The following is a 1,153,433-nucleotide window of genomic DNA, read 5'->3' as shown; positions in this document are numbered from 1 at the left end:
ACTCTTCGTGGGAGGAGCAGCTTCACACACAGTGCCTCGAAGCATCTGGGTTGCTGCTGTTCTGAATGCTACTGCTGACAGATTTACCATCTGCCTTTGAGAAAGACAGCAGTCTGGGGAACTTTGATACTAAGCATTCACATGATAGCCTTTGACAGTCAAAAGCCCTCATTAAATAAGATACCAAAATATGTCCCATCTAAGCTAAACAAACAATAAAACACCAGCTTTATTTTGGTTTTCATTCTTTACAAATGTAACGTGGAAATTCATTGATGGCAGCACATTTATTGAACACTAACTTTGTTCCTATGCTAAGTGCTTCACATTTTCATGTTTAATTTACACAACCACAAACTTGGGTAGGTAAAATTTTTATCTTTGTTTTGAAAATAAGGAAACTAATACTTAGAGAATAAAAATTTTGTCCAAGCTTACTTTAGATAGTGTCAGAGCAGGAATTTGAATCCAGGTAGTCAAAGTCGGTTTACCATAAGCTTCATCTCTGCATATACTACATTTTTAACCATTTTCTCCTGGAAGTTGATGTTCTGGATTGCCTTAGCATAGGTTGATTATTTAATTAATGATGCAGTTGCATAGTATATTTCTATTACAGTAGATTATACAGTCAGGATAGATTACTCAGAATGTGGTTATATTGAGATCAAGGTTGCATCTGATCTTTTCTTGACTCATTAGCTTCTCCAGAAGAAAATGTTATTCAGTGAGAGATGGTATCCCTAATCCTTAACGATGCATGTCAAAGGTCAGACCAGGTTGACAAAAGTGCACTTCGCCTTTAAAACAAACAGAGTACTTGTCACAGTGACGTGAAAGTACTTAAAAAAGTAAAAACTGGGAATTCCCTGGTGGTCCAGTGGTTAGGACTCAGTGCTTTCACTGCTGTGAGCCCGGGTTCAATCCTTGGTCAGGGAACTAAGATCCCGCAAGCCATGTGGTATGGCCAAAAAATACAGTAAAAGCTCTATGTAATTTTAAGTTATATCATATCTGAAAGATGGCACATTTGGTTAGCCTAATGTTTATTAACACTTGCAATTTACAGAATAGCTTTTTATCATCATTATGTCTTGCTTTCTTAGAGGACTGATAAAATATATACTCTTAGCAAGTGAGATGTGATAGGCATGTATAATTATATTTGCACACAACTGCAATTATATACACTGCTTTGCTTAAACATGCTTGGCCTGCTCTTTAAACACTCAAAAGCTGATGATCTCAATGCCATTAATATCTATGTTAACTTTAAATGGCAATTTAATTTAAAGTCCCTAAACAGAAATGCATGGATACATTTAAAATTGAATTGCATCTTTTAAAATAGCTCTCTGTGGACATTTCCTTATGTTCCTTAAAAGTCGGGCACATTCCAGCCCTAAGCACTTGCAGTTGGAATGCATGTCATGACGGATAGTTGCCCTGCTTTCTTTTCCCTTCGGGAAATCCACCAACCTGGTTGCAGACTGTCAGTAGGAAGATAGGTAGAATGATTTATAACCAGCCTCTGGCTGTTTATACTACAGTGCATATAGCCAAAGCACACTGGAGGGGAACATGGAGTGGAAGATATTGATTCATATTTTCTAGGACCAGCTCTAAACCCTATAAGCACAATCAATATTGAGTCTATTAACTTATATGTAGTACACTAATGAATAGTAGAAAAACTTGAGAGCAATAATCTTAAATGTAAAGGGAATACAACATACAAAGATGACGTGCATGAGTCTGAAACTCATGATTTAAGATTACTCTGTATAAATGAAATATACTTCCCAATTATATTTGAAGACTCTGGATCCTTTTCTGGTATCGGGCAAAGAAAGAAGTTAATTTATTTGTTGGATATAAAAATTTATAATAAAGAGTAGGGGCAAGATGGCGGAAGAGTAAGATGCGGAGATCACCTTCCTTCCCACAGATACAGTAGAAATACATCTACACGTGGAACTGCTCCTACAGAACACCCACTGAACGCTGGCAGAAGACGTCAGACCTCCCAAAAGCTGTGTGGATGAAAGGTTCTTGGTGCTCCAGCCAGGCATCAGGGCTGTGCCTCTGAGGTGGGAGAGCCAACTTCAGGACACTGGTCCACAAGAGACCTACCAGCTCCACGTAATACCAAACGGCAAAAATCTCTCAGAGATCTCCATCTCAACATCAAGAACCAGCTTCACTCAACGACCAGCAAGCTACAGGGCTGGACACCCTATGCCAAACAACTAGCAAGACAGGAACACAGCCCCATCCATTAGCAGGGAGGCTGCCTAAAATCATAAAGCCACAGACACCCCAAAACACACCACCAGACGTGGACGTGCCCACCAGAAAGACAAGATTCAACCTCATCCACCAGAACACAGGCAATAGTCCCCTCCACCAGGAAGCCTACACAACCCACTGAACCAACCTTACCCACTGGGGACAGATACTAAAAACAACGGGAACTACGAACCTGCAGCCTGTGAAAAGGAGACCCCAAACACAGTAAGATAAGCAAAATGAGACGACAGAAAAACACACAGCAGATGAAGGAGCAGGGTCAAAACACACCAGACCTAACAAATGAAGAGGAAATAGGTAGTCTACCTGAAAAAGAATTCAGAATAATGATAGTAAGGATGATCCAAAATCTTGGAAATAGAATAGACAAAATGCAAGAAACATTTAACAAGGACGTAGAAGAACTAAAGAGGAACCAAGCAACGATGAACAACACAATAAATGAAATTAAAAATACTCTAGATGGGATCAATAGCAGAATAACTGAGGCAGAAGAAAGGATAAGTGACCTGGAAGATAAAATGGTGGAAATAACTACTGCAGAGCAGGATAAAGAAAAAAGAATGAAAAGAACTGAGGACAGTCTCAGAGACCTCTGGGACAACATTAAACGCACCAACATTCGAATTATAGGGGTCCCAGAAGAAGAAGAGAAAAAGAAAGGGACTGAGAAAATATTTGAAGAGATTATAGTTGAAAACTTCCCTAATATGGGAAAGGAAATAGTTAATCAAGTCCAGGAAGCACAGAGAGTCCCATACAGGATAAACCCAAGGAGAAACATGCCAAGACACATATTAATCAAACTGTCAAAAATTAAATATAAAGAAAACATATTAAAAGCAGCAAGGGAAAAACAACAAATAACACACAAGGGAATCCCCATAAGGTTAACATCTGATCTTTCAGCAGAAACTCTGCAAGCCAGAAGGGAGTGGCAGGATATACTTAAAGTGATGAAGGAGAAAAACCTACAACCAAGATTACTCTACCCAGCAAGGATCTCATTCAGATGTGATGGAGAAATTAAAACCTTTACAGACAAGCAAAAGCTGAGAGAGTTCAGCACCACCAAACCAGCTTTACAACAGATGCTAAAGGAACTTCTCTAGGCAAGAAACGCAAGAGAAGGAAAACACCTACAATAACAAACCCAAAACATTTAAGAAAATGGGAATAGGAACATACATATCGATAATTACCTTGAATGTAAATGGATTAAATGCTCCCACCAAAAGACACAGACTGGCTGAATGGATACAAAAACAAGACCCATATATATGCTGTCTACAAGAGACCCACTTCAGACCTAGAGACACATACAGACTGAAAGTGAGGGGATGGAAAAAGATATTCCATGCAAATGGAAATCAAAAGAAAGCTGGAGTAGCAATTCTCATATCAGACAAAATAGACTTTAAAATAAAGAATATTATAAGAGACAAAGAAGGACACTATATAATGATCAAGGGATCGATCCAAAGGAAGATATAACAATTGTAAATATTTATGCACCCAACATAGGAGCACCTCAATACATAAGGCAAATACTAACAGCCATAAAAGGGGAAATCGACAGCAACACAATCATAGTAGGGGACTTTAACACCCCACTTTCACCAATGGACAGATCATCCAAAATGAAAATAAATAAGGAAACACAAGCTTTAAATGATACATTAAACAAGATGGACTTAATTGATATTTATAGGACATTCCACCCAAAAACAACAGAATACACATTTTTCTCAAGTGTGCATGGAACATTCTCCAGGATAGATCATATCTTGGGTCACAAATCAAGCCTTGGTAAATTTAAGAAAATTGAAATCGTATCAAGTATCTTTTCCGACCACAACGCTATGAGACTAGATATCAATTACAGGAAAAGATGTGTAAAAAATACAAACACATGGAGGCTACACAATACACTACTGAATAACGAAGTGATCACTGAAGAAATCAAAGGGGAAATCAAAAAATACCTAGAAACAAATGACAATGGAGATACGACAACCCAAAACCTATGGGACGCAGCAAAAGCAGTGCTAAGAGGGAAGTTTATAGCAATACAAGCCTACCTCAAGAAACAGGAAACATCTGGAATAAACAAACTAACCTTGCACCTACAGCAATTAGAGAAAGAAGAACAAAAAAACCCCAAAGCTAGCAGAAGGAAAGAAATCATAAAGATCAGGTCAGAAATAAATGAAAAAGAAATGAAGGAAACAATAGCAAAAATCAATAAAACTAAAAGCTGGTTCTTTGAGAAGATAAACAAAATTGATAAACCATTAGCCAGACTCATCAAGAGAAAAAGGGAGAAGACTCAAATCAATAGAATTAGAAATGAAAAAGGAGAAGTAACCACTGACACTGCAGAAATACAAAAGATCATGAGAGATTACTACAAGCAACTCTACGCCAATAAAATGGACAACCTGGAAGAAATGGACAGATTCTTAGAAATGCACAAACTGCCGAGACTGAACCAGGAAGAAATAGAAAATATGAACAGACCAATCACAAGCACTGAAATTGAAACTGTGATTAAAAACCTTCCAACAAACAAAAGCCCAGGACCAGATGGCTTCACAGGTGAATTCTATCAAACATTTAGAGAAGAGCTAACACCTATCCTTCTCAAACTCTTCCAAAATATTGCAGAGGGAGGAACACTCCCAAACTCATTCTACAAGGCCACCATCACCCTGATACCAAAACCAGACAAAGATGTCACAAAGAAAGAAAACTACAGGCCAATATCACTGATGAACATAGATGCAAAAATCCTCAACAAAATATTAGCAAACAGAATCCAACAGCACATTAAAAGGATCATACACCATGATCAAGTGGGGTTTATCCCAGGAATGCAAGGATTCTTCAATATACGCAAATCAATCAATGTGATACACCATATTAACAAATTGAAGGAGAAAAACCATATGATCATCTCAATAGATGCAGAGAAAGCTTTCGACAAAATTCAACACCCATTTATGATAAAAGCCCTGCAGAAAGTAGGCATAGAGGGAACTTTCCTCAATATAATAAAGGCCATATATGACAAACCCACAGCCAACATTGTCCTCAATGGTGAAAAACTGAAACCATTTCCACTAAGATCAGGAACAAGACAAGGTTGCCCACTCTCACCACTATTATTCAACATAGTTTTGGAAGTGTTAGCCACAGCAATCAGAGAAGACAAAGAAATAAAAGGAATCCAAATCGGAAAAGAAGAAGTAAAGCTGTCACTGTTTGCAGATGACATGATACTATACATAGAGAATCCTAAAGATGCTACCAGAAAACTCCTAGAGCTAATCAATGAATTTGGTAAAGTAGCAGGATACAAAATTAATGCACAGAAATCGCTTGCATTTCTATACACTAATGACGAAAAATCTGAAAGTGAAATTAAGAAAACACTCCCGTTTACCATTGCAACAAAAAGAATAAAATATCTAGGAATAAACCTACCTAAGGAGACAAAAGACCTGCATGCAGAAAATTATAAGACACTGATGAAAGAAATTAAAGATGATACAAATAGATGGAAAGATATACCATGTTCCTGGACTGGAAGAATCAACATTGTGAAAATGACTCTACTACCCAAAGCAATCTACAGATTCAATGCAATCCCTATCAAACTACCAATGGCATTTTTCACAGAACTAGAACAAAAAATTTCACAATTTGTATGGAAACACAAAAGACCCCGAATAGCCAAAGCAATCTTGAGAACGAAAAATGGAGCTGGGGGAATCAGGTTCCCTGACTTCAGACTATATTACAAAGCTACAGTAATCAAGACAGTTTGGTACTGGCACAAAAACAGAAATATAGATCAGTGGAACAGGATAGAAAGCCCAGAGATAAACCCACGCACATATGGTCACCTTATCTTTGATAAAGGAGGCAAGCATATACAGTGGAGAAAAGACAGCCTCTTCAATAAGTGGTGCTGGGAAAATTGGACAGATACATGTAAAAGTATGAAATTAGAACACTCCCTGACACCATGCACAAAAATAAACTCAAAATGGATTAAAGACCTAAGTGTAAGACCAGATACTATCAAACTCTTAGAGGAAAACATAGGCAGAAGACTCTATGACATATATCATAGCAAGATTCTTTTTGACCCAGCTCCCAGAGAAATGGAAATAAGAACACAAATAAACAAATGGGACCTAATGAAACTTAAAAGCTTTTGCACAGCAAAGGAAACCATAAACAAGACCAAAAGACAACCATCAGAATGGGAGAAAATATTTGCAAATGAAGCAACTGACAAAGGATTAATCTCCAAGATTTACAAGCAGCTCATGCAACTCAATAACAAAAAAACGAACAACCCAATCCAAAAATGGGCAGAAGACCTAAATAGACATTTCTCCAAAGAAGGTATACAGATGGCCTACAGACACATGAAAGAATGCTCAACATCATTAATCATTAGAGAAATGCAAATCAAAACTACAATGAGATATCATCTCACACCGGTCAGAATGGCCATCATCAAAAAATCTAGAAACAATAAATGCTGGAGAGGGTGTGGAGGAAAGGGAACTCTCTTGCACTGTTGGTGGGAATGTAAATTGATACAGCCACTATGGAGAACAGTATGGAGGTTCCTTAAAAAACTACAAATAGAACTACCATACGATCCAGCAATCCCACTACTGGGCCTATACCCTGAGAAAACCATAGTTCAAAAAGAGTCATGTACCAAAATGTTCATTGCAGCTCTATTTACAATAGCCAGGACATGGAAGCAACCTAAGTGTCCATCGACAGATGAATGGATAAAGAAGATGTGGCACATATATACAATGGAATATTACTCAGCCATAAAAAGAAATGAAATGGAGGTATTTGTAATGAGGTGGATGGAGTTAGAGTCTGTCATACAGAGTGAAGTAAGTCAGAAAGAGAAAAACAAATAAAGTATGCTAACACATATATACGGAATCTAAGGGAAAAAAAAAAAAAAAAAAAGGCCATGAAGAACCTAGGGGCAAGACGGGAATAAAGACACAGACCTACTAGAGAATGGACTTGAGGATATGGGGAGGGGGTGGGGTGAGATGTGACAGGGTGAGAGAGTGTCATGGACATATATACACTACCAAATGTAAAATAGATAGCTAGTGGGAAGCAGCCGCATAGCACAGGGAGATCAGCTCGGTGCTTTGTGACCACCTAGAGGGGTGGGATGGGGAGGGTGGGAGGGAAGGAGATGTAAGAGGGAAGAGATATGGGAACATATTGTATATGTATAACTGATTAACTTTGTTATAAAGCAGAAGCTAACACACCATTGTAAGGCAATTATACTTCAATAAAGATGTTTAAAAAAAAAAGTTTATAATAAATCAAGTCAAAGATAAAGGAAAAGAGAAAATGTCTGGATAAATTAAATCTAAGGTAATGTGTATGCATATGCACTAATCCACAAGAGTGTGGTATAGTGACAAGAATTGTGTCATATGAGTCTAGTTTCACCAATGTGGGAAGAATTCTAGGATTTGAAGACAAATACACATGAGGACAAATCTTGATTTGGCCACTTGGTAGATGTGCATCTCTAGATAAGTTGCTTAACTTTGCCTCTGATTTCTCTCTAGTTGCAAAATGGGATAACACCAATTTCGTATTTTTCTTGTGAGGTTTTTTTTAAAAAATTAATTAATTAATTTATTTTTGGCTGCCTTGGGTCTTTGTTGCTGTGCGCCGGCTTTCTCTAGTTGCAGGGAGCAGGGTCTGCTCTTCATTGCGGTGTGTGGGCTTATTGTGGTGGCTTCTCTTGTTGTGGAGTATGGGCTCTAGGTGTGCTGGCTTCAGTAGTTGTGGCTTGCAGGCTTTAGAGCGCAGGCTCAATAATTGTGGCACACGGGCTTAGTTGCTCTGTGGCATGTGGGATCCTGTGTCCCCTGCATTGGCAGGCAGATTCTTAACTACTGCACCACCAGGGAAGTCCCTCTTGTGAGGTTAAGATAAGAGGAAATGAATTGGTTGCCACATTGAAAGCAGTGAATCGGTACCAGTTTCTGTCATTGCTCCATATTTCATTCCTTACTGAAAATGTCTTAGTCTCATGTTCAATGCCTTTCCTAACCTGCTTTTACCCATTCCTCCAGCTTGATGTCCTATAATGCCCCTTTCAAAAGTGATACTTTCACTAAATTGGTTGGTTGTAAGTAGTCCTTGACTTTCTTACATTTTGTACAATTCCTGCTTTTTCACATTAAAAGGGAAAAGGTGTTTAAATCTTTGTCAATTTAAAACCAGTCTTTCTGTAAGTCAGCTGACCAACAATCATTTTGAGTTGTTTAAAAGAGACTACCCGTCAGTAAATTTCTGTTAGTCAGAATGCCTATGTTTCTTGGGTTTTGGGGTTTTTTCTCCTTTTTAAAAAAACAATTCTACAGAATTTTTTAAACTGGATCTTCAAAATATTTTCAAGACCGTAATAAAATAAAGATTTTTCTCCTGTTCAGACCACATTCCAGTGGCCTGAAGGGATAGGAGCATATTTATGTAACTTATATATCAGGCTTCTGTGTAAGGTTTCCCTTACTAAAGGAAATTAAAAGAAACAAACAAAAAAACCAAACCAAAACAAAAAAATTGTGCCTTGAAGGAGTTCCAGATAGTGGTCTAGAAATTCATATCAGCAAACTGAGTAGATAGGTTCAAACCTCAGGAATTTTTGGCCTTATATTAAAACTATTTAGATCAATGGTCCCAAACACAAGTGTTTTCAAGGTTAAGAAGAATAATATGATGGAGGGCAGTAGACCAGTGTGATATGACATGGAGTGCTGGCAACAAAGGCATATTGGAGAGTGGAGGATCCACCTATATTTATAGCTCTGTGTCTCAGTATCTCTGCTTCTCTACCTCTGTATCTATCTATCTAGCCATCCATCCATATAATTGTTCATGCCAGTTCAAACTTTATCTACAAGACAAATTCTTCCAGAGTCCAGCCAGTTTGTGACCTTTGTACTAGTGCAGATAAAGAAGCTACACTACAACAAACATACACATACACACATTCATAAATTTACTTGTAATTATTGAATTTTAAAGGGAAAAGTATTTTGCCTTGAGATGATATAAAAAAGATTGAATCAAAATTGGAAGTCATATCATTCCCCATACTCTCCTCTTCCTGTCTTCTTCTTTTTCTTTTTTCTGTTCTTCATCATATACATCTTCCATGATCTGTTTTTTCTCCCATATTCCAGCAGTACCCAGGCATATCCCTTTTCTAGGGCAGAGTGGAGAGAGGGAAAGAGAAGGACCCTCACTAAGGGAGCGGGATGTCCAGGCAGTGTGGGTGTCCTATCAGGGGAGACTGTCCCCTTTTTAGAATAGTTAACAGAATCTATAAGACTAGCCAGTGGGGATGCTTTCTGATCACTGCCCTTATTGCTTAAGCTTGGCCGAGCCATTTCAAATATTGCTGAAACAGAATTATTTTGTTAAAATAGTATGTTAAATGCTATTATATATGTACACATATTTGTTTCATTTTTATAATATATAAATCTACTGTTCAACTTTTATACTTTTGGCTTTCAGACAGAGTTTCAAGAATATGTTGGGTATAAAGTAGAGGATTTCCTAAAGTTCCCAGACTTTCCCTCTCTATCTCTGATAATCAAATCATGTATATGTCTCCCAGACCAACTCATTTGCCGTTTGACTCCACAGATTTTTTCCTATCTAATCAGAGCAAAAAATTGCTGGCTCCTCCTGTAAAGCACTATTTTTTTTTTTTTACCTTTTTGTGGCACTCATTTGATAGTTTATATCATAATTACTTGTGATTATGCTAATCTCTATTCTAATGCCACCTTTTCAGAGACCTTAGACATCTTTCTTGCCCACCCTGCAGATGCTTTGTGCTCTGTGCTGAAGCAAATATGAAAAATAATAATTGGCTGCTATAATACTTTTAGAAATTGGTAAGATTAGTCAAATTAGATTATCTACAGGATTCTTTTAATAATAGTATGATGTTTGATGAGTTTTCATCAATATTAAGAATCAGTTAATGCATTTCGAGTCAAATAAGAAGTTAACAGAAATAAACAAAGATAAGATATGCATAATGTATCTCATGCATTCATGGTCTCTTTAACTTTAGACCCCCAGGTATTGTAGAGCAAATTTCCTAGTATGTATATTTTTTCCTCAGTGATCCATAGCTGTCTTCCATTCAAATTTCCAAGCATGCTTTTGTCTGCTATTCACTCCTTAGCACACTCTGACACAGAAATTACAGGAAGGTATTTCCTCTATTTTTATCCCAATTCAAAACAGAACCTATATTATTGTATCCTTCTGTCTGTCTCCTTTTGTCTATGTATAAGTTTAATGCATTCAGGACTTGATGTCATCTTCACGTCTTACAATTTATTACTACACGTTGGCTTAACTGCTAAAGCCATTAGGTGAGGTGTGCATGCACTTGAGGAGAAAATGTGGTTGTTAATCTCAAAAGGGATATTCATCAGCCTCTTTTTTTTTTAATTCAAAATTTTAGCAAGGTTAGTACTACATAAGTTCTAGAAAAGTAATTAAAATCTTAAGGACAGGGTTATAATTATGATTTCTTGAGGAATACCCGTATAAATTCAGTTGAGTATTTTCCACATCTTGAGATTTGCATTAAAAATAATGCTACTTTTTGACAGAAGGTGTCAATAATGAAATAAAAAATAGTTACCAGTTTAATCTTCCCTGTAGGAAGCAAATTATCTCGTTTCTTTCTCTGAAAATTAATAGATTTGAAAAGCAGGCCTTGTAAAAAGCCTCACTTGCATTATTAAAATGGGCATCTAAAATTGAAAAATAAAAAAGTACTTTATAAAAATATTGATGTGGTAATGGCTTTGCAATTTTGGAGCACAATAGAAAATCTCTTCATATAGCTACTATTCCATTTTACATTGTTGCATCACAGTTTTAAAGATACCTAGTGCATTTCAAAAACACACAAAGCAAAATCATATTAAGAGAGGGGGAAGTAAATTAAGGAAAATCAAGGAAGCATCTGTTGCATGACTGGAAACTTTCATGACTGTTGTTAATAATGTGAAGGAAAATTGAGAGGTTGTAAGCTTTTTACTGAGGATATGGTGAGTCATATCATGCTTTTCTTACATTATTTTATCCAATCCCCAAAGTAAATTGCTAAATTGAGTACTGTCCAGTTTTACAGAGAAAAAAAATGGTGGCCAGGAGATATTAGGGTATCATTTGCACAAGATCATGCATATAGTAAGTTGCAGGCCAGGAATTAAACCCATGGCTCTTCTTTTCTCACTGTTTTTAAATATTTTTTTAACATCTTTATTGGAGTATAATTGCTTTACAATGTTGTGTTAGTGTCTGCTTTATAACAAAGTGAATCAGCTATACATATACATATATCCCCATATCTCCTCCCTCTTGCGTCTCCCTCCCACCCTCCCTATCCCACCCCTCTAGGTGGTCACAAAGCACCAAGCTGATCTCCCTGTGCTATGCAGCTGCTTCCCACTAGCTATCTATTTTACATTTGGTAGTATTTTTTCTGAATACCAAAGCACATAAAGATATTGCTGAATTGTTAAGGGTCAGTAAATACCAATGGAATTATTCATCCCAATAATGTGATATCAGAAGAGCAATTTTGCAAGATTAAAATATATTATAATAAGGCAAAGAGGATGATATGTATTTACTTTTCAAATATGTTTGTCTATTTTCTATTTCTATGACTGAAGAATATAATATAAAGGTAAATGTGGTAGGTTTTTTAAAATATTTTTTGAAAGTAAGGATTATTACTTTCTTCACCGATTTCCTAAAGTGGTTTAAAGGGTTTTCTTGGGAGATTAATTTTCTTTCTGTTTGTCAATGTAATCAAAATATGGCTGCATGTAAATGGAGAGGATTGACAATAGCACAGACTGTTTCAGAAACATGGCTCTATGGTATATTATTGTATATCAAAAACTCAAAAATTTTTAAATCAAAGTTTACAATACTTTAGTGAGTCATCACTGTATAAAAATATTTCATCACTCTTATTTTTATGTTCCTTTAATATTTTTAAAAATTTAATGTTACCTATAGAGCTTTTTGTTTTTGTTCTTGTTTTTGTTTTTGTTTTTACAAACTATCAATTATTCCATTAAGCTTGCTCTACAGGAAGTAAAATACTTATTAATTGATTAAAATATTTAACAGGCACCAGAAAATGCACTATTCTAGGGTTTGGGCATATCCACAAATCAAAAGAGCAACAAATTATATGCTCATGGTGTATGCTTTGTAGTGAGAGACAATTTTCCCTGGCAATTATGCCTAACTGTCATTACTATCATTAACTGTCATTAATTTAAATATTTTAACTATTTCCTTTGATCTGACTCCAGCTATCAAAGGCCTTAGCCTTTACAAGTGTGGTATTCCCAGAATGCACACTTGGGAAAACAGCTGTAAATAACCTAGCCACAGGAAAGAAATATTCAAAGTATAAATGACAAAATTCAGATTTTGTTTTGTGTTTATTTACTGGTTTGTTTTGGTTTGGTTTGTGGCAGTTATTTGTGGGTTTTATTTGTATTGATTTACTTTTGTAAGCCTTGCTTGGCCAGAACAAGATTTGGACATAATGGTTTCATCAAGGTAATGCCACCCTGTGAAACATGACATGGCCAGATGGTAGGCCTTTCTTAATCACATTGCTTCCCCCCATCATGGCCTTCAAACTGCAACATTAACTATACTGTTTAAACTTTTACCACATGTTCTTCCATAATGTTTTAAATAAATTGTCTGTTAAGTGGGCTTCGTGTTGGACGCTTCTCCAGATACAAAGAGAATTGCATATGTAGCCCTAATAATTAATTTTAGCCAATTGATATTCAGTAAAATTGTTAAAATGACAGAAATAAAATTGTTCTAAATTCTTGGTTTTTAGGTAGTTAGTCTGATTGGAAAATATTAAATGGTAAGTTTAGGACAGTGTTATGAAAAACTGTGGTGTGAAATAGCATAGTTTAATAAATTCATTGCCTCTCTAAGGCCATTTTATATCTGAATATTATTGCTAAGTATTATAGAATTGCTTCCTTTTGAAAATGTTTAAGGGTATGCTAAAGAATTCATTGAGAATGCAATTAATTTCTTTTCAAAAATTGCTAAAGTATGGGCTTAAGGACCCTTGATTATGGTTCTAATTTTTTCAGTTAAATTTCCAAGATCAGGAGTAGAGTCTGATGTCAGTACCTAAGTTCTTAGTGGGTCATTCCAACTGTAATACCATGAACTACTTTAAAATTGCTCTCTGGTGCTCTGACATTGAATGCAAATAGAGTAAAAATTATATTACCTCTATTGAGCTTTGTTATTTCAGAAATTTTGTTAATTTTATGTATTATCTTATTTAATAATAATAGAAGTGAGAGACCTTAAGTATGCTGAATTATTCCATACTCTCAGCTCCCTTGCAAAATATTATTATTTCCATTTTACAGTTTAGGATCAAGTAAAGTAACTTGCTAATTATCAAAGAGGTAAATTTACTTGCCCCAAATTGCACAGCAAGTATTGAAATTACAATTCAAGCCCAGGTCTGTTAGATCCCCCTTTGTTTCATAACTATGCTATGTTATCTTAGTACAAATAGAAAGAGCCAGAAGGTAAAATGTAGAAGATCCTTTGATGCCAGTTTAAGGAATTTGGTTTTATCTGGAAAGCAATGGGGAAACCTGAAGCAGAAATTCCTCACTTTCTCTGAAGCCTCATTGTGTATCACTCTCTCTTTTTCTGAGTGTGCTTCAACGTTTTCAAGCCCCTTTGAGTCTCTGGGTCTTTTCTAATTCTATTGTTCCTGTACTTACTTGCTACACATTCTTTAAATCTCAGCTCTAATATTATTTCTTACGTAAAGTCTTCCCTCACCATCAGGTCTCCTGTAAGCTACTGTATTTTATTTTTTTGTTTATAGCAATTAAATATATATGTTAATGAACTAATAAATGAATGAGGTACATATTATGAGTGCAGAGTAGAATATTAAGAAGAGGTGATTCTACAAGAGTATATTTCAAGAGCTAGAGAGAAAAAGTAATGGTTTTCATCAAAACTGGAAGGCTTGACTGCAGTGGTTGAAGAGGGAATTGAAAGGAAAGGATGGGTAAGAAGGATGTGATAAGGGATGTTATATCAAAATTTAAAAACCTAGGAAAATAAGAGACTTATGGCAAAAAGAGAAATAATCTTAAAGGGTTACTACTTTGACAGTAAAAAGAATGATTTTGGTTTAAGACATTGAGGTAGCAGGCGTGTTGAATTTAAGGAATTTGAATATACAAATTGTACTGTTCAGTAAAGAATTAGAATTAATGAGGCAAAATACTTATAAATATCTTTTAATTTTTCAGACTCTAAGGAATTCAAAGCAAATAATTTTAAACCACACACATTATTGAGTGTGTGTATATGATTCAGTGTCTTGCACTTGTGCAACTTGGTGGTAAAGTAAGAAATCTCAAATCTGAACTGTTTGTGAGTGAATTCTAGATAATTGTTATAGCCTGGCAGAATCATTATTTGGCCAGTAATACCGTGTGTTCCACTATTTGTCAGTAGTATTTGTGTGTGGTTGGGGATTAAGTGCTGAGGTTTGAGGCAAATAAATGGCAATGTTAAAAATATTTCAGTCAATCAACAAGTATATATTAAGATCTTTTTGTGTGTGTGCCTAGCAATGTGTTGTTTGCCTTTCATAGACATAGTCCACGGTGTTTATTAGTGAACCAAAACAAAATCCAAGGATATTCGTTCAACCATCTCAAGTAATGATTGTGTTTGTTTGATGACAAAAATGATGCTAATTGGTGAATCAGAAAGCATAAAGAAATGTTTCAAAATTATGCTGGTGAGGAAATGGTAACCTAGATCTCCTGAATCTATTTCTCATTTTACACAGGCTGTCTTTGAAATCCTAATGCTCCCTAAAGGCAGAGGTGAGAATAAGTACATTTCATATTATCAGGTCCATTGCTTTGACAAGCTATCTATATTATTCCTTCTTTTTCTCAAAGAGACCAAGATGGTCTTAATATTACTGCACTACCCTCCATTTTCTTTTACCTATTCTATCATATGCTATATTTATGATCAGAAGATCTTATCATAGGTACGAATTAGAAATATCTTCTAGGGGAATTTTAACCATTAAACTTAAAAGATCAAGCTCATTCTAGCTTTTTCCCCAGATATATTGCTAGGATAAGAAAAGCAATGGTATTATGGTGATATTATGGTTGGTATTACGTTGCTACCAGAAATAACCAACACACACACTGCAGCATAACCCCTGACAGATTTTTTTTTCTTTTTTGTAACACAAGTGCCTGACTTAGGCTTTGATTGCAGATGCATCTGTTCAACGGGGCAGCCCCTTCAAAGACTGAACATACTGTCAGCTATAGGACTAGACAAAGGGCAAGTTGCCTCCCCAATCTGAGCCTCTTTTATTTTAGAGATCTTGGCTGATTTTACTAACGGAGCATTTGGGCTACTTGTTTTTGGTTCTCTTCCCACACATTAAATTATAGCTCTTATGTTTTAAATTCATCAATAAAGAGTGAGGCCATGAAACCCTAGACCACCACCCTCGACCCCAATAAAAGCAGAACTCTAGGCCCATGTGCTCTCTTTCTCTCTACCCTTGACTTTGTTGTGTGGCCCCAGGTGTGCTCTGTAATTTCCAGGTCTTGTAAGTAATAAATCTCAAGTTGTTTTTCAAAGATTCCTGATGGTTCTTACTTAAGGGCATCTCACAATCATAATAAGAACCGCAAGAGCTGGTCCAGCCACAGCATGTTATTGATAGGCTGAAACCAGCACAATAGGGACACACACACACATACACACACCCTGAAATATCCAGTGAAGTCTATTCTCATCTGATAAAATATTTACACTCCCCCCACTCCCTAACATAAATTTCAGAGTCTGAGGTAAATTTTTCTAAATGCTAAATATTTAGGAAAATTGATTTCGAAACTAAATATTCAAATGGGCTAAAGAACACACTGCTACATTATGTTGCAACAGCAGTTATTCTTATTTGTGAAATCAATATGATACACTGGGTTGGCCAAAGAGTTCATTTGGGTTTTTCCGTAAGATGTTACAGAAAAACCCGGATGAACTCTTTGGCCAACCCAATACTTTGCTCAACATTTCACATTCAGTAGTATACTCTGATGATCCTATAAACTTTTCTAATACTATAGAAACCTTCTAATTGTCTGAAAAGGAAAATTCCTGAGACTATATTCATTTGGGTAAAAAATTATAAATTATTATATGGGCTTTGTATTAGTTTTTAAATGTATTGATGTGAGGAGTGCAAAGAGAAAGGATGGTATATCACATACATGTGACATTTTCCAGAATTATGGGTCAATGGGAAATTCTTAACCTCTCTGTGTCTCAGATTTATCATCTGTGGAAAGGAAAAAGTCATGCCTACTTCAAATATTAAATTATTTCATGCAGGGTGACTGGAGGATAGGGGAAAAGGAGAATTACTATCATTATTCTGTTACTTTTTAAATTGGTTTCCACTTTAAACATATGCTACCCATTACAGGGAGTTTTCTCTATCACTTTCCTTTTTTCTTGCTTTTTATTCCTTCTTTATATGTTGCCTTTATACTTATTCTTCAAAGCCATTTCACAGGAAAGAAGGGATGGAAAAATCCAATATGAAAGTTGGTCAGAGTTTGAAAGGGCAACCACTTTCTTTATCCTCCGTAAGTCCAGTAACAATAGTGACAGCTAAAATATTATGTTCTTCATTGTTTAAGAAATTCTTTAAAAGCTGACTCAGTCTTTGAAATATGAAGGATGTTTTTATAATGCTTCACAATATAGTCAATCACAGATGTATTAAAGCAAAAATGGAGTGTTAATTACATAAACCATATAGTGTGCACTCTGGCTCACCAACTAAGCTCCCATATGCCATTCCTCCATCCTAACAGAACTCTGACTTTTTCTGGATTTCTACTCTTCTCATGCAGAATCTATTTGGCTCAGGGGAAATCAGCCCCAGGAGTTAGCCTCAGATGGTTTCAGCGAATTAATCATTGCATTACCTTAAAGTCACAGGTTCAGTAGAGGCATATGGCCAGAGCGACCTATAAAGTTAAGGATGCTTGATTGGAACACTGAGATTGAAGCATTCTCTCTATTTTTCCTTCTTCTGGAAGGTGTTATACATGAAATTGGGACTCAAAATGGCTGCAGTTATTTTATCACCCATGTGAGGACAAAGCCAATACACAAAGAAAACAGACTCAGTAAAATCATAGGAACTAGAGTCAGAATCTGAGATCTTCTATCCCTCTGGACTTCACGTTATATGAAAGAGTCAAATTTCTAATTTTAAAGCCAATTTGGGTTGGGTTTTCTATTACTTACACACAAAGCCATCCTAAATAATAAAGGATAGGATTTGAAAAATTTAATGTAGTGAGAAAAATTGAGGCTTGGATTAAGCAATATGATGTGTCAGGTCCAACAGTTAAGTTGTTTGTTGCAGAATTAGAAGTTGTCCTCAGATCTCCTCACCCATTGTTATGCTCTCTCACAGTAAGTGCCTTGCAGTAAAGCTCATAAAAAGAAAGTATAAACAATAGAGTTCCAATGTTATCATATTGTTCCACTTTGCTAAGAAACAGATAAAAACCCTCAGTTGATTTCAAAGGGAATCGTGTCTCCTGTTCTTGTCTCCATGGACTTAATTACATGCTTACCACTTCAGTATTTATATCTTAAGTCCAAATATTTCAGCTGAACTCCTCACCGACATACTCACATATGTCATTTAACTTAGGCAGTGTATTACTGAGACTAGTAAAACCAGCTGAAATACCAGTATAAAGAGGAATGAGAGGACTTGTGATGTGTGAGATTGTTTATACCCCGACTCTTTGGAGATTTATTCCTGACTTGATGCACTAATAATTGTTCTTCAATTTTTTTTAAATACCCCAAATTTAAAACATGTTTCTGGCTAATTTCTTTGACTTACAGTTCATAAAACTGTTAATCAATCTTCTAGACACAATAATGTGTTTGATACCCTTCCTGACCATATTAGTTATTGCTATAATGTGCTACCCAGAACTTAGTGGCTTTAAAAAAAAGCAATTAAACAAGTAAAGTAAGAGAAACAATATTAAAATTTAAATTACAATAAACAAAGAAAATGAAGAAATAAACAAAACAACAAAAAGAAGAACAAAATACATAAAAAGGAGAAAAAAACAAAAAAAGAGACAAAAGAAATAAAAAGAAGACAACAATGCTTGTCTTTATTTATGAGGCTACATATTGACTGTACTGTTCTGCCGATCTGGGCTGGATCACCAAACTTTTTGTCCTTCTTCATGCATCTGACATCTGGACAGTGAGAACATCAATTGGGATGATTGATTCATCTCATCTTTTAGGAGAATAGTCTGGGTTTGTTCTCATGGCAGAGGCAATATTCCAAGAAAGAACAGAAGAGCTCTAGACCCCTTGAGGTCTAGTCTCAGAACTGGCATAATGATTTATTAGTCATGTATTTTAAATTTGCTCAGTGTCCTAGCATAAATTTCTTTATCATCAATTTTTTTTTTTTTTACGAAGTTTAGAGTCATTAGACCGGCATTCATCTCTCTTTATAAGATGAATAGGCAAAGAACCATAGCATAAGGACTGCCCCCATCAATAACAAAACAATGACAACAATAAATCATTACTCTGAAGACAAAACACTGTTTAAGTTCTGGAATATTTGAACTTCTCTTTAAAATACATTTAGGAAAGGATCGAACATTTTAGGAAATACTAGTTCCTTGCTCCTGAAAAGATTTAAGATGATATTATGAAGAAAGAACAGGATGAACTAAATAAAAATTGTTAGAGTGAGAATTATGACAGAGGCCCTATGACCAGCCACAGGTTTAGTGCTTTGCTTAAAAGGCTCACAGGACTCAGCATATAGTAATACTGAATGGCTAAGATTTATTGCAGTGACACAGCAAGGATACATAGCTGATTCAGTAAGGGAAAAAGACACATCAGGCAAAGTCTGGATGAATTCATGGGCAGACTTCCCAAGCGCTCCCTGAGAGGGCCTCACAGAGCGCATCCTCCCTTCCAGCAGCGAAATGTAGTTAACACATGCACAGTGTTTCTACTCAGGAAAGAGCTGTTTGATTCTATTGTTTTCACTGGGAGCTGGTTACACAGACACAAAATCAACCGTAATTACTGCAATTCTATACTCCCAGAAAGGAAAGCAAGTGTTTAGTGCCCCAAACTGTTCAAAAGCCAATGTCCCAGGGAGCCAAGGACCATCCCTATAAGCAGGTGTTTCTAAGGAAAACAGCCCACCTATTACCTAAATTAAAAGATCGCTGGAAGCCAAATAAAATAGAATCAGCAATGTTCCAAAGGTAATCAGTGATTTGGAAAACAAACTTGAGAAGAATGCCTACAATATTTAATCAACAAAGATAAGAGACTGTGGAAAACATAAAAATTGAAAAAGTAAAACAGAAAGTAGAAAACAAAATGCATGTAAATTTTTAAAAAAAATCTTTACTCCCTTATTTTTCATAAGAGAGTAAAAGAACAAAATGTAACAGAAACAATGATCTAACTTAAAATAGGGGGGAAAGGCTTTTCTAATGTAATACAGGTCATTAGTTTGAAGGTCACCATGTTTATGGCAAAATTTAAGAAAATTAAAAAACAATTATAAATATATTAAAATTGTGAATTCTAAGAATAAGAAAGTAAATACTTGGTTTTGTAGAAATATGAGGGTGTTTATGTTGCTTTTTTCATTCAAAGAAATGAAAATATCTTTAAAATTTTTTTAAGAACGAGAGTATGAACATGACAACAAGCTTGTATATAATAAATGCATAAATATATCAAAATTTGGATCTAAAAATGATGGCATCCATCTCTTATCTTGAGCACAGTGTACCTTTGGATACAGAATTAAAAGGCTACAAAAAAGTCCCACTAAATTTTCTTAAACTTGATTCGCAATGAGTCAGGTTACTACTGAGAGCAGAGTGACAGTCATTCTATACTAGGATGAAGGGGGAGTATGCAATGCCGCTTGTTTTTTTAAAATCAGCTTCCCTATAACAATAGACTAAAAATGGTTCTGTTCTAAAACTGGCACCAGAATTGAAATCCAAAAGGATTCTCACATAGAACCAGAGCGCTAATTGCAGAGTATTCATCAGATTTTGTGGGAACATTCAATTATTAAACATCATATTTCTTCTGCCTTGCTTCTTCTTCTCTTTGACCCTGCCTATCTTCTCACCAGTTCCAGTGCTGAAGGATCAGATAACTGTTCTCACTTTCCTGATCAAGTTCCAAGGATAAAATTAAGAAAGCATTTCCATAAATGAAGATAGGACTTAAAGAGAACACACACATAAAGTCCCAGAGAAAATGGCATATCTGGATATAGCCATCCCCATTAAAAGATAAAGAGTGCTCAGAAATAAATCCAAAATGGGGTCTATCATAAATGGCATTTTAAAACAACACACACACACACACACAGAATAAAAAGTAGAGAAAAATAATAGCATCAAAGGCCTAAAAATTATTTACTTTGCAAGAAGAATTTGTCTAGGAAATTAAAGACAGTTTTAGATTAAAACCTTTCTACTTTCTAAAATAAATTTTAAAATAATACAGGCTTTTTAAAACAAAACTAAGCATAAAAGAAAATAAAATCTAAAAGGACAGATGAAAAGACGAATGAAATGATAGCTGGTGGTACAAATTAAACATAACGAAGAAAACATTAAAACCATTCCAGAAATTAAATAAAAGAAAAATTAGAAGCAGCAAAATGTAAAGTCACATGATAAAAATAAAGTTAGTCATAGAGGATAACTTTGAGAAAAATGGGAAAAGATCAAAAAGCTGTCAAAATTCAGTAGAGAAGTATGAAAAGCTCAAAATGAAAGTAGAGAAAATGATACATGGAAGGCAGACAATGATATAAACATTTAATGCATAAAAGTGTGTATTTTAAAAAAGCAAGAATAAAATATGAAAAAGAGATATTAAAATATATAATGGAAGAATATTTTTTTGCAAATTTAAGAGAGAGTTTTACAGGAGATTTAAAGGGTATAATGTGTATTAGAAATGAGAAAAAATGAAAGGAACAGTAAACCACAAACAACACGACATCCTGATGAATTTACTGAACATTAAAACAAAAACAAAAGAATACTATAAACATCTAGACAGAAAAAACAGATCATTTACAAATATAAAAATGTCAGTGGTATCTCATATTTTTATACATCCACAGTGAGGGCATAATAGAGTGTTGTAAATTCTAGGCAGTTTAAAATTTTTAAAAAGAATGTGGCATAATTTTTTAGTTCTTTTAGCCACACTATAAAAATTAGATTTACAGGCAATATCAGGAAGGCAGGCCCAGGAATGCTCTGCCCTTTCATTATCAGTCCAGATTTGGGGGCTTGGCCTCTGTGGTCCATGCTGGAGGAATATGATTTGGGGTCTGTTATATTACTTGTCATGTGGGAAAAAGCTCCTGAAATGAGAAGAAATAAAGCCAAGAAGGGCTAAGGAGTGATTGAAGTTGGATATAAGGAAATACTGGCTAAGCTGAATCTTAGTTTAGTCATCAAGGCTACATTTTGGTAGCTGCTTCCTCAATCCTGTGAGTTCCACTTGTTCTTTGGGCCAAGAAATTTTCTTTTATCCTTCAACTAGTTAGACTTATTTTGGTACTTGCAAATGCAGGAGTCATGGCTAATAACCCAAGTAAATGCTTTAATATTAGAAACTAACAGTTGTGATATTAGTATTAAAAGTTTTGTCTACAAGGTACAAAACATTCAATGAAACAAAGAAAGTCACTTTATCATAACCAAGAGCAAAATGAACAATGGCAATATAGGTGCCAAGAAAGTTTTGGCAAGAATAATTCCAGAGCAAAATATGTAAAGCAAGAAATATATAACATATAAAAGAGAAATCAAGAGGTATAGAGTAATTTTGGAGGAAATTTAAATATATTCCTCTCAACATTTGGCCAAATCAAGTAGGTATGAAATAAGAAAAGTCATAAAGGCTTAGAATTATATAATTAATAAAGATGATTTATTAGATTTTAACTGTATGTGTATATATATATATGTTTATAAATATAATAGTGAACTTTTAACTTTCACTCAGAAAATTTAAGCTTAATCCATGATCAAGGAAAATTTTTTAGTTTTACATGCATATATGAGAAAAGGAGAAAGATGAAATTCAGTGATCTAAGCATCAGTCTCAAGATGTTAAGAAAAGGGCTTCCCTGGTGGCGCAGTGGTTGAGAATCTGCCTGCCAATGCAGGGGACACGGGTTCGAGCCCTGGTCTGGGAAGATCCCACATGCCGCGGATCAACTAGGCCCGTGAGCCACAATTACTGAGCCTGCGCGTCTGGAGCCTGTGCTCCGCAACAAGAGAGGCCGCAATAATGAAAGGCCCGCGCACCGCGATGAAGAGTGGCCCCCACTTGCCGCAACTAGAGAAAGCCCTCGCACAGAAACGAAGACCCAACACAGCCATAAATAAATAAATAAATAAATAAATAAATAATTGTATAACTTTAAAAAAAAAAAAAAAAAAAGAAGAAAAAAAATCCCAGCAAATTAAGTTTAAAAAAAAAAGCCAAAAAAATAAATAAAGGCAGCAATCAATGAAACAGCATCAAACACACAAAAGAGAGGATGTACTGATAAAATGTGTAAAACTTCCTGGCAAGTCTGATCAGTAATATTTTCCTTGAGAGAAGATTGGTTTTTGTTTATGGCCTGAAACACTTGAGGCGAATTATCCTCAGTCCGAAGATGGACTGAGAGGGTTACGTTCTCTACTCCTCCTGACAGCTAGTCTGTTTCTGGTTCACCCTCATTCCTTTAGGGCGCCCACTAGAAGCCTGCAATTTTTACCAGGGGCCCTTCTCCTTCTCAGACATTTGACTTTTCTCTCAAGCCCTATGAGACCTCTAAAAACTCCACTTGGTTTATTATCTTTTCTGACACCAATTTCACTTTTAGAATCAGCAGTTGCTTAAGGGGAAAAAGTGGCCTCAGGGTTTGAGTTAACTTCTCTCATCTTCTCTTCTCTTCTTAGCCCAGCATATTCTCACTGTTGGTAATTTCCTGAGGCTTCCAAAGAGATTAAAAAACATATTTTGTCCAGTTTATTGAAATATTCTCAGCATGAGCTACAGTTTCAGACAGTCTAGCCTATTATTTTTGAATGTGAGATCCCATCTAAGTAACTTTTAGGTCAGATTAAATAAAAATAAAACTGCAGTCCATGGTACCGAGACAGAAATTATGAAACCGCTTAAGAACTTTCCCTGTTGGATGAATTTTATTTCCCTATTTTACATCTTTATGGAGCCACAGAGGGCATTGAATTTTCTATCATCTCATTCTGACCCTGACTCCATCTCTACATTTCATTATCTCGGTGCCTGTCCTTGTTTCTCTGAAATTAAGCCGGTGTCTGTCCTAGTTCACTAGCTAGCACCAGTCTATCAGTTTGCATGCTTCAGAAACTGACATCAGACTCCCTGCAGAGATCTGACAACACATTGTAATCAGTCCTGGACAATAGGTGAACTATGGCCTTGGAGCTTTGTTGCCACCAGTGGGTACAAACACTGATTTAATATTAACATTCTGGCTGCTTTTATTTAAAGGCTATCTTCCTAGTCTCTTCTTTATATAGGCTGAAGGTATGTAGTTGAAAGGGTGATGTGTAAGGGCTTAGCTTGGCTACATTTTAGTGACCCTAGATGAAGTATTTTGGCAGTTCCTTGACACTCTGTGGAGTTATTTTGTGACTATTGATAATCACAATTTTGGAGCTCTACAGAAATTTCCAGAGTAACAGGAAAAATTCCCTACATTTGCTTGTATTAAATTTAGTTAATTTTGGTTTGAAGTATCTGCTGAATTCATTAATCTGAGACTTCAGAAAATAATGCAGAATCCCAAACAAGACTCTGGAAGTCCTACACAGATATGCTGTTTTGCAAATGTAGTCATAACTAAATGTTTGTTATACAGCCCTGATGCTGTTTGACTGCCGGTTCCTTTATACTAAGAATCAGTGTCTCTCCAGAACATGGTTAGTGCTGTGATTCTTTATTTTTTCCGACAAAGAAATACTTAGAGCTAAGGAGAATGGGCAACTATCCCGAGAATTTTGCATTGTATTTAAATCTTATGCAGCTTGTAGCACTCCCTCACTTCATACTACCCAACATTTGAATAAAATTGCCTCACCAGAAAGAATGAAGTGTTTATCTGGTGTCTTAGTGAACTTTCCTCCTCTGTGTCCCACAGTGACTGTTCTCTTTGAGAAGAGCAATCTCAGAATAACCAGTCACTCTAGGGTGACTGCATATAAATATCAAAGCATTTAATATTTACAAAAGCATTTAACAAATGAGGAAACAGAGGCACAGAGATGTTGACTAAGTTTGCCAGCGTGGTAAATGGCAAACCCAGAGTTCCAGGAGCCATTCAGTCTCCATATCTCCTGCTCTAAGCCCCTGTGCTATGTGGCCATGGTTCTGGTACTAGTCCTTAACTGCCCTACTGTTCCGTACACTGCCCTTCCTCCTGCCACAATATTTTTTCTGGTATATAGGATTCTCAGACTCTTACAGCATTTGCTTATCCTTTAATTTTTAACAGCATACTTTTTCGTTTACACAAAACATGTTGGGAGAGTCTCTGTCGATACCTAAACTTGACCACTCTTTCTTTGATGTACCTCTGTACACTTCTATCATAGAAACTAGAGCACTTTTATAATACACTTAGTGTTGCCCCACTAAACTGTAAGATCTTTGACTCCTAGGACCATGTCTAATTTAACTCTATGTTCCCCACACCCTGCATTGCATCTGGTACCTTCAGCCTGCTCGACAGATGCTCAAAGAATTAAACAATTCAAATGTGCTTTACCCCTAAAATCTCTCTGTACTCTTGTTTCTGCTCTTTCGGTCATCCGTTTCACTGCATTCTCTGCACTTCATACTTCTGTACATTAGGTCTCGTCATGCCGAGACTTTCTGTGAGGATTCTTTGTCATGTGGGAGAGCTAGAAAGCTGCATTTTCTCTTCTGACACCTTCCTCCAACGGTAAGATTATAGACAACCAGTTCTAGTCATATTATCATTGCATGATGACCTCCTGCCTTCCAGAATTTCCCCTTGGGCCTAAGGGCATTGATGCTGTTGGTCAAACTTTTGTCTAGTATGATTATGCAACTATTCTCAATATACTGGTTTTATTGGCCCTCTGTCATGTCCAAGGAATGTGCACTGACAACACTGCTATCTCTTCTGTCTATAGAGTCTCCACATGATTGAGTTTGTCACCGTTCTGCAAATGAGAAGGGAATTCGTTCATATTCTGCATCCATCACTAATTAGGAAATGGGCCCTTACCAGACATTGAATCTGCAAGTGCCTTGATCTTGGACTTCAACCTCCAGAACTGTGAGGAAATTAATTTATGTTATTTAAACCACCAAGTCTGTGTTTTTTATATGGCAGCCCTAGAAAACTAATATAGAATTCAGTTTTTATCATTCATCGCCATTATCATATATTGTTGCTTAGAATTATTATTACATCTTTCCATATGCACAGCTTGTCTTCCCAACAGATTAATAGCATTTTCAAAGGCAGGAACTTACCCTGTACTTTGTTACTTTCTTAACAATATTACACAATACAATGCACACAACAAAAACTTAATGAATATTTTTGTTAAGTCAGTTAATGACTTGGAGTAGCATTTATCTTACTGGTAAAAAGTTTGACTAATTCACAAAACATGGAAGTGAAATATTTCATATCTATCTCATTTCTACCTTTATATTTTATTTTTAATAGGGAATGAGAAAGGAAAATCAAGAAAAATTGATTGATCAGGCTTTCATACTTTTACATTTATGTCATAAAATTTATCTTTACCCATACTTATTATAAAACCAAGATAAAGAAATGAAGCAACAAAAGAAGAAAAAAATTCTCCTTTTAGGAAACAGCTTTAATTTTCACTGGTTTTCTTCCTTAATTCCATCAAGACTTCAGGGTATGGTAGTGTCTGAAGAACAATAGAATATCAGCTTTTAGGTCACTGGAGTATTATTTAATGGAGAGAAAATGTAATTTTCAAGAGAAAACAGTATACTAATCTGGTAATGACAAATGTTACTGAAAAACAGTAAGTTTTGTACTGTTTGTAACAAAATGGAGAGCACGTCATTTGAGCTCCTCAAGACTGAATCAATTTACTCCTTTAACATTGGTGAATAGTTTGGAGACTTAAAGACAAAGCAACATTAATTGGTATAAGTTACCTACGATGCTTTAAGTTGTTCATTTTTATGTCAGTAATGATATTTCTTAATGGTTGTAACTGACTTTATTTGGTGAACAAATATTAAATGAGCTAGCAACAATGGTTCTATGATTTAATTCCAAGCATAAGTTACTCAATTATGGTCGGCTAAAAAGGCTATAAATGTATATATCCATGGCTAAATCAGACCTGGCACTAAAAATTTCATCCTGATTAACTTGAGTTTGTCCTATTATCATGTGTTCATTAGTCCTAGGATTGTTATTCATATATTGAGCCATGGAATTGAGTCAACCGTGATTTTACTTAATGTAATTTATATATATTCTAAAGTCATCTGTTGTCTTCGAGTATATAGTATCTTTTAGTATCAAAAAAAAAAGGATAAAGAAACTAAAGATCGCCAGCAAACCACCAGAAGCTAGGGAGAGGCAAGGAAGGATTGATTTTCCTCCTACAAATTTCAAAGGGAGCGTGGCCCTGGCAACACCTTGATTTTGGACTTCTAACCTCCATTTATCTTACAAATACATTTGTAAGACAATACATTTCTGTTGTTTTAAAGCACACACAAAGAAAGTGGACAGAGATTCTGAATTGTGGTAAAAGAGAACATAATTGTGGTAAAACAGAATATAAAAAAATAAAATAAAACCAGTGAGTCAACATGGTAATTAAATAAATGATTGGTGTTGAGTGTGTATAACCACAAATGAAAGTGAAGACTCAGCATCTATTCTCAAATAAACTTTTATTTTTAGATGGCAGGCAGAATATAAATGCATGAAGCATATTTAGTATAAATATATTTAACGTAAATATATTTATACTACATGAATATATAAATGCATGAAATATATTTAGCATTTATAAAATTACAAATGTGTGAGTTAATTGGACACAAATTTAGTAGGGACATTGCTGATGAAACTGAATAGAGTTAATCAGTCATAGCTTTCTATATGAGGCCACCTTGATGATTCTTTTTAAATTGTATTGTGACAAGACTTTCAAGAAGAACATTTTTAAGTAATATCTTTGGTGGCTACATAAATATAAGATCTGAAGATAAAGGTATTCCTGCCAAAGCTTTTGATGATTAAATTTGTATCAGCTTCTCTCTCTCTCTCTCTCTCTCTCTCTCTATATATATATATATACACAGAACCCTACTTTACTGCTATTTCTTCACCTTCTTATGATCATTCACATTTATATTCTAATTAGGAAAACACAATTAACAACGATATCTAATATGAGAAATTAGTAAAATAATATAATGCTCTGTGTACTTCCTTTTCCTCTTTTAAGACCAGTGCACCTGTTGCCTCTGTGAGTAGGAATATTGGCTTCTTATAACTTATAGGTGCATCTTTCTGGAAATTGCCCTTGGCTAAAAAGGAGCTATCTTGCCCAAGACACAACACTTACCCCAAGAGAAACCTGTATCCAGTGACAGGCCAATAGTGAGGTACAATGCTTGGCCATTTGTCTTGGTTGAGAACAATTCCAAAGTACTGATCTTTCTCCAGAGGTCACTGTGGGATGGGCTGAGGGTGCTGCTGTAACTGCTTTACAATTCAGCTTTTCTTGCTGGCCTCTCCTCCTTCCTCACAGGTGTTGCTCCTGAGAACATTCCCCAAAATACCTGTGGCATGCAACTCCTCTCCATCTCAGAGTCTGTATCCAGGGAATCTGGCCTAAGATTAAATGAAGGTGGTCTATTATCATACTTACAATTTGAATATTTGAGAAATAGATAGAACTCCTTCTTTGTGTACAATATTTGGGGAAAGAAACAAAAGGTTTGCAGTTTGGGAAATAGTATACATATATATTTTTAATGATTAGAGTCGGTATGTGGACACATGGGAGCCAAGGGAGAAGTAAAACAACATGAAGAGTCCTGTCTCCTACCTCTAGATATTTGGCATCTCTCCTACTTTATTTTATTTTATTTTATATTTTATTTTTTAAGTGAGATGAAAATTTATTGAATGGACACTAGCATACTTCATAGAATTGAAGGAAGAACTGTGGGCATCAGTGCATTTCTGAAATACTGAAACTTGATACTCTCAGGATAGTCTCTGCCGTCTCTCTCTCTGATTTTCTTCTTTTGCAGCTTCATACTCTCTGTGTGATGGGGAAATGTGCTCTGGGGTTATATCCATACAGCTCTATGACCATAGAAAAACAAGGTATCTCTACCCCACTCCACATGCATGGACACGCAATACCTCCAACCCCATTATACAGGTACATTAATTCCAGTTAAAAATCAGGGAAATGATTCCAATTGTCCTTTCTTGGATTATTATGTCCACCTCTGGACAAATCTTTTGAAGCTAGTTTATAGATTTTGAGTCTTCCAACTTAGGTCACATGCCTGGGGTCAGGGATTAGATTCTGTCACCAGAAGAAGAGAGGAGGAGTGCTGGGCAGACAAAGACAGTAGGCACCACAATAACTGAAATGAACATGTTAATTAGAATAATTTGAATAACTGCTTTAGTTCTCTATTTATTTTTTTCTTCCCTCTGGGCAGAGGTATAAGAAATAATTTAAGTATATACAAGCTTTGGCATTCACAAGGGCAAGGCAAGAGGGAAGTGGGCATGGAGAGAGCCTAGTGAATCTTTGGGAACCAATTTAATTTCAAAACTGTTGTAAAAATTGCCAGTACTTTAATGTTTATTCAAGCATTTGCAATATTTTGCAATTTTAAATTACATTAAATGAGACCTTACTATTTTTATGTTTACAAAAATAGACCATGGGTTTGTAAAGGTTTAGAAAAGTGATGTAACAGGACTTATTCTGCTGAAGAAACATAAACTATGAAATTGATCCCAAAATAATGCTTAGAAGTAAATTTGCTAAATGTCAGCAATGAACAAGGCTTAACTTTCCACTTACTTACCACCCCATGTCTAGTGAATACTCAGTAAATCTTTTGGATATTGCTTCATGAACTCTAATGTCTCATTGAACTTTAGATAGCATCTCCACTCTCTCGCCTTTTGTCCTTACCACTTCATTACTAAGAAGGACAGAAAGTACAATATTAGCAGCATCCCCAACAGATGTGATTTTCAAATTTTTTTTTCAATGGAAGAACATTCCTTGATCTTCTCTGTGAAATTTCCAGTACTATCAATTTAATTTAACTTTTACTTGTTGAAGACATAAACTAAGGGAAGGACTTTAATGAGACAATCAATCTCCTTAAATATTTAATAAAATTTTGTGCCTGTGGACTGTGCTTGTTCGTGCATGCACGTATATAGAAAGAATTTCCAAGGCATCTGTGAATCAAAAATATTTTAAAATGGCAGTAAAGGATGTGGGAAACAAAAAGTTATGGCTTATTTAAATAAAAATATTTCAGCAATTTTAACACTTAAGACCTAGTTCATTCCATTGGAGATCTACTATATACACTGAATAATAGTAGTAACACTATATGCAAAGATATATCAAGGACTTGCTCAGAGCTGAGGTCTGTTCTGAGCACATTCCATACATTATCTAATTTAATCATCCCCATACTACAGTTGAGAATATTGCAGCTTAGAACAGTAAGACTTGCCCAGAGTCATATAAGAGTGAATGAAAGAGTCAGAATTGATATTCATTTCCGGTTCTAAAACCCATTTTTTTTTTTTTTTTTTTTTTGCCAGGAATAAGGTAGGCACTAAAAAATGTGAATTGCATTAGATTAAAATTTTGATACAAGAAATATGTGATAAAAGATAAATGAAACATATTTATCATTTATTAAACTGTCCTTCAAGTAAGTAACTTATAATATTCCTTCTGCCCATCTCGATCCCATAATTGTTTTTCTAATAGCTTTAAAATATGTGATAAGGGATTGCTCTCTTTAAGCTTCACTTATTTATTCAAAAAATTATCAAACTACCATTGTATGCCAGGCATTTTATTGTGAATTCAGTGGGGGCATAAAGAAGACATTGTCTTTGTCTTTTGAGGACCTACATTCAAGCAAGAGAAACAAACAATAAACAATTTTAAAATAAACAAACCACGTAGCTTTAGCTATAGTGTTCAAGGAAGCCCTATCCTTTTTATTATTTAAAATTAATTATTAAATTGCACTAAACTTATCAAATGAGTTCTTCAGTTTCTAAGGGATTGTATGCATTTTTTAAAGAGGAAGGATTTTGAATGTATAATCTAAAATCATCTCATAAATATCTGTTCAATACTTTAGACAGAAAGTGAACTGTGTAGTTCATTTTATTCAATCTTTTCTTTTTAAAAATGAGGAAACAGGGTTCCTCATTAGTTAAAAGACTTGGGAATTACATAGCCAGAACTGGGACTAAAAGCCAAGTGTCATGTATTCTGGGCTAATGTTTATTCTGTGACACAGCAGAGTCTTTGTCTAAGGTCTTACGGAATTGGGGAGTTCTGAAAGGAAGCTGGGCTTTGCCTAATGAAAATCACAGGAAAGAATGAGTGAAAATCATTTTTCATTGGCTTTTCCTTCTATTCCTTTAAGTGTCTTGGGAATTTTTTTTAGAACCCTTGTGCTTCTCCAGGTACATGGAGTTCCAAAGAGAATGGTCTGGGATTTACCACATTGGAAATGATGTCCTGGAGAAAAAACTAGAGCCATCAGATTGCAGAAAAGAAAAAAGAAATAACTTTAAAGTCATATAATGCATTGCCCTCTTTTACGTCTAAGAAAATCAATATGCAGAGAGAGAATGAATGATCCTCTACAAATTTAGGCTAACTCTAAGGACTTTTATGAGTGCCTTTATTGTGACAAACATAGTCCAATGTTTGACGTAAATAGATACTTAATGAATGTTGAAAAATGGATGGACTGTTAAATATTGGAATGATAAAAATTTCCTTAAGCTAAAATTTAAAAACAAAAACGATCAAAGTTTTCATGTATTATAATGTCTCAGAGTGGTTCTTACCTGAGGTACAAAGAATAAATGTAATAGTTCTTATAGAATTTTTTATATTATTCTTTGTTTCTTATTCTGTTTTCCTTTTGGGTTTATATAAACCTTGGTCAACCTAAGTTTTTATGGAACATGTGTAGTATACATATATGTACAATGATTAATCTTAACCATTTCCTGATTTTCTGCAATGAATTCTATTCCTAAGCCACTGCTATGCTTGTATTCTCTTGTCTGATAGAAACCTTTCCTACTATGGAATATTTAAATGTAGAGGAACAAATTTAAACCTTTCGTTGATTTAATATTCAACATGGGGATTAATGAAGTCATAAATTAGAATAGAATTTGGGCAAATAGCTGTTCCTATGTTCTAAATTTTCACTTATATAGACACACGTACACATATACACACGCATGCACATGTACTTTATGGAAATTTTAGCTTACCTAGCTATTTTGGATCACATTTCTTTTCAAATGGTTTGGCTTAAGAAAATTGTTTTAAAGTGATGTCAGAGTAATGAAGCATGAAGGATGTTTAAAAGAAGAGCAAAGTAAGAACACTGAAGACCAAGAAATAAGATAGTCATCCTACTGGATAAAAAGTGCACAAAGATATTTGGTAATTTTATGTATTGATGTCCTTAAATAAAACATTTTAGGACTGAATTTCCTGAGTAAGTTTGTAATACGTGATGTTTTGCTTCCATGTTGCTCCTGACCAAGTGGTTTCAAGGGTTCTTACAAACCACTCTAGGGCACTCTCTTGCACCAGTTTTGTCTTAAAGTATACGAATACACGAAGAGAAGGTATGAGCAGAGCTTAAGTACAGTCAGTAAAAGTTCAAAGATTTGATAATGGCACACAGAGATGTCTCTCAAGTGACCTTTTTTTTTTTTTTTTTCAATGAATGTTATTAAGAGCCAAAGCAGAGTCAAGGAGGTAATGATACAAGAGCACAGCATGAACACTACAGCCCAAGAGAGCCATAGGTTTTATGTTAGATGTAAAGGAGTACACAGAAACTTGTGACAAGCAAGGAAATGAGCCTAATGACATACAGGAACAAGTGATAGAGATTTGACATATGAAATAATAAGCCATTGCAACTTAGCCTCCCCTACATTTTTTTTTTAATGAATGTTATTTAGAGTCAAAGCAGAGTCAAGCAGGTAATGATACAAGAGCATGGCATGAACACTACAGCCCAAGAGAACCATAGGTAGCACCACCTATGGTGCTACTGTAGCACCATCATGCTACATTAACAGTGAACGTTTGAGGGCCTCATGGCTTAGCTAACAGGTTTTAGTGGTAAAAATTCAATGAACTTCAAAAATAGATAAATTGTGGTTAAGGTAAGGAGTGTGTGGTCACAAATCAAGGCAGATATGTTTAGGGAAAAAAAGAGGTTTACTTAGCTACTCTGGCCTTGTAAGCATGTGGTATGCTTCTGCCAAGCCTTGTTTTAAAATTAATCAGAGAAATATTTCTTTTGAATTTAAAGAAGATGCACCAGAAAAGCCAGTATATTCCAGTTATGTTCTAGCCAAACTGGGGTGGCTTTGATGTGGCATTTTGTGGGTTTTGAAAATACAGTCAAGTAAGTGCCCATTTACAAATATTGTTAAAAAGCTCAACCTATCACAGTTGAAAAATCTATTTAAAGGAAAAGAAACAACAAAAAAACCTGATGTTGAACAACCCACATACTGATTTAATACTTGTGACAGCTCTTAGAACCTGTTAACATTGCCACTTTATCTTAGCTTTCCTCAGAGTGGGTATATAATATTAGCTATGTGTTGTGGCCTGATGATGAAAACTGTGATAAGTTTTGGGGTCTCTTAAACCTTAAAAGATAAATTTAATCTTTATTGTCTTTAAAAAAAAAGAAAAACGTCTAAAGCAAGTGGGAAAAAGCCATATGGTACTCCAGACCACAAGGGAAATTATACTTCTTTATATGAAGCATTCCCACTAGAAAAAAGGGTAACCCTTCTGTTTATCATTATATTTTATGAGGTAACTTCAATGAAATCATGGAAGCATTATCACACGAATAGCAAAGGATAAAATCTCTTTTGCCAGGGTCCTCAAAGGATAGGAAATTTGGAATATGGCACAATTGGAACTTATTTTCCACACTGCAAATGAGGTTCAAGATGTGGTGTGGGTGAGTGACAGAAGGTTTCTTGCCATCAAAGGAGATGGTCAGCATTTTCAAAACTTTCATGTGGGATATGAGGGTATATTTTATGGGCCCAATACAGGAACTAAAATGTAATTTTAATACAGTTTACGTTGATATTTTATGTGGGAAGAGTTTGTTGACTCAAATGTTCCAATGTGTGAAGGAAGTATCAGCAAACATGCACAGGGACCTCACTAAAAAAATTACATGTAGGGATGGTTTTTAGAGGAAAATTGATGAAGTCATAGCAAGGGTATTTTCCATCAGATGAAAACTACCAGTGCTGTCTATTCATTTCCTTTGGAAAATAGAAGATCAAAGAAAATATTTTAGTAGAGTGTTTCTTTTCAAATATAACAAAGATTCTTTTGCAGTAATAATGTCTCTTTCTCTTTTCCATATGCTCATTTATGCCCTCATCAAATATGTGCTATGTGACACACACTGCGCCATATTATAGTAACAGCAGTCAGCATTTACACAACCTTTATTATGCCACTTAGCAAGATAAGTGCTCCATGCCAATCTATAGCCACAAGAAAACTGAAGGAAGTGTTCATGTTTTACAGCTGAGGAACGTACAGCTTAGCGAGGTTTTGGAAGTGATTTTAAGCCTTATTATGGAACCAATATTTGAATTCAGGATATTGATTTCATAGCCCAAACCTTGATGACTTCCCTCCCCATAAATAACTTGTGTCTCAAGAGAGACAGAGATTATTATTCAGTCATCAAAGACATAGAACATTTATAGGTAATTCACAAGGAAATAAAAGGAAAGTGCTTTGAAATCCATAAAAAAAAAGGGACATGATAAAATCCGGCATGCCAGAGTCACTTTATTAATTATCATTATTTTTAGAAATAATAACTTGTATAAGGTAATTCACTATATTAATATATTACATGCACTAAAGCAAATAATTTATTTTCCACTTCCTTCTACAGCTGTACCAAAATGCACAATGTGGTATGACTGACTCTTTGATTTGAGCAGAACCTGTATAAGTAGACCACTTGAATGGCTACAGAGCATAAATATTTAATTTCTGACTCTTTGATTTGAGCAGAACCCGTATAAGTAGACCACTTGAATGGCTACAGAGCATAAATATTTAATTTTCTCACTCTTAAGCAAATAAAGCTCTATGTACATAAAAATTAAATTTACCCAGCACCAAAACCAGTTTTAATATGAAATAAAAATAAGTCCCTGGATTGAAATAATTATAAACTGACCAAAAAAGGTTTTCATCTAATTACAACCATAAAAATGTTGCACAGGTGAAGTAGTGACTTCATCTGAGAAAGAACTAAGAATTTAGGATCAAAGTTACATTAATTATCACTTATTGTGAGCAGTTTCCTTGAAAATACATACATTTTTACCTAGGAAAACTTTTTGTCTCTCTAAATCACCCTTTAACCAGACTCTAATAGCATTGTCTCCTCATCTTCAGTTTTTAAGTGACAATTCTCTGTAGAAAACAATGTCCTGAATAAATTATTCCATTACCTTATAAAAACTCTTTGTTCTTTAGAATTTGGAACCTAAATAAATTTTTTGAGAATTAGAGGAAAAAAACCCTTTCTCTTTCCTAAAAAAAATTGTAAGCTGTTTCATCATTGCTTATGAGAATGCAGAGTTGTATGTTCATCTTGAAAAATATATTGACAATTTCTTACAAAACTAAACATTCTCTTGCCATATGATCCAGCAATTGTACTCCTTGGTATTTATCTAAAGGTGTTGAAAAATTATGTCCACAAAAAAACTCTCCTGCACACAAATGTTTATAGCAGCTTTATTCATAATTACTAAAACCTGGAAGTGAACAAGATGTCCTTCAATAGGTGAATGGATAAACTGTGGTACATTCACGCAATGGAATATTATTCAACAATAAAAAGAAATGAGATATGAAGCCACAGAAAGACATGGAGCATATGTAAACGCATATTGCTAAGTGAAAGAAGACAACCTGATGGCTACATATTGTATGATCCCAATTATGTGACATGGTAGAAAAGGCAAAACTACGAACACAGCAAAAAAGATCCATGGCTGACTGAGGGTCTGGGGAAGCGAGGTGATGATAAATAGGTAAAACACAGAGGACTTTTCAGGCATTAAAGCTATTCTGTGTGATACTTTAACAGCAGATACGTGTTATTATACATTTGTCAAAACCCATAGAATGTATAACAGAAAGAGTGAATCTTAAGGTAAACTATAGATTTTAGTTAATAATGATGTATCAATATTGGCTCATCAATTTTAATAAATGTAGCACACCAACGTAAGATGTTAATGATAGGAGAAACGGGAGGTGGGGAAGAGGAATATATGGGAACTCTATATTTTTTGCTCAAGATTTCTGGAAACCTGAAACAGTTCAAGAAAATAAAGTCTGCTAAAAAATTGTAATGGAAGAAACAAAGGTTTGATCTCAAAAAATATACAGTTAATAATTTGAACATGGGTCAAATCAGTTATATAAGATATGATTCAATAGAAGTCTGCTGTGAATAAAATGTTAAAATTAAGAAACTTCCCACAAGGCTAAGGAAAAAAAAAAAAAACCAAGACAGGAAAATGCATGTTCCCTTTACTGTTTCTGTATGGTTACTGTTTCTGTATGGTTAAGCAAAAGTAAGGTTTAGTGTACATTACACTTAGGATTGAAATAAACATTCAAGGGGGATATTTTGTCTTTTAATTGTGATATCTATTCAAAATGTAATTTCTTACTTTAGTTATTTGATTTATAGCACTAAAATTTTGAGTATTTTTTTGAAAGTGGAGTTGTTCACAATATTTCTTAATAGATTGAAGTAAAATTTGGTAGTGGTATTAACTGGAACTTATATTTTGGTAAAGGTAAAAACATACAATGAAAAATAAAGTCTAATAATTACTGAACATTATCCATGTTCCAGATATTGTGAATATCTCATTTACTCTTAGTTGGGTTAAGTACCTATTGGGTTGTGTTACTACATCTTCCTTTTCAAAGATGGGGAAGAAAAGCTTAGAGAAGTTAAGTAGTAACTTGTTCAGCGTCACAAGGTTCATAATTGATGCAGTTGGAAAGTCAATTTGACACAGTCCCTACTTGACAGGGAATTTGACACAGTCCCTATTCTTAAAAATAATTTCCATTGTTGCTATAGAAATACTGCAGAAATAAAAATGTTATTATCATTTAGCAATGCAAGCATGCATTTCTATTGCACAAACAATATAAAAATCTAAATTCAAATATCACCTCTGTATCACAAAAATATCACTAAGAAAATATGACATAGAGAACAAACATATGGATACCAAGGGTGAAAGCGGGGGTGAATTAGGAGATTGGGATTGACATATATACACTATTGATACTATGTATAAAATAGATAACTAATGAGAACCTACTGTATAGCACAGGGGACTCTACTCAATGCTCTGTGGTGACCTAAATGAGAAGGAAATCCAAAAAAGAGGGGATATATGTATACGTATAGCTGGTTCACTTTGCTGTACAGTATAAACTAACACAATATTGTAAAGCAACTATACTCCAATTTAAAAAACTAAAAAAGAAAAAAATATATGAACTGTATAGAAATACATATACACCAAAACCTAGCTTCCAAAAATGTAACTTTTATGTAAGTCATAGAGCAAAAGTCTCATGGTTGATTTGCCAGTATGCATGGGCTAATATGATCATTCAGTAAATAAAAAAATACATTCAGTATGTAATGTTAACTGCAAATTTGCCTAATAAGTGGTAATTAAACACATTTAACTAATAATTAAAACACATTTTAAGTGATTCAGAATTTCTTTGAGTTATAAAGTAATATAGTCTGATAATGCCAAGTATCACATTTATATGATGGTTATATGTGTGTGCAAAATCTAGTTAACAAGCCACATTGATCAATTATAGAACAATATATGTCTGCCTGTAACTCATGGAATTTCCATATTCAGACTATTAATTTAATGCAGTTATTTTTAGCAGTTGTAAATTATTTTGTTATTTAGACATGTGTTAACTTCATTATGTGATTTAGATAATTTCAGGCTCTGAAAAATTTTTAATGAGAACACTATAATTACATATTCTAACATGAGGCAGTTTCTTTTTAAAATATTTGTACACACTGCTGTATTTAAAATAGATAACCAACAAGGACCTAGTGTATAGCGGTGGGGAACTCTGCTCAGTATTCTGTCATAACTTAAATGGGAAAAGAATTTGAAAAAGAATAGATACATGTATACGTATAACTGAATCACTTTGCTATACACCTGAAACTAACACAACACTGTTAATCAACTATACTCCAATATAAAATAAAAATTATAAGTAAATAAATGGAAATTGAAAAAAATATAAATACAATATTTGATCCTTAAAATTTTGTTTTTGTTTTTGGTAAGAGAGACAGTTCCACTCTTAACTCCCAGTAACTTCCATTTCCAATCATGATCATTCATAATGATCCCCAGGTGTAATAGCTTTAGCTGTATTCTTCAAGCCCTCACCTACCTGCATTTCTTTAAGGAAATCTAAACTCCTAAATTAGGTCTCCCTTTGATGGCATAAAAAAATTGAACTTTGTGTATTCTATAATGTAGAATTTGAAAGAAATCCTTGTGACACTTCAGAGAATTTTGTATATTAATATTTCCTTAAGAATATCACAGGGTAAAACATTTTAATGTTCTATGTTTATGTGTACGTCAAATATGTGTTTCATTTAAATAAACAAAAAATCCAGTGTCTATGCTACCATGTACTTTGTAGTGATATGTCTACCTTTTATCATAATCTATTCACAAACTTTCTTCTTCTTTAACATTTCAGGTATTAATGTCTCCCCACTAATGGTAACATTGGTAAATTACTATGACTACTTTTAAACCACATATTTTCCTTTGTGGTGGGACCTTTAATGCACACCTCCTATTTTTGTTTTGTGTTCTCCTACAATATTTATGTTATGTGTTTGAAATAATGTAATTCTTTAATACAAATATCATGTATGAAATTTATTCTCGTAGTTGTCTCTACTAGAACATGTACTTTGGAATCAGATAAAAACCAAACAAACAAAACTAAAAATGAGTTTAAATCTTTAATCTACAATTCACTAGGCACATGACCTTGGGTAATTTGCCTAACTTCTCCAAGCCTCAGGTTTCTCATATAAAAGAGAGATAAAAATTCCTAAACTATAAAGTTGTAAGCATTAATGTCTTATCAAGAAAATATCTGGCATAATTATAAGCTTTCAATAGTATTTTATTTTTCCACCTCCTCCTTCTCTTCATCTCTTTATCCTGAACATTGAAATGACACCATAAAACATTTTCTCCATACTCTAAGCATTCATTTAGCTATGATACTCTCCCTCTACTTCTGGGCAAGAATTACACCTTCACCAATAATAGTATCATATTGTAGCAGGAAAGCCCTAAGCAAGGGAATAAGATTAACATAACTCACAGAGAAATCAATTGTAGAAAAGAGAATTGAACTTTTGTGCATTTTAGATTCCATTCTTGAATTTTTAATTGTGAGGATTGAGTTTATCAATTAATTAGAAGAAAGATGTCATTTTTAAATGCTGAGTCATCTCAGTGAGATGACTCAGCATTTAAAAATGACAATTTGAGTTTGTCTTTTTCATATGAAAAAACTGTAAAGATCTTGCATTATATAGTTAACATTATTTCTGTGCACATTGATGTCTTTATTTCCTATAGGAATAAATTTTTTCCTATTGTATTTTAAATACCATTGTCTGTGATTAGAAAGTTATTGATATGGGTTCAATTGATTTTGTTTTTCTGGTCACCTAACTGAAAAGTTTAAAAGAACAGATAATTCATAGATTTTTGTATTTTCCAGTAAAAAAAAATATATTGTCTACAATTAATGATATCTTTGTCTCTTAATTTCCAATCTTGATCTCTTATTTTCTTGTCTTATATCAGCCAGATCCCCACTATGATATAAAACTATGCAGCACTACTGATGCTTGTCTTATTTCTCAATTTAATGGCATATCTCTGATGTTACACCATTTTGCAAATACTTTTCTGGTATATAGATATTTTTATTGTGGTAGAAAATACATAACATGAAATCTACCTTCTTAACAAATTTTTAAGTGTATAGTACCATATTTTTAAATATACACATATTGCTGTAGATAGATTTTTAAAGTACATTTCTATTTCTAGTTTGCTAAAATTCTTTTTAATTGTGATTTGAATTTACTTTCATTAAATTCTTACCCTGTATTTATTCAAATAAATATATATACAAACATATTTAAATATATAAACACATTTCTATGTATATTATATATTTCTCCTTTGATCTATTAATAAGATATATGAATTGATGAAATATACATATTTTAATGTTGAAATATCTTTGTATTATTGAGATAAACTCAGTATGATTAAGATTTATTATTCCATTAGTTTACTGCTCGATTTGATATGCTAATAATATAATAAGGGCATTTGCAAAGGTAAAAGTTATTTAACATTTTTGTGTCTATGTCCTATTCTTCTCTAATACTGTATCTGTGTCAGTGTCTTAAGATGAGTTGGATAACTGCATGACTTCTTTTTGTTTTAATGTTTTATTTCTTGAAAGTTTCATAGACTTCTATGAGCCTCTCTGGACCTATGTTGTAGGTAGAAAAATGACCTCTCAAAGTTGTCCTTAAAAGGACATGAGGGGGCTTTGGTCAAGATGGCGGAAGAGTAAGACGTGGAGATCACCTTCCTCCCCACAAATACATCAAAAATACATCTACATGTGGAACAACTCCAACAGAACACCTACTGAACGCTGGCAGAAGACCTCAGACCTCCCAAAAGGCAAGAAACTCCCCACGTACCTGGGTAGGGCAAAAGAAAAAAGAAAAAACAGAGACAAAAGAATAGGGATGGGACCTGCACCCATGGGAGGGAGCTGTGAAGGAGGAAAGGTTTCCACACACTAGGAAGCCCCTTCGCAGGTGGAGACTGCAGGTGGCAGAGGGGGGAAGCTTTGGAGCTACGGAGGAGAGCGCAGCAAAAGGGGTGCGGAGGGCAAAGTGGAGAGATTCCCGCACAGAGGATCAGTGCCGACCAGCATTCACCAGCCCAAGAGGCTTGCCTGCTCGCACGCTGGGATGGGTGGGGGCTGGGAGCTGAGGCTGGGCTTCAGAGGTCAGATCCCAGGGAGTGGACTGGGGTTGGCTGCGTGAACACAGCCTGAAGGGGGCTAGTGCACCACAGCTGGCCGGGAGGGAGTCCGGGAAAAAGTCTGGAGCTGCCGAAGAGGCAGGAGACTTTTTCTTGCCTCTTTGATTCCTGGGGCGCGAGGAGAGGGGATTAAGAGCACCGCTTAAAGGAGCTCCAGAGATGGGCGTGAGCTGTCGCGATCAGCACAGACCCCAGAGACGGGCGTGAGACACTAAGGCTGCTGCTGCAGCCACCAAGAAGCTTGTGTGCAAGCAGAGGTCACTATCCACACCTCCCCTCCTGGGAGCCTGTGCAGCCCGCCACTGCCAGGGTCCCGTGATCCAGGAACAACTTCCCCGGGAGAACGCACAGCATGCCTCAGGCTGGGGCAACATCATGCCGGCCTCTGCCACCGCAGGCTCCCCCCGCACTCCATACCTCTCCCTCCCCCCGGCCTGAGTGAGCCAGAGCCCCCGAATCAGATGCTCCTTTAACCCCGTTCTGTCTGAGTGGGGAACAGACGGCCTCAGGTGACCTACATGCAGAGGTGGGGCCAAATCCAAACCTGAACCCCAGGAGCTGTGCAAACAAAGAAGAGAAAGCGAAATTTCTCTCAGCAGCCTCAGTAGCACCGGATTAAATCTCCACAATCAACTTGATGTACCCTGCATCTGTGGAATACCTGAATAGACAATGAATCATCCCAAATTGAGGAGGTGGACTTTGGGAGCAACGATGTATATATTTTTTTCCCTTTTTCTCTTTTTGTGAGTGTGTATGTGGATGCATCTGTGTGTGATTTTGTCTGTATAGCTTTGCTTTTACCATTTGTCCTAGGGTTCAGTCTGTCCGTTTTTCTTTGTTTTTCTTTTTGTTTTTTGTATAGTTTTTAGTGCTTGTAATCATTGCTAGATTTGTTTTTTGGTTTGGTTTCTGTCTTCTTTTTTTTTTTTCTTTTTTTATTACTTTTTAATTTGTTAATTTTTAATAATTATTTTTTATTCTAAAAACTTTATTTTATTTCTGTCTTTCTTTTTTTCTCCCTTTTCTTCTCAGCTCTATGGCTGACAGGATTGTGGTGCTCCAGCTGAGTGTCAGGCCTGTGCCTCTGAGGTGGGAGAGTTGAGTACAAGATATAGGTCCACCAGAGACCTTCCATCTCCACATAATATCAAGTGGCGAAAGCTCTCCCAGAGATCTCCATCTCAACGCTAAGACCCTGCTCCACTCAACGACCAGCAAGGTACAGTGCTGGAAACCCTATGCCAAACAACTAGGAACACAAACTAACAGGAACACAACCCCACCCATCAGCAGAGAGGCTGCCTAAAATCATAATAAGGTCACAGACATCCCACACCACTGGACACGGACTGGCCCACCAAAAACACAAGCTACAGCCTCATCCATCAGATCACAGGCACTAGTCCCCTCCACCAAGAAGCCTACACAACCCAGTGAACCAACCTTAGCCACTGGGTGCAGACAACAAAAACAGCAGGAACTACAAACCTGCAGCCTGAGGAAAAGAGACCACAAACACAGTAAGTTAAGCAAAATGAGAAGACACAGAAACACACAGCAGATGAAGGAGCAAGGTAAAAAATCTACCAAACCAAACAAATGAAGAGGAAATAGGAAGTCTACCTGAAAAAGAATTCAGAGTAATGATAGTAAAGATAATCTGAAATCTTGGAAATAGAATGGAGAAAATACAAGAAAATTTCAATAAGGAACAAGAAGAAATAAAGAGCAAACCAACAATGATAAACAACAAAATAAATGAAATTAAAATTTCTCTACAAGGAATCAATAGCAGAATAACTGAGGCAGAAGAAAGGACAAGTGACCTGGAAGATAAAATAGTGGAAATAACTACCACAGAGCAGAATAAAGAAAAGAGATGAAAAGAATTGAGGAGAGACTCAGAGATCTCTGGGACAACATTCGAATTATAGGGGTCCCATAAGAAGAAGAGAAAAAAGACGGTCTGAGAAAATATTTGAAGAGATAATAGTTGAAAACTTCAATAATATGGGAAAGGAGATAGTTAATCAAGTCCAGGAAGCTCAGAGAGTCCCATACAGGATAAATCCAAGGAGAAACACGCCAAGACACATATTAATCAAATTATCAAAAATTAAAGACAAAAAATATTAAAAGCAGCAAGGGAAAAACAACAAATAACATACAAGGGAATCCCCATATGGTTAACAGCTGATCGTTCAGCAGTAACTATGCAACCCAGAAAGGGGTGGCAAGACATTTAAAGTGATGAAAGGGAAGAACCTGCAACAAAGATTACTCTACCCAGCAAGGAGCTCATTCAGATTCGACAGAGAAATTAAAATCTTTACACGCAAGCAAAAGCCAAGAGAATTCAGCACCACCAAACCAGCTTTACAACAAATGCTAAAGAAACTTTTCTAAACAGGAAACACAAGAGAAAGAAAACACCTACAATAACAAAACCAAAACAATTAAGAAAATGGAAATAGGAACATACATATCGATAACTACCTTAAAAGTAAATGGATTAAATGCTCCAACCAAAAAGACATAGACTGGTTGAATTAATAAAAAAAAAACCTGTATATATGCTGTCTACAAGAGACCCACTTCAGACCTAGGGACACTTACAGACTGAAAGTGAGGGGATGGAAAAAGATATTGCATGCAAGTGGAAATCAAAAGAAAGCTGAAGTAGCAATTCTCATATCAGAAAAAATAGACTTGAAAATAAACACTATTACAAGAGACAAAGAAGGACACTACATAATGATCAAGGGATCAATCCAAGAAGAAGATATAACAATTGTAAATATTAATGGACCCAACATAGGAGCACCCCAATACATAAGGCAAATGCTAACAGCCATAAAAGGGGAAATCGACAGCAACACAATCATAGTAGGGGACTTTAACACCCCACTTTCACCAATGAACAGATCATCCAAAATGAAAACAAATAAGGAAACACAAGCTTTAAATGATGCATTAAACAGGAAGGACTTAACTGATATTTATAGGACATTGCATTCAAAAACAACAGAATACACTTTCTTCTCAAGTGCTCATGGAACTTTCTCCAGGATAGATCATATCTTGGGTCACAAATCAAGCCTTGGTAAATTTAAGAAAATTGAAATCGTATCAACTATCTTATCTGACAACAATGCTATGAGACTAGATGTCAATTACGTAAAAAATCTGTAAAAAATACAAACACAAGGAGGCTAAACAATACACTACTTAATAACCAACAGATCACTGAAGAATTCAAAGACGAAATAAAAAAATACCTAGAAAAAAATGACAATGAAAACACAACGACCCAAAACATATGGGATGCAGCAAAAGCAGTTCTAAGAGAGAAGTTTATAGCAATACAATCTTACCTCAAGAAACAAGAAACAGCTCAAATAAACAACCTAACCTTACACCTAAAGCAATTAGAGAAAGAAGAGCAAAAAACCCCCAAAATTAGCCAAAGGAAAGAAATCATAAAGATCAGATCCGAAACAAATGAAAAGGAAATGAAGGAAACAGTAGAAAAGTTCAGTAAATCTAAAAGCTGGTTCTTTAAGAAGATAAACAAAATTGATAAACCATTAGTGGGACAGATCAAGAAAATAATGGCGAAGGCTCAAATCAGTAGAATTAGAAATGAAAAAGGAGGAGTAACAACTGACACTGCAGAAATACAAAGGATCATGAGAGATTACATCAAGCAACTATATGCCAATAAAATGGACAACCTGGAAGACATGGACAAATTCTTAGAAAAGCACAAGCTTCGGAGACTGAACCAGGAAGAAATAGAAAATATAAACAGACAAATCACAAGCACTGAAATTGAGACTGTGATTAAAAATCTTCTGACAAACAAAAGCCCAGGACCAGATGGCTTCACAGGACGACTTCTATCAAACATTTAGAGAAGAGCTAACACCTATCCTTCTCAAACTCTTCCAAAATATAGCAGAAGGAGGAACACTCCCCAACTCACTTTATGAGGCCACCATCACCCTGATACCAAAACCAGACAAAGATGTCACAAAGAAAGAAAACTACAGGCCAATATAACTGATGAATATAGATTCAAAAATCCTCAACAGAATACCAGCAAACAGAATCCAACAGCACATTAAAAGGATCACACAATGTGATCAAGTGGGGTTAATCCCAGGAATGCAAGGATTCTTCAATATACGCAAATCAATCAATGAGATAAATCATATTAACAAATTGAAGGAGAAAAACCGTATGATCATCTCAATAGACGCAGAAAAAGGTTTTGATAAAATTCAACACCCATTTATGATAAAAACTCTTCAGAAAACAGGCATAGAGGGAACTTTTCTCAACATAATAAAGGCCATATATGACAAACCCACAGCCAACATCGTTCTCAATGGTGAAAAACTGAAAACATTTCCACTACAATCAGGAACAAGACAAGGTTGCCCACTCTCACCACTATTATTCAAGATAGTTTTGGAAGTTTTAGCCACAGCAATCAGCGAAGACAAAGAAATAAAAGGAATCCAAATTGGAAAAGAAGTAAACTGTAACTGTTTGCTGATGACATGATACCATACATAGAGAATCCTAAAGATGCTACCAGCAAACTACTAGAGCTAATCAATGAATTTGGTAAAGTAGCAGGATACAAAATTAATGCACAGAAATCTCTTGCATTCCTATACACTAATGGTGAAAAATCTGAAAGAGAAATTAAGGAAACACTCCCATTTACCACTGCAATAAAAAGAATAAAATACCTGGGAATAAACCTACCTAAGGAGACAAAAGATCTGTATGCAGAAAACTGTAAGACACTGATGAAAGAACTTAAAGATGATACAAACAGATGGAGAGATACACGATGTTCTTGGATTGGAAGAATCAACATTGTGAAAATGACTGTAGTTCCCAAAGCAATCTACAGATTCAATGCAATCCCTATCAAACTACCAATGGCATTTTTCACAGAGCTAGAACAAAAAATTTCACAACTTGTATGGAAACAAAAAAGACCCAGAATAGCCAAAGCAATCTTGAGAAAGAAAGATGGAACTGGAGGAATCAGGCTCCTGGGCTTCAGACTATACTACAAAGCTACAGTAATCTGGACAGTATGGTACTGGCACAAAAACAGAAATACACATCAGTGGAAGAGGATAGAAAAGCCAGAGATAAACCCACACACATATGGTCACCTTATGTTTGATAAAGGAGGCAAGAATATACAATGGAGAAAAGACAGTCTCTTCAATAAGTGGTGCTGGGAAAACTGGACAGCTACACGTAAAAGAATGAAATTAGAACACTGCCTAACACCATACACAAAAATAAACTTAAAATGGATTAAAGACCTAAATGTAAGGTCATACACTATCAAACTCTTAGAGGAAAACATAGGCAGAACCCTCTATGGCGTAAATCACAGCAATATCCTCTTTGACCTACCTCCTAGAGAAATGGGAACAAAAACAAATATAAACAAATGGAACCTAATGAAATTTAAAAGCTTTTGCACAGCAAAGGAAACCATAAATAAGACGAAAAAACAATGCTCAGAATGGGAGAAAATATTTGCAAATGAAGCAACTGACAGAAGATTAATCTCCAAAATATACAAGCAGCACATGCAGCTAAATATCAAGTAAACGAACAACCCAATCCAAAAATGGGCAGAAGACCTAAATAGACATTTCTCCAAAGAAGATATACAGATTGTCGACAAACACATGAAAGAATGCTCAATATCATTAATCATTAGAGAAATGCAAATCAAAACTACAATGAGGTATCACCTCACACCAGTCAGAATGGCCATCATTAAAAAATCTAGAAACAATAAATGCTGGAGAGGGTGTGGAGAAAAGGGAACCCTCTTGCGCTGTTGATGGGAATGTAAATTTGTATAGTAACTATGGAGAACAGTAGGGAGGTTCCTTAAAAAAGTAAAAGTAGAACTACCATACGACCCAGCAATCCCACTACTGGGCATATACCCTGAGAAAACCATAATTCAAGAAGAATCATGTACCACAATGTTCATTGCAGCACTATTTACAATAGCCAAGACATGGAAGCAACCTAAGTGTCCATTGACAGATGAATGGATAAAGAAGATGTGACACATATATACAATGGAATATTACTCAGCCATAAAAAGAAATGAAATTGAGTTATTTGTAGTGAGGTGGATGGACCTAGAGTCTGTCATACAGAGTGAAATAAGTCAGAAAGAGAAAAACAAATACCGTATGCTAACACATGTATATGGAATAAAAAAAAAAAACCCAAAAAACAAGGTTCTGAAGAACCTAGGGGCAGGACAGGAATAATCACGCAGACATAGAGAACGGACTTGAGGACATGGGGAGGGGGAAGGGTAAGCTGGGACGAAGTGAGAGAGTGGCGTGGACTTACATATATGACCAAATGTAAAATAGATAGCTAGTGGGAAGCAGCTGCATAGCATAGGGAGATCAGCTTGTTGCTTTGTGATCCCCTAGAGGGATGGGATAGGGAGGGTGGGAGGGAGACGCAAGAGGGAGGAGATATGGGGATATATGTATATGTATAGCTGATTCACTTTGTTATAAAGCAGAAACTAACACACCATTGTAAAGCAATTTTACTACAATAAAGATGTTAAAAAAAAGAATATATGCAATATTCCATTTATTTAATGTTCAAAGCAGCTAAATCTAAAATATGTATTTTAAGATCATATACATGAATGTTGAAGAATACATTGATTGCTGGTACTATTTGATGCCCCTGCCTTGATTTTTGCAAGGGGCCAGTTGATTAACTCACTGTGGTAGCCAGCCTCCAGAATGACCCTCCATGCTTCTGATTTTCTGCTATTAACACCATTATGTAGTACCTTTCTTCACTGAATAGGGATGAAGTGTATCAGAAATAGGATATTGTGAAAGTGATGGTGTGCATCTTTGGAGGCTAGATCGTAAAAGACCTTGACATTTCTAGTAGGTACTGTTGGAGAAAGCTAGCTGCCATGTTGTAAGGACAATCAAACAGCCCTGTGGAGAGGCCCACATGGGGAGGAATTAAGGTCTCCTACCAGTAGTCGGCACCATCTTGCTAACCCTGTGATTGAGACTTTTTTAAAAGAGCATCCCCCCAGTCTGAATCAAGCCTTCATGGTACATAGCCCTGTCCAACAGCTGACCAAGTTTCATGAGAAATTAGCCAGAACCACCCCCGCAAACCACTCATGAATTCCTGAACCACTGAATTGTAAGAAGTAAAACATTGTTTTATTTAACGACTAAGTGTTGGAATGGTCTGTTACATGGTAGCCAACATATTCACCGTCACTTTAGCACTATCAGTGCAAATGTCAACACAATGAAAATTACAGCATCTCATTATTATTATAAAAATAATTTTAGCATTGAAAACCCATGAAAGGATCTTGGAGGCCTTAAAAGTCTGCAAACCACATGTTGAGAATTTCTTCTATGATATATTAACTTTTCTTTTTTTTATTTGAATCTACTACAACATATTTAAATATTTCCCCACTGGTAGACTTTTTTTTAACATCTTTTTTGGAGTAAAATTGATTTACAGTGGTGTGTTACTTTCTGCTTTATAACAAAGTGAAGCAGCTATACATACACATGTATCCCCATATCTCCTCCTGCTTGCGTCTACCTCCCACCCTCCATATCCCACCCCTCTAGGTGGTCACAAAGCACCAAGCTGATCTCCCTGTGCCATGCAGCTGCTTCCCACTAGCTATCTATTTTACATTTGGTCGTATATGTAAGTCCATGCCACTCTCTCACTTCGTCACAGCTTACCCTTCCCCCTCCCCGTGTCCTCAAGTCCATTCTCTACGTCTGCATCTTTACTCCTGTCCTGCCCCTAGGTTCTTCAGAATCTTTTTTTTTTTTTTTTTTTTTTTAGAATCCATATATATGTGTTAGCATACAGTATCTGTTTTTCTCTTTCTGACTTACTTCACTCTGTATGACAGACTCTAGGTCCATCCACCTCACTACAAATAACTCAATTTCATTTCTTTTTATGGCTGAGTAATATTGCATTGTATATATGTGCCACACCTTTTTTATCCATTCATCTGTCAATGGACACTTAGGTTGTTTCCATGTCTTGGCTATTGTAAATAGTGCTGCAATGAACACTGTGGTACATGACTCGTTTTGAATTATGGTTTTTCTCAGGGTATATGCCCAGTAGTGGGATTGCTGGGTCATATGGTAATTCTATTTTTAGTTTTTTAAGGAACCTCCATACTGTTCTCCATAGTGGCTGTATCAGTTTACATTCCCACCAACTATGCAAGAGGGTTCCCTTTTCTCCACACCCTCTCCAACATTTATTGTTTGTAGATTTTTCAGTGATGGCCATTCTGACCGGTGTGAAGTGATAACTCATTGTAGTGTTGATTTTCATTTCTCTAATGATTAGTGATGTTGAGCATTCTTTCATGTGTTTGTTGGCAGTCTGTGTATCTTCTTTGGAAAAATGTCTAGGTCTTCTGCCCATTTTGGATTGGGTTGTTTGTTTATTTGATACTGAGTTGCATGAGCTGCTTGTAAATTTTGGAGGTTAATCGTTTGTCAGTTACTTCATTTGCAAATATTTTCTCCCATTCTGAGGGTTGTCTTTTCATCTTGTTTATGGTTTCCGTTGCTGTGCAAAAGCTTTTAAGTTTCATTAGGTCCCACTTTTTATTTTTGTTTTTTATTTCCATTTCTCTAGGAGGTGGGTCAAAGAGGATCTTGCTGTGATTTATGTCATAGAGGGTTTTGCCTATGTTTTCCTCTAAGAGTTTGATAGTGTCTGGCCTTAGATTTACGTCTTTAATCCATTTTAAGTTTATTTTTGTGTATGGTGTTAGGCAGTGTTCTAGTTTCATACTTTTACCTGTAGCTGTCCAGTTTTCCCAGCACCACTTATTGAAGAGACTGTCTTTTCTCCATTGTATATTCTTGCCTTCTTTATCAAACATAAGGTGACCATATGTGTGTGGGTTTATCTCTGGCTTTTCTATCCTCTTCCACTGATGTGTATTTCTGTTTTTGTGCCAGTACCATACTGTCCAGATTACTGTAGCTTTGTAGTATAGTCTGAAGCCCAGGAGCCTGATTCCTCCAGTTCCATCTTTCTTTCTCAAGATTGCTTTGGCTATTCTGGGTCTTTTTTGTTTCCATACAAGTTGTGAAAAATTTTTTTCTAGTTCTGTGAAAAATGCCATTGGTAGTTTGAGAAAGATTACATTGAAACTGTAGATTGCTTTAGGTAGTATAGTCATTTTCACAATGTTGATTCTTCCAATCCAATAACATAGTAGAACTCTCCATCTGTTTGTATCATCTTTAATTTCTTTCATCAGTGTCTTATAGTTTTCTGCATACATGTCTTTTGTCACCTTAGGTAGGTTTATTCCTAGGTATTTTATTCTTTATGTTGCAGTGGTAAATGGGAGTGTTTCCTTAATTTCTCTTTCAGATTTTTCACCATTAGTGTGTAGGAATGCAAGAGATTTCTGTGCATTAATTTTGTATCCTGCTACTTTACCAAATTCATTGATTAGCTCTAGTAGTTTTCTGGTAGCATATTTAGGATTCTCTATGTATAATATCATGTCATCAGCAAACAGTGAGAATTTTACTTCTTCTTTACCACTTTGGATTCCTTTTATTTCTTTTTCTTCTCTGATTGCTGTGGCTAAAACTTCCAAAACTATCTTGAATAATAGTGGTGAGAGTGAGCAACCTTGTCTTGTTCCTGATTGTAGTGGAAATGGTTTCAGTTTTTCACCATTAAGAACAATGTTGGCTGTGGGTTTGTTATATATGGCCTTTATTATGTTGAGACCAGTTCCCTCTATGCCTGTTTTCTGAAGAGTTTTTATCATAAATGGTTGTTGAATTTTATCAAAAGCTTTTTCTGCATCTATTGAGATGATCATGTGGTTTTTCTCCTCAATTTGTTAATACAGTTTATCTCATTGATTGATTTGAGTATATTGAAGAATCCTTGCATTCCTGGGATAAACCCCAAATGATCACGTTTTATTATCCTTTTAACGTGCTGTTGGATTCTGTTTGCTAGTATTTTGTTGAGGATTTTTGAATCTATATTCATCAGTGATATTGGCCTGTAGTTTTCTTTCTTTGTGACATCTTTATCTGGTTGTGGTATCAGGGTGATGGTGGCCTCGTAGAATGTGTTGGTGAGTGTTCCTCCCTCTGCTATATTTTGGAAGAGTTTGAGAAGGATAGGTGTTAGCTCTTCTCTAAATGTTTGATAGAATTCGTCTATGAAACCATCTGGTCTTGGGCTTTTGTTTGTTGGAAGATTTTTAATCACATTCTCAATTTCAGTGGTTGTGATTTGTCTGTTTATATTTTCTATTTCTTCCTGGTTCATTCTCTGAAGCTTGTGCTTTTCTAAGAATTTGTGCATTTCTTCCAGATTGTCCATTTTATTGGCATATAGTTGCTTGTAGTAATCTCTCATGATCCTTTGTATTTCTGCAGTATCAGTTGTTACTTCTCCTTTTTCATTTCTGATTCAGTTGATTGGAATCTTTTCCCATTCTTTCTTAATGAGTCTGGTTAATCATATATCAATTTTGTTTATCTTCTCAAACAACCATCTTTTAGATTTATTGAACTTTGCTATTGTTTCCTTTGTTTCTTTTTTTTTTTTTTAAAACATCTTTATTGAAGTATAATTGCCTTACAATGGTGTGTTAGCTTCTGCTTTATAACAAAGTTAATCAGTTATACATATACAATATGTTCCCATATCTCTTCCCTCTTGCATCTCCCTCCCTCCCACCCTCCCCATCCCACCCCTCTAGGTGGTCACAAAGCACCGAGCTGATCTCCCTGTGCTATGCGGCTGCTTCCCACTAGCTATCTATTTTACATTTGGTAGTGTATATATGTCCATGACACTCTCTCACCCTGTCACATCTCACCCCACCCCCCCCCCCTATCCTCAAGTCCATTCTCTAGTAGGTCTGTGTCTTTATTCCCGTCTTGCCACTAGGTTCTTCATGGCCTTTTTTTTTTTTTTTTTTTCCTTAGATTCCGTATATATGTGTTAGCATACTGTATTTGTTTTTCTCTTTCTGACTTACTTCACTCTCTATGACAGACTCTAACTCCATCCACCTCATTACAAATACCTCCATTTCATTTCTTTTTATGGCTGAGTAATATTCCATTGTATATATGTGTCACATCTTCTTTATCCATTCATCTGTCGATGGACATTTAGGTTGCTTCCATGTCCTGGCTATTGTAAATAGAGCTGCAATGAACATTTTGGTACATGACTCTTTTTGAACTATGGTTTTCTCAGGGTATATGCCCAGTAGTGGGATTGCTAGATCGTATGGTAGTTCTATTTGTAGTTTTTTAAGGAACCTCCATACTGTTCTCCATAGTGGCTGTATCAATTTACATTCCCACCAACAGTGCAAGAGTGTTCCCTTTTCTCCACACCGTCTCCAGCATTTATTGTTTCTAGATTTTTTGATGATGGCCATTCTGACTGGTGTGAGATGATATCTCATTGTAGTTTTGATTTGCATTTCTCTAATGATTAATGATGTTGAGCATTCTTTCATGTGTCTGTAGGCCATCTGTATATCTTCTTTGGAGAAATGTCTATTTAGGTCTTCTGCCCATTTTTGGATTGGGTTGTTCGTTTTTTTGTTATTGAGCTGCATGAGCTGCTTGTAAATCTTGGAGATTAATCCTTTGTCAGTTGCTTCATTTGCAAATATTTTCTCCCATTCTGATGGTTGTCTTTTGGTCTTGTTTATGGTTTCCTTTGCTGTGCAAAAGCTTTTAAGTTTCATTAGGTCCCATTTGTTTATTTGTGTTCTTATTTCCATTTCTCTGGGAGCTGGGTCAAAAAGAATCTTGCTGTGATGTATGTCATAGAGTGTTCTGCCTATGTTTTCCTCTAAGAGTTTGATAGTGTCTGGTCTTACACTTAGGTCTTTAATCCATTTTGAGTTTATTTTTGTGCATGGTGTCAGGGAGTGTTCTAATTTCATACTTTTACATGTATCTGTCCAATTTTCCCAGCACCACTTATTGAAGAGGCTGTCTTTTCTCCACTGTATATGCTTGCCTCCTTTATCAAAGATAAGGTGACCATATGTGCGTGGGTTATCTCTGGGCTTTCTATCCTGTTCCATTGATCTATATTTCTGTTTTTGTGCCAGTACCAAACTGTCTTGATTACTGTAGCTTTGTAATATAGTCTGAAGTCAGGGAGCCTGATTCCCCCAGCTCCATTTTTCGTTCTCAAGATTGCTTTGGGTATTCGGGGTCTTTTGTGTTTCCATACAAATTGTGAAATTTTTTGTTCTAGTTCTGTGAAAAATGCCAGTGGTAGTTTGATAGGGATTGCATTGAATCTGTAGATTGCTTTGGGTAGTAGAGTCATTTTCACAATGTTGATTCTTCCAATCCAGGAACATGGTATATCTTTCCATCTATTTGTATCATCTTTAATTTCTTTCATCAGTGTCTTATAATTTTCTGCATACAGGTCTTTTGTCTCCTTAGGTAGGTTTATTCCTAGATATTTTATTCTTTTTGTTGCAATGGTAAACGGGAGTGTTTCCTTAATTTCTCTTTCAGATTTTTCGTCATTAGTGTATAGAAATGCAAGAGATTTCTGTGCATTAATTTTGTATCCTGCTACTTTACCAAATTCATTGATTAGCTCTAGGAGTTTTCTGGTAGCATCTTTAGGATTCTCTATGTATAGTATCATGTCATCTGCAAACAGTGACAGCTTTACTTCTTCTTTTCCGATTTGGATTCCTTTTATTTCTTTTTCTTCTCTGATTGCTGTGGCTAACACTTCCAAAACTATGTTGAATGATAGTGGTGAGAGTGGGCAACCTTGTCTTGTTCCTGATCTTAGTGGAAATGATTTCAGTTTTTCACCATTGAGGACAATGTTGGCTGTGGGTTTGTCATATATGGCCTTTATTATGTTGAGGAAAGTTCCCTCTATGCCTACTTTCTGCAGGGCTTTTATCATAAATGGGTGTTGAATTTTGTCGAAAGCTTTCTCTGCATCTATTGAGATGATCATATGGTTTTTCTCCTTCAATTTGTTAATATGGTGTATCACATTGATTGATTTACGTATATTGAAGAATCCTTGCATTCCTGGGATAAACCCCACTTGATCATGGTGTATGATCCTTTTAATGTGCTGTTGGATTCTGTTTGCGAGTATTTTGTTGAGGATTTTTGCATCTGTGTTCATCAGTGATATTGGCCTGTAGTTTTCTTTCTTTGTGACATCTTTGTCTGGTTTTGGTATCAGGGTGATGGTGGCCTCGTAGAATGAGTTTGGGAGTGTTCCTCCCTCTGCAATATTTTGGAAGAGTTTGAGAAGGATAGGTGTTAGCTCTTCTCTAAATGTTTGATAGAATTCGTCTATGAAACCATCTGGTCTTGGGCTTTTGTTTGTTGGAAGATTTTTAATCACATTCTCAATTTCAGTGGTTGTGATTTGTCTGTTTATATTTTCTATTTCTTCCTGGTTCATTCTCTGAAGCTTGTGCTTTTCTAAGAATTTGTGCATTTCTTCCAGATTGTCCATTTTATTGGGGTAGAGTTGCTTGTAGTAATCTCTCATGATCTTTTGTATTTCTGCAGTGTCAGTGGTTACTTCTCCTTTTTCGTTTCTAATTCTATTGATTTGAGTCTTCTCCCTTTTTCTCTTGATGAGTCTGGCTAATGGTTTATCAATTTTGTTTATTTTCTCAAAGAACCAGCTTTTAGTTTTATTGATTTTTGCTATTGTTTCCTTCATTTCTTTTTCATTTATTTCTGACCTGATTTTTATGATTTCTTTCCTTCTGCTAGCTTTGGGGTTTTTTTGTTCTTCTTTCTCTAATTGCTGTAGGTGCAAGGTTAGGTTGTTTATTCGAGATGTTTCCTGTTTCTTGAGGTAGGCTTGTATTGCTATAAACTTCCCTCTTAGCACTGCTTTTGCTGCGTCCCATAGGTTTTGGGTCGTCGTATCTCCATTGTCATTTGTTTCTAGGTATTTTTTGATTTCCCCTTTGATTTCTTCAGTGATCACTTCGTTATTAAGTAGTGTATTGTGTAGCCTCCATGTGTTTGTATTTTTTACACATCTTTTCCTGTAATTGATATCTAGTCTCATAGCGTTGTGGTCGGAAAAGATACTTGATACGATTTCAATTTTCTTAAATTTACCAAGGCTTGATTTGTGACTCAAGATATGATCTATCCTGGAGAATTTCCATGGGCACTTGAGAAGAAAGTGTATTCTGTTGTTTTTGGATGGAATGTCCTATAAATATCAATTAAGTCCATCTTGTTTAATGTATCATTTAAAGCTTCTGTTTCCTTATTTTCATGTTTGATGATCTGTCCATTGGTGAAAGTGGGGTGTTAAAGTCTCCTACTATGATTGTGTTACTGTCATTTTCCCCTTTTATGGCTGTTAGCATTTGCCTTATGTATTGAGGTGCTCCTATGTTGGGTGCATAAATATTTACAATTGTTATATCTTCTTCTTGGATTGATCCCTTGATCATTGTGTAGCGTCCTTCTTTGGCTCTTGTAATATTCTTTATTTTAAAGTCTATATTTTCTGATTTGAGAATTGCTATTCCAACTTTTTTTGGTATTGCATGCAATATCTTTGTCCATCCCCTCACTTTCAGTCTGTATGTGTCTCTAGGTGTGAAGTGGGTCTCTTGTGGACAGCATATATACGGGTCTTGTTTTTGTATCCATTCAGCCAGTCTATGTCTGTTGGTTGGAGCGTTTAATCCATTTACATTTAAGGTAATTATCGATATGTATGTTTCTATTACCATTTATTAATTGTTTTGCGTTTGTTATTGTAAGTCTTTTCCTTCTCTTGTGTTTCCTGCCAGAGAATTTCCTTTAGCATTTGTTGTAAAGCTGCTTTGGTGGTGCTGAATTCTCTTAGCTTTTGCTTGTGTGTAAAGGTTTTAATTTCTCTGTCGAGCCTGAATGAGATCCTTGCTGGGTAGAGTAATCTTGGTTGTAGGTTTTTCCCTTTCATCCCTTGAAATATGTCCTACCACTCCCTTCTGGCTTGCAGAGTTTCTGCTGAACTATCAGCTGTTAACCTTTTAGGGATTCCCTTGTATGTTATTTTTTGGTTTTCCCTTGTTGCTTTTAATATTTTTTCTTTGTCTTTAATATTTGATAGTTTGATTAATATGTGTCTTGGCATGTTTCTCGTTGGATTAATCCTGTATGGGAGTCTCTGAGCTTCCTGGCCTTGATTGACTATTTCCTTTCCCATATTAGGGAAGTTTTCATCTATAATCTCTTCAAATATTTTCTCAGTCCCTTTCTTTTTCTCTTCTTTTTCTGGGACCCCTATAATTCGAATGTTGGTATGTTAAATGTTTTCCCAGAGGTCTTTGAGACTGTCCTCAGGTCTTTTAATTCTTTTTTCTTTATTCTGCGCTGTGGTAATTATTTCCACTATTTTATCTTCCAGGTCAGTTATCCATTCTCCTGCCTCCATTATTCTGCTCTTGATTCCTTCTAGAGAATTCTTAATTTCATTTATTATGTTGTTAATGATTGTTGGTTTGCTCTTTAGTTCTTCTAGTTCCTTGTTCAACGTTTCTTGTATTTTCTCCATTCTTTTTCCAAGATTTTGGATCATCTTTACTATCGTTACTCTGAATTCTTTTTCAGGTAGACTGCCTATTTCCTCTTCATTTGTTTGGTCTCATGGGTTTTTACCCTGCTCCTTCATCTGCTGTGTTTCTCTGTCTTCTCATTTTGCTTACCTTTCTGTGTTTGTGGTCTCCTTTCTTTGGGCTGCAGGTTTGTGGTTCCTGCTTTTTTGGTATCTGCCCCCAGTGGCTAAGGTTGGTTCACTGGGTTGTGTAGGCTTCCTGGTGGAGGGGAATAGTGCCTGTGTTCTGGTGGATGAGGCTGTATCTTGTCTTTCTGTTGGGCAGGTCCGCATCTGGTGGTGTGCTTTGGGGGGGGTCTGTGACCTTATTATGATTTTAGGCAGCCTCTCTGCCAATGGGTGGGGTTGTTTTCCTGTCTTGCTAGTTGTTTGGCATAGGGTGTCCAGCACTGTAACTTGCTGGTTGTTGAGTGGAGCTGGGTCTTTGCGTTGAAGTGGAAATCTCTGGGAGAACTTTTGCCACTTGATATTACATGGATCTGGGTGGTCTCTGGTGGACCAATGTCCTGTACTCGGCTCTCCCACCTCAGAGGCAAAGGTCTGACACCTGTCCAGAGCACCAAGACCCTGTCAGTCACATGGCTCAGAAGAAAAGTGTGGAAAAAAGAAAGAAAAAATAAAATAAAATAAAGTTATTAGAATTAAAAATATTTTTTAAAAATTTAAAAAATTAAAAATTAAGAAAATAAAAAAGACAGCAGAGAGCAACAAAACCAAAAACCAAATGTACCAATGATAACAAGTGCTAAAAACTATCCAAAAAAAGAAGAAAAAAATGGACAGACAGAACCCTAGGACAAATGTAAAAGCAAAGCTATACAGACAAAATCACTCACAGAAGCATACACATACACACTCACAAAAAGAGAAAAAGGAAAAATATATATATATTGTTGCTTCCAAAATCCACCACCTCACTATTGGTATGATTCGTTTTCTATTCAGGTAGTCCACAGATGCAGGGTACATCAAGTTGATTGTGGAGATTTAATCCGCTGCTCCTGAGGCTGCTGGGAGAAATTTCCCTTTCTCTTCTTTGTTCACTCAGCTCCTGGGGTTCAGCTTTGGATTTGGCCCCACCTCTGCCTTTAGGTCACCTGAGGGCGTCTTTTCTTTGCTCAGACAGGACTGGTTAAAGTAACAGCAGTTTAGGGAGCTCTGGCTCACTCAGGCCAGGCGGAGGGAGGGGTACAGAATGCGGGGTGTGCCTGCAGTGGCAGAGGCCGGCATGACGTTGCAAAAGCCTGAGGCATGACATGTGTTCTTCTGGGGAAGTTGTCCCTGGATCATGGGACCCTGGCAGTGGCGGGCTGCACAGGCTCCCAGGAGGGGAGGTGTGGATAGTGATCTGTGCTTGCACACAGGCTTCTTGCTGGCTACAGCAGCAGCCTTAGTGTCTCATGTCCGTCTCCAGTGTCCGCGATGATAGCCGCGGCTCATGCCCTTGTCTGGAGCTCATTTAGGCGGTGCTCTGAATTCCCTCTCCTCGCGCACCCCGAAACAATGGTCTCTTTCTCTTAGGCAGGTCCAGACATTTTCCTGGACACCTTCCCGGCTAGCTGTGGCGCACTGGCCCCCTTCAGGCTGTGTTCACTCAGCCAACCCTGGTCCTCTCCCTGCGATCTGACCTCCGAAGCCAGCGCCTCAGCTCCCAGCCCCTGCCCGCCCAGGCGGGTGAGCAGACAGGCCTCTCAGGCTGGTGAGTGCTGGTCGGCACCAGTCCTTTGTGCGCAAATCTCTCTGCTTTGTGCTCTACATCGCTGTTGCTGCGCTCTCCTCCATGGCTCTGAAGCTTCCCCCCCACCACCCCCTGTCTCCGAAGGGGCTTCCAAGTGTGTGGAAACTTTTCCTCCTTCACAGCTCACTCCCAGAGGTGCAGGTCCCATCCCTATTCTTTTGTCTCTGTTTTTTCTTTTTTCTTTTGTTCTACCCAGGTACGTGGGGAGTTTCTTGCCTTTGTGGAAGTCTGAGGTCTTCTGCCAGCGTTCAGTAGGTATTCTGTAGGATTTGTTCCACATGAAGTTGTATTTCTGATGTGGGGAGGAAGGTGATCTCCATGTCTTACTCCTCCACCATCTTGAAAGTCTCTGATAGACATTTGTACTTTTTCCAAAGTCTTCCAGACAATGTCATAAATATATCTTTTCTTATATTTATTTTTAAAATAATCTTAGCGTAAAATTGTGTTTCCCAAACATTATATTTGATTTGTTGGATTTTTAGCTTCTTGGAAATATTAACACAACAACAACAAAAAAACACTATCACAAATTTGCATCATTAGATATATTGAATCAGACAGTTTGAGATAGATAACTACAGAGAAAGAGAGAGAGTGAGAGAGAAAAAAAATGCTTTGTTGGCTCAGCTATATATAGATGACAGCAGACAAGTTTTCAAATCTAGCTCAATTAGTTACTTGCCAGTTCCACTTGAATAAATTTCTCTACGTTTTAGTTGCTTCATCTGTGAAACGGGAAAAATAATAATTCTGCATAGCTTGCACTGTATAGGTTTTAAGTATGCTAATGGATGTAAGTACCTGTTACAGTGTTTGGAACAGAAGAAATATAATAATTGTACATAAATTACCTCATTACCTCCACAATATGAATTCTTATTCTAGTTTTATACCCGTTATGGGTTCTGACTGGGCCTCAGATGGGACTCAGGGTCTCGTTTTATTGAACACCCAGTGGACTGATGCCACTGGGTACCAATTCACCTTAATTGATTTTCCATAGGTATGGAGGCCTGTAAAGAGGAGGAGGATAAAATGAGGAGTAATGGGAGAGGACAGGGACAAATAGTCCTACAGAGGGCACCAGTGGGAACCCCACTCTAGTCATTTTTTATTTGCAGTGATATCAAATCATGAGAAGACTAGAGGCCAACAAATGTAACAATTATCTTCATAAGCACAGTTGAGACATTCCTATGGTCTCCAAAAAACTGGGGAAGACTGAAAAGGAGCTAGATGTTCTGTAGTGCATGAGCATGAGCAATTATCCAGAAAATAATTGCTAGGGAAATACAGTTACACACAGACAAGAAACAGCACCTCCAAGTAGGAAAATAATTTATCCAAGTATATACATCTAATAAGGGCAAATTTTCAATCTCAGGTCTTTCTGTGTGCAAAGTCTATGCCCCTAAACATGAAATTAGCCACAAAACACCTTGCCTCATTGTTCAAATACATATATGTGTGTGAGTATTGTTCAGTAACACATTTCTGCAAGAGAATACTGGCTTCTTCTTGAGGATTTTGCTTTTAGGTGATGCTTAAATAAAACATGGAACCAATGTAGGATTATCATTCCCAAGATATTTTCTCGGGGATTATTTCAGCATCTCAATCCCTTCTACATATAATTGCCCTCATCCTCACAGCTTCATAGAGTCAAAATTTTTATTGTGAACCTCCAGAGTCACCTGAGAGACATCTCCCTAGAGTTTTTGGATTTGTCTTTCATTCTCTGAAGAAGAAACTAACAAAAAACCTCACATAGCATAAATAAGGATGAGATTATTTGGGAGCTTCCATCAAAGCAACTTCAGGCACAAACTAGTCAATCAGATTTAAGGTAGGAGCACTGGATATTGGTAACAGAGAGATGAGATTCTGTGAAATTTGGGGGCTTGAAGGAATACAGTATAATTTAAAACCAACTATGGATATTTTATATCCTACTCTGGGTAATAGCATAATTTTACATATAAAATAATGTTTAAGATGATTTGGAATCAAGCTTACTTTATTTTATTTAAGATATATCTAGAGCTTTGAAAAAGAGTTAAGCTGTCTTTCTCAATATAGTAAATTGCCATCATTTATTTATTAATTTTTATTTCATTTGGTAATCACGAGGTTTCTAAAAGTAAATATTTCTTCAATATCTGGTCTTGATAGTAGGATATTGATTTTTGCATAGCTTTAAAATTTGCAATTATGGGAGCCTACTAATAAAAATACTCTAAAAATATAAGATTCTGAATGTGGGAAATTGTGCTTTGTGTTTTCCATTTAAAGTCAAAAGGCCAGAAAGGGCATAGAGTTTTTAAACAAATGACCTTTATCATAATGTGTCTCGTAAACTGAATTTTAAATAGAACATGCTGGTTGAAAGGCAAAGAAATGACTGTCATTGAAACACAGGATTCATCAAGTTATAATGTCAACTTAGTAAAGAAAATGCTTTCCTACATTCTTGTCAATTGACAGGCTGTTATCACATATTAAAATCTGACAAGGCATTGATGAATTAGGTTGTTTTTAATATGTCCAAAGCAACTAACCTTCAAAAAAGCAGAGGGTATTTCTCATCGGTTAAATATACCATTTTTTGACTTTATAATTATTTTAAAGAAAAAAAAGTATTTAGATGAACTTGTAGAATTCTAAGTAGATGTAGAACATAATTATACATTATTAAATTGTTTTAAAGAGCTTAAATACTAATAACTGTGAAATTGAACACATATCACATGTATCAAAGCATATGGATATTGATGATAGAGGAGGAATATAAAGCTTAATTTAAAAACAATAATTCTATTCTTTATAAAACATTTCTATAAACTACAAAGTACAAAATGTTTGGCTATTTAAAAAGTCAGTAATTTGTTTAGCTGATACGAAAGAAAATACAGTGAAAGAAATTCAAGAGTAGACAAATAAAATTTCCAGTGTACTGGAAATTTCTTTCACCATGTTGATGCTAGATTTTTTGATACCTGGCGCTATGTCCATTTTCTTAATTTACTCCCTTAAGATGGTAAAACATATCTTCCAGTATCCTTTTAAGAAGGTATTCACACATAATAAATTGTTGATAGCATGATGTTTAAAAATGCCTGTTTCATCCTTACACTTGGTGAAGTGTAAATCTAAGTAGAAATCATTTTGCCTCAGAATTCTGAAGGCATAGCTCTATTGTCTACTAGCTTTCACTTTTGCTGACGAGTGAAGCCTTTCTGATTTTTGACATACTGTTTATGGTCTTTTATTTTTCCTCAAATAAAGGATTTGATGATTCTCATCTTTATATTTCTTGATCTGAGTTTTCATGAAGAATGCATTGGTGTGGATCTAGTGTTTATATTTCTGTGTGTGTGTGGGTACATGTGTAGATCTTTTTAATGTGGAGCATTATGTTCTCTAGGTGTTGGAATATTTTTTTTCTATCTTTGATTATTTCCTTCCCTCCATATTTTTGAGCTCTTATTAATTAATTCTAATATTTATATATCAAAACTGCTAAATGACAGTCTGTATTTCTTTTTTCTAATATTTTTAAAAATCAGGTTTATAGTGATATAATTTGCATACAGTAAAATTCACCCTTTTTAGCCACACAAATCTATGAATTTTAACAAATATATAAAGTTGTGAAATCACCACTACAATCAGAATACAGGATAATACTATCACCTCCAAAAGTTCCTTCATACTGCTTTGCAGACAGTTGTCTCTTCCCACCCAAGACCCGGGCAACCATTAATCTATTTTCTGTCTCTATAGACATACCTAATTTGGACATTTTATATAAGTGGAATCATACAATACATGGCCTTTAATATTTAGCTTCTCTTAATTAGAATAATGCTTTTAAAATTCTTCAATATTATTATATGTTTCAGTAGTTCATGTCTATGTTTCCTCAGTGGAATTTACTTGCATAGATATACAGCAATGGTTTATTCATTCACCAGTTGATGGCCATTTTGAACGTTTCCAGTTTGGGGAAATTAAGAACAAAGCTGCTATAAACTTTCTTTAACAGGCTTTCTGTGGACATATGATTTCATTGCATCTTCTGCAGCAGTGTCTGAGAGTTCTCCCTGCTTACTACACATATTTGTCAGCATTCAGTACTTTCAATCTTTTCTTACTCTTTCATTTATTTCAGTTTATTTCAGTTTGGTTTTATGTTTAGCCATTCTAGTGGGTCTGTAGTGGTTTCACATTGTGGTTTTAATTTTCATTTATCTGATGATTAAAGATGTTAAGCATCCGTCCATTCCTTCTGCGTGCTTATTTGCTATTCTTATATCTTCTTTGATCTGTCTGGTCAAAGAATTTGCCCCTTTGAAAATTGCATTGTTTGTTTTCTTATTAATGAGTTTTGAGGTTTCTTTATATATTGTTGAAGTGAGGCTTTAACCCTATATGGATTTTGCAAAATTTTTTTCTAGTCTAAGGATTGTATCCAGACTTTCTAATAATGCTTCTTAAAGAGAAGTTTTTACATTTTGATCATACCCAATTTAAAAAATGTTATAGTTTATTTCCTATCTAAGAAATAATTGCCTATTCCAAGACCATAAACATATTCTCCTGTATTTCTTCCAGAATTTTAGGTTTTACATTTAGGTCTATAATCCATTTCAAATTAATTGTTGATATTTTTAATGTGCAAGTTTTATATCATTGATTTTTTTCACTATTGCCATTATGTTTTTAGTTTCATTGATTTCCTTCTAAATATTGTATTATCTGTGCCCTGCTGTGATATTGTGATTTATAAGAAGAAATATATATATTTCCTCTTCATTCCCATTTCTAGGACAAAGTTCCTAAAACCCTCGGAATTTCCTAAGTGATAAGAGCAATAAAGGTGTCTTTTGTTTGTTAATGAGGTGACTTTTGGATTCCACCTAAGGATGGGGGCTGGTTGCCAGGGGATTACAAGGTAGGAACTTTAAATCCTACTCTCCTGACCTCCAGGGAGAGGAGGGGGGCTGAAGGTTGAATCAATCACCAGTGGTCAATGATTTAACCAATCATTCCTTTGTAATGAAGCTTCCATAAAACCCAAAAAAGGACAGGATTCTGAGAGCTCCCAGTTGGTGAATTGACTGAAGAAAGTGGTGCTCTGAGAGAGCATGGAAGTTCTGTGCCCTTTCCTCATACCTTGCCCTATCCATTTCTTCTATATGGCTATTCCTGAATTACAGTTGACTCTTAAACAACTCAAGGGGTTAGGGGCACTGACCCTCCATGCTGCTGAAAATCTGATTATAACTTTACAGTCTATATCAGTTTTGTAGGATGGAGCCCTTAACTGGTGGGATCTGATGCTATCTTCAGGTAGGTAGTGTCAGAATTGAGATGAATTCTCAGACAGCCTGATGGTATCAAAGAACTGCTTGTTGGCGTGAGGAAACCTCCACATCCACCCCCTACCCCCCACACACACAGGTTAGAACTGGGTCCCAGAACCATAAGACCTGCATACTTTATATGTTGTTTTTATTTTTACTCAATTCAAAATATTTTTTAAACTAACTTTGATTTTCTCTTTGATTTATGAGTTATTTAGAAGTACGTTGTTTAGTTTCCAAATGTTGGGACATTTTAAGATATCTTCCTGTTACTGATTTACAGAATTTAGTGATGATGAGAGAAAATAAATTGTATAATTTCAATTATTCAATTATTTTAACTTTGTTGGATTTATTTTTATGGCACAGATATGGTATATCTGGTAAATTGTTCATTTTAGTGTCCTTGGATTGACTTATATTCTGCTTTTCTTGGGTAAGGTGTTCCGTAAATATCAATGACAAGTTGATGATGTTTCAGTCTTACATAGCCTTATTATTTTCTGTTTGTTTATTCTAGTGATTTTTCAGTGAGGCATGTTGAAATCTCCAAATATAATTGTAGATTTGCCTATTTCTCCTTTCAGGCTACCAGTATTCACTGCATGAATTTTGAAGCTCTGTTGTTAAGAACATACAAATTTAAGATCATCATGCCTTCTTGGTGAATTGATCCCATTATCATAATGCAATGTCCCTCTCTATTCCTTATAGTGTTGATTGTTCTGACTTCTCAATATGATCATTCCAAGTGTATTATTTAACAAATATATTGTATACTTTATGAGTCTTACTGTATAAATTAAGTACCTGAAAATACGGTCTAATCCTCTAGTTGTTCACCATCAACTCTGATGTAAGCCAGGTTCCAAAATGGATTATAGTAGTAATATACTGTCAACGGACAGCTAGTGCTGTATAATTTATTCTGCCTAGAGAAATCAGAGAAGGTAGCACAAATAGATGATATCTGAGTTAGACTAAGTAAGGGAGCTATCGCATTCCAGACAAAGGAAGGTAGCTGTAAATGGAGAGCTATTCAAGGGATCAGTACAACAATTACCTAGGGTCCATGGTGGAATGGCATAAAATCATGAAGTAAGCCTGAAAAGTAGTAAGCTATTTACTTCTATCTTCTTCCTAACTGTCTGACTACTTGGACATTAGTAAAAATGATTAAGTTTTCCTTTTTTACTCTGTAAAATAGGAATAATAAAAGCTATTTCTCAAGATAGATGTAAAGTTTAAAGAAGAATTAAGTATATATATAACATCTTGCACAGTGCCTGGCAGTTAAAAATTATACTATCTTCAACTGTTATTTTTATGTTTGTTGTTGTCATTATTGTTACTATTATTGAGGTCTCCAAAAATTTAGGATCTTCCTTGCAAGAGTTTTTCAACATAGAGCCTCATTTTATTATTCCAATTTTATAACAGAAGTAAAAAATAAAAACAAAGATTTTCTTAACATATTCCAAATGAATAGTAACTAACCCTCATAGAGCATGTATTATGGGCTAGCTGCTGTTCTAAGTGCTGAAAGGTGGCAGAATATGCCACCTCAATATATGTCACTTTGGCATAAAAATTATTTTGAACCCAAGGCACTTAATAAAATAGCAGATGCAGGAAGGGCACTCTAATCTCCCCTTTTATTCCTGAAAGCAGGAGATTAAAAACTCCCATGTGAAAGATGCCCTTTCTGTACCGGGAGAAAAGAAACATTCTTCGATACGAAGTCAAAGCCAAGAGAATTCTATACAAACAGACCTTGTTAAAGTAATTCTTATCTTTCTTTAGCCTCCCTGTATTTTAGTCACTTTTCCACAATTGCCTCTCTTTGGTCAATCTAGTATAAAAGCATTTAGGTTTTGCCACTTGTTTGGGTCTTTATTTCCTTATGAGAGCTCTTATGTCACCTAAAACATATAAATGTGAATGCTTTTCTTCTGTTAATCTGTCTTCTGTAAATTTAATTCTCATGTCCATCTGAAAAGCCTTAAGAAGTTAGAGGTAAATGTTACCTTCCCTACAGTGCTTTACAAATTTTGTTCATTTAATCTGATACTATGGAGGTAGGTACTATGGTTATCATCATGATCACTATTTTTCTCAGGAAGAGAGACTCAAGAATTTTAAAGAACTGTCTCAGTTACATAGGAAGTAAAAGGGCCTGGTTTTGAACCTAGGAAGATTAGGTCCAGAATCTGTGCAGTAAACATTCTGCTATATTGCCAAGCCCAAGAATTTTGAAGGGAAAGAGGAAAGTGGAGACATTCAATAAAACTCTTAAATCAGTTGACAAAATGATTCAACATGATGGCTTAACTCTTATCCAAAGACATTATCTTTGGCTCCTCTTTCCAAACTTAAGTTCCAATGAAAAGATGTTTAGAGCGCTCTCTCTCTCTCTTTTTAACATTCATATATATTTTTCCTTTGGAATCAGGTATTCTCCTGGTAACAAATTCATTTTAAGGTGAAGTAGGTGAGACATAATAATCAAATTCTCTAGAGAGGGTCTATGGTTTGGGTATGAATATAGTCAACATTATTTCTGTGCTTTGTTATGTTACAGGATTGCCTCAGTCTCCAGGGAATGAACATATCATCCATCCTCTAAATGGTATTTCAACGTGTGTTTTGTGTGTCTACTTTAAAACCCTAAAACACAAACTGCTACAAAAGGAGGATTTTTGTCTATTAAATAGCATTAACATGAAATCTCTTTGGACTTGTTTAATAATAACCTCTTAGTAAGGTTGAAATGTGAAAATACAATTCAAGATTATTCCAAAATCGTTTTTCCTTTCACCAAAAAACACTAATATGAAATAGAAAAGGGGTGGTTTACATCACCAAACCCCAAATTCTATGCAGTAATTTTATTATCATGTGTCATCAACAAATATCATTATCAAAAGGAAATCTACTTCAAATTACTGTCAGATTTAATTGGATATCCTACAAAATAATCTTTAGTAAATTTATAAAGATCATTATGAATCATGAGTTATTCTCTGAATATTAAGTAGAATGTTGTTAAATCCTTTTAAAATTTAAATCTGAAGTATAAGTGTTCCTTCATAATCCATCAAGATATGAAATCTACCTAAATGAAATCATCCTCTTTCTATGCTGTTTATTTCAATCCAAACAAAGTCAGTCTCCAAGAAAAAAGAAAAGTTGAAAATTCAATTAAAGGACAAGTTCTAGGTGATTAAATGGTGAGGCATTTTGAATCAGAGACTCTCCTACTGCAGAATGCCTTTCGCAGGCTCAGTTACTTTTTTGAATCCTGTTGTAATTTTAAATTATTTTAACAAAGGACAAGGGCATAGGAACTGGCTCTCCTTTTGTTTTTATGACCTCAAATAACAGTGTAGAATACTTAAAAGGAAAAATGTTGGATTTTTTCAAGAAAGCTTTTCCAAAATACTGACTGAAATATGCTTGAGGATCTGGAAGAATGATCATTGCTTACTAACCTATAAGAGGGGAGTAGTCTGTACAGATATTTCTAGCAAAGTTTATTATTTTCCCTGCAATATCTGTTCTTTGACAAAGGTGAATATTTCATGGCAATGATGTTTGTTTGTTTGTTTTTCTTGGGAAATAACATAACAGGCTATGACATAATGATATTCGATACAACCTTATTTTTAAATGTTAGGCAGACTATAAAGAGGCAATAGAAATAGTCTTTTGAAAGAGACAGTGATTTCTTTGTCATATAATTCAAATAATTATTTGAAGTTAATACTTCAATTGATTGTTGTTCTTATTTGATTCTCTCAAACTTCTTTCCATTTATCTCTACATTTTGTCACTAATTTCCAAGTTTTATTTTTTTTCTCATTTACTTCTTATGTACCTGGTCAACATCAAACAAGAATTTTCTTTAAACATGAATTTCGATGGACTTTAGACCTAGTTGAAAAACTTTTTATAACAAAAGTGAGACTAAGTCAAAATCCCTGAATAGATACTCTTTATTATTTCTGAAAAATTCCTTTCAACGTATATTTTCAATGATCAAAGTAGTGCAATTTCATGGAATCAGCAGTTCACAGATTTTTAAATTAAAACTCTACTTTTGTTACAGTCTAATTTTTTGACTTAGTCTCAGTTTTAAAATGAGAATTAGAATAAAAAGTATAAATGACCCAATGAAATCTTAAATATGGTGCCAAATATTAGGCAGTTAAAACTAGTGTCTTAATATGTATTGTCCCTATTTTAATTTAACTGTTTCTTTAATTACAAAATGATAGGAATTCTTTATATATTTGGTATACTAATTTTTTTCTCATAATATATAATCCAGATATCATTGCTTGTTCTTTGGCTTATTTTTTCACTCTTTAATATATCTTAGGATGAATATAATTTATTAATTTTTATGTTGTCTAATTTATCAACATTTTCTTTTATGGGCAATACTTTTTGTTTTTATATTAAAAGATTTTCCTTAAATCAAGGTGATCAAAATATTTTCCTGGTATTTTATAAAGCTTTATTGTTTTGCCTTTCACTTTAGGCTTGTAATATTTCTAAATTTAACTTTGAGATTTAAGTGTCTAGTGTTACTTTTATACTGATAGCCTCTTATGCCAGTGACAATTTTCAATTTTTAATATATTTTAATATAATATAATATATTTTTTAAATATCTACCTTCTTTCTCCCACCCCCCAGTAAATATCCATGGATGTTAATTTCTTATATATTCTTCTTTGTATAATTTTAATGCACATAGAGGTAAATAGAAATATAGATTCTTTCCTTCAGCTACTTTTACATAAAATGTAGCATACCATATCTACACTGTTCTTCAACTTATTTTTCTTAACAAATAATATATCTCAGAGGTCTTTCATATTAGTAGAAAATGTTTTTATTATTTTAATGACTACATATTATTCCCCTATATCAGCATAATTAATGGAAAATTCTGCCTGTTTTGCACCACTTTGCAGTCTCTGTCATGTCACATAATGACAAATGTATGGAACTGCTTCTTTTTTCTCCATATGTTAAGTTGGTTTATTTTTAATCTCTTCACTAATATCCCATTCTCTTAATTACTGTAATTTTAAAACAAATCTTGGTATATGAAAGAACAAGGACCTTTTATTATTTAATTAGCTGTTTAATACCTACTTTAAAGAAGTATTTTTGCTTTTTATTTATCCCTCTATTTTATTTATTTTTTAAATTTCATTAATTTAGGCTGTTAGGTTCTTATTTCTTTCCAACTACATTTGTTTATTTTGTGCTTGCTTTCAAACATTTTAAGGTGGTCAGTTTGCTTGTTACTTTTCAGCTCATGCTCTTCCAATGTTAATTTTAAAGCTATAGCTTTTCTTCTAGACACAGTTTTAGATGCAACCCACAAGATATGATATGTAGTATTTTCATTAAAATTCCTTTATGCATTCTCCTTTGACCCATGGATTATTTAGATGTATATACTTGCAAATATATAGTGATGTTCAGTTATATTTTATTGTGTATTTCTAACTTGATTGCATTGTGGTTTGTAAACATGTGTACACTTTCAAAATCCTTTGAAATTTGTTGAAACTTACTTTATACCCTAGCAAATGATCAAATTTTTATGTGTTTGGTGTTTGCTTAGAAAAAAAATGGTATTCTGCAGTTGTTGTGGGTAGGATTCTAACTATGTTCCTTAGCTCTTGTTTTCATCAAGTTAATCAGACCTTCTAGATCTTTCCTAAAATTTCCTTTCTGCTATTATGAAGTTTTTTTCATCTGTTACTGAGCAAGATTACCACTTGATTTTGGATTTGGCTGTATCTTCTTACATTCCTCTAAGTTTTTGGTTATTAGAGGCTATGTTATGGGATGCATACAAATTTAAATTTGATATATCTTTCTGGAAAGTTAAACATTTCATCATTCTACCATGTTTCTCCTTATCTCTACTTTTTAAAAAATTTAACTTCTAAATGGTCTTTAAAATGTCTACAAAAAGATATATCCTCTATCCATCTTTTAACTTTGTCCATATTTTCCATATTTTAATGATCAAACCTTCTGTGTCCTTTGTTTTAGGTATGCCTTTTTAAAACAGCATTCAATTGGATTTGGTTTTTAGCAGAGTCTACAACCCTCTTCCTTCATAGCAAAATGTTTAGACTGCTAATTACTGCTATATTTGGATTTAAGTCCACCATCTTATTTTCTATTTCTATTGGTCCCTCTCTTGGACATATTTTTTGCTGTTTTTTTAACCTTTCATTGAATTAGTGTACTAATTTTTATTAATGTAATTTTCCTGATATCTATCTGTTGACCTAAATTCAAAGCAAATATTTTGAGAGGATACAAAATTGTAAATAGAACTTAATCAGGGGAATAGAACTGCACTGAAAGGTAAAAAGGAGCTTCAAAATTTGATGTTTACATTGTTTGGTTTGATTTTTTTTTTACACTGGGCATATATTTTTATACTGACTTTTGGAAACCAGATCTGCAGACTACAGTAATTCCGCTAAAAGATAATTCAAAAAATGCATGCAAAAACAAGTAGAAATTGTTTATTCCCTGAATACTTTAGACTATCTGTTCAGCTTTTCCCCACTATCTACTTACTCTCATGCCTAATAGCATAAATGTAATTTACATAGCAAAAACATTCACAGAAAAATAATGTAGCTTTTATAATATGTTTCTCAGCATATCATTGAATGTTTTTTATGCCAAGTGGCTTCACTGGGTTCTGACATAGGGTCTTCAGAACTGCTCTGGCCTTTGCATGACCCCTTGTTTTCATTAAGTGATGAGCTCTTAGTTAATGTGATATAGGAAGAAAGGCTAGAGTAGTGAAAAGATCACAAAAAAGTTTGGGGTTTTTCGGTTTTTTAATTTTTGGTTTGTTGGTTGGCTTTTGTTTTTGTTTTTTGACCTTTGTCAAGTCTTGATACATCTGTAGGCTTCATCTGCAAATAAAAGTGTTAAACTAGAGTTGGATGATTTTAGGCCCCCTACCAGTCATAAGTACATAACAATGGAAATATTTTGAAGACAGGCAATCTAGTCTTACTTTCACATTCTGCTCCTTCCTAGCTATATGATTTCGACAGTTACCTGATTTCTTTGGAATGTGTTTCTCTTTAATACAACTTGAGTTATTCTGAGTAAATTCCCAGTAAATTACTGAGTTATTCCCAGTAAAGCACTTGGGGAAAATCTAAGTTCTGTCCTATAGAACAGAATTATTATTATTTATTTTCATCTTTCTAGCAGATAGTAGGCAAGTGATGATTATTAGTTTCTACTTCTTACTGACATCCTAGAATTGTAAGGAAATTGCAAATTAGTTCTATGAAAGATTGATGTAATATTTCATTGTCTAACCTGGAATTTACAAGTGCTCCCCTCTTGCACATTAATAAAATGTGAAATATTAATATATATTATATAGAACAGTTTTCAACAAAAGATGTGAATCCTTATGCATCCATGACTCTATATTAAAACTTTAACAAGTTTACACATTTAAGTAGTGATATAATCTTATAAACAATATATAAATGGTATATTGGCAAAGGCAATATAAAGAATCAGGAAAAACACAACCAAGCAGAAAATTGAATGCAAAATTACTTGAGATTAAAAAAATCTTACTACCATCATAACAGCTTTTTTATCCATGTCATTTCTTATTTTGTATCGTCATGTCACAATTATGATAAATTTTACTACAAAGTGGTCAATATCATATTTGAAGGTCACTTTGGTCATTGGAAGTGAGAGTCTCCCAAAGTGATGGCAATTAGAAAGCACAACATTTTACTTTCATGAATGCAATGATTTAGTTCTTTGACCTCTAGTTGGTTAAGCATGATATATAGTAGAACATTTCACTTCTGATATATGCACGTGAAACCCTGACAAGAATTAAAGGCAGAGTGCAGATTTAAACTGCTGGCATCCCTCACTCTGCTTGAATAATTGCTAAAGTTACTTTCAAGTACCTTAGAAAGAGAAAAAAAAAGAAAAAAGAGAAGGAAGGAAACGAGAAATGAAAGAAACATCAGAACAAAAAACAGAGAGGGGAAAAAAAGGGAAAGAAGGAAAGAAGGGAAGGGAAAGGGAGGGAAGAATGTAAAAAAGTAGTCAATTTGCTTATTTTCCTTTCTACACAAATAGCATCCTAAAGAAAAAAATATATATTTGAAAGGCTTTTAATGTAAACATGGACAGCTGTTTTAGACATTGTAACATGTGCACATTTGAAAGACACATCATGAAAAAAAATTCATGCTGAAATGTCAATTTTATAGCTCTAAGATAGAGGTCCTAAAGTTTAGAAGTTAAAAGTAAGTTAACTCCTTGCTTATTCGAACATTAAACTGTCAGCAAGGAAGTAAATTTAAGACTTATGATGGTCCGAAAATGTGGTGCTAAATGAAGTCTGAAGACCTATTAACCTGCCTGAGATGTAAACCAGGAACTATTACACTCTGCTCTTCAGCATGTATTCAAGTACTTTCTAGTAGTGTGTGAGCTATTAAGAGGTGAACAAGGAAGCTGAATAGTATCTCTTTTTTCCTAAATGTAATGATAATGTTAGCTATTTTCAATATTCATTTAGGAATTGCATGCATGTAGGAAATGGAATACTTGCTTAAAAAGGATTTCTTCAGTTTTTTTATTAGTAATGCAAAATTGACAATCCTTTAACAAATTGGCCAATAATCAATTTTTCCTTTGTTTTAGGGCTTTATAGGGATTTAAAGGTAAAACACAACATTTGTAAAGATACATGTAGGTGGTAGACACTTTAGATAAGCACTTTTGACAAATTATTCATTTTTTTTTTTACTTTCGTTAAAAATTTTTTTCATTATGTTAATAATAAAATATTTTAATGAATGAGCTCCTTAAAGTATTTAAACATAATAAATTCAATATGAGATAAAAATAATAGTAATTAAATTAGTTAGGTAAGGAATATGATCATCTTTCCTTTTGCAGTTAAAATGTTTCTACTTAATATTGTTATGTCAAACAAATATACTTTTAAAAAGCTTCACTAGGACATTTATCTGTTATTTTAAGATAGCATATCAATTATATATATTTGATTTACATTTGAAAAGGCAGAATGGACTAAATCTGAATTACCTCAATTAAAATTAATGGTGAAATAAGCCTACTGACTGAGAAGACATATTTTGTTATGAAAATATCCTTTTCCCAGACCGCCCTGTTTATGGGTTTTTTAATTCAAGTGGGAAAGACAATAACCATTTTTGTTCCATACAACACTGTTAGAAATATATTTTCAAAGAGGATTACACCAAAATATTTGAGTAAGAAACCAAAGAGTTTCTTTTTCTGGTTACTAGAGAACATTTATTCCTGTCTTATAATAATTAATTATTCCTTAATTAATCTTAAGACTTAATCTTAAGTCTTACAAGCATTGTTTTAGGTGTTACGGAGTAAAGCAAGAGAAGGCTATGACACACTTGTTCCTCACAGAGGTTATAATCAGCCTGTGGAGAAGAGATAATGAAGGCAAAGAAAAGATAATAAAAGATATTAGCATTCCAGGGCCTAAGTACTTGATACACACAGTAGGTACTAGGAAATGTGAGAAGGGAAAAGATGAATCTAGGGCACCATGATGTGACCTAAACTGGACTTTGAAGAATAAATGAGACTGTTGTCTCCTACAGAATTGACAAGGAATTGGTCTGTGATTTCATCTGGTTCTGGAGTATAACAAAATGTGGAAAGTACTGAAAATGTGGAAAGAACCTCAATGACATCTGAGCTTTGATCTTGTGTCAGCCCCTTTGTTCTTTGATGAGTGTTTGATGCCCACCAGCAGGTCTAGAACATGGATAAGACACATAGTTAACACTTTTAATTTGCTGAATGGCTTTGTTGTCAGCCTCTGCTTCTCAGTAAATTGCTCATTTTGTGTGGGCAAAATGTGCATTTATTTGATTTTGCATTTATTTATCTACCTCCTGTCTTATTGCAAAAGTAATTTAAGAAAACTTTTTAAAAAGATGAAAAAAAAAGGGTAAGGAAAGTAAAGTTGGGGTTGGAAAAAAAAATAAGAGAAGAACAAAGCTTGTGTATTTAAATACACAAAATAACTTCTATGTACTCCAATATAGTTTTCCAGCCTCTCTGCCATAAGTCCCATTCCTTTAAAGTTTTGCTCTCTTCTAAGGAACAGATAAATACTATTATCTTAGCAAGAATTAACTTGACATGGACTTTAGAGGGCAATGCCATAACCTAACCCCCAGAAGAAACATGAATTCAGTTATGATGGGTACAAGTGTTTTAGTTCTATTTAATCCAAAGATGTCATAGAAAGTAATTATCGTAAGTATTTATATGAGATATCAGACTATGTAGTTACAAACATTCCACTTACTGCTCATTGAGTAAGTGATCTAACTTCTCTGTGCCTTAATTTCCTCAACATTACAATGACATAATCATTTAATTTATCCCAGGGGGTTGTTGTCAAGAATAAATGAGATAATCCATATGACACACCAAACTTAATATCTGGAACATCTGAAGCAATAAATAAATGTTAACTCTTTTTAATTTTATAACATCATAATAAGAATAAATGAGATAATCCATATGACACACCAAACTTAATATCTGGAACATTGAAGCAATAAATAAATGTTAACTTTTAAAAATTTTATAACATCATAATAAGGTAAATTTTTGATTCGCTTGTCTTCTAAGTTTGATACAAGTATCACTCCAAATGGAGTATTGAAGAAAGTTATATCTTTCGGACTTCAAAGTGTCCCTATCATTATTCTGCTAAGAAGCAAGTGGAGTAAGTGGCAGCAATACTGCTTTTCTCAGTCCACTTGTTCCTGTATCCTCTTTGCTGCACTCTGACCCTCAGGACTGAGTGATACTAGTCAAAATTCTACTCATGACTACCTCCTTTCCACCCAGAGTTCACAATAGAATATGTATGTATTATGCCATTTTGATGTTGTCATGGAAAGTAGAATGTGAATTATTGCTTCCCTACTCAAAATGTGGTCCATTGACCAGCAGCATTAGCAACATTTGGAAGTCTGTCAGAGATACATATCTCAGCCACTCCCAGCACTTGCTGAATCAGAATATGCATTTTAACAAGAGCTCCCGCTGATTCAATGCATATCAAAGTTTGTGTTGTATAAGATATCCTACCAGATAATGCAGATTGTTGGTAATGAGAAATGGGAATTTGGTGGTGGCAGTGGTTATGGTAGCACTTTCAAGTGCCCACATTTCTGATTGAAGAGTGATGATCAAAGTAATTGTCTCTGTTTTAATCTCTCTGAAATTAGAGAATACTATTTTTTTTATCTACTAGAACATATCCTATGTTAATTTCAAGTGAGATCCTCCACCTCTCTCTCTCCATGTTTCCCATTTAAAATTATTATTTTTAAATATATTACTTAACTTCAGAGTTCTCCATAGATGAATAATTAGTTCTCCTCAAGTGTAATTTTACTTAGTGATATACCCTTGTTGTCTAAATAAGTGCTATTTTATAAATATTAGATGTAAATGCTAGACATATTAATGCTAATGATTTCATGGGCCAGGAGGTTTATTAACAGGAAAAAGGGAATAAAACTTAGCTATGCAATGTAGGCAAATAAGGTTAGAGGACAAAGATGCAAATATGGGAGAAAAACTTCACATGAATTAGCCAAAACAAAAATAATTATGTTTTAATAAAATAGGGACTGAAAAGAACCATTGGGATATTAAGTCAATAAGCCTATGAAAAGATCTTCTTAATAAATATTTTTTGTGTGAAGTTTATTTTTCTTATGGTATAAAAAAAAGAACAATAATCTAGAACAAAACTGGGTATTTCTAATGTTGTATTATTATAACATGACAAGACTTTAAGAGACTGTTAAAAATGTTGAGACTGTTAAGATTTCTATAGCCTGTAACAATGTTCTTCCATTCTCACACATTATTCTTTCCTTAGGTAAATCTGTTTCAGGCAAATTGATTTCTTTCAGTTTCTTGAAGAAGGCATGCTCCCTGTGACCACAGAACCTTTGCATATACTATATCATTTCCCTCTGCAAAGACTGTCCAACCATTTTCATTCCTGAACTCCTGCTCAATCTCCAGATTTCAGCTCAATTATCAATCGGAAAAGTCTAGATCAGGCTCCACTTTCACTGAACCTTGCCTCATTGTGTATTACTTTTCCTCAGTTTTCTACCTCATAGGGTTTTATGGAAACTAAACAAGTAATACTCTTAAGGCACTTTCCACAGAGGCAAGAACACAGAAAATGCTCACTAAATATTAGTGATTTTAAACATGGCTTATACTGCTTGCATCAGGTAGTAGTTTCCTGTATTTTAATAGATCCCTAAGTAAGATACCAAGCTCTTTCTATAAAGAAACTGCCTTCCCACAGCAATAATTCAAATTTATTCCAAACTTCTTAACACGTGTGTTGTTAAATAGATTTCACTTCCCTGGATCAGGCAGATCTAGGCATTTATTGCCTCTTGTTTCTCAATAGATTTTTTTTCACTACTTCTGTGACTCTGGGGCCTTCAGTACTTCTCTAATCTCTGTCCTCTATTCCTTTTAGTTTGATGCTTTATTCTCCTTCCTATCCTCCTCCTCCTCTTCCTCTTCTGCTCTGCCTTCTTCTCATCTGCCTCTTCTGTCTCTTCTTCCTACTCCCCCTTTTTCTTGTTTTTCGCCTTCTTATGTTGCAAGAACAATGGAAGATAGTATTCCGTAGTGTCTTCTGATTTTAGATTACATTCTAGGTTGGGTATGAGTTATATATAAAAACAGACCACCCATTACACAGAAATATTGATGCCATAACTTTCATATGCAATACCATTAAACATCTCCTTTGGTTATCTCAGCATTGCATTTTATTGTTTTGCCTGTTTACTCCTTTACAACGTAGACAATAGTTACCTTGGGCAATTTTATATTTTCAGAAATAATAGTTTTTTAAAGGCTCCTCAAGCCATATAATATTCATAGTTGGAACAACATTCTTAATTTTACAGATTAAACTATCCTTTCTACAGACAATTAAACTACTTTTTGAGAACAATTATAAAACCTGATATTTTAAAGAAAAAACTCTAGAGAGTTGATTGATAGTTGCCATCAGACATGAGATCATCATGATAATAATCCATCCTTAAATTTGAAGAACTTTGCTTCAACTTTTCACTACTATGCACCTGCAGCTTGTTGATTAGATAAATGCAGTCTTTCCTGGCTTGATGCTTAATTCGAAGTGATCATCGTTACAGATACAGATATCGGTATAAATCTTATAGATATTGCTATAGATATATTTGAATGTGAGTTGTAATTAATACTGTGCAATTCATGATATTTTATCACATCACCAACAACATTTTCCATATCACCAAAGTCAACATTTTTTTATTGTTCTGAGTGGTTGGCTGTCCCATTCTCCATCCTATTTCTATATATAGATTTAAAAAGGAATTTTTGGCCCACTAAGTTTTCTCATGGTGACACATGTTTACTTGAGTCGACTGTTTATCAGAGTTTCTTCCCTAAGCAGATGCAGAATCATTGCAGAGATAATGTCCACTGTGCTGGGTTGGAGTTTAAAACTCTCAGCATGATTTGAAAGGGAGTGGTTGGTGATGCTTTCTGTAGTTTCTGCAAGAGTTGAGCCAGAATTTCACCAGTGATGGAGGCAGGGCAGTGCCATCACTGTTGCCGTAGTCAGCTTTCCAACTTTTTATGTGGTAAAATACATGTAACAACTCTGCTCCCAGTCTGTCACACAGCTCAGACTGTCATGTGAATCAGATCTTGTCATGGTGTCCCAACTTTCTTCTCAGCTTTTCACATATATGAAACAAGATTTTGCTAATGGAATATTGTACAAAAGTACAGAAAACTGTCACTACCTCTGGAGTTTATAGGTGTTAAAGCACTATGTAAAGTGTCAGATTTCGCAGGAGGAAGTTTATACACCTGGAAGGAGCTATTCTATACCCTGTAATTCTACAAAGTCATAAAAGTTGAGTTGAGACAAGTATTATTATTTTGATATATAAATGTCCTGTGACTTTCTCAGAAGAAATCACATACTCAGATATTCATGACCCACTCTTACAATTAAATGCACTGTAGAACAGACTGTATAGTTTAGGGTCTTGTTCTACTAACATGATTCCTTGTTTTCTCAGTGGAAAAGAGGTCAGTGTGCCTGTAAATACCAGTTTACCTTGCTTTAGTGAAACATATGGGCAACAGTTTCTTTAATGAACTTTTAAATTTTAATCTCTTCACAGGAATGAGAATGAAATCTAGGTGTAAGAACAGTGAGGAAAAAAATAGCGGTAGAGAAAGGTAATAAAAATCACTTTTGAACAGGACATTCATTTAGGCAAAAATAAAGGTGATTAGACTGGTTTATGTGAAGGAATTAGAACTGCAACAGTGCATGCTTTCACATAAATCTCCTAGCACATATTTAAACACATAAAAATAGGGAAAAAAGATGGTCTTTAAAATTCTACTATAATTTCAATTTTTACTTATCAATAATGGAATAAAATAAAAAATAAAATTTTCTCTTTATTATTAGATATATGAATTGTATTTTATCATAAATAAAATGGAAAATACTTCACAATATTATCACTATTTTCTCCTTTCACCTCCTAAACACATACCCATACACAGAAACATATAACCATCCAGGGAAAGAAAAGAAGTATCTTTCCTGAAGTTAAATTGTTTTCTTTAAAAATAAAGTGCAACCAACGCTATGAGACTCGATATCAATTACAGGAAAAGATCTGTAAAAAATACAAACACATGGAGGCTACACAATACATTACTTAATAATGAAGTGATTACTGAAGAAATCAAAGGGGAAATCAAAAAATACCTAGAAATAAATGACAATGGAGATACAACGACCCAAAACCTATGGGACGCAGCAAAAGCAGTGCTAAGAGGGAAGTTTATAGCAATACAAGCCTACCTCAAGAAACAGGAAACATCTCGAATAAACAACCTAACCTTGCACCTAAAGCAATTAGAGAAAGAAGAACAAAAAAACCCCAAAGCCAGCAGAAGGAAAGAAATTATAAAGATCAGGTCAGAAATAAATGAAAAAGAAATGAAGGAAACAATAGCAAAAATCAATGAAACTAAAAGCTGGTTCTTTGAGAAGATAAACAAAATTGATAAACCATTAGCCAGACTCATCAAGAGAAAAAGGGAGAAGACTCAGATCAATAGAATTAGAAATGAAAAAGGAGAAATAACCACTGACACTGCAGAAATACAAAAGATCATGAGAGATTACTACAAGCAACTCTATGCCAATAAAATGGACAACCTGGAAGAAATGGACAGATTCTTAGAAATGCACAAACTGCCGAGACTGAACCAGGAAGAAATAGAAAATATGAACAGACCAATCACAAGCACTGAAATTGAAACTGTGATTAAAAACCTTCCAACAAACAAAAGCCCAGGACCAGATGGCTTCACAGGTGAATTCTATCAAACATTTAGAGAAGAGCTAACACCTATCCTTCTCAAACTCTTCCAAAATATTGCAGAGGGAGGAACACTCCCAAACTCATTCTACGAGGCCACCATCACCCTGATACCAAAACCAGACAAAGATGTCACAAAGAAAGAAAACTACAGGCCAATATCACTGATGAACATAGATGCAAAAATCCTCAACAAAATACTCGCAAACAGAATCCAACAGCACATTAAAAGGATCATACACCATGACCAAGTGGGGTTTATCCCAGGAATGCAAGGATTCTTCAATATACGCAAATCAATCAATGTGATACACCATATTAACAAATTGAAGGAGAAAAACCATATGATCATCTCAATAGATGCAGAGAAAGCTTTCGGCAAAATTCAACACCCATTTATGATAAAAGCCCTGCAGAAAGTAGGCATAGAGGGAACTTTCCTCAACATAATAAAGGCCATATATGACAAACCCACAGCTAACATTGTCCTCAATGGTGAAAAACTGAAACCATTTCCACTAAGATCAGGAACAAGACAAGGTTGCCCACTCTCACCACTATTATTCAACATAGTTTTGGAAGTGTTAGCCACAGCAATCAGAGAAGACAAAGAAATAAAAGGAATCCAAATCGGAAAAGAAGAAGTAAAGCTGTCACTATTTGCAGATGACATGATACTATACATAGAGAATCCTAAAGATGCTACCAGAAAACTCCTAGAGCTAATCAATGAATTTGGTAAAGTAGCAGGATACAAAATTAATGCACAGAAATCGCTTGCATTTCTATACACTAATGACGAAAAATCTGAAAGTGAAATTAAGAAAACACTCCCGTTTACCATTGCAACAAAAAGAATAAGATATCTAGGAATAAACCTACCTAAGGAGACAAAAGACCTGTATGCAGAAAATTATAAGACACTGATGAAAGAAATTAAAGACGATACAAATAGATGGAGAGATATACCATGTTCCTGGATTGGAAGAATCAACATTGTGAAAATGACTCTACTACCCAAAGCAATCTACAGATTCAATGCAATCCCTATCAAACTACCAATGGCATTTTTCACAGAACTAGAACAAAAAATTTCACAATTTGTATGGAAACACAAAAGACCCCGAATAGCCAAAGCAATCTTGAGAACGAAAAATGGAGCTGGGGGAATCAGGCTCCCTGACTTCAGACTATACTACAAAGCTTCAGTAATCAAGACAGTTTGGTACTGGCACAAAAACAGAAATATAGATCAATGGAACAGGATAGAAAGCCCAGAGATAAACACACACACATATGGTCACCTTATCTTTGATAAAGGAGGCAAGCATATACAGTGGAGAAAAGACAGCCTCTTCAATAAGTGGTGCTGGGAAAATTGGACAGCTACATGTAAAAGTATGAAATTAGAACACTCCCTGACACCATGCACAAAAATAAACTCCAAATGGATTAAAGACCTAAGTGTAAGGCCAGACACTATCAAACTCTTAGAGGAAAACATAGGCAGAACACTCTATGACATGCATCACAGCAAGATTCTTTTTGACCCAGCTCCCAGAGAAATGGAAATAAGAACACAAATAAACAAATGGGACCTAATGAAACTTAAAAGCTTTTGCACAGCAAAGGAAACCATAAACAAGACCAAAAGACAACCATCAGAATGGGAGAAAATATTTGCAAATGAAGCAACTGACAAAGGATTAATCTCCAAGATTTACAAGCAGCTCATGCAGCTCAATAACAAAAAAACGAACAACCCAATCCAAAAATGGGCAGAAGACCTAAATAGACATTTCTCCAAAGAAGATATACAGATGGCCTACAAACACATGAAAGAATGCTCAACATCATTAATCATTAGAGAAATGCAAATCAAAACTACAATGAGATATCATCTCACACCGGTCAGAATGGCCATCATCAAAAAATCTAGAAACAATAAATGCTGGAGAGGGTGTGGAGGAAAGGGAACACTCTTGCACTGTTGGTGGGAATGTAAATTGATACAGCCACTATGGAGAACAGTATGGAGGTTCCTTAAAAAACTACAAATAGAACTACCATACGACCCAGCAATCCCACTACTGGGTATATACCCTGAGAAAACCATAGGTCAAAAAGTGTCATGTACCACAATGTTCATTGCAGCTCTATTTACAATAGCCAGGACCTGGAAGCAACCTAAATGTCCATCGACAGATGAATGGATAAAGAAGATGTGGCACATATATACAATGGAATATTACTCAGCCATAAAAAGAAATGAAATGGAGGTATTTGTAATGAGGTGGATGGAGTTAGAGTCTGTCATACAGAGTGAAGTAAGTCAGAAAGAGAAAAACAAATACAGTATGCTAACACATATATACGGAATCTAAGGAAAAAAAAAAAAAAAAGGCCATGAAGAACCTAGTGGCAAGACGGGAATAAAGACACAGACCTACTAGAGAATGGACTTGAGGATATGAGGAGGGGGTGGGGTGAGATGGGACAGGGTAAGAGAGTGTCATGGACATATATACACTACCAAATGTAAAATAGATAGCTAGTGGGAAGCAGCCGCATAGCACAGGGAGATCAGCTCGGTGCTTTGTGACCACCTAGAGGGGTGGGATGGGGAGGGTGGGAGGGAGGGAGATGCAAGAGGGAAGAGTAATGGGAACCTATTGTATATGTATAACTGATTCACTTTGTTATAAAGCAGAAGCTAACACACTATTGTAAGGCAATTATACTTTAATAAAGATGTTTAAAGAAAAAAAAAAAAAAAACAGAGAGAGAGAATTGGAAATTTTATCACTGATTGACAATTTGATATTAAAAAATTATTATTTAAAAAAAAAAAAAAAAATAAAGTGCACCATTAATTCATCCCTGGAATGTTAAATTTAAAATACTGCGATCCTCTTTAGGCAAGTAGCCTCCTTCAGAAATGCTTTAGAGAATCCGTTAAATCTATTCAAGGTCTTTTATTTCCACGAAAGTTGCAACTGCTTTATTTCACCTGTTATATTCCCACCTGTAGTAGACACTGTTAATCTGTCCCCCGGGATCCATTCTCACCCTTTTTCATTTTAGTGGTGGAATCTGCCCCTCCCTTCTCCCTCTTCACTTGCTCCCCGGCCTCCCTGGGTTTGAGCTGGGCTTATTTCCCAGCCTCTCTTGCAGTCAGGTGTGTCTACCTAAGTTCTTACCAATGGTATATAAACAGAAGTGATGTGCACAATTCACTGGTCGTTTTCAACTTAAAGACAAGTTGTGTGCCCTGACTCCTCTTTTTCCTCTTCTTCTGACCAAGGAACCACAACTGCAGATGCAAACTTTGATACAGAGATGGAGTCATGTTTTGTGTAGAGCTGGCTGGCCCAGAAGTAGTCATCAGCCAGAGCCTGCCTACACTTATATTGCAAAGTGAGAAAGGCACAAACTTCTAGTTTATTTACTCAACTGTATTTTTAGACCTCTTTCGTATAGTAGCTGACTCTGTATCCTGACTTATAACACACCAAAGTATAAGCTTAGAGTAATTGTGTTCTTGAGGCTTAAGTTATTGGTGCATAAAACTGATGTGAAAACAGTACTTTGAAAAGTGGAATGCAAAGCAAAATCAGCATTTGCTTTTCTTTTCCCCCAGAGATCTTCTCAGCAGTTTGTACACTTAGTTTGCATTCCACAAGGAGTACTGTATAGTCAAAGTAAATCATGTATCTTGAGAATAATAATACATATCTATTGCACAGTTGAGAAGAATGAGCAACATACACTATATACCTCTAAGATCACAATGCACATGTGGCGAGCCTTGGAATGAGATTCTTCATAGCATTCAATGGCCATTCCTCTGTGCTTTGCTTCATCATTGTAAATCCATTAGCGTTCATATCTGTGGTCCTCAAAGTGTAGTCCCCAAACCAGCAACATTAGAACCACCTAGGAAAGCATTAAAAATTCAGCACAGATGTATTGAATTAAAAATACCCAGTAGGGCCCAGAGATCTGTGGTACAACAATCTCTCCAGGTGATTCTGGTGCATGATAAAAGTAGAGAAAAATGGCTTTATATCAACAAGCTAGTAAAGTAGAATTGGCAGTCATTAATAGAAGACATTTGTTGAAATTATATTGATTTAAAAACACTGATCTCAATGTGTGTCTTTAAAATGTCTCAACCTGAGTGATTTTGACTTCTGACACTCAATTTCTTATTTAATGCCATAAAACTGATTTTTTAAAGTTTCTAAATATTGCAAATGGCAAAATGCTTTATTTTTTCAGGTTGGAATAGGCAACACTACTTAAATACTGTATTTATTCTCATTCATGTATTATGTCAAGACTTTCTCTTTTCTGCTATATATATAAATGGTACTCTTAAAATTCCATTAAACTCTACTATATTTTAGAAAATACACATGATTTTTATCACCATACTTTCATGTTTATGTGATTGCCCTTGCATTCCTGTATAATATTCAGAAATAATAACTTAAATTGTTTAGTATTTTACCTTACACACATTTTCATACTTATTAACTAACTTGAGAGTCCTGTTGTGTTAGCTCTGTATTCATGTAAAAGCAAACAAGAAATTTAGAGAAATTGTGAGATTTACCTAACATTACACACCTAGTAAATGAAACAGCCAAAATTAACATTAAGGACTTTTGAATCCAAACCTAAACATTGTACTTGCAAGGAAATAAAAATAATAAGCAAGATACAAATTCAGTCTCATAAAGGATAATGTCCCTATAATTAGTGTTGCAAACAAGCAGATTATTACAAAGGAAAGTACAGCTGGGGCATTGCTAGACCTCATCTTTCTTATGATCTCTCATAGACCCGCTGCAAACCAGCTGAATCACGGTGGGTAATTAATTTCAGTGAACTTCTACATCTGGGGAAAGAAGAGGATTCTGGGAAAAAGCTACTATGGAAGGTGAGAAAGAAGTAAGTCGACTCAGCAAGTTTGTTTGTTTATGTGATATAGCTAGGATATCCATTTGGCATTCTCTAAGAAAGATCAATAAATATTTAACTTGCTTTTCCATTGCATTAACTGACAGTAAGGTATGTCTCTGAATGCAATTCAGTTCCAAGGTTAATACCAACGTGAGAGCAAACTTATCTTTTCCTGATTAAACTGATATTAAGTCAAAAATAAATATATTAGGCAGTAAAATACCAACTTACAATGAAAATTTAGGATATATTATGCTATTTCAAAGGAATATCATGCTTACTGCTGCATTGGATTTTGCCCTCAGACTTCCTGCTGCAAAAATTCACTTTCTTCTCCTCTTGAGGAATCCTGGTGGAAACAGGTAAGAGGCCTTGGGCCAAAAGATTTATAATATGATTTAAAACATGTAAAAATTCTTTATGTGATTATTTAAAATATTTTTCAATATGAAAGTGAAATTATTGCTATAAACTGGAATCAACCTTCAAATACACCTACTCATTCATAAATCAGAATAAAAATGCTATTTTACTTGGTAGGTGGGATTATTAGTTGTTTCCATCAAATGTCCAAGACCTTGTTTCCTACAAGTGTAATGTAGTCAATATAAGGGAGCGTGTCTTCTCCACCGTCCTAGTGAATTTGTACAGGTAACCTTGTCTACCCATCCTTCAGCTTAGTGGCAAGTTTTTCATCTTATTTTGTAGGTTGCTCTTCCCTTGGCTCATTCATATGCAGAATTGACTTTGTATGTGTTTATTTCTGTCCACTTTTTATGAATATGTTGGCACTAATGAATCCAATAGTGACCCAGTTGAATCGAGTCTGCTACCAGCTGTGCCACCACTGTAATAACTGCCAAAAAAAATGCATTTCTCTCTTTCATTCACCTGGGAGTTGGTTACTTCCTACCATCCCTGAGTTCACAAGAAGAGGCAGGTACTAGTTTTCTATTATCTCAGTCCCACATTACAAGAGTAGCATTCCAAATGAAGATGAACAAACCTGGACTCATCACCTTTGTATAGAAAAGTGAAAGATGTTATTGAATTAGCTGGTATTAATCTTTTAGGAGGCTTGCCCCCATCCACCCAAATACTTTGAAAGTCCATTTTGGATGAGGAGTTTTGATCCCTGAACTGACGGTTTGTAAAGATGATGTGTAAACAATGTTAAAGTTCTCTTTATAAAGAGTTAAGAAGAATGTTGGTACTGGATCAAACAGCAAGAGGGGAGAAGGTAGAAGAAAAGGAGGTCACCAAGCTGGAGTGGGGAAAGCTGGTACTCATGGTAAATAAAGGAGAGTAAAAAATTCATTATGATGTGGCCAAAGAATCTATTAGAATCCAGAGATTTACTATTCAGTATTAATTTATACATGCAGGTACAATAAAAAGTCCTTTTGTCCCAGTCTTTAATGGAGTATACCAATTAAGCAAATGCTTCGTATGAATAATTTGGGGGAAATCAAGGAAAAATTCTTATATTTTAGTGATTCTCAACATATGTGCCTGGAACAGCAACATCGACATCACCTGCGAAATTGTTAGAAATGCAAATTATCAGGGCTTAACCAGACCTAGTGAATTAGTAACTGAGTAGAGCTTAGCTTTCTGTGCTTTAAGGAGCCCTCTAGGTGATTCTGACACAGGGTATGGTGTGAGGACTACTGTCTTATTCTGTATCTAGGTTTATGTGGAGCAGAAAGAAGGGGACAGTTATAGGAGATGAGATGCTGCAGAAATTAAGAAATCTGTCAAGTAGGAATTTGGTGTTAAATTACTAAGGACACACGAAAACAAAGTAAGAATTATGAAGTTCTTGGGAAACACATGGTGGCATATCCTACCATGTAGTAGGTAGTTTAAATCTATATAACCAAATATAAAAATTTTAAAAGAGAGGCTGACTCTAGCTTTGGATAATATTTTTAAAATATAAAATTATTCATATTCGATGCTAATAATTCTACTGTTGTGTATAATAGATTGGTGGGAAAACTTCCAAGAACACCAAATGATTTTTATCAAGGAAAGGTTTTGACAGGTCTATCAGTTCCTATATTGTCTACTATAACAAGCTGGAAACGTCTTTTGAAGAATATTTAAAGTTTCTTTTAATGTTTTAAGATCCACATCTTCCAACCTTTGTGCAAACAGTAATAGGCATTCAATTTTAAGGCACAGTTAAAACTACCTTAAATATTTGGATGAAATACGTATTTTAGACAAGAATATCCTTTTTTTTTTAAATATCTTTATTGGAGTATAATTGCTTTACAATTGTGTGTTAGTTTCTGCTTTATAATAAAGTGAATCAGCTATACATATACATATATCCCCATATCTCCTCCCTCTTGCGTCTCCCTCTCACTCTCATTATCCTACCCCTCTAGGTGGTCGCACAGCACCCAGCTGATCTCCCTGTGCTATGCGGCTGCTTTCCACTAGCTATCGGTTTTACATTTGGTAGTGTATATATGTCCATGGCACTCTCTCACTTTGTCCAGCTTACCCTTCCCCCTCCCCATGTCCTCAGTTCCAGTCTCTACGTCTGCATCTTTATTCCTGTCCTGCCTCTAGGTTCTGCAGAACCATTTTTTTTTTAGATTCCATATATATGTGTTAGCATACAGTTTTTCTCTTTCTAACTTACTTCACTCTGTATGATAGACTCTAGGTCCACCCACCTCACTACAAATAACTCAATTCCATTTCTTCTTATGGCTAATATTCCACTGTATATATGTGCCACATCTTCTTTATCCATTCATCTGTCAGTGGACACTTAGGTTGCTTCCATGTCCTGGCTATTGTAAATAGAGCTGCAATGAACATTGTGGTACATGACTCTTTTTGAATTATGGTTTTCTCAGGGTATATGCCCAGTAGTGGGATGGCTGGGTCATATGGTAGTTCTATTTTTAGTTTTTTAAGGAGCCTCCATACTGTTCTCCATAGTGGTTGTATCAATTTACATTCCCACCAACAGTGCAAGAGGGTTCCCTTTTCTCCACACCCTCTCCAGCATTTGCTGTTTGTAGATTTTCTGAAGATGCCCATTCTAACTGGTGTGAGGTGATACCTCATTGTAGTTTTGATTTGCATTTATCTAATAATTAGTGATGTTGAGCAGCTTTTCATGTGCCTCTTGGCCATCTGTATGTCTTCTTTGGAGAAATTTCTATTTAGGTCTTCTGCACATTTTTTGATTGGGTTGTTTTTTAATACTGAGCTACATTAGCTTTTTATATATTTTGGAGATTAATCCTTTGTCTGTTGATTCATTTGCAAATATTTTCTCCCATTCTGAGAGCTGTCTTTTCGCCTTGTTTATAGTTTCCTTTGCTATGCAGAAACTTTGAAGTATCATTAGGTCCCATTTATTTGTTCTTGTTTTTGTTTCCATTCCTCTAGGAGGTGGGTCAAAAAAGATCTTGCTGTGATTTATGTTAAAGAGTATTCTTCCTATGTTTTCCTCTAAGAGTTTTACAGTGTCTGGCCTTACATTTAGGTCTCTAATCCATTTTGAGTTTATTTTCGTGGATGGCCTTAGGGAGTGTTCTAATTTCCTTCTTTTACATGTAGCTGTTCAGTTTTCCCAGCACCACTTATTGAAGAGGCTGTATTTTCTCCATTGTATATTCTTGCCTCCTTTATCAAAAACAAGGTGACCACATGTGCATGGATTTATCTCTGGGCTTTCTGTCATGTTCTATTGATCTATATTTCTATTTTTGTGCCAGTACCATCCTGTCTTGATTACTGCAGCTTTGTAGTATAGTCTGAAGTCAGGGAGCCTGCTTCCTCCAGCTCCGTTTTTCTTTCTCAAGATTGCTTTGGCTATTCGGATTCTTTTGTGTTTCCATACCAATTGTGAAATTTTTTGTTCTAGTTCTGTGAAACCTGCCATTGGTAGTTTGATAGGGATTGCGTTGAATCTGTAGATTGCTTTGGCTAGTATAGTCATTTTCACAATGTTGATTCTTCCAATCCAAGAATGTGGTATATCTCTCCATCTGTTTGTATCATCTTTAATTTCTTTCATTAGAGTCTTATAGTTTTCTGCATACAGGTCTTTTGTCTCCTTAGGTACGTTTATTCCTAGGTATTTTATTCTTTTTGTTGCAGTGGTAAATGTGAGTGTTTCCTGAATTTCTCTTTCAGATTTTTCATCATTAGTGTATAGGAATGCAAGAGATTTCTGTGCATTAATTTTGTATCCTGCTACTTTACCAAATTCACTGATTAGCTCTAGTAGTTTTCTGGTAGCATCTTTAGGATTCTCTACGTATAGTATCATCTCATCTGCAAACAATGACAGCTTTACTTCTTTTCCGATTTGGAGTCCTTTTATCTCTTTTTCTTCTCTGATTGCTGTGGCTAAAACTTCCAAAACTATGTTGAATAATAGTGGTGAGAGTGGACATCCTTGTCTCGTTCCTGATCTTAGAGGAAATGTTTTCAGTTTTTCACTGTTGAGAACAATGTTGACTGTGGGTTTGTCATATATGGCCTTTATTATGTTGAGGTAACTTCCCTCTATGCCTGTTTTCTGGAGGGTTTTTATCATAAATAGGTGTTGAATTTTGTGAAAAGCTTTTTCTTCTTCTGTTGAGATGATCATATGGTTTTTATTCTTCAATTTGTTAATATGGTGTATCACATTGATTGATTTGCGTATATTGAAGAATCCTTGCATTCCTGGGATAAACCCCACTTGATCATGGTGTATGATCCTTTTAATGTGCTGTTGGATTCTGTTTGCTAGTATTTTGTTGAGGATTTTTGCATCTATGTTCATCAGTGATATTGGCCTCTAGTTTTTTTCGCTGTGTCATCTTTATCTGGTTTTGGTGTCAGGGTGATGGTGGCCTCGTTGAATGAGTTTGGGAGTGTTCCTCCCTCTGCTATATTTTGGAAGAGTTTGAGAAGGATAGGTGTTAGCTCTTCTCGAAATGTTTGATAGAATTCGCCTCAGAAGCCATCTGGTCGTGGGCTTTTGTTTGTCAGAAGATTTTTAATCATAGTCTCAATTTCAGTGCTTGTGATTTGTCTGTTTATATTTTCTATTTCCTCCTGGTTCAGTCTTGGAAGGTTGTGCTATTCTAAGAATTTGTCCATGTCTTCCAGGTTGTCCATTTTATTGGCGTATAGTTGCTTGTAGTCATCTCTCATGATCCTTTGTATTTCTGCAGTGTCAGTTGTTACTTCTTTTTCATTTCTAATTCTGTTGATATGAGTCTTCTCCCTTTTTTTCTTGATGAGTGTGGCTAATGGGTTATCAATTTTGTTTATCTTCTCAAAGAACCAGCTTTTAGTTTTATTGATCTTTGCTATTTTTTCCTTCATTTCTTTTTTATTTATTTCTGATCTGATCTTTATGATTTTTTTCCTTCTGCTAACTTTGGGGTTTTTTCGTTCTTCTTTCTCTAATTGCTTTAGGTGTAAAGTTCGGTTGTTTATTTGTGATGTTTCTTGTTTCTTAAGGTAGGATTTTATTGCTATAAACTTCCCTCTTAGAACTGCTTTTGCTGCATCCCATAAGTTTTGGGTTGTTATGTTTTTATTGTCATTTATTTCTAGGTATTTTTTGATTTCCTCTTTGATTTCTTCAGTGATCTCTTGTGTATTAAGTAGTGTATTTTTAGTCTCCATGTGCTTGTTTCTTTTACAGAGTTTTTCCTGTAATTGATATCTAGTCTCATGGCATTGTGGTCAGAAAAGAAACTTGATACGATTTCAATTTTCTTAAATTTACCAAGGCTTGATTTGTGACCCAAGGTGTGATCTATCCTGGAGAATGTTCCATGAGCACTTGAGAAGAAAGTGTATTCTGGTGTTTTTGGATGGAATGTCCTAGAAATATCAATTAAGTCCAACTTGTTTCATGTGTCATTTTAAGCTTGTGTTTCCTTATTAATTTTCATGTTGGATGATCTGTCCATTGGTGAAAGCGGGGTGTTAAAGTCTCCTACTATGATTGTGTTACTGTCAGTCTCCCCTCTTATGGCTGTTAGCATTTGCCTTATCTATTGAGGTGCTCCTATGTTCGGTCCATTAATATTTCCAATTGTTATATCTTCTTCTTGGAATGATCCCTTGATCATTATGTACTGTCCTTCTTTGTCTCTTGTAATAGTCTTTATTTTAAAGTCTATTTTGTCTGATATGAGAATTGCTACTCTAGCTTTCTTTTGATTTCCATTTGCATGGAGTATCTTTTTCCATCCCCTCACTTTCAGTCTATATGTGTCCCTAGGTCTGAAGTGGGTCTCTTGTAGACAGTATATATACTGGTCTTGTTTTTGTGTCCATTCCCCCAGTCTGTGTCTTTTGATTGGAGCATTTAATCCACATACATTTAAGGTAGTTATTGACATGTATGTTCCTATTACCATTTTATTAATTGTTTTGGGCTTGTTATTGTTGGTCTTTTCCTTCTCTTGTGTTTCCTGTCTAGAGAAGTTCCTTTAGCATTTGTTGTGAAGCTGGTTTGGTGGTGCTGAATTCCCTTAGATTTGCTTGTCTGTAAAGATTTTAATTTCTCTGTCGAATCTGAATGAGATCCTTGCTGGGTAGAGTAATCTTGGTTGTAAGTTTTTCTCTTTTGTCACTTTAAATATGTCCTGCCACTCCCTTCTGGCTTGCAGAGTTTCTGCTGAAAGATCAGCTGTTAACCTTATAGGGATTCCCTTGTATGTTATTTGTTGTTTTTCCCTTGCTGCTTTTAATATTTGTTCTTTGTGTTTAATTTTTGATAGTTTGATTAATATGTGTCTTGGCATGTTTCTCCCTGGATTTATCCTGAATTGTACTCTCTGCCCTTCCTGGATGCTTTCAACTATAATCTCTTCAAATATTTTCTCAGTCCCTTTCTTTTTCTCTTCTTCTGTGACCCCTATTATTTGAATGTTGATGTGTTCAGTGTTGTCCCAGAAGTCTCTGAGACTGTCATCAATTCTTTTCATTCTTTTTTCTTTATTCTTTTCTGTGGTAGTTATTTCCACTATTTTATCTTCCAGGTCACTTATCCGTTCTGCCTCAGTTATTCTGCTATTGATTCCTTTTTGAGAATTTTTAATTTCATTTATTGTGTTGTTCATCATTGTTTGCTCTTTAGTTCCTCTAGGTCCTTCTTTAACATTTCTTGTATTTTCTCCATTCTATTTCCAAGATTTTGGATCATGTTTACTATCGTTACTCTGAATTGTTTTTCAGGTAGACTGCTTATTTCCTCTTCATATTTTTGGTCTCGTGGGTTTTTACCTTGCTCCTTCATCTTCTGTGTGTTTCTCTGTCTTCTCATTTTGCTTAACTTACTGTGTTTGGGGTCTCATTTTTTCAGGCTGCCGGTTCGAAGTTCCTTTTGTTTTTGGTGTCTGCCCCTAGTGGCAAATGTTGGTTTAGTGGGTTGTGTAGGCTTCCTGGTGGAGGGGAATGGTGCCTGTGTTCTGGTGGATGAGGCTGTATCTTGTTTTTCTGGTGGGCAGGACCGCGTCCAGTGGTGTGTTTTGGGGTGTTTGTGACCTTATTATGATTTTAGGCAGCCTCTCTGCCAATGGTTGGGGTTGTGTTCCTGTCTTTCTAGTTGTTTGGCAAAGGGTGTCCAGCACTGTATCTTGCTGGTCGTTGAGTGGATCTGGGTCTTAGTTTTGAGATGAAGATCTCTAGGAGATCTTTTGCCAGTTGATTTTACGTGGAGCTGGGAGGTCTCTGGTGGACTCGGCTCTCCCACCTCAGAGGCACAGGTCTGAAACCTGGCTGGAGCACCAAGACCGTGTCAGGCACATGGCTCAGAAGAATAGGGAGAGAAAAAGAAAAAAGAAAGAAAAAAATACAATAAAACAAAATAAAGTTATTAAAATACAAAAATTATTAAAAATAAAATAATTAAAAATTAATTTAAAAAAAGAAAAAAAAGAGAAGGAAATAAAGAAAGAAGGGATCAACCGAACCAAAAAACAAATCCACCAATGATAACAAGCGCTGAAGACTATACTAAAAAAAAAAAAAAAAACAGGCAGAACCCTAGGACAAATGGTAAAGCAAAGCTATACAGACAAAATCACACAAAGAAGCATACACATACACACTCAGATAAAGGGAAAAAGGAAATATATATATATATCTATATATAAAAAAAAAAAAGGAAGAGAGCAACCAAATCAATAAACAAACGTACTGATGATAATAAACTCTAAATACTAAACTAAGATAAACATAAAACCAGAAACAAATTAGTTGCAGAAAGCAAACCCCAATTCTACAGTTGCTCCCAAAGTCAACCGCTTCAATTTTGGGATGATTCGTTGTCTATTCAGGTATTCCACAGATGCAGGGTGCACCAAGGTGATTGTAGGGATTTAATCCACTACTCCTGAGGCTGCTGGGAGAAATTTCTCTTTCTCTTCTTTGTTCACACAGTTCCTGGGGTTCAGCTTTGGATTTGGCCCTGCCTCTGTGTGTAGGTCGCCTGAGGGCATCTCTTCTTTGCTCAGATAGGACTGGTTTAAAGTAGCAGCTGATTAGGAGGCTCTGGCTCAGTCAGGCTGGGGGGAGGGTGGGGTACAGAATGTGGGGCAAGCCTGCAGTGGCAGAGGCCGGCATGACGTTGCAACAGCCTGAGGCACACCATGTGTTCTCCCTGGGAAATTGTCCCTGGATCCTGGGACACTGGCAGTGGTGGGCTGCACAGACTCCCAGGAGGGGAGGTGTGGATAGTGACCTGTGCTTGCACACAGGATTCTTAGTGGCTGCAGCAGCAGCCTTAGCATCTCATGCCTGTCTCTGGTGTCCATGCTGACAGCTGCGGCTTGCGCCCATCTCTGGAGCTCGTTTAGGCAGTGGTCTGAATCCCCTCTCCTTGTGCACCCCAAAACAATTTTCTCTTGCTTCTTAGGCAGGTCCAGACTTTTTCCCAGACGCCCTCCCAGCTAGCTGTGATGCACTAGCCCCTTTCAGTCTGTGTTCACGCAGTCAACCCCAGTCCTCTCCCTGGGATCTGACCTCCGAAGCCGGAGCCTGAGCTCTCAGCCCCCACCTGCCCCAGCAGGTGAGCAGACAAGCCTCTCAGGCTGGTGAGTGCTGGTGGGCACCGATCCTCTGGGTGGGAAGCTCTCCACTTTGCCCAATGCACCCCTTTTGCTGCACTCTTCTCAGTGGCTGTGAAACTTCCCCCCAGCCACCTCCCATCTCCGTCAGTGAAGGGTCTTCCTAGTGTGCGAAAACTTTTCCTCCTTCACAGCTCCCTCCCAGAGGTGCAGGTCCTGTCCCTATTCTTTTGTCTCTGTTTTTTCTTTTTTCTTTTGCCCTACCCAGGCACATGGGGAGTTTCTTGCCTTTTGGGAAGTCTGAGGTCTTCTGCCAGTGTTCAGTAGGTGTTCTGTAGGAGTTGTTCCGCATGTAGATGTATTTCTGATGTATTTGCAGTGAGGAAGTTGATCTCCACGTCTTACTCCTCCACCATCTTGAAGGTCTCCAAGGAAATCTTTTAAAATGGAGTATGTGTACTCTCTTTAATATTTCATCTCTGTATATGTCTAGAACTAAATCATTATTTCTATTACAATACTCTTTTGCTGATGCTATTAGAACAAGTAAATGACCAATTTATTTTTTTCAGAAACTATAAACTTTATTTTTTTATTTTTTATTAGGGTAGGGTTGATTTATAATACATTAGTTTCAGGTATACAATATAGCAGTGTAAAATTTTTGTAGATTATACTCCATTTAAGGTTATTATAAAATATTGGCTATATTCCCTGTGCTGTACAATGTATCCTTGTAACTTATTTTACACATAAGAGTTTGTATTTCTTAATCTCCTACCCCCCATCTTACTCCTTTCCTCTTCTGTCTCCCACTGGTAACCACTACTTTGTTCTCTATATCTGTAGTCTGTTTCTATTTTGTTATATTCATTCGTTTACTTTTTAGATTTCACATATAAGTGATAATGCACAGTATTTATCTTTCTCTAACTTATTTCACTAAGCATAATACTCTCCAGGTCCATCTCCTTCCATGTTGCTGCAAATGGAAAAATTTCTTTTTTATGGTTGAGTACTATTCCACTGTGTGTGTGTGTGTCATTCATTTTGTTTATCCAGTCATTTCTTGATGGACACTTGTGTTGCTTCCATAGCTTGGCTATTGTAAATAATGCTGCTATGAACCTTGGGGTGCATGTATCTTTTTGAAATAGGGTTTTTATTTTCTTTGGATGTATAACCAGGAGTGGAATTGCTAGATAATATGGTAGTTCTATTTTTAGTTTTTTGAGGAATCTCCATACTGTTTTCCATAGTGGCTGCACCAATTTACATTCCCACAAAACAGTGTGTAAGTGTTCCCTTTTCTCCACATCCTTACCAACATTTGTCATTTGTGGTCTTTTGATGATAGCCATTCTGACAGGTGAAATCTCAATGTGGTTTTGATTTGCATTTCTCTGATTAGAGATGTTGAGCATCTTTCCATGTACCTGTTGACCATCTGTATGTCTTCAAAAATGTTTGTTCATGTCTTCTGCCCATTTTTAAATTTTTTTTTTATATTGAGTTGTATGAGGTGTTTATATATTTTGGATATTAACCCCTTATAGGTTTTATCATTTGCAAATACTTTATCCCATTCAGTAGGTTGATTTTTCCTTTTGTCAATGGTTTCCTTGGCCATGAAAAAGCTTTTTAAGTTTAATTAAATCCCGTTTCTTAATTTTTGCTTTTGGTTCCTTTGCCTTAGGAGAGACATTAAAAAATATATATTGCTACGATTCATGTCAATGAGTGTTCTGCCTGTATTTTCTTCTAGGAGTTTTATGGTTTCAGGTCTTACATTTAGGTTTTTTAAATCCATTTTGAGTTTATTTTTGTATATGGTGTGAGAAAATGTCCCCATTTTATTCTTTTACAAGTATCTGTCCAGTTTTCCCAGCACCACTTATTGAAGAGACTTTTCCCCCATTGTATATTCTTGCCTCCTTTGTCATAGATTAATTGACCATAAGTGTGTGTATTTATTTCTGGACTCTCTGTCCCACTGATCTATGTGTCTTTTTTTGTGCCAGTAGCATACTATTTTGATTACTGTAACCTTAGAGTATATTCTGAAGTCAGAGAAAGTGACTCCAGCTCTGTTCTTCTTTCTCAAGATTGCTTTGGCTATTCATGGTCTTTTGTGTTGCCATACAAGTTTTAGAATTATTTGTTCTAGCTTTGTGAAAAATGCCATTGGTATTTTGATAGAGATTGCATTGAATCTATAGATTGCCTTGGTAGTATGGTCATTTTAACAACATTGATTCATGATCATTGTTTATCTTTCCATCTGTGTTGTCTTCAAATTTTCTTAAATCAGTGTCTTATTGTTTTCCAATTACAGATCTTTTACCTTCTTAGATTTATTGTTTTCTTAATTTCTCTTTCTGATAGTTTACTGTTAGTGTACAGAAATGCAACAGATTTCTGTAAATGAATTATGTATCCTGCAACGTTATAGACTTCATTGATGAGCTCTAGTAGTTTTGGGTGGCATTTTTAGGGTGAATAATCAATTAATTTAGAAACAAAGATTGAAATACAGGATAAAAAGTATTCATGATCAAATATTTTATTTTATCTTAAAATGTAAAAATGTACATTTTATTTATCAGTTGTTTTATGAATGGTCAAGATTTTTTAAAAAATATGTCTGTTGATTAAAAAAATTCTGTCATCTTTGGTATGTAAACTACACCCACAATGCACTCTTTTTTGATTTTTCACAGCAGACCCAGGATCTTAAGATACAATATAAAACAATTTGCATGCAGAATTATTTTATCACTTTTAATGGAAAATCACAAATTTGCTTGTTATCCTTGTAGAGAACACATGTGGAATTATTTAAATATTTTATTTTTCTCCAACTTTTACGATTATGCCACCCACACCTAATTAGAAAGCAATTTTAAAATTGGCTCATCTTTATTAAACCATTCCAAAACATTCAACTTTGTTACCATAGAAATAACATTTTTAGTTAAAGTAGTATTAATTACAATATGTAATTAGAATAACATGTTTATCTAATATAAAACAGTTTGAGGAACACACATAACAGTGTATTAATTGCATTCAAGTCAGCTGGAGGCCGCTGAGTTGTGTGGACAGGCTGGAGAGCCACCGCCAAGGTCAAGGCACTGAACGTATAGTCAATATCTCGCATAGTGAGAATGGAGAGGGCTAGTTAATCTAGAGTCAAGAATGTGGACTAAAAGTGGTTCTTCATTGATATTTCCATAATCTAAAGTTCTGATATTTATATTTTTAAAAGCCTCTAAGTGAGTAAAGGTTATTACTTTTAAATTATATTTTGATTATTTAGATAAATCAGGTTTAAATAAATATATTTTATTTAAGTATAATTACCTCTAAATTATAATGTCCTTTGAAATCATACTGACTTTTTGCATCTTTTATGGAAAAAAATGGTTGTTGGGATGAATTGACAACCTTCTGAGAGATCTGTGCTTTGCATGAGGTATTGCCACTGTTCAAAATGTGCTACAAGACCTGCCACACAATCTTCTGACTAGAGAGGAAGTCTCAAGACCAGGATCAGTATTTTGTTTGTGCATATTTCATAAGTGCCTATTCCAAAGAGGAGCAATGAGTAGGCACTGAGTAATTGTTGAATAAGCAAAAAAGAAAGGGAGAGATTCTGTGATATGATTTTTTTTTCTTACTACCCTTCTGATTTTTTTCTCCTGATTTCTTTCCTTTTATTTTTTCTACATGCTATCTTATTTTTAATGTAATATTCCTTTCTTCATATTCTAATCACAAGATAGTCATTCCACCTTGTTCTGTTGTTCTGAAGAGACATAAAAGCAGAGATAGGCTATACCTTGCCTTGTAGAATAAGAATAGAAAAATGACATTCTGTGAACATCAGTTTATCATATATCCTACGTGTGCTGTGTCTTGCTTTGTGGTCTGTCATCTAAAAAGCAATTTTTATTTAGAAACATGCTTGTTGGAAAAATAAAGTATTATATAAGGTAACTCACAATATTTATAGACTTAGAGAAGATTTGGAGTAAAGAAAATGCATGTTTGATTAAAGGTATTTTTCTAACTTTAGATTGAGGATTCAGAAGCAATTTATAAAAGGTATCAAACATTAATTTATGGAAGATGCCAAAATATCTGACTTTTGAAACCTAGAAACAAATATTTCTTTTCCTCATCTTATGGAAAGTAATGAGATCCATAGAACAATATGTCAAATAGTTCTGGTACTCAAATATTCACCTTGAAACATTATTTAAATTTTTGTAAATGTAGTCATAATTAAAGCAATATCACCTTTTAGTTTTCACACTCACTTCTCTGGCCTCGTCATATGTTAATAAAATTCACAAGTGGATTCTACACACGTGGCATCTATTTCTACATCATAAACTTCCTCCATAATCTCTTAAAATATGCTTTCTCGTCTTAATCTTAAAATTCAGTTTAGTTGTATTCAACTCGAATAATACGTAGTATATTTTATAAAAAGTAATTTAAAAATTGTTATATTGAAATATTTTTAAGAATTAATTTTGAGAATAATTGAGAATTATTATGCAAATAATTGACCACACCAACTGAAAAGTTTAGGTGCATATGTAATCTAGTGGTCTAGAGCTAGAGATGCCCTGATTAAAGGCCTCATTAATATGCATCTGCTCGGGGCTTCCCTGGTGGCACAGTGGGTGAGAGTCTGCCTGCTAATGCAGGGGACACGGGTTCGAGCCCTGGTCTGGGAGGATCCCACGTGCCGCGGAGCGGCTGGGCCCGTGAGCTACAACTGCTGAGCCTGCGCGTCTGGAGCCTGTGCTCTGCAACGGGAGGGGCCGCGGCAGTGAGGGGCCCGCGCACCGCGATGAAGAGTGGCCCCCGCTTGCCACAACTAGAGAAAGCCCTCGCACAGAAACGAAGACCCAACACAACCAAAAATTAATTAATTAATTTAAAAAAAAAAAAAAAAAAATATGCATCTGCTCTGGAGGGTAACAGCCCAAGTCAGGGGAAATTAAAGATTTTGACTTTTTTTACTGGAAAGATGCAACATTGAGGTTATTCAGATATTTTTTCTGCCTCTATAATTATTTTCACCTAATTTATTCTCTACACAGCTTAGGGAGTCAGGGCTGGCTATGCATAAAGAAATGCGAAGTGATATAAGCCCTGATTCAAAAAAGAAAAAAAAAAAAACACTCAAAGGTACTAAAACGTGAGACATTTCCCTCTAAAAACATGTCATAATTTGTAAACATAATAGAGGTAATAGGGGTACATGAATAACAACATAAACCTACAAGTCGCCCCCCAGACCTTTGGTATGTGTATCCACCTCACCGTCCACCTCCTGACTTGGAATCTTTGCTAGGCTTTTCGACATTCTGCTCTCTCCATTTGTTTAGCATCGATTTATCCTCCAGGTTGCACTTTAAAAGTCACTTCCTCAGGGAACTCATTATTTACTTTACAGAAGCATCTTTTATTTTTCATTCAGACACATCATAATAACTATTTATATAATCATTTAATGTTCTGTACCCCATTGGATTGTCATCTTCTTGAGGGCAGTACACATTGTTTTGTTATTCACTCTCCTCTCAGGGCCTGGAGTAATGCGTATTGTATATTTTTATTTTTAAAATGCCTGTGCATGCTGTGAGTTGAACAAACAATTGAATGGATAGAGGCCCCAATATATAATACTTGGTGAAGTGTTTGTTACTCTCCATGAGGAGGCTGTCAATCAAGGGAGCAAATAACCACCGCTGTGACAGCTGCACAGCCCCACTTCCCACTCTGTCAAGGCCAGTATTTGACATTGTGGAATAGAGGGTAAAAAAAAAAAAAAAATCTGTGACTCCAAGATTGCTCATTTTCAGCTTTATGAATTAGGAAGTAAAAATAGAGCTGAAGAGATTCAGATATGAACCTCCCAATCTTATTTAATTTTTGGCCTAGACAGAAATGTTGATTGGTAGCTCTACCATCTCCAAGGGACAAAGACCAAATTACTGGCATTAGGAGGTTAGTGAAAGTGTTGAGAAGAGAGTAATATCTTGGCTGTGATACCAGCTACTATGGAGGTAAAGGAGTATCATTAGTGAATTCTGTAACCATTGCCCTAAAAAGGAAACAGTGAGAGCCTGCAGTTGGCCTTATAAGCAAAAGCCTAATGCCCTCAGGTGTAGATAAAGATGCACGAGTACAAGCAGCCAGGGAAATGTCAGAGATGTAAGATTAAATTTGGGAATTTATGGAAAACTAGAAACTAGAGTTTCTGGAATAAGAAATTGGGGGTATAGAGTTCTCCTAATAAAATAAAGTAAGAAAAAATTGGATTATTTGGTTGATACCAGCCTTTTAAAAGTAATTAACCCATTAAAGTTGAGTCTGTTATAAAGAATATGACAATGGAACTTACTTTGGAACATTACCAGCATTTTATATAACCACTATAGTTTGTTGCAAATGCTTGTGATAAATATTACATATTTCAGATCCCATGATTATTTCAAAAGAAACCATTGTTTCAATTATTTTGTAAATTTTCATTGGTACTGTTATCACATGTATTGCCACACTTTTCACAGAAGCAAATAAACATTTCTCAAAGAAATGGAAGATTTTGAAATGATTTAAATTTAGAGGACCTAAGAATAAAGAATGTTAAACCTTTCTCTTGCCTGCTACTCAGGACTAAAATACTGGAAAACAAAGGCCTTGATTTTTGATCCTATCCTTTTATGATTAAAATGAAAAGGACAGCTGTACAAAAGAGATTCCTTTTTCACACATCACTTCTTTTTGATATCTTTCTAGTTGTGACTTTGCCCTTAGATACTTTAGAGCAGCTTCAATAAGGGTATGCATTCCTGTTAGGTGTTTCCTTAAATGCAGACAGCTCTGGGACTAGACTAAAGGAATCTCTGCTTTACAAGCCTACACCTCTTACCAAGTGGTGAGAACAATAAGCAGGATTACCTCCTGAGGCCAATTAATCAAGAAGAAATTGGGTAGCCTGGAGCTTTCTTTCTAGCTGACAGCACAAAGTAATAATTCATCTTAAGCAGTTAGAACCTTCTGATTCTTTGCATTTTTCCTCTATTTCCTTAGTTCCTCTATTTGTCTACTATATATATATAGTTTCGTAGTTACACAGATTTGATTTTCCCCATGTATTTAGAAGGGTCATATATAACTATGCTAATTTTATAATTTAATTCTTGATACGCTTTGCAATTTTCTGATATGGTATTTGGAGCCACATCCTATTTTAATTTTTTGAACATTGTTGTGTTTCTAATTTAATGATTTTATTTTCCAGTATCAGCTTTTCAGTCTTAGGTAATGACATCAAAGACAGAGGTCCAGAATTGGTCTTTGGATGGGGTCCATCTGACTTAAATCTTGGGACTTAAATTTTTGCTGCCAGAGCCATGACTTTTCTATTCATTAGAGGAGGAATTCATGCTATTTCTAGGCCCCATAAAAGCTAATTAAAACTTTCTGAAAATAATGTAGCTATGTATTGCCATGTCTTAATCTCTAAATCATAAGATTGAAAGGGACTTAAGAATTTCAGTGACCATACATCCTTTTTCACTTGAGACAGTCCAGATTTACAATTATCGCCCATCAGAATAATTATTGTGCTCCCATTTAGTCTTTTTCGCTTTTCCCAATGTGAATGAAAATTTATTTGGCCCCCTGACTTAGATGTCATTTTTTCCCTTCTCTCACATGTCAGAAATCTCTTCATGGGATCACTGATAGGTAGTTAATTTTTGCTTGAGAAATTCTAGAGCTACAAACCATTACTTACATAGAATGGCCTGCCTTCCTTGTATAGCTCCATCTGAAGTTATTTCTTATATTGAGTTTTCATTAAGCTAACTACTATTAAGCTGAGTTTTAAAACAAAATACTGTAACTATTTGAAAGAGTGAATAGGGACTTCTAGTTCCTGGTTCCAAGGAACTTGGAAGTTGCCACTCTGTCCTAATCAGTAAAAAGCTGAACAGGCTGAAAAATCCACAACTCTTCTTAGAGCCATAAGAGAAGTGAGTTTACAGGGCAAGCCACTGCCCCCAAGATTGTACAGGCAGTCTGTCTTACCAGAGCAGAGTCTCATGATTGGAAATGCCCTAGGGAACTAGTGCGGGAGTAGGAAAACCTGAACTGTAAGTGACAAATTGCTAGAGGCTCAGTGCAGACAGCAGTGAGAGTTAAAAACAACGGGGGACCCACTCATAGAGGGTCCACAATATACTGAGATCCACCTCCAGGAGCTTTACCAGATTCCAATAATAAATATTAGAGAAAAATGCCCTCAGCCTTCTGGAAGGGAGAAATGAAAAAAAAAAAACAAAACATTTTGAAATATGCCAGAGCACTCTGTTCTTTTTAACAAGGCTTGTGTTAAGAGAAACTAGTTAACCAGAGCCTAACCTGCTGAGGTATTAGCAGAGCCTAACTGATCTGAAGAAGAGGAACTCTCCAACTCCAGCCATCCTACCTACCTAACGGGGGAGAAAAAACTGAGAAATGCTTTTGAAGTTCATAATTAGACACACAGGCTCAGTGACAGACTAAGATCTAATCAAGGACTCTAGAACACGTTCCTCCCCCCACACCTCACTACCACATTACTAAGGGCTTTTTTTTTTTTTTTTTTTTCGGCTGCACCTTGCAGCTTGTGGGTTCCTAGTTCCCCAACCAGGGATTGAACCTGGGCCCTCAGCAGTGAAAGTGCAGAATCCTAACCACTGAACTGCCAGGAAAGTCCCGCTAAGGGTATATTTACAGCAGCTCTTTTTACCCAATACATGATTTTCACCTATCAAGAAAAAGTTACAAGGTGTACCAAAAGGCAAAAAACACAATTTAGAGACACAGAGCAAGCATCAGAAACAGACTCGGTAGGAATGTTGGATTTTTCAGACCAAGAATTTAAAACTACTATGATTAACACACAAAGGGCTCTTGGATCAAGTAGACAGCAGGCAAGAAGAGATGAGCAATATAAGCAGAGAGACGAAAATCCTAAGAAAGAAACAAAAAGAAATGCTAGAAATTTAAAACTTAACAGAAATGAAGAATGCCTTTACTGAGCACATTAGTGACTGGACATTGGATGAAGAAAGAATTTATGATATAGAGGATATCAATAGAATCCTCAGACTGAAAGGAAAAGGGAGCAAAGACTGAGAAAAATCAGAACAGAGTATCTAAGGACTGTGGAGTAACTACAAAAAAAAAAAAAAATTGTAACATACACATAATGGGAATACCAGAAGGAGAAGAAAGAAAAGAACAGAAATATTTGAAACTATAATGCCTAAGAATTTCCCCAAAGTATAGTCAAACACTAATCACAGATCCACAAAGCTCAGAGAACATCAAGCAGGATAAATACCCTGCCCTCCCCCACCCCCAAAAAAAGCCCTACACTTAGGCCTGAGGAATATCATCTTCAAACTACAGAAAATCAAATTAAAGAAAAAATCCTAAAGGAAGCCAGAAGGTAAAAATACCTTTACCTATAGAGGAAAAAAGATAAGACCTCTACCTTCTCCTTGCAAGAAGGGAGTGGAGTGAAATATTTAAAATGTTGAGAGAAAAAAAAAACCCCACCAACCTAGAATTCTGTACACTGCAAAATTATCCTTCAAAAGTGACAAAGAAATAAAGACTTTCTCAGCAAATAAAAATTGAGGGAATATGTTGCCAGTAGACTTGTCTTGCAAGAAATGTTAAAATAAGCTCTTTAGAGTGAAGGAAAATAATATATATCAGAAACATGGATCTAATTAAACAAAGGAAGAGCATTGAAGAAGGAATAAGTAGAAAAGTAAAATAAAAACTTATTTTTCTTACTCTTAACTGACCTAACAGAAAAGTTTGTTCAATTGTGTAGCTTTAGGTATATATCTTGTTTGTATACGTTTATGTATATATATATATGTATACTTATGTAGGCTTATATATAAGTAAAATGAATGACAGCAATGATACAAGAAATGGGAGGAAGGAATTAGGATTATTTTGTTATTATAAGTTACTAATACTATCCATGAAGTGGTATAGTGTTGTTTAAAAGTGTACTTGAATTAGCTGCAAATATATATTGCAAATTTTAGAGCAACCACTAAAATTTTTTTTAAGTATAACTGATATGCTAAGAAATGAGAGAAAAATGTAATCATTGGAATTCTCAATTCAAACCGCAAAAGGAAGAAAACATAGTGAAAGACAAAAATAGGAACATGAATAAGGGGAACAAATAGACAACAGTAATGAATATGTTAAATTAATCCAACCACCTCAATAATTGCTTTTAATGCAATGATGTAAATGCACCAATGGAAAGACAAAGATTGTCAGAATGGATTAAAAAACAATACCCTCCTATATGCTGTCTAAAAGAAACCCACTTTGAATATAAAGACACATATGAATTAAAAGTAAATGGTTGGAGAAAAATGTACTATGCTAACAGTAGTCAAAAATAAAAATATAAACAGGAGTGGCTATATTATTTTCAGGCAGAGCTGACTTCAAAGTAAAGAAAGTTATCAAAGAAAGAAAGGTATTACATAATAACAAAGAGATCAATTCTCCAAAAAAGACGTAACAATTCTTAACTTATATGTGTCTGACAACAGAGCACAGACTACCTGGGAGAAATACTGATAGAATTTCAAGGAGAAAAATAAGAATCCACTTTCATAGTTGGAGACTTCAACACTCCTCTCTCAGAAATGAATAGATCCAGCAGACAGAAAATCAGTAAGAACATAGTTGAACTCAACAACACCATCAATCAACTGTATATAATTAACATCTGTAGACTGTTTCGTCCAACAACAGCAGAAAACACATTCGTCTCAAGCTTTCATGGAACATTCACCAAGATAGAACACATTCTGGGCCATAAAACACACTTGAACAAATTTAAAGAAATAGAACTCATACAGTGTCAGTTCTTAGATCACAATGGAATTAAACTAGAAATCAATAAGAAAAAAGAAACTGGAAAATTCCAAATATATGGAGGTTATACATACTTCTAAATAACACATGGGTCTTAAAAGAAATCTCAAGGAAAATTGTAAAATATTTTGAGATAAAATAAAAATACAAGTAATCAAAATTTGCGGGGTGCAGCAAAAGCAGTGCTTAGAGGGGAATGTATAACATTGAATGCTTATATTAGAAAAGAAGAAAAATCTAAATTCAATCATCTAAGTTTCCACCTTAGGAAACTAGGGGAAAAAAAGAGCAAATTAAATCCCAAGTAGGAAGATTAAAATAATAATAATAATAATAATTAGAGGAGAAATCAATGAATTTGAAAGCAGAAAATAGAGAAAATCAATGAAACAAAGAGCTTGTTCTTTGGGAAGATCAGTAAAATAAATGAGTCTCAAGCCAGAGAAAAAAAGAAAACAAATTACTAATATCAGAAATAAGAAGGGGGACAACACTGTAGATCTTAAGGAAATTAAAAGGATAATAAATGAATTTATGAACAACTCTATGCCCACAAATTTGATAACCTAGATGAAATGGACCAATACCATTACTAGTTATTGTCTTTCAGGGATTATCAAGCAAATGTTTCTGCATGTAATTATCAGGTGATTGTATTATAGATTTCAGTTTCTTACAATGGAAAGGAAAAAATCAGTGCATATGTTTTAATTGTAAACTTGGTCTTTGTTTTCCCTTTTCTGTTCCCCTCATTTTCCCATCCTCTCTAGCTCATGTCTGTCTCTTCCCTTTTGCTCCTCTGCACCAGATTCTCTTTGCCTTACCTTGTGAGTACACATTCTGATACTTAGTCTTAATTAATGCCCAGACAGTATAGGGTTGGGATGAAAAGTGTGGGGGCCTGGAGACGAACTTCCTGGATGTGAACACACATTACATCCCTTGCTAATTTTTAATTTTTCTTGTTTCCCTGGGAAAACTGCTTAAATTGTCTGTGTTTGAGGTTCCTGTAAGATGGAAATGTTAGTCATACCTACCTTGAGGGATACTGGGAGGCATAAATGGTTTCGAATTTTCCTATTCTAACACAGTCCTTAGACCACACATCTGAAACACACACTGAGAGTGTGTTAGCAAGGAGCTCCCTACAGACCTACTGAATCAGAATCTCCATTTTTACACAATCCCTAGGTGATTTGTATGTATGTTAAATTTTGAGATGTACTGGTAGTACATGTAAAACATGACTGTGCTTATATATATGTGTCCTCACTAAGTGCTGTTCTAATTATACTATAAAAAATATGGATAGAGAAAAAGTGTGGTATTAGTAATAGAAACAAATTTGTTCAAAGCTTTTTTCTTATCCACTATCTTGTTATTTACACTAAAGTTATACAGTTTAGGGTTTGGGTTGTGAGTTGTGCATGCACACATGTGCATGTATACGTGTTTAAGAAAGTGAGGAAGAGAGGGAGAAAGGGAAAGGGAAAATATAAGACTTCATAGTCGGTAAGGGAAAAAAATGTTATTGTATTGATTCCAATTATTCTCTTTAGAAAAAGATTAGTGAATGAGTGTCTTAAATTGCCCTTAAAATTCCACCTATACTACTTTAAAAAGAATCATCTTATCATTTCTCTATTTTGTCAGATGCGTTGAATCAAAAGTTTTCACATGATGACTCTGGTGTGGATACATTATTTAAAGCAAAGTATCCACACTTTGGTATAGAATTACAGGAAGTAATATACACTTGTATTTCTGCAAACTTAAGATTGACAATATTCTTACGGTTGTATAAATCTTAATAGGAAAGACATTGTCTCCTTTTACCATAAAAAGAGTTTATTTTCTTTTTATCAAATATATAAATAAAAACAGGGTTTAAAGCATTTTAAGAATAAATCATCTAGTGTGCTTATGTACCCTCTACCACAGAGAATGAAAAGAAGGAAAGCATCCATTTTTAAATTAAACTTTTCCGAAATACTGTTCACACAGGTTACTACATTGGTTAATAACCTGTTCAAATTAAGGTAAGGGAGCAATGATAAATATTCATTTTCTACTTTCCCACTGCACCAAGATGTAAATATAGCTAACTGTGGCCTGTTAAATGCAATTATTAATCAGTTTTGCAGCAACATGTTATTTATGCCCAGATGTATGCAAATATTCAGGTTTCTCTTCCTCCAGATGGTGTTCATTAAGTTCAAGTAATCATATAAGCAAGTGCTCTACCGTGTTGTTCCCTCTGTTCACAGGAAGGGAAAAGCAAAACAAAACTAGCATCCAACAGCCTTGAATTGCTTAATGTTCTTGATGCACTAGAAATTTTAAGAAAATTAAAAGACCCAGAGTTGTCTGAACTTTCAAAAGCTAGGCTGTGAAATGAAGTAACCATACTGCAATAGTACCCGCACAATAAAATTTCATTCCTTCTGAATTCCCAGATAAAAAAATCAGACTAATGCATGAAGAACAATACTTACTAGTTGTGATAAGCAGTCATACTTTGTTATCTTGAGTATAAGATTATATATATTTCATCTTTTAGTTTGAATTTTCTTTGGTTTTGAAGTTTTTAAAAATAATTTTGTTACCATTTCATATTTGGGAGCAGAATAAATTAATCCTATCATACCTATTTTAGTTGAAATGTAAAACAAAGATCTGGAAGACCTGCAGTAATAAAATAACTCAGGTTTTCATAACAAAAAACATTAACTTCAGTATACAGGAAAATTTCCCATGGATATTTCAAAGTTAACTTGACACAAAAATATTTGAAAATTTTGTAAAGGACAAACAGATAACAGCATATTTTGAAGTATATATGTGTGTCTTCATTGCATATTTAATAACTCTAATGATTAGAAAAAAATTTGAATCTCTGAATCCTATTAATAATAGGTTTTTATGCCCTTTGCCTAAATTATGTAGGTTTAACTATTTTATTCATGAGAGGGAAAAAATAACACACCTCTTTTATAATGCTTTTATAAGCTCCATGAGGATAGTGATTATTTCTATCATTTATTTTAACCTTTCAATAGCAATGAGTAATGGTAATATTTAGTGAGTAATAATAATTAATTTGAATTTCATCTCTCAATTCCTACCATAACACTATAAGCATGGTGTTGTTATTTCCCTTACTTTACTTGCAGCATTTTCTTTATTGTTGTAAAAACTTGATTTCAGAGAAGTTAAATAATTTGATGAAGTTAAAAGACTAACAAAAGACAGACAATTTTAAATCAAAGCATTTTGACAATAGAACCCATACTCTTAACAATTACCAAATCAATTCACCTCCTTCGTTCTGATATTTGATATGTAAATCAATCTGTAGTCTTTTAAACTGTAGGGTGTTCCTAAGTAAGTGCCGTTTTTCAGAGTCACGGATGAGGAGACTAACGCACTCTGAGGGCTTAAAGAAAAAGATGCCTTAAGGAAGTTGATGACCTACTGTTAAGTTGATTTGTGACCATATATGCCTTTTTACTTAATTAACAATATTGGTGACCAAAATGAAATTAATTTAGAAGCACGACTTAGGTGAATTAAAAGTAAGGTTTCCATATCTATGTATGCTACCCTGGTTATTACTTTTAGCTTTTTTTTTCTTTTTGCTGCGCTGCATGCGGGATCTTAGTTCCCTGATAAGGGATCATACCCGCCCCCTGCAGTGGAAGTGCAGAGTCTTAACCACTGGACTGCCAGGGAAGTCCCTACTTTTAGCGTATTTTTTGAAGTTGATACTCAGAAGAAATCAGGCTTTCATCTTTGTCCTTTATTGTATAGTATTGTTTACTTAGTAATTTAAAGAATAAAAAAGTTACTACTTCTGTAATACTTCCTTTGTGCCAGGCACTGTTCTAAAAGCTTTATACATGTTATTTCATTTAATTTTCAAAGTAACATTTAGTGTTGCATTATATTATTCTCATTTCCATTTTATGCAGAAATAGGAATGTTTTTAGGTTGAGAATATCTGATAAGCTATTTGAATATTTAGCGTCTAGAAGCTCTTACTACTGCATTATCTTTAATAGCCTTCCCAAATATTTCCATTTACTGGTGATAGGAAGGAAATAGTCACTCTTAAATTTTCATTATAAAACAAAGCATGGAATTTTAAGGAATATGTCATAGCACATTTAGTTTATCTAATTGGCAGCGTTACATGTTCTCTTCTATAGTCTACAGGAGCACAGGTTTTTCGCTTATCTAGAGAATTACTGGATTAATACAAATATTTGCTTGATGAATTTGCCCAAAGAAATTGTTTCCCATGTAAGTGATGAAAATGAAATTGGTCACACATCATCTGGGAAAGATGCACCCTGTGTTAAGTTCTAAATGCTTTGTAAATCGCTATTCCTTATTGGGGTAAGATGCCTTTTTGGACACTTGGTTAAGTAAATTATTTAAGTGACCCATAAACTGTCAGACATAGCAACAGGATGTACACACAGGAGGTATCTTAGTTTGCTATCTATCTCATAAGTAAGCCCAGGTATATCATCTGTAAGATATTTGGTTTCCAGCAACTAAAGGAGTTGTCTCTACTTTCTTTGGCTTGAAAAATACTGTTCCTAGGAGAGGGAAACTAAATGAGATCTACTCTTTAAGCTACTATTCCTAGGTTTCCTGAAACCCTTTGTTTATTCCTTGGTCTCAGAACTTAGAGACTGAAACATGACTGGCTCTCTTCTACTAGACTGTGAACATTTGGAGGACAGGAATTTTTATTCATCTTTGTATTTCAGCACTTATTTAAGTAACTGACACATAATCAACTCTCAGTATTGAAAAACTAAATACAGTAATTAATGAATAGTAAATGACTCAGAAATATAAAAGGTATGTGAGTGTAACCAATTAATATAAGCTGAACTAAATAAGCAATCCCAACTATTAAATTATATGGATCTTTCTGTTGAGCTCATTATAAATGGCACAAATGGGTTCATAATTTTTGTAGCTATTAAACTCAGTTCTGATTAGGTTACATTTTCTGTACTTTCCCTTTTCTCAATTTCTGTGATACACTCAGGTTTTTAAAATATTTTCTCAGACACCAGATATTAAAGTATTTTTCAGCTTTTGCCATGAAACATTCTCTATTTTATTTGAATTGCTTTCTCTTAGTCACTGCAAATCTTTTGTTCATTGAATACCTTATAATGAGTTAAATTCCCTGTTTTCATTTTGCGGTTTAGACATCCGTGCTCAAGTTCAAACTTTCCCTTGATGATTTGTTTCCCTAAATGATAAATTTCAGGTTACTGAGTCTTCTGTAGAGTTCCACTGTGGTCCAAAGGTCAAGAGGTAGTGATTTCACTGCTCACATCCTTCTGGTATGAGTTTGTTCAAGGATGTGGTTGTGCTGCCCAGCTCCCTTTCACTGGCCATAGTAGATAATGGTAATACTGGCTCTCACATTGTGCTGAACACTTTTCTAGTCTAGACTAGACACTCCTCTCTAAATCCCGTTTTTAGTTTTTTCTATTCTCATCACTAGCTAACTACACTGTATTTCTCCAAGAACATTATCCTTGTGATTTGCAATTGCAAACAAGAAGAATACTACCAGAAAGATAAATGTCTTAGAAAATATTGTTTTGTTCTAACACTCATTAGTTTCTTCTGCTATCTTCTGTCATAATTCTATCATAGCTATGCCTGGCTGAAACTCTACCAGTGCTATGGTTTGAATTGTGCCTCCCCCCCACCCTCAAATTCATATGCTAAAAAGTCTTAATCCTCAGTATTTTAGAGTGTGACCTTATTTGAAAACAGGGTCATTGCAGAGGTAATTAGTTAAGATGAGGTCATAAAGGAGTAGGATGAGTCCCTAATCCAATATGACCAGTGTCCTAAATAACTCCTAACAATGAATATTTTGGACTTTAGGATTGTGGTATGGAAACCAGGAATATGACATGCTATTACCTATTTTCCACTTTACAATTTCTAGAGAACAATAATACTTGCCTTTCTTGTCTTTCACTTATCCCTAACCACCAAATTAGCCATCATATATTAAGGAAAGAAAGCCTCTCTAATAATTTCACAAATGAGATACCTAAATTAGGTTTCAGTTTGATTAACTTCAATTATAACAAATTTCATTTTCAAATGTGATATTTTCACTTCTTCAAATATGTGTTTTACCTATTTTCTTTGATTTTTGCTCTGTACTAAGGTTTCATTTGAAACACGGTATCTGATGCCAAAACACTTGAAAAACCAATGATCTGGTTATTTACAATGTATAAATAGTATAAATGATAAATTTAAAAACAATACACAAAAGCATACTTTACCTGAATTTTTATGTTAATTTATGGACTTTTAGATATAATAGGATTATGGAGATTATTAACATCAAATGCAAAGGCCTACAAGAGGAAGAAATAGCCAAAAATTTTAGCTGTCTTGTACAAGGTCCCAGAGTGAATTAATGATAAATTAAGGATTAGGACCCAAATTTTCTGATGATGTTCTTTTCAAAATACAATAATGCTTCTGTCTATAGTAATCATAGTTTCCTAAATAATGAACTGGTCTTTGGTCAGTACCATTTTATTACTTTGCATGTTTACTTTTACAGAAGAAACTTTTAAAGCAAAACATTTGTGATTGAGTTTCTTTATTCTGACTTCACAGGAGGAAATGTTGTTTGGGGTGGTTTTCTGTGATACACCTTCAGTAAAAATAAGCATTCTAGTCTTAAATTGAACATACTGCATTTATATTTGTTCTCAGTTATCAAAGCCTTTATAAATGGTCAGTTCCCTCCTGCTAGGAAGTAAAAGGGATTTATTATTTCAAATTGGGAGGTTTATTTAAATTTCTAAATTAATTCATCACTTTTATTTAGCAGAGCTAAAAACTGGCTTTACATAGACATTACAGAAAAATTTTGATATTCTTCAGTTGTCAAATTCCTTAACAAAATATACTTAAAACCAAATACTTGCTAGAGCCACTTGAAATCAAAAGATAGATACTATGAAATGATCCAGACCTTAGCTCAGTGAATATGCCAGCATTTATGACTGGGGAAAGGGATGAAATTAATGGTTATATGGCAATCACAGTAAATTAAAAGGAAAACAACTGGAGAATTTTTAAAAATGATTACAAGTGTAGAAATTATATAATATAAAAAGTCAGATGATTTTTAAATAAGTACTTGTCTGCGTTTTACATCCTGCTCAATATTTAAATAATTGAGGCTAAATATGACAATGACCTATTGAACACAGTCCTCAACATTTTTGGATTTGGTTTCCTGAGTGTATGATACAACCTTTTTGCCATCTGGCATTTCATTTGGGATCATAGCCTTCACATGAAGAGGAGAATTATCACAAGCTAAAATTATAGTTAATATAGGGTAAACTATAGTAACATCTGTGCACATGACAATTTATATTTAGTTGTATCAAAACTTCTTTGGAATTCTAATGACCATGTTGAAATTTTACTAGTTTGTAGGCTAAAATAACATTTATTTTCCAAGGAAATTGGTTTTCTTATTTATCTTCTCTGATTTCAATATAGTATATGAGCAATCAACTACAGATTGACTTTGAAAATGTTCTTTGATTGTTGCCAATTCTTTTTAATCTTGAATTTAGGATTTTTTTGAAATAAATGGCTCTTTGCATTTATCCCCATTACCAAATACCCTGAGTATTTTCACATCGAACTGGCACAAACATGTCTTATCTCCTCACTACTTCTGAATTTACATATTATACTATTTCACATCACTTTTTAATTTATTCATGTAGCAAACATTTAAAGTGTACAGATCATGAGTGTATACCTTGGCAGATTTTAGCAAAGTGAATATACTTGTGTAATCATATTGCCAAATAGAAATTTGTAATTTTATTCTATTTCATACTAGAAATAGCTTCCTAAGAAGTGCTTCATAGGAGCTCTCTTATACTCCATCCCAGTCACTATTCCTCTCCTTCCCAAAGTTTGTCACTATCCAGACTTAACTATCAATTGCTTTGTGTTAGAGCTCTAGATAAATGGAATTACAAAATAGGCATTATTTTGAATCCAGCTACTTTCACAAAATATTATATTAGTGAGATTAATTCATGCTGTTGTGTATAGCAGTAATTAATTTTGTATAGTATTCCATGGTATGAATGTAAAACAATTTCTCTTCTTTTGATATACATTTGGATTGCTCCCAGATTATTACAAATGAGATTGATAAAACCATCATTCCTGTGTTTGGCTGACATATATATGCATTTCTATTAGTAATATACCTCAGAGTAGAGTTCTTCAGAGGTTCTATATTTGTCCAGAAAATTGATTTTCCAAAGTGTTTGAAAGAGTTCCAACTTATTTACAAATATGGTTGTATAGATTTACTTTCCCATCAGTACAGTGTGAGTTCCAGTCACTTCACATCCACACCAGTACTTGATAATATCAGTCTTTTAAATCTTTCTGGTGTATGTGTTGTGATATCACTTTGGAAAGAAACTTATTGCAGAGAACATTCTCCTAACTGCTGTGCTATGATATTAATTTTCTGATGTTCAACATATATCAGGATCTTATATCTTTACCACTTTCACTTCTAATCCACAAAAGCAAAGAAACCTGATTAAAATAAAGGCAAGGAAGCTGACTGATGTGCTATATGATGTATATATTGATTCTTGCTCTGATTTTTTAAAAAAAATTCAACCTTTTAGTTAAAATTCTGGATGCCATTCATATTTATGAGACTTCAGCAAACTACTATGTACCACCCTATGAACATGTTGAAGTATCAATTATCTTAATAACAAACAACAAAAAGGAAGTTGTTTTATCTGTTTCTCCCATTTTTCATGTTTTTACTTATTTTCTACTCACCATATTTCTTATAAGTGAACTTTTCTTCCCTTCTTGAACATCCATCCTTTCCTGGATACAGTGTAGTCTGGTTTATGTCACAACTACATTCCTAGAACTACATTCAGCTATGTCATGAATGATATTATGGTAGGTAGAATAATGGCCCCCAAAATGTCCACATCCTAACCCTTAGAACTTGTCAATATGTTATGATACATGGCAATAGGGAATTAAAATTGCAGATGGAATTAATCTTGCAAGTCAGCTACCTGAAAATAAGAGATTATCCTGAATTATTGGGGTGGGGCCAATGTAATCACTAGGACCCTCTAAAGGGAAGAGGGGAAAAGGATTAGAACCAGAGAGATGACATCATAAAAAAACTTGAGTGGCCATAGCTGGCTTTGAAGATGGAGGGAGGCCATAAGCCAAGGAATGCAGGCAATCTCTAGAAGCTTGCTTAAGGCAAGAAAATTAAATATTCTCTACAGCCTCCACAAATGAATGCAACCCTATCAACACCTTAACTTTAATCCAGTGAAACTCCTTTTGGATTTCTGACTTCCAGAACTGCAAAATAATACATTTGTATTGTTCCAAGTGACTCTATTTGTAAGGAATTAATATTGCAGCAATAGGAAACCAATATAAATTCTGGTTTTTGAAAGTGGGGAGCTGCTGTAACAAATACCTAAAAGTGTGGAAGGGACTTTTGGTTTGAGCAATTGGCTCTCAAATTTTGAGGAGCATGGTAGAATAAGCCTAGATGGCCTTGAACAGACCATTAGGAGAAATATGGATATTCATTCTGCTAGTGGTAACTGAGAAAGAAGTGAGAAGATTTTATATTCTTGTCCTATTTTCTATGGCAGCATTTGATAATATTGAACACTCTTTTCAAGAAAATCTTTATTCCTTTAATATCTTTACATGTTTCTTTCATACTTCTTCTTCAAACCTGACTATGCCTTTTTGATTTTCTCATTTAATTCTGTGTATATTGGGCACACCTTTATCTTCTGCAAATCTACATAGTTTCCTTGGATAATAGTATCTGCTATGAATGACTTCATCTGTTCCTACACAGAAATGATTCACAAATATTTGTCTTCAATACGGACCCCCTCATTGAACTGCTGATTGAAAATCCAATTGCCTAATGAACAAACTTAATTAGGTGTCCCTCAGGTAATTCAAAATCAACATGTTAAACAATGACCTTATTATTACCTTTCAAATCGGTCTCCCTCTCTAAATTGGTGCTGCTATCATCAGGCCAAATAATGGAACAAGAAATTTGAGGTTATCTTCTACTCATTATTCTATGATTTTCTTTATATCCCCCAAACCAACAGATTCTGCTTTTTAATTTTCTTATAGATATTGATCACTTATCATGTGCCAGTTACAGGTTTTCAAAGAAAAACACATGTACTAATTATTTCAATTCTAATAACAGTCATATGAGGTATGTTCTATTGTCATCCTCATTTTATAAATAATCTGAGACAAAGGAAAACATTACCCAAGGTCATGCAGAAGTGAGTAGACAAGATGGGATTAAGAGGCAGGGAGCCTGGCTATAGGGCCTATGATTAAATAATAATGCTGTACTGTTATCTCTTGAATACACCCTTTATTTCATTCAGAAAATAGTTTCTTGCTTTTCTAATCTGAATTTTTTCTTCATTTTTTTTCTGCCCTTGTTTCTGCCTCTCTCTCTCTCTCTTCCTTCCTCTTCTTTCCCCTTCTCCCTCATCCTCTTTCCTTTTTTTCCCCTTTCTTTTTGTCTTGCCTTCTTTTCTTCCCTAAAAGGCGATCTCAATTTTAGTCTATCTCTACTGAGATTCAAACACTACACCACTGTCCAAGCAATTATTTTAAAATAAAAATCTTAGTCACTCCCTTGCTTGATACCCTTTAGTAGTTTGACAGTGCCATCAGAATAAAATCCACTATTTTATACAACATTCAAAAGATTCAACAGATTTCACCCCGTCTTTAATCTTATTTCCTCTCTCTTTTCCTTGCATCTTGCTATTGATTTTCTTAGTTGCTAGTAAATGCCACATGGGTTCCTTTGCCTTTCCAACTTCATATGTCAGTTAATAACTTCTTTATAATTTTTATCTCTAGATGATATGATTTGTGTGTTTGTTTATTGTCTCTCTCTACTACTAGAATGTACACTACCTGAGGACAAGGATGATATCTGTCTTATTCACTGCTTTACCCCAGCATGTAAAACAATTCCTGGTATGTAGTTGGTGCTCAATAAATGTTGAATCCATATGTTGAATGGATAAATTAATCAAAAATCAACAGAAAAGCATGGTGCTTTGTCTTCTTTGCAGTAAGACTGAAATATGTAGCTGCCCCAAATAAGAGTTACTTTGTTACAGTTGCCATCACTCAACATTGTGCATGTACCTATTTGTTTTATCATATTCTTTACAATAATTGCTATGATTTCTTTACAACTATATCTCCCCTACTTGATAGAAAACTTCCTAAGGATATGATGCTCATCCTCTTTCCTAATCATAATTTAAAATCTCCAATCGTACTCTAATATTTGACTTAAGATAATCAATAAATATATTGTATATATAGCTAAAGTGATACCAGTTCCATTTAATTTTAGCAACATGTCTTTTTTTTTTTTTAACCTCATGAAAATTTTTTTGTACTTACCTACTCAGATGATAGTGCAATCTGATTTTTCTTTCAGGTATTTGTTCAGTCCAGTTTAAAGAATAGCTTGAAGAGCCTCTCTAGCTTCTCCTAATCAAGTGTTAATTTTAGGAATAAAATACTTCTAAATAAATTGATAATTTTTCATAAACAAGGACAATGTCTTTTGTTCTCTTAAATCTCTAAATATTAATTAACATTGTTTGAATTTAATACATAGTAATCATAAAGAAAACTGTGTTACTGGCCGTGACTACAATATTCTGTTTTCCTCTTTCCAAAATGACCATTTCAAACCCCCTCTGTTCTCTCCTCATGCTTTTACTCTCACTCCTCTTAACTCACAGGTAAAGCAAGTAGACATAATGAACTCCCTGATCTTCATTGTACCTAATCTACTATCATACTGGCATCTGTATTCAAACTTCTTGCCTACCTGTCTGTTGCCCTAAAGGTAATATTCACTGACTTTTTTAAAAAAAATTTTTATTGGAGTATAGTTGATTTAAAATGTTGTATTAGTTTCAGGTATACAGTAAAGTGAATCATTTATACGTGTACATATATCCACTCTTTTTTAGATTCTTTTCCCATATAGGTCATTACAGAGTATTAAGTAGAGTTCCCTGTGCTATACAGTAGGCCCTTATTAGTTATCTATTTTATATCTAGTAGCGTGTACATGTTAGTCCCAGTCTCCCAATTTAGCCCTTCCCTGCTTATCCTCTGGTAACCATAAGTTTGTTTTCTACATCTGTGACTTTATTTCTGTCTTGTGAGTTCATTTGTATCATTTTTTAAAATTCTACATATAAGTAATGTCATATGTTATTTGTCTTTCTCTGTCTGACTTACTTCACTTAGTATCATAATCTTTAGGTCATCCATGTCGCTGCAAATGACATTATTTCATTGATTTTTATGGCTAAGTAATATTCCATTGTACATATGTACCACATCTTCTTTATCCACTCCTCTGTCAATGAACATTTAGGTTGCTTCAATGTCTCGGCTATTGTAAATAGTGCTGCAATGAACATTGGGGTGCATGTATCTTTTCAAATTATGGTTTTCTCTGGATATATGCCCAGGAGTGGGATTGCTGGATCGTATGGTAGTTCTACCTTTAGTTTTTTAAAGAACCTCCATACTGTTCTCCATAATGTTGTAACAATGTACATGCCCATCAACAGTGTAGGAGGGTTCCCTTTTCTCTGCATCCTCTCCAGCATTTATTGTTTGTAGAGTTTTTGATGATGGCCATGCTAACCAGTGTGAGGTGATGCCTCATTGCAGTTTTGATTTGCATTTCTCTAGTAATTAGTGATGCTGAACATCTTTTCATGTGTTATTTTGGCCAATAATTAGTGATATGGAGCATCTTTTCATGTGATTTTTGGCCATCTATATGTCTTCTCTGGAGAAATGTCTATTTAGGTCTTCTGCCCATTTTTTTGATTGGGTGGTTTGTTTTTTTTGATATTGAACTGCATGGGCTGTTTGTATATTTTAGAGATTAATCCCTTGTCAGTTACTTCATTGCAAATATTTTCTTGCATTTTGAGGGTTGTCTTTCAGTCTTGTTTATGGTTTCCTTTGCTGTGCAAAAGCTTTTAAGTTTTATTAGATCCCATTTGTTCATTTTTATTCTTATTTTCATTACTCTAGGAGGTGTATCCAAAAAGATATTGCTGCAATTTATGTCAGAGAGTATTCTGCCTATGTTTTCCTCTGTAAGAGTTTTATAGTGTCTGGCCTTACATTTAGGTCTTTAATCCATTTTGAGTTTATTTTTGTGTGTGGTGTTAGGGAGTGTTCTAATTTCATTCTTTTACATGTAGCTGTCCAGTTCTCCCAGCACCACTTACTGAAGAGGCTGTCTTTTCTCCATTGTATATTTCCTCCTTTGTCATAAATTAGTTGACCATGGGTTTATGTCTGGACTTTCTATCCTGTTCCATTGATCTATATTTCTGTTTTTGTGCCAGTACCATACTGTTTTGATGACTGTAGCTTTGTAGTATAGTCTGAAGTCCGGGAGCCTGATTCCTCCAGCTCTGTTTTTCTTTCCAACATTGCTTTGGCTGTTCGGGGTCTTTTGTATTTCCATACAAATTATAAATTTTTTGTTCTAATTCTGTGAAAAATGCCCTTGGTAATTTGATAGGGATTCAATAGAATCTGTAGATTGCTTTGGGTAGTAGAGTCATTTTCACAATGTTGATTCTTCCAATCCAAGAACATGGTATATCTCTCCATCTGTTTGTATCATCTTTAATCTCTTTCATCAGTGTCTTATAGTTTTCTGCATACAGGTCTTTTGTCTCCTTAAGTAGGTTTATTCCTAGGTATTTTATTCTTTTTGTTCCAGTGGTAAATGGGAGTGTTTCCTGAATTTCTCTTTCAGATTTTTCATCATTAGTGTATAGGAATGCAAGAGATTTCTGTGCATTAATTTTGTATCCTGTTACTCTACCAAATTCATTGATTAGCTCTAGTAGTTTTCTGGTAGCATCTTTAAGATTCTCTATGTATAGTATCTTGTCATCTGCAAACAGTGACAGTTTTACTTCTTCTTTTCCGATTTGGATTCCTTTTATTTCTTTTTCCTCTCAGATTGCCATGGCTAGAAATACCAAAGCTGTGCTTAATAAAAGTGGCAGGAGTGGACATCGTTGTCTTGTTCTTGATCTTAGAGGGAATGCTTTCAGTTTTTCATAGTTGAGAATTGTGTTAGCTGTGGGTGTGTCATATATGGCCTTTATTATGTTGAGGTAGGTTCCCTCTGTGCCCATTTTCTGGAGAGTTTTTATCATAAATGAGTGTTGAATTTTGTCATCTTTTTTCTGCATCTATTGAGATGATCATATGGTTTTTATTCTTCAGTTTGTTAATGTGGTGTGTCACATTAACTGATTTGCCTATATTGAAGAAGCCTTGCGTCCCTGGGATAAATCCCACTTGATCATGGTGTATGATCCTTTTAATGTGTTGTTGGATTCGATTTGCTAGTATTTTGTTGAAGATTTTTGCATCTATGTTCTTCAGTGATATTGGTCTGTAATTTTCTTTTTTTTGTTGTATCTTTGTCTGGTTTTGGTATCAGGGTGATTTGGCCTCATAGAATGAGCTTGGGAGTGTTCTTTCCTCTGAAGTTTTTTGGGGAGAGTTTCAGAAGAATAGGTGCTAACTCTTCTCTAAATGTTTGATAGAATTCGCTTGTGAAGTCATCTGGTCCTGGACTTTTTTGGGGAGTGTTTTTTATCATAGTGTACATTTCAGTAACTGTGATTGGTATGTTCATATTTTCTATTCCCTCCTGATCCAGTCTTGGAAGGTTATACCTTTCTAAGAATTTGTCCATTTCTTCTAGGTTGTCCATTTTATTGATGTATATTTTCTTGTAGTAGTCTCTTATGATCCTTTGTATTTCTGCAGTGTCTGTTGTAACTTGTCCTTTTTCATTTCTAATTTTGTTGATTTGAGCCCTCTCCTTTTTTTTTCCTGATGAGTCTACCTAAAGGTTTATCAATTTTTCTTATCTTTTCAAAGAACCAGCTTTTAATAGTTTCATTGATCTTTGCTGTTGTTTTCTTCAACTCTAGTTCATTTATTTCTGCTCTGATTTTTATGATTTCTTTCCTTCTACTAATTTTGGGTTTTGTTTCTTCTTCTTTCTCTTGCTGCTTTAGGTGTAATGTTAGGTTGTTTATTTGAGCTTTGTTTCCAGAGGTAATATTGTATTGCTATTGTATTGCTATAAACTCTTAGAACTGCTTTTGCTGCATCAAGTAGGTTTTGGATTGTTGTTTTTTCTTGTTATTTGTCTTTAGTTATTTTTTGATTTCCTGTTTGAATCTTCAGTGATCCATTGGTTGTTTAGTAATGTATTGTTTAGCCTCCATATGTTTGTGTTTTTAATGTTTTTTTTTCCTGTAATTGATTTCCAGTCTCATAGTGTTGTGGTCATAGAAGATGCTTGATATGATTTCAGTTTTCTTAAATTTACCAAGCCTTGATTTGTGGCCTAAGATGTGATCTATCCTGGAGAATGTTTCATGTGCACTTGGGAAGAAAGTTTATTGTGCTGCTTTCGGATGGAATGCCCTATAAATATCAATTAAGTTCATCTGGTCTAATGTGTCATTTAAGACTTGTGTTTCCTTACTGATTTTCTCTCTGGATGATCCGTCCATTGGTATAAATTGGGTGTTACTGTCAATTTCCCTTTTATGGCTCTTAACATTTGCTATATATTGAGATGCTCCTATGTTGGGTGCATATATATTTACAATTGTTATATCTCCTTCTGGGATTGATCCCTTGATCACCATGTAGTGTCCTTCCTTGTCTCATATAACAGTCTTTATTTTAAAGTCTATTTTTTCTTATATGAGTATTGCTACTTTCTTTTAATTTTTATTTGCCTGGAATATCTTTTTCCATCCTCTCACTTTCAGTCTGTATGTGTCCCTAGGTCTGAAGTGGGTCTCTTGTAGACATCATATATTTGGATCTCGTTTTTGTATCCATTCAGCCAGTCTACATCTTCTGGTTGGAGCATTTAATCCACTTACATTTAAGGTAATTATTGACCTGTATGTTCCTATTGCCCTTTTCTTAATGGTTTTGGATTCATTTTAGTCAGTCTTTTTTCCTTCCTTCCTTCTTTTGCTCTCTTCTCTTGTGGTTTGATAACTTCTTTAGTGTTTTGTTTGGGTTGCTTCTTCTTTTTTGTGTCTGTATCTGTTGTAGTTTTTTTGTTTGCAGTTCCCATGAGGTTTTGATATAGCAGTCTATATATGTCCAAGGTTGTTTTAAGTTGCTGGTTTCTTAATTTCAAATGCAATTCCTATTTCTGGCATTTGTACTCCTCTTGTCAGAGTTCCTGGTTTTGATATCATATTTGTGTGTGGATGATTTCCTACTTTTACTGTATGTTTGCCTTTACCCGTGAGCTTTCCCATTTGTAATTTTCTTGTTGTGGGCTTTTCTTCCCCCCCCAGCCTAGAGAAGTTCCTTTAGCATTTGTTGTGATGCTGGTTTGGTGGTGCTGAATTCTCCTAGCTTTTGCTTGTCTGTAAAGTTTTGGTTTCTCCATTGAATCTGAATGAAAGCTTTGCTTGGTAGAGCATTCTTGGTTGTAGATTCTTCCCTTAAATCACTTGAAATATATCAAGCCACTCCCTTCTGGCCTGCAGAGTTTCTGCTGAAAAAACAGCTGATAACCTTATGGGGATTCCCTTGTATGTTATTTGTTGCTTTTCCCTTGTTGCTTTTAATATTTTTTCTTTGTATTTAATTTTTGTTAGTTTAACTACTTTGTGTCTCAGCATGTTCCTCCTTGGATTTATCATGTATGGGACTCTCTGCACTCCCTGGCCTTGGGTGACTGTTTCCTTTCCCACGTTAGGGAAGTTTTCAGCTATAATCTCTTCATATATTTTCTCAGGTCCTTTCCCTTCTCTTCTTCTTCTGGGACCCCTATAACACAGATGTTGGTGCATTTAATGTTGTCCCAGAGGTCTCTGAGACTCTCCTCATTTCTTTTCATTCTTTTTTCTTTCTTCTGTTCTATGTGATTTCCACCACCCTGTGTTCCAGCTCACTTATTCATTCTTCTCCCTCAGGTATTCTGCTATTGATTTCTTCTACTGTACTTTTCAATTCAATTATTGTGCTGTTCATCTCTATTTGTTTGTTCTTTAAATCTTCTGTCTCTCTATTAAACGTTTTTTGTATCTTCTTGGTCTGTGCCTCCATTCTTTTTCTGAGATCTTGGATCATCTTTACTATCATTATTCTGAATACCTTTTCAGGTAGATTTCCTATCTCCACTTCACTTAGTTGTTCTTCTGGGGTTTTACCTTGTTCCTTCATCTGAGACATATTCCTCTGCTGTCTCATTTTGTCTTACGTTGTGTGATTGGTGTTTCGGTTCTGCAAGCTGCAGGGTTGTAGTTCTTTTGCTTCTGCTGTCTGTCCCCTGGTGGGTGAAGTTAGTCCAGGGGCTTGTGCAGGCTTCATGGTGGGAGGGACTGGTGCCTGCCCTCTTTTGGGTGGGGCTGGGTTTTGTGGGGCTGGCTTGAGGCGTTCCAGCACTGGAACCTGCAGGCTGTTGGTTGGGGCCAGGTCTTGGTGCTGAAATGGAGACCTCCAGGAGAGCTCATGCCGATCAGTATTCTCTGGGGCCTCCACTCATAGTGTTCTTGCCCCTACAGTGAGCTACAGCCAACTCTCGTCTCCCCAGGAGGCCCTCCAAGACCCTACACCTAGGTAGGTGTAGCCCAGTTTTTTATGGAGATACTGCTTTGTTTTGCTCCCAGTGCATGTGAGACCTTGTGTGCACCTTCCAAGAGTGGGGTCACTGTTTCTCCCAGAAACAGTGTGGCGTGTGGAGCTCCTGCACTCAAGCCCCTCTGGCCTTCAAGGCTAGATGCTCTGGGGAGTCTTCCCTTCAGTGCCAGACCCCCAGACTGTCTTGGCTATTTTTATGTGGGAACATCCCTGTGTAACCTGCATGTGTTAATATTTTTTGGTGTAAGGGCTGTTTTTAGTATGGATGTTTACCACCTTTTTCCTCAGTGTATGCTGGCCGTTATCCCCTTGATAGGAGGTGTGACTGATGTGGTGACCTGAGCCAGCACTGGATATTGAGCAGCGCCTCCCCTTTGCTCTGTTGTTGTCACTGCCCTGTCAGAGATGGTGTCTGCTCCCTAGCTGTTGGAGTAGAGGCTTGCGTTGAGAATACAAATAGTAAGATTTTAGGGTCATAGGATATGCATAAGTTCAGAATTAATGGATAATTAAACAGTTTTCCAGAACGTTTGTAGAAATATACACTTTCACCAGCAATATATGAATTCCAGTTTCTCCACATTCTGGCCCAAACTTGGTATTTTTCATTTTTTTCATTTTAGTCACTCTAGTGTGTGTAGTTTCCAGTACAACTTAACTTTTTTTAGCCTTCTACCATGTCAATCCAATTTATGGGTTTTGATTTTTTGTCATTTTTTTGCTTGCTTGTTTTCTGCCATTATATCTATGTTTCATTACCCATCATGGGTTAATACATTTTAAAACCTTCTTTAATGTTATTTATGAGGGTTTTGACAAGGGATGGAGTTAAATGTATATGCACAATCTATCTTTCACTAGATGTCCATTAAACCATTTTCAGTTAAAAAAGAGATGCAGTAAAAATGCACTTACCTTAAAAACAATGCAAGTATCATTCTTAAGTGGAATACTTTGTTTTTTCAAATGAAATACTTAACATTAAATATACCTTTCCTTTCCTGCTCTAGCAAAGTCCATTATATTAGGTAGAAATAATTTAACTTCCTATATTTTAGGGATTCTAAATTATTTTAAACTTATTTTAGTCTATGTGCATTTATTCCCAATAGATCCATTACAATTGTAACAGTATTTTAAATTCAGGAAATCTAGAACTTGATAATGCTCTGTTTTTTGTTGCTAATTTTAACATACCTACAATGCAATTACGTCCTTCAGGTTCACTTCTCTGATCACACAAATGCAGTATACTGAGTCAATAACTTTAACACAAATAAAACAATTTCTTGGTCTATGAAATTCCAATTAAATCAGTTCTGATTTTAGAGCCTACTTTTGAAGACCACACTGTATAACAATTTATGACTGTTTTAATTTCAAAAAGTATTATCTTTAATGTGATGATAAAATTTTCTGGTGAGTGAACAAAGCAATCAAGTAATTGGCCATGGTAAACAAATCATTTTGACATTTTAATAAAACTCAATTTTAAGCACTTCCCCGTTATATTTTTAAAGATACCCTAAATTCTATCTAGCCATGAAGTTTTCCTTATTCATGAGCACATGGAAAATAGATGCTGTGTTTTTATAATAGGCCTTCTTTAGCAGACACTTTAATAGAAAATATAATATTTATTTTTAGGGGGTTTAGGGAAAGTATTGAAGCCCAGACCCTACTTCTTATTCCTTTTCTTCTAAATTTCTCTGAGTCAATAAACAAAAAAATATAACGAATAAGATAATACTTTTATAAATCACCAAACAATTTCCCAATATCCAATATTCCAAGTGTAGACTTGAGATACAGTTCATATAAGAGACCTAAGCAGGGTTTCCTAATTTATTCTGATTTAAAATGAGAATAAATGCATCTGAAAGACAGACTAGAGTTCATTTTTCTGAGTAGCAGAATGAACAAGTATGAGCAGACTTTTTAAAGGGATAAAAGATGTATGCTTATTACAGGGGTGGCGGGGAGAGAGCACAGAATGCATGAACACTGGCTTTGACTAGAGTGATATAGCTTGCTGGTAAAACACAGCATATACTGAAATTGAGAACAAATTCATTAATTTTATTTTCTGGAGGATAACCATGAATAAAACATCAAAAGTTCTTTCAATTGTTTCCTCCAAACAAAAGAGGGTGTATTCATTTGCTAGGGCTGCCATAACAAAATACCAGAGACTAGGTGGCTTAAACAACATACATTTATTTTCTTGCAGTTCTGGAGGCTGGAAACCCAAGACTGAGATGATGGCAGGTTTAGCTTCTCCTGAGGCCTCTCTCCTTGGCTTATAGACAGCTGCCTTCTCTCTCTGTCTTTACATGGCCTGTCTCTGTTTGTTGACATCCCTGGTATCGCTTCAGCTTTTTTATAAGAACACCAGTAGTATTAGATTAAGGCCCATTCATCTGACCTCATTCAACAGTTATTACCTCTTTAAAGGCCCTGTCTGCAAGTATAGTCACACTCTAAGGTACCAGGGGTTTAGGACTTCAACATATGAATTTGGGGGGAGGGTAACACAATTCAGTCCATAAAAGAAGGACAAAATTTTGGATAGATGTTTTCTATTTATGAGGTAGGCATGCCCCTTTTCCCTGTCTCTTAATATATACAATACTAATTTGAATACATGCTTCCATTGCATCAATGGATACATGCAATGTATACAATTAGTTGTATTCCTTTTATCAATAAATCACTCTGAAAGGGAAAGCAAAGCACAATCTATCTATGGCTAATGAAATTTCTTCCAATAATTTTAAACTATGGAGGTGGACAAGAAATTAGAAATATGATTCCTGTGGGGCAGAAATAAGTGTGTAATTGATCTTTTAACCCAGACAGAACACTTTGTCTAATACATACTAAATACTGATATCTATTTTTTTGGTCAATGATAGTGAAATGGAGAAAAAGGTAGAAAAATCCAGGTGGTATAGTAAAAATCTTATTTATTCTATTTAAAATCTACCAAATATCCATGGGCACTTCAAAGTCATCAGTTTCCACCTATACCATGGTTACTCCTCCCAAATTCAATTTCTTAGGGAATGGAATCACGATTCCCTCCCTCATGCCTGTCAGGAACTTAGGAACCATTGTTAACTTCTTAAACTCACAATTCCAGTCATAAAGCCCTTTAAATTCTACCTCCAAAAAATTGTCATGCATATGTTTCTCTCCATGTGCAATGTCACTGTTTGTATATAGTATTTTATATATAGTATTTTAACCTGCTTTACTACATTATTTACCCAGCTATTATACCAACCTCTATCTCTGATACCCTTATACCAACTTCCCAGTCTGTTTCTATTTGTCAAACAGAAATCTGATAATACCAATAATTAACTCCTCTTGTGGCATACATATCTTGTCACGCAGCTCCCTGTTTACATTTCTGACCCTTGTCATAGCTGGACATCTGTCATGCATATATAATAAAGTTATACTAAATATTTTATAGACTGGGTCCTTAGGTTTTATATATTAATCCCTCTGTCAGGAAATATACTTATTGACATTTTCCTTCCTGTCTATCTCTTCCTTGTCCTTCAGAATGAAATAGTTTCCTCCTCATAAGAAATTGTTCCCATTACTACCCCTCCTTTTAGGACTTAATTACTTGCTTACTATATTGTTGTTATTACTTGTTTCCTATAGAAACCCCATGTATATCTCTGCTGGATTAACACTGTACCACAGCTGTTTGCTAGCTTGTCTGAATCTCCATCTAGAATGTGTATTCCCTGGACTCAGGATTAATATTTACTGTTTTTATTTGTTTGCTTACATTATTGTTTGTCTTTCTTTTTTTTTCAATAAATAAAAACTGGATAAGAGCAATAAATATTTGACAAGACAATACTTGGAAAACTCACTTCCTCTAACAAAATAAATCTCAGTTCTATTGCATGATACAAGTTTAAATTCTAGGTTTCAAAATTTCTAGGCAAAGTATATAGAAAATATTACCTATATTCTAAACGTAAAATAAACAGATCTTCAGAGGTGGAAAATGTAAACAGATCTTTATAGGTGGAATTTTGAATGACGTGAGGAATACTCATAAATTAGAAGGTTGCTTGGATTGAACATAAATGCATTATACATAAGTGTATCATACTTAAATACATGGTAATGAAACTTTTTTGGATTCTTACTATTTTTGTTATCTATTTATTGGTGTATCACTTAAAATAACTTCCATTTATTAGCTGTCATAATTCTCTGGAATTGACTGGGCTTAGGTGGACTAGTCTTGTTTGTTCCATATACAAATTGTCCCCAACTTACAGTGGTTTGACTTTATGATGGTGGGAAAGCAGTAAACATTCAGTAGAAAGCATACATCAAATTTTGAATTTTGATCGTTTTCCAAACTGGCAATACGAGGTACATACTTTCTCACGATGCTGGGTAGTGGCAGCGAGCCACAGCTTCCAGTCAGCCAAGTGATCACGAAGGTGAATAACCGATACACTTGGTAATGGCAATGGTTGTACCCATACAACCATTCTGCTTTTCACTTTCAGTACAGTACTCAATACATTACATAAGATATTTAACACTTTATTATAAAATAGGCTTTGTGTAGATAATTTTGCCCAACTGTAGGCTAATGTAAGTGTTCTGAGCACGTTTAAGGTAGGCCAGGTTAAACTCTAATGTTCAGTGGGTTAGGTGTATTAAATGCATTTTCAGTTGACAATCTTTTCAGCTTATGATGAGTTTATCAGATGTAACCTCACTGTAAATCGAGAAAGATCTTTTCTACCATCTGGACTGCTTTCATCTAGTGGCTTAATCAGGGCTGAGACATTCAAGATGACTTACTCATGTAAGTTACGATTGGTGCTGGCATTGGCTGGGGGTTCAGGCATGGTTTCTACGAGAGAGCTTTGATTTACACAGTATGGCTAAAATAGGTAAATGAGAAAATCTGGTTTAAAAAATTAGATCATAGACAGCTTGTATGTCATGTTCAGGAATTTGACTTTTAATAATCATTTTAATTATCATTGGAAGGTGATGAAATATACTAAGCAGAAGATTGACTTTTAAAATGTCATTTTTTTTATGAATGTAATTTTAACAACTGGATAAAAGATACTTGGGGGTAGGAAGCATGCCATTGACATGTATTAGTTGAGAGTTTACAAAAGACAGATATAAAGCAGTAACGTTTTTGGAGGAAAAAAAAGAACATTGAAAGGCATCATATCAAAATAAGAGGATTCCATTGACGGTCTCAGGGAGAAATAGGAGAGATCATGTTTGAGGATGAGTTTGAAGCTTTAAGCTTGGGGAAGTAGATAGTTCTGACATCGTTCATGGAGACAGAAAACAGAAGAAGGCATAAAATTTGGGGGGGAAGATAACAAGTCCAGTTTAGTTTTAAAACAAATCTGAGGTGGCTTTGGTACACCTGTGTACTTTGAAATATGGCTCTCAGCATGAAGAGAAAGAGGGGATAGAAATACAGATTTTGCAGTTATCAAGAATGTGCTTTGGAAAATAGCGTTACTCAGGATGAGACTGGCAGTTTTATATATTACTGTAGGACTGTAAATTTATTCAACAATGTTCTCAAATAAATTAGATAGCATGAAAAATGTTCCCATTAGAATAAGTAGGGGGGAAATATCCTAAGCTAAATATGTAATATGTATTCAACAATTGTCTTTTAGTTCATTGATTCAGAGGCTGCATCTTGTCTTTCTCCTCCTTGCTGCCTCCTTTTGAGCTAAATCACATATTCTGGGACAGTGTGGATAATGAAAATTTGCTTGTATGAGTAAATTGTACAGCGCTTCAGACCTACTTTTCCAGTTGCTCTTTGTATTAAACAAAATGTAGATTTTTAAAGATATAATGAATGTATAACAGGCTTTTTCATTACAAGTATCAAAGTAACCACTGAAGGAAAAAATTAACTTTTGATTCCTTCTTTTTGTAACTAGACATTTGATGATCAATTCGAGGATTAGTATTAAGGGACCCAGAAACCATTTGCAGAAAAATTTTAAGGAGTGCTTCCTCAAAATGTCAATATAATAGCCTGAAGTGTTTATAGCAGAGGGCAGAAAACCTTTTCTAATATTCCACATAATAACTACCTCCAAGCCAGATTTTGACTATAACACCAGGACCAAAGCTCAGGATGAAAACCATAAAGCTAGGATTCATTAATAATAGGTATATAGAGAGAGTTTAAAATAAATATCAAAAGTAATAAAAATGAAATTATAAAAACTTCCAAAAAATAAATTTTATATAAGATAGAAACATTTCAATATAGCTAAAGAAATGTGACATGTACATTTTTAATGTTTTTATTAAGCCAAAACATTTTTTATGATTATATGAATATACTAATATTTTTTGCTGAAAACTCTGAAATTACAGAAAAGCATAAAAAGTGAAATTAGTCATTCATCATCCCCATATTTAAAGGAAATCTCTACAAAAACTATAGCTATGTATATTACCATATGCAGTATAATGATTATGCATATATATTATGCACAATGTATTATATTTTTTTTACATTTATGACAAAAACTTACCAATGAACTATGAACATTTTCATATATTACCAAATAATCCATTTATCTTCATAGAAGTCAATTTTATGGCTTTATCATAATTTATTTCTTAATCTTGAGAAAGTATAATTTAAAATTATCAGATGGCAGGCAGTGATATAGTAGTGTATGAAGCAGTTATCAAAGAAATTGTCTCGAGAACCAAAGATACTAAAAGCAAAATGAGAATAAATTGACCATAGAATGTTTGTATGTAACAGTGATTAGCTAAAGCTGGTGGGAGGAGGGAGAATAGGTGGGGAGAGTTAAAGAAGGACTTTGAAAGCCACACTTAAGGAGTTCACATTCTATCCTGAGGGCATGTTTGTGTACAAAGGCATACTTTAATAAAATCAATGTTTTTGAAAGTTTAATCAAGTGGCCATATGTTATGGGAGTGGAGTGAGGAGAGACTGAAGACAAGCAGACATGTAAAGTGGTTACTGTATTAATCCCAACAAGAGATGAAAGGGATGGCATAGGGAATGGAAAGAAAAAGACAGATTAAGAGAAATGTTTTGAGTAACAATGTCATATAACTGAGTCCCTCTGATCGGAGAGGAAAAGCAAACATTACATTGGTTTTGAACAGGAAATTTGAAGCTATGGCAAACCCCCAACTCAAAATTGTGGTGGCTCTTTGGAGTATAATAAAAGAGTCTGTTGCAGTTCTGAATAAGTAACAAGTGAATTTAACTGTACAGAAGTTACCTGCAATATTGGAGCCCTGGGCAAGAATAAGCTAAGGATAAAAGGAGTGAATAGCAAAAGTTTAAGAAGTACGTGGAGGGAATGTCCATAGTAAGGAAGGCAAGAGGAGGAAGATAACCAGGAACTTTTGATCCTTCTGCCATCCCCAGGATAAATGGAAGACATAATACATAGAGCACCGGTTAGCTGAGGGAGAAGCAGGCATGCTCACACTGTCTGTACAGAGCTTCACAATTGTGTATCACACTCTCTGAGAAATTTCCTGGACTCTTTTTCTTCCCTATGATCCAGTGTCTAATCTCTGTTGTAGCAGCTGGTTATATAGCACTTTGACATTTAGACAATATCCTTTATTACAATATATAAGATTTAGCATATATTTGCATTTCTAATTATGGCATAAGGTTACTGATGTAAATTTAAAAATATATATAGCCAAAGGTGTTGTAATGAAAGAGAACTGGACATAACTTGAAATATGTGCAGTGTAAACCAGCAACTGCTCCTTAATAAATGTGACAGTTTAACCCCTTCAAACTCTATTGCTCTTTTCAGTCCTACATCTTTTCATTATGTTTGGTGTTTTCCTTCATTTCCTGAGACTTGTTTGGCCTCTTTCCAATTTATAATTTGTAAATTCTCACTGTGATAACTTAGTGGCTTTCAGCCCAGGAGACTCAATTTTTCTTCTAAATACATATCAAATAGTATCTCAGTAGGCTGCCAACCTGTTTAAGTTTAAATTCTAGGGAGACTGTGATCACTAGGCTCTTGCCACAGATTCCTGGGATCAAAAACTGATTAATCCATTGTTTTCCAAAGTCCGCTTCACATTGTAATCATCTGGGAAATCTTTTTCAAATACTGATTCCTAGCTCTCACTGCATACATCGTAATTTAGTTTGTATGGAGGGTAACCTGGGAATCAGATTTTTTTTTGAACACTCCAGATGATTCTAATGTGCAGAGAAGTTTGGAAACCACTGGATTACCCTTTTGTCTCTGTGTCTTATAGTGCACATGCACCCACCTTATCGCTGGGCATAGAATCATGACACCTGATTTCTACCCTTCTGGGATCTCCTTTTTCCTCTTGAGATAGGGGAACCAATGCATTTAAACATTTCCCACTGTCATAGCTTGCACGATAGAACTAGCACGGAGCTCTTCAAATATTCTGGTACCCCAGCCTTGCCCCAGTCCAAGGTATCTCTTAATGCTTTAGATAAGGAAGTGTTTTCTGGACTTTCTTAGGGTTGGAGGGGCAGGTTACTCAAAAAAAGCCTGCTATTTCAGCAGCCTATGAACTCCTTTGCCAATCCTGTGCTTTTGAAATTGCTGCATTTCAACCGCATTGATTGTAAATAATTGCTTAGTCCAGGCTTTGCTCGCCAATCCAATAGACTATTAATAGTAACATCAATCACAGGTGCTTACAACAACACATTAAAATCCAAATTCTCAATGAGTGCTTACCAAGTTAACGAATTCATCCTGATCAAGTCATGATATATGATCATGATGTATGATTATGTCACGTATCTCTTCTTCCATACAGTACAACACTTTTAGATTGCACTCCATAATACTCCCCAGTTTCCTGCAGATACAGATGCTTAGAGCTTAGAACATTTTTGGTGTAATAGCTATCTCTTTCCAGGTAGAAAAGCGTATCTGTTTGAATTAAATAGGATTCTAAGTCTATATATACACCTGAAGACAATACTCTGGAAAGAGATTATCTTGAGGAGATTTGGCATTAACTTATGAGGTATCTTTCTCAGAGTTAACTATGGAATGGCTTTTAGGCATAGGAGAGCAGCTTCCTGGGGAAGAGAAGGTCTGCCTTGTCCAGGAAGAACTCAAGAGAATCTAGAAGTTGTCAGACTCTTCCATGTATGCCCCCAAATCCTTATCCCACATCCCAAGTTCTGTTCCCCTACCCAATTAGCACTGTAAATCTGCCACTGCTGCAATCTAAACTTCTTCAGCCATATCTGCTCTTCTATTACTGGAGGTAGGATGCTTCGTCAAAGGTTTCAGGCAGGCTCTCTGCTTCTTATTTTAAGATTGTAGATTTTAGTTCTCTTTTTCCCTGTGTAAACTCTCTAGAGCTATGGGAAACAGCCAACTGATTGCACAAGCTTTATAACCACTACTTCTTGTACCTTCAGGAACTTGTTCTCCCAACCTTCTTTCTTTCATCTATGCTTCCACTCATGCCACAAGAGATAATAATTTAATTGGATCTGATGCCACTTCTTTTTTTTTTTTTTTTCTTAACATCTTTATTGGAGTGTCATTGCTTTACAATGGTGTGTTAGTTTCTGCTTTATAACAAAGTGAATCAGTTATACATATACATATGTCCCCATATCTCTTCCCTCTTGCATCTCCCTCCCTCCCACCCTCCCTATCCCACCCATCTAGGTGGTCACAAAGCACAGAGCTGATCTCCCTGTGCTATGTGGTTGCTTCCCACTAGCTATCTATTTTACATTTGGTAGTGTATATATGTCCATGCCACTCTCTCACTTTGTCACATCTTACCCTTCCCCCTCCCCATATCCTCAAGTCCATTCTCTAGTAGGTCTGTGTCTTTATTCCCATCTTGCCACTAGGTTCTTCATGACCTTTTTTTTTTTCCCTTAGATTCCATATATATGTGTTAGCGTACTGTATTTGTTTTTCTCTTTCTGACTTACTTCACTCTGTATGACAGACTCTAACTCCATCCACCTCACTACAAATAACTCAATTTCATTTCTTTTTATGGCTGAGTAATATTCCATTGTATATATGTGCCACATCTTCTTTATCCATTCATCCGATGATGGACACTTAGGTTGCTTCCATGTCCTGGCTATTGTAAATAGAGCTGCAATGAACATTTTGGTACATGACTCTTTTTGAATTATGGTTTTCTCAGGGTATAAGCCCAGTAGTGGGATTGCTGGGTCATATGGTAGTTCTATTTTTAGTTTTTTAAGGAACCTCCATACTGTTCTCCATAGTGGCTGTATCAATTTACATTCCCACCAACAGTGCAAGAGTGTTCCCTTTTCTCCACACCCGCTCCAGCATTTATTGTTTCTAGATTTTTTGATGATGGCCATTCTGACTGGTATGAGATGATATCTCATTGTAGTTTTGATTTGCATTTCTCTAATGATTAATGATGTTGAGCATTCTTTCATGTGTTTGTTGGCAATCTGTATATCTTCTTTGGAGAAATGTCTATTTAGGTCTTCTGCCCATTTTTGGATTGGGTTGTTTGTTTTTTTGTTATTGAGCTGCATGAGCTGCTTGTAAATTTTGGAGATTAATCCTTTGTCAGTTGCTTAATTTGCAAATATTTTCTCCCATTCTGAGGGTTGTCTTTTGGTCTTGTTTATGGTTTCCTTTGCTGTGTAAAAGCTTTTAAGTTTCGTTAGGTCCCATTTGATTACTTTTGTTTTTATTTCCATTTCTCTAGGAGCTGGGTCAAAAAGGATCTTGCTGTGATTTATGACATAGAGTGTTCTGCCTATGTCTTCCTCTAAGAGTTTTATAGTGTCTGGCCTTACATTTAGGTCTTTAATCCATTTTGAGTTTATTTTTGTGTATGCTGTTAGGGAGTATTCTAATTTCATACTTTTACATGTACCTGTCCAGTTTTCCCAGCACCACTTATTGAAGAGGCTGTCTTTTCTCCACTGTATATGCTTGCCTCCTTTATCAAAGATAAGGTGACCATATGTGCGTGGGTTTATCTCTGGGCTTTCTATACTGTTCCATTGCTCTATGATTCTGTTTTTGTGCCAGTACCATACTGTCTTGATTACTGCAGCTTTGTAGTATAGTCTGAAGTCAGGGAGCCTGATTCCTCCAGCTCCATTTTTCGTTCTCAAGATTGCTTTGGCTATTCGGGGTCTTTTGTGTTTCCATACAAATTGTGAAATTTTTTGTTCTAGTTCTGTGAAAAATGCCAGTGGTAGTTTGATAGGGATTGCATTGAATCTGTAGATTGCTTTGGGTAGTAGAGTCATTTTCACAATGTTGATTCTTCCAATCCAAGAACATGGTATATCTCTCCATCTATTTGTATCATCTGTAATTTCTTTCATCAGTGTCTTGTAATTTTCTGCATACAGGTCTTTTGTCTCCTTAGGTAGGTTTATTCCTAGATATTTTATTCTTTTTGTTGCAGTGGTAAATGGGAGTGTTTCCTTAATTTCACTTTCAGATTTTTCATCATTAGTGTATAGGAATGCCAGAGATTTCTGTGCTTTAATTTTGTATCCTGCTACTTTACCAAATTCATTGATTACCTCTAGTAGTTTTCTGGTAGCATCTTTAGGATTCTCTATGGATAGTATCATGTCATCTGCAAACAGTGACAGCTTTACTTCTTCTTTTTCAATTTGGATTCCTTTTATTTCTTTTTCTTCTGATTGCTGTGGCTAACACTTCCAAAACTATGTTGAATAACAGTGGTGAGAGTGGGCAACCTTGTCTTGTTCCTGATCTTAGTGGAAATGGTTTCAGTTTTTCACCATTGAGAACGATGTTGGCTGTGGGTTTGTCATATATAGCCTTTATTATGTTGTGGTAAGTTCCCTCTATGCCTACTTTCTGCAGGGCTTTTATCATAAATGGGTGTTGAATTTTGTCTAAAGCTTTCTCTTCATCTATTGAGATGATCATATGGTTTTTCTCCTTCAATTTGTTAATATGATGTATCACGTTGATTGATTTGCGTATATTGAAGAATCCTTGCATTCCTGGAATAAACCCCACTTGATCATGGTGTATGATCCTTTTAATGTGCTGTTGGATTCTGTTTGCTAATATTTTGTTGAGGATTTTTGCATCTATGTTCATCAGTGATATTGGCCTGTAGTTTTCTTTCTTTGTGACATCTTTGTCTGGTTTTGGTATCAGGGTGATGGTAGCCTCATAGAATGAGTTGGGGAGTGTTCCTCACTCTGCAATATTTTGGAAGAGTTTGAGAAGGATAGGTGTTAGCTCTTCTCTCAATGTTTGATAGACTTCGCCTGTGAAGCCATCTGGTCCTGGGCTTTTGTTTGTTGGAAGATTTTTAATCACAGTTTCAATTTCACTGCTTGTGATTGGTCTGTTCATATTTTCTATTTCTTCCTGGTTCAGTCTCAGCAGGTTGTGCATTTCTAAGAATTTGTCCATTGCTTCCAGGTTGTCCATTTTATTGGCACAGAGTTGCTTGTAGTAATCTCTCATGATCGTTTGTATTTCTGCAGTGTCAGTTGTTACTTCTCCTTTTTCATTTCTAATTCTGTTGATTGGAGTCTTCTCCCTTTTTTTCTTGATGAGTCTGGCTAATGGTTTATCAATTTTGTTTATCTTCTCAAAGAACCAGCTTTTAGTTTTATTGATCTTTGCTATTGTTTCCTTCATTTCTTTTTCATTTATTTCTGCTCTGATCTTTATGATTTCTTTCCTTCGGCTAACTTTGGGGGTTTTTTGTTCTTCTTTCTCTAATTGCTTTAGGTGCAAGGTTAGTTTGTTTATTTGAGATGTTTCCTGTTTCTTGAGGTAGGCTTGTATTGCTATAAACTTCCCTCTTAGCACTGCTTTTGCTGCATCCCATAGGTTTTGGGTCGTCGTGTCTCCATTGTCATTTGTTTCTAGGTATTTTTTGATTTCCCCTTTGATTTCTTCAGTGATCACTTCGTTATTAAGTAGTGTATTGTGTAGCCTACATGTGTTGGTATTTTTTACACATCTTTTCCTGTAATTGATATCTAGTCTCATAGCGTTGTGGTCGGAAAAGATACTTGATACGATTTCAGTTTTCTTAAATTTACCAAGGCTTGATTTGTGACCCAAGATATGTTCTATCCTGGAGAATGTTCCATGAGCACTTGAGAAAAATGTGTATTCTGTTGTTTTTGGGTGGAATGTCCTATAAATATCAATTAAGTCCATCTTGTTTAATGTATCATTTAAAGCTTGTGTTTCCTTATTTATTTTCATTTTGGATGATCTGTCCATTGGTGAAAGTGGGGTGTTAAAGTCCCCTACTATGATTGTGTTACTGTCGATTTCCCCTTTTCTGGCTGTTAGTATTTGCCTTATGTATTGAGGTGCTCCTATGTTGGGTGCATAAATATTTACAATTGTTATATCTTCTTCTTGGATTGATCCCTTGATCATTATATAGTATCCTTCTTTGTCTCTTGTAATACTCTTTATTTTAAAGTCTATTTTGTCTGATATGAGAATTGCTACTCCAGCTTTCTTTTGATTTCCATTTGCATGGAATATCTTTGTCCATCCCCTCACTTTCAGTCTGTATGTGTCCCTAGGTCTGAAGTGGGTCTCTTGTAGACAGCATACATATGGGTCTTGTTTTTATATCCATTCAGCCAGTCTGTGTCTTTTGGTGGGAGCATTTAATCCATTTACATTCAAGGTAATTATTGATATGTATGTTCCTATTCCCATTTTCTTAAATGTTTTGGCTTTGTTATTGTAGGTGTTTTCCTTCTCTTGTGTTTCTTGCCTAGAGAAGTTCCTTTAGCATTTGTTGTAAAGCTGGTTTGGTGGTGCTGAACTCTCTCAGCTTTTGCTTGTCTGTAAAGGTTTTAATTTCTCCATCAAATCTGAATGAGATCCTTGCTGTGTAGAGTAATCTTGGTTGTAGGTTTTTCTCCTTCATCAGTTTAAATATGTCCTGCCACTCCCTTCTGGCCTGCAGAGTTTCTTCTGAAAGATCAGCTGTTAACCTTATGGGGATTCCCTTGTGTGTTATTTGTTGTTTTTCCCTTGCTGCTTTTAATATGTTTTCTTTATATTTAATTTTTTATAGTTGATTAATATTTGTATTGGCATGTTTCTCCTTGGATTTATCCTGTATGGGACTCTCTGTGCTTCCAGGAGTTGATTAACTATTTCCTTTCCCATATTAGGGAAGTTTTCAACTATAATCTCTTCAAATATTTTCTCAGTCCCTTTCTTTTTCTCTTCTTTTTCTGGGACCCCTATAATTCGAATGTTGGTGCGTTTAATGTTGTCCCAGAGGTCTCTGAGACTGTCCTCAGTTCTTTTCATTCTTTTTTCTTTATCCTGCTCTGCAGTAGTTATTTCCACCATTTTATCTTCCAGGTCACTTATTCGTTCTTCTGCCTCAGTTATTCTGCTATTGATCCCTTCTAGAGTATTTTTAATTTCATTTATTGTGTTGTTCATCGTTGCTTGGTTCCTCTTTAGTTCTTCTACGTCCTTGTTAAATGTTTCTTGCATTTTGTCTATTCTGTTTCCAAGATTTTGGATCATCTTTACTATCATTATTCTGAATTCTTTTTCAGGTAGACTGCCTATTTCCTCTTCATTTGTTAGGTCTGGTGTGTTTTTACCTTGCTCCTTCATCTGCTGTGTGTTTTTCTGTCTTCTCATCTTGCTTATCTTACTGTGTTTGGGGTGTCCTTTTTGCAGGCTGCAGGTTCGTAGTTCCTATTGTTTTTGGTATCTGTCCCCAGTGGCTAAGGTTGGTTCAGTGGGTTGTGTAGGCTTCCTGGTGGAGGGGACTAGTGCCTGTGTTCTGGTGGATGAGGCTGGATCTTGTCTTTCTGGTGGGCAGGTCCACATCTGATGGTGTGTTTTGGGGTGTCTGTGGCCTTTTTATGATTTTAGGTAACCTCTCTGCTAATGGATGGGGCTGTGTTCCTGTCTGGCTAGGTGTTTGGCATAGGGTGTCCAGCACTGTAGCTTGCTGGTCGTTGAGTGAAGCTGGGTCTTGGTGTTGAGATGGATATCTCTGGGAGATTTTCACCGTTTGGCATTACATGGAGCTGGGAGGTCTCTTGTGGACCAGTGTCCTGAGGTTGGCTCTCCCACCTCAGAGGCACAGCCCTGATGCCTGGCTGGAGCACCAAGAGCCTTTCATCCACACGGCTGCTAGTGTTGGAGGATCTCCTGCAGAGGTGGAGAGTGGCTGTGTCTCACCATGAGGATGAGGAGACTGGCAGTGAAAGTTCTGGGAAGTACTCCTTGGCATGAGCCCTCCCAGAGTCCACCATTAGCCCCACCAAACAGCCTTGTAGGCTCCAATGTTGCCTGATGCCACTTCTTGACATAGATTATGCATGGCCCTTTTCCACACCCTACCCTCCACTAGCAGTGAATTTATGCCAGTAATTATTTACTCTTTAACCAATCCAATCCCAGAATGCCATTATAAGTGTCTCTTTCCTGGGGTCAGTTCATGTACTAATTACCCTACCAATCAGGGCCTCAATAGGAGATTGTTGGCACATTCAGGATCATTTGAGGATAGTTTGTTTTCAGAGAGACTATTTATAAAAGTCTGCATGTGGTAGAACCATGAGGGTTAGTGCTGGACTTAGTAGTATCACTCCTCTTACCATTCCTAGTCCCATTGGAAAAAGGGGTAGGGGTAGTGGTTTTGGGAACCTGGAAGTAAATAATTCTATAGAGTTAGCATGGGCCTTCAGTCAAAGGAAATAGCCAGTTCTCTGCAGAGAAGGATCCAGGGGAAAATAACCTGGCCACTTTGTTCTCCTATTAGGCTTTCCTGTTGGCCAAACCCAATCTGAAACAAAAAGACATGGGAACTTGCTAATGTAGTTCTTATAAATGTGCCTCACAGACCAGAGAGCAAGGTTTAAGAGAGTTGAGAGCAGATATGAAGATTAAGATACCCCATCCGCTCTCAATTTAGAATAACTGCTTGGAACTTATACATTTCATGCCTACGAAAGAGATTTTTTAAGAGGAAAGAATTGTCCATATTTTAATAGTAGAATTATTTTCAAAGACATCTTAATCAAAGTTTTACTACTTAGGATTTGCATAATAATGAGCTATGTTTTATTGAGTGTGTCCTATAGGTCAAGCATATTCCAAATTTATTTTATTTATTGTCTAATTTGATTGTCAAACAATTCTATTGCTATGTATCCGTTGTTAGGGTACTGTTGTGCCACTTTTGTGGGTCTGGGACTGGTGCTTGATGAGATTAGCTTGTTTTTAGTCAGTAGATTGTAAGTGGGAATTTAGGATATGACTTCTGCTTTGTTTGACTCCAAAGCCAGAACACTACATTAGTTGGTATAATATTGGGGAAATTTTTCAGCGATTATCTCTTCCTATGTACACTTTACAGTTATTCACTGGGCATCTTCTATGAGGCAGACAATTTAACAAGGATCACAGTACATATGAAGAAGGATATAACACAGACCTGGTTCTTGGCATGAATATGGTGTTTTGGAGAGTCAGTGTGCTTGCACTGAAGAGATATATGTGTAAGAGGCATGGGTGGCAATGTTGTGGTCGTAGTGTGACCTGCAGCATTATATCAGAAAAGCTTTCAGTGACCAAGGAAACAATTCCAGCTTCCTTGAGTAAGGACAACAAGCCTCAGAAAACCAGGTAGGATTTAGATAGGTTCCTCTTCTAGTAGGATGACAAATAAAATCAAGAACTCAATATGCACTTGAAGGTATAAATAAGCCTTTAGCTTATTACTAAATTTGTAATTTTAAAAAGGAAACAGGGACTTCCCTGGTGGTGCAGTGGTTAAGAATCCACCTGCCAATGCAGGGGACCAGGGTTTAATCCCTGGTCTGGGAAGATCCCACATGCCGCGGAGCAGCTGAGCCCATGCACCACAACTACTGAACCCGTGTGCTCTAGGGCCCTGTGTCACAACTACTGAGCCCATGTGCTGCAGTTACTGAAGCCTGCACACCTAGAGCCTGTGCTCCACAGAAAGAGAAGCCACCACAATGAGAAGACCGCCCACCACAACGAAGAGTAGCCCCCGCTCACAGCAACTAGAAAAAGCCTGCACACAGCAACGAAGACCCAATGCAGTCAATAATAATAATAGAGATAAAAGCAGAAACCAGTAAAGGAGCAACAACAACAACAACAAAAAAAGGAAACAGTCCAAAATTATCTGGCATTTGAAGAAATTTCAGAGAGGGTAGAATAGGGACATCATTGAGGAAGAGTGTCCAGCCTACCCTTGGTACTCTTGTTTTCCCCTCTCTCATCTTCATGACTTTGAGTCACACCCACCTAACCCAGTTGACAAGAATGTAAAATGAATGTACCTGTAGTTTCAGATGCACTCATTCCTCATTTAGTCATCTCATATCTTTACAAAGAGAGCTCTGTATTTACCCTGAAGTATCATTGCTTTTGGAAAATATCTGAAAGGGTAAATCTCAAATACTCAATGTGAAAAGTGTGTGTTTTATTTCTCATCATTCAGTAATGGGTTGGCTACTTGCAGATATTGAAGAAAAAATGCAATTATTTTGAAATATCCGTTCTCATAATCATTTAGGAAAACACATACACACACACACACATTGGTCTTAGTGACAAATTCAATGATAAGCAATAAAGACAAACTCTTTCTTTTAAAAGTTTATTCTCATAAATTAGCTCACAAAATTACCAAATATATGTTAATGTAGTATGTTCTTGCTTAATTTCCTAATATCCATTTCATCCCCAGTGATTAATCAAAGCCCATCGTGGCATGACTATTTTATTGGTGATAATTGTCACATGATCCAACCAGGTTATATGCATGATACAACCCTGACCAATGAGAACTAAGGAGAAATCTGCTAAAGGTTTCTAGGAAAGGTTTATGTACTTCTGAAAAGGAGAGGTGAAAAAAAATATGTACATGTTCTTCATATGGACACTGACAAATAAAGATGTTCAGCTTGGAAGTTCCATGGCTATCTCACTATCAACCCAATAAAATAGCCACACACAAGGAGAAGTACAGACCAACAGGAACACTGAGGAGTGGGAACTGTGTACCAGCAGACCCTGCGTGGAGCTCCATTAACTGTCATTTATTTTTGAGTTTATACATTTCCTTGTTGCTTAAGTAGGCAGAATTTTCTGCTACCAGGAAATGTACCCACGTAAAGCTGTAGACATAAATCAAGGATGTCTTGAGTGAGATTGTTTTCACAAATAGACACTACAGAAAATAATTCCAGCATTTACTAACTGTGCTCAGAGATCATATAGAGGTGCCTGTATTTCACCTCCACAACTTTTCTGCCCACACATATTCTGTAATATCTGGTACTACTCAAGAATAATATCTTGTTTTTTGTATGACCTGTATTTACTACATAGTCTCGCCTGACAAATCTTCAACAAAAAATGCATCATATGCAGTTCTTTGGGGAATGTGGGTCATTCTGTCTTTTGACAACTACTTTGATTTGGAGAATGCACCAATTCCCCCATGTAGCATTTGCCTGTAATTCCCTAAGACAATAGGGGCACATGGAGGAGATTAGAAGACAAGGATATAATGTTCTATGGGAGAGCTGGGCATACAGGTGAGAGATAAAAGGAAAGGAAAGTATGTGAACCGCAACAAATAAGTGGTTTGTATATATGTGTAAATAGGTAAATAACATTTTACAAAATAAATAAGTCAATAAAAATTTCCAGGAAGTACAGAATCTTCACTGGAAAAAAATAACAAAAATTCCAAGTTCAGAGTTACTGTTTATTATTTCGATGACAATAGATTAATTTCTATTGAAATATCTCCTAAGACTGACTGAAAGTTGCTTTAACAATAGAAAAAAAAACATTATAGGCACTAGTATTTTATATTTCAATATCATGTGTTGATAGCTTTCTAAAGTGATTAAAAATTGAGTGGCTATCATTTACCCTTAGTCTGTGATTGAATGGCTCCGGAAATCATTGTAATGTTACATGGATTAAGGCTATGATCCAATTTATAACATTCTACCATAAGTAATAAACAGAGATGAATTTTCATAATGGCAGGTGTACAATAAAAGGGACCATTTTACTTCTTTCATGGCTTCGTTTCATTTTCATCACATTCAAATGACTAATCATGCCTTTTTTATTATTAAAGTCCATTTTGAAGACATTTTGCAATCTGTTAAATGGACAGAATAAACTTGCTTAGGACAATTTGGTTTTAGTTTTGTTTATAGTGAAGTTAACAAAGAAATATCAACTTCAAGGAGGTTCTAAAAATAATACTCATTACTTAAACAGTATAAGAATAATTACCTAGTAAAGGTGGATATATTGAACAGCTCTCTAAATGGTTATTCATAAAACACAACCAAGAACACACTCAAAATAGAATATAGACATTACTAAAGACATTATTTCAGTAGATGGGATTACGTTATACTAGATACATTTGAGTTTCCTCCAACTCTTTGATCCTCTGTCACTTTATTAAACACAGAATTATATTGTCTTCCCTTGAAACCATCCAGTTTTTAGTTTCTACATTTTGGAATATGGGTACTCTTAGAATAAAACTTAATTGAGATATTTTGTTTAATTAAGATTCAATTTTTGAGAATAAAATATGGGGTAAGGAGAATCTCAAATTCTGTCTCTGGCTTCTGTTGGTGAAATGACAGCCATTTTTATGAATTTGTGAAAGCTACACACACACACCCGAACACAAGAGACCTTTCCTCAAGCAATATATAGTCTATTGGTGACTGGGGCAGTTATGTAGGGTAGTTAGTGTTATGGAAGACATACAAGCAGAAGAAGAACTCTAATGCAGATTCAGTGAGTCAAAGAAAGGTTCTTTGGGGAAGGGATTCTGAAGATAAAACCAGGAGGATATATTAGAATTAATCAAAAAAAGCATATTAGCAGTATAGGAAATGCTGGATGCGAGTGTTACAGATCTCCAAGGATTTGAATCCAGATGAAGAATAAAGAGCAAGGGGAGGGAAATGGAGTGTAGAGGCAGGCTAGAAATATGCTATGGAAGCCTTTGATGTCTTAATAATGATGCTTTCCCAAATATTTTCAGGAAGTATTGGAATAATTTAAAACAGTGAAATAACCTGTTCAGATTTGTGTTTATGAAAATACATGTGGATAAAATAATGCAGGTAAATTGGAAAGGATTAACTATAAATAAAATTTGGGGAGCTATTCTGGGCAAGAAAATATGTAATTGTATTGAGGTTTGTGATATTGGAAATGAGAGAAAAGGATGAACTGCAGCAAACTTAAAGAAATATTAAGAAGACAGAACATAGTGATTGATTCTGTGAGAGAAAGGTGGGAATTAGGAGGGTGGGTTAGGAAACATAAAATTCGTACCAAGGTCTGAGGATATCCATAGGGATAATGGATATGGTTATGACATTCCCTTAGATGATTTTTAAGTAAGTTTCAGAATACCTCTGTGACTTTTCCAGACATGCTCAGTAAATAAATGATACCTGAAATGTAAGGAAGATATTTGACTCAATTATTCATAGATAACATAGTCAATGAAGTACAAGTTAGCATTTAAAGAGTCTCTGAAGATTAAATGCTGAAATTGTCTATTTAAACAAAGTTTGATGTGGAATCTGCATGTCTGAAACCTGGTATTTCCCTGAACATCCATCAGGTATTGCTGTATAACAAAACACCCAAAAGTGTGTATAATACATACTTAAACTATGTGCCCTGACAATGACACACTGTTTCTTATGTATGAAGCCAGTCTGGTTATGGTACAGACCTGGATTTCTGAAGCTTTCAGACCTCTCAAGGCCATGGTCATGGCGTTCTCTTTGCTATGGGATGCTGTCTGCCATAGGCAATGTTCTACCTTTGCAGCCTGAGCTCATAAGAAGCACCTTTTCATAACTGATCCACCACTGCTCTTTACTTTCTCTTTGATGTTGCATTAAAAATAGCATTTAGCTAAAGCTTTTCTCCTTAGATATTTTGGAGCTGTAGTAAAAGGCACAAATTTTAGGAGGAATGAGAGGGAGGGAGGGGGATTGTGTGTGTGTGTATATGTATGTGTTTGTGTGTGTGTGATGGGCTATGGTAAGATGCTTGTAAATTATATTTTCTCTTTTAAACAAAATTCAAAGACCTTCCATGTCCATTATCTCTGCTGGGTGTCTTTTGGTGGACTGATTACAATGGTACAGATTTTCCAACCTTCCCTGTATTCACAAATTTTGCAATGTGAAAAATTTCTCCTGTTCTTTCCATTATGAGCTGGAGTTTATTTCCCTGGTCCTTGAATCTGAGCTGTGACTTGCCTAGGCCAGCAGAATGTGTAAGAGTGACAGTGTGCCAGTTCAGAGCCTAAGGCTCAAGAGTCCTTGCATGCTTTTGTTCTCCCTCTAGCTCTTCTGCCTTCGTTATGAGAATAAGCCTGTATTAGCCTCCTGGAGGATGAGAAGGCACATGGAGGGGAGCTGATTTGCACAGTCAATGGTAGACTGATTCCAAACATGTGAGTGAGTCCAGACAAAATTAGCACAGCTGCATATCCATCCCACAGCTAACTACAGATGCATGAGAAAGCCCAGATAAAACCAGAAGAACTGCCAGCCATAGGATAGACTAGTAAGCAATAAGGCACAGATATCATTTTCAGCCACCAAGTTTTTGCATGGTTTGTACAACAACAATAGCTGACTGATGAAGTTCTTTATGTACCAGAAGTATAGAGGTACCATCTTAGTACCATCACTTAGGTGGATGAGATTACTGTGACTTTATAGGTTGGTTGTACCCTGAAAAGTTTTTCAGATTCCATGAATCATATCTTCTTGGTTTATTTAGTCACTCCTAATTGTATCCCAAATTTTTCTGCTGATGGGTTATGGCTAGCAATCCAAGTCAATTTATAAATGCTATAAAGATAATGTCCTTTTCCTTCACCCTTAATGAAACAATATTAAATGTATTTACACATGTTTATTTAATTTATTTATTTAATTTATTTATTTTTAACATCTTTATTGGAGTATAATTGCTTTATAATGGTGTGTTAGTTTCTGCTTTATAACAAAGTGGATCAGCTATACATATATCCCCATATCCCCTCCCTCTTGCGTCTCCCTCCCACACTCCCTATCCCACCCCTCTAGGTGGTCACAAAGCACCAAGCTGATCTCCCTGTGCTATGTGTCTGCTTCACACTAGCTATCATTTTACATTTGGTAGTGTATATATGTCCATGCCGCTCTCTCACTTCGTCCCAGCTTACCCTTCCCCCTCCCCATATCCTCAAGTCCATTCTCTACGTCTGCGTCTTTATTCCTGTCCTGCCCCTAGGTTCATCAGAACCACTTTTTTTTTTTAGATTCCATATATATGTGTTAGCATACGGTATTTGTTTTTCTCTTTCTGACTTACTTCACTCTGTATGACAGACTCTAGATCCATCCACCTCACTACAAATAACTCAATTTCGTTTCTTTTTATGGCTGAGTAATATTCCATTGTATATATGTCCAATATCTTCTTTATCCATTCGTCTGTCGATGGACACTTAGGTTGCTTCCATGTCCTGGCTATTGTAAATAGAGCTGCAATGAGCATTGTGGTCCATGACTCTTTTTGAATTATGGTTTTCTCAGGGTATATGCCCAGTAGTGGGATTGCTGGGTCGTATGGTAGTTCTGTTTTTAGTTTTTTTCAGGAACCTCCATACTGTTCTCCATAGTGGCTGTATCAATTTACGTTCCCACCAACAGTGTAAGAGGGTTCTCTTTTCTCCACACCCTCTCCAGCATTTATTGTTTGTAGATTTTTTTGATGATGGCCATTCTGATTGGTGTGAGGTGATACCTCATTGCAATTTTGATTTGCATTTCTCTAATGATTAGTGATGTTGAACATCCTTTCACGGGTTTGTTGGCAATCTGTATATCTTCTATGGAGAAAAGTCTGTTTAGGTCTTCTGCCCATTTTTGGATTGAGTTGTTTGTTTTTTTGATACTCAGATGCATAAGATGCTTGTAAATTTTGGAGATTAATCCTTTGTCAGCTGCTTCATTTGCAAATATTTTCTCCCATTCTGAGGGTTGTCTTTTTGTCTTGTTTATGTTTTCCTTTGCTGTGCAAAAGCTTTTAAGTTTCATTAGGTCCCATTTGTTTATTTTTGTTTTTATTTCCATTTTTCTAGGAGGTGGGTAGAAAGGATCTTGCTGTGATTTATGTCAAAGAGTGTTCTTCCTATGTTTTCCTCTAAGAGTTTTACAGTGTCTGGCCTTAAATTTAGGTCTTTAATCCTTGTTTATGTTAATTACAATTTAATTTTTTTAATTACATGTTCTTTTGCTAAAATATACTTTGAGTAACAGGCCCATGCATCCCCTTTTATCCATTACTGATGTTTTTCAACCAAAAGAGCTCAGACATTTTTCTCCTGAAAATATATTTTGAATCTCTACCCCAGTTTTCCTTTCTGTTTTATGATATTGAGAATGCCAAAACTTTTACAGAGTGTCAAACTATTGACACCTTGTTGGAACTATCATCAATATTTCTCAACACAGCCATTCCCTTTGTGAACTAAATCAAGATTGTTTAATTCTAATTCAGTGTGTTGTTCTCTTATTTCAAAAGTGTTGATGTACGTAAATACACGTGTGTGTTTATTCCAAAATATGCCTGACCACATCATATAATTAAAACATTTTACCTAGGTAACCCCTAATAGTGTTCTCTCTATATTTAACAACATATCTCTATTGTTTAAAACTATTACTCTTCATCTACTCTTTTAATCAAAAAGACTAACAATTAATAGTGATTAACTGATATAAGCCATGAATGTATCTTTTCCTTACAGTATGAAAAACTTAGCTTACAATTTTTTTCTATTTGACTTCACTGACCAAGATAGTTTTTTTAACTACCAGGTAGACATACAGACCTGTAGGTGTGGGAGAGAAGGAGAGATGGGGGTGGGGTGGAGCAAGGGAGAGAGGGAGGGAAGGAGACAGAGGGAGAAAGAACTCTTGAGAACTATCTAAAAGGTCATATTGAGGTGATTACAATGAGAGACATGTTCCATACTGCTGGCTCTGCGGATGAATCTTGTCTGGAGATGTGTTTTGTTTGGCATACACATTTTTTAAAACAAACTTGAATTAATTGTCACAATTAAAAATAGGGGAATTTCCCCAAAATGAAAAAAATTTATCTTCTCTTGAAAAATCAGAAAATACATCCACACTGGGCCTACATGCTTGAATTACAAATGTCTGCTGGAGCCTAATAGTAGCTTCACCCTCTGATGGGGGATGAACTCTCCAGATCCATCAACGTCAAGTGTTCTATTGTTTATAGCATTTGGCTAAGACTTAGAAATTCTTATTTTTTAACAGTAATATTTTTATTCTTTTGCAGAGACAAAATTTAGAGATTTAAGGACTTTGGAAAACCAGGAAGTAAGGGGGTGAAAACTATTGTAATATTTACCTGGCTAGTTTAACCCATTTGCTTGCCTGGTTCCTCTAGGCCTTTTGGTTTCAATCCCTGATTTAAGGTTTTATAAGGACTGAAATAGTCAATACTTTGGGGTCATAGGTGGCAGGAACCAACTCAAATTTCTTTAAACAAACAAAAAGTGGGAAGTTAATGCTCACATTATTTGTCATCAGTAATCTATTTCTTTTGTTCTTCATTTACTGATGCCATTGTGCTCCTTGTTGGCTACATTCTCAGTCTGGTTCTAGCTGTGAGATGAGAAACACAACTTGTCCCCCCAGGCTTACAGCATCTTTAATTTCCATAATTCTAGATGGAAGGAGAGTATAACCCAGTAATTCCAATGTGACACCTTGGAGGGCTTTCATTGGCCTGTGTCAGGCCACATGCACAACCCAACCAATCATTATTGCTATGGGGACTGTGGTATTTTCATTCACCAGGTCCAGATTCTAGGTTATCTGCTCATCTCTGAGGCAGGATCAAGAAGACTTAAAACTCATGAAATAAGCCCATAGTAAAGAAGATTTCTGTTTATAGAAGAAGGGGAGAGAGATTTAAGTCAGGCAAAATGACTCCAAGATAATTGCAAATTAGGTTACAACACTAGGTAACTGTGTAGTTATTCAGGAATGAATATTTGAGTTACTAAATGAGTTGATAAAATAAAAATGTTACTCACATGTATTTTCCAAGAAATAAGGTATTTATAAACATGTCATATATCTTTGTACAAATGGGCCACTGAGGAACATAAGAGTTGTTATTAAGGAAGTTAAATCAATCATATTGTAAAAGAAAAAATAATGCAGTAGGAGACAGATATTGTAGATATTATCACTAACAGTGTTACCTTAACTATGCCATTTATTCTTTTAGGACCTGAAGTTTCACATTTTAAAAAATTGTCATAGGAATAGATAGGAATGTACAAATGTACACACATACTTTAAAAAAAATAATAAAGCAAACACCCTTGTTACTACCACTCGGTTTAATAGTGAAAATATTACCCTTCACTTAGAACCCCCTGAGATAACCTCATATATATTATATATCCCTAAAAATGTCATTTAGTTTTGTATGATATTTAAATTTATAAAAATGGAATCATAGTATAGGTTTATCTCTATGACTGATTTTGCTTTACATTTATATGTTTAAGTATCATTAATGCTAATGCTTATAGCTGTTATTAGGGTACATAGACATTCCACACTGCACTATCTTTCTCACAAATTGAATTTTTATTTACTATAAAATGAAACTCTTTATCTTTGATAATGCCTTTCCTTACCTTCTGTTCTCTCAGTAAATCATACAGCAACCCCTGTTCCTTTTGGTTAGAATTTTCTTGACTCATCTCTTTCCATTCTTTTACTTTCTATATACATTGATTTTTAAAAAACTTTTTCTTTTTTTCTTGCAGTTTTATTGAGATATAATTGATATATAGCACTGTGTAAGTTTAAGGTGCATAACATAATGATGTGACTTACATACAGCATGGAGTGATTACCACAACAAGTTTAGTGAACATCCATCATCTCATATAGATACAACATTAAAGACATAGAAACAAAGTATTTTTTCTTTGTGATTAGAACTCTTAAGATTTACTTTCTTAACAACTTTCATATGTAATTTTTGGCAGTGTTAATTATATTTATTATGTTGGACATTACAGCCCTAGTGCTCATTTAACCTATAACTGGAAACTTGTACCTTTTGACTACCTTCATCCAGGCCCCCCCAATCCCCACCTCTGGTAACCACAAATCTGATCTCTTTTTATATGTTTGTTGGTTTATTTGTTTTTGAAGTATAATTGATCTACAACATTATGTTAGTTCCTGGTACACAATATAGTGATTTGACATTTCTATACATTTCAAAATGATCACTATAATAAGTCTAGTTGTCATCTGTCACCAAGCACAGATATTACATAATTATTGGCTGTATCCCCACACTGTACATTTCATAACCATGACTCATTTATTTTCTAACTGAAAGTTTGTACCTCTTAATCTCTCTCATTTACTTCTCTCCTCCCCTCCCCCCCTTCCCCCGACAACCACCTATTTAATCTCTGTATCTATGACTATGTTTTCTGTTTAGTTATGTTTGTTCATTTGTTTTTTAGATTTCACATATAAGTGAAATCATACAGTATTTGTCTTTCTCTGTCTGACTTATTTCACTTAGCTTAATTCCCACTAGGTCCATGCATGTTGTCGCAAAAGGCAAGATTTCACGCTTTATGGCTGAGTAAAATTCCATTGTGTACATATACCACATCTACTTTATCCATTCATCTATTAATGGGCACTTGGGTTGCTTCCATATCTTGGCTATTGTAAGTAATGCTACAGTGAACGTAGGGGTGCATATATATCTTCAAATTAGTGTTTTCATTTTCTTCAGATAGAAACTCAGATGTGAAATTGTTAGATTGTATGGTAATTATATTTTTAATTTTTTGAGGAATCTCTATACAGTTTTTCATAGTGGTTGCATCAATTTATATTCCCAGCAACAGTACACAAATGTTCTCTTTTCTCCACATTCTTGCCAACCTTTATTTCCTTCTTTTTGACAATAGCCATTCTGACAGGTGTGAGGTAATAACTCATTGTGGTCTTAATTCCATTTCCCTGATGATTACTGATGTTGAGCATCTTTTCATGTGTCTATTGGACATCTGTATGTCTTCTTTGGAAAAATGTCTATTCAGGTCCTCTGCACATTCTTTAATTGGGTTGTTTGTTTTTTTGATGTCTAGTTGTATGGGTTCCTTGTATATTTTGGATAGAACCCCATGTCAGAGATATTGTTTGCAAATATATTCTCCCATTCAGTAGGCAGCCTTTTAATTTTGTTGATAGTTTTATTCACTGTGCAAAAGCTTTTTAGTTTGATGTAGTTCCATTTGTTTATTTTTGCTTTTTTTCTCCTTGCCTGAGGAGACAGATCCAAAAATATTGCTAAGCTCAATGTCAAAGACTGTACTGCCTGTGTTTTCTTCTAGAAATTTTATGGTTTCAGGTCTTATAATTAAATCTTTAATCTATTTTGAGTGTATTTTTTTATAAGATGTGAGGAAGTAGTCCAGTTTGATGATTTTGCCTGTAGCTGTCCAATTTTCCCAGCACTACTTATTGAAGAGGCTGTCTTTTCCCCATTGTATATTCTTGCCTCCTTTGTTGTAGATTAATTCTGATATATGTGTAGATTTATTTCTGGGGTCTTCAGTCTGTTCTGTTAATCTATGTGTCTGTTTTTGTGCCAGTACTACACTGTTTGGATTATTATAGCATTGTATTATAGTCTGAAGCCAGGAAGCATGATGCCTCCAACTTTGTTCTTTTTTTCTCAGGAGTGGTTGGTTACCCAGGGCCTTTTGTGTTTCCATCCAAATTTTGGAATTGTTTGTTCAAGTTCTGTGAAAAATACCATTCATATTTAGATAGGGATTGCACTGAATCCATAGATTGCTTTGGATAGTATGGTCATTTTAACAATATTGATTCTTTCAGTCCATTATCATAGTAATCTTTCCATCTGTTTGTTGTCTTCAGTTTCTATCATCAGTATCTTACAGTTTTCTGAGTGCTGGACTTTTACCTCCTTAGTTAGATTTATTCCTAGATATTGTATTCTTTTTGATGCAACTATAAATGGGATTGTTTTCCTAATTTCTTTTTCTGATAGTTTATTTTTATAGTATAGAAACACAACAGATTTCTGTATATTAAATTTGCATCCTGCAACTTTACTGAATTTATCAGTGCAACATAGTGGAAGACACAGTAGTGGAAATCACTGAAGCTGAACAGAAAAAAGTAAAAATAATTTTTAAAAATATGAGGACAATTTAATTCATATTATAGGGGTCCAAGAAGGAGTAGAGAGAGAGAAAGGGGCAAAGAACATATTTGAAGACATACTAGCTGAAAACATCCCTAACCTGGGAAAGGAAACAAACCTTCAGGTCAGGGAATCTTAAAGAGTCCCAAACAGGATCAACCCAAAGATAACCACATTAAGACACAATGTAATTAAAATATCAAAAATTAAAGATAAAGAGAAAATATTAAAAGCAGCAAAGGAAAAGAAGTATTACACACTAGGGAACTCCCATGCTACCATCAGATGACTTTTCAGCAGAAACTCTACAGACCAGAAGAAAGTGGCACAATATATTTAAAGTGATGACATGGAAAAACCTACAACCAACAATCCTCTACCTGGCAAGGCTTTCATTCAGATTTGAAGGAGAGATCAAAAGTTTTACAGACAAGCAAAAACTAAAAGAGTTCAACACCACAAAACAAGCTTCAGAAGAAATGTTAAAGGGACTTCTTCTCTAAATGGAAAAGAAAAAGCCACAACTACCACAGTGTGAAAATTACAAATGGAAAAATCTCACTGGTAAGCCAAGTATACAGTAACAGTAATAGCTCAGCCACTTATAAAGCTGGTAGGAAGATTAAAAGACAAAAATAGTAAAATCATCCCCTTATATCCACTATAAGCAGTTAGGGGATACACAAAACAAAAGGATGTAAATATCATGTAAAAACAGTAAAAATTGGGGGGAGGGCAGTAAAAATGCAGGATTGTTAAAATGTGTTCAAACTTAAGAGATCAGCAACTTAAAATAATCATGTATATATTGCTAAATAGAGCCTCATGGTAACCACAAACCAAACATCGATAATAGATACAAACACAAAAAAACAAAAAGAAACCCAAACATAACACTAAAGACAGTCATTAAAACACAATAGAAGAGAGCAAAAGAAGAAAGGATCAAAAAACTACAAAAACAACCCAAAGTCAATTAACAAAATGGCAATAAGTACATACCTATCAATAATTACTTTAAATGTAAATGGGACAATGCTCCAATCAAAAAACATAGAGTGGATACAAAAACAAGATCCATATATATCCTGCCTACAAGAGATTCATTTCAGATCTAAAAACACACAGAGACTGAAAGGGGATAGAAAAAGGTATTCTAGGCAGATGGAAATGAATAGAAAGCCAGGTTAACAATACTTATATCAGACCAAATAGACTTTAAGACAAAGACTGTGACAAGAGATAAAGGACAATACATAATGATCCAGGGATCAATCCAAGCAGAAGATATAGCAGTTGTAAATATACATGTATCCAACATAGTAGAACCCAAATATATAAAGCAAATATGAATGGACATAAAAGGAGAAACCAACAGTAACACAATAATAGTAGGGGACTTTAACACTTCACTTACGTTGATGGACAGATCATCCAGACAGAAAATCAATAATGAAACACTGACCTTAAACAACACATTAGACCAGATAGATTTTATATATGTATATATAAACATTCCACCCCAAAGCAACAGAATACACATTCTTTTCAAGTGAGCATGGCCCTTCTCCAGGATAGATTACATGCTAGGCCACAAAACAAGTCACAGTAGATTTAAGAATGAAATCATATCAAGCATATTTTCTGACCACATGCTTTGAGACTAGAAATCAACTACAAGAAAAGATCTGCAAAAAAAAAAAGCAAACACATGGAGGCTAAACAATATGCTATTAAACAACCAATTGGTCACTAAAATCCAAAGAGGAAATCAAAACATACCTAGAGACAAAAGAAAATGAAAGCACAGTGATCTAAAACCTATATGACAAAGCAAAAGCAGTTCTAAGAGGGAAGTTTATAATGATACAAGCCTATCTCAGAAAACAAGAAAAACCTCAGAAACAACCCAACCTTACACCTCAATGAACTAGAAAAAGAAGAGCAAACAAAACCTAAAGTTAGTTGAAGGAAAGAAATCATAAACATCAGAACAGGACTAAATGAAATAGAGATTAAAAAACAATAGAAAAGATCAATGAAACTAAGAGCTGATTCTTTGAAAAGATAAACAAAATTGATCAACCTTTAGGCAGACTCAAGAAAAAGGAGAGGACCCAAATCAATAAAATCATAAATGAAAAAGAAGTTACAACCGACACCACAGAAATACAAAGGATCATAAGAGATTAATATGAACAATTATATGACAATAAAATGAACAGCTAGAAGAAATGAACAAATTCCTAGAAAAATATAGTCTCCAAAGATTGAACCAGGAAAAAAAAATAGGAAATAAGAACAGACCAATTGCCAGTAATAAAATTGAATCAGTAATTTTAAAACTCCCAACAAACAAAAGTCCAAGATCAGACAGTTTCACAGGTGAATTCTACCAAACATTTAGAGAAGGGTTAACACCTATTCTACTCAAACTATTCCAAAAATTTGCAGAGGAATGAATGCTTCCAAATTCATTCATGAGGTCAGCATCACCCTGATACCAAAATCAGACAAAACACACAAAAAAGAAAATTACAGGCCAATATCACTGATTGAATGTAGATGCAAAAATCCCCAGCAAAATATTAGTAAACAGAATTCAAAAATACCTTAAAAGGGTCACACATCCTGATCAAGTGAGATTTATCCAAGGGATGCAAGGATGGTTCAGTATCCACAAATCAATTTGTTGATTCACCACATTAACAAATTGAAGAATAAAAATCATATGATCATCTTAACAGATGAAGAAAAAGCTTTTGACAAAATTCAACATCCACTTATGATGAAAACGCCAAACAACATCATTACAGAGGGAACAGATCTCAACATAAAAAGGCCATACATAACCAACAGCTGACATCATACTCAATATGAAAAGCTGGAAGCATTTCTTCTAAGATCAGGAACAAGACAAGGATGCCCACTCTTCCACTTTTATTCAACTCTTATTGGAAGTTTTAGCTACTGCAAAACTTATATTGTCCTTCCAAAACAATATAAGACCCACAGAACACCTTAATTTATCTTCCTCTTGACAAGTTTTTCCTGTTCTGTATTTGAAATCTATGTATATAATCCCATTAAACATGGTATTATCTCTTTGTTTCAGTAAGTATTTGTTTAAATTTATTCACGTGTTTGTTACTTCCTGTGCTTTTCTTCCACTCATTTCAGCCCCTTCATCTGGGACCTCTTTCTGTTTACATAGTGTATCCTATAGATTTCAGTGCAACTCCACCTGTGATCAACTTTATTAGTTTTGTCTGAAAGTATCTTTATTTTGCCTTCATACTTAAAATAAGTTTTCAGATTCTCACTGAAGGTGTGAATCTCCACTCTTGTAAAGGGGAGAAATCCTTGTAGGGAGAACAAGTATCATTGAGTTATGAATATTTGGGTTTTATATACTTAGTGAATCACAATAAGGTGGTCCTAGCTATAAGTGAACAGGCTTGTTGTTAATCCTACCCAACTGGTTGTGAAATTTACCTGTATGTAAATCAGGCAACTCTAAAGTGTTAACACTTGGTGTGATTTATGTACATCTGGCTCTTATACCCCAGCCACCTAGCTCGTTTTGTTTTGTTTTGTTTTGTTTTGTTTTGTTTTGTTTTGTTTTGTTTTTTAGCTCCAGTTTTATGTACATGCAAAACTGGCAGACATTCTATGGTGATGTTGATTAGATGTGATGTCTTTTCGTGGTGGCAGTCAGTACTTTTGTGTTTGTATTGATATAGTGAGACTGAGATTTATCTCACATACACACACACACACACACACACACACACACTCTATACACTCTCAACTCTGCTATTGCCAAATCACTTTTCTTAAAGTCCCTTGGGACGGGTTTACTCTCGACTCACACTACACTTACATTGAGAATAGCCTTTGAGGTACCAGCTTTCTTGATGGAGGTATATAGATGTCTCCTGTTACACTCCCTATCATAGGAAAGCCTAGGGCTTTGGGTTTTGGCCATGCCGCATGGCATGCAGGAATCTTAGTTCCCTGACCAGGGATCGAACTCATGCCCCCTGCAGTGGAAGCATGGAGTCTTAACCACTAGACCACCAGGGAAGTCCCAGGCTTTGGGTTCTGTTTCAGTGTCTTATGAGATCAAAAAAGCATCAGTACAATATTATCATGGTTGGAAAATATCTTTAGGGATAAAGTGGGTTTCTGTGCTCTGCTTGCTTCTCTCTGTAATTTTATACTAAGATTTTGACACGTTAATTTCTTTTATCTCTATTCTATGAAACTTGAAAAATAATTTCTTAAAATATTTTAATCAGCCTTTTAATTGATTTCAGAGGGAGGAATAATCTGAATAGGAATTCTGATGGTTACCAAAGACAGGGTGACAATTTTTCACATTGTCAATATCTCATAGTAGGGTGGATTGGTAGGGCTCCAGCTCTGTAATTGTGTGACTCAGTGATTAGGTGGAATCCAAAGACTTGCTTCTTCCTCACTCTTTTTAGCTCCACTATAGAGTACACAGAATATCTAAGACAGACTCTTCTCTTGTTCTAGTAGTAACTAGCAAAAACTAGAGATTGACATCATTGCTTGGTAGCTTAGAAATTTCCCGTAATCACTTATTATAGAAATTCCTGTACTTCAGAGACTATTTTCTCTACAAATAAAATTATATGACAAAATATGTGTGGTATTTGGCTGATGAAAATTAACCACAAAAATCTGTTACCAAGATGTGAAAAGCCTTAACAGTACTAACTAAATTCAAAATCATATTATATTTTTGCTGGTTTTATATTTTAAATTATGCATTATAGCTTAGCAACATTTAAATGCTATTCTCTTCTTCCTTAGAAGGAATTTTACACATTAGCTATAGGATTAATTTTTGCTGATTATTCATTGTAGAAATTTGCATGATGCATGTGTTCTTGTTGTATATTGGGTTGGGGGTAGTGAACATGAACCAACTTAAAATGAAGGTCATTGGGTATATTTTATGAACATGTCTCTGATATTGAATATATGAGGCAGTTTTATACACTAATATGCAATTTTATGATGTTTTGCATTAATATTCTATACTATAATAATATTGGGCTTTATTTGACAGCTTTTGCTGCAAAAGGGCTCTGTAACAAATAACCTTTGACTTTCAGTGGCTTATGTAACTGTAGATTTATTTCTCTCTCACATTTTATGCCAGTGCCTGTGGGTTAGATGCTGACTCTTGTCCAAGTTCAATGTCAGATGTAGGTCTGCTCCAATATGTCCTCTAATTCCAAGACCAACATGATGCAGATTCCCATATGAGATGTGATGTTTTCATGGGAAAGTAGACGAATACAAAAGGGGCACAGAAACTTGCCCTACCTTTCACAGCTTTTACTCACATTGTACTGACCAAAGCAAACCTTATGACAAAGTGGCACATGAATGTGTTGAGAAGGATATTCTTCCCATGAAGTGTGGCAAGGGGAGAGTGAAGATTTGCAAGTAAGAAAATCTACCTTAAGGACACTTTGGTTATTGTTTTTGTTTATTTTTTTAAAAAATTTTTAATATTTCTAACAGAAATAAAACTATAGAGAAATAACATAAAAACCAATATGCCATCCAACAGGTTTTAGCAAGATTAAATATTCTTCCATGTCTGCTACAGACATTATTCTTTAATAAAGCAAGCCTTCCAGAGATGGTTGGAATCCATGTTTAACTGTTTATCATTCATACCATTATCATCTCTTCTTTCCCAGAGTTAATTACTATCTTGAAATTAATATTTCACTTTTTCATGCATATGTACACATTAACTAGATATGAGTACTTAAGCGAGAAAGTACAAATGTGAAATTTTTCATCAATATAGAAATATTATTGTATGTATAGCATTCTACAAATTGATTTTTTATCCTAAAATATTTTCCATGTTAATATACATAATTCTAGTTTCATTCATTTTAGCTACTGTGTAGTATTCCATTGTGTGAACAAGTGACAGTTGTTTAATCCATTTACACAGTGTTGAACATTTAAAATTTTCTATTTTTAAAAACTGATTTTGCTTGATTTGCCTTATCTTTGCTGTTATAAATGTTTTGGTAAACATTTTGTGCATGTCTTCCGGTACAACTATGTGTTATTAAAATATTACACTTCAAGTGGATTTGTTAAGTCAAAGGGTATGTACATTTTTAACATAGAGTTTTCCTTTCCAATTTTTATAATTTTCCTTTTTTATCAACTTGACTGGAACATCTATTACAAAGTTGAATAAAACTGGTGCTTTATTCTGAGCTTAAATAGCTGGCTTCTAAAATTTTACCATTAAGAAGGATGATTGTTGTATGTTTGGGAATAAATTTATCAGATTATAGACATTACATTTTTTCTTAGTTTGCAAAGGCTTATTTTTAAAATCGTGAATAAGGGTTTGATTTTATCAAAGGCACTGTTTTGGACATTTTTGGATAGAGTTTTTCCCTTTGTTAATATGCTAATTTTTATTCAATTTTCTGATGTTGCTTGCCTTTAACATTGTTGACTATGGTCTACTGTTTTAAGTTACTGCTAGATTAAATTGCTTTGCCTTTTATTTAGATATTTTTATATAGTTTCATAAGTGGGATTACTCTGAATACATTTTCTCTTTGATGTGTTCATTTCTGTTGTTTGTTAGCAAAGTTTAACTTGTAAAATTAGTTGGAACACTTTCCTTCTTTTCCTATTCTCTGGAAAAACAAAATGTATATAACATATGTAATTTCTACTCCTTGATGATATAGAAAACTCCCTTATAAAGTTGACTGGGCCTGTTTTAGGGAATAGGGGCCACAGAATATATTTGAAAATGGATTTGATTTCTTTAATACTTAGTGCTTTATTTAGATTTTCTGTATCATTTTGAATCAACTTTGGTTATGTTTTTTAGAAAAGTATGTATTTTATCTAAAACATAAAATTTACATGTTTCATTTATGATTGTTTAATGTCTAGTTAATCTGTAGTTATAGCCTTCTTTTCATTCTTAGTGCTATTTTTTTGCTATTCCTCTTTTTCCTAGTAATTTATAATTTGGGGGGGAGGGTGCTGTGAGTTTCTCTCTGATTTGTTTTTATTTTTTCCCCAATAAGCAGCTTTTGGTGTTAAAATTTTGTCCACTCTTTTATTTCAAGTTTAGTTTCCATTGTTTCATTTCTAGTTTATTTTGTTTCTTAATCTTTGCTATTTCTTTCAATTAAAATTTTTTTCTTTCATTCTTTTTTTCATAAATTTTGTGTAGAGCATATAAGTATTATTATATGCTTTTAAGCCTATACATTCTGATCTTTAAAACCCTTTTCCCTTAAATCCTACAAGTTTTTATATTAAGAATTTTTAGTCTTCTAAATATTTTAGAATTTTAGTCTTATTTTTCTCTTTAACCCCTTAGTAATTTAGATTTTACCCTTCCAAACTCATGGATGTTTTTAGGTATAATATACTTTACATTTTTAAATTTCTAATCAATCACATCATGATATCCAGGTATTAAGGACTTTGCAGACCCAGTCTTTGAGACAGTGGGCACCTTGGTTTAACTGTTGGTCTTTTTGCTGACAAAACCCCAGTCTTGTCACTGAAGGCTCTTTTCTTTGCTTTCTTTCATTGAGCAGGATTGGGATCAAACCCTGCTCAAATGCTTGGGCCTAGCTCTGAGGTCCTGTCTGACCAGAAGCCCTTTTAGTTCTCTTACCCCACATGGTGGTTCAAATATCTGGTGGCACTTCATGCTTCCAGAACTTGAACCTAGCAGGGCTGTGGCAGTAGCCTTGCTCTTTACTTTTCATTTGTGGTCTTTTTTAAGTCCAGTGAGAAAACATAATCTTATTTTTAGGCACAGATATGTCCTACTGGCTTTCCATTTTTATATTTTATTCCTCACTGCTTTGTGTCTGGAACAGATTGTTTCTGATTAAATATTAATTCACTGTACAATATCAAACAGAAGTTACACCCCTTCTTAACATATGCAATTTTATGAAGCACACCATGTTTTGACATTCCATAGATAATTAGTGCCAAACACATAAATCAGTCATTTCTTTAGCAATATTTTAAAACATGTATTTTCTTTTAAAAAACATTTATTTATGTATTTTTATCAAAGTATAGTTGATTTACAATGTTGTATTAGTTTCAGGTGTCCAGCAAAGTGATTCAGTTATACATACATATATGTTTTTTCAGATTCTTTTCCCTTATAGGTTATTACAAAATATTGAGTATGTTTCCCTGTGCTATACAGTAGGCCCTTGTTGTTTATCTATTTTATATATAGTAGTGTGTATATGTTAATCCCAAACTCCTAACTTATCCTCACTTTCTCCTTTGGTTACCATAAGTTTGTTTTCTATGTTGTGGGTCTGATTCTGTTTTGTTTATAAGTTCATCTGTATCATTGTTTTTTAGATTCCACATAGTGATATCATATGGTATTTGGTTTTCTCTGTTTGACTTACTTCACTTAGTATGATGATCTCTAGGTCCAACCATGTTGCTGCAAATGGCATTATTTCATTCTTTTTTATAGCCGAGTAATATTCCATTGTATAAATATACAACATCTTCTTTATCCATTCATCTCTTGATGGACATTTAGGTTGTTTCCATGTCTTGGCTATTGAAAACAGTACTGCAGCAAACACTGTGGGCATGTATCTTTTGGAATTACAGTTTTCTCCAGATATATGCCCAGGAATGGGATTGCAGGTTTATATGGTAGTTCTATTTTTAGTTTTTTAAGGAACCTCCATACTATTTTCCATAGTGGCTGTACCAATTTACCAACAGTCTTCTGAAAGATGTTACTAGTATTTCTTAGGACACTTCCATATGTATTATGTACAACGAATCCATTTTTAAACACTTGTCATGACTCAAATATGGTTCTCTCCTCAAAGAACTTAGGCTGTTGTTGAAAAAGAGAATTGAAAAGAATTAGGAGAGTATGTTATTAAGAAAAAAAAAAAAGGTAAAATTAACATCCTTAAAGAACAGAAGATGCACCTGGTCTTCCAAGGCTGGAGAAAAGGCAGTGAGGGCAGATACAGTTGTAGAGGACAGCAATTTAAATTAATTCAATTTAACAGCCATGATTGTTTCAGTGAATGTAGAAGGTAACCAGTTGTAAGAGGTGAGGCAGCATGGAGAATTTGTGGAGATTATAAAAGTTTTATCTAGAGACATAAAATTTATGTGTTAAAAATTATTTTTTAAAGTTGAGTGCCAACTGGCTAATGATACTTGAAATCAAGTGCTTGAGAGGTGTTCACAACTAGTAAATATCAGAGAATTGGTGATTGGACTGCCTTCAGTCTCCAGGATTGTATGCAGTTCTGTAACATCATCCAGAAGCCCAGATTTAGGAGCAAGGGAAATAGAATCACATAAATTAGAAAGTGTAGCATTTTGTGAGACAAAAAGGCAAAAAAATTAGGACATAGAATGTTAGCAAGAGTGACTGTGGTGCTGCATTTTATTGACTAGGGAAGGTGAGGAAGAAGGAGAAGAGATTATTAGTCACTTCCATTTCTGTTTCCTATGCTTGATTTTGAGTGATTTGAGATCAGAGTTATATTTCTTTTTGCTATGTATCCACAGCACTTTCTCTGACATACAGTAGGATTTAATAAGTGGTTATTAAGTTGAATTTAATTTGTACAAAGATACTTTGGTTCAAAAATTGGCAAGTGAAAACTTCCACAATTCATAAAAAGTGTCTCTTTGAACACTGAAAGTGAATTTAAACCCCAGTATCCAGATAATCTTTCATAACCAGGTATTTGTGAGGCAGTGGAAATTGCTTTCTGAAATAAGTCACAATGATTTCTATTTCCAGGCAGAAGTCCACTGACAGTCTAGAATTTCTCACCTGGATCTCTCCAAAACCATGCATGTTTAAACTGTTTTTGGAAGTTTTTGAATAAAGTTGTCAAAAGTAGAAAGACTAACATACAAAAGAATGACATGATACATTATGTTAATCTTTTTCATGTGTGAAATGTAATGGAGGTAGAAAGAAAGAATAGTCACTGATAATATTTAACAAAAACCAAGTGAGAAACCTTAGTGTGGGTACATTTAAAATTCCTAAATATGAAAGCAAAGTAATTACCCATCATGAAGTTAACGTCTTCTTTGTTCTGCTTCTGCTTTCAAATACAGCATGTGACGTTGTTCTGCAATAATAGGAGACTTAAAAGAAACATAGTACTTGAAGCAGAGCTTTCAAATTTGCCCATTGAAGAGAGCATTGTGTTTGCTATGTTTTTTTTTTTTTTTTCTGGGTGTATTTTAGTGGCATTTTACAATACAGCTAAAGGTAATGTTCCCCCAATATATAAAAAATAAATAGATCTATCAAAAGGCAACTCTTTTATAGCATTAATATTTTGTAACAAAATAACTGAATTATATTGCTGTATTCTATTTTATTCTAGTAATTATAATGTTAAATTACTACAAGTTTATTCTCTATCTGATTAACTTTAAAAGCTCAAATTTATTATAAGAATTCTAAAAATTGTATGTTTGTCAAGGAGAGGTAGATTTCTACAATCAGGGTGAAAATGTTCTGAGAAATTAGAGTATATTTTTCTCTCCAAAATATCTTATTTTTATTTCTCTAGTATCAAATTTGGGTTTTGTTTCAAAATGTTCTTTATAAGAAATTTACAAGAAATCAGGAACATATTCATTATATACATTTTATTTAAATATAGATTATATAGAGTCATTAGGTATTAAAGATAAGAGTTCTTAAAGATCATCTAGAAAAATTCTTTCACAGCTAATGAAACTGTGGCTCAGAGTGATAAAACATTGGAAATACATTGATGTATTTTTAAAATATTTGAAATTTCTGCCTATTTATCCAAATAGCAGTTGATGTAAATTAGTTTCTGAGACAAAAAATGGTTCTAAAGAACAAAACATACATAAATTGAAAAATTAATGAATACAAAATAAATAATGAACTTCTATCAGTGAAGAAATAATATTGCTTTGAATCTGATCAATTTGATGTTCTGCTTTAATAATATTTCCAATGAGTTAAGTCTGTTTCAAAATGTTAATTTGAATTCTGAATAATTCTATCAAGCATTACCGGATTAGCACTTTCATTTTGTAAAACTTCTTTCTAATTTAATTGGGGAAGGTGGTACGGTTTTAAGCATTGTTTTATCCCATAGCTGACATGTGATTTTCAGGAAGTCACTTAATTTGTCTAAGTCTCAATCTTTAATTCTGTAAAGGAATGTATCTCATTTCTTTGGGGAGATTACCAATCATGTCAATAACAGCTTCTTCCTCTGCCTTCCCTTGTTTCCCCAGTTCATTCATATTGGTGGGAGTTTTTAATTTTAATTTTATAGAGAGAAGGTTGTCAAGAGAGGGATTCATGGGGAGAAGAGGAAGACACCATGTGTATATAATAGAGTACCTACCCCCCAGCAGGTTTCTTATACTGGTTTTTGAACCAGGGAATGTAGGGATTAGGTATGTTTAGAGGCAGAGCTAATAGAGCATTCAAAATTTTTGTTATAACTGGGCACAGAAAAGCTTGGGGCCAATGGTGACAATGGACACAGAAGAGACCCTCCCCCCTCTACTTTTACATGCACACCAGCACTATTTTGGTACCGGGAAGAATAGAAAGTTGGGGACCATCAATACCAACAACCGCAGCTGAGATGTCAGAATTCTCCTGATGGGCTCTGATGCTAATGAAACTTCTTTAGCAAGCATCTCAGGCAGCAGAAACAAGTCAGCGAGACCAGAGAAGGATGAAGCACATTAGGGCAAAATCTGAGTTGTGACATTAGGCACCAAACAGATCTGTAGATCCGTGTGTGACATCTGTTGGGGATGTCCGGAAGTAATTCTGAATCCTCAAATCCAGAAGAATCTCTCTTTGTTTCGGGTCCTGATTGCATGTATGGTCAGAAGTCTGCCTTTCAGTACATCATATATGCTAATATCCTCCATTTAACAAGAACGTTAGCATCTGGAAGGCAGATTAGTTTCTTAAACTTTTATGTCCCTTAATATCTAGGAAAAGGGGAAACAAAAGTTATATAACTGATATATAAGTATGGATATATTTTAAGGTGGCAACAATGAGATAATTTATTTTCACAGAAGTGATATTGTGGCAAACACCATAAATTTATTTTCACAGAAGTGATATTGTGGCAAACACCATACTGTATACATTAGGTTATGATTATTTTATTAACCTGAGGAGAAGTTTCAAGGAGGGGAATATAGGAAGGTGTTTGTGAAGAGAACAATAACATTGGTGCCTCAGTGTAAAATCTAAAAATAATTACATGCCTGCCTCAATCTGGCTGAGAATGTACACTCCTCCTGAATTTATCTTGGCAATAGTGTGAGAAAAAGACCCTAAAAGACAGATGTTTGAGGTGGAAATGGAAATACTTCTGGATTAAGAGAGAGATGTTTTAGTCACAATTTTAGCTGTGCCTTTATTATTCTCAGATCCTTGATAAATTGCTTTCCCTCATCATGTAAGATTTTCTTTGTTTGCATTTATAATTCATTCTTAATTTGAATAATGGTTAGCTATGGCATAAGTCATGAGCAGTGGTTGATAGGCCAAAAAGGCTTTAGGGCACTTATTTTGACTGTGGTCTGAACTTTCAACTTGATATTAGACTAACTCAGAAAACGCTCTGTTTCTCCAATTGCAGAGTGACAAAATTATGTCAAGGAGATGTGATTAAAAATGGTAACATAACAAAAAATAGTAGACAGAGGATAAAAGTACGTTTGGAAAATCTTTGTGCTCTTATGGACAACAAAAATAGATTGACTCCTTACTTTTGATGTTTTTCTGAATTAAAAATTAGAAAAAGCAAAATGGACTGATATGGTACAATACTTCCACACTGCTCCTTGTCAGATATTTGGAATTATAATTATGTGTTAGTATACCTTTCTATATTTCCAGTTTTTGAAAATATGAATATAAAGCATACTTGCATATATGGGTTAGTTTAAATATACTTTTTGACTACTTATCCCAATACTTTTTAGAAAGTGAAGAGGAATAATGTCAGTCAAGCTTACAGTTGCTTCCTCAGTGCCTAGAATTGTGCTTGGCTTTGAGTAATAGTTTAGAAAGAATGAGTAAATGTTTAAAGGCAGAAAGATAAGCAGGCTCATATATGGTATACATTCATTATATCTAACAACAGAAGGCATCTTTCTAAAGCTTAACTAAGTTATAGTGTCCCTAACCCAATATATTTTTTTAAAAAATAATTATCATTAGTTAACATTCATGATAGATTTTGAGCTTATTTTAATGCTGAGGTAAACAATAGAACCATTCTATTTAAAGGAACCTGAGGTCATCTAGTCCCACCACATCATTTTGTAGCTGAAGCTGGAGGCCAACACCAGTATGTGACTTATCTGTAATCATCCAGCTAATTGCAGAGAATGGGGACTCTTGTCCTCTTCCTCTTTCCCACTCCAGTGTTCCTTTCACTAACCAACACTATAGACAAGCTAGAAAACTCTCATTTTCCCTCTAATTCTAGCTTATTTCCTGTTGTCCTATTCATTTTCCCACATAAGCCAGAATCACTCAAATGTTTTTTTAAATGGTCTTCAACTAATGGACATCTAACTAAAGGCAGTTTGGCTAAAGTAGTTCTTGTAGGCAATCTTAGGTCAAATGCACATAGCTATCATTTTTATTATTGAGCACTTACTGTAGGCAGACCCACTCTGAGGGACATAACACTACCCTTTTCTTTGACTTATTCCTCATTCTAACCCTATGAAATTAATTCTGTATCATCATCAATATTTTGACTAAAAGAAATTTAGAGTGGCTGGGGGAAAGTTAAATGGCTTGTCTGATGTCACTGTTAGTAAATGGGAAGACTAGGATATGGTTAGTAGAGCCAGTTACTTCCAGAAGCGTTTGAGAAGTTTCCTTTGTGTAGCTAGCTTGGTCATCAAGTCACAGGCCAGATGTTTCACACCCTGAATGGATCTCAACCAGTTCCTTTAACTCTGTTCCAGCCCAGCCCTACACAGGATGCTTGGGTGGCAGCTAATGCCGTATTATCGAGACCTATTTTGCAATAATATGTAACTTTTACACAGTTTGAACACAATGAGTGTTATAGAATATCATATTTTAAGGTAAATTCATGAATTTTTATTATTGCAAACAGAATTCGCCCACCTGGTTCAATGTAAAGAAAATTTAAAACACTTTATAAACTGGTTATTGACTTCTTGGACTTCTCAGAGCTCTTACAAAACACCATTTAAATAAACTAAGTGTAAATATACTGGAAACATATGAATTAAATTTCCCTTGAAATGCACTGGGTTTAAAAATTGGGAGGAAGAGCCCTTGGCCAAGGCATTTTATGTTTTGCCAAACCCCAAATGTTTGAAAAAATAGTTTTAAAACATTTTATTGAATCAAAATGCTACTGAGTATACACATTCCTTAAAAAAATCTGTGTTTACTTATTGAATCATAAGCCATATTACGTTGGTACAAATTAAGTGGTTATGGGGCAATGTGTCAAACTATTCAGAACATTAATGTAAAGTGTTTGATAATTTAGCAGTGGTCAGAGATTGACAAAGCTATACGAAGTGTCCTCTGCTCAACCTAATAGCTATAGAACAGCACAGCCACAGAATTATTTTCCAGAGAAGTAGCATAGATAGTCATTTTAGAGAACAAAAACATGTTCTCAAACTTAATGACTCTAATAATTATGAAAGGAACTTTAATTGACTAAAGGGGAAAGGAAACAATTTTAAGAATGACCTGGTCACAGCAGAACATTGATCACTGTGTGTGTGTGTGTGTGTGCGCGCAATTTACTCAGATTAGAACCAAACACATTTTTTGTATAAATAATCAACAGATTTCAAATTCCTTCAGTGTGTAAGTCTCAATTTTATATGAACCCTAATGGGAAAAGATTTACAAAACTAACTTCTGTAACAGTGGGTGGGCATGACCTACCCAACTCACTCTTGGCTGGGTGATCCATTAGCGCGTCAGTCCTTTGACTCTGAATGGATTTATGGTCTTCTTGTGTCCACTTTTAAAATAGAATTACCCCAGAGTGTTAGATCATTGCTATCTAGGTCCTTAGCAAGAATTGTTTGAAACTATTGGTGGTTGGATTGATAGCTAGCTAGCTGGAAACAGGGCTTTGTGGGAATAGGCTTTAGCCCAAGAGTCAGATGGGAAATGTCTGAGACATCTAAAACTGCAAGTATAAATGGTCTGCAGTATGAGAAAACTTGCCTGGCTCTTTTAGTCAGAAATCCATCAAAAAGTTCTCCATGTGCTACTCTTGGCTCTTTATGGGACACAATACTTTCCCATGACTGCATCAGGGTACACACTACAATGTTCTTTTCCCAACACTGATCTTAGCCAGCAACTTCATTCTTCTTTCACTTTTCAGATTAAATTTTGCCTACCAAGTAAATAGTTGGATGACTGACTCTCTTAAGTAGGTTCTCAGCTATCTTCTATTTTAGCTTCTTTTTTGTTTCCTTTATAGCATTTACTAGAATTTTGAATTATTATATTTATTGCTTAAGAATTTTAAATTTACCTCCCTCAGCAGAGGAGTTCTATGGAAAGAGGTAATGTCTGTCAAGTTCACAGTTGACTCCCTGGTACCTAGCATTGTGCTTGGCATTGAACAAATACTTCTGAATGAATAAGTGTTTGATGGCAGAAAGATGAACAACAGGCTCATATGTGGTATATTCATTGTATTTAGCAATAGCAGTCATTTGCTAAAATTGAAGCAAATTATGGTGTTACTGCAATGCAGGAAATTAGCAAATTAACTTTGAATGAACTGAGCCAATGGCTGCTGCTATGATACTGTATCACTCAAACTTCGCTCAAGGTATGAGCTTAATAAAGCTATCTCCTGGAAGGAGTTTCAAGAAGGCTGGGAGATTTCCTAATAAGGAAAGCTAAAATGAGAGAAGAGACTGAGTAGGGCAGCGGGGAAGTGTGGGGGAAATGCTTCCTCTAAAATTTTCTGAGTATTCGTCTACTTTTGAAAACATTAATATATGTCCTTTCTGAGCTGAAATCAGCTCATTTTCCAGGCAAAGATTTCATAGAAAATGGTGGCCAAAAATAAGTGAGATTTGATGGGGCCTTCTTGCCATGAGAACAAGCTCTGATTATTCTCTCAACATAAGGTCTATTTGGACATTCAACTGAAAAATAAATTCTGAGGGTTTTTTCTCTAATTGCCATAGTCAAGATCTGTCTTCTAACTCTTTCTCCTATATCTCACCCCAATTTTATACTAGTGTCTGATTTCCTCTCTTCCCGTCTTACAAATATTATTTTAGCATCTATTATGTATCCAGAAATTGGGAGTATAGTAAAAAAAAAATAAGATGTGTTCCCTTTTCTCAAGGAGTATATACCCTTTCCTATGAACCTCCACAACCTACCAATATATTCATGGGTTGGAAAATTAGAGTCAGCCTGTTTTATTTTTAATAATTTCACTGGTTTTGAGATTGGTCCTTGTACTTCTTACATTGAAAGGGCTAGATGCAAAGAAAGAATCAGGGAGACTGCCAAATTCGTGCATAGTGTTCTGTGTCATTTTTCTGTTGCTATAAAAGGAAAAACATAGCCCCAGTGGGTGATGAGCAAGAGTGCAGCAAGGACATGTCAGTGACTATGTGAGGTGTTAGGAGGTGCCTCTAAGAACAAGTTGGCAAGGAAGCCAGAGTCCTCTCCATCCTTGGCAATTAGATTGCCAGCACTGCCTTGAGTTTTCTACTAGCATTTCTATCCCTCTCATGTTTCTATCCTCAGTTTTTTCCTAATTTATGATTCTTAGAATCCATTTGTCATATTTGAGTTAGAAATTCAAATTTTGATCATTTTCTAATAAAAAATGTTACAATTTCAGATTGAACTGAAACTGGCTCTTAGATTCTCCGTAGAGCATCATACAGTACCCCTGGTATATGTTTTGAGATGCCTGAAATCACATAAGCAATTGAAAGAAGAGGCCAAAAGTGTAAGGAAGAGGCAAGAACTCTTAGTGGCTTCTCTTTATAGCAGTTGTAGTGAAAGCTAAAAACCAGTTAAGATGGAAAATGTTGATTTGTCCCATAAGAATGCCTTTATATCAGGAATTTACTAAATGTTTAATACTTTTGATTGGCATGCAATTTATAGACTATAGTAGGTCAACAGTAACATTGGAGTTAGCAAATATCATCAAAATGACAGGGGTGGTATATATTATAAACACTTTTTTGGTATAAGTGAGATGGATGTGTTAAAAAATAAAATATTTGCCAATTGGTTCTTTGTATAGTCTTACAATCATTCTGCATCTTGCAAATATATATATTTTTGCCACTGTTTTTCTCATTGGCCACATGAACTTGCTGAAATTTAAGCTCATTATAGCAATAAAAGGCTATTTTACTTGCTTATTAGTCTTGTTACTAGTCTAAATTCCTTTTTTTTCCCCCTGAAATGGAAGAATTTAACCATTTCTAAAAATATAACATTAGGGACTAATAGAATGGGAATTTGCTATGGTATGCCTGACAGGTCCACATGTATGTATTAAGTTTTTATTCAAATTAATTTAAGTGTATTTTATCAATGTATGGTATTGAGAGGGAAACCACCTCTCTCCTCCACTCAGAGAAGAGCTTAGAGCAATACTTGGCCTCTTTCCCCATTACTCACATGCTCATCTCTAAGCACAGGATGAATTATCTGCTAAATTTTATAGTAGGAATTATATACATTCAATCCCTCTCCCTTTCCCCTCTCTGTTTTGGTGCCAGCCTCAAAAATAACAAATTTTTGTGCCTTTAGTATGAAGCTTGCCAGGGGAAGCTTTGAATTTTTCAGATCTATTCAAGTATGTTTAATAATAGTTTGAAGTACTAGCAGGCCCTCTATGCTGAAGATTTAAAGCAAATTCTCTAAACAGCCTTACTGTGATTAAAAGCTGATATTTTCATCTCAGTGTCTTTGACTCTTATGCTTTATTATCATAATCAATTCCCAACCCAAGAGGGGAAGAAAAAGATGTTATTTATTCAAACTTAAAAACCCCAACACAAAGAAATAGATTTCAGTTTTACTTTTCATTTACAGTACTATGGTGAATATTTCACATATTCACCTAATGCACATGTGGAAACACTAAAATGTGTGTGTGTACATACACAGGCATCCACAAACTTAGGAATCCACATAAAAATTTTCTATGAGATAATATTTTTCCATTTGAAGAAACTCTCAGTTGAACAATAAGTTACAAGTTTCTGTTCTGATTGAAACTTGATTTCCATAGATTTTGGTTATATATAACTTATAGGTGACTTTATTTTCCTTCTGCCTGAAATGTTTGAGATACTTTCATAGCAAAGATTCCATGTATTTAAATTGTACTTAGGTTAAGAAGATGAAATAAAAGAACTTAGATGAAAATATACTTAAGAAGAACTTCAAAGAGAAAATTGATCCTTCAGTATAATCTTCATCTTTGTAAACTATTTTAACTAAATTTACTTAAATTATTTTATTTAACCTAATTAATATCTGTCTCTGGTTTTCAAGAGATAACATTATATTAAAACTGTATACTAATTCACAAATATTTTTCAAAGATAAATCTGTGTTTACATAAAGCAATTGTTTTGAAATTCTTAAACCTCAAAGACCTGTATTCTTAATTTTCCCTCACAATTTTTTTTCATTGAAATCAGTTTATTAATGCTTAGATGCTGAAGAGTTGATAGAATTTATCAATTAATTATCCAACAGGACACTTTTACATTAAAAAAAATGGCAAAAATTAAATTAATAGGTTAAGTTGGAAACAAACATAAATATGGAAGCTTCTTTATAATAAATAAAATGGACATTTCAGGTTTCAATTTATTTTATTTTTAGCAGCATTTGACTTATTAAATATTCTCTCTCATTTGGATTCCTCTTCATGTGCATTGGTGGAATTATATCGGTTTTCCTCCTACATCTCTGGTGTCTCCTAGGTCGTCTTCTTTGTAGGCTCATTGTCTGCTACTTGGTCATTAAAGTTGGACTTCCTTAAAGGTTAGTCCTAAGTCTCCTTTCTCCTCACTTCACGTTCTCTTTCTTAACCATATGCACGTATTCCTCATGAACTTCTCTAGCTGAGGAAGATTGCTTTGTATTTCCAGCCCTAATCCTTCCTCTCAGCATGGATGGATATAGTCACCCCTTGTTTGGCATTACTGCCCAGTTATTTAAAGTAACCTCACACCTCATTCTCTTTCACTTTTCCCCTGAGCATCCCCACTATTCCTTCAGTTTCACATTTCAGAAAGTGAGTCCTCATTGACAACTTACTCTTCCTTATTCTCTGTATCCAATCTTTTATAAATCTCATCAAATGTGTCTTTCAAATCTCTTTCATCCATTCACCTTTTCATTGTGACCATTCTAGTCCAAATTCCCATTATTTCAGACATTAATAATGGTGATTTAATGTGATATTAATATTAATTATTAATATCTATTTTAAATATTTATAAGTTAATTTCAGTAAAATATAAAGAGAAAGCTACACAGAAGACAGACAGTTTTGGTCATGTAATATTATGTCATTAATAGGATTTTAGTCAGGAAACTGGGGAGTACTAATTGATTCATTTCTCAAGAGTAAGGATTACTATGGACCATAAGTAATCCATAAATCATTTATTGTTCTGGTGACTTCTTAGGCCAATATCCTATAATAAGTTTACCTAGATGAAGATCTTTGGTTATATTTAAAATGTAGTAGATATTTCACTAAAGACCTTAATTATTATATTTTATTTATTATTATTAGACTTTCTTCTCTCCGTTTATCCATGGCATTTCTTGGAGGACTTTGTGACTTACCAACAATGTGTTTCAGGAGAGATCACAGAGGGATGTGTTAAGTAGTGAGAAAGAGCTTTGCATTTGAATTAGATCAGAATTTAAATCCTAACTTTGGTCACTTAATTTTGTCGAAACTTGCATGCCTTCTTTAATTTCCAGCTCAATTTCCCCATCTGTAAAAGGGGGACAATAATACTTTCTCTTGGCTTATGAGGAATATCAACTAAGATACAATTCATGAAACACATTATGGGGCTTACATCATGACCTCATATGTTCTTGGATAAAACTAAAACTATATGTTATGGGAAATATTTTAATTGTCTTTAGCTGTACTTTACATAAAGATTAGAACCTAAATTTAGCCCTAAATAATCTGAATTCCATGAATAAAAGCATCTGGTATGTGGTTTACTTCATTAATATATGCTTATTAACTTATTGGATATGATCCTTTTAAGTTACTTTAAATTCTTCGTGGGAGCTATGTAGTGCATACGTTGTAAACTAATGAATTAGATAAAATCTTGCTCCTGTTTTTTGCATGATTCCTAGTCTGTCATACCTGTGTAATAAGTTACCTTAGAAAGTGCAACTCATGTAACGCATGCTTATCCTTACAAACCAATAGTAAAAGACCAATTATGTAATTTTTTGCTGAATCTTTATCACCTGAATTTTGAATCTGGAAATTTAGACCTGAAAAGACCAATTAAGTATAATTCGCCTGTTCAGATGGAAAATTCATGCAATTGTTCTGCTTACTTTTTTCTAAGTAGACAGTTTCGTGCCCAATTTTCTCCATTCAATGCATTTTACACAGAGCATATGGAATAGCTTTTTTACATCTTCCATCAAGCATGTGGAGGTTGGTGAGAAAATAGATCATAAGAAAACATTAAAAAAATACATGAAATACATTCAAGATGTATAAGGAAAACCAAATGCAGATTTTTCATGGCCTGGCATATTTAGGAGTGAGAAAAGCATTGGATTCAAAGCCTTGATTTCACTTTTGCTCAAACTACTAAATATGAGTAAATAGAAAAAGAAATATTTATTTTTCCATAATTTTCATGAGACAAGAAAAAATAATCCAATTAAGATTTGAGTTAGGTTACTGATTATATCTATATTTCAAGAGTCTAATAATATTTATTTACATCAAGCAGAAAAAGCAAATCTAGTTCCTTTGGAGCAACACCTGTATAATAATCACATATCAGATTATAGAGATTAGAAGTGATAGAACTTACCAAACAAATAATAAAACTAGAAGCAGAGAAAATGCAGGGGAAATTTTTGAAAGTATTTCATGTTCCTTTAGCATGGTTTCTGAACATGCTAAATAATGTTTAATTGTAAACTTTTGTAAAAATAAATAGTATATTGATCTCTGTAACTTTTTAAGTTCAAAGTTCTATGCTAATAACTTTATGTACTTTTTATCATTTAACTCTTATAACATAATTATATGGTGGTAAGGTACAATTAATAAAATTTCTTTTTCTCCAGTCAAAGAGACTGAGGCTTAAAGATAATAAGAATTATGTCTAAGATCACACTTCTATAAATTTGTAGAGTTGGAATTTGATTTCAGTCTTTGGATTTGAGAGCTTAGATTTTAAATCACTAACGTATACTACTTTTTATATGAGAGCATTTTGATAACCTGAGAAAAGTTATTATATCTTATTACTTTCACATACAGCAACATATCTGTAATTACATATACTATATATTTTCTCATTATATTCTCATTATATTTTTAAAATGATCTGGAACTATCTAATCTCAAATGAGTTTTATAGATAATACAATTTAGATTTTAAGCTAGATTTGTTTCAGATCAAATAGAGAGTAAGTAGCAGAGTTGAAATTTAAGCTTAAACCCTCCGATTGGAATGTCTTGGAATGGGTTGTTATTCTAGTTGTATGAGTTGTTCAGTTTATACTGATTCATATATATGCTTTTGTATATTTCTTCCTTTTGAGCATTCCATGCATTTATAAGATTACTAGGTGACATTTTTTTCCCTTTATTTCAACAGAACTGTGTTTACTTCCTACTATTTGCCAGATATATATTGTTATGGATATAAATTTTTTTAAACCGAATCTAGCCTTCAAAACCATAAAACCCAATAAAAAATACAAGTAAACAACCAGTTGTAATGCAGTGGGTTAAGTACTTTCCTTAGCAGTATAAAAAAACTATTATGGAAGTGGGGCAGTTCTCATTCTGCCTTGCTTTGGAGCAGCCTGGAAGAAGAGATTATACTGAAGCTCTGGGATAGAGTAAAGCTAATTAATTACTAATTTGGCCTAATAAATAGTGTGTGCCTATCCTTTGAGTTAATCAACTACAAGATTACTCAGTCAATACATATGCTTTAGGCAGCTCTGTTTGAGAAATCTTACAAATGGCTCTGTTGGTCTGTCACTTGGCTGCTGCCCTCAAAGAGTTCACAATGAAGCCAAAGAAATGAGAGGCCACATTTCAAAAAATGTTTGTTCCATAAGGACAGGGGATTTTCTGCTCTGTCCATGAGTATATTCTAAGCTATTTGTAAAGTCTGGTTCCTAATAAGCAGTCAAATAATTATTGAGTAAAGGACTAAATGATTGAATGAGTGTGAAGGAAAATGTAGACTTTGACACCTGGGTTCAAACCATCATATCCTCCAACTACTAACTTTTTGACTGCAGGCCTTTGAGGAATAAATGCATCTAACTTATATGGTAGTTCTGATGATTAAAAATAATGTATGTGAATTATAGGTTTGGGGGTAATTATTCGTAAATATGTATAAAAATTGTTCAGCAATATCATGAGAAAATTGTAAACCCCAATAAGTTGTAGAGAGGGTTGTGCTGAGTGAGTCGAAGAGATAGTGGGTGAACTGAACTTGAGCTTCATGGATAGAACTTCGTTATGTTTCTGGTTTCTGAATTTCCTGCTTCTCCTTCAAGCACGTTGTTTGACTTTGCTATAAAGCTTAGATAGTAATACTTACCTTACGGGGATTAAAGATCTGGAGCATGACTAATGCAGGGATTTCATAAAAGGTATCTAGCTAGTGATCATTGTGGATTGGAACAGCTAAGGGAAGTTTTACACAGGAGAAAAAGGTAAATCAAATTAAAAACAAAACAGAACAACAACAAACCTAGAAAAGTACTCAAATAGAGAATGGAGGCACATAATAAATTTAGCATATTTGTACAGAAAAGTTAAAGTGTTTATGTTGCTTAAAAATTTATGGACGTAAGAAGCAGCAGCAATTTTATACAGTACTATGGCTGTTCTGCAGCCATAGCTAGCTTTGCTTGAAAAAAAAATGTATTAATTACTTTGTGATATATATATTATATATAAGTATAATATATATTATAATTTGAAAGCCATTCCATTATCTATAAGAATTCAGATGCTAGCCCAGTTTTTTAACATCATATTATGTAAGTTAACTAGGTTGCCTTCAGTTTCCTCATCGACGAAGGAGAGAAAATAAAAGTATCTGTTGTTTCATACAATTATTTTGAGGATTAAATAAATAGGCATGTATAATTCGCTCAGAAGAGAGTCTGGAAAGTTTTAGTATTCAATAAAGTTAGCTACCATTATTATTTGTCATTTCTTTCAAGATTTCCTTGAGCTAGAATGGGCCTCAGAGACCAGTTTATTCATTTTAATCATTACTCTCTTCACATTAATTTTCTAAGACTGAAGAGTCCTAATCTTCTGGTTTTTCATGGAGGCATTCCATCATCTTGGCCATTTAAATTACATCTTCCTGAGCTGCTTCTATCTGCATTACATCTTTCATTTCACTAGCAATCACAGTATAGAACATTGCAGGGGAGCCTCGCAATAATTTCAGAGTAGGATAAGCTTATGTTTGTGTCAGTTCCTTACCTTTCCTAATGCTGCCCAACCTTTTTAGTCTTTTTGTGCACCCTAAGGAGAAAAAAAGCTAAATCATTGTTTCCTTTTCCTGGATTGGAACTAAGAGTTCAGAACCCATCATCTAAAAAAATAGTGCTTACACTTGTTTTCTCTAAATGCATTATCCTAATTAAAATAAAAATACTTTATATTCTTATCGTGCTTTATGATTCAGAAAATCCATTTGATCAGAAGCCATAAAGGTACCATCTCATTATGTATTTTTACTGTTCTACAGCATTTCTTAAGCGCACACACACACACAGACACACACAGATATAAAGCCAAACCAAATATTTTTTACCCCTCATTCCAAATCTTACTCTACAACTAATATGAGGTGGGATTTAGAATGATTTCTGTAGTATGTACATCCTGTATGTGAAAAAAAAACAGAATTTTGGAGGTATTTTTTGAAATGTTCAGAATAAAATGTATGTATCATCAATTACTAGTTTGGATTAAACCAAAATCTCCTGATAACCAATTACATTCTTAAAATTGTGCTCAACTGAGTCTTGGTAGAGCCACAGAGATGCCCCTGGACAGCTCAGCTCATGAGGGTGGGTAGAGCAGTGAACTCCGAGCAACCAGCTCCTTTACCAGAATAACCCAATTTCAAGTGTTTTTATCTGGCTTACAATTTCACTTGAAGAAAAGATGCCATGGTTAAAACTGGATTGAAAACTACTATAGTGGGTAATAGACAAAGGGTTTTAAAAAACTCCCCATCCTCAGAAATCAGATCAACAAAAAATTTAGTAAGTCTAGTTAACTGACAACCCTAAAATCTCAGAGGCTTAAAACCATGAGATATATTCAACAGAGGGCTGTGCTCCATTTTGTCCATGTTTAGAGACCTTCCTATGGCATCTCTGTTTACTCTGACAGAGAAACATAGATGGCAAATTAGTCACTACCTTCCAAGGGTGATATTGCTGAGTGCATCTGCTGACATTTCATCAGCCAAGAAAATCACACCGTCATGCCTAACTTCAAAACATGTGAAAGTTTGCTTCTACTCTGTGCGTGATGGAGGAAAACTGGAGGTAAGAGCAAACAGAAGTAATGACCACCACAGGAGCCAACTTTATGTAAGAGAGTAGGCTGAATAAAATGTAAAATATAAATACCTACACAATTCCTAACCTCATAGATCTTAGAGAAGTAAGTAGTTCTGTTGGTACAGGATTTATAGATAAATCATGTGCTTTCACCATAATATGGACATATAGAAGCAGAACCAACCAGAATATAAAAAGTGGACCATTATGGAAAATGAGACCTTAAAGGTCATTGATCATGTGTGCCATCATAAAATCCTTCAACCTCTCTGTTTCCCACTCTCCTTGTTATAAATTGTAATTAAAATTAGTAGGACAAATATGACTATGGTTAGAACAATGATTTCAACTTTCAGAAAGAAAATTCCATTTTTATAAATATACTCAAATATTTTATAAAATATCAAGTAAAAGATGATTTTTTTTAAACAAGTGCTTAATTAGCTTTAAAAACCACATTCTTAGATTAACAATTCATGTCTTAAGCAAGGAAATAATCGGCCTTTTTTATATACTTTCTGTAAGCCTGTGATTAATCATTTATCAATTCCACAAACCTGAACCAAGTGAACACATTTTGATATCTAATCCAAGAAGAATTGTAAGAGTCACTCATTCATCAAAATTTCTTCCAACATTATTCTAATTGCCAGTCTTGAGGCAACAGAGGATGATATAATTGAGCATGATAGATTTTTATTACAAACAAATATCTCAGATGAACTTACTACAAAGTTTTAAGAAAGGGAAGGGAAGGGAAAGGGAAGTCTGATCTCCTCAGACAGTGGAGGAAGGGTACTTCTGCTGGTACCCAACTTTTTTTAGACTTGTCCGTCTTCTCAGCTTTTCTCATCCCACTCTTTGGGCTCCACTCCTTCCAAGGCAATGCCCAAATCTTAACATAAAAATCATGGCAATGGTGAGCATTTGAGTTCTGTTTTAATTCCACAATCAGCCTAATTCAATTGTGGGTAAGACTTTGAACCATGCCTGCCTTATACAGACAAAGAAAAGAAAAAGGATATTTAAGGCAACAATGGAAACTCTCTCTTGTTCTCTGATTTCTTGAGATGAAAGTCTGAGTTTATCTTTTTAAAAGGTCTTCATAATTGTTAGAAGCAGCCAACAAATACTGGACACCTCAAAGCTTTTCCCTATATTGGTATTTCATCTCAAATAACTAAAAATAGTAATATATGATAATATAGATAATCCCCATGCATCTGCAAGCCATAGATATTAGCAATGCATTTTTCTTTAGCCAAGAAAGCTCTTATGCGGTCAAACTCCAAGAGGAGAGAAATCCAATCCCAAAATCCCATGTTGAGAGTCTCCTGTGGAGCTATTCCTGGTACTAAGCCTGTATTAGTAAAGGTTTAATTAGCAAAACAGCTCATCCTAAGTAGTTCAACAGAATGAATGAATTACAGAAAGATAGATGTGCTGGAAAACCAAAGGATGGTGAGGTAACCAACAATTACTAACAGCAGGAGACCATGATCACTTTAGAACTGGAGAAGCCAAAGTGGGAGATGGTGTGACCAGAGTCAGGTCCAGCTAGTGGAAATTGGAACTCTGAGGGAGGCTGCCTGAGGAGAGCTGGAAAAATGGAGTAGAAGCAGGAAGTGCTGGTTATTTCCTTCCTCCAGTCCTCCAAATTCCTTATTGTGTGTCTATTGGCCAAACTCAACTAGAATCCTCTTGGTAAATGATCCTTAGAAAGATAGTGTGAAGGATTCAGTGCCAGTCAATTCAAATTAGGTTGGGAGAAATTCAGGAAATTAACTGAGAGCAAATGGGGGAAGTGACAAGCATGCTCATTGTCATGACCACTTTCAAAGATTAAAGGATAGTAATATATTTGAGTTTGTAAGAGATGGTCACAACCTTTTATAATTTAATTTTTAAAATCATTTTGTTCTGGAAGAAAGATTGCTTCAAAACTTTCCTTGGTAATTAGCTACATGGTCTAATCATGGCTCCTTGAATCAGGGAGTTCTTAGTTCTGATTCTTAATCACTTGAAACCAATATCTATTATTTTTATCAGTTAAGAAAAATGATTATGAAACACAGCCATGTTCATTTTTATCCTTGACTTCTTAGTGTTGGTACAGTAGTGCTTTGCACGCTTATCTGATATATGTGTTGTATCTTAAAATAATCAATATGTATTCTGGAGGCTCCCATTTTCTCTCTAATGCTTTTCCTGTACTATTTATGATTTCCTATATTGATTCTAAATTACAGTATCTGCCTTTATGAAATAGACATCACATACACGAAATTGTTCAAATGGAGGTTTCAGTTGGTCTGGCAACCTTGAAACACAGCATAGCAAACTTACTAAAGCTCAGCATAAGCTTACCCTATGACCAACAATCTCCCTACTCAATAATGTTCATTAAAAGACACGTGAAAGAAGACTCATAGCAGTGTTATTTGTAGTAGCGCAAAACTGGAAACTATCCAAATGCCCATTAGTGATAAAATAGATAGACAAATTGATTTATAACACAATTTATTATTGTACAACAATATGAATTATCTATAACTATACAAGTCATTATGGGTGAAGCTAATTGAAAGAAACTAAACATGAAAGAGCATATGATATATGATTCCATTAATATAAAATAAAAGAGGAAAATATTGAATCTATGCAAACAGAAATCAGCATACATTTCCCTTGGTAGCACAGGGGTAGTGGCCAGAAGGGAACATAAGAGGGGCTTCTGTGGTGCTGGCAATGGTGTGGTTGTGTGTGAAAATTTTACCAATCTCTACATGTTGTTATGGGCTGAATAGTATCCCCTCTAAATTTATATATATTGAAGCCCTATAACCCTTAGTACCTCAGAATGGGGATGTATTTGTAGATAAGGCCTTTAAAGAGGTAATTAAGTTAAAATGAGGGCCTTACGCTGGACCCTAATCCAATTCGATGGACGTTATTATAAGAAGCGGACATTAGGCCAAGCAGACACCAGAGCACAGTGAGAAGACCATGTGAGGGCACAGGGAGAAGGCAGCCATCTGCAAGCCAAGGACAGAGGTCTCAGAAGAAACCAAACCTGCCAACACCTTGGTCTTGGCCTTATAGCCTCTAGAACTGTGAGGAAATAAATTTAGGTTGTTTAAGCTGCCCAGTCTATAGTGTTTTGTTATGACAGCCCTAGCAAACTAATACACATGTGTATTATTCTTTATGTATATTATACAGCACCTTTTAAAAAACTTATTATGACATGTATACCACTTACTATGTAATACTCAGGAAAGTCTAGGGTAATACTCTTTAACCACATTGATAAATCTATAGCAAACCATATGGCTATTCAGACTAAGTGGGATAAATAAAAATTATAAATAGCCTCACTTCTGTTTGTGTCAGATTTAGCTGCTCCATGAATTTTGGCATCAAACTAACAAAAAGAAAAATTTTTTAATCTAAAAAAATTTTTTTAATGTTTTTAAACTAAAAGTCCTTTAGTTTTTAGAGCTCTGTGGATTTGGAACTGTGGATAAGTCATTGTGGATCTGATCTACAATCATTTTAAAATAAATGTGCAATAATGTCTATTTCCAACTGCTGTTCTCCACTGTAGTAACATCAATTGCCTTCTAAAATAGTCATGGAGATTTCACATTGTCATTTGAACTACAGGACCCTTAAAATGTTTTAAGCAGCTTGAATTAGAGCACAATAAATATAAATACAGGGTCTTTGTGAGAACATAGGATCTACTCTGAACCTCATAGTATAATATAGCCAATATATTAAAAAGGCCAATAAAGTAAGGCTGAAAGAATAAAATAACTTATAAAGTACCATGAAATATGCCCCTGGAAATTATACTCCTCTGAGTCCAACTTCAATTCCTAGTAAAACTATGGCATTAACATAAAATAGTATTGGGACTATTAAATAAGTTTAAAAATATCATGATAGTCTTTTATAGAGTTATAAAATGAAGCTGATAGAAAAAGAACACTTTTATGCTTACTCAGAAAGTCACTTGATGATGTCTCAGGGCAAATGCCCTGATCTCGTTTCAGGCCAAAGGAGGCATATGCCATCCTAAGCACCAATAATTAATAAACCTTCTGCTGGTTTTATTTTCATCTTGCATGGTCAAATCCATGTGATACTGAAAACAATTTTTACTTTTATTTGCTGTACTGTATGTTTCCTGTATAAATGAAAAAGTTTCACAAATCAAATCGGCATTTAAGTAAAATACCAAATACTTGTATGTGTGGCTCACAAACTGTGTGGGTTGTTTTTCTTCTGGGAAGTGAGACGGTGTTGAAAATATCTGTGAAGACCACTCTAAAATAGAACTTGTGTTTCCTATGGGAGGAGAATACTAGAAATCTAAGTTAAAGAAAGGAGCATGAGAGCAAATGACATTTTGAGAAAGAGAGATGATATTGTCAAGTTTTATCTGATATCCTTCTGCCCTCTTTAATTCATGCGTGAGACCACCATTTTTGTAACAGGCATATTCTAATGGCAAAATCATAGCGTATGTTTATAGCAACAAATTTGTGGCTCAAATTTCAAAAGTTGAGCTCCAGATGTAATATAAAAAATGTTGGAAGAATGCATGATTAGGCAGAATCAGACTGCATATTCCTCCCGTATCTTTCAGTTTGGAACAGGGAAAACTTGACAGGAGTTGCCCTCAGTACCATATTAGATTGCAAATGACTGAGACAGTTGTGAAGGCAAAGGACATTCTCCATCTTGCACTGGTGAGAGAGTAGACTACATATCTATAATTGATCTATTCACTATTATGTCTACTATGTACTGTGCGTTGTGCTGAAAATTTACATAGAGTATCTTTAATTTATAAAGCATGGATGTTTAGGATAATTAAGCAACTTGCCCATGTTTCCCTAGCATGACATTGACAAATCTGGAATTTGAGCCTGGCTATTCTGTCTTTAAAACTCATGGTGAGAATATATAAGAGGAGAGGTGGATATTTAGAAATGAACAGCAGTTTATGGGAGTTTGGGAAAGATGGCTATGGAGTCAATTCTAACAAAGTGGGCAAGAAAGAAAATTCAAGTTGAGAAAATTAAATGTCAGGCACATTTTGCTCACTAACAGAAATGTTAGATCTAGAACAGGAAGTTGAATTTGAAACAAAGAGATAATTGAGGTATTCTTGAAGGTAAGGATTGGATCATGTTTTGCTCTACTTTTTCTGGTACTCTTTGGATATTTCATATTCTTGTGGAATGAATCAACAGGCTAGGAGTATTTTATTGGAATATCAGGCATATATTTAAAAAGCTCTGTTTGGAGAAGCTAGATATTGGAAAAAGAATTTTAATGTTTCCCTTCCTTGGGATAAAATATACTCTTATTATTGTTAGAAGTCAGAACATGTTCTTTCATGGTTTGGTTCTCTGAGAAACCTCACAAATCCCCAATGATAAGCTTCACTTATTTCTATATATTCTTCTAATAATATTTATCTTAGCCTACTCTGTTAGGTGCCTTTTTCTTCTATGTTATACTTTTGCCATCTCCTTGTTTATATTCCTAGTATCTAGCAGAATACTTGCCATATAGTAAATACTAAAAATATCCAGAATATGTTCTCTACTTTTTAAGCTATTTTCCATATTTCTAGATTATAGTATAGAGGAGGGGTAAGCATACATCTCTACAGTACTTCTGATTTGAAATGCAAATATAACTAAAAGAGGAAATGAATGGATTTGCTGAAGCCCTCACTTAGAAGGCTCTAGAAAAGAACGAGGTACAGAAGAGGAAGGGAAATTTTGATAGTGCTGCCAAGAAGGGGAACCCCATGTAGAGCCACAGAGAAGGTGGTGTTGGGAATTATAAAATCACAGCACACTGCTTACTTTACAACCATTTAGAAAGTTCAAATATCTAGCTCAAGGTTATTAAGTTAATAGATCTTATGTTAGACCACAAAACAAGTCTTAATAAATTGAAGAAGATTGAAATCATATCAATCATCTTTTCCGACCTCATCGTTTTACATTCTTGCAAATCTCTTCAATGTTCAGCTTAATAGAAAATGAGTGGAATCTCGTATCTGCTTCCTTCCATCTCTTGCAATAAGACACATCATATAGTCTCTAGAAAACGCCATTATACATTCATAGAAAATGAAAGATAAAAGAGCAAATGACATCTTAGTATTTTTGTGAAATTAGTTTTGATTTATAAAAAGTTTTTAGAGGCCCCCGAAGGAACTCAGACCTCACTTTGAGAACTACTTCTGTAGCAGATATTTAAAATAACATTCTGGCACTTTTCTATTGCTTGTGGAGGAGGCTGTAGCCAAAATATGTTTTTCTTCCTATATCTGAGTTCTTTTACATAGCTAAATGTGTATAAGATTCTTTCTTTGTACTTGAATTTTATTAACTTCACCAAGATATGCTTTGTTATTTTTTGTTCTTTATCAGTTTATCATGACTAAGCTCTGACCTTTTAGACAACAATTGAAGGCCCTCTTTCATACAAGACACCTATTCCTTTATGTTTATGTCAGACCTTCTCTGTATGTCATAGTTACTTAAGAGTTTCTGTTGATCTTTTAAATTTTTTATGGTGATACATTCTGCAAGTCTGTCATCCATAATTGACTTTGCAGGCAACCCATTTCTCCTTGCTTCTAGTGTGTACTCATTTTTGGTAATGACAATGTTGTAATCTACAGTTTGATGAGCACTGCTCTCTGTTCTCACTTTTGATGTTATTCTTTTATCTTATTAGTTGTTCTCTGAGCAATATCTTATAGAATCAAGGGATAGCTTATTTTCAATAGTTTTAAGAATTTAGGGTATTATTTGCTTCTAAAATGTCGTCTTTTCCTGGAACAACTTTCTTTTTTTTTTTAGTGTTCTGTCATTTACGATACCTCCTTTTTCTGTTAGTATATAGAAGTAGATATCATGTTGAATCCTTATGCTTATTATTCATATACAAATGGAAAGGGTTTTTAACCACTTTATTGAGGTATTATTGACAGGTAAAAAGCTGTATATATTTAATATATACAACTCAATGAGTTTGGATATAAGTATACACCCAGAAAATCACCACCACCATCAAGACCATAAACATATCCATCACCTGCCAAAAATTTCTCCTACTCCCTTTATCATCATCATCACCATTATTGTTTGTGTGGTAATAACACAACGTAAGATTTATCCTTTTAGAACATTTTAAGTGTACAATAGTATTATTATTATTATTACCTATGGGCACAATGTTTTATAGTAGCTCTCCAGAACCTATTTATCTTGCATAACTGAAACTTTGTACCCTTTGACCATCACCTCCCCATACCCGCCTCCCCACAGCCCCTGACAGCCATCATTCTATTCTGTGCTTCTAGGAACTTGACTATTCTAGATTCTACATATAAGTAAGATTATAGTGTTTTTCTGTGTCTGATTATATCACTTAGCATAATATCCTCCAGGTCCATCCATGTTGTTGCAAATGGCAGTATTCCCTTCCTTTTAAATGTTGAATAATATTTCATTTTCTTCTCCTCCTCTTCGTTATTATCATGATTAATATTATTATATTTCACTGTATTGTGTACCTCAACATAAAAAAAGGCTATATACAAGAAGCCCACAGCTAACAATTTCCTCAACAGTGAAAAACTAAAAAAAGGATACCCTGTCTGGCCATTTCTGTTCAATGATTTAGTGTTTATATTTATCTGATCAGCTGACTTGGGTTAGCAGGTGGGAGGCCGACTAAAAATTTCTTTCTGTTCTGTACTTTTTTATCTTCAGCCTGCTTCTCATGAATAATAGTTTGAAGAGGGGAAAAAATAGTGTATCTATAGCAGTTCCAATTCTCAACTTTGCAGTGAATTTAGTTGTTTCTCCTATAACTTCTCTCCCATATCCCTACTCCTTATAACTAAATTTAAAAGTTTCTTTACATCTTTCAGAACTTAATTAGTTTTATAAAAATTTTTATCCTGCTAGAGATCAAAGTGAACTGTATTATTTTTTTATATTGATAGGATTGAATACACTGCATGTTTTTGTTTTTGCAAAAATTGTCTAGCAATACTGCATATGTCTTGAGGGTAAGAATTGTGGCTATGGACACTTGAAGTCTACAAATATTGCAATTATTGAAGCATAGTATTATCCTCGTAATATAATATGTTTCCTAAGTTCATTAGCAATGAGAAAAGTAGCCATCTGAAACAGGGGTTAGAAAACTACAGCTCATGGGCCAAATCCTGATCATGGCTCTTTTTAATAGATAAAGATTTATTGGTACACAGCAACACATTTATTTACATGTCATCTACGGCTGCTTTTCTTTTACAACAGCAGAAATTAGTAATTGTGACAGACCCATGGCCAGCAAAACCTATAGTATCATTTGTCCCTTAACAGAAAATAATTGCTGACCCCTGATCTATAAGAAGAAGGTAAAATGAAAAGTTATTGAAATTACATGAAGATTCTTCTCCTGCTCTACTGAGCTCAAAAATTTTGTATATCTAAGAAAGAGGAGAGCTCAAAATTTCAGGAAAACTTTATTAAAAAAGGAAAAACTAGTAGATCGTTATAGGCAAAGATTCTAAGCATGCTAGGGGAGACACATGTATATTGGCATTCAATTTGAAAGAATTTTTGTGCAAAAATATAGTATAAATAAAAATAACTGAAATGTGCAAATATAGCCAAGGTCAAAATGGAATTGGCAAGCTCTGAAACATCAATCACAAAATAATTTTCTGTACAAGAAACAGAAATAGCTAAATAAAAGGCACATCTCACATATAGGATGATGTTTCTAAGCCTTTCCTTAAGTCTCCAATGTCTTTTTAACAAACAAAAGCAAATCCTATTTCAGATGGAAAACAGTATTTTCCTGAAATAAATAATAGGATTGTTTACAACAAAAAAGGAATTCAATGGAAATGACAAAATAAGCTTACTGTTTAAGGAAGCAGAACATTTACTTCTGCTCTCCTTAGAGACCAAGTTTATAATTTATTTTCCTGCATGTAAAAAGCAGAAAAAGATAAAGTAAAATTCACATATACTTTATTACTAGACAGCCATGAACTATATGCATAATTTACAAGAACAAAACAGCAAAATATATTTTTAAATCCCAATATATGGGTATTAGATTTAAGCTTCTAATGTTGAAAACAAAAGGCAATTTCAAGTTCATTCAAGAGGTTTTATTTATTTTTCTGAATTTTTGAAGTTTATTTATTTTTTTATACAGCAGGTTCTTATTAGTCATCCATTTTATACACATCAGTGTATACATGTCAATTCCAATCTCCCAATTCATCACACACCCACCCCACCCCACCCCGCCACTTTCCCCCCTTGGTGTCCATACGTTTGTACTCTACATCTGTGTCTCAATTCCTGCCCTGCAAACCAGTTCATCTGTACTATTTTTCTAGGTTCCACATATATGTGTGGAACAAATATACGACATTTGTTTTTCTCTTTCTGACTTACTTCACTCTGTATGACAGTCTCTAGATCTATCCATGTCTCTACAAATGACCAAATTTCATTCCTTTTTATGGCTGAGTAATATTCCATTGTATATATGTACCACATCTTCTTTATCCATTCATCTGTCAATGGACACTTAGGTTGCTTCCATGACCTGGCTATTGTAAATAGTGCTGCAATGAACATAGGGGTGCATGTGTCTTTTTGAATTATGGTTTTCTCTGGGTATATGCCCAGTAGTGGGATTGCTGGGTCATATGGTAATTCTATTTTTAGTTTTTGAAGGAACCTCCATACTGCTCTCCATAATGGCTGTATCAATTTACATTCCCACCAACAGTGCAAGAGAGTGCCCTATTCTCCACACCCTCTCCAGCATTTGTTGTTTGTAGATTTTCTGATGATGCCCATTCTAACTGGTGTGAGGTGATACCTCATTGTAGTTTTGATTTGCATTTCTCTAATAATTAGTGATGTTGAGCAGGTTTTCATGTGCCTCTCGGCCATCTGTATGTCTTCTTTGGAGAAATCTCTATTTAGGTCTTCTGCACACTTTGGGATTCGGTTGTTTGTATTTTTAATTTTGAGCTGCATGAGATATTTATATATTTTGGAGATTAATCCTTTCTCCGTTGATTCGTTTGCAAATATTTTCTCCGATTTTGAGGGTTGTCTTTTTGTCTTGTTATGGTTTCCTTTGCTTTGCAAAAGCTTTTAAGTTTCATTAGGTCCCATTTGTTTATTTTTGTTTTTATTTCCATTACTCTAGGAGGTGGATCAAAAAAGATCTTGCTGTGATTTATGGCAAAGAGTGTTCTTCCTATGTTTTCCTCTAAGAGTTTTATACTGTCCGGTCTTACATTTAGGTCTCGATCCATTTTGAGTTTATTTTTGTGTATGGTGTTAGGGAGTGTTCTAATTTCATTCATTTACATATAGCTGTGCAGTTTTCCCAGCACCACTTACTGAAGAGACTGTCTTTTCTCCATTGTATATCCTTGCCTCTTTTGTCATAGATTAGTTGACCATAGGTGCGTGGGTTTATCTCTGGGCTTTGTATCTTGTTCCATTGATCTATATTTCTGTTTTTGTGCCAGTACCATATTGTTTCGATTACTGTAGCTTTGTAGTATAGTCTGAAGTCAAGGAGTCTGATTCCTCCAGCTCCGGTTTTTTCCCTCAAGACTGCTTTGGCTATTCGGGGTCTTTTGTGTCTCCATACAACTTTTAAGACTTTTTGTTCTAGTTCCGTAATAAATGCCATTGGTAATTTGATAGGGATTGCATGGAATCTGTAGGTTGCTTTGGGTAGTATAGTCATTTGCACAGTATTGAGTCTTCCAATCCAAGAACATGGTATATCTCTCCATCTGTTGGTATCATCTTTAATTTCTTTCATCAATGTCTTATAGTTTTCTGCATACAGGTCTTTTGTCTCCCTAGGTGGGTTTATTCCTAGGTATTTTATTCTTTTTCCTGCAATGGTAAATGGGAGTGTTTCCTTAATTTCTCTTTCAGATTTTTCATCATTAGTGTAAAGGAATGCAAGAGATTTCTGTGCATTAACTTTGTATCCTGTACTTTACCAAATTCATTGATTAGCTCTAGTAGTTTTCTGATGGCATCTTTAGGATTCTCTATGTATAGTATCATGTCATCTGCAAACAGTGACAGTTTAATTCTTCCTTTCCAATTTGTATTCCTTTTATTTCTTTTTCTTCTCTGATTGCCATGACTAGGACTTCCAAAACTATGTTGAATAATAGTGGTGAGAGCGGACATTGTTGTCTTGTTCTTGATCTTAGAGGAAATGCTTTCAGTTTTTCACCATTGTGAATGATGTTTGCTGCGGGTTTGTTGTATATGGCCTTTATTATGTTGAGGTAGGTTCCTTCTATGCCCACTTTCTGGAGAGTTTTTATCATAAATGGGTGTTGAATTTTGTCAAAAGCTTTTTCTGCAGCTCTTGAGATGATCATATGGTTTTTATTCTTCAATTTGTTAATATAATGTATCATTGATTGATTTGCATATATTGAAGAATCCTTGAATCCCTGGGATAAATCCCACTTGATTGTGGTGTATGATTCTTTTAATATGTTGTTGGATCCTGTTTGCTAGTATTTTGTTGAGGTTTTTGCATCTATATTCATCAGTGATATTGGTCTGTAATTTTCTCTTTTTTATAGTATCTTTGTCTGGTTTTGGTGTCAGGGTGATGGAGGCCTCATAGAATGAGTTTGGGAGTGTTCCTTCCTCTGCAATTTTTTGGAAGAGTTTGAGAAAGATGAGTGTTAGCTCTTCTCTAAATGTTTGATAGAATTGACCTTTGAAGCCATCTGGTCCTGAACTTTTGTTTGTTGGAAGATTTTTAACCACAGTTTCAATTTCATTACTTGTGATTGGTCTGTTCATATTTTCTGTTTCTTCCTGGTTCAATCTTGGAAGTTTATACCTTTCTAAGAATTTATCCATTTCTTCCAGGTTGTCCATTTTATGATGCTTTGTATTTCTGCGGTGTCTGTTGTAACTTCTTTTTCATTTCTAATTTTATTGATTTGAGTCCTCTCCCTCTTTTTCTTGATGAGTCTGGCTAATGGTTTATCAATTTTGTTTATCTTCTCAAAGAACCAGCTTTTAGTTTTATTGATCCTTGCTATTGTTCTCTTTGTTTCTATTTCATTTATTTCTGCTCTGATCTTTATGATTACTTTCCTTCTGCTAACTTTGGGTTTTATTTCTTCTTCTTTCTCTAGTTCCTTTAGGTGTAAGGTTAGATTGTTTATTTGAGATTTTTCTTGTTTCTTGAGGTAGGCGTGTATAGCTATAAACTTCCCTCTTAGAACTGCTTTTGCTGTATCTCATAGGTTTTGGATCATCGTGTTTTCATTGTCATTTGTCTCTAGGTATTTTTTGATTTCCTCTTTGATTTCTTCAGTGATCTCTTTGTTATTTAGTAACGTATTGTTTAGCCTCCATATGTTTGTGTTTTTTACGTTTTTTTCTCAGTAATTGATTTCTAATCTCATAGCGTTGTGGTCAGAAAAGATGCTTGATATGATTTCAATTTTCTTAAATTTACTGAGGCTTGATTTGTGACCCAAGATGTGATCTATCCTGGAGAATGTTCTGTGCATACTTGAGAAGAAAGTGTAATCTGCTGTTTTTGGATGGAATGTCCTATAAATATCAATTAAATCTATGTGGTCTATTGTGTCATTTACAGCTTGTGTTTCCTTATTAACTTTCTGTTTGGATGTTCTGTCCATTGGTGTAAGTGAGGTGTTAAAGTCCCCCACTATTATCGTGTTACTTTCAATTTCCCCTTTTATAGCTCTTAGCAGTTGCCTTATGTATTGCGGTGCTCCTATGTTGGGTGCATATATATTTATAATTGTTATATCTTCTTCTTGGATTGATCCCTTGATCATTATGTAGTGTCCTTCCTTGTCTCTTGTAACATTCTTTATTTTAAAGTCGATTTTATCTGATATGACTATTGCTACTCCAGCTTTCTTTTGATTTCCATTTGCGTGGAATATCTTTTTCCATCCCCTCACTTTCAGTCTGTATGTGTCCCTAGGTCTGAAGTGGGTCTCTTGTAGACAGCATATATATGAGTCTTGTTTTTGTATCCATTCAGCAAGCCTGTGTCTTTTGGTTGGAGCATTTAATCCATTCACATTTAAGGTAATTATCAATATGTGTTCCTATTACCATTTTCCTAATTGTTTTGGGTTTGTTTTTGTAGGTCCTTTTCTTCTCTTGTGTTTCCCACTTAGAGAAGTTCCTTTAGCATTTGTTGTAGAGCTGGTTTGGTGGTGCTGAATTCTCTTAGCTTTTGCTTGTCTGTAAAGCTTTTGATTTCTCCATCAAATCTGAATGAGATCCTTGCCGGGTAGAGTAATCTTGGTTGTAGGTTCTTCCCTTTCATCACTTTAAGTATATCATGCCAGTTCCTTCTGGCTTGTAGTTTCTGCTGAGAAATCAGCTGTTAACCTTATGGGAGTTCCCTTGTATGTTATTTGTCCTTTTTCCCTTGCTGCTTTCAATAATTTTTCTTTGTCTTTAATTTTTGCCAATTTGATTACTATGTGTCTTGGCGTGTTTCTCCTTGGGTTTATCCTGTATGGGACTCTCTCTGCTTCCTGGACTTGGGTGGCTATTTCCTTTCCCATCTTAGGGAAGTTTTCGACTATAATCTCTTCAAATATTTTCTTGGGTCCTTTCTCTCTCTCTTCTCCTTCTGCGACCCCTATAATGTGAATGTTGTTGTGTTTAATGTTGTCCCAGCGGTCTCTTAAGCTGTCTTCATTTCTTTTCAGTCTTTTTTCTTTATTCTGTTCCGTGGCAGTGAATTCCACCATTTTGTCTTCCAGGTCACTTATCCGTCTTCTGCCTCAGTTACTCTGCTATTGATTCCTTCTAGTGTATTTTTCATTTCAGTTATTGTATTATTCACCTCTGTTTGTTTGTTCTTTAATTCTTCTAGATCTTTGTTAAACATTTCTTGCATCTTCTCGATCTTTGCCTCCATTCTTTTTCCGAGGTCCTGGATCATCTTCAGTATCATTATTCTGAATTCTTTTTCTGGAAGGTTGCCTACCTCCACTTCATTTAGTTGTTTTTCTGGGATTTTATCTTGTTCCTTCATCTGGTACATAGCCCTCTGCCTTTTCATCTGTCTATGTTTCTGTGAATGTGGTTTTTGTTTCACAGGCTTCAGGACTGTAGTTCTTCTTGCTTCTGCTGTGTGCCCTCTGGTGGATGAGGCTATTTAAGTGGCTTGTGGAAGTTTCCTGATGGGAAGGACTGGTGGTGGGTAGAGCTGGCTGTTGCTCTGGTGGGCAGAGCTCAGTAAAACTTTAATCTGCTTGTCTGCTGATGGGTGGGGCTGGGTCCCCTCACTGTTGGTTGTTTGGCCTGAGGTGACCCAACACTGGAGCCTACCCGGGCTCTTTGGTGGGGCTAATGGCAGACTCTGGGAAGGCTCACACCAAGGAGTACTTCCCAGAACTTCTGCTGCCAGTGTCCTTGTCCTCACGGTGAGACAGAGCCACCCCCCATCTTTGCAGGAGACCTTCCAACACTAGCAGGTAGGTCTGGTTCAGTCTCTATGGGGTCACTGCTCCTTCCTCTGGGTCCCAGTGTGCACAGTACTTTGTGTGTGCCCTCCATGAGTGGAGTCTCTTTTCCCCCCAGTCCTGTCGAAGTCCTGCAGTCAATTTCCACTAGCCTTCAAAGTCTGATTCTCTAGGAATTCCTCCTCCCGTTGCCAGACTCCCAGGTTCAGAAGCCTGACGTGGGGCTCAGAACCTTCACTCCAGTGGGTGGACTTCTGTGGTATAAGTGTTCTCCAGTTTTTGAGTCACCCACCCAGAAATTATGGGATTTGATTTTATTGTGATTGCGCCCCTCCTACCATCTCATTGTGGCGTCTCCTTTGTCTTTGGATGTGGGGTATCTTTTTTGGTGAGTTCCAGTATCTTCCTGTTGATGATTGTTCAGCAGTTAGTTGTGATTCCAGTGTTCTAGCAAGAGGGAGTGACAGCATGTCCTTCTACTCCACCATCTGGAACCAATCACATTCAAGAGATTTTAAAAGGCTATCTGTGATCAAAACTCTGAAAAGCCTACACTGCAAATGTATAGTTGAGCATATTTAGCATAACTGACAGTGTTATCACAAGTTGAAAAAATATTCAAATTGAATATACAAAAATAATAACAATTTGCCTATGTGTTAGGATACATTATTCTGTTGTACACTACAGAAGTCTAAATCAAACTATTTTAAGCACCAAAAAATAAAAAAAGGAATTCACTGACATATAAGTAAAATAATCCAAGATACTGTTCAAAGTAATATGAAAATACTTGAATTCAGGTGACATCATCAGAATTTAGATTTTCCTCAAACATGTCTCTTCTCTGTGTTAGATTTATTTTGCCCCCCATAGGGGACCCTGGCTACTATAGGCTTATATGCCTCCTTGCTCCACAGTATAAGAAAGAGAGCTTCTCATTCTCAGGAGTTCCAGAAAAGGTCCCTGCATTACTATAATCCTATCAAATTCCTAGAGTTTAACAGTTAAAATTCTCAGTGCTGGCTAAAGCCTAACAAATTGCATTGTTTATGGGAATGGAAATTAGCAGAACCATTGCAAAGAGTAATTTGTCAGTATCTGAAAGGGAGGCAGGATATTATGAGGAACATGAGTAAACTTTTTGAAGTCAAATAGCATCTCTAAACTTAAGAAACTTTGGCCAAAATATCCAATTTCTGGAATATAATCTTAAGAAATAATCAGAATAAAAATATTTATTCATCAAAAAGTTAATCAAAACCTTATTTATCATTAGATGAAAGAGCTTCAAGGGTGCTATTATAATACTGTTTTCCAGAGTTATACATATAAAAGGTTATACCCATCTAAAAATATCCAAAATATTTTTTAACTTCATAAAGAATAAATGATCATCTAAAATATAAATATTAATATACTTCAAATAAAATCCTTATAATTTCAAAAATTGGAAACAAAATATTCAATAATATGAAAACTTTAAATTGTGGCACATGCTTTCAAAAAAATCAATACCATCATAGCACTAAATATTATTTATTCTAATTTTTATTTTGCCATTTATCTAAATATATAAATACAGGTATCTTTTTGTTGTCTTTTTATCTAATTCTGTAGTGTTATTTCTTGTATTACCCTCCTTCCTGCTTGTGAATTTCTTCTTCTCCTTTCCTATTTTTTCTGCACTTTTTTATACTATGCAGTTCATCAAATAGAAATTATTTTCTATTCAGCAGTAGATTATATTCTGAGGATTTTTTTTCCTTTTAGATTACTGAGTGCTTTGTCCAATATCTTTCCTCATACCCATGGCACTTTTTGCTCATGGGCCCTATGTTGTTTTGTGTTACTTTTCTTCTTACTCATCATCAGTCAAGACTCAGTGTTTGTTTATAACAGAAAGAATGGAGAAAGTTTTCTTGATGTCAGTCTACATTTTGTATGGTGGTCCTTTTTCAGATCTACAGTTGAACTACCCAGGGGTCCATCCTATCACTTAGCAATTGCCACTTCATCCAAGAAGTTTTTCTGTTCTTTGTTTTATTGTTATTTTTTTTAATTTGAAGACTATGCATGTGTGCAGCAATCATTTCCATGAGAGCTGAAAATAACAGTGTAGAGGGTGCACCGTCATTACCAAACAGTTGTTGAGGAATAGAAAGAAATACTTTGTGTTCCTGAGTTAGAAATTGACTCCCAACCATGTGCATTTTTTCCAGGCAATCTCTGTACATTAATCTGTTTTTGCTATGAAACAAACAACCTCATTATCTCAGTGGCTTAAAGTAACATGTAATTTGCTTGCTTCTTGGTTCATTGGTCAGCTGGGTGGTGCTGCTTCAGGCCTGTTCCATGTGTCTTCCACCATCCTTGTATCTAGGACATGTCTTTCTCATGGGGACTGATAGGAAAAAGGAACAAGTAGAAACAGTATACTTCATAATATCTTGGTTTAGAAGTGGCACACTGTCATAACTGTCCACATTTCATTGGCCAAGGCACGTTACATGGTCAAGTTCAAAATAAATGGGGCAGAAAAAGATACTTTGCCCATTCTAGTGAGAGCAACTTACTGCAAAGTTAATGCATCAATTAATTCTATTATAGAGAGGAGTGAAGAATTGGTAATCAATTGGCAACACCTACCACATTCTGTTTCATGAAGCAAACCCAAGCTTCATGTTGTGTTGTAACATAAGCAGATTTTATTGTTAATAAATCTAATCTGCTTTATAATGTATGTCAATTTCTTTCAGATTCTCTCATTAAATTATCTGTCAATCTGGGCTTTTTGTGCTGCAAGTTTTTATCTTACTCTGTGTGTCCAATGGTATGTTACTGAGAAAATGAATGAGATCTTGTTGGAGCTTGTTAGAAAGTCATAAGGTTGAACTGATGACCTGCATTCTGTTTTGTTTTTTAAAACTGGAGTTGAACTAGACTTCTGTTTAAGAAGGATACAGAAACAATTTTCAAGTTATATGTGGAAATATATAACTTTTAATCCTATAGATAGTACAGAGCAACTTTGTAAACTGGGATAAGCCTAGATTCTCTCTTAGCTTCAGTAGTTTCATCTGTAAAGAAAGAAAATTAGAGTTATTGAAGTTAAAACTTGTGTAATGGCATATTCTTCAGTAATGTAGTAAACAAAATATTTTCTAATAAATTGTTAATCATGTGCTATCAAACAAATGAACAAACAACACTTTCTCATCTGTAAATTATATCTTTGGAAAAAAATCTCATAATTGTTCAATTACTCTAGTTATTAAAATGCATTAAAATTAAAATTCTAATTAAAATTAAAATTCTAATATTATTTCTGATTTATCTCCTCTGGGAAGAGGCTAGAGGGAACCTTATAGGGTATGGAAATATTCTATGTCTTGATAGAGATGTGGGTTACATCAGTGTATGCATTTGTCAAAAATAAAAATGTACATTTAAAATTTGAACATTTCACTATGTAAATTTTATTATAAAAAAGAACTACAAACAATTTTTTAATTAGTAAGTTTGTTTTTAACAATGGCATGGGTTATCAATTCTCAAACTACTTTTTGTATATCATATAGGTTTGAACAAGTAAGTAAATCCATTAAAAATAAGAGGAGTCAGGGAGAACATTATTGAAGAATTTTCCTCAGCTTGTCCACTGAGAGGGTATAAAACAGTGACATACCAATAACAATGGGCATATTCAGAACCCAGGTCTTGGTTTCCAACAGTCATTTTCCAATAAAGGGAAACAGGGCTCTTGGAAAATATACTCAATCTAAGTACAGGAAAAGTGAATCTTTCCTGGAACATTTTGTTATGCCATAAGTGAATAAAATGTCCAAATAATGATGGGAACATATGAAAAGTATATAAATGCTAGCTTTAAGGCATTTAAACTGGTCAATCTAGGATATTTTGAACATCAAAATATGTAAATAACAATAAGGAACTAAAACCCATTGAATAAAACAAGAATCCATGAAGTCATGCAGACAGGAAGGAAGGAAGGGTCGTTCCTTGAAGTAGACTGTTCACAAATAATAACAGAGGAAGTGATGGGCTAGAGGCAAAAGAATACTTGGCAATGCAGGAAACCTTGAGAAGCTCATTGAGGCTTCCAGTGTAGACTGTGAAGTCTGACTGGATGAAATGAAGGTAAAGAAGTAGGTAGTAGCCTAAAGGGTCCTATAGGCTGAGTTAAGGGTCTTGGATTTTTTTTTTCCTTTAAGAGTCATAGAGACCCACTCAAGGACTTTAAGCAGGGCATTGGCATGATCAGATCTGTACTTTAGAATGATCATATTCATGTCAATGTGAAGCACAGAAGATTCGCAAAGAAGCTACTGCAGGAACATTGCTGAGAGATGATAATGGCCCAAGTTGAACTAGTGGCAGTGTGAATGGGTAGGTGCAGACAGATTTATGGCTGTTAGGCAGCTGGAATTTATAGGACTTGGCATCTGACTAGATGTAGGGTAGAGGGAAAGGTGTTCTGGTTTTCTGGTTTGGACAGCTAGATTGACAGTGAGTACTACTCAAAAGGTAGAAAACACAGAAAAAGGAGTGAGTTTCTTAATCTGTGTGTTTCTTTATCTGTGAGGTTGGCATTATTTTAATTATCTTGTAGGGTTGCCTATACTACACTAAGAACTAAATCCCTGGCACAGAGATGTTCAATAAACAGCAGCAATTATTTTTATGTACAAAATTGCATAGAAGCAGTTAGCCATTGGCAGCGGGAGACAAAGTGGTTACCAAGCATGTCAGAGAAGGCATTGCAGGGCTATTGAGCTGGGCCTTAAATGATGAGTAACAAATCACCAGGGCATAAATGGAGGGATGGGTGATGGGAAACCAAGATGAATGTTCTTCCTCTGTGATCCCATAGCACCTGGGCATCCTTTTCTCTTTTCCTGTGAGATCTTTGGGACCAGGGTCTGTGGACTTACTCACTGTTGTATCTGTACCTAACACAGTACCTGCCACAGAATAATGACATGGAATAATCATTGTTGAATGCCTGAATGAATCCAAGAATGAACAAATGGACAATGAAAGCAAAACTTAAAAAAAGGCAGCTTGAAGTATTACAAGAGAAGGAATTAGAGGTTTTATCACACACATCCGCTTGCCTTTGTCCTCTAGGTCAAAAAACATTGTCTTTCAATTCTCCGAAAGCACTACACTAACTCCAACTGCAGGGCCTTTGCACCTGCCTGAAATACTCTTTCTCCCTTCTACCCAGAGTTAATGCCCCATTATCCTTCACATTTCAGGTCAGTCATCCTTTCAGCAGGGAAGGATTCTTGCCAATACAAAGTCAGTCCCTCTACTATTTTACCCTCCTAGCACCAGGCATCTGTACTGTATCATTCTCACTTAAAAGTAGCTCTATATTAAAAAAAAAAAAAAAAAAAAGTAGCTCTATATTTATGTCTATGACCGTTCATTTAGTAACTGTTTCCTTCAGTAGACAGTAAACTCCAAAGGACAGAATCATGTCTGTTTTTATTCACCATTGGATTTCCAGTGCCTAAAGTACAGTGCCTGACACATAAAATAAAATTTGTTAAATAGATACATGAATTAAAAATGGTCTCATCAGCAGTTAGTTGGTTCATTTCAGCACTCTGTATACAGTAGGGCTCAGTAAGTAAGAGTTGTTTGTTAAATGAAAGATTAGAACTGATTTTCTTTCCCAAATTTGTAAACAGTTGTTAACTAGTATGCTTGAAGTAAATAAATTCATTCCTACAAATTAAAAAAAAATAGAAATGATGGAATTAGAAAATCAATGAATGCTAAAATGATTGAGTATAATTTTGCTAAGAAAATGGTATTTACATAGTTTCAAAATATCTCCTCCACAAAGTATTAATAATTAGGAAGGGGAAAAGGAATATAGTGACTTCATAGTAGATAAGCTTTGCTGATAACCTTTAACCATATGATCAAATTAATATCACATGCCTTTTACATGATGCCTTGAGTAGGACACAATATCCCTTCTGTGATATTCCTGACAAAAATGTAATAGCTGAAACTGATCATAAACATCAGACAAATTCATGTTGAGGTATTTCTCAAGATAGTGACATATATATGTGTGTATACACACACGCATGCATACACACTGTGTATTAGAGAATTATGTAAAATGTTAAATATCCTGATCTTGATAATTATTCAATCATTATGTAGGGAGTGTTTTTATTCTTAAGGCATAAAAGTGGAAGGATTTAGTGGTAAAAGAACATGTGGATATACAGCAAGGTCCTACTGTATAGCACAGGGAACTATATTCAATATCCTGTGATAAACCATAATGGAAAAGAATGAAAAAGAATGTATGAATATGTATAACTGAGTCACTTCACTATACAGCAGAAATTAACACAACATTGTAAATCAACTATATTTCAATAAAAAAAGAACATGTTTCCAATTTACACACGCACAAATACACACAATTTATTCTGTTCTCCACCTTAGGCAAGACTCATGGCTTAAGGAGTTTGAAGTAGGAGCAGGAACACAGTCTATACTCTCATTCCTCCTTCTTTCTGCAACTGGCAAGGAATGGTCAGAATAAGGGAGGGGATAGTGTTTGGCTAATAGTTGAGTGTGGCAGGGTTCATTGTACAGCCTCTTAACAAATCCTAAAAAGTAGTTATGTCTCCAATTGTTTGTTGGTCTCTTTAGAAAGCCTCTGTTTTCAGCTGGGGCCCCATCTGTCTATTAAGAAGGAACAAGAAATATCCCATTTATCATTCTGTGATATCAGCTTACATGTCTAACATTCCAAGTCTGGGTGAAGTAATTACATCCTTATATAGTGTGTGAAAATACAGATTCTTTACAAGGTTGAACTCACTACATACACTGACCCTAACCTAAACATCATTCCACATTTATATATATATATATATATATATAAATATGAATATGTATGTATACATATATGTATATTTAAAAATAAAGCCCATATATATATATATATATATATATATATATATGGGCTTTATTTTAAATATACAGCCCAGGTCTGATATTTGAGTCAATTAACTCTGCTACTAGAAATCTTTATTTATAAAGCAAAGTTTGTGCTGCTCCATAGACGTTACATTTCCCAGATACTCTCATCGTCCTTAGAGAGCCACTGGCAAAACTATTACCAAGTAGAAAGAAAGCTAAAGAAGTCACTGAAGCGTGGTGTCAGAGAGCTCTAAATAACAAGGAAAACAAAGATTATAGAGTAACTGTGGAAAGAGACATGTGGGTGTGAAGAATAAAATTGGCTCTGGAGGTTTCACTACAAATTATATTGCCATCATTTTTCTGGAGAGGAGGTAGAAGATTGCCTGATGACATTAAAATGCAGTGCAGATTGAAAGCAGCAAACCTGTAGGAGACCAAAATAACCGATAATAAAACTTTACCTCATTCATAATTATTTATAATCTATATAGCCGTGAACCGGCCAATCTACTTGCCAACTGCAATTTCCTTTCGTAACCAGATGATTGTGTCATATAGACATCAAATTCCACCCAGAATTAGGATATGTGACTCTACAATCAAACACTTAATATTTGGAGCAGAAAAGGTTATGTTTGTCTTCTGTACAAAGAAAATATTGTTTCTCTGAAACAGTCATGCAGTCATTCAGTATGTAACATACAACGGCCACTATGAAGAGAAAATATACTAAACAAATAACCATTAGGCCAAGCAAAGTAATCTGCTTTGGATTCTACTACTCATAGTCCCAAGATTGTAAACAAATAACTTTTTTGTCTTAGTATACTTATTTGTAAAATAAGATAATTTTCAGAGTCATTTTTGTCATTTCTAACAATTGTGAAATTCTGATTTCAAATACTGGTAGAAAATATCTTTTAGAGCCTCTTATTCCAGAGAGAAAAATAGTCAATTTTTAAATTCTTAGGTCATTATGAACCCATTGCAGCTTTTTAAAATTAGCCTACTACAACAAGAAGCTGATTTGTTCAAAATTAAGAATATGCAAGGTCCTCAACTAAGGCAGGCACCTTAAAAGATGATGCTTGCCATTCTTAAAACCTTACCTTTCCTTGTTTCTAGAGCAATAACTGGGGGCAAGTCTCAGCATGGCCTAGCTAAGGAAATACCATGCCTGGGGCGGGGGGTGGGTAATTTTTTTTTCTTTGCTCCATCTGTTGAAAAGGTCTATAAACAATTATATAATAATAAGAACATCTACAGGTCAAATATATTTTTCTAAATACAATTCTCCACTAAAAGGAACCCTAGGCTCCTTAGAAGAAAAGACTGATTTTAGGGCTGAGGAAGGGAAGGTACATGAGACTGGAACATTTTCTCATGCTAGAAAATAAGAAAATGCTCTAAGAATGATGGGACATGTCAAAAGGACACAGGGATTATCTTGAGGGACTCATACTGGTCACTCTAAGAACAACAAAAAATAATAACAATAGATTTTAACTCATTCAAGAAACAGTGGTCCATAAGTCCATACTGACTTACATGCATGCATGGATGTGTTTTTTTACTGAGGTTGACTGCCAAATAAAAAGTATAGAAAAAGTTGATTCTGTGAGAAAATCATCAGTGGATACTTAAACAAGAGGGTAAAAGTTAAATGAAGGATAGAATAATTGCATAAAATCAAAGTATGTATCTCTCCCACATTACCTAAGAACAAAGGAGGAAAGTGGAATTTTATAGTGGAGAAACGCTTATAGGCAGATGCCACCTTAACCACATGATCAAATTTACTATACTGGAGCAAATTAATACCATGCATTTCCTGATATAATGTCATGAGAAATATTCCACCCCTCTTCTGTCATATTCATGTCCCCAATACATAATCTAAGTCTAATCATGAGGAAATATTAGAAAAATCCAAATTGAAGGACATTCTACAAAATAATTGCCCTCTACTTTTCACAAAAGTCAAATTCAAAAATGACAAAGCCTGTGGAACTCTTTCACAGTAATGGAGACTAAGGAGAAAGGATACTAAATGCAGTGTATGTTCTTGCATTAGATCCTGGACTGGAAGATATAACAGCTATATATGAAAAATATTATTGAGACCACATTATGGAGATGGAATCTGCATATGGTGTCAATTTAATAGCAGAATTATATTACTGTCAATTTTTATTTTGATAGTTGTGCTATGGTTATTAAGAGAATGTCCTTGTTCTTAAGAAATAAACACTTAAAACATTTACATTAAAGTGGGTGCATTATCTCCAACTTACTCAAATAATTCAGACAAAATTTCACACACACATGGAGAGAGAAAGAACAAAAATGCAGTGAGAGCAAAATATAAACAATTGGTGAATCTGAGTAAGAGGCAAATAAGAGAGCTTTGTACTATCCTTGCAACTTTTTCTTAATTTTTAAAAGTATGTAATAATTTTAAAAATACAAAAAATATCAACAATGTAGGAACAGAGAGATGATATAGTTTACTACAATGGAAAATAATGAAACCCTCCCCTAGTCTTTACAGTTGTCTCAGTTCTCAATCTTAGAGCCAATCAAAGGGGTGGCTGTATTCTCTCGAGGAAGAATCCTACAATGCCCAGCAAGTTTAGGCAATACTGATCACTTTCACATTTTCCCAGAGAGACCTATGGCAATTTACCAGGATAACTGTCTCTGTGGAAAGGAGAATGATCAGATTATTCAATGGCTATTGCTTACAAGAAATAAGGTGATATATACACACACACATATATATGTATACATACATATATGTCTGTATGCATATTTAAAAGGAAGAGAATGGGTCATGGTGTACTGGTAGGCTAGCTTTCTGGGGGAAAACAAATTCCTAATTTATAGTGTTTGCTGATTTTTAAGGCATAAATCCTCCCACCATGGCTAATTTCAAGCTACCAACAGTTAACAACTGGCTTATAAATTTTAAACAATTTTTTCTAATTTTTAACTTTTCAAATATTTTTATTATTGAGGTATAATTGACATAAACCATTATATTAGTTTCGGGTATATGACATAAGGATTTGATATTTGTATAAACTGCAAAATGATCCCCTCAATAAATCTAGTTGACATTTGTCCCCATACATAGTTACAATTTTTTCTTGTGATAAAGATACTTTTAAATTAATTTTTATTGAAGTAGAGTTGATTTACAGTGTTGTGTTAGTTTCTGCTATACAGCAAAGTGAATCAGTTATACATATACATATATCCACTCTTTTTTAGATTCTATTCCCATTATAGGTCATTATAGAGTATTGAGTAGAGTTCCCTGTGCTATACAGTAGGCTCTTATTAGTTATCTATTTTATATATAGTAGTATGTATATGTCAATCCCAATCTCCCAATTTATCCCTCCCCCCACTTCCCCTTTGGTAACCATAAGTTTGTTTTCTACATCTGTGACTCAACTGCTGTTTTGTCAATAGGTTCATATTTTTAGATTCCACATATAAGCGATATCATATGATACTTGTCTTTCTCTGTCTGACTAACTTCACTCAGTATGACAATCTTTAGGTCCATCCATGTCACTTCAAATGGCATTATTTCATTCTTCTTTATGGCTGAGTAATATTCCATTGCATATATGTACTACATCTTTATCCATTTCTCTGTCGATGGACATTTAGGTTGCTTCCATGTCCTGGCTATTGTAAATAGTGCTGCACTGAACATTGGGGTACATGTATCTTTTCGAATTATGTTTTTCTCCATATATATACGGAGGAGTGGGATTGCTGGATCATATGGAGCTCTATTTGTAGTTTTTTAAGGAACCTCCATATTGTTCTCCATAGTGGCTGCACCAATATACATTCCCACCAACAATGTAGGAGGGTTTCCTTTTCTCCACACCCTCTCCAGCTTTTATTGTCTAGATTTTTTTGTTGATGGCCATTCTGACCAGTGTGAGGTTATACCTCATTATAGTTTCGATTTGCATTTCTCTAATAATTAGTGATGTTGAGCATCTTTTCATGTGCTTTTTGGCCATCTGTATGTCTTCTTGGAGAAATGCCTATTTAGATCTTCCACCCATTTTTTGACTGGATTGTTTGTTTTTTTGATATTGAGCTGCATGAGCCGTTTGAATATTTTGGAGATTAATCCCTTGTTGGTCACTTCATTTGCAAATATTTTCTCCCATTCTGTGCGTTGTCTTTTCCATTTGTTTATGTTTTCCTTTGCTATGCAAAAGCTTTTAAGTTTAATTAGGTCCCATTTGTTTATTTTGTTTTTATTTTCATTACTCTAGGAGGTGGATTGAAAAAGATCTTGCTGTGATGACAGAGAGTGTTCTGCCTATATTTTCCTCTAGGAGTTTTATAGTATCCAGCCTTACATTAGGTCTTTAATCCATTTTCAGATTATTTTTGTGTATGGTGTAGGGAGTGTTCTAATTTCATTCTTCTACATGCAGCTGTCCATTTTTCCCAGCACCACTTATTGAAGACACTGTCTTTTCTCCATTTATTTTCTTGCTTCCCTCTGTCATAGATTAGGTGACTATAGGTGCATGGGTTTATCTCTGGACTTTCTATCCTGGTCCATTGATCTATATTTCTATTTTTGTGCCAGTACCATACTGTTTTGATTACTGTAGCTTGTAGTATAGGCCTGCAGTCAGGGGAGCATGATTCCGCCAGCTCCGTTTTTCTTTCTCAAGATTGCTTTGGCTATTCGGGATCTTTTCTGTTTCCATACAAATTGTAAAAATTTTTGTTCTAATTCTATGAAAAATGCTGTTGGTAATTAATAGGGATTGCACTGAATCTGTAGACTACTTTGGGCAGTACAGTCATTTTGACAATATTGATTCTTCCAATCCAAAAACATGGTACATCTCTCCATCTGTTTGTGTCATCTTTGATTTCTTTCATCAGTATCTTATAGTTTTCTGGTACAGGTCTTTTGCCTCTTTGGTAGATTCATTCCTAGGTATTTTATTCTTTTGATGTAATGGTAATTGGGATTGTTTCCTTAATTTCCTTCTCATCTTTCATTATTAGTGTATAGGAATGCAGGAGATTTCTGGTATTAATTTTGTATCCTGCAACTTACCAAGTTCATGAGCTCTAGTAGTTTTTGGCAGCATCTTTAGGATTTTCTATGTGTAGTATCATGTCATCTGCAAACAGTGACAGTTTTACTTCTTTTCGAATTGGATTCCTTTTATTCTTTTTCTTCTCTGACTGTCGTGTCTAGGACTTTCCAAAATTATGTTGAATAAAAGTGGATAGAGTGGAACATCCTTGTCTTGTTCCTGATCTTAGAGGAAATTGCTTTCAGTTTTTCACCATTGAGAATGGTATTTGTTGTGAGTTTGTCATATATGGTCTTTATTATGTTGAGGTATGTTCCCTCTATGCCCATCTTCTGGAGAGTTTTTTTATCATAATGGATGTTGAATTTTGTCAAAGCTTTTTCTGCATCTGGATAAAGACTTTTAAGATCTACTCTCTTAGCAATATTTGAATATGCAATACAGTATATTATATTAACCTGCAGTTGACCCTTGAAGAACACTGTTTTGAACTATTAGGTGCACTTATCCATGGTTTTTTTCAGTAGTAAATTTGACAGTACTATGCCATCTGTGGTGGTTGAATCAAAAAATGCAGAGTTGCGGATATGAGAAACTACAGATATGAAGAGGTGACTATAAGTTATAATGTGGATTTTCAACTTCATGCGGTTTTGGTACCCGTAACCCCCGCATTGTTCAAGAATCAACTGTATAGTCAGCGTGCTATGCATTACATCCCCATGATTTATTTATTTCATAACTGGAAGTTTGTACAATTTGACCCCCTTCCCCTATTTTACTTAACCCCCATGCCCCCACCTCTGTATCTGTGAGGTTGTTGGTTTTTTAGATTCCATATGTGAGATCATAAGATATTTTTATGTCTTTGACTTATTTCACTTGGCATAACACTCTCAAGGTCTATTCCATGTTGTCACAAATGGCAAGATTTCCTTCTTTGTTATGACTGAATAATATTTTATTGTATATATACATGCCACAGTTTCTTTATCCATTTGTTAACTGATAGACACTTAGGTTATTCCTGTATCTTGGCTATTGTAATAATCCTGCAAGACTGTGAGGGTGCGTATGTCTTATTGAGTTAGTTTTTTTTCATTTTCATTGGCTACGTACCCAGAAGTGTAATTGCTGCTTCTATTTTTTACTTTTATTGAAGAATCTTCATACTGTTTTCCATAGTGGCTGCACCAATTTAAATTCCCACCAAAAGTGCACAAGGGTTCCCTTTTCTCCACATCGTCACCAATATCTGTTATTTCTTGTCTTTGATAGTAGCCATTCTTACAGGTGTGAGGTAATATCTCATTGTGGTTTTGATTTGCATGTCTCTGAGAATTATTGATGTTGAGCATCTTTTTATGTACCTGTTGGCCATCTGTATTTCTTCTTTGGAAAATGTCTATTCAGATCTTCTGCCTATTTTTTAATTGTTGCTGTTGTTGCTATTGAGTTGTATGAATTCTTTGGATATTAACTCCTTATCATTATTTTCTCCCATTCAATAGGTTATCTTTTCATTTTGTTGTTTATTTCCTTTGGTGAACTGTCTCAATTTCCTGAACTGTGGATTAAGAGCTATTGTGATACAAAGTCCAAGTGGAAAGCCTTAAAATGCACACATTTCCCTTGCCAAATAGTAAGAAGTACAGTTGACCCTTGAACAATGTTAATGGGTTAATCCACATGTAATTTATAGTGGCCATCCATATCTGCAGTTCTTCCATGTGCCAATTCACCAACTATGGACTGTGTTGTTCTGTAATATTTACTACTGAAAATATCTGTGTATAAGGGACCTGCACAGTTCATACCTACATTCAAGGATCAACTGTGATATCATATTCCAGGTGTAATGGCAGAGATTAATTTTATCACCCTGTAAAGTGTCACTAAAGTGTGCATGAATAATTGTCCCTATCATAATGCTCTTAATTTACTAGTATAAACCCTGCAAAATCCAGAAGAATAATGGTGGTAACGGTGAATGTATTAGATATTTATTGCTGCAAGATGAATCACCACAAACCTAGTGGCTAAAAACAACACACATTTATTATCCACAATTTCTGTAAGTCAGAAGTCTGGGCACAGTTTAACTCGGCCTTTGGTTTCAGGGTCATAGGAGGCTATAATACATGTGTAGGCTAGAGGGTCAGCTGTGGAAATATCTGCTTCACAGCCCCTTAAGGTTGTTGGCAAAATTCATTTCAAGTGTTTGCATGACTGAGGTTTCAGTTTCTTGCTGGAGAATGCTATTCCACAAAGGGGCTACACACAGTTCCTTGGATGTGGGATTTCTAACATGGCCTTTACTCCATGGCAGCTTGCTTCTTCAAGCCAACAAGGGGGTATCTCTAGTACATTGGTTAGTAAGATGGAGTTCAAATATACCATAATTACAGTAGTGACATCCCAGTATCTTTGCCATGTTTCATTGTTTAGCAACAAGTAAAAGGAAGAGCTTATATAAGATCATGAATAGCAGTAAGCAGGAATCGTTGGGAGTTACCTTAGTGTTCAGTAGAGTGGACTTCTTAACTTTCTTAATCATAGCCACTGTTATACTAGCTATAGTATATTTGCTTGAACAGAGAGGGATATTTCATAATGATATAGGAATTCCTCTCAGGAGGATATTATAATGCTAAATCTTTATGTACCTGATAACATAGCTTTAAGTTGCAGCCTACCAAAATTCTTATAAACAACAGAATGGCTAAATTATGGCAGAGCCACACAATGGAATACTACAATGCAATGAGACTGAAACAAACTCCAATATGGTATATTTCAAATGTTTCTAAAAACCTATCTAAAATAGTTATGCATGTGTATTTTTACAGAAATGAGAGAACAAAAACATTGACTTCATATGAAACAGAAATCCAGACAAAAATTATATGTAGTTTATTTTTACTGCTAAAAGTATGAACTACCATATTTATCTTTTATGACACCAGATAACTTCAAACATAATAGCAACAGTTTCAAAACATGACAACTAAGAGTACACAAAGAATAAAGCCAATTTAGTTTTAGCTTAAAGCAGTCCCTTTAGTATTTCTTTCAGACCAGTCCAGTGGTGATGAACTCCTTTAACTTTGCCTATCTAGAAAACTCTTTACCCTCTCCCTCAATTCTGCAAGACGACCTTGCTGGATATATTATTCCTGGCTGGCACTTTTTTTTCTTTCAGCACTTTGAATATATTGTATTACTCCCTTAAGACATGCAAAGTTTCTGCTGGAAATTGTGCTGATAGTCTAATGGGGTTCCCTTATACATAACAAGTTGTTTTCCCTTGTTGCTTTAATATTATGTGTATCCTTGTAAGTCTTTGGGGTTTGCTAGATCTGGATGTCTATTTCCTTGATCTGGTTAGTGAAGTTTACAGTTTTTATTTTAATATAAGTTTTCTGCCCCATCTCTCTCTCTTCTCCCTCTAGGACCCCTATAGTTCAAATGTTGTTCCATTTGATGTTGGCCCCTAAATCCCTTAAGCTATTTCACTCTTATTTATTTACTTATTTATTTTTTATTTTTGCTTCTTTGATTAGGTAAGTTCTACTGCCCTCTCTTCCAGTTCAGTGATTCGTTCTTCTGCTTCAACTGGTCTGCTGTTGAGCCCCTCTATTGTATTCCTTATTTATATATTTTAATTTTTATCTTCTATTGGAGTATAGTTGATTTACAATGTTCTGTTAGTTTCCAGTGTACAGCAACATGATTCAGTTACATATATACATATATCCCTTCTTTTTCAGATTCTTTTCCTATACAGGTTATTACAGAGTATTGAGAAGAGTTCCCTGTACTATACAGTAGGTCCTTATTAGTTATCTATTTTATATATAGTAGTGTGTATATGTCAATCCCAATCTCCCAGTTTATCCCTCCCCCTGTCCTTTCCCCTCTGGTAACCATAAGTTTGTTTTTCTACATCTGTGACTCTATTTCTGTTTTCTAAATAAGTTTCATTTGTATCATTTTTTTAGATTTTCACATATAAGTAATGTCATATGATATTTGTCTCTGTCTGACTTACTTCACTTAGTATGATAATCTCTAGATCCATCCATGTTGCTGCAAATGGCATTACTTCATTCTTTTTTATGGCTGAGAAATATCCCATTGTATATTTGTACAACATCTTCTTTATTCATTCCTCTATTGATGGACATTTAGGTTGCTTCCATATCCTGGCTATAGTAAATAGTGCTGCAATGCATATTGGGGTGCATGTATCTTTTCAATATGGTTTTCTCTGGATATATGGCTGCGAGTGGGATTGCTGGATCACATGGTAACTCTATTTTTAGTTTTTTAAGGAACCTTCATACTGTTCTCCATAGTGGCTGCACCAATTTACATTCCCACCAACAGTGTAGGAGGGTTCCCTTTTCAGCACACCCTCTCCAGCATTTGTTCTTGGTAGATTTTTTGATAATGGCCATTCTGACTCCTGTGAGGTGATACCTCATTGTAGTTTTGATTTGCATTTCTCTAATAATTAGTGATGTTGAGCATCTTTTCTTTATGGCCATCTGTATGTTTCTTTAGAGAAATGTCTATTTAGATCTTCTGCCCATTTTTTGTTTGGGTTGTGTGTTTTTTTTGATATTGAGCTGCATGACGCTGTTTGTATATTTTGGAGATTAATCCCTTGTCATAGCATCATTTGCAATATTTTCTCCCATTCTGTGGGTTGTCTTTTCATTTTGGTTTTGGTTTTCTTTGCTGTGCAAAAGCTTTTAAGTTTACTTAAGTCCCATTTGTTTATTTTTGTTTTTATTTTCACTACTCTGGAAGGTGGATCAAAAAAGATATTGCTGTGATTTATGTCAGAGGAGTGTTCTGCCTATGTTTTCCTCTAAGAGTTTTATAGTGTCCAGTATTACATTTAGATCTTTAATCAGTTTTGAGGTTATTTTGTGTATGGTGTTAGAGAATGTTCTAATTTCAATTCTTTTTACCTGTAGCTGTCCAGTTTTCCCAGCTCCACTTATTGAAGGGGACTGTCTTTTCTTCATTGTATATTCTTGCCTCCTTTGTCATAGATTAATTGACCAAAGGTGTGTGGGTTTATTTCTGGACTTCCTATCCTGTTCCATTAATCTATATTTATATTTTGTGCCAGTACCATACTGTTTTGGTTACTGTCGCTTTGTATTATAGTCTGAAGTCAGGGTGCCTAATTCCTCCAGCTCCATTTTTCTTTCTCAGGATTACATTGGCTATTCGGGTCTTTTGTGTTTCCATAAAAAATTAAAAAAATTTTTTTTGTTCTATTTCTATGAAAAATACTATTGGTAATTTGATAGGGATTGCATTGACTCTGTAGATTGCCTTGGGTAATATAGTCATTTTGAAGATAGTGGTTCTTCCAATCCAAGAACATGGTATATCTTTCCATGTACTTGTGTCACCTTCAATTGCTTTTCATCAGCATCTTATAGTTTCAGAGTACAGGTCTCTTGTCTCCTTAGGTAGGTTTATTCCTAGGTATTTATTCTTTTTAATGCAGTGGTAAATGGATTGGTCATGGATGGTGAATGGTAAATGGGATTGTTTCCTTAATTTCTCTTTCTGAACTTTTGTTGTTAGCGTATAGAAATGCAAGAAAATTTCTGTGTATTAATTTTGTATCCTGCAACTTTACCAGATTCATTGATGAGCTCTAGTAGTTTTCTGGTAGCATCTTAGGATTTTCTATGTATAGTTAACATGTCATCTGCAAACAGTGACAGTCTTACTTTTCTTTTCCAATTTGGATTCCTTTTATTTCATTTTCTTCTCTGATTGCCATGGCTAGGACTTCCAAAACTACGTTTAATCAAGGTGTCTAGAGTGTGGACATCCCTTTTCTTGTTCCTGATTTTAGAGGAAATGCTTTCATATTTTCACCATTGAATATGATGTTAGCTGTAGGTTTGTCATATATGGCTTTGATTATGTTCCCTCTATGCCCACTTTTTGGAGGGTTTTTTATCATAAATTGGGTGTGAATTATGTCAAAAGCTTTTTCTGCATCCATTGAGATGATCATAAGGTTTTTATTCAATTGTTGATGTGGTGTGTGTATCACACTGATTGATTTGTGGATGTTGAAAAATCCTTGCATCCCTAAAATAAATCTCACTTGATAATGGTGTATGATCCTTTTAATGTGTGTTGATTTGGTTTACTAGTTTTGATAAGGATTTTTGTGTCTATGTTCATCAGTGATATTGGTCTGTAATTTTCATTTTTTGTGGTATCTTTTTCTGGTTTGGTATCAGGGGTGATGGTGGCCTCATAGAATGAGTTTGGGAGTGTTCTTTCCTTTGCAATTTTTTGGGATGGTTTCAGAAGAATAGGTGTTAACTCTTCTCTAAATGTTTGAAAGAATTCACCTGTGAAGACGTCTGTTCCTGGACTTCTGTTTGATGGAAATTTTTAAATCACAGTTTCAATTTCAGTACTTGTGATTGGTCTGTCCATATTTTCTATATCTATCTTCCTGGTTCAGTCTTGGAAGATTGTACCTTTCTAAGAATTTGTCCATTTGTTCCAGGTTGTCCATTTTATTGGCATAAAATTGCTTGTAATAGTCCCTTATGATTCTTTGTATTTCTATGGTGTCCATTGTAACTTCTCCTTTTTCATTTCTAATTGTACTGATTTGAGGCCCTCTCCCTCTTTTTCTTGATGAGTCTGGCTAAAGGTTTATCAATTTTGTTTATCTTTTCAAAGAACCAGCTTTTAGTTTCATTGATCTTTTCTAATGTTTTCGTCATCTCTATTGCATTTATTTCTGCTCTGATCTCTATGATGTCTTTCTTCTACAACTTTGGGTTTTGTTTGTTCTCTTTCTCTAGTTGTGTTAGGTGTAAGGTTAAGTTGTTTATTTGAGATTTTCTGTTTCCTGAGGTAAGATCTATTTCTATAAACTTCCCTCTTAGAACTGCTTTGCTTTGTTCCCATAGGTTTTGGATGGTCATGTTTTTCATTTTCATTTGTCTAGGTATCTTTTGATCTCCTCTTTGAGTTCTCCAGTGATCCACTGGTTGTTTAGTAATATGTTGTTTAGCCTCCATGGGTTTGTGTTTTTTTTTACAGTGTTTTTTGTTTTTGTTTTTTGTTTTTTTGTAGTTGATTTCTAATCTCATAGTGTTTTGGTCTGGAAGGATGTTTGATGTGATTTCAATTTTCTTAAATTTATTGAGGCTTGATTTTTGGCTCAGCATGTTGATCTAGCCTGGAGAATGTTTCCATGTACACTTGAGAAGAATGTATTAATATATTCTGTTGCTTTCAGATGGAATGCTCTATAAATATCAGTTAAGTCCATCTGCTCTAATGTGTCATTTAAGGCCTGTGTCCCTTATTAATTTTCTGTCTGAATTGATCTACATAAACATTATGTCCATTGATATAAGTGTGGTGTTCAAGTCTCACACTATTATTGTGTTACTGTTGATTCTCCTTTTATGGCTGTTAGCATATGCCTTATGTTCTGAGGTGCTCCTATGTTGGGTGCATATATATTTACCATTGGTATATCTTCTTCTTGGATTGATCCCTTGATCATTATGTAGTGTCCTTCTTTATTTCAATGTCTATTTTGTCTGATATGAGTATTGCTACTCCAGCTTTCTTTTGATTTCCATTTGTATGGAATACCTTTTTCCATCCCCTCACTTTCAGTCTGTATGTGTCCCTAGATCTGAATGGGTCTCTTGTAGACAGCATATATACAGGTCTTGTTTTTTGTATCCATTCAGCCAGTGTATGTCTTTTGGTTGGAGCATTTATCCATTTACATTTAATGTAATTATTGATATGTGTCCTTATTGCCATTTTGTTAATTGTTTTGGATTTGTTTTTGTAGGTTGTTTTTCTTCCCTTCCTCTTTTGTGATTTGATGACTATCTTTAGTGTATTTGGTTTGCTTTTTCTTTTTTGTGTATCTGTTGCAGTTTTTTAGTTTGCATTTCCCATGAGGTTTTGATAAAGCAGTACAAGATTGTTTTAAGTTGCTGGTTTGTTAATTTCAAATGCATTTCCAATTTCCTGAATTTTTACTCTCCTCTTCTCACAGTTGCTGGTTTTGATATCATATTTGCATGTGGATGATTTCCTACCTTTCCTGTATGTTTGCCTTTACTGGTGTATTTTTACATTAATAATTTTCTTATTTCTAGTTGTGGCCTTTTCTTTTCCACCTAGAGAAGGGCCTTTAGCATTTGTTGTAAAGTTGTTTGTTGGTGCTGAATACTCTTAGCTTTTACTTGTCTGTAACGCTTTTGATTTATCTGTCGAATCTGAATGAGAGCCTTGCTGGGTAGAGTATTCTTGGTTGTAGGTTTTTCCCTTTCATAACTTGAAATAATCATGCCCTTCCCTTGTGGCCTGCAGAGTTTATGTTGAAAAATCAGCTGATAACGTATAGGAATTCCCTTGTATGTTATTGTTGCTTTTCATATTTTCCCTTGTTTGTAATTTTTGTCAATTTGATTAATATGTGTCTTGGCATGTTCCTCTTGGGTTTAATCCTGACTGGGACTCTCTGTGCTTCCTGGACTTGAGCAAGTGTTTCCTTTCCCATGTTAGGGAAGGTTTGGCTATTATCTCTTCAAATATTTTCTCAGGTCCTTTCTCTCTTTGTTCTCCTTCTGGGACCCCTACACACCCCCCATGGTGTGTTTCATGTTGTCCAGAGGTCTCTCAGACTGTGTTCATTTCTTTTCATCTTTATTCTGTTTCTGCAGCAGTTAGTTATTTCTACCAATCTGTCTTCAGCTCACTTATTTATTCTCCTGCCTCACTTATTCTGCTATTGATTCCTTTTAGTGTATTTTTCATTTCAGTTATTGTATTGTTCACCTCTGGTTTATTCTTTAATCTTTCTAGCTCTTTGTTAAGCATTCTTGTATCTTCTCAGTCTGTGCCTCCATTCTTTTTCTGAGATCTTGGATCGTCATCTTTACTATCATTATTCTGAATTCTTTTTCAGGCCGATTGCCTATCTCCACTTCACTTAATTGTTCTTCTGAGGTTTTTATCTTGTTCCTTCATCTGAAACATATTGCTCTGCCATCTTCATTTTGTTTAACTCTGTGTTTGTGGTCTTCATTCCACAGGCTGCAGGATCATAGTTCTTCTTGCTTCTGGTGTCTGCCCACTGTGGGTGGAGCTTGGTCTTTTCTATCTGGTGGGCAGGGGTGTGTATAAGGTGGCTGTGGGCTCAGGACGACTTTAGGCAGTCGTTTGTTGATGGGTGGTGCTGTGTTCCCTACCAGTTGGTTGTTTGCAGAGGCATCCCAGTACTGGAACCTGCAGGCTTTGGGTGGGGCCAGGCCTCAGGGCCAAAATGGCAACTTCTGGGAGAGCTCACGCTGAGGAATATTCCTTGGGGCCTCTGCCATCAGTGTCCTTGCCCCCACAGTGGGTCACAGCCAACCTGCACCTCACTAGGAGATCCCTCTAAGGCTCACAGGTGGTCTGGCCCAGGCTCTTATGGGGCCACTGCTTTACCATGGGTCCCAGTGCATGTGATAACTTGTGTGCATCCTCCAAGAGTGGAAACTCTGTTTCCCCCAGTCCTGTTGAGCTCCTGCACTCATGCCCTGCTGGTTTTAAAACCAAATGCTCTGAGGGCTCCTTCTCCCATTGCCAGACCCCCAGGCTGGGGAGCCTGCCATGGGGCTCAGAACTCTCACTCCTGTGGGAGAACCTCTTTGATATAATTATTTTCCAGTTTGTGGGTCACCTACCCACTGACCATCACGAAAGTGCCCCTCCTACCATCTCATTGTAGCTTCTTCTTTGTCTTTGGATGTAGAACATCTTTTTTGGTAGTTTCCAGTCTGTCTTTTTTGTGATGGTTGCTCAGCAGTTAGTTAGTTGTGATTTTGGTGTTTTTTCATGAGTGGAAGTGAGCTCAAATCCTTCTACTCCGCTATCTTGTCTCCCTTTCTCTATTGTATTTTTTAGCTCTGTGACTTCTATTTGGTACTTTCTTAGATTTTTCTCTGTTCATCCATTCCTCTGCAGAGTTTGGTTAGCATCTTAATGACCATTATTTTGAACTCTTCATCTGGTAAATTACTTATTCTCTTTTATTAAGGGTTTTTTTTCTGTAAAGTGTTATTTTGTTCTTTAGTTTGGAACATATTCCTCTATTTATATTTTTCTTGACTTTGTGTGGCTCTTATGCATTAGATAAAACAGCCACCTCTCCCTGTCAGGAAGGAGTGATCTCATGTAAGATATAAACCTTACCATTCAGTACTGCCCTAGCTCTTGGTTGTCTCTTAAACCTCTGTGACCCTCCAAGCAGCCTATTTATTTACAGTGATTCCCAGTAGACGAGGGTGTGCCAAGACATGTCAGTGTCCCAAGGGGAAGATCTCAGTTGGCACCTAGATTATCTTTCTACATTTTTAAACTCCTTACTATCAACAAATATTAGTTTTATTTTTTGTAAAAAGTATTCACTCTTTTAAAAATGTTCTTCCTATACACCAAATAAAACATCCATCTATTTTTGCTAGAACTCAAAAGATATTCACATACATTTTCTGCCATCTTAATCATCTCAGACTGAGAACAGTCATATCTGTTTAATAGAGATAATTTATTGACTCAAACACAGGTCTATTATAAATGACTGCATGGCACCTGACTTCTTTGATTAACATAATTTTGTCTATGGAACAAAATCAACAACAAAAAAGGACAAATTAGTTCATATCAGAAGATACTAAAAAGATATAACATTATAAATATAAGAATGAAAACATTTCAAAATCAACATCACAAAACAACAGCCTTTTTTTACTTGAAATGAAAAGGTTGCATTCTAGTAGTTAATGTATAAAATAACTTATTTTCACAGTTAATGTTTCCTGCTTAAGATACCTCAGCATCTCCAATTATTCTTTAGGTAAAATCCTTTTCTATTTTGTTACTATACTCATCTGAGGAATTGCTCATAGAATACCTTTAGAGTATTTAGCCATTAATAAGAAAATCAGGGTGAGCCTCTGAATTCCATTTCTGATATAAAATTGTTTAAGTCAGCAGGAGTAAATTATGTAACTAGGATGTGCATTTATGCTTCCTCAGGGAACAGAAATAAAGACATCAAGAGTTAGCTAAGCTACGTGAAGAGAAAAGAATGCTATTAGAGTTCCCTTTGACACACTGAGTGGTTGCTTAGAGAAAAAGATCTGATGTCTTTAGCTTCAAAAAACTAAATGAATGAGTCATGTCCTTTTCTTTCTAACAAACACCTCACACCCAAAGATATGACACTGGTAATATTTTAGTTAAATCAATTGGAAAAACTTCAATGGAAAAATCTGTAGATTCTGTACTTCAAGGAATATCACTTATTTTGGAGTAGATCAGACCTGCTAGTCAAAATAACAATATTTATTATAGCTAATATTTGAGTGCCTACTACCTGTAGACATAATTATCTCTTACTACAATATTACCTATTTAATCCTTATCCTTATCAAAAAAAAAAAAAAAAAAAAAAAAACCAAAAACAAGAAGAAGAAGAAATCAAGGGACAGGTACTGGGAAGTCAGAACTTATCCCAGGTCACATGGCTTTGAACGTAAACAGATTCACTCCAGAGCTGGAACTGAAAACGGGCATCCTATAAGCAAAGCTACAAAATAGGATTATAAGACTTAGGTGTAGAATAAGATATTTTGATTCTTTATGCTTTTTTTCAATTATTGAATTTTATATAGGAGAGTTGAAGATACAGGATAAAAGTTTGGTTGAGCTGACATTATGATGAACCAATTATGGACTCTGGAAAATAATAGGGACCAGGGAAAGCTTTCCAGCAGAGGAACAGTAAAATCAAAGTGGTGCCTGAAGGAGAAAGAAGACTAAATTTAAATTAATGTCAACGATTAAACTGCTGTTAAACTATAACCTTGGAATCACATAAGATGTGAGAGTATTGAGTATGCTTTTGAGAAATAGCATTACTTCATGGTTCCACTCAGATTTATAATGAATAATGAAGCACAGGGTGGCACCTGTTAGGTATCTTATGAATAATCTGCAACTGGATGAAAGTACTTGGATGGACTTCTTGGGTAACAGAGACATATGTAAATCCAAACTAATATAATAATTACTGATAACATGTAAAATTATTAATTAAAAATTAAATATCCTATAATTCCCATCATTTTCCATTCCTATAATCACTAACCTAATTCAGGCTGCTACAACCTCAGCACCAAAACAGTGCATCAGCCTCCCTAACAGTGTCTAAGTTTCAATCTATCACCTTCTAATTTACTATTTATCTCTACAGTAAAACCCCATGATTCTCCTCAAAAATTTTTGACTCTCAATAACTTACCAGTGTAATTTCACACTTCTTAATCTGGCATTTAAGATTTTCCCAAAGTGTTCCCTAACCTGTCTGTTTAGTTATCTCAAATTACTATGTCATTGCCAGGTTATCTATAAGATGGTTATCTTTGCTTTCTCCCACAGAAAGAAAAGAAGGATAAAATTTGGGAACAGAAATGAGTTTGATTCTCAGTCATTTACCCTCTTGAGCCACAGTTTGCCATTTTTTTTATTAAAACAGGTTTTTCTACTTCACTCAACAAGTTATTATAAGGATTAAATAAATTTAAATTATTAAATTAAAATGTACTAATAATACATGCATTTTTTCCAACAAACATTACTGTGTTCCAGGATTTTGGAATAGGCACTGTGGCTGCAAGACAGTGTTCTAGAGACTGGTATATAAAAGAACATGGACTAATGTTAAGAATTTGAGAGGATATAAATATTATACCCATTTTCCCCTTCTAATCTCAGAACCAATGCAGACATAAAGAGGCCAAAATATCAATTTTGTTACTAATAAAATTGTGAGAAGGTTAACTTAGTCTTAACGTCCAAAGACCAGTCCTACCATTCTCGCACCTATAGGAATAGACATTGGATGCCTGTCCCATCTGAGAGGTATTTTGCTTCTAGAAACAGACATAATTTGCCCAAGAAAAGCTGCCTTCCATTAATATGTGATGGGACTATCCAGTCTAGTGGGTATTACATTCAACATATGTATTTTAGGCAGGAATATTTCACTATATTGTGGTTTAAATTCCTGGCAGAATCCAGTAAAAGTATTAACAGTGGTAGATATTTCACTGGTGGCCTAAGTATTATCTAATTAACTTTTCTCTCCTCTTGTCTCCAAGGAGGGAGTTAATTCCCAAGTATTACTTGCCACTTCCCTATTTACTTCCAAACAACTATCTTTAATTCCTCTAAGATGATAGTCTGTTTTATTTCCTGATCTTTATCCTCTGCTGTGGACATTAATAGAATAATTATATCATTTGCTTTATCTTTGATGGCCTCCTCTGCATACATCTATTGAACATTTCCTGACATACACCAGAAATGTAAGAATAACATATCATATCAACTGTATAAGTTGCTCCCAAATGCAGTTTTGCACTGCCATATGTTTCAGGGTGTATAGACTAACATTTATTTGCTAAATCTAATTCATTTCCCCAGGACTTTCTCATTTATAAAAAATTTCCCATTTCAATTTCTGGCTACCATAGAAGCAGTTGGATTTGGTATTTGCTTTAAGTCCTCTATAACTGCGTGATAACCAAATGACTTGTCTTCTAAAGAGGGACCCTTCTAAGAGTAAAACATGGCTGTATTAATAGTCACACAGAAACAAGAGTAAGACAAGACAGTCCCAAAACTGGGTACAAGATTACCCTCCCTAAAATTGAACATAAGTCTCTAAAGTCCCATTTGGCTTCTTACAGACAATTGAGTCAATATATGGTGCAGGAGCAAGAGATATCTGTCCTTTTTTGTATATCCATTTCAATTATTGATTCTTATGATATACTGTTCATGGTTCATTGGACGGCCTCCTAGAACTTCCACCTATATAAAGGAGATGACCATTACTGGACCCAGACATCTATTTCTTTACATGGTATTCATCTGAAATCTCTCTCAACTTCCAGGATTTAATAATCATGGATGCACAAGAAATGGGTTATGACATTATCAACCTCTATCAATTTGTCTGTTGCACAAATCTATGATGATTTTTAATTCAACTAGACCCTAAGAATTATTAGGCTAAGAGGACCTCACAAGCCTACATCTTCTACATTCAGGTTTTAAATTTGCCTCTTTGAACTAGATATTGTGAATTCTCATCCTGTCTTAAAGGTATCTTTCTAAAATTAAAAGATTAACTGTGGAAAGTAAAACCTCAGTATCAACAGTAAAGTCCCATAGATTTCACTGAGTTTAAGGTAGACACCCCAGGCCTAGCAAAAGTGCAAGGACCATAGATCTGGTCTGCTTCCTCTCTCATTGGGTTTATGTTATCCCAGTTGGACTCTTACCAGTTCTTAAAAACACCGATTTCACCTGAGTGGGGTATAATTTATAATTATAGTGGATACTTGAACAACACAGGTCACTTATATGTGGATTTTTTTCAATATTTACTTCAGTACTACAGGATCTCTAGCTGTTTGAATCCACATATGCAGAACTCCAGATACAGAGAAAAAACTGTAAATTATACACGGATTTTCCATTGTGTTGAGGGTAAGTGCCTCAAACCCCACATTATTCAAGGGTCAGCTGTATAGCAGATAATTATATTGACAACATTTATAGCTCTAAAACTTGGACAACCCCAATCATTTATTGCCTAAATAGTGCTCTGACCTCATCCAAGCATTCATGGTTATCTTCAGTTTCCCAAGGCCTCTGAATTCCCATCAATTTTATTGTATTTATTCTTCTCCCTTGGAAAGAGTGTTCATCTTTTGGGTCCCTCTGATCTACATTCCTGCTCTCTACTTAGAGAGATGTGCACAAAGTTAATGATCTGGCTCTGAGTAAACAGCCAGATCAGAAGTATGAAGAACACAGGTCACAATTTCTTGCACCAGTAGACTAGGTGATGGGTCATTTCATCATTTAAGGGTTCTTTTTTGCATCTCAGTTACAGTTTCTGTGTTTACTTCTAATGCATTATGAGGTTAACACCTGGTCTGGTCATGAACTACCCTCATAGTTCAGAAACATCTTACCTCTTCTGGGTTAGTTCGAGCTAGAGGAAATCCCCTCATTCCAAATCTACCCCAGGATTTATTTCTACTAATTGTAGCCTTCCCTGTTTTGCCCTTTACTTTTACATCATGCTCCTATAACTTCTCCTCTTAGATTTCTAATTCCATAAATGTCTTGAACATTTTTCCTCAGGGCACAAGCAACATCTGAGTTTCAATAAATGCCAATTTGGGGGGAACATTAGCTTTTTCTGGGTTATTTATTCCAGGTTTCCCATGAGCTCTCCCCTTTCTTTTGTTGGATCTCTTTGAGTTATCATTGACTGCCCTAACTGAGCAACCATTAAAATTACTTCTTTCTAATGATAAGACCATTAAGGGGTTAATATCCAAAATGTATAAACAGCTCATACAACTCAATATCAAAAAAGCAAACAATCCAACTAAAAAATGGGCAGAAGACCTGAATAGATATTTTTCCAAAGAAGACATACCGATGTGCAATGGGCACATGAAAATATGCTCATCGTTGCTAATCATCAGAGAAATGAAAATCAAAACCACAGTGAGGGCAGGCAGAGTCAAGATGGTGTACTAGGAGGATGCAGAATTTGCGTCTCCTCACAACTAGGGCACCTACAAGGGACTGGTGGGGGACCACGAACAACTAAGGGGACGGGAGGAACCTGCAGCAACCGGGTCGGATGTGGGGTGTGGGCGGAGTGAAGGGGGAGGAGAAGTGGAGGTGAGATGGGACTGGCGCCCCTGAGGGGAAGGGATCCCAAGCCCAAAGGAGGAAATAGGGGAACCATTGGGAGGGCAGAAGATCAAAAGGGAGTGTGGCCAAGTTTCCCCTGCCCCCTTGGATCCCCAGGAACCTGTTGAGATCCCAGGCCTGATCCTCTGCCCACTGAGACCCCTCCAGCTGCACAGGTCCTGAGGGAGTGAGAGGGAAGGGGCTGCAAAAGTAAAGGCTGGACCTTGGGGACTGGCACCGCTGAGGGGTGGCTGGGGAGGGGAGGAGTTCCTACACCCAGTGGGAGCCACCCACAGTTAGGGGTCCAGCAGTGATGGGGGAGTCCCTGGGGGAGAGGGTGGGGGAGGGGCATGAAAGAAGGGAAGGGAACAGGGCCAGCACTTTCCCTGTCCACTTAGGCACTGGGGAGCCTGTTCAGCTCTGGGCCTAATCCTCTACACTCAGAGTCTCCCTCCTTCACAGAACCCAAGCCCCACCCCTACACTCAGAGACCCCCCCCCCCCCAACGAGCTGGGCCTAAAACCCCACCAACAACCCTCACTCAGGGCCCTACCTTTAAACTCAGGAGCTCCACTCTCCAGAGGGCCCCTCCTTTTGATGGTGCTGCCCTCTCCCCTTCTGTGCAGGTCCTAAGCAGAGGCCCCACCCATGCTTGTAACGTTGCCCCCCAACCTGCCTAGGTCCCACCCCACCCAAAACTGTGCCCAGGTTCCACCCACCCCCACCTAAACTCCACCCTCACAGCCAAGGCTTTTTTCTCTTCTTTTCTGTTTTCCTCTTTTAGATTGGGGGTCCTGTTTTACCTTGTTGATTCATTGTTGTTGATTCTTTCATAATTTTATTTTTCCTAATCTTTTATTTTTCTAATTAATTTTATTTTAGCCATTATACTTTGTTTGTGATCTCTTTTTTGGCTTGTTTCCCCCTGCCCTTTTTTTTTTTTCTTTGTGGTTTTATTTTACCTGTTGCAATTGTTACAAATGTAGTTTTATTTTTCCTAATATATTTTTTATTCTAATTTTATTTTGTTTTTTATTCTTTTCTTTGATATTGTACTACTCTTTTTTTCTTCCTTTTTTGTTTTTTTACTGTGCTACAAACTTTTCAGGATCTTGGTTCCCAGGCCAGAAGTAGGGCCTGAGCTACTGCAGTGGGAGCTCAGAGTCCAAACTGCTGGACTAACAGAGAACCTCAGACCCTGGGGAATATCAATTGGAGTGAGGCCTCCTGGAGGTCCTCATTTCAGCACCAAGACCCAGCTCAATCCAACTGTCTGCAAACTCCAATGCTGGACGTCTCAGGCCAAACAAACAAAATGATAGGAATACAGCACCACCCATCAAAAGAATAAAAAATGAAATGACAAAACAAATTCTTACACACAAAGGAGCAAGGTAAAAACCTGCAAGACGAAATAAATGAAATATGCAACCTACCTGAAAAAGAATTCAGAGTAATGATAATAAAGATGATCCAAAATCTCATAAACAGAATGGAGAAAATACAAGAAACATATAACAAGAATCTAGAAGAACTAAAGAGCAAACAGTGTTGAACAACACAATAAATGAAATAAAAATTCTCTAGCAGGAATCATTAGCAGAATAACTGAGGAAGAAGAATGGATAAGTGACCTGGAAGATAAAATAGTGGAAATAACTACTGCAGAGCAGAATAAAGAAAAAAGAATGAAAAGAAATTGAGGACAGTCTCAGAAGACCTCTGGGACATTAATGCACCAACATTCGAATTATAGAGGTCCCAGAAGAAGAAGGGAAAAAAAAGAAAGGGTCTCAGAAAATATTTGAAGAGATTATAGTCGAAAACTTCCCTACCATGGGAAAGGAAATAGTCAAAGTCCTGGGAAGCACAGAGAGTACCAAAACAGGATAAACACTAAGAAAAACACACCAAGACACATATTAATCAAACTATCAAAAATTAAATACAAGCAAAAACATTAAAAGCAGCAAGGGGAAAGAACTAACATACAAGGTAATCCCCAAAGGTTAACAGCTGATTTTTCAGCAGAAACTGGGCAAGCCAGAAGGGTGTGGCAGGACATATTTAAAGTGAAGAAAGGGAAAAACCTACAACAAAGATTATTCTAGCCAGCAAGGATCTCATTCAGATTCGACAGAGAAATTAAAACCTTAACAGATAAGCAAAAGGTAAGAGAATTCAGTACCACCAAACCAGCTTTACAACAAATGCTAAACGAACTTCTCTAGGCAGGAAACACAGGAGAAGGAAAAGACCTACAACAACAAACCCAAAACAATTAAGAAAATGGTCATAGGAACATACATATCAATAATTACCTTAAAAGTAAATGGATTAAATGCTCCAACCAAAAGACATAGGATGAGTGGTTACAAAAACAAGACCTGTACATATGCTGTCTACAAGAGACACACTTCAGATCTAGGGACACATACAGACTGAAAGTGAGGGGATGGAAAAAGATATTCCATGCAAATGGAAATCAAAAGAAAGCTGGAGTAGCAATTCTCATATCAGACAAAATAGATTTTAAAATAAAGACGTTTACAAGAGACAAAGAAGAACACTACATAATGACCAAGGGATCAATCCAAGAAGAAGATATAACAATTGTAAATATTTATGCACCCAACATAGGAGCACCCCAATACATAAGGCAAATGCTAACAGCCATAAAAGGGGAAATCAACAGTAACACAATCATAGTAGGAGACTTTAACACCCCACTTTCACCAATGGACAGATCATCCAAAATGAATATAAATAAGGAAACCGAAGCTTTAAATGACACATTAAACAAGATGGACTTAATTGCTATTAATAGGACATTCCATCCCAAAACAACAGAATACACTTTCTTTTCAAGTTCCCATGGAACATTCTTCAGGATAGATCATATCTTGGGTCACAAACGAGCCTTGAAAAACTGAAATCATATTAAGTATCTTTTCTGACCAAATGCTATGAGACTAGATATCAATTACAGGAAACAAACTGTAAAAAATACAAACACATGGAGGCTAAAGAATACGCTACTAAATAACCAAGAGGTCACTGAAGAAATCAAAGAGGAAATCAAAAAACACCTAGAAACAAACAAATGACAATGAAAACACAACAACCAAAACCTATGGGATGCAGCAAAAGCAGTTCTAAGAGGGAAGTTTATACCAATACAATCCTACCTCAAGAAACAAGAAACAGCTCAAATAAACAACCTAACTTACACCTAAAGCAATTAGAGAAGAAGAATAAAAAAGCCCCACAATTAGCAGGAAAGAAATCATAAAGATCAGATCAGAAAGAAATGAAGGAAGCAAGAGCAAAGCTCAATAAAACTAAAATCTGGTTCTCTGAGAAGATAAACAAAATTGATAAACCGTTAGCCAGACTCATCAAGAGAAAAAGGGAGAAGACTCAAATCAACAGAATTAGAAATGGAAAAGGAGAAATAACAACTGACCCTGCAGAAATACAAAGGATCATGAGAGATTAGTACAAGCAATTATATGCCAAAAAAAACACAACCTGGAAGAAATGGACGAATTCTTAGAAAAGCACAATCTTCAGAGACTGAACCACAGAAAATATAAACAGACCAATCACAAGCACTGAAATTGAAACTGTTATTTAAAATATTCCAACAAACAAAAGCCCAGGACTAGATGGCTTCACAGGTGAATTCTATCAAACACTTAGAGAAGAGCCAACACCCATCCTTCTCAAACTCTTCCAAAATATAGCAGAGGGAGGAACACTCCCCAACTCATTCTACAAGGCCACCATCACCCTGATACCAAACCAGACAAAGATGTCACAAAGAAAGAAAACTACAGGCCAATATAACTGATGAACATAAATGCAAAAATCCTCAACAAAATACTAGCAAACAGAATCCAACAGCACATTAAAATGATCATACACCGTGATCAAATGGGGTTTATCCCAGGAATGCAAGGATTCTTCAATATACGCAAAACAATGTGATACACCATATTAACAAATTGAAGGATAAAAACCATATGATCATCTCAATAGATGCAGAAAAAGCTTTTGACAAAATTCAACACCCATTTATGATAAATAGCTCCAGAATGTAAGCATAGGGGGAACTTACCTCAACATAATAAAGGCCATATATGACAAACCCACGGCCAACATCATTCTCAATGGTGAAAAACTGAAACCATTTCCTCTAAGATCAAGAGCAAGACAAAGTTGCCCACTCCCACCACTATTATTCAACACAATTTTGGAAGTTTTAGTCACAGCAATCAGAGAAGAAAAAGAAATAAAAGGAATCCGAATAAAAAAAGAAGTAAAGCTGTCACTGTTTGCAGATGACATGATATTATACATAGAGATCCCTAAAGATGCTACCAGAAAACCACTAGAGCTAATCAATGAATTTGGTAAAGTAGCAGGATACGAAATTAATGCACAGAAATCTCTTGCATTCCTATACACTAATGATGAAAAATCTGAAAGAGAAATTAAGGAAACACTCACATTTACCAGTACAACAAAAAGAATAAAATACCTAGGAATAAACCTACCTAAGGAGACAAAAGACCTGTATGCAGAAAACTACAAGACACTGATGAAAGAAATAAAGGTGTACAAACAGATGGAGAGATATACCATGTTCTTGGATTGGAAGAATCAACCTTGTGAAAATGACTATACTAACCAAACCAACCAACAGATTCAATGCCCTTTCAAACTACCAATGGCATTTTTCACAGAACTAGAACAAAGACTTTCACAATTTGTATGGAAACACAAAAGACCCCAAATAGCCAAAGCAATCTTGAGAAAGAAAAACAGAGTCAGAGGAATCAGTCTCCTGGACTTCAGACTAAACTACAAAGCTACAGTAATCAAGACAGTACGATACTGGCACAAAAACAGAAACATAGAGCCATGGAACAGTATAGAAAGCCCAGAGATAAACCCAAGCACATATGGTCACCTTACCTTTGTTAAAGGAGGCAAGAGTATACAATAGAGAAAAGAGAGTCTCTTCAATAAGTGGTGCTGGGAAAACTGGATAGCTACATGTAAAAGAATGAAATTAGAACATTTCCTAACACCATACACAAAAATAAACTCAAAATGGATTAAAGACCTAAATGTAAGGACAGACACTATAAAACTCTTAGAGGAAAACTTAGGAAGAACACTCTTTGACATAAATCACAGCAAGATCCTTTTTGACCCACGTCTTAGAGAAATGTAAATAAAAACAAAAACAAACAAATGGGACCTAATGAAATTTAAAAGTTTTTGCACAGCAATGGGAACCACAAACAAGACGAAAAGACAACCCTCAGGATGGGAGAAGATATTTGCAAATGAAGCAACTGACAAAGGATTAATCTCCAAAATATACAAGCAGCTCATGTAGCTCAATATCAAAAAAACAAACAACCCAATCCAAAAATGGGCAGGAGATCTAAACAGACATTTCTCCAAAGAAGGTATACAGATTGCCAACAGACACATGAAAAGATGCTCAACATCACTAATCATTAGAGAAATGCAAATCAGAACTGCAGTGAGTTATCACCTCACACTGGTCAGAATGGTCATCATCAAAGTCTACAAAGAATAAATGCTGGAGAGAATGTGGAGAAAGTGGAACCCTCTTGCACTGTTGGTGGGAATATAATTTGGCACAGCCACTATGGAGAACAGTATGGAGCTTCCTTAAAAAACTTAAAATAGAACTACCACATGACCCAGCTATCCCACTCCTGGGCATATACCCTGAGAAAATCGTAATTTAAAAAGAGTCATACCACAATGTTCATTCCAACACTATTTACAATAGGCAGGACATGGAAGCAACCTAATTTTCCATTGACAGATGGATGGATAAAGAAGATTTGGCACATATATACAGTGGAATATTACTCAGCTATAAAAAATGAAATTGAGTTATTTGTAGTGAAATGGATGGACCTAGAGTCTGTCATACAGAGTGAAGTACGTCAGAAATAGAAAAACAAATACTGTATGCTAACACATATATATGGAATCTAAAAAAAAAAAAAGGTTCTGAAGAACCTAGGGGCAGGAGAGGAATAAAGACGCAGACATAGAGAATGGACTTGAGGACACGGGGAGGGGGAAGGATAAGCTGGTACTAAATGAGAGAGTGGCATGGACATATATACACTACCAAAAGTAAAATAGATAGCTAGTGGGAAGCAGCTGCATGGCACAGGGAGATCAGCTCAGTGCTTTGCGACCACCTAGATGGGTGGGTAAGGAGGGTGAGAGGGAGCCGCAGAGAGACAGGATATAGGGATATACATATGCATATAGCCTATTCACTTTGTTATACAGCAGAAATTAACATAACACTGTAAAGCAATTATACTCCAATAAAGATGTTAAAAAATATATATATGCACCTCAGATATGGAAACAACCTGTGTTCATCAACAGATGAATGAAGTTGTGGTGTGTGTATATATATATATATATATATACACACACATATACACACACACACATATACACAAATTAATATTACTCAGCCATAAAAAAGAATGAAATTTTGCCATTTGCCGCAACATGTATGGACTTTGAATCCTTTATGCTAGGTGAAATAAGTCACACAGAGGAAGAGAAATACTGTAGAATATCACTTATATGTGGAATCTAAAAACTACAGCACACTAGTGAAGATAACAAAAAAGAAACAGACTCATAGAGAGCAAACTAGTGGTTACCAGTGGGGAGAGGGGCAATATAGGGATGGGGGAGTGGGAGGTACAAACTATTGGGTGTAAGATAGTCTTAAGGATGTATTGTACAACATGGGGAATATAGCCAATACTTGTAATAACTGTAAATAGAAAGTAACCTTTTAAAAGTGTATAAAAATAAATTAAAACCTTTAAAAATTATATAAAGATAAAGAATTTATTTTAAATAAGTAAATAAAGAAAACTATGTGTAAACAACCTATTCTAAAAAAAAACAAAAACAAACCACAATGAGATATAACCTCACACCAGTCAGAATAGCTATCATCAAAAAGAACACAAATGTTGGCAATGATGTGGAGAAAAGATATCCTTTGTGCACTGTTGGTGGGAATGTAAATTGGTGCAGCCACTATGGAAAACAGTATCGAGATTTCTTAAAAAACTAAAAATAGAGTTACCATATGATACAGCAGTCCTACTTGTGGGTACATATCTGAAGAAAACAAAAACAGTAATTTAAAAAGATACATGCACTTCAATGTTCATAGCAGCATTACTTACAAAAGACAAAATAAGGACGCAACCTAAGTGTCTATCCATAGATGAATGGATAAAGAAGACTGTGTATATACAATGCAATTCTCCTCAGCCATACCAAAGAATTAAATTTTGCCATTTGCAACAACATGGATGGACCTGGAGAGTATTATACTTAATGAAGTAAGTCAGACAGATAAAGACAAATATTATATGTTATCACTTATATTCATTCTTTTGCCTTATTTTTAGATTCTACATATAACAAAAAAGAAACAGAATCACAGATATAGAGAACAAATCAGAAATTACCAGTTGGGGGGTGGGCAAGATAGGAGTAAGGGCTTAAGAGGTACAAACTACTGTGTATAAAATATATGAACTATGAAGATATTACACAGCACAGGGAATATGGCCAATATTTTATAATAACTTTAAATGCAGTATAATCTATAAAAATTTTGAATCACTTTGTTGTACACCTGAAACTGATACAATATTGTAAATCAACTATATCTCAATAAAAAAGCACTATAAAAATGAATCTCAAAAATAATATTTACTTCTTTCTAGCATTATTTCTAAAATTACATCTAGGTATATTTTAAAAGCATGTATCTTTTATTTTTTTTTAAACATAGGATTGATTGGCTTTAAAATCTGAAGTCTCCTATGAAGTTTATCAATTTTTTCTATATTCCTCAACTCCTCCCAAATGTATTCTTTACTATTTCCAGAACAAAAGCATTAAAAAAAATTATCCTAACAGCCATCTATTTCATTAAAAATAGTGGTCCTCAACCTAGAGAGGTGACTAGAAATGTGGGAAACACTTTTGATTGTCACACTGACTGAGGGAATATTTGACATATGCAGAGTTGGGGTAGAATGTCAAATACATTATCATAAATAGGATTATCTCTCATATTGGGACAGTTTCCTGACTAAATGCAGGTACCAAGTACACATCCATGGAAGAACACTAATCTGAAAATAATCAGGTTTTTAATCGTCTAAGTATATTCATTCCTTGTAGGACAATCTAAATACCCAAACTGTGATATCCCAGATACAGATACATTTTACTTATTTGTTTTGCATTTTGGTTTGTAATGATTTAGCTTTCTTTCTACCATTGTTCTAATAAGAAAATATTCCCAATGATATAGGGGTCCAAGGTAGTTTTATTTGTGGTTATAGCCCTCTATATTTATGTGGGTAAAAGTCACAATCTAGTTTTCAAGTTTCACAACCACTATTTACAGAGAAGAGTAAAGTCTCAAAGAATATGTGGCTTAGTCTGTAATTTCTATACAAATCTATTGGTCTTAAAAGAAAATGATCTTTTAATGAAAAAAATATTTTGTAGTACAAGAGACATGGCTGAAAAACAAACACAACCACAGAAACCAAATGATTCTATCAATGAATTTTTAGATACTCAGAAGCAAATTCTAAATGAGTCTTACCAACTCATAATGACTGTCAAATATATCCAGAAGGTTATTCTGGAAAGATGGCAGAGTAGGTAGGACAAGATAAGGATGCCCACTCTCGCCACTTATTCAACGTAGTTTTGGAAGTCCTAGCCACAGAAATCAAAGAAGAAAAACAAATAAAAAGAATCCAAATTGGAAAGGAAGGAATAAGACTGTCACTGCAGATGATATGATAATATACATAGAAAATCCCAAAGATGATACCAGGAAACTACTAGAGCTCATCAATGAATTTGCTAAAGTTGAAGGATATAAAACTAATACACAGAAATCTGTTGCATTTCTATACACTAACAACAAAATATCAGAAAAAGAAATTAAGAAAACAATCCCATTTACCATCAAATCAAAAAGAATAAAATACGTAGGAATAAACTTACCTCAGGAGGTGAAAGACCTATATTCTGAAAACTATAAGATGCTGATGAAAGAAACTGACAATGACACAAACAAATGGAAAGACATACTGTGTTCTTGGACTAGAAGAATCAATATTGTCAAAATGACAATACTACCCAAGGCAATCTACAGGTACAGCTAAATCCCTATCAAACTACCAATGGCATTTTTCACAGAACTGGAACCAAAAATTTTTAAATTTGTACGAAAACACAAAAGACCCGAAATAGCCAAAACAATCTTGAGAAAGAAAAATGGACCTGGAGGAACCCTGCTCCCTGACTTCAGACTATGCTACAAAGCTACAGTAATCAAAACAATATGGCACTGGCACAAAAACAGACATGCCCAGAAACAAACACATGCACCTATGGTCAGTCTATGACAAAGGAGGAAGGAATATACAATGGAGAAAAGACAGTCTCATCAATAAGTGGTGCTGGGAAAACTGGAGAGCTACATGTAAAAGAATGAAATTAGAACATTCTTTAACACCGTGTACAAAAAAAAAAAAACTCAAAATGGATTAAAGACCTAAACATAAGATCAGATACTATAAAATTCCTAGAGGAAAACATAAGCAGAACACTCACATAAATCATAGCAATAATTTTTTGGCTTCATCTCCTAGAGCGAAGGAAACAAAAGCAAAAATAAACAAATGGGACTTAAGTAAACTTAAAAGCTTTTGGACAGCAAAGAAAACCATAAACAAAATGAAAAGACAACATACTGAATGGGAGAAAATATTTGTAAATAATGAGACTGACAAGGGATTAATTTCTAAAATATAAAAACAGCTCATACAGCTCAATATGAAAAAAACCAAACAACCAAATCAAAAAATGGGCAGAAGACCTAAATGGACATTTCTTCAAAGATGACATACAGATGGCCAACAGGCACATGAAAAGATGCTCAACATCGCTAATTATTACAGAAATGCAAATCAAAACTACGGGTCAGATGGCTATCATCAAAGTACAAATAATAAATGCTGGAGAGGGTGTAGAGAAAAGGGAACACTCCTACACTGTTGGTGGGAATGTAAATTGTTGCAGCCACTATGGAGAACTGTATGGAGGTTCCTTAAAAAGCTACAAATAGAGTTACTATGTGATCCAGCAATTCCACTCCTGGGCATATATCTGGAAAAGACAAAAATTCTAAGCTGAAAAGATACATGCACCCCAATGTTCCCAGCGGCACTATTTACAAGAGTGAAGATATAGAAGCAACATAAATGTCCATCTACAGAGGAATGGATAAAGAAGTTGTGGTATATATATATCACACACAATGGAACATTACTTGGCCATAAAAAAGAAAGAAAGAATGCCATTGGCAGCAATATGTCTGGACCTAGAGATTAGCATACTAAGTGAAGTAAGTCAGACAGAGAAAGACAAATACCATATGATATCAATTATGTGTGGAATCTATAATGTGATACAAAAAATATGTGTTTCCAAAACAATAATAAACTCACAGACATGAAAACAAACTTACGGTTACCAAAGGGGAAAGGGGGGGGGGGAGGATAAATTAGGAATTTGGGATTAACACATACACACTACTATATATAAAACAGATTAACAACAAAAACGTACTGTATAGCACAGGGAACTATACTCAATATCATGAAATAACCTATAATAGAAAAGAATCTGAAAAAGAATATATATAGATATATTAATATATGTATGTATAACACTTTGCTGTACACCTGAAACATAGTAAATCAACTATATCTCAATAAAAAATGTTTAAAACCAGAAAATCATCATTTAATGAAAAATATATCTCATAGTACAAGAGACGTGGCTGAAAAACACAACCACAGAAACAAAATGATTCTAACAACAGATGTTTAGATACTCAGAAGCTAATTTTAAATGAGTCTTACCAACTAAAAATGACTGTCCAAGTCAAAGAAATAATCCAGAAGAGGATTCTAGGAAGATGGCAGAGTAGGTAGCACCAAGAATCTGTCTTCACATCTGGACAATTCCACCAGAAGGATGTATCTAATGTAATTATTTAAACTCTGGGGGCTGTTGAAGGCTTGCACTTCCAGGGGAAGACTTGGATGGAAAATTGCAATTAATTGAGTTCAATTTCAGCTCCTAGCAAAGTAGCAGCTACCTTTCCTCCACCCCCAGCCATGTGGCAGGCAGCTGTGCACCACATTACTAGAAAAGCTGTACACAGCTTGCTGGAGCCAGGATGGGCAAAGAAAGGAACCTGGTCTCCAAATACTGGGGATCCCTGCTACTGATCACAGAGGTACAGACAAAAAGCGGGTGGCATCATTGTTGTTGCACCACCCACACTGATGCAAGCCCATCTCCCTCCAGCTGAAGGACTTCCAGGGGATTTAAAGTTACAGCACCCCTTTTTCCTCTTTCAGCAGCCAGATATTAAAAACATGGACATTCAAAAGCAACAGCATATACAGAGAAAATCAGAAAGTACTTGTGCATGCCCAAAAGAAGAATGAAAAAATACACGATGAGACCTTAAGTTAACATCTGCAGCTGATCCACAGCACAGAGACAGTCTAAAATAATCAAAATAACAAAATCAATAACAACAACAAAAAAAGTAAAACCTGGGGAGGGTAGATAATCTGATGTCCAGAGTTACCACAATGTTAGAGTCAAATGTCCAGTGTTCAAGAAAAAAAAAAATCACAAGGCATGCAAAAAAAAAAAAAAAAAAAATGAGTATGGCCCAATTAAAGGAAAACAAATCAACAAAACTATCCATGAAATAGTAGTAATGGCAGATGTACTAGAAAAGGACTTTAAGTATCAAGTATTGTTTCTGACCATAATGCTATGAGACTAGATATCAATTGAAGGAAAAAAAAAAAAAAACAGTAAAAAATACAAACACATGGAGCCTAAACAATGCACTACTAAATAACCAAGAGATCACTGAAGAAATCAAATAGGAAATTAAATAATACCTAGAAACAAATGACAATGAAAACACGATGACCCAAAACCTATGGGATGCAGCAAAAGCAGTTCTAAGAGGGAAGTTTATAGCAATACAATCCTAACTCAAGAAACAAGAAACAGCTTAAATAAACAACCTAACCTTACACCTAAAGCAATTAGAGAAAGAAGAACAAAAAAACCCCAAAGCTAGCGGAAGGAAAGAAATCATAAAGATCAGATCAGAAATAAATGAAAAAGAAATGAAGGAAACAATAGCAAAGTTCAATAAAATCTGGTTCTTTGAGAAGATAAACAAAATTGATAAACCATTAGTCAGACTCATCAAGAAAAAAGGGAGAAGACTCAAATCAACAGAATTAGAAATGAAAAAGGAGAAGTAACAACTGACCCTGCAGAAATACAAAGGATCATGAGAGATTACTACAAGCAACTATATGCCAATAAAACAGACAACCTGGAAGAAATTGACAAATTCTTAGAAACACACGACCTTCCGAGATTGAACCAGGAGGAAAAAGAAAATATAAACAGACCAATCACAAGCACTGAAATTGAAACTGTGATTAAAAATCTTCCAACAAACAAAAGCCCAGGACCAGATGGCTTCACAGGCGAATTCTATCAAACATTTAGAGAAGACCTAACACTTTTCCTTCTCAAACTCTTCCAAAATATAGCAGAGGGAGGAACACTCCCAAACTCATTCTACGAGGCCAACATCACCCTGATACCAAAACCAGACAAAGATGTCACAGCGAAAAAAACTAGAGGCCAAATTCACTGATGAACATAGATGCAAAAATCCTCAACAAAATACTAGCAAACAGAATCCAACAGCACATTAAAAGGATCATACACCATGATCAAGTGGGGTTTATTCCAGGAATGCAAGGATTCTTCAATATACGCAAATCAATCAACGTGATACATCATATTAACAAATTGAAGGAGAAAAACCATATGATCATCTCAATAGATGCAGAAAAAGCTTTGACAAATTTCGACACCCATTTGTGATAAAAACTCTCCAGAAAGTAGGCATAGAAGGAACTTACCTCAACACAATAAAGGCCATATATGACAAACCCACAGCCAACATCATTCTCAATGGAGAAAAACTGAAACCATTTCCACTAAGATCAGGAACAAGACAAGGTTGCCCACTCTCACCACTATTATTCAACATAGTTTTCAAAGTTTTAGCCACAGCAATCAAAGAGAAAGAAATGGAAGGAACCCAAAATGGAAAAGAAGTAAAACTGTCACTATTTTCAGATTACATGATACTATACATAGAGAACCCTAAAGATGCTGCCAGAAAACTACTAGAGCCCATCAATGCATTTGGTAAAGTAGCAGGATACAAAATTAATGCACAGAAATCTCTTGCATTCCTATACACTAATGATGAAAAATCTGAAAGAGAAATTAAGGAAACACTCACATTTACCACTACAACAAAAAGAATAAAATACCTAGGAATAAACCTACCTAAGGAGACAAAAGACCTGTATGCAGAAAACTATAAGACACTGATGAAAGAAATAAAGGTGATACAAACAGATGGAGAGATATACCATGTTCTTGGATTGGAAGAATCAACCTTGTGAAATGACTATATAACCCAAAGCAATCTACAGATTCAATGCAATTCCTCTCAAACTACCAATGGCACTTTTCATAAAACTAGAGCAAAGAATTTCATAATTTGTATGGAAACACAAAAGAATCCGAATAGCCAAAGCAATCTTGAGAAAGAAAAATGGAGCTGGAGCAATCAGGCTCCCAAACTTCAGACTATACTGCAGGGCTACAGTAATCGAGACAGTATGGTACTGGCACAAAAGTAGAAATATAGATCAATGGAACAGAATAGAAAGCCCAGAGATAAACCCACGCACATATGGTTACCTTATCTTTGTTAAAGGAGGCAAGAGTATACATGGAGAAAAGACACCCTCTTCATAAGTGGTGCTGGGAAAACTGGACAGCTACATGTAAAAGAATGAAATTAGAACACTTCCTAACACCATACACAAAAATAAACTCCAAATGGATTAAAGACCTAAATAAGGCCAGACACTATAAAACTCTTAGAGGAAAACATAGGCAGAACACTCTATGATATAAATCACAGCAAGATCCTTTTTGACCCACCTCCTAGAGAAATGGAAATAAAAACAAAAACAAACAAATGGGACCTAATGAAACTGAAAAGCTTTTGCACAGCAAAGGGAACCATAAACAAGACAAAAAGACAACCCTCAGAATGGAAGAAAATGTTTGCAAACAAAGCAACTGACAAAGGATTAATCTCCAAAATATGCAGCCAGTTCATGCAGCTCAATATCAGAAAAACAAACAATCCAATCCAAAAATGGGTAGAAGACCTAAATAGACATTTCTCCAAAGAAGACATACAGATGGCCAAAAAGTACATGAAAAGATGCCCAACATCACTAATCATTAGAGAAATGAAAATCAAAACTACAATGAGGTATCACCTCACAGTGGTCATAATGGCATCATCAAAAAATCTACAAACAATAAATGCTGGAGAGGTTGTGGGAAAAAGGGAACCCTCTTGCACTGTTGGTGGGAATGTAAATTGATACAGCCACTATGGAGAACAGTATGGAGGTTCCTTTAAAAACTAAAAATTGAACTACCATATGACCCAGCAATTCCTCTACTGGGCATATACCCTGAGAAAACCATAATTCAGAAAGAGTTATGTACCACAATGTTCATTGCAGCATTATTTACAATAGCCAGGACATGGAAGCAACCTAAGTGTCCATCAACAGATGAATGGATAAAGAAGATGTGGCACATATATACAATGGAATATTACTCAGCCATAAAAAGAAATAAAATTGAGTTATTTGTAGTGAGGTGGATGGACCCAGAGTCTGTTATACAGTGTAAAGTAAGTCAGAAAGAGAAAAACAAATACCATATGCTAACACCTATATATGGAATCTAAAAACAGTGGTTCTGATGAACCTAGGGTCAGGACAAGAATAAAGATGCAGACGTAGAGAATGGACTTGAGGACATGGGGAGGGGGAAGGGTAAGCTGAGTCAAAGTGAGAGAGTAGCACTGACATATATACACTACCAAACGTAAAATAGATAGCTAGTGGGAAGCAGCTGCATAGCACAGGGAGATCAGCTCAGTGCTTTGTGATCACCTAGAGGGGTGGGATAGGGAGGGTGGGAGGGAGGTGCAAGAGAGAGGAGATATGGGGATATATGTATACATATAGCTGATTAACTTTTTTATACAGAAGAAACTAACACAGCATTGTAAAGCAATTATACTTCAATAAAGATGTTAAAGACGTTAAAAATAAAGACCTTATAACAACTACCTTTAAAATACTAAAACTAAAGACATAAAGTCAAGAAAATGACATGTGGACATAGTGGAAATATCAATAAGAGATAGAAAACCTAAAACGGAATGAAAAAGAAATTCTGGAATTTAACAGTACAATAACTGAAATAAAATATACACTACAAGGATTCAAAGGAAATTTGAGCAGGCAGCAGAAAACTTGTAGAAATGTGGAAATTATTGAGCCTGAGGAACAGAAAGAAAAGTAAACAGAGCCTAAGGGACCTGTAGGATACGATTAAGTAGACTACATACTCATCTGAGAGTCTCAGAAGGAGAAGAGAGAAAAAGGGGCAGAGAGAATTTTTGAAGAAATAATGGCTGAAAAGTTACCAAATGTGACAAAAGATATGAATGAAGCTCAGCAAACTCTAAGATGAACTCAAAGAAACCCACACTGAGGCACACTATAATCAAACTTTCAAAAGCCAAAGGGAGAATCTTGAAAGCATCAAAGAGAAGCAAATCATCATATACAAGGGATCTTCAATATAATTATCAGATTTCTCATCATAATCTCTGGGGGTCAGAAGACAGTAAGCCAACAGATTTTTATTTTAGCACTTTGAATATATAAACCCAAAATCCTATATACAGCCAAATTGTCCTTCGAGAGTGATGGAGGAATTATGACAGTCTCAGATTAACAAAAGCTGAGGAAAGCTGCTAGACCTGCCCTGAAAGAAATGCTCAAGGAAGTCTTGCAAGATGAAATGAAAGCACAGTAGTCTGAAGCCATATGGAAAAATAGCTATCTTAGTAAATATGTGGACAATTATAAAAGTTAGTATTGTTGTAACCATGGTTTGTAACTTGTGCCTTTTGTTTTCTACGTGATTTAAGAGACTGATACGTTACATGGGAAAAAAAAACCAAACAAGTATTAGTTTGAAAGCTAGTATTACTGTAACTTTGGTTTATAACTCCAAACCTTGTTTTCTACATAATTTAAGAGACTGGTACATTTAAGAGAATTATTAGTTTATGTTTGGGGGCACATAATGTATAAAGATGTAATTTTGTGTCATCAATAACCAAAAGGGGTGGGGAAGGAGCTATAAAGGAGCAGAATTTTTGTATGTAATTGAAGTTAAACTGGTATAAATTCAAATTAGAGTATTAAAATTTTAGGATGTTAATTGTAATCCCCATGGAAACCGCAAAGAAAATAGCTATGAAATGTACACAAAAGGGTGTGAGAAATCAATTTAAATATTTTACTACAAAAAATTAACCAAACACAAATGCAGCACAGTGATGCAGAAAATGAGACACAAAAGTGCTATAAAGTATATAGAAAATAAATTTCACAATGACAGAAATAAATCACTTATTATCAGAAACTACTATAAATATAAATAGACTAAACCCTCCTATCAAAAGACAGAGTTTGGTAGATATAACAACTATGAACATGTATGAAACTAATAACAGACCATCATAATATATGAAGCAAAACTGACAGATTTGAAGACAGAAATAGACACTGCTATAATAATTGTTGGAGACTTCAATATCTCACTCACAATAATGGATAGAAGAACCAGACAGAAGATTAATAATAAAATAGAGGACTTAACACAATACACCAAATATAACTAGCTGACATATAGAGAAAACTCTACACTACAACAACAGAATACACATTCTTCTCAAGTGTACATGGGACACTTTCATGATAGCCCTCAATATATTTGAAACATTTAAAATATTAAAATAAATATAAATAAATATTGAGATGTAAGTCTCAATAAATTAAAAAAGATAGATATCATGCAAAGTATCTTTTCCAATCACAGTGCAATAAAGTTAGAAATCAATAACAATGAAAAGTGGAAAATTGTAGAAGTTAAATGACATACTTTTAAACAATCTATGGATCAAAGAGAGAGAAATGAAATTGAGAACAAAATATACCAAAACTTACGGGACACAGTAAAATTTGCACTAAGGGGGGCATTTATAGCTGTAAGTGCTTACATTAAAAAATAAGAAAGATTGAAAATCAACAACCTAACTTTACAACATAAGGAATTAGAACAAGAACAAACAAAACCCAAAAGTGGCAGAAGGAAGAAAATAATAGAAAAAAGTAGAGAAAATCATTGAGATCAAAAGTTGGTTTTCAAAAAGATCAACAGAATTGACAGACCTTTAGCCAGATGGACTAAAATGATAGAGAAGATTCAAATTACTAAAATTAGAAATGAAACTGCAGTTGTTGCTATCATTTCTACAGAAATAAAAAAAGATTATAAGAAAGTATTATGAACATTTGTATGCCCACAAATTGAATAACCTAGATGGAATAGACAAATTCATAGAAAAACGAAACCTGTAAGATTAAATCATGATGAAATAGGAAATCTAAATAGATGCATATGTAGTAAGAAGATTGAATCAGTAATCAAAAATCTCCCAACAAAGCCACTGGCTTCACTGGAGAATTCTACAATGTACTTAAAGAACTAATGCCAATCCTTATCAAACATTTCTAATATTGAAGAGGAGGAAACAAATCCTAACTGATTCTGTGAAGCCAGCATTACCCCAATACCAAAGCCAGAGAAAGATACTATTGATGAAAGAAGGGAGAAAGAAAGAAGGAAAGAAGAAAAGAAAAAGAAAGAAAGAAAGAGAGAGAGAGAGAAAGAGAGAAAAAGAAAGAAAGGAAGGAAGGAAGGGAGGGAGGGAGGGAGAAAGAAAGAAAAAGAAAGGAAGGAAGGAGGGAAGAAAAAGAAAGAAAAAGAAAAGAAAGAAAGAAAGGAAGGAAGAAAGAAAGAAAGAAAGAAAGAAAGAAAGACTACAAACCAGTGGTCAAATGATTGTTGGCAAGGGTGCCAAGACCATTCAATGAGGAAAGAACAGTCTTTCAACAGACAGTGCTGGGAAAATTTGATACCCACATGCAGAATAATGAAGATGGACCCTTACTTACCACCATATATAAAAATTAACTCAAAATGTAAGACTAAAACTATATAGCACTTAAAAAAATACATAGGAAAAAGCTACATGATACTAATTTGGCAATGATTTCTTGGATATGACACCAAAGGTACAGGTGACAAAAGAAAAAATAACAAAATGGACTTTATGAATATTAAACATAATTTATCCACAGAATAAAAGGCAATCTCCAGAATGGGATAAAATGTTTGCAGATAATATAAGGGATTAATATCCAGAATATATAAAGAACACTTAAAACTCAACAACAAAATACAAACAACTCAATTCAAAAATGTCTATTCTGTGTCTATTTCTCAAATGTTATAGTGAATATACCAAATGTTGGAAATAAATAATATCTTTTTTCAGAACCAATTGGGAGAGAAATACAATAAAAATCAACATATATTCTTTTTTCCTATTAAGTTGTTGGAGAACATGAACAGTGAGACTCATGTGGGTTAGCTGGCTCTTCTTGAAACGCTCATCAATTTAAAAATAGCCACAGGAAATTTTGGCTCCATAGAGCAAATGCACATAGCCAGAGTGGCTGCTCACACTAATCGGAGGTGGAAAGAGAAGTCAGAGACCAAATCCATAATGCTCATATCTTTTACACACGTTAGCTCTACCTAAGTGAAAAATATGTAATGATGCTTGTCATTCCACAACTAAGAAAGTCACTCCTTCACGAGGAGGAGTAAAAGTGGAGCAAGAGGTCCTGAGTGTTGTTCTGGTGGGGAGCCTTTGCATGTATGACAAGCCTTTCTACCTTAAAAGCTGTAGAACACCAATGCTTATTGCAAAGCTGAAATAAAGTTGCAAATGATCGATTTTTCTTGAAGGAAAGCATGCTAGAGGAGGTTGCATAAATTTCAGAATTCTAAAGTACTATTAGAAGTCCATCAGGTGACCCATGCAGAAGAGTCCTTCACAGAAAGAAACTGACATGGGCAAAGCATGAAAGCATAAAATAGCAGTGTGTGCATGGGGCACTGTAAGTAATTTGGCATGACTGTTGAACTAAAAACACAGTTGGCGGAAAGATTTGGCAGAAATGCGCTAAAACAAGCAGGAAGAGGACAGTTCAGTTAAGGCCTTACATGCCAGCTAAAGAGTTTGAGCATTATTGCAAAGGCCATAGGGGAAAATTGCAGTTTTTAAGCTGGCTTGAAAATCAGATTTCAATATTAGATCATTTTAATTCCTTTATGAATGAGGGATAGAAGGTTTGGGGGACTGAGAGTGTAGTAATGAAAATTAGAAGACTACTCCCAGGCCCAAAGGAGAAATGATGAGAGTCTAGACAAGTCAGTGTTGATAAGGAGTTAAATTTTAAGAGCTGTTTAGGAGGTGACATAAGACTTGATCAGAGGAAGGAGTCTTGGCTTACTTCTAGATTTCATTATTTATGATTGATTGAATGTCAATGCCTATGGGCATAATAAGGAGAAATGGAAAAATGTGGGGAAAATACAATGAGTTTGTGAATAAAGCTATTGACTTTCAAATGCTTAAGTAAATGCAAGAAAAGCTATTCAGTATGATCATTTTGGATCTTGGAAGATGGGACCCAGGTGGCAATATAGATTATTAGCATATGGGGTTATTAGCATATGGGGTTTATGAAAGGTAATTTGGAGAAAACAGAATGAAAAGAGAACATAACCAAGAAAATGTTATCATTTAAGAATGTGGTTAGCAACAAATAACATAATAGGATACCCAATAAATCTTAACCTTTAAAAAGGCTTCCAAAATATGCAAACAGCTCATACAATTCAACAACAACAACAAAAACCCAAACAACCCAATTGAAAAAGGGGAAAAGACCTAAATAGACATTTCTCCAAAGAAGACATACAGATGGCCAATAGGCACATGAAAATATGTTCATCATCACTAATTATTAGAGAAATGCAAACCAAAACTACAATTAGGTACCACCTCACACTGGTCAGCATGGCCATCATTAAAAAGTATCCAAATAATAAATGCTGGCGAGGGTGTGGAGAAAAGGAAACTCTCTTACACTGTTGGTGGGAATGTAAATTGGTGCAACCACTATGGAAAACAGTATGGAGGTTCCTCAAAAAACTAAAAATAGAGTTGCTATATGATCCAGCAATCCCACTCCTGGGCATACATCCGTTCCTCTGTTGATGGACATTTAGGTTGCTTCCATGTGCTGGCTATTGTAAATAGTACTGCAGTGAACATTGGGGTGCATGTATCTTTTTGAATTATGGTTTTCTTCAGATATATGCCCAGGAGTGGGATTACAGGATCATATGATAGCTCTATTTTTAGATTTTTAAGGAACCTCCATACTGTTCTCCATAATGGTTGTACCAATTTACATTCCCACCAACAATGTAGGAGGGTTCCCTTTTCTCCATACCCTCTCCAACATTTACTATTCATAGAGTTTTTGATGATGGCCATTCTGATCCGGGCACACACCCAGACAAAACTGTAATTTGAAAAGATACATGCACCCCTATGTTCACAGCAGCACTATTTACAGTAGCCAAGGCATGGAAGCAACCTAAATGTCCATTGGCAGATGAATGTATAAAGAAGATGTGGTATATATGTACAATGGAATATTACTCAGCCATTAAAAATAATGAAATAATGCCATTTGCAGCAACATAGATGGACCTAGAGATCATCATACTAAGCGAAATAAGTCAGAAAGAGAAAGACAAATACCATATGATATCACTTATAAGTGGAATCTAAAATACGACACAAATGAACATATCTACGAAACAAAAACAGACTCACAGAAATAGAGAACAGACTTGTGGTTGCCAAAGGTGGGGGTGGGGGAGGGATGGATTGGGAGTTTGGGATTAGCAGATGCAAAATATTATATATAGGATGGATAAACAACAAGGTTCTACTGTATAGCGCAGGGAACTATATTCAATATCCTATGATAAACCATAAGGGAAAAGAATATGAAAAAGAATATATATATATGTATAACCGAGTCATTTTGCTGTACAGCAAAAATTAACACAACATTGTAAATCAACTATACTTCAATAAAATTAAAAAATAAAATAAAAAGGCTTATTCCTCTCACATAACTAGAAATCCAGAGACAACCACTCCAGGGGTTTTGCAATTGTTTAACACCACCTTCAAGAACCTGGCTTGTTTCTGTGTTTCTACTCTGAATCTACCAGTGTGTTGGCTTTCATGTTCACACTTGCTTCTTGATGGTTGTAAGATGGCACTGCCTCTCTGTCTCATATCCACATTCTACACAGAACAAAAGAGAAAGAGGCACTTTCAATATAAGAAGAGGAAAATATGTTTTTCAAAAAGTCTAAGATACACTTCATTAACCAAAATCGTCATATGACTATACCTGAAAGAAAGGAAAGCACTGTATTTTGATCTCAGCACATTGCTACTCAAAGCCACTTCCATTATTAAGGAAAAGAGTAGGCAGTGCTAATGGTAGGCAATTCAGAGTCTCCAAAAAAAGTTAAAGAAATTTGTTCCAACAATTACCAGAAGAGGCAGCCCTTGTGAAGTATATTGAAAAAGAGTAGCCCAAAAGACCATGAGAATCTTAGAATTATGACATATAATTCAAACAAATAGGAAGTGAGCAGCAGTATATATGTGTGTGGAGTTCATGTACAAGAGAACTGATGAAAACGTATGTTGAAAATGCTCTGAAAAGAGTAACTTGTTGTCTTGATTGCTCTATTTAATTTGCACATGAACTGTCCTTCACTTTGAAAAACTGCTCTTTTATCTCTATCTTTTGAAATCCTGCATATTTTCCAGGTTCTGCTCTACTTGTTTCTCTGTCTTCTATGATGATCTTTACTTCTCTAATGTCTTAGTGAACTAAATATATTTAATCATGTGGGTCCCTATAATCGCTTCTTTTGAAACACTTTGATAATTTATTTGTATCATCTGACCTTGAACATAATAGCATATTGGAGATTGTGGGGCCTCTCGGAACTAAAACACGTGTTCGTCCTGATGCTGAGCAGGTAACTGAGACCAAGGCAGACATTACGTTTATCTGAAAAGTGCCACCTCCACCAAGGAAGCTTGCTTTCAGTGCTTGATGTGGGTTATAAATATTCCCCCTTTTCTGATCCCAATTCTAGACAACTCTACACTGCCAACTCAGCTCCAGAGCTCTTCTTACAATCACAGACTGACTTCTCCCTTGACCTAATGCTGCTTTCTTCACTTGACTCCCAGGAGTTTACCTTGAGAGTACTCTCCAATAAACTTCCTAACCATTAGTCTTCATCTCAGATTCTGCATCCAGGGGAACTCATAAGTATTTCATTGACTTTAAAAATATATACTGGTCTCTGATTGATTCCTTTCTTTCTTCTTTCATCCAATACATATATGTGTGAAGCACTATTGTCTGTCAGGCAAAATTCTTTTGCAATAAGGAAAGAATAAAACAAATGACATCTCTACCTTGTGATGCTTATGTTTTAGTAGAGGAATACAGATAATAAGTAAATAAAATGTAGTTGTACTGTCTGTCTAGATTGTCAGATAATGAGAAGTCCTGTGGGTGCCACTGCCATGAATTGAGATACCTATTAGGCATCCAACTATAAAAGTTGTATAGGCAGTTGGATAAAGAAATCTGGAGTTCAGGGTGAGATCTTTATTGAAGATGTGTATTTGGGAGTCAGCAGCACACAGATGGTATTTAAAATCAAAAGAGTAAATATTAGTAGAGATCCGATTGAGTCTTGGGCCATCACCGTCTACAGAGAATAGGGAGATGAAGAATCAGCAAAAGAGCCTCAGAAGGAGTGACTAGTAAAATAGAAAGAGAACCAAGAGAGTATTGATCCAGAAGGCAATTTAGACTGATAGGTGAGTGGAATACAAAACAGTGTAATGGAAAAAGAGTGAGGAGGTAAAATGGATTAAAAATAATCACAAAATTCTTATTCTCTGGCAGTAAGCAGTTAGAGAAAGGAGAGAGTAAGTGGAACTGGAAAGTCGTGAGAAATACTGGGAGAAATAAATTGATGCCGCTTAAATTTGGATTGAATTTTGGATAAGAGGGTGAGAAATAAGAGTTATGCCTTAATTGTTTTTATCTGTCCTCACGCTCTGCACACTGTTTTGGTCATCCTGGGTAAGTGATGAATACTTGTTGAATCTCTCTCTTCAAACAGCTCCACCTCTAATTTTCCCATTTTGGTTAATGATTTCTTTGTCACTAACCCACATTAACCAAAATGGGAGAATTGGAGGTAGAGCTGCTTGAAGAGAGAGATTCAACAAGTATTCATCACGTACCCAGGATGACCAAAACAGTGTGTTAAGCACAAGAACACATAAAGACAATTAAGACCTAACTTTTCTTCCCATGAAGATCATATCAAGTCAAGGGTATGTATGTATTATGTAAAAAATCTTCAGTGAAAGAATAAAACAGATGGCTTAACAGAGACAAATTCAAAGACTGTGTTGAACATGAACAATTTGTATACCATTTTATCATGTCCTAAGGATACCAAGATGAATAAGTTACACAGTCAACTACTATCAATAGAATTTCAATCCACTTAAAAAAGGGATAACGTGTATTTATGTTGATGGCCACCTTATGTGTAGCAACAGCCATTTGCTTTACAATGTACACATTTAGTCTCTGTTCTTGCAATGTGAAATATAGGATTTCTATCTCCATTTAATGGACAAAGAAACAGGGCTAGAATTAACTATCCAAGATGTTGAGTAATGGTATGAAGATTTGGAGCCAGAGATATCGGAGCTCAACCCACATTCTTTCACTATGCCATATCCCTTTTAGTCACAATGTGAATCTGTGTATTTTCCAGAGGAAGAGATGGTATTCAGTTGGATGTGTCAGGAAGGAGTCAGGAATTAAGAAAATATTTGTGAGTTACCACAGCCATATTTACGCTTGCCTTTGTATTATTCTATTTAAAATATTTAAACAATCCATATACTAAATTTTAAAGAAACTTTGGAGATTGCCTACTTGTGGCTACTTAAAATTTTCTATCAAGACATTGGGACATCAAAGGATTGTGAGAAGGTAAACCCAGGACCCACCACAAGTATCAAACTTTTTTCAAGTCAATCTTTGGTCTTAAAACTGTATATACTCTTTCATTTTACTCCATAATATGACTATTTCTATAAGTACAGAATTTTGATTTCAAAACATAAACATATATCCAGCATTATGCTTCACCTTGGTCTCTCATATGCCTTGCTAGCTCCCTCTTAATCCAAGAGTTAGATTTTCCATAATTGGAAGAAAACTCAGTTGGGTTACCAGTCAGAGAGCCTTGCAAAGTTCAAGGTACTAGAATTCGATTCCAGTTCAAATGCGCTTATCTGTGAGTGACCAAGAGTCCATTGTTATCATCTGAGTTTAGGCTGTATTAATAATTAAAATTATTTTAACTGGAAAGTGAACAAAGTTTCCTCAGAAAATTATCCATGCAATTTAGATAATATGAATTATAAAAACTGAGTTGAAGTGTGAATGAAACGTTTATCTGTGATATTTTGATCTCTTTCTGTGTGGGGCAGGAAACATCACATACTTGTATTTTATCCTCTCTTAACACTCCTTTAAAAAAAACTCTCATCCTAAATGGAAAAAAAAAAAGTTCTCAGCCAAAAGGAGTTTATTTTGTTTCTGTCTGAGTTTTGAGGGAGATGTCTAGTGGTGTTTATTGTTTCTAAAATTTTTGGCAGGACAAAGAAAAACATTTTTGCTTATAAAAACCATAGGGGAAATTTAAATTAAGAAAAAGAGAATGAGAGCAAGTTTAGGCCATTCCTTTGAAGCTGGCTAGGCAATTCAAAGTCACAGGGTAGGGCATCAAAGAACCACTGCCTAGAAAGGCCTCTCTCCACCAAATCAAGATTAAATATATTTGGAATAAACTGTATATCCAATACAATAAGCTTAAAATATTTTATTTCATGTTGGCTGGGGTTGGAGTTATTGTCCTTTTCATTACTTCAACGTCATTTCTCTTTGTGTCTTTTTCCTCCCTGGTTGCCCTAGTTGATCTTTTCCAAGTCTCTTGTACATAAATATATCCTTCTCCAAGTATCTTCCTTCTCACCTCTACTACCTCTGCCTTCTGATATTTTTTTGCCACTGATTTAACTCAAAAAATGATATGTACACATTGTCATATACACAACACCCCACACCTTTGTGTTGGTAAATTTGACAAAGAATTCCAACCAAAAAAAAGCAGGCAGAAAAACAACATATTTTTTAGCTTTAAAAGATAATGTGTTCAAGAAAACTTAATCTGTAAATCTGTGTTCTGTAAACCTAATCCACTGGCATTTTATATTAAATGTGTCAAATTGCACAATGAAAATGATAACAGATAAAGAACTTCTTTTGACCTTCTCTTCAGGTTCTAAGGCCCTTCATAGAGGGATTTGTCATAAAGAGGTCAGAGAAAAGTTCTTAGAGGAAGTGATATGTAAACTCAAAGTTGTAGGATGAGTAGAAAATATCTAGTTAAGAGTGGAAAAAGCAGTGTTCAAACCAAAAGGAGCAATATATGCAAATAGTGAGTATGAAGGATGGGAAGAAAGACAGTTGGGCTGAGAGGAAGTAGAGGAAGACTGGTACAAGATGAAGCTAGAGCAGGAGGTAGAGGTCGCATGACACAGGGTACTGATGGCCATGGTAAGAATTCTACCCTTTATCCTGAAAGCAGTATGTATCATTAAAGGGTAGCAAGCAGAGGGGGGAACACGATCAGAAACATATTTGGACAGATCACTCTGCAATACAGTATGGAGAATGGATTAAAGGAAAGTTTAGAGAAGTTTGGGGAAATCAGTTTGTGGGCTATTGAGAATCCCAAGATTGCAATAAGTACAGAAGGGAATGTTGTGTTGGCCATGCACATGAAAAAAAAAAAAAAAATCTGAGATATATTTAGGAAATGTGACTGACAGGACTTAGTGATGCTTTAGATTTGGAAGGTGAGGAAGAATGCTGTGTCCAAGATGACAGCTGTTATTTGCTTGTAAAAATAAAAGGATTGCAGTGCCATTCATGGAGATCAGGAAAGCTGAGAAAGGAATAGAACTGAGGGAGAATATTATGAGTTTATTATTTTTCATATCCTATATCTGAGGTGATTTCGAGATTGCCAAAAAGGGATATCAGAGAAGGGGCCTGGGTAAGTGCATCTGTTCTCTCTGTATAGCTAATAATAATTGAAGTCATAAAGTTGAATGAAAACATAAGAGGTGAAAACAGGAGAGATTCTACCATTAAGCTTAAGGAACTTCGATATTTAATGGCCTATAGTGATGAGCCTTACAACAAATACAGTGAGGTAGGAAGAAAATCAAAGGGTACTGTTGCAAGAAATTCAAAAGATGAGAATTTCACAATGCAAGAAAGTAGAAGATAGAGCTGAATGTTATTGAAAGCAGACTAAGAAGGGTATTAAAAATATTCTTTGGATTTAGAGACAATGTGATTACTGATCTTCCCAGTAACTGTTTTGGTAGAGATGAGGTGCCTGATGCCAGATCAGTTTGAGGAGTAAGATAATAAATGAATGCAGCAATCATACACACCTCGTTTGAGAACACTGTATTAGGATTTTCTTGCTCTACATTTTGGTGAAATGACACCAAAACTCATACCCATGTTAGAAACATGAGTGTTAATCAAGATTCATATTTCTAATTTACTATTCTACTCTCAGTTTGCTTTGAAATCTGCAAAGTTTTGTCCTTAAAGACTTTCATGGCAAGCAGCATCTTAGACTAGAAGGAATGTTAGCCATGGATTTGAATCCCAAATCTATCAATGACTAGCTGTAAACCCTGAGTAAGCTACTTAACCTCTCTAAGCCCTTATGACCTCATCATAAAACATAACTAATAAAATCTCTCTCATAGAACTTCTTACAAATTAGAGAGATTACTGTAAAGTGCTTATTAAAATGATAGTCATTTTAAATACTAAAATTAGACATCTTTTACCCTTGTCTCCTTTTCCTTCCCCTATCAATACTTACGTTCGGGTTTTCATCAACTTTTGCCTGGTTTACTTCACTTTTCTCCTAACTAGCCTCTCTTCAATTCTCTTCCAGACTGTTGCCAGGATGAACTTTCTAAAAGGCAAGCATGATCATATTGCTGCCTGGCTCAAAGCCCTTCAATAGTTGCCCCTAACTTCCAGAATAAAGTTCAAATTTATCAGATTATCATCCAGGGTCCATCATGTCGTGATGCTTGCCCTAAAATCCTAGCTCTGTTTCCTGCCATTTGCCCATGTGAACACTTCAAATCAACCCCACAGAACTTCTTGCCATTCTCAAACAAATAGACTGTATTCCTCACATTATCACACAGGTAGTTCCCACTGTTCAGAGAGCTCTTCTTCCTATTCCTTCTTCAAAACTAAACTGAATCTCCACTGTAAAGATTTTCTTGAATCTGATTGGTATGGATTTTCTCTATGCTCCAATAGCATCCTGTGCATTTTCCTCTCTTGTATATGGGTTAAAGCACAGACATTGGGTAGATTGCCTGGGTTCACATATTGGCTCTGATATTAGTTGTGTGCCTGTAAGCTAATTATTTTACTCTCTCTGTGACCCACTTTTCTCATCTGTAAAATTAGGGACATATTAAAAAGGTCACCTTTTTGGATTGTAATAAGGAATAAATACATGTAAAGCATTTAACACTCAACTGTTAGATGTTAATATGGAGGTAGCATGACAGCTGTTAGCTGTTAACACAGAGGTCTTGATAGCCTACTATACGATGAGCTCCTTGGATCAAAGGCCTTCTATTGTTTGCTTTTATAATACCAATATGTCACAGTTGCTCTAATGTCTATTGCTGCTCAAGTAATACTGAATAATGAAATAAGTAGATGTAATAAAGAATAAATTTCAGTACATTTCATCTGAAATCTGAAAGCACCTATATGAAACAAGGACTAATATGGACACTGAGAAAAATCTCTTCCTTTGTATTAATAAATTAAGGAAAAGTGCCTTTCTAACATGGCTGTATGCTTACATCCCATTATTTACTGTTTGCAGAAGAAATGAACTATTGTAAATACCAGAAATAAACATTCCTTGAAGAGAGATAAATTACGCTTTATGGGAATTTGAATATGTCTTAATTGTAAATTTACTGTTATTAACAGAATAAATAATCATTCTTAAAGCATCATTATTCATATAAATTAGATATATTTTCAATAAAAAAATCTAGTTTCCATTTTTAAAAGATATTCTATTATTATATATATATAGTTTGTTAATATGTATTATATATTGTATTATTATTATTAAATTTTCTTGTGTGTTCACATGAAATATTCAGGTGTTAATTAAGCATATTATGAATGGACCAAAATGTGGTATACATTGTGGTCACTAAAAATATCAGTGTACTTTCTTATATAAGAATAAATGGAATAAAAAATGGTTTGGTTTCCTAATTTATTTTATATAATCGGAACTGAGCCCAGCAGTTCAGAGCATATTCTCTAATTTCTAGTGAATCAATTTCAACAATCTGTCATTCTTCACAGTAAGGTCAAGTCTCAGGAATCAGAATTATTTGTTTTACAAATTACAAGAATAATTTATGAGTGACCATCTTAGAAGATTTTGCTCTCACCCAACAACACAAACTGATAAGTGACCATGAGCTAACTTACCTGTGTGAAGCATAGTAAATACTTCTCAGTTCCTATTTTATAACTGTCTTTTGTCATATACTAGAAAATTTTGCAAAGGAAAAATGCAGTTCCAAAGTTTTTAATTTAAGAAAACAGAATCATGATCCACAAAGCCAAAATAGCAACACAAACTTTTTTTTTAATGGTCACTTATCAGTATAGAATCTAAGGCCGTACATAACCTTTTGAAGATTCTTTTTCTCCAAATAACTTTTCTATTCTAAACCTACCTATGACCTGGTTGACATGGACCCTTGCTTCAAAATCATAATCCACTGAGAAGAGTTTTGACCTCTTTACCTTGCTCATGGCCAAGTCCTGGTGTTTTCCATATTCTTCCCTTGAGTTCTTGAAACTTCTAGTCAATTTGATATTTTATCACTTGCTTCATGTACTATTGGTTGCTCTATACTCAACTTTCACATCTGACATTAAACATTACTCCCCCTTGTAATGACCAAAATTCCCAAATCTGATTTACCTTGCTCCTTGGAACTGTGCCTGCTGTGGTCACTTATCCAGCAAGAAGCCTAGCAGAACTCCATCCCTGGGAATAAAGATAAGATAATTTTTAAAGACAGGGAATAGAGAGTTTTGAGTATGCATACATTTCTAGACATAAAGTATATTAAATTACTTTTCTCCAAGTTTGAAACATACTGATTTAAGCATTAATACTGAAAGGCAAGTTTAGATTTTAATATTCACCTTAAGTAGTAAAATGCATGTTTTAAAAAATAACTTTGCAGGAGTTTGAAAAATTGAGAATTATTCTAATAGATATGATCTAAGACTACATAAATATGAAAAAAGGTATTCCACATATTTATCCATTAAATGCAGAACTTGAGCAAAGTAAATATTAAGACTGAAAAATTAGATCAAAAAAGTTTTAAAAAAAGCATTCAAATCAACGTTTCAGCTATGTTGAGCTGAGCAAGCTAGACCTAGCCTTTTATGGGTACTTGTTTTCAAATGATATTCCATAATTATCACCAAATGTTTTATATTCCTGAATAGGAAAAAATAAATAATCACACAAGTCACTTTAAAATATGTGTTCTTTACTAACCAGAAACAGAAGCTGTTTAAAGTAGAAGTATGGATATCAACAATATAAATAATTCTGCTCTAAAATATAAAATTACCCATATTTTATCATAATAGGTATAATGTGAGAAAATTTATCCTGACTCCATTTTTCACAATATCAATCTCTAAAATGATTTTATTAGTAATAAAAACATTAACTACACAATTCTATCTTGTATTTTTCTCCCAAGAAAATGCTACAGTATCTTATTTTAATATTTTGAAATTTCTCAAGCATCTGTTGAATTTGGAAAATATGGTCTAAATATGCCAGGGACACATATAACTGTCTATAGTCAAAAAATGATAAGAACTCAAAGTTCTTATCAAAGGAGTGTGATATTTCAGCCATTCTTTCAATTAATACTAATGGATTTTGTTTGAGCTATAATCATAATTATTAATATTAAGCATGATCATTGTTTCTTACTCAAAATCACCTTATGATTTTGACAGAATCATCAAAACCTTTTGGTTGTTTTCCTGAATTAGGTAGATTTTGACATCAGTAGTATCAAGACCATAGCAACCAAAATGGATTGATTACCTGATCATTTTTACAGGCAGAGCCAGATTCCATTTCAGAAACAATGTGTTCTTTAAATTTGGGTACTGGAATATATTTAAGGGACCTTGGGTATATTTTCATTTATTGCACTTTCTGTGTCAACTTCTTTCATAGTAGATAGCGAATACAGTCAAAAGTTCACAAAATCAGATACGTAAAATACAACTTTGTTTATAACTGCAGTTACTGTTATTGAGATCCCAATTCCATGGATGTCAAAAATGTTTAATTCTACCAATTCATGGTAATTAAATTATCTCTGTTTTAAAAATGAGTCTCGGGCTTCCCTGGTGGCGCAGTGGTTGGGAATCTGCTTGCCAATGCAGGGGACGCGGGTTCGAGCCCTGGTCTGGGAAGATCCCGCATGCCGCGGAGCAACTAGGCCCGTGAGCCACAATTATTGAGCCTGCGCGTCTGGAGCCTGTGCTCCACAACAAGAGAGGCCGCGATGGTGAGAGGCCCGTGCACGGCGATGAGGAGTGGCCCCCGCTTGCCATGACTAGAGAAAGCCCTCGCACAGAAACGAAGACCCAACACAGCCATAAATAAATAAATAAATAAATTCATTTAAAAAATAAAAATAAAAATGAGTCTCTCGGAATTCTACCACCCACACACACCACCACCATCACCAAGCACACACAAACATACAGAGGTGTGGTTCGCCTTAATTTCTCACTGAGTCATCGAAATCCTAGGGTGGAGCTATATATCATCCCAGCATTAGAATCGAGGCATCTGGTCCTCATGCCAGTTTCTGGCTTCTCTGGTCTACACGGAAATGTAGTTTACATTCATCTGGCCCTCACTACTCTATTACCTTCACTGATCCAGTTCATATCTCCATAACACTGTTTTAATTGTTAGAACCATATAATGCACATCCTCTTTGCCCCAAACATAAGTCTTATTCTGGTACCTTGATCCTCCCAACAATTCTGAACCTTTGGTGGGGATTGGTTGCTCAGGAACATTGGTTATCGTCCCACACTACTCTGGGAGTTCATGACTTTCTATAGTTGAACTCATACTGATGTGACTAATAATCTCCTTCAATCACTGCTACACTAATCCTGGGTGCCATTTGGATAGTGGGTTTTCCCATAAAACTTGCTGATTTCTTTATTATACTGCGGGAAGCCAAGTAATTAGTCTTTTCTGGGGGTTTACATCATCTCCTCCACTCTCTGGGGCTTGGTCCAAAACTCAGGGGATGGGCATTTCCCAGAGAACCATTGTTTCTAAGGTCTAGTCACATTCCTTTGTGATCTCTCTTGCCATAAGCTAATCAGTCTAAACCTCCCTTTCCTACCCTAAGATATCAATTCTTGGCTCAAATTCCATCAGGCACTGGCTCTTCATACTTAAATGGAAGCTTCTGGCAGTGAAAGAAAAATACACATTTCTACCTCAAGCACAAATTTCTTGCAATTAAAATCCAGTCTTTTCAAAACATTGTCTCCACCATAGGTTTTCAGACATTGAGAGATGAAGAATTTGACTCCTTTTTTTTTCCCCCTTTTGTTTTATTCTTATCATCTCTGCCCTGAAGATACAGTTTATAGAAACACTTCCTGCTGCCTCAGAGGCTGAGCCCATGAGAAAGGAATGGAAAAACTTGGTTTCAATATCAAAACTCTGCCCAGTGCACTTGCCACTGTCTAAGTAATTTAGACTAGACTCAAAAGCGTGGGTATTTAACGGCCCACTCACATGTGCTTTTTGCCTCTGTAGTTGTTCACAGGGTTCCCTCAAGTTCTTCCCTCCAGGTTTGTATATTCAAATCCAAGCTATTCTAAGCTCAAGTCAAATGCTGCCTCTTCCAAGAAGCATCTCTAGTCAATAGAAAGAGTCAAGATGGTCTCTTCTTCACTAGAAATTATTATGGTGTCATATCTGTACCACTGTTATGAAGTAGAAAACTTCTCACTTATATTGGAATACTCTTGTTATGTTTTTTTCTTATATATTTCTTTAGTAATATTTTAAGTTCCCGAAATGTAGTAATTGTGTCTGAGTCCTGTATTTATCACTAGCCATGATTGTATCTGAATGAGATATTATATCAGTTTACTTCATAAATTGATCAAACCATTTAGTTTTCTCCAGGGCCTATTAAAATATACAGTATGTATTCTAATATTAAAATACATAATTATATGTTAGTTTCCTAGGGCTGCTGTAACAAAGTATCATAAACTACATGGCTTAAAAGAACAGAAATTTGTTCTCTCAATAGTTCTGGAGACAAAGAAGGCCAAAATCAAGGTGTCAACAAGGCCATGCTTCCTCTGACACCTGTAAGGGTGAAATCCTTCCTTGCCTCCTAGTTTCTGGTGGTGGCCGTTAATCCATAGTGTTTCTGGGCTTCCAACTGCATTACTTCAATCTCTGCCTCTGTTGTCACATGGCTTTCTCCTTGTCTGTTTCTGTCTTCACATGGCTATCCTCCTTTTTGTGTGTGTCTTTGTCCAAATTTCCCTCTTAAGGACACCAGTCATCTGAATTAGGGCCCACCCTAATGACCTTATCTTAATTTGATTATATCTGCAAAGACCCTATTTTAAATAAGTCCACATTCCATAGAAACCATGGATTTGGACTTCAACATATCTTTATGGGGAGATACAATTCAACCCATAACAACAGCTGGTGATATTTGACACATAGTAAATATTTAAAATATATTTGAAGAATAAAAAAAAGTTGGTTTAAAAATGAGGCGTTTTCATAATTTAACAGTACCTACTTTATATATGCCAGCTTATCAGCAACATATAGCAGCATGATCCTTGCATTAATCAAATGGTCCATTTGAATTTAAACAAGTCTCCCACTATATTACTGCCTAGTAGTACACTTTCTCCCTGAAAACGTCCTTCATTTTTATTTTAAAGCTTCTGATCTGAAACTGACTGCTATTGTGAATTTCCTGTTAAAGGTCCAAATCAAATCCATTTAATCAGTAATGGAATTGGGCCCATTAATCTATTTCATTACACATCACAGAGAAAAATCAAACTGAAAAGAAATAAAAAATGATGCTGTACAATATATTCACTTGCCTCTCTTAACCCAAGCCCTTGGTTCAGCTGTTCAATTTCATTGCAAATGACTGAAGATAATGGATATTTATCAGCCTTATATTTTGTCTAGATAGTTGTTGAAGCATCTCTATGAGATACACCACTGTACTGACATAAAAATATTAAAAACCTAGCTGTGAAAACTGAATAGCACTGCACCACATAAATGGTATTTGTGTTTACTGATAAGATATAAAAATTCAAGGGTGAGTAATTAATATTGTAGATGAAATGATATCTGAGTGGTGATCTCAATTAAAATTGCTTAAAACAAAAGAGTGAATGATTAAATATTATCACATTCCTACTGCAAAGTACTAAATTCGCACAATATTAAGTTCTTTCCAGTTGTATCACTTATATTTGGCATTATTTTAAAATACCATTCAAAATAATTTAGGTGCTGGGAAAACTGAACAGCTACATGTGAAAGAATGAAATTAGAACACTCCCTAACACCATACACAAAAATAAACTCAAAATGGATTAAAGACCTAAATGTAAGGCCAGACAATATAAAGCTCTTGGAGGAAAACATAGGCAGAACACTCTTTGACATAAATCGCAGTAAGATCTTTTTTGACCCACTGCCTAGAGTAATGAAAATAAAAACAAAAATAAACAAATGGGACCTAATGAAACTTAAAAGCTTTTGCACAGCAAAGGAAACCATAAACAAGACCAAAAGACAACCCTCAAAATGGGAGAAGATATTTGCAAACGAAGGAACTGACAAGGGATTAATCTCAAACAGCTCATGAAGCTCAATAACAAAAAAAACAAACAACCCAATCCAAAAATGGGCAGAAGACCTAAACAGACATTTCTCCGAAGAGGACATACAGATGGGCAAAAAGCACATGAAAAGATGCTCAACATCACTAATCATTAGAGAAATGCAAATTAAAACTACAATGAGATATCACCTCACACCGGTCAGAATGGTCATCATCAAAAAATCTACAAACAATAAATGCTGGAGAGGGTGTGGAGAAAAGGGAATGTTCTTGCACTGTTGGTGGGAATGTAAAGTGATATGGCCACTATGGAAACAGTATGGAGGTTCCTTAAAAAACTGAAAATGGAACTACCATTGACTCAACAATCCTACTCCTGAGCATATTCCCAAAGAAAACCATAATTCAAAAAATTACATGCAGCAACAGTCACTGCAGCTCTATTTACAATAGCCAGGACATGGAAGCAACCTAAAGGTCCATCAACAGAGGAATAAATAAAGAAGATGTGGCACACATATACAATGGAATATTATTCAGCCATTAAAAGGAATGAAATTGGGTCATTTATAGAGAGGTGGATGGACATAGAGACTGTCATACAGAGTGAAGTAAATCAGAAAGAAAAAAACAAATACCATACATTAGCACATATATGTGGAATCTGGAAAAATGGTATAGATGAACTTATTTGCAATGCAGAAATAGAGACACAGATGTAGAGAACAAACGTATGGATACCAAAGTGGGAAATAGGGAGTGGGATGGATTGGGAGATTGGGACTGACATATATACACTACTGTGTATAAAATAGATAACTAATGAGAACAGACTGTATAGCACAGGGAACTCTACTCAATGCTCTGTGGTGACCCAAATGGGAAGGAAATCGAAGGAAGAGGGTATGTATGTATACATGTGGCTGATTCCCTTTCTGTACAGCAGAAACTAACACGACACTGTAAAGCAACTATACTCTAATAAAAAAAATGCTTTATAGCCATGGCAGGAGATCCATATGGCATTTACAACATAGCAACGCATGAGAAAGTAGCACAGAGATAATGTTTGATATAAATAATTTCGAAAGCATTTCCACCTGCAAGTGTAATATAACTCTTAAAGAACCACAAATAAAGTGTCTTGAATATTCATATTAATTCTATACCTTAGTGAGAAAATATACTGGTAAAGAGTAAAAAAGGAAGAATTAGTCATAAATACATTTCACAACTGAACTTTTTCATATGACAATAACAAAATAAATGACTACATGTTTCTAAATATCTCATTTCATTTCACAAAGTATGTATTGTTATTCACCATTATAAAATTTGAAACTGATGACAAAAACAACCGAAATCTCTCTTTTTTAGGTTTTTTTTTAACATCTTTATTGGAGTATAATTGCTTTACAATGTTGTGTTAGTTCCTGCTGTATAAAAAAGTGAATCAGCTATACGTATACATATATCCCCATATCCCCTCCCTCCTGCATCTTCCTCCCACCCTCCCTACCCCACGCCTCTAGGTGATCACAAAGCACCGAGCTAATCTCCCTGTGCTATGCAGCTGCTTCCCACTAGCTTTCTATTTTACATTTGGTAGTGTATATATGTCAATGCTACTCTCTTACATCATCCCAGCTTACCCTTCCCCCCACCGTGCCCTCAAGTCCATTCTCTACATCTGCATCTTTATTCCTGTCCTGCCCCTAGGTTCGTCAGAAACATTTTTCTTTTTTAGATTCCAAATATATGTGTTACCATACAGTATTTGTTTTTCTCTTTCTGACTTACTTCACTCTGTATGACAGACTCTAGGTCCATCCACCCCACTACAAATAACTCAATTTCATTTCTTTTTATGGCTGAGGAATATTTCATTTTATATATGTGCTACATCTTCTTTATCCATTCATCTGCTGATGGACACCTAGGTTGCTTCCAAGTCCTGGCTATTGTAAATGGTGCTGCAATGAACATTGTGGTATATGACTCTTTTTCAATTATGGTTTTCTCAGGGTATATGCCCAGTAGTGGGATTGCTGGGTCATATGGTAGTTCTATTTTTAGTTTTTTAAGGAACCACCATACTGTTCTCCATAGTGGCTGTATCAATTTACATTTCCTCCAACAGGGCAAGAGGGTTCCCTTTTCTCCACACCCCCTCCAGCATTTATTGTTTGTAGATTTTTTGATGATGGCCATTCTGAAGGGTGTGAGGTGATATCTCATTGTAGTTTTGATTTGCATTTCTCTAATGATTAGTGATGTTGAGCATCCTTCCATGTGTTTGTTGGCAATCTTTATATCTTCTTTGGAAAAATGTCTATTTAGATGTTCTGCCCACTTTTGGATTGGGTTGTTTGTTTTTTTGACATTGAGCTTCATGAGCTGCGTGTATATTTTGGAGATTAATCCTTTGTCAGTTGCTTCACTTGCAAATACTTTCTCCCATTCTGAGGGCTGTCTTTTCTCAAAGAGTGTTCTGCCTATGTTTTCCTCTAAGAGTTTTATACTGTCTGGCCTTACATTTAGGTCTTTAATCCATTTGAAGTTTATTTTTGTGTATGGTGTTAGGGAGTGTTCTAATTTCTTTCTTTTACATGTAGCTATCCAGTTTTCCCAGTACCATTTTTTGAAGAGGCTGTCTTTTCTCCATTGCATATTTTTGCCTCCTTTATCAAAGATAAGGTGACCATATGTGCGTGGGTTTATCTCTGGGCTTTCTATCCTGTTCCATTGATCTATATTTCTCTTTTTGTGCCAGTACCATACTGTCTTGATTACTGTAGCTTTGTAGTATAGTCTGAAGTCAGGGAGCCTGATTCCTCCAGCTCCGTTTTTCCCTCTCAAGATTGCTTTGGCTATTCGGGGTCTTTTGTGTTTCCATACAAATTGTGAAATTTTTTGTTCTTGTTCTGTGAAAAATGCTATTGGTAGTTTGATAGGGATTGCATTGAATCTGTAGATTGCTTTGGGTAGTAGAGTCATTTTCGCAATGTTGATTCTTCCAATCCAAGAACATGGTATATCTCTCCATCTGTTTGTATCATCTTTAATGTCTTTCATCAGTGTCTTATAGTTTTCTGCATACAGGTTTTTGTCTCCTTAAGTAGGTTTATTCCTAGGTATTTTATTCTTTTTGTTGCAATGGTAAAAGGGAGTGTTTCCTCAATTTCTCTTTCAGATTTTTCATCATTAGTGTATAGGAATGCAAGAGATTTCTGTGCATTAATTTCATATCCTGCTACTTTACCAAATTCATTGATTAGCTCTAATTGTTTTCTACTAGCATATTTAGGATTCTCTATGTATAGCATCATGTCATCTGCAAACAGTGACAGTTTTACTTCTTTTCTGATTTGGATTCCTTTTATTTATTTATTTTCTCTGATTGCTGTGGCTAAAACTTCCAAAACTGTGTTGAATAATAACGGTGAGAGTGGGCATCCTTCTTTTTCCTGATTTTAGAGGAAATGTTTTCAGTTTTTCACCATTGAGAACAATGTTGGCTCTGGGTTTGTCATATATGGCCTTTATCATGTTGAGGTAAGTTCCCTCTATTACTACTTTCTGGAGAGTTTTTATCATAAATGGGTGTTGAAATTTGTCGAAAGATTTTTCTGCATCTATTGGGATTATCATATGGTGTATACCCTTCAATTGGTTAATATGGTGCATCACATTGATTGATTATATTTTAAAAAAAAACAAACTAAGCAGGCTGTTTTAAAGCTCAGATGGAAAATATAATAAATATGGATAACCAGGAAAATTCTTTAAAAGAAAGCCAATGAGGGCCATTAGCCCACTAATATAAAATATAATATAAAGCTTTCATAATTAAAACAAGACAGTACATTAATAGACTGTTGGAGTAGATGAAAACATACAGAAATACACACACACTAACATGAACATGATATTTTAATATATGAAAAAAGTTGGATCTCAAGTTAGTGAAGAAAAAATAGCTCATTCTGTAAAAGGTTTTGGGAAAACTGGGTAACCATCAATACAAAAATAAATTTGGAACTGTATTTCATATCATACATTAGAAAAAAATTCAAAATGAATCAAATACTGAAATATCAAATTTTAACAATGGCATGTAGTACAGCTGTGAAATGAATGCCCCTAATTTGGTCTTGCAAAACCAGAATGACCTAATTACAGAATCCCATTTTCTTATTCTTGAACCACTGGACATATTTGAACATTTTGCAGCTATTCATTTCCATTTGAAACACTCTAATCTTTGGCTTCAGTGACTTCATAGTTCAATGCAGACTCAGGCCAGGCAGACAGTTACTTGTTCAAGATGCCAGTACATAAAGAAACTAAAATATCACTGAATAAGTGATGAGAAGAAAAATTAATTCCCAAGATATTTCCTAGGTATATTATTGATTAAACTGCTTGAGTCTGAGGGAAATTCTTCCTTGATTCACCTTTCATAAACAATGTTTTACAGAGGTAGGTTTTTAAACTCTAAGGTTTGTTTTGCTGAGGATTAAGCAAACTGAGGCATGTCTTTTCCATCATCCTCCCATTCAAGGATTTAGCCTCTTCTCTGAATAAATAAGAAACAGCCACTTACAGAGTGACATTGGAATAGACATCCAGCTATTGTCTTGTATTGTAGACACTAAATCTTCAGAGCTCCCTGGTCCTTTAAAGTCTTCTTCCCTGGGGTCTTTAATGTTTTTAAATATTACTGTTTTCCCCAGTTGGGTCCCCCCCTTCAGAGATCTCATCTACTCTCATAATTCAAAAATAAAAATATATAAATTGGCGACTCCAAAAGCTGTAATTATATCTTTAGTCTAGAAAACTTTTAGCTCCAAACCGTTATTACCAATTTCCTGTAAATTGTTGTCTCAAGTCAGAGACAACCACATGAAGGCAGTTTAACATAGTAGTTAAGAGCTTTGGAGCCAGACTGCCTGGGTTAAATCCCAAGTCAGCCAATTACTACATATGTGATCCTGCACAAGTTGCTCAGTTTCACTGAGGTTCAGTTTCTCCAGATAGTTAAATCATTTAATATTTATAAACCATGTATAACAGGTTATAAGACAGAGTAAGAGCTATTTAAGTGTTAAATAAATATAAATAATAAATAAGGGAAATTTACAATGGGGACCTCCAAGGAACTGATCCATGTGCTTCATTAGAAAGCCAACAGTTAGATATCTGTCACCCAGGACTTTGATGACCCATCAGCCTTAAGGAAGGTGACAGTAAAAGAAAGAGTACTGCTCATGCAAGCCCTATAAAGAGACTTGTCTCTTTATTATCTGTTCCTAGAGCAGCTAGAGACATAAAAGCATAAGATAGAAGGTGGGGAGGTGTCCTAAGAGACATACTATCACCTTCCATTTGACTCCTGGTGAGAGTAAGAAAATGAGAGAGCAGACCACACTTCCTCCCCACTCCAAGTCCTTTGGCCCCAAACCAGGGCTGAATTGTGATGGGGAGAGGATATGAGATTAGAGTTGCAAACTAGACTTTTTAATAACTTAAAGTAGAGAGAAGTTCTAGAATCTGCCCAAGACATCATTAAGAAATCTGCTACCCAGCAGAGAAGGAAGATTTGACATCACACAGTTGGGAGCCATGACTAGAGAAAATATAAATCCTTTTCAAGTGTATACCCTATAAAGCTCAGACTCTCCAATAAACCTGTTATACTATACACAGCTATAAAGAGCTTTGACATATGAGAGGCAGGCTGTGGCATCAAATGGCTCTGGGTGGATAAACTTCTGCAAAATTTAAAATATTTTCATCAAGTCAAAAAAAAATCAATAACATTTGACAGAAACCAGGAGTCACTTAAAATGGCTTATGCTATAACTGATTTTATTGCTGTAACAAAAAAGTCTGCTATTAAAAATGACTCTTTTGCCCAACATAGTTTCATTAAACTCAGGAATTTCTAAAGATATGTCTTAACACACACACAGTCATACACAAACGTAGTCAAAATTTGGAAACTAAGTCATATTTTTAGCAAAATAAAAATTATGTTCTTAAATATTCCCCTCTTCATTCATTGTTTCATATGAATTACGTTATATAAGGAGGATACAAATAAAAGTGATAAAAAAAAAGGTAGGCAATAAAAAATGGGTGGACAACCACCTCCACAGTGCTGTTTGAAAAATGTCAAAACTTCTACAGGTGCAGAATTATATTTTTCCTATTCCATTTATTGAATAATAAATTGATTTTCTAATCTTTCAGCATTGCTATTAACACCACTCTGGGTTTAGAATAATAAAGCTGGGGTGGGGGAGGCATTATTTCAAAAAGACAAATTAAATCAGGTTGTTAACATATAAAACACTTAGTAGTGTAACAAACATTAAATATATGTACCAAGCATTAAATATATGTAAATTTTTGGCTACTATGGTTAATGGCGAGGATGTGGGGGAGCTTACATATTTCCATCAAAGTCCATTAATTTATTAATTTTGATGGTTGAGACTTTTGCTTTTCTGAAGAATTGTGACAGAGAATTCAAAACTCTCAATTTTAGATTAATGAAAGAGTAAAGAACATAGAGCAGACACATGAGACAACATGAGGATATTAAGAAATAGATCACAAATGATCCTCTGCAAAAAGCTAGCCTTTGGGGGAATCACACCCAAAGGAAAGGAAGACCCAACTAGTTCCTTCACCACTTAAGAGATTTTTACCAAAAGAGTTTTGTTTTCAACTTAACTTTCATAATAACACCAATAGAAGACACAGAAACAACATGAAAAATGAATGATACAGGGAGAATGCCATGTGATGGCAGAGGCAGAGATTAGAGTGATGCAACTGCAAACCAAGAACTGCCAAGGATTGCAGGCAATCTAGAAGCTAGGACAAGGCGAAGAAGGAGCCTGCCTTTCCCCCATGTTGATTTGGGGTTTCTACCCTCTAGAACTATAATAGAATAGATTTCTGTTGTATTAGCCACCAAGTTCATGGCACTTTATTAAGATGACCCTAGAAAACGAATACATATTTTGGTTATAAGAATCTGCCTGTTATATAAAGACCTCTAATCACAATGGAGATGGAAGATCTCTGCTTTGTGTTAGTTTCTTTAGGTCTTTCTCATGCCCCCAATACAGTTGATCCTTGAACAACACAGGTTTGAACTGTGCAGGTCCACTTATATGTGGATCTTTTGTCACTAAATACATACTATAGTACTACATGATCCAGGGTTGGTTGCATTAGCAAATGCCGAAGCACGGATACAGAGGGCCTGCTGTAAAGTTATATGTGGATTTTCGACCACACATGAGGTGGGTGTGTCAGCACCCCTAACACTCTCATTGTTCAAGGATCAACTGTAATCCTCTCTAAATCTGAATCCATAAATACAATAGAAAAATTTACTGTAAGCACCAATTTTTCCAAATCAGCTTCAGCTGGTTCCTTCAGTCATTTCAGGCATTCTGTATACTTTTAGAATCTCTAAAAATGTCAGCACCCTGGTTGTTCCAAATCCTCTCCCCCTTCTTCCTCCTCCTCCCTGTCCTTCTCCCTATTCTTTTATCTTTGTCTCTATCTCTACCTCTTTTATTGTTGCCACTCCTTTCTTAGTTTGTCAAATTTTAAGTATGAAATATTGCCCAGAAAACACTTCAGGACAGTTTCTCTGACAACTGCCCACTTCTCCAGCTAGTATATACAGCTAGGAGGGCCCAGGTCTCACCCCTTAACCTGTTCTATAGAAAACTGTCACCCCAGTTTCCCAAGGTCTCTCTGGAAGAAAGTCAAACAACAGAAGGAGATGGCCATCATCCAGACATTCTATAGATATGTGGTTCACAAATTGTGCCCCAGACTAGCAGAAAAAGTAATACTTGGGGTAAGTGAGGAGTGCAAAATTTCTAACCACATTCCAGACCTGCTAAATTAGAAGCTCTGGGGTTGAGGTCCTGCCATTTTTGTTTTAATAAGCCTCCAGGTGATTTTGGTGTATGTTAAAGTTTAAGAATTACTGCTGTAGATGATGTTCAGCAAAGTAACTCTCCATGTATAAAAGCTAGTTAGTAGATGAGTCAGAGGAATGATCTAGAAATAAATCAACACTGTTAATTAAGAGAGAAACAGTGAAAAAGCTAGACCTATGTACTGTAGTTCCTTTCCTGATGTTTATTCAAATGGCTCACAGAGGTAGAAGGAGAAATTGTACTTTAATTAGAATAAGTAAAAGGATCATTATCAACTAGTTATGATGAAAAGATATAAATTTCTATTTATGGTTTGATATAGTCATTTATTTACTCAGCAAATGTTTCTTGAAACTTTTTCTAGACAATGAGAATACTGCAGTCAAGAAGACAGAGACCTTACTTCATAAAGTTAAATCCTAGTAGGTATAAGGAAAGAACATCTCTTCCATCCTCTTCGAGTCTCCGGCTAGGCCTAAGAATTAAACTGACATAAGATGGATTAACAGGAGAAAAGCATACAAGTTTAACCAAAGTTTTACGTACACATGGAAGCCTTTACGAGAGAATGAAGACCTAAAGAAGTGACCAGAACAGAAAGCTTTTATACCTTATAGACAAAGAAAATAAATTTGTGAAAAATTGACAAGACAAAGGAGTTTGGGCTACAATAATAAACTGTTGAGAAGTGATCAGAAAGTAAGGGTTAATTTAACAAGGCTGGTTTGTACAGATTTTTCAGCCTCAATTCCCCATCTCTGGTGATAAAAATGTCTTCCTTCCTTGTGGTACAGGAAGGGTACCTTTCACATGGGAGTTTTATCTCTGGCTTTCAGGAAGAGGAAAGGAGGGTCAGAGTACCTTTCCTGTACCTGCTGTTTCTCAAGTGCCTTTAACTTAATCACTATGCCAAAGCAGCATATTTTGGGGTGATATGCTCTGAATTCCTTCATAGCAAAGAAAGAAAAACTAAATATTGTACAATTTTAGGGAGTGGTAAGAGCGATAAAGGAAACTTTGTAAGGGATTAGTGATGACTGGAACTAAATGATGGATGAGCAGAAAAGACGAATATTTAAACAGAAAAAGGAATGAAGTTTGGGATGTAGACTTCAGTTTGGGGATAATAGATTCTGGCAGAGAAAACAGAAAAATGCAAATACCTTGGACTGGACTGAACTTATACATTTCAAAGAATAGCAAGAAAGCCAGTGTGGCTGCAGCAAATTAGCAAAAGGGGAGAAGGTAGGAGATAGAAGTAGAGGGAAGGGCCGAATCATGTAAGGCTTTGAGGACATCACCAGGATGTCAGATTTTATTCCAAATTTGTTGTGAACTCATTGGAAATTTTTCAATGGGAGAATTGACATGATTTACTCAACTGCTGTGTGAAGAAGCTCTAAGTGTAACAAAAGTAGAAAAAAGGTAAGACCATTTAGAAGTCTAGTGTAGAGGTCAAAACAAGAGTAGGTGGTAATTTGGATGAGAGTGGCAGCAGATGAGATAAAAGGAACGGTCAGATTATAGGTGTACTTCAAAGGTGAAACTAACAATTTATGGATGGATTGGGTGTGAAGTGTGATAGAACAAGGATATAAGGATTACTTATAGGTTTGGGGGCTGAAGAACTGCAAACCTGATAGTGCCTTTTATTGAGCTGGGAACCAGTATGGCAGCAGCAGGCTTGGAGGGGGATATTGAGGTCAATTTTGGCATGTTAAATTTGTCCATCCAAGTAGAGATGTCGAGTAGAGAGTTGGATATATCATGCTGGTGCTGAGGGGAAAGACAAGACTAGTGAGAAAAACTGGGAGGAATTCATGATTTAAGAGAGAATAGTTCTGAAGACAACACAATCCATAGGAGGAAAGGAGGGAAAGAGTTTGTAGGTAATTAGGGAGATACTGAACTTTTTTGGTGTGAAAGTAAATGTTCACCAAGAAACTGAGAGCAGGATTTCAGGTAAGTACCCAATAATATTTGTTGACATCTGTTCACATGTGTGACTCTGTTCACAAATGTGTGTCTGCCTAGTTTGATAAATTACTAGACCAATAGGACCTCAGATTTTCTTTCCATGATCACCTTTCAGTGAACTGCAAAAATTCACAGAGATTTTCTACCAATTAATCAGGGTTGGTAACATTTTAATTCAAAGACAAAATAGGGAAGGAAAACTGCCTCAAAGGAAAAATAGTCAAATTTTAGATGTGTGTTTTATTATGTGGAAAAGGGCTAGAAGAGAATATTTATAGCAAATATACTATTATTAATTAAAAAACACTTACAAAAACCCATAGATCTACAGCCAAGCTTTAATGATTTATTTAATGTATTACATATTGTCAAGAGAGTTTAATAAATATGTTCTACTGCCCATTAATAGAGTATGCAGAAAAAAATAAAATGATTTAATATATTTTCTTAAAATGTTTCTATATATCTTCCTGGCCAAGTTATTAAAATAACTTGTAACTCTAAATATTTCTTCCATTATAGCCTAAAGCCACAGAATCTATTTTTGTAAACTTGTTGAAATGTACATATTAAATGACTCTAATATTTGTATTTGAGAAAATTAATTAAGGAATATTTGTCCTAAATGGTATTTGAGCATTGTAATTTCAAACAGCTGACTTTTGCTTCTAAGGTAGAAGAAATTTATAGTAACCATAAAGAAAACCCCAGAAAATATAAAATTATAGCTAAATAAGAAAGCAAAAAACTAATAGTAAAATAGTGAAAAGTCCAATTAACATCATGGCTTTTTCCAACAGGTATATTGGAATATGTAAATCAGTTTTTAAAATATTGAAGGGGAAAAAATTCTTTCATAAACAATACTTTTTGGTTACAAATTCACACTAGTAATTTCATAGCAAATCTATAACACGTGAACCACCATGAAGACAGGGCATGCTGTAAGCAGGCTGATTTGTGAATTTACTATAACAAAATGATTAGACACTGGATTTAATCATGCCACATCTGGGATTTGGCATTCTAACTGTAGAATTTGGCACTGTAGCCCAGCTGCCAGCCCTGCCACAGTGGTAGAAACCTACCAGTCCTTTGTAATAAGCTTGTCTGGAGCTATTCCTTTGATTATTTTCAAGAGAGAGAGAGAGAAAGAATTACGTATATCTCCTACATGTGCAGAGGTGGCATGACTCATTTGTGACTGGAGGCTTTCTTACATATCTTACTACCCATTGATATCCGTATGAGTGATCACTGCCGTGAACTCAGGAAATGAATATCTGGATAGTTTTCATGATGATACTAATAAATTATTCTAATGAATTCTGATGAGCAGGAATTAATACAATAATCTCACAAATTTCAAATCATATTATGCTGGACTATAGAGTAGCTTGCTGTAGCCTTAGCCAGCTGCCTTTCCAAGTTCTAAAGTGATGTATTATAGTATAAGTATTATAATAAGGAATTTGATTTTGCTGCCAAATCATATCTGCTAAAATGTAACAACTGAATGTATCAAATACCTGTAAAAGAGTTAATTCTCCTATGGTCAGATTTTGAAATGCCCCTGTTCTCAGTCTCACCAAAATCCCAAACTAGAGAGGTTACATCATATTTTCTTTTTTGACAACTAACTTCTGGAATGATGTTGTTAACAGAAAAACAGAAGTGTTGCAAAGGAGAACTGATTTGAGGGGAATGTTAAGATTCTGTTTTGAGACTTTAGAATTTTAATTAACATTATATTATACAGATAAAGATTGAGGAGATAATTTGTAATTATCTTACTGGTGTGCCTGAAATAAAGTAAATGATTCTAGCTGCTGTAATAACAAATCTGAAAATCTTAGCAGCTTCATACAGTGCATGTATTCCTTGCTCCAATGCAGATATTCCTGTTTGCAAGCACTTCAGGTGATTATTCAGGGGCAGGCACTTTATATCTTCTTGCTCAGACCATGTCCAGTATCTCCATTTATTTGCTGAATAAAGATTAGGAAAGTCAAGTATTGTGTATGAAAGATTTTTAGAAGCTGGGTTTTGAAATGACATACATGAATCACCCTTGTCCACCACTGTGTAAAACTGTAAGGAGGTTGGAAAATATAGTCTACTTGTGTGCCTAGGAGTAAAAGGTGAACACACAGAATCTCTGCCACATTTTGTTTGCTTAAGAGGTGAGGAATTGTGATGTGAACCTGAGCCGCAGAATGGAAGTGACCGTGAAAACTCGATGATAGGTGGGGATTTTGAAAAAGTGTGTGTACATGAAAAAGCCAAAGTTTAAACAGCATCTTATAATTCTTTGATACATATGGGGAAAGAGTAGATATAATTTTTAAAGTATATTAGTATTAAACTAATCTTTGTAAATATGAATCATATTAACTAAGCATTTCTGCCAGTAAGATAAATGAGATCAACACATTGAACTGGTTGAAGGGATCCAAGTTCTTTTCTTTAGTTTTGTTCATCATTTAATGTGACTTCTGGGAAAACATTCTTTTTTTCTGGAAATTAAATTTATTTTTTCCTAGTTTGAGCCTCTGTGGAGCTATAGCTTCATGTTAGACCTGCAAAGGAGGACTCTTTATTTTAAATCCTACTTTCCGCAATATTAAATACCTCTCCTACACTTTTTTCATAGATAATGTTGTAGTTCCTTGTTGTGTTAAGTTGAAACTATACAAAATAAGAGACTAGTGATGTTGTTTGGCAAGGCAAACAAACAGAATCCATAAATAGATATATTCAGCATTTCAAGTTAAATATCACATAAAAGTAGCTTTGCGCCTACCGTGTGGTGCAATACTCTACACATTTCATGGTAAAGATTGTTAACTGAGATTTACAGTGGAAATTTATCTCAAAGTCTGTTTTTTTTTAAATGACATATTTTCCAGTATATGAGTGGGTTTTTTAACTGGCACATTCTAATATGCTCAATGTTCATTTCAATTATAGACATATTACTCTGACAGATGTTTCCAAGGGAAATGTTTATTTCAATATTAGCAGAGAAACATCTGCTGTTGGAAGGAGAAAGAATGCCATTTTATTTCTCCAAATCTTACAAAGGCCAGTGGCTCATCACCAAAACCGTCTACCATCCATCTTAAACAAACATATTTATATTATTAGCAGTGAGCAACAATTTCCTTAATATTTCCTGGAATTCCAATTGTGTTCTGCTGAGATACATAAAAATGATTTTTGCAATTCTATAATCTTTTTATTTGCCTATATTCATACAACCCAAAACTAACAGGGGTAAGATAGACTTATAACTCAGTTAAAAACCATTACAAATAGAGTAATGGAAAGAGAATACCTACAATATAAAAGGCAATCGACCTTTTTATTGATACTTATCCATCCGAAAATAACTTCAGACTTGGAAGAGGTTTTTCTCATTATAAATTAAAGGTTAGAAATACATCTGGTGTTTTTTTGAGTTCTGTGGTTGTAGAGAGAAGTTTTATCTTGACCTGATTTTTATCTTGTAAAGAGTTTTAAAAGGAAACGGAATTGCATAACCCATGGCATACACCTTCCTATCACTACTTTTTAGGAGAAAATCAAACTTGGTAAGCTTTTATTTAGTAAATACCTTACAAGTAATGATCATTTTTTAATAAGTAAAACCTAATGTTCCAATATAAAGACTCTTAAATATGACTGCTAACTCTCTAATGAACTGTGACATAATACTAAAGAGGAAAAGTTTACATTTATCATCGCTTCCAGCAGTAGAATATCTGAACATAACAGAAGTAATAGCTGTATTGATTTGAGTCCATGTGTTTTTGTCTAAGCCAAATAAAAATTAATAACATCATTTTTGCAAAGTAAAAATTGTTTTTCCAACTCAAGTAAATATGATGATTATATCTCTTTACACAATGTATTCTTTCCCCTCAGAGTTACGACTAGTCCCCAAGAAGCCTAGAGGGTAAGACTTGTGTGTAACGTTGAGAAAAGGAATTAACAATTGGTTCAAGAAATTCAAGTAGTTCATAGCAATGGCTGCTTTGACATAGGAAAAGTGATGATTGCAGCAGGAAGTTTAACAAGAGAATTTGTTCTCAAGTTTACTTACAGAAATTCAAATCCCAATTCAACAGCTGTCTAGCTCTGTGACTTAGACAAATGACTTAACCTCTCTATTCTTCACCTTACTTATCTGTAAAATGGAAATAATGATAATACTTAATTTGTGGTATTGTAAGTACTAATTTTGCAAAGTCCTTACAACAGTACATAACATATAGTAAGCTATTATTGTTATTAATTTTCTGTTCAAGTAAGAGAGATTGCAGGAGAGCACAAAAGAAATATATAACCTGGTGTTAGTCTTCTATTTTAGATCAATGAGATTAAATTACATTACACATGAATTTACTCACCTATTTAATAAATTTTTTGATTCTTTTTTAATTGAGGTATAGTTGATGTGCAATATTATATAAGTTTCAGATGTACAACACAGTGATTCACAATTTTTAAAGGTTATATTCCTTTCATAGTTATTATAAAAATATTGGCCATATTCCTTGTGTTGTACTATATATCCTTGTAGCTTATTTATTTTACATAGTAGTTTGTACCTCTTAAACCCCTACCCCTTTCAAGTCCCTCCCCCCTTCCCTTTCCCTACTGGTAACCACTAGTTTGTTCTCTATATCTGTAAGTCTGTTTCTTTTCTATTATCTTCACTAGTTTGCTGTATTTTTTAGATTCCACATGTAAGTGATATCAGGCAGTATTTGTCTTTCTCTGTCTGCCATTTAATACTTTTTAGTCATAGCCTGTATCAGGCTATTTATTAGGAGCTTCGATTCTAGCAATGAACAAGACAGAAGTGGCCTGGCCCTCAGACAACTCAGAGAATTCCACCACTAGAGAGTATTATACAATTGTATGCAATTAAGAGTTACAACTGCCTTGAAGCAACCACTATGTGCTATGTCTTTATAATTAATAAACATAGCAATACTGTGTTAATTTTAACCAACAGTTATTTTACATTTATATCTCTAACTTTACAACAACCATAGGGTACCTATTACACCCATATTATAAATAAGGATCTTGAGATCGCACAGAATTTAATGGCTTCTCTGAGCTCATGCAACTAGTAAAATGACAGGGCCAGAATTCACGTCTCTGCCCTCATTCACTGCACTAGCTATTATAAAGCAGAGGTCTCTTCTTAGAAATCCCTAGACTCTGTACTCTGCACAGTTTTATTGTTTTGTTTTGTTTTTTGTGTGTGTGTTTTGTTTTGTCTTGTTTTGTTTATGCTGAGTGCTTTCTTCCCCCTCAGGGAACCATTTTCTATTTTCACCCCAAATCAAAACGCAAATTTTTTAACCAAGCTATTGGTTTTCAAACCTCCCTGCACATTGGATTAACTCTTAAAAAATACTGATATATTGTTCCTACCACCAGATTTAATTGGTCTAAGATATTGCCTGGATATTGAATTTTTTAAAGTCCCTTGAGCGATTTTAACATATTTTGAAGGTTGATAACCAAAGAACTAAGATATAAATAACTTCGTGGGTGGTGCTTAAAATACGGATCAGAGATATAAATTAAGGGACTAAGTTTATATAATTTGGAGAACTATAGTGAAAAATAAAATAATAAAAATTACAAATTCAATTTTACAGGAAAATTATTTTGTAGTATTTCTATAAAGATTAGAAAGTAATTAACACATATTTTCTTATTATTGATAGGTTTAACAAGACAAAAGACATAAAATCTCCCCATATATTTTATATGTTCTATGATTAGATTTTCCACAAACTAGCTTCTGCCTTCACACATTTCAAACTTGTATTTCCTCTACTATACACATTCTTTGGGGGGCACTGAGAGCCATAGTATGAGTTCACATTTCAGTACCACCTCTAGCCCTGTCAGGATGCTCTGGCATATTTGTATAATGGGCAGTAGTAGTATTCCTGAAAGCTATTCATACCTGGCACAGCTAGCCATTATTTAGCTATACACCAAAGATACCATGAACTGTTCAAGTACATCCTGCTAAACCCAAAGTACATTTATCCCCAACTCAACTTTCCCTTAACTAGATCCCAATAAGCCTGTGCCTAATCCACAGGTACTATACTCGGGGAAACGTAATGGAGGGGAAAGTCAGGTAGTGAAGAGACAATGGTCTCAAATGATTGTAGTTATTATACTACTTTTGAAAATCTTACCAAAAATTCATGACCCTTAAGGGACCTGTCTGAGTGAGGGATCCTGACAAGTTAGCTTTATGATATTCATGGCAAATCCATCTCTAAATATTAGCCACTATTATTGTCAATAGCATCTCCATCATTTCAATAGAGGGTAATAATCTGGTTAGAACATGTAGATAAAAACTAATATTAGTAAATGCCATTCTAAACATTTCACAGATATTAATGCGTGTAAGCCTCACAGGAACTTTGTGTAAGTAATATTATGATCACCAGCTCTCAGATGAAGAAGGTGAGACCCACAGAGGTCAATGACCTTAACTCACAAAGCAAGTAAATGGCAGATATGATGTGAACACAGGCAGCCCGACTCTAAAGGGCATGTTAGGGATCTCTATAAAGTTCAGCCTCTTAGATTATGCTTGAAGCTGAAAATGCATAGCCCTTTACCCTAGTTTGAGGAACCATCAATTATTTATTTCAAATAACTGAATAGGGAATGTGGTAGCTGATGAAAATTGTGGAAAACTGCTTGCTTGAAATGAAAGATAGGTGGGTCTATGGGGTCAGTATGGGAGTCTGCCATATACTGTTGAGGCAGCTCACATAACACATAAAGGAAAACTTTAAGGTGCGCCTGACAAGGGAAAAGGGAACAACTGACAGAAATGCCAAGCGAAAGGAAAACTGAGTCAATGTCTTACCTTGTGTCAAAGCAAAAGCCCAAAGCAAAGAACATTTATAATGTGGTTTACGAAGATACACAGGATCAATGTGCAAGACAAGTTCCATATTTGCTATTAAGATAGATACATCATAATGTAAAGGCATTACAGGTCCAATCAAAGAGCTTACAAAGTATGGAATGCAGTGTTAATTGTGGTTCACCCAATCAGAAATCAAAAAGTGGAGTGTGTTGTGGATAACTGTATCCGTTCAACGTAAAATGTGTAATAGTTATGTTAACTGTGTGGTTTGAGAAGGTAAGAGGGGAACTGGGACTAAACTGAGGTTCAATGTCACTCTGAGAGAGAAATTTAACAGACTAATTCCCATTTATCCTAATTCAATTCAAAAGTCAGGAGACAAAATCAGATGCACCAAACCCTGACACACTGCCTGTTCCTCGTCTCTGTCTCTGTTTGTCTCTCTCATAACTTATCAGAGCATTTAGCATTTATCATAATCATTTAACTGCTTATTTATTTGCCTGTCTCCTCCAAAACATAGAGACCTCACTACTGGCAGATCTTATCTTTTACTTCTGTGTTCTGGTCTTTTCACCTTGGAAGTGTTCCATAAACCACAGAATGATGAATGAACAAATCAGTGGGGGAGGGAAGAAATGCAATGTCTCACATCCTGCTTACTATACGTCACAGGGTTTTAAATTCAGCACTGCTGAACACAACACTGAGCAATGGCCAGGAATGTGACTTCCAAAACTTTCCACAAATATTGTACACTTCCAACCACCCTTCGAACACTTGGAACACTTTTATTCTCTTATAATATTTATCATATCCATTCTCCAACAAATATATATATATTATGACTATGTGATAAACACTATTTCAGGCAATAGTGTAAAAGTGTTGGACAAAATGATTCTACTTTGTGTTCTATTTATAGAAATACTGTTCCTGTCTAATTGTTCTATATTAAAAAAAATTCTTATGGCCTACTCAACGTTGTATCACCTATAATACCTAATAATTCATCTAAAACATAAGTCCCCTTTTTAATTGCTAAGTGAATTTATACTGAATAAAAGCAAAACTATGTGTTCAAATCTTGCAAGCTAAATTCATAGTGAATGGATATAGTTATGCCCTCACTAGTTCCATGGGAAACTATTTATTAACTGCAGAATAGTCTTTCCTGAGGAATCTGTGTGTGTGCACTGCTGCTACTGAATCAGAACCTATGATTTAACAAAAGATAGGATATTACAGAAGCACTCTTCTGAGATGTCACCCCATCGATATACGAAAATCCTTGATCTGCAGATACTGAGGTAGCCAAGCACCAAATAATGTGGTATAATTTTTGAGCACCCCCTAGTGTAAACAGTAACTTCCTCACTAAGTCTGTGGAATCAGAATACATCATCCGTTATTAATGAGATCTGAAATTCCAATTTCTCCATCAATTTAAATAATTTATTTCTAGGCTATGAAACGATGGCCTGATAATACTTTTAAAATCCTTTTTTGTTTTATTTCAATAGTGTTTTTTAAAAAAGAATTCTGAATTTTTATTTTTAAAAAATTACTACGTTTAAAACGTGCACTTTCAAGCATTCAAACTCTTAATCAATTTATGAGCACTGTCTCAGTGTTCCTGCCGTTCAAGTCCTGCCAAATGTTCTTTTGTTCGTTCTTTGAGAAATGAATGCTGTCTTCTCTAACGGGACCAAAAAGTTTTCCTGTGAAGTCAGTGTTCATTTCATTGTTTTGATTTTACCTCCCCACTTGCCCCAAATGCAAATATAGTTTTATAATTTTATTTATATCTAAGGTTTCGCTTGTTCCTTCTAGGAATAATACATGGAAAAAACAAGGTAAAAAAAGCTATATGTTTTACAATTAAGTAAATATTGCTAGGAATTTAGAAGGCTAAGAAACATGAACTCTGAAACATTTTAATTCTTACCATCCCTCCTATTTTGAAATACATATAGAACAATATGTAATTCTATTGAGAATATTCTCTCCATGTGGTAAAACTCGACATTAATTAACTCCTTACATGTCTATGGATATAACTTTTAGTAACTTTCCTTTCCTATAGTGGAATTTAAGCAAATTGAGTCCAGTCTAAAGATGAGGTTCTACAATGCCTTATCTACTTCATATTGCTTATTAATTATTCTTTCTTGAAATACTCGCCAAATTATTGTTTTTTTAAGAAAAATGGATATATTTTAATGTGTGACTTTGGGCAAGTTGGTAGGCTTTTCAAAGTCAAGCATTAACTAATATTCTCTCATCTCATTTTACATTCCTACTCATATTCTTTCATGTGCATACAAATTCCACTAAGATTAAGGTGTGTCAGTTCATATCTATTTATCTCCATTAATTTCACTATCTTTACCTAATGAAAGGATTAACTTCATAGTTTTAATATTGCTAAAATCATAATTAATTTAGGCCATGGATAACTTTATGGAAATCAGAAATATGTCTGCTTTACTCATTGCTTGAAAAAGACTTAACATTTATTCAGCAGTAGCAAAGGTGGAATTTACTTTATTTCTTCTTTATAAGTAAAGATATGAAGCTCATTTTTCATATTTCAATACCTGAATCAAAAATGCTAATGAATTCCTTAAGATGATTCTACAAGTAAGAAAACTTCTAGAATCTAACAGAATATTTAACATTGCGTGAAAAGAAAGAGAAGGTCAAAAAACAGCCCAAATTCTAGCGACATCCTAAAATGGTACCTTGGAGAAATCACTTGTACTTTAATAATTTATGAAGGTCTAAATCCATAGTAAGCAAATGTTAATAACAAACTCCCATGCTGTGCTCAAGAACAGCTCAAAAAGCATTTTATACAACATATTGCTGTAAGTCAGACTGAAATCCAGAGTTAACATGTGCTTTGTTTTCAAACTAGAAGATACAAAAACATAAACGCAAAATTAAAATATTGTTTTACTGGCTGCCTCAGTTAGCAAATTGTTTTGCTCCAAGGGAGAAAACAAAATGTGTGGGTTTTGTGTGTGCTTTCTTTTAAACCTCTTCTTAACATTCTAAGCTACTTTAGTATCATTACAACTTTAATATTACTACTAAAGTAATGTTTAAATAATACTACTAAAGTATTATTACTCTAGATTTACATTTGGGAGTGACCAACTAAGTACATAGTCATTAAAACCTTCAAAGTAAATGTAAACCCTTAGACAAACTGAAAAAAGCATAGTGAGAAAAGAGGTGAAAGGAGAAATTTGGGGAAAACTATTTTTAGGGGTCAAACAAAACAACAAACAGAAAAGGAGACAAAGCTAATGAGCCAGTAGAGAGGGCCAGCGAGTTTGAAGATACAGAGAAAAAAAGGAATCGATTGATTCAGGAGTGTTTTGGAGATGGAAAGGAAAGGGGTTTAGTCATGGAAGCCAGAGGATAAAGTATAGAAATTAACCTTGACTAGCAGGAGAAATACCTCATCTGCATAGAAAACATTTAAGCATGGATGGATTTGGATGTGGATGTTGCCTTGCAGGAATGGCAGTAGAAGAATTCAGAAAAAAAAAAAGTCACACACATTGTCATGTTGGTGATAGTTAAATCATTATCTATTTTAAAATATCTATAGTAAGAAATAAAATGGGAGTTTTCTAGGAGCATGTGGATGAATATGAGTGTGGAAGACTGTAGCCATAAATAGACTTCACTTTTCAAGATATCTGTGATGGAGAAACAGATTGATGTTTTTTACTGATTAAGAAGTTCAAAGACTTTTCTTTGTTGTTTGTCGTCATCATTGTTGTTCTGCTGTTGGGGCATTTCAGAGGGAACAGTTAGAGCATGAAAAGATGAAGAATGCAATAAAAATAGTAGTGGTGCAATTTTAGATACATGGGATTTTTAAATAGGTTAGCTTGCTTTTCTCATGTGTAAATCCTTGTGCTTGACATTCCCCCATTCAACCACAAGTATCTTGGAGAGAATTAAAATTGAAAACGAAAGGAAAAAGTTAATGAACAGCTTTGCCTTTCAAATTCTCCTGCGGGGCTTCCCTGGTGGCGCGGTGGTTGAGAGTCTGCCTGCTAATGCAGGGGACACGGGTTCGAGCCCTCGTCTGGGAAGATCCCACATGCCGCGGAGCAACTAGGCCCGTGAGCCACAACTACTGAGCCTGCGCATCTGGAGCCTGTGCCCCGCAACAAGAGAGGCCGCGATAGTGAGACGCCCGCGCACCGCGATGAAGAGTGGCCCCTGCTTGCCACAACTGGAGAAAGCCCTCGCACAGAAACGAAGACCCAACGCAGCCAAAAATAAATAAATTAAAAAAAAATTGTCTTATGAAGCTCATTTCATTGAGGGACAAGTAACAGCAAAAAAAGTTTTATTTTGCAACAGCAGAGATTGTCAAGAAGGAAAAACAGGATGATGATCGAGCATCAAAAATCAAAGCCCTGAAGGAACATAGCATTAACTTGATTCATAAACATAGTTTTAAGAGGTAGATGAAGAGCAATATTTTATAGTTATTCTTTGATAGTGTTAGTTCTGACTGAAAGGCCAGGAAAACCCATAAGGCAGAAAAGGGAGAGTCTCCCCAACCAAAGTGGACCATTCTTGTTAGGGAATGCCCACTTCTTCCAAGAGCAAGTACTATCTATACCAGCCCCGGTAAGAGGGAGACATTGCCTTGCTGAGGAGCTATGTAAGCAGTCCTTCATACTGCAGGTAGTAAGGGGAAGATAGCCTGTATAGATACCAGCGTGATGCTGGCCAATCTTCAGCAGGATAAATTCCCACCCCAACTATTCCCATTAGACAAGCTGTTCTTCAATGTCCTACAGCACTGACATGCTCTCCAAATAGGATAAGGTCCTGGATAACCAGAGAGGCACTGGAAAGTAGAGGGAAGGACAAAGCTCCATATGCCCCTGGGCTTGGAGGGGGATAAGCAGAGCCAGTTCCAGAGTCCCCACATTCCCCAACAGGGGCAGTGTTGAAGTCTATTCCAGCTACACTTTTTAAAAAGAGGACAATTGATGTAAAAAGATCTTAGGAGGGACAATCTAATCAAGAGCAAAGTATATGTCAAGTCACATATAAGGAAGCAGGAACATGCTTCTTCTCAGGTGGGAAGGAATCAAGGGGAATTAAAATACAGAGGAGCAAGTAAGGAAAGTGAGGGAACTATCAATATATTCACATAAATATAGGAGACTAGATAATTTATGAGAAGATGGTGCTGGGAGGATGGCTGGTCTATGTTTTGGGGTTTGAGAAATTTAGGGAATCTTGGATAATGTGACATGCTTTAAATAAGACATATTACAAAGGTCCAGCTGAAATTAGGTAGCATAAATTTGTAGTTTAAAAATCATTAATTACCAAATTATAGCAACATTCACCATGGTTCAATTTATTTTGGTTTAATTTACTTCCCTAGTAACAGATGTCCATGTTATGTGCTAGTTGCCAAACCACATGATTCTGTTTTGATAATAACTCTGGTGCTTATTTAAAAATATGATTTGTGTTATTAGACATAAACTGAATATTTAAATGTCACAAAGTAAAGAATTTTTTGAAAACGAAGGCTACAGAATTCCAGTGAAATTACTCACACTTCTCCCATCTGTTATGCAAAAAAAGTCCAGGCTTAAAAAATGTTAGTATATATAAACACTTGACTTGCAGCATTTGCCTATATACTGTGATTTACTAAATTGTCACTTTAAAAGAACAGAAATAATAAAATGAAAAGGGAACCAGCAGTAATAGACAAGTTTTATTAGCCCAGAGAGGCATCATACAGAAATGTCAAAATGACCACCTACTGAAAATGGCTGGAACCCTCACTTATTTCTAAATGTCACCAACTGTTCAAAATAAACACTATGGATGATGTATTAGCAGCCTTATATGATGTTCTTTTAATGTTATCCATACTTTATTCACTCTTTTTCCCTCCAAACTTCAAGTGACACTGCATTTTATTTTGCTTTTTCCCTAGCAGCATGCCATAAAACTCTTGCTTTCCTCTCCTAGATGAACTTCTTCTGGAACAGTCTCCTTCAATAAATCCATCCAATCCTTCAAGGCCCACTCCAGCTCAACATGAAAAGGCACAACTTTTAAAGTCAGAAAAATTGAGTTCAGAATGCACCCTTTGCTAGTTATGTGGCCCTTGAGCAAGTCTCACTCTGGACTACAGTTTCCTCCTCTGTAAAATGAAAGGATTCTGAGTCTCATCCTTCAACCTTTAACAGTCTGTGATTCAAATACATAACCCATTAATACTAAGAAGCTCAGAGAAGCAGCAATATACAACCAAATTAGGATCAAAAAGCATGCCAAAACTGTCATAGAAGGGAAACCTGGGCTTCTACACCAATATTTTTCTACCAAATTCCCCAGATTTCCCCTTTTGGGTTTAAACTTTCACATGAGTGAGACTATCATTGATAATGTCAGGAAAAAAAGATTAATTTGTGTATATATATATGTGTATGTGTATATATGTGTATGTATATATTACATATATATGTGTGTGTGTGTGTATATATATATATATATATATATATATATATATTCTAGAAACCATCTTACAATTCACTGAAGTCAAAAGGCATTCACAAAGTACTGGTTGGCAATGTTAAGATTTGCTTACTTGATAAACCATATCCAACCATATGATTGCTAGGAAAGCAGTCATATAAAAACATCGGGTATGTTATTTGTATAAAAAAATATGCTTTGAATCATAAGAACAAACTAGTGCCAAGAACTTGTTATGATTCCTAAATATTTAAAATTATTTTCATGTAAGTGTATGCCATTTAGGAAATTACAATAAATGTGCATTTACGTTATTTTTTTTAAATCTCTGAAATAAAACTAAGCTATTTTGTTTAGTATCAAGAAGGAATGTTTACAGAGTATTTTTCCAAAATAACTAAGTTCAATGAATTTGCCATTTAGTTTCTGCAAAAAGTACCATTTATATGCTCATATACGTATACACATGTAGGTAAAATAGTGATAACACCATAACATATTCATCAAACTCCCATAACTTCTTAATATTTCATCAATCATTTCCATGTACTGAGAATGCATTTTAGAGCAAAAATCAAGAGTCACAGCCAAAATTTTTAAATGCACTTTTGAAGCTTATAAATGCATAAAAGCTATAGGCAAGGCCAAGGGCTAATTTATAAAGATCACCAAAATAAAATTAAGCAGGAGAAATCAGATCAATTCTAAGAATCATTTTGCACTGATAAGATATTGGTTTAACCACTGTCTCAAAATTATCAAAACTCGTTAAATCATCTCTTACTGTATTGTCTTCACGTGTGTCAATGTTTTGCGGGGTCCTATATATAAAGACAACTTTGCACATTAATCCTCCAAGCCTTTATGGCTTCAGTAAAAAATTATTCAAAATTGAGTTATGGACTAGATTTTTAAAAATCACATTAATACGGAATATCTCAATGAAGAGCCATTTACACAAGAGTATACACTTTTACCTTTATCATTATTTTAGAGTATACAAATGCCATCTCAAAAACAAGGTTCTTACGACATGTGAATTGCACATTCATCTTTTTAAATTATTCATATGAGAAGGAAGAATGTTACCTCTCAGTGCAGCCCGCTGCAGTGGCAAGTCCAGCAGCTTATGACTTAGAATCCTGTAATAGCTAATTTACAGTATTCTTCTATTTCAAAGTGCTTATGTCTTAGATGGGTTCATACCTCTCAACACAAATTCTTATCTTTCCAGCTCACTTAACTCTAATCATTAGTCCCACTCCAATAACTCTTCAACCCATTGGGAACACTAATTTATTTATCTATCACTCTTTCATTGGCAACCAGCCCCTCATTTTCTTATTTTTTTAAAATATCCAGTTTAGATTCCTGGTCCACAACTCTCATCTCGTCTTTGAACAAAACCTGAGCTCCTGAGCCGGAGCTTCAAGGTGGCAGAAGAGTAAGAGGGGGAGATAACCTTCCTCCCCACAGATACATCAGAAATACCTCTACGTGTGGAACAGCTCCTACAGAATACCTACTGAACGCTGGCAGAAGACCTCAGACCTCCCAGAAGGCAAGAAACCCCCCACGTACCTGGGTTGGGCAAAAGAAAAAAGAAAAAACAGAGACAAGGAACAGGGACGGGACCTGCACCAGTGGGAGGGAGCTGTGAAAGAGGAAAGGTTTCCACATACTAGGAAGCCCCTTCGCAGGCGGAGACTGCGGGTGGTGGAGGGCGGGGAGCTTCGGAGCCACGGAGGAGAGTGCATCAACAGGGGTGCGGAGGGCAAAGCGGAGAGATTCCCACACAGAGGATTGGTGCCAACCAGCACTCACCAGCCCGAGAGGCTTGTCTGCTCACCCGCCGGGGCAGGCGGGGCTGGGAGCTCAGGCTCGGGCTTCAGTCAGGTCCCAGGGAGAGGACTGGGGTTGGTGGCGTGAACACAGCCTGAAGGGGCTAGTGCGCCACAGCTAGCCGGGAGGGAGTCCGGGAAAAAGGCTGGAGCTGCCGAAGAGGCAAGAGACTTTTTCTTTCCCCTTTGTTTCCTGGTGCGCGAGGAGAGGGGATTAAGAGCGCCGCTTAAATGAGCTCCAGAGACGGGCGCGAGCCGTGGTTATCAGCGCGGGCCCCAGAGACGGGCATGAAACGCTAAGGCTGCTGCTGCAGCCACCAAGAAGCCTGTGTGCAAGCACAGGTCACTATCCACACCGCCCCTCCTGGGAGCCTGTGCAGCCCGCCACTGCCAGGCTCCCGTGATCCACGGACAACTTCCCCGGGAGAACGCACAGCACGCCTCAGGCTGGTGCAACATCACGCCGGCCTCTGCCACCGCAGGCTCGCCCCGCATCCGTACCCCTCCCTCCCCCTGGCCTGAGTGAGCCAGAGCCCCCTAATCAGCTGCTCTTTTAACCCCATCCTGTCTGAGCGGGGAACAGAAGCCCTCAGGCTACCTACACACAGAGGCGGGTCCAAATCCAAAGCTGAACCCCAGGAGCTGTGCGAACAAAGAAGAGAAAGGGAAATCTCTCCCAGCAGCCTCAGGAGCAGCGGATTAAATCTCCACAATCAACTTGATGTACCCTGCATCTGTGGAATACCTGAATAGACAACGAATCATCCCAAATTGAGAAGATGGACTTTGGGAGCAAAGATATATTATTTATTCCCCTTTTTCTCTTATTGTGAGTGTGTATGTGTATGCTTCTGTGTGTTATTTTGTCTGTACAGCTTTGCTTTCACCACTTGTCCTAGAGTTCTGTCCGTCCTTTTTTTTTTGTTTTTTACTCTTTAAAATTTTTTTCTTAATCATTATTTCTTATTTTAATAACTTTATTTTATTTTATTTTACTTTATTTTATTTTATCCTCTTTCTTTCTTTCTTTCTTTCTTTCTTTCTTTCTTTCTTTCTTTCTTTCTTTCTTTCTTTCTTTCTTTTTTTCCTCCCTTTTATTCTGAGCCATGTGGATGAAAGGCTCTTGGTGCTACAGGCAGGAGTCAGTGCTGCGCCTCTGAGGTGGGAGAGCCAACTTCAGGACACTGGTCCACAAGAGTCCTCCCAGCTCCACGTAATATCAAATGGCAAAAATCTCCCAGAGGTCTCCATCTCAACACCAAGGCCCAGCTTCACTCAACGACCAGCAAGCTACAGGGCTGGACACCCTATGCCAAACAACTAGCAAGACAGGAACACAGACCCATCCATTAGCAGAGAGGCTGCTTAAAATCATAATAAGGCCACAGACACCCCAAAACATACCACCAGACGTGGACGTGCCCACCAGAAAGACAAGATCCAGCCTCATCCACCAGAACACAGGCACTAGTCCCCTCCACCAGGAAGCCTACACAACCCACTGAACCAATCTTAGCCACTGGGGACAGACACCAAAAGCAACGGGAACTATGAACCTGCAGCCTGCAAAAAGGAGACACCAAACACAGTAAGATAAGCAAAATGAGAAGACAAAAAAACACACAGCAGATGAAGGAGCAAGGTAAAAACCCACCAGACCTAATAAATGAATAGGAAATGGGCAGTCTACCTGAAAAAGAATTCAGAATAATGATAGTAAAGATGATCCAAAATCTTGGAAATAGAATAGAGAAAATACAAGAAACGTTTAACAAGGACCTAGAAGAACTAAAGAGCAAACAAACAATGATGAACAACACAATAAATGAAATTAAAAATTCTCTAGAAGGGATCAGTAGCAGAATAACTGAAGCAGAAGAATGGATAAGTGACCTGGAAGATAAAATAGTGGAAATAACTACTGCAGAGCAGAATAAAGAAAAAAGAATGAAAAGAACTGAGGAGTCTCAGAGGCCTCTGGAACAACATTAAACGCACCAACATTCGAATTATAGGGGTCCCAGAAGAAGAAGAAAAAAAGAAAGGGACTGAGAAAATATTTGAAGAGATTATAGTTGAAAACTTCCCTAATACAGGAAAGGAAATAGTTAATCAAGTCCAGGAAGCACAGAGAGTCCCATACAGGATAAATCCAAGGAGAAACTCGCCAAGACACATATTAATCAAACTATCAAAAATTAAATACAAAGAAAACCTATTAAAAGCAGCAAGGGAAAAACAACAAATAACACACAAGGGAGTCCCCATAAGGTTAACAGCTGATCTTTCAGCAGAAACTCTGCAAGCCAGAAGGCAGTGGCAGGACATATTTAAAGTGATGAAGGAGAAAAACCTACAACCAAGATAACTCTACCCAGCAAGGATCTCATTCAGATTTGATGGAGAAATTAAAACCTTTACAGACAAGCAAAAGCTGAGAGAGCTCAGCACCACCAAACCAGCTTTGCAACAAATGCTAAAGGAACTTCTCTAGGCAGGAAACACAAGAAAAGGAAAAGACCGACAATAACAAACCCAAAACAATTAAGGAAATGGGCATAGGAACATACATATCGATAATTACCTTAAATGTAAATGGATTAAATGCTCCCACCAAAAGACACAGACTGGCTGAATGGATACAAAAACAAGACCCGTAGATATGCTGTCTATAAGAGACCCACTTCAGACCTAGGGACACATACAGACTGAAAGTGAGGGGATGGAAAAAGATATTCCATGCAAATGGAAATCAAAAGAAAGCTGGAGTAGCAATTCTCATATCAGACAAAATAGACTTTAAAATAAAGACTATTACAAGAGACAAAGAAGGACACTACATAATGATCAAGGGATCAATCCAAGAAGAAGATATAACAATTGTAAATATTTATGCACCCAACATAGGAGCACCTCAATACATAAGGCAAATACTAACAGCCATAAAAGGGGAAGTCGACAGTAACACAATCATAGTAGGGGACTTTAACACCCCACTTTCACCAATGGACAGATCATCCAAAATGAAAATAAATAAGGAAACACAAGCTTTAAATGATACATTAAACAAGATGGACTTAAATGATATTTATAGGACATTCCATCCAAAAACAACAGAATACACATTCTTCTCAAGTGCTCATGGAACATTCTCCAGGATGGATCATATATTGGGTCACAAAGCAAGCCTTGGTAAATTTAAGAAAATTGAAATCGTTATCAAGTATCTTTTCTGACCACAACGCTATGAGACTAGATATCAAGTACAGGAAAAGATGTGTAAAAAAATACAAACACATGTTTGTAACAATACACTACTTAATAACCAAGTGACCACTGAAGAAATCAAAGAGGAAATCAAAAAATACCTAGAAACAAATGACAATGAAGACATGATGACCCAAAACCTACGGGATGCAGCAAAAGCAGTTCTAAGAGGGAAGTTTATAGCAATACAATCCTACCTTAAGAAACAGGAAACATCTCAAATAAACAAGCTAACCTTGCATCTAAAGCAATTAGAGAAAGAAGAACAAAAAAACCTCAAAGTTAGCCGAAGGAAAGAAATCATAAAGATCAGATCAGAAATAAATGAAAAAGAAATGAAGGAAACGATAGCAAAGATCAATAAAACTAAAAGCTGGTTCTTTGAGAAGATAAACAAAATTGATAAACCATTAGCCAGACTCATCAAGAAAAAAAGGGAGAAGACTCAAATCAATAGAATTAGAAACGAAAAAGAAGTAACAACTGACACTGCAGAAATACAAAGGATCATGAGAGATTACTCTAAGCAACTGTATGCCAAAAAAATGGAAACCTGGAAGAAATGGACAAATTCTTAGAAAAGCACAACCTTCCGAGACTGAACCAGGAAGAAATAGAAAATATAAACAGACCAATCACAAGCACTGAAGTTGAAACTGTGATTAAAAATCTTTCAACGAACAAAAGCCCAGGACCAGATGGCTTCACAGGTGAATTCTATCAAACATTTAGAGAAGAGCTAACACCTATCCTTCTCAAACTCTTCCAAAATATAGCAGAGGGAGGAACACTCCCAAACTCATTCTACGAGGCCAACATCACCCTGATACCAAAACCAGACAAAGATGTCACAGCGAAAAAAACTAGAGGCCAAATTCACTGATGAACATAGATGCAAAAATCCTCAACAAAATACTAGCAAACAGAATCCAACAGCACATTAAAAGGATCATACACCATGATCAAGTGGGGTTTATTCCAGGAACGCAAGGATTCTTCAATATACGCAAATCAATCAATGTGATACACCATATTAACAAATTGAAGGAGAAAAACCATATGATCATCTCAATCGATGCAGAGAAAGCTTTCGACAGAATTCAACACCCATTTATGATAAAAAACACTGCAGAAAGTAGGCATAGAGGGAACTTTCCTCAACACAATAAAGGCCATATATGACAAACCCACAGCCAACATGGTCCTCAATGGTGAAAAACTGAAACCATTTCTACTAAGATCAGGAACAAGACAAGGTTGCCCACTCTCACCACTATTATTCAACATAGTTTTGGAAGTGTTAGCCACAGCAATCAGGGAAGAAAAAGAAATAAAAGGAATCCAAATCGGAAAAGAAGAAGTAAAGCTGTCACTATTTTCAGATTACATGATACTATACATAGAGAACCCTAAAGATGCTGCCAGAAAACTACTAGAGCCCATCAATGCATTTGGTAAAGTAGCAGGATACAAAATTAATGCACAGAAATCTCTTGCATTCCTATACACTAATGATGAAAAATCTGAAAGTGAAATTAAAAAAACACTCCCATTTACCATTGCAACAAAAAGAATAAAATATCTAGGAAAAACCTACCTAAGGAGACAAAAGACCTGTATGCAGAAAATTATAAGACACTGATGAAAGAAATTAAAGATGATACAAATAGATGGAGAGATATACCATGTTCTTGGATTGGAAAAATCAACATTGTGAAAATGACTCTACTACCCAAAGCAATCTACAGATTTAATGCAAGCCCTATCAAACTACCACTGGCATTTTTCACAGAACTAGAACAAAAAATTTCACAATTTGTATGGAAACACAAAAGATCCTGAATAGCCAAAGTAATCTTGAGAATGAGAAATGGAGCTGGAGGAATCAGGCTCCCTGACTTCAGAGTATATTAAAAAGCTACAGTAATCAAGACAGTATGGTACTGGCACAAAAACAGAAACATAGATCAATGGAACAGGATAGAAAGCCCAGAGATAAACCCACGCACATATGGTCACCTTATCTTTGATAAAGGAGGAAAGAATATACAGTGGAGAAAAGACAGCCTCTTCAATAAGTGGTGCTGGGAAAACTGGACAGGTACATGTAAAAGAAAGAAATTAGAACACTCCCTAACACCATACACAAAAATAAACTCAAAATGGATTAAAGACGTAAATGTAAGGCCAGACACTATCAAACTCTTAGAGGAAAACATAGGCAGAACACTCTATGACATAAATCACAGCAAGATCCTTTTTGACCCACCTCCTAGAGCAATGGAAATAAAAACAAAAATAAACAAATGGGACCTAATGAAACTTAAAAGCTTTTGCACAGCAAAGGAAACCATAAACAAGAACAAAAGACAACCCTCAGAATGGGAGAAAACATTTGTAAATGAAGCAACTGACAAAGGGTTAATCTCCAAAATTTACAAGCAGCTCATGCAGCTCAATAACAAAAAAACAAACAACCCAATCCAAACATGGGCAGAAGACCTAAATAGACATTTCTCCAAAGAAGATGCACAGATTGCCAACAGACACATGAAAGAATGCTCAACATCATTAATCATTAGAGAAATGCAAATCAAAACTACAATGAGATATCATCTCACACCGGTCAGAATGGCCATTATCAAAAAATCTAGAAACAATAAATGCTGGAGAGGGTGTGGAGAAAAGGGAACCCTCTTGCACTTTTGGTGGGAATGTAAATTGATACAGCCACTATGGAGAACAGTATGGAGGCTCCTTAAAAAACTAAAAATAGAACTACCATATGATCCAGCGATCCCACTACTGGGCATATACCCTTAGAAAACCATAATTCAAAAAGAGTCATGTACCAAAATGTTCATTGCAGCTCTATTTACAATAGCCAGGACAGGGAAGCAAACTAAGTGTCCATCAACAGATGAATGGATAAAGAAGATGTGGCACATATATACAATGGAATATTACTGAGCCATAAAAAGATACGAAATTGAGTTATTTGTAGTGAGGTGGATGGACCTAGAGTCTGTCATACAGAGTGAAGTAAGTCAGAAAGAGAAAAACAAATACTGTATGCTAACACATATATATGGAATCTAGGAAAGAGAAAAAAAGGTCATGAAGAACCTAGGGGCAAGACAGGAATAAAGACACAGACCTACGAGAGAATGGACTTGAGGATATGGGGAGGGGGAAGGGTAAGATGTGACAAAGTGAGAGAGTGGCATGGACATATATACACTACCAAACGTAAAATAGATAGCTAGTGGGAAGCAGCCGCATAGCACAGGGAGATCAGCTCGGTGCTTTGTGACCACCTAGAGGGGTGGGATAGGGAGGGTGGGAGACGCAAGAGGGAAGACATATGGGAACATATGTATATGTATAATTGATTCACTTTGTTATAAAGCAGAAACTAACACACCATTGTAAAGCAGTTAGACTCCAATAAAGATGTTAAGAAAAAAAAAAGAATATTACAAGAATTAAAAAAAAAAAAAAAACAACCTGAGCTCCTATACTTAAGCCCTCACCGGTACTTACTTTAAGAAAAAGAAAAAAACCAACCCTCAATCCTAATTAAATCCAACTTTCTTATCATACCATGCCTGTACCCACCCTGCTCAACATGACTGTAGAAAGCACACACAATCACATGGGCTAGTCTCATTCTGGACCTCAGCAGTGCTCTGGAATTCTAATATACATCCCCAGTGAGTTCACTCTTCTAATTACAAAGATTATCTCATACCACTTTTCATCTCCTCAAATTTTCAGCACCCACTTCTTCTCCCCACTCTCAGGTGATAACCACATTCTTAGTTCACTGAACAAACTGAAGCAACCAAAACAGACCATCTCCTCCTCCCATGCCTATGTCTCTATTGATGAATCCTGAAGATCCTTTTTGTTACACTGGATGACAAATCTCTGCATCTATCTAAGGTCAACCCATTCACTTATATGCATTTCAAACTTGTCTCCATCTCAAGGACTTTGCTCCTTTAGTTATCACTTCTCTCTCAAACATAAATTTTATTTTTTCTCAGATTACTGGATGGTTTCTATTTGCACACCAATGTTCTATAATAACTTTCACTAAAGAAAAAAGAAAACTATACCTATGTGCCATTTAGTCACTGCTTAAATTCTCTGCTTGCATCTTGGCAAACTTTCTCAAAGGGTTTATTTATGTTTGCTGCCTCCTTTTGATCTCTTAGGGCTTTGATCTCAACCATTCCATTGAAATTGTTTTATTCAAGAATAATGACAATCTCCATGTTGGTAAATTCCATGGTTATATGGTCTATATGTAGTTTTAATTTTACTCAATATTTCAGCAGCTTTTGACTAGATATTTCCTCCTTCTTGAAACATTTTCTTGTCTTCAATTACAAGACACTACATAATCTTGGTTTTTATTTTACTGTTTCTGTTCAGACTCATTCTCTGTATTTTTTTCCTCTTCCTGACTATTAAGTACTGGAATGACCTAGAACTCAATCTTTGCCTCTGCTTTCTCTATCCACCCTCACTTCTTAGGTAATGTCATCCAGTCTGAGGGCTTTGGAAACCATCTATATAATTTGATAACTCCTAAATTTATATCCTCATCTTAGAATGCCCCCACTATCTCTTGACTGTTCATCTAACTGCCAAATCTCTCTCCTCACTTGGATCTTTAATAGACATCTCACACTTAACGTTTCTAAAATAGACATTTGATTATTTCTATCCCTTCAAACCTGGCACCACAAGTTGCTGTGGCCAAAAACTTTGGAGCATTTTTTTTTTTTACATCTAAAATTCAAATCCTAAATCATGAACAATTACATTGTGCTCAGTCTTTAGAATATACCTGAATGTACTTTTATTTTTTTTTAACCTCCACTGCTAGCACCTTAATCTAAGATATTACCTTCCACAGTAGCTGGAGGGATCTTTTAAAAATCTGATTATGACACTTCTTATGTCAAAAACTCCCAATGGCTTCCCATCTGGTTCACCTTGGGGACCTTACATCATGGTCTAGTATATTCTCTATGACCTCTCTCTTACCTGTCCCTTTAACCTTATCTCCTAATGCCCCTCCCCTATTTTCTGAACTCAACATATTTACACTTATTTCCTCTTCCTTAATTCCTTTCTTCCTTATATTGAGAAGACTTGTTCATTCACTTTATTCAGGTCTTTTGTCAAATTTACCTCCCCAGAGAATCCTTTCATGAACATCCTTTCTAAAATAATCTTCCCGTTTTATTCTCTACCTTTAATCTGCTTTATTTTTCTTCATAACACTTATCTCCAAGAAATATTATAATAGTATACATATTTACATATTTGCTTATTTATTGACTAACTCCTCCAATGGACTATAGACTCTTAAGGACTTACTCTCTGTCTTGCTAATTCCCCTGTCCCTAACACAGTACTTGGCACACAGTGAGAGCAAAATAATCATGTATTGAATGAACAAATGATGATAAAACAAATGAATTTAGATAAATCCATTACAAAATTCAACAATTCAAACTTATTCTATTTAAGATTCTATTACCTATTCTCATGTGTCATAAGTAGTGCATCCTTGGTGGCTTAAGTAAAATGTTCTTTAGTATTTTTATCATTAACTATGAATTTCAAATATAGGAGTTACCTAGAGTTTCTTTAGTCTCGCTAATTTAGCATGATATTCAAAGATGAATCCCATTCAAATATAATGACATTCACCCTAGGGTCTCACCTGCCCTTGTTCTAGAATAGTATTTCATTGTAGTTTTGTGTCAAAATACCTGACCTCCAATACAGATTTAGCTCATTATTAGTTGTGTGACCTTAAACAAATGATTTAACCTCTCTGTGCCTGTTTCTTCATCTGTACAATGGAGAAAATTCCCATAATATAAATAAAGGATTAAGAGATATAATGCATATAAGGTACCTACATATAGTACCTGGTCCCCAGCTTGCACTCAAAAAATGTCAGGTATTATTACACATATATTTCAGAAGGTCTTGACTGCTTTGTCCCTGACTTAAGGTAAAATATTTCTGGGGACACTGGCTTCCTTCTCACTATAAATTATTTTGTGAACATGGGTGGTAGACAAGGATTGAAAAAAAAATCAGGAGTTCTAGGATTAAAACTTGCCAGTGTTACTTGGTTATGATATTAGGTTCTGAATACCTGATCCTCAGATTCTGAATTCTGCTTACCTTTCTACTTCAGAGATCTGCCAACTTCTCTCTATTCAGGAGCCCTCCCAGGACTTGCCTACTTTCCTTTATCTACCGAATACTTACTTACTTGATAGTCAAACACCACTGCCTGCCATTTGCCAGATCTTTGTACATCTTAAATCTAGCACCTTTATCTCTCTGCCACAAACTTTGTAAATCATATTTCTGGCTCTGTTTCTATGTTTCATTACAAGTTTGTGTATTTACTCTGATAGGTCAATATGACATACTTCTTAGCATAATTTTATATTATGCTCTTTGGAAAATTTAGTCAGAGATAGAAAAACAACTAAATTCAAACTAATGTCAGCATCTATGTTAATGTTTCTTCATCTATTTTATTTTTATTTTTCAGAGGATTCTTTTCTCCTTTACATAAATTTTATCCCTCTGAAACATATCTCTGAAACGAATGCTCTTTATTGAATACAGTAAATAATTTACATGATTAAAAATCAAGAGGATTTTTCTATTAAAATGGATTTCATTTGTTATTTTCAAAATATTTTATGAGAGGGCAGTTATCCTCAAGCAACTAGCTAGTTCCTCCTAAAATCTAGTATGTGCTATTATGTTGTGTTACACTCCTTGATTTAAACTCTAAACTAGAAGTGAAACAAATAAAATAGTTATAGGTTATTTACTAAATTAAAAATGCAGTCTTCCAAAATATATTTCTATTGCCACTCTTAAAGTTCAACAACCCTGTCTTATTGGATAGATTTGAAACATTCAGTCAGAACAAGGTAATAAAGGGGCATTATTTTTCATGTTTAACTGAGCATATTACTTGAAAATTTGAAAAAAAAGATTTTATCATAACTATTTCAATGTATACACTACCCGCTGATGCTTGTCTCTAAATTTTAAAACTCTTTACATATTTATAAATTTGAAGGTCAAAAAAGTAATGGAAGCTTTAAGAGTGAAAAGCAAGAATAAAATTCACCTTATATTTTACACTAAGATTTAATACCTTCATAGTGCTAAATTACAGTGTGAAAATGCAGGCATTTGGTACTTTAACTGGATTAGCAAACAACATACAACTAGACAGCAGAAATGAAACTGAATGCATATCAAATACAATACCCAAGCAAATAAATAAGAAGAACAGTGTGTTGTAAATCTCCCCAAATGAAACTGAGGTATGGAAGGTCATGCTGATTTACATGCTAAATAAATATAAATCAATAGTGTGATTCAGCATTTAAAGCTAATGAGTTATGGAGGTGCTTTTATAGTATTTAGAATAGCAGCGCAGATGTAAAGTGAAGCTTTCTAAATTACCTAAGCAAAGAAAAACATACAAGGGTTAGTAAGGAGTCAGAGGAAAGATCTAGAATAAGAGTTTGAGACATTAGAAAGACTTCATAATACATCAGAGAATCATGAAAAATTGTTCCTAAAGTAGATTGCAGAATGAACAAGATATAAGATAAAGGAATAGCACAAGATGGTCATACAGTGAAATATTTTGACAATAAGGATAGTTAAACACAAGACTAACTTTAAGTTGTGGAGTCATTTGCTTAGAGAGATTTTAGCATGGACTAGGTCTTCATAGATGACATAGCTGGAACATAGTTCTTTCAAAAATGCTAAAGTGTTCACCAGACTGCTTAGAATATGTTTGCAATTCCAAAAAATAAAACTTGGAATTCAGCGTCAGTGAACTTGATTCTGAATTCCAGCTGAACCAGTGTTTCTTCTCACTCATCATGGCCAAAGTATAAAGAAGTAAAGTTTGTTAGTGAGAAGAAAGAACACAGACATGCACACTTATGTCACGGAGAGAGACAGACACAGACATACACATCCAGGAAGCCACAGCCATTACCATTCATTAAAAAATACATATATAAATACATATAAATGTAAACATTTAAAAAAATAAGCTCCCAGCCTTTGTGATATGCATATTGATAGGAGGGACACAAAGTCTTCTATATAAATCACAAATAATGTCTCATTATTTTATTAATGTATATTTATTTATTAAATACATAAGAATACAAAATTTAAACATGATTATTAATAATGGACCAAATTCAAAAGCAGATATCCCAGTCCAGAAAATCATAGTTGTGAGATTCAGAAGAGGAAAAAGTAGAATTCAGAAGAATAATCTCAATCATACCAGAATTGGGACCAGTCCCTTGGTTCTGAGGTTAATAATTATAAGTACTTTCCAGGTGGGAGGAAACTAGAAGTTGATTTCAAAATCCCAATCTATAGACACCTAGTTATTCATCATGATACCTGAGTAGAAAATATGCTTATTTCTTATTCCTTAATGGGTTCAGTCATTGCCAACAAATCTTTTTGTCATCTTCAATAAATCCTAAATCTAAGAAGAAAAAAAATACTCTCCAGGTATTGCTATACAAATCTCCATGAGTTAGATTATCTGTTCCCAAATATTTTAACCTGAAGTAAAATATAATAATAATAACAAAAGGTAAATAGTCTTTAAGAAGACCATCTTAAGCAGGCTTAACTTTGTTTGGATGATCCACAAATGACAAAATTAAGATTAGTAGTTCTCGTATTTGGTAAGTATCTGAAGAATTTAGAAAGAACTATAAAGCTTTATTTAAAATACCAAGTTTCAGTATTTAGTGCTAGAAATTTTAAGATTAAAAATATGGGATGGCACTCTTTAATGTTTACTGTATGGCTCCCAATTGTTTGCGATACACAATTAAGATACACAAATACAAGTAAATATGTATTTAAAATTAAAGCCATAAAGGAGAATTACTCAAGGATTGAAACATTTATTTCCTAATATCTTCTACAAATATGTTGAAATATATGAAATTGTCATTTTTGTAGTGCAGAAGTAGTTGAATATTGGCGATTTCATATTGTTAAATTTAACATTTATTCAATCACATTTGTTTTTGAGGATCAGTTACAGGCACTGAAGATACAATGTGAGCAAAATTAGAGTCTGATGTGTAAATAAATTAATCTTCAGTTTTCATGGCCTTTTAGTATGTCTATATCTCTCATGGATGACTGTTTTCAGTCCATCCATCCATTGGTTCATCCATGCATTCATTCTACCAATGTTTATTTGGCACTTGATACATGCCAGGTATTTGTCTAGGTATTAAGCACACATTCATTATCAAAAAAAAAAAAAAAACCCACACATAATCTCTGCCCTAATGAAACTTAAATCTTAGGAAAACAGACATCAAAACAAACAACCCTCACAACATTATGAATATAAACATTGTGATAAGTATATTAAAACATATGTATAAGTGGCTTTATGAAAAGAGTAACCAGGAAAATCTTGTCTGATTTTTGAGGTTTCACATTTTGTAATCAGTAGTCCACATTCTTTGAGACATCTCAAAACTGCAAGGGGGGAACCTGTAATAATGCTTAATAGCCAATGTAACTTGGGTTAAGTGCTTTCCAGATGTTTTCTCATTTAATCGTCACAGCAAAGCAGACACAATTCCAGTCCCCATTTTACTGATCAGGAAACAAATCTTAACGGGTTAAGTAATTTGCCTAAGAGCACAAAGCTAATGAATGATCTCAGAATTTGGACTCTAGCAGGCTTTCTCTCCATTATCTCTGTTTTCAGCCTTTGCTTATGTTGCCTCCTATAGCTCAACTCTGATTTATCCTGTCTGGCCTGGAACTCCAGGGCTAATATAACAGCCCCAGGACACAACTTTTCTAGAAAATATCCCTAGGATTTTTCAACTAAGCCCTTTTCTTTGTGTGCTGAGATGTAATTGGGAAACACAGAGCAGGAGAAGGGTGACAGTTGATGTCATGGTCAGTCAGCTGAGAAACAACTGAAACTAAGGTGTCTCAAGCAGTCATCATCTCTGTTCACATAATCCTATGAAATGTGATCTGAAATTCCCTTTTAGTTTAGGACTGATACCTGATATTCAACAGTTATGAATTGAAGCAACCTTTACTCAAATCCAAAAATGCATACTCCAAAGATGCTAAAGTTTACAAACAACTGTAACATAAAATCCTCAGAGTCTCACAATGCCTCTTTGTGTAGCATTGAAATGGAAAAAAAAAAAAAAAGAACATCAGCTTCAAATTTTAGCAGACAGGGTTAAAACTTAAGAACTAGGTGAAATACACAATGTTAAATCCTTAAGCAAATTTAACATAATTTGGACAAGTGAAAGACATCTCAGAATACTTGACAGGAATTTTTCTATTAAATTTCATGGCAAATGACCCTTATTTACCTCTTCTCATCACTCCTGATAAAGAAGTGATACTGTGAACACTACCATTTAATGCACTTACTCTGAAATATAACATTAAAAATAACGTAATTATGATTATAGTCAGTAAACACCAACTATAGAAGACAAAATTTCCCATACCACCAAATTCCCTCTCTTTGATTATCCACCTCTCCCATAAGGCTAAGAATAGGGATTTAATCTTTACCATTTTCCCCTAGGCCTCATTTGTAGGAAGCATTTCCACTATGTCCAGAAACCATAAATGCATATTTTTTATGGATGTCTTCATCTGTATGAAGCTGCCAAGTTTACTTTGAAACCTACCACACTCAACATAGTAAGATGAAACATTATTTATAGCACTGTAAAAGTTGTTACTAATGTGTGGTATATGAGTTTATATATGACACAGGTTTCTTTGGTTGCAAGCAACAGAAACCAACGTGGACATTCTAATGAAAAAAGGAATGTGTTGGAAGAAGATACAAGAGCTCACAAGATCCGGGGAAGGTAAACAACCAGATTTAAAACTGACAAGAAACAGGCAACTACAAATCCTACCAGACCTTCCAAGTCACCACTGCTGCTACTAGGATCAAATGCCAATCATTTGTTCTGTTTTGAATTACTCTGCTCAAGTTTCAAATCCACCCCACCCCCCAAAAGAGAGAATCTGGCTGAATAAGCCTAGATTAGAGACCTCTATCTTTTTCCTAGAGAAAGGAGAATTCTAGTTAAGTCCTAGTAAAAAAGCCCCCAAAGGCCCCTTCTGTTTCTGGAGTAGGAAAACTTGATTTATTGCATTAAAAAAAACTACATACTGATGGTGGATCTTTCTCCAAAAGGAAATCAGAATGCAGTTAAAATGACAAATCACTGTTGATTGGCAGAAGACAAGAAAACTAAATAAAACAATTTTTCCCCTAAACTGTAGAATATATGCATCCCCTTTGACCTAACAATAGCACTCCTAGACATTCACCAAAAAAGAAATGCATACATATGTTCACAAAAAGTATGTACAAGAAAATTCAGAGCAATATTCTTGGTAGCGGGCAAAAAATTGAAAATTATTCAAATGTCCATTAACAGTAAAAAGGGTAAACATTACATGCATAACAAGGTGAACCTCACAAGTATTCTGTCGAGGGGAAGAAGCCAGTACTAAACAGAACCTGGTGTGTTATCTGAGGCATTCTTCTGTTATCAAATTAAAAACAGGCAAAACTAACCTGAGATGTTAGAAGTCAACATATGAGTTACTCTCAGGGAAGGCAGGAACTAGAGGGGACAGGAGGAAGTTTCTAGGGTGCTACTGATGGTCTGTTTCTTGATCCAGATGCTTCTAAATGCTGTATTCAGTTAGTAAAATTCTATCCACCTGTGTATCTTTATGATTGGAGCATTTTTCGGTGTGAGTGTGTGTATCACTGTATATCTACATAAAATTACATAAAGGAAATAATGGTGACATAAATTATAGAACAAAAATAGAAAAGATTAAAGGAATCCATATAGCCATCCTAATGCAGACATGACCAAAAAACAAAATGGAAGCAGCACAATATGTTCATTAGTTTTCATGTAATATTTATTGTGAATCACATACATGGCATTATGCCTTTTCAGGAAAAAAGACAGGCTTGAAGTGATTTGCCTAAGATGGCATTACTAATAGTGGCAGGCACATGGAATAGGCTTCCTGAATGCCTGATGACAGTTTTCTTTTGTTCATATCACACCTCTCCTATTAAGCAGTTCCCAAAGTTTATACAGTTTCCATTTACAGAAAGCAGGATAAATGAGGTCCTACAATGCCAAGTGTAATGACATAGAGCCGAATGGATGTCCCTGCTTACAGCACACCTAGAAGGAGAAGTCACATGCCTGTGAGCAACAGCTGCTTATGTACACTTAACAAAGAGGAATTGCCATTCAAGTCCACACTGATCATTGATTATATCATTGCACTTAGGGGGCCTGTCAGGGTGATGCCGCCTCTTAGGTAGAGGCAAGGGTCATTTTCTAAAATCAAAGTCTTAAGTGAAAGCCACATGTAGGTAAACATTGCCTTGGAAAAAAATTCTTATCACCCACGACTTAACAATATACATATTCTCTGTGTGTGCTCTTATAGAATAATTCTTGATAAAGAATTAAAGTCTAAACTAGCATAAGATAAAGTCTAAACTAGCATAAGAAGAAAATCTAGGTATAGCAGCCAGAAACTCAAATAGTTTTAACTATTATATATTGATCATATTCCTAGTAGCAAATGAATGAGGGGCAAATTGAGAACTATGAAATATCCCTGCTTGTTTCATTTTATTTTCAATATTAAACCTCTAAAATGTAATCAATTTGTTTGTTATGATTTTATAAACTAGTGTGTTCACACATTGGAGGGTGAAATTGGTTGTTAAGACAGTGTGAAATGAAATGAATTCATGACAGAGGTCTTATGATGATGTCATCATAGTATTGAGCTTTAAAAATACCTTGAGCAGAATATGGTGTATCCTCTGCCTATAGTTCACATATTCCCTAGACTTCTCATGAGATGACTGAAATGTCTCTAGGAAATGCAAATTGTAAGCCTGAAACCACAGTTGCCATTATAAATAAAACAGATTTTTCCACAACCAAACACTCCCAATACATAAATCAGAGAGCTTCGTAATCTAGACCCACTGGGAAGATATGTAATATATAGAATATGTGCCAGATTACATTAAAAAATCTAAGTCACAGACCTAAAAATCTTCTGAATTCTGAAACCCATCTGAGCCCAAAGATTTCAGATAAGGAATGATAGACCCTTATAATTTAGTAAATTATGTAACTGCAGATTTAAAAGAGTATAATATTAGATTGATGAAATTATTCTTCGTGTAGATCAAACTAATCCAATATCAACACTTTTATATGGTTCAAACTAGTTGTTCCTCATTCCTCATACTTTCAATTATTGGTGTAACAAGATATTAGAATGTACCTGGTTCTCAGTTTCAACTGAGGCTCCAATAATCAGTATGGGTCAGACTCACCTTATCGCCCACCCAAAGGGATTTTAAAATAGGAATGCAAGAGAACCTATTCTGTGGTCCTTGGGACCCCTGATCCAGATCAAAGATACTTATTAAAGAGGAGAGAAGGGAAGGCTGCTTAAAAGTCATGAAATCCTACTTCTAACTCCTAGCACTAGTAAGAGGAGATAGGGCTTCAAGTCCCCTACCTAGGAAAATTGTTTTTGAAATATGTTTGCTGAAATTGTTGGATACAGAGAGGGCTGGTACTTGGCTCAAGCTTGAGAAGTCTAAACTATAAATGGGATGTGGCTCCTCCCTATAAGACATGTGTTCCATCTTTGCTTAAAGGATGAAGCCAGGAGAGTGAGACTTTAGAAGGATCAGCTTGCACTTCAGAGTGTGGTAGGTCACGAGATCCAAAAAAAAAGTGTTACCTACAGACGCGCGAAGGCCATACCAGGAAAAGAGCAGGCAAGGAGCCATCTTGGGTCTGTCCCTATAAGGCTGTCTGGAGGGGCCAGAGACCTCTGGAGAAAAAGGCCAGAGTTGTAGCAGTGGATGCTCAGAGGCCAAAGAAGTCATCTAAGGGACCTTTCTCAATAGAGAGGTTTCCTCCACAGAAAAGGTGGACCAGGAACAAACCTGGGAGCAGCCCAAAAGCATACCCCATTGTGCAAGCCATGGCGCAGGACAGAGCTTATTACCAGATCACACCAACCGAAAGTTGTTCTTGCCCTAGTCCCTGACCAAATCTTCCTTCCCCTTATTGAAGTCAAAACAGCAATTGTTAGAAGGAGAAACCTGTCTCACTGATCATCCCTGCTCCCCTTTTCCTGATAATTTCCAGTCTGAAACAGACCTTTGCAACAGGGAAGGGGGGTAGGAGAAAAGATTTAATACATGCAAATTCAGTGTTTAATTACAGGTATTGAACATTCTAACCTGGGTTGAGATTATATGCAATTTAGAGGGACTAAGGTCTATGCAGAAAACACATGAGGTGTGTTTCCTAAGCATACTTGTTTATATTTATTAAACAAGATATAAAATGAATAATAATAACTCAATCATGGACTAATCACATGAATATGTAGACAAAATTTGATTTTTCCTAAATAACTTTCCTGTGCAAAAAGAACTAGAAGGACATACAGTACAATTTCTGTGAATGCAAGAGAAACTCCCAGAAATGTTGCATTAAGATTATTTTTTAATTGCAGTATGGAGGTTCCTTAAAAAACTAAAAATAGAACTATCATATGACCCAACAATCCCACTACTGGGCATATACCCAGAGAAACCGTAATTCAAAAAGAGTCATGCACCCCAATGTTCACTGCATCACTATTTACAATAGCCAGGACATGGAAGCAACCTAAATGTCCATGAACAGAGGAATGGATAAAGGAGACATGGTACATATATACAATGGAATATTACTCAGCCATTAAAAAGGAACGAGGTTGGGTCATTTGCAAAGATGTGGATGGACCTAGAGATGTCATACAGAGTGAAGTAAGTCAGAAAGAGAACAACAAATATCGTATATTAACTCATATATGTGGAATCCAGAAAAATGGTATAGATGAACTGATTTGCAACACAGAAATAGAGACACAGAGGTAGAGAACAAACATATGGATACCAAGGGCGGGGGATGGATTGGAAGATTAGGATTGACATATATACACTACTATGTATAAAATAGATAACTACTGAAAACAGACTGTATAGCACAGGGAACTGTACTCAATGCTCTGTGGTGACCTAAATGGGAAGGAAATCCAAAGAAGAGGGGATAAACATATAAGTGTGGCTGATTCACTTTGCTGTACAGCAGAAACTAATACAACATTGTAAAGCAACTATACTCCAATAAAAATAAATAAATAAATTATTGTTAAATTATAATTATTAGGAGTAGAAATACATGCAATTAGTAATTGCATGCAATTAGTAAATATCAACTTTAATTCCATTAACTATCTTCAATATGAAATGATCATAAAATATTGGTCATGAGTCAAATGTTTTAAATGTATCTAAAGATTTAGTAAGGCTTTGCATCAGAAAATAAACACAAGGTAATTCAGACTGGAAACTTCATTTCCTGTTAAGGTTTAAACTTCTATGAGAAACATAACCACATATTTCAAGCCCACAGCTTGAAGATTTTTATCTTATATTTATCTGCACTCAGAGCTACTGTGTTTATGTATATAATCTTCTCAACTAATGCCTCACATTCATTAATTCATTCTACACATATTCTGAATACCTACTTACATTTCAGATGTTCTAGCCAATGGGTAGATATATAATAGTGAACTAGACATGAATGTGTAGACTGCTCTCAGGAAGCATTGCACAATTAATAACAAGTATGACACATGTCACAAAATGGTAGAAAGCATAAGAATGCTTCAAGGAGTGATGCATAGTTCTATCGGGGAGCAAAGGAGGGTAAAATGTCGCTCATTATTTTTGTGCACAATCAGAAATGTGTTCACTGCAATAGATTCACTATGCTCTTAAAATGACAATCAAAACATAATAATTGTGGTACTGATAAAAAAAAATAATGTATATATGGGACTAAATGAATGATTTCAAGTCTTTTTTTGGCATTATTTTCAAACAATATTTTCAAAGGTGGCTCTGCTATATTTTAATCCGAAAGTTCAAAAGAAATACAGTTGACCCTTCAACAACACGGGTTGTATAAATACTCGAGTCTACTCAGAAGTGAATCTTTTTCAATAGTAAATACTACACTACCACACGATCCATAGTTGTTTGAATCCATGGATGTGGAACCATGGATATGGAAAAAAATGTGTATAAGGAGGGCCAACTATAGGTTGTACTTGGATTTTCAACTGCAGGGAGCGTCAGAGTCCCTGACACCTACTTTGTTCAAGGGTCAACTGTATTTTATTTTTCATTCTGTGTGATGTCACAGAAATTTTACTTGGAGAAATGTACGCCTTTATCTCACAACAGTTCACTCAGACTATTATCCTCATTGCTGATTCAACTTTTCGACATGCTTCTGTATTATTTTTGTTTTATTTTTTCTTAAATTCCCTAAACATATGGCTACGATCAGCACAGTTTTTTCTGTCCATCTCAGTGACACAGTCAGAAGATAAATAAAGATACGAATGACCAAACATGCATCCACTGAAAGTATCTCAAAGGAGGCATATTTTAAAAGGTACCCCAAGGCACACGGGAAGTTAATTTTGGATTTGAAAATACTACTTCAGAAAAGCAATATTGTTTATTTGGAAGAAAAATTGAAGGAAAAGAACAATGGGTTAGGTGGAGAGCAAAACAACCTACTATAAAAATAAGCATCAAAGAGAAAAGTAAAAATATGTCATGTGGAAACACATATTTCCCCAATGTGTTGTGAAAAGTAGCAAATACTGCTAAATCATACTGAGGAAGAGACATTTTGTCCTAGTGATTTTCTACAGATGTCAGCTGTGGCAGGCCACTAATTTATGTTTAGAGAAATAAATAAGAATAGGTTTAGTTGAAGAATTTTTAGGTTTGATGCTTAAGTTTTCTTGGAAGGATCACTGGTTATTTGTTATGCATAAAGAATACTTGCAACCAACAAGGACCTATTATATAGCACAGGGAACTCTGCTCAATATTATGTAACAACCTAAATGGAAAAGAATTTGAAAAAGAATAGATACATGCATATGTATAACTGAATCACTTTGCTGTACACCGGAAACCAACACGACACTGTTAATCACCTATACTCCAATATAAAATAAAAAGTTAAAAATAAAATATGTATTCTAGGCAAAAATTAATTAATTAATTAAAGAATACTTGCAAACACACACTCGAAGTAATCTTATTTGTGATATGAAGGCAGTAATGATCTGTAAAAGGTGCATGCATCACTATGGTAATAAAAACAATCAACCTCAGTCTCTCTTCTCATCCCTTCTTACCCTCCACTCACACAGTAGTTATTCGTTTTCCTGTTTCTGCTAATGGTATCACTATTTTCCTGCCTTCCAACCTTGAAAGCAGCAGTTTAGATCACAGGTTTGGAATTAGACAATCACCCGAGGCCCAGCTATGTCACTAGCTGGGCTAGTTACTTAACCTTGAGCAAATTACTTAACCTCTCTCAGCCCCATTTCTTTACACAACAGAGATCACAATATCTTGCTCACTCCGTTTTTGTAAAGATCACAATAATACATGCAAACCAATATAGGAAGCATTCATTACATGAGCTAGTATCACTATCACCATGATTATCCACCCTTCCTTAGCAACACTATATTTATCCTTCCTTCTCCTTTCCTATTCATCTTCATTCTGTCACCGAGCCTCTGACCCTCACTTCCTACTGTCTCTATCTCCATCTCCCAGTGTTCTTCTACCCTCCTCATAAACAAAACCAAAACAGAAAGAATATTCCTCTGTTGTACACCTGGTTTCTGCTACAAATACAACCTGTCCCTTCCTTCCCCTTGCGAAGCCTGCTCAAATGTGACACCCCATCTGCATGAAATCACAGGCTAATAGGCTATCCAGCCTAAAATGTTTTCGGATGGGGAAGCCTAGAATTACTACCTATCCTATCTGGTAAGTAGAGTCTTGTTCTTTCTGAACAAGATTACTCTCTGACATAAGGCATTTAACCTCTGTCAGTACCTTTCATCAGGAGTTCACCAGACCTCCACTCATAGAAGCCCTGGTACTCATTGTAAAGAAGAAAACCTGAGCAGAGAAAAAGGGAGTTTCTCTTTTTCCATAGATATTACAGTCTCAACACGTATGCTGTAAGTGTTCCCTTTGGTTCCTTACCACAGGCTCCTTGGAGGACAAGAGGTCATGTTGAGCTTTGGGTTTTTTCCCTCCCTTTCTTTCCCTTTCCCTCCTCTCTCTGCCTCCTCCCCCTCTTCCCTCCCTCTTGTCCTCCACTCCTCCTCTTCTTTTTCTCCCCATTCTCCCTCTTCCTCATCATTACACCTGGATGCCTAATGTTTTTTTCAGATGATCCTAAGCATGTCTGAGTACATCAAAGTGCATCTGGCTTGAGCAATACTCTGTCAATCACCCAGCAGAGCATCTAGAATCTCCTGTTCTGCATGGATGACATAAAAATAGGGCAAGGTATAAATATTCAGCCAGGTTGGATAAATGGAATTTAACTCTGTGTGTTTTATTTCTGCCTTAACCGTCTTAGAAAAACTAAACCCATTCTAAGAGAAAGTAAAGGATAAGGTGTATAGCCAGCTCCTACATCACTTGTCTTCAAATAATATGAAAATATATCACCTCACTTCTAGGCAGAGAATAATGGCTACATATAAAGTCTCCTCAGCTCCACTGTCACCCAGGAGCGGTCTGGGAGGAAGAGTACTGCAGATATAGTTGACTTAATATACCAGGTCGTGCTGCTTTCTCATGCTTATCTGTGGCAAAATGTCAATGTCACTTCAGAATATGATTGTGGTCTATTGAATATAGTCTACTGGGAATTGTGTTCTTCCTGCTTTTCATAATACACTTTCCCGTGTGCCATTACTTCATCAGTTGAAGCATAAGCCCAGGTGACCGAGGGAACTACTAGACTCTACAAACACTTCAGTACCTCTGACACACCATTATGCTACATTTTACTTCCACATCTTCCTTCATTCTACCCATCCTCTTTCTCTTCTTAATCATAAATGCTTCCCTCTGTCTGGGATCATTTCCACCAGATAAACATTCTGAAATATCTCCCATATCAACACAAAACAAAAACCCTCCTGTGATATTCATATTCTCCTTCAGATAACATCCAGTGTCTGTGCTCCTCGTTTAGCAAAAAAATATTTTAAAAGTTTTTATCATCTCTGTTCTACTTCTCTCATTCTCTCTTGAATCCAATCAGGCTTTCATCTTTGCTTTCCATTGAAACAATAGTTGACAAATTTGGCAGTTATCTCCATTTTTGCTAAATACTGTGGTTGTTCTTTGGGTCATCTTCTTATTTGTTTTAGCAGCAGCATTTGACACAGTTGATCATGGTCTCTTTCTCATAACAGTTCCTTGACTTAGCATTTTACTCTGCCAGATTCTCATCTTCTCAAATTCTAATTTTTGGAGTTCTCCTGGGTATAATTTTTGGGCTCTGCCTCTTGTCTCATGATTTTATATCATCTATATCCTGCTAATTCCTAAATTTATATCTACAGTCCAGTATCCCTCCCCCACAAATTCACTTCATGAAATAAAATACTTTAAACCTGTTTTAAACTATTTTTTTTTTTTTTTTTAAAAACTTCTTTTTTTTAATTTTTATTTATTTATTTATTTTTAATTTATGGCTATGTTGGGTCTTCGTTTCTGTGCGAGGGCTTTCACTAGTTGTGGCAAGGGGGGGCCACTCTTCATCGCTGTGCGCGGGCCTCTCACTATCGCGGCCTCTCTTGTTGCGGAGCACAGGCTCCAGACACGCAGGCTCAGTAATTGTGGCTCACGGGCCCAGCCACTCCGCGGCATGTGGGATCCTCCCAGACCAGGGCTCGAACCCGTGTTCCCTGCATTAGCAGGCAGATTCTCAACCACTGCGCCACCAGGGAAGCCCTGTTTTAAACTATTTTAAGTGAAGTTATTTCTCTACTCTAAGCAGTTTATTCACCTATGATTGAAAACAATATCTATATTTTAGGGTTGTCACAAAGTTGAAATGAAATACCTTAAGTGGACATATTTTTATTTTAAAGTGCTAAAAAATATAAAGGATTAAAAATTAGAAAATATCTTTAATGTTACTTCTCAAATACGCCCAGATATTAAAAATTTTAGTGGTACAAATATAGTGCTACTTTTCAAAATGGCATTCCTCTATTCAATATATAATGAATATATCTTGTAAGAATATGCATTTTCTATGGAACTCATTAGAGTAAAATTGTATGTTAACTTTTAACATGTATCTGGCAAACATCTTTATTTTCTCTGAACTGATCCTTCAGGGAAAAAAATGTGTCCCTCAAAGAAATTAATGTTACTAATGAAACAGCACCAGATCAACCCAGTTAAGACAAATTACTCCATTCATAATATTTACTTTCTGATTAGTCTTTGCAGAAAACTTCTAGGGAAAACCATAACTAAAAGAATTCATTTATTAGAACAATCAAGAAAATTGATACTTTTTAAAACCTTAAAGTTCAAACAGGAGTTGAATGAATTTTTTATACTTTCAAACAGTTATTTTGATGACACAAAGACATGGACACAGTGGATGCTGCAAGATGTTCTTGCTCTGTAAGTCTAATTACACAAGCTTGCTCTAAAATACAAAAGGGGGTCAGCAGGGGACACAGCTGACTAATAAATGTGGATGAGATTAAAGCAAACTGTACAAACAAAATACTGTTTTTGCAGCCTAATGATTTTTGAAAACTACTTGCTGGGTAATTATGATTAATCCAAAAGAAAATCTGGCATCCAGTGCTTTTAATTCAATTTATGAGTGATTAGGGCATTGAGAAGGTAAGATAATAGCTCTCTTGATGGGGTGGCTTTTAAGCACAAAATTACCTTTTGAATGCTTGAAGAAAAACATTTCAAGATTTAAAGAACCTTGCAGTGATTATTAAAACCTCTGACAAGCATTCTCTATGCTCTAATAATCAAACAAAATAAAAGTTCTTTGCCCTACTTAGCTTTACCCTTTCAATCCAGGTCAGCCAACCCACCCACGTTGTCACATCTTCAACCTCATCTTCATTACAAGCTCTATAATCTCAAACTTATTTTCCCCCTTTGAGCACAACTTCTTGTCTTTCCCCTTTACCAATTATTTAATATTACAGAATCTGATCATCAACCTCATCATGATCCCTCATCCCTCTACTTATTTTTGCTATCCTCAACTCTTTATTTCACTTAACTCTATTTCTTCAACCTCTCTACCATAGACATACACTTCAATCAAATTCTCACCATATCTCTCTTGAGAGTCTGCTACAACATGCAGAGAGAACATTCAGAGCCTCAGTGGATAGGGCCGAGGTAACTGGCAAAAGGTCACTGTGACTATAAAACAAGGAGAGATGGACACAAATAACAGCAGCAAGGCAAAATGAAATACTGGGGTAGAAAAGAACCAGGACAACACGACCAAAAAAGATCAGAAAAAGCAGTTCAACAGGAGAGAGATCTGGGTGAATATAAGATCTCTGTGGCATATATGTGAAAGCTGGGTATATTCAAATAGCCAAGGACAGAATAGATCCTATTACCCACACTGGGCCCCTTTCCATGCCCTTGAGTTCACCTGTTGGAAAGCTTTGGCACAGTCTGGCTCATTTGTCAGATGGGCTGTGATCTCTTGTGATCATTATTCTGAGGCTTATGTCTTATCTCACAAGTCATTGGAGTTATTTATTTATAACTCCAGTAGTTATAAATATTTAGTTATCAGATGGTATTAATGGTGGAAGATTGGATCTTATTATTTGGTATATGGTTCAGGGAACAATAGCTGTGTAGCCATCCCTCTTCCTTAAAGATACACACAGTACAATGTTGAGATTATATATGTTACAGTAACAAGACAAGATATGACTGATGTGGGCTCAAGACCTAAACAGAGCCTCTAATTTTCCCTAAGTAAAAATAATATACATGGGATTTCCCTGGCGGTCCAGTGGTTAGGACTCTGTGCTTCCACTGCAGGGGGCGCGAGTTCGATCCCTGGTTGGAGAAATAAGATCCCTGAATGGGGCGCGGCGCAGCCAAAAAATAATAATGATAATAAAAATAAAGACATGTTAAAATATATAAATATACATATATAAATACACACACACACACACACACACACACACACACACAACCAGTCAGGGCTAGCTTCATAGTGTGTGACCTGGGCAATCACAAAGAGCGTCATGCTCTGAAGGGACCCGGCATCCTTTAATGCTCTGTTGTTGCCTTCTTCAAATGTCTAATAATTTTGTCTTTGAACTTGTGTTTTGCTAGTGAAAACTGATGGGACAATGGAGCACGCATGTTACCAGAAAAGACATGCACACTGTCCATGTGCATCTCTTTTCCTGCTCACGCCATTTGCAATACTTCATGACACAGAATTCTGGTGGACACACAATGCATGCGAGTTCCATAAGACTCAAAGTTAGCACAAGATACCTGTGTTACATCTACAACTGAATAAGCAGAGCATGCCAGACCTGAGAGGTCACACTTAACTATTAGAACAAGAACTTGGTTCAAATGCAGACAGAAGGCAATGGCATTCTAAAAAACACGAAAAACCAAGAACTCCTACAGTATCTTTTCATATATGTGTTACTTCCATGTATGAGCTACACATTTACACTGAAAATGATGACATACGGAAAAAAAGGGAAAGATAGAGCAACCTGTAGTTCCTTTTCACTTCCTTACCAGAGAGCTGAAGGCAATAGATTAATAGAATGTGTGCATATCAAAACGTAACATAAGAACAAATTTTGTGCAGCATTTCCATATGTATGAAGTATGAATTGTATATTTTTGGTGTTTCTAACAAATTAAATATGTTGCTATTTCTATGTTATAAACTGGCATTGTGTAATATAAATATGAGCAGTAAAATTCAAACTAATAATTAAAAATTTAATTTTTTTTTACTTAAAATAACATTAAATAACCAATACAAAACACAATGTCAAGTCAAGACAGAAACTATGGAAGAAAAGAAAAAGCTTCATGTTCTGTTACCTTTAATTGTATTTTTGCTCCTTTTTGAACAGGGGGTCCTGCATTTTAATTTTGCACTGGACTCCACAAATTATGTAGCCAACCCTTGAACCAGTTTACAAATAGAGAGGGTGGAGCATGTTTAATTGTGTGTGAAAGAGAAGAAAGGAAAAGAATATGGCTAGGCTTACCCTTGGGGTTAACCTTGCTTGATTACATATTTGGACATAGGAAGGTAGGATGAATAAAATATGCTTATGCAGTCACAACATTTTAATATACGTGCCCAGAAAGTTTCCAATTTAGAGAGATGAAAGCTGTGGGATGAAGCACTAGTTTTCTTCTCTTCCCTATCCAATTTCCCCTCCTCCCGCTTTTGAGAGTAAAATGAGTATTTATTACAATTTGTGGAAATTTTAAGAGATGATTAATTATATTATTGAAAACCTAACCTTTTGTAAAGAAATCTGCTGGTTAACATTATACTCATCTATAGGAGAAATACAATGACAGGGGTAGGTGGATTATACAAAACAGCAGGTAATTCTCTGTATTTCATTCCTCTTCAACATGACGATTGGGTTTTTCAGATTTTCCCAGGTATGGATACTTATAAATGATTGCCGTGCCACTTAATGGCTTTCTATAACAAGCGCTCTAATAATACAGAAATTTTCCAGAGTTTAGTCAGTTATGTTGTCCTTCATTCATCCCATCACCATTGCTCAACATTTAAGCTAATCTTGATTTATTTGTTTTGACATCTCTTTCCTTTACTCAGTGCAGATGGAAATAAGTGCTTTTAGAACCTGGAAAAACCTTTAATTCCTATCAACTAAGGAAAAACTACAAAACATTGCCATTTCTACCACATTTAGAAACAGGCAAAAACTACCTTTTTCTTTTCAAATTTAGTAGTTCCTAAAAGCAAGTATGCAGTATTTGTCTATCAGAATAAGGTAATTATTAGTGGAAATGATTAACATTTGCATGTACCTTGCCCTCTCAAATTTCTCTTGTTTTTTCTCACACATATCAGGTGGTGCTCAGTAACTGTGCACCTAGGGAATCCTTCAAATACTGTAGTATTTCAGTATGCACCTCCTTGCTTCTCATGATTGCACAGAAGCTTTGGTTCATAGGTGCCCTGTGGAAGAGTGTTTGCCTCTGAAGTTGCAGGTTTTTTTATAATCATGTCAAGGTCTTACTCTTTTCAGGAAAAACAAAAAACACTGACTTTGCTTATAGTTACATGTATTATCAATACTTTGCTTTCCTAGGAGATCTTCAGCATCACTAGTCAGTTTTCTTATAGATAATGGACTCAGACTTAACTTTTGGAAGGTGATAGAGTAAACATTCTTTGAGAAACACGTTGGCCAGTTTTTCTTTGCCTTTTGTTTCCTAAAAGATATAAGATAAAGCCCTCATCTTTCTATGGTTCTATAAAACATTGTTTGTAATATATTTATCATATTTATTTTAAATATTATCATAAAAAACTCTTTGTCCTCCCTCAAAACTGTGAGCTTTTGGCAGGATCCGGTAGGGTAGGATAAACAGAAATTATTTCTTGTTCATTTTGTATTCTCAGTACTTAGCAAGTTAATTTATATACTAAGCACTGAAGAAATGTTTGTTGAATAAATGAAATGGTTGAATTTAAACCTAGATTTCCCCAGGGAGATCATATTCAGAGTTATAATCCAAATGTCACTGGTCTGCTCTATTTACTTATCTACTGCAGGAATTTCAGCTTCTTACTGTGGTGTGTGGTTATATATGGTGATGACTCACAGGGGCTCATAAACAGTGTTGCTGTTGCCTTCATATAAAAATTACTTGAGGGCAAAAAAAAATAAAATAAAATAAAAATAAAAATAAAAAAATAAAAAAAAATTACTTGAGGGCTTCCCTGGTGGCGCAGTAGTTGAGAATCTGCTTGCCAATGCAGGGGACATGGGTTCGAGCCCTGGTTTGGGAAGATCCCACATGCCGCGGAGCAAGGCCCATGAGCCACAACTACTGAGCCTGCGTGTCTGGAGCTTGTGCTCCACAACAAGAGAGGCTGCGATAGTGAGAGGCCCGCGCACCGTGATGAAGAGTGGCCCCCACTTGCCGCAACTGGAGAAAGCCCTCGCACAGAAACGAAGACCCAACACAGCCATAAATAAATAAATAAATAAATAAATAAAAATAAATAAATATAAATAAGTAAATATAAATAAATATAAATAAATTAAATATAAATAAATATAAGTAAATAAATTAAATTAAAATAAATAAAAATATAAATAAATAAATAAAATATAAATAAATATAAATAAATATTTAAATCTAGCATGGTGCCCTTCTTAAAAAAAAAAAAATTTACTTGAGATGGAAGCTGTACGTTGTTGGAACGTTATGGCTACCATTCACAATGACAGTCTTCTTGCTTAGGGCATTAATTTCCCAAAGCTAAACCCTGAAGCTACCAAAGCAGTACTGGGTTCCCTTCAGTCAATACTGTTCAGGTGCTCTATTGTTTTCCATATAAAAATGGAACTCTGTTCTCTCCAAATAAATGACAGACATTGTCATCATTAATTCATGTATTCAATTAACAAAGATGTGTTGAATGTCTTCTATGTGCTAAACACTGCTCAAGGCACTGGAGATCAAACAATGTACAAAATAGTAAAGGTAAAATAATGCACAAGATAGCAAAGGTACCTGTTCTCATGGCATTTAAATATAAGTAAGACAAGAGATGATAATACTTGACAAATCTATGATTTTAGATAGTGATATAGCACAGCCTGTGCTCCATATCTCAAATGCCTCATTTCTTTCAATCTGAGTCACAAGTTGCCTTCATATTTTATGGCTCTTAAATCAGGATGTCTATTACATTGATATGTAAATTTAATGCAGTGCATCCTTTTAAGTTGTTTTCTGTGAAAACTTTTTATTGATAGTGTTTGTGATGAAGAATGGCTTCTTAAGATGAAGGAAATATTGCAATCCCTTCTGAAGACACCACTTTTAAGTTCTGCCTGCTACAGCTCTCATGGAGCACTGAAAACCAATTCATTCAATCAAGCTGAGAAATAGATAGCACTCTGACCAATGACTGTCTTTCCTCTAAGGTTCTTTAGTCAAACATTCCCATAAAGATCCACCCCCATGGGTGGATCTTATCCCCAGCTCATGGGATATATTCTTGATGGGTCTGTGTGACCTCTTCACTAGATATATTCAGACATACCTCAGACTTAACCACAAGCTCTACTTCGGCTCAAGCTGTAACAACATTTTACAGCTGGAAATTATCTCATCCAATCCTCTCCTTTTACAGATAAGAAAAGTGAAGCCTCAGAGGTTAGGTAAGATGTTCAAAGTCTACTCCCATGTCAGGATTGGAGCCTATGTACTCCCAACTTGGAATCCATTTATCCATTTAGCTACCAACTACTTTAAATAGTTTAAAACTTTTTTCACCTTGCCTCCAGACATTATTCTTCCTAAGTAACATATGTGAAATCTTCAAAATAAAAATATGCAAGACCTTGAAACAAGCTTAGAAAGATATCATTGGACACCTCCTCTGTAGTGGGGTTACAGGATATATGAGAATGTGTAAGAAGCTGCCTCCTTGAGAATCACGGTGTCATGGTCAATTGAATAGCAGGTATTGTAACTTACAATCATCTTCAAACAATGCTTGCTCAAGAAGAATATATTAGTGTTATACTAACAATTTCTGTTTAATAACTTAAAACGATTGTCAGTTGCTGGTCCTACCTAGGTTGGATCCTATTAAACACAAAGGACACTATAAATTCTGGGTGATCTATCAGTGTAGGCTTCATGTTTGATGATAAAAAAGAAAAGTTATATAAAATGCACTGCAGGGGACTTCATCCCACTCTTTCTCTAAAATTCATTTCCAGCCAAGCAGTGGTAAAGCTAACAAAATTCTCCCTTGATGGAAAGGCCAAGAGTCACATCTATTTTCTCTTTCCTAATAGGCTACATGAACAAAAGCATCAATGGGAAATTATGGTGGGAGATTTTACTCAAATAAAAGATGATTTTTTTTTCTGAGAGCTCTGTAAGAAAAAACTATGTGAAAGACTTCAGCCTTTGTGATTTATATTTTAAAGACATTGAATATGAATAATGCTATATTTTTATAAAAGGTAGAAGGATGACACATACTTAGTACTAAAAGGGTTTTGGAAGAAACGTTCACTCTTAACCACTCTTTAATCTTGATTTTAGAATCATGGGTTTTGTCAAATATCACCCAAGTATTACATACATCATCAAGCAAATATTTGATAGGAAGTCTTGGAAAAGAAATCTATGTTTCCTGTCCATAATTTGATGAACTTGGAATTCTACTTAACATTCCTCCTGAAGACAATGATAAGAGAATACATGTGAGGGGTGCAGTAGCTAATTAAATCATGGAAAGTTCTACACTTCTTTCCTAAAGGTTAATATGCATATTAGCAAATATGTTACTTTACTAGAGCTGCTGTAACAGTACCACAAGCTGGGTGTCTTAAAACAATAGAAATTCATTGTCTCACAGCTCTGAAGGCCAGAAGTCTAAAATTAAGGTATCAGGGAGGCCATAATCCCTCTGAAGGTGTAGGGTAGGATCTGTTCCAGGGCTCTCTCCTAGCTTCTGGGAGGGAGTTCCTTGGCTTGTGGCACCATCACTCCAATCCTCACATGGTGTTATCCCTGTGTGCATGTCTGTGTCCAAATTTCCCTTTTATAAGGACACAGTCATGTTGGATTAGGGGTCCTTCCTACTCTAGGATGACCTTCTTCAATTTAATTAATTATACCTGCAATAACCCTATTTCCAAATAAGTTCATATTCTGAGGTCCTAGGGATTAGGATATCAACAAATAAATTTTTAGGGAACACAATTCAACCCATTACAGCATATTAAAATTTTTTGGAATACCACTAAAGAATAGCATTTAATTTTGGTTTTATTTAAGAATTCCTTTTATTTATTTTTTTTAGAATAGAACACTTTACTACTATATTCCTGTTAGCATCTTATAAAACAGTATAAGAAAGAGGCAAAAGGGAAAAATTAAGGCGCAAAATGTAGACAGCACCTGAAGTTAAGGTGGTGGTAGTGTGAATGGAAAATGGAATTTGAGAAGGAAGCTGTGTAAATAATTGCTGCAGAAGTAGAAAGACAGAAGTGCAATGAATATGAAGGGAAGGAGAGATATCAACACAAAGAGGATATACAGTTGGTATCTTGCCTGTATCAACTGGCTTTTGCCACATAACAGATCACCCCAGATCACAATGGCTTAAAACAGTAAACATGTATTTCTCATGTGTGTGGAATTCAGCTGCTCTCTATGCTGAATTTGGCTGATCCCTGCTTATTCCCTCATGCATCTGTGGGTTGGCTTTGTTCTATGTGTCTCTCAGCCTCCTCCTGGGATTAGTAGGTTAGCCAACATGTCCTCTTTATTCAATGGTTGAGGTAAAGAGAGCAAGTGGAAATATCTAAGGCCTCTTGAGGCCTGGGCTTGGAAAGGCACAACTCTGCTTCTGCCTCATTCTATTAGCCAAAGCGAATCATATCACTGAGCCCAGAATCAGAATGAGAGGTCATTCATCTTCACATCTGACATCCCACCTGAAAGCTAGAGACCAAAGGAAGCTAATTAGCCCTATCCTACCACCCACAGATGCATCAACTGCAGGATCTTTACATTTTTAATTTATCTCTTCAACCTGGAGTGCCTCCTTCCAGTAGCAATTATGGGCTTTCGTAAAGCCAGTACCTAGGAAATCTAAAGGCTACGCAAGGGAATATCTGGTGCATATGTTCATGTTTAACAGTGATATAAATAAAGTGTATGTAATTGGGTACTGAGCTGCAGTATATATAGGTACAATATATACATATATATACACATACACACAAACACTCAACACACGTATTTGTTTTGCACACTGATAGACTAAAACTTTGGCCTCTTCAATGTAACCTCCCTCTTTATTCCCTAAGTCTACCTTCTTATTTTTTAGTACAGCCAGTGTCTTTCACCTCTTCCTGTTGGACCATATATTCTGATATGTAGTACTCCAAGAAATAGTTCAATGGCCTGATATATAAAACCTGAGAATATCATTGAAGAGCTATACAACCCTTCTGAACACATGGCTGTGTTTTACTTGCATAAAATTAGCTATGACATGGCAATGGAAAATTCAATGCATAACAAATTAGGATAACTATGCATTCATCTAATATTTATTGAACACCTACTGTACATCAAGAATTGTTCTAGCTCTGGGAAGAAACCTTATATCACTAAAACCATCTATTTCATAGGACTTTTTATCATATCACATTAAATCAGCTCTGACATAAGAAAAAATTCAATACATAATACATTTGATACTTGTTGATTCATCTAATATGTATTGAGTGCCTATTATGTTTCATTCACTACTCTAGGCTCCGGAGATATTTCAGTAAACTCAGCTTAACGTTTCAGTGGTAGTTATAGACAAAAACCAAATAAATATAAAAATAATTCCAGGTTACTATATGTGCTATGCAGAAAAGCTAAAGCAGAGTTAAAGGGTAGACTGTGATGGGTAGGTGCTATTATATATGGATCTATCCATGATGACAGACCAGGGGACACCGGAACAAAGTAAAAATTACATAGGGAGAGAGAAAGCCAAGAGAATACCTGAGAAAAGACTCTACCAGACAGAGATAACAGCAGATACAAAAGCCTTGTAGTGGTATTATGTTTGACATATTTAAGAATATAAAGAAGAAGGCCAGAGTGGCTACCAGAGAGGGAGACAGCATCCAGATCAGGCAGGGGATCCATTAGAGGCCTTGTCAAGATCTGGAATTTCCTCCTAAGTGTTAGGAAAAGTCATTGGATGGTTTTGAATAGTGGTTGTAGAAGGATAGTGAGTCATTATTCTTGTTATTAAAGAATGCTTTTACTCTGTCCATCCAAACTCTACAACCTGGAACCAATCAATCTACCTTCCAGACTTATCTTAACAACATTATTCCATAAATCCTAATTCTCTAGGAAAAGATCCTGTCATCATTTCCCATTACTTCTGTCATTGCTTATCAAAATCTTCTCATCTTTCAAGGCCTCCAAGGATAAATGCCACCTCCTTTACAAAGGAATATTTCTGATTGGAATAAGTTCTCCATCTTCCACTTTTTATCTTTTTGATCTCTCCATGAGTTTTTATTTCTATGTTATTCCCTAGAGGTCCTGTTATTCAACACAACTGTCCAGTAATCAGTCAAATAATTGAAAAGGTCTATAAAAATGTGGAATTTTTAACACTGAGACATTCACATCATATTTTATAGTAAATTAAAATATGTAATTACACATTCATGAATATTTTAGCGTAGGGCCAAGACCTTTTCTTTGAGTGTGGATCTATTGATTAAAGTTTTGCATAATGCTCTCTCCTAAACCATGCTCATAATGCTTTGCCTACTCGTCTCAATTTTACTTAATATTGAGCAGCAACTTAAAGAAACCCGTATATAAATCTTAAGGTAAAATCTTTGAAAGTTTATCAGTTTTCTGTCTTTTAGTATTTTCCAGAATCTTGCTGCTCAAAGTATAGTTTATGAACCAACACCCTCATCATCATACCTTGGAACTCATTAGAAACACAGAATCTCCGGATCTTTACCAGAATTAATTTAATGTGAATCCATACTTTAACAAAATCTCCAAGTGATTCTTGTAAACATAAAAGTTGGCTAAATAATGGTCTAGCACTTATCCAATTCAACTGCAATTTTTAAAAAACTACCTTTATTAAATCTCTTCAAAATATTGAGCTTAGTTTTCATAGACACAACTACTTTCTCTCTTGATCTCTATTTTTTCTGCACTCATATTTCATTTGTATATGAATCTGCAAAAAAGACTTAATAACATAGCAGGCCTGAGACTGTTCTCCTTAGAAAGTCCTGCTTGCAAAGCTGGCCCTTGGCTGGTGTTAGGGTGCTTGACAGGGAAACAATAAAGTTGTCTCGAAATAGTAAAAGTGGCTCTCTGTGCTTAAACTGTGCCAATGATGTAGTTTATGGTGAACACTTGCTCTCCTTCTGAGAGTCTGCAATTGTGGTGTATGCTAGGTAGAGGATGCCTATGTGACTGACTTTCAAAAACCCTGGACTCCTAGGCTCATATAGGTTTCCCTGGTAGATGACACTTTACATGGGTTGTCACAACTAGTTTCAAGAGAAATTAAGTGTATCCTGTGTGATTCCACTGGGAGAGGACTCTTGGAAATTTGTGCCAGGTCTCCTAACTCTGTACCATTCACCTTTTCTGTTTGCTACTCTGCCTTGTGTCCTTCCCTGTAATAAATCTTAGCTGTGATTACAACTATATACTGAGTCCTTCTAGCAAATCACCCGAGTTGGGAACAATCTTAGGGACTCAAAACACAAAGTAATTCTAAATTAAATTACCATATTACTAAAATAAATACAGCTGATTTTGGAACACACAAAACTGATTTTTAGTGAGCATACATCCCAATTAACAAGAGCAAAAGTGCATGGATCTCAAGCGTCACCAAGGGCAATTAGTACATCTCAGACATAGATCAGCATATTTTCAGAGAGATGAGGAGATAGTATTGGTTAATCCTCCAAGGATATAAAGCTCTCCTTAAGGCAAGATCTAAGCTTAACAGACCTATTTTCCCCCACAGAACATAACACTGTGCCCTGCACATAATAAGCTATCAGGGAATATTTATTAAAGAATTATTTAACTGTTTAAATATTTGACTGAATTATACTTTAAGCAAGGTAAAAGAGTCACTAAGATATTTATAAATAAAGGAAATGTAAATGACATGTACAGGTAAATCCAGTTTGCCTATAAATATTTTTAACAAAAGAAAACATACTATGTTTCCAGTTTTTCACTATCAACTTACTATGTCAGTAGTTTATTCTCAACATAAAGCAAAGTACTGTGTTTTTATTTTATTGGCTGCCTGACTATTTCAGGTTTTATGGTTTTTATTCTGGATCACTAAAGCCCTCTAAGGCAGAGAAAATCACAGGGGTGTTCCTGCTCCAAAACAAATCTGACATTCCCCAAAGCCATCATTCTTCTTAACTGGTCAACAGATTCACTTCAATTTGTTGTACTGATATAAAACCTGAACTATGAAAACTAAATACCCCAGGAAGCTATGATCCTTCTATGATAGTTTGAAGGGCTTTGCCATTTAGACAAGTAAATGACTCCATTTAGAAACTATTATGAAAACCAAGAACAACTGTTAAAATGTTGATTTATCATAATGTAGGTAAATTGCTTTACTTTGCAGCTAACATGATTTCCCACAGCCTTTGGTCATCCAGAGAGGGTTAACTTTAAAAACATTAACTTAGAATGGCCTCTGATATACATGTGCTAAAAATCATTTCATTATCATTTTTTTCTGAATTAGAACACTTTGAATACCTAGACATCTGGTACCAACAAAGTCTATGTGATCATAATTTTGTCTGAATCCTCAAAATTACTGGTCAACTTCAACTTGTATTGGGCTAACATATGTAACCCTGTGGAATGGAATACTGTTATGTACAATTTTCCATCTAATCTGATGCAGAATCTTTTGTACTCATCATATATAAAGGGCCACAAAATAATATCTTGCTAAAGACATTTAGAACATTTATGGACAAGGAAAACTAATTATAAATTATAGATTTCATTTTAAGTTGACTAAAGCTGTATCTTCCTATAGGTTTTTCTCCTTGACTTTAACCATAGATTTCACAAAAATGTTAGCATACTGAAACAATTTGAGATATTTATAAAGGCAAGAAAAGGGTCTTCTGCTATCCTAAGGAACAAATAAAGTGGTTTTTACATGAATCATTTTTCATTCATATGCTAATAAGTTTAGAACAATTAAAAAATTCCAGAATAACTGTATTTTAAATTTACCTGAGCATCATTCAACAATATATATATAATATATGTATATATATATATATATATATTATATATATATACACATACATATTTTATTAAGATGTTGAATCTAACATATTGATTCGGAGACCAGTCCAGTAGTTGATGCATAAAGGAACAAAATAAATATCTCTTGAATAAAAAAATAAATGAAGGCATTAACGAATAAATGAGTGAATGTGTAAATTAGTGAGAAAATTTTACAGGGATAGATCCTGACCTCTCTGAAACTACAAAATTTACTAGGAGAAAAAGAAGAGGTGTCTAACATAGTACATTTTTGCCTTTAACATATTGTTAAAATAACAACACAGACATTGGGATTAGGAGAACAAAACATCGTGCTGTATAGCAATTCTTGGTGATGCATGATTCACCCCTGAGTTCTTAATATCTAAATCAAATAAGAGGCTACCATACTTTCACAGATGTTTCTAATCATGGGTTTATTTACCAACTTATATAAATAGTATGAAAAGTATTTGTTTGTAGAACATGTACTTGTATATCAGAATTCCCAATTTCTTTTAAATGTGTTTTTCTAAATCCCCATAAGGGTCTTTGTTAATCACTATACTCAGTTTTAAAATTGGAAAATTGGAGATGAAATAATTACATGACTTGCAAAAGGGTTTAAATCAAGTAAATAGAAAATCATGCAATAAAATGATTTTATGCAATAAAATCATACAGTGTGATGCAAAGGTGTTATATATGCAAAGGTGTATAACTATTCTTATAGTCATCAATGCTACTGTGAAATAACAGATCACAAAGTAGTTTTTTTAATTCTTGATTTTGGAATTTAAAAAATTTTGGATTTTAATTCTTGGAAAATTCAAAAGAGAGACAAATGCATCAACCATCAATGTTAAACCACATGGAAGTTCTTTGTCAAAGAAGATAAAGCAAAATGTCAGTAGACTGTCTTTGAAAAATACAGTAAAACCCCAGGCCTGAAAATATACAGAGAATGAGATGTGTTTTGCTCTGATTTCCAAAGCCTGAGATCTGCACATAATACATCAGCTTTGATTTATTTCCATTCCTTGACTTCCTCAAATACCTGGTACCTAATTCTGATGTTTTCTTTCAAAATTAGTATTTTAATGTCCTTATACACTTTATATGGGGGCTATTTCCACTATAATCATTTTCTAGTAGAAGAGAATGATGTGATTCAGTCTGTGCCTTGGGATGATACTTTATCACTTGTCTTTCCTTCCAGTATAAACAACGTGTTAAAGTGTTCACTTGGTGCCTGAATGGAAAGTCTGGAGTATTTATATTTATGGAGTGAATACATGAAAAAAAAAAAAAAGATTGCAAATCATTGTCATAAAAAGAAGAATCACTCCACAAACTATGCAGGAAAAATTGACTGAGAATTTACATATATATTTTATATATTTACATATGTATTTTAAAATTTTGTATGTTGTTATGTCAAAATAAAATTGTATGTAGTATGTAAATGATTTGGTTGTGATGTCAGTAATATTTGGATTCTTGGCAAGTCAGGAGGGCTAGGACAATTTTGCAGGCCTCAGGTATTGGAACCATCAGGGTTGTCTCCTTCATTGTTGTCTCTGCGTTCCTTTGCATGTTGGCTTAATTCTCTCTTGCTGCTAAGATAAACCTTCTGCCACTCAGGGGCATGGCATTAACAAATACTGGGCTCAAATTTTCACATCTTAGTGACAGAACTGAAACAGCTCTTCCTCCATCAAAAGTTGGAAATACCCCAGTGAAGGGGTATGACTGGCTGGGCTTAGGTTCGTGGCCACCTCTCAAACCACTGCCATGGCCAGGGGGCAAGTTCCATAGAAAATATATTAGTTCTCATTTGGACCACAAGTCACAGTTAAGATGGAGTTACTTTGCTCAGTAGAGGAGGAGATGCTGGCAATCAAAACAATGCAATCACAACATAAATGTCCAGCATTATTTACATTAACTATTAGCAATAAAAATGTAAAACAAATTGCCTATAAACAAAATTAAAATATAGTGTTATGTATATATTTGCTCACACAAGTGAATGTGATCATTTTATTTCTCTCTTTTTTCACTGCAAAATAAGATTCATAATTATTTTCTAAAAGGATTATTCTGAAATTAAAATACAAAATATCTTTAAAGTAACAAGGGCTTACCTTGACATGAAAATCATGACTCATAATTTGTTGCTAATTGTTCAAAATTGAAATGGTCACAATCTATATTCACTTTGAAAGAATTCTGCTAATCTTGCCTAAGTATTATTTTCAAAACAATATGCTTTGGGGTTATTATTTTTGTTAATAATAATGCCACTCATCATTTTGATATTCTGGATCATATTGGCATTTGCATTTGTAGAATACCAGCATAAATGAATACACATATCGTATATAGATAACTCAAAGTGATAACTCAATAAAAGGAAAACTGAATAACAAAAAAAATTATCTTTTACTATTGATATACATTTCTTCTACCAAGGTGTATATTTAGCATGGTGCTTTTATAAGTAATCTACTTTTATAATTTCTCTCCAGAGATTATCACCTCGGAGAAGCAATTGTACTAGAAATAATTACTCTGGCAATATTGTGATTTTCTACATTAGCTGGGCGGAGTGAAGGTGAAGAACCTTGCCTTCCAGTCAATGAAACAAGAAAAACTTTCCATAGCTCAATATTACTGAAAAGAAGGACTCTGTGCATCTCAATTATATGAGTAGGAAGTTGTGATGTGTTTGAACATTTACAAAACCTAAGTCTATATTTTCAGATTTTCTCTGCATTTCCTCAGTTTACCTTTCACCTAGGAGTGTTTCATGGGATAACTCTTTCCTAAAGTTTAATTAAGAAGATAATTTTTTGTAAGTACATAATGGCCAACCATGTACCAATAATTTAACTGTCGCCTCAAGCCACACAAGCCCAAGAATTGATACGGGGATTTATTACCAGTAAAAAGCTCCATTCATTGTTTGCTACCACCATATACCAAGGTGCAGTCCCCTGGTCCCCTCAGGCTTCCTCTCCATGCAGAATTAGGGAGAATTCCCAAGAGGTAGCTGAGGCCATCTCTCAAACAAATTTAGGGAACTTTCTACCCATAATTTCTGTGGCTACACTGTAAATCCTTCAGGTGGCGCTGTTCTCACCACGCACTGTTAACCTGTTCTGGACACCACTATTTCCTTTGTATGCCTTAAAGTCCAGTGGTCATCAAAGCCAGCTCGACTGCTGGCTCTACTTCCAGTTACCCTTAGACACAGCTATGACTCCCCGTGGGCAGTATCAAACCTATCAGGCACTATCTGTTCCAGGTATTGTGACAAAAAGGCAAAATTAGAGAATGTCCATTAGTGTTACATTCTGAGCCAAGTTCTAGAGCAATGCTTAATAACAGGTATCACTATTTCAGCACTCACAATGTGCTAGGCACTCTGCTAAATCATCTCATCCAATGTTCATTATTTAAAAATTAAAATCTGAAGCTAAAATTATTGAGTAAATTGTTCAGGATCACTCAGTAAGCAGCAGTGCTGATTTCCCCATCTATGTTTGACTCCAAAACTCAGCTTCTGAACCATGCTTCTAAATATTTACAGAGGTTTCATGAAACATTCTTTCAGCTTTTATTTAAAGCCCTTTCTTAGCCTCTAAGTGAGTCTATGAGCTGCTGTGCTGTGAGAAATCCAAATGAAAAGCACTATGTTCTATGCAAAATCTTTCTACCCCACAATCCTGATACTGTGTTAAAGAGCTAAGCCTGTTGTATCTGATTTTCTCTTTGGAACAAGTTTCTTCCCAAGATTGAGTTACTTTGCTCAATACAGGGCTAGATGCTGGCAACGAAAACAATGCAATTACAACATAAATGTTCAGCATTATTTACATTAACTGTTAGCAATAAAATGTAAAACAAATTGCATATAAACAAAATTAAAATATAGTGTTATGTATAAATGCTCAGATGCATAAGATGCCTAAACATCTTATATAAATAGATATAAGTTCTAAACCTGCCTGGAAATATCTTAGCCCAGCAACGGATAAAGCTGGTATCTGTGTATCTGGTATCATCTGGTCTAGAGTAAAAATTCACTAACTTTTTCGTCCTAGGACCCCTGACCCCCTTAAAAATTACTGAAGACCTCAAAGAACTTTAACCTGTGAGTTATGAGTTTATGTCTGTGTATATATACCATATTAGATATTTTAAAAGTATAATATCTTAAATAGAACCACAAATTCTTTGCAGTTCCTTCAAACAATAGAGTCTATATCAGAACTTTGAATATTTGCTAGCCTTTTGACTTGCTTTGGCCAGAATAATGCAGCAGAAGTGACATTCTATGACTTCCGAGACTAGGTCTTAAGACAATTTGTAGCTTCTGCTTTTGCTCTTTTAGAATTCCAAAACCACCATGCCCTGAAGAAACCACACCTAGTCTATGAGATTAGAGGCCTGTGGAGGAGAACTTAGATGCCCCAGCTTACAGGTAGCACAAACTAACAGACTTATGAGTCAGGACATCCTGTACTTTGTAGCCCAGCCAATCCTCAGCTGACTGCAGCCTCATTATTGAGCTTAAAGGAAACCAAGAGAGGAAACTCTCATTCATCCTAAATAATATGGAGAAATAATGTCACTGTTGTTTTAAACCATTAAGTTTGGGGTGAGTTTTTACACAGAAATAGACAACTGTTATGGAAATCTTATGCAGTCTTAGAGTAGTTTTGGGTTCCTAAAAATTTGAAACACAAAGAAATAGATTCTAGTTAATGAAAAAAATATAATGCTACTTTAAATATAATTCACCCAAAGTGCTTTTTTCAGCTTATTTCCATTTTTTTCCTGAAACTTTTGCTCTTCTGATTTTCTGAAAACAAGAACTAGCTTGATTTGAAAAGACAGCTTACAGACTGGGAGAAAATATTTGCAGACACAGCCAACAAGGGATTAATTTCCAAAATATACAAACAGCTCATACAGCACAATATCAAAAAACAAACAACTCAATCAAAAAATGGGCAGAATATCTAAGTAGACATTTCTCCAAAGAAGACATACAGATGGCCAACAGGCACATGAAAAGATGCTCAACATCGCTAATAATTAGAGAAATGCAAATCAAAACTACAATGAGGTATCAGCTCACTTCAGTCAGAATGGCTATCATCAAAAAGTCTACAGATAATAAATGCTGGAGAGGGTGTGGGAAAAAAAGTGACTCTCCTACACTGTTGGTGGGAATGTAAATTGGTACAGCCACTATGGAGAACACTATGGATATTCCTAAAAAACTTAAAACAGAACTACCATATGATCCTGCAATCCCACTCCTGGGCATATATCTGGAGAAAACTATACTTTGGAAAGATACATGCATACCAATGTTCATTGCAGCACTGTTTACAATAGCAAAGACATGGAAGCAACTTAAATGTCCATCAACAGATGAATGGATAAAGAAGATGTGGTATATATATATATATATATATATATATATATATATATATATATACAATGGAATATCACTCAGCCATAAAAAAAAAAATGAAATAATGCCATGTGCAGCAACATGGATGGACTTAGAGATTACCATACTAGGTGAAGAAAGCCAGACAGAAAAAGACAAATATCATATGATATCAGTTATATCCGGAAGAAAGATACAAATGAACTTATTTGTAAAACCGAAATAGACCCACAGACATAGAAAACAAATTTATGGTTACCAAAGGGAAAGGGGGGGGGGGGGCAGGGATAAATAGAAGGTTGGGATTAACATATACACACTACTAAATATAAAACAGATAACTAAAACAACCTGAAAAAGTGTGTGTGTGTGTGTGTGTTTGTGTGTATAAACTAAATCACTGTGCTGTAAACCTGGAACTAACATGACATTGTAAATCAACTATACTTCAATTAAAAATAGATTAAATTAACTAATCAAACAAACAAACAAAAGAACTAGCTTTATTTACACAATAGCTTTTGGGAGGGTATAAAAAAATTTCCCAAGACTCTTCAGCTATTCCTTCAAGTGATGTGTGTGTGCGTGCACACGCACATGCATACATGTGTGCTTAATATTCAAATTTTTGGCAACTTCTGCTGATTATTTGAATAGTTGAAACATTTTAATGTCCCTTTTGTATATGTAGCAAGAGTTAGTATAATGGTACCCAGGATCCTTAATTATTACATTAATACATTTTTCGATGTGTTCTAGTTTTAAGTGAAATGTACAGATTCTTTGACACTGAGGCTTTGTAAGAACAGGTCTAAATAAAGCACAGAGTTGAGACAATTATCTGGCTAATCAATTCCCAAACCCTATTATTAAGAAAAAGCAGAGGTTTGAAGTTTAACATTTTCAGATTGGCTGTCTACATTGATTGAGTCATCCAGCTTTCCATTATCCTTTTTTGCAAACATGATTCAAGTCTTTTTGATACAAAATACCTTTAGGTACATCTATATCCATATAATAAAATGGAGTGAAGTAGTTATGTATTTAACTTGGTCTCATATCAGCAATTGTGTATTTATTTTTAAAATATGTAAGGAAATTGCCTCCATTTGGGGCTTTACTTTGAAAAGATGCCACCTTAGTGTGGTATTATATAAATTCAATTTAAAAACAAACATTTGAAGGGGTAAAGGATCTTTTATGAATGATGATATAGGAACTAGATGACACTGGAGAATACTAGATACCGTATATTTGAACATGACCAACCTCTAACCTGTGTGTTATCTTCTAAAAGAGGAAAAATAATGGTTATAGCATTGATTAATTACCTGTTGTTCTATTCTTTTAGCACGATATTGGCTTTGCCATTAATTCTTTGGAGATAAACTTATTAACTAACTCATTAACTCTTGTGACATTCATAGGAAGTAGATTTTTCTTTCCCCTGAAAGAGATTGTATATAATGTGAAAAGTGAGAGAAAAAAATGACAAATTTCCAATTAATGCAATTGACACAGAAAGTCAAGGAATAAAAATCAGGAGCCAAATATAGCTTTTCTCATGAATGATTTACAAAATCATATGTCACAACTCCCCCATAATTTTCCAAATCCTTGATCACTCTTTAATCTTCATATAAATGGAGCACACTGTAGCAACCAAGCCCATGTCTTTCTACTGACTTTCCAATGGTAAGCGCTCCATATTTATTTATTAATTTATTGAAAGAAAAGAAGAACTTTTATCTTTACTTTCCAACATTATTCACACCTAAATATCCTACCAACAGATGAATCCCTTTTCAAAGATTGTGAGAGAACACCAAAGTGACAGCAAAATCTACTTCTTTCATTCACTTAGATCAGACTCTCCATGGCTGTTATCAGTGGTGACTATACATCTTGAGTCAACTGAGAGAAGCATAATTTATGCCTCTTGTAGCAGAATAAATATTAACCACCTCCCCTTTCATTATCAAAAGTGTTCAAGTTTGGATAATAGCATAGAAGGTCAACCAATGAATAGCTTTTTCCCTGGGACTCCATCTCTCATGAATATATGTCTCCTTTCAGAAATTCTCTTCAGTCAGAAGGAGGAGAGTAGGTCAGTAGTTCTGTGATTTTCCTCTACCTCTTCCTTCTTCCTTTTCTCTCAACCCATTACTTAATCCAGTCCATCCCTCCCTTATATATTTATCTTTCAAGGAAAGGCCAGCTGTATCCTTGGCTTTGTAGCCACTTGAATTGTAACAGAAACAGTATTATTTAGCAGGCAGGTGAGGATGAGCTCTTGAGTTGGAGCCAACCTTGCCTGAACTTTCTTAAGACTCAGTTTCCTCACCTGTAAAGGAAAATAGTAAACTGTCTCATAAGGAAGTGGTAAGAATATGTCATAAAATTGTTTTAAAACTAAAATAGGAAAATGCATATACTCTGATTTATGTTACAAATTAAAGCTAACTTAATTTAGGAGTAAAAAGTATTTTTCCAGGACTAATTTTCTGGAAGTTAACACATTTTAAGTTCTTTTTCAGAATTATGATAAGTAAACTGTTAGTTTTACAAGTTTTTCAGATTTCTGAGAAGTACAGAATATAAGCACTGGAAGGGACCCTAAAAATTAGAAGTGGGTGGAACGAAGGGAAGAAAAGGGAAGGGAAAGTAGGAAAGAAAGACAAAAGGAAATAAGAGGAAAAGAAACATATAAAGAACTATCATACCTAGAAAAATAATAGGAATAAATCTCAAGCTGAAATCCTAATAATTGAATGATAAAAGCTTATATAAGATAAAGCCACATTATTATTTTTCACATGAAAACTAAAAATAAACTTGAAAAAGTCACATTAGGATAAATTCTCAAAGATTTATGAAGGATGACAGATACATAACTGCCTCGAGGATCAATCAGTACAGTTCCTTCATTACATTTGAAATTTAGCATCATATTTTACACTTTGAGCATAATAAGCTCTCAAAACATGTTTGTAGTCAAATAACATAAAGCTGTCTTAGCTAGAGGGAAGGTTAACAAAAACATGAACCAACAGAAAAGTGTTGAAAAGTGGACTTCAACATTTTGATATAGCATTATTTAAAAGTTATTTATTCAAATGGTCAGCAAACATTTCCTATATTCAGGTTCAACAACAAATAGCTAATGATCTATATAAACTATATACAAGACAATTTATAAAACAAAAAGTCACTGCCGCACAAAGTGTATAAAATCAAGTTGAGAAGAAAGAACATTTATGTAGAAAGATTTTTTTAAAAATAAGGTGGGATTTATGCTTCTGACCAATTTGGAGTATTGGGGGCTAGATTTATCCTCCTGTCTAAAACCACATGAAAAATAAGCAAAATATAGGAAACAGTATTTTTAAAACACTGGCCATCAAGTGACAAAGGACAATGTGATCTCTGAGAGCAACAAATGAGGTGAGCCCCAGGATTGCACCCACATACTATATTCAGAGTCATTCCAGACCATGACACAGAGACAGTAGTCCAGATGGAGTCCAACAGTCTTCTTAAATTGAGGAAATGGAGCTGAGAGCCAGGGGGACCAAAGTGGCTAAAATTCACAGGGCAGACTCCTGGTGAGGGGAGAGTTGCACAGAATAAATACCCCAGAGATCTGCAGAGGCCCCCCCACTTTGAATATTCCACAGAGTATTGAGCGGCACATGTGTGTGAAATTACTCAAAGCCAGGAAAGAACCACTCAAAAAGATTAAAGGAAATAGTACTCAGAGCAGACACAGGAACAGGAATAATGTGTATCCTTTTGCCAGAATGAAAACCTGTTAACTCATAGGACATTGGAGGTTACACTCGGAAAGATCTTGCCTCGGTAGTGGGGAATAAATAATTAGCCAGAGACTAAACACTGCTCTGGTTCTACCTAATAAATCTTAGAGGCAAGACCTAAAAGTATCAGTTTTCCAAGTAACTCAACTATATCTCAGGAACAAAGCTCAAGAATACGTCTAGGAATATAAAGAAAATACTAACATCCAACGAGGTGAAATTCACAATGTCTGTATCTAAACAATATATTGAAGAGCACTAGAAATACTATGTTGGTAAATACATATGATTTTTTTTCATTTTGTAAATTTACTTAAAAGAGAAAACTGGACTTCTGCTTCCAGGAAGATGCAGTAGAAGCACTTTTCTTTATTCCTTTGCTAAGTACAACTAAAAACTCTGAATGTTATATAAAAAACAAATATAAAAAGACTTTGAAAGGTAGAGAAAAGTCAGACTGGGTAGGGAAATAGGGACCCAAGGAATGACATGGTGGTGAGTTCCCTGGGTTTTCTTTTTGCCTTATAACATTACAAACTTGGAGCTACAGAAGCCAGCAACCCACAGAAAGGATATTTATGTAGAAAGTTATTATTTTTGAAAAAGTAAGATGAGATTTATGTCTGTGGCCAATGTGGGGTATCAGGGACTGGATCTATCCGCCTACCTAAAAGCACATGAAAAACAGTCAAAATATAGGAAACAGTGATTTTAAGAACAGTGGACATCAAGTGGCAAAGATGTTTAAGTGTGATAACACACATACCTGCATACACACACACACACACACACACACACACAGCTTCAAAGAAAGTCTGTGTGTTCTAATGATAAGGCAGAGAAAAGGGGCAGCCTAGTAAGACAGAAAAGTTTTACACAATAACTGTTCTACTCCAGCCAAACATGACACAAAAAAAAAAAACAAAAAACAAACCTGTGGTCACATATCACTGACTCCAGGAAAGGCTGATTGTAGAATCTAGACTTCTAACCTAGCCAGGATGTAATGAGTCATCCCAGCCCCTCCCCACTGCCAGGGTGGTGTCAGAGAAGCACAAGTAGGAAGCCAGGACTTTTATCCTTTCTAGGTGGTAAAAAGCCTCTACCCAAAGAGGTATCAATGAAAACCACCGGAGGAGCAGTAACAAGAAACTCCTGTCTCTCCAGCCAGGTTGATACAAGTGGGGGCCCAGAGGGGAGCTAGAACTCCCATTTCCATGCAGCAATAATTAGGAAACATTTTCTTTTATGTCAAGAGGCTGTGTGGGGAACCTTCACTGTAAGTCTCACCTTGCATAATGCAGTGATGCCCTCTTGCTTGCTAAAGTTAAGGTCAGAGAAAGCCAGCTAAAATGGAAAGTTTAAACAAGATCCAGATACTCATAACAAAGAAACACTCAGATTCCAATTGAAAATCATTTGTCATACCAAAACCCAGTAAAATTTCTACTTGAAGGAAAAAAACACAAATCAATAGATGCCAAGACTACATGACAGATAATTTAGAATTATCTAACAAAGATATAAAGCAGCCATCATACAAATGCTTCAATGAGCAAACAAAAACACGCTTAAGAGCAAATGAAAAAGATAGAAATTCTCAATAAAAAAATTAAAAGTATTATCAAAAAATAGAGAAAATAGTAGATAATAAAAAGAAATAAATAGAAATTTTACAACTGAAAAATACAAAAACAAAAACCCAGTGGAGGGGATTAACAATAGAATAGACAGGATAAAGAATCAGTGATGTTGAAGATAGAATAGAAATTTTCTAACATGAACAACAGAGAAAATAATACAGATACAGAACATCAGTGACCTGTGGAATTAGAACAAGAGATCTTACATTTGTGATATTTGGGTAATAGAGAGTAAAAGGGTGCAGGATGGGAAAAATATTCAAAGAAATAATGACAAAACTGCACATTTGGCAAAAAACATAAGCCTAGAGATTCATAAACCTGAACAAACCCCAAGCAGGATAAACCAAAAGAAATCCACACCAAGACACATTTTAATCAAACTTCTGAAAAATAAGGACAGAGAAAAAACTTTAAGGCAGTGAGAGAGAAATGAGAAGTAGAGGGAATACTCCCAAACTCACTTTATGAGGCCAGCATCACCCTGACACCCGAGCCAAACAAAAACACCACAAGAAAAGAAAATTACAAGGTAATATGTCTGATGAACATAGATGCAAAAATCCTCAAAAAAATACTAGCAAGCTGAATTCAACAACACATAAAACCATGATCAAGTGGGATTTACCCCTTGGGATGCAAGGTTAGTCTAACATAGGCAAACATTGATCAATGTGATGCAACACATTAACAGAATTAAAACATAAAAACTACATGGTCATCTCAATAGATGCAGGAAAAAGAATCTGATAAAGTTCAACATCCATTCATGATAAACTCTCAAAAAATAGGGATGAAGGAAACTAACTCAACACAATAAAGGCCATGTTATGAAAATCTCACAGCTAACATGATAATCAGTGGGGAAAACGGAAAGCTTTTTCCTCTAAGATCTCATATAAGGCAAGGATGCCGGCTCTTGCCACTTCTATTCAAGAGTACTGAAAGTCCAAACAAGAGCAATCAGGTAAGAAATAGAATGCATCCAAATTAGAAAGAAAGCAAAATCTCTGTTTACAAATGACATGATTCTATATGTAGAAAACCCTAAAGCCTCCAAAAAAGTCTGTTAGAATAAACAAATTCAGTAAAGTTGCAGAATAAAAAATCGATGTACAAAAATCAGTTGTATTTTTTTACACCAACAATAATTATCCAAAAAAGAAATCAAGAAAACTATCCCATTTTATGTTGGTATAAAATAGAATAAAATACTTAGGAACAAATTCGACCAAAGAGGTGAAAAATATCCACTGAAAACTGTAAAACACTGATGAAAAAAATTGAAGAAGAATGCAAATAAATGGAAAGATATCCCATGTTCATGGATCAGAAAAATTAATAGTATTAAAATGTCCATACTACCCAACATGATACAGGATTCAACACAATTCCTATCAAAATTCCAATGGCATTTTCACAGAAATTTTTTTAAAAAATTCTAAAATATGTATGGAACCACAAAAGACCCTGAATAGTCAAAGCAATCCTGAGGCATCAAATTCCTGATTTCAAGTTAGATTACAAAGCAACAGTAATCAAAATAGTATGGTACTGGCATAAATACAGACACGTTAACAAATGGAACAGAATAGAGAGCCCAGAAATAAACCCAAGCATATTCAGTCAACTAATTTCTGACAGGGGTGCCAAGAATACACAATGGGGATAGGAGAGTCACTTAATAAATAGTGTTGGGAAAACTGGATAACCACATACAAAAGAATAAACTTGGACCTCTATTTTAAATCATACTAAAAAATCGACTCATAATGAATTAAAGAATTAAACATAAGACTTGAAGCCATAAAAATCCTAGAAAAGAAATAGGGAAAATCTCTTAGACTTTGGTTTTGGCAATAATTTTTTAGATACGACACCAAAAAAAAAAAAAGAAAAGAAAAGAAAAAGAAAGGCAAAAAAGCAAAAATAAACAAATGGGATTACATCAAACTAAAAAGCTTCTGCACAGCAAAGGAAATAATCAACAGAGTGAAAAGGCAACCTACAATATGGGAGAAAATATTTGCAAGCAATTTAGTTGCTAATGGATTAATATCCAAAATATATACAAAGAACTGATACAACTCAGTATCAAACAAAAAACAAAAAACAAACCCCACAACTAACTCAATTAAAAAATGAGCAAAGGATCTGCAAAACATCTCTCCAAAGAAAACATATAAATGGTCAGCAGGTATATGAAAAAAATGTTTAACGTCACTAGTCATCCGGGAAATGCAAGTCAAAAACACAGTGAAGTGATATAACCTCATGCCTGTCAGAATTGCTATTATTAAAAAAAAAAAAAATTCAAGTGTTGGCAAGGATGTGGAGAAAAGGGAAGCCTCATGCACTGTCACTGGGAATGTAAATTGGTACAGATATTGTGAAAAAGAGTATAGAGGTTCTTCAATAAGAAAAAATAGAATGACTGTATGATCAAGCAATCTCTCTTCTGGGTATATACCCAAAGGAAATGAAATCAGTAAGTTGAAGAGATATGTGCATTCCCATGTTCAGTGCAGCATTATTTACTATAGCCAAGATATGAGAACAACCTAAGTATCCACTGGTAGATGAATGGATAAAGAAATGGTATACATATATATTCAAACTTAAAAAAGAAAATCCTGCTATTTGCAACAACATGAATGAACCTGGAAGACATTATCCTAAGTGAAATAAGTCATACACAGGGGAAAAAAAATGCATGATCACACTTACATGTGAAATCTAAAACAGTCAAATATATAGAAGCAAAGAGTAGAATGGCGGTTACAAGGAACAAGGAGGTGAGGGAAACAGGGAGATGTTGCTCAAACGGTACAAAATTGCAGTTATGTAGAAGGAATGATTCTAGATGTCTAATGTACAACGTGATGACTATAGTTAACAATACTGTGCTGAATAATGGAAATCTGCTGAGAGTTGATTTCAGGTGCTCTCATTACACACACACACACATATGGTAACTACGTTAGAAGATATATTAATTAGCTTGACTATAGTGATAATTTCACAATGTGTATGTTTATATATATATATCAAATTATGCTGTAAACCTTAAATATATACAGTTTTTATCAAAAAATTAAAACAAATTATAAACATAATACTTGACTAAGTTATTGGAAGATTTTTCAAAGTATGTTTTGGCAAATTGATTTTCTGAAACTTTTATAAAAACCTATGAATCTGATATATCTGATTAAATTTAACTAAAATTCCTAATCGCACATGTTGCAACTGTGAAATACTGGATTTTGAAGGTCATTGTGAAGAAAAATCTAACACACCTTATTCATGATTCTGATGTGGATTATATTTTAAATGGATAATATTTTGGATTTTCTGGGTTAACTAAAAATGTTATTAAAAAATAACAATAATATTAGCATATAATGTAAGTGGTTTAAAACCCTTCAAATAAAAGGCAGAAATTGTCAAATTGAATAAAAGAGAAAGTGCCAACCACGAGAAATTCTCTTTTAATATAAAGACATATAGGTAACAGGTTTAAGAATGGATAAAGATATAACATGACAGCAATAATCAAGTAGAGTCTCAATGTTAATATCAGTCAAGTAGATCAGAGCTAAGAATATCATCAGGGATAAAGAAAGTCATTTCATAATAATAAAGGAGTCAATTCATCAAAAGAACATAACAGTGTTTTTATGCACCCAATAACATAATATTTATGCACCCACTAACAGAGCTTTGAAATGCATGAAGCAAAAACTAGAACAGCAAAGAGACAAAAACAAATCTGAATTACAGCTGGAGAATTCAATAATGGTCTCTCATATATTATGGAACAAATGGACAAAATATCTGTAAGAACAAAATATTTGGGTTTTTAAAATGCATTTGAAACTAAGAGATCAGCAACTTAATCATATATATATATGAATTTCCCGGATGACTAGTGACGTTAAACATTTTTTTTCATATATCAGCAACTTAATCATATATATATATATATATATATATATATATATATATATATATATACAGTGTTCATTAACAGATGAATAGATAAAGATGTGATATGTATACACAATGGAATATTACTCAGCCACAAAAAAGAGTGAAATTCTGCCATTTGCAATAGCGTGGATGGATCTAGAGAGTATTGTGATTAGTGAAATAAGTCAGACAGAGAAAGACAAATACTCTTTTTTGTTTTTGCTTGTTTGCCTTGTTCTGAAAACTGTGAACATCTGGCAATGCTAGGCACATTTTCCCCCAAGGAAACACCTTTGTCACTTTTCCAACTAAGGCAGTTACACTGGCCAGTTCTACAGTAGCTGCTCGACTTTGTTCATTGAGTATTAATTGCCATCTACCATCATAGTCACAGTGTTATTTTCCTTACAGTAAAGAGGAAAAAAAATGTTTCTCGTGAGCTTCGTTCACTTAGATTCCCTCCTTTGGTCCTGGGGCATTTTACTTTGAATGCCTGCTATATAGACTGTTATTAAGATCTTAACTGATTAAAACTTTGATTTTTCTTGGTCTTCTTAGGGTAATACACCCAATGGCAAGCTCTGTACCCATGGGTACCTCTGTACCCCTGGGCTCCACATCTGTGGACAAAAACGAAACACAGAACAAAAATGTTCCGAAAACAAATTCCAGAAAGTTCCAAAAATCAAAACTTGAATTTGCCATGCACCTGTAAATAGTTACGTAGCATTTACATTTTTAGGTATTATAAGTAACCTAGAGATGATTTAAAGTATACGGGAGGATAAGCATAGCTTACCTGCAAATGCATCTTTTTATATAAGGGACTTGAGCATCTGTGGATTTTGGTATCCGTGAAAGGTCCTGGAACTCATCCCCCCTGTATACTGAGGGACAACTGTATACTTTAACAGTAACATTGCCAAGCAGGAAACATGCAAACTGGTACCCTTGGAAGTATACTGATGTTGCTGCATAGGAGACCTGTATTCTGTTTGGGGGCTCAAAAGAAGCATCTCTTCCTTGACAAATGGAGCAAAAATAAAAGCTTTCCCTTTGCCCCTCTGCGATAGAGAATGGAGTTAGCAGAGAGAAATTGTGGTTAACAAGTAAAGAACAGGAAGTCAGTATTTTATAAGACATATTAGAGGGAAGAAAGTCTTTCATAGAAAACAAAAAATAGTCAATGCGAGTTAGACTTTAAACACTGGCAAAAACAATAATAAATGCTTACTGTGAAATATAATTTGGCTCCTGATGGGACAACTATAAGTTTGAGAGTTATTTTTAAATATCAGTGCTTTGAAAAATAATTGAGACTGGAAAGCAGTAAGAGGACCCTTGATCAGAGTGGCATTTGAATCCTTCCTTAAAAATAAGTCTAACATTTATATGAGCTAGGATCTATGCTAATCCTCACAGAAACTCTCTTAGGTGCAATTTCTTCATTATTCATATGAAGAAACTGAGGCACAAAAGGGTAAGGAAATACCTGTGCCAATGTGCAAATTCAAATCCGTATGATCCCAGAGCTCTTGTTCTTGCCCACTTCACTGTACTACCTTTCTCTTCCCTTCATGTCAAGGAACAGAATACTGAAACAAGAACTCTAAGTACACTGCTTATGTTTGTTGTATGTATATATTTATACTTAAATTGATACACAACCATCAAATCATTATACTCATTCTAAGGAATAATTGATCTTCTCCAGGCAGAAGACATTACAATGAAAAGATTCCTGGATCAGTCTGAAAACAACCTAGGACAAGTGGATGCAAAGTTGTCAAACGAGCCTGGAATCTAGGAGCATTGAGATAACTCAATTTGTCTATGACCCTGTATTGGGACACAAACACTGTTTAATACTCTCAGATTCCCTCAATTGCCTCATTCTTCCTCTCCTACAAACCACACTGGACTCAGATGAAACATCACACCATGGGTTATAGGATCTGGTTTTCTGATTTAACTAGCAAGGCACTTTCTCTCTGGGAGTAGAAAAGAGTAAATGTTGACCACAGGAAACGAGAGATTTACTTTCCTGATGACTACTCCCAGTGACAGTTTCTCCTTGCACTCTGATGAAGTTCTGACTGCCAAGCAAATAAGCATAGTGAGTGGCCTGCTTATTGTGAGACAGGAGCCTAAAGGCAATGCATAACATCTTCCCTTATTGACTTGACTTTCCTTTTTCCTTGTCAGTACTCTGGGTTTGCACTTCCCAGATACCTATCAGTCCTTTACTCCTTACTTTAGACACAACTTTCCAGAGGACCCAGCCTAAGAAAATTGATACTGGAAATTGTTATATAAAATTGAACCTTGGGATAATGTTTTACAATCGGATGGCTCACTTGTTTGAAAACAATTTCTTGTAATAAGGAGGATAGTATGAGCTGCATATACACTGCTGCGTTAACTCGTAGAGTACCTACCTCCACCTTATTCTGTCCAATCCCATTGTCAGTAGTGCTGAGGCTTTCCAATCTCACCAAAACATACTGTGTTCATGGAGCTTGCTTGTGTTCAGACAACTGGATAAGATGTGGTCCACAAATCATATGTCAATCAGGAATGGCAGACAAAGACTAGGCAGACGCTGCATAACCATTGGTGGTTGGTAGTCTTCATTCATTGATAGCTCAGTGCTGAAGCAGCATTTACTATCTCTCTGATCCTAGAAATAAAAGGTCCATCTTTCCATGCCCCATTTAATTGACATCTATTTGGGGACAGCTTCTGGCCATGTCTCTTTTACCATGAGTACCTTTTTAATTTTCTTTGCATATCATATGACCTGATACTCCTTTCCAACTAATGAGACAAATAAAATGGTATAGAAACTTTGTTTGCTAAGACATGACCTGAGTCAGCTCTACCCACCACCAGAGCCTCCCATCAAGCCTCTTAGATAGCCTCAACCACCAGAGGGCAGACAGCAGAAGCAAGAAGAACTACAATCCTGCAGCCTGTGGACCAAAAACCACATTCACAGAAAGATAGACAAGATGAAAAGGCAGAGGGCTACATACCAGATGAAGGAACAAGATAAAACCTCAGAGAAACAACAAAAGGAAGTGGAGATAGGCAACCTTCCAGAAAAAGAATTCAGAATAATGATAGTGAAGATGATCCAGGACCTCGGAATAAGAATGGAGGCAAAGATCGAAAAGATGCAAGAAATATTTAACAAAGACCTGGAAGAATTAAAGAACAAACAAACAGAGATGAACAATACAATAACTGAAATGAAGACTACACTAGAAGGAATCAATAGCAGAATAACTGAGGCAGAAGAATGGATAAGTGCCCTGGAAGACAGAACGGTGGAATTCACTGCTGTACAACAGACTAAAGAAAAAAGAATGAAAAGAAATGAAGACAGCCTAAGAGACCTCTGGGACAACATTAAACACAACAACATTCGCATTATAGGGGTCCCAGAAGGAGAAGAGAGAGAGAAAGGACCCGAGAAAATATTTGAAGAGATTATAATCGAAAACTTCCCTAACATGGGAAAGGAATTAGCCACCCAAGTCAGGAACCGCAGCGAGTCCCATACAGGATAAACCCAAGGAGAAACACACAGAGACACATAGTAATCAAATTGGCAAAAATTAAAGGCAAAGAAAAATTATTGAAAGCAGCAAGGGAAAAATGACAAATAACATACAAGGGAACTCCCATAAGGTTAACAGCTGATTTCTCAGCAGAAACTCTACAAGCCAGAAGGGAGTGGCATGATATACTTAAAGTGATGAAAGGGAAGAACCTACAACCAAGATTACCCTACCTGGCAAGGATTTCATTCAGATTTGATGGAGAAATCAAAAGCTTTAGAGACAAGTAAAAGCTAAGAGAATTCAGCACCACCAAACCAGCTCTACAACAAATGATAAAGGAACTTCTCTAAGTGGGAAACACAAGAGAAGAAAAGGACCTACAAAAACAAACCCAAAACAATTAAGAAAATGGTCATAGGAACATACATATCGATAATTACCTTAAACGTGAATGGATTAAATGCTCCAACCAAAAGACACAGCCTTGCTGAATGGATACAAAGACAAGACCCATATATATGCTGTCTACAAGAGACCCACTTCAGACATAGGGACACATACAGACTGAAAGTGAGGGGATGGAAAAAGATATTCCATGCAAATGGAAATCAAAAGAAAGCTGGAGTAGCTATACTCATATCAGATAAAATAGACTTTAAAATAAAGAATGTTACAAGAGACAAGAAAGGACACTACATAATGATCAAGGGATCACTCCAAGAAGAAGCTATAACAATTATAAATATATATGCACGCAATATAGGAGCACCTCAATACATAAGGCAACTGCTAAGAGCTAGAAAAGAGGAAATCGACAGTAACACAATTATAGTGGGGGATTTTAATACCTCACTTACACCAATGGACAGATCATCCAAAATGAAAATAAATAAGGAAACAGAAGCTTTAAATGACACAATAGACCAGATAGATTTAATTGATATTTATAGGACATTCCATCCAAAAACAGCAGATTACACTTTCTTCTCAAGTGTGCACGGAACATTCTCTAGGATAGATCACATCTTGGGTCACAAATCAAGCCTCAGTAAATTTAAGAAAATCGAAATCATATCAAGCATCTCTTCTGACCACAACGCTATGAGATTAGAAATCAATTACAGGGAAAAAAACGTAAAAAACACAAACACATGGAGGCTAAACAATATGTTACTAAATAACCAAGAGATCACTGAAGAAATCAAAGAGGAAATCAAAAAATACCTAGACACAAATGACAATGAACACACGATGATCCAAAACCTATGGGATGCAGCAAAAGCAGTTCTAAGAGGGAAGTTTATAGCTATACAAGCCTACCTAAAGAAACAAGAAAAATCTCAAGTAAACAATCTAACCTTACACCTAAAGGAACTAGAGAAAGAAGAACAAACAAAACCCAAAGTGAGCAGAAGGAAAGAAATCATAAAGATCAGAGCGGAAATAAATGAAATAGAAACAAAGAAAACAATAGCAAAGATCAATAAAACTAAAAGCTGGTTCTTTGAGAAGATAAACAAAATTGATAAGCCATTAGCCAGACTCATCAAGAAAAAGAGGAAGAGGACTCAAATCAATAAAATTAGAAATGAAAAAGGAGAAGTTACAAGAGACACCGCAGAAATACAAAACAGCCTAAGAGACTACTACAAGCAACTCTATTCCAATAAAATGGAAAACCTGGAAGAAATGGACAAATTCTTAGAAAGGTATAACCTTCCAAGACTGAACCAGGAAGAAACAGAAAATATGAACAGACCAATCACAAGTAATGAAATTGAAACTGTGATTAAAAATCTTCCAACAAACAAAAGTCCAGGACCAGATGGCTTCACAGGTGAATTCTATCAAACATTTAGAGAAGAGCTAACACCCATCCTTCTCAAACTCTTCCAAAAAATTGCAGAGGAAGGAACACTCCCAAACTCATTCTATGAGGCCACCATCACCCTGATACCAAAACCAGACAAAGATACTACAAAAATTACAGACCAATATCACTGATGAATATAGATGCAAAAATCCTCAACAAAATACAAGCAAACAGAATCCAACAACACATTAAAAGGATCATACACCACAATCAAGTGGGATTTATCCCAGTGATGCAAGGATTCTTCAATATACGCAAATCAATCAATGTGATACACCATATTAACAAATTGAAGAATAAAAACCATATGATCATCTCAAAAGATGCAAAAAAAGCTTTTGACAAAATTCAACACCCATTTATGACAAAAACTCTCCAGAAAGTGGGCATAGAGGGAACTTTCCTCAACATAATAAAGGCCATATATGACAAACCCACAGCAAACATCATTCTCAATGGTGAAAAACTGGAAGCATTTCCTCTAAGATCAGGAACGAGACAAGGATGTCCACTCTCACCACTATTATTCAACATAGTTTTGGAAGTTCTAGCCATGGCAATCAGAGAAGAAAAAGAAATAAAAGGAATACAAACTGGAAAAGAAGAAGTAAAACTGTCACTGTTTGCAGATTACATGATACTATACATAGAGAATCCTAAAAATGCCACCAGAAAACTACTAGAGCTAATCAATAAATTTGGTAAAGTTGCAGGATACAAAATTAATGCACAGAAATCTCTTGCATTCCTATACACCAGTGATGACAAATCTGAAAGAGAAATTATGGAAACACTCCCATTTAACATTGCAACAAAAAGAATAAAATATCTAGGAATAAACCTACCTAGGGAGACAAAAGACCTGTATGAAGAAAACTATAAGACAATGATGAAAGAAATGAAAGATGATACCAACAGATGGAGAGATATACCATGTTCTTGGATTGGAAGAATCAATATTGTGAAAATGACTATACTACCCAAAGCAATCTACAGATTCAATGCAATCCCTATCAAATTACCAATGGCATTTTTTACAGAACTAGAACAAATCATCTTAAAATTTGTGTGGAGACACAAAAGACCCCGAATAGCCAAAGCAGTCTTGAGGGAAAAAAACGGAGCTGGAGGAATCAGACTCCCTGACTTCAGACTATACTACAAAGCTACAGTAATCAAGACAATATGGTACTGGCACAAAAACAGAAACATAGATCAGTGGAACAGGATAGAAAGCCCAGAGATAAACCCACGCACCTATGGTCAACTAATCTATGACAAAGGAGGCAAAGATATACAATGGAGAAAACACAGTCTCTTCAATAAGTGGTGCTGGGAAAACTGGACAGCTACATGGAAAAGAATGAAATTAGAACACTCCCTAACACCATACACAAAAATAAACACAAAATGGATTTGAGACCTAAATGTAAGACTGGACACTATAAAACTCTTAGTGGAAAACATAGGAAGAACACTCTTTGACGTCAATCACAGCAAGATCTTTTTTGATCCACCTCCTAGAGTCATGGAAATAAAAACAAAAATAAACAAATGGGACCTAATGAAACTTAAAAGCTTTTGCACAGCAAAGGAAACCGTAAACAAGACGAAAAGATAACCCTCAGAATGGGAGAAAATATTTGCAAATGAATCAACGGACAAAGGATTAATCTCCAAAATATATAAACAGCTGATTCAGCTCAATATTAAAGAAACAAACAACCCAATCCAAAAATGGGCAGAAGACCTAAATAGACATTTCTCCAAAGAAGACATACAGATGGCCAAGAAGCACGTGAAAAGATGCTCAACATCACTAATTATTAGAGAAATGCAAATCAAAACTACAGTGAGGTATCACCTCACACCAGTTAGAATGGGCATCATCAGAAAATCTATAAACAATAAATACTGGAGACGGTGTGGAGAAAAGGGAACCCTCTTGCACTGTTGGTGGGAATGTAAATTGATACAGCCACTATGGAGAACAGTATGGAGGTTCCTTAAAAAACTAAAAATAGATTTACCATATGATCCAGCAATCCCACTACTGGGTGTATACCCAGAGAAAAACATAATTCAAAAAGACACATGCACCCCAATGTTCATTGCAGCACTATTTACAATAGCCAGGTCATGGAAGCAACCTAAATGCCCATTGACAGACAAATGGTTAAAGAAGTTGTGGTACATATATACAACGGAATATTACTCAGCCATAAAAAGGAACGAATTTGAGTCATTTGCTGAGACGTGGATAGATCTAGAGACTGTCATACAGAGTGAAGTAAGTCAGAAAGAGAAAAACAAATATCGTATATTAACGCATGTATGTGGAACCTAGAAAAATGGTACAGATGAGCCGGTTTGCAGGGCAGAAGTTGAGACACAGATGTAGAGAACAGACATATGGACACCAAGGGGGGAAAACTGCGGTGGGGTGGGGATGGTGGTGTGCTGAATTGGGCAATTGGGATTGACATGTATACAATGATGTGTATAAAATTGATGACTAACAAGAACATGCAGTATAAAAACAAACAAACAAACAACTAATACTAAACTTTCATTGGGTTATTTGTATGGAAATATGTTAATATAAATGTTTCAGATATTACATGAAATTTCTAAAAATCTTATATGTTCTGGTATAATGTTATAAGTCATAATTCTAGTTATTACTTTAAAATGTATATCTCAGAAATAAAAAAAAAAAAAGACATGACCTGTGATGAATATTGAAATTAAAGTTGCTTTTATGGCCATTCATCACTGAACCTTAGCATCTGTACGGACAATGATTATTTGTAAGTGAATTATTGTAGTTTATTTTTCAAAAAGCAATTCAATTTACAAATTTCTAAAATCTGTCTGTAATGGTCCATGTTATGGTAAATAATTCCAACTTGCAAGTAAAGAACTGAGTCTTAATTTCAGACTGATCATAATTAGCAAAATCTAATAGAACCCATTTCTCAGCCTCATCTTAATGGACGTCAACTTCTCTACATTCTCAAAATTGCCACCTGTAATAATGGTGAGTTAGTAAGATCCATGGAAGCCAAAACCAGAGCATTTAAAACACAATTTTCCCATACTTTAAATGCCTGTCAGCATCTTCTTCCATTCATTCCCAAGTTTCAAAAAGATCTGCAGGTCTTGAACACAGTATTTTCTTTCTTAGATGGCACTGGGCCTTCTTTTCATAGTTCTGAGGTAAGTCATTGAATCACTTAGTGTTCAAGTTATATTCCCCAAAGCTCCCTTAGTAGCCACTAATCCCCCAAATGTTTGAAATATCTGTAATTAGCAGGTCAATATCAATTAGTGATGGTGTATATTTTTAAGGGTTGGTGCTCAATGAGTGTTTAGATACTATCAACCCTATCTTTCATGGAACTATGGAATAATCCATGCCTAAATCTACAGACATCATAAACCTATATGCCACGTGTAAGCTAGCACCTATAACATCTTTGCTGTGTTTTAGTATCTCACCAAATACGTTATTTAAATGAATAATACTTCAAAAAATTCATATCTCAAAATTAAAATTAATAAAATTTAGATTAATAAATTATAAGAGGAAGTTCTTTTGTTGGTGGTAGTGGAAGTTTTTGTTTGTTTGTACTTACTGGCCATTGGGTATCTGCTAAAAATTACTTAAGTCCAACATTGGCTACTGGTTCCCAAGTAAAGAGTTCAAAGCATCTTAAATTTAGGGTGTGATGTGTTCACTCACTTTAATGCAACTCTGTTTTGCCTGATTCTTTTTCCTCTATCACCATCAATGGAGATTTTACTGCTAATTTTCAACGTGCTTCTTCACCTTCTTGGTTTCAGACAATGCAATATCCCTAAAGTTCTCCCCAAATTTCCTAAGTTTATTCAACTTCATCCTATAGTTCCCCATGGAAAGAGAAGCCATTTCTTCTGTCTTGGAGTGTCTTCCATAGATTTTCTTTCCACTCTGAACATATTGAGGAGCCTTCCAAAATCAGTTTTTAGGCTTTTGTATGGGGAATACTCTAGGTACCACCCAGGATGAGAGTGAATTAGGACATAATGACTAGTCTATCTGTTCTGCCTCTCTTGCATTAGTACACAGAATGTGGAAAGAAAGGGCATCCAGTTATTGGATGCCTTCCTGCTGCTGACAGAGTTGAACTTAAAAAATAATGTTGGAATTCATTGCAGTCAGAAGTGTCTACGCTTCTGAACTCTTTCCAAGTCTAGGAATATAAGTGTGGCAGTATCTACCTACTGAATGCTGCTATTATCTGGTAAGGAAATTCCAATTAAATGATACCATTACCTAGATATGGATGGGTTCCAGAATCTCAGCACAAAGAGAGAAAGAGAGAGAAAGAAAGAAAAACAAAATAAAGCCAAAGTCTAAATCTGGAGATGTCTCTCATGTTTTTGAAAGAACTAATACTGCTCTCTGGGACCACAGAGTTTCTTCCCTGTCACCATACTGCTTCACTACTTGGGTCCATGATCATGGATCAAGGTGGTATACCTCAAGTATCTCTCCTGGGCTATCTTAAGACATGTAACACCACTATTGGAACTTATATTTGTTTTGATATATTCTCATTGGCAGTAGTAGGTTTAGATCTTGGCCAGTGTCATTTCCACATGGCCTTCTAGGGAATATTTTTATACCCTCTCTCAGCTTGCCTTCAACTTCTGCCTCCTTTCCCTCCTTGATCAGCTTTAACAACTAAAAGAAGTTGTAGGGTGAGGGGGAGCAATCATACTCTGCTTTTTAGATAGAGCAATTTACTTGGAAAAGCATGAGCTAGGAACTGATCCAAAAAAATATTTGAACTCATATCCAGATTCCATAGCATTTTTAGGTTGCAAAGACATATTTTCTCCTAGCATTCTGGGAAGTTATTAAGAAATTAGCTAGAACTGCCCTCCAGCTCTCTACACACCAAAATGCCCACTTGAAGGCATTTACACATTCTGCCACATTTACTGACTTTCTTGCTTTTTTGATTTGTTTTGATTTGGCCTAGCAGTCAAGTACAGAGTTTTCTAACTCTGCTACTTAGTTATCTAGCAACAACTCAGGAAAACATGCTGGGTCACAGTTCAAAAGGTCCCTGACCTGATACTGGGGTAGGATTTCCTGAAACCAATCCCAGCTTTTGGTTATGGTTTCTTCCAGTAAAAGAGGAAATAAGTATCCTGAAGCCAAGATGCATTCATCAGTTTGGCAAAGTATTTTCCGACTCCTCCAGATTACCTGCCTGAGGCTCTCTCCTTTTTTAAAGGATGCATGAGGAAAAATCTGATCACTTTTTATTGGACCCCAGACTAGCTTCCAACAAACTCTCTTTATTTCAATAGGCTAGCACACAAGGTAGATAATTAATTGCATAGAAACTAATCCCTTTGGTACAGCCTTCCTAAGTACCCATGTCTAATATGATTTTAATGATGCTTGCAACATCCCATAGATCTTATTCACAGTTGGTCATTATTCCTATCACCAGAAATGTGAATATCAAAGTTGACCTTTATCCCTATGCATTATCCCTGTATGAACCTGGTGCTAAAGAAGGAGAAATATATTTAATTCCAGCTTAGAGATAATGTTACTGTGAAGTAATTCAGGTTTTACTCAGGACTTTCTACATTGAAAGGTGAGCAGATGCGTAAATCACCTAAGAAGAAGATGGAAAGATAGACCAAAAGAGACAGGGCCTACAGCTTTTACCTGGCACATGGCAAGGTTATATCTGTGTATCATGGAAGGGCCCCCCAGATTAATGGGGATGGTGCTGACTCAGCTCAAAGACTTCCCAGCCAACTCTGTAGTTAGGACAAGGCTTTCATTTCAGGCCACTATTGCAGGTGGATTTACTTTCTCCCCATGCTTTCTAAGTAGTACATAAGGTAGAATTTAGTATCAAACCATCATTCCCCTGGGAAAATGGATTATCACAAGCCCTGAGACCTCTGTAGAGACTGCCCATATGCATTACCTTCTACTCTACCACCTACATGGTGGTAATCCATTCTGACAATGGGTGCAAATCAACCTTACCCAGTTGTTACAGGAGAATTTCTAATGCCATACTGATTGTCAACTCTGATTCTAGTAGCCCACTAACTGAGACTTACCTGCTTTCGTCAGGCCCCTACGCTAATGTCAGCAAGTCTGCCTCTGAACTCTGACCCAGGGCAATAACAATGTCACATGAAGAAAACCTTCTCAGATGAGCTCTGTTAGTCTACCTGGATTATAGGTATCACCAGTGATATGCAGGTGTGATGGTTAATTTTATGTGTCAACTGGGCTAAGGTATGCCCAGATAACTGGTAACATATTATTTTGGGGTGTGTCTGTCAGGGTGTTTTCAGAAGAGATTAGCATTTGAATTGGTCAACTGAATAAAAAAGATCACCCTCACCAGTTTGGGTGGGTATCATTCAATTTGTGTAGGGCTTGAATAGGACAAAAAAGCAGAGGAAGGGTGAATTTGCTCCCTGCTCAAAGTGGGACATCATCATTTCCTGCCTTTAGACTTGGCTCTCCTTGTTCTTGGTGCTTTGAGTTTTGACTAGAATTTTACCACAGACTTTCACAGGCCTCCAACAGGCAGAGGGCAGATTGTGTAACATCTCAGCCTCCATAATCACATCATGATTTGTAGTATAAACCAATTTCTGTAAATATTCCTACCCTGGCCAGTTTAAATCTATCACTGTATCATTACTGAATGCAGAGTTGTGCACTGGTGGCTGGCATGAGCAGATAAAACTAGCTCCAGCACACCTATCTAGATTACCCATGATTCCTTTCTTCATGCTCCACTTCTTCATCTTGGAACCTCTTTGTCAATTATTTTACCTGAACTATAGAAGTAAATGACTTGTACATTGTGGAATCCACCCAGCCCACCCCCAGCAGAATGTCTGTGTGTGTAAGTAAACTTCCCTGTTCAAGTAGGCCATCAACATTGCCATACCTATCTCACTATGTGCTCAACACAAGACCCAAATGTACAGGTTTAGTGCCAGACCCTGATCCTGGATATTTCACCAATACATCATTAAAGAACTCTAAAAAATAACAGGACAAAATCAAGAATGCTAGAATATATTTACAGTCTTCGTATTTTAGGTCAATTAATATCAAATTAAGTTGATTACCGACTACCAATAAATTGTTTCATACCAATAGTGTGGAAACAAATGACTCCATGTTATTAAACTATCAGAAGCACTCATATGAAAGGTTACGGGTTTCAAATTTTTTGGCTACCATTTGTCATTAAATAGTCTAGCAGGTTGTCCTATTTCTGAGCTTCGCAGTGAGTAGCCTAATTGAGGGCACAGCTGTTCTTTTGTAATTTGTCACTGTCTCTCTCCGACCATACTGAGTACTGAGTTTCTTTTCTCTGATATTATCTAAATTAAAAGTAAATCAACAAAGATAGAACACAGGAGCTGGCTAGCTAACAGGGTGAGTAGAATTTTAAATCAACTAATTAATTCAATGGAAGACATCTGGTAAAACAAAAATGTAGTAGAGGAAAATGGTTAAGATCTAGACTTCCTGAGCCAGAGATGTGTTTCAATCCCCACATCTGCCAATATCAGCTGTATGATATTGAACAAGTTACTGAACATCTGTTGGCAGAGGCTGCCAGCTGATCACCATAATGACTTTCACTTCTTCTCGGTTTCTGGCTAGACTATATCTCTCATCTGACCAATATTGGCAATGGAACAGAAAAGCAACAGATGCTACTTTGGGGCTAAGAACGTTAAGAAGCCAGTATTCATCCTCCATTCTCCTTTTTCAGTACAGACTGAAATACAGATTCAGATGACAATAAAGACTCCGAGGGATGGTGAAACAAAATGGGACAAGCCTGGTTCCTTGAATCACCACAAGGAGAACAGTCACCTGCAGACCAAGGCCATCACTTTGACTTTTCCTTGAGTGCACTATCTTTGAACTTCAACGTATCTGTTACATCAGTTCAGCCTACCCAAATGAATACAACATCTGTTTGAATGAAAGTATAATACCACTACCTGCCTTAATTAACATTGTCTTGGCTGGGAGTAGCAAAACTTCACTGAAGCTACACCAAGTTAAATAGAGAAATTTTCGGTAATGAAGTGGTAGTCCAGGAAAATACCTGTCTCTCTAGCGGCAATAGAAACAATCAGAAAAGTCATTTAAAATCTAAGAAGCCACTTTTAAAATATCTCTTATCTCTGTATATGTTCATTATTCTATCTTTCCATGTAAATGCCACTCCACAGGTTGATTTTACACACCCATGTTCAAGAAAATAACATCTCTCAATTGCAATTTCAAACTCAAGGGAATAGAATCTATTTGACCCATCTTAGGCTAAATGTTCACCATTTGTCCACTTTAGAACAAAGCAATGAGATCACAAAATACTAACATCATTGCCAAAGGCCCACTCCTATGTGTGAGTCAAGAGGGGCGATTCTCAATGTAAAAAGGTTTGGGGTAAATAGACTCAAAATGGGTCAAGTACACTATCTCATAAATTATCATAAAAATTAAATGAAATGCTCCTGAAATCCTTAGCAAAGTTCCTTACACACAGTAAGGAACTTGTTATTCTTATGATTATTATTATTAGACATTGTACCAGTTTTCTGTTGCCATAACAAATTATCAAAAACATAGCAACTTCAACAACACTCATTAAACAACATCCATTTATCTCACAGTTTCCATGGGTCAGAAGTCTGGGCACAGCGTGGCCTAGCTGGTTCCTCTGGTCCAGGTCTCACAAGAACCAAATCAAGATGTTGGCAGGACTGTGTTCCTTTCTAGACGCAGATTTTTGGAAGCACTTCAAAGCTCTTTTAGTTTGTTGGCAGAATTCAGTTCCTTGTACTTATAGGAAATAGGTCCCTGTTTCCTTGAAGACTGCCAACTATGGGCTGACTTTATCTCCCAGAAGCCTCTCTCTGGTCCTTGAAGTTGGCCCCCGATAGCTCAGGACCAGCAATGGTGCTTTGAATCCTCACTCGGAATCTTTGCCTTCCCCTTCTGCAGCATCTTTCCTGCCTTCTCTTCCACCACATCTCTCTGACTCCAGCCAGAGAAAATTATCTGCTTTTAAGGCTTATGGGATTAAGTTGGACCCACCCAAATTATCCAGAATAATCTTCTCATTTTAAGGTTCATAACCTTAATTACACCTTAATTACATTTGCAAAGTTCCTTTTTGTTGTTGGAGTTGCATACATTTTTTTAATTGAAAGAAGTTAGCCTCCTAAGTATTGCTCTTACAGGTTTATCGAAGTCAAGTATTCATACCACTTATAAATTTTAAAATATATGTATAGAAAGTAATTTACACATAAAGGCAAACACAAATTGTATGCTTACATAATATTTAAAAATCATTATAGTCGTGTTTATACCATGACCTGCTTCAAAATTTCTTCAGAACTATTCAAAAGTAAATGGTAGTTGGGTCATATATGTCTATCATAAATTCTAAATTAGAGAAGTCTGGAGTAGTAATATTTAATGTCTTTCTGTGGTAGGTAGAATTGCCCCCCAAAAATGTCCATGCCCTAATCACTGGAGCCTATGAATGTTATGTTTTCATGTTAAAAGGAACTTTGCATTTACTTCTGAAGAGTTCTGAAGAAATTTTGAAGCAAGTCATGGTAGAAACATGACTGTAATGATTTTTAAATATTATGTAAGCATACAATTTGTGTTTGCCTTTATATGTAAATTACTTTCTATACATGTATTTTAAAATTTATAATTATTCTCTTTGTTAAGTAACACATCCTCTGATTTATATATTCATTTCACATATTTTTTTTTACATGCTCACAATTTCAGGTGCTAGAGATACAGTCCTGGCCAGCACAGTTTAGAGTCCTGTGCCATGCAGGAGCCTACACACTAGTACCGACAGACAAGCAATAAGCAAGTTAACTTAAAAATCAAGGTAATTTCAGATGGTGATAAAACAGAGTTATGTTTTGGAGAGGGCCCAGAGAGCTAGGTAGGCAAAAGGCAGCTCTCTTTTAGATTGGCTGGTCAGGGCACATCTCCCTAATGAGGTAGGATTTGAACATTATAGGTAAAGGTACAGTAGAAGAATGTATCCACAGGGAAGGGAACCAGTTTGAAGTGATGTGGCAACAAGCTTGGGAAAAAGTGACCAATGGGAGAAAGGTACTAGATGAATTCAGAGAGGGGGACAGAGGCCAGATCACTTGCCTAACACTTTTAAAGTCTAATTGTCAATATAGGTACTTAAAAATTACAATCTGATTTTAAAGCCATAAAACATACAAATAATCAGTTCAAACTAAACTTCACCAAACTTGTCTGCTTGGATACAGTATTTCAATCAAATATAAACTTATAGTTGAAAGAGAAAGTTATAATGATTAATTTCACCCCAATGTTCCCAAGTCCACCTAGTCCTATAAAATCATTCTTCTCCTTCAAGTGTAAATAGAACACATATTCCTTCATGGAAAAGATGTCCATGTCCCATCTGTAATGGGACAACTAAGAATCTTTCTTTTTCCTCATGCCCTTTCCCACGAATCTTTAGAGTTCATGTTTCTTCAAGTCAGTTTGCCCTAATTTATTGCTTCTGCTAAATTTTAGTTTCACTTATATCTGTCTTCTGTTTTTTACTTCCCCCTCAATTAGGAAAAGAACACATTTTCCTTAATTTTCTTCAAATGCACTCTCAAATTCCTCCCCCTCAACAGTTATATGTAATTGTAACAGACTGGTTATTTATAGGAAAGAAACAGGAGTAATATTGCAGCTACTTCAAACTTAATAATGGTCATCCCTGTTCCAAATGACATTGGCCATTCCCAGCTGGGGGGTGGGAGTGTTCATACTGTTCTCTTAGCCTTCAAAAATGTTGCACTCTGATTTCTTTATTCCTCTTCTATCACCTTAGCCCCTTTCTCAGGATTGTCAAAGGAAATCGGAATCAGTTATCCCCATAGCTGCCACGTCATAAGAGTACCTCAAGGTTTTTCCTTAAATGATACTTCTGTCTTTAACAGGAATTCTTTTGTTGGACTGTTTTTTTCTCCTTGCCTTATAAACTATGAAGACTTTTTTGAAACACATAGATAATTTATTTTTCCTTTAGGCACTAACTTTCTTCATTATGCCATACATCACACACACACACACACACACACACACACACACACACACACACACATTCAGAGGAAACATGCTCTATAAATGCAAAAAGAATAATGATAATTATTATTCATAGTTTCTTGTGATATATGCTAGAATTCATCTGTAAAATGATCTGTTTCTGAGAGATGGACAGAATGAGAGGTATTTAAAACCTTAGAAGGAAAAAAAGATCTAGTTGAAATGTGTAAAAGTCTTATTTTATTCAGCACCCCAACTTAAAAATGGTATTGTTAAAAAGCTCTATTCAAATTTGCAGTGAATAGAGATCTAAATTTAATTAATCTGTTGGCTTGAGAACTTTTAGAACATTTTATCTTTCTTACAGAGTCCTAAAATATGGTCTGTAAGCAGCCCTTGACATTTTTGTACATTCGAACCATATGTCTCTTGTTCAGACTCCCACTTTTTAACATTACATAGTTTAATGCCTTAAATACCTTGGAAAAAACCCCAGAATTCTGACTCTTATAAATCAAATGATAAATACCACAAGTTGTTAAATGACAATTCTGTCTGTTAATCAACATCTTAATATAAATGCTGTGACCATTTTTCAGAGAAATGTGTATTTAAATAATTTATGAAATCTCACCATCGTTTTGACAAGGGACATATAAGATTAAGGCCCAGCTCTGTCTGGGTATTAATTCCAGTTCTGTCATTTACTAGTAAGTTACTTCACTTTTTGTGCTTCCATCTCCTCTTTTGTTAAATGGGCAATATTTCACACAGTTGTGTTAGAATTCAATTAGTTAATACAAGTAAAGAAGTTCTTAGATCAATGCCTGGCATGCAATGGCATTTTAAAAGGATTAGCTATGAAACTATATGAGATATGAAACTATATAAGATATGAAACTATATGAAGATATTAAATTATTATATTAAACTTCACAGAAATGGGGAAATGAAAGTATTGCTTCTACTGAGAAAACATTAAATTGAGTAGGTTATCCAAAACTTTGCCCTTAATCAAGTGCCAACTGGACTAATCTTCACAAGTGAATGATCAAATTATGAAGAAAAAAGTTGTACGAAGTGTTGGGAAAAGTTTATTGTGTCTAAATTATAATACTGTCAGCTCTCAGCAGACAGAATCAAACCACCACTGATATCATATAAATCTCTTAATAGTACATAAAAAAGAATTTGTTACTTACTTTCTTCTTAGTTCACTTTTTTCCCTATGTTTATTTCATCATCAATATATTCTCTAAAATAAAATGAAGACATTTTTGCAGGCTCAAATCTAAATGCATTAGCAAGATATACATGTAATTCACAATTTTTAGGCCTCTAGAGATTTTTTTTCTCCTCCAGAGATTCCCAAGTCACTGATACATTTTTTTTTCTTCAGGGGTAAAACAAATTTCATTATCTTTACTTACAAGTGACTTTGCCTTTCACAAGTTATAGTCTATAATACAACTCTGTTTTAAAGGTAAGCTACAGTTTAAGAAATTCTGATGGTTGATTCGAGCATTTTAATTTTTAAATGTACACTGGCCTTTTTCTTAGATTATCCATGATTGTCTGTGAAGATTTATACATATCAAAATTTTAAAAGGAAGAAAGCCATAAAATGAGATAAGTGGCCATGTCACTAAAGCTATAAGGTTAAGAGTCATGGCGACACAAACCAATCATACGTCTCCTGCCCACTGCCCACCCCCAGCAAAGCATGACACAGGAACAAAATTCAGGGAATGTTAAGAACAGGAGAAGACTTAGATCAACTCTGATACTTTTTTGCACAGGTGAGGATCCCCCTGGTTCAAACAGAAAATGTGAGCAGTTCAGGTATAAAAAGGGTTCAGACTTTTTACATCTGAAATTCACTTTACAACACAAGAGATATTTTACTATTCTCCCTTGCCCCCATAAAAGAGAAAATCTTATGTGGGCCTTATCCTGGGAAAAGAAGTGTTGCTGCAGTCTTGTTTTCATTCCCTTTCTTCCTCCCTTCTTGCCTTCCTTCTTTCCTCTTTCTTTTGTTCATATACATATAGATATAAAGATATATAGACATAGATAGGTAAAGATATAAATTTTAAACAAACACAACATTAAAAGTTACATTACTTTTAAATGTTGTGCTACCTTTGTCTCCCTTTTTTGTTTTGACACTTGTTTTATCACCATCTGAAATTACCTTGATCTTTTATGTGTTATGATGTTTATATTTTCTTCTCGTCTCTCTCTTCTTGTCACATAATCCCCCTCCAAAGAGCGTAGTGGTATGAATCATTCCATATTTTTTGCTTGTTCGAATAACCACACACAACGTGAACACAAAAAATGGACATGGGTGTGTGTAAGCATGTATGCATTTCTCTGTCATTTAAAGTTAGGTAAACTCAGCAGTGAACCTACTTAGTCATTTTGTTGATTGATCCTGAATCACCTTTCCATTATCTTCCAGGTTGATTTATTTACTGAAGTATTCTACATCTTCTTGGGCAATTTTGGGCATTTTTTAGTTTGCTGGGCTATCATCCATTTCTTCTAGGTTACAAAATAGATTTGACTGTAGTAGCCTCTTCTAACTCTTTTCATCTTCTCTGTATTTGGGAGTTATGTTTTTCTTTTCATTCCTAAGGTTTCTCATTCCTTTCATATTTGATTAATCAAATGAACAAGTAGTTTGTTTAGGTTATGCATCTTTTAAAAGAACCAGATTTTATATAATTTAATATCTGTACTATTATTTATAGAATTTTTTCATTCATTTTGGTTTCTATCCAAATAATCACTGTTTTTAGAAATATATCATTTTTTCAAGGTAACTACCTCAGAATCCTTTAAGAAAACAGCATTAGCAAGATATCTAATGTATGACTGCCTTTTACCAAATTATAGATACATATTTGTGCAAATTATTAAGCACTGAATCTCTGAGAAATAAACATGTGTTTGTGTCTTTTACAATTATTTTTGTTTTTATTATGAAGTTATACTTTAATGGCATTTTGGATTAAAAGAAACATGAATTTAAAACTATTAAATCGGAGATGACCTTCAGGATGGCAGAGGAGTAAGACATGGAGATCACCTTCCTCCCTACAAATACATCAAAAATACATCTACATGTGGAACAACTCCTACAGAACACCTACTGAACACTGGCAGAAGACCTCAGACTTCCCAAAAGGCAAGAAACTCCTCACGTACCTGGGTAGGGCAAACGAAAAAGAGAAAAATCAGAGACAAAAGAATAGGGACGGGACCTGCAACTCTGGGAGGGAGCTGTGAAGGAGGAAAAGTTTCCAGGCACTAGGAAGCCCCTTCACTGGTGGAAATGGGGGGGTGAGGGGGTGAGGGAAAGCTTCGGAGCCATGGAGGAGAGCGCAGCAACAGGGGTGCAGAGGGCAAAGCACAGATATTCCCACACAGAGGATTGGTGCCAACCAGCCCTCACCAGCCCGAGAGGCTTGTCTGCTCACCTGCTGGGGCTGGTGGGGGCTGGGGGTTGGGAGCTGAGGCTCGGGCTTCGGAGGTCGGATCCCAAGGAAAGGACTGGGGTTGGCTGCGTGAACACAGCCTGAAGGGGGCTAGTGCACGACACCTAGCTGGGAGGGAGTCCAGGAAAAACTCTAGACCTGACTAAGAGTCAAGAGAACATTGTTTCGGGGTGTGTGAGAAGAGGAGATTCAGAACACTGCCTAAACGAGCTGCAGAGATGGGCTCAAGCCACAGCTATCAACACAGACAACAGAGACGGGCATGAAATGCCAAGGCTGCTGATGCAGCCACCAAGAATCCTGTGTGCAAGCACAGGTCACTATCCTCAACTCCCCTCCCAGGAGCCTGTGAAGTCCACCACTGCCAGGGTCCCGTGATCCAGGGACAACTTCCCCGGGAGAACACATGGCACACCTCAGGCTGGTGCAACGTCACGCTGGCCTCTGCCGCCACAGGCTCGCCCCGCATTCCGTACCCCTCCCTCCCCCCGGCCTGAGTGAGCCAGAGCACCTAATCAGCTGCTCCTTTAACCCCGTCCTGTGTGAGTGAAGAACAGATGCCCTCAGGTGACCTACACGCAGAGGCGGGTCCAAATACAAAGCTGAACCCCCGGATCTGTGCGAACAAAGAAGAGAAAGGGAAATTTCTCCCAGCAGCCTCAGGAGCAGCGGATTAAATCTCCACAATCAACTTAATGTACCCTGCATCTGTGGAATATCTGAACAGACAATGAATCATCCCAAAATAGAGGAAGTGGACTTTGGGAGCAACTGTAGACTCAGGGTTTGCTATATGTGACTGACTAGTTTCTTATTTTTGTGTGTATCTTAGTAAAGTTTTTAGGGCTTGTTATCACTGGTGGATTTGTTTATTGGTTTGGTTGCTCTCTTTTTTTATTACTTTTTTTAATTTAATAATTTTTTTACTTTTTAATTTAATTTAATTTTATTTATTTATTTTTCTTTCTTTTTTTTCTCCCTTTTCTTCTTAGCAGTGTGGCTGACAGGGTCTTGATGCACCAGCTGGCTGTCAGGCCTGAGCCTCTGAGGTGGGAGAGCCGAGTTCAGGACACTGGACCACCAGAGACCTCCCGGCTCCACGTGATACCAACTGGTGAGAGATCTCCCAGAGATCTCCATCTCAACGCTAAGACCCAGCTCCACTCAACGACCAGGAAGCACCAGTGTTGGACACCCCATGCCAAAAAACTAGCAAGAAAGGAACACAACCCCACCCATTAGCAGAGAGGTTGCCTAAAATCATAATAAGCTCACAGACACCTCAAAACTCAGCACCGGATGCAGTCCTACCCATCAGAAAGACAAGATCCAGCCTCATCCACCAGAACACAGGCACCAGTCCTCTCCACTAGGAAATCTACACAACCCATGGAAACAACCTTACCCACTGGGGACAGACACCCAAAACAACGGGAACTAAGAACCTGCAGCCTGTGAAAAGGACACCCCAAACACAGTTAGTTAAGCAAAATGAGAAGACACAGAAATACACAACAGATGAAAGAGCAAAGTAAAAACTCACCAGACCAAAAAATTGAAGAGGAAATAGGCAGTCTACCTGAAAAAGATGCAGGTAATGATAGTAAAGATGATCCAAAATCTTGGAAATGGAATAGAGAGAATACAAAAAATGTTTAAAAAGGACCTAGAAGAACTAAAGAGCAAACAAACAAACATGCACAACACAATAAATAAAACTAAAAATTCTCTAGAAGGAATCGATAGCAGAATAACTGAGGCAGAAGAAAGGATAAGTGACCTGGAAGATAAAATAGTGGAAATAACTACCTCAGAGCGGAATAAAGAAAAAAGAATGAAGAGAATTGAGGACAGCCTCAGAGACCTCTGGGATAACATTAAATGCACCAACATTCGAATTATAGGTGTCACAGAAGAAGAAGAGAAAAAGAAAGGGACTGAGAAAACATTTAAAGAGATTATAGTTGAAAACTTTGCTAATATGGGAAAGGAAATAGTCAATCAAGTCCAGGAAGGATAGAGAGTCCCATACAGGATAAATCTAAGGAGAAACACACCAAGACACATATTAATCAAACTATCAAAAATTAAATACAAAGAAGAACTATTAATAGCAACAAGGGAAAAAGAACAAATAACATACAAGGGAATCCCCATAAGGTTAACAGCTGATCTTTCAGCAGAAACTCTGCAAGCCAGAAGGGAGTGGCAGGACATATTTAAAGTGATGAAAGGGAAAAATCTAGAACAAAGATTACTCTACCCAGCAAAGATCTCATTCAGATTTGACAGAGAAATTAAAACATTTACAGACAAGCAAAAGCTAAGAAAATTCAGCACCACCAAACCAGCTTTACAACAAATGCTAAAGGAACTTCTCTAGACAGGAAACGCAAGAGAAGGAAAAGACCTACAATAACAAACCCAAAACAATTAAGAAAATGGGAATAAGAACATACATATCAATAATTACCTTAAATGTAAATGGATTAAATGCTCCAAACAAAAGACACAGACTGCCTAAATGGATACAAAAACAAGACCCATATATATGCTGCCTACAAGAGACCCACTTCAGACCTAGGGACACATACACACTGAAAGTGAGGGGATGGAAAAAGATATTCCATGCAAATGGAAATGAAAAGAAAGCGGAAGTAGCAATTCTCATGTCACACAAAATGACTTTAAAATAAAGACTATTACAAGAGACAAAGAAGGACATTACATAATGATCAAGGGATCAATCCAAGAAGAAGATATAACAATTATAAATATTTATGCACCCAACATAGGAGCACCTCAAAACATAACACAAATCTGAACAGCCATAAAAGGGGAAATTGACAGTAACACAATCATAGTAGGGGACTTTAACAGCCCACTTTCACCAATGGACAGAAATGAAAATAAATAAGGAAACACAAGCTTTAAATGACACATTAAACACGATGGAATTAATTGATATTTATATAACATTCCATCCAAACACACCAGAATACACTTTCTTCTCAAGTGCTCATGGAACATTCTCCAAGATAGACCATATCTTGGGTCACAAATCAAGCCTTGGTAAATTTAAGAAAATTGAAATCGTATCAAGTATCTTTTCCGACCACAACACTATGAGACTAGATATCAATTACAGGAAAAAATATCTATAAAAAAATACAAAAACATGGAGGCTAAACAATACACTACTAAATAACTAAGAGATCACTGAAGAAATCAAAGAGGAAATCAAAAAATACCTAGAAACAAATGACAATGAAAACACGACGACCCAAAACCTATGGGATGCAGCAAAAGCAGTTCAACGAGGAAAGATTATAGCAATACAATCCTACCTCAAGAAACAAGAAAAATCTCAAAAAACTACCTAAACTTACAACTAAAGGAACTAGAGAAACGAGAACAAAAAAACCCCAAAGTTAGCAGGAGGAAAGAAATCATAAAAATCAGGTCAGAAATAAATGAAAAAGAAATGAAGGAAACAATAGCAAAGTTCAATAAAAGTAAAAGCTGGTTCTTTGAGAAGATAAACAAAATTGATAAACCATTAGTCAGACTCATCAAGAAAAAAAAGGAAAAGACTCAAATCAACAGAATTAGAAATAAAAAAGAAGTAACAACTGACACAGCAGAAATACAAAGGATCATGAGAGATTACATCAAGCAACAATATGCCAATAAAATGGACAACCTGGAAGAAATGGACAAATTCTTAGAAAAGCACAACCTTCCGAGACTGAACCAGGAAGAAATAGAAAATATAAACAGACCAATCACAAGCACTGAAAATGACACTGTGATTAAAAATCTTCCAACAAACAAAAGCCCAGGACCAGATGGCTTCACAGGTGAATTCTGTCAAACATTTAGAGAAGAGCTAACACCTATCCTTCTCAAACTCTTCCAAAATATAGCAGAGGCAGGAACACTCCCAAACTCATTCTACGAGGCCACCAGGACCCTGATACAAAAACCAGAAAAGATGTCACAAAAAAAGAAAACTACAGACCAGTATCAGTGATGAACCTAGATGCAAAAATCCTCAGCAAAATACTAGCAAACAGAATCCAACACCACCTTAAAAGGATCAGATATCCTGATCAAGTGGGTTTTATCCCAGGAATGTGGGGATTGTTCAGTATATGCAAAACAATCAATGTGATACACTACATTAACAAACTGAAGGATAAAAACCATATGATAATCTCAATAGATGCAGAAAAAGCTTTTGACAGAATTCAACACCCATTTATGATAAAAACCCTCCAGAAAGCAGGCATAGGGGGTACTTACCTCAAAACAATAAAGGCCATATATGACAAACCCACAACCAACATCATTTTCAAAGGTGAAAAACTGAAACCATTTCCACTAAGATCAGGAACAAGACATCATTGCCCACTCTCACCACTATTATTCAACATAGTTTTCAAAGTTTTAGCCATGGCAATCAGAGAAGAAAAGGAAATGAAAGGAATCCAAATCGGAAAAGAAGTAAAACTGTCACTGTTTGCAGATGACGTGATACTATACATAGAGAATCGTAAAGATACTACCAGAAAACTGCGAGAGCTAATCAATGAATTTGGTAAAGTAGCAGGATACAAAATTAATGCACAGAAATCTCTTGCATTCCTATACACTAATGATGACAAATCTGAAAGAGAAGTTAAGGAAACATTCCCATTTACCATTGCAACAAAAAGAATAAAATACCTAGAAATAAACCCACCTAAGGAGACAAAAGACCCGTATGCAGAAAACTATAAGACATGGATGAAAGACATTAAAGATGATACAAACAGACGGAGAAATATACCATGTTCTTGGATTGGAAGAATCAACATTGTGAAAATGAGTATACTAAACAAAGCAATCTACAGATTCAATTCATTCCCTATCAAGCTACCAATGTCATTTTTCACAGAACTAGAACAAAAAGTTTCACAATTTGTATGGAAACACAAAAGACCCCTAATAGCCAAAGCAATCTTGAGAAAGAAAAATGGAGCTGGAGGAATCAGGCTCCTGGGCTTCAGACTGTACTACAAAGCTACAGTAATCAAGACAGTATGGTACTGGCACAAAAACAGAAACATAGATCATTAGAACAGGATAGACAGCCCAGAGATAAACCCACACACATATGGTCACCTTATCTTTGATAAAGGAGGCAAGAATATACAGTGGAGAAAAGACAGCCTCCTCAAAAAATGGTACTGGGAAAACTGGATAGCTACATGTAAAAGAATGAAATTAGAACACTCCCTAACACCATACACAAAAATAAACTTCAAATGGATTAAAGACCTAAATGTAAGGCCAGACAGTATAAAACTCTTAGAGGAAAACATAGGCAGAACACTCTGTGACATAAATCATAGCAAGATCCTTTTTGACCCACCTCCCAGAGAAATGGAAATAAAAACAAAAAGAAACAAATGGGACTTAATGAAACTTAAAAGCTTTTATACAGCAAAGGAAAACATAAACAAGATGAAAAGACAACCCTCAGAATGGGAGAAAATATTTGCAAATGAGGCAACTGACAAAGGATTAATCTCCAAAATTTACAAGCAGCTCATGCAGCTCAATAACAAGAAAACGAACAACTGAATCCAAAAATGGGCAGAAGTTCTAAATAGACATTTCTCCAAAGAAGATATACAGATTTCTAACAAACACATAAAGGATGCCCAATATCACTAATCATTACAGAAATGCAAACCAAAACTACAATGAGGTATCACCTCACACCCGTCAGAATGGCCATCATCAAAAAATCTACAAACAATAAATGCTGGAGTGGGTGTGGAGAAAAGGGAACCCTCTTGCACTGTTGGTGGGAATGTAAACTGATACAGCCACTATGGAGAACAGTATGGAGGTTTCTTAAGAAACTAAAAATAGAACTACCATATGACCCAGCAATCCCACTGCTAGGCATATACCCTGAGAAAAACATAATTCAAAACGAGTCATGTACCAGAATGTTCACTGCAGCTCTATTTACAATAGCCAGGACATGGAAGCAAGCTAAGTGTCCATCAACAGATGAATGGATAAAGAAGATGTGGCACATATATACAATGGAATATTATTCAGCCATAAAAAAAAACGAAATTGAGTTATTTTTAATGAGGTGCATGGACCTAGAGCCTGTCATACAGAGTGAAGTAAGTCAGAAAGAGAAAAACAAATACCACATGCTAACGCATATATATGGAATCTAAAAATTATAAAAAAATAAAAGGTTCTGAAGAACCTAGGGGCAGGACAGGAATAAGGACGCAGATGTAGAGAATGGACTTGAGGACACGGGAGGGGGAAGGGTAAGCTGGGACGAAGTGAGAGAGTGGCATTGACATATATACACTACCAAATGTAAAATAGATAGCTAGTGGGAAGCAGCCGCATAGCACAGGGAGATCAGCTCTGTGCTTTGTGACCACTTAGGGGGGTTGGATAGGGAGGGTGGGAGGGAGACGCAAGAGGGAGGGGATATGGGGATTTATGTATACGTATAGCTGATTCACTTTGTTATACAGCAGAAACTAACACAACATTGTAAAGCAATTATGCTCTAATAAAGATGTTAAAAAAAAAACAGGGGCTTCCCTGGTGGCGCAGTGGTTGAGAATCTGCCTGCTAATGCAGGGGACACGGGTTCGAGCCCTGGTCTGGGAAGATCCCACATGCCACGGAGCAGCTGGGCCCGTGAGCCACAACTACTGAGCCTGCGCGTCTGGAGCCTGTGCCCCGCAACGGGAGGAGCCGCGATAGTGAAAGGCCCGCGCACCGCGATGGAGAGCAGTCCCCGCACCGCGATGAAGAGTGGCCCCCACTTGCCTCAACTAGAGAAAGCCCTCACATGAACCGAAGACCCAACACAGCCAAAAATAAAATAAAATAAATAAATAAAGTAGCTATAAAAAAGAAAAGTGATTAAAAAAAAAAAAAAAAAAAACAGGAAAAAAATAATAAAATAAAACTATTAAATCCATATATTTCAGAAGCTTTTGATATCCAAAATAAAGTAATTTACTGTGCTCTACAGTCATGATTTTTTTCAAGATCAGGTAAACTTTAAATGATTCTTAATTATTGGTTTTGAACTATAGACAACTAGGAATCATTTTCTGTCTTTTCTAAATAAGGATATGGCAGAAAATGGCATATGTAAAAAGCCATCAATTTTCTTTAAGATAAAATCATGTTATTTGTTTGTTGTAACTCGTAATATTAGGTTTTAAATGTATCTGTTGTATATATATAAGATGCTATTTAATTTTTATGATAATCATAAAGGTCAAGTAAATGACAAGATAGCTTTATATTATCATTATATAAGAGGCCATATAGATTAAAAGGTGAATAAATTAAATCAGGGAATACTAATGATCAATTCAGATAGTATAATAAAAAAATAGATTAGAAATTCAGTATAAAGTGAAGGAATTAAACATACTCAAGACTTATCATTTATCAACAAGCTCTGAGAATCGTCGAGAACTTTCATATGCGAGACAAGAAGAAGAAGGAAACAATCTCTCTTAAAAATAAGAACATGCACAATTTTCAAAAACAAAACCCCTGGATTTTCTAAAAAGAAACTAAGATTACAGACCCTTATTAGGTGTAAACTTGAGATACTGTTACTCTTGACTGTATTTGGACTTATCTTTACAATCAAATTACTTCCTGAACAGCTCTTCCGCTCTGAACCATACATAGGCCATTCACAAAGAGGATACGATGATCCACCCAGAGTTTCGTACTTTGGTAAATACAAGACCGAGGAGATCACCTCTTGTGAAAGGTCCCCCATGTCAGCAACTTAGGAGAGCACTTACAGGAGAAATGTACTTAAGAAATGCCAGGAATCAAAGAGACCAGTTTATCTTTTAGAGAAAAAAACACTAATTCAAGACTGTTTTTTTTAAAACAAGAGTAAACACAAGCCAATTCTGTCCACCCTCTAACACAATTAATGTGTCTTAATGCTTAATTTCTTTTTTAAAAAAAATCTAATTTGCCTTTATTATCAATATGTAATTAGAAACACTAAAGTACCTTCTCATAAGATGGTTCCTATGTCAGCTCTGGGTTCTGTTCTCTGTTTAACCCACAAAAAGAGGAAGGAAGAGAAAGGAGGGAAGAAGAGAAAGAGGACAGGACAGAGGAAGAGAAAAATAAGTCCAGCAAGTTACTCTGAGCCTTTAATTGTGCCTTAATCATCTGTAGCAAATTAGAGTAAGTCATCAGGACATTGTGACTCTCCTCAGAAACAGGATTAAGGTTTCAGAAATCAGCATGGTATGAATCATCTTGGATTGAGAAAAAGCATTCTACTTAAATAGGAGGAATTATAAGGAATTTATAGCATCTTTAATCTCAAATGTTTGAACAAAGAGAAAGATCAAAGTGTAATTTTTACCCACAGCCTTTGAAACCTTAGTTTTGCTTCATCTTTGGAAGACAAATTTTGGACAAGAACAGTTGTTCCTTTAATTTTACTACAGCCCCTCTTGAAACAATAGGACTTATCATCAGAATTGTTTCTTCTCAGAATCTAAGTCCTTATTTTTTAATGTTTAATAATTTATTAAAAATGAAGACAAATCAGTTATTTTAAATACTAGTGTGAGAACATTGTCTGGAACGCTAATTCCTCATTAATATTTGTGAGACTACTATACGTTAATTCATTATTGAAAATGTTTTAAGGCCACATGTGTCACATGTTAGTCAATTCATAGTTTTTCAAAAGAATCCCCTTTGGTTTTCTTCACTTTATAGACATGAAATCTCTTAATTGAACAGCTGGATACTTCATAAATGGCTGATTTTGCAGCACAAATCACATTGTCTCTCCCATTAAAAGAGAGCAGAACCTATATAATCCATTGTTGTTCTGATATTTTATGATTTATTATATTACAATTTATTTTATTATTTAAATACATTCAGAATTTTGTCCATGTTTTGCAATTTTAACTGTTATATATGCATAATGCTCAGTTTTGTTTGGAATTATTTTACAAATCTCCATACTAACATTTTAAGGTCTCAATATCAAATTCTACAAGTCTCCATGATGCTGTTCCCATAGTCCAAATAAAAAACAACATATAAAATATTTGAGAGCTGGCACTTTGGTTAAATGTTTCATTGCCAATTATGAAGTTCTAACTAAACAATTTTTCTTTTTTTAAGCCAAGACTTCATCATAATTAAAGATGTTATAGAAATCCGACTCAGCAAGCTTAGAAGTAATTTTGGAAAGCAAAATTAAAAAAAACATAAATGAGCAATTTGCATGTTTTTCTCCTCTATTTCATTGCCATAGTGGTGGGAAAATAGACAGTTTATGGATTATGGTGGTCTCATCATTTCTAGTAAATCAACTGACTGACCAAAGTCTCCAGAAAGTTTCATGGTTCATGAAGTTTTAAGTTACAAATTACAAATTCTCACATCATCCATCTTTCAATTTATAGCAGCTGGAGCAAAAGTCTAGTTCTAAACAATTAGCTCAGAAAGTGCTGACCCCTTTTCGTTTGATTCCATCAGTATCATTCTTGAATGTGAATCCTAAGTCTCTAAGCCAATTCCTTGGCGACTTCTTAAAAGGTCTCCAAATATTTGCTCTCTTGGACTCATTATTCACTGACAGATATTTTGATAGCATTAGCTTACATTGATCACAAATATTTCATAGCTTTTGTGTTTCTGCTTGTGTGCTGACTTTTTTTGAGAGGGAAACATTGCAGTGAATTACAGGAGAAAGAAATGAAATATATCAGATAGTAATTGACTGGCAATTAAACAAACTGAAGCATATGCACTCAAGGGCATGCCTTAATTTGCTGCTTATTGTTTTGTAATTTATGGCCTGAAAGGGTCAATATAAGATAGCTGCTGCTTAGATATCAAGTACATATATAGATTATTGTGTCCTCAGCTTATGTGATATCTCAAAACTGTTTGGTCCTAAAGGCAAATCCCTACTCCCTGAAATACTCTTTTCTCTTCTGTGATATGTTAATTTTTTTAGGGAGGTTTCTAAATACTTTACCAGTTATTCCTTCTCTACCGTGTTCTACTGCTGAGTTTCCCTGTGTTTGGTATTGAGCCCTATACCTGGTAGTTGTACCTGTTCCCATAGTGTTAAATATTATCTCTATGCTGACAACTCCAAAACCGTATCTCCTATTAAGACTTATCCTTGGATTCCAGGCACCCATATCCAATTTTCTATACAGTATTTTTAACTGAATGTTTCACAGCCATCTCAAATAAGTCCCAAACAAAACTCTTATCTCCCAGCCTTCAGCAAATTGTTCTCTCCCAGTTTTTTCTAGGTATATAGGGTACCATCACATGCCCAAATTGCTGAAAGTGATATCATGTAGGTGATACTAGAAAACTGGGAGTAATCCTAAATTCCTTCCTCTTCCTCACCACTCACATTCAATCTATCAGCATATCTCATGATTTCTGCCTCAAAAATATATCTTGATTAGGTCTGCTTTTCTTCAGCTAATCTCCTACCACCTTTGTTAAAATCCCTTCCAGGGCTACTAAAATAGCCTCCTTACTGGTGTCTCTGCTTTTCCCACGGTCTTCCTCCATCCTATTGTTACACAGCAGCCAATTAAACATGAACCAGATCAGGTCAGGCCTCTTTGTAAAATCCTTTTAACATTTCCCCGTTGCGCTTCAAATCAAATGTTCCAATGTTGGCCTACAAGTTTTTGAAAAGTCTGACTCTTGATTATGTCTCCAATTTTACATATCTTCTTCATTACTATTAGCATCACTTCATCTCCTAGAATAGTCACTTGATCACTTTTCTTCCCTACCTAGGGACATAGTACTTATTTTTCATGGTACCTGAAATGCTATTGTTCTCCAGGTTCTGAACATGGTTGGCTCTGTCCCATCCTTCAAGTCTCAATTTAAACATCACCTCACCAATGAGACCTTTCCTCACCACCCTGCCCATGCCATTATGCTCTACCAAAGTTCTCTAGTAAGATAAGCTGAAGCATGAAGATGACACGCTCTACCCAAGCTCACATCCCAGCTTTACCTCTTCATACTGTAGAATGCTGGACAACTCACTTGACCTCTTTGTACCTCTGTTTCCTCATTTTTAGAGCACAAATGACAATAGCACCTACCTCCTAGATTACTGAGAAGATTAATGAAAACTGGTTCTGGCACTGTTGTGTCAACGTTCAATTCACGTTAGTTTTCTTCACAGCACTTCACAATTTGCAATTACTCATTTTTTGGTTTGCTTGATTTTGTTTTGGTTTATAGTCCGTGTCCTCCAGAGGACTAAGAACTTTATTAAGCAGGGTATATTTATGTGTGTTCTTTTTTATATCATTGTAAACTCAGTGGCAAATGTAATATCCAGGACACAGTAGATGTGTAATAAACAATTATTGAATCAAGAAATTATTTTTGAATTGGGTTTACAAACTCACACTTAAAGATACATACATCTGGTTTTGTTTTTCCTTTGACTATGGGAAAAAAAATGTGCAGTTGCTTTAACCAGGTATTAATCATTCACTGATGATTAACATAGATATACATGTAAAGAATTATATTTTATTATGTAACTATGCTCTTGTTTTTAATCCTAAATTCACTCTTACTAAACTTAAAATGTTTTAGCCATGAGTCACCAGATCCATTTACACTTCATTTTCTCTTTATTCTCTACTTTTAATAAATTTTATCCTTAAACATGGGGCTTCTGTATTTTATGTAGCATCAGGGGCTTTCATTGTAGGGTTTCAGACCACATCTGATCTTTCAGAGATACCAGGGTTATACTTTAAAGGCCTCTAAAATTTAGGCAAAAGTTCTATGTTACTATTGTTACTGTTGAAATTGAAACACTTTCTCTTGACCTCTGCATACTTGAGCTCTGCAGAAGGATGTTTTAGTCTTTAGATCACAGGGTTTTCTTTTCTTTTTTTTTTTTTTTGCTGTTTGTTTTTTACTATATTTACTTTGAAGTTTGTCTTTGACCATCTCTTATCCTGAGATAGATCTCAAGGTTTCCAGTCTTCAAAAGGACTGAACCCTTAGCCTTATGTCCATTGCATGACCTGTCTTCCTCTGGGCTTCCTGAAAACATTGGCTATACTCACCCCTTGCCATGCCGTGAAAAGTCTACATCAAGCTTCTTAGTGACTGATCAAGTCTGCTCGGACTGTAACACTGCATCGCTCCATTTTAACCTTTAGTTTTCCTTACTTGATAAAGTAATATACTAGTAAGAGTGAGATGTCATTAAAAAAAAAAAAAGTGGCCCTGGAAATAACTTGCTTCCTTCCTATAGCCCCTCCATCTCATCTGGTTACCAAGACTTAATCTCACCCTTGCATTGGCAAAGTTATCTTCAAGTTAAATAAAATTTAGATATATCTAAGTTTATTTTTTAGCACTTCCATCATGTCACTTGTTTTAGCACAATTATATAACCATATATGAAGGGAGATTACAGTAAAGGAAACACACATGATAAATAGAAAAAAATTTGCTAGCCTGTAGTCATTATTAAGGAAATATCTCTTGAAACAACAATGAGATTCCAATTTTTCACATATTTGATTAGAAAACATTAAGTTTGATGAAGCCTACAATGGACACAAGTGTGCATTATTGGCTGAAGTATAAATTGAAGCACTCATTGGGGAGAAAAATTTGGAAATATCCAGGAAAAGTTAAAATGTATATATACATTTACCCAGCATTAGTACTTCTAATAATATACCTAGCAAATAGCAAAATACACAAATTTAAAAATTTACAAAGATTTGTGTACAAACTACACAAATTTACAAGACTTACCAGTTTCTTACAAGGAACTGGTAAGCATTTTTTTCCTGTTCCATCTACCATCTTAGTTCATGTTCTTTCAGTAGGGTGGACATCCCATACCCCAAAAGCAGCATACGGCCCAAAATTGAATAATCAGAGAATCACTTTCCATAACCCCAGCAATTGGTCAAGAGAAAGGCTTATGAATGAGTCATACCCAAACAGAGTAATTTCTATCACTTTTGCTTGAGGAAACAGAAGAGAGTGTCACTCTTTTCTGCTGGTTTCCTGGGACAAGACTCTGAGTCTGAAACTGCTGGCAGCCATTCTGCCATCTTGAAAGGGGAGCCAGCCTAATGAGAGAATCAGCCCAGAGGGGAGGCAAGCCAAAGGATGGAGAGAAACCAGTTACAGATGATATTAATTGAAGCTGTAGACCCAAACACACTCAAAGTCAGTTGTACTTCTGATCTTTTTGAGCTCTGATGGCAAAAATTTCCTTTTTTGTTTAAGCCAATTTTAATTGGGTTTTTATAACACTTTACAACCAAAAGCCCAATAAAAATATAGTATTTTAGCACACAAATGGAAAAAAATCATCTCTGTAGAGAATTTTAATTATGACATACTTAAATGGAATACAAAACAGCTATTGAAGATAATAAGATACAGCTATAGATATTTCTATAGACAGACACACATCCAGGATATAATAAAGTTCTGGAAACAAAAGTATATTATTGTGCCACTTAAAAAATGTTAAAATCTATATACATATATATTTACATAGACTTGTATAGAAAATTGCTGAAATAGTTAATAGTGATTACTTTCATGATTTCTCATTTAATGGCATACTTTTTATTTTATATTCATCTATACTGTTTAAATATTTTACCATGAACATGTACTTAAATTTATAATAAAGGTATATTTAAAAAAAATAAAGACATAGAAGCAACAAAACATGGAAGTACTATTTTTTTTCTAGCCTAAGTCAAGGTGAAATCAATCTACTATAGAAGAGGGAGTAAGATCTTATACCATTTACTATTTCTTTCTCTGCTCAGGAATTAACGGTGTATATATCATACAACTGTGACAAACTGAAACAGAAAATAAGGAAAGATGTCAATGTATCAAGCCAAAATATTTTTATTTTTCTTACTGTAGTCGACATAACTGATGTGGTGTAGAGAACACAGACTTTAAGATGGTCCCCTTGCTTCCATCCCTGGTGTTCTTTCCCTTGAGTATGACTTGCTTTTAACCAACAGAATGTGGCAAATGTGATATAATGTCACTCCCATGATAATGTTGCCTTATACGGGAAAGGGATGGAATGGCACTTCCGTGATTATATAAGATTCAGTCTTAGTATTCAACTCACTCTCAAGTCTCAGGAGCTCCCTCTCGGTCTCTGTCACTGGTTTTGAAAAAACAAGCTAACATGAATCCTATACTCACAAGGAAATGAATATTGCCAACAACTAAAAGGATCTTGGAAGCTGATCCTTTCTGAGTAGACCTTCCAAACAAGAACCAGCTAAGCTATGCCCAAGCTTCTGACCCATAGAAATTGTGAGATAATATACATGTGTTGTCTTAAGTCATCATATTTGTGGTAATTTGTTACACAGCATAGAAAGGTAATACAGATGAGACAGACTTGAACTCTAAATTACATGCAAAATTTTGTGACTCTTCTCTCTATTTTAAGATAAAAATATTTATTACATACCTGTTCAAAAACATATCAATAAGAAAGCTAAGTATTTTTAAGTTGTATATTAATTAAAAGGGGACATAAATAGCAAAGAAAAGAGATGACACCAGGGACAAATTATATTTTCTTTTGGGAATTTATAAAACCCAACTTTGCTATACTAGTTCCTGGCATAAAATGAAATTCAACACTATTTTTTAGTAATTCAAAAACCTAAAACATAAAATTCTGGTGCTTTCTACCAAAAAAGGCACTTACACCCATTAAAAAAAAATGGAATGATGGGAGAGGATAAAATAAATGTGTACACACCAAAGGGAGATATAAGAAAGGTTTGGCTTACATAAAAATCATTTAATATAATTTAAATTCTTGTCTTATAAATAATGCAAATTTAGTAAAATAGTCTATCCTAAGATGCACAGGTAAAGCTCTCAGTAATTTCAAAGGACAACCCTCAGAATGGCAGAAAATATTTGCAAATGAAGCAACTGACAAAGGATTAATCTCCAAGATTTACAAGCAGCTCATGCAGCTCAATAACAAAAAAACAAACAACCCAATCCAAAAATGGGCAGAAGACCTAAATAGACAGTTCTCCAAAGAAGACATACAGATGGCCAAAAAGCACATGAAAAGATGCCCAACGTCACTAATCATTAGAGAAATGAAAATCAAAACTACAATGAGGTATCACCTCACAGTGGTCATAATGGCCATCATCAAAATATCTGCAAACAATAAATGCTGGAGAGGGTGTGGAGAAAAGGGAACACTCTTGCATTGTTGGTGGGAATGTAAATTGATACAGCCACTATGGAGAACAGTATGGAGGTTCCTTAAAAAACTAAAAATAGAACTACCATACGACCCAGCAATTCCACTACTGGGCATATACCCTGAGAAAACCATAATTTATAAAGAGTCATGTACCAAAATGTTCATTGCAGCTCTATTTACAATAGCCAGGACATGGAAGCAACGCAAGTGTCCATCATCGGATGAATGGATAAAGAAGATATGGCACATATATACAATGGAATATTACTCAGCCATAAAAAGAAACGAAATTGACATACTTGTAGTGAGGTGGATGGACCTAGACTCTGTCATACACAGTGAAGTAAGTCAGAAAGAGAAAAACAAATACCATATGCTAACACATATATATGGAATCTAAGAAAAAAAAAAAAGGTCATGAAGAACCTAGGGGCAAGACGGGAATAAAGACACAGACCTACTAGAGAATGGACTTGAGGATATGGGGAGGGGGAAGGGTAAGCTGTGACAAAGTGAGAGAGTGGCATGGACATATATACACTACCAAACTTAGAATAGATAGCTACTGGGAAGCAGCCGCATAGCACAGGGAGATCAGCTCGGTGCTTTGTGATCACCTAGAGGGGTGGGATAGGGAGGGTGGGAGGGAGGGAGACGCAAAAGGGAAGAGTTATGGGAACATATGTATATGTATAACTGATTCACTTTGTTGTAAAGCGGAAGCTAACACACCATTGTAAAGCAATTATATTCCAATAAAGATGTTAAAAAAAATTATGACATAGTATTCTGTAGTGTATATATATATATATATATCTCACAGTATATCTGTATCTATGCTAGCTAACCTTGAACTTGTTTTGTATTTCAAACAAATTTGCAATAAATGTCCTGACATAAAAAAAAAAAAAAAGAAGTGACAGTGTCAGGATATTATACTCATTCTTACAAGTTATTATAATGTAGTGATATATAATTGACAGATAAGTTGTAGAAACTTAAATTTCAGACTTGATGATCTTCAATAACAATAAAACTTTAATCCTCTTGTAAGTCAAAAAAAAAATTTCAAAGGGAATTGTGCTTGCATATGTACTGTCTAAATTTTCTCTCTAAAAAGCAACAACAAAATCATGTCTACATTTATAGATACATCTAGAATGTGTTGTTTTCTCTAATATTTAGTAAACTACACACATACTTAAACACTGATTTTAAAATATGAAATAAGATCCTTGGGCTTCCCTGGTGGCGCAGTGGTTGAGAATCTGCCTGCCAATGCAGGGGACACGGGTTCGAGCCCTGGTCTGGGAAGATCCCACATGCCGCGGAGCGACTAGGCCCCTGAGCCACAATTACTGAGCCTGCGCGCCTGGAGCCTGTGCTCCGCAACAAGAGAGGCTGCGACAGTGAGAGGCCCGTGCACCGCGATGAAGAGTGGCCCCCGCTTGCCGCAACTAGAGAAAGCCCTCGCACAGAAACGAAGACCCAACACAGCCATAAATAAATAAAATTAAAAAAAAAAAAAAGATCCTTTCCAATTCTGAATGGATTTTAATCAAGTCAACCCAATTCTGAATGGATTTTAATCAAGTCAACCCACACACAAAGTCCCGCATAAAGACATATTTTTACATGAAATATTTTCTTCAGTAGAGTTCACATAAATATAGTCTCTCAGACTTTTTAGTAACTGTGGCAAAAAAAAATTATGATTGGGAATTTATTTTTCTTACAGCTTGTATATGTTTTCTTTTTCTTGGATTGTCTGCCCTGGTAGTGGGGGATTTGAACAATTCTTTCCACAATGGTAACAGAGTCAGAGGTCAAAAGTTTCCAAGCATGGACTAAACCTAAATGGCAAGAAAAATATCAAGATGTATGCAAAAATATACAGAAATGTTATTGATCTCATAAAAGCAAAACATACCAGAAAACTGCCTTAAGAAAATAAACCTTGCATTTGTCCAAAAAAAGCCTATCAAGAAGTATGTAATAATCACATAAACTGACTTAAAATTTTTATTTAAAAAACAAAAATAGCCATATCTATAGAATGAACAGTATCAGGCCAAGAAAAAATTTAATGCCCTGTTCAGAATGATAATAATGGAGGAACAGATAGTGGCCAGTTTAATTTAGGAAACGAAAACCAATCAAGTGGAATAATTGACAACTAAATTAAAACAAAAAAATCAAACTAATGTTGTGTATAAAAGTTCAAACTAATGTTGTGTATAAAAGTTTCCAGAATAAAGTGGAGAATTGAAGTAATTATCTGGATAATTAAAGCTCAAAAATGTAAATCTTTCTGCCCCATTGTTTAGGTATTTCAGGAAAATTTTTACCTGGAATTTTCACGTTATGTGACTGTACTGCTGTATTTCATGAATTAGTATTTCTCCAAAGAGGCTGAGTAAAAACTCAAGGGTTGAGAGTAATTAAAGAGAACTCAACATAGACACATAAATATCTTAAACTTCATACTTCACGCAACTTCAGAGGCCTCTGAAAGCATTATAAGGAATTGGGGCTTTATCCTAAGGCTAAGGGAAGACATCCATATATCATATTTGCATTTGGAAAAATGTACTCTGGCTATAATATAGAGAACTTGTCAGAACAGAGGTGGAAGGGCAATAATATAGATGCCAAAGTAAGAGAATATAAATGTGCTACTTGTTTTACTCTTCTGTACTTCAACTTATTTTCTCTGCTTCCTTTTCTCTTTGTTCACATTTTCAGTTCAAGTGTCATCCTTTTTATGGAACAACTTCATAAAATTCCAACCTGTTCTGTAAAGTCAACCATTCCTGCTTTTGTTCCCCATTAAACTCAGGATACGTTTCTACCCTCTTATATAAACCATTGAGTTGTATACTTAAATTTGTCATTCTCCTACTCAATAAGTTCTTAATGACACTTATTTTCTGTTTCCAGGATCTAACACAACGTCTGGACCTGTGCTTATCAAGAAAGTTCTGATTGACATCAGAAACAATTAGTTTGGTACTATTTTCCATACCCTCACTAAAGACCACTCTTAAAAAGACATTTTGAAAATGCCATTTTGGTAAATACTATTGAGCTACTTCAACAGCACTATAATTTAAGTTGCTTAAGGAAGATATCTTGTCTGTGTTGTTCACACTGCATCCGCTGGGCCTAAAACAATGTCTGTCTGTCTGTCTGTCTGTCTGTCTCTCTCACATGTGCACACACACCCGCCATTCATCTCTGAAAGAAAAGTATTTATTTTCAATGTTCAGAGGCTAAACAATTAAGGTCTGTATTAGAGAGGAACACACACCTGAACAACCGAGGCAACAATAACAATATCACAACAATGTTATGCAGAGGGACGTTAGACTCCATCACTACCCATCTGTATTAGTATCCTGGGGCCGCTGTAACAAATTACCACTAATTGGGTGGTTTAAAACAATAGGATTTATTCTCTCAAAGTTCTAGAAGCTGAAAGATGTCAAGCAAGGCCATGCTCTCTAAAGGTTCTAGAGGAAGATCCTTTCTTGCCTCTTCCTAGATTCTGTTCATTGTTGGCAATCTTTGGCATTTCCTAGTTTGTAGATTCATCACTCAGATCTCTGCCTCCTTTGTCATAGGGTGTACTTCCCTCTGTGTGTATTTGTCTTTGTGTCTCTTCCTTTCTTCTTATAAGGACACTAATCATATTGGATAAAGGGCTCATCCTAATCCAGTGTGAATTCATCTTAGAAAACTATATCTACAACAACTCTATTTCCAAATAAGGTGACATTCTGAAATTCTGGAAAAGATATGAATTTGGTGGTGAGGAGGGTGCTATTCAACCTAGTATACCATTTTGAATAAACCTCTTTCTAAGCTGTGCTAAGGCTCTGGTACCTATCTGTAATAGCAAAAGGAACCACTACGAGAATAGTCTGTAACAGAAATCTGCAGAAGCTTTAAAATCACAGCATTAATTTTTCTGAATTCAAAATGAGGATAGTATCTTCTTACCCTGAAAGTCTAATATTATATGCAGGTGATAACATATGTGGAAATTCCATAATTTTTTCACATGGAGGATATTGCAAAACTCCTTGTCATAAAGCTAGTTTGTGGCCCACTCTCTTGTAAATATATACAGAATCCAGATTATTTTTCCTTAACCTTGCTCATATGTAAAGCCTTATGAAACTTCTCTCTAGTCCCCCTGCCTTGGGAGCTCTTTCTGCAGCTGTACACTGATTAAAAGGGCATTTTGTTATATAGAGGAAGTCCAGAACACATGGAGATTCGGAGTGTTTGTGGTCTTGCCCTTTTCCCAGATTAGGTTAAGTAAATCTGGGCCCAGCAGCTTCAGAGGAGGACTCTACTATTTATTCTTATCCTTGTAGGAAAGTGCCTGTTCATCCTTGTTTTCTGTCACTAAGCTAATTGCCTATCCATGACTAAACAATTTCTCCCTGGACCCACCTCAATTTCATAGTAACTCACATTCTTAGAAAATAGCCATTGATGAAGAACTTTGCCAAAATCTAAATGAAGTCTAAATAACACATATTCCCTAACCCTCACTAATTCATTATTTTAGTAATCAACTCAAAGATCTATAGTAGTCAAGCATGATTTCATTTTACTAAAACCAGGTTCATTTCCTACTAGAAGGTCATATTTATTTATGCTTTCAGCATTCTTACTTTTTATCATAGATTCTACTGGCTTATTGGCTCCAAACTTTACACTAGATAAAACATAAATAGTCCTAGAGAATTATTTACATTTAAAATGTCAATAGAGTTTATATTTATACATCACTACATATTATTCACATAAACCTTATAAAAATATATTTCAAGAAAGAAAAGTAAAATCACCCCAGTTTCCTCAGTCAAAACCAAGGCATGAGCAAACTAAATAAGTAAAACGTTCATGACAACATAGATTATTCAAAGACAGAATTGAAAGATAGAATTATCACTATTAAAGATAAATTTCCCCAAGACTAGAGATATTCAAGCATATAGTGCAGATAAACAAAGTGTCCTAGAAGATGAAGAAACTGAGGATGAAAGTGAAAGCAAAAGAGTAGCAAAGTATGTTAGATCACCTTTATGATTCTGAGATTTTGTGATTCTATTAAATTATTCCATATTATCTCTATAGACTCCTGCTTATTTCACAAGAGCATAACTCCCCCCTTAAAAAACAATGTTATTTTATTTTGTTATATTACGTATGTCGTGTAATAAATTCTTAACTCTTTTCTAGGAAACTAGATTTTACTATATGGGTTTTCTTATCTAGTAGCTTTGAAAATACTATTACTACCCTACATTATGTTTAAGAATAATGTTCTCTATTTTAAAACCATTACACTAACATATTCCCAAGAGTTGAAATTGTTTCATGAATCATAGCAATTCCTTCTAGGTCAAAACTGGCAAACAATGGAACAAATATCTCTTTGTGCTCTCATAATTAAATCTTTTTTGTGTGATTTGTCAAAGATACGTGCCCCAGAAAGGGCATCTGTAGTTTTTTCACTTAGCGCGAATACTCTAAAATATTATTCCTCTTTCCAAACCACCTTGACAACTAACTGAACTAGTCAATTACTTTGTCCAATTAGAATTCAGAAATTCACATTTGCATTTACCAATAATTTACCATTTCTTTCCTTCCAACTCTTTCTACTACTTGAAATCTGCTTTTATTTCTTTGATTTTGATTCCATGATTGTCCTTTCACATAGCATTTTTTTTTAACAACACTCGATACAAAGTGATAATAGAGACTATCTCTAATAACTGCCTAAGAGATTTAAATTCAGTTTCTTTTCCTCTTTATAAGGCCCATACTAGATTAACATATTTTTTTTCCTATTCCAGTCACTTGTTTTCCTTCTGCATAATTATTCTTTTAATTATACAATACATGAATGTCATTCTCATAAAAAACTGAAATGTTACAGAAAAACTAAAATCCCCTTCATATCATCGTCCATACCACTCCTCAGATGTAACCATCATTTTTTACATAGATACTCTATTGTATTTCTGTGCATTTACACCCATATATGCACCCATAGAAAATACATAGTATGGTTATGTGGGTTTAAAAAACAAAACAAAACAAAGTCTTAGAGATCTATCACAATACCTCTTTCTTTTCAACTCTTACATCATAATCCATACAATGGACATATTATTGTTTATCTATTCTCTTACTGGTGAGCATTTAGTCAATTCAAAATGTGTATCAATAGTGCTATGGTGAATATCCTTATACCTGCTTTCTTAAGCACATAGCATTTAATATTCCCTCCCTTCTCTTCTTTACCTGATGTTCTATTAAATGTCTTTCAGGGTATCTCAAATATTACTGATCTCTGGAACTCTGTATAATAGTATTTTTTTTGACTCTCCTTAGAATATGGTTGACTTTTCAGTTTGACACTTAACGTAGCCCAGTTTCTTTTACAGTTATTTGTAAAATATCCAGATAATTCTGGATATTCTTCTACTTCTTGGGATATCCAGATGATTTTCTTAAATATCATCCATTAATGAAATCTTTATAAGCATGTTCTATGTCACAAAGAACTCTTTTAATTACTAGGAATGCAGCAAGAAACAAAACAATATAGGCTCTGCCATATGAAAAAGAAAGGACCATCTCCTATATCTTGATTCTCTTCTAGTGCTGAGCATAACGTCATAATTGATATAAACGTTCAATAAATCTTTGGTAAGGCTGACTTATGCTCATGATATGATATAAATAAATGAGCTAAGATAACTATATACATAGTGTGATAGTTAATTTTATGTGTCAACTTGCTTGGGCCTTGGTGCCCAGCTTTGTGGTCAAACATTATTCTGGATGTTTCAGTATGGATGTTTTTAGAAGAGATTAACATTTAAATCACTGGATCTTGAATAAAGCAGATTGCCCTCCATAATATGGGTGCACATCACCCAATCAGTTGAAGACCTGAATAGAACAAAAAGCCTGACATCCCCCAAGCAAGAGAAGATTCTGCCAGTAAATGTCCTTTGAACTTGAACTGCAGTAGGTCTTCTTCCCTAAGTCTTCAGACTAATGAACTTTGGGCTTGAATAGATTTTGGACATGCCAGCCTACATAATAACATAAGTCAATTCCTAAAACAAACACCCATGTGTGCATGTATGCACACGCGTGCACACACACACACACACCCTATTGTTTCTGTTTCTCTGGAGAACCCTAACTAATACACAGAGGGAAAATAGTGAAATAGTTTAGCTCTTACTCTGGGACCATGGAGAGGCTTTTTATTGATAGTAACCTCTATTATTGCTGCCCCTCCCTTTCTGAGGATGGCCAAAATCAGACTTGACTATGTACTTAGTAGGAACCCTTCCCATGGGAAAATTGTACTTCCCCACTCTTTTAACAAAATAAAGCTTGCCCATGTCACTCACTTTGGCCAACAAATGAGTATCATCTATGCCATTTGCAAGTATATGCTATTTTCCCTCTGCCACACAAGCAGCACGTCACTGAAAGAAGACTGCTCCTTCATACTGAACCCCAGAGTGAAAAGGCCTAGAAACTAGAGCTGTGACTAATTTATAAGTGCTGAACATAAATGTTAACAAGAGATAGGCCTTGCTTGTTTTAATGATTTTCCAACTTCCATTATTACAGAAAAAGTAGCCTTAATGGACTAGTACGGGTGACCCTTGAGCAATGAGGTGGTTAGGTGTGCCAACACTTTGAAGAGTCAAAAATCCCCATATAATTTATAATCAGCCCTCCATATATGTGCTTCCTTCATATCTGCAGTTCCACATCCATGTATTCAGCCAAACATGAATTGTATAGTATTATCATATTTACTATTGAAAAACATCTGTGTAAAAGTAGACCCTTGCAGTTCAAACTCATGCTGTTCAAGGGTCAACTGTACTGTCTCAGTGGATTATTGAACTAATGCCCTCACCCATCACCAAAAAACTTTATAAAAAAGATTTTGTGTGTGGATGGATGGATAAAGAAATGTATTCCTCCTCCCACTCTAGGGAGAGGGTCCACATATATCTCATTGAATTCTTAAATGGTTTTGTATTAAAAAAGATTAATAATCACTGCAAAATACAGGCTGGAAAAGAAAGAAGATGTTCACAATAAGTTGTGACAAGTATTCTAAGGAAGAAGCCTTCAGTAGCCTTCAGTAGACATCTGCATTATTCTGATTTACTCTGTATTTTAGAAGTTCTCATATGAGGAAAAAAAATTACTGTGCCTGCTTAAGGCATACAGCTCTAAGACAGAATTCACTCTGCTAAAGCATATGGGAGGCACTTGTGACAAAGATAAACATGGTCCCTGGACTACTGAAGCCTGTATTCTAGAGAAAGACTATATAAAGCTAGAGGTTTTTTTAGCATAGGAAATAAAGTAATTCATGGATCTAAATGTCAGCCTTCCTAAGAGTAGTAAATATTAGTTAAAACCTTGACATTTCCTGTCAACTCTGCCCATTCCCTATCTATCCCTTACTGATTATCAGGTTGTGAGCTAGATGAACAAAGACTAATGTGGAGCTGTTTAATATGAAAAAAATAGTACATATTTTCAATAAAAACACATTTACTAAAATTTATATATATATATATATGTAATTTCTGTATCTTTGTCAACCACTATGTTGAACATAAAATACATACTCAGTGTTCTTGAATAAATTTCATTTTTCATTCACCCATCAAGTCGCTAAGAATAGTACCTAGCAAACTAGGTGTTGGTTTGCATCAATGACAGAGTTAGAATCACATGAATATAATGTATGTGGAAAGAAACATGTAAACCATGAATTACCAATGCTCATAGGCATCAATAGTAGCATAGGTAATTCTAAAGAAATAGTGGAGATTCCATTCATACCATTCACTCATCCATTTCTTGGGGGAGAGGTAAGGTAACCCTCAGGGCACTACCAAAACAATATAGAACTGCTGGCAACTACTTAGATGTCTAAGGCTGCTATTTAAGTGGGGGCAGAAGGAGCCTTGCTGGGAATTTTACAGGAAATCCTAGAGAATTACATGACTAGGGAACTTCGAAAATCTCCAACAGGACATATTCTGGAGTACTGAAAGGATGTACACATGTCTAGGAGAGACCTAGGACAGAAGAAGGCAGCAATTGCTCACCTGTGGTTGATATTGAGGCCTGCACAATCGTTGTGAAAAGCTAACCCTGTCCTGTAAAATGTGAGAAGTTTGAGGTGAACCTTCTTACACAGAACCCTTTGGGAAAGGGTGGAAAACATACAGGTAAGGCATTTAAGGAAAACTGACTGATGATTGACAGAACATTAAATTATACTGACCTAGGTGTGACCTCTGGAAAGCAGGTTTAAAAATAAAAACAAGAATTTAAAAACAAAAAGCTAGTAGAAAACTTAGTGTCTACATACCACAGGGAATACAGAAGCAAAAGAATTAGTCCAGGAAGGTTGCTAAACAATAGGCAGCAACAAGAAAAAAAAAAAAAAAAAGCAACAATAAGAAGTGCTAGAGAGTGGAGAAATTTCATACCAGAGTTGATACATTTCTAAAATGCCCAGTTTCAATCAAAACTTATGAGACATGCAAAAAAAAGTAAAGTATGCCACAGCAATTGGGGAAAGCAGCCAAAAGAAAATGTCCCAGAGGGAAGCTCAGATATCGGAATTAGTAGACAAAGACTATTATCAGCTATTATAACCATGTTTTAGATTTTTTTTTAAAGAAATGCCTAACGCATGAAAGGAACGTAGGATCATGACATCTTGTCAAAATAGAGAATACCAATATCAAAAAATAGTCCTAAAAATTATAAAAAAGACCAAATAGAAATTCCACAGTAGCAAGTACAATAACTGAAAAGTTCACTGGAGAGGCTCAACAAAAGATTCAAACTTGTAGAAAAAGAATCTTTAAATTTGAAGAGACGTCAATTTAGACTTTTCAGTCTGAGGAACAGAATCAAAGAATAATCAGTAAAAATGTACCAAGCCTCAGCAATCTATGGGTTACCACCAAATATACAAATATACACCTGATGAGAATCCCAAGTGAAGACAAATAAAGTAGAAAAAACATTTGAAGAAATAATAGCTAAAGACCTCACAAACTTGGTGAAAAATATTAGTCTACTCATTCAATAAGTGTGAAAAAATAAAAGAGATACACACTTACACACGTCTTAGGCAAATTGGCAAAAGTCAAAGACCGAGGGAGAATCTTGAAAGCAGCAAGAAAATAATGAATTATCACATACAATGTAACCTCAGTAAGATTAATAGCTCACTCCTCATCAGAAACCATTGAACCAAGAGGAAAATGGGATAACATCTTCATAGTTTTAAAAGAAAAACTGTCAATCAAGAATTCAATATGCAGACAAATTCTTCTTCAAAAATGAAGCAGAAATAAAATCACTAGCAGATAAACAAAAACAGAGTATTCACTGCTAGCAAATGGGCCCTATAAGAAATATTAAAGGGAGTCCTTCAGGCTGAAACAAGAGGGCATTTGATGGTAATTCAAATTCAGACAAACAAATAGAGTACCTGTAAGAGTAACTGCATAGGTATTATAAGAATCATATGATATATATGATAATATATTTTTCATTGTGTCTATTCCCTTCTATTTTAAAAGATAACTGCATAAATAGTTGTAAAACATTTTTTTAACATCTTTATTGGAGTATAATTGCTTTACAATGGTGTGTCAGTTTCTGCTTTATAACAAAGTGAATCAGCTATATATATACATATATCCCCATATCTCCTCCATCTTATGTCTCCCTCCCACCCTCCATATCCCACCCTTCTAGGTGATCACAAAGCACCAAGCTGATCTCCCCGTGCTGGCGGCTCTCCACTATCTAGTTTATGTTTGGTAGTGTATATATGTCCATGCCACTTTCTCACTTCGTCCCAGCTTACCCATCCCACTCCCCATGTCCTCAGGTCCATTGTCTACATCTGAATCTTTATTCCTGTCCTGCCCCTAGGTTCTTCAGAAACATTTTTTTTTCTTTTTAATATTCCACATATATGTAGTAGCATATGGTATTTTTCTCTTTCTCACTTACTTCCCTCTGTATGACAGACCCTAGGTGGATCCACCTCAAATAACTCAATTTCATTTCTTTTTATGCCTGAGTAATATTCCATTGCATATATGTGCCACATCTTCTTTATCCATTCATCTGTCAATGGACACTTAGGTTGCTTGCATTTCCTGGCTATTGTAAAGAGAGCTGCAATGAACATTGTGGTACATGACTCTTTTCGAATGATGGTTTTCTCAGGGTATATGCCCAGTAGTGGGATTGCTGGGTCATATGGTAGTTCTATTTTTAGTTTTTTAAGGAACCTCCATACTGTTCTCCATAGTGGCTGTATCAATTTACATTCCCACCAACAATACAAGAGTGTTCCCTTTTCTCCACACCCTCTCCAGCATTTATTGTTTGCAGATTTTTTGATGATGGCTATTATGACCACTGTGAGGTGATACCTCATTGTAGTTTTGATTTTCATTTCTCTAATGATTAGTGACGTTGGGCATCTTTTCATGTGCTTTTTGGCCATCTGTATGTCTTCTTTGGAGAACTGTCTATTTAGGTCCTCTGCCCATTTTTGGATTGGGTTGTTTGCTTTTTTGTTATTGAGCTGCATAAGCTGCTTGTAAATCTTGGAGATTAATCCTTTGTCAGTTGCTTCATTTGCAAATATTTTCTCCCATTCTGAGGGTTGTCTTTTTGTCTTGTTTATGGTTTCCTTTGCTGTGAAAAAGCTTTTAAGTTTCATTAGGTCCCATTTGTTTATTTTTGTTTTTATTTCCATTTCTCTAAGAGGTGGGTCAAAAAGGATCTTGCTGTGATATATGTCAAAGAGTGCTCTGCCTGTGTTTTCCTCTAAGAGTTTTATACTGTCTGGCCTTACATTTAGGTCTTTAATCCATTTGGAGGTTTCTTCTGTGTATGGTGCTAGGGAGTGTTCTAATTTCATTCTTTTACATAAAGCTGTCCTGTTTTCTCAGCACCACTTACTGAAGAGACTGTCTTTTCTCCATTGTATATTCTTGCCTCCTTTATCAAAAATAAGGTGACCATATATGCGTGGGTTTATCTCTGGGCTTTCTATCCTGTTCCACTGAACTATATTTCTGTTTTTGTGCCAGTACCATACTGTCTTGATTACCGTAGCTTTGTAGTATAGTCTGAAGTCAGGGAGCCTGATTCTTCCAGCTCCGTTTTTCTTTCTCAAGATTGCTTTGGCTATTTGGGGTCTTTTGTGTTTCCATACAAATTACGAAATTTTTTGTTCTAGTTCTGTGAAAAATGCCATTGGTAGTTTGATAGGGATTGCATTGAATCTGTAGATTGCTTTGGCTAGTATAGTCATTTTCACAATGTTGATTTTTCCAAACCAAGAACATGATATATCTCTCCATCTGTTTATATTATCTTTAATTTCTTTCATCAGTGTCTTAGTTTTGTGAATACAGGTCTTTTGTCTCCTTAGGTGGGTTTATTCCTAGGTATTTTATTCTTTTTGTTACAATGGTAAATGGGAGTGTTTCCTTAATTTCTCTTTCAGATTTGTCATCATCAGTGTATAGGAATGGAAGAGACTTCTGTGCATTATATTTGTATCCTGCTACTTTACCAAATTCATTCATTACCTCTAGTAGTTTTCTGGTAGCATATTTAATATTCTCTATGTATAGTATAATATCATCTGCAAACAGTGACAGCTTTACTTCTTCTTTTCCGATTTGGATTCTTTTTATATCTTTTTCTTCTCTGATTACTGTGGCTAAAACTTCCAACACTGTGTTGAATAATAGTGGTGAGAGTGGACAACCTTGTCTTGTTCCTGATCTTAGAGGAAACGGCTTCAGTATTTCACCACTGAGAAAGATGCTGGTTGTGGGTTTGTCATATATGGCCTTTATTATGTTGAGATAAGTTCCCTCTATGCCTAATTTCTGAAGACTTTTTATCAGAATTGGGTGTTGAATTTTGTCAAAAGCTTTTTCTGCATCTATTGAGATGATCATATGGTTTTTATTCTTCAATTTGTTAATATGGTGTATCACATTGATTGATTTGTGTATATTGAAGAATCCTTGCATTCCTGGAATAAACCCCACTTCATCATGGTGTATGATCTTTTTAATGTGCTGTTGGATTCTGTTTGCTAGTATTTTGTTGAGGATTTTTGCATCTATGTTCATCAGGGATATTGGCCTGTAGTTTTCTTTCTTTGTGACATCTTTGTCTCATTTTGGTATCAGGGTGAAGGTGGCCTCATAGAATGAGTTTGGGAGTGTTCCGCCCTCTGCTATATTTTGGGAAGAGTTTGAGAAGGATAGGTGTTAGCTCTTCACTAAATGTTTGATAAACTTCGCCTGTGAAGCCATCTGGTCCTGGGCTTTTGTTTGTTGGAAGATTTTTAATCACAGTCTCAATTTCAGTGCTTGTGATTGGTCTGTTTATATTATCTATTTCTTCCTGGTTCGGTGTCAGAAGGTTGTGCTTTTCTAAAAATTTGTCCATTTCTTCTAGGTTGTCCATTTTATTGGCATATAGTTGCTTGCAGTAATCTCTCATGATCGTTTGTATTTCTGCAGTGTCAGTTGTTACTTCTCAATTTTCATTTCTAATTCTATTCATTTGAGTCTTCTCCCTTTTTTTCTTGATGAGTCTGGCTAATGGTTTATCAATTTTGTTTATCTTCTCGAAGAACCAGCTTTTAGTTTTACTGATCTTTGCTATTGTGTTTCCTTCATTTCTTTTTCATTTATTTCTGATCTGATCTTTATGATTTCTTTCCTTCTGCTAACTTTGGGGGTTTTTTGTTCTTCTTTCTCTAATTGCTGTAGGTGTAAGATTAGGTTGTTTATTTGAAATGTTTCTTGTTTCTTGAGGTAGGATGGTATTGCTACAAACTTCCCTATTAGAACTGCTTTTGCTGAACCCCACAGGTTTTGGTCATCATGTTTTCATTGTCATTTGTTTCTAGGTATTTTTTGATTTCCTCTATGAATTCTTCAGTGATTTCTTGGTTATTTAATACTGTATTTTTTAGCCTCTTTGTGTTTGTATTTTTTACAGATTTTTTTCCTCTAATTGATATCTAGTCTCATAGCTTGTGGTCAGAAAAGATATTTGATATGATTTCAATTTTCTTAAATTTACCAAGGCTTGGTTTGTGACCCAAGATATGGTCTATCCTGGAGAATGCTCTATGAGCACTTGAGAAGAAAGTGTATTCTGGTGTTTTTGGATGCAATGTCCTATAAATATTTAGTCCATCTTGTTTTATGTGTCATTTAAAGTCTGTGTTTCCTTATTTATTCTCATTTCTGTCTACTGGTAAAAGTGGGATGTTAAAGTCTCCTACTATGATTGTGTTACTGTCAATTTCCCCTTTTATGACTGTTCAGATTTGCCTTAGGTATTGACGTGCTCCTATGTTGGGTGCATAATATTTAAAATTGTTATATCTTCTTCTTGGATTGATCCCCTGATCATTATGTAGTGTCCTTCTTTGTCTCTTGTAACATTCTTTATTTTAAAGTCTACTTTATCTGATATGAGTATTGCTACTCCAGTTTTCTTTTTTTTTTTTTTTTAAGTAATTTATTTATTTATTTATTTATTTATTTATTTTAATTTATAGCTGTGTTGGGTCTTCGTTTCTGTGCGAGGGCCTTCTCCAGTTGCGGCAAGCGGGGGCCACTCTTCATCGTGGTGCGCAGGCCTCTCACTATCGTGGCCTCTCCTGTTGTGGAGCACAGGCTCCAGACGCGCAGGCTCAGCAATTGTGGCTCACGGGCCCAGTTGCTCCGCGGCATGTGGGATCCTCCCAGACCAGGGCTCGAACCCGTGTCCCCTGCATTGGCAGGCAGATTCTCAACCACTGCGCCACCAGGGAAGCCCCCCAGTTTTCTTTTGATTTCCATTTGCATGGAGTATCTTTTTCTGTATCCTCACTTTCAGTGTGTATGTGTCCCTAGGTCTGAAGTGGGTCTCTTGTAGGCAGCATATATACGGGTCGTGTTTTTGTATCCATTCAGCCAGTCTGTGTCTTTTGGTGGGAGCATTTAATCCATTTACATTTAAGTTAATTATCAATATGTATGTTCCTATTACCATTTTCTTAATTGTTTTGGGTTTGTTATTGTAGGTCTTTTCCCTCTCTTGTGTTTCCTGTCTAGAGAAGTGCCTTTACCATTTGTTGTAAAGCTGGTTTGGTGGTGCTGAATTTTCTTAGCTTTTGCTTGTCTGTAAAGTTTTTAATTTCTCTGTCAAATCTGAATGAGATCTTTGCTGGGTAGAGTAATCTTTGTTCTAGATTTTTCCCTTTCATCACTTTAAATATGTCCTGCCACTCCCTTCTGGCTTGCCGAGTTTCTGCTGAAAGATCAGCTGTTAACCTTATGGGGATTCCCTTGTATGCTATTTGTTCTTTTTCTCTTGTTGCTATTAATATTTTTTCTTTGTATTTAAATTTTGATAGTTTGATTAATATGTGTCTTCACGTGTTTCTCCTTGGATTTATCCTGTATGGGACTCTCTGTGCTTCCTGGACTTGATTAACTATTTCCTTTCCCATATTAGGGAAGTTTTCAACTATAAGCTCTTCAAATATTTTCTCAGTCCCCTTCTTTTTCTCTTCTTCTTTTGTGACCCCTATAATTCGAATGTTTGTGCATTTAATGTTGCCCCAGAGGTCTCTGAGACTGTCCTCAATTCTTTAAAATTTTTTTTCTTTATTCCGCTCTGAGGTAGTTATTTCCACTATTTTATCTTCCAGGTCACTTATCCGTTCTTCTGCCTCAGTTATTCTGCTATTGACTCCTTCTAGAGAATTTTTAATTTTATTTATTGTGTTGTTTATCATTGTTTGTTTGCTCTTTAGTTCTTCTAGGTCCTTGTTAAACGTTTCTTGTATTTTCTCCATTCTATTTCCAAGATTTTGGATCATCTTTACTATCGTTACTCTGAATTCTTTTTCAGGTAGACTGTCTATTTCCTCTTCATTTGTTTGATCTGATGGGTTTTTACCTTGCTCTTTCATCTGTTGTGTGTTTCTATGTCTTCTCATTTTGCTTTACTTACTGTGTTTGGTGTCTCCTTTTCACAGGCTGCAGGTTCATAGTTGCTGTTGTTTTTGTTGTCTGCCCCCAGTGGCTAAGGTGGGTTCAGTGGGTTTTGCAGGCTTCCTGGTGGAGGGGACTGGTACCTGTGTTCTGGTGGGTGAGGCTGGATCTTGTCTTTCTGGTGGGCAGGACCACATCCGGAGGTGTGTTTTGGGGTGTCTGTGGCCTTTTTATGATTTTAGGCAGCCTCTCTGCTAATGGGTGGTGTTGTGTTCCTTTTTTGCTAGTTGTTTGGCATGGGGTGTCCCTCACTGTAGCTTGCTGGTCATTGAGTGGAGCTGGGTTTTAGCATTGAGATGGAGATCTCGGGGACAGCTTTCGCTGTTTGATATTACATGGAGCCAGGAAGTGTCTGGTGGACCAATGTCCTGGACTTGGCTCTCCTACCTCAGAGGCGCAGGCCTGACACCCAGCCAGATCACCAAGACCCTGTCAGCCACGTGGCTCAGAAGAAAAGGGAGAAAAACAGAAAGAAAGAAACAAAAAATAAAATAAAATAAAAGTTATTAAAATAAAAAATTATTAAAAATTAAAAAATTTAGAAGTAATTAAAAAAAGCAAGGAAGAAAGAAGAGAGCAACCAAACCAAAAAGCAAATCCATCAATGATAACAAGTGCTAAAAACTATGCTAAAAAAAAAAAAAAGGACAGACAGAACCCTAGGACAAATAGTAAAAGCAAAGCTATACAGACAAAATCACACAAGGAAGCATACACATACACATGCACAAAAAGAGAGAAAGGAAAAAAATATGTATCTCTTTTGGGAAGTCTGAGGTCCTCTGCCAGCATTCAGTATGTATTCTGTGGGAGTTGTTCCACATGTAGATGTATTTCTGATACATAGGAAGTGGAGGAAGGTGATCTCCATGTCTTACTCCTCCACCATCTTGAAGGTCTCACTAAAACATTTTTTGATGGATTTATAACTTTTAATGATGCAATTCATTTGAACATTGTACAATGTGGGAAGGACGAATTAGGGCTTAATTTTTCTGCAGTATTGAATATACGTTAGTATTAATCCAAACTAGGTTAAGATGCTAATTACCTTCCCCAAGGCAGAAGCAAAAAGAAGTACAATCCTGCAGCCTGTGGAACAAAAACCACATTCACAGAAAGATAGACAAGATGAAAAGGCAGAGGCAGATGAAGGAAAAGGAAAAGCAGATGAAGGAACAAGATAAAACCCCAGAAAAACAACTAAATGAAGTGGAGATAGGCAACCTTCCAGAAAAAGAATTCAGAATAATGATAGTAAAGATGATACAGGACCTCGGAAAAAGAATGGAGGCAAAGATGGAGATGATGCAAGAAATGTTTGACAAAGACCTAGAAAAATTAAAGAACAAACAAACAGAGAAGAATAATACAATAACTGAGATGAAAACTACACTAGAAGGAATCAATAGCAGAATAACTGAGGCAGAAGAATGGATAAGAGTGACGTGGAAGACAGAATGATGGAATTCACTGCAGCGGAACAGAATAAACAAAACAGAATGAAAAGAAATGAAGACAGCCTAAGAGACTTCTGGGACAACTTTAAACGCAATAAAATTGGCATTATAGGGGTACCAGAAGGAGAAGAGAGAGAGAAAGGACCCGAGAAAATATTTGAAGAGATTATAGGCGAAAAAGTCCCTAACATGGGAAAGGAAATAGCCACCCAAGCCCAGGAAGGGCAGAGAGTCGCATACAGTATAAAGCCAAGGAGAAACAGGCCGAGACACATAGTAATCAAATTGGCAAAAATTAAAGACAAAGAAAAATTATTGAAAGCAGCAAGGGAAAAACAACAAATAATGTACAAGGGAACTCCCATAAGGTTAACAGCTGATTTCTCAGCAGAAACTCTACAAACCAGAAGGGAGTGGCGTGATATACTTAAAGTGATGAAAGGGAAGAACCTACAACCAAGATTACTCTACCCAGCAAGGATCTCATTCAGATTCAGTGAGAAATCAAAAGCATTACAGACAAGCAAAAAGCTAAGAGAATTCAGCAGCACGAAACCAGCTCTACAACAAATACTAAAGGAACTTCTCTAAGTGGGAAACACAAGAGAAGAAAAGGACCTACAGAAACAAACCCAAAACAATTAAGAAAATGGTCATAGGAACATATATATCGATAATTACCTTAAATGTGAATGGATTAAATGCTCCAACCAAAAAACACAGACTTGCTGAATGGATACAAAAACAAGACCCATATATAAGCTGTCTACAAGAGACCCACTTCAGACCTAGGGACACACACAGACGGAAAGTGAGGGGATGGAAAAAGATATTCCATGCAAATGGAAATCAAAAGAAAGCTGGAGTAGCAATTTTCATATCAGACAAAATAGACTTTAGAACAAAGACTATTACAAGAGACAAAGAAGGACACTACATAATGATCAGGGATCAATCCAAGAAGAAGATATAACAATTATAAATATACATGCACCCAACATAGGAGCACCTCAATACATAAAGCAACTGCTAACAGCTATAAAAGAGGAAATCGACAGTAATACAAGAATAGTGGGGGATTTTAACACCTCACTTACACCAATGGACAGATCATCCAAAATGAAAATAAATAAGGAAATAGAAGCTTTAAATGACAAAATAGACTAGATAGATTTCATTGATATTTATAGGACATTCCATCCAGAACAGCACATTACACTTTCTTCTCAAGTGTGCACAGAACATTCTCCAGGATAGATGACATCTTGGGTCACAAATCAGGCCTCAGTAAATTTAAGAAAACTGAAATCATATCAAGCATATTTTCTGACCACAATGCTATGAGATTAGAAATGAATTACAGGGGGAAAAAAACGTAAAAAACACAAACACATGGAGGCCAAACAATACGTTACTAAATAACCAAGAGATCACTGAAGAAAGCAAACAGGAAATCAAAAAATACCTAGGGACAAATGACAATGAAACATGATGATCCAAAACCTATGGGATGCAGCAAAAGCAGTTATAAGAGGGAAGTTTATAGCTACACGAGCCTACCTAAAGAAACAAGAAAAACCTCAAATAAACAATCTAACCTTACAACTAAAGGAGCTAGAGAAGGAACAAACAAAACCCAAAGCTGGCAGAAGGAAAGAAATCATAAAGATCAGAGCAGGAATAAATGAAACAGAAACAAAGAAAACAATAGCAAAGATCAATAAAACTAAAAGCTGGTTCTTTGAGAAGATAAACAATATTGATAAACCATTAGCCAGACTCATCAAGAAAAAGAGGGAGAGGACTCAAATCAATAAAATTAGAAATGAAAAAGGAGAAGTTACAAGAGACACCGCAGAAATACAAAGCAGCCTAAGAGACTACTACAAGCAACTCTATGCCAATAAAATGGACAACCTGGAAGAAATGGACACATTCATAGAAAGGTATAACCTATCAAGACTGAACCAGGAACAAATAGAAAATATGAACAGACCAATCACAAGTAATGAAATTGAAACTGTGATTAAAAATCTTCCAAGAAATAAAAGTACAGGACCAGATGGCTTCACAGGTGAATTCTATCAAACATTTAGAGAAGACCTAACATACACCCTCCTCAAACTTTTCCAAAAAATTGCGGAGAAAGGAACAGTCCCAAACTCGTTCTATGAGGCCTCCATCACCCTGATACCAAAACCAGACAAAGATACTACAAAAAAGAAGAATTACAGACCAGTATCACTCATGAATATAGATGCAAAAATCCTCAACAAAATACTAGCAAACAGAATCCAACAACACATTAAAAGGATCATACAGCATGATCAAGTGGGATTTATCCCAGGAATGCAAGGATTCTTCAATATATGCAAATCAATCAATGTGATACACCATATTAACAAATTGAAGAATAAAAACCATATGATCATCTCAATAGATGCAGAAAAAGCTTTTGACAAAATTCAACACCCATTTCTGATAAAAACTCTTCAGAAATTAGGCATAGAGGGAACCTACCTCAACATAATAAAGGCCATATATGACAAACCCACAGCAAACATCATTCTCAATGGTGAAAAATTGAAAGCATTTCCTCTAAGATCAGGAATAAGACAAGGATGTCCACTCTCACCACTATTACTCAACATAGTTTTGGAAGTACTAGCCACGGCAATCAAGAAGAAAAAGAAATAAAAGGAATACAAATTGGAAAAGAAGAAGTAAAACTGTCACTGTTTGCAGATGACATGATACTATATAGACAGAATCCTAAAAAATGCCACCAGAAAACTACTAGAGCTAATCAATGAATTTGGTAAAGTTGCAAGATACAAAATCAATGCACAGAAATCTCTTGCATTCCTACACACTAATGATGAAAAATCTGAAAGAGAATTTAAGGAAACACTCCCATTTACCATTGCAACAAAAAGAATAAAATACCTAGGAAGAAACCTACCAAGGGAGACAAAAGACCTGTATGCAGAAAACTATAAGACAATGATGAAAGAAATTAAAGATGATACAAACAGATGGAGAGATATACCATGTTCTTGGATTGGAAGAATCAATATTGTGAAAATGACTCTACTACCCAAAGCAATCTACAGATTCAATGCAACCCCTATCAAATTACCAATGGCATTTTTCACAGAACTAGAACAAAAAATCTTAAAATTTGTATGGAGACACAAAAGACCCCAAATAGCCAAAGCAGTCTTGAGGGGAAAAAAACGGAGCTGGAGGAATCAGACTCCCTGACTTCAGACTATACTACAAAGCTACAGTAATCAAGACAATATGGTACTGGAACAAAAACAGAAACACAGATCAATGGAACAGAATAGGAAGCCCAGAGATAAACTCACGCACCTATGGTCAACTAATCTATGACAAAGGAGGCAAGGATATACAATGGAGAAAGGACAGCCTCTTCAATAAGTGGTGCTAGGAAAACTGGACAGCTACATGTAAAAGAATGAAATTAGAAAACTCCCTAACACCATACACAAAAATAAACTCAAAATGGATTAGAGACCTAAATGTAAGCCTGGACACTATAAAACTCTTAGAGGAAAACATAGGAAGAACACTCTTTGACATAAATCACAGCAAGATCTTTTTTGATCCACCTCCTAGAATAATGGAAATAAAAACAAAAATAAACAAATGGGACCTAATGAAACTTCAAAGCTTTTGCACAGCAAAGGAAACCATAAAGAAGACCAAAAGACAACCCTCAGAATGGGAGAAAATATTTGCATATGAAGCAACTGACAAAGGATTAATCTGCAAAATTTACAAACAGCCCATTCAGCTCAATATCAAAAAAACAAACAACCCAATCCAAAAAACGGCAGAAGACCTAAACAGACATTTCTCCAAAGAAGATATACAGCTTGCCAACAAACCCATGAAAGGATGCTCAACATCACTAATCATTAGAGAAACAGAAATCAAAACTATAATGATGTATCACCTCACAGCAGTCAGAATGGCCATCATCAAAAAATCTATAAACAATAAATACTGGAGACAGTGTGGAGAAAAGGGAACCCTCTTGCACTGTTGGTGGGAATGTAAATTGATACAGCCACTATGGAGAACAGTATGGAGGTTCCTTAAAAAAACTAAAAATAGAATTACCATATGATCCAGCAGTCCCACTACTGGGCATATACCCAGAGAAAACCGTAATTCAAAAAGACACATGCACCCCAATGTTCATTGCAGCACTATTTACAATAGCCCAGTCATGGTAGCAACCTAAATGCCCATCAACAGATGAATAGATAAAGAAGATGTGGTACATATATACAATGGAATATTACTCAGCCATAAAAAGGAACGAAATTGAGTCATTTGTTGAGACTTGGATGGATCTAAAGACTGTCATACAGAGTGAAGTAAGTCAGAAAGAGAAAAACAAATATCGTATATTAACGCATATATGTGGAACCTAGAAAAATGGTACAGATGAACCGGGTTGCAGGGCAGAAATTGAGACACAGATGTAGAGAACAAACGTATGGACACCAAGGGGGGAAAGCCGTGGGGGGTGGGTTTGTGATGAATGGGGAGATTGGGATTGACATGTACACACTGATGTGTATAAAACTGATAACTAATAAGAACCTGGTGTTTAAAAAAAAATTAAATAAAATTCAAAAATTCAAAAAAAATAATAAAAAGACCATATTGAATATTCTCCAGGAGAGATCATACACTGGGTCAGAAAACAAGCCTTAATAAATTTAAAAGAATTGACCTCACACCATTTGTGTTCTGCAACCACAATGCAATTAAATTACAAATCAACAACAGAAGAAAATCTGTACTAGATACCACACTAAGCATTGAATATAACAACATGATGAATGCAACTTACCCTTGATAAACCTACAACTGAGGGAGGAAACAGACATTGTATCTCTTATGTTTAATAAAACTTAAATACATTTTAATCAAAATCTTGCCTCTGCAAGATTTAGTACATTTTAAAATATTTACTCTATAATCTAGTTGGCAAAACAGTTCACATAGTAAAATCAGTCAATCTTACTTTATGTCAGGAAAAAATTATGCTAACTTTATTTTTCAATTCAAGTTTAATGAATTTTACAAAATACACCAAAATAATTAGATGTAGTCAGATAGATAAAATATAGTAGTAAAAGGCATTATGTTAAAGTAGTGTTACAGATCTAACACAGTTAAATTTTTACAATTTAGAAAACTAATATATCAATATCTTGTTTCTTATTATTTTATAATAAACCAATGCAATGAGTAGCTACTATTAAAAATTATTTATGAGGTGAGGAATTCCTTTGGGGAATGTATTTGTTTGCACATGCATAAATTCCTCAAAACTGGAGTTGAGCTTTTATGAATGATTAAATAAGAAACAAGAACAAAAATTAACTATCAGTTTCATTCTACATGATGACTCTACTTTCCTAGTTTCATTATTTTATTGTAGTAAGAACACTTAACATGAGATTTACTCTCTTAAAATTGTTTTGTACAATGTATTATTTTTGACTATACATACTGTGTACACAGATCTCTAGAGTATATCTTAACTTAACTGAAACTTTATGTGCCTTGACAAGTAACTCCTCATTTCCCCCTTCACCCAGGCCCTGGCAACCACCATTTCACTCTGGTGCTATAAATTTGACTATTTTACATTCCTCATATAAATAGAATTATGAAGTATTTTTCTTTCTGTGACTTGTTTATATCACTTAGCATAATGTTCACAAATGTTGTACCATATGTCAGAATTCCTTCTTTAAGGCAAAATGATATTCCATTATATGCACATACCACATTTTCCTTATCTATTAATCTGTTCATGGACATCCAGGTTGTTTCCACCTCTTGGCTGTTGTGAATAGTGCTGCAATGAACATGGGAGTACTGATATCTTTTTGGGATTCTGATTTCAATTCTCTTGGATAAATACCCAGAGGGGGATTTCTGGTTCTATGCGACAGTTCTATTTTTAACTTTTTTGAGGAAACTCCACACTATTTTCTATAGCAACTGCACCATTTTGAATTACCACCAACAATGTGCATGGGTTCCAGTTTTCCACATCCTGGTCATCACTTTTTCCTTTTCTAATAGCCAACCTGATAGGGATGAATGGATATCTCACGGTGGTATGAATTTGCATTTCCTTGATGACTACTGACATTGAGCATTTTTTATGTACCTTTTGGCCATTTGTATATATTCTCTGGAGAAATGTATGGTCAGATCCATAAGCCATTATTTAATCTGGTTTTTAAATTTTTCCCTATTGAGTTGTCAAATTTCCTTGTATGTTTTGGGTATTAACCCCTTATATATGGTTTGCAAATATTTTCTCCCACTCCCTAAGTTGTCTTTTCACTCTGCTGTTTCCTTTGCTGTGAAGAAGTATTTTAGTTTGATATGGTCCTGCTTGCTTACTTGTGTTTTTGTTGCTGTGCTTTTGGTTTCATAACCATGAAATCATTCCCAAGACCAAAATCTGTAAGCTTGTCCCCTGTTTTCTTCTAGAAGTTGTACAGTTTCAGGTCTTGCATTTAAGTCTTTAATCCATTCTGAGTTGTGTATAGTGTAAGAGCCCAATTTCATTCCTCTACATATGACTTTTCAGTTTTTTTCAACCAGTTATTGAAGAGACTATCCTTTCCCCATTGTGTTTTCTTGGCACTCTTGTTGAAGATCAGTTGACCTTATATGTTTGTGTTTATTTTGCAGCTCTCTATTCTGTTCCTTTGGTCTATATGTCTCTTTTTATTCCAGTCTTGTACTGTTTTGATTACTATAGTTTTGTAATATAGTTTAAAGTCAGGCAGCATGATGCCTCCAGCTCTGTTCTTTTTTAAGACTGATTTGTCTATTTGTGAACTTTTATGATTCTATATAAATTAAAGAATTATTTATCTGTAAAAAAAATGCCATTGGAATTTTGATATATCACTTTGGGTAGTGCACATTTTAACAATATTGTTTTCCAATTCATGAGCACAGGTTGTCTTTCCATTTGTTTGTGTTTAATTTCTTTCATCAATGTTTTATAGTTTTTGATATAAATGTCTTTCACCTCCTTGGTTAAGTTTATTCCTAAGTATTTTAGTCTTTTCTATGCTAGTGAAAATAAAATTATTTTCTTAATTTCTTTTCAGGTAGTTTGTTGTTAGTGTATAGAAATGCAACTGATTTTTGTATTTTGATTTTGTGTCCTGCAACTTTACTCGATTTGTTATTAGTTCTAAGAGTTTGTTTCTTTATGGAGTTTTTAGTGGTTTCTATATATAAAAGCATGTTATCTGCAAACAGGGACAATTTTACTTCTTCCTTTCCAATTGGGATGTCTTTTCCTTTTCTTGTCTAACTGCTCCAGCTATGACTTCTAGTCCTATGTTGAATAGAAGAGGTGAGAGTAGGCATTCTTATCTTGTTGCTGATTTTAGAAAATAAGTATACAGCTTTTCACCACTGAGTATGATGTTAGCAGGGGGATTTTCATATATGGCCTATATTATGTTGAGGTAGTTTCCTTGTAATCCTAGTTTGAGAGTTTTTATTGTGAAAAGTGTTGAGTTTTGTCAAATGCTTTTTCTGCATCTACTGAAATGTGTTTTAATTCCTTATTCTGTTAGGATGGTACATCATATTAATTGATCTTAATATGTTGAACCAATTTTGCATCCCAGGGATAAATTCCACTAGGCTACGGTGTGTGATCAAATTTTACATCTATGTTCCTCGGGGATACTGACCTGTAATTTTATTTTCTTGTGGCATCTTTGTCTGACTTTGGTATTAGGGTAATGCTAGCCTCATAAAATGAGTTTGGAACAATTCCTTCCTCTTCAGTTTTTTGGAAGAGTTTGAAGAGGGTTGGCATCAATTACTCTTTAAATGTTTGATAGAATTCATCAGTGAAACAAACAGCCTAGGCTTTTCTTTGTTGGTCAGCTTTGATAACTGATTTATTCTCTATATCAGCTATAGGTCTATTCATACTTTCTACTTCTTCATCACTTAATCTTTGCAAATTGTATATTTCTAGGATTTTATCCATTTCTTCTAGGAAATCTATGTTAACATATAATTGTTCATAGTAGTCACTCATGATCTTTTCTATTTCCGTAGTATTAGTTGTAATGTCTCCTCTTTCATTTCTGATTTTAAGTGTTCTTTTTTCCTTAATTTAGCTAATGGTTTGTCAATTTTGTTTCATTTTGAAAAGGTAACTTTTAGTTTTCCTGATTTTTTCCTATTATTTTTCTATTTTGTTTATTTTTGCCCTAATCTTTGTTATTGCCTTCCTTCTGATAAATTTGGATTCAGTTTGTTCTTTTTCTAGTTCCTTGGCATATAAAGTTAGGTTGTCTGAGGTTTTTTTTTTTTTTTTTAAGTAGGCACATATTACAAACTTCTCTCTTAGTACTACTTTTGCTGTATCTTTTATGATTTTTATGTTGTATTTTCATTTTTGTTTGCCTCAGGGTATTTTCTAATTTCCTTTTTGATGTCTTCTTTGGCCCAACGGTTGTTCAAGAGTGTGTTGTTAAATTTTCACATATTTGTGAATTTTCCAGTTTCCTTTTGCTATTGATATCTAGTTTCACTCCACTGTGGCCAGAAAAGACACTTGGTATGATTTCAATCTTCTTAAAATCTTAACTTTGTTAAGATTTGTTTTGTGAGCTAATATTTAATTTATCCTGGAGAAAGTTGCATAAGTGTTTAAGAATGTGTATTCTTCTGCTGTTGGGTGAAATGGTCTGTATATGTCTATTAGGTCCAATTTGTCTATATTATCATTTAAGTATGTTGTTTCCCTATTGATCTGTCTAGATATTCTAGTTTTCTGTTTTTAACCAAAGAAAAAAGCATAATGTGCTGAATATTGTGTCTACTAGCTAAAAAATTTGGGGTAAAAGATATTTGTCAAAAAAAAAGCATAAAATATTGGGCTTCCCTTGTGGTGCAGGGAATCCACCTGCCAGTGCAGAGGACATGGGTTCAATCCCTGGTCCAGGAAGATCCCACATGCTGCGGAGCAACTAAGCCAGTGCGCCACAACTACTGAGACTGTGCTCTAGAGCCCGCGAGCCACAACTACTGAAGCCCATGTGCCTAGAGCCCATGCTCCACAACAAGAGAAGCCACTGCAATGAGAAGCCCATGCACTGCAATGAAGAGTAGCCCCCGCTTGCCACAACTAAAGAAAGCCTGCACACAGCAGTGAAGACCCAATGCAGCCAAAAATAAATAAATAAATAAATTTATGGGGAAAAAAAAGCATAAAGTATTAAGCATTTTGTAGAAGGAAATAACGTGAAGTTTGACTGTGATTGGGACATATTACACATGATTTGATAAAGACCCATTTTTGCTACCTTTTAAAAATATACATATTAAGTCTTGAAAAAAAAAATACAAGTTTTATCTTTGGATTTTATCCAGCATACCTAGATCATTTTTGTAACCCCAGAAAATACTTTAGTGATTTTTTTTAAAACTAACCTATTCTGCTTCAACTTTTGTGGCTGTTTTTATTTCTAACTAATTATACAACCCAGAGATTAGGGTCTAGAATAGTTAAGAATTGCTTATGTTTAGATACTTGAAAATGCCACTTTTAGCAGTTAGTAATTTTTGCTCCCAAGGACTCTTCCACCCAGGAAGAAAAAAAAAAGTATTTTTTAAAATGGTGGAAATGGGGATAGAGGTAAGGATAAGGAGGCAAATTATTAAAAAGAGAGTTGCCCTTATATTCAAGACAATATACGACCATATATCTGAATAGAGAATATCTCAAAAGACCAAAATATCCAATTTGTAAAAATCATGCTTCATTCTGAAAAAGATAAATACACAAGGAAAGGAAAAATGGGGAAGCACTCAGACTTCAGGCTACCTTAATTAACCATTAAAGGATACCTCTCATTTGTTTGTATCCCAGAGGTTTTTATATACAGGAGCAATGCTCCATAGCAAGATTGGGGAGCAAAAAAAGGGATGGTCAGAGGTTTGAGGATTATCTTACATCTGTAAAGGAAGAGCGCCATTGTGAGTCCAGGAATATCTCAGGCAGAACAATATTAGGAAAGAGAACATAAAGTTGATGTAGAAATTGCCTATGGAATTCTCAGTTTGAGGACCACTGATTTAAAACATAAATTTTGGGAATGGGAGAAAGCTGATAAAAGAGGGAATAGAAGAGAAGCAGGAAGGAAAGAAGCAATGGCTTAACTTGGCAATAGGTCAGAGTCCAGCAGAAAGCTGCAAAGGGAGAAATTCATGATCCAGGAGTGACCAAGAACTTTTAACATCATGGTGGTTGGTTCCCAGGATTCTTACCTCCTGGTATTCATATCCTTGTGTAACATCATTTTTTGAGTGAATACTGGACCTAGGGAGTTGCTGCTAACAAATAATACTTCAAAAGCGATTAGATGTCAATTCCAAGATTAGATACAAAAAGACTTTGACTTCAGTCCCTGTCTCTCCCTCTCACACATGTACACCTCACTGTGGGGGGAAACAAACTGCCATGTTGTTAGTAACTCCACACAGAGGTCTTCATGGCAAACAACTGAGGTTTCCCACCAACAGACCTGAGGCCTGCCAACAGCCATGTGCATGAGCTTGGAGGCTCCCCTACTGAAATATCTATAGCCCCAGCCTGTCCCTTACATTGCAAGTATGTGAGAAACTTGGAGTCAAAGGCATATAGCTAAGCTGTGCATAGATTCTTGACCCCTAAAACTGTGAGACAATAAATGTTGTTTGAAGCTGCTAGGTTTTGAGGTAATTTGGTATACAGTGATGGATAACTAATACAGACATGATTATCTAATATGCTATATTTAAGTACTTACTTCAACTATCAAGTAAGAAACAAAAGACTAGTATAGAATTCTTAAGAATCAATATCAGAAATCTTATGATTTTTAACAAAAATACACAGATGTACACATACATATGCAAAATAAAGTGAATTCTGAGAGCTAAAGTCTCTGATAAGGCTTTCTAATTCTCATCTATAAGGCTTTCTAATTCTCAGTTAAAGTCACCTTTCTTCATCTTCAGTTCATTCCCTTCTACATGTCCACTTTCATTTCCTGCAATGCAGACACAGTGCATACGTAGGCACACACACTGGAGAAGCATGCTATATCACTAGTTAGATTTACTGTTGCTGTTGGATATAGGTTAAGTGCTTTATGAAGTACCTGAGATGATTCACATCATAATTCAAATTTAGAAAATATTTGCCATTTTTTGTTGTTTTCTACAACCATCCTGACCCATGAAAACTAATCTAAATAATTCCTGCCACAATTCCACCTATTTTTTAACCTATGAAATGAAATTACATACCTGTCATCAAAGAATTCAGAGGAAAAAAATGACTACATTTAATAAAGCTGATAAGAACGTCCCTTTATAGTATATTTGACTTCTGATTTCTTAGTTTTGATGAAATAATGTTTCCTATCCACAGCAGGAGCTCTCTTTTCATAATGTTCCAGCAAAATGTCAGCACCTCCCATGGAGATGGTTGTCAACTTTACATCCTGAGCAGAGATACTGAAAACGATTGGGTTATTTATTTTAAGGCTTCACAATACTGTGAGGTAACATTCATTCCACATGTCATACCTTACGAATGGTCTTATTTATTCATATAAACTTCTTTATAACACTGTCCTCAGATTCCTTGCTCTAAATCTCATTGCTTTATACCTTTTCTTTTTGACCTTTGAGTAATTCATATGGAATCCATCACACACTCATTCCACACCGCATTTCATACAATAAATAAGATTGTTTTAATCCTAAAGTATATTTTAAGATATATGTTTATTATGAAAGAATTTCTTCTCTTGTGGAAGTGTGTACTATGCACAAACTAAACCACATTACTCACACTTAGTCTGTTCATCCATTTGGAATATGCTTATGTAGAAGAATTTTTCCATCAAATAAGAAAGAGCCACAGATTTTATTCCGAACGAAGGAATGCATTATACATTTAAGTAAATCTGACTCTGTTTAAACAGTCTCAATGCTTTTTAAAATTAAACTTGGCTGATTGTTTGTTTTCCAGGGTGATCATTAAAGGACAAAGCAAAATGTCAGCGCAAAGTGTTATTGGCAAGCTTTGCTAGTTTGCTTCTCTCTGTAAATGAGCAGCCAATGGAACTTCTGTGCTTATGACAGTGTTCCAAGCCATCTTGCTCAATCTAACATCCATTTATCTATTAAAGTCTTATTTATCATCAATTCATCCTCTTCTCTTCATGTCCACTGCAGCTACCTTACTTCAGACTCTAATCATTTTTTTCCTTTCTCTTAAATGTAAATGTTTTATATTTTGAAATAATTTCAAACATATAGAAAAGTAGCCAGAATTCCCATATTACCTTCAACCATAATATCCAATTGTTAACATTTTACCACATTTGCCCCATTGTGCCCCCCTCTATATACATATATACATATATGTATATACACATAGACAATATGTATATATACATGTACATAGATACACACAAATATGTCTAAGTCCTTTCCAGAACCTTTTGAGAGTAAGCTGCAGATGTAATACCACATTATCCTTAAATACTTCAAACATTCCAGTGTGTATTTCTTTAAAACTAGAACACACATCTATATGAACCACCATATAACCCTCCTAATCAGTTATTCAACATTGATAACACTGCCACCTTTTCAGACCCCATTCCAAATTTGCTTACTGTACCACTGTGGTAGACCAAAGATGACCTCAATGACTTTGCTATTTCTCCCATCAAGATGTGTTGTCTAGCTCTTAGATAGCCTCAACCACCAGAGGGAAGACAGCAGAAGCAAGAAAAACTACAATCCTGCAGCCTGTGGACCAAAAACCACAGTTACAGAAAGATAGAGAAGATGAAAAGGCAGAGGGCTATGTACCAGATGAAGGAACAAGAAAAAACCCCAGAAAAACAACTAAATGAAGTGGAGATAGGCAACCTTCCAGAAAAAGAATTCAGAATAATGATAGTGAAGATGATCCAGGACCTCGGAATAAGAATGGAGGCAAAGATTGAGAAGATGCAAGAAATGATTAAAAAAGACCTAGAAGAATTAAAGAACAAACAAACAGAGATGACCAATACAATAACTGAAATGAAGACTACACTAGAAGGAATCAATAGCAGAATAACTGAGGCAGAAGAACGGATAAGTGACCTGGAAGACAGAATGGTGGAATTCACTGCTGCGGAACAGACTAAAGAAAAAAGAATGAAAAGAAATGAAGACAGCCTTAGAGACCTCTGGGACAACATTAAACGCAACAACATTCGCATTATAGGGGTCCCAGAAGGAGAAGAGAGAGAGAAAGGACCAGAGAAAATATTTGAAGAGATTAGAGTCGAAAACGTCCCTAACATGCGAAAGGAAATAGCCACCCAAGTCCAGGAAGCACAGAGAGTCCCATACAGAATAAACCCAAGGAGAAACACACCGAGACACATAGTAATCAAATTGGCAAAAATTAAAGACAAAGAAAAATTATTGAAAGCAGCAAGGGAAAAACGACAAATAACATACAAGGGAACTCCCATAAGGTTAACAGCTGATTTCTCAGCAGAAACTCTGCAAGCCAGAAGGGAGTGGCATGATATACTTAAAGTGATGAAAGGGAAGAACCTACAACCAAGATTACTCTACCCGGCAAGGATCTCATTTAGATTTGATGGAGAAATCAAAAGCTTTACAGACAAGCAAAAGCTAAGAGAATTCAGCACCACCAAACCAGCTCTACAACAAATGCTAAAGGAACTTCTCTAAGTGGGAAACACAAGAGAAGAAAAGGACCTACAAAAACAAACCCAAAACAATTAAGAAAATGGTCATAGGAACATACATATCGATAATTACCTTAAACGTGAATGGATTAAATGCCCCAACCAAAAGACATAGACTGGCTGAATGGATACAAAAACAAGACCCATCTATATGCTGTCTACAAGAGACCCACTTCAGACCTAGGGACACATACAGACTGAAAGTGAGGGGATGGAAAAAGATATTCCATGCAAATGGAAATCAAAAGAAAGCTGGAGTAGCAATTTTCATATCAGACAAAATAGACTTTAGAACAAAGACTATTACAAGAGACAAAGAAGAACACTACATAATGATCAGGGATCAATCCAAGAAGAAGATATAACAATTATAAATATATATGCACCCAACATAGGAGCACCTCAATACATAAGGCAACTGCTAACAGCTATAAAAGAGGAAATCGACAGTAACACAGTAATAGTGGGGGACTTTAACACCTCACTTACACCAATGGACAGATCATCCAAAATGAAAATAAATAAGGAAACAGAAGCTTTAAATGACACAATAGACCAGATAGATTTAATTGATATATATAGGACATTCCATCCAAAAACAGCAGATTACACATTCTTCTCAAGTGTGCACGGAACATTCTCCAGGATAGATCACATCTTGGGTCACAAATCAAGCCTCAGTAAATTTAAGAAAATTGAAATCATATCAAGCATCTTTTCTCACAACAACGCTATGAGATTAGAAATGAATTACAGGGAAAAAAACGTAAAAAAGACAAACACATGGAGGCTAAACAATACGTTACTAAATAACCAAGAGATCACTGAAGAAATCAAAGAGGAAATAAAAAAATACCTAGAGACAAATGACAATGAAAACACGACGACCCAAAAGCTATGGGATGCAGCGAAAGCAGTTCTAAGAGGGAAGTTTATAGCTATACAAGCCTACCTAAAGAAACAAGAAAAATCTCAAGTAAACAATCTAACCTTACACCTAAAGGAACTAGAGAAAGAAGAACAAACAAAACCCAAAGTTAGCAGAAGGAAAGAAATCATAAAGATCAGAGCAGAAATAAATGAAATAGAAACAAAGAAAACAATAGCAAAGATCAATAAAACTAAAAGTTGGTTCTTTGAGAAGATAAACAAAATTGATAAGCCATTAGCCAGACTCATCAAGAAAAAGAGGGAAAGGACTCAAATCAATAAAATCAGAAATGAAAAAGGAGAAGTTACAACAGACACCGCAGAAATACAAAGCATCCTAAGAGACACTTACAAGCAACTTTATGCCAATAAAATGGACAACCTGGAAGAAATGGACAAATTCTTAGAAAGGTATAACCTTCCAAGACTGAACCAGGAAGAAAGAGAAAATATGAACAGACCAATCACAAGTAATGAAATTGAAACTGTGATTAAAAATCTTCCAACAAACAAAAGTCCAGGACCAGATGGCTTCACAGGTGAATTCTATCAAACATTTAGAGAAGAGCTAACACCCATCCTTCTCAAACTCTTCCAAAAAATTGCAGAGGAAGGAACACTCCCAAACTCATTCTATGAGGCCTCCATCACCCTGATACCAAAACCAGACAAAGACACTACAAAAAAAGAAAATTACAGACCAATATCACTGATGAACATAGATGCAAAAATCCTCAACAAAATACTAGCAAACAGAATCCAACAACACATTAAAAGGATCATACACCATGATCAAGTGGGATTTATCCCAGGGATGCAAGGATTCTTCAATATACGCAAATCAATCAATGTGATACACCATATTAACAAATTGAAGAATAAAAACCATATGATCATCTCAATAGATGCAGAAAAAGCTTTTGACAAAATTCAACACCCATTTATGATAACAACTCTCCAGAAAGTGGGCATAGAGGGAACCTACCTCAACATAATAAAGGCCATATATGACAAACCCACAGCAAACATCATTCTCAATGGTGAAAAACTGAAAGCATTTCCTGTAAGATCAGGAATGAGACAAGGATGTCCACTCTCACCACTATTATTCAACATAGTTCTGGAACTCCTAGCCACGGCAATCAGAGAAGAAAAAGAAATAAAAAGAATACAAATTGGAAAAGAAGAAGTAAAACTGTCACTGTTTGCAGATGACATGATACTATACATAGAGAATCCTAAAACAGCCACCAGAAAACTGCTAGAGCTAATTAATGAATATGGTAAAGTTGCAGGATACAAAATTAATGCACAGAAATCTCTTGCATTCCTATACACTAATGATGAAAAATCTGAAAGAGAAATTAAGGAAACACTCCCATTTACCATTGCAACAAAAAGAATAAAATACCTAGGAATAAACCTACCTAGGGAGACAAAAGACCTGTATGCAGAAAACTATAAGACACTGATGAAAGAAATTAAAGATGATACCAACAGATGGAGAGATATACCATGTTCTTGGATTGGAAGAATCAACATTGTGAAAATGAGTATACTACCCAAAGCAATCTACAGATTCAATGCAACCCCTATCAAATTACCAATGGCATTTTTTACGGAGCTAGAACAAACCATCTTAAAATTTGTATGGAGACACAAAAGACCCCAAATAGCCAAAGCAGTCTTGAGGGAAAAAAAACGGAGCTGGAGGAATCAGACTCCCTGACTTCAGACTATACTACAAAGCTACAGTAATCAAGACAATATGGTACTGGCACAGAAACAGAAACACAGGTCAATGGAACAAGATAGAAAGCCCAGAGATTAACCCACGCACCTATGGTCAACTAATCTATGACAAAGGAGGCAAAGATATACAATGGAGAAAAGACAGTCTCTTCAATAAGTGGTGCTGGGAAAACTGGACAGCTACATATAAAAGAATGAAATTAGAATACTCCCTAACACCATACACAAAAATAAACTCAAAATGGATTAGAGACCTAAATATAAGACTGGACACTATAAAACTCTTAGAGGAAAACATAGGAAGAACACTCTTTGACATAAATCACAGCAAGGTCTTTTTTGATCCACCTCCTAGAGTAATGGAAATAAAAACAAAAATAAACAAGTGGGACCTAATGAAACTTCAAAGCTTTTGCACAGCAAAGGAAACCATAAACAAGATGAAAAGACAAGTCTCAGAATGGGAGAAAATATTTGCAAATGAATCAACGGACAAAGGATTAATCTCCAAAGTATATAAACAGCTCATTCAGCTCAATATTAAAGAAACAAACACCCCAATCCAAAAATGGGCAGAAGACCTAAATAGACATTTCTCCAAAGAAGACATACAGAGGGCCACGAAGCACATGAAAAGATGCTCAACATCACTAATTATTAGAGAAATGCAAATCAAAACTACAATGAGGTATCACCTCACTCCTGTTAGAATGGGCATCATCAGAAAATCTACAAACAACAAATGCTGGAGAGGGTGTGGAGAAAAGGGAACCCTCTTGCACTGTTGGTGGGAATGTAAATTGATACAGCCACTATGGAGAACAATATGGAGGTTCCTTAAAAAACTAAAAATAGAATTACCATATGACCCAGCAATCCCACTACTGGGCATATACCCAGAGAAAACCGTAATTCAAAAAGACACATGCACCCCAATGTTCATTGCAGCACTATTTACAATAGCCAGGTCATGGAAGCAACCTAAATGCCCATCAACAGACAAATGGATAAAGAAGTTGTGGTACATATATACAATGGAATATTACTCAGCCATAAAAGGAACGAAATTGAGTCATTTGTTGAGACATGGATGGATCTAGAGACTGTCATACAGAGTGAAGTAAGTCAGAAAGAGAAAAACAAATATCGTATATTAATGCATGTATGTGGAACCTAGAAAAATGGTACAGATGAGCCAGTTTGCAGGGCAGAAGTTGAGACACAGATGTAGTGAATGGACATATGGACACCAAGGGGGGAAAACTGTGGTGGGGTGGGGATGGTGGTGTGCTGAATTGGGCGATTGGGATTGACATGTATACACTGATGTGTATAAAATTGATGCCTAATAAGAACCTGCAGTATAAAACAACAAACAAAACAACTAATACTAAACTTTCATTGGGTTATTTGTATGGAAATATGTTAATATAAATGTTTCAGACATTACATAAAATTTCTAAAAATCTTATATTTGTATGTGTATGGAAATATGTATGGAAATATGTTAATATAAATGTTTCAGACATTACATGAAATTTCTAAAAATCTTATATGTTCTGGTATAATGTTATAAGTAATAACCCTAGTTATTACTTTAAAATGTATATCTCAGAAATAACTAATTTTCTTGTCAACTGCATTATTATGAACTTTCATCAAATCTTTAACCGTGGTCATTTTTAAGTCTTTTGTCATTTACAGACAGTTCTGGGTGTACTCTGATGATTTTGCAAATATGTTCCTATAAAAGGGTTTCATCTTCAAGGAATTCATGGAAAAGACTCTGACAAGTACAGGTTTCTGGTAACTGACTGTACTGCTGAACTGAATGAATAAGCATTTTCAGAACTCTAATGAAAAACTGATGAACTCATAAAAGTGCTAACAAAAGATCAAGATGAAAAAAAAAATTAATTACATGGGACTGAGTGAACTGATGAGGATGAGTATAATTTTTGTGATTTTCTGTCTGAATTAAAAAAAAAAAAATCCCACAAGGACTCAGAGGCAAAGAATATACAAATCAATTTTCACTGCAAAGTAAAGGAGCTGTTACAGTGGAGGATTACTGGACTGAATGTCAATATTATGACATAGTATGAGTGTGTTTCCTGTTTGGTAATTGCAATCATTGTTGCTTTTGTTGTGGTCATCCATGTACAATGCTTGGTGTCAGTCTATTTATCTCTTGTAAAAATAAAATACAGTGTGTGTGTGTGTGAAAAAAAAAATGTAAGACCTTAACGTGAAAATGTTTGATGCTTTATTAAAAGCCGTTACAAAAGTCATTAATAAGTGGAGAGACATATGTTTATGGGCAGGAATTCTCAATGTTCTAGAGCTGTCAAGTGTCCCCAGATTGATCTCTCAATATAATACAATTCCAAAAAAAAAAAGATGTGTTGTCTAATTCCTCTACCCTTGAATCAGTTGACATTAATGATTGCTCATCAGTACTGTGTGTGGTGTCCTGAGCTGCCATATAAAGAAGTCTGATTTCCTGAGACCACTATGCTGGAGCTGCCACGGGTAAGCTGTCCCTCTGAAATCCCCAGCTGAGCCCAGTCTTCCAACCATCCCTGCCAAGTCTTTAGAAGTATGATTGAGGCTGTACTGGGCCCTCCATTTCTGCCCACTTGCCAACGTTCAATACCACATTGCACAGAAGAATTGTTCAGGTAAGCCTGGCCAAATTCCTGACCTAAAAAAAATCATGAGATATAATACAATGGCTTTTGCTTTATATCACTAAGTTACGGGGAACACTTTCCCCCAGAAATAGATAAGACACCTCACAATGTCCCTTTTCTTGCTAGTCTAAGATCCTAGAAATATGCTTATACTTAGATATTGTGTATTATAGACTCCTTCAATCTGGAACAATTCCTGAGTCCTTCTCAGTCTTTCATATTCTTACAGTTTTGAAGAGAACAGGTCTTATAGCCTGTAGGATGGTTTTTAGCCTGGGCCCATCTACAGAGTCTTCATGACCAGACTCAGACCATGCACTGGGAGGGAAACCACAGAAATGATGCTGTGCTCTTTGTGGTACATCACATCAAGAAGCACACAATGTCAACCTGTCCCAAATGGTATCAATGCAGATGACCTGGTCTTAGTGGTGTCTAACATCTTTCTCCACCTTAAATTCACAATTTTCCTGATTGTAATGGATTAGTATTAGTATTGTAATGGATTAGGTGTTCCAAGATTACATTAATACCCTGTTCCTCAAATTCTACCTACCAGCCTTAGCATCCATGGACAATTTCCAACTGAATCAATCTCATCTGATGGCTGTCAAATGGTGATTCTCTATTTCCAACACTTACTTGAACTCTGAGGAATAGCTTTCCATTGCTCTGCCATTTACCTACTTGCTTGCTTAATTAATATATATTAGCATACATTAATAGGTGTTGTTTTATTAAAATAATTAATGACTATCATTGTTTTGATACTCAAGTCCCCTTCTATTCATCTATTGAGAGTGCCTTCAAACTGTTTATTTTATCATTTTGAGACATTTTATTTTTGAGGACTTACTTTTTTTGAATAACATGTTTAAGGCACATCTTGGACCTTCTCTGCCCCAACCTGTCATTAGCCATTTCTCCTTTAAGGGAGGATGATACTTAGAAAGCAAATTCTGGCCACTTGGGACACTCATTGCTCCTGAGACATCATTGTTTCTGAGCCCTCTCAGAACGAGGAAACATTTGTATTGCATCTATATAATTACAACTATATAATATCACATATGTAATACATGTGCATACTAGGAGTTTACCTGATGCCCCATACTATCATCTAACAACCAAGAGTTCTTCCAAGTCTTCCCCATATGCATGATTGTATTATATCTCCTCCAGGATTGAGAAACTTGACTCAGTATATTTATTCATTTGCTCAATTTACTTATTTGTCTGATGTATCCCATCTTCCAACACATAAACCATCTCCTCCCATTGCTACCCCTGCAGCAGCCCCACATGGTCCCATGTCCTCTTTTTCCAGGTCTGCCATCTCATGCATCCATGGAGCTCCTCAACTCTGGACTGATTCTTCATCTAGCTCCACAGTCCTCCCCCCTTGCTCCATGTCTTCGGCTGCGGTACTGACTGTGCCAGGAAGGAAGTAGAAGACAGTAAAAAAGGGGAAATGGGAAGTGAGGAGATGCCCTTGTTCCCTCTTGTGACACTGAATACATTCTTAACAGTTCTCCTTTTCCTGATTCATCCCCTATCTCATCTCTTTCCTATCCTACAAACTGCAGACAGAGTATTCTTAGAAAGAGTACGATGTGTAGTGATGAAAATAGGAAGTTGAAAATAAACATTCCGATTATGTCTTCTTACTCTTTCACTTACTTATTGTTACTATGGACCTTTGACTTATTGGAGTCTCGGTTTCAAATAGGGAAATAATGCTTATTTAGAAGACGCATTGTAAAGTTTCAGATTGAATATGCAGAATGCCAAGAACATAATTGTAGCTGTTCTGGCAGTTATAATTATCGTGAAAAATTTCTAACATGATTCTGAAACTCCTGCTCAAAACACCTTAATGTAAAATACAATAAAAAATTTAAAACCTTTCAATATATCTCATCACCTACAGTATAAAATCTAAACTCTTCTGTGTTATTTTAAGAGATTTTCCATGAGCTGGCCTCAGCTCACATCTCCAGCCTCACATCCCAACTCTCCCCAATGTCACTTACACCTCAGCCAACTTAACAGCCTTGCATTTCCTTGACTTTAGTATGTTGTTCTCTTTCTATGCTTTGCACATACTATTGCCCCAACTGAAACTGTTCTATTCCTAAATATCCAACTATGTTAAACCTTTACTTACACTTCAAGATTCGGAGTTAAGTTCATGTCCTCTGGAAACCTCCCTTAACCATCTCCAAAACAAATAGAGTTAACTCTTCCATTCACTGGGCCGTGACTGTGATTCTTAGGTGCCTTAATTATGTATAACACTTGTCATAACATATGGCAACTAATTATACACACACACACACACACACACACACACACACACACTTGCCTCACTAGACTGTGAGCTCATTGAAGATAAAAAGTACATCTTGTTCATTTTGATATCCCCAAGATATTTTCTGGCCAATAGTTCAGTCTCACCAATAATAAATCTTCAATAAATATTTGCTTAATAAAAAATCCTTATAATAGTTATAATAATCAATAATTATTGATCACATATTAACTACTAATTACTCAGTACTGTGCTAAAGCACTATCAATTTTTCATACAAAAGAAACAACATAAAACCCTGTTATGATCATTCTAGAAGATCTCTATCCTATAAATAAGAGAAATGAGGCTCAGAAGAGTCACTAATTTGTATAAGTTTGCAGCATCTAGTAGAACTGACATCAGAGCCAAAGCTATTGATATATCTATAATGCAGAAAATATGTAATATATACATGAATACCAAGGTAAATATAAAGAAACTTTCATTTTAAAATAGGCTTTATTATACACCTCATTTTTACTTGGACACAATAAATCATTAAAAATAATAAAAGTAAATGTTGAGGGTGTAGCTAAGCTACTCTATAATACTGCTTCCTTGGCTCCATTGTAAGTGACCAAGTAGCCTACAGAGGATTTGAATGGACACTAGCCCTTCCCTGGAGCACATGTCCTAGAAAACAGCCTGAAGAGTCACAAGTAAATGAAAGTTCATAATAAGAATCCTCTAATGGCCCTTGTGATAAACAGTTTCCCTGCCTCCCAAAGCCTTCCCTTGGTGTGCTCCTTAGATAGGACACTCAAGAAGCATATCAAGCCCCTACTCCTTTTGGTTTGAATTGATTAATCTGGACTTAGCCCAAAGCACTCCAGCTATGGACTTTATTAAAGGCATGTGCCCCAGGTCCTGCCATCTCTCTGCCTGCATCCTGCCTTGACCTCTCCATGCGGCCCCTTAAGGCATGCCATGTACCTTCTCCAGGAAGTAATAAACTTCTCTATCTCAATTCCCTTGTGATCTTCTGTTAAACCAAGGCTCACCATCCAAGACCCCAGGGCTCTACTTTAAACATGATAATTTAATAAGGTCACAAAGGTAGACCACATGCAAAGGGAATGTGCTAAACATTTTATATGCAAGAACTCATTTAATGAGTCATAGATGAGAGACCTGATGTTCAGAGAATTTGAATGCCACACAGCCAGTAAATGGCAGGGCTCAAGATTCTCTGTTCTATCTAATTCAAAGTTTATTTTGCTGAACCACCTTGCAATCCTATAACTTTCAAAATATAAAATACAGCCATCCTTTGTATCCCAGAAGACAAAACATAACATAGATTTGAGTGCAAAAAAATTAGACAGGAAATAAATTTTAAAAAGAGGAATTATTGACAGGCTAAGGCAGGGTTTGGCAGACCTTTTCTGAAAAAGGCCAGTTAGTAAATATTTTAGGCTTTGTGAGCCATAATGTCCCTGTCACAACTCTTTAATTCTATGGTTATAGCAAAAAGCAACCAAAGGCAATACATAAATGAATTAGTGTGGCTGTGTTTCAATAAAATTTTATTTATAAAAGTAGGTAGTGGACCATAGTTTGTGGCCCCCTGGACTAAGGAACTGGATATTTTTAATCATAAAAAATATTGAAAGCTATTGAGACTCACATTGTACTTCAACGCCTATACTCCAAAAGAGCAGTAGGAAGTAGTATAGGAATGACATGATAAAAAACAAGGTTTACTTGCAAGTAAACCTCAAGGCAAATGTGAAAACCGTTGGCTTTCCTGAAAATGCCAAAAAGGAAAACTGCCATTGGGTAGTTAATGTGTAAGATATTGTATAAAGATATAAGCTTGATGGAAAGAGTTTCTCAGAAACATGTGGTCACTAGTTTATAATCATTTAGAAGTCAGAAGCAAATATTTTGTTTCTAGGTATATATATCCATGTAGAATTATTTTACTGTGAAACAATCTTTTAGATTGACATTTGTGAAAACTATTCTCATAAATATCATTATAAGTGAGAAAAATTTATCTCAAATGTTAGTGGATATTAAAATCACTTGAAATGTTCATTAAACATGTCGACTCCAGAGCCCCAACCCCAGAGATACTGATTCAGCAAGTCTTGGGTAGAGGACCCCAAGTTATTCTCATGAGGATGATCCAGACCACACACGAGAAATTCTTAACTAAAGCAACAATTCCATATATGGCATGTATTATACTAAACAGCCAGGAGCTTCTGGGAAGCAGAAAGTAGATTCTGCTGGCCACTAGGGATAGTAAACAACCAGGAATAAGACTTGAAAATAACACTGGTTACCTTCTAAGATGGGATATGGTTCTCGAGAGAGAGATTTCTAAAAAGTTTTGTGTTTAGGAATTGGAGATTAAGAAGCTGCTCCCATCCAGACTGATAGTAAACCAGGGACCTGATCATTTAGCAACCATATCTATTGGCCTTCTGGGTTCCCCAATGTGTTTATTTCCTACTGCTTCTGTAAAAAATTACAACAAACTTACTGGCTTAAAATCCAAAACGCTTTATAATCTTGCAGATATAGAGGTTCAAAGTCTGATATGGGTTTCACTGGGCTAGAACTAAGGTCTTGATGGGGCTGCATTCCTTCTGGAGGCATTAAAGACAATCAATTTCCTTGCCTATTTTAGCTGCTGGAGGTCACCTACACTTCTGTGACCCCTTCAGCAATCTTCAGATCCAGCATCACAGCATCTTCACATCTCTGACTCTGACTTTCTCTTCTGAATTCTAAATGGATCTTGTAATTACATTAGGCCTAGACAAATATTCAGGATAATCTACTTTCAAAATCAACTGGTGAGCGAGCTTTACTTCGCCTGTAATTTAATTCCCTATTGCCATGTAGCAACATATTCACAGGTTCTTGGGATTAAGACCCAGACACCATGGAGAGGAGGAAGTACCCATCATTCTTTCTACCATACCCAGAGAGAAGCTTTCTCTCCAACCACAAGAAAATAGAGAGCAGGAAAAAGAAAAGAGATTCTATGAGAACATGAGAGTAGGCTCCTAAAAATGTTAAGGGTATTGAAGGTGCCCTGTAAAGCAGCACCTATACATTTAGAGTGTGAGTTGCAGCCCGGTACAATTCAGCAGTGGAAAACCCAGAAGGAAGGAAGCAACACACCACATGAAGCTGCAAAGGGAAATTATATGGTCACAGAGAATGAAATGAAAGACCTATTGTCTGAGAAAGAGAAATAAAAGGGTGTTATAGACTGAAGGTTTGTATCTCCCCAGTAGTCATGTATTGAAGCCCTAACCCTGTGTGGCTGTATTTAGAGATGGTACCTCTAAGGAAATAATTAAGGTTAAATGAGGTCATAAAGGTGGGGCCCTGATCCAATAGGATTAGTGTCCTTTTGAGAGGAGACAGCAGAGATCTTTCTCTCCATCCCAATGCAAACACACCAAGGAAGGGCCATGTGAGGACACAGAAGGAAGCTGGCCCTCTGCAAGTCAGGAAGAGATCCTTCACCAGAAACCAAAGGTGCCAGAACTTTATCTTGGACTTCTAGCCTCTGAAACTGTGAGCAAATAAGTATCTGGGTTTTTTTTTCACATCACCCAGTCTGTGATATTTTATGACAGCTTGAGTAGACTAATACAGAGGGAAAAGGAACAAAGATAGAGGTAAGGAACTATGAGTCCAAGCAAGAATACAGATTCATGTGGCTATCTTATAGATCTCAAAGTTTGGAAAATACATTCCCACAATTAAGCTACTAAGCCAAACCTTATGCCAGGTCAATAGTCAATTTATTCTTTTTAAAATACATGTTTAGAAATATCCCTTGGGAAACATTTTCTATAATAATATTAAGATTAATACCTTCTCATTCTTGTAATAAAACTCATTTTAAGAAAAAACCAAGTATTTTGGAATATTTATTGTGTTTATCCTTACAGGTTACTAATGTATAAAATATATAAATGTGGATAAATCAATATATTTAGATGCATTCACTTTACAGTTCATTGAAATGCATTTATTCAATAAGATCAAAAATTACTTCAATTTTCAAATTAAAAATTGAAGCCTCACTGAAAAATAAAAAATTCCATTTGTCTTCACAGGTCACTCTTTTTATATTCATGAGTCAATTATTTTCTTTGCTTGAATAAATTTGTTTTCAAAACTAAGTGTTTAATATGCATAACACCTTTCACAATATACGAGGTCAAAGAATCATAGAGCTTTAGAGTCTGAAAATAACAAGATATTGTATTTTCCAAATCATTCTACTTATTACTAAAGAAATAAGCATTCATAAAACAGACAAAAATAGTCTTATAACCCTTATAACCCTCTGGTTTCCCCCTTCCTTATAATTTTGTTTCAGGCTGGAAAGTATACAGCCACGTCAAAAGCACACCAGGATAGCTTGGGTAGGGAATTATTTAGAAAGGGTTTATGGGAAATACGCTAACTGGAACCTTATTTGAACTTGAACAAATACCACCTTTCAGGTATCAATGAATTTAGTAAGCTGAGCCTGAACATGTCAGAACTACACAAAATATGCTGCATAAAAGTTAAGTCCATGAACACTGGCCATTTGTTGGTATTCCTTTTACACAGTGTCTAGCGACTTTTACCAAGAAGTTACAGCCATAGTGAATGGGATATGCTGTGTTCAAGGGAAACACTGATTAAAAAAGTAACATTGACTTCTAATAGTCTACTTAGATATTCAAACACATCTGAAACAATGAAATCATAAAACCTTTACATATTTCTATTTATATGTAAGGAAATGCATTATTATAGAATATCTTACTGCTGAGATATTCTCTGCTTATGGCTGACTTTAAGAAGAGATTCTAAAATGCTAGGTTGTGAGATAAATTTAGCAGTACTTTTCTTATCATTATCTTATTCCTTTTTGGGACTAAGAGCTTTGATTAAGAGTGACACATATTCCTTCAGAATATTCAAGATTTGGACAGAGTAAGATTCAGACCAGTAATTGAGACTGACCATACATATTAGTGCCAAAATTGCAGCCTTTTCACATACAACACTAAACACGAGAGAGGGGAAGAGGGGAGGAAGGGAAAGCTAACAATTGATTTTCTTACTCCCCTTGACAAATAAAAGGAAATCCCTAAATGCAGTTGTTCACCTATTCCTGAAAGTGTTACATTCATAGTGATTGAACTTTGTGGCCTCGTAGTTAGGTTTGACCACCAAGAAAAACTACACTAACCCTTTCTGAAATTTGCTTCTTTCTTTACCACCTAATTTGACAAGTCAAGTCAGTCTAACTAGTTAAACCATCTGTCAATATGGATGCCCCCCAATCTACACTATTAGAGCACTGCCCAACTTGTCTCTCATTCACTTCTCCTCTTGATTCTCATTACATTTTAATGAGGTAAAAGTAGAAAAATAATCATCCACACTTAATACAACCAGCTCATTCTTACCATTCAAAAGAAAAAGGCAATAGAGAAATTTTATAGTGAAAACACTAATGAATAATAGGAATCAACCCTAAGTTGAAAAAAAAGATGCAAAATTGAGACAGAGAAAAGCAGTTTTTATTAAGATCTTAATTTAAACTCAAGAGTAAATTTTAACTAAATATAAATTAGGGTTTTGTTTTTTTTTTAGTGTTCTAATGATATATGAATATTTAAGAATGTAAATAATAAAAATGAGTCATAACCATTAAAATAATATAGTTAGTGTCGTGGTCCAAATGCAGGTTGGAAATGAATTTCCAGACACAAGGCAGAATGTAAAGAAGATAGAATTTCTTAGAGGGAAGGGTCGTTGCCAGAAAAGCGGGCCGACTTCCTAGTAGTCTGGGAGAGTAGAGCCTGAACATGTGCTATTGATCAGTTTTTATAGGCAGAAAACAAAAGAATGGTCCTAGGTGAAATTTTCGTTTACTGACTGGTCAAGGCACATATAGCTTCCTTCTATAGGGTGGGAGTGGGACAGGGCATATGCCTTTCCTTATTTGGGACAGGTCCTGTTGCCCAGGTGGGCGTCTCCCAGGTGGGCTCAGGAATTTCTTAACCATCGCAACATGGTGGGGAGGGCTATTAAGAGTCCAGTAGGGGGTGTAAGGCTGAAACTTTTTCAGGCAGGGTCGTCCTTTGTCCTTGAAGCACCATTGTCCTTGGAGTACCACAGTTAGCAGTTCCCCAACCAGAAGTGATGAGATAAAATAAGAAAGAGAAATCATAGGCGCATATCAAGTAAAACTGTTTCTTGTATTACAGGAAAGTTCAAAGGAAATGTACATAACTTGTAACTCCTGTAATATTAGCCTGAGAAAGTCATGAGGAAGGTTGTGTAAGACATCATGCCTGCTTCACTTATCACCAGCTTGATATCTAGATGTCAGGGTGGTCACACCACATCAACACTAACCCAATCTCCTGAGACAATAAAAAGAATATTAACATAAGCTATTCTCTTAGTCTTCTTCCATTTCAAACTTACTACAGCACCAACTGAGAACTTTGCATACAAAAGCCCAAAATTTTGGCTCTCATTTTCTATTTCAATAGGATGCCACCTCACTGTTGCTTTGTTTACTTAGAATATTTTTTAAAATCACTACCAAACATTATTTATAAAGACACATCAACTACAATAGCAGTCACAGAAGCTCTAACTTGTAAAGGACACAAAGTTTCACTCTACTGGATACAGAGAATATAAAGAAACATTTAAGATGCTAAGTCCTGAAGGACTGCATGAGAAGAACATGGCACAGCTGTGGAGGAAGACGTTTTTGGAGTTTGGGGAAGCTCAGGAAAAACTCCACAGGGGCTACAGGGTAGAGGATTGTGCAGTAGTTTAAAGAAAGATTAGAAGCTGGGTAAATTAAAGAATGAAATTCAAGAGTGAACCTCATGCAGCATGAAGGTGGTGTACAATGATTTAGAAATGTGTCCGGAAGAGAACAAAACCCAGCCTCTCCAGAGAAGAGAATAGAAAGAGAGAATTAGGTAAAAGGCAAAGTAGAGGGAGACAGATTTCATGTTCAGTATTTAGACGTTTGTTTTTAACCCACATTTCCAAACCTTAGTTCCAATATGAACAAGGAAATAATCTAAATTCCTTGGGTGGAGGAAACAATCTGAACAACAACTACAACAAGACCTAAGAGATAGGTAAAAGAGTGGGTTCACTCTGGAAAATTTTATCACCTTCCTAGCTCATAGGTCAATAGCTGGGGAATGTTTCTAAGCATTGGGAGCAATTGCAGGATTTTAAGCATAATGACAATTTAAATGAGGCATTCAAATTCTTAAACATTCATATATGTTATTTCATTTAATCACTCAGGAAAGAGTGGTATAGGCAAAGCAGTGTTGTGGAAAATTCATCTGGGTAAAACTTATAAAATCTATTAGAAGAAGCAGTAGATACACTAGGAGTCTATCACTTAGAACAAAATAATAACAAAAAATAACATTAAGAAGACTGTGGAGGAAGAGATCTGGTACACTTCAGAGAAATAAAGAATTTTAAAGCTACCTTTGGAACCGGAGCACAAGTCAGCCAAATTGAGAATCGTAGTGGACTTAACATCGACTTTTTGAGGACAGGATTAGTATACACCTCCTGCTTAGCTTTCCATTGGTCCTGAAGATGAAAATACAAAGAAATTCCAAACCATTAGGTTCAGAAGCAGGTACCCTGAGGTTTGAAGAAGAGGAGAAAGCAAATGCTACAAGCCAAACAAGGTATATAAACCAACGGTTTGCAAAGCTACTCTATCAGCATCACCTGAGAACTGATAGATATTCAAGTCACTGGGCTCTCTCCCTCATCTACTAAATCACTTACTCCTGCTGTAGAGCCCCTGAGTCTGTAGTTTAACAAGCTGTCCCGGTGATTCTGATGTATGCTCAAGTTTAAGAGCCACTGGTATAGCTAGTGTTATACAAGCAAGGGAAATCATTGATTTCAGTTCAAGATCTGAGAGAGTAGCTTCTTGAGAAAAGAGACCCAGTCAAAAATTCTAATTGGATCATTCCAGAGGGTAATTAGATACTTCAGTTTGCCCATGCCCAAACAATGCAATCTTCTTAGAAATGACCCTCCTGAAAAGGCATAGGAAGAGAAATTTAATACAAAATTCAATGTCAACAGTATTTTATAACACCAAATCAATTTGATTTTTTATTTCCCTCTCTTTGGAATTACCCACTGCCAGCTCCACCTCCTAAACACACAATCTGCTATATTAAAAGAAAGATCATTTATGCCCAGGGAAAGGAAGGTATTTGATAAAGTTTTGTTCTATCATAACATGTAGCAATACTTTACTGCAGATTCATACTGAACTGAAGAATATACTCTATAATATTTCATTTAATAATATCTTTTATTAGAACCAAAAAACCCCAAAGATAGCAAAATGAAAGAAATCATAAAGATCAGATCAGAAATAAATGAAAAAGAAATGAAGGAGACAATAGCAAAGATCAATAAAACTAAAAGCTGGTTCTTTGAGAAGATAAACAAAATTGATAAACCATTAGTGAGACTCATCAAGAAAAAAACGGAGAAGACTCAAATCAATAGAATTTGAAATGAAAAATAAGTAACAAGCAACACTGCAGAAATACAAAGGATCATGAGAGATTACTCCAAGCAACTATATGCCAAAAAAATGGACAACCTGGAAGAAATGAACAAATTCTTAGAAAACCACAACCTTCTTAGACTGAACCAGGAAGAAACAGAAAATATAAACAGACCAATCACAAGCACTGAAGTTGAAACTGTGATTAAAAATCTTCCAACAAACTAAAGCCCAGGACCAGATGGCTTCACAGGCGAATTCTATCAAACATTTAGAGAAGAGCTAACACCTATCCTTCTCAAACTCTTCCAAAATGTAGCAGAGCAAGGAACACTCCCAAACTCATTCTACGAGGCCACCATCACCCTGATACCAAAACCAGACAAAGATGTCACAAAAAAAGAAAACTACAGGCCAATATCAGTGATGAACCTAGATGCAAAAATCCTCAACAAAATCCTAGCAAACAGAATCCCACAGCACATTAAAAGGATCATACACCATGGTCAACTGGGGTTTATCCCAGGTATGCAAGGATTCTTCAATATACACATATCAATCAATGTGATACACCATATTAACAAATTGAAGAATAAAAACCATATGATCATCTCAATAGATGCAGAAAAAGCTTTCAACAAAATTCAACACCCATTTATGATTAAAAAAACACTCTAGAAAGTAGGCATAGAGGGAACTTACCTCAACATAATAAAGGCCAGACATGACAAACCCACAGCCAACATCGTTCTCAATGGTGAAAAGCTGTAACCATTTCCTCTAAGATCAGGAACAAGACAAGGTTGTCCACTCTCACCACTATTATTTAACATAGTTTTGGAAGTTTTAGCCACAGCAATCAGAGAACAAAAAGATATAAAAGGAATCCAAATTGGAAAAGAAGTAAAGCTGTCACAGTTTGCAGGTGACATGATACTATACGTAGAGAATCCTAAAGATGCTACCAGAAAACTACTAGAGCTAATCAGTGAATTTGGTAAAGTAGCAGGATACAAAATTAATGCACAGAAATCTCTTGCATTCCTATACACTAATGATGAAACATCTGAAAGTGAAATTAAGAAAACACTCCCATTTACCATTGCAACAAAAAGAATAAAATATCTAGGAATAAACCTACCTAAGGAGACAAAAGACCTGTATGCAGAAAATTATAAGACACTGATGAAAGAAATTAAAGATGATACAAATAGATGGAGAGATATACCATGTTCTTGGATTGGAAAAATAAACATTGTGAAAATGACTATACTACTCAAAGCAATCTACAGATTCAATGCAATCCCTATCAAACTACCAATGGCATTTTTCACAGAACAAGAACAAAAAATTTCACAATTTGTATGGAAACACAAAAGACCCTGAATAGCCAAAGCAATCTTGAGAAAGAAAAACGGAGCTGGAGGAATCAGGCTCCCTGACTTCAGACTATACTACAAAGCTACAGTAAATAAGACAGTATGATACTGGCACAAAAACAGAAATATAGATCAATGGAACAGAATAGGAAGCCCAGAGATAAACCCATGCACATATGGTCACCTTATCTTTGATAAAGGAGGCAAGAGTATACAATGGAGAATAGACAGCCTCTTCAATAAGTGGTGCTGGGAAAACTGGACAGCTACATGTAAAAGAATGAAATTAGAACACTCCCTAACACCATACACAAAAATAGACTCAAAATGGATTAAAGACCTAAATGTAAGGCCAGACACTATAAAACTCTTAGAGGAAAACATAGGCAGAACACTTTATGACATAAATCACAGCAAGATCCTTTTCGACCCACCTCCTAGAGAAATGGAAATAAAAACAAAAATAAACAAATGGGACCTAATGAAACTTAAAAGCTTTTGTACAGCAAAGGAAAACATAAACAAGACAAAAAGACAGCCCTCAGAATGGGAGAAGATATTTGCAAATGAAGCAACTGACAAAGGATTAATCTCCAAAATATACAAGCAGCTCATGCACTGCAATATCAAATGAACAAGCAACCCAATCCAAAAATGGGCAGAAGACCTAAATAGACATTTCTCCAAAGAAGATATACAGATTGCCAACAAACCCATGTTAGGATGCTCAACAAAACTAATCATTAGAGAAATGCAAATCAAAACTACAATGAGGTATCACCTCACACTAGTCAGAATGGCCATCATCAAAAAATCTACAAACAATAAATGGCTGGAGAGGGTGTGGAGAAAAGGGAACCCTCTTGCACTGTTGGTGTGAATGTAAACTGATACAGCCACTATGGAGAACAGTATGGAGGTTCCTTAATAAACTAAAAATAGAACTACCATACGACCCAGCAATATCACTCCTGGGCACATACCCTGAGAAAGCCATAATTCAAAAAGAGTCATGTACCACAATGTTCATTGCTGCATTATTTACAGTCGCCAGGACATGGAAGCAACCTAAGTGTCCACTGACATATGAATGGATCAAGGAGATGTGGCACATATATACAATGGAATAATACTCAGCAATAAAAAGAAATGAAATTGAGTTATTTGTAGTGAGGTGGATGGACCTAGAGTCTGTCATACAGAGTGAAGTCAGTCAGAAAGAGAAAAACAAATACCGTATGCTAACACATGTATATGGAATCTTTAAAAAAAGAAGGTTTTGAAGAACCTAGGGGAAGGCCTGGAATAAAGACACAGATGTAGAGAATGGACTTGAGGACATGGGGAGGGGGAAGGGTAAGCTGGGACGAAGTGAGAGAGTGGCATGGACATATATACACTATCAAATGTAAAACATATAGCTAGTGGGAAGCAGCCACACAGCACAGGGAGATCAGCTTGGTGCTCTGTGACTTAGAGGGGTAGGATAGGGAGAGTGGGAGGGAGCTGCAAGAGGGAGGAGATATGGGGATATATGTATATGTATAGCTGATTCACTTTGTTTTAAAGCAGAAACTAACATACCATTGTAAAGCAATTATACTCCAATAAAGAGGTTAAAAAATATATCTTTTATTATTATTATATTCAGAATTGCTCCTCTCCTAATTTTTCAGCACAGTCCTAGCCAACTGTTTCTAAACTACTTTGACTAATGCTATAAAAAATAAAAATAAAAATCCATCTCATAGTACCTATGAACCTTACTATGAGATGGATCAATATTATATACTTGAGTAAAGATATGATTTTATTTTAAAGTGTAGATTGTTCTAATTTCCCCACAGAACATCAGACTTCTCAAAAGAAAAAAAAAATAAGAGAAAAACTAAAATCATTAAAGTTTTGATCTCTTACTCATTTCACTCAGTTTCAAAGTCAGGCTAGTTATAAAAGTTCTAGACATGCCACATTATGTTTTATTTCTGCACTATTACTTTACTTTTATATAGAATTTGGGAATCATAGCAAAGGAAATATTTTAAACCATTCCAGACTCTAGGTTAGTGTGATGCGGTTTTTATTTATTTATGAAATTTCCCAACCTGTAACTATCCAAGTTTTGTTAAAGTTGGTGATCTGATAAAGAAGGGCCAGTTATCAAACATACCCAAATTGTGAAGGTTTTTATGAAAAGATTCATCCTTCTGCTCTTATCTAGTTGTTTGGTTTATGGGGATCCCCATAAAATTAGTCAAAGAAAACTTGTGCTTCCAAATAGTATATTTGCAAGCTCTTTTGCCAGGAGCAGAGGTGCTCAGAAACCCCTTCATGAGAATCATCCTTTCATTGGCAAGGAAATTCCTCCTGTTGTCAATTCGAAGTCATTTATGCTGTATCTTGAGATTAGATCTTTCACCTTCTACAAAAAAGATGGAAAATATCTAACTATTACTATTACAATTGTTTCCTCAAGTAGCCATCAAAACTTAAGGAGAGGAGGCTTCAAAATATTTAGATGTCACTAAAATGATATTTGTGCTTTCGTAATGTAACAGGGTTATTGAAATGGTTTTTATATATAGAACATTATCACATTTATTCAATTTTATTGTAAGTTTTTTACACACATAAACAATGGAAAGGAGAAATGAGATTTCAGAACTTCATATTTCCATAGTACACAGCCATATTGAGTCGCTGAACCTTTATTATACAAGTGATGTAGACGCCAAAGGAACAGCCATATTTTCATTTAAAATCATGCCAAAGTTAAAATTGTTACACCAATAATGTTCTCTCACACTCATACTCACCAAATTTATCTTTTCCCCCATTCTAATTTTGGAGGGAAAGTTAGAAGCCTTAAAAAAGCATTGTTTCCAACATTTAAAATTTAATATCTTCTTATCCTCCTTCTCTTCAAACAAAAGAAGAGGAGAGCTCAAATAACTCAATTTTCCAAATTAGAAACACACACACACACACATGCAGACATACACATATAGAAGCCAGGACATATAGCACTTCATACAATTCAGGTAATCAAGAATGCTAGGCAATATTCAATGGCATGGTGTTAAGTAATAGATGAGTAATAGAGAATCTCTGAATCTGGATAGCAAGACTCAGTATTACCAAAAAGTTAATTCTCCCCATTATACTTTATATATTTTATAAATCCACCTAATTATAATTAAAATCCATAGGAGATTTTCTTATAAAACTTAATAAGATGGTGCTGATACACAGCTGTACTAGATAATGTGGGACTATACTCCAGATACAGGGAAAAGAAAACAACCCTATTTAAAACTGGGAAAATTAAACAGAGAGGTAATTTGCAGAAAAAGAAATATATAGAAGATCCTTAGACTTGCCAGTGATCAGAGAATTGCAAATTAAAATAGTAATGGGATATCATTTTTCCACGCAATTCATCCAAAAAATAAATAAAATACCCAATACTCAATGCTGGTAGAGGTATAGTGAAATAGGCATCAACAGGTAACGTTTCACAGTACCTATCAAAATCTAAAATAATTACATGTTTTGAAATAACAAATTCTTACTCAGAATCTATCCTTCAGAAATATTTAAACAGAAAGAAAAATATAAAGGTAGATTCAACACAACATTTTTACAGGAAAGCATCAGAACAGTAAAGTTCCATGTCTGACAATGGATGACAAAGGGATGGCAATGTGCCCATGATATATAGGTTGTTTGTATTGTTATATTTTCAAAAAGAAACATTATGTGCATATACATAAAGATATGCATGCTATTAAAAAATGTATAAATGTATAGGGAACAATCTGAAAGGATGTTAACAATAACATAAGCATAATAATAAAAATAACTAAGATCGAGTAATCACTATATTTCAGGTACTGTGTTATGTATTTTTTTTATAGATTATCTCAATTAATCCTCCTATCAACCTTGTGACTATGTGGGACTATTTAATAAATATGGAACCTGAATAAGCATCCAAGTTTCCACAATATTACACTGTGGAGTGGAAATAGGGATGAGGGTGAGTACCCAAGTAAGGTAGATTTATTTATACTTTTTACTATTATATTGTTGGAATTTTAAAGAAAGCATGCATATGTTAGTTTACTAATTAAAAATAAAAAACCAAACTAGTTCTACTACAACACAGAACATGTTAAATACTACAAGCCATAATGTGGTAATAGGTTTCAAAGAAGAGAGAATTCAGAATTCTGACTGAATAATAAAAATCATTTATGAAGGAAGTAACATTTGAAATAGGCCATGAAAGATGGGTAGGGTTTCAAAAGGTAGAGAGTACTTCAACAGACCCTCAAAAGGAATGACAAAAGGGCAAAAAAGTAAGTACAAGATGAATACAGGGAACAGCAAAGAACTGCTTAAGGGGATCTGAAGAAGTATTTAACAGAATAGCAAGAGAGAGAAGAATAGAGCTATAGGAGGGCTTAAATAGTTCTGATATGTCCAAGAAATGACAAGGTAGAGTAGGAGATAAGGCTGAAGAGGCAAGAGGGCTTAAAGCATTTTGATTTACTTAAAAAATGACTAGAAAGTCAGCCCTTTGGATTAAACTAAAATACAGATTCTTCAAAGAGGTGATTCCCAACCTATAGGCCACAGATCTTTGGTACTGGGCAAGGTTTTTGCAAGAGGTTCACAAATCCACAAACTCAATAACTTAAAAAACAATATCTACAGTCTAATTATCTTGAATTTTCAAAGTGGGCCTGCTTTCAGGCTGGATGTCACAATAGAAAAGGTGATGTGGTCAGTTTCTTATTTTTTTCCATCTGAGGCTCTCATTTCTGCGTTCCCACTCCATAGGCTGTATCCAGGTCTTCAGGATTGAAACAGGGGAAGAAAAAGAGGCAAAGGGAAAAAAAAAACCTCCCTTGACTGGCGCAGATACAATTTGGTGTTGGTTTCCCTTAGGCTTGCCAATGCAAAAAAAAAAATTCTTTCTACCGGAGCTTACTTATGGGTTCTTCAAAGCACTTCCATTGCTGGGGACTCTCACTAGCAGTTGCCTTCGCTGAGGCTCTTCATCCTGTGGGTGAATGCCCTTTGTTCAAGATTTTATAAAAAAGATTTTATTTGGGGGTCACCTCATTCCTCTTGAACAAAAGCTTACATTTTTCCTGGAAAATGGATCATCCTTGGCCTGGAATAACTCTGGGCATACAAAGTTCCCAAAGCTACTATGTCTCATTGTTCTATTATGAGAGCCGCTCCCCAGCCACAGTCTCTTATCTCTGGGCCTTCTCAGGTGCAGATATGAAACTATATTCATTCAGCCAACTGGAGACACAGGTGAAATTCTTCAATTTGTCTCTTTGAAGCCCCTCTAGGGCTTACATAAGGAGGAAAGAGCCTCTTCAAGGTGGAAGAAGGGGTCAACAGCATTCTAGCAACTCTTTCCATAGAGACCATGTGACTCAAAAAACCTAAAGTATTTACAATCTTTACAGAAAAATTTTGCCAATCCTCATCATACAGTATCAACTTTTTGTGTCTGGCTTCTGCCCTTAAGCTTGTTTTAAAGATTCATCTGTGTTGTTACAGATCTTTATGTTGTTTCAATTATTCACCCCTTATTATTGCTGAGTAGTATTCCACTGTATGAATATAACAATTTGTTTATCAACTCCTTTATGGATTAAAATTTGTATTTTTTTAAGTTTTGGCTACTAAAAATAATAGGTAGAATATAACATATATATTACAAATAATATAGAGTGCTATAATATAAATAGAATGGTATTTTTTAAAGACTATATCGGTTTAATTCTACCAAAGCCCAATTTATCAGTTTTTAATGTTTAGTGCTTTATGTGACCCAAGGAATCTGCCTACTCCAAGGTTATAAAGAATCTCTACTATTGTTTTTTAGAACTATATTTATTTTGCTTTTTCATTTATTTCTATAGCCCATAGCGAATGTATTCTGTGTAAAGCACTAAGTCAAGGTTTTGTTTTTGTTTTTTTTTAATTCAGCTATTCAGTTGTCTCAGCATCACTTGTTGAAAATTATCGTTTCTTACAAAGACCTACCTTGGTAACTTTGTTGAAAATCAGTTAATATACCATGTGTGGGTCTAATTCTGGAATTGCTCTTCTATTCCATCAACTTATAGGTCAAGCAGAAATACTACTCCATTTTTTTTTTCTTTGTAAAGATTGTTTTAGCTATTCTAGGTCCTTGGCACTTTCATGTAAATTTAAAACTATCATTCAAATTTTTACCAAAAGAACAAAAAGGATCTGCTAGAATTTTGATTGTTATTCCCTTGACTCTTCAGATGAATTGAGGGAGAATGGACATCTTGATAATGCTGAGGTTTCCAATCTATGAATTTGGTATATCTCTTCCTTTGTTTGTGTTTTCTTTCACTTCTCTCAGCAATGATTAGTAGTTTTCAGTTCACAGGTCTTGAATATCTTTTGTTTAATCTTACACATTTTATATCTTTTTATTTTATTGGAAATGCTTCTATATTTTTATTTGATTTTCTATTTCTTAGTTGCAGTATTTAAAAATACTATTATTTTCATATTGGCCTTCTACCCTGTGGGTTTGCTAATTTGACCTAATTCCAATAGTATTTTAGAAATGTCTTGTGATGTTCTACATAATGTTGTCTATTTATATAGAGAGTTTTAATTCTTCCATTCCAATCTTTTTTTTTTAACATCTTTATTGGAGCATAATTGCTTTACAATGGTGTGCTAGTTTCTGCTTTATAACAAAGTGAATCAGTTATACATATACATATGTCCCCATATCTCTTCCCTCTTGCATCTGCCTCCCTCCCACTCTCCCTATCCCACCCCTCTAGGTGGTCACAAAGCACCGAGCTGATCTCCCTGTGCTATGCGGCTGCTTCCCACTAGCTATCTATTTTACATTTGGTAGTGTATATATGTCAATGCCACTCTCTCACTTTGTCCCAGCTTACCCTTCCCCCTCCCCGTATCCTCAAGTCCATTCTCTAGTAGGTCTGCATCTTTATTCCCATCTTGCCCCTAGATTCTTCTGACCATTTTCTTCTTCTTTTTTTTTTTAGATTCCATATATATGTGTTAGCATATGGTATTTGTTTTTCTCTTTCTGTCTTACTTCACTCTGTATGACAGTCTCTAATTATGTCTCTTTTTTCCCATGCATTCCTGGAGTGACTAGAACAATTTATTATGTCATTATTTGTCTCCCAAGTTATCCATTGTGCATTTTATGAAATATTGAAAACACAGGTCACTCTTTTCCAGATTCATGTTTCTTCCCTAGCTAACAATAGAAGAAATGATATATATTTTTGGCTTTGGGTTTGGGCAGCCCCTCACTTCCAGTATCAATTTCCCTATGAGTCAAGTGTGCTGTAATTACAAACAACTTCAACATCTCAATGACTTAATATTTCTCTTGTTCATGTTATATAAGAGCTGCTGGTTGTCTGAAGCTCTATTTAGCTGTAGTTCCACTCCATGTATTCTTTATTCTGATCCAGGTTGAAGGAGTAGTCCCATTTTGGCAAATACCCATTGTAGTGCCTTGTACTATCCATCTGTTAAGCTGAGAACTGTTTTCCAGAATCTACTTCTCTCTAAAGCTCCATACTAGAGTTGGCCAGAAGAAGATTTTGCTTTATATCTGCAAAGCAGAAGTGAAACTGTGGCCATTACTCTCTGAAGAACATCAAAGTAAGATACCATGATGGATAGATGAGGGAGTCAAAACTTTATGTACTCAATACAGATAGACTAGTTATGGATAAACTGGGTGTACTCTAATTTACTCTTGCTCTGTTTTGCTCTGCATTTAAGTATCCTTTCTGGATGTCATCTTGTTGTGCAATAGTGGTGTCAAACTCACCAGTAAACGTTTGGTTGTAGATGCACATGGCAAAAGACCTCCCCACAAACTTCCCCTTCTATGGCCAGATGTACTTAACTTCTGAGCTTCATTATTGACTTCTCTGATACTCAAAATCTATGTCTATATCTTCGATTCTTCATCTCTTTCCACTATGTAAGTTCTAATTCTTAAAATAAATTCCTCATTTTATAAAACTCATAGTAACTGTTCCCCTTTTAAATCCTGACTGATAACACCCATTCTCTAACAGACAGGACATTTAAAGTAATCGTTTGGATGTGGCATAGATCATCACTCTTCACATACCATTGGCATTGGCCAAAACATATTACATGACCAAGCTGAACATCACTGATATGCAGAAGAATCCTTGCATGTGGGTATGAGGGTGTGAATACTTGTCAAAATAATATAATCTACCATCCTTAACTGTCCCTGAAGCAATCACTAGGTTATATGTTTGGATTAACTATTGAGAACCCTCAGAAAGGTTTGAGGATGGACACAATCTTACTCAAGTTACATGACTGACTAGATGGGAAGGATATTTTCCAGAGTGAATTCAAGATATGGCTACAAGAAAACAAGGAAAATCTATAAGAAGCAGTGACTCACAGGTGTTCACCATGATTAATTGGTAACAAATAAAATAGTTGTTCATTTCATAGTAAAGTTTCAACTGTCCTTAAATAATCTTTCCACATTCCTTTTTAAAAATCCAGAATCAAAGAGCTCCTTGGAGTGATGTCAGCAACAGAGCTGAACAAAACACCCTCTTGTATCCCTTCCCCAACAATAATTTGGCATTCATCCACAGATAAAATTACCTTTGTGGGAGCTACAGGGTTCAACACAATATGCCACAGGACCCAGAAGGAGCCTTACCCATCCATGCACTGGATAACAGGCACATAGACCTCAGTCCCAGCTGTGGACCCTGCAGTTTCTTATGAACTGGCTCCAGCCCCTCTTCGCCACAGTCCAGGAGCCTTTGGAGAACACTGTCTTAGACAATCACTCACAGACAAAGAGCTTTTGTGGAAGTATAGCTTTCCAGTGTAGAAGTTTCAGAAAACCATTGGAGAAAAAAAAAATAGAAGTTTGGACACATTAGAGAGAGTAAGAGGAACAGTTTGACTTTATCTGCATTATCCTCTCCCCCAACATGGCACTGCTCAGTGCCAAGAGAGATCATCTCAGCCTGTGATTTCTCCTGCAAGGAAAAGTAAAAGTGTGTGAGTGAGTACCTAGCTTCCCCAGCTGTACAGGATCTTGCCAAAGAGGCCCATTTCTCTCTCACCCCATCCATGAGTCCGGGAAGTGAGAAGAGACTGAGAAAGCAGCAGATAGGACCTTCAGAAGGTGTTAAAGGGACATGGATCCTACAAACTACATTGCAGACTCTATTAATAAGCTCGCCCATGAGCCACTGGGGATGCCTGGTGCATAGATCCCCCAACCAGGCAATGGGCACCCCCAGTGCTCTACACATTTTACTCATATATACTGCCATCCTGCAGCCAGCTCCTTATGCATGCTCCCAACAGCAATGACAGCAAGGTTTGACAGACACCTAGTGAGCATTTGCACAAATCCAGCCAGAATCTGTGGGCCAGGGAGGAAACAACAAGCTTGAGCTTTACCTCTGCCCTTGGGAAAGTAAAAGGGAGGCTGTCAGCACCCCGGCTGGTGCTTTGCAGAACTGAGAAAAGGTATACAGGCTTAAGCATTCTGTCACAAGAGTGAGAAAGAAACATCAAGCAGGCATATCCATAGGAGGTCTGAGAAAGCCTCAGAATTTCTAGCAGCTGATAGAAGGTATTTCTTTCCCAAAGAGAGTTAATAGAGACTAGAAGAGATAATCACTACTTCAAATGTGAAGACAGCAATACAAGACTTCAAGAAAAGTGAAAAATCAGGGAAAGAACACACCACCAAAAGATAACAATAATCTTCCAATAATTGACCACAAAGACATGGAGATGTGCAGTTTACCCAATAAAGAATTCAAAATATCTGCTTTAAGGAAAGTCAATGAGCTACAAGAAAACACAAAGAGACAATTCAATAAAATAATGAAAATTATACATAAAAAAATGAAAAGTTTAATTAAGAGATAGAAATCATGAAAAAGAACCAAACACAAATTCTGGAGCTGAAGAATACAATGAATGAAGTAGGAAAAAAATGTAATAGAGAGCATCAACAGAAGAATCAAGCAGAAGAAAGAATCTGTGAATTAGAGTTCAGGATCTTTGAAGTTGTCTAATCAGATGAGAACAAAGATAAAAGAATAAAAAAGAGTGAAGAAACACTACATGGTCTATAGGATACCATCAAAAGTAATAATCTTCAAATTATTGTAGTCCTAGGAAGGAGAAGAGAGGGAGAAGGGGGAAGAAAACTTATTTAAAAAAAATAATGGCTGAGAACTTTCCAAATTGGGAAGAGATTTGGTATCCACAATTCATGAAGCTCATAGGTCACCAAACAAACTCAATTTAAAGAGATCTTCTCCAAGACATGTTACTATAAATCAAAGACAAAGAAAGTATCTTAAAAGCAACAAAAGTAGCTTGTACCTAACAAGGGCACTCCCATATAGCTATAAGCATATTTCTCAACAGAAACCTTACAGTCCAGGAGACAGTGGGTTGCTAAATTTAATGTGCTGAAAGAAAGAAAAAAAAAAAAAAAACCTACCAACCAGAATACCAGTAAAGTTTTTCTTTGGAAACGAAGGAGAGATAAAGACTTCCCAGATAAATAAAAGCTGGTGGAGTTCATCACCACTAGACCTGCTTTATAGGAAATACTGAAAGGAATTCTTCAAGCTGAAAATAAAGGACACCAATCAGTAACATAAAATATATGAAAATATTTTTTAAAAAGAAAAAAACTCCTGTTGGAATGCTGGCAGCAAAGTGAGAGGTAAGGTTAGTAATGAGGGGCCAACTCCAAGGTTTAGGGTGATGGAACAGCACTGAGCTGCCAGTCTGTGGTCCAGTTCCTTTTCCTTATTCAGCAGATGATTACTGAGCTCCTCCTCTCTGGAACCTGTGCGAGTATTGTATCAGAAGTAAAGGGGTGAATGAGAGGCTGTCTCTTACTTACATAACTGACAACATAGGGTCCTACCCTTCCAGTTCATATCCTAGTACTAGTCTACTATCCCTCAAGTACTCTCTAAGCTTTAACCATACAAATGGTTCAGCATGTAACACTGATTTCGGCATGAACTGGGCAGTGCTGGTTTTGCAATTTAGTAGTTGTATTACTTTGGACAACCTGTTTAAACTCACTGATTTCCATTTCCTCATCTGAAAAGTAGGGTTTATAACACTCACTTCTTCAGAAGATTATCATGAGAGTTAGAGATGGTTTACATCAAGAACTTAGAACAGAGTCAGATATATACTAAGTGGTCAATACTCAGTACACTTATTAATATGTTCATTGTAATCAGGCTTTTGAGTTATTAACAATAACAAATACTATTATTTGGAATATTATTCAGCCATGAGAAAGGAGGATATCCTGCCATTTGCAACAACATGGATGGACCTTGAGCACATTATTTTAAGCAAGTACAGTATGATATAACTTATATGTGAAATCTAAAAGAGCCAAACCTGTAAAAAACAGAGAGGAAATGGTGGTTACCATGGGGGGATAAGATTGATGGTGTTTAAGGATACAACTTTGTAATGAGGAGTAACTAAGCCATAGAGCTCTAATGAGCAGCATAATGAATATAGACAATAATATTATGGTATAATTATGTAATGTGATAAATATTGCTACAGTGGCAATTATATTACAATATATAAATGTATCAAAGTAACACACTGTACACCTTAAACTTACACAATTGTTACATGTTAAATTTATTGAATAAGAAATTAACAAAAAACCATTAAAATATATGGCAAACCAGTAAAGGTAAATATATAGTCAAATTCAGAATACTCTAATAATGTAATATAGTGGTATATTAAACACATATACTCCAGCATAAAAGCTCAAGGACAAAAGTATTAAAAATAACTATAGCTACAATAATTTGTTAATAAATACACAATATAAAGAAGAAGAAAACTGAGACATCAAAAATATATGTGGGAGGAATAAAAGGATAAACATTTGCATGTAATCAAAGTTAAGTTGTTATCAGCATAAAAAGACTGTTATAACTATAAAATGTTTTATGTAAGCCTCATGGTAACCACAAAGCAAAAACCTACAGTAAATACACAAATGATAAAGAGAAGGAAATCAAGTTTATCACTACAGAAAATCAGCAATTCACAAAGGAAAGCAGCAAGAGAGGAAGGATGGAACAAATGAACTACAAAACAGCAAGAAAACATTGAGATGACATTAGTAAGTCCTTACTTAACAAAATTACTCTAAATGTATATGGATTAAATTCTCCAATCAAAAGGCAAAGAGTGGCTAGATAAAGATTTTCGAAAGACCCAACTATGGGCTGCCTACAAGACACTCACTTTAACTTTAAAAATGCACATAGGCTCAAAGTTTAGGGAAGTAAAAAGACATGCTATGCAAGTGGAAACAAAGACAGTGAGGGTGCCTATACTTATAGCAGACAAAATACACTTTAAGCCAAAAACTGTAACAAGAATCAAAGAAGGTCATTACATAATAATAAAGGCATCAATTCATAAAGAGAATATAACAAATGTAAATATATATGCAGCAAACATCAGAGTACCTACAAATATTAAGCAAATACTAACAGATGTGATGGGAGAAATAGACAATACAACAGTATTAGGGGACTCTAATACCCCACTTTCAACAATGGATACATCATACAGACAAAAAACTTAATAAGGAAATGTTGGACTAGAACTACACTTTAGACCAAATAAACCTAATAGACATAAATAGAACATTCCAACCTATAGCAGTAGAATACACATTCTTCTCAAGTGCACACTAAACATTCTCCAGGGTAGATCATGTGATAGGTCACAAAACAAGTCTTAGTAAATTTAAGAAGACTAGAATCATACCAAGTATCTTTTCTGACCACAATCGTATGAAACTAGAAATCTATAACAGGAGAAAACTGGAAAATTCACAAATATGTGGAAATCAAACATACACTTCTGAACAACCAGTGGGTCAAAGAAGAATAAAAAAGAAAAAATTTTAATATCTGGGAAAAAATGAAAATGAAAACATAACATACCAAAACTTGTGGGTTGTAGCAACAGCAGTTCTAAGAAGATAGTTTACAGGGGAAAATGTCTACATTAAGACCAAAAAAAGATTTTAAATAAACAATCTAACTTTACCTCGAGGAACTAGAAAATGAAGAACAAACTAAGCCCAAAGTCAGTAGAAGGAAGGAAACTGCAAATATCAGAGCAGAAATAAATGAAATCGAGAATAAAAAAACAATAGAAGATTAATTACACTAAAAGCTAATTTTTTAAAGATAAACGGATTTGACAAACCTTTAGCTAGATACCTTTACTGAGAAAAAAAGAAAGAAGACTCAAATAAATGAAATCAGAAATGAAAGAAAAGGCATTATGACATACCAAAGAAATACAAAGAATCATAAGAGACAACAGTGAACAATTAAGGTCAACAAATTGGATAACCTAGAAGAAATGGATAAATTTCTAGACACATACAACCTACCAAGACTTAACCATGAAGAAATAGAAAATCTGAAGAGACCATTAACAAGTAAGAAGGTTGATCTGTAATCAAAAATCTCCCAACAAAGAAAAGCTCAGGACCAGATAGTTACCTTGGTGAATTCTACCAAACATTTAAAAAATACTGCCAATCCTTCTCCAACTCTTCCAAAAAATAGAAGAGGAGGGAATACTTCTAAACTCATTTTATGAGCCCAGCATTACCCTGATACCAAAGACAGATAGGACACTATAAGAAAAGAACTATGGGCCAAAGTCCCTAATGAATATAGATGTAAAATTTTTCAACAAAATAGTAGCAAAAAAAAAAAAATATTCGACAGCATATTAAAAGGGTTACAGACCATGATCAAGCAGGATTTATCCCTGGTATATAAGGATGTTTCAACATACATAAATCAATAAATGTGATGCACCACATTAATAGAATGAAAGATTAAAATCATATGATCATCTCAAAAGATGCAGAAAAAGTACATCCTTTGTTGATTAAGAACTCTCAGCAAATTTGGTACCTCAACATTATAAAAGCCATACATGGCAAGTCCACAGTGAAAGGTTTAAAGTTGATCCTATAAGATTAGGAACAAGACAAGAGTACCCATTCTCACCTCTACTGTTCATCATAATACTGGAAGTCCTAGCCAGAGCAACTAGGCAAGAAAAAGATATAAAATGCATCTAAATTAGAAAGGAAGAAGTGAAATTATATGTCTGCATATGATATGACATTATATATAGAAAATCTTAAAGACTCCACGAAAAAAACTGTTAGAATTAATGAAAAATTCAGTAAAGTTGCAGGATACAAAATCACATACAGAAATCAAATTCATTTCTATACAATAACAACAAAATATATGAAAAAAATAAAGAAAATAATCCCATTCACAATAGCATTAAGAACAATAAATTACTTAGAAATAAATTTAACCAAGAAGGTGAAAGCTTTGTACACTAAAAACTACAATACAAGGTGTTGATGAAAGAAACTGAAGAAGATACAAATAAATGAAAAGATATCCCATGTTAATATATCAGAAAAATTAATATTGCTAAAATACCTACAATACACAAAGTCATCTATAGATTCAATGCAATCCCTATCAAAATCCCAATGGTGTTTTTCCACAGAAATAGAAAAAACAATCCTAAACTTTATATAGAACCACAAAAGACCCCAAATAGCCAAAGCGACCCTGAGAGAGAAAAAAGCTGGAGGCATCACAATTCCTAATTTCAAACTATACTACAAATAAAAACAGTATGATACTAGCATAAAAATAAAAACATAAACCAACGGAACAGGATCAACAGCCCAGAAGTAAGTTCTCCCATATACAGTCAACTTACTTTGACAAGGGAGCCAAGAATTCTCAATGGGGAAGGCATATCTCTTCAATAAATTCTGTTGGGAAAATTGGATTAGTCTCCAAAATTTACCAACAGTGCATGCAGCTCAATAGCCAAAAAACAAACAACCCAATCAAAAAATGGGCAGAAGACCCAAATAGACATTTCTCCTAAGAAGCCATACAGATGGCCAAGAGGCACATGAAAAGATGCTCAACATCACTAATTATTAGGGAAATGCAAATCAAAACTACAATAAGATATCACCTCACACCAGTCAGAATGGCCATCATCAAAAAATATATAAACAATAGGGAATTCCCTGGCAGTCCAGTGGTTAGGACTCCACACTTCCACTGCAGGGGGCATGGATTTGATCCCGGGTAGGGGAATGAAGATCCTGCAAGACACATGGTGCAGCCAAAAAAAAAAAAAAAAAAAAAAAAAAAAAAAAAAAAATCTATAAACAAATGCTGGAGAGGTTGTGGAGGAAAGAGAACCCTCCTACACTGTTGGTGGGAATGTAAATTGGTACAGCCACTATGGAGAACAGTATGGAGTTTCCTTAAAGAACTAAAAATAGAGCTACCATATAATCCAGCAATCCCACTCCTGGGCATTTATCCAGAGAAAAACATGTTTGAAAATATACATGCACCCCAATGTTCACTGCAGCACTGTTTACAACAGCCAACACACGGAAGCAACCTAAATGTCCAATGACAGATGAATGGATAAAGAAGATGTGGTACATATATGCAATGGAATATTACTCAGCCATTAAAAAGAATGAAATAATGCCATTTGCAGCAATATGGGTGGACCTGGAGATTATCATACTAAGTGAAGTTAAGTCAGACAGAGAAAGACAAATATCATATGATATCACTTATATGTAGAATCTTAAAAAAAATGATACAAATGAACTTATTTACAAAACAGAAACAGACTCACAGACTTAGAGAATGAACTTATAGGGGGAAGGGTGGGGAGGGAGGGATAGATTGGGAGTTTGGGATTTGTATGTACACACTGCTGTATTTAAAATAGATAACCAACAAGGACCTACTGTAAAAATAAGGGAAAAAAATTTTGTTTAAATACAAAAAATATAAATAAAACAAATAACTAATAAGGACCTAGTGTATAGCACAGGGAACTCTACTCAATACTCTGTAATGACCTAAATGGGAAGAGAATCTGAAAAAAGAGTGGATATATGTATATGTACAACTGATTCACTTTGCTGTACAGCAGGAACTAACACAACATTGTAAATCAACTACACTCCATTAGAAACTAAAAAGTTTCTGCACAGCAAAAGAAACAAATTACAAAATAAAAAATGCAATCTACAGAATGGGAGAAAATATTTGCATATCACATTTCTGATAAGGGGTTAATGCCCAAAATATATAAAGAAAACACACACACACACACACACACACACACACACAATCTGATTTAAAAATGGACAGAAGAACTATATAGACATTTTCCCAAAGAAGACATACAAATGGTCAACAGGTACATGGAAAGATGCTCAACATTAATTATCATGAGAGAAGTGCAACTCAAAATCACAATGAGATACTACCTCACACTTGTTAGGTAATTATTATCAAAAAGGGATAGAAAAGTATCAGAGAGGATATGGATAAAAGGAAACCCGTGTGCACTCTTGATGGGAATGTAAATTGGTATAGTCACTATGGAAAATGGTGTGGACGTTCCTAAAAAAATTAAAAGTAGAGCTACCATACGATCCAGCAATCTACTTTTGGATATTTAGCGAAAATAACTGAAATCAGAAACCTGAAGAGATATCTGCATTTCCATGTTCACTGCAGCATTATTTGCAATAGCCAGGACATGGACACAACCTAAGTGTCCCTCTGCAGGTGAACAGATAAAGAAGATGGGAGACAGATGATAGATAGATAGACAGACAGGTAGATAGATAGATAGGCAGACAGACGGATATAATGGAGTATTATTCAGCCACAAAAAGGAAGGAAATACTGCCATTTGCAATAACATGGATGGACTTTGAGGGCATTATGCAGTGAAATAAGACAGGCAGAGGAAAAGCAATACTATATGATATCACCAACATGATATGATATCACTATATAAGTGTTTGTAAAAAAAACAAACAAACTGAGAGAAACAGAGATTAGAATGGTGGGTGCCAGGGGCAGGGAGGAGGGAAAATGAGGAGATGTCAGTCAAAGGGTACAAATTTCCAGTTATAAGAAGAATGTGAATATGTTCTGGGGAATCTAATGTACAGCATGGTAACTATAGTTACAATGCTGTATTATATACTTGAAAGTTACTAAGAGAATAGATCTTTAATGTTCTTAACAAAAAAAAAGAAAAAAGAAACGATAATTACATGAGGTGATGGAGGTGCTAACCAACCCTACTATGGTAACAATTTCTCAATAATAAGTGTATCAAATTATCACATTGCACACCTTAAACCTACACAATGTTATATGTCAATTATATTTCAATAAATCGGGAAAAAAATTTTATTAAAAAAATCATTAAAGGTATTCTCAAGGGTAATTACTTGAACTAAATATAAAAGTACTGAAATACTATTCTTGTTCAAAGATTGGTATACCATGTAAATATTCCATATCACCAAAAAATTAGTTTTGGGGGTTTAGTTTGGCCCCCTAGTTTGGGGCTAGTTTGCACTTCATGTTAGAGAATGTTATTCTTGGTAAACAGTGCAACGCTGTCTCTCTGTAACTTTTGTGTGTGCTTGAACAAGAATTTAAAGGCAATAGGTTCTTAGCAGAAGGTGAATGCTACATCTTCTCCATGCTAGTATTCCTTACTTCTTTTTCTACTGCAGTTAAAATCATACTTCTGAAACAGGGAGCTTGGAGGATCTTCTCACTTGGGTATAGTTAGTAACATACATACCTTCCTAAGCATCCTCAGGAACAAACCAAACAACCTAGTTCAGGTGGCCCTACAGCCACCTCTGTAGGGTTGTCCCTTTCTATGCCATTTTAATTGCTTTCTGACTTTCACAGAAAGCTGGCATTTTCAATGAAGACATCAACACCCAGGCAGAGCCAACACCCATGGCTTTATACTGCCTCATATTTCAGGCTCTAACAGATATTTTTAGCTGGATCAAGTCCATAGTGCTAAATATGCTCTATTACATTCATTCCCATGGAAACAGACACAATGTCACAAATACAGGATTATAAATTCACTGTCTGATGGTGGAAACAAAAAAAAAAAAAAAAGAAAGAAAGAAAAGAAAATCTTCTTTGGCTGAAAGAATAGAGCTCTATTTAAACAAAAAAAAAAAATCCTGTAGCAGGAACAAGGAAGACATAGGAAACAACCGAAAAATTACCTTTTCTTTCAAAATATTGAGTTTTTCCAAAAGGAAAGACTATAGCTTGAAAGCTGCAATTGACCTATTAGATACAAATTTAATGAGAAAATAATTTCAAGTGATGTCAGCTACTTAAGGCTGGAAGTTATTTTCAGGGCTAGTCATTCCATTATTTATTTATTTTTAACTGAGCAGCTGCTTGTATGGAAAACCATACTTAGTACAGCAGCCCACTTATGGACTATGACACCAGCCTCTTAACTCTGCCTCTCTCCTTTCAACCGTGTCACTCAGAACCCCTAATCACTCTCATCTCACAAAATAACATGGAAACTCCATCATCTGGCCTTCAAGCTTACCCAGAGTCTGACTCCAAGCCCACTTAATAACTTCAACTTTTAGGACTTTATTGTATGTACCTTCTGTGCAAGTCAAGTCAGATTGAGAGGGTTGGCTGTGCTCCCTTCTTGTGCATTTCTGCCTCCCATATTTAGCTCCTATTTTTCCCTCTGAAGTAAAGGTTCTGACCTATCATCCCATCATCTCCACATTTTAAAATCCACCTATACTTCAAGTCATGCATCAAATGTGACTTCTATTTTCATAAACCTAAGACTCACTGCTTTGAACTGCCTTTCTTTCTTAGACATTTTTTTTCCTTCATCACTAGACTGTAAGCCAATGTACTGAATTCAAAAAACACTTATATACATAATAAATGTTTAGTAAATATTACTAAAAGTAACCAGCAATTAAGATGCTGAAATTTTCATCTACATAAAAATTTAATATAAATGTATCAAATTCAGGTAGAAATTAAACTGGAAAAAAAATGGTTCTTGTAAATCTCAGTGCTGCATTGAAAGGACTGAAAAGTCCTTTTCAGTCCTGAAACACTCATATTTGATTCAGAAAAGTTTTGATAAGTCATGGTGAAGAGGGTGGATGTTTTAGCATCTTTCTTTTATGAATGAGAAAATGTATATGCAGAGAGGCTATATGGTTTACCCCGTCACAGTGGAAATCAGAGCTACACATTCAGACCAATGGCGTCATCCACCCAGCCATACTTCTAAGAAGCCATTTCTAAGCCTCCAACAGAGTGGCTCTGGACTCTCCCATGATAGTGAGTTGTTTTGTTTTTAATTTGAGTAGTTCACATACCTCAATATCCCCACTGAAAATCAGTCCCAGGAAAAGTCAGAGAACACGGGGAGTCAGGAAGCTAGTATTGGCATGTGGTTTTATTTATTTACGAAATCATTAAAATATTTCCTCTGATATGGGCTGAGAGGTCTATAGAAATCAAATATTCTACCTCACTTCTCTAACAGACATGCAGACCTCAAACCTCAACTACTGGTAATAAGTAAATGCTAAGGAAGAAACATTTTCATATCTCTATTGCCAGAATTGGCTCCAGATCAGAGATGACTGATAGATGTCAGGGTTACTGCCCTTCATAGATCAATCACTTATTTTGGTATAATTTGGGTACCCTAAAGTAATTAAAAGAACATGTCCAATTTTTAGAATATTTGCCTAGGATCAGTTGAAAGGCCTCTAGGTACTTACAATTAGCAATTTAAAACTTAGACACTACTGAATGAAATAAAATCCATTTTCCAAGCCTACTGCCCTCAGTAATTTGATGATTACTTTTCTTCTTGTTGCAATTGATCTCTGTTTAACCTATGCATGCCTGATAGAAAAAGAGATAAATACTTTTACTTTAAAAGGAATCACATAGCTGAGATTTTTAACTCAAGTATGTATAAACTGAGTTTATGAGTGGACATAACTTCAACATTATTTGTCAATCAGTCAATCATATGTAAAAGAGCCAAGGTCTAGACAAGGTGAATCTAGGCAGTATAGTATGCAGCTTTTGACATGGTTCACAAGGATCCCTGCCTCTTGATATTCATCCCTTTGGGTAATACCCTCCCTGTGCTTGGGTGCTGGACCTAGTAATTTTCTTCTAGTAAATGGAATATGACCAAAATGCTGGAATGACACTTCTGTTATTAGGTTGTAAAAATCCCTACGACTTCCCTCTTGCTGGTATTCTTTATTGCCTTCTTGATTTGCAGCTTTGATGAAACAAGCTGTCATGCTGCAGAGGCCCATGTATCAAGGAGCTGAGAGTTGCATACATCCAATAGCTAACAAGGATCCATCAAGCCAATAACGCATGAAGAACTGACTTCTGCCAACAGCCATCCAAGTGAGCTTGGAAGCAGATATTTTCCCAGTTGGGTTTTGAGATGACTATAGATAGTCCCCACTGACCCCTGAATTCCAGCTTGTGAAAGACCCTGAAACAGAGAACCCAGTCAAGACATGCCCATATTACTGACTCACAGAAACTGTGAAATTATAAATGTGGTTGTTTCAAAACAGTGTTTGAATTGTTTTTTAATACAGCAATGGATCACTAATACCATGTACCGTAATGTTCCCAGGAAGCTGATACCATCATTGGAACCAGGTGTAGATCAATGGCTCACAACCTTGGCAAAGTAATCAGTATATTTCATATCTAAATGCACGGTGACTGGCTTAGATTAGACATGTGACCTAAACTGGACATTCGTAGTGAATCTTAAGCCATCGTAGAGAATGCTGATGGACATACTTAAGGAATCATGCAGCCCTGGGAGTAGCTGATAACCCTCTTGGAGCCACAAAGGGAGGCAATCTTACAATGAATTTGAATCCAAAACAGACAGAGTGACAGAAAGAAATTTGGTCCCCAATGATATTACCAGACACTAGATCAAGCCTTGCTTGAAGTGAGTGAAGCTCTGGCTTTTTCAGTTAAATTAACTGTTATTTAACCTAGGATGAAATGAGTTGACTGATAATTTGCCCCATTAATATTACCCCGAATAGCATAACTCTTACATTCCTCACACATTTGACTAATTAAAACTAAGAATTTTCAAAGGCCTTAAAGAGCACCCGGAAACTTTTCCAATTAAGTGATAAAATATACCTCCCATAACAGTAACAGACATAAAAAGCATATAATACAACTAAATATTGATATATGATAATTGAACTAGAATGAATGTCAATGAAAGTAGCAGGTAAACAATTCAAGAAAACATCAACACAATTTTTTTTTTATAATAGCTTTTTTTTAACATCTTTACTGGAGTATAATTGCTTTACAATGGTGTGTTAGTTTCTGCTGTATAACAAAATGAATCAGCTATACATATACATATATCCCCATTTCTCCTCCCTCTTGCATCTCTCTCCAACCCTCCCTATCCCACCCCTCTAGGTGGACACAAAGCACCGAGCTGATCTCCCTGTGCTATGTGGCTGCTTCCCATTAGCTACCTATTTTACAATTGGTAGTGTATATATGTCCATGTCACTCAATTTAATTGTGTTTAATTGCTTTGTAATAATTAAACATCAAAGTCAACACATATAAAAGGATACTTCTGAAGCAGCCACATAAAGTGCCTCAAAGCCAACTTTCTTTGAAGATAAGCTATGAAGTCTCTTACACAGAAAAATAAAAATGCTCCCTGTGTAGAAGGTTTGGAAATTGAATGGAAGCTTAAATAGCTTTTGAACTGTCTAAACTGTGGGGGGGGGGATTTTCCATAACTTCAGAGAATTTTCAAACAATTCAATATTATACTATTTTCCTCCTAATTTCCCAACTTATTAATAAAAATTTCTATTAGACTACATTATCCAAAAGAATGAAAAGAAAAATAAATCCTGAAAGTTACAAGAACAAAGAAAGGATATTCAAGCCCTCATTAGTGAGAAAATGGATCAGTTTCCCCTCTGTGATGGGAAATAATGTCTGCATAGCCACCCACCCAAGTAGCAGAGCTCTTTCCACAGGTCTAAGTCTTTTAGGATGGCCAGCTAAAGAGATCATAAATAATCTGACCCAAATGTTCTGTCCTATTTGCACAAACCATACAATTTTTGAAAGTTCTAGAAACCCCTAATATTTCCCTGTGAAATTGCAAATGTCAAGTATTTTTATAGCAATGTAAAGAGTTCTATTAAGACAAATATCAGGCAAATTTGTTTCTCCCTAAAATCTACTCAGCCAATTCTACTGCTAGGAGGTAAAGGAATTAAATTTAATGAGAGCCTACTATGTTCTAGGTACCATTCATTTTCATATTACTTGAAAATAATTCCTGTGGTGGTACACTTTTGCTATTATCTTTCTACAACTGATGACATAAATACACCCTTTCTCCCCCCAACAACTATCCCCAAAGAAAACAAGGTTTCCTCCTTAAGATAAGTCTATAAATCAACTCATAATAAATCCGGACAGACATATACAAAGTCACCTTAAGAATTCTGAATGACTTCCAAGTCAGGAAGTCTATTAACATATCTAAACATAGTCTGCCTGAATTAGAAGAAGAGTTGGTCAGCTATGGAATCATAGATAAATCAAAAAGCAAAGTGGTACCTTCAAGGACTACTCAGACCATAGCTGAGTGGGTCTCTAACTTGCTGCTCATTGATCTAAAACTAATTTTAGATTAGCTAATTAGCTAATTTTAATTAATCTGGGTTGTGCCTAGGACACTGTTTTTGTTGTTTGTTTGTTTAAAGCTCCCCAGAACTGCTATCTTATCTCCAAGCTGTGATCTGACTTGCCTGCATATTGTAGGGATAAACCCATAGGTTACTGGGAGAGGTAAAGAATGCTTTTCCCTATGTGTTTCATATTATAGAGGTATGGCATAGGATACCAAGTCATATTGTGTTTGGAAAATGAAAAAAGTGAACACGGTAACTGGAAAAGAAAGGATCTGAAACCTATTAAGATACAAGGTAAAATTTGAAACAACAAATTCCTAAGATGTTTCCTCTACCCTCACCCTTTCTTATGAATCTAGTGGCTACTATGGAAGGAGGAGACTGAAAAAATTATGGTAATTTGTTAAATGAAATTCTGCTTAACTTCTCTAGGGCGTCATATAATATGTGGCTAAATCATCATCATCGTGGTCAGCTTCATTACCGTCATCGTCATCAAACTTTCCTCCACCCACCTGGTTTCTGCTTTAATTTACATTAAATTAAAACTCCAGGAGTCATAGCTACAGGGAGAATGAGAATAACTCCTGGACATCTTAACTCATTAAGTAGAGTGAATCTTGGAAAATACCAAAAATAGAGATACTCATCAAATATTGTCTCTTTTTTTCTATATCAGAAGGGTCTAAGTCCAAATGTGCAAAACAGCTTCAATCATAATCCTCATGATACAAAAGTTTATACTTAAACTCTTTTTTACCAGGTATTTAGATATTTAATAAATATTAAATATGTGAATTAACTTTTTACTCTGTACGTGTTATGAACAAACAATATCGATAGGAAGCTTAAAAAGTTGATTATATGATTTATAAATCCATCCAATATTGAGGAAAGAAAAATCCAACAGGGGCATACAGTAAAATGAAAAATAACTAGTTGCCTTACAAATTACCCAGCCTCAGAAGTTACTTCACTGTTTCCATTTATACTCTCTGAGATTATAATCTCTCATTTTTGTAGAATTACACATTTTTCTCAGTGTGATTAAGAAATACCCTATTTGAAATCAATATGTAACTAATATTTTCTCAGGTTCGACCAAAGTGTGGATTCAAAATAAGTCACATAAACAATAAGAATTCAAATTTCAGTCATATGTTGCTACTACCTGTCTAGTCCCTGATCTCTACTCCCATCCCTACATTATCATACCCCTCATCCTTAGGGGTATTTCAAATGTGTTCATTGACACTATTTTGCCTCAGTTCATCATTCATTCCAGACATATGTTTGTGTACCTTGCATGTACGAAGTAAATCCCTTCATTAATATTTACCCCTTGAGGATGTTGACTCCCATAAACTCCTTCCACTGATCTATTCTGAAATAACTCTGATTATTTATTCATGTCTCCCATTTGTCCCCAGAGGTTCCAAAGAAAGAGGTGACGAAAATGGAACTGAGTGCACTTCATCCTCACTGGGCCGAGCTGTCTTGTCCTCTACAGATATGGGGAAAATACCCTGTGTCATCTCTCATTATCTGTCCATTAAGGCCATACAGTTTGTGTGTCTGCCTCAGATCCCTTATAAAAATTAGAAACTTCAGCTTCTGCTTGCCATCTCTGTTTTAATAAGGCTCATACGCACACCTGAGAGTTGGAATAGAAAATACTCACCCTCCTTCAGTCTCTGTCTTCAGGAGCTTACCTTTTCCAGTTTTCTTTCTCTAATTCAAATCAATACATCCAAATAAAAGCCTGGAAACCATCTGTCCTGCCACTTTATCACCCATTCCCAACTGCGAATGACAGTTTTGCCTCAGAGAGGACTCTGCTGTACTTGTAAACTTATATATCACTTTAAGTGACAAGACTAATGCATATAAATAGTAAATAATATTTGATTGTATAAAAAGTTACCTTCTACCTGCCTAATACAAATAATAAATAAAATTATTCGATTAAAAAAAACAAGAATCTAATCTAAGATAATATCAGGCTTGCTACCTTGCAAACAGGCCAAAGCAATCTGCAGCAATGAGGAAATTACACGTTGAGGTAGATCAGAGTGTTACTGGCTGAGCATGCTTTGGCCAGATCTCAAGAAAGCAACACAATTAGTTAAATTGATGAATAAAGCATATTTATCATGAAAGGAGTATAAGTCAGGCATAGTTAAAAATGTAGCACACAACATATCTTCATAGTGAAGAATGATAGAATATATTATGCATTTGTTCCTATTAAAGAAAAGCTGTTTCATGACTCTGCCACCCTCGCCACAGATCACGGGTCCAGGGTTGGGTATCAGACTAAAAAGGTAGCAATCTATGTAGATCACTCAAAAGCTGACTCAAAAGCTAGCAATCTTATATAGATTGATGGATTAATGAAATCAATGGGATTCTCTTTCTCAGAGAGTTTGAATGTATGACTTAGAGAGAGAGCCAATAGGTTTTAGAAAAGGCAAAACGACAGAAACAAAAAAATCATATAAAAAAAAGAAATGGAATTGTTAATAATGGCCAGAGAGTAATCAAGTCACCATTCTGATGCTGACCTGGAGGAAGGATGGAAGGTGGGGGAGGGTAGGAATGGTGACACATTACTTACTAAGGGCCAGCCACCACCCTATATGTGCTTAACATGTAGTAATTCATTTGTTCTTCAAAAACATATTAGAGGGACTTCCCTGGTGGTCCAGTGGTGAAGGATCTGCCTTCCAATGCAGGAGATGTGGGTTTGATCCCTGGTCAAGGGACTAAGATCCCACATGCCATGGGGCAACTAACCCCATGCACCACAACTACAGAGCCCGTGTGCCCTGGAGCCCGCATGCCACAGCTAGAGAGACAAAACCCACATGCCACAACTAGAGAGAAACCCAAGCAGACCGCACGCCGAAACCAAAAGATCCCACATGCCTCAACAAAGATCCCAGTGTGCCGCAACTAAGACCCAACGCAGCCAAAAAAAATAAGGAAAATAAATAAAATGAATAAATAAAACCCAAATCATATTAGAAAGATACTGTTTTTATCTGTATTTTACAGAAATTGCAGCACCTGTCCAACATCTTAGAGCTGAGAACAGGTTGAGCGTGTGGTTCCGAGATAGACTGCCTAGCTTCGAATACTGGCTCTGCTGCTATGACCAAATGAGTTAATATTTGTAAATGTGCTTAATATATTGCCTGGCACATAGTAATCACTATATAAATACAGAACAATTACAAATACAAAAGCAAATATGTAAAAATATGAAGCCACGCAGTCCAAGTCTATATTAGTCAGAGATTTCCAGAGAAACAGAACCAATAGGATATATAGAGATCTCTATAAAGAGGAATATATTATAGGAACTTGCTCACATGGTTATGCAGGCTGAGAGGTTCCACAATCTCCTGGAGAAACAGGAGAGCTGGTGATACAATTCGTTTTGAATCCGAAGAACCAGGGGAGTTTATGGTGTAACTCTCAGTCTAAGACTAAAGGCGTGAGAACCAGAAGGGCTGCTGGTGAAAGTACCAGAGTTTGATGGCCCAAGAACCGAGAGCTATGATGTGCAAGGGCAGGAGAAGATGGATGACCCAGCTCAAGGAGAGAGAGAGAATTTACCCTTTCTCCACCTTTTTTGTTCTATTTGGGCCCTCAACAAAGTGAATGATGCGATCCCACATTGGAGAGGGCAGATCTTCTTTACTCAGTCTACTGATTCAAACGTTAATCTCTTCTGGAAACACCCTCACAGACACCTCCAGAAATGATGTTTTACCAGCTATCTGGGCATCCCTTAGCCCAGTCAAGTTGACACATGAAATTCATCATCACAGATTCCATATCTATGCTCTTAGTCACTACGGCTGTGCTGCAGAGTGAGAGGAAAAATTGACAGCAGCTATCTTGAGGGTACAAAAAATAACAACCAAGGTGTTAAATTAAATCTAGCCATTTATACAGTCTTCTGGCTTTTTAATGAGAGGAAAGGAGAAAGGCAGTTGGGCAGGTTCTGTAACCTAATATATTGGAGTGTTTCCCTCAGCCATCAGCTCTGCTTTTGGCTTATTTTGCATCAACCCATCAGTAAGAAAAAAACTTTCCAGCATTTAGTCCTAAAAATGTCTTTTTCTGGGCTTCCCTGGTGGCACAGTGGTTGAGAGTCTGCCTGCCAATGCAGGGGACGCGGGTTCGAGCCCTGGTCTGGGAAGATCCCACATGCCGCGGAGCAACTGGGCCCGTGAGCCACAACTACTGAGCCTGCGCGTCTGGAGCCTGTGCTCCGCAACAAGAGAGGCCGCGATAGTGAGAGGCCCGCGCATCGCGATGAAGAGTGGCCCCCACTTGCCGCAACTAGAGAAAGCCCTTGCACAGAAACGAAGACTCAACACAGCTAAAAATAATAAAATAAATAAATAAATAATAATAAATAAATAAATAAAGGAATTCCTTTAAAAAAGAAAAAAAAAAGTCTTTTTCTCGTTGATGTTTGGTGTGTGGAGGATTCTCCAGTGTACCAGATTCTACTGTTTCATTATGTGGCAAATAATCTGTATTGGTAAATAAAATTCTCTTTTTAAATGCCTCAGAAATTATCAAAAATTATATGCACATGACATTTCATTGGTCGGACAAGTGAAAATAGGTCCAGGATGCATATTCTTTTAATCAAGACATATTCTAGAGGAATCATTTTTGGGGAGAAAGACTTTAAAATTATTAATATATTTTTTTGGAAAAAATAAGCATATTCATTAAGCATTAATAATCAGTAGAAATACTTAAAGATAGAACTTCTGAATCTTACAGTTTGTATTTAAAAGTTTCTCAAATTGAGATATTTATAAATTATTACTGAGGAAATACCTAACCACTTCATAATGATTTCAGTACAGAGATATTAGAAGCAGAAAAATTCTTAGGAAAAAAGATCTGTTTTATGTATTTATAAAGACCATAAGTTGAGAAAACATGTATAAAATTAATATTAAGAATAATTTCTCAAGTTAAGTCTCTGCAAACACCAACAAAATGAAAGGGTGGGTTTAAATACAGAGGTCAGCATAATAACCCCATTTTCCTCAATTATGTGAATAATTAGGTAATAGAAAAGATTGTTCTTGAATTGCCCAGACACTTGTGTCAAACTGGCCAAGATTAACAGTATTATGTCTATAGCAATTGGAATACATTCATGACAGTACAGCCAAACTATTTTTCTCCTATTTAAAAATCCATGTAGGTAGTTGCTCATGCATTCAACTGTGATGTATCTGTAAACACAAGTCAGTAAGCCAGAATGGGCAAATTCAGCTAGATCCCAGTCTGGAGCTATGGAAAAAAGAATTATTTCTCTGTTTCCTGACCCTACTGAGATAAGAGAGGGCTCAGTTTCAGTGACAATTAATTCCCATGTGTTTCTCAAAAGCTTGGAGCAGAATTATTGTTTTATCTAATGCCAAATTTATGTATCCTTTCTTCTACACCAGCTGGTTGATCAGGTTCAAAAATAAATCCTCTTTTATTTAATATGAAATTTAAAGAGGGAAAGATTATTTCTGTAGTTTCTTTTCTTTCCATTGATGTATTTTAGAACAAAACAAATGAAATGGTGCATACAATCAAGACTTTGAAAAACATCCCCAATAAGGAAAGTTTTATAAATATCAGGAATTCTCTACAGGAATAGGAACATAATGAGATGTTATTTCTGAACCTAAATTGGAAGAAGACAAATTATAGGACAATATTGTAAAACTGTTCATATCATTTTCCAACCCCTTTATTTTGTTCCCTGTCTGACTTAAATAAACCTGAAAAGTCGATGCTATACTCATCTTAAATCACTAAATTTAATGGACTGAATAAAAAGAAAATCACTCACACATATTCATCAGATTTAACAAGAAGTCCTGAATTGATCTGTAAACAAAAATTGTAAAATTATATGACGTTTCAGGCTCACAATAACATAATTTAAGTAAGACATATTTATTCCACTATCACAAAAAATAATCTGCCAAATTTTAACCCTCAAAACAACAATTTCCCAATTCCAAGGTTTTGATTGACATATATTTCTTGAAGGGGATTTCAATTATTACTGATAATAGCAGTCATAATAGTTTAAATTATGGTAAATTTGGGTAAAATTTACCAAATTTTGGTAAATTTGGGCAAAATGGCACTCATGAGCATATTAAAATAATTAGATTTTGGTCCTCAACTACTTTATTCGGTCTATACTGGCATTAACTCTCGAAAGGGAAAAAACAGCCCGCGAGTAGAATTATTTGCCTAAAAACAAATACATCTGATAGCAACAGGGAGTTCTAAATAATTTGTTACTCAAATTTAGCTAAACTGAACCAGGAAAATGAATCACTTATTTCTGTGATGAAACATATGGTGCAGCAGTGTGCTTGAGCTGGCCCATACCAACTCACAAAAACTGATTAATTCTCAGGAATTTTGCAAGCTGGTTGTTAAACACAGCTATTACTAAAAATTACATCATATAAATTTACAATTCAGTAAATTTTATAGGTATTAAATGCTCAAACCTCATCACTTCCTAATTATCTTACTGTATCTTACAATTATCTTTGATTTTGATATTATTTGCCTCTCTTATTTCTATATATCAGAAAAATATAGTGTGCCACTACACACCTCTTCCCAATTTCATGCTTTGTCATCATGTTGGTAGCCTGAAGTCAGCCATTGCAAGAATATTTACACCAGAGTAACTGGCAAACCCTATAAACTAAGGCTTGATTAATTGATTTATTAATGGCCCAGACTTAAGTAATAGAGAAAATGTTAATATTGCAGGGTAAACTTAAAGTATACTATGGCTGTATCTGTTCCATTGTGAATAGCACACAATATTGAGGAAATATTCTTCCAGTATTTGAAAACCATTATCTGATTCAGCAAAGAAGTTGGTAATGTCATTAGCAAATGCGTGAAATTCCAACATAAGTCTTTGTAGTTTCATTTTGTCTTATTCTTTTTTTTTTTTTTTTTTTTTTTTTTTTTTTTTTTTTTTTTTTTTATAGGGAGCATTTTCTTTTTTTTCAAATTTTATTTATTTATTTTATTTATGGCTGTGTTGGGTCTTCGTTTCTGTGCGAGGGCTTTCTCTAGTTGTGGCAAGTGGGGGCCACTCTTCATCGCGATGCGCGGGCCTCTCACTATCGCGGCCTCTCCCGTTGCGGAGCACAGGCTCCAGACGTGCAGGCTCAGTAATTGTGGCTCACGGGCCCAGTTGCTCCGTGGCATGTGGGATCTTCCCAGACCAGGACTCGAACCCGTGTGCCCTGCATTGGCAGGCAGATTCTCAACCACTGCGCCACCAGGGAAGCCCTGTCTTATTCTTAATGCAAATGAAAATATCAACCAACAGTCATGTTGGAAAGACATTCATTGGTTGCAACTATAGCTTGTCTGTGGATATACAAATTGGGCAAAAACCACAGAGCACTATGTGAGAATCAATTGGCTATATTGTACTTACAATAAAGAGTATTGTATACTTTATTATTATTTGTAAAACATATGCTATACATTCTTTATATCTGTAAAATTTATAATAAATATATAAATATGCACCATTTTGTTTATCTTAGGGAAACCAGTTGTTAAATTTTTACCAGTACACCAAAGATTCTGTGTCCCTATCTTGGCCTAACATAGCTGGTGAGTAGCTTTTTAAAGTGTGTTCTGGACTTGTATGGAGCAGCTAAGTCACCCCCTCCAGATGAGTGTCATCTAGATCTTTCCTAACTGCTACAAAAGTCCCTGGATGTTTGCCAGTTAAGGGAAGGAATCCTCCCTATCACAGCTGTGCCCACATTTGACTGTACAGGAAAGTTTATAATAAACTGAGGTGAACAAATGGTAGATATGGTAATTGCTCTGACTGAATCACCTATCCCAACAGATGGGATTAGGAAATTTCAAAGGTTATTAATTCAGAAAATTACAATGTAGTCACGTTCTTCCATCTTTCTTTTCTGCCATTCTAATTATTTTGGTTTTTGTCTTTCAAATGGTTGAAGCAGCTCCCAACCATCATACCCTCACACTGAAACATGCAACAGAAGAACAAAAATCTTTTCCTTACTTTGCTTTTTAAAGGCAAGAAAAACTCTTGCAGTAGGCTCCCAACAGACTTTCTCGCATTTTGTGCTGTATCACTTACACACTCCGAACTCAACCGCTGACAAGGGGATTAAGTTACCTTGACTGATTCCCTCTCTGTGTCATACTCCCCTGAAACATAAAGCATCCTGACACCTAAAGAAAATTGAAGTTATAGGAGAAAGTGAGGTTTGTAAGCAACAGTGTCTGCTGCAAGAATATTCTCACTTTAAGAAAACTATTTCTGAGCCTTTGGATGGAGGAAAGGAGGAGGGGAAAAAGAAACCTAAGCTTTGGTAAAAGAACCCTTATTTATTAAATTATTTAATGTACACATGGAGTATTTCTACCTATTATACTTTTTACCAGATGCTGGGAATGCACAGATAGAAGACCATACTTTGCCCTCAGAGAATTCAATTGTTTTTATTAAGCAGACAAGTAAACGAACAATTACAATACACTGTGATAAGAATTCTAGTAGATATTCCTCAGCTGGGTCATCTCTACATTGACTGTGAATTGAAACAAAAATGAAATCTGTGACATCAGCAAACATGAATTTAAAAAATATCCTACACGAATAAATTCTGATGGGTGGGCCCAAAGTTATGAGAATGCCAAACTAGGTTCAAATCCCAAGTTCTTCCCATAACTTCATGTGTAACATTAAGCAAATTCTTTAAATGTTTGGTAATTCAGTTTCCTCATCTTTAAAAAGTGAATGAATGTATTAAATCAAATTTAAAAGCAAGAGAAAAAGTAATGTACATGTAGTGATATCTTACAGGACCACAATGAATGATAGCTAGTTTTGTAATAAGGGAAGGGTTTTTTTTGCCTCCCCATCAAGAGAAAATATGTATAAATTTTAAAGCAGAGAAACATTGAAAGTGCATAAATACTTTCAGCTAAATTGAAATGTTCTTATTAGATTAACTTAAAATTAGGGCTCTCAGAGTAAGAAAAGTGTATATAGAAACTAAAAAGCAAGAATGTGAGAGAAAATATGTCAGAGAACGTTCCGTTTTAGCATCAATATACTTTCACCTTGCTAAGATTTCAGCTGTTCAACTGACAAATACGTATTGTATGAGATGCTTTTCAGATTATTCACTGTTTTCTCTAGTCATCAAGACTCCAGAAAGATTATGGCCCTAGAGGAAAAGAAAAGGACATCTCCTAATAGTGTGTAACATGATTAAATGGATGAAATAGTGAATAAGTGAATTTCTTCATGGTGGCATACTTCTGTCACCTTATGGCTACAAGCCAAAATTACAGGATCAGTTTTTTAAGACACGAGCCAGAAATTTCTTCTCTCCTATTTGCTTTCTTCCTTTTTCCCTTCATTTGCCACATTGTAATTGCAGGCATCATGTGCAACATTGTGCCAGGTTCCAGGAATGCAAACAATTTTCACCATGATCTTAACTGTCAGAAAATTACTATCTAGTGAAAGAAATAAATATATACCCCAATGCAACATATTAAATACTTCAATGGATGCATGTGCAGCATGGTATAGGAGCCCACTGGAAGGCAAATATAATTTTTTAAGAAGATATCAGATGACCGTGTAATAAATAAAACTCTTAGAAACGTGTTATCTGTCTCTGTGCTTAATTTAGGGAGAACTAACTTCTCCCTATCTATTTGAATACGCAATATCTGATTCAATAAAATCATTGAACCATAAATGAGAAAAACACCACAACTTTCATCTCTTCAAGGGATTCAATACCAGGCACCACTACCTAAATCATTCAAATCATATAGTTGTCTATCAAATTTAGTGATTCCCTAGGGATTAAGAATTCACAGCAACCTAACAACCCTTGGTAACCTAGGTCAGCATTTGATCTACCGTACCAGCAAAGACATCTTCCCCATGTGTGAATTCCTCCTTCACAACAAATAAAGTCCATTTTTTTTTTCAGTCCACACCTGGGAAGATGAAGAACAAATGAGCGAAAGAATGTCACCTTATAAATAGCTTTTTTTTTCGTATTCAAAGACAGTTATTCATTTATTCCTTTTGATTTATCTTTCCAGAATAAATAATGACAACTTCTTTACATTATTAGCCTAAAAACAATTTCCCCACCCCTCTAATCACGTTAAATGCTCTCTAGCCTGTTTCCTCATTTCCTGAAATGTATGATTTTAAATTGGACACAATATTTAGGTAAAGTTCTCTTTCAAAGATCTTGTAATAAATGGTTTTTAGAAGGGAAAATAGAATTATATTCTTTTGGATATTATTAAAATATATACAAGTTTTTGATGTTAAAATAATATTATTTTAAAACCAAAGATAGAAAACCATGTATAAAGGTATTCCTTTAAGATAAAAAAAAAAAATCAAAGGCTATATGAGAGGTTATTTTGCATTTCCAAGTGTCAATCTGTGGGAAATCATTATTATGTTCCTTATCATACACTAGCTTACTGGAAAATATAATTTTCAAAGAAAACTTTCAAATGATTGGTCAAGTTATAACTGCTTTGTGAACTGATTTTGAATTTTGATACACTTCAGCTTTGACTTGGCAGACAAACTACCCTAACTTAATTTCTTGTTCAGAATTCTGACTAATCATTAGTCTATCTCCAGCGAATTTAACTTTCTGTGATAGACTTATTGACTAAGAGCACAAAAGCTTTGAAAAGTTTCTAAAGAAGTTAGAAAGTTTGGGCACACAACATTTATTCATCCATTCACTTATGTACAACCTTTACTCACACTCACAAATTTGAGATACCTAACACACAAGGATATAGAAATAAAATTAAAGAATCAAAACCAAAAAACTAATTTCATTCTTTTACATGTAGCTGTCCAGTTTTCCCAGCACCACTTATTGAAGAGGATTTCTTTTCTCCACTGTATACTCTTGCCTCCTTTATCAAAGATAAGGTGACCATACATGCATGGGTTTATCTCTGGGCTTTCTATCCTGTTCCATTGATCTATATTTCTGTTTTTGTGCCAGTACCATACTGTCTTGATTACTGTAGCTTTGTAGTATAGTCTTAAGTCAGGGAGCCTGATTCCTCCAGCTCCATTTTTCTTTCTCAGGATTGCTTTGGCTATTCGGGGTCTTTTGTGTTTCCATACAAATTGTGTAATTTTTTGTTCTAGTTGATACAGCCACTATGGAGAACACTATGGAGGTTCCTTAAAAAACTAAAAATAGAACTACCATATGACCCAGCAATCCCACTACTGGGCATATACCTTGAGAAAACCATAATTCAAAAAGAGCCATGTACCAAAATGTTCATTGCAGCTCTATTTACAATAGCCAGGACATGGAAGCAACCTAAGTGTCCATCAACAGATGAATGGATAAAGAAGATGTGGCACATATATACAATGGAATATTACTCAGCCATAAAAAGAAATGAAATTGAGTTATTTGTAGTGAGGTGGATGGACCTAGAGACTGTCATACAGAGTGAAGTAAGTCAGAAGGAGAAAAACAAATACCGTATGCTAACATATATATATGGAATCTAAAACAACAAACAAAAAAAAGGTCATGAAGAACCTAGGGGCAAGATGAGAATAAAGACGCAGACCTACTAGAGAATGGACTTGAGGATACAGGGAGGGGGAAGGGTAAGCTGGGACAAAGTGAGAGAGTGGCATGAACATATATACACTACCAAACATAAAACAGATAGCTAGTGGGAAGCAGCCGCATAGCACAGGGAGATCAGCTTGGTGCTTTGTGACCACCTAGAGGGGTGGGATAGAGAGGGTGGGAGGGAGGCAGACGCAAGCGGGAAGAGATATGGGGACATATGTATATGTATAACTGATTCACTTTGTTATAAAGCAGAAACTAACACACCATTGTAAAGCAATTATACTCCAATAAAGATGTTAAAAAAAAAAAAAACTATTAGAAGAGAAAGTCAAGTTTCAAAAAGAATTCCAATATATAAGTCATAACAGGGTATATAAAACTGAGTTTCATTTTTGTATTTAAGCTCCTTGATAATTAAAGTGAAAAGAGAATAATGTGCTCATTTACTATATATCTCAGAGAGTCTTTTTTGCTGATAGGATTAAAGTGTAAAGAAAATGTTTTACATGCTGCTTTAAACTCCACGACCTTAAGTGGTCATATGGAAATAACCTTAAATTATTCAAAAAGCAAAGAGAGCAACAGAATTTCACAAGATGCCAACTTTCATTAACATTAAAACACAGCTCAGTGAACAAGTTCTATGGATATAAGAGCCTGGCTTTCATATATGGGGCTGGTCACCTTGCATTAACAAGAACACACACAATTAATATTTGAAATGCTTGAACCTATTAATGAAAATAAGTTTACTGAGTGTTCTTTTGTTTCTGATAATCCCTTATTTTCTTCTTAGTATTTTTACAAATGGAAAAATACTTCTTTATCCTTTCAGGCTTATAGCGAGAGACCAGTTTATCTCAGATCTTCTTCCTTTGGGGGAACACTGTGAGAAACTTCTGGACACCTGCATAACTAAAGATATTTCTTATCTGGGATAAGATAAGAGATCAAGAGATGAAGCCTCTTGTCACTTTCAGCTTAAACTAGCTTTCAGCAAAAGCCCTTCTACATTAGAGAGCAGATAATGCAAGTAGCCCTTATCACATTTTATGTTGCGTAAATGCTAATAAAAACAAACATCTCTTACTTTTCCTGTAAAAGCTTGCTATATTCTCTCTTTTGAATCCATATATTATTGGGTTGGCCAAAACTTTCCTTTTATTTTTAAGTAAAAATAAAAGACGCATTTTTCATTTTCACCAAGAGCTTTACTGAGCAACATATTCACCGTTTTGATCCACTACCTACTGCCATTTTTCAGGCAACTTCATAACTCCATCTTCCCAAAGCTTTTTACCTTTTTGAGCAAAGAACTGATCCAGGTGTCTTTTACAGTCCTCCAGAGAATTGAAATTTTTTCCATTAAGAGAATTTTGTAAAGACCAAAATAAATGGAAATATGAAGGTGTAATGTCTGATGAGCACAGCAGATGAATCAGAACTTTCCAGACAAGCTGTAACAGTTTTTGCTTTGTCATCAAATAAACATGCGGTCTTGCATTATCCTGATGGAAGATTATGCCTTTTCTGTTGACTAATTCCAGACCCTTTTCATTGAGTGTTGCTTTCAGTTGGTCTAATTGGGAGCAGTACTTGTTGGAATTAACCGTTTGGTTTTCTGGAAGGAGCTCATAATAGAGGACTCCCTTCCAATCCCACCACATACACAACATCACCTTCTTTGGATGAGATCAGCCTTTAGTGTGGTTGGTGGTGGTTAATTTCACTTGCCCCACGATCTCTTCCATTCCACATTATGGTACAGTATCCACTTTTCATCGCCCGTCAAAATTTGTTTTAAAAATGGAACATTTTCGTTATGTTTAAGTAGAGAATCACATGGGGAAATACGGTCAAAAAGGCTTTTTTCTCTTAACTTACGTGGAAACCAAACATCAAAGCGATGAGCATAACCAAGCTGGTGCAAATGATTCTCAGCTCTTGATTTGGATATTTTGAGTATGTTGGATATCTCCCGCGTGGCATAATGCTGACTGTTCTTAATTAATGTCTCGATTTGACCTCTATCAACTTCAACTGGTCTACCCAACAGTGGAGCATTGTCCAGTGTGAAATCTCCAGCACAAAACTTCGCCAGCCACTTTTAACATGTTCAATCAGTCATAGCACCTTCTGCATACACTACACAAATCTTTTTTGCATTTCAGTTGCGTTTTTACCTTTCTTGAAATAATAAAGCATAATATGCCAAAAATGTTGTTTTATGCCATTTTCAATATTAAAATGGCTACACAAAAATTCACCAATTTTGATAAGTTTTTTTTTTAATTCATGCTGATATGACGCTGTCACAATACAATCTAACAAAATTGTTTCTAATGTAGTTAAAGACAACTAGCACTACTAGAGCCATCTTACGGAAAAAAACAAAGAAACTTATGGGCCAACCCAATACAATGTAAGGGCAGATTTCAAAAACAATGAAGTAGTGCATCTCTGATTTATCATGCACAGTTTTTAGTGCTAAAGACTAAAGTCAGGCAGAGAAAGACAAATATCATATGACATTGCTTATATGTGGAATCTAAAAAAATGGTACAAATGAACTTATTTACAAAACAGAAATAGAGTCACAGATGTACAAAATAAACTTATAGTTACCAAGGGGGAAAGGGGTGGGGAGGGATAAATTGGGAGATTGGGATTGAATACATACACTACTATATATAAAATAGATAACTAGTAAGAACCAACTGTATAACACAGAGAACTCTACTCAATACTCCATAATAACCTATATGGGATCTAAAAAAGAGTGGATATGTGTATAACTGATTCACTTTGTTGTACAGCAGAAGCTAACACAACATTGCGAATCACCTATACTCCAATAAAAATTAATTTAAAAAAAAAGAATGCCCAGACCAAAAAAAAGGACTAGTGTCCCTACCCATATTTTAATATTTAAAAGTACCTACTAGGATTACCCAGCATGGCCAACACAATACTGAAATAGAAGAACAAAGTTGGAGTTCTGGCACTGTCTGACTTCAAGACTTACCATAAAGCTACAGTAATCAAGACAGTGTGGTATTGGGGGGGAGGGGGGGAAAGACAGATTAATGGTATAAAATAGAGAACCCAGAAATAGACCCCATAAATATAGTCAACTGATCTTTGAGAAAGGAGCAAAGACAATATGATGAAGAAAAGATAGTCTTTTCAATAAACAGTGCTGGACAACTAGACATCCACGTGTAAAAACAAAGAAGAAAAAGAAAAAAAAAGAATGTGGGCACAAACCTACATCCTTCACAAAAATTAATCTGAAATGGATGGTAGACCATTTGTAAGATGAAAAATTATAAAACTTCTAGAAGTTAAAGTAAGAGAAAATCTAGATCACCTTGGGTTCAACAATGACTTTTAAGATACAATACCAAAGACACGATCTATGAAAGAAAGAATTAATAAACTGGACTTAATTAAAATTAAAAATTTCTGCTTAGTGAAAGACACTGTGAAAAGAATGAAAAGGTAAGCCAAAGACTGTGAGAAAATATTTGCCAAAGACATATCTGATAAAGGACTTATTTAAAATATACAAAGAATTCTTAAAACTCAACAATAAGAAAAACAACTGGTTAAAAAGTGGGCCAAAGACCTTAAGAGACACCTCACCAAAGAAGAAAGACAGATGGTAAATAGCATATGAAAAGATGTTCTATGTCATATGTCATAAGGGAAATGAGAATTAAAACAACAATGAGATATCACTACATACCTATTAGAATAACCAAAATCCAAAACACTGACAACACCAAATGCTGAAGAGGATGTGGAACAACTGAAACTCATTCATTGCTGGTGGGGATGCAAAATGGCATAAACACTTTGAAAGACAGTTGGTGGTTTCTTTCAAAACTGAATTTACTCTTACCATATAGTCCGGCAATAGTGCTTCTTAGAATTTAACCAAAGGAGTTGAAAACTTATGTCCATACAAAAACCTGCACACAAATGTTTACAGCAGCTTTATTTGTAATTACTAAAACTTGGAAGCAACCAAGATGTTCTTCAACAGGTGAATGGCTAAACTGTGGTATATCCAGAAAATGAAATACTCCTTAATGCTAAACTAAAACAAAACAAAACAAAAAAACATACACACACAAAAGTGAGCTATCAAGCCATGAAAAGACATGGAGGGACCTATTCACTTACATATTACTAACTGAAAGAAATCAGTCTGAGAAGGCTACATGCTGTATGGTTTCAACGATGTGACATTCTGGAAAAGGCAAAACTACGGAGACAATAAAGAGACTGTGATTGCCAGGGGTTAAGAAAGAAGGAGAGATGAAGAGGTGAAGAACAGAGGATTTGGGAGGCAGTGAAACTAACTCTGTATGATACTATAATGATGGATAGTTGCCATTACACATTTATCCAAACCCATAAAAGGTACCACTAAAGGTGAATCCTAATGTAAACTATGGATTTTGAGTGATAATGATGTGTCATTGTAGGTTCATCAGTTATAAGAAATATACCACTCTGGTGAGGGATGCTGGTAATGGGAGAGGCTATGTATGTGTGGGGGTAGGTGGTATAGAGGAAATCTCTCTACCTTTCACTCAATTTTGTTATGAATCTAAAATTGCTCTAAAAATTTTTATTAAAAAATAAAAAGTACTTGGGATTTATCCCCAGGCAGACCCAGGTTTTCTGTGAGGCTAAAGTAAGCTTACTGAGAAAAATCTTAAAATTACATGATTGGAAATTTAAAGGAATAATGTATATGACTTGATTAATAAAATTTAATTCCATTATAAAAGTCAAATTTAAGTTTATTGTACATATTGTATATATTCTTATGTCAATGCTCTTGCCATATACCTTTAATAATATTATGCTAACATGCTTGGATATTTACTATTTATTTGCCAAAGAGTCAGCTGAATATTATACATGTTATTTCATTTAAATCTCATAACAATCCTTAAGGTGAGTATATTGCTGTTTTCCCTAAAGGGCACTGCCCTTTGTTGTGGTGAAATAACCCACTTAAAATTGACTTCCATTTTTCTTTTTACTGTAAGACAGATATAGAAAATACTTGAGCCTTTCGTGCAAACTCTCTTAATAAAATCTTTCATTTTAAGGTTGATTCAATACCTCTTCCTAATTAAAAAAAACAAAACAAAACTCTTAATCAATGTTCTTTCAAGAAACCCCTTCTTAACAACTTCCTGCCTCACTCAAAATAAAACCTAAAGTGCTTATTATGAAGTCTAAGTCTAGAAGGTCTGAAGCCTCATCAGCTTTCAGATCTTTGAAGATCATGTTCTCCTTTAAATATGCCAGATAAACTATTATCTCTGGGCCTTTACATTTGCGTTTCCTCTTCCAGAAACAACCTTTGCCCAGGACTTACTCTTTCACATCCTCAAGGTCTTTACTTTCAGTGAGTTCATCCCTGGCTACCCTATCTAAAATCAACCCATCCAAACATCTCAATCCATTGCCTGGGTACTTTTTATCCTTAATGTTTACCATTGACTAACTTAATAAATCTACTTATTTATCTTATTTATCCTCTGCCTCTTCCTCTACTATCTCCAAGTTTACATGGCCCATATTAGGTGCTTAATAAATATTTTTGAGTAAACTACTTCAACAGAAGCCAATATTCTGCTTAAAAGTGAACAATTAAAATAAAAAAAACAAGAAAATGATACCTATTTTATCACTATGTAATATTGTTCCAGGAGTTCTATATATGCTATAAAACGAAACAATGACATCTAACAATTAGAAAGAAGAAAATAAAATCTGTTTTTAGATGGTTATGACCATCTTTTTTGTATTATAACCTACAGCTTTCATACAACATACAAAAGTAGAATAAAAAAACATTAATATTCGTTAGGGATTTCAATAAGCTGACCAAGTATATGTAATAATTCATATCTTGCTTATATTTTAGAATAAAATAAAAAGTTGGAAGACCAGTAGACCTTATCACAATAGCATCCAAGATACATATCTTAAGATAAAATTTAAAAGAAATTATAGACTTCATATGAATAAAACTATGAAAACTCAGTGAGAAACAAAAGAAAGCATTAATAAACTGATGAGAAAATACAATATTATTAAGATGTCACTATATGCAAATTAATTCCATATTAATTTTGGCCAGAGTAAATTCCAGATCAATTACACCATGAAAAATTAAAAGATTAAACCAAAAATAAGTAGAAAGATAGAAAATTATTTCTCCGATATTAAAGTTAGGGTAGCTACCCTCAACATGAAAGTAAAGAAACCAAAACCACAAAGGCAAATTTTGATGTATTTAAACTATATTTTAAAACTCCTATTTAAAAATCATGTTAAGCAAAATATATACAGACAACAAACCAGGAAGAACTATTTGTAACATATGGGAAAGCCAAAGGTTGCTTATTCTCACTATGGAAATTGTACTTGGAAAAAAATAAGAAAAATATGTTTACCTCCTATGTCAAGGAAAATAGATATTCACAGAATTAAAACAACCCTGTAACATATTACAAACCTTTTTCCCTTACAAGGAACAAAGATATGTGAATGGAATACCTAGTGCTGCTGAGCTTACATTACAAAGGGCACCTGCGTACTATTTGTGGGACTATAAAGCAAGACTACTTTGGGGAGACAATCTGGCAAAGTGTTTCAAGACCTTATAAGTGTTTCTATGATTTATCCCATTGATTCACTTTGGAAAGTGTGTTTCAGGAAAATGATCATAAGAATATAAGAAGGACTTCCCTGGTGGCGCAGTGGTTGAGAATCTGCCTGCCAATGCAGGGGACACGGGTTCAAGCCCTGGTCTGGGAAGATCCCACATGCCGCGGAGCAACTAGGCCCGTGAGCCACAACTACTGAGCCTGCGCGTCTGGAGCCTATGCTCCGCAACAAGAGAGGCCGCGATAGTGAGAGGCCCATGCACCGCAATGAAGAGTGGCCCGCGCTTGCCGCAACTAGAGAAAGCCCTCGCACAGAAACGAAGACCCAACACAGCCAAAAATAAATTAATTAATTAATTAAAAAAAAAAAGAATATAAGAATATTTTTTACTATTTTTATCTAGAACTGTGAAAAGTTGGAAACAATCTAAAACTTTATATAAATAATATAATATATAAGCTTATATTTTAAGGACTTTGCAAGAGGAAAATTCTCATGATGTAAAGTTAAATGAAAAAGTGGACCTCAGCAATGTACTTACTGATGATCTTAATTTTACACAATACGAATATATATTAGCTATTAGATGTACCTAATATATAAGCACCAAATAGAAATTATTGTTTTTAAAAGCTTTTGCGTGCTATTTTTCTTGATAAGCATAAACTTACTAATTTACTTTGGTTTTGAAACAGAAGTTTATGAATATATTTTACATCGGTTGGGTTGGGGAAACATGGGAATAAAGGTGATTGTGTCCTCTTTCCATCCTAAGAAATTATGGTGTTAAGTGGAGTGGGTAAGATGAGTGATTCAGGAGTCAAACTACGGGCTCCCATCCCAACCAGCTTCCTATCAGCTGTGTGAATTCAGACAATCACTGAGAGTCTCTGCCTCAGTTCTCTTACCTGTAAAGTGGGAATAATAATAATAGTGGCCTCATTGACTTGTGGGAGCACTGAAATAGTTAATGCCTATAAAGCTCTTAAAACCATCTTAGGACATAGCAAGCACCACGTTAAGTGTTAGCAATTATTATCATTGTTAGCACAACTCTACTGAACTGACAGAACCCTCAGGCAGTCATTTATTCCAATCCCCAATGTCTAGTCTCAATCTTGTGCTTTGAATATTATTTTAAGGAGTGAAAATGTATTAGGAACATCATGCCACAGTGATGGATGGCAGTATTAAGTCAAGTCAGATCAAGCTGGCAACTAAGTTTTATATGCTCTGTGAAACCAAATTTGTCTCAAAGGAAGAATTTTTTTTAACAGATGTCTGAGTAACATGGAAGGTGGATGGTGGACTACTATTTACTAGATTTAATAATATGTGGCTCAATAGCCACGAACTTGCTGATAAAATCAGGGTTGTTGAAAGGTACAGCTCATTTAGAAATACGCATGTACTAGAAACAGCACAACGTACACCTCCTACGTGGTTCACTTGCCTGCTGACATTTCTCTATGAATCAGACACAAAACCTCTGGATTGGAAATGATTGAACCAATGCACATTTTTCCCTTTGTGTGTGTTCCATGTTCTCTTTTCAATGTATAATTCCAAACCGAACTATGGGTACAGAGACGTTAAAAATTCCATGTGGAATTTTCAAGCAATGAGGCAAGGTAATTTATTGAGCTATTAATTTGTATTCTGTTCTCACTGAATTTTTCCATCCCCACATTCCCGTCAGGTATCCAGATCTTTTTGCCCCTTTATCACAAAAGAGGTTTGTGGTTACAGGGCTCAAAGCATTAATTGCCTGCAGATTCCCTTCTCAGCTTTTGTGTTTTGAAAATTAGATTTCAAGGATGAGAAGGTAATGATAGGGTAAAGAGGAAGAATATTTTTGACAAATGTAGGAAAAAGCAAAAAGCAAAAATAAGAGGGAAAATGCTGAGAGTCATCACAACTAAGGGTAATGGAGGTTGCTGTATCCTGAGAATAGTTGGGAACACATTTCCTATCTCTGGCAGCACCCCATTATGTGGCAGGACTTCAGCTGGAGACTGCATTAGGGAAGTTGGACCTACCACATGGATTATAGTCTTGGAAAAGATACCCGTCCCCACATTTGAAATAAAAGCAACAGATATGATTATCCCCAAGTTTCAACAAGCCGTGTATCAGCAGCTACACAGACAGACTGAGTACCATCTTCTATTTGCCAGGTTTTTGTAGAACACCAAGAAGAGAGCATGCCCCCAATAATCAAACGACTGTAATTTTACAAGTCTGACTTCCTATAAGTTCCAAGTCTGACTTACTCATATGTGTATATGCGTGTATGACATTTCTTGCCCATCTGAATTTATAGACAATGACTCATAACTTATAAAAATGTAATATAAATATCAATATGACTGCATATGAGAAGCATACTCATAACACATATGAAAAGTTCCAAACTTTTATCTCCATGATTCCCAAGTTGTTGCAAGACTGAATGAGAGCTTATGTTGTGTCTTTGGATCAAATGTAGAAGGGTAATAATAAAAATATGATTGCATTCTATTTTCCACTTTAAAGAAAATGATAGGTTTCTTTTCAAAGTCACAAGTTAAATTGCCACATTGATTTTTTTTTAAAGGAGCAGAGTTGAAGCTAAATGATACACTACTTGTGTATTTTATGAACTACCTAGTAAAAGGAGTCATAATACTGAAATTTAGCATCCTTTATTATCTATTGAGCAAGTCAAGCCCATTCTTTACAAAAGACTGTGTGACAGCATTGAAGAATAAGTAACAAATCATTATGATTTCCTTTGCTATTCATTGAAGGAATGATAATCATAATTAATGTGCATGTAATCTGTAATTTCATAGACGTGAGGCCATACATTAAGCATTAATTACAAGACTTTCAATTCCTTCATCTATTAAAATGCCCAGCAATTCCCTTTAAGTCCCAGCTTTCAAAGAACCACTTGGCCATTCTCTTACTTTCAAGGTGAATCTGGGGTATGATAGATCTTTCAATCAGTAAGAGAGAAAAGGAAATGCAAATTGTTTTGCCTAATCTCTGTGCTCTCCCAGCATCATATTAGAGAAATGTTGCATAACTTTCTTAGTCTGGCACAACCTATATCTCTGACAGAGGAAGAGAAATTTTTTCACTCCAAAAGTACCCACTTAATGATTGGAAAAGAGTAAGGAAAAGTCGCTTAGTCTTCATGAAGCAACTTCTCCTGTACTGAAAGCATCTCTTCAAGAAAACATGTCTTTTGAAATCCTGATTCTAGAGTTATTTTCCATAGTCGACTATTTTGATGCCTAAAGTTTACTGCTCTAGTGTAGATTGACAACAAGGAGTATTACTGAAAATTATTGGGTTTTTTGTGAGAGATTTAAGACTGGGTTCAAATATATAAGTTAACTTTACCTAAAGCACTCATATCACCTTTTACTTTTGGAATAAGCTGTATCACAGTTCACAGTGATTCAGATGCTTAAGTCACATCATTTTCTACGGTTGACAGTACAAGAGCTAGGCTTCAGACAGCTTCTCGTGTCCAAAGGCTTGATCTGCTGTGTCAATAAAGCAGGAGCACTGTCATAGCACATTATGACGTCTGTGATTTGTCTTCCTGACAACATCACAGTCTTTTGATTTACATGGACAGGACTTAAAATAAATGAGTGGAATATTCCCCAAGGCATATAATCAATTGCATCTGTTGCAATCTTGGTATTTCCTTTGCCCTGTTTATACCATTACTGCCTCTACTGAAGCAGTATTATCATTAAGTGTTTCCATGAATATGTCCTGGCACCAGCTCATAGCACCACCGCTATACTACAAACACTCTCAGCCTCAAAGGACCACGGCTGTATTAGCATTACTCCAATACTATACTGATTGTGATAAATGTTATGAGAGAAAAGAATATACATTTCTTATTGCATTTCTTTGTATTTTTGTGTTTGATGACATAACAGCAAACTGTGTGGAGACGAAGTCATCTGTGAGGTAATCTTGCTGTACTGCAAAATAATGTAAAAATAAATGACTGGGTGTTTCTGAACAATATTCTCTGAAGTCTATAAAAATTGGAAGCATTCGACTTTGTTGTAGTAAGATTAGGAAATATCAGACAGGAAAATGTGCTTTGCATTTAAAACAAACATATGGTGGAATCAGACAATATTTGTGCAGCAAGATGTATTCCTAGAAAATGACTATATCTTTGTATATATAGTTTAATCAGTTTACCTTACTGACAGGCTCTACTAATTTAAATGCCCTATATCCATTTTTGGCATCCAAGTGGATGAAAAAGATTAAGCTGAAAACAAGAGGGATTAATATCAATAGGAAAAAAATAGATGAAAGAAAAGCTATTCTTTAAAACTAAACAACAGAAATGAAGCCTATAAACTTTCTAGGTTTCCCTGAATGTTTGCTTTAATTTAAAAATAGTATCATATACCTTATTATATGTTTTAGTACTTAGGATGGCTCATAAATAAAGACATGGTTTCACAAAGATTTTTTTTTTCGTAATTAAATAAGTCATTATTCAAACCTATATAAGATTTTCCTAGTAAAAATGAAAGAAACCTGGTAATGAAATGATTCCATTCTATGCAATATAAGAATCCTTTGTATTAAATTTTATATAGAAATAAGATTTTGCTTTTCATGTTGGAAAATATATTAAAGTTTTATTGTTCTACCGATTTAAAAATATATCCAGTAGCTTATGTTAGATTTAATATGACTTTGCAAATGCTTACTAAGAAAAAAAGAAAGTAGTGGTTAGGGTATTTTTCAAATAAAAGAAAAAACTTCAATGTTAAATGAATGTTAAATTTTTATCCTTAGTTTGAATACCGCGGATGCAATGAAATATCTTCTTAAATTTCTGCTAGTATTTAAGATGAAAAATTCTCTAAATTAATCTGACTGAATTTCCTACTATTAGTAACATCTTGTATTAAAAACTTTCAAAACTGAACCTAACAGTTAGTAAAATATTCAAATATTTAACATTTAAAACATTATACAGTAGAAGTGTTTTTATTTTCAAAATAAATTTTAGAGGTTTTCATTTTTTGTTTTATCTTCTCATTTCCTAATCCCAAATGTAACCAAATACAGCAAAATATAAGTATAAAAATATACATCTTGGGCTTCCCTGGTGGCACAGTGGTTGAGAATCTGCCTGCCAATGCAGGGGACATGGGTTCGAGCCCTGGTCTGGGAAGATCTCACATGCCGCGGAGCAGCTGGGCCCGTGAGCCACAATTACTGAGCCTGCGCATCTGGAGCCTGTGCTCCGCAACAAGAGAGGCCGCGATAGTGAGAGGCCCGCGCACCGCGATGAAGAGTGGCCCCCTCTTGCCACAACTGGAGAAAGCCCTCGCACAGAAATGAAGACCCAACACAGCCATAAATAAATAAATAAATAAATAAATAAATAATTTAAAATATATATATATATATATATATACATCTTTATTAGTGGCAACCTAATAGAGTCATTAAAATAAAAATAAATTCAAATGTATATAAATATACACATTTGTATAATGCATTAGTGTTTATTTGTGCAAAGGGAAAATCTCTGATTTATTAATGTCACCAGTTTCACCACTATCACATGACTTTATCATTATGACATGACTAGAACCATCCTGTAAAGTTTTGTCAGTAGCCAGCTTCACATTTTTTTAAAATTTTTTATTTATTATTATTTATTTATTATTTATTTTTAGCTGTGTTGGGTCTTCGTTTCTGTGCGAGGGCTTTCTCTAGTTGCGGCAAGCGGGGGCCACTCTTCATCACGGTGTGCGGGCCTCTCACTGTCTTGGCCTCTCTTGTTGCGGAGCACAGGCTCCAGACGCACAGGCTCAGTAGTTGTGGCTCACGGGCCTAGTTGCTCCGCGGCATGTGGGATCTTCCCAGACCAGGGCTCGAACCCGTGTCCCCTGTATTGGCAGGCAGATTCTCAACCACTGCGCTACCAGGGAAGCCCAGCCAGCTCTACATTTTATCCAAGGAACAACAGGGTCATGGAGAACAGAGACTGGGGCAAAGAAACACCGGAGGAACCAGGGCAAACAATCGCCCTCTCAATCTTGTTAACTGACTAGCAAGCTTGAGAGAGAGCTGCACGAAACCCTCCAGTGGGTTTCCATGTCCCTCAGAGTCAATGTCGAAATTCTTACAATAACCTACAATATCCTACATGATATGACCCCATGAGTTCTGTGACCTTGTACCCTCTACACACCCCTTGCTTTTCCATCTCCAGTCCCACTGCAATGCTAGAAGCTCTAAGAACTTGCCAAGTATACTCCCACTCAGGACTTTGCACTTGTTCTTCCCTCTGCCTGGAACATTCGTGCCACAGGTATATCACTGTAGCTCAAACCCTCACCTTCTTCAAGTCTTTGCTGAGTAGATTTTTTCAGTGAAAACATCCAGTGCCACTAGCAACTTACCTAACTACCCCTGAGCACTCCCTACCCTCCCCTTCTGTTTATTTCTCTTTAATAGACAGTATACCTTATAACTTACTATATAGTTTCCTTAGTTTTTAATGTATTGCCTGATTTCCCCACCAGAATGTAAGCCCTTTAAGAATGGGGATTTGAGGTGGAGGACATCTGTGTTTTACTTTCTTATACCCCCAGCACACTGGGCACAGAGAAGACACTCAAAATATCTGGTAGTATGTTGAATTGGGAAGATTGTGGAATAAAAATCAAATTTAAGAATCAAAAAGTATTTCATTTTCTTGCTAATAAACACACCAGAGGATTGCTTCTTATGAAGCAAACTTCTGAAAATGCAGTATACTGATTATTCCTTTTTGGTCACTTCCAAGATGGCCAAAGCTTGAGACCAAGTTGCTTTATTTTAAATGATGAAAATACTGTACAACAAAGTCGGGCTGTAAAATTCTCTGACTCCAGGTTTTACCCTTTATTCTGTCACTGGCAGAAACTGGATTATACCTGAGCATCCTTCCAACCGCTAAAGAACACTCTACCAAAATACTGATTTCTTAAAGCTGTTGTATGCAGCCAGGGATTTTGTGATATACAACATGTTTACAGTCCAAAAGATAACCTACTTATAGGAGTACTTCCATTCAAGGTTACTGGAATATTTACACATAAGATCACTGAAATACTATAAACTGCAAATCAAAAGCCAAGAGTGTGTTATGGCATTCCCTGCCAACTGAAAAGGAAAGGTGAAGCTCATTCTATCTTAGGAACTGATACGAGGATAGAAAAAAATAAGTTCTATAAATATAATCTTGGACCTGGAAAGAACCAAGGAGATCATTTTCCCTAATTCCTTCCTTCCATAAATGTCCAGCATATAAGAGACAGTAAGGAAATATTTGAGGAATAAAATTAAGGAAATTGAAAACAATTATATGATTTGTCTTAATTCATATTAAGTGGCAGAAGCAGGAATAGAACCAGACCTCCTGATTTTTTACTCACAGCAATAATTTGAAGAAGTAGAAAGCTGAAATGAGAATTATAAGAATTAGTTAATTCTGAAGTATAATCTTCCTTTTTTTTTAAAAAAAAAGGGACAATTCTGACAAAGACGAAAATAGACTAGAACAATGTTTCCAAACTTATATAATTAAAAAAAAAAATCCATATTCCCTAAAGTCCCATCATGGACAAGGCAAATCAGAGTCTGAAGGGGAGCAACCTAGAAATACGTCTTTTCAACATGTACCCCCAGTGATTGAACTTAACCTAGATTGGGAGACAATATTGGGAAACCATAGACAATGGCCAGGTAATTCCATTTCTTTTGATCCCACAACCAATCAATGACAACAATTAAAAAGACTATTTTTGCTAACAGATCTGTTATGAAGAGTGAAGAACCAAAAATTGCACAATTTACTTCGGGATGAATCCTCACCCACCAGCCGTAAGACAAATGACTTATCATTAATGCTTCAATATTTTGTACTCAAGCCACAGAGGATATGTCTTTGTTTCTCCCCAACCCCCTTCTCTCTAGCTTTCTTTTTCTGAGTTTCTTAGTTCAAAGAAAGTCCTCGGAATCTATAGATAGAAGCAAAGTTTAATCTCAAAAAATCTCAGCTATCTGTAGTTAAGCTTGAGAGTATTAGGAATTCATGTTAATTTGCCAAAATTCAAATATAATGTGTACTTTCTCAAATGTTGCATACTTTTCAACAGATGTTCATACATCCATAGAGCCATGCTAACTTTAGACACAAGTTTTAGTTTTGTGGAGTTTGTCTACCTTAATTCAAAGAAAAAAAAAGATAAAGACCTATTAAAAAATGAACTAGTTCTAAATATAATTTTTAAAAATGTTGTCTTATGAACTGTTTCTCATGATGATTATTTCCCTGTTTACTTTTATTTGAAACAAAATTTTCAAAAGCACTATTGGTTTGTCAAATTATCATACTTGGTCTTTATCTCTACTTTCCTATAGACAAAAACTCCAGAAAAGAAGGAAAAAAGTGTCAGATAAAATTTTACATAAAATATTCATAGTCATCATCAATAGCATTATCACTGTTCAACACATCAAGTGAGAAGTTAGAATTAATTTTCCATGATGCAAGGATGATCACAGTAGAGAAGAACATGACATATTCAGGGAAAAAAATATGAACTAAAAAATGTAGTAATTTCTTAAAGAAAGGGAGGGATTTTTGAAGGCTTTTCTGAAAAGCATGCCAGAATAGGCCTTTAGGCAAGTGTTCACAAACTTTAGGAAGTATAGTCCCCGATTTATGATGGTTCAACTTACAATTTTCTAACTTTATGGTGGTGCAAAATCGATATGCGTTCATTCAGTAGCAACTGTACTTGAATTTTGAATTTCAACCTTTTTCCAGGCTAGCAAAATATGGTACCATATTCCCTTGTGATGCTAGACAGAGGCAGTGACTGACAGCTCCCAGTCAGCCACGTGACCATGTGGGTAAACAACCAGTGCATTCACAACCATTCTGTACCCATACAACCATTCTGTTTTTCACTTCTAGTACAGTATTCAATAAATTACTTGAGACATTCAACACCTTATTATAAAATAGGTTTTGTTTTAGATAATTTTGCCCAACTATAGGCTAATGTAAGTGTTCTGAGTACATTTAAGTAGGCAAGGCTAAGCTATGATGTTCGGCAGGGTAGGTGTATTAAATGCATTTTTGACTTACAATATTTTCAACTTAAGATGGGTTTATCAAGACACAACCCTATCGTAAGTCAAGGAAGATTTGTACAATAAAAACAACAGTCTTCTCTACATATACATATTTTAGGGTTTGGACTCCATAGATTCTGATTAAATAGATTGGTCATGTAACTCAGGAATCTGCATTCTAACAAATACCTTAGGTAGTGTTGGGACTAAAAGTCTGGATATTTCAAACTATAATTTAGCTTATTTAATTCAAACAATATCACTTTTGAAAATTACACAGCAGACTTAAGAAAACAGTGGTGTACTTGGGTACACCATGTTCCCAATTAGGTGTCTCAGTGCCACAAACACTCTTTACTGCCCGAATTCACTCCCAAAGATAAATGGAAAATATAACTATCCATGTTCTGTTCTTGGTCCTAATACTAACAAAGTAACATTTGGCCTGGGCTGACACCTCTTCTCACTAGATCAGAAAACGCAGTTTCAAACAAAGATCTTTAGAGTAATGTTTTCTCTGGATCATCCAATTCTGACTCCCAATAAAATCAGAAAGCTTATCTCTTAAAATGCTCATTTCCATATCGGATGGCTTGTTTGTTGAACACACTGGACCGAGTGCAAACCATCGTATGCCTCCTAGGTCCAATTTGCTCATTTACAAGATGCTACAAAAAAGAATGTATTATGAATAGTAACCAAATATGGAGTTACTTTAAGAAAAGTTTTATGAGAAAGTCCCTCCAAGCTCCTCCTTTGGAGGTTAAGCAATTTCTTTCAGTCTACTCTTTTATTTATACTTATGAAACCAGTTAGAGCCACTTCCTTTACTGAATAAACCCTAGCTCTTAAGATAGGTGTTTTACAAACATCAAGGGAGGTGGTAACAAACACTCCCGCCTACCATGCCTTTCCTTTTCACAACAGTGCTTCTCAGAAGAGGTCAAGCTTTGTCAGAATTCAGGGCACTCATAATGATTTTTCTTTTCCCTCAGATCATACTAGATATAAACCAAAGCTGGTAATAAGAATCAAGGATTTCATCAGGTATAGTAAATATATCTTCACCATTCCTGTCATAATGCAGAAAATGCGAAGTTTAAGTGTTTGGAAGGAGGCAACTATAGAAATTAGATTTGTCCTTTAAAATTTATGAATACATGACTCAATCTAATGTAAAAAATGAAAAGCTCCCATTAAACATTAACATAGAACTTTAAATAAACTTAAGAAAAAAAACTTCTGGGTTGAAATCTCTAGTTTTTGATTAAACATGAAAAAGAGATTATAGGTAGAAGCAGGATATTTTAATAGCCAGGGGATTATTTGTTCGTCATAGGCAGCATTTGTAAAACCATGGTAAAGAGACTTAGATTCTAGTTTTAAGTTTTTGACTAACTAGGTACATGACCTGGAACCTCATTTACTTTCTTTAGACCTCACATTCCTTATCTTTAGTGATAAGTTTATTACTGTCAGCAATCTCTAGGTACTTTAACAAGTTGAAGGCACTCATTCTAGATTAATCAGAGAAGGGTTTTTACTGCTACTTTCATTGAGCAGTTTATAAAAAGAAATGCCTGCTCTGGTTAGCAAACAAGGAAAAGAAAATAACTTCCAAGAGACTACTCAGAATCACTTCAGAATCTTACTTCTTAAGCCAAGTGACTGGAAATATGTTACATTGATTTAATTTTGATAAAAACATACTCTTCAGCATCTAATAGAAAGAAAATTTAGCTGATTAAAGAGTGTTCAAAGAGCTTTAGGACTTCAAACAGTTCTTACAAATCATTTCACTGATTTTAAGTATTTGATTCCAGCATGTAGGTTAAATTGTATAAGAGTATAAACAGGTCAAATATTAAGCTGGTAAAGCCTTGAGAAAAAATAATTTAGGTTTTTGCTTGCCCCCAGTTGTCTGTAATTGAATTATCTGCAAATGTGGAAAGGTTTTCCTGTCCCTTACATATACGACAAAACTTAACAAAATGTCAGATTTTTCCGTCCTTCTTCACTTATTATTATTATAATATTTAACTGAAAAAAGACTTAATATAGATGAAAATCAAAAAGTCTCATGAATAATTTTTGACTGCTTTAAGGAACATTCTAATTATGTAACTTTAGGTGAGGGGACACTTTAGAATCCATGTATCTGCACTCTTCAATTTATAGATGAAAGAAACAAAGCACATTGAGGTAAAGTGACTTATCCAAAATCAGATATTTAGTGATCAAGCAAGGCTAAATTAGGGTCTCCTTACACCTAAAGCTCTTCTCTTTTCACTATTTTGTTATTGCCAAGGTTTTATAAATTGGTAAGGGAGAAATAGGTGCCAATGTCTGAAAAGTATGCAAAACGCTGCATATTTATTCCTCTTCTCAGAACTTCACTAAGCTCTTTAGCGAAAGAAAAATTTCACTTACTTGGTTTTGTTCAAGTCAATGGCCTCACTCTTCCTCTGCTACACATTGTCACTGTGCCTACATATATTGCTATTTAATATATTATTACATTTACTATGCAATCCTTAGATTATTTGCCTCAGCCTATAGCCAAATATTGTCCTAAAATTTATAAACCAAAACAGCTATACTATTTTACTAAAATTAATCATAGAAATATAGATAAAATACCTGGAAACAGATTTTTAAAAATGCCAGTCCAGGGAATGAAGAACATAAATTTAGGCCAAAGTTATCTATACAGTTATACTTATCAGGAATTCTGGATTAAATGTGTTAGAGCAACTGAGCACACTTCTGATATTTGTTCAACTGACTGCATGAAGTGAACTCACCCAAGGCCTAAGCTTAATAATTGAGGTTCTAGAACTTATTTGGTAAAATGTAGATGAAAGAATTCAAAGACTTAGGAAGATAGGATTGTTGACATGGATTTACCATATAAGACCTAGTCATGCATCCCCTAGATGGCTCAGAACACTTTCCTTATCAAAGCATTGAGAGCTAATAGGGGAGGGAAGCACCAACATGCCTTGAGAAGTTCACTGTTCTCTGTAGAACAGACCTTCATGTCATCAGACTCAACATCCTACCTATTGAGAAGGGATCCATTCTGCCTTTATGGATCACAAAATGGATACTATCTGCACTGTCTTTGGTGATGGTTAATTCAACATGGGATCTGTTTCAGACAGACTCTGGGGTAACCCTAATGAGTCCCACCTCCTGGTGTTCATCTCTTTGTGTAATACCTTCCCCATGAGTATGGATGGTGTCTATGACTTGCTTCCAACAGATACAATATAGTTAAGGTAATGGATGTCTCTTTGGTGGTTATACATTATATGGCTAAGGTTATGGGCAGCCACTCCCATTATATAAATATATAAATATAAATATAAATATAAATATAAATATACATATATATATATATATATATATATATATATATAGCATCTTGCTAGAAGACAGGCTATGGACTCACTATATGGTCTTTGATGAAGCAAATGGTCAGGTTGGAGAAGTCCACAAATCAAGAAACTACAGAATTTCTCTAGGAACCAAGGGCAGCTCCAGTTGATAGCCAGAAAAAAAATCTGGGGCCCTCAATCACAGAGCTACAAGGAAATGAATTCCAACAATCTGAATGAGTTTGGAAGTGAATTCTCTCCTGGTTGACCCTCCAGATGTGAGTACAGCTTGTTTGATTTCTTTACTGCAGGCCTGTGAGTCCCTGAGCAGAACACACAACAAAACCATGCCCAGATCCCTAACCCATGGAAACTGTAAGATAATAGATGTGTGTTGTTTTAAATGGCTAAGTATGTGGCAATCTGTCATGCAATAAAGGAAAACTAAAACAGAATTCCTAATGCTGAAATAGATGGATAGCATTTGGGGTGGGGGTGGGGGAAGGGAGGGCTGTAGGATCTGAACAAACAAACACAAAGACAAAAAGTCTAGGTTTAAGAAAATGAGGCCTTGTTAGATTTCACACAGTGAAAAATCATAGCCCTTTATCCAAATCTTTTTTCCATGTTATTGCATATTTCCCTTAAATGAAAGTGATTCTAGAACCAGAAAAAAGAATTTGGTAACTCTACCACAAATAATATGGCATTCATGGGTTGCTAAGACTAGCAAATTATGTGGGTCAGGTGATTGATGCAGTTTTGAAATTAATTTGTCTTCATAATAGGTTAACTGACTTTAAAAAACTACCCTATAATTTTTCCCCAATAACTGAGGGTATGGTTGGGATGGGCTTGCTCAGCAATTGGAAGGTCTACCATATTGACTCTCTGATCCATGAAAGTGAGAGCTGCAGTGATCAGAAAATCAGAAGAGCCATATGTAAGTCCCTTTGAAAGTGCCCCTTCTACCAAAATATATGTATGTATGTATATAAATATGTGTGTATATCAATACACACACATATATATAATATATATGTATATAATCTTCAATGGAAATCAAATACAGTGTCACTAGGAATGACTTCAAAGATGCAGATGATTTCTAGCATAACCTTTTTTAACTCACTTGTTTGTCCTATCAGAGGATGAATGGATCTTTGAGAATTACAATCAGTTTTCAAAAACTTAACTATTTAGTGACTCCAATTTCACTTGCTGCTATTCTAGGTATAGTCTCTTTACTCAAATCTTTCCTTGGAACCTGGTATGCAACTACAGATCAGAAAAAAAACTTTTTTTTTTCCTACCTCAATAAACGTAGAGGGACTTTCCTGGTGGCACAGTGGTTAAGAATCCGCCTGCCAGTGCAGGGGACAGGGGTTGGATCCCTGGTCCGGGAAGATCCCACATGCCGCAGAGCAATTAAGCCTGTGTGCCACAACTACTGAGCCCACATGCCAGAACTACTGAAGCCTACGTGCCTAGAGCCCATGCTCTGCAACAAGAGAAGCCACTGCAATGAGAAGCTCATGCACCACAGCGAAGAGTAGCACCCGCTCGCCGCAACTAGAGAAAGAACGCGCATAGCAACAAAGACCCAAAGCAGCCAAAAATAAATAATAAATTTTAAAAATAAAATAAAATTAAAAAAATAAAAAACAAACCTAGAATACCAAAATCAGTTTACTTTCACCTGACAAGAACCACAGGTCACTTCCACTGTCTTATTTCAGGACTATATCTACTCTCTTACACTTTGTCATAATTTACTTCTCAGAGACTAATACCATTTTCCTGATTGGCTACATTGATAATATCATGCTCATTGGAGCTAATGATCAGAAAGTACCCTAGGTATCATGGCAAAGCTGACATATCCCAGGCTTGGGAAAAACTCACAGAGAACATAGCAACTTGTGCTCATTTAGATAGAAATATTCTAGGTATGCATTTGCCTAACAGGCCTGACATGCCTTTGCCACCATCAACAACTGAGAACTTTATGAATCCCTTATTCATCTTCATGGCATTCCGACTTTGAGACTGATGAGACAGCATAAGTATGTCAATAGTATGACGCCCTGAAGACTCATGATGTTAGCATATACCTCAACACCCCAAAACAGCTGGAGTTCAAGGTCTTGTTGATGAATCAGTTACAACAACTGGGGGACAGCACCTTGTGTGGCTGTGTGCTTTCCTACATACTGCAATTTGCTCTGCATCAGTTATCAACTTATGGTGGAGTTATGGACATAACAAGAATACACAGAACTTGGAATTAAGAGGTAGAAATAACAACACTACCTCTCACTATTGCACCCAATAAGGCCAGCACACAATTTTGCTTCCTGCCCACAGGACTCTGCCTGGTTGATTTTTAGGTTTTAGAAACCTGACTACCTCCTGAAGACACAGCAATTATTCCACTGAACTGGAATTCGAGGCTGCCACCTGGTCAATTTTGGATCCACATGCCAATAAACCAACAACCAAAACGAGGAGAGGACTCTAGTATCTGGTGAATTTGATTCTGAATATCATAAATAAATATCATTATTGCCACAAATGAGGGATGAAGGGAGAGCAGATTATATCTGACATTTCCTACATTTGCCATGACCGGTATTAAATGTTAACAGGAGACTACAGCAATCCAATACAGATCCAAAATCACTCAGCTCCCTGAGGAACAAAGACATGTGTCCCCACACCAGGAAAACAACCAAACTGTCTAAGGTATTAGCTAATGACAAAGAGTGCGTGGAATGAGTCAGGGAGAAGAAAGTTACAGAACTCAACTATGGACTCATGACCAGTTATAAAAATGAGGATGGAAGTAACTCCCTACATTTTCCTTCATATGAAATGTTCTTCCACATATATATATACATTGTATTAGTTATGGAAATCAATACCTCCAGTGTCAGCCCACTGAATCCTGCTCCTCCAGTACTTTCAAAAATTTCATAACACACAGCATTACTTAAGCACAGTATTTTGTAAGCACATTATTACAGTCCTTTCTGCTTAAAATATCTAGATTGCTCCAAGCTTAGGAAAAGAACAATTGTTCTTAATAGGATAAATAATGCTTACAAAAAGAAAAAAACAACTATAAGAAACATATGCTCAATGGTAAAATATTGCAAACTTTCCCTTGAGAGTGGGAACTAGTAAAGATGCCAACCACTATCAATTTCATATTTGATATAAACTAAATTCTTAACCAGTGTAATAAGACAATAAAAAGAAATAAAAGGCATAGGATCAGTAAGAAAGAAATAAAATGTCATTATTCACGGATAACATGATTCAAAAGATTCTACAGACATCTACTATATTTCAAACGTTTATAGAATAAGTGAATTTATCAAGGTCTTTGTATACAGTGTCAGTATACAATAATCAATTGTATTTCTATATTCCGACAGTAAACAAATGGAAAATGGAATTTTTAATAATACCTTGAACCATAGCATCAAAAGTCACCAAGACCCTAAGACTACCTAATGAAATATGCGCAAATCTTTAAAAGAAATTAAAGATGATGAAATAGAACCACTGTTCTTTTTTCTCTCCTATACATCTATGAGTTCCTTGAGAATAGGGGCTAGGTCGTTTGTACTTGTATTCCCTCAGGATCTGGCACACTGCCTGGTATATATTAAGTGCTTGAACAGTTGAAATACACTTAAACATACAGAATTTTATATTATTTTAACCATTATTTCTCAATCCCTATAGGATATGATACTTATATTGAAATCTGCCATCTCCTATCTTTTCACAATTTTCTATTCTAAAGAATGACATCATGGGGAAAGACATGGGGCTAGTCAAGGAGAAAATAAAAGTTTTAAGAGAAAGGCAACCCATAGCACCTGGTGAAATGAGACTGGGTTAGGGGTAAGAAGGAGTATAATCTCCAAATCTTAAATTTAAATATCTCATTGCTCTGTAGGAAATAAATTGCACATTAAAAAAATCTGCTTTTTTAAAAAACATGCAAGTTTTATGTAAATTGCATCTCTGTTCCCTAATTATTTTAGACTGCTACCTTTGATTAAATACAGTAGGGAAATAATATAACTCCTTAAATTGCTTTTCATCTTAAATTTACTGTCAAAAAGATTGCCAGCTGAACTGACAACTTAAGTGTTGTTATTCCAATTAGATGTTTGGAACCCAAAATTTCATATATTCTGTTGCACTAGTACCTATTGAGATGGTTTCATGAAAAAACTGTTGGTTTCCTAGAAGTTTTAAATATTGGAGCTGCTAAGGAATTTAAGATCAGAGCTGGTGTGGTCCCTTTGGACAGGGGGACCTCCCCACATCTCCTAATAGCTCTGAGGTATGGGGTAAGCACCTTCTGACATAAATAATACTATTAACATATATCATTTGTTTACTCCTGTGTTACATGTATACTAGTGACCCTATTAAACATTGTCCTTCTTTGTATCAATGGTATCCAGAAAACAGTAAAATTTTTTTAAAAATTTTGATGACTGAATAATGAATGAATGAAGACTGAATATTACACCTTTATTGTTTCATATAAATAAATAAGGCAATAATGCCCAACATAATTAATTTTTCTCCAACATACTACATGTTATACCACCAGAACATTCCAAAAATACATAAAATTTATATCTCTTTACCTAAACTTATCTCATATTCTCCCATTTATGCCTGGTTTTAGAAAATGTCTTACAAATACCAAAAAAATCAGTCTCATTTGGTTTAAAACTCAGTTTTCCTAAATTAATTTTTAGTCAATTTAGGATTCTCCCACTGCTGCTGCTTCTTGCCTTTTCCCTAGATGGCATCTAGATTTAGAATAAGTTTATATATAATTTCATGCACCAAGGAGGGGGGACGTACATTGTGGAAATCAATAAAGACCACCCAAATAAGAGCAAGCAAAGGCTATTTATTCAGGGCTTGCTATAGCAAGGGAGTTAGCCATCATCACTCACATTTGGCAGAGACTCAAAGGCAGACAGGGAATTGGAAAGCTTTAGAGCAGAAAAAAGGGAGGCTTCAGGTGTGCTGTGATTGGGAATTGTTGGCATAGGGAAGGTAGAGGTGGGCTAACTAGAAGCAGGGCATCCAATGTGATTGGTTAGGGGAACCCAGGGGTGTAAAAACTTGGGAAGCTGGCAGTTATTAACCCAAGTATTAAACTTTGGGGGCGGATTGCTACAGAGAATGTCGTTTGGCTTCCTGGACTGGTTGTCTCAGGGATTGTGGGCCGGAGTTCCATTTTTATATATGGTTTGGCCACTGTCCATTTGTATATGCACTATCTCTACATTTAGCCCAGGATGGTTTTCTGCCATTTCTGGCCTCTGCTGTGTTGCTCTTTGTTACCCTAGGTGTTGGACTAAGTCATCCGCCCCAACTAAAAAAGTTATGTTTGCTGTAGCCCATAAGCTCCAGTCATCAGGAACAAGCACATTGTGGGGTTCCTTCCAGGCATCCCACCCTCCTAGCCATTTCTAGACCCCGCCTAGGGACAGCAGTGGGATGTGGAGTGGGCTCTGGGATGCTGCTCTCAGACACGCTGGATTCTGGCCATCCCAACATCATCTCCACATGACCAGGTTACACCAAGTTTATCCAGACAACAGGTCTGTGTGCTAAAGAAGTTGGCTCCCCTAACTTCTCCGGTGTTTCCTTTGAACTTTCCGTCATTCTGCTTTTCTTCAGAATTTACCATAGCAAATAGGACACTGGATCTTTTCTTAAACCAATAAACCCCAATTACTTTCCCTCCGATTCTTTTACCACTTTTTAATGAAAAAAAAAGGGGGCTTTTGTATCAAAAGTGTTTCTCATTCTACAGTTTATGGAGTCTATTCTAAGCTCTGGGTTCTTTAGGGTTTGGTGCTGGAAGTTTAAAGCAAAAATTCTGGAATTAAAACCCAGGTAACAACCATATCTTCTCCGAGCAGATAGTGGCATCCCTATAAAATTGAACACCAGGGCTCTTGGTGCAAGTCCTTTTCTAGATCTTTCCTGTAATCTTCTTAAGGGATCAAAAGTCAAGAATTTAATTCATTGTTGGTTCTCTAGTGTTCCTATGTGACAGCAGTGAAAAGAAAGCCATCATTTCCACATTACTGCTTGAATGGCATTTGGGAGAGAAGGGCAGGCCAGATAGGTGACTGCACATGGAAAAGAGAAGAGGTTAACAAAAAGAATTGAAAAAATATATTAAAATCTTTCCTCATATCTCTTTTAAGCACCATTTTTAATGTGCTTTCATATTTCATCAATGTGATTAATTTGATTCTCAAACAGTCCTGCATAGAGATAGAGTAACCACTTGTACTAATAAAGAGAGAGGTCCAATGACTTCACGAAAGGTCACATAATTTAAAAATAGCAGAGAAAAGATTAAAATTCCAGGGGCTTCTCTGGTGGCAAGTGGTTGAGAATCTGCCTGCTAATGCAGGGGACACGGGTTCGAGCCCTGGTCTGGGAAGATCCCACATGCCGCGGAGCAACTAGGCCCGTGAGCCACAACTACTGAGCCTGCGCGTCTGGAGCCTTTGCTCCGCAACAAGAGAGGCCGCAATAGTGAGAGGCCCGCGCACCGCGATGAAGAGTGGCCCCCGCTTGCCGCAACTAGAGAAAGCCCTTGCACAGAAACGAAGACCCAACACAGCCAAAAATAAATAAATAAATAAATAAGATAATAATAATAATAGTAAGAGTTACTATTAAAAAAAAAAAAAAAGATTAAAATTCCAGAGAAAGCACTTCTCCTTTAACAAACTTAGAATATATAATAGGTGTACACAGTAATGAAGGTGGCTTTTGTTACAGCCATTTCTTAATAATGGGTTTAGAAAGCTTTTCTTTCATTAAACATTCAATATTCTTTGCCTTATTTGGAGGTAGCACACTTTCCAGGATAAAGTAGTATCTGAAAGGGAAACTGATCCTAATTATCAAGAGAGAATATCAAGGATAATCAAATTGGCATTGCACTGTTTTTTAAAAACTCTGGTTGCAAATAAATATCTTACATTTATGATTTATAATATTTAATTTTACCTTTAAAAATTTCTCAGCCACTTAACTATAAACAAGTGTTTCATACTCTTCAAAAAAATTCTTTTCTAGAAACAAAATGGAGTTATTTGTAGTGAGGTGGATGGAGTTAGAGTCTGTCATACAGAGTGAAGTAAGTCAGAAAGAGAAAAACAAATACAGTGTGCTAACACATATATATGGAATCTAAGGAAAAAAAAAAAAAAAAGGTCATAAAGAACCTAGTGGCAAGATGGGAATAAAGACACAGACCTACTAGATATTGGACTTGAGGATATGGGGAGGGGGAGGGGTAAGATGTGACAGGGTGAGAGAGTGGCATGGACATATATACACTACCAAATGTAAAACAGATAGCTAGTGGGAAGCAGCCACATAGCACAGGAAGATCAGCTTGTTGCTTTGTGTCCACCTAGAGGGGTGGGAGGGAGACGCAAGAGGGAGGGGATATGGGGATATATGTATACATATAGCTGATTCACTTTGTTATACAGCAGAAACTAACACAACAATGTAAAGGAATTATACTCCAATAAAGATGTTCAAAAAATTATTTCTAAATTTATTTATCTTAATTATCTTTCTTTTAGAAAGTGAGATACAGGAGCTTGGAATAGCAGTTTCAGAATTTAATTTCTATTTTAAGGTCCTTTCCTATGTAAGTCTTCAATGGCTCTCCTAGCAGTCATCAAATAAATATAAATTAAATCAATAATTATATAACACCTTTTCTGCTATTAATTGAGCAGATTTTTAAAATGATAATATTTAATGCCAGGATAAGAAGGTGAGCCAGGACCTAATATAAACTGCTACTGGAAGTGTAAACTGGTATAACCTTAAGAAAATTTGTTGTGTTTCAGTGGAAAAACTGTATCTGCTATAGCACATTCTTATGGATTATCATTTTCTAGCCCTGTCTGTTGTCTTGAAGCTATTTTGCAAACTCTATGTAAGTTGCAGATAACTAATATAGATATATAAATGCTATCTTGCTAGTGATTTTAATTGCCTAACCCTCCTCTCTGTGAAAAAAAAAAAAAATCAGTGTTGTCTCAATTTGCTGTTCAGTTAGGGATTCATTTACTTCTTCATATACATTTGTGTTATTTTGACATTTCCTTCGAATAGTTATAACATTGCCTGGTTCCCTCACTTCTTATAAATAAATTATTTAATACGTACTCATTTTACATCTGTGTGAAAGTTGTGATTTTACCTTTTCCTGAAATTTATTAATAAACCTTCCTGGAAAATTATTTGGCAGTACAGCTGGCCTTCTTATCAATGGATGCCCAACCTGGGATATGGAGGGCTAAACTATGGGCCATTTTAAGGGAATTGAGCACCAACAGAAGTTGGTATCGCGGAGGGACTGGAACCAATCCCAGGAAGATATGGAGGGCTGACTACAGTTACCAACAGTCATAAAAATTTGTGCCCAAATAACTTCACTTCTAGGAATTTGTCCTAAAGATGTAGTGAGAGATATATTTACAATGATGTTTGTTTCAACATTATTTATGATAACAAAATGTTTATTTTGGAAATATTTATTTAAAAATTAGAAAAACTATTAAATAAATTTTGGTTGTGCATAAAAATAAAAGTTGTGAACTATTAATAAATAAATTCGGCAAATTTGAAGGATACAAAATCAACATACAAAAATTAAGTGCATTTCTATACACTAACAATAAACCAAAAAAGAAATTGAGAAGAAGATACATTTCCAATACCATCAAAAAGAATAAATAGTTTGGGAATAAAATTAACCCAAGGAGATGAAAGACTTGTACACTGAAAACTACAAAACACTGCTGAAAGAATTTAAAGATACAAATAAATGGAAAGATATTCATGTTCATAGGTTGAAAGACTTAAAATTCTAGATGTCAACAGTACCCAAAGTGATCTACAGATTTAACACAACCCCTATTAAAATCTCAGCAGCACGTTCAGCAGAAATTTTTTTTAAAATCCATCCTAAAATTTATATGGATTCTAAAGGAACCCTGAATAGCCAAAGCAATCTAGAAAAAGAAGAGCAAATTTGGAGGTCTCACACTTCCTGATCTCAAAACTTATTACAAAGCTACAGTCATCAAGACAGTGTGATACTGGCATAAAGACAAACATATAGACCAATAGAACACAACAGAGAGCCCAGAAATAAATATATATACATATAAAATATATACACACACACATACACATATATATTCAAATGATTTTCAACAAGGGTGCCAAGACCATTCAGTAAGGAAAGGACAGCTTTTGAAGAAACAATGTGAGAGAAATGGATATCCACATGCAAAAAAATGAAGTTAGACCCTTACCTTAAATCATATACAAAATTTAGCTCAAACGGATAAAAGACCTAAATGTAAGATCTAAAACTACAAAACTCTTAGATGAAAACATAAGCGGAAAAAATTCATAACATCGAATTTGGCAATAATTTCTTAGATAGGACACCAAAAGCACAAGAAACAAAAGAGAAAAATAGATAAACTGGACTACATCAAAATTTAAACTTCTGGCATCAAAGGACACAATTAACAGAATGAAAAGATAAATCATAAAATGGGAGAAAATATTTGCAAGTTGTATATATGATAAGCATTTATATCTATATCATATTAAGAACTCCTATAACTCAACAACAACAAAAAATAACCCAATTAACAAGTAGGTCAAGGGCGTGAATAGTCATTTCTCCAAAGAAGATATACAAATTGCGAAAAAGCTCATGAAAAGACGCTTGACATCGCTAATCATTAGGGAAATGCAAAGCAAAACCACAATGAGACTTCATACCCATTAGGATGGCTATTACCCATTAGGATGGCTATTAAAAAAAAAAAAAAGAAAAGTATAATGTTGGTGAGGATCTGGAGAGATTGGAACGCTTGTGCATTGATGGTGGAACTGTCAAATGGTACAGCCACTGTGGAAAACAGTATGGTGGTTCCTTCAAAAAATTAAAAATTAAATTACCATGTAATCCAGAAATTCCAGGGTCTTGAAGAGATAGTTGTACACTCATATTCACAATAGCCAAAAGGAGGAAGCAACCCAAGTGTTCCTCAATGGACAGATGAATTTAAGAAGTGTAGTATATACATAAAAGAGACTATTATTCAGCCTTAAAAAGAAGGGAATTCTAACACATGTTACAGGACATTATGCTAAATGAAATAAGCCAGCCATAAAAAGATCAATACAATATGAGTCCACATATATGAGGTCTCTAGAGTAGTCAAATTAATAGAGACAGAAAATATAATAGTAGTTGCCAGGGGCTGAGGTGAGAGGGGAATGGGAAGTTATTGTTAAATGGGTATAGAGTTTAAGTTTTGGAAGATGAAAAGAGTTCTAGAGACGGATGGTGGTGATGACTGCACAACAATGTGTACATACTTAATACCATTAAACTACACACTTAAAAATGATTAAGACGGTAAATTTTATGTAACGTGAATTTTACAATTAAAAATTTTAAAACAAGTAAATCATGAAGTATTATCTAAGGTGTGTTTACTCTGTGCATTTTCCCATTTAGAATCCTTATACTCACTCTGGGAGGTATGCTGGGTTTTCTTTGTTTTTTTGTTTTTGGTTTTTTAATAGATCTTTATTGGAGTATAATTGCTTCACAATACTGTGTTAGTTTCTGTTGTACACCAAAGTGAATCAGCCATGTGCATCCCTATATCCCCTCCCTCTTCAGCCTCCCTCCCACCCTCCCTATCCCACCCCTCTAGGTGGACACAAAGCAGGGAGCTGATCTCCCTGTGCTATGCGGCTGCTTCCCACTAGCTATCTATTTTACATTCGTAGTATATATATGTCAATGCTACTCTCACTCGCCCCAGCTTCCCCCTACCCCTCCGTGTCCTCAAGGCTATTCTCTATGTCTACGTCTTTATTCCTGCCCTTCCCCTAGGTTCATCTGTTTTAATACAAGGAGACCGTATAATGCAGTCATTAAGAGCACATGCTGTGGAGGCCAACTACCTGAAGTGTGAGCCTGGTTTCACCATTTTCTAACTCTGTATCACTAAAGCAATTACTAACTTATCTATGCCTCAAATTCTTCATTTGTCAAAAGAGAAAAATTGATTTCATGCATGTGAAGCACTTAGAACAGGGAGGCAAATAACATTCAGTAAACGTGAACCATTATTATCTCCAGGAATTAGATAACTTGTCCAAAATCGGACAGCTAGAGGATTGTGGAGCCACAGTATGAATCCAGATGTACTGGATTTTAAAAGCCAAGCTATTAAACATCAAGTGAAACAACATCTCAGGTGAATGTAGTCATTAAAATGATGTTTTAAAAAATGTGTAACAGGAGTATGTATATGCGTGTGCATCACTCATATATATTCCTGTTACATAGTCACACATCTATTGAAAAATAGAGGAATTAAAATTTTCAGGTGAATAATTTTTCAATAGAAATACATTTATGAAATATAAAAGTTTCTATAGAAAACAGTTCAGATGGTGTGATAAAGCTACACTACCACATTATATAGAAGTGCTCACAGAAAAATTTGATCTAACACATCATAATTAGCTTTTATTTTAATGTATTTTTATTTCCATTTCACATATCATAATTTATATTGCATAGAAATAATTGAATGATAATGTATAATTATTAAAATTTGAAATGGATAAACCTCAAGTTTCTCAGTTCCTTCTTTGAGAGCTTATAGAAATTCTTCCCTATCATTTAACTGAAAAGCTCACGTAGAAAACAGCTGGATTTAATGTTGAGCAGTTTTTGTTTGTTGTTTTTGTTGTTGATATTTTTAGTTTTCAATTTTCCACGTGTTTAAAGCAGAACAAGACCCCAGATGCTTTTATCTGGCTGCTCCTCCTTTTAAGGAGCCTTCGATGGGATGTGTGAACATGTGGTTGTACATCTAAAGTCAGCTGGTCATTGTTTATGTCAGGGAAGCAAAAGCCTGAGTCTTGCAGTCATTGCCTTTATACTCCTGAGAGGCACAGATTATCTCCAGAAGGTAACTTTGGTTGTACAGTCAGAAGAAAGAAATCAAGACATAGAAAACCAGTATGGAAGGAAATTTGATGTTTCACTGTAAGACTTTTTTTATCTTCTGAATTTTATAACACATACAGGTATTATCTATCTTTTTTAAAATGATAATAATTAAAATGTTTAAAATTTCGGAAAAAAATTATTGTCTAGATCATACCAGCAAAGAGTTTTTTATGGTACAAAATCATTACCATTTACTTTTATCAAATGCACAAAATGTTTCTTCATGATACATGTGAAAATAGTTTGTTGACATAATAGCTAATTATAAACTATGATATAGTGATTACATACTAAAACCAGTAAAGTTGATTTTAAAACATACAATTTAATAAACATCTGCCTGGCCAATATGGAAACAGAACTGGGTTAGATATGGAGAACACAGACTTACAATACATCCACCTTCAAGAAATGTATTCTGATTAGAGAAAAAGACATGCCTGTTAATCCAGATTTTAAAATGTACTAACAAAATGATTGATCATTATGTGTTGGGCACTATTACAAGTGCTTGAAATATTTTCATCTACTTAATCATTACAATAAACCTAAGAGGTAGGTACTTTTATTAGTCCTAAAGTCCAGATGGGGAAATGAAGGCATAGAGGGTACAAATAACTTGATAGTTAAGGTCACAGAATCAGTAAATGGTAGAGAAAATATGGATCCAAATTTGGATCTGAAGACAACACTCTTAATTATTAAGCTAAAGTTCCTCCTGATTTCTGAGATATAGTTGTTAGTTGAAGTCTCCCTGCCCCAGGAGAGTACACTAGGATTCCCTCGATATCCCCAGCTGTGCTCCGGTAGGTCTAGAAACTGTTGCAGATAATTTTAATTTCCCAGAGGCTTGGGTTCCTGTGGTTCCCTCTGATTCTGGGCTCTACTATCTCTAAATCTTGTTTTGCTTCTTTGTTATCATGTATGTAAAACTGAGCTCAAACTCAAGTTAGGAAGAAAAATCTTCTTCAATCAATTTTAATGAGTTAATCTTTAACGAAGACATAGGTAGGAATCTGAGAGATTCCTACCTATAACGTAACACTGTATGTATAACATAACACTATTTCCCTTTTCTTTCAACTCCCCTCACTCATCTCTCTCTTTACCTCCTTCACCCAAAACAGCCATCAAGCCATTTTTACTAAGAAATACTGTTTTCCAAGAAGACTTCTGCTCATCAAAAATTACCTTCACTATGTTTTCCACACAATGTAAAACAAAAATATAAAACTTATTAACATGCATTGAACATGTACTATTGGCCAGGCCAGAAAGATCTTTGCCTCCAGAGCATTTAGATTTTGCTGGGAGAAGAAAGATAATAACACATAAATAAAAGAAAAATATTATAGAATGACAAGGGCTTTGCAAAAAAAAACCAAAAAAAAATACAGTAGGCTTCGACTCAGACTGTAAATTGGATGGACAAGTAAAGCCTGTCTTGGAAGATGACATCTGAAGTGAGAGCTCAAGAAAAGGAGTCAGCCAGATCAGGCAAAGGCAAAAGCTAATACAAAGCCCTAAAGTTGTAAGAATCACTATGAGTTCTAAGAACAGAAAGAAGGCCAGTATGGCAAAATAGGGGGTAAAGGAAAAAGTGGTCCATCACAAGGTCAGAGATGGTTGCAGAGGTATGTTGAAGTACAGTTTTTAAGCTAGAGTGAGAAGTTTGGTTCCATTCTAAGTTGCATCAGTTTGGGCCAATCAGAGAAGCAGAACCACTAGGAATGATACAATACAAGGGATCTTAGTGCATTTGTGGGAGCTTGTTAAACAGTTTGTCTTGTTGTTGCTTCTCTGTCTGGCTGAGCTTGAGCTCATTAGAAGAAATATTTGACAGGAAAAGACAGGCATAAAGTAACAGTGGATAAGGACAAATTGGATTTAATGATGATGACCAAGATTGAGCTGGACACCGCAAGGGCAAACTGAGCAGGCTGTGGCAACAATACCTCTCTCTACATTGACCTCTGGATCATAAAAACAGCTGCTGCTTCACTTCTCTCTTCCAAGTCTCAAACAAACTCTTTTGTGGCCAATGCTAGCCCAGAGCCATATAGGGAAAGGAATTCTGGGGGACACAGTCCCAACTTAGTGGACACAGTGCAACACTACTACAAGAGTATAATGGGAAGTCATTGGATAGTATTAAGCAGTGGAATTACATCATCTAATTTTAAAAAATCATCATCATGACCATTGTGGTGGTAATTAAGTTGGGAAAGGAGTCAAGTCTAACCAGTGGTATTCCAGTAAAGGTTAGCAACCTGCTGCGGGAGGAGGAAAGGCGTATTTGTATGTTCAGCAAGTTCTGTGGTATAAAACCACCCACCATGGCCAATTTCAAGCTACCAATAGTTTAGCGACTAGTTCACCAAATTCCTAAAAATTTAACAGTTAGTTCTCATGTGCTGGTACTGAGTTTAGCTGAGAGATGAAGACTAGTTGAAAATGAGTTTCTGATATTTGAGACTAAAAGAGTCACAATTGATACTATACTCCACAGTGGTCCCTCCCTGTGCCCTGAGCAAGCTTGGGCACCTTGACTCTGTCTTTCTTGAGCATGAGATACTTTCCTGGGAGGTTCCATCAGCATTCCTGCAAATATGCCCCTCATGTACAATTTCAACGTGCCTTTTAAATACTGTAAACTCAAGCAGGCTCTCCCACTAGAGAACAAGATGAAATGAGGCATGGCTTATTATGTTCAGCCATTGCACACTGACTAGAATTTGGAAGAAAAAAAGTCTGAATCTAGGTGCAACAGACACAACTGAGCTTCTCACATCTGGTTACCTACCTATACTTTGAACAAACTAAAGGCTATCCCTTGGTCCAGAGAATCATAATTAATAACCTATACTCATGTGCAGGTTTTGAATTAGCAACTTCAGTTTTGTCCCTGAGACAATATTATCTAACTAGGCTTTGCCCCATAAATCATCATCTTGAAATGCACAGAGCTCACAGCAAGGCAAGAAAATGCAGAGTTGCTCTAACCAACAGAGGGCATCCTTAAGGAAGGAAGAGAATGTTCCCCTTCTACAAAGAGGAGCAAATACAAACCATAAATTATCGCTCAGGATGCAGGAAAATGATACAATAGTGAGAGTCACTTCATGAAATGGCATTCATCATTCTTTATTTTTATTTGCTACCTAGAGAAAAATCTTGTGATTTTTACACTGTCACAGAACAAGGAGAAAAATGAGATGACTCGTAATTTATATAGCTGATTTAATGATTTAACTCTCACATTTCTGAGAGTTACAAAAATCTTTCTTTCACTCTGGGACAACAGGCAATAAGCCAATCATGTGGAGTCGTGGCTCCTCTTGCCCTCCCTTAGCATTGCTATGCTGATGGAGGCTATTATACTTCAGTGAGTTTTGCACAGAGAGGCCTATTTGCAGGATCTCAGAGAAGACACAGCATTATTTTTATAAACTGATTTCTTGTTTGGGGTGAATCCTAGTTTTTTAAAGCAGAATGCTATACAACAAGCCTCCAGGCTGGGAAAGTCATTAAAAGGAAATTTAATTTACCACCCTCATCTAATGTTTGTACTACCTATGTAGTATTTCTGTGTACCTTTGAACATCATCAAGCTACAAACTAAATGCAAGTTTTCTGGTTTCTCACCATTTTTTTATTACAGGTATTCATCTCTGTGTCCTTCACTTCTTAATGGAGTCTCTCTTTCTCTCTCATACACATAGATAGATAGATAGATACATACATACAGATATGATTAATAATGGTATGGTTATATGGGTGGTATCTATAAAGCCCTAGGTATGTGGAGTTCATCAAGGCTACACTACTTAGCTTGTATACTCAAGATGAACATGCTCATGAGAGTCAAGCAGTCCCACAAAATTAATTGATGAAGAGGTAAAAGTAAAGTAATTAAGATGATGGTCTTGGTTTCTAGTCACCTTGCAATCCAGCATTAGTAGACAGATGGCTAAGAATGACCAAAGGATTGGGAAGTTGCTGAAACTTCTAAGGTCTTTACTTTTAGATAACTCAGAAGTCAGCCTATTATAGAATTGGGCTATGGGTCTGTGAACAGAAACAGGGTATTTTAATTACTATAGCTGCAAAATAAACCTCCCCAGACTTAGTGGTATAAATAACCATTGTACTATGCTCACAGATTCTGTTTGGTTAGGCATTCAGAGCCAGGAGAGCTTCTTTCTTTTTCTGTTTCCACACACACACAATGTCTAGTGCTTTAGCTAGGAAAACTCAAAGGCTAGAGGTAACAAAATGTCTGGAAGCTGAAATCATCTGAACGCTTGTTAACTCACATAGGAACTCTGATAGGAAATAAAGGCAGCAGGCTCCAACCTTGGCTAGGGCAATTTTATTTGAGTTCTAAGAGCATCAACCCCAAGAGGACCAGGCTTTCCTGCCTTTTATAACCTACACTCAGAAGTGACATGCATGTGACTTCTATTGCAATCACAAGTGCACACACATTCAATGGGGAAAGAAAATAGATCCCCACCTTCTCAATGGGAGGAGTGTCAAGGACACATTTTAAGAAGAGCATGTGGGAGGTAAATATATTTGCAACTAATTTTGAGAAACACAATTTCCCACTGTCTGCCCATTAGGCCACCAAATTCATATATTCATGTGGAAAATGTGCTCCTAATTCCCTCTAAAATCCCCAAATCTAATCCAATTATAGCATGAGCCTCAAAGTTAAGGGTCTTATTATCTAAATCAGGTCCAAATACATATGAGGCTCTTTAAATGTGACTACTTGGATACAGCTCCTTCAGTACCATTTCTGTCAATCTGAAAAACTGCGAACTAAAGTTATCTGCCCTAAACACACCCAACATACGGTGGTGGGACATTCGTAGGATAACTGCTATAGACACTCCCGTTTAAAAGCGGTCAAAACAGAAGACACAGAGCAAACTCTGTCCTACAGCTATTTTGAAATCTAGCACATCTCTTGATTAAATTAAGTCCTACGGCCTGAGAGATGTTCTCTATGGCTCTTGGCTCTTCCCTCTAAGTTCCTGGTTCTACCTTCTGGGCTTTTGACTTTGCTTTCCAAATCTTCCTTTTCTATAAGAAACAGCCCATGTTGGCAGCTGAGTAGTTCTCTCAGCCTGCTTCCTTATAGCCCAGTGACTGGGTTTCAAGAGTGAGTGTCCCAAGAGAACCAAGAAAAAACTGTGTTGCCTTTTATAACCTAGCCTTGGAAACCACATAGCATCATTTGTGCTATAGTCACAAACTCTCCAGATTTTAGAATAGGGAACACCATAGCCCCTACGTCTGTGTTAAAGATAAATTTTGAGATTAGCTTGTGGGATTGTACAAAATGTTTAAGGCATTTTTGGAAAATATGATCAGCCATACTGGGGATTCTGTTTGTTTGGTCATTTTAAACTGAAGGGTTTTGACTCAATCTTCTGAATCTTAATCCAGCTTAGCTAATACTGAGTATATATAGGTGTACAGACAGTCTTACATGGAGGTAAAGTGGCCAACGACTTCCTATATGTAATAGGAAGCCCTATTCAAAAAAATTTACCCCTTTTCCCTTGTGTTAGTAAAGATAGGCTAGGATGAAAGAGGAAAAAAGTCTCAAAAATATAATGTCTCTAAAAAATAATCATCTATTCCATGCTTTCTTCTGATGAAGAGGCCATATATTTTCTTGAAAAGTAGCATTCAACTTCCCCCAAATACACTCCACCAACTCTTTAGCAACCACCATCTTCCTATTGTTAGGGTACAGCAAATCTCCAACTTTGACTATCATTTGTGTAGTTTAGTCTCTCTTCACACCCCCTGGAGATCCACAATGCACCCTTCTCTGTCCTGAGCTGTGCCCTGAGAGACTGATCTTAGGGCTTCATCCCCTAGGCTCGCTTGCCCTCTGGCTTCTGGTTGGGTTTGTCCAGTGGGAGACGGAGAGAGAAGATCTAAAGATAGGAGGAAAGAGGTCAATGTATTGATTCCCTTCCCCTATTCTCTTGCAGCTTTGCTGTTGCTCTAGCAGCAGCTTCATCCTAAGGCTGGAGCTTCTAGAGGGTGGCCAGTTTTCCATAACTCCAGTCTCTTCTGGACTCCAATAACACCATTCCCTTGTCTGGCCCCTTTAGGTCTTTGGTGTTAACAGCTTCCCACTAAGGCTAGTTTCTTAGTATTTCTCTATTTTTTTGTTGGTTGTCATAACCTTTCCCACCCCTCTCTAAATAGTTCCTTCATTAAATGGTTGTCAGTTAAACTCTTTGAGATGTCGTCTACTTCCCATCTTGCCCTTGATCGATACAATCATTCGGTGGACTTAATTTGATTCAATATATAATTATGAGGTGCCTATTTGTGCAAATATGGGGTACATAAAATAGAAATAAAAAGGGATCATCTCAGTTTTAGTCATCTATTGTGTGCAATAAATTATACCAAAATTTAGCAGCTAAAAAAAATTTAATATTTCTCAGTTCCTTTGGGTAACGTATCTGGGTACAGCTTAGGTGGGTCCTTTGGCTCAGGGTCCCTCACAGGTTACCATCCAGCTGGCAACCAGGGTGCAGTCATCTTAAGACTTGACTAAAAGAGGATCTCCTTCCAAGTTCACTTATATGTTAGTGAGAAGTCACCCTCAGTTTCTTGTCATATGGACTTTTCCATAGGGCAGCTCATACATAGCAGCTGGCAACGTTCAGAGGAAGCAAATGAGAGAATAAGAAAGGACAAATAAGACAGAGACAGAATCTTTCTGTAAACCAGTCTCTAAAGTGACTTCTCATTGTTTTTGCCATATTTTACTCATCAAAAGCAAGTTACTAGGTCCAGCCCACAGTCAAGGCAAGGGGATTATATATGGACAGGAAAATCAGGAGGCAGGCCTCATTGGGACACATCTCAGAAGCTGCCTACTATATTCCCTAACCTGCCCAACATTCTTGCTGGGTCCCTCCCTGCAGTTTGCAAGAACTACCAGTAGGGGCTTTTGAGAGTATGGCCTACAAACACTTCTACCTCTCCCTTTCCACATCAGAAGTCAACATAGCTAACTGCCCATCATCAGAAGTCAACACAGCTAACACCCTCACTGCAAAGAGATATATATATATATATATATCTACATACATATGTATATATGTAGAGATATATATATATATCTCTACATATATATATGTATGTAGATATATACATATATATATATATCAATTAGAACTGCACTGCACCACTTTTAAATGAAAATCATTGCATAAAGAAAGGAAAAAGATAGAATCTGGGTCTATACAAAACTCTCAATCAGTAATTTCTTGACATTAATTGCTAAGTAACCAATCCTATTCCACATTCTAATGGAATCTCTAATTGTATACAGTTCCTTGCTCTGGTCTTCATCTCCTTATTCAGGGTGGGCAAAAATATCTATATACTCATTTGGGTATAGATTAACTCTCTGTTGGGAACCACTGGATAAACACAAAGTTAGAATAAAGTTACTTTTTTTTCCCTTTGTTATAGCCTACTATAGTCACGTCTATTTTCTAAAGCCATGCCATCTTTTCCTTGAAAATAATATTTGTACGGTGGAAGGGATTTATTGAGTAAAATTAGATTTTCAAAGGGATCAGCAATAGAGGTAGACTTCAAAGTAACGTAATTTACACCACTGAGCTTCTTTTGACCTGTAAATTTACAACAGGCCTGCTGTCGCTTTCTTGCTCAATCATGAGAGATGTGCAGCATCAGTCTTTGAAAGAAGACAGACGACCTCACAACACACCAGGTCTCCAGGGCTCCTCAACAATAGGGTATCAGAAGAAATTGAATTTTGTTTTTGAAGTGCTAGCCAATAAATGACTCTGCCGCTCTGAGTCCTTTTCTAATTCTCTTAAATCTCAAAACCAGCTAAAATATCAGAACTCTCTTAAGAAATAGTATAATACTGAACAGATTATAAATTAACAGCCAGCAAATTTAATTGAGCCCACTTTAACCTGGTGAGCCTAAAGAGATATTTTTAAAGTATAAAGAAGAAAGAAGAAAAAAATGTGCTCACTAGGCCAGCTTTTCCAATTGCTCTGGGCATTAATTTTGTCCTTTTTAATAAGGAGTTCCTATTAGCTACTGCATTTTCAAATGATAAAACATCACATTCAAAAGAGCTCATTTTAGCACTGATTTTTATCTCCTGAGTTCTTAATAGAAAAATTAGGTTCAAAACACAGCAAACTGTACCACTCTATGAGACTGGTACCTTAACATCACTTCCTATATTGGTTTCTTCCTTTTTTTTCTCTTAAATTCAAATCTCTCCTCCATTTCAATACATGCATTATTCTGAAAGTCAGATTTATATTCACTAACTTCCCTCTCATAGTCTTGACTCCCAATATGGTTAAATGATTAGCCTTGACTCCCTCCTTAAACCACCATCTTCAATCTTATGTTATCATTCTGCCAAAACTCAGAAATTTAACAGCACTTTGATCCAAACCAGGTGGACTTTCTGACTTTGCTCCCAATTCCAGATCTCTTCTTTGCATTTGATTACACTTTACCAAATCTTAAAATGTGCTAATTTCTCTCAAACAGACCACCCTTCCTTTGAGTCATTTCTTGATCCTCTCTTGCATTATCTCCTGAGCTTTTCTACATTTCCATGTTTCAGTCACCATTATGGTCCAAGCTCTCATTACTCTGTGTCTAGATTAAGGCAACACCCTCCTCGATGATAGCCCCGCCATTTGCCCCTCCCACCAGTTGTGTGCTGGAGTCAGTTTGTAACAGTTTATGAGAGTGGCTTGTTAAGTTTTCAGGAATTGTGCCAGCTGGTTTTTAACAAAGTATTAAAAATTAACATATATAAACTTACACTGAAATAAATTATATTTAAAATAAAGGTAATAAATACGTATATCTCATCACTTCCCACTTTGCTACATTTTACTATTTTCTGTGGTCTTCAGTTTATCTATAACTATTATATCTGTAAGCACGGAAACAGATATATAATGAAAGACTACTGTATACCTCTCCCCAATTTTTCATTAAGTGATGTCTGAAATTGACCATGGTGGGAGAAACTGGTAAATCCGACAAATCAGGACATGGATTTTTAGAGTGAATGTTTTTGAACATTTGCCACCTATCACTGTTATTGCACCGTGACACATCAGCCTCCTCTGCTTCATCTTTTCCTTGGCAAGGAGCTCATGACTGGATATGGGTGCTGTATTAGTTAAGGTTCTCTAGAGAAACAGAACCAATGGGATCTATAGATAGATAGGATGGATGGATGAATGGATAGATAGATAAAATAGATAAGATAGATAGATAAGATATATCCATACATAGGATATCTATATAGAGATATAGATATACAGACGTAGCTATAAATATGGATATATAGCGATATAAATATATGTAATAGGAGATTTATTATAGGAATTGGCTTACACAGTAATGAGTCTGAGAATTCCCAGGATCTGAAGTCTGCAAGCTGGAGAACCAGGAAAGCTGGTAATGTCATTCATTCCATGTCCAAATGTCCGAGAGCCAGGGAAGCTCCACCATAAGTCCCAATCCAAGTCCAAAGGCCTGAGAACCAAGAGTGCTGTTGTCCAAAGGCAGGAGAAGATGGATGTTCCAGCTCAAGCAGAGGGCAAATTCATCCTTCTTCTACTTTTTTGTTCAATTGGAGCCCTCAGTGGATTGGATGATTGCCTATCTGCAGTAAGGAGGGCAACCTTCTGTACTCAGTCTACTGATTCAAATGCTAATCTCTTCTGGAAACACCCTCACAGACACACCCAGAAATAATGTTTTACCAGCTATCTGGGCATCCCTTAGTGGAGTCAAGTTGACACATAAAATTAACCCTCACAGGTGCATTTGGCCAGTCACTTATTGAAGAGCTGCAGGTCCAATACCAGTAGAGAGGTATGTCTGGCCTGTAACTATAGTTTCAGGTAAGACAGAGACACAGAGACAAGGGACAAGATGGAACAGAACATGGTATAAGGTTGTTAAGTATGAGAAAGATAGCTTATAAGTTGTGACTATAATTTAAATTAGAAGACTTTGTGGCTGTATCTTGAAGTATAATCAGCAATTACGAATTGGAAAATTCCCATTCAATACGTGTGCTTCAATCTCTTTGATGTTTACTGTATAATTTCTCTGTCTCACATGCAAGATGGTTAGGACTTTCATCCTTCGTCCTTTCTTACTTAGTATTTGTGAATCATCGGTTTTGGTTGAAAGCATTTTTAGCAGAACTTTTTAGGAAAATGCTTTATATTGTATTATATAATACCAGTTACTTGACAGTAATTTTATCATCCAAAATAATTTCAATAGTCTGAATTGTCATTATATTTTATATATTATGTTACACTAAATTTTCCTAAATAAAATTGCTTTCCTAAAAACTATAAAGATCAAATTCATTATTATTTTATGATAACTACTTTGATAAACCACTATATCAAAAAAGGCAACAGTTAATTTAAATGTCTCATTAAAAATGTTTCATACAGGGCTTCCCTGGTGGCACAGTGGTTGAGAATCTGCCTGCCAATGCAGGGGACACGGGTTCGAGCCCTGGTCTGGGAAGATCCCACGTGCCGCGGAGCAACTAGGCCCGTGAGCCACAACTACTGAGCCTGCACGTCTGGAGCTTGTGCTCCGCAACAAGAGAGGCCCGCACACCGCAATGAAGAGTGGCCCCCACTCGCCGCAACTAGAGAAAGCCCACGCACAGAAACTAAGACCCAACACAGCCAAAAATAAATAAATAAATAAAATTTTAAAATGTTTCATACATATTATTATTGTTAGCTACTACGTATGCCTTTCTCCATTTTACTTTCTAAAACCTAATAAGAGTAAGTTATAATATTAATATTTCATAGCTCTGAATTCCATATGAATGTTTTCCAAATTTCAAGATGTGTCCTCTAAAATCAATTTTCCTTCTTCTAGTTGACTACATATAGAGAAAGAATTTTCTATAAATAAAGACAATGCAAAAGTGAAAAATGTTTGTAATTAAACAGTAGGAGCTAATGGAACAAGGAAAAATTTTTTTATTGTTGTATCTCTCTGACTTACTCAAATTTGTTACAATGAACACTCACAAAAAAAGGAATTGAGAGGTGATTGTTAAAAACAATAACTTTATTATATAAATAATTATTTTTATAGTGTATTAGCAAAGGATTAACATTAAATTGATGGCCTGGTAGCAACCAGAAAACAAAACAAATTAGTAACATTTCTTTCTGCGTTTCTTTCAAAATCTCAGCACCATGTCCTATTTGTTGGAAGAATAAGTCAAAATTTTGTCTCCATTTATATGCACTTAAATTTTTTTGTCTTCCACATTTTCTTTAATGAGAACTTAATGTTAGTAAGGGTCAATTTCCACTGAAGTTTGTTTGCATTTGTGGCTAAAATCCTCCCAAGTTCTCTGGGCCCAGTCATCTTGCATCTTAAAAATTAAGTAGAGAAACCAGCAAGAGAGTGGAAGTAACTAAATCAACATCTACATATCTGTAATCCTAAACAAAGACACAAAGCATGTGGCCTTTTGATGATGGTTCAGTAGCAGCAAATACAAAGGACAGCATAAGCAAGTGGGGTGAAAACAGTAATGTTACTAAAGTCAGCAAACCTAGGCGTGAAATGTACATGGACAACTGGCAGCTTTATGCACTCAAAGGAGTGACTCAACCACTCTGCTCCTTGTTTTAAAAATGCCATGAAAGGATGCTATGTAAATTAATTCATAACATATAAAAGAAACCCCATCTTAATAATAATTGTTAATTCACACAAACTCTACAAATCTCTTATCTCATCTCACAGAAGTTCTCCACAAGTGCCACCCTAACTGAAACAAGCCTTTACCTTTACTTCAAGCATTTCACTAACAAATATTTTTACAGCCTCACTAGTCTATATTAGGTTAGAAAACAGAAAATATTTGTCAGACCTTTAAGATAGAGATCACTTCCTCCTAATGAAGGTAGTAAGAAGTAGTGGAAAGAATACTGGCCTAAATATTCTGAAGATGATAAACCTAGCTGATGTTGACAATACTTTATTAACTGATTGCATAATTTTTCCATTTCACCAAATAATTTTCTGCATCCACTAGGGTGCTGGGGATACAATAATGAGCAAGAAAAAATATTCCTGCCTTTCTCCCAGCTCAGAGTCAAATGAGAATAACAGACAACTAAACCAGTAACTACAGTTACGTGTGATATCATAGGAGAAATAGGAGCTCTAGTGGGAATGCATACAGGGATGCTCAAGAAGATCTAGAAGCTGGGGTGCCAGGAAGATTTCCTTCCATCCTCCCGCTAGCTCACTATGTTCTGCTCCACAGGCCTTTTTTTTCTTATTCCTTGATCACTCAGGGCCCTTCCTTTATTGAAATGTTCTTATTCCAATTCTTCAAGTAACTGGTTCCCAATCAGCATTCAAACCTCACTTAATGTCCACTCTTCAGAGTGAACATTCTGAGTCTATATCTTAAGCAATCACTAACACATCACCCTGTTTTATTCTCATCATTACATGTATACGTGATTAAAATGATCTTCACTTCGGATTGGTTTAACCAGATGGTATCTATTTCTAGTACTAGGATAGGAGCTCTAGGAAGGCAGCAGTCCCTGTTTAATTTAATCACTGTTGAATGATCAGCACTGAAAACACTGTGGGTGATAAATAATTATTTGTTGAATAAATGAATTAATCTGCCTTGATTATCTCACACAATGTTTAGAGAGTCAAACAAATAACAATTAATCACAGTAGCAAAAGCCCTGACATTTTTATATACTATTTTTCAGACTAAAAAAAATTTGATATATATCATCTCATTTGAATCTCCTGTCCTATTCTGTGAAGGAAGGCTGGCACGACTGAGGAAACAAGAGCTTGTGGAGGTCAAGTGACTTCTTTAAGCTCTCAAAGATAGTATGTAAAAAAAGGCAAAGCTGAAATGGAACTATAGATCTTCAGTGGACAATCTGACTCTTTCACTGTAACACATGGAAAGGTGAACATTTTGTATACAAAGATAGTAGTTCTGCACAGCCAGAATCCTAAATGAACAATAAATTAGAAACTCACCATTCACCTCTTAATTCAGCTTAACTGGCAAACACCCCTAGATATTCATGACAAATCCATGCATTTGCTTCCCTTCCCCCACACAATATGTTATTACGTTCTGACAACAGTAGCATGTTTTTTGCCATAGAAATGTTCCTTACACTGAATGAAGAGAAAAAGTAATTATTCATTAGCTATTAGTCTGCACAATTATGTAGCTGCTCATTGTACGTCAGATGCCTAGATGAGACTTGGCAGAGAAACGTGGAATTGAATAGAGAACTGAAAGTGCAGTATTCTTCAAATAATGTGTGAATATCAGTAAATGGCTCAGCAGCAATGCGAACTAATCAAAGAACACTGCAAATTATTCTATGAAGAGAGGGTCAGGTCTTCATCTCAACAGGTCTCAATGACAGGTAGCATTTGGGATAAATTCATTAACACTCACTCCAAGTTTTCCCTTGGAATACTCAAATTCGATGTCATTTGGAAATCTAAAAATGTAATGTACTTTAACTTTCTAAAAAGTAACACAAACTTATGACTACTGAGCTTTTTTCCTAAGTATATATCTTCCTACTGTGAAGAGTAAGAACTGTGGAAGGGGACTGAGGAGGGAGGCTGGCAAGTACACCTTTTAATCCATTTTTCACTCAGGACAGGAATAAAACCTTAGAGAATTTGGATTCTTTTAGACAAAAAAAAACCAAAAACCTATCTTATGTGCTAGACTAGCATTAGTAGGGAAAGTACTTTCTCTGAATCACTGAAAGAAAACATTCCTTCTGGAATCACTGAAAAGCCAGAGGATCAGTGTGATTCCAGCAGAAACATGTGCAAAAATAAATAAAATAAATAAAAGTGCTTTAAATGTACACATTTAGATCCAAGTTTGGAAATGTGCTATTTCTTAATATTGTTCAAGACCAATATATAGCATTCTTATTATATTTTATGAATGTTTCAGTAATTAACCTTTATTGGTCATATTAAATATAAAAATTTAACACAATATTTATCTAATTCCATTGGTTATGATCAAAATGTAAAAAAGAGGCAATTACTCAAAAACCATCCAGAAACTTTGTTTCTACATGAAATATTAATAATAAAGTTTATCAACAAAAATTATGTCAGGCTTAAATCAAAAGTATACAGCAATGCACAAAATATTTTTCTGATCTCACTATTTTTTCAAAATTATTTAATAGTGTATCTTAAATAGAGTTAAACAAGCCTTTATAGAAAACAAACAACATGTCTGCTATTGTTCTTAAGATACAAAGATGAAAAAGATCCTGAAGCTGTCCCCAAAGACAAAATATAAGCCCACCTGTAATCATACATAAAATTGCCCTCTCCCAAAATATGATCCTGATGAAAAAGCTTTACCTGGTGAATTTAAACAAATAAAAAAAGTTCATTTTAAAGCAAATGCAATCGTAAAATTCCAAAATTTTCTTGGGAGATTTATTTTCTGGCTAAGGTTGCCCCACATAATTATCTTCAACAGTAAATATAATTTTCCTCAACATGCTGACCTTTCTAAAGCTATGTAGGTAACAACACAAAGTAAACCAGTGTTTATATGTCTATAAACACTTCATGTATTTTCTCTGATACTGTATACTGTTACCTCTGTTTCATATTCCTTCAGGATGTAAAATAAATATTCTTATTAAAATATATGGCTTTTCCAATACAAGCCTACCTCAAGAAACAAGAAAAATCTCAAATAAACAACCTAACCTTACAACTAAAGGAACTAGAGAAAGAAGAACAAACAAAACTCAAAGTTAGTAGAAGGAAAGAAATCATAAAGATCAGAGCAGAAATAAATGAAATAGAAACTAAGAAAACAATAGCAAAAATCAATGAAACTAAAAGCTGGTTCTTTGAGAAGATAAACAAAATTGATAAACCATTAGCCAGACTCATCAGGAAAAAGAGGAAGGGGACTCAAATCAATAAAATTAGAAATGAAAAAGGAGAAGTTATAACAGACAACGCAGAAATACAAAGCATCCTAAGAGACTACTACAAGCAACTCTATGCCAAAAAAATGGAAAACCTGGAAGAAATGGACAAATTTTTAGAAACGTATAACCTTCCAAGACTGAACCAGGAAGAAAGAGAAAATATGAACAGACAAATCACAAGTAATGAAATTAAAACTGTGATTAAAAATCTTCCAACAAACAAAAGTCCAGGACCAGATGGCTTCACTGGTGAATTCTATCAAACATTTAGAGAAGAGCTAACACTCATCTTTCTCAAACTCTTCCAAAAAATTGCAGAGGAAGGAACACTGCCAAACTCATTCTATGAGGCCTCCATCACCCTGATACCAAAACCAGACAAAGACACTACAAAAAAAGAAAATTACAGACCAATATCACTGATGAATATAAATGCAAAAATCCTCAACAAAATACTGGCAAACAGAATCCAACAACACATTAAAAGGATCATACACCATGATCAAGTGGGATTTATCCCAGGGATGCAAGGATTCCTCAATATACGCAAATGAATCAATGTGATACACCTTATTAACAAATTGAAGAATAAAAACCATGTGATCATCTCAATAGATGCAGAAAAAGCTTTTGACAAAATTCAACACCCATTTATGATAACAACTCTCCAGAAAGTGGGCATAGAGGGAAACTACCTCAACATAAGAAAGGCCATATACGACAAACCCACAGCAAACATCATTCTCAATGGTGAAAAATGGAAAGCCTTTCCTGTAAGATCAGGAACGAGACAAAGATGTCCACCCGTGCCACTATTATTAAACATAGTTTTGGAAGTCATAGCCACAGCAATCAGAGAAGAAAAAGAAATAAAAGGAATACAAATTGGAAAAGAAGAAGTAAAACTGTCATTGTTTGCAGATGACATGATAGTATACATAGAGAATCCTAAAGATGCCACCAGAAAACTACTAGAGCTAATCAATGAATTTGGTAAAGCTGCAGGATACAAAATTAATGCACAGAAATCTCTTGCATTCCTATACACAAATGATTAAAAATCTGAAAGAGAAATTATGGAAACACTCCCATTTACCATTGCAACAAAAAGAATAAAATACCTAGGAAGAAATCTACTTAGGGAGACAAAAGACCTGCATGCAGAAAACTATAAGACACTGATGAAAGAAATTAAAGATGATACCAACAGATGGAGAGGTATACCATGTTCTTGGATTGGAAGAATCAATATTGTGAAAATGACTATACTACCCAAAGCAATCTACAGATTCAATGCAATCCCTATCAAATTACCAATGGCATTTTTTACAGAACTAGAACAAAAAATCTTAAAATTTGTATAGAGACACAAAAGACCCCAAATAGCCAAAGCAGTCTTGAGGGAAAAAAACGGAGCTGGAGGAATCAGACTCCCTGACTTCAGACTATACTACAAAGCTACAGTAATCAAGGCAATATGGTACTGGCACAAAAACAGAAATACAGATCAATGGAACAGGATAGAAAACCCAGAGATAAATCCACACACCTAAGGTCAACTAATCTATGACAAAGGAGGCAAGGATATACAATGGAGAAAAGACAGTCTCTTCAATAAGTGGTGCTGGGAAAACTGGACAGCTACATGTAAAAGAATGAAATTAGAACACTCCCTAACACCATACACAAAAATAAACTCAAAATGGATTAGAGACCTAAATGTAAGACTGGACACTATAAAACTCTTAGAGGAAAACATAGGAAGAACACTCCTTGACATAAATCACAGCAAGATCTTTTTTGATCCACCTCCTAGAGTAATGGAAACAAAAACAAAAATAAACAAATGGGACCTAATGAAACTTAAAAGCTTTTGCACAGCAAAGGAAACCATAAACAAGACAAAAAGACAACCCTCAGAATGGGAGAAAATATTTGCAAACAAATCAACAGACAAAGGATTAATCTCCAAAATTTACAAGCAGTTCATGCAACTCAATATTAGAAAAACAAACAACCCAATCCAAAAATGGGCAGAAGAGCTAAATAGACATTTCTCCAAAGAAGATATACAGATTGCCAACAAACACATGAAAGGATGCTCAACATCACTAATCATTAGAGAAATATAAATCAAAACTACAATGAGGTATCACCTCACACCAGTCAGAATGGCCATCATCAAAAAATCTAAAAACAATAAATACTGGAGACAGTGTGGAAAAAGGAACCCTCTTGCATGGTTGGTGGGAATGTAAATTGATACAGCCACTATGGAGAACAGTATGGAGGTTCCTTAAAAAACTAAAAATAGAATTACCATATGACCCAGCAATCCCACTACTGGGCATATACCCAGAGAAAACCATAATTCAAAAGGACACATGCACCCCAATGTTCATTGCAGCACTATTTACAATAGCCAGGTCATGGTAGCAAACTAAATGCCCATCGACAGACGAATGGATAAAGAAGATGTGGTACATATATACAATGGAATATTACTCAGCCATAAAAAGGAATGAAATTGGGTCATTTGTAGAGACGTGGATGGATCTAGAGACTGTCATACAGAGTGAAGTAAGTCAGAAAGAGAAAAACAAATATCGTATACTAACGCATATATGCGGGACCTAGAAAAATAGTACAGATGAACTGGTTTGCAGGGCAGAAATAGAGACACAGATGTAGAGAACAAACGTAGGGACACCAATGGGGGAAAGTGGTGGGGTGGGGGTGGTGTGATGAATTGGGAGATTGGGATTGACATATATACACTAATATGTATAAAATGGACAACTAATAAGAACCTGCTATATTAAAAAATAAATAAAATAAAATAAAAAATAAGAGAGAACAAGAAATCCAAAATTCTATACACTGAGAAAGATACAAATGATCACTCTCTGAATGCATATAATTACCATGATTGAGACTGAATTTTGAGTTAACTTCCTCGTTTATTTGCTTATGCTTAAAGTATAGTATGTGTTATGTGATGCTCATTATCTTTAAAAAATGTTCTACTGGTATTAACTTCTAAAATAAATTTGTCTTATAAATCCTTACACAAGTGACAGACATTTAACACCTAATATGCCACATCTCCTGACAAGTTTTATAGCTTATTCAGGTATATTCTTCATAGTGTTGTTTTATGTATCAATTCTCAATGAGAACTGAATATACAACGTTAAACACAATTTAGTGAAGATTTTACTTCAAGAAGATAAGCTAATTAAGTTTTGGGTTAGACATTTCAGGTTTTATTAGCTTGGTAGGGACATATAGCATATAGACTTCCTGTATTAGATATGGAAACTAGCAGATCTTGGGACACAAATAATGTACATTCATGATGTGTCTGGCCAACATTTAAAATAGAAAGAATTCACACATCAGTAGTGATTCACAAATGCTCTTGAAACAGAAGATTCTCCCCTACTGGGCTTGCACTCCTGTATGTCCACCATCTGCTGGAGCTGAGTAAGGACTGCACCCTTTAGATACCACTTGAAGCTGTTCCTTTGTCTGTCACCTGACCCCCTTTGCTCATTTTAATTACCTGCTCAGGCCTTTTAGACTAAAGTCATAGAAAGAAAGAGGGTGAACTGAACAGCTATCCTGTGCTCAAGATGCATTTCAAGATTTACTTGTAGTCCAAAGCACACCAGTTTTACACACTTACTTCTCCAGCATTTTTGTTGGAGGCAAAGAAATATTCTTAAATTCACAGAAGTTTCTTAAACTACTATAAGGCGTATTTGTCAGCATCTCTGACTATGTGGTATACACACATATGTACAAATCAAAACATGCTGCTAAAATAAAATGGTAATTGCTTGTGATCGGGCAGAGAAAAAAAAATTATTTCACAAGACTCCAATTCAAGATCTTTCCTTGAATACAATTCAGAAAAGTCCAATCTATTCATTTTTTAAAAAGCAATGAATGAAAAAAATTCTGCTGATGGGATGTCAAAAATGGAATTTTCACACTTCTCAAAACTTGATGCCTTTAGCATAAGTTTTTCTGTTGTGTTGAATTGCACAAATATGTTTCTTTCCACTCTTGCTTGCTAATTTCTTAGAAGTTATTTCTGTGAGATTCAATTCCAATTTGATTGTTACAAAGCAAAATTTTAGAGACTGTCACAAGAACTTTTAAAGTGCTTATAACAATTTGGCTGTTTTAAAATTACAACTGTATTTTGATAGAGTTGAAATCTCTCCTGGCTTCTTTAGGGGGGCAGAAATTCTAAGAGGGAACTGTGTCACATTTCCCCTTCCTTCTCAGAGTGTTCATATTTTTTTGTTTAAAGGGTTCATACAGAATACTCTGATAAAAAAAACTTTTGTGATGAGCTGAGAAAATGTCTTAAAAAAATAGATTTCAGGAAAGTTTTCAATCCTCCAGCAAGTGTCAAAACTGAAAACTTGGCAGATGTCTAATTATTATTGCAGTTTTTCAAATAGACTTTTTATGACTCACCGAGACTATGAAATCAGTTCCATTTAAAGACCTCTCCTATATTATTATGTCAGAATATCCTGATTTATATGTTATCTTCTGAGACTCACTGTGCTCAATCTGCCTTTGCTGCAAACATGGCAATATATCTTGTTCTCATAACTTTCTCCTGCTCCCCCTCTTCCATCTCTTCTTCCACCCACTCATCAGAGCCTCTGAGGTAGTAAATATCAATTGTTCCCTTTAAGAGGTAGATAGAATAACCATATTTCCAGGAACTCCCAGAACAGCTAATGTCACCACAGTCCACTTGTAATAAATGAATACTTAGCTTTCTGATGCTATAAGGCTAAGTACAATGTATGATGGAGTCTTTATTCACAGATATCCAATTAAAATATCTAATGAAATTACCCAACTCTAATACTCAGTTCAGCAATTACCTAATATCCTTAGCATTGTCCTCTGAAAGAGGATATATGGTTTTTGAAATAAAACTTATGAATGCAATTTAAATCTGTTTAAAATGCACAAACTGTTAGGGTTACCAGTGGATTGTAAAACAGACCTTGAATTTTCCTTCAAATATGTTATAATCAGGTGGGAAACTAAAGTGTTTTAAAATGCTCTGCTCAAGGGAATTTAAAGGGAGACAGAAGAACTATGAATCCAGCTACAACGTATACTGTATTAAAAATATCAACAGAAGACTGTTAAATTCATCTAAAGGAGGACTGAATCTGCATAGGATCACTGCCACATTGGATCATACTGTCAAATCAGTTGTGAACAATCAGACTTCTTACCCATACAAAATAATATCGAAAGGCTCAGAAGCAGCAGCGAGAGGTTTAGGACGCTGAAAGCAGTTCCTCAGGTCCTTCTCTCTCGTATCATATATGGGTATTTTGGCCCAGAATAGATGTGGTCTCTAAATGAGGTTCTTGCGTTCTTCACACAACTAGAGGTATTTCAGTTAGGTTTCAATTATGACACATCTTCATCTAATACCCCAGAGAAGTGCATGGCTTACATGGCATTCTCGAAGGAGCCTTGTCTCTAGAACATGGGTTCGATTTCCTACAGGTAATTCTTTGCCAGAGATATCCTGCAAAAGGCATTTCTGATATGAGGTTTCTTCTTCCTAACAAATATCATTAGTCTGTTTACCCAGAGGGCCAGCTGACAAAACCATAAGACTCCTTTTTTCTTCCTCTGGGGAAAAGAAATGAATGGATAGCAGTCCAACTGTCTTAAAGCCTTTCTCTCAGGGATCCAGCCACATATTTCAGAGAACCCAAATACCCAAAATTAAATGACTTCTGAAAATTCCCATCTCAACCTGGTGAGATTTAAACTTTAGAATCACAGGATCATATAAATTATGATGGTACATCATGTAAAGTTTCAAACGATTGCAGTCCAAATCCACGTATCATATTGCAAATTATCAATAAATTCAAAATACAAATATAATAAAGCATATACATGTTCCCTATAATAATAAACAGCACTGTCCAAAGATGGAGTTGCTTTTATTAGTTTTGTACTGAACAAGTAAATGCAATCACAGATTGCGTGAAACTGTATAATATCCTGAATTTATAACAAAAAACCAAAATGAGCTTCCTGCCTTCATTTAGCTTATAATTTAAAATAGCATAATTATAAATTTAAAAATGTGAAGGGAAAAAATATCTCTTATGAGGGAAGGCTTGGATGCTGTTGAAAACCCATGGCAACAATGTTTAACCCAGATTTAATAACTGAGACAAAGTTTCACGAGGAAAAGTTTCTCTAAGGAATTTTTTAAAGAAGGCCAGACAAGACAGCAACAGTCAGCTCTACCCACCACCAGAGCCTCCCATCAAGCCTCTTAGATAGCCTCAACCACCAGAGGGCAGACAGCAGAAGCAAGAAAAACTACAATCCTGCAGCCTGTGGAACAAAAACCACATTTACAGAAAGATAGACAAGATGAAAAGGCAGAGGGCTATATATCAGATGAAGGAACAAGATAAAACCCCAGAAAAACAACAAAATGAAGTGGAGATAGGCAACCTTCTAGAAAAAGAATTCAGAATAATGATAGTGAAGATGATCCAGGACCTCAGAATAAGAATGGAGGCAAAGATCGAGAAGATGCAAGAAATGTTTAACAAAGACCTAGAAGAATTAAAGAACAAACAAACAGAGATGAACAATACAATAACTGAAATGAAAACTACACTAGAAGGAATCAATAGCAGAATAACTGAGGCAGAAGAACAGATAAGTGACCTGGAAGACAGACTGGTGGAATTCACTGCTGCGGAACAGACTAAAGAAAAAAGAATGAAAAGAAATGAAGACAGCATAAGAGACCTCTGGGACAATATTAAGCACAACAACATTCGCATTATAGGGGTCCCAGAAGGAGAAGAGAGAGAGAAAGGACCAGAGAAAATATTTGAAGAGATTATAGTCAAAAACTTGCCTAACATGGGAAAGGAAATAGCCACCCAAGTCCAGGAAGCACAGAGAGTCCCATACAGGATAAACCCAAGGAGAACCACACCGAGACACACATTAATCAAATTGGCAAAAATTAAAGACAAAGAAAAATTATTGAAAGCAGCAAGGAAAAAATGACAAATAACATACAAGGGAACTCCCATAAGGTTAACAGCTGATTTCTCAGCAGAAACGCTACAAGCCAGAAGGGAGTGGCATGATATACTTAAAGTGATGAAAGGGAAGAACCTACAACCAAGATTACTCTACCTGGCAAGGATGTCATTTAGATTTGATGGAGAAATCAAAGGCTTTACAGACAAGCAAAAGCTAAGAGAATTCAGCACCACCAAACCAGCTCTACAACAAATGCTAAAGGAACTTCTCTAAGTGGGAAACACAAGAGAAGAAAAGGACCTACAAAAACAAACCCAAAACAACTAAGAAAATGGTCATAGGAACATACATATCGATAATTACCTTAAACGTGAATGGATTAAATGCTCCAACCAAAACACACAGGCTTGCTGAATGGATACAAAGAGAAGACCCAGATATATGCTGTCTACAAGAGACCCACTTCGGACCTAGGGACACATACAGACTGAAAGTGAGGGGATGGAAAAAGATATTCCATGCAAATCGAAATCAAAAGAAAGCTAGAGTAGCTATACTCATATCAGATAAAATAGACTTTAAAATAAATAATGTTACAAGAGACAAGGAAGGACACTACATAATGATCATGGGATCAATCCAAGAAGAAGATATAACAATTATAAATATATATGCACCCAACATAGGAGCACCTCAAAACATAAGGCAACTGCTAAGAGCTATAAAAGAGGAAATCGACAGTAACACAATAATAGTGGGGGATTTTAACACCTCACTTACACCAATGGACAGATCATCCAAAATGAAAATAAATAAGGAAACAGAAGCTTTAAATGACACAGTAGACCAGATAGATTTAATTGATATTTATAGGACATTCCATCCAAAAACAACAGATTACACGTTCTTCTCAAGTGCGCACGGAACATTCTCCAGGATAGATCACATCTTGGGTCACAAACCAAGCCTCAGTAAATTTAAGAAAATTGAAATCATATCAAGCATCTTTTCTGACCACAACGCTATGAGATTAGAAATCAATTACAGGGAAAAAAACGTAAAAAACACAAACACATGGAGGCTAAACAATAAGTTACTAAATAACCAAGAGATCACTGAAGAAATCAAAGCGGAAATCAAAAAATACCTAGGGACAAATGACAATGAACACACGATGATCCAAAACCTATGGGATGCAGCAAAAGCAGTTCTAAGAGGGAAGTTTATAGCTATACAAGCCTACCTAAAGAAACAAGAAAAATCTCAAGTAAACAATCTAACCTTACACCTAAAGGAACTAGAGAAAGAAGAACAAACAAAACCCAAAGTGAGCAGAAGGAAAGAAATCATCAAGATCAGAGCAGAAATAAATGAAATAGAAACAAAGAAAACAATAGCAAAGATCAATAAAACTAATAGCTGGTTCTTTGAGAAGATAAACAATATTGATAAACCATTAGCCAGACTCATCAAGAAAAAGAGGGAGAGGACTCAAATCAATAAAATTAGAAATGAAAAAGGAGAAGTAACAACAGACACCACAGAAATACAAAACATCCTAAGAGACTACTACAAGCAACTCTATGCCAATAAAATGGACAACCTGGAAGAAATGGACAAATTTTTAGAAACTTATAACCTTCCAAGACTGAACCAGGAAGAAAGAGAAAATATGAACAGACCAATCACAAGTAATGAAATTGAAACTGTGATTAAAAATCTTCCAACAAACAAAAGTCCAGGACCAGATGGCTTCACAGGTGAATTCTATCAAACATTTAGAGAAGAGCTAACACCCATCCTTCTCAAACTCTTCCAAAGAATTGCAGAGGAAGGAACACTCCCAAACTCATTCTATGAGGCCTCCATCACCCTGATACCAAAACCAGACAAAGATACTACAAAAGAAGAAAATTACAGACCAATATCACTGATGAACATAGATGCAAAAATCCTCAACAAAATACAAGCAAACAGAATCCAACAACACATTAAAAGGATCATACACCACGATCAAGTGGGATTTATCCCAGGGATGCAAGGATTCTTCAATATACGCAAATCAATCAATGTGATACACCATATTAACAAATTGAAGAATAAAAACCATATGATCATCTCAATAGATGCAGAAAAAGCTTTTGACAAAATTCAACACCCATTTCTGATAACAACTCTCCAGAAAGTGGGCATAGAGGGAAACTACCTCAACATAAGAAAGGCCATATACCACAAACCCACAGCAAACATCATTCTCAATGGTGAAAAACTGGAAGCATTTCCTCTAAGATCAGGAACGAGACAAGGATGTCCACTCTCACCACTATTATTCAACATAGTTTTGGAAGTCCTAGCCATGGCAATCAGAGAAGAAAAAGAAATAAAAGGAATACAAATTGCAAAAGAAGAAGTAAAACTGTCACTGTTTGCAGATGACATGATACTATACATAGAGGATCCTAAAAATGCCACCAGAAAACTACTAGAGCTAATCAATGAATTTGGTAAAGTTGCAGGATACAAAATTAATGCACAGAAATCTCTTGCATTCCTATACACTAATGATGAAAAACCTGAAAGAGAAATTATGGAAACACTCCTATTTACCATTGCAACAAAAAGAATAAAATACCTAGGAAGAAACCTACCTAGGGAGACAAAAGACCTGCATGCAGAAAACTATAAGACACTGATGAAAGAAATTAAACATGATACCAACAGATGGAGAGATATACCATGCTCTTGGATTGGAAGAATTAATATTGTGAAAATGACTATACTACCCAAAGCAATCTAAAGATTCAATGCAATCCCTATCAAATTACCAATGGCATTTTTTACGGAGCTAGAACAAATCATCTTAAAATTTGTATGGAGACACAAAAGACCCCGAATAGCTAAAGCAGTCTTGAGGGAAAAAAACGGAGCTGGAGGAATCTGACTCCCTGACTTCAGACTATACTACAAAGCTACAGTAATCAAGACAATATGGTACAGGTACAAAAACAGAAACATAGATCAATGGAACAACATGGAAAGCCCAGAGATGAACCCACGCACCAATGGTCAACTAATCTATGACAAAGAAGGTAAAGATATGCAATGGAGAAAAGACAGTCTCTTCAATAAGTGGTGTTGGGAAAACTGGACAGCTACACGTAAAAGAATGAAATTAGAATACTCCTTAACACCATACACAAAAATAAACTCAAAATGGATTAGAGACCTAAATGTAAGACTGGACACTATAAAACTCTTAGAGGAAAACATAGGAAGAACACTCTTTGACATAAATCACAGCAAGATCTTTTTTGATCCACCTTCTAGAGTAATGGAAATAAAAACAAAAATAAACAAATGGGACCTAATGAAACTTCAAAGCTTTTGCACAGCAAAGGAAACCATAAACAAGACGAAAAGACAACCCTCAGAATGGGAGAAAATATTTGCAAACGAATCAACAGACAAAGGATTAATCTCCAAAATACCTAAACAGCTCATTCAGCTCAATATTAAAGAAACAAACAACCCAATCCAAAAATGGGCAGAAGACCTAAATAGACATTTCTCCAAAGAAGACATACAGATGGCCAAGAAGCATATGAAAAGATGCTCAACATCACTAATTATTAGAGAAATGCAAATCAAAACTACAATGAGGTATCACCTCACACCAGTTAGAATGGGCATCATCAGAAAATCTACAAACAACAAATGCTGGAGAGGGTGTGGAGAAAAGGGAACCCTCTTGCACTGTTGGTGGGAATGTAAATTGATACAGCCACTATGGAGAACAGTATGGAAGTTCCTTAAAAAACTAAAAATAGAATTACCATATGACCCAGCAATCCCACTACTGGGCATATACCCAGAGAAAACCGTAATTCAAAAAGACACATGCACCCGAATGTTCATTGCAGCACTATTTACAATAGCCAGGACATGGAAGCAACCTAAATGCCCATCAACAGACGAATGGTTAAAGAAGTTGTGGTACATATATACAATGGAATATTACTCAGCCATAAAAAGGAACGAAGTTGAGTCATTTGTTGAGAGGTGGATGGATCTAGAGACTGTCATACAGAGTGAAGTAAGTCAGAAAGAGAAAAACAAATATCGTATATTAACGCATGTATGTGGAACCTAGAAAAATGGTACAGATGAACCGGTTTGCAGGGCAGAAGTTGAGACACAGATGTAGAGAACAAAGTATGGACACCAAGGGGGGAAAACTGCAGTGGGGTGGGGATGGTGGTGTGCTGAATTGGGCGATTGGGATTGACATGTATACAGTGATGTATATAAAACTGATGACTGATTAAAAAATAAAAATAATAAGGCCAGATAAGGTTAGAGAAATGATTGTTCAAGTTCAAGAAAACAATGAATGAAAAGCCCTGTGTTCAAAGAAACATGATGCATTTGAGAAATTGAAAGCACTTCAGTTTGGCATAAGGCAAAGCTGGAGAACTGAGCAAGGGCTTGATCAGGAAGTTCTGTTAATACATTTGAACTTCAGTGTAAGTACAATGGATTCCCACTGAAGAATGTTAATCAGAAGCATGGCATGATGCCTTTGGGAAATGTGCAATCCAGAAAACGGGATGGGACAACATTAAAGGAAAACAAATGGGGATACTGTTGGAGGAATCCAGGTGAGAGATGGTAGTAGCCCAAGTATGAGTTGTAGCTATGGGGAAAAACTGACTGGGTTGAAAGATTTGTAGGAGATTAAACGGCCAGAACACAGAGATTGAATGAACATAAGGAATGAAGAAGACAGAAGTCAAGAATAACACCAAAGCTTATGGTTGGGCAACTGAGTAAATGATTTGCCATTGATCATTGATTGAGGTACAAAACACGGGAAGAAGAGAGAATTGCAGGGAAACTATGAGCTTATTTTGTTGTATGTTAAACTTGAAAAGTCAGACAGAATAACTTCATGAAGTATCCTACAGGAAGTTGGATGAGTAGATCTGATGCTAATGAGAAGTATCTGGTTAAAATTATTTATTTGGAAATCATTAGCATGGAGCTGGGAATTAGAGTCATGAAGTTGGATGCAACTTTTCAGGGGAATTTTCCCTCAAGAGAGATGAGAATGGAACATAAAAATTGCAGTACCAAGTGGAAGAAGAACATGTAAGGAAATTGTCTAAGAGCAAAGAAATAAGAAAGAAACAAACTAGTATGGTGTCATAGAAGCCCAGAAAATAGAAGGGCTTCTTCAAGAAGGGCAAACTCAATAGTAGTACACGATGCCAAAGGCAACTGAGAAATACCCGTTGCAGCTTCTAAAACAAATGCGGTAACTTTGACAACAGATATAGTAATGGGAACACTGGGGGACAGAAATCAGATGGCATTAAAAGAGAAATGCATGAGGAGGTTAACAAGCCAAGAAGGCAAGTAGAATAAACCAAGAAAGAAATAATTTTTTTTTAAAAAGTAAGTAGACAACTCTTTCAAGACAATTGCATGCAAAGAGAGAATTAGGGAGGTAACAGGAGGTATGCAGTAGGTCAAAGAATGTTATTTTATTTCGCTTATTTAGTTTTATAATAAGAGAGACAGTCCTATTTACAGATTGGTGCAAAGGAAAAAGGGAAGCAGAGGAAGGAAAGGAAAAAGAGAGGGAGGACTCCACAGAATATGGTTCCTAGGAAAACAAGTGGAAGGATTAGTCTTGGAAAGGAGGAGTGAAAATCAGAGATGAGCGTCTTTGTCATTTAACGATAGGGAAGAGAAAATTGCTATTTTACAGCATCATGTTCTCATTAAAATAGGATATACAGCCATTGCCAAAACTGAAGGGGGCTCAGGAGTTTGAAGAGAATGGAGAAGGTTTAAAATCATGTTTTGTGGAAATTAAGTACAAAACTGCTGACTTGAGAAACAAACAAACTTTTGGAGACATTATTTGAAGACATTGTAAAGTAACCCACTGATGGGATTAGCGGGTAGAGGGATTTCTAATTCAAGAATGAGTCAGCCATAAAAAAGAACAGAATAATGTCATTTGCAGCAACACGGATGGACCTAGATATTGTCATACTGAGTGAAGTAAGTCAGACAGAGAAAGACAAATATCATATGATATCGCTTATATGTGGAATCTAAAAATATGGTACAAATGAACTAAACAGAAATACAGAACAGAAATAGAGTCACAGATGTAGAAAACAAAATTATGGTTACCAAAAGGGAAGGGGGGGAGGGATAAATTGGGAGATTGGGATTGACATATACATACTACTGTATATAAAATAGATAACTAATGAGGACCTTCTGTATAACACAGGGAACTCTACTCAATACTCTGTAATGACCTATATGGGAAAAGAATCTAAAAAAGAGTGGACATATGTATACGTATAACTGATTCACTTTGCTATACAGCAAAAACTAACAGAACATTGTAAATCAACTATACTCCAATAAAAATTTAAAAAAAAAAAAAAAAGAATGAATCACTCCCTGTTGGGATATTCCTCCTTGAAACCACAAAAAATTTCATCATCCTATTTTAAACCTTACCTTAGAACAGCCCATTTCAATCAATTATATAGCTCAGGAATTGTGATAGTAAAAATAAATGGCAAGCTACAGTTTGTCAGAAATACTTCTTAGAATTCTCCCACCTAGACAGGACAAGTGGCTTCCCATCATATTGAATAATTCTATCAGAAATGTAAATATTGTCTTCCTTCATAAATTCCTAATATTTCCTACGACCCTCTACACTTTCTTCTGTACTTCTTATCTCGGTTTTTCACTCCAAAAGCTTGGAAATATATAAACTCTTAAATACCAAATGGTATTTACTTTGTTAAGGTTAGATACAGATTTTTGACTCCAAAATGCCTGAGTTCAGGCCCAAGTTCTGCCATTGACTACTGGACGATGTAGGCAAGTTACTTCTTCAAAACCTCATGGTCTCGCTTGTCAAATGGGAAGCATCATCTCATAGGATATTGCAGATTTAATACATTGGAGGGTCTTAAATCGGCGCCTAATACATAGTAAGCTCTCAATAAATGTAAATTATCATTACTTTGCTGTATCTGGGGAATAGGACAGGGGTTTGTGTTACAGGCTGGCTGTTCATCACTCTGTGCTCTTCTTCAAGGAAGATATTTTGATTTGGGGCACAGTTCGGTCCGGCAAAAGTTCCACATTGTAATAAGAAACTGCCTCACCAGTTTAATAGGTTAAGACTTTTCAAAAAGGCTGATAGGGGCTTCCCTGGTGGCGCAGTGGTTGAGAATCTGCCTACCAATGCAGGGGACCCGGGTTCGAGCCCTGGTCTGGGAAGATCCCACATGCCGTGGAGCAACTGGGCCCGTGAGCCACAATTACTGAGCCTGCGCGTCTGGAGCCTGTGCTCCGCAACAAAGAGAGGCCGCGATAGTGAGAGGCCCGCGCACCGCAATGAAGAGTGGCCCGCGCTTGCCACAACTAGAGAAAGCCCTCGCACAGAAACGAAGACCCAACACAGCCATAAATAAATAAATAAACAAATACTTTAAAAAAAAAAAAAAAAAAGAAAAGGTACCTTTCTCACATTTCCACCTATAGCTTTAAAAAAAAAAAAAAAAAGGCTGATAACCAAGAAAACCAAAAGTAAAAGTTCTGGAAAGTAGAGCAAGAAAAAATTAATTTTTTTATTCCCATCCCATTTTTAAAATTAAATCCACTGCCTATCTCTTTCTGGGACCAGTGTATTTCATCCAGAGACTATTTTCATGGCTGGGTTAAATAGCAAGCAGATCTTACCGACTATAAAGGCTGGCAGACCTGGTAATGATTTACAGAAGGAGACTATGGTGCCTACTTGTCTGAATAATTTTAAGGACTTGGCAGATAATTCTCGAGGACTTTTTAATTGTAGCCCTCAGAGAGCCAGAGGACAGGCTAATGACCTTTGAAGATTTCTTTCATTCTTGACTTGGTAACAGCAAATTTTTCGTTTACCCTAGTATGATATATTTTACATATAATGTGAATATGATTCATTCTAATTGGACATAGCATTACTGCCAAGGATGGTCGTGGATAGAGCTCCTTCCTGTATTCTATGTAAGGCAGTGGCCCTGACTGTTGTTTAAATTAGCCTTTCATGCAACCACTAACTCAAGTCTAGTGATGATTCAAGCCAGAAACAGTAATTTTATTTATATGATGTCTTGCATAGAATGGAGGGCAGGCTAGTAAAAGAAAAACAAATGTGGAATGGACAATGAATTAAATCAAAGCTGCTTTGTACTCGGGATACGTACGATAGAGTCTATCTACAGAGGTTTATAATGACTCTGCCAATATTAATTACTCACCATGCAGCTTACCATTTTCAGGGAACCTGGGCTAATGCTAGGAAATGTAGTTCTCGGGGTAATATCTTCCAGCTGAATGATACAGAGCACAACAGCTTTAGCTGTCATGTCACTAGTTGAAAAAGGCATTTTCAAGGCAATATTTCAGTGGATAGAATAAGTTCAGACAGTTCAAAAGTTCATAATAAACATACTTCATAGCTCCGTTCAAAATGGTGAAGGAAGGCTTAGTGAGGGAAATACTTCCATCTGATTCCATTGGGAGGGCCCAGTATACATGGTGGATTAAATATAATTAGCCCCTGTCTACTTTAAGCTTTCTTCCCTTGCCTTATACCTATAAATGATTTCACTGACTGAAACTGCATTTTATATCAAATGGAAAATAAACTGACTTGTTGGTTGGGTTGGCAAAAACATGTTGCCATTTATTGACAGGAAACCAAAAGCCTGTTTTCGTGAATGAAGTCATACGTAATTCTGTTTGATGGGAAGAATTCCATTTGAGAGTAGTATTAAAAAAGACTCTGGGTTTTTGATGGATGTTAATAACAGCATGAGAAAAAGGCTCTTCCCAGTCATGTTTTATTGCTTTATTCTATCTTCAGGATCTAGCCTTTCAAAATGTGATGTATTCGCCTGAGCAGTGGAAAGGCCTTTCCCCAAAGAGAAAAGCCATGACAGCCTTGTCTTTGTTCATTCAGTGAAATGCTGTTTGGACTGACCGTGTGAATGTATCTTTAGATTTGGCATTTCTATAATGGAAATAATAATAATAATGATGCTTTGTTTTCCTAAATCTCCTTTCTTTACAACTAACCATACTCAGGAGAGCTATAAAATATAAATTAAATGATTTTCTTTTTAAATATCTAAGTGAATGACTGTCTTCAGTTAGGTTATTTTTGAAAACTTTTAAATCCTTGGCTTTTTACATTATCTTAGAATCACTCTTTATAGTCGGAGCAGCTGTATGAAAATGTAAATGAAATTCATATTACATTTCCTAGAGTTGGACTCTCACTCACCTTAACTGTATTAAGTAATCATCAGGGAGATTCTATTCTTTGAGTCAGATTTGATTAAAACTGTACAGAATCATTCTCAGGAAGGACTAAAGAACGATTTCCATGTAAAATACATCCTTGAGCTTAAAACAGACATTAAGCCTGATATTCTAGCATTATTATATGTTAGAAAGATGTGTTAGAAAATAAGATTTTCTCTAAAAGCCAGTGGTAGGAGTTAAGAAACAGGAGTTAATGAGCTAAAAGGAATTTTTAAAGTTAATTAGAAATGTGTTCTTCATAATAAGACGGGAAAAAAATTAAACATTTTGGGGAGGAGGTTTAACCACTTTTTAGTTTATTTCACAGAAAGAGGTAATCTTATAATCAGAACAACCTTTAAAAATACTCCAGTTAATCACTAAGGTCTATAGTTAATTATAAAATTGGGAGACAATGGAAATTATCATATTGTCAAAAGTTTTTTTAGAATTAGAAAAGCTTGTGCTAAAGTCAGCATAGGAAAGGTGGATACGTGCTGGAATCTTTTTTTTTCAATGTTTTAAGATCAGTTTGCTCATTTCATAAATGCTCAAATATGAAGAAAAAAAGACCCACTTAATAATTAAATAGAAAATGCCAGTGACAAGAGTTCTTGACACTGCGATTGTCCAGATTTTCATACTCTGTAAAATATAAACATTTTGAACATTCATGTCTTTTATGTGTATGCAGATGGGTAAAAAGTTATGCAGAATGAAATGAGGAAGCAGTCCATATTATAGGATTTGTGAAAATAACCGCATCAGTTAAAATATTTGACTTTGAGTAATTTGAAACCTCCTACACTGACACTCCAGGTCAAAGTTATGATCAGGCAAGTGTTTCTACATTACCATTGTATTTGACCCTAAATGCATTTTCCTTATCTTTTTTCCTAAGCTAATACACTGGGACTTACCAAGGCATGAAGACATGATGAATATATGCAAGCAAGACTGATCACGGAAAGCCAACTGGGAAACATTTATCTCCAAGATGCTTCTTAATATGGCAAAGATTAAAAACATTTGTAATGCAGTTTAAACCCTGTCAGTCACAACCCAGAGGGGTAGACAGAGGAAGAGGGTACACGGTCAGCAATCATAGGAAGATGCTGTAACTCTTCCCTTTTTATCCTCTTCTGACCTCATCCCACCCCTGACATTTAGCTCCTACTTTATTCAATACACACAGCCCTGGCTACTCTTGTACACAGAGACATGGGTAATGTAAATTGTTCAAGCTGAAGATCCACAAAAGAACAGACTTGTGTCCACTCTCAGTGGGAATCAATGAGGTTAGCAAGTTATAGTGTTCACAGGTAAAAAGGTGTTCTTCCTCATATGTGTTGTGCTACAAGTCCACTGACAGTAGGATATAGACATTAAATGCTGTGTAAATATTTTTTGAGACAACTAATCAAGACAAACAAAAAGCGCTTAGCAAATGTTAGTTTATGTTATCTTTAAAGCTCAATAGCAAGAGAAAGAAATAAAAATGTTTGTGTACTGCTCCCAAATAATGGCACAGTCTCTTTAGTTTACTAACTCAGGGTATTTGCTACAGCAAAAGAGGTGAATTAATGGGATTAACTAACAATTACTTTAATAATTTATATTTATTGAGTACTTAAAACTCCTTTAGGCTTTTTCATACATATTTTCCTCTTGCATATTATAGATTATTAACAAATAAGTGTGTACATTAACTAGATGCATAACACTGTGTTAAATAAAATAGAGAATATATGGAAGTATATCATACAGTCTACACCTTCAAGGAGTCTGCATCTTCTTAGAGAGACAACAAAATATACCCATGGGGAAAGTTAAATGGTAATCATATGTTAATAATGATGAGTATAAACATTATTTCTTATTTGGCCTGTACACAAACTTAAGATGTTAATACTATGCAGATACTAAGGGAGATATTAATATCGTACCTATGGGAGATTTAACATGCAGAAAGTGCTAGGACTTATATGATTTTTTCCAAAAAATTGCCCCAAACTTATTGCAGGAATTTGCAGGTAATTCCATTTTCTGAGAAGGGATATATATTTTTTCTGTTGCTCACTATCAATGTTCAAGGATAATAATGCTGTAATATATTACCTGTATGCATATTTATATTTGAAAAAGTCATTGGATAATTCAAGGTATTTCTTTTAATATAGCAATGTTTATCTCTAGGACTTCCCATCAAAAACATTACTGATTTCTTTCCTTATCGATTTTCAAGTTAATTCATTTACAGGATTTTTTCTTATCCCCTTATCTACCAACTAAATAAATCAAATTCTTCATTTTTAAAATTGAAGCTACTTCCTGGTCTTCATCCTTAGAGAGTACTGTAGCTGATTTACTGGTTCCCAGATCCAACACACAGCCTCTGTTTTCTCCAACTATTTTTTCTCCAACTGATGTTTACAGAGAGCCTTTCCTGGAATCACATTTTTAACAATCCTGATCAAATTCTGAACACCAAATTGTCTTTCCTTGAAAAATGTCTGAGGGCTGTACATGTAAGATAAGATAGTGGAAGATGACATAGTATATGCAATTTGTCTACAGAAATCTTCACCAAATGATCAATGACCACCTCTAACGGAAATATGGTTTCAATTCTCCCTTTGACAGATGGTCTAGTCTGCATTCCCGAGAGATATGTCTTCCCTGTCAAGCTTTTTTTTTTTTAGTGTATGTGCTGGTGTTTGGGGCCAATTTAACAACTATATTACCCTGTTGGTGCTATTCTGAAGTACCACATCTGCTTTCACACTGAGTTTGTGTTTTTCCTGTAAAGTGATATATATATATATATATATATAGTCCTATACTAGAAAGTATTTTCAACTCAGATTTCAATGTGGTCATTTCAAATCTAGAAGGAAAACATTCAAAAATTCAATGTGCTTTTCTTTTTTTTTTTTTTACCACTAAGAGCTCTGACGCATCAACAGTTACACAGATAATTTAGTGTAAGTTGGTTAATTGTTTCAAGAGAATATAATGCCCTTATCTTTAACTTTGACATAATTCAATCAAAAAGGATTTGGGGTCATCCATTATGGTGTCAAAAATCACTTCCCTCCTACTGCCTCTCAGACCACAGCACTCAAGTGCTCAACCTGACGATCAAATTAGTTAAATTAAGAATCAGGTCCTGCCTTAAGCGGATTGCAGACATGTTACTGTCCTAGGACAGAGGGTACCAGTTACGAAAAATCTTCAAGTGATTGTTGCTGCCTTTCTAGCTATTTATCTTGCTTTCTATTTCAGTGACTATATATCACCTTCTTATCTGCCTGGAATTTTGATTTCTCTCTCAGTTCCCAGCTGTCTAGACTTAGAATCCTCTCCTTGTTCTGTTTCTTGGTAATTACTTTTCTCTTACCTGGGAAAAGTTCAAAACTGGAATTGGATTTTTAGAAATCAAAGTTAGGGATGTGGTTTTCACTATGCTCAATCATTATCAGATACAATGCAATTTCATTTAGAGAAGATATCTAATTTAAGGGAGCAACATGGTAGTTTGTTAATAAGTTGCTTTGCTTCAGTGGGTCTATGCATTTTTATTTAAACAGTGGATGACAAAGGGAATGGATGTGAAAAAATGTAAAAGCAGTTGAAATAAATACAGTCCAGTGTTGATATAAAAAGAAAGACGATTATTTTTCAGAAAAACCTTGATGTAACCAAATGCTATTTGTTCGATGATATTTAAATCTTCCATAATACATATATATGTTTAAACTATGATTTGAGCCTAAAATTTTCAAGTTAACATCTCTTTCTGCCTAAAGCATTTAAAAAATTATAAATCTATCTATTGAGATGAGGAGCTTGATAAGCTTGAGTTTTGCCTGTCCATGTGGCTTTGGGCAAGGAAGTGATCTAAGCCTATGTATACATATGTCTATGTATACCTTGATTTAGCTTAAATATCAAAATTAAAATTAAACAAGTTTATTCAGATACTTACCTGATCTTTCAAGCCAGCTTAAAGTTCCCTAGGATCAGTTCCTTGACCTCAATGGTTCCTAGTCTCATGGTGAGAAAGATATTAGTTACTACACTGTAACAGTGGTTTCTGAAGTCTGACTGTACATAAAAACCACCTGGTGGAGATTTTTTAAAAATATATTAAATGGTCAGTATCACACCAAATGAGCAAAATCAGAATTTCTGTGGGGAAAATCTAGATATCAATACTGTTAAAGGCTCCTTAAGCTTGAGAACTGCTGCTCTATTCAATATACAGCTCTTGCAGCAAATATGACCTGCCCTCCAGGGTATTATCATCTCCCTGAAAAGATAATACAGTTAAAAAAATGTCAGTGACCACTGGGAGATAATTTTGATATAGCATGCACTCTGGAGTCAAATAAATATGCATTTAATTTTGGGCTCTGCTGCTCACTAGATATGTGACCAAGAGCAAGTAGGTAAACATCTCAGAGTCAATTGTTGCATCTGCAAAATGTTGACACCACAATACCTCAAAAAGTTGTTGTGAGAATTAAATTTCAGAAGGTATTAACCAGCAAATTAGAGACCGTGTAATGTCTATATTGTGATTTAACAAATAGTTGTAGTAAAAGATTCCAGCGAAGACTGTTAGGTGAATGGGGAGCTTAACATGGATCAGGAAATATGTGGAGAAATGTTATATAAATTTAACTGTAGCTGTGCCTATACAGAATTATGGATCAATAAGGTTAACTACAGTGACCAATTAAGTTAAAGCACCTGCTAAATTGTTCTTTTAACAGAATTCACCCTCCTGATTCAGGGTTTTATATATTGACTATGAAGTAACCTTTTCTATGACTTTAATTGAGATATTTAAACCTCATTCTAGTACAAGGATAGAATTTCAGCCAAATGGTACTGAAAGAGTGATATAAATCTTTCTTTTTATATCAACCCACCCTAAGGATTAGGGAGTTACCTAGAACATGGGACTTTCACTGCTAAAACCACAATTATCTCAAGCCAACTGGGGCTGGTATTCTAGATGCTTATAATCACACTATTGCCTCCTTGCCTAATCCAGTTCTCTCTGTATAAGCTACCCATTATCCAGATCAGCTCTATCCAGATCCTAGCTGTGTATCCTACAGCTGAGCCACATTTGTTCCCTTCTGATTTCCTCAACTGGATTTTCTAGACTTTCCAATGATTCTTCCCATGATTCTTCCTTTTCTAAATTAAGTTGAATTCATTAATGTTACTTACAACTACAAATCTGATTAAAATAGCCAAATCAACAAGGAGAATTCTGAGATATTATAGTTACTATGCATTTTCAAATCTTTTCCATGACTGCAAGTATGTTTTCTGAGGCAGTGATGTCAAATGGGGTCATTGCACACAGTAGGTGCTAAAAAAGCAGCTGTTCAATGACTAAATACATTTTCTCATTCGAGAAACTTGATACCCACTAGCTAGTGCATGAACAAGTCTGTGATAAATCTTATAATCATGGCAGAGGGAAAAATCAGGAACAGAGAAGCTGGAAACAGCTGGAGAAACTCACTATGTATTTTAAAATGAGGTTTTAAAAAAAACTAAGAACGAGAATTTGAAGATTTAGGAATGACCATGGAAAAACCATGAAAACAAAATGCCCCATAAGTAAAAAAGTTGTGTGTTTCCAGGTGTTAGAAAGATTGTGGGAATAAATAATAGCTGAGAAAATCAAAGCAGCAAGTTTTTCAAGTTGTGGTTCTATGGTTAGTTAGAACACTCACTACATATGCCTCCCACCTCCCCAGAGTATTATCTCCTCATAAATGTCCACTGAAATACAGTTATCCCCCATTCATTATTTTTTCCTTAGGAGAATCTTGCCTGACTCTCCGCACTGCTCTATCTTTTTCAGATATATCTATTCTCAGTCTATTTGTTTTTGTAATGTTATGGTCCAATGTCTAATCAAGGTTTGTGTTTGTCAGGTCATTTTTATTTTTAAGCTCAACCTTTCAAAATAAGAATGTCAGGGCATTTCCATTTTTAACTTTTTTCAAGGCTCACAAACTATTGGGAGTTTCTGGATTCTTTTGTCCTTAGAGAGTTTCTTTTTAATTTACTCATACTGTTTTAATTAAAAATGCTCATTTAAAAAAAATATTGGGCAGCATATCTCTCGGTAGTTAGCCAAATGAAATCAAGAAATCCATGTAATCATTCCTTTCCCCTTCAAAGATTTCCCCCTCAAAGATTACACTGAAAAACGGTGTAAAGAGCAAATGTGGAGTCCAAAGACACTACTACTGCCATTAGAGAAGAATGTTAGATTTTAAGGGACAAGCCAGGTGAAGGTACACATATGGAAACTAAAAATATATCCTGTATTTTACTTTATTAATCCAATCCAATCACTACATTACCCTGATAAAGTATCGTATTACCCTAGCTTTAAAATAATCTATATAGCCACTATTTTCCTTGTGCAAAATTAATAGTTCTTTTCTTCCCTCCTTCTTTCTTTCTTTCCTTAGTAAATCAGACAAAGAGCCATTAGACAGTCCCAATCAAGGAAGGAGAAAAGCCTGGCAGGGGTTGAGGTCATGGAAACTTCCAAGTGGGATAGCAGCCCAATGGGACTGGGAAATTGAACAAATAAATAAATTGAGCTTTCTCACTGAAAGAAAAAAAAATTGTAAACATGAAAAAAGGGAAACCTAGATGATAAATAGATATATATTTATCTATTTATAAGATATATATCTCCACTAGCTCTGGAGAGTGAGAGGGTCTGGGAACAGTGATACCCCAATAGCAATCAGCACACACTCACTAAAACCTACTAGGGCTCCTTGGATTAAAGAACTAATTCTAGAGCTAGGGCAAGAAAATCACAGAATAAACTTGGAAAATGTTATGCCAGCAATTATGGAAATGCACAAAGAATGATGGTATCCTGTCAGACAGACACAGAAGCTAGCTTGTCCCCACTGGCATAATCTGGGACAATTTTGTATCAAAAGACTTAGTGATAGTAACAAATCATATCCGACTGAATAATATAGGAATCCGTAAGTCCACACTGAAATAAATAAATAGATAGATAGCAAGGTCTACCGTATAGTAAACTGACAACAAATAAATGTAGAAGAAATAATGAAATTTGAAAATTACCATTTGTCAACCATAATCATAATAATTAATTCAGGCAAGAAACATCAACAAAACTAGTGTGTGAAATTTGAATGAAGAATAGGATACTTATGTAAAGTATCTCCCCACAAAATATATACTAATTATAAATGAGAAAAGAATAGCTTTACAGGGGAAGACATCACCTTACTCAAGTGATCAAGGTTAAGGCTACCAGTGATGAGACAAAGCAACCCAAAGAGCCATCTGATGTCTTGCAGTGAAAAGGGCACAGAATCGCTACTATTTCATTCATAACCTGACTCTAGTAAGAGGAAACACCAGACCTTGTCAAATTCTACAAAATAACTGCCCTGTAATCTTCAAATATCTTAAGGTCATGAAGATCAAGGAATGAATGAGGAACAGTTCCAGATAAGACAACTACATCCAACATGGGATCCTGGATTGGATCCTTTTACTGTAAAAGACCGTATTGTAACAGTGGGTGAAATTGTTTTTATGAAAAAGCATTTTATGGGAGTTTTCTATAGTGTTCTTAGAACTTTCCTATAAGTTGGAAATTATTTCAAAATACAAAGTCCAACTTCATAACGTTTTATGGACAAGGAAGCAAAGGCAAAATGTCTGCCATGTCAAAAAGCTAATTAACATCTGAGCAGGCACTACAATTCCAACTTACCATTCCAGTCTTCTTTCCACTCTTTTGTCCTCAAGTAAAAAGGAATATCATCCCATAAGGTCAGGGGCTTTGCTGTCTACACTGCTGAATCCAAGTGCCTACAATTGTGGCAGGCTCCTATTTGGTGACGAAAAATACTCTTTGGATTACTGTACTTTAGTTTGGAGTACTTTCGACTATAAGCAATGCTTTTAATCTCCATTTCCAAATGGATATTTCTGATCATAATCAAACAATAAGGAAAAATGTTCACTGCTGCTCTCAGTCTATGCAACCTCTGAAAACTAAGAAGGAAAAAAGGAATTTTCCAGTGTTTTTCAGGATGCAGAAGTAGATCATGTAAACAGTAAAATAACCTATTGAGTTTTCTCTATCCTCACCCACACCTCTAAAGGTTGTTCCAGTCCATTCATGCACTCACTATAAATGTCACTCTTTGCCCTTTACGATCTGCTGTGGCCTCCAAGAGTGAGTCTAGACAGGTTAGTTTCCTCATTCCTTCTAGGAGAATAATATTGAACAATCACAGATACTTATAAATGCTTTATGCTAACTCATGTAACTATAAAACCAAAACAAACTCATAAATTAGGCATGGAAAAGACCACATAACCATTAAAATTCAGTTGATAATATCATTTAGTGTCATAGATCATGTTGTATTCCTGACACTACATCACCAGTTTTGAATTTTAAAGTAGAAAGGTATATTTATGAGTTTAATTGGTCACCTGTCAACTTGATTCTTTAATTTTGGGCAAGAGAAACCATCTATCCAAAATACAAATGCTGCCTAATGAAAATTTTTCGGGTGAGTATTTATAGCTGATGGTGGTAATTTACTGCTTCATTCACTCATTTAACAAATATTTATTGTGTGTCGATCACTCTTTTAGTTAATGAAACTATTGCCAAGAAGAAGTACAAACAGAAATGGAATATGGTAAGACAGCTGCTGAAAAGCTGAGTAGGCTACTGTCACAGGTTCTTTTTGAGTAGTGTGCTTATAGCACTCACTACTTTTATCAAATTATTGTAGAAACTTTATTGACACGATGCTTCCTAAAGTCAATTCATTTCCTTTTAAGGGAAGTCTATTTTAAGTCCCAACACAAATGAAATCCTTATTTGCCATGACACTCAGTTATATTTTAGACTTAATTATGGCATATGTATGGTATAATTTATGAATGTATCTTATCTATACTTTAAGTTTTAGCATCTTAACACAGGGCATAACATATTATTGATAACAAACACTTATTGAGTTAAATAATGGAGTGAATAAATAAATGTTTGTGTCTCTTCTGGAGCTCTAATTTCTTAATTAAAATAGTATATTTAACCAAACTGAAAGGCTGCCATCATATGGCTATTTTTGTTAATGTTTGCAAATATAAATGAAGAGTCACATGGCTATGTGCCCACTACTCTTATGACTTTTAAAAAAGTGTTTAAGGATACAGGAAATCTTAAAGTTTTGCTAATTTATTGGAATTGGAGGGGGATTTTGCATTGGATGGGATTTCTAATTTAAAAGGATCCCTTCCATGATTTATCTAACTTGCCTTTCCCTGGATGCCAAAAAGCACGCAAAACAATCAACTCAGAGGGAGCAGCATGTTCAGAGTAAAAGGACTCATAAAATCTTAACACAATTTAAATTAAAAGGAAAACAATAACAGATGATATTTTAAAGTCTAAAATAAATCGTTGCACACAGTTTGAAGAAAAACATGATTTCAGAAGTATTATCATGTATTTCACATGAGGAAATCAATTATCCATGTATACTCATCATAAGACAAGTAAAAGATTCTTTTACATCCTGATGACTCACTTCATTAAAAGGAAAACAGCTTCCAGAAGAAGTTATGCTTTTAAAAAATAAGAATAGTCTCTAAACAACAAGGTCCTACTGTATAGCACAGAGAACTACATTCAATATTCTATGATTAACCATAATGGAAAAGAATATTAAAAATGAATATACATATGAATCAAACTGAATCACTTTGCTGTACAGCAGAAATTAAGAAACACTGTAAATCAACTATACTTCAATAAAAAAAAGAAAAAGTAAGAATAGTCTCACTTTAGGACTCCATCTGTTCTCAGACAGAGTAGAACCAATGAAGTAGATAACTCTTCAAAGAATACTAATCAGATTTGTATACAAAAAGAGTTGCACTCCAATTCCTGGCAGTTTGGTAACCAAACATGTTACCGGAGGTTCTACATTTCTTCAGAGTATTGGGGTGGGGACAGGGGAAGGTGATGCGGAGAGTTTTTCTTACAGTGGGAACTAAGCAACTTCCAAAGTGAAAAGATACGCTTGCACTTTATCTATCTCAATGTGTTTTTGTAAGCATCAACTCCCATAATGCCATCCTGTAAGAGCTCAATTTATGTAGACACTATATTTTGATGATCAACGCACAGGATTTCTCTTTTCCTCCCTGATATTGTTACAAGTGGTGAAGTCAGAGTAGGAGAGGAGTCACTTTTCATGGTTTGTTGTATTTGAAATGCCAATACGGATGCCAATAAAAATTTTAGAAATCAAAGGCATGTTTCTCTTTTCTCTTTGTGATATCTAAGTGTTAAACAAAGTATTGTTGCAACTTAACCTCCTGAGTCACTGAATACTGATTATATATATACTGCATTTAATTAAAAGGTTTTTTTTGGTTTTTTGTTTTACTCACAGGATGATAGAATAATAGAATCAGCCCAGCCCTCTGACTTGTCACAGGAGCTTAACTAAACCAACCAAGGCAAAGGGTTATCCATTTGCTTCCTTCTCTCTGTTGGGCTTCTTCCTCTTTAATTTGTACTTTTACAGTCTTATTCTATTGTATTCTCTTTTCTTAAGCTTTATTGAGGTATAACTGACAAATAAAATATTCTATTGTATTCTCACACAAACATACCCCAAGCAATTTCTAGAAGTAGGTGAGATGTAAAAAATAAAAATGAAAAATAAAGTATCACTTTTAAACTATTTTTTGTGCAATGTATTTACTTGTTTCCAAAATCACACTTATTAAGCTTCTATTTTGTGTCAGGTACATTCCTGCATTTCTGCTTCCTCTCTCAAAAAATAGGAAATTTTATAAAAATTTTAATCTGAATATAAATTTTAATCAGAAAATTACATTAATATATAATCATGATTTTCACTACCACAAAAGAGAGTTATACATTACTACAAGATAGTTTAGTAGCATACTGGTAATGTTTAAACTGGTATCATTTGATTAAAGAATCAAATGACACCAACATTTCCCTTATCAGAATATTTCAGAATACTGTTCATTCAATCCATGGCCAGATTAGGTAGATTCTGTATATTCTCCATATGTATTTTTTAAATCCAATTTCTCATTTACTTAAATTCAGGTTCTTGCCTAGATCAACACAACAGCTAACCTAAATGGCTTCTGACTGTATCTCAAACCATTTCTACTAGAGTTACTATCACTAAAAAGTGTTACTTCTATAAAGTGCAAATTTGACCATAACATAGAAGAAAGAAATGGCCATGAGCTGACAATTTTTGAAGCTGAGTAATATGGAAATGGAAGTTCATTATAATATAATTAGGATTTGTGTATATGAAACTTTTCATAAATATAATTACAAAACCACCTTACGTGGTGATAACTGTCGGATGAGACAATTCCATCTCACAAACATTTTTTTCAGATACATACTGATATTAAAAGCTTTGCCTAGAATCAAACAGGATCATGTATTTTATACCCTAGTTTAGATTTCTAATGGCATCCTGATCATTCATATTAATAAATCAAATTTCAACTTTTCCCTAGAGAAAAATTAACCACGAAGGGAAAATAGGAATAAGGAAGAATAAGCAAAATAAGAAACCAAAACAGAGTTTCTATTTCTATCGCAGTCCATGTGAATCTTGAAATGAATTATTTAACCCTTGAGAACAGTCTCCCTGTGCATCAAATTATAGTTATTATTTATTCTAAACACCACTGAAAATGCTTCCTACAGTGGTGTCATTATGTAAGTGCAAGTTGTAGTTAAATAAAAGTGGAACACAATTTTGTAAAACAAACTGAGCAAAACTTTGCAAATTGGCACATGTTCAGAAGATGACTAAAAAGTATTAGGAAGAACAAGTAAAAATTTTGATAATTTTGCTCAGATAGCACCAGTCATCTACCTACAAGAACATAAATATTGCTCTTAGTCTTGACAAACCTTCTATGATCCTTCATTAGGCTGGTTCTGATGACCTTAGAACTGATAAATGACCTTGTGAGATTACTGAAGACAGTCAATAAAAACAATGGACCTGGGATTCCCTGGTGGTGCAGTGGTTAAGAATCCGCTTGCTAATGCAGGGGACACAGGTTCGAGCCCTGGTTTGGGAAGATCCCACATGCCGCAGAGCAACTAAGCCCGTACACCACAACTACTGAAGCCTGCGCGCCTGCAGCCCATGCTCTGCAGCAAAAGAAGCCACCGCAACGAGAAGCCTGTGCACTGCAATGAAGAGTAGCCCCCACTCGCCACAACTAGAGAAAGCCCACCTGCAGCAATGAAGACACAACACAGCCAAAAATAAATTAATTAATCAAAAATTTTAAAAAAACAATGGATCTTCACATTGCCTTGCCTCCAATCCCCCTTCAAGTAATAAAAGCATCTCAAATTTCCTTTAAGACGCAAACCCTCCCCAAATTTTAGTCCATGAAATTCAGGTTGAACCAATACTACCCCCTTCTTGATGTAAGTTTGACGAATAAGTGAATTCCATCCCACTGGTTCCAGCAATCAGTTCAGGGACAACATTTTTCCCAGGTCATCCTAAGACTTGTGTAGCATCTACTGGGAAAGAGAATGTTTCTTTCCACCAAGGTTAACAAGCTATAAGAGTATGAGTCTGAAGCTACCAGAAGCCACCATGGGATAGGCTTGGGAGGTGGGAGAGTTGGGAAAGGGCCACGCTAAGAATAAATCCAACTCAGAGGGAAGCAAAGAGAAGAAAGTAAGTGTTATATAACCTCTTTGAAGAGCCTGAACTCAGCTGTGCTAGACAACACTCCCCTGGACACTCCTACTACATGAGCCAACAAGCTTGTGTTTTTGGTTTCTGTGCCTTGTTGACAGAATCCTAACCAATAAACTGCTCTATGGCTTACTATGTCTTTGTTTTCTTATCTGCAAAACTGATATAATAGTTCTACTGAAAGGAGTAAATGAATTAATACATTTAAGGCTTCAGTCCACTGCTTGCATATAGGAAGTGCTTATTAGTATTGCATGTAATTATGATAGTTATTTTTAAAATATTTAAATTTTATACACCAAAATAGACAAATGATGGCTTTACCTGTGACATCATCAGCACTAGTGAGTACTAAGTATTCACGTAGTAGAATCACTTCATATTTTGAACACACACAGGTGCATTCCCACAATTTCACCAAATGTAAAACACAGTAATTGACTCCAGTAGAATTGCTATTTATTGAGATTAAATAACTGCATTTCTCAGAAATTAAAGAAATAGTTTCTAATGACTCTGGAAGTTACTTTTAATTTTATGAGTGGATCTTGTCTGCTCTTTGCCGGACTTACTACTATTGCCTTCAAGTCCACTCACTCTTCTAATATGCCCATTTCCATCAATTACTTGCCAACACTAGGACCTCTGGTCCAGTGACTTACACACTTATCACTATCTACCAGCTCCCTCACTTCCTCATTTCCTTCCTTAACCAGTGAAATTCCTAAGGTCCCTTCTGTAAAAACTCAAGTCCCTCATCCTTTTCTCCTGTTGTAACACTCACCTGGCAAAACCTCAAACCTGGCTAAATATAGGGTTGGCCAAAAAGTTTGTTCAGGTTTTTCTGTAACATATTAAGGAAAAAACCCAAACGAACTTTTTGGCCAACCCCATATAATTCTTCACCTATTTTATCTGTATGCATGAATAAGTAGCTGAACTGGCTATAGGAAAACACCTCTGAAGACTGTGCTGATTGGACTCACTTTATTTTTTTATTTTTTTATTATTTTTTTGTTTTTTTTTAAATAAATTTATTTATTTATTTTTGGCTGTGTTGGGTCTTCGTTTCTGTGCGAGGGCCCTCTCTAGTTGCAGCGAGTGGGGCCACTCTTCATCGCGGTGCACGGGCCTCTCACTGTCGTGGCCTCTCCTGTTGCGGAGCACAGGCTCCAGACGCGCAGGCTCAGTAATTGTGGCTCACGGGCCTAGATGCTCCGCGGCATGTAGGATCTTCCCAGACCAGGGCTCGAACCCGTGTCCCCCGCATTGGCAGGCAGACTCTCAACCGCTGCGCCACCAGGGAAGCCCGGACTCACTTTATTTTTATGACATGAAGTATCAGGTAGGCTCTCACCACTCCGAGGCATCCTTTCTCATTTTCCTAGTTATTTAACTCCCCCATCCACAACACACACACACAAGCACTATTTTACACCATCTGTTTTTTCTTCAATCCTCCATTACTTTTACCCCTTTCTCACTCTCAACTGAAGGCTTGGCTTCACGTTCCACTAGAAAATAGAAATAACTAGATGAGAACTTCCTCATTCTCCTCGCACCAAACTAAAACTTACCTGCATTTGCAGGCAAATATTTAGCCTTCTGTCCTATCACAATGGATGAACTATCCCTGCTCCTATCTAAGGACAAACTCTCTATTTATGTACTGCACTTAGATCCCTTCTTGCATACTCATGGAATTTGCTTCTAGGATTTTCCTTCCCCCTCTTACATCCTCAAATTTTCCTCATACTAACATTCCCATCAGTTTGTGAACTCCAACATACAAACATCCTCTACCATAGCAACAGGGTTGGAAGGATTGATCCTGGAGAATGCTATTGTTTCTAATTACCTGGGTTGAATTACCACCTGCACACCTTACTAGCTGTGTGACCTTAGGCAACATACTTAATATCTCTGTCCTCAAATTTCCACTAAAACAGAAATAACAATAGTGTCTCCATCCTACAGTTGTTAAGAGTATTAAATTAGATGTCTGTAGAACACATAGAAAAATGTCTGGCACATTGTAACTGATATGTGGGTTTATTAAAATAATAGTAATCATGTAAATAAATCCCTTTAGCAATACACCCGCCTCTGGGTATTGATCAATTTATCTAAAGAGCTGTGCTGTGTTTGCACTGCCCTTACTTTCATACCCAGCATTTTCTCTTGAACTCCCACCACCCAGGCTTCGGTCTTCACCACCACACTAAAACCACCCTTACCAAGGTCATCAACTGCTCCATGTTTCGAAATCCAGTAGTGATATCTGTCTTCATTATACTGTAACTTTCAGCAGCATTTGAATCAGATGAGATGATCTTTCTTTTTTTTGAAATACTTTTTTCAGTTGGCCCCTGGTACATGCTCTCTTGCCTCTTTTACTAACTCAGTGGTTATGTCTTCTCAGACTTCTTAACTGGCTTTTTCTAGTTTTTCTGACCTCTACACTGTGCAGTGCTCAAAAATGTGGTACTTCTCTATCTACTCTCATTTCCTAAGTGAGCTCATCCACTCCTATGGCTTAAATACTGCAATAGGCTGATAATGTCCAAATGCATACCTCCCTTACTGTCTATTCACCAAAATCCAGACTTGTAAATCCAATTTGGCCAAAGGAACATGCTACAATTGAACTCTTGATTTTCTTTTCTAAGCTCCCCCAGGACTGCTCTTTTTGTCATTTTCTCCATTTTGACAGAGAAGCAACTCCATGTTTCCAGTTTTTCAAGGCAAAAGCTTGAAGTCGACCTTGACTCCAAAGTTTCTATCACATCCCACATTCAACCCATTAACAATTACTGTTCATTTCACCTTCAAAGTACATCCACAATTTTTCTCAAGATCTCTTCTCCCACTAACCTAATCTAAAGTACCATGATCTCTTACCTGAATTACCACAATAGTCTCTTAATTCATCTCCCTTTTCCCATCTGTTGCAGGTTGGGTTCTCCAGCAAGCAGACACTGAGATGGAATCAGGAATGCAAAAAGTGCCTTGGGCAGAAGTTGTTGCTGTACAGTGATGCCCACCTGATGACCTGATAAAGTCTCTGCCAGCCCAAGATGGGGGTCTGAAGCAAAGGTTGCCCACTAGAGGTGTCCCACATTGAGCAGAAATGGCAAGACCCTTGTACCACCACCTTGCTTAGTAATTGGCTGGAGTCACTCCAAGAAGAGTGTGACCCCACTTAAAACTGAGGCAGAACCTGGATGAAGCTCACAACTAGAGCTTATCAGCCAACCACACACTTCAAGCTGGGCAGTGAGTCCCTTCTAAAAGGGATTTAGAGTAGCATAAATCTCCATCTTCCAGAGCATCTGTGCTCCTCACCATCTAGTGTTACTCCTCTACCATTTATTCTGCACACAGCAGCTGGTGTTATTTTTAAAATGTGAGGCAGGGACTTCCCTGGTGGCACAGTGGTTAAGAATCCGCCTGCCAATGCAGGGGACACGGGTTCGATTCCTGGTCTGGGAAGATCCCACATGCTGCGGAACAACTAAGCCCGTGCGCCACAACTACTGAGCCTGCGCTCTAGAGCCTGTGAGCCACAACAACTGAGCCCACGTGCCACAACCACTGAAGCCTGTGCGCCTACAGCCCATGCTCCACAACAAGAGAAGCCATCACAGTGAGAAGCCCGCACACGGCAACGAAAAGTAGAAACTAGAGAAAGCCTGCATGCAGCAACAAAAACCCAACGCAGCCATAAATAAATAAAAATATATAAATAAATAAAATGTCAGGCAGACCATGTCATTCCTCTGTTCCAATACTTTCTCATGTCACTCGACATATAACTCCATGGTCTAGAAGCCCCTACCACCTCTCCCTTCACTCTCCCTGTGACCTCATCCAACCACTTCCTTTTCATTCCCTCCAATCCAGCCCCATCTCAGGGGCACTTCCACCAGGATCTTGGCACTTGATGTTTCCTCATTCTCAAGCTTTCTTCCCCAAATATCGTTATTTTCTTCTGGTCTTTGCTTAAATGTTACTTTACTTGGATCATTCTCCCTGGCTCTTTATATAAAATAGGCCGTACACCTCCCCCACCATTCTCCATCCCTACACTTTATGTTAGTTTTCTACATACTGACATGTAATAGATCACATTTATTTTTTACATAAACTTCATGAGTGCAGGGATTTTTCTTTTTTATTCACTAATGTATCTTCAGTTCCTAGAGTAGGCATATAATAGACTCTAAACAAATATTCTGAATGAATGAATTTTCTCCCTGCTTCCTCCCATATCTTCCAAAAAGCTCATCTCAGTACAGCAGCTAGGAGATAACTCTAAATGTAAATCAGGTCATTAGGGCTCAAAGCATTCTAATAGCTTCTTCCTGCAGTTATAATAAAGTCCAAAGTTCTTACAATGCTCTAGGTGACCTGGCCCTTGGACACCATCTAATATAATTACCTTCTGCTTTTCCTCTTTCTCATTCCACACCAGCCACACGGGCTTTTTGCTGTTTTTTGAGCACACCCACCATGTTTGACAGCCATTGAGTGCCTTTGCACTTCCTCTTCTCTTATCCTAGAATTCTCTTCCACAAAGACATTTACATGGTTTTCCTCAGGACTTTGCCCTAAAGCTCTACCTTGAAGAAGACTTGTCAATCTGACTACCTATAATAGCATCACCTCCTGCCATCTTCTGGTCCTTACACACTTATCACTACTTGATACATGTATTTATGTTTATATGTGCCCCTCCTACCAAAATGTAAGTTCCTTGAGGGCAGAGACTTTTTCTGGTATTTAATGATAAACAAAGCAAGGACATTTATTTGTATATCTACCCTCACAACAAACACACACTTGAAAGATCAGCCCAATTGTTTTGGAAATAAAGTCTAATGGCAAGACTTAGACTACTTCTGGTAGAATTATAGCACCTGAAATGTTTGGATTTTTTCTCTTTTGGTAAATTTTCCCTCCACGTTAATAATTATTATTGCAATATTTTATTCTCACCCAAAAAATAAAACAAAGAGAAACAAGCTCAAAAATTCCATCTTTTTGAAACGTTGCTGTATCTTTTATATTAACTGAAGGAAGTTATTTCTAGATCTAATGTGATACAAATTAATATTCCTTGTGACTTTAATTACCTTCCACAATATAACACATGATTTAATGGCTAATGAATTTGAATGCATTTCAGACCTCCAAAATGTTAAAATATTAAAGGCATACATACATTCTTCACCCCCCAGGTTTCCATGTGGAGGGGCTTTGCTGGAAAAAATTTCTGGCCTGTAGCCTTACCCTTTACTCACTTTCCTGCAGGAAGAAGGAAACCTCATCTGCTTGGTAGGTTTGGAAGGAGGAGCCCAGCATGCTCCTTCATCTCTCCCTTCTCTTCCTGAGAGGCAGCTGTCTGCAGGAAGCACATCATCACTGCTTTTCCTTGCCCTGAATTTTACACAGTGAGGTGCCCAGACAGGACGTCAGAGGCTTTTGATCAATGCCCATGACTTTGTAGGTAGGTTAAATTCACACATGAAGTAATAGCAGGGCTTCTTTGGTACAGGTCAAGCCACATTTCTCCAAATATGATTTCCAGACATAATTCTTATATCTGTTTCTCAGGTGCTTCTAAATACAAGCAGAGGGAGTTGTGTTATGCCTTGACCTACCAAGGCACCAACGACCGCATCAATCTTCTTTTCAATTTGATAAATAATATGGCAGTTTAATTTTTAAAAATGTGCAAGTATCTTCTTATCAAAGCACTGTGACTTTAAGATATTTAAGTAACATTTTTTCTCATGTCCCGTTTTTTTCTTCCTATAAAGGTTCAAAGACATTTTAATAAAGTAATAAGAATAAAAATGAATTTAGAAGATGAATGAAAGACAGGCTTTGGTATCATAGAGTATAGCCTCTTTAAAGACTGGCTTTCTTTTTTTTGACTATTATGGGTTGTCAACCTGCATTCAGAAGAGAATAAAGAAAAGCACTGCTCCCTTGAAATTCCAACCTCACCTTGCCTGACCTTGAAGTCTCACATCCCTCATATCAAATCAGCGTGATAAATGACACCCAGCCCTGCTCTTACTAGAATTTCAATTAATCATAACTTTTAAATTCTATGATTCTCAGTCCTTTCTCACTCTGTCTCCAAGGAAATTTGAGACACCTCGATAATGTTTAAAAGCTGAATTTTTCATGGATATTTTCACAGTCATCTCAATAAGCCTGTCTACTATTTTCAAAATAGAAGTGTGTCTGGAATTTACTGCCTATTGAAAGAAGAATCCATTCTATAAGCATTAATTATAAAATAAGTGATATATAACAAATCTGTAAAAAAAGGGGGTTGGGAGTGGCCTGCAGGGGGAACGACCTTGACAGCAAACAAATTGTCAGTAAAAGCTTTCACGGAATAACAAAGCATCAAGTTTCAAACCAAAATCTGGAACAGAAAATTAAATATACATATAATGTCTTTTGGGGACGATTACATATACGAATGTAATTTTAAAGTGTATGTTTTTATGAAAGACCTTAATACTAGATTAAATTGTGAAATGACAGTTTGATAGTAAGATCTGATAGGAAACTGCCATATAGCACAGTGGATGCATGCTATGTATCTTGAGGTTTTGTTTTTCTCTCCAGAAAAATATCCAAATTTTTTTTGAGTTTGATTCCCCCAACCCACCATCCATAAAAAGCTCTCATTTGCCAGAATCCAGCAGAGAATAAATATATCAAGATTCAATGTTATCTTAATGAAAATTCACATGTATTAGAATTCATATGTACAAATAATTTGGAAAATGATATAGACGTGAATAGACATGATACAGACATGAATAGATCAGGAGAGAACAAAAATTTGTAACTCAAAAATTCAGTAAAATAAAAACAAGTAAAATTTAGAAATTTTAGAGCAAATATCCATGTTTAATAAATATATATTGAATGAATAAATGAATTAATGTTTGAATAGATACATGGATTGAGGAATAAATAAACAAACATAATTCAATAACAAATTGCTAAAAGCTGAAGAATTTTTTTCTTACAACGTTGTGTGTATGTGGGTGTAGAGAAAGAAATATATATAATGCATATTTTATTGGTAGCTCTAATTACAGAAAAGTAAATTGGAATGTCCTAATAAAAATGATATCCACATTTATTACATAGGCCCATCATATATATTATATATTCATCTACTTTATGAAAACCAGCATGGTTTAGTAAGTCACTTTTTGCAGAGTTGAAAACTTTATTATGAGTCGTGTTCTAGACAGAAAATACCAATTTTAATTTTTAAATGCCTGTTCAAAATGCTATGACCAATATACATAGAAGTTTCTACCCATATAAATCAGTCTCTAGTAGAAATAGAAAAAAATAACAATGTGTTAGTGCTTGTTTTATAGCCATATAGCAACTGGAAGAATTTATGTTTTTCATATCACCAGGCTTGCTATCAAATTGTTTTTGTCTCATAAACATATCTCAAAAAAGCATCATAAAAGTTTATAAGATCTTATCCAAACATTTTTCTTATTTAATAGTATAGATGGTGTTGATACACTGGGTTATAAAATACAAATATTCCCAAATGAGTGAGGTTATTAATAATCAAAGAAAAAAACAATCAAAAACAAATTATTAAAGCATCATTTGAACCTGGAAACAGGTTCACATCCAACAGCAATATTCATCACCATAATCTTATAAAAACTGGCTACAAATGTTTTCCCCAACTTCCACCCTTAACTGGGCACCAATTATTGTTTTAAATCTCTTCAGTTTGCAGGGGATAATAATGAGCCTACAGATTAATATGAAGTGTCTGTTTATTAAATTTAACTAATGAGACTTTAGGTTTTTGTCTTACCATATTGAAATATTTTATAAGAAATATTTATAAATTTATGTAAAATATGTAATGAAAAACTCATAGCATATATCAGAGAGAGCTTTGAGCTTTCTTGACAAGGGCTATGCAATGTAAAAAAATTGCCTTTAAAGAGATAAACTATAAACAACCTGCCAGCTTCACTTTCTACCCCTGGTAGAGCCACTGTGAGTTCTTACAGAAGCAATAAACTCCTTCGTATTGTTATTTACAAAACACCTACTTAAAATTTACAGGTATTTACACCTTTTTCATAACCACCTCAGATATTAGCTCATCCTGACCTCCCAAGGGCCCTGGAAGGTACATCAAGTGTATATTTTTACTTCAATATTAGAGGTTAGGAAATAAACCAACTTATAATAACTGTCTAGGTGGGGCCATTTAGTCATCTGTTCACATGAGGATAATAGCACTCCACTGTATGTCTAGATCCATTCCAAATTCAAGAATTCCTATAATTTTATATCCTCACTTAAAAAATATAATATATATTAAGGGTCTGGAGTTATTTTTAAATGTTTCTAGTCTTTTACTCTTTCTGGTCATATATGACATATCTAGACTGAATTGCTTCTTTCTAATCTGTTACATCCTAATATTTTGGGAAAAGCAGCCTTAAATACAGATATTTGCAGGCCAGTTTATGTTTTCTCTCAAAGAGTCACTGTGGTTTTGTAACTAAGAGACAAGCCCTGTCCCTCCCGACCCTGTCCCTTCTGTTCCTCCCATGCCATATTTGCATACATATGAGATGTTTTCTTATATACCTTTGGCAAGTTGCTTTTCTCATTGAAAGTCAAATGCAATAATAAATTTCCTCACTATGTTCTTGTATATTTTACTTTCCTTCAAAAATACTCCTCTAGTACCATCCAAATGCAAACAATAATTCATTATTCTTAAATTTCTCAACCTATACAGGGGCGTGGGTTAGTAGCAGAGGAGAAAGAACACTAGACTAAGAATCAGGCCCCTAATTAGTTATGAGATACTTGACAAGTCCTTCAGTGTCTCAGTTTCAGAGGGGATTCAGCCAGATAAACACTAACCCTTCTAGCTCTAATATTTTATGGTTGTTCAAAATGAAAAGAAATTGCTTACAGAATATGTGTTATTTACTTACAACGTGCAAAAATAAGGATAAGAAATAGCACAGAGTGTAGGGTGTTAGTAAGAATATGACCCTCAGATTGAAAGTCTGTTTCTGCCACTCCATTTATCAATCAGAAGTTTCCATCACTTATCAAACCTAAAGTATAAAAAACAAATGTTCCATTTCTTATCAAACCTAAAGTATAAATCAAAACACATATCCTAAGTAGCTTTAAACTGATGGTCCTAAATGGAAATTTTTAACAAGGCAATATACATCTATTTGAAATAAACAACATCATCAACTATCAATAATCTATCTAACTCCCTATCTATCTCTATATTTACATCCGTAATCAATAAAAGTCATGTCTTGATTGTTGTTCTTTTACTGCATGACAACAAAAAAGGTTGGGTAGATTTTTACCCAAGTTGAGGTTTTTGAAGCCTGAAGTATAATCTCTTTAGCATATGCAGAAAAGTCTCTTGGGATGCCCATGTTAGGCACCCCAAAGATAGGCAATCCTGCAGGGTGTCAAGGGTGGGGCATGTGAACTATCAATCAATATGTACCATCCAAACATTTTAAGTCAGAGAAAACAAGATACTTTTAAATTTGAGCATCAGGTCAAAATTATAAGGGCAGACATTTGGAATTGGCAATAACTTGCTATTAGAGTCTTTTTCAAATGGGGAACTCTTGGTATTGCTCAAAAGTTAACAGCAACAGAATTTGCTACACCCAGTTTATGATGATTCCTCTAAACAATGGAGAGAGAACTGGTGATCAAAGTATTTATTAACTGCCCAGAGATGACATAAAGTTCATGTCTAAACACACTAGTTCTAGCTTATTCATTCACCAAAAAATTTGTTTCTGGGAATTAAGTGAGACAAATTAGGTTAGAAAGAAAAACAAGATGTGTGAATGCACTTACATTTTTATACAAAACTTTATCAACCATGAATTTTATCTCATACCATAAACAAACATGAAAATGAAGTAGATCAATCTAAAGTCTCTTTGGTAAACTAAGACTATAAGACACTAGAAATGAAAAACAATATAAACATGTCCCTTCAGGATATTTCATCATCTTCACAATATTGGTTGTGGGGTTTAAAACCTGTTTAATGGTCTGAGCAAAATCTGAAATACACTCAGAAACTGGGTCACCTAAGTTAGAGTCATCCCAGAAATATTCTCAGTAATGACATAAAAAGTAATTTAAATTTAAAACAATTACATCAATGAATTATAACATTTTATTAATCAGAATCAGCTAGAATAAGTTAGATAACAAGTGACCCAAATACTCAGAGAGTTATGACAACAAAGGTCAATTTTCACCCAAACTACGTATCTGTCAAGAATTTTAAAGCTCAGCGGCATGTTGTCTCTTTCCAGAACTCACGTCTCTATCTGGAATACTGATGATCTTTGGCAGAGAAAAACAAAACATGGAAAACTACACACAGGCCCTTAAAACTTCTGCCTGGAATTAACACAGTCATTTTCACCCATATTTCATTGGCTAGAGAAAGTTGCAAGACCATTCCTGTATTCAGAAGGAGTGGGACAGAATATTTTCCCACAGGATGGGGACACCACAGAGTGGAAATTCTACAGGAAGAAAAATTGGAATACAGGAACATCCTATTCAATGCCCACACATTGTTGTGTTAGTGTTGAGTTTTGGATATGTAAACATAAGTTTTCCATTGGCCAGAATACACTGTACACTCTATGAAGTTGATCGATCCAAATCAAAAGGCTTTCCACAAGAAAAACATGAACAGGGCAGCTATCTATGTACTTACTATGTCTGTATTTACTGAACAATATTCTAATTTAACCCAGAATTCTAAATATGTTAGCCCCATTTTACCATGCACATTCTTTCTTTTGTTACTTTTATATTTTAGATTTAAATTTTATATTTTGTTACATTTTAGAAGTTAAAATGAGGCAACAATTCTATTGTTTACAAGCAGATTGACTGGGAACTCTACTCAATACTCTGTAATGACCTATTTGGGAAAAAATCTAAAAGAAGAGTGGATATATGTATATGTATAACTGATTCACTTTGCTGTACACCTGAAACTAATGCAACACTGTATATCAACTATACTCCAATAAAAATAAAAGGAAAAAAAAGCAGAGAGGGCAGACAGCAGACGCAAGAAGAACTACAATTCTGCAGCCTGTGGAACAAAAACCACATTCACAGAAAGATAGACAAGATGAAAAGGCAGAGGGCTATGTACCAGATGAAGGAACAAAATAAAACCCCAGAAAAACAACTAAATGAAATGGAGATATGCAATCTTCCAGAAAGAGAATTCAGAATGATGATACTGAAGATGATCCAGGACCTCAGAAAAAGAATGGAGGCAGAGATCGAGAAGATGCAAGAAATGTTTAACAAAGATCTAGAAGAATTAAAGAACAAACAAACAGAGATGAACAACACAATAACTGAAATGAAAACTACACTAGAAGGAATCAATAGAAGAATAACTGAGGCAGAAGAACAGATAAGTGACCTGGAAGACAGAATGGTGGAATTCACTGCTGTGGAACAGAATAAAGAAAAAAGAATGAAAAGAATTGAAGACAGCCTAAGAGACCTCTGGGACAACATTAAATGCAACAACATTCGCGTTAGAGGGTACCAGAAGGAGAAGAGAGAGAGAAAGGACCAGAGAAAATATTCAAAGAGATTATAGTCGAAAACTTCCCTAACATGGGAAAGGAAATAGCCACCCAAGTCCAGGAAGGGCAGACAGTCCATACAGGATAAACCCAAGGAGAAACATGCCGAGACACATAGTAATCAAATTGGCAAAAATTAAAGACAAAGAAAAATTATTGAAAGCAACAAGGGAAAAAGGACAAATAACATCAAGGGAACTCCCAAAAGGTTAATAGTTGATTTCTCAGCAGAAACTCTACAAGCCAGAAGGGAGTGGCATGATATACTTAAAGTGATGAAAGGGAAGAACCTACAACCAAGATTACTCTACCCAGCAAGGATCTCATTCAGATTCAGTGGAGAAATCAAAAGCTTTACAGACAAGCAAAAGCTAAGAGAATTCAGCACCACCAAACCAGCTCTACAACAAATGCTAAAGGAACTTCTCTAAGTGGGAAACACAAGAGAAGAAAAGCACCTACAAAAACAAACCCAAAACAATTAAGAAAACGGTGATAGGAACATACATATCGATAATTACCTTAAACGTGAATGGATTAAATGCTCCAACCAAAAGACACAGGCTTGCCGAATGGATACAAAAACAAGACCCATATATATGCTGTCTACAAAAGACCCACTTCAGACCTGGGGACACATACAGACTGAAAGTGAGGGGGTGGAAAAAGATATTCCATGCAAATGGAAATCAAAAGAAAGCTGGAGTAGCAATTTTCATATCAGACAAAATAGACTTTAAAATAAAGAGTGTTACAAGAGACAAGGAAGGACACTACATAATGATCAAGGGATCAATCCAAAAAGAAGATATAACAATTATAAATGTATATGCACCCAACATAGGAGCACCTCAATACATAAGGCAACTGCTAAGAGCTCTAAAAGAGGAAGTCAACAGTAACACAATAATAGTGGGGGAATTTAACACCTCACTTAAACCAATGGACAGATCATCCAAACAGAAAATTAATAAGGAAACACAAGCTTTAAATGACACAATAGACCAGATAGATTTAATTGATATTTATAGGACATTCCATCCAAAAACAGCAGATTATACATTCTTCTCAAGTGTGCACAGAACATTCTCCAGGATAGATCACATCTTGGGTCACAAATCAAGCCTCAGTAAATTTAAGAAAATCGAAATCATATCAAGCATCTTTTCTGACCACAACGCTATGAGATTAGAAATCAATTACATGGAAAAATACGTAAAAAACACAAACACATGGAGGTTAAACAATACATTACTAAATAACCAAGAGATGACTGAAGAACTCAAAGAGGAAAACAAAAACTACCTAGAGACAAATGACAATGAAAACATGATGATCCAAAACTTATGGGATGCAGCAAAAGCAGTTCTAAGAGGGAAGTTTATAGCTATACAAGCCTACCTAAAGAAACAAGAAAAATCTCAAGTAAATAATCTAACCTTACACCTAAAGGAACTAGAGAAAGAAGAACAAACAAAACCCAAAGTTAGAAGGACAGAAATCATCAAGATCAGAGCAGAAATAAATGAAATAGAAACACTAGCAAAGATCAATAAAACTAAAAGCTGGTTCTTTGAGAAGATAAACAAAATTAATAAACCATTAGCCAGACTCATCAAGAAAAAGAGGGAAAGGACTCAAATCAATAAAATCAGAAATGAAAAAGGAGAAGTTACAACAGACACCACAGAAATACAAAGCATCCTAAGAGACTACTACAAGCAACTCTATGCCAATAAAATGGACAATCTGGAAGAAATGGACAAATTCTTAGAAAGGTATAACATTCCAAGACTGAACCAGGAAGAAAGAGAAAATATGAACAGACCAATCACAAGTAATGAAATTGAAACTGTGATTAAAAATCTTCCAACAAACAAAAGTCCAGGACCAGATGGCTTCACAGGTGAATTCTATCAAACATTTAGAGAAGAGCTAACACCCATCCTTCTCAAACTCTTCCAAAAATTTGCAGAGGAAGGAACACTCCCAAGCTCATTCTATGAGGCCACCATCAAACTGATGCCAAAACCAGACAAAGATACTACAAAAAAAGAAAATTAGAGACCAATATCACTGAATATAGATGCAAAAATACTCAACAAAATACTAGCAAACAGAATCCAACAACACATTAAAAGGATCATACACCACGATCAAGTGGGATTTATCCCAGGGATGCAAGGATTCTTCAGTATATGCAAATCAATCAATGTGATACACCATATTAACAAACTGAAGAATAAAAACCATATGATCATCTCAATAGATGCAGAAAAAGCTTTTGACAAAATTCAACACCCATTTATGATAAAAACTATCCAGAAAGTGGGCATACAGGGAAACTACCTCAACATAATAAAGGCCATATATGACAAACCCACAGCAAACATCATTCTCAATGGTGAAAAACTGAAAGCATTTCCTCTAAGATCAGGAACAAGACATGGATGTACACTCTCACCACTATTATTCAACATAGTTCTGGAAGCCCTAGCCATGGCAATCAGAAAAGAAAAATCAATAAAAGGAATACAGATTGGAAAAGAAGAAGTAAAACTGTCACTGTTGGCAGATGACATGATACTATACATAGAGAATCCTAAAGATGCCACCAGAAAACTACTAGAGCTAATCAATGAATTTGGTAAAGCTGCAGGATACAAAATTAATGCACAGAAATCTCTTGCATTCCTATACACTAATGAGGAAAAACCTGAAAGAGAAATTAAGGAAACACTTCCATTTACCACTGCAACAAAAAGAATAAAACACCTAGGAATAAATCTACGTAGGGAGACAAAAGACCTGTATGCAGAAAACTATAAGACACTGATGAAAGAAATTAAAGATGATACAAATAGATGGAGAGATATACCATGTTCTTGGATTGGAAGAATCAATATTGTGAAAATGACTATACTACCCAAAGCAATCTACAGATTCCATGCAATCCCTATCAAATTACCAATGGCATTTTTTACAGAAATAGAACAAAAAAGTCTTAAAATTTGTATGGAGACACAAAAAACCCTGAATAGCCAAAGCAGTCTTGAGGGGAAAAAATGGAGCTGGAGGAATTAGACTCCCTGACTTCGGACTATACTACAAAGCTACAGTAATCAAGACAATAGGGTACTGGCACAAAAACAGAAACACAGATCAATGGAACAGGAATAGAAAGCCCAGAGATAAACCCATGCACCTATGGTCAACTAATCTATGACAAAGGAGGCAAGGATATACAATGGAGAAAAGACAGTCTCTTCAATAAGTGGTGCTGGGAAAACTGAAGAGCTACATGTAAAAGAATGAAATTAGAACACTCCTTAACACCATACACAAAAATAAACTCAAAATGGATTAGAGACCTAAATGTAAGACTGGACACTATAAAACTCTTAGAGGAAAACATAGGAAGAACTCCTCGACATAAATCACAGCAAGATCCTTTTTGATCCACCTTCTAGAGTAATGGAAACAAAAACAAAAATAAACAAATGGGACCTAATGAAACTTCAAAGCTTTTGCACAGCAAAGGAACCATAAACAAGACGAAAAGACAACCCTCAGAATGGGAGAAAATATTTGCAAACAAATCAATGGACAAAGGATTAATCTCCAAAATATATAAACAGCTCATGCAGCTCAATATTTAAAAAATAAACAACCCAATCCAAAAATGGGGAGAAGACCCAAATAGACATTTCTCCAAAGAAGACATACAGATGGCCAAGAGGCACATGAAAACCTGCTCAACATCACTAATTGTTAGAGAAATGCAAATCAAAACTACAATGAGGTATCACCTCACACCAGTTAGAATGGGTATCACCAGAAAATCTACCAACAACAAAGGCTGGAGAGGGTGTGGAGAAAAGGGAACCCTCTTGCACGGTTGGTGGGAATGTAAATTGATACAGCCACTATGGAGAACAGTATGGAGGTTCCTTAAAAAACTAAAAAAACAAACAAACAAACAAAAAAACTATAAATAGAATTACCATATGACCCAGCAATCCCACTACAGGGCATATACACAGAGAAAACCATAATTCAAACAGACACACACACCCCAATGTTCATTGCAGCACTATTTACAATAGCCAGGTCATGGAAGCAACCTAAATGCCCATCGACAGATGAATGGATAAAGAAGATGTGGTACATATATACAATGGAATATTACTCAGCCATAAAAAGGAACGAAATTGGGTCATTTTTAGAGACGTGGATGCATCTAGAGACTGTCATACAGAGTGAAGCAAGTCAGAAAGAGAAAAACAAATATCGTATATTAACACATATATGTGGAACCTAGAAAATGGTACAGATGAACCCGTTTGCAGAGCAGAAATTGAGACACAGAAGAAGAGAAAAAACGTATGGACACCAAGGGGGGAAAGCGGCAGGGGGGTGGGTGTGTGATGAATTGGGCGATTGGGATTGACATGTATACGCTGATGTGTATAAAATGGATGACTAATAAGAACCTGCTGTATAAAAAAAATAAATAAAATTAACTTAAAAAAAAGGAAAAGCAGATTGGCTGGAACCAGACTTCAGCAGTTCAGATACCTGCTCTGCTACTTACTAGCTATGAAACCTTGACCACCTGACTTAACTTTTCTGTATTTTAGTTTTCCCATCAAACAAGGATAGTAATATTATCTTTCTCACAGTATTGCTATGAAATTTAAATGAGATAGTACACAGAAATGCACTAGAATACATCCTGGAACCTAAGAAGCCCCATGTAAGTGAAGATGATGGTCTGAAGTTGAAATGAAATCTCCCAGGTGACATTAAAACAACTTATTAGAAAATTCAAATATGATCAAAGCATTACTTGGCATCCTGTGAGAAATAATTACCTGCATGAAATTTTTTTCTTGCAAAACACCACTGAAGTCAATTTGAATAGGTCAGGAGATAATCAATGAACTAATATAAGAATCTAATATGAGTATGTCTGATGAATTTTCCAACAGGAAGAATCAAGTTTAAAATTGAGTTCAGATCATACACAGGTTGGACTGAGAGGGTGGTATCACAAGATACACCTAATATAAATTATTTTACACTTATGAAGCATAACTACAGAAATTTTGACAACAATTTGTCCTTCAAGCATTTGCTTGCCCAGTTATTTCCTCTCATTCCTACCTTCAATCTTATCTCTCCACAGATTCATACCCTTCTATCTAAGAACACATCCCCAAAAGAAAAACCTTCATTTGATACAGCTCACTGTCCAGCAGCCATTCCATATCTTCACATCCCACTTTAAAAATTCTTATAGAATTCCTTAAAACAATTAACTCTTTAACACATGCATTTGACATATTATGGAGACTTCACTCTGGTTGTCTAATCATATTCCTATTTTCTTTCTTTTCTTTTTTTTTTTTTTAAAGTGTTCAATTTTTTATTTTTTTTTAGTTTTTTTTTTTAATTCAAACAGAAAGTCACAAAAATTATAATCATCCTCATCAGTTCACTCAGTCCCATGTAATTAATTTTTTTTATCTTGCCCTTTTGTTAGCACTTTTATGAGTTCATCAGTTTTTCATTAGAGTTCTGAAAATGCTTGTTCATTCAGTTCAGCAGTACAGTCAGTTACCAGAAACCTGTACTTGTCAGAGTCTTTTCCATGAATTCCTTGAAGATGAAACCCTTTTATAGGAACATATTTGCAAAAGCATCAGAGTACACCCAGAACTGTCTGTAAATGACAAAAGACTTAAAAATGACCACGGTTAAAGATTTGATGAAAGTTCATAATAATGCAATTGACAAGGAAATTTAGTTATTTCTGAGATATACATTTTAAAGTAATAACTAGAATTATGACTTATAACATTATACCAGAACATATAAGATTTTTAGAAATTTCATGTAATGTCTGAAACATTTATATTAACATATTTCCATACAAATAACCCAATGAAAGTTTAGTATTAGTTGTTTTGTTTGTTTGTTTTTTTATACTGCAGGTTCTTATTAGTCACCAATTCTATACACATCAGTGTATACATGTCAATCCCATTAGCCCAATTCAGCACACCACCATCCCCACCCCACCGCAGTTTTCCCCCCTTGGTGTCCATATGTCTGTTCTCTACATCTGTGTCTCAACTTCTGCCCTGCAAACCAGCTCATCTGTACCATTTTTAAGTCTTCAATTTCCTTTACTTCTTAAAAACATGTAATACTCTTGACCAAAATCTACTTTTTGAAAGTAGATTCCTCCTCTTTCATATATGATATCTCAAAGCTTAGGTTAGTTCCCTCAGTAAATACTTCCTTCTTCTATATTCCTGAGTCTCTAGCAAAAGTACTATATTTAATAAGATAATAAAGATGATGGTAGATACATTAATAAACTATATTCCTAATGGCAATAGCTAGTTAGAAATGGAAATGATATTAAATATTCAATTTGCAAGAGTGAAAAAATATCTATAAACTCTTATTGAAGGATGAGATAACAGTTGAACAATTGGAAATATCATGTCCTTGGGTGAGACGGTCTGTAATGAAAAAGCCAATTCTCCCCCAAATTAATTTAATGTAACGTCAGTTATAAACTTAAGGTGTATTTGTTTACTTCCTTGTTTTTAAAACTTGACAAATTCAATTTAACATAGAAGAATAAATTTAGCAAAAATGGTTTAGAATATTCAGAGGGAAACAAAGAAAATCAAAAGAAGGATGAAAGTAGGTAGCTTTACTTTAGATACAACTTAAGTGTACTTGAAAGCCACTGAAATAAAAACTGTTTGGTGCTGGCATAGAAAGCAAATAAGAGGAAAAAATGAAGCAAGGCCTGCCCAATCATACCCAGGGAGACTTATTCTGTTTTATTTTTTCTGAAGAGAATTTTGTTTCCTGATGTGAGCTTAGCCAAAATAACATTGTCAAGAGATTACACAGTTTATGGTAAAGAGCTAACCACACTTGCAGCTTGAGTAACCAAAGAAAGTACCTGTTGGTACCAATTAATATCCTGTTAATGACACTAAGAAATACCAAAAATAAAAAAGATATTAAACTTTTTTCTTGTACTGCAGAAAACAGTGGAAATGAAAATTTCTCAAGCTAGGTGTCAGAGGCCCACTGTACCAAAACTTCAGAGATCCATTTCTGCTCCATGATCAATTAACTGTTGGTTATGACTGAGCCATCACTCCTGTCTGAGTCTGGACAGTCATACCTACCACAAAGAGGGTTGATAATAATAAATGAGACAATTTATGTGAAAAGTCCTGAGCATAATACCTAGCATATATAAAATTGTCAATGTATTGGTTTGCTTTGGGCTTGGTGATAAATGTCCAAAATAATTTTAATTTTCTAAATTTTATGTTTCTTATAAACCACTTGGGCTACGTTCCTTTCTATTTCCTTAGTAAACCAAATCCCAACTCTGATATGTCTGAGTTTTCTTTGGCACATAAAGTTCATTAGTTTTGTAGCAACGGATTTTGGGTGACAGTCTTTTAACCTCCATTTTTTTTTGACTGAGAATACATTCGGCTGAGCAAAAATAATCATGTCCCAAGCTTGTTTATTCAGCAGTATAACTTCAAGACACATTAATAGCCCTACAAGCCAAGTATGAACCTGTTGGATTTTGCTTATGGAATCTGCTATTACAGCTTCTAGTTATTACTCTCTCAAGAGTCTGGGTAGAGCATTGTGCTATGTGTTCATGATTCATCTTTCTCAGTGTGAACAGTTAGTGACAAGATAAAAAATATGAGCTTGAAAATGAAGCTGAATTTTCAGTAAAAAGTTTAGCCTTGTTAGGCATGCAATTGGCATAATTTCAGATAAAGAACAAAACAATTTGCTTCCTTGCATAAATAATTTAAGAATCAGCCACTATGGTAGCAGCCACAGTGAATGTAAATTGCCCTTTCTGCAGATTTAAAGTTCTCTGGTAACAATAATAGACTCTTCGACCATACAGCTCTCACTTTCAGGCAACACTTAAGAGATAAAGTTTCCAATTCAAATATCTCTTGTTTATTTCAAAGAGTGGTTTTTAAACACTTGCTCTAAATGTTAGTACTATAAGATCATTTGTTACATAAAAAGCTAGCATGGCAGAAAATTTAAAGTGTCATTGAGGGGTTAATAAAATCAAATCTACATGGTTTCAATAAAATTATGGTTTATGTGGATAGTCTTCTTTGATTTTTTTTTCTGTTTTTTATCTTTTCTTTTGAACAAGGAAGAGTGAAATTTAGGTCTCTAGAAACTACAAGCTTATGGGATAGACCAAGAAGTCAGGGTGAACAAAATCTATGTGAAACCAGTCTATAAAATTTAGTTGTACACATCTTTAGTGTAGAAGGGAGTGTAATAATTTCCTTGACTTTACTGAGCTTTTCCTTTATTCCTTTATATTCCTGTCATTCTGATAGAAAATAAAGTTCTAAGGTGATAAAATCCTTGTGATTCATACACAGACACACACACACACACCTCTTGTATCAGATGAAGGGTAGTTCTACCAGTATCTCCACCCCTGCCCTCACCTCACCCCCACCCGAAGAGCTCTTTGGCATTTTGTGCAGTGCTGAACAGTAGGACATAGAGTTTCCCTGGTCCTTACCCACTAAATGACAGTACTGCTCCCCTCTCAATACAACAACCAAAAAACAACCCTACACATTTAAAACCAACACCCTTCCCAAGAAGGGAGAGCAGCTGTCATGCACAGTAGCCAAGTTATTAACTATTGGATACTGTCTGGTGGAACGCAGTATGTTAAAAATCTGCTATATGGCGTTAGCTGTAATAATTGCCCCTTTGCTGAGTACTTTAAGGACAAGCAGAAGTGAGAATCTATGACTCTCAAACAGGAAAAGAGAAACAGATATTTATCTTCTCCCTGAGCTCACCTCTTCAATGATCCCATGGTTTCTTCTGAGTAGATGTGCTGGTAGTTAGATAGTCGGGTCATTCCTTTCTTCTTCTTCGTATATCTCATCCTCCTAATGATCGTCCTGAAGTTACCTGCCCCACTTTTTAACTCTTTTTAATATTATGAAATAGTTAAGTAACTCAAAAGTATAAGGAAAATGGGGGACTTCCCTGGTGGTGTTAAGACTTTGCCTTCCAACACAGGGGATGTGGGTTCAATACCTGGTTGGGGAGGTAAGATCCCACATGCCTCACAGCCAAAACACCAAAACATAAAACAGAAGCCATGTTATAACAAATTCAGTAAAGACTTTAAAAAATGGTCCACATCAAAAAAAATCTTTAAAAAAAAAAGTATAAGGAAAATAAAATGAAGTCTCACCTACCAGCTTAAGAAATAAAATGTTGTAAGTAAAATTGAAGTGCACAGAATAAGCACTTAATAATTGGTAACTTCCATTATTTTTGGTGCTATTGTTTCATTTATCTGTGGGAGAGTAAGCAGAGATGATTCTCGTTTGGGTACATCAATTCTGACCCCTGGGATACACCCCAGCCCAGCTTTTGTATTGACCATAACACTTCCCTCCTCCAGTCTACATTTTAGGTTTTGCCAAAAAAGACAGAGGGGATGAAAAATTATTTGAAAAGAGATCAAAGGACAAAAGCTCATAATAATCAATAATAACAATAAATAACAATAATCACAAAATAATAGAAGTTGTCTTCAGAAGGACACTACATAATGATCAAGGGATCAACCGAAAAAGAAGCTATAAAAATTGTAAATATATATGCACCAACATAGAAGCACCTCAATATATAAGGCAAATGCTAACAGCCATAAACAGAGCAACTGACAGTAACACAATAATAGTGGGGGACTTTAACACCCCACTTTCATCAATGGACAGATTGTCCAGACAGAAAATCAACAAGGAAACATAGGCTTTAAATGACAAAGTAGACCAGATGGACTTAATTGATATTTATAGAACATTACATCCAAAGGAAGCAGAATACACATTCTTCTCAAGTGCACATGGAACATTCTCCAGGATTGATCATATGCTGGGCCACAGAGTGAGCCTCAGTAAAGTTAAGAAAATTGAAATCATATCAAGCATCTTTTCTGACCACAACACTCTGAGATTAGAAATCAACTACAAGAAAAAAACTGTAAAAAACACAAACATGTGGAGGCTAAACAATATGCTACTAAACAACTAACGTATCACTGAAGAAAATCAAAGATGAAATCAAAAAATACCTAGAGACTAATGAAAATGAAAGTACGATGATCCAAAACCTATGGGATGGAGCAAGAATATTTCTAAGAGGAAAGTTTATATCAATACAATCTTACCTCAAAAAAACAAGAAAAATCACAAATAAACAACCTAACCTTACACCAAAAGCAACTAGAGAAAGAAGAACAAACAAAACCCAAAGTTAGCAAAAGGAAATAAAACATAAAGATCGGAGCAGAAATAAATGAAATAGAAACAAAGAAAACAATAGCAAAGATCAATGGAACTACAAGCTGGTTCTTTGAAAAGATAAACAAAATTAACAAACCTTTAGCCAGACTCATCAGAAAAAAAGGGGGAGGGCTCAAATCAATAAAATTAGAAATGAAAAAAAAGAAGTTACAACGGACACCACAGAAATACAAAAGATCATACGAGACTACTACAAGCAACTCTATGCCAATAAAATGGACAATCTGGAAGAAATGGACAAATTCTTAGAAAGGTATAACCTTCCAAGACTGAACCAGGAAGAAAGAGAAAATATGAACAGACCAATCACAAGTACTGAAATTGAAATTGTAATTAAAAAACTCCCAACAAACAAAAGCAGGACCTGCTGGCTTCACAGGTGAATTCTATCAAACATTAAGAGAAGAGCTAACACCCATCCTTCTCAAACTCTTCCAAAATATAGCAGAGAAAGGAATACTACCAAACTCATTCTATGAGGCCACCATCACCCTGATACCAAAACCAGACAAAGATACTACAAAAAAAGAAAATTACAGACCAATATCACTGATGAACATAGATGCAAAAATCCTCAACAAAATACTAGCAATCCGAATCCAACAACACATTAAAAGGATCATACACCATGATCAAGTGGGCTTTATCCCAGGGATGCAAGATTTTTCAATATCCACAAATCAATCAGCGTGATACACCACATTAACAAATTGAAAAATAAAAACCATGTGATCATCTCAATAGATGCAGAAAAAGCTTTTGACAAAATTCAACACCCATTTATGATAAAAACTCTCCAGAAAGTGGGCATAGAGGGAACCTACCTCAACATAATAAAGGCCATATACGACAAACCCACAGCAAATATTCTCAATAGTGAAAAACTGAAAGCATTTCCTCTAAGATCAGGAATGAGACAAGGATGTCCACTCTTGCCACTCTTATTCAACATAGTTTTGGAAGTCCTAGCCACAACAGTCAGAGAAGAAAAAGAAATAAAAGGAACCCAAATTGGAAAAGAAGAAGTAAAACTGTCACTGTTTGCAGATGACATGATACTATACAGAGAAAATCCTAAAGATGTTACCAGAAAACTAATAGAGCCCATCAATGAATTCCGTAAAGTTGTATGATACAAAATTAATACACAGAAATCTGTTGTATTTCTACACACTAACAATGAGAGATCAGAAAGAGAAATTTAAGAAACAATCCCAGTTGCCATCACATCAAAAAGAATAAAATACTTAAGAATAAATCTACCTCAGGAGGCAAAAGACCTGTATTCTGAAAACTATAAAACACTGATGAAAGAAATTGAAGACAATACAAACAGATGGATGGATATACCATGTTCTTGGATTGGAAGAATCAATACTGTCAAAATGATTATACTACCCAAGGAAATCTACAGATTCAATGCAACCTCTATGAAATTACCAATGACATTTTTCACAGAACTAGCACAAAAAAATCTTAAAATTTGTATGGAGACACAAAAGACCCCAAATAGCCAAAGCAATCTTGAGAAAGAAAAACAGAGCTGGAGGAATCAGGCTCCCTGACTTCAGACTGTATTACAAAGCTATGGTAACCAAGATAGTATGGTACTGGCACAAAAACAGAAATATATATCAATGGAACAGGATAGAAAACCGAGAAATAACCCACACACCTATGGCCAATTAATCTACAACAAAGGGAACAAGACTATAAAATGGAGGAAAGACAGTCTCTTCAATAAATGGTGCTGGGAAAACAGGACAGCTACATGTAAAAGAATGAAATTAGAACATTCTTTAACACCACATCCAAAGATAAACTCAAAATGCATTAAAGACCTAAATATAAGATCAGATACTACAAAACTCTTAGAGGAAAACATAGGCAGAACACTCTTTGACATAAATCACAGCAATATCTTTTTCAATCTGTCTCCCAGAGTAATGGAAATATAAACAAAAATAAATGGGACCTAATTAAACTCAGAAGCTTTTGCACAGCAAAGGAAACTATAAAGAAAACGTAAAGACAACCCACAGAATGAGAGAAAATATTTGCAAACGATGCAACCGACAAGGGATAAGTCTCCAAAATTTACATACAGCTCATGCAGCTCAATATCAAAAAAACCAAACAACACAATCCAAAAATGGGCAGAAGACATACAGATGGCCAAGACACACATGAAAAGATGACTCAACATTGCTAAGTATTAGAGAAATGCAAATCAAAACTACAATGAGATATCACCTCACACTAGTCAGAATGGCCATCATCAAAAAACCTGCAAACAATAAATGCTGGAGAGGGTGTGGAGAAAAGGGAACCCTCTTGCACTGTTGGTCGGAATGTAAATTGATACAGCCACTATGGAGAACAGTACAGAGGTTCCTTAAACAACTAAAAATAGAACTACCATACGACCCAGCAATCCCTCTACTGGGCATATACCTGGAGAAAACCATAATTCAAAAAGAGTCATGTACCACGATGTTCAAGCGCCCTTTTTTATTTTGTTTCAAGTCAATACAGTTCTCCACTGGTTGACTTGCCATTTCAGGAATGAAAAATGGAACATCCATTTATATACTCATTAAGAAGCTTTTTCGCCCTCGACTTACATACCACAAATGACAACAATGAGATTTCCCACAGAACAAAAGAAAAACCTTTCAGACCCCAGCAGTGACTTCAAAGAATGAACACATGAGAAGAAAGCTGTGTGCAGCAGCATCCCCCCCCAGGTCTGCAGCGTGATATATGGCAGGGCACCTTCTTCCTTGCATTTTAGTATCCCTAGATGCTACTAAGGAGTTAATAATGCTTATCACTGATCCCCTTCAGGCAAGGCTAGGAGGCTAACGAGAAAAGACTATAAATCAGTGAGTTACCAGAAAAGGTGCTCTGGAGATACAGAGCCTCCGACTACAAACAAACCTGCTACTTCTGGAAATAAAATTACACAGAGCCTAGTGCATACCCCTGGCCCAGCCCTGCACTGTATAACATACAAGCCCCCTCCCAATGGTGCTGTACCATATCCATGTGCACAATTCTCATTAGCCCCTCACACAGAGAAGCTCTGCCCTACAACCAGCCCAATTAGATCGGAAAGAATAGTTTGATCATCTATTCATTCTGTTTTTTTGTAAAGTTGTAAATTCCTAACCATAAAATCAAACTACACAGTATGAAAACCAGGCCTCATGGGCTCGTTCTGGCTAGTGGTCTGAAGAGAGTTCAATTAAACTGACATTCTAGCTCCTTGCCTGTGCGCCAACATCCCGCAGGAGACACACTCTGAACAGGTGAAGCCCATAGAGGGGAGGGCAGGTGACTGAAGGAACAGAGTACACTCTGCTCTTAAAGGTTACCTGGTGTATTAGTCAGGGATTTCCAGAGAAAGAGAACCAATAGAATGTGTATGTGTCTGTGTGTGTATGTGTGTGTGGGGAGGGAGAGGGAGAGAGAGAGAGAGAGAGAGAGAGAGAGACTTACTTTAAGGAATTGGCTTATGCAACCAATGAAAGCTGCAAGTCCAAAATCTACAAGGTGGGGCAGCAGGCTGGAGACCCGGATAGGAGCCAGTGCTGTGGTTCAAGTCAGAAGGCTGTCTGCTGGCAGAATTCCTTCTTGCTCAGGAGGTCAGTCTTTCTTCTATTAAGACCTCAACTAACTGGATGAGACATACCCACATTATGGAGGGCAATCTGCTTTACTCAAAGTCTGTGGATTTAAGTGTTAACCTCACCCACACAAAAACACCTTCCCAGAAACATCCAGAGTCATGGCTGACCAAATAGCTAGGCACTGTGGCCCAGCCAAATTAACACATAAAATTAATCATCACACCTTGTAATTATGTACTTACAGCTCCATTTCATCTGTTACATTGAGGAAGCAAGGGGTATGAGAGTGTCTTCACTGCCTTTGAATATTTAAGGCCTAGCCTAGTACTCAGTCCCCAAAAAGTGTGCAATAAATATTTATTAAACTGAAAAACGTTGTGTCTTGTCTCAGTACTTCTTTACGCTACTACACAGTATAACCTTAAGATTCTTCCTTGTGAAGTTACCTAGTGAAAGGTATGCATCTGTTATGGACTGAATTGTGTCTCCCCAAAATTCATATGTTGAAACTCTAACCCCCAATGTGACTATATTTGGAGGTAGGGCCTTTAAAGAGGTAATAGAGGTTAAGCGAGGTCACGAGGGTGGGACCCTAATCTAATATGACTGGTGTCCTCATGAGAAGATGAAGAAACACCAAAAATACAAACACACAGAAAAAAAGCCACACGAGGACAGAGTGAAAAGGGACTTGTCTGCCAGCCAAGGAGAGAGGCCTCAGGAGAAACCAATCCTGCTGGTAACGTGATCTTGGACTTTCAGCCTCCAGAACTCTAAGGAAAAAAAAATTCTGTTATTTAAGTCACCCGGTCTGTGGTGTTTTCTTTTGTGGCAGTCCTGGCAGACTAATATACCCTCCAAGACGCTGTTCCCCAATTCATTAACAAACAAACCAGTCCAGTCCTGGCTCTGGGTCAGAATAGGGGCCTGTAAAAGTTGCAATGAAGGAAGCACAGTTGGTTTCAACTGAATGGAGCTGGTATGATATGTGGACTGGGCAGAAATTGCAGTGAGGTCCCTTTGAGGAAACTAAATAAAAATCTAAAAGAGGTGGATACACGCACATTGGCTTCCTTTCCAAACTTGCAGAATACAAGGTAAACTTTCATTTTCCCAAAGTAATAAATGGCATAATCCCCTTCCTGGGATGCTTTGTTGTTTTTTTGAAAATTTAAATATCTCAGAAAAGTTTTAGGAATATCAGTCATTCACACCTCAGTCTGAATTTGTTGTGATCTGCTTTCTCAAATAACTGAAATCTGAGGAAAAGAAGGAGAAAAAATAATTTTGAATCAAAAGATCTTTAGTAGGGTGATACGGAGAATAATTTAACATGATCTTAATTCAGAAACATACTAGGGGGCTTCCCTGGTGGCGCAGTGGTTGGGAATCTGCCTGCCAATGCAGGGGACACAGGTTCAATCCCTGGTCTGGGAAGATCCCACATGCCACGGAGCAACTAAGCCCGTGCGCCACAACTACTGAGCACGCATGCTGCAACTACTGAAGCCCGTGCGCCTAGAGCCCATGCTCGGCAGCAAGAGAAGCCACTGCAATGAGAAGCCTGCTCAGTGCAACGAAGAGCAGCCCCCCCTCGCCGCAACTAGAGAAAGCCCATGCGCAACGAGGACCCAACGCAGCCAAAAATAAATAAATTAATTTAAAAAAAAAAAAAGAAAGAAAGAAACATACTAGGGATATAGGGACTTCTTCCAAAATTTACCTAGGGTTGGCCTTATTATCCCCTGCACCTTAGAGACAGGCCAGAGTTAAAGATCTTTAAAAAAATTTTTTTTTCGTGACGATTAAGTTTCTGCCTTTCAAAATAGAACCAGTAAGAAGAACCTTAATGCTACTGCATCTACTTTAAGCATTCTTTTTCTCATTATTCCTCTAAAATTTATCAAGCTTTCCTACGTCAGATCCTTTGCTGTTCACAGTATTTTCTTTAAAAAAGGCTCTTGCTCCCCTGCCCTCCTTAGCCATCTAAATCTTCACCATCCTTAAAGATATGGATAAGCTACCAGAACCACTGTAAAGCCTTCCTTGATCAGTTCAATGGAAAATTCCCTTCCATCTTTCACCTTTCTGTCCTTCCTATTCACTTGACACTTGAAATGTATACACAACATTAATTGTCTTTTCATACATTAGTCTTAATTCAATGATTAGATGATAAGTTCTTTTGCATCAGGGAACATTTTGCACATTTAACTGCAGACTACATAAAGCATTGACTAAGCCTCAAAACACATAACATCTTCAAAATTTCTGCACTGATTGATGAGTGGGTGAATGATTAAATAGCAGTCTATCCTTGCTCCCAAGAGTCTGCTTGTTTTTTAAGCATAAATTTCATGCTTATAATAATGTTTGGTATGTGAATATATGCTACATGGGGGTGTCTGATGTGTAAAGAAGTAAAGCACCAAAGAATTCTAACGGGTTATGGAACTTTCTTTATCTTGGCTTTTGATTTAGTACAGATTTCTCCTCCAGCAGAGATCTGTATTCAAGGCTAATATTTTCTGGGGACAATACAATCATTTATTCATTAAATATTATATTCCTGTGAGCGCCATTAACTCTGAGAGGTTCTGGAAATTAGTCTTCATGGAACTCATAGTCAAGGGAGGAGATAGCCATTATGAAAAACTATACAAAGGAGGACACCAGGAACAAGACCCCAACCTAGTGCCTCTCCCTCAATCCATCTTTCCATTCATGTAATATTGCAATCACTGAAGTCCTACAAGGGGAGTTATACTGATCTACAAGAGCAGAGAGCAAGGGAATTTGGTCAATGTGGCAGGCAGCATCTAAAATGGCCCCCAGTGATCCCTATCTTCTGGTATTCACATCCTGATGCATGAGCTGAACCTAGTGACTTGTCTCTACTAAAGAGAATACAGCAAAATTAGGTTTGAAAGACGATGAGTTCTCCCTTTTCTCACCATAAAGAAATTGATATACCACTGAAATCCTCCAAGACTGGATATGAGTCTGGTTCTAATCAGAAGTATTCACTCTGAACCACCTTCCTTTCCCCTGCACACACATACCCTTCTCCCATCAGACTCACAAAGTTTTTGTTGAACTGGCAAAATAGTTTGGTATCAAATATTGTTTTACAAATACTTATTGAGTTGAATATAGAGATAAACACAAGAATGCACTTTGGTTCCCAGTTAGTCCCCTTATCAAGTCCTCATTAAATTTATGGGGTATCAATTAAATAATGAATGTTGGGAATATTTTGCTTTAATTATATTACACGTTTTCATCATGTGTTTTACAAATGTGTCATAGAGGAGGAGAGGACCAGATCCCAGAAGTCTGAAAGATAGCCCACATGTAAACTACCTTAACTGATATAATAAACAACAAATCAGATATCAACTTAATGATGGGTTGCATGGTAAAAAATATAATAACAATTTTGGGGGGAAGATATCTTTGGAAAACTTTATCAGTTTTGTTAATTCTCATAAGAACAAGAATTTAAATGGTTTTGTTATACAATATGCTAAAAGTTATTCTTAGCTCTGTTATAGAAATTTTAGGAGCATAAACACCCTATTAAATGGTCTGGCATGGAACACTTACAGTAAAACCAATCTGAAGATAATCACTCCCCAAGCCAAGGAAAAAATGGAATGGAAGGGCCATACCATCATAACAAGACACTAGATGCTAGCAACAGATGATACAGTCCGTTTGTTTGTTCTCTCAACCATACAGTCATTTATTCACTTATTCATTAACACTGAGTGCCTTTTTCAGTACTAAGTACTAAGCTTGGCACCAGGGTCTTAACAATGAATAAGCCTTGTGTTTGATGGTGATTAGAGTCTAGTGAGGAGTATAGTCAAGTAAACCACATTTGATGCAGAAGCAATTGCAGAGATATTGAAGATACTGGAGAATCTGATAATAATTATAGACTCCCTTCCAAGAAAATGCATATTCTAATTATACCAAAGTTTAGTATACAATTGCAGAGGTTTCCAGGACCCTCAAACATTCATCCACAGACCACTAAATACTACCACAGAGTCAGAACATCTGGTTTACAGAGTCTCCTAATTTGTATTTGTGGTGTCCAACTGTAGGACAGCAGCACAAAAAAATTTTCAGTGACATGTGAACATTTTCTGTAGATATACTTCTCTGTGGATAAAAATACCCTTGCCATGGGCCAGCTGCCTTTGGCACAAAGTAAGTTCTAGAGACTTACCACAGTTAGCTTAAAGTTTAGCAATGCATGCCCTGTTGTGCTTACATAATCATCTGTTTATAAAGAGCTGATCCAACAAGCATAAAGGTTATTTTTATTTACCTTGTTTCCAAACCAGGTCATCTACCAGAAGAATTAATTTATAAGGTAAGAAGAAAGGACAGTCCAATAGAATTGGCTCTGATAAAGTATCTGCTTGTGGTAAAAAAAAATACTTTGTTGATATTTCTGAATTCATTCAAACCTAAACACAGACCTTTTTTTGCAGCTTAAATCTCCATGTTTAACATTTTGAGGTTGCCAGTGTAGAGGTTGCTAATTAAAAAAATAACTGAAGAACACTAAAATAACTTTCTAATTGTCAATTCAAACCTTCCATGAATTTAGTTAGAAAAAAAGTTTCTTCCCCATTTTACACAAATTAATAAAAAATATCCAATTGAAATACATTTAGGTATAGATCAAGATACTCTTGAAAATTAGCTGAGTTTCAATCAAAAATAACAAGGAATAACTGAAGCAAGCAAATGTTTCTTTTGGAAGGAAACTGATTAATTAAATAAAGTAGATTTATTTTTATAGAATGAGAAACCGAAGCTCAGATTCATAAAAGGGGACTTGGTTACAGGGAAAATGATATAGTCTTACAGACAAAGCTTTCCAATTCTATCAATATCACTATTTATACTAGGAAATGCTTTTGTTTTCAATTTTATTCAAATTCAATTCTGTAGGCACAGATTTAGTTAAAGGAAAAATAAAGCAAAACAGGGAATTTCCTTGAGGTCCAGTGGTTAGGACTCCACACTTCCACTACAGGGGGCATGGGTTCAATCACTGGTTGGGGAACTAAGATCTCACATGCTGCAAGGTGCAGCAATAAATAAATAAATAAATATTTAAAAAATAAAGCAAACACTCTTCATTCATTTTACATAACATGCATCCATTTATCATGCATTTACTTATCCATCCAATCAGTTAATTTAATAAGTATCTATTTAGTAACTTCCACATGGTCTGCCCAAGGCTTGGAAAGGAGATCTGGCTAGAGCAGTGAACTAGGGAATTGGTGCTAAGACATGAGGTTGGAAATGTAGGCAGAAGCCCATCCAGAAGGCCTTGTTGGGATAGAAGAGAGTTCAGATTTTCTTACAAATGCAAGATTAACCTATTCAAATGTATTTAGATAAGGATGTGATACAAACCAACCTGTTTTAAATCAATCTACTCTTAACTTTGAATCTTCTGCTCTAGTAAAATTACTTTACAATTTCTATTAAAACATACCTTGCACTTTTCCTTCTCTGTGGCACACAACTTCTTTCCATGTGGAAACCTTGACTTTTATACCAATTAAACATTTAATGATATGAAAGTTTGAGGACTTAAAATACATGACCTTTGAAAATAATTTAGGAAAAATATAGTTGGAGGCACACTCGAGTCAGAAGATTTTAAGTTCAGTCCAGACTGTTAGTTTCCATGACTAGGTGACTACAAAAATGCTGCGTCCACTTTACCTTGACTCTAAGAGCCTACTGATTTGTGTCTACCTCTTCAAACTGGCTACAAAAGCATGCTTCTTGATTATCTACATATTGTCTTCCTTACACTTCTGCTGTCAGGGTCACAGTATTTTCTTTCTCTGCCCTGCTGCTCCTTCGTATCTCTTATTACTAAAGTCAGCAAATGTATCATGCAACCAAGTTTATCAAGAAACTTCCTCATACTAAACACTATGGAGGATATTACAAAGGATACAGAAAAAGAAAAGTCTTAGGGAAGAAAAAGAGGAAGAAAAAAATAACAAAATATATTTTGGGCAAAGGAGTAAATAACAAGATGATAAAGAAAGTGAAAATAATCTTTGCATTGCCAGCAACTTTATAAGGCAGACATGCATTTATTGAACAACAAGTATGTGTTCCAGCTATTAGCAGCTAATAGCACCAGATGATTACTAGGCATCAAGGAGTGTGCTAAGCACTGTGCATACATGATCTCATGCAACCCTTCTAGCAGCTCTGTAAGTCAAATAGATGGGTACTATCATTATCCCATATTATAAAGGAGGTTGGACACTTCACCCAGACTCTTCTCAAACTTCTATTAGAATAAGAATCACTGGGCTTCCCTGGTGGCACAGTGGTTGCGAATCTGCCCGCCAATGCAGGGGACACGGGTTCGAGCCCTGGTCTGGGAAGATCCCACATGCCACGGAGCAACTAGGCCCGTGAGCCACAATTACTGAGCCTGTGCGTCTGGAGCCTGTGCTCCGCAACAAGAGAGGCCGTGACAGTGAGAGGCATGCGCACCGCGATGAAGAGTGGCCCCCGCTCGCCGCAACTAGAGAAAGCCCTCGCACAGAAACGAAAACCCAACATAGCCAAAAATTAATTAATTAATTAATTAATTAATTTAAAAAAAAAAAAGAATCACTTGAAGAACTTGTTAAAAATACAGAAACATGAATGCTATCATTTTTAGCAGATTCTGAGATGAGGCCAAAGAAAGTGAATTTTTACAAACTCATAAGCCACCACCAGTCATTACTGCCACCACTACCAATCACCCTAACTCAAATTCAATGATTCTACTACTGATGATCCTTTAATTACATTTGAGAAACCTTGTGCTATGGTACACTGTATCCCCCAGCACTGTGTTAATTAAATTTTAGGTGCACACATTCGTCAGGAGAAAATGATAAAATATTCTGATTCAATAGATCTAAGGTGAGCCCTGAGATCCTGTATTCCTAACAAACTTAGAGGTGATGCCAATGTGGTCAGTCTAAGACTCACATTTTCAGTAGCCAAGACCTAGTACAGTACCAAAAGATTTAAGGTTAAATATAAGAAATGTAATTCTTTTCCATAAAGAATTTATAGTCTCCATCAACAAAATGAAAAGTTAACCTCCTGAATGGGAGAAAATATTTGCAAATAATATATCTGGTAAGGGGCTAATATCCAAAATACATAAAAGAACTCATAAAACTACCAATAGTGAAAAAAACAATCTGACTAAAAAATGGGCAGAGGACCTGAATAGATATTTTTCCAAAGAAGACATACAGATGGCCAATAGGTACATGAAAACATGCTCAGCATCACTAATCATCAGGGAAATGCAAATCAAAACCACAATGTGATATCACCTCGCACCTGATAGAATGGCTATTATCAAAAAGACAAGAAGGGAACTCTGACGCCCAAGGAGACAGGAGGCACCCAGAGTGAACCAGTAGGACATAGAGGGACTGAGGGGGAGGAGAAGTGGAGGCTGACAAGATCAGCGCCCATAAGGTCAGGGAGATCAGGAGAGGCAGGTTGGAGGGACTCTCCCGGAAGAGTGGGAGAGGGGCGGAGGGCGATCACCTGGCCCAGTGGGGCTGGGGAACCTGCTGAGCTCCCAGGCCGATCCCCTGCCCTCAAGGCCCCCTCCAAACCACGTGGTTCCTAGGGGCATAGGAGGGAGGCTGGGGAGATCAAGAGAGGCAGGTGGGAGGGACCAGAGGGACCCTCCCAGACCCCAGACCAGAGCAGCAGTAGAGGAGAGGAGAGAGTTTGCCCTGCCCACTCGAGCCCAGGAAGGCTGCTGGGCACCCAGGTGAGGTCCCCTGCCCTCTGAGACCACGCGTGGGTGCATGGCTGGGCCCCTTCTGTTCCTTGAGACTAAACCCCACCCCACACAGCCCCAAGGGTCTTTTCCAGCCCTGTGGGTCCTGAGCATAGGCCCCACCCACCACCCAAACCTTGCCCTTGCTTAGGCCCCTGCTCTCCATAGCCAAGGCCTTTCCCCCACCCTTCTTCTTTTATTTTTCTTTTCCCTGCTCCTCTTTTTTACTATTGTGGTACTGATGTATCTTCCATTGTTGACTCATCTATATTTCTATTTTTACATTCTTTCTAACATACCTGTTAGTTTCCTAATCTAATTTTATTTTTTACTTTGTTATTGTTCTTTTTTTCTTTTTTTGCCGCCCCAGGTGGCTTGCAAGAACCTGGTTGGTGAGCCCGGGGTCGGGCAGAAGCTCCTGCGGTGGGAGCTCTAAGTCCAAACCACTGGACTAACAGAGAACCTCAGACCCCAGGGAATATTCATCGGAGTGAGGTCTCACAGAGGTCCTCATCTCAGCACCAAGACCCAGCTCTACGCAATAGCCTAAAAACTCCAGTGTTGGAAGCCTCAGGCCAAACAACCAGTAAAACAGAAACACAATCCCACTCATTAAAAAAAAAAAAAAAATGAGATGGCAAGAAAATATGTCATGGGGCTTCCCTGGTGGCGCAGTGGTTGAGAATCTGCCTGCCAATGCAGAGGACACGGGTTCGAGCCCTGGTCTGGGAGGATCCCACATGCCGCGGAGCAACTAGGCCCATGAGCCACAATCACTGAGCCTGCGCGTCTGGAGCCTGTGCTCCGCAACAAGAGAGGCCGAGATAATGAGAGGCCCGCGCACCGCGATGAAGAGTGGCTCCCACTTACCGCAGCTGGAGAGAGCCCTCGCACAGAGGCGAAGACCCAACACAGCCATAAATAAATAAATAAATAAACAAATATTAAAAAAAAAAAAAGTCACAGATGATGAAGCAGCAAGGTAAAAACCTACAAGACCAAATAAATGAAGAGGAGAGAGGCAATCTACCTGAAAAAGAATTCAGAGTAATGATAACAAAGATGATCCAGAATCTCGGAAATAGAATGGAAGCACGGATTGAGAAAATATAAGAAATGTTTAACAAGGATCTAGAAGAACTAAAGAACAAACAAAAATGAACAACACAATAACTGAAATGAAAAATACACTAGAAGGAATCAATAACAGAATAATGGAGGCAGAGGAACGAATAAGTGAGCTGGAAGACAAAATGGTGTAAATAACTGCTGAGGAGCAGAATAAAGAAAAAAGAATGAAAAGAATTGAAGACAATCCCAGAGACCTCTGGGACAACACTAAACATACCAACATTCGAATTATAGGGGTCCCAGAAGAAGAAGAGAAAAAGAAAGGGACTAAGAAAATATTTGAAGAGATTATAGTGGAAAACTTCCCTAACATGGGAAAGGAAACAGTCAAGTCCAGGAAGCACAGAGAGTCCCATACAGGATAAACCCTAGGAAAAACACACAAAGGCACATATTAATCAAACTAACAAAAATTGAAATCAGAGAAAAAATATTAAAAGCAGCAAGGGAAAAACAAAAAATAACATACAAAGGAATCCCCATAAGGTTATCAGCTGATTTTTCAGTGGAAACTCTGCAGGCCAGAAGGGAATGGCAGGATATACTTAAAGTGATGAAAGAGAAAAATCTACAACCAAGATTCCTCTACTCAGCAAGGATCTCACTCAAATTCTATGGAGAAGTCAAAAGCTTTTCAGACAAGCAAAAGCTAAGAGAATTCAGCACCACAAAAACCAGCTTTGCAACAAATGCTAAACAAACTTCTCTAAGTGGGAAACACAAAAGAAGAAAAAGACCCACAAAAACAAACCTGAAACCAATAAGAAAATGATAATAGGAACATACATATCGATAATAACCTTGAATGTAAATGGATTAAATGCCCCAACCAAAAGACACATACTGGCCGAAAGGATCCAAAAACAAGACCCATATATATGCTGTCTACAAGAGATGCACTTCAGACCTAGGGACACATACAGACTGAAAGTGACGAGATGGAAAAAGATATTCCATGCAAATGGAAATCAAAAGAAAGCTGGAGGAGCAACGCTCGTATAAGATAAAATAGACTTTCAAGTAAAGAATGTTACAAGAGATAAGGAGGGACACTACATAATGATCAAAGGATCAATCCAAGAAGAAGATATAACAATTATGAATGTTTATGCACCCACATAGGATCACCTCAATACATAAGGCAAAATGTTAACAACCATGAAAGGAGAAATTGACAGTAACACAATAATAGTAGGTGACATTAACACCCCACTTATACCAATGGACAGATCATCCAAACAAAAAATAAATAAGGAAACACAAGCTTTAAATGACACAACAGATCAGATAGATCTAACTGATATTTATAGAACATTCCACCCAAAAGTGGCAGAATACACTTTCTTCTCAAGTGCACACAGAACATTCTCCAGGATAGATCACCTCTTGGGTCACAAATGAAGCTTCGGAAAATTTAAAAAATTTGAGGTCGTATCAAGCATCTTTTCTGACCACAACTCTATGGGATTGGAAATCCATTACAGGAAAAAAACTGTAAACAACACAAAAACATGGAGGCTAAACAGTGCGCTACTAAATAACCAAGAAATCACTGAAGAAATCAAAGAAGAAATTTAAAAATACATAGAAACAAATGACAACAAAAACATGACAACCCAAAACCTATGGGATCCAGCAAAAGCAGTTCTAAGAGAAAAGTTTACAGCAATTCAATCTCACTCCAAGAAACAAGAAAAATCTCAAATAAACAATCTAACCCTACACTGAAAACAACTAGAGAAAGAAGAACAAAGAAAACCCAAAGTCAGTAGAAGGAAAGAAATCATAAAGATCAGAGCAGAAATAAATGAAATAGAAATGAAGAAACAATAGCAAAGATCAATAAAACTAGAAGCTGGTTCTTTGAGAAGATAAACAAAATTGATAAACCCTTAGCCAGACTCATCAAGAAAAAAAGGGAGAGGATGCAAATCAATAAAATTAGAAATGAAAGAGGAGAAATCACAACTGACACTGCAGAAATACAAAGGATTATAAGAGACTAGTACAAACAACTATATGCCAATAAAATGGACAACCTGGAAGAAATGGACAAATTCTTGGAAAGGTACAATTTTCCAAGACTGAACCAGGAAGAATTAGAAAATATAAACAGACCTATCACAAGTTATGAAATTGAAACCGTAATTAAAAACCTTCCAACAAACAGAAGTCCAGGACCAGATGGCTTCACTGGTGAATTCTATCAAACATTTAGAGAAGACCTAACACTGATCCTTCTCAAACTCTTCCAAAAAACTGGAGAGAGAGAAACACTCCCAAATTTATTCTATGAAGCCACCATCACCCTGATACCAAAACCACAAAAAGATATCACAAAAAAAGAAAATTACAGACCAATATCACTGATGAACATAGATGCAAAAATCCTCAACAAAATACTAGCAAACAGAATCCAACAGCACATTAAAAGGATCATACACCATGATCAACTGGGATTTATCCCAGGGATGCAAGGATTCCTCAATATATGCAAATTGATCAATGTGATACACCACTTTAACAAATTAAGGAATAAAAACCATATGATCATCTCAGGAGATGCAAAGAAAGCTTTTGACAAAATTCAACACCCATTTATGATAAAAACTCTCCAGAAAATGGGCATAGAGGGAACCTACCTCAATATAATAAAGGCCATATATGACAAACCCACAGCAAGCATCATACTCAATGGAAAAACTGAAAGTATTTCCACTAAGATCAGGAACAAGACAAGGATGTCCACTCTTGCCACTCTTATTCAACATAGTTTTGGAAGTTCTAGCCACAGCAGTCAGAGAAGAAAAAGAAATAAAAGGAATACAAACTGGAAAAGAAGAAGTAAAACTGTCACTGTTTGCCAATGACATGATACTATACATAGAAAATTCTAAAGATGCCACCAGAAAACTACTAGAACTAATCAATGAATTTCATAAGGTTGCAGGATACAAAATTAATGCACAGAAATCTCTGGCGTTTCTATACACCAACAACGAAAAATCAGAAAGAGAAATTAAGGAAACACTCCCATTTACCACTACAACAAAAAGAATAAAATACCTAGGAATAAACCTGCCTAAGGAGGCGAAAGGCTTGTGCTCAGAAAACTATAAAACACTGATGAAAGAAATCAAAGATGACATAAACAGAGGGAGAAATATACCATGTTCTTGGATTGGAAGAATCAATATTGTTAAAATGACTATACTACTCAAAGCAATCTACAGATTCAATGCAACCCCTATCAAACTACCAATGGCATTCTTCACAGAATTAGAACAAAAAATCTTACAATTCGTATGGAAACACAGGAGAACCCAAATAGCCAAAGCAATCTTGAGAAAGAAAAAGGAGTTGGAGGAATCAGGCTCCCCGACTTCAAATTATACCACAAAGTTACAGTAATCAGGACAGTATGGTACTGGCACAAGAAAAGAAATATAGATCAATGGTACAGGATAGAATGCCCAGAGATAAACCCATGCCCATATGGGCACCTAATTTATGGCAAAGGAGGCAAGAACATACAATGGAGAAAGGACAGCCTCTTCAATAATTGGTGGTGGGAAAACTGGACAGCTACATGTAAAAGAATGAAATTAGAACACTACCTAACACCATACACAAAAATAAACTCCAAATGGATTAAAGACTTACATGTAAGACCAGACACTATAAAACTTTTAGAGGAAAACATAGGAAAAGCACTCTTTGACATAAACCACAGCAAGATCTTTTTTGACCCACCTCCTAGAGTAACAGAAATGAAAACAAAAATAAACAAATGGGACTTAATTAAACTTAAAAGCTTTTGCACAGCAAAGGAAACCATAAACAAGACAAAAAGACAACACTCAGAGTGGGAGAAAATATTTGCAAATGAAACAACAAAGGATTAATCTAAAAAGTATACAAACAGCTCATGGAGCTCAATATCAAAAAAACAAACAATCAAGTTAAAAAATGGGCAGAAGACTTAGACATTTCACCAAGGAAGACATACAGATGGCCAAGAGGCACATGAAAAGATGCTCAACATCACTAATTATTAGAGAAATGCAAATCAAAACTACAATGAGCTATCACCTCATGCCAGTCAGAACGGCCATTATCAAAACAGCTAGAAACAATAATTGCTGGAAAGGGTGTGGTGAAAAGGGAAGTCTCCTACACTGTTGGTGGGAATGTAAATTGATACAACCACTATGGAAAACAGTATGGAGGTTCCTTAAAAAACTAAAAATAGAACTACTATACGACCCAGCAACCCCACTACTGGGCATATACCCTGAGAAAACCATAATTCAAAAAGAGACATGCACCACAATGTTCATTGAAGCACCATTTACAATAGCAGGACATGGAACCAACCTAAATGTCCACCAACAGATGAATGGATAAAGAAGATGTGGCACATATATACAATGGAATATTACTCAGCCATAAAAAGAAATGAAATTGAGTTATTTGTAGTGAGGTGGATGGACCTAGAGTCTGTCATACAGAGTGAAGTAAGTCAGAAAGAGAAAAACAAATCCCGCATGCTAACGCATATATATGGAATCCAGGGGAAAAAAAAGATGGTACTGATGAACCTAGTTGCAGGGCAGGAATAAAGAGGTAGACATAGAGAATGGACTTGATGACATGGAGTGGGAGGGCAAAGCTGGGGTGAAGTGAGAGTAGCATCGACATATATACACTAGCGAATGTAAAATAGTTGGCTGATGGGAAGCAGCAGCATAACACAGGTAGATCGGATCAGTGCTTTGCAATGACCTAGAGGGATGGGATAGGGAGGATGGGAGGGAGGCTCAAGAGGGAGGGAATATGGGGTCATGTGTATGCATATGGCTGATTTGCTTTGCTGTGCAACAGAAACTAACATGGTATTGTGAAGCAATTATACTTCAATAAAGATCTACTAAAAAAAAAAGACAAGAAATAACAAGTGTTGGTGAGGATGTAGAGAAGGGAGAACCTGTGCACTGTCGGTAGGAATTTAAACTGGTGCAGCCACTATGGAAAACAGTATGGATGTTTCTCAAAAGATTAAAAATAGAACTATCATATCCAGAAATTCCACTCCTGGCTATTTATCTGAAGGAAAAAAAACACTAATTAGACAAGATATGCACACCAATGTTCCTTTCAAAATTATTTTCAATAGCTAAGATATGGAAGCAACCTAAGTGTATCCATCAATAGGTGACTGGATAAATACACACACACACACACACACACACACAGGAACATTATCCAGCTATAAAAAAAAAATAAAATCTTGTAATTTGCAACAACATGCATGGACCTAGAGGGTATTATGCTAAGTGAAATTAAGTCAGACAGAGAAAGACAAATACTGTATGATCTCATTTATATGTGGAATGAAAAAACAAAAACACTAAGCTCATACAGAGAACAGATTGGTGGTCCAGACACAGGGACTAGAGGATGGACAAAATTGTTGAAAGGGGGGTTCGAACTTCCAGTTATAAAATAAATAAGTCATGGGGATGTAATATACAGTATCATGACGATAGTTAATTATGCTATATTGCATATTTGAAAGTTGCTAAGAGAATAAACCTTAAATGTTCTCATTACAAGAAAAAAATTGTATCTATGTATGGTGACAGATGTTCACTAGACTTACTGCGGTGATCGTTTTGAAATATATACAAATATTAAATCCTTCTGTTGTACACCTGAAACTAATATAATGTTATATGTCAATTTTAGCTCAATAAAATAAAGTATTTACAGTATAGAGAAGCAAATGGAGATATAGCCAGATGCTTTGGGAACATGAGGCATATGAAGGGGGAAGTGTGAGAAAGCATACTAGAAAAAGATCCTTGAGCTGAGAGTTGAAGGAAACAATCTCATTCAGTTACATGCTCTTTAGGAATTTATTTAATATAAGAAATGAGGCAAATACAGAAACAACTAAAACAAGTAATTTAAGGCAAATATTTCTATAACTAATAAAAACATATACTGTAGACCTTCAAGGAAAGAGATAATTTCTGATTATCTCTCCTATAAATATGCCATACATCTACCAATGTTTTATATCTCTTTACCAACATGTCTTTCCCAGTGGACAGAATTCATGGGGAGCAGAAACCACCATATTCATCGTGCCATCAATATCCATCCCTTTGGCTCATATACAACACACTTTTTTTAAATCTATGTTGAATGACAACTGCAGGCTTCAAGGAGGAGGTAGGTTTGTTTGTTTTTCTCTTTCTGACTTACTTCACTCTGTTTGACAGTCTCTAGGTCCATCCACATCTCTGCAAATGACCCAATTTCGTTCCTTTTTATAGCTGAGTAATATTCCGTTGTATATATGTACCACATCTTCTTTATCCATTCCTCTGTTGATGGACATTTAGGCTGTTTCCATGACCTGGCTATTGTAAATAGTGCTATAGTGAATATCGGGGTGCATGTGTCTTTTTTTTTTTTTTTATAGGGAGCATTTTCTTTTTTCAAATTTTATTTATTTATTTATTTTATTTATGGCTGTGTTGGGTCTTCGTTTCTGTGCGAGGGCCTTCTCTAGTTGTGGCAAGCGGGGGCCACTCTTCATCGCGGTGCACGGGCCTCTCACTACCGCGGCCTCTCTTGTTGCGGAGCACAGGCTCCAGACGCGCAGGCTCAGTAATTGTGGCTCACGGGCCCAGTCGCTCCGCGGCATGTGGGATCCTCCCAGACCAGGGCTCGAACCCGTGTCCCCCGCATTGGCAGGCAGATTCTCAACCACTGTGCCACCAGGGAAGCCCATGCATGTGTCTTTTTGAATTATGGTTTTCTCTGGGTATATGCCCAGGAGTGGGATTGCTGGGTCATATGGTAGTTCTGTTTTTGGTTTTTTAAGGAACATCCATACTGTTCTCTATAGTGGCTGTATCAATTTACATTCCCACAAACAGTGCAAGAGGGTTCCCTTTTTGCACAGCCTCTGCAGCATTTATTGTTTGTAGATTTTGTGATGAAGGCCATTCTGACTAGTGTGAGGGGATACCTTATTGTAGCTTTGATTTGCATTTCTCTAATGATTAGTGATGTTGAGCATCCTTTCATGTGTTTATTGGCCATCTGTATGTCTTCTTTGGAGAAATGTCTATTTAGGTCTTCTGCCCATTTTTGATTGGGTTGTTTGTTTTCTTTGATATTGAGCTGCATGAGCTCTTTGTATATTTTGGAGATTAATCATTAAGCCATGAAGCAGAAGACCCAGGTAGGCCATGCCCAGGTTTCTTTTCTCACAGAAATTGTGATATAGTAAATATGTATTGTTTTCAGTCACTATATTTGGGGCTAATTTGTTACACAGCAATAGATTACTAATACAAATGGTTAATGTATGTGAAGGACATTTTATCTTTCTTTCCCCAGGAATCTGTCTCCATTTAATCTAATGTGACTATGTTTCTGTTACTTAAAAGCTAAATAGCCACAGCTGAGATATGGAAAAGGGAGGGATTATTTCTCCCTGAGTACAAAAGTAGGGAAGTTTTCACAAAGAAGAGGACACATGTATAGGGATTTATAACTGAGTAGAATTTTACCAGGCCATAAAGGAAAGACAAGCACTGAAAGCAGAAGAAAGAAAATGATCAAAACATACAAGTAGTAAGCTTTTCAACATCTTATTCCTTAAATTATTATTCAGAAGATGATATATGACCCACAGTGGCAAGAATGGTGGGAAAGCATCAAGAGAATACACTGAAAAGATCAGTTTGTAATAGGATTTGAAATAGGACAGGTTAGAAACAGGATAGGTTAAGGAATTCAAATATGTTTTTTATGGCAATGAGAAACTGAACTGAAGATTTGGTAATAAGAATGGAAAGAAGAGGATAGATCGGGAAAAGACATTCTAAGGTAGAATTAGGAGGGCTCGCTGTTGATTTGATATATTGAGTTAGTACTGGGTGGGAAGGAAATTAGAAAGCAAAATGAGATGAAGAATGATGTGGAAACCTGGGAAATACCAACAATTAAGAACAGATTCAAAATAGTATGTTGAGGATGCTGAGAATAAATTAATATGAGAAATAGGAGTAGCAGTCGCCTGAGGGGAGTCATCATTATAAATTCTATACATGTCAAAAGGATAAATTTTAAGAAAAGATCATTAGATGTTGTAACCAGAGCAGAGTTGTTGACCACTGAGGGCAATTTCAGCAGAAAGGTATATTCAGATTACTGTACGTTGAGGAATGACTAAGGGACTGAGGTGGGCAACAGTGATGGTGAATTTGATATTTTTAAGAGGTAAGAAGAAGGAAAGTAAACTTGTGAACAAATGTAGGTCAAGGGTTTTTTTTTTTCTTTTTTAAAAAATTTATTTTACATAATTTTGTGTTATATGAGAGAGTCAGTTATGGTAAGAATCTGAAGAGAAGGAATCAATACGAAGAAAATGGAAGATGTTATAGAAAGAGGGAGTCAATAATGGGGCAAAGCCACAAAAGAGATGGGAGCAGATGAAAAGAGCATTTTCTTAGACAGGACTAATAGATGTAAAAGTTGGTAAAGGTATAGTTTGGAGAAAATTTGAGCAAGCCCATTTTATTCTATCAAGACCAAAAGGTCATCTTTTGACAGTGAAGGCTCAAGGAGGGATTGAAGAGCTTAAGGAAAATGGTAATGGTTTATGTCAGAAACAGGAAAAGGAATTGTAAAAGGATAAAGTTGCCAAGCAAAAGTGTTTTTAAAAAGGGCAAAAGAAGAAGTGAATAGAAGCGTATTATTTTACTAGGGTTAGAAGGGAAAGCTTATCAGACATATGGCTGAAATTAGATAGATCCAAAAGAGCAGATACCTCTGAAATATGAGAATGTCAGAGAATCTTAAAAGCCATGTTTTCTTATTTCCCAAACACCCTCAGTTGTAAGGCACATCATCAATTAACTGTCAAATTTAAAGGATTAAAAAAAATTTTAATTGTGACTGGCAACATTCTCCTGTAATCAAAGGCTCATCCAGGTGCTAGAAATATTAAAATATGTTTGAGGAAATTCATTCACCTCCTTAAGAAGACAGGTCTTTTCTTTGAATCCCTTTATATTCTCAGCAGACCTGCAACACTCAGCGTAGGATATTCCTAAATTTATTTTGATACGTTAGCTCTTGCTGATTTATAATTTTTCATTCCAGTGAGCTAAACTCCCAGATGTAACTAACAATGAGTAGAATGAAAAAGAAAAAGTTGTCATTTCTCCTAATGTAGAGTGACAAACGAATGTTTCTAAGAAAGGTTCATTTTGGACTCTAGAAATCTGAGATTTGTGACCATGTAATTACAGCACTAACAGAAAGAAAGTTGATTTTTCACAACGCATAGAGAAAGGCTTAACTAAGCACAGCCTAAATGCAATTGCAAGGAAAAACATTTTACCTGAGTAGGGAAAAACTATTTTAAAGTACGTTAGAAGCAATAAAGAATATGAAATCACATTATGTTCTAATTACAAATCCATGGCATCTATTCTTAAGACCATTCCTAAGGGTTTACTGTTGGGCAATAACTTTGATGTCCTAGATACTACAACAAAGACATATTTAAAAGGAATAAAACCATGTCCTTCAAGTTTTCTGTGATTGTGTCTGCTCTTTATTTCAGAGGCTCTTCCCCAGGATTATTCTGCATTAATTAGAAGGTGAGTTCTGCCTAGATAGTTCAGTGTTCTGAATAAACCCCCTGCCCCTCTGCCCAGCCCGTGTCTCAGCTCTCCATCAAATCATCCAACACAAAGCCTCTCATGTCTGCCTGATAACTCTGGTCTAGATCTGTGAGCTCATACCTAGATTCTGCCTTGTCCTTTTGGAATGATGCCTCATTGGACTATCTGTGTCAAATTTCATTTTCAGATTCGTTCCCTCAAAACTACCTTTTAGATTCTACTGGCTATCATAGTCTAGGGCCTCCAAGTCAGTCCTGTGGATCTCTCCTGCCTACATGGTGGCTCAGACAATGCCTCTGGGGCTCACTTAGACTCTGAGTTCCATGAGAACAAATACAGTGGCTGATGTGTATGAGAAACTCAATTAATAATTAATTAACAAATAAATCTAGTCCACGCCCAGCAACCAGAGTATCTGCTTCTCCAGGGAAGAAATTCAGACAAGTTCCCCCTTTCCTTGTCCCCTGGTACAAAATCAATGTTGCATTCTGAATCTACAGAATTATACAGCAATTAGGTTAGCACTATTTCCTGTCCATTTAGCTTCCAATAACTCCAGAACAGATCTAAGGTTTTTGATGCAGATACTGATGAGCAAAAATGGCTGAATGTCACTTCCAAAGGACAAGGATCTCAGAATTCCTGAAAGATTGCACAGTCCTCCTGCTTGTGAGACCCAAAAGGTAAATTTATGGGATGTAAACCCTGTCTGCTTTTAGATATTCATGTTCTGAATCACCAATTTAAGCCACAATTGGAAGCTTTGAAGCTTTTCCAACAAAAGTTTCCTGGAATTTTTCAAACAATTCAGTTTAATTTAAGGCAGAATGTTAGCATCTTCAATGAACTTTAAGCAAAAGAGAAAGAGGTCATGTAATTCAAGGCTCAGAAACTGATGAGTACTGTACTTCAAAGAAAATCTCTCTCTTCTGTGAGTCTGACAAGAAGGCCATGATAGGAATCTGTACGTGAAAATGTGGTTAGTGAAACAGAGTTCAACTGTATTGTTTCCCCAAAGAATGTCCTCTCCATCTGGAGCCTAGAAACGCGAGCTCTTCATGGAGAATATCTTTCTAAAGAGCACAACAATCAGGGTAAAGGTCATCTTCATTAATCATCCTCTCATATAATAGAGTCAACTGTAAAAAATTGTATTAAGGCTAATTTCCTGAAGAGATGATGAGGAACCATGAAGCTTAAACAACTATCAGGCCTAAATGTTAACTGAAACAAGACCCTTTCTTCACGTGCCTCTGACTGTTATGGCTTCTGCAGTTGTCTCTTTTTCCCCATCTTCCCCTCTCCCCACCATGCTTTATGGAAGAACAAAATCAAGGAGAAAACCGAAAATGACCCTTAAATAAAAAGGTCATTTTAGAGAGAAAAGAGCAGTCTGAAAAATCCTCTATTTTGTCAAATGGGATTTACTTTTCAATCTACCCAAAATTCTATAAATATCAAACTTAAAGTAATCTGTGACAGATTATAACTTGCATATTCTTTTCTGATCGTCACAAAAAGGAAATATTCCAATGCAACCGACTATAGTGACATAGAACTTGGAAATGGCTCTTCAATTCATTGACAGTGTTTTCATGAACAAAAATACAATTTCTATTTAAGCTATTTCTGTCACCTTTAAATAGCATAGGGACCATTATCCTTTACTAGCCTTTAAGTGAAATGACAAGTCACCATTTGTTTACTTAGTGTAAAATCAATAGAAATATTCACATGGAACGGAGTAATAGATTGAAAAATGAACAAAACAAAGGTGCAATTTACTGTCAGGAAGACCAAATACACACACAGACACAGACACAAACCCGAAAACAGTACCAACAACAAAAATCCTTATTTTAGCTCAATCAGTAAAAATCTGTAACAGAGTTAATAAAATGAGTATATATAAAAGAATAGTTTTGTTTTGCAGACTTTTTCTGTAAAAGGCCTAATAGTAAATATTTGGGGTTTTGTGGGCAATATACTCTTTCATAGTCAACTCTGCACTGTAAAATGAAAGCAGCCATAGACAGAGGCAACCAATACGGTGTGGTTATGTTCTAAAAAGATTTATTCACAAAAATTGGTGGCAGGTCACGTGTAGTCTGGGGACCATGGTTTGCAATCCTTGATTTATATCAGTGAGCGCAAGTTGTCAGGCAAGTAGTACACACTGGCTAAAATTTGAATGAATAAATAGGTACGTTGTGGATAGGACTTTTGATCACTTACATACAAATACATGTTTCAACAGGGAGGAACTGTTTCATGTGGTGTAACTAAATAATAGAATCTGATTTTTAGTATTGGAAATGGCCTTAAAAAAGTCTTAATATCATCTCATTAATTTTATAGATGAGGACCCTGGAGCCAAGAACATTCAGATGGCAGGTACTATGCTACATAGAGTTTTTTTTAAAAGGAAGAATGTTCCAAAAAAAAATCATAAGTAAAACCTAAGAAATAAATGCCAAAATAGGACCTCTCTAGATGCAGTGATAAGGAATAAGAGAAACATTATTGTCATGGGATTTTATTGTTTGTGATAAAGACAAGCAACAATTTAATGTTTCTGTTATTTTCTTTTATTGCTCTACCACAATTTGCCATAAATGACATTACTGAGAGAAGTGACTTTTTCTAACAAAAATAAACTAAGTTTCCATCTATTATCATTGTGAACAAAATTGTCAGGTACTGCAACAGGCAAAGAGGCTCAATTATCTGAGTAAGGTAATATCTACTAATGTTTATCACCCAATTTCCCACTGTATGACTTCTTTGGTTATCAGGCACATAAATTATTTTATCTACTATATGTTGCTGTTTCTCTAAAGGGAGGGTCTGCATATGGAAAGATTATACACATACCTATATTGATGGATCAATAGAAAAAAAAGGTATTTATACTTCTATTCAATGGCCATTAAGGAAAGTAAAAAACCTTGGGTATAGGGCTTCCCTGGTGGCGCAGTGGTTGAGGGTCTGCCTGCCAATGCAGGGGACACGGGTTCGAGCCCTGGTCTGGGAAGATCCCACATGCCGCGGAGCAGCTGGGCCCGTGAGCCACAACTACTGAGCCTGCGCGTCTGGAGCCTGTGCTCCGCAACAAGAGAGCCCGCGGTAGTGAGAGGCTCGCGCACCGCGATGAAGAGTGGCCCCCACTTGCCGCAACTAGAGAAAGCCCTCGCACAGAAACGAAGACCCAACACAGCAAAAATAAATAAAAATAAATAAATTTTAAAAACCTTGGGTATAGATGAAATATTGGGAGAATTTTAAAGGATAAATGCACCAAAAAACCAAACCAAAACAAAAACCCAATGCTATCTTGTCATTGCATTAGTTTTTCATGGTATTTTAGGGCAGAACAGAGGAGGGTCTTAGGAATAGTTACTAGGGGTAGAATAAAGCATAGGTCAGTGCTAAAAAAACAATCAACTGATAGTTATTTGGGAGAAGAGCCAACATTTGATACCTATCTCTATTTCACAGTTTCTTCTTTAAAACATTTCTTGTAAGGATGTTCACAGGTCACGGGAAAACAGGCAGGCCAATTAATTAAGAGAAAGTAAATACACTTAAAAGAAAAAAAAACCAAATATGCCAACCTCAAGGTTAAGAACATGTGTAAACTTACATAAACTTGTTTACCTGAAAGAGAAGTTACCCTCAGGATAAAGCATCATGATTCCATTAAAAACACTGCTTTGCCAATCAAAATGAACAACCTGGAGCCAACCACTTACTCTTCCTCTTTTTCAATATTCTAGTTCCTGAAATGCAGGTTTGGACTAGATGTTCTGTAGGTTCCCCAGAAGTCTCTAATTTTATATGTGTTTGCACAAATGCTTTTTTTTTTTCCTAAATCATTATCCAACTAAACGAAACACTACCTGAACATAATCTGAACTTCGATGAGATCATGGAATGAGGGGATATTGGCCATTTCTCATTTATCTTTCATGAGAAAATGACTTTTAACCAGAATAAATTTCAACAAGAACCTTTATATCACAAACTGAATGACAAAGCAACATAACATTTTAAAAGATTTAATGAATTTATCATGAAGTTTGAGCCACAGATTGACCTTTCACATTTTCCCTGTAGCAGGCAATGCTGTTGGATAGCATTTTCCCCACAGCAGAACGTCTTTCAAAATTGGAGTCAATCCTCTCAAACTCTGCTGCTACTTTATAAACTAAGTTTATGTCATATTCTAAATCCTTTGTTGTCATCTCAACAGTCTTCTCAGCCTCTTCACCAGGAGTAGATCCATCTCAAGAAACCACTTTCTTTGCTCCTCCGTAAGAAGCAGCTCCTCACCTGTGAAAGCTTTATCGTGAGGTTGCAGCAATTCAGTCACATCTTCAGCTCCACTTCTAATTCTATTTCTCCTGCTATTTCTATCACATCTGTAGTTCCTTCCTCCATGGAAGTCTTGAATCCCTCAGTCACTCATGAGAGTTGGAATCAACTTCTTTCAAATTCCTGTTAATGTTGATATTTGACCTCTTTCCATAAATCATAAAAGTTCTTAATGGCATCTAGAACAGTGACTACTTTCCAGAAGGTTTTCAATTTACTTTGTCAGATCCATCAGAGGAGTCACTATCTATAACAGCTATAGCCTTAGAAAATGTTAGCTTTAAATAACAAGACTTGAAAGTCAAAATTATTCCTTGATCCATGGACTGCAGAATGCAGTCATGAAAACAACATGAATTTCATCATATGTTTCTATCAGAGCTCTTAAGTGACCAGGTGCATTGTCAATGAGCAGTAATATTTTGAAAGAAATGTTTTTTTCTGAACAGTAGGTCTCAACAGTGGGTTTAAAATATTCAGTAAACCATGCTGTAAACAGATGTGCTGTCATTCAGACTTTATTATTCCATTTAGAGAGCACAGACAGAGCAGATTTAGCAAAATTCTTAAAGTCTCTAGGTTTGGGTAATGGTAAATAAGCACTGGTTTCAACTTAAAGTCACCAGCTGCATTAGGCCCTAACAAGAGAGTTAACCTGTCCTTTGAAGTTTTGAAGCCAGGCATTGACTTCTCCTCTCTAGCTATGAAAGTCCTAGATGGCATCTTCTTCCAATATAAGGCATTTCATCTACATTGAAAATCTGTTGTTTAGTGCACCCACCTTCATTAATGATCTTAGGTAGATCTTTTGGATAACTTGCTGCAGCTTCCACACCAGCACTTGCTACTTCACCTTGCACTTTGATGTCATGGAAACAGTTTCTTTCCTTAAACCTCATGAGCCAACCTCTGCAGGCTTCGAACTCTTCTTCCACAGCTTCCTCACCTCTCTTGGCCTTCATGGAATTGAAGAGAGTTAGGGCCTTGCTCTGGATTAGGCTTTGCCTTAAGAGAATATTGTGGTTAGTTTGATCTTCTATCCAGATCACTACAACTTTCTCCACATCCACAGTAATGCTGTTTTGCTTTCTTATCATTTGTGTGTTCACTGGAGTAGCACTTTTAATTTCCTTCAAGAACTTTTCCTTTGCATTCACAACTTGACTAACTGTTTGGTGCAAGAGGTCCAGCTTTTGGCCTACCTCAGCTTTCGACATGCCTTCCTCATTAAGCGTAATCATTCCTAACTTTTGATTTAAAGTGAGAGATGTACGACTCTTCCTTTCACTTGAACGCTTAGAAGCCATTGTAGGATTATCAACTGACCTAATTTCAATATTATTGCATCTCAGGGAATAGAGAGGCGTGAAGAGAGGGAGAGAGACTGGGAAGGTCTGGTCAGTGGAGCACTGGAACATACACATTTATCAATTAAGTTTGTCAATATATAGCACAGTTAGTGGTGCCCCAGAACAATTACAATAACATCAGAATCACTGATCACAGATCACCATAACAAATATCATAATAATGAAAAAGTTTGAAATATTGCAAGAATCACCAAAATGTGAAACAGAGACATGAAATGAGCAAATGCTGTTGGAAAATTAACACTTGCTGGATGCAGGGTTGCCACAAACCTTCAATTTGTAAAAACCATACAGGACCTATGAAGCACAATAAAGCAAAGTGCATTAACATAAGGTATGCCTGTATCTTTAAAACATAGATGGAAAACTATACCTCCATAAAGTAGTAAACTAAATGCTTCATCGTGCTGAGGACCCTCAGTCCCCAGGTATGATCTTCTGATCCCCCTGTTTCTGATCCTTGAGCCAAGCCACTCGGTTTCCTAATTCAAAGTCCTTGGATCTCAGTGCTAGGATCAGTAGTCCTAGAATCCACAGGTACTTATCTCTTAAGACTTCATAGACAAGCGTTCCACAGAGGATAGCGTGCAATGGCAGGGAGGTAGATGTTAGAAAGAAACAGAGATGGTGGTAATAAAAGCTAATATTAAGTGCCTCCCTGTCTGGCACTATGCTGCATTCTTTATATATAGTATTGCATGTAATCTGACAATTAGAAGGTATCATCACGCCCATTTTACAAATGGGAAAAGTGAGATTCAGAGTAAGCTCAGAACTAGCTAGGTTGAATACAATTCCATCTGACTCTGAGACTTCTGCTCTTTCAGAATATTCCAGAAGCATAGATAGACCAGGAAAGAGAGGTAGAAGAAACAAATCCAAAGAAATGTACATATATGCTGCTCCCCCAACCAATGTCCCATGAAAGCAGGAATCGGATTGCTGTTGCTATTCACAGCACCTCGCTGGGGACATTGTAGCCACTTCCTAGACACTGCTACATAAATGACAGTTTACTGGTATATTCTTCCTTCCACCTTTACATAGTGCCTTTTATGTTTATCATGGACAAAAATCAACAAGTAAAATAAATATAAAATTATACATGTATATGCAGGGTTGTACATTTATCACAATAAGAAATGTTGAATATTACAAAAGTAGATATAAGAAAATATGAGCTTGGGGCTTCCCTGGTGGCGCACTGGTTAAGAATCCGCCTGCCAGTGCAGGGGACACGGGTTCGTGCCCTGGTCCGGGAAGATCCCACATGCTGCGGAGCAACGAAGCCCGTGTGCCACAACTACTGAGCCTGCGCTCTAGAGCCCACAAGCCACAACTACTGAGCCTGCGTGCTGCAACTACTGAAGCCTGCGCCCCTAGAGCCCGTGCTCCTACAACAAGAGAAGCCATTGCAATGAGAAGCCTGCGCACCGCAACGAAGAGTAGCCCCCGCTCGCCCACCACAACTAGAGAAAGCCCGTGTGCAGCAACGAAGACCCAACACAGCCCAAAAAAATAATAAATTAATTAAATAAAGAAATAGAAAAAAAAATTTTTTTTAAAAGAAAATATGAGCTTGAACATTTTAAAATGAATATTAATTGGCCTTGGCTTCAAAATTGTCAGAGAAGGATAATGCATAAATATACAAAGCAGCAAAAAGAACAAAGAGTTATTGTCAATTATCTCAGAAGACTTTATTCTTGGCTAATTTCACCAAAATCATGTACCAGTTGGATTTATCATTTAGATGATCTTTCTGCTTTAGAGAGAAATACATTTATTAGAAAAACTGTGCTTATGATTCACATTCTCTTCAAAAATGATTATTCCCTCACTATGCTGTAATGGGGCAAAGATTATATTTAAAAATAGAAATTTGCACCTACTGAGGTTGAGGATGATTGTCATTTTTCCATTGGGACTCCAAATTTCATTTTTAGAACTGAATAGAACAGGTTCAAAATTCCAAGCTTTCTCATTAATGTATGCAGTAATATCAGTCTCTAAGTGTAAACAGGAACTGAACAATGGACTAGCAAATAGTTGGTCTCTCAAACCTAAACAAAATATCACAAAGTTGAATTATCTGTATGACCTCATTGCCAGGAATGAATGGGCTTAGGAAAAAGGGCATATAACAAGTAGAGACAAGTAAAGGAAAGAAAAAACTCCTCCACCCAAGTATTCAGCTGGGTAGGTGGACTGCAGCAGCAGCAGATTTGTGATCCTCTATGAAATGCCAGGGGTGCAGGCCAGTTCTTTGGCATTCTTCTTACTTCCTTTCTTGTCTTCATCACAGGAACTTTGTTATAGATTCTGTGCAATGTATTTAAAGCAACCAAAGAAACAAAAACAAAAAAAAACATGGATTTTGGAGGTAATCAAACTTGGTCAATCCAGGCTCTACCACATAATTTGACTTGAGGACAGTAATTTCTCCAAAATTCAATTTCTTCCTCTTGAGATTGGACATAGTGCAAGTTTACAGTTTTTTGGGAGGATTTGAAATAATGATTTTGAATGTCAAGCACTGGCATAGAGTAGATGCTTCTAAATTGATTGAAACTACTGCTGTTCTTGTTATTAGTAGTAATAATAGTGGTAGCAGTAATAGTAGCAATAGTAGTTAATAGTAGTAGCATTAGTAGTAAACTACTTAGCTAGTAACACTAGAATGCACTCTCCCTTTATTATGTAAAAAGAGACTTCAGTGGTGCTGAGCTAACCACGTCCTTCTCTTCCCCATTCTTGTATATGGAAATTATGGTGTCAGAGCCTCGAGTTCATTCTTCTTAGACAATTCAAGTTCCCTCAATGTACCTTAAAACTAATGGCCTAATCACATAGTCTGAGACCACTTCTAGTTACTTTGTCTCAGGTAATGTGGTGCTTAAGTCAGTTTTCGCATTTGTGACAGATGGGCTGCTCCAAGTCCAAACCTAGCTAGGGTCACACTCCCCAGTAATTCACTCCTCAGCTGATAGAATGATAGTGATTATGAACAAAATTTCAAATTCAGTTTTAATTTATAGCTTTTCTTAGACCAAGCCTCAATATTTAATTCTGCAGAAAATTGTAGGAAAAAATACAATTGGGCCTTGACAACCACTATTAAGTCTGCCCAGTCACCATAATTGTAGCTAAAGACTTAAAAACTGCTAAACAATATCTATATTGTATAACAGAACCATGTGGGAAGAAAGATTTTGATTAGAATTCAACCCTCAAATTCAGAAAGTGATAGAATGAAAGAAAATTCCCAACACACATTATTGTAAAAGGCCTTTATTTTATTTTTATTTTTTTTTACATTTGGACAGCACATCAAGCAATTTAAAGTTTGTTCCTAACAGGACTGTAAAGCTTGGGAACTCTTATTAGTCCTCTGCCTTTGCAAAACTGTGATAGCACTTTCCACTAAATTAGAAACAATCCGAACTGATGAATCCATAGTCGCCTACTTTTTTCTTTGTAATCGCTTCTTTCTGAATTAAGCCATCAGTTTGGAGGATCTCAAAGAGGTATCCTCCGTACTTTCCAGTGTGTGTGATCTTACTTTGAATTTATGTGAATTGATGCTATGCAGAGTACACTCCAGTTCAGATACCAGAAAGATAACAGCCCAGCTTGGGAATCTTCTTATAGCCAGGGTTGGCTTTCTGTGAAAGAAAATGGACAGTTCCCTCTGGCAATCTCCTCTATTCCTCCTTTAGCTGCACTATTTGGTTCTATGTGCTATTTGTTTCTGGTTCTCAAACCAGGACCCCAGACCTCTCTCTGTCAAATCTCAACTGGGGCCAGTTTTGCTCCCTAGGGATTATTTGGCAATGCCTGGAGTTATTTTTGATTGTCACCACTAGAGGGCGCTACTGGCATCTACTGAGTAGAGCCCAGCGATGCCACTTAACATCCTACAATGCACAGCACAGTCCCCCACAATAAGTAACTCTGAGACCACGAATATCAATAGTTCCATTGTTGAGAAACTCCACAAAAAGGAAGCAATGGATATTTTAAGTGTCAGAAAGAAACAAAGAAAGAAAGAAATTTTCCTCTACCCTTTTAAGTTCTTCTATCTTGTCTATGAATTAATCTGACATGAGATAGATTAACAGAAGAAAATCAAAAAACGTTTAACAATATGTATACATGAGAGAGGCCCAGGAAAACTGAGTAACTCACCAAAGGGCCAAGACCCTCACTTTAAATACCATCTTCGGCTAAAGACAAAAGAGGATGTGAGGGGTAGTGGTTTGGGACTTTAAAAAGGAGGAAGACAATTCACAGGGTGATGGAAAAGCAAGTATTTGGTAAACAAATGTTTGCTGTGCCATGCAGAGACAATGGGACATAGCATGAACTCTGATCCCTAGGTCCTGGCAGTTTCCCCTACCACATCTTGCCCATATTCTTTGTAGCTACCTCTGTGATAGCTCTATTCTGGGGACAGATCCCTTATAAAAATTCTTTTAAGGGCTTCCCTGGTGGCGCAGTGGTTGAGAATCTGCTTGCTAATGCAGGGGGCACGGGTTCGAGCCCTGGTCTGGGAACATCCCACATGCCACGGAGCAACTGGGCCCATGAGCCACAACTACTGAGCCTGCGCGTCTGGAGCCTGTGCTCCGCAACAAGAGAGGCCACGATGGTGAGAGGCCCACGCACTGCGATGAAGAGTGGCCCCCACTTGCCACAACTGGAGAAAGCCCTTGCACAGAAAAGAAGACCCAACACAGCCAAAAATAAAAATAAATTAATTAATTAATTTAAAAAAAAAAATTAAAAAAAAAAAAAAAAATTCTTTTAAGCAGTTAAGGGGGAGGTATCAAGAAAAACTTCCTGAGTCCTCTGTTTCTTAGAAATAATCAGCCTAAACTAATCCTCATGTCAAAGAGACACATTTTGGAGTGGCAAATTTTGCTCCTCTATGTAATCTGTTTTCAGTAACATTTATTTATTTATTATTATTTTTTGTATCTTTATTGGAGTATAATTGCTTTACAATGTTTTGTTAGTTTCTGCTGTACATTTCAGTAACATTTAAAAGTTGAACAAAATATGTGTTATCTAAGATCACAATGCACAAGCTAACCAGAATTTAAATTTATTTTGTTTTCAGTTGAATTCTTAATAAATTGGTGTGATGTTGCTTTTCCTGCTCATGAGAAGCTCTGATTGGCAACTGTCTTTTATTATAATATATAATGAGAAACGATTGTTAATAAATGTAATTGAACTAGCAATTTTTTTTCCCAAAATATAAGGTCAATGGAGGAAAGAACAAGTGGAAGCCATAATGACTACTGGTAAAGTCGATAACCACTGACATAGGTCTTAGTTATCACAAAAGACTATTTCATCTTACAAGAAAGATAAATAATATTTTTTCTGAAAAAAAATTAATTTCCAAACTTTTTATTTCTATTTTGAATTTCATGATAGTTTCACATAGTAGTTTATAACCTGTAGTTTCAGTTTTGATTATCTCCCTGCTCACTTTTTACTACCTGTATGGGTCTCTCCATGGGACTTTCAAACTTGAAAGCATTTTCTCAGTTATGAGTAAGAAAATCGTTTTCCTGACCCAACCATTCTGCTCTCCTATGTCTCTCTCCCTTTCACTAAAGTTTTCAAGTGAAAACTCTCCTCTGTTCTCCTATGGTTTGATTTTATTATTTCTGATCTACAAGAACCACAATGACCTAGGTCAACAACAAATCTTTCTCTGACTATTTATAAAGTTTCCTTGCATCTTCACTTGTCTTGATACATAAGGCAGGCAAAGAAAGTGAGAATGGGAAGGACAGTTGGTGACCCATTTTTAACACACAAGTCCAGCAGAGTTATGCTATTTCCAAGTTAGAATCTGTGTGATATCCTTTCATCCCCACAGCCTATCCTCATCCTACTCTTGCTGAGACTTCGCTAAGTTTCTTTACTTTGTGTGAATCATCTTTTTATAAAATTCTGAAATACACACTTTTTTTTTCTCTTTGACATCCTATTCTCTAGACTATGTAAGCTTCTGCTGCCTCTTAGAAGAGCAGAATAGCCACCTCAGCCTCCAAAGAAGATGAAATTCTAGAAGACCTGCAATTTTGGGAGGCTCAGAATTAACATAAAGATATTTTTTTTAAAGAGATGACAAAAATCACATCATGGTCACTATCAAGATTGTGGTTCCTAAAATTTAAAGACCATGGGTTATGAATTTTCATTAAACCATCTAACCAACTAGCTGACTGTAATGTGCCAGTGAAACAGGAGGGAAGGGGGCAGTGCACAACCTTTAAAAGAATGACACAGCTGTTGAGGATATGACAAAAACTGGTTAGAATCGATTAGGCCCAAGATGGCAGAAGATTCGACTTCCAGTTGGCCTTGAGCCTTATTATACACTCATTGTAATACATTAGCATATGCTAAGTGATACAACCACAGGTGCCATGACAGTTCTGAGGCTGACTACGAAAGGCCAAAAAGTGGCCGGTGGCCCAATTCCTGGAAATCTCCGACCCCTTCTCCGAAATAGTTGGAGTAACCCTCCCACTCATTAGCCTATGAAATTACCCAGCCCATAAAAACAAACCACCCCATATTTCAGGGCCTCTCACCTTCTGAGATGGCCCACACTCTGTCTATGGAGTTTGTATCTCCCTAAATAAACCTGCTTTCCCACTTAGCTCTTGGGGCAGAGCCCTCTTGCCTGCCCGCCTGTATCCTTCACAAGCATCCTTTTTTAATAAATCTGCTTCTTACCTATCACTTTGCCTTTTGCTGAACTCCTTCTGTACTGAGACATAAAGAACCTGAGCTTCATTAAGTCCTGTGACCAGGTGTGCAGTTTCTGCTGGGAGATTGCGGGTTCGAGTCCCCTCCTGAGCCTGAGATTGTGGGTTTGAATCCCAATCTGAGTTGTGCAGTTCCACCAGGACCCAGGCTAGGTGCTCATAAAACAAGCATGATCCTCTCTCTCGGGGCTCATATTCTGTTAGACGAAAACTATAGTTAAGGAAATGACTGCTAATACAATGTGACATATGGTATACTAGAGATATACACAGAATGTTGAAATATACACCTGTAATAGAAGCATAAGGGGACAGCAGTCAATCCTACAGGTGTAGGAGAGGGGAAAGTCGGGGGAAAGGGAAACAAGTTGGGTCTTGAAATACTTGAAGTAGTAGTTTATCAAGCAGAGGGAAGAGGTCTTCCATTTACACTTTCTTATTTCAAAAACAAGAATACTTTAAAACTGGAAAACTTTTTTTGCAAACAAAAGAGAAAAAGACTATGCTCATTAGATCTTCTATTTAAAATGTTCTATAATACTATATTATTCCCTCAATCTCTGTGTAAGATGCAATTTACTCCCTAAATAAAAACTACCAGTGTCTCTGATCCCTCTTCCTTTTTCCTTCAGCTCTTTATATTCTTCCCCATTTCCTCAATTAAATTTTCTCTGGACCCTTTCTTGACAACTACTCTTCAATTATCCAGACACATCTTTCTCCATTTCTAACCATGTAACTGCTATCTCAGTAGCAAAATGTCTGACTGGGTGCAACTTGACCTCCAGAGCACTTCTGTCCAATTGTCAGAAGAAATAAATTTAGTTCGGGGAGACTTTTATTCTTTAGGCATGAATTCTACTCTCCTTTTACTCCAACTGGGCCCATAGAGAGGACCCAGTTTTCCAGCTGGATATTTTGTCTCTGCCTCAACATGTGACTTAGGAAGCTTTCAGAGAGAAGGAAGACACAAAAGTCTTAGTCAAGGCAAATTTTCACTCACAAAATAAGATTTTATGGGAATAGCCCAGTTTAAATTTTGCTTTTATTCTATAAATATATTCAAAAGTCACTTAAGCTTCCTTTGAAACTTTCTAGAGCTAATCCTTGTGTAGAGTCCCTCTGGTGCTTAAGCAAAGGGTTAGCACTAATTGTTTCCCACCTTGGGGAAAACATTTTTCGTGGAAGAATAAACTAGATCTACAAAGCAGCTACTTTCTTATCTTGGACTCCTACCATCTCTAATCCCCACAATGTTCTGACCCTGGAGCCCATACAGGTGTGGTGTTTTTAGTATCCCTCCCTAAAATATCCTCTGAAAAGCAGCTTATTTGATTTGGAAAATAATATATTTGTTAAGTGTATTTTAACAATAATAATCCCTTGCTTTAAATATCATGTGTGTTTGTACTATATACACACACAAACACAAATTTAAGTTAAATTAGAATAACATACAATAGCTTGCAAGGAAATTAAAAGAATAATATGCTAACCATGCTTTCATTTTATAGATAAAGCGACTGATATCCAGAAACTCGGTAACTACTCCAAGTTATATAAGTTAATTGATAGCAGAATCAGTTTGAACTGACACCAGGAACTCCTCACTTCTACTCCAATGCCTTGTTCACATTATATATTTTACAATTAACTTGTGGGATAGAGAGTAGGGATTATTAAATGAGAAAATGCTTATAAAGTACAGTGCCCAAAATATAATAATCAATAAATGCCAACTTTTGTGGTTGCTATTGTTGTAGCTGTTTTGATTGTTATTATCACTCAAATGTTGTAACTGCTATAAAGATAGGTGCCAGAATTATTTATGATCATATCGTTTCAGCCAGCATCTTGCCAATCAGGGATTCTTAGCTTAGGGTCAATGAGCCTTAAGATTTCATGAAGTGTTTAAGGAGGCTCATAAACGCCCAGAAATGTATGGTAAAATTTTTGTGTCTGTATATTTGGAAATTTTTTTTTCTGGGGAGAGAAGAGATAGTTTTCATCAATTCTCAAGGTTTATCCATGTTGTTGAATGTCTCAGTATTTCATTCCTCTTTATTGCTGAATAATAGTCCATTACAGGAACTTTGAACTGTGTGGGCCCACTCATACGCAGGTATTTGTCGAGAGTAAAGACTATAGTACTACACAGTCCATGGTGGGTTGAATCTGCGGATGCAGAGGAACAGTGGTATGGAGGGCCAACTGTAAGCAATACACGGATTGACCTTGTGTTGTTCAGGTCAACTGTATATGGATAGATCACATTATGTTCATTCATTCATCAGTTGAACATTTGGGTTGTTTCCACGTTTTGGCTCTCATATATAATACTACGAATATTTGTGTCTTAGTATTTCTGTGAACATTTATTGGCGATTCTTTTGGAGAACTGCTTAGTCAAATGATAACTCTATGCTTAACTTTCTGAGGATTTGCCAAACTGTTTTCCAAAGGTGCTACACTATTTTACATGCTCACTAGCAATGTATAAGAGTTCCCATTTCTATACACCTTTGCCAATATTTGTTATTTCCTTTCTTTTTTTTCTTTAACTATAGCCATCTTAGTGGGTGTGAAGTGATATTTTATGGTGGTTTTGATAGACACGTCCCTGATGAATAATGATATTGAGAATCCTTTCATGTGCTTATTGGCCATTTGCATATCTTATTTGGGAAAAAAAGGTCTATTTAGATTGTTTGTCCATTTTTATTAAGCTTTTTTGATTTAGTAGTAAAAGTTTTCATATATTCTGAGTAAAAGACCCTTGTCAGAAATGTGATATGAAATTATTTTCTCCCGCTCTGTGGGTTTTCTTTTCACTTTCTTAATGATGTCCTTTGAAGCACAAAAGTTTTTAATTTTTAGAAAATCCAATTTATCTATTTTTCAATTGTTTATGCTTTAGCTGTCATATTTTACACTTGACCTTAACCAAAAGGCTGAGAAGTGATTTAGCTGCATATTTTAAAAACCATTACCTAATCCAAGGTCATGAAGATTCACACCTGTTGTTTTTCCAAGAATTTTATAGTTTTTGCTCTTACATTTGAGTCTGTGCCCTGTTTTAAATTTATTTGTATGTATATGTCGCAAGGTAGGAATACACCCTCTGGAATACTAATGCAATACACTGAGACAGTTGAAGCCGATACCCAAATGATCTACATTATTATACATAAAATCTCTTCTAACCAAAGGTTTGGTATAATAACTTTCAGTTTTACATATGGGAAAATGGAAAATATGTATATTGCAATTTTTAAGTGTTTAAAATTTTTTTAAATTATCCTAAATGGCATGTACATAGTAGAGCTACAGAGGGAGTGTCATATTATTAGCATTTCATTCAATCTGAGTTAATCACCTTTCAGATCACATAATCTCAAGCAGCTCACAAAGTATTCACAGCAGAGAGACTAGCTACAAAATAATGGCAAAGAAAGAAAGCAATCCCTTAAGAAACAACTAGAAACGGGTATTTTGCTGACCATATTGTGTAAAGTGCGTCTAAGTATCAATGAAACAAACTTTGAGCAATTACAAATGTCAAAAGCTTAATTATTTTGTAAATAGTAACTTAATCTCAATTCAAGAAAGTAGTATCCTAGCACAAATCAAAGCAAGACACTCAAAGCATCAGCAAAATAGGCAACTCCCAAAGAGAATTCAAGACTGAACTTCAATAGAGATAATCATAGTTATAACTGGATAGGTACCTACTCAGAGCAAATTCTCTCTAGACTGTTACAGTCTTGATTCCAGTTTTAATATTAGGCAAACCAGGTAAACAGCCTCACAAAAGATAGTTATCTGTAAAGAGGGGTGAAGGCACCCATCTGTGTATGCAAAATGATCTATTAGAAAGACAGAAAAAAAACATTGGAATCTCTACTTAACACTTTCAATTTAAAGAATGAGAAAAACCAATATTTACTGGTACTTAGCTATTAATATGATTTCATATTGATGTCCTCACTCAGTCTATATCAGATACGTAATTCAGGTAAGTTCATGTCATGTGGGATTTCTATCCCAAAGAAAAGAGTAGAAGCTCCACAATGGAGAGTTTGACATAGTGGTTCCCACTCATCCTTTTGCTTTCAACAGAAAGTATCATATTTCAGTGGACAGGTAACCAAGAAGGAGATTTGTGTATTATATTATCCAGTTGTAAGTAAACTAATCCTCATTAAATGGGTACAAAACTACAGACTATTTTTGTAAAAAATCATGGATTGGTAATATGGGGAAGAGGTAAAACTGAATAAAGAATGGCAGACTAAATCTTCTTCTAATCTCTAGTACCAGCTCCTCATCAGCCACATTGAAAGATAAATAATGATAATCTAATCAAATCAGACAAGAAGCTGCCCAAAATGTTGAAATTATCTAGAAGGCTTTTGAAATGTGAATTCATATATTATTTACAATGAACATTTTTATAGAGTGTTTGTGACTTTAACAATGAGTGAGAAAGCAATTAGTTTCCAAAATAACTTCATGTTATGAAGAGAACGTTTTGGAGAAAATTTTGGAAATATCTCTCCTGATGTGCAGTTACTGTGAAAATGTGTGCATATCAATATGTTAAAAGAAAAGTTTATGTCTGTACATTTTCATTCAAAGAAATGGTTTTAGATATTTACGCCATTTGTTCGAAATCTAGATTTTGTTTGCAAGAATGAATTATTGACTCCCGGGAGAGATTAGAATTTATAAAATGAATTCAATCTAGGAATCTTTGCATAATTAGTGAAAGCAGTTTAAAAGTGAATATCACGTTGTATTAGCTGCAGCCAATGAATTATTTCTTCCTTTTCTTTACACGTGTTTTTAAATTTTTTTCAAGCTTTATTGAGATATAATTGGCATATATTATTGTGTAAGTTTAAGGTGTACAACATGATGATTTGATACATGTATATACTGCAAAATGATTACCACAATAGGGTTAGTTAACAGCTCCATCACCTCACATAATTACCATTTTGTGTATGTATGTGTATGATGAAAACATTTAAATCTATTCTCTTAGAGACTTTCAAACAGATAATACAGTATTATTAACTATAGTCACCATGCTGTAGTTTAGATTGCCAGAACTTATTCATTTTAAAACTGGAAGTTTGTACACTATTTCTTGCATTTAAATGTCCAACTTCTATGACAGCCATTAAAACCAAGAATCAAACTGAATTCAAAACCTGACTCTTAAATCACTTTAAATGATATTTAAACAAAGATTTTCAAAAATAATAAAGCATATTAAAACATAGTATATTCTCTGCAATGTTATTAATAATAATGTTGGATGAAAACAAAAAAGGATGTTTGTGTTAATAATAAAAATGAATGAAATTATTTTAAAATGTTATTACTCTATATTATTCTTTTAAATTTCTATTATGAAAATTATATATATTGTACTTTAGTAAGTAATTTATTATTAAACAATTTTAGGTATACTAAGAGTATTCTCAGAATTGCTCATTAGTGTGTGTTATCAAAAAAGTTTGGGAATCACTGCCACAGAGAATGTTGCACAACATAGGTTTATTACTCTCTGAATATGCTTTATGGTGCACAATCATCTAATAAAATGGAAATAGCCCAGCACTGAGTGACCTAGATTCTAATCCAATTTAAAAAGTTGTAAAATCCCAGGCAAGTCAACTCACCTCTCAGGAACATTTTTGCCCATCTGTAAAATAAAATGGTTGGACTGGCTGATCTCTAATGGCCCATCTAGCCCTAAAATTCTGGTTTCAAGATGTTCTTCGTATGAGACTATGAATTTACAGCTATGTATTATTTGATCATAATTACATAATAATTTATCATAGGCTTTAATGATGACAAAGGACAAACAAAAAAGCAAAAATTAATTTTCAGAAAATGAATAAAAATTCATATTAAATACCAGCTTTCAAGAGTATAATCAATCTGATTGATCATTTTACAAGTACTGTTTCCTGCCAAATGTTAGACACAGTGTTTTGCTTTTGGAGGGATGCAAAGATTAATACAATGTTATCCCTCTCAATTACATTCTACATAATACTTTGTAAATAAGTAATAGCAGCACTGATAGAAAGCTTATATCATTGCTTAATTCTCAGTTTACAATTGTGCTTTCTTTTCTTTTAAGTAGAGTTACATCCTAACATGCAAAAGGAAGGAAATAAAGCAACCTATATAGATGACCCCAAATAAAATGCATTAGAGGGAGTTCTTGTTTCTGGGTAAAATGTAAAAGAAGTTTTCATATATTATTGATCTAGGCTTTGTTTCAAAATTTTCTCATATATATATATATATATATATATATACACACATATATATATACACATATATATACACATATATGTATATATATATGTGTGTGTATATATATATATATATATATATATCTTCCCAAATCCTACTTTTGGTCACGAAGAACTAAATGTGTTGTTCTTTTGCCACTTTAATGTTTGCAGTCTTCCTACAGAGGGTGATAAAAGTAAGTAGGCAGGTCTACAAAAGTGTCACTCCACCATAAAAGATAATGTGCCTAATTTACTATAGTTCATTATTTGTAAACTTACTCTAAAGGAAATATTTACCCCAAAATGTGCATGCTTCTGAGATGGTTTCAGGGAAACCATCTTGTAGATATGATTGAAAGACATAGTTAATCTGATATACAATAATATTTTAAGGAAAAAAAATGACTCCCTAATTCATTAGAATTATTTTATTCACTCATCAATTCAACAGATATTATCTAACACTCACTCTACATTGTACATTGTTGTAAACCTGGGGCATGTATTATGAACAAGACAAAACTCCTATCCTCCAAGAGTTTCCATTCTCAAGAGAGAAATAAAGTTATTTAGCAAACAAATAAATAGTATAATTCTTCATAGTGATAAGTGTTCTAAGGAAAAATATAGCTAGTTTTTAAGAGGAAGAGTGGCTAAAATATAATGAGAAAGGTAGGATTCTGATGAGGTGTTTGGAAGATTTAGTTATGGAAGAGATTGGAGAAGTTTGGAATTTCAGATGTTGTAGAATTTCAGATGATATAAAAATCTATGGTCTGACCATGTAATGAGTAGAAGCATATAGCTTACATGGATTGGAATGGAATAGCAAACTCTGAAGGCATCAGTTGGGCCAGCAACAGGAATATTGAACCAGGGGAAGGGATGATAAGAGAGATTAAGGCAAATCACCAAAATTCTTAATATACATGGCAGGGGGGCGGGTAATTGATGTTAGAAAAGAGCCATGTTTAAAAGTAGGAGAGATAACCGGACTCCATTAGTCTGGAATAATGAATGGCTTTTTACAGAGAGATGGAAGAATGATAATCTCTATAATTACTCAAAAAATATTTAAAGAATGCTTAATTGATCTAAAAAAATATAGTAAATCTAAAAAAACATGGGCATGTAGGAGAACGAGCAGCATTTAGTTTAAATGACTGTATAGACCAAGTGTCTTCAATGCACAAAGGAAATTAAGTCAACTAGGAGAAAGGATGCGAGAAGCATTCTGTGAAGAGGTAAAACATGTATGGGAACAATAGAAAGAGTTGTGTGAAAAATTAGAAATGGAAGCATGAATCTTGGATAGAGGAAAGCAAATAAGAATTTAAGTTCTGAAGGGGATAAGTAATCAGAGGGACTTATGTCCATAAATGACAGGAATGTAAATGAGTAAAGAGATACAAAAATATAAAGTCAATTCAAATTACTAGACCCTAGCAAACATATAATATAAAAGGTAATACATATCAGACATATGTAATGATATGTATACTTTTTTCTTCATAAGATGTTTAAGAGGCTTCATTTATTCATTCACTCATTATTTCAAGAACAATTTTTTGAGCATCCACTTACTAGTCAAAAGCATAATCAGGAAAAGTCTGTTGAACATGAACACAGAAACATTTGATAACCTCAGGTTTCCAGACCACTGCGCTAAAACAATGAAGTAAGCATACACGGTAAAATAATAAAATAATTTGAGTTACTTCCCTTCTCTGATCTGGTTCCCTTTATTAATACCTGATTTAGTGGTTGAAAAGGATTAAAGGGTGTGCATTTATTCACAGAAATCTAACTATTACAACTTTCACTAAGTCCTTAAGTTTAGAATCTTACACTTGTGGTAACACAAACCGAAGTGGCATATGAACGTGTATTGTTAACCAGTTCATTAACTTTACAATCATTTTCCCATTTTTTCTATCATCTTTTATGAGTTGATTTAGAAAGAACTCTTTCTAAATGTCTAAATGATATACAAGTATAAATGATTATCCCATAGTCCAGATGAGTCATCCTGTGGCTAAAACTTTTTAACATGGTACCTTTTACTTCCTGAGGAATTTATTATTTAGCAAAAGAGTCCATTACCAAGAAATGTCTAGGTAAGTATTTATAGTTAATGTGTTTTAGTAGTAGCAATCCTTTCCCCACCTCCAGTTATTAAGTTAAAACACATGACACGCTAAACTACTACAAGTGAAAATCAGTTTGGAGCACTCTTAGAGGAATAGACAGATTCTTACCACCAATCCACCTCCCTAAAAACGCTATGAAAATGGTCAGGATAAAATCTGATTTATACTGAGTAAGAAAAGACAACAAGGAAATGCAGAAAACCAATCAAACAACAGAAAAGATAAAATTGGTTATTTGGTCATTTCAGTCAAACAACACAAAGTGTCAGTAAAACTGGCTAATGGACTCCATTTTTTGGAGTGAATTAGTTTACTTTTCAGTCACTGTGACCAGAGTATCATTAACAATTTAAACCCGTGTTTATGCTAAAATTGTCTATACAATATCGGTGATTGATATTACAATGACTCCAAAATTCCAGAAATTTAATATTTCTTATGGGGAGAGAGAGAAACAGACTGTTTACCACAAGTGTTTGCCTTGTACATAATCCAGGTAAATAGCTTAAAACTAGTTTAGTGTAACAAAAGAAAAAAATTTTTTTCATTTTCTTTTCTACCACTCAGTTTTCACTGAAAAATCTTCCTAAGACACTCTTTCAGTAAGTATCTAAGTAATATATGAACTCTTCAAGTCAACACCATCATGCAGGCTATACAGGCTTTAGGGTCATAAAGGAAATTTTACATCTTAAAAGAATGCACTGGTAATTAAATCAATATCTATGCTACACGCAGGAACAAAGACAGCAAAACGGGAGAGAGACATTTCCTGAGATCACTCCCTCCTCTCTGAGCAGTTTCCACCACTCTGTTAGCAAATATATCATTCATTTGTTAACTGCAGATAAATTCTTGGTCTTCCTCCTTGCTTGTTTTTCCACCCTTTTATTCTACCTGGAGGGCGGCGTTTGTTTTTTCCTGACAGCATTTGAGATTTCTAAGCTACCGCAGGGGTGCCAGCGCTTACTGTGCACAGTAAGTGAAGAAGAAACAATCTGACTGTTGTTTTAATACTTTGCAAATAGCAACTTGTTTCTTCTGCTTGATTTTTGCCCCTGGACATCCGACAGAGCAATAATCAATCCAGGAATAAAAGATGGGTTTCCCTTTCATCTTCCCCACGCGTAAATTTGGCAATTTCAGATGGATATTTACAATTCAAAGAAAAATTTTGTTTTTTAACCATGCATTGGCATTCTTTTACACAATAAGAAAATCTGTTACCTTCCTCAATTTTTTAAACTGAATTTGAATAAATCACTCTTTGGAATTTATTCCAACCACAACACCTAAGAACAAGGCTTTTTTTTTTTTTTTAAATGGGTCCAAATGACAAGATTCTTCATCAAATTAACTATGTTGCTAAACATTATAGCAAACTATCAAAGGACAAGAAAACCATTCTTGTTATTTTGGTGCAACAAAATTATTTATTAAAATGAGTACTTACTAAGTTTGTCTATGGAAGCAAAATTTACCACACAAAAAGTGTGTCTCTTTGGCATGAGGATTAATCTAGGCTGATTATTTTTAAGAAACAGAAAACTCAGGAATTTTTCTTGTTAATTCCCTCTTAACTGCCTAAAAGAATTGAGGTAAAAGGCCTGTTCCCAGAATAGAGCTATCACCAGAGTTATCTGCCAAGAATATGGGGCTAGGTGTGGTGGCGGGCACTAGAGATCAGAGTCTACTCTGTGTCCCACTGTCTCTGCACGGCCCAGCATACATTTGTTTACCAAACATTTGCTTTATTACCTCCATGTGAATTTTCTTCCTCCCTTTTGAAGTCCCAAGCCACTACCCACAGCATCCTCCTTTGCCTTTACCTGAAGGTGGTAATTAAGGTTAGGTTTTCAGCCATTTTGGCAAGTTACTCAGTCTTCCTGGGTCTCTCCCATGTATACACGTAATTAAACTTTTAAAATTTTCTCCTGTTAATCTCTCTCATGTCAATTTAATTCTTATATCAGCCAGAAGGACCTAACAAAGCAGAGGAAATTTTCTTCCTTGCAAACAGTTGGTGTAGTCGGCAGGATTCAGCTTTTCTCCCTGAGGCTGCTGCAGCCAGGAGGAGATCCTGAGACAAATGACAAAGGACAGCAGAAAGTAAGAATTCTTACCATGTCAGTCTCCCTGATCTCTGCCTGCAGGTCCTGTTGGAAAGGAGAATGAGTGGTAAGACTCTTTTTTCTTCTTCTAAAATTAGATTAGCAGGAGAAAATATTTGTGGAACTAGTTCCTTGGACTTAGCAACTCTGGTAAATTTCATAGAGTAATTTATGGCTTTATTGATCGTTTCCCTCCTGGAGATGGTCACTGTTTTTCTTTGTCTCTGTTGTGTTTTTTGTCTTGTTCTATATCCTGAGAGTTTGACTTTTATGACCAGTGAGAATATACTTTCTGGTCTCTGCCATCTGGAAGGTGCACGTACTGACGTGCATTTGGTGGTCAATTGAATAGACTGGGATCTAAGCTGCTGTAGCCAGTTGATCAGAAGTAGGTAACAAAGCGACTGGCATCTGTTTGTCTACCCATGCCACTCTTAGGGGAGTTTGTCATAAGGGGTCCCAGTCCATAAGGGATCTTTGTCATCTCAACCTTTGTTGCTTTGTGAGTACACTTGTGCAACTTTGTTAAACTATTCTTGGGAGCGGACTTTCTGGACCATCTGAGGGCTGCATCTTTTTGCACTGTCCTTTGGGGATGCTTCTTGTGACCATGATTAAGCCATAAAAAAGCTTATCATTTGAGTCACTATTAAGAGTCTAGGGGCTTCCCTGGTGGCGCAGTGGTTGAGAATCTGCCTGCCAATGCAGGGGACACGGGTACGAGCCCTGGTCTGGGAAGATCCCACATGCCGCGGAGCAACTAGGCCCGTGAGCCACAACTACTGAGCCTGCGCATCTGGAGCCTGTGCTCCGCAACAAGAGAGGCCGCGATAGTGAGAGGCTCGCGCACCGCGATGAAGAGTGGCCCCCGCTGGCGGCAACTAGAGAAAGCCCTCGCACAGAAACGAAGACCCAACACAGCCAAAAATAAATAAATTAATTAATTAATTAAAAAAAAAAAAGAGTCTACTCATCAATGGCCAGTGAGTCCCTTAAATTGGAAAAACTTCTAAATTGGTAAATTTTTCAGAGAGCTCTCATTACAAACAGCTGATTTTCTTGGTACCTAGGAAAAGATCAAATTAAAAGGTGGATACAAAGAAATAGAATAACTAGTCTTAAGAACTCTCTTGATTAAAAAAAAAAAAAAACAGTTCAGGAAATCTCATCAAATTTGCCTCTCAGCTTCTCCTCTTGGGCCTTACAGATGCTAATCAGGTTAATTAACAAAAGAACGGGAAGAGGCCAAGGGTAAACCAAGGGACTCTTCCCAACAAGTTGGAAATTTTTGAAGGGTTATTAAGAAATAAAGTAAATAAAGTAAATATTCAAAGAGGCAGAACAAAAAGGAATCAGAAAGGGAAGAATCATGGGACTCACCCCAGCAGGGTAAAAATTTTTAGATGGTTATTAAGAAACGGGATGAGGGCTTCCCTGGTGGCGCAGTGGTTGAGAGTCTGCCTGCCAATGCAGGGAACACGGGTTCGAGCCCTGGTCTGGGAAGATCCCACATGCTGCAGAGCGGCTGGGCCTGTGAGCCACAGCTACTGAGCCTGCGCGTGTGGAGCCTGTGCTCCGCAACGAGTGAGGCCGCGGTGGTGAGAGGCCCACGCACCGCGATGAAGAGTGGCTTCCGCTTGCCACAACTAGAGAAAGCCCTCACGCAGAAACGAGGACCCAACACAGCCATAAATAAATAAATTAAATAAATTAAAAAAAAAAAAAAAGAAATGGGATGAATAAAACAGACATTGATGGGGTTAAAACAAAAGTTTTAATACAGCACTACTGAAGGTTGGGTGCATCAAAGGGACACCTTGCTGGTCGCCTAACACTAACGGGTCCCAAACAAATGCACTCTATTTACCCCAGTTTGGAGAAACTTCAAAATCCAGAAGGCAGAATTTACAATGAGAAACCTAACCAGCAATGGCTTGGGGCAGCAGTTAGGCTGATTAATCTAATTAAAGATTGACAAAAGAACCTGGGTCCCTTGGCTTGACCCCTCACTGGGGACCTAAGGTCTTTTACACAAAAGTAGGTAAAAGGGCCTGGGGGTAGAAAGGAGAAGTTTCCAGGATTCCTTGATGCAGTAACCCCATGAGCTTTGGTACCAAAATCTATTGGTGGGGCCTGGCTACAATTAGGGTTGATAAGATTATAGAGGTTGGACTATTTAAGTGGGTGTTATGCGAGGAGGTTATGTCAACATTGCCTTCCTGTTTTATGGGAATGGATGTTCTGTCTGGCCAGTAACACTTCCCCTATCTAGGGTTGTAAGACCAAGACTTTTTGATGGGGTCCTAGTGAAGCCAATGGTTAAAAGTATAAGAGTTGATGGAAGTGAGGTGAAAGTATTTGAATGGGCTTTATGTAATGTGGTTGCCTATTTTTTGCATGATTGCATTATCAGGATGGGTGTCATGTCTCACTGGGGAACATTTCCCCTCCCTGGTATTATAAAACAGAGTATGTAAATCCCACCCCCCCTTCCATCTTTGTTAGTTAAACAAATGCTCAAGGGAACCAGTGGGATTGCCTAAGCTCACATAGTGTAAGGTAGAAGCTTGGGGCCAATGTTCAAGGGTTAACGGAAGCAACTACCTTCCTCTGGCAAATCTATACAAAATCAGAAATGTAAACACAGCCCACAATCTCCTAAGACTGAGCCCAGTTAACTCAAGCAGTAGAACCTAAAACCAAAGAAAAAAAGAGGGGGAAAGAGACCTTTTAAAAGCACAAACTAGTGAAAGGCTCCCTCACTCAAAATCTAATTCAGGATTAGATGTCAAGGACAAATACAAATGATACAAGTCTTTCCCACCAATAGTAAAACGCCTTAGCCACCTGAACAGATAAACTTAACTTATTCCAACTGTTATTTATAAACTAGTGAATTCTGTACTATTGCACCTGTCTCCTAAGGTTTTTTTTTTAATTAAATGAAAGCTGTAAGATCTGTTTGCATCTGTCTATATGTGTTTATGTGTCTATTGTAGATGCACAATACTTTTTTTATCCCCCAGATGGTATCACTAAAATTAATTTATAAAAGGGCTCTATTTATTAAGCTTAAAAGTAAGCACTTATGAATTAAACATTTCTAAATCTCAGAAGTAGAATAGAAACTAAGCCAACTGTTTTTCAAGTTCACGTGATCTAGAATTAAACTTCAGTAAATTAAAACAAGTTTAAGGTTTTGGTTTAATTAAAACAGAGATGTCTTTAGAGTTATCAGCATTAAGTACAATTCTTTTATTCTACCTAGGTCTACTAAAGTCAAATAAGCTCATGTTATCTGTTAGAAAATGTGTCAGGAAAAAGAAAAACAGCTTAAGATGATAGTTGATTTTGATGTCTTATGAAATTTTAATAGGTAATCTAAACATAATTGTAAAGAACTATAACAGGGAAGAGCGAAATCGGACTCCATGTTGGATCTGTTTCTTCGACTTTAATCTTTGCTTTTTGTTGCTTTTGTTATTATGATCATACGTAACGGCCTGCCTCGGGGAACCCTGCCCCTCTGCTGTTCAGCTCACCGGGGGACAATCTGACCCTGCTCACCTGTGGATGGCTGCAAGAAAGAAGAAACTAATACATCCCCTCACCCACGGAGGCTGTTCATTCCAGGAGATGTTTTGCAAGACTGATGGCCCTTTGACTTTACTTCCTCACTGCCTCTCCCTCTCTGATTGTATGCAAGAAACTGGCATCCAGACCTTGCTAAGATGGTTTTTCAGAGACACTAGTCTGCCATCTTCTCAGTCTGCAGGCTTTCCAAATAAAGTCCCATTCCTTGCCTCAACACCTCGTCTCCCGATTCACTGGCCTGTCATGTGAGGAGCAGAGCAAGCTTGGACTCAGTAACAGAACAAGTAAAATTAAATAGATTTAAGCAGGATAAAATGTTTTGAGGTGAACATTTTAATAATAATTATGTGTTACAGTATGTGTGTATGTAAAAATAACTTCCAAAATCTTTTTGGTTACTAGCAACCTTAAAGTTTTGCTAAGTTAAATATTAAGTTAACTTCATTGAATATCTAGATCATTTCCAAATAAGATTAAATAATGAAACATTTGTTACTGTATATAGGTTTAACTACTGTTTGCTTACTTTTACAGAGGAATTAAAATATTTGGGTCTATTACTAAGCATGTCTTATGCTGCACTGAGAAATTTTTTATGAGAAAGCACATATTTCTAAGAAGTACTGGCTTGGCCAAAAAGTTCATTCGGTTTTAAGTAAAAATAAGACATTTTTCACTTTCACCAAGAATTTTATTGAGCAATGTTATACACAAACCGAACGAAATTTTTGGCCAATCCAATTTACAAGTATGCCAATCCACAGAATGCTAATTTAAAAGACAGTTCATAGGGCTTCCCTGGTGGCGCAGTGGTTAAGAATCCGCCTGCCAATGCAGGGGACACGGGTTCGAGCCCTGGGCCAAGAAGATCCCACATGCCGCAGAGCAACTAAGCCTGTGCACCGCAACTACTGAGCCTGTGCTCTAGAGCCCGTGAGCCACAACTACTGAAGCCCACATGCCACAACTACTGAAGCCTACATGCCTAGAGCCCGTGCTCCACAACAAGAGAAGCCACCACAATGAGAAGCCTGCGCACTGCAATGAACAGTAGCCCACGCTCCTGCAACTAGAGAAAGCCTGCGCGCAGCAACAAAGAACCAACGCAGCCAAAATAAATAAATAAATTTATAAGAAAAAAAAAAAGAAGACAGTTCATAATTGTTTACCTCTTACTTTTCACTAGAAATTAAAAGTTTCTAAGGGTTAAGAAATCTAATTAATGTGTGATTAAATCTATTAGAAATAAGGAAAGCATATCTGTATGTAAAGAACGTACATGTATATTGGGGTAAGAAAAATACGAGGAATAACCTTCTTACATTATATTGTAAGAACATTTCTAATGTTCTAGAAATTATATGAAATTCCTAAAATTCTGCTAATGTAATGGTAAAATGTTATCAGTCATAATTCTACTTATCTCCAAATTCTATGTGTTGCAGAAATAACTAAATTTACCTGTCAATTGCATTATAATGAATCCGACCTTTACTATGCTTTTGCCATTTATAGACAATTATTTTTTTACTTTGACACTTTCGCAAAAATGTTTCATCTTCAAGAAGATTCATAGAAAGGATTTTTGACAAGTACAAGTTTCTGAAAACTTTCATTTTATACCACTGAACTTAGAAAGAAAATACAGAATTCTAATGGAAAACTGATGGCTTCATAAAACTGTTAAAAACAGATCAAGAACAAGAACTACTTACAGGGGAGTCAATGAACTAATGAATATGATTACAATTTTCATGACTTCTTGTCTGAAATATTACTGCTGTTTAATCTTTGTTTTCCATATATAAAGAAACCTTTCCCCTTATGCTATGACTTGCAGCAATTTGGCAAATTATACTTTTATAAACAGAACTGAAACATTTATCTTTTCCTCCCTACCTGATCCCTCCAGAATTTGGCGAATTTTAATATTCTTATTTTCATGGTGATATAGTTTTTTACATAAATTCACTAAGAATCTGTTCTGCTTGTAACAGGACACAATTGGGAACACTGCTTATATTACCAAAGATTTGACTGGAATATCATAACTGAGAATGTGCCTTGAATCACATGTGACTAGACAGATTTAAGAAGCTAAGGTTGACTTTATGAAGTCAAAAAGTCCCTTGGAAAAACAGCCTGGTACATTGCTTAGAGGGTGTAAGCAGCCTTACCAGGTGATTAAAGAAGGTCACTTCCTGGAAGGTACAGGAACCAGAGGAAATCTGGGGGACCTCAAGAAGAGAGGAGTTCTCCCAAATCCATAAGTATTACATATGAGTCTGCTGCAAGTTATTGACTTGGTTTCCTGGCCTCAGAGGCATTTAAAAGTTCAGTCTGGAGAGTCCTTATGAAAAGTTCCAGCAAAGGATTTTTAATGGAGTCTATATGCTCAATCACTATTCTTGCTGGAATTATGTAATCAGGCCAGGTTTATTAAAACTAGACTTATTTTACAAACAGATTAGCCTTAATTTGGCTCTCTTTGGTAAAAATGAGTGTGATTTTAGAGTGAAAAAAAACAATGTGTTTCAGTAGAAACTATAATACACAATTGTGGATATTAAATTCTAGTTCTGTAAATCATCTTCATTTTTCTACCTGTAAACTGGACTTGGTCCTATTTCTAGTTTCCTCAAATATTTGGCTACAACTCTCCAAACTAGTGTTTCCAATACTTCACCTACATTTTACTTAGAATGATTGAGAGAAAAAGCTGTCCTTCTCCTGAAGCCCTGCAAACAGAAGCTGAACAATTTGATATAGACTTCAGAGAGACCACAACAACAGTCCATGTTTAGACAATAGTTGAGCCTGTTGCTATGTAAGCCACTCAGAAAATTTACCCAAACACTTGATGACATCATCAGAGACACTTAAAATATAAAACAGGAAAATCTGTCAGATTGCCCTCACTCCAGCTGAAGATGCTTTGAGCCTGACATCTAGAAATCTCAACTGGCAGCTCTCAGGATCCAGAGACTGGTTTTATAATTTGTTCCAATCATTAACCATTGTTTTTCTTTCACCTCCATAGAAATGCATCTTATTAAAATCCTGACTGCTTGCATATTATAGTCCTAACTTTGAGAACCCACCTGCATCAGCACCTCTTGAAATGAATTTAACTGGACTGACCTATTGTCAGGACTAAGTGACTCAATAACATGGAACAATCTACCAACTCAGCTTCTGGACTGTGAAATTTCTTGGAGAAGTTTCAAAGGTGGGAGTGTAGGGGAGCAAAATGTGCCACCCCAAAATGTGTCCTTTTGGCATTAAGATTAATTTAGGCTGATTATTTTTAAAAAATAGAAGACTCAGAAATGGTGGGATCAAGATGGCAGAGTAGGAAGACTCTGAGTTTACCTCCTCACAGATACATCAAAACTACAACTACAAACAGACCAACTCTAAAAGCAACAACTCTAAAAGCAACTCTAAAAGCAGAACAGCTCATCTACAATTAAGGATATAAAGAAAAAGCCACACTAAGAAGCAGATATCACAAATTTGGAAGTCCTCCTTAAGGAGCAAGAGGTTAAAGACCCATATTGCACACTCCAGGCCTGGGGACTGGCACCAAGAAAATGAGCACCTAACATAGGAGCACCTAAATATATAAAGCAAATATTAACAAATATAAGGTAAGAAATTGACAGTTATGCAATAATAGTAGGAGACATTAATACCCCAGTTACATCGATGAATAAATTATCCTATCCAAACAGAAATCCAATAAGGAAACATTGGCCTTAAATGACACATTAGAGAAGATTAACTTAATAGATATCTATAGAACATTCCATCCAAAAACAGAAAACACATTCTTTTCAAGTACATGTTGAATATTTTCCAGGATAGATTACATGCTAGACCACAAAACAGGTCTCAATAAATTTAAGAGATGGAAACCATATCAAGCATCTTTAGCAACCACAATGGTATGAAATTAGAAATCAATTTAAGGAAGAAAATGGGGAAAAACACAAACATGTGGAGACTAAAACAACATGCTACTATAAAACAAATGGGTCAACAAAGAAATAAAAAAGGAAATCAAAAATACTTTGAGAAAAATGAAAATAGAAACACAACTTTCCAAAATCTATGGGATGCAGCAAAAGCAGTTCTAAGAGGGAAGTTTATGGCAATACAGGCCTACCTCAAGAAACAAGAAAAATCTCAAACTTAACTTTACACCTAAAGGAATTAGAAAAAGAAGAACAAAAAAACCCCCCAAAATTAGTAGAAGACAGGAAATAACAAATATCAGAGTGGAAATAAATGAAATAGAGACCAAAAACAATAGAAAAGATCAGTAAAGCTAAAAGCTGGTTTTTTGAAAAGATAACAAAATTGATAAACCTTTAGTAAGAATCATGAAGAAAAACAATCATAAGAGAATACTACAATTATATGCCAACTAATTGGACAACCTAGAATACATAAATTCCTAGAAACATACAACCTACCAAGACTGAATTAGAAAGAAACAGAAAATCTGAACAGACTGATTACTAGACATTAAATTGAATAATTAAAAACTACCAACAAACCAAAGTACAAGACCAAATGGTTTCACAGGGGAATTCCACCAAACATTTAAAAAAGAGATAATACCTATCCTTCTCAAATTATTCCAAAAAATTGAAGAGGAGAGAATAATTTTAAACTTATTCTACAAGATCAGCTTTTCCCTGATACCAAAAACAAAGACACTCTAAAAAAAAAAAAAAAAATACAGATCAATATCCCTGATGAACATAGATGCAAATATTCTCAACAAAATATTAGCAAACCAAATTCAACAATACATTAAAGGATCATACATCATGATCAAGGGGGTTTTTATCCTGGAACATGAGAATGGTTCAATATGTGCAAACCAATCAGCATGATATCCACATTAACAAAATGAAGAATAAAAATCACATGTTCATCTCATTTGATGCAGAAAATGCATTTGACAAAATACAACATCCATTCATGAAAAAACTCTTAACAAAGTTGGTATAGAGGAAATATACCTCAACATAATAAAAGCCATTTATGACAAACCCACAACTAACTTCATACTCAATGGTGAAAAGCTGAAAGCTTTTCCTCTAAGATCAGGAACAAGACAATGATGCTCACTCTCACCACTTTTATTCAAAATAGTATTGGAAGTCCTAGCCACAGCAATCAGACAAGAGATAAAATAAACCCAAATTGGAAAGGAAGAAGTAAAATACTCACTGTTTCCAGATGACATGATTATTATACATAGAAAATCCTAAAGATGTTACCAAAAAACTACTAGACCTCATCAATGAATTCAGTAAAGTTGCAGGATACAAAATTAATATATAGAAATGTGTTGCATTTCTATACAGTAATAATAAACTATAGGAAAGAGAAATTTTAAAAATCCCATTTACAATCAAATCAAAAAGAATAAAATACCTAGGAACAAATTTAACCAAGGAGGTGAAAGGCTTGGACTCTGAAAACATTAAGACATTGATGAAAGAAACTGAAGACAACACAAATAAATGAAAATAATTTTTTGTGTTTGTGGATTGAAATTAATATTAAAATAGCCATACTATCCAAAGCAATCTAGAAATTCAATGCAATCCCTATCAAAATACTCATGGCATTTCTCACAGAACTAGAACAAATAATCCTAAAATTTTTATGGAACCACAAAAGACCCAAATAGCCAAATTAATCTTGAGAAAGAACAAACCAGGAGGCATTACACTCCCTGACTTCAAAGTATACTACAAAGCTATAATAATCAAAAGAGTATGGTACTGGCATAAAAACAGACACATAGATCAATGGAACAGATTAGAGAGTCCAGAAATAAATCCATACACATGCGGTCAATTAATCTACAATAAAGAAGGTAAGAATAGGCAATGGGGAAAGACAGTCTCTTCAATAAGTAGTGCTATGACAACTGGACAGCTACATGTAAAAGAATGAAACTAGACCATTTTGTCACACCATGTACAAAAAAGAAACTCAAAATGGATAAAATGCTTAAATGTAAGACCTGAAACCATAAAACTCCTAGAAGAAAACATAGGCAGTATGCTCTTTGACACTGCTCTTAGCCTATTTTTTTCATATGTCTCCTCAGGCAAGGGCAACAAAACCAAAAATGAAAAAAATGGGACAACTATATCAAACTAAAAAGCTTTTGCACAGTGAAGGAAACCATCAACAAAATGAAAAGGCAACCTACTGAATGGCAGAAGATATTTGCATATGATATGCATGATAAAGGGTTAGTTTCCAAAACATATGAAGAACTCATACAACTCAACATCAAAAAAACAAACAATCCAATTAAAAAATGGGCAGAGGAATTTTTCCAAAGAAGACATACAAATGGCCAGCAGGCACATGAAAAGATGCTCATCTGTCACTAATCATCAGGGAAATGCAAATCAAAACCTCAATGAGCTATCACCTCACACATTTCAGAATGGCTATCATCAGCAAGATAAGAAATAACAAAGTGTTGGTGAGGATGTGGAGAAAAGGGAACCCTCATGCACTGTTGGTGTGTTGGTGGAAATTGGTACAGCCACTATGGAAAATAGTATAAAGATTTCTCAAAAAATTAGAAATAAAACTACCATAAGATCCAGCAATTCCACTCCTGGGTATTTATCCAGAGAAAATGAAAACACTAATTTAAAAAGATATATGCACCCCAATATTCATAGCAGCCTTATTTACAATAGCCAAGATATGAAAGCAACCCATATGTCCACAGACAGATGAATGGATAATAATAATATATATATTAATATTTAAATATATAAAATCTGTATACACCTCTCTCTCTCTCACACACACACACACAATATGGAATACTACTCATACATTAAAAAAATGAAATTTTGGAATTTGCAATAATATGGATGGACCTAGAGTGCATTATGCTAAGTGAAATAAGTCAGAGAAAGACAAATACTATATGTTTTCACTTATATGTGGAATCTAAAAAACAAAACAAATGAACAAATAAAACAGAAACAGAGGGCTTCCCTGGTGGCACAGTGGTTGAGAATCTGCCTGCCAATGCAGGGGACACGGTTTCGAGCCCTGGTCTGGGAAGATCCCACATGCCGCGGAGCAACTAGGCCCGTGAGCCACAATTACTGAGCCTGCGCGTCTGGAGCCTGTGCTCCGCAACAAGAGAGGCCGCGATAGTGAGAGGCCCGTGCACCGCGATGAAGAGTGGCCCCCGCTTGCCACAACTAGAGAAAGCCCTCACATAGAAACGAAGACCCAACACAGCCAAAAATAAATAAATAAATTAAAAAAAAAAAAAATCAGAAACAGACTCATAGGTATAGAGAATGAACAGTTGGTTGCCGAGGGGAAGTGGGTTGGGGGATGGGTAAAAGGGATTAAGAGGTACAAATTACTAGTTATAAAATAAATAATTCACAGGATGTAATGTACATCAAAGAGAATAAAAATAAATAAATTAAAAAAAAAAAAAAAAAGAATAGAGTCAGTAATATTATAATATATTTTTCTGGAGTGTAATCTATAAAATTATCAAATCACTATGTTGTACATCGGAAACTAACATAAGTCAACTATACTTCAATTTTTAAAAATTAGATAAAAATAAATTTTCAATAAATAAATAAATAACAATGACTCAGAAAGTTTTTCTTGTTATATCCTTCTTAACTACCTCAAAGAATTTAGATAAAGGGCCTGTTCCAGATAAGAGCTATCAGAGAGCTCTCTATAGAGAATATGATCCAGGGATGGTAGGGAAATTCAACATGGCCTAAGATCAAAGTCCACTCTGTCCTATTGCCTCTGCAGGGCCCAACAAACATTTACCCAAAATTTGCTTTTCCATCTCAGTGTGATCTGCCTTCCTCCCCTCTGAAGTCCCAAACCCCTACCCCCAACATCCTCTTTAGTCTTTAACTGAAGACGGTATTTAAGGTGAGGGTTTTGGCCATTTTCAGGGGTTACTCAGTTTTCCTGGGTCTCTCCCATGTATACATATTATTAAATTTTTTTTCGCCTGTTAATCTGTCTCATGTAAATTTAATTCTTAGACCAGCCAGAAGAACTTAAAAGGGAAGAAAAAAATGTCGTCCTCATCAACACTTCCATTTATACACAGTAGAAGTCTAACAAGTGCTCAATAAAATAGCCTCTCTGATGGAAACTACTGATTTCTCCTAGTATCAACTCTTTTTTAAGTATTTTAGGCTATGAATCTTAATATTTGATGTACAAATTAATTACCTGGTCTTATTTAAAACTGATATTTTTGCCCCAATCCTAGAGATTTTATTTCAGTAAATATGTGAGTTCAGAAACCCCTGAATCTGCATTTGGTCAGATGAGTTGAACAGAGACGGCTCAGAAACTGAACTTGAGAAACGTCCTCGGCTACTCCTTATTGGCTTATGGCCTACTATGAGACACACAGGGTTATGAAATGAATTGTTTCCCTCCCCTCCAAATTTATATGTTGAGGTCCTAACTCTCAGTGTGGCTGTCTTTGGAAATGGGGCCTCTAAGGAAGCAATTAAGGTTAAATGAGGTCATAAGTGTAGGGTCCTGCTCTGATAGGATTAATGTCTTTATAAGAAGAGACACCAGGAAACATACTCTCTCTCCACACATGCACCTAGGAAAGGCCATTTTGGGATATGGTAAAAAGGAGGTTGTCTGTAAGCTAGGAAGAAAGTCCTTACCAGAAACTGAATCAGCTGGAACCTAGATCTTGGTCTTCTAGCCTCCAGAACAGTGAGAAAATACATTTCTTTTTTTGAAGCCACTGTCACCTACAAATTGGCACTTGCCATCTACCTCTACAAGGATCAAATTATGAGCCACTGCAGCTACTGACCAACACCCCCTGAAAGGAGTTCAGGGTGGTGATCAGGAATGAGGCACTCTGTGCTCTGGGAAAAACTGGCAGAACAGGTCTTTCAGATAGATATTTTCAGAAGAAGATTCTATGAGGCCAATTCTTGCATCTCCTCATATCTAGAAAAGCACTAAAATCCTTCATGGTGATATCTGCTCCTTGTGACTAGCAATAACCTTCATGAGACTAGCAGAAAACTTCTGCAAAAAATACATGCTTGATTGCATGTACTCCCCCTTCACCAAAATCACATATATATTGACCTTCCCCCCCCCCCCCCCCCCCGCCACATCTTTGGAGCAGTTTCTCAGAGCTACCTAAAATACTGTCTCCTGGGCTATAGTCCTCATTTTGCCCCAAATAAAACTTAACTCACAACTCGCACACTGTGCTTTTTTTTTTTCAGTTGACACCAACCAATTTGTGGTATTTTATTGTGGCAGTCCAAACAGACTAATATACACAGTTCTCATCAGAAGTTGTTTATTCTGGATCCCTGGAAACTTCTCCAGCCTCCTCCTCCTTGTTCCTCTCCTTAGACAACTAATCCCTTCAGACCAGTCTTACTATTCTTCAATGAACTCATTAACCTACCTGGTTCCCTAAATACTTTATTTCATCTAGGGTATGTAATACATGGAGTACAGTTTTCAACACTTCAAATCTGCATAACAAAAAGACACAAAGCTATAGAAATACACAGAAAAAGTGGTAGAAACTAGTCAAGTGGCTGAATCATTCACTATCATTGTAGTCTACTTTTTCCTTCTTAAGACTTTCAAATTTGATTCATTTGGTACTGAAATATTATATTCTTAGCCTGGGATCAATGCATAAATTCCAAGAACACTCAAATATTGTTTGTAAAATGTTGGGTACATAGAAATTTCTCTGGTGAAAGAATCTCAATGGGATCTACTGACAAGACTTCCCTTAAGGTATAAAAATCTACCTACTTGAAGAATGTGTTTTTCCAGGTGTTAGATATATGAATAAATGTTTCCATTTTCAACTTAGCCTGGTAAAATAGTCCCACAACAAAAGAAAAAAGTCACCCATAAAATGTTTAGAAGCTTGGGGCTTAACATAGAGAAGGAAAAAGAAGAATAAGTGTAATAGACTATTTCAAGTTCTGTCGCCTCCTTGGATCTTTCCTGAACTCTCCAATTCAAGTGTGATCATCCGTTCCTCAAATACTCTATTTTCTTCTGTTTGTGCTGCCCAATTGATGCTTATACTCCATATCCAGCTATTGCCAGTTTAGCTTTCATTAGCAGATATTCCTTCACCTTTGCAATACTTATAAGATGCAGGTTGGAAACCTTGCTGGAATCGTGAATAAAGTCAAAACAATGTTTGAGAGAAAACCTGCACAAGGGCTACAGAACAGGATTTCTTTTTTTAATGCAAACACTACATTAAAAAGAAACAAGCCTGGAGTCACTTCTGCTAAACCTCACCTAGACTTAGTATCTAACCCAACTGCAGTTTCAGCCTCTCCCAGGAATGGAATTTTAAACCAATCAGTGTGGAATTTCCTTGTCAGCACTAATGAGGTAATCTGCTTGATAAGACTCCCTGCCCTTCCCTCTAAGGAAAGGTTACCCAGCCTGAAACAATTCTTTTTTGGTTTTGTTTTGTTTTTTTGCTAATAACCTCCTTGTCCCACCCTATATCTAGAAAAGCCTTCCAATTTGCAAAACTCCTTGGAGCACCTGTTTACTAGGTGGGTTGCTGCCAGATTCATGAATCATTGGATAAAGCCAATTAGATTTTCAAATTTACTCAGCTGAATTTTGTTTAACTAATACATGTTCTCTTTTCATTGGACTTAAAGGTACTGTTTATAAGCTGCAGTGTCTTATTCATGCAACAAACTACACTGTCATGGAAAGAAATGAGTGAAACAAGGGAATATTATCTATCAAATGTAAAGACAAGAAAAAGTTTCAAGAATAATATTTAAAAAGCAATAGTTACCTTCTATAACCAAACTGACAATGGTATTTGAGTACATGTCATGAATTTGACAATTTGAGAATATAATAAGGTAAGTTCAAATCAATTAGGTTCATAAAATCAACGTTTCTTGATAATTGAAAGAAAAGTAAAACATTTAAAGGGAGCAATATAGAAAAACAATTTTTAACAGGGAATATCGTTTGAAAAGCTGAAAGATATAATTTGAGAAAAAGAGTTTGAAAAAGTTTTAAGTTTGCCTTATGTAGTACTGATTCTACTGTTTAGCAAACATTTATGGTGGATTTCCTGAAGTCAGTTTACAAAAACAAAAAAGACAATTGGGGCTAAAGCAATTTTTTCGATTTGAAATTCTTTTAGAAATATTATAACAAAAACAGAAGAGACTTTATCAAGACACTGAATTAATTAAAGCTAATTTCGATCTAAAATCCTAAATCGAGCTCATCCAATGTTGCCTCTTAAGGTTTGCAAAAATTTTCAAAAGTAATTTTAAAGCATTTTTTGCAATAGAAATTTGCTTAACACTATATGAGAATATATAGTCCTGATTAATAACAACTTACCATAAATAAAATCAACTATGCCACAGTAATCATTTTTTTGAAGAAAATACAAAATAATCTTTACAGGTAATTAAACATGACATTTAAATTAGTTCATGATCTATAACTGACAACTCACAATAAAATAATCTTGGATTGGACCACTTATCTTAATTCTTGAGTTTTCAGTGTGTTTTTACTACAAGGGAGCTTTATTTAAAGTTTTTTAAAAAAGGAAATGCTAATACTCTAACTATAAATTCAATATTAGATGTCATTTATATTACTTAGTTGTAATTGGAATGTGGGTAATTATGAATTTACAGCTGACCCTTGAACAATCTGGGGGTTAGGGATGCCGACCCTCTGAACAATCGAAAATCTCATATAACTTATTATGGTCAGCCCTTGGTATCCAGGGTTCCTCCTTATCTTCAGATTCAACCAACTTGGGTCATATTTACTGTGTAAAAAAAATCAGTGTATAGGTGGACCTATGCAGTTGAAACCCGTGTTGTTCAAGTGTCAACTGTATCTTGTGTTATCAAATTAGTTCTTCTTCCCCACAGATTAAATGTCCCTGAAGGACATCTTGAAAGAAAAATAATGAGAAAGATGACACAGTACTGATTTAAATGAAAGCTAGATAACAGCAGCCCCTTGGAAACAATTCAAATAACTTGGTCTGGGAATAACTTGGATTCTCACATAAAGTATAAAATTGAGAGAAGCGGTACGACTAGGAAGCAGCTACCTGGCAGCCCTAACATTTCATACACTTTCAAAATGAAGAAATCACCCAGTTTCTTCTTCCATATGAGAAATCCCAGTGTATGGCTATCAGTTGGGCCCAGAATAACCTCTCAAAAAGACTGAGGTTGACTTTCATTTTTAGCAGTATGTCAGACAAGTCCTAAGAAATCTTCTGGTACACAATACCTAAGAAGAGTGCACATGTGGTGACCTAGACGGGTGGGATGGGGGGTTGGGAAGGGAGGTGTCAGAGGGATGGGATATATGTATACATATAGCTGATTCACTTCGTTGTACAGCAGAAACTAACACAACATTGTAAAGCAACTCTACCCCAATTAAAGAAGCAAACAAACCAAAAACCCTTAAAAATATTCACTGATGAGCTGGCAGAAAAACAAGGGAAATTCTCTGAAGCCAGAATTGTCAACAAAGTACAAACCCATAAAGCCCTGAAGCACTAGAAATGACATTCCCAAGGATGTGATTTTAATTAACCATAACCCTGACTTAGGGGAGCATTAATAAAAAAGTTTAGGTCCCCTGAAAGTTGGGAAGTCAGAATGGAGACCTCCACATAATGCTGGACACCAGAAAAGCATTCAACTTTGCTGGATGTGACAGAAACAGTATTATATGTTGATCATAATCCTTTCTCTTCCTGGGCACAGAGGAAGGCCCATTTCCCACCCTCCCTTGCAGTTTTTTGGGGACTGTGTGACAGCATTCTGGCCAGTAGGATGCGGGTGGAAATGATGTTCTCTATTTCCAGACCTGGCCCTCTAGAGGTAATGTATTCCACACAGTACAGTTTAAAAATGTGAGAGGACAGCCCACTCCACATCAGACTTGGCATGAGGAAAATAAACCTTCATTCTCTTAAGCCATTGAAATTTGGGGGTTTACTTCCAACTACATTTAGTCTAATAATTTTGATTATTAAAATAACTGAACCAGGAAAAAAAAAAAAAACTAGCTCCACAGGGAGAAATAATTGGAATACCTGCCCTCAATAGGAATACGATGCTGAAATTAATACTCACAGCTGTGTTGGGGGAAAAATAAAAAGACTCCAAACAAAAATTAGTTCAGAGTGGCCTCAAACTGTTAGAGCCCCCCAGGTACGTTGCAGATGAAATACAAATTCTCTCTCTGCAAACAAACTTTAAATCTAGGATCAAATATTCTCAAAGATACAGTTCCAGGATTATTTTACAAATAAAAATAATAAAACACAGAAGGAGACAAGCCACCATGCTCAAGAGAGCAGAAAAAATAAACTGCAGTAGAAATGCAAAAGCAACAATTATTAGAATTATCACAGGGATAATAAAAATGTTTCTATTAATAAAATACTATATTAATTGTTACATTAAAATTGTAATTAAACAGTAACAGAGTTTTGAGATTTACCATGCAGATTTGGAAAGAACCAAATGTGATTTCTAGAAATAAAAATGTAATAATTGAATTTAGAAACTCCAGATTAGACACTAATTAAATTCTGAAAAGAGAATAAATGAATTGAAAAGATATAAAAATAATATTTAGAATGTAGCACAGAAAAAAATATATTAAATATAAAAGAAGGGTTAAGAAAATAAGATAGTCATGTGTTCTAAAATATGTTTATAAAAGTTGACCCTAGTGATTGGAAATAGAATCAAACAGAAACTCTGAAGATTTAAATCTCTTTGAATCAATTTAACAGCAGAATAGACATAGTTATACAAAGGACTAGTAAGCTGGTGGGTAGGTCAGAAGAAATTATTCCTAATGAAACTTGGGGGAAAAGATGCAAAATACAGATGAGAGTAAAAGATTTAGAACATGTAGTGAAACAATATAATAAACATTTCATTGGACTTCTAGGAAACCTAGCGAGAAAGGGCAGAAGGAATATTCAGACATAATAAAATTTTCCAGAATTGATAAAAGACTCCTATTCTAGATTCAGGAAGCAAAATACATCCTAAGCACAATAAAATAAACAAATCTATAGTCAGAGCCATCCAAGGAAACTGAAAAACACCAAACGTAAAAAGAAGATTTTAAAAGCGCATCAGAAAAACAGAACAACTTACAAAGAGCTTACATTTACACCAACAATATATTTCTCAACAATGGAAGGCAAGAGAGAGTTGGATTAAATCTTCAAGAGAGAAAATTCAGTGTATACCTAATTTAACCATATTTCAAGAATTAGGGTGAATTAAAGACATTTCTATGCAAACATTTACTAAGAATATTACCATCAACAAACACTCCTTAAAGGAACTTCTAAAGAAAGTACTTCAAGAAGAAAGAAATTGACCCAAAAGAAAAGCTAAGTTGTAATAAATAAATTCAATTCAAATAAATCATTGAAAGCTTGATTTTACCAAACCATAATATTAACAATGTATAACTGATGTAGTTAAAAACTAATGACAAGCATTCTGTTTTAAAATAGGTCAGGACAAGAAAGCACTTTTGCTGCAAAACTGCACAAAACCAGATAAGTTATAAATATCATATTTTAAAAGCATCAGAGAACTTTAGAAGCAACAAACTAAAATTCCAGAAAGAAGAAAAACTCTTTTTTGTGAGCAAGGATTTTTCTCTTTCTTTCTCCTGCAGGCGTTTTCTAACTCTGGGTGCTTGTGGAGGCTCTGGCTTGATCAGTCAGGCCCTTTGCTACAGAAAAGAGAAACTAGCAAAAACTTTAGTGATTCTGCAGGAGTAGTGGAACAAATTGGAAACCTGGGGGTTTTCAAACTCGCAACTGCTCCTCCTCACAGAACATGTGCTAAGTTTTGGTGCTATACAGCAGGCTGAGAACTAGGCCAAAAGCTTCCTGAAGGCAAAGTGAAATCTCCAGAAGTCTTGTGGAAATAACCTAACTCAAATATTCTACTAGTCTTACCTTCAAGGAATTGGCCGTATTTTGAAGCAAGGTAAGCAGGAAGACTGAAGAGCTGGGTTGAGATCTCTGAAGGACATATAGTTGAATTTTCTGCAGTCCTCCAAACTGGAGGAGGCAGAGACTTACTGACTTAGAATCAAAACCCTGTGCAGGCAGAGAGGGAGCAGAGCAAACATGATGAGCAGGCGTAAAGCAGGAACAGGCGTAAAGCAGGCGCAGGCGTAAAGCAGAATCAGGCTGGGTTTACATAAAACAGAAGCCCAGCCCCAACTTTAATTAACGTGTGATTGGATTCAGGTGCTCCAACCCTCACTCTATTTACCAAGAAAGGAAGATAACATAATGTAGAACCTCAAGAGTTAGAGCACAATGTCCAACATGCAACAAGAAATTACTACCAGTGTGGAGATGAGAAACTATGACCAACTCTCATGAGCAAAGGAGAGGAGAGATGAGCCAGATACTGGAGTAAGCAAACAAGGCCTTTCAAAAACCTGTGGTTAATGTTAAAAAAACAGCACAGAAAAAGAGAGGCAAAGTAAATCAAAGGGTGGAGAATTTAAAAGAGAATTAAAATCTATAAAAGAGAATGAAACATTCCATAAATGAAAAAAAGAAAATATCTGAAGCTAAGTAATTAATGAGTTGAACAGCCGACTGAACGCAGCTGAAAACAGTGACTAGAACTAGGTGCTGGTGAACTAGAAATTAGTTTTTAAAAAACCAAAGCAGAAAAAAAAAGAAAAGGTATGAGAAAGCACACACATACAAAAATGTAAAAGATTGTGGGACATTGTCTTTGTTCAGGTACCCCAGAGAAAGGACTTTGATGAAAAGATTTGCATTCAGGACATTTAACAGTGAGAGCTCTCCAGAAAAACATTGTTAGGAAGCAAAGCATGATTGAGCAGAGGGAGAAATTGAACTGAAATTCAATTGCAAGAGAGGCCTTAGTCAATCCCGTAGAAGTTTTGGAACTGGGATGGCTCTTCAAAGATGTCCCAAATTGAGGCAAGGAAGCTGGGCATTTTAACCTCCATGTTGCACCTGTCACTGAATGCAGTATCCTCTGCGAAGGAGCCATAAACTTGGGCAAAGCTGCTCTCTTTGGCTGCCAGCCACGCCGAGCGGGGCCTCAGCTGTGAGTTGTCAGAAGTCAACATTCCTAGTGGTTGGGGGAATGAGCGAGGCATCTGGATTCACCACAAGCTGGTTCCCCATAGCCTCCACGATTGCCCACACTTGGAGCTACCTGCTTCGTATAAGTTCACCTCCCTGGAAACAACTCCAGGATTCTTGTTTATCTCTATTCCTGTGTAAATTTGCAAGGACAAAGTTAGTGGACATATTACAGCCCTCACGATTGCAACAGTTCCTGGAGATATAATTGACCTTCACTGTCTCTCTACTCTACTGACCATTCCAGATTCACCCTTGGCTACCCCATCTACTGGTTTAGGTGCTTTATGCGTGGGGTGACAAACACTTATTCTGAGCATCTGTTCACTAAGCCTTTCTCTAGCCGTGGCTGCTGCCCTCATCCATTCACCATCAACACTGGGCAAAGAAATGACAAAGGACACACACCTAGATCATTTGGGTGGTAAATATAGTCTCTTCCACCTTCATCGTGTAACAGAAGCTCTAACTTCGCCTAAGGATTAGAGTCAATTACCCTTGCCAATATAGCGACTTCTTGTCTGCTGGTCTCTTGGAATGAGGAACACAAAGTGATTAGATGGCAACCATGGAATAAAAGTTCTTAGGAATCTGTGTCCCCTGATGGAAGCATTCCTTCCCTGGGAACCAGGCTCTCTATAAACTTAGAATTGAGGGTTCAGTTAATATAAAATCCCCAAGTAGATCATCGAGAGTGATGGTAATTGAGGCCACTCCTGTTTCCAGTTCTTGGTTCTAGTTCCTTGCATTCTAACTACTCAGGACAGAGCACCTTTTCATGGTTGCTAGTTAGGGTGTATGCTGTGTTCTGGAGGATGGGGCCCTATCCTTGTAGAATACCATCTTCCAGGCAATACTCAGGTCGTACCCTTAAAACCCATTCCATTGCTATAGCAGGCCAAAAATTTCTGGGTGGTTTGGTAGGTGATCGGACCAGTGGATATCAAGTCATGTGCCCACAGCTACAACTCCTCTGCTTTAGAGGGTTTCTTAGTATGAGGCACGTTATATCACATATCTTCTTAGTGAATCAAACAACTATAAACCCTCATAGAGGGGTGCTGCCTAAGGCTCTCTGCAGGCAAGTTAAACAAACAGGAGTATGGAATACATGTCAGTTCCAGATAAATCACTGTCAAGACAAATCACTGACTTCCAAGATGTAAGGAATCTGGTGTACTCAATTTCCTACCAATTAACTCTTTGGTCTCCTCCAGGGATGGGGCCAGACTGAGGTACAACAATGGTCTCTTGCTGGCAGGTAAAACATTCATTCACCATTGGCACCCTTGGTGAATGGGAGCCCATGCAAACCCCATCCTGGCCACCATTGCTATTTCATCTGAGCCCACTGTGCTAGTAGCAGAATGGTGGGTGACAGAGGTTGGCTGGCATCAAGTTTTTTTGTCTATTTTGCTGTTTAATGCCTACTGTGTCAGTTTTCCATGTATGGCCTCTTAGCTCTTAGCTCTGAATGTCCCTTTCAATATATGCATTGTAACCAATAACAGATTCCTTTAAGATTTTCTCCTTTAAAATGAGCTTGATGTTAAGCTTTCTTGGTACAGGGTGCTAGAGAAATCTTACAGGAAGAAGAGAATTCCTGAAATATTCAGTGTGGGCTGGGGGTCAGCAGTGTGGAGGGGAGGACATCCAAATAGCCTACCCCAGTCATAGGCCTAGTGCATCTTCACTGCATTGCCTCAAAGCTATTTCAATTTTCATATTCTCTACCATAATCAACCCACAGCAAACTTGTTCACTTTCTCATCCCACCCTGGTTCACTATGTTGTGGCCATCATGCCAGTTGGATCTGCTGAGTAGGATATAGCTAGCACCTTGGGAGATTATCAGTACCAGAAGCAAATAAACTCTATACCATTTCTGAGGCCCAGCATCTTAGTCAACTTTCTAGAGGTTCAATGATCTACAAAGTGCTAGGAAATTCCCTTTAAGAAAAATTGTTATACCCAGCTCCACTTAGCACTGAAGAAGAGTCATAATGTTTACTAGGCATTTTTGGATTTTGAAGGCAAAAGTCACATTTGAGTGTTCTTCTCTGATCCATTAAACAAGTAACCATAAGTCTGAGAGTTACGGGGCTTAAAGCAAAAGAAGACTCTACATTAAGTCTGACCATAGTGAAATGTGTTTATCAATTGGATTTTATGACCCAGCAAGTCCAATGATATTTAAACTGTCCAGGGCAAGGAGGGCTCTGTACAGAGCCTTTAGCCAACCCAAATAGGAGAATCACATTGCAAACCCCCAAGCAATAGAAGTAAAACCATATCCTCTTCTGCAAACAACAACTCTGCTTGCTACTAGGTCCTGGAAAAGACTGAATATCCCACCAGAGAGCATCCAGAGACCTTGAAACATGTCATGGACTGTTTTTTTTAACTGATTTAGCAAGTGTTAGTTCAGTCATGCAAAGCAGCAACTCAAAACCAAGTGGAAATGGTATAAAAGATGTCAAGCTAAAGCAAGTCTTCAAAGGCACAAGTAAGTTGAATGACCAGCTGGCTCAGATGTCTGCAGCAACTAATCCTGTCGCATTGCCCCTTCTGCCTTAACCCACACTTACAGCCTTATAAGATTTCCTTAATGTTCAATTGACAAGAAAAAGCATAGGCCAGGTTTACAGACAATATTAAGAAGATACCACAAGATATTACAGTAAAATCGTTTATGTTGATACAACAGAATACTATTCAATAGTGAAAATGAATGAACGGTAACTACATGCATCAAATAGATTCAACTAGAAAATTTAAATCATTGAAATACTTTATGTAGAAGAGTATATTTATATAACTCCATTTATAAAAACTTCTAAGGCCAGAAAGCTAAAAATTAAAATATTTGGAGATACATGAGAGAAAAGCAAGACATGATTAATACAAAGTGTAGGATATGTACGCTTTTGTACATGTGGGGTGAGCAGTGGTGGTAATTCTGTTAGAGAAACACAGAGGCCTTCAAAGGAATTGGTGATGCTATATTTCTTAAGCTTACGATGCATATATGAGTATTAATCTTATTGTCATTCTTTTTGCTAGTGGCTCTCAATCCAGGCTGCACTTTGGACTCTTCTAAAGAGGTTAAAAAACCAAGAACAAAACCCAAAAACGGATGCCCTGGCACCGACTGATTTATCCTGAGGTATTTGGGTTCAAATGCTTTCCAAGTGATTCTAATACATAACTAGGTTTGAGAAACATTGCTGTGCACTCTTAATATACTCTTTTGTATTTTTATATATTTCATATTTTTTTAGAAGACCAAAGATACTGGAAATGAAACAATTCTCTACTTAGACTTGTTGTGATGTATCAACCCATTATGCTCCATGCTCCATGGCAGCCAGGTCATGTGTTAGTTTATTGGCCTTTAGAGACAAGCCACGTAAATGTTCTCATGAGGTAATGACTATTCCCAGCCTAACTCAGTCAACCCCATTTGCTCCTCTGGCTTAGCAAACTTCCTACATCAAAAACACAGGCATTTTTCTTTGTGCTATCTAGGTATTCTCTGATTTTGTATGTTTCTCTTTTCTCTCTTATTATTTCACTTTTCCCTGCCTTTATGCCTTCAGGCTGTATCACTGTGGCTTTCTTCTTCCCTTGCTGACAATCCCATTTAGTGCTTTTTCCATTACTTTTCCTTCATGGAGATGTCTAAACATTGACTTAGGTCTCTTTCTAAATGAAGATTATTTTAGAAAGAAAAGAAGAGTTAAAATGCATTAACTAATAAGGACCTTGTCTTTTGAACTGGTAAAAGAAAAAAATAATTTAATGAGGATATTAACTCTGACAGCCCTGCCTCAGGTTTTTCTCTACTTTTATAAGTTCCTAAAAATTATACAGGAGTGGAATCAATAGCCAAAATCTTAAATGTCACTTCTTCAGCATGGTACTTTAATATCACTAAGAAACAGTATATTTTAAATATCCTTGAATCCAAATCAAAGATATCAAATGTGTAAAAATGAAAGTATGATCATTTAAGATGAAACTCAAGGAACTAAGCCCAATAAAATCAATACTAGCTTTATTTTTATCATGTAAGCAAAGTGTGAACATTCAAGCTAATAACACATTGGGGAAATTTAAGACATGAAACATTTCATATTCCCACTACTGAATGTGAGATGCTTAAATGTTAACGGTATGCTGAGAATAACTGCGATTTTTCACCAGCATTTTTGAGAACTATACTGGGACATTTCATGGCTTATGCAAGCTATTCCAAATGAAATATTTTTCTAACACCTTTGAAGGGCCAATTTGTCATCCTAAATATTTAATAAAAATAGAAATAGAATAATTTCTGAAATGGCTCTAATTTTTCAGATAATTTATTTTCAGAGTGCAAGCATCTTGAAAAGAAGGAAATATACAAGGTTTATTCAAATATTTATGACATTTTCCAAAATATTTTCTCAAAATATTTAATAGAAACAAAGGTTCGAGATCTTAGTTTTCCAAACATAATAGCATAACAAGAAAAATACCAGTTGCCAAGAAACTAGAATAATTACGTAAAAGTAGTTAACCTTTGAGATAAGACTGATTCATTTAAGTATGTTTCAAAAGATTCCTAGCTTCCAGACAGGAAACTTGTATAGGTCAAAATAGTCTTTTCAGGAATGAAACTAAGATTAGGCAATTAACCTTTCAATCCACTTACCAGTTCAAATACCCTTCATTTTAAAGTTATACAGGCAGCACAAAGATAATTGTTGGAGTTTAAAAGAGTTTTTATGAAAGAGAGAGATTATGGTGGGGTGTGTGTGTGTGTGTGTGTGTGTGTGTGTGCAGAGGATTTGGTAATTAAAAGTAAAAAAGACAAGGCTATGTGAGGAGATGTTTACCCTATAAAGATGTTTTTTATGAAGGTTGAATTTGAGGTCATTATTTTTATGCCTCAATAATTTAAAGTGGTGATGAGTATCATATCCTGGATTAAAAAAAAAAATATATATATATATATATATATATATATATAAACATTACACTTGGATAAACAAAAATACCTACTTAATTACCTAGTAGAATCCAGTGAGATACATACAAAGATGACCTAGGGCAGAACTAAAGCACATAGTGTATTCTTGGAAGTGGATGTGAGAAGAAGGTGAATATATCAAATAGTGTCAACAAGGAAGTGTCAGAATCTTTATGCTTCTATCCAATTGGGGATATTTGCTTTTAGCTTAAGTAGACCTCAAATAGGTACATTTCAAACTAAAACAACTTTTAAATGTCCAACTTTTTCTGATAATCTAGAGACTAAAATTAGCTTAAACAGCTAGAATATTGACTATCTCACATAACATGGCACCCAGAGGAGAAGCAGACTCCAGACTGGTTGACTCAACAGCACAATTACATTTTTCAAGGCTCAGTTTGGGATTTATCTTTTTCTCAACCTTTCTGCAGTTCCATCCTTCATATTGTCTTCATGTTAGGGCTCATAGTAAGGTGGCTGCATAATTTCCAGGTGCTGGATCCAGATCCAGCAACATGCCTACAAAGAAGCCTCTTTTAAGAGTAAGAAATATTTTCCCTAGAATCCTCCAGAACTTCTAACATTTCATGAGACAGAATGGCCATATTCTTTTTGGAACAAGTCACTGACAAGGGGTAATTTAATACCATGTGGCTAGCCTATTCATTTGGGGTAGGGATGTTGGGAAGAAAACTCTAGTATTTACTACATATTTCAGCACATATGGTATTCATTATTTCATTTATTTAATAAATACTTCTTATCTTAGGTGTCTTTTGTGTGTCACTAGAGATATAGTATTAAACAATGCAGTCATTGGTTTGATCTCATGCAGTTAACGGTCTAGCTGGAAAGGTAGATAGTTTTTAAATTTTTAGAAATAATTGAATTACTAAATTTTTAAAAATACTGTTGGATCTAACAAAATATGGATAAGATCTATATGTGAAAAAACAATCAAGCTCTGCTAAAAAAAAAAACAAAACAAAACTCAAAGAATTAAATAAATGGAGAGATATTCCATGCTCATGTATAGCAAACTCAGTACTGTTAAGATGTCAGTTCTTCCCAACTTGATCTATAAATTCAATGTAATCCCAATCAAAATCTCAGTAAGTTATTTTGTGGATATTGACAAACTGATTTTAAAGTTTATATGGAGAGTAAAAGACCTAAGTAGCCAACACAATATGAATGGAGAATAAACTCGAGCACTGACACTACCAGACTTCAAGACTTACAATAAATCTACAGTAATCAAGACAGTGTGGTATTTGTGAAAGAACAGACAAATAGATCAATGCAACAGAATAGAAATCTCAGAAATAGATCCACATATAGTTAACTGATCTCTGACAAAGAAGCAAAGGCAATATAATGGAGCAAAGATAGTATCTTCAACAAATAGTGCTAGAACAACTGGACATCCATATTGCAAAAAAGTGAATTCAGACACAGACCTTATACCCTTCTCAAAAATTAACTGAAAATGGGCCACTGACCTAATGTAAAACACAAAACTATAAGACCCCCTAGAAGATAATGTAGGAGAAAATCTAGATGACCTTGAGTATGACAATGACTTTTAGATACAACACCAAAGTTGTGATCAATGGAAGAAATAATTGATAAGCTGGACTTCATTACAATTAAAAACTTCTCTCCAAAAGACACTGTCAACGTAATGAGCAGATGAGCCATAGACTGGAAAAAAAAACTTGCAAAAGATATATCTGATAAAGGACTGTTATGCAAAATATATAAAGGATCCCTAAACTCAAGAATAAGAAAACAAACATCCTGTCTAAAAAATGGGCCAAAGACTAGCAGACACCTCACCAAAGAAGATATATAGAGGCAAATAAGCATTTGAAAAGATGCTCCACATCATATGTCATCAGGGAAGTTAAAATTAAAGCAATTAGATACCATTATATATGTATTAGAATGGCCAAAATCCAAAACACTAACAACTGATGAGGATGTGGATCAACAGGAACTGGAATGTAAAATGATACAGCCACTTTAGAAGAGGGTTTGGCACTTTCTTACAAAAGCTAAACATCCTACCATACAATCCAGCAATTAGTCTCTTTGGTATTTAGCCAAAAGAGTTGAAAACTATGTCCACACAAAAACTTGCACTGATATTTATAGCAGCTTTATTCATAATTGCCACAACTTGGAAGTAACCAAGATGTCCTTCAGTAGGTGAATGGATAAAAAGACCCCAGTACATCTGGACAATAGAATATTATTCAGCACTAAAAAGAAATGAGCTATCAAACCATGAAAAGACATGGAGAAATCTCACATGCCAATTACTAAGTGAAAGAAGCCAATCTGAAAAGGCTATATGCTGTACGATTTCAACCATATGACATCTGAAAAAGGCAAAACTATGGATACAGTAAAAAAAAACAAACAAGTGGTTCTAGGGGTTGTGAGAGAGGGAGGAATGAATAGTCAGAGCACAGAAGATTTTTAAGGTAGTGAGACTACTTTTTTCTGTATGATATTAGGCTGGATACCTGTCATTATACATTTGCCAAAACACATAGAATGAATGCCACCAAGAGTAAACCCTAATGTAAACTATGAACTTTGGGTGAGTATGAACAATATAGATTGTTCATGGATTGTAACAAATGTACCACTCTGGTTCAAGATGTTGATAGTGAGGGATGTTGTGCATATGTTGGGGCAGTGGGTACATGGGAACTCGGTACTCTCTGCCCAATTTTTCTGTGAACTTAAACCTGCTCTAAAAAATAAAGTCTATTTTCTGACCCCCCCTGACTTCAGTCAACTAAAGCTTGGACACTGTTAACCTTTGCCTCAATTCTATGCTGAATTTTCCTCTGCTCAGGCCCCTTCATGAATATGCATGTAGCCTTAGCTTAAACTTCCCCAATTTCGCTGTTTGGGGAGACACTGCTTTGGGAAGTGTTCTCCTTACTTGCTGCAAGTAATAATAAATCCTTCCTTCTCCCTATCTTTGGTTTGGTTGTGCCTACTGGTTTGACACTCATCAAGAACCGAGCCCAGTTTTCTGGTAACAGCTAGGACAATGATGTCACATAACATAAGCTTACTAAAGGTTTAGAATGAATAAATGTCAAGCATTATGCTACTTGCTACAAATAGAATGGCAACCAATATAAATACAATCCCTGCTTTCAGGGAGCTTACGATTGAGAAGATGAATAATAAAATAGGAAGTTACCCTACAATAAGTGTGGCAAGCTGTATGTTAAAGGGAATATAGTGTGCAATGCTTTTTTTTTTTTTTTTTTTTTTTAGCTTATCACTTTTCTGGGGTCAGAGAGTTTGCAGTTTGCATCGTTCTATGAATTAACGGTAATGACTATTGTTACAGTTGACCCCCAAATGTTTGACGGTCCATATTATTAAATCACTTGTTGCCTTCCCTATTTGAGATTGTTCTCACCTCCACACTCCATATCAGTGTTGTATATACAATACTCCAGCCATGCAATAGACTTACAATTAACTGGTCTCTCCACTGGTGACATCTAGGCAATAACATTATTGATGGAGATATTACAGAGGCCAGTTATAGAACTAAAATAAGTCTGGGGTTAGTTTCTACATGGATGATTCACATTCATTCAGTTGCTACTATCATTTTCATATCTTCAATTTGATTATAAACTTCCTCAAATCACTGTGACTGGTAATATATTAGTGGCCTAATTAATATTTGGTGAATAAATGGACTGAAGCTCTATTGGTATCACACTGTAAATACCTCCCAAGGACAGGTGAACTGGATTGAATTCTCTTCTGTTATTAAGCACTCCATCAATGAATAGTGTACTGCCTCAGTAGCAGAATTTGGCAAGTGTTTAATCCTACACTGTTGGCACAATCCTTTGGCTGTGTTCCAGTACTGTGTTCTTCTAGCAAGCTTAAAATCAGTAATAGGAGGGTTAGTTCTGGAATCTTCTCAATTCTTAAACTGAAATTGACTGCTCTGTAATAAAAAAAAGTCACCTTTGTCTACTTATTTATATACCTTTTAGGAAACAATGCTTGAATGCGTGTATTTTGTATGCATAGTATCTATAAAATTTACAACCATCTTTGCACATGGACAACAGTTTCTTGTAGAGCCACTCAATTTTTTTTCTTGTTTCCACAGAAAATCTGTGCCCCAGTCTCGGACTTTTTTCTTTTTTCCTCCTTCATGACACTGTTTAGAACACTGAGGATGTTTGCCATGATAAGAGGATTCCAGCAAGGACTTGTCATAAGCAATTGCATGCAATTTGGTTGAGTATGAGGTTGTGGGTGTGGATTTTGTTCTTGACATAACGTCTCTGCTAAATTACTGACAGTAGTTTGTGGCTGTTCTGATTGTTCAGGGATATCAAGCCCTGAAATATATTCTACTCTTCTTTTTAATGTCTGGAGACACACTAATTACTTTCTAACTGATTCTTTCCCTTTCAGACTCATTTCTTGTCTCAAGCCAACTCTGTTATTTCCTTACTCATCTCTCTGTTTCTTACTCTCTGCCTTAAGTGTACTTTCTTTCCCAAAAGAAAAGACATTTTTTCTTTTATGTTTTTTCCTTGTGATTCCACAAAGAGCAAGTACTATGAAATACTGTTTTCCAAGAATAACCTAAGGATGATTCCATGGCTCAACTGATTTGAACCAGAAGTTCCATCCTTCTTATTTTCTTATATGTGAACTTCAATGGATAGTTTCCTCCGGAAATCTCATTTATTTTTTCTGACATTTTTCTTGAACTGCTTTGGTGCTAAAAGGTCTAATAATAACATAAATAATAATTACAATTTATCTTTCATCTATAATTTTAACAGAAAGTATCTGACAAGTAAGCACATGTGCATATATTTCTTTGAAATTTTAATACAGCTTGTATTTAGTTTTAGGAGTAACTGGCCTTTAAAAAATATTTGCATAGCACTTTCCTAACTTTAGAATTAGTTTTTGTAATATCTGCTAGATCAATGTTCATCAAACTTTAACGTACCTATGAATCACCTAGGGATCTTGTTGAAATATAGATTCTGATTCAGTAGGCTTGAGGAGGGCCTGAGATTCTGGATTTTTAACAAGCTTCTGGAGCATGCCAATGTTATAGTATGCACTGCTCTTTCAATGGCAGAGTGCTAGATAGTAAAAGCTACAAAAGAGCAAAGACCTTGACATCTTTGCTCATCACCACATCTGTTTTATCTACTGTAGGGCCTATTACATGCTTGGTTTAAAATAAATATTTATTAAGAGAATAATGAGCTCCCCAGATGATCCACGCAGCACTGGGAGAGAGTAATGGCAAACACTATGTTCCAACTTTACAGAAGTTCCAAAAAGTAAAGTGATCTGTCTGTAGATTACACAGTAGCAGAACCATAGCTTAATCTGATTGTGCTGTTAACAAAGGATAGTAACTGCTCCGTTTTCCAGTGTCTGCTTACTTAATTTTTCCTTAGAAGACGCCAGAGTTTCCAGTGATTTTGGAGTACGTAACTCTGCATTTGATTTCCATGAGTTGCAGATGAAGTCGTCTAGGAGGAAGCTAATTTATCTCTGAAGTGCTTTTATATCCACTCATGTGGTCATGTATAAAAGCCCTTGTAAAACTCTGCATGGATTTTCCCAGAGACCATTTGAATGGTAAAATTTGGGAATATCTTTTAGGAGGGAGGAAGATTTAAGATTCCAATTAAAAAATAGGATTCATTTAGCATGACCCTGTCGCTCCTCCTAAAAAAATTCACAAAGTACAAAAATTCAAGGATATAATCACCTTGTTAAATTTGGAATTGCAAAAACAATGTTATCAGGAAAGAACATGAAGCTCTCCCATCAAGGTTGTGATTTAGGGGCTACTAGTAGTAACTTCTGGAACAGTGGGAGAAAATCATTTTCAAATGCTGGAAGCCAATTAACTGTAATGAAATATTGTTAAATAACAATCAGTAATTCTACTTCAAAGTATAGTAATGGATGGAAAATAAACTTTCCAAAGACGCACATTCATTGTGCTGTTCTTTAAAAGACCACTTTAATTGTCAGGTCGTTTTTGATTCAAGGTGTTCTAAACCATATTTTAGCAGGAATTCTGACAGCTGGGAAAAATCCACCTGCTGAGTTACTACCTTTTAATTACCCAAATAAAGAACAAAGTAGAAAGCATGTCAAACTTAAATAGAAAAAGTGAATTTAAAGTTAAGAGAGATATTACTCATGCGTTCTAAGGTTAACTTAGCTCTCCCGTGTATGAGAGGAAAACGACGTTTATTATTCACAACTCTTCCTAATTCTTTTCCTCTCTAAGGAGAATAGATCTTAGGGAAACTCATTTGCCCTCCTGAGTAGAGTGACAAGTAACGATAATTTTGGAAAATGAAGGGGAGACAGGAGGCAAGAAGAGAAATAAACCATTGCTAAATTGTTCCAAAGAAATGGAAGTGTGAATTTTATGAGAGGAAGGGTGGGCCAGCCAGAAGATTGGAGCTGTGGAAATAGATGTGACAGCTGCCAAGGACAGAGAGCAGAGGTAATTAAAATGGATTTTTTTTTTTTTTTTCCGGCCATGCCGTATGGCTTGCAGGATCTTAGTTCCCCGAGCAGGGATCGAACCCAGACTCTGGCAGTGAAAGCACCGAGTCCTAACCACTGGACCGCCAGGGAATTTCCAAAATGGATTTTTAAGGAAGCTTTATAAAGTGATAGATTTTATAAGGTCCATATCCCTCCAACCTAGGGTTTCTTGGCCTGAGCATATTGACATTTGGGACGGGATGGCTCCTCATTGTGGGGACATTCCTATGCATTCTACTAACTTGAGTAGCAGGGGCTCACCCCTAGAGATAGTACCACTCTTACCCTAATCGTGACAACCAAAGTGTCTCTAGACATTGCTAAATGTCTCCTGGGGGGCAAAATCACCCTCCCTTGAGAACCATTGATCTAATCTCAAACATTTTTTTTTCTTAAATTAATTAATTAATTAATTTATTTATTTATTTTTGGCTGTGTTGGGTCTTCGTTTCTGTGCGAGGGCTTTCTCTAGTTGTGGCAAGCGGGGGCCACTCTTCATCGCGGTGCGCAGGCCTCTCACTATCGCGGCCTCTCTTGTTGCGGAGCACAGGCTCCAGATGCGCAGGCTCAGTAGTTGTGGCTCACGGGCCCAGTTGCTCCACAGCATGTGGGATCTTCCCAGACCAGGGCTCGAACCCATGTCCCCTGCATTGGCAGGCAGATTCTCAACCACTGCGCCACCAGGGAAGCCCTCAAACCTTTTGATAAAGGTCTACACTGGTTATCTGTGCTTTCAGGGTTTAGTAGGTATATGTGTGTAATGTTTTAATTTATGTTAATGTTCTCCTTTGTTTGTTTCCTTGGATGTGCAAGTTGGTCTCAGTGCAGCCCAGGGCAAGAGCAGAAGTTTCCAAGTCAGTCCAATTACATTCAGATTAACCCTTGAGGGTTTCTGTCTAGAATATTTACCCTAAAATGCAAGTACAGCCACAACACAATTTGAATTATCAACTTAGAATTGAGGCAACATTGCATCCCTGTAATGACTGTGAAGGGCAAGTCAGTGGATATTGAACTGACAAGAGGTGTGATGACAGACCACATCAAATGTAAATTAAGAGAGTGGAAAACACCCATCAATCATGCTTTCAGTTTTTCACAGGTTAGAGAGTTAAGGAAGTATTCAGGACTGGCCGTTTCCATTGAAAAAGCAGATGAACACAATGCTATAAAATCTTACTCTAATAAAATAATCCAAGGGAATCCATGTGAAATTCTAGACTGAAAATTGCAGTTTAACCCAAACTTTCCATACATGATGTGTCTTAATAAGTTATATTATTTCCTGGAAAAGAAAATCAAAGAAAGATCAGGTATAAGCTGATGTATGCCGGCAAATGTGCTAACAAAGTATTAAAAAAAAAAAAAAAAGCACTCACTTGTAACATACATTTGCCGATTTCTGCAGTGTAAATACTACCACCATGGCCAAGTTCAACATTGATATTGTCACTAATATGATGTCACTGAAGGCAGGGTTACAAATAATTGCACACCATTGTCTCTCCTGAGTCAACAGGTGCAGGTGCTAACACACTAGTAGATCTGAGGCAGGCATGTTTGCGCTGGTTCACAGCCTTGTTATGCTTCACCTGCTCAAAAGTGATCCCTCGGAAAGAGAAGCTGTGGGGTATATTATGAAGTAAGTTTTAAAAACACTGATCCACTAGCCTCTTTGCCATTTAAAAATCTTCCCCTTTGGTGTCTCTTATCTTTCATTTTGTAGAATAATTTAGTGATCTTTAACACTGAAATCTCTGGGGATGTTATTATCTGGTATAGACTAACTAGAAACGCTGGGGCTCAGGCAAAAATTTATTTTAGGTATGTAACATATTTATAGTTAGTATGCTACACACCTAAAACACTGAAATGTGAAAATACACACATGCATGGGATGTTGCCTTCCGAGTGATGATTAGAACATACTTCTGGGTATTATATTGTATATCAAGCCTCACAGGTAGACAAGTAACAGAGATGACCTAGGAGTTTAGAGGATTTCAGTGCTCTAATTATATGAGAACTTAATACCCCAAAGCTCTAGGTCTGTAGAAGAACATTGCATTTCATTCAAAAGAGCTTAAGAAAAGATGGAGAGATGTGCAGATTCTTATATTTATAAGCATATGTAAACTTTAGAGAGAGATTTGCCCTGAATGTTTATGCAGAATCAAAAGATTCTGGTAGCAAGATTTGAAGATTATGTAGATTGTAGTTTAAAGAACTGGAAATGACTGGAACAAGGCAGAATCAACACTGTATCAGCACATTGGCACAAGGGACTGAAAAAGCTTAGGATTCCCCAGAGCCTGTACTGCTCTTACGGATGAGTGAAACCAAATCAGAAAGAAGAGGGAGAAAAACAGAAGGTGTCTACTCTGAAAGAATAAGAAAATCATGTGAAGCACCAGTGCAGTAAGTTGTTGTAGGCCTGCCTTAGAGACCTGAGGTGGGCTTCCTGACCACTGAGGCCCCCAGGCAGGAGGGTCAATTTCCAACCCGATTCCAAAGCCTCCTCAGAGCCAGGCTGGGCCCTGGAATCTGCATTAAATGTGGTGAAGTATGATGAAAGCAAGATCATCATGATCGCTCAGGCACTGTTCGCTTAGAACTAGACCACAAGGCTGATGGGAAAAGTTTAAGAAGTAACCCAATATTGCTCAACTCTTGGGAGATGGAAATCCTCCCAGATTTCATTGTCAGAAAGTAACTCTGAAAAATACTATCTGATTCCTATTGAAGACACAGGTAGAGCTAAGAGATAAACTGGGCAGTTATTACCTGCAGACCCATTGAAATTCTTATACCAATGGATTTGCCTGAATCACAGGGTCAGTTTCTGCTATAACATCTCTGGAGGTTTCAATGATAAGGGGGGGAGAGGTTGTCAGTAAATAGTGTAGCTCAGTGTAAAGAAGATTAGGAAGTTGTTTTGTTTTTTGTTGTTATTGTTTTTGTTTGTTATTGTACTGTGTTTTGTTTTGTTGACTAAGAAGAATATGATGGAAAAAATATTTTCTTACATACCTAAAATAAGAAATACATATTATTGCAACCTAGTCCACACACACACACACAATTGTAGCAAAGGTCTTGCAAAACAAAACCTACTTATTTTCTGATCTATTATAGTTCAGAGAAAAAACAATGGTCTTACCCACCTTGGTTTCGGGATTCATTAATTGATAAATACCTATCTTTTGGAAACTATGTTACATAAAACGTCCTGTTTCAAGGTGCATTGATCCTAAAGTTAAATTTTTCTACATAATAAAAGATTAGAGAGGAGCTTCAAGATGGCAGAAGAGTAAGACGTGGAGATTACCTTCCTCCCCACAAAAACATCAGAAATACATCTACATGTGGAACAACCCCTACAGAACACCTACTGAACACTGGCAGAAGACCTCAGACCTCCCCAAAAGGCAAGAAACTCCCCACGTACCTGGGTAGGGCAAAAGAAAAAAGAAAAACAGAGACAAAAGAATAGGGATGGGACCTGCACCAGTGGGAGGGAGCTGTGAAGGAGGAAAGGTTTCCACACACTAGAAAGCCCCTTCGCGGGCAGAGACTGTGGGGGGCGGAGGGAGGAGCTTCGGAGCCACGGAGGAGAGCGCAGCAACAGGGGTGCGGAGGGCAAAGCAGAGAGATTCCCGCACGGAGGCTCAGTGCCAAGCAGCGCTCACCAGCCCGAGAGGCTTGTCTGCTCACCCGCTGGGACAGGTGGGGGCTGGGAGCTGAGGCTCGGGCTTCGGTCAGATCGCAGGGAGAGGACTGGGGTTGGTGGCGTGAACACAGCCTGAAGGGGGCTAGCGCGCCACAGCTAGCCAGAAGGGAGTCCAGGAAAAAGTCTGGAGGTGCCGAAGAGACAAGAGACTTTTTCTTGCCTCTTTGTTTCCTGGTGCGCGAGGAGAGGGGATTAAGAGCGCCGCTTAAAGGAGCTCCAGAGACGGGCGCGAGCCACGGCGATCAGCGTGGACCCCAGAGATGGGCATGAGACGCTAAGGCTGCTGCAGCCACAAAGAAGCCTGTGTGCAAGCACAGGTCACTATCCACACCGTCCCTCCTGGGAGCCTATGCAGCACGCCACTGCCAGGGTCCCATGATCCAGGGACAACTTCCCTGGGAGAACACACAGCACACCTCAGGCTGGTGCAACATCACACCGGCCTCTGCTGCCGCAGGTTCGCCCTGCATCTGTGCCCCTCCCTCCCCCCCCACCCCCCCCCCCCCCCCCCCCCCGGGTCTGAGTGAGCCAGAGCCCCCTAATCAGCTGCTTCTTTAACCCCGTCCTGTCTGAGTGAAGAACAGATGCCCTCAGGCAGAGGTGGGTCCAAATCCAAAGCTAAACCCCAGGGGCTGTGCAAACAAAGAAGAGAAAGGGAAATCTCTCCCAGCAGCCTCAGGAGCAGCAGATTAAATCTCCACAATCAACTTGATGTTCCCTGCAACTGTGGAATACCTGAATAGACAACAAATCATCCCAAATTGAGGAGGTGGACTTTGGGAGCAATGATACATATTTTTTCCCCCCTTTTACTCTTTTTGTGAGTGTGTATGTCTATGCTTCTGTGTGTCATTTTGTCTGTATAGCTTTGCTTTTACCATTTGTCCTAGGGTTCTGTCTGTCCGTTTTTTTGGGGGGTTTTTTTTAGTATAATTTTTGGTGCTTGTTATCATTGGTGGATTTGTTTTTTGGTTTGGTTGCTCTCTTCTTTCTTTTTTTTTATTCTTTAAAAAAATTTTATTTAATAATTATTTTTCATTTTTTATTTTAATTATTTTATTTTATTTTATTTTATCTTCTTCTTTCCTTCTTTCTTTTTTTTGTCCCTTTTATTCTGAGCCATGTGGATGATAGGCCCTTGGTGCTCCAGCCAGGCATCAGAGCTGTGCCTCTGAGGTGGGAGAGCCAACTTCAGGACACTGGTCCACAAGAGACCTCCCAGCTCCACATAATATCAAATGGCAAAAATCTCCCAGAGATCTCCATCTCAACACCAAGACCCAGCTCCACTCAATGACCAGCAAGCTACAGTGCTGGACACCCTATGCCAAACAAATAGCAAGACAGGAACACAACCCCATCCATTACCAGAGAGGCTGCCTAAAATCATAATAAGGCCACAGACACCCCAAAACACACCACCAGACGTGGACCTGCCCACCAGAAAGACAAGATCTAGCCTCATCCACCAGAACACAGGCACTAGTCAACTTGACCAGGAAGTCTACACAACCCACTGAACCAATCTTAGCCACTGGGGACAGACACCAAAAACAACGGGAACTATGAACCAGCAGCCTGCGAAAAGGAGACCCCAAACACAGTAAGTTAAGCAAAATGAGAAGACAGAGAAACACACAGCAGATGAAGGAGCAAGGCAAAAACCCACCAGACCTAACAAATGAAGAGGAAATAGGCAGTCTACCTGAAAAAGAATTCAGAATAATGATAGTAAAGATGATCCAAAATCTTGGAAAGAGAATGGAGAAAATACAAGAAACGTTTAACAAGGACCTAGAAGAATTAAAGAGCAAACAAACAGTGATGAACAACACAATAAATGAAATTAAAAATTGTCTAGAAGAGATCAAAAGCACAATAACTGAGATAGAAGAAAGGATAAGTGACCTGGAAGATAAAATAGTGGAAATAACAACTGCAGAGCAGAATAAAGAAAAAAGAATGAAAAGAATTCAGGACAGTCTCAGAGACCTCTGGGACAACATTAAACACACCAACATTCGAATTATAGGGGTCCCAGAAGAAGAAGAGAAAAAGAAAAGGACTGAGAAAATAATTGAAGAGATTATAGTTGAAAACTTCCCTAATATGGGAAAGGAAACAGTTATTCAAGTCCAGTAAGCACAGAGAGTCCCATACTGGATAAATCCAAGGAGAAGCACGCCAAGACACATATTATTCAAACTATCAAAAATTAAATACAAAGAAAAAATATTAAAAGCAGCAAGGGAAAAACAACAAATAACACACAAGGGAATCCCCATAAGGTTAACAGCTGATCTTTCAGCAGAAACTCTGCAAGCCAGAAGGGAGTGTCAGGACATATTTAAAGTGATGAAGGAGAAAAACCTACAACCAAGATTACTCTACCCAGCAAAAATCTCATTCAGATTTGACGGAGAAATTAAAACCTTTACAGACAAGCAAAAGCTAAGAGAATTCAGCACCACCAAACCAGCTTTACAAAAAATGCTAAAGGAACTTCTCTAGGCAGGAAATACAAGACAAGTAAAAGACCTACAATAACAAACCCCCCAAAATTAAGAAAATGGTAATAGGAACATACATATTGATAATTACCTTAAATGTAAAAGGATTAAATGCTCCAACCAAAAGACATAGACTGGCTGAATGGATACAAAAACAAGACCCATATATATGCTGTCTACCAGAGACCCACTTCAGACCTAGGGACACATACAGACTGAAAGTGAGGGGACGGAAAAAGATATTCCATGCAAATGGAAATCAAAAGAAAGCTGGAGTAGCAATTCTCATACCAGACAAAATAGACTTTAAAATAAAGACTCTTACAAGAGACAAAGAAGGACACTATATAATGATCAAGGGATCAATCCAAGAAGAATATATAAAAATTGTAAATATTTATGCACCCAAGATAGGAGCACCTCAATACATACAGCAAATGCTAACAGCCATAAAATGGGAAGTCGACAGTAACACAATCATAGTAGGGGACTTTAACACCCCACTTTCACCAATGGACAGATCATCCAAAATGAAAATAAATAAGGAAACACAAGCTTTAAATGATACATTAAACAAGATGGACTTAATTGATATTTATAGGACATTCCATCCAAAAACAACAGAATACACATTCTTCTCAAGTGCTCATGGAACATTCTCCAGGATAGATCATATCTTGGGTCACAAATCAAACCTTGGTAAATTTAAGAAAATTGAAATCGTATCAAGTATCTTTTCTGACCACAATGCTATGAGACTAGATATCAGTTACAGGAAAAAATCTGTAAAAAATACAAACACATGGAGGGTAAACAATACACTACTTAATAACCAAGAGAACACTGAAGAAATCAAAGAGGAAATCAAAAAATAGCTAGAAACAAATGACAATGAAAACAAGATAACCCAAAACCTATGAGATGCAGCAAAAGCAGTTTTAAGAGGGAAATTTATAGCAGTACAATCCTACCTTAAGAAACAAGAAACATCTCACATAAGCAACCTAACCTTACACCTAAAGCAATTAGAGAAAGAAGAACAAAAAAACACCAAAGTTAGCAGAAGGAAAGAAATCATAAAGATCAGATCAGAAATAAATGAAAAAGAAATGAAGGAAACAATAACAAAGATCAATAAAACTAAAAGCCGGCTCTTTGAGAAGATAAACAAAATTGATAAACCATTAGCCAGACTCATCAAGAAAAAAGGGGAGAAGACTCAAATCAACAGAATTAGAAATGAAAAAGGAGAAGAAACTACTGACACTGCAGAAATACAAAGGATCCTGAGAGATTACTATAAGCAACTGTATGCCAATAAAATGGACAACCTGGAAGAGGTGGACAAATTCTTAGAAATGCACAACCTGCCGAGACTGAACCAGAAAGAAATAGAAAATATGAACAGACCAATCAAAAGCGCTGAAATTGAAACTGTGATTAAAAATCATCCAACCGGGGCTTCCCTGGTGGCACAGTGGTTGAGAATCTGCCTACCGATGCAGGGGACATGGGTTCGAGCCCTGGTCTGGGAGGATCCCACATGCCGCAGAGCAACTAGGCCTGTGAGCCACAACTACTAAGCCTGCACGTCTGGAGCCTGTGCTCCGCAACAAGAGAGGCCACGATAGTGAGAGGCCCGCACACCGCGATGAACAGTGGCACCTGCTTGCCGCAACTGGAGAAAGCCCTCGCACAGAAATGAAGACCCAACACAGCCAAAATAAATAAATAAATAAACAATTAGGAAAAAAAAAATCATCCAACAAACAAAAGTCCAGGACCAGATGGCTTCACAGGCGAATTCTATCAAACATTTAGAGAACAGCTAACCCTTATCCTTCTCAAACTCTTCCAAAATATAGCAGAGGGAGGAACACTCCCAAACTCATTCTACAAGGCCAACATCACCCTGATACCAAAACCAGACAAAGATGTCACAAAGAAAGAAAACTACAGGCCAATATCACTGATGAACATAGATGCAAAAATCCTCAACAAAATACTAGCAAACAGAATCCAACAGCATATTAACAGGATCATACACCATGATCAAGTGGGGTTTATCCCAGGAATGCAAGGATTCTTCAATATACACAAATCAATCATTGTGATATACCACATTAACAAACTGAAGGAGAAAATCCATATAATCATCTCAGTAGATGCAGAGAAAGCTTTTGACAAAATTCAACACCCATTTATGATAAAAACCCTCCAGAGAGTAGGCATAGAGGGAACTTTCCTCAACATAATAAAGGCCATATCTGACAAACCCACAGCCAACATCATCCTCAATGGTGAAAAACTGAAACCATTTCCACTAAGATCAAGAACAAGACAAGGTTGCCCACTCTCACCACTATTATTCAACATAGTTTTGGAAGTTTTAGCCACAGCAATCAGAGAAGAAAAAGAAATAAAAGGAATCCAAATCGGACAATAAGAAGTAAAGCTGTCACTGTTTGCAGATGACATGATACTATACATAGAGAATCCTAAAGATGATACCGGAAAACTAGAGCTAATCAATGAATTTGTTAAAGTAGCAGGATACAAAATTAATGCACAGAAATCTCCTGCATTCCTATACACTAATGATGAAACATCTGAAAGTGAAATTAAGAAAACACTCCCATTTACCACTGCAACAAAAAGAAAAAAATATCTAGGAATAAACCTACCTAAGGAGACAAAACCTGTATGCAGAAAATTATAAGACACTGATGAAAGAAATTAAAGATGATACAAATAGATGGAGAGATATACCATGTTCTTGGATGGGAAGAATCAACATTGTGAAAATGACTATACTACCCAAAGCAATCTATAGATTCAATGCAGTCCCTATCAAACTACCAATGGCATTTTTCACAGAGCTAGAACAAAAAATTTCACAATTTGTATGGAAACACAAAAGACCCTGAATAGCCAAAGCAATCTTGAGAGAGAAAAACGGAGCTGGAGGAATCAGGCTCCCTGACTTCAGCCTATACTACAAAGCTACAGTAATCAAGACAGTATGGTACTGGCACAAAAACAGAAATATAGATGAATGGAACAGGATAGAAAGCCCAGAGATAAACCCACGCACATATGGTCACCTTATCTTTGATAAAGGATTCAAGAATATACAAGGGAGAAAAAACAGTCTCTTCAATAAGTGGCGCTGGGAAAACTGGACAGCTACATGGAAAAGAATGAAATTAGAACACTCCCTAACACCATACACAAAAATAAACTCAAAATGGATTTGAGACCTAAATGTAAGACTGGACACTATCAAACTCTCAGAGGAAAACATAGGCAGAACACTCTATGACATAAATCACAGCAAGATCCTTTTTGACCCACCTCCTAGAGAAATGGAAATAAAAACAAAAATAAACAAATGGGACTTAATGAAACTTAAAAGCTTTTGCACAACAAAGGAAACCATAAACAAGAGGAAAAGACAACCCTCAGAATGGGAGAAAATATTTGCAAATGAAGCGGATGACAAAGGGTTAATCTCCAAAATTTACAATCAGCTCATGCAACTCAATGTCAAAAAAACAAACAACCCAGTCCAAAAATGGGCAGAAGACCTAAATAGACATTTCTCCAAAGATGATATACAGATTGCCAACAAACACATGAAAGAATGCTCAACATCATTAATCATTAGAGAAATGCAAATCAAAACTACCATGAGATATCATCTCACACCAGTCAGAATGGCCACCATCAAAAAATCTACAAACAATAAATGCTGGAGAGGGTGTGGAGAAAAGGGAACCCTCTTGCACTGTTGGTGGGAATGTAAATTGATACAGCCACTATGGAGAACAGTATGGAGGTTCCTTAAAAAACTAAAAATAGAACAACCATACGACCCAGCAATCCCACTACTGGGCATATACCCTGAGAAAACCATAATTCAAAAAGAGTCATGTACCAAAATTTTCATTGCAGCTCTATTTACAATAGCCAGGACATGGAAGCAACCTACGTGTCCATCAACAGATGAATGGATAAAGAAGATGTGGCACATATATACAATGGAATATTACTCAGTCAAAAAAAAGAAACGAAATTGAGTTATTTGTAGTGAGGTGGATGGACCTAGAGTCTGTCATACAGAGTGAAGTAAGTCAGAAAGAGAAAAACAAAAACCGTATGCTAACACATGCATATGGAATGTAAAACAAAAAAAGAAAAAGAAAATGGTCATGAAGGACCTAGGGGCAAGATGGGAATAAAGATGCAGACCTAATAGAGAATGGACTTGAGGATATGGGGAGGGGGAAGCTGGGACAAAGTGAGAAAGTGGCATGGACATATTTACACTACCAAACGTAAAATAGATAGCTAGTGGGAAGCAGCCGCATAGCACAGGGAGATCAGCTCAGTGCTTTGTGACCATATAGAGGGGTGGGATAGGGAGGGTGGAAGGGAGGGAGACACAAGAGGGAAGAGATGTGGGGACATATGTATATGTATAACTGATTCACTTTGTTATAAAGCAGAAACTAATACACCATTGTAAGGCAATTATACTCTAATAAAGATGTTTAAAAAAAAAAGATTAGAGACACACAAAGAGAAAGATTTTGAAAGGGCAAGGAGACTGGTGGATCAACACTATAAATAGAAAGAGGCAGGAAAAACTGATTAGAGCGAGAGGAGGGAAGTGGATGATGTAATACCTACCAGATTAAGAGGCACTTTGAGGACTTCCCTGGTGGCGCAGTCATTAAGAATCTGCCTGTGAATGCAGGGGACATGGGTTCGAGCCCTGGTCTGGGAAGATCCCACATGCCATGGAACAACTAAGCCCGTGCGCCACAACTACTGAGCCTGTGCTCTAAGAGAGCCCATGAGCCACAACTACTGAATCCCGCACGCCTAGAGCCCGTGCTCCGCAACAAGAGAAGCCACCACAGTGAGAAGCCCGCGCACCGCAACGAAGAGTAACCCCCCCCTCGCCGCAACTAGAGAAAACCCGCACGCAGCAACAGACCCAACGCAGCAAAAAATAAATAAATAAATAAATTTATTTAAAAAAAAAAGAGGGACTTCGAGAAAAGAACAGATATGATTAAAATTGATTTAAAGAAAATTTTACCATATTAGTAGAATTTTAAAGCCATCCTTCTCCTGGAGAATAATATGAAGCATTCCACATTATTAATATGGAGTAAAATTCCATATTATTCTTTACTGCTTTTAAAAGAGATATTTTGGTACCATAAAATCAATTTTTTGGTCCACCACCAGCATTTTAAAAAATAGAATAGAATAGAAAATGTCAGTGAGCACTGCATGTATTATTATTTTGTAAAAATATTGTTTTAGTTATATGTGCATATACATGTGTGGGTGTTTGTATGTGCTTGTCTGTGTACTGCACTACGATGTAAAATGAATTCTTTACTGAGGGTGGGAGTCAAAACAGTTTAAAAGCCACTGCCCTAGAATATTCTTAAACATGTATCCTAAGAAACACAAACCCTCATAGCAGCATTATTTATATCTTAAAAAAGTGGCAACTCTGAACATCCTTAGACAGGAAAATGGATAAATAAATGGTAGTATTTTTATATCATGGAATACTAGACTGCAATAAAAATGAATACACTACAGCTTTAGAAAACAGCACAGATAAATCTCAAAAACATGTCAAATGAAAAAACCACTCACAGAAGAGGATACACAGATTTACTCCACTTACATAAAGTGCTAAAATAGTCAAAATAGAAAATATATGGCTTAGTGATATACACTGATATGAGAAAACTTTTTTTTTTTGAAAAAGGAAAGGGGTGGTAAATACATCAGAATTCTGATTACATCTTGGAGCCTGAAAGGACAGACAGACATTTAGGGAAGTGTGTTGTTTCCATTTCTTAAGCTGATGTGGAGTGTATGTGTTTGTTTTTTGTTATACTTTAAACAATATATACAGGTTATGTGTACTCTTTTGTATGTATATTTTATAAAAAAAAATTTCTACAGTGAAATTACTGTTGTTAGAACAACATTCTTTTAATTAACAATAGAAGAATTATTGGTTTTGAATATTTTATATCTAAGACTTTAAAGAATACCTCAATATTTGAAGAGCTTTATTGTTAATTTTGGGTGGGGTGTAGTTCTAGTTGTATAGTCATATCATCTGCATATAACAATAATTTTGTTTCCTCCTGTTTGCTATAGGTCTTTTTGCTGTTGTTGTTTTATGTCAAATTGTTTAATCTAGAAGTTCCAGAAAAATTAAAAACAAAAGACATTTTTTAATTAAAAAATAAAATATTTTCTTTTATTCTACACTGTAAAAGAAATGACATTTCACTACTGAGTGTAAGGTAGATTGTTGCTTTAGGAAAATGTTATTTATTATACAGGATGATGTTATGAGCTGAAATGTGTCCCTCCAAAACTTGTATGTTGAAGTCCTAATCCCAAGTAGCTCAGAATATAACTGTGTTTGGAAATAGGGCCTTTAAAGAGGTAATTACGGTAAAATGAGGTTTTATTGGGAAGGCCCTAATCCAGTACGACTGGTATCCTTAAGAGAAAAAGAGATTAGAACACAGCATGTATGCACAGAGGAAAGACCATGTGAGGACACAGTGAGAAGGCAGCCAGCTGCAAGCCGAGGAGAGAGAACTTGGAACACCAAACCTTGATCTTGAGCTTCCAGCCTCCGGAAATGGGAGAAAATAAATTTCTGTTGTTCACGTCACCTGGTCTCTGGTATTTTGTTATGGCAGCCAAGCAAGCCAACTCAGATTGTATATCCTTGTAGTCAGAAAAAACTATGCTGAAGACCTGGTTCTAACACAAACTAGCTATGTGGCCTTGGCTGCATTACTGGAGCTCTCCAATGGTTTTAAGTGATGAATAATAATAATATCTACCCAAAGGGAGTTATGAGAAAATATGCCTGAAGTATTCATAGTAAATTTAGCTATTATTAAAAGTTGTCTAATTTTTTAAATGTTATTTCAACACATCTCAAAATGCATAAAAATATCCCTATCATGAGGTGCAATGGGAAGAAAATGCAGACAAAGATATACACCACAAGATATTAGTCACAGCGTGGTTTATATTAACATAGAGTGGAAATAATCCAGGTATTTTAAAATAGCATAACAGTAAGTAAGATATAACTGTAGACAGAATATTTTGTAGCTATTAAAAAGCACTGTGATAATATTTACAACACATTAAGTACAAACAACAAAACCTTATATTATGGTATGACCTTAACAAATTAAATATACCTAGAAAAAAGACTAAAAAGAAAGAGAGCATGTCAAGATTATTAATAGTGGTTCCATTTCCCTAAAAGCATAACCTGTGTGTGCATATTACCTATCCAAAAACTAAATAAAATTTAACTGTAAATAACAAACTGTTAGTGATTATCCTATTTTTAAAACACAAAATAGAATTCAGATCTGTTTTGATAATTCATATGGCAAAGAGTATAAGCACTGTAGGACTTAATAATTTGGAGAAATATTTCATTTCATGTCAACAAAATTTTATTAGCTACCTGTTCTGTGATAGATTCTTATATACTAAGAATTCTAGAGATGTAGTGGGTCTTCAAAGGAGAACTACGAATATTCCAGGAAGTGAGAATAACACAAAAAAAGAGACAGCTCTGTATTAATAGAGTCTAAGTAGCCTACTGTATTATCTACTATGGAAAATAAACACTTTGCTATAAAATTTGAACTATCTATAGCCATATTTCATAATAATTTCATTTGTATCACTCACAAGTTTTTATTAATTTCAAATGGCTATATAAGTGAAAAATTACTTTATTATTTTTATATTTCCTTCTTTCCCTTTATTATTTATAAACATAAGATTTATCATCATGACCTGATATTCAATCTTATGTAAAAATAAATAAGATCACAATGTAATAGGAAAGACCAAAAAGTAAGTAAATTATTGCACACGAAAATTGATGCTATTTACCAGCACATTAGTACTTAGGCTTTTATGAGTGAAAAATTAATAAGAAGGAATAATATAATTATTGTTTATTTTGTTAACAGTATAAGAGTGAACGCTGAATGGTGTGAAACATTGTTAGACAGTCGTTAAGCCCATCACTAATTAAAACTCTTCCAAAACTTGCTGTATGAATAAGTACTTAAATAGAACTTGACTTAGTTCGATTAAGAATTTCTCTGGGGCTTCCCTGGTGGCGCAGTGGTTGAGAGTCTGCCTGCCAATGCAGGGGACACGGGTTTGAGCCCTGGTCTGGGAAGATCCCACATGCCGCGGAGCAACTGGGCCCGTGAGCCACAATTACTGAGCCTGTGCGTCTGGAACCTGTGCTCCGCAACAAGAGAGGCCGCGATGGTGAGAGGCCCGCGCACCGCGATGAAGAGTGGCCCCCACTTGCTGCAACTAGAGAAAGCCCTCGCACAGAAACGGAGACCCAACACAGCCATAAATAAATAAAAAAGACTTTCTCTCTATTTCACTGTCTTTAAAAAAAAAAACAAACCAAAAAACAAAAACCACAGAGCATCACCTCACCCAAAAATGCACTGTACACACACACACACACATGCACACATGTGTAAAATTAAAAAAAAAAAAAAAGAATTTCTCTTTTTATGGTTCTTCATAGATGCCTTGTTTTAAAAAAACAAAGAATGTGATAATACTACAAATTGCAAATTATTATTTTAATCATGCCAATCTTTGCATAATTGGTAACTGTTAGACACATCATTTATAAGAAATGTCAAAGAATGTCTTCTGTTTCCATTTCCTTGATATTTTCAGGTTGCAAAACAGAAAAAGTCATAATAATTGGACTGGTTTTTTTTCAAGTAATATTTCATGAGCTATACAATAAGGACTATGCTAGATGCTAAGTGAGTAAAACTGACAAATTCCTTGCCTGTATGGAGATGTCATTCTAGTGGGCGAGTTAAACAATAAATCAGGGAATAAAATATTATCAAGTTAAACGTTGCTGTAAGTGCTGTGAAAAATAAGAGCAAGTGGTAGTGAAACAGAAAAAGAAGTGAGGATGTACAATCTATTTAGATGGTAACAGAAATCATTCTGAGATGAAGATCTCCGAATTGAAACCTGAAGAATGAGAACTTGACCCAGCATGGCTGACTTTTAGGACCAAGAGGTAAAGCACCATGATGAGGTTGGAGATGTAGGGAGGGGCAGATCGTGCCAATTCTTGGATTTCATTTGAGATACAATGGGAAGTCAGTGGAGGATCCAAGAATGGAAGTGTCATGACTAAATTTATATTTTTAATATGTTGCTTTTTGCTGCCTTTTGAGAGTAAGTTGGAATGGGACAGGAATGGAAGTAAGGAGAGCAATAAGGAGGTTCTTACAACAGTCTAGATGAGGTATTGACATAATGGTAGCTTGGACCAGAGTGGTATCCATGGGAATTGAAAGTTCTGAACATTATGTAGACATTATAGCAGGATCACTTATCATATTTGTTCCAATAACCTGCTGACATATCTGTACCATGCATCAATGTGAACCACCTGCGGACGGGTACGTTTCTTATTCATCATTGTCCAGCAAATTTCTGATGCTCATTATTGAATAAAAATACACATGAATGAAAGAATGCTCAACATCACCAATCATCAGAGAAATGCAAATCAAAACTACAATGAGGTATCACCTCACACTGTCAGAATGGCCATCATCAAAATATCTACAAACAATAAATGCTGGAGAGGGTGTGGAGAAAAGTGAACTCTCTTGCACTGTTGGTGGGAATGTAAATTGATACAGCCACTATGGAGAACAGTATGGAGGTTCCTTAAAAAACTAAAAATGGAACTACCATATGACCCAGCAATCCCACTACTGGGCATATACCCTGAGAAAACCGTAATGCAAAAAGAGACATGTACCACAATGTTCGTTGCAGCTCTATTTACAAATAGCCAGGTCATGGAAGAAATCTAAGTGTCCATTGACAGATGAATGGATAAAGAAGATGTGGCACATATATACAATGGAATATTACTCAGCCATAAAAAGAAATGAAATTGAGTTATTTGTAGTGAGGTGGATGGACCTAGAGTCTGTCATACAGAGTGAAGTAAGTCAGAAAGAAAAACGAATACTGTATGTTAGCACAGATATATGGAATCTAAAAAAAAAAAAAAAGTTTATGAAGAACCTAGGGATAGGACAGGAATAAAGACGCAGATGTAGAGAATGGACTTGAGGACACGGGGAGGGGGAAGGGTAAGCTGGGACGAAGTGAGAGAGTGGCATGGACATATATACACACCAAATGTAAAATAGATAGCTAGTGGGAAGCAGCCGCATAGCACAGGGAGATCAGCTCGGTGCTTTGTGACCACCTAGAGGGGTGGGAGGGAGGGAGACGCAAGAGGGAGGAGATATGGGGATATATGTATATGTATAGCTGATTCACTTTGTTATAAAGCACAAACTAACACACCATTGTGAAGCAATTATACTCCAATAAAGATGTTTAAAAAAAAAAAACATATGCATGAATGAATAAATCCTATGAACTTAAACCCCAGGCTTGAACATGCACATTTTTAATTGCACCATATAAGAATTAACAATGTTTAGCCTTTTTTTTTTCATGCTGCCAAACAGCTGTGTCAACTTCTAAAACTGAGATTAAGATCTAGAAAATATTTTAAGAATCACCTAATAAAACTCCTCTTTTCACAGGTCAGGAAACTGGAGCTCAGATAAAGAGTTACTCGAGATTATATTTGTTAGTAGCAGAGTTAGAAGTGGAACGCAAGAGTTCTTATTCCACAACTGGTGATCATTCTACTGCTCTATACCCTTCTGATCAAAATCGTGTGAAAACGGTTCAACCAGTTTGCATGGCATAGATATAACTAAAAGTTTCATAGAAGATCATGAACACTGTTTAAATTATAGACTTGCTTATGAAATAAACTCGCCTCAAAAATGACAAACTGTGGAATACCAACACACCACTTTTTAATTTACTCGCTCAAAGGACTCCATAAATTAAAGAGAAAAACACCCATATACACATTAAATGACTAAATGTTCTTTGGTTTCCAAGGAATTCTCTCACCAGGCCTTAGAGTAGAGACGTTTACGATGGAAAATGAGGTCACTTTTAAAAAGAAAACATTGGTTCTTTTGAATCTATGGAAAAGCGAATGTGTGTCAATATGCTGCTGACTCAATCGGACCACAGTAACCATATGAGAATATTCTGCAGTGTTCCCAGACTTCTGAATACTTATGACATTTTCCCAAACTAAGACTATGACCAAATGACAACAACAATAAAAATTTGCATAACATGAACATTGCCACACTTAAGAAGGCACACCACAGGTTCTGTATTTCCAGTCCAGGGTTGATGAAACCTGTGTCACAGACTATATAAATTGTCCGTGAAAAATGGAACTCTTTATTCTCACATTGTCATTTATAGAGAGCTAAAATGTTAAATACCCAATTCTTCCTTCAGGGCTTAAAAACCCAACAAATTTGGGAGTCCATGAATGCTTCTGACACAGTTATAGATAGCTAAGCCTTAGAATATTGCCATTGTATAAGGTTCTTTCAAATATGCTGGACATAGTTTAAGAAAACAGCATTGGCTCCTTGAAACTGACCTATGCCTTATATTGACTGTAAATTCAGACATGTGTGGCACACCTGGAAGGGGAGTCTGTAGGAAGAAATGAGGAGACTCTTGTGAAAGAATTAATCCAAAGGGAATAGAGCGTAGATACACAAGTGTGGTCCAAGGACAATGCACCACCATGAATTCACAATTTCCAACCTCAACTTGGAACTAAAAAGTGACAGAAATCCTATGTTGTTTCCTGATCCAGAATTCATTCCAACACTCCACAACTATTGCAAACTCTGTTCACCTAAAACCTCTAAGTCCTACCCCTCCCTCTCCTTTCTCTCGGCAGATGGTTTCACTTCCCACCTCAGAGAGATAACAGAAGCGATCAGGTATCAAAACCCTCAGCTCACTGCTACCCAAATCAGTAAACCTATTGATGACCACGGCCATTTTTTTATGCTTTACTGCTGTTTCTGGAGAAATGACATCCTTCTTCCTATTCATGCATCAATTAATTCAACAATAAATCATTGTAGAATGCTTTGAATTTCACCTTCTTTGGGGAAACTCACCCATTGGTTATCTTCTCCTTTTTCTATATCTTCAGTCTCTTCCTCCTTACTGAATCTTTCCCAGCAGCATTTAAACACGTTCAAATTTGCCTCATCTTAAAGAAACAAATGTACAAAAACAAAACAATTATTCCTTTCACCCTAGTTTCCTAGTCCCCCAGTTCTTACCCATGGTTGTCCTTTCCTTCCCAAACTACTCATATAAGATGTCGCTTCCTCTTGCTTATCTCCACTTCTACTCCTCCATTTACTTCTCAACCCACCCCAAATGGCTTTCAGCCCAACCATTCTTCTGAATATGCTCACTTTTATATCACTAATGACTTCTATAGAGCAAAATCCAACAGAGCAAATCCCAAAATTCAACTTTTCATCCCTTCTCTTGCTTGAAGTATCATCAGCATTCAAAATTGTTAGCTGCTCCTTTTTTCTGGAAATAATTTGCTTCTTGGCTTCTCTGATTCCATATTCTCTCCCATCTCTTTTCCCCCCGTACTTCTATGGCCTCTTCCTCTCAGCCTCCATTGACAGCACTACATTTTAATGTCTCTCAGGGCTCAGTCCTAGGCCATCTTTTCTTCTCATCTTGTGTGTTTAATCAATTCTACCTACTCTTACAAATTGAGTGACCTCCCATAGTATATGCTGAGGATGCTCAAACTTTATCTCCATTTCGGAATTCTCTATTGACCATCAGGTCCATTTCCCATCTATCCCTGACTTCTCTAGTTGAAGAAAGCAACCCCACTTCAATTTTCAAACACTGGATTTATTACCTCCGCTCATTCCCAGAGCTGTCAATGCAATCCTTGTTCCCTGCATCAGTAAATAGAAGCACAAGTGACCAAGTTACTCAAGCCAGAAACTTATAAGTCACTTGCCTCCTTTCCACCCTTCACACCCTCATAGCCAAACACGTATCCTAAAAATTCTACCTTCTAATAGCTCTAGAATCTGTCTACATTGCTCCCTAATCAAAGTTCCAGTTATTGTTCAACTACTCGACTATAATATAGTAATATATTGCAATATACTCTACTGGTATACCCTTGTGATTGCATTCTTAAAACTGTAGCCAGACTGAGCTTATAAAATGCAATTTCTACTGTATATCTCCCTGCTTAGAAGCTTGAATGTTTTTTATATTTTCACTATATATATTTGCTTCCATAAATAATAGATACCATTTTATTTATGTATTTAAATTTTTTATACATGAACTATATACTAGATATTCCTTTGGAACTTGCCTTTCTAACTAAACATCTTATTTTTTAAATGTTATCCTCAACAATTCATAAGCTCCAAGGCACTTTTTTTCAACTCATGAACAGGGTTCCACTGTATGACTAAACCAGGGTTTCTTTATTTATCCCTCTACTGAGGACTATTATGTTAGTACCACTTTTTCATTGCAATAAAAAATGCTGTGATTAAGTTTCTTGAAAATGTCTCTTATGCATATATGTGAGGTCTCTAAAATAGATACCTAAAAGACAAATTGCAAGGTCATGGGGATTGCACTTTTTGAGCTTCACTAGATACTACACCATTACATAGGACTGATATACTCCAACTTCAGGATAGTGGTTATCTGGAAAGATAGGGAGGAAGAAGGGACATGAGTCCGGGATTTTAGCTGAAGTGAAATATTTTATTTCTTCAAACCCTGTGAGGCAAATGCAAAATACTAGGCTCGATGATGACTACAGAGGTATCTAATGTATTATTTTTTTTACATTATTTTGTCCTTTTAGAATATTTAATAATTTAAAATATTTTTAATCAAGCTTTCAGTGTTTCTCATTATCTTAGAATAAAAGTCAAGCCTTTTCCTGTGACTTACAAGGCCCCCCTTGATCTGGTTTTCATTGGTCTTTCCAGCCTCATTAAAGAAAACACAGTGCTCTCATTTGACCTCTTCAAATGGGGTTTGATCTCTGGGAATGCAGGGTCTTCACACATTTTCCTGATCCTAAATCACTGGATATACTGAATTCTCACGTTTTAGCTAGTTGTTTTAGTTATTCTGTTAATTATTTCACTGCCAGAATATCATTTTTGAACATGGCTGAGGCACCCTTGCTTTTCCTCCAATTTTTCCCATGGCCACTTACTTATTTAATTCCTTCTCTGCTCTCAGATCTCAGCCTAAATATTACTTCCTCAGGAATCCTTTCCTGACCCTCTGAGGTTGTTTAATTTCCCCTCAATATAACCTTTCATACCACTCTTTACTTCCCATTTTGCAACATCCCTTACATTTGTAATTATTTCTTCAATATCTATCTTTAAACAATAATTTATTGATTGATTTACTTGTTTGCACCTATCACCCCCATTAGACTCTAAGCCCCCTTAGGACAGAAACTGTGTCTTGCTCAAAACTCTATTTCCAAAAAAAAAAAAAAAAAAACAAAAAAAAAACACCTCTATTTCCAGCACCCAGCACAATGCTAAGCACATACATGTTCAAGCAATAGTCACTGGAGAATGAAAGTGTCAGAGAAACAGTGTTAGGCAGGGTGTGCTGGATCCTCCAGATCAGCTCCCAACCCTCAACAGAGCTGTGGAGATCTAGGGCAAGGGGCATGGAATTTTAAAAAATAATAATAAAATGAGAATCACATTGCCACAGATCTGTGAGATACTGACAGCATAAAGCAGCAAGACCTTGGGGCCCATATGAATACATGTGGTTCAGGTTGATGTTAAGTCAACTTTCCACATCTGGGTGTGAGAGTTGGTGCAGGATGGAACAAGAATGGGACACACAATGGTCTGAGCCACAAGCAAGACCAACCAGATGTGGGACCAAACACTAGACTTTTGAGGGACAGGAGACATCATTGGGATGATCAGAGAAGTGACCAGAATGGCAGAATGTCCTGTCTTAGTCAGGAGCTCTACATTTACAAGCCCTTGTGAGAAGGTATCAATTTATCACAGAGTGAGTAGGGGCAGAATCACAGAAACAAAGAACTCTTATTATTGCTGCTCTATCACACAAACACCTGATTATTTTGTCACTGGATCACAAAATGAAGACTAGATAAGTGAAATATTTTCATAATTCTATGTGACGTGGCAGAGCTGGAAGTCATAGGTCTATGCTCTTAGTTTTATCTAAAATACAGAAATATAAAGTGTGTTAGATCTTTAAGTAAGGGCAGATCTAAGGCAAAGAGAGTTCAAGTTTGCAAACAATCTATGGCTTTCAATAAAACATCTGTTTTTAACTTTGTATGTACCTGATCAGTTGCTGCAAGTTATCTACATCCTAATAAAATACTTATTTATGCTATGTATACATGCAGAGTTGAATAAAACATCCAGAAATATCTTTCCCTTCAAATATTATTTTTTAAAAATGAGTTATTTTGTCTACCTGATCCTAAATCACTGAATTGACTGAATTCCCACATTTTAGCTAGTTGCTTTAGTTATTCTGTTATTTCACTGCCAAAATATCATTTTTGACATAAACCTGGCATAGAAAATGAAAACTTAAGCTGTCTGAAGAAGTAACTCTTTAAATCCACCAGTTCTCTCACACCTCTTGCAGTTACCCTAGTGATGTTATAAAACATATTACTTTCCTGACCTCCTAAGACATTCTCTGGGGCCAGTACCCTAGACCCCATAATTCACTCAAAAGCTAAAGCTATTGTCAAGGCAGGAGTAATATACCCAAGAGTCTCGATAAATAATTCATTGAATGCATTCATTTCCAGAAGATGCACTCGGCTATGAACCTGGTTCTTCTTCAAGACAGTGCAAATACTGCCTCAAAATTGAAGAGCTAGTTCAACATGGAACACCTATTGGGAAGGCTGAGGTAGAAAAACAAATTTTAGTCTACAAACAGTAAAGTAGATTGTACATGCCTGTTAACTTGCAATTGTATTGCTGTCTTCCAGAGCAGCATTTGCAACCACAGGGTGGGAGAGGCAGGGAGAGAACCCACAGCCTGGGGAATGAATAGAAGGTTTGTGGATCCTACAAGCACTTCCTTGTGACGGCCCAGGGAGGAAGCCAAACCCCCAGATGGCTGTGGCCTCTAGAGGTGAGGGTGATCCAAAATCACTGTGTCACCTATTTCCTCCTCTTTGGCTGATGTGCATTCACTGCTTCTCTAGTTAGCCTCGCTGAAAGAGCAGGTAAAAATCCTTGTCACCTGCCATTGAAGCAAGTGGAATTGTATTCAGTTTAACATTTCTCACGTGAGGCATACTGTATCTTTCTGCAAAAATAACGATCATCTGTGTGGCTTTGGCACACTGCCAGCATTTTCACTGGGCACTGCCCTCTTCTGCTCATCATTAAGTCGGGCATCTGTCCTCCCTGGTTACCACAGAGACATAAGCTGGACTAGCCCATGTGGTCTCTCGGGTCTGAAGACTTCTGCCTCAGAGTCACTACTGGAATGTGGGAAACTTTAGAAAGGCTAGGAGGCCATGTGCCTAGGATATTAAGTCCTTGGGAGTGACATCCGAGGGAAATCTTTGCCTCTTTGCCGAACCTAACACAGTGTCTGTCAAAAATACCCGATCAATCATTCTTTTCAATATTCTGTCTTTTCTATTTTGAATATAAGCCACATGAGGGCAGAAACTATATCTTTCTTGCTCACTATGTGCCTGAAACATGGTAGTGATTTAAGAAATATATGGTGAGTGAATAAATGTTTAGGGGATGGATGGACGGATGGATGGATGGATGGATGGATGGATGGATAAATGAATGGGTGATGGGCAAACATTTTCTCATGGGTCTTTGGGTTTCACAGAGTTCAGTATTATTTGAAATGAATCATCCCAATATCCCTACAAAATGGCATTAAGAAAGAGGAAGAAAGCCTTGTTAAAGACTCCGCTAAGTACAATTAGTGATACAAAAAAAAGAAAGGCCCTTTAAGACCTCTGTGTTTATTAACCTCACTAGTATTCCTAAACTGAATATTATTCGCATTATGTAATCTGAACATGTTTAATTCTAGTAAATTAACATATGAGCAGTTGCTAGAGTAGGAGAGACTATTTGTGTTTTCCCTGGGATCTGCCCTGTCAATCACACCTCTAAATGCAACTACAATAATTAGCGCCTTTAATCAATTTCCAGACCTCTTTGTTCCATAGACTGTAAAGTTCAGGGAAGGCATTTCATGAGTGAGACTATTGTGAAGACTCATAAATAATATCTTCCACGGCAGTGAGCGTGTGCGTGAGGAAGGAGAGGGAGGTTCCCCTGTTCTCAAGCTTTCAAATCCTGTCAGTGGTGGAGGCAGCAACACAATCAGAACTATGTCTTTGAAAATCTAAAACATCACTTAGCTCTCTCCCAGATGCCTTAGTGCCCCTATCATATTAGCTCTGTTGGCATTTGGAAGGAAGAGAACTTCTAAGGCATTTTATTTTCCATGAACTTGGAGCCACGTGCAAATACAAATTTTTTTTTTCTTTTTTGATGAGGAGTCCCTGCTAATATTTAATAATGTGATCCTGTGCTATGAAAGCAGTTTCTCCGATTGAAGAATAAACATAGGCAACATTCTAGGGCAGGCAAGGCCGAAAAACTTATTATTATTATTACTATTTCACCTGAATAATACTAGTCTGAGGCAACTAGTTTCATGGAAAATGTGTGTGGACCCGCACGCATAAATAAACACTGCCAGAAAATTGCAGAAACATTGAACATCCACTCAAGGACCAAAGAAGAAAACTGCTAGACTCATTAATGACACATCTTTCAGGGTTATTGGTCCTTAGGAGACCAGCTATTTTAACTTTTTGGTCTTCTTACATTTGTTAGAAGTTATGCTGAAAACTTTTGTACCTGCCCAGAGGAAGGGACAATAAACAAGAAAACAAAATCTCCGTTACCACCAGGAAAAAGAAAAACTAGTGATCTGATGAGACGTGGTAAAAGAAAAATCTGGAAAACTGGTAGTTTGATAGAATTTGGTGACCATTTTTCCTAAAATGAAATAAAAATTTAAGGAAATGTGATGTTGCACTTTGACCATCACCACTCCTAGAGTTCCAGTACACTGTAAAATCTGTTCTCCTAATTTCCATCTTCATCTTCGAGATTGCAGTAGCCTCCCAGGACTTTGTCTTATGCATAAAGTTATTATCCCCTTTTGTATCAGGTCTGTTGTAAATGTTCATTATAATCACTGCTGCTTAATTTAGCAGATGGTTGGAACTGAACAGTTCTTCTCGGAGGAATTAAGTATGGTTATGTCATTTCCCAAGTTGATTTAAAAGAAGTAATTTGAGATCAAGCAATGTTTCAGTTTCCGTGCTAGTTCAGAATCATTGTCATAGATGTTTTCTTTTCTCCACCTCTATAATTTTGAATATCTAAGATGAACTGCGTTGATGTTCCAATTTTTTATGTTTAATATTCTTCAACAAAGAAATAAAGATGAATAAATTATTGTACCCAAATCCCACATTTTACTATATGATTGGTCAGGAGTCCCCAAAGGAATTTTCCTATTGTGTTTGCGTTCTCATCTGTTGTCAGCAAATACAAGGTGGATAGAAATTATTTCTCACAGCAAACTTCTGATCCACCTCCCATGAATACCTTGCACTGCTCTCAAGATATCGGTGGTCAGATATAATTAGCACGAAACAGAGAGGCTTCATCTAAAAAAATGTCATCTATGTTTTTTGTTCAATGGATATTCAATTGGCTGAGAATTATTTTAGCAGGATCACACATTTTCAAAGACAAGAAACTGAAAAGGAGAGATTGTTCCTAGTCCCCAGTCTGTCTCTAAATAACAGGGTCCTTCTCCCCACCCTAGCATCTCTTCCAAAAAGGAAGTATTCTTAAACCAAGATTTCACCGTTCATAAGGACTTATTCTTAAATGTTATTCAACTGTTTTGAACTTCCAACTTCTATGCTCTCCCAGCCACCTACTGTTCCTGTTGATTTTTACTTTGGACACTACAGGAAGCAAAAGAGGGGTAATATTTGAGGGTGGGCATAGAGGGTTGATACACTCAGGGGAGCTCATTACTATGCCATTATATTTTGTATATAGAAGCTTTCTTCTGAGGAAGTAAAGAATCTTAATTTCAAACAGGAAGTCAGCTTTGCAATTGCCCTGTGAAACTGGCAAGCTATATTAAAACAGGCAGACATCTTCTAGCGAGTGCTGGGATTGTAACAGAAGGTAGTTAGGTGACCTGGGTTTGTGTTTGTGTCTGTCACTTGCTAGCACTTTAGACTTCAGATTTCTCTGTTTTCATATCCTCTTCATAACCACAAATTATGGCCATGAAGAGGAACAGAATAGCGTATGTGTATAATAATGTGTATGAATAATATATACACATTATTTTATATATGAATATTTATATATTATATATATTCATATATAAAATAAGGTATATCATATAAATAAAATAATGTGTACATAAATAATATATATAAATATATATATAATAATGTGGATACATTCCATATATATTCAGACATTCTCTATGAATGATAAAAATACTGTTTGTGTAAAGATATTTTTAACATTATTATTGTCAGTAACCTCTCCCCTCTCTGCAGAGAAGTTGAGAGAAAGGAATGGTAAGATGCCATCCACGGGCAGCCTTGTGCCCTGCCTCAGATGGTTTTCACGACTGCTGCTTCCCTCCTCGGCACCTCCCAAGGAGATAAAGGAACAGATGTACACTCTTCCCTGTGCTTGGTCAGCTACATGCTTTGTATCCCAATCATGAGGATGGCAGCTACTGTGGTGGTGATAAATAGTAGTCCAGCCTGGCTGAAATAGGTTTGCAGCTGGCTTCCCAAGAGAAACCGTCTCTCAGCCTGGCAGAGGGGAAACGGCATAAGTTTTATAGTCAGACAAGCTCATTTTCTAATCATGGTTTATCGCTTATCTACCAGCAGTTGAATCCTGGGCAGTTACTCAATCCTTGTAATTCTTGTAATCTTGATTCCCTCCTACTAGATTAAAAAGAACTGAACTACCCTTTTAGGATATTGTAAGGCTTAAGTAAGAAATCAAAGTGAAGCTTCTGATGCAGTTTTGATCACTAAATAGGTCTTTAATACATGGTATATCCTGTCTTTATTCCATCTTCAATACTTTTTCTATTCTTCTGGCAGCATCCAAGAAGCTATCAGGACCATTCATTGCAGACTCCTTCTCTCTGAACCAGTATTCCTCAGCCCATCCCCCCACAAACCAGCATCTCCCCTAGAAAAAGTGTTTGGTTTTTCTTCCTATAAACTTCAATGACATTCATTGGAAAAGTTATCCTTTTGTCATAATTTCTTGTGATCCAAAGTAGCTTTCCTATTAATTCTTTATTAGGATTATTATTGTATTTTGCAAAACAGACGATGGGAGAAAGCGTCTCCCATAAGAGCTAAAGAGCTCTTATGTGCTTTTCCTTTACACCGCAGCATTTTGGTTTATAAATTTTTGTCTCAACCTTAGTTTCATTTGAAACCAAGGAAAGCTTTTCATCTGCAGCCTGTTCTTTTATAAGGATTTACAAACGTTTATAGTCAGTTTTGCTGTCAGTTTGCATTTATTTTTCTTGAGTTCCCTAGTGGTTATGCCAAGAATATAATCGGTTGTGTGATTCACAGATAAATTTTTCTAGCAAACACTGATAAAAGAGTGATGGTTATTAAAATTTCATATGATAAAGAGTTAATTCAAAGAATCTGAATTTGAAACTATATGAGACCTTCAAGATCACTTGCTTCGATACCCTATTTTTAAACAGCTACCGTGATAGAACATTTGCAAATGTCATGGCGTGTTCTACTAAATGCATCACATATTGTCTAAATTCCACATGATTTCCATTTAACAGATGAAAAAGTTGAGGATCTGAAAGGTTTAATAAATTTTCCAAGGTCAGGTGGCAGAGAAAGATCTAGACACTGCTGATTCTTAACCTTGGCTCTTTTCACTAAGCAATGATTATTTTTTTATGTGAGAGGAAACTGAAACCGAGGGCTCATCATTGATTGGAAGGGGGTGATGGAGCTGGGATGAGACATCTCGGCTCTTGAAAACCCAATTTAGTCTGCATTTTGACCTTATCACCATTAAGATATTACGAGATGGGCTTCCATAATATTTTTCTTGAGGGTTTTCATCTATATTGAGGAATTAAACACAAACATGGTTCCCTGTCTTTCTACTTTGTCTCAGTTTTCCATTTGTGTTCATGTTTTCTTTTTCATAATTCTCCACTTCTAATTCCATTGTATTATTTCTTTTCATTACATAGGGCCTTTTAAATCTTCTCCATAACTTGAGGGATAGGTAAGGAATGAATGAATGAAGTATAAATAGCCCTATAGAGAAGTGAAAAATGCATGAGCAGGGCTTCCCTGGTGGCGCAGTGGTTGAGAATCTGCCTGCCAATGCAGGGGACACGGGTTCGAGCCCTGGTCTGGGAAGATCCCACATGCTGCGGAGCAACTAGGCCCGTGAGCCACAACTACTGAGCCTGCGCGTCTGGAGCCTGTGCTCCGCAACAAGAGAGGCTGCGATAGTGAGAGGCCCACGCACCGCGATGAAGAGTGGCCCCCATTTGCCGCAACTAGAGAAAGCCCTCGCACAGAAAAGAAGACCCAACACAGCCAAAAAAAAAAAAAAAAAAAAAAAATACATGAGCAAATGAAATAGTTTAGGGCTCTAAAAAATGTGATGTTTTGAATATAAATGATGCTTCTTCTCCTCTCTGCCCTATACTTCACTCTCCTCTATATGTTAAAGCATCATGGTGCACTGCATGTCCTGGAGAAGTAGAGCCAGGCTGAGGTCCACAAGAAGTAACCAGGAACACTTTGGGAATTTTTACAGCAATTGCGTGAACAACCTTGATTTGCTCAGGCCTTTTCACCCACCGCTTGGTTGGATCCAGGTTCTGATTTAGGGCTCTTTACGCTGGCTTTCAATTCTACCTCCAGTGCTTGGACTTGATGGCTGAGTAAGTCTGACTCTCCGGGTTTGGGTCGTCCCAGCTTTCCCAGGCCTTGGCTGAAGCATACTACTAGAGCCTTCTTCTCCTTTCTCCTTCAGGATCCATTCCTCTCCTGGCCTAGCCCCCAGTTCTCAAAATCCTGCTCTCTGCTCAATGGAAATGTGTTCAAGCCAAGACTGTTCGTCCCTGTTCATCAGACATATTTCCCCAAGGCAGTGATGAATTTATCCATGTCTTTCCAACATTATATGGTCTCCTCAGCATAGTAAACGTTAACACAATGCAAAGCACAATTTTTAAAAATCCAGGAGGTTGGTAAAGAATGTGGCCATAAAGTAAAATGAAAGTCTTTATATGAGCAGTAACTTTGATGTGGGTGTCATAGACATAGCTAACCACTTGATCACACAGCACCAGGGATCATCTTCAATTCAAGGGGAAAAGAAGTAGAAGTGTATTGTGCCACCTATCTTACCTCCCAAATGCTCATGGTGCCCACTCCTGCTACACCACCTTTCCTCTCTCAGCCTGTATCTATGGCCTCACAGGGAGTTCCCTATAGTCAGTTGACAGAGGGAGAGAATCCTGGTTTACAGATGGTTCTGCACAATATGCAGGAACCTCCTAGAAGTGGACGCTGCAGGATCACAGTTCCTCGCTGGGACATCCCTGAAGGACAGTGGTGAAGGGAAATCCTCACTGAGGGCAGGGCTTCAGGCAGTGTACCCGGATGTTCACTTGGCTTGGAAAGATAATTAGCCAGACATGCAGTTATATACCAATTCATGGACTATGGCCAATGGTTTGGCTAGATGGTCAGGAAGGAATATGATTGGAAAACTGATGACAAGGAAATTTGGGGAAAATTGATGACAAATATTTGGATAGACCTCTCTGAGTGGGCAAAAATGTGAAGATATTTGTGTCCCATGTGAATGCTCACCAAAAGGTGACTTAGCAAAGGAACACTTTGATAATTAAGTGGAAAAAAATGACCTATTCTGTGGGTACCAGTCACCCTCTTTCCCCAGCCACCCCTGTCATCACCTAATGGGCTCATGAACAAAGTGGCCATGGTGGCAAGGATAAAAGTCATGCATGGTGTAAGCAACATGGACTTCCACTCACCAAAGCCAATCTGGCTGTGGCCTTGCTGAGTGCCCAATCTGCCAGCCGCAAAAGACCAGCACTGAGTCCCCCATATGGCACCATTCCTCAGGGTGATCAGCCAGCTACCTGTAGCAGGTTGACCATATTGGATGGCTTGCATCATAATAAGGGCAGCATTTTTTTCTTATTGGAATACACACTTACTTTGGATATGGATTTACTTTCCCTGAAATGCTTCTGCAAAACCACCATCCGTGGACTTATAGAATGCCTTATCTACTGTCATGTTTTACATTGCTTCTTATCAAGGAACTCAATTCACAGCAAGTGAAGATTGGCAATGGGCCCATGCTCATGTAATTCACTGGTCATCCTGAATCAGCTGGTTTGATAACTGGTGGAATGGCCTTTTGAAGACTGAGTTACAGTGACAGCTAGATGGCAATACCTTGCAGGACTGCAGCTAGGTTCTCCAGAAGGCTGTATATGCTCAGAATCAGCATCCAATATATGGTGCTGTCTCTCCAATAGCCAGGATTCATGAGCCCAGGAATCAAAGGGTAAAAATGGAAAATTCACTACTCATCATTACTCCTAGTGACCCACTGGCAAAATATTTGGTTCCTGTTCTCTTGACCTTATGCCCTACCAGCCTAGAAGTCTTATCCAGAGAGAAGAATGTCTTCACCAGGAGACACAATAATTCCATTGAACTGGAAGTTAAGACTTCCACCTGGCCACTTTATACTCCTCATGCCTCTGAATCAACAGGCAAAGAAGGGAATTATGGTGTTGGCTGGGGTGATTGACCCTGACTATCAAGGGAAATTGGACTATTATTCCATAATGGAGGTAAGGAAGAGCATGTCTAAAATACAGGAGACCCTGTAGGGCGTCTCTTACTACTACCATGCTCTGTGATTAAGATCAATGGAAAACGTCAACAACCTAATCCAGGCAGCACTACTAATGGCTCAGAAGCTTCAGGAGTGAAGGTTTGGGTCACTCCACCAGGTAAAGAATCACGACCAGCTGAGGTACTTGCTGAAGGCAAAGAAAATACAGAATCGGTAGTAGAAGAAGATAGGCATAAATATCAGCTACGACCATGTGACCAGTTACAGAAACATGGACTGTACTGTCATGAGTATTTCCTCCTTATTTTGGTATGGATATTTGTGTGTGTGTGTGTGTGTGTGTGTACAACTTGTGATGGCTAATTTTACATGTCAGCTTGACTGGGCTACGGGGTGTTCAGACATTTGGACAAACATTACCCTGGATGTGTCTCTGAGGGTGTTTCTGCATGAGATTAACATTTGAATTATAGACTGAGTAAAACACAGTGCCCTCCCATGGGTGAACTTCATCCAATCCACTGAGTGTCTGAATAGAACAAAAGGTTGAGTAAGGGAGAATTTGCTTTCTCTGCCTGACTGTCTTCAAGCTGGGACATAACTATTCTGCTGCCTTTGGACCCAGACTCAGACTGGAACTTACACCTTCCACACTCCTGGTTCTTGGACTTGAACTCGGACTTGGACTGGAACGGTATTGTTCCAGCTGATGGTATTATCAGCTCCCCTAAGTCTCCAGAAGATCTTGGGACTTCTCAGCTTCCACAATCTTGTGAGCCAATTCTCCTCATGAGCCAATATATCCTGTTCATTCTAGTTCTGTTTCTTGGGAGAACTCTAATATACCTGTTCAACATTTAATCATTACTTGTCACTTTATATAAAATTATTTGTGAGATCATTTATGGTCTGACTACATGTCCCCTGAGTGTATTACAATAGCAATAGCTATTGTTAGTATTATTACAATGTAGTAATTACCAAACTACCCACTACAGCAACAGTAATGACATCCAACCGTTGTTTTACACCTAAAAAAATGTCAGGCACTGTTTTTAGTACTTTATATGTATTAATTCATGCAATCCCTACAACAAACCTGTGAGTTAGATATCATTATGATTCGAATTTACAAGTAAGGAAACCGAGGCACAGAGGGATTAATTAACATACTCAAATATTGGGTTGGCCAAAATGTTCGTTCGGGTTTCTCTGTACCATCTTACAGAAAAACCTGAACGAACATTTTGGCCAGCCAAATTCATGCTGCAGCCAGGACTTGAAACCCAGCAGGCTGGACCTAGATCTCTATCATGCAAACTGTAGCTTATATTATTTTGCTTTGGAATTCCATAATGGAGGGCAGTAGTCTTCACACTATATTCTCCGCACCTAATACATCAGAAAGGTAGCTTGAAAGTATAGTAGTAAGTAAGTAAGTAGTATCCTGAAACTAGACCTATTGGACATGAATCCCAGTCTAACTCAATCACTTTTAACTGTGTGATTGGAGGCAAGTTACTTAACCTTTCTGTGCCTCAGGTTTTTCACCAGGATTTTTGTTACAATTAAATAAACCAACACTTATAAAGTGCTTAGAACAGTATCTGGCGTTTAGTAAGTACTCAGTAAATGTTAAGCTTTTCTAATGATGCTGGTTTTATTCATCAATTTATCCATTCCCATCACCCAGAAAAAGGCATATAATAGAGACTCAATAAATATCTGATAAATTAAAGAATATATTTGTTTTATTCCACATTGCATTCTTTTATCTGGCAACAGTACTGCCCACTTTCCTTCCATTCACCCCTTCATCACCTATAATGTATGAGGCACTGTGCTAGAGGCTAGGGTGACAGAGCGAATAAGACATGATGTTGCCCTTGAGGCACTTGGAGCTGAGTACATAAACTGACATAATACACAGAATATGGTGTCATGAGTGGAATAACATTCTAACCTGAACCTTATGGGAGGACAGAGGGTGGAACATCTATCTAACTGGGAGGGAGGGGGAGGGGGGCCACCACCAGCAGCAATGTAAACGACCTTCTGCTGTGAGCTAGCTACTTGTACTAAGGGAAGTAGACTGTTCTCATAACCATTTCCCCAAATATCAAGATAATGCTGCTAAGGACACTGGTTTGTTAGGATGAGCAAATTCAGGTGCGACCTTACCGGTGGAAAGATTAGATTGCTACCTACTTCCTGCCTATTGAACGGATGCCAGGAAGGGTCTCCTGGCCCCCACAACTCTTCTTATACAACTGAGACCAAATAGGTTCTAGGCCTAAGGGAAAGAAAGAGGGCACGTCAGTCAGAAAGGCATTTGCCTGCTAGTGACTAAATGCCCAGTGAAGACTGCCTTACAGATGGGGGTGATTTTTCTCACATAACAGGAAGTCTGGCAATAAGCAGGTATTGGCCTTGATTCAGCTGCTTAACAATTTTATCAGGAACTCAGGTCTTTTCCTTTCCTCTAAGGTGCTAGCTTTGGCTTTTATATTCATCACCCCATGGTTGCAAGACGGCTGCTCTCACCTTCAGATTTCACTTTCCTATTCAAGACCTGAAGGGGCAGTTAATATGCCAGCCTTTTATGAAGAAAGCAAAGCCTTTCCAGAATTCTGCCTAGCAGACCTCTGCTTGCATTTCATTGTCACATGGGCACTGCCAGCTGGACTGGAGCCTGGAAAAGCCAGAGACAGTACTATCACAATTCGCTTAGACGAGGGGTTGGTAAACTTTTTCTGTAACAGGCCAGATAGTAAATATTTTAGGCTTTGTAGCCCATACAGTCTCTGCTGTAATCACTCAATCCTGCCATTCTAGCCACCATAGACAATCTATAAATGACTGAGTGCTGCTGTATTCCAGTAGCACTTTATTTGTGGACACGGAAATTTGACATAACTCTCACATATGATGAAATATTATTCTTTTGATTTTTTAAAAACCATTCAAAAATGTACAAAACAATCTGAGCTCACAGGCTATATAAAAACAGATGGCGGGCCTGATTTGGCCCAGGAGACCATAGTTTGCTGACCTCTGGCTTGGACCAATGATAATCCATCAACCGGATCTGGGCAAAAATCTATGACTAAGTTGGTGTTCTCATAGTTGAACTATTAGAGAAATGACTACTGGATAGGGAACTAACAATGCAGCAATAAAGGGTAGCTTTAATTTTCTATATGAAATAGGATGTATATAAAGTACTTAATGTATGATGAGGACATATTTTAGTTCCTTTCACTTTCCTCCATTTTCATTTAAAATTCTTTCTTATTCATAAAGGCCTTTTCTCTGCTCCATGAAAACAGCTGTTATCCAGACTCTGATTTTTAAAGAATTAATATCAGGAAAATTTTTTTGGGGGGGGCGGGTATCTATCTTTCAGTCAACAAGGGATTGATTACTTCCTGTTGCTGCACTTTAACGGAAAGCTAAAGAGCCCTAAAATTTATGAACTAGAAACTCTATTTAAGTTTCATAAATGTTTCACAGTTTTCTTCCTGGCTTCCAGTGGTGAGGGAAATACAAACGGAAACCTAGCATAGAGAAAGATATCCTGCGTTCTGCTTTTGCCCAACCTCATTATACATTCTCCACTTATAAGAGAGAAGAAAAAAGAAAAGATTTGTAACAAGCAAAAAATAGGCTCCCTCTTTATATATTTAATTACAAAGGCAATTTCCTTTATAGCCTACTTACAGGAATACCTCTTCACATGTTGCCAAAAGTATCACAACTTGTTTATTCAAAGGTTATGTGTGAATGAGAGCTTTTTGATATTAATCAAGTAATTTGCTAGCATTGCTGGGAAAAGGAAAAAGCTTTATCCTGAAAAATGAAACAGCCCATTAATCATGTTCACTCTATTGAAGACAATTATGGAGAGACAGAGGGCAAATAGACCCTTCAGATAAGAAATTCCTAAACTGATGAAACTTTTAATAGGGTTTGGCAGAGAGTTCTGCATAGAAAGTGATGAAGTAAACTAACTTTAATCAACTTACAAATTCGATATAACAGGTATTTATGGATTCAAAAGTTACCGCTTGATATTAACCGAAAAAACCCCAATGAATATGCCAAATTCAAGAGCAAAATTCTTGCATATGGACTTTTTTGTTGGTGTTCATTTATTATCTCCAGTTAAAGTTAAAAGGTGAAACAGAATATGACTGTCCTTAAACATCTGTCTCATTTTTTTGGTTCCCTCAGCATCACACTCTTTGTAGGTTTGAGACTGGGTCTCCATCCATCAAAATTAAATTCTGCAGTAGGAGGCGTTTAAAACTATTTGAATAACTGTAGCTGAATAGATAAGGTTGCAAGATAAGGGATATGAAAAATAACTCTGTTCTGAGGCAATATGGTACATTAGGAGGGGTCCTTTTCTGGCATGATGAATTGCAACATTCCATTAGTCAAACACCAACAAAGAGTTAAGTTTTATAAGCCAGGCATTATCTGAATTAGTTAATAACATTAAAGCGAATTGAGAGAAAAGAGAAAAAGTTTCCAAAATATTGTCAATTATTTCCTCAATTCGTTTGCAAACTTCATTGTTACTAAAATTAAAAATTTTTTTAAATGGTATGATGTTAGCCATCAGGGAAATGCAAATAAATACCACAATGAGATATCACTTCCCACCCAGTAGGATGTTATAATGAAAAAACAAGAACATATCAAGCATTGATGAGGACATGGAGATGTTAGACTCTCATATATTGCTGATGGGAGTGTAAAGTGGGGCAGCCACTGTGGAAGACAGTTTGGCAGTTGCTCAAAAAACTAAATGTACCAATCCAAAAATGGGCAGAAGACCTAAATAGACATTTCTCCAAAGAAGATATACAGATTGCCAACAGATACATGAAAGAATGCTCAACATCATTAATCATTAGAGAAATGCAAATCAAAACTACAATGAGATATCATCTCACACCGGTCAGAATGGCCATCATCAAAAAATCTACAAACAATAAATGCTGGAGAGGGTGTGGAGAAAAGGGAACCCTCTTGCACTGTTGGTGGGAATGTAAATTGATACAGCCACTATGGAGAACAGTACGGAGGTTCCTTAAAAAACTAAAAATAGAACTACCATACGACCCAGCAATCCCACTACTGGGCATATACCTTGAGAAAACCATAATTCAAAAAGAGTCATGTACCAAAATGTTCATTGCAGCTCTATTTACAATAGCCAGGACATGGAAGCAACCTAAGTGTCCATCATCGGATGAATGGATAAAGAGGATGTGGCACATATATACAATGGAATATTACTCAACCATAAAAAGAAATGAAATGGAGGTATTTGTAATGAGGTGGATGGAGTTAGAGTCTGTCATACAGAGTGAAGTAAATCAGAAAGAGAAAAACAAATACAGTGTGCTAACACGTATATATGGAATCTAAGGAAAAAAAAAAAAAAGGTCATGAAGAACCTAGTGGCAAGACGGGAATAAAGACACAGACCTACTAGAGAATGGACTTGAGGATATGGGGAGGGGGAGGGGTAAGATGTGACAGGGTGAGAGAGTGGCATGGACATATATACACTACCAAATGTAAAATAGACCGCTAGTGGGAAGCAGCCGCATAGCACAGGGAGATCAGCTCGGTGCTTTGTGACCACCTAGAGGGGTGGGATAGGGAGGGTGAGAGGGAGGGAGACGCAAGAGGGAAGAGATATGGGAACATATGTATATGTATAACTGATTCACTTTGTTACAAAGCAGAAACTAACACACCATTGTAAAGCAATTATACTCCAATAAGATGTTTAAAAAAAAAAAAAAACAACTAAATGTAGAATGGTCCTATGACCCTACAGTTTTACTCCTATGTATCTATCCAAAAGAATTGAAAACACGTGTTCACATGAAAGCTTGTACATAAATGTTCGTAGCAGCACTAATCATAATATCCAAAAAGTGGAAACAACTCAGTTTTTAAAAAATGGTGTGATAGAACCTAGTCCTAAAGAAATTTTCAAATATTTAAAAAATTCTAGGTAAACCATCATCTTTGAACATTTTGAGTACACTTTTTAAAAAATTTTATTTATTTACTTATTTGTTATACAGCAGGTTCTTATTAGTTATCTATTTTATACATATTAGTGTATATATGTCAGTCCCAATCTCCCAATTCATCACACCACCACCACCCCCTTCTCCCATTTCGAGTACACTTTTATAAGATCATGTAGTGGAGAAAAAAATATATTAACAGCAGATGTCAGAGTCACCTGGTAAGGGAGGAACTGACTTTGATTAGAGCAGGAGTTTTGAACTCAAATGCCTCTAGAGGCTGAGCAGAAGCGGGGGGGTGGGGTGGGGGAGGGGTGGGGTGGGGTGGGGACCGTGACCCACCTGCGAATAAAGTCCTATCTGAATGGAACAGCCCACAGAGATGTGGTCCCAGTTGCCAGATATTTTGTATTTCAAGGAAAACCAGAAACCCAAGTTTGTTTTTATTTTTGTTTTTTTTTAAACTCTAGATTCCTAAATATTTGTTCACACTTTAAAAAACATGTGTGGAGGCTAAATTCAGCCTATAGGCTGCCAGTTTTCAAACTCTGTTTTACGAAAAACACCTGGATAATCAGCTTTCCTTATAGGAGGACAGGTCTAGAGGCCTTTGCATAAGCAGGTAACTGGAGTTTTGAGATTAGGATGAGCACAGGAGAGAGGACCCCCTGAGAGGGGAGTGAAACCTGAGGAGAGACGTAACCAGTGAGAAATCCCACTTGCCGGGAGAGGCTAGAGAAATACAGAAAACAAGGCTGTTCGTTCATATTCAATTTTAAGTTATTTGATTAAAACCACTGTGCCACCAAAACCTTTAAAGCTGGCCACATACACAAATGCAAATGGTTTTAGTGGAAATCAGAAAAGAGTCTGCTCTGAATGGCAGAGCAGTAAGAAGAAAAAGCCAAGAGAGAAGAGTGGAAGCCGAGGCTCAGAGCCTCAGGATGTGAGAGGCAGGTATTCACAAGAACTAGGGAACTGCATCAAACATCCCATAGAAGATGGGGAGGCCAAACATCGGCTGAGCTCAGCTGACACCTGAATTGCAGGAGAAAGCTGCAATTGGTACACTTTAATTAGAAGCAATTCATGCCAACCCCCCACTACTGACAAGTAAAGAAAGAGAAAAAAGTGACTGGAAAAAAGCTAAATTATTTTTGTGACCCATGTATTCTCATTGTACAATTGAATGATCCTCTCCTCCTCTTTCTACCCTCTCACGATGTAGGGATGCAGGTGGAATTGGTCTCTAGTTTTCAGTGAAAGTCTTTCAGACGGAAACACTCCTCAATCACATCTGATCCTCAGAGACTAAGGGAATAATGGTGTATTGATTGCGTCCATACCCATCAATGCCTGCCCAGGATTTAGACTAAAGTCATAAAATTAGGAGAAAGACCTGCTTTTGTACTGAACGTGATCTTGAATGAGTCGTATGGCCATTCTAAGCTTCTGAATCCTCATCTGGAGCTTGGATTTGAGGGTAATTATGATTCTCTTGTCTACTTTGTTAAATTGTTTTCAAGAGCTAAGTATAAAAATGATATGAAGCCTTTTGAAAACTGCAAAACGCTCTGCATGCAAAAAAGATAATTACAACAGGAACACAAACTTGAGAGTGAAAAAATGAAATAATTAACTCTCTTCATTCAGATTTATATCTATGGGAAGGACCCCACTGCCCTGCAATTCCAAGGAGCAAGTTGAATGCCATGTATGGCATATAACATCACCCAGGGAGCTAAAGCCAATGGAGAAAGGTGATATAATTGGGGTGCTCCAGTGGTCACCTCATTTTCAGCAGTGCTTAGAATTACTGAGTGTGTTGCTTCCTGTATTAGAGAATTCGTATTGCTTAATCATTTGGTTAATGTCTCCAAGATGAAATACGTTTAAAACTAAAATATTTAAAGGTCATTTTGGCAATTTCTCTTATCCTGAAAATGGAGAGCAACAAATCTACATTTGCCATGTCTTCTCATGATCTGAGTGGTATTTCTTTTCCAGAATGAGGACAGGAAAGTGCCCTAGATAAAGGAGTGATTCAGCTTGGTTGTTGACAGGCACAGAGGAGAGTGTGAAGAGATATGCCAAGGTGTTTACAACAGTAGCTTAAGAAGTGCCTGCCCTCATCTCCTTTGGACGCTTGCTTGTCTGGATTTAAATCGCTCACTGAAGGACAAAAGCTTTGATCTCACTGTATTTCCTCTGCTAATCAAAACATTTCAAAGTATGTCTCAATCCTCATGACTTCCTCTCCTGAAGGATCAAATGAACAGACACTTATGTTTGAACTCAAGTTTAGTTATAGACTTTCCAGCCACATAGTGAGTGAGTTAGAGTGAGACTGTGTGTGTGTGTGTGTACATGGATGTGTGTGCAAGCACGTGTGTGTGTATAACAGAGAGAAGGTGGACAAGTTTGGTGAAAGGGAATCACACAGATTAGTCAATGATCATAAAAACTTGTAGCAAATGTATTTACTGTTGTTACACTGCAACAGGGAAATGGCATGTTATTCATATTTTACAATTATTCTCTGGCCTATAAAAAGCTTTCATCTAGCTAGTGCACTCCAAATAGAAGAGCCTCAAGTAAAATAAAGGATAAAACGCTAGCCAGGGGCTTCCCTGGTGGTGCAGTGGTTAAGAATCCTCCTGCCAATGCAGGGGACACGGGTTCGAGCCCTGGTCTGGGAAGATCCCACATGCCGTGGAGCAACTAAGCCCGTGCGCCACAACTACTGAGCCTGCGAGCCACAATTACGGAGCCCGAGTGCCACAACTACTGAAGCCCGCACGCCTAGAGCCCGTGCTCTGCAACAAGCCACCCAATGAGAAGCCCATGCACCACAACGAAGAGTAGCCCCTGCTCGCCACAACTAGAGAAAAGCCCGCGTGCAGCAAGAAAGACCCAACACAGCCAAAAATAAAAATAAATAAAATAAATAAATTAAAAAAAAAAAACCCTAGTCAATTTCATCATGAAGGATCACATCCAATTTGGTTATGTCTACTGAAATCTTGCACATTGTGCCTGTTGAAATCGCTAATGAACTTTGGATCACTGATCCATCATGGCCAGGTCAGAAGAAATAACCAAGCAGTGTCATCAGATGACAGGAATGGATCTTTAGAAATGGTTTCATCGACCCTAATGCTTCTCTGTACCACTTTTACTTAGACCAGCTGTGTTTTGTTAGGCATGGTTCATAAATTTATCCTAAAATGAAGAGTTCATGTCTTAAATCAGGGACCCACACTGAGTTTAGTGATTAGGAGTTTCAGTTAGTAATATCTTCCACGTATGCAATCCATAAAGAATCCATGAGCAAATCTTTGCTGGTGAGCTTTGTGTCTACCCTCTCCTCCAAAGAAGAGATGTTTCACAAACTCTAGATGGCTGGCATTGAGCCATGTAAGATGTAACCTGTAGCTAGGACTCGACACTTTACCTGCTATGTTTGATCCCTGTGAATGTGTAAGCTAAGCTATGTCATTTGACTGCTATAAACTACAGCTTCTTCATTTCAAAGTGCAGAGGTCAAACCTAATATTCTCTCCTGCTAGTGAGCAGGAGAGAATATTAGAATTTTTAAAAAAATTTATTTGTTTTATTTGTTTATTTATTTTTGCCTGCATTGGGTCTTTGTTGCTGCGTGCAGGCTTTCTCTAGTTGTGGCAAGCGGGGGCTACTCTTCATTGCAGTGGGTGGGCTTCTCATTGTGGTGGCTTCTCTTGTTGCGGAGCATGGGCTCTAGGTGCGCGGGCTTCAGTAGCTGTGGCATGAGGGCTCAGTAGTTGTGGCTCACGAGCTCTAGAGCACAGGCTCGGTAGTTGTGGCGCGTGGGCTTAGTTGCTCTGTGGCATGTGGGTTCAGGTTGCTGTTATGATTTCCATGAATATCACTTTGTGGCCACTTGAGAAATAGTAGCAAACTAACTTATCTTTAGCATCATTCACAGAGCAAAATTTTGGAATGAATACAAGTCCAAGCAAAAATTAGTTCTATAAACAGAAGTGACAAAAAATTAACTGATAAAGTTCCTTGACTCACATTATAGAGAGATATGCTTTGCCAGTATAATCACATTTTATTAATATCATCAGTAGGGAATTGGGAGAATAGACCCAATGGGATATAATAAAACAATATTGATGTACCCTTCTATATCATTTAATGCAAAATTATTCAATTGAAATCTAATAGAATACTATGTAGTAACAGCTAAATACTTGGTGGTATAGGACAGATTTCTAAAAAGATACTTTAAAATATCATAATTCCAGTGAAATTTCCCAAACAGCCATCATCACAAAGTATAGGCAAAGGAACATTTACAGAATAATAGTCTATTGCAAAGGAAACATAAAATATCCAGACATTAAGCATAACAACATTTTAAAAATAACACAAAAAGAACTAAAAATGAAAACATATTGAGATTATTAATTGGCTTTATGTAATTTAATAAATTGATGTCGGCAGAATTAAAAAGCTAATTATCGCCAGAGTCAATATGGCCATTACTTGCTAAATGAGATTAGAAAAGGGCCTACATTAAAATCAAAGGTAGCGACTTCCCTGGTGGCACAGTGGTTAAGAATCCTCCTGCCAATGCAGGGGACAGGGGTTCGATCCCTAGTCTGGGAAGATCCCACATGCTGTGGAGCAACTAAGCCCGTGCGCCACAACTACTGAGCCTGCGCTCTAGAGCCCGTGCGCCACAACTACTGAAGCCCGTGTGCGTAGAGCCTGTGCTCTGCAACAAGAGAAACCACCGCAATGAGAAGCACGTGCACCACAACGAAGAGTAGCCCCCGCTCTCCACAACTAGAGAAAGCCTGCACGCTGCAACGAAGACCCAACGCAGCCAAAAATAAATAAATAAAATAAATAAATTAATTAAAAAAAAATCAAAGGTAATCACTTGTTTCTATTCCTCACACACAAACTCACCCCTCTCCTCCCTCACCAATTCTGATTCTCTGGTAACAAATGATCTTTTACACAATACTAGAGGAGTGTCCAGCTGAAAAAACAAAAGGCATTTTAATTCTTTTATGACATTTTTAGTATTTTTGGAAAGAAATTACTTTGCTTGATTTCTCTCTCAATATGTTTTTTAAACTTTCATTATAGTCTCTAGCTGCTCAATGATGTTGCCAAGAGAAAGTTCTCAGAGGAGTTATTTTGAGTCTCTGGGATGGAAAAGAAAGATACATGATAGAAAATTATTAGAAAAAGTGCTTCTAGGAGTCTTGAGCTATTACTGAAATATAGAACTCTATTCTCTCCATCTGACTTGAGAATGGCTGATAGCTTTGTCTTGAATGAGGGCTATTCCTGTCAAATCCAAAGGAGGTAGGAGAGAGAGGTAGGTACATGTGGCTAATGTACAATCAATAATAATCATTAATTTGTAGTAGTTATAATAAGGGTTGCTGATATCAATAGATTTTCTGTGTTCAGAAAAGATGACATAGTTTCATTTTATTGGTGAACTATAGAAAAGTGTTAATATCCCAAGCAGGGCCAAATTCCCTACTTCAAACACCGTTCTGGTAAAAATGGCCATATTTAGAAGACCCCGATTCTCTAGTTCTGATCCTGGAGGAAAGCACAACTCTATTCTGCTGAGAGACATGGGTACAGCACATTCAGGAGTCAGTTATAAGGAAAGCTTGAGTTGTTGTTGAGTAGAACATAAAATACAATAGACAAGGTAAAAACTGACAGAGAATTCGATTATCCTGTTAAAATTTTTATATAATAACAAAATTATATATTGCCTAATTCCTTGATTATAGGATAAAATTTAGCTATAAGGATTTTATTTTATGCCAAACACCCTGTGGATGTGTGAGGTTATGTTCCAGCTTTACAATTAAGGAAACCAGGGCTCAGAGGTATGAAATAACCTGTCCATGTCCCAAAGCTAGCAAGCAGCAAGCTTGTCCCCATGCTGCCCTATGCTCACATGTCCTGTGTCATGAGAGCACTCAGGCAGTGAACCTGAGTCCGGAGGTGGTTTCCCCGCCTCCTTTGGTATTTCTCTAGCTATTCCATCTTCCACAAATCACATTCTCTGCCTCTCTTACTACAGATTGATCATGAAGATGAAAGGAGGTTGCTATGGTCTGGATATTTACATTCCACCAAAACTCATATGTTGAATACGTAACGCCCATAGGTGATGGTATTAGGAGGTGATTAGGTCATGAGGGCAGAGCCCTCATGAATGGAACTAATGCCCTTATAAGAGAGGCTCCAGAGAACTCTCACCCCTTCCATCATGTGAGGGGGCACAGGAAATCTGCTACCCGGAAGAGGGCCCTCACCCGACTATGCTGGCACCCTAATCTTAGACTTCCAGCCTTCAGAACTGTAAGAAACAAATTTCTGTTATTTATAAACTACCCAGCTTGTGGTGTTTTGTTATAGCTGTCCAAACAGACTAAGACAGGTAAGGCATGAAAAACATCTGAACAATTTAGACTGTGAGAGCCAAACAAGACTTCAGTGAACATGTAACTAAAGCCATTTACTTTCCACCTGAGGAGTATAAGGCCCCCAAGGTAAGTGATTTAACCAAGTTCCCAAAACTAGTTAGTGGCAGTTATACAACAGGCTACAGAAATGTTAGATATTAAGTCGTCTTAGTATATGAAATAATTGCATAATTGATTCTATTCTAAAATCAGGGTAGAGTTTTAACTTGGATTGAGGCACTACGCTCTGAAACCAGTGAAGGCAGGGGCCATGTCTTTCTTTTCTCACATTGTTTTTCTAGTCTGGCACACTGTGGAGTAGAAAAACATAAAATAGACCATAAATGAAAATTACATCTACTATTTGCTCATGATCAACATGATATTTTTGAAAATCACTTTCTAAAAAGTTGAGATTTGGGGATGCAATGACTTTTCATTTGATGTTTTCACACATGAAAGTGATGACAGTTTTCACATAGTATACATTTCCAGTACAAAGAAAGGAAATGCATCTAAGACTTGGTTATTCTCTTACAAGGGAAAAACTGGGTTTCTGTGGATAATTTAAGAATTGCAATCATTCCAATTCATTTCTATGTACCTTTGGAATATGATTTTTGACTTAATTTAAGTATTATTTCCAATACCATAGAATTTGCTTCCTACTATTTAACACTCAACTCAGTTTAATGAAGGGGTATTGCTAGAAAACTTGGCTTAAGCATTGGAACTGCCACAAGCTGAAATGGCAATGCAACCAGGGTAACTCTGTTATACTTAGTTTTGTAGTAGAGAAAGGTGCGTAGCAGGATTTTAACCTTCTTCCTGTGTGATTTTGGGTGGTCTTCCTGCAGAATGCAATCAGAGAAGACTTTGAATTGGCTTTCATTCCCTCTGCCACTTCACCACATATTGACCTCTTGTTGTTGTTATTCCATAGAGATTTGAGATGTATTTTGCCCCCTGGGGTACTGCAGGAATTTGAAGCTTCTTGTTCACTTGAAATTTCTGTGAAGTTTTTCTCCTAAATTTTCCAAAACATTCCCCCAACTTCTTACAACTGCTCTCTGATGTTATTGTGTTAGTTCATTGTCTACTTCCAAAGAGTGGAGTGAAGAGCTTTTGTTTAGCAAGTAAATCGTGGATCAAATGAGAAAGTTCCAAATATGTGAGACAACTTGATGAGGTCATTAAAAAAAACCTAAAGGAATCTACAAAGTTAATATCTAAAATGGTGTTTGGGAAAAGTTTCTGGAGATTTCCAGCTTTCTCATCGGTCTGTTAAAATCCAAGACAGTATAAGTGTTGTTGCTGTAGACGATTTTAAAAAGGCTTATAGGGCTTCCCTGGTGGCGCAGTGGTTGAGAATCTGCCTGCCAATGCAGGGAACACGGGTTCGAGCCCTGGTCTGGGAAGATCCCACATGCCGCGGAGCAACTGGGCCCATGAGCCACAATTACTGAGCCTGCGTGTCTGGAGCCTGTGCTCCGCAACAAGAGAGGCCGCGATAGTGAGAGGCCCGCGCACCGCGATGAAGAGTGGCCCCCGCTTGCCACAACTAGAAAGTCCTCGCACAGAAACGAAGACCCAACACAGCCATAAATAAATAAATTAAAAAAAAAAAAGGCTTATAAACGTATTTGTTATCAATGCTTTATTGTTGAAAACAAAATCGAAATTCTCTGGCACATAAAACAATTATTTCTACAAAAGGAAAGCCTACAAATCTTGATAATTTATACAAATAACAGTTTCTCAAAAAATAAAATTTTAATTTAGTAAACTTGTGCTCTATATTTTTAGCACTGTCTGCAATAATCCACCATAAATCCCTGAGCGGAGACATTTTTTGACCATGTTCTATAGACCCCCTTAACCCTCCCCCCCAAGGTGGTCAGTTACTAAGCCCAGCCCTGTAGTGAAAGGTGTCAGGGACATTTAGTTGTTAATGATCCATGCATTTTATGACACAGGCCCAATTATTAATGCTACTTGGGAATTGGGTCAACATGAAGTGCCTCTGCTGTGCCATCAGCGAACCTACCAAGAACCAAGTGTGTGAAAAGAAGAACAATAACAATAAAAAGACACAAAATGTTAAGACGAGGAAGTCATCATAGGTCAATAACTATTTAAATAAATAAAAATGTTAGAGACTGAATTCACCTCTATATCCTTATATTAAATTCCTTTTTTCCTTTATTAATTTTTTTTTTTTTTTTAATTGCCAATGCACTACAAGATGAAAAATATACTTCAACTCACGCTTTTGGTTTGACCACGTGTTTGTTGTTGTTAAACATTAAATATCATTCTGAAAACACAGTGATTTAATTATAATTTAACTTTTGGCCCTTCAATGAAATGTTTACCAAATAATATACATATTAGGAGGGCCTTCTTTTAATGCCATCAACAAATCTCTCTCACTATGTTGCCCTTCTCACCAAAACACTAATGCCATAGGAACACTACTTTAATTCTTTATCCCACCTTATTCAGATATGCAGCAAAACATATAAAATACGAAGAAAACATAATATGATCTATTTGCATGTCCAGCTTCCCTTAAATGGAGACGCTGACCATATATACACGGAATGTGAAAGGACAAGAAAAAAAGCTAATTTTAAGTTGCAAAGAACTGGTTTAATGAATCAAATTTTGTTATTTCGCTATGGTAGAATAATAAATAAATAAATATGTTGGGTATTGTATAGCTACTTTCTCTAGGAAGAAGTTGAGAGTGGATTGTTGTTTTTACAAAGTTAATTTTTAGTAGCAAAGTTTGACTGCAAGTCAAAAAATGTTCAGTAAATGCTTCTCTCTACTTCCCTTATAGTCTTTTACTTGTGAAATTATCACTGAAGTGGTTACTAATAGGTAATGAAATAAAATGCCGAATTTGCTAGTGAAAAATAGTTTTCAACTGTGAAAAGCACTTGGCAGGAGACCTAGAAACACGTGGGCTAATGCTATAGTCTACTGCAGCTTAAAATAAGTCATTTTTTATGTCTTTTGGGAAGAACAAAGTATGATTAAAAATAATTCCTCAAAAACTTATCAGCACTGCTGTTTAGGTACCTATTAGAAAGTGATTAGCATTTCATACCAACTCTTTCCAAAATATAAAATCGTTGGCAACCATCATTATACACCCTCGCGCAGACTTGATTTTTAACCCACCAACATCTGGAAGGCACAAAGCATCTTCCCTTTTGTCTAATAGCTGCTGGTTAGTTATTGGAACTAGACCATTTGTTAAGCTTCCTTTTGATTTACTGCCTTAGCATGAGCGTTAACCAGGAATAGCCATTTTAAAAGGCAATTTCAAAAGCCTAAGAATTAATACAATGAATCCTCCTAGGCAGTTTTGGGAAAACGTCGGTGACGTCAAAGTAAAAAATGCCTGCCTGGAACGCATAAGGCCTCCCCAGTCCCTCCTACAACACCAGTGAGAAACATGGTTTGCTCTGTTCTGTATACCCTTTTCAGAACATGAAAAGCAAAGGATGCCCAAATGACGGTGACATCTAAATCATAAAACGTTATGTGCACTAGTCAGGAAACAAATGTAGACTCTGACAGATCCTGACACAGTATTAAAAAAAAAAAAAAAGTTTTCTAAGTTTTAGACATTGATAAGCAGGCTGTCCCAAAGAGGGAAGACAGCAGCGTCAGGACAACCGGCCAGCTCACCAGGATTCACACGACACTTGAATCACTGCGTGTGAACACTTGACCGTAATAGTTTACCGTGGCTGAACAGAAATTCTGACTTCCTCTCACAGTGTTTAAGGAACAGTATAATTTCTAAATTAGCTTTCAAAATTGAACAAAATTTGAAACTCAGACTCCCCTCCCCCCTTTAAGAATGCCAAAAGATCCTGTTCTAAGTGCTCTGGTTTACAGTTCTATGGGTAACAATTACATCCTGCAGGAGGTTTCCAATGTTTCTCTTTTTGGTGTTAACGGCTGTGCCCACAGCAAAGTGGATACTTCCAGAAGTGGCAGTGACCTCAGTGACCTCTGCCCCCGGGTCTTGAAGTCCAAACTAGATCTTGTCATAGCACTGCTGGGAAGTTCTGTTCGTTAATGAAGCCGGCTTTCAAATATGGAGGAGGATGAGGTACGGCCCTCCTGTGTCAAGTCTTGGAAGTCTTCAAGCCTTGCTTTTCCATGATGTTCCAGAGCTTGCGGAGATTGGACTGCGTGATGATGTCATCCGGCTTGAGCTGCAGCGCCCGCAGGTAGTTGGCCTCGGCCTTCTGGAGTCGTCCATTGAGGTGCAGGATGGCTCCCAAGTTCATCAGAGCAGCCGGATACTGGAACCAGAGAGAGGAAGGAAAACGATTAAGAGGCCATGGCAAGCTTTCCTTCATGGAAGACAAAAATCTTCATCCATTTATGCAAATGATCCCCTTATGTCTGGAGGCATTTTATGGAAGCAATGTAGCAATTTATACAAATAGATAAAACAGGAAGGGAAAAAAAGGTTTTCAAACAGCTGCTGTGTACTTTGTGCTTTAAAGAGGGCAGGCAGTTAGGGAGGTAGCTTTTTCTTTAATGAGAAAGTATAGGTTACCTATGGAGACCTAGTAACCTAGTCACACTGTACTTTCTTGAGAAAAAAGTTAAACGGGATACAATTTTAGATGGAAAGAATTGAACTTTTTTTCAACTCAATGCCAAGAAATAAAAAATTAAGTGGGAAAAGTTGACAAATCTATGTCTACCCATTCTTTGCTTTCTCTCCTTAGCAATATTCTAGGCCATTTCGGCAAACATATATAAATAAGTAAAATATATTGTAAAATTTTACTTATGTTTTCAGGGTGAAAACCCTGAAAAAAATTCAAATGCAATCACTAAAAATGCTTTCCAAATTTAACTCATGTAGTTTAACGAGATAAAGTTCTAATTTTTAAGTCAAACAGCTTTTAAACTTCTAATGGTCGATGTTTACAATCAATATAGCAATATAGTATGTAGCACTAGTTTAATACAAGGGTTTCCAACCCCAAATTCTCAAACATAAGTTAACAACAACAAGGCCTTCCCAAAGGAAAAAACACTTTGCTTGTTATCTACGAATATTGTTATCTTGTCTTGTCCCTGGAACTTCCTGGCTAACAAAGGGCAGCTGATACCTTGGCAGTTACATAAATGTATATTTCAAACATCAGATAAAACTAAAATTGTTTATGCTAAGATTATGTTTTCATTTTACAGATGGTGTCAACTATTAATTGTCTTGGCAACTATGATACAGCCTAAAATAATTCACAATTATTTTTACGGTTTAGTGTTTTCACAATGCAAGCATTTTTTTCAGCTGAATTCATATGACTCCACTCTTTACTGTAAATACAATTATTTCTGAATCAAAAACAATGTTGGGGGGAGGGTTGAATAGCTCAGAGTAAATCAGCTGGGAAAAGATGATCAGATTTGGATTTGAAGAGATCAGGATTTGAGTTCTTGCTCAACCACCGGCTGTGACCTTGGTGAGGTCCCCTAACATATCTGTGTCCCAATTCTTTCATTTATGAAATACTGAATAAACATCAACTTTTTTGCATGTTGTTAGAAAGATAAAATGAGAAAATAAATGTAGCATAGTATTGATACATGCACATAATAAACACTCTACAAATGTCAAGTTCACTTTTTCTTGTCTCATTTTGCTTGAGGTCTAGCACATGCATGTTTATGATTTTTATGTTGTTATACGTACTTTATAATTTTTATTTCAATGGCTGCATAACATGTCTCTTTGGATGTATACCAAAGTTGTCTTAAGTCTTCAACTGCTGGGTATTATTTTCCGACTCTTCTGTATCCTTTTTTCTTTTCCAAAAATAATGTTGCAAATATAAGCTATTCCTGACCTTCGAAAACCTTTTGGTCAGGATGACTCCATACTTATCAAGAAAAATACAGATGGTCAACTTCTAATTTTAAACACCAATCCAAATAAACATAGCTCTAAATTACATGAGCAGTGACTAGCTCCACATTGGAAACCTAAAATAACACCACCTACTCTGTCTTCCTAAAAGAACTTTGTTATCATACCACCCATTGTTAATACTGAGTTTCTTGATGCTGGGACACATTTCTGAATTATGTCCACTCCCAGAGCTTAGCATGACTGTCAATAAACAGCTACCAAATTGAAGGCGAAGTGTGTTCACAGCCTGACTTACTGGAGATGCTAAGTAGATAAAATGTTCAGACTTCCTGCTATCCTGAGTGGGAAGAGAGGAAATGGGGAGGGAGAACCACGGCTGGAGACCATTCCCTACTAACCAGAAATAGAAAAGGCCCAGTGATGGGGCTGAGAGAAACCAGATGGCTCTGTGGGGTAGTGGTCATTTCTTGAACCACTTTATTATCAGAGTCTATACCTAACTATAATTGCAACTCAAGGGGATTACTAAAAACACTCAGAGGTTACAGAATCACACTGCCTAGGTTCCAATGCCATTTCTGCTCCAGTGACATGTGCACTTAGGAAGCACTGAGACCACAGCTTCTTCTGGAAACGGGATGAGAACAGTACTTGCTTCACAGGATTGTTGATGAGATTACATGAGGATACAAAGTTACTGTCTTTTCCCTCTTCTTTTCTGTCTCCTCATCATCTCACACACACAAAGTAGGATCTTCTTGTCAATATGCCTGAATGACCACTGAGTCCAGATGCTGAGGATTTGTGAACTGGCTCTGCCTATACTAGGTTTGTAGCCTTTCTTAGGTTAAACCTGGAAAAGACAGCTGTGAAACCAGGTGGTGAAGTACATACCAAGCCACATAAATAGGCTTTACTACTGTTACTAAATTGCAGCCTGGGGTCCATCTGTCCTTAGATTACTTTGAAGTCACCTTTCTGCTATCAAGTGATGAAAAAAAGTTAATATTATTCAAAGAAAACACAATTAGGAAGTTATATCTGTTATCAAAATGAGTTCGGAATGCTAATTATAATGGTGTTTGGAATGATTCTAGTTTTGCATTATCCATGTTAGTGTTACTCATTAAACAAAAATAATCAAAAATTGACATTATGAAGTTAATGTGGGATAACCGATCTCCTGAAAGCTCACATATACTCATTAACTGTGTCTCCTAAAGAGTCAAAATCCAAATAAACTAAAAATGTGCATATTTAAGAACATCATTCAATATTTTTAAGCAGCTATAGATTTCTACATTCAGATGAAACATTTTGGTTTAGATATGTCTATTTTAATAGAGTAAAAAAAAGTTTTTAAAAAAAATTTTAAAAGCCTATGGACATACATTATGTAATGCTTAAAGCATCACTATAGCTTCTTATTTGAATAAATAGAAACTGATGAAATTTACATACTGGTATGCTCAAATGTGACATAAGATTATCACTGCCTTAGGTAACTGCTTTGATAGTATCAACCATTATTTTGATAAAAAATTTCATGTGTTTGTTAAACATTTATGAATAAAACTAGATACATAAGACTTTCTTCTTATATGGTTATTTTCTCTCTTCAAAGACAAGGGCTTCTTTATCTTTTAAGCCTGTCATGTCTCTCCTCCACAGCAATGACTAGGGTAGCTTAGTGGATGCCCACTGGACTGAATGCCTTCAGGTCTTCTAGCCTTGCTACAAAAATTGCAAGGAGTAGCATTGGCATCACCTGGGAGCTTGACAGAAATGCAGAATTTCAGTTGCCACCTACTGACCCAGAATCTGAATTTCAACAAGATCTCCCAATGCTTTGTATGCTTATTAAAATTGGAGAAGCATGGTTCTAGAGGTTATTTCCAGATTCTAGATTACGTCCTTTTAGGGTTTTTGAGATGAAGTTTCCTATAAGAAGATGAAGTTCCTACAGAACAAAAGTGTATCAGATCACACGTCTATCCTTCCATAAAGTAGAATTCTTCTCTTGGCCATGTAATTATTTAAGGTAATAAATGTTCAAATGAAACTTTATTAACAGAAGTCATAAATGACTAAATATTGTTAGTCAGAAGGAGAGGGAATGAAAAGCCTTCTCAAAACCAAAGAAGAGCATGTAAAGTTTTCTAAACAGATTTAAAGACTACATCACTATATAACTGAAATGCAAGAAGTCCAGGTGACTGACTGACTGGCTGTCTGATTACATAGTAGTGTCATTGCTCTCTGCCAGCTATGACTCATGGACTGGGGAGCAGAAACCCGACCACATCTGCTGATGTCTTCCCTCACACACATCCTCTTTTATTAAAGACAGCCGATGAAATTTTCAGCATGTTAACAAAGGCAGTCAAGCAGCTTGCAACCCAGTAACATGGGGCTTGTGGCTCCTCACAGCAAATGACACCGCCTCCTACTTCACAGACTAGAAAGGAAAACCAGACCTTTCTCGTTTCCTTGAAGAGGACAGATGCTTTGCATCAAAGGGTCTGACTAGCAGCCATAATGAGGCTATGAATGATGTCTTTTCCAAGTCTCTAGGGAATTATGCCTTTATTGTTACTTTACTGTGGTCTTTGGCTTACTTCTCTAACATTGGAGGAAATAAGCGAAATTAAAATTAATATATATGTAGATGTATGTTGGGGCGGGGTAGAGCAAAGGTAAGATTATGAAGGTCTTATTCTAATCTAACGCCCTTGAGGCTCCCAAGGAACCCAGCTGATCATACAGCATTGGAACACAGAATCATCTTCCTAGCCTTTGCCTATTACATAGTCTTGGAAAGATATCTATGGAGGAGGAATAGTGAGACCATAAGGGGATTTAAGATTGGGAATCCATGTTTCTACTGGGAACAGGACTAAAATATAGAACTTTGAACAGAGGACATGGGTGAGGCCTAGGAAAAGGAAAAGAAGGACTTGGTTGAAATGTTCTGGAGTTGTAAACCCACACAGTAACTGGCCTCTCTGTATCCCATTAGTCCCTGAGACCACTTCCCTTTTCTGAAAATAAATCAACAGGCAAGAGAAGCTATGAAAAAGATGAAGACAGAGATAACAGACCAATAGTTCTAGTTTTATAAATATATCAATTTTCACTCAAAGTGTTGCTGAAATTATCCATATAGTTGTACATTTACTGTTGTAAGAACTAAATAACTTTTAAGAAAGAATGTCTAAAGTTAGCCTTACCCAGCTGTTATTCAGTTAGTACACTACACATTTGGGGGATGTTTTCAAGATAACCACCTTTAAGTTCCCTTCTGAATTTGCAAACTTAAATGAGTTTGCACAGTCTGAAGTTTTTAATGGATTCTCACTCTTTTTCAAATAGTTACCCAATAACTTAATGAAGGCTGCCTACTGCCATTCAACTGGATTCAGTTGAAATTGCTTACCCAATTTAATTTACTGGAGCAGTAACTGTACCATGATGCTTAAAAATGAATGGTATAAACTTTAAAGAAACATATTCATGAAGAAGAGTATTTATGCATACATTTAAGGGATCTCTTTATATTTACTGTGCCTTGTACATGGCAAATATTTAATAAATAATTACCGAATTAAAGTTTTTAAGATTATCAGGTTTATGGAAAAAAAGTGTGACATGGACTGAGACAAAATTAGATACCCTATTCCCCTCGGTTCCAACATCACTCCTTCTCCTTGGTCCCACTGGCATGCACAGTGGGCCGATACCAAGCTAGAAACCTCAATACATTACCCTTGATTCCTGGGGAATGAATACATTCCCCCACGTGCACACATATACATTCATCCAATTGTTTAGTCTTGGCAACTTCACCCTCAAATCTCCCTTAAATCTGTCTTTCAATTATAATTATGTTCCTTTCTCCCAACTTGGTTTAAGCCGTGATCAACTTCTGAGATTGTTTAAATAAAATTATTTTGACAGAAAAGAATAATAAATGAATGGGTAGCTGAAAAGACTGATGGGTGACAGGTTAAATGAATGAACACACAAGTAAAGCCATATGCAGGGTTTTTCTTTATTGTAAATATTTCAGTCATACAAGAATTTCAGAGAATACAACAAAAACTGTGTACCTGCCTAACAAATAAAACTTTATAAAGACAATTGAAGCCCCCAAATATCTTTCAGTGAAACAACCCCCCTTCCTTCCAAGAAAGCCACTATCCTGAAGTTGGTATTTATCATTCCCATGTATGTTTCACACTTCTATTTTTTGTGTACCCATAGCAAATGTATGATCTTATACATTTATAAGTTTTAATTTTATACATATGTCATTATCCATCATGGGATGCCATCCTGACAAGCACTCACTTGGAACTTGAAATTTCTGCTCATCTTTTTGTTTTTCAGATTTATCCTTGTTGATATATGTAAGGTTTTGTTGTTTCACATAAATTCTGTTGAATGACTACCCATTTTCTGAAGGATGGGCTTACAGACTATTTAAAAGAGGCTGCCACTATAATTCAAAAAGCTACACGCCCTCCTATGTTCATAACAGCACTATTCATAATAGCCAAGGCATGGAAACAACCTAAATGTCCATTGACAGATGAATGGATAAAAAAGATGTGGAACATATAAACAATGGAATGCTACTCAGCCATAAAAAAGAATGAGATAATGCCATTTGCAGCAACATGGATGCAACTAGAGATTATTATACTAGTTGAAGTAAGCCAGAAAGAGAAAGACAAATACCATATGATATCACTTATATGTGGAGTCTAAAATATGACACAGATGAACATAACTACGAAACAGAAACAGACTCACAGACATAAAGAACAGACTTGTGGTTGCTAAGGGGAAGGAGGATGGGGGAGGAATGAATTGGGAGGTTGGGGTTAGCAGATGCAAACTATTAGATATAGAATGGATAAGCAACAAGGTCCTACCATCTAGCACAGGGAACTATATTCAATATCCTGTGATAAACCATAAAGGAAAAAATATAAAAAAGAATGTGGGGCTTCCCTGGTGGCGCAGTGGTTGAGAATCTGCCTGCCAGTGCAGGGGACACGGGTTCAAGCCCTGGTCTGGGAAGATCCCATATGCCGCGGAGCAACTGGGCCCGTGAGCCACAATTACTGAGCCTGCGCGTCTGGAGCCTGTGCTCCGCAACAAGAGAGGCCGCGATAATGAGAGGCCCGTGCACCGCGATGAAGAGTGGCCCCCACTTGCCACAACTAGAGAAAGCCCTCGCACAGAAACGAAGACCCAACACAGCAATAAATAAATAAATAAATACACAAACAAAAAAAAAAGAATGTGTGTGTGTCTGTGTATATATATATATGTATAACTGAATCACTTTGCTGTACAGCAGAAATTAACACAACATTGTAAATCAACTACACTTCAATTAAAAAAAAACTCTCGTCTTAAAAAAAAGGAGGTTGCCATCAATATTCTTTTTTTTTTTTTTTTTTAATTTATTTATTTTTGGCTGTGTTGGGTCTTCGTTTCTGTGCAAGGGCTTTCTCTAGTTGTGGCGAGCAGGGGCCACTCCTCATCGTGGTGCGCAGGCCTCTCATTATCACGGCCTCTCTTGTTGTGGAGCACCAGCTCCAGACGCGCAGTCTCAGTAGCTGTGGCTCACGGGCCCAGTTGCTCCGCGGCATGTGGGATCTTCCCAGACCAGGGCTCGAACCCGTGTCCCCTGCATTGGCAGGCACATTCTCAACCAGTGCGCCACCAGGGAAGCCCTGCCATCAATATTCTTGTGAATATCTCCACATGTACTTATGGGAGAGTTTCTAAGAGTGGAGTTGCTAGACATGCAGGATCTTCAACTTTGCCAGACATCACCAAGTTGCTCTTCTGTGTGGTTGTAGCAAAATGCATTAGCATCAACATGTAGCAGGGGTCTCTCTGTTTCCTATCCTTAATACCACTTAGTGTTGTCTGGCTTTTTAAGTTTTGCAAATTGACAGTTGGAAAATAGTATCTTATTCTGTGCTTAGTTTTTTTTCCTGATTACTAGAGAGGTTAATAATATTTTCAGAAGCTTACTAGTTTTTTACATTTCCTCTTCAGTGATCCACCTGTTGTTGTTTTTTTTTTTTTTTTTTTTATTTATTTTTGGCTGTGTTGGGTCTTCGTTGCTGCACGCGGGCTTTCTCTGGTTGCGACGAGCGGGGGCTACTCTTTGTTGCGGGGCGCTGGTTTCTCACTGCGGTGGCTTCTGTTGTTGTGGAGCACAGGCTCTAGAGTGCAGATTCAGTAGTTGTGGCGCACGGGCTTAGTTGCTCCGCGGCATGTGGGATCTTCCCAGACCAGACCTCGAACCTGTGTCCCCTGCATTGGCAGGCAGATTTTTAACCACTGCGCCACCAGTGAAGCCCGATCCACCTGTTCTTTAACATTTGGACAGAATACATTCTGTAGGGATTGTCAACTACATGGTGATATTTGAAAGGTAATTACTCAGGGCTCCCATCACCTCAGAACAGCTGGTAAATAAGACTGTCTGGCCTGGTGTTTTCTTGGTCAGAGTCACTTTCTCAAGACTAACAACTAGATAACCACTGTTTCTAAGGTGAAAAATCTGTTATACACAAAATGGAAAATCCTTGATATAGGTGCACTTTCCATGCGGTGAGAGGAAGATAACAGAAGTCTGGGCAGCGAGAGGGACAGCAGGAGCCACCAAAATGTGTCCCAGTGACTACGGGGAGCCTGGACCACTGTATGTGGGAGAAGGATGGCTTTTTGCTGGTGCTCCTCGCATGCAGGACAGACTTTTCTTTATGGCCTGCTTCTCTGTCTCTATTCAGATTCCTTGCTTTCTGGCTTCTCAGTTCTTTTTCCCAGGGGCAACAAGCAAATTTAAGATGAACAGTATGTTTCATATTCTTCCTCTCTTTACTACCCTCCATTTCTACTGGCACTGCCTGGGATAGCATTTAGGAATGGGATGAGATGCTATCAGCCTCCTATTCTCCCCACTTTCAATTTCTTCCTTACTCCAATACCTTCCACCTGACCATCTGTCTTTCTTAAGCGCAATGGGGTTTTAGAGGGTCAACCTGTGCCGACAGAAAAGAATCCACTCTTCATCCCAGTACTAAGAAACCCTTTACAACTTGGCACCCCAAATAAGCCCTCCATATACATTCTTCATGAGCCACGTGAAACTTCTCTTTCTGCCATGTGCTATTTTGAGCATCCATTTCTTATCAAACTACTATTCTGACAAAGCTCTTCTTCCACTCTCTTTTTTACAAACTTCTGTTCATTTCAAAAACGAACTGAACAATCTCTTATTCATAGCTTACTTTCTATGTTGCCATAGTACTGTCTATGTACATTAATTGCAACACTTACCACAATGAATTATATCTACTTGTTGTGTCTGCCTTCTATGCTGGAAGGTAAGATAGTGAATTTACTTTGTTTTTATAGTGCTAGTGCCAGGCTCTGGCATGTGAAAGAAACTCTCAGTGAATGCTTTCTGAAAGAAGGAAAATTTGTATGGTTTAGCAAAAAGAGGTGACCTAGGAGAGGTAAATTCTAGTCCAATCTTAGCGTAATTTAACAAACATTTATTAAGCACTTACTATATGTCAAGGTTGCTGCCAGATATGCTATATAAGTGGTGAAAAAGAACAATATATTATTTTGGTCTGTATGTGTCTTGAGCTAACTTTAATTGCACACTTGGCATTTATCACAAACTATCAGGAGGTGTACATTCTATTATATATATATATATTATATATATATCATTTATGCCCCTGAAATTTGTGAGGTAGGCAAAACTGATATCCATGCCCTGTTTTAAGAACTATAGGGGACTGTACAGAAGGCTTCACCGCCCTCAAGGAGTTTATAGTCCAGGGCACGAATACAAATTCTTCTACGCCAAAGAAGAATCAGACATGTCTACAAAGGACACACGAAGACTGAGCTAAGGGGTAAAGGGAGATTCCTTCCTTATGGGTGTGAAGCTTTTAGACAAGATAAATGATCAGTTTGCTTCAAATCTTTTATTCTTCCGAAATAAGAATGATACAGAAACTTCTGAAATGAATGGGTCATATCAAAATCAGTTTGTTACTTTTTAAAGCAAACTGTGGAGAGCAGAGCCAGCAGTGGAGAGAAGCCCTCATAGAGCAGGGTCTGCATTTCAATTAGTCTGGAGATTCAGATGTTAGTAGTGACAGCCATGATGTTAACCCTTCTGAGACCAAACCAAAATGGAAAAAAAATTATTAAAAAATGAAATATTAATACAACAAATGAAACGTCTTTCACAAAATTTTATGACAAAAAAACCCCACAACCAGTGCAATGTTCCCAATTCAGAAATGATAGTTCTTTGTAGTCATACTCTGACTACAGCCATATTTTGAATAAAGCATCTCTGCAAAAAGATTTATCAAACTGTACATTCAGCAAGGGAAAGCAATACAGGAAGTCTAGCAATGGCAAGGCAAATTCTGACAGATAACAGAAATGATTCATTCTGATTCTCAGTTTCAACACAGTATTTGTGTTTTTGAAATAGCTTTGAATAAAACAAAACGATATAGGTGACAAGCAAGACACGACGCAGTAGTTTCAATTTGTCAGTGACAAATTTTATCTTGTGTGCTCAATCCTTATCTCCTACCTCTGTCCCATCCCAGCGGGTATTACAAGAATGTTCATTTAACTTTTATGATGGGTGTGATTGCCACAATATGGAGTGCTATTCATTTCTATAGCAATCAAAATGCCAACAGCTGTGGTTTGGGGGATAGCAAACAGTGACTGTAACAAAGTCATTTCAAAGGTGGTGGCAATTTCTAACAGATTTTAAAGTACATCTACTAAATTAAGGATATGACCTCAGAAATTATTCTTCACTGAGGATGATCCTATTTCAAAGATAGGTTTTCCTTATGTCCTTAATTTCACAGGAAGTCTCTCACATGATCCAAATGGAAAACCTTGATCCCAGGCCACCGAAGTTTCACTCACAGCTTTTTTTTTTTTTTAACCTTTTTTAATTGAATGAAAAATTCTTTAAATTCTATAGTGCTTTACAGTTTTCAAAAGTTTCACACACACATGATTTCATACAGTCCCACAATAACCCTCTTCTCCCCCTATCCCTCACTCACAGCTTTTATAAAATGCAACTGGGGGGCTTCCCTGGTGGCGCAGTGGTTAAGAATCCGCCTGCCAATGCAGGGGACACGGGTTCGAGCCCTGGTCTGGGAAGATCCCACATGCCGCGGAGCAACTAAGCCCGTGCGCCACAACTACTGAGCCTGCACTCTAGAGCCCGCGAGCCACAACTACTGAAGCCTGCGCGCCTAAAGCCTGTGCTCTGCAACAAGAGAAGCCACCACAATGAGAAGCCTGCGCCCTGCAACAAAGAGTAGCCCCCACCCACTGCAACTAGAGAAAGCCCGTGTGCAGCAGCGAAGACCCAATGCAGCCAAAAATTAAATAAATGAATAAATTAAAAAAAATGCAATTGGCACACTTTATCTTGATTTGCAACAAGCACGTAGTTCATCATTTGAAGGAAAATGACTAAATAAATTTCTACCTATGTGAGAAAATATACTATGACTTAAAGTGCATGAAGATTAGAAAGATGAAAGTAAGAAGAATTTATTGAAGGTTAAAAACAATGAAGGAAAGAAGTTTAGAAAAAGATCTGCACGGTAGGCAAACATTATTTCTCTCAAACACCAAGAGCTGTCTTCTCTTACTAATCTAGAGAGCTGCTACAAAAGCCCATAGCATCTTCTTCTCCTTTTCTTTGAACCAAAGTCCTTGCCTGTTTCTAGTCCAAATATGAGTTAAGCGACATAATTCACTTTACACTTTATTCGTTTCTTTTTAGCATGAAGGGGAGGCAGGAACACGGGCATGCTTCCTCAATCATAGTCATATTACACAGAAGGATTTCCAGCTGTACAGGCCATCCTAGTGTGTATGTGTGAAGCATGAGTTTGAATATATCTAATACAATGACTGCTCCCAAGGAGTTGAAACATGTCACTGGAATAATCACGTTGTTATTAAAATGTATTTTCAGAGACATGTTGGAAGTTGAGATTTAGACTTATAATATTTAAGAACTCAACTGCCATGGAAGATGGAAGCAGAGAGCTAATTCTTTTTTTTTTTTTTTTTTTTTGCTGTGTAAATTGATCTGATCAAAAAAATACAACGTAGCAAGAGGTATGGACATACCACATTGACAGAATCAAAGTTATATTGGAGTAAAGACTTGACAGATGCCACAACAATCAGATCCAGGAGATTATTTTTAACCTATGTACATCACTTCTCATAATTAACTTCTATGTTTGCAATAAATAGCTTTGATCTGATGGAGGTCAACTGAGAGACAGTAGTTTGCATGTCGTGGAAATGACAGATTTGTTCCTGAATGGGACTAATTGAAAATATTAATTTTTTTATTATGGAAATAAGCATGTCAGAGACCTTGAAACAGTGGATTAAGATGAAATTTAGGTTAGGCATACACTCTCTAAAGATGGATAACACATTTTTTTTCCCTTTCACAAAGCAGATGGGGACCCTGGTGCGAACAAGCAGGATTAATGCAAGGTCGACAGTGTCATTCACAGCAATCACATTTCAACATGACATTAGAAGGCAGCAACTGTACATCCGCCGAATGAATAGGAAGAAATACATTTCCCTGGGAGAATTCCGGCACACAGCAAGTGGAAAGTTTTGTGAATGCTCTAAGTTAGGATGACCAGATCAAATGTAACAAGCAGAAGCAAAGCAATTCCTCCCGAAACTATAAATCTTTCCAGGGACTAAAAATAAAATGTAAACACACTGTCTGCTGCATGGCATTCTATTTGCACTTTCCTAGGGCCTAGACTTTGTTGATACATGCTTGTAAAAATAATGATGCAAGCTCTTCACACATCATTTCAGAAAATATTCCATCAGGACACACCAATCAAGGTGAAGCCATGCTGTACTCCAAGCCATTATACTGGCCAAAGTGTCACACCTGCTGAAAATGTAAAAATAAACATGGCTTGTGTGTATCTACACTCATGGCAAATCAAGGGAGGCTAAATGGCAGAACTTCTGCCGCTCACGTAGTCTAAGCTCACATCTCCCCCTCAAGATCTCTGCATTCAATTGCACACTTGGCCTTTGTTTCTGAAACGTTCGTTACCTGAAATTGTCACATTCAGACTGAACCTCCTAACTTAAAGCCTGTATAGTCAGCACATTATAGGAAGGCATTAAAGACTGGCTTGATGACACTTTTCTGCATAATAGCTTCCAAAATTGTAAATAAAACAGATTTTGTATCACCTTGACCTAATCTTATCTCTTCTCTGAGCAACTCGATTTTCGAAAATGCTACACCACTTATTTTCTTGACTCCCTTCCTTGGTCTAAACTATTAATATAAAACAAGTGAGCAAGCAAGCAAATAATAAGCAATCAATAAAGCAACCGCACAGACCAAGAGTCCAAGCAACTGAGAATCTCAAATATATTTATTGAATACTTATTCACCCATACTCACAAATAACAACCAAAATACTTGAAAAGGAAGGTAGAACAAAATAAATTATTCCAATGATTAATTCTCATATGCCAACTTTGATTTCTTTTAGACTCATCTTCAATACTGAGTTAGGGAACTGTAATGAATATGTGATACATGTCAAATATGTCTACAAAATCACAAAGTAATACATTTTTACTTACTCAAAAAACATAATTTTGTATTGATAATGCAACAACCTTGAATAGTGATTTGATATTTGACTACAGAAAAAACTTGGCTACATTTCGTCTCTACCTATGATTTGTATCTGAACAAGAAAACAAAAAGAACTTCTCTAGAAGTATAAGAGAGGCACATCTCAATTATTTCATGTAAGAAATTAGAGGCAAGATCCTTTTCTGCTATTACATATTAGCTAGTCTTAAAGTATCTTATGAATACTTCACTAAGTATCTAATTAAATTATAGGCCATTTGTCTCATAAATGCTTAATGTCCATTACATATAATAACTAAGTCCAATTTCAGTATCTTGAAATGGCTCATAGAAATTAAGCTATGCTCTAATGCCTATAATTTAACACTTTTATTTACTTCAGTCAAAGACAGAAGTTTTAGAACTTTGTGACCTTCGTTGGTTCATCCAAGAGAAGAAGAAATTAAGTGGTAATTATGAAGGCAATATTCTTAGAAAATTAAGTCCTGTATGCTAAGTGAACATGACGGCCACGTGAAAGGGCAGCCTCCAGCAGAGAAGCAGGAGGGCATGTGGTGAATCTACAGGTCTTTTTAATGCCAGAACTTGAAGAACCTGTGAACTAAAGTATTGCCTGCCATATCAGTAAATAAAGAATGTTGCAGTCATCAAGCCATCACATTACAGCTGCCCGGAGAGTGAGCCCTGAGGGAACTCAGGATGGAGACAAATGGGCTGCCTACTGCCAAGCCCATCTAGAAATCAGCTGCTGCAACCACCTCTGACGATGCACCCCGAGGCAACTCAGGATGAGAAAACACAGGATACTAGCCCCAGATAGCTGAAGTGCATATCAAAGGAATGATTTCAGTCAGCCCTGACTCTTGCATCTTCCTATACATAGAAAAGTGCTGAATTTTTAACTTGAGATATCTGGTTTTCTTTTATTAACACTAATGTTAATAAAAGAAATGTTTAGACTACCTGGTCTTTTGTTGCAAAATCTCATATATTGATATATCCTGGATCCCCCCTTGCCTCTTTGGGAACGGTTTTTCAGTGTTATCTGAGATGCTGTGTCCCAGGCTTGAAGTCCTCAGAGCGTCCATTGAATAAAACATAACTCTCTACTTTCAGGTTGTGTAATTTTTTTCAGTCGACAAACCATAGCAGGACAGGAAGCATGGCCATCCCAAGTGTAAGTAGATCACTACATTAAGTATCTCTTACTAAATAAATGGGGGTTTAGGGAGGTTGAAAAAAAAAATCTATAACAATGAAATAATTAAAATTTCAAGAAGAAAGTCACTGAAGGAGACTTGTAAGCTGCAAATGGTTAAAATATCTCTCCTGTAGTTCTATGACTATCATTTCTAAAATACGTTTGAGTATTTTCATTGATCTTCATTGATCTCATCCATTATAGCCAAATTTCTTTACTTTCTTTTTTAATGAAATTTGTTCATTCACTAATTCATTCATCTAATTATTGAGCACCTATGTTGGGGAGTCAGCAGTTCACAAAACAGTTCAAAAATCTCAGGCCTCATGGAGCTTAAATGCTACTTCTAAGACATACACAAAAAAATAAGTAAAATATATAGCATGTTATATTGCGATACTATAGGGTAAAAAAAATATAACAAAGAAAGGGTTTAAGGAATGTATGTAAGGAGAGAGGTCAACAAACTACAGTCTGTGGGTCATCTCCAGCACACTGCTGGCCCATTTAAAAACTTACCTGTTTTAAATGGCTGAAAACACTCAAAAGAAAGAATAATATATTATGATACATGAAAATTACATAAAATTCAAATTTCAATGCCCATAAATAAAATGTTTCTGGAACATAGCCACATTCAATCATCTATGTATTGTCTATGGCTGCTTCCATGCTGCAAAGGCATGCAAAGAGCTGAATAGTTGAAACAGAGACATTATGACTGCAAAGCCTAAAATATTTACCATCTGGGTCTGCTACAACCAAAGTTTGCCAATATTAAATAGGGAGATCAGGAAACGTCTTAAGAGAAGATGGCACTTGACTGAAGAATTGAAGGAGGTGAAGGTGTAAGCTTCTCAAGGAGTGACATGATCTCACTTATGCTTTGAATGTTGTGCTGAAAGTAGACTAATGAAGGACTCAAGTTTAGTATTATAGGTCAGTAGTGACGTTGTTGCCTTTGACAAGGGTAGTTGCAGTGGAAGTTGGTTTATGCGACTAGAAGAATGAGATGATTTACTGCAGTGGGAAAGACCATGTGAGAAGAAGGTGTGGGAAGAAGATCAGGAACTCAGTTTCGGACTAGTTGCTTCAGGGGGGTCCCTGCAAGTGGAGATACTAAGTACACATTGAATAGATTAGTCTGGAGTCCAAAGAAGTGATCTCAGCCTGAGATATAAATTTGGGAGTCGTCACTGTATTTAAAGCTACGAGAGAGGTTGGGATCTCTGACAGACTGAGTATACAAAGAAGAGTGAAGCTGTTCAACAAGAGAGAAGAACTTCAAGGTTAAGAGACTGGAAGGTTGGGAAGGAATCAGCCAAGGGAATGAGTGATAAGACGGACCAGATTTAGGAGGTAGCAGAGAGAGGGTGTGCTGGTAACCAAGTGAAGAAAGTGCTTCCAGGAGGAACGAGTAATTATCTGTGTCAAACGCGATTAATAGGACAAATAACGTTAAACTGAGAACAAACAGATTTAATGATGTTCTGTGCTGTTCTAGTAACTTTGACAGGAGCAGTTTTGGTGACATCATTGGGGAAAAAGCCTGTATGGAGTAGGTCCAAATGAAAATAGAAAGTTTTGCTATAAACAGAAGGAGGGACATTGAGTGGTAGTTAGAGGCAGAAATGGGCTTGACAGGCTTTTTGTTTTTCAATTTTGGGAGACATAATATCATGTTTAAATGCTGATGGAGAAAACCTGGTAGAGAGAAAAAAATTTGTTAATATAAGAGAGAGTCAGAGATACAGAAACAGAAAAACGGAGAGAGGGAGGAGAGACAGAGGAAGAGGGATGGGGCACATCCTTCAGTCAAGAACAGAGGCATTCAGTGAAGAAAAGCAGAGGTTGGTTTGAGCTACACGTATGGACAGTTTATCCATAATAACGGGAGGAAAGGTAGCATTTAAAGGCACAGATGCAAATAGATGGTTAGATTTTGTGATGGGATCCTGTGGAAGTTCTCTCTGATTACTTCTATATTCTCAGTGAAAGAGGAAGCAAGGCCATCAGTTGAGTGTGATGATGCAAGAAGAGCTGTTGGAAATTTCAGGTGAGACAGTAAAGTGTGAACAGTAATCTAGAAAAATGTCAGACAGAACAGACTAGAAAATTATAGTAGGTTTGCCACCCAGCACTGTGGTCTCACTTGAAGTAGTGATATTGAGCTTAAAGTGTGTTGTCTTCTTCTCGAGCTACGTTTAGCTTCAAGATGCAGATATGGAACAGGCAGAGATGGACTTAACCAGGTGTTGATTGCGCCCGAAAAGTATGATGGGCAAAAAGAAGCAAAGGAGCTGAGGTTGCATGCAAGGTAGTGATAATGATTGACGTTGAAATGTAATCTCAATAAAGAGGAATGTGAGGTATAATGGTCAAGAACATTGAAACACTTGTGATTTCAATGGACTGTAGGTCCTGGGTGTGGCCGAAGCATTTGGGAAATTGGTGCCAGAGTTAGAGATGGTAGGCAGGTACTAGGCTGTGTGAAATGAGATCGTGGAGGTAGAGAAAAGAGCAACTAGTTAAGAGGGCTCTCTTGACAGACCAAAGTTAATACAGTATTTTAAGAGTTGGGGAGTGATTGATGGGTGATGCAGGCAAACGAGGGAAATAGAATCTTATGGGAATTAGATTCTGGGGAAGAGGGATGACTTGTGAGGACGGGGCCTTTTGGGGTGACTTCTGTGAACAGGGATAGAAAACATGACTGAGATTAGTCCTCATGGTACCAAGGAAAAAAAATGACACAACAATTTTGTTAACAAATAACTAGCAAGGAGGGGCATTAATTAATTAGGATAACTTTTTTTTTCCTTTTTAAAATTTTATTTTATTTCATTTAAACTTTTTATTTTATACTGGAGTATAGTTGATTACCAATATTGTGTTAGTTTCAGGTGTACAGCTAATGTGATTCAGTTATACATATGCATGTATCCATTCTTTTTCGAATTCTCTTCCCATTTAGGTTGTTACATAATATTGAGCAAGAGTTCCCTGTGCTATGCAGTAGGTCCTTGTTGGTTATCCATTTTAAATATAGCAGTGTGGGGCTTCCCTGTTGGCGCAGTGGTTGAGAATCTGCCTGCCAATGCAGGGGACACGGGTTCGAGCCCTGGTCTGGGAAGATCCCACATGCCACGGAGCGGCTAGGCCTGTGAGCCACAATTACTGAGCCTGCGCGTCTGGAGCCTGTGCTCCGCAACAAGAGAGGCCGCGATAGTGAGAGGCCCGCGCACCGCGATGAAGAGTGGCCCCCACTTGCCACAACTAGAGAAAACCCTCGTACAGAAACGAAGACCCAACACAGCCATAAATATAAACAAACAAATAAATAAATAGAAAACAGCAAACTTAAAAAAAAAAAAGAATAACTTTCTAAAAAAAATATATATATATATAGCAGTGTGTTCATGTCAATCCCAAACTCCCTAACTATCCCTCCCCCCAACCCTTCCCTCCTGGTAACCACAGTTCTCTAATCTCCAACTCCAGTTTACAGTTATTTCCTTTACCCCTCCCCACTTCAGAAGAGTGGTTCTCATCTCCCTCTTAAAAGCCCAACAGCATTTCAGAAGGAGAACATTATTCTATCCTCTACCAGCAGAGAGAATCTCTATGCTCTGCTACACTGACTGAAGTAGAAGTCTTTGTGATTATAAAAGTCATTGAAATTTTAAGAGTTGGCTTCAAAATTCAAAGGTGTCATATTAATGAAGTTAGTTAACAACAACTACGGAGTCTGCATCTTGTGAAGACCATTCAAAGTAACGGGGAGTAAAAAGGAAAGTGGATCTTGCTCTCAAAATGTTTTCAAACTCAAGGGAAGGGAGGAAGTGGCAAATACAGATAAGCAACATAAACAAATAAAAGCACACAGACATCTAATTAAACACTTTGACATCCTCCTGGAATGTTATCCACTTTTGGCAGTACTTCACTTTGTTCAGCTTACTACTGAGAACCACTACACAACCCACAGTTTATCAGAAGTATGTAATGCTTTTCCTATAAAGAACACTGACTGATCTGCACTTTGACACAACCCTTTTCTTATATTTCAGTTTGATATCGTGTTGTCAGCAGAGCAATTTGACTTCTTGCCAAGATAAAGTCTAATTTCATCCCCAAAAAATGAGAAGAAATTTGCTTTCCTTCCTCTATTCTCTCCTTTCATCATTAAGTAGCAAATTAGACTAGTGACCAAATATATTTTGTTCCTTTCTTCACTTATAGAAAAAGTATGACGTGGCATACTTTCCATGCTGCTAGGATTGATGTTCACGGGATGGATAAAGGACTCATGTATCTACTCTTCTTGCTGTCTATCCAAAATCAAGCTTTTTCTCATGTGGGTACAAACTCACTTACAGGAATATCTGCACCCTAACGGCCTGAAAGTTGCAAAGGTCTACCCAGTTGCAAGGAGCTAATGTCAATACATAAGCTAGTCACATACGCTTTGCTGTCAACTGCAAGTTTTTGAATTACCTTTGTAATATGAATTTGTTACCTGCTTTCTAGTACAATTTCCCTAGTGAAAACAGCATTAGCCCACTGTTCACCTTAAGCATGACAAATCATCTTCATCCTCAGTGCAATTTTTTGTTCAAAGGTGTTGTATATATAAAGCTCCCAGATCTTTTTTTTAGTCTTAGTGTCTTAATGGGTCTGAAAGTCTGTCTTCCATTATTTATACTACAGGTACTTTACTTTTTTTTTTTTTTGCTATTTTTAAATTTTTCAAAGCACATATACTTACATGGTTTCATCCTGAAGGATTCAGTTGTTCAAAGTAACACAGCCAGTGATCAGTACTACTGGGTCCAAAACCCAATTCTCTCCACTCTATTTCCACTCTACTATTCCAACTTATTGTGATGGTGATATGGGGATTGTTTTCATTTTGGTAAACACTGGCAGTGATTCACAATGTCTGTCACAAACATTCGGATAGACTGCACTGACAATATCCTGTAACTATAATTTAAGGGCATAAGGCTAACTGGAAGATGGAGAGAATGAGACAGAGGTATTGACAGAGACAGCGAATCTATCTGCACCAGCACGAATTTTCTATGATTTTTCTGAAACACACTAAACAGTATTTGGGGTCAATGAAATTATTCTTAATTTAGCCTTTACTTCTTGCTTCATGTACTCTAAGAGTGAAAATAAATCACTATCTACTTGAAGAGAGACAAATTTATATCTTTATAATTGGCCCACTGCTCACAAACAGTAGGGTTAAAATTATAATGCTTTGATATTTAAAAACAAAACACTGCTGTCCAAGATTATTTAATCACACCAAATATGCTATTGAAGTTTTATCTTTGAATGCAAAATCGTGTCACGAGCCATCATGCTAAATGCCTGTTTTAATTTACTTGATTTATAAGTTTAATTTTCATTTATCAAGTTCTACTCAATGAAGACTGATTAAAAATATGATCAATATTGTTTTTAGCTAGCCACCAAAGTACAGGGAAAACTAGTCATAAAACACAAACTGCAAAGCAATTCAATAATAAAATAACTATTAATCAATCAGAAGCATCTAGGATGTGCTGGTAGTGCCATACTTACTTTCTGGAAGAAAGTTCCAGAGATTTTGTAATACTTACTTCAGTGTTTATTAGGTATTAGAAGTAGAAAGATCATCTTAACTGCAGCCATTCTTGCTAGTATTTGTTAGTGGAAAAAAAAATAGTGTTCTAGATAGGTAAAATATAGAATTAGCTCCATGTATATATCTAGGTTAAGATGCATTACAATGGGGTTTTTTCCCAAGCTGCCTGATCTACATAATTATATTTTATTCAGACAGATCATTCTTGCTGAAAATAACAAACAGACCTCAGATTATAAAGGTGCTGATAAATTTATTCCCCAATGAGAAGGAAATGTTTTAAGACAAATATACCAAAACAATGTATATGTATGTATATCTCCAAAATGGCAAGTAGGAACAGTTCTGGATTAATAGTAGGAAAATCCAAATTTTAATTTGTACTTTAGCATTTTCTACCTATATGACTTTGGAAAAATTACCCAACATTGCTAAGTCAGTTTCCTAAATGAAAAACAAACAAAAAAACCCCTACAAAAATAGCTGTTGTTTTTCTCATTAGATATTATGAGGAATAATAAAGTAGGTACAAATAATAAAGTAAGTACAAATAATAAAGTAAGTACACAAACAATTTATAAAACCCTACAGAAATGTTAGATATTATTTTACAGCATGTTACCAAAAGAAAAGCTGTAATATTTCAGTGGTAATGTGCAAACTTCCAGATGGTACTGTCTTAGTAGAAAAAAAAAACTAAATCAAGGGTGAAAATACATTAGTTATAAGGGTAAGGTAACCAACCCCAAACTGAAAGAAAATCAACATTTTTCTTCTTTTAATTTGTGGAGGAAAATTCTGTTTTGTAAATTCTTTGGTTGAAGAAGAACAATAATAAGCCTCGGAGAATCTCTTAATCTCGCTTATTCCCAAGAGGCGTCTGAGGAGATGTAAATGTATGTGCATAGAGCATATATACAAGTATATTTCATTTCCTTCCTAATGCTGGAGGAATTTGGACTCTGGGAAAAAAGCAAACTATACTAATGGTAGCACAAGGAAATTCAAAGCAGCATATGGTTAAACTTCGGCTCTAAATCACAAGTGTACATTTAAAATCCAGTGTGAGGGGACTGTGGATGTTGTGCACAGTAAGAATCTTATTAGAGAAAAAAAATTAAATTGAACTCATCTGGTTGCCTATGGGGTTGTTTTTATTTAGTTTGGAAAATTTCATTCCTGCTATAAATCTTTACCATAAATGCTAAAGAATAACACCTATGGTGTAAGAAAAAAGAACGAAATTAAGCTTTTAATCAAGAAATTAGGAGCTCCCTGGGAAACAGCTGGGGAAGGAGGAGGCATCATATTTCATTCTTTTGCAAAGTAGGAAAGCCTGAAAAAAATATTGGACCTTTACAGGAGGATACTGGCATTAAGAGAATCTGATGATTATGGAGAAAAATCACTCTCTTCCAGCAACAGAGATAGATTTCTCTCTTAGTATAGCATATTCATTAAAAGAATTCCTTAAAAAGATGACATACTCTAATTTACTCTAAATTCCTTAAAAGGGTATAACATACCCTAATCTATCTAACAAGTCTTCTCAGTGGGTATTTAGGTTGTTTCTACTTTCTTTGCTGTTTAGAAACAATGCTGCAGTACCCAGGGATGGCATTTGATATAGATTTTCAAGGATGAATTCCTGGGGCCAGGGAGAAGAACAGGGCAGGACCTATGGGCAGGAGAAGAACTTCAGGGGAATGAAAGGGTAAAGTGCATGGAATTTCACAGCATGTTGCGTTCTTGGATGGTGGTGGTACTGGGAGATTGGGAGGTAGTAAAATGAAGTGCCTTGTAGTACCGGGGTTGCCGGCATTGGGTAGGGGCACACTTGCTAAGGTGAGCTCATCTTTTACATCTTTGGTTTCTGATAAAACTTTTGTTAGAAAAAGGATTTTGTTTCTGCCCAAAAAGTGTGGGAAAAGATTATTATCAGCAATGAGAAGTCAAAGAGTATTTATATTTGTAATTGGAAAGAAATGTGTTTTAGATGCAGTTCTCATGGCTAAATTAGAGGATCAGTTTGAGGAACCTGAGATTTGAGACAGAGAGAGAGAGCAGTTAGAGACCTCTTGAAAATGTCATGCCAGGAATTGTGGAACCCTAAGCTAAGGCAGTGAAAAGAGAGATGAAGAAGAGATATTACAGCGAGCCATTTTGGTTGTTATCTGATAGAATTTGGTGATCTCCTGGGGGAGGGGGGCGGAAAAAGAAAAGAAAGGTGAAGCTAACTTGGAAATTATTAGCTTGGCCACTTGAGTGAGGGTAAATGTAATAACTGATGTGAAGAATCCATGAGGAAGAGATGTGCTGGGATGGAAGGATGGAATCAGTTGTTCTCAATATGTCCATTTTTCCCATCTCTACCTAGGACTAAGCCATCACCGTCTACAGCGTAGACTCTTCCAATGGCTGATTAACTGTCTCTCTGCTTCCAGCTGGTCTCTATAATTCATTCTCCATGCAGTAACGCCAGACATCTTTGTAACATATAAATAAAATTATTTTCCTCACGCTTAAATTACCCAAGAGATTTCCCTCTGTACTTAAAACCAGTCATTCCTGCCTACCCCTACTTATCTCTCCAACCTCGGCTCCTGCCCCTTCCTCCCTCCCTCCCTCCCTCCCTCTCTCTCTCTCTCTCTCTCTCATATGCTTCTTGCCCACACGGATTTTCCTTCTGCTCCAAGCTTCCTCCCATCTTGTCTTCAGGCCTTTACACAAGCTGTTCGTCTCCACTTTTTTGCATGACTAGCTCCTTGGTATTTCAGTCCCAGATTATATCTCACTTTTTAGATATGCTAAACAGTGATTATCCAAACTACAGTATGTGGCCTGCCAATTACTCTTATTTTTTTTATGGCTTATGCTTTTTTTTTTTCATAACATGCATCATTCAATAATATTTTATGTTTTTATGTCCTTTCCACGACCAGAATAAAAATCCTTTTTTGTAAATAAAAGGGACTGTATTTCCCTTGTTACTGTTCGTTCCTAAGGCCTAGGGCGGTGCTGACTGTGAATAGATATTCAATACACATTTGGTAAATGAAAGAATAAATGGTGTGCTTGAAGTGCCCCGTGGCACAGCTATGTGCATATAGCTCGGAAGTAGTTTTGAGCCCAGAGGAAAGAGAAAGCCTGGAGAAACAGTTAGAGGGATTAGGAACAGTTGTACAATGATTGATTTATATCTTGTAGGCTAAGCTACTACTTGTGTTTGCATGTATGAGAGAGAGAGAGATTGAGAGAGAGAGAGAGAGAGTGTGTGTGTGCGTGTTTGAAAAGAACAACATCCCCATAATAATTACTTTTAAGTAACTTCATTATATCCTTTCCAGGACACAGAAACAAACTAAAACTCACCTCTCCTTGATTTCTCTTTCAATGACTAGTAGCTTGAATTGGAACCTTGGCTCCACCACTAGTTAGGTGTATGACTTCAGGCAGATCACCCATCTTCATCTATTTATTTGATAGCTATTTACTAAGCGTTCGCCGTGGAAAGATACTGTGGGACTCTGCCCTCATGGAGCCTATACTCTTGTGAGGGGAATGACCAATCAAATCATCACACAACTAAATGAAGATCAACTATGATACAAACTATAAATATGAAGCAAATTGTAGGGAGCAAATGCAGTTCAGAGGAGGTTTCCCTAGATGATGATTGCCAAGTTGAGATCAGATGAATGAGTAGAAATTCACAGATGAGGGAGGTACGGGTAGAAGTTCAAGTTCCTGAGTTGGGATGAAGCACAGCATGTGTAAGAACCTGACAGAAAACCAGGCTGATGAGTGCTCAGAGAGCAAAGGAGAGAGAAATGTGAGATGTGACTAAAAAGGTCACTCAAGACCATATCATGAGGGGCTAAAGGCCCCCTTAAGGGCTTAGTGAATGAAGGGCTCCCACATGCTGCCTTTCCGTGGTAGCTTCTCCCACTGATAACAACGTGCATACTTTGGTGTAGGTATAGTAAACTTCCTGAATGTGGCAGAAAACTTACTATCCCAAACAGTGTCTCTAAAAACCATAAACTCTTCCACATATACAGAAGGCTCATGATGTCAAATTTTTATAATAGTAAGAAATCATCAGTCATGACTTCAGATCTAGAGCAGTCTTCCTCATCTGAGTGTAAATTTCCATTTCTAATATTTAGGAAGAAAGAGCTTGTTAAGCAAATTAATATTGTGGAGAGGGTTTCCTGGAGGCATATTTAACCTACCTGCAAGGCCAACTACTTTACAATACATGGTTTACATGCAAATGAGAAGCTACAAAATGTAAATTAGTTTGTTCATTACAATGGTCTAGTAAGGCTTAGAAACGCACTATCATTAGTTAAGTCACTGTGATAAAGTTATAAAGCTGCGTTTTCTATTAAAATTCATTCATTCTCTATTTCTTTCACTCACTCACTCACTCACTCACTCAACCTGCTCCTTGGGGAGTCTTCCCCATCTCAGGATATGGCAACTCCATCCTTATGAAAGTTGCTCAAGCCAGAAACCATGGAATCTTCTCGACTTTTCTCTCTCACACCGTACATCAAATCCATCAGCCAATACTGTAGGTTCTGCTTAAACATATGTACACGCAGACACAGACACTCATACACACACCCACGATCATCCCACCTCTTCAAGAATTTGTTCTTAGTCACCTCTGTAAACTTCACTTTTAATTGGCACTAATATGTCAAGTTTGGGAATCACAAAACCTCCTGATATCTTTCCATGGACTCTAGGTTTAAAACACTTATTCTACTTGTTCTCTCTGGGATTTTAAAATAACTTTGACACCTGTATCTCTAGCCCTGATCTCTCCCCTAATTTTCAGGCTTGCATTCAGTTGCCTGATAGGCATCAAGGACATCCAGCAGTCAACGTCAATGCATTGTCTTGCCTATCAGAATGCTCATTTTTCAGGATCCCCTATTTAAATAACAAGTGGCAGAATCCACGTGATCACCCAAGCTACAGCCTCCTCCCTCCTCCTTACTTCCTTGTCCCTATTAAGGAATCATCAAATGCTGCCCATTTGATCGCCTAAATATTTCTCAAATATGCCTCTTCTCCCTCTCCTTCTTACCACTGCCCTAGTTTAAGGGAGCTTATTAGTGTTCTCTTCGTTTCCTGGACCTCAATTTATCTCCTTTGTTCAGGCAAGAAGGGCAGGAGAGGCGGTTCCTCTGTAAAGATGGAGCAGGTACAAGCTTAGTATAAACTCATCTACTGCAATCCCTCGCTACCTTCTAGACTCTCACAAAAACAAACCCAACAAGCTGACAACTTATTTAATACACAGAAAAAAGTCTGAAGCAAGAGTTATAAAAAATATTTTGGTGCCTCTTCTTCCCTGTTTTATATGATACCTTTGGGAATTCATTGGAGTTCCTGTCTCATTCACTGAACTTGGCAGTTGTAACTCGCAGACACAAAGAAAAAGGAAAAGTCTGCAGATGTCTGTCTTTTTCCTTTTCTTTCCTTCTTTTTTTGGTGAAGTTCAGCCAGGGCAGAAAATATAAAAATACGTAAAATATCACTTACAGACTTGATCACAAGAAATTTAGCTGTGTATCTTACCTTTGCAAGGATTTTCCTCTCTAACGTTGTTACTCATTATTTTGTTGAGCTATTCCATGTCCTAAAGTAATATAGACTCTGATAGAGGAATGTGTGTACACACACACATACACACACACACACATACACACACAGAGTGACACCCTGAATAGGCAACAGAGTTTCTTGCATGCCTCACAAGAGATAGTATGGGGATCTCTGAAGCATAACAGTACTTCAATACTGAACACATCGTATCTTAAAAATGTTCCACATTCCCACCATTAAATTTCAAACCCATGTGCAAATAGCTGTTTGCATAACCGTAGGGGGAAGAACACAGTATGCTTTTATTTAACTTTGCCACTTGTCTATTTCTCAAGACAAGGGACATCCAAGCTTTGCTTGTCTCTTTATAGTTGTAGTAAATACAACTTGATACTGCTTGATAGAGGGATGCCTGATAGGGGACCTATGATAAAGGTTCATTTTTAATCATGGGGATAGCAAGAACATGGATGCTATTTTTATTTAACTGAACTATGCAAAACAACCTATTATAAATAGAGATATGTATTTAGAAAGGTAAGAGTACATGATGAAAACAATATAAATAATATGATGAAGACTGCTGATTGCTCCCCCAGTACAATCTAGTTTTCTCTTCTTTCTGGGTACAGGGCTACCCGCTAGAAACAATATTCCCCACTTTGTCTTGTGGCCATGCTTGGTCATGCAATTAAATTCTCACCAATGAAATGCAAGTAGAATGGATGTGTGTAACTTGTGTAAAAGGAAATCCTTACCCTGAAGTTCCTTTCTTTTGTTCTCCAACACATGAGGACAGAGCTGTGCCTATAATCAGTTGCGACCATGTAGAAGAGGCTAATGCCCTCTGGGATGGCAGAACAGAATGGAAGGAGGAGTCCCTTAGACTCTCTTGGAGGCTGGGAGGAGTTGGGCCTGGCTTCTGTCTAGGTGAGAATACTGCAAAAGTATACCCTTCGGGAGAAAGCAAGATCATCTCTAAAACACAGTGGCAACCATGAAGGCAGTAGGCCAGTTAGGGATGCCCCATGAGCAGAAGCATGGCTCTCAAAGGCACACAAATGTACTTTTCCAAAGGAGGTTCATAATGTCCATTTCTTCCTTTCCATCCAAACCAACATATACATGTTGGTACTTATTCTCTCACACATATTCTTTCATCCCCCTTCCTCTATGTGTGTGTAAACTCACATGCCATAGTGGAGAAGATAGACATCTCGGTAACAAGAAAATCTAGTAGAAAAGTGGGCAAAAGATATATTATAGGCAAGTCTCACAGAAGATGCTTAACAAATAATTAATATATAAAACATTTGAAAAGCTGTGTTACCACAAGAGTAGGCAGAAAGATGCAACTTGAAACAAGAAAATAGCAATTTTTAGTCTTCAGGTTGTTAATAATTATAAAAGATGGCTATTACTCCAATCTGGCCGCTGGGCTGGTAGGAATGTGAATTGCTGTAACTTTTTTGGAAAATAATCTGGCAGTATAGCAACTATCAACATTTAAAATGTTCATCTTCTTTGACTCAGCAACCATACTCTTAGGAATTTATCTTAGAGAAGTAAAAACAAAATGTTTAAGGAGCTATGTAAAAGAAGCATTGCAGCACTGCTTATAAGAGCATTTAGAGAAAGGGAGAAAAAAGAAGCAAATGAAACGTTCATCAATAGGGTAAAATTTGACAAGCTGATGGTAATACCTTAGTGAAGTTTTACTCTTCTTTAAAATGACCTTCAGTTATACTCTAGCATCTTAAAATGTTTAAAGCCACATACTAGTGTCACCTGTGCAAAGGGTAGTTTTTTGTTTGTTTGTTTGTTTTTAAAATTTATTTTATTTATTTATTTTTGGCTGCATTGGGTCTTCATTGCTGCACGCCGGCTTTCTCTAGTTGCGGCGAGTGGGGGCTACTCTTCGTTGTGGTGCGCAGGCTTCTCATTGCAGTGGCTTCTCTTGTTGCAGAGCACGGGCTCTAGGCATGCGGGCTTCAGTAGTTGTAGCATGCGGGCTCTAGAGTGCAGGCTCAGTAGTTGCGGCGCACCGGCTTAGTTGCTCCGCGGCATGTGGGATCTTCCCTGACCAGGGCTCGAACCCGTGTCCCCTGTATTAGCAGGCAGATTCTTAACCACTGCGCCACCAGGGAAGCCCCCAAAGGGTAGTTTAAAAAGGGAATTTGAGGCAAAGTATGCTGGGAGAAGAGCAGTGAAGGGAGGGCAAAGATGATGTGCTGAGCTTTAGAACAAAGTGGGTTTGGACAGAGAAAGGCTTACTGTGGTGACTAGGAAACCACCCAGACACTTCTATAGAACATGTAGCCATTCTTTGGGGAAAACCTGAAAATAATATGAATGGTTAAGTTCAGCATTGAAATCTGTATATTAAAGGAAATGTGACTTTATTTGGCAGTCACATTATGTTGAGGTTTGGGGGTATCTGGGTTATACTTGATATGACTGAATGTATTAGTTGATCTACCAATGTTTCAATGGAGTAGAGCACAAGAGGAACTCTTGGAGTTCTGGGAGAACTCTTGGAGTGCTGGGCGTAAGAGGAACCTAACAAGTGTGAACTTCATTCAGGAGAGTAATAGGAACAGATCTACATTTTAGAAATATCACTCGGCAGCAACCCAGGAAATGGATCTAAGAAGGAAGCAGACAACTCATGCAATGGTAGGATCATCCTGAGGGCCTGTACAAGGGCAATGCGGGAAGAGATGGAAAGGGGGGGAGACAAATTTGAGAAATGAGAGATGCAATGCCTAGCAAAAGGGCAGACTTGTTGCTGCTGTCTATGCCTCTTGCTCAGTGCCGGGGCAGATGATGGCACCATTCACATACTCTGGGAATTCAGGGATAAAAGCTGATCTCAGAAAACTATCTTATCCAAAGAAGTTAACTTTTTGCAGACACTTGTGATATGTCAGCTGCATGACTCTTAATGCGTAACAATGGAAATAGAACCTTCAATATTAAATTAGTGCAAATGAGTTTTCTCGCTAAAGGGCACGGACATGACACTCGTAGCAGGATATGATGTTCGAATAAAGTACTTTAGTGATTATATTTCATTTGATTTCTCCAACTGTAATTCATTTCTTTTCTCCTTCACTCAGCACGTGGATTTAAGTAATTTTTTTCAAGACACAGACTAAATCCAGGAAAATATATCTACATCTAACCTTTCTCTTCTAATGCTTCTGAAAATTAGATGTTTTAATGCCGCACTTAAAACATCTAAACCACGGTAACAATCTTACAGTATATTATGACTATGCCTAGTCTTTCCAACTTATTAGGGATTTGATGTGAAAAGGAAGGCATAAAAAACGCTAAACATGGGGACAGGAAGATGCTTTTTTCTCTCATGTCCTCTATCACAACTCAAATTTGAGCCCATGAGCCCATGTTGACTGTAATCCTAGGGTATATGCATTGAATTCTGCAAAATATAGGAAGCAGAAAGCACATGCACAGAAGCACAAAAAAGAACATAAAAATCTGCCCTGTGGTTTTTATGCTATCAAGCCAACCCCTAGCTCTGCCTTTATCAAGTCAAGATGCATCACTGAAAACCCCCAGAGTGGGGTTACAGAAAGGTCATGACTTAGGAGAGGTCAGCATTTGGAGCTGAATGGAGCTTCTTTTGCTCACTACCATGCCATACTTCAAACTGACAGTCTCACGACGAGCCTGTAAAGATTTTAAGAATTTAAAATTTAAGGATTTTATGGCTTATGTGTTTGGTCTTATACTTCTGACATAGGCATCATGCTGGCTACAGAGCAGGTTATAGTTATTTGTCTGATTTAGTTTCAGAGTGCTTACTGGGCCCAAGTGATTACTTGGTTTGGCTAAAAGCACATAAAAAATACAAAAATGTGTCTGCTGTATTGTGAATTAGTTATCTTCTGAAACACCACAGCTAATAATAGCAACAGTACCATAAAGTTAATAAAAACAATAATAGTAAGTGGCATTCATTGAATGCTTGTGATGTACCCTCCAATTTTTTAAAATTAATTCTCACAGCAACTCGATGCAAAAAATAAAATGAGGAATTCGAGTTAATCTGTATAAGGCAATGCAACATATAAGTGGCTGAACCAGAATAAAAACAAAGGTTTCACTCAGTTTTATAATATAGTGAAAGCACAAATGAGCAGATGTTCCAGAAGAGCCCAAGTTAGGAAGTATACAGAAGGAAGCAATTCAAAGGCTCATTATTATCATTTTAATTTTAAAAACAGATGATAATGCTGATGACAGCTAACCTTTGCTGAACACTTATTATGTTTCAGGCACTATTTTAAATGCTTAAAATCTATTAACTCCTTGGATTCTCAAGATGATTTTATGATTTAAGTGCTACTAATACCCCATTTGACAGAAGAGGAAATTGAAAGACAGAGAGGTTAAGTAACATACTCGAGGTCACAAAGTAAATGGTTTAGCTGGAACTGGCTGATGGGAGTAAAGCCAATCGAGAAAAGAATGCTAGCTTTTAAACTAGGGGTCCACAGTCTCATGGCACATTAGAATCAACTGGGTAGCTTTAAAAACTAGGATGATGGGGTTCTGTCTTTGACCAATTAAAATCAGAGTGTCTGGTGAGACGCAGGGCTCAGGATGTTGTAAAAGCTCCTTAGGTGATTCTAATGCAGCTAGGGCTGAGAACCACTGTACAACATAAAGTCAAGACTACTATTTCTATTCTCAGAAAATAACGTTTGGGCTCAAGGTCAATGGCAGGAGGTAGATTAAAAACTCAGTAATAAATAATAGAACTATTGCCTTTGCTGTGTTAGAAAATTATTAACACTGATCGTAAGCAAAAACATTATAGATAACCTAAAACAGAGTCCCAGAGTGAATATAGAATCTTGGGTTTATTTAACGGATGTCAAAGCTGACTTTCTTATCAGTTTTAATTGGATAGTAAATTCACTCTATTGTTTCCAGAAACAGTCCAGGAATACCATGTTAGGAGAGGCCTTGCAGGATCTTTTTTCAATTGGGCTCAAATAGATGGCTAATTTCTAAAGTGTTAATTTCATTCTGTGGGTTCCATTTTTCATGGCACTTATTTCTGATAGACACAGAGGGCAATATTTTCAAGGTATAAGAAATATTCCTCTCAATCCAAGTGAATACATACCATTATCTTACTACTGTTTTATGAACGGGATTTCAAACAACAAATGAAGTCCCAAAGAGAAATCTGGGATGCAAAATTTTTTGTAGCATGATGGAAACTGTCTCTGGACAGCCATTAAAAAAATAAATAAAACAAACTATGCCCTCTCTCCAGGGCAAACAGAAAGGCTATGAGAAAAAGGTAAGGTAGAAAAAGGATAATGCTTGGTAAACCTTACCTGTTGAGGGAAGTGAGGACAAATACTGGCCCCACCAAGACCTTTACTCAAAGGCATAGTTAAAAAAAAATGTAAGTGTACTCCTTGGTTTTCCACTCTTATTTGACTTTTCCTCAACTGATGGAACTCACAGAAGAATTAATAGCAAATGTAAACTGTGGAGGGGGCTCAAACTGAGTGCTCTTTTCCAGTGATGAAGTGTTGATTCAATAACCTTATTAAAAACAGAATATCACCACCAAATCCCGACATAGGACATGTGGTCAACACTCTGGCCCTTGCTTCCTGACCCAAGAGACTCACAACCAGGCTAGACACAGTGATGGCAGGAAGAGTCTGGGGAAAAAAAAATACTCTCCCTGGAAAGCACACATACTAGTTTAGCCAATTTGTTATTTTTGTCTTTAAAATTATTTCTTAACCACAGTCAGGTTTCTTGAAATGCAGGCAATTTTTCTTTTGGAGAAAAATTGGCCTTTCGCTCATTCTTATGGTTGACACAAACCACTGATTCCCAGGGCTGCGGCTTGTCATATTAGGTTTTGGCACTGTTGCCCTCTCTGTATAGGTGCCTCACCATTTTTTTTGTTTGCTTGTCATTTCCCCTTTCACTGGTATTTTCCTCCTATTGTGGCTCCCAATATCAAAATAGGTCATCCATAGACAACAGCACAGGGAAATAAACCACAAAATCTAGTCTTTTTTTTTTTTTCCTTCATAAAATTGACTAATGGGGAGGAAAATTTTTGGCTTATTTTTCTTATTCTAAGTTTTCTCACCTACCCTTCTTATTTTTAGCATCGAAATATTTGTCATTGTTTTTTTAAAAAGGTAATCTTATATAAGGTAAATTACCTGTGGAGAGGGAGATATGCCCTTTAAGGGGCTACTTTTTGGAAAATCACTGGCCAGTTTTCAGTAAGGTCTGAATGGATTTATAAAATCAGCTTCTACCTTATGGTTTACTTTGTGTTTTGCAGAGGAAAGCGAGGCCTGTAAAGGAGGTAGGCATACCATTAGGTCAAACAAAGAAGTTTAAGGGTTATACTGCTTTTCTAGGTAATAATAAATGTACTTTATTTGGATTATAGTGCTATAGAAGTTGCTCCAAAGGTTTAGAGCTATTCATTCTATGAGATCTGCTGTCACTTCTACCACAGGCTGAGTTTCAGAATCTGAATGTATGAACACTTATCAAGAGTGATTCTGGGGCTTCCCTGGTGGCGCAGTGGTTGAGAATCTGCCTGCCAATGCAGGGGACACGGGTTCGAGCCCTGGTCTGGGAAGATCCCACATGCCACGGAGCAACTGGGCCCGTGAGCCAGAACTACTGAGCCTGCGCGTCTGGAGCCTGTGCTCCGCAACAAGAGAGGCCGCGATAGTGAGAGACCCGCGCACCGCGATGAAGAGTGGTCCCCGCTTGCCGCAACTAGAGAAAGCCCTCGCACAGAAACGAAGACTCAACACAGTCATAAATAAATAAATAAATAAAAGAACGTGAATCTCTTTAAAAAAAAAAATGAGTGATTCTGCATTTCCTGCGAGTACGAAGTCATTTAAAATTCGACAGAGTTCCACAGTTCATTGTGATCACCGTCTCCTAAGACTCAGGTAGAGAGAACCAAAAGACCCAGGGTGGGTGCAGGTTGCAGGTAGACAGAGAAGATTTCAAGGTTCTCCATTCAGTGAGAGTTAAAAACAACAACAACAACAACAACAACATTATTCTTAAACATCTTTCTTAAAAAATCACTTGGATGGCTCTTGAAGTAAACTACAGTACAGCCTCTCAGTGTGTTCCTGGCAGCCAGTCTCGTTGCTTTTGGTTTTATTTCCAGCACTGTAAAAGATCAACGTGTTTTGTGCTGAGCAGCCCATGTTGTGGTTGGCTTGCATTTAGAGGCTGAATTTCATTGGGGGAGGGGACACGTTGAACACAACATGTTTCAAACACGAGAACCATACTCAGTGCTGCAAGATGTCCACGCTAGGAAAGGACAGGAAGCCAACACAGCCTGAGAGGACAGAAGCTTCCAGTGAATCCCTTCACAACACTGACCGAGCACCTACTGTCTTCCAGGCACCGCCGCGTGTGCTGGGGAAAGCGGAAGTACAGAAAATAAAGTCCTTGCCACCACAGAGCTCCTGGTCTGGAGAGCGGACACAGATAATGCACGTAGGTAAGAAAATACATAGGCTGTAGATGGTGATAAAAACCAAGGAGAAAACGTACAGCAGGACAGGATAAAAGAGGTAGGGTATATTACTGGTACAGAGGTGTTTCCTATGAAGCAGGATGGGAAATCTTACTGATACAAGTTGCTATTTGAGCAGATATTTAAGAAAGTGCCAGAGCTAGCCACGCTGCTATCCGGAGGAAAAGCACGGCAGCTGGAGGAAAAAGTATGATTATAAAGCCCGGAGGAAGGAGCCTGCTTGAGTCTGTGACAGGCGACACCAATTTGTTTGTTGTTTATGTAACCTGGCAAGTGGAATGGACTTATTTAAAAATTATTCTCTCTGTGTAAAGAATATATAGACAAATTCCTGCAATGTAAATAATTTAGCACTAGCTCTGGACCAAGCAGTATTCTAAGTGCTCTGTATGTATTGTTGAATTCCCATAACAAACCCTCTGAGGTAGTTATTATTACCTCCGTTTACAGAGTGAGCAAATGAGGCTTAGGGATCACACCCAAGATCTCAGAGCCAGAGGCAGGTGAAGCCCTGTTTAGTACACCCAAGCCATGTAATTCCAGAGCCTACACTGCTAAGCTATGTTGCCTACCAGGGCTTGTGAAAATGGCATGATTCCACTGGAAATTCACTGCAGAGACTGCTCTTCCCAAACCAGTGAAGTCACTGAAGCATGCTATTTATAGCAACATCTAGTAAATAGACAAACCCTATGTGCTACCCATGTCTCTGTACATTCAGGAAAGCAACACCCAAAGTTTCTTTGTGAAATATCATGTTGGAAGTAGGTATCTTTTTTTTCACTGCTGCCATATGAGTGGAATACACTTTATCCCTAAACATTAAAAATGTTTTGATGCCATTAAGGTACACAAAATATATATTCATGATTAAGTGCTACACTTTTTGAGATATAGCATATATAAGCCAGACCAGGTGGGGTGGGAATAGATATAGGTTCTGGAAAACATGTTAAAATAAAAACTTGATATATATTTGAAGGTGCTACACTAAATAAAATCTACACTATATCAAGGATCATTTAGCACTATACACTGTAATTTTATGAAAACATTTAGTTCAAAATAGGCTTTCAAAACCTGCAGTCATGAATTGCCCTTTGACTATCAACTTTATTGATGGTGTGTATCATGTTTTGTCACCATTCCTGCCTTCACTAGGGATCTTGACTTGTTCTGAGGCTATTGCCAACACGCATCTGGCAGAACTTTGGTTATTCCCAGAGCCTAGCATGTTCTAGCACACTTTAAGTGCTATAGCACGCACATATTTGAGGAGGTAATAAATTTCCATCAAAGCAGAGTTGAAAATTCAAACCAAGTTTTAAAAAGAATTGAGTCATATAATATCTTCATGCTGTAGTTCCTTTTACATAAACATCTTCACCATATCCAGCAGCTTCAACTTAGACATGTAAGAGAAGTACTAGGATTGGATAAATTAAGGACTAAAAGATCAATTCCGAATTACTCAAAAAAAGCTTTTTGCTGTAATACTCTATTCATAATACGTCATTAAACAGATTAAAAACCTACAATCAATTTAGCATATTTCTAAGTAGTTTTTTCTTATTTTCTAGGGATTTTTTTAAAGGAGAATGTTAATATTACTTTATTTATATGTGGGGGAATTTTAGATTCCTGTGTATTTAAACATTATTGTACTGGAAATCACAATAACCTTAACATACGAACTTTTGTCAAATACATCTCTAGACCGTAATAAACATATAGTAGGAATAAAATAAAAGCTGATATGATACCTGCATGTCATTCTACCATAACTCTCATTTAAAGAACACAAATTCAGTTAACAGCAAAACTTCACAAAGAAACTGCCAGGTAAGTAAGAGTCTACTGTCCAAAGTATCTGGCCTTCCAAATCCTAAACCAACATTTCACTAAATCATTTTGCTTGCTTCAGCTTATTAAAGGAAAGGAAATAAATTACCTTTATGAAAAAATGAGAAACAGATTTACTGCGGTTGTATGAGTCAGCCCAAGACAAAGTAATCAACACATTTCAAGCAATACAAAAACAGTAATTTGTTTGCTACGTTTCTTGAAGTCCCTGAATATTCTCTGAAGATAACACAGTGAGTTCATGAATTTTTAAGAATTGTTGTATAAGGTATGGAAGATGCAAACTTTCAAGACTCATAAACTATATAAACCACTCATGAAAAAAATTAAGAAACAATTAAATGCTAAGCCTGCATCAGCGACATCTCTGAGAGAGTAGGAATCACAACTTCCTTGTTTCTCATTATATCCCTGGTATTTATTTTAGATACTGACATATAATAGGCATTCTGCTTGCCTGGGTTTGTATTCTGACTCTACCACTACCTGTGAGATCCCAGACAAACTACCCTGCCTCTGTTTCTCCATCTGTAAAAATGGGGTAGAATTTAACTTTTAATGTTTAACTAGTGTAGATGTTGTTAGGTTGACGCTTCCTAATTTTTTAAAAAAGACGTTTTTCTGGTCTCAACATTATCATGTTTATTCTTCTACAAGTTACAGAGACAAAAGTTTTTTGGTAATAATTCATAATAGATACAAGCAGAAATATGGACCTATAATAGTTGTTTATCAACTTTTAACCCACTCAATATTATCACCTCCATTTAGGTGAATGTTCTCTTTTTTAGATCATTAAGTGTGTATAAAAAAGGTTCCTAACTTCCAAACATGGAGACACAGTTTATACAAATTCAAATGTAAATAAAAGATTTAAAGCAATCATATGGTACTACAGTGCTTATGGTATAATCCATCATCTGTTCACCATAAAAGTTCCCTACAAGTAGGAAATGTTTAGGAGTTACCGTGTCAATCAGCATACTAGAAAAGAAAATGATAATGTTATATTACTCAATGAAAGGAAAAATAAGCATATGTGCATGTATCCAGTAAAGATTTCCAAGGCTAATCAAAGTACATAATCTTCCTTCGGCAGCAAAATAATTCCATCTTCCAGATTTATGGAATCTATTGCTCTCAAAGCTAGCCTAAGAAAACTATATCAAAAAGAAGATATTAAAGTGGAGAAAAGCAACTAAACGTAAGTGAGAAATTATAAATTCTATATAGGAATCTCTTTTTCCATAAGCAAATTCAAAAATAAGCACAGATATCCATGTGTTTGGGGTGTGTCATTTAAGTAGAGTGACCTACAGAAATGCATTTTAAAAATCCTTTGTTCTTTCAATATTTTCATATTGACACTTTTTCAAATACAGTTTTTCACAATTTCTGGTATCATTTTAATAATGCATGTAATCATGGATGAAGAAAAGTATCAGTGCATAGTAAGGATTTATTTATTATAGTAGCTTTGATTTGCTGATAGATATGTACATTAGCATACTTGTGGTTACAAATAAAAGCTCAGCTAGTTGAAACAGATGAAAGCTATGATTATAAAAATTTAACAAATAGTATGACTCTTTGGGAAAAGACAGTTGAACCTTGTTAAGAAAAAGGGAAAACTACCATTGGTTTTTGTAAACCAATAGTGGAAAATGCACTATATATTTAAGAAAAATAATTTGTCTTGTAGGAAAACTAAATTAATACATATTGAGGATTTTTATTCATTTGTTTTAGTAGTTTTATTAGGATTTGTATATAAACAACCAGTAAAAATTACAGGTGGAATCAAGAAATAAACTGTAGTACGAATATAGATTCCATGGGGAAGATCCAGCTATCTTTTATAGGATTAAACAGTTAAGTAGAACAGTTAAGGATACAGTAACTTAGATTGGAGAATAAGGAAAAAAAGTGTTTGAAAGCAGTAGCAGTAAATGTTCTACATCTGTCCATTCTTGAGCTTGTTGAGATCTATCATATGATACTATCAAAAACATAGTTGATTATTTCCACATGTAATTTAAGCAATTATTTTCTTTAGTATAAACTGTATATGTATATATACATACATGTAAATATATAAATATATATTTCATAAATCATTCTAACAAATCTTTTCAAAATTGCTTCTCTCTTTAAAATTCAGTATTCCTAATCTGAAGAAGTTACTTTTAAAATGAAACCAATTCAGTGAATTGACCATTTCAAACTCTTGTCACAAGACCTTTAATGGCACCATATTTGCCCTCTTTAAGTTGCCATTTACTCTTCAAAAGGGCAGTGTCTCAGTAGGTCATAGTATGTGGTAAAGCTGCCTTTCTGCGAGTTATTTCGCTACAGATCTCATTTAAGAAAGTGACAAAAACAACAACAAGAACAACAAAACAGAGATGAAAACCACACAGAAATAATGGGAGTAAGTAAAATATAAAGGCCCTATTCTTAAAAAATTGAGTCCTCTATAGTTTTATTTTTTGCTGTAGTCACAATGCAGGTTCAGACAACTGATAAAACTCTGAATACCATACCACAGTGGTCATTTGTTGGCACTTGGTATCTAAGGAAGTAACAGTTGATAATAAGACAAAGACTGAGACATTCTGTAGCATACACATTTTTTCCCCTCTCTTAAAGATGTCATTCTTTTCAGCTCTCTTCTAGGGTTTGTTAGCAAAGATGTTACAGCAATATATTTAAGCAAATTCTTCTCAAGTTGATAAAGGGAAACTCCTGATTCTGACATTATCTAGTGACAAGAAGTTTAACATTATAACAACTCAGTCTGGGAAAATAACGTCATCCAGAATGACACAGACTCTCCTTGACCAAAGAAGACATTCCTCTGAGTCCTCTTTTTGACTAGGCCTCATCCTTGGGTCTTTTCTTAGGCCTGCCTAGGCCAGCTGTAGCAAGAATTCTGCTAAGTTAATTTAGCGAGAATCCCCCCACCCTCGCTATCTGATCATACTGGCTTGCCTTCAGCAAGAATTCTGTAAGTTGGTTTACCAAGAATCCTCCTACCCTTGAGGTCTCTTCTTAGTAATTTTCCATCCACTGACCACCCCCTGCTGTCTCTGCTGTATGCAAGGTTGAACCTGATCTCTCTCCCTTATTTCCATAGTCATGACACTTATCACAATAGTCCTGAATAAAGTATTCATTACTATTTTTAAAAGCATTGGGGACTTCCCTGGTGGTCCAGTGGTTAAGACTCTGCGCTTCCACTGCATGGGGCACAGGTTCGATCCTTGGGTGGGGAAGTTCTGCGTGCCGTGTGGTGTGGCCAAATAAATAAATAATTTTTTTAAAAACCATTGGAGGGGCTTCCCTGGTGGCGCAGTGGTTGAGAATCTGCCTGCCAATGCAGGGGACGCGGGTTCGAGCCCTGGTCTGGGAGTATCTTGCGTGCTGTGGAGCGACTGGGCCCGTGAGCCACGGTTGCTGAGCCTGCGCGTCTGGAGCCCGTGCTCCATAGCGAGAGGGGCCGCGATGGTGAGAGGCCCGCGCACCGCGATGAGGAGTGGCCCCCGCTTGCCGCAGCTGGAGAAAGCCCTCGCACAGAAGCGAAGACCCAACACAGCCAAAAATAAAAATTAATTAATTAATAAAAAAAAAAAAAAGAATGTCCTGGAGGGATTGCTTTAAAAAAAAAAAAAAAAAAAACATTGGAATATTTTTTTTTTCTTTAACAAAGACACAGGACTTTCAAGAAGAAATTAATCTATCAATCTTCTAATTTTTCAGGATCTGCCCAACTTTTACTTGTCTTTAGGGTAAAGTAAAATATAATTTTATCTGTAGATGTAAATGAGAGTTCAGGTAGATAACAAAGAGTTAGGAGTAGAAGAAAGGTAAGAAAATAGAAGAAAGAGGAGTGGAATGTTACAGGAAAATCAGAAGAGGGAGGGGATAAAGAATCATACACAAACACGGCTTTTTGTTAATGTTTCAGTTATATTTAGAAAAAACATGGCCCCATGAGACCAATCAAGGATGAGAAACATAAATGTCTGAAATAGAAATGGGGGAGAAATTTTATATACAATGGAATACTACTCAGCCATAAAAAAGAATGAAATAATGCCATTTGAAGCAACATAGATGGACCTAGAGATTATCCTACTAAGTGAAGTAAGTCAGAAAGAGAAAGACAAATATCATGTGATATCACTCGCATGTGGAATCTAAAATATGACACAAATGAACTTATCTACAAAACAGAAACAGACTCCCAGACATAGAGAACAGACTTGTGGCTGCCAAAGGGGAGATGGGGTCGGAGGAGGGATGAATTGGGAGTTTGAGACTAGCAGATGCAAACTATTATATTTAGAATGGATAAACAACAAGGTCCTACTGTATAGCACAGGAAACTATACTCCTGTGATAAACTATAATGGAAAAGAATATAAAAAAGAAAGTCTGTATGTGTAGAACTGAATCACTTTGCTGTACAGCAGAAATTAACACATTGTAAATCAACTATACTTCAATAAAAAAAATAAAAAAAAAAAAAAGAAATGAGAGAGGCCAGCTGTGGAAATAACCAAAGGGGATTATGAAGAATGTGGTGACTGGGGGTGAGGGAAGGTCATATCCTTCTCATGGTAGCAGCCACTGGTCCACCCTAGTTGCTATTCCCAGGTAGGAACGTGGGCCAGTGTGGTTAGATTAGCTGAGTTCACAACAAAACAAAACAAAACAGGAATCTAGTTTCTCTGGAAGAAAAGGGACTAAAAGTAATTTTAGTGTGTGGTCCCACAGTTCAAACAATTATAGCTATAAATCGATGCAAAGGATACCCTCACAAAGAAATGTGAGTAAAAATAAACACGTTTGGAATCAGAGAACATAATTAAGTGGAATTCCCCAAAGTTTTTGATGTTTCTCAACCCTAAAGTATTCAGGCTGATTTTCTTTATAGCCAAGAGCCATGTAAGTTCCTGCCCATGTCACACCCCTTCATCCTTTTCTGGTTGTGAATCTAAAACACACACACAACACATACATACATTTTGAAAAAATAGTGCTCAAACGTGATTGCATGTGGATTGTGATGAATAACAATACCCCAAGGATGGAAAAACTGTAAATTCAGCTTAGTTGAGCCCAAATATCTGATCCCAGTCTAGGCGACAACTAGCCTACATCAACAGCTAGTAACAAGTGGATTATACTAACGATCTTTGCCTTCTAAGCACGAAGAATTATACAGATGATAAACAAAAACAGTAACCACTTCAGAAATACATGTTTTCTGGTTTATCTAACATTTTCGAAACAGAAGTATAACACAAAGCAACAACAATGTAAGCAGAGAGAAATGAATGCACCAAAAACTCGACTTTGTAACTTGTTAGAAGAAAAGCAACATCTAAATAATTTGGAAAGAAGATCTACAGTAGAAAGGAGTTTGAAGACAGATATGAGTGTCTTCTCATATCTAAAATTGGGGCTAAAATCGATCCTGGCAAAACTGAGGCTCTCAGGGAAGTGGGCATCTACTTTGCTGAACTCAGACATGAAGGATTAGATATTTGATTTCTACGGCTGTGTGCATAAATGTCCATAACATCAAAAGGATTGAGCTTATTTATGAACTGAAGTAGAATTAGGGTTTGTTGACTTAATTGGGTATGTGTGAATAACCAACAGTTTTTGTTTCAATGATATCTCTGGGCCCTTTTAATAAAACCAGATAAAATATAGAGGGAAACTAATGGCAATTTCTCTCTTGATGGAAACCTATTTATTCTGGGTTTGTCAACTTACTCTATTTTTGACTGTAAAATATATAGAGGTATTTGAAACTGAAATGACTAGTGAGAGTGGGAAATATATTTACAATATTAAAATGCATTTTACTCATAAAGTCAATCTGGTGATTCTGGGATCCATATATTATTAATGCCTGAGAGTCAAGAGACACATAGTATGTAATTTTCCCACATCACAGAAGCCTGTGGAAAGTCTTGGAAAAGGCCATATGTTTTTTCCTCCATTTACAAGCAGAAATGTGGTTTAACTGCTTCCCAGACAAATTATTATTTACCCTGCCATTTTTTTTTTTTCCCAGTGAGATGGCAATCTCAGCAATTTCCCCCACCAAAATCCCCTATATGGTCAAATCTGAATCTGTCCTGTTTAACTGAATTTCATGGTTTCTTGTTCTAATTAGGGTTGAGGAATATCTTCCCCATCAGAAAATAACTATAATTCAGAATATTTTCTCTCTCTTCTATCAGAAGGTAATTCTTCCATCAGAAGTTAATTCTTACCCTTTCCCCCCGGATTCTAGTCCTGGTGGTTATTTCTACTGCATAGCCATCTCTCCCAACCCTATCCCACAACCATATTTACCATAAAAAGGGTAGTCCAAGTTGAAAGGAATATATTGTAGAATCTATGTACTAGCTCATAACACAGCTGCACTCTCTTACAGTAAGCTCATTTCTTTGAATCTCATATTTCTCATTTGCTCTTTGACATATAATCATTGCCAAAGAGCCCCAAATGCATAACATCAGCTTTGATTTTATAATAATACTCCGAAATAATTTATGTTCTAAGTGCCCAGGAAAGGTATAATGCATGTATGTAATTTTCTATTGGACAGTCCAATCCTTGGAACACATTCCCCTTGAATTCATATGCAATGAATGTGCACTGGAAAACATTTATAAAATATTATACATACTAGAAATATAAAGGGTGAATACAACAATCAGTGTAAAAGTCAGAGAACTGAATCAAAACTAGAAGCAATCGACCAGTGATTTCAGAACTTCACTGAGAATTATCACAAGATGACAAAGGGCTTAAGGCCAGAATTTCTCCTGGCACTTACTGATCATATATAGATGGTACAGACCTATGGCAAATATTATCTACTGCCTGGCCTGGCATGTTCAGCTCTATCCACAGGCCTTTGGCTTCAAATTCTGCCCTTTTTGCCACAGGACCAACGGACAGCCAAATAAAGATGACAGTAGTAAATTACTACCTACGCATGCTCTATTTCTAATTTTTTTTTTCTCCTTATATCTTCATAGTCTACTTTTTCTTTTTCAGTCCGTGGGGAGGAAATAATCCTTTAAGATCTTCTATGTTTCCTTTGCTTTCCCCTCTACTTGGACACATTTTAAATCTCATATTTAAACACACACACATACACATACCCTTTAACACCTATTTTTAATATTTAATAAACACATACTTAACCCATATCACTTGCATGAAACTGAACTCATGAAGGGAGCCCGTCATCTTATCCTTTGAAGTCAAAGGACTTTCTCAGTCCTTGTTTTTCTTTACTGTTTAACAGCAGTGGAAATTGCTCACCAATGTTGATTTCTACATCCTATTGTTGTCTTATGCCTTCCTTACCCTATATTCCCAATACAGTGAGTTTTCCCACTACGGCTGTGAAATGGGCTCTCTTCTCTCCTTTTGTACTTTCCCTCCCTCGGTGATCTTATCCTCTCTTTTGGTACGATGCCGTTTCTGCAAATGACTCCTGCATCTCTATGCCTAACGGTGGCCTTTCCCCCAACTGCCCATTTGATAGGAATGTCCCGTAGAAAATTAGAATATCTTCCCTCTCACTTAGAATTTGCTCGGTTCAAACTTAACACTTTCTTCTTGAAATAAACACATTTTTCTGTTCTATTTCTGTTTAGGGGATTTCTTTTTTTCCAAGTTACCTAAATTTAAAATTTTGTAACACTCATTGGGCCAATTAATTTTCCTAGTCATATCCTATCAAATAATATGCTTACTTTCCCTGCATGTTCTTTTCCATTCTACTGTGTTTCTGTACTTTAGGACCTGTACTATGCCTTGTCCCTATACTATTTTTTTTCTTTTTAAAGAGAGAAGCCAAGTTGTTGTTGTTGTTCTTTTTAAATAAATTTTATTTATTTATTTTTGGCTGCGTTGGGTCTTTGTTGCTGCGTGTGGGCTTTCTCTAGTTGCAGCGAGCAGACTTCTCACTGTGGTGGCTTCTCTTGTTATGGAGCACAGGCTCTAGGTGCGTGGGCTTCAGTAGTTGTGGCTCGTGGGCTCTAGAGCGCAGGCTCAGTAGTTGTGGCGCATGGGCTTAGTTGCTCCGCGGCATATGGGATCTTCCTGGACGAAGGCTCGAACCTGTGTCCCCTGCATTGGCAGGTGGATTCTTAACCACTGCGCCACCAGGGAAGTCCTGCCTATACTATTTCAATGAGTTTTTATTTGGTTTTCTCAAAGCTGCATCTGTCATTTCTACTTTCCCAAATGAAACACACATTCTTCATCACATCAGATAAATGGCCATCCTAAATTTCAACTTTCATTACATCATCCTGCTGAACACAATCCTGGAATACAAACTCCTCATTCTCCGTATGGTATTCAATGCCCTTCATCTGGTTTTATATTATTTTTCAGTTCTATCTTCTCCCACTCTTCCTCTCTTCCCCCAACCGTGGGCAATATTAACCACATCTGCTTACTGTTCCTTGGGTATAGTACATGCTTTCTGAGCTCATGTCTTTGTTCATGCATATGCCTCTACCTGTCAGAATTCTCTCTTTTCTCCTCTTCCTGCTAAAAACTTCACCTATAAACCTCCAAACATTTCAAGATTCTCTAAGTTTGTCAACTGTGACTCAATGTCTTCTAGGATCAGTCCAGCTGAAAGTATTTTTTTTCTCCTGTGCACTTTTCCAGCACCTAGTTTCTGTCACTCACAGAGCACTTATTATACAGCATCTTTTACTGCCTTGAAGTATGAGGATTTGGATCCCTGGTTCTCTCCCTCACTTTCCCCCCGCATTAGACAGTACATTTCTCAAGGTCAGGGTTAATTTTTCACAACTTGGAAATCCTACTGCACTTGGCGTAGAATTTTACACAATGTTAGAAGTTAACAATAAAAAAAAAAAAGTTCAATGAATTCAGACCAAAAACAATTACATGCAGAAAAATACAAAATATAAAGACATATAATTCCTCATTATTAGGAATTACCCTCTTCTAACTCTGGAATTTACTAAAAGCCAAGTAGAACTGGGTGACTTTGTACTATGCAAATTCCCCATTCTTCACATTTTATGGAAAATTTAAAAACCTATAAATTAATGCAGAATTTGGCTCACTTCCCACAGGAGGAACAAAACTGTTTCATTTTAATGTTCTCTCTAGTCCTCAAGAGTCAGCAGTTTTTGATGTGCATAAATGGGAGAGAAGACAGAGAAAAGTGTTGTCTTTTTAAAGCAACCTCCACAGAAAGATCAATTTTATTTATAAAAATGGAAAACTGAAAGTGGAAAAACTTAAAATGGCAATTTTGGTAAAGAGTTTTCCCACTACAAAAATGTTTCTCTAAATGTGCACTTAAATAAATATATTTCTCTAAATGTGCACTTCAGTAAATGATGATGTATTCAATATCCCTGATCAAGAAACAATATCAGAGTCTAACATTTCAAGTTATATGTGCCTGCTAACTGACAAAGGATTAATCTCCAAAATATACAAGCATCTCATGCAGCTTAATATCAAAAAAACAAACAACCCAATCCAAAAATGGGCAGAAGATCTAAATAGACATTTCTCCAAAGAAGATATACAGATTGCCAACAAACACATGAAAGGATGCTCAACATCACTAATCATCAGAGAAATGTAAATCAAAACTACAATGAGGTATCACCTCACACCAGTCAGAATTGCCATCATCAAAAAATCTACAAACAATAAATGCTGGAGAGGGTGTGGAGAAAAGGGAACCCTCTTGCACTGTCGGTGGGAATGTAAATTGATACAGCCACTATGGAGAACAGTATGGAGGTTCCTTAAAAAACTAAAAATAGAACTACCATATGACCCAGCAATCCCACCACTGGGCATATACTCTGAGAAAACCATAATTCAAAAAGAGTCATGGACCAAAATGTTCATTGCAGCACTATTTACAATAGCCAGGACATGGAAGCAACCTAGGTGCCCATCGACAGATGAATGGATAAAGAAGATGTGGCACATATATACAATGGAATATCACTCAGCCATAAAAAGAAATGAAATTGAGTTATTTGTAGTGAGGTGGATGGACCTAGAGTCTGTCATACAGAATGAAGTAAGTCAGAAAGAGAAAAACAAATATCGTATGCTAACACATATTTATGGAATCTGAAAAAAAAAAAAGGTTCTGATGAACCTAGGGGCAGGACAGGAATAAAGACGCAGATGTAGAGAATGGACTTGAGGACATGGGGACAGGGAAGGGTAAACTGGGATGAAGTGAGAGATTAGCATTGACATATATACACTACCAAATGTAAAATAGATAGCTAGTGGGAAGCAGCTACATATCACAGGGAGATCAGCTTGGTGCTTTGTGACCCCCTAGAGGGGTGGGATAGGGAGGATGGGAGGGAGATGCAAGAGGGAGGAGATATGGGGATATATGTATACGTATAGCTGATTCACTTTGTTATACAGCAGAAACTAAAACACCCTTGTGGAGCAATTATACTCCAATAAAGATGTTAAAAAATAAAGTTACATGTGCCTGCTAATTTAGATTTCTTTATTTTATCATTTGGTCACTGGAATTCTTTGAATATGAATAACCCTAAAAGTCAATTAATAATTTTCAAGTAAGTTGTATGGAAAAATAAGACTTTCGTAGAAGAAAAAAATATAAAGCAATTCATCATGGGACATACTGAAGAAATGGAATAGGTATTTTACTAAGAGAGGAATTCATCTCACAGATAATCAGCAATCTTCTTAATACAGTAAGTGGGTAGTACACAGGGTTGCAATAAAAAATTTTACTTCGCATAGCCATGATCTGACATGAGCACTGCTGAAAAATCCACAGAGGACCCCGACATACAGCTACAGACTGTTGTAGTTGAAACTAAACAACAGAAGAAAATGCTTTATGAAAAATAAGAATAAGATTAGATTACCATGTAGACAAGAAAAATAGAAAAGATAGTGAAACTACTTAAACAGGGAATAAGAGTTGAGGTCTGTTTCCCAAGTTCTCATATAAACAGGTAACTGAAATTTATTAAGTACAGAAATAACAAAGAATGTTTTTATGACAAAGGGAATAAACAGCTATGAGCAAGATAAATGTCAGATGGATGTTTTAATTTAGATCACATGCTAACTGCTAATAATTCATGACATGGGGCTATTGTTTAAATAGGTCTCTTCATTTCAGAATAGAAACCTGTGTTATTGTTAAGGTTTATATTTTATCAGTCTTGTCTTGGTGGCATCTTACTTGCCAAATTATGTACAGAAAACCAAACACAATTCATAAAACAGATTAGGGAAAGATCACATCTGTTGATTATCAACTGTAACATCATTTACTTATTGTTAAATACAGACTTCATATCTTATCCAAGTCTATAAAATACTTAATTTATTGTTACCAGATAAGAGAAATATCATTTGAATAAATGCATTTTTCAAAAGCAATCTGTGGCATGTTTATGAAGAAACTTTTTGGGGTTTCAGAAAAAGTGGCTTCGAGTTGGAGATTAAATATTGATTTTATGATTTGGCCAGTCTTTAAAATAAATAATCTTATAAGTCAGGTTTAAATCTTGTGGTGCCTCATTTTCTTTTTCATTTTTGAGGTCAGGTCAGAGAGTTCAGATAGCCCTTTTCTCCCTAATCCATTACAATGTGCTGAAGACGGCCATCTGATCAACCACTTAACAAAAATAAAAGTGACACTCAAGGGACTGCTACTCGATGAATAAAGGTTGAACTTACCATCATTTAGTATATATAGTAAGAGCATTATATCATTCTATTAATCATTCTATTATTGATTCTATCAATCAATTCTATTAATCAAAGAAGGGAAGGAAAGGAAAGGAAGGAAAGGAAGGAAAGGAAAGGAAAGGTAAGGAAAGGAAAGGAAAGGAGGAAAAGGAAGGAAGTCAGTCAGTCAGACAAAAAATCCTGATTCCTGTCTTCAGTGAACTTATAAGTTTAAAGTCTCAAGTCCAACCCTTTTCTTAGAAATGCTACACAAGATGCCCAACTCGGGCATTTACAAAGCTGTGCCTCCTGCATACCTCCCCCTGCCCCTCCTAATTTCCTCTTCCTTCTCCATTTTTCTCCAAAGCACTTATTGCAGTCAGACATACTATATATTTTATTTATCTGCTTCTGCTCTGTCTCCTCACCACTAGACTATATGCTCCTAAGGGGCAGAGACTCTTGTCAATTTTGTTCACTGCCGTGTATCCAGTGCCTGGAATAGTGTCCGGTACTTAATAGATGCTCAGTAAATATTTAATGAATAAATGAGAGGACCATTATTATTTTGTTTTTCTAGACTTCTGGCTTGCATTTTCTAAGATACAACTGCATTTTTTCCATCAAGCTTTCTCTTATACACACAGCAGCCTGGGTTACAATGTGATTCCACTTATTAGCTGTGATACTGGGTGAGTTATTCATTTCTCTGAATTCATTTCTCAAGATTTCACTTGAGGTACTTAGCATGATGCTTGACACATAGCAAGTGTTTAATAAATTTTAGTGCTTATCATTCTTACAACTATTAAATTATTTTCTTCTGTTGCAAACAGCTTACCGATTCTGAAAGTACCTCATAATTAATGAAACTGGGACACTTAGATTCAAGGGCTAAGGTTACATGTGGTTGAGTCTCTTGATCAAAAAGCTACTTCCTGTGTGGGTTGCTTTCAGGAAGCATTAATCCTCCCCTTGTTCCACACTGTATTTCAATTAGTTGATTATGTTCAGTCTTGTCTGCTACATTGTGTGGTCTTTTAGTGTATGAAATCTCTGTATCCTATCACAAAGCAGGTACTCTATAGACATCTGTCCAATAGATGAGTTACTGTAAAGAAATGGGACTGATTCCATTATTTGTAGTCCCATCACACGTGCACTTTCATTACTGTTTGAAAATTACATTTCTCAATAGACGGCGTAGATCTAGAGAGCAGGGTAGAGGTTTTAGTGTTGCAGAGTGATGCAGAGCAGTGTGGATGAGAATAAAAGCAATGCCCTGGAATTCAATGATGTACTGTGAATAAAAAAGTGCTGAGAAGACCGATACAAAACCAGTTCTTATTCTCTCATAAATGGTTACTCTATTTCAATAGCAATGATTTAATTTATGGAAGTGTGACTACCCAGGGAAAAATTCTAATAAAAAATACTTGATAAAGCTGAAAAGCATAGTTACTAGAAATGAGGACTGTGGAATAGGGAAGAGGCACACAGCTTGAGGTTTGACAACACGTAAGAATCAATGAGTTGTTAGGAAGTCCAAAGGTATGTAACACCACAGCAAAAATAATTTCAAAGAACTCATTTTAAAAGTCATCCAAATGCAAAATATCCAATAATGCTAAAACCTGTGTTCAAATGATAAAAATGTATGGTGCTTCACACAGGGTAGTAAATAGCAATTTGTACCTCTGGAAAAAGAAAGAAGCTTGAGACAGGCATATTTTATGGTTGAATCAGCCATTTAACACGTATTCAAAATAAGAGATCAGAGAGAAAATACCAGTATCACAAGGCTTCTATGTCTAAAACTCTCACACGCTGTGAGTCCATCCCTTTGAATAATGCTTCTCATTAGGAAGGTACTTACATTAGGCCTCAGCTTGGCTGCCAGATCATAATACTTCTCGGCTGCTTCATTGAGGCTAGCCTGCCTGTTAAAGAAAACAAAAACAAAAACAAAAACTATATCATTTATTTTAAAATTTCAGATAGGTGAACAGAATCATTATGTAGCAAAATAATATTAACTTTTAAAAAATTACAATCATGCCAATCAAATAATAAGGTGACTAAGCAGAAAAAGATCAGTAAAAATTGAATGCACACAATGTATTTGTCATGATCTTTAAGGCATTGTAAATAATATCTCAACCTAATCCAACTCAGTAGGCGTTATTTTAAATTTACACATTAGGAATTAGAAATGTTATTTTCCTTTTCCAAGCTAATGTAGATAGTATGTCACAGGGTTGGGATTCTCCTGCTTCAATATGATGTCCTAGAAAAATCTTAACTCTTAAAAATAAATTGTCAAGATTACTATTTAGTTGTTTTTGTTTTATGAAAATAGTAAACATTTTCAGGTTTTAGAAAAAAAAAAATCTATCTAGAAAGCTACTTTCTTTACAGTTCAGGAGGGGAAGTTTCCATTGTGTGTAGTTTACCCAGAAAAAAAAAAAAAAAGGCCAGCCTCTCCCTCTCTTTTCCTGCCAGTTCAAGCTATGTCTTCCAGTCTATAGTGAATTCTGTAGTTCCCACAGCCTTCAAATAACTAGAGTCAGTTTTTCTTAATTACTGCCAAATACCATGAGTGGCAGAGGTGACTTATACAAATAAGATGCAGACTAAACTTTATAGATAAGTTTGTGCACTGTCTATTTTTGCAATTCACAGCAAACTCCTTGGTTCAGCCAATTGGTTAACAGAAGAAATCAAATCTCTTGAGTCCCGAAGAAGCCCAGCCAATTAGCCGTCAAAACATTATGCTCTTTGATCATGCCATGCTGCGTTCTGAAAACCTTCCAAGATGGTAGATAATAAAAGCCAGAAGCTCTTGCAGGTTACACTGTACTCTGGTGACCATATTTGTGGAGACAAGAAATGCTATAGAAAAAGGACAAATTCAACTTCAGATGATGTGTATAGCACAACTATAGTGTGAACAATAGTAGTTAAAGCCGTGCGGTCCTGCAGTTAAAATGGAGTCTTCTCTTGAAACTGTGATGTGAAGAACCTTTTGAGACAAGAAGATTGCAAAGAGGTCAGGAATAAAGAGGAGGAACAAAAATTAACTTTCTCAATTAGAAAACCACTTCTCTCTTTAAAAGAGAAGGCAAACTAGCCATACCTATAAAATTGAATTTGCACTTTGGTCAAGCCACATAAAAACTATAAAGACATATGGCATGCAACCATATAAACGACAGGACTAAGTGAAGATAACATTTCTCTGGAGAGCAGGACATATTTTTCTAATTTTTAAAGGAAAAATAATTAGAAACACTGCTATTTTTAATGGGGTTATAGAGAAAGTAAAAGTCCTTGACTTAAGACTCTACTGGACTTACGACATGTTACAAAGTGCTGTTGCAATTTATATTCTCATAAATGTTGAAGTTCAATTTCAATATGTCAAGAAAAGTACTTCAGTCTGGTATGAAACAGTAAAAATTCTCTCGCTAGGGTACTTAATGAAGGTTCCCTAAACCAAACTATAGAATCACTTTGGTTCAGATTCATTTGGAAATTTGAACCAGAATTCATTAGATCATGCCCTGGAAAGGTTTTCTCCAGAGGAAAATAAAAGGCATGGAGTAGGAAATTAGAGTAACTTAATTCTACAAAGAAGTAAGTTACTTTGAAGCAAGATCAACCAATAGATGTCTAACATAGAAAGTATGGTGACCATTAATATTCATCTTTATGGACATTCAGATTCATGAGGTAGATAAGGATCAGAAGAGAAACTCAGGAATTCACTAGGTAAAATACCTTTAAAATAATAATCAATGCAATTGAAAAAAGGTTTTTTCCCCCCTAAAAAGGTTATTAGTTTTTCAAGTCTTCACTGTCTTCAGTCTTTTTAATTCCCAAAGGAAATATCTAGTTTAGAAGACATAGTTTCTTAAGCTAAAAGCAGAATTGATGATATTCTAATGAAATAAGAAAATACAAATAAAATTTATTATATTTGTCATATAACTGTGAAAATTAATTTTGCCTCTAGGACTTTTCTTCTAATATTAAACGGATTTTACTGACTACTAGGCACTTATGGCAACACATGGAAAACTGTAGGGAAAAGAGTATGTCAGTTCTACCCACTGAATCTTCCTGTATATCCTTGTTTTACTCTCTATAGAGAAAACTCATGAGGAGCTGTCCAATGTCTACTTTATGGTGTAAGCTGTACTGCATACTCCCCCCTCTGCAAGAAGCATCCTGGGAGTACTTAATAAATCTTAATGCAAAAATGATTGAATCATTAGTCAACATTTGAAAACTGAGGAAATTAGCAATATCCTGCCAGTTGCTTAGGGGATTCTAGTAAACACCCTAGAACCTCAACCACTGGATTGTTAGAGATTGATTACAGGACTCAGGTTCCAAAGACTATTGGGATCAAACTACTTAAAGAAGCTGATAAAATATACTTTTCCTGAATATCCATATTTCTTTTCTTTGCTCACTATTTCTTTTCTGAGATAGTAAATTCTCTATGTATCACTTACAAAATTCCATGGATTGATTATGCTATTTTCCAGTTTCAACAATATTATGAATCTATTGCTATTATTGCTATTATTAACCACATTTCAAGGATGGTTAAAATGAGGCTTAGAGAAGCTGACAGTCCCCCAAGGCAACGCAGCTGGTAAGTGGTTGAGCTCAGAATCAAGGGCTCTAAAATAAAATATCTGAATCACAGGATCATGCTGCTATCTTTGTGAGAGCCGGATGTATCAGAATGACATATGGTACATTGTTCTGCGGCAGATGACCACAACAATTCTTACATCAAATACTAAGAAAGCAATAAAACATGCTTTTTGATTATTATGCTTAAAAGCGATGATTTAAAGTAAGGAATGAGATTTGAAAAGGGGAGAATATGAAAAAAAAAGAAAAGAAAAGGGGAGAATATGGAGAATATTTGCAATGACAGGTTTTACTTCCTTCCAATTCTAACTCCCAAACTGATAGAAGTGAACTTCACCAGACCCAGCTGAGCAGAGGATAGTTTTAAGAACAAATAGTGAAATGCACTATAGTATTTTGCCGCATGTACTTCACCCTCTCCCATAAAGCAGGGGAAGAGTAGGAATTCAGGGGAAAGGCAAGGAAATAGGGAATGAGAAAAAGCAAGAAGAGTATTTGTATACTTACTTTCTTATCCCCCAAATCGCCTATTTTGGGGGGCAGTGGTCACAATTAGACAGAGAAGGGGATCGTAAGTTTCCCAGGTGTCCAAGTAGAAGACTCAGAAGGTGAGTAAAGGGGAAAGTAGTTGGCTCTGCCAAGAGATCTCCCAGGCCGTATGTGGACAACCTTGTGTTCTGGCCACAATATACTTTACAAAAGCCAGGAATGAGATGGTAAGAAAAATTACTCTTACCAGGAAACTACACTGGGTCCAGATGGGTGACTACCCTCATCTAACATGTCACCCTGAGTCAACATTATGTCCCTTATCTAGAGAATAAAGATTAAATCACCATGCCAACAATAGACATTAATTGGAGACTGATACAGTGGCTCCTTTCTTATTAACTCCTGTCCATCACATATGTAAGGCCCTCTCCCTCTGCGTATTATCTGTGGCCTCTCAGGGCCACAAAAGGTAAGGAGGTAGAAAAAGCCAGATGGGATTTGTAAACTAGACTATGAAGCCAGATGGTATTTGTAAACTAGTCTATGAAGTCAAGTCTTCCTTGACTTCTGAAGAAATCACTGGGTTGCGCTGATTATATTTTTAAAGTCTTTAGATTCAGTTTTTCTGCCATCAGTGAAAAAGTAGGTTCAGAGCAAAAACAAATAGTAACAAAAGTCACAAACAAATGTCATCATTTGATTACTACAGAATTCCATTTTTGCACATGGGACTATGAAACTTACATCTGTTAAAAAATATAGAAATATATTTCATACAGCTAATTCTTCTCTCTGGTATTATTCTATGACACAAAAGTGTCTTTTGGAACACAGGTTTAGGGCCCAATATTCTTACAAGAAAAGATATATAAAAGAAATTTGGGAATCAATTACGTTATGAAACAACTTAATATACCCCGTAAAATGTTTGAGGAGATTCTGATTAAAAGAATCATTTGTAATTACCTACATTTTTATGTATTCTGTGAGAATTATAAAATTAAAGGTTTGTAAATTATAAATTACTTCCTTGAAAAAACGTAGAAAATAAAAACTCAAGTAGCATTTAGAAGACTCTCTTTAACTACAATTATTAATGGTTGTGAATTGTCAGTTTTGAATTAAAATTATTTAATATGGACGATAACCACTGTTTGACTCATACGAAAGACAATATTTTATTTAAGTCTTGGTGATCATTTTCAAGGATAACTTATGAGGATTTTTTTTTAAACTAGAGAGCTGTTTGTTCCTGTATCATGAAAGTAAGGTGAAACAGTAGCTGATGTTCCTGTGTTCTTGCCAACTTGCTAAACTTACACTTAGCTTTAAGTTACTCAAAGCAGAGGTAAATTTTAATTCTAGTTGATAAACTGTACAGTAGTAATAGAAGTAGAACTGAAATAAACAAGGACATAAAAATGTATGGAAGGGCTTCCCTGGTGGCACAGTGGCTGAGAATCTGACTGCCAATGCAGGGGACACGGGTTCGAGCCCTGGTCTGGGAAGATCCCACATGCCGCGGAGCGACTAAGCCCGTGAGCCACAATTGCTGAGCCTGCGCGTCTGGAGCCTGTGCTCCGCAACAAGAGAGGCTGCGATAGTGAGAGGCCCGCGCACCGCGATGAAGAGTGGCCCCCACTTGCCGCAACTGGAGAAAGCCCTCACACAGAAATTAAGACCCAACACAGCCATATATAAAAATAAAAAAAAATTTTAAAAAAATGTATGGAAAATCTTAAAATAGCAAAACGAGAGTCACATATATGTAAAAATAATGGAGTAGAAAAAAAACCTTGTAATGAAACTCCTAGAATAAATTATTTATGATCATCAAGGCTTCTTAAATGAAAACTTCTCAACCAAGACATCAAAAAATGGCTTCATGACCTGTAGGCATCTGTCTCAATACTAAATATAAAGGATAGAGAGGCATAGTGGAAATGTAGCAATAACAGAGGAAAAGACTATGCTGACGGTGTAAGTTTTACAAAATGATTCCTTGAAGTTAGATATTTCTTGATGTCCCGTAGGAATTTGAGCCCATCGTTTCATGGCCTCAAATCTTTGAGGGCTGCTAAGGACAGGTTAAGCTTATATCTGGAAAGATTACATAATGAAATGTACTGGAAAAATTAAAAGGAAGGAAATGTGTATCGGTAATGTCCACTATAATATTCCTATATAGTAAATTACTACTTATGTTCAAGTTGTAATGCTTGGCTGGGGAGCAGGGGCTGTGAGGGATGACAAGAGGAAAGGCAAACTAGAACTTCCTTGCAGGAGTGGTCCAAGAACCAACATCATAAGCAACAGCTGCGACTTGTTAGAAGAGTAAAACCTCAGGTACCACCCACACACTCTAAATCAGAACATGTGATGTAACAAGATCCCTGAGTGATTCACATGAACATTAATGTTGGAAAGGCACAGAGTAGGAAGGTACCTACCTTTAACCTCATCTGCCACACCTCTTTGCTTTAAAGACCTTACATCCCACTATAACCTAGTTGAAATAGGCCCCTCTTGACCAAAAGTTGGCAGTAATGTACAATTTATAAGTAGAAAACCCAATAACTTTTTGAACGGTCTTTGGTAATTTGGGAAGTGTTAAAGAAGAAAGCATATTACTCACAAGGTCTTGGATATATGTATATATATCTCCAACATCCAACGTATGTGTGCTTGTGTGTGTGTGGGTGTACATTCACAATCTGCTTTGAGAAAATAATCTGATTTTGTTCCTTTATTCCTTAAGAACGTCTATTTTATGTCATTTCCAGTGAAATTATTTGAGAATGAAAATTGAAAGATAATTTTTTCTCATATATTCACTCTGCTCTCTAGAAATTAGGGAAGCAATGGGAACCAGTTGGTACAGTACAGTTTTGCTTTTCTTACTACTTTAGGAAGCACTTGGCCCCTTAGGCCTGGATAAAAGGAAACTGCACGCTTATCTCAGCAGTGTGTCCTTCGTCAGACAATATATCGTGATGGTATGTCTAAAAACTTAATGTTCCTTTGAGAGTACAAACTTGGAGTTCTCTCTCCTATGACTATATACCTACTTTCTAAAATTTACCACAAAGGGATAATCTAATAATACTGGAAGGATCTTACTATTTAGGATTTACACATTTGAAAACCTGTTACTCTCTATAAATCCTTTTTCCATCAATAAATTCAGGAATCACAGCTTCTAGGTAATCACCCAGTTATAAAGCTATGAGGGAGCCAATGTGACACAGTGAAAACAGTATTAAATTTGGCAAGAATATGCTAAGTTTAAATCCCAGCTTTACCAAGTATGGGAAATACCAACTCTCTTTGAACCTCAGCATCTTCATCTGTAAAACGGGAATATTAGTGTCTATTTCATATATGTGAAATTATAATTAAGAGGGTGACATATACAATGCAAAATACGGTGCTAGGTAGACAGGAGATATTTGAATAAATGCTACTTTTTTTCCTTCATTATCCTGTAAATGGATTTAAAAAAAGAAAATAAAAGAAAAAAACAACTTTCCACCAGAGCCCATGAATGCTGTGAATGAGTTAAATTTGTTTTCAGTGCCTCAAGACTTCCTCTCAGGTGTCAAATACCTTTGTGCACTTTCTAGCTTCCAGGTCTGGGAGAACACTGAATAAATCCATTCATACAAAGTGTTTCTAACAGAATAATTGATTCAATACTTTCCTCTTATAACTCTATAGACATAACTCTACTGAGTTTTAGTATTTTAAATTCCTTTGATATTTTCCTTTGATGATAACCAATCTGCTTTTTTTAAATGCTCTCATCTGGAAATATCCAGTACTTTTTCCATTTTATTTGGTACTAAAAATGTCAACACGTGTAGTCAACCATTCATTATGTGAGGCCTTCAACACCTGTGATCACCCTCCCTGGAAATATATTTAGTAATTAGCCACAGTGTGCATCCTCTCTTCCCAAACAAGGCAGAAGCCAAAAATTCCCTCATCTTCCAGCCAAGGTATCAGTACATGACTCAGGTTCCATCAATCAGATGCAACCTCAAGAGAATCAAAATCAAAAGTAAGTATAATGGGTAGGCAGCTGCACTCAGAAGACTCATCTTCTAATGAATGTGGTGCTTGCTCTTCTTGGTTCCTTGTGGGTGATGGTGGCAGAGCTTTGGATTCTAAAAGCTGCTGAGCTCCAAGGAAAGCTAGGTGGTGGAAATTATTTCTGCCTATGTAGAGCACTCTCAAACCTATGGGAGAGTCTGTGGGCTATAGAATTCTCTACAATAAATCCTGTTTCTGCTTAAACTGGCAAGAGTGGATTCTTTAGTTTGCAACTAAAAATGGTGACCCATGCAAGAAGACAAGTTTAGGAGTAGATCTATTTTCATTAATTTTGGTTTTAATATGATGATTAAAGACCTCCATCCTATCTTGGAAATTTTTTCTATTTGTTGATAATTGCTCATCTGCGCTATGTTCTCCTTCAGAAATTTTCTATTTATATTGACATTTATACAACAAATAAAATTATATATGTATATATGCCATATCTAACTACATACACATACATACAGCATAATTATATATACATATTTATATATACAGAGACAAAAGTATCACATATTACATAAACAATACCTATATACTATACATGTATATATAACTATATATACATAGTTGTATACTATAATTATACAAACATATATATATAAATAAAATTACTAGTGTATATATACTATTCTCAATCTATTCGTCAGTCTTTTATCCTTTCAGTCATCATTTTCATGTCTTTAGTATTTTTCATTAAGTTCTGGGAAATATCTATAATTTCTATTTAAATTTCAATCTATCAATTTTACATTGCCTCCACTGTAGTTATAAACTCAGAGATCCTATTAATTGCTTAATCTTTTCTGATGTTATATGGCTCCTCTTTCCAACTATGTATTTTATTTTCACAGATATATTCTGATCAGTTAGGATAGGTTAGATTACACTGCGATAATAGACACATCCTAAATCTCAGTGAATTAAGACAAAATTTATTTTGCATTCATTCATCCTATCCAATGCAGGTGAGAAGGGAGGTTTGTCTCCCTTTGCTTATTTCTAGATCTATTTCCACAATTTCCAAGTCAGAAAAAGGGAAAAGCACTGACTCTTACAATTTGGGCTCAGAAATAACATACATCACGTTCACACACATTCAACGACCCAATAAGACCCAGGAAGGTCTTCAACTTGGAAGAAGGCAGGAAAGTGCAATCCTATTATGTTTCTTGAAGTGGGAAGGCCAAATATATTTGGTGAACAGAGTTAATACTTCCACCCCACACAGTGTTCTTGTGAATCACCTTGACAACAGGAATTAGAAATGTTCTAATTCTATAGAAAAAGATATTTATCCATTACTGAGAATTAAAATGGGTCTGTTAGACATTTCTCCAATTTCAAGCCTCTTGAAGGTCATAATAAGTTAAAGATTTGCCCCTTGATGGGCTCTTCCAAACTAGTCTCTTCTGGAGGAATGGTTTTTTTTTTTCCTTTTTCTTTTTGGCTTTTGTGATAAGCAGTTTTTTTCTTATTAATAGATTCTTTGTGTCAATTCGTTGGGAATTACCCAAGGAAAGGGAAGTTAAATAAGTATGCTTCAAAGTATATCTTGAACCATAACAGTTCCTAAATTACTGATTTTGTATATTAGGTCAACCATTGATCCAGCTAACCAAGACACAGCCAGGGAGACATCTGCCCTTTCCCTCCCATCGAACTGATCACCAAACCTTGCCAATTCTGTCTCCTAAATATCTTAGGAAAGAACAGAGCTCTTGAAGGAAAAAAATTAATATCAAACTCAATTTACAACAATTTGGAAGCCCCAAGGGAAATGTTAGATGTAACGCTGAATAAGCAAAATCTTGACAGCTAACCATTTTGATAAGGCTGCGTTCAAGGGAAAACCAATATCCTTTTTTATTCTTTTTAGCAAAGTCCTACATGTTCTTGATTAGTAAGGAAAGAGGCTGGTGTTCAGCTTGCACAATAGGCATTCAAGAAATTGTTGAATTTGACAGAGCTAAAAAAATAAGTAAAAACATTCATACGGACTGCCACGAAGTTGAATAAGGATATGACCAGGTTGCTGTGGTCATACTCGCAATCAAGATAGGAAGGCGCTGACTAAATGCAACTTAATGAGGAATGCAGACTGTAGAAAACTAGAGAGAATGTTCTGAAAAATAAATCCTAAAGATTCCACGTCCCCAATGTATAACAAAAACTTTCCACTGGTTTCTAGCACTATGGTAACTAAGGAAAAGTTACAAGCTATATATTTAACAAGGACGTTTTTTGTAATGTTCTTATAACGAGTTTCCGTTGGTAGACCTTGAATTTCAGATACTGATTTAATATATAGCAAAATGCCTTGTTGATGAAAGTATCTATTATGATTAAGATAAATTAGTTTCTAGAAACTTGTACATTCACATTCTAAATGGTTTATTGTAACTAAAAGCACTGTGTTTTATTCATGAAGAACAAAAAAGTCCTCTTCCCATCACAGCACCTAACCTTGTCATGCAAATTAAAGTATCTTTTAAAAATTTTCCTTCTATTGAAGGTTCCTGCGAACTGGCTACAGTTTATTTTTAAAATATACCAATAGTCTATTGAATCCTGATTTCTCTTTGTAGGTACCTGCTTTAGGAACGCTAAGCATTGATATGGAATGAGGGTATTCAACTGAAACCTCACAGTACACTCTTTCCTCTCAAACAGACTTCGAATTTCTTATTTAAAACTTATTAAAAGCCAAGGAGGAAACCACTAAGATACAGATACAGTAATAATCTCAAATTATAAATCCAAGGTAATTTACAAAACTTGCTTTAAATATTGGTTCCTGGGGGACAGGGGTAGGTGAGGGTATGTGATTATAAAAGGAGAATACGCAGGATGCTTGTGGTGATGGAAATAGTCTGTATTCTGGCTGAGTGATGGATACACAAACCTATACATGTAATAAAAGTGCACAAAACTAAAAACACACAGACACACACAGGGGTACAAATAAAACTGGGGAAACCCAATAAAACCAGTGGACTGCATCAATGTCAAAATACTGGTTTTGATACTGTATGGTAGTTCTACAAGATATCACCACTTGGGAAACTGGATAAATGGTACAGGGATCTCTCTGTATTATTTCTTAACTGCATGCAAATGTACAATGATCTCAAAAAAAATTTTTTTTAAATGTTCCTCTACTTTTCTCAAAAAGTCCATGCTTTAAAACCATCCAAATGTGGACCAATTCTCTGCTATTTTTCTTCCCATGTAAGAGTAATCTACATAATTAGAAACTTGCCCCTAGAAGCCAAGTTCAGAGCCCATAGTGTGAATGTCACCCAAGGATGCATTTACGTGGAGATTTAATAGAGTGAAATTCAGGTAACAGCATGTGTGAAGGGGTATATGTATGGCTAACAGAACAAACAATGCTTTTTAAACAACTGTATAAATCATTCGAGTTTCTTAAAAACATCCTCCTTTAATGCATTGGCTTTCATTTTATGTTTACACAAAAACCTGTTCATCTGCCTTTTGTTTTGCTATTATTGTAATTAGGCTTCAAAATAGTCTTTCTGAAAACAGAGGCACTAATGGTCTAAAAACATATATTGTTTTAACACACAGCAACAGTGCTAATTATAGGGCCATTCTGAGAATTTGATAGGCCTTAATTATATTTGTATTTGATAATCCTCTCTACTACCAAGCATAATAAAATGTATCCACGTGACCCATTCAATAGAATTAATACAAAAACACAAATATTGAGATGCAGTTGACTAACTGACATAATGTTTTGTCTTGGAAACATTTAATTAGACAGTTACTAATTTCAATTTTGCAATTTTCCTTTTGTATTTTATGGCCAATAATTTTGGAAGGAAATAGAAAAGGGGCCTGAATAATTTTCAGAGAGTCCTAAAAGTTCATATACCCTATATACTATGCACATAAACTATAATGAATTAAATAGTCCTGACTGATTTTAACATGGTTAAGCAGCATAATTCACTTTTAGAATATGGAATAAGGTGACATATAAGGGGAATTAGTATAATTGATTTAATTATATTATATTAATTTAATAAGAATAAAGCTACAGTGTTGGTCTTCTCAGGCACAGTAGCAAAAACTAACCTGAGCATGTGGGCAGCATTGAAGACCACATCAAACTCCGTGCTATCCAGTTCAGCCGCTTTTTTTGCCATCTCAGCTGCTTCTATGAGGCGAGCTTCTTCCAGAAGAAATTGACCTGCAAAGCATGAAGTCAAGTGAGCTGAAAATTGGAAAATAATAATCCTGTGAAACAACTAAAGCTGCTATAGAGAAAAACGTAAGAACAGTGGTAAGGGTGATACGAAGCTAAGATTTATGTGTACCGTGCATCTACGTGCTCATTATTTAGTCATATTTTATATACCTTTCCCTTAATTGCAGGGCATCGCAATGTACCTAATCTGGTACACTAACAAATTTTTTTCTTAAAAATGCTCCAAAGACTATTGAAGCAAGAATAAAATGAACAAATTTAAAGATATACTACAGATATGTAAAAATGTTTTTAAAAAGTAAAGCAATATAAAAAAGACTACTGGGGAGGGGCTTCCCTGGTGGCGCAGTGGTTGAGAATCTGCCTGCCAATGCAGGGGACACGGGTTCGAGCCCTAGTCTGGGAAGATCCCACATGCCGCGGAGCAGCTAGGCCCGTGAGCCACAATTACTGAGCCTGCGCGTCTGGAGCCTGTGCTCCGCAACAAGAGAGGCCGCGATAGTGAGAGGCCCGCGCACCGCGATGAAGAGTGGCCCCCGCTCGCCGCAACTAGAGAAAGCCCTCGCACAGAAACGAAGACCCAACACAGACATAAATAAATAAATAAATAAATAAATAAATAAATAAATCTTTAAAAAAAAAAAAAAAAAAAAAGACTACTGGGGAGATTTTAGCTTTCTGATGGTCAAAGAGTTTGGGGATTAAGGCCCTATATTAGTTCTGTTGAATCTACAGCTCGGGTGCAATATATTTCAGTAAGTCACCCATCAACTGGTTTAAACATTAGTTGTTTCACCTATATAAGTCACTATAATCATTATGTTGCATCACTAGTATAAAATTTAATTATTAGCTATAAACCTCTGAGATCCTAAGATGAGAGTTGCTTTGTAGGAAAAAAAGATATATGACAAATATAACTTGAATTGATTTTAATTATTGGTCCTTTAAAACAGTCTTTGTCTCTGATGCACATTCACAAACAGAGCTACCCGTATTAAGATATATTTATTTCTTATATTTAAGTAACACTAAAATTATTGGAAGAACATAGAAAGGTTGGTTTAGCATTAACTTATAGATTGACTAATAAACACGGAAGAATATTAACAAATACAGATTTCTGAGATTACTTTCAGGTCAGCTTTGCAAGGTTAGAATTATTGCAGATAGAGCCACACAATTCTTCAAAACTGTATCTCGAGAATTGTTATATGATGCTATCCCAGAATCATACTGTAAAGGCAAAGAAAACAACATAAAAGGGGCCCAATTTTAAGGCTGTAAACATGCAACCAGAGAGGGCAGGCTGCTTTTGCATAGCTAAGGATTTATTAGCAGCAAAAGTAATGATGTTAAGCCTTGTCTGATACAGATAATCAAATGAAAACCAAATCAAGGGAGGACAGAGATATGCAGAAACCACCCATGCAATTGATAGGCTTATAGAATTGTTTTCTATTTATTATTTCTCTTTGCTTTCAGATTCCTGTTTGCTTAAAGTTCAGGACTTTAACAACATGAAAAATAGTTACAAAAATGATTGCAAGTCCTAAGGCATACATGGAATCTGAAAAACTTTAAAAATGGAGGGTCCCTCGCTTACTGTTTATCTACTAAATATTACAAATTGTCTTCTGACCTAAAAGGACCAGTTCTTAAAATACAGGGGAAGTTTTCTGGTTTAAGGATTTATAATAAACCACAGCCACTGCTTGTACTTAACCGTTTCTAAACTTCAATCGGTAAAGAGTGGTGCATAAAGACAGGCCTAGGATTTTAATCCTACTTTCAGACCGGGAGTTGGAGATCCTTCAGTTCTTTCTACAAAAAGTTTTACATCACTTTCTTAGTTTGTCACCTAACATTTGGCGCCTTTCTCAGCTCCCAAAACAAATATAATTGTTGGGTCAGAAAATTATTAAGAAAACAGAGTTGTAAATGGTTAAGTTGATAAACAGAAACACACATTACTTATGAAATTCATGTAGACCCTAACCCTACAGACATGTTGATATGAGATACAATTTAAAGTATACGAGGTTTTAAAAAAGTAAAACAAAAATTAGACAATCTGTGGCGTACTGAATAATTAATATCTCCTCACATATATCTTAGTATAGGATACCAGGCTAAACCCATATTTCAGTTAGCTATACTTACTACAGATTAAAAAAAAAATTAAAACATAATATTAGGACTTCCCCGGTGGCACGGTGGTTAAGAATCTGCCTGCCAATGCAGGGGACATGGGTTCCATCCCTGGTCCGGGAAGATCCCACATGCCACGGAGCAACTAAGCCCGTGCGCCACAACTACTGAGCCTGAGCTCTAGAGCCCATGAGCCACAACTACTGAAGCCCACGTGCCTAGAGCCCGTACTCTGCAACAAGACACCGCAATGAGAAGCCCGTGCGCTGCAAAAAAGAGTAGCCCCCGCTCGCCACAACTAGAGAAAAGCCTGTGCGCAGCAACGAAGACCCAACGTAGCCAAAAATAAATAAATTGATTTTAAAAAACCGTAATATTAATTGCTACCTGTCCTCAAGGCCTATTTACCTAACTAAATGTATTAATAAATATACTACTTATGTGATATTTAAACAAAGGATAATGTAGGAATTTATTAATTGTTCTTTTTCCTTTTCTAGACAGCTATTAATCCTGAAATGTATTCTGTATTAATAGTAGGAAAATGCAACAATTAGTGGAATAATGAAGGTTATTTTCTTAAAATTTATTACTCCAGATGGTAGAGGGAAAAGGAGATAATATTAGCTCTGGTAAAAAAGAAAGAAGGAAGGGAATGAAATCTATGCTGTCCATACAGAAACACAGACGGACACTGACAAGAAGTCTACGTGATGAAGACAATGATACTCAATGGCCTAAGAGGACAGTTGATATGCAATGTCCAGGGCAAAGCCTTCCAAGGTCTATTAAAGCCGAACACATCTCTGTGTTCATCAACAACAAAAAAAAGAGTAACATTAACTAACTGTGTAAAATCAAATATACAATTTTTCAAATATTTAAAAACATTTCCTTATGGTTTAGGTAAGCTTTGCCACAGAACACAGACTTTGTAAGCAGCTTCCAAGATCACAAAACTACACGGAACACATAATTTCTAGTATTGCAAATGGTGACGGAAAGAATTCCTAAACGATCATTTTCTAACAGGAGGATTCAATCATATTAACGTTCAGAAAAACAATAACACAGCATATTAGTAAGGTATTTGCATAATTCCCTGCACTCTGTTCTCGACAGGCCATAGATCGCCATAGTCCAGGGTTACTGTTTTGCTATGATAAAGCCATAAAACATTATGGAATGCGAATCATTTCGTATCTCCTTTTAAAGTGAATTTGAAAATCTGAACCAAAGTTGAAAGTACGTTATTATTATGCTACTTATATAGTAATCGTTTGTTTGAAAGAGGGCCCAAAATTGACGGAAAATAGGGCAATAAGCATTTCAAATACAGAGAACCAACATAAATAAGGAAACGAAGACATACTAGGTTTCTTCTAAATAATTATCCAAAGAGCCTAAATCGATACGTTGGGGGAATAAGAAACAAACAAACAAACAAACAAACAAAAAGATGACCTTAATTGCTCCTCTTCCACCAGCTTCTTCTATTATTGCTCCCACCAGACCCTGGCTCCAGACTCTGAACTACTTCCGCTTCCCTTAGTGTAAGCTGCTGCTTCACATCCTTACTTGTCCTGAACCCTCAGCCTCTAAGGTTTCTCTGCCTTGTCCCACCCCAAGCTCCAGGCCTGTCTTGCCTACCTCTTGGACATCTTTCATTCTTATGCCCTAAAACATTTCCTTCTTGGTGAATCCTTCTTTGACCACTTTCCAATAGTGGTAGAACTGCTGATGATTTAAGTTCACTGTACTATGATTTACCATCTAAACTAGAGTATTTAAAAGAGTGAAAGAGAATGGTATTGTCAACTGTGCTGGAACGAGGGGGAATAAACCAGAATTGTCCCAGTACCGCTGCCCCACTAACAGCATATGTGACAGGCTGTTGATCTCAATCCTCTTGTCTTGATCACTACTGGGAAGTGAACTGTTTTACGCAATAAGGCACTGAATCAGTTCTAAGAGAAGTGATCAATACCAGCAAGTGAGCCAGAGGCGCTCTTCACTGAAGAATATAAAGGTCGACAGTTGCACCCACCAAGACAGAGCCAGATCCTGAAGTTCTGTGGGTAGGAGCTGCTACTGGGGCTCTGAGATTGAGGGTACCTCAGTCTGAGACACAGTTGAGCTAGGACACTGTGAGGCGTGAAAGGTGTTAGAAAAGGAAAGCAAGAAAACTTGAGAAGGGCAGGCACTTTGGAGAGTCCATCCACATTGGTGGATTCTGTAAGACCTGAAAGGTTGCCTTTGCCAGTGGTTCCCCAGCTTTAGGGCACATCACAGTCACCTGGAGGACTTGATAAAACAGAGAGCTAGGTCCCATCCCTAGAATTTCAGATGCGGCGGGTCTGGGGCAGAGCCTGTGATTTGCACTTTTAAGAAGTTTCCAACTAAAGCTGATGCTGCCAGTGCCCACAGTTTGAGAACCAGTTGTCTTATGGAACAAGAAAATAAATGTTTTGCACCATACTCGGGACTCCATGTCTGGGATTGGCTACCAGTTAGACTGAACTTTTCTGGAAATCAACTGCATGTGGCATGCCCTTCCTCATATTACAGGCATAATGACCAGGTTACACATACATGTGTAGCTAGAAATACATATGTGTATGAATAAGATATACTCATTACATATAAGTTTACTCTCTCAAACTCGAAATAAGGAGATTTAAGAGTTTTATCCCTCATTTGCAGACTAGATCTCTGAGACATCACTTTTCTTTCAGGTATAGTAGACAAACACATTCTTTGTGTTTGATACTTGAGTAGACTTTCAAATAAAGAAACCACAAAAATTTAAGTAAAATACATTTTATTCTCCGGGGTGTATTGTGCTACCACACTTTATCATTATTTCTTTGGTTTGTAATTTGTCTTACCCAAGTTAATTATTATCATCTTATTTCATTTCTCCAATCAAAGGGAGAAAAAAACAAGATGAGAAACTGTAAAGAAAGAAAGAAAGAAAGAAAAAAGACGTTTGAATAGGAAAAAAACAGAAGAGGATATAAAAAGAGAAAGCATTCTCTAGAGGTCCAGATACAAAGAGTGTTAAGTCTCCTCACAGGCTAACATGGGAAAAGGGGAAAAGCAGTCAACAGTTTTGGATTCAACTGTTTCAGCATTAAAGGGATACCATTTCTTCTCTGGACAATTCTCTAACTGAACAATTTAAATTACTTGGTAGATTTTTACCAACATATCAATATGACAAGCCTGTGAAGATCAATCTTTCATTAATTCCTGGATTTAAAAAGCTGTCTGAAAGGTAGAAATCCATAAAATTGTAAGCTGGCCTTAAGCCGTAGGCTCAAATACTGCTTAAAAGTTCTGCATAAAAACTCCCTAGCTTAGTGGAACTGTCATTTCTTACTAAAATACTATGAAAAATTCACTCTTATGATCAATGCTACTAAATTAAGGAGATAAAATGATCTGTAATAAGTGTCATAATGATCCAATTCTCTTTAGTAAAAAATCATTCATTTATAGCTTTAAAAATGGTCAAAGGCAAATGAAAATCTTATTTATAAAATAACAGCTAGAACATAGCATTTGCATTAAAATAGTTCCCCTTAGAGAGGACATCAGATTAGCAAAATGTATCCAGAATTGTCTTACTTCTACTGATACCACCCTGTCTCAAACCGTCTTCTCCCCCGGGATTACAGCAATAACTTCCTAATGGGTCTCCACGCTTCTGCCCTTGGTTCTACAGGGTATTCTCAGCACAGCAGTCAAAGAGATCCTGTCAGATCCCGTCATTCTACAGTTGACTCAGGGAAAGTGAAAGTCATTACACTGGACTACACTGCCTGATATGACCAGCACGGGGCTCTCCCCTCAACCTCTACATTGGTTCTCTGACCTCATCTCCTTTGTCTTCTACTACTCTCCCTCTTGGTTACTTAATTATATTAGCCCCTTGCTGTTCATCTAACACACCAGAGTAACAAAGACCCATGCTCCACAGTCTTGCCATTCCCTCTACCTGGAATGCTCTTCCCCCAGATATCACAGTGGCTCACTCTCTTACTTCCTGGCACATGGTGGGGATTTAATACATATTCAATGGCAGGACTGAATTAACTAATCATATTGCTTCATCTTCCAGAGCAAGCTAGAACCTAGTTAGCCCAGGTCACCAGGCAGTTGCCTATCCATAGCCTCTCACCTCACAGTGATTTTTAGGCAGGGCTGCAGTGAATGGCCACACATGCTGGGCACTGCACAATTCTCAAGGGTGCCATTCACAATGATGTCTCTATGAATGTGTCTCTTGGACTTGAGCAACATGGTGGCCGTGGCCATGGTTTTAGAGCTTTGAATTTCCCTCGGAATACAACAAATGATCCAGACATCAATTATACCTTCAAAGATATCTTAATTCCAGAACAGTTCAAACTACCTAAGGTGGCTAAAATTTATTATATTCCATTGTACTATGGAATCACTTGAACGGTTTGGGAAAAGAAGAAACTGTAGGTTAAAGTATCCAACCCAAGATATGTACATTGTGTCTTGTATAAACAAGATATGGGGGATATGAAGATAAGTGCAACATTTATCCTTGGAATAGTTCCCATCTAGCAGAGGAAAGAGGAGATTATGGAGATAGTTTAACTAGTTTAACTATAAAACAGATATAAATTTGAAAAGGGAGGTGTGCAAGGTATCAAGCTAAGTGCATCATTTCTGGATGGAGGTGGATTGTTTGGCTTTGTTCAACTTATAATCAAAGTTAAATATACATAAAGGGCACAAGTAAGTGAATTTTTACAAAGCGACTATGGTCATATATTCAGAAGCCAGATCAGGAAAAAGAACATTAGTAGTATCCAGAAGCAATTATCTATACCTGAGGGCTTTTTCCAAAGATTCAGATGACTGGAACAAGGAAAAAGCCATAGTGGAAGGATTTGGGCAGATGCTTTTGGTGACATCTAATGATAACAAGAAGAGTGGGTAAAGTGGAGCTGAGGTGAGCCCTTCATGGGCTGTTTCTATTAGGGGAGGTGAGTAATGCATTCCTGGTAAGGCAGCGTGGGTGATAACCCAATGGTCAGGATTTAGACGAGCTGTTGAAAAGAGAGTCTGCTGAAGACAGGCTACTTGTTAATGTGTGCTCATTATGCCTGGGAGAAGTAAAATTATGGAGGAGAATCTTCTCTCTTGCTTCTCGGAAGGGAAGCTTGCTGAATGTCTGAGTGAGGCATGCTCTCACTCTTCAAACCAATCTCTCTCCCCTGCCCTTCTATGAGTTTTGTTGCTTTATGTTTTTGTGCGTTGGCCGCCTGAGTTAATGAAAGCTCTGGTTTACTGAGACAGACTCAGTGTGATAAATGTGCCACAGTTACTGGCTAAGAAAACAGGCGGGCCGGGGAAACAAGGAAAAGGACGCCCAGTAGCTCAATCTGGACTGCTCACTTTGAGGCTGGAAGGCCCTGGATCTGTCCCTAAGATCCAGGGACATGGATGAGGCCAAGAATTTGCCCTGAATTGGACAGGTGGCATGAAAGGTGTCCAGTGCAAAGGAGAGTAGAAGAACAGCAGGCCAGGGCTCTGTGCTCACCTGAAAAGGAGGTCAGGAAGGTTAGCATTGCTTTATTGCATTTATTTCTCCCCTGACTCTTTCCAGAAGGGTTATGAAACTGATGGAGTTATGAAGACTGTCAGATGGGGAATGGGAATTAGTGGGGAGCAAGGAGGAGAAGAGAGGAGACTGGGGAGGAGTTGAAGAGCTCAGAGAGAGCGGAGGAGCGGGGGAAGGGTCACGGAGGGGGAAGCAACCCAATCCCATTATAAGTTTAAGTAATACACAGATTCAATAGAGATCAAGTGTGCTTCATCAAGAATGAGACGTTCATGCTAAGACTTGAAACAATCTGAGTTTCATCACCTAAAGATGAAGAGAAAGACATAACTAAATGAGGGGTACAACCTAATCAAAGACAGAGGTAAGCAGCTTCACTTTGTTCTGGGATATTGTGTAACCTGAGACAAAGCAGCTGTAAGGAAAGAGATGAGGCAGACAGAGGACTCAAACGCAGACACCGAAGTCACTACAGAAAGGAACATGCCGCTGAGACTAAGTTAAGGCAGGCGGTAATGAGAATGGAGAGAGGTGGTCAAAGAGCTTACATCCTCTTCCTAAGAAGAGCTCAGAGTCTTCTCACAGTGCTCCACACCATCTCTAAGGGCTTTGTGGAGGTATTCACTTACAGATGCATCCACGAAGGCACGGAGGAGTCAATGGCAGGGTACACGAACGTACCTTTGGGAACAACTGTTTTAATTAAGCAGAGGCAGAATGCAAACAAGAATCTCCCAAGTGCATTCGGTCACTAAATCAAATAGCTAAGACTGGAAAAACAGTCTCTGTCTCTTTCTTCCCCACCCTTTCTTTCCCTGTTCCCAATTACTTGTAACTTATAATCTTCTTTCTTCTTATAAGCAATTATTCCCTTTCTCTCTGGTCCTGTCTGCACGTTGACAGGTAAGGATTTATTCTTTTTCTTAATTCCTAGGTTTTTATTCTGTCTCCTCTTCCCCTAATTTCTGTTCCTTGTTTATATATCTTATTCAGAAATGTTTCTATACAATTCATTCATTCCAGGACATTAGTATGGTTTCCACTATAATTTTAAAAGAATAAATGGCCATTATTACAATTTACTGAGCATTTATTACATGCTAGTTATTTTATGAAATTGTAAGTGAATCCTCACAACTTGAGGCAGTAGCAGTCATCTCCAGATTGAGAAACTGAGCAGCAGAGAGGCTAGCGGAAGGCGGAACATGCTCAAGGAGATACTCAGCAGTAGGGCTGGGTGTGCCTCATTCCAAAATCCATGATCTGCCGTCCAAAATCCAGTGCATTTTCTGTGCCCTAATCCAAAACTTAATTCAGTTCTCGTCATCTTGCTTTTATAGCTTTTTGAGTCCTATACAAAATCTTCAAAAGAATATATGTAAATTGTTGCTATGGTCTGAATGTCTGTGCCTTCCTCCCATTCATATGCTGAAATCCTAACCCCCAAAGTGATGGTATGTGGAAGTGGGGCCTTTGAGAGGTGCTTAGCTCGTGAGGGTGGGACCCTCATGAATGGGATCAGTGCCCACATAAAAGAGACCTCGGAGAGCTCCCTTTTCCCTTCCACCACAGGAGAACACAGAGAGAAGATGGCTGTAAATGAGGAAGCAGGCCTCACCAGCACCAAATCAACCTGAGCATGATCTTGGGCCTTTCAGCCTCTAGTGAGGAATAAATTTCTGTTGTTCATAAGCCATGTAGTTTATGGTATTTTGTTATAGAAGCCCTAGTGGACTAAGACAAGAACTTAGGGGCTTCCCTGGCGGCGCAGTGGTTGACAATCTGCCTGCCAGTGCAGGGGACACGGGTTCGAGCCCTGGTCTGGGAAGATCCCACATGCCGCGGAGCAACTAGGCCCGTGAGCCACAACTACTGAGCCTGCGCGTCTGGAGCCTGTGCTCCGCAACAAGAGAGGCCACGATAGTGAGAGACCCGTGCACCGCGATGAAGAGTGGTCCCCGTTTGCCGCAACTGGAGAAAGTCCTCGCATAGAAACAAAGACCCAACACAGCCATAAATAAATAAATAAATAAATTTATATAAAAAAAAAAAAAGACAAGAACTTAACTGTATCTTTTTCTTAGCAAAACAAGATTTAGTCACAAATGATTTAAACAAGGTAGATTCTATTCCCATGCAAAAAATGGAAGCAGAGATAAGAAAAGGAAAGAGTAAAACCAACTGAAAGCCAGTCTATCCTCCCTTAGTCATTCTTTTATTGAACAAAATATTGACTGATCACCTTCTTTGTGTGAGGTATTGTGTTCAGTGCTGGAGAAAGGCCACCTGGTTATTTTCAAGATTCTCTGGTTTTGAGCCTCAGGTTCCTCACTTTTTAAACAAGGATAACCTCACTGTGTTATCAGAAGGAACAAACAAGGCAGCATGAATAAAACTGCCCAGGGTGGGGGTTGGTGCCTTGCCTCCTGTCTTTTCTTTTCACTCCCCTCTACTTAAGCTCCTTCCCTCCATCTGCCCCTTTCAGGCTCTTTCCCTGCCTTGATGACCTCAAGCTGCCCTTCCTTCCTGAGGCTTTCAAGTACATGATTATGAGAGCTCCGTGGGTTTCTCCACCAGCAGTCCTCCAAAATCTCAGCATTCTGGATCTGTGTCACCTTTGAAGACCCACCAGGCTCATATTTCCTAAGAGTGAATCTTTGAAAGCACCAGGCAAACCATAAAAATATCATGGGCTGGAGATCAGACAAGGTTCAAATCCTTGCTCTTCCAAGTTACTCTGCGTAAGGGCCTTCGATATGTCACTTACACTCTTGATACCTTAAATCTTGCATCTGTAAAACAGGGATAACGTTATTTTAATCTAACAGGGTTAGATTACTGGAGTGACAAACCGTGCATAAAAGCACCCAGCACTGGGTCAGAAATGTAACTGTTTGACACTGAGATTCCATAATAAGAGTACTAGCATTAATGGATACATATGTGCCTGGCATGACACCAAGCACTTTCCTTTATGTAAATTCTGAAAACTCTGGAGTCAGTCCACGCCATATTACTTGAATTGATTTAATCATTCTAGTACTGTGAAGCATCTTATAATCCTTGTATATTTTATAACAATAGTACGCATTTCTTTTTTGAAATGTAATAAATATAATAAAACTTGGTAGGTGCTATGGTCTAAATGTTGAAATCTTAACTCCCAAGGTGAGGGTATTAGTAGGTAGGGCCTTTGGATGGTGATTAGGTCATGAGGGCTCTGAGATTTGTGTTCTCATAAAAGAGGCCTCAGAGAGCTCCCTCATTTCTTCCACCGTGCAAGTATACAAGGGGAAATCTGCAACCCAGAAGAGGGCCCTCACCGGACCATGCTGGCACCCTGATCTCAGAATTCCAGCTTCCAGAACTGTGAGAAATAAATTTCTGTTGTGTATAAGCCACTCAGTCTGTGGTATTTTGTTACAACAGCCTGAATGGACTAAGACAGTGAGCCAGACCTCTGTCATTTTGGAATCTCAGAAGCATGGTATTATGAGCATCTTCCATACGGGGAAATGGGAGCGCTGAGAGGTAAAGACATTTGCTTACCGCTGTACTACTAACAAGGGGCCATTTGTATGACAATGGTGCCAGGCTGCGGGATGCCTGATTGCTATCACCACAATGAGTTGGATTTTAAATGTGTTTTATGAAAAATGCTTATAAAGCTCAAGTATACACTGCATAGGGGTTATAGATTGATATACTATGTATTTAATATATTAAGAGTTTTAGTTGTACTATGAAAACTAAAATTTTATACAAAGTGTTCATAATTTCTTTTTTTTAAAATTAATTAATTAATTAATTTATGGCTGTGTCGGGTCTTCATTTCTGTGCGAGGGCTTTCCTTAGTTGTGGTAAGCGGGGGCCACTCTTCATCGCCGTGCACGGGCCTCTCACTATTGCGGCCTCTCTTGTTGCGGAGCACAGGCTCCAGACGCGCAGGCTCAGTAGTTGTGGCTCATGGGCCCAGTTGCTCCGCGGCATGTGGGATCTTCCCAGACCAGGACTCGAACACGTGTCCCCTGCATTGGCAGGCAGATTCTCAACCACTGCGCCACCAGGGAAGCCCCAAAGTGTTCATATTTTAAGTAGTATTTTATATTATACTTTCTATAAAAGGTTATTGGAAATGAAATTTAAAAGGCCAATAAGTAGTAGATTCAAAATAATAAATATTATATGTATACAAAATTCTTACTTATTCTCCTTCCTCAAAAGAAAATTCAGATAGAACCAAGAATCATCATAAATGCATGAATTCCATCAAGACTTCTCCTCTTATTTTCAAGTCTTTTATGGCTTCAGAATAAAAAGGTAAAAAACAACAGAAGAACAAAGACCACCTCATCATTCACTGAAGCTTGGACCTTAAATGAGTTGTCCATGTTTGACAAGATAAATAGAAATAGTCTTTTACCTCTAAATGTCCCGAATGATAATAAACGGTGAGCGATTCCCAACTTTCAGTGTATCTGATACATATTGTATCATCCACCAATAAAGCATCCATGGATGTAAAATATCTGTGTTCATCTCTTACACTGACATAGAGTTGATGACAGTGCAACGCAGCAGTCAGGAGTGTTCTGGTTCAAATGCTGCCTCTATACTAAGTGGCATTGAAATCTTAGGTAATCTACCTTACAGCTTGATGACCTCACCTTCCTCATTGTAAAATGGAGACAGGTAACCTCATCACCTGGCTTTTGTGGGGATTAAATGCGAATTTCTCAGGACACAAAAGCACTTAGTACATGTTTGTACTGTTATTATATTTGATGAATTCATCATGGAAATACAGTATTTAAAGAGAATTCAGACAAGATGAGTTGCTCTACTTTTTATTCCTTTCTCACTTAATTTTTGTCTTAAGTTTTACATGTTGAGTTCTGTTAAATAATTTTTGGATAATTATTTGGTTACTATAATAATTTTCCTATCTTTTCTACAGACTATCTGAGCAATAGATTAAGGTGCTTGTACTTTCACATTTTGCTAAAGAATTTAGTCCTTCCAAAACTAATATGCTCATTAAAGAAAACATAAAATAGAAAACATTAAGCCTGTTCCCCCCCAAAAAAAATTGACTGTAAAAGTCCAAAAAACTAAAATATCCCTTCTTAACACTGTTTGCTTGTTTACTTTGCTTTTTTAATGATATAGCTATTTTGTATAATTTAATCATTATTCATGTACCATAACATAGATAGTTGCCTCTGTTATTATTATTCTTTATAAATTTAACCTAGGGTTTATAATATTTCCTCAAAAGGGGATAACCATAATTTATTTAATTATTTTCCTTTTTGGGGCATTTAGATGCTTTTTAAATTTTTGCCGCTAATAAATAGCAGTGCTGTGGTCTGATTACTATCTTTGTTGATAAACATAGAAAAAAATTATATTTTCTTAAGATATATTACCAAGAGAAGAATTACTGAGACTAAGTGCTAGAGCAGCTGAAAAGAATTCATTGAATTCTTTACTTGAATTTGAATTTCTTTGATTTCTAATGAAATTGTATGTTTACCTATCTTTTAAAACCTATTATATTTTTTCTTTTGAGAATTGTTTGTTCGTAACCCTTGGTCTTTGTATTCTATTTTCCTTGTAGTTTTATAGAGTTTCTCATATCTTAAGTAGCCTGATCTTTTAGCTTTTGCTTTTAAGGAAATTATTTCCTATCACTTTACTGTTTGTCCTTTAACTTATATCCCTTTTTTGAAACAAATTAATCATTTAATTTTCCCTTCATTTTTGGCTTGTAAGCTTAGCTAATCCCTTCCCTATTTCTTCCCATTTTACTCATGGGAAAGTTTTAACTCTAAAAGTCTCTGGAAAGTATCTCATATAAAATACACACAGGTAGGAAGATTAAATTAAATTACTAAACACATTGTTATAGGAGGGAATTTAAAAATAAAAAAATCCTAGGCAAGACGTGAAATAGTTTGGAACAACATTCAGAAAAATCCAGTTCTAATTATACACCTGTAAACTGCCTCTACTGTCCTTGGAGCAGTAAAAGCACACAAAGCACTGATACTTTAGCAAAATGTTTTCATCCTAAGCATTGAATATAACTGGAATCTCAATATAATTTTTGCAAAGGCCAAAAATATATTTTCATTTTTAATCAAGGAAATACCACTAATTAGGTCATTATTTAATTTTTAAAATTACTCTCACTTCATTTCTGAAGTGATTAAAAATGAAATGTTACAACCAACCTCAGTTCACTGCCATATTCTATTTTAATTACAAATAATAAAAACCATAGGCCTCTCACCAATTCAACCCATTACATAGTTTTCAAGCTTCTTCTTTTAGTGTTCACTGATGAAAAGTCAAACCCAATATTTTAACAATTTTCTCCAGTAACTACTTTTTAAAATGAAATTTAATATATATAAACCATGCTGGAGAAAAACAGACTACAACATTAACAGAAAGTTCTGGACTTAAAAAGTTGAAAGAGCTGGATTTTCAAGTTCTTCTCCCACTACAGACATATGTTGAAAATTTCTGATCTGGAGAGTCACTTGAAAATTCTGAACTTCTATTATCTTAGTCAAATGTATTGGGATCCATTCCTACCTCACAGGGGTTAGATAATGACCAAAGAAGATCAGGGTCTGAAAACATTGGGTTAGATCATAAATTGTTTGATAAACGTAGTAAGAAGTTTTCAGGATTCTAATCTTGTTGATAGTAATACCTCTAAAAAATAATAAAGATAATTATAGTTTAAAACAGTCCACACTTCTCTGTGGGCCCAAGATGAAAAATGATCAGCTCTCATAATTTGGATTTCCTCAATTTGGATGTACATTCTATGTATCTTCTCTTAGCATCTAACCATGGTCCTAGTTCTGTCCTTGAACTATTCCCCAGACACATGCCATGCCTTCTGCCTCAAGCATTTTCTCTGCTTTAATGTTCTTTATTGCATCCCCTCAGTTCTACACTTTTGTTTGGAGAACTCCTACTCATCATTTAAATAAAGCTTACATGCACCAGGTACGGCTCTTCTGCACCCCAGCCACCCAGGTCAAGGCCCCTTAGTTGATACTGTGTCTCCTTTTAAAAACTAATTGTAATTGTAATTAAATCATTATTTTTATAATTTGTGCCTCCCTCTCCAGTTTGCAGTCTACATTGGAGCCTGTCTTGTTCCCTGTGGTATCCCTATGAAACTGAGCAGAATCCTGTGGCTCCCCACCCCAATTCCCACCCAAGTACAAAGGTCCCTCCATGTCCCCTGCCTCTTGTTTGTAGAAAAGCTGAAGCTTCCCAAGCCTCCCTGAGTCACAAAAGAGCAGGCTCAAGTAGTCAATGATAAGGACAATAGCGTCACAGAGTCTTTCAGTGTCTGATGCACATTCTTGAGTTGTTTTACAGATACTGTAATTACTACCAGAGGGGAAAAAGCTAACTGCATGATGACCAGATTGTAGCCATGACATAAGCTGCTCCATCTTGAGCAGTACTGAATCTATGGGTAGCACAATTCCAAGAACTGGCCTCAAGAGAATGGGATTAACACTGTTGCTCATAATAATCTATCTTTGTGGGCATCAAAATAATTGTAGCTTGCTGTGCCCATATATGTAAGTTGGCAACTAAAATTGTCAGCAAAGAGATGCTACAGAGCCATGTCAACTACTTCTACTAGCCATGTCTTCTACTCTGAGAATATGGTGCCCTATGTCAGCATGAAGAAGTTGTAGAAGATGGACCTTCGTCCCTAATCCCACAGAAATGGAATGATGTCTGACAAATGGGGATTTGTAAGAGCTCTTTTGCCCCTTTCCTGTTTGTCTATTTCTGTTCCCCTTAAACCTTAATTATAGAAATGAGATCACTAGGTAACATTTAACCTAACTCCTGACTTATGCTCTACTGAATGCGCACAATACCTTGCCTAACCTGTTGATTCTTTCCCTAAATTGAAAGAAGTAGGAATGAACAATTAAGTAGTTAAAGAATGACTAGCTTTCCACCCCAGCAGCTCCCTTAGCGATCCTGCAGGCAGTCCACATGGGCAAGATAACATCTGAAGAAAGATCATGAGGGGTCAGCCAGCCTGCGCGCAATGGAAAACGATGCAGAGCTTGACCTCCTGTCTTGATGATTCGCTGAGGTTTTTCCCTTTAAAAACTGGCAAGGCTGAGCAGAATCTTCAGAGTTAGTTTTGGGACATGAGTCCACCTTCTCCCCAGATTGCCGGCCTTCTGATTAAAGCAACTTTTCCTTTCTATCAATACTTGCCTCTTGAGTATTGGCTTTCGAGCAGTGAGCAGCTAGACCTGAGTTTGGTAACACTTACATCTAGTATAGTGCTTGCTAAATATTGAACTGGAGGAAGAAGATCAGAACTTGTCACTATTGTTGGAAATGAACATCACCCAGAGAAAGGATCAATAATGAAGAAAAAGACACTAAAGTCTTTGCTCTTAGAAGCATATGGTTAAGAGGTAGATGGGAAAAGAAGAACAGTCCAATGTCTACATAAAAGAGTACTTCTTCTCATTATCATTTGTCACAACCTGCTCCCTTTTAACTTTTTATGCTTTGGTGGTTAATATCTAATGACTTTCCATCTGGCCCAGATTTATGCATAGTAGGTACCTTATAACAAATATGTATTGGTTTTAGTTGTTTCAGTCTATATCAAATTTACTACTATGCATATAAAGAAAAGATTTATAATATATTCTTTCTGAAAAAATGGTTTTTCCAGTAATTCTTTAAAAAACAAAAGAAGACAAAGAGACAAGGAGGGACTTGTCTTGACTTTCATTCTTTTGGCAGAAGCTTTCTACTGGAGCCAAAAGGAAATTCATGGAGAATCCCTTGAATAACAGGCCCACATGAGACATCAGGGCACCAAATGTTCACCTTTGACATTTATAAATTAAATTCTGTAAAGAATAGACATGATTTGTTTTTTATGGACATGGGAGTACACTGTAAGCTTGATGAGATATGAATACAACATTATACTATTATAGCATAGTTTGAAACCTATTTTTTATACATTCCTTAAAATTTTTGATGAAAGACCAGTGAAAAATTAAGTATATATTAGACACAACATGAAATATGAGTTGGAAAACATTATGGAAGCCCACATCAATCCTTTCACTTTATAGATGGGGAATCTTAATCCCAGAGACTATAGGTACCACAGAGGCCTACATTTAACCAACTTATTAAACCAGTTTTAAAAACCTGCCTCACTTTCCTTCTTGCAAGCCAACATGAAGAAAAAAAAGGCAATCTCTAATGCAATCCCTTCTCCCAAGACATAAAACTAGTGGATTCAAAACACAAATAACTAAGAGTACTTTTAAATACTGCCTTCTAATTGCCATTGCAGCCAGTATAAATTCCTGTAATTTCCTGTCTATTCCCAACTGAATGGCATATTCCAAGTCACCTGTATCATTAACAAGCAAATGAAAAGCACACAATCACCCAGCAGAGTGAATTTCCAATAGAACAAAACTCACCAACTCGGGCATTTTCATTGGCATTTGCAAATGCATTAAAAAAAAAAAAAAGACTCAAAACAACATTTACCATTTCATTTACATTACATAAACATTCATTTAACATTAACATTTCATTCAAACATTTATTTTTAAGCTGAAGAAGTGTTATTATTCATTCAATCCATGGGCATAAATACCCTAAGAATATCCATAACCAGTAAGTTGGAGAAGAACTGATATAAAAATCATAGTATGCATCTTCTTGGACAAAGAGCAAAACAAATTCTAACGGAAGAAACTTTTAGTCAGTTTTGGAACCTCCATCCAATTCTAAAATTAAGAATATATCTGAGCTCGAACCCTCTTGCACTGTTGGTGGGAATGTAAATTGATACAGCCACTATGGAGAACAATATGGAGGTTCCTTAAAAAACTGAAAATAGAATTACCATATGACCCAGCAATCCCACTACTGGGCATATACCCAGAGAAAACCGTAATTCAAAAAGACACATGCACCTGAATGTTCATTGCAGCACTATTTACAATAGCCAGGTCATGGAAGCAACCTAAATGCCCATCAACAGACGAATGGATAAAGAAGCTGTGGTACATATATACAATGGAATATTACTCAGCCATAAAAAGGAACAAAACTGAGTCATTTGTTGAGACGTGGATGGATCTAGAGACTGTCATACAGAGTGAAGTAAGTCAGAAAGAGAAAAACAAATATCGTATATTAACGCATGTATGTGGAACCTAGAAAAATGGTACAGATAAGCCAGTTTGCAGGGCAGAGGTTGAGACACAGATGTAGAGAACAGACATATGGACACCAAGGGGGGAAAACTGCGGTGGGGTGGGGATGGTGGTGTGCTGAATTGGGCTATTGGGATTGACATGTATACACTGATGTGTATAAAATTGATGCCTAATAAGAACCTGCAGTATAAAAAAACAAACAAACAAAACAACTAATACTAAACTTTCATTGGGTTATTTGTATGGAAATATGTTAATATAAATGTTTCAGACATTACATGAAATTTCTAAAAATCTTATATGTTCTGGTATAATGTTATAAGTCATAATCCTAGTTATTACCTTAAAATGTATATCTCAGAAATAACTAATTTTCTTGTCAACTGCATTATTATGAACTTTCATCAAATTTTTAACTGTGGTCATTTTTAAGTCTTTTGTCATTTACAGACAGTTCTGTGTGTACTCTGATGCTATTGCAAATATGTTCCTATAAAAGGGTTTCATCTTTAAGAAATTCATGGAAAAGACTCTGACAAGTACAGGTTTCTGGTAACTGACTGTACTGCTGAACTGAATGAATAAGCAGAACTGAATTTTCAGAACTCTAATGAAAAACTGATGAACTCATAAAAGTGCTAACAAAAGATCAAGATGAAAAAAAAAATTAATTACATGGGACTGAGTGAACTGATGAGGATGAGTATAATTTTTGTGACTTTCTGTCTGAATTAAAAAAAAAAATCCAACAAGGACTCAGAGGCAAAGAATATACAAATCAATTTTCACTGCAAAGTAAAGGAGCTGTTACAGTGGAGGATTACTGGACTGAATGTCAATATTATGACATAGTATGAGTGTGTTTCATGTTTGGTAATTGCAATCGTTGTTGCTTTTGTTGTGGTCATCCATGTACAATGCTTGGTGTCAGTCTATTTATGTCTTGTAAAAATAAAATATAGTGTGTGTGTGTGAAAAAAAAAAAAGAATATATCTGAGCTCAACATTTATTGCACATTACTGTGACATGGCAATATGCTAGATATTGATGGTGCAAAAATGGAAAATAGGTCTTCCCTATTAATTACCTTAGAATTTTCTAAGGAAGGTAAGTGTATAATTTCATTTTAAATATTTGCATTCCCACAACACTCCCCAGCCTAAGCCACCACCATTTCTTGCCTGTGAGACAGCAATAGAGTTCCCCTCGCTGTACTCTGACCTTTCTCTGATCCTGTCTTGCCACATGGTCCCTTCCATTGCTCTTAAAATAAAATGCGAACTCCTTAGCTTGGTAACAAAGGCCCCTGGGCTCTAGCCCTGCCTCCTCTCCAAGCTCATCTCCTCCCACTTTCCCGTCAGGTTTAATATGCTCCAGTCACATTCGCCTCTTTCTTTGCTGTGAACACAAGCTTGTTCTTGCCTGCGACCTTTGAACTTTGTCTTTTGTCTGAAATGCTCTCATCTGGCTCTTCAAAGAGTTGGCATAAGCTAAGATTTCATATATCACCTCCTCAAAGATGCTTAACCTGACTATTTGGTTTCAAGAAGTACCCTACTGCCCACCACATCACCTTCTAAAAATGACATCATCCTATTTATTGTCTACATAGCACAGACTCACTTTCTGAAAATACAACAGTGCTTTGCATCTTATACATATTAAAATTAATAAAAACCCTTCCTTAATAATTTTAAGCTAAGTCATGATTTATATGAATTTGACATTCTAAAACTGCACAGAAGGGCTGACTAATCAAAAATACCTATCTACCTACCCAGCCACCTATCTACCTACTTGTCTGTCTCTCTATCTACAATGTTGTGAAAGAAATGGAATACATGTTATAGAAGAAAAAGCAATGATGGTTATCAAGGGACCCAAAATTTAGTTACTTACAGCTAACTTGGGCTAATCAACTTCATCTCTCCTGGTTTCAATCTACTTATTTGTACAACAGGGATTATATTAGATACTTTTAAAAGAACTTTTCAGTTCTAAATTTTAGTCATTTGAAGCAGACTTTTTCCAAATAAAAATCATTAATATTCCTTTAAATGTACATTTTTAAATAACCTGAGCACAGTGAGATAGGAATATGAGGCCCTCAGCTATGGGCTTCCTGTCTGTTTGTAGGTTATTTTGCCTTAACTACTGCTTTTTGATGCCTCATCTTCAGTCCTTTCCATTTCCTATTCCAGAGTGGGGAAAAAATATTGAAACTATTTCATAAAAATATATTGAATTATGCACTCATTCCTCCCTTAGAAAATAAGTGTACTTCTAATAATAGGTATATGCCAAAAAATTAAAATAACCCAAGAGTACTAAGAAGAATCAGTTTTACACATGCATTTACAGAACATCTATCACTGTTTTCCAAATAACATACACAATAAAGAATTTGTTTCACTTTCTGTTAAAACTAAATCCCAAAATTTCTCATTGGAGTAATACTCCCTATTACTACCACTGGAAAAAAATTTATTTTCAGGAGAATACTGTAATATAAAAAACAATAATAAATAAAAAGATAGAAGTGGGTAAAGACAGACAAGTCAGAATAATAAATAAGGGGGCTATCTCTTAAAATCAATAAATAGTGACTTTTTTCAGTGGCATTTCAGATGAAGCAATGATGAAGTTTAAAGGAATTGAATGTGAAAAATCTAAAGCATATAATAAAATTATGGGAAACAAGCTTAGAAGATGCAGTAAGTAGGATTAGTTTGAGGTACAGAAAATGCAAGCACCAAGACAGGATAAAAAAATCCTATTTCATAAAATGACCAGAGGTCCTTTAGCACTCATAGAAAATAATCAGGGAATTACTTTAGCTCAGTAGGGGCACCCAAAATAATATGCATGAGAAAACCCTAATTTAAAATACTTCATATAAGAAAACCTGAAGAAGTAAACTAAATTCTGCAGCAAACTTAAATTAGTTGACTACTATTTTAACATGGCAATAAAACTGCATTGTGAAACAAAATCAGGAGTGGTGATGCAATAAGTTGTGTGAAATTACATGCTATGTTATGCTGGAAAGATAAAGTATCACAACCCTAGGTTTATAAACATATACACACAATATAAACAAATGGACCGGTGGTTGGTTAAGTGTATCCTCCATTTTTTTATTTCCATTTTCCACACTCATAGCCTGTCACTGATCTATTTTTACTAGTTGGGAAATGGAAGAAGAAATTTAATATTATACAAGCATATTAGCTTTATTTTCCCAAGATTTTTCATTTCCATCCGTCTTTAAGTTTACTACTTGATAAAACAAACACATCAAAGCCAACAGTGGTCAAAAATTTGTTTTTATTTTCCAAGGGATCAGCAAAAATAAATGCTTTTAGGCTCCTTGAAAGCCAGTCCAAATGCAAATATGGTAGAAATCAGCACAGCTTAACCAACACCAAACCAGCTATATACTTCGCCTCACTGAACACATGACTCACTACTAATGACAGCATGGAGTGTGACAGAGTTGTTATGTAACTTCATTCCAGACTGATTAAGATAAACCGAGTGAGAGACACATCCTTTACAGCCTTTATAGTTTTTATCCTTGACCCCAATCTCAGGCATTTAGAGTACAGGCTGGGGTAACTCCATATCTTCCAGAAAGCAAGACTCTGAGGCCAAAATGTAAGCCTCTAAAACTTCAAAATGATACATTCAGTGAGCAATACATTATCATTTAGAATGAAAAGAGAGCTAATATTTTAATTATATACCATGCATCAGGCAAGGAGCAAGATGATTTTCTGACGAGACCTCATTTAAACTCCAAACTGAACTTGAAAAAACAAAAACCAACAACTGTGAAAATACCTTGCCCCACTGAAGTCCTATGAAAATTACTAAAAGTAAACATAAGGCATAGCCCTTGTTAACGTGACTGCTTTGAACAAGAAGGCAAGACTATAGCATGAGGCTACATCTACAACAGCAAAGTCAATGTCCTCTCAAAATGTTCTTTGCCAGCACAACCTAAATCTCATATCAACATTCACTGTAAACGTGGGGAACATGGAAAAAAAACTATCAACCACTCACCATAATGCATGTAACAGTTTCCTTTGGTGGGGTCCAGCTCAATAGCCTTCAAGAAGAATTTTTCAGCCTCACTCTTACGACCCTTGAAAAACAGAGAAAATGGATGATTCAGCAGCGGATCATGAGGGATTCTTCACCTCCTGGGCCCAAATGAAGTAGACTAATGTCTGCTTAGTAATCATCATCAAAAAACAGTGTTTTGTTTTTATCTAAACGAGGATGATCAAAGAGAATATGTTGAGAGAGAAGACTGAGGTCAGAATCCTGGGAAACATCAAGATTAGAAGAGACAGTGAGAGTGAGTTCATTAAAGACGTCAAAGAGAAGAGACCAGGAGAGCAAGAGAAAAAAGGGAAAAAATGGTTTCACGGAAACCAAAAGGATAAGAGAGTTTTCAGGAATGGTGGGAAACATATTTTCATTTTCTATTTTATTTTCTCCCTTTGATCTGTTTCTCTTCATTCATTTATTCATTCTTCCTTATAAGGAATGATGACTATTTTAGCTTTGAGATGATTTTGTCTTAATGTTCACTTTATTCTATTTATTTATTTATTTTTAACGTTCACTTTATATAGGAAGAAACTAAGTCACAATTTGTTGACTCTCAAGCAACTACTGCTTATCCTTGCTACTGTCATTCAGGACTACAATATTGCTAAATCAGGATTTAATCTAAAGCTAGATATTCTCCCTAGCTACAGTTTTAAGTAAACATTACCGTAATCCTCAGAAAAAAAAATAAGCAAAAAGTAGGGGCAAAGGCTTATATGCAATAAACTGATTTTTCATGAAATAATATCATAATCCAGGCAGATTCTAAAACTAGACATTCTTTGCTGTGCTATAGCTTCTGCACCAAAATTGACTCTAGAGTAACAAAAAGGGGTGACTCAAGGTAGGAGAACAGCCCAAAGAAGACCTTTCCTAAAACAGTTCTGTCTCGTCCTGCAAGGTTAAAATGAAGATCTATGCTAACTGGGTAGAAGCAAGGCACGGGGTGGTATCCAGAAGCTGTGGGTCTAGAGTCAAGAGAAACAATCTTATCTGTCTGTTCCTTCTAATTTAAACGCTATCTACCACATAAACTTCAGGTGATGTTGTTCTTTCCCCTTCACATATATTTTTAAAAATCACTTTTAAGGAGACAATTCTTCCAAAGATAGAGGTGTATAGTTAAGCTAATATTCTAAATTTCATGCAACTTTGACTCATTTCTCCATATGAATTCTCCTTTTTATTCGTTCACTTAAAAAATTCACTCTGTTGCCCTCTTTCCTTTTACTAATGCTACTCCAGTCAATAACTCCTCTTTAATTCACAAGGCTTGTCAAATTTCCAATAATTAAAAATCTCCTGCGATATTTCTCACAGCACTTTAAGTTCAAAGGAAAGCACAGGCAAAATACTTGCTACACATATCACACTTTGATGAAGTTAGTAAGAATTAGCAAGAATCTTACCCAGTTAGGATTCACTAAATGATCATGCAGTTAAGAGCACAGATGCCAGGAGGCCGAGCAGCTCTCACACTTATGTAGCTACGTGAACCTTGGAAAATAATTTCATCTCCTAGTTATAATTTTCTCTGTTACAAAAAAGAGGGCAGGTGGAGAACAGAGGATTTTTAGGGCAATGAAGCTATTCTGCATGATACTGTAATGGCAGATACATGTCAGTATATATTTTTCAAAACCAATAGAATATACAACATAAAGAGTGAATCCTTATGTAAACTATGGCCTTTAATTAATAATAATGTATCAGTATTGGCTTATTAATTGCAACATGTACAACATGAGCTCAAGTTGATACAACCAGAGAAGCTGTATAGGAGGGTGGGAGAGTATATGCCATTTCTGTACATTCTGCTCAATATATTTTTTGTAAACCTAAAAATGCTCTAAAAATAAAGTCTATTATTTTTTAATGAGGATAATAAAATCTATTTCATAAGATTACTGAATTATCTGAAAGGATACACATGAAGTAGCTATTACAGTACATAGGCATATTCTGAGTTTATAATAAATGTTAACTATTATTTATATGTAGATATATATATATACATATTCATATATAGTATGCAATAGAATGCAGAGTTCTGAATGACAAAGAATATGTTTTATTATATACACAGCCTCAAAACACATGCTTAGCCTTTAAATCACCACTGGAAAATAATGTACAAAGAACTTGCAGAAGATGATAAAAGAAAGATGTAAAATGAAAACTATCATTGGTAAAGAGTCTGTACAAATATTATATGCAAAAATATAAAAGGGTCTGTGAACTTTCTTCCACTTAAGTTTTAAGGACAGAAGAGAAGAAAGTGGCTCATTTATCAATGTCACAGTAAACAGCGTAGTAAAATTCTTATGTGTAGTCCACTGGCAAAGCAATAGTATATAGCTTTAAAAAATAAATCAGAACTCAAAGGCCAGTAGTCTCAGGTTACTCAAATGAACCAGGTTATTAAAGACAGTGAGTCCCACCACCTCCTAGATACAAAACAAATACATCAAAGGCCAGAACATTCTTTTTTGGGGGAAGTATCAAACCATCATGCAAAGACCCATTTTTCTACTTTGACCACTATTTGGTCAAGTGCCAAATTATGAGGAAAATAAAATTCTCAGGACACTATATAAAATTAATTCAAGGGGCTTCCCTGGTGGCGCAGTGGTTGAGAGTCTGCCGGCCAATGCAGGGCACACGGGTTCGAGCCCTGGTCTGGGAAGATCCCACATGCCGCGGAGCAACTAGGCCCGTGAGCCACAACTACTGAGCCTGCGCGTCTGGAGCCTGTGCTCCGCAACAAGAGAGGCCGCGACAGTGAGAGGCCCGCGTACCGCGATGAAGAGTGGCCCCCGCTCACCGTAACTGGAGAAAGACTTCACACAGAAACAAAGACCCAACACAGCCAAAAATAAATAAAATTTAAAAATGCATTAAAAAAAATTAATTCAAGCAGATGCATAAGCCAACCAAACACACACATCACTGGGTCCTAGGAAGGGTGCTAAGGAGGTCACACTATGTTTAATCAGGCTCTTTTCACTATTATTGTTATAGAGGGGTAGCAGTTAAGAAAGTGGAGAAGAAAAACATCATGGCTCAGCAGGTTTTTCTTGGAGTCTTTTAGATTATGTCAGCATTTTCTACAAGCAAGCGTTACGGAGTAGCCTCTGGTTATATGAACTTCTCACATCAAGCATCGTTACTCATTTTGTATATTGGTTGGGATGTTTGGACACAGGTGGTGGTTGAGAAAACCAAGAAAAAGGGGCTGTGGTCAGCTGTGACGAATAAGGGAAATGTGAGTGGAGAGGCTCGGTTTCCGCTGCCAGGTCTATGACTTATTTGCGTGTTCACTTGTTTTTGTAGGTTAAAAAACTTGTATAGAATGCCTTGCGGTGTTCTAAGTACTGGGGATATAACCATATAACTGAACAACACAGACTGCTCGCTTGCAAGTGCTAGTTGCAGGAGGCACATAGCAAACAAATAACCCAATAAGCAAGGGGATCAGTCATAGAGCACTGAGGGCTAACAATGAATTCTCATTGAGAGAACCGGCCCAGAGCCAGACTAGCTTGTGTTTGAATCTTGCTGCCTCTACTTATTTAGCTGTGTGACTCTTAGTCTCTTCTTCCTCATTTGGAAAAATGAACATAATACCAATTTTGAGGGGTTGCTAAAATCATAAGTCAAAGGGAAATAACTAGCTTCAGACCTGGCATACAGAGCTCTGACATTCCTTGAGTTTTCTTCCATCTATCTCCTCAAAATATTTTTATTCTTTCCACCTTGAATGCCACTGTCTGGTTCCTAATTACCAAAATTAAAAAATCCTTTGCAGAATTTTATGTCATGGTAGAAACTAAATTTCACGATTTTCCTATAAAATGTCTCTCATTCGCAATACTTCCCCCTCCCCCAAATAAAAGGCTCTTCCGGCTTACATCTTTTTTTAAAATATTCTTTTTTTAAAAAAATAAATTTATTTATTTATTTTATTTTTGGTCTTCGTGGCTGCACACAGGCTTTCTTTAGTTGCGGGGAGCGGGGGCTACTCTGTTGCGGTGCGGGGGCTTCTCATTGAGGTGGCTTCTCTTGTTGCGGAGCACTGGCTCTAGGCGCACGGGCTTCAGTAGTTGTGGCACGCAGGCTCAGTAGTTGTGGCTTGTGGGCTCTAGAGCGCAGGCTCAGTAGCTGTGGCACACGGGCTTAGTTGCTCCGCGGCGTGTGGGATCTTCCTGGACCAGGGCTCGAACCCGTGTCCCCAGCATTGGCAGGCGGATTCTTAACCACTGCACCACCAGGGAAGCCTCCGGCTCACATCTTGAATGTTACAATAGATTTCAGATTTCCGGACTCACTGAACTTCATTTTACCAGCTTAATAATACTTAAACAGAACTGTTTTCATGTTATGCCATTGCTCAAAAATATTTTAATAGCACCCTGTTTCCACTCATTTTATTTAATAACCAGTCTAATTTTCAAAATATTTCACAATCTAGTTCAAATCTTCTTGGATAAATTCCTGTACCTTATCAGGCCAATTTCCTTATGTACCTTAACTGTAGCTCCTATGTTCTTCCTTAATTATTTCTTCTGGTCTGTAATGTTATTCTTTTTTTTTTTTTTTCATTCATTCATATATATTTTATGCTTCAAGCCTTGGTTGAAATCCCACTTTTTTATAAAGCCCTCTGTGATGGCTCCAACTCCCAGTAATTTCCCTTTCCTTTTAATTGTGCTTATATGATTATTATTATTTTTATTTTTTTTAATGAGAGCTTATTTATTTATTTATTTATGGCTGTGTTGGGTCTTCGTTTCTGTGCGAGGGCTTTCTCCAGTTGCGGCGAGTGGGGGCCACTCTTCATCGCGGTGTGCGGGCCTCTCACTGTTGCGGCCTCTCTTGTTGCGGAGCACAAGCTCCAGATGCACAGGCTCAGTAGCTGTGGCTCACGGGCCTAGTTGCTCTGCGGCATGTGGGGTCTTCCCAGACCAGGGCTTGAACCCGTGTCCCCTGCATTGGCAGGCAGATTCTCAACCAGTGCGCCACCAGGGAAGCCCTATATGATTATTTTTTTAGAGTCATTACTATCACACTGGAGCCACACAACTTGAACCCTAAAATACTAGACCAAGGGCTTTCATTATAAACTAAGGTTGTTGGCAAGTAGAATTTCAAATTTGCAAACTGTAATTCTCGGAAAGTATTTACAGCTTGTATATAACAATTTGGTGTATTCACGCAGGAGTCAGTTAAAACAGCAAAAACCCAGTATGCGGAAGCAAAGAGCAACTGACAGTGCAAAAGATTAGAAAGTCAATATCAAACAGACCTATAGGAATACTTGGCAAATACTTTAGAAATTTTACCATCAGAACTTTGAACAATTCTAGATTAGACATTCTCTGCAGTTAGCGTATTAGTGCTGATATGAAGAATTAACTGGTTGGATCTGAGGCAGCATAAATGACTATGGGATGAAGGGAAAGAGCTAGAAAGATGAGAAAAGAGGAGAACTGAATGGAACCAGTGCAGAGACATATTCCTGGCAAGGCCTGCATGAGTAACTAGGGGTTAGGGATTTGAGATTATCAATATACTTATCCTTATATTCGTATAATATTTGTAGCACTCTACTGAGTGTTAAAAACACAGATTCAAGACTAATATCATTTAAACTCATGAAAAAAGGCATCCTCAATCAGGACTAGGCTTGGTCAGGTCCTCTTCTGACTGGCAGCAATAAAACATACACATGTAAGATAAATATTCAGTAAAGTTTAGATAGCCTGTTCCACAGCATAAGATTAGTTTTCAGCACATTTATTTTGTTTTCTAATTAAACTGGATGCTACTGCGCCTGTTCAGAAAGAGGTGCCCACCTGAGCGGGTATACAAGGCAAACAGTTTCTCTTCTGAGGGCTGATCAGCGTTTTTTCCAACTACAAAGTGAAGAAATATAAAAATAGATACTTATATATTTATACACACACACACACACACACCCCCCCCCGCAAACCTGGAGCTCCTACTTAGGGAAGCCCTCGGTAATATTAAACATGAGAAAATTTTATACTATTAATGGCTTCAGCTTGAATTGTCTTATTTTTAAAAGTTAACCATATGCCCAATTTTGTACTTATTTTTGGTAACAAATCACTCATTATATCTACCACCCTACACACAGTGTGTTTTGATGCCACAGCTCAGAACTGCTATTTTATTGAATGACCTGAAAACATCAAGACTTTGCATTGTTGCATTGCATTGTAAATATATATATAAATATATAATATAATTAGTGTATTAATCTTGTCCTCTAAACTAGATTACTCCCATAAGACTTTACTTTTTCATCTATAGCCATCCAAGTGTTCTATAAATATAATTACCAGTCAACAAATGAACAGGCTACCACTATTTTCTTGTATACAACTTAATAGCATATAGTTACTCTTTAGTTATTTAGTTCACATGGTTACATGTTTTCAGTAAACTACAGAGCTATGAATAAAGCAGTGATGTCTACACTTTACTTCTGGAAACTGTCACATGAACCAAGGTCTATAAAACTATAAAAAGTGTTCCTCAGGACTAGCCTGATTCTCAACCAAATATTTATATCCTAATAAGGGACTACCTGTGTCTTCAGCATTGGTAAGAAAACCAGTTAGAATAATATAAAGAACAAACCAGAGGATTTCCTTTAGGTGGCCCTACTCATATTTAGAGGCTGCTGTAAGTTTAGTGTAAAGAGTCTCCTTCTGCAATTGTGTATCCAGCAGTCACTCTCATACGTAGTGTCTACTTTGGGGGAAAGTCTGACAATGGTGAATGTCAGTCATTTTTCACAACAAATGAAAATCACATCTTCATTTCACATTCAAGAGTGTATCTACACAGATAAGAAACAAAAAAGGGAAGCAGCCAATAAAACGGGTCCAAAAGCTTTTATGTAGTTTGGTAAATGTGTTGTTTACAGCTGCATTATAGTTTAATGAGTGCAAAAGGAAAAGCAATCAAATAGCCTTGAAAAATTAATTTGTGAAGGCCACCATTTAGAAATAGAAGAAGTGTTGTTTCATGGTCTATCTTAACATCACAGTGTTTGTATGCGAAGTGTCTTCAGGATAAAAAAGGTTTTCCTCATCACAAGAAAAATATCATTAAAAAAAAATCTAACAGTTGAACTAATTCTTACTAACTAAGATGATTTACATCAAACCATTTAGTTCTAAAGTCCCTCCAAGTCATTATATATAATCAGCCAGAGATAACCTTAGAGGCAAAGTGAAGGGACAGGGGCAGTGGTAACTTTCATGATGAAATACTTTATCTCCATACTACCAAAATATTTCCCATCAAATTATCAGGGGCCTAAAACTTGACCATGACATTCTTTTTTTTTAGGGACAGAATAGCATTTCTTCTGGAAAGCTTTAAAATATAACAGAATAAGGCTACCATAAACAAAAATGAATGTGGCTAAATAGCTTACTGATAATAGTTTGTGTTTCTCCTCCCTGAAATGTCCCTCAAGTTTCACTTTCTATAAATGTCAGGCCTTTTCCTGATCTCTTTTCCTAAACGTCCCAAAGCAGAAGCTGCCTGAAAGATACCTGGAGTATACTGTCATAAGCCTAAGCTCACGGAAAAGGCATGTCAAATGACATTGAGGGCAGCTAGTGGTGACAGGGAGTGCCCTCTCAGTTTCCAGGGGCTGCATCCAGAGTAGGTGTTGAGACCTCAGCAGGGAGGCATGGCTCTGGGGTACACCTAGAGCAAGGCTGGACCCCAGAACCACAACTCCCAACCTGAGCAAAGCTTCTCTGAAACCCGTCCTGGGTCCTACTGCAGAGTCATCAGACTTCAAGGTGAAGAAATCTGCTCAGACCAAGCTGCCCAGGGCAGCCTCCTTCCCAGCTTTTTGAACACCGTTAAGCCTCCCAGATTTAGGTGAACTTTTGGAAGGGGAGGAGGCCACAAAACTGGCTGAAAGGAAATGGCGGACCAAGTGGGATGAAAGACTGCAGTGGACTGAATTTCCCTCAAAGAAGTTAAAGTGGATCATCCGCGTGCAGCTGGGGCTCTGGCTCGAATGTCAGACATGTTACACGAGCAATAGGCACAAGTAAGCAGTTTGCAAATACCAAAAAATAATGTTCGATATCCCTGTAAAAATATATTAAACTTACTCAATATTCAGTTTACCTAAAATGTAAATTAATACATTGAGATGTTATTAATCATCTATCAGTGAAGTTGCCCCAATATTATAGAACTCAGTATTCCTGAGGGTTCATAAAAACCAGCACTCAGCTAACACACAGCTAAAACATAGTAAAAGATAATAAGATCTTCCTGGGAGCAATCTGATATGTATCAAAGCTCTTAAGTCATAGGTATATCTTGGCCAAACAGTTCTATCTCTAGGCATTTGTCCTAAGGAAATATCTGTAAATACCGAGAGGTAGCTATTTATTTTCACTGCAGTATTGTTTATACAAATTCAGTGTCTACCAGCATAGACCTGGTTAACCAAATGTCATTTCAGTGAAATATTATGTATCTACTAAAATGATTTTGTAGAAATTATTGAAACTACAAGAGATTTCCATGATCTGTTGCTAAATGAAACAAGCAGGTTGTAAGTTTCTGTTTATGTCCTAATTACATTTAAAAAACAAAAAGAATATTTTAAAAAGGAGGCTAGCACTACCTGTATCACTGGCTCATTTTACTGCAGGATTTCAAAGGTGAATGAGAGGGTTGGTCCTTTGGTATTTCAAGACTGACAGGGAGGGAAGTACACTTCTAGATTAGACTGTTAAAAAATAGTGCTGTGTTAGTGTCAAACTAAGTGTCCTGAGAACACAGAACAACTTAGTCCACTGAAAAGGGAAAGAGAATGCTTCAGAGATGTGACTTTCACTCCACAGAAATGGATTAAGCTGCTGCTATGTAACAGGCTGTATTCCAGATCCTGGTAATCAAGAGGAAGTTCCTGCCCTTTTGCAGTTCACATTCTGGTGGTGAAATGATAGTTCACACACGAGCAGGTGACTCTGTCTGTCTGAAGTAGTTGGTACAAAAAAAAAAAAAATAACACAGGCTAAGGGAAGAGAGCAACACACACTGGGGTGGGATGATGTCTGATAAAGTGGTCAAGAAAGGCCTCTGGTAACACTGGAGAAGTGACCTCAGTAAAGGGAGTGAGTGAACCATGCAAAGATCTGGCAAGTTTGGAATTTTAGGGACTAACAAGAAAACCAATATGATGGCAGGGGAGTAAATGCCGCAAAGAATCACAGGAAATGAGTGTGAGAGACAGGAGCGACCAGACTGTGTAGAGCAAAGTAGGCATGGTAAGGAGTTTGGAATTAATTTTTCTTTTTTGGTAGTAAAAAAAATCACAGTTTCAACATCAGATGCCACATGTTGCTTTGACTCATATCATTTCCTTGGTGTTAACCAGCAAAGCATCAAACAGCCTCTGGGAACTGCACAAAATATGGAACACCTCATCAATGTGTGTCATCCTTGCGTGGGGGCCATGCTAATCCTCTCTGTGTCATTTCAATTTTAGTGTACGTGCTGCTGAGGCAAGCCCTGGAATTTCTTTTGACTAGGAAGGAACACGACAGAGGATTTTAAATAGAGGTACAACATGATCTCACATATTTTTACAAAAACACTGGAGAGCTTGGCTGGAAAACTGACTGTAGGGGGAACAGAAAACAGGGAGACCACGTAGGAGGTTATTAATACTCCATGGCTAAGACTAGGGTGAAAGAAGTGGAAACAGTGAGATGTGGTTAGATTCGGAATATCTCGCAGATAGGTGACTGATGGATTGGGTATGTTCTGTTTGATTGAAATGCTAGGGCAGGAGAGTATGGAGGACTAATTTAGAAAGACTGGCCAGAAAGGAGGTCATAGACCAAGCCTTGGCAAGAACACCAGATATCTAGTACCTTCCCTGAGAAGAAAGTAAAAGAAAACTTGGAAGAATGCCTTGAGGAAAGCAAAAAAAGGGCAAAAACAAAACCAAAAAACTCTTCTATTTCAATCATGTTTTCAATAAAAGAGAAGAAAAAGATTTTAAATAACTATTTAAAATAAGTAGCTTGCTTTCCATAGATATTTAAAATATTTGATCAATAAAAATTAAATTCTATGTTGCTTTCTACACAGCTTTGACATTAGGAGTTAAAAGTTAGATTTTAAGGTATAAATACAAATAGCTAATTTCTGAAACATTCTATAACTGAAGGTGTTTAACTTATTCAGATTTCTTGTTATATAACAAATTTTTACTTCCTTTCTACATCTGTTCACTTGTATATTTTCCCTTCAAGCTTAAAGAGGTCATCCACACACACTGTAATAACATTTCAGTGGAAGGTAATTAATTTGATAGGCTACAACCACATCTTAAGCTCCATCTGGGCAAATTGCTTAGGCTGTTACATTGCATTGCTGTACTAAAGTCAAAGTCAAGTTAAAGCCAACATCTTACTACAACTCTTCTCCATCCATAGTATCAATTTATGAGAAGAGAATTCAGATATTTTATTAAAATGTCTAAGGAAGTTGCGGTGAAGTAAGCAGAAATTTTGTTTGGATCAAATGTATAATTAAATTGCAGATAAATGTATCCTAAAATTTACTTTAAAATTATGTAAATCATTTTTAAATATCAAAATAAGCTATTTTTAGACTTCAGAATTATAACACAGAATTTATCTTTGACTCACAAATTAAATAGAAAAATATCTGTTTGTAATTAAAACAATGAACTTTTAGCAGTTCATTAAATTTATCCGTTGATTTCCTTAATCCAACAAATATTTATTGGGAACTGTGTTAAGCTCTAGGATGAAAATGGTGAATAAGGACATAACCCTTGCCCTCCTGAAGAGTCCAAAACTGTAGCTGTTAGGAGTACAACACAAATAAGGGCTGTACATTTCACTGAGAACTAGTTGAAGTATTCAGGAAAGGTTTCCAAAAGAACTCCTGCTTGCTCTAACAATCTGAGAGCTGTGTATGATTAACTAGTTGTATGATCTAGTTGGAGGGTAGACAAAAGTATCTGAAGTAGAGACACAGCAAAGGTAAAATCTCTGTAGCAAAAACACTGCATGAGCCCAGGGTGAGGGAGACAGAGAGAAGGAGTAGAGGTGGGCCATGCGAAAAGTTCGGAGGGGTAGAGCCCGCCTGGCGAAATAGATTACATGAAGGAATTTGTCCTTATCTGCTTTGTCAATATCGCTCTGAGGGTTGTGTGGATAACGGTTGTAATGGGAACAGAAGGGATGCAGGCAGATTAATCCAGGCTTTTAAAAGAGAGTGATGGGGCTGATAATGGAGATGAAGATTAGTGGACTGACAGAAGGGATATTTAGGTAATACAGATAGGGTTACATGATGGATAGGAGAGGGATGGGGTGTGAGATAGAGGTCACAAAGGTGACCTCTAGGTTTCTGATTCTGAAACTGAGACAAAGCTGGTAAATAATAGAAAAAGAAAGACCAGATTAAGGGGGGAAGAGCATGAGCTCAGTTTTGAGACTGAGGTACCTTTGAGACATCTGAGCTGTCAAAGATGTGGTTTGTTAGGTTGACTCAAGAGGCCTGAGGTAAGGTAAAAGAGTATTTCAAGAAGACAGAAGTAGTCAATTATGTCAATTGTTGAAAATATCCAGTGGATTTAATGACACAGAGATCATTGGTAAGTTCAGTAAGGTGTATTTCTATGGCATAATAGGTCTTAAAGCCAGAAGGAGTGGGGGGAAATTTGGGGAGTGGAGCGAGGAAATGGATACCCTCAGTCAATAGTCTGGCTCTGAAGGGGAGGGAAAGTGACCATGTCAGCAGAAGGGAATGAGACATATTGAGTGTTTTGAAAAAGAAAACAGAAAGTCAAAACATAAATCACAACTGGGCATAAAAATTAATGCGTAGGGCTTTTTTCTCCCCTTAGTTTAACTGAAAATTAGAAGAGAAAACCTCAAAATTCCATTTCTAGAGTTCTTAGGTAACTTTCCAATTATGGTCATGGCCAAATTTAAACCAGTCCAGAATTCTTTAAACTGTGTCTTTTCCTCCTGGGTGCCCTAACAGCACTTGATTCCTGCTTTTGTTGTGACACTTACCATATGTACTCTAATTACCACTTGTAATCTCTTCTAATTGTAAACCACTTTATGGGAATTGTTTAGTCAACAATTTGCTAAGGGCCAGATGCATAGTAGGTGGTCATAAATGCATGAAAACGTTAAATATCTTGGAAAAGCAAACACTCAAAACGTACTTCATAAACGCATGCTCTCATTGGGAAGTCCTGTCACCTTAATGAGGGCGTAGGTTTCAGTGGGTAAATCTGATTACATCATGAGGCCCGAGTGATACCCCGAATGTCACCCCTGGCACTGTTGTCAACACCTCCTCTATACAAGGGGAAAAAAAGAAGGCACAATTTTTATCAGCCTTCTGTGGTCCATAAGACGGCACCACAAGTTCGTAGAAAATAGTTTCCAACAGGAAACTTTAGATGGATAAAGTGGTCCACGTGATCACCATTTAGGGAATCAGTGCCATTGGAAAGCCCCTGAATCTTAGCTATTAGCAACAACTCCAACCATTTTCTTGTGCTGTTTGTGCAAATGGGTGCTTCTTGCTTGTCATGAGAATTTGCTGGATCACTCCAGCCCAAACTGCTTAGCAACAGCCTGGAAAGTGGCTATGCTGATTGGTCCCCACAGAGCTGGCCTTGGCTCACAGAGCTCAGGGCTGACACTCGTGCTGCAGAAGTTTAAACCCCATGGGGATAGTCAGGAAAGCTGCGCTGTGAGAGTGGAAAAGCAGGAGCCCCAGCAACAGCTGCTTTGCAGCTGGGTCACAAAGGAGAGCAAGCAATCCCTCGACACCATAAAAGGTAGCGGATGATGGGAAGGCAATCTCTGTGCCTCCATTTGTCACTGGCAGGGTGCCACTGGCTCTCAAATCCAAATGCTCTCACAAGAGGATAAAGCCAGATGTAAATAATTCGCTAATTTTATACTTTTTTTTTGGTAGAAATCTTCAGCAGTAAAGGACATAGAGGCTTATTTAATTTATTTAGACACAAAATTCCTTGATGATTGAACCAGGGTGCTGAATAAAGCACTGGATTCAGTCACAGAAACCTGAGTTCTAATCTGGTTCTGATACCAAGAAGGTGAACCACCAAAGAAAACCCCTAATTTGGAAAGGTTTCATTTTTCTCCTTTGCCAATCAAAGGACCTGGGTTAACTGAACTCTACTGGTTACAATTCTCTGTTTAAAAAATGGAATTCAATTCAGGGAAGTCATCATTGGTTAAAAATTCAGATTAAAGGCAAGTTAAGCTCTTAATTCATGTCATACTCCTTTGCTTCCATTGCCTTCCCAATTCATGACAGAGAAAAGGAATTGGCCTTCCCCCAGATCCAGCCAGCCGACACTGAGACTGGGGATAGTAGCTGAGACCTAAAATCAATTGTAGTTTAATGTACCAACAAATGAAACTAAATGAAGTTGGAATAAATGATCCATTTATCTTCTTCTGAAAGGACTTTCAAAGTAAAGATACCTATCAAAGGCAGAATGTCCTAGAAAGGTTCTTACGCCAATTAGACCACATACATATTGAAAGTGTATACCGTGCTTCTGGTTTTGTAAGTAATTCTTGGAAGTAATTCTGGTTTGCCTGAAACTATTCTATGTCCACTGTTCCAGTGGAAAGATAACAGCACCCCCTTCCTGGTTTGAACAAATATTCTATAGTTACCCTAATTCTTGTTTCCCTCTCACAAGTATTCACCTAAATCAGATGAGTCCAACAATGGCTTTATGATGCTGAGATGTCCCAGCAGATGAAACCAGGAGGCTCCATTAGCAGCATCGGTGAGATCTCAGCTTTCTATTCCCGCCCCACTCCTAACAAAGAAGGCATGAACAAAGACATCCTTTCACAGCACAAGACCATGTGATCTTTGTCAAGAGTAATGAAATTTCCATTCATCTCTGCTTCCCCAAAACAGATTTTTTCTGGGTGTCTGTTGTCCTAGCACGTTGCAATTTTACTTTGTCTTTACAGGTTATATGATAAGAACAGAAACATTATAAAAGCAGCTTACTATGTGCCAGGTGCTGTTCCAAGAGCTTTCTCTGTATCGTCACATTAAATCCTCATATTACACCTGAGATATTATTATTATCCATTTTACAGAATAAGAAACTGAGTGACAGAGGGGTTAAGTACCTTGCCCAAGGTACAGAAGCTTGATTTGGCAGAGCTGAGGTTCAAACAGAGACAATCTGGCTTCACAGTTTGTGGTATTGCCTTATCGACTTGGTTCAGAAGTTTACTACCAGGAATCATTACGTTATTTAAAGACGAGCTTTATGGAGTAGGTCCACCCATACGTTCATGCACCCACCCATCCATCCCTCATCACGTATTCAGAGGGCATCTACCATATGCCTAGCATCGTGTCAGGCACTGGATAATGAAAGGACTGCTGCTCTTTAGACTGAATAATATGATAACTCTGGAAGTGGGCGTTTACCAATTGCAAGATCATACTCGAAAGGGCTCTCGTTAGACATATGCATCCTACATAAGGAGAAAACAGAGACCAACGCATCTATTGTGCCTGAGTGAGTTCGGGGAGGTCTCATAAAAGAGGTGGCATACTTCAGCTGGCTCACAGATGGAGGAAAAGTTGGCCAAGCATCAAGACAACAGACTACCTGCTAAGTCCAAGTGCTGGTGACTTACAAGTTCTCTTTACAAGATCCAAAATAAGAATATTGTTTAGAAAGTCAGTCTAATGGAGAAAATGTTCCTTGTTTTAACAACATTAGAAGTCCCTGTAGCTTACAAAGGTTCATTTGATATCAACCAACTCAAAACACATCTATTTGAGAAAATAAGGTTATTTAACAACTCCAGTTACCAAATTTCTACTTTCTGTCAGTCTAATGATTCTTGAGCCACCTTCTGTGAATAATAATTATCTGTGACTTACAAAGAAAGAAAGATCTATTGAAAACAGCATTGTTTAGTATGCAATGCTCATTCACTTTAATTTCTAGAGTGTGAAGTGACCAGAGGTAGTACATATACAATTACAGGAAACTTTAATCTAGGCAAAAATGGGAAAAATACACACACACACAAACACACACAGCAAATGGTCAGAGGCTGGCACATTACCAGCAGAACAAGTTTGTATGTATAAATACATATGACAAGCATATCGCCGAACTGGATCTTTCCCAAGTCCTAGCAGAATAGTGTGCAAGTAAGAAGCATACACACTTGGGTTTTGGCATTATCACAGAATAAGATTCTCTCTTTCTCTTTCTTACAGTAAGAGAAAATGCATAATGTCACAAGAAGATGTGGGTCACTAACAGGAAAAAATCGAGTACAGAGGTGACATGGAGATGGAAAATAGAAAGTCTGCCTCTAGATAGAAAATTTAATAGTGGTTCAGCTCAGGGCTAAATTATCACCGTCAACATCTCAGACCCTCTTGACCTTGGTAGCAAAAATGTGCCATGAAGGCTGCATAGAACTCATTAGACATCAACCTCCCAAATTGTCTTCGTCACAGTCTGCTGTGTAATTGACACCTGAGTCGACAGGTTTATCTGTGAGATTCAAGAGGGGCTGAATTGACACTCCCAATCACAAGAGCATCTTTAAAAGCCATGCGGAGGTCTACAGGAGGGTGGTGGAACACTCCTTGCATGACTGCTATAAATACAAAGCAGCCTTTGGAAGAAACATATTGATCTATTCAACTTCTAAAAATGGAATACATGTGCACGTTGGGGTATATGGTGCCATGCCATGAAAAACACAAACATGGCACTTTGAAGACTTGGGGGAAAATATAAGCTATTAAATTACTAAATCATTTAAAGCGGTATTAATTTTTAAATAAGCATAGATACGTTATAAAAAGAGAAGCAACAGCATAGAGGAAAGATTGCAGGCTTAGGAAGCAGATAGGCCTGAGTTTGATCATCTCCTCAAGAACGATCCCTAAAATAGCCAGGCTACTTGGGCAAATTGTTTAATGTCTCCAGAAATTCAGCACCTTATAGAGATAAGATGATACCTCCTGATAAGGTTTATAACTGAGACAGTACATGTCAAGCTTTTACAACAGCGCATGGCATATAATAAGTGCTCAACAAATGTTAACTGTCATGATGACTGTGCAATAGGAGCAGCAGTAGCTCTCATGCAATATCTTAAAAGGATTAAATGAAGTAAAATACATTTTTAAAAGCATAGCACAGCAACACATTGTTAGCACGCAAAGAAAAAGTTCTCCTCCTAACTAGACCTCTTATACCTAAATCCATTTACTCAAAGGTGGCTCATGGAAGTAGATGACTATTTTTCATGTATTTTAAGCAGCACTCTTGTAACACACCCACGTTAAGAACTTTGTGATCCCAAATACTTTGCTATCAACCAAATTATCTCTTGTTCTTGAATGTCTTAGAATATCACAGGCAAAAATTGCCTTTGAGTTCAGAGAATTTGAAGAAAAGAGAAAACAGGGAAAATACCAAAGCTCGAAACTGAAGTTACAGTAAAAAGTACTTATGACCACTTCTGATCAAACTGGAAAACCCATATAAATACTGGTGACAGTTTAAGGATATATTTCCCCTTATTCAGAAATATGTACTTTCCAAAAGGTCCATTTTCACTTTGAAATCTTGACATGATTTGGCAAGCTCATGTTGAACTAGTTAGTGTGGCTTAAGCTGTTACCAATCTTAGAACAATAAGAAAGTAGAAGAATTATAGCTGACTCTTCACTATTGCAATATTCAGATACTTCGTATTTCATGGAAGCAAAACTTGAGTTAATCAAAATATCATTTTATTCAGATCTGTCCTTCTTCACACTTCTTTTTCAAAGTAAATGCCAAATATTATCATATTAATATTTTTTATTTTGTTTCTAAAAACATAATAATGAAATAAGAAGTACTGGATAGGCAATGGAGGGAAAATAAAAGGAGGTACAGACAACACCCAGAGAAGACATTATTTTCAGCAAATAGCTTTTGTACTGAAGGATAAGCAAGAAACAGAGTAGAAAAGACAGTTTTTGGTGTTGCTGGACTTACTAGATTAATGATCAGATGAAGTTAGAAAAGCATAAGGAGACTAAGCTAAGTGCCTAAACAAGGGTCACTTAAAATAAATCATATTACCTTTAAGAAAGATTTTATACAACAGGAAATATTCAGTCTTTCTGGGATAGTGACTGTTTTAGATTTGGGCGGCTTACAAGAATAATAGTAATCCATTCATTTCACAAATATTTGGATATCTGAGGTGTCATGATGAAAAGAAAAATTCCTCAGAATTCCAAATAAAGATTTCTTAAATGTCTTTTAGTACAGTAGCTATTTTACTATTTGTTTCAAATTGAGTAAGTGAGATTGTGTTAATACTTTCTAACATCACAAAGGAAGTTCAGCAAAACTATAGCAAAACCATGAAAAGAAAAGCTTGCTTCTTTTATAGTCATCATCAGTGTAAATTCAACCTAATCACTTCTCAGTGAAAATATTTCATATTGCTCTCCAGCCCAATCAAATTCATGTATCAAGCTGACTCTTCAAGTAAAATTATAGATATTATGAGAGTTTATATAAAAGATATATTATTATTCCTGGCTGCCATACATGATACTCAGTAGTTAAAAAAAAAACCCCAAAACCAAAAGATTATCTGTATTTTATTGTACCTGTCAGAAGAGCACATATTCATTATCATCACTATCGCTGTTCATGAAATTCTACAAAGTCCCCTGAAATGAATGATTTATATTATGCACTCTACTGAGATTACATTCCAAGGCTATCAGAGCAAAACAGATAGCCAGAAGATCATGCTTTGCTATGTCACCAAACAGAAAAAAATAAAGGAATATATTCAATTTTGTGTTTTTTCATTTCTATCTTTCAATAGTAATCAGGATTTCTATATTCGTAGGATTACCATATCATTTTTACTGAGACAAAAAAAAAAAGAAAGAAATTTCACTCCCCAAAATGTTGTTATCCAATTATTTGACCCTTTAAATTCACTCTTCAATCCCTTTTTAATGCTGAGGACTTTGACATTTTTAACCAACAGAACAAAAAATAAGTTCTCATATTTTTTATTTACTTGAACTTACTTAAAACATCACTTTTTTTCTCCTTCCTAATTACTTGTATAACCCCCTTGCCATTTATTCCTTCAAACTTTTATTGTTCCTTTCTCTCACCCTCTCCTTCCACCATGCAACACTGAAATAATGTGTCCAGCAAATAGTTATTGCTGTACGAGACCCTCCCTTGGCATCTGAAAAAAATAAGTAAGACCGAGCTGCTCTCAGCCTAGTGGGGAAGACAGACATGAAAATGACTAACAGTAACAGAAGGTGATGGAGCCACTTTCATGAGAGCACAGATAACAGAAGAATCAAGTCAGTGGGGAAGGGTAGTGATGTATCAGTGCTATGCCCTGACAGAAAACTTTTATGTGAATTGGGCCAATCTCTGCTTCAGAGTCATTTCATTTACATTCATTCAATAAATATTTATTGAATAACTATGTGCCAAGCACCAAGCTAGTATAGTAATGAAGAGACAGGGTCTCTACTCTCACTGCCTAAAAAAAGCAACCAATAGTAATACATTAGTATTCAGCTATCACAGATATTCACGTGCAATAAGAACCCTGGAAGAGAAGCATGAAGGCTGCCTGGAAGAATCAGTCACTGTTTTATGGAACATATTGTTAAAGATGAAACTGGATGGATGGATAGGGCTTTGCCAAGTGGAGATAAAGGAAAAAGATATTCTAGGCCAAGGCAGCAAGCAGCATGCTTGGAAAAGACAAAGAATGAATAGATTCTTTCTTAACATACTTAGGGAGCCATTAGAAGTTTACTGTTGTGGGGGGATAATGGCTGATGAGTTTTAATGAGAAAGGCTGTGGCCAAATAATAAACAATGTTCCATGTCACACAAAGACATAAAGATTTTACTGAATAAGAATCATGATATTGTTCTTACTGTTAATTGCTAACAGTTATTGAGTCCTTACAACATACATACCTGGCAGTATTCTAAATGCTTTTATAATACATTTAGACTCACTTAACTTCTGGACCCTCTCAAGAAGGAAATAGTTTTGCCCTCATTATACAAACAGGCAGAATAAGATAGAGAGAAGTTAAATAACATAACCAAGATCACTGAGCTAATAAGTGGTAGAACATGCCAGGCAATCTGGAGCCAGTATTTATATATTACGGATGCATCCCCTCTAAGGTGATGGAGTGCTAATGGAGAAGGGAGGCAAGCTATGTGATCAAATATATTTTTCTAAACATCTGTTTCTATACCTTTGAAATACTAAGAAAATAACTACTGAGCATTTACTACATACATTACTCTTCGAGCCACAGGAAAACAAAAATATACAACACGTCCCATGAATACCTGCAATTCCCAGTATATTCAGACGTAGATTGAGATAAAGAACCAGAAATAGAGAGACAGTCACAGTCAAGATCTGCTTATCTGATGCAGAAACCAATGGAGCCATGAACAGGTAGGCATACTTTAAGTGGTACTTTTGATGACTTGCTGGAGGCGGACTGTGGACTAGCTTGAGAGTGAGAAATTCCTGAAGGCCAGTCTTGAGTGGGTGGGGGGTCCCACTCTTTCACAGTCTTTATTTCCAAGAACCCAACCAGGTTCTCATAGTGGAGAACCAAAAATGATCCCCTCCTGGTGAGGGCAAGGGAAGAAGAGTAATCCTTGTGAAATACATCCAGAGCCTTCTCAATAACAAAGGCCTGACTCTCCAAGGTAAAAGACTTTACTAGAGCCTTTTAAAGAGCTGTGGCAAAAAGGCACTCTCTGACTTCGTCCTCCTCTAGCCTTCTTGTCTCATCTAAGGTGGTGAGGGGGGGGGTAGCTCTACAAGCAGAAAAACATGTGAAGGTCATGGGACAGAGACACAGGCTGAATCAAAGACTGAGATTTAACTGAACGATTATAGAACATTCCCCCTCCACCATACCTAACACCCCTACGACAGGGCTCCAGTATGATAATACTGAATATACCTGAAACAGCTTCAAGACACACAGTCTCTCTGAGAAAGAGTATTAAGGAAAGCTTAACACCAAGATGGAGATAAAAACAAGGACACTAGAGAAATTTGAAGCTGCTAGCACAAATAGCTACAACAAACACTAAACAATTCTGAAATCCCAGCCAGATTAACATAAATCTTCATATTAGAGGCCTAATAATTTGAATTCCTATTACGAATTCAACATATCCAACATTCAACAAAAAAATTACAAGGCATGACCAAAGGAAAGAAAAACATAGTCCGAAAAGACAAAGCTAGCCTTGGAACCATAATAAGATGTTGGAATATGAAACAGATGTTGGAATTGTCTGACAGGGAACTTAAAATACCTATGATTAATATGTTAAGGACTCTAATGGAAAAAGTAGACAACATTCAAGAACAGATGTGTAATGTAAGCAGAGAGAAATTCTAAGAAAGAATTAAAAGGAAATGCTAGAAATCATAACAGACATGAAGAATGCATTTGATGGGATCATCAGAAGACTCAGCATGACCAAGGAAAGAATCAATGAGTTTGAAGATAGGTCAATATAAACTTCCCAAACTGAAATGTAATGAGAAAAATGAATGAAATGTACAGAACATCCCAGAACTATAGGAAAATTTCAAAACATGTAACACATGAGTAACTAGAATATCAGAAGGGGAAGAAAGACAAGAGGGCAGAAGAAATATTTAAAGTAATAATGATGTTGAACGTTCCAAAATTAACAATAGACGCCAAACCATAGATTCAGAAAACTCAGAGAACACTAAGCCAGATAAATTCCAAAAATAATAAGCCTAGGCAGAGTATGTAAAAACTGTAGAAAACTAAAGGCAAAGAGAAAATCTTAAAGTCAGAGGGGAAAAAAAAACACCTTACCAATGGAGCAACAAGGTTAAGAATTTCATTGGACTTCTAATCAGAAACCATCAAGCAAGAAGACAGTAGAGTAAAACACTGAAAATGTTGAGAGAAGGGAGAAACTACAAAACTAGAATTTTATATCCAGCAAAATTTTCCTTAGAAAGTGGAAGTAGAAATAAAGACTTTTTGGACAAATAAAAACTGAGGGAATTCACATTATCATCTCAATTGATGCAGGAAAAGCATTTGACAAAATTCAATAACGTTTCATGATAAAAAACACTCAAGAAACTAGTAATAGAAAGAAATTATGTCAACATAATAAAGGCCATATGTGAAAAACCTATAGCTAACATCATGTTCAACAGTGAAAAACTGAAAACTTGTTCGATGGGTAATGAGTTTCAGTTTTACAAGATGAAAAGTTGTTTTGCAAGATCTGTTGCAAAACAATGTGCACATAGTTAACACTACTGTATTATATACTTAGAAACGGTTATGATAGAAATTTTTGTTTTCTTTTTTTACTACAATAAAAAAAATAAGGTGGAAAAAAAAAACAGAGAAGGAAGAAGCCTCTGGTAACAAATAGAAAACAGTTACAAAACTGGTTGATATTAATTCAAATATATCAATTATCACTCTAAATATGAATGGTCTAAATGTACCAATTAAAAGATAGAGATTGCAGAGTGAATAATGATAATAACAAAGGGCCCAACTATATGTTGTCTACAAGAAATCTACTTTAAATATAAAGACTCTGATAGGTAAAGCAAAGGGACAGATATAGATAAACCAGGCTAACACTAATCAAAAGAAATCTAGAGTATTAATTTCAGACAAAGAAGACTTCAGAGCTAGGAAAATTATTACAGTTTCTCCCACACTATTTGCTTACTTAATTTTTTCTAAGGAAAACCTAGACGTGCTAATGTCTATGGAATACACTTGGGGAATATATTTTGTACCTTCTGGGAATACTGCTTTAATAGAAACTATCAAAGCAATAATGGCAGTGGTAAAATCTTCTTGGTACCCTTAAACTTCACTGTATTTGAAATTCCCCATCTTATAATCAAGTAAAAGCAATCCTTGTCATGTAGCATTACTATTTGAATCAGCTTTGTTATAATTAAAGGGTATCAAATTTAATAAGTGCCATGTATACACAATTATTTATATAAATAGGTTGAGAACTGCTGAAGTAGTGAGGGGGAGAGGATGGAGGACCCCACTTCCACACAAGTGGAAACAGAGTGGAGAAGATAATTACCACTTGTGGCAAATGCGCATCCTGGGTGGAAAGAGAAAAACAGACACCTTTAGGAAAACTACCTTTAGCCAAAGCAACAGATTTCAACTTAATCCTTTACCTCTACTGAGGTAATCTCTTTGAGACATGCAAAGATACCTTAAAATAAAATACTCCTGATCAGTAATTTTCTGCTTAAAGTGAGTAAATTTCTGATTCAAGCAGATGGAAATTCTGTTCTTCTTCTAGCTAGTGTTGTTTCATCCCCAAAAATGAGAAATAGAACAAACTTTACAGTGGATAATATCTTTAAGTTCCATTGCTCAGGGACAAAAATTTCCCAGACTGACCATTACATCTACCAATTACACTACCTACTTTTCCATTATATGGCATTATAATACATGGCATTATTTAATGGCCAGTGCCCATCTTAAACCCAGTGCCACACGGTTAATGTCAAAGGGACCAAAGGGTCATATTAAGTGTCAATCCTCCTGCATGTTAACATCTTCCACCTAAAGTATTGTTACTACAATGCACACTGAATTACAGTGTCAGCTCAAGAACGTACGCCATCCTGTCACTTTTGACAAAGAGCCTCAATTACACCTCAGAAATAAGAGTCCTGCAATTTTAAGTCTTTTAAAGGAATTATGCTTTTCACTGTGAGAAGAAATAAATACATTTATTAAATAAATTTGTAGGCCGGTATGTGCTCAGGTGCTCTGGCTTCAACTCACTATCTACCAGTTAAAAGTTAACCAGGTAAAGGTCAGCAGTCACTTCCCTCAGGCATCTGACCTTGTGCTCCCCTTCAGTTTGGAATATCATAATGTTTCCTTCAAGACTTAAACTACAAGAGAAACTATACACCATATAAGGTACACCATGTAAACCGTATTTAAATTAAAAATTCAACTTTCAACTTCACTATTACTATTTTCTTGTTACTTCACATATATAGATACCTAAATCCTTTTTTGAATTACCCATGTTAAAATTCTTCTTTAATTTAACGATATACATAGAAGTTGTCTTTTCACTTCAGAACTGCATTATAAGAAAATCTAAAAACTGAATAAAGATTTTCTTTAAAAATCAATTTTTACATATTTTGAAGTTAGGCATTTATGCGCACAAGGCACCATATATCCATATTTGATCATAATTAACAAAAGGTTAAAGAGAAATTTAAGTACAGCTTTCAGAAAAACCGAGTATAATGCAAGAGGCTTTGGACACAGGTCTGAACCTCTGTGAACCACAGTTTCCTCATCTCTAGAGTAGGTACCTAGATCGTGGGATTATGTGAGAAATATTACAATAGCATATTCACAATGTCTAGTTTACTGCATGATAAAGAGTACGAGCTAACTACAGGAAGTACTGTGATTAACCTGATCACAGAAGCGGCAGGGTCAGGGGTCACCCTGCAGGTAATATTTAATTCTTTTTAGGTAGGAAAGCAAGAGATGAGGATTGATGTCAAGGGAGATAGGAAATGAATGAGAAGTTCAGAGGGCCCTAGAAGCTCAGGACTTGGGGGAAAAAAAAGTTGAACTCAGAATTAACTATTGTTTGGAAGAAGTATAATTTTAATAAACAACTAAGGATAAAATCTACAAGTCTGCAGATGTCATGCTTCAGGCTGCTGAGGCTCAAGCGGCCTCATGTGCAATGTAGATGAATATAAGGGGGAATGCCCAAAATGCACTGGGTTTGTAACCATGTTCACGGACGGGCTGATAAACCTATTTACGAGGCTGCAAAAATGAAAACGTTCACATTTTAGAACAGACGTGGCTTCCTTTACATATATGCCTCTGTGTGTGTGTGTATATGTGTGTGTATGAATATATGTATACACATCCAGAGGCTGCAGGAAAAAATAGGCAACTTTTTTTTGTGAAGTGTTGATCCAACCCCTTGGGAGGAAAGATACTTGCTTTTGAAAATGTATGCGGTCAGTACCACCTTTTTCAAAGGTAAACAGGGGCTTAGACAAGGATGCTGTTTTAACAAGGAAAGATACTCAAAATTTCTTCTATTAAACAATGATCAAACTAGGAAAATATAAAACATAAATTACAAACAGAGTTTAACTCACATTAAAATGGGTTCATGCTTGATTACATGACAGGAGAGTCAACATGATGTAGCAGAAAGGATAACAAGCTGGAAATCGTGATGCCAAGTCATTTCGTGTATCAACGGGCTCATGTAACAAATTAAAGGACTGCGAAGTGGGAGAAAAATATCTACTAAGTGGTGTGGAATCTCATGCCTCTAATAAAAATTTAAAAGAAAATAAGATTAAGGTACCTACATAATTGTCCTTTCTGAAACAAAAACCATTTCCACCAGTCTTAAGCATGGTAGCCCACCACTGAAGCTACTATAGACAGTTGTTATAATTTCCCCTACAGAGAATACACTGAGGTCTTCTTGAGACCAAAGAAACGCCCTGCTGGTCTTTGTATCACCACTGTTTATTACAGAACATGACACAATGTTCAGGTTCAGAAAATGTATATTGAATTCAAGTTTTTATAAAGGATTGCTTTTTCAGAGTCCTGCAAGAAAGCCAAGCTATATTTAAGGGCATACGGCTTCTCCATCTGCATCCCTCCAATAACATGGGATAGCAGAGTCCTGGGGGATTTTGAGGCCTGAGCCTGCTGGGCTACTTATTTATTTATTTATTTATTTTTGCTGGGCTATTTAAATTGCACTAAATGTTAACTACAGACCAAATACAGAAATCAAACAGAATAACAATGAAATTTAAGTTAGTTTCAAAGCAGCAGCATCCTATTTACCCCTAAGTAAAAAGCTAACATTTCTTTTCAAACATAGCATCATGATATGTAGATATATAAAGCAGGTAGAATTATTCCACATGACCTTCAATGCCTGAGAATTTGACTATTTTGATTTTATTATTTCTGAGAATATTATTATTCTGAGAATATTATTTCTGAGAATAATGTTACTTCTGGCAAAAGAAAATATCTGTAACAATGCCTTTTAGTAACTGACATAAGAAAGCAGAATAAAACTCTGGAATACTTTGGAGATACTTGGATTCCTAGGTCACTCAGTGGCAACAAATAGCGTAATTACAAGATTGATCCTATAAAGATACCTCAATTAAAAAAAAAGGATTGATTCTGTATATCAAAATGCATAAAAAAGAACTATCAGATTCATTATGCTTCAGAGTAAAAATAATACAATGGTAACTTCCAGAATGCTAAATCATAAAGTTTAGATGAGGCAATTTCATATAAAATGTTTAGCTGAGCACTATATTAAATTAAATTTTCTTCTTTTTGTTATCCAATATTTCAATAGCATGATATATATGATATATGCCTTCTCTTTTCACAGAATAAATTTGCAACTTCAATGGTATATATCCATAATAATCATTCAGTGAGAGTCACAGGAAAATTTTTTGTTCCCTGCTCCCTCCAATCTAAACATGACTGTGCAGTGATTATAATAAAACAAAGGAACCTAAATGTTAGTCAACGTGCAAAATGGGAAGAGCTTTGCTTTAAAGAGGAGCAAATGGAAAAATAATCTCAGGTCTAAATAGTAATGATTATGACAAAAGGCCCAAGGAAACACACAGCGCTGTGCTCCAGATAGACTACACTGACACCATTTTAGCCTGGGGTATGGAACTTTTCCATGGAACTTCAAGTACTTTCACAACTGGAGTTTTATGTAGCCCAATTAACTTTGGCTAGACACAGAAATCTGGCTCAGTATTTCCATACAGTAGCCAAAATAAAGGTTTGCTGTATCAAGAATTACTGTCAGAGTCTCCCATATCCTTCCTTCTCTCTTACTAACCTAAATCTGGAAAATAAGCTAACAGCCAAGTTGCTTTTACTACAATTTAAGTCAATATTAATTTTACTGGCTCACAAAAACTGCAAAATATTCGGCTGAAATAAATTGAACAAAGACAAAAGGAAGGAGGATGAAAAAAAAAAATCAAAGTAAGGATGTACACACAACTAGAGAACACACACGGGATTTAGAAACAACTATAAAACCATCTGAAACACCGTAATAATGAAAATGTTATTCCTTCTTTTCTCTCTTAATGCATGCCCAATTTTAAATTCATGGCATTAGCCCTAGGTAACAAAGTTCAAACAAGGAATAAATCAATTTTAAAGACAGCTTGTGTTTAGTATTTTAATTGGATATGACATTGGTATGAAAGTTCCATATATTCTAAAGAGATGTCACCCAGGTCCAACTATATGTAACCATGGAGGTTACCAGTGACCCTAAAGCAGAACTAACTATTCTCTAGGGTACCCTGGAACATTTGTATTTGAGTTGTAATGTAGGACCCAAAAGTGCCAATAGCCAAAAGTTAATGTTAAAAGTTAAAAGTTTTGCCAATAGCCAAAACCCTTAGTTAATGACCTATAATGCCTAATAATAAAAATGCGTTTACCCATTCAAACTAAACTAGCATTTAGAGGTAATGTCTAAAAATAAGTTATAAAAAACGGGGATGGGACTTCCCTGGTGGCACAGTGGTTAAGAATCCGCCTGCCAATACAGGGGACACAGGGTCAGTCCCTGGCCTGGGAAGATCCCACATGCCGCGGAGCGACTAAGCCCGTGCGCCACAACTACTGAGCCTCCACACCACAACTACTGAAGCCCACGTGCCTAGAGCCCGTGCTCTGCAACAAGAGAAGCCACCGCAATGAGAAGCCCATGCACGGCAGTGAGAAGCCCACGCGCTGCAATGAGGAGTAGCCCCCACTCGCCACAACTAGAGAAAGCCCGCGTGCAGCAACAAAGACCCAACACAGCCAAAAAATAAAAAGTAAATTTAATTAAAAAAAAAAAATGGGGAGGCAGGAGCACTAACTTCCTTTTAGAATCTCTGATCAAGTATAAAAGGAGGGAAAAAGCTCCACACAAAATTATTTAATATAGAATGAAAATTAATGATGCTTAATTCAGAAATCCTTGAGGATGTATCCAATTCTACTATTTAGTGGCTTATTTATTCTTGGGGACATTCCTTAAATCTTTGAAGCTCAGTTTTCTCATTTATAAAAAGAGGACAGTACTCGTTGTAAAGCTTCATGAAATAACATATATCAATCACAGGCACTCAAGAGATGTACAATCATCCTCTTGTGACCACCTCCCCTTCCAGGGTCTTGGAAGATTACACTGTATCCACTCTACAATCATGCCACTCTCATTCATTTATTCAGTATATATCATTGGGAATTAGAGTGATCCCTAGCATGGATTAACAAATCTCAATACATGTGTTGGCAAAATGAAGGGACTAATGAGGACATGAGAATCAGGCTAGGGAAACAGAAATATTAAAAAGTCAGGCACCCTGTATACCTTTCACTTATACAGTACTATATGTCATTATATCTAAATAAAACTGGGGGGAAAAAATGACCTATGCCCAGCCCTTATGTAACTTAACAAGGGAAATGCAAAAGGAGGGTACAGGGATAGTTATCAAGATACTGAAATGCCATATACTAAAGATATAAAAAGATAAGTTAAGACTTAGTCCCTGTCCCATGTCCAGGGTCAAAAGATAGATTTATGTCTGCCATTCAATCTAAAATGTGCTATTATAGAGATACTGAAACCAGTGCCATGGAAGTACAGAGAAAGGAAAAAATCATTGCTTGAAAGACTCAGGCAAGACTTCACTGAGGAAATAAAATTTGAACAGGTAGAGAGAGGAAAGGGACATTTTTGTCAGAGAAATAAAAAAGGATTTGATCTATGGAGTTTGTCAGAGCATTCTGGGAAATTCCAAATCTTTTTGAACTTTTCTAAATACTATAAATACTACAAATTCTTAAAGAAAATTTTGTACAAAAATGCTCGAGTGAATCATTCCACTGGCTATAATAAAAGCACCAATAATCAATTTTTTGTCTAATTTGTCTCAGAAAAATATAATTCTTTATATGAAGTCCTACTCTATAGTCTAAGTCTAATTTTGTTGCACGTCAGTTTTACATATTTTGCCTTTGGTCAGTTTTGATGGAACAGTAAAAACACAAGTCCATTTCTATTCTTCTTCCCTTGAGAGTAATAGCCAATTCCATTTTATAATATTTTATATTTAAAGCATTCAGAAGTCAAATGTGTGGTATTTTCTACCTTGCCAATTCCATGTTAAGTCAATGGCATATTACCAGGCCAAGAAACCCAAAATTAGACAAAAGCAATCCACTGGGATCAGAAATTTGCCAAATCTCATAATTCAAAAAGAGACTGTTAAGGATGGTTGTGGAGTTTTTGGCACTTTGAGTTTAAGCCATTCCATAATAGGATTTGTATTTCATCTAATCAGCAAGTCGGAAACTACGAAAGTTCTCTTGATGGTGGGGGTGGGGATTAAAATTTGATTGTAATACATGTCTTTCCTTCCCTTCCTTCCATATGTTTCAGTAAATTAAAACTGCTAAATCTTGTTTTTAAAAATACCTTCTGAAAAATAAAGCAGCCTGTAAAATCATATTTTTGGTACAGGAAACAAATTATTCAGGCGTGAAAAGAAGAAGGAAAAAAAAATTTAAAAGACACGTAGTTTCTATATCCAAACTAGTGTCACAATCTAGGTATATTCAGAATTAAGTACATTTAAGCATTCAGTTTTTTTTTTCTAAATGATTTTTTTTGGCAGGGAGGTAAATCAGGCATTTGAAACTTTTAGATTCTTTGAAGGTGGCCACTTCCCAATCTAATTAAAAATGTTTCCATTTGAATTCCATAAGGACATCTCAAAGACAGTAATTGAGGCCATAGTTATACATGCATTCTATTTTTATATGGAGCTGTGTGAATTATCAGCCTATCAGAATAGGAAATGGAACAGGTTTTCATAAGGTAAAATAATTTTTTTCTAACTGATTAAACTAGACATATTATGATCCTATAGATGGCCAAAATGGCAACTTACACCCTCCAATTCTAAGTAATGTTCTTTCCCTTTCTCTGTTCCTTCTTTTTTGGGGCCCCCATATTAATTTATTTCATAATTTCTTCTTTCATATATTTTTTTCTTCATCTTTATGTTTATGTATGAAAACATTTACTCACCTTTATTTTCTTATCCTTCAAATGAAAATGGTTTTACCATCATTTTTTTTTTAACTTCTAAAAGCTCTTTCTTGTTTTTTCATTATTTATTTTTTATGGCATCCTGCACTTCACAAAATGCTATATTACCATCTCTTAGGATTTTTTTTTTCTTTTGTTTCCTTCAGTTTCCTTTTGCTAATCATTTGTTTCAGTTCCAATCTTTTACATTTGAGCCTTCCCTAATATGACTGATGATCCTTGGTTGCCCATTAAAAAATAAACTTTTTATTTAAAAGTTAATAAAAGCTGAATGAACTCCTTAGGCATAAGTATGCTTTCTAGACTGGAGTCACTTTTGTTTGTCTGGTTTGGGAGCTAGTCATTTTCAGGGACCTCCAAAGGTAGGTACATGGAAATCTTTCCCCTACAGTGATTCAGCTTCTCCAGCTAAGAATGCAACCATTTCTTGGGAGGTGAGGTGTGTGTATATGTGTTGCTGAGGGGATATGAACTTTGTGTAGCTTGTGTTCTGCGTGTGGCAGGGGAGCGGTACTGACAATCTGAGTACTCCACTGGAAGACATTCAATCAATCCTCCTTTCAGTCCCCTCTGCATTCCACCTTTGACTGCGCAAGCTGTTCCTGAGTCACAGAGCTCTCTCACCCAACCGCTCCGCCACTGTGAGCATCCGTTCCCCACTTGGAGGTGAGTGCCGGCTTGCTAGCACTGAGCACGTGGGGAGAAACCTGACTGCCGCATATGTAAGTTACAACTGATTACCCTATTTCATACTCCTTAACTCACTCTCTTCTATGCCAGCTGCCGCCACGTCTTGAGTCTCTCCAGCTTTCTTCTCATTGTTACCCCATTCCAAACTCCCTTTAGATGGTTGTTTACTCTGTTCTGACGAATCAGTTGTAATACCTCTTTCTGCTTTCTGGGTTCCAAAAAAACCAGCTTAAATTTCATCTCCCCTCCCATTCTGATTGTTCCTGTGAGGTCATTCCTTCTCAATAGTTTTATTCAGTAAAAGTTTATTCTGATTTACCCACATAATCACCATTTCTTTGTTCACCAGTCTTTTTGCTCCCCACTTAGTAACTCCTTCTAGATTTAACTGTGTTCTTTCGAAGGACACCTTCAGTAACGTCTTCAGCTAGAGGTTTTAGTGGACTGACTTTTAATTTCTTGGCCTAGGAATTCCCTGATCATTCAAGTAAAGTAAATTCAAAACCCAAAGCCTGGTAAAGGGAGGATGATAGTGACAAATTCTCTGCAAAGATTTCAGATTCCATGCTGAGATAGACAAACTTTCATGTTGCCCTCTTGTATCACTATGTGAACTTTTTCTACATTATTCTTTCACTGAGGATATGAACTTTCCTGCTTTATTTAGGCATCTAATTCCTGGCCTTCTGTTGGTCCAAGGTTTTGTCTCTTATTCCAACAAGAAGGAAAACAAACAGTAAGCTCCTTCCCATGGGTTGTTGCAACTGGTAAACTAACCCAAATCAGCTGTAGGAACAGCCTACTGTTTACTGTTCTGGTGTTTAGTTATTGCTTCATTTCCATCCCTGGGAAATTCTCTTTCTACACCTTGAGCTCAGCCATGCATTAAGAGCATATCTGTTGTAGTTTATTAGGCATATCTAGATGTTTTTTAGTGGGATGTTTTCTGGTTACTTAGTCTGCTTATATAATCTCTTTAGTAACATTTTAGTGATATCTTAGAATGGATACATAATACTTTTAAGTGTTTAGCTTATCATCTTCTGTGGGAAATAAAAATGTTATTATTTTCAAATAATTATAAGACACCCTTCTACGAATTCACTTAGCAATCACTTTCCTGACCATTTGCTCTACGTTTTGCTAGTGTTCATTTATTTTTAGTAATATTGGAGAGAGATTAAGGGATATAACTAAAATAACACAGATAATAGATTCAGATTAGGATTGAGGCTAGTTGTACCATTTATTAGCTGGGTGAAAAGTTACTTAAATATTCTGAACAATCCCCGATTGTATAAAATAAAAACATTAATACTACTTTGAGGCACATAAAATTACAGTTTTTGTTAAGTCACAAAGGTAGGATATCAACGATTTCTTATGCTTCAAATAATACCACTTTCACAGAAATGTGGCCAAGAGAGCTTGTCACATAGTGGGTGGCCAAATGATGGCTCCACTTCTCTTACAGAATGATTTCCAATTAGTAGGAATTCTAGGTGACAGTGATGGACACACGTGCAGTATCTTATATAACGCTGGCTTTTTGGAAAGAATCAGACTTAATTCCACATTATAGCCAATCTGGGGTTAACACTGGCTTGGAGAACATAGCCTTTATACAAATATTGTTATTTTGACAAGTTCATTATATAATCACACATTTGGAGTTCTCCATTTATACATTTCAATTAAGTTACATCAAGGATACATATCATATTTTATCTATGGCAAACCCCATAGCCAAAGGAATGCATTTTTCTACATTTTTCTGTACAGAGTTCTAACTTAATATTATCATCATTAAATCCTAACAATCTGGGTTAACTGGCCAGGAACCAGTACCTCAAATCTTATCTGCCTCAGTCTGCACAGGCAGAACCAGTTTCTAAAGGGTGAGAAAGGGAGTTACTCACTGTTAGAGCAAGCAGTTTCCCATAGGTGAGATGAGCAGGGATGTGGTCTGTCTTGGATCTCAGTGATTCCATATACCAATGCTCTGCTTCAGGGAGCTTGCTTAGTCGCATGTACGCTTCACCTGGCAAGAGAATCATGAAAATCAGTATGAGGATACAGTTTTCTGAGAACATTTGCAACAGGTCACATCATCATGTTTATATTCCACACATTTTCAGATTCTGTGGCAAGTACTCTCATCCGTTACCTCATTTGATTCCCCAAAAGTCACCATCATGTCTATTTCACAGATGAGAAAACTTGTGTTTGGAGAAATTAAGTGAAATGCCTAAAAGTCAAAAATGTAGTACATGATAAAGCTTTGATTTTTTTTTTTAAACTTAGAAACATCTAACTCCCAAGAATATGTGCTTTGTCATCATTTCTTTTTTTTTTTTTAAGGTTGGGTCTTTCTTATGTACAATCATTTGTTCTTTTTTATTCACATTCATTCATTCCTTCAGACACTCAAGTATTTATAGAATAACTACTAATTGGAGAGTATTATGCAGCACCTAGACAACAGAAGTTCAAGGTCCTGCCCTCTAAGGTTAACAACCTTGTTGAGAAAGTAAGATTAAATGAAGGAGTTAAAAATATTTGGGTTTAAGCATTGGTGCTAGATTTCAGTTTTTTCAGAAATTATTTGCATTTTATATTTTAATAAGTAAATAAAATTTACCAGTTTCCTTTGGAAGATCCAGTGAATATATGACAGTTACTTAGCATGCCCATCACCATGTGCAAAGCTAGTCTAAGGCCTTCCAGCCATCAGCTGTTACTTTCAAATTACACAAATTTTGCCCACCAAATAGCATTTCACTAACAGCCAAGCAAGAGAAAAAAATTGGAAATAAAGCCAAAAGTGTATCAGTTGCCTGCTTATTATCACCCCCCTCTCCCTTCTATGCTCATAGTATGGTAGAATATTCCCCTGATGGTAAAAGTGTATTTTAAGATGATTTGTGTATTTAAGTTAAATATTATAGTTATAATAAACACTGCAAATTTTGAAGTTACTTAATTTCTGAGACCAGGCAACAGACTGGTGACCTGCATTATTTTTCAAGCAGACTTTTATAGCTTAACTAATCATAATTATGATGGCTTTTTCCATTTAGAGGAATAATCAGAGGCTTTTCCTAAATGTGTTACCCACACTGGTTGTACATCTTTGCTTCAAAGGAAGAGCTAGCTTCCTTTTATTTTAATCAAATTCTTTTTGCATTAGCACAGCATTGTCAATAGAAATATGTCTGATGAATTGAATTGATTTGCATCTCCTGACCTTTTGAGTGCCCTTTGCTTGACCGGTTAGTAAAAACATTGGTGACAAATTATATGTAACATGCATAAACATGTAGGTACCACTCACACACATCTATGTGTTTCTAGTTCTGAGAAAAGTCAATAAACTATATTATCATAAAAATGATAGCTCGAATAAAAATGTTTTTCCTAAAGCTTAAAATGTGTTCGTATTTAAGAAGAATTTGGTTAGATTTAATCAAATGCTCAGGGTGAGATGCAAGAAATCCTGAAGCAAAGACCAAAAACTAGAATAAAATATATAAAACATTCATAGTTGTTAGGGTGGTAGGATTAGGCATGGATTTAAAAAATTTTTTTACATGTTTCTGTGATAATTATATTTTTTAATTATAATATATCCTAATAAGTGAAACAATGTCATACAATTTTCTATTTGCCATGTTGAACTAATAAATATTTCCAAACAAAACAAATAGTAATTTTCCTTAGGGAGAGTGAACCACTTCTTCATACTAAAACGATACAAGATATGATTTATATAACAGAAAAGATGCACAATCCTGGATATTAAAAATTGTAAAGCAATTAATGATAAACCAAATCCAACTATTTATCTCTAAAAGGGATTCTAAAGCCAGAAGAAAACATATACTAATTTCAGAGTTAGGGGGTCTGGGCAAGATGGCGGAAGAGTAAGACGCGGAGATCACCTTCCTTCCCACAGATACATTAGAAATACATCTACACGCGGAACTGCTCCTACAGAACACCCACTGAACGCTGGCAGAAGACGTCAGACCTCCCAAAAGGCAAGAAACTCCCCACGTACCTGGGTAGGGCAAAAGAAAAAAGAAATAACAGAGACAAAAGAATAGGGACGGGACCTGCACCAGTGGGAGGGAGCTGTGAAGGAGGAGAGGTTTCCACACATGAGGAAGCCCCTTCGCGGGCAGAGACTGCGGGTGGCGGAGGGGGGAAGCTTTGGAGCAGCGGAGGAGAGCACAGCCACAGGGGTGCAGGGGGCAAAGCGGAGAGACTCCCGCACAGAGGAGCGGTGCCGACCAGCACTCACCAGCCTGAGAGGCTTGTCTGCTCCCCCGCCGGGGCGGGCGGGGCTGGGAGCTGAGGCTCGGCTTCGGTTGGATCGCAGGGAGAGGACTGGGGTCGGCTGCGTAAACACAGCCTGAAGGGGTTAGCACACCACAGCTAGCCGGGAGGGAGTCCGGAAAAAAGTCTGCAGCTGCCGAAGAGGCAAGAGACTTTTTCTTGCCTCTGTGTTTCCTGGTGCGCGAGGAGAGGGGATTCAGAGCGCCGCTTAAAGGAGCTCCAGAGACGGGCGCAAGCCACGGCTATCAGCACGGACCCCAGAGACGGGCATGAGACGCTAAGGCTTCTGCTGCCGCCACCAAGAAGCCTGTGTGCAAGCACAGGTCACTCTCCACACCGCCCCTCCCGGGAACCTGCGCAGCCCGCCACTGTCAGGCTCCCGTGATCCACGGACAACTTTCCCGGGAGAACGCACGGCGCACCTCAGGCTGCTGCAACGTCATGCCGGCCTCTGCGGCCGCAGGCTTGCACCGCCTCCTCCGTACCCCTCCCTCCCCCCGGCCTGAGTGAGCCAGAGCCCCCAAAACAGCTGCTCTTTAACCCCGCCCTGTGTGAGCGAAGAACAGACACCCTCCGGTGACCTACACGGCCTACACACAAAGGCGGGTCCAAATCCAAAGCTGAACCCCGGGAGCTGTACAAAGAAAGAAGAGAAAGGGAAATTTCTCCCAGCAGCCTCAGAAGCAGCGGATTAAAGCTCCACAAACAACCTGATGTACCTGCATCTGTGGACTACCTGAATAGACAATGAATCATCCCAAATTCAGGAGGTGGACTTTGGGAGCAGGATATATTAATTTTTCCCCTTTTCCTTTTTTTGTGAGTGTATATGTGTATGCTTCTGGGTGACATTTTGTCTGTATAGCTTTGCTTTCACCATTTGTCCTAGGGTTCAGTCCGTCCGTATTTTTTTGTTTTTTTTATACTTAAAAAATTTTTTTTCTTAATAAATTTTTTCTTAATAATTTTTTTCCTTACTTTTTATTTTAAAAAATTTAAAAATTTTTCTCAATAAATTTTTCTTAATTTTTATTTTAAAAAAATTAAATTTTGGGCTTCCCTGGTGGCACAGTGGTTGAGAATCTGCCTGCCAATGCAGGGGACACGGGTTTGAGCCCTGGTCCGGGAGGATCCCACATGCCGCGGAGCGACTAAGCCCGCAAGCCACAACTACTGAGCCTGCGCGTCTGGAGCCTGTGCTCTGCAACAAGAGAGGCCGCGATAGTGAGAAGCCCGTGCACCGCGATGAAGAGCGGCCCCCGCTCGCCGCAACTAGAGAAAGCCCTCGCACAGAAGCGAAGACCCAACACAGCCAAAAATAAATAAATAAATAAATAAACCCCCCCCCAAAAAATTAAATTTTTTTCTTAATACATTTTTTCTTAATAATTTTTTTCTATTTTTTATTATAAAAAATTAATAAATATATCTTATTAAATTAAAATTTTTTTTCTCAATAATTTTTTTCTTATTTTTTATTATAATAGCTATATTTTATTTTATTTTATCCCCTTTCTTTCTCTCTTTCTACTTTTTCTCCCTTTTATTCTGAGCCGTGTGGACGAAAGGCTCTTGGTGCTCCAGCCAGGCATCAGTGCTGTGCCTCTGAGGTGGGAGAGCCAACTTCAGGACACTGGTCCACAAGAGACCTCCCAGCTCCACATAATACCAAACGGCAAAAATCTCTCAGAGATCTCCATCTCAACATCAACACCCAGCTTCATTCAACGACCAGCAAGCTACAGTGCTGGACACCCTATGCCAAACAACTAGCAACAGAGGAACACAGCCCCATCCATTAGTAGAGAGGCTGCCTAAAATCATAATAAGGCCACAGACACCCCAAAACACACCACCAGACGTGGACGTGCCCACCAGAAAGACAAGATACAGCCTCATCCACCAGAACACAGACACTAGTCCCCTCAACCAGGAAGCCTACACAACCCACTGAACCAACATTAGCCACTGGGGACAGATACCAAAGACAACGGGAACTACGAACCTGCAGCCTGTGAAAAGGAGACCCCAAACACAGTAAGATAAGCAAAATGAGAACACAGAAAAACACACAGCAGATGAAGGAGCAGGGTCAAAACACACAATACCTAACAAATTAAGAGGAAATAGGCAGTCTACCTGAAAAAGAATTCAGAATAATGATAGTAAAGATGATCCAAAATCTTGGAAATAGAATAGACAAAATGCAAGAAACATTTAACAAGGATGTAGAAGAACTAAAGAGGAACCAAGCAACGATGAAAAACACAATAAATGAAATTAAAAATACTCTAGATGGGATCAATAGCAGAATAACTGAGGCAGAAGAATGGGTAAGTGACCTGGGAGATAAAATAGTGGAAATAACTACTGCAGAGCAGAATAAAGAAAAAAGAATGAAAAGAACTGAGGACAGTCTCAGAGGCCTCTGGGACAACATTAAACGCACCAACATTCGAATTATAGGGGTCCCAGAAGAAGAAGAGAAAAAGAAAGGGACTGAGAAAATATTTGAAGAGATTATTGTTGAAAACTTCCCTAATATGGGAAAGGAAATAGTTAATCAAGTCCTGGAAGCACAGAGAGTCCCATACAGGATAAATCCAAGGAGAAACACACCAAAACACATATCAATCAAACTATCAAAAATTAAATATAAATAAAATATATTAAAAGCAGCAAGGGAAAAACAACAAATAACACACAAGGGAATCCCCATAAGGTTAACAGCTGATCTTTCAGCAGAAACTCTGCAAGCGAGAAAGGAGTGGCAGGATATACTTAAAGTGATGAAGGAGAAAAACCTACAACCAAGATTACTCTACCCAGCAAGGATCTCATTCAGATTTGATGGAGAAATTAAAACCTTTACAGACAAGCAAAAGCTGAGAGAGTTCAGCACCACCAAACCAGCTTTACAACAAATGCTAAAGGAACTTCTCTAGGCAAGAAACACAAGAGAAGGAAAAGACCTACCAAAAAAACCCAAAATAATTAAGAAAATGGTAGTAGGAACATACATATCAATAATTACCTTAAATGTAAATGGATTAAATGCTCCCACCAAAAGACAGAGACTGGCTGAATGGATACAAAAACAAGATCTGTATATATACTGTCTACAAGACACCCACTTCAGACCTAGGGACACATACAGACTGAAAGTGAGGGGATGGAAAAAGATATTCCATGCAAATGGAAATCAAAAGAAAGCTGGAGTAGCAATTCTCATATCAGACAAAATAGACTTTAAAATAAAGACTATTACAAGAGACAAAGAAGGACACTACATAATGATCAAGCGATCAATCCAAGAAGAAGGTATAACAATTGTAAATATTTATGCACCCAACATAGGAGCACCTCAATACATAAGGCAAATACTAACAGCCATAAAAGGGGAAATCGACAGTAACACAATCATAGTAGGGGACTTTAACACCCCACTTTCACCAATGGACAGATCATCCAAATTGAAAATAAATAAGGAAACACATGCTTTAAATGATACATTAAACAAGATTGACTTAATTGATATTTATAGGACATTCCACCCAAAAACAACAGAATACACATTTTTCTCAAGTGCTCACGGAACATTCTCCAGGATAGATCATATCTTGGGTCACAAATCAAGCCTTGGTAAATTTAAGAAAATTGAAATCGTATCAAGTATCTTTTCTGACCACAGCACTATGAGACTAGATATCAATTACAGGAAAAGATCTGTAAAAAATACAAACACATGGAGGCTACACAATACACTACTTAATAACGAAGTGATCACTGAAGAAATCAAAGGGGAAATCAAAAAATACCTAGAAACAAATGACAATGGAGACACGACGACCCAAAACCTATGGGATGCAGCAAAAGCAGTTCTAAGAGGGAAGTTTATAGCAATACAAGCCTACATGAAGAAACAGGAAACATCTCGAATAAACAACCTAACCTTGCACCTAAAGCAATTAGAGAAAGAAGAACAAAAAAACCCCAAAGCTAGCAGAAGGAAAGAAATCATAAAGATCAGATCAGAAATAAATGAAAAAGAAATGAAGGAGACAATAGCAAAGATCAATAAAACTAAAAGCTGGTTCTTTGAGAGGATAAACAAAATTGATAAACCATTAGCCAGACTCATCAAGAGAAAAAGGGAGAAGATTCAAATCAATAGAATTAGAAATGAAAAAGGAGAAGTAACCACTGACACTGCAGAAATACAAATGATCATGAGAGATTACTACAAGCAACTCTATGCCAATAAAATGGACAACCTGGAAGAAATGGACAAATTCTTAGAAATGCACTACCTGCCGAGACTGAACCAGGAAGAAATAGAAAATATGAACAGACCAATCACAAGCACTGAAATTGAAACTGTGATTAAAAATCTTCCAACAAACAAAAGCCCAGGACCAGATGGCTTCACAGGTGAATTCTATCAAACATTTAGAGAAGAGCTAACACCTATCCTTCTCAAAGTCTTCCAAAATATTGCAGAAGAAGGAACACTCCCCAACTCATTCTAAGAGGCCACCATCACCCTGATACCAAAACCAGACAAAGATGTCACAAAGAAAGAAAACTACAGGCCAATATCACTGATGAACATAGATGCAAAAATCCTCAACAAAATACTAGCAAACAGAATCCAACAGCACATTAAAAGGATCATACACCATGATCAAGTGGGGTTTATTCCAGGAATGCAAGGATTCTTCAATATATGCAAATCAATCAACGTGATACATCATTTTAACAAACTGAAGGAGAAAAATCATATGATCATCTCAATAGATGCAGAGAAAGCTTTCGACAAAATTCAACACCCATTTATGATAAAAGCCCTGCAGAAAGTAGGCCTAGAGGGAACTTTCCTCAACATAATAAAGGCCATATATGACAAACCCACAGCCAACATTGTCCTCAATGGTGAAAAACTGAAACCATTTCCACTAAGATCAGGAACAAGACAAGGTTGCCCACCCTCACCACTATTATTCAACATAGTTTTGGAAGTGTTAGCCACAGCAATCAGAGAAGGAAAAGAAATAAAAGGAATCCAAATCGGAAAAGAAGACGTAAAGCTGTCACTGTTTGCAGATGACATGATACTATACATAGAGAATCCTAAAGATGCTACCAGAAAACTACTAGAACTAATCAATGAATTTGGTAAAGTAGCAGGATACAAAATTAATGCACAGAAATCTCTTGCATTCCTATACACTAATGATGAAAAATCTGAAAGTGAAATTAAGGAAACACTCCCGTTTACCACTGCAACAAAAAGAATGAAATATCGAGGAATAAACCTACCTAAGGAGACAAACGACCTGTATGCAGAAAATTATAAGACACTGGTGAAAGAAATTAAAGATGATACAAATAGATGGAGAGATATACCATGTTCTTGGATTGGAAGAATCAACATTGTGAAAATGACTCTACTACCCAAAGCAATCTACAGATTCAATGCAATCCCTATCAAACTACCACTGGCATTTTTCACAGAACTAGGACAAAAAATTTCACAATTTGTATGGAAACACAAAAGACCCCGAATAGCCAAAGCAATCTTGAGAACAAAAAATGGAGCTGGGGGAATCAGGCTCCCTGACTTCAGACTATATTACAAAGCTACAGTAATCAAGACAGTTTGGTACTGGCACAAAAACAGAAACATAGATCAATGGAACAGGATAGAAAGCCCAGAGATAAACCCACGCACATATGGTCACCTTATCTTTGATAAAGGAGGCAAGCATATACAGTGGAGAAAAGACAGCCTCTTCAATAAGTGGTGCTGGGAAAACTGGACAGGTACATGTAAAAGTATGAAATTAGAACACTCCCTAACACCATACACAAAAATAAACTCAAAATGGATTAAAGACCTAAATGTAAGGCCAGACACTATCAAACTCTTAGAGGAAAACATAGGCAGAACACTCTATCACATAAATCACAGCAAGATCCTTTTTGACTCAACTCCTAGAGAAATGGAAATTAAAACACAAATAAACAAATGGGACCTAATGAAACTTAAAAGCTTTTGCACAACAAAGGAAACCATAAACAAGACTAAAAGACAACCCTCAGAATGGGAGAAAATATTTGCAAATGAAGCAACTGACAAAGGATTAATCTCCAAGATTTACAAGCAGCTCATGCAGCTCAATAACAAAAAAACAAACAACCCAATCCAAAAATGGGCAGAAGACCTAAATAGACATTTCTCCAAAGAAGATATACAGATTGCCAACAGACACATGAAAGAATGCTCAACATCATTAATCATTAGAGAAATGCAAATCAAAACTACAATGAGATATCATCTCACACCGATCAGAATGGCCATCATCAAAAAATCTAGAAACAATAAATGCTGGAGAGGGTGTGGAGGAAAGGGAACACTCTTGCACTGTTGTTGGGAATGTAAACTGATACAGCCACTATGGAGAACAGTATGGAGGTTCCTTAAAAAACTAAAAATAGAACTACCATACGACCCAGCAATCCCACTACTGGGCATATACCCTGAGAAAACCATAATTCAAAAAGAGTCATGCACCAAAATGTTCATTGCAGCTCTATTTACAATAGCCAGGACATGGAAGCAACCTAAGTGTCCATCATCGGATGAATGGATAAAGAAGATGTGGCACATATATACAATGGTATATTACTCAGCCTTAAAAAGAAACGAAATGAAGTTATTTGTAGTGAGGTGGATGGAGTTAGAGTCTGTCATACAGAGTGAAGTAAGTCAGAAAGAGAAAAGCAAATACAGTATGCTAACACATATATATGGAATCTAAGGGAAAAAAAAAAAAAGGTCATGAAGAACCTAGGGGTAAGATGAGAATAAAGACACAGACCTACTAGAGAATGGACTTGAGGATATGGGGAGGGGGAAGGGTAAGCTGTGACAAAGTGAGAGAACATATATACACTACCAAACGTAAGATAGATAGCTAGAGGGAAGCAGCTGCATAGCACAGGGAGATCAGCTCAGTGGTTTGTGACCACCTAGAGGGGTGGGATAGGGAGGGTGGGAGGGAGGGAGATGCAAGATGGAAGAGATATGGGAACATATGTATATGTATAACTGATTCACTTTGTTATAAAGCAGAAATTAACACACCATTGTAAAGCAATTATACTCCAATAAAGATGCTAAAAAAAAAAAAATTTCAGAGTTAGAGCTGAAAGATGGGTCTGCATTATAGGTTCTGTTTGGAATTGACCTGAAATTCTACTTTGGGTGTTCAAGTGCTCATAGATCACTTTTTAGAAGTTCTACAATCATTATATTTAATATGGCTTCCACTTTTTATTTATTAAAAATTCAACTAACTTGTAGAATAGTAACAGGTAAGTTACCTGTACAGAAAGAGAGTGCAATTCCAGGGTGCTTTTGAGATTCAAATCTTTATATTTAAGTGTCTGATTTTTAAAAAATCATTTCAGAAAGTGCACTATTTTTTTTCCAAGTCAGAAATCTATCATTATTAAAACCCATTTTGAAATGAAATATTATTAATTTGCTAACTACTTAGGTTGAACTATTTTGTTCAGGAAGAACTCATAAGCAACTTATTAAGTTATAAAGCTTGTGAGGTGGGGAAATACCAAAGGACCACAAATAAGATATATAATGCCATCTTGGCAAGTATATGAAAAATGTAAATAACTAGCTTACTTAGGTACTATTCATTACAACTTAGAAAAACTTCATGTAACCATTCATTGCATCTCAGTAACAACAGTGACTATAACATTCATTGAATGTTTATTACAAAATAGGGTAGCGAGCTATAGGGAGCAAATGTCTGACTTAACATGCAGCCACTCCTCCCATTCTATACCTTTGGGCACACAGAATGTTTTCTCACTTAGCCCCACAAGGGGCCTTAATGCACCATCCTCATTCAGCCAGTACCAACTAACTTTTCAAATTAGGTTTGTGAGATGAAACATATTTTCAATCTCTACATTAGTTGCTTATGTATCTCATTTTTTAAATTAAGGAACATCCTTAATTACCCGGATTTCACAGATAAGAAAATTGAAAAGCACAGTGGCTAAATCAAACACACAAAACTATAAATGTAGAAAGTGGTAAAACTACAATTCAAACCCAGGACGAACTGACCTCAGTGCATTGCTAACCTGTTGGCAGTGAATAATCACAAACTTTCCAAGTCTCCAGCTCAGGTGAAAATTATACTCTGCCTCACTCACGGAAAATTGTTTTCTAGCTTATGATACACTGGCCATCAAGTTCATTTCACTTTGCCTTGGGCTTCTCTATTGAATTAAAGGAATAAGGAAGAGCAATAATAATCCACGGTTGACCTTTAAAAACGTTTCTGCCTCATACTTTATTCAATTATTAAGAGGGAAATACGTAGCATATAAGATGTACGTTAGGGCTTCCCTGGTGGCGCAGTGGTTGAGAATCTGCCTGCCAATGCAGGGGACACGGGTTCAAGCTCTGGTCTGGGAAGATCCCACATGCCGCGGAGCGGCTAGGCCCGTGAGCCACAATTACTGAGCCTGCGCGTCTGGAGCCTGTGCTCCGCAACAAGAGAGGCCGCGACAGTGAGAGGCCCGCGCACCGCGATGAAGAGTGGCCCCCGCTTGCCGCAACTAGAGAAAGCCCTCGCACAGAAACGAAGACCCAACACAGCCATTAAAAATAAATAAATTAATTAATTAAAAAAAAAAAGCTCTAAGGTTAACCTTAACATAAAACAGCCCATAAAAGTGGTAATAAAATCAAGATGCAAAACCTAAAATGCAAGAAAATGATCATGGATGAATTTAAATGTGTTTAAAAGGCAACTCAATAAATATTCAGGCAACAAACAATACAAGCCCAAGTACTTGCTATATCCCTGGCACTGCCAAGGTAGGAGCCTCATATTTCTCATTTCTAATTCATACAAGGGGTTAGAACACTCATTTGTGAATGTGGAGGAAGGTACAGGAATAATAAGTGACAAACAGTTAATAATCCTATCTTAAAAGGTGTGAATGCCTCGAAAGCCCATACTTTTTGCCAATGCATCAAGCTACCTACTATATAAAGTTTATTACTTATTGAATACCTACTAAAGTATTACATATATATATATATTTTTGGAGTATAGTTGCTTTACAATGTTGTGTTAGTTTCTGCTGTACAATGAAGTGAATCAGCTATATGTATGCATATAACCCCTCTCTCTTGGGCCTCCCTCCCACTCCCCCCCATTATCTTTATACTTTTTACATTATTCCTACACTCTGATTAGTACTGGTCTCATTTTACAAACAAAGTGACTATGGGTCATGGAGCTTAACCAACTTGCTCAGTGTTCAAAAACAAGCAAATGACAGATTCAGGATTCATATTAGATTCTCTCTTTTTTTTTCTACTATTCCACTCTGTCCAAATACTATAAAAAAATAATTAGAGAAGGGATAAAATAACTGCAAAAAGTGCCATCAGTGGATTCAGTATTAGGAGAGAATGGTATACATGTAATCCTTCAAGCTTGATTAAAATATTAAAATCATAAAAATTCCATAAAGGAAATGGCCACAGGAAAAGAAAGTTCAGTAAATTCAATAAGGAAGGGAATGAAGATACTTGATTGGGAATGGGGTGGAGGGAGGAGGGTTAAGTCATCTTCTCTGGTACTATAATTCTTCTTAACTTACAATAATAGAAAAAAAATGTTTATATTACCCAGGAGGAAAGAAGCAATGATGACTATTTTTCTTTCTCACCCTACATACACACACACAAAAATGACATAATAGAGGTACTTTCGTAAGAATTCCAAGATTTGCAGTGTGATGATGTAGTGATCAGGTTCATCACCCAGATTTATTTCCAATTCACTCACAGACAAAAGGGATTTCGATGTCTCCAGGCTGGCTTCAGGCAGATATAAACCAGTTTCAGATGTAGAACAAATAATGTCACTCTTCCTCCCTAAAAAGCCCTGAATCTAAATAATCCAGGCAAAGACTAACTCCTTAAAGGAAAGAATGCTGGATTATTGATGATGTAAGAGTCCAGATCTCACTAATTTTCATGTTTCAAGTTACTGGACAGCTCCAGCTACCAGATAAAGAATAGAGCATGTAGGGGTACATATTACCCCTATCTGCTAGTGTTACCTTTTGTTTCTCCTGCCCTTGCTCAAGAGAATATATCTCTATGTTAAGATTCAGTTTAGATTCCCTATTTTTTTTTCAGCTTTATTTAGATATAAGTGGCATACAGCACTGTAAAAGTTTAAGGTGTACAGCATTATGACTTGACATATATATTGTGAAATGATTACCACAGTAAGGTTAGTTAATACCCATCATGTCATATGGATACAAAATAATGCTTTTTTCCCTGTTATGAGAACTTTGAGGATCTACTCCCTAAGCAAATACATCATATAGCAGTGTAAACTACAGTCATCATGTTGTACATTACAGCCCTAGTATGTCTTTGTCTTATAACTGGAAGTTTGTATCTTTTGACCAACTTATGCAATTCTTCCACCCTCCAAATTCCCTTTTTTTAAAATTTTTATTTTATATTGGAGTATAGTTGATTAACAATGTTGTGTTAGTTTCAGGTGTACAGCAAAGTGATTCAGCTATACATATACATATATCTATTCTTTTTCAAATTCTTTTCCCATTTAGATTATTACAGAATACTGAGCAGAGTTCCCTGTGCTATACAGTAGGTCCTTGTTGGTTATCTATTTTAAATAAAGCAATGTGTACATGTCAATCCCAAACTCCCAATCTATCCCTCCTTCCCAACTTAAAAAAATTTTTTTGACCACAGGTACCAAAAGTAATCACCCCTTTCTCAATTCTTTTTTTTTTTTAAACATCTTTATTGGAGTATAATTGCTTTACAATGGTGTGTTAGTTTCTGCTTTATAACAAAGTGAATCAGTTATACATATACATATGTTCCCATATCTCTTCCATCTTGCATGTCCCTCCCTCCCACCCTCCCTATCCCACCCCTCTAGGTGGTCACAAAGCACAGAGCTGATCTCCCTGTGCTATGCAGTTGCTTCCCACTAGCTATCTATTTTACGTTTGGTAGTGTATATATGTCCATGCCGTTCTCTCACTTTGTCACAGCTTACCCTTCCCCCTCCCCATATCCTCAAGTCCATTCTCTAGTAGGTCTGTGTCTTTATTCCCATCTTACCCCTAGGTTCTTCATGACCTTTTTTTTTTTTTTTCTTAGATTCCATATATATGTGTTAGCATATGGTATTTGTTTTTCTCTTTCTGACTTACTTCACTCTGTATGACAGACTCTAGGTCCATCCACCTCACTACAAATAACTCAATTTTGTTTCTTTTTATGGCTGAGTAATATTCCATTGTAAATATGTGCCACATCTTCTTTATCCATTCATCTGTTGATGGACACTTAGGTTGCTTGCATGTCCTGGCTATTGTAAATAGAGCTGCAATGAACATTTTGGTACATGACTCTTTTTGAATTATGGTTTTCTCAAGGTATATGCCCAGTAGTGGGATTGCTGGGTTGTATGGTAGTTCTATTTTTGTTTTTTTAAGGAACCTCCATAGTGTTCTCCATAATGGCTGTATCAATTTACATTCCCACCACTTTCTCAATTATTACGGTAATTGTTAAATCTCTTTTAAAAAAGTTCTTAAATAGGGACTTCCCTGGTGGTCCAGTGGTTAAGACTCCACGCTCCCAATGCAGGGGGCACAAGTTCGATCCCTGGTCAGGGAACTAAGATCCCACATGCCACACGGCTCAGCCAAAAAAAAAAAAAAAAATCTTAAATACATATCTTGCATATCAATTTAGGTTAGCCAACATGGATAATGCATATGATGGTAAACCTAAAGGCTAATGAGGTATCAGTCATTCCCACCTTCATGGTACTTACAATCTTGTGAGAGAAATATATTTATCAGTATTTTCCAAAGTTTGATTTTTAGATGCATATGAAACAACACAAAAAATTTTTTAAATTTAGTACTTATAAATTTCATTTAATCTGTGTTTAAAAATGTGATTTCATAGATATGTTTTAGAATGAAGAAAAATATCAAGTAAATAATAAAACAGGTGGTAAGTGGTTATGAGCAAAATCACAGTGAACAATGGAACATGAGTGCAAAAGGTGTGAACAACACTGAATTGCATGTGCCTAGCTATAAGTTGATAAGTTCTAAAAGTTTCAGAAGAATGTTTGTAAAATACAGCGACACCAGCACACTGGGGAGAAATGCTACCTTTGTAAAAGGGCTCACGTAGGTTATAGCGTTTTTCTGGCCTGTAAAGAATAGGAGCATTCAGAAAATAGCCCTACATGATTTCTAGCAGGCTTTCTGTTGCTGATATGGTGAACGCATCTGATTGTCAATATTGCAAGTGTTTTAGGATACTTTGCCTTGAAGGTCAGGCGTTCTATGGTAATCTGTCTAATTTCTAAGCTCTCCCAGCTTAAGGACTTGGCTGGTCACTAACGTAATCATTTCATTTTTAAGAAATGCTTCTATTACATTTAAGATAGCAGGTTTATTCTGTTTTCTTTCTTTTTTTTGGCTGCAATGGGTCTTCGTTGCTGTGCGTGGGCTTTGTCTAGTTGCGGTGAACGGGGTCTACCCTTCGCTGTGGTGCGCGGTCTTCTCATTGCGGTGGCTTCTCTTATTGCAGAGCACGGGCTCTAGGCGCGCGGGCTTCAGTAGTTGTGGTGCACAGGCTTAGCTGCTCCGCGGCATATGGGATCTTCCTGGACCAGGGCTTGAAGCCGTGTCCCCTGCATTGGCAGGCGGATTCTTAACCAATGTGCCACCAGGGAAGTCCTATATTGATGGTTTTTATAAGAAGTGTTTTTCTGTGCTGGTCATTTTTCTTTTAATGAGCACTTTACCCATCTTCAAGTTTACGATTTTTTTTTTATATGTTACTTTTAATTCTTTCCTTAGGAACTAATTTTGCCACATAATTTTAAAATGAAATAAACACATTTTAATTAATTGACTGATTAACTTCGTTTGTCCATCTACCTGTCGAAATTATTTATAATTATGATGCAGCACAGAATTATGAATTATATACCAAAAGAGTAATTAGATGGCTGGGTTTCTAATTCTTACTTTTCCATTAAAACTTTATATGGTTATAGACAAACAGGTTATTTGACAAGACCTTAGTTTATCATCCACAAAATGAGGGGCTAAGACTAAATAACTCCTTAATCCCCTAAATTATATAATCATTTGTAGATTCATCACTGTTCAGTAATTTACATAGTCATTTCATAAACCAGTGACAATATCCTAGTTAGTTTAAAAAGGAACTGTCATATTCATGGATTTTCTAGATGATCTACTCAAGATTGACTAGCCCAAGTCCTGATTAATCCTTTAAAAATTTTTTTAATATTTATATTTATTATCTAATTACAAACATTATATCTACTCATTGTAGAAAATCTGAAAGATGATAATTTTATTAAATCAGATTCAAGATTGACTAGCCCAAGTCCTGATTAATCCTTTAAAAATTTTTTTAATATTTATATTTATTATCTAATTACAAACATTATATCTACTCATTGTAGAAAATCTGAAAGATGATAACTTTATTAAATCAGATGAATCCCATCACTCATAGATAGTGATTGGTAAAATTTTGGTGTTTTTCCAGAATTTATTTTATATTTTGAAAAAAATCAATTATAAGTAAAATATTTTGCTAGTTTTAAATATTTGGGTTCCTTCTAGCATTTTAAAACTATATTAAGAAATATGATAAATTTTCCAAAATTATATTTTCTCATTCAAGATCAATTTTTTGTGTATTCAAATTTCCCTCCCAATTTTTTTGCAGGTACTACACCTACTTCAGCAATTATCATCCTTCTTTGTAATTACCTTTTTAAAAAAATTTTTATCTTATTATCTTAGAATACATATATAGCAGTAGAATTCTTGAACTAATGAAAATGTATATATTTTCACAAATTTTTTTAATAAAATTTTAACCATCAATTTTTAAAAATTGTGGGTCACTGTTTAATGGTTTTAAACCATTTTTTAATTAAGACATTTATCTTTTCCTTATAATAGGCAAAAGATGGTAATAGCTTTTCATTTCAGACTATTTTAATTTTTACATATGCAAATCAAGTTGACTTTTCCTTTGTAGTTTAATCACTATCTATTTTGCACAAAATTATTCTCCATCAGAGGGACATATAGTCTCTTCTACTTATATAGTTTCATTATTAAAATTAGCTACTTATTCCACATGAAATACATTTTACCATATGGTGTGAGGCAGATATCTAATTTTATTGTTTCCAAACATTTAATCAATTCTCCCAGATCCGCTTTTATAAAAACTCCCTTCCCTCAATCATATTTAATTCCACATCTATTATCTATAAAGATTTAGTAAATTTTGATCTGTTTCTGGGGTCTCCATTCTGTCCTACTAGTCAGATTTTCTGTTTTTATGCCAGGGCAACACTGCTCTAATTACTGTAGCTTCTATTGATACTAATATTTTAATATCAAGTAGAGCAAGTCTCACCCATTATTCTTCTCTAAACCTTCTTGGTTCTATTTTCCTGTTAAGTCTACCAGATAAACTTTAGAATCATTTTGTCAAATTTTTGATAAATTTTTGAGATGTTTATTGCTATTGAATTATAATCCAGGGATCAATTAAAGATGGCAATATTTACAAAATTGACTTTTCCTATTTAAGATTATACTCAATTCTTCATTTATTCCAACTCCTATCTGTCCCCCATCTTTTTAATGTATCTATAGGACTTACCTCACCAATTATAATCTTCCTGATCTCAAATTAGACTATGAGATGTGTAGAGCCAGACAGAAAACACTTCATCTCTTTATCTGTCCTCCAACCTAAGTTCAGAAGTGGCTCCACAGAGTCTTGATAAATATCTGAGAAATAATTGATCACATTATGTATCAACTTGGATTTAGATGTTACATTTTTGCCCAGTATGTCACCGAAGAAAAATTTCCAAGTAACTTCTTTTTCTAGAATCTATAGGTCAGACAGAACCACGTGATATCAGGAGCCTATTATGTCAAGAGTTTAATTTGCTGTGATTTTAATTCTCACTTTTTACTTCACGGTATTAGCATTAACATAGAAACATTAGGGAGTCTGGCCTTTATTTATTTATGTCATAAACTTGCTGTAACTATTGGCTGTCAAATTTTGTGAATCTTTTGTACTTCCATCCTAATATTTTCCTCAGCCTCATGGTATCATAAAGATGACAGAGTCCAGTTACCTTGGATATATTAGTCCTGACTGGAAATCCTTAAGAGGTAGTGAACAGAGCAGGCAAAGACAAAGACAAAAATTAAAATGATTACAGAAATTAGGAGGGCTACTTAGTATCTGACAACAGACTTTAACAGCTATAACTTCTTCCTTTGGGGCAGAGTGATTGGAAGTAAATGAAATATAATCCAAGTCTTAAACTGAAGGTTATGAAAAGGTTCAGTACGTAATTCTTTAGCAAGTCCTTACAGCACCAAACTTAAGGGGAAACCCTTGAAGCCAGAAAGGGTAGTTTTAAAGCAAAGAGAGGAAATGCAGGGGAAAAAAATGAAAACGTGTTTCATTAAGTAAAAACACAAATCATGAAGAAAGAGGTTAAACTTCAGTGAAAGTTAAAAAGGTTCCTACTACCTAGTGTTATATACCGGAAACATCTGATGTGCCATCAAAATTTAACTTGGAAAATAGCCAGGAGCCTATGTTATTATGTCTCTTTTTGCAATTGGGGATCCTAAAGTTCTCTAGGCTAACCAATTTCCTTTATGTTTTCAAGGAAATTAATCACTAAGAGCAATCAATCAAGGAATGTTGGAGACATCCCATAAAATGGTCAGATTTTCCAAAAAAAGAGAAAGTGAGACTGTGTGTGTGTGTGTCCCTGTATATGTTGGAGGTGATGATCCACTCCCAAAAACTATAATACTGTCGTCAAGAGAATTACAGTGGAATAAAATAAAACGGCGTAATACAACTGAAATATTTAGGGAATACTAAAAATATATGCAAGGAATTTCTAAATTGTGCTTAGAAAAACCCAAAGTTTACATCAGAAAAAATAAAAAAGAATGAGTAAATGTTGTACTAGCTTGGAAAGAATTAATGAAAATAATAGTATTCAGAGAAATAGGATATAAATATTTGCAGGAAGACCTCAGAAGAGAATAATAAAAGCATTTTCAGTTTTATACACATCTTCTTAGGATTACATTTCATATGTATTCCTGGATCAAGCAATATGTCTCTATAATATGTAATGGATAATTTATTTTATACTATAAATTTTTATATTAATGTTAATTACTAAGATATATCAAAAATTTTTAAATTCATTCTATTTTTAATGAATACTTAAAAATAAGATTCTACAACAGCTCACAGAACCCCATACTCATAATTTACATGTTGGCAAAAAAAAGACTTGTCATCTGGAACAAAACTTTGCATGTTCTATTTTAATGCTTTATTCAATTTGAATATGACAATAGCTTCAGTCAGTGTAAATAAAATCACAACTAAGTAACAGTTCATAGGGGAGTTAAATAAGATTTTCATGTAGGAAACAACTTTTCCCTACCTATTAGGAAAAGCCAATATAAATACACAAAGAGCAAAGTATGTACAATGAGTAATGTATTTAATTTTTAACTTCATTTGTATTACTGGCCTATTCTAAATATGTGCAACAATTTATCATTTTCTTGACATTGATTTTCAAGATTGTATCCTTCATACAAGATTTTCTTCTTCCCATGATTATGTTCATTTCGTCTCAATGTCATCAAAATTGGCATCTTTTAAGAATGTCAGAATTCAAAATTTAGTTAATTTTCCAAGTATAACATAGCATCACTTTAATTTTCTGAGAACAATCCAACCCATATTTATTACTGAGTAAAAGATTCACTCCGTGGATAGTGCCCAATAAGAGAGTAAAATATACACTTTTTTTTCTCATTTATTTCTATTGAAGCCTCAGAAAACATATTTTTCAAGCAGAACATATTGAAATTATTTGGGAATCAGAGAATAAGGATATAATTAGGTATTAATTTGAATATATTCATTTCCTTATAACTCAATTTAAAAATAAAGTTTTTAAGCCTCAGTCTTCTCCTTTACCACTAAACTGGCAAAAGTATGAATTAATGTAACAGGTGGGCTCGTGTGGTTTTAATAGCAGTGAAATATAATCAACTGTCTCATATCATATTTCCAGGAAAGCAAGCAACATCTAGACCTAAGCATGATCCTTAGGCAATCCCAGCACTGGCATGAAAATGTTCAAACCCCCCATAGGGACCATATATCTTCTGGTCCTGAGTTTAATTGAAACTTTAAACAAAATATATTACCTATTTAATGCAGCTGAACTGGAGGCTGGCCTTTGTAGTGTATAGACTAATGCCTAGCAAATTAATGTCTGTAACCATAGTACATAATGTAGAATTTATATCAAGCGTGAATGGTAAAAAGAAAAGAAAATAAACCACTACAGTTTTATAATGAGAAATGAACTTTTAGGAGCAAATTGTGTACATACATTTCATATATTTATTCTTTTTGATACACAGCCCAAAGCTCATATCTCCTTATCTTATTGGCTCCATATCTTACAAAGTGAATTTCTAAAATCTCCTGGCCCTGGTCTTATCCTTTCTCCTGGTCTTGTCCTTTCTGACGAATGAAAAATGAAAATGCGATGAAAAGATTTATCTTAAAAGTTAGAAGTTAATATTCTTGTAGAGGTACACAGATCAATGGCTAATCCAGTTATACAGTCGTATCATATTTGAAGGGTTGACTCACAGATTTTCAAGAGTGCCAATGGAAGCAATCATAGGAAAATCACCAGAACTCAAAATAGGGGAAGCAGGTGGTATAAAAAGCTTAACACTACTGGAGTGTTAATGCTTCCACACTTGAAAGATGTGAAGTTCAAATCTCACACAGTTAAAAACCATTTCTTTCACAGTCAGCATGCTAAATGCCTTCAGCAATCCACTTAAGAACCACCAGTCACAGAAGAAAACATTACGCATGTGAACCGTCCTGTCAAAAACTTACTCTGAATATTTCTATTCTAAATATATTCTGGAACAAAGCGAGGTCAACACATACACACACACGCAAATGTGCACACTAGACAAATCCAACAAAAAGAAATTATGCATCTAAAAAACCAACCATACAGAGGCTGAGAGAAAACCAGACTTCTCTGACAGCCAACCTACTAACTGAATTCAGCATAGAGTATACACCCTTCGAGTAGAGTTAGGATAAATTTACAAGTGAGAATTTTTGTGTTTTGTTGTCAGGAGGTACATTTGACATCTTCTTTGTCAGTTCTTACCTAAATGAGAGTAAGGAATCTAAAGGTCCCTGGTAGCCATTTATGACAAAACTTTTTCATTCCACAAGTTTCTTTCTCAAAAATACAAATTCTAAAATTTGGACAAGCTCTTTACTCCAAAAATTGTTATAATAAATTCACTGTGTCTCCTATTTATTGGTTCTTTCACTGTTCTCTCTAACTAGCTCAATGAAATTGGGGAAGTCTCTCATAATTGAAGAGCCGTTTTCACAAAACTGAAAATTAAGTCAAAAGATTCCTTCTTTTTTATGAGAGAATGTGAGGAAAAAGCATCTTGTCAATTTGAAACCTATGTAAGTAAAAGACTTGTTAGTTGCAGGCTGATGGAGGAAAAATATATTTTCTAATACTGAGCTAGGATTTCATAAGTAACAGGGATGTGTATAAAAAAAGATCTAGGAATTATCAGAAATAAGAGAATCAAAATGGTAAGATCAAAATAAAGGCAAATGAGGTAATAAATATCAATGATCATTATCATGGAATTCCCCTGGAAGAATGTAATCTCTCCCTAAGATAAAAGCATGTTACCCATAGACATATTTTTTAAAGAACAAGGATATATAAATACATATGCAAATTGTGACACTAGTGTCACATCAAAATAAAATAAAACCTTGAGATTTTTGTTTGTTTTGTTTGTTTTGGTTTGTTTGGTCCAGTCAACATAGTAGGCCTACATAGTTATAAACAAAATATTCTCGAGGCTAGAGTAATACAATTATCCATTTTATTTGTAGGCATTTACTTATTAAGGAAAGATACTAAAGAGCACTAGACCAACTGTGAAATCCCTTAGAAAGTTCTATGAGAGCAGAAACCATATGGACTACTTCCATTTCATCCTACCACCACTATACGCCCCCCCAACTCAGGACCTGTGACTTAAAGATTTTTTTTTTTTTTTTGCACACAGAGGTTATTCTAAACATAGCGATTGCAGACTGCAACAACAAGGCTGTAACTCTAGACTCTTACTCCATGAATACATTGTGGCTTTTTGTTCTCAAGATATATTACCAAGATGAAATGGCCTAAATTGCTTATATATTGTAATTAAACCAAACAATCACTTTGCACTGAGAAAGCCAAGTAATTTTATATTAAATAGTAAATAGGCTTAAAATGACCTTTGGATTGGAAGGGCTCAAACTGATAAAACTGAAAGTTACAGCCTATCTTAGTTTCCCATAATCTCTTAGGATTATTCAAAAGCAATGCTTAAGTAGACATAGTAAGGGAAATAAACAATTATAGAGAAAGAAGAGAAAAAATGAGGGTGGTTAAAAATTATCCTACATTAAAAGAATTTTAATATCCTGCATTTCATGCATTCTGTAACGAAACCACAATTTTGTAGGTGTTTCATTCTTTTAAAATGAAAAGGTTTTTAATATGTATTTGGACAAGGAATGATATCTATATCCATATATGTATATATCTATATCTACATATAGATATATATGCTGGTTTTTAAATGGGTAAAGATAAGCTATACTGACATAGTGAAGAATGTGCCAGTTTTGGCAATACAGAAGGACTGAATAGAAAAAGCATTTAAATTTAAATCAGTAAACTACACTTCTGGTTCTAACACAAACTGTGTAATCCTAAACAGATCAGCCTAACTCGTTGTAGGTCCTTTTCTTCTCTTGAGTTTCCCACTTAGAGAAGTTCCTTTAGCATTTGTTATAAAGCTGGTTTGGTGGTGCTGAATTCTCTTAGCTTTTGCTTGTCTGTAAAGCTTTTGATTCCTCCATCGAATCTGAATGAGATCCTTGCTGGTTAGAGTAATCTTGGTTGTAGGTTCTTCCCTTTCATCACTTTAAGTATATCAGGCCACTCCCTTCTGGCTTGTAGAGTTTCTGCTGAGAAATCAGCTGTTAACCTTATGGGAGTTCCCTTGTATGTTATTTGTCATTTTTCCCTTGCTGCTTTCAATAATTTTTCTTTGTCTTTAATTTTTGCCAATTTGATTACTATGTGTCTCGGTGTGTTTCTCCTTGGGTTTATCCTGCCTGGGACTCCCTGCACTTCCTGGACTTGGGTGGCTATTTCCTTTCCCATGTTAGGGAAGTTTTCGACTATAATCTCTTCAAATATTTTCTCTGGTCCTTTCTCTCTGTCTTCTCCTTCTGGGACCCCTATAATGCGAATGTTGTTGCGTTTAATGTTGTCCCAGAGGTCTCTTAGGCTGTCTTCATTTCTTTTCATTCTTTTTTCTTTAGTCTGTTCCACAGCAGTGAATTCCATCATTCTGTCTTCCAGGTCACATATCTGTTCTTCTGCCTCAGTTATTCTGCTACTGATTCCTTCTAGTGTAGTTTTCATTTCAGTTATTGTATTGTTCATCTGTGTTTGTTTGTTCTTTAATTCTTCTAGATCTTTGTTAAACATTTCTTGCATCTTCTCGATCTTTGCCTCCATTGTTTTTCCGAGGTCCTGGATCATCTTCACTATCATTATTCTGAATTCTTTTTCAGGAAGGTTGCCTATCTCCACTTTATTTAGTTGTTTTTCTGGGGTTTTATCTTGTTCCTTCATCTGGTACATAGCCCTCTGCCTTTTCATCTTGTCTGTCTTTCTGTGAATGTGGTTTTTGTTCCACAGGCTGCAGGATTGTAGTTCTTCTTGCTTCTGCTGTCTGCCCTCTGGTGGATGAAGCTATCTAAGAGGCTTGTGCAAGTTTCCTGATGGGAGGGACTGGTGGTGGGTAGAGCTGACTGTTGCTCTGGTGAGCAGAGCTCAGTAAAACTTTAATCTGCTTGTCTGCTGATGGGTGGGGCTGGGTTCCCTCCCTGTTGGTTGTTTGGCCTGAGGTGACCCAACACTGGAGCCTACCTGGGCTCTTTGGTGGGGCTAATGGCGGACTCCAGGAGAGTTCATGCCAAGGAGTACTTCCCAGAACTTCTGCTGCCAGTGTCCTTGTTCCCGTGGTGAGCCACAGCCACCCCCCGCCTCCGCAAGAGGCCGTCCAACACTAGCAGGTAGGTCTGGTTCAGTCTCCCCTGGGGTCACTGCTCCTTCCCCTGGGTCCCGATGCGCACACTACTTTGTGTGTGCCCTCCAAGAGTGGAATCTCTGTTTCCCCCAGTCCTGTCAAAGTCCTGCAATCAAATCCCACTAGCCTTCAAAGTCTGATTCTCTAGGAATTCCTCCTCCCGTTGCCGGAACCCCAGGTTGGGAAGCCTGACGTGGGGCTCAGAACCTTCACTCCAGTGGGTGGACTTCTGTGGTATAACTGTTCTCCGGTCTGTGAGTCACCCACCCAGCAGTTATGGGATTTGATTTTGCTGTGATTGCGCCCCTCCTACCATCTCATTGTGGCTTCTCCTTTGTCTTTGGATGTGGGGTATCTTTTTTGGTGAGTTCCAGTGTCTTCCTGTCAATGACTGTCCACCAGCTAGTTGTGATTCTGGTGTTCTCACAAGAGGGAGTGAAAGCACGTCCTTCTACTCCGCCATCTTGGTTCAGGCTCAGATCAACCTAACTATTCGAGTGTAAATTTCTAGCTTGTAAAATAAAAGATTATGTTAGGAGGATTTTAAAGATATGAATCTTCCATCTCTAACATTCTATGATTCTAAAAATCACTTACAATTTGAGAAGAAAAGAGGAGAAATTGAGATTCAATAAAGGCCTATAATAGGTGTCAGAATAAAGAATAATTTTGACTAAGTCTAGCAGAAAAGTATGTCATGACAGGAAAAGGAGAAGAAACTCTAAACTAAATATGATGATTTCAATTTAAAGGGAACACTCTATTAATGGAATTATTAATTGGGCATTAACTAAGTATGCTGTTTCACTTTTGGTTAATGCAGTTAATGATAAAAGATGGATTTTGACTGTGGTTGTTGAGAGATAAGGGGAAATGAACTTCGAGAGAAAATGCAGCAATTCTAGACGGGACAGAACTAAACAGAATCCCCGTTGGTGACTCCAAGGCCATCCAAGTACGTCAAAACTGTATCTATAGAGAAATCAGATTTACAATGGGAAATACAAAAAGAACTGCCAGAGAGAATACAATCAGTGACTTCTGGAGTTTAAAGCCCACAGAAAGAATAATGATTACAACGGAAGGTAATGTTATGAAACACTTACTAGGTTGGGCATTTGGTCCAATATGCTTTAGCTTCATTGTCTCAATCAGTCCTCAAACTGACACTACCATTACAAGCACCTTATGGATGGAGAAACTGAGGCTTCAGTTAAGTAATTTGCCCAACGTCACTCAGCTGTTAAGTGTCAGAGCCATAATTTGAACCTGGGCTATCTGACTTCACACTATACTGAATCTCCACTGAATCCAACCCATTATCTCAAGAGGAAACTGAGGTCCACAACTGGCTAGGAGTAATTTTAACAGTTATTGTGTGATTTGGACTCTTAACATTTCATGTATTTTCATACCTTACTAATTATAACTGCCACCTAGGTGAAACTTTAATTTTTGTTTATAAAAATGATATATAGTGTCTTTTAAAATATGATTTGTACATGCTCGTAAATTCACTTAATTTTGGATGGGACGATACTCCTCAATTATTGTTACTCAATCACCTTGATCCTATGAAATCAAAGAGAATAATGAGAATGTATTTTTAAATAGATTTTTAAGTTTACTTATAAATTGTCACAATAAAAACTAAGTCTTATGATAAAATATAGAAAAAATTAAGTTGGGAAGCAAGTAATAATTGATAATCAAACTTGTTATTTTCTGTTAATACACAAATGCGAAAAATAGGCTCATTCGATGTTCAGGATAAGTCAACTACTGGCATGCAGAATAGAGTGATATGTTTTTCATAAAATGTTCAAGGGAAGGGAAAATGCAAAGGGCTGGAGTGTTGGGGTTTTTTGTTGTTTTTTTTGTTTTTTTAAGCAGCTGCAATGAATTGAGTTATTAAAGTAATAATAACATTCAAATATAATTGTATTTTTTCATACATATTCCTTTATGTCTCCTAACCTCCAAATAAAAGAAAATAAATAATGTTTGCATTATTTATACTATTACATGCAAGTGCTTGGGGGTAGTGGTCTTGAAGGGGTAAATGAATGAGCCGTGAGAAAAATGAATACTTGCAGGCTAAATCTAGCCAGACGTTATAATCCATCACTCATCCCTAAAGGGCACCAATAATATGCAAATGTGAGAATTAGAAAACACATTCAAGGCTGTTGATAAACTTGATAGGATAATCAGCACATGCTGACAGACTAATGAAAATGATGAACTGATAGGGCAGCTTATCTCCTGGGCCATTTTTTTTTCTTGTCAAATGGAGGCTAATCAAAATGTATTAGGAGTTAAAGCCAACACTCAGAGGATTTCACCCATTTGATTAGGAGGTGAACTCATTCTCAGAGAAAATTATAGTTTCGTGAACAACTGAAACTACAAAACCTAGTCAGCTGACAGACCGTCACATAAAATTAAACAGAAGGCAGCCACTATAATTATGGCAGAAATCTGGAATGATAAATTATATTGGGATTCTCCCCTTGCAAATTGTTAGAGGGCTTTGCAGAGTCTGGGCAAAGCGGCTCCCTCCTTCTGTAATGGAAAATAAGACAAAGGACTAAGCAATCACCCCAGGGATACACTTATCTTTTGCTGCCTGTGTGTGCTCAGCATCTGTGTAACCACATGAGACACAGATCTCAAGGTACCAGCTGAATTTTCAATCAAATGTATTTACTTAAAATAATTGAATGAATTTTCTCGAATCATTAACTATAGTGAATACCACACTTCCTATTAACAATAAAGATGCCATATGCAGTCTGTTGCCATGGATCTGAGTCCTTTCCTAATTTAAAGAAAGATATCTTCTCTGATCATTGAGGAAAATTGGGAAAAAGCCCTTCCCAAGCATTAGCGTTAAAAATAAAATTATAAACTAAAACCACTGTGCCTCCTCAGACAAAATTAGAGAACACAGTTATTTCAGTATTCATTTTGAAATGAATAACCATCCAGCACTAACACAGAAAGTTAATTCAACTGATAAATCTACATACTCTAGGTACACACTTTATGGACACGTACATTTCACCTGAGTGGATAGATTGATGGTAAAATGTTAGATAGTAAAAGGCGCGGTTTTAATTCATAAGAGGATAAAGACAAAAGTACATTTAAGGAAGTGAGATTTTTACCTTTCAGTAATTATACCAAAGAGAAAAAGAAACAGTAACTAAAACTACTCCAGTGTCCTCTTTAACACGAGCATTAAATCACCCTACTGCTGTCCAGGCCAACTGTCAGGATTCCCAGAGACAGGGAATGAATATATAAACCTCTCCCAAATCTTTTTTTTTTTTTTTTCTATTTACTGACCTGTGCCTTGTTCTAGCTCTAAACTATTTCTGAATTTTCTGTTATTTAAAAAAAAGTAGGGCTTCCCTGGTGGCGCAGTGGTTGAGAATCTGCCCGCCAATGCAGGGGACACGGGTTCGAGCCCTGGTCTGGGAAGATCCCACATGCCGCGGAGCAACTGGGCCCGTGAGCCACAACTACTGAGCCTGCGCATCTGGAGCCTGTGCCCTGCAACAAGAGAGGCCGCGACAGTGAGAGGCCCGCGCACTGCGATGCAGAGTGGCCCCCACTTGCCGCAACTAGAGAAAGCCCTCGCACAGAAACGAAGACCCAACACAGCCAAAACTAAATAAATAAATTAAAATAAAATTTATAAAAAAAATTTAAAAAAGTAGAAGTGAGTGTCCTTGCCAGGCATATATTTTCTAGTTTGGGAGGGCGTGGGATTTTCTATGTGTACTCAAAGCCATACGGCTACTATCAAATGTCTCAAATCACAGAATATAAAAGCATAAAATAATCCTAGAGATCATGTAGTCACATTTAGTTTATATGCATGAGGAAGGCCTAGAAATACTAAGCAAGTTAACCAAGTTTAATGAAAAAGGAAAATCTGAGTTTGCGATTTGTTGTTCGGAGAAAAAGAAATATTTGATTTGAGGACAAAAGTAACCCCTTATCTGGAAACAGCAAAGTTAACCAATCAGCAGAACATCTTAAACTTTAGGGATTCTTTTCAAGAATCACATACCAAATAGGCAATTTTCAGGTGTGTCCACCATCAAATAGCTGTGGTAACAATTTCCTATAAGGCTGCCACGGATCAATTGCAGGTAATAGGCAGATTATTTTATTAGTAATTCTAGTTCTTGATCTCTTGTACCTAGAAAAATCAATGCCCTAGCTTACATACTTTCTGATTAATAAGAAAATTAAATTATTCAATGTAGAAAAAGGAATAATTGTAGTAGGATATTTACACTCTTCACAGTATTGTTTTTACCCTAAAATAATACCCTGAAAAAAACCTCTTGAGATCCAAGCCTTTATCAGTGAAAACCATACAAGTTGGCTCAGTTGCTCACATTTTTTTTATAAGCATCAAAACCATGAATCTCTACATCATAGCATGTTTATTTTTGAGGAGGCCATTATGATTAAGAAAATAACATGATCAAAAATTATCACAAATTTGATAAATTCATTAAAATCTACATGTACTTTATTCATCATTTTCAATCTCTAGGGTCTAGTTAACACTCAATACCCACTTCAGTTTTTGAGCCCCTTTTGAACAACTCTGGGATCCAGCCAATTGCTGAAAATCACTATGTTAACACATTTATTTCTCTTAGAATAAGTATGCTTTGTACACGTTTGAATGTGACACTCAATTGTGAACAGGGTTTTTTTAGTGAGGATTAACAATATGATTTATTAGAATTCCATTTAACAGAATTACAGGTTTCAATTTTTCCACAGGTCCCTGAAATATCAATTAAAATATTACTATTTTACTTACCCATCATGTTGTACAAGCTCTGTGGGGCAAACTGCCTTGGCATTTTCTGAATTGCTTCCTTGTATACACTAAGTGCATCCTAATTTAAGAAACAGAAAAAGAGCTAAAGTACAGAACTATTCACTGAAAATAAAATAACAACATCCTTCCAAAATTAAAGTCTTCCATTGCTCTTTCTAAATGGTATTTAGAGGAAAATAATTAAGCCGTCCTTTGATATCATACTGCCTCCATTTCATGAATAAAAATATTCAACCCAGTCCGTGAAGAAGGTCATATAAAAATTAGTTTAACAAGCAGTCAAATGTTACCATTGTTCTCTCAATATAAATTTTTCAGTTCCCATAGATTATGCAATAAAATAACCAGAAGTCACCCACAGTCATCTAAAATCTGTAGGTACTTCAAGTCAGGTGATCAAGTAGGATCTAAATAAAATATCAACTAATGAATCTTCTAGCTACTCAGACCTACTGAGATCATTAAATGCAATTATTTTTAAAATTCTATTTTCACCCTCACGTTGCAGTCTTAATACATCGCGTAAGAGTGTGTGTGGGCGTCATTTGAGAGAGGGAGGAGCCATACTGAATGGGAGAGAAGAAACCCATGCAGGCAGGCTTCGTGTGAGAGACAGGGAACACAGGACTGGGCCAACCTCCCAACTTCCCATACAAGACCCTGTCTCCATCACCTTTCCCCTCTCCCCAATTCAAAAACACAATAAAATCAGTTTTCATTGGGTTATTGTTTTAAAAAGAATGAAAAGAAACAAGTAGGATTTATATCAAATCATTTACTCAATACGCAGAGTACAAAAATGTATTTTTTTAACATCAAAAAATGGATATAGATAAATAACGTGTCTTGAATTTTCAAATCAAAGAGATGGTGAGCAAATAAGCTTGAGCTGCAATGCATGTTATTTCCTTTTCCTGAGGAGTCATAATTACGCTGAGAAATTCACAGTGAAGAAATCCATTAAGTTTTGCTTAAGCAGAGTTTTTTTCCTAAAGAATTTCACCATAAAACTCTTTTAATAAAAACACTTATTAGCTTCTTAAATGATCAGTGTCCCTACAATGAGATCGTAGGTAGAAAACATTGAGACTAGATCAGAACAAGGGGGAGGAATGAGACAGAGGTTTTGGCCTGACCTCATAGTGTCCCTGCTCATGATAGAGTTTCCCCAGGTTGTACAGACAGCTGGTGACCGAGCTCTTATGGGCATGAGGGTCCTTTAGGTTTTCGTCAGGGATCTCAGAACACTTCAGGAACGTGCGTCGAGCTTCTTCTGTCTTTCCTTGGTTCATTAGAATAATCCCGGTGTTTAAATATGCAGCTGAGGGGAGACAAGTGGAAATACAAATGTGAGAAGATGATGTACACTATGGAAGCAATAAAGTTATCTTTATTTCAGTTTTGTTTCTATGTATTATTTATGATTTTAAAAGAAAACCAAGAAATAAATACCCAGGGAACAAATATACAAAAGAACAACAGTGTAGTAAGAAGTACAGGTATCACTGAAAAAAAAATATATAATAGTCTCTGCCTTCAAGGAGCCAGAACATTTTGAACTTGATATCTAGATGAATAAAAGTTATATTTATCTTCATATAGTAACATGATAAACAGGCACCAAAATATTAAAATTCAGAGAGATGTAATTGTTAAAGTCTCATAATTTGATCGGCAAGTATTCAGAAATAGAGTTACCGTGTTTTTTAATCTGTGAGGCTTTAAGTCACCATTTTCATGAAGGGAGGGAGGGAGGGAGGGAGGGAGGGAGGGAGGGAGAGATACTTTAAAAGGACTTGAATATTACTTACAAGCCAGCGTAGGTCTGCTCCCGATCGCCAATTTATAATAATGTAGTGCTTCTGCAAACCTGCTGTTCTCTTGTAGAAGTAACCCTCTGCATGAGCAAAATAGAAATTTGGAGACAAGACTGTATTACTATACATAAAATCAAATTTTCATTTTATATTTCAAAAATAAAAATGGTTAATGGGGCCATAAAAAGGACGAGGTACTATAAAAATAAATTCTAAATAGAAGGAAATGATTACTCAGGAGAGAAAATACTAGAGAGGGATCAACTGCATTTACGTTGCATTAGAAAGTATTAAGAAGTATTTCCAAAAAAGCTCTTTACCCCCGACTGAAATTTCCCCTTTCCAGCAATCTTTTCTCTCCCACTAGAATTACAAACCACCTGGATTTCTCCTTGGAGCATGCACAGTTTTTCATCACTTCAGAAAGGAAACCTGTATAAGGCCCTGATATACATATGTACATTTAAACCTGAGACGCCTCTCCCACTGGCCATATTGCTTGGGAAATATTGGCCCATGACTGCTTGAAAGGCAAAAGGTAATCTGGATCAATAGTACAGAGTCAGAATCTTATCAGATTCCATCAAAGACTGAAGACCAACCACATTGTTATTTCCTTATTATTTGGATTTGGTCAAATAAGCTTACATTTCAGAACACTGGGCAAATTTCAGTTCACTGTTGTGAGACATGCATTTGTCTACAGACCCTCAGACTCTGGGCCTCCCTAGGAGGCTCCTTTGGCAGTGCGTGGTCACATGGATTATCCCAGCATTTCCAGGCCCTGCCCTCATGACAAGTGAGAATCAATTATAATCATGTCTGTGAAAATACAGTGTCAAGGAACTGGACTAAGTTCTGAAAGTTCTCACAGAGGGCTTTCTGGCCTATCCTTGTTCTCTTATAATCAGCAAGTGTCTTACAGACATTTGGCACCTCTCTTGGACCTGAGTACTACTGTCATCAACCTCAAATTGCAGATTCCATTTGCCAGTTCCTGAGGCCTCCAAAAGGCGGTAAAATGGAGGTTTGCAAAATGAGAAGGCCACTGACAAAAACTTATCATTTTGTAGAGTATTTTAAAATACTCAGCTTTTTTACTTAATGGGCATGCTTGAAAAATAATGAAGTAAATCATTTTGAAATTAAAGTTTGCTCACTTGTGTCATTAGCATATATTAACCTCGTTATTTCTATTATTTGTTAAAAGAGCCATTTGAATAAATGAAACTGTTCCAAACCACATTAACAGTTACATATACACAGAAATGTACATATCTGTAGAAAATTTAGAGCAACAATTTGATAATGAAATTGATATGCTTTGCTGTTAAGTGTACTTTTCAGTTGCTAGGAACAAGGAAAAACAAAGCTTCCTGCGGTATTCAAGGGTCTGTGAAAAAGTTCAGTTGTCTTTAAAAGCAAGTAAAACTGATAAAGAGAAAGAACACTCACATACTTTCCAAAAAGGAATAATATTCTTTATAAAAACAATTTTGACAAAATGCTTTCCAGTTAACTAAGCTCATACACATGATCTCATTTCAGAAACATATCTACAACCTTAATTGTCTTTGTCACTTTCCTTTGAGGTTCAGATAAAGAGGTGTTTCTTCTTTGATACAAGGCCAATGTCATCAGAGGAGAAATCCATCTTAATCCGAGTCTTTCTACTTTCCTTAGGAACTAAAGTCCTTCCATGAGCCCCTTTTTATCCAATATCTTCAATCTTTTTCCCCATTGCAATTTCCTTTCCCTTAAGACTACAAAAATGTTTGTGTGCCTCTTAGCAGAGAGCGGAAGATAACACCCTACCACCTTATCATTCCTGCATCCACCTCTTAACTACCTCTTACTGTCGTTCTTCCCCTCAAAGTCAGATTTCCTTTAAGGACAGTCTGTGGTGCACATGTCCAATAACTCAAATCCCATTTACCCCTAAATCCAGATTAGGCTCTTTCCCAGAATTCTGCTGAAATGTCATAATCGAATTTCCACTAATTATCAAAGTCCCAAAATAGTTTGCTAATATGAATCACCTACTCAACTGTAGCATCTGTGATTATTAAACCCATTTTCCTTCCTGAAACTCTTGTGTTTCCTCGGCTTCTGGAAAGCCAGTCTTCCTTATTCTCTATCCCTGAGACTATCCTTCCAAGAATGAAGAAAAGTGTATCTTTATTCATATATTCCTTTAAAAGAAGTTGGTATTTCCCAGGTCTTTGTCTTTTTCTCCTTTTCTTGGTAAGTACTGTCTCTGCATGACAACATGCATACATGCAGCTCATATGCTGACTGTTTGCAATTCTAAAATAGCGATCCCTCTCCTGACATCCAGATCTGTTGAAAATTCAACAGCTTACTCAACCACATCAATCTAGGTGCTTATTAGCCGGAATTTCAAAACCAACACATCCAAACATTGAAAGCAATATTTCCCACTCAAAAATAAAGAGATAAATGAAAGAGATAAAAGAAGAAAAAAATCTTTCCTCAACAATTAGAACCATCCTTTACATCAGTTGCTAAAATCAGAAACCTGGTTATCACTCGTGACTTTTCACTTACCCTCAAAATCCCAGGTTTAGAAAGTCTCCAAAGCCTACCAATTCTTATTTTATTTTCTAAGGCTCTTTACTCTGGCCCCTCAAGGTTCACTTTTACAGATCTGGCAGAGCCCTTTTTACCTTTCCTGTCACCTAAATAACTGCAATCGCCCACTAATTAGTCTGCACATAATTACATTTCTAAAGGACAAATATGCTGTTAGGCTAGACAAAAAGAACATGAGGAGATGAATGCATATCTTTGAAACTGTACCTAAAGCCCATAAACCTTGAAAATGATGTATTCAGCCTCAAGGGCTCCCCAATACTGATGTATTACAGTCCTGTCATTTTCCACCTCATAAAATACAGCATGATAACCACACCTAGACAATCCTGTCCAGCCTGCCTCATTCTTTGGAAGAAACTAGTCACACAGAGGGGTGGAGCAGCCAAGTCTCCAGGATTATATATAAAGTGGCTCTTTGAATTAGACAGCATCATCCCCTGTATCATCTGAATAAAGTTAGCAATGGAGTGAGTCCAAGTTAGACGGCTATTGTGACCAATTTCTCATGGCTAAGGACTTAACTGAGCATCAACTATGCTCTAGTACGCACACTGCAAATGTGAACAAGACAGATGCACTCTCCTGCGGATGCATGATCTACTGAGGGAGACAAATAAGAAAATAAATGGTGTGGAAAATTACGATGATAGGGCACAGAGGAGCAACACCACTCTAGCTCAGGAATGGACACAGGAAGGTTCATGGAGTCCAAGTGCCACTGGGCAGAGGCTTGAAAGTAAGCAGCAGTTAGCCAGCAGTAAAGAGTGTCATCATCAGCCCCGCGTTACACAGGAAGAAAGCGAGGTCCATGGAGAATTTACCAACTAACCCTAGGTTTTATGGTTAATAAGAGGCAAAGCCAGGACTGCAACACAGTTTCTCTGACACTAATTCCCATGCTCTTTCTAAAAGAAAAAAAGAAGAGGAGAGAGAAGATAATTCAAGTCTAGATGCATATGTACTAGGTTATGTTTCCTTTTGCTCTAAAATTCTTCAGATTTTGGATAATATGAATTTGAATTCATGCTCTGAAAAGGAATCCAAATGCCATTTTGACAGTTCAGGATGAATTTGGGTCAATTCTAGCACTGTAACAACGAAGCTTCTATGACTGCTGTTTTCCACATTTATAGAACCCAATCTTTATTTTACTGAAGACTGGATAGAAGGATAGAAACCCTTCACATTGTAATAGTTGTGGTTGTAATAATAAGAACAACAACAACAGCTAAACCTATTTGGCACTTACAGTGTTTACATATATTAACTTAATTTACATATATTAACTTATTACTCATCAATAATCTTATGAGGTAGGTTATTATTACAAGTCTCATTTTACAGATGATGAATCTGGGGCAAGAAAAAGTTCTGCAACATACCAGAGGATACACAGCTAGCAAGAAGTGTGCCACAGTTCAAGCCCAGCAATCCGTTTGTAAAGGAGGATCTGTATTTTAATAGAGCATTCATACCAAAGGCTTTTCCACAGCTGTTTAAAATTGATGACACAGTTTGTTTACATGCTGATCATGTCAATAAAATCTTCTGGTTTCTATGTATATTAAAAACAACAACACATTTTAATACACCATCAAGCTAGAATCTAATAAGAAATAGTTTTATTCATATTATGTGAAGTTGCTTTGCAGTTAAGGAAACTGGCCCATGCTATACATTAATGTGAATTCAAAGTGTCTTTTGGGGGAGAAATTGAAAAAATGTTATTGATCTCTAAATAATAAATGGTTGGGTCACTTTTATGTATCTGTGTGTAAGTGGATATATTATAGTGTATTTTAATGGATTCAAATCTTTTACTTCTCATATTTCTCCCCCAGTGATTTATCTTTCAGAACCATAGTCACTGAAATTAAGCAGCCAGTGAAGACTACAAATTGGAGAACCAGAAAGAATAAATACTTGTTATAGTCAAAGGAAGAAAACACATCTGGATACAAAAAGTACTATTCACTGTAACACTTAAATTCCAGAAGACCACTTTATTTCAAGAAAAAAACAACAAAATGCCCTCCCTTAAATCCTTTCAGCTTTTTTTTTTAACCTGATTTTGACCATTTTCTAGGAATTACCATTAAGTGTGTAGAATTTCTTTTTCTTGTAAAAGTTTTGCCCATCTTTACTCCAGTCTCCTCTAACAACCCTTTCTCTGAAATACCATTTAAAAAAAAAAATCACAATACTCCAGATACTTGATAAATGAAAACCAGTCAAACCTATGGTAACAGTGGATTGGACAGAGTTAAATGCAAACATTAAGTGTAAATAGGCATACAAATCCCTAGCTGATTCTAAATATTGACAGAGACAGAAGGGGAGCATTTTTTAGTACAATGTTTCTCAACCAGGGGTGACTTTGTCTCCCAGGGGACACTGGGCAATGTTTGGAGACGTTTATGGTTGTCACAACTGGATGGATGCTATTGGCATCTAGTGGGTAGAGGCCAGGTATGCCATTAAATATGTAAACATGTTAGAAGACACAAGACAGCCCCCCAAAGCAAAGATTTATCTGGCCCCCAATGTCAATAGCGCTGAGGTTAAGAAACCACATTTAGCATTTCATACATACTAACTGCAACACATTTGTTCAGAACATAAGGTCCTCATGTCCTTGCCAACCACATACATGAACTACGTAAAGAATATAGAATGTAAAAAGGCAAACTACAGGGAATAAATTATTTTTTTCAATAAAAATCTAATCTATCATCATTTCTACTGACTTTTCATTTAAAAAGGCAAAAAAATAAATTTTCTAAATTATTTTAAAAAGCACGCCCTTCTCCACTGCTGTCAGTACATCCAAACAAAATGTCAGTGACTCTCTGTAGAAGGTTGCCCTCAATACAGAACTGTCAAAACATACAAATCTTCAAGTAAAGCTACCTTTTGCCTCAGTTTCAAACAAAGGTCTTTAAAAATCGTTGAAATCCGACATGTTCGAAAATTGGTATTAATAAAGCACATCAGCAGAAGTATACTTTTCAAGAATATGTATTGCAGTAAACAGAAGAAAAGTATAGTTTTCAAGAATATGAATTGCAGTAAACTAAGTGGACATTTACTCAGAACATGGATGAGACAGGATGTGGTTTACAGAGCCATGAGCTGTTAAGACTAGGGAAATTCTAAAGGATAGTAGCTTTCTTTCTTTTTTCAATTTCATTAAAGCATAATTTGTGGCACTCCTATACCATATTAAACATTGAGAATAAGATTACCAAACAATAGGTAAATATTTTTTGAATGAACTATCTCATCGTGAAGACAAGACGATCAAACACTCACAATACAGTGTAAATGAAGCATAAAGTGTTCTGGGAACCCACAAAAGGGATACTTTTCCACAATGACAGGTCAGGTGAGGTTTGTAGAGAAGGCAAGCACGCAGGGAACGGAGTTCCAGGCAGATCAGGCCGCCATGCTTATGAAAACTCAAAGTTACAGAGGATAGCATTTTAATCTACCAGTAGCAGTCACGACAAGCTTCATGGAAATTAAATGACGATCTATGTGAGAAGCCTTCTGGAAACTGAAAAGCTAAAACAACTTAAAATTAAGATTATATTATTGAGAATATTTCAGTAATAAGTTGTTTGGTTATTCCCTGGGCAAAAATTCTTAGTCATCAAAATAAATCAGATAGCTTAATGTTTACAGGCAGTGGTTCACAAAATAATTGATAATCCCTAAGGTCCAAATACTAACAAAAACATCATGTTCATGTTAAATTGAGACTTTTTTCCTGAATTTTATTTTATTTCATTATCCTTTAACACATGTAGGTACTCTGAAACGAAGATTTCTTTCCTCAGAGATAAGACACTATATGTTTTAGATGTTCAATGTTTTCCTAAGGTATTCATGCCTCTGAAATTTCCCAACTGAAATTAATTGGCATTGGCTTGGCATCATATTCAAACTTTGCATTAATTCAAATTTAATAATTGATTTTGCTAATTTAGCTAATGACTCTAATAATGAGACTTTATGTAATTTAATTGTGAAATGGCATTACAGTTGCATTTCTTCTGTTTTTCCAAGATTAATGCCTAGTTTTAGTCTATGTTCATAATAGGATATTTGGAAACATAAATCGTTAATCTCTATTATTGGACAGAAGTGATAATTAATAGCATGTCAAACTCATAACACAAAAATGCCCCCAAATCTTGCTTGATAAAATAGGTATCAGGCAAAAATCTCAAGTGACTATCCCAGCAGTAAATGGAATGAAACTCAAAGTCCTTTTTAAAAACAGAAGCTGTAAGTAAAATGAATAAATTACTACTACTTGAATCAACTGCAGTAATGCCAAGGTTTAGGGTGACACAAGAGCTTAGAAATTAAGTATCTAATATGCACAAGCCACTGAATACATACAAAGAACCAGAATCAATCAGTACAGGAGTCTCAGTCATGTGACTAAATTCTATCCAATGAAATGAAAGCACAGTAGCCAGAGCACCTCTAGGAAAAGTCCTCAAAGAGGAGAGAGCATGTCCTCCCTTACCCTTCCTCTGTCCTGCTGACTATAGGTGGAGGCCCAGTTCTGAGGATGGTAGAGAAAAGCCCTGTTCTGAAGATGGTAGAGAGCAAACTGAAAGGAGGCCAGGAAACTGAGCCCTTTATAAAAATTTCCCATGACCCTGGGACTGCACACCTCTGACTTATCTGTACAGAGAATACAATTTTAACTAGCTTAAGCTAATGTTATTTGGGATTTCTTATCACTTACTTTCTTATCTCTTCTCTACTGATAAAAAAGCACATGTAAATGACCCAATTTCGTTCCTTTTTATGGCTGAGTAATATTCCATTGGGTCATTTGTAGAGATGTGCATGGATCTAGAGACTGTCATACAGAGTGAAGTAGGTCAGAAAGAGAAAAACAAATACCATATATTAATGCATATATGTGGAACCTAGAAAAATGGTACAGATGAACCGGTTTGCAGGGCAGAAATAGAGACACAGATGTAGAGAACAAACGTATGGATACCAAGGGGGTGGAAAGTGGTGGGGGGTGGTGGTGTGATGAATTGGGAGATTGGGATTGTCATGTATACACTGATGTGTATAAAATGGATAACTATGAAGAAGCTGCCATATAAAAAAATAAATAAAATAAAATTTAAAAATTAAAAAAAATATATAAAAGCACATGCATTGTTTTCTTTAGTTTTTCTTTTGTTTTTTTAAAAACTAAAATATGTAATATCAAGTATGGCTCTTATAGAGAATTTTAAGGAAAACTTCTATTAATTATATTTGAATGAATACAAAGTATGCGTTGTCTACTTTTGAGTGATAACCAGATGAGGCAATTTGCCAAGTATGAAATTTGCAATTAAAATATTCAATTAAACTTATATAATTTTAGAGTGTAATAGGGGCATGAAATTGGAACTCTTTTTTTTTTTTTTTTTTTTTTTTTTTTAAAAATTATTTATTTATTTATTTATTTTAGTTGTGTTGTGTCTTCGTTTCTGTGCAAGGGCTTTCTCTAGTTGTGGCAAGCGGGGGCCACTCTTCATCGCGGTGCGCGGGTCTCTCACCATCGCGGCCTCTCTTGTTGCGGAGCACAGTCTCCAGACGCGCAGGCTCAGCAGTTGTGGCTCACGGGCCCACTTGCTCCGCGTCATGTGGGATCTTCCCAGACCAGGGCTCGAGCCCGCGTCCCCTGCATTGGCAGGCAGACTCTCAACCACTGCGCCACCAGGGAAGCCCCGAAATTGGAACTCTTAAATTAAATGTCTAGACATCAGAGTGGTCAGAATTATCACTCTTTGCCCAAAAGAGTGATGATATTAGTAGCATTTTTTAAAAGCATTTTAGTTAATCCTCTCAATCCTCAAATAACTAGAAAGAAGCAGACTCATAGGAATTATCATGTGAAATAGAAATAGGTAGGATTTTCATCTCAGAAAAAAGATATAAGTGAGATATAAGTGATTGAATTTGAGTTCCATGGGAGATTCCAGAGACAAAGTTATATAAATTTTCTGGTCTCACATGGCACATCTATGGCTTTCAGGTCACCCTAGGATAATAGATTTTGTATTTGAGGACCACGCAAAAGAATTCTCTCTACTCATATTATTTTTTCTCAAATCATAAACTCAACTTTCCTTCTCTCCTTTTCTTTTAATTAAACTAGAAAAGCAGAGAGAGAAAGGGAATATAAACAGTTAACTTTTTACTTAAAACACACAATTTCAATTTATTAGAATAATAATGTGTGTGTTACAAAAAGCATAATTTAATTGGATACTAATTTTAAACTACTGCTAAGTTATTATACATGATAATTATATACTGTATGTACTCTGAGCAAAATAAGAAGATGTCACTTCTTGAAAAGGTTAAATCCCACTGAGCAAAGTAATGAGCAAGTTGTTTCCCTGCTCCATACCTTTACTGCCTGAAGAAGAATGGAAATGGAGATGGAGAAAAAGACAACAACCACGTGACGTGAACTAGAGAGATGCGCACACATGATTCTATGACATAGCTCCCCAAAGCTGAAACCCGTTTCACTGGGTATCACTTCTAAGTGTCACAGAACTGCCAAGTAATACAGTTTCAGAAAATACAGTTAAGCCTCCTCTCTGGTATCTTTCTTTTGACACAGAACTGTTTATTTGTTCTAAATTGGATTTTGTTTAGACTTTGACAACTGAATAAAGTACAGTAATGACATCCTATTTCATAAAGATGATTATTTTTTATTCTAACCTATCAAATATGGGGCAGTAGGCATCCAATCAAAAAACTGTTTTTATATTTCCAACACATTACTAAAAACCTCATCATATTAGGGGGAAAATGAACACGTTGTAGCTTTTATTAACTTTTTTATTTTAAAATTAGTTTTTGCTTAGGGTCTAAAGAAAGGGAAATGTATCCTCACTATAGTACCATGTCTGAAAAATAGATGAAGACTCAGTTAAACGGAGCATTCATTACGAAGATACTTCTTCTGAGTTAGAACCTGGACTATGACATCTAAATTAGCCTTTATCCCGTGTAAGTCCACTTCTACTCTGTCACAGGTCCTGAACAAAATGCTTCACGATTATTATCTTATGTAATTCTCTCAATAAACCTATAAAGGTATAATCCCCATTTTACAAATAAGGAGCCCCCAAATCAGAATGGCTACTCAGATCCACATAGCTAATTTTTGTTGGATCTGGGATACACAGACTACAATGTATATTAATATATGCATAATTCACTTTATACCTGTCTTCCAAATATATAATTAAGGCTATATTCTCCTCTACTTGTCATACAATAATAATAGGTGTGAATATACTTTCCTAGTTAAAAACCAGTACTTAATAGGAAGTAAGAAAGGGAATTAACACTCGATGTCTGTTTTCCATATTATTTCTTTTTATAATTAAAATTAGCAATTTAAAATACTATTACTCTTTTTACTTTAGAGATATGAAAACATCAGAGATAGAAATTAAACAACTTGCCCATGATAACACAACTGGAAAGTCTTAAGATGAGACTCAAATTGAGAGCTGCCAGGCTTCAAGTCACATGTCTTTCCATGTCTTTTCCCATATTGGTCCACTGGGAATATGTACCTGTTCTTAGTTTAAGCATTTATAATTGCCCTCTCTCTCCTGCTCATAACCCAGTGCTTTTCCATTTTCTGTATCAACAAATTTCTCTTCTCTCTTTCTGTATTTATACATGCCCATCCCAATATAGAAACATCTTGGATTTGCTTCAAAGGTGGGTAAACTACAGCCTCCAATGCCAAGTCAACTTCACCAAGAAATGCATCATAACCAATATACTTGGTGTGATAGTTAATTTTATGTGTCAATTTCATTGGATCATAGGATACCCAGAACACTAGTTAAACATTATTTCTGAGTATGTCTGTGGGGATGTTTCAGGGAGATTAGCATTGTATTGAGCAGATGGAGTAAAGCATATTGTCTTTCCCATTGTAGGTGGGCATCATCCAATCTGTTGAGGGTCTGAATAGAACAAAAAAGAGAATAGGAAGATTTCTTTCTCTCTGTCTCAGCTGGGACACTGATCTGCCCTCAGTAATCCTAGTTCTCAGGCTTACAGACTCAGACTGGAATTTGCACCAGGCTCTTGGTCTTTGAGTCACACCACCATCCTTCCTGGGTCTCCAGCTTACAGAGGGCAGATCATGAGACTTTTCAACCTTCGTAATTTCATAAATCAATGCCTTACAATAAATCTCTCTACTATATACATATATTATATATATATTATATATATATACACACACACACACACACATACACACACACAATCGGTTCTGTTTCTCTGGAGACTCTGATTAATACAACTTAAAAAGGGGTTTCTTTGAGTTATTCTTGTGCTCAAGACCCACTTCTCTTAATGGAAATGTTTACCAGTGAGTGTAAGCAATATCCTCACAAAAGAGAGCTGTGAGCAGTTAGACACGGAAAGAAATTAACAGCTAACAAACTCTTTAGCTTTTATTATTATACAATTATATCAAGTTTCCAGGAACTTTATTTAATCCTTGCTACAACACTAGGTGATATCAGAGCCCAATTTTGCAGATGAAGAATAAGGATTAAGCAATTTGACCAAGCGCAGGACCAATAAATGGGAGATCTGAATCCAAGTCTGTTTAATGCCAAAACCCATGCCCTTAATATTTCACAAAGCTGCCTCCACGGTGCAAAGGTGAGAGTTAAATTTTTTAAAAACCGAAACTTTTCCCTTTTCCCCACTCCTTTTCTCCCCACAAAAACAAATATTATTCAGGTAGGTCTATATATATTTTCTGGGACCATAGTCAAATCTCTTTCAAATATTTCCTCATTCTCTAAGAGAATTGTGATTTAAAACAAGCAAAATTAAGAACTAAGGCATACCTAACACAAATTAAAGGCATTGACCACCAGTGATGGAACTTTAAACCTATATACAGACTTGCTTTTATTCTTTGCTATTTACAGGGGCTATCCAAAATTGATGACTAATTATTATGTCATTTTTTGAAGGAGAGACATTTATCAGCTGGATGGTGTACAATCACTGTGGAGGAACCCCAAGCTGGGATAGAGGAGTAGGCCAAAGCTTGACCTGCTCAGTAAAAGTCAGTGTAATTAGACTCTTGATTTGTTCATTCATTCATTCAAAATATATTTTGAAAGTGCCATTATAGAGATTTTAATGACTGGCAGAAAAGAGAGATAATTTAAAAAGAAGTAACAAAGTTGTGTACAGGGTACCATGATACAGTCTGATGCACTGTGGAAGTCCACAGCAAGGAAACCTAACTTAAAACTAGTTTGTTCAGGCACTGGGAAAAAAAAAAAAAAAATGAACATTTGTGAATTCCACAGGAATCAACACACTCAAAAAAATATTACCAAAAAAGAAAAAAAAAATCAGGGTCTGATTCCATCACAGATATGGTTATAATTTGGGTTAGAGATGTTCCCATGGGCACACAGTGATTTAGTGCAATGAACTCACTTTAAACATAAATGTTCAACAAAGTGGGTGTTTTCTTTGTCCCTTAACAGCAGGGCTCTAACAAAAGTCTGCTGTTGAAGCAATAAATTATGAAAGGGGAAAAGGTATCATGTATCTCACAGACCAGCAGGAATAGGTGTTAGGTCAAACCAGCAGTTTCTAACTTAAGAACAGGCATGAGCAGTTCCAAAAATGAAAGTCTTAGCCTATCTCTTTTGGCCTGGAATAGATTTTACAACCTAGAAACAATTCACTCACGGGCTTATCCTGCAGTACTTGAAGAATTGAAAGAAAACACCATTTATAACAATGTTCCTAAACTGCCCTTGCAGGTTTAATTTTGGTGCTGAGAAGAGATGCCCCTTCACCCAACTCAAGGGTCAAGAGAGCAAGGATCTATTCGTGTCAGGAGTCATCATTTACAGGTCCTAGCAGTGGGAACCAGAGGCAAATTAGTGGCTGGAGACAAAGAAAAAGAGCTGGCGGAGCGCCAGAAGATTTGAACGGAATGACGGAAAGTTGGGGATTGAGGTGCGCAATGAAGAGAAAAATGGGTGAATACTTTCAGCACCACTTGCTTTTTATTTTCTTATCTTTTCTGTTGACTCCACCCTCATATTTTATAAAGGTACTGGCCCTTCCCAGAGAAACTTCTCACCTCTGAATGCTTCCCATTACTTTTTTTAGAACAGTCTAGAAATTGGCCAGCTTGCTCATCTTTCCTCGATGTCGGTTGTTGCTTTTGATTACAGTTCCACCCTCTTCTTCAACCCTAAGTTTCAGGAGACTGAGTACTCATTTGGCATCCCAGGTCTGCGCCCACCCCGAAATCTGGTCTTTGAGGAGTTAGAGAATTTTCTGAGAATTTTACATGAATTAGGCAAAGATACAGGGGATACACATGCACACACACACACACACACACACAGAGTCATTAAAATGAAAAACCAAAGGCTATTCACAGAATATAAATGGCGTTCAAAACTGGACTACCTTTAGACTTCAGGACAGCTCAGATTAATCCCCTAACCTGAAATTTCTATTCTCTAAGAAAGTGTCTGCCTGTCATTTTCTGAGTCTGATGATGAGATGTGGTTACACTGACCAGGTTGGATCTGGTTGTTCTTCTCTAGATGATTGGCGAGCATTTCCTCACAGTGTTCTCCTTATTATCAGAACTGCAAGATGGGATCACTCCTCCCTCTTGCCATTCATCCAACCCCTATCTAGTCATTTCCAACTACAAGGGTGCCTGGGGCAAAGTCAACTTAGGGGCACTGTAATTGCAAGCAATGGAGGAGTAAAGAGAAAGGGCATCCTTCGGTCTCTGATTCTACAGAGGTAAATAGGGACAGAGGAAGAAAGAAAAAGCAGGGAGGGAAGTCTCTGAAATAATCCTTGAGGCACTCTTCACACACAAAGAGCTTAAGGAAAATGGATGTACCTAAATCATGGAAAGCACATATAAATATACATACAACATATATTTATCGAGCTTGTTTCTGTGAGCTAAGCACTGTGCTAGGCACTTAGGAGACATATATATATAAACCCTGTCTTCAGGGAGCTTACATGTTAGCAATATACAAAATAAACTATACATTGTATTTATTTTAATACCATTATATAGAGCTAAATAGGAAATTATAAAGTTCACTAGAAGGTGATAAATGTAATGTAAAAAAAAGGAATTAAAGGAGAACAGGAGTGTGAGAGCAGTGGAGGGGCTGCAGTTTAAATAGCGCATCTGGGGAGCCCAATGCAATTGTTTGGAGTAAAGAATTGAAAGGAATGATGAGATATAATTTAGCCACAGTAATAATTTAGTACATATTTATATGAATAACATATAAGAGAAAAATAAGCAGCAGATGACAAGATATTAATTTTTAAAATTCATCATCATCTGAATACCCAGATGGCCTCCAACTTCAATTATACTTTAAGCAACTTCTCCAAAACACAGGCAAAATCAGTTAGGTTTTGTGTAAGAGAAAAAATAAATTAAATGGAAGACAATATTACTGTATTTCCTGGTGTATCTATGAAATAATTCTTAAGTCATAGTAACTGGAAATCTGCAGAGGACTGATTGGAACTACTCAAATAACAAATTTACATCTGTTCATTTTTTTCAGGAGTAGAGGAAAAAAGACACTTTTTTTTTTCTTCATAGTGCAAAACCTCCTTCTGAGAAAACTGAAATTAATTTATTTGAAATTCTGCTGCCTATCAGCCTGCACTTTCCATATGAACATAATTTTAGGAACAACAACAAAAATGCTTCTGGCCATTTGAGCAACTTTCAATCAGTTTTAAAGTTAAACCAAACAAAAGGCATTAAAATAGGATGCAATCATGAATTTCTTTATAAACCTCTTTTATAGGCTTTCTAATACATGTCTTCAAATTTACCTGCAGTGCTCTGGATAAAAATGACTATCAAATTAAAGGCCATTTTAATGAGATTTCAGAAAAATGCTTTTCATCGTTTTTCCAACATGGAAAATAGTTTAACTCTCTCTATACAGTTAATTTTGAATGAGTATTTCTCCATGGAAAAGCATGACCCATACAATGCCATTTTAAAACTACATTTGTGGGTTTCCCTGGTGGCGCAGTGGTTGAGAGTCTGCCTGCCAATGCAGGGGACACGGGTTCGAGCCCTGGTCTGGGAAGATCCCACATGCCACGGAGCAACTGGGCCCGTGAGCCACAATTACTGAGCCTGCACGTCTGGAGCCTGTGCTCCGCAACAAGAGAGGCCACGATGGTGAGAGGCCCGCGCACCGCGATGAAGAGTGGTCCCCACTTGCCGCAACTAGAGAAAGCCCTCACACAGAAACGAAGACTCAACACAGTCATAAATAAATAAATAAAAGAACGTGAATTTCTTTAAAAAAAATAAAACTACATTTGTAATAGAAAACCTGTAACACAAACAAGCATAGGAATGATTTAATCTCCTTCTTTCTCTTTGCCAGCCTCCAATTTCTAAAAGGATTCTGATTTCCCTCAATTTCACTTTGGGTTGCAATGGGGAGGGCAAAGTTTAACAGTTAGTTCCAGCAAGCAATCCTAGACACCAGCACCACAATGTGTAGTTTCCATTGCTATAAAAGAAATGAGTGTGAAATAATAAGTGGTTTAATTCAATTCTATCCAAAAGCACTTGTTAGTACCAAGAAGGTGTCAAGGACTTCACTATGTGCTAGAAATAAAGACATAAATAAATTACATCCCCAGTCCCTAAGGAGCTCCTAGTGTGAATTTCAATTCCTTGGTCATTGTGTCCATGGAATTTATAGGATAAAATTATTCTCTAGGATACCTTGTAGCTTTGTGATGGTAAAATGTTATTCTCTACTACATTCAGGAGAAGTGAATAATATTTCCAAGTTTCTAGACCCATGATTGATGCCACTATTTTTTTTCCCCCCACAGGGACACAAAAACCTCCTAGAAATACTTAACTTCTCTATAGTACATGATCTTTGGCCATTTTCTCCCTTCTTACTGTCCTATCCATCAGCTTCAATGGCATCAAAGTACCCTGGGCTTCTTTCCTTCTCCTTGAGCACACTTTATGGTTCCACTTTCTCTACCAAGCTCCTTCAATACTGGTATTTCCCAGGATTCCATCCATGGTCCTTCTTTCCTTTATCCTTATACATATTACATACACATACACACATACACACACACACACACACACACACACACATATTATTGACAGTCAGTTTCAATTTACACACTTAGATAATTACTCCAAAATCCACATCCTCTACCTCAGAATGCTCTCATGAGTGGTAGAAACACGTTCTAGTTGCCTAGTGGATGCCCAATAGTCATCTGAAACTTATGTAGCCAAAACTGTGCAATCTTCCCCCTAAACAACCTTGTTCATTTGTCTTTCAAGTGCGATTCCTCTTGTCTTTCTCTTTATTATTCTTCCTTTTTCTCCAGCCTGAGTTAAGTCCCTGCCTTCTCATAATAATACAAGCATCTCTCTCTTAGAAGAGATATTACTTTATTACTTAACATATTTTTAAATCCAAACTTCAAGCTACTTGAGGGCAGAAACTATACTTTCTTTGTCAGCTTATTCCTACCATCTAATAGAATATCTGTCACTCAGAAGGCACTAATATTTGTTGAATGAATTAATGAATCCTTATTTCCAATACACGAACTTACAAATGTGTTCATATATACAAATGTACTCAGAAAATATAATCAGTATTAATCGAACTTTATAATTGGTCATTACATCTCATAAATGCGTGAAAATTAGTGATGTTTGACATAGGTATTATAAGCATTGGGGATTCTAGAGTGGCAAGAAAACAGATTTCATCTTGAAAGCTAAACTGTAAAATCAACTCACAATGAATCAGAGAACCAGTGTTCAAAAAATGAACTGTGGAAAGAAGATGGCTATGAAGCTAGCAGGTATGAAGCACTTACTTGTTTAACTATATTAACACAACCACTGAGTACAAAATGTAAAAGTTTGCATGAAAGAGAGGTGGTGTGACTTGGAAGAAAGGTCTGTAAATGGGGATTTACCGAGGCAAATGCCAATAGCACTTATTCCAGCACTTTCCAAGGAAGGAAGAGCTTCAGCCAAGAAGTTTCATAGCATCAGGCTGTCTTAGACTAATGCCATTATAAATTAATCCATCCAATACTCTTTAGCCTGATGGTCTTATAAACAATGTTTTTAACACATGGATGCATATACTTACTGAACAAACTTATGATTCTCATGCAGATTTGACTGGACTCTGATTCCTTCTAGTACCTGTGACAGTACAGTGGGGGAAATCCCATGAAAACACTACTACCACAGGGGAACTCTGTCACTCTTCCGTGTGTTTTTATTATATAAGTAGGTTGCTCTGGGACTGATCACCCCAGGCAACTAAGCACCCCACGCACCTAAACTGATTGTTTCTTCCCTCAAACTACTTGCAAAAACTCACTAGATACTTGAATGCTGTAAAATGAGCCTTCATGTTACCTACAATTTGTAATTTGAACTAATAATTACATATGATGTTTTACACTATAAAACCTGCAATAAAAAATCTTTCATCTTGTGCTTTTTTCTTTTTTAATTGACCTGAATGTGTTATTAAATTAAATTATTTCTGACTTCCTCTTTACCATCCTACAGATGTCCAGGTCATCATATATTAATTCTCTTGCCTTAATCTATCTTGGCATCTTGACAAGACAGGCTTGGCCAAATTTCTTGAATAGAGTGTAGCATGGCCAAAACTCAAGGATGGATAATTTAATGCTAAAATATACTCAAGAATTTACATGTACAAATGCATATACATGGTTGATGAAATCATTAAGCATGGTTAATTTGCCCTAGTTTCAAATAATCACTAATTTTTACTTTCGAAAATATTCTCAATAAAGGCTACACTTATATACTTAGTTCATCCACTTTTCCTGTAGACATGGTTAATGTTACAGGAAGTCTACAAATTAGAATTGAAAATTAGTAAAAGACACATTTAAGTAATGTGTTTCTATAAAGAGAAATCAGTTGCATAGCCACTTATACATCTCAAGTAGGATTTTAAAGGGACTACTACTATTTTAAGAAACATGAAACATCACAGTTTTAATAAATCAGAATAGAAGTATAGGCTTCATTATTTACTATTTAATTTTTTTCTGATTAACAAATGAAAATATCAGAATTTGTTGTGCTGAAACATTCCTTGGCTGGTTATCTAATTATGTAACATCCATTATCTTCTCTTACCCATTCTGAAAAACAATTTTCAATATGTCTGTAACAAAGAAAATATTTTGGGTTTGGTGGGAGAAAGGGAAAGAGAACCCAAGTCTTTTTTTTTTTTTTTTTTTTGGAGCATCAAGTTTATTAACTAGAATTGGAAGAACCAAGGAGTTCTTGGAACAAGAACTATCCCCCTCCCCCACCAACACGGAAGACAGAAGAGTGGGGGAGGGGAGACGTGCCCCAGGAATGACAGTCCAGTCTCTCAAGTTTCACCCAGGTGGGGGTTGAGGGGCAGACCTGCAGCCACGGTGGCCTCGCTTTCGGTCGCCCGGGCTGCTCCGGACCATCCTCTGAGCTGGCCAGGGTCTTGGATACGATGCTTCTGAAGGCCGTGCAGAGAACACACTCCTCTTCCCCTGCACCGGGCCCCAGGGAGCGCGGCGGCCTGACCTTCCTGCCTCGGTCATCCATGGGGTTCACATGGGCTCACTTTATTATGACGCCTCATGCTGGGCAGCTTGCAACAAAGATGTTTCAAAATAAAGTTCCAGATTCTCTCAGCCACCCCTTGCTTTTTCTGGCTCTGGCCAGAGACAGTGGATGAGGACACACTCTCAGGCTGCCCAGCGTGGGAGGACCTTCCAGTGTTGGACACACCCAGGGGGCAGCTGCTTCCCTCTGGGGCTCCAATCCCGCTGCTGCTGCTGGAGGTGGATGTCCCAGTGCCACACTGGGGGGCTGGGCTGGGGGTGGCAGTCCTCGCCTCCAGGCTGGGTGGGGGACAGGCAGACTCACCGGTCTTCTGCCCTGCCTGCTGGTCTTCCTGCAGCTGCACATTTTTTCTGTGGTAGAGCCACCTGGTTTGCAGGGAGGACACCACAGGGCTTGGAGAAGGCTCAAGTTCACTGCCACAGAGGTCCCCGCAAGAGAAGGGCTTCAGAGTTATGATGGAGACCTCCACCTTGGGTTTCTTGGAGCTCACACTGCCTGTCCCAGTGTCCTGGATCTGGTCGCAAGTCAAGCCCGGAGTCCTCACCATTGTCACCTCCAGGTCCTCTTCACAGGGTGGCTGGAGTGGCTCCTTCTGGCCCATGTTGACCCATGGATGCCTGATGAGGTCAGGTAAGGTGCCTCTGTCACTGGGGTTGAGGGCAATCATTTTTTGTAACAGATCCCTTATCTTCAAAGACAGATAAGGTGGGATGGGGTATTGCCCTTGTAGGATTTGCTTCCGCAGCTCCTCGAAGTCTTTTCCCACAAAGGGCTGGGACCCAGTTACCATGGTGTAGAGCACTACTCCCAAGCTCCACACGTCCACCGCAGGGCCGCTGTAGCTCTGCCCCAGGTAGAGTTCTGGGGCAGCATAAGGGCGTGTGCCGCAGATCGTGTCCAGTTGGACAATGTCATCACACTTGTTGCTGAGGCCAAAGTCTGTAAGTTTGATATTCATGTTGGAATCAAAGAGGAGGCTCAGTGGCTTCAGGTCTCGGTGCACGATGCCCCTCCGGTGGCAGTGCTGCAGGGCGGAGACCAGCTGCTGGAACGGGCCTCGGGCCTCCGCCTCTGTCATACGGCCATGGGTCTTCAAATAGCGGTACATGTCCCCCCCACTGAGGTACTCCATCACCACGAAAAATGTCTCCTCTGTGTCAATCACCCCCAGCAGTTTTACAATATTGGGGTGATTCAGAGCCTTCAGACTGCACACTTCCCGGAAAAGTGCCTGGACACTTGAGAAGCTCTGACGCCTTTTCTTTATGACCTTCACAGCCACCTGTGTCCCGGTCAGAATGTGCCGGGCCAACTTCACTTTACCGAAGGTGCCTTCACCAATGGTGTGGAGGATCTCGAAGTCATCAATATGAGCCTCCTTGCCAGCAGATTTGGCTGTGAGGCCCTGCATCATGGTGATCTGCTAACTACACTGACTGACAGCACTACCTAGCAACGCTAACTACACTAACAATGCTAACTGTACTAACAGGGCTAAGTATGCTGTCTCTACTAACAACGCTAACTACGCTAACTGTACCAACAGTGCTAACTAGTACTAACTACACTAACTATGCTAATCAAGTATTAACTATACCAACAATACTCACTATGCTAACTGTAGAAAGAACAATGACACAAATAAAAAAGAGTAGAGAAAAGACAAACGAAAATCAACAAAATGGCAGAAACAAGGAAAACACAAGCTAACTGTAGGTCCAAGGCCGTCAGGTCACCAAAAGCAGCTTCCTGGGCTCTAAGGACCAAAAACCTGGGCCCACCTTTCTCTTTCATAGGGCTTTGTGAAGTACATCACAATGGTGCACTCTGAGGTCAGAGCAAGAAATGACCATCACCGCTGGGGATACACCACAGTGGTTTTCTCACTTTTTGAGTTCAAGGCCCCTTTACACTTAGGAAAAAGGATCCCAAAGAAATTTTTCTTTACGTGTGTTATTAGATATTGGTATTCACTTTGTTATAAATAAAAATCTGCAGTATACTTCAGTGGCCTTTTTATTTCTAGTTTGAAAATGTGTAATAATTTTAGAGACCTCATAATGTCTACACTTGAAATGTTCAATTCCTTTTCCTTAAATTCTGGTCTCAAAATAACGTTACAACTTAACTGACTTCACGATACTATACAAAATGTTCTGTTGCATAAGACATGATACGGTACATTATGAAAGTCTATGAAGCTGAGAGAAGGTTTGCCAGGAAGGTCATTGAGCAGATTTCTCATCAGGAGCCTCGGAGGCCAGATGGCATGACTCAATGTACTTGAAGTGTTGAAGGAAAGAAAACGTCAACCAAGAGTCCTATATCTAGCAAAACTTTCCTTTGAAAATGAGGGAGAAATCAAGACATTCCCAGTTAATCAAGAGTTGAGAGAGTTCTTAACTACCAGACCCGCCTGCCACAGGGAGTTCTTCAGGTTGCAGTCAAGGACCCTGGACAGTAGCTCAAAGCCTTATGAAGAAATAAAGACCTCTGGTAAAAGTAGACAGACGGGCGACGAGAAAAGCTAGTACTGTTGTAACTTTGGTTTGTAGCTCCACTTTTTGTCTTCTATTTGATTTAAGAGACTAATATATAATAAAACACACACATACAAATCAAAAAAAAAAAAAGATCACCTCTTCACCTAGAAAAGTTACTTCACCCCCACTTTAGCCTAACTTTGGGAATTCCCATCAACAACATTCTTCTTTCCACTGTAGGAAGCAACGCTGCCAGAAGCTATGGCAAGCAGAGCCTCTTCTAAAATGCCTTTGATGACTGCAGCAACATGGATGCAACTAGAGATTATTAAGTGAAGTAAGTCAGAAAGAGAAAGACAAATACCATGTGATACCACTTACATGTGGAATCCAAAGTATGGCACAAATGAACCTATCTATGAAACAGCAACAGACTCACAGACATAGAGAACAGACTTGTGGTTGCCAAGGAGGAGGGGGGTGGGAGAGGGAAGGGCTGGGAGTGTGGCATTAGCAGATGTAAACTATTATATATAGGAGGGATAAACAACAAGGTCCTACTCTACAGCACAGGGAACTAGAGTCAATATCCTGTGATAAACTGTAATGGAAAAGAATATAAAAAAAGAATGTCTATATGTGTATAACTGAGTCACTTTGCCATACAGCAGATTGGCACAAGATTGTAAATCAACTATACGTCAATAAAAACAATAAAATAAAATTAAAAAATGCCTCTGATGACGTACACAGCCCCTGCTCCTGCTGACTACCTCTCTGCAGCACCCAACACTGTGAAACCCCGCCCCCAGCTGAGGTCATTCCAGTCCTGTGTCTCCTTCCTTTGTCCTCTGTCTCCCACCAGTGTTTCTCTAACAGAAACACAAAGAACTGCTGTGTTTTCACTCAGTCTCACTGTTCACGTTCCCATGCTTGATTTGGGCATCAGACCTGCAAGAGTTCAAAACTTACTGGAGAACCCAAGTCTTGATACCAGATCATATATTCCAGAATCCTTATCCCACATCAGTATGTATATAATAACCATGTTCGATGTGAGGGAATTTTACTATTCTTACGTTTTTTGGACAGTGACTTTTTTCATAGATATGTATAATGGAAAAAGTTGTGGAATAAATCAATATGAAGAGTCAAACATGTGAACATGGCCAGTAACATGAGCTGAGAAAGAAGTGGATTGGCTACATATAATGGGCAGGAAATGCTGTCCAGCAAACTTGAACTTTGTTGATTTATTTTCATTCATTAGTGAATTCATTAATCAACTCATTTAATAGTTTATTAACTCATTCATTAATTTATTAATCATAGTTTAACTGACTTACTACTTTCTTAATCATCATATATATAATTTAAAGCTCATGTGCTTGGCACTAGGGATGGAATGGTACCTAAACATTCCCTGGCCTTAAAGAGATTACATTGTGATTAAGGGGATCACATATGTAAATATGATCCACACTAAAAAGAGCCAAGTATTAGTTTTATGGTGACATTAGTATTAGTATTACGGTGACATTTGGGAGCAACTATTTTTCTTCCAACTCTGAAAATAGGAAAGGTATCGAGAAATCCTCCCAGAGAAGTGTATAGGTATGTATAAGTATCAGGCTAGGCAAAAAGGACAGGGAGTAGGGTATAAAGAGGTCATAAGAGGAGAAAACAGTAGAGAATGTTGCAGGCAAAACAAATAGCATGTGCAGAGGCCTCCCAGCAAATAAGAATATAACATATTTAGGAAAATTCCAAGAAAGAACCTTAGACTAAAAATCAGATATATGATAGAGCAACAACAAAATTTGGAATCAAGCATCTTTTGAAAAAATAAAATCTAAATAATCAGGTTCAACCAGTTTAAAGTGTAATGAGGGAAAAAAAGGATCTAATTCACATTAGCAAAAATACTTTTTTGAAAAAATTAAGAATAAATCAACCTTGGGGAGGAGTCAAGTTGGCATACAAGGAGGACACAGAATTCGCGTCTCCTCACAACTAGGGCACCTACCAGGCACCAGAGGGGGACCGCGGACACCTAAAGGGATGGGAGAAACCCCCAGTGACCAGGTAGGACGTGGGGCATGGGGGGAGTGAAGGGGGAGGAGAAGTGGAGGCGGGATGAGACTGGCGCCCCTGAGGGATGGCTGGGGGAGGGGAAGGGATCCCACACCTGCAGTGGGAAATTGGGGAACCATTGGGAGGGCAGAGGATCAAAAGGGAGTGTGGCCAGGATTCCCCCGCCCACCAAGGCCCCCTCCAGCCACGTGGGTCCTGAGGGAGTGGGAGGGAGGGAAGGCGGAGCAAAAGTAAAGGCCAGACCTCAGGGACCTGCACACCTGAGGGGTGGCTGGGGTAAGGGAGGAGTTCCTACACTCAGCAGGACCCACCCACGGTTAGGGGCCCAGCGGCGCCGGGGGAGACCCTGGGGGAGATGGTGGGGGAGGGGAGCAAAGGGAACTGGGCCAGGGCTTTCCCTGTCCACTTAGGCACCAGGAAGCCTGTTGGGCTCCCAGGCCTAATCCTCTGCCCTCAGAGCCTCCTTCCTGCCATGCAGAACCCAAGCCCCGCCCTTATACCCCCACCCAGGGCCCCACCCGCACACACTCAGAGACCCCCTCCAACAAGCGGGGCCCAAACCCCACCCACACACACTCAGGGCCCTACCTCCAAACTCCGGAACGCTACACTCCAGAGGCCCTCCTTTCCAAGTGCTGCCTCCCCTTCCTCGAAGATCCTAAGCAGAGGGCCCACCCCAGGCTTGAATGTCGCCCAGCCTAGGCCCTGGCCCCAGGGACTTTTCCTGTCTACTGGGTCCTGAGGCAAGGCCCTGCCCCATGCTCAAACGTCACCCCCACACCTGCCTAGGTCCCACCCCACCCTAAACCCTGCCCCTGCCTAAATTCCACCCCGCCTAAACTCCGCCCCCATAGCCAAGGCTTATTTTTTATTTTTTCCTTCTTTTTTCCACTTTTAGATTGGGGTTCTGTTTTACCTTGTTGATTCCTTCTTGTGGATCCTTTTATATTTTTATTTTTCCTAATAAATCTTTTATTTTTCTAATTTTATTTTATTCTTTATACTTCGATATTGTTCTCTGCGTATGGCTTGTTCCCCCCCACCACCACTTTTTTTTTCTTTTTTCTGTTGTGGTTTTATTTTACCTTGTTGCAGTTGTTTCAATTATAGTTTTTTTTTTCCTAATATAATTTTTATCTTTCTAATTCTATTTTGTTTTTTCCTCTTTCATATTGTACTGCTCCTTTATTTCTTTCTTCCTTTTTTTTTTTTAACCACGAATCTTGCGGGATCTTGGCTCCAAGGCTGGAGGTCAGGCACAAGCTCCTGTGGTGGGGACTCAGTCCAAACTGCTGGATTAACAGAGAACCTCAGACCCCAGGGAATATTAATCAGAGTGAGGCCTCCTGGAGGGCCTCATCTCACCAACAAGACCCAGCTCTATCCAACTGCCTGTAAACTCCAGTGCTGGAAGTCTCAGGCCAAACAACCAGTAAGACGGGAATACAGCCCCAACAATTAAAAAAAAAAAAACAGAAACGACAAAAAAATATGTTACAGGGCTTCTTTGGTGGCGCAGTGGTTAAGAATCTGCCTGCCAATGCAGGGGACATGGGTTCAAGCCCTGGTCCGGGAAGATCCCACATACCGCGGAGCAACTAAGCCCGTGCACCACAACTACTGAGACTGCGCTCTAGAGCCCGCGAACCACAACTACTGAGCTCACGTGTCATAACTACTGAAGCCCACGTGCCTAGAGCCCGTGCCCCGTAACAAGAGAAACCACCGCAATGAGAAGCCCTCGCACCGCAATGAACAGTAGCCCCCGCCCACCGCAACTAGAGAAAACCCGTGCGCAGCAACAAAGACCCAGTGCAGCCAAAAATAAATAAATAAAATAAATTTAAAAAAAAATATGTTACAGACGAAGGAGCAAGGTAAAAACATACAAGACCAAATAAATGAAGACGAAATAGGCAACGTACCTGAAAAAGAATTCAGATTAATGATAGTAAAGATGATCCAAAATCTCGGAAACAGAATGGAGAAATTACAAGAAACATTAAACAAGGATCTAGAAGAACTAAAGAGCAAACAAACAATGATGAACAACACAATTACTGAAATTAAAAATACTCTAGAAGGAATCAATAAAAGAATAACTGAGGCAGAAGAACAGAGAAGTGAGCTGGAAGATAAAATGGTGGAAATAACTGCCAGAGAGCAGAATAAAGAAAAAAGAATGAAAAGAATTGAGGACAGTCTCAGAGACCTCTGGGGCAACATTAAACACACCAACATTTGAATTATAGGGGTCCCAAAAGAAGAAGAGAAAAAGAAAGGGTCTGAGAAAATACTTGAGGAAATTATAGTTAAAAACTTCCCTCACATGGGAAAGGAAATAGTCAATCAAGTCCAGGAAGCACAGAGAGTACCATACAGGAAAAACCCAAACAGAAACACATCGAGACACATATTAATCAAACTATCAAAAAATAAATACAATGAAACATATTAAAAGCAGCAAGGGAAAAGCAACAAATAACATACAAGGGAATCCCCATAAGGGTCACAGCTGATTTTTCAGCAGAAAATCTGCAAGCCAGAAGGGAGTGGCAGGACATATTCAAAGTGATGAAAGGGAAAAACCTACAACCAAGATTACTCTACCTAGCAGCAAGGATCTCATTCAGATTCGATGGAGAAATTAAAACCTTTACAGATAAGCAAAAGTTAAGAGAATTCAGCACCACCAAACCACCTTTACAACAAATGCTAAAGGAACTTCTCTAGGCAGGAAACACAAGAGAAGGAGAAGACCAACAAAAACAAACCCAAAACAATTAAGAAAATTGTAATAGGAACATACATATCGATAATTTCCTTAAATGTAAATGGATTAAATGCTCCTACCAAAAGACATAGACAGGTCGAATGGATACAAAAACAAGACCTGTATATATACTGTCCACAAGAGACCCACTTCAGAACTAGGGACACATACAGACTGAAAGTGAGGGGATGGAGAAAGATATTCCACGCTAATGGAAATCAAAAGAAAGATGGAGTAGCAATTCTCATAACAGACAAAATAGACTTTAAAATAAAGACTATTACAAGAGACAAAGAAGGACACTACATAATGATCAAGGGATCAATCCAAGAGGAAGATATAACAATTGTAAATATTTATGCACCCAACATAGGAGCACCTCAATACATAAGGTAAAGGCTAACAGCCATAAAAGGGGAAATCGTCAGTAACAGAATAATAATAGGGGACATTAACACCCCACTTTCACAAATGGACAAATCATCCAAGATGAAAATAATAAGGAAACACAAGCTTTAAATGACACATTAAACAAGATGGACTTAATTGATATTTATCGGACATTCCATCCAAAAACAACAGAATATACTTTCTTCTCAAGTGCTCATGGAACATTCTCCAGGATAGACCATACCTTGGGTCACAAATCAAGCCTTGGTAAATTTAAGAAAATTGAAATCGTATCACGTATCTTTTCCGACCACAACGCTATGAGACTAGATATCAATTACAGGAAAAAAACTGTAAAAAAAATACAAATATATGGAGGCTAAACAATATGCTACTAAATAACCAAAAGATCACTGAAGAAATCAAAGAGGAAATAAAAAACTACCTAGAAACAAATGCCAATGAAAACACAACAACCCAAAACCTATGGGATGCAGCAAAAGCAGTTATAGAAAGAAGTTTATAGCAATACAAGCTTACATGAAGAAACAGGAAACATCTCGAATAAACAACCTAACCTTGCACCTAAAGCAATTAGAGAAATAAGAACAAAAAAGCCCCAAAGTTAGCAGAAGGAAAGAAATCATAAAGATTAGATCAGAAATAAATAAAAAAGAAATGAAGGAAACAATAGCAAAGATCAATAAAACTAAAAGCTGGTTCTTTGAGAAGATAAACAAAATTGATAAACCATTAGCCAGACTCATCAAGAAAAAAATGGAGAAGACTCAAATCAACAGAATTAGAAATGAAAAAGGAGAAGTAACAACTGATACAGCAGAAATACAAGGGATCATGAGAGACTACTACAAGCAACTATAAGCGAATACAATGGATGAAATCCCTGGATGAAATGGACAAATTCTTAGAAATGCACAACCTTCAGAGACTGAACCAGGAATAAATAGAAAATATAAACAGACCAATCACAAGCACTGAAATTGAAACTGTGATTAAAAATTTTCCTACAAACAAAAGCCCAGGACCAGATGGCTTCACAGGTGAATTCTATCAAACATTTAGAGAAGAGCTAACACCCATCCTTCTCAAACTCTTCCAAAATATTGCAGAGGGAGGAACACTCCCAAACTCATTCTACGAGCCACCATCATCCTGATACCAAAACCAGACAGAGATACTAAAAAAAAAGAAAATTACAGCCCAATATCACTGATGAATATAGATGCAAAAATCCTCAACAAAATACTAGCAAGCAGAATCCAACAACACATTAAAAGGATCATACACCATGATCAAGTGGGGTTTATCCCAGGAATGCAAGGATTCTTCAAAATACACAAATCAATGTGATACACCATATTAACAAACTGAAGAATAAAAAGCATATGATCATCTCAAGAGATGCAGAAAAACTTTTGAGAAATTCAACACCCATTTATGATAAAAACTCTCCAGAAAGTAGGCATAGAGGGAACCTACCTCAACATTAATAAAGGCCATGTATGACAAAGCCACAGCCAACATCATTCTCAATGGTGAAAAACTGAAATTATTCCCTCTAAGATCAGGAACAAGACAAGGTTCCCCACTCTCACCACTATTATTCAACATAGTTTTGGAATTTTTAGCCACAGCAACCAAAGAAGAAAAAGAAATAAACGGAATGCAAATTGGAAAAGAAGAAGTAAAATTGTCACTGTTGCAGATGACATGATACTATCTATAGAGAATCCTAAAGATGCTACGAGAAAACTACTAGAGCTAATCAATGAATTTGCTAGAGTAGCAGGATACAAAATTAATGCACAGAAATATCTTGCATTCCTATACACTAATGATGAAAAATCTGAAAGAGAAATTAAGGAAACACTCCCATTTACCACTGCAACAAAAAGAATAAAATACCTAGGAATAAACCTACCTAAGGAGACAAAAGGCCTGTATGCACAAAACTATAAAACACTGCTGAAAGAAATTAAAGATGATACAAACAGATGGAGAGATATATCATGTTCTTGTGTTGGAAGAATAAATATTGTGAAAATGACTATACTACCCAAAGGAATCTACAGATTCAATGCAATCCCTATCAAACTACCAATGGCATTTTTCATAGAACTAGAACACAAAATTGCACAATTTGTACAGAAACACAAAAGACCCCGAATAGCCAAAGCAGTCTTGAGAAAGAAAAATGGAGCTGGAAGAATCAGGCTCCTGGACTTCAAACTATACCACAAAGCTACAGTAATCAAGACAGTATGGTACTGGCACAAAAACAGAAATATAGATCAGTGGAACAGGATAGACAGCCCAGAGATAAACCCACACACAAATGGTCACCTTATCTTTGATAAAGGAGGCAAGAGAATACAGTGGAGAAAAGACAGCCTCTTTAATAAGTGGTGCTGAGAAAACCAGACAGCTACATGTAGAAGAATGAAATTAGAACACTTCTAACACCATATACAAAAATAAACTCGAAATGGATTAAAGACCTAAATGTAAGGCCAGACACTGTAAAACTCTCAGAGGAAAACATAGGCAGAACACTCTAATACATAAATCACAGCAAGATCCTTTTTGACCCACCTCCTAGAGAAATGGAAAAAAAACCAAAAATAAACAAATGGGACCTAATGAAACTTAAAAGCTTTTGCACAGCAAAGGAAACCATAAAAAAGATGGAGAGACAATGGGAGAAAATATTTGCAAACAAAGCAACTGACAAAGGGTTAATCTCCAAAATATACAAGCAGCTCATGCAGCTCAATATCATAAAAACAAACACCCCAATACAAAAATGGGCAGACCTAAATAGACATTTCTCCAAGGAAGATATACAGATTGCCAACAAACACATGAAAAGGTGCTTAACATCACTAATCATTAGAGAAATGGAATTCAAAACTACAATGAGTTATTACTTCACACCAGTCAGAATGGCCATCATCAAAAAATCTACAAACAATAAATGCTGGAGAGGGTGTAGAGAAAAGGGAACCCTCTTGCACTGTTGGTGGGAATGTAAATTGATACAGCCACTATGGAGAACAGTATGGCGGTTCCTTAAAAAACTAAATATAGAACTACCATACGACCCAGCAATCCCACTACTGGGCATATACCCTCAGAAAACCATAGTTCAAAGAGTCATGTACCACAATGTTCACTACAGCACTATTTACAATAGCCAGGACTTGGAAGCAACTTAAGTGTCCATCGATAGATGAATGGATAAAGAAGATGTGGCACATATATACAATGGAATATTACTCAGCCATAAAAAGAAACAAAATTGAGTTATTTGTAGTGAGGTGGATGGACCTAGAGTCTGTCATACAGAGTGAAGTAAGTCAGAAAGAGAAAAACAAACACCGTATGCTGACACATATACATGGAATCTTAAAAAAAAAAAAAAAAGGTCATGAAGAACCTAGGGGCAGGATGGGAGTAAAGATACAGACCTACTAGAGAATGGACTTGAGGACACGGGGAGGGGGAAGGGTAAGCTGGGACGAACTGAGAGAGTGGCATGGACATATATACACTACCAAATGTAAAACAGCTAGCTAGTGGGAAGCAGCTGCATAGCACAGGGAGATCAGCTCGGTGCTTTGAGACCACCTAGAGGGGTGGGATAAGGAGGGTGGGAGGGAGACGCAAGAGGGAGGGGATATGGGGATATACATATGCATATAGCTGATTCACTTTGTTATACAGCAGAAACTAACAGAACACTGTAAAGCAATTATACTCCAATAAAGATGTTAAAAAAAAAAAAAAGAATAAATCAACCTCAAATATGTGAGGCCTTTTTGAACCAAAATACAGTATTTTCAATATGGGAAATTTAAAAATTGAAATAAATATAGAAATACACATATCTAGAAGGGAAACTTGTAGACTATAACAATGTCAGTTTACCTCCCTTGAACATATAGTCACTGGAAAACCAATTAAAAGCCCAAACAGACTTCTAATGCAATTTAACAAGGCTATGATCATGTTCATATTAAAGACAAAACACAGAGGAATAATCGAGAATTGCTTGAAAATAAATAAAAAGAATGGGAAACTTGCCTTAAAATATAAAATATACTAGAAGTTACAGTAAATAAAACAAATTGTTCTTGGTGTGGGTTACCAAAAGACCAAAATAAAGCCCATAACAATGACTCCAGGGTTACATACCAACAGCCTAGGTGAGAAGCATTCAATAAATTATCATGGGGACATTAGTTTTCATTTTGGAAAAAAAAAAACAAACCTTAATACAAAAAATAATATATCCAGGGTGGGCTAAGTACCTAAAGAAAAAATCCAAAAATAATTCTAAAACTATTCAAAAAATGGACAATAACTTTTAAAAATATTAGCCTATGAATGGTTTTCATAGAGACACAAAATACAGAGGTTTTAAAGGAAAGGGTCTGTGGATTTTTTTTTATATATAGAGAGAGGAGATTCAAGTTATATACAATAACGATTATCATAAGAAAAGTAAAAATACAAGCAAAAACTAGGAGAAAATACCTGCAGAATAGATGTTTGTGTTATACATGTAAGTGCGGCGGAGGGACACAATTTCACCTTAAAACACCCACAAATCAACAAGAAAAACTTCTCAATAAAGAAGTAGGCGAGAAACCTGAACAATTAATTCCCAGGAAAATTACAAAGAGCTAATAAACAAAATAAACTCCACTGGTAATTACGGAAACATGGTTTTGAAGCAACATTGTTTTGAAACCATTCCATTGGACATTTATTAATGCTGTCTATGTAACAGCCCCAACTGAAACAGTGTAATGTTAATGAAAGCAGAGACGGTCATGAAAATTATGACACATTTGTATATACATCCAGAAGTAAAAAAATCACTGGTGATGCACATACACAGGGGAAAAAGTTAAAAGTATGCTTGTATAACTACATGTTGTAACTACATATAGAAATGCTTATGAAAAAAGTGAAAAGATATATACTAGAGGAGGGAAAAAGATGTGTAAGGAATGCAATAATAACTTTTATGCTTTACTCCTTATTCTTCAGTACTGCTTCAATGTTTTCAACAAGATTCTATTTGAGTATAAATTAAGTGGTAAAAGTGATCAATTAAAACAAAATGAAAGTATGTAATAAGTGTTAGGCTTTGCTCTTGCCATGTGAACAGGTAGGTAGGTACCTACAAGCTGTCTCATCTCCTTCCAGGAATCACTAAAGGGCCAGATGAGTTGTGTATCCAGATCTCTGGTGACTCCAAGCCAACGGAATTTCACCAAAATTTCTCAGTCCCATTCACTTGATATCAGACATGGCAAGCACCTCCTGGCCCTCCTGTTTGATAGCCTCTCCTGAATTGTCCATTTTGGGAGACCAGTCTGCTTACCTGGTATCCTTTGAACACCTCCCTCCATCCTTTATACACACACATACATACATCCATGGAACTTGGCAGGAAACCCTGCCCTGGACTCTAGCCTTTTGGCCAAGGGTTACTTTCCCCCTCATTTCTACAGACCTCACTTCCACAGGCTTCTCATGCCTTGTTTTCAACAGGGATTCAAGGAATGGCTCAGCCCCATTATCAGATAGTCCCACCACTTCCATTCTGTAATCTCTGATCCCTCTAACCTCTCAAGGGTCCTCAAAAGCTGGTCCTGAACAAACAAACAAAATCTCTCATTAGAACTAGATCTATGGTGACAACTCTGCACCCCACATTCCCTCACTGCTCTATCCTCCTAAATTACTTCCTTTGAAGACAGAGTTCTCGGCATCATGAGATATATAAACTTGTTGAAATTCTATGCAAATTTTTAGCTTCCTCAACCCCTACCCCCCGTTAAAAACTCATGTGCTTGGCATTGTGCTTGGTACTGGGGATAGGTAGAATGGTACCACTATGTGTCACTCTGCCTCTTAAAATGAAGCTCCCAATAGGCAACTATTGGTTGAATTATGTCTCTCCCAAAAAAGGTACGTTGAAGTTGTAACCCCCAATACCTTAGAATATGTCCTTTCTTGGAAAAAGGATCACTGCAGATGTAATGTGATAACAAGGGTGGGCCCCTAATCTAATATGACTGGTATCCAGATAAGAGGATGTGAAGGCAAAGTTACACAGGGAGATCGTCATGTGATGACAAAGGCAGAGACTGGGGTCATGCAGCTGCAAGCCAAGGAACTCCAAAGAATGCCAGCAAACCACAGGAAAGAGGCAAGGAAGGATTCCCCTAAAGGTTTCAGAGGGAGCTTGCCCTGTGGACACCTTCATTGTGAACTGCTAGCCTCCAGAACTGTGCCATAATAAATTTCTATTATTTTAAACCACCTAATTTGCAGTACTTTGTTACAGAAACTAATACACAAACCAACGCTAACATAAATGTCTTTGTTTCTGAACCTTCAAGATAACAACTCTAGACACCTAATTCAAGAAGGCTGTCATAACCCAGAATTGTTTAATGACGATGATCAACATATACTTACACAATTCAAAGAATGTGGCTAATACCCATTACTAATCTTACCACTTACAGTGACATATGGAATCTCCTCTGCTCTGATATGAATTTCATAATTCATTTATAAAAGCAACAAATATAGTCAGAAACTCTGTAGATATGGAGAGATATAATGACCAATAAGAAATCGCCCACTACTTCATGAAGCTGAATATGAATGGTAATGACCTTTGTACTTCAATATTAAATATGGTATTTCTATAACTTTAGACAGACAATCTTTATGTTATAGAAGTATTTATTTATTCCTAGTTTATTTATGTCTTGTTCTCTGAGGCAGATGTTGATCGAAAGCCTTCCTGGCACTTCTAGAAATGATCATAAATTTTTTCCTCTTCTGACTTTTTAAATTGAAAGAGTATAGCAATTGAATTGTGGTATTGAATACTCCACTATAAAACTTAGAATAAATCCCATCTGATAGTGGTGTTTTAATCTTTAATATGCTGCTGCATCCAGTGTATTAATTTTAAGATATGTCTACATTTATATTCATAAGTCTATTGGCCTGTTTTGGTTCTGTTATTTGTTCTTGCTTGTTTGCTTTTTGTTTTGTTTTTTTGAGTTTTGTTTTTGTTATTCTCTTTTGTGTTTTGGTTTTAAGTATCATCAGACCTTTTGCCATCAGTTTTATCTAGCTTCACAAAATTAAGTGAGAAGTGCAACTAATGCAAGAAATACCATTTGATTAATGATTTGATAGAACTTACTTGTGAAATGCCTTAACTTGGTTCCTTGGAGAGAAACTTCTTTAATATGGTTTTCAAATTTTTCCAAGGTTTTTGACTCAGATTGCCTGCTTCTTCTTGGGCTAATGTTAATCATTTATATTTTCCCAGAAAAGCATTCATATTACTAAGATTTTCATATACATAACTAACATTTTGTTATTTTAAGCTTCCATACATCTGGTTGCAGGCCCTTTCTCATTCTCAGTATTGTATCGTATATTTGAGATTTTCTATTTTGTCCATTACCTTTGCCATATATTGTTGATCTTTTACAGAACAAGCTCTTACATTTATTCATTACTTCCCATTGTTTCTCCATATTCTACTTCATTAACATTTTCTTTTTACTTGCCTTAAATTTATTAGTTTACTGTATTGCTCCTTTCCTAGTTTCTCAGATGAGATGATTACTTAGATGCTTACAGAAGAAAAATGACAACTAACTTATGGTGGCAAAATCTCTATTGTCCACAGAAATAATCCCCTCTGTTATGTAAGATAATCAAGAATTGATTAAACCACACTACATTTATCATCTGCATTCTGAAATCTAATGCCTAATGAAATATTCAATGCTCTATTGAATTCCCTGTTTCGGTGGCAATTGGAACAGACTGACTGAGGCAAATCTATAACAGTGAAAGAACAGAGCATTTTTCAGAGGAGAAATCAATTGTATTTCAAATGGCAGTGAGTGGTGCAGTTAAAAGGTTGAAAGTCGACTACGTATTTATAAGATTTGACAGTGTAAATCATTGACTGGTGGTCCATCTGCTTTGTCCCTGAAAATTTATTATACCTGAAAAGAGAAACCAACATCATAAGGCAGATCTGTTAAACCTGGTCTTAAAATTACTTGTGGGAACTACTGAATTTTAATAAATTTGATAATATGAATAAAAGGCTAAATATAAGGCTATGCAATAAATGTACTACATCTATTGCTATTAAGAGTAGAATTGGGGGGAGGTAGGCAAAATGGGTGAAGGGGGTCAAAAGGTAGAAACTTCAGTTATAAAATAAATAAGTCCTGAAGATGTAACGTACATACAGCATAGTGACTAGTTAATAACACCATACCGCATATTTAAAAGTTCCTAAGAGAGAGTTGCTAAATAAAAGTTCTCATCACAAGAAAAAAAATTTGTAACAATGTATGGTGACAGATGTTAACTAGATTTCCTGTAGTAATCATTTTGCAATATATACAAATATCAAATCATTATGTTGTATATCTGAAACTAATAAAATCTTATATGTCAATTATACCTCAACACAGAAAAGTAGAACCTAAGCACTGTTTTAAATTTCACATTATATGTCTATAACCTGTAACTATGGATTGAAGTGATATCAAAACAATGTGATAATTAAAAACAATTTCTGCAGTATCTTCTTCTTGAAAGCAACTCTTAGCTCAGTTGTGCAAACCCATGATTTTTTAACAAAATTCTACAGCATGAGTTCAGTAAACTATCATAAAAAAAAAAAATTAACTTACATTTTCTGTTAGATGTAATTCCAAGTATTTTATTTCTATATGAAAAGTGATTTGAATTAATTTTTTTTCTGAATTTGACAGCTGTATACTGTGATTTTTTGTCCCCATACCCTTGGTTTACTTCTGCCAGCTTGAGCAAAAATACAATTGTTGCAGGGTTATAGAGTCAGAACATCTTAAGCTCAAATATTGGCTCCTCTACTGTTTGGGTGATCTTACACAAATTACCTCTGCATTTTCCTCATTTTGTAGGCTTCATGTGAAGATAAACTGTCATAACATATGTAAGGAACTAAGAAAAGTGGTTGGCACATAAAAGTAATTCAAGTAATTGCTCCCAAAGAAAAAAAGTTAAAATTATTCCATCATTTTATAAATAAGAAATATAACCATTTATATGTACCTCTTGGATATAACTTGGTATTAATGCTGCAAAAAAAATGTCCTCAGTTTTAAAATCTTTTAATGCAATGTTTCCTAAACTTCAGATATAACCATATATTATTTGTACTATTACTTATTTAATATTTTTCCAAATCATTCCTTTTTTCTCTATTCTCTCCTAGAACAATATTTAGACGTGCTAGTTATATTTTTTAAATATAAACATAAATATAAAATTACAAGGATTAATTTAAAGATTATCTCTGGCCTCTTAGAATCATCCTGTGTCTGGCCAGTGGTAGTGTACCTCTCTTTAGTAATTATTGTTTTGAAGTTACATAATGATGCATGTCTCCAAGTTATATTGCTAATAAAATTATCTAGCAATAGGAATTTTTTTCAATAATTTACAAAGCACGTAGATCTATGAACATTGAATGTGTTCAAAAAAATCTAGGTTACTGATTTAAAGTTAAGTAGAGGAACTAACAGGAGTTTATGATTCTCAACAGCTTCTAAAACTCATTAATAAATATGGGTATTTCATGCTAACTAACACAATAGCTTCATTAGTTTCAGGTTTTGGTTATAAAAATCTTTAACTGATAATATGAAATGTGATTAACACCTGCTGCTACCACAAAGGAATGTTGTTTGGTTAAGTTTACTGGTAAAACTGAGCAAAGCAAACTCCTTTTCTTTCAGGATTTGAAATAGAACAAGGAGCAATTTCTGTATGTCAGAAAAAATTATGTGATGAGGGCTTCCCTGGCACAGTGGTTAAGAATCCGCCCAGCAATGCAGGGGACACGGGTTCGATCCCTGGTCCTGGAAGATCCCACATGCCGCGGAGCAACTAAGCCTGTGTGCCACAACTACTGAGCATGCACTCTAGAGCCCACGAGCCACAACTACTGAGCCCGCGTGCCACAACTACTGAAGCCCATGCACCGCAACGAAGAGTAGCCCCCACTCGCCACAACTAGAGAAAGCCCGTGCCCAGCAATGAAGACCCAATGCAGCCAAAAATAAAAATAAATAAATTTTTAAAAATTGTGATGAAAATAGCATATATATATCTCAAAAAAACTTTGTCACATAGTCTCTAACTGTTCATGAGAAAACCTGGCTTTTTTCCTAACTATGTAAATAAACAGAAAAAAAAAATAAGATTGCTCCTAGGGACATACGATGCCAGATATATTTATGATATTACAGGTTGTAAGGTATCTATCTTGGTGTGTCTTATGAATATTTGATTAAAAATCATTGAATAATACCTATTTTGAAACATAATTAGTTATGTATCAGAATTCTGTCAACCACATGGGTTATGTAATCCTTCAAAATTATTGCCGACATTTCTTGTGGAATTTAGGCCTCTCCATTTGAGCTAACAGTTAAGTATAGTTAAAAAAACCTGTCACAGTAGTAAAATTATTTTGAAACTATAAATGGCATTATGCCATATCCCTTTTCCTACAAATAGGGGGGAAGAAACCAAATCTTGTTAATAACCACTTCTTCAGCAAGAATTTTTCATTGGGGTTTAGGGAGATGTATCTATATGCTTTCACAGTTTACATATGCATCCACAGAGTAAGTTATAAGATGCAGCTTTTAAATTACATGTAAAGTATATTCATCTAATTGAATACATTTCTCTTCTCAGCAAAGAATAAGCCTGGTTGGACACATTTCCTTTTTCTTTCAACCCTTGCCCAACAAGTAACACCAGAAGGTAGGTAACTTTTCAACCAGTGGCTATAGATGAGAGAGAGAAAAACAAGTTCAAAGAAGGGATGCTGGTTGTTCAGCTACTTTCTCCCCTGACAATGTATGAAGAATGGGCACCAGAAGCAAACTGGATTCCCACATTGCAAGACAAGAGGTCCCTTTGACAACATTATTTTCAGAGGCAAAAAAAAAGAAAAAAAAAAAAGAATGTTTGTGTAAATTTATCAAACTGATAAGGTTCTTTTTCATGAAATAAAAATACTATTCAATAATCAATACTAATCAATAATATAGGAATATCACATTATTTAGATGAAGAAGACATGGGGGGAAAGCCTTTGTAGTTGTATCTAGATATATCCATTCAAATAAAGAAAAAGATGCAATCTCAAATTACTTCAGGGAAAATGACGAAGTATGAAACACAGCAGAGAGTGAATATCAGGAGTGTGTAAACTGCAGAGGGAGTGCTCCCCCTGAAGGCATCCCAGGTAAAAAAGAGAAAATTGAACACTGTGCAGGTCAACACAAAACACATGCTGACCTAATTTAGACTATAGGCCAGGAGACTGAGACCCCAGGGTTAAAGTCTAGGAAGTTAAAGAAAGGTAAATGTACAAACAGGAAGTTAAACTGAGCTCATCTTGTCTGCTTTCCCTTAAAAATCTAGATATTTTGGTGTTTTTTTACAAAAATTTTTTACATCTGTGCTTTTAGATTTAGCCAGTACAAAAGATTAGACATAACCAGAACACAAATGCACATTAAAAATGAAGATGACAAATTAGTTTAATGTTGTCAATATTACATAGCAGTCGTTAAACACAAGCAGTAGACATCTTATATGCCTGGTCCCCTCTTACAGGGAACTGGTCCTCCTCCTTTCCATTCCAACCCCAGAGGCACTGTCAATGGAGGGCTCTTATAGCCCCGGACACACGGCCCGAAGTTTCATTTAAGAAACGATCCATGATCCCAGAAAGGTCAGTCAGAGATCTTTTTCCAGGATTAATAGAGACACCAAGACAACTCCTTCAGTGACTGAGAAGAGTCTATATGCATAAAAGTGCAGGAGTCATTTCATTAACTTAGAGTCCCACAGAGAAAGGAGTGAACCCAAAAGAAACCAAAGACACAAAATGGAGACAAACACCCGAAACATAATAAAACACCTGGATCTAACTGTGCCTTCATCTAGTCAACCCCAGGAATTTTCAGTTATGGGGGCTAATAAATTCTCTTTTGTGTTTAAGCAAGTTTAGACTAAGTTTCTATTACTTATAAATAAAAAAGTGTCATAAATACAAGAGACAGAAAAAGGATTTCAGTTTAATTTGCATTTATCCACTCACATCTAACTGCACCCCCTGGGCCTTTCCATTCAAATAACAGAACAGATTTTTCCCCAGGGATTTTTCTAACCCAACATACACAGACATTCTAAATTATCCCATTATCCCAACCTAATTGTCACTACCATTGGAGGAGGGGGTGGAAAAAGAAAAGAAAAACATTATCTTATTTGATAACTCCCCAGGTTTAGTACATGTTCTATATATACTTTGACACCAGCAATTCTTTAACAAAGGATAAAATCTATTATTAAAAATCAAGATATCAATTACGTAGAGTATCATACATAGCAGCCTTATTTTACGAGCCCAACCAAGTACTAATGATGTGAACTTTAAAAAAAAAAAAAAAGCTAAAAGCATTTAAACCAATTTTTATGTTATATGGCATAGTACTTCAAAAAAAAAAACCTCAGCCATATTATATCAATACACATGAATATCAATGATGTGGCCCAAAAGAGAGATCACAAATACCATCCATTTACTAATCTCAGAGGCATGATTCATGAAAAGACTATTTCAGAGTATCAGCTACCATCATCTCCATTTCCAGCAGTTAAATCAATAGCCCCTCTCGCCACATGTTTCAAAGATGAACCAAACCAGAGAAAGCAACGCATACTCACAAATTATAAAGCATGTCAGCCATGTTGCTTCGGTAATACAAAGCGTTTCTATAGGCACTTTCAGCTTCAGAAATTTTGCTCTGACTCTTGAGAACATTTCCAAGGTTACCCCATGCTGCCAAAAGAGAAAGAAGTATTCAGGCTGAGTGTCATTCCAATTATATATGACATAATATCAGGCCGTCAGGAAGTACCACAATGAGAGAAAAAACTCTCATAAAACATTTTTAAGAAAGCAAATTTATTTCCTTTATACTCCAACATTTCATCAAACTAGGGGATTTAATACAATGAAAGCCTAAAACAAAAATATGTCTCAAAGCTGATATACACATACAGTTCATCATAAGGCCAAGAACTATGTTATCTTAAGATCACCTACAAAGACTTGAAGCTCTTTCAAATCTTGGTAGGGGTCTTCGTGGACTGAAATTATTGTATACTTACTAAACCAGAAACTGTAAGAAATCATCTTAAAATAAAGACTTCATTCAAATACAAAAACACTGATAAATGACATAGAAGAACTGGAAATAAAAAAGAAGATAAGTAGATCCAAGCTATAAAAAGGCTTAATAGTCATCAGAATGTATCAGTAAACACTCTGCTTCTTAAAACAGTTAAGTATATATGGTTTATTCACATATAATGTTCTTTTATACCCTTCCTGTTAATAAATTCATACATGGGAAAATCAGTAACAGTGTTTTCACAAACAGTCACACTTAAAAATCTACATTTTCTGTATACCATTTATGTTTCACTCCAAATAATCATGATTTCTCAATATTATAAGACACCCCATTAATAGCTGCCCACACAGCATGGCTCTCAAACAGACCTATCCCTCAAACCTGGATGCTTCTCTTGTCTTCTTTCTTTCCCATAAGGAGATGGGGTGTCAGGTCCTGAAATCAGAGTCCCTCCCAACTAGAAGATGAGGATGAGAAGGCTCATGGGTACCAACATCTATTTATTTGGGTAATTAATAGCTGTATATGAAGAATGAAAGGGGTTTTGAGATATCACTTTTTAATGCATAAAAATGTGTAGCCTCTTTCAATCCCAGATTTGCTTATGTGCCCTGTAATTTAACACTCTGTGCCTTTGTTTACTCATCTGTAATATGGGGGAGAATAATATCTCCTGGATTTGTTGACAAGGATTAAATGAGTTTGTATACGTAGGGTGTTTAAGACAGTGCCCGCCATGTGGCAAATACTCAATAAATATTTTCACACCAAGTTTCACCTTTCACTGCAAACCAACATTCACACGCTACGAATTAGGCCTTGGCACTACGAGTCCATAGAAAATTGAATCCTTATCTTTTTGAAAGATAAAAGTTAAAAAAATACAAAGTATGAAAAACATATAGTAAAATAAATTATGATTATCTTCAAATTTAATAGGCAAAACACCATATGTATTTTATATCCAACCCCCCATCCCACCACCAATATAACAAAGTATGGCTCAATGGAAACTTCTAATAGCCAGGCTGTTTTTCAACCCACCTCACCTCTCCCAAAGTTTTGCTTTGATTGTGGCATTAGTAAATGAAAATATATTTACACTGGAATCACTCCAGAGAAATGCATCCAACTAGTAATTTAAGCACCAGGAAAACGTCATTATAATGTTATCCCATCTTACCCATAGTCTTTGAACACAGATGATGAAAAAAAATTATAGCAGGAAATTACTTTGAATATTAAGGCATATTTCCAGAGAAACTGATTGACATTTTTTCAAGTACTTATAGTCCAATTAATAGTTAATAGTCAACAAATACATAATTATGTCTAGAATATACATTTACTCATTTGGTTAGTGGTTCATTTGTTAATTCATAAATGTATTGGTTTATTAAGCACCTATTTTGTGCCAGAAACATTACTGGGGGCTGGCACAACTGTACATACATACAAGTTCTCACCCACTCGCAGCTTATGTTTGAAGTGGGGAGTGGAGTGGGGATGGGAGGACCACACAATAGAAGAAATGAATTAACTTCAGGTGATAAGTGCTACAAACAATATAAAACAAAGTAAGATGGAGGGAATGAGGCTAATTTAAACAGGGATATCTTAGAAATAGGGAAATGGGTGTGATCTCTAAAAACTGAGGATAAGGAAGCAGTCTTCCAAAGACCAACGATTCCAGGTAGGGGGAAAAGTAAGAGCAAAGAATCTAAGATGCCTTCCGCAGGGAAAGGCAGTAGAGGAGATGGTTATTTCAAAGTAAGACTACAACTTATAAATTAAAAATCATCAGCAAAGTTATCTGTGGCAAAGCCACAGCGTGCTACTAAGTTTCTTTTGTCCAAACAGAAATCACTCACATATTTATGATTAAGTCATTGCCCTAGGTGACTACAAAAAGAAGAAAATTCCCAAATTAAGTATGTAGTTTTTAAACAATTTTAATTGCTTATGGATAAAAGAGGGAGTAGGGGAGAGAGGAAACAAAGGGTAGACTTTGATGTCCTGAACTCATCTGACACTCACCAACAGGCCATTCTGTTCTCCTGTTGTACATACACAACAGGAAACCAGCTGGAGACAAGGTTACTTTGAGACCATGGTAAATGATACCAAGCAAGATCACTTCATAATTTTACTAAACACAAAAAAGAAAAAAGGCCACTGTACAACCCACAAAATACCAAACAAGCCCCTCTCTTGCTAAACGAATGACTTCTTTAACCAGGCATAGATAGAACTGTCCCAGCATCCGATCTAGAGGACTCCCCTGTTTCCTTAGACCCTTTCCCAGATAACCCAACCAAAATCCAAATCCAATGACAGGACATATAATGAGATTCCCCAGGACCCCAATGGTGCAGTGTTCCTTCAGTGCAAGGAGTAATTAAGCCAACTTCCTTACTACCCGTGTGTTCCTGCTGCTCTCTGCCTGAAGGGCACCGACATAGAGGATTTCATCACATTCAAATATGAAAACAATTCTTCTTCAAAATCCCTTCTTCCTTAGATAATTACTCTTTAGTACTGTGTTTACCAAAAGAGAGCTTAGGTTTTTAAGTAAGAGCTGACAAGACTAAGCCTAAAATTTTTGCCTGCTATTTTTTTTATTGTTACTATTCCATACTTTCAAATTTAAATACTATTGATTTTTGCTTCAATGCTACCAGAAACCAATGCTAACCTAAAGATTACTTCTAAAAATATAAAGCTACCTTATAGAATATAACCTAAAATTAAAAATCCTATTAGTAGTCAACTAAATAGTAATCTTTTCACAAAAGTTGTTCATGTTTCAGTGATAAAACAAAAAGTAGGAAAAAAAACCATTGTTGACATATAAACCAGTTAAAATCTAGCTTTTACAGATATATTAATAGTTTAAAGGAAAATACATTAAAATAAACTATAAAAAGTACATCTTAAAAGGGCTAATGTGATGATTTCAAATCTATATAATTAACCTATAGAATTAATCAGTGTAGCTTTAGGGTTTTCTTTTCTATTACTTGACAAATTTGATCATATCAACCTAGTCAACTGTTTTATATCAGATCAATTTTTACACCTAGCTGGTCTGATGACTTGAAAGTATCCAAACCAAAACTCAAAAAATACGGAGAAATATTCCAAGGCTCACGGATGGGACAATTTAACATTAAAAAGATGTCAATTCTCCCAAAATTAATCTATAAATTCTATATAATTCCAATCAATATTTTAGCATAATTTATTAACAAACTCAAAAAAATGTATTCTAATAACCATAATAGAAGAGAAAAATGAAACTGGGTCTTTATAGCATATTCACCATATACGAAGGTAAACTCCAGATGGATTTAAAAGATAAATGTGAAAAAGTAAAGCTAACAGAAGAATATATAGATTATCTCTGTGGAAGGGAAAGTGGCTTCTTAAAAAGACCTTCAAATAGAGCTCAAAAAGTTAAAAAAATGATGAATTTGAGTATCTCAAAATGAAGGACTTCTACTTATCGAAGGACACTATGGACATGCATTAATACACCAGGAGAAGATATTTCAAACATCTAAACAAATAAGGAACTGCACTTAGAAATAAAAAGAACTCCAAACAAAGCAATAAGAAAATAAGAAATCCAACAGCGGGGGGAAAAAAATGGGCGAAGGATATGAACAGGAACCTACAAAAAGGGAAACCAAAATAAATTCTAGAATACATTAAATAATTTGAATTAATACTCAAATTCCTTAGTAACCCAGAGAAATGCAAATTATAACAATGAGACTTGAGATTGGCAAAAATTAGAAAACTGGATAAGGCCAAATACTGGTGGGGATGTGGGAATGGACCCTGGGCACTGTGGGGGGCCTTGTAGCCTGGGGAAACCACGGCGTTCTGCCATCTGACAGTACTCTGTCAAATCAGCAAATGTTACTGACTACGTCATGAATAATCCCTGATGAGCAATCCCACTCCCAGAGAAATTCTAAGAGAACGTTAAGAGGATGTTTAATGCAAGCCTCTTAGCGTTGGCTGATAGTAGGAAATAATCAACCTGCCCATCGTGGGAGTATCATGTGAGACATAAACTTCATGGATTACTATACAGCAGTGAGGACCAGCAAATTCCATGTAAATACCGTAACATGAATGGACCTTGAAAAGCCTACAAAGATTCAAAATATCTAATGCATTCTTTTAAAAATATTAAAAATTCATTCCCACCCAAAATATCACTACATATTTTACAAGGGTACATTATAAATCTAAGGATGCAAATCAAGTACATTAGAGCAGTTACCTATGATGCAAAGGGAAATTCAAGTTAGAAATAGAGATAAAAGGGAATAAATACATAAATAAAAGAGAGGAAATTTGTAGGGATCACCCTGAAAACTGGCTGCAAACTGAGGAATATAATTAACTTCTGCAGCTGGGTAGCAGGGGATGAAAAGGAGAATGGAGGGGAGGGGAGGATAGGAAAGAAGAGACAAAAGGAAAATGAAGGTCACACTTCACATTGTTTTAAAATAGAGATGGGGTTATTCTATATCCTACTTCAGGAATAAAGGGTTTTAACATTCACTAAACTTTTTCTTGTACTAAGACAATTCGAAACAGATGTTTGAGATTATCTTCAAATTTTCACTTGGTAATTATACTTTGGACCAACATAACTTAAAGAGCTTGTATCTTCATTAATATTTAATGTCATTTATACTTTTTACATTTTTAATCTCATATATTTTATTGATGCATTTATTTCACTGCAGTGACCTTTAAAGCTACAGTTTGATTGGAATAAAATCCCTGAAATTCTTCCAAGAAATTGTGAGTGAAGCCTAATAAAAACCTACCTAGTTTTTTAAAGTCTGTGTTTTAATAGACAGTGTGCCCAGATGAATCCAATTCACACATTAAAGCACTGGAGATAATAAAGCAATTATTTGAAGTTTTAAAAAAATGTAATCAGTTTATCCTAAAATCTCAATGTAATTTTTGAAAGTTTTTCTCAACAAACAGCATTTCAAAATATTCAGAGTACTCATTTTATTCCTATTTTTGACACAGTTTATACTATAAGAAGCTGCTCTTGTTGGGGGACTACTGTCCCATTTCATGGGCTTAACGTGCACCACTACAAGCCTAGGTAGAGAAAAAGAGAAGGAAAAGGTGAAGGGAGAAGGGGAGGTGGAGAAGGAATAAAAATATATGTATATTGGGATAATAAAAATAACAGTGCTTTCATTTATTTAAAGTTTACTATATGCTTGACAGTGTCCAGAATTTATTTAACACAAAAATAACCTCTGAGGTCCATTACTATACCCATTTCATTGATGTATAAACTGAAGTTAACTTTTTAAATTGCAAAGTTAATGACAATAGAGAACCAGATCTGTTTCCAGGCATCGAAATCTCACCCTCTCAATACTGAGTCGGAATACAAAGTAGATCACATATTAGAGTACTCAATATTTACACATATTTAATTGAGGGACTAGAGTATAATACAGAACCAAGATAAATTATCCAAATGAGTCATCCCCTCAGAACTGGTAGGGACAAAATACTCCAGAAACAACAAACTAAAGCTATCTAGTACCCATAATTCATAATGTATTTTCTATACCACAGAAAAATTAATGCCAAACAATATATTGTTTTACATTTCTTTGGGAATGGAATTTTAAACGTCACATTTTCTAGTTAATGCAATGGAAAGAGAACAGAGTCTACCTATGTAAATAAATGGTTGTTGCTCAAAGATACTGGGGATTTAGGTACATTTATCGAGGACTCCTAAGTGCCCTGAAGATGCCTTACATGTGACAGAGATTTAAAAAGCATTGTTTAACAAGTACATGACTTAGTTCTTAGGACTAAGCACATATAATGATTATATTAAGGAAAAGCAAACAGATGCTTCTAGGTATCACTGGATAAGCTTTAGGAAATCTCATCTGTAAAGTTATTTTATTTTCAAAAAGAAAACGAAATTTTTCTTTTAAACAAAATCAGGAAGCAAAGAAGCAAGAATAACTCATATCTCAAGGGCCCTTCACACTGGTATTTAACTGCATCTAAAAGGTATCCACTTACTAAGAAACTTGACCTTAATTCACAAGGAAAGCTTCTCTTGTACTTCGTCCACAATCTGACACAGTTCATCTTATGTTCCTTGAAAGGCAGAAAAACAATTAAATATTCCCGTCTTGCAAAAGTTCTTCTAAAGAGAAAATCAAATGTGAGCCCCTTCTGGAAATGTTAAGTGATCTACAGCAATGAATCTCTCCAAATTTTTTTCAAAGCCCTCATTCAAATACAGCAGTTCTAAGTTCATAAAGTAATTCAAACTTACTGTAAAGTAACTACTGTAATTTCATAGCACTTGATATATTTCACAAAATCAATGCAGGGAGATTTGAGCAATTTTTTCAAGGATATATCTTTTTTTAATTAATTTAATTTTACTTATTTTATTTTTGGCTGCATTGGGTCTTTGTTGCTGCACGCGGGCTTTTCTCTGGTTGCGGGGGGGCGGGGGCGGGGGTGCTACTCTTTGTTGCCATGCGCAGGCTTCTCACTGCGGTGGCCTCTCTTGTTGCAGAGCACGGGCTCTAGAGCGCAGGCTCAGTAGTTGTGGCGCACGGGCTTAGTTGCTCCGCGGCATGTGGGATCTCCCCGGACCAGGGCTCAAACCTGTGTCCCCTGCATTGGCAGGCGGATTCTCAACCAATGCGTCACCAGGGAAGCCATTCAAGGATATTTTTACTTTACACTAAAAGTTTGGAGATATTTATATTCATTGATTATAAAAAAAAGTTTAAATAATTTTCTTATGATTACGGCATGCATTACTCTTTGAAAAATTAGCTAATAAGATGAATTGAGGGTTGGAGGCAGACGGAAGAGGGAGGAGATATGGGGATATATGTATATGTAGAGCTGATTCACTTTATTATAAAGCAGAAACTAACACACCATTGTAAAGCAATTATACTCCAATAAAGATGTTAAAAAAAAAGATGAATGAATCTCTTAATATTCAAATTTTAGCTACTTAACATTCAGGAATGCAATCATGCCTCAGGGTTATCATACCAGCATTTCCATTTCATTGGTGCAGCGAACACAGCCACCAAAATCAGCAAGGACTCGATTTTTGACTTCTGCCTTCAGCTGTAATTTATTTTTACTTTAGAACTTTAATATATGTCTTTAGTCCCTGTATCAACACCAAGTTCTATGTAAAGATCTGGCAAAATTGAAACATTTAATACTGTTTTAAATAAGGTGATAAATCCTAAATTTTGCTTCCTCCAATTCTAAGTTACTTGTTTGAAATCAGAATGCTACCCCCCAAAAAGGGTTAAACATTGAAATTTGCCAGTTATCTAAGCCAGGCCAGCAGCAAAAGAAAATAAATACAGGAGTGCCTAATGTACCTGTACTGGATGAGGAAACTGTGCCTCAGAGAAAGTTACACTTAAAAGCTAACAGAGCTACAAGTTATGTCTGCTTGGTTCCAAAGCCCTTGTTTTAATCACTGTGGAACACTTGGACTTCAGATGTGTTCCAAAAATGGTGTTACTAAAGATATAAGTTAAATAAATGTCATTTTAAAATATAAAGGATAATTATGTTAAAATTTCTAATCTCAATGAAAAGGGAAAAAAGAGAAAGGAAGTAGAAGGAGGGGAAAAAAGAGCCACTCAACTGCATGAAACTTAAGATTAATGTGAATGTGGTTTTTTTTCTTGTTAACCAGAATGATTTCTCATTCTATCCATTAACAAACATTGTAAGGGATTCAACATTTGTAGCCTGGGCTTTTTACTAATTGTATGATAGTGACTGCAGGGAAATAAGAGCCCTTATAAGCCTACAAGAATTTATTTTTCCTAGTAATTATACCTTGGATTATTACAGAAACGAACATAATGTTAAGTGGGTAAAAAAAAAAACTGCCTGGCTAAAATGTTAAGTGGAAAAAGTACACATAATTTAAAGATTATGATTCATATGATACCGGAATACACATACTATACACTTTTACACTCTAATTAGAGCAATTTTATAATATGCAATTATTTCTCGTTTCCCTACCTTTGGTTACTTCACACAGACCTGAAAATAAGTTTATTCCTAATAAGGGAAAAAAGTATTAAAAATGAAAAGATAAAATTTAGTATTCCACTGATATGTTAACATTGTCTTGACAGCATTGTTAGTCACTACGTTAGCTATGTGCATATTGTAATATCCACATATACAGTTCAGTGGTTTTTTGGTTTTAACATATCTAGGGTTATTCCTTAGTGTTTCACCATCTGCAGTCTCTACTGTATTCTGACTAACTATGAGCCACCCCCAGATCCACAGTTCAGTGTCTGCTATCAGTACCACGCATGGTCTGTGAAGCTGGGTCTCACCTGTGGAAGCCTTCACTCTTTAATTTCCCATCTGTGCTCAAAATTTTTCCCATTGCCTCTCCATCAAAACAAAACAAATCTCTTTATGTTCCTTTCTGATAGCAATGTGCTCTCTGTGAAGTTTCTGATTAACTAACCCACAGCGTTATACATGAAGACAGTAAATACAATCGCATTTGCAAATATAATGACTGGACAAAGAGGAAGAATTTAGAAGCATCTGAGCTTTGAGGCTCTCCTCAAATCTTACCAACAGACCCTTTTTTTTTTTGCCTATTACACTGTCAATCTAAAACACTTGGTGAATATATAACTGGTATATAGTGACCCTATTTATACAAAAGACATACCAATTCAGCAAAGACTCATCAGAAATTCCTCACATCTGGCTGATCTCTTAGCCTATGAGGCTGTTCAACCAGTACCCTAGGTTGACTGTAAATTCTACAGAGTAGTTGAGTTGCTTCTGATTTCATATAAGGAACATAATAGACCCAAAGAATCTCTTAGAGTTTGTCTCCGACATATTTGGTGTCATTTGAGTCTGGCTCAGCTCTAAAAGATGAACAACCTTTAGAAAAGGCAAGAGTTCAGGAATTCTAAACAACTCCAGGGGGAAAACAGAGCAGTGATTTTTTTTTTTTTTTTTTTTTTTTTAGTTCTCTCTTTTGTTCCTTTACCATCCAATCTCATAACCTACTTTATCTCACAGCGAATCCTGTCATCAGTTGGATGGGTCCCTGCCATTGGATGGGTCCCTGCCATCAAATGGCCCCAGGTTAGTTTCCTATTATGTGTCACTAAAAGGAAATTTGATGTGGAAACATAAACCAAAATATCCCAAACCTAAGGTTTTAGTTCTAGTTCTGTTAACAATTAGATCTGGGTACACTGAAGTAAATTACTGGACTCTCCTATTTCTTATTAGCAGTAGTAAGTAAACATGTAATATGGGCCAAACCCTGGGCTAGGGTGCTACACACACTCTGTCCCACACAGTGGTATTGCTATACCCACTATACAGATCAGCCACTTGACACTCTAAGGACGATGATAACAGCTATTCATGGTCTGGGTTAGGATTAGGACCCCAATCTACCTTACTGCAAAATCTGCCCTACTTACCATGCCTTTTCTCCCTAAGCATTCTATCTGTCTTTTAGTTTCTCATCTGTAAAACAGGTGTAACAATGCTTGCCCAAGTTAAACTCCAGCATCACTGAGATAATTAAATAAGAAAATAGAACTCTGCAAAGTACATTACTATGGAAAAGGAATAATATGTCATTAATAGATCATCATCCATAAAAAGCATAACCAGTTAGATACACACTTTAACAGTATACCTCCCGTATTCAGAATCTATAGTCATGCTATTGAGGATTTCATTGCCAAGCAAATCCAGGCCAAGAAAAACAAATCTCAAAGCAACATTAAATACTCTCAAAGCCAGTTTTAAGAGAAAATAAAAATCAAAGATTACATTTTCTTTTAAAAAAATCAGTTCCTAAGATAAACATGCAGTGTATCTCAAATATCCATCAGGATACCATGTTATACACTATATTACATTAATATATTCAATATATTAATTTTTTTAAATTTATTTTATGGCTGTGTTGGGTCTTCATTGCTGCTCGCGGGTTTTCTCTAGTTATGGCGAGCAGGGGCTACTCTTTGTTGCGGTGCACGGGCTTCTCATTGCGGTGGCTTCTCTTGTTGCGGAGCACAGGCTCTAGGCATACGGGCTTCAGTAGTTGCAGCACGCAGGCTCAGTAGTTGTGGCACACGGGCTTAGTTGCTCCTCGGCATGTGGGATCTTCCCAGACCACCAGGGGTCGAACCCGTGTCCCCTGCATTGGCAGGCAGATTCTTTTTTTTTTTTTTTTTTTTTTTTTTATACCATCAAAGCAAAAGCAAGTTTATTTGGGAGCAGAAAAGAACTGCAATTCGAGACACGCAACTATAGCAAACCACATGCAAGTCCAGCAAAGAAAGGAGAGGAAACTTTTTGTTGAGGAGAAGGGAAAGTTGGGAGGGGCTGTTATAAACAAAAAGTCCACTATAGCAGGGGTCCCCAACCCCCGGGCCACGGACTGGTACTGGTCCGTGTGGCAGGCAAATTCTTAACCACTGGGCCACCAGGGAAGCCCAATATATTAATTTTTGACAGTCACTCTTAACTCAGCACCTAGTGCTGAACATGGAAAAAGTCAAGTTAATAACTAGAGAAAACACCATTTTAAAAAGTGAAAAATGATCAGTAAAAACAAATATCAAGAATAAAATATTTATGTGAGTAGAAAAATATTTACTTATGAATGCTAATGAGAAGAAAAATTAGCTATTAAATACATTTCTAAAAATATCTATTACCTTTCTATATGCACAAATCTTGGGCAACTATTATTTTAATGTATTTTCTTCTGTACTTTCAGCTAACTACAAACAACAGAAAAAAAGAGGGAGGTTAATTTTCTTTGCCTTTTTTGCTGCTACAGGACAAATAGATAAGGGTTCTTCAAAGGCTGTGCAGCCAGTACTTGTATGAGGCATTTTTGCATCACTTGAGAAACAATATTGAAACAAAGGATGATGTTATTCATTTAACAGCCTTAAACGTACAACTCAGAAAGTCTACTTTCAAACAGCGAAAGGAAGCTAGTACATAGAGGGGTAAAATACATAGGAAGACCCAGAAGGGTGAATGCACTAAAATGACATTCTCACATCAGTTGAGCACTATGAGAAAGAGGAGGGCTGGCCCATTTTCCTGAAGCTCTAATCTTAACTGGACCGGATCCCAACAGGGAATTTTCAGAGGCCATTAAAGGCTCTTTTACACCAAACACATCTACTGGATACATATTAGTGTTTAATAAATATTACCAACTAGAAATTATGACTAGATATGTGGTTTTAGAGGCATAAACCCCTATATTCCATCCAGGAGTCCTAAGTGGTGTTGACATTCAGAGGATTTACATTTTAGGTTGATTAAAACCCACAGAGATGTATTTCCCTATGAAATCATCAGGATCGGGGTTAGGATATACTTCTTTAAGTCTAAACTTTTAACTTAAAAACCTCAAAAGTAAATATCTACTCCAGGCTCAATTTGGACATGAGCTGGGAACCAACAGCCATGATCAAAGCAAGGCAGGCCTCTGATCAAAGTACCACTTAAGACTCTTGGTTCTAGAATCGCACCACAGAGCCCAAAGGTATGGCAGGCACAGAAAGAACTTTAGTGACTGTATCACCTGCCCGAAAAAACTTTCTCAAAATCATTGTCCTAAACTGTAAAAGCAAAAGAGATTTTTAAAATCTTGTGCCACTGCTTCCTAATAATAGAATTGCAAGAGCAAAAGTAATTTCAAATAGTGATTGGAGATAAGAAAAACGCACAACACATGGATTTGTACAATATCATTAATTAATATGCTCATGTTTTCTTTATGTAAACCCAGAAACTTATCTCTACTTGAAAATTGTTTTCAACACTCACATGAATATGGACAACAGCATTCAGTTTTAACCACTAGAGTGAACACGACTTGAAGCTGTCCTTGGGAAATATTCACATAATATGAAAACAGACTAAGTAGAGAAATTAGGTATTCTATACCAGTTTTGCAAACCACCAAAGCTTATTTGAAAAATTAAAAAGAATAAGCCAACTGATAAAGTAAAACCAGATATTATCTCAACATATCTCAGACCTCCTGGTCCTTCCTGGTAGTCTCGTGATATATAATTTGAGAAATTTACTCTCTTTTCCCAAGGAAAGAAAAGAGAGGAAGAGAAGAAAGAAAGTTTATCGCATTTCTTTATTATACAAACTCCCAGTTGTAATATGCAGAGCCCCAAACATTATAAGACTGTAAGTTTCCTTGCCATCCAGGGAAAGAGCTGAAAAACAAGTTCGTTGACACCTCAGTTATCTGTTCTTGTCAAAATTTGACTCAGCTATTGTATTGCATATCTAATCCAGTTCCTTCTTTCTAAACTTCCAATTCCTAGAGAGAAAGTTCTCCTAATTAAAATGTATGCCTACACTACTCCCAAAAAAGATGTTAATGTTGATATTTTAATATAATACTCCATGGTGTTTTACATAGAGAAACTGAATTATGCTGTTTAAGGTGACTGAATAAATGTTCAGAGTGGCAGCTAACATCATTGGGATTTAGACTCCTAAATACAAGACACAACAAAGCCCCTAATAGAGTCCAGCCCTCGAGCAAGGTATTTTGTTTGTTTGTTTGTGCTTGTTTCTCTCTACTATTTAATCAAGTTGGATTGTAGTGTCTTACTTGGTAAATAATATTATCATTTTTAAACCATATCTTTTAGTGTTTGGTCCTTATTTTTTAGTAAGCACATACATGTCTCCACTAGATCCCCCTGGATGGTAATATTTCTATTTTTAAATTAGAAATAAATTTAACACTAAACTAAAAACTAAAACTAAACAGAGGAGAGATTTCTAATTTAACACCCATATGCATAAAAATAGGGCTCACACTTTGTTTCTCCCATAGAGTTATATATAAACAGTCTTCTACATCCAAGTCTTTTTCAATAATTATACAACTTGGAACATCTCAGATTTTTCCATAATCCCTTGAGACTTAATTGGAATTTTCTTTTACTTCCACCATCACCAGTAATAGGTGTGCACGTGTAATAAGGGTAAAACTAAAAAACATGTGTTTGTCTTCTTGAAAATCTGCTATATCTGTGACATTATCTGCAAGTTTATATTACAGCAGAAAACAAATATACATTACCCTTCTGTGTTTTATAAGGGTCAAATATCTGTAATTTAATTTTGCTTAAGACAGTGCTCTAATACACTTTTAGCTTACTTAGGCAATTTGGTTCTCTTTTGTTGAAGGAGAATTTAAAATTTCAAAAATATCTTCTATGTCATAAACAAACAACTCTATTCTCACACTCTAACTTCTAACGTAGCTAACCCATTCCTTAATAGATGCTAGATTGAAGGATATTTCTTAGGTGTTTCTCTTTCCGACAGTACAGTGAAACTCGATGTTCAGAGATTGCCTCCTAGTACAGAACACATGCTAGACAGAAATTACAAATATTTGTTAATGAATGCATTAATTGATGGGAAAGTAAGGGGAATCCCTAAGCCTAGAAACTGCTTGAAAGCAGGAATCCAGAAGGTTAAACAGTTCTGAAGATGGTATTCACCTTGCGTATATCTGTTAAACTAAGAGGAACAGGGCTTGGGGTTTAGTTGGCTTCAAAAGGGAGGTCAGATTGGAGAAGCCAAACAAACTCAAACCCCCTGAACGGAGGTGCCAATCTCACTCAGAGACATGGGTGAAAAACAAATTTAGAAGAATATAAATTTGATAAAACATTATAAGTAATTTTTGGGCTTATTCCAGGAATGCAAAGTAGGTTCAACATTAGAAAATCTATTAATATAAATCATTAACATAAATAGATTGAGTGGAGAAAATCACTATCATTATCAACATTAATTCCTAAAAAGAAATTTTAGACTAGAAATAAGAGGAAAACTCTAGTGATAAAAGCTGTCTACAGAAAAACCTATAAAATACACATAATTAATGGTGAAATATTTAAAACATTCTTTCTTAAACAAGAATAAGACAAAAATCCTGCTGTCATCACTCTTGTTTGAGACTGTAATGGGGGTTTCTAGCATAAAATAAGAGAACACAAATGAAAGAAACAAAACTGTGAAATAAGAAGAGGTATGGGGAGGTCATCAACTGTTCTGGTAATAGCTTTCTCTTAATCTGCAAAATGCATGTTTTAGTAGTATCCTTTAAGTGGTTCAAATATGAGGTATGTGTATATATTTCTCAATGAATGAAATATTTCATATATGTTTAATAAAAGAAAAGCAAAGAAATGTTAGAGCATTTTAAGAATCAAATACAAAACTAATACGGAAATCAGAATAAAGTAACTTTATACTTATTTTACTTATATGTGAGTTTCAGTTCCTCTGAAATATAACCACTGGTAAATATATTCAATCTAAGGCAACACTAATTTTAGGTTTGAGGGTTTTCAAAAACCCAAAAAGATTCTAAAAGTTCTGTTACGGATAATCCCAAAGAAACAGCAGTATGTCACCTACTTCACTGGTAATACACTGTAGGACCATTTTCACTGAGTCTGTTGTGGTCTGTTTTTTTTGTTTGCTTGTTTTCTTCTTCCCTACACAACTGTACTTGCAGCCATTAGAGCTGGAACCAAAGAAAAGATTTATGTGTTACTCCATTCTTAGAGGCAAGGAAACCACATGCTTTTGAACTACTGTGACTTACTCTATCTCAGCTGAGAAATGACCGTAGTTGATTTCCTCAAGAATCAAATGTTTAAAAGGGGCCTTAACAATTTAGCAGATTTACTTGTTTAAATCCTTTGGTTGAGCCAATGAGACATTTTCATTTCACTCTTGTCAGTCCCATTATTTTATATTTCTTTTTTCTACCCAGAAGAGACTAATTGAGAAGAAACACCGAATTTCTTTACCCTCTGGAAACCTGATTCCACTTTGCATTGTTTTTCTCTCAATCAGCCTTTTAGGGGGCTTTTTGCTAGCTATCTCCTACCATATCTGTTAAAAATTAAAATCTGTATTTTACAGCTTTTTAACTCAGGCCAGCCAATCTGATAAGATATTATACTGGTTTTCCTTCCTGACTTAACTGCTTCATGTTATTTTTCATAAAAATCTGTACCTCTTTTGAAAATTTTTCATCTTACTTCAGAAGTAACGTGACAAATTAGCTAAGAAATATAATAAGATTTATTACACAATCTCAAAGCTAGCTGGTTAATTGCAATTTACCACAGTTAAAGAAGACAGTCAATTAGAGGTAATCAAAAAGTTAGACCATAAAATCCACACGGAATTAGTCAAGTTTCACATGACTTAGAGGTTTAGATTTCACTTAAATTATGAATTTTTTCCTTCATAAAATGATATTCCTTCCACATACTTTTTTCTTGAAATCTGCAACCATGTGAAGTTGAAATTGAAGTGTCAATTTTACAGAAATCCAGGAAAAAAGAAAAATTGTCAAATGTTGCATGGCTGAAACAACTATTTAGTTTCTGTTTTTCTATATCTAAATGGGCAATATTTGTCATTTGCATAAGGAGGCGTCAAATATAGGATGTGTGAGTAATCACCCTTAGAGTTTCAAATACGTGCATCATGATATACACATCTTTTTTATCTATCATTTCACATATTTACATTAGAAAAAGGCATTAAAATAAATGTTTTCTTGTTAAATTTTCCTTGGATGAACGCTGCTTCATTGTTCCTAATTATTTTAAGAAATTGTTTCCAAACAATTAAAAAGCATAGTCGTATGTTCTCTAAAGCAAATTGATATAGAGTTCATAAACCAACCATTCTAAAGAGCTGATTTGATTTTTCATCTATAACTTGAAAAAATGTAAATGCCTTTTAGCACACCAGCTATGCTGCCTATATGTTATCATTCTTTTTTATCTATATGTGCCTACTGATCTGTTTATCTATAATAACTTTGTTAGTCTCTGCTTATGACCTTAATCACTAAGGAAGTCAGTGAGTAGATGGTTTTAGGGAAGCCTGGTGAAGAGTTAGAGATGTGGACAAATCACCCAGATGGAGAAGTCCCACATAGATAGGAAGTCACGGGGAAGGTAACTTAGAAATTCAATGACACATATATTGACCCCGTACTATAACCCAAGTAGTGGTCTAGATTCTATACAGAAAGGAAAATGAAGGCAGTCTTTGGACAGAACCTTGCAGAATGAATCAGTTTGAGGAGGAGGCAAAACCATACAAGAGACAGCTGTGGAAAATGAGAGACAGTCAAAATTGTGTAGTGGCCTTGAAAGCCAGAGAGCAGAAATCAGTGGTGCCAAATTCTGTAACAGCCAAAGACACACAGGGATTTAGATAAGGCCAGAGGCCAAGAAGGAAAGTGATCATACATTTAACCTCCTTGTAATGAATTAAGAAATGCTTGTTTCAAGCAAATGCTAATCAATAGTTTATAAAAAATGGTGCTTTAAACACACGCTTCAAAAAAAAAAACCTTTTAAATATTATGTGGCTTGCTCATTAAAGCAGTCATCAAAGAAAATTTCCTTTTTCCTAAGCACAAAAATGCAAAGAGTTATTGTGAAATCAGCAAACTGTGGTAATCAACTATGTCTAGTATTTTCCTGACATTATCAACCACATAATGAGATAAGACTTGCGGTTTACATAGTCCAAATCAGCTATCCTTTCTCCACTATCCAGATTTAAACCATAAATTAGCAACACAGTCACTATGACAGGCTCTACCCATCATCATTTGCATCCAATCAGTTAATGACTGGCAGCTGTCTGCAGGACCAATTACTGAAGGCAGAAGCTTTCATGTATAATGCTTCATGAGGCTTAAAATCATATTCTGTTAAAGTACACGGAAGACTGAAGTACTCCAAAATTTGCAAAGGCTTTCAAAGGAGGGAAAGAAAAACTAACTCAATGAAATAACTGTCATCTCAGACAACCTTACATAAGACTGGCTTTAAAGAGTTTCTAATCTTTGGCTAGGCTCAAATAACATCACAGACTTAGAAAAATCTACCTTAAGGAAGATTACTACCAGTCTCATAATTGCTAAAGAAGTCACTGTAGTCAGAACTATATTTATTAGCATGTTATAAACAGAAAAAAATCAGGAACCTGGATTTTAAAAGTTTTGCCTTGTATCAAAATGGAAGCGTATGTCACAGAAGGCACTCGTGGAGTCCAAAACTAACTCCACTCCCAATTCTATCCCTCTTATTATGGAGCATGCCTCAGTACCTGGTATATCAACAGCATATTTTACACTTTCACTTCCTTTAATGCATGCACATTTTATCTCTCAACAGGTTCTCTAAACTCTTTAAGGAGAAGGATTATGACTAACGTTTATTAGTCAGTGTATTCATTACTGAATGCCCTCTCTCTACCAGGCACTGTCCTAGTCGTTACATATATAGCATTAAAAAAAATGCGAAACTCCCTGCCTTCTTGTGTCGTGCATTTTAATGGACACTGACAATGCATTCAAACAATAAACACAGAAACATGGAAAATATAGTATGTCAAATGGTCCTAAGTGTTACGGGAAAAAAAAAGTATGGAAAGAGGATAGGGAATGCTAGACAAGGCAGAAGCAGAGGGGTAGTTGCAATTTTTCAAAAGGTAGACCGTTTTACATAAAGCACCTTACTGATAATGCAACACTGGACTGAAGACCTAGAGGAGGTGAGGGAGATAGAGGTGAGACTCTCCTGGGAAACACATTCCAAGAAGAAGCAATGACAAGTGCCAAAGCCCTGAGGCACAGGCTTATCTGGAATAGAGAAGGCACATCAAAGGGGGCCAGTAGGGCTGGAGTGAAGCAAGTGAAGGCAAGGCTGGGAGAAGTATAGTGTCAAGTCTCTGATTGTGTGCTTTGACTTTGGGAGAAATGGGTGCCAGTAGAGGACTGGGGGCAGTGAACACCATACTCTGGTTTACATTTCAAAGGAATCATTAGGGCTGCTGATGACAGGCAGATGCTAAGGATGGAAAACTGGAAGCAGGAGTTCAGCTCAGACATGCAAAAAGCTTGGAACTCATCACTCCCATTCTTACAACAAGAATACACTAAAGGAACTGCAAAACCAATGGCTTTTCTTGGGGACTTCCCTGGTGGTGCAGTGGTTAAGAATCCGCCTGCCAGTGCAGGGGACATGGGTTCGATCCCCGGTCCGGGAAGATTACACATGCCGCGGAGCAACTAAGCCTGTGCGCCACAACTACTGAGCCTGCGCTCTAGAGCCTGCAAGCCACAACTACTGAACCCATGTGCCACAACTACTGAAGCCTGCATGCCTAGAGCCTGTGCTCCGCAACAAGAGAAGCCAGCGCAATGAGAAGCCCATGCACCACAACGAAGAGTAGCCCCCGCTCGTTGCAACTAGAGAAACCCCACGTGCAGCAACAAAGACCCAACACAGCCAAAAAATAAATAAATAAAATAAAAATTAAAAAAAAAAAAGAATACGCTAAAGGAACTGCAAAACCAACGGCTTTTCTTGGAACCATCAGTGAATTGAGGTCACTGGACAAACCATCACCAGGAAATCTGGAGAGACTGGAAAATCCAGTCATGCAGAGATGAGATTACCTGGAGCAGAAACTGATAGGAACAAGTAACTGGCGATTTTGAGAGGAGTTGCTGGAAGCTGAGTTGTGGAAGAGCTTCAGTGAGAGGGAGAAACTCCTGGAGGCCACGGTCTTAGGGGCCTCTACTCTTTTGTGGGTTTTACCTCCAGGGATGCCCGTTCTCACACTGAAGAGCCAAGAAACAGGCCTTCCTGGCTCTACAAGAGGAGGAGAGATATAAATTTTATGAAATAAGCCCTGATCCTCCTTCATAGCAAAGGTCTACTCTCCAGGGAGTGGCCTTACCCAGAGCTGTGGGGGACAGTCCTCCCTATCACCCCCATCCGCTTTGGCCTTCCTGTCCCAACTAGGAGACACAGGGAAAGCCAAGAAACTCTCACAAAGCTCACAGCCTAGAGGCACTAGGATTTAATCACCAAATAGGAGGACACTTCCCTTCTCCTACATTTAACCAACACACTTACAGGGCTCCATTATAAAAACGGTGAATTTACAGCGGAAAGAGATGCAAAATACAGACTCCGACTTCTTGGGGAAGCCCAAAAACAACAGGGGAGACAAGAACAAGGACACCAGGGAAATACAATGCCTCTGGCACCTATAGCTACAGCAAACATTAAACCCACGCCCAACTCAGAGCCAGATTAACATTAAAACTCACATTAAGCCTATTTACCTAAGTTCCTACTACCTGATACATCATGTCCGACTTTCACAAAAGCATGCTAAAAGGCAAGAAGGTAGAAGCAAGGAGATTACTTTAGAGGCTTTTAGTAATAATCTGATGAAAGATGATGGTGACTTTAGCCATGATGTTAGCAGTGGAGGTGGTAAAATGTGGTCAAGTTCTGGATGTACTTTTGAAGACAGAGCAGACAGGATTTGCTGATGAAATGGAGGTAGGGTGCAAAAGAAAAAGAGGAGGTATGGATGACTCCTAAGTGTTGGTCAGAGCTTTTGAGAAAATGGAGTTGCCACCAACTGAGATGGTAAATGCTGTAAGTAAAGCAGCTGGCTGGGGTGCAGGTTGTGGAGGGGGCATTATTCAGGAATTCAATTTCTGATGTCTCAAAAGATTTATACTATTGGTCAGCTGTGTACTCATTTAACTAATAAAATTTCAAGTACCTAAATACTATAGCACTTAAGTACTAAGAAGGAGACATGGAAATATATCAGAAACCAAAGACATGCTTAATAATTGTTTTACTGAGTGAATGGATGAATGAAGAAATGATCAGTCATCTTAACCATGTCACCAAAATAACTTCAGCAAAATCGGAATCATAACTGTCAGCAGTACAGTAGCTAATGCTGGAAAATATCTAGGAGTTTACAAAATGCTTTCGCTTACTCTGGGACAGAGACTGCTACTTACACTAGCATCTCAGTATCTGCCCTCCCCTTCTTCAAGAGTAATAAAATTTGGCTGGGTGCTTAGCTTCCCAAAATAAAGATAACATTTCTCAGCCTTCCTGGTAGCTAGGTGTGGCCAACCGTCTGGGAGCAAGCATGGTGTGGCAATTTCTGTGATATGCTCTTAAAGAGAATGGGAACACCCACCATTTGCCCTTTCTCTCCCTCTTCCTGTTAGCTGAAGTGCTGATGTGATGCTGAGGCATCTTGGACCACTCGGACAGGGTGACACTACTGAGATGGCAAGGGAACAAAAGCAAAGGAGCACGGGTCCAGAAAACCCATGGCGCCATCTTATCAGCGCTGGACCGCACAGGCTTAGATTGTTACATGAAAGAATAAAGCTTCTATCTTATTTAAGCCACTGTTATCTTGGCTCTTTGTTACAGTAGCTTAACCTGAAACTTAAGCAATACATTTAACAAATCCTTAGAACAACCCTGTGATGAAATTAATATGCTGGGGTTTTTCTTTTAATTCCTTACCGTGTATCTCTTTCAAACAGCAGGAAAATAAACTAGCAACATAGCCTTGTTTTATATATTTACATGTACCAGTGAAGAAAAACTAGCTGAAAAGCATTCTGTGAGAACTGATTGCAACAATTTTTATAGCAAGATTGGGGTTCAGGCATTCAATAAACTGTGCTGCACTCACTACCTAAAACGCCACATGGTAAAGATTTTTCCAAGAGAATTGAGAAATTCTATGCTCTGTATTAGCTCAATTTTAATGTTTCTACTCCCATTAAAATCTCTGCAATCTATTAAGCATTATAAGTACCAACAATTAGTCCCTCGGCTGAAAGAAATGAATAGTGGTTCACTGAACTCTTGACTTAATTGGTAATCGATAGGGATGCCAGAGTTGTTTCTGGGGCATCTAGATCTTTGGATATATATATATATCCTGATACATATCAGCAGGCCATTCCATTCATTAGGAACAGTTTCACACATTCAGTATTTGAATAACTGGTACAGAAATGTGTTGGAAAAAGTGGAAAAAGCCCAGTTCAAATGCTATGCAAGCAACCATAATTTAAAGGATAAAACACTAAAAAATGCCTTATGAAGAACAAGACTCTTTGGCACTATTTACTATGGTATATTTCTACACTTAAAATGTACACTTATTTTCATTCAACTGCTCTCTAGCTTCTCTCATCATTCATTGCCTAAACCAGACAGATCACTGAATTAACAGCTTTTGACTATTCATTTATGCTTTAAAGGCTACTTTCTACTCAAGCAATAGATTCTGAGATTTACTAAAATAATTTTTTAAATCAAAAGCAGTAATGAAAAATATGCTCCATCTTCTCCTTGTATAGTGAAAAGTTTATTTCCTTAAGTGACTTAAGGACTTTCAAATAAGAATATGTGAACTGCTTAGCAATACCCAGATTATTTAGTCTCTGCAAAGCTAAGGGTGACTCACACTTGCACGCACACACACTGATGATACCTATAGACACCATGTCAAGGTTCAGAGGTGGCCTTACCTCCAAATCTTTTAAAGATATCAGTGTAGGCCTCGTGGTATTTCCTCAGGCGGTGCTTGGAAAAGAGAAGAGCTAAACTATACTTACGTGGGATAACCTGACTTTCATTGCATGATGAAAAGAGATGATGTCCGTATCAGTATTTTAGAATGTGGAAACCAAGCCTTTTTTAAAATTCTTACGATAGTCAGTAGTTTTACACAATAGGAGCTCTAATTCCTCTGGACAAGTATAGTCAGAAACATAGGAAAACACTTCCCCGTTCCCAATATGGAATGCTGGATGTTTCTAAAATAATGGTTGTGCTCCCTTGCTTAAAAAAAAAAACAAAAATTATCAGTATTGAGTAAAAGAACCTCTTCTTCCTTAATACTGTGTGTTTTAAGGCAAGAAGCAAAGATATAAAAAGGCAGAAAAAGTACACCGTCCAGGCAAAAGCATAAAATAAAATATTACCTTTAGCTGGGTTTACTTTTATCCCTGACCTATACAGCATTTCCTCATTCTGCCAGTCTCCGTTCCTGATCGCCGTCTTCAGTCCATAGAAAACAATTAACGTAGCTGTAGCGTAAAAAATCAAGCTCTTGAGAAACCGCTTTTGGACTTTGACATAAAGGGCTCTCGCACCCACTGTAATGAGGAGGCAGAAGCCCATACTAGGGATATACAATACTCGCTCTGCAATTACAAAGCCAACATAGAAAAACAGGTTCGTGGCAGGAACGAAGGGTATTATTAACAAAGATAAAGACAAAACAACAATGTTCTCTGTAGAAGGAAGCCGTGTTCTCTGCGACACGTTATTTTTAATGCCATTTTCTACTTTGGATGGAAAGCTGGGCTTAATCTCTGAGTTCCGGTACTCCACCTCTGAGTGGCAGCTATGTCCATTTGCATTCTGCTTGCCATTTGTTACAAATTTCCCGTTGCAGTCTCCTTCTACGCTTGGGCTCTTCAAACCATAGTAGGCAAGGAGGAGGAGTCCAGTATAGAAGGCCACAGTGTGTAGGTTTCTCCAATCACAAATTGTTTTCAGCAGAGGCACGGCATCCATTGACCAATCAAAACTGAGGGTATCTGGGCAGAGCAATAGCCAAAGGTTCTTGGTTGGCAAGTAGAAGAAGGTGAGTGTCCGAGCCAGGAGGCTATCCGAATCAGCAGCTGGGTTGTCAGAGTTGGAAAAGCTTGGTGGTTTGTTTCCCATCCAGTATAAACGGGCACCCAAAAGGGAAGTTCCCCAGAAAGTTAACAAGCTAATGCTGAGAAAAAGAGACAAGTTCTTCCTCTGAAACCAAAAGAGAGGGGGGGAAAAAAATTAAGAACATCATCAAGACAACATAGGAATACAACACTTAGAGATGAAAAATACTTTAAATGGGCAACTAAAAACAGAGCATTAGGTTTCAAATATGTGACTTCGTTTCCATCTCCTTTAAACATGCTTACAGATACTGTAAGCTTAAAAAAAATAGACTATGGAATTCTACTCTGCATATAACTTTTGATGAGTATCTTTTCTTCTTGTTCCTCTCTAAATACCAATAACCAAAGCTTCAATTTCTTGACCTCTATAAAACGGGTTGAATACATTTCCCTCCCGAAACTGGTGTCAGGTCAAAATCAGACTACAAAGTGGAAGTACTTAGCACTGTATATGGGATATAGTAGACATCTAATAAATGTCTTCTTTCATTTTATAGTTTAGATTCTGGCGAAAACAAAGAGCAGACATGCCAAAAAATATGGAGTATGACAGGATTCTGCATGGCTCAATCGCATTTAGCTACAGGTATCCCCGCTTTTCAAAAGTTCACTTTACGCCACCTTGCTTTTACAAAAGACCTAAATTAGCACCTATTTTCATTAACAACAACAAACGTGCAAAGAGGATTTTCACTTTTACAAAAAAGGTGAAAAGTGAAAATAGGTTCAGCATTTGTTTTTGCAGGGAGCCAACTACAGAGGCAGTGTGTACCCCAGTGAGCGGCACCTCCAAGCCCCTTCCCCAGGAGCTATACTCAGCATCAAGCTGCCATAGCTTTAAACTGTTTCTGTGAGCATTTGCACTTTATCTTGATTTATCTGGTACATCCGTTAGCAAGATGTGCCCTCAGGTAATAGCTTATTTGCTTTAAGCCATTTCGGCTTGCAAAAGGTTTCACAGGAACAATCTACTTTCGGATAGTAAAAACCATGGTATGTCTGTGCCAGTCTCCATTTAATAGTCTTGAATCTCCTTGCAGAATTTATAAACTAGGTTATCATCTGCTACCCTGTGCTCTCAGTGACATCAGTGACAGTAAACATCTAATAAGACTCCTCGTGAATTCTAAAATTTTCATGTCGATGATAACTTTTTAAAAATAAGATGACTTTAATAATGGACTTATTTCAAGAGAAAGACAGAAAATTGTGAGAGGAAGGCCAAAGGGCATCCCTGTTAATGAGAAATTTCTGGCAAACTCTTTCAACCTGAATAAGAATTTAGTGACCTCAAATAATTTAAGTCCTGAAGAAGCAGTGGGGAAGGGGGAAGGATGGACACCATATCCCAACTTTAACGATCCACTGCTAATGTGATCTCTTACTGCACACATTCTGGCACTATATAAAACTATCTTCCTCAAAGACATTCAGAAATGTGCTTGGAACCATGCAAAGAATATGCCAAATATTTAGTTTAAAAAACAATCTATAAAAGGCAACAAAAGCAAAAATAAACAAGTGGGACTACATCAAACCAAAAAGCTTCTGCACAGCAAAGGAAACCATCAAACAAAATAAAAAGGCCACCTACGGAATGGAAGATAATACTTGCAGGTCATGTGTCTGGTAAGGGGTTAATATACAAAATATATAAAGAACTCATACAACTTAATAGAAAAAAACAACAATCTGTTTAGAACATGGACAGCGGATTTGAACAGACATTTTTCCAGGGAAGATATACAGATGACCAATAGGTATAGGAAAAGGTACTCAACATCACGAATCCTCAGGGAAATGCAAATCAAAACCACAATGAGATATCACCTCACACCTGTTAGAATGGCTATCGTCAACAAGACAAGAAATAGCAAGTGCTGGCAAGGAAGTGATGAAAAAGGAACACTTTTGCACTGTTGGTGGGAATGTAAAGTGGTGCAGCCACTATGGAGAACATTTTTGAGGCTCTTCAAAGAATTAAAAATAGAACTACCATATGATTCAGTAATTCCATTTCTGGGTATTTATCCAAAGAAAACTAAATCACTATCTTGAAAAGATACCTGCACACCCATGATCACTGTTCACTGCAGCATTATTTACAATAGCCAAGACATAGAAACAACCCAAATGTCCATCAATGGATGAATGGATAAAGAAAATGTGGCACATATATACAATGGAATATTATTCAACCATAAAAAAGAAAAGCCTGCCAATTGCAACAACACAGATAGACCCTGAAGGCATTACGCTAAGTGAAATAAATCAGACAGAGAAGGGCAAATATTGTATGATCTCATTTATGGTGGAATATTTTTAAAAAAGCAAAAAACTGAGCTCATAGATTAAAAAAAACAGATTGGTGGTTGCCAGAGGCAGGGGTTGGGGGGATGGGCAAAATGGTTGAAGGGATAAAGGTGGTCAAAAGGTAAAAACATCCAGTTATAAGATAAATAAGTCGTGGGGATGTAATGTATAGCACGGTGACTATAGTTAACAACACTGTATTGCAAATTTGAAAGTTGCTAAGAGAATAGATCTTAAATGTTGTTGTCACAAGAAAAAAAAACAGAAATTTGTGTGTCTGTGGCGATGGATGTTAAGTAAACTTACTGTGGTACTCATTTTGCGATATATACATGTATCAAATCATCATGTAGTATACCTAAATCTAATACAATGTTAAATGTCAATTATACCCCCCAAAAAGAAAAAAACCTTAGTCCACAAAACAATATATTTTGAGCATGTACAAGTTCTATTAAAACAGTGTCTGTATTAAACTGTCACTGGCCTCTCCTCCTCTGACTCTCTCTTGTTCACCCCAACTCTAATTGCTGGAAGCCACAGAACTCATCACGGATCATCTGCTCCATCTCTACTCTGAACCAAATAATCTCAGCAAGGATCGTGATTTTAAAATTTATTAGTAAATACTAATGACACCACCTTAACTTTCCTTCATCTCCATGGTCATTTATCCAATTGCCTGTTGGGCACAGTCACAGACACCTTAGGTACCTCAGACTCAAGATGCCCAAAATAGAAATTGTTCATTAATATAGTATCACAGTATCACTAAATTCACAGAATTAAGTGCCTCAGTGTTTTAAAAACATCTGTGGCAGACTGCTGCTCAAAATTAATTCATGTAATGTTATATGGAATTTTTAATGGTTGGGGGAGTAATATGTTCATTCATCACCAAGCTTTCAATTTCAGGTCTGCCCTATCAAAATGCAATGTTTGAAGACTCATTTTCATCTAAGAATATCTTTTGCAAACTATTCTTTTGCTCCCCTGAAATTCTACCTAGCAAAAGTCCTAAAATTTCTTGATTTTAGGGGGAAAAAAATGCATAAAACCATACGTTAAAAGTTGTCATAACTTGTTGCATCAATCACGAAACTGAGTATTCTTAGATTATGCAAGAGAGAAACACATCATTTGACAAAGACAAATGAGGCCAGGTATCAAGGTATCATAAAGGAGACAGATCTTGGAAAACAATTCAACTTTGAATTTGTACCAAAAGTCCATTTTGTAACTAAGTATTAACCAAGTGTTCTAAGTGCAATTAGGGCCATTCTATTACAGAATCTTCTGGTGGGGGTAAGCAGAGAAGATGAGCAGAAAGAAGAAGGCATTACAAAAAACAAGCAGTAATCAGGCAAGAAAAGCAAGGGAGTAAGAGAACCTTGGGGAGGGAAATTAATCAGGTTTCTTTGCTGGCGTGAAACTCCAGAAGAAGTTAGCCTTAATAATTACATAATTCTATCTGATTCCTAAAGATAGAAATGTCATAAGGCAAAACTACCTTATTCAGGGCTCCCCTGGTGGCGCAGTGGTTGAGAGTCTGCCTGCTAATGCAGGGGACGCGGGTTCGAGCCCTGGTCTGGGGGGATCCCACATGCTGCAGAGCGGCTGGGCCCGTGAGCCACAATTACCGAGCCTGCGCGTCTGGAGCCTGTTCTCCGCAACAAGAGAGGCCGCGATAGTGTAAGGCCCGCGCACCGCGATGAGGAGTGGCCCCCACTTGCCGCAACTGGGGAGAGCCCTCGCACAGAGACGAAGACCCAACGCAGCCATAAATAAATAAATAAATAAATAACTGATTGAAGGACTTAAAAAAAAAAAAACAAAAACTACCTTACTCATTAATTTTTAATAAAAGCATCATTAAATTTTAATAAATTACTATCAAAATAAAACAAGATTTAAGATATGATAAAATGATTCTAGTTTAATAATGCTGGAAGAATATTTAAATATACTAAACTACAAAATAAAAATGTGAGTAATGAAAACTATTCAACGATAAATACTATATAAGAAGGCTAAGTGCTGAGAAAATGAGAAAAATGAAAAAGCATAAAAATAAAACACTAGCATGAAGTACTTTACATTTTAAAACATTTTCACATGCAGTCTCTGATTTAAACAACTGACATAATAACTAAGATCAAGAGACATAAAGGTTGTGAAGTGAGATGCTCCGTACACTCATTCTGCCACAATGGTGAAGTCTACAAGGGCTAAATAAATTACACTATTAAAGGAAAACTGAGCTAACAGGTAAAAGAAAATTGATGTTTAAATGTTTAAAGTAGAAGAGTTTCTAAAGCCTTGTGATAGGTTGATACTTTAAAAAAGTGGTAGCCAAAGTCTGAAATTGCAACTTTCAAGTCTCTTTAATGCCTTCTCGTAGAATTTTGTTTAAAATTATCACCTATAAAAATGGGATTCTGATAAAACCAAATCTCTCTTCTAACCTCACATTCACTATTCCTGTGGAGATGGCCTTAAAAGGTGGAAAAAAAAAAAGCATGAAAAGCTTTTATTTATTCATTTTAATCCTTACATTCTGATTTATGGATTAAATCAAATTAACAATTTTGTATTGAGCTACAACTAGGAGCCAAGTGACCATACAATTAGCCTCAGCATTTCTGCATTGTTTTGTTCTTGGCTTGGTGCATCAAATTGATTCAACACAGTTATTTCCAAGATAAGTCATGAGAGTTCTGATGAATTGCCACCATAGACTTGAAAGTCAAAACTAGTAAAAACCACATATAGAAGATGAATTCCAAAGTCTGGGAAATTTAAACATGATCTAAGTATAACCTTTGATTGGGAGCATTAGAAAATGATTGAAATTTAATAGCAAAAACATAATCAGTTCATTCAACACATCATTAAGGCTGCTTTATGTGGCAGACACTCTTCTTCTATGTGTTGGACATACACCTGTAAGAAGAAATGAGAGCCCATGTGCTCTTGGAGCTTTGCGTATTCTACCCTGCCTAGAAAAATACTTTGGAAGGAGAAAAATCTTAGTGTTTTCAATGATAGTTTTCAAACCTAAAGGACCATCAATATCAATTGTGAGCTTTTAAAAATACTGATACCCTAGTCTGACTAAAATCTCCATAGGAGATTGTAACATAGGCAAGGCTGAGAATCATCACATATTTGCACAAGTCTAATTCTTATTACTACCACTAAAAATACTGTTGGACTCTGGCTTTCATTTCACAGTCTAAGGCATATTTTCCCCATTCTAAATGAAGAAACCATAATGAAACATAAATAATGCTTTCTTTCAGTCTCTGGGACAAATTGAACTCAGCATAATAAATGAAAGTCAGGCTATAAAGGAATTGAGGTCTTTGGAATAAGTAGAATTCAGAGTTGAAATACTCAAGTCTTGTTGTGACATTCAGAAGACAGAGGGTTTGTTCTCAGAAAAAAAAAAAGTCAGACTTCTAAGTATGAACCACAAAAAGCAAGTAATCCAATAGTAAATACAGATGTGAAACTACAGACAGGAAATTCAGAGAAAAGACAACAATAAACATTTGAAACGATGCTCAATCTCATTGATAAATAAAATGAAAGTTGAAGAGAAAAGAATATATTTCAAATGAACCTAAGTGAAAAAACAAAAAAAAGAATTGGATATTAAAGTCCCTGAAATTGTGTTGAAATGACAACTATCACACATTGTGAAAAACATAAATTGTACAATTTGGGTGGGAAATTTGGAAGTGTTTAGGAAAATTAATAATTTGTATTCCTTATCATTTGGTAATCTGGATTTAGTTACATACTCTCTAACAAAACCTCTTAGATCTAAATACAATGTCATCTAATGCAGCACTATTTATAAAAGCAAAAATAAGGAAATACCTAAAAATTTCAATAGAGCAATATGAAAATAAATTATGGTATAACCATATAATCTAATCTATAAGGTAATTAAAAGGAAGACCATATATATAAACTATATATAATATATATAGATACAAATATTTATATATATGCATACATATATACCAACATGAAAAATGCTATGTAGCAATTAAGACAAACAAACCAAATCATTTTAAAGTAACATGACTAGTGAATAATCATTGTGTAAAATATACGTATCATAAAACCATATTGGCTATTCAGGAAAAAATACCATCTATTTTTCACAAATGCATACATATATATGTAAAGGTTTTTCATTAGCTTGTTTTTGTTTTTTTCCAAGTCTAGAAATAATTACACCAAACATGAGATGATGAAATCTCTGGGACAGGATAGGGCAGGGAGATGGACTGATGGATAAGAGACAAAGGGGGCTTCAAATTTCTGAGTAGTTGCTATTTATTCACAGCCTCCCAAAATTTATTGTAAAAAACAAGGTTTGACAATTTGATGTGCTTAAACTTATATTTCTTGGGTTTAAAAAAAAATTTTTTTTTGAAATATGCAAATAATGTTAACAAATCTAAATTCTGGTCATAGGCACTTAAGTATCTGATGTGTTAGTTCCTATAATTTTCTATGTTTAGTATTTACTGTACCTATAATTTTATAATTGTTTCTTAATTAAAAAATACTTTTCCATGTCCCTATTCAATCTATCCACAATTATTTTGTGACCCTTACCTTAATTTTGCTAGAAAATCTCTTAAGTTCACAATGCACCCTAGTTGGGATACAAAATTATGATAATATTACCCCAAAGCACTCTTTTATATCTGTGGTATAATCACACATCTTTGAATCCCCAGAAGGTAATACACACTCTGACATTTGTAGGTATTCAAATAAATTATTCTTAAACTAACTCTGACCCTCAAACCAAAAGTCTGTTTATACCTATCATCTCACACATTTTGAATCTTGTTATGATAAATCCTCACTCCTAATCCCTTATGAAGCCTCATAAATTAAACAATATTGCACAACTCCAAGGCTATTTAAAAATAGCTTGTTGTCATCATATACAGAAACTTGGCCTTGTCACCTTTATATCATAACACTTTTTGCCTGTTTCAATCTTTCTCCATGAAAAGTACACACAAAAGCAATGACATATGTTCTGGAGGAACATTTTTCTGACTACAACTTCATTCCAAAAGTAGCATTAGAAATGGGAAATTGATTGCATCCCTAAAAAAATTCTTATCAGACACATTTTATGTCAATTATTTTATTTTTTTAAAGGAACCATTTTGAGATACGTCAGAGCACACGGTTCTTTTTTTTTTTTTTTTTAATTTTATTTATTTATGGCTGTGTTGGGTCTTCGTTTCTGTGCGAGGGCTTTCTCTAGTTGTGGCAAGCGGGGGCCACTCTTCATCGCGGTGCGCGGACCTCTCACTATCGCGGCCTCTCTTGTTGCAGAGCACAGGCTCCAGACGCGCAGGCTCATTAATTGTGGCTCACGGGCCCAGTTGCTCCGTGGCATGTGGGATCTTCCCGGACCAGGGCTCGAACCCGTGTCCCCTGCATTGGCAGGCAGATTCTCAACCACTGTGCCACCAGGGAAGCCCCTATGTCAATTATTGAATGGACAGGGTTCCTTCATGGTTTAATTCACTATTTACTTACAAAATGATATAAATCTGCTTTATGAAAGTCTAATTTCTCTAAAAGTTCAAATACATTCATCTTTTTAAAAATTCTTCTTTAACATAAAAAGGGAAATCAGATCTAATCTCCATTTCATTTTAAAGAATTATACATTGCTAATCACAAAATCTTAGAGGGATTTTTATGGAACTGTCAAACATAGTAAATCACAGAATGGAAATCAGCTAAGAATATAAAGTTCATGGTTGACAATTTTATCTCTAGTCTTTGGACACACTAGTCAAATACAAGAATGTAGCTACAGCTTAAGCAAATAATGAGAAATTTATCATAGAACATAAAAGTCTTTCCCACACATCACCTGAAATATGAAGGCAAAGCTGATGAGAAGACCCTGCCATATTAATTAGTGGTGATGTCTTTATAGAAGCCCTGTGGTGATTTTCTCCTATGGGGAGTCTTTGACTAAAGAAATAATACAAGAGAAAAGCAAAAATCAACTACAACAGCTCCCCTCTCTATTATTCAAGGAAAACTGCCACTCATGATGGCAACTTCAATACTGTCTTCTGCTCTCACAATTTGTGAGACATAAAGGAAACTGAAAAGGATTATTTTAGACTCAATGAAAGAAAAATGTAAACATTCTGCCTTAGAGTATTAAAACCATCATGAGACTCACTTTTTGGCAAACTAATGAAAATAAATTACTTAAGCATAAGTCCCATTTAATTCCAAATTAAGCCCTTGGCAATGATAGTAGAGTTGTAATAATAATGTAGATAAAAATCAGTATCTGAAAGTTATAAGAATAACTGAGAGAAAAGGCTATCCAGACATAACAAAAATCGAGCATTCCCTATTTTGTATCCACCATTCATCACTGAAGTCATAAGCTTTCACTTTATCAACAATATAGGATTTCTCCTTGCTGTCCTCCTCTCTGAAATAGTTCTCACTGGAGACTCACTCCAAAACATGAATACAAAAAGCAGATTTTTCTGAATATGTGACAAGAAGGAATGCATGGCTAAAAGTATAATTAGAAATATTTTTTCTAGAATATATTCATGTGATTAATCAAAGTTTTGCCATAACCAAGTTGTCAAGTAGTTCTGTTTCCCTTCAAAGGAAAAATGGGTTTCCTTATTAATAATTACCCTCTATACAACATCAGAAACTTTTTTCCATACCAACTAACAGACAAGATAAAAGAATTTGAATGTTTGGTATTTCAAAAGCTATAAAGAGGTTCAATGGGTGGGCATATCCAGTCTTTGTGAGGAAAGAATTTAAAAACTAAGGGCATTTAAAAAAAAGTATGTTGGTGAGATACTTAACACTTTAGATTATAAGGAATTTTTTCATTTATTCAAGCTGACTCTACAATACACCATAATACTTTGTTAAGTTTGGCCATCTATCAGGAAGTATTTCACATATCCAGAAAAATATTTAGCATCTCAATAAAATCAGTTATAGATTGAAATTCACTGATGAAAACGTACAGATTTTTTTAGACCAGATTATAACTTACCCAACAAGGTTTTCATGAAGGGAGAGTATAGTTATATAAAAATCCAAAGAGTGTTGAAGCGTATTTCATGTATCTGATATAAGGAATGACACAGGATATTTATCTGAAGTTTAAAATCAAATATATTTGGATCGATTTGGTAGTAAAAAGCCACCAGAAACAACAGGATTTTTTTTCTTATTTCAATTATAACCACAACTATTAGCCTATTTGAAATCTTCTCATATTTCTTCATATATATGATACTAGCTAACATTGGTAAAAATGGACATTTAGAATAGTTTTTAAATGTGATGTAAAGAGACAAAACCTAAGACAACCATCTATTCTTCTTTCATTTAAGCATACTTGAAACACCTCCTTAATTTTACTTAAAATTTTGTTTTATTTATTCCTTAAAAGGTGTTACCTAGTGTTCACATCTTGATTTCAAATACCATTTTCCAATAAAAGGAACCAAGGTTCCTTGGAGAAATGTACTGATTTTAGGACTGGGGCAGGAAATATACAAGATGATCCTGGAGCATCTTGTAGTGCTAGAAAGTAAGAAAGTGCTCAAAACACACACACACACACACACACTCACGCACCCACCCACACACTCACGCACCCACCCATGGGATATGGCAAAGTGCCAAAGGGACACAGGAGCCTACTTAAGGAGCTCCCCTGGCCGAAGTCAGAACAATTTGAGCAATAAAATAAGTAGTATTGGGTTATAACCTAAAGTATAAAATATCCATGAGTCCATACTGATAAAAAAAAATGATATAATAAAACGATATGAAAAAAGGGGAGCAGGAGGGAATAACTTTACAGTAGAGAAACCTGAAAAACACTATCTCAGCCAAATGATCAAGGTCAACCTGAACAGTGATAAGTCATGTTGATAGCATGTACATTTCATCCTTGATATTACATGATGCAAATGTCACTTTATCTGTGTGCTTCCTCTCAAAACCCATAAACCCAGTCTAATCATGCAAAAACCATCAAGCCAATTCTAATAGAGAACATTTTACAAAACATCTGACTAGGAATCCTCGAAACTGTTAAGGTTATCAAAAATAAAGTTTGAGGGCTTCCCTGGTGGCGCAGTGGTTGAGAGTCTGTCTGCCAATGCAAGAGACACGGGTTCGAGCCCTGGTCTGGGAGGATCCCACATGCCGTGGAGCGACTAGGCCCGTGAGCCACAACTACTGAGCCTGCGCGTCTGGAGCCTGTGCCCGGCAACAAGAGAGGCCGCGACAGTGAAAGGCCCGCGCACCGCGATGAAGAGTGGCCCCCGCTCACCGCAACTAGAGAAAGCCCTCACACAGAAACGAAGACCCAACACAGCCAAAAATAAAAATAAATAAATAAAAATAAAAAATTTTAAAAAAAATAAAAAATAAAAAAAATAAAGTTTGAGAAGCCATCACAACCAAGAGGAGCCTAAGGAGACATGACAAATAAATGTAATACGCTATCCTAGATGGCATCCTGGAAGAGAAAAAGTGCATGAGGTAAAAATGAAGGAAATCTGAAATAACTATGAACTTTATTTAATAACAACATACCAGCATTGGTTAATTAATTGCAACGCAGATACTATACTAGTGTGAGCTGTCAATAATAGGCAAAACTGTATGTGAAATATATGGGAACTCTGTTCTACTCAATTTTTCTGTAAGCCTAAAACAGTTCTAAAAAAATAAAGTCTATTTTAAAGAACGGTTGTTACTAGAATAAAAGTTGCTAGAAACCAAACAAAATTAAATAGATGGCCTTTGATAGATCAATATCTGAAAGCTACGAGCCAAGAAATATTAATAACTGACAATTAACACCAACATAAGTGCCTATTAACATTTCACATGTCTTCAAAATTAAAAGGATAGAACAACAAAATGAAGTAAATGACCATTTAATTCAGGTTAAATGACCACAGTTGTTTATATGGATTGTATGAGAGATGATATGCCGATTTCAAATCCTGTTTGGGTTTTGTCTGACACTCTACAGCTTCTGTAGTTTACTAGAAACCCCCAAACAAGAAGCAAATATCAAGGAAAGCACGCTTCTAAACACATAGCTAGGGTGTTTTGGTTGGCATGGTGACCCAGTCTTCCTCATTAAGCTAACATGGGGAAATCAAGCAGTTAGCAATTCCTTGTGTACCCATGGCAAGCTGCTTCCAGAGCTAACTATTAGAAACTGAAGTACCCAAAGAGTTCAATTACTGAAACTGCAAGGGGTGTGCCACAGCCCCTATCCCATTATACTAAAAGCTAGCCTCTGAATGCCAGCCTTCAGAGTAATCTTGTTTAGCTTAAAATAAGGGGTTTAACACTTCCCACCAGGCAGTGCGCTATGGTCAAATCAGGTTAGCCATGAAACAATCCAGCCTTTATGAAGAAAATATGTGAAGAAAATAGCCTTCGTGACCTAAGAAACAAAAAAAGCTTTAAACCAAAGAAGACACCTCTCTATCAAAACACTTTTGGTTCTTATTAAGCTCCTTTGCCTATACTTTAAGATGACACCTAATAGGGGGAGAAATCAAAATAAAAGAGCTCAAAATTAATTGAATTTGGAAAAGGACCTCTTTTTCCATCCATTTCTCCTCAAATGGGCAACTGCATTGCAAATGCATTTCCTGCACCAATGGATTAAACAGCAACATTCTTTTAACTCTGTGTGGCTTTAGTGAGACAAACCAGCCATTATGAGATGCGTTCCAGTCTCATTAATGAGGTAAGCATGTGAGTCCAGCATTTTGGAAACATAAAGAGACAAATTATAATGAGACTTCACTCAGTGGGGAGGCCAAGAGACATCCATCTTCTCTCAAAGAGAATAGACAGCTATTTAATGACTGTGGGAGTTTTCCTGTGAAGACACAAAAGACACCAATAAGAAAAGGAAGATTTTATATATATATATATATATATATATATATGTATATATATACATATATATATATATATATAAAACAACATACGTACCTAATAGGTAGGTGTTCGTTAATAAGCATAAATTTAATGCTTAATGTCTTTACATGGAAATAAATGTGTTCCCATTCTATAATTACACTTGTCTTCTGCTAAATATGAAGAGTAAATTCAATGTCAAAATGGATGAATGATTATTCACTTTCCCTCAGGGTTAAAAATGTAGCCTTTTATCTATATAATTCTTATGTGGATTTTGTCTATATTCGCAAAATACCCACTGATGTATAAAATAACACTTTTTTTTGATTGGGAAACTGAGGTAGAGTAATTAGAGTCTTTGAAAGAAAATGTTCACTTGGGAAAACATCCATCAATTTTTAAAATTCGTCTCTCAATATCTGGTGATTACAACCATTCAGAAAGTCCCAGACAACACTCTGGCACATACTTAGGCATTACAATTATTAGTCATTCAGAGCAGAATTAAACAGAACTGGAATTCTCAATAAGAACACCTGAGTAGAACATTCTGGGTTTACTAAGCAAGGAGAATGGGGGTCATCACCTCTCCTCCCCTTTATCCTTGCCTAACTGAAAACAGAATAAACAAGTGCCCATGCCAGATTTTCAAGTGATCAGAGTAGGAAGGGAAGTTATGGTTATTAGAATCTACTACAGAAAAAAAAAAACCCAAAAAACCCTCTACTTTCAAATCTTTTTTGGGTGGACTATTTGGCTTGTTCCCTTGAATATAGGAAGAGATGTGAGGAGTAGCAAAGTAGTGATATCAGCGGTAACCTAAGGCTAGTTATTTGAAAATACCTTAAAAACAAAATTTGAGTCTAGGGATGGGTGATGTGAGAAAAGACAAAAAATATAATTTGAGTTCTCGTGAAAAGAAGAGTCATCGCTCAACGTCTATGCATCTTATTACTCTGAAAATGAAGTTCTTCTGGAAAGTAAATAGTAAACCTAGATGGCAATACTTATTATAAAGAAGTGGGATATCTTTTCTAAGAGCACCAAGTAATATCTGTACCATCAAAGAAGCGTTTTTAAATGCATGCTTTTATTAGCTGAAATTAATCATCAAAAGGGTGACCCTCGATTATACTGACTCCATGAATAATAAACTAGTTGCATGTTTCATGTTATGCAGACACAGAAATGATTCATATAGCTGCCAAGTGGCCATGAGCCAGATGTTTGAGAACACACGAAAATACTAGAAAGTTTTCAGTTCAGATTCTGCTCTGATGACCTCTCCAAGTGTGTCTTCTTGCCAGAAGCAACTTGGCAAAATGCAATATTGGGAGCCCATTGGTGATGGCTACCAATCTAAACAGATGGAATTTTTGTGTAAATATTATCTACCTAATTTCTTTTTTTTCCCTCTTTTATTGTGAGATTTGAAATTAAATTTTAATCATATACTAACTTTTAAAGATTATATAAGTGATCTAAGGTGTTTCAGAAAGTTCATAGGCAGCTTCACAAGAAGATTTTGAAACAGAAAGGAATTTGACAACTGTGAAATCCATGTAACTATTGCAGTATTCGTCTTCCACTTGAATAAGATTTCAATACAACCCAAAAGTTTGATCTTACTTCAAATTAGTTAAAAAAAAAAAGAATTCTGCATTTATTAAATACCTATTTTGAGGGCCATTAAAACTCTCCCCATTAATCTTCCTTTTTTAAGCACATCCAGCCTTTGTAGCTATCATTAAAGTATTAGATTTCAAATCTGGTTAAAATCTGGTATTTTTTTTATTAAGATGTAGATCTTTGATTTTTAGCAATATCAATTTTAAAAAATCCTAGAGTTAAGATTTACTGCAAAAATCTCTCAGTGAGTCTTCAAAACATATTTGGATAATTCTTTCAGCCCAACACAGCTCCAATTAGCACTAATCATTGCCATGCCCTAATTATTTAAAATGAAATAAATTGAACTTCCACGTGCAAACATTTTGCAATTCACCCTGCATCCACTTCTCTTTTCAAGTTAACTCATAAGATTAGACAACTTGGTTTAATAGATTATTATCATTGGATTAGATCCAAAAAGAATTCGTCTTATGGGAATTCTGCCTTGCTTTAATAGTTGTGGTTTAGTGGATGCTCCCGGACTAAACTGTCAATCATTTTGATTGGCTCCTGGCCCCAAGAACCCTGCTGGGAGACAAGCAAGAAGCTTTTTTCCAGGTGTGTGACTGGTACTCAATAAGGGTGGACGAAGCAAAGGGGAAGTGGAAAGGACTGGTTAAAATACCTGACCGGGCTGCTCCGGCTTCCGGCGCCATACTTAACACGCCCTTGTTCAAACACGTTACTTATCCCTGTCCCCGCATAATGTGACCAGTTCGGCACCTTCAATACAGCAACGAACCAGCAGCACTTAGAAGTGTACAAACTCATGCAACCCATGCCACGGGCAAATCGAACATTAATAAAACCCACAGTGTATGGTAACACTGTGCTATAACTTCTGGTAGCCAGAAAATAATAAAAATTACAGGATATACTTGAGTCTTTATTTAGCCTCTGTGACTCAAGCATTCCCTTTTAAGGAGTATCAGGAAATTCCATTCTCGAACAGGTTCCGTAACAACTCCTAAACACCCCAAAAATTTTACAATGAGGATCATATTTCTCAATAAATCCATTTTTCTTCTATTCTGGACCATCAAATCAACCCACGTTATCTTGTTCCTTCAATAATCTAAACATATGAAGGTCATCCAAATGATATGCTAAGGTGAGTACAAATTAAGCTCCATTCTATTTTTCCATGAGAGACCAGATATTATGAGGAAAGAAAGAATTGTGTGTAACTGCCTAATGAATTCAAACACCTGTTAAGTCATTTTATCCCTCCCAGAAGAGGCCCCGGCATCTAGTGAAGAGAGCAGTGTCTAGAAAACAACATTCTATTTTGTCATTATATTTCACTGTGAAATGCAGGGCGAAATCATTTATTAGTAGGAGTAACACTAATTATGAAGGTTTAGTAAACATTTTACAGAATGTTTTTGCATATATTATCTCAAGGGATTCTTTCTAAAACCTTGTTTGTAAACTTTGTGAATTTGTATTTTACAAAATGGTAGGTGGGGGCTTCCCTGGTGGCGCAGTGGTTAAGAATCCGCCTGCCAATGCAGGGGACACGGGTTCGAGCCCTGGTCCGGGGAGATCCCACATGCCACGGAGCAACTAATCCCGTGGGCCACAACTACTGAGCCTGCGCTTCGGAGCCCACGTGCCAAAACTCCTGAAGCCTTGTGCTCCACAACGAGAGAAGCCATCGCAATGAGAAGCCCCCGCTCGCCACAACTACAGAAAGTCCGCGCACAGCAACAAAGACCCAACGCAGCGAAAAATAAATAAAAACATAATAATAATAATAATTTTTTTAAAAAGGGTAGGTGGAACTCCGAGAGACGAAATGGGTTGGTCAGAATCCCAGAGCTAATGGGTAGAAGAACTAGGACTCAAAGTTATGTCCTTTAAAAGTCCAGGGTGCTATGGCCTACCCCTCCCCCCAACCAAACCGCACAGTTCCCACTCTTCAACCACCATCTCCAGTCCTTCACCAGCCAGGTTCCTTAACCTGCTCTCACGCTCTCCAACCTCCAGGTGTTATCCAACATAAAAGACCATCACTTCCACAGGAGAGGCTCATAAAACCACAGATAGGTAAATGCTAGAAGAGGTCTAGAGATCAGAAATCTCTATTTGTAAAATCCCAGAACTTCAGAAATTATCTCCTCAATGTTTAATTTTGCAGTGAGGAAATGGACGTCCATAGAGTTTAAATGTGTTCCCCAATCACAGAGAGCTATTTGGTTGAGGTCAGGACCACAAATTTCATCTGCCTTTGTGTTTGTGGCAAGGAACTTGATCCCTTTGTTTCTATTTTTAATCACTACTCTGTAGCAAGAAACTATAATAATTCAGGAATAATTAGATTCCAACGTTGTGGACCTAGTATTCAAAGCTGTCCAAAATTTGGCCCATCTTTACTACGTAAACTTCAAAATTCCCTAAGTAATATATATATATATATTTTAATAGATCTCTACTGGAGTATAATTGCTTCACAATACCATGTTACTTTCTGTTGCACAACAAAGCAAATCAGCTATATGCATACACATGTCCCCACATCCCCTCCCTCTTGAGCCTCCCTCCCATCCTCCCTATGCCACCCTTCTAGGTCATTGCAAAGCACCTAACCAATCTCCCTGTGCTATGCTGCTGCTTCCCACCAGCCAACTATTCTACATTCGGTAGTGTATACATGTCGATGCTTCTCTCACTTTGCCCCAGATTCACCCTCCCACCCATGTCATCAAGTCCATTCTCTATGTCTACCTCTTTATTCCTGCTTTGCAACTAGGTTCATCAGTACCATTTTTTTTTTTTTTACATTCCATATATATGTGTTAGCATACGGTATTTGTTTTTCTTTCTGACTTACTTCACTCTGTATGACAGGCGCTAGGTCTATCCACCTCACTACAAATAACTCAATTTCGTTTCTTTTTATGGCTGAGTAATATTCCATTGTATATATGTGCCACATCTTCTTTATCCATTCATGTGTCGATGGACATTTAGGTTGGTTCCATGTCCTGGCTATTGTAAATAGTGCTGCAGTGAACATTCTGGTGAATGTCTCTTTTTGAATTATGGTTTTCTCAGGGTATATGCCCAGTAGTGGGATAACTGGGTCTTATGGTAGTTCTATTTTTAGTTTTTTAAGGAATCTTCATACTATTTTCCATAGTGGTTGTATCAATTTACATTCCCACCAACAGTGCAGGAGGGTTCCCTTTTCTCCACACCCTTTCCAGCATTTATTGTTTCTAGGTTTTTTGATAATGGCCATTCTGACTGGCCTGGGGTGATAGCTCATTGTAGTTTTGATTTCCACTTCTCTAATAATTAGTGATGTTGAGCATCTTTTCATGTGCCTCTTGGCCATCTGTATGTCTTCCATGGTGAAATGTCCATTTAGGTCTTCTGCCCATTTTTTAACTTGATTGTTTGTTTTTTTGATATTGAGCTCCATGAGCTGTTTGTATATTTTGCAGATTAATCCTTTGTCTGTTGTTTCATTTGCAAATATTTTCTCCCATTCTGAGGGCTGTCTTTTCATCTTGTTTATGGTTTCCTTTGCTGTGCAAAAGCTTTGAAGTTTCATTAGGTCCCATTTGTTTATTTTTGTTTTTATTTCTGTTACTCTAGGAGGTGGGTCAAAAAAGATCCTGCTGTGGTTTATGTCAAAGAGTGTTTCTCCTATGTTTTCCTCTAAAAGTTTTATAGTGGCTGGTCTTACATGTAAGTCTTTAATCCATTTGGAGTGTATCTTTGTGTATGGTGTTAGGGAGTGTTCTAATTTCATTCTTTTCCATGTAGCTGTCCAGTTTTCCCAGCACCACTTATTGAAGAGGCTGTCTTTTCTCCATTGTATGTTCTTGCCTCCTTTGTCATAAATTAGGTGCCCATATGTGCATGGGTTTGTCTCTGGGCATTCTATCCTGTAACATTGATCTATATTTCTGTTTTTGTGCCAGTACCATACTGTCTTGATTACTGTAGCTTTGTGGGATACATTGAAGTCAGGGAACCTGATTCTGCCAACTCTGTTTTTCTTTCTCAAGATTGCTTTGGCTATTTGGGGTCTTTTGTGTTTCCATACGAATTGTAAGATTTTTTGTTCTAATTCTGTGAAGAATGCCACTGGTAGCCTGATAGGGATTGCACTGAATCTGAATTGCTTTGGGTAGTATAGTCATTGTCACAATACTGATTCTTCCAATCCAAGAACATGGTATATTTCTCCATCTGTTTATGTCATCTTTGATTTCTGTCACCAGTGTTTTATAGTTTTCTGAGTACAAGTCTTTCGCTTCCTTAGGCAGGTTTATTCCTAGGTATTTTATTCTTTTTGTTGCAATGGTAAATAGGAGTGTTTCCTTAATTTCTCTGATTTTTCATTGTTGGCGTATAGGAATGCCACAGATTTCTGTGCATTAATTTTGTATCCTGCAACCATACCAAATTCATTGATTAGTTCTAGTAGTTTTCTGGTGGCATCTTTAGGATTTTCTATGTATAGTATCATGTCACCAGCAAATAGTGACAGTTTTACTTCTTCTTTTCCAATTTGGATTCCTTTTGTTTGTTTTCCTTCTCTGACTGCTGTGGCTAGGACTTCCAAAACTATGTAGAATAAGAGTGGCGAGAGTGGACATCCTTGCCTTGTTCCTAATCCTAGTGGAAATGCTTTCAGTTTTTCACCACTGAGGATGATGCTTGCTGTGGGTTTGTCATATATGGCCTTTATTATGTTGAAGTAGATTCCCTCTATGCCTATTTTCTGGAGAGTTTTTATCATAAATGGGTGTTGAATTTTCTCAAAAGCTTTTTCTGCATCTATTGAGATGATCATATGGTTTTTATTCCTTAATTTGTTAACGTGGTGTATCACATTGATTTGATTTGTGTATATTGAAGAACCCTTGCATCCCTGGGATAAATCCCACTTGATCATGGTGTACGATCCTTTTAATGTGTTGTTGGATTCTGTTTGCTAGTATCTTGTTCAGGATTTTTGCATCTATGTTCATCAGTGATTATTGGTCTATAATTTCTTTTTGTGATACTTTTTTCTGGTTTTTGTATCAGGGTGATGGTGGCTTTGTAAAATGAATTTGGGAGTGTTTCTCCCTCTGCAATTTTTTGGAAGAGTTTGAGAAGGATCGGTGTTAGCTCTTCTCTAAACGTTTGATAGAATTCGCCTGTGAAGCCATCTGGTCCTGGACTTTTGTTTGTTGGAAGATTTTTAATTACAGTTTCAATTTCATACCTTGTGATAGGTCTGTTTATATTTTCTAACTCTTCTTGGTTCAGTCTTGGAAAATTGTACCTTTCCAAGAATTTGTCCATTTCTTCGTGGTTGTCCATTTTATTGGCATATAGTTGTCTGTAGTAGTCTCTTATAATCCTTTGTATTTCTGCAGTGTCATTTGTGATTTCTCCTTTTTCATTTCTAATTTTATTGATTTGTGTCCTCTCCCTTTTTTTCTTGATGAGTCTGGCTAAGGGTTTATCAATTTTCTTTATCTTCTCAAAGAACCAGCTTTTAGTTTTGTTTATCTTTGCTATTGTTTTCTTCATTTCTATTTCATTTATTTTGGCTCTGATTTTATGATTTCTTTCCTTCTACTGACTTTGGGTTTTCTTTGTTCTTCTTTCTCTAGTTGTTTTAAGTGTAGGGTTAGATTGTTTACTTGAGATTTTTCTTGTTTCTTGAGGTGAGATGGAATTGTTATAAACTTCCCTCTTAGAACTGCTTTTGCTGCATCCCATAGGTTTTGGGTCATCGTGTTTTTGTTGTCATTTGTTTCTATGTATTTTTTGTATTTCTTCTTTGATTTCTTCAGTGATCTCTTGGGTATTTAGCAGCGCACTGTTTAGCCTCCATGTATTTGTGTTTTTTTACAGTTTTGTTCCTGTAATTGATTTCCAGTCTCATAGCATTGTGGTCAGAAAAGATGCTTGATATGATTTCAAGTTTCTTAAATTTTTCGAGGCTTGATTTGTGACCCAAGATGTGATCCATCCTGGAGAATGTTCCATGTGCACTTGAGAAGAAAGTGTATTCTGTCACTTTCAGGTGGAATGTTCTATAAATATCAATTAGATCTACCTGGTTTCTTGTGTCATTTAAAGCCTGTGTTTCCTTATTTATTTTCTGTTTGGATGATCTGTCCATTGGTATAAGTGGGGTGTTAAAGTCCCCTACTATTATTGTGTTACTGTCAATTTCTCCTTTCATGGTTGTTAGCATTTGCCTTATGTATTGAGGTGCTCCTATGTTGGGTGCATAAACATTTATAATTGTTATATCTTCTTCTTGGATTGATCCTTTGATCATTACATAGTGTCCCTCCTTATCTCTTGTAACAGTCTTTATTTGAAAGTCTATTTTATCTGATATGAGTATTGCTACTCCAGCTTTCTTTTGATTTCCATTTGCATGGAATATCTTTTTCCATCCCTTCACTTTCAGTCTATATGTGTTCCTAGGTCTGAAGTGGGTCTCTTGTAGACAGCATATATGTGGGTCTTGTTTTTCAATGCATTCAGCCAGTCTGTGTCTTCTGGTTGGGGCATTTAATCCATTTACATTCAAGGTTATTATCGATATGTTCCTATTACCATTTTCTTAATTGTTTTGGGTTTGTTTTTGTGGGTCTTTTTCTTCTCTTGTGTTTCCTGCTTAGAGAAGTTTCTTTGGCATTTGTTTAAACCTGGTTTGGTGGTGCTGAATTCTCTTAGCTTTTGTTTGTCTGAAAAGCTTTTGACTTCTCCATCGAATCTGAATGAGATACTTGCTGGGTAGAGGAATCTTGGTTGTAGGTTTTTCTCTTTCACCACTTTAAGTATATCCTGCCACTCCCTTCTGGACTGCAGAGTTTCCACTGAAAAAATCAGCTGATAACCTTATGGGGATTCCTTTGTATGTTATTTTTTGATTTTCCCTTGCTGCTTTTAATACTTTTTCTTTGAATTTCATTTTTGTTAGTTTGATTAATATGTGTCTTGGTGTGTTTTTCCTAGGATTTATCCTGTATGGGACTCTGTGTTCTTCCTGGACTTGGGTGACTATTTCCTTTCCTATGTTAGGGAAGTTTTCCACTATAATCTCTTCAAATATTTTCTCAGACTCTTTCTTTATCTCTTCTTCTTCTGGGATCCCTGTAATTCGAATGTTGGTGCATTTAGTGTCGTCCCAGCGGTCTCTGAGATTGTCTTCAATTCTCTTCATTCTTTTTTCTTTATTCTGCTCCTCGGCATTTATTTCCACCATTTTGTCTTCCAGCTCACTTATTCGTTCTTCTGCCTCCATTATTCTGTTATTGATTCCTTCTAGTGTATTTTTCATTTCAGTTATTGTGTTGTTCATCTCTGTTTGTTTGTTCTTCAGTTCTTCTAGATCTTTGTTAAACATTTCTTGTATTTTCTCAATCCGTGCTTCCATTCTATTTCTGAGATTTTGAATCATCTTTACTATCATTACTCTGAATTCTTTTTCAGGTAGATTGCCTGTTTCCTCTTCATTTATTTGGTCTTGTAGGTTTTTAACCTTGCTCCTTCATCTGTGACATATTTTTTTGCCATCTCATTTTTATTTTTTTATTTTTCTTAATGAGTGGGATTGTGTTGCTGTTTTACTGGTTGTGTGGCCTGAGGCTTCCAACACTGGAGTCTGTAGGCTACTGGGTAGAGCTGGGTCTTGGTGCTGAGATGAGGAACTCTGTGAGACCTCACTCCGATGAATATTCCCTAGGGTCTGAGGTTCTCTGTTAGTCCAGTGTTTCGGACTCAGAGATCCCATGGCAGGAGCTTCCGCCCGACCCTAGGCTAGCAAATCAATATCCCACAAGCCGCATGGGGTGGCCAAAAAAAAAAGAGAGAATAATAACAAAGTAAAAAATAAAATTAGACTAGGAAACTAACCGATATGTTAGAAAGAATGTAAAAATAAAAATATAGATGAATCAACAACCAGAAGATACATCAGTAGCACAATAGTTAAAAAGAGGAGTGGGGGGAAAAAAAAAAAAAAAATAAGAGCATGCCGGGGGTTGGGGGGAGGCCTTGGCTGTGGAGAGCGGGGCCTAAGCAAGGGCGAGGTTTGGGTGGTGGGCGGGGCCAATGCTCAGGACCCACAGGGCTGGAAAAGGCCCTGCGGGCTTTGGAGTTGCGGCTTAGCCTCAAGAAACAGAAGGGACCCCGGCATGCCCCCCACCCCTGGTCTCAGAGGGCAGGGGACCTCACCTGGGAGCCCAGCAGGCTTCCTGGGCTCATGTGGGCGAGGCAAACGCCCTCCTCTCCTCTCCTGCTCCTCCAGTCTGGTGTCTGGGAAAGCCCCTCTGGCCTGCCTCTCCTGATCTTCCTGGCCTCCCTCCTATGCTCCCAGGACCAATGCAGCTGGGGGGGTCGGGGAAGAAGGGGACTTGGAGGGCAGGGGACCGGCCTGGGAGCTCAGCAGGCTCCAGTGCCCGAGTGGGCGGGGCAATAGCCCTTTGTTCCTCTCCCACTCCTCCCAGAGGGCCCCTCCTGCCTGTCCCTCCTGATCTCTCCGGCCTCCCTCCTATGCCCTCAAGGACCCATGTGGCCTAGAGGGGGGTTTGGAGGGCAGGGGATCAGCCTGGGAGCTCAGCAGGCTCCCTGGGCCTAAGTGGGCCAAGGCAATTGCCCTCCGCCCCTCTCCCACTCCCTGGGCCTAAGTGGGCCAAGGCAATTGCCCTCTGCCCCTCTCCCACTCCCTGGGCCTAAGTGGGCCAAGGTAATTGCCCTCTGCCCCTCTCCCACTCCCTGGGCCTAAGTGGGCCAAGGCAATCGCCCTCTGCCCCTCTCCTACTCCCTGGGCCTAAGTGGGCCAAGGCAATCGCCTTCCGCCCCTCTCCCACTCTTCCCGGAGAGTCCCTCCCACCTACCTCTCCTGATCTCCCCCGCCTCAGGGGCACCGATCTTGTCTGGCCTCCACTTCCCCTCCCCCCTCAGTCCCCCTACATCCTACCAGTTCACTCTGGGGTTCCTCCCGTCTCCTTGGGGGTCAGAGTCCCCCACCAGCGGCCGGCAGGTGCCCTAGTTGCGGGGAGACACTAACTCCGCGTCTTCCCACACCACCATCTTGACTCCTCCCTCCCTAAGTAATACGGATCTCTTTTTTTGTTCAAAACTTCAAAATTCCCCCAGGTATCAGTCTCATTAAACAAATTTGCATCCATCTACCTAATGTGTTAAATGTCTACACTATCTTAAATGTTCTCTGTCATCTCCAGTTTAAATTCCAGTTCTTCCACAAGACATCCCCAACTTCTCCTGGCTACATAATCCCTGACTTCTCAAAGTTCTCTACTCTTACAAATTTGTACCATATATGAAAGATATATTGTAAAGGTCAAGTCTAAGTTGTTAAGGCCCAAAGTGACACTAAGCATATATAATCTTAATGATTATCACACTCTTCAGAAATAAGTCTCACTGCTCCTACAGGAATACAAGCTCCTAGAGGACAGGGATTTGTCTGTTTTCTTCACTGAAGTAAACTATCCATAGCAACTGGACCAGCACCTGGCACAGGGCAGGCACTCAACACTAGATGGATGAATGGGCACATGAGTGATTGCGTAAATGACTGATTGAATGAACAAAAGAACAATGAACCAAGACAGCAGTCTAGAAGGGAGCTGCAGGGCAGATATGAGCGCAGTATTAGATACACCAGAATGTTGATACAATGATTGAACTGTCCAATCTGATCTCTCTAGTCTACATACCTATAAAGGACAATACAGAGAGGGGATTCTTTACCCTGGGATTTTTTGAAGTCTACATGGCTAGGTGATAATGCAGCTCCTCATTTCTTTAACTTACATATTTTATATCGCTGTCCATACCTTCTTCAACAAATCGTTTATTTTTCCTGGTGGGTACTCTATTAACTCAGGAGTCAGAACAATGGTAAAGCATTTAAAGGTCCCGGTAGCTAATAAGGCCTGTCTTCCTTACTGTAGAAAAAAGTTCAAATGTTTTTTAAATATATTTGAAACATGAAGCCAGGTCAAGTTCCAAATCTTTAGGGCTCTTTTTAATCAATGAAGAATAGGAGAAGAATATACTGTCTTAAAGAAAAGAAAAAAGGAGAGGGAGAGACAGAGAGAAGGAGGCAGGGAGAAAAGGAGTCAGGAAGACAAGACTTTTAATCATTAGATTTGTAAGTTCACCTGAACAAGATGACAGTATTCAAATTACAAAAAAACCTCTGGGCATCATCAGCTCTAAATGAAGAGCCTTAAAATATCCACTTCCCTTCCTGAGGTCTTCAGGAAGTGATCTGTAGTATTAGGAAGGCTTGTAAAAAAAAATATAACACTGGACAAATGTAAGACATTACAGGTATGAGGGATGGATATACTTGAAACAGCAATGTTAGTTCCTTCAAAAGGATGCTATTGTGGGATGTGAGAAACTTCTAGGTAACTGCATACCTCCCAGTGACGGGAGACTATGGTCCTAGGGAGGAAGCTATTTTTAATCTCATTTCTAAACATTCCTGTTGAAAATGCAGTCACTTCCTAGTTTAGTGTCATACATAGAGAATAACAAAATTTAGCAAATGATAAATATAAAAATGGACTAACATCTTTGCAATGTTAGATAATAGTATCAGAATATTCACATTTACTGCAATTCTCTAATGAACTCTGACCTCTAAAAAAAAATATTAAAAAAAATAACAGGAAAAACCATTCTTATGGCACATACTTTAAAATTAGCCAATTTGCAGAGAAGACTAACCGTCTTAAAACAGAGAAAAATAAAACCAGCTCACATTAATGGAGCACTTAGTGTGTGCTAGGCATTCAGAGATTTCTACATAGTAACTCATTTAATCATCAAAAAAACCCTAGATTTGAGGTGTACTGAGACACAAAGAGACAGAATCAGAATGTCCCGGTCAGGGCACTATTAAAACAGCAGGCTTTATTTATTCATTCCCTCATGCAACCAGCTGCCTCATTAAGATAGGGACGAAAATATTACAAATCATCGCTAAAAAATCTGAAATAACTTTGAAAAGGGCCAAATGTAACGTTGCACTCAAAAAGAACAATTAAACGTTACTTATTAGAATGTATTTACAGAACATTCAGAACTGGAGATTTTGGCTTGATGAGTTTGAAAGAAAAGAAAAGAGATGCCAAATTCACATGGATCCTTACAGATTTAGTTATCTTGGATTTTTAAAATTCTCAACCAATACTTCTAATGATGTTTGATTGTCCCAAGTGTTCCTCACTCAGACAGAAGGAAATGGCCAGTTTTCAAAAAGACAGGATGGGAGAATTATAACACAGTAAATATAACATTGTCAAACTTTCCACTACCGCCCAACTGAACTATGTCACAGCCACCAACACATCGATCACCAAGATATTTAAAAAAAAAAAATCACTGCTAAAGCAAATAACTTCTTATCTACTAGGGACGTAAACACAGTAAGACGTACACCATCACTCCACTACCACCAATAACAACACCAGCCAAGAAAAAAAGATTATGAAACCTGTATTTGCTTCTCAATTTTTTTCCAGTGACAGCTCCCCTTCACGATAAAAGTGCTTGGCCTTTGTATTAAGAGCAATAAATAAATATCCTCAACATCTCTTTCTAAATAATTTGCAAAAAAAAAAAAAAATCAAGGAAGATGCAGAAAAAGAAAAATTCAAGTACCCTTATATTACAAGCTAAATTTCTACTGAAGATATATTTTTACAGCTGTTATGAACTTCTAGAGCTGGTTATTCTTGGAAACCACCTTCTGCTTACTTGGGCTTCCTTTAGGGGAGAATTGTTACCAAAGTTTACTTTGCATGATTATTTTGAATGAATTTAGTATCCAGAGAATAGCCAGAGTGCTAAATTTGGACTTGAATTTACTTTCAAAATATAGGGTAAAGGAGAGCCCACTAACACAAAGCAGCATAGGAGATATCTGCTCCGTGAGCTCTCTGGAACCTGGATAAAATACAGAACAGGAAAAGAGAGGATTTGTCTTCTCAGGGTCACCTCAGGCAAACTTCACCACTCTAGATTTCCTCCACTATAAAGGAAAAAGATTAATATCCTCTTGACAGAAGTATTAAAGATCCAGATAAAAATAAAAATGAATGTGAAATTCCTTTGTAAAATGCATGTGACTTGTAGGAAATTGAATGAATGATACTACTATAAAGATATTATCCCGAAATTGGATAATAGTCTCTCTGGAGAGCCTGTATGATTTAACTCACATGGGTGTGTGTATCAGCTAAGGTTCTAGATAAAGTCAGCAAACTAGAGCCTACTGGCCAAATCTAGTGCACACCTGTTTTTCAGATGAAGTTTTACTAAAACACAGAACATCCAGTTGTTTGCAGAGCTGAACTGTTGTCATGGAGTCCAAATGACAGAAAATATTTACTGTTTGGCCCTTGACACTGAATGTTTGCTGACCTCTGAGACAGAGAATACAATATGGCAAGCTCTCAGTCTAGATCACTGTTTGACACTTGACAATATTATTTCTTTTAGTTTCTTTTTTTTTTTTTCTTTTAAAATTTCCCTATAGAGAATAGCAAATTCAATTTGGTATTTCAAGAAAACATGCTCTTTTTCTTGCATGGAAAAAAGGATCAAAGCCAATTTCTAATTACGGGCCTAAAATGACAGTACTGCTCATGTGAAATGACATAAGGAAACAATTATGTGGACGAGAATAGGGAATTAAGAATTAGAAAGTATGATGGACTTCTAGGAGAATCCATTTCAGAAAACCAAGTGTTAACTGTATTTGAGTTTAGAAGATAACGAAAAAAATAACTTCAAATCATCATGATAAAAGGGAGATATGAAGATATTTTTAATACAAATAGATTCCTCTGAAAGGTGAAACAAAATATAGAGCCCACTTCAGTTTGCAATAAATGCATGGTCCTCAAAAACTATTATTATAAGTACTTGGGGATCTAATCTTCTGTTCCGGCAATGAATGAAGAACTTAATATCTGCATAATAATTCCATTTTTCCAATCAGATTATTTCAAAGACAGAGAAAGTTATGATTTTACTAAAAAAAAGATTAGCAATAAAATTATTTTTTAAATTATGATTAAAAATAGTATGATATAATTTGGTTCTTGAAGCATCCCCAGAAACTCCCATATTAGGAAAATAACCCCTGGAGAGGTTAAATGACTTGTCCACAATTACACAAGCAGGTAGTGGCAGAAACTGTGAGAACCCAGGCCTCCTGATTAGAACTGCAGGATTTATGTCATTATGCTACATGGCCATACTTTTCACAGCGTGCTCCCTTTTCTCTGAAATCACAACTTCTCTCAGATGTCTAACATTTTTCAGTGGCTTGCGTGTAATTAACCCAGAAAAAGGCCACCAGCAGGATGCAAAGGTGTAGCTTCAAACAACCTTTATGTAAGTCTGATGTAAATCAGCAAATGTCTTAATGGCATATTAAATTTTTATAGAATCGTTCTCCCATAATTAACTTGATGTTGTTTCTCTTTTAAAGCTTCTCAAAAGTAAATCTACCTCTAGGAAATAAGCTGGGACATATTTTAGGATGGCCATTTCTTTAAAGGGGTAAAGAAATACTCCAAATTCTGTTCCATCTTTAAATATGTTTAGTTTGTCTAAAAATATGCTTCCTTTTTTAAAAAAAGTAAAGGTATGGAAATTGGGTCTATCTTAGATTTTAAAAGCACCTTTACACTTTGATAAAACCCCTGGTCACAGCTAAAGAAAGTCAATAACATGCACTTAAATAGGACACAATTACTTCTGCATGTGTAAGACATATGTAATACACACTGAGAGGCAAATATATGGAAAAGACTTAGAAGTACCTAGATTCCTATTAACACTATAAGCCATTGTTACTCATTCAAGAACCAAGGGCTGCATGTACAAAACACACAGTCAAGAAAGCAATCAAGTACTGATGTCAGATTCTTACTGCAGAAAATTGCATTTATGTAGGGGCCTACAATTTATCATAATTTTAAAAAAATAAAATAAGGATCCAAGCATTCTGACCTAAATATAACCCCAAGGAAGATACCTTGATTACCCAAACTCCACAACCAATTTGTTAAACAGTAAATAAGACAGGCAAGCATATTAAAGACACCAGTGAAAACATGCAGGAGTCTCAGTAAGACTTTAACCAACTACATGGATTGAGGTCAGAACTTTTTTCTACAGATCTTATTAAACTTGAAAAAATTTTTTTAAAAAAAGGGAAAACAACAACAACCCTACATCTTTTAAAAACAGTAACTACAGCTCCAAACTCCCTCATTCTTAATTTCAAAGTATGGAATTAAGATTATGGTGATAGTTGCAAAAACTTGGTAAATACGCTCAAAACCAACATAAACTATACACTTTAAATAGACCAATTTTATGATATGCGAATTGTATCTCAATAAAACTGTCAAAAAAATACAAAAAAAGCCCAACCTGAACTGACATGAGGCTATTTACAGTCTTTATGCCATTTATTGTAAATATTCATATATTTCCCTTCAGAAATACTAAAAGTTTCTTACTTTGAAATGCTGCCACGTTGGGGGTGTTATCTAATACAGAGTTTATGCACCATTACTTCCAAATAATTTTTTAAAAAACAGAATTACATCTGGCCTCAAAGGTTATGGGTATTGCATCAGGGAACTTAGAGCCCTTTTTTATAGAAATAGAGGAAAGCTCAGATTCCAAAAACACTCTTTACAATCCCCGTCCAACAAGACCCGACATCCTGTGCAGGGTAGGACCCACTAAGACACATAGGCACTTGTTGGCATCACAACATCGCTAGTTATTCTAAGCTGTTTCATAATTTTAATGAAATTTACAGGAAAAAGTTTTTAACCTGAATTATAAAACAACCTCTGTATCACAGACTCATCTTTTATAAAGCCATTAGGAACGCATTGCCTATACACGTAAATAAGTTAATAAGGTTGATTAGCAGTGATGCGGCAATATGAAATTCGGAGCCAAACCAAATGTTTTACTGTGAACTGACTCCAGATAATTCTTTTTTGCATGCTTTTGAGAAACACCATGCATTTCAGAGGAGGGAGAGGAGCTGTAAGGAGCTTCAGAAGCAAATCTAACCCAGTCCAACCTCAAAGGAGGTATGTACAAGGCCTCTCTTTTAAATCTGTTCAGGGTAGGACAAAGCCATGGTGGACATGCTATGCCTTTGCAAGCCAATGGGATGTTGATGATCAAGCTCAGAATACTCAATGACTATTTCTCTTCTGGGACAGGAAGATGCAAAAGAAAAAGAGTATCCAGTCTTTGTTCTAAAGGAGGCTTCTAAACCAACTACACACACACACACACAAAATCAGTATTACTCATATAATACCTTAAATCATCAGGCCACATTTTACTTGAAGGAACTCAACTGAAAGATAATGAGCTGCACTGGAAATGATCACTGGATTTACCATTAGCACTGTCTTTGAAATCCAGCTTCACTGCATGCTAATCAATTCAGGGGAATTCACTCCATCTCTTGTAAAATGGGTACAAATAATGACCCCACAGGGTTACTGTGACAGTTAAATTAGAAAACAAATGTAAATTCCAAGAGAACAGAAATTTTGTCTGTTTTCTTAACTGCTTTATCCTCGACATCTAGAAGGTGCCTCATACCTAGAAGACACTCAGTACCTATTTTTCAAAAAATGAAAAAATAAGAAAGCATCTAGCAAACTTCTAGTCACATGACAGGTATTGAGGGAGGAAAAAATGGAAGTTGACTCTGAACCCAAGTTAAATGCACCCACATGAAATGTTTCTAAAAATAGTTAAAAACAGAACAAAATCTTGGATGAGCAGAGCTACTGAGATGCCACTGCTTTTCTGTCACTCAAGACTCTTCCCTCACCAGACTAATTTGTCAGACACGTGTGCACTTTATATGAAATTCTATTAGCATTAAGGCAGAGTGATATAATTTGTACACGTCTTATACTTCCTAGGGACTGGGATAATATATTATCCATCTTTGTATTTTTAGCACACATAAAATCAGCTATTGCATGTGGAAGTGCAGGTTATTTGTATTTAAAGCTGTTCCAGGTAAACAGCATTGGTCCCAAGACCAAGTAATACAAAAGCGGTTGATTCTTTCATCATCCTATTTGCATCTTCCATTTTAACCAAACTTGTACAAAAACAGTATAATGGAAAGACCATGAGCTTTGGTGTCAAAACTTTGGAAGGAGATCCCTTCTCCCCTAGGCACTCTCTGAATCCTTGGACAAATTATTTCACTCCTATAAACCTTAGTTTCTTTATCTGTAAATGAGGTTAATAATACCTACTCTCATAGAATCGAACAAAAAAATGCACAGAGGACACTTTGCTAGCACACCACGGTAAGCCTTGATCAATGGTGGTTGTTATCGTAATTACCACCAGCTCTGTGTATATGCAAATGAAGGCTAATGAATTCAAATTGGGTATTTCTCTTCCTCTTTAAAGAATATGGAAGTCAGCAGAGCCATGGAGAAGATTATACTGCAGAATGCAAAAGAATCAAAGACTACAAATTACACTGTCCAAGAACCAGAAACTTTCGGCTGTTGCTTTGACAGCTTAAATTCAGCCCTTTTCTCACTCAGCCTGCCCATTTTTCAATTGGCACCTCTGCATTTTCTCCTTTCTGGAAATTTTACCTTCATTTTTGGAACCATCCTCACTTTGACATTAGGGTTGTCACTCATTCGAATATCCACCCAATAGTGAGAAACTAAAGTCATATAATATGGTCAGAAGAAACTTTAAGCATCTTAAAGACACGAGTGGTGTCCACCACACTCCTGGAATTGCAAGCGCCAGGGTGAATGATGATACACCAAGCTGATGAGTCTACTGCTAATGCCTAAAATTTTTCTTCTCCAAGTTTGAGCCGTGGTACCTTGGAGAGTTGGAAGAGGGTGTCAAAAAGGAGGTGCCCTGGTATTTATTACTTCTCCACCTCTAGACCAATCTCAGACTCGGCATCCTCAAAGAGAAGATCCCTCTATTGAGGGGTAACCTATTCCAAACATAATATCCTGTTAGTAAAGGAAATTAACCAAATCAGGAAGAAAAATACTCTGATTTTAGTCACTTCGTGTTCAGCTTCTGGTAGCTACAAAAGTATATGTTCCTATTGAAAGCAAGCTTAAATCAAGCTGGAGCCCTAAAATGGCAACAGGACAACATTTGAGCCCTTAAGCGAAGCTAGTTCAGGGGGTGGGGGAGGAAGGGGCAGGGATAGGAAAAAGATGGGCCTGGCAAACAATAACAAAACACAAGCCAACTCAATTTCAAAAGGTGCCTTGGAATTATTAACACAGCAAAAGAGAAAGAACCTAGGGTGAAATAAGAAGGGCAGAGTCTTAATTAATGACGTACTTGAGGGATGGTACATAGCAGTCCACTACAAGTCTCTAGTCTAAAGTGGCCAATAGAAAAGTATTTCCATAGTAACAAGTTTTTTATAAATTAAAGGCAGGGAAGCAATGTGCACAGTGGTAAGAGCACTGGACCTGGAGGACAAGGTACCGTGCCAACTCTATGCTCGACTTATCCTGTGACTAATTTCTGTGGGCCCCAAACTCTGTGAAAAGAGATGGGGTAGCATATGGATAGATAATTTCTAATATCCTTCTCCAGCCACAAAATCTTGTGTCTTTATGAATATCTTATAATGTTTCATAATATTGTATGGGATATCAGATTCTCGATGTGCACCAGTGGGTCCCAAACCCAGCTATTCATCAAAATCACAGTGAAATCAGCTCTTTTGCCCTTTTCCTGTTTGCCCATTTCTGTTCCCCTCTTAACAGTAAAAGAATCTAATTATAGGAATGAGATCAGTAAGCAATTGAAACTAACCCCTGACTTACGCTCTCCTGAATGCACACCATGCCCTGTCTAACCTGTTGATTCTTTTCCTAGTTAAAAAGAAGAATGAAGAATTAAGCTGTTAAAAAATGACTAGCGGGGCTTCCCTGGTGGCGCAGCGGTTGAGAGTCTGCCTGCCAATGCAGGGGACACGGGTTCGGGCCCTGGTCTGGGGGGATCCCACATGCCGCGGAGCAGCTGGGCCCGTGAGCCACAGCTGCTGAGCCTGCGCGTCTGGAGCCTGTGCTCCACAACAAGAGAGGCCGCGATAGTGAGAGGCCCGCGCACCGCGATGAGGAGTGGCCCCCGCTCGCCGCAACTAGAGGAAGCCCTGGCACGGAAACGAAGACCCAACACAGGCAAAAATAAATAAATTTAAAGCTCCTCCAGGTGAATAAAATGAGCAGTACACATGAAAATGATCATATGGCCCATTTACCCTTAGTCCACTAGGAAACTTGGGTGGGCTTAGGTTTCATAAACCAAATCTCTAAAAAAAAAAAAAAAAAAAAAAAAAAAAAAATGACTAGCAATAGCCCCCTTAGCAATCCTGCAGACAGATCACACGGGCAAGGTAACATCTGAAGAGACAGCCACCCAGTCTGCACGCGATGAAGAATGATGCAGAACCCAACCTCCTGCCTTGATGATTCACTGAGATTCTCCCCCACTCCCCCATTTTTTCCCTTTAAAAACTGCCATTGGGCTTCCCTGGTGGCGCAGTGGTTAAGAATCCGCCTGCCAATGCAGGGGACACGGGTTCGAGCCCTTGTCTGGGAAAATCCCACATGCCGCGGAGCAACTAAGCCTGTGCACCACAACTACTGAGCCTGCGCTCTAGAGCCCGTGAGCCACAACTACTGAGCCCGCGTGCCACAACTACTGAAGCCCATGCACCTAGAGCCTGTGCTCCACAACAAGAGAAGCCACCGCATTGAGAAGCCCACGCACCACAACAAAGAGTAGCCCCCACTAGCCACAACTAGAGAAAGCCCGTGCGCAGCAACGGAGACCCAATGCAGCCAAAAATAAATTAATTTCAAAAACAATTAAAAAAATAAAAAATTTAAAAAATAAAAAATAAAAAATAAAAATAAATAAATTAATTAAAACTGCCATGGCTGAGCAGGATCTTCAGAGTTGGTCTCTGGACACGAGTCGACCTTCTCCCCAGATTGCCAGTTTTTCTGATTAGAGCACCTTCGCTTTGTACTGACACCTGCCTCTTGAATTATTGGCTTATGAGCGGCAAGTAAACAAACCTGGGTTTGGTAACAACAGCAGGAACTTTTAAAAAGGAGTTTCTTGGGAATTTCCTGGTGGTCCAGTAGTTAGGACTCGACGCTTTCACTGCTATGGGCCTGGGTTCAATCCCTGGTCGGGGAACTAAGATCTTGAAGGTCGTGCACCGCAAACCGTGAGGTGCGGCCATAAATAAATAAGAAATAGTAGTTTCTTTCCTGCAACCTCTCCACCAGCTCCCCCTCAACACCTCAAAAACAAACTAAAAATAAGCAGAACAAAATATTCTTACTCAGTAGCTTCCAGTTTGGGGCTATAATCTCTGGTTTAAAACAGTTTCCCCAGGGGAGGCTGATGATCATCCCAGTTTGGAAGCCCATAATGTATCCTCATCTTTAAACAGTCACCATCCCCCACCCGCCCCTGTTATTACCTGTCAATTAACCCAGATTTTTAAATACTGAATTTTCTGAAATCAAAAACTAATTTTACCTGTAGACTTTTCTCAGCAAGCCCAAGTTACCAGATTTAAGTTTCTGTAAAAATAATTTGGTCTGAATGTTATTAAGACGCCTGAAATATTTCATAAAATTTTTGGCAGCCAGAAAATAGTAATGCTTTAAAAAGAAAACTTTTTGCTTTCTCTGCTCTCCCTAGGAGGTAGGGAAATAAACTAAACTGTGTAACAGCAGCAATAACAACAGCAAAAAGCAGCCTCAATGTTTCCCTGAAAAGGTTTGTTATAAAAGATTCTGGAATCAGCTGCCACAATATTGGCTGCCAGGCTGGGGAAGAATAGGAGGAAAGAGATGCACATTCACCCTTAGGTGATAACTGCTTCCTCTTTCTCCAAAGAATGAGACTTGAACGCTGCAAGCTACTGCAGCTACTGAACTAATCTTCCTTACTATAAACCTTACCAAAAGGAAATATACAGGAAGCAGGGTAGTGGGGGGGAGCAGACCAGAAAAGGCCCGGCTCCCCTCCACTTTCATATATATAAGCAACAGCACCATCCTGAGCCTGAAGGGGAAAAATCAGGCTATAAAAGTATGAGATGATGGCAAGATATTATCAACGGAGAAAAATTAAGGAATGAGTATGTGTACTTATTTTCAATTAAACAAAAGATAAATGATCAAATCGTGCTGTTCAGAAAAATTATCCTTAAAAAAGGTCTTCTTCTCAATATTCTTTAAATGGTCAGCATTGGTGAATAGGATAGCAAACAAGTTGATTGACATTTCACCCTGCATCCCACTAGAAAAGCCAGAGTTATGCTAATTGAGTGCTCTGTAAAACAACAGACAAAAAGTTCACTACTACTGAAATGCTGTGGAAATGCAGTAACATGCTGACGATCATGATACGTACTATAGAAAAGGAACTTGGCTGAAGAGTGTACACTTACTATATTCATATCTGGCAATAACTTGGCAAGGCAAATATTATATTCCTAGTTCACAGACCCTGTAACTGATGTTCAATACGTTTAGTACTGTATCTAAAATCATACCATTTAAATCTAAATCTGCATGTTCCAGTCCTACAGCCTTTCCAAAATAGCCTTACTTGCACCTATACGTGAGAAGACTAGCCAATCACCAAGTCGTTCTTCAAAGTGAACATCACTTGTTTTTATGTTTTTTGTTTAACTTTTTATCACACTATGTCATGAGATTTTAAGAATGAAACTTCACTCGATGGAACACGTAAACTGGCAAATTTTTGCCTGAATCTTCAAATTAGAAAAAATAATCCTATGTAATTTGGAGCTTTCCATTTCATAAAAGTTATGGAAATACACTCAAATCATTCATGTATAACTTAGGTAAAATCCGACTACATTACATAAACATGTATTCTGATAGAACACACAAAACACACACACACACCCTTTTATAGGGGGAAGGGACTCAGTGTCTTATATGTTAAAAACTAAGACAATGCCCTCAAAAGGTTGGGTTGGTACTGCTAACAGGTATAATGACTCAAAATTCATAAAATTAAAATATTAAGGTTTTTTCTTTTTTGCTGTTTTTAAATACATAAAATTTAATTATTTTTAAGCAGTCACAAATGATGTTGCATATAATCAAAGACTATTAAATGTACTTGGTATGTAGTTATCTTCAGCAATACATTAATGGAAATTCTAGATATATCTTCCATTTCTTCGTATACTAAAAGCTAAGAGTCATTTATTTGTTTTTACATGTCCTTCATTTTTCTCATATTGTCCCTGCTGTTTTCTTTGAATCTTATATCAATTATAAGCAAAACGACAACCACATACCCAAAGGCAGGTATTGCAGATTCCCCTATTATACCAAAGAGAAGCATTATGATCTTTGCATTTTATTTGATTTCCTGAAATGAAATGAATAAACATGTGGAGAAAGAAAGAAAGTGTCCTCTGGAACAGAAACACTGACTTCACTAATCAGGGCATAATTACTGAGGAAACATGTATTAAATTCTGAATTCATGCTATTTCACTTGATGCAAGAGTTGTAATCAGACCAACAGAGCATACAGGAGCCATCTGGGTGCTGCAGAGTTGTAAAGACAAACCCTGAGAGCAAGGGCACATCGACCTTCCTAGCACCAAATCACTGCAGACTTTTGTTATTAGAAAGTGCTGTTCTTCCCTTTTGATTTCTTATTTTCCTTTTTGAAGAAAGGAATACTGTGATCAATAGGTATGAAACTGGATATAAAAAATAAAATATCGCACCATGCAACCTTTACCATAGTATCATATATCACAGATATTCTAATGATCAATGAATTTGATTTAATATTCAGTTTTATCCAACCCACCTCCCACACCCTGCTCACACCTTTTAAGGAATCTCTAATGTACTCTGGAAATCCGGCTTTCTATCGCTTAAGTTTCATTTGAGAAATCAACACTAAATTAGCATTTCCATTGTTCCAGACATTTAAGACAGGAATCTGACTTCTAGGCAATGACAATGTATTTCAAATTTGTGCAAACCACATCATTTTCTGTGAAATTGACAGAACCCAGCTGAATATGAGTAACCCGATAGTCATGAGATCCCGTCAGTCAATTTGATTCCTCTGAGGCAGCAGGTTATCGAAAATTGAGCCAAGTGATGTAATATGCATCCCAGACAGTGTTATGAGAACAGCAGAGATGATTTCAATGAGACTCATTATTTATTCATCACAAGGTCCAATTTGCGTGTCATTTTCACTGACAGTGTACTCAGTTAACTGGTTGAAATTTAGTGCTGATAGGGTGTTTTATTCCGTCCTGTAAAAAAATGTTTTTTCTGTCTTCCTTTGTGAAAGAGTACAAAACAAAGAGGGATTTTGTATTTGTGGCCATTCACAGTAATATCTGAACACGTTTCAGGAATACTGGAAAAACGGACATAGGAGAGAGCCCTTAAGGACTCCCTGTTTTTCTCATTAGGAGTATATAATAATATGCCAAATATTACAGAGTAAGAAGTACGACAATATTAGCCTTCAGAAAATAACTGCTTTTCTTTTAAATGCTGAAGAACGAGATAAACACTGATAGGAGACACACTCACTGAATGAGATACAACTTCCACTCCTGAGGCTGATCCTTAGTCTCATCACCCAAGGGACCCTCTCTCAGGTTTAGGGGAAGAACAGAAAAGAAAGTTCTCCAAGAGGCAAGAAGAGCTGGCCTATACATTCTTGGGCTCCTCCCATGGACCAGTCCAAGGGCTAGCACATTTGAAAGCCATGCATCATTTCCCATCATTGTCGGGGTGACAACCTATCTTAAAAGGCCCCGACATCATTAGACACAGTAGCTGTCTCAGTCTACCTTTCCTGATCCATTTTCCTCTCTAAGTTCCGGTGCTCTGTGTATCTGCCAAAAGGACCTCTCAGTGCTCCGCAGTAACTTCCTCTGAGCGGCCCTCTGTGTAAGGCTCAGGCTCCACTCTCCACTCTTCCTCGTCTGTCCAATTATAAATGCCCATATCCCAAGAATCCTTCGGGGTCCGCCTCACACACCTTTGCTCCTGAAGGTACTTCAGCTGAAAGTCACCTCCCCTTCCTCTAAACTGCCCTAGTGCTCCCAGGGCCTCCCCTCCAGCCCTCACCACTCTCCAGCTTGAATTTCAGTTCTACACTGGCAGGCACTATTCTCTACTTCCTACTACTCTCAAATGTCCTTCAGGGCAGAATTTTTTCGATTCCTCTTTGATTCCCCACATCACCTAACACAATGTCTTGCACAAAGATGAATCTTTAAAAAAATAATCATAATTTGTGAATAGATCACTGTCCCAGGTATTGACACTCTAATGCAGGCATTACAGAAACCTGCAAGGGTAGTCAGCTCCCCAAATTTAAATAACTGGAACCTAAACCACAACTAGAATACAGAATCATCTTAAGTCAGCTGAGCGAGGAAGCCAACCTGCAGGAATAAAATACCCTATTAATCTTAGACTTTTTGAATTGTAAAATATTTCTGAACCTCGACTTTATTTGTGGTATTATCTGGTTAGCGGTTTTGGCAGCAGTTCGAAGTTTTAAAGTACTACAGGTCATGAATATCAAATGCTACAACAAGTTTACTTGGAGGAAATCCAGATTCATTTGTAACTGCATGACAAACAGTCCTCCAGTTTCAATAATGCGAGGAAATACTGCGATCGGAATCGGAGCATCTTGCTATATCTGGATTCTCACAAAGTCAAGTGTAAGGCAAATGCGGGAAAAGACAATCCTCAGAAAGCAGGGACACTACTTGGAGTGGCACAGATGGTGATTAAAGACAATCAGAAAGAGCAAACATATTCTATTTCATTCAAGGCAATGGATAGGAGGGTCACATCTTGCGTAAAACCACAACCTGGTCTAGAAAGAAAAGGGACAGAGACATAAATGATAACAGATTCCACCAATGTCATCCGAGCAGCTAATCAAATAAAAAAAGCACATGTGGATTCAATGTGCAAATACCTGCGGGCTATGCGCTGGCTCTTCTGTACACAGGGAGTCACACAAAATAGTCTGATATACAGAAGCACCGCGTTTAATGTCTTCAGTGTTCCGACTTCGACAAACCCAAACCTTCAACAGAACATAAGCCCCAAACCTCGGAAACCATTCTCAAGATAAACCCTGTGAATGGTTTGGAAACATGGGACTGTTTGTTCCTGTGGGTCTGATCACTGCACCCCGCTGTAGAGCCCAGCTTACATAATACCCAAGATAAAGGTAAACTTGCTCAACAAAGGCAACCTCCATCAAACACATCCTGCTTAGCATTAAAATAAAGTTATTTCTAGACAGAGATGACTTGTGTTTTGAAAGTGGCAATGCCTCCCGTTTCCCTCTCTAATAATATAGTCTCTTTATCTTGTTTACATGAAATAGAGCTCAAGATTTTATTTGAAGGAGGCTGTCCAGATAATGCACATCTTGGAAGCAACTACAGCAAAATTAATGCAGTCATCTTTAGAGAAAGTCTTAAAAAAGATCAAACTCAAAGGGCTTCATTTTTCCAAATTATTTTGGGATATAATTAGAATTGTTACACCCACTTTCAGATTTCCTTCCTTTTTAAATTTTTTTTCCCCACCTGTAACTGAGTAAGTCATTATGAGGCTAATAAAGTGGGGGGAAAAAGATGTTTCCACACTAAAACAGTTAACAGATGTTAAATAAGCACAGAAAATGGCCACTAGGTAAGCAATGACTGATGTTGGGTAAGTAAGAAAAATGTTGCCTTTACTGATTTTATTACCCATGTACCTCCTGGGGTCATGGGAGACTTGTAAAATATTTTGTGGGCAGATAAAAGTCTAGCATTTATTTGCAAGGCTAGTGTAAGTGTGTTTCAAGGGTTCCCCACTCCCCTTACTTAGTTTTATGTTGTCAAAAAGTAAGTGAAAATCATCTAAGAAAGGCTAAAATAATCATTTGGTGAGAGGTCAAGAAAACTCATTTTTCAACATTTTTCTGACATGCATTTCTTCCAATCCCACCTTCCAGACCTCACTAACCAGTAATAAAATCCTCACTGTAGAAAGGGGAGAGTATAGGATTTCACTTTACCATTACAGGCACATCCTTCTCAAAAGTCAATCTTAAACAAGGGTGAATTCAATAATTTACTAGGTACCTACTATGTGCCAAATGGTGCACTAGATGCCAAGAATAATGTAGGAAACATATTAAATAGATGCTGAAGTGAAGATCTAGAACATTTAACAATTTTCAAAAAAATAGTTATGAACTCTAATTTTGTTCGTACACATTCCTGAAGATTTTATATTGTTTTCTTAGAAATCTTCCTAACTATTGAAAACTATATTATTTCATATTATATTCAAGCACATTATTTCATAAGTCATATTACTCTCTTGATAAGTATTTACTAAATAAGTTAAATGTGTTAATATTTTTGACATATTCAGAACAGTGCCTGGCAGATATAAACACTACACATGGTTACCAAATACTAAATAAAATATCTATGATTTTCTGGGTACTTACTGTTTTTCAAACACTTCACCGAAGAAAAAACTTTCGTATTTCTTTTGCAGAACTACAAAAAATTTACATGTCATATGGACACGGGCATTCCTTGCATGAATCTTAGAAGTCAAAAAATGGCAGCCAAGACTTCTGGCCAAATTCGGTCATCCCAAGGATATTGTCTGGCCCAAACAGGGCATATTTGTTCTTAAATTAGTAACCAATATTAAATAACAGGAGATGTCATAGAAAATCCAGATGTCTGTCTGTCTTAGAAAAATATTAACCTCTACGAAACTGAAACCTGTGTTTGCTTATTGCAATAATGGGATGGAGAGAAGTATGAGTGGGAGAGCATAACCTCTAGTTCAGCAGAGTCCCTTCTGCCTGGTCCTGGTGTGCATTTGACTTTGGGGCCTGGATCTGATAGGCCTCTAACTTCTGACATTTCTGAAGAAATGTGAAGGGAGAAGCTGAGTGTGACTGCTATGAGAAAAACATTACGGACAAAACTATAAAAATGGAGAGCCTTGTCCCTCTGGTTTTAATAATTTCCAGCTTGAGAAGGACCACCATCTTTAGATTTTTGAGTATTTGGCTGGTTCCCTAGTTTGCCTAATAGAGGTAAACATTTGTGCACTGGATTTTTCTGTTTATATATAAGTTATGTTTTAATAAGGCAGGGAAGTTTATTTCATCTGGCCAACTATGATAACTCTGATGCAGAGTTAATTAGTAAGATATTTAAGACGATTATTCATTTAAGGTTGAAAAGTCTTTTAATCCACTTCCTTCAGAGTCTCTTCTAACTCACCCCAGGCATAGAAATCTATTTATTTTAAAGACAGAATATGGAATTTTTCTATAACTTCCATATGTAATCTATGCCAGTGTTTATAAGTCCCATAGTCATGAAATTCTAAATGAAAGTTTTTGCTTAAATATTCATGCTTCAGCTTTAGTTGATTCCGAATTCATATGCTTTCAAACCACTGCATGTTTAAAGACTAGTAGAAATTTATCTTTTGGCCTTCTCTTTCTTGAGATAAAGAATTACAATTTCCACTGATATTTCTTCTCCCCCTTCAACTAATGTGCATTAAGTGACTTCCAAATATTGGGCACCCAGTTCACAACGAACACTCTACAGTTTCACATGATCTTCCTAACATCTCTAGCAGAGAACATTAATTATCTCTATTTCTACATGAAGAAACAGGTCATTGAACTAGTCCAAGGTGACTCAGCCAGTGCACGTTAAGAGTCAATGCCTATAACTTTCTTCTCTACTGTGGGGTCATCTGACTGATTTCTTTATCCATCTTCACACCTTCACAGTGTAAGATCACTAGACAGTCACAAATATGTCTTCTAGTCCTAGTGATTCCACCATTTTCCGGGTGACTTTCACATCTCTGGTTCTCTACACCTCAGCTGGAAACAAGGGGACTGGCATAGATGGTCTCAAGGTTCCTTACAAATCTGTAAAGTCTGTTATCCCAATGTCCTCATTAAGCTCACTGGCCCAAAACCTAAGAATGAAAGAAAAAGCTAAGTTGAGATAGCAACTATCAGATGAAGGGTTTTGCCGCCCTGACCACTTCCCTTGCCCACAAGCAGTGGCTGCCAGACAGCCTGGGCAAGTTTCCATTCGAAAACTTCTCAAGACACTGAACATTCAAAGCATTAAGTCCTTTCCCATAGTGCGGGAGACTTCACACTCTCTACTCTTATGAATTCCTTCACAGTGATGGGGTTCGGGGCAGGCTGCCGCAGAATATGCCACTTTGGCATGTGGAGTATATGGAGCTGAAGACAATTAAGGCCCAACAGACTCAGGAAGAAGTTTTTACTTCCCTCTTAAATGCCTGAAAGAATTTAGTTAGTTAGCCTGTGCCAGGAAGAGAGTTATTACCAAAGGTAACTTTTTTACATAAGGAAGACTCTTTGGTCTGGCGTGGCAAACATTTGCTCGTCCTGTCTTCCTGTGAATCGTCTTCCTCCCTCTGAAGTTCCAGACCCCTCTCCCTTTTCCTTAGCTCAGGATGGCATAGAAACCTCAACTGCCTAACTGTTGAGGAGCTTCTCCTGTCTTTGCGGGGGTCCTGTATGTACAAAACTAAAAATTTGTTTTTCTCCTGTTAATCTGTCTTAGGGCAATTTGATTATTAGGCCAGCCAAAGAACTTAGATGGAGAGAAAAGTTTTTGTCCCTTGCACTAGTGGCACTTCTCGTTTTCTGAAGCAGCAGTTGCAGGAGTAAGGCTGCCAAATAAAATACGAGATGCCCAGTTATATTTTAATTTCAGATGAACAAAGAATAATCTTCTAAGTATGTCCCAAATACTGCATGGGACATATTTATAGTAAGGAGATCAATCAGCAACTTAATCCTTGAAAACAGGCTTACACACCTGAAAATTTCTCCGAAGAGAACCTCAAAGTTCCTAAAAGCAAGTCCTGAATTGACATACCAAGGTAATTTCCTAATTCATGAGATGGTAACATGAAAATTCTGTAGGAGAAACCACGGTGTTTCACAGGCTATCAATGCAAGGTCTTAAAACACCCCGTCTGCATCCCCAAATAGTTCTCACCCTGCATAGGACAAGGACCATGACTTACACTTACTCTATTTGTATTTCCAGTAAAACAAGAAAACTGGCTATTGTTGATGGCATGGTTTTCAAAGGAAAGAAAAAGATTATTTTCCCTAAATTTCCTTGAGAGACTAATTAAAATCGATTTGAAATTAAAAGCTTGACTTTCAAACCATATGTTGTTTGCAAAGCATCAAACTCTAAGCAGAGTTTCCTTTTAAAGTTTCAGCATTTAACTGAAATCACAAAAGAACTTCATTAAGCACTTGATACTGGAGTTCCCTGCAGAGCACAGGCACAGCAGTAATTACTCTGCCTCCTGCGTTAAAAAAAAAAAAAAAAAAAAAAAAAAAAGTCATTTAAAAATAAATAAATGTTTCTGAGGACTTCCCTGGTGGCGCAGTGGATAAGAATCCACCTGCCAGTGCAGGAGACATGAGTTCAAGCCCTGGTCCGGGAAGATCCCAAATGCCGCGGAGCAACGAAGCCCGTGTGCCACAGCTACTAAGTCTGCGCTCTAGAGCCGGCGAGACACAACTACTGAGCCTGTGCGCTATAATGACGGAAGCCCGGGCGCCTAGAGCCCATGCTCCCCAACAAAGAGAAGCCACCTCAATGAGAAGCCCATGCACCACAACAAAGAGTAGCCCCCGCTCGCTGCAACTAGAGAAAGCCCGTGCACAGCAATGAAGACCCAACGCAGCCAAAAATAAATAAATATATTTTAAAAATAAAATAAAATAAAAATAAATAAATGTTTCCATTTCCCTCAATTTTGTTCTTTATTTCAATTTCTTCCCAATTGAATTCTAAGTAAAATTAAGAACTGAGAGGAAAAAAGTGGTAAAAACTAGAACACTTGACAGCTTTCTCAGGGTCAGTATCCTAAACCATAATTCCTTGCTTAAGAGTGTCCAAAAGGATGGAGGAGCTGGCAGAGGTCCATGATTTAGAAAATGGCTGAGGTCTGCAAACACTGGCAAAGTTGTCTTTATACTTAAGTTAAATCAAGGGTGAGTTTATTGTCTGGGAGGGATGATGGGGAGATGGGAAGGAGGCAGTTTCTAAAGAGGTGTTGGTCCACCCAAACACACCAGCAGAAAACTGCTCAGTTCCCTTTAAGTACTTGGGATCCGAAAGTGCTTCGGTGACCTTCAGACGACATTGCATTTGAAACCACTAAGGGGATACAGAAGAACACATATTAAGCCCTGAAGCAAAGGTCTTAATTGGCCTCAAGGCAAAACTTACAATAACCACTTTCTGTTTTGACTCTTCTATTCTTATACACTACATCAGGAAAAGGTGAATATGACTCATGATTTAAGAATGTGAGTTCCCAGTGCACTGCAGAGAGGGTTGTTTTCCAAAGTCAGCTCAGGAAAAGTAGTATTAACAAATAGCAGAGAATTTCCTCTTGACAGAGTCGAGCATCTAGCTCTACGATCAGCTGTGTTATTTTTTTCAAACACCTCTTAGAGGCAATTTATTGGATTACAGGGAATTAGGGCTGAAATCGAGGAGTAAAAGTAAATAAATAATAAAGATGCATATTCTTTACAAGGCAGAATTGTCCTTCTACCCCCTTGGAAATCATGAAAATAAGTTAAGAAACCTGAGAAATAAAATAATCCGTGACTGACACCCAGTTAGTAGGGAAAGGTCAGAGAGGACACTTCCACCTCCCGAAGATCAAAAAGTAACTTACTTTAAATTCTCTTTGAAGAGGAACACATTTGCTTTTTAAATGGGGAAAAGGGACCAAGCAAGGAGAGGACTCAGTAATCCAACGCTCAAGCACCAACAATCACTTACTTTGTAAATGGCGGGTAAGATCTGTTTCATTTTCAGCCTGTGAAAGACAAAGACGTCATAAACGGCTGAAACTGCCAGGACCGTCACTCCTTGTTCCTTCCACAGCATGCTGCATCCGGCACACAGTCCTGTCCCCAGGAACCAGCCCCAGGTCCTGGCAGAGGCGCCTCTTGTAGAACAGTGTTTCATGTAGCAGAGCAAGGAGAGGAGGAAGAAGAGACTGGCCCCCACGTCGGCCCGGCCCACGATTCCTGCCACCGCCTCCGTGTGGATGGGGTGAGAGGCGAACATCAAGCCAGCCATGAAGGTCCAGTACCCATCCCCAAGCAGGATCTTGGAGAAGCTCGTGAAGAGGCCAGTGACCGCCGCATGCAGGAGCACGTTGACGAGGTGGTAGCTCCAGGGATTCAGCCCTCCGATGGCATGGTTCAGGCGGAAGGAAAGAGTGCAGAGTGGCCGGTAGGACTTGTGGCTGCCGCTGTGCGTTAGTAGAGTTCCCCAAAAATCATTGTAGAAAATGTGGGTCCATGGGGTTTCTGGGAGAAGGTCCTGATTAGTCTTGATAGCACGGCTAAAAAATAAAATGTCGAAACAGAAATCTAATGTAAAATACAGAAAGAAAGAAGAAAATTCACTGTTAAAATATACTGCTGAAACACGGCCTTCCTTCCTAGCTTTGTCATCACGTGGCTTTGTCATCACGTGGCTTTATGATGGGATTCCAGGTATACATGATTAATGCAAATGAGCCTTGGAGCCGGCTTTACAGGTAGATTGAATTCAGATCCTCCCCTTAATGCTTACTAGATCCGCAATTAGGGTTGTATTTCTCTCCCTCAAAAAGCTTTCTTCCTTGTTTGAATGCAAATACCTTTAAAGAATAAATGCAGAGTTAAAGGCTTAACGCTTAAGGTTCAATAAAGCAGTTGCCAAACAACTGCCCGCATGTGGCATGTTGGCTAGAAATCCAGATTTCAGGTGCCAGGTTGATATGAGGCCCGAGAATCTGCATTTCTTAAGAAAGCAAAGTCTCAGGTGATACTGGTGCAGGGGATACACTTGGAGCAAGGACTAGCCCCCCGCTAGCAGAAATAAATTTTAGGTAGAACATCTGTGCCCAGAGCAATGCTTCCCATACACGCAGATCACCTGGGGATCTCGTTAACAGGCACGTAAAGGTTCTAATTCAGTAGGTTTGGGGAGGAGGCCGAGATTCCACATTTCTAACCCTTGTAATTGTTCATTTATCTACTGTGTAAAAAAGCAAAGAACACTGCTTTGCAGATACATGAGTGTTCTGGAGACCCAGGGCAAAGAACATCTTGGCCCTGTGAGCTGCTGCTATTATTATTCTACAAAGACTGTATTCTAATCTACAAAAAGTCCCTTATAAAATTCAGTTTGACCCACAACCTCTGAAATTAGGTGCACCTGGGGGCTGGAATGAAAACAGACATCAACATACATTAATAGTAGTTGGTTATCTACTCTGCCAAACACTATGCGAGTCCTTCTGCGTATATTATCTACTTATGAAAACGAGCTGACTTCTCTAGATGCTCAATAAAAGGCAGAAAGTCTGTTAAAATCAGGTTTTAAAAAGTACTCAATGTTACAGACAGTTCTCCAGTGTCTACAGTCTCCATTTTCCCATACTCAACACACCTTTAGTTTTTAGCTGGGTACATGTCTTCTGGACAAAAAATTATCATTTCCTATCTTCCCTTGCTGCTAAATACGGTCATGTGACTAGTATTTGGCCAGTGGCTAATATTTGGTCAGTGGAACATAAGCAGAGTGCTATGCACTACTTCTAGAAAAAAGTATCCTTAAAAGGAAAAAGCTTAGTATTCTTCTCTCTTCTACCCTACCCCCTTCCTGCTGGAGCACAGATGTAATAGCTGGAGTTCCAGCGGCCACCGTGACTCATAAGGTGTCCTTAGGAATAGAAGTCATGCCAACAGAGCAATAAGACTGAAGGAAACCGAGTCCCTGTCATGGTAGACCATACCAGCCCTTGGCAAACTACCTGAGTATGAGAAATAAATTGCTATCTTGTTTAAGCTGCAATATTTTGGGTGTTAGCACAGCTGAATCTACTCATCAGTGAAATCCTTTGTTAACAGAAGACCTACTATATCACAGTGGTTTGATTTTCCATTTTGATTTTGATTTTTACAAGGCTCCGTGTATTGACTGTGTATAAATGAATTTCCATATAAATTGGCTTTTAAAATATTAGAAACAGATGTTATTCTGGATCCATTAAACTAAAACACCCTGTTATGACATTCATCAAGAGTCTACCCCAGAAGTAATTGCTTAAGACTTGATGGGTTATAATTAAAATTTTAAAGAAATATGAAAAACTGCCAAACTGCCAGTGTTGTTAGAGAGAGCTGATTTCAAGCCATTGAGAATGAAAAGCCAACTGGCCTCCACTAAACATTAACCTAGATATTGATGTGAATTTCTCTAATATCAATGCAGAAACGTTCATACTATCAAAGTCGGGGCAGCAGAATGTTCAACAGCAAAGCACTGTGGGATAAGGCTTGGCTAATTTAGCGAGAAAAGCTGAAAAGCACATTTTGTTTAGGACAATACTTCACCCTTTCAGTGGCAGATCCTTATATAATGGAGACGCATGTTCCCTAAACCAGGTTTTCTACATGCTATTAGTTCAGCTCCATAACTAACTCTGTAAAGACTTTTTGAGGGAAAGGAAAAAAAAAAAAAGAAACACACGTTTAAAAATCTGTTCAAAGCTGCCAGAATTTCTTATATCCGTAGCCATAAATCTAGTAATCTGCAGCAGCCAACAAGATATACTATGTCTAACTCTCATGAAACAAGTATTTCAAAACAAAGAACAAAACTAACAAATCTCATAATTTCACTGTGAGAAAAACCTTTGATGCGGCACAGCCCTAAATTTACACTGTAGAAAAAGAATTAAAGGCAAATAGTGTCAATAAAACAATAATAGAAGAGCAAAGGAACATCCCACCCATGTTCAAAATACACTGCACTAAGGGAGACTTCGGTCTGATAAAATTCTCTGACGGGCATTATCTTATTATTAGCCAGGTTTTTATTTACTCGATAAATGTTACGGCAAAAGAACATGAAATAAGACTAAATTGTACTGGGCTTTAGTACATAAGTCACGTCACACATGCAAGTCAGTGATAAGGGATGCATTATGCATTCCTCACATCATATTAAGAAAGATACAGACCAAAAGGGATTTAATGGAATCTGAATAATCTGCCAGCAAAATGAGAAGTAAAGGTAGTCGCTCAACACTCAACATAATAGATTCTCATCTATTTGCATTTTCTTATGCAAGTCCAAAACTGAAAGAGGGGAAACCTGCTATTTCTCAGTCAATGAAAAGGCTTAACTCAAAACAAAATGTCATGCTGATATAATTTCTGATGTTATTTCTGTGAGTGGGTATTGAAAATTCAGAAAGACACTAAGGAATTGCGAAATTTTCCACTCCAGGAAAGGTGAAGAACATTGAAGCAGCAGGTGTGGAAAAGAAACAATTGTAGGCAGAATTCTCCAGAGAACACAGGCCCAAGATACTCTTTTGAAGCAAAAAGATCCAGTCCCTCAAGCTTTCAAGGAGGTTTTAATCTGTTTTCAGTTTTGTTCATTTGTGGCTCTTTGTTTTTTGCTGCATTATGATTTTTCCTTTAAAAAATGTTGACAAAGGCCAACGCTATCGTAAAACATAAAACGGATGAATGATATGACACTGCCATCCCAACTGTCCTCATGTGGGTTTCTCTCACTACTATTTTTTCTGTCCATTGACCTTTTCAGTCATGAGCACCCACAAAAATGATGGCCATCAGTCCTTCAGAGGAGGAATGATGCTTAGATTCTCCAAACAACAAATGGCACACTCTTCCCAAGTACTTTCAAATTGTTCTACTAAAAAGTAAGTAAAGGCCAAACTCTATATTTAAAAAAAAAATTTTTTTTTTTCTTTTAGGTGATGGGTTGAAATTTGTTCTACAGGAGAAAGAAGAAAGAGCATGGCCTTTGTTAACCTGCCCTGCTTCAGGGCTACCCAAGCACACCTATCTATGCCCAGAAAGGGCAGTGAAATGCAGTGGTTAAGAAAACTGAGTCTGGAGCCAACTGGACCGGAGTTACTCCACCTCTCTGTACCTCAGTTTTTTCATCTGCAAAATAAGGAAAATAACTGTACTTGCCTTATAGGACCATTTTGAGGAGTAAAGGAGTTAGTAAGCAAAAAGCACATTGTTATATGTAATATACGTAACACATGTTAGCTGCTGTCATTATTAGTATTATCACCATTAACACCAAACAACTAGTGCTAGCCATCAGTGCAGAATCAGTGCTCTTTCTTCACATTTATAGCCTTCAAAAATCTATGTACCATGGTCCTATTTCACTTAAAATTCCTTTAAGCTTTTATGACACTCTCAGCACAAAATGATAAACATTTATGAAGTCTTACCTTGGGTCTTTAACACATTACTCTTCCCATTCCCCTCCTATCTTTTTTGACTTCTTTGCAACTCTCCTTGGCTAGCATCTCTTTCAGATTTTTCTCCCAAACGTGGATGTTTCTCTCTCGGTTCCGTCTCCTGACCTCCCCTCTCTCTACACTTTCCACCTCTGTGGTCATCATCTTTGACACCTGCAACTCAAGAGATGCTTTCTCCACCTACGCCTCCAGTCTGGGTGTGGCTCACAAGCCTACACTTGTACTGCCCCAGGTGACAGCCACACCTGAATAATGCACTCCCGGCTCCTTTACTAACACCAGAGTCTTACCTTTGACCAGTTAACCTCTCTAAAGCACAGCTTCTTTGCCTACAGTTGGTAGATAACAACGCTTCTCACAAATTGTTGTGTTGAAGATCAAATGAGGCAACGTTAACTTAAAATGTTTGAAAAATTACTTAGCCTGGTGTCACGGACTGGTTTTTCCAGACCCCTTCTTCTTAGTTAACAGTGTCCTGATCTTCCTTCTGAGAACAGGCCACATCCACCCTCAGTCCATGTGCATAGAGTGAAGCTGTTATCCCCACCTCCTGATGAAAGGTTATCATTTGATTTGGCCAGTTAGCGTACTATATCCCCCCATCCTCATTTCCGGCCACAAGAACTGACTTAGCCAGCCAGGTCGGTCGGAGTCAAAACAGCTCCAACAATCTACTGGGAAAGGACATCTTCTTTTAAGAATGAGATGAAATCCTAGGGCTACTAAAGGATTCCCTGAAGACAGAGCCTAAGAATGAAGCCAACACAAAAAACCCAGATCAAGGAGACAGAGGCAATTCTTAGTGCAGCTGGATCCCGTCATGCCTGAAGCTAACACTGCTAAATAAGCCAATAACTAAATAAGCCAATAAGCCAGTACACTAGTTTGAACTGTTATTCTGACATGTGCAACCAGAAGAGTGTTAAATAAAATAGCACTGTGTAACTATCAAGTAATATTGTTAGTTGCCCTTTCAGTATCTTCAGCTGAATAAGACTGAATCCAAATAATTTTCCTTACACACCACCTCCTTTTTCATACAAGCCCCTCATTAAGCACCATCATTCTTGCACCACTGACACTGAGGTTGTGCATGAGGGGTCCTTCTCTCTTTGCTCCTACATCTACTTTTAAATTGGTTAAGGATATGTTGACACCAGTCAGGATCTCAGAGAAAAATCCAACTCGCAAGTTTCCCTTAAATTCACCTCTAACTCCTCTTTTCTCCTTCCCCCACCCCTATTCAGGCTTCCATCATTTCCTACCTCTATTGCTTAGCAGGCTTACTAAAAGCGCCTGTTTATTATTCTGTTTCTTTCATTAGGCTCAAAGTCCCCTCATGGAAAGAGTATATTTTCTTCAATGCCCAATACATATTAGGCACATAACAAATATTTGTAAAACTGAACTAATAGTCATCCCTGCCTGCTTTCATTCCCCTTTTGATCTATTATACATGCTGTGGATAGAGAAACTTCCTGAAATATAACTCCTGAAGTATAACCCTAACACCATCACTCTGCTTCCCAAGAATCCCTCATCACATCCTATTTCTTACCAAAATAAACACCCTTCCCAGCCCAGCATTCAGAGCCAACCCCATTACGACTTCTAGGCCAATCTCCCATTACTTCTCTATATGCATCCTAATGTCAACCGAACTTCCCAGCTTCTAGGCCTTCGCTCAGATCATTTTTTTCCCTTCCTCTGCCTGGACTGCTGTTCTTCGACCAGTTTACATCTGTCCAGATATACTTCAATTGCCAATGCTCGTTTGTGATGGCCCAGTCTCTCCTAGTTATTGTTGCAAATCGGCTCGATTTTAACATTGCTCATTGACACATTCCCATTAATAACACTGACTTCTTACTACCATCATCAGGGATCTTAAATGGGATGAGATGTGGAAGACATTTCAGAAGGAGTAGGAGGAAATATATGCATTGAAATCAGGGCATTTTAACAGTCCCTCTTCTCTACCCTATTGAAAATCACAACTCAACAAAATGGATTGATTCTGTCTTAAGAAAATTATTCACTCACTCATTTATTCATTCATTCTGTGATGGGCTAGACACTATAAAGGGCACTGCAGATAGAATGGGGAGTAAAACAGATGCACTGACTTTGAGAAACAGCCTAGTAGAAGAGGCAAAGATGTGTAGAGGCAATTTCACTGCAGTATGATAAATACCACTCTAACACGAAATCCTGATTGCCTTGGGAGAACAGAACAACTCCCGACAGTCAGCAGGTCAGGAGCTTCCTGGAGGAAAGCATGTCTACATACACGGAAGGGGTTAAGCAAAGGAGTAAGGGAGTTGGGATGTTGCCAGACTGATGGGCAATATTTTCAAGGACCATGAGGCAGGAGAGAAGAAGGTGGTGAACTTGGGACCTGAAAAAAATGCAATAGATTGGTTTGGCTGGAGTGAAGTTTGAGGGATGGAGTGGCAGGAATCACTGGCATTACTCTGTCTTGTACTATTGTCCTTCATGGGATGGAGAGCAATGTGGCTAGACATCAAGCTCTGCAATGGTCTTCAGGTCCGATTCAGCTTGTTAGGACTTGCTTTATCTCCCCAATGCACTGTTAACTCCTAAGAAACAGAACAGTATCTTATTTATCTTTTGGAGCCTTGCACACAGTAGGCATTCAATATATATTTGATGAACTGAATTCTAACTAGAAATGATTGGTATTGATAAGCTGCACTCACCTTTTAGAAAAATTCTACATTGTTTTAAGTATATAGGGAATTATCACTTGCATCTAAAAGTAGTTCACTCACTCTGGGCACTAAACTCTGTTCACTTAATGATAATTAACGGAGAAAAACCATCAGGTTAATTGGCTTACCCAAATGTCTTTGGCACGCATTTCCCACTTAACCTGTAATCCCTTCATTAGAGTCTCTCTTTAGGGATAAGCCATTATATTTAGAAAGCTCCAGTAAATATGCAAATACTTAGCTACCAGGGTAGGGAAATGAGAGATATATTGTAACATCTTACAGCCTGTCTTAGTCTGGCGAGAAGCAATGCATTTCAGATTCATAGAGGAATGTCAGGTAGAGCAAATAAATTTCGGTGTTAGCTTTCTTGGTCCCTGCAGAAATGGAAGGCACTATGCTTTACGCATGAAATTATCATTACACATGTAACACATTCCTAAACTTATTTCCATCTTGATCTCCTCCTACTAAATTGTAAACCCTTCAACAGCAGAGATGATGACTTCCTAAGCAACTGGCACTTTTTAAAAAATGCGAATTGTCACTGTCTAGATGTTGAATGAAAAGAGGCCACAGGAGTAACAAAGAGCCTGCTGTCAGACATCCAAGGAACAGGGCCCCCAAGTAACTGCTCGCTTTGTGAGAAGGTAAGCCTGAGAATGCTCAGCCTTGTAACTAAAGGAATATTCTTAGTGGACTCCTCTTCCATCTCTTTAGGAGTTTTTCCTGTAAGCAATAAAGGAATTTTATGAGCTACATCTGACACAGCAACCCTCTCCAGTTCCCCCCACCCCCAAACAAAGAAAACTAAGCCTTCTGATTAAATGTGGCCCCAGCTGCAGCTGAACTAAGCTGAACTAAGCTGCTGGAGATTCGGATTCACTCTCTAGAGCTTCCCAAGTCTAGAGTTTGCCCAGATACTCTTCTTGTCTTAGTGGGAGAAAATGAAAAGGATGAACCTTAGCTAAATAAGTGTCTTTAGTTCCCCAAATAAATCAATGCTGCCATTTTCAGAGTTTCTACAGGAAATGGTCAAGAAAAAACTTTAAGTAACCCTGAAAATAAATTAATAATCCATTTAAAAGAAAGCTGATGATTTAAAATTAAAACTTCTGGGAATTCCCTGGCGATCCAGTAGTTAGGACTCCACACTTCCACTGCAGGGGGCATGGGTTCGGTACCCGGCGGGGGAATTAAGGTCCCGCATGCCACACAGTGTGGCCAAAAAAAATTAAAAACTTTTTAAAAAAATTATACAATTAAAACTTCTGTTACTAAAAATGTTTTTTTAAGTATTAATGTGAAACGCATTTGACAAGATTAAAGCAAAAACTAACAGCATGAGATAATCATGAAAACCATATTCCAAGCATTTAATTTCACTGATTAAAATAATCCTCTACCTTAATATTAGCTTCTTAACAACTTGAAATATCTTTCATTGCCTTGCAATCTGCATGATGAAAAACAATATTAATGTTTTCCACACAAGTATTTGTTCGCTATGTCCATATCATGCCACCCTAACATAAAATATTATACTTACAATTCACCTCCTTCAAGCTGTACTAAATTGAATCAGTCTCAACTTAAAAGCTTAATGAAAATATCTTTATTCCTAGTTTTCCAGACTTGAAATTAGTAACCACTGCAAGAGGTACTATGAAGCTTTTTCACTCCCAAAAGTTTTTCACTCCATAAACTCCAAGTTTATGAACCACTTTAGTACACTGCTGTATATAATTTATGAATTTCAGTCAGTTTCATAGGTTTTCAAAAATTCATAGTTCTATAAAAAGGTGATTAAAAAATTTTGGTTTTCTTACATTTCATACTATGTTTCCCTTACGATGGGGTCTTGAGCACTAGTGATATGTTTTAAAGTATGACTGGTTCCTTATAATTCTATTTTTAAAATACTACAAATGTTTGATTTTTTTTAAGATGAGAAATGAATATGAGATTATAGTTTTCAAAAGTGACTGGGCTCTATTGGACACCAGAGTCCAAGAAAGAGAACACAGGTGTAACCATGAGATTCCAAGAACACCTATTTTGTGCATGGTCTTGTTCTATGTGTTTTTACAGAATAAAAGAAGATGATGTGCTTTGTGCTTAAGAATCCAAATGCATTCTAAATAGGTAGGCATGGCAAGCTGAGAATACACTTTTTCAATTAAAATACTTGCCTATGTATATAAACATGCTGTACAAATTTCAGAACAGATATCCTAAAGTACATGGAAGTTTTCCCAACTACTCAAGTATTACCTTAAAAAAAAAATCACATCCTTGAGGAGGTGTCATAGAATATTCACTTAAGGTAAATAGGAAAAGTGCCTTCCGGCTATGATAATGCTTGGAAACCCACTAAGAGTTCTCACTGCCAGACCATGGAAGGTAGGGGGAAATTTTTTAAACCAAGAAACTAACAGTCTTTAAGAAAACAGGCTCCATTGGGAGATGCGAAGATATTCACCCACATCATCCAGATGTTTGGCTTATCTGTAAGCCTAACTCCTGTCTTCTCTGAATTAAGTCTTAACCAAATCACCTTTCTTTATTCACTCCTCTCCTTCAGCCAAACAGACTAGCCAAGAGGCTTCTTTAGCCAAATATTTGCAATGATCCTTTGTCTTTTCTACTTAAAATTTTCCACATGTTGCCAATGTATCCCTCACAGGTATCCATGTTACAATACCACCTTGCATTTGTATCATGCTTTTATATTTCACCAAATGTGCTCATGTTCACGACTGTCTTGAATCCTTGTCACCGCCCCGTGAGTAAGCAGATGTGGACGTGACAAGTTAGGAGTCCTGCGTGAGACATCTGCATCGGTACAGATCAGAGCCGCCCACGCTGGAATCCAAACTTCAGTTTCTTGTCTACTGCCCTCCCTATGTTACGGGCTGAACTGTGTCCCCCTAAAATCCGTATGTTGAATCTCTAAGTGCCTCAGAATGTGACTGTATTTGGAAATCGGAGCTTTCAAGAGGTAATGAAGTTAAAATGAGGCCTTTTCGCTGGGCCCTAATGCAATCTAACTGGTGTCCTCATAAGAAGAGGAAATTTGGACACACAAAGAGACACAAGAGGCATCCGTGCACAGGAAAAAAACCATGTGCGGACCAATGAGAAGGTGGCCATCTGCAAGCCAAGAAGAGGCCTCAGGGGAAACCAAACCTGCTTACACCTTGATCCGTGACTTTCACCCTCCAGAACTCTGAGAAAATAAATTTCCATTGTTTAAGCCACCTAGTCTGTGGCTTTTGTTTGTTATGGCTGTCCTAAGAAACAAATACACCCTACTATACCATAGCGACCATCGTACATAATTACATACACTCTCCTGTTTATCCTTCAGAGTTACAGAGAAACTAGATTCCACACAAAAGCTATATTTGTCCAATACTATGTCTGGTACTCTGTTTTTGATGACAGGGGTTGAACTGCTTTGTGAGTATAAATAGGACTTTAAGACGTATCTTATTCTTAGTTCTGCCAGGATTTGTCTACATGCTTTACCAGAGGGAAAAAAAATCCTGATCATGCCAATGGGGCATTAACTCTAACTATACACACGTAATAAAACACAAGTGCTACTTCATATTTACATTGAGATCAGAAAGCTTACAAAGCACACACACGTTATCTCATATTATCCTCACAATACTGCTATAAAATAGAAAACTACGCTGGATGGCTTAAGTTAGTTAAAGAAGAGCACATACTTAATAAGAGGCAGAGGGACTTCGCTGGTGGCACAGTGGTTAAGAAGCCACCTGCCAGTGCAGGGGACATGGGTTCGATCCCTGGTCCGGGAAGATCCCACATGCCACGGAGCAACTAAGCCCATGCACCACAACTACTGAGCCTGCACTCTACAGCCCGTGAGCCACAACTACTGAGCCCATGTGCCACAACTACTGAAGCCCGCGCGCCTACAGCCTGTGCTCTGCAACAAGAGAAGCCACCGCAATGAGAAGCCCGCGCACCGCAACGAAGAACAGCCCCTACTCGCCACAACTAAGGAAAGCCCACGCGCAGCAACGAAGACCCAACGCAGCCAAAAATAAATAAATATAAATAAATTTATTTAAAAAAAAATAAGAGGCAGAGAAAGACCTTGAACACTGTTCTCCAAACTACTCCATTTAACCTTCAAAGCAGCCCTGTTCCTCCACATGGACAATAAATCTCCCACGAGAAGTGTTTGTAAGATGATTTGAAAGTAAAATCCTAGTCTATTATTGCATTTTGTCTGGAATCCATATATCTGCCCTCAAGACTCAATAAATATAAAAAATGCTTTTGTGCCACATTCTTTTAATTTCTGCATTTCAAAAAGAAAGTCTTCTTTTAACACTAAGGAGTCTTGGAAAACGTGAGTCAAAGGAAGGTGTTACTTGTCTCCCAGTGACGGGTGAAAAAGGCAGCTTTATGAAAGCCAAAAACTAACCTATAATTTCATATTACAAAATATAATAGAAAACATATTCTGGCAGAAATTTTGCTGCCTGCATCCCTTTCAGCCATAAAATAGTTATACACACACACATACATCTGAGAAAGATCAAACTTTAAACATATTGCAGCAACACACACACACAACATGGGAAGTTTCACCAGGGTTGCCTGTGATGACAGGATACACAGACATCCCTACAATAAAATCAGCCTCACAGCTAAATCAGAGAGTCTTTTTGGACACAAGAATATATGAGCCCTGATGAAAAACAGATAGGCAAGGGGGAAAACACTCTAATTTAAAACTAACACAGATGAGCCTACACAAAGTACCCAAACATTTGGTCCACAAACCACCAGCAAGCCTCTAATTTGACATGGAAGGCAAGAGATATTTCATCCCAGAAGGAGGAGAGAAAGATATTAACCCCACCATGAAAATTTATTGGCATTCCAAAATACAGTACTTTCTAATATAGATGTCATTCATTGACCAAACTAATTATCAAGAAATAAATCAAACTTCAGGAAGCCCTGACACTTTCTGCTCTGTGGCCCTTTAAATAAATCATAATGGTAAGGCATTCAAAATACTTACACTGAATAATGAAACTATTAGCTCTCTCAGATCTTGTGTTATAAACAGACAAATTATGAAGCACCGACATGTCCCTTTAAGACTCTTAAGCATGGTATTATATTTTACCCTTTTGCTGGCACCCAAATCCTCAAACTTGGAAGAGTTAGATATGAGAAGGGTCTGTTTTAGCCCTCTGTATTTAAGACTGCTAAATCCTCCACAAGATTAGAAATCCCAAAACCAGACCACAGGATAATCTGTATTCAATCTTGACCATCAATGCCTTCACTAAACATAGTTTCTGTCACCCTGTCCATTGTCAATAAAAGAAAATTTTTTTCAACTCGTAAGTATCCATGCTAATTAAATTCACAAGTAATGAAGCGAACAAGCAGAACCTAAGTGTAAGAATGGGAGACAGTATTTAATCAGAGGAATCTAAGCATAAGAGATCTAATTTTTCACTCCAGTCTGTAAAAAGATAATCTACATCTTTTATCTGAAGCAACTCCTAAAATCGATGTTCAGTATAAAATGCACACACACACACACTTGAGTCAGCCAAATCTCAATTCAAATTCTTCCTCCTGAATATACTAACTGTATGATTCAGTGTTCTCATCTATAAACTGCTGTTCCTGGTGAAGATAAAATAATAATTAAATAAGATAAGGAGGTTAACTCCTGACACAGAGTAGTTGATTCACAAATGACTGTTACCACAATGAATCACCTCCCTTGCCTTCCTGGACCCCATAGCATACACTCCACAACACAGCATTCCATCTAGCATTCAGTATCGTTTATCTTTTCTCTTAGCATATTCTTCAGGTCCTTTGTTCCTCTTTCCCCACCACAGCCACCTGAAATTGTGCCTGTATTCATCATAAGTTAAGCCCATTAGCCAAACTAAGAGCGCAAGAATGATGGTCACAGCGGTCTAACTCGTCTGGAAGAATGGATGACAGCGAGGTTAAGTGAGGGGACCAAAAAGCGTAACAGAAAGAAAAAGAGTCACGGGACCTATGTCATAGTGCACAGCCTAATTAGGATATTCTGGGAAGCAGCCTCATAGGAAGGACAACAGTTATATATCATCAAAGACGCTAGGCTTGGGTATTTCTTTTTGACAGAAAGATCATCAATCTTTGCTAACAAAAAGTAAAAGTCAACATAGTATTTGAAAAAGTCCTCCTTATATTCTTCATATAAGCCAATCTTAGGCAGGTGGGCAGTAAATTGACTGTAATTTGTGATGGCCTGGAAGACAATCTAGAAAAGTTTAAGATCAGAAATGTAATCACCTTGTGAAAAAAAGCAATGTCACACACTCTGTCATGGTCACTCCACTCAGAGCGGATGGATTTTCACATTGAAAAACTAACACTAAAAGTTGCCTTGGGGAGGATAATAGAATAGGCATCCCCAAATGCTATATCGGTCCTGCCTTCTAATGGTTTCTTTTTTGAGGGCATCCTGGAGAGAAGTTCAATCTTTCTAATGGGAATATAACTGTACTACAACCCTCCAAGGGCATTTACCACTTTAAAAAGGAACTCCAAATTCTGCTGTCTTTAAAAGGCAATAGGTCATTGGGAAAAGTCATTTTTCAAAGCTCCAGTGAACTGCCACTCTGCTTTTGGCCAGTCACAGAGATAAGGCATGCAGTCTCAGCAACAGAATCACCTTACTTTAATTTTTAATACCTGTGCATTTCAGGGCTCTCAAGAGGAATCAATGACTTACTCATGGCATCATCAATGTCTTAGACTATCTGTATGCATGCATTTTGACAAAGCAGAAAGGAAAATCATCCACCACCTATTAATTTTGGATGAACATTTGAAATAGGTTACAAGAGGACAACATAGAGGCATCTTCCTCTCCGTCCCCCTCAAAAAAGGAAAAAAATAATAATCTCATCATTGTCACCTCTCAGAATTTAAGTGAGAATAAAGCTCCTAGAGGGGAAGGCATGTGTTTTTTATTTCCCATTCTGAAAGTGCACACAGGTATCAACTCAAATGGCAGTGAATTCGTCTGGAATGTAAAAGACCATGGGGTTCACACGTATAAAGATCAACAGTTGTTTTAGAAATTAACTACACCACATCTTAAACTTCTACATCAGTTTTAAACTGATCCAGGTGTTATCATCAGGGTAGAAACAGATGCAGTGTTAGCACGTTAAACTGTGAATCTAGCTCCAACACCGCTTAATGGGCTCCACATGCTGAAAATGATCATCATGGTAGGAAGTACACTCCACCAAAAGCCTAACTTTCAAACCAAACAAGAGTTTCATTATCTACCTTATGCTCATACACAACTACTCTGGGACTAACACTGTTTTTACATTGATTACAGTGCATTAGTAGTTTTGAGGGTGGAAATGATATTAGGAGAGTGATGCAATAACAGAGAAACAAAGCCATGGTTGTCAAAAGTGTGTGGACATCGTGACATCCATGCTACCACCACAATAAAGTCAATACTGGTCGCACCAGCCTGTCTTAGCTTGTGACTCTCTTTGGATCCCCAAAGTGGCTAAAGGAGGTGAGACGAATGATGAGGAAGTTTACATAAGAACCAACATGACTTAACATACGTATAGAGCTTTCTAGTTTTCAATGTAGTTTTATATGTATCACGTGATGTCACAAATGCTTTTCCCATCTTTTTAGTGAAGAAAATAAAGACTCTCATCCAAAATCACATAGTGAGGAAGGAGCAGAATTAGGAAAAAAAATCAGATCTTTGGACTAGTGTTCAAGTGTTACTTCTGCAACTCCAATGTCTCCAGTCATGAAATTTCTGCACTGGGGAGGCCCTTGCCCCCATTTCACTTACAATTAAACACACACACACAAAACCAATCAAAATTTTTTAAAAACTTGTGTTATACTTGAAGAATAATAATGTACAATAAAGCAGCACAACTGCGTTTCAGTCAATTCCCTTTGGCCAGCACCATTTATTTTGCAACTCACGGCACTGACGAAAAGGTCTAAATGATGCTGAATTAGTGTAACATACTAGAAAGCTGTCTGGAACAGAAAGGATTTCACCATGGAGCGTCCTGCATTTATTGACTTTTCTATCGACCAAAAAGCCTTCCAGTCTTTAAATAACAACTTCAAAAACAGACTATTAAAATCATGCCAAACTATTCTTTATAGTTTTTCCACTTCTAGAGTTCAACTTTGATGAAAATTAATTGAATTTTTAAACTCTTCTGAGAAGTCACTATTGTACATTTCTTGAATCAAGTCATTTAATTTTTAAATCCCTCCTATTTCCTGAGCTTCAGCCTTAGTACTTATTTTGCACCAAGCAGACCTCTGTAGACGGTTTACCCCAAGGCAAGCTAGCTTCCAAGTATAACTCACATGAAGAATAAAAGCTGCTTTTGTGACAAGGAGACAGTATCTAAATCACATCTCGGGGGGGGGGGCTTCAAGAATAGGTATTAGAGTTTTCCTGAAAAGATCCTTCTGAAAACTGACTTCTATTTTTATTTTTAATCTAACAGGGTCTTATTTGTTGTCCCTTTTGACTAATGTATATATCACACACATTAGAAACTAAGTAATCAGAGGAGGAAAAAGAAAAAGAAAAAAAAAAAAGATGGCAGAGTAGAAGAAAATTTTGAGTAGATTTGCAAGAGAGAACACCAGCCACACAAAATCTCAAGCATTCCCGTCTCAACAATGATGGAGGAAGGTAGTCAGGTCAAACGGTTTTGTTTCTTCTGTCCTCTGGCTTGTACTTATCAGTGTAAGAACTGAAGCTAGATAACCTTAATTATAGGCAAAAAAGGTGATATCGGTGTCTGTATTATGTTCCTATTGTTACTGTAATGTAATGTGATCATGAGTTTCCTATCGTTACTACATACTTAGGGGCAAAAAAAATCACAAATTTATCATCTTCCAGTTCCAGAGGACTTAAGTCCAAAAGGGGTTGCCCTGGACTGAAATCAACATCACGATTGTGCTCCTTCTAGAGGCTCTAGAAGAGAATCCAGTTCCTTTTCCAGCTGACAGAAGCCATTCCTGGACTCATGGGCTCATTCTCCATCCTCAAAGCCAGCAATTAATTCTATCACACAACCTCGGCTTCCATCCTTTCTTCTCTGACTCTGACTCTCCTGCCTCCCTCTTTCCAATACAAGAACCCTCGTGACTGCACCAGGCCCACCCAGATAACACAGGATAATCTCCCATTTTAAAATCCTTACAGTCTCTTTTGCCAGCATATTCACCGGTTCTGAGGATGAGGACGCGGCTATGTTGGGGAGGCCTTTATTCTGCCTACCATGGTGTCCCACTTAGCTAGGCTTAACCCAGCATATTAACAAGGTGACGAAAATTATTTCCTGACTAAAGTACACATGGTACTCCATCTCCATAGGCCCGTCTCCATAGGCACACAGGAGCAAGAGTCAACAGTCTATACGTGCACACAAACCAACAAAAATTACCATCATTTCTTACTTTCTATACTAACCAAAGGAAAACATGATACAAATGGCTGGAGCAACACTCTGATAAGACAAAGTAAAGTGGAAAATAAGTTGATAGGTTAGAACAGAGAAAATCCCAAAGCTTTTCCTGATTTGAAGGAGAGGAACCATTTTCATAGCAAAGCTCCACACAGCTTTCATCACTCAAAACTCCCTCTAAAATCCCTCCTGGGCCTCAAATACAATCTGGAGAACTAGACTTTGTAATTAAGGTAATTAAGGTCAGTTCATGGCTGTGGATTTCACATATGTTATGTTATACCCAGGGATGATATTCAAAATATTATCAACTACTAGAGAATGGGCAGTACTGCAACTGGGTTTTATAGGGCCTCTGCTATGTTCAGCATTAAACTTTAAGTAGTTGGTCCTTGGGGAGGTCCAGGTGATCTCGGGTGAGAGCACAAGATGGTCAAGGAAGAGAAGAGCCTCAGGGGGGCAGGAGGCGATAGCTATTTACCAACTGCAACTGTCAAACCAGTGAGAACTGGCTAAATATTAGTGTCCCAACAGAACTGATTTAGTTGGCCAATGACTGCCACAATGAGTATGCATCCCATTCCTAATGAGGGAAATAAAGTCAGATGGAAAAGAATGCCTAATTCTAAAAAAAAAGAATGTGTTGATACTATTTTAAGCAGGGGGATGATTAGATTAACAGAGTGCAGTATCCAAACAGATCCTGATAGAATGGATGACCAACTGAAATAAACAAAGTGAAGTTTAATAGGGATAAGATTAGATCCTAAGATCTAAAGTTGGGCTCAAAGCCAGGAGCTACAGGATGGAAAGACGTGAGTCAGCTACATATGCATGGAAAAACAGTTGGAGATTTTAGAAAAAAGGAAAACTCAATGAGTCAGTGTAATGTGGCCACCAAAGAAAAAAGAAATCAAATGCAAATTCAGACGGCAGTAAAAACAAATACAATACATAATCAAAAGCTACGGTACCTACAATAAGGATAAAATAAACTCAAAACACCTCAGTATTATTATGTATTACAGAGAGCTATTATCACTATTACTACTGACTATTGCTACTTTACACACTAACAATAAAAATAAGAATGATGAACTAAAAATCACTAAACTGCATACTTTAATGGGTGAGTCATATGGTATGTGAACTATATCTCAATAAAATGCTTTTTAAAAGAAAAAATGAAAAAAAAATTAGTGATGAGAGATATTTACTAATTAGTTTTTGTGACAGACTTTATAACAGAAGTATTCAAATTCACCATCTACTTTATAGGATGTTGTAAGATTTAAATTAATATCCTCATCTTCAGAATGATTAAGTCAATTACCCAAGGTTACCTAACTTTAGGGAACCATTTGGGAAGAGACCTTAAAACCAGAAAACATTCAAAGACGCAAACAAAATGACATGTGGATCTTGGAACCATGTCACTTTGGGAACTTTAGAAAAGACTTACTTATCCAAGTAAAAAGGCCTTTGGAAAAGGCTTATTTATCCAACTTAGAAGAGAGAGAATAAATTTCTTCAAATTATCATCACACCGAAGAAGAATTTAGACTTGATCTATACTTACTATGAAGACAGACAGAGATCATGGAATTACAAACAGCTTGATGTTGAGCTACATGGAAGAACTTGAATGGTTAGATATATCTCTAGTGATAGAACACTCCACCTTAGGGGTTAGTGAGTTCTCCATCAACAGAAGTCTAAAAACAGAGGTGAGATGGTCATGATAGAATAATATTAGATGAGGGCTAATATTAGAATAGTAATATTATTGTTCTTAGCAATAATATCCATGGACTATCTGACATGCTAATCATATTTTTAATAAAAACCCTTAAAATAAACATTAAAATCAGATGTTTAGGTGAATACCTCCTAAAATCAGAAGCACACATACCAGACTTAAACACACTGTTGTAAGTTCTCAGTTACAAAAGTGCATACATTTTTCTACTTAGAGACTTTTCCCCCTATCTCTAAGCCTTGAAAATCCCCTTTAATTACCTGGTGGGTAATTATCATATTTTGCTACAGTTGTGGTATTGTTGCTGTGTTTGTTTGCTTCGTTTAAGAGTGGACAATGGAAAAACATTTCCCAGGCTTCCTACTTACTTGGCTGTATTTGCCTCACATTTTGGAAACCAATTATTCATATAATGGACAACAGCCTTAAGTGTCAAGACAGAGCTCTGCTCACCATTAACTTTTCTTAAAGTTGAGCTCAAAAGTCTTGAATACATTATAGAACTTATCAATATTCCAATTAGCTAACAGATTAACAGCTGTATATTTGGCATATTTGTTTGGGATTTTTGCTTTCCTTACAGACTTATTTGGCAATATCCCATACGTTTAGTGAGAGTGAAACAGCTCAATGAATAAAGAAGCATTTTGAGAAAAAGAAATAAGATGTGTCTAACTGCTTTTCTTCCACAACTACCTTGAGAGACTCTCAACAAAGAGCAGAGACTTCTCAGAGACCAAACTACCTACATTTTAAAACACAGAAGCTTTTAGTAGACTTACTTTTAGTTGACACTGCTTTGTAGCCTCACTAGCAATTTTGAAAATATCTGCCATAAACTGAAAAAAAGGCTCTTCACACATGATCAAGGTTTGAATGGGGATTCTCACCCAGCTTTAGCACCTACTTTAGTTGACAAATGTTTGTCCAGCTGGTTTTCCTGGTTTATTATGCTGTGGCGGAACAAAACATTTTCCACCTTGCTACCTTAAAAAATAAACAACTTGGTCATTAAAAAACACTTTAGAAAATATGGCAGCATTATATGTTCTACTCCATAAAGTTTATTGACATTTTGGAAAAGAAGACAAAAAGGGAAGAGGAAAACCTCCACTAAGAGAAAGCAGCCAGGTCTAACTACAATTAGACGGAATTTGGTGCTAGACTGAAGCCATCTTGGATAGTCCTTGGATGGCATTAAATCTCTTGAACAGCGCCTTCCTTGACCATGACCCAAACTTTATATTCAATTTCTACTGGGGGTGGAAACAGCAGGGAACTGGGACTGCAAATCTGGAACTAAAACATTTGCTTCCTAAGACAGACCTTTTACATCTCTTTCTGTCCTCCATCCCTCTTTCCTCCCTTTAAAGAAGTTTTTTCATTTCTTTGAATGACAAATTAAGTTAAAGCTATAATTCAGAGAATTTTAAAACTTTCTGCTGGGCTTCAAAAGCTGCTTTGAATTAGTAGCTGCCACTGGCATGCAATTTATTTGTAGTGAAGACTTGTGCCTTTCAGTAGATTTTTTTTATTTTTGGTCTAAGCCTCATAAATTAATAAGAGTTTAATAAAACTTCACCACTGCTTTGCAAAAGAAATGCTGTTGGGATTATAGAAGATATACCCCAGGCAGTAATGTAGGACAAATTATCACTCAGGACAAAACATAGAGGTACTTTAAGCCACTTACAAAGATAACATTTGCAATAAAAATAACTGTTAAAACAGTCCACAGTAGTATATTATTTATTCAGCCTGAAAATGTGTAACACAAGTTCCACTTATAAAAGAATTGCACACATAATTAAAAACAGCAACTGTATCTCAAATAAAACGTACATCACGTCTGGCTAGGGTGAAAAAGAAGGAATGAGGGAGAAAGTTTGGCAAGAAATTTTGCTGTGCGACAACTCAGCTTGCAAAGTTACATTTTAGGATTTTTTTTTCTTTGTAACGTCACACTTGAAATGAATTTGGCTAGATGTCCAGTACAAAAAAAAATTAAGACACCAAGCAAGCTTGATTCCATGAAGAGAAGTGGTTATTAACGTGCTTATTCAGCCTGAGAAGCTCACCCGTATCTTTAGGTCACTTCAAAATGGTAATGGTTGGGTACTGCTCACAAAAAATAGTCTATACAAGCCATTTCCTATCAATGATAAAGGCGACACTGAGCTACGAGTCCAATTTTAGGCAAGTGATGACACAATAATAGTAAGGAGCCAAGAGGACTTCCGTACATCTCAAAACTTTTCTTAACACATCTTTCAGCCTCACGGGAAGTTCTCAGTACGATCCTTTAGGAGAGTCATGGTGCCAGTTACATTCTTTGAGTGTCCACAGAGAGAGACAGAGACAGAGAGAGAGACAGACAGACAGAGAGGGAGGGAGGGAGAGGTAGAGAGAGCACACTGGAGCAGAAATCGAGGGCTAGGAGTTTCAGTGTTAGTACCACCATAACCTGTTTGAACATCTAACTCCCTCATATAGGAAAAAAAAATTTTGAGACCAGTGATCTCTCAACTCCCTTTTGGCTCATTTAAACAAACAAAAAAAGCTATGAACATTTCTACACTAAGCATTTCAGAAAAAAAGTACATCATCGATAAAGACTTTGGCCTGAAGATAAAGATAACACACAAACGACACCTCACAGAATTACTGTGACAATCCCATTGCCCTTTACTAAAGATAAATCCATTCAACCAATATTTATTAATGACCTACAATCTACCAGGCCTTGTACTATGAGAGGACTTAAGCCCAGGCTCTGGTCAATGAGACATAATAAACTATTCTGGGAAATATTTTCTCATTGATAAGAGAGAAAAGCACTCCTCATCCCTTCCCCCTCCCAGGTTCATGACTTCTTATGAGAACGTGATGTGTGGAGCTGCAGCCACCTTAAAAACAGGAGAGGAGGGACGTCCCTGGTGGCACAGTGTTTAAGAATCCACCTGCCAATGCAGGGGACACAGGTTCGTGCCCTGGTCCGGGAAGATCCCATATGCCATGGAGCAACTAAGCCCATGCCCCACAACTACTGAGCCTGCACTCTAGAGCTCGTGTGCTGCAACTACTGGGCCCGTGAGCCACAACTACTGAAGCCCGGACACCTAGAGCCCGCGCACCACAACGAAGAGTAGCCCCTGCTTGCTGCAACTAGAGAAAGCCCACGTGCACCAACGAAGACCCAATGCAGCCAAAAATAAATAAATAAATTTATAAAAAAAACAGAACAGGAGAGGAACTGCTGAGCTATGAGGATAGACGGACCATGAATCCTTGATATCATGGTTAAGTCACCAAGCCAACCCTAAGACCACCTTCCTCCAGACTTCTTAATAAATAAAGAAATAAACTTATTATAGTTTAATCTACTTTTAATCAGCTGTTATTGGTTACCAAAGTCAAAGCAACTGACAATAGCCTTATTTATCTATTCGATATTTCATATATATCTCTCACCATCTAGAACTAACAAATATTCAATTTTTGTATTATTTATTTCAATTAGGCTTTTCTTTTAGAACAAAAAGATATAATTACGGTTTACTTTTTAACCTATCCCTAGCCTATTCCTTACCTTCCCTTTCAGAAGTTACCACCATCTTGAAGTCAGTATGATTCTTTACTCCACGTTTCTGTGTTTTTATATTTTTACCAGTTAAATATTTTCCGTGTAAAATAGATGGTGTTCTGTGTACACTTAAAACTTACTGAAATATATTATAAACTAAGCTTCATTCTGCAACGTACATTTTCAACCAACAGGTGTCTGAGATTTGCCCCACATCTATACAACTTCTTCACTGTAACTACGTAGAGTATTTCAATGAATGAAGATTCTACAACCCTAGAGTACTGGTAGACATTCAGATCATTTCCAATTTTTTTGCTTGACGTGGTTTTTTAACACATAAAACTCAAAGCTATTGCTTAGCCTTCCAATTATGCACTAGATAGGGAAAAAATAAACCTGAAAACACACAGTACATATCCTGGGAGACTATTAGGGCATGGTAAAATGGCATGGTAAGAAAAAAAGGTTACTGGACATACTGTTCTTTAGGAAAGCACCACTGTTATCTGATGTTCTACTAACATTATCTCTAAGCTATTTTATAAATTAGTGTCAGTATCACCAAAACACTGTTCTCAACACTGAAGGACAAGATATAATGTGCCTCAACGAGGCCCTAAACAGCTAGTTCACCTATGCTGCAGACATTTATATTGGCTAAGGGAAGTCTAGATCGATAAACACATTAAGGCCACTGTGCTAGGCAGAGACACAAAGGTGCAATTATAAAAACACAATAGAATTCAATTTGAGACCATACAGTTTAGCTTGTGAAAATGCTGTTTCAAACCTTCCAATCTTGCATTCAACATTTAGGAAACAAACAGATTCCCCTTAGAGGGAAAAAAAAAAGAAAAAGGAAAAGCTGTCAGGTTGCTTTTGCAGCAGATCTGCAAACGTCATCTGTAACTCCATGCTTTAAAATATTTTTAAGTGCATCCCATTGCTCTTGGGATAAAAAAGAAAACCTTTAACATTGTCTACATAGTTCAGGATTACACGGCCTCTGCTCACCTTTTCGGCTACGTCTGAGGCCAGTTCTCCCTTAATATCAAACCTTCAGTCACATCAGACTTTTATCGCTTCTCTTACAGAGTTCATAATGCCCTAGGTATCTTTCTAAAGACCCTCTAAAGCTTTTCCTCCTATCTTAACCCCATCCACCTTTACCTTGCAAACTCCCTCTCCTCCTTCAAAGTTCAGCTTCAAAGTTGATTTCAGAAACCTTCCTAACATTTCTGAGTAGATGAAGTCTCTTTGTTTTACATTTATAACACCCATCACAATGATAATTATTTGCTTAATGATTCTCTCCTCCACTAGACCAAATGGGCTGGAAGGGCAGAGACTATGCTTTGTTTTTCCACCAGTACATTCCTATATCCTGGAAGAGTGCTTGAAACATATTAAGTGCTCAAATAACTTCTCAAAACCAATAAAAATACTGCAAGGGAAATTGTCATAGGTTTTGACACGGTAGACACTCTGTAAATGCTGGCTGAGTAAACAAATCTCAAACAATACCAAGTGCCAAGTAAGACACAATTTTAAATTCAAATGCAGCGTTGGCACCTCTATAGAGTACAAATTCTGCAGGACACATTCTGGTCTTTTCTTTCTCAGAAACATGAATATAACATTATGACAATCATCATCATTAAATAAAATGACTCTTACAAATACTCTCATTCACAGACGTGAATGCTCTATAATTATTCTGTCCTGATATGTGCACAGTCTGTATTTCCACTGACAGTTAATCTTATTCTATTTGCAAATGACATAAACTGAATTTAAATAAATTAGGGCAGAATAAAGGTTAAGGTTAACTATGTACATTATAAAAGATCAACCCTTTACTATTTCTAAATTATACTTTTTAATTTGGCAATTCAGAACATTGGGATTTAAATTTTTTTCTCCTATCTCCTCTCCCTAAAGAACTAGAAAGCATAGATCATGTAACACCATCTATTATATACTTAATATTTATTTATTTATTTACTTAGAGGTATAATTGACATATAACATGATATTAATTTCAGATGTACAACATAATGATTCGATATTTGTATATACTGCAAAATGATCACCACATAAGTCTAGTTAACATCCAGAATTACTTATTTATTTAACAAAGCCTTTATATCCCTTGGTATGTGCCAGGCACTGTTCTACCTTTACAAATAAGAACTCATGTAATCTTAAGGTTTAAGAGGTTGAATAACAAATAATAATAATAATTATTATATATAAACAGCACTAAGTTGTCTATGTATAACTTTTTTAAACTAATATGGATCAATTAGGGGTGATATTTGCCAAAATTAGCTAATGGCATGCTTATTAGTACTGATTTCTATCACCAAGCTTGGATTGCTTTGATGCCTCTTTTCTTAAAGTGAATGATCTCTTCACTTGTAAAATACTTTTTAAAATATTCACAAAAACCAAAAACTTGTTGGCATAAATTCTCTTTTAAATGCCACTCATTAAACAAAATTCAAATAAACAAAACTTCAGCAGATAATCCCTGGTCTGCTACTCACGAGCTGTGTAGGAAAAGGCCTTTTCTTATCTTTATATAAATAAGGGATCAAGACAACTGATTTTGAGTCTCCTTCGAATTCTAGCACTCTATGTTTCTACAATATTATCATGAAAATAAGCCAGACACTAGGAAGTAGGTTTGGTTCTGACTGTGGATTTATGTGAGGATCCTGAAAGGCTATCTGAATCAGGTCTCTGATTCCTCAATTGTAAACAAAAGGACAAAAACTAAAGAAGGTTGATGAAACCATAGCGCAGCCAGGAAATGAAGTGTTTCAGAAGTACTGCCTTATCTGGAGAATCCTGATGCCACCTAAAAAATATTATTGTCAAAATAACATAAACCCTTGGACTGCACATTAAACACTTTATTCATCGAAGTACTCACATGACTATAATTTGGTTCTATAACAAGTTCTGATTACTTTTTCCATTTTTGTTTTCCTGAAGATTACTGAGAACACTACTGCTTTTCAATAAATGCTAATACTTCTGCATGTATTTTCATCACTGTATTAAGCAGTACACAACTTCCCAAATGACTGCCCCTGAAAATAGCAACTTTCTGAATTTCAGTCTCTTGATTGTTTTATCTTAACATCTAATTTTTTTTTCAAGTTGAAACACCTATCATGATGTGCATTAGCTAACTTAGCATTGTTTGGGAGCTGCATGTATGGTCCAAGGGTTCTATGCGTGCTGATAGTGTACCCCAATTAAATTGCAAACATTTTGAGGACAGAAAAAACCCTTTATAATGTTTTTTTTTCTCTAAACAACCTAGTAAAGTCTATCACTCATAATATAGATAAATGCTTAAATAGTTGCCTATTTTACAAAGAATATTTTTCCCTAGAGTATATCAAGGCCCTTCAAAATTGAAAGCATTTAAGATGTTCATCCTTGTGCTATATCAGGCAAAGGCACGGTTACTAGTGGACCTTGCCCCCATAAGAAACTTCCTCACCTTCTCATAAAACTCTATATCTCCGATCTATTCTCCTATAATACAACAGGATAAAATTTAACCTGGGTTATTCAAACTAAATCATACCTCCAAAATTCACAAAAGTTGCATACATATTTCCCTCTTATATTTAAAGGCCATATCATTTGATGCAAAGAACAATAAAAGTTTGAATGCCAGCAAGCACGAGACCTCTCTCAGCTTGGTCCCTTACTAACTGAGTGAACTTGGGCCATTTCCTTAACTCACTGAGAACCATTTCCTCAACTGCTTGACAAAGGGTAAGTGGTTAGTTAATATGACTTACCTTCTTCTTGCCCTCCTCCCTACAGAAGAGAGAAAAGAAGTAGGTATTACACCTTTACAGATTTTAACTCTATACAAAACAAACCAGCTTAATATTGTTCCTTAATTAAGACATCATGGTTAGCTAACTTCCATTGCCTTTGATATTTTACATCTCACTCCTAATATTCCTTTTGACCATTTATTAATTGATATATTACTAGACCTAGCTATTTTATAATTTCACATAATAAAATTTCAGTGTTGGATTCAAGTCATAATGTCAGCAATTTTAAGAATTGCTTTATGCAAATCATTTAGCATCATTACACTCGAATCTTTGCATCAGTAAAATAAGGGCATTGGGAATCCCTAAACTCTTCTTTAGCTCTAACATGGATACATAAGATTTAAGATGAAATATGTTGATCTAATAAGTAAATTTTCAGAAAAAAGGAGGCCAAATTGCAGGCACTAATACTTCACAAATACAGACAGGGCTTTAGGCATTAGGCTTGAAAGCTTCTTACAGGTTTGGTCACCAAAAAGATATTCAAAACCCCAGTAAACAAGACTGCATGTTAGATGGCCATGTAAGAGAGAATTTCAAATAGCTCATCAGGAAGGCCACGTATATTCAACCAGAGGAAAAAAAATCAGTCCATCCAGTAATTAAGAAATACTTTCTACTCCCACCAAAGATGTGCAATGATTTGAAGCAAATGTTGTTGTATAATTACATATGAACATAATTGAGGCTCTCCATTTCTGCAAGTCTTTTTATGTGAGTAAGTGATTTGAAATGGAATGCAAAATTTAAAATACCTTTTCTAAGCAGACCATTAAAATTATACTCTGGGCTCTAAAACTTAGCAGCGAACAAGAAAAATCTTTAGAGACGTGGAGTAAAAAGATAAAAAGGTAGTACAAAGTTAAAAAGCAGAAGATTACATACTTAGTAAAGCCATTATTGGGACAACATTAGCACAGTCTTCTAGGGGTCTAACTACGGAAGCAGAGAGCATGTCAGTATACTCCCTTCCTTCATAATTATCCTTTTAATCTATAATCTTCATAAGAAGGAAGGCTACACCAGGATGAGTATAAGATATACAGTACTGTAATGAAAGCTCAAACCACAATGAAACATGTACTCATTTACCAATTTCCTTCACGGGATGAAAAGACATTCAAATTATATTTCAGGGTAGATTAATGAATTTGCTTAAACATCTTTTTTTTTTTTTTTTTTTTTTTTAATTTTTTTTTTTTTTTTAAAGATTTATTTATTTAATTGATTGATTGGTTGCTATGTTGGGTCTTCGTTTCTGTGCTAGGGCTTTCTCTAGTTGCGGCAAGCGGGGGCTACTCTTCATCGTGGTGCGCGGGCCTCTCAGTATCGCGGCCTCTCTTGTTGTGGAGCACAGGCTCCAGACGTGCAGGCTCAGTAGTTGTGGCTCACGGGCCCGGTTGCTCCGTGGCATGTGGGATCTTCCCAGACCAGGGCTCGAACCCGTGTCCCCTGCATTGGCAGGCAGATTCTCAACCACTGCGCCACCAGGGAAGCCCTAAACATCTTTTTTTAAATGAAGTTTGAAGATCAACTTGATATATGTAAATGTACCCCAAACCAGAATCATCTGCCGCTTCCTCTCAACTTACTACAAACATCAATCTGAAATAAGTTTTTTGAACCTGTGGTGAAATTTTCAATTAGTTATTATTTATTTATGTGTACTCTCTCACTGAATATTGAAGAAACCTGTTTATCTCCAGCAACCTGGTGGGGTTTTTTGTTTGGTTTGGTTTGGTTCGGCTTGGTTTTTTAATTACAGAGTGAACAAACCTGAAGACTTATTAAGGAAAGTTAAATATAAAAACTCAAAATAAACAAAATTTCTTATTATAGGAAAACTTCCATTTCTTCAAGTTGTCTTTCTCAGAGTATCCCGATGATTTGGATAACTATGTGTTCATAGCATATGTAAATATACACGTCTATTTGGTAGAGTTCTTTTGTTGTGGTGGTGGCTCTTTTTAAAATACATAATAGGGTTTTTTTCATCCTACCAGGTTGGAGAGATAGACTCTCAGAAGAGAAGGGGTTAGAAAAGGAAGCAATTATGTATAAAATGCGTGAAAAGCAGAAAAGGAAGCACCAGTGACAAGAGAAACTAACAGTGAAGCATTGAAAACACTTAGTTGAATTGAGAAATTGAAATTACTTTAAAAACAGCAGCATTGTTCCCCCATGTGTCTTGGTTCTTCACTGACTGCAAGTCTCTACTCCCATGGCTGACTGTATCTGGGAGTTCTGCCTGCCCTCCCCATTCAGGTTCAGCCGGAAAATAAGGGGACAACCCACCTCACATTTCCAACTGTCTTTGTCCCATTATAAATATCTTCCGTTTCCAGTGCTATTAATAAATCCAAAATTTTTTCAAATAAAACAACTTCAGAAAACAACTCTGACTCAATGTAAGAAATAAAGTTTTCGTAGTTTCCTATCTCTTCTGTCAAAGGAAGGGCTGAATCATAATGAAACACACACAGTGGCTTCTAAATTACCCATCTATTTTTAATAGATTATTTCCTGAAAACAATCTCATCAATAATTAGCTTCCCTCTCACTTAACTAGAAAACTTAAAATTCATATGCAAATTTCAACGATCACAAAACATAGGATCTACGCCATTCATTTCTAACATCCTAGTGAAAAGTGATTTCTCAGGCCATTTAATTTTACCAAATTTTTACAGGCATGAAATTCCTATGAATTTCTTTGTAATCCATTCTGTATCTTTTCATTTTATCAAATACTGGCAGCATTCCTTTTCTGCAGACACTGATAGATGTGATAGAAGTTGATTTTCACCCAAATACCTAACTAGCATTTCACTGCTATTCATTCACACATTTTTATTGAGTGCTTGCTATGTGCTAGACACTTTTAACAGGTGAGTTATAGAACAATCTTGAACCAAATTATTATAATTAATAATGTACATTTTTAGTGTATCAAGGTAACACTCTGACCTAGTCTGGCCACCAAACTCACTAGCAAAAGGTCTTGGGCTCTGCTAATGTACTCAGCCTGTTGCATAATTATTATGTATTCTCTCTTTAAAGGTCAAGCCTCTGCAACAGAAATTGTAAGATCCAGACAGAATACCCGTTATTTAAGAAATGCAATGACAACCAGCACCTAGACCAGCACTTAATATTTACACGTTAACTCTTCCTCTCTCTCTTTTTTTGGAGGGAGGACAGGGGGAAGAGAGAAACAGAGTGGAGGAACAAGGAAATTAGAAGAAGAGACTCAAGATTGGAACACAGGCAAAGATAAGAAACATCTACCCATCTTCTTTGGTACAAGAAGATACTCAGGACTAGAACATCAGAGCAAAAGAAGAAATAGCTACCCATTCCCCTTCTCAGCGCCAGGGCTACGTGGGTCTTCTCTGTGGAAATAATGAAAGGGAGCCAACATTAGAACTATCAAAGGTCCAAATCCTCAAATAACTGTATATTCTCCCACTGCAGATTTTTACCCATCCTTCTTTGAGCCAAGGAAAATATGTATGCTACTGATTATCCACTCACTCTTAAAAATACTAACTAAATACTTTTATTTTTCATTCCACAGCAAATTGGTTTTAACAAATCAGGAAGTGTGGAAAGCCTGGTATAGTGCTCATACGAAGAGCAAGAAGTAAAGCTGGCAGCATAATTATGAAGGAAAAAATATTAAGGATTTTTCTATTAAATACCGAAATCAAACTAACAGTCTGGGGTCACTTTGTGTAGTGAAAAGTTTTCCTGTACATATAATGAGTTTCTGAATGTGTCTACATATTAAAACAAAAAACAATATGCAATGATCACAATGATGGTATTGAGTCATGTGAAAGAATAAATCCAATATACTTCAATTATGATGGTAAGTATGGAATACATTTTGTAAGGATTTCCCACCAATTTGCTAATGTTTCAGAATAAAAAAAGCTAACATTAATAAGAGAATTAATTTATGGAATATATCATTTCCCAAAATCAACAACGTGGTAGATGAACAGGTTAATTTCAGTTCCATAAAAGGACACTGAAGTAAAAGTTAAAAATGCTCAGAATACTCTAGGCTTTCTTTTAACATCATTTCAAAGAAGGCTTTTAGGATGCTCCCTCCATTCCTCCTTTTTTGTCTTTTTCTAGCATTTTCTCCCACACCTACCTCTAGACTTTGGCTCGCTCTCAGGCTGTGTAAGGATTATGAGGCTAATTTGTTTGGTCACGGCTAGACCACCACATGGAAAATGAAAACACCCCACTCTGTAACGTGCTCTGCTATACAAAGGACAAAATAGAGACACCACAGTAGGAGAGCCACATGCATTTTAATAAAACTATTTCAGATGTTACCTATTTTTAGTAACACTGTCAAATTTTCCATTTGCTACTGGGAATTTGAAGGAGACGTTCACTGGAAATCAAGTTTGTCACAAAATAATCCAGGAACATTTTCCTTGGTATTACAGGTTGATAAGGTTAGATCTGTATACACAGGGAATACATTGTCAGGGGGGCATTTGAGCTTTAGTTTAGTCTTTCATAAATCCTTCATGATCTTTGTAGACCCTCCCCCCAAAAAAGGGAGAAATATAGGCTATATACTACTTTTTACAGTAGTTTCAAGTTCACAGCAAAACTGAGCAGAAAGTACAGTGTTCCCATATACCTACTGTCCCCCCACATCAACATCATGCACCAGAGTGGTACATTTGTTACAGTCAATGAACCTACACTGACACATCACTATCGCCTAAAGTCCATAGTTTACATCAAGGTTCACTCTTGGTGTTGTACATTCTATGGGTTTTGACAAATGTAAAATGACATGTACCCACCATTAGAGTATATAAAATAGTTTCACTACCTTAAAAATCCTTTCTGCTGTGCCTATTCATCTCTCTTTCCTCCCTAACCGCTGTCAACCTCTGATCTTTTTATGGCCTCCAGAGTTTTGCTGTTTCCAGAATGTTATATTCTTGGAATCACACAGCCTTTTCAGATTAAATTCTTTCACTTATGCATTTAAGGTTTTTCCATATCTTTTTATGGCCTGATAGCGCATTTCTTTTTAGCACTGAATAACATTCCATTGTATTAGAGCACTTCTGATGAAAATTTTATAGCACCTTGCAAGAGGTACAAGGCAGAGTCCACATCTACTTTTTTTTAAAACTTCCATGTTCCTATCACATAACAGGTATCCAGTAAATGAATTGCTGAATGAATATATTATTGATTAGATGAATGTGCATATGAAGTTACTTACTCTTGCTAAGCCTCATTTTCATTTCCTGTAAAAAGAGGCTAATACCGTCTCTCATAACGCTATATGAAAACTAGAAGAATACCTTTAAAAGAGTTATTAGCAATAGCAACTATTATCATGAATTGACTTAACTAAAACAATATTTTCAATTTGGGGTCATGAATCTTTTAGTTCCAGGAAAATAAAATGGTGAAGGAAAGAGGAAATCAAGGCCAGAACTAGGGTGAGACACCTAAGGCACAAAATTTAAGGAGGCTCTCACTCTCCTGTTTGCTGTGTCAAGATCCAAAACGTTTTCAACAGACTAGTAAAAAGGACCAAAACAAGCAAAATGATATTTAATGTCCTTGAATATAAAAACCTAGAATCCAGATCCACAAACCAAATGCACCAGTAAAGGACAAGGGAGCTCTGGTTTAATAGCAGAAAACATGAGTATTTTAATTATTCACAAGGTTATTAAGAATATTATAATCTGTTTGCAAAAATAATCTGTTTACATACATAAGGTGAATTACTAAAAATAAATAGTAATATATAATATAAATGTAATAATATAATATAATAGTAATAAATATAATATAAAACATATGTAATATAAAAAATAATATTTCTTAGTAATAGGTCATCAGCAGTGTCTAGTTCTGAATACTACATTTCAAAACAAATGATGATAAATGGAGATTTTCATAATATCAAATCACTTTCTTGTGTACCAGGAGCTAACACAGTGTTGTAGATCAATTATACTTTAAAAAAAACCAAACTCATAGAAAAAGAGATTAGATTTGTAGTTCCCAGAGGTGGGGGGTGATGGGGAAGAGGGAGAATTAGATGAAGGCAGTCAAAAGGTACAATCTTCCAGTTATAAGATAATAAGTACGAGGGGTGTAATGTACAACATGATAAATATAATTAACACAGCTCTATGTCACATATGAAAGTAGTTAAGTAAATCCTAAGAGTTCTCATCACAAGGAAACAATTTTTTTCTATTTCTTCAATTTTACATCTATATGAGATGATGGATGCTCACAAACTTATTGTGGTCATTACTTCATGATGTATGTAAGTCACATCATTATGCTGTACACCTTAAACTTAACTTGTGCTGTATGTCAATTATATCTCAATAAAACTAGAAGAAAAAAAAAGAAATGAGGAAAACTTTACTGAGAGAACTGTTAAACAAAGATAAGAATTATTAAAGGGGGTTGCAATATCTACTTTTCTGAAGGGCGCTAAGCAGGGTAATTTCATCTTCTATAGCCTCTACTAAATTCATTTAGGAAACTAGAGACAAAGGAGTGAAGAAAACTAGTTAAATTTTAGCCACTCTTAAGAATAGTATATCGTAAGAATGTTTGTAAAGGAAAAATTCAAATACTAAAGAGAAAAAAGAAAAACTAAAAGTATCTTAAAAGCCAATAATGTTACTAAAAGGACCAAAAAAAGAACTAAAAAAAGTTAGCAAAGAAAAAAAAAGAGAAAAATACAGAATAGAAAAAAGAACTGAGGTTATCCAGTGTTTTTTACATCCCTAGAAACAGTATAAGTTAAGCATAAATAAATGAATAAGCAAGCACACATACACACTCATATACCCACTTTTAATCAGTTCATTTAATAAATACAAGGGAAAAAAAGGGAACCATGATAAACTGGAGATTATCTAAAAGAATAACAGAAGAATAAAGGATCTAGGAACCATGTTATCTAAATGGTTAGAAAATGAGAGATAAGTCTGATAAAAGAGCCACCATGTCATATGAGAAATTAATGTTGAAAGTAATGAGGAAGAAAATTAACTTTGAATTGAAATAAAAATTTTTAATAATTAGAGTTGTTCAAGAATGGAAAAAATTGTATCCTAAAGTAGTAATCTTCCTTTTTTCCTTTCAAAGAAAGCATTCAAACAGGGGCTAGGTGACCATCTCTAAGTCATACTGAAGATGCTGTAACTCTAGCATTTTCCTCACATTTACAATGAAATATAAGTAATCCTAAAAACTATGTAAAACACTCCTTAAACACTATGGGATGCCCACTAGACTAATTCTTATGAATTATTTAGAAAAAGTTAGATCTTAACTTTTTACGCTTACTGTGACTTTGGTCTGTAAGTTTATTTTTATACAGCACAATGAAAAATAATAAAAATGCATGATAGTGGTAAGAAATCTTATCCACTGTAACTATTTCAGATTTGAGATGAAGTCTATGGCTGCACATTTAGCCAACAAATAATCCACTTTTTATTTTCATATTAAATTAAATTAAATTAGCTTGCAGTTCATGTGGTTCAAAACAGATCTCTTTTCAGGATCTGTCATCATAAAATTCTAAGAGGCTGAACACGAGAGAGCAAATAAATGATGGTTGAAAATACTAGAACACTATTTAACACCATATTCATTAAGCAGATATTAGTGAGCACTGCCATACTAAGAATTACAGAGATTCAAAGAACCCTAAAAATGCTGACAATCAAACCAGGGGATGCCCTTCTCTCGATACACTTACACATGAAATACTTCACCTACATCTGTGATCATTGTTACCAGCGATCTAGAGAACCCTGCAATTAACCTTTCTATTGTATCATGGTCTAAGGCATCTGGCCAAGCACATGGGAAGAGTTAGGCAAAATATTGTTACATGTTTGAAAACAATGGGAGCGTTAAAGTTAAGCCATCCATCATTTTTTTAGACCTCCCATAAATAAGAAACAGTTTTAATTTTGCAAAGATTTACTATGGAAAACTTATATTGAGAAGAAAAGACCACAACATGAACACGGACAAAAGAAATTATTCTTCTATAATATTCATCATCTGGAAGTATTTGGAGTTCTACTTTCCTTCATTGATTAACTTAAAATATAAAAAAGAGCCAGTTAGCAGGTCTATGAAAATTACTAGAATAAAGTAAAAAATTAAAACTTAGGTCCAGGAAGTCCAAAACTTAAGACTCTGTAAGAAATGCTAAATTATTTTCAGAAGAAAATAGAAGAAAAGATGAGATACAAGTAGTGAATGATGAGACACAAGGAAAAATTAGCAATTTTACTTGCATCTTAAAATCAAGCTCCGGTTCATTTCTTCCTTTAATGTGTAAATGTAAGTAAAATGTGCTGCTTGATACAATACAGAAAATGCTACCAAAGACAGAGAAGATAGAAATTAGAGTCTTAAAATTTTCTATTATCACAAAGGTCAACCTACACACCCATGAATGGCTGGCATGTGCCACCAAACTTGAACCTACCAGTGAAGAAACCGACACTTCAGTTCTCTATAATATGGACTCCCCTACTACCAAATGAGCCTGAATTGATTAGTTGACCCTAGTAATTGTTACTTTTTTAAATTCCAGAATCAGTTGCCTTTTGCCTCTCTGCATTTTCTCACTGGTAGGCTCAAGCCCGGTGGCACATGCCAGTGGTTCTTGGATGTATACGTTGATCTTTGTGATACTGAAATTTTTTAGACTCAAATTTCTATCTTCTCTACTGCAGAAAGGCAAAAGGCAACTATCTGATCGGGAGTTTAAAAAGTTAACAGTATCACAGTCATCTAATCAACTTGGTTCATTTGGAAATAAGGGAGTCCTTATTATGGAGTAACTGAAGTGCCAATTTCTTCTTTTATTACCTCACTGTGTGCACGCTCATTGAGGACTAAGACAAAGTTTAATGACTAAAGACACAAATGACCTAATGAATAAGGGTGAAGAATTTGATTGAAACAAGTCACTGGTAGTAAACACTCACACACACACACACACACACACACACACACACACACACACACACACACAGTGATTCTTTTTTCCTTTGCCAAGGGCAATAGATTTTAACAGCACAAATGGCCTTTTGTCATTCCATGTACAGAGACCCACATTCAAGAATTATTACATGACATAGGCCAAATTGTATTATACAGAATTATTGAACTACAGGCTCAATTCCCAAAAGAATATTATATAACAGTGAAATAAATACAAGACGGTTTTAGGGAAAGGAGAAAACTTCTTAGATACCAGGTAAAATGGACGAAATTGATTTTTATAGAAGAAAGAAAAATTCTTATTTCTTCTAACTTGTGTTCCTATGTTCATACACTGTTCTCTGTCCACTTCAACAATTCAACCTAAACTATTTCTAGAGTATGGATTGGAATAAGCAGAAGAAAAGTTTTATTTGCCTAGACAAATCTTATCCAATCTTTCTTCCAAGAGAAGATTCCAATTAGAATCTTCTCTAATTTTTCCTACCTCTACTAAATATTTCCAGTACTTGGAAATTTACTAACTTGCAAGCCTGCCGTTTCCATTCTTAGAAACAACAAACAGTCAAAACAGTCCTCTCATCTGTAGAAATCAATTTCTAGGCCCACGATGGAGCCACTCCTGCCCAGGGTGCCATATCAGCAAACCCAAACTTAGATAACTTTCATGTTCCTGTAAATGCTCTGCTTGACCAGAAATTCGGTATATCCGGTCAGCCAATCCCCAAATGCCAGGCCAATTCTGGGCCTTCTCACCCCAAACTAGCCTGACTATGTGACCTCAGCCAATCAGATATTTTCTATGTTTTCCTGCTTTTTGCTCTTTATCCCATGTAAAAGCTACCAACTTTCTGTCCCATTTTACAGTTCTATGAAAGGAGACTGTCCACTTCATGAAGTGTTAAATAAAGTTTGTATCACCTAAATGGTCTTTAATCATTTTTTTAACATGTCTTAACCTCAGCCTAATGTTATTTGAAGTAAAGCCAGCAGATTCTTAGTGGTCCTGAGGTAACAGAGCCACTCTCTACACACATGCAGGAAGATGAAAGTCTACTGTACTGGACATACACTCTAACTTATTACAAACTCCTACTGGGTCTCAGAGGTCACAACATTTTAAAACCATCACCAGGGCACTATCTAATCAAGAGGTTTTTGGAGGTTTCCTGGTGGACTCTTAAAAACTCTGTGGCCCTCAAGGAGTCAATGAGTATTAAAGGAGCCCCTGATTCTAGGGTGATGGGAATAGAGTATGTGGATTGCATATGTGCATCAAATAAATGCCTTTCAATTTTAAATAAATTCTTCACGAGTAAAGCTTAATTTCACTAAAAGAATTTGAGCTACTATGTTTGGTCATTCTGGAATGATTTAGGTTTTCTTGATGTCCTAACGTTTTAATGTCTTAAGGTTTATAAATTTTTTAGCAACTAGAATGGAAAATTTCCATGTTTACTTCTAAAATGAAGAATTAGAGAAAGCATAACCAGCACATTCAACTCAACAAAATTTTTTAAAGGGGCAAACTTCCTTTTAGACAAAATTTGTTCATTCATATATACAATTATTTAATACATACCTACTATATCAAGTATTATGCTCAGTTATGGAAATAAAGATGAGCACCATCTCCTTATAGAGGGAAGAGAGATGAAGTTAATATAGGTCTATTAGAATCCTTAAGGAAGTAAAGGGAGGTAAAGACTTGCTCAAATTAAACCACTCCCACTCCAACCTCAACCCAGGCACCTAAGAAGAATCATCCTGATCATCCTGTATACTGGAAGCTAATGGAGCCCATATTCCCTCCTGGGAATGGGTAGTATTATCCTTCAGACTGATTCAACATGTCACTCTGAAGCATATGGGGCTCTTCAAATTTTCTGGGTCACACCTTCACTGTGCAATGAATTAAATGTTTTAACCTCCAGACTTTCACTCCGGCTTCTTCCTGGACTAGACTAAGCAACAATGTATTTATCTTCAGCAGAACACTTGCCAACATCAATACAACTTGAAAGAGAGATTTCCCACAATGGGGATTGACTGTTATGATCCCTTTAAAATTCAAGGATAATAGAGAATTCAATTCCTGACCCTACATGTCAGAGGAGCTACATTTTTCCCTCCAATGTTAAATGTAAGGTTGGATCAAGCCTCAAGGGAATTCTTAATTGTGTCTTTAAAAACTGGAAAAGTAAAAACATAGTATTTAAAAGAGTATGGTTTTAAATATTTTCCAATACAATAACCTTACCACTAATCAGTATAAATCTGATTGGTTGCCAGAGGCACGTTAGGTCATGGGTTTCTAAGACTCTGAAAATCACACAAGAAACCCCAAAGAAATCATTTCCAAACAATATAAATCAAGCTACATTTTGCCATACGGATATCCTACAATGCTTTACATGTACAGCAACCTCAGTGAAATCAGTAGACGCAGCCTACCTGATGGTAAAGCAAACATAGGACTGTGGGCTACAAGATGCTAACCAGAAAGGAAACATTAGGAATATGGAATCAGAAGAGAGGATAGAATTTACAGGTTACAAAAGTTAAGAGTTCAGAGAAATAACCATGACAAATTTCAGCCAAGTGATGAAAGGAATGATAATAAGACAAGGATCTGGTTGTTAAATTTAAACTAAAATCTGAAACGTTGGCAAAGATAATGGAATTAGCATCTGGCCTTCGTAATGAAGTGTTTGAGGTTGACCCACCCATGGAACGAAGCATAAAAATCAGGAAATGCATGAACGAACAGCTTTAATTGAAATTACATACAAAGTCCTTAAGAAAATGGCCATGCTGTTACCTGTCACATACTACTCTCAGAAAATCCCATTGGTCATCTCAAGTTTAGGAGCACCTGCCATGTCCCCTCCCTCCTTCATGCCCTCATACATTGTTTCACACCTACCCCTTTACATCTAAAAGTGGTTTACATGTTTAAAAAGAAGAAACAAATAACAGGTCCCGAATGGAGTCACTTGTGCTGAGCCCCAGGTCAACAAACCAAGACAATATCTAATCTAATTATAGTTTCAGCCTATCCCAGAAATGTGACCTATAACCAGGTAATCTGGAATTAAGTGATTAGCACTAGTGAAGTAATCTGCATGACAGACCCCAGTCCTTCCCCCAAAGGAAAGTGACCTTGTCTGAAACAATCCACTTTTTGTTAGAAACTTCCTTTTTCAGCCTCCTTCTGTCTTCTATCCCTAAAAGCCTTCCATTTTGTATAGTTCCTAGGACCACCTTTCTACTTTCTAGATGGGCTGCTGCCCAATTCATGAATCATTGAATAAAGCCAATTGGATCAGTAAATTTATTCAATTGAATTTTTTTCATTAACAACATCTCCGCTTTTATCTTTTCTTCCGTATCACTGATTCTCAAATTTCCTATTAGATCTTTCCATCTGGATTTCAAGCAGTACTTCAAACTCAACATTTTTAAATACTCCTCATACTCCTCAACCGCATATGACTAGTTCTGTGAGCAGCACCTTCATTTTCAGTTCTTGCTGACTCCAATTTGATTTGGTTTCAAAATCAAACAATTCAAGCAATGCCCTGTCTTCTGTATCTGTTCTTTACTTTCTGTTCCTTTCAGTAATAACTGGTAATTCTGGCTCTCATTACCTCTTAGTCTGATTACTGAAATAGCCCTAATTTGTTTCCCATCTGATTGTTTTCTACATGCTTCCTTTCTACTCCTCCCTAACGACATCAAGATTATATTGTCAAGGCATGAGATGACTATGGAACATACCTGTTCAAAAATCATCCATAATTTCCTTTTACTTGCCAACAAAACACACTTATTTTGGCTTGACATGAAGGGTCCTCAACAATCGATCTCTAGTCTTTTTTCTATCTTATTGTCCTCAACATGCCTATGCGTATGTCACATTATAGCCAAACTAGATAAACAGGATATCCCCTTCGATGCTTTGTACTCTCCCATCTTAGTAGCTCTACCTGGTGATAACTTTCTAAGCTAGAAACATCTCCCTCAGAAGCTAATTTCCTCAAAGAAGCCTTGGTCATTCATGCTGAAAAACAAAATCTTCCCCTTACTTAAATTGCTAAGACAGAAACAAGGAGTTATAGAAGAGTGGTTAAGACAATGGATTTGGCATGCGAATCATCTGGATTCTAAAGCTAGCTCTGCCAACCACTAGCTGACCATCAGCATGTTACTTTATCTCTATAAGCTGTAGTATCTTCATCTGTAAAATGGGAATAATAATAATACCTGTATTTTAAGGATTGTTGTGAGAGCTAAATGTACCAGCACCTCGGAAGTAGCCATAATTGCCAACCATCATCATCATCATCATCATCACCATTCCCCATTCCCTCTGGTAGTGTAATCAGTGTACTGTGACACCAGAGGAAATACAGTTGGTACTACATCTTGATCATCATGACCTCCTAGCACCTACTAGAATACCTGGCACATAGGAGTTCAATAAATGTTGGTTAAAAACACAACTGCACATAGATAAGACAACAGAAGGAAATATAGCTTAAAAGAGCAGGGCTGGTAGGAAAAAATTTTACCAAGCCCAGTAGTGTAAACTGGCTGCCAGAAAAACTTATGAAACTGCAAAAACATAGTTGATCGATCAAGGGCAGTAGTAGTTTCATGGTATAGTGCTCAGTCTAGGGCCACATATTAATTAAATGTGGTGCTGATTAAATGGAATATGTCAAGAGAAAGGTGATCAGAATGGTTAAGGATATAAAAATAAAGCCAAATAAGAAACTTCTGAAGAAAGGAAATGGAATATTTAAATTGAAAGTGAAAAGCTCAAGTGCAGATAGGACCATTGCCTTGAAATATCTGAAAGACTGTCACTTGTAAAAGGGAATAGCTGACCTCTGTGTAGCTTCACAGGGAAAAGCTTAATAAGGAAAAATGTAGTGGAAAGAATCTTTTGACTTAATAAAAATAGAACTATTAAAGATGCCCAGGAATATATCAGCCTACTATTACAAAGTAGTGAGTCCTCCATAAACATAAGCATTCAAGCAGAAACTAGATAGCATCTGCCAGAAATGCTAGGAAATTTTAAAATATATATATTGTCCTAAGTACTATGTAGTTGAGTTCCTACACATTTTAAGGAAAAGATACTAGTAAATATTATTACATTGAGGCTAGAGAATAAATGAATGTACTGGTCTGATATGTCTGTTAAACTTTGAGTTTCCACAGAATGATAAAACTGGGTATACAATATGATTGCAATCAAGTAAATTATACATACCAGTTAAATCTAATAATAAAAAATGAAAACTGTTTTTCTAGGGATAGAGGCTATAAGCGATTTCACTGTTTCTTAAAATTTGTCTTTAATTATAAAAAAATCATGCTCTAAATCAGTCACATTTCTTGCATAAAAGGAACACCTAATTCTCAATATTTTTCTACAGGCTTACAAGATATTTATAAAAGAAATAAGGAAGAATAAAAGAAAGCAAAAAAGGGAGGGAGGGAAACAGACCAAGCCAGTGAAGGATTTATAATCTAATGTGTTCATTGATTTCAATGAGCCTAGAGATGACTTTTTATCACATATAAAGGAGAGCCTCAAAAATTTTATCATAACTGTCTTTGACAAAGCTATTCCACATGATACAGAAAAATATCCAATAAAGTTAATAAAACTCCACTTGATTTTAGTTCTGTCTACATTTCACATCGATTTGATGTCACTTTAAATGCCCCTTCCATTCAAAAGAATTAGTTAAGTCTGTTGACATTTTCCATTAAACAGACTAGCTGTAATACATGCAGATTTCCAGTTTTGCCATTATTTTAAAGTAATTCCTTACCTCCTATGGAGTTTCTCTTTAATTTTCAAGGAACTTAAGGATTCATGAATCAATTTTCTCCATGTGATCACTATGAGAGAGATGCAGCTAAAATAACATCCAATGACAGAGAGTCTAAGACAACTACAATAACTGATTCTGTTTCTAGTATGTTTCAGTGAGATACAGTAGCCACTGAGGAAGAAAAATTAAGGCATCAACAATCTCCTAAAATTTCAGATATGTTTAAATAGCTTAGGAAGCAGAGCATGCTACAGAAAACTTCAAATAGACCTCGACAAACATTCAGTGGGACCTCCCACATTCAGTGGGACTTCCCCGGTGGCACAGTGGTTAAGAATCTGCCTGCCAATGCAGGGGACACGGGTTCAATCCCAGGTCCAGGAAGATCCCACATGCTGTGGAGCAACTAAGCCCATGCACCACAACTACTGAGCCTGCGCTCTAGAGCCCGCGAGCCACAGCTACTGAAGCCCGTGCGCCTAAAGCCCGTGCCCCGCAACAAGAGAAGCCACCGCAATGAGAAGCCCACACACCGCAATGAAGAGTAGCCCCCGCTCGCGGCAACTAGAGAAAGCCCGAGCGCAGCAACGAAGACCCAATGCAGCCAAAAATAAATAAATAAAAATAAAAGTAAAAAAAAACACATTCAGTAATTTTCCTATAGCAAGGATCTAATATCATTGTATAAATGGTTCCTTCATTCAGATAAATGTACATGAGCTCTTACCACTGCAATTTAAAAAACTGTATTTTGAGTTTCTAAAATAATTTGCAAACATATGAAACTTCCAACCTGTCTTTTGTTTGAAAATAATAATTTAAACAATTTTTTCCCTGAGCATTCCTTATAACATATCCATTTACACTGATTTTTCCTATTTGTATTGTTTCTAACACTGATTATAATTTACACATAATATTAGCTTAAGAAATATGTATAGTAAGCAGCCAAATTAATATCATTCTTATGAAATATTGGCTTTCCTTGGTGGTCCAGTGGTTAAGACTCCACGCTTCCACTGCAGGGGGTATGGGTTTGATCCCTGATAGGGGAACTAAGATCCCACATACCGCATGGCACGGCCAAAAAAAAAAAAAAATCATTCTTATGAAATATAAATATAAAAGAAATTGACCAAGCCTCGCTAATTCATTAGAATATAATTTCCATGAGGGCAGATTTTTCTGTATCGCAATGTGTAGAAGTACTCAGTCGGTGCTCAATAAATATTTCCTACATAAAATGAATGAAAAACATTTGATTTCCATTCTATAAAAGTCTTGTTGGAAAATATAAAATTTCCCATGCTTTAGAGAAGATGTTATGGACCCAATTTGGAGATCAATATGTTATGTGTGAAATGTTTTGAGTTTTTTCCCTAATAGTTCTGTTATTAGTGTAAATTATAGTTAATTTCTACGTTGTTTAAAACTAAAACAGCTTGTAATGTGGAACTCATATGTACATGGTACCCTCACCTATTACATGAAACACAATTTAAAATCTCATCCGTGATAGTTTAAGGAAAATCAAAATCTTCTAACATTTGACAGTAATCAGCATAAGCTTCCTTTGACCACAGCAAAGGGAAAAAACATCCACTTTTACTTTTTTAAAGAAAGTGGTATGTAAGAACAACTGATTATACTTCACTTCTCTCTTATTAAACAGGTATAGATTTTGATTATGAGCGACATTTTCTCTTCGTATACAAAGGTAAATATCACTACACACGACCAAAGCATTCCAAGTTTCTTCAGAAAAAGACTCTGCATATAAATTCTCAGTTTCAGCTCCTCCAAAATGGAGAGATTAAGATAAAGTACATGGAAAGGACTGGCCTAATTTAGATAATGTACAAATTACACAAACCCATTTCACACACATTTCTACCCAATACAAAAGACAGCTGAAGAAAATTCTGTACATCCCGGGCATGGGATTCCTATGTTTCTTCTCAAAGTCACCAATCCAGAGAATGTTTGTAAGAAAGGATTACTTCTTGTCTATTACTCACCCCCAACTCTCTCTCACATTCCAGTCCCCCAAACCACTAGGCTCCAGGCAACTGTCAAGGAGCGATTGATTACATATACAGAATCCACTCCTACCTGCAGCCCCTATCTATGCCCAGAGACCATGGGTTCAAAAAGTAAGAAACAATGCAAATGAATAAGTGTTTGTGAGAAGGTCTAAAAGCAATAAAACTGATTTTTAAATCATTTCTATATCCATTTATAGCCTATATCTTTATACTATTTCTGTGCTTTTTTTCATTCTGTGGCACCACCTCAAGGTGTCCATTTCCCCCACAGAAAATCTCCTCCTTGAAAACGAGTTCCAATGCAACTTTCTCCTTAAACCTACCAAAACTGCACCCAGAGGATTGAAGCAGTCCTTCTTCTGTGCAGTCAAAAAGCTTGCTGCGCTTGTTTTACTCTCCTTTGCAATATTAGCTATATAATATACAATGAATCTCTTCCCAGCTAGGGTATAATGACATTAAAAGAAAGATCTGAGGCTTTTTCTTTTTATTTATCTTGTAAAGTACCTAGCATTATACAGAGTAGACATTCAAGAAAAATCTATTGAACCATATTTGGAATTTTCTTCCAATGTATATTACTTATGCCACTGTATAGTACTGATAACTAGCTGTTAATATTCTTTATTTCTCACCATGGATGCTTTCATTTACTATTTCTAAATATTGGCAGATTTATAAATGAATAATTTCGGAGTCAATCATTTTCTCTCATTCAGGGTAGAAAGTCAATTGAGATATCTTTCTTTTTTCATTAAAATAAATCAGTGAGTAATGGATTAAAGAGAGTAAAATATCTTGAAAGTGGTGGCTAATACCAAATGGAGAGAGAGATTATATAAAAGCTTAAGTATAATTTGATATTGTAATGGACAAAACTTTTGACTTATACAAATTTACATTTGAAAAAAAAGTTGATTATAGAAAACCTATATGCAAAAGTGTTAACAGAAAAGAAAATAATATATCTATTATAAAATAAAACTAATTAGAAACTCTGTTTAGTAAAAAGGTTTGTTATACTATCTGAACAAAATAGGCAAGAAGGGATTATTTAAATTATAATATTGAACTATTAATACCTTTGAGATGCAGCAAATAGCAGCAGAAAAGAACACTGGACCAGAAAAAAGACTCAGTACAAGCTTTGCCTCCAGTACTTAAAAAGGACCTCATGGCACACAGAGGGTGATCAGTGAGTATCTGAGCAATAAATAAGTAAACAAAGAAAAGAATGAGAGTGTATAATGTTTCATGATTAATGTATTTGATCTTCCAGTTCAGTTTCCATATCTACAAACCAACAGCAATAATTCCTTATCTAGGAATTTTAGAGATTAAATAAGATTATAAACATAAAAGAGCTTTTAACACTACAAAGCAATGTACAAATAAAAGTCACTTTATTGTAATTAACTTATCTTACTATATGTAGAAATAAAATTATATTGCCAACTATTTTTCAAGCAAGCATAATATCAAAAATTCTGGGAAGCACAGAGAGTCCCATACAGGATAAACCCAAGGAGAAACACACCAAGACACATATTAATCAAACTGTCAAAAATTAAATATAAGGAAAACATATTAAAAGCAGCAAGGGAAAAACAACAAATAACACACAAGGGAATCCCCATAAGGTTAACATCTGATCTTTCAGCAGAAACTCTGCAAGCCAGAAGGGAGTGGCAGGATATACTTAAAGTGATGAAGGAGAAAAACCTACAACCAAGATTACTCTACCCAGCAAGGATCTCATTCAGATGTGATGGAGAAATTAAAACCTTTACAGACAAGCAAAAGCTGAGAGAGTTCAGCACCACCAAACCAGCTTTACAACAAATGCTAAAGGAACTTCTCTAAGCAAGAAACACAAGAGAAGGAAAACACCTACAATAACAAACCCAAAACATTTAAGAAAATGGGAATAGGAACATACATATCGATAATTACCTTGAATGTAAATGGATTAAATGCTCCCACCAAAAGACACAGGCTGGCTGAATGGATACAAAAACAAGACCCATATATATGCTGTCTACAAGAGACCCACTTCAGACCTAGAGACACATACAGACTGAAAGTGAGGGGATGGAAAAAGATATTCCATGCAAATGGAGATCAAAAGAAAGCTGGAGTAGCAATTCTCATATCAGACAAAATAGACTTTAAAATAAAGACTATTACAAGAGACAAAGAAGGACACTATATAATGATCAAGGGATCGATCCAAGAGGAAGGTATAACAATTGTAAATATTTATGCACCCAACATAGGAGCACCTCAATACATAAGGCAAATACTAACAGCCATAAAAGGGGAAATCGACAGCAACACAATCATAGTAGGGGACTTTAACACCCCACTTTCACCAATGGACAGACCATCCAAAATGAAAATAAATAAGGAAACACAAGCTTTAAATGATACATTTAACAAGATGGACTTAATTGATATTTATAGGACATTCCACCCAAAAACAACAGAATACACATTTTTCTCAAGTGCTCATGGAACATTCTCCAGCATAGATCATATCTTGGGTCACAAATCAAGCCTTGGTAAATTTAAGAAAATTGAAATCGTATCAAGTATCTTTTCCGACCACAACGCTATGAGACTAGATATCAATTACAGGAAAAGATCTGTAAAACATACAAACACATGGAGGTTACACAATACACTACTTAATAACAAAGTGATCACTGAAGAAATCAAAGGGGAAATCAAAAAATACCTAGAAACAAATGACAATGGAGATACGACGACCCAAAACCTATGGGACGCAGCAAAAGCAGTGCTAAGAGGGAAGTTTATAGCAATACAAGCCTACCTCAAGAAACAGAAAACATCTCGAATAAACAACCTAACCTTGCACCTAAAGCAATTAGAGAAAGAAGAACAAAAAAACCCCAAAGCCAGCAGAAGGAAAGAAATTATAAAGATCAGGTCAGAAATAAATGAAAAAGAAATGAAGGAAACAATAGCAAAAATCAATGAAACTAAAAGCTGGTTCTTTGAGAAGATAAACAAAATTGATAAACCATTAGCCAGACTCATCAAGAGAAAAAGGGAGACGACTCAAATCAATAGAATTAGAAATGAAAAAGGAGAAGTAACCACTGACACTGCAGAAATACAAAAGATCATGAGAGATTACTACAAGCAACTCTATGCCAATAAAATGGACAACCTGGAAGAAATGGACACATTCATAGAAATGCACAACCTGCCGAGACTGAACCAGGAAGAAATAGAAAATATGAACAGACCAATCACAAGCACTGAAATTGAAACTGTGACTAAAAACCTTCCAACAAAGAAAAGCCCAGGACCAGATGGCTTCACAGGTGAATTTTATCAAACATTTAGAGAAGAGCTAACACCTATCCTTCTCAAAGTCTTCCAAAATATTGCAGAGGGAGGAACACTCCCAAACTCATTCTACGAGGCCACCATCACCCTGATACCAAAACCAGACAAAGATGTCACAAAGAAAGAAAACTACAGGCCAATATCACTGATGAACATAGATGCAAAAATCCTCAACAAAATACTAGCAAACAGAATCCAACAGCACATTCAAAGGCTCATACACCATGATCAAGTGGGGTTTATCCCAGGAATGCAAGGATTCTTCAATATACGCAAATCAATCAATGTGATACACCATATTAACAAATTGAAGGAGAAAAACCATATGATCATCTCAATAGATGCAGAGAAAGCTTTTGACAAAATTCAACACCCATTTATGATAAAAGCCCTGCAGAAAGTAGGCATAGAGGGAACTTTCCTCAACATAATAAAGGCCATATATGACAAACCCATAGCCAACATTGTCCTCAATGGTGAAAAACTGAAACCATTTCCACTAAGATCAGGAACAAGACAATGTTGCCCACTCTCACCACTATTATTCAACATAGTTTTGGAAGTGTTAGCCACAGCAATCAGAGAAAACAAAGAAATAAAAGGAATCCAAATCGGAAAAGAAGAAGTAAAACTGTCACTGTTTGCAGATGACATGATACTATACATAGAGAATCCTAAAGATGCTACCAGAAAACTCCTAGAGCTAATCAATGAATTTGGTAAAGTAGCAGGATACAAAATTAATGCACAGAAATCTCTTGCATTTCTATACACTAATGATGAAAAATCTGAAAGTGAAATTAAGAAAACACTCCCGTTTACCATTGCAACAAAAAGAATAAAATATCTAAGAATAAACCTACCTAAGGAGACAAAAGACCTGTATGCAGAAAATTATAAGACACTGATGAAAGAAATTAAAGATGATACAAATAGATGGAGAGATAGACCATGTTCCTGGATTGGAAGAATCAACATTGTGAAAATGACTCTACTACCCAAAGCAATCTACAGATTCAATGCAATCCCTATCAAACTACCACTGGCATTTTTCACAGAACTAGAACAAAAAATTTCACAATTTGTATGGAAACACAAAAGACCCCGAATAGCCAAAGCAATCTTGAGAACGAAAAATGGAGCTGGGGGAATCAGGCTCCCTGACTTCAGACTATATTACAAAGCTACAGTAATCAAGACAGTTTGGTACTGGCACAAAAACAGAAATATAGATCAATGGAACAGGATAGAAAGCCCAGAGATAAACCCACACACATATGGTCACCTTATCTTTGATAAAGGAGGCAAGCATATACAGTGGAGAAAAGACAGCCTCTTCAATAAGTGGTGCTGGGAAAATTGGACAGATACATGTAAAAGTATGAAATTAGAACACTCCCTGACACCATGCACAAAAATAAACTCAAAATGGATTAAAGACCAAGTGTAAGGCCAGACACTATCAAACTCTTAGAGGAAAATATAGGCAGAACACTCTATGACATACATCACAGCAAGATTCTTTTTGACCCAGCTCCCAGAGAAACGGAAATAAGGACACAAATAAACAAATGGGACCTAATGAAACTTAAAAGCTTTTGCACAGCAAAGGAAACCATAAACAAGACCAAAAGACAACCATCAGAATGGGAGAAAATATTTGCAAATGAAGCAACTGACAAAGGATTAATCTCCAAGATTTATAAGCAGCTTATGCAGCTCAATAACAAAAAAACGAACAACCCAATCCAAAAATGGGCAGAAGACCTAAACACACATTTCTCCAAAGAAGATATACAGATTGCCAACAGACACAAGAAAGAATGCTCAACATCATTAATCATTAGAGAAATGCAAATCAAAACTACAATGAGATATCATCTCACACCGGTCAGAATGGCCATCATCAAAAAATCTAGAAACAATAAATGCTGGAGAGGGTGTGGAGGAAAGGGAACACTCTTGCACTGTTGGTGGGAATGTAAATTGATATAGCCACTATGGAGAACAGTATGGAGGTTCCTTAAAAAACTACAAATAGAACTACCATACGACCCAGCAATCCCACTACTGGGCATATACCCTGAGAAAACCATAGTTCAAAAAGAGTCATGTACCAAAATATTCATTGCAGCTCTATTTACAATAGCCAGGACATGGAAGTGACCTGAATGTCCATCGACAGATGAATGGATAAAGAAGATGTGGCACATATATACAATGGAATATTACTCAGCCATAAAAAGAAACGAAATGGAGTTATTTGTAGTGAGGTGGATGGAGTTAGAGTCTGTCATACAGAGTGAAGTAAGTCAGAAAGAGAAAAACAAATACAGTATGCTAACACATATATACGGAATCTAAGGAAAAAAAAAAAAAAAGGCCATGAAGAACCTAGTGGCAAGACGGGAATAAAGACATAGACCTACTAGAGAATGGACTTGAGGATATGGGGAGGGGGTGGGGTGAGATGTGACAGGGTAAGAGAGTGTCATGGACATATATACACTACCAAATGTAAAATAGATAGCTAGTGGGAAGCAGCCGCATAGCACAGGGAGATCAGCTCGGTGCTTTGTGACTACCTAGAGGGGTGGGATGGGGAGGGTGGGAGGGAGGGAGATGCAAGAGGGAAGAGATATGGGAACATATTGTATATGTATAACTGATTCACTTTGTTATAAAGCAGAAGCTAACACACCATTGTAAGGCAATTAGACTTCAATAAAGATGTTTAAAAAATTAAAAAAAAAAATTCTGAAAAAAAAATTTAAAGGATGTATGTACTCTACTTATATTACCATCCACTTCTTTTTCTGAAGCGTTTCAAAAAAGTTCATGTTGTTTTAGGTAATTTAGTTAATCATCTCTGAGGTATCTAGAATTTTAATAAAATTTTAGTTCAATTTATATCAATAATTTCTATTGCCTTTTAATCCCCAGAGAAGAAGCCACAAACTATTTCTTGAAGACTGACTCTAGAGGTGTCAATTTCTACATCTAATTAAATTTTATCCAAGTCTTTATCAAATAAAACTTGACATTTCTTAGAGCCCATTATAAGTTAAGAATGGGCTACTCACTTTCAGATAGCTACACATATAAATTGGATAATTCTGCTTTTAATCATCCATCTATATTTTAAATAGTTTTCCTTTTACTCACTCATATATTCACATAAATTCATACAATTCCTTTCTAGCCTAAATCTCAATATAAATCTGTGTATTAGGGTGACTCCAACACCTAGTATACCAATATTCTGTCATTGGTCTATTTATGATCTCCTAGAGTAAATTAGTCTGGATATTTTGTGTTTGTTAGTTATTCCAGGGAAGGTGGATTTTTCCTCATATGATGCTGCTTCTGTACCCTCATTCAATTTGGCCACACATTCAGAAGTCATATATTACTTATCTAAGGTCCAAGAACAGATTTATGGAATATTATTTACATGGAGTCACAGAAATATGTTTTGCCTCACATTACCCTTCTGGCACATCTAAGTCTACATTTGGTGCGTATGTCACAGATGAAACTGAGACTGAACTATATCTACTTTATCTCATAGAGGTAGCACTCACACATGATATGAAAAGAAAAGATTTTCCCACCAATCGACACTGAGACAAAGGGAACTAGCTATCCCTCTGTTTTGCTCCATATGAATAATACAATTTAGAGGCTTGTTCCTAACACTCTGGTTTAAGCTTCTCTGCCCCTCCAGTCTTCTGTCAAGGAGTTAATGGTCTGGAAACTAACACTTAAATGAACTGGGTAAAATACCTAATTAAAGGAACCCTGGGTGAATCCTTTTATAAAAAGAAAAATAATTCGGCAATGAACACAATCACCTCCTTACATGATATTTCATAGGTTTAAAAACTGTATGTTGAGTGAGGCAGCACATTTGTATCTTAGAATATTTCTATTAATTATTTAGAATTTGAAGATCTACCTTCACATTCCTGTTTGCTTCAAACAACCTCTCAATCAGTCCTATGTATTAAGGCTCTGTTTTGAACTGAAAGGGGTTGATTTTTCAACCAAAGAAATTCCTGAAAATTTTAGGGAAAAAAAGTCAGTATAAGCAGTTTTTTTTTTTTTTAACATTTACAGACTCCTTAACTCCATATACTTCGACTTGGACCCCCCTCATCTGGGCCGAAACTGTTTCCTAAAAGGTGGCCAACCTCCTTAATCACACAAAAACATTTAATGCTATTGTCTACTATATTTGTTTTAAACCCCTCTCCTCTACTATTCTGTGAAGCTGTACTCCTCTTTCTGCTCTCAGAAGCTCATTTTCTCTTCTCTTCTGTTTCCTCTTCCTCCTTTAAACCAGAAAGCTTTTAACTATATTGTTTTCTTCGATTTACCACCCCACAGAACTCAACGGTCTTATCTTGTCAATGAGAATAAGTCCAATATTTTTTCCACCAAAAGAGTGTCTTTCATATTTCCAATTCCAACCTGTTAGGTGTATGCATCTGGATGTCATGATGTCATCATGGCCACTCAAACTCAACATATCCAAAATTTAACATCTTTTTCCTGTATTCCTGACACTTGCTAATGGTACCCAGTCTTCCCAGACACCCTGGATCAAAACACTGGGGCTACCTTTGACTCTCTCTCATATTCTAACCTGCATCAAGTCCTGCTGATCATACTTCTACAGTATTTCACACCTTGCCATTCTCTCTACGTTCCAGCTTCCATTAACAACATTCAGGCCCTCATGGCTATAAGCCAGGAATACTACAGAAGCTCCTTAAAGGTTTTCGGCATCACCAGACCATCTTCTCTCAGTACCCTACACTGTCAGACTAGCCTTCCTACTGCAGGGCCTCCTTAAAGAGGTTGCTCCTTATTTCCTTACCACAAGGTCTAACCCACTTACCTGCCACTCTAAGCTTCCATAATCCATTCTCATTCTGCCTTTCCAACATTATCTCTAACCTTTTTATTCATCAAACCAAGCAATTCACTTTTCTGTACGTCATGCACTTTACTTGGAATTCCCTCCTTTTCATCCTCTTTTCTTCGTCAAAATCAGTTTCATCCTTCAAGGAGAAAAACTTTAAAAGTTTCTTTGAATTCCCCACTTGGGAATCAGTTCTTCTCCTTCAAGTGCCTTCAGCCTACTGCCTTATGTCCCTTATTACACTGGAAGCTGTCCTCATCCCCGCCCTGCACATAGAGCCTTGCATATAAGAGATTCTTAAAAATGATGGTCAAATATTTTGAAAGTTGTCAAAACCCTTGCTTCCCCTTTAAAAGGTTTAAAAATAAATATAGTGATACAAAAATACACAAAATTTACAAAAATATAGCCTGGTACCCAGCACTTCCGTGCACTTGCTTTCTAAGCATGCCAACGTGTGTTTATGATTTAACCCCCTCTTTGTTGTTTAAAAATGATCTACAACCAACTGGAACAGCTCTAAGCTACACACAAACACATTCCATATTTCCCAGTAAATGCTAACAGGAAAAATGTGTTTGTATACGATTTGACTCTACCAATCAAAATTCAACAAGGACAAACCCTGTTTTCTCCTTACCCCTGCAAAAAGTGTGGACATGACATCTTTATTATTTCATCAATGAGAATCATACATTTCCAAGTCCTCGAGTGTGGGAACTCTAAAACTACTAAAATTTGGGGGAGGGGAGCGTTAACTAGTTTTGACTATTTTCAGAGCTTAAGTGAATTCTGACGTTTATACTTTTTTTCCCCTTTTCCTCCAATAATCTGCTTTAATGACAAAAATATGAGCTCTGAAAACACAACAAAGAAAACAACTTGAAAGAGAAGAAGGAAGCCTGCTGTCCAGCTGGGTGCCAAGTGCTAAGATCAAGTGCCCAGACACACAGTTGAAGAGAACAGAGACCGTGGCAGAGTCGGAGTTGTAGTAGACGCAGGTGAGCAGCGCTGCGAGGTAAGAAGCCAGATGTTTCCTGCCACTCTGGGAAATGCCTGTTTCCCAGCATCCTCAGGGGCCGCGGGTCTTTTTGTTTGCCTTCTTATGAACTGGCCTTTAGTGTGCTCGTACTACAGGCCAGGCACTGTACCTAGAGTTTAAGAGTATTATCTAATCCAATCTGCAAGCAATCCACAGTGAGGAAGATACTATTACTACCTTTGGTTTACAGATGAAGAAATTGATGCTCAAGAAGTTAACTGCTTGCCTGAGATCACACACAGCTAGTAGTTGCCACGTTAAATTCTTAACCTCTCTGCTTCATACCTACAAACAGGTATTAGTTTTTATGTTTATATTTATTTGCTTTATCATTATTATGTTATTACTTATTCCTATGTGTGTCTCATAAAAGGCCAGAGAACTTGACTTGACCTGAGACTCCTGACAATAAAACAAGCCTGACTGCAGGCACGTGTGCTGGTTAAAGCTTCGCCATGATGCTCCTTCATGCTCCTCGGTGATACAACGCCCCAGTAAGTAACACTGAGGGCTTCACCAGCAAGACCCCTGTTATGGGTTGAGCTGTTTTCTTCCGCAAAAAATATGGGGGAGTTCAAACCCCTAGTGCCTCATAATGCAACCCAGTCTGAAGATAGATAGGGTCTTTACAGGGGTAATCAAGTACAACCCGAATGAAGTCATTCAGGTAGGCCCTAATCCAATATGGCTGGTGTTCTTATATAAAAAGAAAATCAGGACACAGACACAGACACACAGAATGCCATGTGAAGATGAAGACAGAGATCAGAGTAATGTTTCTACAAGCCAAGGAATGCTAGACATTGCCAGCAAATCAGCAAATCACTGGAAGCTAGGAGAGGGGCATGGAACAGATCCTTCCCTCATGGCCCGCAGAAGAAACCAACCCTGCTGACAGCCTGATTTCAGTCTTCTAGAACTAGGTGTCTTTTTCCTGTATTACCCAGCTTGTGGTACAGTGTTATGGCAGCCCTAAGAAACTAATACACACCCCCACCCCGCTTCCAAAAATTTAAAAGACATGTGGCCACAGTAGCAAATAAGAGACCATATTTCCATTCTACCTGTGCATGTATTCCCTAGGAAATGCCTCTTAGTATATTAAATTCACTTCTCACCTCTGGGAAACAGCAGGACACAGCCTCTCTTCCTGCAATAGGCACCCTGGAAGGGAGAGCCAAGTGATTCCCAAACAAGGCAGGCTTTGCATCATCAGTCTGAACCAATCTGCACCAATCTGCACTCTGGTTTGCAGGACTGAGTTCATTTTTCACCACCGAGTGTATTTCTCATCAGTGTTATCAAGAGTGTAGTAAGTCTAGGTAAGTTTCAAAATTACAGATAGCTATTACAGATAAGTTAATTACCTGGTAGTAATTCTCCCATGGAAATATTTTATCAGCTCGAATTTCAGCTAGACTGATGCACAGGCTGGCAGAAGGGAGTGACCTCATGTTGTATATCGGGGAGGAATGATATTTTTTGCTGGAGTTACGAATGCAATGTGGGCTTTTCTGAGTGCCTCAACCAGAGATCATTGCTCTTGAAAACAAAATTTTGCCTGCAAATATCATCATTGCTTGGATTTGTTTCAAATGTATGTTTTCTTTACCTCTAGCTGTTCACTAGTCACAATTTCTCTAAGTAGAAAACCTTTATATCTTTTATAATAAAAATTAGATTGGTTGTATGAAGAAGAATTACTCTTGAAAAAAATGCTTTGCCAACAAAAATTTAGAGATATCCACAGTACCTAGGAACTATAAGTGTCATAGCATTTCATATAAATCACATGATCCAATCTTCCCACCGAGCCTAAAATGACTCAATATTGTCCTGGTTCTATGTAAAACCCTTCAAAAACATGTACTAAATATATGAATAAGCCAGCGAGCCATGGTCAGATACTTCAAAGGCTGATGAACTACAGCCTATTATCTTAGAAAGTGGATTTACTGTCCAATGCACAGAAGTGGACAACAAAGGTACTGAGGTATGTTTTCACATAAGTTTCTGACATGACATTTTTTTTTTTTTTGTCTCCGTAGACCTTATTTCACACAGCAACCAATATATATGATGGCACTTGAAGAAAATAGTTAGTGATACTGAAACAACCACGTATCAGCCTACCGCATGGTCATTTCTACGAGAAATTCGGCCAGCCTATTCACTTTAACAACCTATTAAGGAGGTCGGTTAGGATGGTTAACCTATCCGGTTAAGGAGGCCTATTTCTCTTAAGTCCATAAGAGTGACTGTCTCCTTCATTATGCTACAGAAGTGTAAGGATTGCCTTCGTGAATAGAGCAACGAATGAGAAGACAGCCTCCACCCCTTTTATTGAAATTATAATTAACAACTCATAACCTCACAGTAGCACCTTGGCTTTACAGGAAGTAATATTTCATCAAATCATTTTCCAACGGTAAAAATAAAAACTCCATAATCACTTGCAGAACAACTTTAATGTTATGAAAAACGGCAATCAGTATTGCAGAAAACAAGGCAGGGAAGATAAAAAACAATATAATATATGAACAGTATAGTGTAAACAGTTTGAGTTTGAAAGGCAACTAAATCGATTGTTTCAGATACTCTTTTGATCTAAATCACAGCATGAACCAACATGTAGGCTTCTAGTATACAGACATATCTTAAATAATAATTTTTTATTATTAAAGCTAACTTTTATTGTGATCTGATTATAGCTAACCAGATGATGATTTAAATAGAATTTCACAGAATTGTGAAGCAGAAACTTTTTTATTCCCATTTTACAGGTGTGGAAACTGAGGCCTAGAGGAGTAGAGTAACCTGCCCAAGGTCATAACTAGTAGCTGGCAAGTTGCAGAACCTGCACTTACATCCCAGGCTCCCAAGATAACTTGCTCTGGATTTTTAGGCCACATTGCTTCTTAACAGACATAGCCTAGAAAGAAAGGGGCTTTGGCAGAAGTTTCAACCAAGGTTTCACCAAAGAGGATGATGAGGATGATACTTACAACCTCAGATAAGGTCTCTGAAGAAAATACTGAGACTGATCCTGGGTGGCCTTTCTGGGCTTAGCATGGCTTTGAAGAGTGGGGCACCCCCAGATGTATCCATATCCTCAGTAGGTACAGGAATCATCCTGAGGTCAGCCAGGGACACCCCAACTACAGAGCAGAAGAGAGGACTGCAGGGCAGGAGTCCTCCCGTGACTCCAAAGCTGTTTTTCTATTTCTGGTAACAAAATCTCTGACAATCTAGTGGAATGCATATTCTTGGTTAATATAGGTATTTAGCTATATTAAGGGTGTGTGAGGGCAGTGATGACAGGCAAAGGTAAGAGACTAAATGAATTCAACGTACATCTATGTATCTACATCTGTTAGGCTAGATGCTAAATACTGAGCAAAGCACTTTCAAATACACTATCTAATACAGTAGAAATAGAGGGAACTTTTTTTTCCCCAGTGATGTCTTTGTGCCAGGTACTATGATGAACAGTTAACAAATAAGTATACTGAGGTTCTCAGAGGTTAATCATATTCCTCAGGGTCACAGGGCTACTAAGAAGCACAGGCTCTAAACCCAGACCTGGACTTCATTACACCACTGTGCCATACCCCAAGAGAACACAATGATTACCCAGGATGTGAAATGGCTCTGGACTGCTGTGAGATTTCAATTAACCCCTGCACACCCCATCACCTTGGCTCTAACTCATAAAATCGCCATATTTTTCAAATAATACTGTATTATTCAAATATACTACATTAACATGGTCCTAGTAAAGAAAGATAAAGAATGAAAGCTAAAGCATGCATCTAATGTATACTCAAAATTAAACACAAATAGATTCGCCACTTTTCCCTCACAAAATTAAGTTTGCCTTATCAACTAAATGTATACTACTCTTCTACAATTCTTTGCCACCTACTTTTTTTTAATTGAAGTATAGTTGATTTACAATGTTGTGTTAATTTCTGCTGTACAGCAAAGTGGTTCCGTTATACAAACATAAGTATATATATGCATTCTTTTTTATATTATTTTCCATCATGATTTATCACAGGATATTGAATATAGTTCCCTGTGCTATACACTAGGACCTTGATGTTTTGCCAGCTACTATTTTAAAGTCTATTCTCCAGAGGTTACATAGATTACAAATATCACTTCTTAAAATACTGTTTTTTAGGATATATAGAATTATGCCTAACTTCAGAAAGACACATTAAATTGAACACATCTGTCACTTAGTACAACTTTATTAAATGTGCTATGCAGAATACATTTTTTTCCCCTAAACTAACCATCCCAACAAAGTTATTCTTAGACCAACTACTTAAATTGCTAGAAGAGGCTGAAGTTAATTTTATCAATTTTTTTCACCAAAAGTTAAAGGAGGCCGTTGAGTAAGTTAAAATATATGTAAAGGACTGGAAATAAGTGGTCGTTATATGTATTAAAGTAAATCCCACTAGCTTTCCCTGAAGTTTTTTCACTAGTAAAACCAGAAGCCAAAGAGTTCAATTTACCACCAGCCCCTTCAGCTGGTATCGGTCTATTATAAAAGTCCTTTTTTTTAATAGCAAATAAAATCATTCTTCAGCCTTGTTTCGAGATACCTTAGTAACCAGCTCTATTCAGTAAGCATTACCCCTCTCTAATGCTCAATGCTTTCACGAAAATACTGGCAAAGAATCTGGCCAGGTCACCTTGGCTACAGACACCCTCTCCTTCCAACAACCACTCTCTCCGCCCTATCTTATTAAAATCCAACAACTTAAAAGGCTCATAGGGGGCCTCTCATACTCATCTCAGATACACACACTCGGTGTCTTCTGTGTGGCTGGCACTGCTCTGGCGCTCAGAACACTCTATTCTAGCACATCTTATTACCTCCGAAAGGACAAAATCGCTGACATAAACCTGTATCTATGGATACTACATAAGAGGAGAAAGCAGGGGAAATTATTTAATCATGCTCCCCAACTATAAACCTGCAGAAGCCAACATTCATGTAAGGCAACCCAATCTCGACCCTACAGATACAAACACTAGGCTGAATACGGGACCAGGATATCAAGATGCGGGTGAGTTGTAGAGAGAATTTATGGAATGAACAGGCTGCCTTACTATATAATTTTCTCAACCTCTTCCATTTCAAGAGATTCATTAATGAACTATTCCAAGTTGCCTTACATTTCTTAGGACCCTAGGCTCCTTTTCTTTATTTTTCCAAAAGATTTCTATTGGCCTTATTGCTACCTTCTCTGGCATGCTTACTACAAGGCAGAGACTTACCAGTAGCTTTATATGAATATTCACGAGAATCCCATGGTTACTGTCTGTTTTTTTTTTTTTTTTTTGCAGATGGAGAAACTAAAACTTAGAGTAGTTAAGTAGTGTGTCTAAAGTCAACCAGTCAGTAACTAAGGCAAGTCTGCCTTCCAACTCTAATCTTGTAACAAATATACTGTCAAGAGGTGGTTAGATTCACCTTCTCAAATTGGAATATCATATATTACGGTAATTGAAGGATCATTTTCGTATGTTTATAATAGAATCCTTTATATAAAGTAGGAATACAAGTAACTCTTCTGACATAACACAAAATAAAACTGTAGACGCTTTTACTTAAAATGTAAAACAGCTGAATTCACAGGAGGTACAGTCCTCCATTTGTCTGTGGAATCAACATTCTCTAGGTAGGCAAGGCAGGGCTTGGCCTGTTCCCTGAAATGTCACTAACGATATACCTCAATTTATTTCCCCTTTTTGTGTGTCAGTGGATAGATGTAGTGGAAGAGGGGAAACGTGAATCATTTATACCTTTCGGGAACAAAAGGGGAACCACAGCTCCATGACAAGCAGTCAAAAGCGAGAGGACAAAGGCTAAAGGGAGGAGCTAGAAAGAAGGCGTGCGCCCCAGGCGTCGGCACTAGCTGAACAAATTGCAGGGCTGTGCCCTGTCCCACACGCCAGCCGAGGGCAGACAGTTGCCCCAGGACCAAGTCACATGTCCCTTCTTCTCACGCATCAACAGACCCTGTGCAAATAAGTGAACAGCTGCAAGTGAGTGACTATGGCACCCTGGAGCCATCAAATTGTAAAGAAGGTTTTCTATCAGAAAGCTGGAAATCAAACACGTGAAATTTACATTGTGGTTACAAAGCAGCTAACGCTGAAAAACTTCCCAAGAGATCAAGCAAGCATAAAAGTCAAGTCATTTTCCCAAGTCTCATATACAGTAGATAAGCCTATTAAGAACATCGTAAGCGATGCTAATTGGTTCAGGGGTTACATATCGCTTTTGTTTGTTCCCATTGAGCCTTCACATACTGCAGTGAATTGGGGAGAAAGACAGTGTAATAAATCTATCTGAAACAAAACAGCACTGGGGTTTGGAAGATGCTAATGAGCTCCAGTGTTCCAAGTTGAAAACCTCCCATGCCCACCCCGACACCATATTACTAACTCCTAAGTCATTTCTAAGGGGAGCAGGAAGAAGGCGTGTAAAAATTCAAATCCTCATGCTGTTAATTCCTTATTACAATGAATACGTTTAAAGGGAAATCAAGTGTCATTTGAGGCAGTAATACTAATTTAGTCATTTAGAATGAAAGCATGTTCCTCTGCATCTAAAATATTAAGGATAAATTGAATTTGTATCATTTCATTGGAAAACTCCATCACTGTTAATTAAATAATGCTTTTTAGATGTTATTATCTTCAAAGTAAATATGTGCCTAAATTTAGAACTGAAGCTGTGTTTTAATTAAAAAAAAAAAAAAAAAAAAAGACTGAGTCAATCACTTTATTATCCTGGGATAAAGATTAGTGAGACATGTAAATGAAAAAACTACACAAAATACAAAGTCCTTTACAAATGTTAAACATTATTTTGAGAGCTTAAGAACCCAAGACCTAGAAGGTGAAAGAGAGGGGATCCTAAAAAAGAAAATAGTATTTTATCCTTTACATACCAATAGTCAGATTTGTGTAAATACCAAGTAGTGAGGACATTGTGGAAACTATTCAGAATTATTAACCCATGCAGCTCTCCTGTAACTAAACAGTGAAATGGTTGTGTGAATTTATGTATGTGTGTATCTATTCAGTCAAAAGGTACCCTGCTAAAGGAAAGATAAACATACAGCACACTTGCAGAAATCACAAAGGGATTACAAGGACTGCACAACATACACTAATTTCACTTGACAAAAAATGGACCATGCTTTGTGGTCTGAGTCAGATACTCAGCCCATTTTAATTTATCATAATTTAAAGATGAATTGTACATATACTACATGGCAAGCACTCTGTATCTTTAGAAAATCAAAGATGAATACGATAATATTCCTCCCCTGACTTGTCTGTCTAAAGAAGGAAAGAAGGAAGAAAGGCAGGGAGGGAAGGAATTTTTTCAAACCCACTGAACCTGGTCCAGTAATTTACTTCTCCTCAGCAAATGTCAGCAACCCCTTCTTCTTTTTTCTTTTTTTTTTTTTTTAGTATTTTATCATTTTATTTTTAAAAAAACTTGAAAACTCCAACGCCTTTTGAAAGGTAGAATTTCTGGTGTTGTTTCACTGGAATGCCAGATGGATGAATAGACTAATCTCTCTCTCTTGAGCCCCTACCATTTGGAGAGGAAGATAAAATACATTCTTCGTAAGAATGTACGTAATGATATGCTCACCCTTCCTGACAGCCTCAAGAAAAAATAAGCATAAAGCAAATGATAACAGGATGGTATTTACTTAATTTCCACTTCCTTACTTTACTCATATTTGTACAAAGGACTGCCACACCCAGTGACTCACATCATTTTGTTACCGAAATTATTCTTGTTGAGATTTTTTTTCTCTCCTTTCTCTTTCAATTTTCAATGTCTTAAGAAGGAAGGTTCAAGAAAGAGGGGAAAAATACAAGAGAAAAAGGAAACAGAACTACCTACCTGTAGTCACACAGCATCCCCTTCTTCTAAAGAGAATCCATGAGCGGGGGAAAAATAAAGTGTTATCAAATGACAATTCCAAACCAAAGCAAAACAAACTACTAATATTAGAGAAATTTCAAATCTTGAATCTTTCAAACAGGAACAGGAAACTACAGCCAGAGAGAAAACTAACTCCTACCAGCCCAACCCATCCCTCCACAAATGTGATAAAGTCTTGGGCTCAACGTCAATAAGCACAGTACTCTGGCCCTGACAGCATGACCTTGGGTAGTTCACTCATTTTTCTGAGTAGTTTCCTCCTCTGTAAAATAAAGGATAATATTAATAATACTTGCCTTGCCTACTCCACAGGTTAAATGCGAAAAGCAAATACAATGCAACATAGAAAGCAAATGGAAAGCATAATCTATCACAAACTCTTATGCATTCCTATCATGATCTCACAAAAGACTCAAGGTTACACTCAAAGGGAAGATGAATCAAATGCCCATCAGTCAGAATTCTTTCTACAGCATTAACAGCACAAATTTCTTCAGATTCCTTGGCTTCTTTCATCACTGCTGTTTCGTCAGAGGTGATCAAGAACCAGAGTTGTTTGCATATCTTAGTAGAGACTGACTCAGTCAATATTTCTACATAATTTTGAATCAGGTATGGCATTGCACTTCAAGTCAATACTGTTCATATTAGATGGAAAGACAAACTTTGTTTAACGAATCTGTTCATTGCTCATGTTGCTAATGCCATTAATATACCATAGTAATATTTATTTATAGAGTCCACATGTGTTTGTTTATTTCTTATTTCAAATGTTTCTTGACCAAAATAGTATACGTAAACCTACTGGATCTTCCCTCTTTAATAACAACTTCTGGAATTCAGCATATGCATATTTAGAGCCTACAGGATGCAATTCTTCTTCTCCCCAGACTGTTTTGGATGCTCTTGATCATTTGGCAAAGCCCTACTTCCTACACCTGCCATTCAGAAGATTAAAAACAAAAAACGCTTAACTTTGTTTATCCCATGTTTCAGTGGCTGGTTTCAAAAAGACAAAAGGAATGAATCTAGAGACTTTAGGAAGCCATTTGGCACAAGGAAACGCTTCATCACCTGAAAAGAGCATCCCTCAGTGAGTTAGGAACATCTGGTGACAGACAGAAATAGGAAACAGGCTTTCCTTTAAAAGTTAATTCAGAGCTCCTTGGTTCTGAAAGTGAAGAGAGGGAAAAGCTGCAGGGGTTTAGAACTTCAGAATTCTAGGCAAAGGAGACACAGAATAGGCCAAGAACCCAAGAGCAGTTAAGTGCTCATGGTTAGTGCAGTGTGAGATGTTAAGGACATAATTGTAACATACATTTTCCAGAGTCCCTAAAACGCCGGCTGGAAAAGATGGAGACATTAGTTCTTGAACATGAAAAGGCTCTGGGAGAGATGCGAAGGAAAGAAAGGAAAGCAAACTAAGCTAGTAATTTTTTTCTCATCATGCTAGGGAGATTGCAATTGAACAAACTGTAAAAAGGTAAAAAGACATATGCAAAACACAAAGGAGCACGTAAGAAGGGGAACTGCTGGTGGGAGGGGTGGGGGTAGACTGCAAAGGGGAAAGGGGACATATTTACCATCCCAGCATTGCCAATCCCGCACCCTGGCAACCCCGCTATGCACATTCCTGCAGTTCCCAGCCTACCAAACATTGTTATTAAAAACAAACCCCGTAACCCCGAGAACTGCATCCTCAGTAAATATATGCCATCTAACCTCAAGTTTGCTAGTAGCTACAGGTACCTGCAATGATGTAAGAATGTTGAATATTTCCATTGAATTTGTGGGAAAATACTTATTTTTCTTATTCCAAATATCTATATAAAGGGTCAGAAGAAGTCCTGTCATGTCATCTCTGTACCAGAATAATATTGCTATAAACTATTCTTTCCCAAAATAAAAAGCACTTTACCCAAAAGATGTTTCTAAAATGTTACATAATAATATAATAATAGAAGGTTTTTTTGTGTGTTTTGTTTTTATCAAGTCATATTTGAAATACAGAAGCAGACCTGACTTTTTTTTTTTTTTTTTAAGGAAACCCATGACAGACTTTTTGTATAGAAATCACTGGAACACTACTGGGACACTGGCAAGTCTATTACTATCTCACCAAAATGCCATTTTGGGAAAGCACATATTACTCTCTTAAAAAAGGAAACACACTTTATCAGAAGGGAGCGAGGAAAGACAAGTTCAGCCCACTGTTGCTCTAAGGACATGTAATGGTCAATGCCTGTTTTTAATCAGCTAAGAGAATTATATACACACAAACCTGTACCGATATGATAAAATAAATTAGCTCAAAGATAACTGTAAAAGATAAAGACCTTAAGAAGCAAATCTAGCAAAGAGCAGTCTTGGAAGGTTTAGCAAATCCTAACACTACAGGGAAAAATATAAATTCATTTATATTTACAGATGGGTTCTGTATTATTCGAACCCTTTTAGAGTGAAAGTCTAAACATCATTATAAACAATTCCTTAATAGTATCTCCTTTCCAATTCAGAAACAGTTAAATAGCAAAAAAGGTATTACACGTAAAGTGGAAATTCAGTTCAGAAGATAAGTCCAATGACATTTCATAAATAATACCCGTTAGCCATCCCATCCAACTCAGACCACCTAAAATTAACTCTGGGAGGAAAAAACACAGGGATAAAGAAAATGATAAAAACTGCTTCGCCTGGTATAGTGAAAATATAAAAAGGAAAAACATTTTTACCGGTTTTCATTGGGTATAATCATTAAAATGTACAAACCCACCATCCAACCAAGACGTAACACGTTAGAAAGAAACAGCCCGATGAAGACCACTGGGCAAACAAAACAGCATCAGAGCTAAACACAAACTGTATTGTTATATAGTCTTCTACAGCACAATAAAGACAAATTTAAAAAATGAAGCACTTTCCATTTTCTCCATCTTGGGATAAGAAAACTGCACAAGGAATTCATTTTTAAATGCTATAGACATAAATCAACTATAGCATAACTGAAGAGTAAAAATGTTCTTAGAAATAAAAAAATCTACAGGATCCCTTGGAGTTGGTGTTGTTCCCTCTCCAAGGTCCTCACAGAGACAGAGGAAAATCTCTCAGGAAGAGCTCTAAGGGGCCTGAGACATCTTATTCAAATGTGATGGAATAAGTCACTGCTGGAGACAAAAAGAAGAGATGCAGCAAGCAATATTCTAATCAAGGAATCCCCAGTAAATGAGAGTCAGCAAAGTCCACATTTCAACACTCATCATCGGCACTACTTCAAAATAATGACAGAGGCTCATTTTTCCCCAAAAATGTAACCAAAATCTGTTTCCCTATCAGAAATACCAGCTGGTGAAAATGACTCTCAAAGTACAAATTGAAGGAAATTAATTCAGTGCCACTGATCTCAGTGTTAACATGAATAAAATGATGGCAATGAAAGAAATAAAATAATTCTCACTTCTGAACTGTGAGAACAACTACAATTTATTGGGCAATATCTAGCATACTACACCTTGTGACATCTTTCCATTATTGCCTTATACTGTAATTGAAATTGGGGAGGGGGAGATAATTACCTTTCCAGGTGTATATGTCATAATTTCTCAACTAGATCATAATTCCTTTGGAGAAGGAAAGTAGAAGTTTAGATGCTTATTTTTTTTTTCCTAACACTCTGCACACATAGAGATAGAAACATATAGAACCATCTGATCTATTGTTTCTTAATAGAAAGGAAACCTCAGCAAACAGAACACAAGGAAATCAGAAGAAGCTATCAGCCAAACAACAGTCAGGTTATCAGGGCAGCTTAATTTTCTATATTGTTCTACAGGCAAAAAATTTAGAAACACCTTAAAGACTGTCTCTGCAGTGACCAAAACTTGGAAGGAAATCTAAAAATCAGAGAGGATACAATAAAAAGCAGTCTTGCCTTCTCTCAGAATTTTAGTATTTACTTAAATCTCAAATTGAAACAGAGACATAAACTCCTACCCAGGGCCTTCCACCTATCAGAGAGTGAACAAACATCTGCAGAAATGAACCAGCTCCTTCAAGGGCCAAGGGTCAGCTCTGAGTCCTAGTCTCTAGAATCCTGAAGACCAGAGAATCTTAAAGTAACAAAGAGAACCAATCGGGACTTCCCTGGTGGTGCAGTGGTTAAGAATCTGCCTGCCAATGCAGGGGACACGGGTTTGATCCCTGGTCCAGGAAGATTCCACATGCCACGGAGCAACTAAGTCCGTGTGCCACAACTACTGAGCCTGTGCTCTAGAACCCGAGAGCCACAACTACTGAACCCATGTGCCACAACTACTGAAGCCTGCTTGCCTAGAGCCCATGCTCTAGAGAAGTCATTGCAATGAGAAGCCCGCGCACCGCAACGAAGAGTAGCCCCCACTTGCCGCAACTAGAGAAAGCCCGCATGCAGCAACGAAGACCCAACACAGCCAAAAATAAATAAATTAAATAATTCTTTTAAAAAAAAGAGAACCAAGCTTTAGGCTTGCAAGTCAGATTCAATGGTGAGAGACTGTCATTTTTTCCTTCAGTGTCACTTCAATTTTCTTTAGGGCATTTGGGATATTACAATGAATGTGGTAATAAACATTCTTCCGTTGCTGCTCTATCTTGTGAAGTCTGCTTACACTATGCACTCTAGTAATAAACAGATATAGTTATATGTAAGTATGCAAATACACATAAAAAATACACACACACATATATATACATACATACATATATGTAAACAACTGCAAGTATATCTCTTATAAAAACTTAAATTCTGCATCCAAGAACCAACTCCCCCCACCTGAAAAAAGTAAGGGGGATGGGGGAGATAGAAGGAACAGTCTCTGTGGCAGTTCTATCCATCAAGAAAATAATAAGTTTTCTATGGGTTTAAATTTATTGGCAAAGTTAATAATTGGTTTTTAAAATCCATCAAAGGACAAATCATGTTTGAAATGATACTGATAAGAACAAACTCAATAGCTTTTCTTAATAAAAGGATTAATAAAATATAAGTAGTAACATTTCAAAATATTGGAAAGATTTCTTCAATTCACAATATTTTTCATATAATTCAATCATGTGGGGAAAAAAAAACACCTCTCAACCAAATAGTCTTTTTTTTTTTTGCAACATGTATTTTCCTGTTTGAAAGCAAAGAGCTTTACTGCCAGTGACTTGGTAAACCAACTAATATTCACAAGACACAAAGAAAAGAAAAGTTAAATTCTCACATCCCAGTGCAGAAGAACATGCTCTGATTTGTTCTGTTTTGCTTTGTTTTTAGATTTTTTCTTTTAGATTAAAAATTAAAATAGCTGATACAAAGAGAAAGAAGAAGAGGGCTCAGGATTAAGCACAGGACAGGGGAATTTCTTTTCCAATAGATTTCCCAATTCTGACAAAAATCAAAGCAAAATGCAATTTGTTCTCTACATCTTCCCAATCTAATGTTTTGGTGGTCAAGAAATTCTCCAGCAGCTTCAGGCCCTAAGGAGAGCTTGCAAAGTAAAACTGAGTCCTTTCCCATTGACCTGTATCTTGATGAATCTTCCATCGCTGTAGGTTTAAGAGAAACAAAAACCACAAGGAAGGTATGGTAAATTTCTTCCCTTCTGTGCCAGGTAAGAGCCTTCGACTACTCACTCTTATTCCCAAATGGAAATGGAAAATAAAGAAGACATAAAAATTATAACCTAGGTTATTTTCTGAAAAATCTAATGTGACTGGAACAAAACACACACACACACACACACACACACACACACACACATACACACAGAAGATAAATCGATGACCCACAGAAAGCTCCAGGGCAGAATTCTGCAATAAAGCCGATGTTCTCCACTAAGGAAATTAATATGCTGTTAACTCTAGCTGAATATGTGCTGGGAAAATTAAAGTCCAAAAACTAATAAATGAAGCATGGAATTACCCTGACAAAACGCTAACCTCACGTTTCCTAACCACTTTCAAACTTCCAGATAGAATCCAAAAGGAAGTCAGCCTTGGTCTACAGCTGGAGGGAGAAAGAAGTGAGGTGGCCTTAAGATACTTGAGAGAGAGGGAAAGGCTAGAGTGTTGCTTCCTTTTAATGTGCACCAAATCAGCCAGGCCATCGGTAGTGAAGCAGGACACCATGGCACATGAACAAATTGTGGCCCTCTATTAATTTCTGACAGGGTAGAAGGAAACATGAATTTTATCAAGCCATAGGAGCATAGCAATTACATCAGACCTAACACCCAACTCCACCTAGGGGGTATACTTACCAATAACATACCATGTCAACTTCATTCTACTTTCTAAATGTGCAGTCCTTCTACAACACAGCCCGTCTTCTCCTGGGTACAATGCCCTAACCAATGCCTTTAAAGGGGGTTTTCATACTCCCAAGGAGGAAAGTTGGTACAAGATAATCAACTGGGGTATGGGAGAAATATACTGAGGCTTCTATCTGTATCTCTTTATTTTAGTTTCCATTTTTATAGGCTTGTCATATACAAGATATATTACTACAGTATTATATGTATATAATGTATTTTCCAAATATTTATAGTGTACATGTGTTCCAAAATATTTTTGGAATGGTAGAGCAAATTGGTCAAAACAAGGGAAGAATAACTACTAGCATACAGGCAGGCCTACTCTATATGTTCCTGTTGGCTGAGGGTAACTAATGTCAAAAATGGCTGTGGTGGGGCTTCCCTGGTGGCGCAGTGGTTGAGAATCTGCCTGCCAGTGCAGGGGACACGGGTTCGAGCCCTGGTCTGGGAAGATCCCACATGCCGCGGAGCAACTGGGCCCGTGAGCCACAACTACTGAGCCTGCGCGTCTGGAGCCTGTGCTCCGCAACAAGAGAGGCCACGATAGTGAGAGGCCCGTGCACAGCAATGAAGAGTGGCCCCCGCTCGCCGCAACTAGAGAAAGCCCTCGCACAGAAACAAAGACCCAACACAGCTAAAAATTAATTAATTAATTAATTTTAAAAAAAAAATGGCTGTGGTCAGAATTCTCCTCATCCTTGTGTATTCCATTCTAAAGTCTCCAGAGGACTGTTATAAACTTCATCTCATTACAACTTCTCTCAACTCTGTGACATAGCAGGTAGATGGGGTGCAGTCCCAGTTCTTAACAGCTGAGAAAACCAAGAAATGGGAAGGACAACGTGAGGTTGACTCGGTCCTCTTCCTCAGCTTCCTCCTCCACTCCTCTGCTAGAGGTTTGTACCCCTTGTAGAAAAAATCACCTCCTTGAGGATCCTTCAAGTGCTGGAAAAACAACAGTAAAATATACTCCTCCTGAAATGATAACTTGGTAGTGAGCCTTCCGCCCCCAGATTTTCACAACAACATAACCATTCTTCCAGCCAGATTAAAAATCATGAGTGTCAGTCCGTCACTGAGAAGAATGTGAATTTAGGTAGAGAAAAAAATCAGTGACCTACTAAAGGAAGTGCACAATCAGAATTCCACAGATGGAAAAAAAAAAAAAAAATTCCACAGATGGGACACACTTCTACTCTCTGAGCTACAAATATCCTAGTGTCAGGTCACGGCCAACGAAAAAGAAGGTCTGTCTCCATCCACCCGCTTCATGTTTGTATTTGAAAAGGAGACAAAGCCGAGGGGCAAGAGGAAAGGGAGGATCTTTAAATTGGCCTTAGGACCACTCAGTGTCCGTCTGTCCCTTTCTCCCTCTTTCCTTCTCTTTCTCTGTCTCTGTGTGTCTGTCTCTCTCTCTCTGTCTCTCTCTCACACACACACACACACACACACACACACTCACACATCCAACTTCTTGTAGAAAGAGCTACCAAAATATTACTTAAAAGCCAAAAACCTGGCCTACAACTAGAAAATAGGTTTGTCTTCTCAAGCCATGAACTAAGTAAGGACTTTTATTTAATACATGACCTGCTTTACTTACTTTTTAGGGTGTATTAAGTTTCCCCCAAATCCAGGAAGTTACTCAAATCCATTTAGCATCCAATCTCATTAGCCCTTAATTGAAGCATTTCTAATCAAAAATGCCTCAATTAAGCATTACCCAATCTTCATTGTAAAAGAAATTGCATAAACAAGCTTATCAAGCCAACTAGCCTGTCAACATGAGATTTATTGCGCTCATGAAAGAAGTGCAAGCATCCCCCCGCCCCCGCCCTAAACTCCACATACTCTTTCTGTACATAAAGGGGCATTCAATATTTTTTGTTAACTTCATTGCAATAAATATGTCACACTATCAAAATTAGGAATAAAGAGGCTACTCAGAAGTAACTCAAAGGTACTGTGTATCACACAAGCTTTGAATCCCAGCCCTTTAAACAGCCGTCTACATTATACTTCGTCAGGAAAGGATAAAGAATATCAATGGCCACAGGACACAGATTTCTTGCCACTGTCCTCTTTTCAGAGACAGTGTGCTTCAGTGACTATGCCAAACACTGATCTCAGAGGTTCTGTTTCAAAATGTGGCTTTGTAACCAGCACCCCAAAGTGGTGGCAGGAGAGGCCTTTGACTTGCACTGGCTTCAGTCAACACGTCCATAAGACGAGAATGGCAGTGTTGGTCAAAGAGGTCTGTAACGCTTTCCTGATCCTTCCATTAGCCAAGCACCAGGAAGGCGCACAGAACTCTCAGCTGAAATGCAGATTCAGTGTCTTTCAAATAAAGCCAGAAATAAATTCTGGGGCCTATATTTACCAAGGTCAAACACACACCAAGCATGAGGTCCACAGAGTTTTTTCTTTTTGTTCAATCAGTTTCATCAAACAGTAGATAACCATATTGTAAATATTTCCTAAACCTGAGGTCATTGAACCTGCTCTCTCTTTTTCAGCACTCTTATCATACCTTTATCCAATATTCATGGTCCGCAGTGTTAATGTGAAGGCTGAGAGCATATATTTTTTAGGAACCCAGAGTTAAAGATTAAGGATTAAAGCAGCTTCCTTAAGGAGCATCTGTCCAAAACTAAGAAGCATTGAGGCCAAAAATTCAGTTCTTCACTGTTTGTTTATTTATGTTAATGATGTGATTGCTACGTATTTCAAAATAAATAGAAATGTTAAGAGGCTCTTCTGGGGGGGGAGGGGGGGTCTTCAATCCTAGTAGTTCAGTTTAAGACCACCAATGTGGTCTTTGGAGAGGGCCCTGCTTTCTAAAGCACACAGTTGTAAACAGCAACTGGTTGAAGGACTAATTAGCATTAAACAGGCCCCACGAATGTACAGCAAGATGACAAGGGTCACTAAACTAAAGAAGAGGTCAAGGTACCCCAGTCCCACAGGACAATGCCCAAGGTACCCATGCAAATTAGGGAAGCAGCCCAGGCATGTAGGGGATGAGCAGTTGGACAGAAAATCTCCAATCCTCCTTTCACTTTGTCTCCTAAAAAATAAAAGAAAAAAAAAAAGAAAAAAAGAAAGAAAGAAAAGAAAAGAAAACCAAATGGCCCACTTCTTCGGTGCAGCAATAATTAGTAATCACTTCTGTCCGGGAGAAACAACAAAAAAAAGGCAGCTAAGAACATCGCAATGGTAACTAAGAAGAATTAAAGCGTACAATTAAGCATCCGTGTTAAGATGGGCAGCGGTTTTCTCCCACGACATCCCAGTATTTCTACCACAAAGAGGAAATCGGTGCAACTAACTGCCAACTTGTTGATTTTTTTTTTCCGTTGAAGAAAATAATAAAGAACAAACTCCACACACATCCTCTATTCAAAAGTGACAAAGAACCCCTTTTTCAAAATGTACTATGGGACTGTTGGTTTTTTCATTCTCCAAGCAGTAAAAACCCTTCCTTCTTCAAATTACTGCAAGATAACTACAGAAATTTGATTTGGAAAGTTTGAGAGAGATATTTTCAGCATTTGGAACCCTGTTAACTTTGATCTGATCATCAACCATAATCCCCTGCCCTGTTTTGATTTGTTGGTTTTTTTTTTTTTTCTTTTAATCCTACTTTTGTTCATAGCCAACTTGGGGAAAGTTTTAGCTGCCCTGAATGAGAATAGACTTTATATCAGCCACCAAGTTACTTAAGGTCAGAAAATATTTATAACTGCAAAGGCAAAATTTTTCCAAGATAACACAAAAAGAAACAGAAGTTCAGAAAACTCAAAATAAAATGTAACATTCATTAGTCATTCATTATTCTAGCCCTACTTTCTAAAACAGAAAGTTGTTTTTATAACAAAAACAAATGAGAGACAACCCTACTAAGAAACTTTTTCCTCCAACTAGACAGCAACTTAAGAACAAGTGTTTGCAGCCAGGAAGCGCATTAATTCTACTTAAAAAAAAAAAACTTCTGATATGTTGAAAAATCAACAACAAAAAAGGAAGATGAGATAGAACATTTTTATTCAAATACGTAAGTACATTTTGTGTCCCATGCATTCTCTGAGAACACAGATATATTCTTATCACAAAACTGAAAAGTGTTAGTTCAAATTTCTCTTGGGGAAAACACTATTTTTTTGGTTTATATTTCTAAGATACTTTTTAAAAAGTACATTTCCTAATTGTTCTCCGTCATTCCATTTGACTTTGAAAGAATGTGCAAACTAACTTTACGAACTTCCCTTATATGCTACTTATGCTTTTTATATATTCATATCACAAGGTATCAGTATAATACATAGAATTTATACCATGTATTCAATAGTATCTGCATTATACAAACTTTCAATAAAAGAGGTAGGGATTGCTGTCAAAAAACAGCACTGAGTCTGATATTTTAGGGGACTTATCTCAAAGCCATCTACTCTATATTTTTCACAAAAGGGAAAAATGAAATAAAGTCATTTTATTGCTCTTTGAAGCTAGAGAAAACTACTTTTCTTAGATGTTAGAATGATCAGTTAAACTCATTAGATTAATGAAAATGAGCAAGATATTCTCCTTCACTCTAAGATTATTCAAGGCAGACAAGTAAACAGCAGTTTTGCATTGAACACTTAAAATAAAGGTTTAAAAAGCAGATATTGGCAAATGCTCATATTGTGCTTTGCTCGATTCATTAATGATCTTACAGTGGGTGTGGATGTGCTAAAAGGGAAACAGAAAAGATGGAGAGCAGATAATTAGTCAAAATAATCTTTCCTGTCATTAAATATTTACAGATAAATGGTTCAGAAAGGAACTTACAAAACATCCACCTTTGAAGGAACAACCCCTACTCTAGAGAAGAAATGTGATCAGTGAGACTCCATTAATGCTAGAACCACTGCATGTAACATCCTAAGAATGTGGCTATTTTGTTTCATTGCTATGCTAAGTGAAATTGCTAAAAGATCCCATCTATTGTCACATCTTCACTATTCTTGATTACAGTACAACCTATACTTGCTAGTATATACTTTCTGAATAACAGAGATATTCATAAGCTCATCCTGGCAGGTTTTACAATGTACAGCTATGCTCTGAATATTGTTTCTCAATTATAATAAATGTGAGTTACATCTGAAAGGCTTATCATGTGAAATATTCTTATTTGCTATCTTCTATGAGTGATTACATTAGAATAATCTATTTAATAGATCCTATTTGATATTTTACAACCCCTGCCTAAATCTTTCAGCATCTCCCCATGGGCAAGGTTACCATAAACCCATCAGCATCTGGTTTTTGCCAACCTTTCCCACCTCGCCCCCATCACTACCAACATAATCATGCAGCACTGCAACCATTTCCAACTTCCTTACACTTTCCACTTTGCCACGATGTTAGGATTCTTTGCCTGATCGTGTTATGTTCGCTGTCTGGAATGTCCTCAGCCACACTGCTTGCCCGGAGAGCTACTCAGCCTTGAAGTGTAAGAATTCTTAAGTGACCAACAAACGCAATAAAAGGAACTCTCCAGTTTAATACTTAGCAAGCCTTATTTCAAACTTCTTCAGAAAAATGAAGCTGAAGAAGAGAGAAGACTTTGGACAGACCTAGAATGCTCAATATTTAATAACGTGCCTATCACAGCTCTCTAGGCATGGCTGAGAGCTAATGAAACATTGCAAGATACCGTCTCCGCTTTTAAACAATATAAAATATCATCGGGGCAGTAAGATTCTTATACATAAAATAATTAGTAGACACTAACAAATTTGACCAAAAAACAAGGGATGGGAATAAGAACGATGAAAATGTATATACTATTTTACAATGTATACAGTAATTTCCATATATTACCAAATTTAATTCTTGTAACTGAATGAAGGAGAGATTTTATAGTATACCCAACTTACTGAAAGTAAAAATGAGTCAAAAGGTTATACAACTCTTTTTAGGATGGATCTGGGACATGATTCTAGGACACTAATATAACTCATTCTCACTTCACTTTCTCAACATGGTACAATCCCATAGAGAAAGCAGACAGAGGAAAGGGACCCTGATATAAGGGACCATTTGGAGAATGGGAAGGATCTGGAAAGGGAGAAAATAGCTAAGCTTTTCCACTGAAAAACAATGAAAATAGTATGAACATCAATAATTTTGGAGACAGTGAAGAGAGGAATCTGCAAGAGCAAAACATTCAGCTGGGGAACCAGTACCTAAAGAGATGCAAAGCCAAGAAAAAGCATTTGGAATGAGATAGTATATAAGTCTGCAACTGGCAGTTTGTGAGCAAGTCAACATCAGATTTAAAGAATTTGAGAAAGACGTTTTAAATAATAGCCTCCAGTACATTTTATTGGGAAAACCTCACCAGGATTCACTATGAATTTAACAGTTTAGCTGCTGGAGAAACTTGGACTTAAACACATAAAGGCGTGGAACATCCTGCATCCTTTGTAAAAATGGCCACAAAACAAAAAAATAAATGCACCCTCTAAAGATTTCTTTTAGACATTACACAGTATGGAAAGAGGAACCCATTCTTAGGATATTTCACTTTGATTCCTTTGTTTCACTGCCTTATTCTATCAACAGAAATGTTTCAAACAGAACAACTTATTTAACCTATTTTAATAACCAACCAAGTGATATATACTGATTGCTACAAGCAGGAGAACCGTGAGTGCCCGGTTTTCTAGAAAAATCTGAGTTCGTGTTTGCTATTCTGCTGTAGTTATTAAGTATGTCCCCTTTCACTCTCAAAATCTAGCTTAGACAATAAATGAGAAAGTCTTTCTAGCTAGAAGATACTATAGTGAACACAGCAATTTCAAGGCGATGATGGGAGACTTCCTATTACACAACCCTATGGGGCACCATTCACACTGAAATCTATGAATATGGCACCCCTGGAGCTGTGTCACACAGAGGAAGAGGGAACCAAGAGATCAAAGCATGCTGGCTGGCTCCTACTTTCAGAACAGTTTAAGGTATACTTTGCAAAGCTTATTTTACATGACGCACCTTTGTCCCACAGATTTTAGTATCTAAACTAAATCCCCAGCAGGAAACAAACAAAAATAAAATGTGCAGGTGACCTCAAAACTAGGATATACCCAGAGTGGAAACAGGACGCGGTGCTAGCATTCCCTGGGGACTTGTAGCAAACCACACCTGGTAACGCCCAGGAACCATCAGGAAGGCCTACACTGGCCCTTTCCTCTCTTTGCTCCATGCTATGTTATGTTTAGCATATATATGTTTAAAACAAAAAATCTAAACATAAAACAGGTACTATAGGAAAGGCTAACATGAGTAAGCCAAGACATTCCTAACATACATTAGCTAATATTGATATTTATGTACGTATCACTGGAAACTCAATAAAAGCTGGTCCAATTCAATGGGATACTCTATACATACACATACTTAATTTTCTTGGTAAAACCAGAAACAGGGTTTAAAGCACACACATACAGACAACCCATTTCCAGTTTTTTCCTAAATTATGTTTCCTCTTAAAAGGAAAGAACACGATCCTCTCAAAGAAAAATCTGCCAAGCCCTCAACTTGAGACTAAAGAAACTGAAAGATTATAAATATGTCAGAGAAAAATCAAATCAAGCATAAAAGCAAAAAGGGCTGAGTTTTGTCTCCTTCTACTAGATATGACTTGGTACATTTACATTCCCTACCACAGTGCTATTAAAAAAGGAAGAAATATGAGCATCATTATACATCACAGGCTTTTACTGCTACTAGAGACTAAGGCTGGCCTCAAGCAGAACATTTTTATTCTCCAGGAAAAATATTTTTCTTTTTGAGATTGCAGAAGAGTTCAGTGACCATTATTAGTTACCTAGAACTCCATGTACTTCATGAGACCTAAAATCAGCTATAATCACAGCTCAAGTTCTCTCTTAAGTTTCCCTTCATTTGCACCTCTCACAAGGTTTACTCTTCTAGGCCCTCACCCATGGCTCCTGAGTATGGGAATCCTGTTTCTAACTATTCGATTCAGGCCCTAAAAAATAGGCGGCCCCGCTTAAATTTTTTTCCTTATGGTTAAATTAATATTTTCATTAGTAGCAAAATCAACCCTAAAATAAAATCCTATTTATTAATGGCATTCTGGGGTCAATCTTACCGATTGCAATATTCACAGTTTATTTGGAAGTTGAATGGAAATCAAGTAGTGGGTTTGTGGCAGAAGCACCATGCTGTTGCTGATATATTTCCCCTTATTGCTTTACAACAGAACCCGGTTTGGGCCAAGGACATGAAGACTCAAAGACTATTTCTCAACCTCCCTAGTAGCTAGCTGTGCCCATGTGATCAATTTCTAGCAAAGGGGACCCAGTAGAATTGATAAGGACAATTTCCAGGTCCTGCCTTTGGAGGAAAGCGGTGCCACCCACTTCCTCTTCCCCAGTACTGCCTTGAGTTGGAGACACAGTGCTGGAGGGCATGGCAGCCATCTAAGAAATGAGATAAAAGCCCAGTCTTGAGGAGGGATGGAAGGAGTTCTATCAGCCTTCGATAGGAATTTTTATATGAGAGCAAAATAAACTTCTATCACCCTGAAGTCACTGTTACTTCAGCTTATTTTAAAAACAGCAGCTTTGGGACCTCCCTGGTGGCACAGTGGTTAAGAATCCAACTGCCAATGCAGGGGACACGGGTTCGATCCCTGGTCAGGGAAGACCCCACATGCTGTGGAGCAACTAAGCCCGTGCGCCACAACTACGGAAGCCCGCATGCCTAGAGCCCATGCTCCACAACAAGAGAAGCCACCGCAATGAGAAGCCCACGCACCACAACGAAGGGTAGTCCCCGCTCGCCACAACTAGAGAAAGCCCGCGCGCAGCGATGAAGACCCAACGCAGCCAAAATTAAATAAATAAATAAATGTATTAAAAAAAAATAAATTGATCTTTTAAAAAAAATAAAATAGCACCTTCAATCTATAAATTGATGACTGTATCAACTGTTCTCTTCATGTCTCTTCATTTCTAGGTAAAATAAGAGAGGAAAAAGGTAAAGATATCCTGGATGAAAGAAATATTCTTCCTAACCATTGGCAGGGCAATACCAATTCTAAAAAAATGCAATTCTCACACTTAAAAAATACATTTACGTATAACAGCACAACAAGGGATTACTCTTCATTCTGACACAGAAACATCTTCTCTAAAATTCTCATCTCCGAAATTGCCTGGGAAAAAGAAAAGGTAACATCTACTTTAAGAAAATGGAAAAAGAAAAAAAAAGGTCTCCAGGGGCCACTTCAGGGCTCAAGCATTAATGTTCTAGCTAAAGAAATATCCCTTCTCATTTTGCTGTGGATAAATTACATGCTAGAAAAGTTTTCTTTTGTCCTCCTCACATAAACCACTACCTAGGAAACTCCAACAGTCCAAACAATATTCATTATTTATCACAAATCTACAGGTTTTTTTTATCACAAACTGCAATACAATCAAAAGAACATTAGGTCAAGCAGTAACAGATCACTGCCAAGCTTTGGACTGTATATTATTTGAAACAAGACTCTAAAACTGCCAAAAAGACATAGAAGCTGGTAGTCCCTGGTGACAACCAATATAACTAACTCAGGAATAACTGTGAAGAGAAGCGTGTGGGAGAGAGTTTAGAAACAACCAAGCAACATATAACATTTTCACTTGGGCTCAATTTTTCCAGCAAAAAAAACACAACAACATGGCATATAAATGATATGAAGAAAAACTATAATCTACACATACATCAACATACCAAACTACATTTAAAACTAAACAAAACAAAACAAAAAACCACCTTCTTTCAAACCTATGTCAGTAAAGAAATATAAGGACAATTTTCTAAAGTAATCAGTAATTACCCCGCCTCTTTGTTTTACACCTAGGAAAGAAATATCCTCACCTAGCCCAGCATCACTTTCAACAGCTGAATAATTCAACAGATGATTAATGAAAACAAAGACGCAGCAGAGAATTTCAATACTTAAAAAATTCCACAGTTTCTTGGGGAATTAGCATTATTTGGCTTAGCTTTTGATTCCAGGGGAAAAAGAATTCAATTTATTTGAGGGTAGGGAGGGTGGGGACAGGAAATACTCCAAATTAATTATTCACTGTTCACCTTAACAGAAGTCAAAATTTTCTACCTCCTGCAATGATGTAAACTACTTCCTATGCCTACCATCAGTAGACAGCAGAACCATCAGTAGAACGTTCTGCAATAATGGAAATGTTCTGCACTGTATAAGCCACTAGTCAAGAGAGTTTAAGGAGCTCTGGAAATGTGGCTAGTGCAATGAGGACTGAATTCCTTATTTCTTGAATTAATTGGAACATTCGGCCAGTGGCTACCATATTGGAAACACAAGTCCAGATGGAGTTCCATTTCCACCATCTTTCAAGTCTCCACTCAAACACTATCTTCTCTACGAAATATTTCCAGATCCTGCAGCCTAGAACTTAGACCTCTTTCCTCTGGTATGCCACAGCAATTTAAACATACAGAGAGAAGTTGCATGGGGTTAGGTCAGCAAATAAGGCAAAAATTTAGTTTAATCAAAATGACTAAGAATCCCATATACAAAGAAGACCAGTAATTCCTAAGCCAGTTTTTCTCCCAAGTTGGAAACACATTCCCAATTGTTCAACACCATTCCTGATTTGTTAAACACCAAATGCAGTAGCAGATTTACATTTAAGGGCCGCAATGTAAGATCAATCCACATTTAGATATCCAATTGACAGCAGCAGAGGGAGAGACACAATGTGAATGAAACTAATGTGAGAATCACAAGTATTCTGGTGCAAACATGAATGCAGTACAGAGGAACCCATACAACAGCAGCTCGTCCTCTTTCCTTATCTACTGCTACTCCCCTTTTTAAGCTTACCTACCTTTCTTCCTTAACTACCTACTTCCTTTCCAGCCTCCCTCTCTCTATTCTGCAACCATTCTAGGTATTTGAATTCATGCAAATTAAATGCAGGTAATGGAGTTCCACTAAAATAGTGCTAATCACTTTCTATTATTCATTATTTATTTATAACCTCTCTGTCCTACTCAATTATTTAACTTTGTCTTACCCATGCCAATATAGTTTGTATTGTTGTCAAATGCAAAGGTATTGCATTTAAGCCAAACCATTATTTGTTCTTATTTATAATGAAATTAAGGACTGGTTTGAAAGCAAGGGTACTGAACTCCTAAGCCTTCAGTGGCCAAGCAGGTTTAAGAAAAAAAGAAAGGTGTTCTGTCTAACATGTGACAGCCATTACCCAGTCCTGCTGGTGATGCCACGTGCTGATGCAAGGCCAGGCTTGCCAGCTCTTTCAAGTTTGCAAGGGAAGCCAGAAACCCAGGTGTTTATTTAAAACCAAATTTATAAATGTTTAACTTATTCAATTAAAAGGGGAAGAAACAAAATAAAACAAAAAAGATACTGAATGTATCAAACAAATATCCTCTGGCAAGATCCTGCCATGGATTTCTGATCTCTGCCCTACGGGATAAGCTCTAGGCAAATTCACTTTCTTGCATTCAACAGACCCTTTACTGAGCACCCAGCCAGGAATAGTTTGGTGAACAGGACAATTTAGGTTTTGATAGAGCAGAGAGATAATAAACAAGAAAACAAATTAATAAGGCAATTTTAGATAACCATAAAGGTTCCACCTAAAGTAGGGCAGAGTGATTAAAAGAGTGATAGGCCCATTTAGATTAAGTGCTTAGGGCAAATCAATCTCCCCCCTTGGCCTTTCTTGTACAAATGAAAAAATTATCTCAAGGGAAGGCTCAGGGGTAGCTACTCTAAAGGTCAGTGGTTGTGATTATTTACCTTGCTTTGAGGAATAACATATCCTCTTTTGTAGGCTATACTCTATGGAGGAAAGTTATTGAACCCTCAAACGGACAGAAAAATCTTGCTGAACTAAAACAGAGCACTCAGTTCTTCCAACATCCTGTAACAGAGTAAAACATAACAGGTATCTGAAAATCTGAAACCCTAAAACTTTCAGATACCCTTATAAACAATGGACCAAGAGCTACTAGAAGCAAATCAACTCATCAAATGCATATCTTTAAGAAATTTAATTGCCCAACCATTTACTACAGTCATAATGTATTAAATGGGATACTAAATTTCACAGACTGGAAGGTTTATTATTTCCCAGGCAAACTGAAGTAAAAGTCACAATCTGGCTTGCAGTTATGCATTTTATAAAGGGTATGATAATCAATTACTCAAAGATACTTAAATGCTAATGGAATTCACATCCACACACAAAATTAAACTCTAGTAGTAGAATTTTATACTTGGGGTAACATAGATAATTTTCAATAAAAAGTCAGAATATAGGCATCTTGGTTCTTCAGATTTTGGAAGGACTGCGTTAAAAGAAAACAAAACTTAGCCCATGAAAAATAAATATTCTTACGTCACTTCTCACTTTTACGCTCCAGAAACATCTAGGGAAGACGATGGCTTGAACATATATAACTTCTAGGTCATCACCATAATTGTTCAGTAGTTGCTCTTAATTACTTAACAGCTACATCTCGCTGCTACTGAAGTAATACTGCCAGACTCTCGTGGCCCCTCAACTGGTCCTCCTTAGAGAAATGGAGAGACTTGATGGATGGGTGAACTGTGGATGGAGATGGGCATGGGTGGGTCAGTCCTTCCTTGGTCTGCTTTGGGATCTACTTGCCTGCAGAGATTGTATATTTTGGTATGTTCTCTAGGCCACCCAGCAGCCAGGCAGAATCTGTCCTTGGAAAAGAAGGTCTCTGATTGCCCATGTAGCTTGTGGCTGGGTGTGGAAGCCTTGTTAAGGAAAAAGTATTAGTTCTTCAGATTGTCACAGTCTATGCTGCATTCAAACAGCTTTATCGGTAATTAAGCAGAGTGTGATCCCCACCTGATTCCCATACTCTCTCTCTCGATTGGTTCTGATTCTAGACAAAAACAAAAAACTTTAGTGACCACCTAGAGGGGTGGGATAGGGAGGGTGGGAGGGAGGGAGATGCAAGAGGGAAGAGATATGGGGATATATGTATACGTATAGCGGATTCACTTTGTTATAAAGCAGAAACTAACACAACATTGTAAAGCAATTATACTCCAATAAAGATGTTAAAAAATAAAAAAAAAAACTTTAGGCTCTCAGAACCTCAACCATAATGACCAATAAATATACCACTGTAGAAAATCCTGCATCCACACTATAAATTAAGGAAGCACCCCTATCAAGATGCCAGAAACTTTCAGGAATTTCTTCTGGAAATATCACATAAGGAACCTAATTAAAAAGACATTAAAGACCTAAAAAACTGGCCACACCACCAGAAAATCAGCCAGTACTGTAGGAAGTACACAAAGCAGGTTTTGCAGAATTCCACTGACGCATCTTAAGTTGCAGGGTTGGGAGCTGGAAGTGTGGACAGGCCCTGGGAGATGGGGCATGCACTGTTCAGTGTAATGCAGAGCAGCTGCGCTGGGAGGCCCACTGTTCACACAGTCAAACAAGTGTCCTAGGGCCTTTCCTTCTATAAAGAGCTGAAGTACCAGAAAGGGGGTTAGACACAGCCATAGTTCAAACTTGGCTCTGAGGTCAAAGCAAAAACACAGATACTAAGTGTGCATTCGGACACTACAGACACAGCAAACAGCAGAGGGAAAGAAGCAGACACAACATTCCTCTGCTGGACTATGTAGAGCTCCACCTTCCTCTCTGCTTCTTTAACTTCTGAAACCTTCATTCTACAGTGTTGATTTTTATCCCCTCGCTCCCCAGCACAAGTTCTCAGAGAAGGAGCCTCATGGAAGTCCTACAGGACAGGACAGCAAGGTAAACTATGGTTCTGAACAGACCTCTCCATTTGCAAAGACAACGTAGCAGGAAAAATATATATACAAGGTAACTTTAAAATGTAAAAAACACTTATTTCTGAAACAGTATTACTTCAGGTAACAAATTCTTAAACTCACCTTTGGATTTTCAATACCACTTGAGAAAACATGGTCTCTATGAACCAGATCTGAGAGTCTAGATTGAGAGTTTACATAGGACTGGCTGGGAAAGGAGCAGGATTTAAAGGTGGTTGGGTTTCTTTAGGAAGTAGTTTACTGAAACTGAAAATTCAATACCAGCATTTAACGCCTCACAGGATGAAATAAACAGAATCGATCAGTAGAAAACAAACTTCCTCCATCCCAAGGAAAAGAGAAAGAAAAATCAGATGAAGAAGAAGGGAAAGCTGGGTAGGGCATAGAACGAACGGAAACCAACCTACCGGTAACCTTGGAGGGACAGACCAAGGAAAAGGAAGAAAATATCAAACATTTGGGAGGAAGAAACTTTCAGAGGCTGATACAAAGCTGAGGACTCAGGACAAGGAAATGATCGACACCAGCAAGATTAATGAAAATTAACCAAGGTCTAGCTATATCCTAGTTCATCTTTGAGGTGTAAGAATTTAAAAAGAATCCTAAAAGCATCAAGACAGAAAAATGTTTAAACTACAAATAGACTGGCTTCAAACTTTCCCAGAAGCCAAGGAAGCAACACTGTATGTAACTCAAGATTAGCATACACAAGTTGTTCATTCATGATGAGGAAAAAAAAAAAAAAGTGACAGATATGCAAAGGCCCTTATATATTTGTATACAAAGGTGGTATTCATACACATACAGAGTCAAGAAAGAGATGAAAAAATAGCTATTGTAAATGCGGTCATGAAAGAGAGTGCAGGGCTTCCCTGGTGGCACAGTGGTTGAGAATCCGCCTGCCAATGCAGGGGACACAGGTTTGATCCCTGGTCTGGGAAGATCCCACATGCCGCAGAGCAACTAAGCCCCGTGCGCTACAACTACTGAGCCTGTGCTCTAGAGCCCGCAAGCCACAACTACTGAGCCTGTGTGCTGCAACTACTGAAGCCCACGTGCCTAGAGCCCATGCTCTGCAACAAGAGAAGCCTCCACAATAAGAAGCCCACGCACTGCAACGAAGAGTAGCCCCCACTCACAGCAACTAGAGAAAGCCCGTGCACAGCAACAAAGACCAAACGCAGCAAAAATAAATAAAATAAATATATTTAAAAAAAAAAGAGAATGCAAAGACACAAAAAATTTTAAAGAAAAAATATAAATACATGAAAACATAAAAAGAATAGTAAAATGCCAAAAAGAAATAGAGGGAGAAGAGTGGTAAAAGAGAGTAAATTTGTGTAAATATTGCCAGTTTTAAAAGAGGATACCAATGTATCTTTTCTTATATTAATAATGAATACAAAAATATATGTTCCTGTGCTTTAAAAACTTAAGGTAGGTATTATGGAAACTAAAAAAGATGAGCATTCCTCTCAAATAACTTAAAAAATAATCCATCAAGAGCATTGAACTACATGAGAAAAAAAGACACAGATGTAGTCAAGGCAATATATGTGACTTATACTCCTATATTTAAAGACAGTTTCTTAGAATGAAAAGATAAAATACAAATGAAGATACACATACACACAGATGGGTAAATAAGGGTGTGTGTGTACAGACGGAGGAAGACGAGAAGGAGGAAGGGAGACACATACATATGTATAATCTATCCTATTGAACAAATGTAAAGACTGACAAGAATGTTTACATAGGACATCTGAGCATGACTAAAATCTGTGCAGTAGGCATTACCTACTAAAGGTAGGTAAATGTAAATGAAAAATTTGCAAATGAGAGAGGTTTCACGTAGCAAAAACTAAAGTATAAAAAAATACATAGGGCTTCCCTGGTGGCGCAGTGGTTGAGTCTGCCTACCAATGCAGGGCACACGGGTTCGAGCCCTGGTCTGGGAAGATCCCACATGCCGCGGAGCAACTAGGCCCATGAGCCACAACTACTGAGCCTGCGCGTCTGGAGCCTGTGCTCCGCGATAGTGAGAGGCCCGCGCACCACGATGAAGAGTGGCCCCCACTTGCCACAACTGGAGAAAGCCCTCGCACAGAAACGAAGACCCAACACAGCCAAAAATAAATAAATAAATAAAAATTAAACTTTAAAAAAAAAAAAATACATAATAAAAGAGAATAAACGTAGAAACATAGGAGGGAAGGAAATATTAAGGGACCTCTTTCTCTTTCCATTTACACAGGCAAAAGAAATGGATATACAGATAATCTGAATATTAGAACTGATAAGGTTGCTTTAACAAATATATATTAAGTTCTATATGCTATAAAAGGTACACCTTTGATTATTACGGAGTACTTTTAAAACTAATCTTGTATTATAACAGAAGAAAAATCAGCACATTTGAAAAAGGAAGTCTTTCCTTTATCACAATGAATTGAAACTCTAAATTGCCTTAAGATGTATAAATTAAAAATCTGTAAATTAAATATTACTTTATTAAATAATAAAAATAAAAAACATTAAAAAATAATGATAAAATTAACACCTATGCTTTGTTGCCAAGTAGTAGTGAGAGGCAAATTTATAACAAAAAAGCTTTCATTTCTAAGCACTTTAAAGTAGAAAAAGGTAAATAAGCATTTAACTACAGAAATTAGAAATATAACAAGAAAAAAACTAACATAAAAAGCAAGTCAGACATTGATTAGAATATAGAAAAAACATTGTAGAACTGATTAGTACATCCATGAGTAAGTGTTATGAAGCAAAAGTATGAAAAAGAAAACCCTCTAGATCAGTAGTTCTCAAAATTTACTGCACCTACAGATCACCTGGAGAAATTATTAAAAGTATGTAGACTCACCTGCAAGGGATAGTATTCAGGACTGTCCACTTTAAACTAGCATTCCAGTGGTCCTGATACCTGTGGTCTGAGGACACCCCTTTGAGAATTAAGAAAATGTTTTATACCCAGAGCTTATGTCTGTTAAAGATAAATAAAATAATAAAACAACTCAATAAAAAGAAGGAGACAGACAAAAATACGGCAAGGATATCTCAAGGTATAAGAAAACACTATTCACCATTTTATCCTAATAAATTTTAAACACTCAAAGACATAAATTACTCTCCAGGAAAAAAAGAAAAAAATGAATGATTAAAGAAGAAAAATAAAACTGAACAGATCAATAGCCACAAAAGCAGTAAAAAGCTGTCAATTAAATACCTTCTGAGGAGCACCAAGCCAAGATGGTTACATAGATAAATGCATACAAACCCAAGGGACACATACTCGTGTCATATAAAAACGTTTCAGAGAACATAAAAACTTCCCAAATGGTTTTATGATGCTAGCATAATCCTGACAAATACGGCTTAAAAAAAGAAAACCACAGTCCGATCTCACTCATGAAAACAAATACAAAAACCACTTGCATATAGACTCTAGCAATGTATTAATACATCACCCTGTACTTCTGTTGGTTTTAGTGTCAGGTGCAATATTCATTTAGTTATAGGAAAATTATTAGCATAGTTTTTACATCAACACGTGAAGGTAGAAAAATAGATGCGTGTGCATGTATTTTTTTTTTAATGGAGGCTGTTTGTTAAAGACAGCAAAGTGAAAACACATTATCTACCTCTGCTCTCTCACAAAACCCCAGTGAAACAACAGTAAAGAGGCATAAATGCTCAAGGACACTGTTGAAAGACCACACTTTGCCCACATACTCACAGCACCTTCCTGTATCATGGTATTTAATCATTCATTCAATAAATATGTATTAAAATTTAGTCTGTGTCAGATAGCATGTTAGGTGTTCTCTCCTTCCTCCGGGTAGATTATTAGCTTCCTAAAGCAGGTACCCTGTCAGCATAGTCACTATTTTCTCATCCTGGTCATATCAGTGGGGCTCAAAAAGTATTTGTCCAAAAAAAAAAAAAAAAAAAAGAATGGAAGAAAAGTTAGTAAGAATCTAACTAGAAAAAGAAAGCACTCAAAAAAGAGATTATCAAACAAGATTTTTCAGATTTTTAATTGCAAACACTGTAAAATGTTCACGAACTCAGTGGGTCTCAATATCACTGAGCTCTCACTAGACAGGGATTCTTTGGGGTGAGGTTTCCTTTGGATGCAGACTAGCACTGAAGCCAAGCTAAAAGAGCTTCAGGTCCTGGCCCGGGTTCTGGTGGCCCAGGACTCTGTGACAGCTTTAGAGTTAAAAGCCTCTTGCTGCTTTGGATCATGAAGGCTTAGAAGTTTCTCTGTGTCTGGGCTTTCAGTGCTGATGCAGAAAATGCTCCAGCCTTCCACTAGTTTCCAACATCACAGGGCTGAGGAGTCTTCAGATGTTCTCCGACCCCCTCCTTCTGCCTTCGGGCTACACACTTTACACTGTAGGCTTCCTGGAACATCCGGACAAACGTGTATTCTTATCTGTGACTACACACTCCTATTGCTGGGAAGAATCCCAACCAAGTTACTATGTCTCCCCCAGCTTCCTGTTTTTCAACAAATAAAAGCCCCAAAGAAAAAAGATGGTGTCGACTCAGTGCCAATTCCTGTGATGATCCTTATTTAAGCCGGGAAGAGCCGAAAGACATCTGCCCGGTGACTGAGCACTCTCGTTATACTGTTTTGACTTAGTTCCTGCACTTCATTTCCGTCTTAGAGGAACCACAATTAACAGCAAATAGGTTTTGCAGCTATCTGCCATTCCAAAGTTGCATTTTTCGCCTACTTCTTTTTTTTTTTTTTTTTTTTTTTTATTTATCCATTTTTGGCTGTGTTGGGTCTTCGTTTCTGCGCGAGGGCCCTCTCTAGGTGCAGCGAGCGGAGGCCACTCTTCATCGCGGTGCGCGAGCCTCTCACTATCGTGGCCTCTCTTGTTTCGGAGCACAGGCTCCAGACGCGCAGGCTCAGTAATTGTGGCTCACGGGCCCATTTGCTCCGCGGCATGTGGCATCCTCCCAGACCAGGGCTCGAACCCGTGTCCCCTGCATTGGCAGGCGGATTCTCAACCACTGCGCCACCAGGGAAGCCCTTCGCCTACTTCTTATAAAGATAATTATGTATTCTAAATCTAGCCTGATGAAAATGTCAAATACGGCAAAGAGTTCCTGAATATTCAGATACCATGTCAGTTTCCTTTACCAGTTATCCCTTTGCATTGCAGGCAATACTATTCTTCTCGTCCCCCAGTCTAGAAATTCTGTACTCACTGTTGACTCTTTCTTCTTTGTCCCTTATATTCAATCTCTCAAGTCTTATCAAAGGAAATAAAGAGGTTAAGTGGCCACAGCATTCCCCTCGGGAAGGTAAGTGTTTGGGGAATAAGGCTGGTGTCATGTATGTGGTGAAGACCAGGATGCTTTGGGACAAAACACTTGAAGAGCTCTGCAGTAGCCCTGCACAAGCATTTGGGAGAATGAGGATGAGTGAGGTCACCAGGAGAGAGAAGATGGCCAGCAATCTGGTAGATGGCCAGTCCCTGAGTACACAGCCAAAAGAAGCAATGAATGAACATTTCCCAGAGCAGTAATCAATGAGGGGTTTTAATAGACTGGTATTTCTAAGGGTCCGTTTTAAGTTGTTGCTGCGTTGTACTGTAAACCCCCTCGCTCACATCAAACCTTCATTTAAGTCTGGGTCCAAAGCACTAACATCAGCAGGGCTCTGGGAAATAAAGAGAACACTTCAGCTAAGCGGGTTGCCAGGGGGTGGAAAAGAGACACAAGTAGGAGACACAATGTGTAATGCGACCCAGATCGCAGCAAAAGCAGAAACTTAAGAGTTGGCAGCAACTAGGAAAATGTGAGCCTTCTATGAATCCCTACAGACAGTAAGGTCACAGGGAATTCCAACCTATGTTGGACAGGGATTCAAGTTAATACTTATTTGAATCTGAGAATGGGGTGGCCACAGCTTGGACTGCACGTTTCTCCCTGTTGAGCCATCTCCATTTCAGCCAACACAGTAACTGTCCCACCCTTCACTGCTCTGCAATTTCTCCTACCTGATCAGGTGCATGCCTCATGAACCCTTACCGAGCATCAAGACATGCCAGGCAGACAGGTAAGCACTTTGTATCAGCATCTCCTTTAACATTTAGTACAGTGAAAAATACGCTCCCTTCTGTCAGAGGTTAGAAAATGGAGACTCAGAGAAGTTACCAAACTTGATCAAGATCACATTGCTGCTTGAGTGGCAAGGATAAAACCTGAACTCATCTTCCTGAGACAAAAACCCATGTTCCTTGCTGCTCCCTGTACTATATCCTCAAACTAAGATGTCCCTTTTATAGGTGAATCCTGGACTTCAAACGACCAATTTGCCATTGAAGGCTCTCCAAAGAAACCTGGGGCACAGTGCAAGCTAAAGCTCAGTGTGGAATAATTTTAGTAGATGATTTAATATTCTCCTAAAGCTAAGAAAATATAGTTATTGAATGAAAATCTGAGAATAGGCATTTGTGTGTTTTTTTACACTGGCTGCAAATGAAAAGATAATGCCAAATGATGTCAGAAATCTTGCTAGGAAGATGCTACAAATATCTGTGTAGAGATTCAACTAAATGAGAACACCTCAAAAATGCTGACTACACATTTTAGAATAACTAGAAAACCTAGGTTTTGGGTTTTTTTTTTTTAATATAAATTAGTTATGTCCCAAATTTACTTGGTTAATAATTTGTTCTTCTAATTCTGAGACCCGACTTTGGACAGAAGTGATAGAATGACTTGAATAATGAAGAAATTAGAGTTAGGAAAGAACAAAACACAAGAAATAATCCAGTGGCATCACCATTCACCATATAGTTATTTTAGACATACTTCTCTAAAAATGAGGTTAGGGAAGTACCCCAAAATCTGTTAAAATAATACTGTTTGCATTTAGTTTAGAGGAGCACCAAAAGTTTAAACACCCTCACATTTATCTAAATCACTTTATCTATCAACTCCCAGGTTTCCAACCCACAGGCATTCATTCACCCAACTGGAGTTGACATTTACAAGTCATTTAGAATTTACAAACTAGTTTTGGGGTTGTCATCTATAAAAGGACATGGTTCTCATTTGTTACCAGAGCTTGGAAAATTTGTCAATTTTTTTAACTTTTTATATTTCCAGCTTTTCACACAGCAAGATTTTTAAATTATTATTAACAGAGTTTATAATATATCAATCAAGTACTGGAATTTTCCCAGTACTTGAGTAGAACTCAGTGCTTATATACTAATCACATCAGATAGCTACTGACACATAGGATCAAGATTTCAATATTACAGTGCATTCTCATTACATAAAAGTGTTTTTGTATAATCCTTGGGACTTTTTTCCCTAAAGAGCAAGAATTATTCAAAATTTACAATGGAATCTTATCTCTCTTTTAAGATAAGTTTTAAAAAATCCACTTGAAGGAGGCAAAGTTACTTTAAATTCTTAAGACAGCTTCTTGCTCATTTTATGTAACAAAATAAAAGCAAGATTAGGTATTAAGCAGGGTTCAAGGCATTCTTTAAACAAGCCTGTTTCAATATACACCGGGCCACTGAGACATATTCTCTTGATATAAATGTTCAAAATACATGATCTGGATTTGCCTCCTAAAGCAGGGTTCTTCAAACAACAGTGATGGTAACAATACTAGTAAGTGGTTTACACAGTACTTTATCACTAAAGGAATCTTCCCGTATTCTATTTCACTTAATTGACATACAGCCATGGAAGCAAGTCTGATATCATCACGCCTGTTTTACCAATGATGAAACTGATGTTAAGAGGTTAAGATCAGATGCGGCTTCAGAGGTGAAGCACTTGTATAGATTCCAATTCTTGACACCCAATCCAGGATTCATCCCTTATGGCTACGCTATCTCCTACAGTGACATCTTATACAACGGTTTGCATTTCTCAAGTCAAGTTCATGGTAAATATTTAGCAGATGGGAAGCTCTACTGGATATATATTTACAGCAAATAATGCTAAACTAACCAAAATTACCTTAATCTTCAGTGTTTTATTATTGTTAAAATCTATTTTTACTATAAGGGATAATATGCTTTGAGTTTAAATTGGTGTTTGAATAGAAAATAATTATTCTACAGTTTTATTTTCACATTAACAATATTAGTTATAAGTCACACATCTAACCTTCTGTACTACACTTACAACACTTATTAACACTGTCATAGATAATTTTATAAAATTTATAATTCAAATTTATCATTCTAGATCTAGGATCTATACCTAGGAAGGAAACTATACAAATAGTTTAATAAGTTAATGCTAAATTGTTTTTCAAAGTTTTATACCAATTTATACTAACACTTGTAAATATATGAATTCCCACGGATCCATACCAAATCTTAGTACTGTCAGTAATATTGCAGAATATTATACAGTAGTATAAATCAGTAAGAGAGTCACGTATCACAACAAGGATGAATCTTTTAAATATTACATTGAGTTTTTAAAAAGCAAATGACAAAAGGCTTTATAGAGCTCAATATCATTTTTATAAAGCTCAAAACCAGAAAAATGTAAATACAGAGATATACACATACATAATAAAACTACTTTTAAAAAAATAGCAGAAGAATAAACACAAAATTCTGGATGGGGTTTTCTTCCTGGTGAAAGCAGAAATATGGGATTTGGGTACAGTAATTAAATATATTTTACTATATTCTTTTGTAAGTATAAAATCATGTAAAATTTGTATTTTTATTGAAATATAGTTGATTTATAATATTGTGTTAGTTTCAAGTGTACAGCACATTGATTCAGTATTTTTGTAGATTATATTCCATTATGGTTTATTACAAGATAATGGCTATAATTCCCTGTGCTACATAGTATATCCTTGTTGCTTACCTATTAAAATTTGTATTTTTTAAAGTGACAACAGTACCATACAAGTCTTACTTTACATTACAGTAAAATCTTAGAAAACACTATTTCTGCCAAAGTAGTCAAGAATTTGGATCTTCTAGAGACTCCTGACTAATCCTTTGATATTTCAATCATACTCTTTTGAGGGGTCTCTCCTGTCATATCTGTAGTGATAATTGCCTGATCCAATCCCGTTATACCCCCATTTATCTACGGGTTTACGTGTTAACTCAGATCTTACTGAGCCACTTCCACTGACTTCATGGAATCCCAAATACTTTGCAAGATGTCTAATTTGTGTGCATTTTGCATTGCATTTGCATGCGATTTTGAGATGTTCACAGAAGACAGCAGAAGACTTATCGACTTGACGCCAAAGAGCAGAGATGCTGGTAGGATTAAGCAGAGGGGGATCCATGAATAAGGAGTCATTTATTAACGACAAATCATTAATAAATATTTTCTTGGTTTGGAGAGCAACCTCATTCCTGCAGGAACTATGATAATAAGCACCGGACAAGTTGGATTCCTAGCATTGAGTACATTTCCTAACCTTTGTAGAGCCTCAAATTGCTCTTCAGTGAACTGACTGACGGAAACATTAATAAACCGCTGGCCCCTCAACGTTGCTATAAAGAAGGCGAGGCAATTTATATGAAAAACTCTGTAAACATTCAAGCACATTTAATCAAATATTAATATTTTAAAGAGATTTGTATTCATGAGCAAATTGCCAGAGAAGGCAATTACACAAATGAAGCAATGTTTATTTCAACTTGGAAGCAAATGAACAAAGTACATCATAACAAATAATAGAGGAATAAAATCAGCCCTCCATATCCGCAGGTTCTGCATCTGTGGATTCAACCAACTGTGCATGGAAAATATTAAAAAAAAAAAAAATTCCAGAAAGTTCTAAAAAGCAAAACTTGATTTTGCCCCACAATGGCAACTACTGACGTAGCATTTACATCATATTAGGTATTATAAGTAATCTAGAGATGATTTAACATACAGTATAAGGGAAGATGTGTGTAGGTTATATGCAAATATTACATCATTTTATATAAGAGACTTGAGCATCTGGGGTCCTAGAACCAATCCCCAGTGGATACCCAGAGACAACGACTGCTAAGCATGTCCCAACTTTCACTAGAGGAGGCTCTCACTGGCTTCCTAATAGAGTCCCAGTAAAATTATTGAAACTGCAAGCTCTTCAACTATGTGGAAAATGGGATTGACTTATTTTCAACTTTGCAGGAACATACCTATATTAGATAAAGTTAAGGTCATCTACATACTGTAAGCCAGGACAAAACTGAGACTATTTAGGGTTTGTCATGTATTTTCTTTTTATCCCTGGAAATCAGGGTTTGTTTTAGGAAAAGAACCTGGACTAAAAAACACAAGAGGTTTTAAGTAAAATAAAGCTTCTAAAATAGCAATGTTTTTATTACCACTGCTAACACAAGGATTCAAATTTTCTTCACAGGAAGGAAAAGGCCCTTGAAGGCAAAGGGCTCAGTTAGAGCCATTTGCATGAATCCTCCTGTAACAGTGTGATATTTGGATTGGTAGTTGCCCATCTGTGTGTACAAGCAGTAGGGCTATCACTTCTGCTATGTGGTTGATTCCCTACAACAAAAAAACCAAATGCTGTTAGGCCAAAGGAAAATGCCATCAAAATCCACAAATGCTTCCACATTCAATGGAGCTGGGAATGACTGCTAAATAATTTTCCAAAGCCAAATCTCTCCAGGTTCTCTATCTGCTTGCTTTGTTTATATCCCATCACTGTTCAGGATACTACTACACTGGAGCTAATTATTCAAAGGCAGGAAGGAGGTCTGTATATTTCTTTGTCCCATGCTGTGACCAAATCTGGAAGCAGTAATACCTGCCAGAAACAGCAAGCCCACAACAGTAAGGTGAAATCCTCCCACAGCTTTACCGGCAGGATGATTGCTCCCAAGCACACCCAACCTCTTCTTCTATAAAGAAAATACAGGGTTTCCCCTTAACTTTTTGACACAGACTAACAACCCAGCTACTCTTGTTAATCAAGGACTACTCTGTCCTCGGAAGTGTTTCATATACCTCAAAGTCCTGGAATTGTAAATCATTATAGATGGGAGGGACATGGAGGGCTGGGTTGTTCAATTTTTTTACAATCTTACATACTTTTATTAGTACATAGAGAAAATATACCAAGCACCCAACCTAAGAAGTTAGAAAGATAAGACAAAAAAAACAAAGAAAATATAAGGAAATGATAAAGCTGTGACTAGGTAGTTTTAGAGATACCTTTACCACACATTCAAAGAACAGGTAATTCCACTCTTACACAACTTGTTTTGCAGAATAGAAGAAGAGGAAATGCTTCCTCCACTCATTTTATGAGCTACTGTAACCCTGTCTCCCGAACTAGACAAAGGCCACCTATGTCACTTGTGAGCAAGAATGTAAGAGTTTTGGTTTTTTCTATTATGCCATTTTACCTTTAGTAATTTACTTTTTGTATTGTAATAAAAAAACACTTTTATTTTTTAAGAAAAATTAAATTACTGACCAAAAAAAAAAACCCAGTATACTGGCCCTAGAGAGTTAAGATGCATATCTAAGGAATAATTTCAATGAGCCCAGACTCTTGCATACATAGAAAAGCAATAAAATCATTAACTTGAGATGTCTGTTTTTGTGACTAGCAGTAATCTTTTGATGTTCAACTACATTTTTTTGTTCTTCTTATTGTTTTGGTTTTTTGCTTTTTTGGGGTTTTTTCCCAGCAAAAACTCCTGTATATCCTGGCTTCTCCCTTACCTCTTTGGAACAGTTCCTCAGAGCTATCTAAGAGGCAATCTCCCAGGCTATAGTCTTCAGTAAGGTACTGAATAAAACACAATTTGCAACTTTAAGGTTGTGCATTTTTCTTCAGTTGACAATACATACACTCAGTTAGTTTTGAGGATGAAGGTGGATCCAACATTAAATTAATAAGAGTGAATCAATTAGGTCTATTTGGGGTACAAGTGACAGAAACCCAACCCAAACTGGTTTACAAAAAAAAAAAAGAGAGAGAGAGAGAGAGAATTCATTGGCTCACATAACTGATAAGATATTCATACTAGGCTGTCAGGAGTCTGTATTTCCAGCTCAAGCTCTGCCTTCCCCTCAGAAATGATGGGAGCTCCCACCAACACCAGACCATCTTGCTTACTACACGCTAAGAAATTCCAGGGGAAAAAGTTAAAGTCTCCTTTCCAAAAATTGCAACAGAAAGTCCAAGAATTGAGTCTCACTTGACCAGTATTGGTTACTTAGCCATCAATTAGTCTCTGTGGGCGGTGGATGGGTCCCTTGTCCATCATAGCAAGGAGAGGGGTGCAGGTAGCCCCTCTTGAACTACAAAGACTATACAAGGAGAGGTTTCCCAAATGAAATTCCAGATACTATAAGGAGAAGAAAGGGAAACTGATGTTGATGCTGGAGAAGCACAAACAATAGATACCCACCGTAATCAACCACTGCTCCAAACCTTAAAAGAACAAAGGAAAAACAGAGGCACTGAGCAGCTCAACTTACCTGCCTAAGGACGCCTCTGTAATCAGAATTTCAATTACATTTGCTTACAACACTGATGAATCTGAAGAATTTTCTCCTCAAAGTGACTGCAAGTTGGAATGTTGGTAGGCACTCCAAATACAATAGTATACAGATGAACTTTGATTGTAATCTCTTATTTCGAGGAAGCTTTGATTTGTGAAAGCTGCTTACAGATAGTACTTGGAAAATAATTATGCCTCGCATGACATTTTTTTCTGGGATGCTTTCTATAGCTCATTTAACCCATCCTCAAACATTCCTGTTCACAGGAGATGAGTGCAATTGTACTGTACTGTGAGAAAATCAAATACAAGAAAATCCAACTTCCAGGCCACATAAATTCAGGAGTGCTTTTTTACATTCCAAAATGATACAGCATTGCAAGAACTGACTCAGCTGAAGTACTTTTTAAAAGTATCTCTAGTACAATCCAAATACTTAATTTACAAAGCTTCCTTCTACAAATAAATTAGCAAAGCCTATCTACTGTTTTAACTGAGGGCCGTCCATTTCTTATAATACAAAGTTGCTAAGCCTAATGCCCCATGGGTTTTTGTTTTTTGTTTTGTAACAGTTTTCTGAACTCAGTGAATTAAACTACTGGTGAGAAAATCAATAACAGAATATTTGTTTCTAGAAGCCACTAAGAAAGGAGTGCGTTTAAAACAATGCAATTACTCTTGATTGTTATTGTCAAAGAAATGCCTTAGTTTCTCAATCATCTCTCCATTTATCTGATAAACAAAAGGCAGAATAATGGAAATATGAGCAGATGTCATTCTCTCGGGGTATCTCCTGGAAAAACAGGTGGGCTCCAGGCATAAATCTCAATCTCCTCATTCTGGTGACATCTCCATTTGTCCCTTTCACAGACATGACTGTAGGATTCCAGCATGTCCCAATGCCTGGAAAAACATGACCTACTAAGACTCCTGAGAGAATCTGCTCAATGATGGCTCTAATTCCATCAAGCTTTTCTAATTAATGTAGTACAATTTATTTTTACCTATATTTTCCTAGGAGGGCCAAACAGTTTCATCGACACAAGACACAGGCTGACATTTGAAATCAATTAACTTTTGCATCTAAAAGCTAGAAATGCATTTTAGAAGACCTTTGAAAATTTGAACAGCTTTACACACAATCAATTGGGTCTCACAGAGAATGTATTATGCCTTTGGCTGTCTCACATGAGAGACCTAAATTTCAGAAGTTATGTGTAAAGTTTTCAAACCTTCTTTAAAATAAATGAGCTCTTGAAGTTTCTGTTTTTTATAGATTCTTCTCAATTCAGCAAACAGAAATGAATGACTATTTTCCTAGTCAGTTTCCTCCAGTTACAATTACTAAGCCACTCAATATATAAAACAGTAGCCAATACATAAAACTAGTCGTAAACAGTTGTTATAATAACATCGTATTTACTTTTAAACTTTAACCCTACACTCAGTAAAGCCACAAATGAGGAAATCATTTAAAGAATGTTTACACATGGTTGGTCTTTTTGCTTTTACAAAACTTCTTTCCTTTATTCTTTTTTTAATTTTTTTTTTTTTTTTTTTTTTTTTTGGCCACTCCACTCAGCTTGCGGGATCTTAGTTCCCCAACCAGGGATTGAACCCACGTCCACAGCAGTGAAAGCATGAAGTCCTAACCACTGGACTGCCAGGGAATTCCCCTCTTTCCTTCATTAAAAAAAAAAAAAAAGAGCTATTCTGTTTTCAGTGAGCAAACTGGCATGACTATATCAAGACTGCACCAATATGTGATTTCCTCCTTGTACATTTTGTTTAAACAAAAAAACTCTACACAGTTAATCTGTGGAGTTACTTGGCTCCTGAGGGTAGGAGGGCAAGAGTAATGAGTAGAAAAGATAAGCTGCCTACAGGGCCAACTGTATATCTGGTAGCTGCGGGCTACTGGAATAGAAAAGCCAGGGGGCCAACCAGGTATAGGGCTCTAACTTGTTGGCTTAAGAGAACAGAGCTCATTCAGAAAGGTGAAGGAAATACCTGGAGATAGAAACCCTCACTATCGCAGCCCTCAAGGACAGCAGGAACAAATGATCCAGGTGCCTGGAACCTGGGTGTCTAATGACAACAAGACAGTAGTAGCACCTGATGTGGGAGATTTCAGAGCCAGCTGTGCTACCCCACAGCACGGCTACAAACAGGGATAAAGAGAAGACAGAGGGATAAACCTTAATATATTGCTAAACCTACTCCCCAAAGTCTTAGATTATTATTTATGAAGTTCGTTGCTCCTATTTAAAGCAAAGCCCTACTGTAGTGCTTAGTTTCTTTAAAGTTCTACATACTAGATGTTTACTCATGTCGACTAAGGTAACCAACTAGAGTTTAAAAAAAAAAAGGAACTCCCAATAAATGAAAAAATTGACAGTCTACGGGGAAGTGTATTTAGTTAACAACAATTTGGAAAAATACTTAACTTCATCAAAAATACAGACTGCAAGTTAAAATGGAAGGCCATTTTTCCCCTGTAAAAACTGCAATAATTCTGAAAACCAATAGCCAATAATATTGGTTAGAATAAAGTATATGTTCACAATATTCTAGAAGCAGTGGAAATTGGCACAATCTTTTTTTGAAATACCTTGGAATTCTGTTCACCCTTTAACACAAAAACTACTTGTCTGGAGATGCCTTAAATATGTAAGTATCAAAAACATATTTCACACTCCATACAATGTAAGTGTTCATAATTCCAGATATTTTTTCTAAAAGGGAAAAAAAAAGCATTAGGAATAATGGTAGGTGCTAAAATCAATAAATTTTGAAAATCCATATTTAATTATGCAAAACACTGGCAAATTTGCCAAAACTATACTTTCAATTTTTCCTTCTTTAAACGGACTAAAAACATTACTGTGTCACAGAATCTTGATATAGTCATATACATTCACATAAATATTAATATATTCCTATACATTCCTATTTTCCCATAAATAAGCAATACACACATTTTTCATGATTTCTTCCAGATCAGTCCTTCTAAACCCATAGCTTTTCCATTAAGAGATGATTTACAACAGTTACAAAATAAATTTTTGCACAGTTTCCAAAACAACATTATACTTTTTATTTCAGAAACCTGGAATTATGCAACATTGTGCCTCAGAATTTAACATTATCCCAGAAATCTGTCAACAAAAAAATAACTCTCATAGAACACAGGTAAAGATCACAGCTCTGAAGTCATACTTGCCTGGGTGCAAACCCCAGATTCACCACTTGACCTTGGGCAAGTTATTTAACTTCTCTTTAACAGTTTCCTCGTCCAAAAACTACAAATTTGTTCATTCAGTAACTATTTACTAAGTACACCAGGCACTATAATAGCTGCTGTCCTAGGATTTAGCCCAGAAGAAGAAAACAAAGTCACTGACCTCATAGAGCTTATACACTGGTGGGATAATAATAACTCAGAGGGCTGTGGTGAGGAACTAGAAAAATAATACAGATAAAGCACTTTGTGTGGTGTCAGAAACAAGCATACACTCAAAAGATGAGGGCTCTAAAGTCATAGGACTGATAATAGTTATTATTATCTCACAGGGCTGATGATAGCTATAATTACCTCACGGGATTTTTGTGAAAATTAAATGAGCTAATTCATACAAAGTAGTTAGCCTTAGGTTAAAAAAAAAAATCTCTATACATACCAGCTATTATTATAAAATAATTAACATCATGATTATTTCTAATATAATCTCTATTCACTGGGGGTGGTAGGTGGGGAGAATGGGGTGATGATTGCCAGGAGGGTCTTTTAAGTGCTTTAAGAAATGGCAAACCCCATGCTGTGTCAGGTCACCTCTCAAAAACATGAGGAAAGGATGTCAAGGGCCTTCTCATTCCTTCATCTCAATCATGCATGTTGGTCCCTAACAGAAGCCTGCCTGATTGGGTCAGCATTACAGGAAGTACTTAACATCCATCATTCTTTGTTTAAAAAATGGTTTTAACTTTTAGAGCTCAATGATATAAAACTTCGGAGGCACTTCATAACTTGAACCAAATATGATTAAAGGGAAGGAAAACAAAAGTTCAAATAAGTGCATGGTGTGACACCACACAAGCATCAGAACGGGCCGAAAGGAATGGAGACACTGAGTTCTCTGTGCTGAGGCCGGGCCTCAAAGTCAGGAATTCAGCAGCTATACATACACAAAAAAAGCACCAGGTGTACAAGGTGGAGCTGTGCCCACATTTCAGACTCAGGTGAGAAAGGCTGAGCAGGTAGATTGTGATAAGAAAAAATAGTTTTTCATCTGTCTCTCTCACTAGAATGTAAGTTGAGGAGGAAAACAAAGATGTTATTTTCTCACTGTGTAATATAAATGAATGAATATTTGTGTCTAAAGTGGAAGCAAGTCCAAGTTGAAAGAGTTTGGCAAATCTTAATTGTTCCCAACACTAGAAGAAATGATAATGATGTGATGTGATAGAGGCGTTAGCTAACGCTACAATGGCCATCATATTGCACTATGACTACGTCAAATCAGTATGTTGTACATCTTAAACTTACACAATGTAGCATGTTAAATATAGTTCAATTAAAAAAAAAAAAAAAGAGTTTGGCACACTCAAGAGAAGCCAGAATGATCCCACACTAACATGGGTCCACTGGAAAAGAGGGAAAACATGGTTACAAAAACAGAGAACAGCCCAGTCTACCTCCTATAATGAGCAGACACACCTCAGGCCACCACCAAAGAGGTTCTACACAGCTTCAGCACCAAATCAACAAAGAAAGGAATTCAGTGGGGAATTCTATTTCTTGGGTTCAAGTAAAACAAGAAGCTACTCTTACTCATCAAACCTGAACATATAATTTAACTTTCACTAAAAATAACATTTTGAAAAACAAATTATGCTTAAGCACAAACTATGCATAAGGTTTCTATGTAAGAGCTTTACATAACTAATACTTAATCCACTCATTTCATTCATTTATTGAATATCTCCTATGTGACGGACATAAAGTTAATGCTCCTGTCTCCATTTTACATATTAAAAAATCAGGGTCTGAAGAGGTTAACTCTCCCAGGATCCTACAGATAGAAAGTTGTCAAGTCAGGATTCAACTCTCTCCAAAGCACATGTTCTGTTTAACTACTTATCAGAAGCAACTGGGTACTTATCCCAGTCATGTGAACATTGTTGCAAACGACTTTTAAACTTTCTTTAAAACTATGGTCCGTTAGATTTAAGAAACAAATAGGAAAGCCCATCTTAATACACGATAGCAGTGTTTTCTTTTTTATATTACCCAGACCAATTTTCTTACGTATTACCCAGATTGATTTTCATTAGATTATTCATACTGATTACCAAATCTGATTTGTCATATTAGAACCAATCCAAAACCTATTTGGAAACAATATCAAATAAACCCTCAAGGGTAAAGCAGCTGCCATCACTGAGAATGTTCAAAAGAAAGTGCTAAATGTGTTTAAAGCAAAAAAATACATCAAATAACTGCAGAATCACTGGGAGAGCTCAGCCAGGGCTCAGTTTGGAAGGGAACGCTACTCCACTGAATGAGTCAATGTTCTTATGCTGGCTTACAAACGAGTCACAAGCATGTACACCATACTTCATTCCATGCTTTAGAATCTTTAGGGAAAAAAATAACAATGGTCTCCTGAAATTACCTTTTTGTCCTATTCCTTTCCTTCCTTACATTTGGCATTATGACAGAGTAATTGCCATTATCTGGCTTTGCACTTTGGTTCCAATTTAAAGCTAGAATTCATTACGCACCACAGTGAGATATAATGGAAACAACATTGAACCTTGAATCAGGATGAGTGCCTGTCCCAGCTCTGCCTCTAGCTAGCTCTAAAACCTTAGACAAACTCATAACTTCTCTGGACTTCTATTTTCTCATGTGTACAATTAGAATATTGATGGTAAATCTAAAACTCTGATAATGTTATCCAACTCTATTTTTTTTTTGGTGTCCTGAAAACTGAAATTAATTTGGTATCTCTAACATCTCCTAGCACAGAGGAGAGGACCACCCTGTCTATCTGCATGTGTATTAGTTTTCTATTGTTGCATAAATTACCACAAATGCAGAGGCTCATAATGTGCCAATATATTAGCTCACAGTTCTGTAGGTCAGCAGTTCAGCATGACTCAGCTAGGTTCTCTGCTTAGAGTCTCACACAAAGCCGAAACCAAGGTGATGGCTACACTGGCCTCTTATCTGGAAGTTCTAAGCAAGAATTCACTTCTGTGCTCATTCAGGTTGTTAGACAAATTCTGTTTCCTGGCTATTCTAAGACTGACCAGTTCCTTGCTGGTTGTCAGCTGGGAACTGCTCTCAGCCTCTAGAGGCTGTCCACACCTCTTTCCACATGGCTCTTCCACCTTCGAACCAGCAACGGCCAGGTGAGTAAAGTCTATCTCAGGCTTTGAATCTCTCTGACTTCCTCCTTTGCCACTGCCAGAGAAAACACTCTGCTTTTTTTTTTTTTAATTAATTAATTAATTTGTTTCTGGCGGCGTTGGGTCTTTGTTGCTGCATGTGGGCTTTTCTCCAGTTGCAGCGAGTGGGGGCTACTCTTTGCCGCGGTGTGCAGGTTTCTCATTGCGGTGGCTTCTCTTGTTGCAGAGCACAGGCTCTAGGTGCACGGGCTTCACTAGTTGTGGCACACGGGCTCAGTAGTTGTGGCTCACAGGCTCTAGAGCGCAGGCTCAGCAGTTGTGGCACACAGGCTTAGCTGCTCCGCAGCAAGTGGAATCTTCCCGGACCAGGGACCTAACCTGTGTCCCCTGCATTGGCAGGTGGATTGTAAACCACTGCGCCACCAGGGAAGTCCCTCTCTGCTTTTAAAGGGCTCACCTTCTGGGGTCAGGCCCATCTGGATAATCTCCATATCTTAAGGTCAACTGATTTAGGACTTTAATTCCATCTGCAAAATCCCTTCACACTAGTGCCTGGATTCACGGTTTACAGAAATAGCCAAGGGATGGGAACCTAGGAGGGCCATCTTTAGAATTCCAACTACAATGTGTGTGTGTTGATATGTACATGTGTGTGTCTCTTCACAAAGCTGGAAGCCACAGTCATTTTTTGTATCTCCATTATACACATAAGTGCTGAAATATGATGCATACCATAAATATCTGTTCAATTCAGTAAAATACTACCCTGTAGACAAAAACACACATGGTGCTAAATGCTGCCATTAATTGAGCCCTAGCACTCAGATGAAACAGAAATGTGATGTACCTACCTCAAAGCAGATACTTTATTAGCCAGATGGATAAAATGTTGATTATGTATTAGTTGTTTCAATAGGAAAATGCCAGATACAAATAAAAAGCTAAATAACTGAGCAAATGAGGAAAAAGAATTTTTAAAATGCACATACAGAGACCTTCAAGATGGCGGAGGAGTAAGATGTGGAGATCACCTTCCTCTCCACAAACACATCAGAAATATATCTACATGTGGAACAACTCCTACAGAACACTTACTGAACACTGGCAGAAGACCTCAGACTTCCCAAAAGATATATAATTTTTTTCCTTTTTCTCTTTTTGAGTGTGTATGTGTATGCTTCTTTGTGTGATTTTGTCTGTATAGCTTTGCTTTTCCCATTTGTCCTAGGGTTCTGTCTGTCCGTTTTTTCTTTTCTTTTTTTTTCTTTTTTTTAGTATAGTTTTTAGCACTTGTGATCATTGGTGGATTTGTTTTTGGGTTTGGTTGCTCTCTTCTTTCTTTCTTTCTTTCTTTTTTTTCTCTTTTTAATTACTTTTTAAGTTTTTTATTTTTAATAATTTTTTTATTTTAATAACTTTATTTTATTTTATTTTTTTCTTTCTTTCATTCTTTTTTTCTCCCTTTTATTCTGAGCCATGCGGCTGACAGGGACTCGGTGCTCGGGCCGGGTGTCAGGCCTGTGCCTCTGAGGTGGGAGACCCGAGTTCAGGACATTGGTCCACCAGAGACCTCCCAGCTCCATGTAATATCAAACGGCGAAAGCCCTCCCAGAGATCTCCATCTCAACGCTAAGACCCAGATCCACTCAATGACCAGCAAGCTCCAGTGCTGGACACCCCATGCCAAACAACTAGCAAGACAAGAACACAACCCCACCCATTAGCAGAGAGACTGCCTAAACTCATAATAAGGTCACAGACACCCCAAAACACACCACCGGACGTGGTCCTGCCCAACAGAAAGACAAGATCTAGCCTTATCCACCAGAACACAGGCACCAGTCCCCTCTACCAGGAAGCCTGCACAACCCACTGAACCAACCTTAGCCACTGAGGGTAGACACCAAAAACAACGGGAACTACGAACCTGCAGCCTGCGAAAAGGAGATCCCAAACACAGTAAGTTAAGCAAAATCAGAAGACAGAAAAATATACAACAGATGAAGGAGCAAGGTAAAAACCCAAGATGAAACAAATGATAGGAAATAAGCAGTCTACCTGAAAAAGAATTCAGAGTAATGATAGTAAAGATGATCCAAAATCTTGGAAATAGAATGGAGAAAATACAAGAAACATTTAACAAGGACCTAGGAGAACTAAAGAGCAAACAAACAATGATGAACCACACAATAAATGAAATTAAAAATTCTCTAGAAGGAAACAATAGCAGAACAACTGAGGCAGAAGAATGGATAAGTGACCTGAAAGATAAAATAGTGGAAATATCTACCACAGAGCAGAATAAAGAAAAAGGAATGAAAAGAATTGAGGACAGTCTTAGACACCTCTGGGACAACATTAAACGTGCCAATATTCGAATTATAGGGGTCCCAGAAGAAGAAGAGAAAAAGAAAGGGACTGAGAAAATATTTGAAGAGATTATAGTTGAAAACTTCCCTAATATGGGAAACGAAATAGTCAAGTCCAGGAAGCACAGAGAGTCCCACACAGGATAAAACCAAGGAGAAACACACCAAGACACATATTAATCAAACTATCAAAAACAGTTCTGGGGATTCAGTTCAGAGGGCCAAGGTGAGAATCAATGAGAGTGAGGGAGCATAGTGCAATACTGAAACATACTGCAGTTACTGTGGGAAGAGTGCAGATGGCGAGGGTTACAGGAAAGAGGAGAGCAGGCCTTCAAAAGAAAAAAAGAAAAGGGACGGAGGGAAGGAGGCAGGGGAAAGAGGGACAGAGGGACGGAGGGAGGGAGGGAAAGTAAACGATGCTGCCCACTGGTTATTCAAGAGTGCAAAGGTCAGAAATATCAGAAGTTGAGGAGATTGAAAAACCCTGTACTTCCAAGACATGTTTCTGCTGCCCTGCCATTGTCAAATATGAAAGAAACTACCCAATGACTCCCCTGCAGGCTCACAGCAAGGGCAGGGGTCCTACCCAACTCCAAACAAATGGTTTCAGGGATGGTGTGGAATATATACATGTGAACATGTTTGATTCCAAAAAAAAAATTAAACACAAAGAAAAAATATTAAAAGCAGCAAGGGAAAAACAACAAATAACATACAAGGGAATCCCCATAAGGTTAACAGCTGATCTTTCAGCAGAAACTCTGCAAGCCAGAAGGGAGTGGCTGGACATATTTAAACTGATGAAAGGGAAAAGCATACAACCAAGATTACTCTACCCAGCAAGGATCTCATTCAGATTCAGTGGACAAATTAAAACCTTAACAGACAAGCAAAAACTAAGAGAATTCAGCACCACCAAAACACCTTTACAACAAATGCTAAAGGAACTTATCTAGGCAGGAAACACAAGAGAAGGGAAAGACCTACAATAACAAACCCAAAACAATTAAGAAAATGGTAATAGGAACATACATATCGATAATTACCTTAAATGTAAATGGATTAAATGCTCCAACCAAAAGACAGAGACTGGCTGAATGGATACAAAAAAAAGACCCATATATATATTGTCCACAAGAGACCCACTTCAGACCTAGGGACACATACAGACTGAAAGTGAGGGGATGGAAAAAGATATTCCATGCAAATGGAAATCAAAAGAAAGCTGGAGAAGCAATTCTCATTTCAGACAAAATAGACTTTAAAATAAAGACTATTACAAGAGACAAAGAAGAACACTACATAATGATCAAGGGATCAATCCAAGAAGAAGATATAACAATTGTAAATATTTATGCACCCAACATAGGAGCACCTCAATATGTAATGCAAATGCTAACAGCCATAAAAGGGGAAATCGACAGTAACACAATCATAGTAGGGGATTTTAACACCCCACTTTCACCAATGGACAGATCATCCAAAATGAAAATAAATAAGGAAACACAAGCTTTATATGATACATTAAACAAGATGGACTTAATTGATATTTATAGGAAATTCCATCCAAAAACAACAGAATACACTTTCTTCTCAAGTGCTCATGGAACATTCTCCAGGGTAGATCATACATTGGGTCACAAACCAAGCCTTGGTAAATTTAGGAAAACTGAAATCGTATCAAGTATCTTTTCTGACCACAACGCTATGAGACTAGATATCAATTACAGGAAAAAATCTGTAAAAAATACAAACACATGGATGCTAAACAATACACTACTTAATAACCAAGAGATCACTGAAGAAATCAAAGAGGATATCAAAAAATACCTAGAAACAAATGACAATGAAAACACGAGGACCCAAAACCTATGGAATGCAGCAAAAGCAGTTCTAAGAGGGACGTTTATAGCAATACAATCCTACCTCAAGAAACAAGAAAAATCTCAAATAAACAACCTAACCTTACACCTAAAGCTTTTAGAGAAAGAAGAACAAAGAAACACTAAAGTTAGCAGAAGGAAAGAAATCATAAAGATCAGATCAGAAATAAATGAAAAAGAAATGAAGGAAACAATAACAAAGATCAATAAAACTAAAAGTTGGTTCTTTGAGAAGATAAACAAAATAGATAAACCATTAGCCAGACTCATCAAGAAAGAAAGGGAGAAGACTTAAATCAACAGAAGTAGAAATGAAAAAGGAGAAGTAACAACTGACACTGCAGAAATACAAAGGATCATGAGAGATTACTACAAGAAACTATATGCCAATAACGGGACAACCTGGAAGGAACGGACAAATTCTTAGAAAAGCACAAGCTTTTGAGACTGAACCAGGAAGAAATAGAAAATATAAACAGACCAATCACAAGCACTGAAATTGAGACTGTGATTAAAAATCTTCCAACAAACAAAAGCTCAGGACCAGATGGATTCACAAGCAAATTCTATCAGAAACTTAGAGAAGAGCTAACACCTATCCTTCTCAAACTCTTCCAAAATATAGCAGAGGGAGGGACACTCCCAAACTCATTCTACGAGGCCAACATCACCCTGATACCAAAACCAGACAAAGATGTCACAAAGAAAGAAAACTAGAGGCCAATATCACTGATGAACATAGATGTAAAAATCCTCAACAAAATACTAGCAAACAGAATCCAACAGCACATTAAAAGGATCATATACCATGATCAAGTGAGGTTTATCCCAAGAATGCAAGGATTCTTCAATATACGCAAATCAAACAATGTGATACACCATATTAAAAAACTGAAGGAGAAAAACCATATGATCATCTCAATAGATGCAGAAAAAGCTTTCAACAAAATTCAACACACATTTATCATAAAAACCCTCCAGAAAGTAGGCATAGAGGGAACTTACCTCAACATAATAAAGGCCATATATGACAAACTCACAGGCAGCATCGTTCTCAATGGTGAAAAACTGAAACCATTTCTTCTAAGATTGGGAACAAGACAAGGTAGCCCACTCTCAACACTATTATTCAACATGGTTTTGGAAATTTTAGCCACAGCAATCAGAGAAGAAAAAGGAATCCAAATCAAAAAACAAGAAGTAAAGCTGTCACTGTTTGCAGATGACATGATACTATACATAGAGAATCCTAAAGATTTTACCAGAAAACTACTAGAGCTAATCAATGAATTTGGTAAAGTAACAGAATACAAAATTAATGCACAGAAATCTCTTGAATTCCTACATACTAATGATGAAAAATCTGAAAGAGAAATTCAGGAAACACTCCCATTTACCACTGCAACAAAAAGAATAAAATACCTAGAAGAATAAACCTACCTAAGGAGACAAAGGACCTGTATACAGAAAACTATCAGACACTGATGAAAGAAATTAAAGATGATACGAACAGATGGAGAGATATACCATGTTGTTTGATTGGAAGAATCAACATTGTGAAAATGACTCTACTACCCAAAGCAATCTACAGATTCAGTGCAATTCCTATCAAACTACCAATGGCGTTTTTCACAAAACTAGAACAAAAAATTTCACAATTTGTATGGAAACACAAAAGACCCCAAATAGCCAAAGCAATCTTGAGAAAGAAAAATGGAGCTGGAGGAATCGGGCTCCCGGACTTCAGACTACACTACAAAGCTACAGTAATCAAGACAGTATGGTACTGGCACAAAAACAGAAATATAGATCAATGGAACAGGATAGAAAGCCCAGAGATAAACCCACGCACATATGGTCACCTTACTTTTGATAAAGGAGGCAAGAATATACAATGGAGAAAAGACTGCCTCTTCAATAAGTGGTGCTGGGAAAACTGGAGAGCTACATGGAAAAGAATGAAATTAGAACACTCCCTAGCACCATACACAAAAATAAACTCAAAATGGATTAAAGCCCTAAATGTAAGGCCAGACACTATCAAACTCTTAGAGGAAAACATAGGCAGAACACTCTATGACATAAATCACAGCAAGATCCTTTTTGACCCACATCCTAGGGAAACGGAAATAAAAACAAAAATAAACAAATGGGACCTAATGAAACTTAAAAGCTTTTGCACAGCAAAGGAAACCATAAACAAGACGAAAGGACAACCCTTCAAATGGGAGAAAATATTTGCAAATGAAGCAACTGACAAAGGATTAATCTCCAAAATTTACAAGCAGTTCATGCAGCTCAACATCAAAAAAACAAACAACCCCATCCAAAAATGGGCAGAAGACCTGAATAGACATTTCTCCAAAGAAGATAAACAGATTGCCAACAAACTCATGAAAGGATGCTCAACATCACTAATCATTAGAGAAATGCAAATCCAAACTACAATGAGGTATCACCTCACACCAGTCAGAATGGCCATCATCAAAAAATCTACAAACAATAAATGCTGGAGAGGGTGTGGAGAAAAGGGAACACTCTTCCACTATTGGTGGGAATGTAAATTGATACAGCCACTATGGAGAACAGTATGGAGGTTCCTTAAAAAACTAAAAATAGAAGTACCATATGACCCAGCAATCCCACTACTGCACATATACCCTGAGAGAACCATAATTCAAAAAGAGTCATGTACCACAATGTTCATTGCAGCTCTATTTACAATAGCCTGGACATGGAAGCAACCTAAGTTCCATCGACAGATGAATGCATAAAGAAGATATGGCACATATATACAATGGAATATTACTCAGCCATAAAAAGAAATGAAATTGAGTTATTTGTAGTGAGGTGGACGGACCTAGAGTCTGTCATACAGAGTGAAGTAAGTCAGAAAGAGAAAAACAAATGCTGTATGCTAACACATATATATGGAATCTAAAAAAAATGGTTCTGAAGAACCTAGGGGCAGGACAGGAATAAAAACACAGACGCAGAGAATGGACTTGAGGACACGGGGAGGGGGAAGGGTAAGCTGAGACGAAGTGAGAGAGTGGCATGGACTTATATACACTACCAAATGTAAAACAGATAGCTAGTGGGAAGCAGCCGCATAGCACAGGGAGATCAGCTTGGTGCTTTGTGACCACCTAGAGGGGTGGGATAGGGAGGGTGGGAGGGAGACGCAAGGGGGAAGGGACATGGGGATACATGTATACATATAGCTGATTCACTCTGTTATAAAGCAGAAACTAACACACCATTGGAAAGCAATTATACTCCAATAAAGATGTTAAAAAAAAATGAACATACAATTCCTGGTTATTTCCAAAACTCCAGTGTCCCATACCTTTTTCTAACGTTATAATAAAAGCTCTTTGTTTCACCAGAAGAAACTTCTAATGTAAAAGCAAGACCTCTCTACAAAGATTCATAATGCTTTCAGTAGCAGCGTAGTGCCCTCTCCAGCCAGGGCCAATAAGTAATACAATTTAGGATCAACACCTTGAATAGTGCCAACAAGCGAACAGACGGCCCATGGAAAGAGCAGGACAAAAGAAACAAGTCATTCAGCCACAGTTCCTAGTTCAGAAGGCTGAAGCATTTTGCAGTATTTCTTAAATTTAAAAAGGGGGAAAGTTAAAAAGTATGCACTATATTCCTAGATGCTCTGAATAAGCCACGGAATTCATATCAACTCAAATAATTTATTCTTGAGCCCCTACTTGCCTGCTTTGCATCTTCATGAAAACAAAATGGTATTTTTTCCAAAGCATAAATAATCCTGTTCTTTTGCAGGCTGATGTGACATCTGCATAAAGATAATTAATTCCCATCTTCCGCTATTATCTATTTGTCCATTACCAAAGGGCAAGTGGTGTTTTCCCTAGGTTCTTGTGTGCTAATGCACAATGTTTACTGGTAATAAGTATTTCGAGCTATTGAAGAGCGGCTTCAAAAGGACATGAAATTAGCTAAACACACATCACAACACTTTGGTATTTACAACAGGCTCCCATGGATAATGAAACTTCACTTAGGACACGATTTCTGTTCAGTCGACACATATCAAATACTATTAAAGGGATCGCTACCTGCAAAGGACCTCAGCTGATCTAATTTAACTTTATCTTGTAACGCAGGGGAGTTAGAGCATTCTTTGTGACAGTCGTCTTTTCAGATTCTACAAAAGGTTTTTCTGCAACAACTGTTATCTGTCCATCTCCAGAACAGCCAGATCAGATTTAATCATCATGTGCGGCACGGCATGAACTGCTTTAATTTGGGGTTGCCTGAGCTCTGCTTGAGGAATGAAAAAATTAAAGGGCACACACATGAACAGAAGGGAAAATAAATCCCTGTCATGTCTTTCAAGATGCTCACTGATGCCTCACTGTTTTTTTTTTTTTTTCCTTCCAGAAATAAAACTGGATTTATATTCTAAGCATTTCTCCAATCCAAACCTGAGATTGCAATATCTTTTGCAGACAGTCTTGGACAATAAAAAGAAAGCCAACAAGCATCAGAATTCCCCCCCCAAAAAAGGTATAAACGCCCCTTCAGAAAGTTAAATTAATAGTTTTATTAGCCTAAAGTTATTTTTTCTGAGAGATACCTAGTAGAGGGCACTTTCAAAATGGGGCTTTAGTTGGGAAGATAACTACGTAAGCTGTTGCTTAATATTTGGGTGGGGTGCTGTTGGTGTCTGCCCCAAGCCCCGTCAGCCCCCTGCTCCCAGCCACCCTTCAGTGACGGGTCACCATGTGGCACAATTCCATGCAAGGAAATGTAAGTAGAGGTTTGCAGGTGGAAGTTCCATAAAAGTTTATGACGCCTCTATAAAATAAAAAAAAATTTAAATACCTGGCAGATGTGCCCTTTCCTACACTTTGCTCCCTCCACTTCTCTCTGCCCACAATATGAACCTGACCCTTAGAAGTGTAACAACCAGCATGCAAGAATGAAGTGACATGGTGAGGATCTAAGGCAACATGCCAAGGATGATGGAGGAGAGAGGCTGGCCCTGGTATGTAGTGTGGAGCAGCCCCCAACACTGGCCTCCGAATCTCTTGTTATTTGGGGAAAATAAACCCCTTATGTGTTTAAAGTCTCCAGAGGCAGGTTTCCTATTATTTGCAAAGAAAAGCATTTCAAACTGAAACCGTACTTGACTCTTATTCCCTTTGATGAGAGTACTAAAAGTTCACACTTCAGAAGGTTGTCATAATATTTGCTAATATTTCTCTCAAACACACAAATACTACTTTTGATAGATATTCCATAAAAAAGGTTATGGAAGTCTACCACGTGTCATTTAATAGTTATTGCTGGTCAACAGTAGTCAAAGTCAAAATTTCCAAAAAATATTATGAAACAATTGGTTACCAAGCACTTAATATATGCTTGCTTAACTACAAAAAAAGGGCAAAAAAACAACAAAACTTTTCTCTCCAGGAGCATACTATCTAGTTGAAACAGCTAAGGAAAACCATGGAAAACAGGAAAATAATTGGAAACAATGAGAAAAAATACAAAATATATACTTGAAATACATAAGTCACAATGCATTGTGACTAAGGAGTCTTATCTTCTATGGTGCTATGAGAGTTATGTTTTCTATAGTGTTAAGGTAGTTAAAAGAAAGGGCAGATTATTGGGAAATAAAACTATCAGAAAGGCACCAGTAAAATAAATAAGACTTGCAATGAATTCTAAAGGCAAAGTGGGACACGGAATGTTTAAGAGACTAACACCACCACTCCGGCTGAAAGGGAAGGCTTGTGTTGGGAAGTAATGAAAAGGAATAATAAAAACTACCACTAACTGAGTGCCTGGTAGTCCTTCCCTGGCATGGTGCTAAAGGCTATATATCTGCTCTTTCATTTCATCCTCACAATAACTGTATGAAGCAGGTATTATTATCCTTATTCACCAATGGGTAAACCAAGGCTCAGAAAGAATTAACCAGCCAAATGCCACATAGCAACTATTGTAGCTGCAAACCAGATTTCATAATAAAGATGGTGAAAAGGTATAGACAGTCAAAATAGTCATAGAAAGGTAACTGTCTACATATGAAGCAAGCACAATACACTAGAATGGGTAAATACTAGAGGCAAGGTGGTCACATGGTCGGGGTATGGATGATGAGTGGGTGGTAATAAAAATAGACTGGGGCTTCCCTGGTGGCGCAGTGGTTGGGAGTCTGCCTGCCAATGCAGGGGACGCGGGTTCGACCCCTGGTCTGGGAGGATCCCACATGCCGCAGAGCAACTAGGCCCGTGAGCCACAACTACTGAGCCTGCGCGTCTGGAGCCTGTGCTCCGCAACAAGAGAGGCCGCGACAGCGAGAGGCCCGCGCACCGCGATGAAGAGTGGCCCCCGCTCGCCGCAACTAGAGAAAGCCCTCGCACAAGAAACGAAGACCCAGCACAGCCATAAATAAATAAATAAATAAATAAATAAAAATTAAAAAATAGACTGGATCTAGGGAATGAAGAATGTACAGGATACAGTGGAAAGTCATCCTCTTTAGAAGTCAGCTATTTCTAAACTAATTTTTTCTCATTTGGACTATCCCATTGCTTCATGTTCCAATCTACCATGTAGTGATGGCATACAATGTAAATATTAGATATCACAATATTTTTGAAAGACATCTTTGTCTCATTTAAGCTTAGCCTTGTGTCATTTAGGCTCAGTCATGAGGCTGAAGACATAAAGGAAGCTGACATGACATAGGTGAAGTGTCCAGAAGGAAATAAATGAAAGCATGCTTCTATCTTAAAGGATTTTGGTCATAAAGATGCAGAGCACAGAAGAGTTCATGAAAGTCAAGTACAGGGGTCCTGCACTCAGTGGGAAAGGGATGTGCTTTAGGAGGAGCGTCAAAACATTTGGGGGAATGACAATCCCCTTTGGCCATACTAGGCTCATGATGACCTCCCCATGGTATGCAGTGGACCCAGAATTTTATGTGACCCAGGAAGGGAAATGCAAATGTTAAGAAATATATGTAGACTGGAAGAACGATACTAGGATCCAAACAAAGGGATCTGTCCAGATTCTCTCAATAGAAAGACAAAACCACTTACATCTTAGCAATCACTTTTCCTGATCACAGGAACAGATGAGAATTCCAAGGGCTCCATACAGATCTAAGGACCCCATCTCTCCCTCTATCCAATGTCTCACTTTCTCTCCCATATACCCACATGACTTTTTTTTTTTTGTAATATTTACTTATTTATTTGGCTGCCTCGGGTCTTAGTTGCGGCACGTGAGATCTTTGTTGCAGCATGCGGGATCTTTTGTTGCAGCCTGCAGGCTCTTCGTTGTGGCACACGGGCTTCCCTAGTTGTGGCACGGGTTTCTCTCTAGTTGTGGCACATGGGCTGTAGAGCACGGGGGCTTAGTTGCCCTGCGGCATGTGGGATCTTAGTTCCCCGACCAGGGATCAAACCTGAGTCCCCTGCATTGGAAGGCGGATTCTTAACCCCTGGACCACCAGGGAAGTCCCCCCAAATGACTTCTTGAAGACGAGAAGAGAGATAGGAAGGCAAAACCTAGAGCCTCCCATTTTACCTAAAGATATGACTTAATTGCATTGGACTAAGTTTCTTCTACCTGACTATGTAGTGGTTCCCTTCCCTACTATCCAGGAAGCAAGGAAGGCCAGATCAGTTAACAGAGTAATAAAAAAGCTCTCATTTTCTCTGCACATCTGGACTGAGTTTGAGTCATTTAACCATGCATTGAAATTCAAAAAAAAAAAAAAACAACAATCAAAGCTACCCCTAGGAAAGCCCTCTTGAGGGAACACAAATAAATAACTTTTGAAAAGCTTGTGTAACTGGATATTAAAATAAGTTTTGGTCGAGGCCCCAGATGATAAATATGAGATACACAGGGAGGTGCAAACTAAAACGCAAATTTCAAAGTATGCATCACAGAAGTACCTGACCCGTCCCTGATGTAGTGGGCACAAAAGTGTCGGGTAATAGAGAGGAGAAAAAGGGGGAAAGTGATACCTCCTTCACCTCAAGAAAAGAGGAACCTCAAGGGCACATTCAAAGCTTGTTATGTTGTCTCAGGGTTGGAAGTCACCATTTAGTGGTGTCCCTAACCTGAGAAATATCGGGTGGCCTGGGGCGGCACCACAATGCTGTACCTGGGAAGCACCGATGGTTTCCCTTTCCAAAGGGAGGTCAAAGATGGGCAAGCGTTCCCTGTGGGTCAGCAGCAGGTCTGGCAGCTTGGAGCGGTTTTGAATTTTCTTAAGAAGTCCACATGGTAGGGTCACCAGTAGAGACTGTGACACAGACCATCAAAACACAAAGGCTGAGGGGAAAGTGTCAGCCAGAGGGAAACACAAAACACTCCAGGGGAGCTGTGGTCAGCAGATCCCAGCAGGGAAGGCTCTGATGGACTCAGAGACACACCCGTAAAAAAATGATTCAGCTCTGAGTATCTGCTAGGTCTCAAGTATGCAAAGCCAGTGTGAATCCACAACACACACAGAAAGAACTTTCCTGTGGACGCTTTACACGATTCTTATATTTCAGAACAGTCTTTGAAAGAAGACAAGAGAAGAAACAGAAAGGAGAGAAGTATGCTCCAAGAAGCAGGGGGTCCTCTCTGTTTTGTTACTTACTGTATCCTCAGCCTAGAACTAGTAGGTGCAATGAATAAATGCCCATCACACTCCCCCTGTCCAGAATGCAGATCCCCTTCCATAGCGAAGTCCACCAAAGGCAGAGGATTTATTTCCCAAATGAGACTATCATTGCAAGTCAAAGGGGTTATAAGGCTTTCTAGTACCAGAAAAGTCAGAGGACTTGCTAGAATTTTGATTAATAACAGGGGATAAACTTCATCGTTTGAATACATTTTAAAGATTTTTTTTTCTTGAATCTGGACCATTTTTGAAGTCTTTATTGAATTTGTTACAATACTGCTTCTGTTTTATGTTTTGGTTTTTTGGCCGCAAGGCATGTAGGATCTTAGCTCCCCGACCAGGGATTGAACCCGCACCCCCTGCATTGGAAGGCGAAGTCTTAACCACTAGACCACCAGGGAAGTCCCATGAATACATTTTAAATGGATAGTAGGAAGCACAACTTAAATTTGCCTTAGGATTTCATCCCATGACTTGTATGTGTTCAGAATACTAATTAGCCAGGAAATGATTTACAAAGCAAGTTGCCACACATATTCCATTTCATCTTTATATCAATCCATCACACTTTCATAGTTTAAGGAACTAGGGCTCAATGAACAGTAAGCAGCAATACTGGTTCTATTATACACATTTTGAAAAGCCACCTCTTGTACTCTTTCCAGTACACCTCCTGTTTTCTTTTAAGTTTTTCTGAGTCATTCCTCCTGGATCCCTATCTAGCCTCTCCTAAAGATAGATAACCTTGGACACTTGCCTTAATTACACCCCAGTTATTCCTAACAGATGGCCCTTTCATCCATTATTCAGTTGACTTAGCCTTTGTGGCTTCCTGACCAATGATTAAGAAATTTGGGGCTTCCCTGGTGGCACAGTGGTTGAGAATCTGCCTGCCAATGCAGGAGACACGGGTTCGAGCCCTGGTCTGGGAAGATCCCACATGCCGCGGAGCAACTAGGCCCGTGAGCCACAACTACTGAGCCTGCGCGTCTGGAGCTTGTGCTCCGCAACAAGAGAGGCCGCGACAGTGAGAGGCCCGCATACGGCGATGAAGAGTGGCCCCCGCTTGCCGCAACTAGAGAAAGCCCTCGCACAGAAACGAAGACCCAACACAGCCAAAAATAAATAAATAAATTAATTTTAAAAAATATATAGTTTAAGAAATTTGTCTCATTATATTTAACATAGGATTAAGTTCAGCAAAAATAAATAGAAATTCCAAAATAATAGTGACACACACAAGATGGGATTTCATTCCATCTACATAAATATATGGTCCAGTGCTAGAAACTGCAGATTCCTGATAATACAGGACCGGTACAGAATCCTATCTTGTTGCTCTGCTATATTCAACTCAAAACATCTGCTTTTTGGCCCATCTTGGTCCTACCTCCACACCTACACTCCAGCCAGCAGGAAAAAGGAAAGAAAACGAGGCCTATCAAGTTACACACATCTCTTCTACTTACATCCCATTGGCCAGAACAAAATCAGATGACCACATCTACCCACAAAGAGGCTGGAGAATCTGAGCTCTTACAGAGCAGAGATGTGTCTTATTTAAGTGTTCAACACGTAACTGACACTGTTTAAGACACTGGCCACTATGATTTTTACAATCACTGCCACAGTCATTCACACAACAAGCATTTATTAAACAACTTTCTATGTATCATTTTTAATTAACTAAAGTGAAGACTTACTAAGGATCATTTTACTAATTTTTTTCATCACTGATCAAAACAGCTATCACTGACATTAAAATAACTAACAATAATAGTTGGTTCTGCTCTGCCACAATAGCCTCAAAATGTTTAAATATTTGGTGGTGAGTGATCTGGAATTCTCACTCCATATGAATGAGAACATATTCAACTCCTACATTTTCCTACTAGGTCAAAAGACAATTTATTCCAAGTGAGTCAGAGGAAAATGTTCCCAAGTCTTAAATAAAACTCATCATACAGCATTAAAAGTTGAAAAATACTATGAAACTAAAATGAACACAAGAGCCAACCCGTTGCTTATATCTATTTAGGAGAGAACATAAGTAACTATTAACAATTCTTAGTGTGTTGATTTGGAATGCAAATGTCTCTGTATTCAGCAAGTGATCACAAAATTTAAAAGATCACTCTTCTTAATCAAAGTCACAAGAAATACTCTCATAAACTAACTGAAAGGTAGAAAGTCTGATAAAGCAGCTAAAACCATAGGATAAAAATCAGTTCCTCCATGACATCCAGGCCAACAACTCACCCTGGGGAAAGATGTAGTTTTATGAATAAAGAAGACACTCCCCTTTATCCACTAAAGATGATATAGGTTCGTCCCTGGCGTACTAATTTAAGGGAACACAATCATTTTTGCCATTTGTCCTTTGCAAACTTGCAAATGGATAGAAAAGAAAAAAAAAGTACTAAATTATATTAGATCAAATGACTTAGAGTATTTTATTTAACTTGGAACTATTAGAAACTTCTAAGAGAGGCAAAAAGAAAAATACCAGAGCAACTCAATGTCTCCTGTAAATTACTATTAGGAAAGTTGAGAATTGAAAGCTTGCTTTCCACACCAATGCACTTTCTTCCCTTCTCCCAACATATATTTATTATTCCACATCATTGCCTAAAAGGCTTTCTTTTGAATGTGATCCTTTGAAGGACATCAGGGAATTGTCTTCCTTTGGGCGCTGGTATTTAGAGTAATATATTCCCTCTTTAAAATGCATACAGAAAAGCTCAATAGGGTGCTTGTGGCTTACTCTCAGGAAGCTTGAGCATCACAGATTTAAATCAACCTCAAATTTCTTCACAATCAATCAAATCTGTAGTTGGAAAGTTCTGTGTTTTTTTAATCTTTAACTTCTGACTATTTATCCGTTTTTATTTCCTGAACTATTTGCAATATGTATATAAACAAAGCCTAGAGGCAAGCCTATTATGTTGCATACAGTGGCATATACTTCCTGTTCCCTTCCTGGGGTAGGCAGAGCTGCCTGCCATTTTAAATAAATATATTAATCATATGGCTATTTTTAAAAGTTTCCCACAGAGTGGTTGCTCTAAAGCAGTAAACAGAACTGTCTAGTCTCCCAGTGTGGATGCTTTGAGTGTAGGTTCAAGTTCATTTCTAAACAGAGTTGCACATAACAATTTTAATTATTAACTTGACTCTCCCTGTAGTGTCATTTCAGACCTGACATTTTAAAAAACACACGTTAGACTGTTCAGTTGGACATAACATAGGAAGAAATTATTTGGATAAATTAGTGTTATATTTACCGTTATTCAACTTTATCATTACATCAATGTGATTTTAAGTTTCTCAAAAGGATGGAGATTAAACAATACCATAATCTTACAACTCTAGTCAAAATTTTATTAGGGAAAAGACTCACGGCATTAGTCATTCAAAGCTTATCACCATTCAGCACAATTTCTAAATGGATCAATCAATATTACCTCCCCTTGGACATTTTCTTTTAATGGTCGTAAATTCTAACTAATCATTAGTTGCTTGCGTTTCATATGATTTAAGAATGTCTCAAATCATGGATACATTTGTGTATAGAAGTGGAGCATTTGTTCATCTGTAAGGTAAAAGGGAGATTAATACATCTCCCTACTAGATCTTAAAAGCTGTGTAGCTGGAACGTTCCTTAAAGTTAAAGACTTCATTTCATCTTGGATTAGCTGAAAGCAACCAATATTTTCCTTTTCCAACTGTCTATTCTTAGGTAAAGTCTATTGTTTGGAATACATTCAAAACAGCAAGTGGCAATCTTGGTTTGTACTTCTCAGAAATGTTAAAATGCTAGCTGTAATATAGCAATCATGGGACTAAATATCCATCATGGGAATAATGCCCAGACCATAGAAAATGTTAGCCTTTTCAGACAAGGCCAAGGAAGAAAAGCGCAATGGATTAAAGGTTTGTAATAAAAAAATTATTCTGATATTATGTTGCAGTTGCCCTCATCATTTATATTACTGGAAAGCATGCATAATAGAATGTAACAGCTAAAAACAATGATGATTATAAAGCCACTGAAATCAAAGAGGAATTAAAAAAGTCAAAACTAGCAGACTTTTTATGATATGAACATTCTCATGGTACTTTATTGATACTGGAAGATGTTTAAAGCAACTCCAAGACAAAAGAAATTCTGTTTGTATACATAGGACATGTTTGCCAAAAAATACGTTAATCACCTTGACAATTGTTGATAATTATTTTAATAAATGAGGAAATGGAAGAATATTGAGAATGCCAGAATGCTAACCTAAAATAATATTTAAATGTAGTCAAAATAATATTTAAAGTTAAGTTTAACTTTGATTAAATTTTCAGTACCATTTATTCACCATTTATGTTCTATCACTCACTTCCGAGGTAACTCAATGGAAAAGAAAAGACTTATACTGAGTGAGCAGGGCCTGGGCTAGGGTTAGGTGAGAAAGGCTTTCATCTCAGGTGCAAAACTTAAAATTCAGTAATCAAGATAAAGGAATTAATGCAATATTTTTAAAATCAAGTTAATGCAAAAAAAAAAAATGTTTAAATAAACACAAGATCAATATTGTAACTGAGCAGGACCCTATGGGACCCTCCCAGGACAGACCCCCTCTATGTCCTCTGCCTGTCTCTTTTTGCAGAAAAGCTAGTCGCCCAGGCCTTCCCTGAGTCACAAAAGCCTGGTTCAAGAATTAATGACTGAAAGGATATGAACAGGTAGTAACAAAAGTAGCAGTTGCGCCAGGAGAACTGGTAACAATTTAAATAGTAAATCCTCCATGTGGCAATCACAGAATCTTTAGTTCCTCCCTGAAGTACATAGATAACAGTATCTGATACACATTCCTGAGTTGTTTTACAGATACTGAAACTCCTACCGAATGGAAGAAGTTAACTACATGATGACCATGAGCATGTAGCCCACAGACCTGCTAGAGCCCAAGAATTGATAATGTTAACCCCTATGACACCATGCTATTACCCCACCATCAGCCAAGCAGAGAACTGTGGATGAGATGATCACACACCCTGTGACACCCTTCCCTCACCTTGCCTTTAAAAATGCTTCCCCAAAACACATCCAGGAGTTCAGGATTTTTGAGCATCAGCTGCCTAGACTCCTTGTTTGGTGCCTTAAAATAAACGCTGCTCTTTCCTTCACCACAACCTGGTGTCAGTAGATTGGCTTTACTGCACATGGGTGAGCAGACCTAAGTTTGGTTCAGTAGCAGTATTACACTGCTGACTTCTCCTTTTGCCTCAGACTGAAATATGGCTCAGCACAAGTGGTTACTGATTCTGCCTTTATTTGGATATTTGGTTCATTATTTTGATTTGGCATTAATTTGATTTTTTAAATATTACATTAGCATATAATTTACCTTATTACTGAGTTTTTGGCACTACCCCTTGCCCCTAAAATTTTGTGCTTGAGGCAAATATCTCCCTCACTTCCTCCTAGTTCCAGCCTGCTGTTTAGGATTCAATAAATAACTGTTGAATGAAGGACAGAATGTGTGAATTAACTTATGTCAATATTTCCTTGCCACCTGCAACAAATCTGACTCTTTCCAATATACTCTCTTGATAGCTCCGCTTATGAGCACCGCTCTTTTTCAGGTACTTTATTTATATTACCTCTAATTCTCACAAGAACCCTTCAAGGTAAATATAACTCTTCCCATTTTATGACTGAGGAAAACGAGTCTCTGACAGTGACTTTCTCCTAACACAGGCCCTCAGTAAATACTGGTGGGATAATAATGACAAAGCCAATAAGCAGAGACCTAGACTTTAACCCAAGTGCATGTTCCTCTGGCTCAGCAATTATCAACCCCATACAGCCACTCTTAAACCTCTCTCATTGGATTTTGGTGTTCGTCTTCTGTTTCCAGTAACAAGGGTGGTAGGCAGAATATTAAGATGACCCTCACAATCTTTGCCTCCTGGTGTCACTGCCGTGATCACAGCAAAAGGGTGATTATATGGGTGGGACTAATATAATCACATGAGCCCTTCCTTCAGAAGCAATGAGTGTCTCTAGCTGGTGACACAGGATGTCAGAGAGATTTGAAACACAAGGACTAAACACGCCATTGCTGGCTTTGAAGAGCATTGCCCCCAGCTGACAGCCAGCAAGGAAATGGGAACCTCAGACCCACAACCACAAGAAACTGGACTCGGTCAACTACTAGAATGAGCTTGGAAGCAGATCTTCCCCAGAGCCTCCAGATAAAAATCCAGTTGATTCCTATGCTTTACCCTTGTTAGACTGTGAGCAGAGAACACAGCCGAGACTGCTAAGACTTACAGTAATTGTTTATGCAGCAATAGAAAACTTATATATCAACCCCTGCACAACTTCATCATAATATTACAAAGCATGGCAATTAGATAATTGTTCATCTGAGCTCCTTATTATCAAGGCCTAGGGATTAACCCACACACCCTGGTGTGACTTGCCCAAGGCCAGACACGTTAGAGGCACACAGCTGATGTTGAAGAGATGAATGAATTCGCACACTAGTTCTTCAATAAAGATTTAAGGTATTGACAGTAATGATGAAAAAGAAGCAACTTACGTCTAACATGGGCCCTCAATCAGTATTCGTGGGCTAAACTTTGCCATTCTATATACCGTGTTATGTAATTGAAGGAACACACATTTCAAAGACCAGTTCCACAACTATGCAAACTTGGGATACTTACTTGGATATAATCTCACCTTCATTTTTTAATCTATAAAGAACTACACAAGGTTAGATATAGAAGGACTTTTACACTGTATCTCCCACAAAGAAGATAGACAAAATATCCTTAATGTCACCACGTTCCTTATTTCTCTTCACTCCAATTGCCCTGCCTTCCAGCTTCATCACTGCCATCAGGGTGACACCCAAAATCATAATCTCTGAAAAAACTTCCCTCAAAACTACTTCTACCTTCCCCTTGTGCACTGCTGGTGAGAGTAAACATTGGTGCAGCCACTATAAAAATAGAACTACCATATGATCCAGCAATTCCACTTCTGGGTATTCACCTGAAAAACACAAAAACACTAATTCAAAAAGATATATTCACCCCTATATTCATCACAGCATTATTTACAATAGCCAAGATATGGAAACAACCTAAGTGTCCATCTATAGACGAATGAATAAAGAAGATGTTTTATACACATACACACACACACACACACACACACACACACACAACGCAATATTAGTCAGCCATAAAAAAGAATGAAATTGTGCCATTTTTGACAACATGGATGGACCTAGAGGGTATTATCCTAAGTGAAATAAGTCAGAGAAAGACAAATACCATATGATCTCACTTATATGTAGAACCTAAAAAACCCAAACAAACAGACAAAACAAAAAGACTCATAGATACAGAGAGCAAACTGGTGGTTGCCAGAGGGGAGAGGAGGGAGTGGGAGGCAAGATAGGTGAAGGGGATTAACAGGTACAAACATCCAGTTATAAAATATGTAAGTCATGGGGATGTAAGATACAACATAAGGAATATTGTCAATAATATTGTAATAACTTTGTATGGTGACAGAGGGTTACCGGACTTATTGTGGTGATCATTTTGTGTTTAAATGTTGAATAACTATATTGTACACCTGAAACTAATACAATATTGTATGTTTACTTCAATTAAGAAAAAGAAAAACTTCTATTTTCTAAGAGAAGTATGTTCAAAGGCATGTCATTTACAAGAAGAAAAAAGTAAGAAGTAAACCTAATCACTTAGACTGACTGTCCATAAGCAGTTCTTAGAAAGGTAAAGCCACACACACACAAAAAGAAAAACTCAAATCACTGAATTAGCTGCTTAATGTTGACTTCCATCCATAACCCTAAATTCTACACAAAGGAGGGAGCTGGCATGAACACTGTGTATGTATTCATCTTTTAATCCCAAATACTTATCGTGATACCTAGTAACATAGTAGGTACTCAATACATGTTTTTTTTAAATGTGTGTAATCTCATTTATTTTTATACAATTTTTAAAGGTTACACTATATTTACAGTTATTATAAAATACTGGCTATGTTCCCCGTGTTGTACAATACATCCTTGTAGTCTATCTTACACTCGATAGTTTGTACCTCCCACTCCCCTACCCCATTATGAACCCTCCCCCGTCTCCCCACTGGTAACCACTAGTTTGTTCTCTGTATCTGTGAGTCTGCTTCTTTCTTGTTATGTTGTTTAGATTCCACATATAAGTGATATCATACCGTATCTATCTTTCTCTGTCTGACTTATTTCACTTAGCATAATGCTCTCCAAGTCGATTCATGTTGCTGCAAATGGCAAGATTTCATTCTTTCTTATGGCTGCGTAGCATTCCATTGTGTGTGTGCGTGTGTGTGTGTGTGTGTGTGTGTGTGTATCTACATATAGATATATATACCACATCTTCTTTATCCATCCGTTGATGCACATTTAGGTTGCTTCCATAGCTTAGCAATTGTAAATAATGCTGCTGTGAACATTAGGGTGCATGTATCTTTTCAAATTAGTGTTTTTGTTTTTGTTTTTGTTTTCGGATATATACCCAGAAGTGAAATTGCTGTCAATACATGTTTATTGAACTCAAATAGCACTAAAATCTGTGATGATTTTTGGTATCCTTAAACATATATGCTACCGTCACCTTACAGCAATGAATTCACTATTTATAATTCAGCAGGCTTAAAATAAATATTTTCCAATATTCACTCTTTCTTAACTGCATTTCTATTATTCAACTTGCTTTCTTAACTGCATTTATGTAAACATAATGAATAGGGAAAGTGCTTCACCAGTGGAAAGTACTGTGAAGCAACTAAACAGATGCTAAGGAAAATTAAAATCAAAAAATTCTGGGGGCTTCCCTGGTGGCGCGATGGTTGGGAGTCTGCCTGCCAATGCAGGGGACATGGGTTTGAGCCCTGGTCCGGGAAGATCCCACACGCCGTGGAGCAGCTGGGCCCTGTGCGTCGCAACTGCTGAGCCTGCGCTCTGGAGCCCGTGCTCTGCAGCCGCAGAGGCCACCGCAATGGGAGGCCCGGGCGCAGCAGCGGAGAGTGGCCCCCGCTCGCCGCGGCTGGGGGGACCCCGCGTGCAGCGACGGGGACCCAACGCAGCCAAAAATAAAATAAATAAAATAAATAAATTTTTTTAAAAAAAGGAAAAAAGAAAATACATTGTTCCCATTCACATTCCCACCAACAGTGTGATCAAAGCTCCTTAATATAAGGGACCATTACTATAAATTCTATCTTAAAAGTGATTTTCAAAAAAAAAAAAAAAATGTTTTTAAGATTTTTTTAATATATTAGTCAAAGTCTTTAATTGCTATAATTATGTAAATACAGCCCAAGCCACTATCATGATTCTGGTATTAGTATCCATGCTTTGAAATTCCCTTACAAGGTCCTCTTAGGGCAATTAACCTTTTTTGGATGGCACCCAAGAGGAATCTATGTTTTAGCATATCCTAAGCTCCAGCTAACAGCGTTTTAGGTAGGTGCTGGAATATTCTGAATTAGAACTATAAAATTACTTAATTGTGTGACTTACAAAAATACAGATAAACTGTGCTTCCACACAGCTGAAAACCTAAATTAGTGCTCGTCTATCTGTGAATAACTACCACGTTCAATTGTTCACTGAGACTTTAAGCTCAAGAGAACCAAAATGCAAAGAGGTTATAGCTGCCCTTCAATAAAACAGTAGCCAGAATAAATTTTTTTTTAAAGCCCCAATGAGACATTTAGTCTGACAAAAATCTGTATAAGAATCGATAGTAAAGCATGATAGAGATTTTTAAACTTCCAGAACCAGTATTACACAGCCAGAGTCAACTTGAAATTTCCTTTGGTAAAGAAGGCTGAATAATTCTTCAAATACATAAAAAACAAATCCTGAAATTTAACACCAGCAAAACATTTTAACAATTCTTAGCTTCCAAAAATACCAGCCACAATCGCTACCAAATAAATTTCCATTGCTCTCCCACCCCAACATTTCTAAGCATTACCTCCCAGTTGACATGAAAATAAGAGGGGAAGGGGGCGAGGCAATGAACAAGGAAGAAAAAGAGAAAGCCCTCATGACTTACAAATTAAACTTCCTATTAATCAGGAATTGGCTCTATGTTGTTTTTGCATATATTAGCATGATCCAAGAACTAAAGCTGAGCCATTTAGTCATTTATTACACATACTATTCCTCATAAAATAGAACCTTGCCAGCTAAACACTTAACTTGGTTTACTAGTTCCTGAATACACAGCAGTCTAAATGCAGTACACATGCATAACTAAACTGTATAGCTAAGATATTACTTTCGCCAAATCCCACATTTGTTCTTTTTCTTGACTGGGCCAAAAATAAAGCCTATTATTTATAGTTCAAACCTGAAACTTTCAACAAATTGATAAGTAAACCAATTAATACATATACCAAGTATTTAAATAGAGGCTTCTGATGCCTACAGTTTTAAGAACACACAGCTATAAATTTTTAGCCCCAAAACCCCACTGTTCTAAAATTTGTATATGACCTACTAAATACTTCTCACAAATTATATCCTGACAGCATGTTATTTCTCCTTACTGAAAATATTACTGTACTCACTAACATATAATTTTCTTTCTTAAAAAGATGAGGAAAAACCCTGAACTCCTACATGCCAAGCCTTACCACCACACGGCCAGACACTCTGGAGCCCCACATTGGCAACCTACAAAGTCACATTCGCTCAGTTCAGCGATAAGCCTGTTAGGTTGCCCTGCACAATCTTCTGTGCTACACATTACACAGCAAATTTAAGTGGTGACAACTATCAAGTACTGTGCTTTGCAAACTCTGAAACAATGCACATTTGTAAAGGTAGCAGCCAATATTCAATAGATTTTTTTTTCATTTGTTGAATATATAAACACTGATAACTCTGGCGCTTGATTCTAAATTCGCCAACTGTAATTACAAACACATGTGCGCATTACATACTACGGATGCACTTAAAATAATTACCTTATTGAAGATGTCTGCTTCTCCACAAGCTACTAGAAATAGCTGCAGAGCTACTCTGAATGCAATAGCTTTCCATGTGCAAACACATTAATCAGAACAACTTATATACTTGGAAAGGCAATACAGATATCTGTATAACACACTTCTTCATTTTTTTACCTCCCTAGAAAATTTTATTCCACTGTTTCCAAGCAGATCTCACTTTGCAAGTGTGCCCATTCGAATTCTACAGGATAGGGTGGCTACAATAATGTAAAGGGCACTGAGGTATGGTCACAGCTTCCTTTTCAGGATGTCTCCCGTAAATTTTTCTCATCCCGTTGTCTCTGATTCTGAGATTACTTAACCAGTTCACTCTTAAACTAATGGCTTCACTGAAGAGTATTTATGTGATATATATAAAACCATACAATTAACAGGCTAAGATTGTTAATCTCTGTAGTGGACATGAGTTGAAGAGAACGGGCAATAGTCAAGAGCATTTACTGGAGACCCGAAAATCTGTCGCTGCTGAAACAATGTTGTTTAAGTGGACAGAGCTGTGGGCTGGGTACCCACCACCACTTCTTTCCTAGGGCACATAACTGAGAAGCGGCCCTGGGGCCACCCTCTTATTTTTCCAACACAGATAATCATCCAGGAGAAGAACTCAAAGAGATGAAAGTAGCTGGTTGGGGGAAACCCAACTCTGGAGTGGATGAGGCAGGGTCTGTTTTTCATTAAAAGTCTTACAGTATCTTTGACTTTTCAAATTAGAAGGATTACTTTAATAAAAACAAACTTGTTATAAAAATTAAGAAAGTTAAATAATCTCAAAACCAGTTTTAAGTAATAATGTTCCTACTGCTTAACAGGCTCCAGGGGTACACAAAATAGGAAACTGAGCAGGAACTCCATCTCTATTACCAAAGTTCTCACAACCAGCGGGCCAGCACAGAAGCAGGCACTCCAGTTAGCTACGTGATAATGGTGGCCACGACGGGGCAAGAGGGCCTGGTATTTCCAGTTATTCTGATATGTGTGTTCCAAATGCTGGAGACTTCCTGGTACCACCAGGAATCAAAAGAAATCGAAGACCACATCCTTAGTTGTGGCTCTGCCACTATGTGAGGTATTCTACATTCCTGATTTAGGCTCTCAAAACTCGACCTCAAGTGTTAAAAGGAGACGCCAAAATAACAAACATAAAAGTGCTTAACAGCTATAACTTGTATGGCAATTTAATATTCTGTTCTGCCACTTTGTTTTTTCTCTCCCTCTCTCCCTTTCTCTCTTTTTACTTTTCTTTTCTTTTTTTAACTTGTTGGGACTATCCTGTCACTGGTGTGCTTTCAAGTGGAGCTGTGTTATGGAGTGATCTTTTCCCCCACCCCTCAGATTTCTGAGTAAAGTCTTGAATTAAAACTAGATTTTTTTTTAAGTTGTGTATCCCCTGTGTTGAGAATGAGACAGTCATTTCCGGAGAAGATTCATTCATACCAATAAAAGAGAATCAAATTGGAAAATTCAAAGGCCCAACAAACAGAATGCAAATGGCTCTGAATAAGTAGTGTAGTTTAATCTCAGTACAAGAGATAAATCAATACATATATAAAAAGGATTAGAAGAAAATATAACAGAGGGTTAAGAATGATGATAGGCTTGAGGTGGTAGAATTACAGTTTAACTCCTCTTTTTTTGTTTGTTTTTTATAATGAGCATTATGACTGGCGAAAAATAAAATAAATGTTACAAGTGTTTTTTTTTAAATTGTTTTAAGAAAGCCAACATAAAAGATCAGAATTAGAGGGCAAACAAAGAAAACATCAGACTTTCCTTATTTAACAGGTCACTCAACTGTGTATCAGTCAAGAAAAGGGACTTTCCTAAGGATACAGAGCAATTCAAAGGTTGTATGGTATAATTGGTTAAAAGTAGACTATCTGAGCCCAAATCCTGCCTTTGCAACTTTCTAGCTATGTGACCTTGGGCAAATTACATTACATCTGGTGGCCTCAGTTTCTTTATCTGTAAAATACAGGTAACAACAGAACCTTCCCGCCAGGGTCATTAGGATGTCTAGGTAAAGTGCCTGGGCCAATACCTGGCACATGTGAAAAACTCAAACAATGTTTTTTTGCTAGGAAAAAGAATCACACTGTCATTACCCTCTCATTATCATCATCTGGGAGGTAGGTTTCACACATACTATTCAGTCATCTATGGCTTTCCCTGTGTTTTTAATCTCAATCTGTGTGCACTATAAACAACTGGGGACCACCTCCAGTCAAGGGCAAAGAGACCCAGAACTATTTTTCTTGACAAATCTTGTGAACTACTCATCGAAAAAATGAAATCCATAAATCATAATTTCAGTTTTCTAAAGCAACCTGATCAAAGGAAAATTAATGTTCAGAACAAATAAATTCACACTTAATGAAAACACCTCCAGCTATTAGGAAGCTGACAGAAAATACGAAAGTCTAGAAAAGTGACTGGTAAAAAGAAAACTTACTTTGAATACACAGATTAGCAAGATCTTTTGAAAAAATAATTCCCCCTAACTCCATTTCTAAATCTGGATGTATTCCAAAAAATATTTTCTACTGATGGTTTTTTAAAAAAGACATTTTATTAACATTTATTTTTAAAAAGAAAAAGGCTTCTTGCTCTAAATCTCGTTTATAATCTCCCTTCCTGCTCTCCTACACTAGAAGAGAACATTCTGAAATTTTGGATAATTAATAGGAAGAGCTCTCAAAAATTCAAGGCGATTAGTTTGTAATGACCTTTGCATTTCCTGATTCCCTATGGTTCACAGGTATCATCTCCTCAACAACAAGAGCAGAGAGATGTTTACTGCACAAGCATAATACCATCAAAGGTCATGAAGTCACTCAATATTTTTCCTAGGGAAGTATAAATGGATACTGCTATCTACAAGAAACAAAATATAAGACAATAACGTCACTCAATAATAGCCGTATGTTCTCAGAGAGTCATAACAGTTCTACCTCTAAAAGATTTATGATGGAATATAAGCCTGACAACTGATTATCAGTCTCTTTCCAAGTCTCCATCCAACAATTTTATTTCCTTCAAGTCTAACAAGTAACATAATTGTTATGTCCTTCCTATTTAAGACTGCCAGATGAGAGGCTCTGACTAAATAGCCAATCTCCCTTCACTCCTCATTAAGGTAATGATAGACTCTTAATGCACACCATGGCACTTTCATATGACTCCAAAATTAATAAATGATTGTTTCTGAATTTCCAGTCTAGCTTGCATGTCTCAATGCTCAAAACTGAGCTACATCAGAAGGAAACTGGACAAGATTTTCCTTCCCCAGGGCAGTTAACCTTGATTATCACTAATTCTCCTAACAAATTATAAGAATAATTGATTCTTATAACAAATCCAGAAGTTCTTTGTGTCTTCATTTTCCTGATGAGGAAATCAGACCACAGAGAAATTAACTGAAATATCTCGGGCTGTAAGTAACAAAGGCTGGCACTCAAATGGTTACTTGGCAAGAAAGCCTATACTCTGCCTTTCAGTGCACTGAGCAGGCTAGGTGTGTTTTCAAAAGTCCTAGGATGCTTTGTAATGTACTCCAGCCTGTGCTTTGGTTTGGTAAGGCACAAAAGGCCATATTAGATCCTATCTCCCAGAAGGCCTTGCACAACCACAGCTAATAGGGAGCAGAAAACTGCAGTGGGAGTTCCTACATTGAAACGAATGGAAACCTCCATGCCACAAGCTTTCCCCTCACAAGCAGGATCCCGCTTCTGAGTAAGTTAACTGTACCAGTTAACTCTCAGCTTCAAACCCACTCTTGCACCAAATTATAAGACTTGATGTGTCATAATTGCTATAGTTATATATTTTTCTTCAATTCTATGGCTATAAATCCTAATTCACTCATGCAGCCTGTATTTAATGAGTGCCTACGATGTATCAGGCTCTGTGGTAGGTGCTATGAAGATGCAATGAACAAACACATGCCATGAAAAACCCACAGTCTTATAGATGAGCTAGATGGAACATGTTAAATTCAAAGGATTATAACAAGAGGCAGAAAGTGAGGGATGCTTGTCAAAATGTGCTTTGTTTCTTAGGATGGATTTTATTGACACTTGATAAAGTCAGGGTGAAAGAACTAGAATAGTTTTTTTTTTTTTTTTTTTTTTTTTTGTCTTTTGAAGATTATATTTATTTTGCCCTTCCTATTCTTCTCTAATCTCTGCTGAAATGCCAGTCTTTTAAGAAAATTCCCCGTTATTTACTATTAGTAAAGGATTAGGTCATTGTTACCACTACAACTCTGACCACTGAAATGATCCAGCATATGTGCATTGTGTACTGTGCATTGTGCTTTAGTAAAAAAAAAAAATATCTAATCATGGGGCATTTATGCTACTTCCAAGTAGAATAGACTTTTTTAATGCCACTGAAGTTAATTTTTCTTGAAACTATCTCTATTCCACAGCTTAGTAAATCACATCCTCTCGAGGTGGCAACATTATATGAGGTTTCACATTAGTATTTAAATCATTCTTTCACAAACAATTTTAGGGGAAAAAGAAAAACATGTAAGAAGTAGTATGTTTCCATGTGAGAATACTACTTAAATGCAAGTCCTTTGATTTTTCTTTCTTAAGTCAAATGCTGATGCATAATTCATTAGGAGAGTCTTTATAATGGCAGGAGTTGGGAGAGCTGGTGACCAATTTGCAAAATATACAGAGGAAAAAACCTTGTAGTTCTTCCAGCAGCAATCCAGCAGAAGTGAAAACAGCCACAGAATGTGTGAGAAAAAGCACTGATGATGTCAGAGGACCCAGATTCTAATCCTTGCTGTAACCAGAAGACAGATTTGGGTAGGTCAGAAGACAGATTTGGGTAGGTCATTACCATCTTGAGACCTCAATTTCTTCATCTCCAAAGTGAGGATAAAACTGCTTGGCCTAAATGTAAAATAGATAGCTATCGGGAAGCAGCCGCATAGCACAGGGAGATCAGCTCGGTGCTTTGTGACCACCTAGAGGGGTGGGATAGGGAGGGTGGGAGGGAGATGCAAGAGGGAGGCGATATGGGGATACAGGTATAGCTGATTCATTTTGTTTTAAAGCAGAAACTAGCACACCATTGTAAAGCAATTATACTCCAATAAAGATGTTTAAAAAAAAAAAAAAAACTGCTTGGCCTATTTACACCACACAGTTCTCATGAGGAGTCAAACACTATAGAGGATGGGAAAGCACTTTGAAAAAAATATTACATCCTACATAAATGGTCACACATATCATCACAGAAATCTCAGAAATTTAGTCAGAGCAAGGCAATGACTTTTCAATAAATCTTTAAATAGCTTGCATATTTTAATCTCTATTTCTGTCACTCTCACCAAAATTAACTTGGAATTTTTTTTCCAAGGAGTTTGCTAAAATCAATCAATTATCCTCTTCACAATTTTTAGAAATTACCTCATAGTCAACTGTTGGATGCATAGTCTTTTTCAGACAATGGGTTCATTGCATAATTGTAGACATAGTTTCTATTCAGTAGGAAACTATAATAAAGAAGTCATTTCTCAGTTCTTTAAATGTTAATACTCAAAGTACCAAAAGAGAATTTGTGGAATTCAGAAAATAAAAAACAGAAAATAAAAAACATAATTGAAGCTATTATGAAGACTGAAGTAAGCAGAAATCTTTTTTTTTTTTTTTTTTTTAACTTTCTCTGCTCCTTAGTCAAAATGCCCATGTTTTCTGGTCCAGATGAAAACTAAACAAGCATGAGTTTCTTCTCTCACTGGGTGGCATACACTAGTGAACCCACCCAGCACTGCCACTCACAGAAAGCATGGGAAACAAGGAAGTAAAATGCTCTTCTGAAGAGTAACTTTTACTCACCAGAAACTGGAGGGGAGAGGAGGGATTTTAGCTATTTTGCTGGAAGGTACACAGATTAAACCCAATGACTTGTGTGTCCTTTCAAATTAACTCCATTTAGAAAACCTCTCATTAAATGTAATCTAATTTAAATGCATATGGGAACCACTTATATTTAACTCCTCTCTTGATGAGCAATTAGTTTTATTCTTGCTTTCCTTTCCTGATCTACTTACAGCTAAAATACAGCAGAGGTAAGAAACATTTATTAAATTATCTTTTGCTGAGCTTTCTAGATCCAAACAAATCCTTCTCCCCCTCCAACCCTCACTTCAGCCATTAGGAGGTGGACAAGACAAGACAAAAATTAGGTTTTTGCTCTCTTCACAAGTCATAATCAAATGACAAGGAGACATATAAAAAGATGCTCAACAGCACTAGTCATCAAGAAAATGTAAGTCAAACCCACAACAAGATAATCATTTCACATTCACGACAATGACAAGAATGACAAAGACAGATAATAACAAGTACTGATGAGGTGTGGAGAAAATGGAACACTCACAGACTGCTAGTGGGAATGTAAAATAGTGCAGCCACTTAGGAAAATAGTCTGGCAGTTCCTTAACTGGTTAAACATAGAGTTATCACATTACCAGCAACTCCACTCCTAAGAATATACCCAAAAGAACTGAAAATAGGTACTCAAACAAAAACTTGTAAAGGAATGTTCATAGCAGCACTATTCACGATCACCAAAAGGTGGAAACAATCCAAATGTCCATCAATTGATGCATGGCTAAACAAATTTGGTGTATCCATACAATGGAATCCACAGTGAAATATTAGTTGGCCATAAAAAAGGAATGAAGTACTGGTGTATGCTACAACATGTTAAACCTTGAAAACATTTTGCTAAGTGAAAGAAGTCAGCCACAAAAGATTACATATTATATAATTCCATTTATATGACTAGTCTAGAACTGGCAAATCTATATAAAAAGATTAATGGTTGCACAGGACAGGGGGATGAGGGCATAGGGGGTGATAGCTAAAGGATATGGAGTTTCTTTTTGAAGTGATTAAAATGTTCTAATCATTGTGGTGACAGTTGCACAGATCTGTGAATATATTAAAAACCCTCTTCTGGGTATATACCCAAGGAAAATAAAATCAGGATCTCAAAGAGATATCTGCACTCCCATGTTCATTGTAGCATTATTCACAGTAACCAAGATATGGAAACAACCCAAATGCCCTTCAACAGATGAATGGATAGAGAAAAATATATGTATCTGTATAAAATGAAATATTATTCAGCCATGAGAAAGAAGGAAACCCTGCCTTTTGTGACAGCATGGATGGACCTTGAGAATATATGCTAAGTGAAATAAGCTAGAGAGAGAAAGACAAATACTGTATGATCTTGCTTTTATGTGGAATCCAAAAAAAAGAAAAAAATCCAACCACAGACACAGAAAAGTAGATTAGTGGTTACCAGGGGCTGCGGTAGTGGGGAGAATGGGGATTTATTGGTCAAAGGGTACAAAGTTGCAGTTACGTAGAACAAATAAGTGTAGATATCAAATGTACAGGCATGATGACTATACTTAATACTGTACTGAACACTGGAAAACCGTTGAGAGTAGATTTCAAGTGCACTCATCACACACAAAAATGGTAATATGTGAGGAGATATGTTAGTGGGCTTGACTATAGTAATCATTTCACTATGTATGTATGTATCAAGTCATCATATTATACACCTAAAATATACACAATTTTTATTAAAAATACAGAAATGGGAAAAACACTGACTTGTACAATTTAAATGGGTGAATTGTATGATACGTGAATTAAATTTCAATAAAGCTATTGCCAAAAAAAAAAAAAAAACAAGAAAAAAGAGCAGAAAGTATGCAATTTTAGAGATCAGGTAAACTAATCATTGTAATTCAAAATTCAAATCACTTTAATTGTAGAAATTTCATTATAAAAATCTTTTGAACAAACAACAAAAATAATAATAAAAAATACCATTTATCTAGCATGTACCATTTGCTGGGAACCTTACACACTTCATCTCAAACTTTCTTAACATTCAGATGTTTTTATTTCCATGATGCAGTTAAATGAGAATCTAAGAGAAAGCATACGTTGCTGTGGTCACCCAGTTAGAAAACCAATGGCACCAGAACACGTACCCAGCATTACCTGACACCAAAGCTGTGCTCTTTCTCCTACACTATGACATCATAATTAAAAGAAACAGAGTCATGTTTTCTCTATCAGGCCCAAAGAAAATTACTACATGAGTAATTTAGGTATAAAGAAGGGAAAAAGCATTCACCCAGTGTTAATTGTATCTGTATTACATGATATTTTCATTCATTCTTTAAATATATTTCCTGAGAGTCTACTATCTGCAAAATAGAGAGATGGTTGTAAAACCTTTTTAAATGAATATTTTATTCATTTGCAGTCTTTGTTTATTTATCTTGTTAACGTATCTTATGATTCAGGCTTATTTCAAATATAATCATCAAAAAGCCACAGAAATGTAGTAAGTTCCATATCACTCCAAATGTAGTAAGCACTCAATATTCTGAATATATATGCCAAAATAGAAAAGTGATGCTTCCTATTTGTAATCAACAGGATTAAACTCTCCAGAATCCAGAATGGGTATGAATGTGGTATTTGCAGGTCTAAATCCTAAGTCTGTATGCTTATTTGGATCCACAACTTCGAACTGGATCTTAATAAACTTGCCCCAAACTTCCTATTTCCATTTTCCTATGAAAGGTTAAATTTCTATAAACATAAAGGAAAACATATCAAAAATCATGGTAGGGACTACCCTCGTGGTGCAGTGGTTAAGAATCTGCCTGCCAATCTACAGATTCAATGCAATCCCTATCAAACTACCACTGGCATTTTTCACAGAACTAGAACAAAATATTTCACAATTTGTATAGAAACACAAAAGACCCTGAATAGCCAAAGCAATCTTGAGAACAAAAAATGGAGCTGGAGGAATCAGGCTCCCTGACTTAAGACTATACTACAAAGCTACAGTAATCAAGATAGTATGGCACTGGCACAAAAACAGAAATATAGATCAATGGAACAGGATAGAAAGCCCAGAGATAAACCCACACACATATGGCCACCTTATCTTTGATAAAGGAGGCAAGAATATACAGTGGAGAAAAGACAGCCTCTTCAATAAGTGGTGCTGGGAAAACTGGACAGGTACATGTAAAAGTATGAAATTAGAACACTGCCTAACACCATATACAAAAATAAACTCAAAATGTATTAAAGACCTAAATGTAAGGCCAGACATATCAAACTCTTAGAGGAAAACATAGGCAGAACACTCTACGACATAAATCACAGCAAGATCCTTTTTGACCCACCTCCTAGAGAAATGGAAATAAAAACAAAAATAAACAAATGGGACCTAATGAAACTTAAAAGCTTTTGCACAGCAAAGGAAACCATAAACAAGACCAAAAGACAACCCTCAGAATGGGAGAAAATATTTGCAAATGAAGCAACTGACAAAGGATTAATCTCCAAAATTTACAAGCAGCTCATGCAGCTCAATAATAAAAAAACAAACAACCCAATCCAAAAATGGGCAGAAGACCTAAATAGACATTTCACCAAAGATGATATACAGATTGCCAACAAACACATGAAAGAATGCTCAACATCATTAGTCATTAAAGAACTGCAAATCAAAACTACAATGAGATATCATCTCACACCAGTCAGAATGGCCATCATCAAAAAATCTACAAACAATAAATGCTGGAGAGGGTGTGGAGAAAAGGGAGTACTCTTGCACTGTTGGTGGGATTGTAAATTGATACAGCCACTATGGAGAACAGTATGGAGGTTCCTTAAAAAACTAAAAATAGAACTACCATACGACCCAGCAATCCCACTACTGGGCATATACCCTGAGAAAACCATAATTTAAAAAGAGTCATGTACCAAAATGTTCATTGCAGCTCTATCTACGATAGCCAGGACATGGAAGCAACCTAAGTGTCCATCAACAGATGAATGGATAAAGAAGATGTGGCACATATATACAATGGAATATTACTCAGCCATAAAAAGAAATGAAATTGAGTTATTTATAGTGAGGTGGATGGACCTAGAGTCTGTCATACAGAGTGAAGTAAGTCAGAAAGAGAAAAACAAATACCATATGCTAACACATATATATAGAATCTAAGAAAAAAAAAGAGGTCATGAAGAACCTAGGGGTAAGATGGGAATAAAGACACAGACCTACTAGAGAATGGACTTGAGGATATGGGGAGGGGGAAGGGTAAGCTGTGACAAAGTGAGAGAGTGGCATGGACATATATACACTACCAAACGTAAAATAGATAGCTAGTGGGAAGCAGCCGCATAGCACAGGGAGATCAGCTGGGTGGTTTGTGACCACCTAGAGGGGTGGGATAGGGAGGGTGGGAGGGAGGGTGATGCAAGAGGGAAGAGATATGGGAACATATGTATATGTATAACTGATTCACTTTGTTATAAAGCAGAAACTAACACACCATTGTAAAGCAATTATACAAAAAAAAAAAAAAAGAATCTGCCTGCCAATGCAGGGGGCACAGGTTCAATCCCTGGTCCAGGAAGATCCCACATGCCGCGGAGCAACTAAGCCACATGCACCACAACTGCTGAGCCCGCATGCTGCAACTACTGAAGCCCACGCGCCTAGAGCCGGTGCTCCACAACAAGAGAAGCCACCGCAATGAGAAACCCACTCACGGCAACGAAGAGTAGCCCCCACTCGCTGCAACTAGAGAAAGCCCACGCGCAGCAACGAAGACTGAACGCAGCCAAAAAGAAAAAAAAAAAAAAAAAAGAATCACAGCAAATAGGTGGATCTCTTTAGAAGTACTCACTAAACCACATGAAATTGCTGATCTTTGACCATTCTTGACAGACAAAATGGCACTACCATATGGTTCATACTACACTTAAGAATTACACATTTTCTGAATTCAGGCTTTATATTCAAACTGTTGGCCAACTCTTGACCTTCATTGTGTACCAAGAGGTCCAGCACCAGCGTCCAGGGGACCAGGATTCTAATCCAACACGGTCACTTAGCAGACTTGTGACCATAAGTAAATTATGCCCTGAGCCTCCAGAGTTCCCCGTTCTGAAACCTGGGAATTAAAACATCGGCCTGGATTTACAGGTTTATTGTTGGGATATACTAGGAAAGCTCAGATTTCATAGATTTAAAGCACTGCCACATGTAGGGAATATTAGTTTCTATCTTGCTTTGCTTTGCAACTTCCACAATACTCTGCAACATGAAAGAGTAGAGGAGCTTTTTTGGTTTTTAACTGGATTAGATGAAGTTTGAAATCTAACTCCACAACTCATTTTGTGTCCTTGGGTATGCTGCCTAACAGTGTTCCTTAAACTGTCTCATCTATAAAACTGGTAATGAGGGGACAGCCACTCTTTTGCTCCTGATAATGGGTTCCATGCAGGAATATGAGCCCACGGTTGTCAAATTCTTTTTAATTTTTTTTTAAATTAAGAAAGGTGTAAATATGCACCGGGGAGTAAAGTGTCCTAATTTTTAGATGTTGGCTACCTACTGTTTTATTTGTTTTGTTCTGTTTTCCTTTGCTTTTTATTTTTTTGTAACACAATTCAGAATAACCAAAAAACTAGGCTGCCAATTTACAACTTCAGAAATGTACAAAATGCCTGATATATTGTCAGTGCTAAACAATGTACTGAATGAATGCCCTCTGGATAATTAAAAGAGGTCCCTTGAAGATTTCAAGGTGTTTTGTGTTGTTCATTTCCTGCTTCGGATTTTCCAATTGTTTCTAATTTTTTAAAGAGCCGATTTTTATTTGCTCAATTTAGGTGCCTAAAATAAGTCTTTTAAAGTACACAATATAAAATTACCCTTCACCTATTACTCTTAGGAGTAAAATCAGCAGATAATAAATTTGCCTTAGGAGCAGGTTCACAAGGTGGTGAAGAATTTTATCACTGAATTGCTTTAAGGTCCTCAACTTCCAGGCATACCAGGGTAGGGGTGATAAATTCCTCATGGTTACAAACACCCCAGCATTCTAAATCACCCTCTCATCTTCCACCCTTACCTTTGTGATGCTTTAAATATGAATATGTTAATTTCTCAACAGATTGTGTAAAGAACAATGCTTGTATATGAGAAGCAGAAAAGGCTCATGGGCATTTCAATAACTAAGTCTTGGTCTTACATATAAACCTCCTCATTTTCTACATAATGAATGATGCAACACAGGGTACTGTGGTGCACAGCCTTAAAGGCCACTCTACTTGATTCAATGATAAATCCAGGCACCTCACATATGTCTGTCCCCACAGTTAACTGGCACTCGCAGAAACAATTTACCAAATATTCCAAAGCATCCAAATATGAATGCACCATTAAAACTTGACAAGCATCCACTAATTCTGATAATAGCACCATTATCATTTTTAATTCTACCACCAGCAATTTGTGCCATTCTCTGATGGCGCAAATAAGAATAGATGATTACAAAGTAAAAGCTTGTTCCTTAGAACACAATATTTACATTTTGTGTAATAAAATATAATGAAAAGTTGACATTTTGGCCAAAGATGTACCAGGTTTGCCAAAGATTTACCAGAAAAGTCTATTGCATTCAAAACTGGATTCATTTGACCAAAAAAAAAATAAAGAAAAATGATTTACACACCGAGTTTTCCAAAAGAAATAAAGCAAAAGAACCAAAACACCTATTACCCTTCTTCTATTCAATTTTACATAATATTGGATAATTTAATTTTCACTATTTCATAATGACAAAAATAAAACTAAATGATACTAATGTGATCGGATTTGGGAGGGGGTGGGGAAGGGGAGAGGAGGAAGTAATTGCTTTTGTTGTCATTATCTTTTGGAGGTATCTTCACTAATACAGTCACGAGGCACCCTCTGCATTGATGGTAACAAAATGTGAACTTTCTAAACAAGGTTGTGTCCTACTCATGTTCAAGTCCCATGAGCCAAGAAACAAACCAAGACCAATAAACAGAGGAGCAATCCTGTAAAGACCCTTCCTGGTTTCTCTAAGGGAAGACTCAGAGTCCCACTGAGTCATTTTTAATATTTAATTTTAGAATGCCAGTTATGAGAATATTTTAATTATCTTTTTCTTTTTCTGTCTTTTTTGTTTTTGTTTTTTTTAATTCCTAGTCCTTATCACAGATCTTGAATATAGAAGGAAGGGAGCGAGTAAAGGCGAATCTGGGGGAGGCAGAAGCCAGCTTAGCCATCTTGCACATTATCCCAAAGGAGACGAGAAACAGCAAGTTACAAGAGGCAACAGGAAAATGCTTCACAGATCCTAAACAAGCAAAGAGCTGAAAGACCGGCATTAAAAAAAAAAGAAGACAAAAACATCTTTTTTTTAAAGTCCAGGCACAATTTTCAGGGCGCCATTTCTGAAGCACTCTGACGTGCCTTGGTACCTCTTAGAGCGCTTTTCTCTTACAGTCCAGTGAAAACAACAGCTAAAATAAAATATTTATAATGATCCCAACTCCAAGCACTTTTTTTTTACAACTTGATTGAGTTTTACTTTATATCATAATATTCACCTATTTCAAGTGTACAATTCAATGATTTTTATTAAACTTACTGGGTGGGGCAGCCATCACGATAAATCAGTTTTAGAATATTTTCACAATCTTATTAAGATCCCTGATGTTTATTTGCATTAATCCCATTCCCACTCCCAAGAAGCCACTAATCTACTTTCTCTTTTCTATAGACATTTGCCTTTTCTGGGCATTTCACATGAATGGAATCACACAATATTCTATCACTTTCTAAATATGTAAAATCACTTAACTTTGCTATGCCTCATTTTCCTCACAATGATCATACCTATATCTCACAGAGCTATTATAAGGAATAAATGAGATAATCCATGTAAAGTGCTTAGAACCCTGGCTGGCACATGTCAAAGGCACAATACACTAACTTAAAGTAGTTAATACCCTACTATGGTTTGCTGTCTACTACAGATTCTATGTCAGCAGAGCCTCAAATTCAACGTGTCCAAAAATGAACTCTCCCTTCAAAACTGCTTTCCTCCTAAGTCTCTTCACACAGAGAACACTCTGAGTATCCAGACAGTTATCAGAAACTTCCACAAATTCTTTCATTCTTTCCTACCCATTCTCACATCCAGTCAGCAAGTTCTAGAGTCCTCTTTCCTCCCTTGAATTTGCCTCTTTATCTTCATTCCCTGAGCTTTAGTCACAGTTCCTCAATTTTTTTTCCTGATTTAGTGCAAAAGCTTCCTACCTGTTCTCTCTACCTTCAGTGGTGTTTTCCTCCAATCCATCCTGCTTCTGTCAAAGGATTCTTTCTTAATATGCAAGTCTGATCATCTCTCTCTCCTTCAAGGGCCCCCCTAGCTTTCAGTTGAGCTCCTTAACGTGATACCCAGGGCCCATCACAAACTGATTTCTACCTACTTCTGTATTTCCGTCCCTGGCCAGTCTCCTAAATATGCCCTTGGTACTGGTCGTTCTGAACAACCTGCAGTTTTCTCAATGTGTGAGCCAGTCTTAGGGCTTCAGGCAAGCTAGTCAGTTCACAGCACCCTCGAGACGGCCATTTGCCTTTCCCAAAGCTCAGCTCAAGTATCACTTTGTTAATCAGATTCCCGGTCACGAATCACCAAGCATGATTTGGAGGTACCTTCTCTGTCCAGAGTTGAATGAGGTAATACTCAAAAAGAAGCTTTCACAGTGCCATCAACTCAGTGAAGTGGCTCTTCTTGAGCCCAAGTTCAGCATCACTTGACTTTGGTGAAGGGTAGGGGTGGGGAAAGTATGGAGGAGGGAGGGAGGTGTGTGGGAAAGGGAGGAGAAGCAGAGAGAGGAAATGGGGAGAGGAAAGAGAAATAGGGTATGAAAGGACAGCAAGGGAGGAGGGAAAATGGAAGATGATAAAGGTAAATCATGCTCCCTGAGGACAAAGGATGTTGGAGGAGAAAGAGGAAGAAGGGGTAAGACCCACATCTCCGAGGGGGGGCTTTTCTTTTGGGCATGAGCCTTTAGTAACAATGTGAACCCTTTCTGTTTCCCCTTCCTGTGATGATAACCATACCATTTTTCTTTCTATTTTTCTGATTCTGAAACACTACCACTCACAGTGATTCTAGCCCTAAAGTGGAGGAAAAATTTACACGCTTCCATCTGCTGGAGACAACATTTCATTTCCTTTCTAAAGCATTCTCCACATTAACTGTCAATCAACCAAGAGTTACTTTTCAGGTTCTCCATCTGTTTTCATTTTTTTCATTTCTTTCATCAGAATCCACGGAAAACTAGACTTATTTCAATATGCCATAAATATCAAGGATATTTGGGTGAAAGAATCAGAGTTAAAAGAGGTATTAGAGGTTATCCAAATCAGCAGTTTCCAGTACTTTCTCCACAGGCCCCTTTAAGTATATCCACCTGCACTCAACCCAAGGCCTGGCTTTCAAATAGTTTCTACACCTAACTTTGTCTTTTCACAATGCAGCTTTCAATTTTAGTAACCAAAAATCAAAGCTAACAATCAGATTTTCTGATAAACATAAGCTACTCAGTGCTAAGACCCCTGAATTTATATAATTATTAATCAAAACCCAAGACAAAACAAAATCTCAACATTTTGTTAGCCTATATGATCCCATATTGGATAACTACAAGCTTAGGGGTTTTAATGGAAGTTGATGGTGGATTCTGATTGTGAATTTCCATGTCCCTTCCCAGGCTTCAAGCTACTGACTCCAGCCAAACTCTTCCAAGGTTAGAGAGGTGAAAGCCCAAGAAATCTTAGAGCTCTCAATACTGCTGATGATCCTTCTTTTCTGCACTGTTTCTTCACAGGACCTTAATAAGTGTCTTCTTATCCTGTTCTCATCTTGGAATGCACAAAGAGAATTTAAGGAGTCCATGAACTTGGATGGAAAAAAAAGTACATCTTAGCTTTCACTAGTCATAAAGAAACTTAGCAATGCCTTTAATTCTGAATAAAGGCAACGAACCATGGCAGTGATTTCATCACCAGTAGGAATCACAGATGCTTTTCTATCACAGTACAATTGTTGCAAATTTCTCAAAAAATCATTTACCCTCATCACCACTTCGATATTATTGCAGTTAATGGATCTACCACCTGGTTTTGTTATTAAATAGATTAATAAAGAAGGATATATTTCACTATACAATAACTTGGTATTTTAGTATCTTGATAAATATATTTCAATTTGGGGGCTTCTATATGTTTTGTTTTATGCAAGTAATACAATTTTTTAGGAAGAAGTCCATAGGTTTCAACAGATGGACAAAGGGATCCACGACACAAATAAAAGCTGCTTTGAAAGCAAAATTCACTCAAATGCATCTCTGTGTACCCTGCAATAACAAGATGGGGTAATAAAAAGTAAGTACTTCTTTGAGTGCAATCTAACACAGTTAGTGGGGAAAAACAGGATTCAGTTTCAGATCTCCCGAACTCTCGTGTATTCCGATGCTTTCATAGAGGGGGTCAGGAGCCTGAGCTTCAGAGACAGACATGTGTGGTTTCAAATCTGATTCATCATTTAATGGCCAATGACCTCAGGCAAGTTACTTAACCTCACAGAGCCTGTGTCCATGTTTATAATAACTGCCTTATTGGATTGAGAGGATGAACTGCAATGAAATATGTAAAGAACTCACTATGATATTCTGCACATAATTTAATTATTAAGAAGATATAATAGGGACTTCTCTGGTGGTGCAGCAGTTAAGAATCCGCCTGTCAATGCAGGGGACATGGGTTCAATCCTGGTCCATGAAGATCCCACATGCCGTGGAGCAATTAAGCCCATGTGCCACAACTACTGAGCCTGCGCTCTAGAGCCTGCGAGCCACAACTACTGAACCCGCCTGCCACAACTACTGAAGCCCACGCACGTAGAGCCCGTGCTCCACAACAAGAGAAGCCACTGCAATGAGAAGACTGCACAACACAAGGAAGAGTAGCCCCCGCTCACCGCAACTAGAGAAAGCCCATGCGCAGCAATGAAAACCCAACACAGCCAAAAATTAAAAAAAATTAAAAAAATAAAAAATATAATAATCTACTTCATGCCTAAATATCTTTATGGAGTTTTTCAAAATATTATTTATATCCCACAAAGCTTTATCATTCTCTAAAACTTTACTGCCAGTGTGATGCCACTCTCCACATAACCCTCAAAATCAGAGCCTACTTTCTTCTCAAAAGAACTCATGGCCCCAGAAGATCTGAAGCTAACAGCTAGAGCACCATGGCCCTGACCCTAGTTTCCATCTTCAGACTACTAATAAGTCCATCTTTGAACCCCACATGAAGCCACACTACTTCCTCCTGCCTACTCCCTCCTGATCATCACCCTGGGCAGCCTGATGTTTTTCATCTACCATTATCCATGCCGAAGACACATGCAAAACTCTGCAGTAACAGTTTTGAAGTTTCCATCATTCTAACAACCTGACATTTCGTCCATGAATCCATATGGTTCACCATTTGCATGCCATTCCACTAACAGAGCACCTGACGGATTAGACAGAAAATTAAAGTGTATGAAGCTGAATTGGATTTCATGCTCATAACAAGCCTATGAGATCAGGAATTACTGTCTTCTTCATAAATGAGCAAGCCCAGGTTCTGACAAGTCACTGACTTGCCCCCTGTAACACTGCCAGAGAGTAAAAAATTGAAGAATAAACTCAAGGACTCCCACTAGTCAATGATCCATCGTACTTGATTTTTCTTCCCTTTATTAAGAGAAATATTTAGCCCATTTTCTCAATTTCTTATTCCCCTGGAGAATTAAATATACAACTTCAAAGTATTTCTCTTTTTAATGCATTATTCAGGTATTATGTTCATAATGATCGTGATTCGTTCAGATCCTGAGTTAAGTACACAATAGGCGAGCTGGAAATGACTTGAGATGGAAATACTGGACTGCCTAGAAAAGAAAGAAGCACGCTGGCAAAAGCAAGAATCCAAGCAAAAGAAGAAAGAACCCAAGCTACGACAGCCAGATCAAAAGAGGAACAACTAAAAGGGAGACTGTAGTATACTTTGAACTTTGTGGAAGAAAACAGGGTACCCATGCTGGAAGCCACATTCTCCTTGATGTAGCTCAAAATGATCAATGTGATTAGAGCAGAGCCAATAAGATGTCTAGATTCAGACATGAACCCCTGCCAGCGGGGAACTGTGTCTCAATTGATCACACAGCACCAAGCCAAACCCTTAAATCTGAAATGTGAGTTGGGAGGGTAACTTCAATATAAACACTGATTTTATGGATATGATTTCAACAGTACACATTTTCCTATTACTCCCATAAAGTATTTCACTGATATATAAATACCTCCAAGCTTTACATAATGTAAGTGCTTGGACACGTTCACATATCACCATATCTTTGGCTCAGAGCAGCATTAGCAATTCACCACTTGCATATTGAAAAAACTACAGAATTACAACAGGCCTAGAATGGCTGCCAACAAATTTACTGCCTCTGTGCTATTTGTAAATTGATTGTTTCTTCTTTGGCTTATGGCAAGTAGAGAATTGCGTATAAACGCATATATATTACATATCTACTCATAAAATTTAACATAAGGATTGAACTTTCCCCAAACTCAGAATATTGTGATACCCTTTAAACAAGGGTATCACAAGTAATACAATATATTAAACAAGTATTACAATATATGTTTGATTTAATGTGTCTCTTCTAGCTTAATGTTTTTTAATTGATTTCACTAGCTCCAGGTCAAAACCTTTCTACCTAAACGTCTGCTTTCACAGAAACTGTTTATTACCTGGCTTATGAATTAAGAACTTTTAATAGGCCCTTATTGAAAATCAAATGAACAGGTTATTTGGTGTTGTTTTTAAGCAGAACATGTGGCTACTGGCTAAAATGTATTCTACTTACTTATCAGGCCTCCCAAGTTCATATCACATGCAAACATAATTAGTTATTCTTCAACTTAACTATTGAAAATAATACCAAAGGCAGCATTTTCCACTCAGTAAGGATTAATCTGTCTATTATTTTAAATTTGCAAACCAACCTTCGAAGTACAAATTTTGAAAAGCCAGGTACGACTGCTTTGTAAATCTTACACTTCTAGCCTCACAAGTTAACAAGACTCCTGAAAAGTTTAAGAATCAGATATAATCCTGCAGTAGGCAATCCTGGTCCTGACACCGATTTTTCTACCTGAAGACAACCACGTGCAAACCGCAACCATTTGACAAGTGGAGACTCTAAAAGAACGTGTAAAATGGCAATTCAGTTCAAAGCAGAAACATACGGCCTTTTTCCTTGCCAATAAGAAAAAAACCAGCGCATTACTGAACACATTTTATCAAGGGTGCCTCTTGGGGAGCCCAGAGAATGAAAAAGCATCAAGACGAGGCTGTCAACAACCAAGCAGTGACGCAGTCACTTTGTAGGTGTCAAAACCTCAATCACAGAAAATCAGGACCAGTGGGCCGACCCCATGAAAACTAGATACCAGAAGAATACCAAACAGCTGCTTAGGGCTGAGCTAAAGCCAGGCCCAGACCCCGATCCGGTGGGGGAGGTCAAGCAAAACACTTGGAGAACAGGTTGAAGCAAAGCCTGAAACAATGTAACAAAGCAGCAGACAGCTGGGCAACAACTGCTGGAAAACGCAGGCTTGCGCTCCAGAGGCAGGGGAGCCAGGTTCACAAATAGCTCCGGCAGCGTTCCCTAGGCGGCCGCTCTGAGATGAAAGCAGTGGGCGCTTCCTTGAGGCCCAACGGGACTGCCAGGCTGTATGGCAGGGGCTGGGGCACCAGCTCACAAAGACATATTGTTGCCTGAAAACCCACTGCTCACGAACGAACACACTCAGGATCCAGGGACCAGTTAGGACAAAACCCATAAACGACTGCAGACACGTGACGTCCATGCCATCTAGTCACTTACTGCTATTCTAGACAAACAGGCCGCAGTTGGCCAAGTTCTACCAAAAATCACCGGTGAGGACTCACTATAGTGTCATCCAAGAGAAAGGGAAGTCAGTAACATTTTACATCTGTAAGACTGACCTTGAGTTTTAACTCCTAACAAGTGTATCTTAGACCTGTGTTTCCCATCAAATATCAGGGAACCCCTGAGAGGGCCCAGGGACCAGTAAGATCGTCCCCTGCTCTCAGGGACCAGTAAGATCATTGCTGGAAGAGTTTTATAAGTATGTGTTTCCATTTAGATCAGGAGGTGGCAACCTTTTTGGTTAAGGGCCAGACAGTAAATATTTCAGGCTTTGCGAGCCCCAAGGTCCCTGTTGGAACTACTCAACTCTGCCATTGTAGAGAGAAAGCAGTCAGAGACAACAAATCCACAAATGGGTGTGGCTGTTTAAAAAACAGGCTACAGGGTACACTGGCCCACAGGCTGTAGTGCCTACTCCCAATTTAGATGATAGTCCAGAATACACACACACACACACACACCCCCCCATATGAATGAATGTTCTACCTCATATGTGTGACCACCTCATAACTAAGTAAGGCCACATGACTTCTGAGATTGCATTTATGATCGAGTTGGCACCAAAGAGTACTACTCAAATGGTTAAGGGTATTAACAGACTGGAAGTGGACATCATGGGTTCCATGGACATGTGTGGTCTCCCCCTCTTCACAGAATCCCTTTTCCTTCCTTCTAATGAACGCCCTCTATCCTATACTGCATATGGAATGGGCTAGGCAAACCTGCTTCCTCTTCACTCCGATGCCAGACCAGAGGTACATTTCATGGATGAGCTTGAAACCTAAGTCAGGATAACTAAGATCCCCTCTGGAGCATTCTGGGAGAGCTAGGGAAGAGATCTTAGGTTGCCACTGGCCACAGAGACCACCAAGATGGCCAGACCAAGAGACGGAGAAAGAAATGAAGTCCTCAGGCCTCATTCAGACAAGCAAGAGGTTCTGCCTTTTCTGAACTGGGCTTTGGGCACTTGAAACCTTATTATCAAAATAAACCATGCTAGCAAAACTAAAGGGCGGATGACAATGTTTTAGCAGCAATTCAAAGCGGCAATACAGGCATGCCAAACTCCAAAGCACCCACAGCATCTCCATGCTGTGACAGCTCACTGCTTCTTCTTACTCACTGAGGAAAATAAGCACATCCCTCCACCATCTTTCACCCCAAACTGATCTACATGTCTGCTTCCTTTTTCACCCACTTGCTCCAGACAGAAACCTGAGAATAGTTCCTCTCCTACAACCCTCCACATTCAGCTTGTTACCAAGTGACGTCAACTTTTCTTCACATTTTCCTTTCTATTTCACCCCAATTTTTTTCACCTCTGTTTCTACCTTATTTTAGCCCTCATCACGAACAGGAATACAAATCCTCCAATATAATCCTATAATGGACCCCTTTCTGGTCTCTCTGCTTTGGATTTCACCCTTCTTCAGACAGTTCTCCAAATTTTATCAGGGAACACAAGACCCTCGGTGATCTGGCTCTCGCCTACCTTGCCAATTCATCTCTTTTCCCTCCCGCTCCCTACCCTCTACTCTAGCTTTATGCCCTGCTCTTTGGACACCATGCCTTTCTCTTTCTGCACATTTTTTTCCCGAAATAATCCTCCCTCTCTCTCATTTTATTAAGCTATTTCTTATTTGTTCTTCAGGAATCAGTTCTCACAAGTGCCTCCCTCATCCTCCCGCCCAGTCTGGGGTCAAGTGCCCCTCTTACGTACTCACAATCATAAGCATGTCTCCCTGTTAGGGAAACTGTCTGTTTACTTGGTCTCCCCACCAGACTCTAAGATCCTTGAGATTATGGACTACATCTTCTTCAGGGTCAGTGTCCCCCTTATTAAACATGGTTCCTGACACAGCTAAGCATTTACAAATGCTTGCTAAAGGAACACAGGAATGACAGCAGCATCCCACACTGATGCTTTCTTGGGAGATAACGCACTTCTAGATAAGAATGACTTAACACTTTTAAATCAAAGGCGAATGTCTATTCGAGTGGATTTCCTGAATTTAAAATAAACCACATCAAATCTTTCTCCCAAACCTTGAATAGAATTATCATATTTTTATACTGTAATTTGCAGAAATCAGGTTACTTAAATGGTAAACATACCCTTACCTTTTCTTTCTCTCCATCACATCTAGTAACAACAGCTGTTTCTGGTCTCTGAGGTAAGTGACCAGAATACACAAAACAATTTACAATGTTATTACTAAGTATCCTTAAATCTTTTGGTTGGTGTGTGTATAAGGACATTATCTCTTTACCAGTTTTGCTGCTTTCTTAATTTCTATTCGTCTCCTTTTTTCTAAAATCAACGCTGATAGAATAGAAGTTAGCAGGAACTGATATGATTTTTCTTGGGAAAAAAAAATCCTTAAAATAAAATTAATCTCCTTTAAGTGAAGGAAAACTGATAATATTTCACAAAAGAAATCACTCATTAGCTTCCATTTACTCAAGATTATGACAGAGAATACCATTCTGGTTTTCAATAAAGTTATAGCTACAATGTTACTTTGGCCACTTTCTACCAATTTCAGTTGATTCTGGTAAACTCTTTCTGAACACACAAATAGCCTGCAGACATACACAAAAGATTTTCTTCAAATGCAGTAGGTAAGCTGCATGCAAAACATTTACTCTGTTTTTATATAGATTCCCAGTGATGCTCAAAGAAAAAACATTCGGGATAAGTTCTGGTTTGTGTTTAAGTTTTTATTCCGGTTTAGAGAAAACTTTAAAGTAAATAACGTTCTTGTCATATCTTAGGTTTTACAGGAAATCTTTGATCTTCATTTTCAACCAGTTTTCATAAATAATGATGACATAAAAAGAAATAAAAGTGAAAATCTAAACTTAAGATTATTCTTAGTATTGAAAACAATATTAACCTTTAAATATCATATATGGTCTACCTTAAATCTACAAGGTTTGCGTATATGAATAAAGTGTCCAATTTAACATTAAATTTGCTAATTCTCTCAGGCTTTAGTTTGAAAAATAAACCCAACCCCCTCCCCAAAATAATGAATTCTCAGAATGCAAATTCTAAGTACACAAAGATGAACATCTGGGTATTTATTATGATAACTGCCTTTAAAAAAAAAATACAAACAAGCTGCTATTTTATAACGCACACCCCAAATTCCGCATGCAATCAAAATCTACCAGAGAATTTTTTGAAACACCAAAGACCTACTTTCCACAAATACAGTTGAATTCAGAGGATTTCCATTCTAACAACCTGTCTTGATTTAACCTCAAGAAGCTGTCAATCAGTTGCTGCTCTGGTTCTAATCCACAGAGGTACCAATCAAAATGACCCATCTTCCATTGCAGTGCCTCTGTTTTCCCCTCACGAAGAAAGGTCATCCCAATTCCTCTATAATGATCCCTCCTCTATACCATAAAAGGAAAGCACTGTATCATAAACAAGAAAGGGGCAAAATACTCTTCAAGTCAACTCCTCTCAATTTCACCAAAGTTCATTTATAGGGATGTCAAACTTAACCTTCTCCTTCATAGTAGATAACCCGTCCTTTCCATCCAACTCCTCACCCTGGAGAAATCCAGCTGTTGGTCTTTTCTTTAGTCTTAAAAATCAACTGCTGAGGCATGTTTAATAAGGTCCTGAATTATTGGTTTCTTGTACTTATTTAAATTAATCCCAGAGAGTTGAGAGCCATCGTACAGAAACCATTTGTCGTTTCCCTTTAATAAATGAAAACAGTATGACGGATCTTTTTTTAACCCATCAGTAACAGAATCTGGTTTATTAAAATACTGGATGAAATTTTCACCTGAACATTCTAAAAATGTTCCAAGGAACAGATGTGCACTAGAGAAAACTAGGCTGCTATCCAACAAGAACCAAAAGTGCTCTCCTTTTTAGGAGCTTGCCACTTGCTGTTAGAATTTAGTTATTAATAGGAACAGAGTAATAAACATTCCAACCAATAAGAAGGTAACACATGAGAAATAAAATGATGATCATGGCTGAGGTAAAAACATCTGTGGTTGATATGGTTTGTTGTATTAATGCCTCATTTTCATTTTCACTGTAAAACATTAGATCCCTAGTTGATCTGGCATGTGTAGCAAAATGCCCAATGTTTTACTGAAAACATTATCAATTGCCTCCAAATGGCCAATATCATATATAGTTCTTAGGCAAATGAGCCCAAACCCTAAACCCTATAACTGTGACCTGCTTTAAGCTGGAAGAACCCTAGAGGATCATTAGAGCCTCACCCTGACTTTAAAGAGGAAACCGTGTTATAAATACAGTAAACCTTCAACATGCTAAGCTTACTTGGACTTTGAGGGGGAAAGTATTTTCTTTTTTGGGGGGTGGGTAGTGGGGGAGAAAGCCAGAAATGTTAGTGTCAAATGGTAAGTAAACATGTGAAAGATCTGTTTTAATCAAGAAAGAGATCAATATTCTTAAAGGCAGAACTACTTGTAAATAAATTAATGTGAGATGTAGGTCCTGGTGAGAGAGCAAGTTAGAGAGTAAAAAGCTTCCCAGCAAAGGCTTCAAAGAACAGAGCTTTTCTATCCAGTTTACTCACTGTAAAACAAAAGATATATAAAAAGTATTCCTGGGATTTGGGCTAACTCTCTATTCCACATTACCTTTTGCAACATAACCGAAAACAACTCCATATTTTCATTAATATTTTTCTTATTAATATTAATAATGAATAACTTAATATTAAGATATGTCCTTAAACAATGATTTTCCTTAAAAATCTAAGCTACACATCAGAGAGTGAAACAATTCTTATAAGATGCTAAGAAATCATAATTTTGCCTACGCTCCTACACACAGTAAGTATTATCTAATCTAAAGAAGAAAGTCACTTGAAGTGAAGAAGATGGGAGATATCTGAGTTCTGATTTTCGTATGTACTTTTTTTTAATTGGTTGTTTAATTAATTTTTTTTTTATGTTTTAATTTTATTGGAGTGTAGTTGACTTACAATGCTGTGTTAGTTTCAGGTATACAGCAAAGTGATTCAGTTATACAGTTAAGTATATACCACAAACATTTTATTGCCAAAATTTGTGTGTGTGTATGCACGCATATGTGTGTATATAATGGTTAAATTTCAACATCATTTCTCCAAACCTATAACCCAAGATGAAAATTAAAATTTTAAATTAGTAATTATTTAATATACTTCACCGAACTTTTCAGTGACACTAAATCTATCTGCAATACCAAGTTAAATATTATTGGAAATAAGTTTAAATTTTGAATATTGGCTTTAAAGAAAATTCCCTAAGTGCTCTACAATATTTTTAGATGTTATAACGATTTTAAAATATCAGCTATAAAGTTAATGAATAATTTCTTGATCAAGAGAAATACTTAATAAGTATCTCAGATACCACTGTACCAGGCATTTTATAAAACTTATTAAATTCTCCCAAGAACTCTAGGTATTACTATCCTCATTCTATAGAACAGGAACAGAGGCTAGAAGAGTTTTAGTAACACAATCAAAATTACACAATTAGCAAGTAACAGTTCTGGGATTAGATCCCTAGTTTATCTGGTTCCAAAACTCTTGTGGTTTTTGTACTTTTTGCCACCTTGTTGCTTAGAAAGGTCTAAAAGAAAAAAAAACATTTTCTAATTAGTCACAAAAATTTATCACCAGGTTTAGATATTAGATGTCACCATCTAGTACATGCACTAAGCACACTTACTACAGATTCTCAGTACACCACTGATTAACACAAACACTTCAATGCAGAAAAACTTCAGCTTATCTGACATCTATCTTTCCTAATCACTGGGCTGCCAGAACTGCTCTAAATCTGAACATACTCCCAAAAGAAAAGGGGTTTCATTGAAGAGAGAGATCATGAGTACCCAGTAACAATATACCCTGCCAAGCAGAACCAGAGTACCAAAGATTATTCACACCCGATGCACTGCAATTGGTCCTTTCACCCTGCAGAAGGAAAGAAGTGCTCAGATTGGCCAGAATATCTATTCAAAATAAGCACAGAGACCAGAAACAAAGGGAAAGCAGCAGAAAAGAAATACAGGAGAGCAAAACCTGCTTCTACAGTGAGACCAGGGACAGCTGACCAAAAGGGTGGCCAGAGATTAGAAGCAGAGATGGGGCAGGCAATAGAAGCTGAGACCACAGGAGCTCAACCATTGACTATGAGTGAAAAAGTGAGCCAGGACATGGAGTAGAACACAGCTCTGTTCTCAGGGGAGAAGAGAGTGAGATGCTAACGTACGGGGATAACTGAGTCATTCATCCTCTGGTCCAACACCGTCTACATCTAATTGCAACATCATGCAGCTTTTTAAACACACAGAAAACATTCATCAGACTATTCCATTCGGTCCTCACTCGGTGGTTGGCAGCTGTTATCATCATTTGCACTTCCTGACCAATTACAAGACCAAGTTTTAGAGGCTTAGTAGCTCAAGTACTAGTTAATTAAGTGTTATTTCCGAGACTAAAGACCTCTCCTCTTTTATCTTGGCCCAGTGTTCTTTCACAATACTGCCTGTAGTACAGAGGACAGTGTTTTAAAAAGAAAGAAAGAATTATAACTTATTTTAGAATAAGTTCTTTAAAAAGATTTCTACTAAGTAGGAATGGAAAACTTCACATATATATGGTATTCACCTATTCAGAAATCCACCAAAGCGCCCAAAGGCTGAGGTATAGTGTACCAGGTTAAAAAAAAAATCAAAGGGGCCCAAGCATTTCTAATACTATGTAGCTATACCTTTACCCAGTAGCATCACGCAGTGCCTGAATATCATTAATAAATCTTTATCTTTCCTACTCTCAGCTGCCTAATGCCTATATTTTGCCACCTGCCTGACATCTATAATCTTCATTCAGTGTAAGCCAAGTTTCCTTACAAGGGATTGTTCAACAAAAGTACAAACTCATCAAGGCACTGGCTATAGACTCAGTTTAGGCATCAGCATCTATTCAAGTCATAAGCCTAAGGCAACCGCCTATCAGTTTATTTGTAAAACTCAGAATCCAACATCTGTCTCCACAGTAACTACAAAGAAGATGATACTGTAAATGCAAGTTGGTGACAAGATATTTCAATAGAGATCATCTCCTAGATTTTAGCAGGCTCTCTACCTTTTCAAAATGTACACAATATCTTAAACTCTTAAGATCAATTTAAAGATGTCATGATTGAACAAATATAAAACAAAACAGAGAGATTAAATAAAATGGCTAAACTCATACGCTTTTGAGATATAAAAGATTATCCTAAATCTTTTTTAATACAGGAATTTAGGCAGTCTTTTCCGAATATCTGTAAAACACACTGAACTAATGTGTACATTACATGAACCAGCCGTATCTATCACACCTGGGAATGACAGAAATGCAGACTCTTAGACCCACTCCAGGCAGAATCTGCATTTTAACAAGCCCGGGTGATGTGCAGGCAGATTGAAGTTTGGGAAGCGCTGATCTAGAAATATATATACATATACATAGATGGAAAGAGATCCAACAAGAGGCCCAGCTCAAAAATGTCCTTTTAGGAGAGGTACCAAAATATCCATCTGGTTCAAAGAAACTGAGAATTTGAACTGCATTTTAAAAGATTTTCTAAAAGGTAATCATCCATATCAAAGGATGAAGGTAGGGTGTGGAGGTGGGGGGTTATGAGAGAGGACCAGGTCTAAAGCCCCCTGGCCTACCACAGGCATCCTCAGTATCATATCAGGCCTGAATTTAAAAGAAGCTACTAAATACTCTCTCACAGAAATGGTTTACTTTATGTTAATGACATACAAGAGGTTTTAAAACAGTGAAATTTCATTTTCTGTTCAACATGGAACGAAAGCCAAAAACACCACTGTTTCTAAAAGAAAAAATACAAAGACTCTTAAAAATATAAAGGTGGAGGAAACCAAAAGAGATCATTTCGATAGGATATTTTAAATAGAAGACTAGATATCTGTGGCAAACTACAGTTGGTAATTTCAGGCTGGACACTGGTGTCTTTATAATAGATTTTTGTTCAAATCTCAAATTCATTTTCTTTGGTTAAGTCAGTACATATCCCTATAAGAGTGGGTTAAATTGTAAAACCTTATTTCTTTAATATAAATTCAGTGACACAACTCAGCTCCATTTTTTTTCTTTCAATAGAATAACAAGAATAACCTTCCTATTTTAAATAAGGTTTACCAAATGAATTCAGGTATACTAGTTTTTCACATCAGTTAGAAGTAATTGCCTCCCACTAAAGGGCCTATTTCTGCAAATAAAAATGTCTTTTTGCCTGATTAAACTTCTTCATCATCGGAGAACTTTTCTTCTGCAAACTTGTAGTTGGAAAATTTGCCATTAGAAGCTTGCTTTGTCAAAATGAGCTCTTTTCAATTTCTATGGGAGAGCAGTCCTGTAGTTAATTATTTGGAGGAGGAGGGAAACATCCTATTCTAAAAGTACACCTGACAAACTATTCGGACCCAAGTATTCTACCTTAAGACATCTTTTACAACCCAAAGCAGCAGGCTCAGTATTTATAATACCTTTAAAAACCTGAAGATAGGAGGGCAGAGGTACACAAAAGATAGTTTATAAAACAAGGAGAATGGTCCCCAGGGGAACAACACAGCTGCCAGCCTTACCCCCCTTTTCCCAAATGGCTCTGTAATGACAATATACAATTGTTTCCTAGTTAAACCATAATCATAAGACTATAGTGAACTTGCTTTTTTTTTTTTTTAACTTCATGCTCCTGAGGAATAATCACACATTTATTATAATAAATTCCACAGAAATAAAGACTAGTCATCAAAGACAAAAGGAAAGACACATTTTATTTGGACACAGCACCTACCACATAGCTGCTATTCCAAGGGCACTGATGTGTGTTTCATTTGACAAATCATGTAATTTAGTCAGTCTCCTTGACAATAACTATATGCTGTGCCACGCTTCAGACCCTGCCTCACCCTGATATCACAAAATGCCCCAGCAAAGAAATCAAGAAACAAAAGCTTACACCAATTTATCATAAGCAAACAGCATCTCCTCTGCCACGTACTAAGGTACTTTTAAAACAGATACAGTAGCACTGCCCTCAAGCAGCGCAGCATGTTTATAGCCTTGGAATAAGTAAATGTACATATAATTTCACTTATTTCCATGATAAAATGGAATCTAAAGGTGGAGTTAGGGTTTTGAATTCTAATCTCTTTTCCAAATTAATTTTTTAGACATCAGCAAGTCAAAATCTCTCTCCATCTCATCTTTAAAACAATCATTTCTAGTTACTCAAATTAACTGTATCTTATGAAGTGCCCTTAAATAAAATAAATTACTTTAAAAACACAACAGAAACTTTTAATGTAGAATCTTGAAAACAAATCATTTCAGTGTCCCCGCCTTCTTCAAATTTCTCCTGAATAGATAGGCTTACTCAATTCTTTCCTACTTACCTGTAAAGAAAAAAGCTCACGGTTGAACCCAAAATTGTAATTCCCAAAAGTTTCTAAAAGACTGAAACAAACATCTATAACTTTTATTCTAAGAAACCTTGAGTACCAGAGAAACTGACAGATGTAACTGAAAAACTAAACTGTCAGAGTGGAGGAAAAGAGATCAATAGAAATTTGATAGTGCTGCATCTTGTTGGAATTAACTGCCTAGAAAATACAACCAAAATAATCTCTGAGGCAAAAGTCTTCAATCCCTATGACCAGTCAAGGCAAATCTAGTTAACTCAAAGAGTTCAGCCACTGCAGACCTCCAAGGAAAACAACTGACCTGAACAATTAGGAAGGAGCCATTTGGGAAAGGTATTCTAAAGCTTCCACAGATATGAATAAAGTGCCAATGGGCACCAGGTCAAGAAGAAGTCCAGTTCAAACCATCGACCATGGATCCTCAGCTGAGATGCTCTGGGAAAGAAGCCAACAGAATCCCAATAAAAGTTTAAAAATACGAGTATCAATCAAAATAAACATGAGTCAATGCAAGTGAAATTCTGCTAAAGGACAAGCTATCAGCATTTTTTATGTCTATCACCAGATTCCCAGATTCAAACACTATATAGTACCTGGTAAAGTACAGGTAGGAAAGGACGGACAGGGACACTTACTGACAATGGGGAACAGCTGCTGTTTGTATTATGCACCATATATAAGGGAAGCCCATGTCTAGTGGTGCTCATAATTAGTGAATTAATGAATGTAGTCCTTTATTCCTCATAAACACATACAAATCAAATCTTCAAAGAAACCATCTAGCGTTGTGCATAATTACACCTGTAATGATTCAAAACATTATGCCTTTTTCATCCCGTGAAAAATAGGATGTAGCTCCTGGTGATAGGCCTCTCCACTTTTTTCAACTAGGCTCTTAATGAGGACAGCTATTCATAGAGGGAAGGTCCTTACGTTCAGCAACCCACTTGTCCTTTCCATCAAGGCTGCCACACTTGTCACTTTTGTGAAGCCATTAAAGGAAGGACCCAAAGCTCATGTAAGACTTAGCTTCCAAGAGAGGACCAAAAAATTTAAGAGATGAATGTTAGTGTTGAAAGCATGTTGGGTGAGAATAATGAAGTTATAAGAAAGTAGGTCTGTCAGCCACAGATTTATCGGAGTGCCTTAAGGGTAAACTTTGTCCTTTCCTAATGTTATGAAGGTGCCTGTTTTAGAGAAAACGTACCCTTCGCCTATGATAAACAGCTGCACCATCAAGGGCATTTTAAACAAGTGCTTTTAGCGCGCTGAACAGCAACAAAGAGATTAGGAAGACAAACTGCTCTTAACTCATGTTGGAATCCAAAAGGTTGTAGCTATTTCAGAATTATAGCAGCAGGGAATTCAGTGTTACTGTAGGGACACGTTAGCTCTGAAAAACTAAGTGCAGATGATGAGATGATGTAAACTAATAATGTGCAATAAATGCAGTCCCTCCCCCAAATATAGTGTATTTATAAATGAGAAGAACTAAGAGACAGATGGCTGGCAAGCAATTTCCCCTATGGCATTTGCACATGTCCGTTCAGTGCTTCTATCTGGGTCATTTGCTAGGATAAACCCCATGTGACAAGCTCGATGGAGGTAAGGCAAAGTGGTCCATACCTGCTTCACCGAATTTTAATTTTAATTTACTGTTAAGAGGTGTACTTATTCAAACAGCAAAATGAACCTTTTCCACATAGATCTGATTAAACAATCAAAACTTAGCTAGAAAATAAAATGTCACATAAAATATTTCATAATATTTCATAAACTATGAACTGTACCCACTGGCCTTTTTTTTAGTACATTATCAACTGGGAAGGAAATGAGAGTACAATAACACTCTTGTACACATTAGCTTCTTCCAATAAAGACCTGAATAGACAACCTTTGATGCAAAGCAAACTTCTCCCTTATTTACTTTAATTTTATAGTAATTCTTTCTAAACATGGTTTTACTAAATACCAGATATGCCTTCAGTGGTTGAACATACTAGAATTTTAAGATAACAAACCCAGATTGGTCCAAGGCAAATTTATTAGAGAGAACTTTTCAGAGAGACGTTAGAGGGACTGATCATTTCACAAGCTATTCTTATACCAGGTCAAAAACCAAACAGATAATAACACTAAAAGACCAAGTAGAAAGTATAGTTGAATATCTTCAGGGAAAAAAAAAAAGTTTTTCTAAAAAGCTTGTCAATATACCTTAAATCCTCTATTCCTTCATTTTAAATACTGTTAACCAAACTCTTTATAACATTAAGGAAAAAAAATCTTAACAAATGTTTCTGTAAAACTGAGATTTACATTTACACCTGAATGAATAACCAAATTAGGGATGTGCTACTGAAAGTTTGGAGTAGGTTTGATTTCAAGAGTAGAAATTCCTGCTGTGGAGTTGCTTCTCCAAGTTTCACAAAATTACTGCACACCAATAACTAAGGAACCTAAAGGTAATGCTAATGATCATGGGTGAGTTTAAAAGTTGCAGAATGGGCAATAAGGAAAAAAATTTTCAAAGCAGCCACAAACGCATTTCCCACTTTCAAAAACTCAAATTGTCTTTTTTTAAAAAAACTAATGCATTATTTTACTCACATGAGACTAAAAAGATGTATTCGGTGCATTATGTTCTTACTTATCTATCACAAAGGGCATGCCGTCAATTAGATGATATGTGCCAAATGAAATCACACTACGAAACAGCAGTTATATGTTACTTTTGTTGCTTTGAAGTAAACTGACTCTTCTTTTAGTGCTGTCTTTATGCAAAATATAGCAGGACTTCTAAAGAGGATGCAGGGGAAGTGATGCAATGTTATCCTCGACAAATATGTAAGCGAGCAGAGAATTCGGGGTCAGCAAGTTTTTCCCACTGACCTAACATCAAATTTCTCCAGAAAGGGAGACAGTCCTTCACGAAGTCACACACAGCATGACTTCAACTTTGGCAAAGACTGCATGTTTATAATTCCAATTTTACTCTAACCACAATTTAAGATTCAATACAGCCTTTACTAGATTGAAGGCAAGGGGAGAGGGGAAGAAGCTGAAACTGTATATGCTTTTTCATCAGATACGATGAATTCTACTCTTCTACTGTTTGTTTCATCACATCAGAGCCATAGTCTTACATTTAGCACAGAAACACTTGTAAAATATTCAATTTTACCATAGGGAAATTGATTTTGCTAGAAGAAGGTTTCAGATTACCACTTAATCTCAACCAAGCTACATCAAACACTGAATATAATTACATATATAGTTTATAAAGTAAACCTGAGCACTACATTTAAAAGAAATGATAACTTGGAGAAGTACCACAGCAGTAATGTTTAAGCTGAAGCAATAGAAAGCCCTCCTACAGTAAATGCCAGATTCTTCAGCTAAAATGCAGAGTCTTGCTTTAGTTAAGCAAGTCGAGCGTAAGAGCCACCTCCCTTCCTTGAGCTGCTCCTCCACTCCCAGCACTGCCCTCTCCTTGAAGAACCATATTTCACAAAAGTTCCTAGGGTGGGGAGGGGGTGAAGGGGAGTGGGCGGTATTTCGGCAGAAGCCACAGATGTAGTTTAAACAAAGTTTTACACTTGAGTCTTTGTAGTGTGAAATGGAGTGGTGGAAATAAACACATTATCATCATCCTACAGTTTCCACTTGACTCCCCAGCTATTTTCCCTGCTTCTCACACAAGCGAGTTAGAGCAGTGAGACAGAAGAAACCTTGGCACTGAATCACCTGAACATGCTATGCAGACACCAAATATGTGCCATGCTTCTACTAATACATATTTCATAATTTCTAGGATTCATAAAAACCAAGTGTGACACTTGTAAGATTTCGTACTCTCAAGAGTATGTGATTGCATATGCAGTTCTGCTACCAAGAAAATTAGAGTAAAATACACTTTTCAAATTGTAACTAAGTGTAATGTATATTTACAGGTCTTCAACATCATAATGGTATATATTGTCTATATGTCATACATTGGGCATGCTATCAATTAGATGATACGGGCAAATCATCACATTAAATTCATCTATGCAGCTAGGTATAACTCAGGAATTTTGACGCTCCATTCAATCTATAGCAGGTAAAGAACTTATAACAATTGCCAACTATCAAAGCACAACTAATTTATCATCACACTCACACCATTCTGCCGAGTTACAACACTAACACTTCTGACTGATGATTAAAGAACACAAAATAAGCATTAAGTCTACAGAGAAATGTACATGCAAATGTAGTTTAGTTCCAGCCTTAATCTTTATTAGGATAGTTTCTTCTGACATGTACTTTTTAAAGAACTGGACAGCAATAAAGAATAGCCACACCATGCTATTTGCTTGATTTATCACAGTGTTCTACAATAGTTACAGTATTACAGTAAGTTACTTTTTTATATAAGCCCTAAATTATTGGTTTAAATGCTTACTCTTCAAACTGTCCCCAACAGTGCCAGTAACTGCCCAGATTCTTCCCTGAGCTCGCTTTAGTGAAAAGTCACCCAACTTTGGAAGCAAGAGCTTTTCCTGCCAATATTCTAGAAATAGCAGGTGCAGAGTAACACAAAATTGGAGGGTACAGAAGCAGCTGACCTCACTCTTACACACAGACCATTTACTTCTCGAAGCACGTAGCAAAACTGCTGAAATGTGTACACTGCTTAAAAGTTGAGGAAAAGTTTATGTGTAACAGTGGCTTCCTATCAACTAGTCTCTGATAGACACTACATAAAATGAATTAAGAAGGGTTTGCTGGATGTTCTTGTACCTATTATCAGGGTATTTCATAACAGACATGTGGGTGTGAACCAAGATTCGCTGACTGAAGGCATACATCCATGAACATGCTTTTAGCTGTAGAGTGGGCACACGAGAGGATACAGAATATGGCTAAGCACCACCGGGAGAAAATTTTGCCTTCCTCTCCCCTCACTATCAACCACTTTGCTTAAGTTCACTCACTGCCTCACCCTGACCCTGAGGATCCATTCACTTTCCATAACCCAGAGAGGCTGCTGAAAAGCTGTCAAAGTAAATCTGTGCTCACTTTTTGGATGGTTTAATTTCAATGGAGCATGAAAACACCCCAGGACGGTTAATAAGTTTAGCCAGGCGTGCTGTTCTCCCTAATATATTTTAATTATGCATCTGTTTTAATTGTAATCAGATTAAGTCACCGGAAAGGCACAAATTGGAATTTTCCCTAATGGCTATTAGAGCTTTTCATCAGTTTCTAAACACTAACAACGTTTAAAAAATAGGTAGAGACACGAGCACAACTGTGACATTTCCCAGAAATCGATGCAGTTTCTTTGACAACACAGTTCAGGTCTCATTAGCCACCCAAACTAACCCAAACGCAGAAGACAACTTCAGTCTCTAGGGGCGTCTTCTTCCCCAATTAGCACAAAAGAATCGCTAACGTCTAATGTAAAACTCCCAAACAGAAACGAAAACCCAGGCTTTTATAAAGTGCTACTCCATCGATCGGTGAGGGAGGCGGGGGAGCGTAAGAGATGACCAGCAGCATTATCCTGGCTCAAAGTAAAGTACACCATACGTCAAAAGGGAAAGTTGAAACAGAGTGCGATTTCTCCACTATTTTGGCAACTGTCAAACGTATGTTTTAACCTCGGGAAATAAGTGTCCCATCAATAAAAGGAAACATTACAGGGAAGATCTATTAGGGGACGGGGAGCAGCTTCCTTCCAGACCAGACGTAAAATCGCTCAATGTGCTTTTGTTGCACCATGGAATACCTAAGATTATTTTTTAATACGTTCATTAAAGAGTTTCCCAAATTGCTGTGATTTCCGCTAAGAAACTTAAGAGTCTGCCAACAGCCTAGAAGCAAGGGAGAGGAACCTGCTGCAGACTAGGAACCCAAACTCCCTCAGCCCGTCCAGTGCGCCCGCGTCCCCGGCGTTTGCTTTAGGTGTTGATGTTTACGCGTCTCCTAAACCTTCAGGTGCTGGACCAGTCCCCCCAAGACGCACTTCGAACCTTAAAGCAGGAAGCTTCAGAGCTGTCGCGGAGTCCCCAAGCAGCCCGCCACCCCTTCCTCTCACCCCCTTACCTGTCATCGTAGCAGAAATCCGCACTCAGGGTGTTGAGATACAAAGCGAGCCCCAGAGCGCTGCTCACCAACTCTGCAATCATCTCTCCACCGCCTTCCCTCCGGCTCGGCTACCAGCGCGAGGGCAACAGCGGCAACAAAAAACAGAAGCATCAATCCCCACCTTCCGCCGCTTTCTCCTCCCAGCTTCACTTTTCCCTCGCTTCCCCACCCTCCCTTCCTCCCTCGGGTCCTTCCAATCCACCGTTCTCCTCCTCCTCCTCGCGCCCGTCTCCGCAGCTCCTGCGTCCTCCCCGGGTGCGGGCTCACACCGCGCTCCCCATGCCCTGAGCCGACGAGCGGCGAGCGGCGTTCGGGCTCCGCGCCCCCCGGCGGATGCACAGGGCTAGTCCTTCGCGCGGCTCGCGCCCCCACCCTAACCCATGGCAGTGCAGGGCGCCCTAGGTGAGGAGTAGGACTCGGAGGAGGTGGAGGAGTGCGGGGTGGGGACAGAGGGACCGGACCGAGCCGGGCTCTGAGACCAGCTGGAGGAAGAGAGAGAGAGAAAGGCGGGTGGGAGGGACAAGGCGAACCGCCTCCCCTCGCCGCCTCCCGGTCGCACCGCTCCGGTGCCGCTCGGGCACTCTCCGGCCGCCACAGCGGCTGCAGCTCATTCACTCTTTATTAGCTCCCCTCCCGGCCCCAGCCCCTTCTCCAATGAAGCGAGAAGCGGTGGCTGGAGACTCCAGAAGCTCCCGCGTGGGGTTCTCGGAGCTGCCCCCCGCGCCTGCGTGGCCAACCCTCCACCGGGTTTGCCCAGCCCCTTTCTCCACCCAGATCCGCCCCTAAGGTTCCGCCCACGCTACCCCCTGGGCTGAAGGCTCCTCCCACTCTCTCCCCCGGCCGGAGGCTCCTCCTCCCCACCTCCCGCCCTCCTCTTGTTTCTTTCACCTTCGATTTCACTCTGGGAAGCCCAGGGAACCCAGGGGCGACGGCTGGAAGACAGCCCAAAGAGGTAGCTGGAGTGCGCCCTGGGCGGGGCAGCTAGAGGAGGAACGAGACCGAGGAGGACGCAGTCGCTCGCCCCGCTGTTGCCTGGCGGCGCCTAGCACCGACTGGATCTCAACCCCAGCGCTGCGTGTGCCAAGCGCTGCCAGGCGTAGGTCCGGTCAGCTGGAGAGACTTCTGGGGACCGGGAGAGGAAGAACAGGTTTGGCGAGTGCTGCAGACTTGGTTGCCACAAACACACACGCGACCTGTCACACACCCTCACTGTGCGTGAGCCGAAACGGTGCGGGGGGCGGGGGGGGGGGGCGTTGGAGAGCTTGACGGGTATATTAGGAGGGAGAGATTTCAGCTCCGAGCCGACCGTTGTCCCGAATGTCAATGGAGAGACATGTGGGGAGGGAAATATTCCCGCAGTCAGGTTAAAAAAAAGGACCCCGAAGAGGGAAGAAAGACTAGCGCACACACATCCATACCCCGCAGCTGCGGGAGCTTTTCGTGGTTTCAAGGGAGCTGTCAGGATGACCCCAAGAACACGGAGAAGAGACGCCTGTACAACCGAGTACAGCGCTATCCTTACACCTAGGAAAGCGGGAAGCTAATGCCCTTTCCTTTCCGCCCGGATGCAGGACTGGATGGAAGACGTCCAACATGATGAAATATGGTGTAGAAGAATGGTCTGTGTAGAACGAGCTCTGGGTACTAAAGTTGCAAGACCAAAGAGGACCGTGGGCTGCCTGCCACATCTCCTCCCGGCTTGGCCCCTTTCTGGCTGGACGAGTGGCTCCCGGGACCGCGATGAACACTACTGCAGCGCCCCCTGCTGCATGGCAGCCACAATGCATGGAAAACAGACCTGTAGAGGTCTGAGTCCCTCCCTCCCCCCCATACCTCGGCCATAGCTCCAAAGGCAGCACCTAACCAGCAAGCTCTCCAAAACGGCGGCAAGAAATTGAGCCCCCCGGATGTCTGGCAGTGGCCTGAAAAGCAAATACCGTGGTTTGGGTGTCTGCAAAACAAAGTAACATCTTTTCCTGATTTCACAAGGAAACCTATGTATTCACGGGTGAAATTATGAATATTTATTATACCTATTATGCCATGCACGAAGGGCCCGTTTTTGTGCCCTGGGAAAGACATAAGTAAACGCACATAAGAGGGAACTGTATCTTTAAAGGCAGAGACTGATCTTTTACCTTTTTTTTTTTTTAACCCCATAACCTCTGCTCACTGTCAAAAAGTTTTTAAGATCATATCAATTGGCCCATCAAGGTTCTCTGTGTCCCTCCACTGCACTTACATGTTGATACTGGATCCTAGGACACTGGAAGAAGGGCACCCTCCTCTAGAATCAGATGCTTGAGTTTGCGCCCCCACTCTGCTGCTTACCGTCTGGGTGACCTTTGGCCAGTCACCTAACCTCTTTGTGCCTCAGTTTTCTCACCTATAAAACAGTGACGATAATAATACCTATCCATGGGCACTATTATTATGAGGTGAAAGTAGTTAACATGTGTAAAGCACCTAGAAGCGTCCTAAATGCAATAGAAGTGGTAGCTGTTATTTATTACTACTACTACTACTATTATTATTATTCTCTCCAACTCCCTCTTATCCTTTAGGTTGTCAACTAACACCTAGGTGTTTACCTCCAAAACATACTCCCATCACATCCACACTGCTCCAGTCCTAAACCAAGCTACCCATGTTCCCTACACGGACAAATGCAGAAGCTTTCTAAGTGTTCTCCTTACCCCTACTCCTGCAGTTCTCACCCCTCGCCAGTCATAACTTCAGGTATTAGATAGAGGATTCTTTTGAAACCCTATGATCTCCCTGCTAAAAGAAAATGTTCAATGATTTCCTGTTATACACAAAATAAAACTCGAATCCTTACCACAGCTAGCCAGTCCTTCCTCTGGCCCAATGACTCTCGCCCGTCTCACTGTGCTCCTGTGTTCCAGCCACAGAGACGTCCTGCTCCTCCGGAATCTACACTTTTCTTCCCCCCCACGTGGAATGCCTTCTAGCCAGACCTTCTCCAGCTCCTTCTCAGCATTCAAGTCTTAGTTCAAAGGTCATCACAGGAAGGCTTTCCCAGCCCACACTTTAGGAAGTAGCCTCTCCCCCAGCAATCTCTATCCCATCAGGCTGCATTATTTTCTTCATAGTACACATTAGTATCTGGAATCACCACCAGAATTGTGGCTCCAAGAGGCCAGGGACCTTATCAGTCTTGTTTTCCATGTAATGCCCAGCACCTATAAACATCTGGACAGGTAGAAGAAAAAAAAGTTCACAGTTACTGAACAAGTAAATGTGCTCAGCAGAAACTGTAGAACCACTGAAAATCCACGGCTTTTCATCATGAGAGAATAGGGTAAACGGATTAACTGTCAATGTTAAAGACAGTAAAGTATTAACAAAGGAGCGAGGGAGGAAGTAGGTTAAAACTTCTTAAGAACGCATTGACTCTTCAGGAAAGTGGGAGTGGTGGGAAGTCACAGGCGGCTCCCTTCAGTAATTAAGAGGAAGGACCCAGAGGCAAGAAAGCTTGAGAGAGATGTGGGTTCAGCCTGCTGAAAGCTTGTAAGCATTTTCCAGAGCTGTCTTCTTTCTCAAGGAGCCAACAGATTTAAAGAAATATTTTCTACACTGCTCCCTCACCTCCTCCTTTTCTCCTCCCCCCACCCCCCAACTCCTCTGAATTAGAAGCACAGGAGACTGAGAAATGCCGCAAAGTGGCACGTCTTGCCATCCCTGATGAATGGAAGGCTGAAAATCCAGCTGTATTTGAGAAATCCAGTTGCTTTCAACAAATTTTCCTACTATAATTTAACGTGGGTCTCAATATTCTTCCAGGGCATTAAGCCTTGGTCTCTTTCACACTGCTCTCCAAGGGCTGAGAAGCAGCCAATGCCTGCATTTTTGACCTTCCTTGAACAACTTTGGGGGGGAAATCAGATTAAAGATGTAAGGATGTCATCACTCTCCTGGCAGATCATTTCAAACCTGAGGACATTGCTATTTAATTTATTAAGGTATACTTACCCATTGTGAGATTGCTGCCTGGGTTTTGAAAAAATATATATATTTTTTTTTTTAATTAAAAAAAAATATATATATACACACACACGCATATATATTCTATTTAAAGCTACTGTTTCTCTCCACAGATGAAGGAAATTAGGCTGACTGAGTTGAGCTTTCTACCTTAGACACCAGACTGTCCAAAAAAGTGCTAAGCCTTTATTTTCCCCAAGTAGGTTCCACACATCTGCTACCTCACCACTTCCTCAGTGAATTATTTTTTATAGTTGCCCCGACCTACCCTGCATTTGTTCTGCATTTCCAGCCCTTTGTTGTACAGTTCATACCTTTGCAGTGCCAGTTCCTTGGGGTAAAGATTTCCTTATTTGCCTAAGACATTTTTAGTTTATTGTGCAATACTATCTTCCCTTTGGGTGTTGCATAAATATTAACTAAAAATCCACATCTGGTCTTGGTTGTCATTTCTATTTGTCCTAATATAATTTCTCTTTGAACAATTCATTTGTAAAGTGTGCCAAGGGTGAAATGTGGTACATAAATTCTCCTGCTGCCTAGAATGCCTTTTAAAGTGCCCACAGATTTGGTTATTTATGAACAGAAGATTTGCACCTCTTCCTTGCTCTCTCAATTCTAAAAATGTACCAGGCCAAAGTAATTACAATCTCCCATATGTTTTGTGAAAAGGTATCCAAGAATCTCCTGCTAAAATCTTAACAGATTGACTAGGAAGCAGAACAGCACTAGCCCAGCAGGTGAAACTGCCTGTTTAGGGAGGTCAGAACAGAGCTCTCTGCTGGGGGACTTGTAAGCTCTGGGCTTTACTCAGGAAATAACCCTGCAGGAGAAAAACAGCAGAGCGTGGATGAAATGTGGGTCAGGGAGCTGAAAGAGGCACCAGGGCTGCTTGGTTAACTAATGACAGTAAATGCATCGGCTACACATGTTACCTTTCGATATTTCCCAGCATACCTTAAAATGCTACCCTGCAGACATTACAAATGTAATATTGCTTTATCCCAAAACTTGCGATCCATAACGAATATAATTAGGACGACGTAACCATGGAAAGAGATCCTGTCGCCTCTGCCACAAACCCAGGGCTGTTAAGAACCAGCTGCTACTAAAATAAAGATCACTTTAAGAATCTCCCAGTCTCCCAGCTTCCAATTCACGGGGTGTCCGGGTGGAGGAGGAGAGGAGGCGGAAGAAGAGTGTAGAAATAACATGTTGATAACCAGATATGGATAATTGCAGAGATGATGAGGCTAATGATAGAATTCAGAAACTCAATCAAGAAAAGCAAGGACAGTCTCCTTCATAGAATCTCTCTGAATGCGTTCACATGCACTGGTATAAACAGTGATCAAAAATATTCTAACGGCTTGAAAATGGCACAGAATTTGGGTAACAGAGTTTTGATAAGCCTCAGATTCTGTAAAATAAAAGATAAATCAAAGAGTAGGTAGAAGACTAGTTTTGAGGTAGACCTTAGGTAAATTAACCAGTTATTCATGAACATTGCCTCAATGCTTAGACCAACATGGACTCTTCAGAGCCAGCATCGTCCAGTAGAACTTTCTGCAAAAGTGGTTTTACACCTGTGCTCCCCAGTGTGGTAGCCATCAGCTACATGCGGCTACTGAGCACGTAAAGTACGGCTACTGTGACTGAGGAACTGAATTTTAAATTTTGTTTAATTTTAATTAATTTAAATGTAAATAGCGACATTGGCTAGTGGCTACTACATTGGACAACACAATGAGTTCACTTAAAAGCCAGCTGCCTACTCCTCCCAGTGGTCAAAGCTTTAGCCTGGAACTTCCTGTTCTGTTCTCCTCCACACCCACATGTGACGTGCTTTTATGAAATAGCTACCAGCTATTTCATAAAATACACTTTTTAGGTATTAGGCATTTTTCGGAGCACAGTCTATGTTCATGATCTCATTTAATTCTCTCAATAGCCCTGGGAGATAGGCACCTTTACCACCATATTTTACAGATAAGGAAATGGAGGCTCAGAGAGGTTGATAAATTGTCTGTAGTCTTACAGTCTCTAAGTGATGGACCTGACATTTGAATATATGTCTTTTTTTTTTTAATATTAGAGTTAATATAATCTCTCTCTTTTTTTTTTTTTTTAAATATTTATTTATTTATTTATGGCTGTGTTGGGTCTTCGTTTCTGTGTGAGGGCTTTCTCCAGTTGCGGCAAGTGGGGGCCACTCTTCATCGCAGTGCGCGGGCCTCTCACTATTGCGGCCTCTCTTGTTGCGGAGCACAGGCTCCAGACGCGCAAGCTCAGTAATTGTGGCTCACGGGCCCAGCCGCTCCGCGGCATGTGGGATCTTCCCAGACCAGGGCTCGAACCCGTGTCCCGTGCATTGGCAGGCAGACTCTCAACCACTGCGCCACCAGGGAAGCCCTGAATATATGTCTTTTAACTCCAAAGTCTATGCTTCAACTGTTACTCAGTGTAGTCTCCCATTCAAAAGGCCACATCGCCATTAGGATCTATTTCAGGAAAGGGAATTCCTGGCTAGAACCAAGGTGCTTTGATTAAATTCATATTCTTCCTGCTCTACTGTCCCTCAGAAGATTCAGGATAAAATACCGTGGAAGTCTTTCTTTGTCTACACTTTTGCCTCATTTTTCCCAAATCTGATATAGATACCTGCAAACACTACACTCTAACCTGTGATAGAAACCCTCCCCCATAAAATATACACACACACAATACATTTTTAAGAATAAATGTATTCAAAGCATGCATAGACTTTTTCCTAACATAATCCACACCATCTATGAGAAAAATAATTGGGATAAGCATAACCCAAACTCCGACACAATAATGAAAGTATTAATGTAAATTAAAATTTGGAAAGCCAAGTAAAGCATTTATAAAAGTGACTTAATATTATCATATTAAAAACACCACTACAAATTTGCACATCATAAAGCATGTTTAATCCACTTATTATTCCTATTAAATGATTAGAAAGTTTATTTGTAGTTTGGCCTATTCATCTAATAATAAATGACTGAAAATCAATGCATTTAAAACTTTTGCAATAGATTTAATTAATTTGCCCATTTGAATGAATAAATAGTTTAACATTTATAATACTTCATTTAATAATCACAAGTAGATTCCATATATATGTGTTAGCATACGGTATTTGTTTTTCTCTTTCTGATTTACTTCACTCTGTATGACAGACTCTAACTCCATCCACCTCACTACAAATAACTCAATTTCGTTTCTTTTTATGGGTGAGTAATATTCCATTGTATATATGTGCAAAAAAAAAAAAAAAAAAAAGGTCATGAAGAACCTAGTGGCAAGACAGGAATAAAGACACAGACCTACTAGAGAATGGACTTGAGCATATGGGGAGGGGGAAGGGTAAGATGTGACAAAGTGAGAGAGTGGCATGGACATATATACACTACCAAACGTAAAATAGATAGCTAGTGGGAAGCAGCCGCATAGCACAGGGAGATCAGCTCTGTGCTTTGTGACCACCTAGAGGGGTGGGATAGGGAGGGTGGGAGGGAGGGAGATGCAAGAGGGAAGAGATATGGGAACATATGTATATGTATAACTGATTCACTTTGTTACAAAGCAGTAACTAACACACCATTGTAAAGCAATTATACTCCAATAAAGATGTTTAAAAAAAAAAAGATTATGGGATTATAAAAAGAAAATAATAATAATAATTACAAGTAAATGATATATTTATGGCCTTACATATAGCCTTCCACCATCCTGCATTTTTCTTTCCAAATGTTCTTTATCTCTTTCATCTTTCTTTTTGTCCTTTTCATTCTATTCTTTCATTTTTGCACATTTTGCTCCAACAAAAGGATTTAAATCTCAGTGCACAAAACAATAGTCACCCTCCTCCCACATGTGAAGATCTTGCCCTGAGATATATAAACTAATAAGAAAACAGGTTGTCTGCAATGGTAGATTCGAAGTTAAGACATTTATTTTCTTGGTAGTCAGTTCCAGAGAGGCAGTCCTTGCATTGAAATGGACAAATGATGACAACACTGAATTAATCATTTCCAAGCTGAGCACCAATGGGAACCTGGGTCAGGAGCCTCTCATTCCTCTACACCTCCTGCCTGAAGTTAATCACATGCCAGTGCTAGGCTGGAAGGTTATGATCCACTACCTTTGATAATTTTGGCCAAGTGTCTCCCCCGATTTATACTGCAAACGTATGACACAGGCAATTACTGATCTGCTTTCTGTCAGAAGAGATGGATTTTCGTTTTCTAGAATTTTACATAAATGGAAATAACACTATGTACTTTTTCAGGGGTGAGGGTTGCTATCTTCCACTAAGCATAATTATTTTGAAATTCTTCCATGTTTTGTGCATATTAGTAGTTCATTTCTTTTCATCTCTTTCTCTGAGTAATATTCTATTTGTATAGCTATACCACAATTTGTTTATCCATAGATCTGTTGATGAACATTTGAATTGTTTCCAGCTTTTGGCTACTACAAACAAAGCTGCACTGAACATTTATGAGAAGCCTTTGTTTGGACATAAACTTTCATATCTCTTGGATAAGTACCTAGGACTGGGATGGCTGAGTTTTTTGATTGGTAGTGTTTAATATTTTAAGAAACTGCCAGACTTTTTCCAAGATAGTTATAACATTTTACATTCCCACAAGCAGCTTAAGAGAGTTCCATTTATTCCACATCCTTGACAACACTTGATGGGATCAGTCTTTTTAATTTTAGACATCCAACTAAGTGTGTAGTAGTATCTCATTAAAGTTTTAATTTGTATTTCCCTAATACTAATGATGTTGAGCATCTTTTCATATGCTTATTTTCAACCCATACATCTTTGGTGATATGTCTGTTCAAGTCATTTCCTCTTCTTCCCCTCCTCCCCCTCCCCCTCCTCCACCTCCTCTTCTTCTTCATTGTTGTTAGCTGCTTGAGCAACACAAATTTATTAGCTCACAGTTTTCTGGTCAGAAGTCCAGCATGACTCAACTGTGTTCTCAGTTCAAGGTCTCATTTGATGGGAATTAAGTGGTTTAGACAGGTGAGCTCTCATCTGGAGGCACTGGAGAAGAACTCACTTCCAAACTCATTCAGTTGTTGGCAGAATTCAGTTCTTTGCAGTTGTAGGACTGAGGTCCCCATTTCTTTGCCTCTTAGCTTTTATTTTTATTTATTTATTTATTTTTTGGCCTCACCGCGTGGCATGTGGGATCTTAGTTCCCTGACCAGGGTTCGAACCCATGCTCCCTGCAGTGGAAGCAGGGAGTCCCAACCACTGGACTGCCAGGGAATTCCCTGCCTCTTAGCTTTTAGAGACTGTCCCCTTCCTTCTCACGAGAACAGCAGTGGTGCTTGGGGTCCTTTATATCCTTCAAATCTCTCTGCTTTTTTTTTTTTTTTTGCCCATTAAAACAATTACACTGTTTTCTTCTTATTGGATTTTGAGAGTTCTTTATTCAAAATATAAGTTCTTTGTAAGGTAAGTAATTTGCAAACATTTTCTCTCAGCCTGTGGCTTGTCTTTTCATTTTCTTAACAGTGTCTTTCAAAGAGCAGAAATTCTTAATTTTGATTAAGTTGAATTTATCTTTTCTTTTCTTTTTTTAAGATCCTGTTTTTGGTGTTGGATCCAAGAAATGTTTGCCTATTTCAAGGTCACAAAGATTTTCTCCTGTTTTCCTCTAGAAGTATTGTAATTTGTGGTTTTAGAATTAGATCAATGATTCATTTTGACTTAGTTTTTATATATGGGATGAGGTATGGCTCAAAGTTTGTTGGTTTGTTGGTGGTGGTTTTTTGGGTGTTTTTGTTTTGGGGTTTTGTTTTTGGTTTGGTCCTTGGATATCCAATTGTTCCAGCACAGTTTGTTAAAAATTCTGTTTTCTGGGCTTCCCTGGTGGCGCAGTGGTTGAGAATCTGCCTGCCAATGCAGGGGACACGGGTTCGAGCCCTGGTCTGGGAAGATCCCGCATGCCACGGAGCAACTGGGCCCGTGAGCCACAATTGCTGAGCCTGCGCGTCTGGAGCCTGTGCTCCGCAACAAGAGAGGCCGCGATAGTGAGGGGCCCGCGCACCGCGATGAAGAGTGGCCCCCGCTTGCCGCAACTGGAGAAAGCCCTCGCCCGGAAATGAAGACCCAACACAGCCAAAAATAAAAATAAATAAATAAATAAACAAAAGTAAAAAACAATGCGTTTAAAAAAAAAAAAATTCTGTTTTCCTCACTGAATTGCCTTTGAATCTTTAACTGACATATATGTAGGTCTCTTTCTGAACATATAATCTGTCCATCGATCTTTCTGTCTATTTTTATGCCAATATCAAACAGTCTTGAGTACTGAAGCTTTATATAAGTCTTGAAATTGGGTAGTGTAGTTCTTACAACTGTTCTTTTTCAAAGTTGTTCCTTACCTCTATTTAATTACGAAATTTTTAATTGTATTTCCCTTTGTTATTATGAGCCCTTATACTTGGCTCTTGTTTTCTTTCGCTTCTTCTTGATTTATTTATTAATTATATTTATATGTTAATACGTGATTATGTATATGTGGGCATTTAGGTATGTAAATGTATCTGTTTCCTGAGTGAGTTTCTTTGAATGAGAAGTAGAGTGAATATTTATGGTCTATGATACCAGTTAGTAAAATGGGCAGCGCATGATTAAGATATGCAGGTATCGGGCTTCCCTGGTGGTGCAGTGGTTGAGAATCTGCCTGCCAATGCAGGGGACATGGGTTCAATCCCTGGTCCAGGAAGATCCCACATGCCGCAGAGCAACTAAGCCCATGCACCACAACTACTGAGCCTGCTCTCTGGAGCCTGCGTGCCACAACTACTGAGCCCGCGTGCTGCAACTACTGAAGCCTGCGTGCCTACAGCCCATGCTCCGCAACAAGAGAAGCCACCGCAATGAGAAGCCCGCGCACTGCAACGAAAAGTAGCTCCCGCTCACCACAACTAGAGAAAGCCCGTGAGCAGCAATGAAGACCCAATGCAGCCAAAAAACAAATAAAATAAATAAATTTATAAAAATAAATAATTTTTTAAAAACTTAAAAAAAAAAGATATGTTGGTATCACTCCTTCTAACCAATATCCTTAAAATATTTATTCAACATGTATTTTTCTCTGTGTTCCAAATGAAAAAATTATTGTACACTTTGAAAGTGATACAACACTTTAATGTAGCTGGGATTATCACTCATATCTATACTGTCATTGGATTGCACTAATCACCAGCTTTCGCAAGAGATAAGTGATTTAATGGATATAGTTACAAGTTTTTTTTTCCTAGTATTTAAATTCCCTGCCCCCCTCACGCATTCATGCCAACAAAACATTTCCCATTTTTCTGTGGTTCCTGTTCTGTCATCAGTTTTACTTTTGTGAGGTTTCAGAACAAGACAACATCTTTGGAAACATCTTAGTGTCTAAACTTTAGTTGTAAATCACTGGTTCTCAGCGAACAGCATATATCATGTTTTGTACTCAGTTTTACCCTTTCGGCTGACAGGAACTACAGACCTCAGTCTCAGGGTTATTGCACCAGGCTCCCTACTTACAGAAGCAGGCTACAAAAATATGCATTTCGAGATAGGCTGATTCTGACCCAAAGGGATTTTTGAGTTGCAATTCAAGGAATCCATCATCTTTACAGCTTGCCAGTTATGAAAGGAATCAAATATGCATTACATTTCCAATTTACTTCAGTTGTGATTTTGTATCCCTAATGGATCAGAGCACTGGGCAACTGCCTGGCTGACCCATCTTTTAACCTGGCTCTGGGTACATGTGACAATTCCACTGCCCAAGTAACACTACCAAAAGCCAAGCGCTGCGGCTGCCCGCATGTATGCTTCTCCCTTGCTTGAATACGTTGTTTTTCTTTATCCTTCCTCCCCGTCTCCCTTACTGTCTCTCTTACATACTGCCAAATTAAACTGGGTTTCTGATGTAGGGACAGAGAAAAAAAAAAAGTGCTTATATTTGTTGAGCATCTACTGTCTACCGGCACTATGCCAGCTATTTTAAATACACCAGGTAGCTTAATTCTCTGTCTCACCAGATAGGTATTGTTATTGTCTTTTCACAAATGACAAAACCGAGGGTCAAAGATACCAAATAACTTACGCTAGATGATGGCACAAATAGTAAATGACGACCCAGGATTCTATACCATGTCTGTCTTTTTCCAAGAGCCTTTATTTTTTAAAAATTGTATACGATGTCCATTTTATTAACAATATTGAGAACCATCTTCAGAATGAAGTGACTTTTTCAGATTCTCTCTTTCTTTAAGCCCCTTGTAAGATGATGAAGAACATCTTTGGGGAGGACTTCAAAGTGTTTTCTTTGCTCTGCTGAGATTTTTGTGAAATAATGGAATCAAAGGAGATAGACTCATGGGCCATGCAAACACAACCACGTTTAGGTTTTGCACAAATAAAAAATGAAGGCAAGTCCAGATGGCTACTGAATTTGGGGCAGGATATGAAGAATTTGGAATATAAAAGATAGAAACACTAGTGGGAGTTAATTCCTACAGAGAACACCAAGAAGCTAAGGTTCATTCTTGAAAATGCTATATCCAATAAGGGGCTAATGTCCAAAAATACGAAGAACTCATACAACTCAACATCCAAAAATCCAAATAACCCAATTAAAAATGGGCAGAGGATCTGAATAGACATTTTTCCAAAGAAGACATACAGATGGCCAACAGGCACATGAAAAGATGCTCAACATCACTAATCATTAGGGAAATGCAAATCAAACCACAGTGAGATATCACCTCATACCTGTCAGAATGGCATTATCAAAAAGACAAGGATGTGGAGAAAAGGGAACTGTCTGCACTGTTGGTGGTAATGTAAACTGGTACAGCCACTATGGAAAACAGTAAGGATATTCCTCAAAAATTAAAAATAGAACTATCATACTATCCAGCAATTCCACTCCTGGGTATTTATCCAAAGAAAACAAAAACACTAATTAGAAAAGATAAATGTACCACTATGTTGTTCACTGCAGCATTATTTACAATAGCCAAGATATGGAAGCAACCTAAGTGCTCATCAACAGATAAATAGATAAAGAAGATGTGAGATATATTTATATATATACATATTCCATTGTGTATATATGTACACATATATGTAATAATATAATGAGATATATATTATACATATGATGGAATATTACATATATTACACAAATATGTAATAACAATGTGATAATGTAATATAATAATGTAATAAATAATATAATAATGTAATATAATATTACAGTGTGTGTATATATATACACAGTGGAATGTATATACATGTGCACATACACACACACACACACAATGGACTATTACTCAGCCATAAAAAAAAAGAATAAAATCTTGCCATTTGTGAAAATATGAATGGACCTAGAGGGTATTATGCTAAGTGAAATAAGTCAGACAGGGAAAGACAGGAACAATATAATTTCACTTTTACATGGAATCTAAAAAACAAAACAAGTGAACAAACATAACAAAACAGAAACAGAGTCATAGATTCAGAGAACAAACAGGTAGTTGCCAGAGGGAAGAGTGGTGGGGGGAGGAGAAAAATAGGTGAGGGAGATTAAGAGGCACAAACTTCCAGTTGCAAAATAAATGAGTCATGGGTATAAAATGTACAATGTGGGGAATATAGTCAATAACTATATAATATCTCTGTATAGTGACAGATGATAACTAGACTTATTGTGGTGATCATTTTGAAATGTATAGAAATATCTAATCACTAAGTTATATAACAGGAACTAACATAGTGTTGTAGATCAATTATACTTCAAAACCAAACAAACAACTCATAGAAAAAGAGATCAGATTCGTGGTTACCAGAGGCAAATGGTCGGGGAAGTGGGGACTGGATGAAGGCAGACAAAAGGTACAAACTTCCAGTTATAAGATAAATTAGCAGTAGGGATGTAGCGTACAACATGATAAATAGAAGTCACGCTGCTGTATATTATCTATGAAAGCTGTTAAGAGAGTAAATCCTAAGAGTTCTTATCACAAGGAGAATTCTATTTCTTTAATTTTGTATCTATATGAGATGATGGAAGTTCACTAAACTTATTGTGATCATCATCTCACAATGTATGTAAGACAAGTCATTATGCTGTACACCTTAATCTTATACAGTACTGTGTGTCATTTATGTCTCAAAAAAACTAGAAGAAAAAAAAAATTATTTTTTTGGCCACGCTGCGTCACTTGCGGGATCTTAGTTCCTTGACCAGGGATTGAACCCGGGCCATGGCAGAGAAAGTGCCCAGTCCTAACCACTGGACCGCCAGGGGATTCCCAAAATATATATATTTTTTTAATTAATTAATTTATTTATTTATTTATTTATTTTTATTTTTGGCTGTGTTGGGTCTTCGTTTTTGTGCGAGGGCTTTCTCCAGTTGCGGCGAGCGGGGGCCACTCTTCATCGCGGTGCGCGGGCCTCTCGCCGTCGCGGCCTCTCCCGTTGCGGAGCACAGGCTCGCAACGCGCAGGCTCAGTAGTTGTGGCTCGCGGGCTCTAGAGTGCAGGCTCAGTAGTTGTGGCACACGGGCTTAGTTGCTCCACGGCATGTGGGATCTTCCCAGACCAGGGCTCGAACCCGTGTCCCCTGCATTGGCAGGCAGATTCTTAACCACTGCGCTACCAGGGAAGCCCCCCAAGATATTTTTTAAAGAAGCCATTTCAGGCAGAGAATGGACCAACTCTCACTGTTGGAAGTTTTATCTCTCAATCTAGTATTGAGAGCCAAGTGAGGGGATGTCACTCTGCACAGATAGACATCAAGAAATACCTATTTAAGCTCTTTCATAGATAGAGAAAAATTAGCCTTTTACCTTGAGGCCCAATACAGACATTACAGAATACAACATATACACAAAGATGTACTAATTACATTTCCTATCTCTTCATCTTATTAAAATCACCTCTTAAAAATATTTTTTATAACAGAAACACCAGGTAACAAAGAAGTAAAACTTGGCTATCCATCCTTGGAAAGCGTTCAAGGTTCTGGAAACAATTACTCAGTAAAAGTGACTCAAAACAACAAAAAAAATTCTTAATAATATGTATAGATACTTTTGGAAAATTCTAGAACTGTATAATATTAAATAAAGGATCATTCATGAAAAGTGATGCTGAGAGTGGTTGCCAGGGGCTGGGGGGAGGGGGCAATGGGGAGTTCCTTTTCAATGGGTACAGTTTGTCATGCAAGGTGAAAACATTCTGAAGATCTGCTGTCTTACAATGTGCATATAATCAACAATACTGTACTGTACACTAAAAGATTATTAAGAGGGTAAATTTCATGTTATGTGTTTTTTACCACATTTAAAAAAAGAAAGAGATGTTGGGAAATCAACTTTAAGTGATAATTAATGAATACTTGCAGAGTACCTCTTTTAATGCCATTTCAAGTTGTCAGATATTATTGGAATTAAGAATTACTATTCACTGTATATGTTTTTTAATGTTACCCTACTAAATATATTTTAAAAATATACATTACACCATATCTCTGTAACACCAACACTTATTTCAATAAGCTGACTGTTGGCAGAATTATTTCAGCAAAATAGATCATGTATTTAGAGGAAGATTAATCTGTTTACTATTCTTCTAATGCATTTAGCAGGAAATAATATGAAACTACAGTTAAAATCAAAGTGTTTGCCTGAATATCAGATAGAGCTATCACCAAAGTGGTTTTTTAGGAGAGGTCATTTCCTATCTCAGATCAGTCAGTGGAGCTAAAATATTATTTAAGATAGGACCTTTTCAGGAAAAACATCAATAAAAGTAGCTTCCATTTCCTCTGATTCACTAATTGCCACTTGTTATTAGAGTGCCGAGCCTCCAGATCTAAGTGGCTACTTGGCTCCTTGATTATGCTTCTCCTGTGTCATATAAAAACAAAAAAGCCTTTGGAATGTAAAAGTCAGTAAGAACAGGCAAATACTCCACTCTCCTTGCCAGTCCCTTGAAGTTCAAATTCCAAATCCAAAGATCTTTTCGAAACCTCATATAACATCAGTATTACTGACAGAATTGAAAGCCATCTTTAGAATGTAACCTAGAATTACTTTTCAGGACATGAAAGAATATACCTTGTCTTTCTTTAAAGATCTTGTATTCAGAAATTTGCATTTTCATGGACAGAGCTGATCCATGGATCAGCTTAGTTTCATAATAGAGATATGTTTTTATAGTTGGTACTAAAAACGCAGCACACAATTTCAGCCATTCAACATTGTCAAAAAAGCCGTCCATGTTAAGGAAATTGCAAACTCACGAGACCCCAGATTGACTCACAGGGAAAAGCAGTTTCAAGAGTCTTAAGATGTATAATAAAGATTTTACAAAATTGATTTTATAATATACATTCACTTAAGTTAATGAAAACTTGTATAATATTTTAATAGGAAATTTACTCATAAATATCAAGTCAAACTGTCATCATAGTTACACTTCACCAGGGACTTCCCTGGTGGCGCAGTGGTTAAGCGTCCACCTGCCTATGCAGGGGACACGGGTTTGATCCCTGGTCCGGGAAGATCCCACATGCTGTGGAGCACCTAAGCCCATGCGCCACAACTACTGAGCCTGCGCTCTAGAGCCTGTGAACCACAACTACCGAAGCCCACGCACCCTAGAGCCCGCACGCCGCAACTACTGAACCCATGTGCCACAACTACTGAAGCCTGCGTGCCTAGAGCCCATGTTCTGCAACAAGAGAAGCCACCACAATGAGGAGCCTATGCACCACAACGAAGAGTAGCCCCTGCTCACCACAACTAGAGAAAGCCCACATGCAGGCAGCAATGAAGACCCAATGAAGCCAAAAATAAATTAATTAATTAAAAAAATAAAAAATAAATTAAATTTCACCAATATATTGGACCTATAGATTAAAACCAGAATAAATAATTTCCCGAACAATCACATATATGCACTTAAAAAAAGTATGCCATGCCGTGGCACTACTTTAAAATTATTCAGCCAATGTCTTCTAGAGCTCCACTCAATGATAATCACAAATGCCCTTTCCATTCAGATTTGACCTCAACCAAAACCAGGAACAATTCTCACCATGGCAGAAAATACATCTGCACCATCAGCAAGTGGAGGGGACCTGGGGTCCACATGCTTCCTATTTCACCCCTTCTATTTGCCTACTGAATCAGTGCTTTCACCCTCACCCTGGTTGTGTTGGTTGAATCTATGCATATATCCAGACATCTGTTTTGGTTTTCTCTCATCATTTCAAAACCCATCTGGATGTAGAGCTTTTCCCTGCACCCAAGCCCACTTGGCTGGAGCCCTGACATCCTGCCTAGGTTTGACAGGATTGTCTTTGGAGGCTGAGCTCTGTTACCTGGACCCTCCTGCTACTCAAGGAGGTTCTGCTATATATCACGTGAAACCACAGTTCCATCCCTCTCTTGACTTCTAGTAGAGCCTGATGCCTATGGACTCCTTTGGCTGTATTCCCACTCAGCAGACTGGGTCTCCTCGCACAACCATACCTGCTGGAATCAAGCCCAAGTTCATCAAACATCTTCAGACTCTGTATATTGGACAAGAGAGTCCCCTTATGAAGTCACCCAACAGCTGGGGGAAATTTTTGTTTCATGGTAACAGTTTTTTCACCACCTTCAATCTTGCTGTACTGATTAGGTCCCAGTGCGCCTCGCTTCTTTATATATTTCCATTTGCCATTCTGTCCATTCTCACAAATTTAGTGTGATAGTCTCAACTCTTGCACATGGCAGCTAAAGAATGTTGTGGAATATTAAACAATTCATTTCTTTTATATTTATATTTGAAGTCTAGTAATAAAATGTGATACCGACTCTTTACACTGGCAGCCACAGGAACCTTGAATGGTGGGATCATTAATTGATTGATTTTTATAAAATTATTTAATGAGATTTATTTAAATCATTTTGATTTAAAGTATTTATATTTACTAATAATAATTTGTATTTTTCCTTATGAGTATTTTAGAAGAAATATCATTTACTTTGAAAACAAAATAATTTGTATTTATTTTTTTACATAAATTTATACTTTTGATGAAAATACATTCAAATTTTGTACACTTTAAAAATAATTGCATATTTAGTTCCTTAGATCATTACTGTTATTAGGAAACAAATTATGTGAAAATCTTGATTTCAAAAACATAATTAATGAGTTTGCTGGGATGAAACATGAATACAAGGAAATAATATTATAAAAAACATATAATAATGTGTATATTATGATTGTTTATTTTATGACTTACCAAAACATCACTGTGAACGCCCAACTTGAGCAATAGTAATTAAATTCATTCAGCTTTGGTATTTTGCCAAATTTCAGTCATATGGAAAAACAGAACTTTACACATATTTTTCAATTTTGTTGATATGAAAGTATATTTGTCGCAAAAGGAAAACTGTTTGCTTGATTTAAGAGGTAGATGGTATTTGTTTATTCTCCATTTATACTCTTGCCTTGGGCTCCGCGAATGTTAGGGGCAGGCCTAAGTTCCATTTTATATCAGAAGAACTGAAAAATAATATGTACTTAAAATAGAGTAACAGAACTCTGTCCCTAACTTCTCTTAGCTTTGGTGGTTGTTGTTATTTGTCTGTTTTTGTTGGTGGAGGTGAAAGTGGGATGCTACTTTCTAGAGTAGTGTTTATGTGAGCCTCTGATTACCGATGTTAAGAGGCATTTTGAGCTGCTTTCTAAAGAATGCCACAGAAATACTCATTTGTTTTGCTTGATTCTTCTACGGAATACAGTATTTCACAGGAGAAGATGATTTCTCTTCATGGGTAGGTCTCCCGTACTTGAATCAAAGACATACTGTGACTTGTCAGGATGTGATGCAGGTGGAGGGTTTTTGTGTGTGTCATAATCTGTGTATCCTCATTTCTTGGCAGCTTTGTTGTCCAATAGAGGGAAAACTTAAGGAACAGCTGAAATCTGTTTCTTATCATCATATTTTCCAGAGAATGGAGCAAGTCCTCTTGTCATCTGTTGGCTCAGTATCCGTCTCTGCTGTTTGTTCTGTAAGATTTCCCTTGAGGTAAAAATGTTGAAAGACAGCTTCATTCCTTTCCTGCTCCGGTCCTTTGCATAACACCTGCTCCATAAATGCTCATCACTCGAGTAAGGTTGTAAGTCGTCCAATTATCAAGTGATCTGTTTTAAACTTTTAATTTGTAAAATAAAAATATTTTATTTAATCCTTTCAGCATACTATAACCCAACTATTTGATCTGTTCTGTTATTTATTTTTCCCTGTGTATCCTGTACACATCTGGTTTTATAAACTATGAAAATGGCTGTATGCAAAATGTACATTTTCAGAAGATGGCATTCATAGATCATGCAGGGCACTTTTGAACAATCCTAGGCCATGACAAGGCATTATGAGGAGAGGCAGAGGACTGCCTGGGAGAGAAGGACTTCAGCTGAGTTGATGGTGGCTTTGTGCAGTGATATACCCCTTTTTCTAAAGAAAAATGTTACCTGCAATATTCTGGCCACATTCCCAGTTAGTCAACGGTGTGCTGTCTCTCTAAATTCTGCAGCTTCAATTACATTCACTGTCCTAATGCACTTTCTGTCAGGAATGGCTGTGTTGATGTGCCAGTTAAAACAGCTGTTGCGTCTGATGTGTGAGAAGCTGTGATCAGGAGAGCAAAGAGACTCTCCTCTACAATGCCAGTGCAGAAGTTAGAGATTTGCCAAATAAATAAATATATATAAAACAATTCTTTTGAAGTATTCCCAACTGCTCTTCATTTATTTAAACATATTCCTTCACGCTACCACAACTTGTTTATTAATTTTCAAAAGACATCCTGGTTATACTTATTTTGAGCTTTCCAGATTTCCCAGACATTTTAATCAGAGTCATCAGACTGACTCCTCTTGATGATTACACTATCGTCTGATCGCTTTGGTCAGTTGTGTTGTGTATATAAAAATAGCACTACAAAAGCTGTACATTAAACACTTTTTGTTAGCATGATGCTGTTTTACCTAATATATGGTTCCTGCCTTTAGGAATACCAAAAAATTTGTGGCCAAATAGATATTTTGATCACAAAATAATCTTTACGGTTTTTTTTTTTCGTTAAATAATAAAATGATTTGTCTATTTTTCCATTTCCAGACAGAGAAGAAATAAGAACCATGTTCTGACCACAGTTAAGTATGCATATTTTTTGACCTTTTCCTCCACCTCTACATTGAGCATAAAGGTTTTTAAAAATTCAAACGGCCTGCAAATATCCAAGTAGACTGAAAAAAACACAGACATTTTCTTCTCTTATTATGGTTAAAGGCAAATTCCCAAAATAGTGCTGGCACCCAGTGGTTACATAGTAAGTGTTCACTGGACTGAATTATTGCACCCTTTCCCTGCATTTATCTCTACAAGGGGTAGTTTAAAATAAAGTATCAATTTAAGCATTGATTTTTTTTCTAAAACACTTGGCTTCTATGAAAAAGTCCATATGCTAATAATAGCATATGTTAAATCATTAACTCTATTAGAAAGTGATGAGTACCAACAGTGGAGAGAAACATGCTGTAGTTACTTATTTATACACAGTCTTCCTATTTTTTTTTTCAGTTACTAAAATGGAATCATAAACCAGAGGGCAACACATTCCTTTTCTCTACCACCAGATGCACATAAAAGAACTATGGCTCAAAAGGAGGACGCTTGTTATTTTTTGTGTGATCATCAAGAAACAGATGGAGAGTGATTATGTGTTCTATGTCCTGCTGACTGTTTTAAAGCAAATAAACATTAATCTGTATTCTCTGAGTTTGGATTTGTAAACAGTGATCACTTAGGCTGAGCAAGACACAACTTCAGATTATCAAGGATATAAAATGATAGTGGGAGTTTCGGCCCATTTAGTTCTGCTACACAAATCCTGGACCATTGTTTAATGTATAGTGAAGTATCTGTAGGAGATGTCCCAAAGTTCTTGTGTAAAGTGGGATTCATTAGATAATTCAACCCACCATGTGCTTAGGGAAGTTTTGAGTACATTCTTTCACATGATGCTAGCGGTATAAAGATGAGTATGATGTAACACAGTTCCTATCATCAAGGAATGCAAAAATGAGGTGGCTATCATTGCCCTTCTGGTAGTTTGCCACGGATGCCACTGCTTAAGCCAGTCTTCTAAGAACATAGACACTTGCTCAATTGTTGTCCAGTAGGTGACTATTATGCAGAAGTTATGGTAACTCCCCTCAGGAGGGTTAAAAGGATTAATGCGAATTCATGACTTTTGCCCTTTGGCATTTAACCCCTCAGTCCTCCTGCTCTTCAGACATATTTTGGCATTCTCTCCTTCTCTCAGGTGAAGACTTTGCTCCTCTTCCAATGGTCTATCACATTTGGCATAAATCTCTCTTCCCTCCCACCTCTCCCTCTAATGCTATTTTGGTGGATGAGAATCTTAGTTCCCCAAACAAGGTATGTAAGGAACATCACCTTGTTTAAATAATTCAAATAAAAAAGAAACCTAACTGGAGTCCTACCGCACTGGGTTGTTTGGAGATTAAAACACAATCATTTGGTGGACAACTGCTTCTTTTACCTGGGCTCTCTGAGGAATCCCGTGGCTCATGTGTTTGACTGAAATGGAAGGGGAACTCTTCATGTTCAACCTGTCATGGTTGCTGCAGGTAATTCCCATTGCTGAAGCCCATGTGAGCCCTTGAAGGTCAGCAGCCTTTCTGCCATGCTTGGGGCCTAAGAATCTCATTGGTGCCCAAATCTCAGAGCCAAATGTTCAAACCTTCAGAATCCACAATGCTTTTTTTTTTAAGATTTTGTCACTTCCTTCAGGTACTGCAAGGGAGTGGGTTGAAAATGGCTGAGAATCCCCACTAATCCCATAAGACTTTAATCTTAGCAAACATTTTTAAAATAATTTTTTATTTTTTTAAAGATTTATTTATTATTAATTTATTCTATTTTTTTGGTTGCATCGAGTCTTAGTTGTGGCAGACGGGATCTTCATTGAGGCACGCGGGATCTTTTGTTGCGGCGTGCGGGCTTCTCTCTAGTTGTGGCATGTGGGTTATCTCTTCTCTAGTTGTAGTGCTCAGGCTCCAGGGTTCATGGGCTCTGTAGCTGTGGTGCACAGGGTCCAGAGCACATGGGCTCTGTAGTTTGTGGCACACAGGCTCTAGTTGAGGCACGCAAGCTCAGTAGTTGTGGCTCTCAGGCTTAGTTGCCCCACAACATGTGGGATCTTAGTTCCCTGACCAGGGATTGAACCCACATCCCCTGCATTTTAAGGCAGATTCTTTACCACTGGACCACCAGGGAAGTCCCAACATATTTTAATTTACTACTTAGACAGGAAGTGGGAGTTGTCTTCAGATACTTTTCTTTTAGTCCCACAAACTCCTCTTAAGACAGGGGAGCCCAAAGGCCCTGGATAACTTCTTAGATCTAGGGAAGGGATAGAAAATTATAAAGAACAAAACACAATCTCTCATAATCATTATGTTTCTCTCTCTTTCTGAGGACTTAACCTGTCTGCTGTTTCTGTTTTCTTTTTCTTTCTTTTAATGCAGTGATTGAATGCTTGCTAGGGGTCAACCTCACAGAAATCTTTAGAGATCAATATTATTAATCCTGTCTGAGAGTTGAAGAAACTGGAGGGAAAAGATAAATAAAATAGCAGAGCTGAAATCTGACATTGTGTCTGCTTACCGATTTCAAAGAAAGAGTATTTAAATGGAAAGAAACGTCTAACATGGGGTTAGGACTCCTGCATCGCGCCCAAGCTCCTGCAGAGTGGGTGATCTTGACAAAGTTGCTTAACCTCCTAGATCCCTAGTGTGCTTATCCAGAAATTGAGGTACTTGCTCACAGAGTTTGTCTGGTTATTAAATGAGATCATAGATGATAAACTACTTTGTGAAGTTGGAGGCACTGTACAAATGTAAGAAACTGGGGTCATTCTATAACATTACGGCTCCACAAGTTACACATTCAAGGTGATCAATATTTGGTAGTTAGCCAATGAGCTGATTGGGCTATTCCCAGGAAATCAGCAAAAGAGAATCTGTGTACAGAATAAGAGGAGTCTGATTCTTAAGTGTGGAGGAGATGTTAACTCAGCAGAGAAAGAAGAGCATTAAAAATAATGTTCACAGATGCAAACTATTATATATAGAATGGGTAAACAACAAGGTCCTATTGTATAGCACAGGAATTATATTCAATATCCTGTAATGAACCATAATAGAAAAGAATATGAAAAAGAAAAATATATGTATATATAACTAAATATATATATGTATATATAACTGAATCACTTTGCTGTACACCAGAAACTAAAACAACGTTGTAAATCAACTATACTTCAAGAAAAAAAAAGAAAAAATAAATCATGTTTAGTGATCCCCGACTACTAAAGATACAAGAGATAGTCTACAAGCATGGCTGAAAATCAATTAAGAAATATGCAGAAACCAAGTGAAGAGCCATCTGTGAAGAATCTATGCACATTAAATTCAAATTTAAAAATCTAAGCATTCTGACAGAGGAAGTTATAGACTACAAATGATAGTAGAATGACACCATGTGTTATGACTAAAGACAGAATGAAACACAAACAAAAAATTAAGGCCCTAAATTGAGGAGGATAAAAACCAGAAAATCTGTAATATTTTCTGTTTTTATCATATCTAGCATGTACCAGGCACAGTGCCAGGTATACTTGAAGGTAAGTGTTAGATGATCAGTGATGTGACTCTGTTCCTTTTGCATTCAGTCCAAATGAGAAATTATAGACAGAAGTCAGAGAGAAACAAGATCTTTTTACTAATAATAAGTGTTCATTTTTATTGAGCATTTACTTAGTGAGTTATAGGGATTAATTAAACTAACCTCCTAATAATGCTTTGAGGTATATTCTATTTTTATCCTCATTTCACAGAGGAGGAAATGGAGAAAGAGAGAGAGAAAGAGAGATTGACTTTACAAAGGAATGAAACAGGGACATATAGTAAGCAGCAGACCAGTATTTGAACCCCAAAACTCTGGCTTCAGGAGAGGGCGCTTAACCAGTATGTTGTGAAGTTGGACTGGAGAATTTAACACTGAATCCGGAAGAGGCCTCCTCATATAACAGTCCAGATGTAGATCTCTGGGCTCACACTTTATGAATTTGGGCTTCCAGAGCATCCTGGGGAATTGCTACCTGCCTCAAAGCCCACCAAGCTCAGAGAGGCCAAAAGGCCAAAAACCTGAGAAACTACTGGATTTTTACCTAAATCTCTGAGGTGTGCCATTCTGAACCAAGGCTTCTAAGAAGGGGTTTTTGTCCCTCCTCACTGTCTTTCACTTTCTTCCAGTGGGATGCAGATAACAACAAGGCTAGAGAACAGCAGAACCACAGATGAAAGGATTCTCAACCTCTGAATCACGATGTGCTGGAAATGCACTCCGCTCTAACCCCGGCAACCAGGAACTGTTATAGAAAGAGAAATAAACCTTTATTGTAACTGAGCCACAGCACACATTAGGGGTCTGTTTGTTACTGCAGCTAGCTTTACCCTAACCAAAATAGAGGAGCAGAGAGAGAAAGGCCATATGTGTACACCAAGCTTTAACACATTATCCCTGCCCAATAGAGCACAATGGACTGAATAGTGAATGCCAGACGCCCTTCATTTCACCAGTTATATAAATTCCTTCTCATCCTGTGGGGACAAGCTAATGAGAAAGGTGAAAGGAAGAGCAGAAAGCCTTAAGCCAATATCTCTAAGACAGAGAAGTTTCTATTTTTTATTTTAGGCAGAAACGTGAGAACAGTGAGAAAATTTTTTCCCCATTCTGTAGGTATTATTGTCCTTGTTTGAGATGAGAAAATTGAGGTACAAAGAGATTAAGTACCTTGTCTACATTTGCTTCTATTTATACTTTTATTTGTAAGACATAATTTGATTGCATGGCCCAAAACAAAAGGCCTAAAAGCAAAATATGTCAAATGTGAACATAATTATGGAGATATGAACATACATTCATGTTCTAAAGACCAAAATTAGGGAAGAGCTTTTTTAAACAAAATGCCGTTGACAAGAAAAGAATAAACCAAAATAGAGTAGATTTGTCCATTATCCTTCCCTACTATAAACATTAATCCCTGTTAAATATTTAACAATGAGCTGCTTTTCTCTCAATAAGAACATCTAGAGAACACAATAAAGAAATTAAGGCTTGCCTCCTTGGTTTGGGGGAAGAAATTCATGTAATAGTACAATCCAGGTTTTCCACAAATTCAGAATCTCTACCTTAAACTGGGTCTTTACTGCCAGGCAATTACTAATTCATACTTCGTGTTGATTCCCTAGAACTTCATATAATGCTTATTAACCAAGCATTTCCATCTTACTCAAGGTCTGTGTCTCTCCAGAATCTCTAGAGGATCTTGCAATCTAGCAGGATCTTGCTTTCAGCTCCACAGATACTGAAAGTTGGGATGTGAAAATAAGTATTATGGGAGCTGAAAGTGGGGTCTATAGGAGGGAGAGTTTGGTCAGATGTGTCCCTCTGAAAGTGACCAAGGCTCTGGGACTCTCTCCTGTGGGTTCTGAGAGACTGACTCACCGTATCTGAAATGCACAAAAGTGAGACAGCAGCAGAGTGCCAATTTACTAATTTAAAATACAAAATATAACCATCTCATTCACACAATCTGTACATTCTCCCCTCGTGTGCAAATTTACATGAGAATCTACATCATTCTTAGGAACAACATTTGAATTTATGTTGTGGAAATGCTGGCACAGGACTGAAGCCACTTGATCTCCCCAGGATGAGGGCTTTCTCTCCCTGGAGTTAGCTCACCTTGAATCTGAAGTTTGCTTGGAAGGCAGGAACCAGGGATGGGGGGTTGGAATAAATGTTGAACATTCTCCAGCTTTCCTCCCTGGCCCTCTTCTTATTCTGTATCTTCTTCCAGGCTATCTCACCCACACACATAACTTATATCACGGAATAGAGGCAGATGACTCACAAATTTGTATCTTGGCCTCAACCTCTTCTCCGAGTTGCAACCCCTCTATCTGCCTGCCTGCTTGACATTTCCCCTTGAATGTCTCAAAGGCATCTCAAAATATGCACATCTCCGAAACCAACTCATGAAGTTCCCCCTCAAAACCATCTCTCCTAGGGTTCTGTCTCAGTGAATGGCACTGCCTTTATCTGGCTGCACAAGGTAGAATCGCAGGAGTCACCCTGGATAAGATTCTCTCCCTTACAACCCTCATAATTTATTCTTTTCGAAGTCCTGTTGATTCTAGCTTCTAAAGAAATCTCACCGACGTCTATACTTCAATGTATCACCGTCAAATGGTGTTTCAAGTACCCTCATTTCTCACCTGGGCAATTACAATAGCCTCCCTGATCTCCACGCTTCCATTCTCCAATTGATCCTTCATATTATAATTATAATGGTTTATTAGAACATTTATCACTACCCCAAGCCCCCTCCAGCAATGATTTCCCACTGCTACTGGGACACATGATACAAATCTCCTAAATGCCATTTGAGGCTCTACCTGGTCTCAGTGCCCCTCTCCAACTTCATCTTCCTCCACATGCCCCAGCCCCACAGCTCCTACCACCCGGTGTTTCTGGGTTTCTTATTTGCTGTAGCTTCCCAAGCCCCAGCAACACGGCATGCACAGTTCCTCCTCTCTAGCACCCTCATGCAACCATCCCTTCTTCACGGAGTCACTGCTTCACAGTTTTTTTCAGATCTTGGTTCACATAGAGCATCCCCAAGGAATGCTTCACTGGCCTCACTGACTTGGACAAATTGCCCTGGTCTAGGCTCTCCTGGCCCCATTTACCTTTGCCTTTACCTTTTCACCATTAGCGTTTGTCACCATTGCCGTGTTACATCTGTAAGCTCCATGATAGAAAGAATTGTATCTGTTTTTACTCATGATTTTGTATCCCAATGATTTGCACAGTTTTGCCCATAAAAGTTATTCAATAGTGTTTGGCAATTAGTAGATAAAAAATGATGAGTGGAAATAGAACTACCATACGACCCAGCAATTTCACACCTGAGTATATACTCGAAAAAACAAAAACACTAATTTGAAAAGATACATGCACCTCAATGTTCATAGCAGTATTATTTACAATTGCCAAGACATGGAAGCAACCTAAGTATCCATCGACAGATGAATGGATAAAGAAGATGTGGTATATATAGACGATGAAAGACTACTCAGCCATAAAAAGAATGAAATTTTGCCATGTGCAGCCACATGGATGGATTTGGAGGGCATTATGCTAAGTGAAATAGGTCAGAAAGACAAATGCTGTATGATATCACTTACATGTGGAATCTAAAAACTACAACAAACTAGTGAATAAAACAAAAAAGCAGCAGACTCACAGATACAGAGAACAAACTAGCAGTTACCAGTGGGGACACGGAAGGGGAGAGGGGCAACGTAGCAGTAGCGGGGAAAAAAGTTATTATGGGATTATATGAAATTATGTGTGTGAAACTTTTGCAAATTGTAAAGCACTATAGAATTTTTTAAATTAAAAAATAATAATAAAGTTGGCAAAACTGGGGGAAAAAAAATGATGAATGAAATATATGCTGGAGGCACCAGGATGAGATTGCCCAATAAACACCTCTCTCACTCTAACCGCAGGCACGCATTAAAACAGAACACTTGAAGGCAGGTATCTTTGTTCCTTATCCGAGAATGCCCTGCTAATGGGTCCTGGAGCCAGACCGTCTGGATTAGAACTCATACTCCATCACTTAGTTGTGTGGCCAGGGCAAGTTACTTAGCTGCAACTAAACCTCTGTCTTCTTATCCATAAAATAGGAATAATTTGGTACTTAAATAACTGGATGACTATGAGAACTAAATAGGACTGCGGCTGCACACAGGCAGTTCCCAACACTTTAGCTGTTATTAACATGATCAGTTTCTCTCTTTTTCTGTACTTCTTTTTCATTACTTTTTCTGTACGTCTAAGTTTGATCAGTGGCTTCATAGTCTGACTGACTTAGTCTTTTGGTAATTACATTACTATTTAAAGTCAGTATCCCCTGTCCTTTGAGAGATGGAAGCTGGATCTGGTTTAATGTAAAAGGATAACCCCCAGCCCCACTCGCCCAAAAGGCAGCACCATGCTTCTCACACACAGGAGAACGGACTTGTGATCTGTGTAATTTACAATCTGATCTTCCTTACGACCTCTCCTCTGAAGGGCTGGTCCTACTGCAGAGGGATATGATGACTTCCCAAACCTCTTCTCCAACAGAGCAACCCCAGTTATTTCCCATATAACACTACTTCTAAAATCTTCATAACCATGTTCACAACCTGGTTCAATTACCTTCCCTCTCAGGGATGATGTGCCCAGAACTGAGTACAATGCTTGAAATGTGGTCTAATGAAGTGCCTTGCTCACCACTGGCCAGTAATAAATAACTCGTGACTATGTTTATAGATACAGCTCCATAACTATATATATAGTGCACCTTATTTCAAATCGAGAGTCAGGGAACGTGTATTGGATTGAATAGTGTCTCCTGCCCCCTCAATTCATGTCCTTCCCATAACCTTAGAGTGTGAACTTATTTGGAAATAGGTCATTGCAGATGTAATTAGTTAAGATGAGGTCATACTGGAGTAGAATGGACACTTTATCCAATATAACTGGTGTCCTTATAAAAGAGAAAGAGAGAGAGATTTAGATAGGAGAATACCGTGTGAAGACACAGATGCACAAAAGAAAGATGGCCATGACAGAAGGAGATTGGAATTATGCAGGAATGCCAAGGATTGCCAGCAACCACCCCAAGCTGGGAGAGAGGAATGGAACAGATTTTCCCTCTCAACCCCTCAAAAGGAGCCAATCCTGCTAACACTTTGAATTTGAACGCCTAGCCTACAGAATGGTGAGAAAATAAATTTCTGTTTTAAGCTTCAAAAATTTTTTTAAATAAAAAAATAAAGTCAGTATTTCCTGTAGGTATCTTCCCCCCTACCTCCACCCCACCACTCCACATGTACCTTGAAACAATGGACCACTTTATGGACCACTTTAGGTGACTTTGCATATCTATGCTTGGATCTACTATCTGTTGGTCTCGAAATTCCCCAGTATTCAAATTCTTGGGACCACCTTGTCATAGCCCTCAGAGCTAACCACAAAAAAAAAAAAAAATGTTGCTGGATCTGTATTTAATTCTTACCACAGGCATTTGCATTAATGCTGCACTTGAAGAATCTAAAGGTTTTCAAAAAATGAAAGAACTTTGTTTATGCTCCTCTTATATGATTCCCAAAACACATATTTAAGCAAAATTGAAAATATGGACAGATTTGGCAGTCCTCTGCCTGCCCCTCCATTTGGATTATCATATTTAGGTGGGAAAATTAAATGTTGGCATATTCTTTGCAGGCGGTCAAGAGTACAACATTCAGCTTGTTCTGCTTTCTCTTTAGCCCCATGAATCTCTACCTCCATTGCTGTTCTCGCGAGCTCTCTGCTTGCCAACTCTGGTAGCCCCTCCACTCCCTTTTGTACAGGCTGAGCCTGGGAAATCTTGTGGTCTTCATTTCCATTTCAATTACAAGGCTATCTCTCTAAGGAAATGTTTTAATAAAGCATGCCAGTCTCACCAACCTGATGCTTCTCAGAGTGCCCCCCCACCCCTTTCAACTGTGAGAGGGCAGGGTTGCTGCTGTGATCCTGAGTCAGACTTCCGACCATCACCAAGCCACACTTGGCTTGGTTAGTGGCAGCAATTAATTCTTGAGGGTTTGCTGTGCTCCAGGCATGGGTCATGGTAATAGAATTCTCCTTTATTCAGGGGCCGGGGAACAGTGGCCAGAACAGGTCCGGACCTGAATAAAACATTTCTGACTACACGCATATCTTGAAGAATCTTCTACATCTATAGTAACGTTGCAGCTAGAGAGCCAACAGACATCAATATATTGCTATAAAATGGGATGCCAAAAAGTAAAAACCACAATAAAAACCAGTGGCTTTGCAGTCTCAGTTAAGGGACTGTCAGAAGGAAGAATTGTTGCTATTAAAAAATTATGGGAAAAGCAGAGACATTAATTTTGCATGTCTTACATTACTGTGCTTACAATCTGTTATGTTTCAGATAAAGGCCTAGAAAATATTTCTCATACTGTGTGTGCAGCTTAGTTTCAGTGAACTCCTCCATGGAAAAAGAATAAGAAAAAATCAAATAAATATGTTTGTGCATAAGGAACAAATAATTTGCTTGCCAAAGGGAAAATTTATCAGGTTGAAAGTTATTCTCTAGAGCTAGTTTTCGTGAAATCAAGGTTTGCTTTTTTTCTCCTTCAAAACTTCTTTGATCTTCCATTTTGTCATTTGTGGAGAAGTTCAATGTCATGAAAAGTATCAAAATATATAATCATTAAAAGCCATGGGTTCTGAAACAAAACATATGTAAAATATCAGGGATTCAAGTCCTTAAAAAAATACCTAATGTATCCAAAATCAAAGCAGTCTGTTGTACCATTAAAATTAAGGCAAAAAGAGCAAAACACTCTTTCTATGTTTCTTAGAGCAGGGGGAATTAATCTTCTATCTCTAGGGAATCTATGTTGGATGATGGACTTCAGGGGATCCCTGAGCGTCATGAATTTGATTACAAAATTTTAGAGGTGGGCATATTCACTTTCTTTTGAGACAAGGGTCTACTATTTCATCAGATTCTCAAAGGTCCGTGACGTCTCAAAATTAAGATCCACTGCAAAGGAAACTCCATTTGAAAGCTTGAAAATAAAAATTTGGATTATTATTACTAAAGTAATAATTAAATGCTAGAAAATTGAAATACTTATTTTCTTTGGAATATAAGGAAAAAATTACAAATTTTGACTAATTTTCTTTCAACCAGGTAAAGAACAGAAAAAGAGAAGTAGAATATTTTCTTTTTAGAAAAGGGTAGTATAGCTACAACTTAGGTGAAAGATTGAGAGACAGAGAGTCAAGGAATACTAAAACTTTCAATAAATTTTCCTAAAGCATATGATATCTTTCATCCAGTATCTCCCAGATTAAACACAATACCCACTTTTGCTAAACTCTAAACTTCTTAAAAATCATCTTCAATTCTCATTCTATTCTCTCTCCTCCTTACTCAGAATGTACACCACTATCTGTTCTCTAAAGATCCTTATATTTCTCATGCTTAGATCTCGCTTCAAAGAGGCAGAATTTTGTGCACCTCTACTTTGTGATTCAACTAGTTGGGTGTCTCGTCTAAAAGTCTTACCATTCTTTTGCATGTGGATAACCAGCTTTCCCAATACCAATTGTTGAATGTGTACTATTCAACACCATTTCCCCATGTATATTCTTGGCTCCCTTGTTGAATATAAGCTGACTGTATATACATGGGTTTATTTCTGGGCTCTCTATTCTGTTCCATGGGCCTGTATAGCCGTTTTTATGTCAGTACCATACTATTTTCAATTACTGCAGCTTTGTAACGTATCTTGAAATCAGGATGTGATACTCCCAACTTTGGTTTTCTTTCTTAGGATTACTTTCGCTATTCACGGTCTTTTGTGGCTCCATATTAATTTCAGAATTTTTTTTTTCTTTTTCTGCACAACATAGAATATATAGTGTATATACACTTAAAAATGTATAAAAAAGGTAGGCCTCATTTTAAGTATTCTTACCACACAGAAAAAAATACAATATGATAAAGGTCATATTGAAGGAGCATGTCCTAAAGGAAACATATGCTGTTCCCCTTTCTAAATCTGGACTTCCTCCAATTGTTCCTGCCTCATTAAAAGCCTCATACAGTTGCATAATCTGGAAATTAAGGATCCATTCTGGACACTTCCCTCTCCCTTATCCTCATATTCTATTTTTCACAAATTCCTGCCAATTTCAAACATCTCTCAAATTTGTCCCCCTTTCTCTATCTCTACTATCGCCATCCTGGTTCAGGCTACCATTATCACTTGCCTAGATGAGAAACAGTCTATCCTGCTAGCTTCATGCCTGTTGCTTTCTTACAAACCTTTCTTTCTTTCTGTGGCAGCCAGAGTTTTTCAGAAACATACATCTCGTCATCACATATCTGTTTAAAACCATTCAGTAGCCTCCAACAGTTCTTGAGATGATGACCAAAATGTTTACCATGGATGCAAAATCCTGGCCAGTGTTCCTCATGTATCTTTTACCATTCTCCTTGCTCTCTACAATACAGTTTCAATGGTTTCTAGATTTGTCAAAACTGTTAAGTTCTATGTCTCCTCTAGGCCTTTGTACATTTTGTGCTTTGCTTGAGACTTTCCTACAACCACACTACATGCTTTACCTATTCCCACTTCTGCTCTGAGTTACCATTCCCTTCCTTCAAACCTTGGCACATACATCACTTTATGAGGAAGCTTCCACTGGCCCCTTCCAAGGTCAGTAGCACCCCTACTTCCATGCTCAAAGTGTCCTCTATTTTTCTTTTAAAACAGGTAAGACAGTTTGTAGTTGTACATTTGTTTGATTATTTGAGGACTGTCTCCCTCCACCTCCTCCTACTCAGCTATAAGATCCAACATTGTCTGTTTCGCACACCAGTATAATAAAACCACTGTTTTATTCCAAATAAATATTGAATAATAAATGAATGGGTGGTTCTGATCTCTATGAGGAAACTATATACTATGAGGGTGAGAGCCAAAACGCATAAAGAGGGAGAGTGCAGAAAACCCTACTGGCTACCTCTTTTCCTTTCTTCATGGCTATTTTTGTGTATCATCAAAGTAGAACTTTCAGCTCCATTGAACAGATCTATTTGTTTTACCATTAACAAAAGATAAAAATGCCCTTTAAAAACATTTGCCTGGGGATACTGTGTCAGAGTTCCAGCAGAAAACAGAATTCATTTCCAATGGAGAGATTTGTTGAAAAACTTCTCTTAGAAGTACCTATGGGCAAATGAAGGAAACAAACAAGGGACGGTGATGGTCCAGAGACCAACATCAGCTGGAGACCATTACCCTTAGTACCAAAGAGAAAAGAGGAGGAAATATGGACCAGGGGCCTCCCAGTGAAAGCTATGGTTAAAGAGGAATGTGGAATCAGCCCTATGTAAATATAGCGCCAAAGTAGGGAAGGTGCAGGGGAAAAAGTACTCCATGCTCTCTCTCTTTCCACCCTTACCTCCCATTTGTTGAACACATTTAGAAGCCAAATGTAAGCAAGCCAGGGATTTATAGTCCACAGGGGCCAGCTTCTTGTGCAAACAATGCATGACAAACAAGAGCAGAGATTGGATCTGGGGCCGAGAGTGGACATAGGCACATATTTTCTATTTCTGCCACTGGGGAGAAAGTGTCCCCATTAGGAATGGAGACTTTCATTTTACTTCAGGAAAGAGGTGTTTAAAATGTCAAAAGTTATGTGAATTCCCTGGTGGTCCAGTGATTAGGGCTGTGGGCTTCCATTGCAGGGGGCATGGGTTTGATCCCTGGTGGGGGAACTAGGATCCCTTATGCTGTGCAGCCAAAAAATTAAACAAACAAACAAATAAATAAATAAAAGTTCAAAAGTTCTGAAAACCTAGAGAAATGTGGTTCACAGTAACTGTGTACTAATCAAATCTGTGTCACAAAGGTGGGTTAGCCACATAGGAAGACTTTAATAAAAATTCAAATTCTTTTAAAACAAAGCATTCTTCACCAAAACCAAAAGATTTAGTGAAAAGAGATAGAAGAATGAATTTAATTTAATCAGCAATGAAGGGCTAAAGGATAGGTAGCAAAGATACAAATATAGTTATGGAATGAATCTAAACACTGGTAGTGCCAACTTGACATTTGTAAGCCTCAGTTTCTGTGGTAGGCAGAGTAGTGGCCCCTCAAAGATGTCCAAGTTCAAATCCTTGCAACCTGTAAATATGTTAGGTTACATGGCAAAGGGGAATTAAGTTTGCAAATGGAATTAAATTTGCTAATCAGTTGACCTTAAAATAGGGAGATTGTCCTGGATTATCAATGTGGGCCCAATGTAATTGCAAGGTTTCTTAAAAGTGGAAGGGGGAGGCAGGAAAGGACATCAGGATGACGCTATATAAGAAAGACTTCAAAGCTGCTATTACTGGCTTTGAAAATGGAGGAAGAGATTGACAAGACAAGGAATGTGAGCAGTCTCTAGAAGGTGGAAAAGGAAAGGAAATGGATTCTCTCCTGGAGCCTTTAGTAAGGAATGCCAGCCTGGAGACACCTTGATATAGCCTGATGAAACCCGTCAGAGGTATGACCTATAGAACTGTAACATCATACATTTTTGCTGTTTTAAGCCACTAAGTGTGTGGCAATTTTTTTTACAGCACAAACAGAAAGTGAATACAGTGTCCTCATTTGTGGAATGGGGGCTAATAATACTGCTCTTGAGAAGAAATTTAAAATATGACTCAGCTCCTCCTCAAAACAAATATTTTAATGGTAAGAATTGAGGCTTATGAAAAGATGGTTGGCTTCATAAAGACATGTCTTCATTTCTAGAGCAGAGAATTTCTCTAAATGCATAGCTGGCTGAATTACAGAGAAGTCTGTTGAAAAGATTTTTTCCCTGCTTGTGGAGCACAACTGCTCTAAATCAGTCAGCCAGACATGATCCTATTTCTTTTAATTAATTAAGTATGTATTATTACTTATTTATTGTTAGTGACAAGAAAAAAACTGCATATGTTTATAAAATCAATTATAAAATACAAAGTAAAATCTCTAATGTGTTCAATTAGTTAGGGTAGAGTAGCCTGTAGTACCAAATAGATTTTGAAATCTCATGTTACAGTCCAGGGCAGCTACTCAAGTAGCCAGAGTAACTCTCCTCTGGGCTCTGTCCTTCGCTGGTCCAGCTTCTTCTATGCCTTGTCACTGTGTCCATCCAGCCAGTGGAAGAGGAACGAGCTTGGAGCAGCATGCACATGGGGGAGGCTTGTGGGTAGGGTCTAGAAGATGCACCTATCCCTTACCATGTATTAAAACTTAATCACTTAGCTACACTTCACAAGAATGCTTAGAAATGTAGTCTAGCTGCATGTGAGTCCACAAAGAAGAGAGATGGAAATTTATGAATAGCCCGAAGTCTTTACCTCATGCATAATGAAACAAAAGCTAAAAACCTGGCACTGTCTATATAAAAAAAATCATGCGATCATTGGTTCAGCTCTGAGACTTCAACAATAGTTAGTTGAGGTTTCAGTAGTAAAGCCATTGTTTGACTATCAATTATCAGTGGAAACTGGTTGCTTTCCATTTTCTCTCTAAGGCCCATCTCATAGTCTTTGAGGATTAAAAGTGGTTATATACATGTCACTTATCATAAAGCTTGGCACACAGTAAACATTCCAATAAGTTAGATCTAATATATTACTGAAATTATTGCCACAGTTAAAATTGTCATTATTTAATTTGTGATAGAAAAGGGAATAAAACTGATAAATTGAGATCAAAAGCAATAACACAATAATAGTAGAGGAGTTTAACAGCCCACTTACATCAATGGACAGATCATCCAGGCAGAATGACAGAAAATCAATAAGGAAACACTGGACTTAAATGGCACATTAGAACAAAAAGGAATATATTCATATATATGTATGTATGTCATATATATATATATATATGACATTCCATCTAAAAGCAGCAGAATACACATTCTTTTCAAGTGCACATGGAACATTCTCCAGGATAGCTCACATGGTAGGCCACAGAACAAGTCTCAGTAAATTTTTTAAAAATTTGAAATCCTACCAAGCATCTTTTCCTACCACAATGCTATAACACTAGAAATCAACTATAAGAAAAAAAACTGCAAAAAAAACTAAACACATGGAAGCTAAACCATATGCTACTAAGCAACCAATGGATCACTGAAGAAATCAAGAAATACCTGGAGACAAATGAAAATGAAAACACACAAGCTAAAATCTATGGGAGACGGAGATTCAAGATGGCGGAGGAGTAGGTGGACATGGAGGTCATTTCTCTCCACGGATGCATCAGGAATACATCTATAGATGCAACAATTCTCACAGAACACTGGCTGAAAACTAGCAGAAGACCTTGGACACCAGAAAGGACTATAAAGATCCCTGCATAACTGGGTAGGACAGAAAGAAAGAAGGGAGAGAACTGGGTAGGACGGAAAAAAAAGAAGGGAGAAGGAGGAGGAGAGGAAGCCGGACAGGACCTGCACACTGGGGGCGGGGGAGCTGAAGCAGAGGAGAGATTCCCTAATTTGGGGAAACGCCCTCTCCACAGGGAAATCGATTAGGACAGAAGGGAAGCATTTGAGGCCATTGGAAGAGGGTGAAGCAGCCGATCTGTGGCAGATGGGACAGAGTGGGAAATACACAGATGGTCCATACCTTGGCCCTACGTGCCCTGGACTGGGACGTGTGTTCTCAGGTGTGCAAGAGGGCTGGGAGCTAGTGCATGGGGCTTGAAGAAGAGGCCCGGAGCGGGGGCTGCTGTTGGGTGTAGGGAGATGGGCTGGGGTAACAGGAGGGAGGAAATCTGCAGCTGGGAGTGCCTGTGGAGGGAGACTGGATTGCCATGCGAGCAGGGCGCTACTGCTGAGTCACACGCAGGGAGAGGAGCCACTCTTGTGGCCTCTCTCTCCTCACGTGCTGGCGCGTGCTGACGACAATAAAAGAAGCCCCCTCAGAAAAGGCCCTCACTAGGGCCATATCTCTTGTGCCCATGACCACCAGCTTCCCTGCATTTGGCACCACCGGGACTCCTGTGAACCAAGCAGTCATACCACCTCTGCGCCCGGACCTCACGGGGGTGACCCAAGACCTCCAAGGCAGCCTCAGAACCAGGCTTCTGTGGGTGGATCACATGCAGAGGTGGGGATAAAACCAAAGCTGAACGCCAGAGATGGGGTGACCAAGGAAGAAGATCTAAAATCTTTCCATCAGCTGTACAAGCTGCAGATTAAGTCCCCGCAATCAGCTAGGTAGACCCTGCATCTACGGAATATCGGAGTAGACAATGAGTGTTCCCACAAATGAAAAAGGTCTAGCTCTGGCAGCTGTGGACTTGGGGGCAGCACACGCAGGAATTGGGCCAGATCAGAGTGAGTGGTCCCCACAGGGCCCACAGCAGGTCTAGAGACCAGCGCAGAGGCAGAGGAGAGCCTCTTGGGGAGGCAGAGGTGGGCTGTGGCTCACAGCAATGTGCAAGGACACTCACAGCAGAGACCCCAGGGAAACATAATTATTATAATTAATTTTATTATGTTTTGATTCATTCTGTTGTTGGTTCGAGCTTTAGTTTGTTCTTTTTTCTTTCTTTTTTTCTTTTGTTTGTTTGTTGTCATTTTAGTCTTTTTTCTTTATTTAGTATTTTGGGATCTCCATGTTTTATAACATATTTTTATTTTTTATTTTATTTTTTATACATTTTTACTTTTACTTTACTTTTCTGTTGTTCTGCGTTCTTTTCCCTTATACTTTATTCCTCTTTTTCAATAATATATTTTTCTTTTCTTTTTTTTTTTAACTATATTTCCATTTCTACTTAGCTTTTCTGTTGTCCTATGTTTTTTCCCTTTTTATTTTATTTTATTATTATTATTTTTTAAACCATTTTTATTGGTTTCTTCTCTTTCCTTGCTTTATTCTTCAATTGGCACACTGCTTTGGTTTCTTGGGGTTTTCTAAACATCTTTATTGGAGTATAATTGCTTTACAATGGTGTGTTAGTTTCTGCTGTATAACAAAGTGAATCAGCTATATGCATACATATATCTCCATATGCCCTCCCTCTTGCGACTCTCTCCCACACTCCCTATCCCACCCGCCTAGGGGGTCACAAAGTACCGAGCTGATCTCCCTGTGCTATGCAGCTGCTTCCCACTAGCTATCTATTTTACATTTGGTAGTGTATATATGTCAATGCTACCCTCTCACTTTGTCCCACCTTAACCTTCCACCTCCCTGTGTCCTCAAGTCAATTCTCTACATCTCCGTCTTTATTCCTGTCCTGCCCCTAGGTTCATCAGAACCAATTTTTTTTTTAAGATTCCATATATGTGTTAGCATATGGTATTTGTTTTTCTCTTTCTGACTTACTTCACTCTGTATGACAGACTCTATGTCCATCCACCTCACTACAAATAACTCAATTTTGTTTCTTTTTATGGCTGAGTAATATTCCATTGTATATATGTGCCATATCTTCTTTATCCATTCATCTGTTGATGGACATTTAGGTTGCTTCCATGTCCTGGCTATTATAAATAGTGCTGCAATGAACATTGTGGTACATGTCTCTTTTTTTTTTTTTTTTTTTTATTCACACACACACACACACTGTATTTTATTTTTACAAGACATAAATAGACTGACACCAAGCATTGTACATGGATGACCACAACAAAAGCAACACTGATTGCAATTACCAAACATGAAACACACTCATACTATGTCATAATATTGACATTCAGTCCAGTAATCCTCCACTGTAACAGCTCCTTTACTTTGCAGTGAAAATTGATTTGTATATTCTTTGCCTCTGAGTCCTTGTGGGATTTTTTTTTTTTTTAAATTCAGACAGAAAGTCACAGAAATTATACTCATCCTCATCAGTTCACTCAGTCTCATGTAATTAATTTTTTTTTTCATCTTGATCTTTTGTTAGCACTTTTATGAGTTCATCAGTTTTTCATTAGAGTTCTGAAAATGCTTATTCATTCAGTTCAGCAGTACAGTCAGTTACCAGAAACCTGTACTTGTCAGAGTCTTTTCCATGAATTTCTTGAAGATGAAACCCTTTATAGGAACATATTTGCAAAATCATCAGAGTACACCCAGAACTGTCTGTAAATGACAAAAGACTTAAGAATGACCACGGTTAAAGATTTGATGAAAGTTCATAATAATGCAGTTGACAAGAAAATTAGTTATTTCTGAGATATACATTTTAAAGTAATAACTAGGATTATTACTTATAACATTATACCAGAACATATAAGATTTTTAGAAATTTCATGTAATGTCTGAAACACTTATATTAACATATTTCCATACATATTTCCATACAAATACAAATATAAGATTTTTAGAAATTTCATGTAATGTCTGAAACATTTATATTAACATATTTCCATACATATTTCCATACAAATACAAATATAAGATTTTTAGAAATTTCATGTAATGTCTGAAACATTTATATTAACATATTTCCATACAAATAACCCAATGAAAGTTTAGTATTAGTTGTTTTGTTTGTTTTTTTATACTGCAGGTTCTTATTAGGCATCAGTTTTATACACATCAGTGTATACATGTCAATCCCAATTGCCCAATTCAGCACACCACCATCCCCACCTCACCGCAGTTTTCCCCCCTTGGTGTCCATATGACCATTCTCTACATTTGTGTCTCAACTTCTGCCCTGCAAACTGGCTCATCTGTACCATTTTTCTAGGTTCCGCATACATGCATTAATATACGATATTTGTTTTTCTCTTTCTGACTTACTTCACTCTGTATGACAGTCTCTAGATCCATCCATGTCTCAACAAATGACTCAATTTCGTTCCTTTTTATGGCTGAGTAATATTCCATTGTATATATGTACCACGTCTTCTTTATCCATTCGTCTGTTGATGGGCATGTAGGTTGCTTCCATGACCTGGCTATTGTAAATAGTGCTGCAATGAACATTCGGGTGCATGTGTCTTTTTGAATTACGGTTTTCTCTGGGTATATGCCCAGTAGTGGGATTGCTGGGTCATATGGTAATTCTATTTTTAGTTTTTTAAGGAACCTCCATATTGTTCTCCATAGTGGCTGTATCAATTTACATTCCCACCAACAGTGCAAGAGGGTTCCCTTTTCTCCACACCCTCTCCAGCATTTGTTGTTTGTCGATTTTCTGATGATGCCCATTCTAACAGGAGTGAGGTGATGCCTCATTGTAGTTTTGATTTGCATTTCTCTAATAATTAGTGATGTTGAGCATCTTTTCATGTGCTTCGTGGCCATCTATATGTCTTCTTTGGAGAAATGTCTATTTAGGTCTTCTGCCCATTTTTGGATTGGGGTGTTTGTTTCTTTGATATTGAGCTGAATGAGCTGTTTATATATTTTGGAGATTAATCCTTTGTCCGTTGATTCATTTGCAAATATTTTCTCCCATTCTGAGGGTTGTCTTTTCGTCTTGTTTATGGTTTCCTTTGCTGTGCAAAAGCTTTGAAGTTTCATTAGGTCCCATTTGTTTATTTTTGTTTTTATTTCCATTACTCTAGGAGGTGGATCAAAAAAGATCTTGCTGTGATTTATGTCAAAGAGTGTTCTTCCTATGTTTTCCTCTAAGAGTTTTATAGTGTCCAGTCTTACATTTAGGTCTCTAATCCATTTTGAGTTTATTTTTGTGTATGGTGTTAGGGAGTATTCTAATTTCATTCTTTTACATGTAGCTGTCCAGTTTTCCCAGCACCACTTATTGAAGAGACTGTCTTTTCTCCATTGTATATCTTTGCCTCCTCTGTCATAGATTAGTTGACCATAGGTGCGTGGGTTAATCTCTGGGCTTTCTATCTTGTTCCATTGATCTATGTTTCTGTTTTTGTGCCAGTACCATACTGTCTTGATTACTGTAGCTTTGTAGTATAGTCTGAAGTCAGGGAGTCTGATTCCTCCAGCTCCATTTTTTTCCCTCAATACTGCTTTGGCTATTCGGGGTCTTTTGTGTCTCCATACAAATTTTAAGATGATTTGTTCTAGCTCCGTAAAAAATGCCATTGGTAATTTGATAGGGATTGCATTGAATCTGTAGATTGCTTTGGGTAGTATACTCATTTTCACAATGTTGATTCTTCCAATCCAAGAACATGGTATATCTCTCCATCTGTTGGTATCATCTTTAATTTCTTTCATCAGTGTCTTATAGTTTTCTGCATACAGGTCTTTCGTCTCCCTAGGTAGGTTTATTCCTAAGTATTTTATTCTTTTTGTTGCAATGGTAAATGGGAGTGTTTCCATAATATCTCTTTCAGATTTTTCATCATTAGTGTATAGGAATGCAAGAGATTTCTGTGCATTAATTTTGTATCCTGCAACTTTACCATATTCATTAATTAGCTCTAGCAGTTTTCTGGTGGCAGTTTTAGGATTCTCTATGTATAGTATCATGTCATCCGCAAACAGTGACAGTTTTACTTCTTCTTTTCCAATTTGTATTCCTTTTATTTCTTTTTCTTCTCTGATTGCCGTGGCTAGGACTTCCAGAACTATGTTGAATAATAGTGGTGAGAGTGGACATCCTTGTCTCGTTCCTGATCTTAGAGGAAATGCTTTCAGTTTTTCACCATTGAGAATGATGTTTGCTGTGGGTTTGTCATATATGGCCTTTATTATGTTGAGGTAGGTTCCCTCTATGCCCACTTTCTGGAGAGTTTTTATCAGAAATGGGTGTTGAATTTTGTCAAAAGCTTTTTCTGCATCTATTGAGATGATCATATGGTTTTTATTCTTCAATTTGTTAATATGGTGTATCACATTGATTGATTTGCGTATATTGAAGAATCCTTGCATCCCTGGGATAAATCCCACTTGATCGTGGTGTATGATCCTTTTAATGTGTTGCTGGATTCTGTTTGCTAGTATTTTGTTGAGGATTTTTGCATCTATATTCATCAGTGATATTGGTCTGTAATTTTCTTTTTTTGTAGTGTCTTTGTCTGGTTTTGGTATCAGGGTGATGGTGGCCTCATAGAATGAGTTTGGGAGTGTTCCTTCCTCTGCAATTTTTTGGAAGAGTTTGAGAAGGATGGGTGTTAGCTCTTCTCTAAATGTTTGATAGAATTCACCTGTGAAGCCATCTGGTCCTGGACTTTTGTTTGTTGGAAGATTTTAATCACAGTTTCAATTTCATTACTTGTGATTGGTCTGTTCATATTTTCTGTTTCTTCCTGATTCAGTCTGGGAAGGTTATACCTTTCTAAGAATTTGTCCATTTCTTCCAGGTTGTCCATTTTATTGGCATAAAGTTGCTTGTAGTAGTCTCTTAGGATGCTTTGTATTTCTGCGGTGTCTGTTGTAACTTCTCCTTTTTCATTTCTGATTTTATTGATTTGAGTCCTCTCCCTCTTTTTCTTGATGAGTCTGGCTAATGGCTTATCAATTTTGTTTATCTTCTCAAAGAACCAACTTTTAGTTTTATTGATCTTTGCTATTGTTTTCTTTGTTTCTATTTCATTTATTTCTGCTCTGATCTTTATGATTTCTTTCCTTCTGCTAACTTTGGGTTTTGTTTGTTCTTCTTTCTCTAGTTTCTTTAGGTGTAAGGTTAGATTGTTTACTTGAGATTTTTCTTGTTTCTTTAGGTAGGCTTGTATAGCTATAAACTTCCCTCTTAGAACTGCTTTTGCTGCATCCCATAGGTTTTGGGTCGTCGTGTTTTCATTGTCATTTGTCTCTAGGTATTTTTTGATTTCCTCTTTGATTTCTTCAGTGATCTCTTGGTTATTTAGTAACGTATTGTTTAGCCTCCATGTGTTTGTCCTTTTTACGTTTTTTTCCCTGTAATTCATTTCTAATCTCATAGCGTTGTGGTCAGAAAAGATGCTTGATATGATTTCAATTTTCTTAAATTTACTGAGGCTTGATTTGTGACCCAAGATGTGATCTATCCTGGAGAATGTTCCATGCGCACTTGAGAAGAACGTGTAATCTGCTGTTTTTGGATGGAATGTCCTATATATATCAATTAAATCTATCTGGTCTATTGTGTCATTTAAAGCTTCTGTTTCCTTATTTATTTTCATTTTGGATGATCTGTCCATTGGTGTAAGTGAGGTGTTAAAGTCCCCCACTATTATTGTGTTACTGTCGATTTCCTCTTTTATAGCTGTTAGCAGTTGCCTTATGTATTGAGGTGCTCCTATGTTGGGTGCATATATATTTATAATTGTTATATCTTCTTCTTGGATTGATCCCTGGATCATTATGTAGTGTCCTTCCTTGTCTCTTGTAACATTCTTTATTTTAAAGTCTATTTTATCTGATATGAGTATTGCTACTCCAGCTTTCTTTTGATTTCCATTTGCATGGAATATCTTTTTCCATCCCCTCACTTTCAGTCTGTATGTGTCCCTAGGTCTAAAGTTGGTCTCTTGTAGACAGCATATATATGGGTCTTGTTTTTGTATCCATTCAGCCAGTCTATGTCTTTTGGTTGGGGCATTTAATCCATTCACATTTAAGGTAATTATCGATATGTATGTTCCTATGACCATTTTCTTAATTGTTTTGGGTTTGTTTTTGTAGGTCCTTTTCTTCTCTTGTGTTTCCCACTTAGAGAAGTTCCTTTAGCATTTGTTGTAGAGCTGGTTTGGTGGTGCTGAATTCTCTTAGCTTTTGCTTGTCTGCAAAGCTTTTGATTTCTCCATCAAATCTAAATGAGATCCTTGCCGGGTAGAGTAATCTTGGTTGTAGGTTCTTCCCTTTCATCACTTTAAGTATATCATGCCACTCCCTTCTGGCTTGCAGAGTTTCTGCTGAGAAATCAGCTGTTAACCTTATGGGAGTTCCCTTGTATGTTATTTGTCGTTTTTCCCTTGCTGCTTTCAATAATTTTTCTTTGTCTTTAATTTTTGCCACTTTGATTACTATGTGTCTCGGCGTGTTTCTCCTTGGGTTTATTCTGTATGGGACTCTCTGCGCTTCCTGGACTTGGGTGGCTATTTCCTTTCCTATGTTAGGGAAGTTTTCAACTACAATCTCTTCAAATATTTTCTCTGGTCCTTTCTCTCTCTCTTCTCCTTCTGGGACCCCTATAATGCGAATGTTGTTGCGTTTAATGTTGTCCCAGAGGTCTCTTAGGCTGTCTTCATTTCTTTTCATTCTTTTTTCTTTAGTCTGTTCTGCAGCAGTGAATTCCACCATTCTGTCTTCCAGGTCACTTATCCGTTCTTCTGCCTCAGTTATTCTGCTATTGATTCCTTCTAGTGTAGTTTTCATTTCAGTTATTGTATTGGTGATCTCTGTTTGTTTGTTCTTTAATTCTTCTAGGTCTTTGTTAATCATTTCTTGCATCTTCTCAATCTTTGCCTCCATTCTTATTCCGAGGTCCTGGATCATCTTCACTATCATTATTCTGAATTCTTTTTCTGGAAGGTTGCCTATCTCCACTTCATTTAGTTGTTTTTCTGGGGTTTTTTCTTGTTCCTTCATCTGGTACATAGCCCTCTGCCTTTTCATCTTCTCTATCTTTCTGTAACTGTCACATGTCTCTTTTTGAATTAAGGTTTTCTGAGGGTATATGCCCAGGAGTGGGATTGCTGGGTCATATGGTAATTCTATTTTTAGTTTTTTAAGGAACCTCCATACTGTTCTCCATAGTGGCTGTATCAATTTACATTCCCACCAATAGGGCAAGAGGCTTCCCTTTTCTGCACACCCTCTCAGCAGCTGGCGAAGGGGAAGGGATCTCACGACTGAAGGGGGAATTGGGGGACCACTGGGAGGACAGAGGATCAAAAGGGAGCGTGGCCAGGTTTTTCCCTGCCCTCTTGGGTCCCCAGGAGCCTGCTGAAATCCTGGGCCTGATCCTCTGCCCACTGAGGCCCCCTCCAGCTGTGTGTGTCCTGAGGGAGTGGGAGGGAGGGAAGGGAGAGCAAAAGTAAAGGCCGGACCTCCAGGACCAGCACCCCTGAGGGTTGGCTGGGGGAGGGGAGGAGTTCCTACACCCAGCAGAACCTACCCACGGTTAGGGGTCCAGCAGGGATGGGGGAGACCCTGAGGGAGATGGTGGGGAAGGGGTGCAGAGGAACGGAAGGGAACGCAGCCAGTGTTTTCCCTGTCCACTTAGGCATCAGGGAGCCAGTTGGGCTCCCGGGCCTAACCCTCTGCCCTCAGAGCCTCTCTCCTGCCATGCAGAGTCCAAGCCCCACCCCTACACCACCACCCAGGGCCCTACCTCTACACTCGGAGACCCCCTCCAATGCGCTGGGCCTAAACCCCACCCACACACCCTCACCCAGGGCCTTACCTCCAAATTCCAGAACTCCACACTCCAGAGGCCCATCTTTGGATGTGTTGCCTCTCCCCTCCTGGGCAGGTCCTAAGCAGAGGTCCAACTCCACACTTTAACATTGCCCTGCCTAGGCCCTGACCCCAAGGCCTTTTCTGGCTGTGTGGGTCCTGAGCCGAGGCCCTGCCCCATGCTCTAACGTCACCCCCCCACCCACCTAGGTCATGCAACACCCTAAAGCCTGCCCCTGCCTAAGTTCCAACCCCCCCTAAACTCCAGCCCCATAACAAAGGCTTTTTTTTTTTTTCATTTTTCCTCTTTTAGATTGGGATTCTGTTTTACCTTGTTGATTCATTGTTGTTGATTCATTTATATTTTTATTTTTCCTAATAAATCTTTTATTTTTCTAATTTTATTTTATTCTTTATACTTTGTTATTGTTCTCTCCTTTTGGCTTGTTCCCCCCACACCTCTCCCCCTTTTTTTTCTTTTTTCTGTTGTGGTTTTATTTTACCTTGTTGCAGTTGTTTCAATTATATTTTTATTTTTCCTAATATATTTTTTATCTTTCTAATTTTATTTTGTTTTTTATTCTTTGATATTGTACTGCTCCTTTTTTTCTTTCTTTCTTTATTTATTTTTTGTTGCACCATGCAGCTTGCGGGATCTTGGTTCCCAGGCTGGAGGTCAGGCCTGAGCTCCTGTGGTGGGAGCTCTGAGTCTAAACCACTGGACTAACAGAGAACCTCACACCACAGGGAATATTAATTGGAGTGATGCTTCCCGGAGGTCCTAAACTCAGCACCAAGACCCAGCTCTATCCAACTGTCTGCAAACTCCAGTGCTGGACACCTCAGGCCAAACAACTAGTAAGACAGGGATATAGCACAACCCATCAAAAGAATAAAAAATGAAATGACAAAAAAATATGTTGATGAAGGAGCAAGGTAAAAACCTACAAGACCAAAAAAATGAAGATGAAATAGGCAAGCTACCTGAAAAAGAATTCAGAGTAATGATAGTAAAGATGATCCAAAATCTCGGAAACAGAATGGAGAAAATACAAGAAACATTTAACAAAGATCTAGAAGAACTAAAGAGCCAACAAACAGTGATGAACAACACAATAACTGAAACTAAAAATACTCTAGAAGGCATCAATAGCAGAATAACTGAGACAGAAGAATGGATAAGTGAGGATAAAATGGTGGAAATAACTGCCAGGGAGCAGAATAAAGAAAAAAGAATGAAAGGAATGGAGGACAGTCTCAGGGACATCTGGGACAACATTAGATGCACCAACATTCGAATCATAGGCATCCCAGAAGAGGAAGAAAAAAAGAAAGGGTCTGAGAAAATATTTGAAGAGATTATAGTCAAAAACTTCCCTAACATGGTAAAGGAAATAGTCAATCAAGTCCAGAAAGCACAGAGAGTCCCATACAGGATAAACCCAAAGAGAAACAGGCCAAGACACATATTAATCAAACTATCAAAAATTAAATACAAAGAAAAAATATTAAAAGCAACAAGGGAAAAGCAACAAATAACATACAAGGGAATCCCTATAAGGTTAACAGCTGGTCTTTCATCAGAAAATCTACAGGCCAGAAGGGAGTGGCAAGATATATTTAAAGTGATGAAAGGGAAAAACCTACAACCAATATTACACTACCCAGCAAGGATCTCATTCAGATTCAACGGAGAAATCAACAGCTTTACAGACAAGCAAAAATTAAGAGAATTCAGCACCACCAAACCAGCTTTACAACAAATGCTAAAGGAACTTCTCTAGGCAGGAAACACAAGAGAAGGAAAAGACTTACAAAAACAAACCCAAAACAATTAAGAAAATGGTAATAGGAACATACTTATCAATAATTACCTTAAATGTAAACGGATTAAATGCCCTAACCAAAAGACACAGACTGGCTGAATGGATAGAAAAACAAGACCCGTACATGCTGTCTACAAGAGACCCACTTCAGACCTAGGGACACATAATGACTGGAAGTGAGGGGATGGAAAAAGATATTCTATGCAATTGGAAATCAAAAGAAAGTTGGAGTAGCAATTCTCATATGAGACAAAACAGACTTTAAAATAAAGACTATTATAAGAGACAAGGAAGGACACTATACAATGATCAAGGGATCAGTCCAAGAAGAAGATGTAACAATTGTAAATATCTATGCACCCAACATAGGAGCACCTCAATACATAAAGCAAATGCTAACAGCCATAAACGGGGAAATCAATAGTAACACAATAATAGTGGGTGACTTTAACACCCCACTTACACCAATGGAGAGATCATCCAAACAGAAAATAAATAAGGAAACACAAGCTTTAAATAACACATTAGACCAGGTGGACATAATTGATATTTGTAGGACATTCCATCTGAAAACAACAGAATACACTTTCTTCTCAATTGCTCATGGCACATTCTCCAGGATAGATCACATCATCTAGGGTCACAAATCAAGCCTCAGTAAATTTAAGAAAATTGAAATCGTATAAAGCATCTTTTGTGACCACAATGTTATGAAACTAGATATCAATTTCAGGAAAAAAACTGGAAAAATACAAACACAAGGAGGCTAAACAATATGCTACTAAACAACCAAGAGATCACTGAAGAATCAAAGAGGAAATCAAAAAACACCTAGATACAAATGACAATGAAAAAACGACAACCCCAAACCTATGGGATGCAGCAAAAGCAGTTCTAAGAGGGATGTTTATAGCGATAGAATCCTACCACAAGAAAGAAGAAAAATCTCAAATAAACAACTTAACCCTACACCTAAAGCAATTAGAGAAAGAAGACCAAAGTGAGGAGAAGGAAAGAAATCATAAAGATCAGATTAGAAATAAATGAAAAAGAAATGAAGGAAACAATAGCAAAGATCAGTAAAACTAAAAGCTTGTTCTTTGAGAACATAAACAATATTGATAAACCATTAGCCAGACTCCTTAGGAAAAAAAGGGAGAAGACTCAAATTAACAGAATTAGAAATGAAAAAGGAGAAGTAACAACTGACACCGCAGAAATACAAAGGATCATGAGAGACTACTACAAGCAACTATATGCCAATAAAATGGACAACCTGGAAGAAATGGACAAATTCTTAGAAAAGCACAACCTTCTGAGATTGAAACAGGAAGAAATAGAAAATATAAACAGACCAATCACAAGCACTGAAATTGAAACTGTGATTAAAAGTCTTCCAACAAACAAAAGCCCAGGACCAGATGGCTTCACAGGAGAATTCTATCAAACATTTAGAGTAGAGCTAACACCTATCCTTCTCAAACTCTTCCAAAATATAGCAGAGGGAGGAACACTCCCCAACTCATTCTACGAGGCCACCATCACCCTGATACCAAAACCAGACAAAGATGTCACAAAAAAAGAAAACTACAGGCCAATATCACTAATGAACATAGATGCAAAAATCCTCAACAAAATACTAGCAAACAGAATCCAAAAGCAAATTAAAAGGATCATACACCATGAACAAGTGGGGTTTATCCCAGGAATGCAAAGATTCTTCAATATACGCAAGTCAATCAATGTGATGCATTGTATTAAGAAACTGAAGGATAAAAACCATATGATTATCTCAGTAGATGCAGAAAAAACTTTTGACAAAATTCAACACCAATTTATGATAAAAACTCTCCAGAAAGTAGGCATAGAGAGAACTTACCTCAACATAATAAAGGCCATATATGACAAACCCACAGCCAACATCGTTCTCAATGGTGAAAAACTGAAACCATTTCATCTAACATCAGGAAAAGACAAGGGTGCTCACTCTCACCACTATTATTCAACATAGTTTTGGAAGTTTTAGCCACAGCAATCAAAGAAGAAAAAGAAATAAAAGGAATCCAAACTGGAAAAGAAGTAAAGATGTCACTGTTTGCAGATAACATGATACTATACATAGAGAATCTGAAAGATGCTACCAGAAAACTACCAGAGCTAATCAATGAATTTGGTAAAGTAGCAGGATACAAAATTAATGCACATCAGTCTCTTACATTCCTATACACTAATGATGAAAAATAAGAAAGAGAAATTAAGGAAACACTCCCATTCACCACTGCAACAAAAAGAATCAAATACCTAGGAATAAACCTACCTAAGGAGGCAAAAGACCTGTGTGCAGAAAACTATAACACACTGATGAAAGAATTAAAGGTGATACAAACAGATGGAGAGATATACCACGTTCTTGGATTGGAAGAATCAACATTGTGAAAATGACTATACTACCCAAAGCAATCTGCAGACCCAATGCAATCCCTATCAAATTACCAATGGCATTTTTCACAGAACTAGAACAAAAAATTTCACAATTTGTATGGAAACACAAAAGACCCCGAATAGCCAAAGCAATCTTGAGAAAGAAAAACGGAGCTGGAGGAATCAGAATCCCTGACTTCAGACTATACTACAAAGCTACAGTAATCAAGAGAGTATGGTACTGGCACAAAAACAGATCTATAGATCAACGGAACAGGATAGAAAGCCCAGAGATAAACCCACACACATATGGTCACCTTATCTTTGATAAAGGAGGCAAGAATATACAGTGGAGAAAAGACAGCCTCTTCAATAAGTGGTACTGGGAAAACTGGACAGCTACAGGTAAAAGAATGAAATTGGAACACTTCCTAACACCATACACAAAAATAAACTCAAAATGGATTAAAGACCTAAATGTAAGTCCAGACACTATAAAACTGTTAGAGGAAAACATAGTAGAAACACTCTATGACATAAATCACAGCAAGATCCTCTTTGACCCACCTCCTAGAGAAATGGAAATAAAAAAAAAATAAACAAATGGGACCTAATGAAACTTAAAAGCTTTTGCAAAGCAAAGGAAACTACAAACAAGAGGAAAACACAATCCTCAGAATTAGAGAAAATATTTGCAAATGAAGCAACTGACAAAGGATTAATCTCTAAAATTTACAAGCAGCTCATGCAGCTCAATATCAAAAATCAAACAACCCAATCCAAAAATGGGCAGAAGACCTAAATAGACATTTCTCTAAAGAAGATATACAGATTGCCAACAAACACATGGAAGGATGCTCAACATCACTAATCAGTTGAGAAACGCAAATCAGAACTACAATGAGGTATCACCTCACACTGGTCAGAATGGCCATCATCAAAAATATACAAACAATAAATGCTGGAGAGGGTGTGGAGAAAAGGGAACCCTCTTGCACTATTGGTGGGAATGTAAATTGAAACAGCCACTATGGAGATCAGTATGGAGGTTCCTTAAAAATCTAAGAATAGAACTACCATATGACCCAGCAATCCCGCTACTGGGCATATAACATGAGAAAACCATAATTCAAAGAGATACATGTACCACAATATTCATTGCAGCACTATTTACAATTGCCAGGACATGGAAGCAACCTAAATGTCCAATGACAGATGAATGGGTAAAGAAAATGTGGCACATATATACAATGGAATATTACCCAGCCATAAAAAGGAAAAATAATTGAGTTATTTGTAGTGAGGTGGATGGACCTAGAGTCTGTCATACAGAGTGAAGTAAGTCAGAAAGAGAAAACCAAATACCGTATGCCAATGCACATATATGGAATCTAAAAATACGGTGTTGCTGAGCCTAGTGGCATAGCAGGAATAAAGATGCAGACGCAGAGAATGGACTTGAGGACATGGTGGGGAAGAGGCAGCTGGGACGAAGTGAGAGAATAGCATTGACATATATACACTACCAAATATAAAGTGGATATCTAGTGGGAAGCTGCTGTGTAGCACAGGGAGGTCAACTTGATGCTTTTGACGACCTAGAGGGGTGGGATAGGGAGGATGGGAGGGAAGCTCAAGAGCGAGGGGATATGGGGATATATGTATACTTATAGCTGGTTCACTTTGTTGTGAAACAGAAACTAACACAACATTGTAAAGCAATTATACTCCAATAAAGGTATTAAAATTTTTTTTAATAAAATAAAATCTATGGGATGCAATAAAAGCATTTCTAAGAGGGAAATTTATAGCAATCCAAGCCTACCTCAAGAGATAAGGACTATCTCAAATAAACAACCTAAATTTACACTTAAAGAAACTAGAAGAAGAAAAAACAAAACCCAAAGTCAGTACAAGGAAAGAAATCTTAATGACCAGAGCAGAAATAAATAAAATAGAGATAAAAAGCACTAGAAATGATTAATGAAACTAAGAGCTGGATCTTTTAAAAGATAAATAAAATTGATAAACCCTTAGTCAGACTCATCAAGAAAAAGAAAGAGAGGGCCCAAATCAATAAATCAGAAATGAAAAAGGGGTAGTTACAAGCAACACATAGAAATACAAAGGATCGTAAGAGATTACTATGAACAATTATACACCAATAAAATGGACAACCTAGAAGAAACAGACAAATTCCTAGAAATGTTCCATCTCCTAAGCCTGATCCAGGAAGAAAAAGAAAATATGAATAGACCAATTACCAGTAATGAAATCGAGTCATTAATAAAAGAATTCCCAAAAAACAAAAGTCCAGGGCCATATGGCTTCACATGTAAATTCTACCAAATATTTTGGGAAGAGTTAACACCTATCCTTCTCAAACTATAGCAAAAAATTGCAGAGGAAGGAATTCTTCTGAATTTATTCTACAATGCCAACATCATCCTGACAACAAAACCAGACAAAGATATCACGAAAAAAGAAAATTACAGGCCAATATCACTGATGAACATAGATACAAAAATCCTCAACAAAATATTATCAAACCGAATTCAACAATACTTTAATAGGACCATACACCATGATCACATGGGATTTATCCCTGGGATGCAAGTGTGATGCAATACCCATAAATTGATCAATGTGATATACCATATTAACAAACTGAAGAATGAAAATCATATGATCATCTCACTAGATGCAAAAAAAGCTTTTGACAACATTCAACATCCATTTATGATAAAAACTCTCAACAAAGTGGGTATAGAGGGAACATAACTCAGTATAATGAAGGCCATATATAACAAGCCCTCTGCCAATATCATACTCAACAGTGAAAAGCTGAAAACATTTCCTCTAATGCCAGGAACAAGGCAAGGATGCTCCCTCTCGCCACTTTTATTCAACATAGTATTGGAAGTCCTTGCCACAGCAATCAGATAAGAAAAACAAATAAAAGGGATCCAAATTGGAAAGAAAGAAGTAAAACTGTCTCTGTTTGCAGATGACGTGGTATGATACATAGAATCCTCAAGATGCAACCAAAAAACTACTAGAGCTCATCAATGAATTCAGTAAATTTGCAGGATATAAAATTAATATACAGATATATGTTGTATTTCTACACACTAACAATGAACTATCAGAGAAATTAAGAAAACTATCCCATTTATAATTCCATCAAAAAAAAAAATACCTAGGAAGAAATCTAACTAAGTGGGTAAAGGAACTGTACTTGGAAAACTATAAGACACTGATGAAAGAAATTGAAGATGACACAAACAGATGGAAATATATACCGTGTCCATGGTTTGGAAGAATTAATATTGTTTAAATGGCCATACTTTCCAAGGCAGTCTACAGATTCAATGCAATTCCTATCAAAATACCAATGACATTTTTCACAGAACTAGAACAAATAATTCTAAAATGTGTATGGAAATACAAAAGACCCCAAATAGCCAAAATAATCTTGAGAAAGAACAAACCTGGAGATATCATGCTCCCTGATTTCATGCTATACTACAAAGCTACAATAATCAAAACAGTATGGTATTGGCACAAAAACAGACACATAAATCAGTGGAACAGAACAGAGAGCCCAGAAATGAACCCATACTTACATGGGCAATTAATCTATGACAAAGGAGTCAAGAATAAACAATGGGGAAAAGACAGCTTCTTCAATAAATGGTGTTGGGGAAACTGGACAGCTGCATGCAAAAGAATCAAACTGGACTACTCTCTCACACCATGCACAAAAATAAATGCAAAATGGATTAAAAGCTTAAACATAAGACCTGAAACCATAAAACTTCTAGAAGAAAACATAGGGCAGTACTCTCATTTGTCTTAGTAATATTTTTTTTGTATACTCTCTTCAGGCAAGGGCAACAAAAGCAAAAATAAACAAATGGACTACATCAAACTAAAAGCTTTTGCACAGTGACAGAAACTAGCAACAAAATGAAAAACCAACCTACTGAATGGGAAAAGATATTTGCAAACAATATATCTAATAAGGGGTTAATATCCAAAACATATAAAGAACTCATACAATTCAACATCAAAAAAAATTTTTTTTAATGGCCAGAAGATCCGAATAGACATTTTTCCAAAGAAGACATACAGATGGCCAACAGGCATATGAAAAAATGCTCAACATCACAAATCATCAGGGAAATTCAAATCAAAGCCATGGTGAGAAAACCACCTCACACCTGTCAGAATGGCTTTTATCAAAAAAACAACAAAACACAAGTGTTGCCGAGGATGTGTAGAAAAGGGAAACCTCATGCTCTGTTGGTGAGAATGTAAATTGGTGCAGCCACTGTGGAAAACAGTAAGGAGATTCCTCAAAAAATTAAAAAGAGAACTACCAAATGATCCAGTAATTTCACTCCTGGGGATTTATCTGAAGAAAATAAAAACACTAATTAGAAAAGATACATGCACCCCAATATTCTTTGATGCATTATTTACAATAGGCAAGATATGGAAGCAACCCATGTGCCCATCAATAGGTGACTGGATAAAGAAGATAAGATATATATATATATATATATATATATATATATACATATATATCCGCACATACACAATGGAATATTACTCAGCCATAGAAAAGAATGAAATCTTGCCATTTGTGACAATATGGATGGACCTAGAGGATATTATGCTAAGTGAAATAAGTTGAACAGAAAAAGACAAATACTGTATGTGTGGAATTTAAAAAAACCCAAATGAACAAACAGCTAAACAAAAACAGATTCATAGATACAGAGAATAAACAGGTGGTTGTCAGAGGGGAGGGGGTTAGGGAGACGAGAGGAGAGAAATAGGCCAGGGAGATTAAGAGGTACAAAATTCTAGGTGCCAAATAATGAGTCACAGTTATGAAATGTACAGTGTGGGGAATATAATCAATAACTATGCAATGTTTTTGTATGGTGACATATCGTAACTAGACCTAATCATGATGCTCATTTTAAAATTTATAGAAATACCAAATCACTAAGTTTTATTACAGGAACTAACATAGCATTGTAGGTCAATTATACTTCAAAAAAAACCAAACTAACCAACTCATAGAAAAAAAAGATCAGATTTGTCATTACCACAGGGGGCAGGGGTAATTTGAGGAAGGCTGTCAAAAGATAAAAAATTACAGTTATAAAATAAATCAGCACTTGGGATGTAATGTTCAACATGATAAATATAATTAACACTGCTGTATGCTATATATGAAAGTTGTTAAGAGCGTGAAACCTAAGAGTTCTCATCACAAGGGAAAAAAATGTTTTTTTCTTTTCTTTTATATCTATATGAGATGCTGGATACTCCCTAAACTTATCGTGGTAATTGTTCTATGATGTATGTAAGTCAAATCCTTATGCTATACCCTTCAAATTTCTCCAGTGCTGTATGTCAATTATATCTCAATAAAACTGGAAGGAAAACAAATAAAATAAAATTGCTTTGTAGTTAAAAAAAAGTAATATTTTAAAAATATTTTTAAAAATTTTATCCGTATTAGTTGTTTTAAAAAACAACTAATAAGGATAAAAAGAAACTGCCCCAATAACATCTGATTAGTAATAAGGCTGGGAATGAGAAGCTAAACCAGCCTGAACCAGAGCGTTGTCCCTCCTCAGATTTTCTAATTATATCTTATGGGGAAAGTTCCCTGTCCTCTCTGGTCATGGAACCTTAAGGGTGTGACCCCCCAAAGTCACTGCAACCATGTCCTTTCTCCAGGGAGAAAGCCTGAAAGAAGAAGGCCAACATCCAGAAAAAAAGCAAAAAAAAAAAAGAGAGATACTACAGGAGAATCTTCATTTTTAGTTCCCATTGACTCTGCAGCCATCCTGTTTATTTTCATTTCGGGAGATACTTCAGCGTCTTTCCAATAAATCAACCTTTGCACCTTAACTAGTTCAAGCTGTTTTGTTACTTACAACTAAAAAAATCCAAACTAATACAATATGTGTTGTAGATGCAAGTTTTTTTGAGGTCTTGATAAAAATCTTAAAAGAAATACTACAAATCTTTGCTACACAAGGATGAAGACCTACTCTCCTGAAAGAGGGGTAAATGTGAGAGCAATACTAAGTGCATCTATAGAGAAGAGAATTACTTACAAAGAAAGGAACCAGAAAATTGAAAATTGCCCCAGGACAATTCTAAACTACTGGCTCACTTATCAGTGTTCAGCTAGCTCTTGATTCTTCATGCTAATGATGTGGAGGCAGTGCAGAGAAAAATCTCATTTTAGCTCTTGGTTTCTGTTATACTTTATGAGAATTCCTAATAAGCAGCAGAATTGACTTCATTACCCTCCCCCCCCCCCCCACTTTCCACTGGATCTTTGAAAGTATTGGTTAATTACTAGAATGTGAAAGGACAGGAAGCAGAAGAGAAAAAGGAAAAGAATGGATAATCCCCAATTTGGAAAATTCATCCCAGGTCACTGAGTGGTGACTTGATAATGGATAGAGGGAATTATTGTCTCATGCGGTAGTAGAATGGAGAGAAAAAAGGAAAAGCCGAAGTTGAAACCAACATCTTGGCCATAATCAGGTGTAGGGAAAGAAAAAAAATTTCCTCGACCTTCTTAGAGTCTCTGGCTGGATCTGAAAATTAAACTGACAAAGACAGATTAACAGGAGAAAAGCATAAAAAATTACGTTTTATGTGACATAGGAGACTTCATAGGAAATGAAGACCCACAAAAGCAGTTAGGCATGAGCGTTTATGCTAGGTTTGATGAAGAATGGACAGCGATAAAAGAAATTTTCACATACTGAGGTATGGGGAAGTCATTCTGGCTTATACCTGAGCTAACTTGAATTTTATGCTAGCTAACATAGCCTGTTTGTGGCCTATCAAACATACATTGTACATGTGCTTTAATTGTTAGAGGAAAGAACACATGACCAAAAGTAAAGATGGTCCATATTAAAAATAAAGATTAAATGTCTCTCTTCCTGAGACGCCAATACTGGTACTCCTTTGATTCCCTTCCCAGGTGTCAAGGCCATGTTGACTTGGTGTGTACATGCTGGACTGTTCCTTTTTTTTTTTTTTTTTTGAAAGCTTGAAGAAACATAACCCTGACATGTTTAACGTTCTTTGACCAGATAAAAAACTGTGCTGAAAACCCTGCTTCTCCGGAGAAGTTTCTCAGAGTAATCTGGGAAGCAGGCTTCCAGGCTAGTCCTCAGTTCGCTCAAATAAAACTCTTTTCTATTCTTATTAGTGACTGTTTATTGATTATTTTCATCAGCAACAGTTGTGGAGGAATATGATAGGTTAAAGAGTATAAGGTAAATATAAAAAACTGGAGACATTTAGCAAGGCCTGTTTGTTCAGATTCTTCTCAGATTCCTGTTTTTGGAGATAAGGATGCTCCTCCTTTCCTCCGGGGATAGGAAGGGCACCTCTCACCTGAGGTTTTTATGACCCCATTTCAGGGGAGAAGTAGTGAGGAAGGTCACATTGACTTTCCTGCTTCTGCTGTTTTCTCAAACTCCTTCATTTTAAAATCTTCAATATGCCAAGTTTCCACGTTTTGGGGTAGCATGTCCAGAGTCCCATGTCAGGTAGTGGAACATGTACATAATTAAAATAACAACAATGAAGAACATTCTAGAACATGCTAAAATTATATTGGTGGTCTCTATAAGTGAAAAATGGTACCACATTTTTAAATGTAACCCAGTTATAGAGACCACGAACAAGATCATTTGTTGCCAGCAAAAGTCTTTTTGAAGCTGACTTCAGAATAAAGCTTCTTCTTCCATCACAGTTTACAAATATGTCATGATTGGGGAGGTTGTTGCCCTGTGCTGGTGTTCTGTTTGAAGTATAGATCTGTGTGCCCAGAGACAGAATTGTAAAGGTGGGTGCAGTAGTCAGTACACGTGCTCAGGGCCTGATTAATCATTAGGTCAGGTGACCCACATCAAATTAACGTGCATCTATCCACCGACCTTTTCTTCTGTGATAATATTCAGTTGTGTAAATGACAATAAATCCCCCACCATGTTTTTCAATGTGTCAGAAATATATTTCAGTGTTTATTTTAGGTTTTGGTTGTTTCAAGGGAAGGAAGCAATTGATATTTATAGCAAGTTATTAGATTCTGAAGTTAATAGTTTGTGTGTATTAAATTCTGAATTAATATGACTCACTGAAACAGGACTTTAAGATTTTTTTTTTTTTAGATATTCGCCATGTATATCTTCTTTTAGGTCTTTTTAAAAAAATTTTATTTATTTATATTTATATTTATTTTTGGCTGTGTTGGGTCTTCGTTTCTGTGCGAGGGCTTTCTCTAGTTGCGGCAAGAGGGGGCCACTCTTCATCTAGGTGCGCGGGCCTCTCACTATCGCGGCCTCTCTTGTTGCGGAGCACAGGCTCCAGATGCGCAGGCTCCGTAGTTGTGGCTCACGGGCCTAGTCGCTCCGCGGCATGTGGGATCTTCCAAGACCAGGGCTCGAACCCGTGTGCCCTGCATTGGCAGGCGGATTCTTAACCACTCTGCCACCAGGGAAGCCCCTTTAAGATTTTTTTAAAACTGTTAGTGAGATTAGAAAAAACCAAACAGTAAACGATGTTACACTTTTCTGTCTTCTAAATTTTGAACACTTGTATTTACCTTTGAGGCAGGTCACACATTTACTTTGGGGGGAAAAAGAATCACACACCACCATAGGCTTTTTAGTGATGAAATTGTGAAACTAGATCCCTCACAGTATCCTGAAGACAGGGAAATGACTTGAACGTAGATGTTTTTGGTCTAAGTCATTTGTTCTGTTTCGAAATGTAAACTGAGTGCGTGGCCTCTGTCGATTTAGTTGTCTCTGGGAGACATTTTCATTTTTAAAATCTTCCCAGTGCTATAGCTTATTGCTTAGTCTCAGAGAACTGTGGGTGTTCTCCTTCAGGCAACTGTTTACAGGAAATCTGTAACTGAGGTCATGGGGAATACTTGAAACAGCAGCGGGCGGACAGCTCACTCCAGAGGACACCCTGACAGAAGAACTTGATGCTTCGTTTGCGGCTTATCTAAGACTGAATAACTTGGCTATAGGACAGTGCTCTATTTTGTTCTTTTGAGTCATAGGACCACACCCTTGTGGCTGGGTTTCCTTAATAATTCCTTAATTAATGTTCTCACTGTCCTTCACGCAGAGAAAGGTTAGCATGGGGACAGGAAATGAGGCAAGGCTTAGTGTGAAATGGTATCTGAGAAAAGCATTTCTCACCGGGGCCTATTGGCAGTTTTGTCCAGATTACTGAAGTGTGGAAGGAAGTCTTACGGCTTACGAGTTCAGAACAAAACCTTGGAGTCAAAAGAATCTTGACCTGCTACTTGAGAACACATTGCTGAACTGGGCTGCTCTGATGTCCGTGCATCAGAGCTGGTCCAAGAAGTGTGTGTTCTCAGTCAGTTTTGAGAAAGTACAGAAACATAGAATCTGTAAACTTTACAGCAGGTTGATAGAGAAATTTTATGTCTGTTCAGTATAATAATAAATAAATTGGGGCTTGTATTTTTATAGCATTTTTCATTTCATGTTTTTATTTACTTTTATATTTAAAATTTTTTTGGTTAATGGTGGGCTGAAAATAAAAATAAAATGGTTCTTTACCACAGATAGCTTGAGAGCACTTGCATTAAACAATTTATTGAATTTTCTTATTGGAGAAATATCACAAATTTATTGTAAATAATAAGTGAGATAATGTTAGTAGCCATTGGACACTTAGTAGCCATTCAGCAGACATGAGCTAATTTTATTTTTTTTTTTACTTTTTAAAAAATTTTTATTGGAGTATAGCTGAGCTAATTTTAACATATGTTGCTATTTAAGCCAGGACTTAAAGAATGAGGAGGAATTCACTAGGTGAAGGAGTTCAAGGTGAAGGTTAGTGACTGGGGCCAGGATATAGAAAAATATGAATTTATGAAAGGGTATGTCAATCCAGCTGAAAATTTGGAAGTGTAGGTCAAATCCCTAAAAACTAAAGTACAGTTGACCCTTGAACAACAGGGGTTTGAAATGTGCAGGCCCACTCATACGCAGATATTTTTCAATAATAAATACCTCAGTGCTACACAATTCATGGTTGGTTTAATCCTCGGATACAGAGGAACTTCCGATACAAAGGGCCGACTGTAAATTATACTTGAATTTTCGACTGCATGGAGGGTCAGCACCCCATATTGCTTTGTGTCTATTATGTGTCCTGGGGGTTGATGAATAGTCTTGATTAATAGCTAGGCCTATTCTCCTTAAAAATTGTTTTTAAGGTCTTCAAAATTCCAATATTTATGACTCTGTTATTTGTCCTAATTTTAGTTCTGGAAATACAGCCACTCGATACATGGGTGGTGATTGACATTCTCACATTGGTGAGATTCAAAATTATGAAATATGGGCATAGGAGTTTATTTTTGTATGGTGCTACATGTATCTAAATGCAAAACCAAATTTGTTTAAAGCTTATAAAGGAAATATATAGGCATTTCAGAAGATTAAATTTTTATAAATACTCTGAGACTTTTCACATAATCAATGCTCTTAATTACAAATACTCCTAAATTTTGGACGCTTGTATAACCTCTGCATGGAAGAACTTTGTTATTCATTGCATTAAGTGAGAATGCACCCTTGAAAGTATAATAATAAATCTATGTCTTTATAGATATCCCTTAATTACTTTTGAAGCATTCGGAATTATTGAGGTGTAAATGCAGATGCGCCCATGTTTTAGGAAGTGGCTAAATAACATTTTACTTTTCATTATTTATGTGTCACAACACACCTATGATGGAGAAAATACGCTATAGTTCTCTGCATTCATAATACCGTTGAATTAGTACAAACAGTAATGACTTAATGGCAGAAACTGCATTAAAACGTTTAATTCTTTATTCTCTCGTATCTTCCCTTTTCCTGCTGAGACAGCTTGCCTACAATTTCTGGAGACAGGTTTTCTTTGTATTTGCATTTTCCCCCTTTTACTTTAGACTTTCATTCCTTTGAAACACATTCTCATCTCATTTTTAACTAAAAACAAATGAGTCTCTCATTCTTGTTAATGAGTTACGGTTTCTGGCTTTAATGTTAGAAAATGATCTTTCTTAAGAAAAATTCTAACAGCAGCACAAAGGACCTATTAGCAGTTGTTGGGGGTATGGTCCCCTTCCATGACTGTCACGGTTGTGTTGTCTGACGTGGAATTGGCATTGTTTTCCTGACAAAATGCATATTACAGATGGGGGACAGCCAAATCTTGTTGAAATGGGCAATTGTAAGATGGATGGAGCCCTGAAAAGCCCTCAGCCAGTGCAGTGAACTGGTTATATTATTTTATTGGGGGGAAAAAAAAAAGATTGTGATTTGGGCCCTGAATGACTTGAATGGTAAATCAGAAGCTTCCTCTCATCTGTACACTACATTTGTTAGGGAGATTTTGCTGGACAGAAAATTGCAAATTGTCTGCTGAATTAAAGGATATGAAAATTAAAGTGGCCAATTAAATGCAAATCATCACTGTTCTCAGGACATGTACTGACTGACCTCATAGGTAAGTCGTGCTTTGATGATTACAGCAGCATTTCTCTTCTAATTCTGAATGGAATTCAAACAGACATCATAAACAATGATTTGTGCGGTGGGCCGGGCAGCTCCCTGCTGGCCCTTACATTTGCTGTTCCCCTGTTTGAAAACAAACTTGTTTGCAATTTTGCCTGGCCAGCTCCTTTTCAATATTCTAGTTTCAGCCCAAATATCTCCTTCTTGAAAAGGACTTTTCTCTCCACCTTATCTAAAATAGTATCTCCTGTCCATCATGCTATGCTTTTTTTTGTCATAACTCCTACCACCATGTGATACTATCTCATTTATAAATTTGATTGCTTGCTATTGTTTGTCTCTATAGAACATATATGTATGGGAGGAAGGACCATATTTGCATTTTCACTGTCTCCAAACCCTGGTCCCGTAGGTGCTCAATAAATATGTGTAACTCAGTGAAACAAAATTTTTAAATGGGGTGTGTGTGATATCTCTTTAAAACACAAACTACCCCGTGTTATTTTTAACCAAGCACAAGAAAAGCCATTGATTATATTATAAAACTTTTTCTTAGAACTGTAAGAGTTCTAAAACCATGTCCTCTTTCCACCAGTTTTTTGATATGCAAAGAAATATATATATATATATTTCTCTGTAGGAATTTGGTTTAAAAGGATTATTATCGGAAAAATAGAGAACTTTCCATAAAATAGGCACACAGAAAAAAACCCCATTAACCATAATGCATAACCATATAGTTGTCTTTCATCTGTTTTTTTTCTTCTAGTTGGGAATTTAAGCAAGAATAATATCATTAATACCATGCTATGGGGGGATTTGGGGATACCATTATTATATTACACAACTCTCTATATAACATTTCTTTTCTCTGTAGCTAATGTTTGTCCTGAGTCAAATCCCATTATTCAATCTATTTAGCCTGTACTTAATCTTTATTGATCTTTTTTTCATAAAAAAGAGAAAAATCAATTTTCTATTATGTTTGTTACACAGATAGAGTAAGATTGCAGTGGGCATGGCGAATAAAGCAATTGATATTTACTTGCTGAGATGTTCAGTTTAATATATTAAAGTGAAACTCTGAATAAGATAATAAATCACCACTTGATCTCTATTAGTACTTCTGTTTATGATCCTGAACATCCCAAAACATGTGCGTGGATTTGAATGTTAAACATTTTAAAGTAAATTTTTTAGAGGAAACAGACATATTTAAACATATTTACAATTTAGATTTCTAATTTTAATGTCTCCAGTGTACATGAGTTGGAAAACAAAATGAGTATAGGCACTGAAAGATGTTAAATTAGCCCAAGGAATCTGGCATATAAGCCGAGGTTAACTATCTCTGTCCACCGTTTAAATACAGCACTCCCAAGGCAGCTACATTTAAGGTTCTGTCATTCTCATGCTTTGGCTTATTTAGAAGCTGAAGCTTATATAATTTTCATGTTCGAAGATTTATACTGTTTCTTTCTCCTAAATTCTGGAAAATGACACAATGCAGAAAAGGCTCTGTTACATAGTCTTGCCACTCTATAGCCAGACTTGCCTTTTTCTAATGGAGAAAAACTGCCCATCTACAAGGGGAAATTAGGCAGAAGACATTTGCACGCTTTTATTTTATGCACCTGTTAAACATCCGTTATGGGAGGATTACTGTATAGTCACTCGAACACAAAGAATTATGAAAAACAGATCACTACATTTAGAGCTTTTAAAGTCAAAGGGGATGATGACCTATCTGTGAACTCACTGATAACATATGCGACGTTTAGGAAAAGGGCTCTAAAGCCTTTCTCACAGGAGAGGAAACAATGTGGGGTTTCTATAAGTGATCCATACAGGCATGTAAGTGTCTGCCAGGATTAAATAAGTAGGCCGCAGCAAGAGCCTGCACATGGGAGTCATTTTAAAGCAACAATGAACTTCGCTTATAATGATAGGCTGCCTATTATTAAAACATGGGCAGTATTAAACACAATTACTTCTAAAATGTGGCCACAATGAACACAGGCTACAGCGATTATTGTCACTGCCCTCAACCTGTTAACTAAGATATACTGTGTTCTCTCAGTAACTTTATCCACACGACTGGGGGGAAATGAAGGCAAAGAGAGCAGTAAAATTTGTACAGTGTCCTGAAATTTAAGACTGTAAAAAATTACTAAACAGAAACTTTAATTAAATACAATCAGGAGACTAAAGGGGGAGCTCTTACACCCTGTGATGATAGCAGAGTCCAACAGGAAGAAGAAAGACTTCTTCCCTGGCAAGGACTCAGCCAATGAAAAGCCATGGACTTTTTGCTACAGTCCTCCCAGCTTCCTTTTCCCCTTTATAAGAGCTTTCTCCTTTTCTTGCCATAAGGGGGTGGGGTGGGGGGGTACTTACATGGTTGCAGACCCCAAATTGCAATTTTTTGTTGATCCTGAATGAACCCATCTTTGCTGGAGAAATAGCTGGCAATCTATTTCAGGTCAACAAGATCAAGCTTTGTTGGGGCAAGGTAGAAAACATAAACCTCTGGTGTGTTGCTCAGTACTGGCCCTACTATAAAGCATGCCTACGAGACAGACCTGGTCATTTCCAACTCTGGTGCCTGCTGCCTGAGGCAGATCGTCACCAGAAAGCAAGCTGGTGGGGGGAAAGTAGGAAGGCTCTCTTGTCTTCAGTCAACCCCCGAACCATACTTATGGCTAGTGCTCCCTACCCTGGCTGTATATTGGAAATACCTAGAGAACTGGCTAAAAATACTGATGCCTGAGCTCCATCCCAAAGATTCTGAATTAATTTAATTGCTTTGAAGTAGGACCCAGATCATTGCTTGGTACTGTCTTTCCCAGCTGATTCTAAGATGCAGGTAAGGTGGTTATTCACTATTCTAGGCAAAGAAGACTGATATTCCCAAGTAAAGGGGTTGAGCCAAGGCTTGCTCTTAAAAAATCCTTTCAAGCCATCATTTTGTGACTTTTCCCCTTGAATGCTACCCTTGATATTTATTTGAATCTGATTTCCTGTAAGTAAAGGCATTCAGGATATTGGGAGAAGAGGCAGTGGAGTGTAATTGTGTCATCCACACTGGACTTCACAACCTAGTGGCAAATCCACTTCTGACCAAAGTGCCCAACTTGGAACAAATCAGGAAATTAGTTATTTAAGGTTGGAAAGTGACAAAGGACATGAAACTAAATGTATTGCAGGGATTGCAAATTTTCATATTTATGAAATGAATAACAGGCAGAAAATCTTGGTGTGTGCATTTACTGTGGGCTGTCAGAGAAAAAAAAATGTCTTCATTATCAAACAGGCCTTGGTGTTAAGTGTCTTGGAGCCTATGGGACTGTTCTAGATATTAGAAATCTTCAGTAAAATCACAAATGAGAAACACATTGTAACATGCACAGAGTCTGGACATTCCAAGCACATATGTCTATAATCTTAACCAAATCCTTGGAAAAGAAAAGCTGCAACTAGATTTTCAAGATGCCTAGATGTGAGGGTCTGGAAAGTATTAGTAGACAGGGAAACGAAGAAGAGCAGTTGTGTGAAGTAACAGCTAGAGCTCACTCCTGCCTAGCTGGCCACTATAGGTCAGCTCCACAGCTGCACATTGTGTTGTCACTTTTGATTCTTTACTTGCAAAGGTGGACCAGCCAGGTACACACATTCTAAATTTTGAGGATCATCAGAAAGTCCCAACCCCAAGTCTCCATATTTGCCTTGCTTGAGTGCTGAAAATCCCCAGTAATGTACAGTGGAAGGATTGGAAGACAGGTTTGGTTTCAGGATCTGCTGCTCAGCAGCTGAGGAAACTTGGGCAAGTTTTTTAAACTCTGAGTATCATTTTCCTCACATGTAAGACAACGTTAATTTAAAAAATTACCACACCTAACTCCCAAGTTTAATATAAGAATGAATGTAATTTGTTTGGAAGAAATTTAGTGTGCAACTTGCAAAGTACGGTGAGATGGGGGAATATCAGCATTATTAAGGCATCAACTTTATAAACCTTGAAGAACTATCATGAAAATAGTAACAAAAGTCACCAGTTATCTAATGCTGCATAACAAATTATCCCAAAACTTTCTTATACTTATAAAATCTCAGGATTAGGAATTTGGAAAGGGCTCAGCCAGGCACTTCTCACTTAAGATTTCTCATGGCTGCAATCAAATTTCTGTTGGAGCTTATTCAGTCATCCGAAGGCATGACTGGGTCTGGAGAACTTACTCAAGGTGATTCATTCCAGGGCTGGCAAGTTGGCCTCAGTCCCTCTCCATATGGGCCATTGGGCTGCATGAGTGTCCTGACAGTATGACAGTTGGCATCCACATAGCAAGCAATCCAAGAGACCACGGTGAAGCTGCATCACTATTTGTGACCTAACCTTCGAAGTGACACACGATCACTTCCACTTTGAACTCTGATTCAAAGCAGATGCTACTACACAAGAGTGTGAATTCCAGTATATGAGAATAATTGAGAGCGATCTAGGAGACTTACTACCAACACTTAGCTATTTATATTTTTCTATGTGGTAGACTATCAAGTGTTCTCAGATGGAGTTTGACAGGGAAAGGAGAAAGAAAACTCAAATCTGCCCAAAGTAAGACTTATATGTACTACCAAGGCAAGTAACCCAAGACAAGAGCAAACCAAATTATAGAAAACCTTGAAAAAGAAGATGGAGGAACAGTAGAAATAACCCACACTAGATTGCATGATTTTCTGAGACTAGTCTAGCTCACAAATAGCTCAGAAGAGGTCCGTGTTCAAAGATCTTATAATCAAATTGGCTTCTAATTGAAGACACAATATTCATAAACTAAATTAGCTATCATTTGAAGAAAGCATATGCAGTAAATATTTGATTCAGCAGGCTGTGCTAATGCTTTGACTGTCTCCAAATCCGTTATCCACCCTTTCTTTGCTTTGCTCTGTATTGCAGGTAACTGAACCCTGCCAACTTTATTTCTCAGACTCCCTTGCCAGCTGCTTCTGGCTGCTTTCTACCAGTGGGAGGCATTGGCTAGAGACCGGCATATGGGACAAAGAAGCCAGGATATTTTTTCCCTCTCCTCTCTACTTCAGGTAGCTTCTCCAGCAATAACTGCCCTTTCTCCATATTTCCAGCTCCCACCAGACAGCTGCTCCCTCTGTGGTACAAGCTCACATTGGACAGCCTCTGTCAAGGTCTGGTTTTCATGAGGAGACATCGACTCTTAGGCTTGGTTAACCCTACCTCCTTCCCTGAGCTTCTTGCTATTGCTGTTTTCAGGTTTGCCTCACTATCATCTGTAGACCTTTCAGCTCTTCCAACACCCACTCTCAAGCTATCTGATGTGGGCTCTGCTTTCCTGACTCATCCTGACTGATAATGGTAAAGAATAGGTCATAGATGGCCCCAAATCTTGTTCTAACCATGGCACAAAATGTCAATCTAAAATTATGTAGAATAATTAGGTAGTCTAGGATCTAGACTGATGTGTAAAGGTTATGATATATCTACCAAAAACAATGGGACTATCCCAACTGAGTCTCAGTGATCACGTGTATATGGGGTTTGTTGGATGTTTGGGAGGATAAGAAGGAGCGAGGGATGATAGGTCATATATAATAAATACATCATGCCTAGGATATGTTCAGACAAGTTGCTCTAAGGGCTCAGAGGAAGAAGAATACATTTTACCTTCAGGAATCTGGATGGTGGGCACAGAGCAGGGAGTTTTGAATAGGGCTTTGATATACCAGTAGATTTTGAAAATTAAAGATGGGGATGACAATATTCCAGAAGTAAGGAGGAACAGGTGCAAAAATTTAAGAGTAAAAAAAAAAAAAGATAAATTTATTCTTTATAATGGGTCCAAAGAATTGAAGGACTTAAGTAATATTTTAGGATTCCCAGTTGCTGTTTTTCATATACCCATGACTTTTAACTAGTGTAGAAGTGACACTTCTAGTGTATGTGCAACTATAGGAATAATAAGGGACTTTGTTTTCCTTATTGCCCAATCCAAGGTGCCTAATAATGTGCTCGGGATAGTAAGTGCTCAGCAAATATTTGTTGAATGAATTAATAAGGCACAGTCTTCCGTATCATAGTTCACGGGAACTGTAAAACTATTTCCTCATTCATATAAGGATCAGGCACATCCTAAGTGAAGGGCATTATTTAAATGTCTTCCCCAAACATGTCAGAAGAACAAAGCACAGCATTGCAAACCACTCTAACTACATTATCAAGATAACTGCCAACACCTCTCAAAATGTGAGCTTCGAAGCACGTGAGTCTGTGAAATCTCGAAGATTATTTAGTGCAACTCTTTTTTAGCACAATCTGGGCTTGGGTTCAATAGGATTCAACACTTATTTATCCCTTAAAAAACGTTCATACTAAAATGTGGCCCTAAGCAGGGGTTAATGGATCGTTAAACTGGAATGTCTTTCCAAACTTACACAGCTGCTCCAAGTGAAAACACCAGACTCCCAGATGCCAGGCTTGTGTGACAGAGCTCTGGCACCAGTTAGGTTTGCTATTCATTATTCCACTGTCTTACAACACACCCGGAAGACAAAGCCCTGTAGATGGTTGGTCACTTTCCTGGCTCGTGAAAGAGCAAGGACCCTAAGGGCAGCACCTGGAAGAATCCCACCTGTAGGTAGGGACTTTTAATTGAATTCTCAAATACACTTTAGAGCTCTGGAATGCCACTTCTTGGAACTATTGCTATTATTCCCCACTGGGCACATCTTTACTTTGACTTTTGTAAAGGTGGGAAGCTGTTCCATACATGCTGCAGCCTGGTAAATGTGGCTACAGTGAGACATTAACAAATCCTGCCTTTGGAAAAACTGTTTCTGACCATGGACACTTGCTCTGAGCCCATCCATTTCAATTAGTGAGATTTTGTTTCTCACTTGGTCTATTTTTAACAAGCAGCTAAAAACCTCATACAAATGAATATGAAGAAAGTTTGCATTCTTTGTAGTGGGAATGTCCATTCATCAAATGTTATTTCAAACAAATGTGTGTGTGTGTGTGTGTGTGTCTTTATAAGAAGTTTTCATATTAAGGGAATTTGATCTTTATAGTGCCCTTTACATTCTGGGGAGGGATGTGTTGGGAGGAGAGAGAAAGGTTACATTGGTAATTGTGTTGGTGAAGGAAGGGAGAAAGAAAAGTTTGTATGATGGTTGCTTACCAAACTATTGTCAGAATTCTACATTGTAGCCCTTGGAAAACAAAGTTTTTTTGTTTTTTTGTTTTTTCTATTAATTAGTGGATAACAGTAACACTCTAGAGATAGAGCTGAGGAGATATTTTTACTTCTTACTCTCACCTAAGACCAAAGGATTTCATTTGCCAGTGTCAATGTTTGGTTTAGCAGTGAAGAAAACACTCAAAAGTCATGCTGAGAATGGCTCCTGGTTGGATCGAGACCATAGCAATTGGCTAAGATTCTGGAAATACAGAATGTTATAGGAACCATGATCATGGCTGAGAGGACCAACTGGCCATCAGTTACCACATATGATCCTAATGAAAACTTTAAACATCTGAGGTTTGCCTGAGGAAGACTTTCATGTTACATAATCCCTATGGCTATTTCTGTTCAACTTCTTTCCATAATATGTGGAGATAAGTAGAATTTCAAATGTTATTGCCTGTTCAAAATATTAGACATGCCCAAGCACACTGGGTAGAATATGTCTAGTTATTGACATGAGCCCTCTCAAAGTATGGACAAAATTTGATTTATAAATAGAAGAAAGGTGTACTTTGTCAAACTTAAAAATTTTTACATCCATAGCAACACTGTATGTATGATTATCTTATATCTTGGTAAAATGTTTCAGTGTATGCAATTTTCTCAAAGCACCTTTAGTATTAATTTCTATAAGAAAACTAACATGAGATACAAATATTGGGAATACTCTACAGCAATCTTAAAAAGTTTCTAGTTGTAGTAAAAGTCAGAAATAAATATGATTTAATTCTGATTTAAAATCTGCTGCTGATTCTCTTTTTATGTATTCATCCCTTACCTCTCCTATCCCACTGTGGAATCAATACCATATTTGTTTATTATTCTTGTTTTATAATGACTTTTTTTTTTGGTAAAAATTGTGTTTGTTCATAATTTTTGAGAAATTGAAGCAATACAGACAAGTACAAAGTACAAGTACAAAAAAAGTTTTTAAAAATCCCACTACCTAGAAACAACCATTGTTAATAATTGAATTGGGTGTTAATTGAATTGAATTGGGCATTAATCCCATCATCTCTCATGTGTGACAAAAGATCAATATACCAATTTATCATTTCAAAATTAATTACAGGTGTTCAAAGCTGGGTTCCCTGGAAGCAGATGCTAAGATGGAATTTGGGGAGCAACATATTTCTAAGGGATCAGCACTCATGAAGGGAAAGGGGAGGAAGCAGCAATGGGCAGAGGAAAAAGACAAAAGCTGTGATGGAGGCACAGGAAAAGCCTTGGCCAACCCAGCAGGGAGCCCTGGGGCAAGTGGTGCCTGGGGAGGGTCCTGCCTGGAGCCCTCAGAAGCCCACTTGGTCAGGGAAGTCACTCTGTCCCCATAAGGAGCATGACACAGGCACGGTGTCTCCATGCAGCTGTGGTTGTCCTTGAAGGAGTTGGCGGCCTCAGGCTGTTGGCTGACCTCATTCCCCTCAGCTGGGCAGTGAGTCTTTTCTTGGAGGGGAATCTGGGCAGAACATCTCCATGCCCACCACAGCAGGAGTCTATTCCAGTCTTCCATTTACAGAAACATGGCCAAGGAACCAACTCCTCTAGTGGTGTCATCAAGTCCAAGAATAAAAACATCTCCCAGAAGTAGCTTATGTAACATCCAACAAAGCACATTTACATTTGCTCTCACATCTTCCCTCTAGTTAAACAACTGCTTTAATAACACATTTGCCAAGTAGTTTTAGAACCGAATCTCTGTCTTTATGGCATAGGGAAAATTTTTTTATTAATAGCTGCTAATTCCTATTTGTAAGAATTGCTTATGTTACATAAAAGTGTAGACTCAAAGTTGGAAAAGACCCGAGAGCTCATCTTGTCCAATTCCTGCATTTTACATCTGAAAACACTGGCTCATAGAGGTAAAGTCTCTCATCTAGGATTACCTGAGAGTAGAACCAGGGCAAGAACTCATCTCTTAATTCCTAATATAATTGCTATTTTATAAAAGATAACGTACGTTTTATAAAAAACCCATTAAAAGGGGAAATGATGAAAACGTACCCCCAAATCTTAATTCTATAAAATTTATCCCACCAAGTGTATGACATTTCAGAATTTATCATGATAGTTTTCATTATAAAAACTACCATTTGAATACGTGATTAACAAATAACTAAACCATTTCAGATGTGATCTTATATGAAAAATTTGAGCTGTAAGTTTGCTCTAAGAAATTCAGCAACATCTAAACTCTATAGAAACTCAGAATTTTCACAAATGATATTTCATATTTAGTTCAGGGTGTCATTGTTTGGAAATTTTAGAAAATTGAGAATAAATTTGAATCTATCTTTTGGTCTTTCAATAAGAGCTCTGTAGATACTTATGTGAAATTAAAAATCTTGGAAAAGAGATAAGATTGGTTCAAGATGGTGGAGTAGAAGGACATGCACTCACTCCCTCTTGCGAGACCACTGGAATCACAACTAACTGCTGAACAATCACTGACAGGAAGACACTGGAACTCACCAAAAAAGATACCCCACATTCAAAGACAAAGTAGAAGCCACAATGAGATGGTAGGAGGGGTGCAATCACAATAATATCAAATTCCATAACTGCTGGGTGGGTGACTCACAAACAGGAGAACAATTATACCACAGAAGTTCATCCACTGGAGTGAAGGTTCTCAGCCCCACGTCAGGCTT

At 36.6% G+C, this 1,153,433-nt stretch overlaps 1 protein-coding gene and 1 non-coding gene across 7 annotated transcripts; both read right to left on the bottom strand.

Annotated features, from left to right (window-relative positions):
- Positions 1-193,677: 193,677 nt before the first annotated feature.
- On the bottom strand, positions 193,678-1,083,167 carry TMTC2 (transmembrane O-mannosyltransferase targeting cadherins 2). Of its 6 annotated transcripts, none has more exons than XM_036865958.1 (14): positions 1,082,438-1,083,167; positions 923,319-923,889; positions 878,507-879,335; positions 856,001-856,115; positions 816,958-817,043; positions 816,283-816,467; positions 815,126-815,204; positions 786,366-786,487; positions 754,245-754,326; positions 732,022-732,136; positions 720,536-720,599; positions 611,533-611,676; positions 248,331-248,396; positions 193,678-193,754 (listed from the first exon to the last, which is right to left on the bottom strand). In XM_036865958.1, exons 1-13 carry the CDS (start codon positions 1,082,518-1,082,520, stop codon positions 248,364-248,366), a joined length of 2,508 nt encoding a protein of 835 aa, XP_036721853.1. In that variant the 5' UTR covers positions 1,082,521-1,083,167; the 3' UTR covers positions 193,678-193,754; positions 248,331-248,363. The 6 variants fall into 6 exon arrangements, with proteins under 6 accessions (XP_036721853.1, XP_036721856.1, XP_036721857.1 ...); XM_036865961.1 differs by lacking the exon at positions 611,533-611,676 and adding an exon at positions 412,351-412,458; XM_036865962.1 differs by lacking the exon at positions 611,533-611,676.
- Positions 763,777-763,881, bottom strand: LOC118902892. Its single transcript, XR_005021613.1, has one exon. It is a non-coding gene; the product is annotated as a U6 spliceosomal RNA (small nuclear RNA).
- Positions 1,083,168-1,153,433: the final 70,266 nt, after the last annotated feature.

Source organism: Balaenoptera musculus, chromosome 10 (genome assembly GCF_009873245.2).
Source record: "Balaenoptera musculus isolate JJ_BM4_2016_0621 chromosome 10, mBalMus1.pri.v3, whole genome shotgun sequence".
NCBI lineage: Eukaryota > Metazoa > Chordata > Mammalia > Artiodactyla > Balaenopteridae > Balaenoptera > Balaenoptera musculus.
This window is presented reverse-complemented; position numbering and strand designations above follow the sequence as displayed.

Bases quoted from the DNA above. Each gene is read 5' to 3' on its own strand.
- TMTC2 (XM_036865957.1), bottom strand. From the start codon at position 1,082,520: ATGATTGCAGAGTTGGTGAGCAGCGCTCTGGGGCTCGCTTTGTATCTC. The intron at 817,044-856,000 runs GTGAGTATGCGT...TTGCTCATGCAG, and splicing joins GCTGACATGCTTTATAATTT to AGGGTTACTTCTACAAGAGA. The intron at 732,137-754,244 runs GTGAGTGGTTGA...CATGCTTTGCAG, and splicing joins AAACTGTTACATGCATTATG to GTCAATTTCTTCTGGAAGAA.